Source organism: Lepus europaeus, chromosome 11, assembly GCF_033115175.1.
Source record: "Lepus europaeus isolate LE1 chromosome 11, mLepTim1.pri, whole genome shotgun sequence".
Taxonomy (NCBI): domain Eukaryota; kingdom Metazoa; phylum Chordata; class Mammalia; order Lagomorpha; family Leporidae; genus Lepus; species Lepus europaeus.
In genome coordinates, this window is record NC_084837.1 from 73,372,592 (window position 1) to 74,526,024 (window position 1,153,433).

The 1,153,433-nt window shown below is 44.7% G+C and overlaps 11 protein-coding genes, 3 long non-coding RNA genes and 3 pseudogenes across 33 annotated transcripts in view; 5 read left to right on the plus strand and 12 right to left on the minus strand.

Moving 5' to 3' along the window:
* TMOD2 (tropomodulin 2) overlaps window positions 1-16,209 on the plus strand; it is a 59,147-nt gene extending 42,938 nt beyond the window's left edge. The window contains exons 8-10 of one of the 3 annotated variants that reach the window (XM_062205922.1): window positions 1,244-1,387; window positions 4,781-4,958; window positions 8,492-8,614. In XM_062205922.1, the coding sequence (XP_062061906.1) occupies window positions 1,244-1,387; window positions 4,781-4,958; window positions 8,492-8,526 (357 nt within the window). In that variant the 3' untranslated portion in view covers window positions 8,527-8,614. Of the gene's footprint in view, window positions 1-1,243; window positions 1,388-4,780; window positions 4,959-8,491 lie in introns of all 3 variants that reach the window. The other 2 variants (XM_062205923.1, XM_062205924.1) reach the window with 2 other exon arrangements.
* A 7,110-nt stretch (window positions 16,210-23,319) lies between these two features.
* TMOD3 (tropomodulin 3) lies at window positions 23,320-95,918 on the plus strand. The gene is made up of 10 exons (XM_062205925.1): window positions 23,320-23,438; window positions 49,939-50,138; window positions 57,077-57,233; window positions 71,182-71,304; window positions 72,299-72,388; window positions 75,083-75,213; window positions 76,858-76,965; window positions 81,413-81,556; window positions 82,241-82,385; window positions 90,618-95,918. Exons 2-10 carry the CDS (start codon window positions 50,013-50,015, stop codon window positions 90,650-90,652), a joined length of 1,059 nt encoding a protein of 352 aa, XP_062061909.1. The 5' UTR covers window positions 23,320-23,438; window positions 49,939-50,012; the 3' UTR covers window positions 90,653-95,918.
* Window positions 95,919-102,274: 6,356 nt separating this feature from the next.
* LOC133770577 (RNA polymerase-associated protein LEO1-like) lies at window positions 102,275-110,353 on the minus strand. Its single transcript, XM_062206646.1, has 9 exons — window positions 110,273-110,353; window positions 109,359-109,504; window positions 108,271-108,355; window positions 107,091-107,185; window positions 106,386-106,520; window positions 104,820-104,955; window positions 103,569-103,756; window positions 103,287-103,473; window positions 102,275-102,322 (listed from the first exon to the last, which is right to left on the minus strand). Exons 1-9 carry the CDS (start codon window positions 110,351-110,353, stop codon window positions 102,275-102,277), a joined length of 1,101 nt encoding a protein of 366 aa, XP_062062630.1.
* A 19,917-nt stretch (window positions 110,354-130,270) lies between these two features.
* LEO1 (LEO1 homolog, Paf1/RNA polymerase II complex component) lies at window positions 130,271-164,038 on the minus strand. 2 transcript variants are annotated; one of them, XM_062205930.1, is made up of 12 exons: window positions 163,919-164,037; window positions 157,742-158,500; window positions 154,938-155,042; window positions 152,070-152,164; window positions 151,148-151,293; window positions 150,322-150,406; window positions 146,147-146,241; window positions 145,649-145,783; window positions 144,453-144,588; window positions 140,768-140,954; window positions 137,187-137,284; window positions 130,271-130,514 (listed from the first exon to the last, which is right to left on the minus strand). In XM_062205930.1, exons 1-12 carry the CDS (start codon window positions 163,974-163,976, stop codon window positions 130,410-130,412), a joined length of 2,004 nt encoding a protein of 667 aa, XP_062061914.1. In that variant the 5' UTR covers window positions 163,977-164,037; the 3' UTR covers window positions 130,271-130,409. The 2 variants fall into 2 exon arrangements, with proteins under 2 accessions (XP_062061914.1, XP_062061916.1); XM_062205932.1 differs by having other exon boundaries at window positions 130,442-130,510; window positions 163,919-164,038.
* Window positions 164,039-164,935: 897 nt separating this feature from the next.
* Window positions 164,936-251,269, plus strand: MAPK6 (mitogen-activated protein kinase 6). Of its 4 annotated transcripts, none has more exons than XM_062205928.1 (6): window positions 164,936-165,035; window positions 233,324-234,510; window positions 236,185-236,329; window positions 244,098-244,262; window positions 247,512-247,713; window positions 248,921-251,269. In XM_062205928.1, the coding sequence occupies exons 2-6, from the start codon at window positions 233,956-233,958 to the stop codon at window positions 250,020-250,022; spliced, it is 2,169 nt and encodes a 722-aa protein (XP_062061912.1). In that variant the 5' UTR covers window positions 164,936-165,035; window positions 233,324-233,955; the 3' UTR covers window positions 250,023-251,269. The 4 variants fall into 4 exon arrangements, with proteins under 4 accessions (XP_062061912.1, XP_062061913.1, XP_062061910.1 ...); XM_062205926.1 differs by lacking the exon at window positions 164,936-165,035 and adding an exon at window positions 212,002-212,144; XM_062205927.1 differs by lacking the exon at window positions 164,936-165,035 and adding an exon at window positions 212,737-212,934.
* Window positions 180,641-198,676, minus strand: LOC133770578 (ornithine decarboxylase-like; annotated as a pseudogene).
* A 52,529-nt stretch (window positions 251,270-303,798) lies between the features above and the next one.
* BCL2L10 (BCL2 like 10) lies at window positions 303,799-306,520 on the minus strand. Its single transcript, XM_062204776.1, has 2 exons — window positions 306,092-306,520; window positions 303,799-304,390 (listed from the first exon to the last, which is right to left on the minus strand). Exons 1-2 carry the CDS (start codon window positions 306,518-306,520, stop codon window positions 304,256-304,258), a joined length of 564 nt encoding a protein of 187 aa, XP_062060760.1. The 3' UTR covers window positions 303,799-304,255.
* A 6,322-nt stretch (window positions 306,521-312,842) lies between these two features.
* On the minus strand, window positions 312,843-350,648 carry GNB5 (G protein subunit beta 5). Of its 2 annotated transcripts, XM_062205934.1 has the most exons (12): window positions 350,459-350,541; window positions 349,929-350,038; window positions 337,216-337,352; window positions 333,868-333,909; window positions 331,885-331,961; window positions 326,767-326,899; window positions 323,721-323,864; window positions 321,621-321,712; window positions 318,689-318,737; window positions 316,092-316,188; window positions 315,282-315,448; window positions 312,844-313,734 (listed from the first exon to the last, which is right to left on the minus strand). In XM_062205934.1, the coding sequence occupies exons 2-12, from the start codon at window positions 350,023-350,025 to the stop codon at window positions 313,723-313,725; spliced, it is 1,047 nt and encodes a 348-aa protein (XP_062061918.1). In that variant the 5' UTR covers window positions 350,026-350,038; window positions 350,459-350,541; the 3' UTR covers window positions 312,844-313,722. The 2 variants fall into 2 exon arrangements, with proteins under 2 accessions (XP_062061917.1, XP_062061918.1); XM_062205933.1 differs by lacking the exon at window positions 349,929-350,038 and having other exon boundaries at window positions 312,843-313,734; window positions 350,459-350,648.
* Window positions 350,649-360,872: 10,224 nt separating this feature from the next.
* Window positions 360,873-456,946, minus strand: MYO5C (myosin VC). The gene is made up of 41 exons (XM_062204777.1): window positions 456,898-456,946; window positions 445,133-445,243; window positions 440,788-440,953; window positions 440,219-440,363; window positions 436,618-436,774; window positions 434,808-434,951; window positions 433,615-433,696; window positions 431,736-431,843; window positions 427,613-427,719; window positions 424,325-424,590; window positions 420,896-420,977; window positions 418,090-418,230; window positions 415,746-415,871; window positions 413,590-413,673; window positions 410,836-410,970; window positions 410,331-410,428; window positions 408,628-408,714; window positions 408,019-408,130; window positions 407,063-407,274; window positions 401,840-402,005; window positions 401,394-401,540; window positions 400,405-400,569; window positions 399,119-399,212; window positions 395,891-395,954; window positions 395,064-395,244; window positions 389,180-389,273; window positions 388,828-388,891; window positions 388,666-388,746; window positions 387,787-387,967; window positions 385,706-385,799; window positions 384,504-384,567; window positions 382,899-383,067; window positions 377,353-377,440; window positions 375,052-375,150; window positions 373,392-373,546; window positions 370,951-371,040; window positions 368,601-368,751; window positions 367,610-367,892; window positions 364,838-365,012; window positions 364,260-364,340; window positions 360,873-361,025 (listed from the first exon to the last, which is right to left on the minus strand). Exons 1-41 carry the CDS (start codon window positions 456,922-456,924, stop codon window positions 360,873-360,875), a joined length of 5,229 nt encoding a protein of 1,742 aa, XP_062060761.1. The 5' UTR covers window positions 456,925-456,946.
* Window positions 456,947-468,872: 11,926 nt separating this feature from the next.
* Window positions 468,873-709,857, minus strand: MYO5A (myosin VA). Of its 11 annotated transcripts, none has more exons than XM_062205939.1 (43): window positions 709,760-709,857; window positions 709,376-709,430; window positions 698,678-698,800; window positions 619,071-619,181; window positions 609,832-610,003; window positions 608,200-608,344; window positions 595,358-595,514; window positions 589,333-589,476; window positions 586,677-586,758; window positions 585,948-586,055; window positions 583,485-583,591; window positions 577,139-577,404; window positions 576,304-576,385; window positions 572,734-572,874; window positions 569,184-569,309; window positions 564,552-564,635; window positions 556,535-556,696; window positions 555,134-555,231; window positions 553,166-553,252; window positions 552,968-553,076; window positions 549,072-549,283; window positions 548,027-548,183; window positions 540,730-540,969; window positions 538,703-538,951; window positions 531,246-531,339; window positions 527,220-527,368; window positions 522,230-522,343; window positions 515,050-515,193; window positions 514,764-514,817; window positions 513,388-513,615; window positions 507,600-507,700; window positions 504,298-504,378; window positions 502,185-502,383; window positions 499,965-500,039; window positions 498,091-498,184; window positions 491,089-491,235; window positions 489,131-489,285; window positions 484,069-484,158; window positions 482,319-482,469; window positions 479,415-479,697; window positions 477,760-477,934; window positions 475,718-475,798; window positions 468,873-475,450 (listed from the first exon to the last, which is right to left on the minus strand). In XM_062205939.1, exons 2-43 carry the CDS (start codon window positions 709,418-709,420, stop codon window positions 475,298-475,300), a joined length of 5,775 nt encoding a protein of 1,924 aa, XP_062061923.1. In that variant the 5' UTR covers window positions 709,421-709,430; window positions 709,760-709,857; the 3' UTR covers window positions 468,873-475,297. The 11 variants fall into 11 exon arrangements, with proteins under 11 accessions (XP_062061923.1, XP_062061922.1, XP_062061928.1 ...); XM_062205938.1 differs by lacking the exon at window positions 709,760-709,857 and adding an exon at window positions 709,681-709,753; XM_062205944.1 differs by lacking the exons at window positions 709,376-709,430; window positions 709,760-709,857 and adding an exon at window positions 709,681-709,726.
* On the plus strand, window positions 683,852-696,573 carry LOC133770176 (uncharacterized). The gene is made up of 3 exons (XR_009867316.1): window positions 683,852-684,007; window positions 684,930-685,005; window positions 696,398-696,573. It is a non-coding gene; the product is annotated as an uncharacterized LOC133770176 (long non-coding RNA).
* Window positions 709,858-715,977: 6,120 nt separating the features above from the next.
* On the minus strand, window positions 715,978-846,757 carry ATOSA (atos homolog A). Of its 3 annotated transcripts, none has more exons than XM_062205949.1 (13): window positions 846,577-846,757; window positions 845,508-845,627; window positions 755,850-756,034; window positions 754,705-754,907; window positions 754,296-754,421; window positions 751,024-752,863; window positions 745,459-745,572; window positions 740,556-740,635; window positions 739,372-739,480; window positions 730,440-730,598; window positions 722,497-722,565; window positions 719,809-720,008; window positions 715,978-716,557 (listed from the first exon to the last, which is right to left on the minus strand). In XM_062205949.1, exons 2-13 carry the CDS (start codon window positions 845,521-845,523, stop codon window positions 716,404-716,406), a joined length of 3,255 nt encoding a protein of 1,084 aa, XP_062061933.1. In that variant the 5' UTR covers window positions 845,524-845,627; window positions 846,577-846,757; the 3' UTR covers window positions 715,978-716,403. The 3 variants fall into 3 exon arrangements, with proteins under 3 accessions (XP_062061933.1, XP_062061932.1, XP_062061931.1); XM_062205948.1 differs by lacking the exon at window positions 846,577-846,757 and adding an exon at window positions 846,118-846,570; XM_062205947.1 differs by lacking the exon at window positions 846,577-846,757 and adding an exon at window positions 845,966-846,058.
* A 65,779-nt stretch (window positions 846,758-912,536) lies between these two features.
* ONECUT1 (one cut homeobox 1) lies at window positions 912,537-956,719 on the minus strand. The gene is made up of 2 exons (XM_062205950.1): window positions 955,399-956,719; window positions 912,537-919,395 (listed from the first exon to the last, which is right to left on the minus strand). Exons 1-2 carry the CDS (start codon window positions 956,501-956,503, stop codon window positions 919,103-919,105), a joined length of 1,398 nt encoding a protein of 465 aa, XP_062061934.1. The 5' UTR covers window positions 956,504-956,719; the 3' UTR covers window positions 912,537-919,102.
* An 8,260-nt stretch (window positions 956,720-964,979) lies between these two features.
* LOC133770180 (uncharacterized) lies at window positions 964,980-966,139 on the plus strand. Its single transcript, XR_009867317.1, has 3 exons — window positions 964,980-965,114; window positions 965,203-965,530; window positions 965,756-966,139. It is a non-coding gene; the product is annotated as an uncharacterized LOC133770180 (long non-coding RNA).
* LOC133770181 (uncharacterized) lies at window positions 965,987-969,960 on the minus strand. Its single transcript, XR_009867318.1, has 2 exons — window positions 969,888-969,960; window positions 965,987-968,044 (listed from the first exon to the last, which is right to left on the minus strand). It is a non-coding gene; the product is annotated as an uncharacterized LOC133770181 (long non-coding RNA).
* A 16,410-nt stretch (window positions 969,961-986,370) lies between these two features.
* LOC133770658 (U6 spliceosomal RNA) lies at window positions 986,371-986,467 on the minus strand (annotated as a pseudogene).
* A 110,471-nt stretch (window positions 986,468-1,096,938) lies between these two features.
* On the minus strand, window positions 1,096,939-1,097,526 carry LOC133770579 (small ribosomal subunit protein uS5-like; annotated as a pseudogene).
* Between the last annotated feature and the right edge of the window lie 55,907 nt (window positions 1,097,527-1,153,433).

Sequence of the window (1,153,433 nt, forward strand, 5' to 3'; positions counted from 1 at the left end):
GGAAAACAGCACAGAGGCTGCTCAGAAGCTAAAAAGGAGAGTGAGAGAAATAATGGTTTTTTGTTCTCCTTTATATATTTGAAAAGCAGAGTGATAGAGAAGGAGGGAGGGAGGAAAGAGAGAGAGATCTTACATCTGCTAGTTCACTCCCCAAATGGCTGCAACAGCCAGAGCTGGGCCAGTCTAAAACCAGCAGCCAGAATCTCCCTCCAGATCTGCCACATGGGTGCCAGGAGCCCAGGTACTTGAGCCATCAGCCATTCCCTTCTCAAGTGCATTGGCCAGGAGCTGGCTTGGAAGCGCGGCAGCTAGGACTCCCACCAGCACTCTGATATGGGATACTGGCATCATAAGTGGTGGCTTAGCCCACGGCACCACAATACCAGCTCTTTGTTCTCTTTTCTTACCCTGGGACAGTTCTACTCTCTTAAAGATGGCGTCTTTTCTTAGTGGTGGTTAAGACACTCGAAAGTCCAAGGGAGCAGGCAGGTGTCTGTGTGCAGTCTGCCATCTCAAGCTGGAACTGTCCAATGGGTTGGCCATTCTGCCTGGTGATTTTGTCCCAAAAGTTACCTTTAAGGAAGTTCAGTTTATAGATGATTTGAAATAATATAAATAAATCAGTAGTACACAAAGGCTAGTCAATGATAAATTTTTTATCCATGCACAGTAAAAGTAAAAAAAAAATATTCTGAGCTGATGTCCTCTCTACTTTTTTCTCAATGTTAAAATGCTTTCCTCAAAAAACGACAAAGTTAAATGAAACTGGCAGTGATAACAGGTGGTAGTAGTGGGTTTTTAAAACATGTCTTCACTTTTAAAAATGCTGTAATCCAGGGCAGGCATTGGGGGCAGAGGTTAGGATACTGCTTGGGATGCTTGTATCCCTTACCAGAGTGTCTGGTTCAGATCCCAACTGCATTTCTGATTCCAGCTTCCTGCAATGCACACCCTGGGAGGCAGCAGTGATGGCTCAAATACTTGGGTCCCTGCCACTTATGTAAGAGACTGGAATTGAATTCTGGGATCCTGGCTTCAGCCTGGCCCAGACCTCTCTGTTACAGACATTTGGGGAGAGAACCTACAAATGCAAGATCTTTCTCTCTCTCTCTCTGTCTCTCTGCCTTTCAAATAAAATAAAAATAAATTTAATCCTATGTCAGTATGTCTTTTAAATTAATGTTGCAGATACGTGAAGTTTCTAAGTCCAGACTGCCAGAATTACTTCTTTTTGCTTACTAAGGCGTTTGCAGATATGCTGAAAGTAAACAAGACCTTGAAAAGTCTGAACATAGAGTCTAATTTTATCACTGGAGCTGGAATCCTGGCCCTGGTGGAGGCACTGAGGGAAAACGACACTTTGACAGAGATCAAGATCGACAACCAGGTAAGGAAGGGTGCGCCAAGCTCACTCACAGGCTCCTTAGAGAGAGGGCCAGAGGCCGCAGGGCGGCAGTTCCAGTAGCTTCCGGCCTGTGGAGTGGGAGCGGGAGTGGGAGTGGGAGAGGGGCAGCTGAGACATGACAAGCCAGCTGGCCCCCAGCCCCGGGCACAGCAGGTAGCAGGGGTGAGGGGAGGAGGTGGCGGAGGGGACGTTGACAAGCTTGGCTCTGCCACCACTCTCCTTGCCTTTTCGTTTGTCTGCCCAGTGCTGTCCCAGCCTTGCTTTGGCCTCTCGCTGGGACTAGGACTGGAAGGAGGAAGCTGGGTGGCCCTGCCCGGAGGCTTCAGCTCCTTGTCCTTGGTTGGAGGCTGCCACAGCCAAAGGAGCAGACGTAGGCTCCTGCAGTCTGGTGCTGGCCACCGAGACAGAGTTCCAGGAGGTAGTGTGACTTAGAGTAGCGAGCCACACCCGCAGTGTGCCCTCTCAGCTCTTCTCAGCGCTTCTCAGGTCCTCACAGCAGCCAGTGCGAGCCGCCAGGTCTGGTGCCTCGGAACCTTCTTTTTCCCAGCATTGGCCTTCCCTGTCTTCAGAGTACAGCAGCTCTGAGCCGTCAGCCACGATGCTGGAATCTGAGGGGTCTAGACATGGAATGAGGAGAGAGCAAGCCAGCTGGTAGTGTGGGCATTCCCACGTGGGGTGGTAGGGAGGACGGCGGGCAGAGTGACTGTTCAGAGCACGCCCTGCAAGTCTGTGGACTGAGCAATTCGCTGCTCCAGACCCTCCAGATCTGATGAGGCCCCAGAGTCCCCGCCAGCACTGCTGCCCAAGCCTGGAAGCCCTCGGTAGTTCCCATGGAAGTCTACCCCTGTCTTGGCTTTTTCTATACCACATCACATGAATGGATTATACACTGAGCCTTACAAAAGGGAAGGTTTTATCATGCTGCCAAAATGTCACCCACAATTCACTACAACATGGAGGAAACCCCTAAAGAAATTACAGTTAACATCTATGTAAACAGAACACCCAAATCAAGGAGGAACACGTCTGGGTTTACCTTTTATTGAAGACAAAGCATCAGAAATGGTGCTGAGCAAAATTTAGGCTCCTGAGGAAATAAACAGCCACTACTTGGAGAAGGACTCAGATACTGGGGAATGGAAGTGTGGAGCTAACTTTGGATCATTGCATTAACACTGCAGGTTGCCCCAGCCCAGGACTCAGTGCATCGCTTTGGGCCACTTCAGGGACACAAGCCATAGCTGAGGCAGCCCCAGCTTCAGCTTAGGTGCCCACCTTTGATACAGTCCCTCTGTGTCACGAACTGAAGTTGCTCATGAAACTTTGAGGACAGGATCTCCTCTCTCTCTCTCTCTCTCTTTTTTTTTTTTTTTTTTTTTTTGCCTCTCCCACCCATGGATTCACATGGTTTAGCATGCTAATCTGTACACTGTGGAGCCCACAAATTGTTATTGTCTTACTGGAAATACCACATTGTGTTAATTTCTTGTTAAGAGACTTGTTGGATAAGTTTCTAGGTGACAAGAAAAAGAGCAAAGAGTGAAGCTTTCAGACTTGCCTGGCATGCAAAGTTCCTCCATAAACTCTTCTTTATCTACTCCATACTCACACTTTCCCCATTTAAATTGCATAGGACTAGCCAAAAATAAACAGGCAGAGCAGTAGGAGAGCCCCCCAAACAAACCTGGATATACCTGAGAATTTTGCTGAAATAGTATTTCAAATTAGAGAAGAATGAAGCAAAAGTAGGGCAGTTTGCTAGCATTTTAGCACAAAATAGTTAGGTGTGTGTCCTTATTCTTAGACAAAAATCCATTCCAGCTGAAATGCAGATGTTAGTATTAAAATCATGAAACAGATCAAAGAAATAAGGAGGAATGGAGAGAGGCTTCCTAAGTGTGGCATGCAATTAAGGAGAACAACTAATTTTATTATATGAAAAATCTAAAAGTCTCTATAATAATCAGAAAGAAAGTTAAAAAGCAGACTGAGCAAAGTATTTTCAGCACATTTGACCAAGGGCTAATTTTCTGATATATAAGAAACTTACTGATAAGCAAAAAAAAAAAAATTTAATTGTTCTCATTTATAATTTGATATATGCAAATAAATGCAAATGAGATATCGACTTTCACCAAATAGGTTGACAAAGATGAACAAAAACTGGTAACATCTCATTTGGCTAGGTAAGGAAAACTGTTAACATTCACATGGCTGGAGTGAAAATTATCATAATCTTTGTGGGTAAATCAGTAATTATCAAAGTCTGCACTGTGCCTGCCTTGGAGCCTGCTACCATTTGCCCTGCAGGCCCACCTGCGAAACGCCCCCGGGATGCAGCCTGTGAGTGCCGGCAGGGCCTGGCTAGATAAATGCCCACCATCATTGCAGTGCTGGGCAGCTCTTTATCAGAATGAGGTAAATATGTATTTGCCAGGTATTTGAACGGATACCTGTGATATTAAATCAGAGTGTTTCAGAACAGTGTACTGGTATAATCCACTTATGTGGTAAAGTATGGATTTGTATATGAATGCATAGAAAATGTTTAGAAGCCCACACACCACATACCAATCTGACTTTGTCTATGGGGATTGAGAGTATTGTGGGGAAGGGGCTTTTATATTTCACATCCTTTTTTGTTTGCTTTTTTCCTAAATACTCCTGTGCTTTTTATTGAAAAAGTTCATTGACTATATTATGAAAATATATATTATGTTCCTTTAATCTTAAATTGTTATATTTATAAGCTCTGATTAATTTTTTTAAAAAAGTTCTGCTCTTTATTTTCTCACTATTCTGTGCCTCAAACAAAATTCCACTCACTTGAACAACTTGGGGTTTTTCTGCATCCCAGTGCCCCCCTTCAGTGTTTGCCAACTCATCTGACCATGTGTGTGGTTCAGACCACAAGAAAGGCCATTCAGGACCACCTAGGGAGACTCTGATGCAGGACAATACCTCAGTGGTTGGTGATCTTCAGATATAGTTGTGGATCCCAGAACAGAAAATTCAGTCATGGAGTTGATTGCCGTAAGCAGCTTCACCCTTTGTTGACACCATGGATGCTCAGATGAATTAGAAACACCGAGTGGTAGTCCTGCTTTCGTTTCTCTTCTGGAGTCTCCCTGTGCTTCATAAACGACGTAGTGCATTTTTTCAGTGTAGGATGCCAGTAGGTTGGATTTTGTTTCTAGATACAGAAGAGAACTCAAATGACAGTATAGAAGAAAATTCTTGAATGATGCAGCCTGTCTCTGAGACAGTGGCCTCTTGGCCCTTTTGTCCAACGCGTAGCCATGTCACTTTCCTGTGCGAGTAACTGTTGTTTCTTCCCCCTTGGCCGTCCTGTTGTGTGTGTGCACCTGCGAGCAGAGGCAGCAGCTGGGAACGGCTGTAGAGATGGAGATTGCCCAGATGCTGGAGGAGAATTCCAGGATCCTCAAGTTTGGATACCAGTTTACCAAGCAAGGGCCACGGACAAGGGTGGCAGCTGCCATCACCAAGAATAACGACTTGGGTAATGCAGCCATGACGTGTGCTGGGAGCCATTGTAAGAGCATGCTGTGTGTTCATTTCTCCTCTGTAGATACAGCGTGTCACAGACACCAGTCGTGGCCGAGTGGTGTTACTTAGCTCTTCATCAAAGGCACCTTCTTACCAAGTCCTGTGAGCCCTTCCTTGTGTCCTCACAGTGTTTGAAGTGTTATCATAGCATTCTGTCAGAAATGTCCAGCCAGCCTTTGGTTTTCGCTTGCCTTTTATGGTATGGTTGCTTCTCCTTGACTTACTCCTCACATGTAGATTGTCCTCTGTCGTCCACACCAGAAGATAGACACAGGGACATTGAAATTCTCACTTTACTTATGTTTGACTTCTCACTGTGCTTTGGTGCTTAGGTTTATTTGTTTATTTATTTATTTTAGAGATTTATTTATTACTTGAAAGAGTTACACACAGAGAGATGGAGAGACAGAGAGAGAGAGTGAGAGAAAGAGAGAGGTCTTCCATCCGCTCACTCCCCAGTTGGCCGCAACGGCCGGAACTGCACCAGTCCAAAGCCAGGAGCCAGGAGCTTCTTCTGGGTCTCCCATGTGGGTGCAGGGGCCCAAGGACTTGGGCCATCTTCTACTGCTTTTTCAAGCCATAGCAGAGAGCTGGATTGGAAGAGGAGCAGCTGGGACTCGAACAGGTGCTCATATGGAATGCTAGCACTGTGGGTGGCTGCTTTACCCGCTATGCCACAGCGCTGGCCCCAGTGCTTGGGTTTAAATACAGGCCTCCTGTCTGATATTTTGGTACTTTACATGTGAAATAAACTGATGGAACTATGTTGTACACTCTGGAGTAATTGATTCAATTAGATGTATTTCATTTTCTTATTTTCACTTTTTGCTGAGGATCTGTGCCACCTCTTGTGTTGTGATGAGGAGAACAGAACAGCTGGGGAATCTTGGTTTGGGACAGTCCATCCCCTGGAGCACACAGTCCATTTGGTGAGCTGTCACTTAGCCAATGGCACCTTACAGTCTCCAGTTTGAGTGTCAAACCTTAGAGGAACTGAGCAAGGTGTTCCTGGCAAAGAGTTGCAAGACAGTGCTGGCCTCAGTGAGGATTCAGATAATGGACAGGATAGATGCTAAAGTACGAACAGAGAGCAGGGAGGAGCAAATCAAAGTTAATGTCTACTTCCTGCCAGACACACTTAGCCAGAACCCTTGAAGCCCAGCCAAGGTGCCGTGTGTGGCATCAAGAGGGTGGCTGAGGAATGGACATTTGGCCTAGCAGTTAAGATGCTAGTGTCCCACATCAGAGTACCTGGCTTTGATCCCTGGTCCTGGCTCCCAACTCCAGCTTCCTGTTAATGCAGACCCTGGGAGGCAGTGGTGATGGCTCAAATTACGGGACTGCTGCCATAATGTGTGAGAGACTTGGGCTGAGTCCCCAGCTCCCAGCTTCAGGCTCACTGCGGGGCTATTGTGGCCGTTCAGGGATATGGATCAACAAATGGAACCTGTCCCGTTCTCTCTCTCTGTTTCTCTCCATCTCTCTTGCTCACTCTCTTGATGTCACCCTGTCTTGCTCTTTCTTATCTCTGTGCTTCTCAAATTTAAAAAAAAAAGAGGCTCGCCAAGCATAGAACAGTGCTTACCCGTGGGATATACAGGATGAGGCCGAGGGGCAGCCCAGCAAAGAGGGATTTGGGGTAGGGGGAGGCAGCGGTCAGAAGGCAATTAGGGAAAGCACACGAAGTCTACGCTGAACAACTGAGAGACCAAAGAAAAACATGCAAGGCAAGAGGTTTGAAGGAAATGGAGAGGCAGTTCTGAGCCCCACAGCAGCAACTCTGGGCACCAGCTGTTGTCTTAATTTCCTAGAGCCTAGGCAGCAGCAGGCTGGGGCACTGAAAGTGGAGAGTGGGGTAGGTGTTTGGCACAGCTGGAGCACCCCAGACCTATCCGAGTGCATGGCTTCAGATCCCAGCTCTGCTTCCAATTCCAGCTTCCTGCTAACGTGCACGCCGGGAAGCAGCAAATGACGACCAAGCACTTGGGTCCTTGCCACCCACAAGGGAGACCCAGATTGAGGTTTGGGCTCCCAGCTTTGGCTTTGCCCAGACCTAGCTGGAGAGTGAACCAGTGGATGAAAGGTCTCACTGTATCTCTGTCTTTTTGCATTTCAAATAAGAAATACATAAATGTTTTTTGTTTATTTTTATTTTAGATTATTTATTTATTTATTTGACAAGTAGAGTTACAAACAGTGAGAGGCAGAGACAGAGAGAAAGGTCTTCCTTCCGTTGGCTCACCCCCCAAATGGCCGCAGTGGCTGGAGCTGCACTGATCTGAAGCCAGGAGCCAGGTGCTTCCTCCTGGTCTCCCATGTGGGTGCAGGGCCCCAAGCACTTGGCCCATCCTCCACTGCCCTCCCAGGCCATAGCAGAGAGCTAGATCAGAAGAGGAGCAGCCGGGACTAGTACCCATGTGGGATGCTGGCACCACAGGTGGAGGATTAATCTACTGAGCCACAGTGCTGGCCCCTATTTGTTTGTTTTTAAATAGCAAAGTAGAGAGTTGGGGCAAGACCACAGCCAGGGCACCTTTTTGCCAAACCCAGGAAAGTTCGAGAGGCCTCATCCTAGGCACCAGAAGCACTTTCAGGTGGGGAATGGGGAGAAGAGGGTTGCAGAAACCAGGAGAGGCCATCTGAGCGACTTGCTTGATCCTAGGAATCAGTGTAAGGGAACCCTGTGAATCACAGCTTCCTTGCAAGTCAGTATCCTGGAGGCTTTATTGAGAAGAGGTTTGGAAACTTTGAACTTGTGTTTATAGCTCCTTCTGGTTTTCAAGCCATAATCAGAATTAGGAGGTTGTGGCCGGCGCCATGGCTTAACAGGCTAATCCTCTACCTTGCGGCGCCGGCACACCGGGTTCTAGTCCCAGTTGGGGCGCTGGATTCTATCCCGGTTGCCCCTCTTCCAGGCCAGCTCTCTGCTATGGCCCGGGAAGGCAGTGGAGGATGGCCCAAGCGCTTGGGCCCTGCACCCGCATGGGAGACCAGGAGAAGCACCTGGCTCCTGGCTTCGGATCAGCGAGATGCGCCGGCCGCAGCGGCCATTGGAGGGTGAACCAACAGCAAAAAGGAAGACCTTTCTCTCTGTCTCTCTCTCTCTCACTATCCACTCTGCCTGTCAAAAAAAAAAAAAAAAAAAGAATTAGGAGGTTGTGATTGTGTTAACCTGAGACATTGGTTAAAAACAGTAATGACTGAGATACAGAGAGCTTAGAGGACGTGCTGTGGACAGTTGGAAGGTCACGGTTTCATGGTCTGTCTGAACCATCTACTACATAGAAAGAGAACGTCCTAACAAGCTCCCAGCTGTCACATACACCTTGCTGTCTGTAAATTCCAGCAACCACTGGACTGTTTTATCGTTTCCATGCCTTGCCTTGTTGGGTATTGAAATTTAATATAAATGTGTCTTCATGTATGTGGGATTACTATTTTGTGTGATTAAGGTTGCTTGTCTTTCCCAATGTCTTTTCAGCCTTTCTTTCTTTCTTTCTTTCTTTCTTTCTTACTTAGTTCGTAAGAAGAGAGTTGAAGGAGAGCGAAGATAAACTTCTGCAAGAAGAGGTGTGGTTTCACCACGGCAGCCATTTTAAAACAAACAAAAGCCGTCTCCACGCCCACCGGGACCTTGCTATCACAGGTCATTTGTTTCCGCTACCACACAACTAACCATTTAATTATTATTCTTTTTTAGCATTACTTATTTATCTTGGTTTTTTTTTTTAATATATACAGTTGTTTTGTTTGCTTGTGGGCACCTCTGGCAACTCGTACTTGTGGACTGATCGAGATCTGAGAGGGTGACAATGATGGAAAATGATTTTAACCACTTTCGTTGAAAAGGTTTCCTGGTTTCTTACATGAACTTTTTTTACAATCACTGAAAGGAATTTCGTGTATAATATGTGTTTGTAGCTGTGATTGCGATAGAGGCCTATCTCTGTTTACATGCACACCTTAGAGTTAGGCTGAAAACATCAGAAGTGTTCTGCTGACCACATGAGAAGTTAGTATTGCCAATTTTTGGGTGAGAAAAATGTGACGAGTTGAGCACAAATTTTCCTTCAGTTCCAGAAAAATCACCAAATGTACACGCCCCACTGATTGATCAGTGGCATGACAGTGTTCTGACACTTTACAAATACGTGTCAAATATTTGTCACCACACAAGTACAGCTTCAAGCCAGACTCACCCATAGCAGAATGAATGAGCACACCTGTGTTTACTGGCTGTTCAGCATAAATTGGATCTTCTGGATATGATAGGAAATTTTTAAATTTTAGTAAGAGGGAAGATTTTAAAGTAGTACATTCCTAAACAGTAATAATCGCACCTTTATCAAGGTTGTTTGATACACCTAATTGCATTAACTTGGCAAACTTTAGAAGTGTTTATTACCTTGTAGTGTCACAAGGTCACAGGATGAAATGTGAACATTCAGGTTAATTGAGGTTTCTGTCCACCTGGCATGATCCATCCAGACATTTGCAAATGTCTGGGGAAAAGTGTGGATTATCACTTACCCAGATGTTTGTCATCTCAAGGACAAAGCCTGGGAAAGTACAACTGAGATGATTAGATTATGTGCAAGCCTTAAAAATGTTTTTTTAAGAGGCTGAGACTAGAGTTCCCATCCACTGGTTCACTCCCCAGATACTTGCAGCAGTTGTGGCTGGGCTGGGGTTGGAGCCTGGATGCAGGAACACAATCTGGGTCTCCCACATGAGTTACAGGAACCCAGATACTTGAGCTCTCACTGCTGCCTCCTAGGATCTGCGCGGACAGGAAGTTGGAGTCAGCATCTGAGGCTGAGAATCAAACACAGGTGTTCTGATGTGGGACATGGGTATCTTAACTATTAGGCTAAATATATTTGTATCCACTCCCCCATGAGTCCTTTAATGTAGTGGTGCAACAGTGCAATGGTAAATTAAGAACATGGGTGATTGCAGCCTTTGGCTGAAGCTCATCTGTCTTTGATAACTCAGTGCTGAGTATGTCTTTGATGTCACTCTGACACTACCTGTGTCATCCTTTCCTTCCTACCTCCCTTCTCCCCTTGCTTCCTCCCAACTCATTCCCTCTTCTCTTTGTTTCTGTAATTTTGAGCCTTGTAAAGGTGGTATTTTTTGTGTTGGTGACATTTGGAACTAAAGAGTTTGCTGGCCCAGAGTAGGGAGGACCAATGCAGAACTGGTTTAGTAACTGAGTGTTCCTGATTGATTGGTAACAGTAAAATAAGCTAATGGGAAAATCATTGTTATATTATTCTTTTTAGCTTATAAAGCACCTGGAGTATATTTAGGATAGCCCTTATAAAACTGGACATTTACCTTTAGTATAAGTACCCACATCTCTCTCTGAAGTTCTTTGACACATTTTATTTTCTTGAAAATTTTTGTTTTCATTTTTGAGAGCATGGTAAGCAGAACTTTCTGACACTTTTGGAACCTTAAAAACATCTTATACTCAGTTTGCCACTACATCGTCCTATCCATCTAAAGGGCATGGTAAATACAGTTTTCAGCCTGTTTCCTTCCCTCACCCATTTAGGTGTGGTGCGTTATTGCTGACTCATACAGGTTTTGCCAGTTGTTACATTTTCAAGAATTTTGCAAACTGGTTGTGCAACACAGCCTAAAAATTAAATGATATGCACTTACAATTAAATAATTAAGGGCACAAGTAATAAATACTCAAAAATACTACATAGTGCTATTTTCGGTACTCTAGATTATTTACAGCTGTTGTGGCTGGGCGGTGGAAATGCTTCCCATGGGCTGCCGCTGTGCATCACCTCCAGCTCCATGTTCACCAGCTTCTTGTCTGTAGCTTGAAATTGACCGTGGTGGGAGTACTGACACCAGAGGTTAGCAGTCTAAATCTATGAAACCTTACAAATTGGGGCTTTTCTTTCCCTCCAGATTGCTGCTTGATAAGCAATAATGAGCACACCACCAGGTGAAATGTGTACTCTTCCTTCGTTTTGTATACATGCATGTTGGTGACCACTGCCAAAGGGAAAACCATTTCTCTCAGGTGTCTGCTCTGTCTTTTGGGACTTGTTACAGATCTATTTAAGTGTTGAGTCTGTACCATGCCTCTCTCAGCCCTTTTCCTTTTCTTTCTACTCGCTGTCTTTCTTGCCGTCACCCCTAAGGAACCCTGAACTCTACAGAGTATTCCCTGCAGCCCACCGTGCGGTGGGTCAGGGGCTAGAGCTGTGGTTGACAACCCCTGGCAGAAAGCAAGGGAAAAAAACAAAATTCAGTCCTGGCTATTTCTTCTGTACATGTGGTTGTTGAGAGTATTAAAGCAAGATTATGGGACACTATTAAAAACATAGCACTTTTTTTTTTAAACTGTAAAATAATTGGGACACATATAAGAGTCTATGAAATCAAATATTTATTACTGAGGGGATTATCTTATTATGTCTGTGTTTTTAAAGTAGCTTGAGTGGTAACATTTCCATGAGTGTTCACATATTGAAGGTAACTTATGAGACAACTGTGGATCTGGGAGGAGCCTACCTGTCCTTCAACTGGGTGAGGCGTTCAGCTCCACATTGGCCCAATGTGTATTAGGGGAAACTTTCCTGACTGTGGGTTAGTCCGTTAGTCCCTTACTGCCCATCATATTATATGTACATGTTTTGCCAGATACTATGTCAAAGTATTTGGCTTTGTGCAGCCAAGATATTGAAGGGAGATCATCTCACCCAAGGCCCACTTCTCTTCCCCTTTCAGAGTTGTGCAGGTCCACTTGGAGTGTACAATCACTCACATGGACTTGTGAGCACATAGCAGCTGGCTTTTAGGAGTTAAATTTTAGATGTCTAGAAATCATGATTAGGCCAGCACCACATCTCCCCATCTGCTTAAAGTGTGCAGAAGAAGCTCTTTCATCCTTAGCACAATTAAGTCCCTACCTTCCGACTTTGGAGGGCATGATGTAAATACATGTGTGTGGTCGTGTGTGTGTGTGTGTGTGTGTGTGTGGTCAGATATCCACGCAGGTATTTGGCTGCATCTGGACAACTGAATGAAGGGAGATGTGCTCTCCCACCCCCGCTCCCCTTGCCCTTTGTAGAGTTGCTGCAGGCCCAGGCAGTCTGAGATTACTTCCTGGAGTTTGCAGTGTATGTCACCAACCATCACATGTCACCATTGTGTGGAGGATGACTCTAAGGACATAAATATTAGAAGTCTAGAAATCATTCCATTGTTCCAGCACTTAAGTCTTCGCATCTACCTAAGTATGTAACTCTACATACTAAGTATGTAACATTCCATCCTCATCAACATGACTTAGCCCTTCCCTTCCATCCCTGTAGGGTGCATCACATGTAAATACGTTGTACATAAAAGTCACCAAATACTGGCATGCCGTATTTGGCTACATCCGCACCACTGATTGAAGGGAGACACTCTCTCCCAGGCCCACTTCCTTTGCCATTCTCAGAGCTGCTGCGGGCCCCAGCTAGAATCAAGACCCCGAGGGGCATATGTCACTCACCCATCTTAGAGCACACCATCCATTTTATAATACCATATAAAAGCTCAGAAATCATCCCACTGCCTGTGCTTCCCTAAGGGAAGACTGGCCCACCAGCCCGCCAGAACAGCTGCTTCTCTTCCCGCAGATACGTGGCCCTTGCAGGGCCCAGCATAGGGAAACCAGTGTCTTCTGAATAACTGCCATGAGAGTGTTTCTGGCGCTCTGACTTAAACCCGGTGTTACACCTTGGCACAGTTTCAGTTTGAGACAGCCCTTGGGGACAGACAAAAGTCTTTGCAGCTCTTTCCTTTGTCATGTGTGTGGCATACTCAGCCCTCTCTTAAGTAGGCACTGTGAGGGAGCTAGTAGAACATAAGAATTCTGGATGGATCTGATTTTCCACGTGCTTTAGGGTCTTGGTGGGTAGGCTGAACGCTCATTTGCAAAGTAGATACCATCTTGGGCTCAAGGCTTTAGAGCATCAGCAACACTGGGTGAGGGCCAGGAAGGTGTGAACGCTGGATTCTGAGGTCTTCTGCACTCAGTAGATCTGTTTCTGGAGTCAGATTTTAAGTCTTGATCCTGAAGTTTCTTTCCCCTCTTCCAGCTATAACAGCTGTTTTTATTCTAATGAGCAGAGAACTAAGGAAATATCCCCACTCAGAGTTGCACTAGTAATTCCACTTTCACCTCCTCCTCAAACATCCCCACTACTCACCCCATCCTCAAAGCCCAAGGATAGAGAGACACACAAGGAAAGGTGTGGGAGCATCTGGAAGCATCAGGCTGAGCCTACTGGGAGGAAATCACATGATCAGTCCTCCTGGAATAAACTGGCCAGAGAAAAGCACCCAGAACCTCAAAGATATATCCATTGTCTTCATTCCCCAACTCTAGATCAGAATGGGTTTTACTTTGTGATTCAGTGGTAAAGTGGAGGGGCTGAATGAGTGAGGAAGGAGGATGGGAATTAAATGTTTAAATTCACTTAATGTCAGATCCAGCTCTGCTCAACTTATCAACTTCCCATTTGCCTATAACAGCAATGATTGAATAATCAGTGGGTAGGTGGAGGGGGAAGTGCAAGTTTTAAATTCATAACCTGATCCTGGGTACCGTCTAGAAATAAGAATGTACTGAAAGTTAGGATGCCAGTTTGGGGTACATTAGTGATATGAAGAAGAGGGCTGAATACATAGAGAAAAGGAGAATCAAATAACAAGACTTTTCTCAAATCCCTTCCATGGTGGTCATTCGGAGCACACTGGCTTAGCTAGTTGGTATGGTGAACGGGCACCATACTAACAGATTTGGAGACTGAATCCTAATCCCATCACCAACACTTAGCAGGTATATGATCATGGGCAATTCATTCAATTGCCTGCCAATTATAGACTATCTAGGGGAAAGAGCACTGGAGCTGGAGTCGAGAATCTGGACACTTGGCTCCACGCTTGCTTAGCTGGCTGACTTTGGGCAAGCCACTTGGTCTCTTCAGCTCAAGGTTCCTCAGCTATAAAATGGGAATAATATCTTCACTAACTACCTCACAGAGTTGTGATGAGAACATACTCAAGATAACTGGTTGAAAACACAGTATAAACTGGAAAGTGCTATACAAAAATGGGAGATCATTTTTTTATTGTCGGCTCACTCATGTTTTCCATGGCCTCCTGAACCTGTGTTATTCTGATCGACACTGACACCTTCCACGTCTTGTGCAGTATGGGAAATAAGCATGGTAGGACGCAGAGGACTGGAACCCTTTCACTCTTGGCACAGAGGAAGCAGAGGTGGTTGATGGGGGCAGTGGCCATTATGAACCAGTGATGGATATGGCAGGGTATTTTCCTGGGTCACTTGGATAGTAGCTTTGGAAACGGTGAGAATCCTTGCAGAGGGGAAAGCTAACAATGACTAAGAATTGAGTGGAGGGTTTGAGGCACTATTGCCCTTCTGACCCGGCTGGGGAGCAGAAGGCTTGACTGCAGGCCTTGGAGCAAAGACTGTCCTTGGAGTTCAGAGAATTTTCATAGGTAGCAGCTGCGTAACAAGCACTAATGCTGACCGTGAAGAGGACGGTGTGCCCCTGTTGCAAGTTGAGCTCTCTGCAGGTGGCAGTTGCCTTGTTATCACCAGCAACCATAGCCCTGGTCGGTATTATTTCTGCTCAGAAAGGTATGGGGCACGGCTTCCCAGGACCTTGATAAGCACTCAGAGGCCGGGACGATGTCTCATCAATCTGTATCTTCAATACCATCTAGTAAGGTGCCTTACACACACAACAGGGTGCTTAATAAATGTTGCTTGAATTTAGTCGTCCTCCAGTCTCACAGGGGTTGTGCTCCATGTACCACCGTGTGATATTTTTGGAAAACAATTCTGATTTGGATGCCAGCGGTATGTGACTTGGGACAAGACTCTCCAGTGATCTTGTCTTCATTTCATCTGTTAAGTGAAGGGGAGTGGGTCAGTCGCCCTCTGAGGTCCCTGCCAGCTTGAGAATTGACCACCCTGTGATTCTCAGTTGTTTCCAAGGCCATGGCCACGGGTGAGGAGTGCCTCCACCGCAGCTCCGTTTCTCTCCAGGAGGCTTTGTTCAGGGGGAGGAGACCAATGTGCATTAAGCCGTTGCTGTCTTCAGAATAGCTCTGTGTGAGCAGCCTTTTCAGAAAAGATATTTTAGAATGCATCTTTCTCCTCACAGTCAGTGGGGAAGGAAAGGAAAACATGCAGAAAAAGCAAACATCCCTGAAAGCAGCACGATTTTGTAGGCTTCTATTTAACGTGTGTGTGTGTCTGTTCCTGAATTCATATTGTCTGCATAATGGAAGCCAGTCAGAAGTGCACTGTGCAACTGACAGAGGTTGGCCCAGAGCCAAAGCTTCTGATGGCTAACCTAACTGTGGATAAGTAGGAACTGGCCAGAAGGAGAAATGAGAGGGCTAGGAAACCTGCTTTTGGAGGAAATTTTATTTTAGCACCAAATGTTGCCAGTGACAATCTTTAGTTGGAAGAAATTGTTCTGAGCTAACATTCTTATCTCTGCCACTGTTTTTTTTAAAGACCTATATACATGGAATAATATTCATATTTTAATTTAACCTTTATCTTAATTCTGTTCCATTTATTCAAAGAAAATAAATAAGCGGCATTTTTCATTGTATTTAAAATTGTAAAATAACTTGCATGCCAGCAATCTGTAATATCTTACCAGTTCAGATGCCTGTAATGTGTGACTTAATGTGTATCTGTATTGTTTTGAAGAGAACAAAGGAAATAATGCTTTTGTAAACTATTTAAATTTAAATTGGCAACATTTATTTGGCTAAGCAGTTATTGAAATGTCCACATGGTTTGCTTTTTCATTTGAAACTTTTTGATCAAAGCTAGACAATGTATTGGGTTCATTAGGGAATTAAAGACTAATTTGCCTTTTAAATGTGAAGTTGAACATTGTGTGCAAAGTAAATGTGTGATAAAGCAAAATGTATGAAGTATGAAATATTTCACCCTGATTATTAATAAGGACCCCAACTGCCCCAAATACATGCAATTTTTGAAACTTTGGAATTATCTGCCTGACCTAATGCTAAGGTAAAATGTAAACGGTTTTAATTAATCAGGGTCTTTCTGCTTTCAAAGTTAAAATGTATTCATTTATATCTGGAATGATGCTTCCAAATGAAAATGTAGAAAGCACTGGGAATGAATAAACTTTCCTTTCAAAGTGAGGATAAATACTGGTTTTATCTGGCTGATTTTTAGACAGTGTCTCTTCAGAATACATGTGTCGTATCATGGTGTCGTTCTAGATGAGCATTTCTTACAGAAAGAGCTATGAAGTGCTTTGTGATGAAGAAGTAGACAACCACAAGTAGCCAGAAGGAGAAATGAAAACCTGTTATCAAAATAAAAGTGCACACGTTTGAAAAAGCAGTTAACATTTGTTAGAATAAAGGGGAATAGGAACACATAACCCAAGTGGGTTAACTATTTTACCTTGTGGATTAACTATTTTACCTTGAATTTTTTTACACCAACTTTGGATTCACATTCTTACTGTTTTTTAGCTATTCTGGGAATTTGTAACACTGAATACTAAAAATAATAAAGCTACATTGTAAGGGTTTGACCCCAGAAAAACAGGAAAAACTAAATTTCCTGCCCTCCTGCTGAACTTTGATCCAACTTTCTGACGCCTGGATTTCATCACTTAGGCTGATGGTAAAGTCTGAGAGGCGCAGAGGGCCTAGGCCTGATTTCTGTGTTTGCTGACTCACACCTTCCCTTGGATTATTTTGTTTACAGGCTTCGTCCTTTCAGTCTATGGGGTTGCTGTGAATAGGGGTTACAAGGATGCACTCTGAGGTCACACTGGCTGGTTCAAATTCCATCTCTATTAGTTGTTTGGAATTTATGCAAATTGCCTAGCCTCAGTTTCTTCATTTGTAAAATAGGGACAATGACAATAATACTTCACAGTAGTACCATTCCAGGGAATCATGTGTAAGACACATAGAGCAGTGCCTGACATGTAGAAGGTTATTTTGATCTAAATAAATATCCATGGATGATAATGCCAACAACGTTCTCTATTTTCTGTTGACAGCGTCAATAATTTAAACAGGTCCGAATGAATCTTGCCCATCTTTGAATTTCTGCTGTGCATTCCCTTGGGGCAGACAGGCCTCCCCACCTCTCCCCTAACTCCTAGAATTGATTACAAGCAAGATAGAGCTGACTCAGGGCTCACTCCTTACCTGCCCTCTCATTTAGCTCAGCTCCTCCCACTTCCCCAGTCTCTGCTGGTTTGTGCTTGCTCTGCTGTCTGGGCACCATGCCTTGGCCTTGGCAGTCTGGCTTCTGGAGCGACTCCTTGACTTTCAGCTCTAGTGTGTCAGATTTGACTCCAGCATGGACTACCTTGCTCTCTTTCCGTTGGATACTTCAGCCTTTCTCTGTGGTTACAAGAAGTGATGCCCATTCCCCATCTGCCCCGGCTACCAACCCACTGCCCGTCCCCTAGTTGGGGAAATGAACAGATGCTCACAGCCTTTAGCCCAACTATCCCAAGACATCAGGAGGAACAATACAGGTCTGTGTGGTTGAGTGAGGTTGCGCTATGCTTTGCACCCAGCCCACCTAAGAAGGGAGGTAATGAAGGAAAATCAGGCAGGTGCAGGACTCAAAAGGGTGATGGTGGCAAGGAAGGGGATTCTACAGACTGTAGAGTACTGGACTTAGCAGTCCTGAGCAAAATCTTTGAAGAGTATATTACCCACTGGAGAGGTTCGTAAGCACGTGGACATGAACAAGTGGTCTCTCAGAGCCAGTGCAGAATCACTTGGAGGAAATGATAGGAAATTTCAAGAGTAAGGACAAAATAACTAGAAAAAAAAAAAAAAGGGAATGACGGAATAAAATAAAAATTGTTATCTGCGTAGATGAGGCCTTTGGAGTTTTCATTGACTAAAGTCTTAGGTGAATGAGAAGTGGAAAGTGCCTGCCTAAAACTAACTCTTTTTTTTTTTTTTTTTTTTTACTTAACTCTCTTATAAGATGTTAGAGAGTCTTGTTATTTAGCCAGAAATCTACTTGGCCTTGACTTTGGGCCCTAGCTTTTGGAATATCTAATATTACTTCTACCATCTTTGAAGTTTGTCTTAGTTGCTGATGTGTTCATAAAAGTTATTCTTATGTGGTGCCAATCAACAGTGTCACAGATACAAAGTATATCATTTAAATTTTTTATTATACAATGTTAGGGTACAGCAGGACTCATCTCCCCAAAATTCATGCAGATGTTTAAATTCTGATATCTTAATGTGAATGGTTGATGGATTAATTGTGGCGACTAGGAGGTGGGGCTACTCGTCATTGGCCCTCAGAGGGTGGTTCTCAGGAGAGGTTGATTGTTTTGAGTTCCAGTTTTGTCTAGGCCCTGTCTCCCTGCTTCTGGGGATCACCATGTGATGGTGCCTGTGCGCCTGCCATGACCAGTCTCCTCAGGCACTGAACTATGGAGTCAGCCACTCCTGCACCGTAATCTCCAAACTGTAAATTGAATGAAGCCTTTTCTTTCCCAAAGAAGCTCCTGACAGCTGTTTTAGTTAAAATAATGATTAATACAATTACTTTTCAGATGCAAACAGTATTATTGATGAAACTTGAGTGAAGACTGTCTAATTTGTTGACATTCCATCAAAGTATAAGTGTATATTAATTGTTGGATGAGTGAAATGCTTTAATGATTGCTGTGTATAGTTTTATGTTTAAAATCAATGATAAACAATTATTAAGAACTTTCAAGTAAATCAGTAGGGACATGGGTTGACAACTACTACAAATATAACAAGGGAGTATTAGCTAGATAGCTTAGGAAGAACAGTATATTGTTTTTAAGCCAAGAAATGTTTATGAAAATTTAAATACATCAAGGCAGGAAAAGTGGTAGTTATATCACAGTATAGCTCTGTCGGGTCTATTTGATGTATCTAGTATTTAGCATATAAAAATCTGAGTTTCAGGCCGGCGCCGTGGCTTAACAGGCTAATCCTCCACCTTGCGGCGCCAGCACACTGGGTTCTAGTCCCAGTTGGGGCACCGGATTCTATCCCGGTTGCCCCTCTTCCAGGCCAGCTCTCTGCTATGGCCCGGGAAGGCAGTGGAGGATGGCCCAAGTGTTTGGGCCCTGCACCCGCATGGGAGACCAGGAAAAGCACCTGGCTCCTGGCTTCGGATCAGCGTGATGCGCCGGCCGCAGCGGCCATTGGAGGGTGAACCAGCGGCAAAAAGGAAGACCTTTCTCTCTGTCTCTCTCTCTCTCACTATCCACTCTGCCTGTCCAAAAAAAAAAAATCTGAGTTTCATTCTTAGTTAACTCTATTTAGGACAGGGTTGTGTTCATCCACTCACCTGAGCTGAAGTTTAGACTGAGAGAATCTAACAACTGATAGCACTGGGAAATTATTGTTCCAGTATTAAACATCATAATTTTAGAGCTAACACTTTAAACAACAATGTTAACCTTATAATTAAAATCTGGAGGTACAATTTTAGGTATGTGTATTCCAGAAGGTCATTTTTTGATAGTGGTGATTATCATCAGCCTTGACTTCAGATGAAGAGTGATTTCAATTCTTCACCTTTGGTATTCAACTGAAATGTGCAGTAAGTGAACCTCTGATGCAGGCATAATGCCGTATGAAAAATATGAGAAAGGCAGTATTAATTCCAGCTGATGGCGTTAGGGAAGTTTAAGTGAGGAATGGGTATTTGAAATGGTAGTGAAATAGGAGGAGGCTTCTACCAGGCAGAGGTGGGATGACAGAGAAGGACATTGCAGGCTGAAGAATTTGCTTGAATCCTTTCTCTAAAGCTGTGTGCACCCAGCCCTGGCTTTTGTCTTCTCTGGTTCCTACCTTCTGCTACTTTAACCAGCTCCAAGCTCCCAGAATGAAATCCCTACCTTTCAGTTTCAAGTTTGCATGTTTAGCTTACATTTTCTGAACTGTCCTTTAGGATATACATTTTTTAAAATGCTTATGTATACCAAGGAAACTATTTCCTAAAGGGACATTTTGATAACAAGAACATTGCCACTGGTATTAATTTGCGTATGATGATTCATTGTGACACGTGCTTTATGAGTTACTCTGGCTGGAAATGCAAAGATAACACTAATCAGGCTTGTCATACATTGTTGAGTTGGAGTATGTTTTATCAATCACTTTCACTCTAGGCAAGCCCTGAAAACTAACAAGAACCACACTCTGTCCTTTATTCAGGTGTTTTACGTAAAAGTCTCAGATTTGTTCCCTTTAGCATATTGAGCTGCAACTGTTTGCCATTACTTGATGTGGGATTAAAGTGGAAGATGGCAGAGGTACCAGGGCACCTGCATTTTGGAGCATTCCATAGCAGTCAGCCTTTACTAGGTAAGCCTTTGACAAAACAAACCTCAGTGTTCACTTTGTGCCTACATTGCATTATGTCATCATGTCAGCTCCTGTGTTTGGCTGCCGCTCTGACCATGTGACTTCTCCCAGCACCCAGGCAGAAGGACCAGCTTCTGTTTGGAACACACTTTTTCTCTTGGTGGGAGGAAGAGCACGTGGTGACTTTTTTTTTCTTTTAAAGATTTATTTATTTGAAAGGCGGAGTTACAGAGAGATAGAGACAGAGAGAGAGGTCTTCCATCCGCTGGTTCACTCCCTAGATGGCCAGAACAGCCAGAGCTGAGCCGATCTGAAGCCAGGAGCCAAGAGCTTCTTCCGGATGTCCCACATGGGTGTAGGGGCCCAAGCACTTGGGCCATCCTCTGCTGCTTTCCTAGGTACATTAGCAGGGAGTTGGATTGGAAGTGGAGCAGCCGGGACTCGAACCAGTGTCCCTATGTGATACCAGTGCTGCAGGCTGGGGCTTTAACCTGTTGCAGCACAGTACTGGCTCCTTTTTCTTTCTTTCTTTTTTTTTTTTTTAACAGACAAGACTAGGATGATATTCTGAATGCCTCTCACCCCTTACGTGGAATTTAATGTACACTGTTTTAGGAGATCATGTTTGAAAACATCATTACTCCAATAGGATGACATTTGTCTAAAGAAAGGTAGAAAATCCATCATCAAATTGCTTTATTTTAGAAAAAAGGAACTAAAATAAGATGCATACACTTGTTAAAAATTAATAGCTAAAGGGCTGGTGCCACGGCTCTCTAGGCTAATCCTCCGCCTGCGGTGCCGGCACACCAGGTTCTAGTCCTGGTCGGGGCGCCGGATTCTGTCCCGGTTGCTCCTCTTCCTGTCCAGCTCTCTGCTGTGGCCCGGGAGTGCAGTGGAGGATGGCCCAAGTGCTTGGGCCCTGCACCCAATGTGCTGGCCGCAGCAGCCATTGGAGGGTGAACCAACGGAAAAGGAAGACCCTTCTCTCTGTCTCTCTCAGTGTCCACTCTGCCTGTCAAAAATAAAATTTAATAGCTAAAATAGATGCCTACCATTGGGTATTGGAAGATCTGGGTGGGGGGTGTCATAGATTAATATCAGTCAGACACTGACTTAAAAGCAAAGTAAAAGAAGCCATGTCACAAAGGAACATCCTCGCAATAAACTGCACCAGGATGGCCATGGTCCTTTGCCCGACTTAAGGGGACCCACTTTGTCAGTGTCCCCAGGAGTGATGTCCTAGAGGTACAGCACGGATTTGCAAGAAACTTGCTGGTAAAGCAGAATAAGTTAGATACAAACTTACAGTAAAATACGGACCTGTCAACTCACCCATTCAGAGTATCCTCTCTGCCAGGTGTGTTAGGTTTTTTCGTGTTGCTGGGACATGTCACAGATGGTCTTACTTTAAATAATTTGATAGGATTTAGGAGACACATTCGTCTCATCAGGAATAGAAAATGCTGGAATTCAAGTCAAGATGCCTGGCCTTCATTTCTGAATTTCCATTTACAAGCTGTAGGGTTTTGTGCCAATTACTCAAGTTTTCCAAGTCTTAGTTTCTTCAGACACCCATTTATTCTTTTTAAGGTTGGTTTGAGGATTGGATGAGATAGCAAATGAAGTGCTGGCACCGTGCTTGGTATGTATGAAGTATTCAATAAATAGTCACCGAACATCAGTTCTGTAGAAAATGGCTCTCAGAAAGCTATTATCTCCAGGAATATTTGAGACATTGATTCACTCTAAGACACTATAGAAAACAAAATGCAATGGTCATAGAATTAACATTGTCTTCAAAGAGCACACAAGTATTTGTATTTTTAAAAGGATTTTTTTCCTTAAAAACCCAAATCACCAATGATCTTCATTGCTGGAATTAGTGGGTAAAAATTGCGTGAAATTCCAGGGTGTTTATCAAGGGTGCTCCCTGCTGGGAGGGGAAGAGGTACATGCCAGGAGAGGTTTAACTACTGGGCGGCTCCCTTGCTGGGTGTAGCTGGAATGTACCTCAGGCAGGCACTGCCTTCTGCTTGCTTGCTGCATTTTTGGAAGGTGCGTCAAAGCTGAGCATTCCTGCTGGGGATGGTCTACTCCTGACCAGGAAGATTCCCAGCGAGGAATTAAGATGAAGGAATGGAAGGACGGCGCTGTTCCCTCCCAGAGCCTGCACAAAGGAAGCCATTGCGTGGGCTACCGGGCAGGTGTCCCTGAGGGGTTCCCATTCCTCTTGTCTCTCTCCACCCCGTCCCGCCACGCCCCCACCCCAAGACCAGCCGGTCCCCCTGAACAAGCACTTCCATTTTTTCCTTTCCACCCACATCAGACCAGTTCCACTGTAGGTGCTGAGCTGGAAGCTGGGATGGGAGGGTGGCACGGGCCAGAAACAGGCAGAGAAGACAGGGACATCATCATCCCTTAAGTTATGACCCTCTTGGATCTTGGGCCTTAGATGTTTATGTGTTTGCCTTTCTCTGTCTTTCGTGGCAAGTTTAAAGGGCTGATGTCATATCCTCGTATTAGTAAGCAAGGGGCCAATACAAACCCTGCCCTGCGTGCCTCTTTACAAAAGGTCAAAGTTCTATACCAAGGAGCTTCTGGATGCCGTTTCTTGCTTCCAGAGCGTCGAGGGTAGGTATTTCCACCAGCGGAGAGCCGTGGTCTCAGGCAGAGCAGAGGCTAGCCAACTGCAGCCCCTTCCGACGTCCTGCCATTGTCAAAGAGCCGGGTTGGCGGGCCGCCGCGCCTGCCTCTCTCGAACTACAATTCCCAGGCTGCCGCGCGCATGGTCGCACGCATGCGCGGCGCGGCGGCGGAGGGGGAGCCAGCCGCACCGACAGTGCGGTCGTAGTGGGGGAGCCGCTGGCGGCTGGATCCGGCAACTCCCTGGGCGGCGGACGCAGGCGGACCCAGGCGGACCCAGGCGGATCGGCGGGTGTTGGGCACCGAGCGGCGGCTGGCTGCCGCAGTTCCCGCGGGTCCGTGAAGGAGGTCGGTGGCCGCAGCGGCGCGTCAGGTAAGCTCAGCACCGTGCTCTCCAGGAAGTCCGTCTGAAGGCGCGGCCAGGGAGTCACACCGGCCATGGTGGCTGAAGACCGAGAGGGTGCAGCCTCCCAGCCGCCCGGCTGCGGTCAGCTTTCCTACTGGCCCCTCTCCCGGAGCAGGGGGCCGCCTCGGGCGAGCCAGCCCGGGTTGGGGCCGAGGGGGCGCGCCGGGCGTTGCCTGCAGATCGAGGCGCGCGAACCCAGACGAGGGTGAATCACTCGGGGCCCGGCCTCCCCGGGTTCGGGACCGGCCCTGCCCTGCCCTGCGCTGGCCGGGAAGCTCCTCGCGCCCTACCGTGCCCCCACTCGCCCCTTCCCGCCGGCCCAGGCGTTTCTCGAGGGACAATCGTCTTAAAAGGGTTTTCTCCCCAAGACTCCTTCAGAGGCTGCGGTTGGTTGAAAGTTGGAAGGAGGGAGAAAGCAAAAAGCGTGGGGCACACCCTTTTTGTGATTGAAATCTGGCTCGTCTTGCGTTCTCGGTTTTGAGCTCTGTCCTCTGTCTTAGAATAAATTCCTGGCTCCCTTGCAGCACAGCTGGATCCGGCTGCGAAGTTTGTGTGTGGATCTGTTTTGAGGACGTGACTGGGTTGTTACATTTTTTTGCTTACAGAGGTTGCTGTATTTGCTCCGCAAGCCAGCATTCTGATTACAAACAGAAATGGGAAACAGCCGCAAGTTCTTTGCTAAGTTCTTCTTCTTTTTTTTTTAATGTTTAGTTAAGAATCGCATTTCCAACTTGCCCTTGGCTTCTCTTAAAACCAAAAGTCATCTGGTAATGAATACTGCAGTAAAACTTACCCCAGGAGGTCATACTTCAACAGGAAATAAGCCCGTGGAGATTTGGGTTAGTTCTGTGCCGGCTCCCTCGGTTTGTAACATTGTCGTGCAGCTCGTGTTTCTTTTTGCTGAGAACCATTCAGATTAATTTTTCGGCAGATTAAATTGATGAATTAATTGGCCTTTCAAACATGTAGTAGACTTACGAAAACAGTTTAGCCCAGGCTCATTGACTCTTGCACGTTTCTCCTGGTCCCAAGTACTTTTTCTCCCTAGCACTTCTTTGAAACCTCGAATCTCCTTTAACACATTCTCCTTTAACATGCCAAAGGGACAAAAAGGGAAGCTGTGAGCTCCAGGGGACTGTAGCTCTTTAAGCCTTGTCGCTGCTGCACCTCTCAGTATTTCTAGTTTGTTCATCTTTAAAATGAGGTAGTTGGGCCAGATAACCCCAAGATTGATTACAGTCCATAGTATCTTTGATTTTTAAAAATGTATTCATTTGATTCATTCAGGAAATATTGGCCACCTAGGTCATTCCAAGCCTGTTCTAGGCAAGAAGGAACAAATATGAATTCTCGAGGCTCTTGCTGACATCCTGCTCAATTGTCTCTAATCACATTTTTATGACTAATTTCTGTGTTCTGTGGTTAGCCCAGCAGGCCAAATTACTCTAATTAATAATTTCACCTGAAGTTAAAAACATGCAGGTCAAATCCCATGACAATTACAGGTAATGGCTTCACTCTAATCAAAGGTTTTTCCAGCCTCGACTACTGACCCCTTCAAATAAAACGCAGCTCATCCTGCAGAAAGGACGCGACTGTTGCTGTGACGCCTTTTGAACTGAGCGTGTGTAAATCACCCAGGGTCTTGTAGTGTTGAAGTGGGACCCTAAAGCTGATCCCTGGGAGGTGCTGCTGCCAGGGAGCACACTTCGAAGAGTGGGGAGATAATTCTGAAGATATTTTAGGTACAAGCGTGTGGTGCAGCGGGCTTAGCTGCTTCCTGGGCCGCCCACATTCCGTGTTGAAGTCCGGATTAGAGAGTCCCGGCTACTCTGCACTTGCGATCCATCTTCCTGCTCACGCGCCTGGGAGGCAGCAGATGATGGCGCAGGTACTTGGGTTCTTGCCACACCTGTGGGGGACTGGGATGGAGTTTCTGGCTTTGACACAGCCTTACCCAGATGTTGTGGGCATTTGGGGAGAGTGAACCGTGGATGGAAGATCTCTCCTTCCCTGTGTCTGTCGCTCTGCCTTTCAAATAAATAAATTTTTTTTCCCAAGACATCTTAAGGTGTTTATAAGAATTATTTAAAGGCCAGTGCTGATAACTGTCTTACTCAACTTTTGAAAATGATCCTAGGCTGGCGCCGTAGCTCACTAGGCTAATCCTCCGCCTGCGGGGCCAGCACCCCGAGTTCTAGTCCCGGTCGGGGCGCCGGATTCAGTCCTGGTTGCTCCTCTTCCAGTCCAGCTCTCTGCTGTGGCCCGGCAAGGCAGTGGAGAATGGCCCAGGTGCTTGGGCCCTGCACCCGCATGGGACACTGGGAGGAAGCACCTGGCTCCTGGCTTCCGGATCGGCACAGCGCCATTTGGGGGGTGAACCAACAGAAAAGGAAGACCTTTCTCTTTGTCTCTCTAACTCTGCCTGTCAAAAAAAAAAAGAAAAGAAAAGAAAAAAAAATGATCCTATTTACTTTAACAAAGACAGTTGCCTTCACATGTTTTTTTCTCCTTTGTTTCTCATTGTTGTATCCTCTCAGCTGTTTTCCCCTATCCTCTTCTGTCTCAGTTGTTTGCAGTCGGAGTGATTCAAGTATATATTTTACCCTGTCTATTACAAGGCACTGTCTTATGTCTTAGGTGCTCCTGTCTAGGAGCTTACTCTGAGATTAGGCATATGTATTTGCTTCTCATTCAGAGCACTTGGAGGAGCCATTTGTAGGGAATAAGAACATGTGGTAGATGTTTAGAAGGAGAGATCCTTCTCAGTTGTAGGGGTGGGAAACAAATGAAGTCAGTCTATTTTCCATTCAGTGTTCTCTGGGGTTGACCTCTATGCTGCTGGAGTGCGTGTGACACATTTACATAGTGTACAGTAAATTTTGTAAACTTACTCTGGAACCTGAGAAGAGCTGGGTACATGAAAATCAGTTAGATCTGGACAATATCATAGGGAGGACAGGAGGCAGCGGCAATGAGAATATACCTGGCTAGAGACCAGCGTAGGGAGGGTGAGAGAAGACAGGAGGGAAAAATAGGTTTAGTAGGTTTTCCATGTCAGTCTTAGGAACACTGCTACTGCTGTTGAGGCTGTGTTACCATTATCTTTTGCAAATCAAATGAAACGGCAAGCTACTCTTAGGCTTTTTAACTGCTGTTAAATTTTAAACATGCTTGGGCTCTCTTGATTAGGATAGGTGGGGAGGGCATTGTTCTCTTGGCTGTAATAATAGTCACAGCACTGTCATCCTCCCGCCATCCTCCTTCCTTGCTGATGCTTGACCTAGGTGCTTTCTCAATTCTGTCAGATTCTTTATCATCGCAACTATAAAATCATACTGAGAGGGACATACAGGAAACAGTTGGGGCCGGTGTTGTTGTACAGTGCGTTAAGCCACTGCTTGCGACACCTCAAGTTCTGAGTCCCAGCTCCAGTTCTTTTTTTTTCCTCCAGAGTATTAATGTTTTATTGGGGATAGGGCATCCATCAGAACGGTAGGGGCAGAGAGTGCCCAGTCACTCGGACCGGGGGAAAGCAAGGGTACAGGGTTGTATGGAGAGAATGCACCTGGGCAGGCCAGGTGGGCGGCTCAGCAGGGAGCAGAAAGCTGATCAAGTGTCTATAAAGGAAAAGGGGTCTAGGTTTTTCCTTCCCCTCCTCCTCCTGTAGGACCAAAGGGTCTGTAGAGAGTAAATTAGCAAATTCCTTCCCAGGTTTGGAGATCCCAGGTGCTGGGCAAAGGACCAGCTCCAGTTTTGATCCAGCTCCCTGCTGATGTGCCTGGGAAAACAGAAGATGGCCAGAGTACTTGGGCCCCTGCAGATGAGGTTGGAGTTCCAGGCTTCTGACTTTGGCCACTCTGCCTTTCCAATAAATAAAATCTTCAAAGAAAAAAGAAAATTCAACTAGACCTATAACAGGGCGGTCATTGGAGGGTGAACCAACGGCAAAAGGAAGACCTTTCTCTCTGTCTCTCTCTCTCTCACTGTCCACTCTGCCTGTCAAAAAATTAAAAAAAAAAAAAATACAATAAACCAACTCTTTAAAAAAAAAAAAAAAAAAGAATAGAGGCCTGAATAACCTGAAGAGATAAATAATTAAAAATGCATGTGTGGTATTCTAGAATTATATTTGAAATGATCATTAACCTGCATCTTGAAGCAGGTTAATTTTTGTTTTTTGTTGAGATGTGATTAGCCTTGAATAAAATGCACATATCTTCAGTGACCAGATAAAGGAATTCTGACAGCGTTATGCACTGTAACTTCTACTGAAACAAGACAGAAAACTCTTTGACTACCGCCCTTTGAAAGGTCGCTTTCCAGCCATTGCCCTCGTCGTCTTCTCCAAAGGCAACTACTTTCTGACTATAGATTTCTGACACCATGGATTTGTTTTGCCTAGCCTCAGACTTAACACAAATGGAAATGTAGAATATACATTTTGTAACTGGCTTTTTCATGTGGCAGTTTTTGTGTTTTTTTTTTTTTAATGAGATTCAGCATCTTTTGTTGCATATATCAGTGGTTTGTCCTTTTTAATTGCTGAGTAGTGTTCTATTCATCTGTTTTCTGCTTGATAGATATTTAAGTTATGTCCAGGTTTGGGCTACTGTGAATGAGGTTGTTACAAACATTGTACAAGTCTCTTGTGAATATGCGTCCATTTCTCTCGGTAAATAACAAGGAGTGCAATGATTAAGGCGTTGGGTACATATACACTTTATTAAAAAACTACCAAATAGTTCTCCAAAAGCATTCATTTATGCATGTGAGTTCCAGTTGCTCCTTATTTTCAGCGTTGACAGTTTTTAGCATTGTCAGCTTTTTTTATTTTACACACACTGCAAGATGTACAGTGGTGCCTTGTTATGGTTTTAATTTGTATTTTATTGATGATTAAGGATGTGGAGTACTTTATCATGTGCAAATTGGCTATATGAAGTCTTCTGTGAAGGTTTTATTCAAGTCTTGGCTGTTTTTATTGGGTCATTCATCTTTTTATTGTTGAGTTCTTTATATATTTTGGGTACAAGTCTTTTTTTCTGATACGTGTTGACAGTGTTTTTTTCTACCCCATTTGTTGCTTGTCTACTTTCTTAGTGGTGTGATAAGCAGAAACTTAATTTTTATGATTACATTAAGCAATTTTTAGATTCACAATAAGTGTTCCTTTTAAACATTTTAGTTATTTTATTATTTTATTTGAAAGGCAGAGAGTGTGAAAGATGGAGAAAGATATCTACTGGTTCACTCTCCAGATACCTGCAGTATCCAGGACGGGGCCAGGCTGACACCAGGAGCCTAGAACGCAGTCCAATCTCCCATGTGGCAGGGACCCAAGTACTTGAGCCATCATCGTCTGCTGCCTCCCAGGCTGTGCATTAGCAGGAATCTGGATTGGAAGCAGAGTAGCTGGGACTCAAACCAGGCGCTCCAATAAGGGATGTGGGTTTCCCAAGCGGCTACTTAATTGTTATCCCAACTCTCACATCTGGTTAATGTTCCTTGTGCCTTGGCAAGAAATTTTTACCAATCCAGGGTTGTAAAGATACTGTTTTCTTTTAGAAGCACTGTTCTAGGTTTTTATTTGAGCCTATGAACCATCTTAAGTTAATATTTGTGTTACAGTGTAAGGTTGGAGTTTACATTTCTTCCTTGCTCCTACCCCACTGAGGTATCTATGTGGTTGTTCAGTAACATAAATTAACAGGAACTTTCCTCATTAGATTGGCTTGACCTCCTGGTTGAAATACAAGGAGCTCAGATGATTTTCAGTTGTTCTTATATTGTCACTTTTGTAAGAACAGGCTGTGAATCTTAAATTTTTATATTCCTCTTCCAGTTTGTGACTAGACTAAGTGTGATCTGGGGCTGGTTACCTATTTCTTGGTGAAAGAAAGCTAATTATGAATTTGAGCTTTAATGTGGTTCTGTGGCTTTACGGAGGGAACCTTAGCAGCAACTGCACCTGGTCTATAAGCCAGGCAGATTTTGGGGAGAGAAGAGGAGATTGATGTTGCCCAGAGAGAACACCTAGCACTGTTCAAGAGCAAACCACAGGGAATTCAACGTTCTCTTATTTTTTGGCTTGGTCAAAATAGATGTAAATATGTATAACCTGTCTGTTTTAGTTTCCATTGTCTGTTCCAATCCTTTGTGACACGTGGTTCCTAAATTTGCTTTGGAACCATTTCTAAGAAGACAGTCTTACTACTTTTTCTCCTAGGTTTTGTTTACTGATAACACAATAAAATGGTAACCTTACTTTTTTAGAAGAATGTAACCCCAGCCTTGTTACTCTAATTTCATTTTCCTTGTTTCCTTATCAACTTTATGAATCTATAAAATTTTTATGATTGTAATGCTAGTATATATGCTGTATTTTGTTTAGAGATTGACCATGAAGTAGTGAATGCTGTCTCCCATGTGTTGATCAACCTATTATAAAGACAAGACTGGAGATGGAAAAAAAAAAAAGAAAAAAAAGATAACTAGGGAATTTGCTGATGGAGAATCTTGAATCCCAAAGCTTTTCCGGCAGAAAACTCCGATTTTCAAAGGCAGCGTAACTCTTCCATGGAACAGAGGACTGCTTTGCTTCCCTCGTTTATTACCCCCCGCCTTTCTCATACGGAACAGCTGTGCTGAAATACCATGCATGTACCATACAGTTCTCCACTTGAAGTGTATGACTCAGTGGATTTTGGTGTATTCACAGAGTTGTGCAACCATCTGCACAATCCATTTTAGAACATTTCATTGTACTAGAAAGATACCCCTACCCATTGGCAGTCACAACTGAGTCTCTCCCAGCCTGAGGCAAGCACTAATCCATTGTCTATGCTTCTACCTATTCTGGACGTTTTGTATAAATGGAATCATATAATTAATATGTGATCTTTTGTGCTGGTCTTCTTTCGCCCTTGAATTTAACAGATCATTCTGAGAATTATTGAAATACAGTGAAGGTTCCTGCAGAGGAAACCTGACCTGTAAGATCTACTCCCTCGGGTATACCAAATACTCACACATCTCCACCCACTCACTGAGGCAGGATCACAAGCACCAAGACAAACTTACAGTCTACAGTAACTGATACATAGTGATAACCCTTTACAAATAAACAACTTCATGGGGCTTATCTAAGTACTAGCATCACTGTCAGTACATGCAAGTAAACACAATTCCTGAAGTGTGTGTGAGAAAATGGATGAAAATGTAGTAAGCTAGGAGAAAATGAAGGTGAGTAGACAAGAGTGAACGGAAGTATAATGGCAAGTTAAATTTAAAGTATACTCTCCTGAGGTTCAGAAATACTTCACAGAGCGTTCTACTTTTTTTTTTAACCAGAAGCAATTGTCTGATATGTATATATCATTTGATATGTATAAGTATATAGACCTGTAGGTAAGGTTGTTGTAGTTCCTTAGCCTATTGACCAGCAGTTCCTTTGAACAGAATATTACTAATAATAATTACACAGTAGGGGATTTCCACATGGAAAATTATAGCCAACAAGATATTTTGGCTCCCTGAGTGTAACATGATCTTAATGAGACATTGTTAAAGAATATTCCTTTGATACACATACCAGTGAAGGGAGAGGAGGCCCCAGGAATACATAGCTATATATATAAGGCTGGCTTACAGTCACACAACCCTTACCTTGGGACAAGCGTTGCAAGATTTGATACAAACTCTAGGATCTATTTATTTTCATTCTTGGTGGACTATTATTAACCAAAGTTAATATTCCGAAAGAACTCTGTTTCTTTCTTTAATGTTCCCACTGGGGTTCTAGACATGTTGAAGGGAGTGGGAAGAGGCCCAATTTGATTGGAATCAATATGTATGTGATTACTTCAAAGTCAGGTTCCTCCCCTCTGTATATTTGCTGTTGTTCCTGAAATCTACAAAATCTCTTGGGGAAAATCACAAAAATGAACTACTGCAAACCTTCCTGGCTTAACCGCTGGAAGACTTTCTGCGGCTCCTTGTCAAACTAAATTCACTTCCTCTTCTCCCGGGACCTCAGCTGACATCCCAGGGGAGCTGGGTACAATTGCTGTCCTCCATAAAATAGCCCTTGCCACTGTGTTCAGCTCCTGCGCCTGCCCTCCTGCCTCAGAGGACACTATATCCTCTTTTTTCCTTTCTTTTCCTGCTGCCAAACCTTAATTCTTTCCTGTAACTCCTTGGAAAAGGACACCAGGGAAGCTCCCTCCAGTATTTGAACTGGTCCCTGAAAGGTGTGAAAGGATTTGAACCAGTGTGATGAACAGTGGGATCCAGGGGCTGGAGGTAGGAAAGTGTGGAGATGTCCCTCTGTGGCTGTGATAGAGGATGTGTGAGGATCACTGCTTTCCTTCTCCTTTCTCTGGCTCCCCACCTGACTCTCCCCCTTTTTAGTGTGTGCTCTGCTCTCTTTGCAACCTCCGTACTTCTCTCCCCTCCATCTGGTTATTTCTGCCTTTCTCTGACCACCTGCAGTGATCTCTGATAATAGCATTGCCATTCTTGTGGCAGTTAATTGTATATATTGTCTTAATTTTAAAAATAGCTTTGTGTGCTTGTTTCTTTTTCCCAACTAGAATGTATTAGTCAAAATTCTTAGTTCTCAGGGAACACAAACTCATTTAGGCCAGCTTATTATGGTGACAAGCTGGGAGTTACATTGGGTTATTGTTGTAAGACCACTGAGCTTCTGAAATGAACTACAGCTGGAACCCAGAGCAAGCACTTGGAAAGCCCCTGCCCTTCTTGCTCTGGCTTGCATAGATTCTTTGTAGCTTCTTTCTGTGCCTCTATTCCATTTCAGAATATTAATTTTTTTTCCAAATTTTTTATTTGGCTGGCTCAGAGAAATCTTCCATCTGCTAGTTGCTTCCCCAAATGCCCACAGTGGTCTGGGCTGGCCCAAGCTGAAGCCAGGAGCTGGGATCTCCATCCAGGTCTCCCACATGGGTGGCAGGGAACCAGCTCTTTGAACTGTCACCTGCCGCCCTCCAGGGTGTGTGCATTAACAGGAAGCTGGAATCAGATGCTGAGCCAGGGCTCAAACCCAGGTACTCCTTTAAGTTAAATTGCTGGGGCAAATGTTGTGGTACAACAGGTTGGACTGCCTGTCATGCCAACATCCAATGCAAGCACCAATTTGAGTCCTTATTGCTCCACTTCCAATTCAACTCCTTGCTAATGTGCCTGGGAAAACAGTAGAAGATGGCTCAAGTGCTTGGGCTGTTGCCATCCACTTGGGAGACCTGGATGAAGCTTCACTGTGTCATAGCAGGTTAAACTGCTACAGCATCCAATATGGGTGCCCATTCCAAGTCTCTGCTGCTCCACTTCCTGTCGACTCTGTGTCAGTGTGCCTGGGAAAGCAGCAGAGGATGACCCCAAGTCCTTGAGCCCCTGCACTCACGTGGGAGACCCAAATGAAGCTCCCGGCTTCAGCCTGGCCCAGCTCCAGCCATTGCGGCCACTTGGGGAGTGAACCGGCAGATGGAGGATCTCTCTGACTCTGTCCCCCCACCGCCGTGATTCTGACTTTGAAATAAGTAAATCTCTTTAATTGCTTTTACTTCTGCAAGGTGCTTTTGATTTCCCTCATTTGCCATTAGAGGAGACGTGTCCTTTAGCTCCCTTTTAAAGAACTTGTGCCAGAACAGACCTTATGCCCTGCAGACAGTGAACCAAGCATCTTGGCCAATAGCAATGGTTTCTAACACTTCCCTTCTTTCATCAGTTCCACTTCCTTCAGCTATCACCAGTCTTAAATATTAATTTGTTTTTCTTTCCACCTCCACCCCCACCTACCTCTTTCCCAGAAATGATTCCACACACTAGCTGTTTGGTTCTCATTAGTTCAGTAGTTTTCTATCACTTGTATTTATTTTTTTCCAAAGGTGATCTATAATGATGTTTTAATATCATGACAAATTTCCACTTTTGAGTCAGAGGTTTTGTCTTCTGTCTTGAAAACCATGATAAAAAAAAAAAAAAAAAAAAAAAGCTTTGTGTCCACCTCCCTGGACTGCTGACATGAAAAATATTCCAAGTCAAGTCACTGAGTTGCTTTTTTTTTTTTTAACAGTTTTGAAAACTCCATTTTACCTAAACAGTTGTATGATATGCATATCAAATTACTTTTCCTAGCAAAAACTCTTGAGTGCAGTCTTGGGTCTGTAGGAGGAGAGTCATTGCCTCACCCTTTGCCCTGTCTGTTCCCAAGGTCAGCTGTGAGTTTTATGGATGTTGCTTCTGGCTACCTTGTGGTTACTTCCACCTGCCCTGTGTGGTGGTCATTGTTTCAGCTGTTCACTCTGACTGTCATGATGTCTCATTCAGCAGACTCACCACGTTTGGGACCCAGGGTGCAGGTGATGATGAAGCAGTGCCAATTTCTTGAAGAACTGGTTCTCTTTTGCCCTACACTTGATTGAGAGGAGCTCAGTTTATTCTCTCTTGGGTATTCAGTGCATTTTTTTTTTAACCCACCTGCAGTGAATTATACTATAACCCCAGGGATTACCAAATCTCTTTGATTGGTATTATATTCCCCACCACCCCCATGAGCATCAACTGTAAACTGTAGGCTTGTGCCTCCTTAAGTATTATAACCACATTTCCCTGCTAATCTGAAAATTAATTTAATTGTGATAACAAATTAATAGGTCTCCAGGACCCTGAAATTAATTTGAGTAATATCAGTGCTGTCCCTGAAAATCACAGGTGTCCTGTGTCTTAAGACGTATAGGAGTGTAGGCCTTGTCCACTGAGGAGCATGCCTGCACATCAGCGGGGCACCAGGCACGTGAGTCAGTGGCACCTCGTGGGGCTGAGTGGTGTGGCACACCCTGAGCATTGTTCACCCTTAGAGGAGAGCAGGACCACAAAGGGGTAAGAGGAGCAAGGAGAGGCTCTGGAGGTGATGGACTTGAGCCAGTCTTCAGATTGTACGGAGTTTGGCTAGAATAGAAAAGTGCAAATTAGGGATGGAGTTAGAATTGTAGGAAACAGGTGAGGTAGCCAGATAAAGTTGAAGCCCCGAAGAAGCCAGCCTCATTCTTCCAGCAAGTAGGAAAGAGTAGTTTTATCCGAAACTCAAGAAACCTAACAAATTCTTAAGGCGTGATATATTAAAGCCCTGCTTCAGGTCTCCATGGACAAGATGTATTACATCAGGAAGACTGGAGCTTAGGGTCAAACAGGCAAGGAGTTTGGAGCCTGGGAAAGAGGACTTGGTAAAGCAGTGTTTTTTACTTCCTCTCTCTGTGAGGTTCCAGAAATTTCTCTAGGTCCTGGAACCTTTCGTGGGAAGGGGCAGGTCCAGCGATATAGGGCTTTGAAGGCCTGTTGTTTCTCCTGATGTTTCCTTAGGGAAAAGGTCTTGAGGAAGAAAACACCCAAAATCTGGCTTCAATCCCAGTTTCAGAGTTTCAATTAAATAGGGCCATTGGTCCCAAGCTGTGGAATTTTGGAGAATATATAATTATATACCTCTTTAAGTGATTTCTGCTATTGTTTTCATAGATTGTTAGTTTTCTAAAGAATTGGTGTTCTGAAAGTTTCTTAATAGGACTGTTAGAATAGTTAATGGGTCTTATTTATATTTTTTCTACCAAAGCAGTGTTTGCTATTACCTGGGTGTGGTACTTTTGTTTTTTTCATACATCACATCAAAAGGCATGTATGTACAAGATTTAATTGACATCTAAATTAAAAACTTGCCAGTGCACATGACACAGCTCTAAAGGTCCCACTGAGTATGTGGTGAGCACTGGGTGAATACTCTCCTTGTAATCCCAGCTGTCCAGTTTGTCTCTGGTTCTTGTAGAGCCTTTCAGAGTTATTCTCAAGGCATTTATTTTTAAAAGCTGAGTGTTTAGGTTTGGAAGGAACTTAGGGGTCTTTTGTTAACAGAGTTTCTTGCTGTAATACAGAAAAGAGGGCCAAATGTGAGGAATGGATGTGAATGAATAATTCTGAAATTCCTTAGGCTATCACCTGAAATTTAAGCCCTTATAAAACATGTTTCCCAGAGGCTTCTTTGTGAAGTTCCAAATCCGTTTTCCCAGCCTATCTTCCTTATTCTAAAATCTTTTTTCTAGTATATTCAAATACTGCCCTCCTCTGAGAGTGATTATAAAATTTAACTAAAATTAAAAAGCTGTAGTTATATGCTTTTAAGTTTATTTTAATAAGAGAAATAAAGATCAAGGTAGAAATGAATGTACTTTAATATTTTAACTGTATTCATAAAATATTTTATGATTAAAACTTTTTTGCATTCATTCCTGTGATTTATATGTATTGAGAATTCATGTTTGCATAGAAACATTTCTAATTCTGAGTATCAGTGATAAAATAGGAAATGAGCTATGAGGGAATTTGCTTTATGTGGTGCGTTTCCAGGAAAACATTTATTAATACAGTCATACCATTTTAACTTTGTTTTTTCGAGTACTGAAAAAATTGGCTCAAGGTTCACTTCATTACTTTTCTCAGTTTTTAAAACGTCTATCTGGTTCTGGTTTTTCAAGTCACTTCCTGAAATAATTTATTTTTTCGTGTGTGTGCTTATCCAGCATGATTCAGCTCTCCTATTTTTCCTTTCTACTTAATATATTGTTCATCTTGGCAGTGATGAAGAGAAGTAAGTATTTTTTCCAAGATGAAATGAGTTAAATGATGATTGCTCAGCATCATAGACTGTTGTGAGGGCTGGAAGAGGCCTGAGTCCGTAAGGGCCGGGGATAAACAGCTTCCATATGTTCGCCCATTTTCGTCTACTGGTAGTGGCTGCGCAACACTGAGGCAGAATCTGTGCCCAGTGGGGAAAGTCTGTTTTGCTGTCCATGTGCTGTGTGTGGAGGAGTGGCATTCAGAACCACTACTATGTTTTGGCTGGTCGTCTTCTAGCCCAGGAAGCTGAGAAGTGGACTGACTTGATCAAGGTCACTGAGCCCTTAGATCCACAGGTCTGCTGGCTTCCCGTTCCATGCTTTGATTCAATTCTTTTCCGAAAATTCTAGTTTCCTTGGAGTTTTTTTCTCCTCTGGTGGTAGCTGAATGATCATTAATCTAACAAAATCTAACAAAAAAATTATTTGTAAGACTGAAGGTTTTTCCTTTTAACTTAAAAAGGATACTACTGTCTTATCCCTATTATGATCCAGCCAGACCCTCCTTCCCAAATGAAAAGGCAAAAAATAAAATTTTATTACAAAGGATGGATTTTGTTAGAAGAATTTTGGGGTCAAAACCAAAATCTGGTCTTTAAAACACTAGTAGAATGAGACAAGGCAGTGGTATACTTAAAGAACTTCTGACTTTAGGCTTTTGTCTGCTGTACTGCTTGGCATTTCGGACAAGATAATGTGTTATTTTGCAGAAAATCAACACAAGCAACAAAAGTAGCTATATACTGTGAGTTATCTTGCCATCACTGATTTAGCATCTTCACATTTAAAACAAATATCTTCTCTGCCATGTTCCACAGCTCTGTGCTTACTTTGGTGTTTTTAATGAATTCTTCCCTCATTAAATCTCTGGAACACTTAAACCGTTTTCATTCAAAGTGTTTTGATGCCTTAATAACTGTTCATCAGCAAATCTACCAGTATTACTAACCATAATTGTGTACATTTTCATTCAGGCACATTTTCTTGAGAACAGTTTTCTGTCAGGACAGTTTTTTTTTTTTTTTTTTTTTTTTGACAGGCAGAGTGGACAGTGAGAGAAACAGAGAGAAAGGTCTTCCTTTTTGCCATTGGTTCACCCTCCAATGGCCACCGCGGCCGGCACACTGCGCTGATCCGAAGGCAGGAGCCAGGTGCTTCTCCTGGTCTCCCATGTGGGTGCAGGGCCCAAGCACTTGGGCCATCCTCCACTGCCTTCCCGGGCCATAGCAGAGAGCTGGCCTGGAAGAGGGGCAACCGGGACAGAATCCGGTGCCCCGACCGGGACTAGAACCCGGTGTGCCGGCACTGCAGGCGGAGGATTAGCCTAGTGAGCCGCGGCGCTGGCATGTGAGAATGTTTTTAATGTACACATTTTCAGTTGAACAGTGGTAAATTTGCTAGTCTTTATTGTCACAATTATTGATAGAAAGTATTGCTAGAGGATATGTTCTGTAAAACCATGGGTATGAAAAAAGTAGAGACAGATATCCAGGAATGGCTTCTCTTCAGTGCACCCTTTGGGCTGTACTCTTGTGGAAGTGGCAGGATTTACTTTTGCTGTATGCCCAACTTTATTGGGTATCACTTTTTAAAAAAAAAAAATTTTGGCCGGCGCCGCGGCTCACTAGGCTAATCCTCTGCCTTGCGGCGCCGGCACACCGGGTTCTAGTCCCGGTCGGGGCACCGATCCTGTCCCGGTTGCCTCTCTTCCAGGCCAGCTCTCTGCTGTGGCCAGGGAGTGCAGTGGAGGATGGCCCAAGTGCTTGGGCCCTGCACCCCATGGGAGACCAGGAGAAGCACCTGGCTCCTGCCATCGGATCAGCGCGGCGCGCCGGCCGCGGCGCGCCTACCGCGGCAGCCATTGGAGGGTGAACCAACGGCAAAGGAAGACCTTTCTCTGTGTCTCTCTCTACTGTCCACTCTGCCTGTCAAAAAATTAAAAAAAAATAAAATAAAAAAAAAATTTTTTTTTGACAGGCAGAGTGGACAGTGAGAGAGAGAGACAGAGAGAAATGTCTTCCTTACCGCAGGCAGAGGATTAGAGTATTGAGCCACGGCACCGGCTCACTTTTGTAAATTCAGGACACCAAAGTATATCAAAAGAAAATGGAAAAGTATTAAGTGTGTACCTAAGTTTAATATACAATTGTATGTTTATTCCATTTGTGTTACATCTTTGTAAGCTCTTCAATTCTACTTTGAGAAACATTTATAAAGAGAAGAGAGAACAAGAATCTCTTACGTAGTTTTCTCAAAATTTTTTTCCTCTCATCCTCATGATCCTTTTCCCTCCCCTACTTCATGCCCCTCTTGTGATAGGAACTTAGTATATACAAAGATATATTAATTTGAAGGTAGGAAGACTGGTAAAGTTTAAAAAGGAGAGCATTTTAGAACTTAGAGGTCCTATTTGAATATAAAAACCTGGGTTGAAGTCTAGGACTTTAAAGAGGGATGAAGCCGAGAAGATATTACCTTTTGTTTATTGTTTAAAATGCAGCTTGCTCTTTGGCATGATTTCTTTTAGGCCTAGCCTAGTTTGTTTTAGTATTTTGTATATAACTTAGTGCTTAATAATTTCATGGATTAAGAAAGTTCTTGTAAGAGGAAGAATGAGTCATAGCAGTACCTCCCTTTGTGGGGAGGCAGAGGGGAGAGAAAACCCTCAGATTAATCTCTCCATTATACACTTGGAATGGATTCAGCATTTTGATTGATGGCTGAGCACTGATAAGCCTTTCCTGAAAGCCATCTCATAGCATATTTGGTTTTATCCCCAGTAGAAGGCTCTTTCAGGTTTACCAGCAGAGATAGAGAGCTTTGTAACCTTACTACCCTGAGAGACTTGTTCACATGATGTCATTTCTTTTTTAAGATTTTCTGGGTTTGCAGCATCTTTTAGAAAAGTTTCAACATTTCCCTGGTCTGTTCAATCTATTAAACAAACAAACAAAAAAGCAAAAGCTAAAGACTGAGAACATTTGGTACTGAGAAACTGGGTATGCAAAGGGTGTGACTATGGTATTCGTCTTTGGTACGCGGGGCTCCTCTCTGACCTCGCTTTGTATCTGATGCTGCAACTCCACCAAGAAGTAAAAGAGAAGGTGGCCTAGGAGTAGGAGCTGGTTTGCTGCTTAGAGGCAGAAAAGGAAGCGAGGTACTCACGTGGGAGCCATACAGTCTTTCAGCAGGGTCTTTCTGAAAGATTGTTTTTGAAGTAGTATGAGTAATCTGCTAAGTATTTTCTTGTAATAGTTGCAGAAATTATCTGGCTGCTTTCTACTTTTAAGGTTTCTCTCAATACCCTGCTTTCAAGTAAATCTCATCTCTGTTCTGGCTCTAATGAGTTTTTCTGAGCTGCCTTCAGACCTCAGACTATTTTCTTTCCTTATGCTTTTGGGATCTATAGATTACATTTTTAAAAATTGAAAATGGGGGCTGGCACTATGGTATAGCAGGTGAAGATGCCGCCTGCAGTGCTAGCATCCCATATGGGTGCCAGTTAAGAGTCCCAGCTGCTCCACTTCTGATCCAGCTCTCTGCTATGGCCTGGGAAAGCAGTAGAAGATGGCCCAAGTCCTTGGGCCCCTGCACCCACATGGGAGACCCAGAAGAGGCTGCTGGCTCCTGGCTTTGGATCGGCGCAGCTCCACTTGTTGCAGCCATTCTGGGGAGTGAACCAGTGGACAGAAGACCTCCCCCCCTCCCTCTGTAACTCTGCCTTTTGAATAAATAAATAAATCTTTTTTTAAAAAATTCAAAATGGCATCAGTAGTAGTGGCAAGGACAGGATTGCTTAGCTGATCTCATACTTTGGTGGCTTAGTTTCTATTGAATTTTTACAGAAAATAATCAGCACCATTTTCTCAAACTTCTATGGGCAAAGCAGCTCTCTCACCCAGAGGTGCCCATATTTAGGTCAGCCATAGCATTGCAAAAACACCCCAGAAAACATTATTTAAGGTACTGTGAAGCTTTGCTGTGTCCTGTGAACCAAAGAGAAAAGTTAGCATCCAATGTGTTTGTTTATGCGCTTAAGTAAAAAAATCATGTTTACCATAAAAATAATATGCACTGTATACAACTAAAATAAAACGAGTTTCATATTTCAGAAGGTCAGTACCATGTGCACAGGGTTTCAGACATGGTAAACATTACTATGGTCTGAATGTGGATACCTGGCAAAACTTGCAGATTGAAACCAAATCATCAACATGATAGTATTCAGAGGCGGGGCCTTGGTATGTGATTAGGTCATGGGGCAGAGCTCTGATGGATGGGATTAGTGCCCATACAGATGTGGTATTAGAGAGCTGCCTCACCTCTTCCACCATGCAAGGAGCAGCTAGAAGCAGCACTGCGGAAGAACCAGAGAGTAGGTCCTCACCGTACTCCAGGCTGCTGGTTTCTTGACCTTGGACTTCTCAGCTTCCAGAGCTGTAAGAAATAAATTTTTGCTTTTTATAAACTACCAGCTTAATACGTTTTGTCATAGCAGTCCTCATGGGCAAAGATGGATACCGAGTACATTTTTTAATTTCGGTTGGTGTTACTCAGAGACATAAACTTATAAAAAGGAAATGACTTTTAGAGATGCTAAAAACTCCCTTGCAGTTGAGGGATCTGCCACCTGTTGTCCCTGGTAAATTCACACTCAGCCATGCTTTATGATCCTCAGGAATCAGTAGATTTTTTTCTTTACCTCAACCTTCTCCATGAATGTGAATGTTCCACAGACCTGCAGAGATGAAACTCAAGCCTCAAATAAGAGAGCATTTAAATGCCTTAAATGTTAAAATCTCCAGGCAGAGATAATTTATTTAACACTGTTTCCAGATTAATTCTGAAGCTAGATCCAAACAAAAAAGAAAATGTTGATTTACATTTTTTTAACCAAAATAAATTAAAGCAGACTCTTAGGAAATTACTGGATCATGAACCATATCCAGTTCAAAAGGTTACTTGGATATTTATCCTAGAGGGAACATTTGATCCTAACTACCAGTATATAGTATGTATCAACATTGAAATGCTTTTATTTAAAAATAAGCATGTGTAATTGCCAGAAATTTCCTTCAGTGTGAAAAGATGATGATAATACCAATTAATTTTTTTTAAAGATGTATTTATATACTAGAGAGGCAGAGTTACAGATAGAAGGAGAGACAGAGAGAGGTCTTCCATCCGCTGATTCACTCTCCAAATGGCTGCAAAGGCCAGAGCTGGGCTGATCCAAAACCAGGAGTTTCTTCTGGGTCTCCCACATGGGTGCAGGGGCCCAAGCATGTGGGCCATCGTCCACTGCTTTCCCAGGCCATCTGCAGGGAGCTAGAATGGAAGTGGAGCAGCCAGGACTCAAGCTGGCACCCACATGGGATGCCGGCACCTCATACAGAGGCTTAACCTACTGTGCCACAGTGCTGACCCCACCAGTTAATATTTGAAACAAAAAAGCAGAGCTGAATTTAATGCTCTCTCTAATAAGGAAGAGCTGTGCTTGCCTGGCAGTTTTTCCGAGCAGAGGAGGCCAATTTTGTATATAGGATTTTGTGGAACTTGGAGATTGACAGACTTTCAGAGGCCATAGTAGGTTGACATCATCTGAAAAAGCATGATGAAGATTGCTGGACTGGCATTCGGAGGAATCTTTTTTTTTTTTTTTTTTGACTGGCAGAGTTAGAGACAGAAAGGTCTTCCTTTTTCCGTTGGTTCACCCCCCAAGTGGCTGCTACAGCCGGTGCGCTGCGCCAATCCAAAGCCAGGAACCAGGTGCTTCCTCCTGGTCTCCCATGCAGATGCAGGGCCCACACACTTGGGCCATCCTCCACTGCTTTCCCGGGCCATAGCAGAGAGCTGGCCTGGAAGAGGAGCAACCGGGACAGAATCCGGCGCCCCAACCGGGACTAGAACCCGGTGTGCCAGTGCCACGGGCGGAGGATTCACCTAGTGAGCCATGGAGCTGGCCCAGAGGAATCTTTACTACAGTTGATCTGTTCCTGTTACTACCAGTTGGCTGATCTTCGGTAGTGAGTGGCTGACAATGATTGATAGATGTGCAAAGGCAAATTATTGGTCACCTTTTGATGACTGCATGTTACCAAAGCTATAGAAAAACTTTTTCTAAGTTTGTATAATTTGTGTAATTTTTAGCACAAAATACATGTAATTATTTGTGTAAAGCAAGTATATATTTAAGCATTTTTGAGATATAACTTAAAGGAAATCTTAAATATTTGTACAATAAATCCTTGTGTGACAGCCATCCAGCAATACAGCACATTTCTGTCACCCTGGAATGTTCCCTGTGTAATTATCCCTTCCCCAGCAGGTATTCTGATACCCATTCCCATGGATTAGTTTTTGCCTGTTCTTGAACTGTATATAAGTGAAAATCTGTGATATTTCTATTCCTCTCAGTGCCTGAGATTTGCTCATGTTTTTGTATGTATTAGTAGTTGTTTTTTTATCACTATGTACTATTTCCTTATGGCTGCATCACGATTCGTTTGTGTAAACTTCTGTTGATAAGACGTTTGGGTCATTTGGGGATATTATGAATAAAGCTCCTATAAAGATTTGTGTACTTTTTTTAAAAAAACACTAATTTCTCCTGGACATACAGCTAGGAATAAAATAGGCAGTGTCATTATGGTACATTTTGTTCTTATAGATGCTGCCACATTATTTTCTAACGTTGCATCAGTTTGCACTTCAACAATTTGAGAGTTCTAGTTTCTCCGTACACTTGAGAATACTTGGAATTGTCATTCTTTTTAATGTCAATGCATGGGTATATTTTTTAAAGTTTGATATTTATTTGAAAGGGAGAGGACAGCTGTTCCATCCACTGGTTCTCTCCCTAAATGCCCTCGATAGCCAGGTCTGGGCCAAGCCAAAGCCATAAGTCAGTAAATCCACCTGGGACTCCCACATGGGTGTCAGGAACCCAAGTACTTGAGCCATCATCTGCCACCCAGGATGCACATTAGCAGGAAGCTGGAGTTAGAAGCAGAGCCAAAATTTGGACCAGGCACTCCCTGTGGAAGGCACGTGTCTGTCTGGAGCAGCCTCTTAACCACTGTGTCAGACTGCTGCTTGTAAGTTTGATTTGCAGAAGGAAGTCCAGGTTAGAGATGAGAATTGTCACATGAAATCAGTCAGGAAGAGAATCTGTCCAAGGGCTTAAGTCCTGGGGTCACTCCAGCACATAAAGACGAGGAGAAACTAGCAGAGAAGAATGAGATAGGGCAGTCAGAGATGAGGACAGAACAAGAAAAACAAACAAACCAAAAAACCCGATGTCCCCAAAGTGAAGAAAGTGTTTTATTTGCAGATGCTGCTTTTGTTAGATCTTGTAAGATGATGATTGAGCATTGACAGTTGGACTTGGCACTTCACGGGACATAGCTGGCAAGATCAGTTTCAGTGGAGTGAATGGTGGAGGTAAAAGCCAAATTGTAGAAGATTTGAGAAATTAAGAGAGTGAGTATTTAGGGCTACCAAATATAGACGATTCTTTCAAGGAGTTTTGCTCTGGAGAGGAATGTGAAATAAAAACAAGGTTTGTTTTTAATTTGTAAGTATATTTCTGTCTTTGCTGATGGGCACAGTCCAGTAAAGACTTTGTATAAGTGAGCAGGGCTGGGATTTGGTCACAAGAGGCAGGATTGGCCTTAAATGAGAGCCTGGACAGTTTAATCCATAAAAGCGAAAGGGAAGGTAGAGCGTATGGGTACATGTGTGGGTGGTTTGGTAGATACGTTAGGAGCTTAGATGTCTTTTTTATGATTGCATCTCTGTTCTCAGTAAATACAAAGGTCAGTTCGTTAATCAGAGAGTGAGAAATGGACTGTATTAAAGGGTTGAGGTGGGAAAAAAATAAGTAAAAATGTCATTTAAGAGTGTGGAAGAGGCCGGCGCCGTGGCTCAACAGGCTAATCCTCCGCCTTGCGGCGCCGGCACACCAGGTTCTAGTCCTGGTCGGGGCACTGATTCTGTCCCGGTTGCCCCTCTTCCAGGCCAGCTCTCTGCTGTGGCCAGGGAGTGCAGTGGAGGATTGCCCAAGTGCTTGGGCCCTGCACCCCATGGGAGACCAGGAGAAGCACCTGGCTCCTGCCATCGGATCAGCGCGGTGCGCCAGCCGCAGCGCACCAGCCGTGGCAGCCATTGGAGGGTGAACCAACGGCAAAAAGGAAGACCTTTCTCTCTGTCTCTCTCTCTCTCACTGTCCACCCTGCCTGTCAAAAAAAAAAAAAAAAAAAAAAAGAGTGTGGAAGAGGGACTGGTCTAGAATTGGAAATGTAGTAGAATTGCCAAGCAGCATTTCTTGACATTGGTGATAATAAATTCTAAATATGGTTGGATGGTTTTCTGTAGTTTAATCTACCACTCTGGTCCTGGTTAGGAATAGGAAGAGTTAGTTTTAAGCAGAGTTGGGGTTTTGCCAGAGGACTTGCAGACAGAGAGAGTCAGGGATGTTGAGTTATGGCAGGATATGCTTATTGGTGAGAATAAGAACAAGGACCATCAGAAGAGCAAAGGGCAAGGAACTCATAACCAGATGTTAGAATCAGCTGCATATGTGATTAAATTTGTGACCATCTCTTCTAAAAGTTTGACCAGTAAACATTGAAAAATACTGGGAAGAAAATAAGTTAGAACAGTTGTGTGATTTTTCTTAAACAATGTCAAATTATTTGCTTATTTCACTTTTTAGATTCAACCCTTTAAAAGATGATACCAGACATGGTATTAACAAAGACATATGCTTTGAGTTAGCCTCCTTATTTCTTTATGGAAAAAAAAATGGAATTTCATCAGAACTTATATTTAACTTCAGAGATTTGATGACTGGTGATCACATATTTTGTTTCCTCTTTAAGTGAGGAATATTAGACAGTAGAGAACGCTGCAAACCAAGCTGAAATGGGTGGACACTGAGGGAAAAAAAGGAATAGTATAGAGGCTGGAATGTATTAGTAGAAGTATCAAAGGCTGATCATCAGTCCCCATTTATTATAAAAAGAGGAATAGAGTTAGGGAGCAAGATGGTACTAGGTACCTGGGGGAACTAGCAAGGAGGAACTACCAAAAAGAGGAGAATGGAGACTGATACTTGATTTGGTTAGTTCCAATTAGGCCTAACTTTGAGCCACTGGTGCTGTACCTGGTGATGGCAAGTCAGTGAGGAGTAAGATACTGGAGAAAAGCTCTGTCCTGGTGAATGGCTAACTCTAATACAGTGTAACCGTTGGTTTGAGTGAGACTGAGGGGAGCTTTGAAGGGGTAGCTGGGATAGGATTTCACATCATGGTCAGGCAACATGTCTTAGCAGAGATCCAATTCCAGACTACCAATGGACATATAGTCTCCTAAAAACTTCTAACTTTAGTCATAAAAGCCTGGTACATATGCCAAAATGTCAACTTACTAGTTTACAGTGAGGAAAACTACATGGATAGCCAAGTTTTAAAGAGAACATGACTTAGTGGGCCGGCGCCGTGGCTTAACAGGCTAATCCTCCACCTAGCAGAGCTGGCACACCGGGTTCTAGTCCCAGTTAGGGCGCTGGATTCTATCCCAGTTGCCCCTTCTCCAGGCCAGCTTTCTGCTATGGCCCGGGAAGGCAGTGGAGGATGGCCCAAGTGCTTGGGCCCTGCACCCGCATGGGAAACCAGAAGAAGCACCTGGCTCCTGGCTTCGGATCAGCGCAATGCGCCGTCCGCAGTGGCCATTGGAGGGTGAACCAACGGCAAAAAGGAAGACCTTTCTCTCTGTCTCTCTCTCTCTCTCACTATCCACTCTGCCTGTCAAAAAAAAAAAAAAAAAAAAAAAGACATAGTGAGGATAGAGAAGAAAAAAGAGAAATATTTCAGAGAAGATAGGTTATTTCAGTAGGGGCCTTGAAGAGTGTGTAAGGGTTTGGTTAAGGACAGAGGTATGTGGGCAAGAATATATATATATTTTTTTTTTTCCAGAGAGGGAGCATAGTAAGCAAAGGCATAGAGACCTGAAGTTTGTGGCCTGTTAGAGTATCGGCCATACTGGGGGGGGGGGGGGGGCAGCTGGAGAGAAAATACCGGAAGACTAACTACAACAGATTGTGAACTGTGTATCTCATACTGAGGAATTTGGACTTTCTCTTAAAGGTCAGGGGTTGGCAAACTTTCCCTATAAAGAGCTGATAGTAAATATTTTAGGTTTTGTGGGCCATCTGGTCTCTGTTGGAGTTTTTAAACTCTGCCATTATAGCGCAAAACCAGCCATAGACAACACAAAGGAATGAATACGACTTTTCCAATAAAACATTCACAAAGACAGGCAGCAGGCCAGATTTGGCCCACTGGCCATATCGCCTAATCTTGTGTAATATAAATCTATTTAAGGTTTTGAACTAAGCAATGTGATCAGTTGTGCGCATTAAAAAACAAACAAACAGGTAAGAGTTTGAAAACCCCTAGCCCACCCTGTAGAAATGGTGATGAGATTGGAATTGGTAACTCAGACATAGACTATATCTCGGATTCATGTAATGCCTCTTTTTTTTTTTTTTTTTAAACATATGTCAAGGCCTTATTCTCTAAAAATGTGAAACTGGAAAGTAAGTAGAATTTTGTTAGTGTTTCTCAAAGCCATGTAATTCATAACCCCTTTTAAATGAAAAAGATTGTGCCTCCTAGTGTTAACTGATGGGTTTTGCAGAAGCTAAATTACTATTGGATGGGAGTGAAGCACCGATTTGCTTCTGCAAGTTCTCTTTGAGCCCATTATGCCCCTCCTACCATCTGCCTTGTCCATATTTCCATTTGATTCTCAGGAACACCTTTGGTTGAATACTGCACTGAGACCTTCATTTTGGGCATGTTGTAGGTAATTAGGCTACCTTTGTAATAGTGTGGAAAAATTAAAGCCGTTCTGCCTGGTTCTGGTACAGTGATCAATGTAAACATGGCAACTGAAATTCCATAACATTGCTTCATTTGAAGTGATCCAAAAGGTCTAGAATATGATTATTTAATTTTTAGAAAGTATTGCTATAGAAAGCCAATATTTAAAACTTATCAGAAATGAAATTGATGAGAATCCATCAAAAGATTAGCATGCTCCTGAAAGCCTAATGTGAAAAATAAGGATTCTAGATATAAATGAAAAAGGAATTGGTTAATAGAATGGAGATATTTGTTCCAGAATGTTCTAGGAATTTCCTGGTGTATAGCCTCCACTAGCTAATGTGCAAGAAAGCGGTGGCAGGGTGGAAGGGAAAGCACATCAGGGCAACGCTGCCCATAGATGGCAGGGAATGTTTGAACAGTTCTTCAGCCTGTGGCTGGGACAGAATAGACTGTCACAGAGCATGAGCCCTAGTGATCAGAACCACTGAACCGAGCTGCTCTAAAGTAAAGTTCAAAGGATAAACACCACCTGTGAGTTGCTTAGAAATGAAAAATTATCCGAGTGGGCATTTGACCTGGTGATTAAGATGCTGGATGAGGGGGCCGGCGCCGTGGCTCACTTGGTTAATCCTCCACCTTGCGGCGCCAGCATCCCATATGGGTGCCAGTTCTAGTCCCGGTTGCTCCTCTTCCAGTCCAGCTCTTTGCTGTGGCCCAGGAGTGCAGTGGAGGATGGCCAAGTGCTTGGGCACCTGCACCCGCATGGGAGACCAGGAGGAAGCACCTGGCTCCTGGCTTTGGATCAGCACAGCACTGGCCGTAACAGCCATTTGGGGGGTGAACCAACGGAAGGAAAACCTTTCTGTCTCTCTCTCTGTCTATAACTACCTATCAAAAAAAAAAAAAAAAAAAGATGCTGGACGGGACACTCACATCCCATATGAAAATGCCTGCATTTGAGTCCCAGTTCTGTTCCCAAATCTAGCTTCCTGCTAATGTGCACTCTGGTAGGCAGCAGGTGATGGCTCAAGTGGTTGGGTCCCTGCCACCCACTTGGGAGACCTGGATTGAGATCCCAGCTCCCGATTTTCTTGCAGGCATTTGGAGATGACCCAGAAGATGAGAACGCTCTATGTGTTCGTATGTGTATGCATATGCACCTCTGTCTGACATACCAAAGCTACCTTTTAAAGAATAAAAAGAACTGCAAATTATCAGCTCTCCCCTGACATGCAGTCAGGAAACTGGAGTTGGGGTCTGGGTATCTGGGTCTCGACAAGCTCCATGGGAGATTCTGATATACTCTAAAGCTGGGGAAACACTGCTTTAAAAAGTGACTCAAGAATGAAGAATTGGGGCCAGTGCTGTGACTTAGCAGGTGCCAGCATCCCACTTGGCCTGAAAATTATGCTTTAAAAGGGAGAAAATTTCTGGGAAACTTTGGTATATTATGACAGTTCTTGCCTCTTTTTTTAGACAGGCAGAGTGGACAGTGAGAGAGAGAAAGGTCTTCCTTTGCCGTTGGTTCACCCTCCAATGGCCACCATGGCCGGCGCGCTGCAGCTGGCGCACCGCGCTGATCCGAAGGCAGGAGCCACGTGCTTCTCCTGGTCTCCCATGGGGTGCAGGGCCCAAGCACTTGGGCCATCCTCCACTGCACTCCCGGGCCATAGCAGAGAGCTGGCCTGGAAGAGGGGCAACCAGGACAGAATCCAGCGCCCCGACCGGGACTAGAACCTGGTGTGCTGGTGCTGCAGGCGGAGGATTAGCCTATTGAGCCAAAGCGCCGGCCAAGTTCTTGCCTCTTGACAAAATTCCACAATCTGAATCTGAAGGAAATATCTTCCCCATTGCTTTGAAAAGAAAAAAACAAACTAAAGTGAATTCCTTAAAAAACTAAATGAAATCAGAAACATTCTCCCTCAGGCAGTACATAATGAAATAGTAAGAGCTGAAAGAAAAGGGATTTGTTACACATAACTGAAAAAGATTAATATCCAGACTATATTAAAGGAATTTTTTTAAGTGGGAAACAGGCTGGCACTGTGGTGTAGTGGGGAAAGCCGCTGCCTGCAGTGCTGGCATCCCAATAGGTGCTGGTTTGAGTCTCAGCTGCTCCACTTCTGATCCAGCTCTCTGCTATGGCCTAGGAAAGCAGTGGAAGATGGCCCAAGTCCTTTGGCCCCTGCACCTGTGTGGGAGACCCAAAAGAAGCTCCTGGCTCCCGGCTTTAGATGGGCACAGCTCTGGCCGCTGTGACCAGTTGGGGAGTGAACCAGCAGATGGAAGACCTCTTTCTCTGCCTCTCCTTCTCTCTCTGTGTAACTCTGACTTTCAAATAAATAAATACATCTTTTAAAAAAAATGCATATAATTGGTAGAGAGACAGAGCTCCCATCTGCTGGTTCATTCTACAAATGCCTACAGCAGCTGGGGCTGGGCCGGGCTGGAGCAGGGAGCCAGAAATCCAGTCCAGGTCTTCCTTGTGGGTAGCAGGCACCCAACTACTTGAGCTATCACCTGCTGCCTCCCAGACTGCACATTTCCAGGAAGCTAGAATTGGGAGTAGAGCCAGGACTTGAACTCTGCACTCTGATATGGAATGTGGGCATCCCAACTACCAGCTTAACTACTAGGCCAAATACCTGCCCTAAGTAGCTATTCTAATGGATTTGAATTTTCTTCTCTCATTTTTTGTTCTCCAATTGATTTGTTATCAATAAATGGCCAATTGCAAAGGCACCAAATGAACCATAGACAAGGGTGATATGTGATAGATATTCAAAGAATATATGGCACATGTAAATTACACTTCATTTAACCTATTAGTAGTTCAAAGTAGTTGGAGGTGACATAATAATTAAAATGTTTTGTTTCTTCTCTCCACAGCTTTAAGAAAAGTAGAAATCACTTCTGACTCTACCGAATAGCAAGCATTAAGCGATTGCCTACACTGCCAAATCATGGCATTACCGTTCCGGAAGGACTTGGAGAAGTACAAGGACCTTGATGAAGATGAGCTCCTTGGGAATCTGTCCGAAGTGGAATTGAAACAACTGGAAACTGTTCTGGATGATCTTGATCCTGAGGTAGGTACTGACTGGTAAAGACAAATGAAATAACTGTTCAGATTGTTTGACACTAGGTAGCTGCCTTAAACAGCTTTTTTGTGACACTTCCTAGGTACCTTCCCACCACTTCCTCCTTTTCATCCAAGTGAACTTCAGTTTTGCTTCCTCTATGGTTCTCCTATTTCTGCCTCCATATATTTATGAGGTGACTATTCCAAACTACCTTCTGTAACAGCCTTATTTTCAAACATCTCCTGGGATTTTTTTTTCTCTTAGAAAACTTTTTCTCTGCAGAGGGAGCAATGTTTTTAGTGAAATGGCAGCAGATCATTCGCTCTTCGATACATACCAACCTCTGTGTCTGTTGAGAGCTTCCACACCAGCATATATTACCTTCAGAAGGTTCTTTGTGACCTTAACCCTGACTGTTGCCTTTCTAAAAGAGGCTGATCAAATTGAGTAAGAATCTAGTCATTGATAGGATAGATTTAAGTAATCTAAGCCATACTACCATTGACTGTGGAGCAGACCTAAATACAGATGTTCCTCCTTCACTTAGAATTTAAGCTTAGATAGACCCATCATAAGTTAAAAAAATTGTAAAATCAAAAATGTGTTGGATACACCTACCATACTGAATTTTGTAGTTTAAAATAATTGTTAAATCAAAAATGTGTTGAATACACCTACATTAAAAATGCTCAGAACTCTTACACTGGCCTATATTGGGCAAAATCATCTAACACAAAGCATGTTTTATAATAAAGTGTTGACTACTTCATGTAATTTGTTGAATAATGTGCTGAAAGTGAAAAACAGAGATGGTTGTGTGGGTGCACTTTCGCACCATCTTAAAGTTGAGAAATCTTAAGCCAGACCATCATGAATTGGTTATCATCTGCATACATATGTATATGTTATAATCTGAAAAGGATTAAGAATCTCTGTTTTAGTTCATTGTAATGTTGTTTGTTTTATAAATTACAAAGAACCCTTGAATGCGTTCTGTGATCTGTGGGAGGGAGGTAGTGAGGAAACAGCTTGAAGGTAATGATTATTTGTTAGACTTTGCTTTACCACATGTTTTTTATGCTGAGATACTGACTTTAAGTGTTATTTAAGAATGGAGTTGAATTTATACTTCTTGTTACTAGATGATGTATCTGTACCATAGATCAAATCCCTTGATAATTATGTAATTACTTTTATAAGGAAAAGCTCCTAGTATGTCTGAGTTTGGGGGAATTAGGATATACAGTGCTGTTTTTCATGTTTTTTTGTTTTTTTTAAAGATTTTTTAATTTATTTGAAAGGCAGAGGGAGAGGGAGAGAGACAGAGATCTTCCATCTGCTGGTTCACTCCCCAAATGGCCCCAACAGCTGGGGCTGAGCCAGGCAGAAGCCAGGAGCCAGGAGCTTCCTCCCGGTCTCCCACAGTGCCGGGACCTAAGAACTTGGTCCATCTTCCACTGCATTCCCAAGTGCATCAGCAGAGAGCTGGATTGGAAGTAGAGCAGCTGAGACAAGAACTGACACCCATATGGGATGCCAGCACTGCAGATGGTGACTTAATCTGCTGTGCCACAGCATCGGCACCACAGTGCTGGTTTTGACATGGCATGGCAATGTATTCCACAGGCATTCAGTCTACTAGACTTAATTAAATGATTTTAGAACTGGAAAGAACATGATAGTTCATCTAGTCCAGAGTTTCTCAACCTTGGCACTACTTGGGGCTCTATAATTTGTTATTGTGGGGGCTATCATGTGCATTGAAGGATGTTGCTCAGTATCCCTGGCCTCTGTTCACTGACAGGACAGTGTCATTCCTCTCTCTTTTAAACATTGTTTGGGATGTGTTTTAATCCAGCTTAGTAAAATGACAGAGACAGCTTCCTTGATGAAGAGTTTACTACTTACAGCTCCCAAGAACAGAAGACACATGGGCTCGAGGATCAGAGGCTTATGGGCCGATACCCTGGTCTGTTAGGAGGCCGAAGAACAAGGAGCAAGCATGGCCCAGAGCCTTTAGTGTGGTTTATTTATTTTTTTTGACAGGCAGAGTTAGAAAGGTCTTCCTTTGCCGTTGGTTCACCCCCCAGTGGCCGCTGCGGCCAGCGCACCATGCTGATCCGAAGCCAGGAGCCAGGTGCTTCTCCTGGTCTCCCATGCGTGTGCAGGACCCAAGGACTTGGGCCATCCTCCACTGCCCTCCTGGGCCACAGCAGAGAGCTGTTCCTCGGACCGGAAGAGGAACAACCGGGACAGAATCTGGCTCCCCTACCGGGACTAGAATCTGGGGTACTGGCGCCGCAGGCGGAGGATTAGCCTAGTGAGCTACGGCACCGGCCTCTTTAGTGTGGTTTCTGCAAGGAATGGATGGATGAGGCAAGTTTAGGATTGGGGAATTTGAATAATTTTAGAAGGCCTCGGGGGCTTTTTAATTGGTCCCTAATTGCCTCCTTTCTGGCCCTGTGGTGATTTAGGGCAGAGGAAATACTGCTTTAGTATGTGAGACATAGCTAAAGGGAATAATTGGGGTTTTGAACCTTGGATTGGTTGGTTTGTATATGAAGGGTGTGCTCAAGGGAGAGAGGACTGGAGGAGTTGGAGATAATGTGGTCTCTAGGAATTAGCCAGTTCTGGGAGGAGTAGTCTCTCCAGGATTAGTAAGGCCTCCAAGATGTCAAAGTATCATAAAATACAGAGAATAAAAAACATGATTAATAGTCCCACCCTGCAGTTAGGACAACCAAAAATGTCTTCAGACATATCCAGATGTCCACCAGGAGATCAAAATGCACCTGGTTGAGAAACCGTAATTTATCTTTTATTTAAAACAAAAGATAGATTACAGGCCTCAGTTATTATGACTATGGAAAGAACTAAGACTAAATCTCTCACTACCTACTTGATAGCTGGCAGTGTCTGGTTTTGTTAAACTATAGTGACTCCCTTTTTAATTCATGCACTGTGGTATCAGTGTGTAATCTGATGACTTACATTTTCCTATTTGTGAATCCATGGCTGGCTGGCTTCTCATAAGAAAAACTTTGAGTTCTAACCCCTGAGTGTATTTTGCAAATTCTCCAACCCTGGTTCCAACTCCACCAAGCTCAGACATCATTAATTGAGACTAGGAAAACAGTGATCTTTATTGACAGCCTTAAACTTGACTTGACAGCATGACAACATTTTTTTTTCACCAGTGCATGGAACTTTATTTTTTTCTTTTCTTTTTTTTAACTTTTATTTAATAAATATAAATTTCCAAAGTACAGTTTATGGATTACAATGGCTCTCCCCCCACCCCATAACTTCCTTCCCACCCACAGCCCTCCCATCTCCCGCTCCCTCTCCCATTCCATTCACATCAAGATTCATTTTCATCTTTTTTTTTAAAAGATTTATTTATTTGGAAGTAAGAGTTACACAGAGGAGAGGCAGAGAGAGAGAGAGAGAGAGGTCTTCCATCTGCTGGTCCACTCCTCAGTTGGCCACAATGGCTGGAGCTGCGCCAGTCTGAAGCCAGGAGCTTCTTCCGGGTCTCCCACATGGGTGCAGGGGCCCAAGGACTTGGGCCATCTTCTGCTGCTTTCCTGGCCATAACAGGGAGCTGGATCAGAAGTGGAGCAGTCATGACTCGAACTGGTGTCCATATGGGATGCTGGCACCACAGGCAGTGGCTTTACCTGCTACGCCACAGCACCAGCCCTGACAGCATGTTTTTGAAGAGCTCCAGTAAAGCAAAGGTAAGAAAAGAGGGCCAGAGATTTAGAAGCTGCTTCGTCCAGAGAAACACCACTGTAACGTATAAAGGCTTAGAAGGTAGTGTCAGAGAAGGTGAAAGTGTGTGTGCGGTGCCGTATTATATTGGAGGGTGATTTTATTGTCTTTATGCTGCGTTCAGTGCATGTTTCCTAACTTACTGCATTTTCATAAAACAGATTCACATGACAGGCAGCCTAGGCAGTTAACTTTTTTTTTTCCTATTTCCAAGACTAAAAATATATAATTACAACAAAATTTCACTGCAAGGAGAAGTGTGTCATTTTTAATGGCAATCATATTAATGAGATTTTTATCTGTTAAATATGATCTGTTAGCTTTCACTTCATTAGAATATACTTCCTAATGAAGCTTGGTTCAAAGTCCCTAAAACTGTTATGTCTTTTGTGGTCATACACTGTATTTAAGGAGCCAGAATTGAACTAACATTTTAAAACTGCAGGGAGGTGGGAATAACACAATTCTATCACCCTGGTGATATGTATGTGTAACACAATACATACATGCATGCCTTGTTGATGAAGAAAACTAACTTTACTATTGACCATTTTTTCTTCAAAAGTAGTCTGGAATCTTTTTATTTCATCTATATTTTGGGGGAAATCCACACATCTCAGGTCCTGTGCTAGGTTTAATGATACAAAAGGGAGGAATACAAGTGTGGTAGGTTAAGCCTCTGCCTGCAGCATTGGCATTTCATATGGGCACCGGTTCAGGTCCCAGCTGCTGCACTTCCAGTCCAGTTCCCTGTGCCCAGGAAAGCAGCAGAAGATGGTTCATACCCTGGGCTCCAGCCACCCATGTGGCAGACCCAGATGAAGTTCCTGGCTCCTGGCTTCAGCCTGGCCCAGCCTCAGCCATTGTGGCCATTTGGGGAGTGAACCAGTGAACGGAAGATCTGTCTCTTTCTGTACCTCTGCCTTTGAAATACATAATTTTTAAAAAATGATACAGGTAGGTAGGAATTGAAGGAATTAGAGTTTAGGCAAGTAACCATACCATATTAAAATAATTGTGAGCACTGTAAGTTGGAAGATTATGATAAAGGTTCAGGGAAAGCTTCCCTCAGAGGGATGGAGCTGCCGTTTGAAAAATGAGAAGCAAAAAGGGATGAACAGCGTTCCAGAGAAGGGGGGGGGGACCACATACATAAAGGCCTGTGGTGGAAGGAAGTGTGCGGTGTCTTCTCAAAGTTCGTGGAAATGCTTATGAAAACAGTGTAGATTTCAAAAAGCTTTACACCAGAATAAGACCTTGTAATTCTATTTTTCTATGAAACTTATGAAGTACCTGTGAGTGTAGCAAGAAGGGGAAAAGATAAAGTGTGAATAGAATGGGGGAGGAAGTGTATGAGATGAGGCGAGGTAACAGATTGAGCTGGTGGGAGTGAGGGATGAACAATATCAGGCAACTGACTGATCCAGAGAGGGCAGCTGGGAGGCTCATGTAACATTCCAGCCAAGCTGGAGACATAGCTTGCACAAAGGTACCAAAGTAATGCTGTTGGAGATAGGGAAAAGATAACTGGAGTTCTTTGTAAAGTAAGAATCAGTGGAACCTGCAGGTTGATTGAGCATGGATTCTTCCTGTTTAGTTCTTGTTTGGAGAAGTCTGAAGGTGGAAACTTTGTGTTTCTTTTTTACAATGCCATAGACTACTGTATTATAAAACATATGCAGTATGTATAAAGTTAGGAAGAGACCTCTTTTATGTTTCTTCTTTATAGGTCAGCTCTCTATGTGACAAATATATGTAAATGGGAATGCAAAGGTGAATTTTAACAAAAATGGTTATGGGTCTCAGCAATTGTCTGAAATTTAAGTGCCATATTTTCTAGTTATGAAATGTAAATTTCCTGTTATAATTAGCTATATAAAATCACCCTTTATAATGAAAAATTATCTTATACCACCCATGAGATTAACCATCACTGCCAATATTGTAAGATGTAAAACAGGGTTGGCCCTTTTGTACTCTCTGGCTGCCTCCCATTTTCTAAGCTAAGGAATACCCAGAAATATGAGAAAAGGCAGTACTGCCTCTTTGGCTTTTGACAAAAATATGGTGCTCACTTTGTCTAGCTATCTCTTATTATTCCTGGTTTAATGAGAATTCAAAGTAGGGACTCCAGGAGACAACTTTAATCAATTGCCATGTACCCTACCCTCCACTCCTAGTCTCTGTGCCCTCCAAAAGGCTACACACACATGGAAACCCAGGGACATTAGCTTTGGCTCCGAATATCTTAGGGATGTCTTGGCAATGGCAGCAATTGCTGCAAATACATCCTGGTGCTTGTGTATATGCACATACATGCACACAGAAGTAAAAACATTCACATTAAATTTAAACACAGGTAAATATTAACTTCCTGATATACTGCATGGTAAACATGAGAAAGTCATTATGAAATGCAAGTCATTGGGGCCAGTGCTGTGGTGCAGTGGGTTAATGCCCTGGCCTGAAGCACCAGCATCCCATATGGGTGCTGGTTTGAGACCCGGCTGTTCCACTTCCGATCCAGCTCTCTGCCATGGCTTGGGAAAGCAGTAAAAGATGGCCCAGGTCCTTGGGCTCCTGCACCCATGTGGGAAACTCAGAAGAAGCTCCTGGCTCCTGGCTTTGGATCAGTGCAGCTCCGGCCATTGCGGCCAATTGGGGAGTGAATCATTGGATGGAAGACCTCCCTCCCTCCCTCCCTCCCCCTCCCTCCCTCCCTCCCTCCCTCCCTCTCCTTCTCTCTCTCTGCCTCTCCTCTGTGTAACTCTTACTTTCAAATAAATAAATTAGTCTTAAAAAAAAAAGGAAATCCAAGTCGATATGAAGAAATATCATGCATGTAGTCATTTATTAGATTTATTCTCAGTACATTCATGTATACTTAGTAGTTATTAAGCATTAAAAAAATTATATTTTATTACCTTCCTAAAGAGTGTTTCCTGCTAGTAGAATACTTTATGGGGGGAAAAAGTGTTTTTGCTTATTTTAGTAATAAATGAATTTTACCTGATAAAAATCTTTGTTTTTGCTTCCCTAAAATCCTGCAATTAAGTGTCAATGCCTGTATCACATCTAGTGTGTAATTCTCTCTGATATGGGTAATCTGTTGAAGCATAGAGTGTTGGCGTTCTTGGCAGTCACAATGGCTGATTCATTCTCTCTGGCAGAATGCCCTTCTGCCTGCAGGGTTTCGGCAGAAGAACCAGACGTCAAAGTCTGCCACGGGGCCGTTTGATAGAGAACACCTCCTGTCATATCTAGAGAAGGAAGCACTGGAGCATAAGGACAGGGAAGACTATGTCCCCTACACTGGAGAAAAGAAAGGTAAGCCCTGCCTTGGGAGATCATTTAGCTGCTAGCACTTGATTTTTCTTTCTGTAGGAGGATTTCAAGAGAATAATATTTTTAGAGGCACATCATTGGTAGCCTTAAAGAAATGGTACTGTTGACTTGAAAACATGTTAGTTGACTTACATTTTTCATCAACTTGGCCAGTAAGTTTCTTTTAAAGTATTCATTAGTGAGATTTTTATTGTGATTTTGTATAACCCTCCTTAGTTCTGTAGTGCCACAAATCTGGCTACTGCAACACAGTGCTTGTCAAATTACACTGAATTACAGTGTTCTAGGCAGGAAAAGTGGATTGGAGTGCAGTATCTTCATTCTCCTTTTGAGACTTGGGCCTTTTATTTGGGAAGGAAGTTCTTCTCAAGAATTTGACCAGCACTGTGTTGCAGTAGCCACTCTTTAGCTGCAAGGGAAGCTGGAAAATTCTCATTTCATTCTGGAGCCATGCCAAGGCTGTTTGTTGGTCAGTAATGCACAGGTCTGCATCAGGCTTTTTCAGAAGTGTCTATCACTGCAGCTCCTGTGCTCCTTGCTTAGATTCTACCTCCCCTTCATGTGTGGTTGAGGATCACTGCCTCTGCTACTTGTCATTAGGTTTCTCCAGAGGAACAGAACTAGCAGGATGTGAAGAGAGAGAGATTAAGTTAAAGAATTGACTCTCAGAGCCATGAAGGCTCTAGATAAAAATATAAAGTCCAGCAGGCTGGAAGCCCAGTGGAGAGCTACAGTTTATGTCTAAAGGCAGTCAGCTGACAGAATTTTTTTCTTACATGGTGGGTAAGATCAGACTATTCTATCCAGAATTGTATCTCGTTGAATGAGGCCCACCTGTGTTTTGGAAGATAATCTGCTTTACTCAGGGTCCTTGGATTTATTATTATATTTAAATAATTTATTTTCTCTTTACTTGAAAGGCAAGGAGACAGAGACAGCTTCCATCTGCTGGTTCACTCCCCAAATGCCTGTAACACCTGGGGATGGGCCAGGCCAAAGCCAGGAGCCCAGAAGTCCAGTTCTCCCACATGGGTAGTAGGAACCCAAGTATTTGAGCTATCATTTGGTCTCCCTGGGTATGAATTATCAGAAAGCTGGATTGGAAGTGGAATAGATGGAAATTAAACCCAGGTCCTGCAGTAGAGGATATGAGTGTCTTATTTAAGTTTTAGGTGGATAAGAAATAAATGGAGTGGTTATAAAAGAAATAATTTTTCATTCATGGTCAGTAGTTTTTCATTTTATAATACATTCAGTATTTTTACCACATGCATTTTAGCTACATTTATCTGCTAAGTACTGTTTCTGAGTAGTATGATGTTTAAGACCATGCCATGGGGCACATGCTGTGGCATAGCGGGTAAAGCTGCTGCTTGCAGTGCTAGCATCCCATATGGGCACTGGTTTGAGTCCTGGCTGCTCCACTTCCAATCCAGCTCTCTGCTATGACCTGGGAAAGTAGTAGAGGATAGCCCAAGTCCTTGGGCCGGTGCACCCGCGTGGGAGACCTGGAAGAAGCTCCTGGCTCCTAGATTCGGATCAGCGAAGCTCCAGCCATTTCAACCATTGGAGAGTGATGGAAGATCTCTCTCTCTCTCTCTCTCTGCCTCTCTGTAACTCTACCTTTGAAATAAATAAATAAATATTTTTTAAAAAGACCATGCCATTTTTATTTCCTATAGAAAATGCACAAGTGGTAAGTACATGACAAACTATGAAGTGAACATAATTTTGTAATCAGCTCTCCAGTCAAAACATTATCTGCATCTCTAGAACACCCCGATTCACGCCAATTCCTTTTTCCTTTCCTTTTTCAAAGATAACCACCAACATAGTTTCTAATATAGTAGATGAATTATGCCTGCCTTGAACGTTATATAATAATGAAATCATATGGTTTGGGCATTTGCTTTGCTGTCATGTGAAGACCAGACTTGTTAATAGGTACAATGAAATCACTGTGAAGGGTCAGATGAGTGATTATTACCGAACAAGAGGTGGCCATTCTGGCATGGAGGACCAGCCCAGAACCACAGACATGAGTTTCAGCAATCCATCTGATGAAAGCAAATGCTACCAAGCTGGACAGAGTCAACTTTCTAAGCCATATCTCAATGCCATAGACCTGAAGAGGAACAAATTCCTCTTGAGAAATTGAGGAACTTGGCTATAGAGAGCTCTGCTTTGAAATAAAGTAAAAAAGCAGCTGCAGTATTCTCAAATCCACCCTAGGCTCTCGTCCTTAAATCAGTTTTGTTATCCTTGGTCTCTAACATGCATTGCTTTCTTACATCTTATCTCCAGTATCCTGATCACGTAGGAGATCCGTGGAATAATCCAGCTACATCTTATTGGCATTCTTCCCACTCATGATAAATGTGAAACCTTTCCTTTACTTCAAAAATATGAAAGCTTATTTTCATAAGATGCCTTGCCCATGACTCTTTGTCCTGATCACCTGGATTGCATCCCACGTTTTTACTTAATAGCTTATTTTGGAGAAAACAGACTTTCAGATTGAGAATATTTGTCCATACAGTAGAGGTCCTCCTAGTTCTTCATAAAACAGTTTGCAAATCTACCTTGGTAGACAAACAGAAACATTTAACTTTTTTGATGTATTGGGCAATTTAGAATTAATGATATGTGTATTGATCTCTAAACTAAATGATTTTCATGCAAGATTACTGGCCCTAGAATTCGGTACTTGATGGCAGTTTGAGTTTTTTGAACCAGAAAATGTTACAGTAATATCACCAAGTTCCTTGAACTCCTTCTAGATTATATGCCAAAATCACATTGTAATTTTTTTAAAATTTTATTTAAAAATTATTTTATTTTATTTGAAAGGCAGAGTTAGAGATCTTCCACCCAGGAGTCCAGAACTCCATCTCCCATAAAACTGAAAATTGGACATTTTGGGATATTTTTCTTTTGGGCAAAAACAAAAGCAATATATTCATGTCAGTTTTTCTTTAGATTGTCTTAAAAATGATTTTAAAAAACTGATAGGCCAAGGACACTTAGAAGTTATTATGTATAAGATCTTGCAATAGGCAAGGCTGGGCCAGGCCAAAGCCAGGAACCTGGAATTCAACCCAGGTCTTCCAGTTGGGTAGCAGGATCCAAAGTACTTGAGCTGTCAGCTGTCTGCTGCCTCCTAGGGTACATTTGCAGGAAACTGGATTGGAAGCAAAGCATCTGGGACTTGAACCTGCACTCCAACAAGGGATGTAGGCATTGCAAATGGTGTCTTTACTACAAAAATGTTAAATTCATCTTAATTACATAAGCTCATGGTAGGAGTGGCATCATACTATCAAGTGATCTTAGTATAGATTAATGGAAATGTCTTATGAGTCTACTGTTTTTAAAATTTGAGAAACTAATAAAAATAAAACAATACAATTTCAATATATAGTATGATCCTCTTACTTGAAGATATAATGTTAGTGTTAGAAAAGTGCAGCTTTTTACCTGTTTCTCTTCGAAACTTTGCGAAATGTATGACTGAGACATAGACTAGACAAGGGTGAAGGACAATATTCATCAGATCTTTCTTGGTCCTGAGAGCAGTAAAAATGCGCATGGTGTTGACTGTGTAGCTGATTATAATCCTGTTTTTACATGTCATGAACATTCTGTATCAGAGATAAGGCGTCATTTGCCATGAGTTTGTCACTGGGACAAATGTTTGCCCAGCCTTTAATATTTCTTAGTACTTCTTGATTTGTTTTGCTTCACTTTGCTTATCTGGAACTCCTCCACACTGTTCCTCCCCATCATACTTCATCTTCACCTAGACTAAGATTTTTTTTTTCCAGTGCCTCTTATTTCACAGATAGACCAGGCATGGCTGCATTTTAGGCAGTGTGTATGCATACGTGTGCCATCTAACCCATTTGAACTACTGACTCACCCAGGCTGGGCCCCTCCCTTCCTCACAGAACACTGTTCTCCTTGGATCTTGGAGTAGAGCCATCTAAACTTCTAGACTTTTCTTTGTGCTGTTTTTCCCTTCCCCACCCTGAAAATGGAATGCCCCTGGATTCATTGCCAAGAATCCTGCATGCCCTACCCTTTTCTAAAGGTGAGTTTAACCAGATTGCCTTTAACTGAGAACTTCTCATAGGCTTTCCAATTTATTTTTTTACAGTTACCTTCACATTCCAGAAATCTTCTGGTAGTCACTCTTGTTCTAAAAGAGTCTCCCTCACCTTACGTATGAATGCATGATTTCTTCAGTGATGCTTTATTAAGCCAGAAAGATCATGATTAGAAACTGCCTAAATCAGTATTGCCTAACTGCCAGTAAGCATTTGGTTTCCACTAAATTCTAAATAAAAATTGGCTCTTATATTTGTGGTTATATTTATGAGTCCTGAATATTCCTTGTATACCTCTGAAAAATGGTTTCCCCAAGCACTGAAGCAGATAATTGAAATGGACTGCTTAAATTAGCCATGCAGATGTTAGCATCTCCTTTTTAAATAGTACGCTGTGGCTTTTGAATAATTCACTTTTTAAAAATAAATTTAAAAGATTTATTTATTTATTTGAAAGAGTTGCAGAGAGAGAGGGACAGAGTTCCGGGTTCATTCCCAGATGGCTACAGTAGCCAGGGCTGGGCCAGGCTGAAACCAGAAGCTTCATCCAGGTCTCCCAGATGAGTGGCAGGGGTCCAAGCACATGGACTGTCTTCCACTGCTTTTCTTAGGCTGTTAGCAGGGAGTGGGATTGGAAGTGGAACAGCCAGGACACAAAGCAGCATCCATGTGGGATGCCGACATTGCAGGCAGCAGCTTTACCTGCTATGCCACACAGAGGCCCCAGGTAATTCACTCTTTACCCCTTTGGGGTGAGGAGTTATCCAGATGAATACTCTGTCACTTTTGTTAAGACCCTGTTTTATGGGAAACTCCCTGGTTAGCCATACTCACTTTGAATAGTCCTTTCCCTCCAGCATTTCTGTATATGATTTACATACCATAGAATCCTGCTTTGAATTGTTTCAGAATTGTATGCTGTGAGGCTCTCTTATTAGCGTTTTAAAGGATTATTGTGTCCTCTTGATGAATTATCTTTATTTTTATGAAATGACCTTCTTTATCCCTGGTAATATTCATTGGTCTAAGATCTACTTTGATATTAAAGCCAATCTTGCTTTCTTTTGATAAATGTTAACATGGTATATCTTTCCTATTTGTCTCATGTTCTTTGTTCCTTTTTTTCCTCTTTTAAAAAAAATCTTTGAGGGCAGTGATTTAGGCTGCTGTTTACAATGCCTGGATTCCATATCAGAGTGCTGGTTCAACTTCTGGCTGCTCCATTTCTGATCCAACTCCCTGCTGGAGAAGGCAGCAAATGGTGGTCCAAGTGCTTGGGCCCCTGCTGCCTATTCACATGAGAGACCTGGATGTATTTTCTGTCTGTAGCCTGGCCCAGACCTTATTTTTGGGCATTTGGGAAATGTACCAGCAGATGGAAGATATTTCTCTCTTTCTCTTTCTCTGTATCACTCTGCCTTTCAAATAGACGAAAATAAACATTAAAAAAAAATAGTCTATTTAAATGTTTGAACATACAACAATTGTTTTAATGTCCTTGCCTGCTGGTTTATCATCTGTGTTTGGAGTCAGGTAATTTTTTATTAGGTAGCACACATTTTGACTTTTGGGTGATGGATATATTGGTATTCCCATAAATATTCCTGAGTTTCATTCTGGGACACCAGTACAGTTCCTTGGAAACAGTTTCTTTCTTTCTTTTTTTGAGATTTATATATTTGAAAGGCATAGTGAGAGAGAGCAAGTCAGCCAGCCAGCCATCTTCTGCCTGCTAGTTCACTCTAAATGGCTACAATGACCAAGGCTGGGACAGGCCCAGGCCAAGAACCAGGTACTCATCCAGGTCTGCCATGTGAGTCCTACGGCCCAAATACTTGGGCCATCTTCCACTGCTTTCCCAGATGCATTAGCAGAGAACTAGATCAGAATTAGAGCAGCTGGGACTTGAACTGGCACCCGTATGAGATGCTGACATTGCAGGCATCAGCCTAACTTGCTGTGCCACATTTGTCCCACCCTGGGAACAGTTTGATCCTTTTAAGATTTGTTAGGTGGGTTTGGAGCAGTGTTCAGCTGATGGTTGATTATTTCCCCACTTCTAAGGCAAGATCCTTCTGAATTCCCTACCCTAGTAGGAGCCCTGTGAATTCTGAGATTTTCCGTATTGGCTGGTGGAACAGTTCTGTTCCCAGCCCTGCATGAACATGGGTGCTGCTACCTCTAATCTTCTGGAATCAGGATAGGAAACCTTTTTTTTCTGCCAAAGGCCATTTAGATTTTTATAGCTTCATTTGCATACCATACAAAATTATCATCTTAAAAAATAGCCTGCTATAAATTTATTGAATGTTGAGTCCCACCTGTAGACTCCTCAGAAGGGCCAGACTAAATCATTTCTCCAACCTTAACAGCCCATGGGTCAGATGTTCCTGTTTCGCGGCTCAAAGTAGTTTGCTTGTCTTCATGTATGGATGAGTGCCTTGGTGAATATACAGGTCAACCCTTTGCACATCTCCTGGGTTCCTTCCCTCTCTTGTCCTCTGTCCTACAAACATTCCTATTGCCTTGGTCTTTCTGGACCTCGCTCTATCTCCTCAGCTCAGCGAGTTCACCAGGCTTTGCCTGAGATCTTTCTCCTTACTATGTTGCCAAGTTACTGTAGGAAGTAAGCTGGACAATTTGGGACTCACTACTTATTCCCCAACCCCACCTCCACCTCCTAGGATTGCTAACCCTAGTATCCTGATGCTCAATGTATTGAAACTTTGACTTTACATATTTTATCCGTTAGGGACTTGTGTCAGGCATATGCCTAAATCTTTTCCCCAGTTACTCCATCTTGGTTAGAGGTAGAATTCTCCAGATTGTGATACTATAGGTACCCAGTTTCTTCTTTGAGAGTGTTAGCTCTCCAAAGTAAAGGATCTCTTATTTTGCTTTCCTTATGGTGTCTTTCTAGCTCATTTTCTGCTCAGGCTCACTAAACTAAATGTTTGTTGAGTGGAAGTTTATTGGTGACTATATTGCAGTATTGATCAGGTATCATTTGTGTCATTGTTTCAAAGCAGAAATGTCTTTTCCAGGATCTTCCCCCTCATCGTTCAGTTTGGTTGGTGTAAGGTTTGTGTGTTTCCTGTAAAAAGGTAAATTCCAAAGGCACTTAGAGATTATAGTGGTGTAGTTGCCTTAAATCTTTTCTGGAAAAAGACAGCTTATAAATAAATAGTAAAATTAGCTAGGGCCCTTCAATTCTGTAGGAATGAAATAACTAAGAGCCATCTGTTTCTTTTTCTTTTTTTTTTTTTTTTTCTTTTTTTTAACATAGTAAGGATAGGAGCTCTGACTTAGATAACTCCTGACATCTGTTGTAGGTATGACTTGGTTCAGAGCAAAAGAGTTGAGGACTAGTAAAGAAACATCCTAGCAATAAAGTGGTGAATGTTGTTGAGCATATTTCTTACTGACTGTATGGCAACAACAAGGATCTCGGCAGGATATTCTCCCCACCCCTTTGGCAAAAGCATGGTTTTGGCTCAGCGCCGTACACTTAAATTACTATTATATAAAGTCTTATCTCGGTTTCTTGTATTTTCTTAGTTGCCATTTTGTATTTGCAGAAGGGCAGCTGAGAGTTGTGGCCCTGTTTTTATTTGTTTTGATTCATTTGAGGGGGCTGTCATTTCATACTTTCTTGACTAAGATTTTTTGTGACATGGTCCTTGGTTATTTTTGTATTTTGCTATAATAGAAAGGATTATAATTTCAACCTAAGCTTTCAGTTTTGGACTTTGCTGTGTGAAGTAAGTTAAAGTGATTTTAGATAGAATGTTGTCTGTTGAAGGATAAAAATGAGTTGCTGCTTTCTCAAATGTTGCTTCAGAAATACAAGTTTTTAGAGTTACAAATCATTGCTTTTTGACCATATTTCAAGGAGAGAGAAAAATTAGATCAGCCAAGGATACCTCATCTTCATCTTTTCAGGATGGTAATTACACAGATTGTGGTTATTGACCTGAGCAAGAAACAGTCACCTCTGGAGGTTTCTCAAAAATATCCATGGCAAGCCAGTGCTCATTCCCTGAACTTTAGAACCACTAATACAGGTGGATACATGGCACTATCTTATGTTTAATCCTCCTGGGTTGCTAGTTTGTTTTTGAAAAACTGTGTGTGTGTGTGAGAGAGAGAGAGGGAGTGTGTGTGTGTGTGTGTGTGCGCGCGTGCGCGCCTGCTTGCCTACCTGCCAGCCTTCCCCTCTCTCTCTCTCCCTCTCCCTACCTCTCTCAGTCTTGTTTGGAAATGAGAGTCCTCCAACTTTGTACTTCTTTTTCAAGATGGACTATTCTGGGGTCCTGGAGTTTCCAGATTTATTTATTTTATGATTGGTTTGTCACTTTCTGCAACATAGCCAACAGGGATTTTGAAACAGATTTTTTTTTTAAATCTATAAAATGAGTTTGGAGAGAACTCCTTAGATTTTGTATTCACACACTGATCTTAGGTCTTGGCTAGTTTATCCTTTCTTCCAAAATTAATTTCTCTACTTTTAGCTTGCTTTCTTTCTTTCTTTTTTTTTTTAATTAAAAAAAATTTTTTTTTGACAGGCAGAGTGGACAGAGAGAGAGAGAGAGAGAAAGGTCTTCCTTTTTGCCGTTGGTTCACCCTCCAATGGCCGCTGCCGCCAGCGCACCGCGCTGATCTGAAGCCAGGAGCCAGGTGCTTCTCCTGGTCTCCCATGGGGTACAGGGCCCAAGCACTTGGGCCATCCTCCACTGCACTCCTGGGCCATAGCAGGGAGCTGGAATGGAAGAGGAGTGACTGGGACAGAATCTGGCGCCCCGACTGGGACTAGAACCCAGGGTGCCAGCACCGCAGGCGGAGGATCAGCCTATTGAGCTGCAGTGCTGGCCATACTTTTAGCTTTCTCCACCTAGATCTTGTATACATGTACACATTAAAAGATAATTTCTTGGGGTAGATGTTTGGCCTAGCAGTTAGGATGCCCATGTCCTGTATCAGAGTACCTGGGTTCAAGTCCAAGCTCCTGTTCCCTATTCTAGTTTCCGGCACCTGCACACACCAGGACGCTGAGGTGAAAGCTTAAGTAGTTGAGTTCCTCCTACTCATGTAGGAGATCTGGATTGAGTTCCAGGCTCTAACCTTTTGCCTGATCTGGCTGCCTGGCCATTGCAGACATTTGGGGAATGAGCCAGCAGAGAGTAGCTTGCTTTTTCTGTCTCTCTCTACCTCTTAATGATAATTTTTAAAAGATAATTTCTTATAGCTTATTAATGTTAAAATAACCATGACAAAAATATGAATAGATTACTTTTGTTGTTAAAAATACAACACAGTGTTGTATACAGCAAAAATCTGTACATAGAGAAACTACCAGAAAGAGGAGAGCCAGGAGAAGTCCCAAATAATATCACACTTTGTAAAACAACAAAATTCTGTATCAAAGAATTTCCAATTCCTTGGGAATTTTGATTTTTTTCTTGCCTTGTTTTTTCTGATAAGATTATTTTCTATTTGTGAGCATTAGCAAAAATTTATTTATAGGAGAAAATTAGATATGAATAATGCCTCATAAGGAATGTGAATGAGGATTACAAAAATAAACATCTTAGATTTTTATAATGCTTTAGATTCCATTGGTCCCTTGAATGAGACATGGATAGCTAGTTGATAGCTTGTGTAGTTTTTTCTTTTTTTAAAAAAAAAATTATTTGTGAGGTAAAGCTACAGACAGAGAGGGAGAGACAGAGAGAAAGGTCTTCCATCTGCTAGTTCACTCCCCAAATGGCTGCAATGGCTGGAGCTGGGCCAATTGGAAGCCAGGAGCCAGGAGCTTCTTCTGGGTCTCCCACATGGGTGCAAGGGGCCAAGCAGTTGGGCCATCCTCTACTGCTTTCCCAGGCTACTAGCAGGGGCTGGATCGGAAGTAGAGCAGCTAGGACATGAACCGGCTCGTCATGGAATGCTGATGCTGCAGGCAGAAGCTTAACCCAGTATGCCACAGTGCCAGCCCCTGTAGTTTTTTCTTAATTGACAAGTAAAAATTACCTATATTTGTGGCATACAGCATTGTTTGATATTTGAACCATTGTGGAGTAGCTAAATCAAGCTATTTAACATGTGTATTACCTCACATACTTATTTTGTTTTAAATAGCGTTTGTAGTTTAGTCAGTGAATACCATAATCTGTTGGTTCTTAACCTTTGCTACTATGACTTAGAATTCCTAGAGAGCTTTTAAAATTTTGGATGCAGGTCTGGCATTGTGGCGTAGTGGGTAAAACTGCCTGTTGCAGTGCCAGCATCCCATATAGGTGCCAGTTTGAGTCCCAGCTGCTCCACTTGCAATCCAGCTGCTTACCAACGTACCTGGGAAAGAGGCAGTGGGTGGCCCAAGTCCTTGGGCCCCTGCACCCACATGGGAGACCTGAAAGAAGCCTCCTGGCTTTGAACCATCTCAGCTCTGCATTGAAGGCATTTAGGGAGTGAACTAGCAGATGGAAGATCTCAGTCTCTCCCTCTCTAGCTCTGCCTTTCAAATAAATAAATCTCTTTTAAAAAGAAACTCAGGTACCTTGTGTGGCATAGCAGACCAATTAAACCAGAACTTCTTGTGTGGTACTCAGACACCAGAATTTTTTTAAAGAAAGCTTTATCTATCTATTTGAAAGGCAGAGTGACAGAGTGGCACATCTTCCATCCACTTGATCACTTACCAAATGCCTACAGTAACTAGAACTAAGCCACGCCAAAACCAGGAGCTTAGACTCTACATGCTGCCTCCCAGGCACATTAGAGATCTCCCCAGTTACCCAGAAAACTGGCAACCAAGGCTATATATCAGGAAGAAATTGCTCACAGTTCACAGTTCAGAAAAAGCAGGCAGCTCAGCAGCTCTCCACAGTCCCGACAAGGGAAACTGAACAATCTTGTCCTCAAAAGTTTAAAACCGGACCTGGCGTCATTAAGCTACCACCTGCAATGCCAGCATCTTATGTAAGTGCTGATTCCAGTCCTGGCTGCTTCACTTCCAATCCAGTTCATTGCTAATGAGCCTGGGTAAGAGCTTGGGCCCCTGCCACCCACGTGGGAGACCAGGATGAAGCTGGCTCCTGGCTTTGACCTTGCCTAGCCCCAGCCATTGTGTCCATTTTGGGAGGGAACCAGCAGATGGAAGATCTCTTTCCCTCTCCATTTAACTCTGCTTTTCAAATAAATAAATTAATTTTAAAAATTGTTTAAAATCAGTGAAGATTTCAAACTTAAGTGGCAGTAAGACCTAGCAGAACCGTTGAACACACAAGAATACTTCTAAAAGTCCATGGAAAAATTGAATTAAGGCTGTTTATTTGGGTATAAACAATTGTGAAATCCATGCATAGTGTTTCTGTAATACACATTTTCAGTGGACTTTTTGAATATACTTGTTAGTTCAATTCTCACCGAAGGAGCCTGCTCCTTTCTGTGAATGAGTATCACTTCTTTGGTCTCTGCTACACTGTTATGCAAGGTGCTCATCACTTAGTCAAAGATCTTAAGACCTGCACAAAAGCAAGAGTATGTGGCTCATAGTGAAGAACATAAACAGTCAGGGGAAGTCATAGAGGTGACCCAGACATTGGTGTTACCAGTTAGGGACTTGGTGATAAAAATGTCAAAGAATCTAGTAGAAAAAGGTGCACAGCATGTGTGAAGAGATGAAGAATTTCATCAGAGAAATGGAAACTTTTTTTTTTTTTTTTAAAGAACCAAATAAATGGCTGGCGCCATGGCTTAACAGGCTAATCCTCCACCTTGCGGCGCCGGCACACCGGGTTCTAGTCCTGGTTGCCCCTCTTCCAGGCCAGCTCTCTGCTATGGCCCGGGAAGGCAGTGGAGGATGGCCTAAGTCCTTGGGCCCTGCACCCGCATGGGAGACCAGGAGAAGCTCCTGGCTTCGGATCAGCGAAATGCGCCGACCGCAGCGGCCATTGGAGGGTGAACCAACAGCAAAAACGAAGACCTTTCTCTCTCTCTCTCTCTCTCTCTCTCTGTCCACTCTGCCTGTCAAAAAATAAAAATTAAATAAAAATTAAAATTAAAAAAAAAAAGAACCAAATAGAACTGTTAAAAACAAAAAAAAAATGATATCAGAAATTACGATCTTTTAGGGGTGGCATTTGGCCCAGCATTTTTAAGATACTGCTTGGGGTACACACAGCTGGTTTTAGAGTACTTGCTTTGGGTCCTGGTTCCACCCCCAATTCTAGCTTCCTGCTGATGCACACCCTGGGAGGCAGCAGGAATGACTCAAGTGCTCTGTTCCTGCCAAACATGTGGGAGACCCAGACACTGGGTTCCAGACGCCTAGCTTTGGGCTTGTCCAGCCCGGCTGTTGTGGGCATCTGGGAAGGAAACCAGCAGTTGGGACGTTGCCCTCTGTCACTCTCTCACTGTCTCTCTACCTTTCAAGTAAATTAAAGTAAGATCTTTTAGATGAGTTTTGCAAAAAATACCTAATCAGCCTTGGTCAAGCTTGGGAGAGCATTATGTGTTATGGAAGGGTTCCTATGGTTACACTGATACTCACCTTGAACGAGAAGTACAGAACACTGCCTGTCCTAATTATAAGCCTATAAACATTTCCTTTGTTAGAGCACCTCAGATTCATAAGGCCATTTGTTTTCACATATTTTCCAGGTAGTTTCTTGATAGAAGATAATTTGTAGTTTAAAAATTCATGCATAGGCCTTCCCAGATAATTTGAATTAGAATTTTCAATTGCCTTGGGAGAGAAACTAGACAACCCTGGTAGTCTAGTTCCCACATTGCCTGAGTGTCTTGTTTGATTACCTAGTGCTATCGCTTCTCGGCCTTTTGGCTAAGATCAAGTGTTGATTACCTAGTGCTGCAATTATGTCACCATTTTCCATTGCCTTTCTATATTCAATCTTACATAATATATAATAAATATATTTGTATTCATCTAATAAAGACTTTTAGTTTCTAGATTAACTACGTTTTTAAAGATTTATTTATTTATTTATTTGAAAGTCAGAGTTATTTGGTGGAGAGAGAGAGAAAGGAATCTTTCATCCCTTGGTTCACTCCCCAAATGGCTATAGTGGCCAGAGCTGGGCCATGCTGAAACCAGCAGCTTCATCCAGGTCTCCCACGTGGTGCAGGGGCCCAGACACTTAGGCCATCCTCTGCTGCTTTCTAAGGAACATTAACAGGGAGCTGGATTGGAAGCGGAGCACTGGGACTCATATGGAATGCTGACGCCGCAGGCAGTGGCTTAACCAGTTGAGTCACAGCACAGGCCCTGAGTAACTACATTTTTTTTACAGGTAACTTTGTTAGTGTCCATTCGAGGTATGGGGAACAATGGTGAATCTCTGACAGCGCCACTCGAGATACACGGAAGTTTCTTTGCAATTAAAACTCGAGTTTCTGGGCTCATAACTACCTCTGCCATCTGTAAAGTAACTGTAATAGTTTGTCGCTGAAGAATAAGACTGGGATTCTCTTGCATTTTTAAAAAATCTCCTTCAAGTTTTGTAGGATTTCTGTTGATTCCTTCCTTTATTTTTTATTGAGTCAATATTTGTAAAGTAACTCATAATTACTCCAAAAACCATCTATTTTTATTTCCACAGATGGGAAATTTTCTCTGGTGTCTTTTCTTTTCAGTTTGTACAGCCAAAACATTGCCCTGGAAAACCTATAAATCTGTATCAAAGATGAAGCACAATTACTCAGCTTCAGCTTCAGTTCGTCATGCTTTAATAATGTTTTTTAAAGGGTAAAATGGTAAGGAGTTAACAGAAGCAGTAGTGGAGTTAACAGGTTGCTTTATTTTACAGGGAAAATATTTATCCCCAAGCAGAAACCTGTACAGACTTTTGCAGAAGAAAACATTTCTCTTGATCCAGAACTAGAAGAAGCTTTGACAAGTGCTACTGATACAGAATTGTGTGACCTCGCAGGTATCTCCTCTGCCATGGATTGTGACTGAGTGTGGGGTAGGCAGGGCAGTACCAGCATGTATCTACAGGAGGTGCCTGCTTTGCCTGGCAAAGTGCCGTTGAATCAGTGACCACATATTTGGCTTTATATTTTTACATGTAAAATCTGACTTGCAGGATTTCATTTCCTTAAATATCTTCAGTGGTGACATTTTTATATTAATAGACTCTGTCGTATTGTTTGACATGTTTTCCCATGTTACCAAATTGGAGAGTTTAAAAAATCTTTTCACCCCCTGGTGCTCCATTAAACACTGTCCTGTCAGAGACAGGGAATCTTTAGAGGCAGGTGCTGCTCTGTTTTGTCAGAAGGCCCGGGGGTGAGTAACCAAGAAGTAGCTGCAACAGTACGGCCTGAGCTGACTGAGCTGTGTCCTCACCACTTTCCCAACTTTTCTGAAGTCTGTGTGCAGCACTGCAAACCTCCTTGTTGGTTTCATCATTGCTGATTTCTCTTAGCCCTACAGGTATCTCCCCCTACCTAACCACACACATTTATTTTCCTAGACAGAAAAATGTGGTGCATGGGGAGATAACCCCAAGAAGTCATGTGTTTGAAGGTAGCAGTGATAGTTCTTTGCAAAGGAGCTTAAAGATCCAAGGTGTGGTGCCACAGCCTGAGCAGGTGGGCCGATGAACAGCAAAAATACTTGTAGGTTTCAGATTTTTTTTCTTAGCCACTAGAGGGAGCAAAACATTGATTCACTTTTAGAGAGGCTGTCTCCAGCTATGTGTCTGATGAATTCAATCAGAATGTGGGGGGAAATAACAAGAGGATCGATAAGAATGAAATTGTAGATGATACTTAATCTCCCTCTCTAGCTACAAAATCTCACTTAATTTAACAGGGAAATGTCCAGAGAATGTTAAAATTTATAAGAAAAATTTGGTTGTAAAATTAGTTTTCTATGTTTAAAGCAGATGAAAATAAAAATTTCCTTTTTCTGTATTGTAGCTATTCTTGGGATGCACAATTTGATAACAAATGCACAGTTCTGTAATGTCGTAGGAAGTAGTAATGGTGTCGACCAAGAACATTTTTCAAGTGAGTACTGAAATGTTTTGTGAATTCCAACCCTTTATTTAAATATGTTTTGTTTTCTCCATGTATCAGCTTCAGCATTGACATAACAAATGTTAAATGTATGTACTTGAAACCTGAGATTGCAATCTGGGTTAGCCATTAAAAATTGAACGTTAAATATTTGGTGCTTATTGTGTCAGCACGTGTAATAGGAACCTCATTGAATAATATGAATGATAAACAGTATAAAAGCTTGTCAAACTTTAATTTTGTTGACATTTTGTCATCAGTATTGCTGATTTTCAAGAAATTCACTTCTCTAACAAAGAAACTATATCATAAAATCAAATTCAGGAGAAACCACAAAACTATTCAGCCTCAGCTTTTTAAAAAGTACATTTTTAGGATTTTTTAAAATTAGTGTAGTAATTTTTTTAAATTAGTGTAGTAATTAGTGTAGTGTAGACTCTCTGTTCATAGCCATCATGCCTTGGGCTCTCCTGACTACTACCTAACTGTTAACAATTGGGTATAGAGCCTTCTAGACTTTGTACTATTTTTTTTTTAATTTATCTTTTATTTTATTTGAAAGTGTCAGAGAGAGGTAGAGACAGAGAGAGAGAGGTTTTCCATCCATTAGTTCACTCCCCAAATGGCTGCAACGGCCAGAGCTGAGCCAATCCAGAGCCAGGAGCTTCTTCCAGGTCTCCTACATGGATTGACTTGGGCCATCTTCTGCTTTCCCAGGCCATACCAGGGAGCTGGATCGAAAATGGAGCAGCCAGGACTTGAACCAGTGCCTATATGGGATGCTGGCACTGCAGGCTGGGACTTCAACCTGCTGTGCCACAGCACTGGCCCCTAGACGTTGTACTGTGGTTATACAAAGTATTCAGCTATATAAGTTTTTACAAGAATGGAATCATACTATAAATAATTTTTGCAGCTTAATTTTCCAATACTAATTAGCAACTTTTTTTTTTTTTAGGATTTATTTATTTGAAAGTAAGAGCCACAGAGAAGACTTCCATGCGCTAGTTCACTCCCCAGATGGCTACAGTGGCCTGGCCTAGGGTTAAGCCAGGAGCTTCCTCCAGGTCTCCCACATGGGTGAAGGGGCCCAAGCACTTAGGCCATCTCCCACTGCCTTTCTCAGGCTGGCATCACAGGCAGAGGCTTTACCTGCTACTCCACAACACCCACACCAATTAGCAACTTTTTTTCAGTGCTTACTTACTGTGGGCCATGTTTTTTGTGCACAACTCTTTTTTTTTTTTTTTTTTTTAAGATTTATTTATTTATTTCAAAAAGAGAGGGAGACAGAAAGAGATATCTTCCATCAGCTGGGACACAAACCAGCACCCATAAGGGGTGCCGGCATCACAGGTGGCAGCTTTACCCTCTGTGCCACCACACCAGCCCCTGTGCACAGCTTTTGAATGTGGATGATTCTTATTAATCTTCACAGCATTTCTTTGAAATTGGTATTATTGTCTTTAATTTGCATGTGAAGGAGTTGGGATTTTAGGATATTAAGTAACCAGCCTCAATGTCACACAAAGTCAGTCGTAAGGACTTAACCATTGCTCTGTACTGTGTTACTTAGCAATGTAACATGATTGTGTCCTTCTTAGTACATGTAGATCTACCTCACTCAGCTACCTCACATTCCATTTTATGGTGTCCAGTAATTTGGCCATTGTCCCTGGTTTTTATCTTTTCATTACAGAAATGCTCAGGGGTGCATAAATGAAGAGAAAATAGCCTATCTATAACCCATCTTCAGCTGTTATTAACATTTGGCTGGCCTTGTTTTATTCTTTTTCATTTTTTTTTTTTTTAAGATTTTATTTATTTGGGAGACAGAGTTACAGAGAGAGGGAGAGACAGAAAGAAAGGTCTTCCATCCTCTGGTTCACTCCCCAGTGAACAGTGCAGGAGCTCCCTCTGGGTCTCCCACATGGGTACAAGGGCCCAAGCACTTGGGCCATCTTCTACTGCTTTCCTAGACCTTTTGCCGGGAGCTGGATTGGAAGTGGAACAGCCAGGACTTGAACTAGCGTCTGTATGGGATGCAGAAACCATAGGCAGAGGCTTAGTCTACTACACCACAGCCGCTGGCCCCTGTCCATCTTCTGCCTTCTTCCTACCCTCTCCACTTTTCTTTTTCTGGTATATTTTGAAGTAAATACTGTTCATTTGCCTTACTTCACCCATAAAGATTTCCATATACATCTCTTGTAAATAAAGGCTTTTACTATAACCACAATGCTATTATCAAACATAAAAATAAATAGTAACTCATCTTACCATGTAATACCCAGTCCTTGTCCAGATCACCTCTTTTTCTCAAAAAGATCTTTTCACGTTTGATTCAATTCAGGATCCAAATAAAAGTTACATACTGCATTTGATTTGCTTGCCTTTCTAGTCTCTCTTCATTCACACTTCTCTGCAATCTCTTTCCCTCTTTTTTCATGCATTTATTTCTTACAGAAGCCGGATTATTTGTCAGGAAGAATTTTCCACATTCTACATTTGGCTCATTGCAACTTCGTGTCATTTTATGTTTTTCTGTCCCCCTGTGTTACTGTAAACTTAGTTCTAATGACTTGGTCAGATTGAGGTGCAGAATTTTTGTTTTGGCAGGAAAGCTTTATAGATTGTGATTGAATCACATTAGGAAATTTATCAAGTTTTTGTTTGTCACTGTAGATGTGGTAAAAGGTGAAAAGATTCTTCCAGTATTTGATGAGCCACCAAATCCAACCAATGTTGAAGAAAGTTTAAGGAGAATTAAAGAAAATGATGCTCGTCTTATTGAAGTTAATTTGAATAATATAAAGGTAGGTGTACTAAGCAAACACAGATGGTTCATGTTGCTTAGAGTGACTTGAGCCTAGGCTGAGACCTGGGCAATTTTCACAGAGTGGTCTAATTCCTTCTACCTTAAGGTAGACTTTCTGTTCCTCAACAGTAAGCTAACATAGGCTCCTTCGTATTTTAGAAATTAAAATATTATAGTAAAGGTTTTTCTGACTTGACTTTTTGAGAGTTTACCATATAAAAATATAAACCCTATAGAACTATCTGACTATCCAGTGGTTCCTCTGACTTCCAAAGAACATTTAGCCTTTTGTGTTTTGTTTTTTTTAATCAGGTTTCTCAAGGTATATAGTAAAAATTATTTGCTTTAATGCACAGTTCTCTGAGCTTTGACAGTTGCCTACAGATGTCCAGCTACCATGGCAGTCAAGATGTGGAGCATGTCTGTCACCCCACAAGTCCTCTCACACACCAGTGTAGTCATTTGCTGCCCCCGGGCTCTGGTGCCTGACAACTGCTGATGTGTTTTCTTTCCCCGGCAGTTTGCCTTCTCCAGAACATCATATAAATGGCATCATATTTCTAACCTTTTGAGTGTGCCCATGCATAATGCATTTGAGAGTCATCCATGTTGTTGGATATACTGTGGCTCATTCCTTTTTGTTGCTCACTAGTACTCCAGTGAATGGATATGCTGCCCTGTGTTTGCCCATCTGTTGTAGGGAGGGATTCCTTCCAGTTTGGGTTGATAATGTGTAGTCACTATATGCATTCACTAACAGGTTATTATTGTATCTGCACGCGTTTTCATTTCTCTTTATTAAACTAAATGGGCTAAAAATGGGCTTTCTGATATCTACTGAGTTTTAAACAGTGCATAACTTCCTTGGAGTTAGGGCATAGGAGTAATTAATTATCAAAGAGTGAACTCAGTACCTCTTGAGTATTAGCCATTCCTCATTTTAAATCTTGACCTATCTGAATTGGGGTTGGAAGATTCTGAACCTAGGAGAGACAACCTCTGTGCTCCTTCATGTGAGTGGAGGGAAGAGTGTTGATATGCTGATGTCCTTAGCTGATAACTAATATTTTTTGTTTTAGTTCAGTTCCTGTTTATCATTGTGAATAAACAGTAGTGATCTAAAAATAACCAGGCTATTGGGAAATGAAGTCTTAGGTATTAAAGGAAGAGATCAGTGCCTCCTATAACTATTTTTCCTCTTTCAAGTACTTCAGAGTTACTCTCTTAATACGTTGTAGTTTATTAAGCAACTGAGAACACTATGTCACCTTCCAGAATCATGCTCATTAAAGGGTAGACTCCTGCATCTCCCTCTTTGCAGGAAAGTGAACTCACTTGGAATAAACAGTTCCTTCATGTAATAAGGATAATTTAAAGTAGAATACGGAGAGTTTCTTTAACCAAACTGCTAGAGAAATGGTGATATGTGCTGTGCTCTGAGTCAATCATTTGTGCAAATGTGCCATAACAGAGAACTCGGGTAGATACTGAGGCAGCTATGGGTTTGTCTGTCTTTTTTCATTTGTATACTTAAGTAGTTCTGTGTACATTTGAAAACAAGTAAGAACAAATATATTTAAATGATGGGCTGAATTTCCTGAAAACTAAAATGTAATGATGTTTTATATTATTGTCTTTCAAGAATATCCCAATTCCAACCCTAAAAGATTTTGCAAAGGCTTTGGAAACCAACACACATGTGCAGTGTTTCAGTCTTGCAGCCACACGGAGCAACGACCCCGTTGCTGTTGTAAGTAAGCTGCTGATGATAATATTGAAATTGTGCCTCCGTACCAGGTGTGTTAGCATGGTAGTTAAACTGTGGGGTTTTTTAATTTTGTTTTTAAATATCTGTTTTATTTATTTGAAAGGCAGAGTGACAGAGAAGGAGAGACAAAAATAGATTTCCATCCACTGATTCACTCCCAAAATGGCTCCAATGTGCTGAGGCTGGTCCAGGCTGAACAAAGCTAAGAGCCTGGAACTCCATCCTGATTTCCCATTTGGGTGGTGGGGCTCCGAGAACTTGGGCCATCTTTAGTTGCCTTCCTGGCACACTAGCAGGAAGCTGGATCAGTAGCAGAGCAGCTAGCACTGGAACTGGCACTCTGTTTGGGATTCAGTATCACAGGCAGTGGCTTAACTTACTGGGCCACAATGCCACCCCCTCTAAGTTGTGATTTTATGAACAATATTCACTCCCCTTTTTGGTTGGTGTTTTAGTTCAATATTAGACACTATCATTTACTGCCCTTTTATGTTTATTTTTCCCTGTATTTCCTTCTTGTGAATTTTTAAAATTGGTATAACTGAGTTTTCAAAAAAAAAAATCAATGTAATTATGCACTATTTACTGTTCTGCAACTTGATTTTTTCTTAATGGTGTATCTTAGAGATCTTTCATGTCAGCACATGGAGATCTACATTCTTTTAGCATCTGCAGAGGATTAATCCTGTTTATGAATCTGTAGTGTTAGATTTTTGTCAAATGCTTTTCAACATCTTTTGAAATGGTCATGTATTGGGCCGGCGCCGTGGCTCACTTGGCTAATCCTCCGCCTGTGGCGCCGGCATCCCATATAGGCGCCGGGTTCTAGTCCCGGTTGTTCCTCTTCCAGTCCAGCTCTCTGCTGTGGCCCAGGAGGGCAGTGGAGGATGGCCCAAGTGCTTGGGCCCCTGCACCTGCATGGGAGACCAGGAGGAAGCACCTGGCTCCTGGCTTCAGATCTGCCCAGTGCTGGCCGTAGCGGCCATTTGGGGGGTGAACCAACGGAAGGAAGACCTTTCTCTCTGTCTCTCTCTCATTGTCTAATCTACCTGTCAAAAAAAAGAAAAGAAAAGGTCATGTGTTTTTCCCCCCTTCATTCTATTAATATGATCTCTGTATATTAAAGCATCCTTACATTCTTAGACTAAATCCACTTGATCATTGTATGAATATTTTTCCTTCACTTGGCTATGAGTTTCCTTAGGTTTTCCTCCTACCTCATTGGACCGCTTTTCTCAGGCCCCTATGATCTTTCCTCCTCATCTCTACAATTTCCTCACACTAGAATGGCCTAGGGGGGCTGCTGCTGTGGCATAGTGGCACAGCTCCAGCCGTTGCAGCCATCTGAGGAGTGAATCAGCGGGTGGAAGATCTCTCTGTCTCTCTCTCTCTCTCTGTCTCTCTCTCTCTGCCTCTCCTCTTCCTCTCTCTATGTAACTCTGACTTTCAAGTAAATACACAAGTCTTTAAAAAAAAAAAAAAATAGAATGGCCTGGCCTTTTCTCTGTGTACACTTACTTCCTGGGTGACCTCATTCTGTTCCATTACTGTATTCTTATATTATCTACAAATACTGATGACTGGTGTTATTATCTCCAGTCTGTACCTCTCTTCGGAACTCCGTAGTCATGTCCAGCTCTCGATAGCTTTATTTGGGTACCTGATAGACCTCTCACATCAAGTTCCTGACTTCAGTCCTAGTCCCGCTTCTCTCATATTCTTTTCTAGCTCACTAAATGGCAAAGCCTGTCTTACTGCTCACGCAGAAAAAGGCTGGGGCTGGGTTGCGGAGGATGTCAGTGAAATGTTTAACCTCGCAGTTAAGGTTCCTACAACCCATATCAGAGTACTTGGATTTGCTATTTAGCTCTGGCTCCTGGTTTCAACTTCATGCTGAAGCACATCTTGGGAGGCAGTGGTGATGTCTCAGCTGACTGAGTTATTGCCATCCACGTGGGAGACCTGGACTGAGTTCCTGGCTTCTGCCCGGCCCAGCTTGGTCATTGGGGTTATTTAGGGAATGAACCAGCGGGTAGGAGCTGTCACCCTCCCTCTGTCTCTAACTAAAGTTAAATATATATTTTTAGAGGACCCACCCTTGACTTTCCTTTCTCAGAAGCTCAAACATATATTAGCTCAGTCTCTAAAATATTCCTAGAATCCAACCACTGTCCACCATTTTCACAATACCCAGTGGACCTGCACCACCGTCTTCTCTGGCATTACCACCGTACCACAAGAGCCTCCTAATCAGCTGTCCTCTTCTGTTACACGCACTGTGAAGCAGATTCTGCACACAGCATCAGCAGTAATTATTTTGAAATTTAGACTAATAAATCGCATCATCCTGAGAATCCTCTAGCAGCTTCCTATCTCGCTAAGAGTAAAAAAGATCTTTGAATGACCTTAGAAGGCCTTATGTGAGCGAAAGTCACCTCCTTTACTTGGCCTTTCATTGTACTCCAGCCACACTGCTCTCTTGGTCTTCCTCAAATGGCCTTGCAACATTACATTTTGCTTGCTTGTTTGTTGCTTGTGTCCTCTCTCAGAATAGAAGTTTCATCAGGTAAGGATCTGTCTATTTTATTTCTGAGTCTCCAGAATAGTCCTTATTGAATCATTAGTAATATTTAATCAATGTATGTGCAGATGGATAAGGGATTTGTTCCAGGCCACATGGCTAGTTGGTCACCAGTTGAAACTACAGGTGATTAGGGGTGGGTGTTGTGACACAATGGGTTAAGCTGCTGTTTGACATACTCATCTTCTGTATCAGAGTGCCTGGGATAGAGTTCTGCTTCTGCTTCCCAATACAGCTTCCTGATAATGCACACCCTGGGAGGAAGCAATGATGACCCATATACTTGGGTTCCAGTCACTCACACAGGAGACCCAGATGGAGTTTCTGACTCCTAGCTTCAGCCTAGCTTAGCTCTGACTATTGCAGCCATTTGTGGATTGAACCAAAGGATGGAAGATTCTCTGTCTCTGTCTCTCCCTCTCACACTGCCTATCAAACAAATAAATAAAGAACAGAATTTTATTTTCAAGTACTCTTGTGTACATACCTGTGTTCCTCCTACTCCCATCTTTAACTTGACTTTAGGCTTGATCTTACCCATATTTTCTGGAGTTTAATACCTTGCTTCTGATCCCTCAAAAGGTCTGTTTTATATAAACTCAAACTCAGTCTTCCCTTCTTTCTCTCCCTCCCCCTCTCTTTGCCTCTCTGTTTTTCCTACTCTCCCCTCCCTTTCCCTCTTCTCTCTTGGTGGTGTCTGTTAATTAATTAATTAATATAGTGTTCATTAATTACTGATTCAAATGCCTAGCACTGTACCATATCTGGAGGAAACATACTGGAAGCAGACTGAAGTCATGCCATCCCTTGGTTTATTTCCTATTTAGTTAGTTGCCTCTTCTCCATAGTCCTTCTATTCCAGTTCTGGTTATCTGTGGCCTTTTCTGACTTTCAGGCTTGGGCATTCCTTTTGGTCCCTGCTCTGGAAATCAGTCCGTAAGTTACACTCATTTTGACTTCACAGAAACCCAGTTGCAGCAGAACTCAAATAAGAAAAAATGTTCCAGAGACATTGATGAAGTTAGTCCTGCTAACTGAAAGTGAGAGCTTTAGGAGAAAGAGGCATAAAGTAGGGTATGAATGAACGTATGTGAATAGGGGTGGCTGTTACAGTGCAGTGGGTTAAGTCGTCCTTGTGATGCTGGCTGGCATCCCATATCGGAATGCTGGTTTGAGTCCCAGCTCCTCCACTTCTGATCCAGCTCCCTGCTAATGCATCTGGGAAGCACCAGATGAGGGTTCAAGTGCTTTAGTCCCTGCCACTCACAAGGGAGACCTGGATGGAGCTCCAGGCTTCAACCTGGACCAGCCTTTTGGCCATTTGGAGAGTGAACCAGTAAATAGAAAGTGCGCGCTCTCTCTCTTTCTCCCTCTCTCCCTCTCTCAGTGTGTGGGTGTCACCCTCACCCTACCTTTCAAATAGTTAATAATTTTTGGAGACCAGCTAATCCTCCACCTGCGGCACCGGCACCCCGGGTTCTAGTCCCGGTCGGGGCCCCTCTTCCAGTCCAGCTCTGTGCTGTGGCCCAGGAGTGCAGTGGAGGATGGCCCAAGTCCTTGGGCTCACTGTCCACTCTGCCTGTCAAAAAAAATAATAATTATTTTTGGAAAAAAACCCAGCATGAGTGGGAGTAGAAAACATCACCAGCAGAGCATCACACCTCTGAGGACTGGGACAGGGTACACAGGAAGAGTAGACCTGTGAAACCAAGGTTGTGGTGTGTGATGCTGTAACAGACTCATGAGAAACTTCTGGTAATTACTCTTTTTGTTTATGATATGATTTTGTTTACAAGTTGATAAGCACTACCAAAATTTTAATCTAGAAATATTTCCTTCAATTTCTAGGCTTTTGCAGAAATGCTGACGGTGAACAAAACTTTGAAGAGCTTAAATATGGAGTCCAACTTTATTACAGGAACTGGCATTCTGGCACTGATTGATGCTTTAAAAGATAATGAAACCCTGTCAGAGCTCAAGATTGACAATCAGGTCAGTGCTCTGCAGTAGTCGATGTGTGAGACCACTGTGTAGGGCGTGGAGGAAAGCTGTCATGGAGCCCTTTGGGAAGGTAGGGGCTGAAAGAGGACATTTGGCGTATGTAGAATATTAATGAGTTGAGATCACATGATGTGTGGTCCTTGGTATCTGGCTTCTTTCCCCAGAATAATGCTCTGGAGGCTTATTGATGCTGTGGCATGTATCAGGCCTTTGTTGCTTTCTGTGGCTGCATAATACTCCATTACATTTGGGGTATTTCTGCTTTTTGACTGTCAGGAATAATGAAGCTGTGGACATTTCATGTACATCTATTTCCAATTCTTAGCATTTATGTAGGAATGGAACTACAGTGCATGGTAACTCTGTTTAACTTTTTGAACTGTCACCAAATGATTTTTTATAACCAATGCACCATTTTACATTCCTACCAGCAGTTTATCAGTCCTGATTTTCCATGTTCTTGCCAACACTTAATATTGTCCAACTTTTTGATTGTATTCACCTGGTGTGAAATGAGACACTTTTTTGGTGTCTATATGATACTATACTGAAACAAAATTTTGTTTCTTACATATTTTGTAGAAATTGGGAAAATTCTAAAGAGACCATCAGCATGTGCCTGAAAATATGTTTATCTATTTCATTAATATTATTTTTTATTTCTAATTATTTCAGAGGCAGCAGTTGGGGACAGCTGTAGAATTGGAAATGGCCAAGATGCTAGAGGAAAATACAAATATTCTTAAGTTTGGCTATCAGTTTACACAGCAGGGACCCCGAACCAGGGCGGCTAATGCTATTACAAAAAACAATGACTTAGGTAAGCGATACACAGTGTCAAATTGGGTGTCTGGGTTATGTTGTTATGCTAATATAGTGGGGAACTTTTTTTACTTTTCAAAGTAAATTTTAACAGAAATTGGCCCTTATTTTTAAAACTTGCACTGCTCTTTTTATGCTGATTTATATTTAAGGTTGATTGTGGATGTGGTTGTCATCATAATAAAACGAGCTTCCTGTAACAGACATTACACAGCTTTCAGTGAAGTTTTCTACAAGCAAACACTTTGTGCTCAGTTAAAATCAAGGCTTGGGGCCGGCACTGTGGCATAGAAGGTTAAACCTCTGCTTCTGGTGCCAGCATCCCACATGAGCTCCTGTTCAAGTCCCAGCTGCTCCACTTCCAATCTAGCTTCCTGTTAATGTGCCTGGGAATGCAGTGGAAGATAGCCCAAGTCCTTGGGCCCCTGAATCCATATGGGAGATCCAGAAGAAGCTCCTGGCTCCTGGGTTGGGCCTGGCCCAGCCCTGGCTGTTGCAGCCATTTGGGGAGTAAACTAGCAGATGGAAGATATCTCTCTCTCTCTCTATCTCTGCATTTCAAATAAATAAATAAATCATTTTTTAAAAAATCAGATCTTGTAGCTATTAAAACAAAAATTTCAACATAAAGCTTTTTGCCCTTTTCATCAAAAAGGGCAAATTTCTATCACCCAGATAAAAATTCAGTATTATATGATGCAGTATAAAATAATTATAATTTGGGGGCCAGCGCTGTGGCGCAGCGGGTTAATGGCCTGGCCTGAAGTGCTGGCATCCCATATGCAGTCCCAGCTGCTCCTCTTCCAATGACTATGACCTGGGAAAGCAGTAGAGGATGGCCCAAGTGTTTGGGCCCCTGCACCCACGTGGGAGACCCCGAGGAAGCTCCTGGCTTTGGATTGGCATAGCTCTGGCCATTGTGGCCATCTGCGGAGTGAGCCAGCAGATGGAAGACACCCCTCCCTCCCTCCCTCTCTCTCTCTCTCTCTCTTCTCCTCTCTCTCTCTCTTCTCCTCTCTCTCTCTGCCTCTGCTTTCTCTGTGTAACTCTAACTTTCAAATAAATAAATAAATCTTTAAAAAAAATTATAAAAGATTCATTTACTTGAGAGGTAGAATTACAGACAGAGGGAGAGACAGAAAGAAAGTTCTTTTTTTTTTTTTTTTTTTAAGATTTATTTTATTTATTTGAAAGGCAGAGTTACAGAGAGAGGTGGAGGCAAAGAGGGATGTCTTCCATCCAATGGTTCACTCCCCAGGTGGCCACAATGATCGCAGCTATGCTGATCTGAGGCTAAGAGCCAGGAACTTGTAGGGGCCCAAGGACTTGGGCTGTCCTCCACTGCTTTCCCAGGCCATAGCAGAGAGCTGGATTGGAAGAGGATCAGCCAGGACTAGAACCGGCACCCATATGGGATGCTGGCACTTCAGGCCAGGCTTTAACCTGCTGTGCCACAGTGCTGGCCCCAAGAAAGGTCTTCTATTTGCTGATTGACTCTCTAAATGGCCCCAAGAGATATAGCTAGGCTGATCCAAAATAGTCAGGAGTTCTTGGAAGACCTTTTTCTCTGTCTTTCTCTCTCACTATCTATCTCTATCTGTCAAAAAAAAAACAAAAAAAAAAAAACCAAGGAGTCCTTTCTGTGTCTCCCATGTGGGCGCAGGGACCCAAGCACTTGGGCCATCTTCTGCTTTCCCAGGCCATGACAGAGAGCTGGATGGGAAGAGGAGCAGCCGGGACTCGAACCAGCACCCATACGGGATGCTGGCACCATAGGCAGAGGCTTAGCCATTATGCCACAGCGCCAGCCCCAATGATTATACTTCTATATTTCTAAATAAGTTATATATAATTTGTCATTTTAATCGAGTTTATGGTCCCTGACACACAAGTGTTTGCTTACTTTACTAGTTTCCCTCACACATATGGTAGGGGCCTTCCTGCACACATCTAGGGCAGGCAGTTCCCATTCTATTCCTGTTGAATTCCTCAGCTTGTGACTTCAGACAGAAGTAAACATTCCAGCAAAGACTGAATTAAAGAATATGCTGCTTACAGTTTTTTCCCACGTTTCCAAGAAGTGATTCTCCTTTTAAGTTAAGGTGTTTTCCATTGAAATGTTTTTTTAAAAAAAATTTTTTTTCTTTATTTGGAAGGCAGAGAGAGAGTTGGAAAGACATTTTAGAAAAAGAGAGATCTTCATCTGGTTCATTGCCTAGATAGCTGCATCAGCCAAGGCTGGACTAGGCTGAAGCCAGGAGCTTGGAACTCCATCTGGTCTCCCACATGGGTGGCAGGCCTTCAAGTACTTGAGCCATCGTCTACTGCTTCCCAAGCACATTGGCAGGGAGCTGGATCAGAAGCAGAGTATCCAGGACTCAGACCAGCTCTCTGATGTGGGATGTGGGATCCCAGGCAGTGGCTTCACCCACTATACCACCATGCTGGCCCCCATTGAAGTATTTTAAAAGCTGCACTCTAGACAAAAATAAAAAGACTTCTCACATGGAATAGCATTTCAAAATGATGCATTACTTCTAAGCCTCAGCCATATTTGAGTTTGCGTTCTTTTTCTTTTTTTTTTTTTTTTTCTAAAAAACTTTATTTGAAAGGCAGAGTTACAGAGAGGGAGAGAGATTCCATCTATTGGTTCAGTCCCCAAATGGCCACAACAGTTAAGACTGGGCCAGGCTGAAGTCAAGAGCTTTATCCAGGTCTCCCATGTAGGTGACAGGGCCCCAAGCACGTGGGCCATGTTCTGCTGCTTTCCCAAGTGCATTAGCAGGAAACTGAATCGGAAATGGAGCTGACAGCTTAACCCACTGCACCACAATGCTAGCCCTGAGTTTGCTTTCTTTTTGAAGTTCTAGAGTAGAAAAAAATACAGCATCATTCACTCTATCTAGATCACTGTCTAAAGTATTACTTCATATCCTTTCTGTCTTTTCTATGACTGCAGTTTCCTCTAGAAAATTCTAGCTGCTTATTTTTAACAGAAAATTGGTGTATTTTGGTGATTGTTGATACTAGATGTGCTTTGCAAATCATGCTAATTATTTTTATATGAGTTCACTCATTAGCTTCTATATTTTTTCCTCCAAGTATTAAATCAGTTTATTTAGAGTATGACTGAACTTCATAAACAATTAGAGAGTCAAAAACATGTATAGTACTGTTAGCTTTTCTTCTCTCTGAGATTCTGATTTAGTATTTATTTAAGAAACAGAGTTTCCATCTGCTGATTCACTCCCCAAATGCCCATAACGGCCAGAACTGGCCTGGGACTGAAGCCAAGGACCAGGAATACAGTCCAGGTCTCCCACGTGAGTGGCAGGAACCCAGTTACTTGAGCTATCACCATTGTCTCCCGGGATTTGTGTTGGTGGAAAGCTAGAGTCGAGAGCCAGAGCTGGGAATTGAAGCACACATTCCAGTACGCAATCTGGGTATTCCAGTCACTAGGCTAAACATCCAATCCGACATTTGCACTTTTTTTTTTTTTTAAAGATTTGTTTATTTGTCTGGCACCGCAGCTCACTTGGCTAATCCTCTGCCTGCAGCGCATGTAGTCCCGGTTGGGGCACCGGTTCTGTCCCAGTTGCTCCTCTTCCAGTCCAGCTCTCTGCTGTGGCCTGGGAAGGCAGTGAAGGATGGTCCAAGTGCTTGGGCCCTGCACCCGCATGGGAGACCAGGAGGAAGCTCCTGGCTTCGGATTGGCGCAGTGCGCCGGCTGCAGCGCACCAGCCATAGCAGCCATTTGGTGGGTGAACCAACAGAAGGAAGACCTTTCTCTCCATCTCTCTCTCTCTCTCACTGTCTAACTCTGCCTTTCAAAAAAAAAAAAAAAGATTTGTTTATTTATTTGAGTTACGCAGAGAGAGGTCTTCCATCCACTAGTTCACTCCCCAGTTGGCCACAACGGCCAGAGCTGTGCCAATCCAAAGTCAGGAGCCAGGAGCTTCTGGGTCTCCTGTGCGGGTGCAGGGGTCCAAGGACTTGGGCCATCTTTCAGTGCTTTCACAGGCCACGACAGAGAGCTGGATCAGAAGTGGAGCAGCCGGGACTCGTACTGGTGCCCATATGGGATACTAGTACTGCAGGCAGTGGCTTTACCCACTATGCCACAGTGCCGGCCCTGAATCTGCAGCTCTTTTAAACCATGCCTGAAACATAGTGGCCACTTAATAAAAGTGTGCTAAGTGGATAAATAAGGTGATGGAATTTGAACCCTGTTCAAAGTTACTATTTCTCTTCTCTGAAACTACTTTAACAAAATCTGAGAATGCTGCTAACAAACTTGCCACCTGAATCCTTCCCAGCAGGCAGATATCCCAGCAGCTGTCCCTGTAGGAACTGCACAGAGCCGCTGAGTGTCACGGCTGGCGTGCCAACCCTTGCAAGGCCCCTCTTGTGCCAAGCCTAGTGTGGTAGGCGCTTTGGCCAGTTTTCTGTAAGGAAACAAATGTCGAGTGTTGAGAGTTGGGGAGATTTGGGCTGATGGACAAAGGAGGAAACAGATGAAAACCATTTCCTAGGCTGCTTTGTGCTGGTGTGGAGCAGGTGAGTAGCTGTCCAGAGCAGAGGGTTTTAAAGCATGAGGAGGCCCTGTTAAAGAAGGTGTGAAGGAAACACACAGCCTGTGCTGGGGCCTCTCTAGATTCCCACTCAGGCTGTTGCTTTCTGCTCCAAACTAAATTTTCAGACCTGGGTCTCTGGCATGAAATGACAATAAGGACATTCCAAGGGTAGGGGATTTCGTGGATAAAGCTCAGATATGAGGTTAAACACGTTATGTATCTGCTGAGAACAGCCTGTATATTTTGAGAACTGACTCTCAGCATGGTGCTAGCTCCCAGAAGTGCTTGTTTGAAGCTAAGCTGAGAAGAAAGGTCATGTCCACAGATTAGGAAGAAGAGCTAATAGAAGACGCTATAATGACAAGACAGAAAACTAAGGTTTCTCTGAGTTTTATGCTAGAGGTATTTGAGAGCTGTTGAAGGCCATTGAATGCGTGATTTAAGATGTTAACTTAAAGTATGTTGATTACTCTTTTTTTTTTTTTTTTTTTGGAAGAATTACACAGAGAGGAGAGGCATAGAGAGGTCTTCTATTGATGGTTCACCCCCGAATTGGCCGCAACGGCCGGAGCTGCGCCTATCCAAAGCCAGAAGCCAGGCGCTTCCTCTGGGTCTCCCACGTGGGTGCAGGGACCCAAGGACTTGGGCCATCTTCTATTGCTTTCCCAGGCCATAGCAGAGAGCTGGATGGGAAGTGGAGCAGCCAGGACTAGAACTGCGCACATATGGGATACCGGCGCTTCAGGCCAGGGTGTTTACGTGCTACGCCACAGCGCTGGCCCCTATTACTCTTTTTTTTTTTTTTTTTTTTTTTTTTGACAGGCAGAGTTAGAGACAGAGAAAGGTCTTCCTTCCATTGGTTCACCCCCAAAATGGCCGTCACGGCCGGCGCTGCGCCGATCCGAAGCCAGGTGCTTCCTCCTGGTCTCCCATGCGGGTGCAGGGCCCAAGCACTTGGGCCATCCTCCACTGCCCTCCCGGGCCACAGCAGAGAGCTGGACTGGAAGAGGAGCAACCAGGACAGAATCCAGCACCCCAACCAGGACTAGAACCCGGGGTACTGGTGCCGCAGGCGGAGGATTAGCTAAGTGAGCCGTGGCGCTGGCCGCCCCTATTACTCTTAATAATATAAAATGAAGTTAGGATTTATTGGCAATTGATGATGAGGTTTTGAGGATTTATAACGGTAGAATGGAGTTTTGAAAAAAATTTGACCAGACCCAGAGATTGTTAATAAGGCAAAATTTACAAGCCTGTCATGTAGAGGATGGCCTGAAATGAGGAAGGTGAAGTGTGGATACAAGTGAGAAGTAGGAGCCGTTGCCCTCTGCTGCTCTGTGTGTGTGGCAGTGCCGATGGCAGCCTCCCATCCATCCAGTCTCAGCTTGGTTCTGTTTTCCGCCACACACTGACCTCTGCCTGTAGATCAAGGTGGAAAGCCCGAGGACCGTGTCTCCTGACGTGCAGGATTCTGCAGCCTGAAATGTAGTAACTCGAAAGATATCAAAGAGTAAGACTTGAAACTTTTACAGAATCTTAGGCATATAATTTTTCTTCAGCTTGCAAATGGGACTGTATCTCATCTTTGGTATACTTATATTGGTATCGTTCCCTCTCTCTCCTTGTTTTCCTAGTCTCAGCTGTTCGTTGAAATAATTCTGCCTACTCTCTCAAGAAGTGTCAGCTGTAACAGCAGAGATTCTGTGGTATACAAGTAATATTCAGTCGAACTTTGAGACTCATGTGAATCTCTACACCAGCTAACTACATGATCGATTTTCTACACCTTTTTTTGCTTGCTACACTCTCCTATAGATCTTGTTTCTAACATGCATTTTTCATAGCATGCATTTTAACATCTGAATTGGCCTGCCAATAACATTTACAACCTGCTGCAATTCAAGACTTTCTTTGAAATATTCTGCCTTAGAAGATTACTTGATATTTGCCTTTCAGATATTTCTCAGCTCAATATATGAGTTAAGTTTGTACTTAAGAACTCAAGTGTCCATTTGATTTTTCACTCCTTGTTATTTCAGTAAACATAAAATTTGTCCTTAGCATGGATTTAAATCAAAGTTAAGGGTGAAAAATGTTCCTGCAAACCAGTGGCTGGAATACACTGCTCCAGTGTCTGGTCTCATCAGTTAAAGGCCTCCAGACAAGCCTGTGGGCATGCCCGCTGGCTTCTAGATCCTCTGTCAGACTGCCAGTGTTGGCTGAATAAAGATGCAGTTGCTTTCCCACTTGAATCTATAGACAAAAGAAAGTAGGACATTAATAGACCAGTAGCCTGACTTCAAGGAATTTACTGGGGGAAATAGCAAAACCAGTAGCACAGAAGTACAAATCCTCTGCAATAGCAAATGGCTTTCCTTGTCTTGAAAAGGCCTCTGAGCAGGGCCGTCTGGAATCCCCAGCCTGGGGAAGGTGACGTTGAACACTGTTGAGGAAAGCTTTCCTGTGTCCTTAGAACTACACGGGGCAGCGTATTGCGCCTTGCAAATCACAGCCATCAGCTACAAGTGTGATCCTTCTGTTACCAAGGATGAGTTGAGACACAGGTTAAGTCAGCCAAGTATGGACTACAGAAGACTGAGAGAACCATCGTTCATCCAGCTTTGTCACTGACCCTGGCACTTGTGCTGTTTGTCCTTGCTGAGTGGGAATTGGCCACAACACTGATGAGCCCTGTGGTGGCTGTCAGCAGCTGCTCTCTGGGGGCTGACAGGTGAGAGCTCAGGTAGCAAGGCACTGAAGGTGAAGGCCTTCCCCTGCCTCCAGCGAGCACAGCTGAGGGTTTGGCCTCCGAGTCTGTAAAAAGACCAGGAGTCCTTGGACACGCACCTTTCTTTATACTCCATCGATTCAGTTAGTTGGCTGGCTACTTGGGCAGCCAAAGCTTGTGATAGCCAGAAGTGACCCTGCCACATTACAAGGGTCTGAGATTTTCATTACACTGCATTTATTGTTTTGTAGGAGACAAGAGAAAGAAAACTTGGAAAGCAGTGGCAAGTCACTTACCTTTAAGATGACAGAAGTGTTTGTGGTCTGTTCTTTAACAGATGAAGGAAGTGGGCCGTTGTAGTTGTCTGATCAGGAGAGCTTGCAGGTCCAGGTGGGACCACAAGTGTTTCAGATTTCGAAGTTTTCGTATTTTGCAGTAATTACTATGGGCTTTACTCAAAATCTGAAACTTTGAGCACCAGTAGTGCTCATTTAAGATTGTCAATTTTCAGATGTGGGATGCTCAGCCTGTAGTTATTTTTCATACTCTAACAAACACCAGTCACCTGAGCATCATTTCAGAACTTAGCACAGTAATTTATTGATCATTTGTTCAAGCCTTGGTAAACATTCTGTCAATAAACATGACTGGAAGATGACTGCTGAGCTTAGACTTCTGGTGCAGCTGCCGTGTGAGCAGGGAGCTTAGGTAAGTAGTTCTTGGCTGCGAAGCCCCACAGTTCTCAGTAGGTAAATGACAGTGGTGAGTGACAGGAAATTGGTTTTCTTTACTAATGGTCATGTGAACTGGAAATGAGCATTTTACTTTTGTAAGACTAACGAGTATACCGAAACTGGTTACCAGCAGGTTAACATTATAAAAACTGATAGCAATTTCTGACATTTTCCCATTATCTTTCTCATAGTGCGCAAGAGACGAGTTGAAGGAGACCATCAGTGAGTCCACCAGGGTGTGGTCCTGGAAGACTTCAGAAGATCACCGGGGCTCACGTTGGTGACAGCTGGAGTAACATTTTCCTGGGTAGAAGGGAAAAGACTGGAAATACTTATTTTTAATTGCATCTTTTTTTCCTAGTTTAAGTCGTTTTCAGTTTCAGATTGTAAAATCAGCAGTAGGTGGTATTTTATATCTTGAAACATTTCTACTTTCTATTAAAATAATTAGCCTTAATGATTTATAATGAGTCTTAGGCAAAAAATACTTGTACAGATGTTTCAGAAACCATTAATGTACAATAACGTTTTGAGGACCAATCTTTTTTAAATCAAAAAGGGACTTTGCCAATGTCAAAATTGCTTTTGCTCCCTTTGGGCATAAAGCTTTCTTTATTCCATGGCCTGGAGACTTTTTTTTTTTTTTTTTTTTTTTTTTTTTTTTTTTTGACTACGTGATCTTGGCAATGGTGTGTTTTTTCCTTATCATGAAAAAAACACACCAGAATTTTTAAAGACTGGTGACTCAATCTGGTCGTCTGTGGAGGAGCCGAATCAGATCTCCAGGGAGAAAGCCGGGCCCTCTGTGCGCTCCAGGGAACTGCACTTGTCGCTGTGGCTTAGCACCCAGGTCTGCCTGAACGCCGTCAGCCTGTCCAGGTCATGTACCTCGCTTAAAAGGATAGCTGTGTCTAAGTTCATCACAGGTTTTCATTTTAATAATGTGGGCATTATTAAATTTTTGTGGAAGCTAACAGTAAAAAAGCATCTGTATGAAAAAGCTGTTTTTCTTTTCCATAAAAGGGCATATGACCAACTCTTAGTTTTTTAGGATAAAAGGAAAAAAAAGCTGCTGTTAAACACATGAAGTCAAAGGTAACAAGTATGATGAAGTTTAAATCTGAGGAGCTTGCAAAAGCGTCATTGGAACTGCTGGTCACTAAATAGTGACGGGCATGTATATAAATTACTTGATGTTACATAGTATAAACAAAAGGTCCTAGATGCAGTCCAAAGTTACATGAACAATGTTTAATCTCCACTACAAATTTTCTAACAAATAAAGAAAATTGATGTTCTCCATAATCTGACTTTTGATACACATTTCCTTTTATATTTGTCCAGATCGTGTGTGTAAAAGTCATTTCTATAAGAAGAGTGCTCCAAGTATTAAAGTGAACAATGGAACAGTGTGCCACTGTGGGCTAGCCCCGAGTGAGACAGGGCCCTGTAGTCATGCCCTAGGGCCAGCCCATGGAGCAGAGCTGGCAGAGGCATTCATAGCTACCAAAAGAGGGAGGGAAGGAATCCGGTAACGCTTGCCTCGAAATTAAGAAGAATTTACAGGGAGGTTTAAGTCTTAAGAAATTAAATTGCAAAGTGTCTGCTGCTTCAGCTTGGGTCAGATAGTGTATATAATGAAATGGGCAGCTGCTTGCATGCTATGGTAATAAGCCTTCTTAACAGGGTAACGCTTCCCTTATAAGCCTTCCCTAAGTAAGGCTTCCAGAAAGAATTGGTCGCTTTTACTTTCAACCAGGCCTTCTTATTTGAATATCCTGTAAGTCAGGAAATTGATAAATGGGGCCCCCTTCCTCCCATAATTTTTAAAGTAGTAGTAGTAGTTTAAGTAAGAGGGGCCCTACCTAGAATTTTGCATCATACTTATAGGCAGTATCTTTTTCACTTATTATTTATCAAAGTATGAAGAAGTTGCATATTTTGCTTGTACCATTCCAGTTCTGTGCTAGAATATAGTTTGCTGTATAATTGAAAATATTTCTTCATAAGTAACTTTAAATATGGACATTGGTTTAATTGAATATAGAAAATCAAGGATTGTAACAGAAAAGTGGTGTTTACTTTGTTCTTTAAAAATGTGGCACCTCGGGGCCAGGGATGAGGCATAGTGTTTTAAGCCTCCGCCTGCGGTGCTGGCATCCCATACGGGCGCTGGTTCGTATCCTGGCTGCTCCTCTTCCAATCCAGCTCTCTGTTTATGGCCTTGTGAAGCAGTAGAAGATGCCTCAAGTGCTTGGAACCCTGCACCCATATGGGAGACCCAGAAGAAGCTCCTGGCTTTGGATCAGCCCACTCCAGCTGTTGAGGCCATCTGGGGAGTGAATCAGCGGATGGAAGACTTTTCTCTCTGTCTCTCACTCTCCCTGTCTGTAACTCTACCTCTCAAATAAATGAATAAATCTTAAAAAAAAAAAGAAAGAAAAATCTGTCACCACTTAGCTTTTTAGTAAAAACTTCAGTATTTCTTAATTGCTCTAAGATTTTATAATGCAATAAGTTTTTTATGATTTTGAAATAATCTGGATTTTTAAGTCAAAGATTTAATGAGATTTAAGTTTTATAATCTAACCCATTTAAACTTACCTGGTTATCTAAAAATTCTTTGCATTTTTAAATTGCTATTTTTAAAAAGGTTTTAATTACCCATTTCATAAAATTTTGTATTTGGAGTTCTAATTTTTTCCAGCATGTGTACATGAAATTTTATGTTATAATTACATTATTAGTGGCTAATACAATAATACCAAATGCAATTTGGTGCTATATCCTTGCAGCTAATGCCTCATGGACACCTAAAAGAACAGGTGAAAAGAATTTTCTAAGAGTGCCTGTCGTTAAAAAGACCAAGTAAACATTTTGTATTAAGTAAATTAGCAGATAATAAGAAATTTCAGAAAGAATTATCTTAGTCATTAGATTATAAATTCTTGTTATCTAAATGAAATCGTCTGCATGATTATTTTGTACAAGAGGCACACTCTGGAAAGAGGTTGTATGTAAATAGAACTTTGTAAATTGTTTTCCACTTGACCAATTATCTGATCTGTTTTCATTTAAAAGGGGAATTCATGATATAATAAAGATTATAAAAAAGTTTTGATAAAATATTATTTGTATTCTAATGTATGCTATATTTAACCATTGCCACCATTAAAATAAAATGAAGGAGTTAATGGAATTTCTTAAAATCTTACGTTTTCAGCTCTGTGCTCCCAGGGCTGTCTGACTTTTTGCCTATAAAATCAGGAACTCTTGTTACTTCCCAGCAGGTCTGAGGATCATGCTTTCTCTGCCGTCCTCTGCAGGATCAGTACTGTCCAGCTTTGCCCCTTCATTACAGCGCTACTCAGTTTTTGAATAGTGTTGACTGGAGACAGGGTACCCAAGAGAAGGGAACACACAGTGTATGAGAGAACTCTCCTGCTGCTGTCAGATGAGGTGTGTGAGTTCTTCTCCATCAGTTCTCATTGATCATTAATGTTTCTAGATATTTCTCACCCTAAGACTTGCTTACCAAACTAATCAAAGAAAATCTGTGCTAATTATTTTTAAATTGAAGAAAATAGTATTGATAGGCATGTTTTAGTTTGTTCGTTCTGATCCCATATTGATTATCCTCTCATAATTCTGTTCCATAAATTGTTTCCTATAAAAAATTAGACAAATTGAAAATTTATATAATAAAACACAGTGTTTTGTTAATTTTAAACTCCATCTTGCTATCTGATTATTCAAAGTGTTCTGGGGATTACCTTGGAAAAAAGCCATTACTTAATAAACGATTACAACCCTTTTCCAAGTATTTTGGAAAACTCATTTAATGTGTAAAGAATTTGACTTGGGACACTTGCTGTAGAGGCTAGGTAAGGATAGGTTGTGGCAGGCAGGCCGTTGGCCTACTGGTGAAGATGCCCCTTTGGACACCCATATCCCATGTTGCAGTGCATAGATTTGAATCCTGGCTGCACTCCCAGGTCCAACTTTCTGCTCACGCTCACCCTGGCAGACAACAGGTGGTGAGTTCACGTGATTGGGTCCTCACCACCCACATGGGAGACCTCGGTTGTGTTCCTTGGCTCTTGGCTTTGACCTGGTCCAGCCCTGGACATTGTAGACATCTGGGGAGTGAACAAGCAGAAGGGAGCTCTTTCTGTCTCCCTCTCAAATAAAACAAATTTTAAAAATCTTTAATAAATTGTACCACTAAGAAACACCACTAGCCATGTTTTGTTAACTGTTGTAACTTCATATTTGATAATCAGACATCCTTAGAGTCTGCATAAATGGTTTTACTGTTTTTAATCATTGAGTTTTAATTGATGAAAAGCAGTTACTACTAGTTTAAACTTCCACCTCCACTCAAGTTTTTCTTTTCTTTTCTTTTTTTTTTTTCTTTTTTTTTTTGACAGGCAGAGTGGATAGTGAGAGAGAGACAGAGAGAAAGGTCTTCCTTTTTGCTGTTGGTTCACCCTCCAATGACCACCGCGGCCGGCACATCGCGCTGATCCGAAGCCAGGAGCCAGATGCTTTTCCTGGTCTCCCATGCGGGTGCAGGGCCCAAGCACTTGGGCCATCCTCCACTGCCTTCCTGGGCCATAGCAGAGAGCTGGCCTGGAAGAGGGGCAATCGGGACAGAATCCGGTGCCCCGACTGGGACTAGAACCCGGTGTGCCGGCGCCACAAGGCGGAGGATTAGCCTGTTGAGCCACGGTGCCGGCCCCACTCAAGTTTTTCATTCAGTTTCAAATATTTAGATTTCTGTTTAAGAATTGTTTTTTAAAATATACATAGCATAAAAATCTTCATAATTTTATATTTTAAAAAAGATTTATTTGAAAGGCAGAGTTACAGAAAGAGAGGAAGAGACAGAGAAAGAAATCTTCAATCCCCTGTTTCACTTCCCAGTGGCCACAATGGCTAGGGGTGGGCCAGGCCAAAGAACTCCCATTTGAGTCTCCCATGTGGTGGCAGGGGTCCAAGCACTTGGGCTATCCGTTGTTTTCCCAGACACATTAGCAGGGAGCTGGAACAGAAGTGGAGCAGCCGGGATGCCAGCATCACAGCCAGTGACTTAACCCACTATGCCACAGTGATGTCAGCTTCTTTGTAGCTTTAAGTAAACACCTACTTTTTTTTTCTTTTCCAGTCTTTGGGTGAATTACATTTAGTTTTGGTTATGTTTAAAAGGCTGAACATTGCCTGTATAACCACGCATTAGTCTTTGTCATGTGAAGTTAGATATTTAAATACTTTTTTCTAATGCTAAAATACTATAAATGAGTTATTTTTCCAATTTTTGAGTATGAAACCAGTGAATTTTATAATATTGATATTTAAGTAGTACTAAAAACATTGTCCACCCAGTTTATAACCGCATTGAAGTTTCTTTTGAAGATCATATTCTATGGGCATGTAAAACTGAACCACCATATAATGCAATAATTTCAATAAAGTCAGTCACATATCCTGTAGACTTGAGTACTTTTTGAAAAAGCGCACAGTCCCTTTAGTTCCTGTGTTCTAAAGGTCATTGCTTACATCCCTCTTGAAGAAGAAGCTTGTTAATTTCTCAAGGTTATTCTGTCTTGTGTGTTACCAACTAAATGTATCCCTCCAAAAACTCATGTGTTGAAGCCCTAACCCACCAAAATGATGGTTTTGGGAGAAAGGGCCTCTGGGAAGTGTGAAAGTGTGATTAAGGTTAGGTGGGGTGGGCTTCCTGATGGGATGTGAGGACACAGTGAGAGGGCGGCAGTCTGCAGGCCTGGAAGGAAGCCCTCCTCAAGAACCAACCCTGGATGGTGGACTTTGCAACCTCCAGGAATATTCAAGAAGCAAATTTCGGTTATTCAGGCCACTCAGTCTTTTTTCCCTCCTGAGAACAGTTCATGCTGATACACCACCCTGTGAGGCTGAGCCTTGTAAAATTGTCAGTAGTTGACACTTTTACCCATAAAATTAGTATTCTGTGTGATTTCTTCTAACACCGGCACTCAGTGTTGTCCATAAAATTGAATTGAGTGTGCAGATACGCAGCAGCAGGGTTCTGTGATGCAGGCCCCTATGGATCTGATGGGAGCCAGTCCTGCTAATAGACAGGAGGTGCTATTTATAGTAAAGCAGAAACCTCTCCTAGCAATCACTAATACCCACCAACCAGAAGAAAAAGTTGGCTTGGGGAAACTTTGAGGGATAAATGTCAGATTTAATGAAGATTTTTCAGCATTTTCTTACCTTAGAGAAATAATGATTTCCCTGGATCTTTAGTGTTGCTTGCCCTTCCGAGGATGTGTGGTGACTTCACAGGAACACACAGGAAGCCTTCTTGCCTGTGCCCATGGCCCAGTCGGGAGACTTCCCCTGGCCCCAGAGGACTTGAGGGCCAGGAGCTGTGGCTGTGGGGAGACTGGGCCCTCACTGAGTCCTCCGAAGTGGTCCAGTTAAAAATGCTCCGCCTGGGGGCACCCTGGTCTTCTAGGCACCGAACTGTAGGGTTAGCTGATCACATGGGGATCCAAAATCACCAAACATTGTTTTCCTTCAAGTGTTAGACTTTCCAGAATGGTCTGCCAGAACTGAGGACACAGCATCACAAATATGCAAGGACCTCAAGACCAGCCCCATAAAAGGAGTCTCTGAGCTTACAGTTCAATGGCCACTCCCTCTTAGTGTTCCCAGTGAGTCTAAACTCCCTTCTTTATGCTTGATCTTAGCCAAAAGGCTGAGAAGCAATTAAATTCCCTTTAAAGGAGCTGATGCTGACAGTGAAGTGTTTGAAGCATGGACTTAATGCTGTGAAATTGGGGTCGGTGCTGTGGCGCAACAGGTTAACGCCCTGGCCTGAAGCACCACCATCCCATATGGGCGCCGGTTCAAGACCCAGCTGCTCCACTTGCAGCTCTTGGCTATGGCCTGGGAAAGCAGTGGAAGATGGCCCAAGTGCTTGGGCTCCTGCACCTGTGTGGGAGACCCGGAAGAAGCTCCTGGCTCCTGTCTTCGGGTTGGCGCAGCTCTGGCCTTTGCAGCCATCTGGAGAGTGAACCATCGGATGGAAGACCTCTCTCTCTCTCTGCCTCTCCTCTCTCTGTGTAACTCTGACTTGCAAATAAACAAATAAATAAATCTTTTTTTTAAAATGCTGTGAAATTATAAAAGGGAAGGAAACCGTGTAAATTGGAGTTTTCTGTAAGGTGAGAAAACGTGCTTTTTTTGTCTTTGATCATTTCTATTTAACCACAAAACATGTAGAAGATTACTTAGTCTTCAACTCTTCGAGGTTGGGAAATGAAAACCTCAGCTCGTGAAGGATTTACGCGGTGAAGTCTGAGCTCCCCTGCTTGAGGGAGGTTACATGACTTGGCGTGGTGCTACCACTGGTTTGTTCCTTCAGTGTGTACCCACTGGGTGCCCGTTAGGTTCCAACTACTGTGGCAGTCCAGAGCTACAGAGAAATCTCATACAGTAGTCTGCCAGCAGGAGGGGAGTGGGGCAGGGCAACCAGAATGCACCAAAACCTCAGACCCACCCTGAATAAACACTTAGCAAAATAATGTCATTGGAGGAAAATGGATTTTCTCAAGCCGCAGACGAGCTTTTGAGCATTTTTTTTTTTTAAGATTGTATTTATTTGACAGGTAGAGTTACAGAGAGAGACAAAGAGGTTTTCTTTCCGTTGGTTCACCCCCCAAATGGCTGCTGCAGCTGGAACTGTGCCGATCTGAAGTCAGGAGCCAGGTGCCGCCTCCTGGTCTCCCATGCGGGTGCAGGGCTCAAGCACTTAGGCCATCCTCCACTGCACTCCCAGGCCACAGCAGAGAGCTGGACTGGGAGAGGGCAACCGGGACTAGAACCAGCGGACATATGGGATGTGGGCACTACAGGCGGAGGATTAACCAAGTGAGCCACAGCAAAGCCCCTGAACATTTTTTTTTACTCACAGGATGTTGCAAAAGCAAATTGGTTTACTTCAATCAATTTTGAAAGTCTTTAATTGGCCTTAAGCTGTGTTTGTCGAGGTTGGCCTGGCAGTGAACGTCGAGTGTCAGTGGTGCCCAGACGTGTCTGTATCCACCTTCCTGGCAGTGCAGGCCCTGGGAGACCGCAGATGATGGCTCAAGTAGTTGTGTCCCTTCCACACACGGGAGACCTGTACTGAGGTCCTGGCTCCCAGCTTCAACCTGGGCCATCCCTGACTTGTAGGCATTTGGAGAGTGAACCAGCAGATGATTGGAGCTCTGTCTCTGCCTCTCAAAAAAAAAAAAAAAATTGTAAAAACCATGGATTCACAGGCTTCCATGTGATGTTTCAGTGCCTGTACACTTCAGTGAGATCAACTCTTACTAGATTGCACATGTGAGTGAGATCCTGCAGCACTTGTCTTCCTGTGCCTAGCTTATTTTATGTAGCATAATGACCTCCAGGTCTATTCATGTTGCTGCAAATGACAAAAGTTCATCCTTTAAAAAAAATTATTTGAAAGGCAGAGTTACAGAGAGGAAGAGACAGAGATCTTCCATCTGCTGATTGACTCCCCAAATGGCCACAACAGTCAGGACTGGCCAGGCCAAAGCCAGGAGCCTGGAACTCCATCCAGGTCTCCCAAGTGGGTGGCAGGGCCCTGAGTACTTAGGCCATCCTCCACTGCTTTCCCAGGCACATTAGCAGGGAGCTGGATCAGAAGTGGAGCAATAGGAACTGGAACTGGCAGTGAACATGGGATGCCAACGTGGCAAGCCATGGCTTAACCCACTGCACCACAATGCCTGCCCCAGATTTTATCGGTTTTGGTTGAATAGTATTCCACTGTGTGCGTGTACCACATCTTCCTTCTTTAGTCATCATTGGATGGGCACTTTGGTTGCTTGCATTTCTTGGCCATTGTGAATAGTGTTGGCAGTAATCATGAGGCTGCAGGTGTAACTGAGTGATTTCATTTCCCTTGGATATATACCCAACAGTGGGGATCATACAGTAGTTCTAATTCGAGATTTTGGAGGAAACTTCTTGGGTTCTCCGTAGTGACTGCACCAGCTTTCATTCCCGCCAGCAGTGTCTAAGAGACCCGTTCTCCATATCCCCACCAGCACCTGGTATCAGTTGTCTTTTCGGTAACAATCTAAGGAGAGCGAGGTGATTGCTCATTGTGGTTTTGACTTACAGTTCTCTGATCATTAATGTCCATACTACCCAAAGCAATTCACAGACTCAATGCAATCTCTGTCAAATACCAATGACATTTTCTAACTAGAAGAAAACATGACTAAAATCCTTGTGGAACCACAATGGACCACAAATAGCCGGAGCAATCTTGAGTAAAAAAAATCAAAGGAAACATTACATGACCTGCCTTTAAAATATACTTAAAAGCTACAGTAATTAGAACAGCATGGTATTGGCATAAATACAGATAAGTGGAACAAAACAGAATCTTAGAGGTAAATTAATGCATCTCCAGCCAATTGATTGATCTTTAACAAAAGTGCTAATAACACACATTGGACAGAGGATCATCTTCACAATAAATGGTACTGGGGAAACTGGGTATCCACATGCACAGGAATGAAACCAGACCTCTCCCCCACCAAGTACGACAGTCAGTGAAAAATGGACTGAAGACCTATTAGACCCAAAACCTTGAAACGACTAGAAGATAATATAGGGGGAAAGCCTCAGGGGACTGAAGGAGTAAGGATTTTCGGATCAGATCCCAAAAGCACCAAAAACAAGCAAAAATAGGCAAATGAGATTTCATCAACCTGAAGAGCTTCTATACAGCAGAAGACAAAAGAGTGAAGAGATAACCTACAGAATGGAAGAAAATATTTACAAATAACTATGCCTCAGACAAGAGGTTCATAACCAGAATATAGAAAGGACTCAGCTGAATAGCAAAAAAATATTATGAATGGGCAGTAGATCTAAACAGGTAGCTCTCACAGGAGGATATACACACGGCCAACAGGTACATGAAAAAGTCCTCGTTTTTAAAGGAACTGTTGAGTACTACATGATGAACACGTATGTTATGCTTCAGTCATCTTCCTCTTCACTCCCTGTGGGCCTCTTTCTGGGACGTCCTCCTGAGCAGATAGGAGAGAAGATACACAGTTCAACACCAGTCCTCTCTGGACGTTTACTATAGCTCTGAGCTATGGTGAGGATGCGCGCTCTTCTCACTGGGATTCGGGCCCGCAGTGGCGGGCCTGCGTCCACACACTCGCTAGGGGATCAGGCTCCTGCAGCATGGGTTTCCTGGGCCAGTGGCCAGCGCTGGGGACACTTTTCCTTCTACACTGACATTCCTACAGTACTACTTGATAACATGAGGGGGCTTCATGGGAAATGGAGTTTCTGGAAAATGAGATGAAGACATTTATTTTGGTGCAAAAATTCTGAAATTCATGCATTTTTTTCATAACACATTTTCCGTGAAAAGTTTTTCAGTTTCTTAAAAAGTTTACTTGAGGGCCGGCGTTGTGGCGCAGTGTGTTAAAGCCACCGCCTGTCATGCCAGATCCCATATGAATACAGGTTCAAGTCTCGGCTACTCTGCTTCTAAACCAGCTCCCTGCTGATATGCCTGGGAAGGCAGCAGAAGATACCCAAGTGCTTGGACCCCTGCACCTACGTGGGAGACCCAGATGGAGTTCCTAGCCCATAGCTTTGGCCTGGCTCAGCCCTGACCACTGTGGCCAGTTGGGAAGTAAACCAATGGAAGAGCTTTCTGTGTGTGTGTGTGTGTGTGTTCCTCTCTGTGTCACTCTGCCTTTCAAGTAAATAAATTTTTTAAAAAATGTATTTGAGAGACAGAGGCAGCTCCCATCTACTGGTTCACTCCCCAAATACCCACGATGGCTGGGGCTGGGTCCCTGGTATGAGTGACAGGAGCACGGTTACTTAAGCCATCAGCTCTGCCTCCCAGGGCCTGTGTTGGCAGGACGCTGGAGTCCGGAGCAGAGCGGGGAATCAAACCTCCAGGGACTGCTGTGTGGTGCGAGAGTCTTCATCGCAGGCTAAACATTCACTCCCATTCAAGACCCCTCATACGTTCCTTGGCTTCTTCACTGTATGTAACATTCAGTATTTTATCTTTTTTTTTTTAATTTTTTGACAGGCAGAGTGGACAGTGAGAGAGAGAGACAGAGAGAAAGATCTTCCTTTGCCGTTGGTTCACCCTCCAATGGCCGCCGTGGCCAGCGCACTGCGGCCAGCGCACCACGCTGATCCGATGGCAGGAGCCAGGTGCTTATCCTGGTCTCCCATGGGGTGCAGGACCCAAGCACTTGGGCCATCCTCCACTGCACTCCCTGGCCACAGCAGAGAGCTGGCCTGGAAGAGGGGCAACTGGGATAGGATCGGTGCCCTGACCGGGACTAGAACCCGGTGTGCCGGCGCCGCAAGGCGGAGGATTAGCCTAGTGAGCCACGGCGCCGGCCCAACATTCAGTATTTTAAACTCTGTTACTTCCTTTATTTTGAAAGAGCTTATATCCACTGATTCGTTCCTCAAGTGCCCACACAACCAGGGCGGACCCAGGCAAAAGGTGGGAACCAGGAACTCCATTCAGATCTCTGCAGAGCCATCATCACTGCCTCCCAGGGTCTGCGTGACGGGAAGCTGGAGCCAGGAGCCAAAGCTGGGCCTGGAACCCAGGTACTCCCATGTGGGAGGCTGGCTTCTTAACTGCTAGGCCAAATGCTGCCCCCGAAAGCCTGTGATGTAATCAAGGGTTGCTTGTGTCATGTGTTTCTCAGTGTGCTTATAACATTGTAAATTGTGTGTGTATGTGTGTGCATAGAAAGAAAAAGCACACCTGGCCAATGTTGAACTAAACACGTATGTGACTGGCGTTTATTCCTATGTCTGTCTCCAGAACCTAGAGTGCAGCATTCAACGTTCAGAAGACATTAAATGAGGGGCAGCTGTTTGGTGGAGGGGTTAAGACACGGCTTGGGCACTCGTGTCCCAGGTCAGAGAGCCTGGCTCAAGTCCCGCCAGCTCTGCTTCCAATCCCACTTCCTGCCAATGCGCATCCGGGGAGGCAGATAATGGTGGTCCAGATACTTGGGTTCCTGCCACGCACACGGGAGACCCAGGTTGAGTTACGGGCTTCCGGCTTAGGCCTGGTCCAGCCCTGGCTGTGCAGGCATTTGGGGGTAAATTGGCAGGAGTCTCTCCATCTCTCTCTCTCTCTCTCTCTCTCTCTCTCTTTCTTGCTCTGCCTTTCAGGTAAAGTGAAAAGAAAAAAACAATGAATATGTCATTTGAGCAATAACAGTGATTCTCCTCTATAATTAAGACTTAAAACTTCTTTGCCTCTGTGATCTTCCAGGGGAAAAGGAAACAAGCTAGAGTGGAAATATTTTGCTATCACAGAAATTAACTAATCTTCAGCTACTCTTCCAGCCAAAGACATCCAGTGTCCCACAGTGAGCATGATCGCCCTACCCGTGGGGAAGGGTCTGTCATTCTGTAGGACAGGCCTGGGTGTCGGGCCCCGCGCCTTTCCCTGTAGCCCCTTCCATCCACCCAGACACACATGCACATGCACACACACACACGCTTGGCTGTGAGGCTACGGAGCTTCTGCTCGTTCTTCAACACCCAGTGAGAGGTCTCCTCCTCCATGCAGCCTGCCGAGACCCACCTGAGCACAGGAATCACACCTCTGTGTGATTCCTCTGGGCCACTCCTACTTCCTTTACTGCATCTCTCTGAATTTCACTCATCTGTGTGGACAGCTAATGTGTGCCTCCCTGGGCTGTGGGCTCCGCTCCCCCCCCCAGCAGCTGGCCCCTGGGTACAAGGTGCTCCCCGGAAGTGCATCCGTGCGGTCTCACCTCATCGCTGCTGAGCTGCTTGGCTCTGCGTGACCTCTGAGCCGTATCCTCTTCGGATCCCTCGTCACTGTCTGAGGAGATGAATCGGGCTCGTTTCTCTGAAAGCAAAGGAGCTGCAGCTGTGGGACAGACCCTCCACGACCAGGGCGCAGCTACTCCTGGATTCTCCTCGGGCCGAATATTGGGACTGCCTCCCGGGCACTGCTCATGTAAGGCAAGTGCCCAGAGGACTTGGCCTTGAGGGGTTCGTTCTCAGAGAGTTCGCTGCCCGCTTTTCAGTACCCCAGAAGCACCGTGCACGTCCCACAGTTAAGACTGCCGAGTGCGAGCAGCGAGTGAATTTGCCCCGTGGGGAGCTGCGGGCCGCACACCCCCTTGGCAGGTGCACCAGTTAGTGCCGCCATCCGCCCGCCATGACGTGCTGTCTGCAACACTGCTCCCGACAAAACAACGAGTGGCCTTCGCGCCATCTCCGGAGTCACAGGAAGACAGGGAGAAAGTGCTCACGGGAGCCAGAGCAGGCTCTGCCGCCCCGGGGGCTAAGGTAGCCACTTCTACACCTGACTCACCGTGGGCCGCCCCTGGGCGAGGGCTGTTCAGGGCAGCCAGGCTGGCTGCCTCCTGCTCCTCCTGTTCCTCCTCCCCTTCCCCCTCCTCCTCCTCCTCCTCGTCACTGTCGGGATCCTGGTGGGGGGTGCTGGGCCCCCGCTGGCGCTGCCTCCCCCGCAGACGGATGCTCTGAGACCCGCGCTGAGTAGAAGCCTGTAGCCGTCCTTCGTCCTTCTGTGGGGACGCAAGTACGCGATTCAACTTCAAACCTGTCTGTGCGTGCCCACCCGAGCCACCCGCGCCCTACAGCACACGCAGTGCCTAGAGCAGCTGTGTCCACGTGCAGCTGAGTTACCATACACAGTGGATTGAAGGGATGCAGGCAACAGAGGGGAGAAGAGCAGGGGTTTCTTCCCCCACGCAGTGGAAGGGATGCGCTGTCCCCTGTGCTGCCACTCACAGCCCAGAGACACTGTCTCTGTTCATCTGCACCAAACTCCCCCGGATCCCAGAGTCCTGCCCCAGCCCCTGACCCCAGAGAGCCCCCCACAGCTCCTGACAGCAGGAAGGGGTGGCCTGCTGGGGGCAGGGGGTGAGGCTGGGGGGCGGATGCCAGCCACAGGGTAGCCCGCATTGCTGTGCCTCTGCCTGTCCTTCTACAGCGAGGTACACACGGCTGCACCCGTGTCAGGAAGAGTCAGGAATGCCCTTGGCCTCCAGTGTTAGAGTATCTGCTAACAGCTGCGAGTCTGAGAGCACCCACTGTTCTCCAAAACCTCAGAGAATCCAGGAGAGCACCTGAGTCCGCCATTCGCTTTCAGTCTCACCGCAGCCATTGGCATTTCTCTGTGTAGCTACACCCAAAAACTATGAGAAATCAGACAGCGGTAGGAATAACAAACGGTGCATGAATATTCTGGGGGAAAAAAACGGCTCTTGGTATCCAGAAGCCTCAGGATAAAGCATAGCCAACGTACAACATACCTTCATCACGTCTGTGCGCGGGCCCTCAGGATCGCAAGTGGCCATTGGCAGGATCCTAATCTTCTGTGCCTTTGAAATTCTACTAGCCAGTGGCACGGTCATCTTTCTATGGGTGGCACTGTCTATAGAATGAGGCCTGCCAGGGAAGGGACAGCAACGCCTTACTATTCACGGAGAACCTTGGGAGGGGATCAGACGGGCTGCAGCGACCCCCGCGGGCAGTGAGGCGGCAGGACCACGGCTCCCTAGGGAGCCCCTCCCTCTGCCCCTCATCCCAGGGCAAGCTGCCAGGGGCGAAGAGGGAGCGCAGGGAGGAAAGGCAGATGGCAAGGTCAAGGGCTGTTACCAAAAATACCCCCAACCACAATCACGGAGAGAAGCACTATGAAGTCTCAGGTCTGAAAGGGTGAGGCACCTGCCAGGAGGCGTAATTTGGGGATTAAAGATGAGTGCCTCCATCTGGGCAGAACCGGAAGAGAGGTCAAAGCAATGGGGCCTCGTCGCTGCCCGGGGTCGGCACAGCCGGAACAGGAGTCCTGGTCAGAAAGGCCGCCCCCCTGACGCCAGCGGGTCCACCGGGACAAAGGGCAGGAGCCTGGGAGAGCGCCTGTGGTCAGAGAGCTGGGACGCAGCGGGAGAAGGTGTGCATTGCCGCCAGATGTGAGCCCAGGTGGGCCGTGGGGCACGGGGAAACAGGCCCAAGCCAAGGACCCCGCGGCTCGCGTGGGGCCGTTCAGGAAGAGGACACGGAGAGGCGGGACTGGAGCCAGGTCTCGGCGCGCTCTGTGTGCGGCACGACTTAACACACAGCCCGCGAGGCAGACATTATCGCCACGCTCTGGGCAAGGAAACCGGAAGTTAGTGAGATGGAGCCCTCCCCCCAGCATTGCCCAGGCCGAGAGCGGGCCCTCCCCGGCTCAGGAAGACGGACAGGACTTAGTACACCTGGCCTCCGCTCCGTCTAAGCAGGCGATTAAATGGTTGTGGTATCACAAAGTTGTGCAGCCTTGGCCTCGGGTCTGATGGCAGGAGACTTCGACAGCCCGGGAAAAAACCTCGCATTCTCGTCTTGTAGGTGACTCCTAACCAGCCGCACCGTGCCCTTCGGAGGGGAGGGTCCCAGAGGGACCCCCGCACGACGCCCCGCACCGGGCACTGGGGCACAGCCTGCAGCGGCCTCGGGTAAGGGGAGCAGCCCGCCACGCCTCTTGCATGCCCACCCTCACACCGTTCTGAGGTCACATGGCTCCCCAGGTCAATTTCACTGAAGGGGCTGGGCAGGTCCACTAGGCCTCTCGCCAAGTGCACGGACCAGGGGGAATTAACAGTGCCCAGCCTTTTGGGCGCTGGGTCAGCCTCGTGTGAGCTTTGATAGCAAGCACTGGCTCGCTGCGTAATGGCAGCTGAGAGTGGACTTGAAAAACAACTATCAGAACCAGACCGTGGTTCTCGCTGAGCGGCACCGGGAGGCTGTCAGTCAAACGCGCTGGGCCTCTTGGGGTCACACAGCGTCTCTCTTGGGGCGCTTTCTAATGGCAGTGGGTGCCACGCCGCTGGGCTAGTTACCGGAAGGTGAGCTTGGATTTGAAGACGGCTTTTCCCAGTAGGCCGGTGTCGCCCCTTACGAACAGGTGGTTGTGATTGTCCTGCAGGAGTTCCTTGTGGATCTCAAACACCTCGTTCCCCAGATGCAGGGACATGCTGGAAACCAGAGAGGAGGGTTCAGGGATTAGGCTGGGTATTTACTGAATGATTCCGACAGCGCCACTTAAAACAGCGTAGGACGGCGGCGTCCCGGCTTCATACTCAACCTACCGGAAGGCTGCATTGGGAAGAGAAACAGAAAAGATCATTATAAAACAACTGATCTCTTTTCCAAGGAAGAAGTAGTAACGTCCATCCTCTTTCCAGCTTCAAACGTGAGGCTGAGGGACCCGTGCGTGCCCAGAGACCGCGGGACTAGCAGCACAGAAAGCAACTTCTCCAAACTCGGGCTGTAGGACAGCCGCTGTGTCAGGTAGCCAGCCTCAGCATTCCACAGCAGGCAGGTGGACAGCGTGGGGTCTGGGGGCCATGGCCCACGTCTCCACCAGCGCAGCTGTGTGACCTCAACCTTCTTTATTTCTCTCGGATTTCCTGGGTAATGCCGGGTGGCCTCCATTCTGTCAATTCTTCCACAAAATATCCCAACACAAGGTCGTACCCGGAAGCTGTCCTGGACCGCAAGTCCCCCGAGGGGGGTCTGGGGCCTCTGGGGTGGTCTGGGCTCACCTTCCGTCTGACCACTTGACGATGCGAGCGTTGCTCTCTCTGATCTCATTTCCTTCTTCATCCCGGCGGATCCTCCATCGAATGGTATTTTCCACCTGATTTGGGACACGTAGGCATTAGGGACCGATTGACCTCACCACTCGTTCTTTTGCACTCCAGTGATGTTAGTCCCATGCCCGGAATTGACAGGGAACTGTAGAATAAGCTTACCGAAAAATAGCCGGTTTGGCAACACTGACACCCACCTGCTATATACACCTGGAGAAGCTGGTTAAGCCAACCAGGCATTTTGCTTAAATCTTTCCTGAGCTCCAGTTCAGGGCAGCAGGGCAGCAGGGGCAGAAACCAACCATGATGCAGATCCACTAAGGGCTCGGAAGGAGGGAGGACAGACTGGGGTCCACAGGAGACAGACAAAGGTTGAGACCTTGATCTAACGCAGGATCCTTGGAGCACAGTGAACCCAGAGAAAGGGAGGCCTAGTGAGACGGGCAGTAGATTTTTTTTTTTAATGTTAAAGAATAAACAAATAACAAATAACAAGCTAAAATCCAAGCCCTATGTTTTTCCCTGTTTTCAAACCCAAATCCATCTACCCGCTTGGAAGGGAACTCCAAGTGATAAAATAGCGTACCAGTTGACCCTGCCCAGTGCTAGCAGTGGGGCCCCTGTTAAGGAAGACAGCACCCCTGCACCGCAGCGGTGGTGCTTTGCCACCAGGGGCCTTCTGGGGAGGAGCCAGCCAATGACAAGGTCTCCTTCTGCACCTCAGGGCAATGGGCACAGAGAGCCCAGGACATTTCGATTGTGGGACGTTGCGAGGATCTAAAATGTGAAAGCAGTCCCACACACTGTATTTTGTTATCATTAATCCTGGAGGAAGTGGTTAAGAGTTTTTAAGAATGTTTATCTTTATGTTGAAATGTGATAACAACAACAAAAAAAGTGGAGAAAGAGAGAAATGACAGTTCCACAGGCAGGGACGAACAAGCATGTGGCTCTTTTCCCTACAGATATTCTGGAAGGACGTTTCATTCCTAGTGCCAAAGAGCTGTGTGTTCATTGAACAGGAAACACGAAAGATGGTTTTCATAAGCTCAGGTTTCAAGTTGTCATATGTGTGTTTCACTTTACAGAAGGAAAATCTTCAGCGAAAAGGGACGAGCTCATGGGGTGGTACCTTTAATTTCAGCCTGATTCTGTCTTCATCGTAAAGCATTTTCTTATCTTCACATTCATCTTCATAAAACTGAGGGTCGAAAGGTCTGCGAATTGTTTTTGTAATGTCACGTTAGCTACATTGAGTCATGAATGCGATGACCAGTGTACGTTAGCATCTCTACAGTATGCATCAATATGTTTCTGAACCATCATACAAGAAACCAACATCGTGTGAACCTTATTTAAATGAGGATGCAAATGACAGCGCTCTCTTGAAGTTTGTTTTTACAGCGTGCTGCCTGAAATAAAACCCAAAGGGGACTAATAATTCCACGTCTTATTTGAAGAAATGCCCTCTAAAGTGAGGCAACACACGGCCTGCCTTTCCCTATTTTTTAAGGAAAATGGGTCACATTGAACTGCACGAGAGTTTGCAGGCATGCCCCGGAGTGAATAAGACACATGGACACGCCTGTGCTGTCCAAAAGCATCGTCTTCCCAAACTCACAGGGGCTTCTGCAAAGAGCATGTATGGTTTCTCTAATCGGTTTTTCTCACTGTCATTTGCCAATTTTGCAGCTGTGTACCAGTGAAAAATAACTTCACCAGTTGGGATGTCTGTTTGTTTATAGGCACGTGCCAAAATGCTGGGTAAATTATTAGCATGAAAAGCCTCTCGCTGAGGCAGACATCCGGAGCAGCGGTTAAGCTGCAGGTCAGGAGTGCCTGGGTTGGATTTCTGGCTCTGGCACCTGGTTCCAGCTTCCTGCTGGGAGACAGCAGTGACGGCTCAAGGGATTGAGTCCTTGACATCCACTTGGGAGACCTGGATTGTGTCCCTGCCTCCTGGCATGGCAGCCATTTGGGGAATGAACCAGCAGATAAGACCTCTCTGGTTTATATATCTTTCTCTCTCCCTCTTTCTCTGTCTCTCAAAAAAACTCTATCAACTCATCATTTTTCTACTGCAGCAATCCTAAATTTATTATTTATTACATGAGAAATCTCCCATCTTCATGATTCGTTAACTCATCAAAAATAAGAAACGGTGTTCACATCCTACATAGTTTTATTCGACATCTTGGAAAAATCAATCAGTCCTCTTACTTGGGGTCTATGCTGAGAAACTTGGGTAGTTTCACAAAATGGAGTTCGTTTCCTAAGTCAGAGTTGATATTGGGAATCTCCACTTCTATTCTGGTTTCAGAAGCAGGCTCCTTCCCATGCTGGTCCAGGGCTGCTTGGGGTTCATCCTACGAGAAGAGCAGGAGGTGAGAGTTTGCAGGCGTGTTGGGCATGTTCTAGCTTTACTCCCACCTCTGGCAGGTGCAGCTTTGAGAGGAAGTAAAGTTAGACAAGCACATTTATGGATAAATCTTCTCTCTAAAACCTCACCCCCACTCACAGCAAGACAAAACCCACCATGGGAAACAAGATCTTTTAGCCTGTCCTCCTAGAAAAACTATTTCATTGACATATCTACTTTGCCTAAGATACTCTGTGATCTCATTCTGAGAAGTTCTTTCTGTGTCATCTCATATCCAGAAATTCTCAAAACAGTAGGGTGGGTGTGTTTGGCACAGAGGCTAAGACATGGCCTGGGATGTTTTCATCCCATATCACAGGGCCTGTGTTTGAGTCCTGGCTCTGCTTTCCATGCCAGCTTCCTGCTGGTACGCATCCTAGGAGGTAGCAGGTGACGGCTCAAGTCCTTAGGTTTCTGCTACCCACATGGGGGACCCGGATGGAGTTCCAGACTCCTGCCTTTGGCCTGGTCTGCCTTGGCCACTGTAAGCATTTGGAGAGTGAATGGAAGACCTCTGTCTTCTTTTCAAATAAAATGAAATTAAATTAATTAGAACTGGGAAAAAATGTCAGCATACGTAGGAAAACACCCGCTCATCAGATTTTCAATTATCCATGTCCTGTCTCAACACGCGTGAGACAGACCTGTCAGCTTCTGCATTTTCTTTCTCAGCCTTGAATAATGGGACTCACTTGCAACCAGCAAGTGTACTCACAACATGTTGTCCTGGCACAGGGACCTGGCTGTCCTCATCACTCGATGAAGAAATGTCATTTATGTCTCCAAAAAGATCCATGGTCCCACTGTAATCTTCAGTGTTGGCAGGGAAAGAGGGGGTGAAGAATTCACAGTATTAATTTCTGTAACTCAAGTTCTTTACACAGTTCTTTAACATACTCCCAAGATTCACAAACCAAACCTCCATCAAACCGACCTCAAGCTAGCTCCTTGAGCCCAGCCACCAGGGGCTTGGCCAGAGTGTCTTGGGAGCAGTTGGCTGGTGCAAGGCAGAGTTGCTGGGAGAGCTGGCATCCATGATGGTTTCCAGCAACCCCTGCCACTGGTTCTCATGCCTTTGGGCAGTCTCCTCTAACACAGCTTCACAGTTGGTCCATGTGAGCAGAGGAGTGCAACCTCACTTCCAAGGTGAGGCCAAGAAAGATGCTGGCCTTTCTGCCTTGCCCTTCCTCTCGTGGGTCACTCGCTCTGGGGGAGCCACCTGCTGTGATGTGAGGATGCTCAAATGGCCTCTGGGGAGATCCACTTGGTGAGAAACTGAGGTCTTTTCCAACAGCCGTATGAACCATATTGGAAAGTGATCCTTGGGCCCGAGACAAGCCTTAGGTTGCGTAGTGTTAGCCAACACTTGGTAGCCTTGTGAGAGGCCCTGAGCCAGAACCGCCCCACTAAACCATTCCTGAATTCCTGACCTTCAGAATCTGCATTATACATTAAATGTCTGCTGCTTTAAGCTTCTGATCTGGGTGTAACTTGTTACTCAGCAATAGATAACTAACACAGCGACCCAGGAGGCCATCTCTCCCTTCTGTCTCGGCATCTCTGTTCTCCCACATCTCTCTTTCCCCTGGGATCCTGAATGGCCTGCTATGGTCTCTGGATACTCCAATGTACAGATCCACGTTGGCCTACACACCCATTCTCCAGACTAGAATGTCAGCTAGCTGTGGGCAAAATCAATCTGTACAAACCAGAGTACCCTAAGGGCTTTGGTTATAGCAGGCAGAAAGGGAGCTAAACCTCTAGCAGACATTAAAGACCAGAGACACTCATTAGTCATTCAACCCAGAATAAACAACCAGCACCAGTAACAAGAAAAGTTCAAGGAACTCAACTTACCGTTTTGAATGATGAACTTCTTCAGACTTGCCATTACTAGATACTTATTTTAACTTGAATTTTTTTTAAAGATGAAGAGTGTTCCAGATCCTCTTTTATTAAAATTATGTTTTTATTTAAAAGGCAGAGTAAGACAGAGAGGGAGAGAGACAGAGTGATCTTCCCTCCACTGGTTCTCTCCCTTGAAGCCTGGAACGCTATCCAGGTCTCCCATGGGATGGCAGAGACCCAAGAACTTAGGCCGTCATCTGCTACTTCCCAGGCACATTAGCAGAAAGCTGGATGGGATGAGGAGGTGGGAGTTGATCCCAGGTATTCTCATACAGGATGTGGGTGTCCCAAACAGCGTCTTAACCCACGGCACCATAACACCTACCCCTGATTTGTTTCTGTTCGTGAATACTTGTGTGGCCCAGGTGCTTCAACTTTCCTAGAGCCATGATCAACCTTCTGCCTCCATATTCATCTTCATAAAGGTGTGTGTTTAAATGTGGATGCAATAAAGAGTTTACAGAATTTCCCTTAAATCTTGCTGCTGGGGCCAGAGTTATGATGCAGTATGTTAAACCACTGATGGCAACACTGGCTTCCTATGTTAGAATACAGGCTTGAGTCCTGCCTGCTCCAACTTTCAATCCAGCTCTCTGCTAGTTTGCCTGGGAAGGCAGCAGATGACAGCCCAAGTGCTTGGGCCTCGGCCACCCAAGGAGGAGATCCAGATGGCGTTCCTGGCTCCTGGCTTCCACCTGGCCCAGCCTCTGCTGTTGTGGCCATTTGGGGAGTGAGCTAGCAGATGGAAGATTCTCTTTCTTTGTCTCTTTCTCTCCCCATCACTCTGCCTTTCAAACAAATATATTTATTTTTTAATCTTATTGCAGATTTTTCTCAGCCTACATGAAATAGTCCTGTGAAGCAATCTATTCATTTGACAAACTAAAAATTAAAGGTTGAAGTGATTATTAACATCCCAAGTCACACGGGAAGGGAAGGGGCAAAGAGATTACCAAGCGTCTACACATCATCACAGCCACATGTGGGGGGCTCTCTGAGCTCTCTTTCCTCTCCAGCAGTCCCTCTAAATGACCACTTCAACTATGTAAAATTAATGCCACTTGTGTTTTATGTAAGCTGCTTAATATTTATGCCTAAATATGCATGTATACTAATGCCAGCATCCACGAAATAGTAACAGGTGACTTGACAGCTTGCATTACAGGGTAAAATAAAAACCCAAATCTGGTGCAGCATGTAGGTCACAAAACAATGCTTCAAAAACTTTTAATAATTAAAATCATAAAAAAGTTTCCTGATCATAATGCAATTAATCTAGAAACAATATCAGGAAGGTAACTGGAAAACCTCCAAATATACAGGACCTCCATAAAAAATGAAATTAAAAGATGCTATCTGTTTGTAAAAAATGATTTGTATATTTGAAAGGTAGAGTTACAGAAAGAGGAAGAGAGAGAGAGAAAGAGAGAGAGAGAGAGAGAGAGAGAGAGATCTTCCATTCACTGGAAGATTTTGGCTGGAGCTGGAGCTGGACAGGCCAAAGCCAGGAGCCAGAAATTCCATCTGGGCCTCCCATCTGGGTAGGTGGCAGTGGCCTAAGCACTTGGACCACCTTCTGCTGCTTTCCCAGGTGCATTAACAGGGAGCTGGATGGCAAGCAGAGCAGTCAGGACTTGAATCAGTGCTCTGATGTGGGATGCTGTTGTCACAGAAGGCAGCTTAACCCACTGCACCACAACGCTAGTCCCAGACAAGTTATTCTAATAAAAGAAATTTGGAATTTCATTTGTTCATTGATTTGAGAAGATGAGAGAGACAAAGAGAGTTTCCATCCACTGGCTGAGTCCCTAAATGCCCACAATAGCCAGGGCTAGCTAGGCTGACCCAGGGAGCAGGGACACAGCCACTTGAGCCATCTTCTTCTGCCTCCCAGGGTGTGCATTAGCAGGAAGGTGAAATTATAAGAGGAGCTGGGACTCAAACCCAGGCACACTGATGTGGGCATCTTACTACTGTGCCCAAATGCCTCCACCCCTGCCCAATTTTAAAATTCATGCATAGTTTTTTCATTATACGTGTATTTTCCATGAATGTTTTGAAGTCTCCTCTTATGCACAGATTTCAAAAATTTATGCACTGAAATAAACTCATCTTTTAATACCGTTTTCCATGAACATTTTAAAATATCCTTGTTCTTAGAAATTAAACAAAATACTTGTAAATAATCCACAGCTCAAAGAGGAATTTCCAAGGACAATTAGAAAATGTGTTTTTAATGGATAACAAAGTATAGGGGTGGGTGTTTGGCCTAGCAGTTGCGATGCCTGTGTCCCATATTGAAGTCAATCCTGGGCTTGGGTTCCTGGCTCCAGCTAACTGCGAGTGCAGACCTTGGAGGCAGTAGTGATGGCTCAAGTCACTGGGTTCCTGCCACCCATGAGGGAAACCTGGATTGAGTTTCTAACTTCCAGCTTCAGTCCAGCCCAGTCCAATTGAAGTCAGCAGCTGGGGAATTAACCAGTATTTCTCTCTCTCTCTCTCTCTCTCTCTCTCTCTCTCTCTCTCTCCGTGTGTATGTGTCTTTCAAATAATTAAAAATTAAAAATAAATATATGTATATATAACCTATCAAAATTTGTAGACTTCTAAAGAAATTTATAGACAGCTAGAGAAGTCCCTAGAGGGAAACTAACAGCATTAAATATTTATTTTGGAAAAAGAGAAACATCTCAGGGCCGGCGCCGTGGCTTAACAGGCTAATCCTCCGCCTTGTGGCACCGGCACACCAGGTTCTAGTCCCAGCTGGGGCGCCGGATTCTGTCCCGGTTGCCCCTCTTCCAGGCCAGCTCTCTGCGATGGCCTGGGAAGGCAGTGGAGGATGGCCCAAGTGCTTGGGCCCTGCACCCGCATGGGAGACCAGGAGAAGCACCTGGCTCCTGGCTTCGGATCGGCACAATGTGCTGGCCGTAGTGGCCATTGGAGGGTGAACCAATGGCAAAAAGGAAGACCTTTCTCTCTGTCTCTCTCTCTCACTATCCACTCTGCCTGTCAAAAAAAAAAAAAAAAAAAAGAGAGAGAAATATCTCAGGTCAATAATTGAAGTTTCTACCTTTCTACCTTAAGAAAACAGAAAAAATTGGGGCAAAGGAAACTCACATCTAAAAAGAAGGAAATTATAAAGGGCAAAAAAATTGATGAGCTCCTGGGGCCAGCATTGTGGTACCGTGTGTTAAGTTGCTGCTTGCAGCACCAGCATCCTATATCAGAGTGCTGGGTGAGAAGCAAACATTTGGTTAGTTTTCAAAGTAAGACTGCTAGGTTTTATGCACCTGAAAGTTCTTAGGCAAACAGGGTGTTAGTGGCCAAAAACAGCTGAAGCAAATGCCAGGAAGACTGTAACCCTGTAGTTGCTCAGCCAGTGAGGGGTTGGGAGAGCCCTGTGTGCTATGAAGTAAGCAGCTGGCTGTGAAGGCACCTGGGCGTGCTGGCCCGCCAGGCCCAGGTCTTGCGAGATCATTAACCAAGTCTTGCTTTCGCCGTACTTCCTGAAGCTGAGTCCACTTCGAGTGGACGGGTGAGGCTGTCTCATGACCGAGGGCTCATCCGGGATCTCTGAGAGTCTGGCAGGGGCCAGAGATGAGCCCCCCCGCCAGCTTCACGTGGCCCACTCTGTCCTGGTGCCCGTCTCACCGTGGAAGCCACAGAAAAGCCCGAGACTGTTATTTGGGTGGCAGTGGAGGCGACACAGCAAGCGGTGCGTGAGCCAAGGTAGGAAACACTGGACTCCAAGCACTGCCTTGGTGGGTGGATACCCTCGGAGGTTGGGGGTGTCTGGCAGACATATCCTAGATACAAAGCCAGTGTGGGGTCCCAGTCTGTGGTTTCGCTCTCCCGCACGGTTAAATGGACAAAGTGGGTCCCGAGGTATGCAAGAAACCTCCACTATGGGAGATTGAGCACCCAGGGACACCAATACAGAGACCGTGGAAAATGGGAAATAAGAATGCTAGGCCTAGGGAAGAGAGGCCAAAGAGGCTCCCTCTGCCGTTTCCCCAGACACTCCTTGGCGGAGAATGTTGGGGTCCTGGGGGGTATGCTCCTCGGGCCAGGAATTAAGAAAAGAAAAGAAAGGGGGGTGAATTAAGTATTGCTCTTTTATTTGGCTTAAAGACCCAATTTGTGAACCCTCGGTCTTTTGGCCCAAGTTTGGCTCAGATGAAGAATGGATGTGCCAGGGGTAGTTTTTATATGCACCTGAGGTAGGAATGAATCTCTCAGGCCAAGATCTGATGATGAGATTAGGTTCAGGATTAGGAGCAGACAAGGGGCAATTAAAAGTAAGCAAAAAAGAGTACAACCAGTAATAGAGGTAATAAATCACTTGGGAAAAAAAACTTGGACACAGAGGTGCCTTATGGACAGTGGGGGAAGGTAACTAAAGCCCCAGGTTACTAAAGAGGATACTTATATGTTTGTCTTCTAGGCTTAAAGGTTGTTTCTGAGATTTCTAGAGTTTGCATGAGAATGCTTTCTTAGTGAAAAAGGTTAAGATACACAGAGAAACTGAAGGCATGTTAGAGGCTTGTGGAAGTTAAAAGCTGTGTGAAGTCGGGTTGCCTCTTAGAAGTCCGAATAGCAGGATTACCTGTTTGTCTGCCTCTTGGTTTCGTGATATTGATATCAGCTAATGCAGCTTTTTTGTTGCTGTAGCTGACCTACGTAAAGGTTCCATGTGTTTTTCTGTCGCCAGTATTGAGCCTGGCCTGGGAAAACTGCGTCTTAAATGGATTGTTGTGGCCAAAGGGTTTGACCCTCTAACAATGCGTTGTCTAGATTTGTGTTGTGCTTACAGCGGTGTGTGGAGGTCATGTAACATGTCAGAGGGAAAATAAAGGGATTAGAAAACAAGTGGCAGAGGGAAGACCGCCTGGGTCCAGGCCATAAACTCTACAGGTAGACTTGATGGAGATGCTTAAGTCGGAAAGACTCATATTAGAACAAATTGTACCGAGATTTGGCCTTGCAGGGATTGTTGATTCACACAACGGGAGTTGTTTTACACCAACGATGCTGAATGGGGTATGGAAAGCTTGGATACTGGGTGGGACCACCACACACCCTGGCATCCTCCCTCTTCAGCAAAGGTACAAAGGATGAATCAAACCCGTAACCAATCTTGGAAACTAAACTACCTTGGACCACCTGCCTCCCCATAGCACTCCTTGGGACTAGGATGGCTCTGAGAAGGGAGATGGAATTGTCCCCCTGTGAACTGCTGTGAGGGGTCCCTTACTTAGGTAGGATCACAGACCTCCTTGCCATGGAAACCAAAGATCAGTTGCTGAGGAAAGTCTAAGTTGGGGTTGGCTAGGTTAGGTAAAGAACTGTGGAAGGGGCTGGCGCTGCAGCTCACTAGGCTAATCCTCTGCCTTGCGGCGCCGGCACACCGGGTTCTAGTCCCGGTCAGGGCACCGGATTCTGTCCCGGTTGCCCCTCTTCCAGGCCAGCTCTCTGCTGTGGCCAGGGAGTACAGTGGAGGATGGCCCAAGTGCTTGGGCCCTGCACCCCATGGGAGACCAGGAGAAGCACCTGGCTCCTGCCTTCGGATCAGCGCGGTGCAACGGCCGCAGCGCACCAGCCGCGGTGGCCATTGGAGAGTGAACCAACGGCAAAAGGAAGACCTTTCTCTCTGTCTCTCTCTCTCTCACTGTCCACTCTGCCTGTCAAAAAAAAAAAAAAAAAAAAAAAGAACTGTGGAAGGTAAATGATCAGCTGGGATCTCTTACTACAGGGTACAGAGGTAGGAATGCCTGGATAGAATGGCCCAAATCTGGGGCTGGCGCCATGGCACAGTAGGTTGGTTAATCCTCCACCTGAAGCGCCAGCATCCCATATGGGCGCCGGGTTCTAGTCCCGGCTGCTCCTCTTCCAAACCAGCTCTCTGCTATGGCCTGGGAATGCAGTGGAGGACGGCCCAAGTCCTTGGGCCCCTGCACCTACTTGGGAGACCGGGAGGAGGCTCCTGGCTCCTGGCTTCGGATCAATGCAGCTCCAGCCATTGCAGCCATTTGGGGAGTGAACCAGCGGATGGAAGACCTTTCTTTATCTCTCCCCCCTCACTGTCTGTAACTCTACCTCTCAAATAAATAAATAAATAAATCTTGAAAAAAAAAAAAAAAGAGGGGCTGGCACTGTGGCTCACTTGGTTGATCCTCCCCACCTGCAGTGCCGACATCCCAAATGGGCACTGGGTTCTAGTCCTGGTTGCTCCTCTTCCAGTGCAGCTCTCTGCTGTGGCCCGGGAAGGCAATGGAGGATGGCCCAAGTGCTTGGGTCCCTGCACCCGCATGAAAGACTGGGAGGAAGCTCCTGGCTCCTGCCTTCAGATCAGCATAGCGCCAGCTGTGGCAGCCATTTAGGGGAGTGAACCAACAGAAGGAAGACCTCTCTCTGTCTCTCTCTCTCTCTCTCAATCTAAAATTTAAAAAAGAAAAAGAAAAAGAATGGGTCGAATCTTCAGTACAAGCTGTAGCTCAGGCACAGGGGTCCCATTTCCCCTAGGGTGGAATACTGATCCTGATTCATGTCCGCTCTATCCCGGGACAAGGAGATGTGGGCAAACAAGACTTGGAAAAAACTGTCGTTGCTTCTCCCCACACTGCCAAGGTCAGACTTAAGAGCAATGCCTTCTTTCTCTATAGTGAACATGAACATGAACAGGAGACAGAGTAAAATAAACCCGTGGGAGAACTGTCGGCTGCACATACATCTCAGATGTGACTGGTGAGCCTGCCGGGGGTGGTGCCTCAGCCCTCCTTGTACTCGGGGCTGATGTCTGATGGTCTTGTGGAAAGAGGGATCTCCATGTCCTGTTACCGGGATTTGTGCTTTAGTTCAATTGGCCATTGCCTTCACTCTGGCATTCCACAAACTATCCAAAGGTAGAGAGAGGGTCGCCAAAGGAAAATGAAAATGGGACCAAATTTGTAAAAGCAAAAAGAGAAAGGTTTGAGAGAAGTAAACATTAGGTTCATTTTCAAAGACTGCTAGGTTACATGCACCTGAAAGTTCTTAGGCAAACAGGGTGTTAGTGGCCAAAAACAGCGAAGCAAATGCTAGCGAGATTGTAACCCTGAAGTTACTCAGCCAGTGAGGAACGAGGGAAGGGACTGTGTGCTAGGAAATAAAATAACTTGCTGTAAACTGGCCCGGGTGTGCTGGCCCACCCGCCAGGTGCCCGGTCTTGCAAGATTGTTTTTGCTGCAATTTCTAAGTCCATCCTTTGAGTGGACAGGTGAGGCTGTTTCTCACACCAGTACCGGTCCTGGCTACTCTGCTTCCAATCCGGGTTCCTGCTAATGCACCCGGGAAAGCAGTGGAGGATGGCCCAAGTGCTTAGGCTCCTGCCAGCTATGGGGGAGACTCAGATGCAGTTCCAGACTCCTGGCTTTGGCTTAGTGTAGCCCTGACTGTTGGGGCCATTTGGGGAGTGAACCAGTGAATGAAAGATCTCCGTCTCTAACTCTACCTTTCAAATCTCTTTTTAAAAATTGATGAAATAGAGAAAATCAGTGAAACCAGAAGTCGGTACTTTGAGAAGATCTTTATGTTATTATTGATAAACCTGTGGCCATACTGAAAAAAATGAGAAAACACAAATATCAAATATCAGGAAGAAAACAGGGAATTAGCAGTGCAGAATCCACAAATATTAAAGGAATAATAAGGATATAATACAAATGACTCAAATCAGATAAATTCAACAGATTAGGGGCTGGCACTATGGTGCAGTGGATTAACACCCTGGCCTGAAGTGCCAGCATCCTATGAGGGCGACAGTTCAAGACCCGGCTGCTCCACTTCCGATCCAGCTCTCTGCTATGGCCTGGGAAAGCAGTAGACGATAGCCCAAGTCCTTGGGCCTCTGCACCCCTGTGGGAGACCCGGAAGAAGCTCCTGGCTCCTGGCTTCGGATCAGCGCAGCTCCGGCCATTGCAGCCAACTGGGGAGTGAACCATTGGATGGAAAACCTCTCTCTCTCTGTCTGCCTCTCCTCTCTCTGTGTAACTCTGACTTCCAAATAAATAAATCTTTTTTAAAAAAATTCAACAGATTAAATGGCTCTACTCTTTTGGTCACAAACTACCAAAATCCACTGAAGAAGAAATAGATAACCTATCTAACCTATTCTTACAGAGAAGCTGGAGGTATCATTTAAAACCTGCCCAAATTGGCCGGCGCCGCGGCTCACTAGGCTAATCCTCCGCCTTGCGGCGCCGGCACACCAGGTTCTAGTCCTGGTCGGGGCACCGATCCTGTCCCGGTTGCCCCTCTTCCAGGCCAGCTCTCTGCTGTGGCCAGGGAGTGCAGTGGAGGATGGCCCAAGGGCTTGGGCCCTGCACCCCATGGGAGACCAGGAGAAGCACCTGGCTCCTGCCATCGGATCAGCGCAGTGCGCTGGCCGCAGCGTGCCTACCGCGGCGGCCATTGGAGGGTGAACCAACGGCAAAAGGAAGACCTTTCTCTCTGTCTCTCTCTCTCACTGTCCACTCTGCCTGTCAAAAATTAAAAAAAAAAAAAAAACCTGCCCAAAGAGAAAAGTCCAGGTCCAGATGGACTCACTGGGCTTTGGTAGCTGGGCGGACGTCATAGGCATGTGGTGCTGCCTTTCCTACAACAAATCCATCAGCCCACAGCCGACTGGTGATGTATTCTGTACAGAACTGCACTGCTCTTTTACCCTTCAGGAAACCTAAAAATTTTGGGGAAAATGACCTAAATTGGTGGCTTAAAAAAAAAAATTATGTTGGGGCCAGCACTATGGTACAGTGGGTTAATGCCCTGGCCTAAAGTGCCAGCATCCCATATAGGCACTGGTTCAAGTCCCGGCTGCTCCACTTTCCATCCAACTCTCTGCTATGGCCTGGGAAAGCAGTAGAGGATGGTCCAAGTCCTGGGGCCCCTGCACCCGCACGGGAGACCCAGAAGAAGCTCCTGGCTCCTGGCTTCAGATCGGTGCAGCTCTGGCAGTTGTGGCCAATTGGGGAGTGAACCATCGGATGGAAGACCTCTCTCTCCTCTCTGTGTAACTCTTTCAAATAAATAAATAAATCTTTTAAAAAATGATGCATCCCTAAGTAAGCGTTAAGTATCGAAAAGATACTTGTCCTATGGAATCAGGAGCTGGGGCCAAAATAATTGAGTCACTAGAACATGGTAGGCCACAATGGCTGGGGGCTAGTCTCCAGATCACTGTGTGGGAGTCAATAAGGTTCGTATGGCAGTAGAGAGGGATGGCCAGAGGCATCAGTTGTTCCGTTCTATAAAGCTCACAGAGGCCGCTGCACTGGGATTATGCTTGTCTCCCCTTTTTTTATCTACCAGGTAGTCACAAAGTCAGACGGGTGGTAGCTTTGATTATCCAGGAGGCTCCCTAACGTACATCTGTTCGGCAGCAGCTGCCAGGGCTGCCTGCTGAAATACACAACGTCGCAGGTGCACAACCTGGAACCAAAATGGAAGGAGTGCTTTACAGCATCTGACGACAGCTGCGCAGGTCCACCAAATGCGCCGAGAGGAGCGTGCCCACAGACGCCTGTTGCGGGTCACTCATCCAGTTTTTGTGTTGGCACCTTCCACCCGAATGCTTAGTATGTCATTGCATCCCATTTGAATTGACATTTTTTTTTAGCTGTCTGCAGAGTTGCAGCTCCTTTTTTGAGCTGTGAGTACTGTAGTCTGCTACAGTAAAACTTTTTTAAAATTAATTTATTTATTTGAAAGCCAGCGTTACAGAGAGGGGGAGAGACAGAGATGGAGATCTTCTGTCTGCTGATTCACTCCATAAGTGGCCACAATGGCTGGGGCTGGGCCAGGCTGAAGCCAGGAGCCTGGAACTGCATCTGGGTCTCCTACACAAATGGCAGGGGTCCACGCACCTGGGCCATCTTCCCCTGTTTTCCCAGGCATATTAGCAGGAAGCCGGATTGGGAGTGGAGCAGCCAGGACTCGAGAACCAGCACTCAAATGGGATGTTGGCATTATAGGTGGCAGCAACTTAACTCACTGGGCCACAATGCCAGCCTCTACAGCAGAGCCATTTGAGCTGCACATATTTAATGTGTGAAGAGGCCCAGAGCTGGGTAGACATTCAGTCATCTTATCGTTTACATATAGGGAGGCTGAACAAATGAGCAAATATACTGAGGATAACTGGCCTTTTGAAGAAGAGGCAGTTCTGCAGGAATTTTTTTTTTTTTAATATTTATTTGAAAGGCAGAGTTACAGAGTGGCAGAGGCAGAGAGAGAGGTCTTCCATTCGCTGACTCACTCCCCAGATGACTGAAATGGCTGGAGCTGGGCCAATCCAAAGCCTGGGGAGGAACTGGAAGAGCTCCCTGGCTGCTGCCCAGGGCTGCATTGGGGAGGCCCCTGGGGTGGGAGCCAGGGCCCAGAGCTTGAAAGCAGGTTCTGTGTAGAGCCAGATGGGTGGTCCAATTTGGATCTGGGAGAGCAGGGGTACCATAGGTTCCAGGTGGCCGCTCCCTATAGCTTCTCCAGGGAAACCCAGCATTTGTGTAAAGACATGTGAAGCTAGGCCACTGGGAGTTCCCACCGGGACCATGATGACCTGTGCCACCCCTACTCCACAGCCTGGGTGACCTGAGGCCCCGCCTTCACACAGGCATACCCTGGCCTGCTTGGTCCTCTTTGATCTCAGGCAGGTTTGGCCAATCTGAAGCTAGAGCTTCTCCCAGATCTCTTATGCAGGTGCAAGGACCAGAGCACATGGGCCATCTTCTGCTGCTTTCCCAGGCCATAGTAGAGAGCTGGATCTGAAGTGGAACAGCTGGGTCTCCATCCAATGCCCATATGAGATGCTGGCATTGCAGGTGGCAGCTTTACCCACTAGGCCACAGTGCCAGCCCCGAGAGAGAGAGACAGAGAGAGAGAGATATTGCATCCACTGATTCACTCCCTAAATCACTACAACTGGGCATGGGCCAGGCAGAAGCTAGGAGCCAGGAGCTTCTTGTGGGTCTCCCATGTTGGTGCAGGGGCCCAAGCACTTGGGCCATCCTCTGATGCTTTCCCAGGCTCTTTGGCAGGGAGCTGGATCAGAAGTAGAGCAGCTAGGACTCAAACTGGCACCTATATAGGATGCCAGGGCTGCAGCCAACCCTCTATGCCACAATGCTGGCTCTTGGCAGGATCTTACTGAGAACCTGAGCCACTGCCACAAGACACTTTGTCAGGCTTTCTGGGCCTCACCGGGCCCAAATTGATGATAGATTGCCATTATATGGGCCCAACCTTATGATTTGAGGGCACAGAAAACACCCAGTTCATGATGAGAAGTTTAGCTTGTGTGGTTACTTGATATCCCATGATGAAGTGTTCCAACACAAACTAGCGATTGTTTCTCTAAAGGGCTTCTAGGAAAGAGAGCGTGAATATGCCCCCAAAGCCCCAGAGGCTGGCGTCCATTTCCCTTACTGATACGGGCCAGAGGGCTCCTCTGGCAGTGGTATGTCAGCATCATTGGATCTGCTGGGTTAGACACAGGTGGAAGAGCTGCCAGCTCTACAGCTTGTACTGACTACAGAGCAGTTTCTTACTCTGATCCTCATTCAAGCCAGGTAGCATCTACAGCTTACTCAAGACCAAAGCCACAGACTGAAAGGTACATTCGTTGTCTCCTAAATCCAAAAAGTTTGGCCATACATTCTTCTTGGTAGGTGGCTCAAGGTGCAGCACGTTTTGGAGGTCATACCAGGCATGCTTCAGGCAACTGGTCCTCTGGAAACTCCACGGAGTGGTAAGCCCCTGAATTTTTATAATTTTTTTTCGAGATTTACTTATTTGAAAGTCAGAGACTGAGGGAGAGACAGAGAGAGAAATCTTCCATCTGCTGGTTCACTCTCCAGATGGCCACAGGGCTGAAGGCAGGAGCTTCATCCAGGTCTCCCACATGGGTGGTAGGGGTTCAAACACTTGGGCCATCTTCTGCTTTCTCAAGCACATTAGCAGGGAGCTGGATCGGAAGTGGAGCCTGAACTTGAACTGGGACTTGAACCAATGCCTACATAGGATGCTGGTGTTGGAGGCAGAGGCTTAACCTGCCACACCACAATACTGGACCCTTATTTCAAGTCTTTTTGTTGTTGTTGTTGTTGTTAAAGATTTATTTTATTTACTTGAAAGGCAGAGTTACAGAGAGAGAAATTTCCCATCTGCTGGTTCACTCCCCAAATGGCTACAGTGGCCAGAGCTGAGCCAGGCTAAAGCCAGGGACCCAGACCTTCCTCCAGGTCTCCTGCATGGGAGCAGGGGTCCAAGGACTTGGGTCATCTTCTGCTGATTTCCTAGGCATATTAACAGGCAGCTGGATCAGAAGTGATGCAGCTGGGACCTGAACCAGTGCTCATATAGGATGCTGGCATTGCAGGCGGCAGCTTAACCTGCTGTGCCACAATGCCGGCCCTCTCAGTAGCAATTTAGGGTCTAGAAATGTGCATCAACTAAGCCAGCATTGAGGAATCCCCCAAATTCTAGGTATTTCCTTGCCCCAGTGCATACTCTGGCAAATGGCTGTAGTTCTCTTAGGGGAAGGCCTGCTGGATGATAAATCCTACACATCTGTGGCCATGCTTTGGGATGCTTCAGCAAGGGGACCTGGCCTTCCCTTTAACAAGGGACTCAGAGTCTGGGGACATATTTGTATCTAAAAACTGATGGAGAGAAAGTGATTCTCTACTGTGGTGACTCCAGCCAGGGTCTTGGTCATCAGATTTGCTTTTCCCGTTGTATACATCAAGCAGCACTTGGGTAGCCTGCCCATCTGTTTCCATCCGAGGGACCCTAAGATCAAGTAGCTTCCACCAAAATCTCAGCAAATTGAAACATTCTGAACACTGCTACCTCCCTGCTGCTCATCTCAGAAAGGTGTTCTGACATTGCAGCTCTGCCGCTCGGCCTCTCTCCTGGGGTTACAGCAAGCCCATGTCAGTGGCGCACCTCCCATCATCATACCTGTCTGTGGCTTCTGAAGAACACGTTCTCCCCCTGCTAATGCGCCTCTCAATGTGCTGGTGAAGCGAGCGTCTTCTAGGTCCTCTCACGGATGAAGCTGTGCAGGAGCAGGGTGGTGTGCTGCTGCCCCAGCCTCCCGGTCTCCCTCGGCCCTCAGATTCCCTCCTCCACACAGTCGGGAAGCCTTGGCATCTCAGCCTCCTTAAATGTTGGTGACTCCTGAGTCTAAGTGTCGGTGAAGTACACAAGGACACAGCCAGGTTTTTTGCCTTTGTTTTTATTTATTTATTTGAAAGTCAGAGTTAAAGAGACAAGAGATACAGAGACTGAAATCTTCCATCTGCTGGTTCACTCCCCAAATGGGCGCAATAGCTGGGGCTTGGCCAGGCTGAAGCCAGGAGCCAGGAGCTGCTTCCGGGTCTCTCACATGGGTGCAGGGGCCCAAGCACTTGAACCATCTTCTGATACTTTTCCAGGCCATAGCAGAGAGCTGGATCGGAAGTGGAGAAGCTGGGACTCGAACCGGTGCCCATATGGGATGCCAGCACTGCAGACAGCAGCTTAATCCACAGTGCCACAGTACCAGCCTCAAGTTATCTTTAGTTATATGCTCTCACACATTCATCCACAATATATGTGAAACCATATCCATAAACTTGATTTTTTTTTAATCTTTATTGATTTATTTACATTTGTTTTGAAAGGCAGAGACAGAAACAGATCTTCTACCTGTTGGTTCACTCCCAATCGCCTGCAATACCCAGAGTGGGCCAAGCTCAAGTTAGAAGCCAGGAGCTCTACGTGGGAAGCAAGGACACAAATACTCGAGCTATCATCCACTGCCTCCCAGGGTGCACACTAGCAGGAAACTGGAATTGGAAGTGGAGCCGGAGCTTGAACCCACACGCTCTGAGATGGGATGCAGTCCCAAGCAGTGTCTTCACTGCCGTGCAAACGCCCACCCCATGTCAGTAAATTAGGTCTGAGCTAGTGTTAAATCCTGTTCTTAGGCCGGCGCCACGGCTCACTAGGCTAATCCTCCACCTTGCGGCGCCGGCACACCGGGTCCTAGTCCCGGTTGGGGCACCGGATTCTATCCCGGTTGCCCCTCTTCCAGGCCAGCTCTCTGCTATGGCCCAGGAAGGCAGTGGAGGATGGCCCAAGTGCTTGGGCCCTGCACCCGCATGGGAGACCAGGAGAAGCACCTGGCTCCTGCCTTCGAATCAGCGCGGTGCGCTGGCCGCAGCAGCCACTGGAGGGTGAACCAGAGGCAAAAAGGAAGACCTTTCTCTCTGTCTCTCTCTCTCTCTCACTGTCCACTCTGCCTGTAAAAAAAAAAAAAAAAAAAAAAATCCCGTTCTTTAATTCATATTCTCGGAGCCCACTCCCACGCATAACCTCCCTGGCTTTGGCTGGTATTAGCCAAATTTCACAATTCTTTGAGTGTGTGAGCTGGCTCTTCTTCAGACGTTGGCTGGTATTGCCAGAGCAGGCTGAGATCCTAGTAAAAAGGCAGGCCAGACAGCACCCGGCTGGCCGCGCCTTGTGAAGAGAACCTGCCTCAGGTGGTTATTTCAGTGTTTTCAAGCAAGACCAGACCAGTTTCCTCGGGCCTGGGGAGGCCAGCTGCTGCCCACAGCTCAGGGAGGCTCTGCATGATGGGCAAATTGAGTTTCTTGGCTCATCTGGGGCCAGGTGTTGCTGCTTTAACAAAATGCCACAGACTGTGGTTTAAACTGGAGAATCTTCTTTCTCACAGCTCTGGGGTCTGGGAAGTTCAAGATCAAGGTGCTGGCACGGTGTCTCATTCTGAGGCTTCCTTTCTTGGCTTGCAGGCTGCTGATTTCCTGCCATGTGTACCCATGGCCTCTTAGTGAGTTGAGAGGGAGAACACGAGCAAGCACAGGTGAACTCAGTTCTCTATTTATTTTAGATTCATTTGAAGGCAGAGTTACAGAGAGGGAGGGGAATAGGGGAGGGAGAGAGAGAGAGAGAGAGAGAGAGAGAGAGAGAGAGAGAGAGAGAGAGAATCTTCCATCTGCTGGTTCACTCCCCAAATAGCAGCAGTGGCTAGGGCTGGGCCAGGCCAAAGCCAGGAGCTATTTCCAGGTCTCCCACGTGGGTGTAGGGTCCCAAGCACCTGGATCATCATCCATGTCCCTCCCAGGCATGTCAGCAGGGAGCTGGATCAGAAGTGGGGCAGCTGGGACAAGAACCAGAGCCCATATGGGGGACCAGCATCACAAGGGAGAGTATAACCTACTGTGCCACAATGCTGGCCCCTGTCTTTTAAAATAACTTACTTATTTTTATTTATTTGAGAGAAAGCAGGAGTGCTCACATCCATTGGTTTATTTCCTAAATATCTGCAATGGCTGGGGCTGGGCCAGGCTGAAACTGGATGCCCGGAAGTCAGTCCAGGTCTGCCTTGTGAGTGGCGTGAACCCACAGCCATCATCTGCTGTATGCAAAAACAGGAAGCTGGAGTTGGGGCCAGAGCTGGGTACGAACCCAGGTACCCCAGTGTGGGGCGTGGGCACTTGGCATCTTAATGACCAGGCTAAATACCTGCCCCTTTATCTCTTTAGAAGGGCATTAGTGCTATCACAGCCCCTGCCCTCACATCTACAAACAAAAAACCTGGCCAAGGCTGCGCCTCTAACTGCCATCACACAGCGGGCTGGGGGACACATTCCGTCTATAACATCTGCCTCCTAGTTCCCTTCCCAGTCAGTGCCTTAACTTCCCCACCAGGGCCCCAGTGAGGCTGTGAAGTCCAGGGTTGCTGTCATTCTGCAGCCACACGAAAGTAAACATTGTTTTCAATGTTGGTTCCTCAGCCCTCGGCTACAGGATGGAGAGCCCCTCCGGGCTGAGAAGAGAGCTCACTGGCTCCGCGACTCGGGCTGAACGTTTAAGGCTCTAAGTTTGTAATTTTCTTTCTATACGTGCTGCTGAGAGCCCCCGAACTGTGCATCAGCGGCTACCTCAGCCAGCAAGCGGATCCGGCACGATTCGGAACCACATTCCAGGGAGAACCAGCTCTGGGGGGTGAGGGGGGTGGGTGGGGGTGGGCTGAGATCTTCATTCAAACCCAAACCACCCTCTCTGAGAGTATGAGGTACTTCAGAAAATTGTTGAATGACTAAATAAAAGTTTATTTTGCTGCTAAGGGGAAAAAAAACCCCTTTAGACTATATCTATTTGATCTCTGAGGAATTGTTTTCTGGGCTACCTAGCTAGGTTCCAGTCAGGAAAGAGCAAAGACACCAGTTGTCTGTGCAGAGCATTCAATGTATTACAAACTAGTGGAGCGCAAGCCCCTCTTCCCCCAGCCCCCACCCCGGCCCGAGAGGTCACAAAGGAGCAGCATTAGTATAACTGAGAAGCCCACCAGCCAGGAGGACCCCTTGGGGCTGGAATTCATACCTGAGGAGGAGCCGCTGTCCATCTGGTACTGAGGGCTGCGGGCCAGCGCGCAGCCCGGTCACCAAGGGCTGGGGACACAGCAAGCCGCACTGGGCTGTCTGGAGAGAGCTGCCTCTCCTGTGGCCCCTTCTCTACCTGTGGGTCACCAGGAAGCCCCCTGGGAAGGTGAGACAGGAAGGAGCAGCCCTTTCTGTGCTATCCAGGCTCCCTGTCTTTCTTTAGCGCCCCCTAACAGGGCAGCTGGGGAAGCCAAGTTTGTGGAGTCTTGGCCCCACCATCACAAAGCCAGGCATAGAGGGGTGGTCTCAGGTGGGCAGACGTTTAGCCTAGCGCTTCAGAAGCCTGCACTGCCTATCAGAGGGCCTGGGTTGGAGTCCTGGCTCGGCTCCCAGTTCCAGCTTCCTGCTGGGAGGACAGCAGTGATGTCTCTAGTACTTGGGTCCCCGACATCCACCTGAGAGACCTGGCCTGGCCCAGTCCTGCTTGTTGTGGCCATGTGGGGATTGAAGCAGCAGACAGAAGTGCTTCTTTTAAGTTAAAATAAGTAAATAATAAAGTACCTGCATCTCCTTCTAGCTTTCACAGTGCTTAAAGTTCCTTACTGCTTTGTGTCGCGGCTGCTCCCTTTCTGATCTAGCTCTCTGCTAATGGCCCGGGAAAGTGGTTGAGTCCCTGCCACCCACGTGGGAGACCCAGATGAAGCTCCTGGCTTCGGCCTGGCCCCGCCCTGGCCACTGCAGCCATCTGTGGAGTGAACCAGCAGATGGAAGCTCTCTCTTTCTCTGTGTAACTCTTTCAAATAAGTAATTGTCTTTTTAAAAAATCCAGAAATATAACACACACAAAAATTAAAAAAAAAAAAATCACAAGAATTCTATGCCATTCCTTCTCATCAAGAGGAATCAAAATCACGTCCCGAATATGGGTTTGTGTTAATGACCCACTTCTTCTTTTTTTTTTTTTTTATTTATTTTTTTGACAGGCAGAGTGGACAGTGAGAGAGAGACAGAGAGAAAGGTCTTCCTTTTTTGCCGTTGGTTCACCCTCCAATGGCCGCCGCGGTTGGCGCGCTGCGGCCGGCACACTGCGCTGATCCGATGGCAGGAGCCAGGTGCTTCTCCTGGTCTCCCATGGGGTGCAGGGCCCAAGCACTTGGGCCATCCTCCACTGCACTCCCTGGCCACAGCAGAGAGCTGGCCTGGAAGAGGGGCAACCGGGACAGGATCGGTGCCCCGACCGGGACTAGAACCCGGTGTGCCGGCGCCGCAAGGCGGAGGATTAGCCTAGTGAGCCGCGGCGCTGGCCAATGACCCACTTCTAATAACCAGAGTGTGGTGGAAGTGATGCTGTGTGCTTTCCACGTCAGCTCACAGAGGCGGATTCAGAACCAAGGCCATACAGCTTATACCCTGCGCTGTCTGCTCACCTGAGGAACCCAGTCCCCACGCTGTGAGAAAGCAGGCCCAGCAATCAATCGAATGCGGTGACAACGGGATACTCACCTTGCTTGTAAATAAAAGGGGTGTCAAAATCTTGGTAATCAATACAAACACTGTAACGTAAAATCATGTAAAAGTCAAAATTAGTTCCAAAAAGGCCAATACAAACAAAATGTTAAAGACAGAATCCAATCCTGCCCTTGTCCGACTCTGCTCACTGGCCGCGACCTGATACTAGCCCAGGTAGATCCCACCTTTCCTTAGGATTTTGACATTTTGCTCATTTTGCATTCATTTTGATCATCTGAAACACGGCATTATGAAATCCTTCATCACGATTATTAGAGTGGGTTGAATTTAGTAACCCAACCAAGTTCATGTCTCCCAGGACTTTGGAATGTGACTATATTTAGAAATAGGGTTTTTGCAGATGTAATTAGACAAGACAGGGTCACACTGGATTCGGCCAATACCTGGTGTTCTCATCACCACAGGGAGGTCTAGAGACACAGAAACCCAGAAAGGCCCTGTGAGTGCCACTGCCACTCACAGGGACTGCTGGGAGCCAACTGGAAGGCGCGAGCCAGGGTCCTTGGGTGGGAGTGCGGCTCTGCAGTCCACTTGTCCTGAACCTCCAGTCCTAGAACGGCCGAAGGATGCAACGCTGCTGCTGGAAGCCGCGTTCATGGTACTTTCCAGGGCAGCCACAGGAACCTCACACAATGCCTGTTATTTCTGCCCCTACCCCTTTAAATGCTGCACCTGACAAGGCCTCACTCTGCCTCAGCCTAGTCCCAGCCTGGGCCAGGGGTTCCTCTGTGGGGGACAGGAGGCAAGGGTAGGGTGTGTGCAGAGCCACTTTTAAAACCCAAGACTTTGTGTAAAGTGTTAATGAAATCAACTGCTCTGGGAAAAGTAGCTTTCTTGAGCACAGGCTTGTCTTTAAATGATATATTTTTTATTACAATTAGAAATTACACAAAGGCAAATCAATTCATTTGGATCAAAATAACTCATGTTTACATCATATTTATAAAACAAGCTGTACAATACAATATATAAAATGCCTTCACATTTTGTACTTCAGTCGTCGTCCTCTTCCTCCTCGTCACTGATCACATACTTCTTATGCTTTTTATTTGCTTTATCGTCATCTTCTGCTTTTCTCTTCCCAGAAGGTTCACCTTCCTAAGCAGAAAAAATTTTTATAAATTTAAAAATCAATAAAGGACAAACTTTTTTTTTTTTAAGGTTATTCATTTGAAAGGTAGAGAGACAGAGACACAGATATCTTCCACTGCTGGGTCCAGCTACAGCCAGGGGCCTGGTACTCATCCAGGTCTCCCACATGGGTAGCAGAAACCAAGCAGGTGGCTCCTCACCTGCTGCCCCCCAGGATGCACACTGGGCAGGAAGCGAGGGTCAGCAGTAAACCCAGGCACTCCAATATGGGATGGGGTGTTCCAAGTGGCACCTTAACTGCTGTGCCAAACGCCTGGCCCTGGAGAACGTATTTCTAGTTCTGGTATCAAAAGTAGCTCACACCTGAATGACCCTCTGAAACTCAAAAAAGGAAACCTTCAGTAAGACCACTGAATAGATGAGTAGGCGTTGAGGCCGATACTAGCAGTCAAGATTATAGCAGTCAAGTTTTCAAGGCTATACATGCAGTATAAAATGACAAGTGTGGCAGACGTCATTACAAACTAACCGCAAAGCCCAACTTCCAGCCCCAATGGACCAGGAGGAAGAGCCATGCAGCCACGAGCCCCTCTCATCTGGGAGAAGGCTGTGTGGGGAGGGGCAGGGTCTCCCAAGGAAGCTGTGTGTACAACCCCGGTGCTGAATTTGCACCATCAGCTAACCACTCTCTGCCTCCTCAGCAGCTCACTTCTCATTGTGTAAAATTCAGTATTTTAAAGACTGTCAATTTTTTAATAACAATTTTTGGTTTTCTTTTTTTTTTTTTTTTTTGACAGGCAGAGTGGACAGTGAGAGAAAGAGAGACAGAGAGAAAGGTCTTCCTTTGCCGTTGGTTCACCCTCCAATGGCTGCCGCGGCCGGCGTGCTGCGGCTGGTGCACCGCGCTGATCCGAAGGCAGGAGCCAGGTGCTGCTCCTGGTCTCCCATGGGGTGCAGGGCCCAAGGACTTGGGCCATCCTCCACTGCACTCCCGGGCCATAGCAGAGAGCTGGCCTGGAAAAGGGGCAACCGGGACAGAATCTGGTGCCCCGACCGGGACTAGAACCCCGTGTGCTGGCGCCGCAAGGTGGAGGATTAGCCTGTTGAGCCACGGCGCCGGTTGGTTTTCAATATACTAAAAATTCACATCATGAAGGCTTTTAAGAAAGTATTTGAAAAAATTTGATGCTTTCTATATGCAAGTTTTCTGTTATGATCATTCTTTACAGTGTTCTCACAGAAAAAAGCAATTCAGGAAGTTATCTAAAAATCTTTGTAAGTAGCTTTTGAACATATCAACATCCAAAGAATGTCAAATTTGGATTAAGATGACAGACACTGAATGCAAACTGGCATGCAACAACAAGTGACTAAAATATTCTTATTAAGGGGCCGGCACTGTGGTACAGTGGGTAAAGCTGCTGCCTGCTGTGCCCACATCAAGACCCGGCTCAAACTGGTGCCCATATGGCACCAGTTCAACACCCCGCTGCTCCACTTCTGATACAGCTATACCTGCTAATGTGCCTGGGGAAGCAGTAGAAGATGGCCCAAGTCTTTGGGCCCTGCACCCATGTGGGAGACCTGGAGGAAGCTCCTGGCTCCTGGCTTCAAATTGGCTCAGTTCTGGCCATTACGGCCATCTGGGGAGTGAACCAGTAGATGGAAGACCTCTCTCTTTCTCCCTCTTTATAACTGTGCCTTCAAATAAATAAATAAATCTTTAAAAAAATATATTCTTACTAAGACTAAAGCTTGCTGATACTGTCAGGAATGTGTAGGTCCACAGGTTATGAAGAGACAGCGAGGCTGCCAAGGGGGCAATGGAGCTTGCAAGAGGGAGAGTGGGAGGAGGAAGGAGGGCAGCAAGTGCGTGGCGGCTCCTGGGCAGCCGGCGTCTTTTGCCTCGCATAGCCCAAGACTGGCCTGCACACCCTGCCTTTCTACTGGCCCCGCCTGCGTCTTCAGCTTGAGCCTGCGGGAGAACAGACCACCACACACAGTTTCTCCCTCTCCCATTTTCCCATCTTTGAAGTACTTGAGGTTTTCTGGAGTTTTTACTGCTTGCAAAAACGCGGGAGCAGAGAAAGCTCTCCTTTACATTTTCCCCTTTTCCGTAGCGTAGACCTTGTTGGAGAAGGACAAGGTCTGTTCAGCTGCCACATGACCCTGTGTTATCCACTTTCCCACCTGCTGCTTGCTGTAACACAACAACTTCACCAGGCGGCAACATAAACCCAAGCGATCAGAAAAGGGCACACATTCAGGAACGTGAGATGACCTGCCCACAGCCATTCACACGGGAAAGGATTGCACCGAGATCCAGCAACCCAGCCTCGTCTGCTGTAGCCTGGCCCTTGGCCACGTCAGGGCAGGCCGAGGTGATAATGGCGGTTTTCTGAAGTGAGAATGTGGGGTCTGAAGACCCTCCCGCATCTCAGAGGCACATCAGGCTCCTGGCATCTGGGTGCGATTTAGTGTATGACAGAGGCCTAGAGCAGGTGCTCCTTTGTCTCTTCCACTGTCCTCCACAGCCAGGGACTCAAACTGGGCCATATGAGGAGGTAGTGGCAGGGGCTGGGAGGACCGGGTAGAAGCAAAAACTCTGCTGTCTGGGGGCTGGCACTGTGCTGTGGTAGGTTAAGCTTCTACCTGTGATGCCGGCATCCCATAAGGGTGCTGGTTCGAGTTCTGGCTCCTCTACTTCCAATCCAGCTCCCTGCTAATGCGCCTGGGAAAGCAGTGGAAGATGGCCCAAGTGCTTGGGCCCCTGCACCCACGTGGGAGACCCGGAAGAAGCTGCTGGTTCCTGGTTTCAGGTCAGCCCAGCTCCAGTTGATGCGGCCATTTGGGGAGTGAACCAGTGGACAGAAAACCTCCCGCCTCTCCCTCTCTCTGTAAGTCTGCCTCCCAAATAAATAAATAAATCTTTTTTTTTTTTAAAGATTTATTTATTTATTCGAAAGTCAGAGTTACACAGAGAGAGGAGAGGCAGAGTGAGAGAGAGGTCTTCCATCTGATGGTTCACTCCCTAGATGGCCGCAATGGCTGGAACTGCGCTTATATGAAGCCAGGAGCCAGAAACTTCTTCCGGGTCTCCCACGTGGGTGCAGGGGCCCAAGGACTTGGGCCATCTTCTACTGCTTTCCCAGGCCATAGCAGAGAGCTGGATCAGAAGAGGAGCAGCTGGGACTTGAACTGGCGCCCATATGGGATTCCGGTGCTTTAGGCCAAGCTGTTAACCTGCTGTGCCACAGCACCGGCCCCAATAAGTAAATCTTTAAAAAACAAAACAAAGTAACACTGTGTTTTCAGGGAAGAAAAGGAAAGAAAATAAAGTGGGAAGACCTAAGAAAGAGTGTCTGGGTAAGGAGGGGAGAGCAGCTCCTGGAACACACAGCTAGGAGGCCATTTGCAAGAAGCATTTTAAGTCGGGCAGCTACAGGTTTACAACTGCCCAGCCAGAAGGCTCCCATTGAAGAATCTCACTTCTGAGAACACTAGCAATAAACAGAAGTCCCAAAGCACTTCTCAATTTTCATTCACAGTTCTTGCGTGCCAAGAAATAAACAGCAGCTGCTCACATGAGGATTCCCATTTGCCAACAGTTCAACACTAAACACATCATCAGCATGTCACCTCCTCTGATTTAAAACGCGTATGCTGCAGGGGAATCTAACAATTTCCCTCTGGTTGTCTTCTGTAGCACGCCACTTCCCAGCATCATTGGGAAATACGGAATGCTGTGATGAACAGTGTCCCAACAACAGGAGCTGGCGTTGCGGCACAGCAGGTAAAGGCACTGGTTCATGTCCTGGCAGCTCCACTTATTTTTTTCTCAAAAGATTTATTTATTTATTTGAAAGTCAGAGTTATGCAGAGAGAGAAGGAGAGGAAGAGAGAGGGAGAGAAGTCTTTCATCCTTTGGTTCACTACCCAAATGGCTGCAACAGCCAGAACTGAACCAATCTAGAGCCAGGAGCCAGGAGCTGTTTCTGGGTCTCCCATGCAAGTGCAGGGGCCCAAGGACTTGGGCCATCTTCTACTGCTTTCCCAGGCCATAGCAGAGAGCTGGATCAGAAGTGGAGCAGCTGGGTCTTGAACTGGTGCCTATATGGATGCCAGCACTGCAGGCAGCAAGTTTACCTACTACACCACAGTGCTGGCACCCTGCTCCACTTCTGATCCAGCTCCCTGTTAATGGCCTGGGAAAAGCACCGGAAGGTGGCCCAAGTGCTTGGGTCCCTGCTACCCTCATGAAAGCCCCAGAAGAGGTTCCCAGATCTTGGCTTAGGCCTAGTCTAGCCCTGGCTGTTACAGCCATCTGGGGAGTGAACCAGTGGATGGAAGGTCTTTGTTTTTCCATCTCTCCTTCTGTTTCTGTAACTCTTACTTTCAAATAATAAATAAATCTTTAAAAAACAAACAAAAAAAATACCAAGAACAACATTCTGTGTCCCACAAGAAAAGACCTGATGGCAACTTAAACCAATCAAAATACTTTCTCAGCGTGGATAACAGGAACAGAACATTCGTCTCCAACAACATGGCCAGAGGAGACTCTGAAAAGGCTTCCCACTGAAAATAACTATGAGGATGGCTCCAATACTGTTTCAACGTGAAATATAGTGTAATCCAAGGCCAAGAACCCCGTCAGCAGAGCACTGGAGTGGCCTTTCTCCTTAAAGACATTCACTCAGCTACGTGAACATGACCTTGGTTTTCACGTCTGGTGGGGTGCAGAGGACAGGAGGCAAAGGCCACACTGAGTAGATTCTGTAGCAGATTCTGAAGGACCACAGTTGTAGTGAACCAGGGCTAAGCCCAGTCCCGCTTCTCTGAGGCCAGATTCAGCAGTAAAGCGCCAGATAACAAATGTCTTAAGATTTTGGGAGCCATGCAATTTTTATTGCAATTGCTCAACTCTGCCACTAAAACAGAAAAATAACCAGAAACAATACATAAATGAGTAAGTGTGGTAGGCTCTGATAAAACTTTTTTTTTTTTTTTTTTTAAATAAACAGGCATAGGAGCAGGCATTTGGCCTAGCAATTTAGATGCTGGTTACGACGGCTGCATCCCATGTCCGAGGACTACCACAGGCTCCTGACTACAGCTTCCTGCTAATGTAGACTTGGGATGCAGCTGTGATGGCTCACATAACTGTCACCCACTTAGGGGATCTGGATAGGCCTCTGCTGTAAATGACTATGAGGATAATTTCCCATCTCAAATGCTAGAAATAAATGGCAGAGGAATAAAATACAAATTTGAGATAGACACCGTGATGAAGCGGGTTACGTCACTGCTCAGTTCCAAGTGCTAGTGCCACTTCCAACTCCAGCTTCCTGCTACTGCGGAGCCCGGGAGGCCGCAGTGACAGCTCAGGTAAGAGGGTTCCTGCCATCCACGTGGGAGACCTGGTGCGCTTGGCCTAGTCCTGGTCATTGCGAGCAGGTGGGGAGTGAACAGCAGATGGGAGCTCTCTCTGCCGTCTCTCTGCCTCTCAACTAAGTAAATAAACAAACTTTTTAAAAGACCAGCTTGAAAAAATAAATGAACGTCTAGAGAATGCCAGATAAAATGATTAAAGAGAAACCTTAGTTGGGATGCTGGTGGCCCACATCATAGTGGCGAGGTTCAACACCCAACTCCTGACTCCTGTTCCCTGCTGATGCAGATCCTGGGAGGCGGCAGTGATGGCTCAAGTGACCCCTCCTGCCACTCTTGAGGGGGACCTGGATTGGGCTTCCTGGGCCCTGGCTTCAGGCTTAGCCCAGTCCAGACTACTGCAGGCACTTTGGGGAGATCAATGGTGGTAACGTAATGAAAGACATGAGGAAGAAGCAGTGAGCTAGAAAGATCTGAACAAATATCCCAGAATGTAGAGACAGAGAAACTAAGAACGTTTAGGAGTCGCTGGGAATGGAGTGAGAGGAATATTATACATTCTCCAGGCACAGGCTCCCTGCTGGGCGAGCTACGTAATACACGACCTTTCATACCGTCTAGCAAGCCTCATGAGGGCAGGGACTTCCCACCGCTGTGCTTGCGTCGCTGCCCTACAGAGTGGAATGCTGTTTGGCACAGAGAAAACACTCAATGACTGTCAAGGGCCAGTCTACATGGATTCACTAATACATGGTGTGTCATGTGTATAATTAAGAATTAAAACTTTCTCTTAGCATTTGAAAAAGACACCGCTAAATATACAAGTCGAAAATTCTTAAAATTTTGCCACATAAGAATGAATCATTTCAATAACTAAATACTACAAATTTAAAGAAGGAAAAAGGAAATACATCCTCAGCCCTACCCACGTGAAGGATCTGTCATTTGCAGGGCGAGCCTTGGTGTCCGGTGCGCTGTGCCTTTCCCATCTACCTAGAAACCCACCCTACGCCCCACCCCAGTTGTGAGGCTGTGGAGCTTCTGCTCGTTCTTCTACACCCAGTGAGAGGTCTCCTCCTCCGTGCAGCCTGCCGAGACCCACCTGAACACAGGAATCACACCCTCCTCTGGGCCACTCCTAGTTCCTTTACTGCATCTCTCTGAATTTCACTCATTTGTGTAGACAGCTAATGTGTGCCTGCCTGGGCCATGGGCTCTGCATCCCCCCCACCAGCAGCTGGCCCCTGGTACAAGGTGCTCCCCGGAAGTGCATCCGTGCGGTCTCACCTCATCGCTGTTGAGCTTCTTTGCTTTGAGTAACCTCTGAGCCTTATCCTCTTCGGATCCCTCGTCACTGTCTGAGGAGTAGATTCTGGCTCGCTCCTCTGAAAGCAAAGGCATGGGACTGTGAATGCCTTTCAGGGCAGTATCTATTCATTCTGGGATTTTGCTTCTGATAAATCTGCACATTGTCTCCAGAGGGACCACATAATGTAAAAAAAAATTTTATTTAAACAGAAATGTTTTACATATGCTAAAATGATGCAAAATTATCTGCTACAAATATAAACATGTGACCACTTTTCAGTATCAAAAAGGCTGTTTGCAAAGTGACTTAGGACACAGCCACCCTGCTCTTCTAGAGGACACCATTAAAGCCCGGGTCATTGGCTACCTGGGACTGTAAATTCCAGAGTCAACTCTGCACACAAAGCCTGGAGTGGTTCCTGGTCCTGTGAGGTGCACCTGCCACCAGGTGGACCTTGCACAAGGGCGAGACCTAAGAAGGACCCATGAGTTCTGCAGCCCTAGCCCAGGTGAACCTCAGGTGGAACGAGAGCACCTGACTTAAAATCAACCTCTCCTCCGACCCCAAAGGCCTCCCCTTATCCCGACTCTTGGCCTATCTGACTACTACAGAGAACGAGGTACTACTGAACTTGCCTATTGGCTTTTACTCTCCAGTAAACCGAATGTTAAATACCTCTCCTTAAAAGCAGCCTTAGTTTTTTTGTTGTTTTCATTCTACTTTTCTATGGCTTATGGCTTTTTTTTCCCTTAAAGAAAAAAAAAAAATGCCGGCGCCGTGGCTTAACAGGCTAATCCTCCGCCTTGTGGTGCCGGCACACTGGGTTCTAGTCCCGGTTGGGGCGCCGGATTCCATCCCGGTTGCCCCTCTTCCAGGCCAGCTCTCTGCTATGGCCCGGGAAGGCAGTGGAGGATGGCCCAAGTCCTTGGGCTCTGCACCCGCATGGGAAACCATGAGAAGCACCTGGCTCCTAGCTTTGGATCAGCGCGATGCACTGGCCGCAGTGGCCATTGGAGGGTGAACCAACGGCAAAAAGGAAGACCTTTCTCTCTGTCTCTCTCTCACTATCCACTCTGCCTGTCAAAAAAAAAAAAAAAAAAAAAAAAAAAAAAAGCCCTGAAAGAAAGGGACAGACAAAAAAAAAAAGGGAGAGACAGAACCTGCTGGTTCACCCCTCAAATGGCCTCAATGGCCAGCTTCTGGGTCTCCCAAGTGGGTGCAGAGGCCCAAACATTTGGACCACCTTCAGCTGCTTTCCCAAGCACATTAGCAGGGAGCTGGTTGGGAAGTAGAGTAGCCACAACTCAAACAGATGCCATACAGGATGCCAGCACTCTACATGGTATCTTAACCCACTGTACCACAACACCGGCCCCAACTCACTTTTACAATTAATCTTTTTTGGGGAAAATTAGCACTGCCAAAAAAGGAAAATTCTCTCCATACTAGAGCCCCCAAATAAATAACAGGTAAGTAAGTTGTAATAGGTCACTAAACCTAACTGATTTCTATTTTTTTTTTTTTTTTTGACAGGCAGAGTGGATAGTGAGAGAGAGAGACAGAGAGAAAGGTCTTCCTTTTTGCTGTTGGTTCACCCTCCAATGGCCGCTGCGGCCAGCGCATCGCGCTGATCCGAAGCCAGGAGCCAGGTGCTTCTCATGGTCTCCCATGCAGGTGCAGGGCCCAAGGATTTGGGCCATCCTCCACTGCCTTCCCGGGCCATAGCAGAGAGCTGGCCTGGAAGAGGGGCAACCGGGATGGAATCCGGTGCCCCAACCGGGACTAGAACCCGGTGTGCCGGCGCTGCAAGGCGGAGGATTAGCCTGTTAAGCCACGGCGCCGGCCTCTGATTTCTATTAAGAAGAGAAGTTTTGTAGGATGGTCAGAAATGGAAATGTTGATGTTTTTAAAATTTATCACTCAGGGGCCAGTGCTGTGGCTCAGTGGGTTAAAGCCCCAACCCGCAGTGCCAGCATCCATAAGATTGCCAGTTTGAATCCTGGCTGCTCCACTTCCCATCCAGCTCCCTGCTAATGCACCTAAGAAAACAGTGGAAGGTGGCTCAAGTCCTTGGGCACCCATGTGGGAGACCCTGCTGAAGCTCCTGGCTTCTGTCCGGCCCAGCCCGACTGTTGTGGCCGTTTGAATCAGCAAATAGAAGATCTCTCTTTGTAACTCTTTCAAATAAATCTTAAAAAAAAAAAAAAAAAGAGCAGCAGGTACAGCTGTGGAGAAAACTCAGGGTAAAATCTGCGAGGATGCCGGGCCCAGAAATGAGATGACTTTAGTTCAAGAAAGAAGACATTAGCATTCTCTGAATAATTAACTGATTTCCATTTAATAATATAAAAAAAGATGAGAAAAGCTCTAATATAACTTTCAAATCAGAAAGCAGAAGCTCAGGAGATAAAACTGATGGGGGGCCGGCGCCGTGGCTCAACAGGCTAATCCTCCGCCTTGCGGCGCCAGCACACCAGGTTCTAGTCCCGGTCGGGGCACCGGATTCTGTCCCGGTTGCCCCTCTTCCAGGCCAGCTCTCTGCTGTGGCCAGGGAGTGCAGTGGAGGATGGCCCAAGTGCTTGGGCCCTGCACCCCATGGGAGACCAGGAGAAATATCTGGCTCCTGCCTTTGGATCAGCGCGGTGCGCCGGCCACGGCGGCCATTGGGGGGTGAACCAACAACAAAAGAAAGACCTTTCTCTATGTCTCTCTGTCTCACTGTCCACTCTGCCTGTCAAAAAAAACCCAACCAAACAAACAAAAAAAACCAAAAAACTGAGGGGGAATAAGAGCAGTGTCTACTTTTCGGGCTCTACTGAAAGAACTCTGCAATGACTAGTCCATCAGGCCACAAAATGAATGGGCCACACTGTTGCTTTACAGATAAAGTGCCCACTTTTGATCCAATTCCCTGCTAATGGCCTGGGAAAGGCGGCAGGACATGGCCCAAGTGTTTGGGCCACTTCCACCCACATGGGAGAACTGGATGAAGCTCCTGGCTTTAGCCTGGCCCACTGCAGGCATCTGAGGAGTGAACCAGCTCTGTCTCTGTCTCCCCTCTTCTCTGTAACTCTTTCAAAGCAAAGAAATTGTTTAAAAAAAAAAAAAAAGTGTCCACTGACTTCAGTGCTGAGATTACATAAAATGTAAAGATAAAGTCTAGAACTGGGCCGGTGCTGTGGCTCACTTGGTTAATCCTCTGCCTGTGGCACTGGCACCCCGGGTTCTGGTCCCGGTTGGGGCGCTGGTTCTAGTCCCAGTTGCTCCTCTTCCAGGCCAGCTCTCTGCTGTGGCCCGGGAGTGCAGTGGAGGATGGCCCAAGTGCTTGGGCCCTGCACCCCATGGGAGATCAGGAGAAGCACCTGGCTCCTGGCTTTGGATTGGCACAGCACTGGCCGTGACGGCCATTTGGGGGGTGAAGCAACGGAAGGAAGACCTTTCTGTCCGCCTCTCTCTCTCTCTCACTGTCTGTAATTCTACCTGTCAAAAAAAAAAAAAAAAAAAAAAAAAAAAGATAAAGTCCAGAACTTGAAAGGAGGACATTCTGCAGCAGACTCACCTCGAATGCCCCCTTTGTATCTGTTTTTAATGGCAGCCAGGCTGATGGACTCCTCGCCTTCCTCCTCCTCATCATAGCGGTCAGGTTCCAGGTAACTAGCACTCAGGCCCCGCTGGTGCTGTTTCTCTCTCATTCGCCGCTGCTGAGACTCCCGCCGGATGGAAGCCCTCAAGCGTTCTTCTTCTTTCTGTAAAGAAGCAAACACCCTTATCTACCACGGCTGGAATGTGTCCTCCAGCTCTCATGTGTTGCAAACTTAACCCTCATGCCAGTTTGAGAGGTGACCTTTGGGAGGTGACTGGGTCAGCACCGACGGATCACCAGGGCTGGCCTTGTAAGAAGGCGAGTGCGTGCTCTCTCTCGCCCTCTCACGTGCTCTGCCTCATCACGTGACATGGCCCACGACGCCAGGCTACAGCAAGAAGCGCACCACCAGACGTGCTGCCTTGCTCACAGACTTCCCAGCTGCCAGAACTGTGAGCTAAGAAAACCTCTATTCTTTACAAACTGCCCAGTCAGGGGCATTCAGTTATGGCAACAGGTAACAGACTGAGCCACGATTCAACTTCAAAATAAACTACTGGCCCATCTGATCCCACCTTTACCATAAAGTTCAGGCAAAGAGCAGGCTTCTCCACTTACACCTGGGTTACCACACACAGTGGCTCTGATGGTTTGAAAGGATGAAGGTGGGGCGGGCATTTTGCCTGCAGCGCCAGCATCCCAGTTTGCATCCCAACTGCTCTACTTCCAATCTAGTTCATTGCTATGGCCTGGGAAAGCAGTGGAAGATGGCCCAAGTGCTTGGGCCCCTGCACCTGCGTGGGAGACCCAGAAGAAGCTCCTATCTTCTAGATTCAGATTGGACCAGCTCCAGCCAGAGTGGCCATTTGAGGAGTGAACCAGTAGATGGAAGACTTCTCTCTCTGTAACTCTACCTTTCAAATAAATAAATAAAATCTTTAAAAACAAATAAAGAAGAAAGGAAGGAAGAAGGATGGATGGATGAAGGCAACAGACAGGTGAAGAGGCAGGCAGATCCCTCACACTAAGTAGCCTGATCATACTTGGCACAAGTGTGACCCTGGGAGCTGTGCTGGCCCCTGTGCTGCCGGTCACAGCCCAGAGAGAACCTCGCCCGTGGCCGCTGCATTACGGATCCCTGGGCAGTGGAGGCTACCTCTGTTCACCCCTGAGCAGCACACACCGGACCTGCCCAGGCTCCACCACAGCCCCTAATCCCAGAGAACTCCCACCAGCTCCTGACAGCAGGAAGGGGAGGGCCTGCTGGAGGTAGTGGGATGAGGAATATTCTGGCATTTCTCTGAAGGTCTTCATTCAACTGCTCTGTAACATCATATGCAATTCCAATTCTGTAGCTAGAAACTCTATGGAGCAGACTGTTTCATGAAGCAGTATCTGGCTATTCTGAGGTTAAAGTAAAATTCTTTGTTGGTAATACAGGGACCAAGGACAAACTAGTCGACTCCTTTACGTTCCCATGGAAGCTGGGGGTTTAGAGGAGGGTTTGGGCTCTTGAAGTGGTTCAGAGAGCTCTTTGGAGAATGCTGGGACTGGAGCCTGCAGCTTCCTCCAGCACCGTTAGCTTGAATAGAAAAGGTGGGAAACAGAGCATGAAGCCAGGCACCAAAGCCAATCCCCCATATACCTCTGGATTAGGCACTGCTACCGGATCTGGTTTAATCAACCCATCTCCATGAACAAAACAGAGGATGGAGGAAAAACCAGGAGCTCTGGGGCCGGTGTTGTAGCATAGCAAGTTAGGCCACATCCTGCAATGCTGGTGCCAGTTCAAGTCCTGGCTGCTGCATTTTCGATCCAGCTCTCTGCCAATGTGCCTGGGGAAGCAGCAGAAGATGGCCCAAGTGCTTGGGCCCCTGCACCCACATGAGAGACCCAGAAGAAACTGCTGGCTTCAGGCTGGCCCAGTCCTGACTGTTGTGGCCATTTGAGGAATGAACCAGTGATGCAAGATCAATCTCTTTCTCTCTCCTCCTGCCCTCCCTCTCCCTCTCTCGAATTCTGCCTTTCAAATAAATCAAAAAGAAAATTAAAAAAAGAAAAGAAAACAGGAGCTTAGGGCCAAACCCTCTGCAAAGCCTGACGATGAGACTGGTAGGGAAGGTCCTGAGGCACTGGGCCATCTCGGCCTCCGTGTCCTGCTGCAGTAGAGGGAATCCGTGAGGCAGGCAGGCAGGCAGGCAGGCAGGCAAGGGCGAAGAGCTGGCGTGGGTTAGAGCAGATGTGGAGCAGAGACAATGAGGCTGTACCACTGCCTTTGGCTTTTCAAAACAAGCACTGCACCAGCACCAACAGTGGCAGTATGAGCCTAGACTCCAACACGTAGGTCAACGCCCTAGAATTGAATTTGTGCCTAAATCTGAAAATCTACTGAAGTAGAATGTTACAAGCCGACCTTAAGAAAATTTCCACCTAAGCTTACTCTTCACCAGAATCTACTGGCAGCACTCTCCCAAACTCCTAGTACTTTCTCTAGACCAAATCTCTAGCATTTCCAGTGAGTTTTGATATAGAAGAGTTTCATGATCTCTGAAATGATATAAGAATGTTCTTAGGCTAATCCTCCGCCTTGCGGCGCCGGCACACAGGGTTCTAGTCCCGGTCGGGGCACCGATCCTGTCCCGGTTGCCCCTCTTCCAGGCCAGCTCTCTGCTGTGGCCCGGGAGTGCAGTGGAGGATGGCCCAAGTGCTTGGGCCCTGCACCCCATGGGAGACCAGGAGAAGCACCTGGCTCCTGCCTTTGGATCAGCGCGGTGCGCCGGCCGCAGCGTGCCTACTGTGGTGGCCATTGGAGGGTGAACCAACGGCAAAAGGAAGACCTTTCTCTCTATCTCTCTCTTTCACTGTCCACTCTGCCTGTCAAAAAAAAAAAAAAAGAATGTTCTGGTACTTCAGTCACCAGGCTGAACTCTCAGGACTGGAGGCGGAGAACCCAGCTCCTGCATCTGTTTTATCACCATCACATCACCTGCCACATGGTTCAGCAGATGCTTAGGAATGGAATCTAGCTCTGTAGTCTTAGCAGGCAGGAGGAACAAAGGTGGGCCAGTTATCAAAGGATGTACTTTTCTCTAAAGCAAGAGGAGAGAACTTCCACTTTGCTTATGGCCTTGTCTACATTCTGACAGAGTTTGTGGATTCAAAAGGCTTCCATAGCCTAGGCAGTGCATGTCAAGAGCCTTGGGTTGTCATTGACATCATATATAAGAGTGTTAATTGTTAAATTAACAACAGAAGTCACTGTGCACTAGCTCCCCATACAGGACCTCTGTCCTCAATGAGTTGTATTATGAGTTAACTGTAACACTTGTTCTCAGTGTGTGTGTGTGTGTGTGCAAATTGTTGAAATCTTTATCTAGTATAGAGTTGGTCTTCTGTGTACAAAGTTAATTGAAAATGAATCTTAATGGAGAATGGGACTGGCAAGGGGAGAGGGAGAAGGAGAAGGGGTGGGAGTGTGGGTGGGAGGGTGGATATGGTGGGAAGAATAACTATATTCCTAAAGTTGTACTTATGAAATTTGTATTCCTTAAAAAAAAAAAAAAAAAGCTGGGCCAGTAATAGAAGATGATGAACAGACATTTTGGGAAATGTTGTTCTTAATAATACCAGAAAACCCCAGGATAAAGCTTAGCAAACATACCTTAATCATTTCTGTGCGCTGGCATTCAGGATCACGGCCAGCCATTGGTAGGATTCTAATCTTCTGTGTCTTGGAACACCTATCTGCGAGTGACAGCGTCATCTTTCTATGTGTGGCACTGTCTGTAGAGTGAGGTCTGCCAGGAAAGGAAAAAGAGTGTTTCAACTATTCATCAAGTACACTCTCGAGCCAGTCATAGCCACACCCCCAAAACAAGAGAAAACAACGAGCGAGGACACACAGCTGAATCCACTGGTGGGGAACTGAGAATGTTCTTTAGTCTGTGCTCACTGAGGCAGTCCTCGTCTCGTCTCAGTGGACACGAGAAACAACACTGCTGTGGAAAGGGCTCGACACAGAACCATCACCTTCTAGAAGCAGTAAACAGACAGGTTCAAGCAGCCTCAGTGGGATGCTGTGTGCCAGGCACTGAAACTGCACTTTCTGCCTTACATGCTATTTAACTGTCCTAACTTCATTTTCACATTTTTTAGACGAGGAAACAGAGGTGAAGAGAGGGGGAGAAAGTTGCACAGGTCACATAAGTGGGAATGGGATTCAAATGCAAGCCCACCTGATTCCAAAGTCAACCATTTGATCATTACAGTTCTTAGAAAGAAAATCATAAGCAGTATTACTGTGCCCCCTCTAAGGATAAGTCCTACCCAAGGAGGACGGTCTCCAGAGAATGAAGAAAAGCATGAACACCTCAGGGTAGGCCTACGTGGTCTAGAGAAGGCAAATGCCTTTGCCGGCTGCCTGTGTGCTCCGGCCTTCCTGGGGGACACATGCCTGCCGTGGTGCTGCATGCGACAGCCTACGGTAGCGGGATGACCCCCAGTCCCGCTCCATCATCTCACAGCCCTTCTCCTGACTGCAAGCACACCTTCAACCTCTAGCTACCAATCCGTCTTTCTCAGATGAATTTTATTAAAAAGAAAGGACACAGTGTGAGCAGCAGAGACAAGTATTCGCTGCCTTGTGGCAGGGTAACCGTCACTGGAATTAATAAACCACCACTCCGGATTAACAGTCCCTTCTACATCTGGTCAGCAGGACCTGGTTCTCTGAGAAATGGCAACTTTCAGTGTACTTTTATACTGTGGAGATACATCAATCAGGCATCAGGCATTATGGAAATATCTCTATCTTGCTGCTTTCACCATAAAAATTGTTTGCTCGATAAGAATAGTTACCTGAACGTGAGTTTCGTTTTAAAGACGGCTTGTCCCTGGAGACCGGTACCTTGTCTTATAAAAAGATGATTGTGGTCCCCTTGCAGTGGAGCTTTGTACACGTCAAACACTTCGTTGCCCAAATGCAGGGACATGCTGAAAACAAGGAGCACTTCACACAGTAAACCCAAGGAGCTTTCACCCTCCCATCTCACTTCGCTAAAACTGTGTCTCAACTGCTCTTTGTGTACAAAGAATTCAGATGGACAGAAAACAAAAAAGTCATGGTAAGCAGGATACAATGGTGGGTGGGGGGAAGTTTAATTTTTCCAAATTAATAGCTGTATCCAACCAAAGAGGATGACTAAATTTCTGGCTTCCCTTTTAATTTCTCCCACCAGCCTACGACTTCCAAGTATTTATTCTAGTCAGGCATTCTATAGGGCCCTGTGCCGTAACTTGGTCCCCCCTAGCAGCTAATGCTGGGTATCTGGGGCCTCTCGGGCAGTCTGTGCTCACCTTCCGTCTGACCACTTAACGATCCGAGCGTTGCTCTCTTTGATCTCATTTCCTTCTTCATCCCGGCGGATCCTCCATCGTATGGTATTTTCCACCTATTTGAAAACACACAGACTTAGGAAATTGTGGTTTAACTGACTCTGTGCTTCTTTCCTCCCCAAGGGACACATAATCATAGAGTAAGTCTATGGAGACAGTAGCAGAAAAACAGACAACACTGAAATCTCTTGTTGGATACATTAAAAACAGGAAAAAATTTGCTTAAGAGGACTTCTGAGTTCCTGGTATCAGAATCACAGAAGCAGCTTACAGGCAAATTCTGAATCTGCAGTAGCCTTGGATGCTCTAAGACACAGTAAAAACTATGAGGGACAGCAGTAAAGCTTGAGTCCATATGAGCAATTCAGAAATAAGATCCCTATATAAACGGGGTTCTCTCAAACACCACAGAAGACAGAAGTGGGACCAAAAATCTCTGCCTACTGACCCAGGAGGCAGGGATGCTCACCACATCTGGGGAAGTCCTATTATGAAAACTAAAGTCAGTGGGATTTCCAAGAAAATATGGCACACTAAATACATGCAATTTATCACTATTGCCTCCTGGGAACCTGCTAGAATAACAGTCAGGAATTAAAAAAGGGATATACACACAAGGGAAAAAGGAATGAAAATGAAATTGGCAATAGTTAAAAGAGATGTCAACATTCCGCAAACTGGTAATTTCAAAACCATGCTTTGGGCCAGTGTTATGGTACAGTGGGCTAAGCTGCTGTTTATGATGCCAGCAACCCATGTCTGAGTGCTGGCTCAAGTCCTGACTGCTCCCCTTCCAATCCAGCTTTTACCAATGTACCTGGGAAGGCAAGAGAACATGGTCCAAGTACTAGGATCCCTGCCACCGAGTAAGAGACCCAGTGGGAGTTCTTGGCCCCTGGCTGTAGCCTAGCCAAGACCTGGCTGTTGGGGACATTTGAGGAGTAAACCAACAGGTAGAAGAGATTTCCCTCTCTCTCTCTTGCCTTTCAAAAAAGTAAACAAATATTAAAAAGAAAAAACCCTAAAACCATGCTTCCTTATAGCTGTTCCCCCATTCTTAATCTCCAAAACACCTGCTTCTACCCCCACTTAGATTTTTTGGATCTCCACTCTGTTGCTGGGTCCTAATAGTTCCCTTGTACCATTTCCCCTTCCTCGTTGATTCCTCACTAAATAAGCAGTTATAAAGTCAGCTGATCAAAAAACTTAGCAATATTCACGAATGAAAAATATCACGGCTGAGATTTGCTTCAAAATAGTCTGGGGAAGGTGGGGGCACGGGAATGCAAGTGAAGCAAGACTGAGTACTGCCGAAGTGGGTGATGGGCACCTGACAGCTCACTCTCCTGTTCTATGTTTGACATTTTCCTCAATAAGAAACTAAAATCTGTCACCATTTCTATTTTCCCTGTCCGACTAAACATGTTAGCCACAAAGAAATATGCAAACATATACAGGTCATTATTAAATAAAAAGCACCATTTTGAAAAAATGCTTTTGATTATATAAAGTGATTCAAATAATAATGACACAAGTATAGTGCACACTTCGAGGTCACACCCAACTGGAATAAAGGACATGCGAAAGTACTTCTAAAGCCAGAAGACCTCATAGAGGTACATCAACTTGTACCTGGTTCCTTCTTCATTACAGAATCAGCTATGCCATTAGCCACCCTTTAAGACAGGTCAGCCTAGTATTAAATATCACTCAAGCGACAAGGGATGCATGGTTATTTCCCATCACACACTGAGGCTGTAAAAGACAGCCGTCTAAAGACACTTTGAACTGTGAAGGGCTGAGGGTTTAGCACAGAATACTGATTACTAAACTCTGACGCCCATCTAGTATCTATGTATCTAGAATTTAGTATCACGTGGTCTGAAAGTATGATGGACATACTGCTATCTATTGATGCACCATGACAGTAGGGAGGAAAAAAAGGAAACAAAAAGATAAATGAGTTGATAAAAAAAACAACTACTGGGGGCTGGCGCTGTGGTGTAGTGGGCTAAGCCATGGCTGCAGCACTGGCATCCTGTATGGGCGCCAGTTTGCATCCTGGCTGCTCCTCTTCCGATCCAGCTCTCTGCTGTGGCCTGGGAAAGCAGTAGAAGATGGCCCAAGTGCTTAGGCCCCTGCACCCATAGTGGGATACACAGAAGAAGCTCCAGGCTTCTGGCTTCAGATCGGCTCAGCTCTGGCCGTTGCAGCCATTTGGGGAGTGAACCAGCAGATGGAAGACCTTCCTCTCTGTCTGTAACTCTACCTCTCAAGTAAAACAAAACAAAACAAAACAAAACAAAACAAAACAAAACACAAGCAACTACCACATTAATCTGCATAAACAACAGGAATCAAAGAAAGGCAGAACAAGGCCAGAGGCACTTAAGGCACTTAACAGCCATGAGGCATTCATATTGCTAAGCCTGTCAATAAATACATATTTTCCATGGAGATATTAGCACTTGGGCTAATGGTGGAGGGGTGGTAGAAGGAAGACAGTGAAAAAACAAAAATAGTCTAATCACTGTACCTATTTTATGACCTTGAACCAATTACTGGCATCTGTTTATTACCATTTACTGATTTGATTTCCTTTGCCTTTCTTTTTTTTTTAAGCTTTATTTTATTTCTTTGAAGAGGAGAGTTAGAGAGAGATGGAAAGAAAGAGATCTTCCATCCATGGGTCATTCCCCAAATGGCTGCAATGGCAGGGCTGGGCCAGGCCAAAGCCAGCAGCCAGAAGCTTCATCTGGGTCTCTCACATGGGTATTTATGTATTTAAAATGTATAGCTCAGTTTCATTATCACAAGTTCAACTGTCTTTTGTTCCTGTGTAGAACTCAACTCTAAAACATCTACTTACTTAAACAATTAATGAACCCCACTTTGACAAAACACTAGTAAAAAGGGAGAGAGAAGCATTAATGGGAATTTCTATCACATGACTCTCTCCTAAAAGTCAACAAGAACAAGCAGAAGAACACAATGAGCCATAAGGTGAAGTGCTAGGTACCAGGGATAAATTTTTCTTTTATATATATATATTTTTTTTTTACAGGCAGAGTGGACAGAGAGAGACAGAGAGAAAGGTCTTCCTTTTTGCCGTTGGTTCACCCTCCAATGGCCGCCGTGGCCGGCGCACAACGCTGATCCGATGGCAGGAGCCAGGCGCTTATCCTGGTCTCCCATGGGGTGCAGGGCCCAAGCACTTGGGCCATCCTCCACTGCACTCCCTGGCCATAGCAGAGAGCTGGCCTGGAAGAGGGGCAACCAGGACAGAATCCGGCACCCCGACCGGGACTAGAACCTGGTGTGCCGGCACTGCTAGGCAGAGGATTAGCCTGTTGAGCCACGGCACTGGCTCTTTTGTATATAATTTTTTTAATATATAAAGAACTTGAGGAATTTCCTCTTTAGGAGGTTGTTAAAATTTACCCACAGTACACATGAAGGGAGTTCTAAATACCGTACCACAATATTACTGATTCTGAAGAAAGTAGCTATCAATTTTTTAAAAACATCAAAAAAAGAAAAAATAGTATAGCCGCAAGGAAAGTAGCAGCTTTATGGAGAAAAAGTGGTAGATTTCTTTCCTCAAAAATATTCTGGATCCTAGGTTTCAGCACCCACAAATTCTGAAGAGGTAGTTAATTTATTTGCTGACTGAGAGGAAACATAAACAGTCATTTCAAAAGCTCAAATCTCAGGCCGGTGCCACGGCTCACTAGGCTAATCCTCTGCCTTGTGGCGCCGGCACACCGGGTTCTAGTCCCGGTCAGGGCACCGATCCTGTCCCGGTTGCCCCTCTTCCAGGCCAGCTCTCTGCTGTGGCCAGGGAGTGCAGTGGAGGATGGCCCAAGTCCTTGGGCCCTGCACCCCATGGGAGACCAGGAGAAGCACCTGGCTCCTGCCATCGGATCAGCGCGGTGCGCCGGCCGCAGCGCGCCAACCGCGGCGGCCATTGGAGGGTGAACCAATGGCAAAAGGAAGACCTTTCTCTCTGTCTCTCTCTCTCTCACTGTCCACTCTGCCTGTCAAAAAAAAAAAAAAAAAAGCTCAAATCTCAAGTTAGCACCCCTAGGTTTTACTTCAAAAAAGAAGGAAGGAAGAGATAAAAGGCGGAATGATACCTTCAATTTTAACCTCGTTCTACCTTCTTCATCCAGCATTTCCTCATCTTCAAATTCATCTTCATAATATTGGGGATCAAAAGGTCTACAAATAGTTTTAAAAATAAAATGTTAACCATATATCATATAGAATACTACTGCTTTGTAATACTATTTCTATTAATAGAGAACAACATATTAAAAACCTATAATGTAAGATTAAAATCATAATGGCCAAATATCTTTATACTCAACTTCAAGGAAGTATTCAAATAACCATTATTTTATGAAATCTGGTCTAACACATACTGCTTGACTAAATAGTCAAAATACTATTTATTCTTATGTAAGTCTTAAAAAGAATAGGCCACTTACGCTTTGCTTTCCATATCATTTTCCTTGAGGCAAAAACAGTTCTAATTACAAAGGAGCTCAAATGTTAACTCAGTAAATAATACCTACCAACACCAGTTAAGTGCCCCAAACCATGAGCTTTTCTGGATCTACAATGGCTGCTATCACAGACCTTTGCAGCATCTCTAGCAAATTTTAGCACTCTCGATTTCAGCTTTTTCATGACTCTATTAGTTAAAAAAATATCTTGAACACTTATGATGACTACTAAATTCACAAGAAAGTCTCAAACTACCAAAAACAATCACAAGCATGAAAGTCCCCCTTACCAGCAGCCTGACTTGTTCTATCTCAGAATACCCTTGATTTGACCAATGATACATGACCAATTTTCCATTTTTTGTCATTAGTCAACTCAATGTAAGTAAGAAAGATACCAACATTCCATATATTTCTATTCAGCATCCACAAACGTTTTAATTGATTCCCATACCTGGGCTCTACACTGAGAAAGTTGGGCAGTTTAACAAAATATAAGTCGTTTCCTAAATCTGTATTTACTTTGGGTATTTCTACTTCTATTCTGGTCTCGGGAATTGGCTCCTCCTCCTGTTGATCCTGAGGCAATCCATTTTCATCCTAGTAAGACAACCACAGAATGTTAGAGCTTGGTGGGACTTTAGAAATGGCCTAGTTCAAGTTTCACACTTAAATTACACACGTGAGTAGGAAGCATATTTCAACATCATTTGAAGACTAATACAGCCCACAGTCCCTGCTCCTACCCTCCAAACACCTCTAAAAACTTCATAGGAAATAAGATCAGTTTGGATGCGGCAGTACAAAAAAAAAAGTCATCCACGATAAATCTATCCTCCAAGTATCCATCAAATAGAAGAGTGGAATTCACCAACACTTCTAATACAAAGTCACTATGACAATTAAAGTCAGACAGAAAAATAAACAAAATCAAGAAATCAATGAAAATTATCAACACAGTATACACTTCTTAGCATGGGCAAGAAAAACAAAGTCAATGGTTCACCCCTAAGACATGGCACTGACTTCATCTTAGGCAATTATTTCTACTTTCCCTTATAAGATAGAGACCTAGTTGGAGTTCTGGGTGCCAGGCCTCAACCTACCCCAACCCTGACTGCTAGGGAATGAACCAGTGGACACAAGATCTCTGTTTCTCTCCATCTCTCTGCCTTTCAAATAAAATGAAAATAAATTTTAAAGAATAAATTAAAAAAAAAGAATTCTCTATATAACTAACAAGTCATCTATCATTGTATTTTCACAATATCATTTAGTTAATCAACTTCTTCTTGAAATAAGAGAAACCTTTGCCTCTGAAACTTTTTATTTAGCCTTGCATAAGGGGACAGGTTCTTACTAGTAATTTTCCTTACAATAGGTTGTCCTGGAGTAGGTGGCTTATCTTCTCCATCACTCCCTGAAGATATATCATCTGCACCTCCAAATAGATCCATGGTTCCACTATTATCTACAAAGCAAGAAGAAAAATGCTCAGCATTAGTATCTGAAACACTTCCAAGCTCATCACTTCAACATATTCTCAAGGTTTCTGCATCAGGAAACCACCCCAAACACAACTCTGAGCCTATCTCTCAAAGACCTGACTATTCTTTGTGGAGAGGATAGGCAAATGGGCTGAAAGGCAAAGCTGCACAAGAAGCACTTTCTTCACACTCTCAACTCTTGCCTGTCCACTTTCCTTTATGCCCCAGGAGCCTAGGTGTTACCTCGGTTTAGGTACTCAAAGTTGGGACTCAATACAGACCCAATCGCTGTATAAGTCTCTCAGGTTTCAGAATTAGAGATCCATATCTGCACAGGCCCTATCCTCACAAGAAGATACCACCAAAGAACAGGCAAAAAGCAACAATCCACATAACCAATACACCAAGGTGGGGCCCTGGAATAGGCAAACAAACACAAGAGTGGTTGAAAAGTGACAGCTCTAGGGTGATAAAAACAGCATTTTTTTTTTATTATTTGACAAATAGAATTATAGACAGGGAGACGGAGAGAAAGGTCTTCCTTCCGTTGGTTCACTCCCCAAATGGCTGCCATGGCTGGTGCTGCACAGATCTGAAGCCAGGAGCCAGGTGCTTCTTCTTGGTCTCCCATGCAGGTGCAGGGGCCCAAACACCTAGGCCATCCTCCATTGCCCTCCCGGGCCACAGCAGAGAGCTAGACTGGAAGAGGAGCACCCAGGACTAGAAACCAGTGCCCGTATGGGATGCCAGCGCTGCAGGCAGAGGATTAACCAAGTGAGCCACAGCGCGGCCCAAAAACAGCATTTTAAGTGTTAAAGTGGTCATATGGATAGGATTAAGTGTTTGGTAATAATTATAGATAGAATTAAATAGGAATGAATGCTCCAACATAGGAAGCAGTCCATACAAAAGACTCATTGAATGACAATCACTTTAAGTTGCACTCTGACCTCAGAATCAGCCCTTAAGGCATTCTGGTCTGGCTGAAAAGCCAATGGGACTATTTCAGGCATGGAAAGCCAAGATACTGTGGCAAAAAGTGTCTTATATGAAGGACCTCTGTGGGTGAGATCCCAATGGAAAGAAGCGGTCATCAAAGAAGGATGTACTTTTCTCTGAAGGGAGGAAAGAGCTTCCACTTTGCTTATGGCCATGTCTAAATACTGAAGGAGTTTGTAGATTCAAAAGGCTTCCATAACCTAGGTAGCTCATGTCAAGAGCCTTGGCTGATTACTTATGTCATACATAAGAGTGTTAATTGTAAATTAACAACAGGAGTCACTGTGCACTTACTTCCCATGCAGAACCTCTGTCCTCAGAGTTAAAGTAAAACTTGTTCTCAAAGATTTATTTCGTTTTAGTGTATTAAGTGGAAGATATTCTTATGTCTCATAAGTTATAGTTATGTCTAAGTGCTTGCAAAAAATATATCATTCTTGGGTTCTTCTTTAAAGCTAATTAAGTTTCTCAAAAAAATGCTTTAAAAAAAAAGAAGTGAAATCAACTTTGAGATGCAATGACTTTGAACAACCCTTGTCTTGAATGTTTCGGAACAGTTTTTTTTTCCCCATAAAATTTGTTGAACTCTACTTACTAGAGTTAATCTTCTGCATATAAAGTTAACTGAAGATAGATCTTAGTAAAAAATAAGACTGGGAATAGGAGAGGGAGGAGGAAGAGGGGTGGGAGGGTGAGTATGGTGGGAAGAATCACTATGTTCCTAAAGTTGTATTTATGAGATGCATAAAGTTTATATTCCTTAAATAAAAAGTGACAGCTTGAAATGAAGATTATGGAAGTTATAATTAATGGTGATGACAGGTTTAGAATAAAACGATGAGGCAGTGACTAAGATAGGTTGGAGGATCAGATCGCTGAAACAGAAATGGCCTTTAAAGCTGGGTATTGAAAGTTCATCTGTGTGATAAAATCACCAAACTATATTTGGCCCGGCCCAGCCCTGGACATTGTGGCCATTTGGGGAGTGAACCAGTGATGGAAGATCTCTGTCTCTCCTCTCTCTCTCTCTAACTCTGACTTTCAAATAAATAAATAAATCTTTTTTTTTTTTTTAAAGATATATGGATTCTAACTTGGATCACGCAATCCCAAAGTCTATGCATGTAACTGCGAGTTACAGATCTTTAAGTAACCCCAGAGCTTGCTGTTCTGTCCAGTTCTCTCCTTTTCTCTAGCTGAGCTTCTAAATGTTTGCTCTAGTTGTATGACTTACAACAGTTTATATAAGCTACTTACCATTAGCACCTGGTTACCATTCAGCACAATAATGCCCATATGTAATCAAACCTATTTTTACTGTGATTTTTATACTAACATCTCCATTACACAGTGATTTGTCATTTGCAAACATCATCAGACACAGAGAAGAATATGTAACTCTCCTTCTATCCTTACAACAAATAAACTTAACACTGGGTTTTTATGAACTCTTTATGTAACCCTTGGCTTGGATAAAAAACTGTCGAGTCCCAGGTGCCCCGGGACATTCATTATTCAAACTGAAGAATGGACACTGTCATCCCCATACCAATCAGGGACTCAGACCTCTATCAGTGGATTCACTCCAACTGTAAGCACAGAGACAGGTTCTTCTTCATGATTAAGCATGAGCAGCTTCTCATACCTGTACCACTCCTCTGGGTAGCCTGAGCATACCCACACCTCTCTGTAGGTCTTGCAGGCTGAGGTAAACACACTATAGTTTGCCATACAGACATATGGAGATAATGGGGATACCTTTCGGCACCTCAGCGTCACTATCCGCTTCTGAATCAGATGCAATTGCGTTCTTGCGCTTCATTCGTAAAACTTCATCTTCACTATCACTGCCTCTTGCAGATTCTGTAGAAGTAGAATTGAAGTTCTGCATAATCACAGCTACAACATAACCATGAAGTTAACATTTCAAAAACAATGGGGAACAAACTATGGTACACCCATACAATGAAATACTACTCAGCAATAATCAGGTGTGAACCACTGATCCACACAATAATTTGCATGAATCTAAAATGCATTATGTTAACTGAAAGAAGCCAATATGAAAAGGGGACATACTTACTGTATGATGCCATTTATATGACATTCTCGAAAGGACAAAAGGTACGGCAGGTGCCAGCAGCGGGGGGTGGGGTGGGTGAAGGGCATGAAACTTTGTGACACAATTTAAGACTCATTATAGAAAGAAACAAAGGTAAAAATATGAGAGAGAAATGAATCATTACTTCTGGATGGTGTGATTGTTCACCTGAAAACTTCATGACCATCAAACCGAGTACTGCAAAACTCACAGAAGTTAAGTAGGATGACCAGCTACAAGGTTCCCTTTAATGATCCTAATCTCGAGCTAGTCTGCTAGTATCTCAGAGGTAAATGCTCAGACATTAAAGATTCTGCTAAAACTACGAACACCCCTACTCTGAACTAGTCACCAAATACTTACTGAAGTCTCAGTCTATACAGACCTAGGTGCATTTTTGGAAATATTCTGCCCTGCTCTCTCAGTATGTCTAAATGTGGTTTTGAATACTATCCTGTGAGGTGTGTGCTACAGGGGGAAAGGTCCCCCCATATTAAAGCTAAGAAGATATGGGGCAGGCATTGTGGTGCAGCAGGTTAAGCCAATGCTTGAGACACCACGTCCCATATCAGAGTGCCAGCTCGAGTGCTAGGAATTCTGCTTCCAATCCAGCTCCTGATAATGTACCCGGAAAGCAGCACAACATGGCCCAGGTACTTGAGTTCCTGCCACCCATATGCGAGGCCTGGATGGAGTTCCTGGCTGTTAGCTTTGGCCTGGTCCAGCCACAGCCTTGTGGCCATCTGGGAGTGAATCTGCAGACAAGATCTCTGTCTCTCTCTATCTCTGTCTCTCTGCCTTTCAAATCAAAAACAAAACAAACAAACAAACAAAACAAACAAACGAACAAACCCCAGGATCAACTGTTTTAATATAATCAGCCACTCAGGGAAATCATGCAATCCATATGTTACTTGAGGAAGGCTTCAATCTAATTAGTGTGATGTTTATAAAACACAAAAAAACCATAATCTCTCATTTTTTTAATATTCTACGTGAAGAATGTGTTAACTTGAGCGATTATAAAAAGAAAATGCAGAAGTCAAAGTCTAGCTGCACGTTTTCTGCCATCTTTAGGGAACATGCTCTACCCCCACTTGTTCCTGTGGGGCAGGGACACACATGGTGGGCCGTGGGAGTCTAACAACACCATCCCCTGAGACCAGTCAGGTCTGTGTGTTCTAGATGTCACGTTCTCCAGGCAATCACCTGCTTAGTATAACTAGGCAGCCACTGTAGATTTGCCCCCAGGGAAAGAATTCATTAAGGGAGAAATAACTGACTTTTTTTTTTTTTTTTAAGATTTATTTATTTATTAGAAAGAGTTACAGAGAGGCAGAGAGAGAAAGAGGTCTTCCATCCACTGGTTCACTCTCCAGTTGGCCACAACAGCCGCAACTGCACTGATCCAAAGCCAGGAGCCAGGAGCTTTCTCCAGGACTCTCAGGACTTGGGCCATCTTCTACTGCTTTCCCAGGCCATAGCAGAGAGCTGGATCAGAAGTGGAGCAGCTGGGACTTGAACTGGCACCCATATGGGATGCCGGCACTGCACTGGTGGCTCTACCCACTATGCCACAGCACTGGCCCCAAAATAACTGACTTTCTTGAAACAATTTTACAATTCAATTTTTATGTATTGATGCATTATGACTGCGATTTCTTTGAGTAAACTCCTTAAAGCCTGATCACCTCAGGATGAATGAATTTTGGATCTCAAAAAGTTGAGCTAGAACATGGTGCCCACAATTCACAGCAGTTACCCAACAAGGACAATTCAATGGCATTTCCCCCCCACATACCAGAAACAGAACTAATTCAGTATCTAGCTCCTTCAGCGCCATACATCTCTATCTCTAAGACTGTCTTACTTTGATCTTATCATCAATTAATGAATGGGAAGGGAGACAACAGAAAAAAATAAATGGATCACAAAGATTTAAAAGAAGCAAAATGTAGAATTTGAACAGGCTGATCTAGGGGGAAAGTAGAGAAAAAAACCAAGGTAATAAACACAGGAACAGGGGCCAGTGCTGTGTCAGACTAGGGTAAACCTCTGCCAGAGGTGCCAGCATCCCATATGGGCGCCAGTTCGAGACCCAGCTGCTCCAATTCCGATCCAGCTCTCTGCTGTAGCCTGGGAAAGCAGCAGGAGATGGCCCAAGTCCTTGGACTCCTGCATCCGTGTGGGAGACCCAGAAGAAGCTCCTGGCTCCTGGCTTCGGATCAGCCCAGCTCTGGCCGTTGTGGCACTTTGGGAGTGAATGAGTGGATGGAAGACTTTCTCTCTGTCTCTCCCTCTCTCTGTCTGCAACTCCACCTCTCAAATAAAGAAATAAAATCTTGAAAACCAAAACCAACCAACCAACCAAACAAGCCACACAGGAATGCAGAAAGCACTCGCAGACTGCTCACGTCTCCACACGTTTCCACTGCACCGCTGGGTTCTTGGGATGTATTACCTGACTTACGGTCCTGCTCCTCCTCCTCCTCGTCCGAATGTCTGTGTTCTTCATCTGAGGCCTGCGGCCGCTCCTCATCAGAGTTTTGCATTTTCTCCTCATCAGACATCGGCGGCCGTTCCTCGTCGTCCGAATTCTGCTTCTCGTCTTCATTATCGGAGGCTGCTGGCCGCTCGTCATCAGAGTTAGCCTTTTCCTCCTCAGACAGCTGCTGCCTCTCCTCCTCAGACAGCTGGGGCCTCTCCTCGTCATCTGTGTTCGGCATTTTCTCCTCGTCGTCGGAATTCTGCAGCTTATCGTCATCAGACCCTTGGGCCCGCTCCTCGTCGTCGGAATTGTGGGTCTTCTCGTCGTCTGACTGGTCACTTTTATCTTCCCTGTCCCATTTTTCGTCATCCGAATGTGCTTTTTCAGAACCTTCCGCTTCGGAGTGATGGCTCCCTCCATCCGATCTGTGGCCCTCATCTTCATCATCGTTGGGGGCTTCCGACCCACTGTGCTGATCTACATCGGAGGGTTCGTTGTCTTCGTGGTCAGAACGCTCCGAGGCCTCTGACCTGTTGTCCGACCTTTCCGAGTGGTTATCGCTGCCGCTGTGATGAGAGGCGCCCTCATCCTCACTGTCATCGCCAAACAATTCCTTATTACTTGGTTGTCCCGAGTCGCCCCTTTCATCTTGATCGCTTTCACTCCCAGAGGCGTTGCTGCCAGAAGCAGCGTTCTCTTGATCGGAGTCTGAGTCAGATCCAGAATCAGAATCTACGGGATCAAAGAAATACAGGATAACATCAGTAAGAGAACAAACAGGCAGAGGAGGGGACTCCCACAGCCAATCCGAATATAAAAACAACAAAGAAACCGCCAAAGGCTGATAGAATCAACTTTCTCAGGACTTTAGAGACTAACCACAAGTCACAGCAAACAAGGGAAGACTTAGGACAAACTAGGGGAATCGCAGTAAGACAGAACTCTGGTGTTTTATCTTACCCGGTCCCATGCTCCCTACTCCCCAGCTCGAGGGTGCCTTAAAGAGAACATCCCACAGTTCTGGTACACTCAGCAACGTAGCACCACTGCAGGGCACAGAAGTGACTTCACCCACAGAGCTGTGGCTGCTGCTTCTGACCCACCTGGCGGCTTCCTGGAGGACTGGCTCGTGGGGCTTGCCCTGAGCTCACCTAAGGTGGGACTCTGCCGGTGCTGAGGCAGCGGCTTGCGGGAGGCTCGTCAGAAACTTGAACAGCTGCCTCCGCCGGGGCGCTCTGGTTAGTTCACAGCAAGGGTGAGCCACAGACTAACCCGAAAATTTGGGAGGAAAGACTGCGAAGTGTGACTACAGAACACGTGGAGAATCTGAAAAAGCTCTCACATATTCCTGGAGACAGAAGGGTCACACACAGGCTATGTGCAGGCTCAGAAAAGAACTGAGAAGTCCTAAGCTCTCACCGTGTGCTAACCTCGAGACTGCAAGCAGGAAATGGATGGAAAGGCAATGCTGTCAATTGCATGACTGAGTGACGAAAGCATGCTCTCACACACACACACGCACATGCACACAGATCTGAGGCTTCTAGGCACTTAAGGAGATACCTGTCCAATCACTTAGTTGACCACTAAGGCGGCGAAACAGAAACTTTAAGATTAACGGCTTTACAAAACTAAAACTAGCTCAAGAGAGTCACAAAGGGGCTGGCGTTGTGAAACAGTGGTTTAAGCTGCTACTTGTGATGCCAGCATTCCATATCAGAGGCCAGTTATAAAGTCCCAACTCTTCTGCTCCCAATCCATCTCCCTGCTGGCACATCTGGGAAGGCAGTGGAGAAGGGCCCAAGTGCTTAGGACCCTGCCACCCATGTGGGAGATCAGGATGAGTTCCTGGCTCCTGGCTTCAGCCCGACCCAGACCTGGCTGTTGTTGACATTTGAGGGGTAAACTGTTGAATGGAAGTTCTCTCAATCTCCCTCTCCCTGTCACTCTATTTTCTAAGATTTATTTATCTATTTGAGAGTTAAAGAGAGAGGAGACAGGGAGAGATCTTCCATCTACTGATTCACTACCCAGATGGCTGCAATGGCCAGGGATGGGCCAGGCTGAAGTCAGGAGCTCCATCAGAGTCTCCCACGTAGTAGGCAGGGGCTCAAACATTTGAGCCACCTTCTGCGGCTTTTCCCAGGCCATTATCAGGTTGCTGGATTGGAAGTAGAACAGCCAGGACACAAATTGATGCCCACATGGAATGCCAGTGTCACAGGAGGCAGCATAACCTGCTATGCCACAATGCCAGCCCCTCACTCTGCATTTCAAAGAAATAAGTAAACCTTTTTTTTTTTTTTTTTAAGTCATTAAAGAATTACTGCTACAACAAACCACAACAACAGATCTTAGGGAGGAGAAACAATGTGACTTCCTGAGGTAGCATATAATATATAAAATACCTAGTTATCACTGAAAAATTATAAAGCATGTTAAAAAAAAAAAAAAACAAGGAAGTTCATAATAAGGCTAGAAACTGTCCCTGAAGAAGGCCAGACAAAAAAAGATGTACTAAGGGCCTGTGCTGTGGCTTAGTAAGTTAAGTTTCTGCCTGTAGCACCAGCATCCTATAGGGACGCTGGTTTGTGTCCTGGCTTCTCTTCTGATCCAGCTCCCTGCTGATGGCCTGGGAAAGCAGTGGAGGATGACCCATGTGCTTGGGCTCTTGCACCCATGTGGGAGACCTGGAAGAAACTCCTGGCTCCTGACTTCGGATCTGCCCAGCTCTGGCTGTTGCAGCCATTTGGGGGGTGAACCAGCGGATGGAAGACCTCTCTGTCTCTGCCTCTCCTTCTTTTTCTGAAACTCTACCTTTCAAATACAATGAATAAATCTTTAAATATCTATCTATACATAGATATATTACCAAATAGAAAATATCACTACAGATAGATATAAAATTGAAAAGAAAATATAGAATACCAAGTAGAGTGACTGTAAAGAGATTCAAACCTAAACACATCATTATCAAACTGTCAGACAAAGAAAGGACCCCAAAAGCAGCAAAAGAGAAGCAACTTGTCCAATATAAGCAGTTCCCACGGACGACAGCTGATTTCTCACCAGAAATCATGGCAGCCAGAAGGTAGCCATGGTGTGACGTGCTGAGAATGCTGAAAGTCTGTCAACTAACAGTCTGACACCCACATACTATACTTCAAATAACCAAGGATATTTGAGAAACAAAAAAATACGCAAGTGGACTTCTTCAAAACAAGTTTTGTTTTTTTAAGATGTATTTATTTATTTAAAAGTCAGAGTTACACAGAGAAGGAAGGAGAGGCAGAGAGAGAGAGAGAGAGAGAGAGAGGTCTTCCACGCACTGTTTCACTCCCCATTTGGCTGCAACAGCCAGAGAGGTGCTGATTTGAAGCAAGGAGCTTCTTCCGGGTCTCCCAGGTGGGTGCAGGGTCCCAAGGACTTGAGCCATCTTCTACTGCTATCCCAGGCCACAGCAGAGAGCTGGATTGGAAGTGGAGCAACCAGGACTTGAACCGGCAGCCCCGAAACAAGGTTTTTACACAATAAATGTCATTAAAAAGCAATGGTGCCGCCTGGGAGACCAGGAGAAGCACCTGGCTCCTGGCTTCGGATCAGCGCAGTGCGCCGGCCGCAGTGGCCATTGGAGGGTGAACCAACGGCAAAGGAAGACCTTTCTCTCTGTCTCTCTCTGTCCACTCTGCCTGTCAAAAAAAAAAAAAAAAAAAAGCAATGGTGCTTGAGTCTCAGCTGCTCCACTTCCAATCCACCTCCCTGCTAATGTGTCTTGGCAAAGCAATGGAAAATGGCCCAGATAACACAGTTCCCTCTGGCCAATGTAGGAAACCCAAATGGAGTTCCAAGCTCCTAGCTTTGGCCTGGACCAGCCCTGGCCACTGTGGCTATTAGGGGAGTGAACCAGCAGATGAAAGATTCTCTCCTCTCACTCTGCCTTTCAAATAAATAAATAAATAAATAAATCTTTTAAAAAGAAAGTGAAAAAACAACCCAAATGATGGAAAATAATATTTGCAAACCATATAGGAGACAGAGGAGAACAGAGGGAGAACCACTTGCTGGTTCCTCTCCAAATATACCCAACAGCCCAGGGAGAGGAGGGGAGGGGTACAGGAGCTGGAAGCAAGGAACTCAATCCAGGTTACCGACATGGGTGGCAGGAACCCAATTACTTGAGCCGTCCTCACTGCCGCCTCACAGGATCTGCACTAGCAATAAGCCAGAGTCAGGACTGGAGTCAGGAATCAAACCCAGATCCTCTGATGTGGGATGTTCGTGTCTTAACTGCTCGGCTAGATGCCTGCTCCCGTGGCCTTTCTCAAGACCTAGTGTATTTAAGATACACAATTTTTTTGTGCTGTAGGGTTAAACCTTACTAAAATATTGCTGTATCCATCAAATATGCATTAAGCTCATAAATTAGCTGGTGAGGAAGGGAAGACTACTTTTTCATCATATTCCCAACAGCTAGCAAGGTAGCTGGAATGTATCAGGGGATCAATAAATACTTACTGAATGAAGGAACAACTTCATGAAAGGGAGTCAGGGCAGGGTTCAGACAGAACTGTGCTTTGAAAGGTTAAAGGGACGCAGACAAGGAAAAACGCCAGGGAAACAACAACGAAGGTAGTGGAAGAGGAGTGAGCATACAGTGCTCTCTCCTTCCAGATGCACACCGACGGGAACCTCCTGGATGCTCACCCAGCCACAGCCTTCACACTACAATGTAGTTCCAGGCCTCCACCCAATGCTCCCTTCACTACAAACTATGAAAATACTGAAACCAAACCTCTATCCAGTCAGCGCCTTGGGTACAGACGCTAGATCCTGTCAGCTCCTGGTCTCCCACTGTCTCTCAGCTTGCCCTGCTGAGCAACCAACCTCCTACCAAAATTTAGCTCACTGCATTGAGGGAGGGGTGCAGCCAGCCCCCACAAAGGTCCTTGATCACAGGACCCTGAGATCATGTATCAACCCTACAGATAACATCTGGAAGATGGGTCTTGAAGGTTTTGCCAGGAACCCCAGGCCCAGAGCAAGAAGTTTACACCCCCTGACTGACTGAGGCTCACAGAGCACGGGATCACTGATCAACGCCAGGCCACCAGCACTGCAGACCAACCAGGGACCTGCACCCAAGCTTTCCCTCACCTCTCAACTCCAGCTTCAATCTGTATGACCTTTACCCCCACCCTTCAAGGAGGCCCAGCTCCTTGCTCTGTGCTTTGCAAGTGAATACCTACTTTCTTCCACCACTCCACGCAGACCCAGGTTTTGGAAGGTTCTACAGCAAAACAGTAGTTGGACAAAATGGAGGAGAAAATTTGGTAAAGGAAAAACCACAACAATGCCCTTTGTTAAAGAATACAACTTTGAGCCTGTAGGGCTGCAAAAATTTGGTTTTGCGGGTGTTTTTCAACTTCAAATAACTCCTATTCATATTTCAAACTCAAACATCCACAGTCTCTGTGCCAGAAACCCTTCCACGCACCATAAACACACATCCATGCATTCATGTCATCAACACATCCCGCACCACTCCTCCTCCCACACGGGCCCCATAAGCTCTCCAACCTAATACCGCAGACTCCAGAGCCCTGGAGTGTCTGCACTGGCGCTCACGGGACACAATGTCTCCAGTGCAAAGCGCTGGTGAGTAGCTCCATCCCCGGATGCTGCTCAGACTCCGCATCCAGACATCCCGAGCTGCCTGCCACGCCAGGCTCCGGCGTCGTTAACAGAGCACTCCGAGCCCCTCTGTAAATCACCCACCCGGTCCCCACGGTCCTGAACTCCTCACCGCCATTCATTCACAAACAGCCCTTGTTCTGCACCGCAGCACAGCAGGACCCCAAGGTTCCGGGCTGCGCAGGCTGGCCCGCGCCCCCACCTTGCCCCGCGCCCTTTGGCTCTTCGTGCTCCCAGGCAGGCACCGCATGCTCCACGGTCACCCAGAACCGCAAGGCGCAGACTCTGGCGTGTGTCTGCCTAGACCAGCCCGCCCGCCGGGGGAGGGTGGCACCTCCGGGAGTGCAGGGGGCGCTGGGGCAGGAGCAGAGGAAGCACCACCTCTCGCCCGCGGACCGGAACCGGACGCCAGGCCGGGCCCCGCCGCGCACCCCTCCTGCCGATCGTGGCGCACCCCACCTTTACGCTCCGCATCGCTGTCGGCGTCACTCCCGAACAGATCCTCCATATCCGCCATTGCCGCTCACGTCCGCTGCAGCCTCGGCTGGGGGCGGCTCCACGCCGGTCTTTACGGCACGGAACCAACGAAACGCGACAGTGTCGCAAAGATATGCTTAAAAGACTCCTTTCCCTCTATGACCTAGTTTCCGCGTCCGCACGGTTGGGTGGCACGGTCCTTCCGTCGGGGTCTGTTCTCACGGGGTGGGCGTGCCCGCGGGGCGGGCGGTGCTTTGGGCCGCTCGAGGGGAAAGACCCCCGGGCCAGCCGGAGTCAGGCCTGAAGTCCTTTGTTTCCCAGACCTCTCCTCACCCTCTTAAATATTGTGGAGAATTCCAAAGAACTTTTGTTTTAGGCGGTTTATACCCATGGCTACTGACCGTATTAGTATGTAAAGCAAACATTTTAAAAGTGCTAAACTCGTCTCAAGATAATAAACGTTAAATAGTGGGTTTGGGGTAAGTTTTGAATGACTTTTTTTTCTAAAGTTTTAGACGATTGGAATGGTTTTAAAGTTCTGAAGAAATCTTTACTATCCAGCATAAAATAAACAGCTGAATTATTTCCGCTTCTACGTCAGTTGCTGAGAAATGTTTCGGTGGTAGCAGATGAAGAAAATCCGACCTTAGCTAGAGAAGTAGAAATTGGCAAGGGGCGGCTTTCTGAGATCCCTCGAAACCAGCTGCGTGGGACCACACTTGATGACTGCAGCTTTAGAAGAGCTTCGTGAGAGCCATAGCTTGTTCCTTTGCAGCTCAGAGTTTATGTATAACGCTATGGTTTGAACTCACACAGGATTGGAAACCTCATGTCCTAGGAGAACGGTACTAAAAGGGTGGAAACAAAGCAGTTACAGCTTTCAGAAGCGGGACCTTAGAGGTAGTTGGATTGGACTGGACATGAAGGTGAAGCCCCGGCGAGTAAGTCCTGGTGGCTGTGTTAGACGCCGGTGCACGGAGTCACGCGCGCCTTCTTGCCGGTGAAGCTCTGCGCTGCTCGGTCAGTGCCCAGAAGAGCACCAGCACTGGAGTGCGAACCAGTGGGGCCTGCCAGATGCTGGATTTGAACCTGCGGAACTGTGAGCATTTTATTACACCTGTACTTTTTTGTGAAATTCGTTTTCTTTTTCTTTTCTTCTTCTTTTTTTTTTTTTTTTTTTTTTTTGGACAGGCAGAGTGGACAGTAGAGGGAGACAGAGAGAAGGGTCTTCCTTTTCCATTGGTTCACCCTCTAATGGCCGCCGCTGTAGGCGCGCTGCGGCCGGCGCACCGTGCTGTTCCGATGGCAGGAGCCAGGTGCTTCTCCTGGTCTCCCATGGGGTGCAGGGCCCAAGCACTTGGGCCATCCTCCACTGCACTCCCTGGCCACAGCAGAGAGCTGGCCTGGAAGAGGGGCAACCGGGACAGAATCCGGCGCCCCGACCGGGACTAGAACCCGGTGTGCCAGTGCCACAAGGCGGAGAATTAGCCTAGTGAGCTGCGGCGCCGGCCATGAAATTCGTTTTCTTGGGTATTTTGTCAGTGATGGAAAGCACACCAAAACACATGATATTGAAACAAATATTTCACAAAACACTATTTTCTCTTCCTACTGAGTTTTCCTATTGAGGTGTCCAGCGCGTAACAGATCTTCCCAGGCAGACGAATTGGTTAATTCACAGGCTTTCTTTGGGGTTCTGCTCCGGGGCGGGTTCCCCGGTCCCAACAGAGCAGGGGCCGGGGAAGTCGCACGTCAGAGATTGGGAGAGCTCCTTTTATAGATTCAGGGCATGGGAGTTAAAGGTTGAGACGGGTCTGATCCTCATTGGTTGACCTTTAGGCACCCGCAGGGACCTTGACAAGGACTTTCTTCCCCGGAAGTAGGCCTCTCCATTCCTGGAAGTGTAGGCCTTCCCTCCTTGCGGATCCCAAAGCTACCACCTATTACCCTATTTCAGTTTTGGTTTCTTTTTTTTTTTTTCTTTTTTTTTTTTTTTTAAGATTTTATTTATTTATTTGAGAGGTAGAGTTACAGAGAGTGAGAGGAAGAGACAGAGAGAGAGGTCTTCCTTCCATTGGTTCATTCTCCATGGCCACAACTGCCAGAGCTGTGCCGATCTGAAGCCAGGAGCCAGGTGCTTCTTCCTGGTCTCCCATGTGGATGCAGGGGCCCAAGCACTTGGGCCATCCTCCACTGCTTTTCCAGGCCATAGCAGGGAGCTGGATTGGAAGAGGAGCACCCGGGACTAGAACTGGCATCCATATAGGATGCCAGCGCCACAGGCAGGATTAACCTACTGCCCCACGGTGCTGGCCCTTCAGCTTTGGTTTCTTAAAAATGTTGGCAGGCAGTATAACCCGGTATGTTGCTTTCATGATTTTCTAACAGATTGTAACCTGCAAGTAGAAAAATGTTTTTCAGAGGATTCCACTGGCTTTTTGCTTTGCAAAGAAAATTTTGATGTTGCTACAGTAAGACATTATAAAGTCAGACCGTCAAAGACTTCTCATGCTCAGTGCTACACAAACCCCCTTACTTTGCAAAGGCTCCAAGAAATGAAGTGGTTTGCACAGATTAAAAAACCAGGTCTCTAGGAAAACCTCATTCAATTTTAGTCTTTAAAATGTATCCCTTGTGTTAAGTTACTGCCTGATTAGGCTACTATGTAGGTTTTGGTCTTGGGCAAGCAACAATGAATTTTTAATTTGGGGATTATGAGATATATTTTTGCTGCAAATAGGAGTGCCTGACAGGGTTCAAATGGGTAAGTATTAAGGTGTGGAACAGGTTATATTATCATTAATCCTAAAATTGCTGTGTAAAAAGTGATGATGTAAGAGAAGGATACATACAGATCACCTTAAAACTAACTGGAATACTGGAAAAGCAATTTGTTAGTGATTCAGTTTTTGTTGATTTGTTTAAAGTACTCTCCTTGAAAAGTGTGTTGATTAAATTGTGATAAATTGGATTACAACAAAGTCTGCTGAATAATCATGCCCATATCCTTGACTAGCAGCATCAATGTGTTTTTTTCCCATCGGAATAGTGCAAAACAAATAACTTCTGACTGCTTGATAGATTGATTGGTTTTGTTTTTGCTAGACTTTATGTTGATCATTGCTCTTCTCCTGGCTGTCTTTGTTCACACAGAATAGAATACATGAGATGGGATTACAGCTAAGTCCATCACATTCATTCTCCAGTAGTTCTTGCCTGAAACATAGCTTGAGTAACACCCAAATCAATATAATTGAAGTTCAGAGTACTAAAACAATCACATTTACTCCCAGGGACAGAGTTTCATCCTGTTTGGGTTGTTTGATTCAATTTTGAATGATAAAATAAACCCTCCATTTGTTCCAGGAATGGAGAGGTTCATCTGTTTGGTATATAAATAACTAAAACAACCCTAGAGTAACTTTACTTTGTTTCCCTATTTTTGAAAAGTTGTCCCTTTTGTCTCATGTTGTAATTCATGAGGTGAAGATAGAGCCTCAGAGTACCACGATGACCCCAATAAAAGAACAAAGATTGGTTACATAATACAGTCAGTATATCATTACAAATATTTTTACAAGGTAATAGAAGCCTTTTGGAATTTATAAAAGATAAGCTTACATCAAGTCACAAAACAGGAATATGTGTTTAGATTTGTATAGCATCTTAAAGACTTAGAGAAAAAACAACAGTTTGATTAAACAAAATGTATTAACTGAAAATTCATTCCATTTATGGTAAACTGCCACTCCACAGAAGGATCGTGTGGCTTTTCTGAAAGTACTTTGTGGAAAGAGTGGCTTTTGGGAGGGAACAGGTTGAGCTAAACTGAAGAGAGGAAGAGAGGAACCCTGTAGTTTCTGTCTAGAGCAGGAAGAAAACACTGGGGCAGCTCATTTCTTGGAAAACACAGGACATTCACTCAGTCTGTCTTTATTAGATTTCTTGGTGAATTGGGTCCTTGCAATGGCTGATGAAGGGATATGAAATGGTGGCAAACATAGTTTTTCATATGGAAGATTTGGGGAGAAATGAGATTCTAAAACATCTGAAGAATTTTTCAGTTTTAGAAGGAAATTATAATCTATGTATAGGTGCTGAAGAATTGTAAGTGGGATAATGATGATCATTATGGATGAGGTGAGGAACCTCTCCTTTTTTCTTTTTCTTTTTTAAATTGTGATAGTATACCATTCTTTATTTTTTTAAGATTCTTTTATTTATTTGAAATCAGAGTTACACAGGGAGAAGGAAAGGCAGAGAGAGAGAGAAAGAGAGAGAGAGAGAGAGAGAGGTCTTCCATCTGCTGGTTCACTCCCCAGTTGGCCACAACAGCCGGAGCTGTGCCAATCCAAAGCTAGGAGCCAGGTGCTTCTTTCAGGTCTCCCACGTGGGTGCAGGGGCCCAACGACTTGGGCCATCTTCTACTGTTTTCCCAGGCCGTAGCAGAGAGCGGGATCGGAACTGGAGCAGCTGGGTCTCGAACCAGTGACCGTATGGGATGCCGGCACTGCAGGAAGCAGCTTACCTGTTACGCCGCAGTGCCAGCCCCAAGAGAACTTTTCTTGAGATGATTCAAGGTAGGTTGATGAAGTAATGGGAGAAAACTCAGTAATTGAGAAGTAAAATTGAGTAGAACCCAAAATTCAACCAGGCTTATTAGAGCAATTCCCTAATTCACATGAAACTTGAGGATAAAAAGAATATGCTAAAGGATTCTAGAGAGAAAACTCAGCTGACGTAAGAAAGATCTAGAATTACAATCACATTAGATTTCTCAACAGTTTTTCTGGAAACTAGAAAACTATGGGTAATTACTTTCAAAATTTCGAAGGGAAAGGATCCATCCTAGATTTCTTTGGACACCAGCTGTGGACCTGCAGTTTCAGCTTTCGCCTTGTTTTGAAAGCAACCTCAATGAGAGACTCCTAGCCACAGTAGCCAGCTAACCCTTTCCTCAATTTTGTTTCCCAGAACCCAGGAAATAATAAATGTTGTAGCATAATACCCTTGTGTTTGGAGACACTTTGTTACATAGCAGTAGCAACCGAAATAGTTAGTTGCTCAAAAATTGTACAGTCTATGTATTGTGGTTTCACCAAAATGGAAGACTAAACCAAGAAAGAGAACACCTATTGAGGCAGGAAACCCATCAGTGGAAAGAGGCAAAAGGAATTCCTAGGGTGTGTGAACCTGCAGGCCTGAAAGGCTGCTGGTCCAGGTGGAACAAGAGTACAGAAGTTTCCAAGAGAGAACAGACTGGGAAGGAAACCAAGCTGATGGAATACCTGCCACATTCAGCCATCCTATAAAGATTTGAAAGTCTTCCTGATCCCAGAAGTATTTTAGGGACTAAAGATACAATGGAGCGCAAAATACACTGAATGTGAGTGTCTGTTCTTAGAAGCTTGCATTTTGATGGAGATGAAATACAGGAACTAATTTATAAATATATATACTTTCGGGGCCGCTGCTGTGGCACAGTGGGTTGAAGCCCTCGCCTGAAGCACCGGAATCCCATATGGGCATCGGTTCTAGTCCCGGCTTCTTTTTCTTCTGATCCAGCTCTCTGCTGTGGCCTGGAAAAGCAGTGGAAGGTGGCTTAAGTGCTTGAGCCCCTGCGCCCACGTGAGAGACCTGAAATAAGCTCCTGGCTCCTGGCTTCTGATCAGCATAGTGCTGGCCTTGGCAGCCATTTGAGGAGTGAACCAGCGGGTGGAAGACCTCTATCTATGCCTTTACCTCTCTCTGTTACTCTTTCAAATAAATAAAAATAAAATCTTTAAAAAATAAATATATACTCAGTTGTATAAATTTATATCTAATGTATTTGAATATTTAAAATAATTTTTTCAGTTATTGGTAAGTAAAAAAAATTGTAACTGACACATTAAAACTAAACCAACAGAAAACCAAGATAATTATTAACTTTAAGAAAAACATTATGAATAAAAGTGGTACATTATGTGGTTTAGCTGGTGATAACAACAGATAACACAGATGATAATACATTGTGCCAGGCACTGTTTTAAGTGCATTTTCTATAGAAGCCCATAGCTCTTTTCCCAAAACCTCAGAGCCATATGTATTCCAAACTTCACATTCCCTACCCCTCCAGATTTGGAAAGATAATAAATACATTGCCTAAACTATTATTTACTCCATCCAGTGAAGTCTGAGTAGCATCCTATAATCAAAATAAAATTGCTATGCTAAAGGGTATGCAAATTCAAACTAAAACAAAACTTTAAAAAGCTTAAGTCAGTTAGGTTCCTTCTCTGACATTCAAAGAATGAATGAAAAGAACTTTCCATTTCAGAGCTTCTTGGGTTTCAGAATTGTGGATAAGGGATTGCAGACCAGAATTAATTTGTTCAATTTTTACAACAACCCTATAAGATAAATTGTGCTATCCTATTTTTTTTATTTTTTGACAGGCAGAGTTAGAGAGAGAGAGAGAAACAGAGAGAAAGGTCTTCCTTTTTCCGTTGGTTCACCCCCCCAAGTGGCCGCTATGGCTGGCGCGCTGCGTGGATCTGAAGCCAGGAGCCAGGTGCTTCCTCCTGGTCTCCTGTGCGGGTGCAGGGCCCAAGGACCTGGGCCATCCTCCACTGCCTTCCCGGGCCACAGCAGAGAGCTGGACTGGAAGAGGAGCAACCGGGACAGAATCCGGCGCCCCAACCGGGACTAGAACCCCGGGGTGCCGGCGCCTCAGGCAGAGGATTAGCCTAGTGAGCTGCGGCTCCGGCCTGAAATTTGTGTTCTTTAAAAAATAAATTTAAGGCCGGCGCCCTGGCTCACTAGGCTAATCCTCCGCCTTGCGGCGCCGGCACACCGGGTTCTAGTCCCAGTCGGGGCGCCGATCCTGTCCTGGTTGCCCCTCTTCCGGGCCAGCTCTCTGCTGTGGCCCGGGAGTGCAGTGGAGGATGGCCCAGGTCCTTGGGCCCTGCACCCGCACAGGAGACCAGGAGAGGCACCTGGCTCCTGCCATCAGATCAGCGCGGTGCGCCGGTCGCAGCGTGCTACCGCGGCGGCCATTGGAGGGAGAACCAACGGCAGAGGGAAGACCTTTCTCTCTGTCTCTCTCTCACTGTCCACTCTGCCTGTCAAAAAAAAAAAAAAATTTAAAAAAGATTTTGTGTCTAAAATATAAAATATTCTTATGTGGGTACAGATGGAAAATTGTGAATAGTATGTATAAAGCTATCATTAAAATGTAAATACCCAAGGAGAGCAGGTAATGGAGAGTCTTGTTATCCTTCATTCAACTCTTCCTACTCCTTTGATATCTAGGACTTTATAGAAGTTTTCAAAGTCTGAAAAAAGTAAATCTGGGGTGATTAGGCTGATAAATGAAAGTGCTTTTTATTTCTGTAGTCCACAGTAAGAAATGCATAATGCACCATAAACTGGGGATCATATCACTTGCCTCAAATACTGTTTTTGTATATAGGAGCTCTGTTTACCCTGTTGGAATGATAAAGCTATTCGAATGTAAAGCTGATTACCCCATGCAACAGTTTTTAGTGTATCCAGAAAAAAGATAATTATATTTAAGCTATTTTCCAAAATGATAGCAAACCTTTTCCAAAACATCTTTCTTCTCGCCACTACTAATCTCACTCACTTTTTGTTTTTAAGATTTATTTATTTATTTGAAAGGCAGAGTTACAGAGAGGCACAAAGGAGACAGAGAGAGAGAGAGAGAGAGAGGTCTTCATCCGCTAGTTCACTCCCCAAATATCACAATGGTTAGAGCTGGGCCAATCTGAAGTTAGGAGCCAGGAGCTTTTTCTGCGCTGGGGCCCATGGACTTGGGCCATCCGCTGCCTTCCCAGGCCATAGCAGAGAGGTGGATTGGAAATGGAGCAGCTGGGACTTGAGCCAGCACCCATCTGGTATGCCAGTGCTGCACCACAGCGCCGGCCCCTCTATCTTTTATAAGAATCAAAGCATCAGTGCCAAAGCTCTAGTGCATAATTGTCTCTTCCTTATGCAAAATGAGAGTTTGGTCAAATATGGAGCTTGAAAAGCTTCCAGTATGCTTGCCAGGAACATTAGTATTTATGTAGAGAAAAAAGAAAAGAAAAAACGTAATGAGTTTATTATTTTATTTCTCAGGGTGGAAGCAGAGTTTATATTTTTGAAACCTTTCCTCTTGAATGTGGGGTTGGGCTCAAGGACCGGCTTCCTTGAATAGGTAGTGTTTAGTTTCCTTCCTGAAACTTAAGGGTTACCAGGGAGCTTTGTCCTTAAAAGACCCAGGCAGCAGGCAGGCTGAGGTCAGCGCACTCACTGTGGAAGAGCAGGAACCATAACCACTAGGGGAAGGACTCAGAAGCAACAAAGAAGGGGGTGGGGCTCTAAGCCTGGTGGCAGTGGAATAAATAAAGTAATATTCAGCTAGGATTCCGAGAAACTGAAAATGAGAAGCATAAGGGAGGAGAGAAAAGAAGGAAAAAAGGAGACGAAAGGAAGAAACATCCACAAGAGAAGAGGAAGGAAGAAAACAATGTTAAGCACATTATAAAATGATACCGGGGTGGGGGGGATTGAAACAAAGATGGGAAAACACCCCAGCAGCATTGCCAAAGAGACAGAGAAAGAAGACTGCCCTGCCAACCGATATTTTTACAAATAAAAAGGAACCACTAAAAGCGAGGCAGTTTAAACAGAAAACACAGCTGGCAATTTCACTTCACAGTAAAAAAGACTCTGATTAAATCCTCACTGGATTTCCTTATTCAGCTGGCTGTTGTCTCCAGTCGAATCGTGTGAGAACACAGCATAAATGCAGATACCATCTCACCACAGGGTGGGAACCCCTGGCGTACAGGCTGTATTTGGCCCTTGGCACGCTTTATCTCACCCTGGGAGGGATTACCAAAAGGAGTGACTGCTGAATTTCCTGCTTGCTATTGCAAAAACCATTCCAGTATTCAAATCTGTAACAGTAATATGGCAGCAGACCACAAGATGGTGATGGTATGCTCTGATGAGACCTCGATCTGCAAAATGAGGTAAAATGCACCCACAGACACCTCTTCCAATTTCTCATCAGCAAGAAACTGCGATGTGTGTGGGGAGGAAGGGAAGTGGGAAGGAGAGGAGATGTGAGGAACATTGTGTGTGCAGCAATCAAAACACTTTAGGTAACAAAATGTAGCAGTGTTCATCCATTTGGTTTCTCTTTTTCCCCCAATTAAAAAGAACAAAGCAGCACTTTTAGGAGTAAATATTTATCAGCTATAAGCACTCAACTGATACTTTTAAATAAAATGTTAATGTTTGAGGAAAATATTTTTCTTAGGCTTTGCAAAATGGGAAATTTCCCGGCAGAGTCTGGTGAAGGTCTTGTTTCGCTGACTGCTGTTGATTTCCTGTCATTAAGGAAATGCCAGGGTTAATTCCTTGCCTTACATGGGTGTGACATTTCAGGTTAATAATGACTCATATGGTGAGTTTAACTTCCAAATGTGCAGATATTGATGTACACATTTTTTAAACTGCTACTTAGCACAAAAGCAAAATTTGGTTGGAGAGAGAGGGTAGAATCCTGAGCCCAAAATACCAACAAAGAGTAACTGTAGGGAAAACAGCCTAAAGAGGATTCTTGCCCCACAAGTCTTTATTTGTAAAAACTATTAAATACCATTAAAAGTATGTGGGGTTTTTTTGTTAGCATCAAGTAAATTATTAAAAACAACCATATGCTGTAAATATTGACCTGAAGTTGATAATGTATATCAAAATGTCATAAAAATATCCTTACCTTGAACTCTGTAAATGCATATCAAAGGATTTATCTTCAGAGTGTACATTGATTCTAGTGGGTTTAGCCTATGTCCCACATTGGAGTGCTGGGTTTGATTCCTGAGAGCTTCCTGACTCTAGCTTCCTGCTAATACATTTCTCCCTGGGCAGTGGTGAAGGCTCAAGTAATTTTGTGCCACTCACATGGGAAACCTGGAATTTAGTTCCCAGCTCCTGGTTTCAGCCTGGCTGGGTCCCTGGCCTTGCAGGCCTTTGGGGAATGAACCAGCAGATGGGAGTGCTTGTTCTCTCTCTCTCTCTTTCTCTATTAAAAAAAATATATTTTTAAAAGAGTATCTTAGGAAAATAAGAGATCCACATGAAGATACACAAAAGTGTTTATTACAATACTATTAAAGTGATGAAAATATTGGGGGCATCATGGTAAGGAATTAACCAAATGATAAGACATCCATAAACTGAAAGAGTAAGCAATCATTTAAATTATGTTTTGCAGGACATTTTCATGTACTTGAGATGGGAGTATAAACTTTTCAAAGGACAATTTGGTATTGTCTGTCTAAACTGTAAATGGCTAAAGATTTCTTTTAAATTTGAATTTGAAACAGGTCTCCCATTCACTGATCTACTCCCCAAAGGCCCCAGCTGTCATGGCTGGTCAGGCACTGGGAACTCAGTCCAGGTCTCCCAGGTGGGTGTCAGAGACCTAAGTATTTGAGCCATCACCTGCTACCTCCCATGGTGCATGTGAGCAGGAAGCTGGAATCAGGAGCCGAGATTGGACTCGAACCCATGTGTTCCAATATGAGATGTGACCTCTTTTTTTAAATATTTATTTATTTATTTGAAATTCATAGTTACACAGAGAGAGGAGAGGGAGAGAGAGAGAGAGAGAGAGAGAGAGAGGGAGAGAGAGGTCTTCCATCTGATGGTTCACTCCCCAGTTGGCTGCAACGTCTGGAACTGCGCTGATCTGAAGCCAGGAGCTTCTTCAGGGTCTCCCGTGCGGGTGCAGGGTCCCAAGCACTTGGGCCATCTTCTATTGTTTTCCCAGTCCATAGAAGAGAGCTGGATTGGAAGTGGAGCAGCTGGGTCTTGAACCAGCGCCTATATATGATGCCGGTGCTTCAGGCCAGGGCTTTAACCCACTGCGCTACAGCACCGGCCCTGAGATGTGAACCTCTTAAAACCAGCATCTTAACTGGTAGGCCAGATGCCCACCCCTATTTCTTTCTTTTTTTTTTTATTTCTTTTTTTTTTTTGACAGGCAGAGTGGATAGTGAGAGAGACAGAGAGAAAGGTCTTCCTTTTTGCCATTGGTTCACCCTCCAATGGCTGCTGCGGCCTGCTCATTGCGCTGATTTGAATCCAGGAGCCAGGTGCTTCTCCTGGTCTCCCACGCGCCACCCCTATTTCTACATGGAGAAATTTATCCTGAGAAAATATGTGACAAATATACAAAATGTTCACTGAAACTTTATTTTAAAATAACCATAAATTAGAAGCAAAATACCCATCAATGGAGAGTGGCTCAAATAAATTATAGTGGAGTCAGGGGAATACTAAGTAGCAATTAAAAAGTCTCAGATAGATGAATATGTATTGAAGAGAAGAGCATTTCACATTGTTGAGTCACCAAAGCCGGTTAGAAAATGGTATCTTTTTGGTGTTTTTGTAAACAAAATAAATATGCAGAAAATGTCTAGAAAGTTGTGTGCAGTGATGTGCTAATGTTTAACTGTCAGCTCTCCAGGGGGAAAAAGCTCTTATATGTGGTGTTTGCCAATTTTGTGATGTAAATATTCCTGCAGTGGCCAGTTTCAGGCTGTTGATGTATAGCTATTGAACATAGGCATGGGAAGAAATGCGCAGTCAGATTGAATGAGCCCATGCGAGTGGGCTCCTACACACTCCTGTCTCTGGGAAGTCAGATGATGGAAAGACTTTCATATTTCACCTTATATATTTCTGGAGCTCTTTTTTTGTAATGAAGTTGTATCACTGTTAAAGTCAATACAAAGAATAAAACACAAAATGAGACTTTGAAAAAAAAAACTTTAAAAACAATATTTAAAGACATGGTAAGATGCTTACACATCACATTGTCAAGTGAAACTGTATGTCACAAAGCAGTACCTTATATTACCCCAATTTCATTTTGAAAAACGTATACACACACACACACACACATATGGATATATATGGATATTTGCTGCATCAGGAAAATATCCAAAAGGAGTTAAGCCAAAATGCACATGGTGGTTACAGCTGAGTCATGGAATTCTGTGTGATTTTGGTTTCTGTTTTGCTTTTCAATATCTGGCATGTTTTCTGCAAATGTCTTTTAATTATGTAATGCTTTCATAATCAGAAAAGACATCCTTATATGTGAAATATTGTCTTAGCCATGTTGTCACTGCTTAGAAAGTGATTTCTTCCCTTTTGGACTACAATTATTACAGTCAGAGTATGTGAACACCTTAAATGTAGAGGAGTGGAATCTTTTATTTCTTCATAGTAAAAGGAGAAATTAATGTTTATTTGGTGTAAGATCTTAAAATAATAATAAAAATGAATGTCCTAGTTCCTGATGCACTACTATTGCCATACTCCCTCCTTTAATTTTTGCCCATGTTATTGCAAGAGCCTTTTTTTCACTGTTTCCATTTCTCTCCTTGCAGCAGTCCATAATGTAATTGGAAAGGATTAGGAAGATTACATGCATGTTCAGAAAAATTAATTTCTGTAAAATATAGCTTCCCTTTTCATTTTGCTGAAAAGTTTTTAATGGGAGATTGCAAAAGGAATTTACAACATGACCCCACTTACATAATAATTATATAAACATTATTTTATATATATAGAATAAAATTTTGGATGATTATATTCCAAATTGTTAGCAAAGCTTTTCTCTGGAAGTTGTGGGATTATATGGGGATTTCATGTCCAAATTTTTATGTTTCTAAATGTTTTAAGAAAAGCATAAATTACTTTAATAATACAAAATGAAATTGAGTAGGGATTCTTCACCAAATTCTCATTGTCCAGAGAATGAAATTTAAACTTCTCTTTTTTTATCCAAATATATACCTTTAAATCCTACCAAAATCAATCAAACCCACTTAGTCTACTGCAGCTCCCCCATAGAGATCCCCATAGAGAAACAAGAAGAAAATGAAGGGTAGAATAGTATAGAGATAGACACATGTGGGAAAGAAGGGAAGCAGTAAAATGAAAGCACAGAAGCGTTTGAGAACTAAGATGCTGTATTAGTTTCTGGTGGCAGCTGTAGCAAATCTGCACCAATTTGTTGGCCTAAAAACAACAGGAATTTGCTCTTTCACAGTCCTAGAGGCCAGAAGTTTATCAGCTTCAGCTTCACTGAAGTAAAGGTGTCAGCAGGGCTAGGATCCTTCTCGAGACTCTAGACACATTCCATTCCTTGTCTCTCAACTTTAGATAGCTGCCAGCACACCTTGGCTTGTGGCCACATCACTCAAGCCTCTATGTCTGCGGTCACATTGCTTTGTCCTCTCTGTGTATCACACCTCTCTTGCCTCCCTTTTCTAATAATATATGGCATTGCTTTGGGGCTCATCAGATAACCCAAGATGATCAATTCATCTCAATCCTTAATTTAATTTATCCTTTCTGGCCAAATAACATTCACTGATTCCAGGGATTAGGACATAGTCATTTTATTTTACTCCTATGAGTAGGAGTTTCTGTTAGTACACAGGAAACATCTTCACGGTTCCCAGCCCTCCTTTCTCTGCTAAGTTCTTCCTACTTCAAGGCATGAGATATAAAGAGGAACTTAAAATTCTTTTAATTGCTAACTCCAATACTGTGGTTGGAAATGTCAATCAGGCCACTAGGGACAAACAGAACTCTAAAAGCAGTAGGATCAAGCATAATACCATAAGCTCATGTTTTTGGCTACTGAACACAGCAAGATTAATAGGGAGTGACAGTAGGAAGTGAAGCACTCTAAGACTACTGTGTTGAAATCGTTGACTGTGCATCTATAGCATCTACAGTGTGCTTTTAGTCCAAGAACAGTGAAAAGGATACAAATGAGAAGACACTTCCCAGTCAGAGTTTACAATCTAGATTGCTCTGGCACTGAAGAGTTAAGTGGAAGGAAAACATACAACAGAGTAGCCTAGATTTTAAGTAATGCCCTACTTTTCAACAGATTATATGAATCCAGGCTAAGATGGACACAAAAGAAGCAGATCAGTCTCCTATTGTCCTTATGTAATTCCTGCAGGGAGTGAGGAATTGGGGCTGTCTCTCCACAGGTGAAAATACAATTTTATTCAATATTCAAAATAATGCATGTATACTAGGGAAAATGAAAACTGGCAATATTTCATAACTCTCAAAGTTAGAATGGTTCCCATTTGGGAAGGATAAAAATGTAGGCTTACATAGACAAATATGTATGTGCCTTGAGAATAGGTTTTAGCCCTTGGTGTACTAATATAACCCACTGCATGGTGTTGGAGAAGTGGCAAGCATGTTTTCCTGTCCTTTAGATGAGAAAAGTAAGTATCTTTTGTCTTCTGTGAGGTAGAAAATGCAGGTCTCAGGTCAGATAGGACTACTAAGAAGCTGAATTGTTTTGAAGAGTATACCACATAAAGAAAAATTAGGGGTCAGTGTTTGGCCTTGCAGCTCCTGCTGATGCAGACCATGGGAGGCAGCAGTAATGGGAGTGAACCGATGGATGGAATCTCTGTCTCTCTCTTTCTGCCTTTCAAATAAATACATACACCTTTTAAAATTAATGTAAAATATATACAAACCTTTATGTTTCAATTCAAACATTTGTGGAGCCTATGTGCAAGACCTTGAGGGAGTGAAGAAATGAAAAAAAGTGGCACCTGTCTCCAGAGGACTAGGTTTCAGTTTCCTAGGAATGGTAATTAGAGTAGGCCAGAAAAAGATACATGTCTTAGATGCATAGATTCTGTTGGAGGTCCAGAGCTGGGGGAGTTGGCAAAGATTTGAGATGGGAGATAGCGTGTGAAGTGTACCTAGAAAGGTATTTAGAGCTTTGACCTTGGACGTGCAGTTGGAGGTTGGACAAGGTAGAAGAATCAGCATAAATTAAGGTACAGAGATAGAATAGCAGTGGCACATTTGAGGAAAAGTGAATAATTCATTCTTTCTGAGATCTGTGCAGCTTTAGGACATTTGAAGTGTCTTCCTATGGGGAGAGGAGACACTGAGGTTCCATTTAAAGGAACGCAGAAAGATAAACGTTCTGACTAGAAGAGGGAAAAGATGTTGGAAGTGGCTGAGCAAGATGCCCTTTCCCCAAATATGCGTGCCCATAGCTATGCACATCCTGAAAGCTGCGCTGAGAAGTGGTGAGAGGGGGCAGTTTTCAGTTAAGCAGATTGTTAGGTATTGGCCTTTGTGAGCTCTGATGGTTCTAGTGGAAGGGATGGTGGCCATTACAAGGAATAGGCCACTTGGGACACCTACATTCCATTTCAGAATACCTGAGTTCGAGTCCCGGTTCTGCTCTGATTCTAGCTTCCTGCTGATGTGCACCCTGGGAGGTAACAGGTAATGGCTCAAGTAGTGGGGGCTCTGGATTGAGTTCTCAGCTCCCAGCTTTGGCCTGGCCCAGCCCTGGCTGTTGCAAACATTTAAGGGTTGAACCAATCAGCAGGTGTGGAATATCTGTCTCTTCCTCACTCTTTCTCAAATAAATAAATTTTTTTTTTAAAAAAGTAAGTGATGGGGGGCCGGCTCCGTGGCGATGTAGGTTAATCCTCCGCCTGCAGCACTGGCATCCCCTATGGGCACTTGTTCTAGTCCCTGTTGCCCCTCTTTCAATCCAGCTCTCTGCGATGGCCTGGAAAAACATTGCAGCCACATGGGAGACCAGGAAGAAGCACCTGGCTCCTGGCTTCGGATCGGCGCAGCTCTAGCCGTTGCAGCCGTCTGGGGAGTGATCCAGCAGAGGGAAGACCTTTCTCTCTGTCTCTCTCTTTCACTGTCTGTAACTCTACCTCTCAAATAAGTAAATAACATCTTAAAAAAAAAAAGTACGTGATGGGCTGAGTGGGCATCTTTGGCTCACCTGGCAAATATAAATTTAACAGGTGTGATGACAGAAATAGAGCTAGCTAAAAACCAAAATAGGAGCATGTCTCAGAAAATTATATCAGGCGCGCGCCGCGGCTCAATAGGCTAATCCTCCACCTGTGGCGCCGGCACCCCAGGTTCTAGTCCCGGTCGGGGCGCCGGATTCTGTCCCGGTTGCCCCTCTTCCAGGCCAGCTCTCTGCTGTGGCCAGGGAGTGCAGTGGAGGATGGCCCAAGTGCTTGGGCCCTGCACCCCATGGGAAACCAGGAGAAGCACCTGGCTCCTGCCTTCGGATCAGCGCGGTGTGCCGGTTGCAGTGTGCCGGCCGTGCCGGCCATTGGAGGGTGAACCAACGGTAAAGGAAGACCTTTCTCTCTGTCTATCTCACTGTCCACTCTGCCTGTCAAAAAAAAAAAAAAAAAAAAAAAAAGAAAGAAAGAAGAAAGAAAATTATATCAAACATGAACTAAAAATTAATCAGTGGATTTTTTTTTTAAATTTCAAGATACTTTATTTTCAAAACAGGTCACACCACTAAGCTTCTGGCCCATCCTGCCATTGTACAAGCTACAAATGCTTGCTCAGCAGCTGAGGGGCTGAGGGACACTCATCAGTAGCATGTTTGAAAAGTGAATAGAAACCCATATAAAACAAATATTCAGTTTCCATAGGAACACAGATAAGTGTGACCCCATCTCCTATCTTCCATGTTGCTGTGCCAGCCCTACTCTTAGACTTTTCAAAACTAGCAGTAATTAAATTAAGTGGTCCCCCCCAATTCCTTAATTCAAGCTACGCTCGCAATTAACAGCTACAGAATGGTATCTACACGTTAATACTAGCTGAAGCTCAAGTCACTGGGTGCCATTTCATTCCACTTCCCTGAGCACAGGATGCAGGCAGGGTGCTGATGTCCTGCTCACCACCTCGGGCGGGAAGTTGTGCTTCTGGCTTTGCTGCGTGAGTTGCCACATTGGTCCTGACATCACGTAGTAGACACTGGGCCTCTGGAATCCACTGAAAGTAGAAGCAGCAGCAACGGTGTAGGCACCCATGTTTTCAAAGAGCATCCATCACCCATGTGCATTCCAGGCAGGTCAGGGCACAAATCCGATGAAGGCCATCACATGAGGGACGCCACATGCCAGTTGAGTAGTATTTCCCATCTGGTTTGGGTCTCTTCTGCAAAAAAGGGCTTCACACATGTGCATGGTCACAGAGGATGCCGTTGAAGGAGCTATAGATGCCGTCGTTCACATAGTACATAAATGTCTGCTCGCTCGCCTTGTCTTCATCATCCGAGCTGTCTGTTCCTTTAAGTTTTTTTTGACAGTGATATTAACAGCAAGAGTGAAGGCTGAGGCAACATAGTATCTGCCCGGCTCAGCTATGATTCTCACCCCAGAGTCTGAGGGAAAATACTTGTCCAATGCTGGGTTGATCACGTTGGTGATCTATCAGTGAGATAGATAAAAGAATGGCCATTATGTGGAATTCACAAGTGGATCTTTTTTCACCTTTCTGTTGTCTTCCTTGCCCTTCTTGAATAAATCAGTGTAACAACATTATGTGGGGGCCGGCGCCGCGGCTCACTTGACTAGTCCCCCGCCTGCAGCACCGGCACCCCAGGTTCTAATCCCGGTCGGGGTGCCAATTCTGTCCCGGTTGCTCCTCTTCCAGGCCAGCTCTCTGCTGTGGCCTGGGAAGGCAGTGGAGGATGGCCCAAGTGCTTGGGCCCTGCACCCACATAGGAGACTAGGAGGAAGCACCTGGCTCCTGGCTTCAGATCTGCGCAGTGCCCACTGTAGCGGCCATTTGGGGGGTGAACCAACGGAAGGGAGACCCTTCTCTCTCTCTCTCTCTCGCTCTCGCTCTCTCTCTCTCACTGTCTAACTCTGCCTGTCAAAAAAGAAATTATGTGGGCCAAGCAAGGTGGATGTAAGTGGCAAAGGGGGTCTGGGGAGGTGTGAGGAGGGAATCTGGGAAGGTCAGCCTAGTGCAGGAAGCAGAGTTCCTGAGGGGTGAGAAGGACTTGTACAAGGAGGGGGCCCCAGTATGGTATTCTGAGCAGAGAGTGTGGAGTCACTGCAGAGATGCAGCCTGTCCCAAGTGTTGGGACCCAAGGTAGGGCAGGGGTTGGGGAGAAGGTAGGGAACCTAGCATAGGTGTATAGATCAAGTAGGGTAAGGAGAGTGACCCTGCAGTGGATAGTTCAGCTCAGGGTATCAGAGGCCAGGCAAGATGAGGAAGGTAGTAGGCAGAGCAGGTGAGGATGGTGTCCGTACTGGGGAGAAGCCCAAGTGTTTTTCCTACTCTACTCTCAACATGCATTTGACACCTGATTCCCCAGCAAGCAGTGGCTGAGAGTCCTATAATTCAGTTCTGACATTGTCTACCTAGATATTATGTCAGATCCCACAGGTTGACAGCTTAATCTCACAAGAATGCCCCTCACTTCAGATGCCAAACACAAGTCCCAGAGTGTGACCTGTACCACTGGCTAAAAAAATGAGGTCCTCATGATTGCCTCAGGATCAATTTTCTAAGCAGCTCACAGACTTTGGGAAACACTTGTTTACCCATTTACTACCAAGGGTATTACAAAGGATACAGGTGAACCGCCAGATGGGAGATGCAGGGGGTGGATGTGGAAAGAGAGGTACAAGGCTTCCTTGCCCTCCCTGGGGGCACAACCCCTTAGGCACCTCCACATGTTCAGCTATCAAAATCCTACAAACCTTGTTCTCTTAGGTTTTTATGGAGGCTTCATTATGTAGGCAGACTATCCACCTTTGATGATGGACTCAACCTTCAGCTCTTTTTTTTCCTTCCCAGAGGTCAGGGAATAAATGGGACTGAAAATTCCAACCCTGCAGTCACATGATTGGTTCCCCTGGCAACCAGCCCACATCCTGTGGCTACCCAGGAACACACCAGAAGTTACCTCATTAGAGCAAAAGGTGCTCCTATCACAGGAAATTCCAAGCGATTTAGGAGCTCTATGTCGGATGCTCCCATCACTCAGAAAATTACAGTAGCTTCAGGAGTTCTCAGGAACCAGGGTCAAAGAGCACATATGAGAACAAAAGCTCCTCCTAGATCCCCTGTTGCTCAGGAAATTACAAGGGTTTCAGGAACCCTCTGTCAGGAATTGTGGACAAAGGCCAAATATATATTTTACAATATCCCAGGCAGCCACAAGAAATTGTTTACATACAGAGAGCTTTGATTAAATAAGAGTCAGGTGTCTCATTGGTAGAGCTGGTGGTTACATAAATAGAGGATGAAAAAACTGGAAGAACTAGTTGGTGTTGGAGTGGAATGGGAGGCATCAGTATGAACTCATGATTTTGAGTATGTATGTATATATATATATACACGCATATAGAGAAATATAGAATAAATGTATATGTAAACATATGAATTTGTACAAATAAAGGTACATACTTAACATATGTTTCCATCGAAATGTCCTTATAATAGTCACAGCTCAATAGCAGTGAGCACAAATAATGTCCAGATCTTGGTTTCTAAATACCATTCTCCACTGAAAGGAACCAGAACTACTCGGAGAAAGACTGATTCCAGTGTTGGGGCGGGGAAACACAAAATGACTTTGGAATCTCTTGTGCAGTGATCAAGGAAATGTAAAAAGGATAAAGATATGTCAAAAGGAGAAATAAGCCTACTGGAAGGGGCTCCCACTGGGCAAATGTGGAACAATTTGAGCAACTAAAGAATGTTAATAATAAATTACAGCCCACTAGATAAAACAGGAATTCCTTATTCAGCACAGATATAAAGAAATAAAAGAATGGAAGCATGATGAGGAATGGGACATGGTCTTTGGTATGCACAGAGGATTGGTTACAGGGCCCCTCAACTACAAAGGGCGTAGTATTTGTATATAAGCTGCACATTTTCTCCTGTATACTCTATATCATCTCTGGATTATTTACAATACTCAATACTATATAAATGCAGTATGAGTACTTGTTACACTGTATTGTTTAGGGAATAATGGCAGGACAAAAATTCTGTATTCAGTACAATTGCATTTTTAAAAAATATATGTTTGATCCACAGTTGGTTGACTTCTTGGATGCAGAACTCATAGGTGTTGGAAGGTCAGTTGTAGCTCTGTAGCCTGAAAGTTTCTCTCCACAGAATAATTATAAAAAGAATAACTTTACAATGGAAAGCCAGGCCAACTCCACCTTAATCGAGTGATCTTGGTTAATAGCACCAGTGAGGGGCTAACTGGCATCCTCCGCCATGAGATAGGCTGCAGCGAGCACACAGCACTGCTTCACTGCTGACACTTGACCTGAATCTGGTCATGATACAACACTGGACAACCCCAATCTGAAGGATATTACATGTTTTTTATTCTATAAAAATAAGTGGCTTGTGATATGGAAAAGTGTCTGGTTCCGTGAAGGTAAAGGACAGGCTAAGGAATGATTCAATGCTGGTGAAAATGGAAGAACTATGACAACTAAATACAAACATGAATTCTGGACAGGATCTTTTTACTGGAGAAAGAACTTTATTGGGACCACTGAGAAAATTTGCATGAGTAACATCAATGTTAAATTCCTCACTCTGATGGTTGTACTGGGGTCATCCATATGAACGCTCTCATTAGTAAGAAATACACACTGAAGTGCTTGGGTGTGACCGGGCATAGTCACAGCTCGGACTCTGCAGGGAGAAGCCTCAGAGTGAGTCAGAGTTTAGTGTCCGGGAGGTTTAATAGGCAGTGCCCTTGGGATCGGCACCTATGAAAGGCGAGAAACGGAAACAGGCTTCCTGTAAGGAGGCCCAACAACCTCAACTGACCCCATGATGAGCTCTGGAGCCGTGAGCATCACAAAACAGGCTGCCAGAGTGGGGCATTCGAGCTGTACCCTGATCAGAAATTGAATGTGAACTGTCCCCAGTGTGGCATGAGCCTGGGTGAGGCAGCTCTGTGCAGCTGTAGGAGCTGATAACAGAAGCCTGTTTGCTGACAGTACTCCAAGCAGCTGGCCCAAGAGGTATTTCCATTAAGGGAAACTCAGTGGCTGCATCTCCATGTTTGTTCCTGTGCAGCTTTTAGAACTACGTCTACTCGTGTATGTTTGAGGAGTGGCTTCTCCAGGTTTTTGGTGGGCCTCTCCTCCTAGGCACAGTTTGTAGGACAAACTATAGCTCCCTTTGCTACAGCTGGTTCTGGGACTGTAGTAGAAATGTACAGCTTTTTAAAATCTCTCTCAGGCCAGTGCCAAGGCTCCCTTGGTTAATCCTCTGTCTGTGGCGCCGGCATCCTATATGGGCGCTGGGTTCTAGTCCTGGCTTCTCCTCTTCCAGTCCAGCTCTCTGCTGTGGCCCAGGAAGGCAGTGGAGGATGGCCCAAGTGCTTGGGCCCTGCACCCTCATGGGAGACCAGGAGAAAGTACCTGTCTCCTGGACACAGTTCCGGCCGTAGCAGCCATTTGGGGAGTGAACAACGGAAGGAAGACCAACAGGCAGAGTGGACAGTGAGAGAGAGAGACAGAGAGAAAGGTCTTCCTTTGCCATTGGTTCACCCTCCAATGGCCGGCATGGCTGGCACGCTGTGGCCGGCGCACCGTGGTGATCCGAAGGCAGGAGCCAGGTGCTTCTCCTGGTCTTCCATGCGGGTGCAGGGCCCAAGCACTTGGGCCATCCTCCACTGCACTCCCTGGCCACAGCAGAGAGCTGGCCTGGAAGAGGGGCAACCAGGACAGAATCCGGCGCCCCGACCGGGACTAGAACCCGGTGTGCCGGCGCCGCAGGCGGAGAATTAGCCTGTTGAGCCACGGCGCTGGCTGAAGACCTTTCTCTTTCTCTCTCTCTCTCTCTCTCTCATTATCTATAACTCTACCTGTCAAATAAAAAAAAATCCCTCACTCTCAGCTACCACCTCTCAGTCTGTGACTTACCTGGGGATATGATCTCTTAAAGATGCCTGAGTTACCCATTTATCAATGTAGAGCTCCTGCAGTATCCATTTATCTTTGCAACTGAGCAAGGTAATAATAAGAGGCATCCAAGTAGGTCATCTGGCTACCAGAACGTTCTTCCCTACTTCTCTTGTATGAGGGTACTTCAAAAAGTTCATTAGAAAAAATGGAATTAAAAGTTTATTTGGGCTGGCGCTGTGGCTTAACAGGCTAATCCTCTGCCTTGCAGCGCCGGCACACCGGGTTCTAGTCCCGGTTGGGGCGCTGGATTCTGTCCCGGTTGCCCCTCTTCCAGGCCAGCTCTCTGCTGTGGCCCGGGAAGGCAGCGGAGGATGGCCCAAGTGCTTGGGCCCTGCACCCGCCTGGGAGACCAGGATAAGCACCTGGCTCCTGGCTTCGGATCAGTGCAGTGCGCCGGCCGCAGCGGCCATTGGAGGGTGAACCAACGGAAAAAAGGAAGATTTTTCTCTCTGTCTCTGTCTCTCTCTCACTATCCACTCTGCCTGTCAAAAAAAAAAAAGTTTATTTGGGTGCAAAAATTTTTTTCAAATCATATAGGTGGATATAGTAGTAGACCTAACTCTTTCCAATGATCAGAGTCAATGTCCCCTGCCAAGATTGTTCTTCTACTTCTTCTTCTTTTTTTTTTTTAAGATTTTTATTTATTTGAGAAGTAGAGTTACAGACAGAGAGATGGAGAAAAAGAGAGAAAGGTCTTCCATATGCTGGTTCACTCCCCAAATGGCTGAAACAGCCAGAGCTAGGGCCAGGCTGAAGCCAGGAGCCAGGAGCTTTTTCCAGGTCTCCCACACAGGTGCAGGGGCCCAAGGACTTGGGCCATCTTCTACTGCTTTCCCAGGCCATAGAAGAGAGCTGGATTGGAAGGACAGTAGCTGGGATGCAAACTGGTGCCCATTATAGGATGGCGGCGCCACAGGCAGAAGCTCAGCATAGTATACCACAGTGTGGGCCCCTGTTCTTCTATTCAAACCTGCTTGTCTGAGGACACTAGTAGATCAAGGTGCCCAGGCAGCAACTTTTAGTAGTAATCCAAAGAGACTTTTACTGTATTCCCTGGTGGACACATTCCTGTTCTGGGAACCGGGTCCCTAACCCTGCAGAGTCCAATATAGCAAGAGCAGGAAGCAAAAATTTCCTATGAGTCATTGGAGGTGATGATAAGCCTGCTTTGCTTCGGTATTTTGCTTCCCAGATCCATGTAGTCTTCCTGCTGGGAACACAACACCACATGCAAATCTTTGATTCAGTGTGTTTAATGTATCCCAAAGGATGGCTGTCCATCCTCACAGAGCACTGCATCTAAGCACACACTTGAGCTGTCTCTTTTTACAAGGAATTCCTTTGACAGTGCCCAGTCAGAGCAGCAACTCTGGGGGGTATAATCTGAAACTGACATAGCCAGTATATACCATGGATTCACTCTCATACCTTCTTTGCTGTAAATTGGGTCCCTGGGTCTGATGTAACATTATATTAAGTACCCTGCTGGTGTATCAAACATTCTGTAAGCCCAGGGTGAACCCTGATGGGAAGACACTCCACAGAACATGTGTCCCTTTCTGTCAGAGGACTCGCTCAACCTTTCAGAGTAGAGGGACCCCCAAGTAGTCAACTTATTACCAACTGTTTGGTTTCCTGGAGGGATGGTGCCATATCAGGAGGTCAGCATGGCCTCTGGCTGTCAAGTTGGGCACTTGGCCGTGGCAATAACCAGACAAGCACTGATAAATGGGAGCCCATGCTGTTGTGTTCAGAACAGCCTCAATCCCTGCCCCACCATGGCCACTTCATTTATTGTCCATTCTGATGTCAATGTTCTGGTTAGTGACAGTGGCTAAGTCAGCTAAGTCATTTTGTATATGGAGGATTTATATCTTTTTTTCTTTTCTCTGTGTCATGTTTGTTTTTGTTTCTCTGTTCCTTCATTCCTACCTTCTTTATGTTAAAGAGATATCTTCCATGGGGCCGGCAGTGTGGTGCAGTGGGTTAATTCCCTGGCCTGAAGCACCGGCATCCTGTATGGGCACCAGTTCTAGTCCCGGCTGCTCCTCTTCCGATCCAGCTCTCTGCTATGGCCTGGGAAAGCAGTAGACGATAGCCCAAGTCCTTGGGCCCCTGCACCCACGTGGGAGACCTGGAAGAAGCTCCTGGCTCCTGGCTTCGGATCAGCGCAGCTCCGGCCGTTGCGGCCATCTGGGGAGTGAACTATTGGATGAAAGACCTCTCTCTGTCCCTCTGCCTCTCCTCTTTCTGTGTAACTCTGACTTTCAAATAAATAAATAAATCTCTCAAAAAAAAAACAGAGATCTTCTTAGTACCACTGTAATTCTCTTGTCATTTCTTTTACAATATATATTTTTGAGTAATTTTATTTATGGTTGTCTTCAGCATTACAATTAATTAACACCCTAAATTATAGCAATCTAGTTCAGATTGATAACAAACCTAGTCTGAATAGTATACAGAAACTTTACTCATGAATAGTTCTGTTCCTTTGGCTCTTCTTGTCTTCTTTTGTTTGTGCAGACTGAGTGGGACCTATGTTGGCTGCCATCTGTTTTTTAGCAAGGGATACATGTTTTATTAACCAGCTCCATAGTTCTCTGCAGGTCAGGTGCCCTAGGTGCCACTGTGACTTTGCTGCCCATTATGATAATCGCATCCACGTGGTTTCTGACAGTTGCGGGATGCTACATTCAATTCAATTTTCTCCGGGCCCAACTGTATCCATTGCTAATAGGCAGCTCAGTTTTATAACATCTCCTGCCATCACTCTGGCCCACAAGAGTCTCCACTGAACTTATCAGTGATTCTGGTGCCCTTTCAACAGTATGTTCTGTATTGCTATGTTAGTAAGAGTGTGTCCTCTAGTGGGTTTTCTGGCCTTACTTTGTAAGTCCATGTCAGCATGTCCACTTTCCTGAGTTCTTTTTAAAATATTGAGAAAACACGCATGTACATAAAAGTAACTATTTTCAAATGTACAGTTTGGTGGTGTTTAGTATATTCACAGGGTTGTTCAACCATCACCACAATCAAATTTAAGATATTTTTATCATCCCTAAAATGTATCCTTGTACTCATTAGCAGTTACTTGTCATCTCCATTTCCACTAGTGCTGGCAAACACTAATTTATTATATCTCTTTGGATCTGTCTGTCCTAGACATGTTATATTATTGGAATAATATAATTTTTAGCCTTCTATATATGCCTTTTTTAAAGATTTCGTTACTTATTTGAAAGGCAGAGTTACAGAGAGAGAGAGAGAGGGACAGACAAAGAGATATATCTTCCATCTGCTGGTTCACTCCTCAAATGGCAGCAACAGACAGGGCTGGGCCAGGTCAGGCTGAAGCCAGGAGCCAGGAACTTTATCTGGGACCCCTACATGGGTGCAGGGGCCCAAATACTTGGGCCATTTTTCACTGCTTTCCCAGGCTTGTTATCAGGGAGCTGGATCAGAAGTGGAGCAGCGGATTCGTCCATATGGGATGCCAGTGTCACAGCATGGAGGGCTTAATCCTCCGTACCACAACACAAGCTCCTGTGTATGCCTTCTTTCACTTAAAATAATGTTTCTATGTCTATCCATGTGTAGCACATATCAGAATCCTATTCCTTTTTGCAGCTGAGAAATACTCCATTACATTGATATTTATATTTTGTTTATTCACTCAGCTGATGGAGGCTTGGATTGTTTCCACTTTTTAGCTAATATGAATAATCCTACTATAAATCGTTGTGTGCAGCTTTCTGTGTAGACATGTTTTCTCTTGTGTATATACCCAGGAATGCAGTTGTTGCAACAAACAGTAACTTTAGGCCGGCGCTGCGGCTCAATAGGCTAATCTTCCGCCTGCGGCGCTGGCACACCGGGTTCTAGTCCCGGTTGGGGCGCTGGATTCTGTCTCGGTTGCCCCTCTTCCAGGCCAGCTCTCTGCTATGGCCCGGGAGTGCAGTGGAGGATGGCCCAAGTGCTTGGGCCCTGCACCCCATGGGAGACCAGGAGAAGCACCTGGCTCCTGCCTTCGGATCAGCGTGGTGCACCGGCAGCGGCGGCCATTGGAGGGTGAACCAATGGCAAAGGAAGACCTTTCTCTCTGTCTCTCTCTGTCTCACTGTCCACTCTGCCTGTCCAAAAAAAAAAAAAAAATAGTAACTTCATGTTTAGCATTTTCAGCAATGGCCACATTATTTTCCAAAGTGGCTGCCTCCTTTTACATTCCTGCCAGCAGTGTATGATGGTTCCAATTTCTCCACATTCTCACCAGTGCTTGTTATTTTCCTGTTTTTTTTTTTTTATTTTTTTTTTATTGTAGTTACTCAAGTGGGCAGGAAGTGGTATCTCATTGTGGTTTTTATTTGCATTTCCTTAATGACCAATGGTATTGAACATATATTGTCACGTGCTTTTGTCCACTTATATATACTCTTTGGGGAAATGTCTACTAAAATCCTTTACTTAACTTTAAAATTAAAGTATTTATATTATTATTATTAAATAAAGAATTCTTTATATATTCTGCATATTGGGTTCTTGTCAGAGATGTGATTTACAAATACTTTCTCCCATTCTGTGAGTGTCTTCATTTTTTTAAAAGACATATTTATTTATTTGAAAGTCAGAGTTACACAGAGAGATTGAGAGAGAGAGAGAGAGAGGTCTTTCATCCACTGGTTCACTCCCCAATTGGCCACAATGGCTGGAGCTGTGCCTCTGAAGCCAGGAGCCTGGAGCTTCTTCCAGGTCTCCCAAATGGGTGCAGGGGCCCAAGGACTTGGGCCATCTTCTACTGCTTTCCTAGGTAGGCCATGTCAGAAAGCTGGATCAGAAGTGGAGCAGCCGGGACTTGAACCGGCACCCGTATGGGATGCCAGTGCTGCAGGCGAAGGCTTAGCCCACTGCACCACTGCACTGGTTTCTCATTTTTTTAAAAAGATTTATTTATTTATTTGAAAATCAGAGTTACAGAGAGAGACAGAGATAGATCTTCTATCCCCTGGTCCATTCCCCAGATGGCCACAATGGCCAGGACTTGGCCATCATGAAACCAGGAGCCAGGATCTTCATCTGGGTTTCCCTCATCAGTGTCAGGGGCCCAAACTCTTGGACCATCTTATGCTGCTTTTCCAAGGTCATTATCAGGGATCTGGTTTGGAAGTGGAGCAGCCAGCACACAAACCATTGCCCATTTGGGATGCCAGTGTTGCAGGTGGCAGCTTTAGCCACTATGCTACAAACACCAATCCCAGTCCTCATTTTCTTGATGATGTCCTTTGAAGCACAAAAGTTTTTCATTTTGAAGAAGTCCAAGTTGCCTATTTTTCATTGGTTATGTGTTCTTTTCTCTTTTAATTTTAATTTTTTCAGAAAGAGAGACAGAGGGAGAGAGTAGACTCCTCCATCTGCTAGTTCGCAACCCAATGCCTGCAACAGTCAGGGCTGGGTAGGGCTGAAGCTAGGAGCTAAGAATGTGATCCAGGCCTTCCACATGGGTGGAGAACCCAGTTCTTTGACACATCACTGCTACCTCCCAGGATCTGCACCAGCAGGAAGCTGGAGTCAGGAGCCAGAGCCAGGAATCAAATTATAGTACTCCAGAATGGAACCTACCCATTTTTTTTTTTTTTTTGACAGGCAGAGTGGACAGTGAGAGAGAGAGACAGAGAGAAAGGTCTTCCTTTTTGCCGTTGGTTCACCCTCCAATGGCCGCCGCAGTAGGCGTGCTGCAGCCGGTGCACTGTGCTGATCCGATGGCAGGAGCCAGGTGCTTCTCCTGGTCTCCCATGGGGTGCAGGGCCCAAGGACTTGGGCCATCCTCCACTGCACTCCCTGGCCACAGCAGAGAGCTGGCCTGGAAAAGGGGCAACCGGGACAGGATTGGTGCCCCGACCGGGACTAGAACCCAGTGTGCCGGCGCCGCAAGGCGGATGATTAGCCTAGTGAGCCGCGGCGCCAGCCTAGAACCTACCCATTTAAACTGCAGTCTGCTCCCAGGTAGCCCTTTCTTTTGGTGTCATATATAAGATCCCAGTGTCTGAAGTTTTCTTCCAAGAGTTTTATAGTGCCTAGTTTTGTAATCCATTTTGTGTTAATTTTTGTGTATCGTGTGAGACAGATGTCCAATTTCACTCTTTTTCTGTGGCTACCCAGTTGTCCAAGCACCATGTGTTGAGAAACTATTTTTTCATCACATAGTTGTTTTGGTACTCTTGTTGTAAACCCACTGCCTATTGCTTTGGTTTGAATGTGTCACCTCCAAAATTCAGATGTATTAAGAAGTGGAGTATTTAAGAGGTGATTAGGCCATGAGGGCTCCTCCCTTGTGAATGGGATTGAGGCCCCTAGGGGTTTCACATGGTGTTTGGCTCTCTTGCCCTTCCACCTTGTGCTGTAAGGACCCAGCCTGCTTCCCTCTGGACGATATGGCAGTAAAATGCCATCTTGGAAGCAAGAACAGGCCTTGGCGACCATCAAACCCGCCAGTGTCTTGACCTTGGACTTCCCAGCCTCCGGAACCGTGAGAAAGTTTCTATTCTTTATAAATTACCTAGTCTCAGGGTATTTCAGTACAAATAGATTTAAGACACAAATGAATGGGTAGATCTATTCATTTCTGGACTTTCAGTTCTATGTCTATCCTCATCAGAATCACATTGGTTTTATTCCTGTAGCTTTGTTGTAAGTTTTGCAACTGGCGATTGAGTGTTCTACCTCTGTTCTTTTTCAAGATTGCTTTGGTTATTCAGGGTCCCTTGGATTTCCATACACATTTTAAAATCATCTTGCTAATATCTTCGATAAAGAGGATTTTTTTTAAATTTATATGACAGATAGAGTTAGACAGTGAGAGAGAGAGAGAGACAGAGAGAAAGGTCTTCCTTCCGTTGGTTCACCCCAAAATGGCCACTACGGCTGGAACTGTGCTGATCCGAAGCCAGGAGCCAGATGCTTCCTCCTGGTCTCCCATGCGGGTGCAGGGGCCCAAGCACTTGGGCCATCCTCCACTGCCTTCCCGGGCCACAGCAGAGAGCTGGACTGGAAGAGGAGCAACCTGCACTAGAACCTGGTGCCCACATGGGATGATGGCGCTGCAGGCAGAGGATTAACCAAGTGAGCCATGGCACCAGCCCCTAAGAGGATGTTTTAACAGGATCTAATCTGTGGATCAGTTTGGAGGTGATTGTTATTGTTATTCTAGTTTTTCAATTCATGAACACAGTATCTTTTTATTAATATCAGTCTTCCTTTTGTTTACTTTTATTTGTTTTACTTATTTGAGAGGCAGAAAGAGACTCAGAGAAAAACAGGGGCTAGCATTGTGGAAGAGTAGGGTAAGCCACCACCTATAATGCTGGCATCCCACATGAGCACTGGTTCAAGTCCCATCTGTTCCACTTCCAATCCAGCTCCCTGCTAATATGCATGACAAGGCAGCAGAAGATAGTCTAATTACTTGGGCCCTCGCCACCCTCATGGGAGACCCAAATGGAATCCCTGGCTTCTGGCTTTGCCTGGACATTTTAGCTTTGGAGACATTTGGAGAGCAAAATAGTGAATAGGAGATCTCTCTCTAACTATCTTTAAGGTAAATAAATCTTGTTGTTTTTTTTTTTTTAAAGATTTATTTGAAAGTCAAAAGTACATAAAGAGAGAGAATCTTGTGTCTACTTTCATAATGGCTGCAATGGTTGGAGCTGGTCCAGGCTGAAGGCAGGTGCCTGGAATTCCATTAGGGTCTCCTACGTGGGTGCAGTGGCCCAAGTACTTGGGCCATCTTCTGCTGTTTTCCCAGGCACATTAGCAGGGAGCTGTATCAGAAGTGGACTTCAACCCTCATGTATATGGGATGCTGGTGTTGCAGGCAGTGACTTAACCAGCTATGTCACAATGCCGCTTCCCCTAGGAGTCATCTTATAGGCAAGTTTGCACCAACTCTGGGGCCCATGTCAAAGTGTCAATCTTATATTTGGGTTGAGTACTCCCAGCTTTGCTCTAATCTTAGGTTCTATCCTCCATGATCAAGCATCCTTAGAGTCTTGTCCCAAGCCTACTCCTGTAGTCCATGTGAACTAGATATTTTTATCCCTTTGGGGTGTGGTTTCTATCCCTCCAATCAGGCCTAGCATGCCTTACCTTCATTAGGCTGTACCTGAAACCCTAGTTGTAGGTTTATTGTGGTAGACATGTAGGAAGGTGGGGGCTGATCCTTAGGGGTCACCTGCTGTTCTGTAGGAGAGAGGCCTTTGCTTATCCTCAGGTACGATAAGCTATGAGTAGGAAAGAATGGCTCACTTCTGCAGGCAAAGAGGGTCAAGAGGAGTCTGGAAATAAAAGATTTTGGCAGGCATTAACCAGATGTCTCTATCCCACGTGTTAGGGTCTCATTCTTCCCCAACCAGGGCTCTGTGTTTGGCATAGGGAATCTAATTTGATTGGTAGCTTCACTTTCTTTGAAGCATAGCTACACCGATGATCTGGCCTGGGTCTCTGTCCTCAACTTTCTTGGCCTTCCACCACAGGCTCTGAAAGCCTCCTTACATGCTACTAGAGACTCTCTGGTCTTTGGTTTTCATCCTAGACTCTTAGTTGCCTGCAAAGCACTCTGTCAATGTTTTGGTTTCATTTCCTAGAGCTTTAGTAAAACCAACCAATAAACATCCAATCCCACTGTCTTTATAGTTCCTGCTTCTGATTATATATTGCACCAGCTAATACATTCTCTTCTACTGGTACACCATCCCAGTTCACCACAGATGGAAGTCTTAATAGCCCATGCCAAAGGCTGTCTGTGCTCCACCAGTAGCATGGTCCTTCCTACCAGCTGACTGGAGAGCAGTCCAGCTCCCAAGCCCCGTCTTATCTCAGCTTTCTCAGACCTCTCTCCAACTGTTTGGCTTTTCCAGGAGGCAAAGCCTGAGACAGATTTCAGTGTTCAGGATATTTGTTAGGGAGAGCTCTTGGGATCAACATCTGTGGATGAGAAAGGAAGGAAATAGGATTGGCCAAGGGAGAAACTGACCTGAGATGCAGGCTGATAACCTCAGCTAACCCCATGCAGGAAGTTCTTGAGCAGAAATGGTTCATCATGGTTGTCCCACACAGGGCCAAAAGAGCCAGTGCCTTTCTGTCCTTGCCTCCATTGTCCACTGGATTTGGACCACCCAGGGCAGGTGCATCTGCAGATGAGGAAGTCTTGCAGGAAATGGTAACTGACGGGTTGTACAGCTGGACAACAGGTCCTGCCTTGAAGGGGGATCAGGACAGTGCAGTTGCACGTCCACTACGGAGATCATGCCAGCAAATCACTCTCAATTTGTTCAGGTAAAAACACATTATCCTCTGTGTGCAATTTTTCTGTAAGCTGAAAGTACTTTCAGAATACAAAGCTTTAAAAAAAAAAATGAGCAGGAGTTTGGCATTGTGGCACAGCAGGTTGGGCCACCACTTGTGACACCAGGATCCCATAGCTGAGTGCTGGTTCCCATCCTGGCTGCTCTGCTTCCCATCCAGCTTCCTTCTAATGGGCCTAGGAAAGCCGCAGAGGATGGCCCAAGCCCTTGGGCCCCTGTCATCCATGTGGGCAACTCTGATGGAGCTTTTGGTTCCTGGCTTCAGCCCCAGACCTGGCTTTTGGGCCCATTTGGGGAGTGAACCAGGAGATGAGAGATATTCCTTTTTCCCCTCTTTTTCTGCCTCCCTGCACCCCCAAATAAATAAATCTTTAAAAAATTTAAAAACTAACATGAGTTTAAAAAAAAAAAGGAAGAAAAGAACAGAATTACGTAAGTTTTGATTGAAGAAACATCTGAAAAAGAGCTTCCTGCTGTTCATACAAAGACGCAAGCCTGGTGTTGAAAAGATGAAAATTCATGTGAGTGAGTAAAAATATGATCACCAGAAGAGGTGTGGTGGGAGATAAGCCTGAGAAGGCAGGTGGGAGCTTCCTCCCTGCTGAGCAGTCTCACGTGTGAGCCTTTGGAGCCAGGCTACAATGGAAAATGCCCGTTTCATCCCAGCTGGACTGGCTTTGGGCAGGTGGAGTCTCTTTCGGATTACCTTTCAGAGTCGCTGTTTCCCATTCCCTCTTGCTTTCATTCCTTTCCTCTCCAAGGCCATCCTGAAAGTTGGAACATGGAGGTGTGAGTCTTTCCTCAGCTTCCCCATACTGGGATGAAGATTATTTTTAGGACTCATCGCTGAGTCACAGAGGGAGGAGGAGGAAAACAGCCCTTGTCATCTCTTCCCTTTCGTTCCTTCATAACCTGCCGTACAGCTGAATCCTCTTCCAGACTTCGCCTTTCCCCCAAGAATGCTTTGTCTTTTCTTTCTCTTTTGGAAACAGTAAAGCTTCACCAGAGGCTTCTCAAAGGGGAAGCACATTTTTTTCTTTGCTGGAATGGACCACAGGCTAAATTAAATGAGAGTGCCGTGAGCTGCTTTTATGGAAGTAAATCTATTTATTGTTATACTGGTTTTTGGGATCGGAGAGGTTATATATAGTTGCTCCGGATCCGCTTCTCCCTTCCCCTCAGCTGTACCTCCCTCTGGGCTTTCCCTCTGTTTCTCCTGCTTTCTGCAGAGAGATGCAGATGGAGACTGTTGCTGGATTGGCCTTCATTCTCTGCAGCAGCGTGTTTGAGCATGTCTCATGTTTCACTGTTTGATCATATCCTTTGAGAAATAAACAAGCCTGGAAACAGTGAACTCAATACTGTTAAAAAAGATTTCTGCCAATCTACACATTAGACATTAAAAATAACAACAACAACAAAAAAGCACAGCTTCCCAACTAAGTTGCCAAGAAAGAGAAGGGGAAGTTCTGTCTTTGATAAAGTAGATACTCAAAGAACAACTGTTGAATTGAGTGAATGAAAAGAGATTTGGCTTAGCTTCAGGAAACCATGGTTTAAATAGGCAAGCTTCTGGAGGGCCCTTATTTATGCATTGGTTGATGTGTTCAGACTGCTTTCACTCACATTATTATTTCATGCACTCCTTGGACCATCCCTGTGAGGGAGATGAGGCAGGTGTTATTTATACCATTTGAAAGTTGAGATTGAATGACTTCCCTGGAGTCAAACAATTAGTAAGTGGCAAAAAGAGTCATTTTCCAGGTCTGCTGACTACTGTTGATGCCAAGACGCCAGATGGATATTTTTGAGAGATTTTATTTGAAAGGCAGAGCTGCAGAGAGAGAGGTGGTGGGAGGTGGTGAGTGGGGGGGGGGCACTCTATCCCTACTTTCCCACTTCTGCTGCTTTTTTAGGTGAAGTAGCAGGGATACTGGATTGGAAGTGGAGCAGCTAGACCTTGCATCGGCACTCACTTGGGATTCTGGCATTGCAAGTGACTTACCTCTGTGCCATAATGCCAGTCCCCAGATGGATTCTTCTTATTTCAGAGTGACGCTCTCAGGATCACTGCCGGGGGACTTGTCTTATAAATAACGGCCTGTGAGGCTGCACTGTGGCATAGCAGACAAAGCCGCCACCTGCAGTGCTGGCATCTCATGGGTGCTGGTTAGATTCCCACTGCTCTACTTCCCTTTCTGTAACTCTGCCTTTCAAACAAATAAATAAATCTTAAAAAAAAAAACAAAAAACCGGACTGTATGAAAATGAACTCATGCAGTCACTGAGCTGAGACACCCTTAGGCTGTCTAGGGTGGTAAACACCAAACAGATGGATCTAAACTGAAGAAAAGATTCATTGCACAAAGCAGTGTGAGTGGAGGGCTGGCACTGTGGCGTAGTAGGCTAAGCCTCTGCCTGTGGCACCAGCATTCCATATGGGTGCCGGCTCATGTCCCGGCTGCTTCTCTTCCAGTCCAGCTCTCTGCTTATAGCCTGGGAAAGCAGTGGAAGATGGCCCAAATACTTGGGCCCCTGCACCTGCGTGGGAGACCCAGATGAAGCTTCTGGATCCTGGCTCCTGGCTCCTGGTTTCTGTTTGGCCCAGCTCTGGCTGTTGTGGCATTTGGGGAGTAAAACCAGCGGACAGAAGACCTTCCTTTCTCTCTGTCTCTCCCTCTCTCTGTCTGCAACTCTGCCACTCAAATAAATAAATAAAATATTTTTTTTTAAAAAGCAGTATGAGTGGATAGAACTATAGCAAATTAGCTTCATTCTGTGCTGATTTGGGATAATGCATTTAACATTGTAAGGGTGAAGTTCCTTTAAAAGAACAGGGACTCAGAGTGATGTTTTTATTCTAAAAAAACAACCACGTGTTATTGTTGACTCTTTTCTAAAGTCACGTGACAATAAAATGCTAGGCCTCTTTGCTAAGAAAATGAAAAACAGAATTGAAAGCATTATTGTGTCCTACATCTGACAAAACAATAATGAAGCTATACCTGGAATTGTACCTTTAATTCTGCCCAGAAAAATCTTATGAAAAAGGTTCTAGCAGGTAATCCAGGTCATAGAAAGGGCCAACTAAAATAACCAAAAAAATTCCCTAGGAGGAAGTTGCTTTAAAAACAAAATTAAGGGGCTGGTATTGTTGCACAGTGGGTTAAGCCACCACTTGCAATGTTGGCATTCCATATCGGAACACCAGGTCAGGTCCTGTTCTGCTCTGCTTCTGATCTGTCTCCCTGATATTGTGCCTGGGAAGGCAGCAGAAGATGGCTCAAGTACTTGGATCCCTGCCATCCATATGAGAGACCAAGATGGAGTTCCAGGTTTGGCTTGGCTTAGCCCTGGCCATTGTGGCCATTTGTGGAGTTAACCAGCACATGGGAGATAGTGCTCCTGCTCATTCTCCCTCTCTCTCTCACTCTGTCTGTCTGTCAAATAAGTAAAATAAATCTTAAAAATTAAGTGGAAATTTGGAGGAAATCTCTGCTCACCTTTGTGAAATTCATGGCATCGTGGACAGTGAGAATATCCTTGAAAACTTCATTTTCAACAAACATTTATTGAGAAGCCACCACATTCAGGCACTGTGCTTGACACTAGCGTTTACAACGAAGAAAACACAGACGATCACAGCCATTGTCAGAGAATGCCAGCCTAGGGGAATGATTTGTCCACGCAGCACAGCTGTCCTTGGGCACCTGGTTTGCTGTGCATCATCTCTTGGCCTTGGTTGGTAGGTTGCCAGGAACCAGTCAACTTGCAGGCAAGTTCTTCAAGCTGCAAACCTGAAGGACTGGGCTCTTCCTCCTGCCCAGGGGACAAAGCAGAGTCAAGACTCTTAATAACCTTTCCATGGACATGCAGTTGTTTACTTGGGTCCTGCAGACGCCATCCTTCACCCCCATCTCAGCATTTCTGAGCTGGGTGCTGCTTAAGGCCGAGGTATGTTCCCAAAAGTTGATTTCTCACTTGGTTGTTTGCAACTGAAAATGCATTTTCCTCTGTGAAATGAGGTTAGAAACACTGGCTGGGCAGCACACGTTTATCCTAGTGGGGTTAAGATACCTGCATCCCACATTGCAATAGCTGGGTTTGATTCCTAACTCTGTTTCCTAACTTTCGCTTCCTTGCTAATGAGACCCTGAGAGTCCCTGGTGATCCCGGCTCAAGTAATTGCCACCAATGTGAGAGCCCTGGATTGCATTCCTGACAACTTGGGCCCTGACCCAACCCTTGCTGTTGCAGGGTTTTGGGGGAGTGAACCAGTGGATGGGGACTCTCTCCCTGTCTCTCTTTATCTACTTCTCAAATTTAAAAGAAAAAAAAAAAAAGTACTGCTTAGGTTCTCAGGGCTCCTCTTAGAAGCGCATGTAGCCCATATGCAGCTCCACAATGAGACTACAGAGCTGGACCTACAACAATATTTCTGCTGGAAAATGTGCCCCCGCAGCGGAACAAGGTCTTCCTCCTCCCCCACTTCCTGCTTCCATGAGTAATGAAGCCTGTGTTTACTACAGGAAGTGGCGGCTCCTGAGTGTGGGCGCGGGGTCTGGAGGCAGCCTTGGATGCCTGTGCACACGGGGCCAGAGCTATTTTCCTTTCTCCCTGCTCTGTTGCTCTGCGATGGGGGCAGCTGGAGAGTCTTTCCCTGACCCTCCTCCTACAGAGCTACTGAAACTCCTCCGGTAGGGCAGGAGCCTAACAAGAGTGACTACATAATTCCTGCAGTTTTTGGTTAGAACACCAGGGGAAAAAAATGCTGCTAAAGGTAGTCAAATATAAAGCTTTCTTCCTTTCTCCTGCAATCCTTCTCTCATGACTTGTCATGGTGCTTTAAATTGGCTATTTAATGTTACCCTACATAAGGAGAAATTGCATTATTAGCATGAATTTTATAATTGATTTTTGTATTGTGCAAAGCCAGTTTGTTTGTTTTTAAATATTTATTTATTTATTTGAAAGGCAGAGTTACAGAAAGGCAGAGGCAGAGAGAGGGAGGTCTTCCATCCACTGGTTTACTCCCCAAATGCCTGCAACTACTAGAACTGGGCCGATCTGAAGCTAGGAGCCTGGAGCTTCTTCCGGGTCTCTCAAGTGGGTGCAGGAGCCCAAGGACTTGGGCCATCTTCCACTTCTTTCCCAGGCCATAGCAGAGAGCTGGATCAGAAGAGGAACAGCTGGGACCCAAATCAGTGCATATATGGGATGCCGGCACTGCAGGCAGTGGCTTCACCTGCTATGCCACAGCACCAGCCCCCAAAGCCAGTTTTAAATACAAATATAAGAGCATTTAATTACTATGTGGGGGTTAGCGTTGTGCTGCAGCAGATTAAACCAATGCTTTCGACCCCTACATCCCACACTGGAGTGGTGGTTTAAGTCCTGGTTGCTCCACTTCCAAACCAGATCCCTGCTAATGCACCTGGGAAAGCAGTAATAATGGCCCAAGTATTTGGGCTCCTGCCACTCAAATGGGAGGTCCACATAGGGTTCCAGGATCCTGGCTTTGGCCTGACCCAGCCCCAGCCATTGCAACCATTTGGTGAATGAGCCAATGGATGGAAGATCCTCCCCACCCCTGCCACTTCACTCTTTCAAATAAATTAATTAATTAATCATTAAAAAATTTGTGTAATGTGTGAGCACTGTGCACAGTGGGTTGAGCCAACACTTGGGATGCCCACCTCCCATATTGGAATACCTGGTTCAGGTCCTGGGTACTCCATGATTCTTTCTTTTCTTTTCTTTTTCTTTTTTTAATATTTATTTGAAAGGCAGAGTTACAGAGAGGCGGGGTGGGGGGGGGGAGAAAGAGAGAGAGAGAGAGAGGTTGGTCTTCCATCTGCTGGCTCATTCCCCAATTGGCTGCAACGGCCGGAGCTGCACCCATCAAAAGGCAGGAGCTAGGAGCTTCCTCCAGGTCTCCCATGCAGGTGCAGAGGCCCAAGGACTTGGGTCATCCTCTACTACTTTCCCAGGCCATAGCAGAGAGCTGGATCAGAAGTAGAGCAGCCTGGACTTGAACCAGTGCCCACACAGGATGCTAGCACTGCAAGTAGCGGCTTTACCCTCTATGCCACAGCGCTGGCGAATACTATATGATTCTGATCAAGCTTTCTGCTAATGTGCCTGAGAGGCAACAGATGATGGCTTGAGTACTTGGGTTCCTGCCACACATGTGGGAAGCCCACGTGAAGCTCCTGATTCCTGGCGTTGGCCCTGCCCTCTTTCAGGCATTTGTGGAGTGAACCAGCAGATGATAGATCTCTGTCTCTCCTTCTTTCTCTGTCATTTTTTCAAGTAAACAAATAAATCTTTAAAGAAAAATTCTACGTGGACTCATAATTTCTTTTTTTTTAAAGCTTTGTTTTATTATTTATTTATTTATTTTTGACAGGCAGAGTGGATAGTGAGAGAGAGAGACAGAGAGAAAGGTCTTCCTTTGCCATTGGTTCACCCTCCAATGGCTGCTGCGGCCGGCACATCACGCTGATCCGAAGCCAGGAGCCAGGTGCTTTTCCTGGTCTCCCATGTGGGTGCAGGGCCCAAGGACTTGGGCCATCCTCCACTGCACTCCCGGGCCACAGCAGAGAGCTGGCCTGGAAGAGGGGCAACCGGGACAGAATCCGGCGCCCCAACCGGGACTAGAACCCGGTGTGCCAGCGCCGCAAGGCGGAGGATTAGCCTGTTAAGCCCCGGCGCCGGCCGTGGACTCATAATTTCTATCTCGTAGTTCCTCCATCAATGTGTACTTTGTTATTACCACAGCAGTAGAAACACCCACTGTACAAGCCCCTCCATTATTATTTCACTTCTTGTTGCACACACATTTTACCAGTGCTCTACCTTCAGCTTACTGGAAAGTGAGAAAGGACTGGAAGGAAAAGGAAGTATCATCAGCGTAGGCAGTTGGCTAACACAGGGAAGTTACCCAAGTAAGGACGGATCTGATAAATGGGACCCTTTGGGCTTTTGTGTCTTAGAATGCTGTGGCTTTCTGTGTTGCTGGCTTTCTTTAAAAGTTTTTATTTATTTTGACTTTGTTCAGAAGGCAGAAACACAGAAATAATCTACCCCTGGGTTCACTTCTCAACTGCCCACAACTGCCAGGACTTGGCCAGGACAAAGCAGAGGCTAGAATTCATTGTGGGTTTCCCACACGGGTGACAGCAATTCAAGTATTTGGGCCTTCATCAGGTGCTGCCTCCCAGGATACCTTTTGTAAGAAGCTGGAATTGGGAGCAGAGCTGGGATTCAAGCCCAGGCACTCCAGTGTGGCATGTGGGCCTGCTAAGCAGCATTTTAACCTCTATGGCAAATGCTCATCTGCCTGCCTGCCTGCCTGCCTGCCTTTTTTCTCTTTCTTGTCTTCCTTCCTCCCCTTCTTTCTTTAGCTTTCTCTGTCTCTCTCTGTCTCTTTCTCTCTCTCTAAGGCCAAGTGACAGGGAGGGATGGAGAAAGAGAGGGAAGTGAAGAGAGAGGGGGATCTCCCGTCCACTGGTTCACCCCACAAGTGGCCATCCCTTGTCTTCCCAGGGACATTAGCAGGATTTTTGGATCAGAAGGTGAGCAGCCAGGACTCTGTTTCCCAAGTGATGGCTTAACCCACTGTGCCACAACGCTGCCCCTACCCACCCCTGTATGTTTGAGGTAAGTTCTGGCTCCAGTAGAACATGCAGCTTCTCAGAGCTGCCAGCACCCTACTTACCCAGCTGTAGACATAATACACTTACCTTGTACTTTCTTTGTCTCGCTGAACCCCAATGCATGAATTCTGTGCTCACAGGGCAGTTAAAATGAATGGCTTGGCGAGGAACAGAGACCACATGTATTGCATCTGTCTCCTCTGCCCCCATGTGTGCTCCATTGTCCCACCTGACTTCAGAATACAAAGATAAAAGTAGGAGGAATCTCAACATGACAATAGCAGAGCATTAAGCATGAAGTTTTTCTGCCTGTGAGCTCTTGTGTAATGCCCTGGGTAAGGAGAGGAAGGGAGAAGCCTATGGCTATAGTCGTTGACAGGGCTCAAGCTATCACCAAGATGGGGAGATGGATCTTGGGCCTCCTGAGCCCCTAGTCCTTCTGCTCTCAGAACACCACACCTAGGGGCTCGCCAGAGGCAGTGATGGTCATGGTCAAGACTCAAGTTGGGTACCAACCTTGGGGTGATATCTTCAGGGAGTGATGGTCTAGTGATGAAAACCACCAGGTGGCAAAATATTTGTGTCAAACAGAAGGTAAGGAACAGGATTGTGGAAAGTAGACCTACTAAACCTACCATATTGCAGACCAGTTACTAGTTAGAGCACTCAGGATGGCAGTGTAAACAAGTCTTCAGCACAAGTTTGGAGTTAGATAGTGATTATCTTCTTCCCCAAATGACAGATGGCCTCATTACTGGAGTGCAAAGTGGGGGGCATGCATGCATTGTGGCACAGCAGTTAAGCCTCTTCTTGGGACACCCATGTCCCATATCAGGGTTGAGTCCTGGATGTGTTTCTGATTCCAGCTTCCTACTAATGTGTACCTGGGAGACAGCAGAGGCATGACTCAAGCACTTGGGTCCCTGACACCCGTGCAGGACACCCAGATTGTAATACTGGGTTCCTGGCTTTGAGCTAGTCCAGCCCTGACTGTTGGGATTTGGAGAGTGAATCAAGAAGTCAGTGATACTTTTTTCCTCTCTCTTTCTGTCCTGCTCTGCCTTTAAAATAATAAATTAAACTTAAAAAAATGAACTTCAGTGAGAGCTTTATTCAACAGTTCAAGATGTTTATCACTCCCTGTGTGTGGGCTGAAGGATGTCACTTCTGTGTTTTGCATTTACATTGGCCATGTGAGAGAGGCCTAGGTTGTTCTCAAAAACAGGATAGTTAGAGAAGACTTCGTGGCCTCAAGAGGTTTAAGTTTCAGAAATGTCCGTCTCTGGAAATCAGGAGCATCTGTTCTCCTCAGGCTATCAGGGTCATTATGATAGGACACAGGACAGAGGCTGGTGTTGTGGCATAGTGGGTTAAATCACCACCTGTCACAACAGTATCCCATATGGGTGCCTGTTCTATTCCCGGCTGCTCCACTTCTGATCCAGCTCCCTGCTAATGTGCCTGGGAAAGCAGCAGAATATAGCTGAAGTCCTTGGGCCACTGCACCCACGTGGAAGACCCAGGTGAAGCTCCTGGCTCCTGCCTGGTCTGCCCTGGCTGTTGTGACCATTTGGTGAATGAACTAGTAGAGAGAAGACTCCCTCTCCCTCTGTCTCTTCCTTTCTCTCTCTAATTCTGCCTTTCACAAATTAATTAATTGAAAAAAAGAAAAGAGTCCAAATACGAAATTCTGTGCAGGAATTCAGATGCTACTTGGGACATTCATATTCCGTGTCAGTGTGCCTGGTTAAAGTCATGGTGCGGGTTCTGATTCCAGCTTCCTGCTAATGTGTTCCTTGGGAGGTAGCAGGTGATGGCTCAAGTACTCAGGCCCCTGTCTTCCATGTGGGAGACCATGCCCCCAAACTGTGCTGGCATTTTTAGAGTAGCTCTGTGTCTGCCTTTCAAATAAAAAAAAATAAAGAAGGAAAGAAAAAGAAAACCTTTGGACTGAATTTTCCTAAAGCCAGAAAGTGTCACTATCTCTGTACTCATCTGAAAAAAATGTGTGTTTGTGGGGGGCGGGTTGGGAGTAGGGGAACCATAGCTTCTGTATAACTAGTTTAATCACAGCATTTCTTTTTTCATATCTATTTATTTAATTTAAATATTTATATATTTGTTTGAAAGTGTTAGGGAGAGACAGAGATCTTCTATCTGCTGGTTCACTTCCCAAGAGGCTGTAACATCCAGGGCTGAGCCAGGCCAAAGCCAGGATCCAGGAGCTTTTCCCAGATCCACTATGTGCATGGCAGGGGTCCAAGCACTTAGGTCATCTTCTGCTGCCTTCCCTCCATACATTAGCAGAGAGCTGGAATGGAAGTGAAGCAGCCAGGACTCGCATCGGTGCCCACATGGGAACTGGCATCACAGGTAGCAGCTTTACACACTACACCATAGCACTGGCCCCTAATCCCAGCATTTCTACAAAACTGTCCCATTTCCAAAAAGCAGTGACTTCCAAGGCAGCATGAGAAGGAATTCTTTTGTTATGTATTGGCTTTATAAATTATCTCAATAAGTAGTTCCCAGTGCATTTAAGTGTTTAGTTATATAATCATTATTCAAAAAGTAAATATATGGGCTTTCGTTTCAGAAATTGATTTTATTACAAGGAAGGCCAAGTTTTATCTAAAACAATTGGGTAATTTATTACAGCTTTTCAATGAACCCTCATTTGTTATATCCTGGGAAAACAGTATAAGGTATTTGCTTGAAACAGGCCAGTATGTAGGAACTTGATAAATGACAGCAATAAATGCTTTCTGGAGGGAGCAGCTCTGGTGACCCCTCTAGTGATGTGTGGGACCTTGGTTTTCACCTGCAAGCTGCCTCCCATTTCCAAGAGCATCCAAGCGGTCTGTTTCTCATCAAACTTCATGTGCAGGTGGGATGGATTTTGATTGGAAGCATTCTCTTCATACTCTAACCATGGTCCTCATTATCTGAGAGTCTATGTTTGTGAATTTGCCTTTTGCAAAAATGTATTTGTAATCCTAAAATCAATACTCCTAGCACTTTTGCAGTCAGACATGTATAGAACAGCAAAGTGTTTGAGTCACCCTACATGAACGTTCCCTGATAGGCTTCAACAAGGTGGCACTGCTTTTTTTTTTTTTTTTCTAAATATTTATTTTGTTTGCTTGAAAAGAAGAATGACAAAGACAGAGGGAGAGTTGGAAAATGATCTTCTGTCCACTGCTTCACTCCTCAAATGGCAGCAATGGCCTGAGGTAGACCAGGTCAAAGCCAAGAACCAGGAATTCCATCTGGGTCTCCCATGTGGCTTCAGGGGAGCAAGTACTTGGACCATCTTCTGATGCTTTCCTAGGTGCATTTACAGGGAGTTGGATTGGAAGTGGAACAGCTAGGACTTGGGATGTCAGCATCACAGGTAGAGAACCTGCTGTACCACAATACCAGCTCAATTTTTTTTTTTCGTTTTAGATTGTATTGATTTATTTGGAAGGGAGAGAGAGAGAGAAAGAGAGAATGTGAGTGAGGGCTGCATCTTCCATCTGCCGGTTCACTCCCCAAATGGCCACAACAGCCAGGTATGGACCAGGACAAAGCTAGGAGCCTGGAATTCCATCCTAGTCTCCCACGTAGGTGGCAGGGGCTCAAGCAGTTGGGCCATCACCTGCTGTCTCCCTAGGCACATTAGCAGGAAGCTGGATCATAAGTAGAGTAGCCAGGACTTGAATTGACACTCTGATATGCGATGTGGCCATCCCAAGCAGAGGCTGAACCCACTAATCCACAATCTTAGCCCCACGAGGCATCTCATTTCAATTCTCATATTGTACATGAGTGTCCTTTCCATACTAGTGCCCCATTTTTCACATATTGCCTTTCATTGGTGATTTTTGATGTTTACAGTAGCCCCCAAGTATAATATTGTATAGTATTCCCACACGCCAGAAGACTGTGATGTGTCTTATGGAGAAAATATGTGTTACCTAAGCTTTGTTCAAGCATGAGTTACAGGGCTTAGTTCAGTGTCACAGAATCAATAAATATTAAATAAACTGTCTTTAAACAGCTTACATACATAAAATAAGGTTCATAATAACTGGTTGGCCACAAAGTGGGCAGAGGTTTGCAGGAAGCTAACACTATTTCTTCTAGGAGCAATGGTTCAGCCTTCACTATTTCTGTGTTCACACAATATAGAACATCGCTACAGAGGAAAATGAGAATGCACTGTGAGAATCAACTGTACTTGCTAATGCATTTCTGTAGTGGAAAGCTAAAGCAAATTACAGTATGTAATTCTAGAAACCATGTCTAGGAGAGTAGTCATTTTGTAATTTGTACTTATTTTCATTTTATTTGAAAGGCAAAGAGGCAGAGGAGAACACTCATTTTAAATTCAGGGTATAACAGACACAGAAGCCTCAGGTTGGTGACCTTGTATATTATCACCTCCCCGCCAGCCCCCCCAATTCCTTTAATAGCATCCTTGACAGGTGGTCATTGTTTTCTGATTGAACGCTTCCAGTGATGCAGAGCTCACTTCAGCAGGAAGTCCTGTCCACCATGGCTCAGTTCCAATGTCCAAAACAGTTCTCTCCTATGCTGAGCCCAAATCTTCCTCCTGATGGTCTTAGAGCTGAACTCTGGAGGGACCTGTAGTAAACCAGCTCTTGCACAACAGCCCTTTAGCAAATCTTGCTCCTGCAGGTTAAGCAGACCCAATTCCCACATCTTTTTCTTCTGAGAGGTTGGTTTCTGCACCCATCCTGGAGGCTGCTCCTTAAGAACTCAAGTTTGTTGTCTGTGGCAGCTCTTTTTATGTGCAATCTATATAGTTTTTAAAAGATTTATTTATTTATTTGAAAGTCAGAGTTACACAGAGAGAGGAGAGGCAGAGAAAGAGAGAGAGAGAGGTCTTCCATCCGATGGTTCACTCCCCAGATGGCCACAACGGCCGGAGCTGCGCCGATCCAAAGCCAGGAGCCAGGAGCTCCTTCAGTGTCTCCCACGAGGATGCAGGGGCCCAAGGACTTGGGCCATCTTCTACTGCTTTCCCAGGCCACAGCAGAGAGCTGGATCGGAAGAGGAGCAGCCGGGACTTGAACTGGTGCCCCTATGGGATGCTGGCACTGCAAGTGGCAGCTTTACCCACTACACCACAGTGCCGGCCCCACCAATACCATTTTAAACATTTATTTGTATTTATTTGAAAGGCAGACCATCACAGAGGGAGAAACAGAGACAGATCTTGCATCTGCTGGATCATTTCTCAAAAGCCCAGATCATCCCAGGCCAGGCCAGGCTGAATCCAGGAGTTGGAAATTCAATCCAGGTCTCCCACCTAAGGGGCAGAGACCAAGTACTTGAGCCATCACCTGCTCATTTGCAGGATGTAGAGTCAGAAGAACTGGGACTTGAACCCAGCCACTTTGATATGGGATTCAGGCATCCCAAGTGGCATCTTACTCATTGTGCCAAATTCCTGTCCCCATATTTTGATAGGGTTTCACTTTCTTAATAGTTCATAAAATAATGGCATGTCTCATAATTGATGACGTTTTCTGAAATGTGGTACATAGCCAAAACAGAAGTTTCACAAAACAATGTTTACCCTTTATTATGAGAAATGCTGTTTTATTCAATTTTTTGCTCTGCTTCATTAAGAAAAAATGCAGATGATAATCCACTAAAATGATTTCATCACTCATACTCACTAATGGGTCGTAACTTGCAGTTTGAAAAACTACTGAGAACTGCAACTATTTACAGCCACACAATAGGATTAAGAACTGACTGCAGTAACATGATTTTACAGTTCAATTGTGTGTATGAACATGCCTTCAATTCTAAGAAATTCGTGCCCAAGAAGATGAAGTTGCAAATTACTGCAGTTTCAAGAACTTCTACAAAATCCATTTATCAGGGTAGTACTTCCAGACTTAAACTCAACTTTATCAGGGCCAACAGCCCCCCCCTCCTTAGATTATTTGGCTTAACTGAGTTTACTCTTTTTTTTAAAGATTTATTTATTTGAAAAGCAAAGTTAGAGGCAGAGGCAGAGAGAGAGAGAGACTTTCCATCTGCTGGTTCACTCCCCAAATGGCTGCAACAGCTGGAGCTGGGCTGAAACCAGGTTCTCCCACTCTCCGGAGCTTCTTCCAGGTCTCCCCATAAGTACAGGGGCCCAAGGACCCAGGCCATCCTCGCTGCTTTCCCAAGCACATTAGAAGAGAGCTGGATTGGAAGTGGAGCAGCTGGGACTCAAACCAGCGCCCATATGGAATGCTGGCACTGCAGGAGATGGTTTTACTCACTGTACCACAGCTCTAGCCCCTGAGTTCACTGTTGTAGGCTTGCTTTAAAATTCTCCCTCCTCGAGAGAATGATCCTGCGGGGGAAGCAGGACACACAGCAGACTCAGAATGGCAAATGCCCAAAACAGCACTCCTGCCTCAGAATCAACCCTTGGGACATTCGGATCTGGCTAAAAGGCCCATGAGAGTCTCACAGGCATGGAAAGCCATGACACAGTGGCAAAAAACAATCTAAATGAAAGATCCTGGTGAACAAGACCCCAGCAGAAGGAACAGGCCATCAAGGAGAGAGGCGCCTTTCTCAGAGGGAGGAAGGAACCTCCACTGTGATACGGCCTTGACTAAACAAGTTCAGAGTTGGTGAACTCAAGGGACTTCCATAGCCTAGCCAGCTCATAGCAAGAGTCTCGGGTGATTGCTGACGTCATAAATAAGAGTGCCAATTGTTAAATCAACAACGGGAGTCACTGGGTACATGCTCCCCACTTAGGATCTCTGTCCTTAATGTGTTTTACTATGAAACTTAAAAACACTACTAGTCGAACAATACCCTATACCTTGTGCGGTTGTATGAATACAGCCTGTTGAAATCCTTGCTTAGTATATACTAAGTTGATCTTCAGTATATGTAATTAAAAATGAAACTCGATAAAGGGCAGAATGGGAGAGGGGAGGGCCATGGGAGGGAGGGAGGTTGGGGGGGAAACCACAACAATACAAAAGTTGCACTTTGTAAATTCACATTTATGAAATAAAAAATTAAAAAAATTTCTCCCTCCTCTTCCTCTGTCCACCTATCCTAAATTATTGATTATATCACATACGTAGCTCTATCGCAATAGTGGCCCCTCACTAAAAGACTTGTCTTAAATCTGATCCCCCAGATCTTAGGCTGATCCCATCCCGACCTCCCTCTTTTGAGGTTTTTTTTTTAATTTATTTGAAAGGTAGAGTTACAGAAAGAGAGAGGCAGAGGCACAAGGGAGAATAATCTTCCATCTGCTGGTTCTCTCCCCAAATGGTGGTCTGAAGCCAGGAGCTTTTTTTTGGGTCTCTCACGTGGGTGTGGGGGCCAAAGCACTTGGGCCATCCTCTGCTGCTTTCCCAGGTGCATCAGCAGGAATGCTGGATTGGAAGTGGAGCAGCCAGGACTCAAACAGGAGCCCATATGGGATGCTGGTGTTGCAGAGACAGCAGCTCACCTCACTATCGGCAGTGTAGGCTCCTTGAGATGCTTTTACAACGGTCAACTTAATCTTCCTTCATTGCTGTACCATAAGCTCGGCTTTGCATGATCAACACGATGGTCTTTACATAAAAGTGCAGTTACCCTTTCATTGTTAAGTGTCTTGAAGGAAGGCACAGAACTTACTCACTCTGCTGCTCCAGGAGATCCAACATTGATGGGAGGGACAGGAGAGATGTCCCAGGAGTGGGAGGGGAGCTCAGAGCAGGGGCTGCAAGGAGCTCTTGTGGCAGGCAGACTGCACCCACAAGCTGGAAACCTTGCAGGTGAAACAAGCCTCCTCTCCCGCTCTTCTCACCTGGTAATCAGGGCTCAGTGTTTTTTTTTTTTTTTTTTTTTAATTTGAAAGAGTTACACAGAGAGAGGAGAGGCAGAGAGAGAGAGAGAGGGAGAGAAAGGTCTTCCATCTGATGGTTCAATCCCCAGATGGCTGCAACGGCTTGCAGCTGTGCCCATCCGAAGCCAGGAGCCAGGAGCTTCTTCCGGGTCTCTTACGCGGGTGCAGGGGCCCAAGGACTTGGGACATCTTCCACTGCTTTTCCAGACCACAGCAGAGAGCTGGGTTGGAAGAGGAGCAGCTGGGACTAGAACCGGCGCCCATATAGGATGCCAGCACTTCAGGCTAGGGCATTAACCCGCTCGCCACAGCGCTGGCCCCATGGCCTCAGTGTTTTAAATAGAAAAATAGGACATTCAAGCTCACCCCAAGCACTTAATTTCAAGTCACCATGCAATCTTTGTAGGGGTTTTGGCCTCACTCTTGAAGATGTGTCTCACGGCTAAGGGGCTGTTGTGGGTCTGGTTTTCTCTGGGGTGGTGATTAAGTCACTGAAAAAAGCGGCTGGCCTGCGTCTCCAGTTTCATAAAATACCACTTCGATTTCACACAAGCACTGGAAAGGTGCCTTGGACTCCATAAGCCATGACGAGCAAAATAAGCTCGCTTTGAGTCACGCGCTGGGCCCAACAAAGCACCAGTCTCCCCTTTCCTCTACATCCCTGCGGCCACCCCCTTCCCAAACTGAGCGGCACTGGCCTCGTCCCAGCCCCTCGACCAGCCAGGGCCTCTGCAGCCTCCGTCCCGGCCCACACGGTGGACCACCCGCCCCCTCCACCCCTCCCCTGTCTGTCTCAGCACCTCCTGGACCCAGCAGAGGCCACCCACGGCGACCTCCCAGAGATGCCTTCCTCTGTGCCCGCAGGCAGACTGACGACCTCCTTCCCACTCGGCGTTTGCCCTCAGCCGGTCCATCTGGATCTGCAGTCTTCCCGCTCCCGGCCCATTCAGGGAGCAGGGACGGAGGCCTATTTCTCTCGCATTGCCCTGGGCCTTGCACGTAGTAGGTGCTCAGTAAACACCCTCTCACAGAGTTCGAGCACTCGCTGCCGGGGTGCGGGGACAGGTGGTGGAGCAGCCAGGGCCCCACCATCCTCCCCGCCGGCCCACAAGCGCAGCCCGCGAAGCGGCTGACGAGCCCGCGTGCCTCTCCCGCCGCCCCCGCGGCGCGCGGAACCCAGTCACGGGCGTTGGAAATTCCGGCGCGTGCGAGCGCCGGGGGCCGAGCGGGGGCGGGGGAACCCGTGGAGTGAGCCTGTGACGTGGCGGGGGCGTGGCCCCGCGAGGCTCCGCCCCCGCTCCCTCGCCCTCTCTCGCGGGTCGGGGTTACATGGCGGCGACTGCGGCAAAGCGAGAGCCTCCGAGACGCCGCTGCCGCCAGCACAGCCGGAGACCTGAGCCGACCCTGGGGGCTGTCCGCGAGCCCCGCACTCCCTCGATGAGTCGGAGAAGTCCCGTGAGTGTGTGTGTGTGCGCGTGTACGTGTGCGGGGCGCGTCGGCGGGGCGACTCGGGAGGGCGCTGCGGCGGGCCCGGCGGCGGCGGCGGCGGAGCCGGCTCCCTCCTCCATTGTGCGTGACCCTCCGGCGGCCGCAGTTCAACAAAGGCGCTTTTGTTCCGTCTGCCGCCCGCCCCCTGCCCACCCGCTCGGGCCTGGCCGGCGCGTCCCCGCGTGGGCCGGCGGCCGGCGGGCCGGGGTCTCCCCGCGTGGGGCCGGCGGCGCGGCCGGCGCGCCCCTCCCACCCGGCACGCCCCTCGCCGGGCGCCCCGGCCGCGCCGCGCCGGGCCCGGCTCCCGCTGAGCGGCCGCGGCCCCGCCGCCTGCGCCCGGCTCGGCGGGTTCGAAGCCCGGCAGGGCCGGCGGGCGCGGGGCGGCGGCCGGGCGGGGCGGCCCGGGCGGCGCGCGCGGTGGCGCGGAGTCTCGCCTTCCTGGCACGCCGCCTTTCGGAGCGCTCCGCGTCTCCTCCCCCTTCCCACCCCGGTGACTCGGCCTCAGCTGACTCCGGCCGGCCGGGCAAAGTCTCCTGTGGACTCGGCCGAGTGCGCAGCGCGCGCGCCGCTCTCCGGGCTCGTCCCGGAGCCCCGAAGTCCGCCCAAGTTCGGAGTGCCGGGACCCGGCGCCCCCGCAGCGCCGGCTGTTCCCGGGACCTGCCGCGGTGGTCTGCGGAAGTCCCCCCGACGGCAGCCTGGCAGCCCCCGCTTGGCCGTGCATTTCAGTCTGACGTGTGAGCTGGGTTGAAAAGTGCAGGTGCGTTGGCCACCTTTTGTCCTCGGCTAGCGTGGGACTCCCCGCCGGTTCAGGTGTCAGGGGCCAGCTTTTTGGTTCCTTCCCTCTTTTATTTTCCTTTTGCGTAGCGCTTGTAGGGAAAAAAGGCCAGTGAAGGCACTGGTGAGGTGGAATTAGAAGCCTGCTGGGTTAAGCAGCAAAATTCACGTTCGGTGCTGCAAGCGCCTCTAAGTCAGTCTCAGTATTCTTCTTCTTCTTTTTTTTTTAAACAGTTACAGTTGATTTGTCGGGGCGTGGGGGGCAGCAGGAGGAGGCCGTACGTGAAGAGCAAACAGGTTGGGCCTTCCAGCTTGTTTTATTTTTTGTTAAAGTTTTGGTTGGCTATAGGCTCTTTCTAACGTTGGGACTCTGGGATGGAAAGAGTGAGGTGAGTGGTGGAATGCGAGGCTGCGAATAGAGCCTGGTCTTCAAGGCTTTCTTTTTTAGAGCGGTCAGATTTTAATGTTTGAAAAAATAATTTTGAATTGGGTGGAAGAAACGTTGGATGTTTTTGGCTAGTAGTTGTTCAGACTTGTTTATGAAGTGCTGAGGAGTGTAAAGTCCTTTCACGTGTACGTTACATCATTTAAAAATAATTGCCTTATGAAACTTGTGAAGTTGCTCGTTGGTGTCCTAAGTGCACTTGTTCTAATTGAAGTCGTCTAGGAATTATGCCAGATTTGAGCAGGACGTATTTTATCACCGAGGTGTTACTGGTGAGGGGGAAAAACAGCAACAGTAACTTTGGAAAATGGAGAATTGTTTTAAACTTAATGGGTCTGTTTTGGAGTGCACTTATTTGCACAAGAGGATAAAAAGTAGTCTTTGGCTACTTTCTGTTGTTAAAAAACAATTTGGAGGAGATCGCTTTGTAGATCATTCAGTTTTGCAGTAGAGAAAGCACATGTCTAAAGACAAGCGTTTGCACTAAAAGTGTTGTGGGGTTTCACCTAAGCTCACTAGCGTCCGGAAAATTCAAAACTGACAAAGTAGTAAGGTTTGCTGACTCAGGGTGCGTTGTTGAAGGGGATGGGGTCGGGTAGGAGGAAGCTTAAAGTGCTGCGAGTTTTGAGTTGGATGGTGACTCATTCTGCCCACGACTGCTACGTGGCTCTTTTTTTTTTCATAGTTTTTTTTTTTAATGATAGGCCAAAATGTTTTTGTCTGAATTATAATTCTCCTTTCTTCCTTGATGAGGAACAGCAGTCTCTCTGAAAAAGTAATTGCTACTTAAATTGCTTTTAAAAAGGGTATCTTAACCTACAGGTCGAATTGTGTAACATTTGTTGACAGGCAAGGTAAAAATCAATTGCTGATTAGCTGATGAAATTAAATGTCTGATACTGGCAGTTCTTTGGCTACTATGGAGAGAGATTTGTTACAGGTTATTTATAAAGGACTGATAGTACTTTATGGTGTGGGTAGAGGTTGACCTTATGTTTTAACTAGTTATGTAAAAGCTATGTTTATAATATCTAGAAATTATTGGTTTAAATAAGTGTTGTAAATATGCTAACAGTTTTCATATTCAATCAGATATATTTCCCTGTCATGGAATTGCAAAAACATCATTCATTCATGGTGCTTTTTTGTGATCTCTGTGAATTTTCTGTTTTAATAAAGACAACTTCAAATAGGCATTGTTGCATTATTTTTCATAAGGTTTTTTTTAGATAAGCTGAATGTACAGTTCTAACTTTAGGGCTTAATTGAAACTTGATAAAATATTTTGACTAATTCTAAAACAGCTAGTGTTTAGCTGGTTGTCTTAAGATTGAAGAGAAAAAAGGGATTGAGAATGGCAGAGTGTTTTTTAAAAATATTTTTAAAAAATTTATATTATTTGAAAGAGTTACAGAGAGACAGAGAGAGAGGGAGAGAGAGAGAGAGAGAGATTTTCCATTCACTGGTTCACTCCCCAGTGGCTGGAGCTGTGCCAGTCTGAAGCCAAGAGCCAGGAGATTTTTCCAGGTCTCCCATGCGTGTGCAGGGGCCCAAGGACTTGGGCCATCTTCCACTGCTTTCCCAGGCCACAGCAGAGAGCTGGATCGGAAGTGGAGCATCAGGGGCTCAAACTGGTGCCCTGTGGGATGCTGGCACTGCAGGCAGCGGCTTTACCCACTATGCCACAGTGCCCACTCCTTTTTTAAAATATTTATTGGGGCTGGTGCTGTGGCATAGGAGGGTAAGCCTCTGCCTGCGGCATCATTATCCCATATGGGCACTGGTTCGTGTCCTGGCTGTTCCTCTTCCCATCCAGCTCTCTGCTATTGCCTGGGAAAGCAGTAGAAGATAGCCCATCTGCTTGGTGCCCTGCACCCACATGGGAGATCTGGAAGAAGCTCGTGGCTCCTGGCTTCGGATTGGCCCTGCTCCGGCTGTTGCGGCCATCTGGGAAGTGAACCAGCGGATGGAAGACCTCTCTGTAACTTTGCCTCTCAAATAAATAGATAAGTCTTTAAAAAAAAAAAAAAAGCAGAAAAAGGTATTCTAATCCACTGTTTGAGAGGCAGAGAGCAGAGCAGAGAGATTTTTCCACCCACTGGTTCATTTCCCAAATGGCTGCAACAGCCAGAGCTAGGCTGGTCCAAAGCCAGGAGCTTCTTCCAGGTCTCCCATGTGGGTGCAAGGGCTCAAATATTTGGCCAGCCTTTGATGCTTTTCCAGGCACATTAGCAGGGAGCTGGATTGGAAGTGGAGCATCTGGGACCTGACCTGTTGCCCGTATGGGATGCTGGCATTTCAGGCGGCAGCTTTACCCACTCTGCCACAATGCTGGCCTCGAGAATGGCAGGTTTTTTTTAAAAAATTGGCTTAAAAATGTTTGTTTACTTGAAAGGCAGAGAGAGAGGTTGAGTTCCATCTGCTGGTTCACTCCCATTTATCCCCAGTAGCCAAAGCCAGGAGCGAGGCACTCTTTCCTGGTCTGCCAGATGAATGTCAGGGACACAAGTACTTGAGTCAACATCTGCTGGCTCCCAGCGTTCATTAGCAGGAAGCTGGATGGGAAGTAGAGGTGGGACTGGGTCTCAGGCACTTCAATATGGGATGTGGGCTTCCCAACCTTTGGCTTAACCCACTGTGCCACAGCGCGTATCCTGTAATTTGTTTTAGAAGTGAGAAGGAAAGAAAATCTATCCAACCCATCCCCCTCTAGTCTTTCTATATTTACTATTTATTTTCTCAGAGTAATCTATTTGAGTTTTGTGGGCAGTAAAGTGTGTAAATGTGAATTAAATCTTTGGAGATATTTTGGAAAAGCATTGTGATTTTTACAGAAGGATTTTAATAAGATTCTAAAAGAGTTAAAAATGGAAGTATGGGGCAGCTGAGATGCCTGTTGGGATGTCTGTGTCCTGTATCAGGTTTAGTTCTCGCCTCCAGCTCTGGTTTCCAGCTTTCTGCCAGTGCAGTCCCTGGGGGCAGCAGGTCCTGGCTCGGGTGATTGGGTCTCTGCCACTTGTGTGGGTGACCTGGATTGAGTTCCAGGCTCCCAGTTTCAGCCCATTCCTGGTCATTAAGGGCATTTGGGGAGTGAACCAGCAGGTGGGGAATCTGTCTCTCCACTTGTGAGGGGATGGGAATATGTGTATTGAAGATTTTCAGAGCATCATACTCTTAGAGGTTGACTGTAATCCCAGTGGTGTTTTATATTCTTTTAGTATGTAGGTAATCAGCTGTCATGCATAATCCATAATGTAAGAACAGACTGGTATCTTAGCCTTTCGCTTTTCTTCAGTGGTATTATGGTGCGCCTTCTCCCCATGGCTGTGCAGTTCCTTGTTTGGCTTCCTTGAACCTTGAGTTATTCTAGGGTCCCTGTTAAATGGAACGAAGGTGCCTTGGAAAGAAATTCCCCGTGATGTTGTTGGCTGTCCTCTGTGAGCTCCTTCAGTTTGTTGGGTGGGCTGTTGTGTGACACTCCAGCCTGGCCGTGGCGTGGGGATTTTGGTCCGTTTTATTGCTCGGAGCTCTGAGGCTTCACAAAAACAGCCACAACAATGTTACTGTAAATGGCTTTTTCCAAGGAGTTGCTTTCATGTGGAGCTGATGCTTTCACGGTAACAGTGGTGTGGGCTGAGTCCAGCATTGGTTTTTTTTCCCCCTCTATGAACTGCATACTTAGAAAAGATAATTTGCTTCTCTGATAAAATTGTTTTTTAAAAATTTTTAAAAAAAGATTTATTTGAAAGGCAGAATTACAGAGTGGTAGAGACAGAGAGCTCTTCCATCCGCTGGTTCACTTCCCAAATACCTGAAACAACCCAGGTTGTGCCAGGCCAAAGCCAGGAGCTTCCTCCAGGTCTCCATAGGTTGGACACAAGTATTTGAACCATTTTCTGTTGCTTTCCCAGGTGCATTAGCAGAGAACTGGATCAGAAATGGAGCAGCTGGGATTCCAACTGACACCTGTATGGGATGCCAGCACTGCAGACAGTGGTTTAACCTGTTGCTCCATACTGCTGGCCCCTTTAATTTTTTTTGAAAGATTTATTTATTTGAAAGAGAGAGGGAGAGAGAAATCTTCCATCTGCTGGTTCGTTATTCAGATGCACGCAGCAACCAGTGGTGGGCCAGGCCAAAGCCAGGAGCTTCATCCCAGTTTCCCAGACACTTGGGCCATCTTCCACTGCTTTCCCAGGCCATTAGCAGGGAGCTGGGTGGGAAGTGGAGCAGCTGGGACTCAAGTCGGTGCCCATGTTGGATGCCTGTGTCACAGGCGGTGGTTCTACCCAATATGCCACAGTGGCGATCTGATTGCTTTTTGCAACGTTTGTCTTCCATATGGAGTGCTTAATAATCAGGTTCTAAAACGTTGCACAGAGCTTAATTTTTATATAGTAAATCACATTTTTTTTCATTTGGATTTAATATCTTTTTTTGTTTCCACAAAAAATTGCCTGTTAGAATCCTAGCATTTACTTCGGGAAAATTTGCCTCTGCAGAGAGTGGAAACCTATATAGCTGTGGGACCATAAAATGTTAGCGTTCGAAAGGATTATGGACATTAGGTTGCCCCAGGTACATCATTTGACAGCCAAGAAAGTGAGGCCTGCAGAGATCTAAGACCTTGGTACTGAGTGTGATTCCTGGGTCGGCTGTGCTGGCAGCACTTTGGAACTTGTTAGAAAAACAGAATCGTAAACTTCTCTCAGGCTGACTGCATTAGGTTCTCCATTTAATGAGTTTCCAGTGATTAAAATGCAGTTTAAGTCAGCAGGTGCTTCTGAACAGGGCATGCATGGTTGCTGAGCTGGTTAGTGACCCACTGGAAGAACCCAGGTCTTCTGATTGGCTCTTTGCACTAGCCCTCCTGAAACAAGTCAAGTGGATGTTAGGATTTAGTCAGTGTCCCCTAGAACTTTCTATGATGATAGAAATGTCCTATACTGTCTTGTCCAGCTAGGTAGCCACTAGCCATGTGTGCCTCGAGAACTTGACAGATGACTAGTGCACCTGGGGAATTGACTTTTTAATTGGATCTATATTTAAATAGCTGTAGGTAGTTTGTGGCTGCCATGTTGATCACAGATCTAGATGATTTTTGCCTGCAGTTAATGTAAAATATTCTGAACTGCAGTATAATACCTGGTTAGACTCAGTTTAATAATTTTCCCTCTCTTCATGGACAAATGGAGAGGTGATAGATTTTTTTTTTTTTGCTTTTTTCCAGTATGCCCAGATAATATTTTAATATTATGAAGTAGGACTGATTGTTCTCATTGATACTCCTGTGGTCAATAAAACACCTAAGCTGAGTTGTAAGAATGCACATTTCCTCCTGTTTTTCTCCATAAAGGTATTTTCACTTTTATTTAAAAAAAAAATACAAAAAATGGGTGTTGGAGTGGGTGTTTAGCCAAGTGATTAATATTCTGATTAAGATACTAATGCCCCACATTGGAATGCTTGAACTTTGTTTTTTTTTTAAAGATTTATTTATTTATTTATTTGAGAGGTAAAGTTATAAATAGAAAGAGACAGAGAGAGAGGTCTTCATCCACTGGTTCATTCCCTAGATGGCTGCAGTGGCTGGAGCTGGGCCGCTCTGAAATCAGAAGCCAGGAGCTTCTTCTGGGTCTCCCACGTGGTTGCAGGGGCCCAAGGACTCGGGCCATCTTCCACTGATTTCCCAGACCATAGCAGAGAGCTGGATCGAAAGTGGATCTGCTGGGACTTTGAACCGGTGTCCATATGGGTAGCTGGCACTGCAGACGGCAGCTTTACTCCCTATGCCACAGCGCCGGCCCCAAGAATGCCTGAGTTTTGTCCCTTGCTCCAGCTGCTGACTCAAGCTTTGTGCTAATGCAGACCACAGGAAGGAGGTAGCAGGTGCAGCTCAAGTCATTGGGTCCCATTATGTGGAAGATTGTATTGAGTTCCTGGCCCATCCTGGCTGTTGTGGGCATTAAGAAGTAAACTAGTAGATGTCTCTCTGCCTCTCAAATAAATAAATATTTTTAAAGTGGCCATTGTGGGTAGTATTGAGAGAATAGTTTTGTGTTTGTCCTAGTACCTCCAGGTTTGTGGGTACTTGTTGATAGCTGCCAGATTGATCTACTATTTCTTATTTCCAGGTACAGAAGCTGCAGTGGTTCTTAACCTTCCACCTTACTACAGTGGGAAGATTCTAATTTAGAGTCAGACTGACCTGTATCTAAATTCTGGCATTTACTATATGTGTAATTTTATCAAGTTACTTTACTTCTTGGCACATAAGTGCTCTTCTTTGGAAAATGAGACTTACAAGATTGTGGTTAGGAGTAACCGAAGTAATTTGTCACTTAAAATATGCCTGACACATAGTAGGTATCAGTAAATATGTGAGCATCATTCCCACCCTCCCTGCTTTTTTTTTTTTTTAACCACATTGTGCTCCAAAGGAACAAAAGAAATGACTGTCTCTTATTTATTTATTTGAAGTTTTTTACGTATTTATTAGAGAAGAAGAGAGTGTTCCCATCTGCTGGTTCACCCCTCAAATGCCCACAATGTCCAGGTCTGGAACAAGGAGCCAGGAAAGCAATCCAAGTCTTCCATGTGAATGGTGGGAATACCCATTTGATTTATCACCATTGCCTCCCTGAGTCTGCATTAGCAGGAAGCTGGAACTGGAATCAGGAATCAAACCCAGGTGTTCTCACATAGGATGCTAGTCTCTGGACTAAGCCTAAGTGTCTGCTTCTCTGCTTCGTTGTTTTTTTTTTTTTTTTTTTTTTTTTTTTGACAGGCAGAGTGGATAGTGAGAGAGAGAGAGAGAAAGGTCTTCCTTTTTGCCGTTGGTTCAGCCTTCAATGGCCTCTGTGGCCGGCTCATCGCGCTGATCCAAAGCCAGGAGCCAGGTGCTTCTCCTGGTCTCCCATGCGGGTGCAGGGCCCAAGCACTTGGGTCATCCTCCACTGCCTTCCCGGGCCATAGCAGAGAGCTGGCCTGGAAGAGGGGCAACCGGGATAGAATCCGGTGCCCCAACCGGGACTAGAACCCGGTGTGCCGGCGCCGCAAGGCGGAGGATTAGCCTGTTAAGCCACGGCGCCGGCCTCTCTTCTTGGTTTTTATAACTTCTGAAAATTAGTCTTTTGCTGAGATTCCAACCACAGTCACTACATATTCTCATTTTAAGTGTTGGTTTCTACCAGCTGTTCATTTCGTGCCTTACTTCATTCATGTTGTAGCCCCTGTAGATTCTTCCATTTGTGCTCTGGATTCCTTCTCCTCTTAAGGATCCTTTTCTTGCTTGCATTATGAATTTTTACTTTTCTTTGGGGTCACATTAGTATCTGATGTGCTCTAGTGCTGTACTGTCCAGTGTAGTAGCCATTAGCTACATATGAATTTAAATAAAAATTAGGGGTGGGTGTTGACGTAGTAGGTTAAGCTAGATACCAGCATCCGATGGTGGAATTCTTGGGATCCAGGCTCTCCTCTGCTTCCATTCTGGTTTCCTGTTAGTACATACCCAGGGAGGCAGCAGATGTGAACTTAATTCACTGCCACCTATGTGGGAGACCTGGGATGGAATTCCGGATCCTGGCTTCGGCCTGACTCAGCTGTGGCTTGCAGGCATTTGGGGAATGAACCAGAGGGTAGAAGACATCTTTTTCTCTTTCTGTAGCCCTGCCTTTCAAATAAATAAAAATTAACTTAAAAATTCAGCACTGTATTTCAGTTCAGTAGCCAAATGTGGCTAATAGCTTCCATATTGGGCAGTGCAGATAGATATAAAACATCTGTGTCATCACAGAAAGTAGGCTTGGACAGCACCTCTCTAGTGAGGCTTTCTTCCTTAGGGGTAGGCCTCCCCTGTTTCACATTCTCCCCCCGTTTCTCTCTCTACTTCCTTTTGCTCTTAAACATGCTCCAGACTGGCTTTCTTCAGCATCTCCTCTCTCAAACTCTTGTTCAGTTGCTGGTTGCTTCCATTTACCAAATCCTTCTAACAGGATCTCAGAGCTACCTTGAATGTGGTTGATCACTGTATTCTGCCTGTGCACCTGCTTCCCTCTGCTGATAGGCACATATTCTTGTTTTTCTCTTCCTTTTGTGTTTACCATGCTTTTTCAGCCGCCTTCTTTGTAAGCAGGAGCACATCCCGGCGTTTAGTCTTGGGCTCCTCTGCCCTGCCTCTTTGTTTTTCTAAATTATTTTCCTAGTGGTCTCACTCTTCATTGTTTTAAATATCATCTATTTATGGATGATTTCCAAATTTATATTTCTGGTTTAGGCTTCTCACATGAATTGCAGACATAATATCCAACCTGACTGACAATTTCTGACCTCTTGTTATCTAAGTAGACCTAACATGTACAAAATAGAAATCTTTCTTGGATATTTTTCTTCTCTAAGCCTTCCCTGACTCAGTTAAATGACATCTACAACTTTCCTTTGAATCCTGTCTTTTTCCTTATTCTCAGAAGGTTTTTTTGGTCTCCAAAGTGTTATTGAATATTTTTAATATGCGTTTTTAATGATCTGTTCAATGATTTATGTTCCACCTTCATTTCTGTCACCCTAGACTCAGTCACCATCATGTCATCTGGCTTACTGAAATAGCCTTTATTTATTTATTTTTAAGAAAACTAGATTGATTTATTTGAAAGGCAGAGCGGAAGAGAGATCTTCCATCTGTTTATTGGTTCACTCCCCAAGTGGCCACAGTAGCCAGGGCTGAGCCAGGCCAAATCGAGGAGCCAAGAACTCCATCCGATCTCCCACATGTCTGGCAAGGACCCAAATACTTGGTTCATTTTCAGCTGCCTTCTCAGGTGCATTGGCAGGACACTGGATCAGAAGCAGAAACTTAAACCAGCACTTTGATACAGGATGCTGGTGGCACAAGTGGCAGTATAACCTGCTATGCCAAAATGCCAGCACTTAAAATAATTTTTTTTTAAATATTTTATTTATTTGAAAGATAGAGAGGGAGAGACAGAGAGAAAGGCCTTCCATCCACTGATTCACTCCCCTAATGGCCACAACGGCTGGAGCTGGGCTGGTCTGAAGCCAGGAGCTAGAAGCTTCTTCCGGGTCTCCCACGAGGGTGCAGGAACCCAAGCACTTGGACCATATTCACTGCTTTCACAGACCATAAGCAGAGAGCTGGATTGGAAGAGAATCAGCCTGGACACAAACTGGCACCCACATAAGATGCTGGCGCCACAGGCAGAGGCTTAGCCTACTGAACCACAGCACCAGCCCCCACTTGAAATAATTTTTAACCTAATAGGTCTTTGCTTTAGCTCAGCTACCTTCCTTGGTCCATTCTGCTCCCAGTAACCAGAATCCTCATTTTAAAATGGAAATGAGATCATGTCAATTGCCTGCTTAAAACTGTTAGTAATTTTCTTCTGCTCTTAGTTACAAAATCCAGAATCTTGCCTTATGCAGCCCTATCTGCCTATCCAATCTCATGTCCTCCTCAGTTCCTACTCCCTTTGCTCTTCATCTTGACGCTGTATTGACATCTTTCCCTCCAAAACGCGAAGTTTTATGCTGCCTTAGGTTTTGTAGGATATTATGAAAAAGCCTCATGGATTTCAAAATTTCTTTGCTGCAAAATAGACCTCTTGTAATCTCATTTTTGCACATCTTTTTTTGAAGTACTCTCTTATTTGCTGTTTGCTTTGTTTGGGTTGTTCTTCTCACATCTCTTAGCAGTGCTAGTACTGTCTTGGCATTGGGTTTGAACAACTCAGAAGGCCATTTCTAGGTGCCCAAATCACAGCATTTGGTCAAGTTTGAAGTTGGATGTGGTTTACTTTTATGTTGGTCTTTCCTCACTAGAATGCGAGCTCTTTGGAAGCAGAAGAATCTTGACTGTCTTTTTCTTCCTGTAACATCAAACAGTACATGGCACATGCTTAAGTGCTCAGGAAATTTTGCACATTCTATAAAATCTTTGATTTTTTGAAAATTCTAAAGGGAAAAACTATGTTTAAAAATTGCATTGTAGGGCAAGGGGATTAGCCTAGTGGTTAAGATTCTAGTTGGGATTCCCACAACACTGGCCCTGTCTAACAATATTATATAAGCCAGTTCACAAATAATGTAGACCTTGACATTTCCTGATTGTTTACTTCATTGTAGCACTTTGTGCTCTTCTATATTACTTCTACATGCAATATATATATATACACCCCACAATATATTATTTTTGCTTTACAATTGGTAAATTACAGTCATTGAAAGATATTTAAACAAATGAGTAGATTATTTTAAAGGCTTTTTATATTTTTTTAAGTTATTACACTTTCTGGACTTGTACCTTTCTGTAGATCTGAGGTTACATTTGGTGTCATTTTGGTTCAATTTAAACTTCTTTTCACATTTTTTGTAGTGAAACTTTGGTGGAGATTTTTTTTCTCTTTTATCTGTTTGAAAATATCTATTTCATCTTCATTTTTTTTTTTTTTTTTTTGACAGGCAGAGTGGACAGTGAGAGAGAGACAGAGAGAAAGGTCTTCCTTTTGCCGTTGGTTCACCCTCCAATGGCCGCCGCGGTAGGCGCATTGCGGCCGGCGCACCGCGCTGTTCCGATGGCAGGAGCCAGGTGCTTCTCCTGGTCTCCCATGGGGTGCAGAGCCCAAACACTTGGGCCATCCTCCACTGCACTCCCTGGCCACAGCAGAGAGCTGGCCTGGAAGAGGGGCAACCGGGACAGGATCGGTGCCCCGACCGGGACTAGAACCCGTTGTGCCGGCGCCGCAAGGCGGAGGATTAGCCTGTTGAGCCATGGCGCTGGCCCTTCATCTTCATTTTTGAAGGGTATTACCCTGATAACTTTTTTCATTTGACATCTGAAAAATACTTTATTGTTTTCTGGTTTCCATTGTTTCTTGTGATAAATCAGCCATCATTCTGACTATTCTTCCTCAGTTCTTTGTCTCTTTTCCCTGGTTGCTTTAAGAGTTGTTCCTTATTTTTAACAGTTTGGCTATGGGTTATGGATGTGCCTAAGTATGGGTTTGTTTGTATTTATCTTGCTTGGGGTTTATTGAACTTGTGCTTCTGTCAGTTGTTGTCTCTTATCAGGTTTAGAAAGTTCTTGTCTAGTGTTCAGGTTTAGAAAGTTCTTGTCTAGTGTCTCTTCTTGGACTTCTGCCCCATCAGTTTCTGAAGCTTGGAGCTCTCTCAGCTTAGCTGCCTACTATTTGGACTACTGGGAATTTTTGCATTCTGCTCCCACCCCAAGTTTCCCTTGTCTGTGTTTTTGCCTTATTTCTTGAAGGTAGAGTTAAACAAAAAGGGAGAGAGGGAGAGAGAAAGGGAGAGAGAAAGGGAGAGAGAGATTCCTAAGGCTTAGCCTTAGGAGGAATATCTGCCTTAAAAATCTCTGAAGATTAGAAATGCTCCCTCAAATCCCCTTTGGCTGTTGTGAACTCTTAAGGAGCAAACCAGCAGTTAGGACCTTCCTGTCTCAAATAAATAAAATAAAATAAATACACATAAGTAAATAAATGAGTTTTTAAAATCCCAGCCGCAGTTGCATTTGAACTATAGTCTGGAAAGCTGTGCTAGATCCCATAGACACTGCCAGGCTGGACTGATTAATATTAAAATCAGACTGGTGTCAAGGTTTAGGATCTTCGTGATACCTGCTTTGGTTTCGGTATTACATGGGCTGGTAGGACTTCTGTTTTTTTAAACTGAATTTATTATATAGGACTCTCTTTCAGTGGCACAGTCCTTCCCCACTACCACAATAAATAAAACAGGAGCTATAACAAAGCTGGAGTGTTTTTGTTTCTTTAGTCTGAGTGGGTGGAAACCAACTGTGCTTCTTCATGTTGTTGGCAGACCTATGTGTTTTTCATGGGGTGAGACTCCTGGTGGAGTGCCTGGAAAGGAAAGTACCATGTCTAGGAATCTGCACTGATGTCCCCCAGTGGGAGGTCAGATTCTGAGAAACCTGACGATGGGGCTTATCTTCTAGAACTTCCTGCCATCAAGTAGAACATGCTATTTACATTAATTCATTCCGTACAGGTGTTTTTTGTTTTTTGTTTTTTGATGTCTACTAATTACCAGGCATTGCTTGGAAATATCAGTAAAACTTAGTCCTAAACCTGTTTTATAACAGCTACTAAAAACTAGACAGTGTTGCCCTGGAACATGCAAGAGTAGGGGCTCTGCAGGATTAGATTAGATTGAGGAAGGATGGCAAAAGACGAGGGAAGGGAGGAGGAAGGGGAAATGTTAGTGGACAAGGAGGCCCTCCTAGTGCACTCCCTGCACCAGCAGTGCGCTTTCCTCTGAGATCAGGTTGTTTATTTTTAATTTATTTGACAGGTAGAGTTATAGACAGTGAGAGAGACAGAGAGAAAGGTCTTCCTTTAGTTGGCTCACTCCCCAAATGGCCGCCATGGCCGGTGCTGCGCCGATCCGAAGCCAGGAGCCAGGTGCCTCCTGCTAGTTTCCCATGTGGGTGCAGGGGCCCAAGCACTTGGGCCATCCTCCACTGCCTTCCTGGGCCACAGCAGAAAGCTGGACTGGAAGAGGAGCAACCGGGACTAGAACCCGGTGCCTATATGGGATGCCGGCGGCGCAGGAGGAGGAGTAACCAAGTGAGCCACATCACCAGCCCCTGAGATCAGGTTTTATTATTTCAAAATTTAATTTATTTGAAAGGGAGAGAGATCGACCAATCTTTCAGCTGCTGGTTCACTCCCCAAATGCCTACAACAGTTGGGGATTGGACTAGACCAAAGCCAGGAGCCAGGAACTCCATCCAGGTCTCCCATGTGGGTAGCAGGGACCCAACTACTTGAGCCATCTGCCTTCCAGGAAGTATGTTAGGGAGTTGGAATTGGGAGCAAAGCTGGGCTTGAACTCAGACACTCTGTTAGGGAATGTAGACATACCAAGTAGTGGCTTCATCACTGAATGCCTGCCCTAGGATTTTTACCCCTACTGTTTTGACCTCTGCTTTTCCTTAATACCTAAAACAACGCCTGGCATGTGGTAAAATTTCAATAAAATTTTGTTGAGTGAAAATATAGTGGATTGATGGAAGAGCTGAATCTTTTTTTTTTTTAATTTTTTGACAGAGAGAGAGAAAGGTCTTCCTTCTGTTGGTTCACTCTCCAAATGGCCGCTACGGCCGGTGCTGCACCAATCTGAAGCCAGGAGCCAGGTGCTTTTTCCTGGTCTCCCATGCGAGTGCAGGGCCCAAGCACTTGGGCCATCCTCCACTACCTTCCTGGGCCACAGCAGAGAGCTGGACTGGAAGAGGAGCAACTGGGACTAGAACCCAGCACCCATATGGGATGTCGGCGCCGCAAGGCGGGGAGGATTAACTAAGTGAGCCACAGTACTGGCCCCCGTGCTGAATCTGTTTCTGTAAGCTGTTGAAAACCTCTTGGTTCTTCTGCTTCTGGGTCCATGTTGGGATTGCATCTACCCACGCCCTTGGGTAGAGCTGTGATCATGTCACCTGCTTTCACCAATAAAATGTTCATAGAAGTAAACTCCTGCTCCTGTGTTTGCTCCAGTGTTTCCTTATCGTTAGGTACGCAGTCTCAGTATGAAGGTTTGGGCAGTAGAAAGATAGGAAAGAAGATGAAGGGCTATTATACTGATAATTATTCTTATAATTATACATTTGTCAAAGGAATTGTATTTGATGTTTAATATACTGCAGTTTCAGTTGTGTCTCTCCCAATCTGGATACCACCCACCTTAAGTGCTTGGGAACAAAACCAGTGGAATGAAAGATGTATTCTCTGCTTTTATAGATCATAAACTGTTAGGATTACATGGATCTCTTCAGATTCGTTGACTAGTTTATGTGGTCTGTGAAGTTTTAATGTTCTCATGTGGATATCTTAGAGTAAATAGCAACAACAGATGTGGTGAGCAGCACAAAATGCTGCTTTGAAAGTTTTTCTTAGTTACTGATACTGTGTTAGGGCTTGATATTTTAATTTTAAGGTCCCTCTTTGTCCATAGGTTCCTAAGATTATTGACTGATGCTAGTTTACACTGCTGGCATCTGTGAGGTCCTAATCTTGAAAGGGCTCTTGGCTGGCGCCGCCGTGGCTTAACAGGCTAATCCTCCGCCTTGCGGCACCGGCACACCAGGTTCTAGTCCCGGTTTGGGGCGCCAGATTCTATCCCGGTTGCCCCTCTTCCAGGCCAGCTCTCTGCTATGGCCCGGGAAGGCAGTGGAGGATGACCCAAGTGCTTGGGCCCTGCACCCGCAAGGGAGACCAGGAGAAGCACCTGGCTCCTGGCTTTGGATCAGTGAGATGCGCCGGCCGCAGCGGCCATTGGAGGGTGAACCAACGGCAAAAAGGAAGACCTTTCTCTCTGTCTCTCTCTCTCTCACTATCCACTCTGCCTGTCCAAAAAAAAAAAAAAAAAAAAAAGGCTCCTAGGGTCATCCAGCATTAGGATACTCAAGGACTTTGCCAAGAATGCATATGAGGAAGCAGCTAAGATGTAACCCTTGGCCTTCTCTGACCTAGAAACTTAGTAGCCTAGATGAGAGCCTGAGACATGATCTTAGGGAAAACGAATTTGCTGTAACAACCCGTCTCTGTGCCAGGGTTAGAAGATAGGTACATGTAAGTAGAGCTCAACCTTTCCCTTTGGCTTAGGAGACGTGAGGCTAGCTGGATTCTAGTTAACTCAGATTACTCACTTGACTCTGGAGAAGAGCAACATGGGCAAAAGCCTTCCACGAGGGAGGAGGGCTGGTGCTGTCTGTGAGTATGGAGCAGCAAAATGGAAGGTGGAAGAGAAAACCAGAAAAGTAAGCTTTGTGTGCTGGGTCCTCACCTCAAAATTACTTTGCACATCCAGACTTCCTTTTTGTTTTTTAATTTTTATTTATTTTTTTGACAGGCAGAGTTAGAGAAAGAGAAAGGTCTTCCTTTTTCCGTTGGTTCACCCCCCAAGTGGCCGCTATGGCCGCCGCGCTGCGCTGATCCGAAGCCAGGAGCCAGGTGCCTCCCCCAGGTCTCCCATGGGGTGCAGGGCCCAAGGACCCGGGCCATCCACCACTGCACTCCCGGGCCATAGAGAGCTGGACTGGAAGAGGAGCAACTGGGGCAGAATCCAGTGCGCCGACCGGGACTAGAACCCGGTGTGCCGGCGCCGCAGGTGGAGGGATTAGCCTAGTGAGCTGCGGCGCTGGCCCAGACTTCCTTTTTGACAGAGGCCAAGTTGTTCCTGGAAAAGCAGAGATAGGAAATCCAGTTTCTGTAGGGATGGGGAGATAGGATACAGGGAAGTTACTCTGTCTTTTCTGTTCTGTAGCTTTATACATTTAGGCGTGACCTCAGCACTACCTGTGTTTATCTTGGCATGTGGGTAGACCAGGTGACGGCAAGCAGAAGGCAACATTGCTCATCAGTTTCAGGAAATTGCCTTCTGCATTCAGCCAGGTGGTACCCAGCCTGACCTGTATAAAAAGCGTTTACTTCCATGCTAAGGTGGGTCACTGAAAGAAGTCTGAAAGTATAGCCAAAAGCCAGCTTTGTTCTTATAAACAGCCTCTGTGCCTTGTCTTGTTGACTAAATTGTTAAAAACCAGAACAGAGTTGAAATAGCTAATTCAGACTTTGTGGTCTCCTTCCACACAACAGAGTCAGCAGTCTGGTAGGTTGGGATGGATAGTGTTTATTTGGAGTATGTGGATATGTATTTGAAGTATGTGGAATGTGCAGAAAGAAACCTTGAACTTAGCTTTTATGAAAGCATGTGCGAAAGCTGGTGGAAAAAATCATAACAAGATGTTTCAACAGGTCACTGATGTGGATCGAGGCTACTCTGACTAGTAGTTTGCTGGTCCACTTGAGCTGTACCTGTACACCTTCATCAGGTACATTTGATAGATAGGGAGTTCATGACTGATGTGAAAGATGGGAGGTGGTTAGGGACACCAGAATCTGGGATATAGGTGTAATAAAGATCAAGGTGCTAAGGAGGAACTGTTTTTGCTCTAGATGCTCAATGCTCAGAGTGACCACAGGAGTCCTCTGACGTTCTTAAGGCTGGCTGCCAGAGACTCACATTCTGACTGCCCCAATTTGGTCAAATCCCCCCGTGTATGGGCTCTTATAATGTCCTGTACTATTCCTTGGTACCAGTTGTCCCCTTGGCACTCCCCACCTTCCTTTTTTTTTTTTTCTTCTGTTTGTCTTTAGTCACACGTAAACTCCATGAGAGCAGAGCCTAAGTCTATTTTTACTCACCGTTTTATCCCCCATGCCTTGTATATTTGACTGTCACAGAACAGATACTTTACAAATAGTTGCTAAATATTAAATAAATATATTAAATATAAATAAATAAATAGAGCACGATTGACTTGGCAATACCAGATGCAGCGTGTGATGCAGAGGTTTAGAATACCCACAATGGACTGGTTAAGGTGGACTGACTTTCCAAGCTCCTGGCTGAAAAAGTACTCTGGCAGTCTTTGGTCTAATGGATACTGAAGGAATCTGAAGAATACAGCTCATAGGCAGTCACCAAGCAAGCAGTGCTGTTGTTAATTGTGTGTGTGTGTGTTTTTAAAGATTTATTTATTTGAGGCAGAGCTACAGAAAGGCAGAAGTGGGCGGGGGGGGGCGGTCCTCCATCCACTGGTTCACTCCCCAATTGGCCACAATGGCCAGAGCTGTGCCAATTCGAAGCCTGGAGGCAGGAGCCTCCTCCGGATCTCCCACATGGGTACGGGGGCCAAAGCACTTGGGCCATCTTCTGCTTTCCCAGGCCGTAGCAGAGAGCTGGATTGGAAGTGGAGCAACCGAGACTCGAACCTGTGCCCATATGGGATGCCGGAACGGCAGGTGCCGGCTTTACCCACCACACTACAGAGCTGGCCCCTAGTATTCTGTTGTTTATTCCCTCCCTGTATGATTTTTGTTGGTACAGTTTTAACCATCTGATGAAATTACAGTTTTATTGATAATTATACCCCCTTCTTCAGAATGGGATGACTGACTATGCAAGACTGGCCTTTTGCATAGTCTTCGTCTTGAGTACATAATGACGACTCTGCAGTTCTTAACCTAGGCACAAGCCTCTGCCTTCCTAATATATTTTTTCCACAGTCTACTGATCAGCCTTTGAGATGTCTGAAAAGGGTGTCTTGTCTTTGTAGTTATTTCTGGATTGCGATGCTTCTTGGTCTTAGTGTTTAAAGGGCACAGATACAGATGGAGGTCTTGAGCGAGGACCTCCGATTTTCACAGCTTTCTCTAATCCGATTGCCATTCCTGCTGTAGTGCTGGTCTGTCTGATAATAGTGGTGTCAGTTTTGACGGAGCATTGTTTGTACTTGACCAGATTGCTCTATTAATGAACCAGAAGCTTAAAAGAGAAATTAGAGATTTAACTATTCTTATTTAAGTGTGTAGAAATGACTTCAAATGTTCATATATCAGCACTTTAAAGCTTGATGAGCTTTAAGCAGTTGTCTATATTAAGGCAAAAAGGTGGGCGAGAACAAACATTTTATTTCAGGTGGAGACTAGAAATGTAAATTTCAGAAAGAGTAGAGCTTTTGAATAGCACTGATTCTCCTAGGGTATATGTTAAGAATCAAGATGTGCACAAATACAAGAATATTTGGAGGGGAGAAAGATATATATTAAAACCCCTTAAAATCATATTTTTAAAAAATATTCACTTATTTGTAAGGCAGACTTAGAGAGAGATTCCATCCACTGGTCCACCCCTCAAATGGCTATAAGGGCTGGAGCTGGACCAGTCCAAAGCTAGAAGCCAGGAGTTTCCTTTGGGTCTTCCATGTGGGTGTCAGAGCCCAAGCACTTGAGCTATCTTCTGCTGCCCTTCCATGAACACCTGCAGGATCGGAAGTGGAGCAGCTGGGACAGGAACTGGTACCCACATGGGATGCTGGTATCACAGGTGGTGGCTCCACCTACTACTCCACAATGCCAGCCCCAAAAATCGTAAATATTTTTTAATTCAGAAGTTTATTTACAGACATTAACTCTTAAATGCTTTGCTACAAATATACTGGTAAATGACAGTATTTTTATGAGGTATTTTATTTGGGGCTCATTTTGAGAAGTAGACAAAACCTTGCAAACAGAAGACACTATTTCTATTACAGTAAAACAAGGCAGTTCTGCTATTAATGACCTTCATAATTGCAGGTGTTTCTTATACTTTTGCTATGTATGTATGCAGCCATAAAATAGCATTATTTACATGTTTTTGGGTCTGATGTAACTGGTTTTTATATGCAGTTTGATTTTAATTTGTTTTTGGAAATTTCAACCATCTACTCATTTTTACTATTATATAGCATTCCCCTGTATGAATGTAAAACTCTTAACTCACTTATTCTCTATTTTTTTTGAAGTTTAGGTTGTTTGTAATTTTTTGCTAGTAACTAAAACCCCAAGCATTTGTATGTTTTCAAGCATTTCTCTAGGAATTTACCTTCAAGAAAAGTGGCCAGGTCATAGGGCATGGTATTTATTTATCCATTTATCTATTTATGCTAGATAGTGCTGAAGTTATTTTACTAATTTAAAATCCCACCAGTATTGTATGAGAGTTCTAGTTTTTCCACTATCTTCCTCAGACATAATGTTCACATATTCTAGAAATGTTTTTCTAAACCATGTTATCTCAAGTTAATTTGATTTTTTAAAAAGATTTATTTTATTTATTTGAAAGATGGTTATAGAGAGGCGGGGGGGGGGGGGTCTTCCATCCGCTGGCTCGCTCCCCAAATGGCCGCAATGGCCAGAGCTGGCTGATCTGAATAGGAGTCAGGAGATTTTCCAGGTCTCCCACAAGGGTGCAGGGGTCAAAGCACTTGGGCCATCTTCTGCTGCTTTCCCAGGTCATAGCAGAGAGCTGGATCAGAAGTGGAGCATCAGGAATTCAAATCGGCACCCATGTGGGATGCCGGCGCTGCAGGCTGAGGCTTTACCCGATACATCACTGTGCCTGCCCCTAATTTGATTTTTCTATCAGTGACATTACACACTTCTTGTGAGTGTGTGTTTGTTGTTCCAGTTGATGTTTTCATGAATTGAGGAGCATGGTCTGTGAATTCATCTTACTTGTGTGGCTAAATTTTTATTCATTGGATACTGATAGTCATAGTAAATAAAAATGTTCTATAATGAACAAAGATATTGCAGGCTTGTATGTTCCTTTAGAAAAATGTTGCTAACATTTTAGCCTAAAAAAAGTCTAAAGAAGTCTATACACATTATGAACATTTCCATTATTATTGGCATTAAATAAATGGCGTAACTTAGTCTAAGTGGTTTTTTTTTTTTAAGATTTGTTTACTTATTTAGAAAGGGAGAATTACACAGAAAGAGGGAGAAACAGAGGTGGAGGTTGGGAGGTGAGGATCATCCCTCCATTGGTTCACTCCCCAAATGGCCCCAACAGCCAGGGCTGGGCCAGGCCGAAGCCAGGAGCTTCATTCAGGTCTCCCATGTGGGTGTAGTGCCCAAGCACTCGGACCATCATTCCAGGCTTTCCTAGGCCATTAGCAGGCAACTGAATGAGAATTGGAGCAGGCGGGATGTGAACCGTTGCCCACATGGGATGCCAGTGTCTCAGGAGGCAGCTTAATCCACTATGCCACAGTGCTAGCCCCAAGTCTTAAGTGATACAATGAATCAAGTGTGGTGAGATTTGGAACCCTGGCCAACACATGTGAATATCTGAGATTTGGAACCCTGGCCAACATGTGTGAATAGCTGACAACATTTTTGTAGGCTATTTAAAGGTGATTTATCACTTGTCTATGATTAGGTTTCATGGACCATGGGTAGTGTGTAGCCAAATGCCAGTTGTGTCACTTCACACATTTAAGAAAAGAATATTGCCTGCAGTGGTGACTCTTCCTTCTTTTTCTCATCCCCAGGTTGTATCGGAGTAAGATGGACGGTAGCTTTGATTGTGATTGTGGTGAGCTGGAGCCACCTGATCACTAACAAAAGACATCTGTTAACCAACAGCCACCAGGGCTTCCTGTTGAAATATATAGCAACAAAGGAAGAAAAGAAGCAAAACGGAAATAGTGCTTACCAGCACCTTAGAATGATGCTGCTCAGGACCAGTCCAACACTGAATGTATCTGCACTGTGAGGAGAATGTTCATAGAAGCCTGTTGTGTGCATATTTATTCACATTTTTGTTAAATGTTAAATCGTTTAGCACAGTAAATCTGAGTGCATAGTATGTCATTTCATTCCGTTTGAGTTTCTTGAGTGTTTTCTTTAGATGTCTGCAGATTTGCTGCCCCTTTCTTGAACTATGAGTACTGCAATCTTTTTAATTCTCAGTATGAGTAGAGCTTTTTGAGCTTTAAATCTAAGGGGAACTCAACAGGCCCGGTTGCCATATGCAATGAACATCAAGAAACCATCTTGCTATGGAAGCATAATTATTTTTCTTCTCCCTTTTTGAAAGATCTTTCCTTTTGATGCCAGTTTTCTTCCTTGTTTACACAAGTTCAACAATTTGAAAGGAAAAGGCAATAGTAAGGGTTTCAAAATGGCAGAGAAATTTGAAAGTCTCATGAACATTCATGGTTTTGATCTGGGCTCTAGGTATATGGACTTAAAACCATTGGGTTGTGGAGGCAACGGCTTGGTTTTTTCTGCTGTAGACAATGACTGTGACAAGAGAGTAGCCATCAAGAAAATTGTCCTTACTGATCCCCAGAGTGTTAAACATGCTCTACGTGAAATCAAAATTATTAGAAGACTTGACCATGATAACATTGTGAAAGTGTTTGAAATTCTTGGTCCCAGTGGAAGCCAGTTAACAGACGATGTGGGCTCTCTTACGGAACTGAACAGTGTTTACATTGTTCAGGAGTACATGGAGACAGACTTGGCCAACGTGCTGGAGCAGGGCCCTTTACTGGAAGAGCATGCCAGGCTTTTCATGTATCAGCTGCTACGTGGGCTCAAGTATATTCATTCTGCAAACGTACTGCACAGAGATCTCAAACCAGCTAATCTTTTCATTAATACTGAAGACTTGGTGCTGAAGATAGGTGACTTTGGTCTTGCACGGATCATGGATCCTCATTATTCCCATAAGGTATGTGGAAAGGTAGTTGAGCTGGAATTTTAAGCTAATTCACATCTTCAGGAACAGCTCCTTGTGTTTCATTTATGTGCTATTTATAGTTAATTCTATTCAACTTTATATAGTACCTTTTTCCTGATACAGATCTACTTTCATTCACAGTCTCTATGTGTTTGAAGTAGAATGGGATCCTAATTAAATACTAATTCCTGAAAGTATATGGCTAGTTTGTTTTTATATCTGACTTTCCTCTAGTTATATGTAAGTGAAATACAGTCAGCCTTCTGTATCCATGGCTTCCCTAACTAACTGGGTAGCATTCACATGTCTTAGGTGCTGTAAATAATCTAGATATACTTTAAAGTACATAGGGCGATGTGCACTGGTTGTATGCAGACACCACACCATTTTACTCAACGGATTTGAGTGTCTGAGGATTTTTGTTTTGGGGAGTGAGGGGAGATGGTGTTCCTGAAGTAATTTCCCATGGATACCAAGAGACAACTGTATGTTCTTAGCTGTTTGGGACAGAAGTGTGATCCTTCCTGAAGGTAAGATGATAAGCTGTTTAAATTTTTAGGTCTTTGTTGGCCCTTTGAGTCCATACTATTCAGTTATGCCTAGTTTAAGAAAACCTAATTTAGTTTGAAATACAAATATGCATAAACAATTGGCAGTAAGTATAACTAAAAGGAATCATAGCAACTTTCCCTTAGATAGTGGCTGCTTCTTGCACAAGAATTTAGTATTTTTCAAGATTTAGGTGCAATCTTAAGTGGGAATCTGATGTTTAAAATACATAAGTGGAGCTGTTTAGTTGTAAAGAATTCCTGGGAGCTCTGCTTGCTGAGCTTCCCATAGCACCTGTCTAAAATAAGCAAATCTTAGATGTACATATATACACACGTACCGGCCCATCTTAAAGATATTTTTATTTAATTTTAAAAAACCACTAACAGGGAAATTGAGTAGTGAGATGAAATGAGTGGCCATATCCTTTCTAAGGGTTACAATCAGAGACCGTAGATAGAACACTGAATTCAAGCTACACTGTCTTGGACTCCCATTTCTACCTCTAGCTATATGACTGTAAGCTGATCCCTTCATCTCAGTGTTATCTTACCCATAAAGGAGAGTTAACATTTACCATCAGAATTTTTGGGGGTTGAGTATGAAATAAGGCAATATATGTATTTTTGTCATGTTTTCAGTGTAGATTGATTACAAATGGGATATATATGTAATAGAGCCAGGTTCCATCAGCTGCCGGTAAGGGGGTAGGCTTTGGTTTATACGTAGCACCTCTGGTGTGGTCTCCTTGCTCAAAGCAAGGAGCAAGCGTCTGTGCACCTTAATTATATTAAGACTTGAAGTTAAAAATGGCTCCTCTTCTGAAACATGTTTTTTTGTGGCTGAGAGTTTAGCCTTGACTACTTAGAGTATGTTTTGGTCAACACAATTCCTGCCAACATCTTATAGGTCGTATACCCCAGGGAAATTGAACTTCATTAGCTTCCCAAATGGCAAGAACCTTGAAAATAAGCTTAGAAATCAATATGTTGTTTTATGATTTCACATTTACTGTTTTGGTTTTATTATTAGGTCAGGGGTTCTTGAATGAATAAAGTTGTATGTACTGCCCTTTAGTGAAATAAAGTTGAAGTATGTTTTTTGTTTCTTTTTTAGGGTCATCTTTCTGAAGGATTGGTTACTAAATGGTACAGATCTCCACGTCTTTTACTTTCTCCTAATAATTATACTAAAGCCATTGACATGTGGGCTGCAGGCTGCATCTTTGCTGAAATGCTGACTGGGAAAACCCTCTTTGCAGGTTAGTATTTAGAAAAAAAAATCTGAAAGAAAAATATTTTTCATTTATCTATGGACGAAGATCTGTAAAAGTTTTTTTTAAAGATTTATTTATATATTTGAAAGGCAAACTTAGAGATCTTCTTTATGCTGGTTCACTCCCAAAAAGGCTGCAATGGCCAGGGCTTGGCCAGGCCCAAGCCAGGAATCTGGAACTCTAGCAGGGTTGCCTGTGGGTGGCAGGGACCCAGGCGCTTGGGCCATCTTTTACTGCTTTCCCAGGTGCATTAGCAGGGATCTGGATTGGAAGTAGAGTAGCTAGGACTTCAACCAGCTCTCACACGGGATGTGGATGTTTCAGGCTGAGCTTAACCTACCACACCATGATGCCAGCTCCTAGATCTATATAGACTTAAAAACATTGTAGTCCAGAATATTAAAATGAAAAGATAAAATGGTGTTTTTATTATTTAAAACTGAGAAAATTAGGCCGGCGCCGCGGCTCACTAGGCTAATCCTCCGCCTTGCTGCACCGGCACACCAGGTTCTAGTCCCAGTCGGGGCACCGATCCTGTCCCGGTTGCCCCTCTTCCAGGCCAGCTCTCTGCTATGGCTAGGGAGTGCAGTGGAGGATGGCCCAAGTCCTTGGGCCCTGCACCCCATGGGAGACCAGGAGAAGCACCTGGCTCCTGCCATCGGATCAGCGCGGTGCGCCTGCCGCAATGCGCCTACCGCGGCGGCCATTGGAGGGTGAACCAACGGCAAAAGGAAGACCTTTCTCTCTGTCTCTGTCTCTCACTGTCCACTCTGCCTGTCAAAAAAAAAAAAACCAAAAAAACAACTGAGAAAATTATTCACATATTCAATAAATGGGTCACTTTATAAATGTAGTCAAAATGATTTGTGGATCCACAAAATGATACCTGAGTTATATTGTTGTCAGTATTTGTCACTTCTGGTAGGATTTTTAAACTGTTGAAAATTCAAATTTTTATACTGCCTCTCTCCTTCACATGCCAATCCTCCCTATTGCTTGAACTGCCACATCTTGTTGCCTGACTGCTATGACCTTTCAGAAAAATCAGACAAGGAATTTTTTGTTAAGTTTGGTGCTGTGAAAGGGTCTGCAGGAAGTATGTGAAAGAGGCAGGGTGAATACTCCATGGAAAACATTAGGTATCAGAAAGCACAGTATGAGTTTGTAAAGACTAAGTAATTTTTTTTTTTTTTTTTTTGACAGGCAGAGTGGACAGTGAGAGAGAGAGAGACAGAGAGAAAGGTCTTCCTTTTTGCCGTTGGTTCACCCTCCAATGGCCGCTGCGGCCGGCGCACCACACTGATCCGATGGCAGGAGCCAGGTGCTTCTCCTGGTCTCCCATGGGGTGCAGGGCCCAAGCACTTGGGCCATCCTCCACTGCCTTCCCGGGCCATAGCAGAGAGCTGGCCTGGAAGAGGGGCAACCGGGACAGAATCCGGCGCCCCGACCGGGACTAGAACCCTGTGTGCCGGCGCCGCAGGCGGAAGATTAGCCTAGTGAGCCGCGGCGCAGGCCCAACACAGGAATTTGGGAGTGGCATAGCTGGGCATTTCTAGCTCAGGTTGTCTCAGTCAAGGTAAAGGTCAGGGCTACAGACTAAAGTCTCAATCAGGGCCAGAGGACCTACTTTTCGATAGTTTATTCACATGACGGTCACCAAGAGGCCTCAGTGTCTGACCATGGGGGCTTTTCCATAGGACTGCTTGAGCATATTCACAATATGGTAACTTGCTTCCCCAGAATTAATGATACAGAAGAGAATATGGAGAAAAGCAACATTTATTTTTTTATATTCTCACCAGCGGTGTTTTGGAGGATTCAGTTTCTCCACATTTCCACCAACATTTAAGATGGTGTGTGGCTCTTTGATTATAGCTGTCCTAGTAGGTATGACGTATAGGTTGTGATTTTGATTTGCATTTCCTCATTTGATTTGCATTAGTGATTAACGATGTCAAATATCTTCTCATGTAGTTCTTGACCATCTGTGTACCTTCCTTGGAGAATATCTAGATCCTTTTCTGTTTTAAAAATTTAAAATTGGATTACCTGTTTTTTTCTTCAAAGCGTCCTAATTTTCTGCTAAGCATGCAATCTTAGATCTTCCATTTGCTGATTCACTTCCCAAATGGTAGCAATGGCTAGGCCTGGGCCAGGCAGAAGCTAAGAGCTTCACCTGGATCTTTCATGTGGGTGGCAGGGACCCAAGCATTTGGGCCATCTTCTGCTGCTTTTCCCAGGCCATTAGCAAGGAGCTGAATGGAAAGTGGATCAGCTGGGACATGAACCAGTACCCATATGGGATGCTGGCATTGCAGGCTGTGGCTTTACCTGCTATGCCACAACCCTGGCCTCCAGGGTTGTCTTTTAATTAATTAATTTATTTATTTATTTTTTGACAGGCAGAGTGGACAGTGAGAGAGAGACAGAGAGAAAGGTCTTCCTTTTGCCGTTGGTTCATCCTCCAATGGCTGCCGCGGTTGGCGCGCTGCGGCCGGCGCACCACGCTGATCCGGTGGCAGGAGCCAGGTGCTTCTCCTGGTCTCCCATGGGGTGCAGGGCCCAAGCACTTGGGCCATCCTCCACTGCCTTCCCGGGCCATAGCAGAGAGCTGGCCTGGAAGAGTGGCAACCGGGACAGAATCTGGTGCCCCGACCGGGTCTAGAACCCGGTGTGCCGGCGCCGCAAGGCGGAGGATTAGCCTAGTGAGCCACGGCGCCGGCTCAGGGTTGTCTTTTTACTATTGAGTTGTAAGAGTTCTTTTTAGCATCTATGTCTAGATTTATATTTTGAGTTAATTTTTGTGTATGATGTAAGGGGCCAAGCCGCTTTCTTTGGCATGGGGGTAGCCAATTGAGCACCATTGGTTGAGAACACATTCTCTTCCCATTGAATTACCTTGGCATGTTTGTCAGAAATCTCATAAGTGTAAATGCAAAATGTTTTTGTGAGGCCTAGTCTCAGAATGTACACACTGTCACCTCAGATTTGTTGTATATGTTAAAAGTGAGTTACTAAGTATACCTCATGTTCACGGAGAAGGGAGTTGAGTCTACCTTTTGAAGGGAATAGTATCAAAGAATTTGTGGACATATTTTAAAGCCATCACAATAATGAGTCAGAAAATGAAAACAAATTTAAATCTATATAATTTTTTATTTTTTATTTTTTATTTATTTTTGACAGGCAGAGTGGACAGTGAGAGACAGAGACAGAGAGAAAGGTCTTCCTTTTGCCGTTGGTTCACCCTCCAATGGCCGCCGCGGTAGCGCGCTGCGGCCAGCGCACCGCACTGATCCGATGGCAGGAGCCAGGTGTTTATCCTGGTCTCCCATGGGGTGCAGGGCCCAAGCACTTGGGCCATCCTCCACTGCACTCCCTGGCCACAGCAGAGAGCTGGCCTGGAAGAGGGGCAACCGGGACAGGATCGGTGCCCCGACCGGGACTAGAACCCGGTGTGCCGGCGCCGGCCTAAATCTATATAATTTAAAATCATTACATTGTGATTCAAGTCGAAGAAACCGGTTTAGTTTTACTGCTATGGGATTATACAAAGATACTTAATGTTAAGATAGTAATTTGGCAGTTCAGATATTGTTCCAATATAGCAATAGGAAGAACTGGATTAAAAAAAAAACTCTTAAGAAGCTTAATTTTATTTATTTATTTATTTTATTTGACAGAGTTAGACAGTGAGAGAGACAGACAGAGAGAAAAGTCTTCCTTCCATTGGTTCACTCCCCAAGTGGCCGCCACTGCTGGAGCTATGCTGATCTGAAGCCAGGAGCCAGGTACTTCTCCTGGTCTTCCATGCGGGTTCAGAGCTTAAGCGCTTGGGCCATCCTCCACTGCCTTCCTGGGCCACAGCAGAGAGCTGAACTGGAAGAGGAGCAGCTGGGACTAGAACCCGGTACCCATATGGGATGCCAGTGCCGCAGATGGAGGATTAACCAAGTGAGCCAGGGCCCACTTAATTTTGATCTTAAATCAATGTAAATTGTAAACACTAGGAACTATTTGTGAAATTGTTTGAGAGTTCTAGATTGTTGTTTCCTTCCCCTTATTTTTTTCTTTATTTGAAAGCCAGAGAGAGAGAGGTCTCATCCGCTGGTTCATTCCCAAATGGCCACAGTCAGAGCCAGGAACTCCCTCTGAGTCTCCCACAAGGGTGGCAGGTACTTCAGCTGCTTTTCCAGGTGCATCATTAGGAAGCTGGACCAGAAATGGAATAGCTGGGACTCGAACTATTGTCCCAGTATGGGATGCTGGCATTGCAGGTGGAGGCTTAACTCACTGTGCCACAATGCTGGCTCCCTGTAGTTCCTTTTTTCTAACTAGATGCTTTACTGGTATGTTGGTTATTAAGTATATGCTAGGAAAAAAGGGCATCTGAGGGCATGGACTGACTAGGTGTTACTGAGGTTGATGTCTTTTTAATCCATAGAAAGTATCCTAGTCTTGTTTTTCAAAAGTGCATTTCTGTTGTGTTTCCAGATTGTTACTTTGTTGGTGCTCCTATCCAAGGTCAGTTCTTCTGTGCTGTGTTCTTACCCAGGCCTTCACTCCAACATGTTTTTCTTTTGCATCTTCATTTTACTTCTTATCGAATCATTTTTTAATCAGTATTCAAATATTGATAGTGTTCCCAGTCTTAGAACATAAAATCCTTCTCTTCGGACCACACATCCCTCTCAACTACTGTTGTGTTTTCCTACTTAAAAGATGTGTGCATTGTTGCCACCTTTAATTTCTCTTCTTCCATCCTCTGTTGAATATTCTCCCATAAGGCTTTGACCTCCACCAAAACTGTTCTCATAAAGTCACCAGTGACCTTCAGAATGCTGAATTTCTCATCGATTTCCATCCTCATGTTGAGCCATCTCCAGCATGGGTCAGAACTTGTCTTTCCTGGGGCTAGTGTTGTGTTACACATGCTGCTTGTGGAATGTTGATTTGAGTCCCAGCTGTTCCCCTTCTGATCCAGCTTTCTTGCTAATGCACCTGGCCCAGCCCTGGCCATTGTGGACGTTCAGGATGTGAACCAGAAGATGGAATATCTGTGTTACCCCGTTTTTTGTATAACTTTTTTTTAATAATTTGAGGGACATCAGTGCTCAGGTGTAAAACGCTGCCTTTAAAAAAATGTATTTATTTGAAAGGCAGAGTTACAGAGAGGCAAAGGCAGAGAGAGAAAGATCCTCTATCTGCCAGTCCACTCCTCAAATGGCCACAACGGGCAGAATTGGGCTGACCCGGAGCCAGGAGCTTCCTCTGGGTCTCCTGCGTGGGTGCAGGGGCCCAAGCACCTGGGCCATCCTCACTGCTTTCCCAGGCCACAGCAGAGAGCTGGATTGGAAATGGAGCATCCAGGTCACAAACCGGTGCCCATATGGGATGCCAGCACATAGAAGGCAACTTTACCCACTATGCCACAGCTCGAGCCCCATGAATAAATCTTTTTTTTTTTTTTTTTAAGATTTTATTTATTTATTTGAGAGGTAGAGTTACAGACAATGAGAGGGAGAGAAAGTTCTTCCCATCTGCTGGTTCACTCCCCAGATGGCCACAACAGCTGGAGCTGGGCTGATCCAAAAGCAGGAGCTTCTTCTGGGTCTCCCATGCGGGTGCAGGGGCCCAAGTGCCTGGAGCATCTTTCACTGCTTTCCCAGGCCATAGCAGAGAGCTGGATTGGAAGAGGAGCAGCCAGGACTAGAACCGGTGCTCATATGGGATGCCGGTGCCACAGGCGGAGGATTAACTCAACTGTGCCACAGCACTGGCCCCAGCCCATGAATAAATCTTTAAAACAAAACGCCCTGGTATTTCCTTCTCTTTTGTAGTACTTTTCTCCTTGTTTTTCAGCATAACACTCTCTTGATTCTTTCAGTTGTCATTGGTTCATTCCTTGGAGTTACTCAGTGGGAGATTTCACTCTTTTTCATTCCTTTAAGTACCATCCAAATCTGATGACTCCCAAATTTTTATCTTCAGGCCTTGTTGCAGTTGATTTCTCAACAATGTTGTGGTGGATTCGTTTCTGAGAGGAGGAGTGTGGTGGGGGCAAGAGGCGTGGAGTCACCACACAGACTCCCGGAGTTGGGTGAAAGCGGGCTTTGAGGCAAGCAGCCCACAGACTCTTTTATTTCAGTTAGTAGAACAGCTTATATAGCCAAGACCAGCCAGTCCAGTCAAGGGGCGGTCTGTGCCCCAACCAATCACAGCCTGTTGCCAGGCAGGCTCCGTTTGCCATGTGGGTTTCAAAGCCATCCAATCACAGCCAGTTGCCAGGCAGGCTCCGTTGCCAGGTGGGTTTCAAAGCCATTCCTGAGTAACTGACGCTTGCTTGCCAGCGGCCATCTTGGCATGACCTTCTCATTCCACCACAAAGCCTGACACCTCTTCTGAATTCTAGATCATTATCTTATCTTGTGCTTAATGTCTATTCGGATGTCTAGTAACATCTCAAATTTAACCTATCCAAAACTGAGCCTCTGATATTTCTCCCTCATGTTTTGTTGTCTTCCTCATTTCAGTAAACTAGCAGTTCGTTTAGTTGCTCAGGCAAAAATCTTATCATCTTCACTTCTGTTATGAGATCCTGTGGGCTCTTCCTTAAAAAATACATCTGGATTCTAAGTGCTTGTTAGTGCCTTTGTTATGGTTTCCTTCTCCTAGTCCATTCTGCCATTAGGTGTGTCGTGGTCTAACATGGGCCCTCTGGCTTTTCTGCTTCATTATTTGCTGTCTGTAGGCTCATTACCACTTAGCAGCAGATGTGGTCCTAATACATCATGTCATCTCTCTGCTCAAACTGTGTAATGGCTTCCCATCAGACTCCTCAGGCAAACCCTTTATGTTCTGGTACCACTGTGACCTCAACTCCTGCTGCTCACTCCAGCTTCTCCACTTCAGTTGGACTTGTTTCTTGGACACACCGTGTTGCTTCTCTCCTCTGTCCTTTTCCTATCTTCTAGAATTTCTTTTCTCCATGTAAAAGTATTGTGTCTTCCTTAATTTTGAGCTTTTGGTGAGGCCTTCCTTGATCATCCTTTATAAGTTAATGTCCATACTCCCCAGAGTGCTGTCTGTCCCTTCTAGCTTGTTCCACTTTTCTCCACACATTGGGTTTGTCACCATTTGACACACTCTGAATATGCTTAGGAAGTCAGGTTTGACTGCTAGGTTGCCAGCTGCACAAAGACGGGGACCTGCTCTGTTTGGTTCACAGCTGTTTGCCCGAGTGCCCTAATATAAGATCTAACACAAACAACAAAACCTGTTGAGATAATTCGTACAAATTAGTGGGAAGGCAGATACAATCTTTTTTAAAGACACCTATTTGGGTTAAGGTTTCTCCTTTTAATTCTTAAATGGTAATCGTGAATTAGAAATGCTGAGTCTAACACATTACTACACAACTAGTTGTTTCACAAACTAGTCCAGCCTTTTATTTCACTGAAGAAATCAAGTACAGCTAACGCCAGAATTCACATCTCATTGCTTTGTTCGCTACTCAGAGAAAATTCTTAGGATGAGGCCAAATTTCAAGAGTCTGTCCCCTTGGAATTAAACTACATCAGTGAGTAGAAATTGATATAGATGTGCTTTTGAAGTAGGTTGGTGAGATTCAAAGCAGTGGAAGTAACTGATTAATGATTCATTTAAAACTGTCCTACTCCTGGACATAGTATTTATAGTCTGATAAGTAAACATCTATGTTTTATTTGTTGTATTTGTTTTTTTTTCCCCTCAGGTGCACATGAACTTGAACAGATGCAACTGATTTTGGAGTCCATTCCTGTTGTACATGAGGAAGATCGTCAGGAGCTTCTCAGCGTAATTCCAGTTTACATTAGAAATGACATGACTGAGCCACACAAACCTTTAACTCAGCTGCTTCCGGGAATTAGTCGAGAAGGTATTGTGATGCAGGTGTACTGTCAGTGTATGTAAGCAGCCATCTGTGTAGAGATGCTTTAGATTCTTACTCTTAGATAAGACTTTTATTCTAGATAGTCTTCAGACATTCTGAGTTATTGCCTAAAACATCAACTCTGATGTCCCCTTTTTTGACTGAATGCTTAGACTTAGATCTGTTACTTTGTTCCTGTGACTAATTCTAGATTCCAGAAAGTATAGTATACCTCTCTCTCCTGGTTCTAACCTCAAGTACTCTTCCAGCTTGTATTTCTGATTACCTGCCATACTTACATTTGAATGTTGAATCACTGGCTCTTGCCAAGCTGGAGTTGTATGAGGAATACATGGATATGAATATGAATGTGATTTAGATGTGAAAGAATTGAGTCAGAGGGGCTAGCGTTTTGGCTTGGTGGTTAAAGTCTGCCTGCAGTGTTGGCATCTCATATGGGTACTGGTTCAAGACCCAGTTGCTACGGCCTGGGAAAGCAGTAGAAGATGGCCTAGGTCCTTGGGCCCCTACACTAGCCTGGGAGACCCAGAAGAAGCTCCTGGCTTTGGATCAGCCCAGCTCCAGCTGTTGTAGCCATTTAGGGAGTGAACCAATGGATAGAAGACCTTTCTTTACCTCTGCCTCTCAAATAAGATAAATCTTTTAAAAAAACTGAGTCAGAGGAAAGCAAAGATCTTCAGGACAAGGAAGAGATGGAAGAATGAATGAAACTTAAGAGGTTGTGGGTTGGTGTTAGGAGAACTAAGTGGTAAATGTGAAGAGTTTGTGTAAGCTTAAAGGTAGTACAAAGTTAGAATTAAAACATCATTGACCATGACAGGAATTAGTACCCTGTAGGTGAGACAGCCCCTGGTCAGCCAGGTTGACTGCTTGCTCAAGGAATACCTGGATCTGTTTCAGAGTCATTGTCACTACTGCTTTGTCTTACTAAGAGATTGAAGAACATGTAAATAATGCTATTTAATCTGTTTCTTCTGACTTAATTAGGGCAGAAGCTTTGAGTCAGGCTTTCTCATATGTACTTATTGTCAGATTAAGCTAACCATTTAGCAGAGATCTTTGGTGTTCATATAGAAGTGTGATGCACAGTGGGTAAAGTGCCTGAAAGTGATGATTTATTACACAGAGAGGCTGTGTTTCAATTTTTAAAAATTTATTTTTACTCATTTGAAAGGCAGAGGTCTCCCACATGAGGGGCAGGGAGCCAACTACTTGAACCATTGCCTGCTGCCTCCCTGGGTATGCGTTAGTAGGAAGCAGAGTCTGCATTCAATATGGGATGCAAGCAGCCCAAGTGGTGGCTTAACTTCTGTGTCAAACACTTGCCCTTGGGCTGATATTGAGTAACACTGTAGTTTTCTTTCTGGGCAGAGCCCAGTCTGAGGCAGTGGGCATGTGGTAAAAATAATATTCTCCTGTACACTCTGCTTATGATCTTGAGAGGAGAAAAGCAAACAGGATTAATTAAGTACATATGAAGAACTCATAAAACTACAAGGAACTGAGTTCTTTATTTAAAAGACAGAGCCAGAGAGAAATCTTCATCCTGTGGTTCACTCTTCAGATGGCTGCAACGGCCAAGCCTAAGCCTGGAACTCCATCCTGGTTGCTGGCATCACAAGTGGCAGCCTAACCAGCTGTGCCATAACACTGGCCCCTTGTTTTGAAACTCAGATCTTCCATTAGGTGGTTCACTGCCTTACAAATGCCAGGCTCCACCAGGCTTAAGCCTGGAACTTGATTTTAGTCCACGGTGTATAAAATTGGCTGGATTAGGAGTTGGGACTCAAACCTGGCACCCTGATAGGGGATGCATGCAGCCCCAAGTGGCCACTTAACTGCTACATCAGACACCTGCTTAATGTTTTTAAATGAAGATCTTCTTTATCATTTCCCTCTGTACTTTCCATTCATCCTTTCTCTATAGTTTACCATGGGCTCAGCACCATTTAGCATTATTATAGCAGAGAGAGAGAGAAGTACTGTCCAATAATACTTTCTTTTAAGCTTTATTTTCTTGAAAGAGTTAGGGGAGAGACAGAGATTGATCTTCCATCTGTTGGTTCGCTCCACAGATGGATGAAGCTCCTGGCTTTGTGGCCAAGTCTCCCATGTGGGTGGCAGAAGCCCAAACACTTGTACTTTCTTCTGCTGGGGGACAGCTGGGACTTACATAGTGATGGAAACAGTCTATATATACATACAGTTGGTAGCCCCACCGGGCTCGTTTGTTTCTTGTCTCTTCTTTCTGCCTGCTGGTCAGTTTAAGGTATTTTATAGCTTAGAGACCATAACTCTTCAAGTTTCTATTGCCTTGAGACACTGGCCTCTGGGCTAATTGAACAGTTCTCTGGCAGAAGAACCAGGAACCATTTGAAAAGACTTCCTAGATGAGGGTAATACAAGGAAGAACCAACCTGAGTCAGTTAAGAAGAGGATCCTTTCTGGAGTATTGGTTAGTTCCAGAAGGGTAGGATAAGAGGTTGAGGGAGAGACCATAGTGAGGTGGTAGGGATTGAGATTAATGAAGTTTGTCATTCTCAGCCTATTAAGATTGAGGGTATAGAGAGGGGAACCAGGTGTGATACTGCATCTACTTTCCATCAGTGCTCTATGACTAGGGAACAGAGAAGGAAGATGGTGGAGGTGATCCAGGGTTGAATGAAGAATGGTATTAGTGCTAAGCCATCAACGTATATGTGGGTGGTGTAAGGATAGCCTTCCAGTGGGGTGGAGAGCTTAGGAAGGCCCAACAGAATGAGGAAAATGGGGGGTGTGGTTAGATCTGGTGCTCAAGTGCCGCTGGAGTTAAGTACCTCTAGACCGTATGCTTTACTTTATATATCCATTTTATACATGAAGGAACTGAAGTTCAAGTTCAGCCTGACCTACCCACACAGCTAGTAATTCTGATGTGCCAGGATTAGTGTCAGGTTGAGCCAGGTGAACATGCTGTTTGACCAAAACAGTTTGCTGCGATTTAACTTAAGTGGCTGTAATGAGATTGGATTGTATTTCAAATGCCATATTGAAGAAATATCTTTTTCATCTATAAATCAGGTAAGTTATTGCTGACATGACTTACCTTTGGTTGTGTGGTCCTTTTTTCTCCCCTTTGAGTTGGTGGACCTCTTAGTATAATTCAGATGCTCTATTCCTGTTGGGAAGAGGTAAAGTAAACATCCAGCTGGTCATTAAATAATTTTCCCCTCAAAACTCTCCCTCCTTTTGTAGCACTGGATTTCCTGGAACAAATTCTGACGTTTAGCCCCATGGACCGGCTGACTGCAGAAGAAGCGCTCTCCCATCCTTACATGAGCATCTATTCGTTTCCAATGGATGAGCCAATTTCAAGTCATCCTTTCCATATTGAAGACGAAGTTGATGACATTTTGCTTATGGATGAGACTCATAGTCACATTTATAACTGGGAAAGGTAAGTTGACTCTACATTAGAACATCTTTTATGGACCCATAATGCAATGAGTTGTTCTAAAATTATATATGAGTTTCTCATAAGCTGAGTATCTTTAAATAGGCTCCATGTGGTCTAAGTATTTAATCACATAGTTACTGGTTTGGAGGTAAAGTGAGTATTTAAAGGTTAGAAATCTGAACCATTTTAGACTTTTGATTTATAGATGACAACATTGTCTTACCCAGAGTAACTGCTTTTTACATTATCAGAGTAGTATTAGGAGACATTTTTATGACGCAGGGCATATAATTTCCTAATGGCAAAATTAATTTTTAAATGCTTAGAAAAGTCCCCTTTTACTTCATTTTAGAGTTTCTAAATGTCTTGAGAAGCTTTAATATAATTCTGCAGTGAAGTAGGGTGGTAGCATATAATAAGTCAATATTATTTATTGATTTTGTTGTGCAGTCTAATGACAGACTTTAAGATTTCATGTAATTCATTTTTTCCACCTCCTAAAACTGTTGAGGTATTTGTGGCATGTTTATATACATCTGTTTCCAGTTTTTCTCCACATGTCCATTTCTAGCCCATAAGTATTTCCTTTTCACACATTCCCAGACATCTCACAACCTCTAGATTGTCTAGTGAGTTTAAGTCCTCTAAGGTCCTTTCTCTACCACCCTCTTGAACTGTCAGCTGATTTTATATGTGTCTCCATCTGCCTCTGCGTGGTGTGGTGTGGTCACTTTGCCTTGAGAAACCATAAAGAGGATACTGCATTTGGTAGTGCCGCCACAGAGAGAGATTTTTGTATTCATCATGGTGATGTGCAAACCTTCCTTTCTCTTCAGTCTGCCTTAGTAGTTTCTTCAGCTATCTGTGTTTCAAAGTTTTCTTGTTTATGTGAAATGATGATGGAGTTGAACTACAGCCTTACCTTACACCAGTCTTCTTATCCAGCCACTTCGGTTCATCTGTAGTTGTGTTTGTGGTAGATGATAAGTAGTCATAAGAGTGGAAGACTAGCAGTTCTTCATGTGGTTATGTACTTCACTGGCCAGTTCTAGGTATCTTGCCGCCTCATGCCCTGTGTAGCAACACGTCTTCCCTTAGGGCATGGCTTACTCCTTTCAGAGACCTAACACAGAAAAGTAAGCCTCAGTCAATTTGAAAATGAAATCATACACATGGAGTAGTAGTGTGATGTATTAAATTTTTTCAGGTACCATGATTGTCAGTTTTCGGAGCATGATTGGCCTATACATAACAACTTTGATATTGATGAAGTTCAGCTTGACCCGAGAGCTCTGTCTGATGTCACGGACGAAGAAGAAGTACAAGTTGACCCGCGAAAATATTTGGATGGAGATCGGGAAAAGTATCTGGAGGATCCAGCTTTCGATACCAATTACTCTACTGAGCCTTGTTGGCAGTACCCAGATCATCATGAAAACAAATATTGTGACCTGGAGTGTAGCCATACTTGTAACTACAAAACGAGGTCATCATCATATTTAGATAACTTAGTTTGGAGGGAGAGTGAAGTTAATCATTACTATGAACCCAAACTTATTATAGATCTTTCCAATTGGAAAGAGCAGAGCAAAGAAAAATCTGACAAGAAAGGCAAGTCAAAATGTGAAAGGAATGGATTAGTGAAGGCCCAGATAGCTCTAGAGGAAGCGTCACAGCAACTGGCTGAAAAGGAAAGGGAAAAGAATCAGGGGTTTGATTTTGACTCCTTCATTGCAGGAACTATTCAGCTTAGTTCACAACACGAGCCTACTGCTGTTGTTGATAAATTAAACGACTTGAATAGCTCAGTGTCCCAACTAGAATTGAAAAGTTTGATCTCAAAGTCGGTAAGCCGAGAAAAACAGGAAAAGGGAATGGCAAATTTGGCTCAGCTCGAAGCCTTGTACCAGTCTTCGTGGGACAGCCAGTTTGTGAGTGGCGGGGAGGACTGTTTTCTCATCAATCAGTTTTGTTGTGAGGTGAGGAAGGATGAACAAGTTGAGAAGGAGAACACTTACACCAGTTACTTGGATAAGTTCTTTAGCAGGAAGGAAGATACTGAAATGCTAGAAACTGAGCCAGCAGACGAGGGGAAGCTTGGGGAGAGAGCAAGTGAGGAAGGATTTCTGAGCAACAGTGGTGAGCTCCTGTTTAACAAACAGCTTGAATCCATAGGCATCCCACAGTTCCACAGCCCGGTTGGGTCACCACTAAAGTCCATACAGGCCACATTGACCCCTTCTGCCATGAAATCTTCCCCTCAGATTCCTCATAAAACCTACAGCAGCATTCTGAAACATCTCAACTAAAACACTCAGCAGACATATCTCTGTATTCTTCATGAAATGTGTTTTGTTTTTTTTTATTACTAGTGTTTAAGTCATTTTTTTACTTGAATCAGATGGTGTCATTTAGTAAGGATTTTTATTAGTTCTTGGTTTTTAAAATCCAGACTTTTTTTCTACATGTGAGATAGCTTTCATTTTAACTGGCATGTCGTTTGCACACAAAATAAAGAATAGAGCAAAATAATGCAATGCAGGAGGAGACAAAAGAAATGCACTAAGACAAGTAAAAAACATTCTCATAGAACAATGATCTGTTTTACAGGAAACAAATCTTGCCTTGAAATTTACACAGTGAGACTGTACATAATTGCATGAAAATATCTATTTTTTTCCTAAAACATTTTTCATTCATGAGTATTTTCAAGTTTTTCATACTGTACACATTTCTTAAACACATGATACCAGCAGCAACTGAAAATGAATGCCGAATTTGGTACACATGTGTTATCTACCTCAAGGTAACAAGAGTATGTGGCAAAGCATACACCCCTCCCCCTAGTGCTTCACAGTCTGCACTTCTGTTTAGCCAGCGTTAGTGTAGTCAGCTCTTCCTAGTGAGACTCATTCACCGTTCCGTAACGTTCTGGGATTCATTCAAGTGTTAATACATCACATCTTATTTATTTTAGCAAATCATATTTCTGTATTTAATTATAAAAGTTAACTTAGTTTTAAAAAATTTATTTGCAAATCCACTTTTTCCATTTGGCACTATGGTTTGTTGCCTACCTAGGTGAATACATGTCAGCTTGGCCTAAGGCTGTCCACGTACTTAATTTACTTAACTGTTCATTTTAATTAAAGTGCTCACTGTGTATAGGAATTTGTATTTTGGAGGTGCTTGATCTATCTACAAAGAAAAATTAGGAATTACTTTATTATAAAATGCTCCTAGAAGTCTTAATTGTGTTTATTTTTAAAAAAGAAACTGTAATGTTAGACTTGTGTGCATGGAAGTAATTAAGGTACATCATTATTGTAGTTTAAAAGTTGTACATGGTAAGACATTTTGTTTTTACTGTATGTTTTTACTGAATGATCTATTCCCCATCCAAGGCAAGCATGAATAAAATTAGGTTAAATGTAGCATGTGGCATCGCAGTCTCTTAGAATTTGTTTCATCTATTTTATTTTATTGAATACTGTCTGTATCTTTGGTTTTCCTGTTTGAAGAAAAAGGACAAATAAAACATGGCCAGCAAAAATTTTTCTCCCGTTTCACTTTGTAGGTAATGAAGGTTCTTTGTCTCCACACACAGTCTCTGGTGACTTCTCACATTAAAGGGGTGTAAGGCTTTATGTATTTCAAAACTGTCACAAAAATATGTGTAGAAACTTTGTGGAAAGAAATCTTTAGGGGCCGGCGCTGTGGCTCACTTGGTTAATCCTCCACCTGCGGTGCCAGCATCGCATATGGGCGCCAGGTTCTAGTCCCGGTTGCTTCTCTTCCAGTCCAGCTCTCTGCTGTGGCCCAGGAGGGCAGTGGAGGATGGCCCAAGTGCTTGGGCCCCTGTGCCCACGTGGGAGACCGGGAGGAGGCTCCTGGCTTTGGATCGGCGCAGCGCTGGCCGTGGCAGCCATTTGGGGAGTGAACCAACAAAGAGAAGACCTTTCTCTGTCTCTCTCACTGTCTATCACTCTACCTCTCAAAAAAAAAAAAAAAAAAAAAAAACACCTTTAAATCTGCTCTACATCTTCCTTACTTTCACCTTGCTGTTTGCCTTCTGTCCTTGTGTACCACACCAACTCTATTGAGGTCTCGAATTCCACCTTCCCAGTGAGCTGCTCACTGCTTTCAATGGGACTCAGAAGGCCGTTAAAAAGTCTCGATGTTTTCCAGATGGAAACCATCACATGTTGTCTATCTGTCCACTTAAAAAGCAAGCTCTGAAGCCGAGGAGTTGCAGAAAGGAAACGAGGGAGCAATTACTTGGGAAAAAGATGGGACTCTGGGGGTTGGAGCTGGGCACAGAGGCTTGGAACCTCAGGAGGGTGGCACGCACAGGAGGCAAAGCAGTGTGCAGCAGCCATTGGTCTGCTCCATTATGACCATTTTTGTTCTTCTGACAAGCAGCATTAGCTTTCAGTCTAAAATGCTGTCCCACCTGAGGGAGGGAGGCCTGGAAGTTTCTTTGCTGAGAATCTAGCTCCTGGACTTCATCCCATGCAGTACCCCCTCTGCCAGTGGCGCAGCTGTATGTGTTACAGTCTGACTGGTAACTGTGTTTTGACTTCTTCAGGCTGTTGAAGAAGGAAGCTAGAAGGTAAGTACGTTGAAGTCCTTTTTATCCAGTATACCTGCTTTAGGGGTTACTCAGGCTGATATTCACTTGTAAAGTCAGTTTCCACTAAGAACTATACAAGTAAATGGCACTTCTTTTCCCTCTTGCCGTCTTCATGTCTGTGTTAATGAAAACAATACTTTTAAATGCTAGTATTTAAGATTCGGAAACAATTAGCTGATATTAGAATTTAAGGCCAGCATTTCTGGTGTAGCATGTAAAGCTACCACCTGCAACTCTGGCATTCTATATGGGGATTTCTGATCCAGCTCTGTGCTAATGTGCCTGGGGAAGCAGCAGAAGATAGCCCAAGTGCTTGGGCTTCTGCTACCCATGTGGGTGACCTGCAAGAAGCTCCTTATGTCCCCAGCCTTTGGCAGAAGGCTTTTAAGAATTGGGATTGTTTCAGATACTTCATATAGGAATCATGGCATTTGTCTTTTGGTGACTGACTTCACTTAGCCAGGTTCATCTGTGTCTACTGTGTGGCAGACTTGAAGGCTCAGTGCTTTGCTATTATGGGTCTATACCTCAGTTTCTTTGTGCATCTGTTGGACATTTGGCCTGCTTCTACCTCTTGGGCTACTGCGGATGATGGTACAGTGAACACAGGTATGGGAATCTCTCCTCAGTGCCTTGTTTTCAATTCTTTGGATTTAAAACCCAGGATAGGGGTGGCTGGCAGCGGGGGGGGGGGGGGGGGAGTCATAGTTCTATTTTTAGTTTTTTGAGGAACTGCCATTTTCCATTAACGGCTGTACCATTGTATGTTCTCCCCGACAGTGCAGTAGAGTTTATGTTTCTCCACACCCTTACCAACACTTCTTTTCCATTTTTCACACAGTGGCTGACCTAAAGGGCAGGATGATTTCACCGTGGTTTTCATAAACGTTCCCCTAGTGATTAGTGATACTGAGCATCTCCTTATATAGTTAGAGGCCATTTGTGTATCTTCAGGTTCTTGGCTCATTAAAAATATTTTTTTTCATTTTATTCAAAATAGCTTAGACAGCTTTTCCATCACTGGTTCACTTCCCAGTTGCCTGAAATATCTGGGGTTAGGCCAGGCCAACACCAAGAACTTAGAACTCAATCCAGGTGTCCCATGTGGGTGGCAGGACTAGTGGTTTGAGCCATCACTACTGTCTCCTGGTGTGCTCATCAGCAGGATGCTGGGTCAGAAGTGGAGGGCTCTGGACTCCATGTGGGATACAGGTCTGTCGAGCAGCATCTTAACCCCTGTGCCTGCAGCACTGGTTCAAGTCCTGGCTGCCCCACTTCCACTCCAGCTCCCTGCAAATGCACCTGAGAAAGCAGTAGAGGACGGCTCAAGTGCTTGGACCCCTGCCCCCAGGTAGAGAACTGGATGAAGCTCCTGGCTTTGGCCTGGACCAGCCATTGCAGCCATTTTGGGAGTGAAAGAGCAGATGGAAGATGTGTGTGCCTGTCTACTGTCTGCCTTTCAAATTAAGTAAAATCTTAAAAATTCATTCAGCTACTTTGTGTCTTGGGAATTTAAAGTAATTCTAACAGGCTATGACTTACTGCCATTTTGGTCATTGTTTTATGTGTCTTACAGTTATTTCATCCCGCTTTGTATTTCATTTGTTTTTATTTATGTATTTTTAATGAAATGCATTGATTCCTTTCTCATTTGCCTTTGGGTATCTTCTAAGGTGTTTTCTTTGTGGTTGCCATGGGGATTACATAAAATACAGACTTATTTTAAACTGATAGCTTAAACTGCTTCCAAGAACTCTGTGTCTCCTGCTTATGTTGTGTCATAAATTAGATTTTAATGTTTTGTAACCATTACATTTTATGGTTCTTTTTAATAATTTTTGAAATTCTATACTTGAAGTGATTACACACAATTATAGAATTCTGTATTTGTATATTTGCTTTTCCCAGAGAGCTTCGTAGTTTTGTAAGCCTTTTAACTTGAAGGTTTCCTTTTAAAAATGCTTCTAATATATAGAATTTTGTAAACATAGTGTGTTTTAAAATCTCATGATATTGTTATTTGTTTATAACCTCCTTTTTTTTTTGACAGGCAGAGTGGACAATGAGAGAGACAGAGAAAAAGGTCTTCCTTTTTGCCGTTAGTTCACCCTCCAATGGCTGCCGCGGCTGGTGCACGGCGGTCAGCGCACCGCACTGATCCGATGGCAGGAGCCAGGTGCTTCTCCTGGTCTCCCATGGGGTGCAGGGCCCAAGGACTTGGGCCATCCTCCACTGCACTCCCTGGCCACAGCAGAGAGCTGGCCTGGAAGAGGGGCAACCGGGACAGAATCCGGCACCCCAACCGGGACTAGAACCCGGTGTGCCAGCGCCGCAAGGCGGAGGATTAGCCTATTGAGCCGCAGCACAGGCCTAACCTCCATTTTTTTTATTCAACATGTCTATGAATTAAATTTAAATTTAATTGCATTACATTTAATTTTAATCACTGCATTGCAATGTATTCATTATATGACATTTTCCAAATTTTAGCTTCTACAAATGTCTTTGCAGTGAGAATTCTTGTGAACGCATGTAAGCATGTCTCCATGGTATATGTCTTCCCAGAATTGCTGGGTCACAGAGAATCTGTGTTTTCAAGCCTGTGAGATGTCATGTTTCTTTCCAAAGTGACTGTTATTCATGGTCCTGCCAGCAGCTGTGGAAGACAATATGGCTTGAAAATAGCGTTAAAAATAGAATTTTATGGCCCGGCAGTCCCAATTGTGGGTATACAGGTGTGAGAGTTGCTATTCATTCACATCCTCCCAAACAAGGAACAAGTCCTTTCCATTCAGCTCATTCTACCACCCTGGCTCCGCTGGGATTCAGAATTTTTAATTCCAAGCAAGTACATGACAGAAAGTCGTGACTACAGTGTTGGAATCCTTCCATCGCCACTTCAGTGATGGGAATGTTGTGTTTCACATTTGCCATTGCTCCAGTCACTGCACCTTGGCAACAGGAGGTTTAAATCTTAAAGGCTGAGCCAATTACATAGTTTAAAACCCCAAGTCCCATAGCGTAACTAAAAGGAATAAAACTGGAGCATGAATCCAGTAGTGTTTTTTAAATTTATTTGACAGAGTTATAGACAGACAGAGAGAGAAGGGTCTTCGGAATTCCATTAGTTCACCCCCCAAATGGCCGCTACGGCCGGCGCTGTGCCAATCCGAAGCCAGGAGCCAGGTGCTTCTCCCTGGTCTCCCATGCGGGTGCAGGGGCCCAAGCACCTGGGCCATCCTCCACTGCCTTCCCGGGCCACAGCAGAGAGCTGGACTGGAAGAGGAGCAGCCGGGAGTAGAACCTGGCACCCATATGGGATGCTGGCGCCACAGGTGGAGGATTAACCAAGTGAGCCACGGCGCCGGCCCCCAGTTGTGTTCTTAAGATATAACATAGACCTTTGCTTCTAGGTTAAAGGCTACTGCATACTATTGACTCTTTACAAGTTTGTTTCATTTCTAAGTACAGTTTTCCATCAGATGCTGTGCTGGCTATCCTACAGAGCCATTAGTGGGCTGAAGCAGTCACTCCCAATCTAAGCTTTTTGCATTTCTCTTATTTATTTGACAGAGTTAGAGAGAGAGAGAGAAAGGTCTTCCTTTTCCATTGGTTCACCCCCTCCCCCCCCAATGGCTGCTGAGCCGGCACGCTGTGCCAATCCGAAGCCAGGAGCCAGGTGCTTCCTCCTGGTCTCCCATGCGGGTGCAGGGACCCAAGCACCTGGGCCATCCTCCATTGCCTTCCCGGGCCACAGCAGAGAGCTGGCCTGGAAGAGGAGCAACCGGGACAGAGTCCGGCGCCCCAACCGGGACTAGAACCCGGAGTGCCAGCGCCACAGGCAGAGGATTAGCCAAGTGAGATGCAGTACTGGCCTCCATTTCTCTTTACAGTTGAATTCAAAACCAGTGCAGCCTCTACTCTAAATAGGTCTGTCACATATACAGAGTTAGTCGATTTTAGTTACACCCTGGTAGACCTGTTCATGTTAGGATTGCTTTTCATTCAAGTCCAACATTTTCTGAGACTTTGGCCTGACAATACAGCCTACTGGAACACCTTCTGCAGAGGCCTGTGTCTTGCTGCATTTTAACCTGTTCTAGTTGCACAGTGACCAGCTTTGCCATGATGCAGCGCTTTGGAAGATCTGTGTCGACACTGGACTGGGTGCATGAAGCTGCCTCTGAGGCAGTCTGAAAACGAAGCTGTGCGTTCAGCATACCCGGACCAGTTGAAAAGGCAAGAAACACTGGAACCCCACAGTTTACGTTTCGAAGAGACGGCACATTCACCAAGCTCTTTCATCACTGAGCCTCGCCAGGCCCCTTAACTAAGCTAGGTGAAGATGATGAGCTCTTCCTGCGCCTGGTCTGTAACAAGTATCTTAGCGAAGGGAGCGTGTAAGACCATGCTCTAAGACAGATGATCAAGTTACAACTCAGATCTAACAATGAAATTTCACGGGCTGTTCGTATCTGCAGTACTTTGCTAAAATGCGGTGGTGGTGTCACTCAGCAGACTGCTACATTCCACTACAGTTGTCAGCCTGACACTTGGCTTTGGTGTGGATGGTGGTGGCAGATCTGAGGTGCTACGCCCGATCTCCTGGTTCAACCTCCAGTCCAAGCCTGTTTCTTCATGCCCAACACAAACCACACATTTGGATTCCTGTCTGCATGCTTAGACTGCCCTCACCTGCCCTGAGCTGCTGAGGTGACTCAGCCGCCAGCAAAGACACTGAACCTTACAGCATCGTAGAGCTCTTAAGCATACTGCTGCAGTCAGAGCCCATCTAGGCGTAGCACTGCGTCCCCTGGCTCAGCGTCCTGTGTAGGTTATTCAGGTTCTTGATTTTCCTCATTGGTAAGACAGAGCTAATGACCCCTAATTCAGGGTCATTGTCAGGATTAGATGAGAAACTTTACACAAAGCCTTGTAGCTTGACCTATGGTACCTGCTAAGTTATCAGTGTCCTTGTTCTGTTTGATTTACTGCCTGTGCCTCCCAAATTGGACTCCAGCACTGAACCCAGGCCTTGACATACACCCATCAGCCCTACCACCTGCTGACTCCAGTTTTCGTCCTTTCTCCCCAACACAGACCCGTCCCTGAACTAATGCAGTGTAGGCAGGTCTCAGACCCCTGAACACCAGCTTGAGTTCATGTCTGCTTTGAGTAGCCTGCACCCTTTCTTCTCGTCTGAAACTAGGCATCTTCATTTGGAAGCCAAAACCAATGGGGTCACTATACACTCTGGAACACGTCCAGTCCATGCCCGTATGGTGTGGCCATTCCTGGAATCTGATCACTTCTCACCATCTCCTCGGCTACTCAGTGATCCAGTCTTCGTTCCATGGCTCTGCATTATGGCAGTAGCTTCTTGGCTGGCTGCCTTGCTGCACCCCTCCAATAGCAGCCAGTACTTCTAGTCACACCATGCCGTTCCTCCGGTTACACAACTCCCCTCTTCACAGTAACCACCAACGTCTTCACCGAGGCATGCGAGGCGCCTCTCCACTCACTCTTCTCCAGCCTACCGACCTCACGTGCTCCCAGCCACACGGGCCCACACCCGCTCCCATCTCAGGGGTTCTGTGGGCTCTTCCCGCTCTCTGGGAAGCTGCTGGCTCAGGGAGCTGCATCTGTGAAATAGCACACAGCCGCCTCTGACAGGTCATCCTCTCGTTTGTCTCTGCCTCCACTTGGGAATGCGCTCCCTCAGGCAGGGGCTTGTCAGTTCACTGCCCTCCCACAGTGCTTGGCACATAGGAAGAAGGCAGCATCGGCGGGAAGGCAAACCAACAGTGACTGCTGCCTTCTGGCTTCTTTCTAGACTGATGGTGCTTTGGAGCAGGGAGTGTCTCTGCAGGATTTATAGTTCTCTCAACTTCCCATAATCGCAAGGCGAAGTCTATCCTTAGATGTGACTGCGCAAAACCACCCGGCTCTCAGTTGCAGTCCCCAGTTAGAAATTCTCAGAACAAGGCCAGTCTGGCCCAGCTGGTGTATTATCCTTAATCACATTGTCAAGACTGGGTGCAGCTGTGGCTACCCATTGTGCCGCTCCCGAGTCAGCTGTTTGACTGTACCTGGTAGGATTGCACAATATGTTCCTGACCCAGTTAGGCAGCGTAGTGGTTTGCTTTTGTCCCTGTTCAGCACAGCCCTGCCCAAAGAGCCAGGCCTAGCTCCTAGTTAGAGATTCTGGGCAACAGATGCCAACTTAAGCTAGCCTTTGCAAAGAGGTGGAGCCCAAGAACTGGGGCTTAGGAGTAATCGGCACCCAGTTGAGGAGGAGGCCGGCACGGCAGCCCGGTGAGGACTCTGCTTCACTGTTTCTCTGCAGAGTGGGCGTCCTGATCCCAACAGCCGGCACAAGAGCTCCAACTGCAGATGGGACATCCCCGCAAGGCCGAGCTCTGCCCGTTCCCCGATTTCTCTCCGAGTGCGGTGTTTCTAGGAAAGGGAGTCCTATGGCCACCCCCAGTCAGTTCGCTATGGTGGGTGGTGGTTAGGTTGAGGACACACTGCTGCCAGGAGTCAGCCCTTGTTGATGGGGAGGAGGCAGGCGGGAAGGTCACTTTTAGCTGGCTATCCCCAAGTGTGCCTACAACAACCTAGGGATAGCTTCATCAATTACAGCCCCTTGACTTGTCTATAGTATTGGATGATTTCTTAGGGCTTTTTTTTTTTTTTTTTTTTTTTGAAAGGCAGAGACACACATCCTCCATCTGCTGGTCCCACTCCCCAAATGCCTGCAACAGCCAGGACCGGCCTTGGCTGAAGACAAGAGCCTAGAACTCAATCCAGGTCTCAGAAGGGTAGCAAAGACCCACGTTCTTGAACCATCTGCTGCCTCCCCGAGTGTGCATTAACATGAAACTGGAATCGGATGCAGAGTAGGGTTGTGGGTGTCTCCAGTGACTTCCTCACTACTATACCGGACATCAGTTTATGGTCTATTCCTTTACTCCACAGGAGTTTCACAGTGATACTGTGAAGTCAGTAGGTAATTATCATCCCCACCTGAGTTAAGGATACAGCCATTAGGTAACTTGCCCAAGCTCAGGTAGTGGTGGGATCAGGACTAGGAACTGGGCTACTGAAATCTTAGTTTTTTGCTTTTTAATTCTTGTTCCAGTTTTCTTAAATTGGTAAAATGAACTGTTAGCAGCAAAATATGTAGACTGGTGCAACACCTAACTTTTAAACTACTGATTTAGCAATTTTCAACTAGAAATAAGGATTCAGCTTTGAACATTAGTCGATTATGTTTCAAATTGTACACTTAATGTTTGTATTTGTTTATACATCATCACAGTTGAGCAATTCATGATTGACCAACTATCAGTTGACCAACTGCCTGCAGTTCATCATCGTGCAGAATATCTGCCCCATGAGAGCAGAGATCTTATTCACTGATGGGCCTCAGGCCAAGGACAGGGTATACAGAGCATCAGCCCTCAAATAGGTGAGAATTTTTGATTCAACAGAAATGCACAGATGTGATTGAACACATTTTTTTGGTGCATTTTATTTTCTGTGCTTGGCTCTCTCCACTGTCTACTTCCTACACCACCCATGCCAGGTAATCTTACATATCCTTATGCAGTGTTCCTGTTTTGCAAACATACATTGATGTGTGTGTGTATATACATGTACACAGTGGCGGGTCACTTAATGACAGTAAACCATGTTAGAGAAACCTGTTAGGTGATTTTGTTGTGTGATCATGTGGTGTTTTGACAGATGATCTAACCTTAGGGTTTGTTTTTGCAAAAGTGGAGATGCTACTGAAGTTTTTATATGTATTAATTTTGTCATTGATTTGGCTACTTTGCTGCACAACAGGAGAACGGAAAGGAGTCCTGAGACTTCTAACAAACTAGAATTAACTTACATATCATCTGGATTCATTTATGTCCTTTGAGTTGTCGTGTTCATCATGACCATTTAGCGTGAAATAACACCAGAGGTTCTAAGTCACATTTCATATGATAGACATCACTAATGTCAAGTTTTCAGGTTGGGCATTAGGCCCAGTGGTTACGACTCCTATACCTGTGTCAGAATGCCTGTGTTACAGTCACTGATCTACTCCTGGTTCCACTTCCCTGCTAATGCAGGCCCCTGGGAGGCAGCAGGTGATGGCTCAAGTAGCTGCATCCCTGCCACCCACCACGGAGACCCACACCGAGCTCCAGGTCCCCAATTTTGGCCTGGCCTAGCCAGATGTTGCAGGTAACTGGGGAGTGAACCAGCAGATGGAAAAGCTGTCTCAAATAAAACTTACAATAAACTTCATCAGCTTTATTTTGTGTGTGATACATAATGCCGCACTAACCAACTTCGACCATTTTGCGTCTTGACTGTAACCTTATTCCTTACGAGGCACAAAATGCTTTGCTGCAGCCGGGACTGTGTTTTCGGAGTCCCGGGAAGTCCTCTTTGCTGCTGAGATGGAAGTTGGAAAACAAGGGGCAAGGACACGAGCGTCACTGCCCTGCCACTGCAGTCGGTGTGCCCGTGTGGTCTGGTCTACACACAGCACCCACCACCACTCTCCCCCACTCCGCCTCAAGGCCTTGCTCCCTAGGCTGGGAGCACAGCCGTTGGACACCACCTGCCCACACTGCTCAGAGATGCAAGCCAGACCAGAGGTCACTGCCCAGTCTGCTGGCCTAGATTCCTGCCCTGGAAACTCTCCGGACTTTGGAGTCCATTGGCCCCACGGGGCCTGCCCATCTTTCCTGTGCCTCCCTGCATCTGTGGTGTTGCCACTGGACTCGGTCTACCACAGCACAGTGTTCCTGCCTCGCTCCGCTCTTGGGAACGCTGCGTCCTGGACGCTTGCTTGCTTTCAGACCCAAGGTACTCATTACACCGATCAGCATGTGACGCAAGCTGACACATGCCTCTGCTTATCCCAGAGGGATGGGCCCTACCCACCCCGACTCCTCCCACAACTTCCCCCACCCTGCAGATGTGAGCTGCTCAATCCCAGACCCCCTCCTTTGCCCAGCACGACCACACATAAAGGGTGCCCATGAAGACATGGCAGTAAGCGAAGTGGCTGAGACCACGACGGATTAGTGAAACGGAACCAGGCCTGAGCTCTGTAGGACTCCAATATTCAGAGCCCATAGAGGGGAGAAGCAGCTAGCAATGGAAGCTGGGAGGAAGTGATGATAGTGGTAGACAGGCAAATCAGGCAGGGCAACTTGGGAGTCAAAGATAAGGACGCTTCAGCATAGAAGGAGAGAGGTTGTGGAGGGCCCAGTGCCACTGAACAGTCACCCAAGATGCAAATGCACAAGTACCCAGTAGATGTGGCAACACAGAATTGTGTGGACTGACACAGCTCTCCCCTATAAACCTACTCCTAGGTCAATGGTCTCCTTGCTTGAATACGAGGCGCCCCCTGGTGGAAGAGCACTCTCAGGAAGGTCAAGTACACTATGACCAAGAATCCTTGAGATTACAGGATGATTCATTTCTTCTGCTTTTTAAAATGTGGGTGTTGGCTTATTCCTGATAAATCTGGGCCTATTCAAGTTATAGAGTTTATCAAATTATAAAAACGATCCAATAAAATCAACACAATCCCACTTTCCACACAGCCATAGTTGTTTCAGTGTATTTTCTAGTCTTTCTATGAAAATAGGTAAACAATCAGGGCCGGTGCTGTGGTGTAGCAGGGAAAGCCACCGCCTGTAGGGCCGGCATCCCATGTGGGAACCGGTTCAAGTCCTGGCTGCTCCACTTCCGATCCAGCTCTCTGCTATGGCCTGGGAAAGCAGAAGATGGCCCAAGTCCTTGGGTCCCTGCGCCTGTGTGGGAGACCCAGAGGAAGCTCCTGGATCGGCACAGCTCCAGCCATTGTGGCCAATTGGGGAGTATACCAGCAGATGGAAGGTCTCTCTCTCTCTCTCTCTCTCTCTCTCTCTCTCCTTAACTCTTTCAAATAAATTTTTTTATTAAGAAAATAGGTAAGGGGCCGGCGCTGTGGCACAGCAGGTTAACGCCCTGGCCTGAAGCGCCAGCATCCCATATGGGCACTGGTTCGAGACACGGCTTGCTCTAATTCCGATCCAGCTCTCTGCTGTGGCCTGGGAAAGCAGTGGAACATGGCTCAAGTCCTTGGGACTCTGCACCCATGTGGGAACCTGGAAGAAGCTCCTGGCTCCTGGCTCTGGATCGGTGCAGCTCCGGCCGTTGTGGCCAACTGGGGAGTGAACCAGTGGATGGAAGACCTCTCTCTCTCTGCCTCTCCTTTCTTTGTGTAACTCTTGACTTTCAAATTAATAAACAAATCTTTAAAGAAAATAGGTAAACAATCTACAGAGGATATATATGTGATGTAGAAGCTAAAATATGAGTTTAATGGTTGAGGACACTCCTACAGGTGGTGACAGTCCTATGGCCTTAAAGCGAGCCCGCCCAGCCCACAACCTGCCACCCCACCCCTTCCGGATTACCAACCTGTCTTTAAAAATCCAGAGTATCTAGCCACATTGGGCATTCCTACTTGGCAAAAACCAGTGGGGAACTCCCCTGTAGACAGGTCCCCTGGCCCACTTTACTTTTTATTATTTTTAAACACTTTTTATTTGAGATGCAAGGAGACAGAACTCACTGCCTTAACGCCCACCACAGCAGGAGATGAGCCTGACTGGAGGCGGGGATCTGGAAACTGCATCCGGGTCTCCCCCGTGGGTGGCAGGAACTCACTTCCTGGAGTCCTCCTCACTGCCTCCCAGGGTCTGCATTAGCAGGAAGCTGGAGTCAGGCGGTCCAAGTGGTTATCAAACCCAGACACTCTGATGGGGGTTCAGATGTTTTAACTGCAGGCTGCATACCTGCCCCCATGTCACTTATTTTCTTGCCTGCTCCTGTAGGTGACTTAGGGGGACAGTCCCAATAGTTAAGGAACAGAAACTGAGCTGTACAGTTGAGTTTCCTCTTCATTGATTCCATCAATATGAACCAGCGACCCCACATTTCACCGTGAGGACCTTGTGAGGTGTCCTCATGTCCTGCCCCTGTTTCCCTGGGTGATGCCTCTTGCCACCTGCAGCATCCCACTCACGGCTTATGCCAGCAAACAGCAGCATTGCCTTGCCCGGGCTTAGTGGGCTGGGTCCCAGGAAACACCCACTTTTTAAACTGAGGACAAAGCAGAAGGGATTTCCACCAGCCCTTGGATGTTCCCACAATGGCAAGAATGAGGGGAAGGGGTTCAGGCCCAAAAACCATTCTTTACCTTCATCTCATGGGATTCCCCATGCAGAAGTGTCTTTGAGAAAAGACCATCCAAATGAGAACAAGCAAAAGTGACCTATTCACAGTGTGTTAGCCAGGGAGTCTAACTCCACAGCCCCAGAACCCCAAGGGTGTGCACGCCTCTATGGGGATTCATCTGAGACCTTCGGAAAGCTAAAGGCCCCTTGGCAGCTACGAGACCCAATGCATCCATCACACAGGTAAGGAAGCTGGAGGACAGGAAGCCACAAGTCACCTGCCCATTGCCTCAACAGCATGGATGCACAGCTTTTTCTTAACACTACTATTGAAAAAAATTGGAAATAACTCAAATATCCATCAATAGAGGGCAAGTTGTATCCATCACTGAAAAGGGAGAGAGAGAGAAATACCATCCGATCTCAGAAGCAGAATCTCAAACATTGGAATTCCTCAAAGGACAGAGTACAATGGGAGTTTCCTATAGGCTGGGGCTAGAGGGTGAATGAAAGGAGGAGAGGTCTTGGTCTGCGGTACCAAGTTTCAGAGAGGAGAGCTAAGTGCTTATGCTCTGTTGCACAGCACGGTGACTGTAGCTGGTGTCTTGCAAACTTCAACATGGCTAGAAGGATCTGAAGTGTTCTCACTGCAGACACGGAGCCTGTGCAAGGCGACGGATGTGCCAATTATCCTCATCTGATCATTCCACCAGGTACACAAGGACTGAAGTACCACCTTGTGCCCCATAAATATACCAATAGTTCCTGTCACTTAAAAGTAAGACATTTAAAACTGCGGCAAAGCTACACTAAGGAGTACTAGTAATGAACAATACTAACAATGTAATACCATGAAGTGATTTACAAAGGAAGCAGGGAAAGGTAGGATGCGGTGTGTGCACACGGCGGAGCATCATCGGGCAGTGAACAGAAATGAAGTGCTGGCACATGCCACGCTACAGACGAGCCTGGGAAATGTGCCGAGTCAAAAGCAATGGCCAGCTCTCGGCTGTGGCCCGGGAGTGCAGTGGAGGATGGCCCAAGTGCTTGGGCCCTGCACCCCATGGGAGACCAGGAGAAGCACCTGGCTCCTGGCTTCGGATCAGCGCAGTGCGCCGGCCACAGCGGCTATTGGGGGGGTGAACCAACACAAAAGGAAGACCTTTCTCTCTGTCCCTCTCTCTCTCACTGTCCACTCTGCCTGTCAAAAAAAAAAAAAAAAAAAAAAAAAAGCAATGGCCAAAGGGCCACGTGTGCTATGAGTCCCTGTCTATGCTGGCGACACCATAGCAAGAGACAGCAGGGTAGTTGTTACTCAGGGTTGGGGAGTGGGGAGAAAGGGGATGACCACTTACAGGCATGGGGAACCTTTCTTCCACCAAGGGCTGTTTGGAGATTTATAACATCACTTGTGGGCCATACAAAATTACCAACTTAAAAATGAGCCTGCTGTAGATGTGTTGAATTCCAAGACCCACCTGGGTTGCCATGGTAGGGCCAGACCTGATGATTTCCTGGGCCTCACAGGGCCCGTGGGCTGACACTCACCACTCCTGACTTAATGGCCTCAGTTGCTTTTTGAGGTTAAAAAAATAGTTCTAAGACTGATTGTGGTGATGGTTGCACAATCAACACTAAAAGTCATTAAGTTGTATATTTTAAATGTGTGAATTATATCTCAATAAAGCTATTACAAATTGAATCTGGGAAAAAAAAAAGGTAGCAAAGTATATAGTATGCCACTGGTTTCCTAACAGTGGGGGATAAAACTATAGTACAAAATCGTAATAGAAAGATCAACTCAAATACATTGCATTTTTTTTTTTTGACAGGCAGAGTGGATAGTGAGAGAGAGAGACAGAGAGAAAGGTCTTCCTTTGCCGTTGGTTCACCCTCCAATGGCCGCTGCGGCCAGCGCATCTCGCTGATCCGAAGCCAGGAGCCAGGTGCTTCTCCTGGTCTCCCATGCAGGTGCAGGGCCCAAGCACTTGGGCCATCCTCCACTGCCTTCCCGGGCCATAGCAGAGAGCTGGCCTGGAAGAGGGGCAACCGGGATAGAATCCAGCGCCCCAACCGGGACTAGAACCCGGTGTGCCGGCGCCGCAAGGCGAAGCATTAGCCTGTTAAGCCACGGCGCCGGCCAAATACAATGCATTTTTACACATGGGAAGCTAGAAGGGATAGAGCTGAAGAGGGATGGAAGCTAGAACCCTCCAAATAGACTTCCTAGATTTGTCTTTGTGACTATGAAGATGTGTGCACAATTTTTAAAAACTCAAGAAAATGAATCCCTGAGCAATTAAAAGCAAAATGAAAATGCATATCAAGTTGGAGGCATAACCACGTGCAGAAGAACTCTTTCTAGCAATTGTAAACCAGAGTTAGCTGGGAGCCAGTGTTGTGGTACGGTGGTTCAGCCACCACTTGCTACTCCAGCGTCCCATATCAGAGCGCTGGTTCAAGTCCCAGGTCCTCAGCTTCCGATCCAGCTCCCTGCCCATGTGCCTGGGAAGGCAGAAGTACTTGGGTCCCTAACACCCGTGTGGGAGATTAGGATTGAGTTCCTGGCTTCCGCCTGGCTCAGCCCTGACTGTTGCAGCTCTTTGGGGAAACAAGTAGCAAATAGAAGATCTGTTTCTCCCCCTCTCTGTTGTTCCTTCAACTAAATATATCTAGAAACGCAAACAATACAGTTACATGACTATATGAGGGGTCTTCAAAAAATTCAGGATGGATCCAGGCTGTGGCCTAGTAGCGTAAGCCTCTACCTGCAGTACTGGCATCCCAGGTAGGCGCCGGTTGAAGTTCCAGCTGTTCCACTTTCAATCCAGCTCCCTGCTAATGACCTGGGAAAGCAGAGGAAGATGGCCCAGTGTTTGGCCCCCTGTACCCACATGGGAGATACAGAAGAAGCTCCTGGCTTCAGATTGGCCTAGCTCTGGCCATTGCAGCCAACTGGGGAGTGAACCAGCAGATAAAGGCCTCTCTGTCTCTTTGTAACTCTACCTCTCAAATAAATACATAAATCTTTAAAAATAAACAAGTCTGTTGCTTTACAAACTTTTTGAAGACCCCCTATATGTTCCTAGTGGAATTTACCCTAAAGATAAAGAGAACTGTAAAAACATCCTAAGTTGTTTTCAGTAATCATACCATAAGCAGTGGCAATAATATTCTTAAGACTGCTGCACACACATGATGCAAAACAAAAACAAAAAGCAAATGAGCATTTGTGTGTTGCGAAGTGGCAGTTCTGGAATGGAGGAAGCATGACCACATCCTGTTTTCTGTATGAATGTCTGCGTGTCGCATCTCTCCGTCTGTATTTCCCCAGCTCTGACCAGTGGGAAGGCCTCGATGGGCTAAGCAAGAGCCCATTTCTCGCTCTCGCGCACATTTACCGTCTTTCTCTTTCTCCCGGAAGCCTGCCAGGCATGGGCTGCCACCCGTGTTACTAGGCAGCAGGTGGCAAGGATGACCCGCTGCTTCTGGGCAGTGGGGCCAGTGAATGACTGAGCAAGCCCTGGCGGGACGCTGCGGCTGCAGAGTTCTCACCGTTCAGACTCCTGGAGCTGAGCTGGGCCCTTGAGGAGACTTGGACGCCATTGCCAGGAGACCTTACCAGAGTCATCAGTCCCTAACTGTGCACTGAGGCTCGAGCTGGTGGAGTCCCTACAGTTCTGGTGTTGCTGGGTACCTTGTGTGTTACCTGGCAACCCCACAGCAAACACCTGCTACTACCTCCTGCTGACCTGCTGTTTCCTGTCCCCGCAGCCTTCCTCCAGGAGGGGCCAGTGCCACTGCGGCCCAGTGCAGCCATGTGAGTTACAAGTCGGGTAGAGCCCATGACCAACCCCACATGGGTACTGTTGCCTGGACACAGGGACCAGCCCAGGAATGGTAACACATCAGACACCAAGACTGGTCAACACCACCTCCCAGGTAGGGAGCTGCGGGAGCCTGGACCATCTGTCAGAGTGGCAAGCGAGGAAGAGGGTGAAGGCCACTGTGTCCACAGAGTTCAGCAGCTTGCACAGAGGGCCTGGCCTATGCTGCTGAGATGGGGAGGGAGCGAGCACAAGGATGAAGCCTAGCATTGGTCCTTAAGCAAGGAGATGGGTGTGAGGATTCATTGTAATGTTCTCTATATTTGTACTCTTGGGGCTGGCGCTGTGGTGTAGCCAGTAAAACCGCTGCCTGCAGTGCCAGCATCCCATATGGGTACTGGTTTGTGTCCCTGCTGCTCCACCTCCGATCCAGCTCTCTGCTATGGCCTCTCTCTCTCACTCTCTCTATAAAACTTTCAAGTAAAACAAAATCTTTAAAAAAAAATTTTGTACTTACAATTGCCTATAGCAAAGAAAATCTAAAAATAAGTGGCTGTATCAATTTCCATTCCCTCCAGGCAGAGTGTAAAATCAACCTAACTTTTTTTTTCTTATTTTTTTACTCAACCTAACTCATAAATGCTCACATGGACTTGACGTGTCCAAGTCAATTCTTTAGGTATCTATTCTTTTAAATATACGAGCTGAGAGTTTGCAGTTTGAGTATCAAGACCGAGTCACGCAAAGCTACAGGGACCACATGATGCATGAATGTGAGTGAGTAAGGGGCTGAAGGCTCTAGTTCACCAAAGAGCCGAGAGAGGATTAAAGTGTGCACGGCAGAAGCCCGGCCACCCCATGGCCGAGGGTGGGCTGCTCACACCTCCAAGACGGAGGGAGACAAACCTGGGTCCCCAGACACCAGCTGCTGTGAGACCAGCGCCAGAGGCAGCCTTCCCAGGTGGGCGGGCGCTGCACATGCAAGGCTCCTGGGGGCTTCCCGGGATCCCCCTGAAGCTACGCTCACGGCCAGCAGAAGCAGGGCTCCTGAGGATTCCTCTGGGCAGCTTGGCCCTAGGTCTGCCTCTCCCCCCAAGCAGGCTGCGCTGGGAGAGCCGGGCTCTATCAGAGGGTCCTGCCAGCCCGCCCTGAAGGCTGCAGGCGGGGGTCTGGGCTGCACCCAGCCGGTGGGGCGCCCTCTTCCTCGGTCCCTACAGCGCCACCCAGCCAGCGCCTACCTCTCACCTGCTCTGGGGGGCGGGCCCTCGCTGTCATCGCCAGCCTCCAGGCCTGCTCGCAGTTACTGGAAAGCGGCCTCAGAGAACCAGAATAGCTGCGGTGAGGACTGCGGTTGCAGCCACCGCCCCACTGCACGCCCAACTTCTCTTTCCCAGGGCCCTCCCCATGAAGAGCCGCCTCCGCCCCTGGCCCCGGCCGCAGGACACCAGGGCTGGGTCAAGGCCGTTCCTGCTCGCTTAAACCTGCCTCTGTCTTTCAGCAGGAAACCAGCTCCTTAGCCAGACTGGGCGTTTTCTGGCCCTACAATCAGTGCTGAATACACAGCTTTTAAATTAAATTTACTCTTGCTTTAGCCGCTTGATTTTTTGGGCGATGGAAACATACAATTACAATCACGCTGCAATGCATTTGTTTCCAGAATGCTTCAGCATCTGGTTTTGGAAATGAAATGAGTTTTTTTTTTTTTTTTAATGCATTCTTTTGCTCCCTGTTAAAACATCCACTCCAGGCTGGTATACTCAAGGGACACAACTACAGGCTGATATTATTTTGGCTCCACCAACGTAAGAAAGAGGAAGTACAGATGAATATGACATTCTAGATAAAACCAGGTGTGCCTCTGCCAGGCTTCTTAGTTCCTCTACTGCTGTTTTTTTTTTTTTGTTGTTGTTGTTGTTGTTGTTTTTTAAAATGCCACCCCATGGGGGCAGGCGTGGAGCTGCTGCTTGGGATGCATGCCCTGTTCAAGTTCTGGCTTCGCTTCCAGTCCGGCATTGTTGCCAATACACATCCTGGGAGGCCTGAGCAGTCGATGGTGGCTAAGTGCTTAGGTCCCTGCCAGCCACACTCTGGGCCCCTGACTTCAGCCTAGCCCAACCCCAATGCTGCAGGTAGGGAGTGAACCAGTAGAAGGGACAATCTGTCTCTCTCTCTGCCTTTCAAATAAAAATGTTGAAAAAGTGCCATCTCTCGTTGTGCAAACAGCATGACGCCCCAGGGGCGTGAAGGGAAGAGGTGGCTTTGGGTGTGGTAACGTCCTGCGTTCTTGTTCACCGCCATCACACTGGGGTCTTGTTCTCCCCAGGTTCTCCTGGCACCTTTCTCTGTCCGTTTCTAACAGTTCCTCTTTCTTCTCCTAACCCTTTTGTGGATATCCTGAGGACACTAAAGGAATTTGTGTGCCTTTTTAAAAAAATGTTTAAATCCCCCCCATAGAAACCTTTTATTTAAGAATACAGACTTCATGCATTCCCTAAGTACAACTTTAGGAATAGAGTGATTCTATCCACCATTCTGCCTTTCAAATAAGTAAATAACGTCTTTAAAAAAAACCTCAGCCGTCCAATGTACAGTAAGGAGAGGAGAATGAAATTGGGAATGGGCGTGGATCAGCCGAAGTGCTGGGTCGGTGATGAGAGTTTGGAGTTCAACCTGTCTAAAGTCAGCATCAGCATTCGCTACCCTCCGACTCCTCACCTCTTTCCCGCTTCCCTCTTCACTCAGCTCCTTTCCTTGCCTCCGTTAGGAGTTCACACCTGCAGACTCATCCCAGCGAACAGAGTGGAGTGGGCAGCACCTCGTCCTCCAGTCAGCAAACAAGTCACTGAGGTCCAAACTCCACAGACGGCTCAGCTTTACCACCTGGGGGTGGATTACCTGCACTTTCTGATTTTCACCAGTAATGGAGTTCGGATTGTTTCTTACGGAGCAGCGTGGTTAAAATAATTAGCGGAAGTAATCATACATCAAAGTTTCTGGTACAGCATCTCGCCCTGTCAGATTTCCATTGACTTCTGTTGCACAAATACATCAGACTCCACTGGCTTTGAATGCCAGAATTCCTTAGCTACTTCTCCTGGTGTCACTGCTTCCTGGGAAGGAATCCCGTGACAGCACCTTGTGGTCCTGAAGGGCCTGCCAATCAAAATAGGAATCACCACTCTGATCAAAGGGTGGGCATATAATCCTGTCTCGACTCAACATATTATCCTTTGGCCACAGTGATTGACATATGACAAGAAAGGTCCATCAGATCTTTCCTAAAAATCTTAGGTATGCTGAAAAATGTTTCCTGTGGCCTTTATATTTCTGGAATGATTTTATACATCTCAGCCTGTTTCTAGCCATGACCTTCCCTTTGTCAGTTACACTGTCACCAAATTCTTAAAAACTGTTTTATTTGAGAGTCAGAAATAGAAAGATGGGGGGAGGGGAAGAGAGAAAGAATGCACGAGAATGTGCAATCTCATTTGCTGGTTCACTCCCCAAACATGTGCCAGGGCTGGGCCAGGCTAAAGTCAGGACACAGGAACTCGCTCCAAGTCTCCAACGTGTGTGGCAGGGACCCAAGTATTTCTTTTTTTTTTTTTTTTTAATTTTTTAATTTTTTTATTTTTGACAGGCAGAGTGGACAGTGAGAGAGAGAGACAGAGAGAAAGGTCTTCCTTTTTGCCGTTGGTTCACCCTCCAATGGCCGCCGCGGTAGCGCGCTGCGGCCGGCACACCGCACTGTTCCGATGGCAGGAGCCAGGTGCTTCTCCTGGTCTCCCATGGGGTGCAGAGCCCAAACACTTGGGCCATCCTCCACTGCACTCCCTGGCCACAGCAGAGAGCTGGCCTGGAAGAGGGGCAACCGGGACAGGATCGGTGCCCCGACCGGGACTAGAACCCGGTGTGCCGGCGCCGCAAGGCGGAGGATTAGCCTGTTGAGCCACGGCGCCGGCCGGGACCCAAGTATTTCAACCACCACCTGCTGCCTCCTGTGGTATGCATTAGCAGGAACCTAGATTCAAAGTAGAGACAGGACTTATTTCCAGGCATTCCAGCATGGGATGCAGATGTCCAAAGCAGCCTTTTAACCGCTGCACCAAAATGTCTACACCCTAATTTTTCAAAAAAATTTTTAATCGAATTTTATCTTTTCAAAGTCTTTAAAATTATGCCAGTAAGGCTGTATTAAAATTGAAATGGAATGCATTCCCAGAAAATTTCCCGTCAAATGCCAGGCCAATAAGTTACAATTCTTACATACTGAAGAATTTCTGACAGGCTCTTCAGAGGTAGAAATGGACATGAAATCTATTTATAATAAATAAGTATCATAAACGTGTCTAATACTACTTCTCTGTAAAAATGTCAAGTGCCTCTTAATCTGGTGGTGTATTATTTCCAGACATTAAGAAGAAATAAACAAGAGCAACAACAAAATTTGTTAAGCTTTTCATCACAGGGCATTTGTAAGTGACACTCTAATAGTTTGTAACACAGTGGGCTGTGCCTATCTGTGGTTCCCCAACCGTGGATCCAACTAACTACAGATCGAAAATACTCTCAAAAAATTGCCTCTGTTGAACATGAGCAAACATTTCTTCCTGTCATTTCCTAAGCAATACAGTCGAACAACTACTTACATAGCATTTTCGTTGAATTAGTTATTATGAGTAATCTCAGATGACTCAAATTATGCAAGTGGATTTTTGTAAGCTAAATGCAAATCCTAGACTTTTATATAAGGGACTTGAGTATCCAAGGATTTTGGTATCCCTGGGAGACCTGGAACCAATCCCCTGTGAATTCCAAAAGTAACTGTTACATTAATTTTTAAAAGAGGCACATGAGTCAAGAGTGGATTTCATAGATACAATTTTAAGAGTATAATTATACTTCCCTCTTTCCCTCCCTCCGTTTCTTCCTTTTTTCCCCTTTTATTTTTGCAGCGACATACTTTGAATTTCTAATCACAAGCTTGATGCTCCCACCCGGTAAATTCTTAATATGTGTTTTGTATTACATGGGGGCATGGAGTTGAGTTAATTGGTGGCAAATATCTAAACAGGGAAAGGACAAGGGCTTATGGAAAATTTGTTTAAGACAACAGGGCTGAGTTGATTTAATTAAATTAGGAAAATAATGTGTGATACGAATGAGAGATTCAGTAAAGGGAATAGAGATCTTTAAAGAGAACTAAACAGAAATTTCAGAAATGAAGAGCTCACTAAGTCAAAAACTACAATTCCAAGTTTCAACAGACTAGATCAAGCGGAAGAATGAGTAGCTGAACTTGAAGACACGTGTTTTGAAATATCCCTAGAAACTCTCCCATTATCCCCCCCACCCAAAGTGAGAAAAAGATAATGGAGGAAGTCTGAGACTTTTATACTATGAAATCAACAACTATTTGAATTTCAGGGATCTTTAAAGGGGAAGAGAAGAGTAAAGGCATAGAAAGTGTAGTCAAAGAAATAACCGAACACTTCCCCAATCTTAAATATGGACCTCTGTTGCGACTGCTAAAACCTGCAAAAGCTGAATGCTGGGTCACTTCCGAAGGAGCCTCCACTAGACTTATAAATTCTAACATAAATCTTACAGAAATGAAATTACACGTCTCAAGTTTTGAAAAAAAAAAAACTGCCAACAAAGAATGTCAAACCCATGAAAGCCATTTTGCATAAATTAAAGAGAAACAAAGACTTCTCGAGATAAGCAAAAACTGAGGGGGAGTGTATCACCCAACAGCCTTACAAAAGATGCTTAAGAGCCCTACATGTAGGAGCAAAAGAAAGGTAACAACCATAATGAAAACTGTCAAACACTAGACAAAAGAACAAAAGGTATTCGAAGTAAACAGACAAAAAACGTTAAAAAAATATTTATTTACTTGAAAGGCAGAGAGAGCGAGCGAGAGAGAGAGAGCTTCCACCCACTGGACTATTCCCTAAATGGTCGCAATAGCTGGACCTGGGCCATGCCAAAACCAGAAGCTTCATTTCAGTCTCCCACATAGGTGCAGGAACCCAAGCTCTTGGGTGATTGCTTCTCCAGGCACATTAGCAGGGCCTTAGATCTGAAATGGAGCAGCCGAGACTAGAATAAGCACCTACATGGGATGCCAGCATTACAGGTGGTGACTTAATTGCTATGCTGCAGTGCTGGCCCTGAAAATCTTTTTCAAATGATAGAACTTAGTCATTAATTCTTTTTCTTAAACTATTTATTTACTTTAAAGACAGAGTTACAGAGAGAGGTAGAGACAGAGAGAGAGGTCTTTCATCCACTGGTTCACTCCCCAGTTGGCTGCAATGGCCGGAGCTGCGCTGATCCAAAGCCAGGAGCCAGGAGCTTCTTCCTGGTCTCCCACATGGGTACAGGGGCCCAAGCACTTGGGCCATCTTTTACTGTTTTCCCAGGCCATAACAGAGAGCTGGATTGGAAGAAGAGCAGCTGGGACTAGAACCGGTGCCCATATGGGATGCCGGCACTTCAGGCTAGGGCTTTGACCCACTGTGCCACAGTGCCAGCCCTTAGTCATTACTTTTTTTTTTTTTTTGACAGGCAGAGTTAGACAGTGAGAGAGACAAAGTTCTTCCTTCCATTGGTTCACCCCCTAAATGGCTGCTACAGCCAGCGCGCTGCGCTGATCCAAAGCCAGGAACCAGGTTCTTCCTCCTGGTCTCCCATGCGGGTGTAGGGCCCAAGCACTTGGGCCATCCTTCACTGCCTTCCCGGGCCACAGCAGAGAGCTGGATTGGAAGAGGAGCAACCAGAACAGAATCCAGTGCCCCAACCGGGACTAGAACCTGGGGTGCTGGCGCCACAGGTGGAGGATTAGCCAAGTGAGCAGTGGCGCTGGCCAACTTTTTAATAACCTTACATGTAGATGGACTAAACTTCTAAATTAAGATACAGACTGGCTGAATGGATTAAAAAGATAAAAAAGCAAGACCCAGTGATGAGCTACCTATTCGAAATGTACTTCACCTGTTATGACACACACACACTGACAGTGAAAGGATGGAAAAAGATATTCCATGAAAATGGTCCACTCTGCCTGTCAAAAAAAAAAAAAAAAGAAAAAAAAAGAAAATGGAAACCAGAAGCAAGCAAGATTAGGTATATTTCTAAATGACAAAATAGACTAAGGCAAAAACTGAAAAGAGGCAAAGAAAATTATTATATACAATGATCAAGGGATCAGTTCACTAAGAAGTTATAGTGATTATAAATGTATAGACATCCCATTTTATAAAACAAACATTAGATCTAAAGGGAGAGATAAGCTCCAATACATTAATAGTGGGGGTGGTGGTCAAGATGCTGGTTAAGATGCCTTGAATGCCTGGGTTCAATAACTAGCCTCAGACTCCTGATTCCAGTTTCCTGCTAATGCAGACCTGGGAGGCAATGGTGATAATTCAAGTAATTGATTTCCAAGCACCCACAATGGAGACCTGGGTTGAGTTCTAGCTCTCAGCTTTAATCCCCGGAATAGCCTGTGGACATGGCATGCATTTGGCTAATGAACCAGTGGATGGCATATTTTCTCTCACCTCCCAAATCAATTAATAAAAAATAGTGCGGTACTTCAATACCCCACATTTATCAAAAGAGATTTCATCCACACCATCAAGAAAAACAAAAGCAAAGCAGAGAGTTAAACTGTACTATAGACCAAGTAGATGTAATGGCCATTTACCACCCAGCAGCTGCAGGAAACACATTCTTTTCATCAGCACAGGATATTCTCGAGCACAGAGCATATATTAGACCACAGAACATGTCTCAACCAATTAAAAATCAACATCATTTATCTTTTCTGACTACAATGGAATAAAACTAAAAGTCAACAACAAAGGAAATTTTAGAAATCCTACAAATACATGGAGATTGGGAGATCCAAGATGGCAGAATAGGAAGGGAGCTTACTGCTCTAGTTTAGGGGAAGACAGTTCAAAAAAAAAGTGGAGAGAGTGTGGGCTCAGGGAAGAGTTAAGGAGAAAACAGAAGCAGCTCCACACTGGGGACCTAAAAGACTTTAAAATGCGCAGAGGAGAAATTCCAGATTACTTTCAGAGGATATCCAATTAGACTCACAGCTGATGTGTCATCATAAATCCTACAGGCTAGCAGAGAAAGATGATATTTATTCCAAGTCTTAAGAGAAAAAAATTGTCAACCTAGAATATTGTACCCTGCAAAACTCTCATTTGTGACTAAAGGTGAAATGAAGACCTTCCATGACAAACAGAAAATGAAAGAATTTGTCACTATCCATCCAGCCTTGCAAAAGATGCTTAATGAGCTACACACAGAAGCTCAAACATGGTCATCACTACAAAAGAACGTGAAGGCAGAAAATCTCTCAGTAAAAGTACAAAAGAAATCCAAAGTAAACAATAGAAAAATTTATGGAAAAATGACAGTGCAAAGGCACTACTTATCAATAGTCACCTTGAATGTAAATAGCCTCAACTCTCCAGTTAAAAGACACAGACTGGATAAATGGATTAAAAAACAAAACCCATCTATTTGCTGCCTACAAGAAACACATCTCACCAACAAAGGTACACACAAACTGTAAGCAAAAGCATCAAAAAGGATATTCCATGCTAACAGAAACCAAAAAAAGAGCTGGTATAGCCATCCTAATATCAGACAAATAGACTTTAATACAAAAACTGTCAAAAGACACGAAGAAGCACACTATGTAATGATTAAGGGACTAATTCAACAAGAAGATGTAACTATTATAAATGTATATGCACCTAATTACAGGGCACCTGGCTATTTAAAAAAAATGTTGGGATTGGTGCTATGGCATAGTGGCTAAAGCTGCCACCCGCAGTGCTAGTATCCCATATGGGCACCAGTTCGATTCTGGCTGCTCCACTTCCAGTTCAGCTCTCTGCTATGGCCTAGGGAAGCAGTAGAAGATGGCCCAAATCCTGCACCTATGTGCAAAGACCTGGAGGAAGCTCCTGGCTCCTGGCTTCAGATCGGTACAGCTCTGACCATTATGGCTAATTGGAGAGTGAACCAGTGGATGGAAGACACCTCCCTTCCTCCATCCCTCTCTGTAACTGCCTTTCAAATAAATAAATCTTTTAAAAAATGTTAATGGATCTAAAGGGAGACACAGACTCCAATACAATATTAATGGGGAATTCAGTACCTCACTTTCAGCAATGGACAAATCCACAAGACAGAAAATCAGCAAGGAAACAGAGTTAATTGACACTATAGATAAAATGGACCTAACATATCTACAGAACTTTTCATACTACAGTTGCAGAATACACATTCTTCCCACCAGTGCATGGAACTTTCTCTATGGTAGACCACATGCTAGGCCATAAAGCAAGTCTCAGCAAATTAAAAAAATTGTAGTCATACCATGCATGATCCCTGACCACAATGGAATGAAAGTTGAAATCAACAACTCAGGAATCTCTAGAACATATGTAAACACATGGAGACTGAACAACACGATCCTGAATGAACAGTGGGCCATAGAAGAAATCAAAAGAGAAATCAAAAACTTTCTGGAAACAAATGAAGATGACAATACAACTTATGGGATACAGCAAAAGCAGTGTTAAGAGGAAAGTTAATAGCAATTGGTGCCTACATCAAGATATTGAAATTTATATTCATTAAATAAAAGTTAAAAAATTAAAAAAAAAAGATATTGGAAAGTCACCAAATAAATAAGCTATCAATGAATCTCAAGGATCTAGAAAAACAGCAAACCAAACCCAAAACTAGGAGAAAATAATTAAAACTAGAGAATAAACAAAATTGAAACAAAAAAAGCAATACAAAAGATCAGTAAAATGAAGAGCTTGTTTTTTGGAAAAAAAATTGACACAATTTGCTCAACTAACCAAAAAAGGAGAGATTAGACCCAAATTAATAAAATTAGAGGTGAAAAAGAAAACATAAAAACAGACACCACAGAAACAAAAAGAATCATCAGAAATTAATACAAAGAGCTATATGCCAACAAACCAGGAAACCTAGAAGAAATGGATAGATTCCTGGACACATACAATCTGCCTAAATTGAGCCAAGAAGACACAGAAAACCTAAACGGACCCATTAAAGACAAAAATTGAATCAGTACTGAAGACCCTCCCAAAAACAACAACAAAAAAGTCCAGGACTGGAAGGCTTCACAGCTGAATTTTACCATTCATTTATTTTTCAAAGAGAATCAATTTTAAAAAAATATTTATTTGGAAGTCAGAGTTACACAGAGAGAGGAGAGGCAGAGAGGTCTTCCATCTTCTGGTTTGCTCCCCAATTGGCTGCACACAGCACCAGGCCATCTACCATTTAAAGAACTAACTCCAATTCTTCAAGTTACTCAAAACAATTGAAAGAGAGGGAATCATCCCAACTCCTTCTATGAAGCCAGCATTACCTTAGTTCCTAAACCTGAGAAAGATACAACAGAGAAAGAACTATAGACCAATTTCCCTGATGAACATAGATAAAAAAAACCCTCAACAAAATATTAACTAATTGAATCCAACAACACATCAGAAAGATCATTCAGCTGGACTAAGTGGGATTTCTCTCTGGTATGCATGGATGGTTCAGCATTTGCAAATCAATCAATGTGATACATCACATTAACAAATTGAAAGACAAAAACCATATGATTCTCTCAATAGGTGCAGAGAAAGCATTAGATAAAATGCAACACCCTTTCATGATGAAAACTCTAAGAAAATTGGGTATAGAAGGAACATTTCTCAACATAATCAAGTCAATTTATGACAAACTCATGGCAAGCAACCTATTGAATGGGGAAAAGCGGAAAGCATCCCCACTGAGATTCGGAACCAGACAAGGATGCCCACTTTCCCCACTGCTATTTGGTATAGTCCTGGAGATTTTAGCCAGAACCACTAGGCAAGAAAAAGAAATAAAAGGGATACAAATTGGGAAGGAGGAAGTCAAACTATCCCTATTTGCAGACATGATTCCATATAAAAGGGATCCAAAAGAAGCCACTAAGCGAATATTGGAATTCATAGAAGAGTTCGATAAAGTGGCAGTATATAAAAATCAACACACAAAAATCAACAGCCTTTGTATGCACAGACAATGCCATGGCCAAAAAGGAACTTCTAAGATCAATCCCACTTAGAATAGCTACCAAAAAAAATCAAATACCTTGGAATAAATGTAACCAAGGATGTCAAAGATCTCTATGATCAGAATTACAAAACATTAAAGAAATAGAAGAAAAAAAGGAAAAATCTTCCATGTTCATGGATTAGAAGACTCAATGTCATCAAATCTCTATACTACCAAAAGCCATTTGTAGATTTAATGCAATACCAATTTAAATACCAAAGACATTCTTCTCAGACACAGAAAAAATGCTGAAATTCATATGGAAACACAGGAGACCCTGAATAACCAAAGCAATCTTATACAACAAAAATAAAACTAGAGGCATCATAATATGACATTTCAAGACATACTACAGGGCAGTTATACCAGTTCCTGTACTGGTACAGAAACAGATGATAGACAAATGGAACAGAATAGAAACACCAGCAATCAATCCAAGCATCTCAACCAACTTTTCTTTGACAAACGAGCTAAAACCAATCCCTGGAGTAAGGACAGTCTCTTCAACAAATAGTGCTTGGAAAATTGGATCACCACATGCAGAAGGAAGAAACAAGACCCCTACCTTACACCTTACACAAAAATCTGCTCAAAATGGATTAAAGACCTAAATCTATGACCTGATGCCATCACATTATTAGAGAACACTGGGGAAACCCTGCAAGATATTGGCACAGGCAAAGAATTCTTTGAAAAGACCCCAGAGGCACAGGGAGTCAAATCCAAAATTGACAAATGAGATTACATCAAATTGAGAAGCTTCTGTATTGTAAAAGAAACACTCAGTAAAGTGAAGAAGCAACCAACAGAATGGGAGAAATTATTGCAAACTATGCAATTGATAAAAGATTAACAAGAATAAATAAAGTGATCAAGAAACTCCACAACAAAACAAACAACCCAGTCAAGAAGTGGGACAAGGGCTTAAACAGGCGTTTTTCAAAAGAGGAAATCCAAATGGCCAACAAACACATGAAAAAATGCTCAAAATCACTAGCTGTCAGGGAAATGCAAACCAAAATCCCAATGAGGTTTCACTTTACCCGTTAAATGGCTTTCACACAGAAATCAACAAACAACAAATGCTGGCGAGGATGTGGGGAAAAAGGTACCCTTATCCACTGTTGGGAGGAATGTAAACTGGTAAAGCCACTATGGAAGACAGTATGCAGATACCTCCGAAATCTGAATATAGACCTACCATATGATCCAGCCATCCCACTCCTGGGAGTTTACCCAAAGGAAATGAAATCAGTAAATAAAAGAGTGATCTGTATCCCCATGTTTATTGCAGCTCATTTCACAATAGCTAAGATATGGTATCAACACAAATGCCCATCAACTGAAGACTGACTAAAGAAATTATGGGATATGCACACCCTGGAACACTACACAGCGGTCAAAACAAAGAAAACCCCTGAAACTCGGTCACTTGCAACAAAATGGATGAAACTAGGAAACATCATACTCAGTGAAATAAGACAGTCCTAAAAGGACAAATATCATACATTCTCCCTGACCTGTGATAATGCATACACATAAAAGGCAACCTATAGAAGTAAAATTGACATTTTGAGAAGGAATGTCTTTGAACAGCCCATGTCTTGACTGTTGAAAACAGTTTTGTTGAACTCTTCACTTAACATAGTTAATCATATGTATATAAAGTTAATTGAAAATAGATCTTAGTAAAAAATAAGAGTGTGAATACAGAAGGGAGGAGGAAGAGGGGTGGGAGGGTGTGTATGGTGGGGAGAGTTACCATGTTCCTAAAGTTGCAATTATGAAATGTATGAAGTTTGTATCCCTTAAACAAACGTTTTCTGGTGGAGAAAAAAAATACATGGAGATTGAACAACATAGTTCTGAACAAACAGTAGACACTGAAGAAATCAAAAGGGAAATATAAAAAATTTCTTCAACAGAAGCGAACAAAACATACCAAAGCTTATGAGACACAGAAAAATGAATAGTGAAGTTTATACCAATAAACACCTACATCAAAAAACAAAGCTATTAAACAATCTAAGTTTCAAAGCCCTAGAGAATAAAAAATCAAAATTATAGAACAAAAGAAACAAAGATCAAAGCAGAAATCAAATCAAGACTAAAAAAATACATAAAGTGAAATTAAGTTGATTTTCCAAAGATAAACAAAATTGAGGAACCAAGAAAAAATAGCCAATGGGAAAAAAAATTCAGAAGGTTCCAGATCAGAGGTGAACGAAGAGCTATTACGACTGATACCACAGGACATTAGGTAGTATTATGAGGAGATGCACACCCGAAAATTTAGAAGGAAGGGGTAGGTTTGTCTGAATATAACTCACCAAAATTGACCTCTGATGACAGAGAATCTGAAATGATCAATAATGAGTGAAGAGAGGAAATCAATAATAAGAAGTCTCCCCCCTAAAAAATTAAATAAATAAAAGACTGAGACTAGGTGGCTTCATTGCCGAATTCTACCAAACTTCTAACAAAGGACTAATACAAATTCTTCTCGAAGTATTCCATGAGATGACAGGGAGGGAACCATTCCAAACCTACTCCCCAAGGGCAGTGTAGTGTTACCTGGATTCTAAGACCAGTTAAGGGCAGAATGACAGCAGCAACAACAAGGAAAACTATAGACCAGTCTCCTCGTTGAATATAGAGACAAATATTCTCAACAAAATCTGAGCAAATAAAACCAACTACTCATCAAAATATCATTCACCAAGATCAAGTGGGATTTATTCCAGAGAGCAGAAATGCTTCAACCTATGTAAACAGATAAGAGTATCACATACAGAGAATGAAGGGGAAAAAATCATGATGATCTCAATAGATGCAGAAAAACCATTTGATAAAATTCAACATCAATTTATAATAAAAATCCTGAGCAAATTGGGTACACAAGGAAAACACCTCAACATAATAAAGGTTACATGTGGCAAACCCACAGCCAATATTATACTGAAGCCGAAGGCATTTCCTCTAACGTCTGGAATCAAAGATGTCCAGCCTCACTCTTACTCAAAAATCAGAAATCAGGCAAGGCAAAGAAAAGGCAAACAAGTAGGGTAGGATGAAGTCACATGATCCCCTGTTTGCAGGCAACCTGATTCTACATATAGAAAAATCTAAAGACACACCCAAAAATTATTAGCGCTGACAAACGAGTTCAGTAAAGTTGCAAGATACAAACATCAACAGGTAAAAATCAGTGTTTTTACATGCCAGTAACAAACTTGCTGAGAAAACAACTACAAGAGCAACCCCTTTCCCAATAGCTATACAACAACAACAACATATCATAGGGTAGGAAACATCTCCACAATGAAATGCAGAGTGACAAAGATACAGAAAGAGAGGCAGAGACCTCCCATTTGTTGGCTTGCTCCACAGAATGCTTGCAATAGCTCTCGTCCAAGTCCAGAGCCAAGAATTCAATCCAAGTGTCTCACGTAGGTGACCTGCACCTGCTACTTGGGCATCACTTGCTGTCTCCCAGGGTACGTATCAGCAGGACATAGAATCAGGAGCAGAGTCCAGACTGGAACCCAGGCTCTCCAATGGGCATCTCATGCCATGTCTTAACCGCTGAGCAGAATGCCCACCCTTCTTGGTCATCATTGCTGGACCTTCCTCCTCTATTAACATTGCACATCTTCCCAGCCAGTCTCTCGGTTACTACCTTTCTCTCAGTTTGTCACCCGAGCTTGAAATGATCCCTTACATTTTGTCTTTTAAGCTATTCTAAAACTGAACTTCTGATAACCCCTTCCCATCCCAAATCATCTCTTCCTGGTGTTTTCCATCTCATAGTGAATGACAGCTGCATTCCTCTAGCTGAGCTGACCAAATCCCTTATTGTCATTTTGACTCTTGTCTCTTATTCACTTCCAACCTCAAAGTACACCTAGAACCATTTGACACTGGTGTGATCAAATCTCATTTATGATGTTTATGATGTGTCTATCATAACAGCTTCCTCCTTACTAGACGTTTTGTGTCAGCAAAGTGCAATACAGTTAAATCAAGTTAGGGGCCGGTGCTGTGGTGCAGCGGACTAAAGCCCTGGCCTGAAGCACAGGCATTCCACATGGGCACCAGTTCTAGTCCCGGCTGTTCCTCTTCTGATCCAGCTCTCTGCTATGGCCTGAGAAAGCAGTAGAAGATGGCCCAAGTCCTTGGACCCCTGCACCCATGTGGGAGACCCAGAAGAAGCTCCTGGCTCCTGGCTTTGGATTGGCACAGCTCTGGCTATTGCGGCCAATTGGGGAGTGAACCAGCAGATGGAAGACCTCTCTCTCTGTCTCTACCTCTCTGTAACTCTTTAAAATAAAATAAATCTTAAAAAAATAAACATGTGTGTTGGTGAGCGGGAGTTGAGAAAGTCAATTCTAAATCATAGTACAAGGGACAAAAACTGTAGGGAAAAACCCAGAAACAGTAATCCAACCACTATTTAAACACAGAGAAGCAAATACTCAATCAGATGAGTTGAAAAAAGTTTTCTCTGGGGCTGGGAAATGGAGGGAGGCTAGGAACCACTGTTTTTCCTAACAATCCTCATTGAATTGTTTGACTCTTAAACATATGACCACAGCAGTCCCACCTTGTCTAGGGAGAACACATCCCAAGACTCCCAGTGGACACCTTGCAACCATGGATAGTACAGAACCTTATTTATATACTATGATTTTTCCTATGCAGACATAACTCTGATAAAGGTTAATTTATAAATTATGCACAGTAAGAGACTGACAAAAGTAACTAATAAAATAGAACAGTTCTAACGCTATGCAGTAATGGAAGTTATACGAATGTGTTCTCTCACTTAAAGAAGTGCTATATGTTTCTTCTTTAGCTTGTCCAAATTGCCCACATCACCACTCTTTCGCTTTGGGGCCGTTATTATGTATAAGAAGGGCTATTTGAACACAATCACCATAGTTCTGAAACTGAAACTAGATAAACACCAACTACTATTCGTATACTTTAGAAAAATGACCAAAGTGAACACTCATCTAATTTAAAATTTAATTGAAACCTTTACTGTGTCAATTGACCTGATGGAGCACAAATGGTGTGGCAATTCCATGAAGTGTTAGCTATTAGATACTCATTTGATGATATGGTTCATAGCCCTGGTTGCACATTAGCACCACCTGCAGAACTTTTAAAACCTCCTCATGCCATGTTTCACCTAAGCCAAAGTCAGGCTGATGAGGTGTGAACGGGCAGGAAGCTAGTTTAGACTAAGGGAGCTGGAATCCTTGCAGCCTTGCATTTTCTGTCCTTACCAGTCAATCAAAATGCCCGCCTTCCAAAGATCCCCCTGTATCTCATCTGGATATTAAGCTCCACAATTTTTGGAGGTGCTGTCAATTTCCCAGATGGCTTCACACACACACAGACACCATGCCTACCTCATAAGAGACTAAGTGTAGGAGAGCCCTCTTTTTACCATAGACCACAGCTCAGGGTGCAACTCAGATTCTCCTCTTTCATGGTCATCCCTCTGTCCCATGCACGATGGGTACTTTTCTATTTGGGGCAGCCAACACTCATGCGTGAGTGAATGTTCACTTTCTCATCTTTTAAATAAATTTTGTTCTTGCTTTGTGTACCTTTATATATGTCTCCACCTGGAATTCTTATCTCTGTGTGCAACAAGAACATGGAAGAGAGACTAGACTACCTAAGTCCACAACAAAAAAATTTTTAATAAATTTTTAAAAATTTATTTGACAGGTAGAGTTAGTGAGAGAGACAGAGAGAAAGGTCTTCCTTCCATTGGTTCACCCCCCAAATGGCCGCCACGGCTGGAACTTCGCTGATCTGAAGCCAGGAGCTTCCTCCTGGTCTCCCATGTGGGTGCAGGGGCCCAAGCACTTGGGCTATCCTTCACTGCCTTCCCAGGCCACAGCAGAGAGCTGGACTGGAAGAGGAGCAACCAGGACTAGAACTGGTGCCCATATATATGGGATGCCGATGCCGCAGGTGGAGGATTAACCAAGTGGAGCCACGGTGCTGGTCTCAATGCAACAAAATGTCTAAGGCTTGCAGAACTATCCTTAGTTTTTTTTTTTTTTTTGCTTTAATATATTTTTAAAATTTATTAAAGAGTTACAGAAAGAGAGAGAGATCTATCCACTGGTTCACTCCCCAGATGGCTGCAATGGCCAGTACTGGGCCAGGCCAGAGCCAGGAGCTTCTTCCAGGTGTCCCACGTGGGTGGCAGGGGCCCAAGCTTTTCCCAGGCCATTAGCAGGGAGCTGCATCAGAAGTAGAACAGCCGGGACACAAACTGGTGCCTGTAAGGGATGCTGGTGTTGCGGGCAGTGGCTTCACCCTCTATGCCACAACACCAGCCCAAGGTATCCTTAATTTTAAAAGTACAGGAGTACTTCAAAATGTTCATAAGAAAATGGAATTAGGGGCTGGTGTTGTGGCCTGGTGGTAAAGCTGCCACCTGCAACATCCCAGCATCCCACATAGGCGCTGATTAGATTCCCGGCTGCTCTACTTCTGATCTAGCTCTCTGCTAGTGCACCTGGGAAAGCGGCAGAAAATGGCCCAAGTACTTGGGCCCCTGCACCCACATGGGAGACCTGGAAGAAAACTCCTGCTCCAGGCTTCAGCCTGGCCCAGCCCCAGCCTTTGCAGCTATTTGTGGAGCGAACCAGCAGATGGAAGAACTGTCTACATAATTCTGCCTTTCAAATACATGCATCTTTAAAAAGAAAAAAAGAAAATGGAATAAAAGTTTATTTGGGAGCCAAAAAAAAGTGAAATCCACGCAGTTTTTTCATGATGCACATTTCCCATAACCTTTCTCAAGATCCCTTTTAATTCAGTTTTCCATGAACTTTTTGAATTCCTGTCATACTTCAGATGATTCTAATGCATATCAAAATGAAGAACTTCTGGCTTAATGAGACCTGAGGAGTTATTTTGAAATTTACCCCTGGATTACTCCAAAAGCAAATTGTAGGACAGTCTATTAGGGGCATGGGATCTAATGAAGAGTTGGGGCCTCATGGTGAGGAGTGGGAGGCGATAGGGAAGATGCACTTTGGAGGTAGGACCAGACAGAGCGCCAGACTGGACGGGCAAGTCCAGGCCACTGTTGCCACAATCCTAACGTCCCAAGAGCCGTGGCCTCAGCCCAGGCTGAAGGGTGAGGGGTGACGGGTAAGGGTGAGGGCACCGGTCGATTCACTTTGTTCTTTGTCCATTTTGAACTTTTCCTGAAGATGGCCAAATGTTCCTTCCTCATCAGATGATCAGAGAACAAGTTAATCTGTGACTTTTAGGAACACAAGTGTATAAAACCCAACCTTCCAAACAATTATTTTTAGCCTATGACCAATGCAAACCCATGCCCTCTTTTCAACCCTGTACCTCTCTTGGGGCTGCTGTATGACTACTTTTTATTAGTCTTGGAGGCAGATGACTTCATGATTCATCAGGCCTGCTTATTTTTAAAGATGTGCTTTACAGGAAAGCATTAGGTCAGCAGCAACTTCCTCCTCACTTGGTGTTTTTCACAAATTAAATGCAGAAAATACTTGGAGGCAAGCTTGTGCTGGGATACTCAGGGCTGTGTCAGGCAGTCAAGGTCACTACCGTTACAACCCAAGTCACAAAGCAACGGCCTCCACGGATCGCAGCTCTCAAGAGTTGAGAGGTTCCCTGATCTAAGGCGCAGGATGGAAACGGACTTGTGAGCAAAATAAAGACCCCACTTCCCAGAACAGGCACCCCATCCCTCCCCCCATGCATTAGAGACCTGCCTGGGGCAGGCCCTGGGGCCCGGGATGGGGACATGGGAGCAGCTGCGCACACTCTAGAGGCTCTCCCTGTGGGTCATGATCAAAGAGCTCTGAGCAGGTTATCAGCCCCAGGTATTTAGGTAGGTCATGTTAGGTCACTTGCCAAAGGCCAACAATGATTAAGAGCAAAATTTGTGGTAGAAGCCTCTCGCTTGGACAGCACAAAAGTTAAATATTCACAGAAGCAAAGTTAATCCAAGAAGCAGGCCAGGAGGGCAGCCAGGAGGTGGAGGACAAGGTGGTGCCAGGTAGCCCCTTTCCACGCTTCTTTCCTCCCTCTCTCAACCCTCCCATCCTCTCCTTGCAAACACAAGGGGCCCAGAGTGCTCAAGCACTCAGCACACACCTCTCGCCATGTGAATGAATGGCTGTCTCCACGTGCAGTGGGAGACAGACAGCTTCCCGCCCTGCTGCAAGGTGCGTAGGGCCAGCAGACGGGGGAGTGGGGAGACTGCTGCAGGGAGGTGGCTGCTTTGCAGCTGGAAGCACCCGGGAGGCTCCCGACGCCATGGGGCTGCTTGGCCAAACCCTGGGCCTCAGCTGAGCTGCAGATGCGGTTCTGTGAGGTCACTAGCTCCAAGCATGGCCCTGTCTGGACCTGCGTGTTGGGATCCTGACACTGTCCTCAGGTAGCCACCAGTCTTTGAGAGTCGGCGCCCGCAAGTCTACATGTACTCTTTGAAGAGCCACACTCAGAGGGTGGATGGCCTTGACCCTGCCTCCAAAGAATGCCTAACCCCATGGGGACAGGAACGCCTCTCCGCAGGGTTTTTAATCAACGGCAGTCACCCACAGTCTCAATTCCTGTGAGTTTCAAATATGTAAAAAGTCATGGCTAAGTCAACTCACAGCTGCTGAGCTGCTAGAGTGGAACTTGGGACACAGCTGAAGGGCAGACAGCACAGGCTGGAGGCCTCGGGCAGGCGAGCAGCAGCTAATTGTGGCGGCTCCACCTGCTGCGCCACCTTGTCTGCCCCAATCTTAAGCGCCCGGAGAGCCTTCCAATCCTCAGATGTCCGCATTTCCTTGGAAGGCTTCATCTAGTTGCTCCTTCAGGCAAGTTCTTTCTGTTGAGTTTGTTACTTCTGTTTAGTTAGAATTTTGTGGCTGTATTTAGTGACTCTTGGGGTAGGTTCACAGTTATTGATGAGGTTCTGATTCAGTAGTTCTTCATCCCGGCTGTCTATGAGCATCACCTGGCCAAGCTGCAGGTGGTGCATAGATCAACCTCATGGGAATTTCAGGGGAGCTGGGGGAGGCCTGGACGTGGGGCCTGAGCTACCGGAGTGGTTCTACTGCAGTTGGAGTCGAGAGCTACACAAGTAGAGAGCTGACCGTGCCTCCTCTGGCCAAGTGTGAACCTGTTTCCTGGCACAAACTCCATAGAAGAAAAAAATCAATCAGGTCTGTAACCTGGAAGGCCACGCCTTCACCACGCCCTCTGTGTGACCTCATTCCCCCTACTGACCACACCTGTGCACCCACCTGCCAATCACTCTTTAGTCACTCCCCTTTGGAAGTGGATTAAAGGCCTGAGGCATGGTGAGCCCGGCCCTTTCTGCCCCTTTGCCCTTGTCCCTCCCTGCTCTGAATCCCCTTGCTGCCCCGCGCCTTTGGGGCATGTGGCCTTCAGGCCACCCACACCGCTTCCTGGCCTGCCTGCTCCTCCAGGTGGCTGGCCCTGGTGCTCGATATGAATCCAGATTTCCCTCTCTTTTAGATGGGGCCCTCACTCTCCTATGCATTTTCCCCACTGAATAAAAAGCTTAAAAACTTATGCTGCCTGGTAATTTGTGCTAGTATTCAGAATTCTCTGAACATGAGACAAGAAACCACAGGCTTATTAATATTGTGAATTATTAATAAGCAAATCGGTAACACTTAGAGGGCTGGGAACAGAGCTACCAGGGAGGGGTCAGGTCGCTTGCCTGGGGCTTCCTGGCCATCTTTGGGCTGTGGCTACTTTCAGCCCCACCCAGCTTCACAGTTCCCTCTGGGAGACTTTTGTCAGACACGTCCCTTTAAGAAGTGTTGTTTTAATTTTGTTTTGTTCTCTCTCTGCCTTTCAAATAAATAAAAATTCTTTTTTTTAAATTTTTTTTTTTTTTTGACAGGCAGAGTGGACAGTAAGAGAGAGAGAGAGACAGAGAGAAAGGTCTTCCTTTTTTGCCGTTGGTTCACCCTCCAATGGCCGCCGCGGTAGGCGCGCTGCGGCCGGCGCACCGCGCTGTTCCGATGGCAGGAGCCAGGTGCTTCTCCTGGTCTCCCATGGGGTGCAGGGCCCAAGCACTTGGGCCATCCTCCACTGCACTCCCTGGCCACAGCAGAGAGCTGGCCTGGAAGAGGGGCAACCGGGATAGGATCGGTGCCCCGACCGGGACTAGAACCCGGTGTGCCGGCACCGCAAGGTGGAGGATTAGCCTAGTGAGCCGCGGCGCTGGCCAAATAAATAAAAATTCTAAAAGAGGGGCTAGCACTGTGGCATAGTAGGTAAAGCTTCTGCCTGCAGTGCCAGCATCCCATATGGGCACTGGTTTGAGTCCTGGCTGTTCCACTTTGGATCCAGCTCCCTGCTAATGTGCCTGGGAAGGCAGTGGAGGACAGGCCAGGTGCTTTGGCCCCTGTACCCACACGGGAGACCTGGAAGAAGCTCCTGGCTTTGGATCGGCCCAACTCTGGCTGTTGTGGCCATTTGGAGAGTTAACCAGTGAAGGGAAGACCTATCCCACTCACTGCCTCTCTGTAAATCTGCATCTCAAATAAATAAAAACCTTAAAATTTGTTTTGTTTTATTTGAAAGGCAGAGACAGATGCCTCATTTGTTGATTCACTCCTTAAATGGCCATAAGAGCCGGGGCTGGGCCAGGCTGAAACCAGGAGCCAAAAACTCCATCAAGTTCTCCTACATGAGTGGCAGGAGCCCAAGTACTTGGACCGCCATCTGCTACTTTCGCAGGCACATTAGCAGGGGGTGGGTTGGAAGCAGAGCAGCGGGGATTTGAACCAGATACTCTAGAATGGGATTCTGAATGGGATGCCGGAGTCACAAGCTGCAGGTTAACCCTCCACACCACAGCACCACCCCCAGGTGCTGCCATCATGCCTTCCTCTACTGGGACCCCAGCCAGAGCCAGAGGCTTGGGGGCGGGAAGCCAGCCCAGCTGCTTCAACTCTAGTTCATGTCCAGCCAGCTCCCAAGGACTCTTCCTTCCTCTGCTCCCAGGCTGGGCATTATTCCATAGCTTTGTGGGAGAAACGCCTACGCCCCTGGATTTGCTTTTCATTCCGTGAAGTGGGCTAGAGAGTCCCTCGGCTCTGCTGCTTCCGGCGACTTCTTCCCATTGACCCAACATCTAGAAATTCCACACCGCTGGTGGCACGGCTCCCAGCTTCCTAACACTGCTACTGTTTACTCAACTATACTCTGCCCTTCCTGGGGCAGGAAGGAGGAGGTTAAGATACTCGCTATTTATGCTTTAATGCTTAAAAATGCATGTGCCATCATTTGCCCATAAAGTTTAAGAACTTTGCACAGTTGATCTCCTATTAAAACTCACACTTTCAAGTAACTTGAGATGATAGAACACAAGAAGTCCCCCCGCTCTCATTAAGCCTTGTGTTTATAACAAAACAAAAACCCTCAAGTGATCACAGGTGTAAGACCGAAATACAACGCAGGTGAGACGTGAATCCCCTGCACTCACAGGGCTGCCCGAGGGAACAGCGCTCCCCTCTTCATAGCAATGGGGGCTCATGTTTCCTCACGTCATGAACAGGTTCTCATCTCTGACAATCGATACACATGTGATGCTCGAACTGTCCCTCTTCTAGCGGAGTGAGCAGAGAAGGTTGAAGGGAACACACCAGGCAACTGGGATTCAGCCAAGTAGCTGGACAACGGTACCGGCTAGAACAATATCTATCAACATTTCCTCCTCAGAACTTACAAACAGCAATGAAATATCCACAAAGTGCATAAATACAGGGAGAATTCATTTTGCTAATGACCACTGACCATGCGTAGTCCACTAATGGCACTCGAGGAAGAACTGCTAGGGTGTTTGGGTTTGCTACCACAACCATGTAGATCTAATCAGTACTTACCTTCCCAATGTCTACAATTCTACTTTATCCCATTTCAAAATAGTAAAGGCAGCTACTGACTTCCACACACGAGCCCATCAAGCTGCCTGTCAGGAAACCGGCCTACAGAATTCAGACATTCAAACATCAAAGTCCCGAGAAAACTAATGAACGCCATTAACTCTCTCCATACATCTGTGGCAGAGGAATTTAGACCCAAAGCATCAATGATTCAACAGAAATATAAGAACGCTCAATTAGAAATGTAGACTTACCTCTCCAAGTGAAAAAAAGGAAAACAAAAACAAAAATAAACAACAAAACCTGAGCATTTTCAGTATCACAAAGACCAGGAGCAAGGTGGCTAAGGAGAAAGGCACCCGCCCGTTCCCAAGTTCTCCACTGAAACACAGAGCCATGCTTCCATCTGGCTGACCGCTCACTCCAAAGCCACTGCTCAAGATAAAGTGGGGTGTGGTTCCCCGATCCCGCGAAGCACCCCTGCCCCAGGTAGCCCTTCCACAAGGAGACGCACGATGGACCCACGGGCACTGCCGCCCAAGCCCAGGCAGACTGCGGGAGGAACAAGAGCAGCTGACGTGAAACCTGGCCCCTACACCCCATTCCTTGCCTACCTGACTATGATAGAGGTGGGCACCACCGAACTCCTGTAGGAGTGACCGCGGCCGGCGAAGAACCTGCACACAGCGGGGAGCGGGGCCTGCCTCTGTTAAGGTCAGGATCGTTCTCCCTGAGGCTTCCAGAGAGGAAGGTGGGGCGTGGTTGGCTTAAAGAAAGCACGTGTGTGGCCGGCGCCGTGGCTCACTAGGCTAATCCTCCACCTGCGGCACCGGCACACCAGGTTCTAGTCCTAGTCAGGGCGCCGGATTCTGTCCCGGTTGCCCCTCTTCCAGGCCAGCTCTCTGCTATGGCCCGGGAGTGCAGTGGAGGATGGCCCAAGTGCTTGGGCCCTGCACCCGCGTGGGAGACCAGAAACACCTGGCTCCTGCCTTCGGATCAGCGCGGTGCACCGGTCGCAGCGTGCCAGCAGCGGCGGCTATTGGAGGGTGAACCAACGGTAAAGGAAGACCTTTCTGTCTCTCTCACTGTCCACTCTGCCTGTCAAAAAAGGTGGGGCCTGCCCCTCTGACCCCGGTGTTGGCCATTTTCGTTCCTTGTGGTCAGCAGCTGCGGGCTGGGCTGGGCCAAATTGCAACCACGTGAAGGGGTGCCTGGTGGTGATGGGGCCGGGCTGGGTTTCCAACAACTTAGGTGAGGCCTGAAGATGGATGCTGTGCCAACGACTGCACTGAGCAAACTTCTGACACGTGGCCAGTGCCATTCAACTCAGAAGTGCAAGAGCTGACAGTGCAGCAGGTGGCATGGGGTCCAGCTCATCTTTTTCTTTTTTTTTCTGAAAATTTATGTCTTTATTTGAAAGGCAGAGTTACAGAGTGGCAGAGGCAGAGAGAGAGAGAGGTCTTCCATCCACTGGTTCACTCCCCAGTCGGTCGCAACAGGCAGAGCTGTGCTGATCCGAAGCCAGGAGTTTCTTCTTGGTCTCCCATGTGGGTGCAAGGGCCAAAGGACTTGGGCCATCTTCTGCTACTTTCCCAGGCCATAGCAGAAAGCTGGATAGGAAGAGGAGCTGCTGGAACTCAAACCGGTGCCCATATGGGATGCTGGCATGGCAGGTGGCGGCTTTACCTGCTATACCACAGGGCTGGCCCCCATCTTCTTCTTCTTTTTTATTTGACAGGTAGAGATATAGACAGTGAGAGAGAGAGAGACAGAGAGAAAGGTCTCCCTTCCGTTGGTTCGCCCCCCAAATGGCCGCTAAGCCAGAATTGCACCGATCTAAAGCCAGGAGCCAGGTGCTTCCTCCTGGTCTCCGGTTCAGGTGCAGGGGCCCAGGCACTTGGGCCATCCTCCACTGCCTTCCTGGGCCACAGCAGAGAGCTGGATTGGAAGAGGAGCAACCAGGACTAGAACCCGGTGTCCATATGGGATGCTGGAGCCGCAGGCAGAGGATTAACCAAGTGAGCCACGGCGCCGGTCCCCTTCTTTTTCTTCTTAAAAAAAATTATTGCTTTTTCCTTCCAGGAAGGTTTAATGCATTTCTGATTAACATGTAATAGTTGTACATATTTATGGGGTACAGAGTTATATTTCAAGACTTTTATGCAGCATGTACTGATGAAATCTGGGTAACTAGCATTTCCATCTCCTTGTCGTTTCTCAGTGTATGGAACCTTCAAACTCCTCTCCTCTGGTTCACGTAAACCATGTCCTGGGTGATGTGAGGTCTCGTCAAACCGCTGTGCTGCAGAGCTGACCCTGGCTCCTTCCCTCTGGCTCTGCCGGCATCCACTCTCCCCTCCCCAGGCCTTCCCAGCCTCTAGGAACCACTCTTCTCCTCCACTCAGCTCTGCGTTTTCAGCTTCCACGTAGGAGAGAGAATGTGCAGTGCCTGCCGGCCTGTCTTCTCAGTTGGACATCTGGCTGCCAGCTGTGAGGAAGCCTTGGGATGAGACCCGGGGTGGGGGGATGAGGGGTGATGGCAGAGACTGAAGCTTTGGAAGTCAGGTGACCTTGGTTCCAAATGTGGCCACTAAGCAACTGCCTCTCTTTGGGCCAGGCACTGGATCTGCCAAACCCTCAGTTTCCTCAAAAGAGCAAGACTCAGCAGAGAGTCAAGGCTTAACAAATGATGATTAACCATTAGAACTTATTCAATTAAAATATTCTATTTGCTCATTTTTATTTATTTGAAAGGAAGAGAGGCTGAGATAGTTAGGGAGAGCGAATGATCTTCCATCCTCTGGTTTGCTCCCTAAATGCCCCCAATAGCAAGCATGCCTAGAATCCATTGGGGTCTCCCGAAAGGGTGGCAGGGACCCAAGCACTTGAGCCATTGCCTCTGTCTCCCAGGGTGCAGATCGGCAGGAAAGTGGATTGGAAGTGGAGGAGCCAGGACTTGAACAGACACTCTGATATGGGATATGCATTTCCCAAGCAGTGGCTTACCCACTTGAGCAAACCCTCACCCCTATAAGTTGTTATTGATACTTGTGGGTCTAGGCAGGAGTGACCACATGGAGGACAGTTTAGATGAAGGTAAAGGAGGAAAAAGAAAAAGATATGTAGGAGCATTTAAATGTTAAATCCCCAATTACCCATGAAAAACTTGGGGAAAATTCCAAGTTGATTTTATAAATTTTCAAGTCAGAAAGCAGACGCTCAATGGGCCGGCGCCGTGGCTCACTAGGCTAATCCTCCGCCTTGCGGCGCCGGCACACAGGGTTCTAGTCCCGGTCGGGGCACCGATCCTGTCCTGGTTGCCCCTCTTCCAGGCCAGCTCTCTGCTGTGGCTAGGGAGTGCAGTGGAGGATGGCCCAAGTGCGTGGGCCCTGCACCCTATGGGAGACCAGGAGAAGCACCTGGCCCCTGCCATCGGATCAGCGCGGTGCGCCAGCCGCAGCGCGCCTACCGCGGCGGCCATTGGAGGGTGAACCAACAGCAAAAAGGAAGACCTTTCTCTCTGTCTCTCTCTCACTGTCCATTCTGCCTGTCAAAAATTAAAAAAAAAAAAAAAAAAAAAAAAAAAGAAAGCAGATGCTCAGGGGATTAAACTGAGTCAGGCCAAGAGCAGTTATTGGCCCTTCAAGCCCACCAGAAGGAACTCTGCCATGACTAGCACGTGAGGCATTGAGACGGATCACTCATTAACATGGACTCTTTAAAAATAAAATGTCTAGGGACTTGGCCATCGGACCAGGTCCCAAGCTGAGATGCATTCCTGAACCCTGGGGTGAGCAGGGGTTACTGTGGCACATCGTGCCCCCAGTGCCCCCTTGGCGTTGTTCTGTGATGATGGCCAAGCTGGTGGACTTGCCTCTTCCTCCTCCTCCTCAGCTTGAGGAGAGCGTGGCCGGGAACTGGCACACAGCCCCTGCTGCTGCGTACCTCCTCCTTCCTCGCCAGCCCTCTAACTCCTCTCCCATCCTGGCTCTCAGATGAGGCCCTGGCTTTGTGGTTCATGGGGGAAAGGACAGAAATTCTCCGCCTTGCGGCGCCGGCACACCAGGTTCTAGTCCCGGTCGGGGCACCGATCCTGTCCCGGTTGCCCCTCTTCCAGGCCAGCTCTCTGCTGTGGCTAGGGAGTGCAGTGGAGGATGGCCCAAGTGCTTGGGCCCTGCACCCCATGGGAGACCAGGAGAAGCACCTGGCTCCTGCCATCGGAACAGCGCGGTGCGCCGGCCGGAGCGCACTACCGTGGCGGCCATTGGAGGGTGAACCAACGGCAAAAGGAAGACCTTTCTCTCTGTCTCTCTCTCTCACTGTCCACTCTGCCTGTAAAAAAAAAAAAAAAAAAAAAAAAAAGGACAGAAATTGGTACTGAGCACGCATGCACAGGCTCTCTCCACTCTATCATCCCAACCCTGTGCATCAGGGAGCTCCTGCCAAGGGGCTTCCAAACGCTCGTCGGAGAAGGGAATGCAGAGATAAGCGTGTTTTGGTGCAAACAGTTTTGAAATGTATGCATGGTGTTTTCATCAGCTGCATTTTCTATGAGCTTCGTGAAGACCCCTCGTCCTTGACCTCTGGAGCCCATCTCTTACCTTTCCCACACCAGCACGTGCTCCATCTCGGGCACCAGCCCCATCAGCGATTGAGCATGCTGCCATTTCTCTCTTTAGGTAAAAACAAGCCCTCCCTCCAACCGGAAAAAGTTGAGTAGGGATGAATTATTAAATCATACTAAGGTGCTACAGTTAATGCTGCTACTTTGATCATGATATTGTAATTATGGCTTTTAAGCTTTCCTCTTTGAACAATATATGGAAGCTGCCAGTGGTAAAATAATTTGTAAAATACTCCAATCAAAACAGGAATGTGGGGCCGATGCTGTGGTATAGCGGGTTAAAATCCTGGCCTGAAGCGCCAGCATCCCATATGGGTGCTGGTTCTAGTCCTGGCAGCTCCACTTCTGATCCAGCTCTCTGCTATGGCCTGGGAAAGCAGTGGAAGATGGCCCAAGTCCTTGGGCCCCTGCACCCACGTGGGAGACCTGGAGGAAGCTCTTGGCTCCTGGCTTTGGATTGGCGCAGCTCTGCCCGTTTGTGGCCATCTGGGGAGTGAACCAGCGGATACCTCTCTCTCTGTTTCTACCTCTATAACTCTCTTTCAAATAAATAAAAAAATAAATAAAAAATAATTAAAAAAAAAAACCAGGAAAGTGGTTGTAGACCAAAGAAGATTGTGAGATATCAGTAGCTGGGGCCGGTGCTATGGCCTGGTGGGTTAAACTGCCACCTGTGATGGCAGCATCCCAGATGAGTGCTGGTTCAAGTCCTGGCTGCTCTGCATCTGATCCAGCTCCCTGCTAATGCACCTGGGAAAGCAGCGGAGGATGGCCCAAGTGCTTGGGCCCTGCTATCCACATGGGGGACCCAGATAGAATTCTAGGCTCCTGGCTGTGGCCTGGTCCAGCCCTGGCCATTGCAGCCATTTGTGGAGTGAACTAGTGGTTGGAAAATCTCTTTCTCTTCCACTCTCTTTTGAATAAATTTTAAAAATTTAAATATTAATAGCTGTTGAATCTGCATTAATGAATACATGTGGGTTCACTTTACTCCTCTGTGTTCTTATACGCACTTGACATTGTACATGAAAAGGGGAAGATAATCGTCCCAATTCCACTGCTTCTCCACTACTGCATGTTCTTTCCCTTCACAGCGAGATTCCTTCAAGTAGTTTCTACTCATGCTGACTGCTTTTTCTCCTCCCATTTCCTCTTGAACTCCATTCATTCAGGCTCCCCCGAACCATCCCACCCAAACTGCCTCTCTTAACATCACTGATGACCTCCACATCATGAAATCCAATGGTTGTTTCCAAGACCTCACCCCGCGTGACCCATCAGCAAGATTTAGCCGTTGGTCACTCTTCCTACCGTGCAAGCTTTTTTCACTTACCATCCAGGACAACAGCCTGGTAAATACTGGTGACGTGATTCTCACCTCCCTAACTGTCACATTAATATTACTTCTGAAACCCAGACCACGTGTTGGATTCCCATCCTGGAATTGGGTTTGTTTGGAGAACAGGGTATGTCTGAGGCAGAAGCAAGTCCTGGCAGTGGGTCACAGAGGCAGCATCGTGACCATTAACCAAGGCAGCTTACAAGTCAAGGCTGCCTAATGGTGGGTCTACATAACTGGTAACAAAAGATGCCCCCGGGACATCTGAACGGGGGTCCACAGCAGCCCCAGAGTTCCTTGGACTGGGAGTGCCTCATTCATTTCGCTGTTCAGATGGGTTCCATAGGCTCCCTGCTCCCTCCTACGTGGACGCTGTGATGAGCACAGGGTGTACACATGCAATGCGCAGGTCAGAGTCCCTGCCCTCAAGGAAGGTATGGTTCAGTTGTGTGACCCAAGTCAGCAGCCACAGCCTCAACCATGAGCATGCACATAGGATAGGATGTGGGGCAGGAGAAGGTCCTTCCAAGGGGCTTCTAGAAGAGAACACTCTTGGGTGAGTCTGGAATAGCCAGCAGGATTTGGCCGCATAAAGAATTCCAGGGGTGCGTGTTTTGTTTAGCTGTTAAGACTCCTATTGGAACAACTGGGTTTGAATCCTGTATCTGGCTCCTGACTCCGGATTCCTGCAGATGAACACTCTGCCAGGAAGTGGGTGATGGATGGCGTGAGTAGCTGGATCTCTCTCATGCTTGTGGGAGACCTGGATTGAGTTCCTGAGCTCTAGATCAGCCTGCCTGGCCCCAGCCATGTGGGCATTTGCGGAGTAAGTCAGAGGGTGGGATTCTTCCTCTGCCACTCAAATTAAAAAAAAAATTCTATAGTGAGAGGGCAGATGGAAAGATGGGAGCACACAGAACAACCCTCCAGTTGGGGAAGTTATCATCTTTCCCACAGTAGGGAAGGGGCAGGAGAAGGGGGAGCATGGGGTAGGGAGATCTGTGCACAGCATGACAGATGGCCAGGAGTTGGATAAGATGCTGACCACACAGGGCCTTGAGGCTGAATTTAAACCACTTAAACTCTAACAAAGCCAGAGGGGTTTGGTGGTTTTTTTTTTTTTTTTTTAAAGGGCGTATTTCATTCATTTTTTGAAGATTTATTTATTTGAAAGTCAGAGTTACATAGAGAGAGGAGGAGAGGAGAGAGAGACAGGTGTCTTCTTTCTGCTGGTTACTCCCTAGATGGCCGCAACGGCCAGAGCTGCACTGATCCAAAGCCAGGAATCTGGAGCTTCCTCTGGGTCTTCCATGTGGGTGCAGGGGCCCAAGGACTTGGGCCATCTTCTACTGCTTTCCCAGGCCACAGCAGAGAGCTGGATTGGAAGTGGAGTAGCTGGGACTCAAATTTGCACCCATATAGGATGCTGGCACTGCAGGTGGCAGCTTTACCCACTACACCACAGCTCTGGGCCCATTATTCATTTTTTAAAAAAATATTTATCCATCCATTTGAAAGGCGAGATCCTCTGCCCTATCCATACACATTATCACGGTACCCCCTGCCAACACATGGCGACTGGGTACACAGTGGACCCCTGCCACCCGTGTGTCATGGCATTGCCAGTGTGAGGATGAGAATGTTGGGGAAAAAGAGGGGTTTGCACTCCAGGCAGAAGACATAGGTGTCAATCAGAAAGCAGTGTGACCCCGTGACCTTCATGGCTTCCGGTTTGGGCCGTGAAGGTGTTCTGACTTGGCAAGTACCGCCTCCTGCTCCTTTCCATCAGCCTCTTGCTTCTGCTCTCCCTCCGCTCCTCAGTGCTCTCCACTCCTCTTGGGGCTCAAGCATCACTTCCACAGGGAGGCGGCCTGGAATCTTCCATTTAGCTCCTGACTGGCTCGCGCTCATAGTGTGGATTCCATTTTCTAGTTTTCAGTGTTTGCAGAGGGAAGGGTTTGGCCAAGATCACAGAACTGAATATGTTTTGGTCAAGGCAGGAATTCCCGCTAGGTAGGAAACAGGGATCACTACCATTCACGAGCTTACACAATTCATCAAGGAGAAGAGAGGTGTAAGAGTTAAAACGCAACATGAGTTAAAACGAACGAGAGTTCAGGGTAGCCAGATTTAGAATCTACACTCTGTCTCTTGTTATGGCAGCCATCCCAAATAATAAAGGTGAGTGGCGGGTTCATGATTATGTTCTTAAAAATAAAGATGGCCGTGCACGCAGACAGCAATGGTGAGAATGTCGTGAACTAATGGACTAATGGGATTCTCTAGGCAGAGAGCCAGTGACAAGAAAACAAAGGCCTTCAGGTGTTTGATCCCATGCATGCTTGGCTTTGTGTTGGTAATGAGCTGTGGCAGAAGACAAGGATTTGTGCTGCTGTCAATAATTTGTAGTTCATGTGAGGGAGATGAGAGAATGGAAGAGGGACAGTTAGGTAAGGAAAAACTAAAATACAAGGCAGCAATTGAAACTGATAGGCTGGCAGCTAGATAGGTCTGAGTGAGCTGGCATCCTCACAGTCAGGCAGGTTAACTTTGTCAATCAAAGATGTCCACCTTCCCCAGATGTCCCTGTGTCTTATCCGGGACCAAGAACGGGAGCTATATATCACAGGATATATGGAGATTAAAACTCTGTGTGAAGTTTATGGAGATGTCCAATGGGGAGAGTGCTGACCACGGTTGGGGGTGCTACTCAGGTTTCTTTTCTCTCCCCCAGCCTTGTGCATTCCTCTGGCACAAGCAGGACAGGTGTTTCTCTGTGTGGGGTGGCCCACAGCAGGCGTAACTATGCTCTCTATTAAATAAATCTGGTATTACTTGAGACCCTATCGGTCTCCACTTAGAATTTTTCTGTGAGACAAGAACCTGGATTGGAAATGAATACAATATCCTCACGCTCACATCAAAACCCAACTATGGTGCTCGATGCTTAGCACCAAGGACATACACTCTTGAAATCCCACTTAATGCAAGCATTGGAGGATTTCAACAAGTGTAGACGGGTGGGTAGAGATGGACAACGTGTGAACAAACAAAAGGTTCAAAGGCTGAATCCCAGGGCAGCAGGTAGATCGGCAGGAGGAGGGGGAGTAAGGCAGGAAAGCCAGCTCAGGGGGCTTGGACCATTCCCAGTGGAGATGATGAGGCACCCACACCGACCTGAACAAGAAGCTGCCCCTGAGTGTTTGGCTAGCACACTCTCGGGAGCAGAACTGCAGACAGATTGGGGGCACGCAAAAATGAAGCCCGGTCGGCGAGCTGGGAGGAGTTGCTAAGCCCAAAGAACAGGAGGCAGGAAAGGCAGCTTTGAGGGAGCGGAGGACGTTTCATGACAGGAGAGGAAATACATCCTGGGAGTGGCAGTGGTGCGGGCCAGGAAAAGCAGCTGGGAAAGAGGGGATGGGCTCCCAAGGGGTTACAAGAGAATAGGAAAAATGGAGGCTGAAGATGCAGGAGGAACTTAAGATAAACGCACGGTCCTTCAAAGCAGGCAGGGGTAGGGCATTGGGCCAAAAGTTCTTGCTCTCCAAGACTTCAGGGCTCTTACCCCATGAGAATGATTATTGGAGAGGCTGATGATATGACGTCACTCTGAACTTGCATCTGGGTGACTGGACCATCATGGCAGCCAGTGCTCCATGGTGCTAACCATTCTTCCCCTCAAGAGCCCAGAAACCTTGGTTTGTGGAATAAACATCCACATGATAGAACAAAATGAAGTGACTACCATATGGGAAAAAATAGTTTCCTTGCAGCTAGACATCCTAGTCAAAAGCACGTCTGTAACTGGAAGTCCTCACTGCTCCACCTTTTCTCTTTTGCTCACTTTCACTCTTAGGAGATGGTCTCTTACCTCAGAGGACGCACACAGGTGTCCCTAAACCTCAGCTGACTCCAAGAACCTGAGCGAGGCCAGGTTATAGGGTGGTCTGAGCAATGCCACTGCGGCTCTGTCCTCCCAAACTGTCAGAGTGAAGGGAAGTTCCAGAAGACAACCATCAACAGACCAGAAATCAAGGGAATTCCTCCTAGTTAGAAAGCAGCTGTCACCACCATCCATGAACTTATGCAATTAATCAAGGAAGCAACAATTAAGCATAATTGTTGAAAGAGACACATTAATTGGAGCTAATGAGAGTTCAAGATAGCCAGGTTTAGAATCTATATTAAAATTTTTTATGGCAGCCATAACCAAATTATAAATGTAATAGGGAAAATTAATTCTGGGACTCAGGACTGAATTGATTTTCACTTACAATAAAAATTTGTTGAGCAGAAAAGGAAACTTGAATTCCAAGTAGCTTTGGGTACAACCAAATTGTGAGATTTAGGCAATGGCACTCAAACTCCACACTCTACACTCCATTCTGCCTGTGAATCTCTGTGCTCTGCCCTGCTGTGCGCACCTGTCTTCCAGTCAAGCTCTGTCCATGCAGAGGAGACTCCAGCCAAGAGGGTCTCATCCAAGAGTGTCCACAGAAGCCCTGGCATTGAGTCCTGGTAGCTCTGCTTAGCAATGGGCTCTATTAGGCCTAGTTTGAGTCATGTGCCCCCTCTTGGGGTAAAGTGGAGTTGACCCTACCAGAGTCATGGGGTCTAAGAACAGAGGAGGAATGAACTCCATGAGAAACCCAAGGGGTCACCACAAGAAGGAATGGCTTCTGGGAAGGCCCATAACATCCTGTATATATTCTATGCCCTATAGCCACAGAAGCTGAAGCTGGAACACATCAGGCAAGAACATGGAACCTACAGGAAGAAAGCTGTCAGAGACCTGAATAAATGGATAAGTCCGTGTTCTTTTTTATAAAATATGTATTTTTTTAAAAAAAATTTTATTTATCCAAAAAGCAGAGTTACAGAGAGAGCAAGAGCGAGAGAGCAAGAGCGCGCTTCCATCTTCTGGTTCACTCCCCAAATGGCTAACAGCCAGGGCTGGGCCAGGCCAAAGCTAGGAGCCAGGAGCTTCATCTAGGTTTCCCATGTAGGTGCAGGGGTTTAAGGATTTGGGCCTCCTGTGCTGCTTTCCCAGACGAATTAGCAGGGAGCTGGCCTGGAAGTGGAGCAGCCAGGACTCAAACTGGTGCCCACACAGGATGCTAGCATTGCAGTTCATGTTACGCCACAACGATGGCCCCAGTCCGTGTTCTTTGAAGACATAATATTGTAAAGCTACTGTGTATGTTTAGGTTGATCCAATCCCATTCTGATCAAAATCCAAAAATCAATGTCTAAATGCATTCTTCTTTAGGCTCATTTTTAAGGTTCACCTGAACAACTTGTAAAAATAGCCAAATTATTTATTTATTTGAAAGAGAATTAGAGAGGTCTTCCATCTGGTGGTTAAGTCCCTAAATGGCCACAATAGCTGGAGCTGAACCAATCCGGAGCTGGGACCTTCTTCCAGGTCTCCTACACGGGTGCAGGGATGCAAGGACTTCGGCCATCCTCTGCTGCTTTCCCAGGCATGTTAGTAGGGAGCTGCATCAGAAGAGGAGCTGCCAGGACTGGAACCGGCCCCCCATGGGATGCTGGTGCTATAGATGGTGGCTTTACCACTACACCACAGTGCTAGCCCCCCAAGTATTTTTTTTTTTTGAAAGAGAACAATGGCAGGGGTTAGGTTTATTCCATCAGAGATTTCAACATACTGTGAACACAGTCATTGAGATACTCAGTACAGTCAATAGAATAAAGTACAGGGTATGTTCTAATCAGTAGGAGGAGAAAGGACAAGGCTGTAATGTCTGCTCCAGCTCCTAGAAAGGGTGAGTCCATTTCATACTACACTAAAAACATAGCATGTTACAATCTTGGGACAAAGACGATCTTCCTAACATGGCCCAAATCCATAAAGGCAAGCGTTCAGGAAGACTGCACATTAGCAAGAGGGTGAAGACTAAACACTCGCACCCTCTGGTCCTGGTCTAAATGTCAACTGGTGGACTCTGTTTGGCATGTAATTTGGTAGTAGCCCAGCTTTATCTATAAACTGTGACTCAGTTTCTCGTTCTAGAGCTCTCCTGACAGCTTAATCACGCATGCGTGCCAGAGGAGGCACAGAAAATTTCCATGCAATGTTGTTTCTATTAGCCTGAAAAAAGGGAAAACACCCTAAAATGCAGAGTGCTGGAGCATATCCTACTACAGAGGACGCACTGGCAAACACCAGCAGAGTGAGGCAGAGCTTCACGTTCCGAAGACAACTCACTCAGACGGCAAGAGCCCAGCACTGGTTCAGTTCTGTAAAATCCAGGTGCAGTCATGGCCACGAAGCCCTGGAGGGCACCGCGCTGTTCACCTTGTAGGTGAAGGGCTGACTGCGGAATGGAAGGAAGAAGACAAGAAGGAACTCTAAACACCATCAGAAAAAGGGGTGCGGAACAGAGACAGGAGAGGACTTGCAACCAAAACGAATTTATCCAAGCAAAAATAAATTCGCAGAGGTGGCCAACTGCAGGCGTGCACACAAACCAGAAACCAGAAACGTGGCACAGGGCCCAGTCCTCCAGTGGGCTGGGCTTTATAGATCTTTGGATGGGCTAAGGGTCTGGAGGTGGGAGACAGTAGTTGCGGGAGAGTTTCTCTGTACAGGTTTTTGCAGGCTTACAAACCTGGAAAGAATTCAGAAGGTGGTGGTGGTGGGGGGTACAGTGTGGGACTGACCCGGCCTCTCGACAGAATGCAAGGGTAAAAGGGTCCGTCAGGGAATTTGATTTCCCTTCCAGGCAAGGAACTAAGGTGGCTGAGGCTTACATCCTGTTTCAAACACACCTCAGCAATGTTTAAAATAAATCATGATTCTTTATTTAATGATACAATAAAAAGGGGCTGGTGCTGTGGCGTTGTGGGTAAAGCTGCTGCCTGTGGCACTGGCATCCCATATGGGCGCCTGTTCAAGTCCCGGCTGCTCCACTTCTGATCCAGCTCCCTGCTAATGCACCCAGGAAAGCAGGAGAAGATGGCTCAAGTGCCCTGCACCCATGTGGGAGACCTGGAAGAGACTCCTGGCTTTGGCTTTGGACTGGCCCAGGTCTGGCTGTTGAAGCCATTTGAAGAGGGAACCAGCAGATGGGAAATCTCTCTGTATCTCTCCCTCTCTTTGTAACTCTGCTTTCCAAAAAATAAAAAAATCTTTTTAAAAAAGAGATACAATAAAAAGGAAACTGTCATCAATTTGCTATTCTTTAGAATAAAGGCATATTGAATCAGAGGAAAACCATTTTTAAAAAAGATAAATTTATTAAAAATTTATTAGGGTCATAAAAATTAATATATTAATTATATAAAATATATTTCAAGTCCCAGGAATTCGATTTCAAAGAATTCCTTATAAAAGGTTTTACGTTATAGTCTTTGTTAATTGGGACCCAGACTGCCTTGGGAGATCATCTTGACCCTGAACCATGGCCCTGCAAAATCAGTCAGCAGCAGCACATAAAATCAGAGAAATGCCACAGGCTTGAGCTCCCTCTTATCCAACCAACACACCGCAATAGCACCCTCTTTTCTACTGGATGGAATGCAGTCTGTTCTGAAATTCTCTGGAGCAGTGAGCCTCTGGAATCCCCATTTCCTTCACTCTAAGAACTATTTGTGTCCTTGTCCTAAGACCTCCAAGTTCTTGCCATGGGTTAAACCACAGGCTACACCACGGCCCCAGGGCTCCTTGTATTCGTGGAATCCACCATGTCTCAGGAAGGTGCTCGCCTCGTTCTCACATCTTCAGCCATCACTCCACTGGCCACAGTTGGGCAAGTAGAAAAGTTTACAACTCACGATACACGCGCGTCCAGGCGAAGAGTAAGGCTGTAGCTACAAAGCAGGACAGAAAAGTGCGGGCCAGCAGTCTTCTCCAGAAGGTCAGCGGTAAGGGAGTCCGGTAGAAGACACAAAAGCCATCCTACGAGGGGTGGGGGAGACGAGAATTAGATGGCTCCCAGGCAGGAGAGTCCAGGTTGAACAACAAAAGAGCTCTTGGGTTTAGAAAGTAAAGAAGGGGCAGGCATTCGGCACAACGTAAGGGGCCACTTGTGCTGCCTGCACCCCGTGTCAGGTTGGAGTGCCAGCTCCTTGGCTTCCGATTCCAGCTTCCTGCTAACGCACACCTTGGCAGACAGCAGGTGACGGCTCAAGGGCTTGGGTCCCCACCACTCCCGTGGGAGACCCCCATTGAAGTCTGCGTTTCCTGGCTTAGGTCTGGCCAAACCCTGGCTGTCGCAGAGACTTGGGGCGTGAACCCACAGAAGAACTGTCTTTCAAATAATATGAAAGTTAAAAAATTTAAAACATAAAAAGATTCTGACCAACAAGCAACCTGTAATTAAGAACCTTTGGTGGATTAGGAGTTTTACGCAGTAGTCCAACGTCATGGATAGACGCCACCGTTTAACCGTGTCACTTAGAGTGGGAACATTCATGTGGACTCCCAACCAAGAGGGACACTGTGTTCTGAGCAAAGGACAGATGCGCTTTGGGAAGCTAACAGATCACTGGATTAAGTTATCACTTGAGGCAATGAAGCCGGCTATTCTATTTAGGAAGGGACTTGAACTCCATGATGGCAGCGAGAGGCTAGGGAGAACTGTTTCCCCAATTTGAGCATTCCTGCTTCTTGATTGGAGAGATTATTCCTGAGACAATGTTGATTATCCTCCCCAAATGAAACCGAACCATGTCCACCTCCCAGAGCGCCCTTTAGGTGGAGAGAGCTGTGGTGGGGGTGTTGGAGATGCCTTGTTAAGACCAGAGGCTCGGGGGGCTTCTTAGAAACTCAGCTGAAGGGAGTTCACAGCCCCAGATGGCTGTGGACCAGCCCAGACATCACGAACTGGCTGACACTTTATATTGCCCTGCCCTCCTCCAGTGGTCCCCAGCTCAGCACCTAAAGGAGGCCCGAGTTACATTTTGGATGGTTTTTGAAGCCAATGCTTTTAACAGTGTGGCTTACGTCTACCCTGTAACTCAGGTCACTTCAGCCATGCAACATGGAAGAAACAGGTGTTCTAGCTCGGAATCCAGCAGGTCTGGTGTGGATCAGAGGCGTGACTTTCCTCAGTCATTATCCCCCAAAGGACCTGCCCTTCTAGCTCAGCCCTCAGACGAAGGACTTCAGCTGAAAGTAGTAGCTGGGAACCATCCCCCAACCCGGGGCAGCCGGTGGCCGGGCTGTTAGTAGTTAAGGCAGCCCCGGTCAGCGCCCCCTCTTGGTGACCGCGGGCACTTCCTAATCCCTTGGCCTTCCTCTCTGGGTGCTGTGGGGCTGGCCAAGGGGCTGCTTTCCTATGTCCAAAGCTTTCGGTCATCCGCAGCTCTGTGATCAATCGGTCCGCGCGCGGCTGGTCCTGATGGGGGTGCCTGAGAGCGCCAGCCAGCAAGGCTGACGGCTGCCTGGCTGGCTGCCTGGCTGGCTGCCCAGAGAGGAGGCACCTTGGCCTCCACACCGAACGTTCCAGCCCCCCTGAAACCAGCCTTTCTGCTTTCAAGAGATCCTGTTCGGGGGCTGGAGAGACTGGCCCCGCCGGGTTCCACCCAGTGCTGGCCTCGCGGGTGCACCCCCGACTGCCCCACACCCCGTGTCCCCGCGCGCGCGTGTCGTGCTTACCCAGCCGCCTTGAGCCTGCAGCCAGGCGCGGTGCTGCCCAGTGAGGCGAGCGCACAGCAAGGCCACCAAGCGCTGGCAGTCCCGGGCGATTTCATTCCTCCTTATCGGCTGGGTGGTCGCCGGCGGCCCTCTGTCCAGAAGTGTCCCGGCGAAGGTCACGAGCGTCACCACGCGGCCCCAGCTGAGGTCGTGGCCGTCGGAGAGCACGGCCTCCGCCACGCGCGCCGCCAGCTCGATGCGGTTGCCGGGGTAGCCGCGGTAGACGGAGAAGAAGGGCCAGTGGACCCGCTGAAGCTGCGTGGCCGCACAGCGCAGCACAGCCGCCTCGGGCGTGGACGGCTGCGGCTCAGGGGTGCCGGGCTCGCGGGCGCAGCACTCCAGGTAGTCGGTGAGCAGGCGCGCAGTGCGCTCCTCCAAAGCGTCTGCCATGGCCAGCCTCCGCTGGGGCCTCCACTTCCCGCCCAGCCCTTGTTTTTCAAGGTCGGGAGAGGAGGCTTTGATGGGACTCCCAGCTGCACCTGTTATAGTCCGGAGGGTGAGGCCCAGCCTTGCGCGTGTTCACCTGTGTCGTGTAGCAATCAGGCGCAGTGTGAGACTTGGGCTTATTATTCAGCTCTGGGCCTGGGGCCTTAGAATCTGAGGGAGAATCAAGTTGAGCCCGGCTTTAGACTGCTTTTGTAAAATAATTTTTAAAAATTTTATTTAAAAGGCAGAGAGACCTTGCACCTGCTGGTTCACTTCCCAGTTGCCCACAATACAGGCAGAAGTCAGCAGCCAGGAACTTAATCCGTGTCTCCCACATGCATGGCAGGGACCAAAATACATAAGCCATCACCTGTTACCTCTCAGGGCACGAATCAGCAGGAAGCTGGAAGCGGAAGTGGAGCTGGAACTGGAACCCAGGCACTCCAGTACCAGCGTGGGTGTCCCAAGCTGCATCTTTTATTTTTTATTTTTTTAAAGATTTATTTATTTATTTGCAAGTCAGAGTTACACAAAGAGAAGGAGAAGCAGAAAGGGGGGGGGGGGAGATCTTCCATCCGATGGTTCACTCCTAATTGGCCGCAACGGCCGGAGCTGAGCCATTCCGAAGCCAGGAGCCAGGAGCTTCTTCCAGGTCTCTCATGTGGGTGCAGGGGCCCAAGGACTTGGGCCATCTTCTACTGCTATCCCAGGCCACAGCAGAGAGCTGGATTGGAAGTGGAGCAGCCAGGACTCGAACCGGTGCGTATCCGGGATGCCGGTGCTTCAGGCCAGGGTGTTAACCCGCTGTGCCACAGCACCAGTCCCAATCCAAAGCTGCATCTTAACCCCTGAACCAAATACCTTCCCTCCCCCACTGCTCCTCTTAAGGAGAACTTGACAAGGGCCCCCACAGCCCTGCCCTGAGGCCCTGGCCACAGTTATTCGTCGTCTGTGGATGTTGTCCCAACAGAAGCATCCAGGTGTGTGGGAGATGCTTTGATCTGGATGTGGTACAAGTGGCAGCAGACAGGGGAGTTCTCCTGGGGGCTGCGTTCCTTCATTCACTCACATTTAGAGTCTTTGGGGTGCTAGGCCTCCCTTGTTAGCACTGGAGACAGAAGGGAGAGCAGGCTGTGTTCTCAAGGGCCTTACAGTCAAGTGATGGGTGGAGACAAAGGGATGTGCCATCACAGTGGAGTCTCATTCTCACCGTAATAGAAGAGGAAGGGCAATTCAGTTCTAGGGCAGTGGCTCCTCCTTACTCTACCGTTCCTGCATATCTTAGAGTTCTCTTCACACTTGGCTGATCAGCCCCTCATTACAATCCCCTGCTATAGTAAATACTTTTTTTAAAGAAAAAAAAATATTTATTTAAATAAAGAGAGAGAGAGACATATCTTCCATCAGCTGGTTCTCCCCTCAGATGGCTGTAATGGCCAGGGCTGGGCTAGGGCAAAGCCAGGAGCTTCATCTGGGCCTCCCATGTGGGTGCAGGGGCCCAAGGACTTGGGTCATCTTCCACCACTTTCCCAAGGCTATTAGCAGGGAGCTGGATTGGAAGTGGAGCAGCCAGGACTTGAACTGGAGCCTATAGGGGATGCCGGTATCACAGATGGTGTCTTTACCTGCTATGCCACAGTGCCAGCCCTATAAATACTTCTTATGTTAAACTTCCTCTGTTCATATGACTCCATGGCTTCTTTCTCGTGCGTGGACCCAGACTGATACAGAATTGGTACTGTGACATTGCTTGGTGTTCTGGGGCCTGGAGTACGTTGAGATATCCCCTTTAGCCTGAGCAACTACACAAAGGGAGGCTCAGCACTTGGAAGGTGTTTCAGTTTGCTCTGCCTGCAGCAGCTGATGCCGGAAAGCTGCTCTACCCTTGGGTCATGGGATCCCATGGCTCCAATGGCACATGAAGTGTGTTACTGCTGCGGGAAGGAGGAAGGCTGGCAAGCACTCACAGGAGGACACGATGTCGCATTCTGAAGCTAGTCAAAGCCTGCTCTGAACATAACCGTTCTCTGAGAGGCAGGCTCTGGCTTGCTCCTGGGTCATGGTGGGAGCTGATGGCCTGACCACGGGCTATCAGGCGACCACACAGCTTGAGTGTTTGCCACGAACTAGAGGCTGTCTGAGCCACCTTGCCATAGAGTTGGGATGTGCACAGCACCAATCCTTCATCAAATGGGAATGGTGTATTAGAGCTGGAACGCAGGAAGCCCAGGAGGTGCAAGCGAATCATACAAGCAGGAGTCGCAGGCCCTTCAACACCATCTCTGTGGCTTTGCCCGCCATGCTCATGCCCATGGTCTCGGGATGTTGCCGAGACAGAAAAACTCAAGCCTGCGTTACAAATGGGTCTGTATGATGTGGGCATCCACACTCACTCACCGCTCCTCCTGGTGGGCAGAAAGTCAAGCCGTATTTTCACTTGTCCACCATGCATGGAGTGAGAGAGGGCGAGAGTACAGCTCTACATGGATCCATGGGCAGCTGTTGAAGGTCAGGGCCTTGAACAGAACAGGTTTGAAAGCTTGGGGACCAGAAAATCTTGTATGTGGCTGGGCCCCTCTCATGGGCATAAACCGTGAAGATATTCATGTTGCATGGGATTCCCACCAAAGGGGGCATTCTCCACTGCAGAGGAAACAGTCCGGTGGACAGAACTGTGTGCCGCGTGGGTGTCGGGCAGGCTCTCTACCCAGTGGTGCAACGCTTGCTCAACAGCCCTGAACAGAGAGATCACAACAGCAGGAATGCAGCGGGTATAAGGGCTCATCAGCATAGAACTCTCCCCTGGAAGGCTTAGCCAGCTGCTACAGCTGTGTGCCCAACCCACTAATGAAAATGCTTCCTGATAGAATCAGACACATTTTGTTTCAAGAGAATAAAACCTCCCATTTGAACTGGTTTGAACATCTTATTTGTTCCAATCTGAATTCGGGAGTTAAATAAACGTTTGGATGTAGGTTCACATCTTATTTGCAAGAGGACCATGAGTTTGCCTTTGGAATGTACTCGAGCAGCAAGCTCTCGCTTTTTTCTTAGATGTGCTGTTGGTTGTGGGTGAGTGGTAAGTAAATTCTCTGGCCTTGCCATCATTAACTCTCAATGAAATTAGTAGAACTAAGTAACAAGTGAATAATTAACGTTTATACAGAATTTACTATCCACACAATGTAAGGAGGTGGCTTGTAATCAGACTTGGTTAAAATCCTGGCTCTCTGGGTTATGGTGCAGTGGTTTAAGTAGCTGCCTGTGACATCAGCATCCTGTATGAGTGCCAGTTCGAGTCCTGGCTGCTTGGCTCCCGATCCAGCTCCCTGCTAATGCGCCCGGGAAAGCATCAGAAGATGGCCCAAGTGCTTGGGCCCCTGCACCCACATGGGAGACCCAGAAGAAGCTCCTGGCTCTTGGCTTCAGCCTGGCCCAGCCCTAGTTTGGGGAGTGAACCAACAGATAGAAGATCTGTTTTTCCCTCTCTCTGTAACTCTGCCTTTCAAATAAATAAGTAGATCTTTAAAAAAACAATCCGGTACCTTCACTTTTGAAGTTATGAAACCATAGGTCAGTTCCCGCACCTAAAAAGTGGAGTCAGTGTCTGTGTCACAGGGCTGTGACAAGAGTTATGTGACAAGGACATATGCAAAGGGAGGAGTCTGAAAAGTGGCCCAGCGATGGATGAGGTGGGCGGCTTAGCATCATCCCCACAAAGGAAGCCCTGGCCCACTTCCGTCCCACTCAGTCCAGCTCCCCAGGGGAGGGGCTGGAAGGAGCTGTGTTGAACCTGCCATTGACCTGGATGATTTTTCCTGGCAGGTTAGTTTGGAATATGAGGATCTACCCATCCCTACTGAGTGAGCGCCCCCAGGTTGGGAGAAGCAATGCAGGCCCCTTCCCCCTTCACCTTCTATCCCATCAGCCGTGCCTGCAGGCTTTCTTTGAAAGGATGTTGGGTTGGAGTTGGACTCCAGCCCTTCCAAACGCTGGTGCCCAAAGCCTCCTGGGGGTGCCTTGCCTGGGGGCCAGTTCTGAATTGTCCCGGTCTCCCCTCCCCCTCTTCCTTCTTTCCTGAGCTCTGTAATGGCCTCAGGGAGGTCTCACTCAGAGGTGCTTCAAAGGGGCTGACCTCTCACCCCAGCTGTCCTCACACTATGACTGGTGCGCAGCCCTGGGGGTCCGGGATGCCCTGTCATAACTGACCGGGACAGACTGTCACTCTGCGGGCTTCTGCAGTCCTGCCCTTTATGGTGTTTCTCCTCTATAATTTCTCATACGATGCACACGGATAATCCCCACTAAGAAAAGCTACTTGGGGGTCCTCAGTTTTTAAGAGTGCAGAGGGATTCCAAGGCCAAAAAGCTTGGGAATCACTGACCCAGATAAATTGATGATTACTAATTTGATGCACAAGTGGGGAGTGGGGGGGAGGATTAGGGGGAAGAGAGAGAGATGATGGGGGAAGAATAGGAAGGAGGAATGGGAGGAGAGGGCAGGAAGGGGGAGGAGAAAGGAGACAGGGAGAGATGTAAAGAGAGGAGGAAGAGGAGCAGGCTCAGAAGGGGGCTAGGAAAGAGGAGGAGAAAAGAGGGGAGAGAGATACAAGGGGCAGGAGTGAGAAGGGACAGGGAACAGCAAAGGGACTGGGAAACATTGGAGGGGGAATCAGGGAACTGACCCTTGTTCAAGAGGTATTTGAACATACTTGAATGCTGTCCCATTTCATAGATGGGAAACTGAGGCTGGGAGAACTTACATGTGACCGAGTATGCCGTAGAGGTGCTGCAGTATACAGATGGGTCCCCGTGCCAGTGGGGCCACCTGCTAGCCAGGGACATGGAGGCCTCCACAGCCCTGTGTTCCATTAGAGCCCGATAACCTCGGAGAGCGTAAGGGGCAGGAAATGGGGAGTGATGTACAGAGCCTACTCTCAGCTCGTTCTGGAACAGGTGCCGCGGCTGTGGCCCCCACTTCAGAGAAGTGCTTGGCTTCTGTTTCACAATCTTGTTCCCACGCACTGCCTTCCCCCTTCTGCCTAAACCTTCACTTTTCGGGCTGGGGAGGGCCCCTGGCACTCACGCTTTTAGCCTCTTCACCACTATTGGTTCGCTAGGTCTGCCCCAAGCCTTCTAATAAAGAATGAAAAACAGATGGAAAAGCTACAGTCAGCATCATTTGCAACATGCAAAATACAAGTGACGGCGGCGTGTTTCCCCTGAGACTCCCCATGCATAGGTCAACCCAAATCCAGGCTTCCACCTGTGGGTACTGAACGCCTCACACTGCAAGAGGACGCATCTGGGGGGGTGCCCTGTGCGTCACTCGTGGGCTGGACATTCACGGGCGGTCCAGCATGAGCATTGCAGATGCTCTGTGTCTGAGGCAGGCGGCCTCGCCTTCAGGAAGCCAGGGCCCAGGGTGGAGTGCAGAGACAGAAAGGGGGCTGTGGGAGAGAGGGGAGGCCCGCGTGCTGAGGAGGCCATCCCCAAGCAGACGGGACTTGTGCTGGGGCCCGAGCTGGCGGCAGCTGCAGGAGCGGGCAGACACAGTGCCCAGATGGAATCCCCAGGGGTGGGGTGGGGCAGATGAAGGGTTGCTCCAGACCATGCTCCTGCCCTGACTCCTGGGAGGCAGGCAGGGGCCTTTGCCCCAGGTCCTGGCATGTAGCAAAACCCTCAGGACATGTCTGTCTGGCAAATGACTGAAAAGAATTCCCACGGCTGTTTAAAGTAAGTAGATGGCATCGCTGGCCTGCCCCTTAGAGTCCTGGAGCAAGCGGGCTGGAGGGTGGCCAGGCCCAGCCCGCGACGCTCACAGGAGCGGCAGGTCCAGGCCTGTCTGAGGCTGTGCCGGGTCTGATCCTGGAGGGGCTGCTGAGGACCAGGGCCTGGGGCTGGGCCTGCAAAGCCACAACTGCTACAAGGACTCTGGCAGGACTAGAGCGGAGCCGAGAGAGACCAGACCATTCGCAGGACACACACACACACACAGCCCATGGCAAGGGCCCGGCCGCCCTGGGCAAGCTTCAGCTGGGAATGAGGTCTGCTGTTCGAGGTGACTTTTTAGACCCCTAAGGAATGCATGCCATCTTTTTGAATGAGGAGTCTTCTAAAAATAAGAAGGAAGCCAGTAACAAGAAGCACTTGGTCTCTTCCAGAAAAACTTGCTCGATTTAAAATAGAGACAAGAGATAGTCTTCTATTATCTTTGTCTCAATAACAGGAGCAACAAGGATTATTGTTATTATTCCAGACCTACCCATCAATCTGTGTATGCAATGACAATGACAGTGCCACACGTATGAATACAATTTATATGGATCAGATGCACTTGAACCCGCGTGTTTCCATTCCACCGACTCAGAGATTTGTAAATGCATTTGCATTTCGTGTTCCCACACAGGAGGGAGCTGCTCGCTCGCAGAAGCGCCTGTGTCACAAACATGCCCTCAAATGAAGTGCATGCCACGTCCCAGGGACACAGGGACAGGGCACACTGGCACACGTTTCATGGACCAAACACCTGTACCCATTTTTTTTTTTTTCGCATATCTCTGCTGCATTTATAAATTCATGGGGCCAAAGATGTTCTATCTGAAAAAAAGACGACAGGAGGCCGAAAAAGATATTTCACGACAAAAACACATTTTTTAAAAAGCGACTTCTGTCTAAATACATTCGGATGGAAATTTTTCTTCTATCGCAGACAAGTTAACACAGCCCGGCTTACACAGTTCGTAAAATCAGCACTTCCAGAGGAAGGGGCCAAACATCATGGCGCTCGCTGAGAACCAGCAGCTTCTAAAGTGCTCTGTGGAGGAATCTGATTGAAGGAAACACTGCAGACTATCCTAACTCCTGGATCCTACTGGCAAGCTCACAAGTGGGCGCAGGATAATTCGGAATAGCCGTGAAAACAGACAAACGTCCCAAGGTGTTCGAACGTGAGAAATACCGTGCTGTCTGGGCTCGCATGGCCATGTTCCGGGGCGCGAGTTGGCAGAATAACGTTGGGGATGCCAAGGGATCTCTGAGCCTGGGAGCTGCTCCCGTAAGCGAAATCGCAGCAGGCCCTCAGCTCCGCGGGCAGTGACGCGGACTGGCGAGGGAAGCGCTCACGTTCTGTCCTCAGGTGCACATGTGCGCGTTGAGGGAGGATGATTAAGCCCAGACCTGTGAAGACACACACACACACACACACACCTCATTTTTAGTCCCTTGGGACTTAGCAGCTCATAAAACCTGAGTTTAAAGAGATTAAATGGGTCTGCTCATATACACACGTGTGCACACACACATATACACACTCCATTCAAAGGGCACTCACATGCCTTACAAGGAAATGCTTTGGCCCTGGCACCTCCAAGGTGCTGCTGGGGGCCTGACTCCCCCGCCTCCTTGGTTGCTGGTCTGGAGGCCGTCTGTGGCCTCCTTCCCAGGCAAGTCTCAGACTGAGGAGTGGAAGCATCCGAACGCAAAGAGTTTGCCGTGCTCACGGAGCTAATTTAGGCCTCTCTTGCCCAGGGCAGGTGAACTCGCAGGCAACTTTTGTGTTATTTTCAGGAACTTTGCAAAAATTCTTTTTTCTCTTTGCCCTAATACTAGGCCACTCAACTCATCCCCTTGAGAAAAGACTCCCATGTCTCAGGACAACCTAGAGAGCACGCAGCCACAGCTGGCGATGCCCCTCTCCTCCTACTGTGTCCAGCAGCCTTAAAACTGTCCTGTGACAAACGCGTGCAACCCTAAGTCCCTCCGGCACAAGACGTGCCCTCAGCCAGGCCCCTGGGCTCACACACACTTTGCTCTCCTCGTCTGAGACACTATGGAGCTTCCGCCAAGTTTCGGGTCTTCCGCACAGAGGGAAGCATTCAACAGGACACTTGGTGCTATTTTGGGGGGTGGGAGCCAACATGAGACAGTTCATGGAGCTGTGTTTGAGAATCTGATGGGAGCCAGAGGGTACTTTTCCTAGAAACACACACACATGCAAACACACACATTGGCATATCACAAACACACACATCAGCATATCACACATACACACATTGACATAGCATCACACACACAAGGGCATTGGCATATCACGCACACATGTTAGCATATCATCACACACATCCACACACAACTGCCGTATCATCACATACACACACACAATTGGTGCATCATCACACATACACATCAGCATATCACACACACACATCAGCATCATCATCACACATACACATGTTGGTGTATCATCACACGTCAGCATATTACACACACGAGATCAGTGTATCACATACATACACATGGCATACCACACATACACACATCGGCGTATCATTGCACACACACTGACAGCATCACACACAGGTGTTGGCATATCATCACACACACACCAGCATGGCATCTCAGGGGCTCAGGAGTCGTGACACGACCCTTACAACACAGACAGGAGAGATGTGTAGCCTTGGTTTGCCAAAGGCTTGAATCTCAAGGCTCAGACTTTCAGGGTCAAGGGGCCCCTCCTGGACCACTGGGTCGCACAGCGCCCTCCCAGCTGTCTCCTGGGGGCCCGCTGCCGGCTCTGACGCGGCACTCACAGCCTCCCCAGGCAGCCCACTCTGGCGGCGAGCTCAGGGCCGGACCGACATCTCTGCGTGGCTCGCCAGCCCATCCTGGCTTCCTCTGAGCCCTCCCTCTCCTCACACAAAGTAGAACAGAAACACGGCTCTTACTCTCAGGGTGTGATCCCAGGATCCTGAGCAGAAGGCAGTGCCGTCCGGGGAAACCCGCAGAGTGCTGACGCGATTCTCATGGCCAAAGAGGATGGAGACCCGGGCCCCCTTGAGGACATCCCAGACGTTGATGGTGTAGTCATTGTAGCCGGCAAACAGCAGGCGACCTTGCAAGGGATGGGAGGAGGGTTATGAAACCCCTTCCTTCTTTCCTCTTGTTCCTTTCATGATTCTCACCCACCCACTCACTCACTGCAGCCATGGGGGTCCACCAGGCACAGTGTCGGCCCTGGGCATTCAAAGGGAGAAGGCCGCCTGAGGAAGATGAGGGGCAGATCACTGTGGCACCACGTGGGAAGAGCGCCACGGAAGTGCCGTGTGTGTGTGCATGCGTGCCCAGTGTGAGGGGGCCGTGGAGGAAGGCACTGCCGGCACAGACCCATCGCTGTCAGGCCTGCTGTAGTTGACGCCTTGTCCAACTATAGTTGAAAGGTAGAAAATCAAGCTCCAGCAGGCAGGAGCAGCATCCCGGTGGGGGCGTGTCCAGGACGGGTCCAATGAGTGCCTGGCAGCTCTGCCCCGGCTCCACCCACTGTCGGCCCTGCTCTGCAGGGGGTGGGGCGAGGAGCTCTGAGAAAGGGACCCACACACTTCACCTCTGGGTTGTGAGTATGGAGAGGGGGTAGGGCTGATGCGAGGTGCTGACATCACGGACAGCATGAGGGGATGGGGCGAGTTGCTGAGAGTGGGTGGGGTCCCTCTCAGGGCCTGGCTCCTGTTCCCTGGCAAGTTTCTGAAAGAAAACCTTACCACTGAGGGAGAAGTCCACGCTGGAGGCGCCGAATATGATGCTCTCCTTGGAGTAGATGGCCACCTCCCTGTCCGCGCGGAGGTCATAGAGCCGACACTGGGTGCAAACAGACACAGGAAGGTGGCCCTTAGTCCCAGCTCGCTGTGCCACGGGCAGTGCCAGGAGCTAGAGGGGAAATAGCTTCCTCTCCCATTTCACCCCTCAGTTCCTGTTCATCTCCACAGATCAGCACAGCATTAAAGCCAAGAATGAAACCCCACTTTTTTCCTTTTCCAATAAAGGACATATGTTCATTGTAGAAAACCGAGCAGTACCCAGAAACGCATAAAGAAACGAGTCACTTTCCATCCCACAGGCACTTACTAATGTCTGGGCTGTTTCCTTCCATCGTACTACTGTTTGTCTATTTAAATGGAATGGGCAGAGGCTGGCCCTGTGGCGTAGCGGGTAAAGCTTCCGCCTGCAGTGCCGGCATTCCATGTGGGCGCCAGTTCTAGTCCCGGCTGCTCCACTTCTGACCCAGCTCTCTGCTATGGCCTGGGAAAGCAGTAGAAGATGGCCCAAGTCCTTGGGCCCCTGCACCCACATGGGAGACCCAGAAGAAGCTCCTGGCTCCTGGCTTCAGATCGGCCCAGCTCTGGCTGTTGTGGTCATTTGGGGAGTGAACCAATGGATGGAAGACCTTTCTCCCTCTCTCTCTGCCTCTCAAAACAATAAATAAATCTTTAAAAAAAATGTTCACATTGCGTTATGAGTGTTTTCCCACATCATTAACCCTCAAAAGAGGTGATTTTTATGGTTGTTGAATATTCCTTTTGTGGCTATATCAAGATCTGTTTAGCTATATCCTGTTAACTGTTTTGATTGTTTCTAATTTTTCTTTTAGAAATAATACTATGATGACTATTCATCATATTCAAATATGTACACACATGTCTATTTTTCCTTAGAGTAGCTAGAGTAGAATCCTTCAAATAGTTTCTAAGAAATAGCATGCGCAGATACAAGGGCGGGGATGCTGGCAAATCTGACTCCAGGTCCACGGTGAGGACCCTCACCGTCTCCACCCTGGGATGGAGACAAGACACAAAAGGGGCACGTGATTACTTACAGCTACATGTCTTTGATCATAGATGACTTTGAAAACATTTCCAGGTATTCATTCATAATTCTGAATTTGCTGCTTTGTAAACAATCTGCATGTTATCTTCCTAAAAACTGGCATATTCAGGGCTGGCACTGTAGCTCAGTGGGTTAAAACCATGGCCTGCAGAACCAGCATCCCATGTGGGCACTGGTTTGAGTCCCAGTTGCTCCACTTCCAATCCAGCTCACTGCTAATGTGCCTGGGAAAGCAGTGGAAGATGGCCCAAGTCCTTGGACCCCTGCATCCATGTGGGAGACCTGGAAGAAACTCTTGGTTCATGGTATTAGCCTGGCATAGCCCTGGCTGTTGCAGCCATTTGGGGAGTGAACCAGTGGATGGAAGATCTCTCTCTTTCTCCCCCTTTCTCTAACTCTTTCAAATAAAATAAACAAATCTTTAAAAAAAAAAAAAACTGGCACATTCATCTTATTGACTATGCAGCCCTACTAATATCTAAAGGATTTCTAGCTGGTCTAATATATACATGGCAAGAATTATTTCAAAATGTATGCCGTTTTGTTAAACGCTTTTTTGACATACAAAAGTTCAAAGCTTTCATTATTATCGAAGCTCTCAATCTACTACTTTGTAGTATCTTCCATTGCAGCAAATCACATTAAAACTCATTACTAATAAGATATGTGATACTTTTCTCTTGAAAAATCAGCATAACTTGGCAATTAGTATCAAAAGCCTTAAAACTGGGTCTATCTTCGGCTCAGCAAGTTGCCTGAGAATTCTAAGGAAGTAATAAGAGAGGTGCAAAATCTTTACCTATAACAATGTTTTCAAGAGGAAGGGAAAAAATTCTTGAGCAAAGCTAAATGTCCCCACACTGAAGTTAAACAAGGATGGCATGTCCACACATGGAATTCTATTCAATCATTAAGCAAATACAATGAAGATGAGTGTTTAACAGCATGAGAAAATGTTCACAATCTCTGTTTTTAAGGGGAAAAGGCAAATTATAAAGCTAACTGTTTAAAACAAAAAGGACAGGGATTAATCCAACTGTGAGGTGTCTCCGGTAGAGAGATTCAAGTAAACGTTTCCCCAAAATTTCTTCATTTAATATACATTACTTCTGTAACCAGAAAATAGATATTTTTCAACAACAATATTAACAAAGCTGTCTTTCAAATAAAAGCTCTCAATAATTTCAAACCTTACCATAGTGGTGGGTGTTTGGCCTAGCAGTAAAGGCGCCTGCATTCCACATTGAACCTGGGCACCTGGAGTGCCTGGGTTTGAGTCCCAGCTCCACTTCCAATTCCAGCTTCCTGCTAATGAACTCCCTAGGGGGCAGCAGGTGATGCTCAAGTGCTTGGGTCCCTACCAACGCCCCAGCTATTGTGGGCACTGGGGGAGTAAACCAGCAGATGGGAGCTCTGTTTCCTTCTTTCTACCTTCCAAATAAATAGATAAAAATAATTTTAAAAAGCGACTTACCGTAGCATCATCTGACCCTGAAGCAAAGGCGTCTCCACTTGGGTAGTACCTGCAGACACAAAGTACGGGCAGAAAATACTTTATCTGGAGTGGTCGTTCTCAAGCCTGGACACTCATCAAGAACATCTAGGAAGACTGTCCCACGCTGGGCCCTCGAAACCAGAATCTCCACTTCTACAGACACAAGGGGCAGGTGCTACAGAGGACAGAGGGGCGGCTCACAAGGCAGGCCCGCTGGTCTCAGTTTTTCCCCTGTACAAAGGGGACGGTGACACTAGCCTCATGGAGCGTTAGTGAGAAGTAAATGGGGTGTTATGTGTTTAAAGGTTCTTTAAAAAGCTCACGGAAAGAGGTAAGTTTAGTTTGGGGCAAAAAATGTCGAAGTCCATGCTTTTTCATAATATACATTTTTCATGAATTTTTTGAAGACCCCCTCATATGCATGGATTTCAATAATTTTTTGAAGCAAAACAAGCTTAGTTTCATTTTCCATGAACTTTCTGAAGTACTCTTTTATTTGCCTGAGGCACTACACAGAGCAGACGCCTGTACATGTAGCTTCCCTTGATCCAATACCCAATTCCCAAGACGTGGCTGTGAGCTCGGGGATAAGAAGATGGGTACAGCAGCAGACCCTGCGGGAGCAGCCGTGCAGAGCCACATCCAGATGTCTGCACTGTCCACTGACGACAGGTGACACTTTTGGCAAGTGACTTCGTCTAGCCCAGCCTCCAGTTTCCCCTTCTGAAAAGTGAGGACACTAAAGCTTATGCCCGTCTCAAAGACTAAGCCAGGACATGCAAAGGAGGAGGCATGGTGCATTTAGCAAGCGGTGGTCACTAGCGCTCTGGTCAGGCCCTGGCCGGGCTCTGGCCGGGCTCTGGCCGACAACAAGTAGGAAATACAGGTGCGAGACGGTAAGCCAGGGGCAGGGTTATAACACAGGTCTGCACAGCCTTCATTCTGCCATGCCCACTTGTGTCCCCTCCCTTCCCACTGCTTCAAATGACCTACAGGTTCAGCTCCACAAAACCGAGAGGCGGAGGCCTTCTCTCCTACCTGGGGGAGGGAACGGAATGTTCGGCCAGGGAGGGGGCGGCTTGCTTTTGTGCGGTTAACTTAGACTGGTCTAAAAGAAGGGGGTGGGAACAGAAAGGCTGGGTGAAGAATGCTAAAAACAGTTCAGGTCTTCCTCGTCAGTCCTTCACGGTGTGGGCACGCTATGTCTTCAGAAGCATTATGAATTCACGGATCATCAGACACAGTCATGTTCCAATGTCAAATGAAAATGATTTCTACATTGTACTCCATTTGGGACCACAGAGGCTACAACTTCCTGCTGCTGGGAGGAAATTCAGGGACGCAGCGTGGGCTCCGTGGTTTACCTGGAGGAGACTTTTGGTGACTCTAGCATCCACTCCCCTCTCTCTTAACGCTGTGGTTACATACAAGCAGGAAGCTTTTGGTTGTTACCAAGCCCAGGGGATGCTGTTGCAATTCAGTGGCTGTGGCAGCTAGAATGTATGACATGGACCAATCCCTTACATTGAAGAAATGTGCCGTCCAAAATACCCATGGGGTGCCCCACTGAGAAAGTGGGGAATAAGAATTTTCTTCCTGGTTCACGGCAGACTGAAACCTGCAGTTCTGACCTCCCTGCAGCCAGGTGTGTCCCTGTGACCAAGTTCCCGGTGGCCAGGAAGCTGACAGCATCATCCTAGGCACAGAGCCGCGAGAGACAGAACGAGCCTTCACGGCAGCTCACGCCTCCGTGTGAGGAGGAATTTGACCTCGTGTAAGTCCCTGTCTGGAGGGCCTGTCTCACCTGAGCCCGTGTGCCACTAATTCAGTACAGGAGCCAATATATCCCCCATCCTGCACCTTGCTAACTGAACTGGTGATCTGCGGTAGTTTCTAGATTTGTTCCATTTCATCTTTCCAGGCTAGCATTTTCTGGAACGGGGCAGCAGCTGCCCCAGTTTGTCACTCTGTGGGATTGGGCCTCCAGGAACCAGCACCAGCATGAAACTCTGGCTCTTGCCATTGTCGCAAGGGCTACACTGCGCTTCATCTCTGACCTGGGAGTCTCCTGTCCTCTACCGGCATCCGTGAGCCATGGCAGCCTGTGACGTGTTAACTTGCAGGTGGGTAAGATTTCAAGACCTTCTTAATTCCTGCCATTTCTCTGTCTCGGCCACGTCTTCCTTAGTTCCGGCCCCAGCATTTCTCTCTTGAACTCACACAACCACCCTCTAACTGGCCATCGTACTTCCGTTCTTGCATCTCTGACATCTAGCCACCAAACAGCCCAAATAATCGTTAAACAACAAATCATGATCAAGTTGGCTGTGTACCTCCCTTCAACTCAAAACCTTCCGAGGGCATCTGGCCTTTTGTAGCCCCTTAACACCTCGCCTTTGTGCTCTGCCCCCAACTCTGCAAGCCTGGCTCTTTTATCATCCTGGCCCCCACTGGAGAGCTACCTTCTCAGAAAGGGATTCCTTGACCTCCCTCTAAGAAATATCCCTGCTTTATTATTTCATAGCACTTATGAGTCTGTTAAAGTCTACATTTGTTTATCTTATGTGGGCTTTGTCTACTTGGGTCCTCTAGGGGTACAGAGACCTTATCTATCTTGTTCATTGCTGTATTCCCAAATACAAATACAAATATTTGTCTAACAAATGCTAAATGGATGAGAAATACTGATTTAAGGAGATGTCAGCTGATCCTCACGCAGTTTAGTCAAAATTCTTCATGAGATCTGGAGCCCTGTTCAGTTCCACCACGATGACCCGTGGTGCCTTTCTTCCCGGGCAGGCCTTTCTCAGTCCAGGAATCGGAGCCTGGAGGTGGTCCCTGGGCTAAGGATTTCCCAAGGCCAGGCGACACTGCAGGACAGAGGGGAAACGGGAGCATCGTACTCACTGACCGGACACTGTTGATGTCAGACTCATGTGTTTCGAAGGCCTGCACGCACTGGCCAGAGCGCATGTCCCACACCATGGCTTTCTTGTCACATCCCTACGAATGCAAAGGTACCCAGAGTTACGGCCACTGCAGGGACTGTCCAGGGAGGTGGAACGAGTCCCCGGCATGCAACAGAGACCATGTTCTGAGACCTAAGGCCCCTCTCCTCAAGCACTGAACCCTTGGGAAGCCAGAATTAGGCCACAGAGTGGGAGGGAGCAGGGCAGGCTGCTGCCCGCTTCAGTGTTCTTTCTTCAGATGCACTTCTGAGCGGAGGCCACCCCGCCCCATCCAGCCCCAAGTCTGCCTTCTGCCTTCCTCCTGGGAATTCCCTCTCCTTTTTCCCTTCCTTCTCTCCTCTTCCATCTGCTTCCTTAAGGTCAGGCAGGTGGATGGTGGTACGTGGGTGGGACCTTGCTGGCTGTGACACTCATGAGTGGGTTGCCAGTGCCAAAACTGAGCAGCCCTGAGCAAAGGTGCACAGCCACGTGCCTCGGGCCACCTGCACCCTCAGTACCATGGCCCTCGCCACAGCCCCGCCATCCATCAGCTGGGCAGTTCAGGCAGGTCACCTCCCTGGGCCTCCACCTTGACACCTGTGAAATAAACGCTGTCCCTGGGTTGCTAACATGACCCAGAGAATCCCAAACATGAGGTTTTCCACCATCAGAGTTCCAGAGTGTTTCTGATAGATTCTGGCAAAGCATTCCTGTTATTAAGCTTATGCAGAAAACTGTAGGCTCTCAATAGTCACATAGAAGAAATAAGGGCTTGAAATGAGTGTTCAAGTTGTCAGTTCAACTCCGAGCCAAAGGTGGAAGGAAGGACCGTGGCTGACAGCACAGGAAGCCTCAACACCCTGGGGCCTGGGCTCTCTGAACGTCTTCACTGAGATGTGGTCAGAGAAATCAGGACGGTCCTCAAATCTGCAGACACTAACCAGCATGGCGTTTAGCGCTCTGCAAGAGACAATGCACTCCACAGTGATGTTGCTAAGTCAAACAGCTAGTGTGGCCGAGGAGAAACACAGCTGCACAAAGGTACAGGGAGGACACACAGACGGACAAGAAAGCCGAGGCCACATAGCCCTGGCCTGATTCCAGGACCGGGGCCCGGGCAGCCTAGCACAAAGCACCTGTGTCTCCCAGCTGCAGGAGTTCCTCCAGTGTGTGGGTCACCGTCCTGCCTCACCACTGTCTCCTGACTGGGGTGCCCCAGGACTGGGGGCCAGGTCAGCCCACTTGCTCCCTGCGTGGAGATGTTCAGCTCCCTGTTCTAGCTCCCGGGCCATCCACAGAGATTTTTATGCCTCCCATCTAGTGACAACAGAAACTCCCGCATTCACTGCTCACCATCCCCTGGTGAGAGCGAGGGCAGGTACCGTCGGCCTTGGCCATCGTACCCAAGTGGTGGATGACAGCAGAGCCGGGCCCAGGGGCTTCAGGGCCTGGGCTAGGCTCCCCTGCCTCTCCGTGGCCACACTGGCTGACTTAGCCTTCAGGTAAGATGGGGCTTTACAGAGCGCGTGGGATATGCGTGTTATTACAAAACTACGGCTGGGTTTAAAAACACTTTGAAGCTTATCATTCAATTCCATATTTCCACAAACTTTCTGAGGTGGCCTCATACTCTGTTCCCTGCTCCCTGGGGTGGCGGGGAGGGGATGAGTGGGGGAGTGTTCCGTAAGCTGCAAAGCTGGATGGCTTCGTGCCATCGTCTCATCAGTGGCCCCGGGACCTGCTCGGTGCCCTGGGATCTGCAGTGCTCTCAGAGGCTAAGTCGCTGCTATTTACTTGCAAGGCGACACCTTGCAAAGTGGCAGATGTGCACCCTGCATGGCATCACTCACATGGGAGAACATTCCAGAACCTCGGTGGACTGTTGAGTGACAGCGGCAGAACAGAGGCGGCCCCTGTCAGGGCCTGGAGCCAGCGCCACCACGGCTGCAGGTACTGGGGGTGCCGTGGAGAGCCGAGGACAATTCCTGCAGCCCGGATAGCAGCCGCCACCATAAGCCTCCAGAGTGGACAGAGACCCCCGCGGGGAGCCCGTGGGTCTTTACCCCAGACACGAAGGTGTTGCCGGTCTCCGAGGGGGCCAGGTCCAAGCACAGGACGTCGGCTCCGTGGCCGTGGAAACTCTGTAGCAGCTGCCCGCTCTCCACGTCCCACAGGGCGCACGTCCCGTCGCCGCTCGCCGTCAGAATCTGCAGCAAGGGTCGGGGGAGCCTTAGTGTGCCACATGGAAAAACAGGCGTGCACACACACACATACACATATACACACGAGCACACACCCTACCCTTGCTTGATCTGGTTCAAACACAACTCTCTCCCACACGAACATACCCTCTCTGTCTCTAGGTCATGTGTTCGGTATCAGTCCCCCTGGGGAGCTGGAACCCCCGTGTCCTCATGGTGGTACCTACGGGGCCCTACACCTGCCTGGCGTGTAGGAGGACAGAACCTCTCACCGTTACCCAAGCCAGACACTCCGAGGTTCTTGGACACCACGTACACAGAATCACTGGGCTGCCTGCCAACAGGAAGGGGCTGGGGCAGGGCCCACAAGCCCCTGGTGACAGGATGGCACTGGACCTCACTTGGGACAGAGGTGGCCAAGAGGCCTCTTGTTAGACATGCCCTCCTCCTGCTGCCTCTCCCAGAGCCTCCGAGGCTCCTCAGGGCCACTGGCTCCCACACGCATGGCACAGCCTCGACAGCCACTTGCTGCGTGCTGACCACATCTGGGCACTTGGCTAAGGCCTGGGGGCTTGCAGCAAGATGGCGTCTTGTTCTCTGTTCTCCTGAAACTTGGGTGAATAGGACTGGCAGTCATACGGAGACCCATCTAATTCCCTGTTCCTTTGTTCACACAATCCTAGGGCCAGGCATGCCCTCCTTGGTACCATGTTCAACAAGACTGAGGCCAAGCCAAAACGACACAGCTGCTTGCTTTAGGAAGTATCTGCTCCTGGAGGAAAAGACCGTGAGCGAATCCGACAGCTGACTCACCAAGACCAGCAGCTTGCTCACTGCAAAACACTGCAGGCTCACTACTGTGTCCTAAACCAGTCTCCTACCTGCCCTGAAGTCCCACCCCACACCACCTGGCCTGGCCTCTGAAGCCCTGCATGCTCACCCTTCCCTGATGTCTCCACTGTGAGGCACTACACAGATTCTGTGGCGTTCAGGATCTCCCTTACTGCAGGAGATTCAATGGACTAAGCTTTGCTTGACGGCAACTTTTTCTGATGATTGCTTGGGGACTGCACCTCAATTAGCAGGCAAGACCATGATGAATTATCCTGCTGTGAGAAGTGCTACGCTCCAGGGTCCCAAACCCAGCAGGGCAACATCTGGGCTGATCTTAAAGGATGAGTGAGAGCTGGCCATGCGGAGGGAAGGGGAGAGAAGGGTCCTGGAGGAGAAGGCTGGGTCCGCACAGAGTGACAGGTGAGCCTGGAGGCGAGAGGGGGCTACGGGAGGGCAGGTGTTTGTCATAGTTAAGATGCGGCTTTGGACGCCCACATTCCATATCAGAATGCCTGGGTTTTAGCCCCAGCTCTGCTCCTAATTCCAGATGCTTCATAAAGACACCCTGGGAGGCAGCAGGTAATGGCTCAAGTACTTGAGTTCCTGCTGCTCACATGTGAGATGTGGGCTGAGTTCCTGGCTGCTGGTTTCCTCTGGCTGTTGTGGGCATTTGGAGAGGGAACCAGCTAAAGAGAGAGATGTGTCTGCCCAAGGACATCTGGGCGTGGTCACTGCAAGGCTCCTGGGTGGGCTGAAATGGCAGGTGCACACATGGCCCACTGGAGACCCTCCAACTCTGAGCAAGCCTCTGGCCAGCAACTGAACAACAACCTGTCACCTGGACTCCCTGCAAGCCACGGAACTGGCTTTAACCCAACTCTTTTTTTTTTTTTTTTTTTTTTTGACAGGCAGAGTTAGAGAGACAGAGAGAAAGGTTTTCCTTCCGTTGGTTCACCCCCCAATTGGCCGCTACGGCTGGCGTGCTGTGCCGATCCGAAGCCAGGAGCCAGGTGCTTCCTCCTGGTCTCCCATGAGGATGCAGGGCCCAAGCACTTGGGCCATCCTCCACTGCACTCCCGGGCCACAGCAGAGAGCTGGCCTGGAAGAGGAGCAACCGGGACAGAATCCAGCACCCCAATCGGGACTAGAACCCGGGGTGCCGGCGCCACAGGCAGAGGATTAGCCTAGTGAGCTGCAGCACTGGTCAACCCAACTCCTTTAAACAAACTCAATTCCGCCTGACCTCTACAGAGGCTCCAGATGCCTATGGAGCCCAGCCCAGGCATTTAGGGTGTTCTAGAATCTGGCTCTACCCACTCCCTTCCCCCTGCTGTGCTCCCTGCTACACTGGCCACCACTTCACTGGTAGCAGCAACACTGGGACTGCCATCCTGCCTCGAGCTCCCAGCTCCCCCCACAGTCCAATCGTGACTGGCGTTTGTCTCTGGGGTCTCTGAGGGCCACATCTGAGTTTTCAGTGCCAGGGTCACATGGTGTCTGGCAATGTGGGTAGCAGGTGCCCGTGAAGTTTTGCTGATTAAATGAATGATGGATGCCTTTACAACTTGCTAAAAAGTAAAAAAGCTTAGTGAACGTGTTGAGGTTGTGTTGTTTTCACTGTGGCTCATTTGAAGCAGGGCACTGATGTAACAACAGAAATTGTTTTCTTTTTTGCATTTGTTAAAACTGAGTGTCAGGTGGGCACAGAGAGGCGGGTGGATGGCAGCTCAGGGAAGTCTCAGGCACTCACGCATGCACAGGCACTCATCACGCCACCGCCACTCCGCCCAGGAGACCGTGCCTGCCACGATCTTAGGATTCCCTCTCTTCCCATCCCCAGCCAAGTAAGCCAGAGGAGGATTTTCAGTCTGGTAGGAAGGTTATCTCAGCTCTACCAGCAATCACCAGCCCTGGCTTCTCATTTCTGATTTCACTAAAAGCCATCATTGAAGCCAGAGAGAAGCAACAGGTGCCTCCTCTCAGAGCAACCTGCTGGGGTGCAGCTGTCCTAATCAAGACCCGGGAGAAGCCTCCTCTCCTGGCTCGTTAGTGCTTGGGCCACGCGGCTCCTTACCTGCATGTCGGAGTTGGTGAAGCTGCAGGCCGACAGGTAGTTGGTGTGCATAGCCACAGACTTCTTCTTGGCGGCCATGTTTTCATTTTTGTCGAACGTCAGTGGATACACAGAGCACTTATTATCCAAACCCCTGGCACAGGAAGACAGAAGTCTCGGGGTTAGGCATACAGAGTGGCAGGGGTGACAGACACGTGCGCACGTGCTCATTCACGCCGACGTCTCGACGTTCGTTCTCTTCCGCAGCACCCTCTACGGTAGCCCTTCCCCCAACTTTCACCGTGAAGATTTTCAAAACTGCAGTAAAACTGAAAGAACAGCAGCACAACAAACACTCAAATCCTTTCACCTGGACTCACAAACCTGACGTTTTGTCTTACTGGTGGGAGCAATTCTGAAGCATTTGAGAGCAAACAGACATGGAATTTCACTTATAAAGACGTCAATGTTCACGTTTACATCTGCTAAAGTAAGAACTCTCTCCTGCATCCCTAAGACATCACTACCACAGCTGGGGAAAGTAACGACCCCATAGCGCCACCCACGGTCCCCGGGGACCGGGCCCGGTCATTCTGTTGCTGCATCTTTTTAAGACTTTCGCCGTGGCACAGGCCCTGCCTGCAGTTTGTTCTCACGACAGGAGGTCTCAGGTCCATTTATTTAGTTGTTTATTTGAGGGTGGGGAGAGAACACTTTCTCCCCCCCCCCCCCAAAGAACCCTTTTATTTAAGGAATACAAAGTTCATGCATTTCATATATACAACTTTAGGAATACAGCGATTCTTCCCACCATACCTGCCCTCCTACTCTTCCTCCTCCTTGCTCTCCCATCCCCATTCCCATTCTCCACTAAGACCTATGATCAAGTTTAATTCATAAATGAGCTACACTAAGAGATTAGCAATAACTATCAATGAAAAAGAGCAATTATAGAAACATAGTGTAACAAACTTATGTGATTGTGATCTCTCTTTTTATTTAATAAATATATACAGTACTGTTTGACTAGTAGTTTTACCGTTAATTCTCATAGTACAACACATTAAGGACGGAGATCCTACATGGGGAGCAGGTGCACAGTGACTCCCGTTGTTAACAATTGACACTCTTATTTATGACGTCATAATCACCCGACGCTCTTACCATGAGCAGTCAAGGCTATGGAAGCCTCCTAAGTTCACCAACTCTGATCTTATTTAGTCAAGGCCGTATCACAATGGAGGTTCCTTCCTCCCTTCAGAGAAGGGTGCCTCCTTCTTTGATGGCCCGTTCTTTCTGCTGGGATCTCATTCACCGAGATCTTTCATTCATGTCATTTTTGCCACAGTGTCTTGGCTTTCCATGCCTGCGAGACTCTCTTGGGCCTTTTAGCAGATCCGAATGCCCCAAGGGTTGATTCTGAGGCCGGAGTGCTGTTTAGGGCATTTGCCATTCTGTGAGTCTGTTGTATATCCTGCTTTCCCCGCAGGCTCATGAGAGAACACTTTCAACCGCTGAGTCACTTCCTGTAAGCCTGCAATGGTTGGGGAGCCCACGCTGGGAGTTGGGAGCTCAGTCCAGGTCTCCCGCATGAGTGGCAGGAACCCAGTTATTTGAAGTGTACCTGCTTCCCAGAGTCTGCGCTAGCAGGAAGCTGGAGTCAGGGGCAGAGCCAAGTACTGAACCCACGTACTTTGATACTGGACACAGGCGCTTCAGCTGCTAGGCTGGACACCCATCCCAGCTTCAGAATGTCACACACTCTGGGTTTGAGTATCCCTCATCCAAGGTGCCTCCAAGGAGCTTGGGACCACAAGTGTTACAGGTTTTGGATGTGGCTGGATTTTGGAATATCTAAATATAGACAATGAGGTACCCTGTGGATGAGACTCAAATCTAAACACAAAACTCATTTGTTTCTATTTACCTTACAGGAGTACAGGTAGCAGGAAGGTAATGTGATACAAAAATATATGAAGAATTTTTAAAAAATGCATTTGAAGACAGAGTGAAACAGATGGACACATGCTAACATGGAGTGAGAAAGAGAAACAGATCTCACATGCTAGCTCACTCCTCAAACACCCACAGTGGCTAAAAGGGCAGAAGCCAGGAGCCAGGAACTCAATCCCAGTGTCCCACATGGGTGGCAGGAACCCAACCACTTGAGCCATCACCTGCTGCCTTCTAGGATCCACATTACCAGGAAGCTGGAATCAGGAGCCAGAGCCGGGTATGGTATCCAGGTACGCGGATGTGGGACCCAGGGCTCTAACTGGCAGCTTAACTGCTATGCCAAACACCTCTCCCTATATAATGTTGCCAATGTGCCTGAATCTCCATGGTGACCCATCACATGAGGTTGCGTGTGGAATGGTCCACTTGGGGCGTCATGCTGACACTCCAAGACTTAGATTTTGAATTCCCAGATTAGAAATGTATAACACGTGTAACACTTTTGGCAGTAACAGTGCCAGGGCATTATTGCTTTAATTCAGGGGGCTCGTAATGCCTGTTGTTCCAAGACTGGAGATGCATGGACCACCAGATCTTCCCAAGGCAAAGGTCATCTGTTTGTAATTAGTAATAATCTGTGGCGGGATATTTTGAGACCATGAAAATGGGGGGTGTTGTGGTGCAGCAGGTTAAGGTGCCACTTGAGTGCTGGCATCCCATATTGGAGTGCCAGCTCAGGTCCCAGCTGCTCTGCTTCTGATCCAGCTCCCTACTAATGCACCTGAGAAGCAGCAGAAGACGGTCCAAGTGTTTGGGCCCCTGCTACCAATGGGGGAGACCTGGCTGGAATGCTGGGCTCCTCCTGCCCCTGCCCTGGCTGTTGCAGCCATTTGGTGAGTGAACCAGTGGATGAAAGATCTCTCTCTCTCTCGGTCTCTCCCTCCCTTTGTGACTTTCTCAAACAAATAAAAAAGTTAAAAAATTATTTTTTCCACCCTCCTTTCATACCTGCTTACCTTTGTGTGAATCAAATTCTACTTTTGGTGATGCAAAACAGGGCCCTCTCATCTGATAACGCCCTCTGCACCTGCCGGCTGGTGTTTTCTGAGAAGAATCACCCTCCCCCAGGGTCACTGTACACCCACGGATTCTTTGTTCTTTAATGATTTCATCTGATGCTCAAACTATCCCAAATGTGGACATGGGGACCCCTGTGAGCCAGCTCCTGTTCATTCTCCTGTGACCCTATTGGTCCCTAAACATTCCCTACCTTCCAGAACAAGACAACGTCCCAGGCTCACTTACTCTCTTCCTGCCCCAGACCTAAGATCAGCCTTAGTCCGGAGAGCCCTGCGTCCTTCTAGTGGGGATATTCCGGATGGGTCGCTCTCTCCCGCAGCCCTGGGGAAGCCGGGGGACCCTTTGGCCTTTCCACCTGTTTGGAGTTGCCAGTGTGCAACTGAGAGCGCTTGTTACCAGTAATTAGTCTTGGCAGGCTCATTTATAGATGGCGTGGGAGAGAAGGATTCGCACTTGGGCAACCGCTTTCTTCTGCCAGGGGCCATGTGGAAATCTGGAACGTCATTCATGGGCCATCCAAGATTATCAACTTAAAACTGAGCCTGCTACAGGTCTATTGAATTTTGAGTCTCACCTGCGGTTGCCATGGCAGGGCTAGACCAGATGATTCTGTGGGCCTTACACAGCCCATGGGCTGGACGCTCCCCACCCCTGGGCCATGATAACGAAGAAGCACAGTGGGGCCTACGCCTCCCCTGGCCCTTGAGGTAGGATGTGTCTCCCCCTCCCCACCACACTGCACTTTCAGACGCATTTCTCTGCAGCCCTACTGGCATACTTATCACTCAGGGTTACGTGTGTTGCTATGAGACGTTTTGCATTGGCTGTTGACTCTCTGCTGTAGGACCTAATTTTATGATCTTGGTTGTTTTATAGGTTCCCCAGGCCTCAGTTTCCCCAGCAATAAAATGGAGCAAATTCTATCCATGGGTCCCAAGGGGCTGCTGTGGCGATTATAGGAGGTCAGAGGGACTCTTGGCACGTGATGGGTGCGCAGGTCGTGGTCATTCTCCATTTTTTAATGTCAATCCTTGCTTGCAGGAAGAAATTTTATTCATTAGTTCCACTGACACCTGAGCCCCTGCCTTGCCCCCAGGTGCATTCAGGAAGTGTATGACAAATGAGAAATACTTATGATCACAGTCAACTGACACATTTTTGGTGGGGGGAGGGACTATGCTAATACTATGGGGGCGGGGTTAGCTTTCAAGTCTGGACCCAAATGAGAGATGGACTCAGTAGCCAGGCAGATGGAGATGAAAAATAGCCTGTTACCCTACAAAGACATTTAGAGAACGTGGCACAGGTGTGGTGCGATACTGGCACGGCAGGATGCCACAGAGCCAAGGCTGGGAAGTGTTGTGCCGGAGTTACCAGTGGGAACTCGGATTCAGGGCAGGTGCTCGGGGCAGCGGTAACGCTGCTGTTCGTCATGACTGCATCTCACACGGCAGTGCCTGGATCCAGTCCTGGCTCCGTGCCTGATTCCAGCTTCCAGTTAACGTGCCTCAGGGGACAGCAGAGCACTTGGGCCCCTTCCACCCAAGTGGTGCACCCAGACTGAGTTCCTGGCTCCTGGCTTTGGCATGGCCCAACCCTGGCTGTTTCATGCATCAAGAGAGGTGAACCAGTGGAAGGAAGATCGCGCTCTCGCCTCCCCCCCCCTTTTAAATAAAATGAAAATAAATAAATCAAAAATATAAAAATGCTGCAATCAATGTCGTTCGTATGCATTTTCTCTATTTTGGGTCATTCATTTCAAACAAGTTCCTAGATGCGTCACTAGATCAAAGCTGACACATTTCTGGCCACATTACCAACCTGCCTTCGGAAATGTCTACAGCAATGTACAGTCCCACCAACGGCATCGGGGAAAGAAAGCCAGGGGACAGGCCTGGAATTTACGCTCCTGTCACTCTGTCATGAAAACACCCATGAGAGGGCCTTGGGGTTTCTTCTTTTTGGAAGCTCAAGGAGAAACCTAACACGTTGCTTCGTGAGCAACTGGATTGTAAGCCCTGGCCTGTTTGCTTGCTTTTGCCAAGAGAATGGTGTTTTGTGGCTATCAGGAGGCCTTTCAAGCCGCTGCAGCCCCCAACTTACCCACAAGCAATGGCACATCCGGACGGGGCGTAAGCACAGGCCATCACCCACGTGCAGGGCATCGTGACCGCGTGCTCCTGAAACACAGCAGGCAGGGGTGAGCGCGAGAGCGACACGGGCCGCCACACTCCACGCTTCACGTGTAAGTTTCACAAACCGAAATCATCGGAGTTCCTGCCTGCAGGATGCACTCGGGCTCTGGTCTGAGAGGGAAGTGTGTGGTGCAGAGAGGGGCTGGAGGGTGACAAGGAGGCCCAGCCTCCCCATCCTCAACCACGGAGTATGTCACGGACGTACAGGCTGCGCGGCAAACCTCTCAGCCCAGCCACACCACCTGTCCCTAACACACAAGCACCAGCGCTCCTGTCTCTAAAAGCCAGCTCCTGGTCCCCTTGCAGACGGACTTGACCTAATGTACTTGGAGTCCTATTTCCCAAATAGGTTCTTGGGTGCCTTTTTCTATGGATACTGTTTGTTCACGTGTGTGTACACCAAGGCCTTTGCTAGCTGTGGCATCATTCCTGGGCAGGTCTGAAGAGGAGGGGCGGGAAGGGGAGGGTGGCCTTGGGCTGTGCTCCTGCATGAAAGAGACCCAGCTGAATGGGAGCACTCAGGATTAGGCGCACCAGCCCCTGGCTTGCGGCTGAGGCACCCACATCCCCCTGCGTGAAGATAAGCAAGGGATGCAAACCACGTTTCAAACACACCTGTGGTCTTATTTCCATGGGGGTGTGGCCCGTGCTCCTGGTTCTAACACTAACGGGATGGGACCCCATACAGGCTGGCCTCTTGTCCTGCCTGGCCCTCGCGCTGCCTCTGCGGCGTGGCCGGCATTGATTCACAAGCCACGTTCAAGGGCAGGGCTTCTTCTCTGGTAGGAGTCTCTGTACTTTTCTGGGATTTTGTGTTTTGCTACGATTCTGTCATCATCCACACTCAGAAGCCTTTCAGGACGTCAAGACGCTGCCACCGCTGCCCTCTATGTGTGTGCGTGTTTGTGTGTGTGTGTGTGTGTGTGTGTGTGGAGGTGGCTGCTCCCTCCCAGGACACTCCAGCCCCTTTCCCTACAGGTAATGGCCACCTTCCCTGCCAGCGGCCATGGGGCACTCCTGCAGTGCTTCAGCAGTGTGTGCTCTCTGCCACGCCCACATGTACACAGAAACAACGAAACAGCACACAGTCCAGCCTGCCAAGGGGCACGGGGAGGGGCAGACACTAGCATGGGCTTCCCCGCGGCTGCAGGCACCTGTGAGACAGCAAGTGGTATTTTTATCATTTCCCAAGCACCTGCTGTTAGGGACCCTGCTCTGCAAAGCAGTTCTGGAGCCCCACTTGACTGGGTCTCGGAACAGCGGCTGGGCTGGTGGCGATACCACCTGACCAGTCAGGGCAAGGGAGAGCTGGGACAGATACGGCCTCTTTGTTTTTTAAATGCAGAGTGAGAAGGAAGAGCTGCTTTCTGAGTAAACACTGGGATCGTATTGAATATGCAACACTCCGGACTGTGAATGCCCAGAGGCGCACACAGCTTTGCAGGTGAACCCAAGCGTAGACCGAAGCCTTGATCCTAAGAGTCTAAACTTAGATCTAATCTGAGCTGTGCAGGCCCGGGCCTTACGAGGGGCTTGGGATGATTCGGCCTCTCCCTGCCCTGCTACCAAACGCTCACTTCCACGGTGCCACACAGCCTGGTCAAAGCCAGAGTGCGGAGACACAACCAAGGGTCTTGGGACTGTTGTCTCCATTCAGAAGGAAAATACACGATGCAGTTGCACGTCTGCAGGTGACAAGTTTTCCACGGCACGCTTGCGGCCAGTTTCCTATCCACACCCTCCAGGGTGTCCCTGCAGGCTCACGGGGTAGGGGGATCTCTCCGGGTGGGAGGTGGCATATGGAGAAGGAACCCAGGCTGCACAGGGCTGGCGGGGCTGCAAGGTGACCACCGCAGGGCACCTGTCAGCCCAGCTGGGGACAAGGCCTCACCTTGTTGGTGGTGAAGGAATCCCACACGATCACCTTCCCATCCTGGAGGGAGAAGAGAAAAGAGGTCAGGAATTGTGCACAGGGTCTTACCGAGAACTGCCCAGAATTCGTCATGAACACCAGCGGGGAGTGCAAGGCCAGAGTAAGTTTCTGTGAATCCAGACCCTTCAGCCTGCTCTCAAAAAGGGCAGGGAGGGAGGTGGCACTGGGCTCTGCAGCCGGGCGTTTCTTACAGAGCTACACATACAGACAGCAGGGCCCAGGCCCTCAGTTAATACCATTCATCAGCCAAGCACAGACCGCTGGTTCACCACTGTTATCCTCCACCCCTTAAATGCCAAACACAGGGCGAAAAAAAACCGAGATCACCTGTGGGCACTGGACAGGAAGTGATAAGCCTCTCTCCCACGCCATCCCCACTATGCTGTCTTCTTGTGCGGTCCAGGTTCCCTGCAGCTGTGCACCCTAACAGCCCCCATTCTCTGTCCACTCTTCATGGACAGCTCTGGTGAGGGCTGAGCGGGTCCAGGGTCAGCTCCCCGCCTGCTGGTGCTTGGAGACATCGAAGCTCCCACTCACATGGGGGACGAGGTGTGCCGTGCACCTGTGATGGTGGGGAGCCCTGTGGGCAGCTGTTCAGTAAATAAATAGTGCTCCCTGCTGGGTGAGCGCCAGGCTGGTGACACACAGACAGCAGTGTCATCTGCTTGTAGCACGAACCCACCAGAGGGGAGCCCACAGAAGCCCTGACCCCTACAGAGCAGGGACCTGTCCAGAACATGACGCAGGGGATCTCCGGGCAGACAGAGGGTCTCCGGGCAGCTGGGTTGTGTCTGTGCGTGAATCCCTGTGCACCCTCAGTGAAGGTCAACCTGCAGCTTCTACAGCAGGCTTGGTTTTTGAGTCAAATCTGGTGACTAAGCAGAGAAGGTGAGGCTGGAGAAAACCCTTCTGGGGCAGATGCCAGGCCCGACTGTCAAGTGACACGGCTGCTTGCTCTGCACGATGTGATGTGAGAGTTCTGTATTAATGCTGTATGTGGCAGAGGGGCCGCGGAGCAAGTCAAAGCTGGTCTGGGAGCTTTCCTAAGCACACTGGTTCTTCTCATCGATGTCTCTGACTCGGCGGCCACACACGATGTGTGGGGCAGACCAGGTAAGGCTGTCGTGCAGAGAACAGGGCAGGCGCTCAGCACCTGTACCCCAGGGTGCTCCTGCCTACAGCCCCGGCTCCCTGAGCAAAGGGAATCGACTCAGCACACTGCCCATGTCGGTGGCTTCCTTCACCTCACTGCCTGTCCACCCACCACGTGCCCTCCGGGAGCCCGGATCTACGTGCCGGGAGAGAACGGGCCTCAGCCCACCTGGATAGGGTGACTCACCTCCTGCCTTGTATGGGAGAAGGTGCTGATGAGGCAAGTCTGTTCCAGAGCCTTCCTGCGCTCTCCCACCTCTCCCTGCGCTCACCCACGTCCCAGCTCTCTGGAGCAGAGGTGGGTGGATGGGGCATACCAGGGCGCCGAGGGCACCCTCCTTACAACCTCCCTGCCCCCCTCAAGTAAGTGTGCTGTGTGAGCCACAGAAAACCCAGCATGTAGCATACTTGCAAGGATTTAAAAAGTCAGAAAAGCTAGGGAGCAACAAGAACATCTTGGTAGCCACTCTGTAAAAACAAGCATTTGGAAAAAAATACAGGAGCTAGAAAGAAATGCTCTAAAATGGTAATGACTGTGATAGGGCGGTGGGGAAAAATGGTGACATACATAATTGTAAGTGGATCATGGGTGCAAGATAAAAGGCAAACGCAGTGTGGTATTTGGGATCTGCAGGTAATGCAGGAAATCAGTGACCTCCATCTTACTCAACACAAAACTGACAGGGATGCCAGAGCCTGTGGGTTATCTGGAATGTGGACAGTTTAGTGCTCAGAGGGTTATTTTAAAAAACAAATCCTCTTTCGAAAAAGCTGGGCAGAAGGCAGGGTGGGAGGAAACCCACACTGCCTGTGATTTATAGACTGCCTCATGGACTTCTGTTTATGGCTTTATGTCTTCTACACGTACCCGAAAACAGACATAAAAAGCACCAAGCCGTGGGAGCCAGCCTCCAAGAGTCCCTGGTCATTCCAGCTCCCTGGGCTGCTCATATGCTGCAGAACCTCCTGCTGCTTTATACAGGGTTGCTCGATGGGACCAGCAGAAGACAGAGTGATGGCTTGTCACTGCCAAGGCCAGCTCATCAGGGGACAGCGCTGTGGTGTAGTGGGTAAAGCCTGCAGCACCAGCAGCCCATATGGGTGCTGGTCCCGATCCCGGCTGCTCCACTTCCGATCCAGCTCACCGCTAACATGCCTAGGAAAGCAGCACAGGATGGCCTAAGTGCTTGGACCCCGTCACCCATGTGGGAGACCTGGAGGAGGCTCCTCGCTTTGGCCCAACTCCAGCCGTTGCGGCCATTTGGGGAGTGAACCAGTGGACAGAAGGCCTCTCTCTGTCTCTTCCTGCCTCTCTTTCTGTAACTCTGCCTTTAAAATAAATAAAATAAATGCTTTAAAAAAGGTTTCACTCACAAATGAGACCTTGAAATGTGCTCATAAAGAAATTCACTTTGCAGCTGGTGTGTGGTACAGGGGGTTAAGCTGCGGCCTGTCATGCTGGCATCTTATCTCAGTACAGGCTTGAACCCTGGCTGCTCCACGTCCAATCCAGCTCCCTGCTAACGTGCCTGGGAGACTTGGATGGAGTTCTAGGCTCCTGGCTTCAGTGTGGCTCAGCCCTGGCCATTGCAGCCATTTGGGGAGCCATTTGGGGATGTTAATTCTTTTTTTAAAAAAAATTTTAAGGTTTATTTATTTAATTGAATGTCAGAGTTAGAGAGAGAGAGGGAGATAAAGAGACAGATTTTTCATCTGTTGGTTCACTCCTCAAATGGCCACAACAGCAGGATTGGGCCAGGCCAAAGCCAGGAGCTTTATCTGGGTCTCTAACATGGGTGGCAGGGGCCCAAGCACTTAGGCCATCTTCTGCTGCTTTCCCCAGGCCATTAACAGGGATCTGGATCAGAAGTGGAGTAGCTGGGACTCGAATACATAAAATGAATCTTTAAAAAAATCTTTAAAAAAAGTAATTTTGAGTGGCTCATTAAGAAGTCAAATGCAGCCTAGAGCATTTCAACTATGCTAATTGCAAACCCACCTGCCTGGGTGAGGTCGACAGTATGCAAGAGAACTCTTTAGTCAAATCGGGTCGTTCAGACAAGAACCCAAGCCACAAGGCTCAGCCGAGGGCCAGCGCTCTGCGTCTCGGCTGTAGTGTGTGGAGCCTGCGCACCTGCTCCACGGTGGCCATACCTGGGATGAGCTCACGATCCTCCGCTTGTCCTTGCACCAGTCCATGCACAGGACCTTGTTTCCATGGCCCTTGAGGGTCCGCCTCGTCTTCATGACGAACTGGCCCAAGGCCTCCACCCGCTCGGCTACCTGGTGCACTGAAAGCATAAGGCTGCTGTCAATCACGTCAGTCACGTTGTCAGGGGCCAGGCTCCACAGAATGAGGCGGCCCCCTGAGCGACCTCAGTGTCACAATTCGGTTCGTGATCCCCCTATTTAACAACACACCGCCGTAGAGGGCAGAGAGAACACAGCTGTTTTACCCTTTTGTTTAAGACTCTATGTTTTCCAAACCCTTCCCCGTATGTATAGTGAGGATTGAGCAGCCTCATGCTGGTAAAGCGCTGTACTCAATTCTCCAGTTTAAGGGGCATAGCTCTGAGAGGTAGGCAGGGCAGGCGGCAGAGGGAGGTGCTGGTCTCCACTGGACAGGTGGGAAGTCAGACGTCACTGGCTAATACAGGTTCATGCAACCAGCTGGGAGCCAGGCTGAGACTTCTGGCTCTTCTACCTCGTGCTCAGTCACAGGGAAGCTGGACTGGACAAAAGCGTGTGTTTGGGCTGCAACGTGCTGCTCAATAGCAGGCCCTGTGTCTAAGGGACCTCCGTGCTCGGCACAGACCCGCAACAGGTGCTGCACACGCCTGCTCTGGGAGAGAATGAGTGAGCAAAAACAGCGAGTGAGCTGTCAGCAAATGGTGAATTTATTAAAAAACTTAGGAGCCACAGTGATCAATGCAATATCCTAAAAGCTCCTCCTGGGTGGGGGGAGAACCCTACAGGACACTGCCGGTACCATTTGCAACTTGGGGATCAACCTCCCAGCTCCCGTCCTGAGGCCAGGGAGGGCTTTGCGGGGGCTCATGGGGAGGTGTGCCTGACGAGCGTAAAAACGACAAGTTCACAGGCCGCGGCTGGGAGGGTCTGCTGTGTGCGGGTGCTGGTGGGCCCTGGCCCTGCACAGAGCCAGTGGGGGAACCGCGGTTCCCGGGGACCAGGTCCGCGGCCGTGGCAGGTGGAGAAGCCAAGGCTCCCAACTCCCTCTCCCTCTTCTCCCTTCTGAAACCTCTGGGCTGGGCCTTGCTCCAGGCAGGTGGGGAGGAGGGCCGAGGGCACTCTACCAGGGTCAGCCCAGGAAAGCACTGTGGAGCTCTAGGGGCAGCGGTCCTCCTCCCTGCAGCGGGTGGACAGGGCCGAGGGGGCTCCCCTGGCGGTTTATCTTACTTCTCCTTTGTTTGTTTGTTTCACGTCATGATCTAAGCCCTCTCGCTTCCCCTTACTCCCTGTCCCTCCTTCTCCCCTGCTGCCTTCCTCTGCCCTTCTCTCCCCTTAAATGCTCCGGTGTGACTTCTGAAAAACAAAGAACTCTCTTGTAGAACCACAGTGCAATGACTGCAACCAGAAAATCCACGCTGGAACCACACCGTCCACGCTACGGCCGTCACCGAGATGCCCCGGTCCACAGCACTTGCCCTTCCTAGCGCCACATGTCTCATTTCAGCTGCCCCGCGTCTTTAAGGCCCAGTCACTCTGTGTCCTGGGTTGGTTTTATCTGACGCTTTCTCACGGGGAGGTTTGGGCACTGCATCGTTGCCGGAACACGGCAGACTTGATGCCGAGTTCTTGCTCTGCAGCCACTGCTGGCTGGCAGCCCACTGCCGGGGAGGCGACTCTGGTCGCTGGGTTCAGGCGGCACCTGCCAGGTTTCTCCATCACAGAGCTACCCATCTACCGTTTATTATGAACAAGCATCTTGTGGGGATGAGCTCTGAGAATATATGCATAGCGTGTTGGTCTTCACACCTGAATACCCTTATTTCAACATCCATTAATGATTTTTGCTTGAACCAGTTATTGTGACGGTGACTGGCAAGTGGTGATTTTGTGAAGTCCATCATTCCTTCTGCCTCTATTAGTTGGCTTCAACATAACGGGGAGTATCTCTTACTTACTTATTTAATTATGTTGGCCTGAACTCACGAATTCCTACTTTATCCAACAGACTGTAATCCCTTACATGCTTGGGACCAGAATCATTTCAGATTTTTAGATTCTTTTGAATTTTTAGAATATTTACGTATATATAAATATAATCAGATATCTTGGGGTGGGATGACCCAGGGCTAAGCAAGAAATCCCTCGTGCTTGCATGCATCACCCTAAGATAACATTAGACACTATTTTTACTGCATTTTGAACGTGACCTGCCACATGAGGTCAGCTGTGGAATTTTCCACCTCTGACGTCATGCTGGAGCTCACAACGTTCTGGGTTTTGGAGCACTCTGGACTTTGGATTTTCAGAGTAGGGACACTCAACCTGCATTCCCACTGCATCCAGCGGAGGGCCAGGTGTCCCGGTGGGCTAGCAGGAGCGACTCTCCCTGGGCACCGCCCCGCCACACGCCTGCTCGTCCGCTGGCTTGGTTCCCTTTAGTGGCCCCATTTTTAAGATGAAAGCACACAGGTTTGCAAAACAGTCTCTGTGAAAACACAAACTGTAGCAATCCTTGATAAACTCAGAAGTGCTTTGAGAATGTTCAATTATTATGCCGCTGCTTTTGCTAAAACATTGCATTATTTATTGCCACCAATAGTGCGTTAGCCTTTTATAACACTCTCTTCATAAAAAAACACTGATTGAAGCTTAAAAACAGACTGAATTCTTTGAACTCTTACAGGCCTCTTACACAGCCCGGCTCAGCTCAGAGTTGTGAATTCATTCTGTTTGGCAGCTTACTTTGGAACTTCAGATGATCTTACTGCTGCTTCCTCCAATTTAGCATTAAGATAACCATAGCTTTTTAATGTCCATCTTAAAAAAACAAGAGATGATTCATTCCAACTAAAATAGGGCTCCCGTTACATAACATGAATCTGAACACATCCCAACTATTAATTATTTTTTCTCACCACACTCTCCCTTCCCACATAGAGATTCACTTCCAACCCACTCCATCCTGCTTCTATCTGCCAAAACTTATATATCTTGAATTAAAAAAAAAATTCAGGGGCTGACACTGTGGTACAGTGGGTTAAAGCTGTCACCTGGGATGCCAGCATCCCACATCCGAGGGCCAGCCTGAGTTGCCACTGCTCTGTCTATCATCCAGCTCCCTGCTAAGGCACCTGGGAAAGCAGTGGATGAGGACCCAAGTGCTTGGGCCCCTGTACCCACCTGCCTTGAGCAAGGTACCTGGATGGTGTGTGGGCTCCTGGCTTTGGCCTGGACCAGCCTAGGGTCACTGCAGCCATTTGGGGAGTGAATCGGTGGATGGAAAATCTCTCTTGTTCAGATAAACAACTAAACAAATCCTCTAAAAAAGGAATTCACCCATCAGGCAGAACAAGTCTGGAGGTGAGCTGACGACGCCCGTGTGCTGTCTGTGGGAGCACAGCTCAGGGCAGACGTGGCTTCTTCTCCTTGGCCTTGCGGATAGGCCATCCCTCCAGGACGTACATGTTTGGCAGCAATGCTGAATGCCGTCGGTGGGTTTCTATAAGACTCTGCCAGAACATAATGGTAACTGGTAAGACACTCCACCACGTGGTGAACTGAGGAGAGACAGGGATGCTGTTTTGCACTGCTTTTCCAGGAGGCGTAACTGGAGCAGAGCAGCTAAGAATCCAGGTTCTGGACTGGGGCTGCCCGGCTGGGCCACACAGCAGCCACACGACCTCGCACGCCTCCTCCACCGTCCGGCTGCCTGGCTCCCCTGGTGGGGCTGCCGGGACGGCTGTGCCAGCCTGGCCCCAAGGGTACACTTCCTGAGTGTCAGCTGTGGTCTTCGCCAGTGTGCATGGAGAGGGGACCCAGTCATCTTTATTGGAAGAATAAACGAGAAATGCTTAGTACAAGGGGTCTTCACAAAAAATGTGTGCTATGAAAAAATGATGCATGGATTTCAAAAAATATTGCACTAATACAAGCCTATCTCTTGATTCCAATGTTGCCTGAACTTTTTGAAGTCCCTGGTATTTACTAAATTTCAATCAGCAGCAGCAGTCGCAGGCAGCAGTTCTAGGTGAGCCAACAGAGCTTTCAGGCCCCTTTCTCTGCTTTTTCTGTACCTCTCCCTTCCCTACCCCCAACCCACCATCCCAGCTGCAGGTGCCAAGCTACTCATCAGTTTATCAGGGTGAACTCACTAGCACTGGGGGAGATACAGCGGTGGCTGACATGTTTCCTGATCCAAGGAGCCCAGCTTTCAGTCTTTGTCTTCCTTTTTGGCCCTGAATAACCAGAGTTTTCCTTACTACACACAATCTTAACACCATGCGAAGACAGCTTGAGCTCCCAGTTCAGTGTGAGGAGGCTCGGGGGCCACGTGTGAGTCTCTCCCGGCTCCCCCTGGAGTTGAGGATCAACAGCAGGAGATGGAGCTACAAAGATGATTTCAATACAACATGTGCCTTGCTGAGCTGGGAGTGTGGGCACAGGGAGCACTGCACGGGGCTTTTTGGGGTGATTTGGAGCTCAGCCTAAAGGATGCGTCAGACCAGCAGGCTAGGAAGTGGGCTGTCTACACTGAGGACGTGGAAAGCGCAAAGGCCCAAAGGTATGAAATCAACGTTGGCATCAGAACAGACTGTGCCGGCTGAGTCACGGTGCCGCACACCCTAACGGAGCTCACGCATGCCTGGGTGACGGCAGCCTGCTCGCACACGGTCCCCACTGACAGTCGATTGGCCTTCCCACGGACGTGGAAGGCAGCGATGACGCAGCCAGCACTCTAGAACCTAGTAGGAGACTCTCCAGCAAACAGCCATCGGCTGCATCACACTTGGCCGTGGTCCCTCCAAGATGTGCCTGGAACAGCCTGGAAGCTACTCCAGCAGGGCCTGCTCCCTGGCCCCCGGATGCTCTCCTTCCCGTGTCTGGGAGCTGGGAGTCCAGCCGCCTCCTTGGCCGGAGCCCAGGAAGCTTGAGCCACTCAGTATTCTGGGATCAGAAGCTGAAAGCTGGCTGGAACCCACGAGGAGCACTGAGAGGAAGAGTGGACGCTGGAATGGGGTCTCCAGGGCCCCCAGCACATGCCAAGAATCCCCTGCTCTCACTGAGCTCGCAGTATGGAGAGGGCAGACAGGCCAGCGGCACCCAGGAACAAGCCCAGCGCAGCCTGGAGGTAGCTATCAGGGGCTGCCACCCATGTCAGGGAGCCGGAGGGCAATGCAGCCATCAGAGGCCATGGCACCAGAGCCTGGTTTTGAAGGATGTGTAGGAGTTGGGGTAGGGAATGTGCAGGTGGGAAGTTAGGCTCTTAGTGTCCATTTTTGTGTGTTGGTATAACGGACTACAAATGACCCAATCCCTGCGGTAGTTCTGAGGTTTTTTTATTTTTTTAATTTATTTGACAGGTAGAGTTATAGACAGTGAGAGAAACAGAGAGAAAGGTCTTCCTTCCATTGGTTCACTCCTCAAATGGCCGCTCCAGCTGGCGCCGCGCTGATCAGAAGCCAGAAGCTTCCTCCTGGTCTCCCATGCAGGTGCAGGGACCCAAGCACCTGGGCCATCCTCCACTGCCCTCCCAGGCCACAGCAGAGAGCTGGACCAGAAGAGAAGCAACCAGGACTAGAACCCGGCGCTCATATGGGATACCGGCACTGCAGGGGGAGGATTAGCCAAGTGAGCCATAGCGCTGGCCCCCGTACTTCTGAGGTTTAATTGGGAAGGCAAATTGAAGCACCTGACAGGTGCCTGGCAGCTAGGAATCAAACTGTAGAGGTGGGGAGCCGGGGGCTGGGGACTGATGAACACAACCTGGGGGCAAAGAGGGCTTTTGGAAGGGAAGAGCCAAGGAAACGAACCATGTTTAGGACAGGAGAGAATGGAGAGTTTTTTTTTTTTTTTTAAATGCTTTTTATATTGCTATAGAGGTAAATGCACTGAAAATAGTAAGAAAGGGGCCGGTGCTGTGGTGCAACAGGTTAAGGTGCCAGCATCCCATTTGGGCACCGGTTCAAGTCCTGGCTGCTCCTCTTCCAATCCAGCTCTCTGCTACGGCCTGGGATAGCAGTAGAAGATGGCCTAAGTGCTTGGGCCCCTGCACCCATGTGGGAGACCCAGAAGAAGCTCCTGGCTCCTGGCTTTGGATCAGCAAAACTCCAGCCATTGAGGTCACTTGGGGAGTGAACCAGAGGTTGGAAGACCTCTTTCTCTCTGCCTCTCTGTAGCTCTGCCTTTCAAATAAATAAATAAATTTTTTTTAAAAAAAGAGAAATGTAAATTGCATAGGAAGCTATTCAACCTACTGTCTTGAATGTAAAACTATGCTCAAAGTACAATCTTAAGACCTAGTATTATCTTAAGTATGCTTATAAATTATATATATATATATATAAACATAAAAACATGAGGTGCGGAATACATCAAAACACTAAAAGTAGCTAGCTCTCCGCGGAAGGATTAAAAGTGACTTGTCTTCTACATTTCTCAGGTTCCCACAGTGAGCACCAGCTTATTCCGAAGGTCTAGCCAGCTTGGGTGTGACTGCAGAGCCAAAGAAAGGGGAGAGGAAATGGAAGGCAGCCTGGCTCTCTGCCTCCCCCTGCAGGCTGCATGTGGCAGAGCAGCAGGGAAGAGGACACCTGGGAAACACTTTCCACAGGCCTCATTCCTTAGAACATGGAAAAAGGAAATGAACACACGAGGTGCTTCAGGCTAATCCAGAAGCTCGGTTCTCCTAGATTTTCCACTAAACCATACAATTAAAATAGTCCAAAGCCCAGCCATAAGGCATTCAAGAATAAAACCTTCCATAAAATCACATTTTTAGAAAAAACTCAATAGCTTCTGATGATTAATCCTACACTTTATCCAGATTTAGTGTGGCTTTGCACTCTGAGAAATTACGAGAATTTGCCTGGGGTTGCCTTGTTCCTTAACAATATTAGAACCTGTCTCAAAGGAGCTGGGCGTCTGCAGGAAGTTCCCAGTCAGCCCTGGGGAAGCTGCAACTCACGTGAGCGCCAATGAACAGGGCACCCTGCCTGCCTGCCCCGGCTGCTTCTAGTCTGGCTTCCAGATCGTTCCTTGGTTCATTTCAAATCTAAGACTCCTCAGAATCGAACTGTCCCCGCCTCCTTTGCCTCTTGATCACGACTCCATTCTAATACTTTTTTTTTTTTTTTTTACTATAAAGGCATAAAATGACAAGTCCCCTCCTCCAGCCTTTCTGGGTAACACGTTTCTCTGGGCATGCTTCCAGATATTTACTGCGTGTACAGGATTCTACGGTGCTACACAATCACGCAAGGGAGCCCTCACCATGGTAGAAGATGAGCAGAAAATGACAGAAACACTTAGGGAAATGCAGCAAGCTCTGGAGGTTTAGGGGGAAAGGAGGGCCCCTCGCAGAAAGAGCTTGATGGAGGCTGGTTTTTCACCAGGTGTGGCTCCCATCAAATGGTCCATATAAGCTACCTCTTGTAGCTGGTGTGGGTCAAGGGTCTGACCTGGGGATGAGGGCCTTTATCAGTAAGCTTTTTGTTACTATACTGAAATGCCTGAGGCAGGCTAACCTGTTAAAGAAAAGACGTTCCATTTTGGCTCATGGTACTAGAGGTGCAAGGTCCCGGGACCTAATCTGGTGACAGTGTCTTGGCAGAGTGTCGCATGGCAAGGGACACAGGGTGCACAGTGTCTATCTGTCTCTCCCCCTCCTTATAAAGCCACTGGAATTTATCACAGGAGGCCCACACCAGTGTCTGATCTAATCACTTTCCAGGGGCTGCTCTTCTAAACACCACAATTGGATTAAGTGTTCAGCTTCTTTTTTTGTTTTTAGATTTATTTATTTTATCTGAAAGAGTTAGAGAGACAGACAGAAATCTTGCATCTGTTGGTTCACTCTCCAGATGGCCACAATGCCCAGGGCTGAGCCAGGCTGCAGCCAGGTGCCAGGAGTTTCTTCCAGGTCTCCATTGTGCGTGGCAGGGGCACAGCACTTGGGCCACTTTCTGCAGGGAGCTGGATCAGAAGTGGAGCAAGGCCGGCGCCGCGGCTCAATAGGCTAATCCTCCGCCTTGCGGCGCCAGCACACCGGGTTCTAGTCCCGGTCGGGGCACTGATCCTGTCCCGGTTGCCCCTCTTCCAGGCCAGCTCTCTGCTGTGGCCAGGGAGTGCAGTGGAGGATGGCCCAAGTGCTTGGGCCCTGCACCCCATGGGAGACCAGGATAAGTACCTGGCTCCTGCCATCGGATCAGCGCGGTGCGCCGGCCGCAGCGCGCTACTGCGGCGGCCATTGGAGGGTGAACCAACGGCAAAAGGAAGACCTTTCTCTCTGTCTCTCTCTCACTGTCCACTCTGCCTATCAAAAAATAAATAAAAATTAAAAAAAAAAAGAAGTGGAGCAGCCAGGACTCAAAGTGGTGCCCATATGAGATGCCAGTGCTGCAGGTGGCGGCTTTACCCACTATGCCATAGCACCGGCCCCTTCGTCCTCCTAATACCTTTCACATAAGATTTTGGGGTTTAAAGTCCTGCATGAGTTTGGGATGAAAACTCATGCTTAAGCCATAGCAGAGCATAACAAAATGGACACAGGTCTGACAGCGGGAGGGATGGAGTTGAACTCAGGGGTTTGGAGCCAGGAACAGTTCATTTCCCCCTAAATGTTAATGTTCTACAATTTTGTTGTGTTGAATTTTTAAAAAAAGGTTTATTTATTTGAAAGTCAGAGTGACAGAGGGAGAAGGAGAAACAGAAAGAAAAAGATCTTTCATCTGCTGGTTCACTCTCCAAAGGGCTGCAATTGTAGGAGATACATCAATCCAAAGCCAGGAGCCAGGAATCCCACCCTGGTTGCCCACATGGGTGGCAGGGACCCAAGTACTTGAGCCATTTCCCACTGCCTTCCTGGGCACCTTTGTAGGAAGCTGGATCAGAAGCAGAGCAGCTGGGACCTGCACTAGCGCTCTGATACGCGAGGCTGGCATCACGAGAGCTGTGGTTACTCCACGGAGCTTCAGCACTGCCCTGTGAATCCGGGCAAGTGCGAGCTAGCAGGAGGCTGACCAACTGTGCCGGTGTGCCCAGGACTAAAGGGCACCCCAGGCTGCAGGAACTCCCACGCCAAATCCCAGCATCCTATGCCAATCTGGATGTGTCAGTCACCTTAGCTATGGCTCCAAAGAGGTCTTATGGCATAGGGTAGGGCCTCCAGGGTCATCCTCAGATGCCCCGTATCCACTCCCCTTGCTGGGCTCTGCATTGCTGTTCCCTCTGCCTGAAGCGCTTTTCCTGTGACCATCACAGGCTCCTCCCTCCCTTCAGGTCTGAATTCAAAAGCCCCTCGCTGGGCCACCTTCTGTGGACACTTCCCTCTGCTCCCCCTCGCTCGCTTCCCACTGGCTGCCTGACTTCCTTGCTCTGTGGCTCGCATGGCAGGTTGCTGGGATCCCGGGCCTGGCGTGGGAGGGAACTGACCACACCGGGCAGGGGACAGGTGTCAGGGTCGGCGCACAAGACAGTGGCTTGGAAAGTGTGCAGCTGAAAAGTGAGCGTCCAGCTTCCGTTTTCTGTGGAGGGGGAGCAAGGGCGCAGTGGGGATGGTAGTGGGGGTGGGGGGTGGTCGGGGACCTGTGCAGAAGGGAAGAGTCTGAAATCGCCACCAGGAAGAAGTGGCCACAGGGACCACTGGGCAGCCATGAGGGCCCCAGCGGTTGAGTGACTGCAGGGTAAATAACGGCATCGTGACCTCCGCCGGGCGCCACTTCAGCAGCGGCAGCTGGGGTTCAGGGGCAGCCAAGAGAGTGAGGACAGCAGGTGCACTAGGGCCAAGGTTCTGCCAGCCAGTGCTGAAGAAGAGATGGACGGCAAAGGAGCGAGGGCCAGCTGGCAAGATACCCGACGTCTCAGCGCCGGACTCAGGGAAGAGAAGGAAGGGAGGGGCCTTAGCTCCTTACAGCAAGCATGGAGAGACTGTGGTCAGTGCAGGACACAGCGATGAGAGGTCTGGGAGGAGGAGCGCTTCTGAGTGCTGACGAGGCCCGGGGTGTGTGTGGAGTAGGCTGCTGGGATGGAGTGAGGGGCCACGCGTCCTCAGGGTCACTCTCGTGGACCCAGAAGACATCCAGGGTGAGGCAGGGCTTAGGGTCACAAAGAGGACCCAAGCCACAGTGCTAGGAAAGACTGCCTGGGAGGTCAGGAGACTACATGGGTCGGACAGGAGGAGTCAGCTGAGTGACAGGAGCCTTAAAGGAACAAGGGTGGCCCTCTGCCTCCCACGTGGGAGACCCAGGTGCAGTTCCAGGCTTCTGGCCTCGGTCTGGCCCAGCCCCAGCCATCTGGGAAATGAACCAGTGGATGAAAGATGTCTCTCTCTGCCTTACAAATCAATAAAAAATAAAAACTGGAGAAAAAGAGAAAAGCAATGGTCTGGAAGCTGCAGGGAAACAGAAGGGAGCAGTCACCTGGCTGCCAGAATTTTCAACTCAAAAATTCTGACCCCTGCAGGTGAGGACGGACCCTTCTCTGGGGGCGCCAATCAGGCTCTGCAGGGGTGGCCCAGAGCCACGCCCCCACCACCTCTATGCTGTAAGCAACTTACAAAGTCCCAGGGAAGGCTGGAACTATCCCAGGGAGGGGCTTTGTCGTTAAAAGGGAGAATAAAGTAGCTTTTTTTTTTTTTTTTTTTTTTGACAGGCAGAGTGGACAGTGAGAGAGAGAGACAGAGAGAAAGGTCTTCCTTTTGCCGTTGGTTCACCCTCCAATGGCCGCCGCGGTAGGCGCACTGCGGCCGGCGCACCGCGCTGATCCGATGGCAGGAGCCAGGTGCTTCTCCTGGTCTCCCATGGGGTGCAGGGCCCAAGCACTTGGGCCATCCTCCACTGCACTCCTTGGCCACAGCAGAGAGCTGGCCTGGAAGAGGGGCAACTGGGACAGGATCGGTGCCCTGACTGGGACTAGAACCCGGTGTGCTGGTGCCACAAGGCGGAGGATTAGCCTAGTGAGCTGCGGCGCGGGCCTAAAGTAGCTTTTATTTATTTTTTAATTGACAGAATTACAAATTGCATTAGTCAGTGTTTTGTTACTTTAACAGAAACACTGGAGACATGTGGGGAGCTACTCAGGAAGGAAGGAAGTTTTATTCCAGTTGACAGTTTTGGAGAGTCACAGTCTAAGATCTGTGGCCCTAGTGATTTGGGCATCTGGTGAGGCTATGACTTTTTTTAAAAAAATTAATTAATTATTGATTTGAAAAATGGAATTAGAGAGAGAGAGAAAGAGAGACAGAGTACTTCCATCTGCTGATTCACTCCCCAACTGGTCATAACAGCTGAGGATGGGGCGGGCCAAAGCCAGGAGGCTGGAACTCCATCCTGGTCTCCTAACCACCTAGGCCACCTTCCTCTGCCTTCCCAGGTGCATGAGCAGGGAGCTGGATTGGAGGTGGAGCAGCTGGGACCCAAACCAGTGCCCACCCGGGATCCAGCTGCACCACATCAGCCCTGAGACCACTGCCCTTCGAAGAACTTTCTCTGCATCCAGCTAAAGCAGTTTGGCAAAAACAAAACAAAACAAATGACAAGGAAAGCAGACGTGGTGCCGGGGCGGGGGTCCTGGTCCCTGGGTTTCTCAGCATGGCCAGCACTGAGATCATTACCTGCACAGTGCAGAAACCTGCACGGGGAGACGGGGCAGCCCCGGCTCACGCTTCTCAACACCCACTCCCCACTCCTCTGGTAACAGAGACCCAGCTTTGGCCCAGCCCAGTTCTCCCTTTCCTAGCCTCCCTTGCAGCAGCCATGTGGCCTTGGTCTTGCCTGCAAAGCGCCCACAGAAATCTTGGGAGGAGACAGGAGAGTTTCTGGGCAAAGTGTTGCTGTCCTGAAAAGAAGGAGCAAACAGTCACACCTGCTTCTTCCTGCCTGGGATTTAGAAGAGATGTCTGGAGCTGTGGCAAGCATATCTTAACTATGTGGCAAATGCCAGTACTCCCAGGTATGCAGAGGCAGAAGGAGCCAGGGTCCCTGGTGGTGCACTGGGCAGCTGAACCAAAGCTGTCAATTAAGAAAACTAACTCCTGTGATGGGCAATGTGCCACTGGCACCCCACATGGACGCTGGCTGAAATCGAGGCTGCTCCGCCTCCCACCCAGCTTCCTGCTCACACAGCATGAGAAAGCAGCAGAAGACGGTCCAAGTGCTCGGGCCCCTGCCATCCACGGAGGAGACCAGATGAAGCCCCTGGCTCCTGGCTTCAGGCTGGCCAGAGTGGACCAGCAGATCTCTCTGTCTCTCCTTCTCTCTCTGGAATTCTGCCTTTTGAATAAATAGATCTTAAAAAGGAAGAAAACGAACTTGCAATTTGCCTACCTATTTGGGGTTTATGGTTAATTCACCATACAGGAGCTTAGAGCGCCCACCAGGAAAACATAGCACGCGTTAGATTCAGGTCATCTGTTTCCACCAAGTGATTTTCCAAAAACAGAATGGAACGCTAAAGGCCCTGGGGGGAGCCCAGACACAAGGTGCGGGAGCACACGGGCACTTCGTGGAGGCCTTGCTCAGCGAGTCACCCCTGGGGCTGCAGAGCGAGGAGGTAGGGCGAGGTAGGACGACCTCCCCAAGCCTGGCCCTGGGCTGCACCTCGGCTGGGACGAGCCAGCTGCCACTCCAGGACACCCGACGGGGCCGAGGCCACTGAAGCTGGCTGCTGTCGCGCGCACTCACCCACCAGCCCAGAGCCGGTTCTCGACCCCGAGCTCCTGGTTAGTAACACACGTTCAAACAGGGCTGCCACTGCCCGCCTGGGCCGACCACGCCGCATCCATCCAAAAGCTCTGGAAGTGGCCAGAAACACAGGAAATGGTTGGGTCCGCTGAGCTCCTCGGCTTCCCCTCCCCCATCCGCCTCCCGCCCCCTAAGGAGAGTGGGTTGAGATTGGCGAAAAACAGCTTCGGGATCGGCCTGGGTCCTCGGCAAGGGACGCCACAGCGCTGCAGAAAGCCGACGATGCAAACAAAACCGGAGCTCAGCCTAGGCCGCGCGGTCACCTCGGACGCCGCGCCCGGCGCCCGGCGGCGGCCACCCGGCCCGCGGATCCCGAGCCTCCCAGGCGGGCCCCGGCCCCGGCGCCGCTCCCCGCGCCTCGCCTCGCCCGCGCGCCGGGCCCGGGGCCTCCCTCCCGGCGCCGGCGCGCGCCCGCAGCCTGCCCCGTGCACCCGGCGCGCCGCCCCCGGCCCGGCCCGGCCCTCACTCACGCTCCACGTCGTGCAGCTTGGCCCGCTCCTCCTCCAGTTTGCCCTTGAGGCTCTCGGCCTCGATCTTGAGCGACGCCAGCGTCTCGTTCTCGTGCAGCCCGTCGGTTGCCATCTTCGGCGCGGAGGGAAGCGAGAGCGGGGATGCGGTGAGCGGGCGCCGAGCCGCGGCGGGCGCAGCCCCAGCCCCGGTCCCGCGGCCCCGAGCGCCGCCCCGCCGCTCCGCCCTCCGGCCGTGACGCGCGCCGCTGCGGCTGGGCTGCGGCGGCGACCCCCGCGCGAGCTCGCGCGTCCCGCCGCGCCCCCTGCACCTGCGGGCGCGCCCTGGCGCACCGCCCGGCGCCCAGGCCGCGCTGCGGCGGCTGCGCGCGTCCCCGCGGGGGAGGGCGTGTCATGCCCATATCACCGGTGGGAACACTGAGGCTCGCAGGTGCTAGGTGACATGCCAGCGGATGCGCACGTGGTGTGTGACCGGACAGCAACACAGCCCTTCCTCTCCCCACTCCCCGCCCCTTCCCCCAATCAGGAGCTTGATGGACTGCAGCTGGCTCCAGACGAAGACGGGAGGCAAGGCTCACTAAGCACTCAGGGGTCACACTCCTAGAAAGAAGGCACGGCGGGATGTGGCCCCAGGCAGTCTGGCTCCAGCAGGCCTGTGGACTTGGCCTGGGTGACCCAGCTTCTGCCTTCTCCTGGGGCCCTCCTCTGTGACCGTGCATGGGTTGCGCAGAAATGGGAAGGCAGCGCATTCTGGAGTGAACCCCGACAAGCAGACTCCTGGGTGCTGCCCCCACTCTCTCCGTGCTCCTGCCCCGCTGAGAACCCAGATTCTCCTTGCTTGTCCCAGGACAGCTGGAAATCATCTACCTCGATCTAGCCACAGTTGTGGTGCTGGGTCCAGTCTGGGATCTTCCGTTTCCTTCTCTGGGAACCCTGCGCCCCACGGTTGCCGTGGGAAGGAAAACCTTCCGCAGACTTCTGCGAACGCAGCAGATGTCTGTTAGCTGCCACTTGCCTGCTCCCTTGCATGGGTGCAGGTTGATCTGTGATTTCCCGCAGCGTTGAGCATAATGCTGGTATACAGCAGGTGCTCAGTTAATGCTAAATGGATGTGCAAAACAGAATTGATAAAAGATCACTATATAAACTATGTCGTTTCAACTCAAACTAATACATGTGTTTTATATATGATGACTGTTCATGTCAGTATACAAGTAAAAAAGAAAATGAAAAATGTGTGTCTCTGAGTTCGAGGTGCTAAAGGTCGAGAGCATGGGCTCTGCGTGAGTCAGCCTGCCAGTGGGGGCGGGGAGGGGGACAAATCCTGGCTGTGCTGTTGGCCTGGGACCGTCCCCCACTGAGTCTGGGGCTCCTGGTCTGCAGGGAGCAGGCAGGACCTTCTCTGCAGAGCCGTGTGTGGCACACAGCAGGTGCTTCTTGTTATGTTATGGCTGAGGCTGCCCTTACACTGGAGCAGAGCGGGAGTGAGAAGTGGGTCGTGGCAGACACCCACCCAGGGGCCATCTTGACATGGCAGCAGTGTCTCTGTGCCCTCAGGCTGCACCTGTCAGACCTCCACGAGATGCAGTAGGTGGCTGGGGGTCTGTGTGTCTGTGATGACGAAGGCTGGGCAGCCTGCTTCATGCGGGGGCACACACTCCCTGGCCATCCTCTGCCTAAGACAGAGCCCGAGCATCCGCCCGCCTTGTGGGGTGTGTGTGTGTGTGTGTGTGCCATGTGGAGATGAGGAGATGAGGCCATGTGGCCTTCGGTGGCCAGGCTGGGTTTGCAGGACGCCTTCTTGCACTTGGGAGCTAACTCCTTTTTAGAAGTGGAGGGAAGGCCGTGGCCCACCATCTATCTGCAGGGTACAGGGCGGTACAGGGCCACCCCTCCCCCCAGGGGGCTTGACGCCTATGTGAACAGTCAGCTGTCCCTGGCTGTCTCCTATCTTGTCTTGTCGCCCCTGATGGTCACCATCTCCTGGAAGAGGATCTGCAGGCAGGGCCTCCGAGCTGGGGAGAAACCACAGTGTCTCAGCGGACCCAAACTCTGGGGTGCTGGGTTCCTTCAGCTCCCGGAGGACGCTGTTATTAGCAAATAGCGGGCAAGGGGAGCCCTCCCCGGATGTCCTCGGCTTTGTGGTTTGCAGAACCAAAGGCAGAACAAGAGCCCTGCAAGCAGAGCCTGACAAGACCTCAGGGTTACTGTGCCGTCCCCAAGCCTTTGGACGCCACCCTGCACTTTGCTTTGCTTTGTTTTATAGGATTCATTTAAAAATGTAATCACACTGGCACCAAAGGATAAAAAAAATGTCTTTTCCTTTTCAGCTGGATGAAATGGGAACACCATCTCTCCTGTGTTTGTTATGTGGTGGTGGTGGTGATGTGTGGTTTTGCAATTTGTCTCAGATTCAGGGCTTTCCTCGGGGTTTTTTGGGAAGAGTGCTTTACCGCTTCTCACCAGGTGGGGGCTCTGCCGAGCTGCTCGATGGAAACCTTGCTTTGCCGATCAGATTCCTAAGGCTCCAGCCATGCTGTGTGTTATTTTTTGCTGCAAGATCTGGAGCCTGTGCATTGCCACCTCTAAAGAGGGCTGGATTTTGTGTACTTTGAAAAGCACCAGCATTTGTCTTCACTTCCTCGATCTCCCTGAAGGCTTAGAAAGCACTCTTTGAGCGTTGTACTCCCTACCCAGTCCCTGTATAATTCATCCTGCGAGTCTCTGTCTAAATTCAATTTTCCATCGAGCTGTACCTACACGCAGGTGGGACAGGGACCCTGAAAAGTGTCCTCAAGATTTGTCTTCCGGCCTCTTAGCTTGGTCACCTGCCAAGCAGAAGCCCACAGAGGAAAAAGAATTAGCCCTAGGAAATAATGATCGTGCAAGCATTCCGTGAGCACTTCCTAGCAGGCTTCTGCTTGGAACTCCTAAGCAAATGGGCTGACCCTCACACGACCAGTGACCACTGTTATTCAACAGATGGAAAAACAGGGCTGGAGACAGGCACGAACTGTGGACCCCGGGGGCTACTGCCTGGGCCTCTGTACTGTACCGTGCCTCCGAGCTCTGGCGCATGGGAAATGTGTGTGCCCTGTAAGCTCTTGGGCAGCTCATCAGTTAGCAGCACTCTCAGGCAACATCAGTTTAAGACAAGTCACCCTCAAAGCTTTAAGAAGTGGCACTTGGGGGGCCGGCACTGTGGTGTAGTGGGTAAAGCTGCTGCCTGCAGTGCCAGCATCCCATATGGACGCCGGTACTAGTCCCAGCTGCTCCTCTTCTGATCCAGCTCTCTGCTATGACCTGGGAAATCAGTGGACGATGACCCAAGTCCTTGGGCCCCTGCACCTGCGTGGGTGGCCCAGAGGAAGCTCCTGACTCCTGGCTTCAGATTGGCGCAGCTCTGGCTGTTGCGGCCAATTAGGGAGTGAACCAGCAGATGGAAGACTTCTTTTTCTCTGCCTCTCCTTTCTCTGTGTAACTCTGACTTTCAAGTAAAATAAATAAATCTTTAAAAAAAAAAAAGAAGTGGCACTTGGGACCAGTGCTGTGGTGTAGTGGGTAAAGCCGCTGCCTGAAGTGCTGGCATCCCATATGGACACCAGTTCGAGTCCCTGTTGCTCCACTTCAATTCCAGCTCTCTGCTATGGCCTGGGAAAGCAGTAGAAGATGGCCCAAGTGTTTGGACTCCTGCACCCATATGGGAAACTCATTAAGAAGCTCCTAGCTTTGGATCAGCTTAACTCTGGCCATTGCTGCCATTTGGGGAGTGAACCAGCAGATGGAAGACCTGTCTCTCCCTTTCTCTGTCTGTCACTCTGCCACTCAAATAAATAAAAATTTAAAAACCACCTACTGCCATACTTGTAAAAAAAAGTTGCACTTACGATTTCTGCACATGTTGAACAGTAGCTGAGTTGTTGAGATTTCTTGAAAACGGGCCTCAGAGCCCTTTGTTTGAAACATTTATCACAGGAGCCAAACACGTTAACTAGGAAGGTCTGATCGCACATCTTCACCCACGAGGAGGCTGCAACACAGTAACAGGCAGAGATGGGAGCGGGGTGGGTGGGGAGAACAGCCAGTGGCTTCAGTTTTCCGCAACCTCTCCCTTTTCTCGTGGGGGCTGCCGGGGTCCCTGCTGGCGGGGTCAGGTAGACGGGGTTCGTGTCCAACCTTCAGCTTAGCAACAGGCTGGGGCAGCTCAGCCCACCCACTGCTCAGGGAGAAAGCTCAGACACCAGGTTTGCTGAACTTGACCTGGCCCAGGCTGTTTCGGCAGGTTGGCAGGCACCCCGTTGAGCTCTGTAGCTTGGTGTCCATTCTGTGCGGGTTTCACATGGAACCCATTGTTGTCATGGAGACTTGAACTTAACACTTTTCAAAACGTGCCTTCCCTCGGGGTGAACTTTGAAAGACAGACCTCAGTGAGTGGCAGAGCCTGAGCCCAGCCAAGCCATGAGGCTGAATCCGTGCCACGCAGCATCCGACTGGTGGAACAGCCAAGAAGCAGAGTCCTCACCTATTCTCACAGAAGGCCACGGACTGACCGGGCCAGGCCCTGCAGGGAGGGCGGCCAGCCCAGGCAGACCAAACCTCCCGGGGCCTGCAGCTGCAGCTCTGGCTGCCTTCGTCCTGGCCCCATTACTTGACTTCTTGGAAGATCCGTTTCATATGTCAAACAGAGACCTCGAAGTTGTCCCTCACAGGGTTGTCAGGAGACTTACAAGAAACTGTGCCGAGAGCTCAAGACTGGAAATATGAGCACACCATGGAGGTCATGCTGCCAGGTGAGTGGCTGCAACAGCAGGAGCAGCAGCAGCCTTAGGAAGGAGATGTGGAGAAAAAAGCAAGGGTAGCTAATGCAACAGTTCAGGGGAGACACCATGACGGCCTGGCCAGCAGGACTGGGAGCATGCTTGGGAAGGAGGAGGAGAAGCTGGAGTTGGCACCAGGGGAAGAGAGGGCAATGGCCACCATTTGGCCTAGGTTTCTGTTTGGGAGACTGAGGGGTGTGTTGATGAAGAGGGAGGTCAAGGAGGTTAACGGGGCAGGGAGTGGCCTGTTTGCCTTTTCAATTTAACAATCGCTATTCCCATGTGAAGATTTGATGAGGGGCCAGCGCTGCGGTATAGCAGGCTTAGCTTCTGCCTGCGGTGCCGGCATCCCATATGGGCGCTGGCTTGTGTCCCGGCTGCTCCTCTTCTGATCCAGCTCCCTGCTATGGCCTAGGAAAGCAGAAGATGACTCAAGTGATTGGGCCCCTACACCTGCATGGGAGACCTGGAAAAAGCTCCTGGCTCCAGGCTTCAGATGGGTCCAGCTCTAACCATTGTGGCCATTTGGGGAGTGAATCAGTGGATGGAAGACCTGTCTCTCCCTCTCTCTATCTATAACGCTACCTCTCAAAAAATAAAATATTTTTTTAAAAAAAGATTCAATGAATGGAGAGCTTGTTGGGCACTGGTTGGAACATTCCAACAGAGCCGAACTGGCGAGGGGTGTTTTTGGAGGGTAGGAATGCCTGCCATGCAGAAGTCACTGCTGGGTTGGAGAGAGAACAGGAGCCTAGGAGCTGAGCTGAACTCTCACCACAAAAGGGCGGCCGCTGGCACAGTTACTGAAGCTCCAGGTCTCAAAGGAAGACAGGGACCCACTGTACTCCCCTGGGGACCAGGCACTGACTGCCGCGGAGTGCTCAGCCCTGGCCTCTCAGAACCACCCCAGGAGGGAGGCAGGGCAGCTATACCACAGCTCAGAAATGGAGGGGAATCCACCGAGGAGTTCAAGGTCAATGGGGGGGGCCCAAGTCTGTATATGGGGGGGCCGCACAGCCTTTATGCAGAGCGAGCATTTGAAGGGGCACGGTCAAGGTCGTCCGCACTCTCTAACCCCGCAGAGATGGCCAGCAGCAAGGTGACGCTGAGGACTCCAAGCATTAGCATTAGGACGGTGGCAGGGGTTTTAAGCGAGGGAGCCGTGTCATTCAGGGGGATTATTCTGGCATCTGCGCTTCCAGAAGTGGGTCAGAGAGAGGGGACAGCAGGCAGATCCCGGCGCTCAGAGATGGTGACGGTGCTCTGCAGCATAGGAAGCGAGCTGGGAAGACAGCAGCAGCCGCGGGCACAGAGGCAGGAGGCACCGGGGCCGCGAGTGCAGAAGCGTAAGGGAGGCAGGAGGCTTGTGAATGTCCCAGATCTGGGCACGAGTGCTCATAAAGGCTGAACTGCACCGTTTTCTCAAATTATAAAAGTTGCATGTTATGTTCTTATATGTTAATATTCTCGGAAAATACACTTTTAAATGAGACCATGATTCTTAAGTCTTATCAACCCTAGTATTATTAGACCTGGTTGGTTAAACATGGGCAAGCCACACACTAAATTTAAGGTATTTAAAACCTAGAAATGTCAGATACATTCAGGGCGGAGAGTTCGGAAACATCAATGAGGTGTGAGAAGAGAATGATCTCTTACAGTCCCGCCACCCAGGACACCCTTTCACGTTCTGTGTGCAGGAGCACTGGGTCGCACTGGGGTCACACTGGGGCCACACTGTGACTGTATTTCTGGATCCTATGGTTTTTCATTGAGCATTTACATCATGAGCTAAATTCAATGCAGTGCATTCTCGTGTACTTCTCATCAAGAATCCTTTTTGTTGAGGAGGGGGTTTTTCACCGAGCAGACACTTCTCTGAGCATGTGGGCAAGAAACACACACAAGAGCCTGCATTTTACACAAGTTTTGACAGGAAGCTGCTCTGTAGCAGGAGTTCACAGGACTTCTCAAACCTTCCCCTACTGACCTAGGCCAAGCGCATTTCTTTGCCATCTGTTTTGCCCGGGTATTAGGCTTAAAAATGACTAACGAGAAACATGTGTATTTTTAAAAGGACCAGTACCGCAGTCAGAGAGTCAAATGTTGAGTCCTTGGCAAGTGCCCTGCTTTCCCACTCTGTGTGTAGTTCTGGTGTGTTGTATTCTGGACTTTTCTGGCACAAACACATAGATACGATGTTACTGATTATGCAAACGGGGCTGTTGAGCTACTTTTTCCCCACCTAGCTTATACTGTTTCTACTTGTAGATCCACTGCCTATTTTGCTAATTGCTTCAGTATTATTCCATAGTAGGGGCATCAGAATTAATTAAAGCAAGCTCTTGTTGTTGGTTAGATAGGGTATATCCAGTTTTTACTTTTTAAAGTGGTGCTTCAGTAACTCAAAAATGGGCACATGAACCCTGTACATTGCAGGAGGGTGTAAATCGGGGTTGCCTTGCTTAGTCATGGACAACACTTGCAGCAGGTACTCAGAATGCTAGCATACGCCCCAGCAAGTCTGCTTCTAGGACTATGCCTGGGATAATTAAGAATTCATGGTCATGTGAAAACTTGCACACCAATGTTTGTAGCAGCATTAATGTTAGCCAAAACATAGAAATAGCTCAAGTGGCCTCCAATTCATCAATAAATACACAAAATGTCCTATAGCTATACAGTAGACCGATGTAAACAGATATTTGGCAATAAAGAATGAGGCCCTAATACACATTCCAACAGGGATGAAAATTTAAAAAAAACCACCATACCAGATGTGAAAGGAGTGAGGCACAAAAGGACACATATTATGTGACTTCATCTCCGTGAAATGTCCAGGCCAGGCAAATCCAAATGGACAGAAAGCCGATTAGTGCTACTGGGGGAAGGGGAGGGGGCGGGAGTGACTGTGTAATGGGTATGGGATCACTTTCTGGAGCCATGCAGTTGCTCTGGAATTAGAGTGGTGATGGTTGCACATCCTTGTTAATAGAGGGCAGTGAAATGCCCATTGTAAAGTGGTTTTATGTTGTGTGCATTGTACCTCAATAAAAGCTATTTTTAAAATGGGGAAAAGACATAACAGGCATGTTGCACATGGGGACATTCATATGGAAGAGACATGTGAACATGCACTCAATCTCGTTAGTTATCAGACATGCAAGTTAAAACCCCAGTGTGCGATCACTGCTTCCCCACCAGATGCCTGAAACAGGACTGCCTTCCCAGCTGGTGGGAGGCTAACTTGGTACAACCACTGTGGAAGACTGATCCACAGGGCCTAGAAAGGCTAAACACACATTCTATGACCCAGCAATTCTACTCCTGGGTATACATTCAACCGATATGAGTGCCTATTTTCTCAAAAGCAAACAAATTTATAATACACCAAAGCTCGGGGAAAAAATACCCAAACATTCACTCATAGCAGACGAGATAAGTAGGTTGTGATGTTCACACAAGAAAAAGTAAAGAGCGGAGACATGGAACCAAGCAGGTGCATCCCACAGGGCTGCTACAGAACCCTCTGCAACAAAACCCCCGCTTTCGTCCTCATGGAAGGTATCCTCTGGATCCATTTTTCAAAACCGATGAAATAATTTCAAAGGTGCTTCATTTTTTCCCTGATACCAGTACTATTTTAAAAACAAAACTTTTAACGATTTCAAAATAAATTCCTATGAGCTGTAGAAAAGCTGGAATATACAGATTGATGGAAAACTCCCATCACCATCACCACCAGCACCGGCCCCTGCCCCGCAGAGGGAGCCCCAAGAACACCTGGGGATGCACGCACCTGGACTCCTGAGCGCTGAGGAAGGTCGAGTGGCTGAGGCAGGCTCCACACACACCGTCCACAGCCCACACTTGGACGGAGGAGCAGGGCGAAGGTGTGAGTCCTCTGCCCTCTAATCTCCTTATCCCCTGAGCCTCACGGCTCAGCTGCCTGTCTTCCCCACCTGCGGGCTCTGCTCACCTGGGGGCCCTCCCTCACCCCTCCATCTTCTGCCCATCCCCACGGCTGGTTCCACTCAGAGCCCTGGGGCCCACCCCTCGGGCCCGGTTCTCTACCAGCTGCAGGAGGCCGAGTGGGGCAGGTTTGGCCGCTGTGAATCCGCGCCCACCACAAGGAGCCACCCGACATTCACCTGTGGCTCTCTGGCTGCTGCCGCGCTGCCCACCGCCCACTGTGTAGAACGACCTAGACTATGGGGCGAGTGCCTCCCTCCCCTCTCCCTCCCTGCTGCCCCTCACAACAACTCCTCTGCCTCCTCAGGTCTCAGGCTGGGAGCTCCCTGGAGACACAGCCTGCGCCAGCAGTGGGGTTGCATTTGCTCTCTCTCCAAACACGTCTGTCTTTAACCAGGTGAAACAAATCTATAATTTGACCCTTCAAGACAAGCATAACACTGTGCACCTGAGAGGTGTGTCATCTCTGGGCAACGCAGACTCTGACCCAAATGATTTGCAATTCATTTTATTGATTAAAATGTTAGAAAGTCCTGCGTTTCATTGTTTCAGATACAATGTATCAAAATGAACTAGAGGGAGCAGTTTATAAGGTGAAAGGCAGGATTGCACAACCGGGAGGGACGCCGGCTCCTGAGCTGAGCCTGTAGGATTGGGGCTGCTGCCCGTGGAGACGGCGGAGGGACAGGAAAGCAGCGTGTCCCGGAGCACGGGATGGGCATGCTCAGCTTCTTGATGCCTTGAGAAAGGACGAGAAGGCTGGGGAGCCCAGGAATACCCGATTCCCATAAAACTGGGGAAACACACATTCTTCTATTCCTTTTGTGAGAACATTTAAAAAAATAAATAGATTAGATCGGGACAATCACTAAAACTTAGTTTTTAACAAAGGGATTGCGTGAAATATGCTACAAAATGAGAAGTCACATGATGAGAAAATGTAAAGAAATGATCTCTCAGAGAAGGCGGTGGACGGCATGTCAATTCAGTTCTGATGTGCTCACTTTAAATACAAGTATGCATAAAATACTTCATACGACCCATCGCAGATGGACTATTCTCTTAGAAACCAGAGAGGTCTGAAATAGGGGATATTTTTTATGCAGGGCTGTTTTCAGGCAGTGACTCAGCAAACTCTCCACACCCCCTGTCCCCTCTGCAGTCACGGGGTTTGAGGACTTCCGGGGGCCCTGGTGGTCAAACGGGATTACTTCCTAGAAAACTCAGCCCTGGACCCATTCCTGGCTTCCTAATGCATCTGGACTTCACATGATTCTCCCAAAGCCACTGTGGCCCAGGCCTGCCTCCCAGTGGCCAAATCACAAGACAGGACAGACAAGGAGGCGGCTGGAAGCAAACAGGAGCCCTGCAGGAGCTCCATCCAAGCCGGCTGTGGCTCCGGAGCAAGGCAGGGTGAGGCAGGGTGAGGCAGGGCTTCTCCCACTGCAGCTGCTGCGTGTTCATTGTTCCAACATCCCAGCACCCTGCGGCACCACTGCCTGAGAGAAGATGGGGCTCATGTCCTTCCTCAATCACATTCCAAAGCAGTGAACAGACCCATCCCTCGTACTGGACCTTCATTCAGGTTTGGAGAGCAAAGGGCGCTTTTTTTTTTTTTCTTCTCCCGTCTATAATCTATTGAGAAAGCCCAGCTTGAAACTGCTGGGGATCTCGATCATTTCCAGAGCGTGTGGAGATGGGGCAAAAGGAAAGGTGACTTGGAAGAGGTATTTGGTATCCAACATCAGCTGTGAGGAATCCTCCCGGCTACTTAGGAGAGCCTGAAACGAGAACCAGAGGAGGGGTGAATAACGGAACCCGGGCAGTGCTTTGCTGCCGCCCAGCAGTCAAGAGCAGGGTGGGTACAGCAGCACTGCCTCCCGTGAAGAACATCTTTCACAATCACGGACGAGCCCGGCGTCGTGGTGCAGTGGGTTAAGTAGCTGCCTGCATTGCCAGCATCCCACACAAGTGCCAGGGGTGAATCCTGGCTGCTCTACTTTGGATCCAGCTCCCTGCTAATGCACCTGGGAAACAGCAGAGAACGCCCAGGTGCTTGGGCTTTGTCACCCACAGAAGAGACGTGGGTGGAGCTCCTGGCTTTGGCCTGGTTCAGGCTTGGCCATTGCAGCCATTTGGGGAGTGAACCAGCAGGTGGAAGATTGATCTGTCTGTCTCTCCTTTTCTCTCTGCTTTTCAAACAAATACATATTAAGGGAAAAAATATCCCGTGAGATGACACACAGCACAGGTCTAAGGTGAAATGGCCTATCCGGGCTTCTGGGTAAGCTTTCATGAACACTGTCTTGCTCTGTTTCACTTCAGAAATTAATTTTTCCCCAGCATAGATGGACTCCAAATCTGTGTTCTATTTTTAGCTATTCTCATGCATAATTCTAAGCCTAAACGCAAGTAGAGCTCAAGTATTACATTTTTAATGAACTCATCTTTTTATTTTTAGATTTATCTATTTGAAAGGCAGCACTAGAGAGATAGAGAGAGGAAGAAAGATCTTCCAATCCAAACCAGTGATTCACTAACCCAAATGGATGCAACGGCAGGGCTGGGCCAGGCCAGAATCAGGAGCTTCATCTGGGTCTCCCACATGGATGCAGGAGCCCAAAGACTTGGGCCATCTTCTGCTGCTTTCCCAGGTGCATTAGCAGAGAGCTGGATTGGAAGTGGAGCAGCCAGAACTCCAACCAGCACCCATATGGGACACGGGCATTGCAGGCAGCAGCTTAAACCATCATGCCACAATGCCAGCCCCATAAACTCATTCTTCTCCATTCAGTGGTTCAGAACCTTTTTGGTTTTAGGACTTTTTAATTTATATATATATAGTATTTTGTATACAACATTTATATTATATATTATATATAAATATAATATTTATAAATATTTAAGATTTATTTATTTGAAAAGCAGAGCTCAGAGAGGGAGAGAGAGAGATTGATTCCACCTGCTGGTTCACTCCTCCAATAACCATAACAGCTAGGTCCAGACCAGGTCAAAGCCAAGAGCCAGGAGCTCCATCCGGGACTCTCTCTCTCTCTCTCTCTTTTTTTTTTTTTTTTTTAACTTTTGACAGGCAGAGTGGACAGTGAGAGAGAGAGACAGAGAGAAAGGTCTTCCTTTACCGTTGGTTCACCCTCCAATGGCCGCTGCGGCCGGCGCACCTCGCTGATCCGAAGGCAGGAGCCAGGTGCTTCTCCTGGTCTCCCATGGGGTGCAGGGCCCAAGCACTTGGGCCATCCTCCACTGCACTCCCGGGTCATAGCAGAGAGCTGGCCTGGAAGGGGGGCAACCGGGACAGAATCCGGTGCCCCGACCAGGACTAGAACCTGGTGTGCCGGCTCCGCTAGGCGGAGGATTAGCCTGTTGAGCCACGGCACCGGCCCTGGGACTCTCAAATAGGGTGCTGGGCATGGGCCATCACCTGCTGCCTTCCTAGGCACATTAGCAGGAAGCTGGATCAGGACAAACACTCCAATGTGGGATGCCAACACTGCAAGTGGCAGCTCAACCTACTCTACCACAAGGCCAGCCCCCTCTTTATATTCATAAAAACTACAAAGGATCCCAAGGAGCTTTGGTGTTTTTTTGGTTATGATGATTGATATTTACAAGATTTTAATTAAAATAAATTATTCATTAATTAAAAGAAACTAATACATGCTAAATATAACATTTTAATTGAAAAATAACTATTTTCCAAAACAAATTTAATGAGAGGTAGTATTTTTTATATTTTTAGGAATCTCTTTAATGTCTGATGTAATATAAGATCTATTAGCTATCATATCTCTTCTGCATTTTAATGTTGGGATACACTATTTTGGTTGGAGTACATGAAAAAAAGTTTAAGGGAAAAGGGAATTAACAAATTTTGAAATGCATATATATAAGGGGTGTTGAAAAAACTCATGAAAAGTGGTTATTATTACAAAACTATGCATGGAGTTCTAAATTTCATCAAAATAAATTTTTTAAGAAAGGGTTTATTTATTTATTTGAAATGCAGACTTATGGGGTAGGGGAGGGATCTTTCATCTTGTTTTACTCTCAAAATGACTACAATATTTGTAGCTGGGTGGCTGAAGCCAGAAGCCTGGAACTCCATCCTGGTCTCCCACATGCATGGCAAGGGACACAGCACTTGGGCCATCATCCTCTGCTTTCCCAGGTGGATTGGAAGTAGAGCAGCCAGGACTCAAACTGGCACTCACATGAGATACCAGCATTGCAGAGAATGGTGTAATCCACTGTGCCACAACACCAACCCCTTAACTTTTAATTTCACTCACCATGAATGCTTTGAAGTACGCTTGTATAAGAAAAATAGACCCTCAAGTCCCTCTATTTCCATCTGCATAGTATCCCAAGCTCACTAAGAAACAAGATCTTTAGGCCTGTGCTATGGCGTAGCAGGTAAAGCCACCGCCTGCAGTACTGGCATCCCACATGGGTGCCAGTTCGAGTCTTGGCTGCTCTGCTTCGCATCCAGCTCCCTGCTAGTGCACCTGGGAAAGCAGTGGAAGATGGCCCAAGTCCCTGGGCCTCTGTACTCACATGGGAGACCTGGTGGAGGCTCCTGGCTCCTGGCTTCTGATCAGCACTGCTCTGGCTGTTGTGGCCAATTGCAGAGTGAACAAGCAGATGGAAAACCTCTCTCTCTCTCTCTCTCTCTCTCTCTCTCTCTCTGCCTCTCCTTCTCTGTCTAACTCTGACTTTCAAATAAATAATCTTTTTTAAAAAAGAAACAAAATCCGCTGAAGGAAGACAGCATGCGAGTCATGGTCTGGGTGTTGTCATTCTCTTCCCACCAGGACTAAGAGAGATTCTGACAAGCGGGGCGTCTGGCAGGGAAGACCTGCTGCCTCAGCTGAGTGCCTGCTATCTGCAGCAGCGGCAGAGGCACTGCGCTCCCGGATCTCCATCACGTTCACTCAGCACGGAAGTCCTGCACAGCCCGTGGCAGGTTAAATGAAGAGCCATATCCTCAAGGATCTCACCTGCACTTTGCGAACAAAAGACGGGGTCACTCTTTTCTCAAAGTCGTCTATGGGTGTGTACGAATTCAGGATCTTGATGATCTGCAAACGTCATATAACATGGTGTCAGCCCGTGAGAAAGCACAACTCTGTCGGAAGCAATGGTTCTAGCGATTGAGGACGCCTGGGAAACCCGGTGGTTCTCTTCTACTGTAATCTGCTCAGGCGCCGTGTGTTAGCCATTTCCAAGAAAAGAGGAAACAAGGGAAGAAGGGTCTAGGAGGCAGCGGAGAGAAATCACATAGAGCACTCTCCTTGCAGCCTCAGCCTCTTCCTCCCCTTTGCCAAGTGCACGCACGCACACACACACACACATCTGTGAGCTTAGGACAGGGCATGTGTCAGAGACATTAGGCCACAGTTATTCTTCAATAAGTACTCCTGAGATAAAAGGGTGGGCCGTGGAAGAGGGGCGCACTCCCCTGAGAACACACAGAGTCAGGTGCAGCCCCTTGCTTGCTCAGCTGGGAAAGGCAATGCCTGTTACAGGGCTCCGCCCACAGTGAAGGGCCAGGGGCTCGCACAGCAAGGCTGATCACCTGCACAGCTGACAGCGAGGTGCAGCGTTCGTAGATCTCCTGGGCGTCGCTGTCCGTGGTCTTCTTGACCTGGAGCAACCAGGCTGCCTGGGACAGGGGCTCCAACGTTTCCTTGGCTAAGCTGTTCTGCAAATTCTTATCTTTGAGCCACTCTTCTAGGTAGCTGATGTTGCACCTGCAATGAGAGCCAGAGGAGCAAACACCTTACAGAAGGTTCCCTGAATCCCCCAGCGTGCCTCGGGGGCGTCCCAGAATTCACTGAGAGCCGCAGGGGCACAGCCTGGCTCTAACAGGAGGAAGTGGCCATAAGACCAGTCCTCAAGATCCGGGCTTCTAAGCATCACGGTGGCCTGGAGTGAGGGGCCGTAAACAGAACTGTACTTGGAAGTCTGAACACACAATAGTGATTGGGATAAGTTTTTGAGTTCTGAAAACTTATTAAGGGGAAAAATAGCTGAAGAGAAGTCTCGCACAGATATAAAAAGCTGATTTGCTTTCCCTGAATGGGCAGGAATTTTCCATGGCAGGAGGCGTTCCTCCAGTTGGCTGAGGTTTTTATTCCTGTTTCTGTCATAGTTACCACAGGTTTGGAAATTCTGAGACAGGCTGCACTGTGTGACCTTGGGCAGTTAGGCCCCCGGATGCACTGGGAGTCTGAGGACCCCCCCCCCCCCCCCTTACATTGCCGGTGGGAATGTAAAATGGTAAGTTACTGTGGAAAACAATTTCTCAAGATTACACACAGAATTACTCTATGACCTTGCATTTCCGCCCCTAGAAAGAGACTCAAGAGAACGGCAAGCACATCCACACAAAAACCTATACACAACAGTTCACAGCAGCATTACCCGCCCCCCACCAAATGACACAACCCAATGTTCACCAACCGATGCATGGGAAATCGGGTTGTGGTGGACCCATACTATGAGATAGCATTTAGCAATAAAAGGAATTAAATTCTGACATCTGTTACATGGATAAGCCTCCAAGGAGTTAGGGTCAATGGAAGAAATCACTCACAAAAGATAACATAGTTCATGACTCCATTTCTTTAAAAATAAGTCCCAAATGGGCAAATCTATAGAGAAAGAAATCAGGTCAGGGGATGCCTGGCCTGGAGGGCAGGGAGTTAGGGATTGTGTGGAGGTGAGTGGGGAATGAGGATAGCGACTGGGCCTGTGGTTCTTTTTTGGAGTGATGGAAATGTGCTAAAATTGCATTATGGCGATGGACATACAACACTGTAATATGCCAAGGCTGTGAAATTGTATACTTTAAATAGGTGAGCACTGTGATATGGAAGTTATGCATCAACAAGGCTGCTAACAAAATCGAATGTTGAATTCACTGATCTCTAAGGTCAGGCCCATCTCTGCCCTTCCAGATGAACAACTGCTCATGTGTTTGTCTTTTATTTTGCCGATTGTGGCTTCATTATAAAGCTACCTCCAATGTTCTGCAGGTCTTGCTCTCAGCAGGCATGTAGTATTTATCTGAATGAATGAATGAATGAATGCCTCTAAAATGTATGTGCTACTTACACAGCACTGCAAAGGCACTGCTTCCCTAGTGACTATGTTCAGTTGATAAAAGGAAAAAGTACTCGCCCTGATGGGGGCAGATGTTGGTCCTCAGAGTTGTTCTAGGTCTAGAGCCCCGTGTCTCGCTCACGTCCCTTTTTCACGTATGTCCCTACTCATTCTTGGGGGACCCGCGGATAGACTGACAGTGGAGTTTATGGCTTTACTTTACATAGGCTGACGCTACCTTGAAGCGTGATGGGGCCCCTGCTCAGGGCCTGTGACACAAATGCAACACTTTCCTCTCTCAGTGAACAGAAACCGATCTGCCAAGGCCAGTCCTGAATATGCCTTCCAGCGTGGTGTGTGGGGCTGAGCAACCGGAAGTTTCTTGGCTTGCTACACCTTCTCTGCCACCGTTCCATGCATCGTTACCATCATCGGCACCCCGGGTTCTCTGGTCACCTACAGGTACCAGACTCCTACATACACTGTAAAACCCTCAAATACCTGCCCTATATCACGTGCTTCCTAATCGCTTGATGAATAAGTCAGTGACAGCTCAGGGTCCGCGTTTCCTCAACATGGACCTACAGGGCTGACACATCTCAGGACTGGATTAGCGTGGCTTCCGGACAAACTCCAAATGCCTGGGGTTCTGAACCCTCACAGGCTCCCTCTTGACCTTGGTCCTGCAGCTCCCAACACAGACCTCCCGGCGCCATCCAGGAGAAGCCCAGAGCAGGGGCCCCCCCTCAGCTCTACCACTCAGCGATTGCCCACTGCCCCTGCCTGGAACGTTCTTCTGCAGCTCTATCACCCAATGCACACCTTTCTGGCTCCCCACACTTCCCCATCCAGGTCAGTCTCTTCTCTGCAGCATTTCCCGAAATACTTGTTTGTGACTTAATTGTAGCTTGCTTGGAATTGCTATTGAGCTATTCTGAGTGTCTTAGGGGCGGGAGTCACATAGACTTGCCCTCTGTTTCCTGTGCCCTCCACCTGTCAGCGACACTCGCAAAGGACATGGTGAGTGCTGGCTGAGAACAGGAGACCCACAGAGAGCCAGAGGTTAAAGTGCCTGATGATCTGTCCTCAGGTGAGGCCACGCGGCCACAGTGCTGTGGCACATCAGCCGGCCAACACCTCTTGAACGCACCTGCAGGGGTCCGCCCCATAGGGGGCTGGACCTAGAAGCAGGGCCGGCCGGCTCTGCCCTGCATCCCGGCGCAGGGGCGGTTCAGGGCGGTACCTTATCTGCATCCCTTTCCGGCAGGAGCACATGTCTTTGCGCAGGAGGAGGCTGTTGAGGGTGACGGCCCCGATCAGGAAGAAGAGCTGCTTCACGGCCTGCCGCACGAGCTCGGGGTCCAGGCCGTTCTGGCACATGGCGCTGTAGAAGTAGCTCAGCTGCTGCAGCACGGAGGTCATGGTGTAGGCGTCCATGTCGTCGATGCTGGACGACCGCTTCCGGAAGCCGGTGGGCTTGAGGCCGGAAATGCCCTGCAGACTCTCGTACTCCAGCATGCCGGGCACTGCGGGGGAGGGGGGACACGGAGGAGCTGGGGTCACCCCGAGTACAATCCCCGCTGCTCGGGCCTCTGCTTCAGGATACGGGACATTGTCTGTGTGTCAGTGGATGGAGCTGCGACGGGGGAAACAGGAACCAAGGATCGGAGAGCTCTGAGGAGGGTGAGAGGGAGGGTGTGTGTGTGTGTGTGTGTGTGAGAGAGAGAGAGAGAGAGAGAGACAGACAGACAGACAGACAGACTGAGGGGGTAGCAGGGAGCAGCTGTTCATAACAGGACAGTAGCAACTCTTCTAGGCTTGACTTCACAGGAAAGACAGCTGGTTAGCGTAACTTGTGGCCTTTAAGTCTAAGGTGTTTCTCAATTTCAGGAGGCTGAGGAAAGTATACAAAAATTTGAATGGCGTTTTGAGATGGAAAAACAGTTAGCTGAGCCCCAGGAGTAGCCACATCCTTAGGAGCAGCCACATACACGGTAACAGCAGAGGTGCTCCCAAGTGGTTTCCATTCAGGAAGTCATTCCCTATGGAGAGAAAACTATCGGCAGTGCACTGTAATTTATGTTCTCATTCTAAGCCAGCAGAGAATTAAAAGGTGGACATTTATGTAAGTATGTTTTCGTGCCTTTTTAAACGATGTTACTATGTTCCTCATAATTATACACCCAACACTCCATGTGACTATAAATACTATTGGTCGTCAGTTCTCTCCTTACCTATTATCGGCTGTATATTGTTTTCCATGACAATAATGAACTGATGATATATGCGGATAGCCACATCGCTGAGAATCTGTCTGTATTCAGAGAGGTCAAAATTGTTCAAGCAGTTCTTGTTCTGATGTGGACTGTTATGCTTCATGAATTCCTGAAAGTAATTTTAAACATATGAGAACACTACAGACATGGAATACCACCCATACTAACCATACACTAATCAGCTTCTACAGTAAGTAATTCCTGCAGCTTACAGCTGAATGTTCAATTTGTATCAAATGAGTTCTTGATGTTTGGGATAGCATTTTCCTTCCTTCCTTCCTCCCTCCCTTTCTTTCTTAGATTCATGTGTTTATTTGAACAGCAAAGTGACAGTGAGAGAGGGAGAGACAGAGAGAGATCTTTCATCTGCTGGTTCACTCCCCAAATGGCCACAACTGCCAGGTCGGGCTCAGGCTGAAACCAGGAGCCGGGAACTCCATTCTGGCCTCCCGTGTTGGTGGCAGGAGCCACCACTTGGGCCAACATCTGCTTCCTTCCCGTGCACATTAGCAGGAAGCTGAGCTGGAAGCAGAGCAGCTGGGACTCAGACCAGGCTCCCGTATGGGATGTCAGTGCTGCAAGCAGCAGCTTAACCTGCTGTGCCTCCACGTGCGCCCCACCATCTACTTTCTCTAAGAAGAAATAGCACTGATTTCCTCCACCATCTCAGTCCGTCACACTGTTACTTGCACCTAATATGAACTTCCAGAGTCTATGGACTAAGTGAGACACAACTGCCATGGAAGCTTCTAGAAAAAGAGGTGGGGAGCCAAAGAAACAGGCTGCTCTAAGAGGTTTAGTAGATGCAGTCATTGAGATTCACATCCTTACAGTTCCAGGGCATAGACCAGTTGAATTTAAAATGTGTGCTATGGACTGAATATTGGTGGCCCTGCCACTCTCGTTTGTATGTTGAAGCTTGAAACCCCTAGGGTGGCTGTACTTGGAGATGGGACCTCTAAGGACATAATTAAGGTTAAATGGGGTCATGGCCTAATCCCACAGCCTTAGTGTCCTTGTAAGAAGAGACACTAGATCATGCCCTCCTTTCCCTTCTCCCCACTCCTTCTCTCCCTCCCTAGGACATTCAGGAAAGCTCACGTGAGGATACAGGGAGAAGGGCGCCCTCTGCAAGCCAGGAGGACCCTGGCCAGGAACCAACCGTGCTGTCACTCAGTCTCCGACTTACAGCCTCCAGCACTGTCAGAAAATAAATCTGTCTTGTTTAAGCCACCCCGTGTGCAATATTTTATTGTAGTAGCTTCTGCAAACTGATACAGCATGATCAAAGAGATAAAAGCGAAAGTGAACATTAAGAATAGGACATTGTGATACGAAGCACAGGTGGAAAAGCACCATAGACATTTGAGAATTAAAAACATAGTAACTAACAAAACACCCAGAGAAAGGAACATTCTCTCGTGACCGAAGGGGACAAAGAAGGGACCACCAGATAAATGGTGTTGGATGATAACAACAGTCTATTCCCTGGCATCTTACAGATCCTCTTAGAGGAACCGGTCTGCGCCCCCTCCCACTTGGGTACTTCAGTCAGAGGCTGGATTTCCTGTACTCATCTCTTCCTCGGTTCTAAAGCCCTAGTCAGATTGCTTTTACATTTCACTTTACTTTCCATTAGGACAACCGGCTACCCACGTGGAAGAAGATACAAGGCCATTACTTCCCACATCAATTTGGGATACGTGAGTAATATAATACTGGGGGTGGCCACTTAGCCTAGCCTAGCAGTAAGATGCTGGTTATGATGCCCATGTCCCATACAGAAAGGAGTACGTACACTTGACACCCAGCTCTGGTTCTTGACCCCAGTTTCCTGCTAACACAGACTCTGGGAGGTGGTGGTGATGGCTCGAGTAGTTGGGTCTCGCCATCCATGGGAGAGACTTAGACTGTGCTTCTGATTCCTGGTTTTAGCCCCTGCCCAGCCCTAGCTGTTGCAGGCATTTGGGGAATAAACCAGCAAATGGGAGTTCTCTATCTGTCTCTCTCCCTCTCCCTCTCCCCTCCTCCCCCGATGCTCAAATAAATGCAGTTGAAGAAGCCGAAGCCTGGTATCCTGCCCCAGGTCTAAGCTCTCCCAGGGGTCTCCTGCCCATGGTGGACACCCAGGAGCCCAGCAGGCAGTGTGCAATGGCCTCCTGGGTGAAGAGGAGGCCAGAAAGCCAGGCGGCACTGAGGCTGTGCCCGGGCTGGGAGCCCCAATTCCGAACCCCCTGTTGAGGTCTGGCTCAGGGGGAGGTCACAGATGGACACTCAGCACAAACACAGAGCAGGCCCGCATCCCTACCTCCTCTCCACTGTACTGCTTCAGGCAGTTGAGGAAATGGCAAGTGTTGGAGAGCCAAAAGGACAGCATCTCAAAGTCTTCTAGATGTTCCTTTAAAAAGGTAAGGAAAGACAAAATCAGGCTTGATGATTACCCGTGCCTCTGGACCATGAACAGACTTTTCTTACCTGCCTAGCTACTTGGTGGCTTTTGAACAAAATTAATTTCTTTTACCCTGGAAAGCCCTAATCTAATTAGATTATAATGATAAGAGCTTATATGTGTATAGTGAGGTACAACTTGCAACATATTTCAAAGATCCCAATATCAATATTGCTTATCTTCTGCAGGAGCCTGAAAGATAATGGCTCTGTATTTTATCACTCCCTTCCCATGTGGGCCAGAAGCTATAAACCTGGTGGTCATTTCCTAAGGAGAGAGAAAGCAGGTTTAGTCTAACTTCATGTACTGTGGCTAACAGAATTTCCACACCCAGACCAGCACAGAGTCCAGCTTTGTGCTGAACCAGCCTCCCCACCCACGCTGGTGTCTGCCTATTCCCAGCTGCCTGCGGAGCCGAGCATCACGGGAGACCCCTTTATACAGAGCAGCCGCCCCTACAAACGAGGATCTGGGTCTGTGGAGGAGACTCTGATGCTTAGTGACAGCTGTGGACTCACTCACCACCTACTGGGTTACTAGGGGAATAAATCAATACATGAAGAATGATCTCGGGGTTATGGTATAGCTGGAAAGGAAATTAGCAATGAGCTTTATCTTACTGTTGGATTAGCCTTCAGGCAGCCCCATTCTCTGTCATTGTCATTTTTGATCACTGCCTCCATGGCACACCATGAAGAGACAGACTGCTCATAAAGACTTCAGTTGGTGATTTCTGATAGATATTTCTAATATATAATTCAATGGTTGCTTGCCCAGTCATTCCAATGAAGACAATGTCTTATGGGACAGCAAATTGGGAGGAACCGGGGTTCCTGCATGAACCTGAGGAGCACAAGCACCTTCCAGCCTCATTGTGGAAGTGCTGTGAGCAAAGGAAAACCCTCCACCTTCTGGAAGGAGGCTGTGTATCCTGGGCGGACAGAGGCTGGTGTCTCAGCTGTAAGAGCTTAGCCTTACTAAGTAACTACCCTCACTAACACACAGCTCGTCTTCACTTACGAACTGGAAATAGAAAGTCCACAATGTGGTTTTTGGAGGGAGAATTGCACAACTTCCAAAGGAAGAGATGAGCACTTGTTCACTTCCTCCCACTGCTCATCATTCATATTTGTTACACTGAAAGGACACATGAGAGGACTTCAAAAGCATTCATGGAAAAATGGAATTAAAAGATAAATTTGGGGGCTGGTGCTGTGGTGCAGCAGGCTAAGCCACTGCCTGCAGTGTTGGCATCCCATATGCGTGCTGGTTTGTGTCCCAGCTGCTCCACTTCCAATCCAGCTCTCTGCTAATGTGCCTGGGAAGGCAGCAGACAGAGGATGGCCCAAGTGCTTGGGCCCCTGCACCCACAATGGGAGACCCAGAAGAAGCTCCTGGCTCCTGGCTTTGGCTTGGCTCAGCTCTGGCTGTTGCAGCCATCTGAGGAGTGAACCAGCAAATAGAGGATCTCTCTTTGTCTCTCCTTCTCTGCAGCTCTGACTTGCAAATAAATAAATAAATCTTAAAAAATTTATTTTGAAACAAAAATCTTTTGAAATCTATGTATGTGATGGGTCTTCCAAAAGTTCATGGAAAAATGTGTACTATAAAAAAACTGCATATAGATTTCAAAATGTTTTTGCACCAAAATAAAACTTTTTTCTATTTTAAATTTATTTTTATGGGTTTCAAAGGCAGAGAGATGGGGAGGGGAAGAGAGGGAGAGAAAGAGTTGTTCTATCCACTCCCCAGTATCCACAACAGCTGGGGCTGGGCCAAGACAAAGCCAGGAGCCAGGAATTCCTCTGGGGTTCCCATGTGGGTGGCAGGGACTCAAGGACCTGAGCCACCACCTGGTGCCTCCCAGGGCGCACATTAGCAGGAAGCTGGAATTGGGAGCAGCGCTGGGACTTCCCCAGGCACTCCAACATGGGATGCAGGCATCCCAAGCACTGGCTTCCCTGCTGTGCCACAAGCCCACCTTTGCACTTCTGGAAGTTTCTGCATTTATCTTTCACAGCTGTTACTCTCGGACCTTAAGGGGATGGAGGTGGTGGAGGTAGTGACTGACTACGGGATGCAGTCTCGCTAGCAAGGCTCTGAGGTCTACTGGCAGATCGTGGTCCACCCGTCTTCCCCTGGCTGCTTTACCTCTTGCAGCAAGTGGGCTTCAAACTGTATTGAATGATCAAGAGGCTCCCCGAGGACTGAGGCAAAAGATGGATTAGAAAAAGGTGTTCCCCAAGGTGTTCCCAAAGTAGAGCTGATACCAAGGGCCAGGGTCAAGGGCAGCTCCCTACCTTAACCACCTGCTTGATGCCATTGATGGTGCTGTTCATGAGCGACTTCAGCATGCTGGCGTCGTTTCGAGAGTCTGCGTAGCGCACGCACATGAACAGGATGTGAGCCGGCAGCCCGGGGATCATGTTCACCACCACACCGCGGGGCTTCAAGTCTGGAGAAGAAAGCGCCAAAGAGGGTTACAGCTGCTGAACAGCTCAGCTCTTCTCCTAAGGAACCTCTGGCCAGGGTGCACGAGAGGTCTTTTCACTTTTCTGTTCTGGACCCAGTGCCTGAATGCAGGGAGATCTCGCTCCCCTTTGAGGAATTCACTGTGGCTCCTTCCTTGGCAAAAACCCACAGGTGCCACCTGCTCCTCTGACTTCTCTTTTTGAAAAGGCTGCATGGAGCCGGCGCCATGGTGCAGTAGCTTAATCCTCTGCCTGTGGCGCCAGCATCCCATGTGGGCACTGGTTCTAGCCCCGACTGCCCCTCTTCCCATCCAGCTCTCTGTGGCCTGGGAAGGCAGTGGAAGATGGCCCAAGTCCTTGGGCCCCTGCATCCGCATGGGAGACTGGGAAGAAGCACCTGGCTCCTGGCTTCAGATCGGCGCAGCTCCATCTATTGCAGTCTATACCTCTCAAATAAATAAATAAATAAAATCTTTTTTAAAAAAAAGGCTGCATAAGTGACAGAGGGATTGTACTCTTCCCTTATGCAATCCTGGATTCCAGATCCCCAGTGAAAGAAAGGAAGCCCCAGTTCCATGGACCCCTACCCCAGCCTCTTGGTGAGGATAGACTGGGATCTCAACAGTCCTAGGAAACCACCCTGAGTGGGGAAGCCTAGGTGGCCTTGGGTAGAAGAGAACGGCAGGGAGACTGGGTGGGGATGAGGGGAGAGAGAAACTTTATAAGACAAGATAGGCAGCTAAGGAGTTCTCCATGGCTGCATTAAGGAGGGGGAACAGTGTGTCCCAGAGAAGGTGGGAAAAGCAAAACTGGGGTGCTCATGTGCTCTGAGGGGTCATTTGGAAGAAGAAGAAATAGGTTACACATCAGCTTTCTCTTGGAGAGGTTGGGACCAGGCAGCTTTCCTCTCTCCTGCTACACGACCATGTGAAGGTGAAGACAAGGTAATAACATTAGTTTTAAGACCACAGCCCTTGGGCACAGCTGGGGCCTTCCTATAACTGAGGTGTGGCTGGAAAGGCTCCATAACACTGCCTACAAATGAACTTCTCAGCGGACATCAAATGGAGCACACAGCCACCATGACTTCCACAATGGCTCCTGTGCTGTGACACAAAGAGGAGAAGAGGTGTCTCTACCTTGACCTTGACCCTACAATTAGACTTGGCAAAAGGTTAGGGCAGTGGTTCTCCACTGAGAACCATTTTGGGGTACTTGGCAACATCTGGAGACATTTTTTTTATTGTCATGAGCAGTGAGTGTTATTGGTTTCTAGCAGGCAGAAGTCAAGGGGTGTGTTCACTATCCTACAGTCCCTACCTGCCACCCCTCACTTTATGATCAGTAGTGCCGGGGCTGACAAACTCTGGGCTGGGGAAAGAAGCAATAGAGGAAGAGAGGGGACTGCCCCCTCCCAGGACTTCGGCATCGAACCAACGTTCAAGTTCTCAAAGACAAAACAAACATCCAGAGCTCCAGGTGTTACTACCAAGAATGAGGTTCTGAATGAGTTTGGCCTCATCTTCTCTCTTGTATTCCAGCATTCCAAGGTACTCCTTGGGTCCTGAGGACAAGCTCACATCGTTGGCTGTGGACAGACACAAACAATCAGCTACATACACAAAAACAGTGTTCAGAGGTTTCATAATGAGCCGACCTGTCTCCTTCTACCCCGTTCTGGCCAGTTTGCACGTGACCTTCTGTGACTTTCAGATACATGAAAACCTGATTGGACCCTGAAGACTTTGTCCTAGCAGTGACTCCTATCTGTGAGCATATCTGTGAGTGCAGCTGCCTGACACCCTGCAAGGAGTCCCGGTGAGTGCCCGATACGGATGCCCACAGTGGAGGATGCTGTCCAGTCTTCAAGATGCAGATGCTCCAGTGAAGGAAGAAGACCCACAGAACATGTGGTGTGCGAAGTACCAAACTGCATGGATCCTGTTAGCTATTGCTTCCCAGGATTGCTGTCACAGGTACCTGCAGACTTAGTGGCTTCAAACCACACAGTTGCACAGTTCTGGAGGTCAGAAGTCTGTAAGCTGAGGCGCAGTCTCTCAGCTAGGCCACTGCTGGGTTTCTGAGGCAGAAGCTGTATGTTGTTAAAATGTTTGCTGTTTTAAGTTGCGATGTTTGGAGGTAATTTGTTGGCAACAGATATCAGATACAGGAAGAGAAGTGATGAGCTCTAATTTAGACATGCTGAGTTGGGATAATCACAGAAAGCAAAGGAATTAATCTTAGAGTAAAAAAAGGACCTGAGACTTGGGAAGAGAAGTGAGAACAGGATGTGGATGTTGGTGGCCCTCATGCAGAGGTGGCAGCCTGTCCACTCACCCCCACAATGGCCGTGACACTGGGGTGGGAAGGGCAGAACAGGTCCTGCCATCTGGGGGCAGACTGACATTAACCATTCAAGGGGAAGGAGCCAGACTTTGGTTTTGGACATTTCAACTTTGAGACGAGAGTTGATAAGGGAGAATACAGAAGGTGTTTACTGAACTGAATACAGAAAGTTGAAGACAGAGCCTGAGCCATAAAGGCTGGGAGGAAGAGGACAAAGCAGTCAAGAGAGAGGAATGCAGGTGGATTGCAGTGGACAGGGCACCTTCAGTGACTTGAAGCAGGAGAACAAGAAGCCAGCGTTGTGCTGGGGTGGGGGGGATTAAGATGCCAGCATCCCGGGCTGGCGCCGCGGCTCACTAGGCTAATCCTCTGCCTTGCGGCGCCGGCACACCGGGTTCTAGTCCCTGTCAGGGCACCGATCCTGTCCCGGTTGCCCCTCTTCCAGGCCAGCTCTCTGCTGTGGCCAGGGAGTGCAGTGGAGGATGGCCCAAGTGCTTGGGCCCTGCACCCCATGGGAGACCAGGAGAAGCACCTGGCTCCTGCCATCGGATCAGCGCGGTGTGCCGGCCGCAGCGCGCCTACCGCGGCAGCCATTGGAGGGTGAACCAACGGCAAAAGGAAGACCTTTCTCTCTGTCTCTCTCTCACTGTCCACTCTGCCTGTCAAAAATTAAAAAAAACAAAACAAAAAAAGATGCCAGCATCCCGCGTCACAGCACCAGTTTGATCAGCAGAGCTCCCTGCTAATGCTCCTGGGAAACCTGCAGAAGATGGCCCAAGTACATGGGCCATGCCACAATGTGAGAGACCCAGGTAGAGTTTCAGGCTCCTGGCTTCAGTCTGGCTCAGCCCTGGCTGTTGTGGGTATCTGGGGAGTGAATCGGTAGATAGGAGACCAACCTCTTGCTCCCTGTCACTCTGCCTTTCAGATAGATAGAGGATGGATGGATAGACAGACAGACAGACAGACGGCTAGATAAATCTTTTCTTTTTTTAAGACAGAGGAAAAAGGCTGAGGGCATTTTCTCAGGACATCTGAACTGTCCTGTTCAGCCCATGTTCAGGGTGTCTGGCTTCTTAGTTCTCTGTTTGTTATTGGGGTCCTATGGATTCCATGTATGTGACAAGGAGAGAAGGCAAATTTAAAAGCAGTGAATTTTGAAACTCCATGGTTTCATTTTCTTAAAAGGAGGAGCTGGGAGAGGAAGAAGTCAAAAGTACTTGCTACAGGATGTCCCCTGCAGTGACATGAGCTTGTCTGTTGTGATCTAAGGGGGGGGGGGGGTGAGCTGTCCTGCCTCAGAGGATCTTCTTATCCGCTCGTCACTAGGTCCCAGCCCTGACCAGCTGGGAATCATTCCTTTGGGGATCAGAAACAAACACAGCAGCACACGCTGACCTTGGCTGAAGGCTGAAAGTAAGAAGGTGAGCACTGTTCTTCCTACCCTTTTCCATGGTCTTGGTGAGAGTCTTGATCTGATCTTGTAGCTTTTTAATCACTCTGTCTTTCATGTATAACTCTTCTTCCAGATCCTACAGAAATCAGAACAAGGGCATTAGCTTAGAAGCATTTCAATCTATTTTTTTATAACAGCTTTATTGATTCATTCACATACCACGCAATGCACCCGATTAAAGTGTACAACTCAGTGGCTTTTAGTGTCATCAGAATTGTGCTACCATCACGCTGGTCTAACCCCAGAACAACTCCGTTAACCCAAGAAGAAAACTGGAATCTATCTGTCACTCTCTGGTCCCCCTGTTCCCGTCCAGCCCCTGGCGAGCACGAATCCTCTTTCTGTATCAACAGAGTTGCCTATTATGGACACTTCCTACAAATACATGGTCTTGTGCATCCAGCTCTTTCCATGTAGCATAAAGTATTCAGGGTTTTTCCGTACCATTCTATGGATCAGTTTCTCTTACCTTTTTACGACGGAATAATATCCTAGTGCATGGATGGCTGCATTTCTCTTGATCTAGTTCTCCCTTACTCTAAAGAATTCAAAAGTATGAGTGTGGGCAGGTGGACTCCCTGGATGTCGGAAGCTGGATCCAGAGAAACTACTCAGGTTTCTAGGCCCTGTTTTGCCTTTTCTTTCTGATAAGGAGGATGCCTTGCCCACGCCAGATTTGGCTCAAGAACCTGGAGCATTCTGAATACCTAGAAGTGCGCCCTGTAAAGGACACAGAGTATCTGCCTCTCCCTGAATCCTGAGGGTTTGCTTCTCCCATCTGGCAGGACTCAGCAGGCACTCACTGCTGGCTGCCCTTGGGGACTCCCAGAGTGGAGAGGACACTGCTGACCCTATTGCATGGCCGCCTCTCCCTGCTGCTATCCTATGTCTCTGCCTAGGCATTCGATGGGCCTACGAGTGGGGTCGTGGGGACAGCTTCTTCCCTCCAGTGAGCCCATGTCATAATACACATAATAAAAAATCACCCATCAGTCCATACCCTGGGAGAAACCACTGTTTACCTTCTGATTTCATTCCTGCTTTTTTTCCTAATTGCACATGTACATTCTAAAAAACTGGTATTGTACTACATTTAGTGTTTTAAATCATATATTTCCCCTAATTATTTTGCAGAATTTTCCTATAGTATTTTTTAAAGTTTTATTTATTTATTTGAAAGGTAAAATGACAGAGGGGGACAAAGACAGACTGACCAACAGACATACAGAGAGATCTTCCATCTGCTGGTTCAATTCCCAAATGCCCGCAACAGTTGGAGTTGAGCCAAGCAAAAGCCAGGAACTGCATCCAGACCTCTCATGAGGCTGGCAGAGATCCATGTACTTGGATCATCATCCGCTGCCTCCCAGGTGCCTTAGTAGGAAGCTGAACTGGAAGCAGAGGCAGGACTCATTCTTAGGCACTCTTGACGTGGGATGTAGGCATCCCGAGCAGTGGCTTAACTCACCATGCTGCAACACCCACACCAGTGCCATTGATGATTCATCCAGACCATCACTTTAATAGCTAAGTCATATATTAAACAAGAATTTAACCTACATCCTACAGCGAGACATCCACTTGTTCTGCTCTTTTGGCATCATGAGCAATCAGAACATGAGTATTCTGAACAAGAATCGGCTTAGAATAGAATCTTTTTAAATTTTTATTATTTATTTATTTATTTATTTTTGGACAGACAGAGTGGACAGTGAGAGAGAGAGAGACAGAAAGAAAGGTCTTCCTTTACCGTTGGTTCACCCTCCAATGGCCGCTGCGGCTGGTGCACCGCGTTGATCCAAAGGCAGGAGCCAGGTGCTTCTCCAGGTCTCCAATGGGGTGTAGGGCCCAAGCACCTGGGCCATCCTCCACTGCACTCCGGGGCCACAGCAGAGAGCTGGCCTGGAATAGGGGCAACCGGGACAGAATCTGGTGCCCCGACCGGGACTAGAACCTGGGGTGCCGGCACTGCAAGGTGGAGGATTAGCCTATTGAGCTGCGGTGCCGGCCAGGATAGAATCTTACAAGTTGCATGACTGAATCAAAGGAAGCATACTTTCCAGAAGTTCATGACACATGACTTTAAGTCACCCCTCAAACAGTGTGTGCCAATTGACAACCCCAATAACTGCATAGGATGGTGTCCATTTCGAGAAGATCTCACCAGCACCATAAGATCTATATGGGGGCCAGCACTGTGGTGTAGCAGGTAAAGCTGCTGCCTGCAGTGCCGGCATCCTATGTGGGTGCTGGTTCGAGTCCCGGCTACTCTACTTCTGATCCAGCTCTCTGCTATGGCCTGGGAAAGCAGAAGATGACCAAGTCCTTGGGCCCCTGCACATGCATGGGAGACCTGGAAGAAACTACTAGCTCCTGGCTTCGGATCGGCACAGCTCTGGCCATTGCGGACATCTGGGGGAGTGAACCAGGGGATGGAAGACCTCTCTCTGCCTCTCCTTCTCTCTCTGTAACTCTTTCAAATAAATAAATAAATCTTAAAAAAAATCTATATGGACTGGACAGACAAAAATAACATCTAGCTTTAGTTCTGAACTTATTTGACAAGTGATGAGATAACTAAGCTTTTTTTCTCCATTTCTTTTTTAAATAAGGATTTTCTGTGACTCAAAGGACCACAGAGGGGCTTAAACAGTGTGCCCTGAAAATTCACATCCACATAGAACCCTAGGACATGGCTTATTTGGAAATAGGTCTTTGCAGGTGTAACTAAGAACTGCTATGAGATCACAGTGGATTAGGGTAGATCCCAAGTCCCATGAGAGCATCCTTAAGAGCACACAGTGAGGGTGGGCATTTGTATAGTGGTTATGACACTGCTTGGGGCGCCCACCTCCCACGTTACAGAGCCTGGTTTAAGTCCTGGATCCTCTATTTCAGGTCAAGTTTCCCAAAAATGAGGACCCTGGGAGGCAGAAGATGATGGCTCAAGTACTTGGGTCCCTGACATCCACGTGGGAGACCTGAATTGAGTTGCCTGGATCCTGTGTTGGCCTAGCCCAGCCCTGGTCAGTGCAGGCAGTGAGCCAGCGGATCTCTCTGTGTCTCTGTCCCTGTCTCTCTCTGCCTTTCACATAAAATGAGAAACAAATAAGTTAAAGGAATATACATAGAGAAGGCCATATGCAGAGAGGCAGAAGTTGGAGTAGAGCTGCCACAAACCAAAGGATGCCGGGAGACACTCTGGAAGCTGCAAGAGGCAAACAGGACTGGTCACCTTGCAGGGAGTGTGCCCTGCTGACACCTGCATTTCAGACAGCTGTGAGGAAGCAAGTGGCTGTTGTTCTAACGCACCTGGCCAGAGCACCCGGTCAGGGCAGTCCGGGGCCACTAATGCCGGTCAAGTCTCACTTGTGGAAACAATTTGCTCCCTGATCTACAAAAACTGTATTTAGGTGTTCATCTGGAACACGGAGGCTTCTCATTGGTGCAGAGAGTTTGCTGAAATGAACACGCAAGTGTGCTGCCTCCCCTGTGCACTGTGGGACAGATGGCGTCCTTGTTCCTGCCTGGGAGCTGAGCCAGAGGCACAGAGGAACTCAGGGAGGGCTCTGAGCAGGACCCCACTGTGCTCCAGGGCGTCAGCGGCACTCACCCAATCCCACACAGCTCAAGGGCTGGCCCTGCTCACAGCTGGAGATGGAAGGACCACACTGGAAAACCCATGCAACATGGAGTTCCCAGGAAAACAGTTAAAAGAGAAGTTTCTTTTGGTGTAAAATAACTTGAAACTCATGAATTTTTTTATAATATGCATCTTCTATGATCTTTCCGGAACCCCCTTTGGTGTATAGATTTCAAAAAATTTCAGACCAAAAGAAATTTCTCTATTAACTCCATTGTTCATGAACTTTTTGAAGTACCCTCGCACTCCCCACCCACGGAACAGCCTCTCCCTCACCGCTGGCTCTACCCAGTGGCCAGGCTGCGTGCAGGTGCAGAAGGCAAGCAGTGCTTATTGGCATGATCTGAGGACTCCAGCTTTTGAGAGAGTTGCACCTGTCTCAAAAAGGTGTTATCACTGATGGGAATGTGTCACCTCCTAGTAAACATTAAACTCCCAGATTCCTTGTGAGATGACAGTAACTTCATCTACTCTTCAGGGTTAAATCTTCACACTGCCCACTCTGATGTCACCCTTCGCTGGACTGCCTGTGAGGCGACCCCAAAGGGCCTGGGAGCACGTCCTGGCTGACCATGGCCTTGGACCCTGCCTGCCCCCTCCCTGTTATTTCAGGGTTCTCAGTCTTGTGGGTTGCACACGCCAATGCAATCCCAAAATAATTGCTGGGAATTGACAGAGGGTCACCACATTTTGTTCTGGTAAGGCCATTAGAAGTTTGGAGAAGACTTTAAAAAGTTTTAAAAATTTTCCACCTACTATCGGCCGGCGCCGTGGCTTAACAGGCTAATCCTCCGCCTTGTGGCGCCGGCACACTGGGTTCTAGTCCCGGTTAGGGCGCCGGATTCTATCCCGGTTGCCCCTCTTCCAGGCCAGCTCTCTGCTATGGCCCGGGAGTGCAGTGGAGGATGGCCCAAGTGCTTGGGCCCTGCACCTGCATGGGAGACCAGGAGAAGCGCCTGGCTCCTGGCTTCGGATCAGCAAGATGCGCCGGCCACAGCGGCCATTGGAGGGTGAACCAATGGCAAAGGAAGACCTTTCTCTCTGTCTCTCACTATCCACTCTGCCTGTCAAATAAAAAAAAAATAAATAAAAAATAAATAAAAATTTTCCACCTACTATCAAGATCATGTCCTAGAAGAGTACTTTGACTCGGAAAAGTTCAGGAAAGCCACACCCTAGACAAAGCTTGGGGCTCTACAGGGGGTAAGTTTGCTCAGCACAGCACTCGTCCACTCACCCAGCGGCCTTCTTAGCCTCCATGCGCCCTAAGCCGTGCATCTTCATTTCAGACTCAAGGGCTCTGTACTGTGCCACCTGTCCTCTGACCCTCCCTGGGGTGGCTGGTAAGTCCCGAGGCCCCCTGCAGAAGCCCCCTCAGAGACCTCCTGTCTTTTGAGATTGTCTGATGTCAATCTGACTGATGGAACAAGTTTGCATTGACAACTGTCAATCATATGCTATGGGCTACTCAGCCCTGCCTTGAGCAGCATCTGTGCCCAGATAGCCATCCACCCACAAGTTAGAAATGCACCCTGTGGGGCCGGTGCTGTGGTGTAGGGGGTAAAGCCACTGCCTGCAGTGCCAACATCCATATGAGTGCCGGTTCAAGTCCCGGCTGCTCCACTTCAGATCCAGCTCTCTGCTACGGCCTGGGAAAGCAGTGGAAGATGGCCCAAGTCCCTGGGCCCCTGCACCAAGGTGGAAGACCTGGAAGAAGCTCCTGGCTTCAGTCTGGCCTAGTCCTGGCCATTGTGGCCATCTGGTGAGTGAAACAGCAGATAGAAAATCTCTCTCTCTGCCTCTGCTTCTCTGTAACTCTCTGCTTCTCTGTAACCCTGCCTTTCAAATAAATAAGTACATCTTTAAAAAAAGAAAAGGAAAGAAAACGCACCCTGTTTTCCAAAGTGAGACGAGCTGCTTCCTGCTGGCTCTGACGGGCAGCTTCACGCTCATCTTCAAGGCCTTCCTTCAAGGGCTCCCCAGCCTCCTGAGTGTCTGGGATGCTACCCAGCAGCTTCTCTTTCTCTCTGGTGTGCACTTCACCTGGGGCTTCTACGGCCCTGAGAGAGGCATGGAGGGACTTTCAGCATCAGCACGACCACGTGGAGAAGTCAGTCATTATCATAGCAAGGACCGATATTTCCAAGTTGGGAAAATACCCTGGTCAAGTTCTGCAGAAAGCAGGCAGTACCCAAACAGAGAGTCCTTGATGGGGGCTGAAGAGAGACCAGGGCTGCTGAGGACATAAAAATGCCACGGCCTGCTCCAGCCTCCATGACCGATAAGCGACTGCAGCCCCATGGGGCACCCACAGAAACTCACACCCTGGGACCCACAGCCCAGCCACCAGCTCCTGTGTAAGCAGCCTGGGGCCCGGATGCTCAGGGATGGGGAAGAGGAAAAGAGGGCGCATCTCCAGAGAGTTCCAGGATGCAGCTCCCCTCCCTCCTTTCTGTGACCCTAGGTCCGCCTACTGACAGTCACGTGACTAACGGTGCTTGTAGGACTGCGTAGTGTCCGTTCATGCTTCTGGAAAACCCAGCGGCTCAGCACGTTGCCAGGAAAGCCGAGTATTTTCCCCACAGGGCTGCACCAGGGCACTGGGGCCTTGAGGGGCTCAGCAATGAAGATCTTCTACCAACGTGAGCTTCAACTCTTACCCAAGTAGTCTGCTAACCAAAGCTCCGTTCTCTCCACACAATCTACTTTTGACCCCTTTATGAACAGACGATTCATGCATGGGGTATAACGTTCCATGAGTACAAAAACATGCACAAGGGGACTTCAACAAGTTCACAGAGAAGTGGGATTCAAGGATGTGTTTGTTTCAGTGCAAACATTTTTGCCGTCCACACAGTTTTTTCATAATACACCTTTCCCACGGACTTTCTTAAGTCCCCTCATACCATGGCAAGTAAGTCTCTTTCTCTCCTTTGCGTGTCTACCCTCCCTGGAGGAAACCAATGTTTCACTCCTCTCAGTCTCCTCCCAACATGCATGTGTGTACACAGGTACAGTGGTCCCCTTGATCTCCAAAGAATATGTTCGTAGGTCCCCAGTGCACACCTGAACCTGCAGGTAGTGCCGAATCCTATTTATACTATGCTTTTTCCTACACATACAAACCTTAAAGCTGAATTTTAAAACTAGGCACAGTAAGAGATTAATAAAGCATAACAAAGAACAATCACAACAATGTATCATAAAATAGTTATGAAAGCTATTGAAGATGTATGAGCTGTTAATTCCTGAATTTTCCATTTAATAGTTTCAGGCTGTGTTTGACCACAGATAATTGAAACTGCAGAAAGCAAAACCACAGATAAGTGGGGACCTACCGTGCCTCTTTTCTTCCCAATTGCACAGTAATAAATAAATAACTCACATGAATTAACATCTGGCTTTTTTAGCTTAATAACACATTTTGGTATATTGTACAATCTCAACAAAAGCATTATGTGGCATGAACTTGAGGTGCATACCCAGTAACACTTACTTTCTGTGTGCCCCTTCCTCCTCTCGAGTGCGAGTTAACTGATTGGACAGCTCTTCCAGTTTTCCTATGACAAGAGTAATTGTCAGTACTGCAGGGGCCCCCTTCACTGCATCTTGGTTTGGGTTTGGGGTTATTTTCAGTAATCAAAGGTTCTGTAAACTATATTACATCTGAGGTTAGGCTTTGTTTGGTCTGAACACTGTTTAAAAATTTCTTATACCCTGGTTCTATTTAATTAATTAATTTTTTAAAGTTAGAATATTATTAAAACTTACTTATTGAAGGAAAGAAAAAACAAAAGACAGATAAATAGATAGAGATCTTCCATGTGCTGGTTCACGTCCCAGATTTCTAAGACAGCTATGGCTTGACTAAAGCCAGGAGCCCAGAACTCAATCTGGGTTTTCCACGTGGGTGGCAGGGGGCCAAGTACTTGAACGATCCCCTGCTCTCTCCCAGGGTGCACACTAGCAGGGAGCTGGAACTGGAATTGGAGCCAGCACCCTAACCCAGGCACTACAACATGGGATGCCGGCATCCCAAGTGATGTCTTAGCCACTAGGCCAAGTGTCCACCCGAGTATACTGTTGTTCTAAAAGTGTGATTTTTCACATGAAAATATGGGCTTCTGGCTTTTCTTTTTAAATTTTTTAAAGTTTATTTATTTGACAGATAGTTAGACAGTGAGAGAGAGAGAGACAGAGAGAAAGGTCTTCCTTCCATTGGTTCACCCCCCAAATGGCTGCTACGGCCGACACTGTGCTGATCCGAAGCCAGGAGCCAGGTGCTTCCTCCTGGTCTCCCATGCGGGCTCCCGGGCCACAGCAGAGAGCTGGACTGGAGGAGGAGCAACTGGGACTAGAACCCCGTGCCCATATGGGATGCCAGCACCGCAGGCAGAGGATTAACCAAGTGAGCCATGGTGCCGGCCCCATGGCTTTCTTTAAAAATAGGAAAATCCAGCAACACTGGTGCCTGCATTTCGACTTGGCAGCACTCAATGGCTCTTGGAGGCAGCTGCCCCCTTGAAATGACTCATGGCTCTTTGGAGCCTCCACCCAGCCCACCTCTCACATTTAGGTGAGCTGTCTGCCTTTGGGGACAGTCAGAGCTGAAAATCCCAGACTGCGATGACTTTTCTACATCACTTCCTGGATGCAGGGAACTCTTCCTTAAAGCCGGCGCAGGAGAGATTCACTTACCTTTCATTTTCTCAGTTTGCTCACTCAGGCGGATTTCAAGATCTTGCTTCTGTTTCTCTAGTTCTGAAATTTGCTGTTTAAAGTCTGGGATCATCTTTAGAGAAGAATGATAAATATCAGAATATAAAGTACTTTACCATCAACTTTACAGTCTCAGACACAAGTGATGGGTCTAGCCTGTGGAACAGGCTGAGTAACAGGACCCAAGGTGCAGGGCTGGACCGCCACTCTGATTTTCAACTCCAGAATCAAGGAATCAGAGGGACCGGTTCTCTCCTGGCTACAACTCTGGCAGAAGGATGCACACCGCGGGAACGGAACCCTGTGCTGGGCTGAGGGAGGGGTTGTGTGAAGAGACGTGGGTGGCCTCTGTGGGTCGGGCTCAGAGATGTTGCCTCCACCTCTAGGGACAGGAGAGGCCACCTCAAAGGGACTTCTGAACTCCAAGTCATGCCCTGCTCTGTGATTAGAGGTCTAGAGTCACCCAGTACAAAGATATTTCAAACAGTGCATGGGCAAATGGAATTAAAAGTTTATTTTGATGCGAAGACATTTTTAAAAACATGTATAGGTTTTTTTTATAACATTTATTTGCCAGGTGTTATGAAAAGTATTTTAATATGTTTTGTATGTTCTGCATTCCTATATGCTTGTCTATCTGTATTATTTTTTTAAATTTGAGAGACAGAGAAACAAACAGAGATGCAGATAATAGAGGGAGAGAGCACCCATCTCCTGATTCATTCCCTAATGAGTGCAATGGCCAGGACTGGGCTGGGATAATGCCAGGAGCCAGGAAGTCAATTCACATCTCCCATGTGGGTAGCAGGAACTGAGCCATCACTCTGCTTCCCAGGCTTTGCATTAGCAGAAAGCTGGAATTCAGAGCTGGATCCAGGCTTAAAATCCAGGCAATCCAACGTGGGATGTGAGCATCTTAACTGGCACCTTAACCAGCATCTTAACTATTAAGCCAGCTGTTTGCACAATCTGCATATTTCTTTCAATGTCCATCACCTCCACTCCCAGTGAGGTGGAAACACTTTCTCTACTGGCCAAGTTGATAAGTGCAACCATGCCTCAGAAGTCCCCAAGAAGAACCCTGGTCTGATGGTGCAGTTGTATGTCTCTGCAAATCCCTTGTTAGTTTCACCCAAGGAATACACCCAGCTAGGAAAGTCCTTGGCAACTGTTCTACATGTCCACCTCCTGACTCCTCACCTGGTGACACAGCCCCAAGATTGCTCAGGTTAGGCAGAGGAGGAGACAGAGAAGAAGCCGAGAAGGGTCAGCCAGTGAGGTGAGCTGAGAGAGAGAGAGAGAGAGAGAGAGAGAGAGAGGAGCATTACATCATGGAAGCCAAGAACCCAACAAGGAAGGGGCGGGAGCGGTTCCTGTCACAGGAGACACTGAGCAAGGTGCAGGTGCTCAGCTTGTGCAGGTGGACTGTGCTGGTGGCAGGGGTCTGGCAGAGGGGGGTGATTGCTGAGTCAGTGGGATGGGGGTGGAGGAAGTACAGGCAGGTGACCTGGGAGAAGTCTGACTGGCTCCCGGGAGCAATGGCCGCCGTAGGGCAGGGTGAAGACAGAGACTGGAAATTCCTTTAGCGCTTCTCTATGCCAGCAGGCATGAGTCGGAAAAAAAAGATAAGCAGGAAGGAACGGGCATCACGGAGGAGGAAATTCTGGGAACAGGTGCCATCTGGCGCATGCGTAGGACTGACATTCTGAACAAGCTGCCCTCTCAAGAGCTCCACTTTGCCTTAGCTTTTTGCCCACATCTCAGCGGGGTAGGGCTAGATTTAAATATGTAGACTGATAAACATTCTCTCTCCTTGCCCTGCCCCCTGCTCCACCAAGAACTTGGACCCACCATGCTGGAGTAAGCCAACACACCGTCACATCAAGGTGCTCCCCAGCCCAGGGCATTTGATAGCTTTATCTTCTAAGCCAATTATTTCACTCCTGGAAAAAATAACTTCTCTCCATTGTTTGACTGCCAAGAAACTGAATTTTCCTCCACTGTTGAATAATGTCTTTGGCATAATAGCCATGCCTGGGACCCTGGCTGAGGCCATATACCATGTTTTCTGACGTCAGCCTGGTCACTTCATGACGGATGCTTTCGTTGATGTCGTTCTCTTCTCTAAATAATTTCTGCAGGTGGTTGATTTCTTGACTGAGATGCACCACTTTGAAGTTCAAAGCTTCTATCTCCTTTTCATAGCAATCCTTCTGGGACTGGAAATGGCTCTCCAGAACACTGGTCAAGAGAGTGAAAAAGGCCATTTCATTAACTTCTTAAATAAAATCTCTTTGCCATTTGCTTTAAAAAGTGTTGAAATTGCCCTTTTCTTCCCTTAAGGGTTTTGAAGAATAATATTCTCTCTGATACTACACCTGTGGATCCATGTCATCATACATTTGTCAAAACCCACAGAATGTACAACATTAATGGAGCTCACGGGCTCTGGGTGATGGTGATGAGTCAGTGCAGGTTCACATATAAGTTGTGCCACTTTGTTGGGGGGCCTCAATGGGGGGCAACTGTGTATGGGGGTGGAGGGTAGCGGTGATGGGCTGAGAATTTTCTGTATTTTCCACCCAATACAGCCTTGAGTCTAAAACTGATAAAAAAGTATATTACTTTAAATAAATGCAACAGGTTCCTTAACTATAAATGTAAACATATTCATATATCCACAGTAATGCTGGCCGACTTAGATGGTACAATCAGTTTTCACCATGCAGGCTAGGGTTTTACTATGGTTTTAGCCCATAAAGAGATCACTCTTCATCATGAAAATGCATTACTTAATTCTCAGAGAAGTGTTTCCAATGTTTATTAGATAATCCTACTGAGTTTGCTTTGTGTGTCAAATCTCTAAGATTAACTTTTGACTTTCCAATCGTCTATTTAACTCTGAAAAATCCAAGAGAGAGTCGAGGCTTCTTTCTAACCGTGTTGCTTTCTTTAGGCCTTCGTAAGCAAACCAAAGTTCTCCGTCCTCGTTCAAATGCTCCAAGTCTTCCACGGAGAGCCTGCAAAGCAACGAGAGGAAGTCCATCAGCCCTCTCGCGGTCTCTGTGTTCTTAAATGTTTGCCAATGCCAAAGTGGTCACCTGCTTCTCACGTCTTCAATATCGTAGCTTTCAAGAAGTTGTCTGGTGATGTCTGACATCTTTTCTGGAAGAAGGAGAAGCTCTGCTTAGACCACATTTGCATGTGGTTTTCTCCTTCCACTGCCTTGCTAGGGCCACACACTGTCTCCAGGGAAATCACTAACCAGTTACCCAACCAACCAACCTTCTGCTATCTAACTAACCAGCTATCCCACCCACTCACTAACCAAGTCTAGCACATATCCAGCCGGGTGGCTAACCTGCCGCACCCACAGGAATCAAGGGACACACGTGACGCATCCATGACACATGCAGTCCGCACCTCATGAACCGAGGAGCCCGCACTCGTTACCTCGCATTTCCCGTTTCTGTGACTGCACGTGTTTTTCCACGTCTATCTTCTGGCTCTGAAGTAGTTCTATCTCCTTTTCGAACTCAGAGATTGTCTGAATCACACCAGTGGCAGAACCAGGAGGAAAACAAAACAGTGATTATGCTTACCAAGGAGGGGCTGTCACAGGACGTATGTCAATGCAAGGTGTCCTCATTGCCTTTCTTCATTAACAATCTTACTAGACTAGACCATCACTGCCCATACAGCTTGGCCTTGAAACATGGCTTTAGAATTTTTTTTGACAGGCAGAGAAACAGAAGACAAAGATAGATCAGACAGACAGGCAGGGAGGCAGGCAGGCAGACAGGGAGGCAGGCAGAGCTCCCACCTGCTGGCCCATTCCTCAAATGCCCTCAGTGACCAAAGGGCCAAGACCAGGAGCTGCAAACTCAACCTTTGTCTCTCAAGTGGGTGGTAGGTACCCAATTCCTTGAGCCATCACCACTGCCTCTCAGACTGCATCGGCGGGAAGCTGAAGCCAGGAACCAGAGCCAGGAATTGAACCCAGGGACTCCAAAGTGGGACGGGGGTGTTCTAATGGCGACTTAACCAGTAGGCCACACTCTGGCCCTTGGAGCATTTCTAACTGCTCAAAATGCTGTGACCTGGAGCCAGCACTGTGGCATAGCAGATAAAGCTTCCACCTTTAGTGCCGGCATCCCATATCGGTGCTGGTTCAAGTCCCAGCTGCTCCACTTCTGATCCAGCTCTCTGCTGTGGCCCGGGAAAGCAGTAGAAGATGGCCCAAGTCCTTGGGCCCCTGCACCACATGGGAGACTGAGAGGAAGCTCCTGGCTCCTGACTTTGGATGGGCGCAGCTCCGGCCGTTGTGGCCAACTGGGGAGTGAACCAGCGGGTCAAAGAACACTCTCTCTCTCTCTCTCTCTCTCCCTCCCTCCCTCCCTCCCTCCCTTTATCTGTGCCTCTCCTTCTCTCTGTGTAACTCTGACTTTCAAATAAATAAATAAATAAATCTTTTTTTTTTTTCCTTTTTTGACAGGCAGAGTGGATAGTGAGAGAGAGACAGAGAGAAAGGTCTTCCTTTTTGCTGTTGGTTCACCCCCAATGGCCGCTGCGGCCGGCGCATTGTGCTGATCCGAAGCCAGGAGCCAGGTGCTTCTCCTGGTCTCCCATGCGGGTGCAGGGCCCAAGCACTTGGGCCATCCTCCACTGTCTTCCTGGGCCATAGCAGAGAGCTGGCCTGGAAGAGGGGCAACCAGGATAGAATCCGGTGCCCCAACCAGGACTATAACCCGGTGTGCCAGCGCCGCAAGGCGGAGGATTAGCCTGTTAAGCCACGGCCCCAGCCAATAAATAAATCTTTTTTAAAAAAATGCTATGACTTATTTCTGGATCTGCTTGATTGTATCAACAGTTGGCTGCTCTATTAAGCCAGAGGTCTTTGGAAAGTTCATGGGAAAAGTGCATTATGAAAAAATGATGCATAGATTTCAGGTATTCTTCTATCACAGTTAACTTACCTTTTCATTGCATTTTCCAGGAGCTTTTTGAAGTGTGCTTGTGTAAGGGAACAGCTACAGTTCTGGGGTGGAGCGGAACAGAGGGAAAGCCCAGAGAAGTCAAAGCACAAGGGCTAAAATCCTCTTCGGCAAATAATGAAGTCCTGAATTCAAGGATGCGGGACCAGTCGCCCACCTTCATACTTGTGGGTCTGGCTTCAGCCAAGGCAGAGACAGGGTGAGTGTGGCCTGGGAAGTGGGGTGCTCTGGGGGGCAGCTCTGGGTGCGAGGGAAGAGGCTCAGCCTGGGAAAGGCCGCAGGTCTGTGCTTGTGTCCCTGGGGGGGATACAAAGGCGAATCTCTCCTCCTGGACATTTGCTCAGTCACAAAGTGTTTAAGGGCCTCGGCTTCTGGCTCCGCAGGGGCAGGAAAGAGCATCGCCCTGACATAGACTGAGCACTTCACAAAGGTGACCCAATCCTCTTACCAGGCCTCTAGGGGAGTGGAATGGTCTTTCAGAGATCAGAAAATTGAAAGGAAGAGAGAGAGAGAAAAGAAAGAAAGAGAATTGATCGGTCTCCCATCCATTGGTTTACTTCTCAAATGTCTACCAAGTGGTCAGGGGCAGGCCAAGCTAAAGTCAGAGCCGGGGATTCAACACAGGTCTCTCTCTCTCTCTCTCTCTCTTTTTTTTTTTTTTTTTTTTTGACAGGCAGAGTGAGAGAGAGAGACAGAGAGAAAGGTCTTCCTTTGCCGTTGGTTCACCCTCCAATGGCCGCCACAGCCTGCGCGCTGCGGCCGGCACACCGCGCTGATCCGAAGGCAGGAGCCAGGTGCTTCTCCTGGTCTCCCATGGGGTGCAGGGCCCAAGCACTTGGGCCATCCTCCACTGCACTCCCGGGCCATAGCAGAGAGCTGGCCTGGAAGAGGGGCAGCCGGGACAGAATCCGGTGCCCCGACCGGGACTAGAACCCGGTGTGCTGGCGCCGCAAGGCAGAGGATTAGCCTGTTGAGCCACGGTGCCAGCCTCAACACAGGTCTCTTATGTGAGTGGCAGGGATCCAACTACTTGAGCCATCACCTGCTTTCTCCCAGGGTGCCCATCAGGAGGAAGCTGGAGTGGAGAGCAGAAGCGGGACTCAAACCCAGGCCCTCTGCTACGGGATGCAGGCATTTCAAGTGGCAGCTTGATTCAATGCACCAGGCACAGTCCCCGAAACTAAAGTTAACTGAAGGGCAAATGGCATACTCAGGGTCACATGTCAAGGTACAGGGTTTATCCAAACTAAAGCCCTGTTCTTCTCTAATGTTTCGGATGATGTTCCAACTCATACTTACTTACTTATGCCTTTCCATTTAAAAAATATTTTTAGAAATATTTATTTGAAAAGCAGTTAGAGAGAGAGAGAGAGAAGAATGAGAGAATGAGAATGCCTGTATCTTCGATCCACTGGTTCACTTCCCAATTGGACACAACAGCCAGGGTTGGGCCAAGGTAAAGCTAGGAGCCAGGGCTCCATTTGAGTCCCCCACATTGGTGGCAGGGGCCCAAATACTTGGGTCATCTTCTACTGCCTTCCCAGGCATGTTAGCGGGACACTGGGTTGGAAGTGCAGCAGCCAGGACTCAAAAACCAGCGCTCATATGGGATGCTGGCATGGCAGGCAGTGGCTTAACCTGTTGAATCAGGTACCAATGCCTACTCACGCCTTTTTAAAAACTTATACTTTTGAGGCTGATTATAACATATAAAACTTGATAACAATGGGTTCTTTTCTTCAAAAACAAGATTAACCTTAATATATCACCTGGGGGAGTTTAACCCAGTTTTACCTACTTAGGAGGGTGTGAGTGCCATCTACTGGTGCCCAGCTCCAAGTGCAGCTCACAATTTCCCCAATTTCAGGCACAGTCTCTGGGCAGATGGTGTGAGTCTCACAGAGGGACTGCAGTCCTGTACATAACACACGTAGAATACCTGGCTAGAAGCGACCCTCCCCAATCTCCTGGTTGGATCTCCTACTTTTAAACAAGAGACTTGGGGGTGAGTGTTTTGGCACAGTGGGTTAAACCGTTGTGCGGGACACCCACATCCCATACTGCAGTGCCTATGACGGACACTCATCTCTGCTTCCTATCCAGCTTCCTGCTAATGCGCACCCAGTTGGAGGCAGCAGGCTCAAGTACGTGGACCTCGGCCACCCATGTGGGAGATGTGGATGGAATCCCCTGCTCCTGGCTTCGGACTGGCCCAGCCCTGGCTGTGGCATTTGCTGAGTAAGCCAGTGGATGGAAGATGTCTCTGTCTGTGACATTTGCCTTTCAAATAAAGAAAAATAAGTTAGCGCTACTCTCTCTCTCTCTCTCTCTCTCTCTAGGGCAGAGAATTCAGTGGTCCCTGGGAAGTTCAGAGCTGCCCAGATGTGGTTCCAAAGGCCCTTCAGCATCATGCCTGGCTGTCCACGACCACTACAGAGAACATTTGCGTCCTCTTACACATAGTCCACTAACATGTGTTTCTCATACGTAGTGGAAGCATAAAACCTTTCTAACTTTACAGTGAAAAGCTTTTTATTAAAGAACCTAGGGACACACAGGTTTAAGTTTCTGGGCGGGAAAAACAATTCAGCCAAGCCTTGATTATCCAACCATGGATCCTTGCATTTTTTTATTTTAATTTTTGTCAAAAGCTTCTGATTAGATTTGCCAGAAATTTTTATATATATTTTATTATAAATACAGGTAGCCACTAGTATTCTATGTCTGATTAAGCAATTTTAAAAATTCTTCTGTGTGACTTTGCCTAAATTTTAATAATTTATTTTTATTGTAAATTGGCAGATTATAGTTATATATACCCATGGTGCACAAAGCGATTTATGATTTATGAATATAATGTATGATATTAAATCAAGCTAACATCTGTCACCTCAAATCATTTTTGTAGTGAAAACATATGAAACTTACTCTTAATGATTTTGAGATGCACGACCTACTATTATTCACCATACTATGCCAATAGGTCATTGTTCCAAGGGATTTTCTTTTTTCTTTTTAAATTTTTTTTACAGGTAGAGTTAGACAGAGAGAGAGAGAGAGAGGTCTTCCTTCTGTTGGTTCACCCCCCAGTTGGCCATAGAATCCGAAGCTAGGAGCCAGGTACTTCCTCCTGGTCTCCCTTGCGAGTGCAGGAGTGGGCCATCCTCCACTGCCTTCCTGGGCCACAGCAGAGAGCTGGACTGGAAGAGGAGCAACCAGGACTAGAACCCGGCGCCCATATGGGATGCCGGCGCCGCAGGCGGAGGATTAACCAAGTGAGCCATGGTGCCGGCCCCCCAGGGGATTTTCTGATAGCAGTTTAAGTGGAAGAGTCAGACAATTAGGTAATTTAATTCTAATATAGGTATTTATAGACTTATAACATGATGGGTTACATAATAAAGGCTCACCTCAGTTCATAATTTCATTTAGAAGTATTCCCTAAGCCAATATATTTAAATAACTTGATACAAATGTAATTTCAAAAAAGTTAGAGAGCTGGCTTTTGGGGCTGGCGCTGTGGCACGTAGGGCTAAGCGGCCACCTGTAGCACCGGCATCCTATTTGGACACCAGCTCAAGTCCCAGATGCTCCACTTGCGATCCAGCTCCCTGCTATCGCATCTGGGAAAGCAACAGAGGATGATCCAAGTGCTTGGGTCCCTGCACCCATGGGGAGACCCGGATGAAGATCCTGGCTCCTGGCTTCTGGCTTTGGCCTGGCCCAGTCCTGGCTGTTGCAGCCATTTGGGGAGTGAAGCAGCAGATAGAATCAATCTCTCTCTCTAACTCTGTCTTTCAAATATATAAATTAATTTTTTAAAGAAAAAAAGGAAGTGGAATTTAAATTATGAAATATGATCGTTGCTGAATCAGAGGCAGCGTGGGGGTTCATCCTGGGGAGAACTGGAGCAACCAGGCTCCTTTCACCTTTGGACTTGGCACAGATGCTTTTAACTGTCTGACCCCATGGGAACCGGGAGCTACTGTCTCTGGCAAAGGTCAAATGACTCAACCAGGGGTGGGCCTAAAAGTGACGGGTGTAAAGCACCACTTGGGATGCCCACATCCCATATGGGCACCGGTTCCAGTCCCAGCTGTTCTGCTTCGGATCCAGCTTCCTGCTACTGTGCCTGGGAAGGCAGAAGGTGATAGCCCAAGTACTTGGACCCCTGCCACCCACGTGGGAGACCAGGATGGAGTTCCAGACTCCTGGCTTTGGTGTGGCTCAGATCTGGCTGTTGTGGCCATCTGGAGAACAAACCAGAGATCTCTCTGTCACTCTGCTTTTTACATAAATAAATAAGTAAATAATTCATTTTAAAAAGAGGTGGGCAGTCCTACCTTGGCCTGCTTGCTCAGCCGGGCCACCTCCCCCTTCAAGCCATCGCTGGTGATGCGCCCCTCCTCCACCTGCTGCTGGAGTTGCATTTTCTCGTCCTTGAGTGCTTTAATTTCTTCTTTCAAAGACTGGATCTGCTTTTCATAGCCTTGTGTTTTCAGCTCAAAACTCTTTTCAAGAAGCCTAGACAGCAAGAGCAGAGGAGAGTTTCGAATCATCTCTACAGCCTGGACACATTATTCCGAAAAGAGGAGACAGGGGAGGGCGGACTCAGGTGAAGCAGGAGCTGCTCTGGCTGTCCTGGGGGACACTGGTCTCATTTTTAGCAAGCCATTCCCTAGTCCCCTGAGGTAAAAGGCAACTTCTTACACCTCTGACCCCAGAAGTGTGGCTGCACAACGATCCCACACGGGGAGCGCGGGATGGGGAGGCCGAACTTAAGACACCCTCTCGCTGGGGGCACTGGATTCTAGACGCTGCCCCTGGGACCCCGCAGTGCCCTGAAGGGACGGACCACTGTCCCCAGCAAGGACTTTGGCAAGTTCTGTCAAGTCCCGGCCCCTCCTCAGTTCCAATGACCCTGCAATTTGGGGGCGGGGGGGGGCACAGTGTCCATGCAGCCAGCGACAGACGGACAGCTCCAGAGCCTCGCATCGTCTGGGAGCGTGCACTGGGGGACTGAGCTGTCATGCCAGTCTCTCTCTCTTCCTAAAAACACTCGGAGCCCGCTGTGCTGTCTGTGCGACCTGCTGCCTGCAAGCTGAGAAGCAAGACCTAAGCCAGCCGAGGGAAGGAGGCGGCGCCTTTAAGGGCGGGGAGGTTTCCGTACACTCTCTGGCGTTCCTCTTTCTGCACATCTTCAAAGAGCTGCTTGGTGAGGCCGTCCATCTTTTCTGTGAAGAGAGGAAAACGCCCCTTGAAGCTTCTCCGCCAAACAAAAGCCTTCATTGTCTCCGAGGAGTTCACGAGGGGAAATGTTAGGAATAATCAGGTGCTACTTACGCCTAATGGCACTGCAGATGAGAGCGTTGTTTTTTTTTTTTTTAAGAGACTAGAAATATAGACAAGGGGATTTCAAAAGAATAATTCTCACAAGTTTTCCATGTTCAAATCTATGAATAAATAGCTTCATGTATAGTACTTTAATGCTACTGAATGTCATTTGTTTTATTGAAGTAGATAAGTTGGCTCAGAGAGCAACTAGTATTAAAAATAAACAGCTATTCTTTGATAAGAAAATGAGCAAACTATGCAATTCTCAATTGCAGCACTATTACACTTTGGGCTGGATAAATCCTACAGTGGACAGGACAGGGGAGCTGTCTTGTGTGTAGGATTTGGAACAGCATCCCTGGCTCCCACCCTCTGGAGACAGGGCGCCTCTGCTGCAGTTCTGACAGCCAAGATGCTTCCAGACATATGAGCTGTCCCTCAAGGAACTCTGCTTGAGAACCACTCACCTATGATAACCAAGAAAATAATACAGTTTCTGGGCCAGCACCGTGGTGCAAGCCGCTGCTTGCAGTGCCAGCATCCCATAAAGGCACTGGTTTGAATCCTGGCTGCTCCACTTCCCATCCGGCTCCCTGCTAATGCACTTGGGAGAAGCAGCTCCCTTGGGCCCCTGCATCCACGTGGCAGACCAGGAGGAAGCTCCTGTCTCCTGGCTTTGGACTGGCCCAGCTCTGGCCCAGCTCTGGCTGTTGCAGCCATTTGGGGAGTAAACCAGTGGATGGATGATCTCCCTGTCTCTGGCTCTCTCTCTCTTTTTTTTTTTTTTTTTTTTTTTTTTGATAGGCAGAGTGGATAGTGAGAAAGAGAGACAGAGAGAAAGGTCTTCCTTTTGCCGTTGGTTCACCCTCCAATGGCCGCCACGGCCGGCGCACCGCGCTGATCCGAAGGCAGGAGCCAGGTGCTTATCCTAGTCTCCCATGGGTGCAGGGCCCAAGCACTTGGGCCATCCTCCACTGCACTCCCAGGCCATAGCAGAGAGCTGGCCTGGAAGAGGGGCAACCGGGACAGAATCCGGTGCCCTGACAGGGACTAGAACCCGGGGTGCCGGCGCCGCTAGGTGGAGGATTAGCCTATTGAGCCGTGGCGCCGGCCTGTCTTTGGCTCTCTGTAATGCTTTTAAATAAATAAGTAAATCTTAAATAATAATAATGATAATAATAATAATAAAGTTTCTGTCTTCACCTGGAGAACAGGAAGTAACAACAACAAAAGCAGCTGTGACAGAGAAACAGGAGTGTCTGTCACCAAGTCGGTAGGTCAAGGGCCAGTGGACAACCAGGAAACAGTCACTAGTGTTCAGAGCACCCCACGGCTGCACCACAGGGTATCTGGGACAATGGCGGACGCAGCCCATCAAAGCGTGACATTCCTATCTGCACTCAGCTGACAACTCATCCTGAGCTCTGTCTCACCTCTGAGCCCCAGCCCGGAGGGGACGGGCAAGTGGCGCCAGTGATTCCCCAAATGACTTGGTTTAAAAAAGAGCCAACAGTTTAACAGTTTGTCTAATGCAGCGTCAGACTCGGCTGAATCAAAATGGACTGCATCAGAATGTGGCAAGTAAACCAGAAAACCCCGGGAAAACGCGTAAACCTTAAACCCCAGAAGCCAGCATTTCACACAACTTCAGGGGTGAATGCCCCACAGCATTGCTGCAATTCTGGCTCTTGTCATCGCGGGCCATTTACAGAAGGGCTAAAGAAGCTGCTCAGTAGTGACTTTCTTCCCAGGGGCAGGGGCCTCAGGTTAAAGTGAAGTCGAGGAAAACAGGCAGCACCAACTGATAACATTGCAGGGTCACAGGTCCCGAGGGCAGGTCGAGGCTGGGGCTGTTCACAGCAGAGGGTTTGCCACGGGTAGGGAGACCCCCACAAGAAGCAGCTTCATCCACACTGGGTTTAAAGTTGTCAGAGGATATACCATTATCCACCTAAACACGCCAGTGGTATCAAGTATATATTTTCAGGTTACACTGCTGAGAATTTAATGTCCTTGTGAGAAATTCTACTTGAAGAAATTAAGAGGGAAAAAAAAAACCAAAAACCACCACCCAAGAGGAGTGTATTCTAATGAAGAGGGTGGAGGATGGGCAAGCCCTTCCCTCCCTCAGGTTCAAGGTTTACTCTCGGATCTCCGGTCGTCACCGACACTTTCCTGGTCTCATCCTGGAGAGGCGGGGAGGGCACGCAGGCCCACAGGAGGGCATCTCGATGGCTTCTCCCGCTCTGTGGAGCTGGGCTCGGGGTGCTTAGTCCCTCCTAACACATGCTCCTTCCAGGCCCTGTGCAGCCCTGGGTCCTACAGCATCCACCACTTGCTGGACCTGAGCCGCAGGGGCGGTCCCCAGGCCTGGCCCTCAGGTCCCTGCTGCCCCCATGATGGAGCTCAGGGAAAGAACCCTGGATAAGAGGACCCAGGACCGCGGGTTACGCTATCCCACCAAGAACCACCGTCTGTCCCCTTTTCCGGCAGTTTGCAAGTGTTCTTACTTTGAGCTGGAAAGCTACAGTCCGACAGAGCGAGGCTAAGGGGAGCTTCCCCACACCCCCAAAAGAAAGGGATCCCCACTGGTTTCAAGGTTGGCCCTTCCTGCAGCGCCAGGACTACCACTTAGTTCTGCAAGTCCACAAACACCACTATAGCATTGTGCTGCCTGTGCGCCGTCCCAGCGCCGCTCAGGGCCTCTGCCCGTCTTGGCACAGGAGTTTAAGAACATACAGATGTCAGAACCACCCCGCCATCCCCACGCCTCCCTCTCACCCGTGCACACGTAGACACACTGACGTTTCCTGATGCGAAAGCTCTGGGCTTACGGCCTGACCGTCCATGTTTTGTAAAGGGGCCGGAAGCCTCGGGGGCACAGGCAGGGATTCCCGTGCTAGCCAACAAAAGCTGGAGTCGGCAGGGCGTCATTTCAACAAGTTCAATTCAGCTATTTTTGCTGCTTGCACGAATGAGTGTGCACTGGACACCCTGATTCTCACACGGGGCCCCACCCCACTCTGAACTGAATGCCAGGCTTATTGGCCATGGGGGGCTTTACCCTTCAACTCTTCAGTCTTCTCCTGAAGCTTCAACTGTAGCTGCTCTTTCTGTACCTCCAGCTCTGAGTTACGCTTCTGAAGCTTGGCCAGTTTCTAGCAAAGAGAAGGCAAAAAAAAAAAAAAAAAAGTTTGAAAACCCTGCTTTGAGTTTCATCACCATCGCCGTTGTCGGCGAGAGTTGTATATTCTTAAATTCGTATTTGTTTCCCAGCCCCGTCCACAGGTCACAGCAGGCTCCAGCCCACTGCAAGACTCCAGCCCACTGCAAGACACTTGGTTGCATGTGTGAGGGCTCCCAATGGCTTCAGAGCAGGTGCTGTTCCCAACCTGGCCGTGCCATGGCTGAGACCAAGAGAAACAACTAAATCCAAGGGCTTCCCAGCATCAAGGAAACACCAGTCCCTCGCCTGAGCGTCTCAACAGCCAGGAGGATTGACATACCTAAAACGCACAATTACTTGCTTTATGATACAACGTGGAGTCACACTCTGAGATTACTATGGCTCAGGACTGATATGTGTTCTTAGCAGTATTTCTATTAATTCATCTTTTCTAAGTAAAGTGTCTACTGGGCTGGCAGTAGGGGCCCCATGGGGCTCACTGTTGATACCAACCAGTGCTGGCAACGCTAGCAACAGCAGAGCCGGTGCACCCAAGCCCCAGGTCCCAGGGAGGGTGGAGGGATGCCCTCTGGGGCTCCAGGCTACCGACCCTGAGTGCTGCAGGACTTTGCAAAGTGAGGACTAAGAGATCATGGTTTCATCTGACAGTTTTAGCTTCACAACAGCTCTGCCAGTCCCTTTTTGTCATTCCCAGTTATGTTTGAGGAGACTAAGGCTCAGAGAGGGTGAGAGAGTGGACTCAAGCTGTTCAGCCAGACAGCAGCAATGGCAAGATTTGAATCCAGGACAACTGATTTGATGTCTACTGCTCTTTCCGCTACACCCCCAAGGTTTGCACTGCTGTTGGAGGAGGGTGCTCCCAGGGCACAGACCCAATGGGCAAGTGACAGGGGACCGAAGTCATCCTGGAAGAGAGGGAAGCCATCAGCCAGGGCTCCTCGGGTCTTCCAGCATCTGCAAATCTTGAAGGGAAGAGAACACCTGCGCTGTACCTCTCCTCTTCCCCTGGGCCCTAGCCCTCTGCTCTCCCTCCCCCACAGGGCAGGCTCCCTTCCTAATATAGTCGGCGGCCGGCTGCTCTGATTGGCTCTGCAGAATTCCACTTGCCACGCCCGCCTCACCCAGGGTCCCGCGCATTTCCTCGTTCACAAACCAGCGCTGACCTCTTCCACAGCGTCCTTGTATCTCTTCCCCTTCTCCTCGTAATTCCTCCTGTGGGCGGCCGCTCTTTCCAGGTCTGCTTCCAGCTTCTGAACCTTTTCGGCGTCTGTGGCCCGGAGAGCGGCCAGGCTGGTCAGCTTCTCCGCCAGCCCGTGGTTCTCTTTGTTCTAGAGCAAAGGAACCTCAGACAGTTAGAGGTCGACCCAAAACCAAGAAGCTGCTCCGTGCGCTGCGCCCAGACTCGGACCTGGCACCTGGCAGAGGGTAGCTCACGCCCACCAGGTTTCCCACGGTACTGGCATAGCCTGCTCACCGCAGTGAAGCCAGGGAGGCAGCCCTGGGTAGGCCACTGTCCTGCTGAGCTGTGGCTCTTTTGGCCTGGGACCCGTCTAATACTGGGGTTCCGGGACAACCCGAGTATTCCGGGCTGAGTCGTGTCCCTCCCAAAGTTTCTACGTTGAAGTCGTAACCCTGGAACCTCAGGATAAGCCCTTGGGGTAGCGCCCCCTGTTGGGGGACTGTCCTCTGAACAGCCGATGGCTTGGAGAACACAGACGGGAGATCACAAACAGACACAGGGAGAAGACGGTGTGCACCAGCCTAGCGGGCGGCCTTGGGAAGAAACCAACCCTGCCTACATCTTGATCCTGGACGTCTCACCTCCAGGACGCTGAGATGATCGATTTCTACTGCCGAAGTCGCCCAGCAGGCGAAGACCTAAAGCAGAGCTTGGGCAGCATCCGGACTCGCAGCAGGCCCTGCTCGCTGCCATGGTGCGCGTGTCCCCTCTGATACTCCATTCCATTGCCACTGTGATGGTCCTGGACCCTGCACGGTGTGGCTCTGCTTTCTGGCTTGGGTGGTCCTTCCAAACTGTTTGAACCTCTTACCACAGGCCTAAGTCTTCACAGCATAGCTAAAGAACTTGTCCAGAACAAAATCAACCTATACTAGGGAAAGCAGAAATGACAGATGCGCGATGAACCCCTACCTGATCTTCCAGCTTTTTCTGCAAACGCTGGACCCTGTAGGTGAGCTGAATGTTGAGCACAAATCGGCGGATGTTCTGGAACCTGCGTCTGGCGAGCCACGCCCGTGCATACTTCTGCAGGATCACGGCCTTGTGTTCCTCCAGCATCTTCAGAACAAGATTTTGAGAAACATAAATTGCCTCTCCACTGTGGTTTGCACCAACCCCGCCCATGTTGGAAGATGCAATGACCAGAGGAGTCCCCAGTGTAACATAGGCACCTGTGGCATCCACCCTCGGAGTCCCCTGGCCCCAGGCTAAGAGACATCTGAACAGACCCTCTCCTGCCAGAACTCCCTGCTCCTCGGCCAGGTCTGCACCCAGAAAAGCGATCGCACCACTGGTGACGGCAACTAGCAAGCATCCTGGAAAACCTGTCTGGAGGAAGCACGCGGTCCCTGCGGTACCTGGCGATACCTCCTCCTCGCCAGGAATCCGCGCGTGTAGGCCTGGATGGTGATGGCGGCCACGCGGATCAGCTGGTACAGGTTGCGAACCAGGTACCCTCGGCAGTGCTTCTGAATGATGATGGCTGCCCACGCTTCTTTCAAGGCCGCGGCAGTGATCGCTTTCCTTGGTTTAAAAAGAAAAAAAGAATGTAGAGGGACTGGAAGTTCGCAGAGCAGCGACTTCCCGTTTTGGTAAGCGATGCTCCCGTGTCCTGCTCCGCCACACATGAAGCAGTTGACCTAATGCCTAGCCCAGGCCTGTCCCTGGTGGCCTCTCCCCTCTGCCCAGATCTGAACGTGGATCCATCTGGAGCACCGAGGGACCACCTGGGAACTTTCACAGGCTTCCTATGTAGGTGGATCCACCCCCTTCCTTCATGCGCCCTCAGTGAGTGTGACAAAAGACACCGTGCACTGGCACTGCACTTGCTCATTCATTCATTCATTCATTCAAGAAATCATGCTGGTTGGAGCACGTAAGCCATGCCTGATGGCCAAATCCAATGTCCCCTGTCATTGTCGGGTTTGATCACAACACAGCAATACATGTTATTTACATATTTCTCCAGGGCTGCTTTCATGGGGGGAAGCAATGACAAATCTGAATATTTGCAACAGAACTGGAAGCCCCAAAGCCTCAAGAAGTTATTATCCATTCAGCCCCAGAAAAAGCTTGTGGATCCTTGTCTAAAGAACTGGTGGGGGGCCAGTGCTGTGGCGCAGTAGGTTAATCCTCTGCCTGTGGTGCCAGCAACCCATATGGGCACCGGTTCTAGCCCCGGCTGCTCCTCTTCCAATCCAGCTCTCTGCTGTGGCCTGGGAAGGCAGTAGAAGATGGTCCAAGCGCTTGGGTCCCTGCACCCGTGTGGGAGACCCGGAAGAAGCTCCTGGCTCCTGGCTTCAGATCAGTGCAGCTCCGGCCATTGCAGCCATTTGGGAAGTGAACCAGAGGATGGAAGACCTCTCTCTCTGTATCTCCCTCTCACTGTCTGTAACTCTACTTCTCAAATAAATAAATAAAATCTTAAAAAAAAAAACTGGTGGAAAATATGAAGTTCCTGCCAAGCGAAGTTTACGGTGTCACGGAGCAGACAGGTTCACAAATGGCTAAGAAAGAGGAAAAACAAAATAGCTGCTAGCTAGATCTGTAGCGGGAACACAGGACAAGCACAGCCGTTCTGCTTGGGAAGAGCTGACGTGTGAGCCGGCCCTGATGGAAAGCAGCATTTCTGTAGACAGCGAAAGCACCAGCATGGGACACGGCACGGGGACCCAGCAGTGCCGATTTTCAGATGACGGGAATTTGGTAGTGGCTGTCTGGCACAGTGGTCGTGACCTTGCTTGGACACCCATCTCCCATAGCGGAGTGCCTGGGTCTGAGTCCCTGCTCCACTTCACATCCAGCTTCCTCCTAACGCATACCCTGCAAAGCAGCAAGTGTTTGCTCAAGTACTTGCTTCCCTGCTGTGCATGTGGGAGACCTGGATACAGCTCTAGGCTCCTGGCTTCAGCCTGGACCAACAGCTGTTGTGGATACTTGGGGAGTGACCCAGCAGATGGAAGATATCTCTTCCTCTCTGGCTCTGTCTCTTTCTGTATTGCTCTGCCTTTCAAATAAATAATAAAGAAATAAATAATAAAGAAATAAATTTTTTTTAAAATTTTTGACAGGCAGAGTGGACAGTGAAAGAGAGATAGAGAGAAAGGTCTTCCTTTTGCCGTTGGTTCACCCTCCAATGGCCGCCGTGGTAGGCGCGCTGCGGCCGGCGCACCACGCTGTTCCGACGGCAGGAGCCAGGTGCTTCTCCTGGTCTCCCATGGGGTGCAGGGCCCAAGCACTTGGGCCATCCTCCACTGCACTCCCTGGCCACAGCAGAGAGCTGGCCTGGAAGAGGGGCAACCGGGACAGGATCGGTGCCCCGACCGGGACTAGAACCCGGTGTGCTGGCGCCGCAAGGCGGAGGATTAGCCTACTGAGCCGCGGCGCTGGCCAGAAATAAAAATTTTTAAAAATGAAAAAAGGGGATTTGGAATTGCTAGAATATAGGATACCTGGAGGTAATTAAGTCAATGCAGGTAGAAAAACAGTGGGGACTCTCCTATTTTAGAAGCATAGGAACTGGGGCGGGCATCAGCCATTGGTTACGGTGCCTGCATTCCATGTCAGAGCAGCTGAGTGTGATGCCTGGCTGTGGCTCCTGACTGCAGCTTCCCAGCAATGCAGACCCTCAGGGAGCAGGCAGAGGCTCTGCCACCCATGTAAGGGACTGAGATTGTGTTTTGGCTCCTTCCTTCGGCCTGGCCCAGTTCCAGCCACTGTGGGCATCTGGGAAGTAAACCAGCAGAAGGGGTATCACTCTGTTGTCTGTCTGTCTCCCCACCCCTCCTTGCTCTGTTTCTCTGCCTCTCGAGTAAGTTTTCATTTATTTATTGAACACCTACTCTGTGGTGGCCACTGTGCTAGGTCCTGGGGGAGGCCGACAACTATGGTCCCGCCCTCGTGGAGCTCCCACCCTTATGAACACACTGATGCCTGTGGATGCAGGCGAAGGCCTGGAGGACCGCTCTTCTATAGGAAACAGGGGCCACTGGAGCACCAAAGGCAGGAGCAGAGTGGTAGCTCCACCAGGCCCTGCTTCTGGAAGACTGGAGAGAAAGGCGGAAGTGGAGGACCACGCTGGTGAGAGTCAGGCAGACAGTGGCGGAGGCCTAGGCCAGGGTAAAGGCGCCGATGGAATGAGCAGAGCACTCGCAAGAGGCAAGCAGGGGTAGAATGATGAGATCTGGCTGATTCCGAATGGAAAGCAGTGTGGGACTGGTGTAGAAGACAGCTGCAGCTTCCTGCCCTGGAGACTGCTGTTATCCACCGAACCCGGCACATGGCGCAGGCAACAAGCCTGACCGTGTGAGGTGCCCAGCCCAGGTGTCGCTGGAAGGCGGCCCCACACTGCAGAAGACCAGGCTCAGAGCTGCAGGCTGACCTGTCAACACCTGCCTTCTCATCTGCCCCGTGTACCCAAGGCAGGGCTGGGGCAGCCGTTCAGAAACATGCAGCGTAGGTGGGAAGGTTGCCTGCCTTGTGGGCCCGTGCAGCGCGGCCTCTGGGAACGCACCGTGCCAGGCCCTCCAGGGGGGCCAAAGCCACAGAAAGTCACAGGATGACCACAGGCCTGCAGTGGGCCTCTCAGGATCCCCAAGGACGGCAAGGTCAGGGTGGCATTTTCAGGCATTTTCAGCTCTCGGGGAAGGGTCCCTCGCCCTGGTCTCGCTGGGAACGCTGACTCTGTAGCACCACCCTGACCTGGGCTTCGTCCTCTCAGGGTCCTATGCAACAGCTCTGCCCCACGGGGACCCCAGGCAGAGTCAGCATCTCCTTCCCAAGGGCCGCACCCTCCTCGCCTCAAGAGGCTCCTGATCCCCAGAGGGGCTGCTCCTCCCACACCTGTGCTCCAGAAGTGATATCAAGGTCCCTTGTCTTGGTTTGAAAGATCCAAGAAAGATCCAACAGGCCGGTGCTGTTGACTAACCACATGCACAAAGCACATCGTTAATCCACGATGATCAAGTTGGGGGGATTCGGTGAAGGGTTTTGAGTATCTCCTTCTTCATCCCTCCCCAAATCTGGAATACTTATTCTATTGAGCTATTATACCAGTTATGTTTTAAAAAATAAATAAATTTAAGAAAACTATTTTAAAATTATGCACAGTTGCAGCCTGGAAAACTTGGTGGTGCCTTATAGTATCAATTTTAGGAGTTTTATTTGGTGTATTTAACACAACTGGTAATTGCAAAATCCACTTCGCCTGTGTAAGTGAAAAATAGACTGTTATCTTGTTGGCCCTATGAAATTCTGCACTTGATATTTAGTGTATACCTTCTTTATTTATTTATTTATTTATTTATTTATTTATTTTTTTGACAGGCAGAGTTAGACAGTGAGAAAGTGAGAGAGAGAGAGAGAGAGAGAGAGAGAGAGAGAGAGAGAGAGGTTTTCCTTCCATTGGTTCACCCCCGAAATGGCCACTACAGCCAGTGTGCTGCGCCAATCCGAAGCCAGGAGCCAGGTGCTTATCCTAGTCTCCCATGCGGGTGCAGGGCCCAAGGACTTGGGCCATCCTCCACTGCCTTCCTGGGCCATAGCAGAGAGCTGGACTGGAAGAGGAGCAACAGGGACAGAATCTGGCGCCCCGACTGGGACTAGAACCCGGGGTGCCGGCGCCGCAGGCGGAGGATTAGCCTAGTGAGCCGCAGCGCCAGCCTACCCTCATTACTTCTGGCAAGATATTCTGCCTTAGCACTCAGTTGTATTCTTTTCCTTTCCTTCCTCTTCATCACGCTTTAATTCTGAGGACCATATGAAAGTAGATTATATCACCTTTTTAAAAAGTACAAAAATTTGTATAGGCAAACTATTTTCTTAAGTTGATGGCCAAATATTTTTTTTTTTTTCAGGGGCCCGTGGCGCTGTGGAGCAGCAAGTTAAAGCCCTAGCCTGAAGCATCAGCATCCCATATGGGCGCTGGTTCAAGTTCCGGCTGCTCCACTTCTCATCCAGCTCTCTGCTGTGGCCTGCGAAAGCAGTAGAAGATGGCCCAAGTCCTTGGGTCCCTGCACCCACGTGGGAGACCCGGAAGAAGCTCCTGGCTCCTGGCTTTGGATCAGTGCAGCTCCAGCCACTGTGGCCAGTTGGGGAATGAACAGCAGATAGAAGACCTTTCTCTCTGTCTCTACCTTTCTCTGTAATTCTTTCAAATAAATAAAAATAAATCTTTAAAAAATGTTATTTTTCATATCATTTATAATCTTGTCACAATCCACTTAACGAAGTTTGGTTAGATTCCAATGAAAATTATCTTCCAGAGCAATTCCCCCCACCCCGGATGGTGGGTAAATAACTTTACTACAATTAGTATGTATGGTGCAGAATTTCATGCAAATGAGGTCTGCCAGCAGTGTGATCATTTAAACATATTTAAACTAACAAAAGAAGCATGCACAAACTTGCTGCTCCTTAGACCACGGCAGCTTCTAGCACCCAGTTTCTTTTACTGACTTAAAAACAAAAAAACAGAAAAAAAATTAAAAAGTTGTGCCTGGGGAAAAGAAAAGGTCCCTCGTCCTTACCAGCACCCTCGCCCTGGCGCTGTGCAGTAAGCCCAGCCCTCCCGCCCCACACACCTCACGGTCTGCTGACCCCGGAAGTACTGCTGGATCGTCAGGGCAGCCCGGCGCTCTCGCAGGAACTTCTTCCTCTGGAGCCAGCCTCGCATGTGCTTTTGGATCACCACACAGCTCTGCCTCAGTTTATCCAGCCGGAGCTTCTCTAAATACGCCACCTGTCCTGCTCTGAAGAAAATCTTGGTCTTCCCAAACTGGTACTGATTGGAATCCTACAGGAGAAAGATGAAATCATCAGAAATAGAGCTTTTCTGATTTTCCATAATATTTGCAAAAGACACTGACAGAGCCAAAGGCTTCAGAAACTTTTGACATGAAGCAGGAAATTCTAATTATGGTCTAGAAATTTATTCTCAGAGTTATCTGAAGCATTTTGGAGGAGGAACTGGAACGTAGGGTGAGGAACCGGCTGTAAAAGGGATGTTTATGTTCTCAGTGGCTCTCAGCTGGAGAACTTGGGCCTCTCCCGTGCTTTGATTTGAGAGTAGAATCTGGAAAAAGTCTGTCTTCGTCTTGGGTTCCATTCACTGTCCTTCTGACTGGCCGTCATACCTTCCCTACCATGACTCGTCACTTTTGTTGGCCATTGTAACTTCTTCACCATGACTCATCACTTTGGCGATAATCTACATCCTCACTGGGTTCACATCTGGAACTCACTTGGCTTACATCCTATAAACCAGGTCCACAGAAGACTGGATTAGACTGTGGGAGAAGGACAGGGACAGGAGAACCCTGGGGGACACTGGGGTTCACATGTGGGTGGCTACAGGAGACTCCTGCTGTCGGGAGCTCACACTCCGGAGAGCTTGGCTGCTACCCTCACCTTCGCATATGCACGCCTGGAGCGCACTCTCTTCTTAGGCACTCAGGACTGGGAGGGGAAGATGAACACACACACTGGGGGCTGTGCTTGTTGGGGAGAGCCTGTGATGCCAGCAGCGAGGGGGACTGACCTGGATGAGCCTGTGCAGAACCACCTTGCACACCTCCTTCTTGTCACTGAAGCAGAGCTCCCGCTTGGTCATGAGAACACCATAGCGGCTGTAGAACTCGATGTACGTCCACCTGGAAAACCGAAGCGGGGTCTAAGCCAGCTGCGCTAGCCAGGAAGCTCCCTGTATCTGTGGACATAGCAGCTGCTGCTGCTGTTGCTGTGGGGGGAGGGATGGGGTCTGTTCTGGTGATGATGGCATTGACCTTTAAGACTCCCACACCCTGGACACCACCAAGGCCACCCTCACCACCTACCTGCTCCTGGACTGCTTTTATCATACCCTAGCCCAACAATCAGCCTCTTCCTTACCCTCAGCTCCCTTTCCCAGCACACCGGGGACCATAATGTGCAGCTGAGATAGAGTGATGGGGTGATGATGGCCCCTGTCCCCCACACAGCCCATATCTCCCCCTCTCTGGTCTTCCCACAGGACCATCAGAGTGAAGCTTGGGAACACCTCATGGAAACCAGAAATGTGTAACCAAAAACATGGCGGGCACACCCTCAGTTCTCAGCACAGACTAAAGCCAGGCCTTTTTGCTCCAAAAAGCAAGGACCAACAACATACCTGGAAGGGTAGCTCTGCGCACTGATGCGAATTGTTTCCAGAACGCCGCAGGCTCGCAGCTGCTGCACAATTCGTTTGGAGTCAAACCTTAAAGGAGATGGTTTCGTGATGTGCTAAGACATCGTAATTGACAAATATGCCCAGAAGCAGGTGGAGTGCACCTGCCCGGGCTGTGAGCTGCCATGTATGGCAGGAGCCCATCCTGTGCTCCCTATGCCAAGCACTCAGCAGGTGCATCAACAGCTGGTGAGCGTCCAGGGAAGGCAGTGCCTCTGGAGTAGGGATATGCGGAAAGTGACAGGGAGAGGGCCTGGTGGTGGAGATGGCCTTGGGGGGGGCCTTCTGACGACAGTCAATGGAAAGAAATGTGAAGCTCGTCGGCCCAAGGGAAACAGCCCCAGTGCCAAGGCCTTTGATGTAGACTTCCTCAGGCCCCCTCTTTCTCTCTTAGCTTACAGTTTCTCTATCTTCACTTTGATGATTCAAGTCAACTCCTTACAAAATAAAGTCAGGCTCACTAAGTTATAGGAGGTGCAAGGATCAGCCAACTCCACAAGACCCCAGGTCACTCGATTAACTCAGAATTCAGTGATCCCCTCTAGAGTTAACACCTACATCTAGACTCTCTTTTGAGAAACTTCCCTGGAACCCCAGACCCTGATCACACAAAATAATAACCAATCTACCCAGAGACCCCAGACAGAGCAGTGCCTACTGTATCATCACAGCCTCTTCAGAAGAACCTGCTGGCCTCCTATCACTGACCAAAGAGGAGCCATGAATGCTGTGGACAGAGCAGAGACCTGAACACAAATTAATCATGCACTGCTCCACCCTGTTTGTGAGGTTCACCACCTCTAACCCGAGTCTGCGAACTGAGCGATGGCTGCCCAACTCCTTGCCTGCGTGCAGCAATTCAACACCTACTTTCTCCCCTGGCTGGGGCGTCAGTGGTTGGCCTGCTGCATATGGCGTGAGAGGACCTGGGCTTTGGGGTTCTTTGACACAAGAGCCCACTTGGTGCTTTAATTTCCTTTACAAAACACCCACGAGGTGGCTCTCCAGCTTAGGTCTGACCCTGCTGGGGACTCTCAGACATAGTCATCACAGTGTATCCCCCCACGGGCACCAATGTTCAGTCCAGAGTCTCACGCCACCACGCGTGGGGACAAATCTCTAACCCTCTCCAGCCTTTCTTCTACAAACTCACACAAGCTCCTATATTCAAGCAAATGGTCTGGCTTCATCAGCTGAGTGATTTTTAGTTGTAGACTCTTCTTTCTAGGCTTACCCTGCAGATGAGGTGGCTTGGCCAGAGGGGTTGTGCTAACGCTTTACTTAAAGGACAGCATTCTTTTGAATTGTTGAAATTTTCCAGGTGGCTTCATACCATTGATTCCTAACTCAATTTGTTGTGGTCAGAGAACATAAGTTTTAATGAGTTTGGTACTTATAAACCTATTGAGAATTCTTTTCTGGCCTGGCATATGGTCTACATTGGTCCATGTTCTATGTGTACTTGCAAAGTATACTCTGTTTTTGTTTGGGAGAGTGTTGAATAAGTTCCAATTAAGAGCCAAAAATAAAGAAAGAAGAAACCCAGTAACCCAAGAGACTTCAAGACAACTCTCAGCGAATTCTCCAGCGCCACACAGAGATTGCTGCCACAGCGTTCTCGCTCTATGCTGTGCAAGGACACTCACTCAAACGGCAACTTCTCGTCATTCGGCTTGATGCAGCGGACATAGTGAGGGGTCGTGGCGTTGAGGGTCTCCATCAGCAAGTACAGAGAGCTGCGGAACTGGGAAACAGGGCCAGAGATCAGCATCGCTCGGAGATGACTCAATGCTGAGGCCAAGGCAAAGGGAGCCCAGCACAGCAAGAAGAAAGGTTGACTTCCCCACAAACACCCACTAGGAAAAGCTTCAGCCCATGACGGTGCTCATTAGCACATCCTATTGCTCTGGACAGAACACTGCTCTGTCCAACCCTCCCAGAGCTCGGAACGTGGTAAATCGCGGTGCTGGGCAGGGGGCAGTGTGCTCAGTGTGTGCTGCCTTAAGGCTGAGGGAGACGACCAGGAGCTGCCCTCATCTGTGCGTCTGTTGGGTTGGAAGCGGCTCAGTGTCCACACCCAGGCCTGGCATGTGAGTCCTTGGGGCCTGGCCTGGCCCCCGGCACCCTCGCCCTTGGACACCTTGGCTGTACCTTGCTCCCGACTGTGGTCCGGAAATGCTTGCTGTTGGCCTTGATGACTTGCTTTGCGGATTTAACTGTGATCATTGCACCAAACGGGGAAGGAGGAACCGGATCTTCTTGGAAAAAGTTGGCACAGAGATGAAACTGGAGGGGACGGAGAAGACTTCAGTGTCCACAATCATCGGCCCACAGCCCTCAGCTGGTATGAACCAGACAAATGCTCACAACAGCCCATCCAAGCCAAGAGTGGCTAAAGCGACTGCCCCAGCCACTCTCTCCCGCCAACTCTCACACAGGAAGGTCATCTTTTCTAGGGATGAGCCACGGCGTCTTTCCCAGGAGTGGGAACAGAGAAGACCCTCCGGGGACACCTGTCTGTGGAGAGCAGAAACGCTACAACTCCCACGGGGAGTCTGGGCTCCCACTCTGTCTCTCCGCCTTCCCACCCACATTCCTGTCCCTGCAGACCCACCCCCTACTTGTCAATCAGGGTTCTGTTCAGAGTTTCCAGTCCCACCCCCTTCACTGTACCTTCCCTGGTGACCCTACACAAGCGAAGCCCAGCTTTGCTGGATTCTCTTCGCCTTTGATGTGTACCTCTTTGAGGTACCTTATGTTTTTTGCCTTGCCCCATTTATTTTTTGAAATCTCTTCTCTCAGAGTGAATCTCATATTCTGTTCTTTTAAAGCAGACATTGGTAGTGTCCTTCCTGGCAGAACCCTGCCTAATACACCCTGCATGGCCCTGGGGAATGAATGAATCTGAAATTCCCATCTCCATTGGCAGGTGCACTTGGAGACCATCTGAGCTTTGACAGGTTCTGCCTTCATTTTCCACAGTGGATGCCAGGGTAAGCATGGGGCTGAGTGAATAATGAACGAATCAAGTCAGCCACTTATGTAGACAAGAGGCAGGCCACACTGAGGGCGAACGCCCTATTATGAGTCGGATTTAATAACTGCAGTGGTCATGGCCTGGGCTTTATTTGTGATCATTAGTGCCAAGTGCCCAGGCTCATCTGGGAAACTGTCAAAAAGTCTGCACATCAGCAAAGGACTGGGATCTCTTAAAAGAGGAGAAACAAATGTAGTAACAAAATCATCGCAAAAACGAAGGTTATGTATGAACATGTCTAATCTTTTTATTTATTTATTTATTTTTGACAGGCAGAATTAGAGAGAGAGAGAGAGAGACAGAGAGAGACAGAGAGAGTCATAGACAGTGAGAGAGAGACAGAGAGAAAGGTCTTCCTTCTGTTGGTTCACTCCCCTAATGGCCACCATGGCCGGCACTGCGCCGATCCAAAGCCAGGAGCCGGGTCCGGTTTCCCATTTGGGTGCAGGGATCCAAGCACCTGGGCCATCCTCCACTGCCCTCCCAGCCACAGCAGAGAGCTGAACTGGAAGAGGAGCAACTGGGACTAGAACCCGGGATGCCGGTGCCACAGGCAGAAGATTAGCCAAGTGAGCCACGGCACCAGCCAAAATGTTTAATCTTTTAATAGTGAAATGCTTGAGGTGGCAAAGAGAAAGCCTTAGTGAGTCTTTTGGTGACACCATCCATCATACAGGGCCGAGTGCTCCAGAACCTTACATAGCTACAGCAGCAGCCCCACTCCTACACCCCTCACTCCCTGTTTTTTTTTGTTGTTGTTGTTGAGGGGTGGGATTCCTCATACTTCTCTCACTCTAGAATGTGAGCTCTATGAGGCCAGGAACCAGAACCAGCCTGGTTCACTGCTATATCCCCAGAATTTAGGTCAATACCTGGCACAGGTAGCTGGTATATAAATATGTGGTAATGAATGAACAAAACATGAATTATGATTTCCACCCACCCCATTGATTATGTTATCTGGCCCTTCCCTCTGTCATTTGCATATTTGATCTCTGGTTTTGTATAAAGTGATTTACAAGGTTTCCAGATGCTGGAAACATATTGCCGGGGCTGGCACTGTGGTGTATTGGGTAAAGCAGCGCCGGCATCCCATATGGGTGCTGGTTCAAGACTTAGCTGCTCCACTTCCGATCCAGCTCTCTGATGTGGCCTTGGAAAGCAGTGGAAGATGGCCCAAGTCCTTGGAGCTCTGCAACCACATGGGAGGCCCAGAAGAAGCTTCTGGGTCCTGGCTTTGGGTCAGCGCAGCTCTGGCCATTACAGCCAGTTGGGTAGTGAACCAGCGGATGGAAGACTGACCTCTCTCTCTCTCTTTGACTCTGATTTTCAAATAAATAAATTTAAAAAAAAAAGAGAGAAAGAAATCTATTGTCATCTCAATTCTAAAATGCTTTTTTAAGACCAATTTATTTATTTATATGAAAGTTAGAATTACAGAGAGAGAGGTCTTCCATACACTGGTTCACTCTCCAAATGGCTGCAATGGCCAGGGCTGGGCCAGGCTGAAGCCAGGAGCCAGGAGCTGTTTCTACATCTCCCATGTGCGTGCAGAGGCCCAAGCACTTGGACCATCCCTCGCTGCTTTTCCCAGGCCATTTGCAGGGAGCTTGATTGGAAGTGGAGAAGCAGGGACTCAAACTGGCACCCATATGGGATGTTGGCAGCAGCTTTACCCACTATGCCCCAGCGCCAGCCCCCAAATGCTTACTTTTTGGACTCTGAGCTGCAACCTGTCAGTGCCCAGACCATTTGCCACACTCTGGTGTGCACACGCATGCCTGTTACTCTTCTCTGCGACACATGCCAATCCACGTCACTGTCAGTGACGTCGTGAGTAACAGCAGTCACCCCCAGGCCTCACCAACCTTGCTGGCCCTCAGGACTTCAACGAGCATGTCGTAGACGGTGTCTCTGTTCTTCTCCAGGAAACCTTCACATTTATACTCCACCTGGGCAGAGAGAGAGGCCACAGCAGACAGCGTCTACATTTAGCTGCTTGGAAAGAAAGGGGAATAAAGAGGCTATGAAGGCAATCTCGCCCCAAAAGATTCCCTTGTGTTTTCCACAGTAGGCTCACAGTATGTGAGCTCAGAAAGCTGGGGACGGCTCTGCCGACGCACAGCCAGGCCCTCCCCTGCCTGGAGTCTCGCTAGCCACGGGCCACCTTGCCTTGGCCTGTGGGTTCCCTCTGGCCCCAGGTGACCCGTTGTGCCTTGCAGCATGTGCGGTGACAACAAAGAGCTGGCTCACGGCACCCAATTTGCCTTGGAAGCCACCAGAAGAGAGAAATTGTGCTCCTAGGCCAGCACTAACATGGTAGAAAGGAAAGACGAACTGGCCAGCTGGCCGCCGGGCTTTCAAGGGCCACTGAGCCCTCCGAGTTGGGGTCGGGGCAGGTGCTCGTCCTGCCCGAGTCTCATTTAGAACTTGGAGAGTTGCAAGCCTCTCTGATCAGTGAGGCTCCCAGAGTCCCTCCAGGGTGGATGCTCACGTCCAGATCCCCACAGGGCATGTTTTGGGGTTGTGGGCTTTAATTCGTGATGGGTGTTTTTCACAAGTTAAAAACAAAAACTTGTGAGAAAGTTCATTTTAAAAAAACTGGCTATGAGCAAACAGGCTTTTGTGGGTGCTGGCATCTGGGCTCACTTTGCTCCCCACAATGGGTAGGGTGTCCTTGCTGGTGGGTAAGAACTGGGAGCCCCGGCTGTGTGTAGGCACTCCCGGTGGAGGGAGTGTGTGGACACTGGTACATCTTCTAGAATGGTGGTGAGAGCCAGCAGCGTTGACAGGGAAGGTGCGCCGGGGGAGGGGGGGGGAGCCCTGGCACAGGGATGCAGCTGGGGACTCTGGGAGGGAGGGGCAGTGGGTGGGGTCGCCACCCTCAAGCACGGCTGCCTTGTCCTCAAGATGACTCCGTTCCTGGGGCCAACTTTGTGGAGAAGCTCCTGCAAGCTACAGTACGCAGTGTACTCCCGCCCACCCATTGTCCATCCACAACGCTGCTTGTTCTTTTAAGGGAGGGGCTTCTTGGAAGTAGCAGGTGGGAGAATTCAACATACAGACCCTGGAACTAGACAGACCTCCACGTGTTTACTGGTGGAATCTGGTCTTTTCTTCCTTCTCCCTATGAGACCAGAACCCTGACATTCTAAAAGACAACCACTGGTGCGTGTACTTTGACAGCACCAGTCATTCCATGGGCACCTTTTCTATAGCCCATCTGGGAAGCCCTAAGTACTCAGTTCTATCTCATTTAATAGTATGCCTCGAGCCTACAGGGGGATCACAGCTCTCTAGGCCGCTGCCACCACCTGGGGCAGGAGCAGCAGATCTGACAAGGGTACTCATATCTGCATTGGTTGAGTGACAGCTCTTCCTGGTCCCTAGGCCCTGGGCAGGCCACGAGAGCCACACTCAGCTGGGAGTGGACAGAGGGGAGGAGGCGAAGAAGATGATGAGCCGGTGCCTTCACAGCAGGCAGTCATGGCGATTTTTCTTTGTTTCTTCTATAATGTGATTTTTAAAACAATTTCTTTTAATAAAAGCTGTGTTTGTTTAGTAAACACATAGGACACATATAAAAGAAAAGAAGTATTTCCTAGAAAACCCATCCTCTTAACTGATGCTGTTATTACAATAAATACATCCCTGTTCTAAAACATACAGAAAGTTCCGGGAGAGACACAGCGTTCATCGCGGGAACAGTCACGCTGCCTCGATGAGCCCAGTAGCATCGCAAACACTAACTGCTAAGAGGTTTACGACTTCACAGGAAACAACAAGTCGGGAAGGAGACCCACGGCCAAACACTCACCTTTAGCGCAGCACAACTGGAACTCCAGTATTTTGTCATTAAAACAAGAGAATCCTCACACACCCAGAGACAGCCACACGCATGCTCCTGCCTCCAACCTGCAGGCTAAGCCCGAGCTGTCTGACGGTGCAGCTCCCCGGCCTGCCTGCCCCTCTGGAGGCGCATCCAGCTCCGGGCAGACGGCGTGGCTCGGCGCGCTCACCGTACCTTATCAGCGAAGTGCTGGATGATGAAGGATGTGCTCGACATTCTAGGCTTTTCGAACAGAGCGTTCTTGTTGACAAAATTGTTATACAGCTTTTGAAGCCAGTTTTCGTCAGTTCCGTGTGGTAACTGGGAAAGAAAACACACCAAATAGCAAGTAAGAAAACTAGAACTAAAAAATAGAAAAGCAAGAATTCCTTAAATGTATTTGTAGGAGGCAGAGAGAGAGAGAGAGCGCGCGCTCTCCATTCCATTGGTTCGCTCTCCAAATGCCTGCAACATCCGGGGTTGCGCGGGGGCCGAAGCCCAATCCAGGAAGTCAGTCCTAGTCTCGGCCATGGGTGGCAGAGACCCTGTGGGTCTGGTCAGGAGTCAGAGGCAGCTACCAAACCCAGGTGCTCCATTATGGGATGTGGGTGTCTTACCCGCTAAGCCAAACGCCATCCACCAAAAGCACTAATTCCAAAAACGCAGGTGACCTGGCACCTCGGAGGGAACTGCTCTAGACCGGAGGCCTCCTCTAAGCACATCTGTCCCTTATCCTACCAATCCTTAGAGTAATTTTAAAATAATCAACAAATTAAAATTGTATATAATAAGTGATCTTTACGCAGGCCTATCAATGTCCTTTAGGAACAATAAAACATTCTAGATACATGGAGATGTCCATACAATCACTGAAGAATTTGGGGCCGGTGCTGAGGCATAGCGGGTAAAGCTGCAGCCTGCAGTGCTGGTATCCATACGAGTCCCTGGTGCTCCACTTCTAATCCAGCTTCCTGCTATTGTGCCTGGGAAAGCAGTGGAAGATGGCAAGTGCTTAGGCCCCTGCACCGACAGGGGAGACCTCGAAGAAGCTGCAGGATCCTGGCTTCAGATCGCCCAGCTCCAGCCATTGAGGCCATTTGGGGAGTGAACTAGTGGATGAAAGATCTCTCTCTCTGCTTCTGCCTCTCTGTCACTCCGCCTTTCAAGTAAATAAATCTTTTTTAAAAATGAAGAATTTTACTTCTGTAAGATAGGCAGCACTTTATGTCAGGAAGACACAGCACGCATTCCATTCCGTGAACATAGCTCTTCCTTGCACTGGAACGTAGCCCTCCAACCCCATCCCTTCAGGAGAACCATTTTCGTTGGTTTACCTGCCTAACCGCCTCCTGCCTTACTTCTGCAACTAAGTTAGTGCAAAACTTGCCCCTGAACTCTGGTGAATGTGAAACCATTAACTACACTCATCCCCGACCCTGCGACTGACAGCACCCAGGGTGTCTCAGTGACCCCCGCACTGCCTCACTGTGACAGTGGTCACCTGTGGGGGAAGTGGACACAAGCACTTCCTAGGGGCTCCTTTGGCCTCTGCACCCCTACCCCCATAGAACATTCCAGAATGCTGGGCCTGGACACCTGTCCTTTGGACAAACACAGGTGGCCCCAGAGAGGCGAATCTGTGAGTACAGCCACGGAATGGAGAATTCTAGGGAGAAATCACCCACGAGCTTTCAACATGACGATGATTTTTATACAAATAAGTCTTGGGAAATGGGAGAAATTCCACGACTGAGCATCAAATGACACACCTTGAACCTTCCTGGGCTGTTTGTTCTTGCGGCCACAGCCCGGCTGCCCTGAGACAATGTTACCCCTCCCAGAGGGAAATGATGCAGAGAAAGTCCCCGGGGACATCTCTCCAGGCACAGGCTGCTGGCTTTGCAGCCGCACCGCCTGGGTGACTCACAAGAACAGGAAGTAAAGGAAATCAATCCTCATGACTCAGTAACAGCTGGAGCGGAGTCACTTGCTGTTTTCATGGTCCCCTACACTCACCTGGCGACAGCCTCAAGGGCCATCTCCTGGCTGGGTCTTACCTAAGAGGTGGTGTGCGCTGCCCAGGGGCAGTGCTCCGGGCGGGAGGGTCCGCAGCCCTCTGAGGCTCCTGCCGACCAAGTGGGCAACGCTGCAAGACTTCGTAAGGAGGCTTCCAAACATAAAGTCACTTGACAAAACGCTCACCTGTTAATACTCAGAAGCTTATAAAAGTGGGGCAGGCGCTGTAGCACAGCAGGTTAAGCTGCAGCCCACATCAGGGTGCCTAGTTCGAGGCTGACCTCCGCTCCTGATCCAGCGCTCTGCTAATGTATCTGGGAGGCACCTGCCACCCATGTGGGAGACCCAGCCAAAGTTCTAGTTTCCCGGATTCGGCCTGGCCCAGCCCTGGCTGTTGTGAGCATTTGAAGAGTGAAACAGGGTGGAAGATCTCTCCCTGTGTGTCTCCTCTTCTCTCACTCTGCCTTTCCAATAAACAAGGCTCTAGAAGTTGAAAGAGAACCCAAATATTTGAAAAAGTTACCAAGCATTCTTCATCCAGCAGCTCCAAAATGCCCATTTTTGCTTCAATCAGGTCAATAACTGGCTGATTGTCATAAAAATCTATCAGAGTCCAAGGGATATCTTCCTTCATATACTCTTCTTGTTCAAGCTTAAAGACATGCTGCGAAGCCAGAGTCAAGACAGAAAGAAGAGCCAGAATTACCAAGGGCTTCGGAACAGCAGGACACAAGTGTCTGGAAAAACCTGCAGCAATGGTGGCCGTGAAGTGTGCAGGCTGAGACAGGGGGACCCCGGAGCACAGGCCACCCCCTCCCCGGTCTGAGTGGGTCCCCACCTCCTAGCACACCCAGCGTGGTCCCGGAGCCCTGCCTTGCTCCCCACTCTCTGCCCCAGTGCTGCTTGGGGACACGCCCAGACTCCAGCTGGAGCAGCCTGGCTGGCTGCAGGCCAGGATGAGAACCCAACTTGGAGGCCTTTGCTACTTGCTGGGCTGTGAGGGTAGCAGGGAGGCTTCTTGGAAGACGTGGCACAGGCTCCCTCTGGAGGAGGAGGAGAGTTTGGCAGGCGGGTGGCCAGGCAGGGGAGAGGCAAGAACAGCCTCCTGCAGAAGAACCCCAGCGGGAACAGCTCAGAAGCTCAACAGGTGGCTGAACAACACACCCTGGGACAGGAGGAGACGAGGCCACAGCCGACAACAGAGGGGAGATCATGTGGGAGCCTCGTGCCCCCTCCGGGGACATCAGGTCCTGTGGTCTTTTCCTAGGGGCAGTGAGGACCCTCCGAGGGTGAGACTGGGGGCGGGGTGCCATTGAAGAGGGCAAGGCTGGAGGCCTGGAGAACAGGCAGGCTCAGCACGGCGCTCTTTGTGGTCAGCAGCCTGCAGGAGGCAAGCGAGAGGACCTGGGAGGAGGAGGAGGAGGAGGAGGAGGAGGAGGAGGAGGAGGAGGAGGAAGAGGATGGGATGTGTGTCACACTCCAGACACAGGCTCAAGCATGGTGGCTGACCCATGAGGAGCACCGAGGGTGAGCAGGCTGAGAGGGGCACGGGTGAGTCTGGTTCTCAGCCTGTTCCTGCTGAGCCCCTGACACCCAGGGCAGGGCTGGCAGCAGCCAGGGGTGCAGGCCTGGAGGGTGGGGAGTGCCCCTGAGGCTGTATGCGCAGGTGTTTGATGGCCCCAGGGGTGTGCACTTCGACAGGTGACCTGAACAGGAGAAGAGGAAAAAGAAAGGGGGGGCAGGGAAGAAGAGGAAGGGCAGGGCAGGAAAAAGAACAGAATTACAGCCCCTGCTGCACACCCTCAGCCCAGAGTCTCCCACGCGTTCCTTGGAACTGGAGCTGGCCGAGTGCCTTGGGGAAGAACAGGGCCTGGAGTGCAGGGGGCGGGCAGTGCCGGCAGGTGCAGTGCGACCTCGCGTGAGTCATGCTGATTCCGTGCTGGGAGAACCCTCAGCTGCAGTTAGCAAAGGCTAAACTTCCAGGAAACCCTTGTGAATGCTGAAGGAACAGAAATGAGCAATGGGAGAAATTCTCCTCCCCATACCTGGATTAATTCCAAGGCATGGAAAAGGAAAGAGATTTACTGGGTGGACCTGGTGTTTGGTCGCCTCTTCTCAACAGTATTTGCCAGATTCTAGTGACTCATTTTTAAAATGGGGAGACTGAGCCTCCCAGAGCCCGAGGTGTCCCTGGAGAAGGAGGTGAGGTGGAGATCCAAACCCACTTCCGTGAGAGCAGAGGCCCAGGCTCTCGCCCACGGCAGCTGTGTTCTCACAGGGGCTGTCAGGGAGAACAAGTTTCGATGCTGGACCTCAGCCAGGGGGTAGCCATTCCTTGGAGGGACTCTTAGGTCGTCAAAGTGTAACTTCGCTTGTGGACTGGCAGCAGAGGGGAGGAACACCTGAGTTCGTAGAGCATCTTAGCGCTCTGCGTGGCTTTGCAGAGGTGCAGCCAAAGGAAGGAAGGAAGCTGTCATGACCGCTCTGAGGCTGCTTTCCCGGCAGAGCCGCTACAGGACGATATCCAGCTCACATCTAATCTCGCCCATCTCGGGTTAGGAACAAGGCACTTGCACTGTCAGAGGTCCAATAAAGTTGCTGCATTGGGGAATTTATCTGAGAAGTGAAAGTTGTGTTTAATACGCAGCAACATTTTCAAATAAACGTATCTTCCCACTGGGGAGAAACTGGAATCCAGCTCTTGTGTGTTCCCAGGAAAGGGCATATCTGGTCCAAATCAGGAAGGCGCCAGGTTCTAAGTTAACACTGGAGAGACCGATTCCTGGATCCCACAAGGTACGCACTGTTCAGTGTCGCACATGTCGCAGTAGGCACTGGGCAGAGTGCACCAAAAGCGGCGAGGCTGGGCTTTCCCGGCGACCAGGTCTGTTTGGAGAACCCCGTGCAAACAGTGATAATTCCACGTTATCACAGGTCTGTGATACAGGCGAGCACCCGGGAAGGCTTCCTAACCAGGAAGGGACAGGGAGGCACCGGGAAGGTGCTCAGGGAAGCTGAATCTCAAAAGACAAGCAGGACTCCGCCAGGGTCAAAGCCGAGAGCACAGCAAGGGCACAGATACAGAGGCTCCCAAGAAAGCAGAGCCTTCGGGAAACTGCATGCAAGGGTGGCGCGTGATCAACTCAAGCCCCAAGCGACGAACGGGGAGCTGGGAGGGTGCGGTTCCACAGTAGAACCACAAGATGGCGCCATGCTCGGCCTGCCGCTCCTTTAATAATCAGGAAATCGGAAGTGGGAGGAGTGTTTTTGCACGTTCACGCACGCACAGGGACGAGGGCCAGTGCCGAGAAGGCAGAAGAGTCACCTACCAGGTTGAATTGCTGTTGCAGCTTTTCATTAGCATAATTGATGCAAAACTGTTCAAAGCTGTTGACGTCGAAGGTTTCAAAACTGAAATGCAGTTTTAGCAAATTAAAATGTAACTGGAAGTAGGGTATATGCATTCATTTATGGGTGTGCAGTTTTTTGATCAACTTCATAGCTTAAAAGTCTGCTGCTTTCTGCAAGTTGTGAATGTATGCCCTGAGCTTCTGGCTTTATTATCTGGGCAGTGAGTTTCTACGTGGCATTGTTCCTTATCCGGTTATGTGTAAAACACCTACCCCAAGCCAGGCATTGAAATGAGCACATCACAAGGTGGCAAATCACTTAATGCTCACAGCAACACTGGCATCGCTGTTTTTATCCTCGCTTTAGAGCACTGAGAGGTTAAGGACCTCGCCTAACTAAGGCCACTCAGCTTGTGGCAGAACACAGGTGTGAGCTTGTCTGATGCTTGTGTGTACAGTGAGGGAGAACAGGGCAAGGTCATCCAGCCCCCCCAGCCCGGCTGACCCCACAGGTGCAGGACAGACACGGCCCCACCCCTACCTTCAGTCTCTCCTTCCCTCCCTCTCTCTCTCTAACTCTGGAACTACAAACAAACTCAAGAGGCAGGGAAGCCAGGCAGGTGATGGAATGGGAAGCAGCAGGGTGGCGAAGGGGGTGCAGTCCATGGCAAACGGGGGCATCCTCAGGGGCAGCTGCCATGGTGGCCATGGAGGAACAGAGGCCGGGACATCAGATGAGATTCGCCAGAGAAGCCAGATGCTCTGGCCTCTTGGAAGAATGACGACACCCTGTGAGCACAGGCTCCTAACAAGGCACTGGCCAGGGGAGTGCACCTGCTGGGAGGAAGCTGCCAAGCACTGGGAGGTCTCAGCATGTGCACACGCTCCCCTCCCCCCACCCTGTGGGGTGGCCCTGCATCACAGCGGGGGGCAGAGGACAAGGTGCCGCAGCAGGTGGTGCCGACACCCAACTGGACCCCAGCTCCAGGCACCTTGATCCTCAGTGCCCTGATTCTAAGAGGTGACCGCCAGCACCAGCCCTGGTCCCCTGGGAGGACGCGGTCTCACTTGGCTGAGCCATTACCTGTAGTGGACAGGTGAAGGGCCCGTTCTGTCCTCTAGACAGCTCCAGTGACTCAGGGAGCGAGAGCAGGACCTTCACAGCCCCGCAGTCGGGGCATCCCAGCTGTCCCCTCAGGGGGTCGGCCAGTGTGGATCTGGGGGAGGGGCACCCACAGGGCCTCGCTGTCCTGGGAAGCCCACCACTGGGGCAGAGCACAGGGCCTTCCAGACCAGGGCAGACTGGCAAACACCGGTGCACTCGGCACTGCAGTTCAAAACCACCGGAGAGGCCTGCATCGGCGGCCTCGAGCACCAGAGGCCACGTCCACTGCAACAGCCCACAGGAGACCCAGGGCTGTCCAATGCCTTCAGGGCTCCTTCCTCTGCATCGTCACCCGCCCACGTGCGGGGCCTTGGTCAGGGTCTCCCCACCGGTGCACTGAGGAGCTCACCCCCAGGGTTCTGAGCCCCAGCCTCCACGGCAACCGGGGACTCACAGCCTGCGTGGGCTCGGTGGGCAGAGCTTTCCTCGCTTTCAGGGATGCTGCCAGGTCTCAGGCCCACGGTGCTCAGCCTCTGCTCTCCCAACCCTCCCCCCCCCCCCGAGCTGCAGAAGTGCCTGGGCTGGGGCCAACCTGGAAGGGAGCCGCTGGCACAAGCAGGGGAGGACGGGTCACCAGCCATGGCTCCGCTCCTTGGAGGGGAGCTTAGCGTTTTGTGGAGTGGACACTGAGCCGTGAGAGGTAGCAAGCATGCTACTGCTAGATGTCGGGAGGGGGACTTTCATTTTTAAATTAACATTTTAAATATATTTCAGCAGTGGAGCAGGTGTTACAGGGCAGCAGGTTAAGCTACCACTTGTGATACCCACATCCCACACTGGGGTGCCCAGGTCAAGTTCCTGGCTACTCTCTACTTCTTAATCCGCTTCTGCTGGTGCACCTGGGAGAAAGCAGAGGCTGGCTCAGGTACTTAGGCCCCTGCCACTCACTCGGGAGACCCAGATGGACTCTTGCAGTTGGCCTGGCCCAGCCCTGCCTACCTGTTGCCGGCATTTGGGGGACCATTGGATGGAAGACCTCTCTCTCTCTCTCTTTCTCATTATTCTGCCTTTCAAATAAATTAATTATTTTTTTAAAAAGTTGGCAATTCCCTGTGGATTTATAAATACTCTTAGCTCATGTTTGTCCACTAAGCCAGTGAATTCAAACTCCTAATTCTAGTGGTGCCAGCTCCTCACCTGCTGCTCCCTGCACCTGCTGTCTCCATCCAGCTCACCTCCAGCACATGCCCCTCCCATTCCCTTCACAGGAATCATCCCACCTCTACTTACCTGCCCCCCACCTCTCCCCAATACACCTAAAATTAAAGTCTAGAGGCCAGGGACCAAGTGTGTATTCTATTCACCCATCACCCTCAACACAGAGCCTGGCACAGAAATACTTGCTGGATAAAAATATGAAATGACATAGCCTCAAAGGGCGGTTATGTATAGAGGCCTTTTTCAAAACCTAGAAAAGAACATTTCCACCACACTCAAAGAGACGGTTTTTGAAGCAGACTATTAATATTTGCAGTTTACTTAAACTTGCACTAGTCACTCCCATCTTGCCTTGGAATGAGACAAGGTAAATAACTCGCCCAGCAATGCCTGAGCCTTTTACAACTGTTGACAGACACTGGCAGCTCTGAGCTATATGAACTCAGAATCTAGATTAAACAAAGTAACTCCCTCATGCCATTGTCTCATCTGCCACAGCCACGGGAGGAACAGACTCTCTCCACCTGGCTGAAAGACCAGCAGCCTGGCTGTCACTCTCTTCCCATCGCCTCCCCTGCGGGCAGCCACAGCGGGTTCAGACTCTCCAGTGCAGGCCGAAGGCCCTGTGATGCCTTCCTGGGGCCAGTCTTCCCCTATCCCCATGGAGAAAGCAGGGCTGGCCCTGGGAGAGCAAGCAAGGGCTGGGCCATGGAGGCCAGGGGCCACTGTGACTGTCACATCCCCCATAAAGCGGGAAGGGTATGTGACAGCTCCACGCATCAGCGGGCCTTTGGGGAGAGAGAGGTGGGTGAGAACCTCACGCTGTGCTGGGTTCTCCATCAAGTTACTGAATCTTTCTAAGCCTTAGTCGTTCCATCTCCAAAATGGGTATAATTATAGAGCTGTTTCAGGACTGAGCGAGAAGTAATGGAAACCCATGGGCACGGGATCCGGCCTAGGAGGCGCTCTCGCTGCTGGCCATTATCAATGCGTGAGAGGCACCCGAGAAGGATCAGCAATGACGCCATCTAAAGATACCCCAACATCGACATGAGGAAAGACGGGCTCACCGAGGAGAATCTTACCCATAAATGTCCAAAACACCAATAAAAGTGTGCTGCTTGCCTGAGAACTGCAACGCTTGGTTAATTCTCTCCACAATGAAGTCGAACAGGTGCGCATAGATCTTTTTGGCCAGGGCGTCCCTGGCGTTGACAGCCTGGGGCCTGGTCATGGGTTTCACCACCGTCTCAGAGCTTGTGACGATTTTGCGATTACACAGCCACTGAGCCACTTGGCTGCTGTCCAGGCCCAAGAGCTCACAGAACACCTGCAGGTGAGTATCTTCCTCCTTCAAAAAGAAGCACAAGCCACATTGGGCCGCCCGGCCACCAGCCACATCCTCCCCCAACCCCACCTGACCAGGGCACCTGGGGCCCACGCTCAGGCCCGTGTAAGAGAAGAGGCAGAGCTGGTCTGAGGATGACCGGGCCTCAGGAGACAGAGTTGGTCCTGGGAGTAAACACACAGCACGCACCCTGCCCCTGAGCCTGGACAGCCAGTGCTGCACTAACTCCCAGCAGTCCTGGGTTGGGTCCTACGGAAGTTGTCCTTCTGGCCAACAACGGTCAAGTGATAAAGGCCATGGATGCCGTCGCCCCCCACCTCCCCCCGCACGCCCTCTCTACACCCCCTGCTGAATCACCCCAAGCTCAGGGGTGCACTCGTCCCACCCTTCCTCCCATGGTGGCCTGGTCTGGAGGTGCCAGGAGTCACTGCCGGGCAGAACCTGTGGGGCTCCCTTGCCTGGGTCAGCTTCTCAGCTGTCACAGGGCTGTGCTGGGGACTTTCCTGAATGCACAGGAGCAGGAAGAGCTGCTCCAGTTTTGCATCAGCCAGTGTGGACGAGCTTGCCACTTGGCAAGGAGCTGTGACGCCCCATGTGACTGAGCAGGGGAACTTCCAGGGCGGGCTTACCCCCAGGGCCCCCCGACAGCCAACCGGGAAGCCAGGGGGTCACATTTAAAAGCAGGCAGGAACCTAAGAGGTCGCTGCCTCCTCGCTCCCCTCCCGCACCCCTCCTGCCCACATTGCGATCGCAGGGGCTCGTTTCTGATGTGCCTGCCCTCCTCACTGGGGTGCGGATCTGCAGGGGATTCACATCTTCTGGGTCAGAAACACAGGTGCTGCAGAGGGGCACCAGTGAGCTTGCTTATGTAAGATGATGGCGTCATTCAAGTTCACTTGTCCAACAGTTCAAGCTCCTGACACAAATGGTTGGCGTGTGTATGACAGGGCTAAGAGCAGCAAGCAGAAGACTGGTAACGCCCCACCAAGCTGCTTAGGATGCTTTCCATAGGGTCTTTGATCTATCAGTTTTAGTTCGTCCTCCAAAACGCTGCCTTCAGACAAACTTCCGGTGACAGCGCTCAGCGAGATGGTGTGTGTTGGGTAGAAATCACATTTTAGTCTACGGGAGTTTGAGAAGAAAAAGCAAGTGCTGAGGCAAATGAGCAAGGAAACAGAAGGGGAGGTGCCCCTTCAAGCACATGGCCTGCTCACCCCAGGCCTACCGCCACCCTCCAACTGCCCAGTCGCTCAGGAGTCGATTGGCTCTGCCTGGACATGGGGTGGACAGAATGTGAGCGCTGAAGGAGAATCAATTCCTGGTCAGAGGGCAACAGGACTGAACCACTGAGCCAAGTGGTAGCCGCCCATTCTGTTTGGCTCTCTCCCCCTAAGCCACAGGCAGCAGGGATCCGGGCATCACCGGCTACACAGAATGCCCAGCTGTTCCTATCAGTTACTTGGGGTACACGAAAAGAGACAGCGTGGCACGGGGAGCGCTCGTGTCCTCCCCAGAGTCACCCGCAGAAGCCCTAAGCCCAGTGGGATGGCGTTTGGAGATGTGGCCATCAGGTGTGGTTAAGGGCTAGACACGGTCCACAGGGGGCAGCCTCCAGGCTGGGATTAGTACTCTTCTAAGAAGAGGCATCAGAGAGCTTGCTCTGTCCCCACTGGGAGGGTCACAGTGACAAACAGGCCATCTAGAAGCCCTGCCCCAAACCCCACCACGCCGGCCCCGTGGCCTCAAACCTCCAGCCTAGGGAACTTGAGTAGACACGCTCCTGGCACTCTTGACGGCAGCCGGGGCTGATGGAGACAGCCACGTTAACCCTGAGCTCCCACTGCACAGAGTGCGAGCTCTTCTTTACGGAATGGCTTTCTTCCTGACATGGACATCACTGACACTAACCAAACACACTCCTCCCACCGAGACCCATTCCTCATACCACTTGTTGCAGGAGACACCCTCACGCCCTCAGTGTGCATTAACAGAAAAATCTGTCACACTACTTCCATGGGCATCCACGCCCAGAGAGGAAGCAGGCAGCATTCACGGAGGGGTGGGGGGTGTTGGTGAATGGGGAGGGGTACTTCTGCTTCAGACTGCCCATGGTCTTAGGGTCCTCCACGGTCTGCAACATCCCCACCCTCTCCTTTCACTCTGCAGACCCTGGCTTCCCGGCTATTTCTCAAAGACCACCGCCCGCCTGGGTCTTTCCACTTGCTGCTCCCTCTGCGCATGCTCCCCCGCCTACAGGCACGGTCAGTGCTATTCCCCTGGATCCGTAGCAGACACCCCATACCTTCTGCTGAATTAAAGAAAAATCCACTGGGAATGCACCGCCCACTCCTCTCTACTATTTTTTTTGAGATGGTCACTCTCTGTGTATATCTGTTTGGCTTATATATGTTTGTGTCTTATTCTTAACGACTACCTGGTTTCCGAGAGGAAAACCAAATTTATGATCATTTGCTCACCTTGCTTCAGGACAACTCTTCACTTACTGTACTGCAGCTCTACCCATGCAAAAGCAGGTTCGACGTCACCCTCAGAGAGAAAAGCTACTGGACACAGGTTCGGTGAAGCTGAACCCTTCATAAGCCCAAGGAGCTTTGTTCTTTGCAGGTGACCCAGGGAAACCCTTGCTTCCTCCTTCCTGTTAAACCAGTCTGCCCAGTGTGCCCACCTGTGCCTGGCGCAAAATGCAAAGGCAGCTCAGCCAGGAGCCCGTGCTGCCCTGACCCCGAGGCCCAGGCAGTGACCCCCAGGGCCAGGCAGTGACCCCTGGGCCCAGGCAGTGACCCCGAGGCCCAGGCAGTGACCCCAGGGCCCAGGCAATGACCCCCCAGGTCCAGGCACTGACCCCCAGGCCCAGGCAGTGACCCCAGGGCCCAGGCAGTGACCCCCAGGGCCAGGCAGTGACCCCCAGGGCCAGGCAGTGACCCCTGGGCCCAGGCAGTGACCCCCAGGCCCAGCAGTGACCCCCAACCAGGCCCAGGAAGGGCAAAATCCGCGTGCATCTTACGCTGACTGAGGACCTCTCGTTGCCCGCTGTGGCGATCTGCACGTTGCCCAGGTGTAGGATGGCTGCCAGGATCTTAAAAACGTCCATCTGGAAATCCTCCTTGAAACCTGGGAACACATTCCCCCGATCAGGAGCACTGCGTCTCCGCTCTCCGCAGTGAGTGAGCACCGGGTTCTTCCCAGGCACCTTCGTCGCCATCAGGGCCGCCGCTCCGGGCCCGGTACTGGCCTCACCCTGCTCTCCTCTGGGGCTCCAGGAGCAGCCCTGTGCATGGACAGCCCCGGGGGCCCACTGTCTTAGCAGCTGGTCCTTTCAGAAATAAACCCTCCCTTCTGCGGTCCTTCTGTGAGCTTGCCCTGTGCTTCCCGCTGGGACCTTGGCTGACGCAGGTGGAATATAAGCTATGCACACGGGACACGCTGAGCACATCTCCAGGAACTGAAAACCAAAGAAACCTGCAGCTCAGGAGGGCTTTGTGTGGGATCCCTGCAAGTTGTAGTGGGGGGGCTCCCACTGGGAGCTCAGCTTCACGTGGGCCGGGTCCCATCACTGCGCCATAGTGACACGGCATGAGGCTAGCGCTTGGACACAGGCATGGCATGCGTCCAGCCTCCAGCCAGGTGAGGCCCATGAAATCATCAGGTCTGGCCCTGTCAAGGCAACCGTAGGCGGGACACAAATCTCAATAGATCTATATTGTGTGGCCGGCAAACGATGTGATAAATATCCAAGTGGCCCTTGGCAGAAAAAAATGTTCCCCACCCCATGGAGACACCCTGGCAGGTGGGGTGGGCACATTCCCACCCGCATCTGGCTTTCCTGTCCACACTGGAATGGAAACTAGAAATGAGGCCAGTGCCAGGGCTGGCGCAGCAGGTCAAGTGGCAGCCTGCAATGCCAGCACCCTGTATGAGCTCTGGGTTCGAGTCCCAGCTGTTCTACTTCCAATACCACTCTCTGCTGATGTGCCAGGAAAGGCAGCAGAAGATGGCCCAAGTGCTTGGGAGAGCCAGATGGAGTTCTGGGCTCCTGGCTTTGGCCCGGCCTAGCCCAGGCTGCTGCATCCATTGGAGGAGTGAACCAGAGGATGGAAGATTTCTCTTTCTCTAACTCTTTCAAATAAAGAAAGAAATAAATCTTAAAAGGAAAAAAAATGATAGTGCAGTGCCTCCCACCACATCCTCCAAGCAAAATGTAGCAGGTCCTGAAGAGCTGCTGCCGCCACCACACTTCTCAATGAGACCTGGAAGACGCTATTAGCAGGCAGGTCACGTGCTTCGACAGTTCCAGAACCCACCCTGTCCTCTCTACCGCAAAGATGGAATAAAACCCAAATCCCAAAAGGTTTGAAGGAGCGAGCAGGCCTTTAGCCTAGTGGTGAAGATACCCACGTCCCATACTGGAGTGCCTGGGTCTCACTCCCACCTGTGGCTCCTATCTCCAGCTTCCTGTGAATGCAAGCCCCCAGGACGCAGTGGTGTTGGCTCAAGTGACTGGGTCCCTGTCACCCATGTGGGAGGCCTGGGTTGAGTCCCTGTTGACCAGCTCCTGGCTTTGGCCCCCAGCCCAGCCCTGGCCATTGCAGGCATACGGGAAGTAAACCAGTGACTAGCAGCTCGATCACTCTCTCTCTCTCTCTCTCACTTTTACACACACACACACACACACTCACACACACACAATGAATAAAAATTAAAATCTAAAACACTTCAAAACTATACAGAGAACTTCAACTCAATGAGAATCCATGTACTTGCTGCCTTTTCAAGTCCATCTGGAGAGAGGGGGCAGCAGTGGTTCTGGCCAGCCCAGCCTGGGGAAAGGAGCAGCCATCAGAGGACCCAGTCCCTGCCCTGCCCCCACCCCATGAGAGCTCCCAAGTGTGACCCACTCTGCTGAGCCTGTTCAACCAGGAATCAGGAGACTTCATATGAAATGTCATTTGAAGCCACTAAAGTGTGGGGGACAGCACTAGTTCATCGGAATAACTCTGTTTTCATTATCACGGACACAGGCTGGTGTCTTGACACATGAAAAAAAGGAGAAGAGAATATATGACAACTGATAATTAAGTGCTAAGTTTGAGGCATAACTGCCAATGCACAGGCCATCAGCTGAGAGGTCCAGGGGCCACATCTTGACATGGTACTCTTGTTGGGAAGAGGATGGGGACAGAGTCCGTTGGAATCCAGGAATCCTGGGGTTCTGTCTGGCAGGAGGGAGGTGTGGCTGCCCCAGTCTCTTTCCCCGGCCCAGCTGTGGGAAGCACTGGTCTGTTCTCTGGGGAGCTCTGTCTGCAGGACCAGGCCTGGAGTGGGACCAGGGCTAGAGCCAGGCCTCACCCCGCTCTGCTGTCTGGAACCTTGTGACAGTGATGTAATTTGTGTGAGGCCATGGCAAAGACTCCTGCAACTTGGTGGTTTTTAGAATCAGGGAGGGTTTCATGGAAGAGGAGATTATTTTACTCACTGGGTGGTTCAGCTTGGGCAACAGGGAACACAGGAAGTGAGAGAGAAAGGCAGGGGGTGATGTTGACCTAGCACCTGCTGTGTGGCCAGCCAGGTGGCAGGAGCTCGTTTAAACACAGCTCCCTTCCAGTTAGGGGTCATGAAAGGAAGGTGGATGGCCATTCTATAGGTGAGAAAACTGAGTCTCAGAGATGGTACCTCCTAGCATCATGCCCATTAGGACTTGGATTCGTGTTGATTTGTCCCCAAAGCTTCCTTTCTCCCCCACGTCACCTTATAGACAGGGGAGGGGCACTCAGAGGATGTGGGTCAAGGTTCCCTCGGAGCCCGGCCAGAGTGAGGCTCCCTGTCCTCTCCCTGTGCTCCCCTCAACGGAGTGTGTTACACGAAGACTGAAGTGGCTGTGACCCTTTCAAGACAGCGTTACCCAGTAGTGAATGTGTGCATCTTACTGTGACGAAATCCGTAAACTGCCCTCCTCCTGGGAGCGGTTTGAGGAAGCAGAATCTGGTGGCAATTTTGCTTAAGAAACCACACTGGGGGCCACCGCCTACAGTGCCGGCATCCCATATGGGCGCCGGTTCAAGTCCTGCCTGATCCACTTCTGATCCATCTCTCTGCTGTGGCCTGGGAAAGCAGTAGAAGATGGTCCAAGTCCTTGGGCCCCAGAAGAAGCTCCTGGCTCCTGGCTTCAGATCAGTGCAGCTCCAGCCATTGCAGCAAATTGGGGAGTGAACCAGTAGATGGAATACCTCTCTCTCTTTCTCTCTCTGCTTCTCCTTCTCTCTCTGTGCAACTCCAATATTCAAATAAATAAATAAATCTTTAAAAAAATTAAAAATAAACCACCGTGGTTTTAGTCTCTCAAATTCTATTTCTTTATTTGGGAGGTAGAGAGATGGACAGAGAGAGGTTCCCTCTGCTGATTCAGTCAAATGCCTCCAACAGTGAGGGGCCCAGAAGTGCCAAAGCCAGAAGCCAGGACCTCAACCTGTGGCCTCCCAGGGTGTGCAGCAACAGGAAGCTGGATCAGATGTGGAGACGGGGCTGGATCCTAGGTGCCCCAATATGGGAGGTGGGTGCCTTCCTCAGCATCTAACCCGGTAGGCCAAACACCTCCCCTACCCCACACTGCCCAGTTTCATTCCTAAATATCCAGCTGTGCTCCTCTTGCCCATTACTTTGATATATTTAACCTCAGTTTCTTTGCATTTACATTCAAATATAGCTAACCAGGCCACAGCAGCAAAAAACAATAACATCTGAGATTTTCTTGGGATGTGAAAATGGCCTGTGGTCTGACACTGATCAGAAGGTATGACTGACAGTGACCTCTAGAGGTCCAGATCTGGTGGCAGGGACTGGACCACCTGAGCCATCACCTGCTGCCTCCCAAGGTGCACATTAGCAGGAAGCTGGAGCTGGAAGTGGAGCTGGGATTCAAATCAACTCGCTCTGCTAGAGATGCAGGTGTCCCAAGCAGTATTCTAACTGCTGGGTCAAAGGGTGACCCCTTCCATGAATTTTCTGAATGCCGCCGCATGTTCTGACTGGCTCACCCCAAAGATATCAGGAGTCCTCAGAACCCGTGCAAGCTTGCTTTCTTTGTCTTACAGAGAAAGGGGCCGCATCCCTGGGGGCGCCTCTTCACTCACCCAGCAGCGAGAAGGTCCTCTGTGTCTCCAGCATGTCGGCTCTGTCATTCACACCCTCAATGACAGTGCTGCCTCCCATTCTCGTGTAGTGAAATTCCTCTGCACTCCCTGGAACAAAAAAGATTCATCACACCCACGACACAGCAAAGCGAGCACACGCGGCTATCAGGAGCCAGGAGGGGCGCTCACACGGAGGGACCCATGGCCCGTACTCGACACGTTACTCCATTTATTCCTTACAACTCCATGTTGCAGAGGCAGAAGCTGGGGCTCCAAAGAGTGGGTGGCCTGCTCATGGCCCCACAGCTCTCAGCAGGGCATGGATGTAAATACAGGCTTAACTCCAGGGCATGTGGCTTCTGTTTTTACACCTTACTTTTTTTCTTAAAGATTTATTTATTTGAAAGGCAGAGTTAGAGAAAGAGAAAGAGAGAGATCTTTCCATCTGCTGGTTCGTTCCCTGAATGGCTGCAACAGCCTAGGCTGGGCCAGGCCAAAACCAAGAGCCTGGAACTCCACCCAGGTCTCCCACACGGGTGCAGGGGGCCAAGCACTGGGGCCATTTTCCAAATTCTTTCCAGGCATATTAGCAGGGAGCTGGCTCAGAAGAGGAGCAGCTGGGACTCCAACCAGGGCTCACACGGGATGCCGACGTTGCAGGCGGCGTTATCCCACTGTGCTGCAATGCTGGTCCCACGCACCTAACACTTTCATGCAGCTTTACTGGGATTTACCGACTGTACAAGCCCGATGGGCTTTAACATACCTGCACCCTTATAAAGCCAGCACCACAATCAAGATAACAGGCTTATGTACATCCAAGATTTAAACAGTACAAGACCTTCAGAAAACTCAACACATTTGCTATTCGTATCCTGTGTGGCAACGCCTCCAGAACTAAACAGGGTAAGCTCAACACCCACACACCAAGAGTGACGGCTGATGGCTGTGGTCTGCCACCACAGCACACACGGCCAGGACAGCAAGCCATGGGCGCCCAAGGACACAGCTGGCTCTACGTCCTCTAGAATTTGTTATGATGACAGCTAACGAATGAGCCTGAGTCATTATGCAAGTTTCATTATGATAGAGATGGGGCCAGCGCTGTGGCGCAGCAGGTTAGAGCCCTGGCCTGAAGCGCCGGCACCCCATGTGGGCGCCAGTTCTAGTCCCGGCTGCTCCTCTTCCGATCCAGCTCTCTGCTATGGCCTGGGAAAGCAGTAGAAGATGGCCCAAGTGCTTGGGCCCCTGCACCCACATGGGAGACCCAGAGGAGGCTCCTGGCTCCTGGCTTCGGATCGGCCCAGCTCTGGCCATTACAGCCATCTGGGGAGTGAACCAGCGGATGGAAGACCTCTCCCTCTCTGCCTCTCTCTGTAACTTTGTCTTTCAAATAAATAAAATAAATATTTTTAGAAAAAAAAAACCTTATTACAAATCATAAAAGCCAAACATCATATTTTCAAAATTATGATAGAGATGCTTTGTTTCAGAAGATAGGAAAATCTGTCTCATATCCTGGAAACGGTCTCTGGATGTCCAAGTAAAAAGGTAAGTTTGGGGCTTCCGGCGGGAAGCGCCAGCTGCTGTGAGGCCTTCTGTAGGCGGTTCTGCCTGGAACCCCTCCATCATCCAGCGAGCCTTGGAAAGAGTCCTATGGCTGAAGCATCCCCTCTCCCTGCACTCACCCCGACCCCTCAGGTCTTATCCAGCTGTTTTGTTACCTGCACTGACTCCATCCCTGCCTGAAACCCAAGGATCTTACTCCTATGGGCAAGACTCTTTCTCAGAGAGCTGCGTTACTACGGCAAGACGAAACCCAGGCAGGGTGTGAGCCGCCACGGAAGAGAGATCCTCCCAAACTTCACCCATCGCGTACCCAGTCTGAGATGCTTGAATTCCGACTGCTGTGCGGATGCACAAAGCTGATAGAAAATGTGGTAATTACGCTCATTTTCTGCCTGGAAGACAAAGAAAAGGCCTCAACAGTCACACAAACGCTTCACAGGTGAAACCGCCAGGGTTAAAACTCGGGGTCCTAGATGGCTAACCAGGCAGGGCGACTCTGCCGTCACGGGAACCGGGATCCCCAGCCAGTTCACAAGTGGGCCCTTCCTCTCTACTGGGTGGGAACTGGGTGGCCCGAAGTCATCTTGTAAGCATCGACCCAGAGGAAAGGTCATTCTACCCAAACAGTCCGTGGGATGGGAATGATGGGATTCTAACCATGGTCAAGAAACCTTCTGCAGCACTTACGGCTACCCTCCTGTTGGGCCCAGTCTCTGACAATTCGCTCCATTTTCCTTGACTGAAAAAAGGCCTTTCCCTTAAAACCTCCCTCCTTAGCGCTAATCCTATTCCCTCCCTGAGAGGAACGCCAGAGTGACAGCTTTGTTTCAAACAGTTCTTGGAAGATAAACTTGATTTTCAAAGTGGAAAGATTTTTTTATGAGCCCCAAGTTGAAAAGTCGTAATCTTTTCCCTCAGTCATATAATACCACTGATATTGGACCTGTCATCATATTTTTGCTTTTAATAAAGATTTTATTTATTTGAAAGGCTGAGTGATGGGGTGGGGGGAAGAGAGGGAGAGGGGTAGTGAGGGAGGGGGAGAGGGGGAAGGAGAGAAGGGGAGAGGGGGAGAGGGAGAGAATGAATTGATCTCTCATCTTCTGGTTAACTGAGCACAACAGCTGGGATTGGGCCAGGCCAATCCCATTCAGGTCTCCTACATGGGTGGCAAGGGCCCAACAACTTGGCCATCATCCACTGATTTCCCAGGGGCATTAGTGGGGAGCTGGATTGGCAGCTGAACAGCCAGCCAGGACTGGAAACAACACTCCAATACAGGAAGCCGGCGTTGCTGGCGGCAGCTTAACCTGTGCCACGACAGCAGCCCCCGATTTTTATTTTTAATAAATGGGGAAAAAAGTATCCAAACTGCAAATGAAACAAACAAAACTCTGTTCTTCAAGTCACGAAACCACGCACATTGTCTAATGAGACTACAAAGGTAAGCAATACTTAACAAGCTGGGGGAAAGGAAATGTAGCTAATGCTGTTCTTTCTTACTTGGAAGACAACTCTGGATTTCTCCAGGAGGTACGTCCTCATGTTGGCGCCTATAATTTGATTCCTCTCATCGAAACTGATTTCCGTGTATTTCCCAAACCGACTGCTGTTGTCGTTGCGGGTGGTCTTGGCATTCCCGACAGCCTGCGAAACAGTGGAAGCCCTTGAAATGGCGACAAAGATCTTTGCAGCAAAACGACCCCAACAGCTTTGAGCGAAATCCAATCCCAGACGCTGGGGAAGGTCTGACTGGCAGGGGAGGCCTGGGACTGGGGAGGAGGAAGATAGAGTGAAACTCCGGGGAGCACCACAAGTCCCAGCCTTCCTCAGCCCCACGGGGAGACACTGGAGAGGATCCTGAGAGAACGGGCTCTGGTGTTGCCTGGCCCCGGTGCCACGTTGGCTGTGTGTGAGATGCCGGAAAGGCAGCTCCTGGTCCAAGTCTCAGCTTCTCTGTCTGTGGCAGGGAAATCATACACATCTCTGATTGGACGCTAATGTGCCCCCCTCACTCCCACTCCAGATCCATGAGCCTATGAACTGGTGTTAGGGGGTAGTGCCTTTGGCAGGTCATTTCATCCCAAGCCCTCGTGAATGGGATTTTCGTGCTCTCCCACAAGGGCCCAGAGAGAGAGCGTGCTTGTTCTTTCTGCATTTGAGGCTACCCTAAGAAGCCATCAGTCTGTGGCCCGGAAGACATCCCCGGCCAGAACCCAGCCCCCTGGCCCCCTGGCCCTGGGCTTCCTGGCTCCAGACCTGTGAGTGCACCTTTTTGGTGCTGCCGAGCCACCCCGGCTACAGCTCTGTCGCAGAAACCTAAATGGCCCAAAACACTGGCAGAGGTGGAGGAGTCAGTGAGATCCTATCAAGTGCCTCCACCCATCCATGCCCCACATACTACAGGCCCTCCAGCAGAACCTGACATCCTGCTCCCAGCCCTTACCGCCAACCCCACTCCTTGTCATTTCCCTATGCAATCTTCCCATTCAACCCAAACACTGCCTCCCCCTTCCCTCCGACTCCTGCTCAGGAATGGCTCCCCGGCCCCCTTCCTGAGGACACTCCTCCCGGAAGGACCCCTCCTGCGCACACCTGCTGCACTTCCTGCCCAGCTCCTCAAGCTTCCTGCCAGCGTGTATTTACCGAGCACCTACTGTGTACGGGAGGGCTCAGTAAGCAAGGAGACGCGAGGAGAGAGAAGCCACAAAATGACCCACGGGGCCACTTAACGTGGCACTGCCTCTGGACGATTGCCCACCATATCCGGGAGTGTAACCCAGGTTTCTGCCTGGTGGGCCCAGTTCTGGACTGTGAACTTCAAGTTCATTCTCTGCTGGCGAAGAGTCCTTGAGGATTTTCTTTTGCAGAAAGAGAGAGAACCAGGAGTCCAACATTCCTAGTGATCAGCTACGTATTCAAATAAATGCAAATCAGTCCCGCTGATCTGGGCATGTCCGGCCTGCCAGGTGGAGTACTCCTTCCGGCCGGGGGCTGATCTGCAACCACCAGGGCTCGCTCTCCAGCCAGCTCAGGAGAGCACCAGCGAGCTCAGGGTGCCGGCTCTGCCTGTGCGTGAGGACACTCCCCCCAGGGACACGAACGTCCACTGGGGCCTTTGAGCTCCACAAGGGAGCCAAGGAGGAGCGTGGGGGATGCAGTGTGCTCCGCCCCAGCCTCCTCCAACACCCACCGCAGAACAGGTGCCCTGGCTCTGTGCCGCCTCCGCCTCTGTGCTCTCGGGGGAGTGAGAGCTGGTGGCGGCAAGAACGGCATATTTACAAGCCTACCCGCGGCTGCACGGCGGACGCACCTCCGTGATGGGATTGGACGCCAGCACCTTGTCCTCCACGTGCGCATTGCTGCCCGACTTGCTCACGGTGGCAAAGTAGCGCATGGCGTAGCGAGCAGACACCGTCTTCCCGGCGCCCGACTCCCCGCTCACGATGATCGACTGATTGCGGTTGTTTCTTGAGCAAACACACGAGAGGGGTCTGAACGTTAACTTCTTCCCCAGAAAAAAGCCATACAATATGCTCATCAGAAAACCTCGAACTACAGGAAGGGAACACTGGTTTCATGGCTCTAGGGATGGGGAACATCCGGCCCACAGGCTGTACAAGGCCTATGAGGCCATCTGGCCTGGCCCTGCCAAGGCACCTACAGGTGGGACTTGAAATCCAGTAGATCTATGGCAGGCTCATTTTCTTTTTTTAGATTTATCAATTTATTTGAGAGGCATTGTTACAGACAGAGAGAGGGAGAGAAGGAGAGAGGAAGAGAGGGAGGAAGGGAGTGAGGGAGGTAGAGAGAGAAAGGAAGAGAGGGAGAGGGAGAAGAAGAGGGAGGGAGGAAGGGAGAGAAGAGAGAGGGGGAGGGAGAGAGAGAGAGAGAGAGAGAGAGAGTCTTCCTTCTGCTGGTTTACTCTCCAAATGGCTGCAATGGCTGGAACTGGGCAGATCCAAAGCCAGGAGCCAGGACTTGGGCCATCTTCTGCTGCTTTCCCATGCCATAGCAGAGAGCTGGATCAGAAGTGGAGCAGCTGGGACTTGAACTGGCACCCATATGGGATGCTGGCACTGTAGGCAGCATCCTTACCATTACCCCATAGCACCTGCCCCAGGCTAATTTTCAATAGATAATTATATATGCCCCATAAAAGATGTGATAAATATCCAAATGGTCCTTGGTAGAAAGAAGATTCCCCACCCCTGACTAATCACTTCGGTGAATTTCCTTCTCCTCTTTTCTGCCTAGGTGATCATGTAGAACACACAGGTCTGTTTCCTGCTGTATCCTTTGTGCTGAGAGTCCCCTGGCTCAAGCCCAGGTTCCATGGCCTACTAGAAGGAGTCGGCCAGGAGTTGCACTCCTGTATCACAGTATCAGAAGGAAACAAGAGTGGAGTGGAGGAACAGGTGTCCATGCCCACAGGTCCTGTCCCAGTGCAGTCCCATGGGCCACACCTGATGGCCCCGGGAAACGCTGTGTGCCAGGCAGACTCACTAGGGACTTGGTGGCCCCGTCTGCCTGGCACAAACCAACATCACAGACTCCCAGAAGGCAGGCACGCAGCACAGAGGCGTTGTTACGCAGATTAGGTTTAGACGTGACAAGCCCCGTCATCAGTCAGCAAGTGATGGGGAGGCTGCTGGAGGCAGAGGCAGCCGTGGGCCAGCCTCACACGTGGGCCCCAGGCACAGCAGGCCCTGTGTCAGCTCCTTCCCGCACATCTCACTTCCAGCAAAGCGTTTTCAAGACACTATTCTGAGAGCAATTATCCAAACTGTGCTTGAGAACATATGCACTCTGCAAGCCAACACGCTCCTGTTACATAATCCAGGCGTTTAAAATAAGGCATGAAACTTCTCATAAGAGCATGAAAGTGGAGCCTTATGATTGCAGTTCTACAAATCTAGCACAGCTTACGTACCAGGCGCTAGGTGAACACACAAGTTCATAGTTAAGTTTCACAAAAATTCCATGACGTACACAAGGGGTACTTCAAAATGTTCATGGAAATAGAATTAAAAGATGTGTTTATTTTCATGCAAAAATTGAAATCTATGCAGGGTTTTTTTATATATTCTTTTTTTCCATGAAGGTTTTAAAGAGCCCTGGAAGATCTGTTTGACAGATGAATAAAACAGTGACTCAGAAAGGGAAAGGCTGCGTGGTTGCGCCAGGGCACAGAGCGCACAGCTGTCCACGTGAATGCTGGGGGGAACCTGAGAGACCGAGTTCTTGGTGCAGTCCTTTCATTTCACAAAGAGGAAATGTGCAGGTGCACAACGTGCCCAGTGTGGTGGAACAAGTGGGTAGCACAGGACTGCAGTTACTAACGCCAGCGTGTTCTGACTCCAAGTTTAGCCTCAAGCAAGTCCAACATGAACCTGGTACACAGCATAAACCACACTGTTCAGTTACATCCAGCTCCATTGTTGCGGTCACACCAAGAGCTCCAAGGGAAATACTGTCTCTTCTAGCTTGAACTTGGCACCACCTTCCAGGACCAACAAGTAGTAGATATCCTATCTAATCACAGAAGTTCTTGGGAAACCTGCAGGAGCCAGGGGAAAATCCTAGAGGTTTGGGTCACATAGGGTGAGAAGAAATGTGGTGCAGCAGAAACCGCTAATTGTCCACCCAACATCTACTCTCTCCTTCCTTCCCAGAGACCGTGCCCCAGTTGTTAGTTGATGCTAACAATATGCCGGACAGAAGACTACATATCCCAGCCTCCTTTGTGGCCAGGTGTGGTCATGTGAGTAGGTCCTGGCCAATGAGTTGCAAGCAGAAGCACTTTGTGGGGCTTCTGGGAAGTCTCCCTAACTTGGATGGGTGCATCCTTCCCTAGGTCACCCTGTCACTCGGCATGTGGAGGAGGTAGCCCAGCACGCACTAGGCCCTGAGGGTGAAGGTCCCACCCCAGGGAACAGGGGAGCTGCATGACTCTGGATCTCTGATGACTGGGAAGAGGTCCAGGGCAGCTGGAGACTGCCCATCAGACCCCTCTACAGCACAGAACCACACACCTGCTCCCTACTCAAGCCACCCTGAGGTCCCCAGATCATAAGCAGCAGAAGCAGGAATGAGCACTGAGTGTCCAGCTCACGGACCCTGCAGAGCTGGGGGAGACCAGGGCTGTGGTCTGCGTCCTGGGCCTCGGCTTCGCATCTGTGAAATGAGGGCAATGTTGGCTCGGCTGACGTCACAGGAGTGGTGCAAGACTCATAGGAGACCGTAGCCAGAAAAGTCCTCCCACAAACTATCTACGGATATGAGACGGTGTTTCTAGTCTCCTCACCTCACCGATAAGGACATCCAAAGGGGATGCTTGCAGGGACAATAAATTGTACTTGCAGTCAACAAATCTGACCACAAATTACGGCTCTGCCTTCTTGTTGCATGGCAACAGGCAGCTTCACCTGGGAGCTCAGTGGCCTGCCCAGGCCTCCGCATCCCAGGCTATTCTGAACAGACCTGAGGTGACATACAGGGACATGGCTACCATGCCTGGCTCCTGGAAGGCTTCTCATAAATTTTCCCTAGCAAAACAAGAACCCTTAGCAGCAGCCAAAACCCAAGTGGCGAAACAAGGATCAAACTCCCTGTCTCTTGCAGCCAAAACATGTTCGTCATTAGATTCACTTTCTTTGAAAAAACAAGACACTTAAACATCTCACAGTGGTGAATACACCAATCCTCCTCCAACCAACCACACAGCACAAGAAACGTCGGGAAGGAGCAAACCCCAGGAAACTCGGTCTCGGCAGGTCAGTCACAGGTGCAGTCAGTCTACTCAACAAGGCTCCCCCTCTTCTACGGAGCCCAGCCTCGGTCACCTCCCCTTCATGGCAGGAGTCCAGCAGGTGCACAGCACACTGGAAAACCCAGAAGCAGCAGGAAGCTACCTGGCCATCTGCTTGTACGCCTCTTCCGCCACAGCAAATATGTGTGGGTCCATGTCGCCCATGTTCTGCCCGCTGTAGGCGTGGATGATGGCGTCTCCATAGATGGGCAGCTGCTTGTAGGGGTTCATGGCCACCAAGATGATCCCTGGGCAGAGACAGCAGATGCAACTACTGGAGCCTCATGGTGCCCCACCTCTCCAGGTTCTGATGAAAAAAAATCACAGCTCTGCCACTTCCCAAACTTTCAGTGTGGCTCTGGTCAGATCACCTGCGGATCATCTACATCTCCAGGTTGCTCTGGTGGTGGGATGAGGGGACAAGTGGGAACACCCCCAAACCAAGAGGCCCTTTCTTGCCATTCATGGTCTAATTCATCTTAAAACCAATACCCCAAATCAGCAATACATGTATCAAACCCATGGAGAAACCCAAACGGGTGCTTCCTCCCATCTCCCTGACTCAGCAGGGCGATCACAGCTCTAATCCTAGCCTCTCCCCATCTGATGCTCCCTTGTAGAACGCAGAACCCGGCCCAGAGCGGCACCGGGGTGCCTGCGAGCCCTCCTCACCACTGTAGGTGTAAATGAGTTTGGACTCGGCAAAGCGGATCCTGAGGTTGTGGAGCACGGCGGGCTCGTGCAGATAGCTGAGGGCCGTGAGGTCGTTCTCGCCCACCAGGATGTCGGGATTGCGCAGCGGAGGCAGTGCTCCGGGATCGATGGGCTGATCCAGCTCCTGCGGACAGAGAGGAAATCAATGTTCCGGAAGTAAAAGGTTCTTGGTGCTGCTGCTGAACCGCTGTCCTTGTCCTACCCACCCTGCAGTGAGGTCACCGCAGACACTGAACAACAACTCATGTAAAGCAACAAGAAATCACTTTAGAAAAAATTCATTTGAAAGGCAGAGAGGGACAGCTATCGCCCATCCTCTGGCTCACTCCACAAACACCTGCAACAGCCGAGGCTAAGGCAGAGCCAGGCTGAAGTCAGGAGCCAGCAACTCAATCTGAGTCTCCCACATGGGTGGTAGGGACCCAACGGCTTGAGCCATCACCTGCTGCCTCCCAGGGTGTGCATTAGGAGGAAGCTGGAATCAGGTGCAGAGCAGGACCTCAAACCCAGGTGCTCTGAGATGGGATGCAAGCACCCCAAGTAGGCTTTACTGCTGCTCCAACAGCTGCTCTGAGAAAACTCTTCGAAGCTGACTCCTAAAGCAACAGAGGGTGGAAGCAAGGGAACCAGGGCGCTGGTGTGTGCCCCGAGGCGAGTCACCTTTCCTGAGCTTTACTTCTCAGCTGAAAAGGGACCCAGCCAGCTGCGGGGCCCTCAGAGCTCCCGCGGCCTCGATGAAGGGAACCATGTGGTAGGGATCTAAGCAGCGCACTCCCAGTCCTACCACACGGCTCTGCGTGCTTGTGGTTCGTGGGCATTGTGGCAGTGGGTTAGGCTGCCCCCTGGCGTGCCCATATGCCACACTGGAGTGCCAGTTTGGGTCCGGCTACTGCTCTTCTGATCCAGCTCCCTGAAAAAGGCATCCCAGGAGGCAGAGGAAGATGGCTTGGGTGCTTGGGTTCCTGCCACCCAAGTTGGAGAACCAGATGGAGAACCAGACTCCTGGCTTCAGCCTGGCCCAGCTGTAGGCATTTGGGGAGCGAGCCAGCAGATGGAAGATTGATCAATTGATCTACCTACCTACCTACCTTTCAAATAGGTAAAAATAAACACACAAACATTAGAAAATATAGATACTTGGGCCTTGGGCGTTTTCATTTCCCAACAGCACGCTGCTGCTGAAAGGACATGATGATCTCATGTCCCTTATAGCTTTAAGGTTGCCAAATCGCTGCTCCAAGTTGGCATGCTTGGTGACGAGAAGTACGTGCAGAAGCCCGTGGGAGGTGGCGTCCCTGTGAAAGGGCAGGTTGCCCTGGTCTACAGCTACCCACGCACGCAAGGGCTCGTGGCTCCCTGGGCTCGGCTGTCTGTTCCTATCCCTCTCAGCCTGGTGCAGGGTAAGTTTCCCAGGCTGACCCCTCTGTGCCACACGGAGCTGAGTGTCTTTGCCCATTTTCTATTGCTAACGACACAATTTCCAGGCTGGTAAAACTACAGAGAAAAGAGGTTTGGGGAGGCAGGGAGCCTAGGAGCTAAGATGCTGCATAGGATCCCCGTATCCCACAACAGAGTATCTGGTTCACTCCCAGTTCCAGTTTCCTGCCAGTGTGCTCCCTGCAAGGCAGCGGTGATGGCTCAAGTAATTGGTTTCCTGCTACCCATGTGGGAGACCCAGGTTGGGTCCCTGACTCCCAGCTTTGGCCTGGCCCAGCCCTGGCTATGGTGGGCATTTAGGGAGTGCACTAGCAGATGAGAGCACTGTCTTTCTGTTTACCACTCAAATAAAAAAAAAATTTTTAAAGAGATTTATCTGGGGTCACGACTGTGGTCCAAGCTGGAGGGGCTGCTTGTGGTGAAGGCCTTTTTGCTGGCAGATCCCAAGGTAGAGCCAAGCATCACGTGGTGAGTCTCATTAATCCACTCAGCACAGGGGATGGGCCAGCCCACGCCCGGGAGCAGGGCCCTGAGTCCCCGTGACAGGCTCCACCTGCTCCCTCCTCTTCCTGTCCTGGTATTTAGTCAGCACCTCGGCCTTCATTTGGATCCTGGTCCTGGACAGCACCCCAAGGTGAACCATCTGCTCCATCCAGGGCCACTGTGCAGAGCACGGCCCAGAGCTCACCACTGATGGTTTCATTCAGTTCTCCAAGCCACCCTCCACGGAGGACAGGACAATAGCAGTTAATGAGACAGGCGCAGAAAGATGGAGTTTTCTGTCCAGGATCACACAGGCCCCAGGGCCTCGCTCAGAAGCCTGAGCTCCTTCTCTTTGGTAATGCCTCTCTCAGTGTAGACGGGGCATTCATCTGTTGCTGGCTAGAGGCTGGTGCTGTGGCATAGCAGGTAAAGCTGCCGCCTGCAGTGCTGGCATCTCATATGGGTGCCGGTTCAAGTCCCGGCTGCTCCTCTTCCAATCCAGCTCTCTGCTATGGCCTGGGAAAGCAGTAAAAGACAGCCCAAGTCCTTGTGCCCCTGCACCCATGCGGGAGACCTGGAAGAAGCTCCTGGCTCCTGGCTTTGGATCTGCCCAGCTCTGGCCACTGCAGCCATTTCAGGAGTGAACCAGCAGAAGGAAGACCTCCCTCTCTCCCTGCATTTCAAATAAATTCTTTTAAAAAAATTAAAAAATGAAACATCTGTCACTGGCTGTCCTGCTCTGCTTAAGGGGAGCAGCAGGGCCACCCAGATGATGGGACACAGGTGCTCAGAGCAGCTCCTTCCCTGCTGTTACCTATGCCATTATACTGGGAGCGTGTCCCCAACCAGAACACTGTCAACTTGTACACTTTTATTTTGAGGATAAAGTCAAGCAAATGCTTCTCATACACAATTTTTCATTTTCTCGCAGTTTTTCTGTTTTAAATCGACTACCCCTCTTTCTGGTCCAGGCACTGGGTGTTAAGTTATGTGGGCGAGACACAGGGAGGGGGAGGGGCACGCAGTCTTTAGGGAAGGGGGAGAAAATGTGAAGAAGGCCAGATTGACAGGTGGAGGCAGAGGAGACACAGTGCAGGCTTTGTCCTTCGTGGTGGAAGCCGAGAGTTAAGCCACAGAGCGGTCTGGCTGCCTGCCACCTTACCTGCCTCTCCCCCCACACCCGGCAGGCTCAAGGCCAGGAACGCAGCCACCTGAAACCCTGCTGCTATCACTGACCACAAACCTCGGGGGCAGCTGCCGCCTTGAGCTCTTTTTCCCCAGAGGAAGCCACCTGATCCCTAATCAGAACCTTGACTGTGCTCAAACCGAGCAGCAAGGCCCCACTGCTGGCAAAGGGAAGCCCGAATGGCCACGGGAGCCTCCTCCTGCCTTCACACGTGCACCTGCCGCATCCTGCCTGGCCCGTAGCAACCCCATGTTGGCATGCTGTTATTTGATCCCTTCTGCATGCCAGGACTCGGGGGGCCTGTCACGGATGTAGCAGGTGGTGTGCCAGGATTTCAATCCTGACAGCCTGAGTCCAGCGGGCGTGCCCTAAGTCTGTCTCCCCACCCAGGATCTCATGACGTGTTTCCCAAATCCAGGCGGTCTGAAGAGAAATGCTGCGTCCGTTCTCTACAGAGACTGCCTGCCCTTCATGGTCCTCTGCTGTTCCCAGACCGTCTCTGGCATCCAGGGGGTGCCCAGATCCTCTGTCCGGTTCTGTGTCCCCTACCCGGTGCCAACAGGATGTCTCTGCAGCGGTGGCAGGAGATGCAAAGCCTTCCAAAGCTGCAGAGTGAGGGGTCTGGACACAGCCCCCATAGGCACAGGGGAAGCCCGGCACTGGCCTGGCCTGGCCCCACCAGCACTGCCAGGCTCCTCCTAAGGCCACACACAGCTGGGCCCTCCTGGAGGTTCCAGCCAACAAGTCTTCCCACATCACTGATTCCGTTCTCGGCTCCCAGTCCTTCCCTCACCCACCTGTCCCTTCCAATTTTCTGTCTCCCTCTTCTTGACACTTTTTCTCCTAGAAGCTTACACCTGGGGCTCAGACTGCTTCTCTGCAACGTTCTTATCTTTGCCCAGTCTCTTTGAGACCCACGAAGCCAAATCGACTCATTGCTTTGCAGCTTTCGCCAAACAATTCTGCAAGTGCAGCACACCCCCGGCTACTGCAGCTGGGCCCTCATTACCCAGAGAAGCCTGGCTGGGGCGGGCTGGGGGTGGGGGAATGGCACAAGTGCATCGGCGGGACCCCCCCCCCCCCAAGCCAGCCATCTGGAGGATGATGCTGGTGTCCCCTTGTGTGCATCTCCCCCAACACACACACCCCAGCTGCTGCTTCTACAAGGCTGCCACCACGGAGAGCGAGGACCCTCACCGTTCCATCCTCCAGCAGGAGGTGCAGGACTTTGTCACCAGCTCTGTAGTCCTTCGCAATCTCCGCGGACTTCCAAACTTCGTCAGGATCAGGAATCCAAACCCTGTTGTACTGACCGACAGGATAAGACACGCTTAATTTCTCAACAAGCTCAAGAGGGAACCACTGATCTTTAGATGGTTAAACATAGGAAGGCTTCTTTCCGTTCACTAGGTCAGTTCTTGTATAGGAATCCTTTCACCCATTGTTTGCAGACAATGGAGTCTTTAGTGCACCTGCAAGGTACCGGGTGAAGCTGCTTCATTTTGTAGGCAATGGAATCCCCAAAGTCCCCCAGATACGGTCGGAGCTGCACTGATCTAAAGCCAGGAGCCAGGAGATTCCTCTGGGTCTTCTGTGCGGGTGCAGAGGCCCAAGGACTTGGGCCATCCTCCACCGTTTTCCCAGCCCATAGCAGAGAGCTGAATCAGAAGTGGAGCAGCAGGGACTCAAACTGGCACCCCTATGGAATGCTGGCACTGCAGACCGGAGCTTTAACCTGCTGTGCCACAGCACCGGCCCCATATATTTTCTACAATTTTTTTTTTAAGATTTTATTTATTTATTTGAAAGTCAGAGAGTTACAGAGAAGAGAGACAGAGAGAGAGAGGTCTACAATTTATATATATTACTTTTATCATCAGAATAAATAGTACCCCTTAAAGGCAAATATTAAAATATATGTCTACAAAAATGCTTGTACATGAATATTCATAGTAACTTCATTCATAATGGTCCAAAATTAGAAACAGATTAGATATTCACTAATACAAGGATGAATTAAAAAAATAAATGAGGGGTGGGTGTTTGCCTCTGCTCTGTCTCTCTGTAACTCTGCATTTCAAATAAATAAAGAAATCTTTAAAAGGGGGGGGGGGTGGCGCCATGGCTTAGCTGGTAAAGCCGCCACCTGCAGTGCTGGCATCCCATATAGATGCTGGTTCAAGACCTGGCTGCTCCACTTCCAATCCAGCTCTTTGCTATGGCCTGGGAAAGCAGTGGAAGATGGCCCAAGTCCTTGAGACCCTTCATCCACGTGGGAGACGGGAAGAAGCTCCTGGCTCCTGGATTCGGATCAGCGCAGCTCCAGCCATTGCAGACAACTGGGGAGTGAACCAGTGGATGGAAGACCTCCCCCTCCAACCCCCCACCCCCACCTCTCTGTAACTTTGCATCTCAAATAAATAAATAAATCTTTTAAAAAAATAAAACACTTGCATCTCAAACTGGAGCTCCTGGGTTCAAGTTCCTGCTCTGCTTCTGACCCAGCTTCCTACTTAAATGGACCATGGGAGGGAGCAAATGATGGCTCAAGTGCTTGGGTCTGTGCTACCTATCTGGGAGACCTAGATGGAGTTTTGGGCTCCCAGCTTTGTCCTGGCCCAGTCCTGGCTGTTGCAGGCATTTGGAGAAACAACAGATGGGGAAGATCTCTCTCGATCTCTCTTCCCTCCCCGCCTTTCAAATAAATAAATGTTAATAAATTTCACAAATAAAACTGTGGTGTGCCCAAACAATGGAATGCCACTAGCCAACATAAAGGAGTGGACTGCTGATACAGCAGGAACATGGCTGAAGCTGCAAAGAAAGCGTTCTGAGCCGAAGAAGCCTCACCCAAGGGAGCACATACTGCCTGGGTCACTCTGCACCGAGTGCTGGGACAGGTGAAACCAACGTAAGGTCAGAGAAAATTCAGAACAGTGCTTGCCTCTTGGGGCAGGTGGGGCCCCAGGAAAGCCTCGGAGGTATGTTCCAGGGGTGATGGTCACATTCTCTATCTTGATAGGATTCAGGTTGCACTGTGCTAAACACTTTTCAAATCTCAGACAATGTAGACTTGAGACTCGTGCATTTCATTGTCTATAAACTTTACATCAAGAGCTAAACAAATACGGAAGTTTAGTGAAAAACATATACTGAAATATCTGGGAGGTGTCCTGATGACTACAATTTAAAAATATAAGATGGATTGAAAGCTGGAAAGAATACAGTGATGAACAAACAGGTGACACCACAAATGCGGTGAATGGCCGTGCTAGAGTCGAGGTGCAGGACAACGCTCACTGTCCAGCTTGAAAGGTGCTTCAAGTTTTCATATGAAGTTGTTGGAGGAAATAAAGAACGAGAATAAAACAAAGTTGAAGACACTGGCACGCAACTAGGACAACGTTGGAGCAGGGATATGTCTATTAATGAACACAAATTGCCTTGACTAACCAGGAAATAAAGGCCGTTGGGTGGACACCAGTCATGACCAGCACAACTTATTCATTTTCATCCTCAGTGGCAAGGAAAGAGAAGGAGCTTGCTGAACTGTGATACAGGATGGGTAACTTAGAGAGGGGAGAGGGGAGAGGGAGAGGGAGAGGGAGAGGGAGAGGGAGAGGGAGAGGGAGAGGGAGAGGGAGGGGGAGAGGGAGAGGGAGAGGGAGAGGGAGAGGGAGAGGGAGAGGGAGAGGGAGAGGGAGAGGGAGAGGGATATGACCTGGCAGGTGTTGACAAATCCTCCCATGCAGATAGGTGGACAAAGTCACACAAACACACAGACACACCTCTCAGACACACCCACGCCCACACACCCACACACATCCTTGTTGCCCAGGGCTACACATTTCCTACCCTGAGTCTGCCATGGAAAATGCACAGCTCAGATTGTGACGAAATGGAGTGGCCCAAATTACCAAGAACTGCCCACTGTAGACTCTCAGAGCTAAGCAGGTCCTCGGAGATGACCTACTCCGGATTGCTGGCCGACCCTCTGCAAAGCTGCAGAAAGCTTATTTCAAATGCAACGGGGGTGGCCCGCTGGGTGAAGCAGGCCTGAGATGTTCTGCTGGGGACTGGAGTGGAACTGCCTGAGGTCCCCCTACAGAAGCCTGGGGCTCTGAGATTTGGGCTGGCCGTATGGCGTAGCGGGTAAAGCCTTCGCCTGTGATGCTGGCATCCCATATGGGTGCTGGTTCATGTCCCAGCTGCTCCTCTTCCAATCCAGTTCCCCGCTGATGCCCTGTGAAAAGCATCGGAAGATGGCCCAGGTGCTTGGGCCTCTGCCACCCACATGGGAGATCCAGAAGAAGCTCCTGGCTCCTGCCTGGCCCAGTGCTGACCATTGTGGCCATCTGGGGAGTGAACCAGCAGATGGAAGATCTCTCTCTGTAACCCTTTCAAAATAAATAAATAAGTCTTTAAAAAAAAAAAAAAGTAAAAAGAGTACCAAACCAACAAATCCATTTGTTTCACTGGTACCCAATGTAAGCCCAGGGAGGGCAATTACTGGGCAAACCCCACACAGAGAGGTTCTCAAAGGCCCAGCCCGCAGCAGAGCCAGGGCCTAGCTTGACCTTGTCAGCCAGACCAAGTCTGGCCCTGAATGCAATCCTGAACTTGAAACTGACAGTCGCCATGCTATCCCTTCCACTGCTCTACCTTCGGTGCAGCTCAAACCAAACGCACTAAACGGCAGGTAGTGTCGGTGCACGGGGCTGCCCTGCCATTGGCCAATCTGCCAGGGTGAGGGTGAGTACCGCCCCTGGGCTCCGGGCAGCCCCCACCCCGCAGGTGGAGCCCTGCTGCTGAGGCCCAGCCTGCTGGGTAAACAGCACCAAGGTTTGCTCAGCTCCGCGAAGCTCCGCCCAGGCGGTGCCCGCCCCTCGCTCACATTCCTCTACCCACAAGGCAGCACTTGGCAGCCAGAGAAGGAAGGGCTGACCTGGTGGCCTGTAGACGGCTGACACCGTGCCCAGCGCTCTCCTGTGACCGCCCTGCGTGTGTGTGCACGCCTGTCCTCCCCGGGAGGCCTGGCCTGGGCTGCCACAGCGCTGAAGGAGCAGACAGGGCCACCTCCCAGGCCTTTTCCTGGGAGCCTGAGGCCAAGGCCAGAACCGCGGAGCCCCATCTCCCCCGACGTGCTCAGCAGGGAGAACAACGCCCTCTCACGTTGCCTGCCACGGAGATGGCCTGAGGACTTGTGTGGCATATAGCACAGTAGGCGGTGCCTTCCTAGAGCCTGGGGTGCCCACGCTTGAGGTCACATCACTCTTCCTCCTCCTCCACTCTGCTTGCAGACCCCTTCCCTGGCCTCCCTACCCCTCTCCCCTCCCAGAGGTCCCTTGCCGGCCTCTTCTCCGACCAGGCTATTTCTGGAGAGTTCCATCTTCTCCCACAGCTAACACAACGGCGCTGGCATCTGTACCCCTTTGGGATATGGATCCCAGATCTCAATACTGAACTCTAGACCACGCCTCCCATTGCCTCCCAGGTATCAGCCCCTCAATGGCCTGGGGTCCTCACAAATGCCAACGCCAAGTGATGATGACGTCTTCCCCTGGCCTTAGCCCTCTGCCCCTCATTTTAGAAAGTTGGGACAATGTTAGGCACCCTGACCACTTCCCCACACAACCGTGTAGTGCTCCCCTGGGGCTGGGGAGCTTACTTCCTAAACAGCTCTCCCCTGCCATGGCCCCAGCCAGCCTTGCGCCTCACCCACCAGCCTGAGCAATAGGTTTCCTGGAACTACCTCATCACACCTGATCGGAATCCCCATGGGGGGAGGAACTGGCAAGAAGCAAGCCTGGGAAGTCACCCCCAGAGATTCGCGTGAGCAGCCAGTCCTGGGGAGCCACCCTGGCAGCACTCTTCCTCCATAGGACTCACCTTCTTTCCTGCCCACTCTTGTGCCTGTGGTCTCCCCTAACTACTACCAGTTTCCAGAACCTGCCAAGCTTTTCCTTGGCTCTCTGCCAAGGAACTTCTGTTCCTTTTACCCCCGCCCCCGCCCATCGCCTCCGCAAACAGCTCTGAGCAGTCCAGAGTCAGTGCCACTCTGAGCTGCGACTCTGACATGCTGCCCTGCAGCCCAGGTGGCACTGGAGGCCCCCTCTTTACAGGTCTCAGAGCCCCTGCCACAGGTGTCCAGGTCACCTCCCCCTCACCCCCACACTTGAGCTTCCAGAGATGCACCTTTGTGGCCTGGAACCCAACATAATGACTTCCCATGGCTGGCGCTCCATAAACTTTGGTGAACAAAAATTCAAAGTCCCAGGTGTTCAGTTGAACTTGGTAATGGCTAAACTTGGTATTTTGTCTTTTTGTACTGTTTTACTCTTCTGAGCTATTTATACATGATACACTGGACAAATCTCATTTCCCAGAGTTGTTAATGATATACAGAGTCTAGGGGCCAGCACTGTGGTGCAGCAGGTAAAGCTGCCGCCTGCAGTGCCGGCATCCCATATGGGTGCTGGTTCAAGTCCTGGCTGTTCCACTTCCCATCCAGCTCCCTGCAACAGCCTGGGAAAGCAGTGGAAGATAGCCCAAGTCCTTGGGTCCCTGCACCCACGTGGGAGATCTGGAAGAAGCTCCTGGCTCCTGGATTCAGATCTGTTCAGCTCCAGCTGTTGCGGCCATTCAGGGAGCACACCAGTGGGTGGAAGACTTCTCCCTCTCTGCCTCTGCCTCTCTGTAACTCTGCCTTTCAAATAAAATAAATAGATCTTAAAAAAAAAGTCTAAGGCTGTACAGAATAGCCAAATGGGGGCCAGTGCTGCGGCCCAGTGGGTTGAGCCGCCGCATCTTGGCTGCTCCACTACTGATCCAGCTTCCTGCTAATGCTCCTGGGAAAGCATCCCGGGATGTTCCAAGTGCTTGGGCCCCTGCATCCATGTGGAAGACCCAGATGATGCTCTGGCTCCTGGCTGTTGAGGCTACCCGGGGGTGAACCAGCAGATGGAAGCTCGCTAGCTCGCTCTCGCGAGCGGTGTCTCTCTCTCTCTCTGTCGCTCCCTCTCTATAACTCTGCCTTTCAAATAAATAAATCTTAACAAAACAAAGAAACAGAAAAAGGATAGCCAAATGGAAAAAAAATCAGTCCACTGAACCTTGACCTTATTTTAGATAGGGACCCTGGGCTGCAGTCAAGACACTTCTCACCTCGCAGGTCTGAGCTTCTGCAGAACTTCTCTAAGGGCATTAGTGAGTTCCTCATACAAAGCCAGAGCATCGGACAGCTGAATGATATAATTAGCAATCAGTGGCTAACAGTTATAATCTGAGTCTTTGAGTAATGCACAAGGTCTCTAGGAGCCAGAGTTCGATTCTGCACCACCCCGATTCTTGGCTTTCACCTCTATCTTAGATGAAAAGCAGAACAGAACACATGTCTATAAAGTAAGTAGAGGAAAGAATTAATGAGCAGAAGATGGCCAAGATGGAAAGCTGCAGAAACCATGGGCACTGAATGATAAGATGGGGAACTTCATAGAGATAAATGTAGTCCAGTGTTTAGGAACCAAAAATCAACGACATTGTAACAGCATCACTATAAAAAAACAACTAACTGCATTAAGCACTGTGAGGTACCATGCTAAGGATCTTCTTTTTTTTTTTTTTTTTTTTTTTTAAATTTATTTGACAGGTAGAGTTGTAGAAAGAGAGACAGAGAGAAAGGTCTTCCTTCCATTGGTTAACTCCCCAAATGGCTGCTACGGCCGGCGTGCTGCGCCGATCCGAAGCCAGGAGCCAGGCGCTTCTCCTGGTCTCCCATGCGGGTGCAGGGCCCAAGCACCTGGGCCATCCTCCACTGCCCCCCCGGGCCACAGCAGAGAGCTGGACTGGAAGAGGAGCAACTGGGATTAGAACCCAGCGCCCATATGGGATGCTGGCGCCGCAGGCGGAGGGTTAACCAAGTGAGCCATGGCGCCGGCCCCATGCTAAGGGTCTTCTACAGATTGTTCAGTCCTCACAGTGGCCTTCCGTACTGGTAAATGCACTTTACAGGTGTGGAACCTCAGAGAGCCTACAGGACTCGGTCCGTGTTACCCAGTTAGTAAGTGGCAGAACCACAACTTAACCTGAGCCACCACACATAGTAGCTTCCAGGGCCAGAGCAGGTACCAGCACTGCTCAAAACACACCAAACACTAACCCAGTGCTGGGGGGCAGTGAGGGACATGCAGGTCCACAGGTCTATGGCTGGGCAGACCAGATCTAGAAGACAGTGCCACTAAGATAGACATCAGGATATAGCACTCCATCCAAAAAGACCCAGGGCTGGAAGGATGCTGTCGGAGACAGAGTTGTTGCAGCCCAACCTGCCCCTCATTCTCAGCAGGTCCAGCCCTCCTGGCTTCCTTCCTCCTAAATATCTCCACACCTCCTAGCCCTGCCTCCATAGCCTCAGTCCCCCACTCCACTGAGGTTAACCCACGCCAGGTGCTTTTCTGACATGCTGGTTCATTCCCATCGGCCCTTTAGCTCATGACAATGTCTGGTCTCCCCTCTCCCCTCACGTTCCACTGAGGCGCGAAGGGCCTCTGAGCAGCTCAATCCAGTGTCCCTTCCTCTGCCTTCACTCCCTGGCCTCTCTCAGCCGGCAGCACAGCTGGGTGTGCAGTCTTTACTGATGCATGCAGTCTTTCCCCCTTTGCATGCACACTGTCCCAGGCTTGTGATCACACAGCACATGCAACTCCTGTGCCCCCATTGTCCAACCTAACAGAAGCTTTTCTCCATGTTGTCATCAACTCTTCAAAAACACCACGTTTAATAGCTTCGTGCTATTCATTCATGTGGGTCTTCTATAATTTACTTTGCTCTACCACTCTTGTTGCTGGTTCCATTTACTATAGAGAACAGTGGGATACATCAGCAGGTGTCAGGGGAGGTAGCTAGGCAGTGGAAGGACACCCCAGGAGTCTGTGTGAGGGGTCAAGGTCAGACCCCTGAAGAGGAGGAAGATGATCAAGGCGGTGAAACCAAGTTGGTGGTAGTGGGAGGTTATTAACAACACAGTCCTGGAGCCAACACTTCTAGGTGACCTTAGGTAATGTACTAGACCTGTGCGGTAACAGCATCTCCCACGGAGCCCTGTATCTGGATTAAAGGAGAGAAGGCAAAGTTCTGAGGCTGGCATCTGGTAGTTCAGTGTTACCCAGAGACTACAAGATAAAAATCATCACCAGGACACTCCTTTTCTACTGCACTCATACTCGCATCAGTCCCGGCTGGTATGGAGCCCACAGTGGTCTCTGTTCTCTGCAAGGTCTCGGTCAGTGGGGAGCACAGGGAGTTAATGAGCCACTGCAGACAGAAGAAATGCCGTATGCCAGGGCGCGGCGTACATACTGGTGGTGGTGGGGGGAGGTACTACACTGGCCTGGGCCGAGCAGTGAGTGACAGGGCCAGAGCTGCTGAGGAGGGAAACAGAACGGCCAGGCCGGTTTTGCTCGGAGAGCTTTCTCCTGGTAGAAGTGCTGCTCTGGCCGGCGCCGTGGCTCAATAGGCTAATCCTCCACCTGCGGCGCCGGCACACCGGGTTCTAGTCCCAGTCGGGGTGCCAGAGTCTGTCCTGGTTGCCCCCCTTCCAGGCCAGCTCTCTGCTGTGGCCAGGGAGTGCAGTGGAGGATAACCCAAGTCCTTGGGCCCTGTACCCCATGGGAGACCAGGATAAGCACCTGGCTCCTGCCTTTGGTTCAGTGCGGTGCACCGGCCGCAGCGTGCCAACCGCGGCAGCCATTGGAGGGTAAACCAACGGCAAAGGAAGACCTTTCTCTCACTCTCTCTCACTGTCCACTCTGCCTGTCAAAGAAAAAAAAAAAGAAGAAGTGCTGCTCTGGACACTTGTAAGCCATGTTGCTAGGTAACTGGGGCAACAGCTACTGCCACTGTTGGTGAGCCTGCCCCCTGCAGCCCCACTCCCCTTGGGTGGCTGGCTCTCCTCTCTCTCTCCCTTCCCCGGCCCCCTGCCTCCTCTCATTCCCTGATCACACAGGTCTCCCCCACCCCATGTCCTGTCCTTGGCCTTGCCATCTCCTCTCGTCCTTGGCGACGCTCTCAGTGCCTTGGCTTCAATGGCCACTGCTGGCCCAAGACTCCTATCCCTGACCCCGCCCATCCTCTAAAGCACCCACCATCTGCCACCTCTTCCCCCTCCCAGGGCACCTCACCGGGGAGCCCCCTCTCCACTTCAACAACCCTGCAGGCACAAAACTTGCTTCCTGACTTCCTAAGAAAGATTCCTCTTCTGAGTCTCCCCCCTTGGCCACCAATCAGACCTAACCTGCACGTCACCCCCGGCCGGTCCTCTCTTGCACCTCGCCCCTGAGTCCAGCTGCCCATTCTTCCCTGCCCCCACCCTCACGTCCAGCAGTGCAGCTCCAGCTGTCTCCCAGACACTTGGGAGGACCGAGAAGGCAGGTGCCTGGCCCCAGCCTCTGTTCCCCGCGGTCCTGAGGGCACCGCTGGCCTCCTCCACTTCCCCAGTGCTGAGCCAGCTCCTGCTGCCCCGCTCCACTCTGGCTGCTCAGCTCCACCACCTGCCAGGTGCCCCCGACCCTCTTGGCCTCAGCAGATGGAAGTTCCGGACACTTCTCACTCATCAGACACCTCAAGAGGCAAGACTGTCACTTCAAGAACCCTGGGGCGGGTATTGTAGCTTGGCAGTTAGAAAGCCACATCTCTTACTGGAGTGGCTGGTTCGAGTCCACTTCTGATGCAGCCTTCTGCTACTGTGCACCCCAGGAGGCAGCAGATGCTGGGTCAATGACCTGAGGCCCTGCCACCCCAAGCGGGAGACCCAGATTGTACCTGACTCAGCCCAGGCTGCTGGCAGGCACTTGGGAAGTGAACTAGTGGATAGACGATCTCTCTCTCTCTCTCTCTCTCTCTCTCTTTCTCTCTTTCTCTCTTTCTCTCCCTTTCAAATAAAGGCAAACAAATTCATTAAATTTTTAAAATCAGAATTTCTAACCTCCCCCAGAGCTTCCCCTTTCAGTAAGTGCTACACGTTTTATGGAGGGTAACATGCCTGTCTTCAAAGGCTGCTGCGGGAACAGAGCGTAGGCAGGGGCCAGGCAGGTAACAGCCATGTGGAGGGGGTGGGTACAGCTGGCACGCAGGAGCGGACTCCCGTGTGGGGATCCCAGAATGCACGCGCCCCCTCTGCCACTGCCTCACTCCCATGCTGCAGGGTCAGTGTTTGCCTCTGGGTGAGAAATGGGCTTCAGGTTGTTCTAAAACATCCTGTGACTATGAGCACCCCAGGGTGTTAAACATCCCCAAGGGTCCCCATTCACAAACTCTGACCCAGGCAATCAGCTAGACTGGGAGCTGGGGGGGGGGGGTGGTATCAGGGGAGCAAAGGAGTGGGTTTGGACCTTGCATGAGTAACAGAATTAAAGAGCAAGAGCTCTTTAATAAACAGGCAGGCAGCTTCACAGGTTATTCCCACCTCTGTGACCCACAAATGGGGGAAGTGGTAGCCTAGGGACACGAGTGTCCCCTGGAGCCAAGACTGGTAGAGACAGCCACCAAGTCTCCGGTCTCTGGGAGTCTCTGTCCACCCAAGTCGGCCTCTGGAAAACTCCTCCGTATTAGTGTTTCTACACTGTGCCTCATACCTGCTGGGCATCCATCAGTACTAGAGGTTTGAGGCACTTGATGACAGGGATGCTCACACCTTTGTATTTTGGCCTCAGAAAAAACCTTTTACATAAAATAGGTTAGTCATCAATTTTCTCTGTCTTCCCAAGTTTCTGCAGAGTGGTTTTACTCAAGAAGTTTCTCAACCTCTAGTAGACAGAAGACTTCAAAAAAGCACTGTTGGCGAGTTGATGGGGATATCAGATACCACACTGTCACTGGTAAAGATTTTCTAGAACAGGACTGGGGTAACCCAAACACTGCCCACTCCGAACCTGAGTTGATGGCGAGGCCTGGAGAGGAAAGTGCTGTTGCCAGGTAAGCAGAGTAGAGGAGGAAAGTTTGTTTAAACCACTGAAACCTAATCCCCTACAGCCATCTTGTCCACCTGCAGCGAAGGTGCCTTGTGGAGTTGGAAGCCCGGGCAGGTGGAGGGAAAGGGCTGATTTCTCTTCTCCACGACCTGAGTGCCAGGAAGGCTACATTCTCCAGCTGGGGCGGAGGGGGTGCTTCATGGCTGTCGGAATGAATTTTTTTTTCCCGCGAACACACTGACGCCTTCACCCTAGCTGCTCACAAAATCCCCCAAGCCCACCGCTGGGGTTTCTGGGCGCAGTGTGGACACGCTGCCCTTCCCAGGTAAGGGAAGATGACGTTTCTGAGGGCTTCTCGGAGCCAGGGTGTGTGGAAGGTGCTTAATAAACTGTTAAACACCATGGACACGTCAAGTGAGGAGCCAGGGGGAGGTGGCTGACGTCAGGACCCCCGGGCCGCTCCCCTCCGTGAGCGTGCGGCCCTGGCAGCGACAGCGACCACCATCAGGACCAGAGGGGTGCACCTGCAGGCGCTGCGAAGCCCCAGCTCTCCACACCGCGCCCTGACTATGCGGCCACAGCTGTTCAAGCGGCTCCCAGCATATCAGAACGATCACAGATGCTGGTGTTCGCCCGCGGCTGGGCGGTCCACGTCCGCGTGGGCAGCTCTGATTGGTGGTGGGGGAGGAAAGGGTCGAGGTGCCGCGGTCGCAGGAGGTGCGGAGGCAGGCGCGACCCCCCGGTGCCCAGAGGCTTCCCTGGGGCTTCGCTGCTCCGAGGGGCGCCTTCCACACGGGCAGAGGCCGGATCACGCCTCAGTCTTCAGAGGGCGATGATGGCCCGTGCCCCCCGAGACCCCACGGCCCCTCCGCGCCCCGCTGTGCGCGCCCGGCCGCCCTTCCCACGCCAGGTGTACAGGTGTGGCCCGGGCGCCAGGGACAGTCAGCGTCAGCGCCGGGCCAGCGTCCAGCCCGCGTGCCCTCCCGACCCTCCTACCTGCGTGTACAGCTCGGCCACCGCCATGGGCCCGGGACGCGGCGGAGCCCCACGGCCGCGAGGGGGCGAGGCTCGGGGGCTGCGCCTGCGGCTCTGCAGGACGCGGTTGGCTCGGGCCCCGCAATCAGCGCCAGGCCTTCTTGCCCAGGAGTTTGCGGCGTCCCAGGGCTCCCTGGCCCGAGGGCTGGCGGCGAGGGGAGGGGACAAGCCGCGGGATTGGTCCTGCCCAGCCTTGCGCGGCCACTCCGCGCTGCCGTTGGCCGGGGCGGGGGCTGCGGCGCGCAAAGCGGGTCCACCTGGCGGGGCAAGGCTGGCGCCCTCGGGACGCTGCCTCCCCGGCAGGTAACAGGTGTGTATCCGGAGGCGTTCCCGGCCAGAGCGGAGTGGGGGTTGAGCTGTCTTGGGTCGCAGCCTGCTTCCTGCCGGGAGCGGAGGGAACCGACTACTATTAGAACTTTTATGAGTTCTGCAAGGTGGCTGTTTTCAAAATCAAATCGAAAAATGAGCAATGGTTCTTTTATGTCAGTGTTTTCTAGGCCAAAAATAGGAGAAAAAGTTACAATATCAATGAAAATATTAAAGGTCGAGAGATACCAACCAAACACAGTTGCCTTCTGTGGGGACAATGTTTACATTTCTGTTGCAGGACTTAAAAGAGGGCTGAACAAATGGCGAGATGTGTCATTTTTATGGCTGGGGATAGTCAATATTGTAAAGGTGCCAGTTTTACCCAAATTAATACAGAAGCCTAACACACGGGACTTGTGGGTAATAATTTTATATGTTACATGGATTTGAAGTTTGGGTATTAGCAAGCCATTCTCAAAGAAGAGAGATTTGCTCTAGCTAGACTAAGGGCTATGCTAAAGCTGCAGTCATTCAAACAGTCTGATAAGCACATGAGATCCGACAAAGGAATATTGGGGCCATCGCCGTGGTGTAGCAGAAATAAAAATGCAAAAAGAATAACCCACCCCGGTGGAATCCACAGGGCCCTACCTCCTAAGGTAGCCCTGCTCACTCGACTCGGAAAGAAAAGATTGCTTCACAGTTGAGCTCATTATATGAAAATAAATAAATAAAAGCATTGCATGGCAAACATTACATCCGGGGGAAAAAATAAAAACAAAAACAAAACACCAGATGGGCCCATGAGGAAAACTTAAAGTAAAACCAGGAACATATTAGGAAAAAAATGAGGGAAGCTATTCTTTAACAGGTTGAATGATAGTGATTCCTATGTTTTAAAAACTAGGGTAAATCAGTTAAAGAAAAGGTAAAAAGTCCAGCTGTAAAACTGAGAACAGAAATCCTGGTTCTTCCCCCACGGGGAATCTCGGGACAGGTTAGCCTCCAGAGAGATTTCCACTTAGGAGCAAGAAGAGAATTATACATGGAAACACAACGAGGCAGGACGTCATACTCATCGGGTTGGCAAAATTATTGAGATTGTGTGGTATCCAATGCTGCCTAGGATGTGAGTAAAGCGAACCATTTTTGCTCACACAGCTGGTGGGAATTATAGGATATTGTCATTGGAGAGAGTGATTTGGGAATATTTAGTGAAAAGGGACAGAAAACTTCTCATAGAGTCACTCAAAGACACAGCTAAGCCAGTGTTTCCACAACATGATTACACACCAAGGAGACAGAAACACTTACATATCCGTGATCAGGGGAACAACTGCATAAACCAGCAGGTACATACAGTGTGAAACTCCACCGCTGCTTGTAGGCACGGTCTGCTTCTTCAACTAACAGACGTAAAAAGCAGTGTTGAATAAATGTCTAGCAGGAGTGTTTATATGTATTTAAAAACTCACACAACTGCAGTAGGAGATACTGTTCATGGATACAGGTGCATATAAATAAAGCTGTGAGTGATCACAAAGTCATTCATGAAATATGTAGGAGTAGTTATCTATGGGGTGGAGGGAAATGGAATTGGAGATAAAAAAATAAAAATGTACATAACAGTGTTGCACGAATCAAATAGCGACGGGTACCCCAGATGTAGAGGCTGATCTGACGTGGTACACCAGTTATCCAAATAGTTGCATAAAGAAAAAGAAAAAGCCATAGGTGGATGGCACTGTTGTTTGGATGCTCAGTGTTAAGAAGGAATCTCTGCTGTGTAAAAATTCATTTTGAGGGAGAGAGAGAGAGAGAGAGAGAGATTGATTTCATCTGGTGATGAAATATTATTCCCCAAATACTGGCTAAGCCCGGCCAAAGGCAGTAATCAGAAATTCAATCCAGGTCTCCTCCATGGAGACTCAAGTATTGGACCTTTACCTGGTGCCTCCTAAAGTGCGCATTTTGGGAGCGGAGCCAGCATGCAAACCCAGGCACTCCAACATGAGATGTAGGGATCCCAACTGGCAGTTTAACCTGCAGGCCAGTGCCCACTCCTAGCTGAATTTTATTTTTACCTTGCATAAAGTTTTTTAATCAAAGAACAACTTTAGATATAGAAAAGCATAGAAATAATAAGTGTACAGGTCAATGTATTCTCATTCATAAAACATGTCAGCATATCCCAGTAAAACAACAGATCCCAACATAGAAGATTACCAACATCCCCAAATTTGCCTATCTCTTCAAGTCACTGCCCCTCAGAGATAACCCTGTTTTGACTTCTTTCACCACAGATTAATGTTACCTGCTCTGGATGCTTTAAATAAATGAATTCACGTGTGTAACCCCATCACATTTGACTTTTAATTATTTTTATTTGTAAGGCAGAAAGAGGGAGAGGAGGAGCTAGAGAGAGAAGGTGAGGGAGAGGAAGACACAGAGAGGGGGAGGAAAAAGTGCTCTTGTCTGCTAGTTCACTCCCTAAATGATCACAACAGCCAGGTCTGGGCTGGGGCGGAATCCAGGAGCCAGGAATGCAATCCACATCTCCCATGTGGGGGTCCCGAACTCAGCCCCTGAGCCGTCATTTGCTGCCTATGAGGGTCTGCATTGGCAAGGAGCTGGAGTCAAGAGCCAGAGCCAGGAACCGAACCCAGATACTCTGACTTGCGATGTAGACAACCCAACTGCTAGGCTAAATGCCTGCCTGTGCACTTGATTCTTTTAACACTCTGTTCTTTTGTTGCATGCAGCTGTAGTTTGACATCTTTGTATAGTATTCCATGTTCTTCAGTTAACTCATTCTCCTATTTCTTTCTTTCTTTCTTTCTTTTTTTTCTTTTTTTTTTTTTTTTTTTGGACAGGCAGAGTGGATAGTGAGAGAGAGAGACAGAGAGAAAGGTCTTCCTTTTTGCCGCTGGTTCACCCTCCAATGGCCGATGCGGCTGGCGCATCACGCTGATCTGAAGCCAGGAGCCAGGTGCTTCTCCTGGTCTCCCATACGGGTGCAGGGCCCAAGGACTTGGGCCATCCTCCACTGCCTTCCCGGGCCATCGCAGAGAGCTGGCCTGGAAGAGGGGCAACCAGGATAGAATCCGGTGCCCTGACTGGGACTAGAACCCCGTGTGCCGGCGCCACAAGGCGGAGGATTAGCCTGTTAAGCCACGGCGCCGGCCTCATTCTCCTATTAACATATACTTGCTTAGTTTCAGTTTGAAGAATGCTGCTCAGAACATTTTTATCTGAGTCTTCCCATGCAAAACTACAATTGTGCTCTGGATCCATGGGTTCCACAGCCACAGAATTAATCACAGATGGAAAAAAAGTTTTAAAAAAGTTGTGTGTGTATTGAACGAGTACAGACCTTTCTTGTCATTATTCCTTAAACAATGCAGTGTAACAACTATGTACATCATATTGGGCGTTATACATAACTCAGGGATGATTCAAAGTACACAAGAGATTGTGTGTAGGTTCTATGCAAACACGTCATTTCATATGCAGGACCTGAGCATGCATGGATTTTGTATGGGCAGTGGTCCTGGATCCAATCCCTTGCAGACACCAAGGACTAACTCTATGTGTATTTCTGTTGGTTACTCACCAGGAGCAGAATTGCAGGCTCATTTGCATACAAAGCCCAGCTTCAGTAGATATTGCCAAAGCATTTTGTAAAATCAATGCCCGCATGTGTACAACATGGGAGTTCCTGTGGCTTAATATCCCAACCACCACTTGATAGTGGCAGCCGAAAAAATTGTAGCCTTTTTGAGAGTGTTGTGGTATCTCACTTTTGTTCCAATTCGCATTTCCAGGATGCCTGTGTATTGGCCACTTTGGTGTTCTCTTTTGTGAAATGTCCACTGGAACTGCCATTGAAGCAGATTTCCCATCAGCTGCTGCTGGCTGCCTCTGAATCCAACTCCCGAGCTTAGCAGGGTCCCCCTCCCTTGGCTTTTCCGCCTCATGAAAATAAACAACACTCATCTGTTCTTCACTTCCAAAGTGTGGCTGTCACTCCTCTGCTCTTTCGTTTTTTCCTTGTGAGTTTATTATAATCTTCTGGAGTTCCAGGAGGAAGAGCAGGTAAATACATATACCATCTTTTAAAAAAATATATTGTATAGCTTGGTCACAAATTCCTTGCAAGCATTTCCCTCCAGTGTGTGGGTAGCCCTTTTGTTCTCTTCATAATGTATTTTACAGTGCAAAAGTTTAAATTTTGATGAAGTTCAGTTTATCAGTATTTTTTCTTGTGTGACTCATGCTTTTGGTGTTGTACTTAAGAAATTTTTGCCTAGCTTAAGATCAGCAAGAGTCTCTTCTAGAAGTTTTATAGTTTTGGCTCTTACGTTTAGGACTGTCATCCATTTTTGCATGTGCTATTAAGGTAATAATCTTTATTAAACTTTTTTTCCTTTTGACTATTTTATTTATTTGAAAGGCAGAATAACAGAGAGAGAAAGAGAGAAGTTTTATATCTGCTGGTTCACTCCCCAAATGGCAGCAATGGCCAGGGCTGAGATAAGCTGAAGCCAGGAGCCAGGAGCCAGGAATTCCATCCTGGTTTCCTACATGGGTGCAAGGCTCCAAGTACTGGGCCATCTTCCACGGCTTTCCCATGCATATTAGCAGGGAGCTGGATCAGAAGTGAAGCAGCCAGGACTTGAACCAGTGCTCCAATGTGGGATATGGGCATCAGAAGCGGAAGCTTAACCCACTGTGCCACAATGCTGGCCCAATTAAACTTTTTCTACATAGGGATATTGAATTATCCCAGCATCATTTATGGAAAAGACTCTTTTTCTCCATTGAGTTGTCTTGGCAATCTGGTCAAAACTCAACTGGCCATAATCTCTGGATATCCTATTCTTTTCCACTTATTTATATGCCAATCTCAGTATTAATTCTTGCTTTATAACCGTAGCTTCATAGTAAGTTTTGAAATTAAAAACTGTAATTCTTTCTTTTCCTTTCTCTAAAACCTTTTGGCTATTCTGGGTCCTCTGCATTGTCATATGGTTTCAGCTCATTCATGTCAACCACAGATCCCGCTGGGGTTCTGATAGGGACCGTGTTGAATCTGTGCATCACTTTGAGGTGAAATCTCATTTTAACAGTATCAAATTCTTCTAATTCCTGTATGCTTCTCTGTTTAGATCCTTAATTTCTCTCAGAAATGGTTTGTAATTTCCAATGTTCAAGTCTTACTATTTTTAAATTTTTTCCTAGATATGTTATTCTTTTTAAGAATTTTCAAAAAAGATTCATTTATTTATTTCCAAAGTAGAGGTAGAGGGAGAAAGAGAATCTTCCACCTGTTGGTTCACTCCCTAAACGGCCACAACAGCCAGAGCTGGGCCAGTCTGAAGCCAGGAGCTAGGAGTGTTCTGCTTTTGTTTTTCTTCTGTTCAAAATATTTCCCAATTTCCTGTTTGTTGCTTTATGACCCCAAAGCTTGTTCAGAAGTGATTTAACTATTCTCAAATATTTGGAGGTTAAAAAATTTCCCTCAGCTTTTTATTTCTAATTTAAATCCCTTCTTCATTGTGGACAGTGAACACACTTTGTCTGATTTTGATGCTTTTAAATGTACTGAGACTTGTCTTATTGTCTTGCATGTAATTTATCCTGGAGAATGATTCATGCATGCTTGAAAAAATATGTATTCTGCTGTTGTTCAAAACAGCGTTGCATAAATGTCAGATCAAGTTGTTGCCAGTAGTTTCAAATCTGTTGTGTGTGATATTGTAACCATTCTACCAGCCTTTTTATGGTTACTGATTTTTAGTTTCCTCTCCTTTCAACCTATAGGTATATTTGAGTCAAAAATGTGTCCTTGTGAATTGTATATATTAGGTCTTATTTTTTTTAAATCCAGTTTGACAATTTCTCTTCTGATTGGAATGTTTAACCCATTCACATTGAATGCAATCACTGATATGGTTCAATTTATGTCTGTTTTGTTGGATTTTTATATAGCAGATGTATTTCGTGTTCCTCTATTTTTCCTCTAATTTTTTTTTTTTTTGGTAAGTTTGTTTCATTTTGTTAATGCATCATTGGCTCCCCACTCCCCAGGAAAAAAAATTTTTTTTTTTTTAGTGTTTCCTCTCAGCATTAAAATGTGCATCTTAACTTATCAAAGATATTTGATATTAATTTTTATTACTTTCCTGAGGCTGCTTTAACAAAAGATCACAAACTGGATGTCTTAAAACAACAGTTATTCTCCCAGTTCTGAGACTGCTACTATGATTACTGAATGCCAGGTTTTACTGCATCTCTCCCCAAATCACACAAGCCCCCTTAAGCAGAAAAGATATTGTTTTTCATAGCTTGAGCTACTCTGGCAATGCTATCTGAGCTGGAAAAGTGGAAGATACAGGGGCAGCCTTATGTAAGAATGCTATACTTTGACTAATCTTATCCAGAGTCCAATGGTTTTAAATAAATAACAAACCAATTTCCTGTATGCTGTTGGTCAATTTGCAGAATCCTAAAATTGTCTTGACAACTTTGTGCTGTGTTGCCCTTGCTTTTTTAAAAAACATTAATTTGAAAGAGAGACAGACAGACACACAGAATTCCCATCTTCTGGTCCACTCCCAGGTGCCTGCAATGGCCAGGACTGGGCACAGGGCCAAAGCCAGCAACCATGAACACAATCCAGGTTTCCCACAGGGGTACCAGGAACTCAATATTTGAGCCATCACTGCTGACTCCCAAGGTTTGCATTAGCAGGAAGCTGGAGCCAGGAGCTGAAGTCAGGCATAGAACCCAGGTATGCCAGTATGGTATCCAGGCTTCTTAAACACTAGGCAAACCACCCACACATACTTGCTTTTTTAAAAAGAGAATTTCTCGAAATCCTCAGTCTGCCATTCTGGATGCGAAAATCTACTTAAAAATGTTTATTGAGTTACAATTCTCATGCTGTTTACATACCACCCATGTAAAATACCCAGTTGGAATCATAAAACAGGGGGTCTGGGGTGGGCATTTGGTGCGGATTAAGTAACCACTGGGATGCTCACTTGCCTTATCTGTGCCTGGTTCATGTTCAGGCTACTCTGCTTATGATCCAGCTTCCTGCTCCTGCAAGTTTGGAGGAAGCATATGATGGCTCAACTGCTTGGGCCTCTGCCACCCAGAGCAGAATGAATAGGTTTCAGGCTCCTGGCTTTGGCCTGGCCCAGCTTCAGGCTGTTGCAGGTATTTGAGAAGAGAATGAGTGAATGAAGATTGATCTCTCTCTGCCTTTCAAGCAGATGAAAATCAAATTTTTAAAAGCCCACCTGGGAAACTGTATTAAGATGGCAGAATAGGGAGGGGGTTTGCTTCTATAGTCTAGAAGGTAGTTTAAAAAAAGTGAAAAGAGTGCAGTCTCAGGGAAGAGTTAGGGAAAAATCAGCAGAGGAAACTGCAAATTGGAGGGATACAGTGGACCTATGTGGAGGTTAAAGACATGCACAACTCAGGACCCCAGCAGCCAAGAGACTGTGTACCATTGTTGGAGAGTGAGGTGAGACCAGACTGCAGCAGCCCAAACCACTGGTGAAAAAGCTGCGGGAAGAGCCTAGAGGGAATCTGGCTTGGAGCCCCATGGGGGATAGTGTACCTGCCAACCTAGAGGAGAAAAAACAAAGGGGGAGGTGCACGTTTCTCTCTCCCTATCACCCTGTAGATGAGTCCCATAACTAGCTGATAGAGATCATGCACCATTTTAGACATACATAACAGCTGCAACAGCCCATGTCTGCACCCAGCAACCAGTCAAGTGGAGACTCCTGAATCTGGTGGGGAGAACAGATGGGGGGTGGGTGCTCATGGCTATGGGAGGCTTATGTGCTGGGACTGTGAAAACACTGAGGCTGTGTGGGAGGGCGCAGGGTGTGGCCAGAACTTTTGGTAGTCACTGTGGGAGGCTCCATATACTCAAGGCTCCCTGGTTACCTGGTGAGGGACATTGCTGGGGAATCTGAGTTTATGCTGAGGAATGCACAGATTCTTTGTGTGGTCCTTATGGCAGAGTGGATGAATAATATAGTGCCCAGGCACTGGTTTCTTTTGAGGAAAGGAGCTCAGCTGAGTCTACACCAATAAACAAGAACAAATGTCCCCTCTAATAAAAAAAGAGAGATTTACCACTCCACAGACACACGTCACCTCAGACACATCCTTCACCCTGGAGAACTGAACAGAGCTCCCTGGTCACACTGACCACATGTCTCTAGGTATTCACTGAAAGCAGGTACTCCACTAATCTACATAGGAATAGTACAAAGATATAAGCCACCACAGCAAAAACCCAAAGAAACCAACTAGTATTTCCACAAATGCCAAATAACAAATGAACCAAGAAACAAGAATAAAGAAGATAACATGACACCCTCAAAAGAACATAACACTTAAATACTAGATTGTGAAGATGATGAGATTGAAGAAATACCAGAAATGGAATTTTAAAAAATTGATCATAGGATTACTGAGAAGTAATCAAAAGCCATTGCATGAAACTAATGAAATCCGTACATGACATGAAAGAAAATTTCTCCCATGAAATTGAGATCTTAAAGAGAAATCAAAATGAAATCTTGGCAGGTGCTGTGGCTCACTAGGCTAATCCTCTGCCTGTGGCACCAGCACCCCAGGTTCTAGTCCCCGTCAGGGCGCTGGATTCTGTCCTGGTTGCTCCTCTTCCAGTCCAGCTCTCTGCTGTGGCCTGGGAAGGCAGTGGAGGATTGCCCAAGTGCTTGGGCCCTGCACCCACATGGGAGATTGGGAGGAAGCACCTGGCTCCTGGCTTCGGATCGGCACAGCGTGCTGCCTGTAGTGGACATTTGGGGGGGTGAACTAATGGAAAAGGAAGACCTTTCTCTCTGTTTCTCTCTAACTCTACCTGTCAAAAAAATAAATAAAAAAATTTAAAAAATGAAATTTTGGAAATAAAGAATTCAATAGAACAAATAAAAAATAGGGTGGAAAGCCTTAACAACAGAATAGGTAAAGCAGAAGAAAGAATACCGACTTAGAAGACAAAGCACGGGGAATTATACAGTCAGACCAAACACAAGAAGAGGAAATTGGAAAACTAAGAAACACTATTGGGAATCTATAGGATACTATCAAGTGACCCAACATACGGGTTCTAGAGTTCCTGAAGGCGTGGAAAGAGAGACAGGATTAGAAGGCCTTTTTAGTGAAATAATAACAGAAAATTTCCCCAATTCAGAGAAAGAAAGGGACATCCAAGTACAGGAAGCACATATAACTCCTAATAGACTTGACCAGAAAAGATCTTCACCATGACACAATGTAGTCAAACTCTCCACAGTAAAACATACAGAAAAGATTCTAAAATGTGCACTAGAGAAATGCCAGATTACGTTCAGATGATCTCCCATTAGACTCATAGCAGACTTCTCATCAGAAACTCTACAGGCTAGGAGAGAATGGCGAGATATATTCTAAGTCTTAAGAGAAAAGAACTATCAACCCTGAATACTATACCCTGAAAAGCTCTCATTTATGAATGAAGGTGAAATAAAGACCTTTCATGACAAACAGAAATTAAGAGAATTGGTCACAACCCATCCAGCTCTGCAGAAGACGCTTAAGAATGTGCTGCACACAGCAGCACAGAAACATGTTCATAACTACAAAAGAAGGTAAAGGAAGAAAATCTCCCAGTGAAAGTAAAAAGGAAATCCAAAGCAAAAAATAGGAATATTTATGGAAAGTGGCAGTTACTTATCAATAGTCACTTTGAATGTAAATGGCCTCAAGTCTCCAGTTAAAAGAGACTAGCTGAACACATTAAAAAATAAAACTCATCTATTTGCTGCCTACAAGAAACACATCTCATCAACAAAGACGCACGCAAACTGAAAGAGAAAGGATAGAAAAATATATTCCATGCCAGAAGAAACCAAAAAAGAGCTGGTGTAGCCATCTTAATATCAGACAAGATAGACTTTAACATAAAAACTGTTAAAAGAGACAAAGAAGGGCACTATGTAATGATTAAGGAATCAATTTAACAGGAATATGTCACTATTATGAACATATATGCATCTAATTACAGGGCACCTGGCTATGTAAAAGAAATGTTAAGGGACTTAAAGGGAGACACAGACTCAAATACAATCGTAATGAGGGATTTTAATACCCCACTTTCAGCAATGGACAGATCAACCAGACAGAAAATAATTCAGCAATGGACAGATCAACCAGACAGAAAATAATTCAGCAATGGACAGATCAACCAGACAGAAAATACACAAGGAAACAGCAGAGTTAATTCACAATATAGACCAAATGGAACTAACAGATATCTACAGAACTTTTCATCCTACAGTTGCAGAATACACATTCTTCTCACCAGTACATGGAACTTTCTCTAGGATTCACCACATGTTAGGCCATAAAGCAAGTCTCAGAAAATTCAAAAAATACAAATCATACCATGCATCTTCTCAGACCACAAAGTAATGAAGCTGAAAATCGACAACTCAGGAACCTCTAGAACATATGCAAACACATGAAGAATGAACAACATGCTCCTGAATGAACAGTGGGTCGTAGAAGAAATCAAAAGAGAAATAAAAAAATTTCTGGAAACAAATCAAGACACAATACAACATATCAAAACTTATAGGATACAGCCAAAGCAGTGTTAAGAGGAAAGTTTATAGCAATAGACACCTACATCAAGAAACTGGAAAGGCACCAAATAAATGAGCTATCAATGCATCTAAAGGATCTAGAAAAACAACAGCAAACCAAACTCAAAACTAGTAGGAGAAAAGAAATAATTAAAATTAGAGAAGAAATCAACAAAAATTGAAACAAAAAATACAAAAGATCAGCAAAACTAAGAGCTGGTTTTTTTAAAAAAAATAAACAAAATTGATACACCATTGGCCCAACTAACCAAAAAAATGGAGAGAAAAGATCCAAATCAATAAAATTAGAGATGAAAAAGGAAATGTAATAACAGATACCACAGAAAGAAAAAGAATCATCAGAAATTATTACAAAGAGCTGTATGCCAACAAACTGGGATAACTAGAGGAAACAGATAGATTCCTGGACACATACAACGTACACAGAAAACCTAAACAGGCCCATTTAAAAGATGGAAATTGAATCAATAATAAAGACCCTCCCATCAAAGAAAAGCCCAGGACTGGATGACTTCACTGCTGAATTCTACTTGACATTTAAAGAAGAACCAACTCCAATTCTTCTCAAGTTATAAAACAACTGAAAGTGAGGGAATCCTCCGAATTCTTTCTACGAAACCAGCATCACCTTAATTCCTAAACCTGAAAAAGAAGCAACATTGAAAAAGAACTACAGATGAATTTTCCTGGTGAACATAGATGCAAAAATCCTCAATAAAATTCTAGGCAATTGAATCCAACAACACATGAGAAAGATCATTCACCCAGACCAAGTGGGATTTATTCCTGGCAGGCAGGGATGGTTCAACATTTGCAAATCAGTCAATCTGATACATCACATTAACAAACTGCTGGACAAACCACATAGGTTCCCAGGTCCACTTCCAGGGTGTTAAGTGTTATTTCAGAATTCTTCTCACTTCTCTGTGTACTCATGCTGATGGATGAAGTCCTCCTGGAACCCAGCAGCCTCACCCTGCCAAGTATAGTGCATAATCCCAGGGCCACACACAGTTCCTGTCCCCCTCTCTCCCCACCAGGAGAAGGCATTAAGGTGTGTGTGGGGTGTGTGTGTCTATTTGTCAGTTCTCATCTGTATCATATACGTCACTATGTTTTGCAGTATAGAAGGCATTTGCCAACTTTCAAATTTCCAAGATTCTTTAGAATACTCTCATGAGGAAGTTACATTTACTTTTACCAGTCTTCAGAAAAACAACTTGTGTTGTTGTAAAATGTGTAGTGAATTTATTTATAAGACAATGACAAAACCCCTTTACATCCATATCTTTATTTGAACAATTTTCTATGATAGCTAGGAGAATACAGCATTAATGACACACACCTACTAAGCACAACATCAGACAACTACAAATTTAGAGCACAAATGTCATTCTGATATTATTTTGGCTTTCATATTAGCACTAGATGATATCCAGTGAAAACCCAGGTTTCAGGTTTTTGTTGATATGAGGTGAATTATTTTTTTCAGATTTCCTGTGAGATATGCTGGAATGGGCTAAGTTAAAACTAGAGTTGACAATGCCTTTCACTTCTCAGTACCTCTGCTTCCTTTTAATGGATGAGTATTTCACCTAAAAACATTTCAAAGGTTAACTCTATCACTATTTTCTATGCATATCAAAGAATTCTTTCTCCAGATTAATGAGGAAAATATTTGAAAAACTGCAACATTCAATTTCATTATAGACAAAAGCCATGTTCATTTCATAAATTAATAAATAAGGTTAATAATTAGACTATGTTAAATGTTATGAGCTCATTTTCTGTGTAACACTGTTAGAGCAGTTTAAATTTCCCAAGAACATAACAGAGTCAATGTTACTCCAGGATCCCACAAAAATACATAACTAGGAATCATAAATTACAACATACATATCCACATTTAAAGGAAAAATTCACCATTTGTTGGAAAAAAATAATGGCTCAAGTGATTTAGAGAGCCTGAAATGTAGGCTAAAATGTTATACCACATGATAATAATAAGATATTTGAAACTACTGACTCTGAGAAATGCATGAAAATGTACTGACTGCCAACCACTGAATTGTATATACCAACCTCAACTTAGGAAAACCCAAACAGTTTCTTCCAAGTGTTTCAAGCAATCTTACAGTACTAAGGAGATGCTAGCCATTTTCAGAATTTAATAATGTCCATTAAACCAATAAAAATTTTTTAAGACAAAATTATAAAATAAAAAATGTATAAAAATGCATTTTGAAAGATATTTTACATAGTACACTTCAGTTCCTGATCTATTAAGAAATCTACTGTAATTCCAGGTTGAATTGTTTAATTTAGGATAATAAATTGGGTTAGAATTACAGCACTCATTTCTGTTTTCACTCAATCTTTTATAGTACAGGGCTCTTAAAATTTATTTTTTATGGAATGTCCAAGAAGTTTTAGCGTTGTCTCCTTTACCTGTATTAAGAAAGGGTTAGTGGGAAACAAGATATTCAAGTATTCCCAAGAATTTAGCTGATCTCTGTATTCTGCCGTGTATTCTACTCATCACTTACTTATGACAGTCTCAATTACTCAGGAACATTCTTGAAACTGACTTTTTCTTGGTTCTGAGATTGCTGTTGCCCCTAGTTCTAAGCCCTGTTTGGAAACACCAGAAAGGCAAGGACGGAGAAAGTAACAGTAGGGGAAGGGCATGCAGGAAGGGCAGAAGGGAATTAGGGGTTGGAGGCCACACCCAACCCAAACCCTCACAGAACCTTAGAAAACTGGCATGATATCCTCTCCAGGCAAGATATCCCTCACAGAGGAGACGTTCTGGAGAACTTAAGGCAGCTCTAGAAGGGAAGGGAGCGAGGGTTAAGGCGGCCCTCACAGCACAGCCTGAGAACACATTACAATGCACTTATCCATGAACAGAGGCCATGGCAACACACAGAGCCTCTAATACGCATGCAAACAGCATACCTCCTAGCTCCAAAGTGGACACCTGTAGCATGCACACACTGTAGTGTCCAAAAACACATGAGTTTGTACCTGGCCTGCCCAGGTGGACAGCCCTCTGAAGTGCCCCAAGGGCCTGGGCTCCTCTGTGCTGAGGACCTAAACTAGGTTGGGCAGCCTGCACCCGTAGGGTCTCTGCAGGCCCCCCGCGGCTTACCTCTGGCTCCAGCAGAGCCGCTGAGTGCCGGGGGAGGGGGTGGAGGGCGTGTGACCTTCCTCTTCACTGGGAGCAGATTTCACTGCTTCCTGTCTCTTTGGCCCAGGCAGCCTGCTACTAATGAATCCTTAAATGCAGACTGCTGCCACTCCTGTGGGAGCACTGATTCATGACAAAGCCAAGTCTAGTTATGGCGGGGAATTAGGACAAACAGGCAAATCAGCTGGCACTGGGCATTTGGTCTTGTTGGGATGACAAACACCCTCATACTCAGCACTTGCTCCAATGCCAGCTGCCAACTCTGACTAGGGAAAAGGCTCCCTTGCAGGCCTGGGGCACCCCTGGGTAGCAGGACGGGAAGGATGTAACCTCATGACTTTTTAGTAGTCCTTCCTGGTGTCTGCCCACGCTGCCACTGCCATACTTGGGACAGCAGGTTTGCCAGAGGGCCAAGGACTGTGGAACCTCAGGCAGGTCCATCTTAAGTTCCCATCAGCTAATGAGCAGAGGGGCACACTGCCTACTGCCCCTGCTGCTGGGAGGAGGACGTGAGGTCCACAGAGGAAGAGCTGGAGAAGAGATGGGTGAGCCGCACACACTAGCCTATTTCCTGCCAAGCAGTCAACACTGCCCGGAGGCTTCATGATTATGTGGCTTGACTAACTCTGCGAACTGGTGGCTTTGGGGAGAGATGGAGAGAGTGAGCAGAGAGAGAAGAGAACAGGTGTGAGGACTTTTCAGGACAGTGGCAGGTGCCCGTGTTCTTGGGGTTATCAGGAAAGTAATTTCTCCTCCACAATCACTGCATTAAATTCTAATAACATACTTTTGCAGCCTGCTCCACTGTGTTAGCAACAGATTCCATCTATGTTACACATGTTACTTACCCAGAAAGAGCCAACTCTCTACTGAATGAAAGAACTGAAGGGAAAAAAATTACAAGACAAACCACCAAAAGTAACACAGATTTCTAAATTTCCTATCAGTTGCCTTTGGAAAATATTTTGATGAAAAAAGTGTCAGGTATGTGGGGAATTTTCAAAACTCCAGAGGAATCAGGAAACTGCCTTTTGGATTTTGTGCCATGTTCATCTTCTCCACTCTTAGAGCGACTCTCAGGCAGAGCAAAGCCTCAACCTGTGAAAAGCTGGAGAAAGTGACACTGCCACTAAGGTTTCAGCTCTGCACCCCAAGGGTGAGACAGTCCGAGCTTATGGTGGGGGAGGGCGCTGGGAAGGGGCTAGTGAGACCCAGAACCACACTGTGGCTCCCAGTATCTCTTCCTCTGAATTCCTGTTGTGTGTCACAGAGCAACTAAGAAAAAGCCAATTCATGATAGCACTACAGAACTGCTGCAGAGAAGGGGGAGCAACAAGAACTTGTGCAAAAACTGGCCACTAGGAAGGCCAATAGGGTCAACTAAGGACTGACTCTGTCTGCCAGCCTTCAACACACAGCAGCAGGAGAGTCAGCAGGGGATGGGACAGACAGGAGGAGGGTAAGGGGAGAGGAAAGGGAGAATCAGGCCAAGGAGAGGCTGCTGGAGGGGCATGTGAAGCTGGGTGAGAAAGTGTGGTTGACAGGAGAGTGTGCAATTCCCTGACTGGCCAAAGGATAGCTATGGTCAACAGAATCTTGTTGCATCCTCAAGAAAGTAGTACACAGGGTCATTTTTCGGGTCTGGGGGGTTGGGGGAGGCCGGGAAACCCTGGTTGTAAGGTATTGATTATCATAATGACTCAAAATCCTCAGGTCACCAGGAGAAGTTAATTCAGGTCCCCATCTGGGGCTTGCAGGAAGGTGGGGCCTGCAGTAGCAGAAACTCTGCGCTACCATCACCGGAGCAGGAGAAATCCCACAGTGGCCACGGGGCGTACACCCAGGCGTGCGAGAGCAGCTCCAGCACCGCACAGCAGAAAGAAAGCAGACAGGACAGCGAGCAAGGCTCAGAACAGACACACTTCAGGACAGGAGCTGGGATGGCAGTGGGAGCTTCCACATGATCTCGAATACCTGACGAGGTGCTGAAGCATGGGGGTCTTTCCACAGGGGACTAAGCCGGGCAGAGGGCCCAAGTGCACTGCCTACACCAGGACTGTCTATTCTTAGCACTTGCCCCACCCATGTCCCACCTATGCCGGTAGACTGGGACACACTTGGTACCAGCCAAATGGAGGTAAGAGTTAAGTGTTCACTAAAAACCACCTTGACAACCAGGAAAAACTGAGAATCTGATTGACTTAGTGTTTTTGGTTGATGTCGCAAACAAATAAATGTATTCAAATGGAATAAAGCAGTACATAATAAAAATTATTTAAATGAATTCACTTTCAAGTAACACATACAGAATAGGGCTTTCTAGAAACATGTTCATAAATGATGTACATTTAAGAACTTGTGATTTATGCTTTGTTAAATGAATTACAGGCACTATACACATATCCTCCCCCCAGAGGAAGGACTTACTGAGCAACCACAGCTCCTTTCTCTATGAGCCAAGCACTCAGAGAGAATTCTGGAGCTGGAATGGACCTTAAGAATCAGTTGTCCAACCCTTTTATTTTATAAACAAGGAAACTGAGGTCCAAATAAGTTTGTAGACAGTATTCATCATTTAATAACAACCTCTGCCACTGATGGGAAACTGTTTGACTTCCATAAATAATATTGCACATATTTTAATAAGATATGTCATTTTTATAGACCATGTAGCAGTTAAATTATATAAATCTATGCTTGTATTTGGGAACCAGAGTTTCTAATGAATGCTATGAATTTGTTTTTGTACAACGTGAAGGATTTACTGTATAAGACTTCTAGAAAAAATGGAGAATAGGTTTATTTAGAATTTCAAATGAAAACTTATGGAATCTGGGTCTTATTGAACCAAATCCTCTATAAAATTCAACAATTTTCTTATACTTATGTCTTCTTAAAGTATTTCTAATATGATGCTCTTTAAAGTATCTATTGGTAATTGAGGACATTTATAGAAGTTGCAAAGCCTAAAAAAACCTGAATCATAACTAAATACCTATTATATACCTTCTTTTGCATAATTCATAAGATAATCAAAGTTTTAAGACCTGAATAATGAATATTCTGACAATTCTTTCTTGACAGTGACTGAGATCAATTCTTAATAAATTAAGAAAGAAAACCTGTCCAGACTGAAAGCATACAGGGCAGGAATCAGATCTGGTAACTAAAGTCACTTCACAAACACTGCAGCCTGATGCAATATCCAGCCAGGGAAAACAAGTGAGCACATCAAGGTAATGCATCCAGGATCAGTACCAACGTCAACAATCGCCACCCTGCCCGATCCTACTCCTAAGTGTCAAGCATTTTGTCATATTAATAAATGACATCCAGTGCCTGTTACTTATGCAGATGAATCTGCAGACCATTTGCATATAATCCAGTTAAAACTGTTATCTGATGGAATTGTAAACAGTTGGTAAAAGAGAAGCTTATTGTTACAGCATCTAATAAGAATATCGCTTACATTCTAAGAAGACAGCATGTAGCAGCAATTTGAAATGCTCAGTAAACTACAGTACCAATGGACATCTATGCTCTATAGCAAACCAACACTCTTTTAATATCTCTATATCATAGTGACACAAATAAGGAAGCTATTTGACCAATTACTTTTCATACTGCCAGTTTATTTCTTTCATCCAGTCTGGTGGTATCCACACAGCTGATGGCTAACCTGGTGAGATATGTGTTCAATGGCAAGTTTTCTTTCAAGTCTTCTGTTCAGTGCAGAGGAGGTTCTTCGCTGATGTTTTCTGACCAACAGCTCATATATGGAATTTATGCTTTTTATACCATGTGAGTGCAGTACTGAGGATTTGAAATAAATGCTGGCAGCTAAAGACATTTTTTTCTGCCTTCTTTCCTTTCCTTCCTTCTTTCTCTCCTTTCCTTCTTCACTCACTCACCTGTATGTAAACTCAGGATACCTAGCTGATCAAGGATGGGTGTTGCTATAAAGGTAGCATAGCACACAGGAGCCTATCTTTCTTTCCAGGTGATGATGGAAGTATTCCAGGGGGGTTTCCAGTTAACAGCCTCTTGTTTGAGAGAGAAATCAGTACTTCCTCTTCAAACCTGTTACTTTCAGTAGCTCACTGGAAATAATGGGTTCTTACTCCAGGCAAGAGATGCACTGTCCACATTTGCCTGGATATCACTTTCAGACCCGTGCAATGAATCCCAGGCCCAGGCTGGCTGGGATCTGGATTGTTTCTAGCGCGAGGGAGGATGGGTTAAAGGGAAAGGTGACAGGAAAGATGTGTTTAGCATCCATGAGCAGCTGAGGAGAGTCTTTCCTATCCCGTAAACGCATCTGAGAAGATAAAAAGAAGACCAACAGCACGTTAGTTCTTTGCATCTTAAAAGGTCTAACCAAACATATTCAGTGAACACAGAATGTTTGTTATTTCTTTTAAAATCACATTTCTCAATTAACTGTTATCAAAAAAGCTGATGCACTATTAAATAGGATTAAATAATATAAGATAAACACACACTATCTTTCAATAAATTGTGAAATTTCCATTCAAAGAATGCTGGTGAATCAAAGGAAAGGAAAGCCAAGGAGTGGAGTGCTTACCTGTATGGTACGAATAAACGACACAGAGACTCTTTCTTCAAACTCGTTAACTGGGGTATACAAGTTCAACACTTTGACGATCTGTGAGGAAAGAAAGGATCAAAGTTTTTGGCATCTTATCAAATGCACACTGAAATATATGATCTGGAAAATTAAAAGGATCCATGTGTTCTGTTTTCAATTCTTTTTGGGTTGGGTGGGGACAAGAGGAAGCAGAAGCACAGCTACCTTTGCTGTTTGAATTTTCATAGCAAGAATGTGCTGGTATACAGTTGTATGATGTTTAGGAAGCAATATGCACTTAGAGAAACATTCAGAGAACCAAGACCATGAAAAACAAAAGCACCCTCACTCCCATCCTTCCAGTCTCCCAAAGCAACAGCTGTCCTGAGTGGCCATCTAGTTACTTCCTACACATTTTCTGGTGTAAGCTGCTTTTATATAAGTGGGGGTCATTCTATTAATATTATTCTACAATATATACTTGCATCATATAAAATATATCTGGCCATATTAAAAATAATAGAATTAAATATTGTTTCTTTTGATCTCTTACAAATCATATTTTGACAAAAGATGTTATTATAAATGAACAAAAACACAGGCTTCTAAAGAAATGAACCAATTAAAGGGTATGAAGGTCTTTAAAAATTCAAATTAGTTTCTTTTGTAAAATGTAAAATTTTTTCTAATAAAAATGAATCGTTGCTTATATAAGACAGAAGTATGAGATGGTGGGCTTGTTTATCAGATCTCTGGGTGACAAACTGAGTCAGGGGCAAATACTAGAACTTTCTAAGGTATGATATTTTGATAAATAAAATTTGCTACATAAATTGCAGATCTATCTCACACTCTGAAATATAGGCTTAAAGTAAAATATATTAAAGTATATTCTTTAAAAGTTTGGTAACAGCAAGCTTCTATACAGTCAGGTTTTCCCCAACACAGTCTTACTTTCTACTTGGCAGAAACAGGGGGAAAAAAATCTCAGTCCATTACTCAGTAGTGTGGTTTTGCTTTATTCTTAGCAAGAATTCATGTAAATATGAATTTGGTATTAAGAAGCAGCAAATATTGACTCCAACTAACAACTGACTGAGTTTAGTTGTACTGGGCACAACTGAAGATTTCTATACTCTGAGATATGTGATGAACTTATTAAGAAAGTCCAAGTGTCAGCAAAAGAAAATGAAAATAATCGAGAAAAGGCTAAATGGACAGGCTCAAGTCAATGGCTTACCTCATGCTGTTGCTGTTGTCTTCCAAGGCCCTCCTCATCCTCTTACTTCCTTAAATTCAATGCCCAGCTACAGGGCACCTGCCCTGAACACAGTTATCACCCCCTCAACACTTCCTTCAGGCCTCTTACCATAGAATTTTCTAGAAATTCTGTGGTAGATTCAGCCAGATATACCTCTGTCTTCTCTACTAAACCATAAGCTCCTTGAAGGCAGCAATTTTTTCTTTTCTTATTTATTGAACTCACTCTCCCAGGAATAAGTATGGTACCTTGAGATGGGAGCTCAATTAGTCATTTGATGAACTGAAGGAATAAGAATTATCTGTCTTTAAAAAAGAAGTCTAAAAAAAATCACTCAATTCCATGAGAGCAGGGGCTTTGTTTTGCTCACGGCTGTATCTTAGTTCCTGGGATATTGTAACAAACACTTGAGCACTCAATAAATACTTGCTGCATATTGAAGACAGATGGCTATGGCCAGCACTGAAATGTATTAATTCCTGGTAAAATCTCCTTCCCTCAATATTTGTATACACGTACGAGAGGTCTTTAAAAAGTCCATGGAAAATGCATATGATGAAAAATCTGTGCATGGGTTTCAAAATTCTTTTGTACCAACATAAAAGCATCCTTAAATTCCATTTTCCACATACATTTTTTTTTTTTATGTCATACACTCCTCTCTGACATAAAGGAAGTCAGGTCAGAGACAACAGAAAGAACCAGAAGACTTCTCCATTTCCCTAGAGATCACCTTTAGCAATGTTCAGTTATCTCCTAATAGGAAAAGCTGCTTCACCTGGGCAGTAGTCAGAGCATTGCACATGGAGCAAATGGCTTCTGCATCATCATCTGTTTTCTTTTTCACTTGCAAAAGCTGAGCAGCCTGAATGAGAGGTTCCAAAGTTTCTTTGGCCCCGCTGTTCATCAGATTCTTGTCACGCAGCCATTCTTCCAGTTGACTGACATTGTACCTATGCAGAGAGACAGAGTGAGAGCGAGAGTGAGAGAGATGAAAAAGAGAATGCAATTTGCTGGATATCATCATAAATGTCTTAATTCTGTGCATGCTGCCTTGTCAGGATTTTCAATCAAAATGACAGGTAGTATTTTAAAAAAATTTTTAAAATCTCAGCAGCTGTGCTTAAAAAGCATTATTATAAATAGTCATGAGGTTTAAAAATCATAATTATATAAGATTAAGTGACATGAGAATGTAATTCCCGTTACTGGAAAATGAAAATGAAGACATTACGGCAAAAGTTACAGGACTTGGTAATAAACAGCATGCATGATGCAGCTCTGTTCTTACAGGAAAGCTGACCAGAAAACTCACTTCTCTTACACTTTCAGAGATGGGTTCCCTTGGCTGTGTGGACTTGGATAATCCTTGAAGCATTCTCTCTTCTGGCAGCAAATTCAAAAGTGGGTACTTGAATAAACAGACTCTGCCTCCCACCCCATACACCTGTGCTCAGGCCTCTTTATAAAGGGAAGCACATGGGCAATGGAGAGAATGCGAGCTCAAGCACAGAAGGAGAAAAGGACTCCAGACAGAGACAGACTGAGAAGCCACACAGACCCTGAGCATTCAAGAGATGGCCAACCTAGTGACAGTGGTTCTCAAACTAAGACTGACGCAATGGACACACAATGAGAACTCAGTAATCAGGGCAGGAGGAGCCAGGAAGATATTGTGACTCTCACTTCCTGTTTATAAGCAAAGCTTACAGAGAAAGAAGTTCTGCAACCTGAATGGAGGGCATTATCTCCAACTTCAAGTTTACTACTTATAATTACATGTGGCTTGGAATGGAAAAATCTGAAAAGAACACTAAGGTTTCCTGAGATTGAGTAACTAAAGACTTCTGTAGGAGAACACCTTCCTGTGGCAAATATGCTAGCTATTTAAAAATAAATATTTGCTCCCCGAAAAATGAATTCTCTCACAATAATGACATAGTGCTGAACAGTAGCTGAGCATAAAATAGAGTGCAGCTTTTCTTAAAATATAGAGGAGACACATTTCAAATGTTAGTAAAAGATCTATTGGATCTTTTCTTTTGCCAGAGGTACAAAAAGCTTCTCTTGCTAAAATATATTTCTAAGATTAATTAAACACAGTATTTAATACTTTCTTCTTGTATTATTAATACACACACACACAAAAGGACAGGAAGTCATTAGCTTTTCTTTGTGTATTTTTGTATCATCTCTCCCCTCCTTCAAACAAGTCAGCCTCACAGTGGAGCAGTTTCCCTATCAAGTAAGAGAAGACCCTGTTGGCCGGGCACAGACAAGGAGCAGTAATGGGGATCTGCAGAAATCTGGCCAGGTAAGAGAAGGTGGCTCCATGCCAGTCCCTTCCCTGCTGCTTGGCCAGGCGCACTGACTTGCTCTCCACAATGCTGGCAGGCCTCGGACAGCAGCTGTCCCGGGGCTGGCATCACTCACCTGATCTGCATGCCTTTACTCCAGGAGCACATGTCCTTCCGCAGCAGGAGGTTGTTCAGGGTGATGGCCCCCACGATGTAGAACATCTGCTTGACCACCTGCTTGATCAGTTCTGGGTCCATGCCATGCTGACACATGACCGAGTGGAAGGAGTTGAGCTGCCTGAGGATGGAGTCCAGTGTGTAGGTGCCCTCATCGGCGATACTGGAGGTTCGCTTTCTTAGCCCCGTGGGCTTTACCCCAGACACTCCCTGAATGGTTTCATGCTCCAGCATACCTGAGACTGCAGGAGCATTTCAACTGTTAGAAGTCAAGATCTGGAAAGGAACTTGTTTCCTGTGCACAATCATGCGGGTGGGTATGAGCCTGCATGCACACACACACATTCAATTTAGAAAACAATCTGAGTATCAAACTAGAGGGAAAAGGAATTTCACCCAAAAAAGGCCTTCTGGGTTTTAAACATAATGGAGGAATATTTTTAATTGCAAAAATTTCCCATGAAATTAAGTAGTCTTAAAAATGTATTTTTAAACATGAGAAGCCACAGCCTGGCGATAGCACAAGAGTAGTTTTTTAGAGAGGTAGGTGGCAGTTAGGGGTAAGATAAGCAATCTCTAAGATACTTGAGCCCTGGAGGTAAACAAACAGTGAGAAAGGCAGGAGACTGGGAGAGGGTCAAGGGAAAGACTAGGGGGAGGGCAGAAGGATGGGGCTGGAGAGCTGGGCCCTTCCTTGTCCTGGGCTTCCCACAACAGCAATGAGACCTTGGGCTAGCCTCCGCCTCCCTCCACTTAGTCTTTTCACAAGTGGCACTGCTGCTCCTTGTCTTGCACTCTCATAGTATTTGGTTTATGCCTTCTCTAGAATATTTTTGAGAAGTTTGCTCCTTGGCTATGAGTGCCTTCCGAGCAAAGAACACAACCAGGTCATTTTTACATCTCTTTGTGCTAATAACAGCTTCCCTAAGATCCTCATAGTGACTGAAAAGTTTCTGTTACCATACATGACTAGGAGTTGGGTGGGACATAATTTAGAGTGGGACATCTTGGTAGCACACTTCTGGTGTAGTGAATGAAAACAGGCAAAAGCAGAGGGAAGACTCACTGAAGCTGACTACCTTCGCATCTGTTACCACCTAAATTTTAGTTGACCTAGGTTGTTTTTTATTTATTTATTTATTTATTTATTTATTTATTTAGACAGGCAGAATTAGACAGTGAGAGACAGAAAGGTCTTCCTTCCATTGGTTCACTCCCCAAATGGTCACTACAGCTGATGCACTGCACCGATCCGAAGCCAGGAGCCAGGTGCTTCCTCCTGGTCTCGCATGCGGGTGCAGGGCCCAAGCACTTGGGCCATCCTCCACTGCCTTCCCGGGCCACAGCAGAGAGCTGGACTGGAAGAGGAACAACCAGGACAGAACCGGTGCCCTGACCAGGACTAGAACCCGGGGTGCCGGCGCCACAGGCGGAAGATTAGCCTAGTGAGCCGCGGTGCCAGCCAGGTTGCTTTATTTTTTAAAAAAATATTTATTTATTTGAAAGGGTGACAGACTGGGGGCAGTGAGGGAGAAGGGGGGGACAGAGGGAGGAGAGAGGGGTGGAGAGAGAGAGAGATAAAGAGAGAGAGAGAGAGATCTTCCATCTACTGGTTCACTCCACAAATGGCCACAAAAGCCAAGGCTGCACCTGGCCAAAGCCCAGAGTCCAAAACTCCACCTGGGTCTCCCATGGGGGTGGCAGGGGCCCAAGAACTTGCACCATCTTCTGCTGCCTTCCCAGGTGCATTAGCAGGGAGTTGGATCATAAGTGGAGCAAATGAGACTTGAATTAGGCACTCTGATATGGGATGCTGGCATTGCAAATGGCCACTTTACCTGCTGAGCCACAGTGCCAGCCCCAACTTAGTTTGTTTCAAATTCATGATCTTTTAGGGACAATTGAATAATTGTTGCTATCTCCTATGGTTTTCTCAGCCTCTCATATCTGATTAACTGTGGTCCGTGAAGGAAAATGGAATACAATGAGTCCACAGAAGTAGAATGAAGTGATGGAAATGTGGATGATGCAATGGGCAGAAGAGACAGGCAGCTGGGAATATACTTAAGAGCCTGCTGATAATTTACCTGAAATAACAATGTTAAGTAACTTAAAAAACATTAAAAAAAATTCTCATGCATTCAAAATTAGCAGTCTACAATTTATATCTGCCTTCTACTTCCTATTCACACATGTCACACAATCTAAAGGAACCTAGGTAGTATGATATACATGATAAACAGAGGTAAATGGAATCACACATTTAGCTGAACATTCATAAATAGAAACACACATACACACACACACACACACACAGCTTTGCCACTCAGCCAACAGCTAACCACTACTTTAAACCAAATTGCCTTTAACAATTTCCCAGGGACCACAGGATGCACATAACTCAGCATGGCAATGTCTGAGACAGATCTGTGCTTGTTGCCACAGTACTTTCCCAGTCATTCACTGTGGCCTCTTAGACTAAGTACAAACCTTCCCCAGGCTCCTTGGTTTCAGACGGGCTCCTAGAAAGCACTCTGTTGTAGTGCCCTAGTCCAGAGTTTAAAGTGTTTCTGAAAACTGGCCAAGGATGAGGGCTATTGCTGAGTCTAAGACATAATCCAACCACAGGGAGATGCATTACAAGTACTGGGAAGGAAACCAGATGCTGCTGTTCTGATCATGAGCAAGCAATGATGTGAAGTGTCCCAGTTAGCCAGGGCTGGGTTTCTGGGAACCCTCTGCAACTTTCAGGCTGTATTTACTACTTTCTGTTCTCCATGAGTAAGTGCCCTGAAACATGTGCCCTTGTTGGTCTTTGGTGATAGGCACACAGAGGAGACAGATGGTGATGCTCTGGCCTTACCAATCATTGGCTGGAGGATGTTCTCTAACACCCGCACCAGCTGCTGGTAGATCTGAATGGCCAAGTCACTCAGCACCTGCCGATACTCAGCCAGGTCAAAGTTGGTGAGGCAGTGTTCATTTTGGCGGGATGTGTTGTGCTTCATAAAGCCCTAGAATTAGAATGCAAAGGAAGTAATACACAAGAAGTGAGATGTCTCTTGGTCTGATCAGCTCTCTCCAGGTTGGCCAGCATATTCATGCTTTTTTTTTTCCCTCCACTCCAAGGAGTTTCCATCCATCCTACCACTACCAGAGTAATCATTTTCAAATGCTGGTGTGTGTTTGTTTGCTTTTATCTTCTTCTATGTCTGCCTAGCTTTTGAATGATAGCTAACCATGGCAGCCTCGTATTTAAGCTTTTCCAATAGCAACATCAGTGAAACAAGTTGGGGAATCTAACAAAAAATGTTGAGTGTTTCTCTTATACAACAGCAGATTTATTGTCAAACACTAAATAATCCAAAGTACTAATCTCCGAATTTCTATCCGTTAAGTATAGTCCTATTCATAAATATTATGCCCAAAGGGCACGTATGATCTTCTTGAAATAGACCAATTTCTACAGACTGGTAAACAAACAAAACAAAAAGTCCTTTCCTTATATATTTGATGGCATCCACATCATGAGTTTCGGTCAGAACTTAGACTCTTCGAGCGTTTTTTGTTAACATGGAAAGCTAACTGCAAAGGCAGGTGCTTTTGCAGTTGCTGGCATTAAACATGCTGCTCACTTGACAGTGCTTAATAAAGTCAACTGCTTACTTGATGGATTCTGCCCACAGTGGAACATCTGCCTCCCTACAACCCACTTAGTTTCACAGTCTCAAAGTGGGGACTGACAGGATACAATTAAATTTCCTTCTAGAGGATTCTGGGCTCCCAGTTGCAGCTTCTCAAGGACCATGTCTTGCTTGCTTTTGGAGTTTCCATCACTCGCCAGGACAGTGTTTGCCTCTGGGTGCTTGGAAAGTAGTACCAATTAGCTTCACTGCCTGCCTTCCTGGCAAAGGATGAAGAGACGTGTAGGGAAGAGGCTGAGGTCAGCAGCTCATCATCCCAGCTTTGTTCTTACGGCCAAGAGGATTGGGCAAACTGAGCTTCCGGTTCCTCATCTGTAAGATTGAGTTATAATCCCTACTGCACAGAGATGTTGTAAAAATTAATAATATAATGTGCAGAAAGTGCTGTATGAAGCATACTAAGCAGCCTCAATAAACAGTAATTCATATTTTACACAGTTTTGAAATACATTGAAGTCTATCAAACACCTAATGAACATATCACTAGAAACAAAAGCAATGCATATGTTTAGACAAATCAGAAGAGAAATGATCTGTAATCGTGTCCTACCTTGTACTAGGTCTAATGTGGTAAGCCAACATTGATGAATTTCTTTAACTATTCAACATTCTGATATTAGTTCTTGAACAAGCCATTTCAACACACTGACAAAAAGTTTGATTTCTAGTAACTTTTCCTTGGCTGCTGCTCATTTTACTTGTGTTGTACTTTCTTATAACATGAACTCTCCGAGGGAAGAAACTGTCACTCTTCTGTGTGCTGTTCCACACAAAGTGGTGAACTTCCAAGCTACCTCTGAATTTGGGTTTCTAAATTAACACATTGTGAAGTATTTTGTGCTTTAAAAATTCTCCTTAAAAAGGCCAGCGAAAGTAGAGCATGCTGGTTTTATAACCAAGTTTTCTCACCTCTTCTCCACTGTACTGCTTCAAACAGTGCAGAAATCGGCATGTGTTGGAGAGCCAGAAGGAGACGGTTTCAAAATCATCACCTCTTTTCTGAAAGAGAGGGGAAGTCTCAGTTTGCCTTTTTCTTAGGAAACAACAACTTAAGAACTGAACAAATACCAGGAGGCCCATTTCTTTCTGTGACCACTGTGAATGACTTCAGAAACAAATCAGAGGGCGGTCTCCCATCATTGCCAGCAGAGTTTCAACTGCTGGCCTCACGGGGTGTGGGTTGTTTTGTTTGGCATCAATCGTCATGCCATTAGGAAAGTATTCCCATTCAGCTGATGTTAATGTAGCCGTCCCTTTAAGCAGAAAAACCTCACCAAGACTCAGCTGGCACAAACTCACTCCTCAGGGGTTAATGAAGGGAATCAGAAAGAACTTAAAGTACAGAAGGGAATAACCAACACTGTAATAAAGACTATGAGGAAGGATTAGGCACTCACACTCATATTAGGTTACAAATCTTGTCAATGCATAGAATTTCTGGGCAGTGAGCAGAGATGAGAGCGAGTCTATGCCGAGCAGCAGCACAGCCTGAGGAAGCCAGCTGCCTCTTGCAGGATGGGGCCACGGTGGCAGGGAGGGCTGCCTCACTGCGCTTGAAACAAGCACTGGGGCAGGACATGTTTCCCAGGGGCAAATGGCAGGCAAACTCGGGGGACTACGCACCTGTGAACTAGGCCACTGGCTAGGCTGGGCATGGGAAGTCTCAGAACTATCAGTGTTTGCCTATATCTTTCCCACAAAACTTGGCACACGAAAACCCAGTGCTAGGATGTGTGCCTAGCACTAAACAGCTATGTTTTGATCATATATCCTAACAACTCTACTGCTATATCACAACAAAGCCTGGGTTTTCAGAAGTCTGGTTCCTTGGTAGTGGGTTTTTTTTTTAAAGATTTATTTATTATTTGAAAGGCAGAGTTACAGAGAGGCAGAGAGTGAGCGAGAGAGCGAGGTCTTCCATCCGCTGGTTCTCTCCCCAAATGGCTGTAATGGCCAGAGCTGGGCCGATCCAAAGCCAGGAACCAGGAGCTAGGGCTTCTTCTGGGTCTCCCACAAGGGTGCAGGGGCCTAAGGACTTGGGCCATCTTCCACTGCTTTCCCAGCCCATAGCAGAGAGCTGGATTGGAAGTGGAGCAGCCAGGACTCCAACTGGCCGCCCATATGGGATGCTGGCATTGCAGGTGGTGGCTTTACTCACTACCCCAACTGTGCTGGCCCCCCTTGGTAGTGGTTTTATGCAGTAAAAGTGTACCATGGGCCCGGCATTGTGGCGTAGTGGGTAAAGCCACTGCCTGCAGTGCCAGCATCCCTTATGGGTGCCAGTTTGTGTCCCAGCTACTCTACTTTCGATCCAGCTCTCTGCTATGGCCTGGGAGAGCAGTGCAATGGCCCGAGTCCTTGGGCCCCTGCAACCCACGTGGGAGACCCAGAAGAAGCTCCTGGCTCCTGGCTTCAGATCGGCACAACTCCGGCCATTGTGGTCAACTGGGGAGTGTATCAGCAGTTGGAAGAACTCTCTCTCTCTCTCTCTCTCTCTCTCTCTCTCTCTCTCTCTCTCTGCCTCTCCCCTCTCTGTGTAACTCTGCCTTTCAAATAAATAAATAAATAAGTAAATATTTTTTTAAAAAAGTATACCAATTTTTTTGCATAAATAAAATTTACTACCTTAAGCAAGTACAAAACAAACTAAAGCCCTTAAATTTTGGAGAATATTTTCCTAAAGAAACTTCAAGAAAACATTCCAGAAGATATTAAACCTAAGTCTTTTCAGGTGAGACAGAACAACTGCGTTCAAGTCTGACTTTAGCACTAGGTAAACATCTGAGAAACCTGGTTATCATCTTCCAGGTTTAGGAAGAGTGAAGAAAGTAAATACAACTTTAGGACACTTCTAAATGGCAACCATCCTACGGCTTCAGTAAAATAGCTGTACTCCTTCCAACAACTGTTCCTAGTGGAGTCTCTGGCTGCGCTGACAAAGACAACCAGATTGTGAGGCTGTGGGGGCCTCAGGCCTCCTGGGGAGAGGGTCCCCGAAGCACTGTGTGGACTGCCTTCACCCATGTCTAGACAAGTCAGTCGCACAGATCCTCAGAACAGCCTCAGTCCAAAGCTTGTAATTGCACCTGCACTAAAGCATTACCAGATAAAGTTGATTAAAACCTCAGGAAAAGACCTCACTCCAGAAATAATTCAGCATCTGTTCTCAGTAGGAGGTTTCAGCCTTCGCTAAGTTGTTTTTAAAACAAATTCATTCTACAAACACAATTTCTTCCAGCATGAACACTAGGGGTGCCCTCTGTCTTCATTAAAATGAGAAACTCTATATGACTTCAAAACAAGAGTATTTACTTTGAAAATTCTAAAAGATTAAAACTGTCACCTTGGCACTTAAGTTGTTTCCAGATGGAATTTGTCAAAAGAATATTTTTACTATGAACAAACTATATTTGGCTAAAATTAAACAATAATTCAGTGTTAGTTCTGATTCAATTTCATAAAAAAAACTTAATATGAACTCAAAGCTATTTTGCTTGCTTTTTGCCTTGGTAGTTGCAGTTTAAGTGCAATAAGCTTCAGTACACTAAAAAGGACCTGAGTTACATTCAGAAGACACGGATCACGTTTTACACATAAGATCTTCAGAAACTGCACGCTTCGGTAACCACTGTAGAATGTGACTGCATAGAACACTTGCACAATCTGGAGGGTCTGACAACCAGCATTTGTCAGAGGTTCCCCTCTAGGGGCTGGGGGAGGGGTGGGGTGTGGGACTTCGCAGGTGCAGTGTTTCAGCTGGGGAAGATGAAACGATTCTGGAGATGATGGCTGTACAGTAGGGTGAATGTATTTAGTGGCATACAACTGGACACTGAAAAATGGCTAAAATGGTAAATTTTCTATTATGTATGAGGAGGGCTCTTCAAAAAGTTCATGGAAAATGCATATTATGAAAAAACTATGTATCGATTTATTTTTTTCAACAAAATAAACTTACCTTTGTATTCCATTTTCCATGAACTTTTTGAAGTACCGTATTATATAATAATGTTTAAAATATTCATAAAATACACCTTAGACTTTTTTTTAAAGATTATTTTGGGGGCTGTCACTGTAGCACAGCAGGTTAAATTGTCGCCTGCAATGCTGGAATACCACATGGGTGCCAGTTTGAGTCTCAGATGTTCCCTGCTGGTGGCCTGGGAAGGCAGTGGATGATGGCCCAAGTGCTTGGGCCACTATATCCATATGGAAGACTCAGAAGAATCTCCTGGCTCCTGATCACCCCAGTTCCAGCTGTTGTAGCCATTTGGAGAGTGAACCAGTGGATGGAAGACCTCTTTCTGACTCTTTCCCTCTTTGTGTCTCTGCCTTTCAAATAAATAAAATAAATCTTAAAAAAAATTATTTTAGGGGCCAGTGCTATGGTATAGTAGGTTAAGCAGCCACCTGTAACACTGGCATCCCATATGGGCACTGGTTCAAGTCCCGGCTGCTCCACTTCCTGCTAATGTGCCTGAGAAAAGTGGTATAGGATGGCCCAAGTGTTTGGGCCCCTGCACTCACATGGGAGGCACAGAAGAAGCTCCTGGCTCCTGGCTTTGGCCTGGCCCAGCCCTGGCCATTGCAGCCATTTGGGGAGTGAACAAGATTTCTCTGTTTCTCCTTCTCTATAACTCTGCCTTTCAAATAAATAAATCTTTTTTTTTGAAAGGCAGAGCAACAGAGAGAGTTATCTTCCAACCACTGGTTCACTCCCTAAATGGCTACAACAGTCAGGTCTGTGCCAGGCCAAAGCCAGGAGCTAGGAACTCCCTCCTGGTCTCCCATATGGGTGGCAGAGGCCCAAGCACTTGGGCCATCTTTTACTACCTCCCCAGGCTCATTACCAGGAAGCTAGATTAGAAGTGGAACAGCCAGGACTCAAATCAGCTCTCCAATATGGGATGCCAGTGTCCACAAGCAGTGGTTTAAGCCCTGTACCACAATGCTGGACCCAGACATTTTACATTTGACAATGTCCATTTATCTTCATCCTGAAAGTTAATCAGAGGCAGAGCAGCTGGAGTACTTTATCTTAGTTCGTCAAAGAAACACTCAGGTTAAACTAAGTGTGACGTTCCCTGTTTGTGGGGAGGAGGAGGAGGATTATGCAAGGTGACTCATGATTGCTGAGTTATGCAGTGCTTTCTGCTCGGTTATATAACGTGGCTGCCCTTTCCAAGCCTTTCCTCTCTGACTCGCATCTGCTTGGTGCTTTCACGTGGAGTCAAGCATTTTATGTAGAGGCAAAAATCATGGAATGAGTTGGAGAATAAAAGTTGAAGAAAAATTTAATGTTTTAGCAATCATTTTATATGATGAACTAACTTATTCATCATCTATTTTAATTTCAGCAGCATATTTTCTGTATATATGGACTTCATAAAATATTTTAAATTTAGCTGTAAAACCTAAAAGCAAATATGAAGAAATTAAATTTACTTCATAATTAAATGTAATTATATAAAAGTAATTTTGACCATTGTCCAATTTGAAAGAAGGCATAAAAACATGTTGCAAAGAATGTTTCCTTCAAAGAAAGCTTTCAGTTAAGACTGGATAATAAGGATGGGTATTGGGCACAGTAGTTAAGATGCGGTGCGGTATGCCTGCCTCCCATATCAGAGTGCCCAGGTCCAAGTCTCGGCTCTGCTTCTGATTCTGGCTGCCTGCTAATGCACTGCGATATCAGGCGATGGCTCAAGTACTTGGGTCACTGACACTGATATTGAAAACCAGGATTGCATTCAGGCTCCTTGCTTTGGCCTGGCCCAGCCCCAGGCATATAGGAAGTGAATCAGCAGATGGAAGGTCTCTGTGTCTATTTTTCTGCTTTTCAAGGAAAAAAAAAAAAAAGACTGGACAGTGTTTAGAACTAGCAACATCAGCACAGTTCAAGTGTAAGCCCCTCTGTGCAGGTGTTGTCATTAATATTCATCATGAGAATTTTTGTTGAATATGAACTGACCTTGAGCACTTTCTTGATGCTGTTAATTGTTGACGTTAGCAAAGACCTTACTTTCTGATCATCATTTAAGTAGTCAGCATGTCGGACACACATAAACAGGATATACGCTGGCAACCCTGGAATCAAATTAACTGCTACACCACGGGGCTTCAGTTCTGGAGAGAAAAAAAAAAAAAGAAAAATGATATTATATAACATTGAAAGTCTTTGTGAGCTATAAAAGCACAATTGTCATGCAACAGTTCAATAATTCAGGGTAAGATATTTTAATAGCTCATTAAGTGGAGAAATTTTGGGACATGTTTAAACAATGAGAACTCCCAAATTTCTAGTTCCTGCCCTGATATCTTTGAACTCTAGTCTCATGTTTCATGTACCTTCCTGAAATCTCTGTTTAGAAACATCAAACTGAGCCTCTCCCAAACCAAACTCTTGATTTCCTAAGGAACTTGCTTTTCTGAGAGCTTTTCCCATCTCAGTAAATGGCAGCTCCAGTCTTGCAGTTTCTAGGTTATATAGCTTATCATCATCTTTGGCTCCTTATCTCATAGCTCATTTTGAATCCAGCAATGGATTCTGGTGACTCCATCTACAAAATTAACCCAGAATCCAAGTACTCACCACCTGGCTTAGCCAGGATCCTAACTGAGGCCAGCATCGTCTTCTGTATTGCCACAACAGCTTCCTAACTGGGCTCCTTATTAACCTCTTGCTCCTGGTAGTACATTTTCCACACAATAACCAGAGGGAAATCTTTCGGAAACATAGGTGAGATAATGTCATTTGGGTTCAGTGAGTCCCTCCAAGAGGCTTTTCATCTCTCTTATTTATAACACCAATATCCTTACCCCAGTCTACATGATCTATCTCATTCCCTTCCCCAGTCCCAGCTCACTCCACTCTGGTCAAATGGTTCTCCTTGCTGTTGGCTGGACACACTAGGCATGCTTCTAACTCCATGACCTATAAGCTTACTACTTTTCTGTTTCAAATGTTCTTTCTCAGATATCAGCATGACTTGTTCCCTTCCTTGCTCTGGTCTCTGTCCACAGATCAACTTATCAAACAGACTTTCCTGACAATTTTATATAAGCCAATGCACCTGCATTCACTCTATTGCTTTACCTCCACAACCACTGGCTCCTTAACATTTTTGCTAAATGAAGACCTTGTTGACATATAAGCATTTCTGTACACAGTACTAAGTTTAATGGTGTGAACCCTAAAAATGTCAACCAGGTGTAACTGCCAATCACATTGCTGTCAGCCTGGCACCTGGGGAGAGGCATGCCATGCAGAGGTTGAAAGGTGAACTGTTTAGTCTTTCAGTTCATAATTTCCAGGTGTGTGCTTTCTCTCAGCATTTAGCACCACCCCTCGATGAAGCTCCTTGCAAACTCAGTGGGCTTACATGCAACGTAACAGGCCTCAGGCTGCCCTGAACTGCTGCTTCTACTCCCTCTTTCCAATCCTTTCCTTCCTTTGCTGGAATCTTTTTCTTAATAGATGTTTTGAACTGACATTTGCAATTTATTTAGTAAACCTTTTTAGGAATATAAGGAAAAATAGAAATCCCGGAGGCCAAATGGCCTAGAACAGGGGTGTGTGAAGAATCCGTTGAGAAGGTTTCAGAAAGGTGCTGGTCCTAGTACCTGCTCTTCTCCCCCTAGAGACTGTGATTTAATCGGGCTGGAAAGGTAGGAGGGGCACACAACAGTACTTCTCGAAGACTCATGGGAGACTCTAACATGCAGCAGGACTGAGGAGACCTGGCCTCAGATATCCTTCCAGGTGAGTCCCTGCAGTTTGGCTAATAAGGCACAGTGTGACAAGGATGCTGCTGGAGCACTGTGGTGGCAGCGCATACTGGAGATTAAAGATCCTGAGTGCTGACTAGTGTTTCCCATCACTGACATATGCACAATAAAGACCTCTTATCCCATGCAGAAAATACTTGCCCAGAATCAGATTCTTAACAAGTTTTTGCTCATCCTCCTTCTTGTATTCCAGCATTCCTTGGAAGTCCTTTTCTTTCCTGGGAATGTTGACTGGACGGATGGGTTCATCAATGATCTGTCCTGGAGATATGTTCTCCATCTGGCCCACTTCAAGAGAAACCAAAAAGGAGAAGATTATGTTTTCCAGATGGAAAAAATGAGAGGGCGGCATGTTCCTATAATTTAAAATGACCTCTATGACAGGACAAACTTGCTGTCTTTGCCATGTAATTGTCTCCTCTTAAAATATTTTATTCTGCTAAAAATGGGTGTATAGATGGCAAAATTATATGGTGTTACCCTAACAACCACTGGTGCTGACTACTATTAACATGAAATAAACTTAGGTGATTCAAAATTTTAAAGTTTTCACTTGTAATAAGGTTTATTTTGAAATATGATTAAATGCCTCAAAAGCATGCAGTTTAATGTATTTATTGACCTATACCAATTAGAAATAAATATATTTAGACTTGATCTCTATGAATCTCATCATAAAAGCAAAGCTTTTATTTTAAGTATATCATTACACTCAGTGGAAATTACACCAAGATGGCTGGAATAACAGTGTTTCTTCACACCAATTGATGTGAAAATGTATTGTTTTTCACACAGGTCTCCTAAGGCACTCATTCTTCAACCCACTGAATTCGTGAGCAGATTAAACAATTGTATTTTAATGTGACTTCTTAAATATTTGTATTTTTTTATGGAATGATAAAAGTCTGACCATGAATTTCTAACTACTGAAGAACAACCACTGGGTAACAACCCTACCAGTTGTTAAAAATTGCCAGAGACAGCAGCCAGAGAAGAGTGGAGCTAAGGGTAAAAAAAAAAAAGTATCCACTTTCATCTCAAAATTAAGAACTGCATGGGAAGTGCAGGGGAAAAAGCTGGGGATCTTGAGTTGTCACTGCAACTGTGGAGGTAAGTGCTAGGAGGCAGGACTGTTATCCTATTTACAGGAAGGGGGCGCAGTTAAGAAATCCATTTAAGAGCGGATTAAGTTTGAGTTCTGAGACTGTTGTCAAACAAAATGCAGGTCAGATACAAACACATTAGAAAATTTAATGTCACTGATTCCATGAGGCATCAGTAGTGCTTCCTGTTGTCGCTCTGGACAATTTCCTGTGTTAGTTCTGAGAAGCCAGTTTCACAGGAAGTGGTTATCACAGAGAATACCAATACCTGCCAGTACTGCTGCTTACGTGGCATGGAGCCTGTGACACACTGTCCACCTCGTGTTGCAGCCTCACACACTGGGATTGTGAGCGCTGAAAACCTGGTTTAGGTAAAGTCACCACCATCCATCCACACTACCATATCTAAAGAGTGATCAGATTGTGATTGGACACATCAGCTACAGCCAGCTCCCACAGTCTAGTGGTCCCTATGCCTGCTGCAGCCTGAAAGCATGGGACTAACGTGCAGTGGATTCCTTGTCGCAGGAGAGGGGGAGACTCAAATGGTTTCACATGAATTACTGCTGGAGTCAATTTAAATAGAACACCACAGGGCTGTTGGGGCAGCAGACACTGCCACAGAGCACAGGGACCTGCAGCTGTGGGAAAAACAATAAAATCCCTGCCACTTTAAGTCACAGAGACAATCTGAAGAGGAGAAACTAGGAGAAAACACACCCAACATATTAGGCTTATCAATAAATTCACATATTTGGACTCCTGTAACCCAAAGAGATTAAAGAAAAAAAATTTTTTTTTTTTTTTAAGATTAACTTTGAAAGGCAGAAACAGAGTGAGAGACAGAGCAAGCAAGCAAGAGCACTTTGATTTGCTGGTTCACTCTCTGAATGACTGCAACAGCCAGTCTGGGCCAGGCTGAAGCCAGGAGCCAGGAACTCCAACTTGATCTCCTATATGGGTAGCGGAGCCCAAGTACTTGGACCATCTTCCATTACCTTCCCAGGCACATCAACAGGAGGCTGGATGGGCAGTGGAACAGTCAGTACTTGAACTTGAACTGGCATTCATAAAGGACACCAGCATCAATGGTGGCAGCTTATCTTGTACCACAATGCTGACCCCTCCAAAGAGGATATTTCAAATCTACTGATTTTATCAAATCTAGGATGTTATTGCTTTAAAGTACATCTTTTTTATATAACACTAACAGAAGGAAAACATTACCAATTAAACTGTGAGACACATCCCAATTTCAGATGTTAAAAGTGTGAAACATTGTGCACCTCAGAATTTATGAAATATGGTGAATATTTTTGCAAAGAGAGCTCATGTTTTTTTTTTTTAAAAAAAAGCCTCATTTCCCTTTTGAAAAATCACTAACCAGCCTATTTTTTGTTCTATACAAAACTGAGAGACAAAATTTACCATTCCGTCACTGAAAATTTTCTCTCTGCCTCTGCATTCTCCCTAGAGACTTAAACCTTTCACAAAACTGAGAGGAAATACAGATGTCAGCTCAATATAACCTTATTTACCAAGATTATCCACTAATGAAAGTGCTGACTGTCATGGAGCATCAAGAAAACACAAAGCCCCAAAGAGATGAGGAGGACAGCGCCCGGCTGTCAACACGCAGGAGACTGCAGCACAGCAGGATGAAGAGGCGGGGCTTTAGGAGCTGAGAGGCCATTGGGCTCTGGCCTACGATGGGACTAGTGCGGGAGGAAACAGCTGAGGGAACTTGCTCAGCCTTTTGGCCTCGGTGTGATTTATGTGACATGAGCACTTGCTGAGGGCAGTGTCTCTCTTCTCTTTCTTTTCAGGGACTAAAGATGCTAATGTTCTAGCACTTCTTTTTGTCCTGTCGTCTGTTATACAGAAAATACAGGCAACTTTGTACAACAAAGTGCACGGTATCCCTCCTCTCTGGAGGATGCAGCAACAAGGTGCCCAACAAGGCACCGTAGCAGAGACAGGGCTCCCATCAGACACTGACCCTAGCAGGGCCTTGGTGTTGAGTGTCTGCTTCCAGAACAGGGAGAGAGAAACTTCTGTTCTTTATGCATTTCCCACTTTCAGGCATTTGGTTACAGCAGCACATATGGGCTGAGTCTGTGGTCACTTAGTCAGGTGCTCCATCTTAAGGACGCCCCTCCAGGAAGACCTGAAGCATTCTCTACTTCTATATTCTAGGTTCCTACTAACCTTAAAGGAATTCTATACCTGAACCTTTCTGTCCTGGAAAAGGAAAAGATACTGGAAAGATGTCTTTTCAAAATTTACTTTACCTCACTTACTTGCCTCACCAGGAAGATGTTGATCTTAGTTTACCTGGACAGATAAATTCTTTTTTTTTTTTTTTTTTTGACAGGAAGAGTGGACAGTGAGAGAGAGAGAAACAGAGAGAAAGGTCTTCCTTTTCCGTTGGTTCACCTCCCAATGGCCGCTGTGGCTGGCGCCCTGCGGCTGGCGCACCGTGCTGATTTGAAGCCAGGAGCCAGGTATTTCTCCTGGTCTCCCATGGGGTGCAGGGCCCAAGGACTTGGGCCATCCTCCACTGCACTCCTGGGCCACAGCAGAGAGCTGGACTGGAAGAGGAGCAACCGGGACAGAATCCGGCGCCCTGACCGGGACTGGAGCCCAGGGTGCTGGCGCCGCAGGCAGAGGATTAGCCTATTGAGCCGCAGCGCTGGCCCCAGATAAATTCTGATCATTAGAAAAGGCCTACTGGAAAAACAGGACACAAAGGAGACAGACTGATGGGCCTCAGAAGGCCAATGGGTTCTGGTCCTGCCTTCAACATACTAAGACTTTGGGTAGGTCACAGAAGGCTTCTGAACCTTAATTTTTTGCTCTTATGAAATACTCATAATTAACTGATTTCTAGAGTGCTTTCCTGCCTAAAAGTCTTGACTATGCAAATTCTCGGAGACTACCCACTCCTGAGTTAAAATATAGCACACAACATATCAAATTTTCAAACACTCTCCTTTTAGCTATATAATTTCTGCTAAAAATTAAACATGTTGGAATTTTTTTAAGAAGTTTTTGTTGGCTTCTAAAAAATCTTCCTAATTAAATGTAGTCCACAGGAGCCAAGAGTCATGTTATTTCAAGGCAAAGGATTTTAAGTGTGTTGCAATATACTTCAACAATATAAGAAAACTTCTAGTTATTAGAGGATGCTGTTTTAAACAAAGTTGCCAGTATTTTCTGTAAAACCTAAATACAGCAGGACAAAGAGATGTGTTAGAACAGATTGGCATGTTTATTCCCTGAAAATAAAGGCAAGAGCAGAGAGACTGCCCTCAGCAAGTGTCCACATCACATAAGTCAGTATCACTGTACCATTGAGACATGTATGACTTAACCTAAAATAGAACTTTTAAAAAAAGAATTATGTCTTTTTTTTTGTTTGTTTGATCTATGAATTGCTTTCTCAAATGCCACTTTATAGCTTTCAAGCTGTCAGGATAATTTAATGAAATAAGTTGATTTATGATTGACAGTAGCTTAAAATTAGTAACATATTGAAATATTCTAACCCATCTCTTCAATTAAAAAGTATATATCTGAGGAAAGCTGATGAAAAACTTGGAACAACAAATGGCCTTTCCATTAATCAAAATGTACTAAAAGTGTGGAAAGAAACTGTTAGGAATTTAACAAATAAATAATCTCACAAGCCACTACCCTTAAAATCAGCTTCTTGCAAGGGCAAATATTCTGCCATCGGATATATATTATATTATTATATTCCATGATATAATTAGTGCAAAGTGCAGAGAGTTCTCTGAATAAAGCCTGAGTGCCTGGAAGTTCAGAGGTTTTAATGTAGTTTATGGATCATAGAATACTAAATGACTACAAAGTCATCATCCTGACCTCTAAGTAAGTATTTCAGTGTTTGCATATCCAAGGGAGTAATATCCTTTTCCAAGTAAATATCCATGTTGACATGTTTTAAGGATTTCTGGGGCTGGGCATTTGGCATAGTGGTTAAGATGTCACTTGGGGGGCTGATGCCGTGGCTCACTTGGTTAATCCTCCAACTGCAGCGCAGGCATCCCATATGAGCGCCGGGTTCTAGTCCCGGTTGCCCCTCTTCCATTCCAGCTCTCTGCTGTGCCCGGGAAGGCAGTGGAGGATGGCCCAAGTGCTTGGGCACCTGCACCTGCATGGGAGACTGGGAGGAAGCACCTGGCTCCTGGCTTCAGATCGGCGCAGTGCCGGCTGTAGCGGCCATTTGGGTGGTGAACCAATGGAAAGAAGACTTTTCTTTGTCTCTCTCTCTCTCATTGTCTAACTCTATCTGTCAAAAAATTAAAAAACAACAACAACAACAACAAAAAAAACAATGTCACTTAGGACACCTGTATCCCATATCAGGAGTGGGTGGGTTCAAGTCCTGGCTCTGCTCTGGATTCCTGCTTCCTATCACTGCACACCCTGGGAGGCAGCAGGTAGTCTCTATACTCAGGTGGGAAGCCTAGATTGGATTCCCATTTCCTGGTTTTGGTCTGACTCAGCCCAAGCAGCATGTTGTAGGCATCTGGGGAGTGAACCAGCAGATGAGAGATCTTTGTCTCTCTCAGTCTCTCTGCCTTTCAATTAGATAAAATAAAAATATTTTAAGAATTTGTGAAATTTATTTGTGAAACTCATAAACATTTATGGAATCATTATCATAGGTGACACACTGTACTAGGTGCTGTGAAAATAAGGGGAAATAAGAGGTGGTTTCTATGGTCAGGAAGCTCATAATCTAATTCATAGTAAGTCAAACAAAAATATTACTAAAAATATGACATGGTGAAAACCACAAAAGGTGTGAGCCAGACTGGTGTGCAGAAGGCAGAACTGCAAGATCTGTCTGGGCGATCAGGAAAGTTTGCTCTTGAGGATGTGACATGTGACTCTGGTCTCCAAAGATGTGTAAGTCTTGACCAGGAGAAGCAGGGAGACCAAAGAGAAAGGAGTCTGGAGAGGGCCTCGAGAGTTAATCATGGCCTATTCTCCTCTTCAAGCCAAGGAGGAATTACACAGAGTAACGGAGAATAAGACAGGCAGTTGGGCTTTACAGGATCTGCTCTGGCCAAGATGGTAACAGTTCATGTGGGATTGAAGGCAGTTTCAAAGAGCTTCTCTAGAATCTCATGATCAGCAGGGAAGACAGCATTAGAAGGAACTTAGCGTCTGGCTTTAGTCCTGTTCATGGCTGGATTCCTGACACTCATATCCATGGCCTGCAAACAGCAGGAACTCAACAAATACTGAATGAGTGAACACTAACTCCCAAGACAAGACTCAGCTCTATATAATAATAATTAATATTTGATGATTTCTCAAGAAGTTTTCTTATCAATGTATATAAATCATAAGATGTTTAAAATATGTTATTGCTTTATAATCATAATTCATGCTTTTCTTCTCTTTCTAGGTTGGACTGTGAATTCTTTGAGAACACAAACTCTGTGTTATTCATTTTACCACCCCTAATGCTACCAGTAATATTAGTAACTAAGGATGAACTATTCTAAATGCATTAAACATATCATTGTGATCAATCCTCATATGCCATGTCAGATAGATACCTCTATCATTCCCATTTAACAGGTGGGGAAACTGAGGAATAGAGCAGTTCAGTAACTTGTCCAACATCATCAGATTAATTAGAAGAGGCAGGATTTGAATCTAAGTTTAGTTCCAGAATCCATACAATTACACTCTATATGTTAGGACAGTGTCCGGCATATAATATCTAATACTATACATATGCTATATATATATATCTAATATATATATATATAATACTCATTAGATGTTTGATGAATGAATTCTCTCCCTTTGTAAATTACCATTATCATGAAAAGAATATTTTACCTCTTCTACAAGTAGAAATTTCTACACCACACCGGTCAGGTTTGTTGAAAGCTATTTTTATCACATCTAATATTTGTGTGCAAACTCCTGTTAGGTTGCTAGCAAGTAACACAAAATCAAGATTCAGCAACTGTCATAAAAAATGTTTAAATACCTTCTAGTTCACCAATTTTTTTGGCAAATACTTTCAGTTGTTTTTTCAGTTTCCGAACAGTCTTATCCTGTTTTTCAAGTTGTTCCATCAAGTCCTAGAAATCAAAATGAGATATGTAACAGAAAGATCAAAATAGGCTTTCTAAAATGCACCAAAGGAAAGCAGACATAACATCACAGAAATAATGTTGTTAGTTTTACATAAAAGCTCCAGAAAAGCTTGTTGGTGGAGCTACCACCTGGATAAAATTGGCAGGCGTGGGAAAAGCAGCTACAATAAAAGCCAAATGTTAAAATACACCACGTGGTAAAATCCTTTACAGGATGATGGACAGCAGGCTCTCTGCGGAGTCTTTTCCAGGAGACTCCAGGTGAGGAAAACAACAGGAAGCTTGTCAAATGTACTGGTTTTCCCCAGTGGGATGTTTTTTGTTTCCTTAAGATTTTATTTTTCAAAAGGCAGAGTTAGAGAGAGAGGGAGAGAGGGAGGGAAAGAGAGAGGGAGAGACTTGTCCATCTATTGGGCCACTCCCCAAATGGCTGTAATGGATGGCACTGGGCCAGGCAGAAGCCAGGGGTCTGGAGCTCCATCCAGGTCTCCCACACGAGTGGCAGGGCCCCAAACACTTGGGTTACCTTCTGTTGCTTTCCCAGGTGCATCAGCAGGGAGCTGGATCAGAAGTGGAGCAGCTGGGACTTGAACCAGTGCTTTATGGGATGCTGGTGTCCCAGGTAGTGGTTTAACTTATGGTGCTACAATGCTGGACCAGGAATGTCCTCCCTCCCTTCCTCCTTCCCTCCCTCCCTCCTTCCTTCCTTTCTTTTCTCTCTCCCCCCCCTCTCCCTTTCTTGCTCCTTCTCTCTCTCTTCTTCTCTCTCTCTCTGCCTCTCTCCTTTTCCCCCTCTCCCCCTTCCTCTCCCTTCCTCCCTCCCTCTCCCTCTCCATCTCCCTCTCCTCCTCCCTCCTTCCCTCCCTCCCTCCTTTCCTCCCTTCCTCCCTTCTTTCCTTCCTTCCTGAGGCAAAACCAAATTTTGAAGAAGGCACAAGGTGGGATTATTTACGGGACATTGACCTTAGGTGCACATTGACATTCCACGTGTGATGCACTGTCTCTATGAGACCTAGCCTTGGGAGGCTCTAAAATCCTGAAATTTCAGAAAAGTTAAGAGGTTTGAGATGTTAAGAAGTTGAAAAAATAGTCACAAAGAACAGCAGTCTGCTGTCTTAGCAGGTGGAATAAAATACCCATGAAATTTTACAGGTGATAAAACATTGCTTACGTAGAACAAAGAGAGTAATTAGGAATGCCTATACAAAAGAGAAAAAAAGCAGTATATGTAGCGGGGTAAATAAAGAAAACACCTCTTGTGATTATTGGTGCTCTGTTAATAAACTGTTCTCTCAAATGTTTAAAACTCAATAATTAAGATGAAGGAGGACAAAAACAGACTGAGCAAGACCTTAGAAGGGAAGTGAGTCAGTGATATCTGTGGTGGTTATTCAGGCTGTGGAAAAGCAAAGTATTTGCAAATATAAATATTCACTCTCCAGTTTAGACTGGAATGGACTCAGATACCGGATAACATCGCAATGTGGTAAGCTGTGCAGCCTGGATTCTATTCATCCTACAAATCCCATTCTGCTTCCATCACACTGTAAGTCTAGTGTTAATAACAAACCAAACGTGGACAGTGGACGTGGGACACTGATAGAGGTGACACCACTGGCTAGAAGACTGCTGTAGGGAGAAGCAGGCTTCGTGAAAGTTCTTGAAGAGATTTCCTGGGGAGGGGCAGGCAGCAGTGGGCTCTCAGTTACAGAGGGCTGGAAAGAGCAAGCCAGACAACAACGAAAAGCTCTGTGGTTTTACATACAATCATCCGTTTGTAAAGTGAAATCCGATATGACTGATACTTCTTAGGGTCATCTGCATATAATTCCTCAAAATACTGAAAAAACAGGCACAATGCATATTTGTTTTTCTCTTGTATTTGAGGAGAATGCTACCTCTCAATAAAATCAGTCTTAAAATATTTCAAAACACAATGATGAAACTGCATACATTCAAAAGGCTCTGGTTTGTCACCTACCATAACTCTTCTCTGTCTAGTAGAGATGATTCTAATTATATACAGACATTCTTTGCATGATCAAAGGAAACAGGCAGTGGCCAGGAGGCCATCACTCAGCAGGTAAATGAGAGGCTGTCCACACTGCCCACAGAAGGCTGACTTTTCGCTCCTCAGATGCCTGTCTGCCTTTTTCTTCCTAATCTCTCGCATGTATGACATTCACAAGGCCAGCAGCAGTGGCAAGAGTAGGGAAGGCAAACAAAATGATGCAAAAGAAGCCTGGTGAGAAGCCCTGTGCCTTCTTTCCCTGAAAGGCAGTGTGGGGGCAGCCTGCAAAGCCTGTTCACCAGAGGAGGAGAAGAGGCACTTTTATGTTTGTGCTGGTAGGTAGGAGGGCTGTGTTTCCAAGAACACGGAGCCCAAGTCCACTGCTGCTTTACTATTCTGCTCAAGTCTTGCCTAAAGAAGTGCACAAGACTGAACAACCATAATGATTTTGAAAATGTGCAGCATTTTATACACTTACGTTTGAATCCATTCTTTTGAATTAGGAGTCAGTGTAATGGCAGAGGCAGCTGAATTACAAATTCAAACTCACTAATAGATTCTACAGCTTACTACGTGGGAGCTCGGTTTATTTTTGTATTAGCTACAAGAATTGCCAACCCAAGTAACACTGCAAGCAAGATTGCAAAGGCAATGCTTCACGAACTTAGTGAAAACTGGGAACCTACCACCCAGAAGCATCTTTCACGGTCTCACATTGTATTTTAAGATAATCATTCATTAATAAAGAATTTGTACACTGATAAATCATTATTATATTATTCAGTATCTTGATTAATTCTTAGTCATCAAAGCATTGTTAGTTTAATTAAGTTGAGAGTAATTAATGATATTTCAAAAACATTTTATGATTCAGAAGATTTCCTCCCAAATTAGTGAGATTTCAGTCTGGAAAGAGTCCAAATACTGCCCTTGCCTCCTCCCACATGCCCACCAGGAATCCTCCAGAAGATCAGGAAAAAAACAGCTGGGGCTCTGTTCCCAATTCATTTAAAGATGGCTACATAAATAACACTGGAGATGACTTATAAACCATCTTAAGGCAGTAATGGAGGAATGATACACACTGTCCAATCTTCACAGAAAACCCAATCTTACTACAGGTCATTAAAAAAAATCTTAATAAAAAAGACAAATCAACACCAATTCCAGAAAACTTTTCTGAAAATCCAACAGTACAATACAGGTTTTTGTTTAGAAATGTGAATAATTTTTCAATGATTTTTAATACATTTGTCAAACTGCAAATCTTCACTCAAATTTATTATATGACTGAGAAAGAAGTGTTTTAGAAACTGTTTTTGGTTAAAAAAAAAAAAAGGAAAAAGGAAAAATCTTGGGCTCTATGACAATATAAAAATCTGGCAAGGGAAAAAAAAATAAATAAAACCGCCTCATTTAGTGCACAAGTTCTGTTGTGTAAACATGACCTTGATGCCTCTCCTCTCTGACCCAGGAGCTCTACCCTAAGTCAACCAATAGCCCCTGCGTGGCTTTGCCAATTGCTTTTCCTAATCTCAACTCCAGTCCCCTTTGTCTACTGGAGATGGAGGCTGGAGTAGCCTTGGTGACCGCCTGGGGACCGATGGTAAACGAATCTTATCCTCAATCTGTAGTGACAATCGCCTCTTGCCGACAAAACTCTTGGTTGGGCAGAGAACCTGGAGCTGAAGTGGAGGGAGCCTAGAAACTATGAACAGCCCAGCACGCAGGGGCCAACCTTCCAGACTCCCAAGGTAGAACCGAGAAGCTCAGCTACTCAAGAGCCTTCTGTGAGAAACACAACCTGTGCACATGCCCTTTTCATTTCTATCAGCGTTGTCTTATTTTCCTTACTCTGTGTCTGCTAGAAGAAGGGGGTGGTGAGCATGGACTGTGTTGTCAAAAGGAAAGCAGAAGTCCTGCAGGGCAGGGGCTACCTGCTGAGGAGTGCGGGGACCTGGCAGCCCTCCTTACCAAGTTCTCGTTTGTCAGCCGGGTAATCTCGTGCTGCAGGCTGGCCTCGATGCGTGCCTCTGGGGGCAGCTGCAGGTTCTGGGCCAGCAGCTGCTGCTGCCGGTTGTTCTCCTCCTTTAGGCTCTGAATCTCCCCGCGGAGGGCCTCGGCCTCGTTCTCATGGCTCCTCTTCTGTGACTGGAGCTGTGATTCTAGGAGTCTGTAGAGAAGCCACACAGGTTGGAAGTGGGGATGACACCCCAAGCCCCCGCCTAATACTGGCAACACCTCGTTTTTGCAAGCGGATTCTTTTTCGTATCTGTGTATCTTCTGATTTGATCAGATAACCTCAAACAAGGGCCAGCAGTGGGAACAGATGCTTTCACATATGTGTCTTTCTGAACTGTATAAAGTTCCCAGGGGCTCTGAGAAGAGGAAAGTTTTAGCTCTTTTGAAAGGCTCACAGGAAGTTATTTTACAAAATCAGTTAAGAGACACAACTGTAATCTGGCATTCTACATTTGCATGCTAGCATCTGAACTGGCAAAGACAGGTACCTTTGCCACAAAACAACTCTGCAATATGAAGGGGCAAGATAACCAACTCCCAATCTAATTAACCATGCCTTTAAGTTTTACTAAATGACTAATTCCAGGCAGAGGGCGGGACCATTGTCCCCTTTTTATATTCTACTCTTATTTCAGAATAACGCAAAGGCTAGAGTGCTGCTATGAAATACATTTACCTAAATCCAGAAGTTTTAAATTTCATATATATATATATATATATATATATATATATATATATATATATATATTTTAGATTTGTCTTCTTCTCTCCCCAACAGCTTACATAGCAGTAACATAATCCCAACAAGATGTGGCTTTAGAACATAAATATTAAAAAGACCAACAAAGTGGTTACTGCTTCTCTGAGCAAACATTCAGCCAGCTGTGCCCACAGAGCAGACCAGGGTACAGGCAGTGAGGACCCCACAGAGTACAGTACCCTTCCTTCACCATGCACTCCTGCTTCTACATACACTCCTCTTCCAAAGCAGAGTTATGGTTAAAAAGTAACTAACATGAAGAAAGATGACTTTTGAATTCATTTGGTTGCCAACTGCTGGGTAAAACCTACTGAAGCCATTGCAAGTAGATTGTTAACAGCAGACTAAAAATATTTCAGTGATCACAAAATTTCAAAAGGATTTGAACAAATAACACCCCAAAGTTAATGACAGTGGTTTATGGTTAGAACAAACAAAGCAAAATAAGCAGAAGCTCCTTGAATAGTATATTAAATATTAATAAAAGTTAATCATGAAAATGGAATTTTTATGATTTTTTAAGACACGAATATCACTACACCAAATGAGTATCTGTGTTATAAAGTGTGGCTGTTTCAGTCTTATTTTCTTCTCCCTAAACATATTTAATATTCTGAACTATACTCATGCATGAAGCCTTTCTGATTTGCTGCTTCACAAACATGGATTTCACAAAAACCACAGAGAATGCCAAATTATGCATTTAATATTACTTTTAGGCAGTATTACTACATAAGAACGTAGCCATATTGCCATAGGCATCTATATCCTGTAGATTGACCTAAGTGGCTAAGTAGTAAATATAACTCCCCACCACCACCACCGATTTGTGCTCTTATTCAAAGACTGTTTTTCAACTCCTAAAAGGAGTGCCAGATAGCATCATTCACTTTGCAAGGGTGGGGAACATTTTTTCTGCCAAGGGCCATTGGATATTTATAACATCATCTGCAGGCCATTCAAAATTAACTTAAAAATTAGCCTGCTACAGATTTATTGAATTTCTAGTCTTGCCTACAGTTGCCTTGGCAGAGCCACACCAAAAGATTTCCTGGGCCTTTATGGCCTGCAGGTCCGACGTTGCCCACCCCTGACTTAAGAAGGACAACTCTTGCACCATCAAACAATTTCTCTGTTCAGTGCGGAAGGTTTTAAAGGCACTTGGCTCAAGTGCCTGGATTACTGCACCTAATTTACCCGGGAAGACAATTAATGAACAAAAATGCAGGAGTTAAAGTCAAGAAGCCACTGTTAGTAAGAAAAACCACAAATTAACAACATTCCATTTGAGGAGACAAATATAACCTGTTGGCTTGTTTTAACCCTTCATAAACCAGCCACAGCTCTCCATCCTCATTCAACTCATGGAAATCCATAGCAGACGATCTTCCATGCAAAAGGAACAACAATGCAAAACACAAAGGGATACAGGATGGTGATGAGATGGTGACAGTCAGGCAGCACATGGTATTTTAATATCTTATTCAATGAGTAAGATTGTTTTTATTAATTACAGATGACTTTAAGACTTTACCATAAAAATGATTTCTGTAATATTACAAGTAAATGGGTAGAAATAAAAAAAAAAAAAAACAAAACAAAAAACCAACCCCCCCCCCCCAATACACCATATCTACTTTTCCTACAAAAATAAGAAAGGACTGGAGAGGTTTTTTATTGATTTATTCAGCTAGCAGAGTGATCTTACATATCAGGAATTAGATTAGTGGCTATCCATGATACATACACAATGATTACTTCAGCTATTGTCTTCTTATGACAACCTTTACAACATATATTAATTATGCTTTAAGTCTTCTGGGTAGGAACTTTTTTTAGCTTAATAAAATCTGATATCCCCTTTAAAAGCTTGTGTCTCAAATCCTTATGCAAGTAACACATGGGGCCGGTGCTGTGCCTATAGTAGGCTAAGCTTTTCCCTGTGGCACCAACATTCAATGTGGGCGCCGGTTCTAGCCCTGGCTGCTCCTCTTCTGATCCAACTCTCTGCAATGGCCTGGGAAAGCAGCAGAAGATGGCCAAAATGCTTCGGCCCCTCACCTGTGTGAGAGACCCAGGAGAAGCTCCTGGTATCAGATCGGCTCAGCTCTGGCCATTGCAGCCATTTGGGGCATGAACCAGCAGATGGAAGATCCTTCTCTCTGTTTCTCCCTCTCTCTGTCTGTAACTCTACCTCTCAAATAAATAAATAAAATCTTAAAAACAAGAAATAACATAAATAAAAATATGCCCAAAGCTCTCAGCTTTTATGACATTATTTTAAAAATTTTCCTGTGTCAAAAATTAACTTAAAGGGGCAAGTGTTCACCTTAGTGGTTAAGACACCAGTTAAGACTGCCAAGTTCCAGACCAGAGTATCTGGATTCGATACCCAGCTCTAGCTTCTAACTCCAACTCCCTGCTAAAGCAAACCCTTAGGGAGGCAGTGGTAATGACTCAAGTAAGTGGGTTCCTACCACCCATGTGGGAGTCATGGATTGAATTCTTGGCTTCAATAAGACCTGGTTCTGGGTATTGCTGGTATTGGGTGAGTGAACCAATAGATGGGAACTCTGTCACTTTCTCTCTTTGTTTCTTAAATAAATAAAAATAATTAATTTTAAGACCTGGATAAATGGCTTTATGTTATTTTTATATTAAAATATGTTAACTAATAAACTGATGACAAAGTTGGTAATAGGTTTTTTTTTTTCCACCAAAGGTATAAAAATAATACTTTTTGGAGCATCTGGTAAATGTCAGGACTTGTTCTACAGCTTTTCACTGTGCTGTTTCATTTCATCCTCCCAGTAACCCAATTTCTATCCTGTGCCCCATTGCAGAGGAAGATGCAGAGGTTTAGAAGTAAGATGCCTGCAGAGGTTGTGCAGCTGGTAAGTAGTACGGCCCAGTGCTGTCTGATTCCAGAGTCCAGTTCTTACGCCGGCTCTCTTTTTTTTTTTTTTTTTGCTATATTTACATAGCACATTAAAGGGATTTCCATTCTATTTTTCTATCTACCATCTCTCCCTTAGAAGCTCACCTATTTGTGTGGCTTCAATCATATTATCATACTCTGATTACTTTAAAATGCATCTCACAGCCCACACATCTCTCTTGACTTCAGACCAATATACAGAACTGCCTAAGAGGTTTCGCTCCTTGGATGCCCTACTGCTCCTTAAACTCATTCTGTGTAAATCTACTCATCATCCCCAACTAGCACTGTTCCACACCACAGTCCCTCAATTGTAAAATGGCCTTGCCACATCCAGTCAAATATCCATAGCAGGAAGCTTCCTTATCCTTCCCCACATATTCAACTCACCACCAGGCTTCCTAACCTCATCTTCTAACATCTTCCAAATTATCCTATTTCTCTCAATCCCAACAGCCACCAAATAGGCCCGAGTTTCCATACTCAGTCACTGGATTGTGGTAATCACCTCTTAACTGGTAAATAAGCTTTCAATAATTGTTCCACTGCAACCTCTTCTCTAATACAGCAGGCAGACCAGCTTCCTAAACATCAACCCTGATCACCTCACTTTACTTAAAACCTTTCAACAGTTTCCACTGTTCTTGGAATTGAGTTTAAATCCTCTTAGCTGTCTCTCCAGCAGCCGATAGCCTCTGACAGAGTGGGGACTGCCAATTTTTCCAATATGTGGTACACGGTCTGGCATGCAGTGGGCAGGCATGCAAAACAGCTGGCTATTGAAAAGCTGAGTGGATGAAGAGACAGTGTGACACTCATATAACTCTTTCTACACTCACATTTTCTTAGATGTAAATGTATATTTATAACTTGTATTCATAAATTAAAATTTAAGTTTAATCAAATTATTTTAAAAACATTTCTCTACCCTTATCCATAAAGGAAGGTAGGAAATACCTTACTTTCTGCATAGTACTGTTGTTTAGTCTGTGAAGTATTTATGGACACCAATACTGGTAGGATGCACTGATAAGACAAGTCTCTAGAACGTTTTTCCTCTATGATCATCACTGGCCATGTTTTCTCAGAATGGTCTGGTATGCCATATTTTAAGCTGAGAGTGCACTAGCACTAAGGCTCTGTTGGGAAGGGAGGTGGTCACAGAGCTGAGGGGAATTCCAAATACAAGCCCTCATGCTTCCATCCTAAAAGCACTGGAACCACTTTAGAGTTACAGGGCCAACGGTGAAGTGATCCCAGATACCTCACTTCTCTTCACACTAAGTTTCAATGAATGAAAGCTACAGTTGCCCCTACAAACCTTCACAAATAACCAGGATGAGAAACAAATAAAAGTGACCATGAGGACAGTCTAAACTGGGTTGATGGTTTTCTTCTCAAGGCAGCTCACCTCAAAGACAAGACACTAAATATATAAAACATTTTCCCTTGATGAAAAGAACATTCTCCCTGATAGCATTCATCAATAACACTGCCTTCTAAATGAGATTTTACCTGAGAATACATTAGAAACCTGGGACTTTCTTCAGCAGTCAGCTGATGACTAATAAAGCATGCATAAACACTTCGGCTTGCTGCACAAAAGGATGGCTGGAAGACTGAAAATCAACACAACTGAACCAAATGCATAAAGGAAGTGTCAACTTACCTGTTTGTTTCCTTCAAGCCAATGTAGGCTTGGGCTATTTCACCTTTATCTTTCATTTTTTGTACATCTTCCAAAAGTATTGTGGAATCTGTCATTGTATTCTGAAGGGGAAATGATACATTTCCATATTAAGATTCAATTCAAATGCTTTGAACTATACACAACTTATTTCTTTCCTCCAGTGAGGGGGGTTTATGTGCTCCAGGGCATCACCCTAGTCCTGTGTTAATTGTAGAGGTTAAGACAATGAGGCACTTTTGCTCGTCTCCTGAGAACCCATTACAAAGGTGATGAGATTCCAGAGTACCACTGTCCTGTAAAGGAAATCACTGATGGGCTACACGTGTTTTACAGTATGTGAAAAAAATTTATTTATACACATATGCATGAGTATACGAGGGTACTTCAGCAAGTTCATTGGAAAATAGAACTAAAAGATAATTATTGGTGCATAGTTATTTTTCACAGCACACCTTCCATGAGCTTTTTTTTTTTTTTTTTTTTTTTTTGACAGGCAGAGTGGACAGTGAGAGAGAGACAGAGAGAAAGGTCTTCCTTTTTGCCTTGGTTCACCCTCCAATGGCCGCCGCGGTAGCGCGCTGCGGCCGGCGCACCGCGCTGTTCCGATGGCAGGAGCCAGGTGCTTCTCCTGGTCTCCCATGGGGTGCAGGACCCAAGCACTTGGGCCATCCTCCACTGCACTCCCTAGCCACAGCAGAGAGCTGGCCTGGAAGAGGGGCAACCGGGACAGGATCGGTGCCCCGACCGGGACTAGAACCCGGTGTGCCGGCGCCGCAAGGCGGAGGATTAGCCTGTTGAGCCACGGCGCCGGCCTTCCATGAGCTTTTTGAGACCCTTTGTATGTCTATAAATGTCTTATATGCATAGATATGTGTAAATATATATATATAGACTCCATTTATATAGTATATAATGTAGTACTTATAACATTAGAAAGATAACAAGGCAACAATTTAACAGAATACATAAAGCTGTTCTTTTTACTACATTCTGATCAGTTAGAATGGAACAAACACCCTTAATAAAACACTAAAAATATGACACACAGCTCATTTTTTAAAATTAAATGCTCAATGCAAAGAAGGTGGTGTTCAGATGATATGCTTCAACAAAATTAAATTTTGTTCTCACATCTTCAGATATATATAAATGGTAAGAGCCTAGCTTCTTTTAAGTATCTACCATCTGCTGTTATTCAGTGGCTTTTTTCTCCGGTACAGTATAGCAGGGAACATAAGCTTCAGAAATAATCTGACAGGTCAGGATTACTAGTGATTTTATATAATACAGCCTTTTACACCAACATTCTTACTTTAAGTTTTTCTTTTTGTCTGATCTAATAACCACTGTAATTCAGAATCTTGCTGCTACTAGATACTCTGCACCTTTCTAGACCAGTCACTAAGAATTAATGCTCTACAGCCTTGAAAGAATAATACGCTTTAGAATCCCATGGCACTTCACTTGTCTGAATTGTATATGTCTGAGGCTCTAACATCTACTCTAGACTCAGGTCTCCTAGTGCAGCGGACTTAAGAGAATACACTTCAAATATCATGATCTTAGAGACGAGTTCCAGGATAACTGTTATTCCAACTATAGGCTTACCAATGTTTGCTCAGATTTCAGTGTGTGTAAGAAATATTCTTTAAAAAAAAAAAAAAACACTTTTCTCCTACTGTCATCCTTTTGTGAGTTTAGAAATGCATTATTCAATAAGATTAAATATAATCTGATAAGCACTATTAATAAAGATTAGGATTAATTACATTTTAAAGATCTTTTCCATAAATACCACATACTCATATAACATTTCTTCAGCTATGATTTCTAACTATTTAAGATAGATTACAAAGAATTCCTTTTATTTCTCTCAAAGGAAACAAAAAGCATTTTCTATTCCATAAAGAATCACACTCAGATTTTTTAAGACCTTTAAGTAGTAACTTTCAAAGACTCAAGTCAATAATCCTCGATGTGTGCCCTGATATCTGAGATCTATTTGGTGTGGCTTTGAACTTCTAGAAAACTGAGTAACTTGATTTAATTCTCTGACCCACTGGGAAGCAAGGCATCCTTAAATGCTGTTGTCCTGGGGAGTATGTGGCAGTTCTTCCCCTATCCTGGCTCCTCAGGCTAGGAAGTGGCAGCCAGGGGATGAGACTGGACTCAGACCAGCGGCATTAGAAGTCCCTCATTCACTCCTCAGTTTTTCTCCCCCAAGTCAGTGACCAGAAGTTCTGAAAGGGTTGTACCATGCAGGAAAATCCCAGCACTACCTGTCAGGCAGCAGGGGGGTCAGAGCCAGTACAGGCGGATGTGCTGTGCTCCTCAGGCCCCGCCTCACGCATGATGAGCCAATAAAGCCACAGCTCAGCAGCCTCTGCTTTTGCATATACTCCAAGTTAAGAGATCCCGCCAACTCCCTGCTTGTGCGTGACTGGCCATAACTATAAAGGGAGTCACAGAACTGATCCAGGATGGAATCTATGACAACCACTGTTTTCCACTGATTTCCAAAACAGGAAGGAATCAAACAAGAAATTAATCTGTAAATGTCAAAACAGACTTGATAGTTGGAAAGCAGCAACTGTGTATAGTAGAGGATAGCGGTATACTAAAGTTAGGAATAAATAGAAGTATTTACTAAAAATTGGAAGAAATCTTATAATTACCTTGTCATCCTGAAAATCAGAGGCCAGCAAGCACAAAAAATAAATAAATAAATAAATAAATCTTTAGATCGACAAGTAAATTCTCTCAATGAGTCCCCGTTATAACAGGTAACAGTACATTTAAAAATCAGCCACAAACTGTTTCCCCTAAAACTAACTCTATAAATCAATATTCATGGAACTGGCATAAAATGGAGACTAGCATTTATTTGTGTCATAATAACTCTTATTTCTTAGAAGAAAAAAAAATGTTTGAAATTCTCTTTTAGTTGTTTTGGTTTCTCTGGTTGTGAAATATTTTTGTGTTGTGAGAGAATGACCCTCTTGTTAATGCACATGGGTGAGGTCTTTGTCCCAGGTCTGTGAGAGTTACAGCACTGCCCACTAACAGTTCCAGAACACTCTGAGGAAGCAGATAAATGAGACTCGGCTGGGCTGGACCGTCCCTAACTTACCACTGCCCTGCAAAGGAGTCATGAGGCCAGTATCTGACTAGAAACAGCCCCAGGGTGTTGGGAAGGTCTCAGTCAGTGTCACGGGCATTTTTCCTGGGAGAGGACTGGACTGCATGTGCAGGCTGTGAGCTGGGTGAGCAGAGACCTTTGTTAGACAGGGCCAGCCTGTTGTGGGCAGGTGAGCAGCTGTCCCAAGGGGCATATAGGCTAGGTAAAGCTTTTAATGCCAGTGGCTTCATTTTTCTTCTCCTTTCTTTTCTTTGGTTCTAAAGCTTATTGTGAGACTACATTATGTCACAAATATATACAATGATCTGTAAATAAATTTTAAAAGGAATATCAATTTGTCCCAAGGGAATCAGAGAGACAAATCTCATTTTGGACTCTATGGATGAGCACACAGAGCCTTGTGTCTCTGGGTTCAGCCATGGTAGCAGCCATGGGAATCAACTGGGGACAGTGAGGCCTCATGGCTAAACCACAGGAGAGAGTCCTTTTCTAGAACTTTGTCACCTCAGACTCAGTCAATGATTTGTTTTAAAACTACGAAGCCCATGTCTTTACATAACCCTGCCTATTTCAGGACTTTCTGTTCCCCCAAAATGATTGAGTGGGATATCTTGTTTTTGGATTTACTATTTTTCTTCTCATTTCAAGATTTACTTTTTGAAGGGCAGAGTAAAAGAGAGAGAGAGAGAGAGAGAGAGAGAGAGAGAGAGAGAGAGAAAGAAACAGATCTTCCATCTACTGGTTCACTCCTCAAATGACCACAACAGCCAGGGCTGAGCCAGGCCAAAGTTAGGAGCCAGGAACTCCATGTGGGTCTCCCATATGGGTGGCAGGAACTCAAGTACTTAAGCCATCATCTTTTGCCTTCCAGGATGTATTGGAAGGGAGCTGGATCAGAAGCAGAATAACTGGGATTCAAATTGGCACTTTGATATGGGATACAAGCATCCCAAGCAGCAGCTAATCCAGCTGTACTACAAAGCCTACCCTATTTTTCTGATCATTGTGGATCCCAGGTGTGAGCTGCCTTGACCAAATCCAGTTGTACATGCCAGACACAGAATCGAAACCACATACAGAAATATCATTTCTGGAAGAAGCATACTCAGATTTTCCCAGCATCTAGCTCGTGCTATGTCATGGACATTTTACATGGCATGTGACACAGCTGGGATACTTGATGGCTACAATTTCTAGTAACTTGGCTGCACACACAGGTCAGGCTTTCAAGATGATTATTCAGAATCCCCTTGATGGCAAATGACAAAGAGGCCTATTCTCATTAGCACATGGTACCACTGGGTCTCAAAGTAGCCGAGTGCAGGGAAGAACTTCAAGGGGCCATCCTCAGTGTGGAACCCTTTCCCTGGAATCCCCTAACATAGTCACTCTCAATGGGCACAACTCTCCCTATTAAACAGAACTCCCTAAGGTGAGCAGAGATCATCTCCATGTAACTTCCATTCACTAACCTCATTACTGGCCTTTTCATATGTTACCTTCCCAATTAAACAGGCTGTTTTCAAGAAATCACTTTTTTTTTTTTTTTTGACAGGCAGTGTGGACAGTGAGAGAGAGAGACAGAGAGAAAGGTCTTCCTTTGCCGTTGGTTCACCCTCCATGGCCACTGCGGCTGGCGCGCTGAGACCGGCGCACTGCGCTGATCCAAAGGCAGGAGCCAGGTGCTTCTCCTGGTCTCCCCATGGGGTGCAGGGCCCAAGCACTTGGGCCATCCTCCACTGCACTCCCGGGCCACAGCAGAGAGCTGGACTGGAAGAGGGGCAACCAGAACAGAATTGGTGCCCCGACCGGGACTAGAATCCGGTGTGGCAGCGCCGCTAGGCAGAGGATTAGCCTGTTGAGCCACGGCGCCGGCCTAAGAAATCACTTTCAAGTTGCATTTAATGTCTCCCAAGCAAGAAACCTTATGGATTTGTATATTTAACAGAATTTTATTTCAGATCATAATTTACTGTGGCTAGATTGCTGCAAAAATATTAATTTTAAAAGTCCCTTGCTCATGAGTGAGAGGTGAAATTTTGAAGGTCATTTAGGATTTCATTGCTTTTTACAATTGGAGTTTACTATTTTTTCAAACTTCGATGAGTACTTGGAACAATGTTAAAAAAAAAAAAAAAAAAAAACAGTGGGATTTAAAAGAAAAGTATGGGGGCCAGCACTGTGGCTCAGCGGGTTAACGCCCTGACCTGAAGTGCCAGCATCCCATATGGGTGCCAGTTCTAGCCCTGGCTGCTCCTCTTCTGATCCAGCCCTCTCCTGTAGCCTGGGAAAGCATTAGAATATGGCCCAAGTCCTTGGGCCCCTGCACCCACATGCCAGACCTGGAAGAAGTTCCTGGCTCCTGGCTTCGGATCGGCGCAACTCCGGCCGTTGTGGCCAATTGGGGAGTGAACCAGCGGATGGAAGACCTCTCTCTCTGCCTCTCTTCTCTGTGTAACTCTGACTTTCAAAGAAAGAAATAAATAAATATTTAAAAAAAAAAAAAAGAAAGAAAAAGATGAATCTTCAAACAGAGCAAAAATGCTTGTATGTGTTTGCTTCCTTACAAAGGATAAGAAATGGAGGCCAGTCCCCAGATACCCATTTCAGCCCTGTGTGTGTGCTTACCTTGGGTTGGATGGCTTCCTTCTGGCTCACCAGCTGAGACCTCAAGATGAGGACTTCCTCCTTTCGGACATCAAGCTCCTCACTCACAGAGGCCAGCTGCTCCATGAGGACACGGTAGGCAGGTGCACCAGGAGCAGTCACCTCTGGGGCGCTTTTCTCACTAAGGGCCTTGCGCAACTCATTTAGCTCATTTTTCAGTTTTTTGTTTTCTGATTCTAGTTCTTGACGCTGTGTGAAGAGATAAAGCAAAGCTCATTGGTGTCATCCTCAGCTTTACATTGGAATGCTAAACTTCCCCCAAGATGGTAGAATTCCATGTGTCTATTTCTGAGTGTGACAGGAGAGGATCCAGAGAGTATCCTGGATCCTGGTGTATTCCTATGTCCGTGCCCTTGGTTTATCTCCTCACATTCAATCAGATTTTTTTTAAAAAAAAAAAAGCTGGGAAAGAGAGGGGTCCACACTATGGCACAGTAGATTGAAGCCCCAGCCTGCAACACCAGCATCCCATGTAGGCACAGATTCAAGTTCCAGTTGCTCTACTTCTGATCCAGCTCTCTGCTAACAGGCCTGGGAAAGCAGCACAGGATGGCACAAGTGCTTGGGCCCTGCATCCACGTGGGAGACCTGGAAGAAGCTACTGGCTCCTGGCTTCAGATCAGCTCAGCTCAGGCTGTTGCAGCCATTTGGGGAGTGAATCAAAGGATGGAAGCTCGCTCTCTCTCTATCTCTCTCTTTCTCCCTCTGTGTGTGTGTGTGTGTGTGTCTATCTGTCTCTATAACTCTTTCAAATAAATTTTTAAAAAATATTAAAAAAAAAAACATTCTGGCAAAGAAAGTGTGTGTGTGTGCTTCTATCTGCTGGTTCACTCCCCAGATGCCTGCAAACAGCCAATGCCAAGCCAGGCAGAAGCTGGGAGCTAGGTACACAATCCAGGTCTGCCGTGTGGTTGTCAGGGTGTACAGTGGTGGGACGTTGGTGTCAGCAGCCACAGTGGGACCTGAGCCCAGGCACTCGGATCTGGGATGTGGTATTTTAACTGCTAGGCTACCTGCCTGCTTCCCTGACCCCATTTTCCAGGTGACAGATGTAGTATTCGGACCTCGGCAGGCCAGAGCTCGTGCCTTTACTACTGCAGCCTCAAATGGCAGCTACTTCTCTTGTTCTTGTTTGGACTGAAGTGTAGCTTATGTGAAAAACAATTTATAGAAGAAAACAGCACAAGTCAAGAAGTGATGCCTGAAGAAGGTTTAACTAGGGACCTCTGATCAAACCTTTAGACCATAAGGACGTTCTCTGAGAAAAAGAAGAGATTTGGGGTAGGTCTCTTGCCAAAACGAAACAGTTAAAGTCCTGGGCATAAATTTCCCCTTACCTTGAGTGACTCATATTCCAGTTCTGCACCTCTAACTTGTGGTCTTTCTTCTTCCTGGGGAAAATACAAAGTAAGAATTTTGTATTTTAATTGTCACATTTTTACTTTTAGAATATGTACCTCTTCTACAGGAGGAGAGTTTAGCTCTCACTACTCTAACCAAATGTGGCTTGGCTAAGGTACCTCTGGGCTAAGTTCTTACTAAAGAAGAGGGTTCAGGGAGGGAGCTCCAGCTCCAGCCCTCCGCCCTCGGGTGGGACAGCACCATGCCTCACGCACCACGCACCTTTGCCTTGCTGCGCAGCATCTGCTCCTCCTTGCGGTCCAGCTCATCCTGCATCACCTGCTTCTCCTGCTCCAGCTCTGTGACTCGCTTCTGGAGCTTGAGAAACAGTGACATGTCCAGAGGCACCTTCTTCTCACTTGGCTCCTAAACCCCAGGAATCACAATGTGGTCAAGACAAGCCAGGACATGTACAAGATAATGAAAAGATAATGAATAGTTCCATAGGAAAACTTACTGAGGAAGAAATATAAACATCCAAAGAATATACAAAACAAATGGTCATTTAGCTAACAATTAGAGAAATGCAAATTAAACAGTGAGGCACTACTTCTCCCTCTTCAGACTGGCAAAGACTGAAAGATGCATAAAGCCCTGTTAGCAACATGTTAGCAACAGGATATTGGTAGAAATATAAAAAGGCTTTTTGAAAGACCGATTTATCTGTATTTTTAAAAATTTAAGTGTGTATACTCTCTAATCCAACAAACCTAAATTTAGGAATTAATTCTATAAAAGCACTCATGTAAACATTCAAAAATATGTGGAAAAAAAGATGTGCACCACTGTATTTTTGTAATTGCAAAAATTCGGCAAGAACTTCAATGTTAGGAAATAAGAAAATTGCTTAAATAAATTATAGTATAGACAATCTGTGAAATATAACTGTTAAAAAACGTAAGCAAATCTACACAAGTAGATAAATATGTCCCAGATAAAGTACAAAGTGAATGTTACAATCTGTAGGACAGAATATATATTAGGTTCTAATTTTTCTTTTAAAAAAGCCACACAAAGATATGTGGCTTTTAAATTCAAGCCTAGCATATGCAGACAACAATGTGAAGTCCATCAATGATTGCCTAGGCGGATGTAAGGTTCTATGGGAAAGTTTCATCTTTTCCTTTGCACATTTCTTTCCCTTAATTGTTTACAATAAGCCTGCACTAGACAGTAATCGTGAAAAATGATTTTGGAAAAGGTGAAGAAGTACCAGCTGACATACACTGACATCAGACAGAGAAAATCGAAAACCCAAACTAGACAGCCCTTGAACTGAAGGCTAGCCTAGAGGCATGTGAAGTTTTTCTATTGGTTCCAAAACAGAAGAACTGCTAAGGATAAGTAAAGGCATACTGACTGAAACTAATATATGGAAAGAATTAGCCATCATCATGGTAGTTCACAGAGTGTCTTAACTGTTTTACCCTGTTTACATGAGGTTTTAATTTTTAATGATGTAAGAATAAAAATAAGTGCATCATTAAATTTAATATAAGGAGTATGTGTTGGTGGAGGAGAGGGAGGGAAAGGTAACAATAACACTTAGCTAAATGGTCAAAAAATAATTCTTAAATGATTAAGAATTCTCATTTTTCCAATTATTCATAAAATAATGTTTAGTTTTGTTTTATTGATATAAAAGCAAGACAAGCTTTTATAGAAGAATGTAGGAAATAAGGACCAAAAAAGTCATAGAACCTCATATCCAGAGAAAAACACCAATTTTTACCCAGCATTTTTCTATGAATCTATAGATTTAAAGAACTGGGAGAATATTTCATTATAATTTTGTATTGTCTTATACACTTAGTGCTGCATTACAGTTGTAACTGTATAGTACTATATCATCATTTAGTTAGCTACTACCTTACTGATGGACATTGAGAATGTTTCTCAATTTTGCTACTGAAATATTACTATAGTAAAAACCTTACTACATAAATATCTAAACATTAACAATTTTAAGTCTGTTACATTTAGGCAAAATGCGTATTTCTAAATTGAATCCATTTACATTTCTATCAGCTACTACCACCTTGCCTGGAACAGCAGACTGTTACAATTTAAAAAAAATTAGCTCAGCTTTTGAACCAACAGTGGCATTTTACTATTATTTTAATTTATATTTCTATGACTTCTCAGAGGATAGAATGATTTTTCATTTTCAGGAATTTTATATTCATTAGCCACTTTTGGTCTTTTTTGCATTCTGAGTAGTGCCAAGCTCAGTGTTATTCCAAATCTTAAACAAACAAAACAAAACAAAACAAAACAAAACAAAACAAAAAATTAAGACAAATCAACTATACTAGTAAGTGGGCATTTATAGGCCATCAAGGTTATTTGCCCACAAACTAACTATACCTGGAGTTTTCTTACCGCTGCTTTGTATGGCTCAACAGCAGGAAAAAGGTAAGTATATCACCTTTACCATAAAGTCTATCCTGACCTAGCAGAATACAGATAATATCTTGCCTCAACATGAAAATACTACATAATTTCATTTACATAAAAATCATTTCTCTGTCCCACAAATATTTACATTTTAGCTTACTTATAATTTATACATTCTACCTTACATATTTTTAATATTTGTTCATTTATTAATGATGTATATGGTCCTGAAATGTTAACTATTTAGTCTTTTTTTTATATAATAGAAACCTTCATCCAACAAATGAACATATATTTCACTCACAGTACCTAAAAGTTGTCAATTAGAAATCATTCCTATGAGCTTTGAATGGCATCTTAAAAGAAATTCTTTATTTATTTATTTATTTATTTGACAGATAGAGTTAGACAGTGAGAGAGACAGAGAGAAAGGTCTTCCTTCCCTTGGTTCACCCCTCAAATGGCTGCCACGGCCGGAGCTACGCTGATCTGAAGCCAGGAGCCAGGTGCTTCTTCCTGGTCTCCCACGAAGGTACAGGAGCCCAAGCAATTGCGCCATCCTCCACTGCCCTCCTGGGCCACAGCAGAGAGCTGTACTGGAAGAGGAGCAGCTGGGAGTAGAACCCGGCGCCCATATGGGATGCTGGCGCCGCAGGCGGAGGATTAACCAAGTGAGCCATGGCACTGGCCCTAGAAATTCTCTTATTAAAATGGAGTGGGATAACTTGTTAGAGATCAGATAATGCTCCACACAGAATTACTTGATTGTTAGATAAGAATGAAATTCTATAGGTAGGAATATTAAAATAGAAGCAGGAAGAATATAAAATATGACATTGACAAATGCAAAATGACCTGAAGGATAAAGACTGACCATCATTTAAGAGTGCTCTTGATAGAGACCATTCTTGTCCCTAATGACACATTTAATTAAAGACCATTTGTCCTCTCTATACCATGAGTGGGAAGGACGATTGCGCCATGTGGCTCAGGGGTGTTTCTGGGGTTTGATTTTGCTTTCCTTCCTTAGTAAGGACGTGGTCAGCTAGGGCTTTTCTCACAGTGAAGCTTTGAGCTGACCTAAAAAAATAATACCAGTATCTCACCTGAGAAATTCCAGAATTTATTCACAAAATTCCCACTGCAGGCCTGGCAGCCATTCTGGAATATTCTCAACAACAGCTGAGAAAGGTATAAGACAGGTATGAGGAAGCTCGAGAACAAAAGCTGACCTGGGGTAATTAGTCAAAGGCTGTCAGGAAAGGGGCATGACTAAGCAGGGAGAACCAACCCAGGAAAGATGCTGCATGTGTCGGAGGGCTGCCCCGCCAGGCGAGCTGGCAGGTGAGCTCTGAATCAGAACTGGCAAAAGAGGCACCACCATGACTCAAGAACGATAAATCACAGCCTTGGCAAAGCTAGGGAAACACTGATTCCTTTGTAAAAATCATGGTTTACTGATTTATTTGAGAGGTGATGGGGAGGGGAGCTTGAGGGAGGGAGGAAGAGGGGAAGGGAGACAGAGAAAGAGAGAAATCCCCCACCTACTGGTTCACTCCTGCTGGGCCAGGCCGAAGCCAGGATCCCAGAACCCAGTCCAGGTCTCCCACATAAGTGAGAGACCCAAGTACTTGAGCCATCACTTGCTGTCTCACAGAGCATGCATTAGCTGGAAACTGGAATCAGGAATACAGCCAAGACTTGAAGTCAGGCCTTCAAACATGGGATGTGGAAGCCCCAAGCAATGCCTTCACCACTATGCCAAATGCCTACCCCTAATTCCTTTTCTTTTTTTTTTTTTTTTTTTTTTGACAGGCAGAGTGGATAGTGAGAGAGAGAGACAGAGAGAAAGGTCTTCTTTTTGCCGTTGGTTCACCCTCCAATGGCCGCCGCAGTAGTGCGCTGCGGCCAGCACACCGCGCTGATCCGATGGCAGGAGCCAGGTGCTTCTCCTGGTCTCCCATGGGGTGCAGGGCCCAAGCACTTGGGCCATCCTCCACTGCACTCCCTGGCCACAGCAGAGAGCTGGCCTGGAAGAGGGGCAACCGGGACAGAATCCGGCGCCCCGACCGGGACTAGAACCTGGTGTGCCAGCACCGCAAGGCGGAGGACTAATTCCTTTTCTATACCAAATTTTGCTGTTACTACATGATTAAGCTAGGAATTCTGTTCCAAAAATATCTGAAACAGTCATACCTATTTTAACAACAAAAAAATCTTACACAAGAAAGTCTATTATTTTCCTGGAAACAAGTTTTTAAAGAGTTATTTGGGAATATTAAATTTTAGAAGTTGAAAATTTTCTCCACGTTTTTGAGGGGTAATTTGTAAACCAGGCCATTATAGAGGTAGCTGCAGGAAGCAATCTAACCCTGGAAGTCCTAAGTAATAGAAGTAGAGATTCATAGCCATTCAGTTTTTGCCTGGCACCTCTTTCCTGCCCAACTTCCCTCTGATAATCCATCTCTCTTTTCCTATTATGACTCACTCAGATTTATACCTTCTGATCCTAAACACATCCAGTCAGAATTGAAGAGTGATCCATAGAAAGCTATTTATTACAGCAACAAAATTTATGTATAGAACACTTACTACATGCATAATAGACACTGCTCCACATATTTTCTAGGAAATAACTCATTTAATCCTGAAAATATTGCTGCAACGTAAGGCAGCAGCAGCATCTCTACTTCCTAGTTGAAGAAACTGAGGCACAGAAAGATTGAGGCTAAGGTAATGGACTCTTCTTCTTCGGGAAGAGTTACTATAGTCTGTCCCATGATAAAGACAGCACTGGTAACTAAATGCAGCCACATTTCAGATGAATGGAGTGAGTCATAAGGGACTGTTCACAGGTATGATTTGATTTGGGTGCATGACCTACTGCTGCTATGTCCATGCCCTTGAAGGACAATATACAATATGTCAAGATCTAACATGTGGGGCACAATCCATACTCCATTATCCAAAGAGGAGAGAAATGCTACTACTCAATGGGCAGGCAGTTGGTATGCTGGTTGAGACTTTACTTGTGATATCTGCCGCCCATATGAGTGTCTGGATTTAAGTCCTGGGTCCTTTCTTGATTCCTGCTTCCTGGCCATCCTGGGAAACAGCAGGTGATGGCTTGATTAGTTGAGTTCATGTAACACACAAGGGAGGCCTGGATTTGAGTTCCTGGCTCAATGCTTCAATCTGACCTAGACCTCATTATTATGGGCACTTGGGGAGTAAAGTAGAAGATAGGAGATATCTGTGTCTTTCTCCTTGTCTCTCTCAAATAAATAAAATTAATTTAAAAATATCCCACTTTGGAGGCTGGCACCATGGCACACTAGGTTAATCCTTTGCTTGCGGCACTGGCATCCCATATGGGTGCCGGTTCTGGTCCCAGTTGCTCCTCTTCCAGTCTGGCTCTTTGCTGTGGCCTGGGAAAGCAGTAGGGGATGGCCAAAGTGCTTGGGCGCCTGCATCCGCATGGGAGACCAGGAAGAAGCACCTGGCTCTTGGCTCCTGATCAGTTCAGATCTGGCCATTGTGGCCATTTGGGTTGGAAGGAAGACCTTTCTCTCTGCCTCTCTCTCACTGTCTGTAATTCTGTCAAATAAATAAATAAAATCTTTAAAAAAAAAAAATCCCACTCTGTTAACTTGAGATAATTTCAGTAGAAAACAGATGAGAATTAGAAACAAAAAGATTATTCTCCAAGTCTGTAAGAATCTGGAGAAAACTTGACAGAGATGTTCACAAATGTCATTACTAATAAAAATTAGGTAAAGTCATAAGATTATTTTTTTAGTTTAAAGATGTGATGACCTCAGTCAAAACTATAAATGAGAGATTTATTTGCTCTGTGTTTATTACAGAATAATTCTTAGTTTGTATCTCTTTTTTGTACAGTTTGTAAATGTACATCCCTCCAGTTACTGGAAACTACTTCACAAAGACCAACAGGATGCAATCCTAAGGCTTTCATATCGAAGTCCTAATTTGAAATAGACAATGTCTAACTTTGTAGTAATCTCCAAAGCTGACCACCAATGATTCCTCCCAATATACATGCCTTTCCTCACATCTATTCTCCTTCCTTGAATCTGGCTGGCACTGTCACTTGCTTTGACCATAAAGTGGCAGAACTGACAGCCAGTTCTTGGCCTAGCTCTAAGAGGCCTGGCATCATTTACACTCCCAGACACACTCACCTGCTGCTGAGAAGTCTTGTATACATGATTGTAACTATACAACATTTCTACCATAAGACAATTTTCCTCAAAATTAATAGACTGAGTAGGCAGAAACTTCTCTTAAGTAAAACTAAGACAAGAAATATAAGAATCACTCAGTTTTCTTCATCTGTTCTGCCAGAAGCAGTCTATTTCTAATGTGGCCATTTTCAAAAAATAGAATATAAAAATGGAACAGCCTGTGTCTGAATTACCTATCACTAAAACTAATATCATTTTTTTTTTGTACTTTAAGAGTTACAGTAATATCTAATTTTGGTCTCATGCCATATAACATAAAATGTTAAAGCAGATTTCTGAACTATTTTCCATGTATTTTTATAGAAAAAAATTACATTGGTAAAAACTGACATCAAACTGAGACAGCAGCTCTGCTAAACTCTTAGGCACCAAGTATTTATAATATTCAAGGACAAAGGACTTAACTTTTTAAATGATTTGCCTCAGTCTGAAATAAATTCCTGATAGACTATATTTTCAATACACTGAGTATGTTAAGGCATAGAAAGAAAACTACAAGAGGAAAATCTCATAATCAAATTTACATTAAAATACAATTAAAATGTATATTGATAAAATATATGCAATAATTATGTATATGCACAGCTCATTAGACAGCCATAAGTCACTCAGAAGAACAAAGAAACACAACAAACAAATGTTGTGTTTATGGGAAATTAGACTACTCTGCAATGGAAATGTACCCTTTTAGCAACAGCAGAGTTATACCCTACTTGTAGTGATATATGTCTAACATGTACCTCTGTCCGCAATGGGATGTCTTCGGTTTCTGCAATTTCAGAGCTAAAGGTATATTCAGACTCATTGCTGCTGTGGGTAGAGTCTGTTCTCTTGTGTCCAGGCTTAGGCACATTCTGCAAGGCAAATAACCCAGGTAGAGTTAATACAACATAATCAAACTAGGTACAGCTAAGGCAGTGCCCATCTTGACTTGGTTGTAATCCCCACCCTGAAACCTACTGTACTGATGCCCAAATGATCTGCTCCATGTTGTCTTGACCAAATTGCCACAAAAGGGCCACCTCCTCAATGCAAGAGCAATATAAGGGCCGGCGCCGTGGCTCAACAGGCTAATCCTCCGCCTAGCGGCGCTGGCACACTGGATTCTAGTCCCGGTTGGGGCGCCGGATTCTGTCCTGGTTGCCCTCTTCCAGGCCAGCTTTCTGCTATGGCCCGGGAGTGCAGTGGAGGATGGCCCAAGTGCTTGGGCCCTGCACCCCATGGGAGACCAGGAGAAGCACCTGGCTCCTGCCTTCGGATCAGTGCGGTGCGCTGGCTGTAGCAGCCATTTGGGAGGTGAACCAATGGAAGGAAGACCTTTCTCTCTGTCTCTCTCTCTCACTATCCACTCTGCCTGTCAAAAAAAAAAAAAAAAAGAGCAATATGCACCTAGCATGGGATAGCAGGGACAGCTGAAAAGTCAAATGCCCAAATGAAAAATCACCTGGCATTTTCAGCAGAGTCCCCTTTAGCTTTTTAGTTCTGAGGAGTAAAGTATTATGTCTCAGCACCCAAGCAGTGGCTTTAATGTTGCTATCAAATAAAACTTACATGGCCGGCGCCGTGGCTTAACAGGCTAATCCTCCGCCTTGCGGCGCCGGCACACCGGGTTCTAGTCCCGGTTGGGGCGCCGGATGCTATCCCGGTTGCCCCTCTTCCAGACCAGCTCTCTGCTATGGCCAGGGAGTGCAGTGGAGGATGGCCCAAGTGCTTGGGCCCTGCACCCGCATGGGAGACCAGGAGAAGCACCTGGCTCCTGGCTTCGGATCAGCAGCAGCCATTGGAGGGTGAACCAACGGCAAAAAAGGAAGACCTTTCTCTCTGTCTCTCTCTCTCCCTATCCACTCTGCCTGTCAAAAAAAATAAAAAATAAAAAATAAAACTTACCTGTGTGAACCCTCGTCCTCTGCCCTATTTTAAAAACCATTTGTGCCCAATCATTATGTAGTGAAATTACGATGCATGTCATTCAATGTATTTTATGAACTTTTGGGTAACTATAATTTCTGTAGCTTTTATGCATGAACTAAATCTATGGAGTGAACAGTGTGGAAGGACAGGTAGTAAAGAGGAGTTAAGAAAGCTGTCTAAGAATCCTATGAAGACCCCTGGGTTATTAATTCAGGGCATTCATGAAATCAGTGTTCAGAAAGTTCATGGGGAATAGGTAAGGTAGGCAATTACAGCCCCTTTTGTTCTGTAGCTGAAAGGTCAAAAAATAATTTGAAGGAAGAAGGAAGAGAAAGGCTGGGTTTATGTCCCTCACTCCTAGGGTGCCCCTAGGAGAAGAGGTGCCTCATGATCCTGTCAGGGCATCTCACAAGGTTCCGGAGCCTGAGCGTGTCAGAAAGGCCTCATTCCCATCTGTCAGCTTCCTTTACCTCTTCCCTAGCTGCTGGAAAAGACCTGGAAGCCACAAAGAGCTTCTTTGCCTGTTTCTTTGCTACATTCAGGTTTACAGAGTGAAGACTCACTCAGGGTCAGCTAAAAATCTCTCAGTTCAGTTCAACCTGTACTCCAATATCTAGGGATTCCTCCTGGCCCCAAATCCCAAAACTTCTGAAACTATCCAGAAGCAGGGTTGTACACTAAAGGGAGAAATCACCACATGAAAAGTCAAAGATACCCACCCAGATTTCCTCCACAGGCTTTCGTATTAAAGTTCTCACCACGTCTACAGTTGTATTGGGATGGAGTTTATTTAATACACCAGATACTTCATTAGAAACAGGTCCACATAAACACTAGCTCAAAGATTTTTAATATGCTTATTAAAGATGAGATTCCTATTTTTCCATGTGCATTTATTATGAAACAATGACTACCACGAGGTATGAATTGAAGCAAAACTGCTATTTACTACTTAATGTAACTTTTGGATATAGGGTGGTGCTTAAGGTCTGAACCGGTAGGCATCTCAGCTCTGCCACTCGTCCTTACCCAGCTCCTGACCTCAGTTTCACTAATGGCAAGAAAGGTATAAAATACGCAACTTCTCAAATTTATGTGAGGATTAAAGAAGAGTGTGCAAGTAAAGTTTAGTATAGTATATGGAATATAACAAGCACTCATTTAGTGTCAAATGCTGCTGCTGTAACTCTTAGGACCCTGGAATAACTCAATCACTTCCTTCTTGATAATCTTCCAGTTTTCCAGAATTTTAGGATTCTGCTTCCCTGCTCATGTTATTCAATTTCAAGAATAGTTACTTGACTCAATCACCATGTTCTCCCTCAAGATCGGCATTTCACTCCTTGTCTGTATTCTGCTCCTTTTCTGTATTTCTCCCATGATTCCTTATTTTCTAGACTGTTTTATCTTCTTGTGAAGACTAATGGCCCCACTGTTGACATGCTGAATTCTTCCCTCACTCTGGAATTAATTTGTCTTTAAATACTTCACAAGTCTGGATTTCCTTGCCTCATTATCCTTTCAAGGTTGGCTTGAAGCATCTTAACTCCTGATCAGTCTCTTCCTCATAGCCTCTGCCCCTCTCCATACTCCCTGTACAGCTGTATGCTTTGGAGAAAAAATCTGCAACACCTCTTATACTATGATCAATATCTCCAGATCCTGCTACTTGGTGACAGTATTAAATCACCAGTGGTCTTTGTTCCATTCATGGTCATATAGATTCCCTTAGATTATGGGAAGCCCCTGTTGCAGTCTATCAATTTCTCTCCCTAAAGTCTCCTCCATTCGTTTGAAGAGTCTCCTACAAAATGCCTTATTAACTCTGGTCTTCAACAGACACAGTTCCAAATGCAGAACAGGGTTAATGAAATATTGGCCAAATACCTGTTAGCTGTAAAGTTCTATTAAATATTAAAATAATATATTGCTGTTAATATTTTAAAGTTATCCTAAATTAAAAATATTAAAAATTAAAAACATTTAAGCTTAAATTAAAAATATTTAAGAATATTTTTAGTTGTCCCAAATTGTAAAATCAAACATTTTATTTTCAGTAAATACTCTCAGCAAAGAGTATGATCTGATTGCATCTGGAGTTTCCTCATTGGGAAATGAGACCTATTGAAGGGCTGAGTAGGAAGCAAGCCATCTCTGATCTTCCTTCCCCTATTATTTTCCCTTTTTCCTTCCTCTGAGCAATTTGTGACCCAAGAGGAATGACAGTGAGTCACAGGCACACAATGGAGAACATGAAGGGTTGAGAAATAAAAAATCAAGCAGCTAATTGATCCCCAGAGCATTGCTGGGAACCGAGTGGACAGCAGGCAAGACGCTGTTTAGCAGGAAGGAGCAGTCGGTTCTGGCTGTCGGAGGAGGGCCATCACCACAAGGTCTTTTCTAGACAGATGGCCACCTTGTAACTTCACAGATGTCTCTGGCATATGCTCCCAAAGTGACATAAACACCTCATAGGCTTATCTCATCTTATTTTCTGAGATTCACAAGGCACACGCTCTTTAAGAATTCAAGACATTCTGCAGAAAAAACTGTTTCTGCTTAACTTGGTAAATTACCACATTTATTAGACCTCAAAATCATTTATTTTTCAATTTTACTAATTAACATCCCAAGTGACTAGTTGTCTAAGAAACTTTCAGTGGGATAAAAGCCTAGTTCTTAGCATAACTGAAACAGGTAAACTGTAACTGTTGGCCTGGTTATCTAGTAAATACAGTGAGTAAAAACACAGTGCAGAATGGACCTCTGGGTAAGGAATGTTGAAGGAGAGGAAAATGACTCTAGAGCTAGCTGAGAAGGACAGAATGTGAGAGAGGAAAGGTTTCACGGGGGGCCACATGGAACCTGGAGAGCAAGGAAGACAAGGCTCGACAGGATCCTTCAGATTGGTTACTTATGGGTATACTGGCGACCTGCTCCTATTCTGGATTCTTCTTTGTCACAAATAAATCAAAGTAGAGCAATGAGATTTGAAATAATGGCCCAATGTGGGATTTTTATTAGCTTTTTAACCTCTTTGAACTAGATTTTCTTATCTGCAAGGTGATGGGAACATTTCTTTTTGTGTTACATAATCTCTTTTGACTTTTTAAGCATCACATTCTAAAGAATTTCGTCAGCAGATCTAGAGAAAAGCAAAATTCGAAGCAAATACTGTCCCCACAGATATGATATTATCTTGCTTTTTATAAGAGAGATTTCAGAACATTTCTGGCCATTTGTAGCATCCGGTACTTTTAAGGCTGATAGCTGTAGGGAACCAGAGAGCTAGGGATCTTTGTTTCCTGAGAGCAGGACAAGTAGATCAGGGAGAGGGTGCAGAACTATTTCAAGTACAAAAAGAGACATTGGCAAATGCAGAACAGTTCTTGAAATAGATAAGATCATTTGTTACAGAGGCTGGATTTTATTTTTCCAGGAATATATCTTTGAAAATATAATAAAACCCAGTGGAGAAAATATTCAATTATATAAATATTTGCTTTATATGCAAATTTTACAGAAGCCATTCAGCACATAAAATCCTGCTGTATTGACATTATTCTATTTTGTAGTCCAGTCATCAGTGTTTTACTTCACTGAGGTACTTATGAATAAAGTTATATGATTTCTGAGATTTACTTTACGATAATCCTATCCACTGGACGGGGTGGATGAGGAGCAGGAATGGGAGGGGCAGCCATGTTAACCATTTTGGAAATGGGTAATGGGTACATGGAGTATGTGAAAGTTCATTTGACTATTATTTTCATTTTTGTATATGCTTAAAATTTTTCATTTATTTAAAGCGATCCTCACCACCATCAGGGTCATCTCCTCCTTCAGGTCATCATATCTTTCTTCCAGGCGACTGAATTCATTCAGAAGGTTCTGATATCTCAACCTTTCATCATTAAGATCAAGTTCCAGTTGTTTTGTTTCTTCTACTAACTTTTTCTCCATAGTTTCTGAAAGAAAAAAATAGGAATATGCATACAAAGATGGTTCCATAGAATTTAAGAGTGTAAATAGTTACACTGACAGTGTCTATGAGATTTTACTTTTAGCACCACTCTGGTCTATGCAGTCTTTTAATGAATGCAGGCAATGATAAAATATGACCAGAGTCAAGTGTTTAGCCTAGCAGTTCAGACTCTTGCTAAGATGCTCATATTCCATACTAGAGTGCCTGGGTTTGATACTTAGATCCTGTGCCTGATTCCAGCTTCCTGATAATGCAGACTGTGGGAAGCAGGAGTGATGACTCAAGTTATTGGGTTTCTACCACTCACATGGGAGACCTAGCTTAAGTTCCTGGTTCCTGGGGCCATTTGGGGCATTAAGGGAATGAACTGGTGGATGGGAGCCCCTCCTGTCTCTCTGCTTCTTAAATAAAATAAAAAAAAATTTTTTTAATGACCAAAAATGAAATAATTTATGATTAATAACAATAATCATCTACTGAGTTCTTCCATGTATTACAGCTTTAATCCCACTAGTTTATACACTGGTACAGCACATCCTCGGTAAACTTGCACTAGTTACCATCTCGTAACTAAACTCTAATGTTTTTGACTCTAATGGTAGTGTATTTTAGACTATTCACCAAATTCTTTTGCCCAAATCAGTGTACTCACTCAAAAAGTCATAACTATTTCTCAAAGCTATAGTGACTTCAGAGGACTCAGCTGTCCTGCTTTACACAGTCTCTCTCTGCTCCTCTCATAAGTTCCATGGTTCTGTCTTTTAATTTTCCAGCACTGCAAACTCTCCCAAACTTAACCTGATAAAACCTTCAGGCCTAGTCATCTGTGTGTTGGCTTCTTCTAGGTCATCTTCCTATATGCTACTGGAGGAACCTGACTTTGCATTGATCCACCTCATTCTGCCCTTCCTGTTACCAGTAGCTTGTACTTGCCTAGCCCATGGTCTGCATACTGGAGATTAGCACCTGACAGCGCATTTTAAAAATCATGTCTCATTTTAACTCAGTGAGCCAACCAGTCACATTTATAATATTAAGCTTTCTACCACCATTTTAACCCTGACATTTTGAGGCTAAATTTTAATCTGTCCCACTTGCTTCTACTGCAGCTCCCTTTCTTTGTTGGTCAGCTGTATGAGGCCAGGGCTGCAAACTGGCAGAACTCCCCTCTAGTGGCCACCACAGTGCTTCTCTAGAGTAGGGCTTCATAATACATAAATAAATGAATAACAGAATTCCTTCTCTCTAAACCATTCTATATATTGCCTTTAATTCTCACCAGTTTGCACGAGCTGCTCTAACGCTACCAATACATCTCCCCTTGGCAAATGCATTGTTATTTCTTTGTTGTTAGAGGTCAACTTCAAGTAATATTAAAATTTTCCCAAAAGTAGTCTTGTCATTCTGGATCCTTCCATTGCACTTTATATACCTACAGCCTTCTTTCCTTATCTCTAGTGATCCTGTTTTCTCCTCTCTCTTTTAATTTCCATTGCTGGCTTCTTTCTGTCATCTTATTCCTTAGTCATTAAGGAAAGGGGCAGTGTAGGGAAAAGCACAGAGCATTCTGCTCCCAGTCCTAATGAGCACCTGTAGGCTCATTTCTTATTTTCTAATTGTTGGTCTGGATCTGCTTTCAGAACACCTGCATCTTGAGATCTTGACACCCAACACAACACTTGAGATGGTTAACTTCACGTGTTGATTTGGACTGGATTCAGGGATACCTACATAGCTGGTTAAAGCATCATTGGGTGTGTCTGCAAGGGTGTTTCTGAAGGAGAATGGCATTGAGTTTAAGGACTGAGAAGGGAAGATCTACCCACAACATAGGTGGGCACCATCCAGTTGGTTGGGGTCTTGCTGGTACAAAAAGCTGGAGGAATCGTGCATTCTTGTTCCCTGTGGAGTAGGAATACCCTTTTGACCTGGGAACATCAGAACTCCAGTCTCTGGTTTTTGGAATCTGGAACTCCCACCTGTGGCTCGCCTGGGCTCTCAGACCTTTGGCCTCACTCTTTTATTATTTTTTTAAGATTTATTTATTTCTTTGAAAGTCAGAGTTACACAGAGAGAGGAGAGGCAGAGAGAGAGAGAGAGAGAGACTTCCATCCAATGGTTCACTCCCCAATTGGCCACAACAGCTGGAGCTGTGCTGATCTGAAGCCAGGAGTCAGCAGCTACCTCCAGGTTTCCCAAGGGGGTGCAAGGGCCCAAGGACTTGGGCCACCTTCCACTGCTTTCTCAGGCCATAGCAGAGAGCTAGATTGGAAGAGGAGCAGCTGGGACTAGAACTGGTGTCCATATGGGATGGCAGCACTTCAGATCAGGGTGTTAACCTGCTGAGCCACAGTGCCGGCCCCCTGGCCTCACATTTAAGCTACAAGCTTCCCTAGTTTTGAGGCCTTCTGACTTGGATTGAATCATGTCGCTGCCTTTCCTTGTCTTCAACCTTGCCCACGGCCTATTGTGGGGTTTCTCAGCTTCCATAATCACACAAGCCAATCCCTTAGTAATGCCCCTCTCATAAATCTGAATCTAGATACCTTATTGGTTCTGTTTCTTTGAAGAACCCTAATACTCTATCAATTAATATCATTAATTTGCCTCAGAAACAGTTATCTTTTTCTCTCAAGTTGCTCATTATTTGTATTCTTTTCATTTTTAAAGAGATTTTATTTATCTGAAGGACAGAGTTACAGAGAAAGGTAGAGACAGAGAGAGGTCTCCCATCCACTGGTTCACTCCCCAAATGGCTGCAATGGCCAGAGCTGAGCAGATCCGAATCCAGGAGCCAGGAACTTCTTCCAGGTCTCCCACACAGGTGCAAGGGCCCAAGGACTTGCCCATCTTCTACTGCTTTCCCAGGTCATAGCAGGGAATTGGATTGGAAGTGGAGCAGCTGGGACTCGAATCAGCAACCATATGGGATGCTGGCACTGTGGGACAGGGGCTTTAACCTGCTGCGCCACAGCACCGGCCCTGAGTTCCTCATTATTCCTAACACACCTTCATTATTCTGATGCCACATCTTAAAACTTTAGAATATTTTCGGCTTTTTATTTTGAATACCACAACAAAAATGACATTCTGATGATTATTTCCTTATACATCCTCATTCATATCCCTCTCTTTTATTTCTACCACTAATTACTGTTTTTTAGATCTGTCTTCTTATGCTATGTTTAAATATATGAGGATAATTCACAAAATTCAGGAAAGATGGAATTAAAAGATAAGTTTATTTTGTGCAAAAATTTTTGGAATTCATGGTTAGTTTTTTATAGTACTCATTCTCACAAACTTTTTGAAGATCCTTTGTACATGTGAATTCTTTATAAATTATTACCATTCAAATCAACTTTACAGATAGCAAAATAAATGTCTACATCTAGTTTGTTCTTTTTTCAAAAAAATTGAGTTAGTTTTTCAGTTTGATGAAAAAGAATGATTAACCTTAGAATAAACCCACTGATTCAATAAAATCAACCAATCAATCCACACAGATGAACACATCTATATCCATATTAGTTCAATAACTCTTACCAAATCAATGGGAATCCTATAAACCACAACTGATATATCACACATGCAGAACAAATTAATTTTTAAAAAATTACTCTGTGTTGACTGAATATTAATTCACATTTACACATAAAGAAACCAAGTTTACAAGTATACCAACTAAACATCTGGAAGTCTGGCCTCTTGGAACTTTGTAAATGTACTGATGACAGCCTCAGCATTTCAAAACATTTGAGCTCTGAGCAATGCTGGCACTGATAAACAATGTTGTAACTTATAAAACATTGATGTGTGGTTAACTGGGGTGTAGTAACTTGGGTCCCCAAGGGCCTTACCTGTCATCTCCTTAGCCTGCTCCACAATAAGGTGATTAAGGGTCTCTTTTTCCTGCTTCAGCAAAGTATTTTCTTCCTTCAGACTTGATACCAGCTACAAAATAAAATAGAGGAAGCCACACTAAGTGTGTGAAGGCCATACAGCAATCACTCCTTGCTCCTGTTTTTTTCTGAGCCTCATGCCTTTGCCTCGTTGTATCTAGTCATCTTCCAAAGCTGGCCCAAGTGTCACCCCCTCCAGAGAGCTTTCCGGGAAACTCCTTCCAATTAGATGTCTTTTCAGTGGGCTACTGTAAGATCCTAAAATGCCAGTTTATAGTACCTGTATGTAAATGATTTACCTTTTTGTCTTCCCAAATAGATTAAAAATTTCCAGAGGACAAGAATGGTGGTGGGTTTTATTTTGCTTTGTACGCTGAACATTTAACAATTGCCTAGCACCTTGTAAGCACTCATTTTTGAAGCAATAACTTCTTACCTTAACACCTAGCACAAAGCTTATGTTTATCTGTTATTCAAGTGAAAAGATGAAGGAGGTTAAGAAGGGCATGAGTGCTTTATCATTTTTGAAATTTACTAAAGATCTTCCATGAGACTTCCTTCTACTTGTCTTGAGAAAGAGAATTTCCTTTTCATCTCCTTTTAAGGGTTTTGCAACATGGAAAACAAGTCTACCCTTTAAATAAGCAGTGACTTTACAATAATGCCAATATACTTAATGCCACAGAACTGCACATTTTAAATAGGAAAAAAATGGTAAACTTTATGCTATGTATATATATTTTATCACTTTTTTTTTTTTTACAGTAATGACTCTTCACATTTTATTTCCTGGTTGGATCAGTACTCCTAGGAAACAAATGTCAAAACCAAAGTTAACTTTGCACAGAACATAATTTACTCAGATTATCTTTGGAATAAAATGTGTGCTTCTGATGAGTGAGATAGGATCTCCTTTTCCAGAGCATAATTTCAAGGAACACACAAAGCAAGAGCTTTAACAATAGGGGAAAGGTGGTAGGGAAACTTATTGTGTTGGGGTTCAGAGACAGGGAAAGAGGGCTCTGAGATGAGGGATCCCCTGGGACCAGGAAAGCAGATACAACTTTGTGCCATAGCAACAGTCAGATCCGAAAGGGACCCTTTGGCTGGTCCAGTCTCCTCATCCACACTCAGTGGACAGGCCCAGTTCTCTTCAGGCTGTGAGGGAAACTGCTCTATGTCAGGGTGTGCTGCATACACACAACCAACTGAGGTTTTTTTTTTTTTTAAATTAATTTATTTGACAGGTAGAGTTATAGACAGTGAGAGAGAGACAGAAAGAAAGGTCTTCCTTCCATTGGTTCACTCCCCAAATGACCACCACGGCTGACGCTGCACTGATCCAAAGCCAGGAGCCAGGTGCTTCTTCCTGGTCTCCTATGTGGGTACAGGGGCCCAAGCACTTGGCCTATCCTTCACTGCCCTCCCGGGCCACAGCAGAGAGCTGGACTGGAAGAAGAGCAACCGGGACTAGAACCCGGCACCCTTATGGGTTGCTGGCGCTGCAGGCAGAGGATTAACCAAGTGAGCCATGGCACCGGCCCCAACCGAGTTTTGACAAAGTGCTCAGACCAGACCGTGGACTAAGGATTATCTTGTCAACAAATGGTGCTGGCAAAACCGGATGTAGAGTGAAATTAGATCCATACCTCTCATCTTATACAAAAATCAACTCAAGAAGGGTCAAAGCTATAAATTTAAGACCTGAGATTATGAAGTTGCTGGAAGAAAACACAGGGAAATACTCCAAGACATTGGTGTGGGGGATGACTTCTTAGACAAAACTCCCAAAGCACAGGCAACAAAAGCAAAACTAAACAAATGGGACTATATCAAACTCAGAAGCTTTTGCACAGCAAAGGAAACGATCAACAGAGTGAAGAGACATCCAACAGAATGGGAAAAATATTTACAAACCACCTATCTGACAAAGGATTAATATCCCAAATATTAAGCAATTTTAAAAACTCAGCAACCAAAAAGCAACCAATCCAGCTGAGAAATACACAAAGGACTTCAATAGACAATTCTCAAACTCTGTAATTAATACACAATTATACTTAAGTGTTGAAATTTAACTGAAAAGTGATCCCTGTTAAATATAACAGTGGGAATAAGAGAGGGAGGAGATGTACAATTTGGGACATGCTCAATCGGACTGCCCCAAATGTTAGAGTTAGAAACATGCCAGGGGATTCCAATTCAATCCCATCAAGGTGGCAGGAACCAATGCCATCTCACTAGTCCAAGTGATCAATTTCAGGTCATAATAGACCATAATGATAGGACTAAGAGTCAAAGGGATCACATAAATAAGACTAGTGTCTGCAAATACTAACTGATAGAATAAAAAAGGGAGAGAATGATCCAACATGGGAAGCAGGATACACAGCAGACTCATAGAATGGCAGTTGTCCTAAACAGCACTCTGGCCTCAGAATCAGCCCTTAAAGCACTCGGATCTGGCTGAAAGAGCCCATGAGAGTATTTTAGGCATGGAAAGCCAAGACACTCTGGCAAAAACAAAACAAAACAAAACAAAAACAAAAAACAAACAAACAAAAAAAACACCTAAATGAAAGATCTCTGTGAGTGAGATCCCAGTGGAAAGAACAGGTCATCAAAGAAGGAGGTACCTTTCTCTGAAGGGAGGAGAGAACTTCCACTTTGACTATGACCTTGTCTAAATAAGATCAGAGTCGGTGAACTCAAAAGGCCTCCAGAGCCTTGGCAACTCATGACAAGAGCCTAGGGTGATTACTGATGCCATAAACAAGAGTGTTAATTTGTTAAGTCAACAATAGGAGTCACTATGCACTTACTCCTCATGTAGGATCTCTGTCCTTAATGTGTAGTTCAATGTGAATTAATGCTATAACTAGTACTCAAACAGTATTTTACACTTTGTGTTTCTGTGTGGGTGCAAACTGTTGAAATCTTTACTAAATATATACTAAATTGATCTTCTGTATGTAAAGAGAATTGAAAATGAATCTTTACGTGAATGGAAGGGGAGAGGGAGTGGAAGAGGGGAGAGTTGTGGGTGGGAGGGAAGTTATGGGGGGGAAAAAGCCATTGTAATCCATAAGCTGTACTTTGGAAATTTATATTCATTAAATAAAAGTTTAAAAAAAAGAAATATAAATGGTCAAAAATACATGAAAAAATGCTCAACATTTACTAGCCATCAGGGAAATGCAAATCAAAACCAATATGATATCACATCACCCCTGTTAGAATGGCTACAATCCAAAACACAGAGAGTAAGAAATGCCAGTGAGGATGTGGAAAAAGGGGAACTCTTACAGACTGTTGGTGGGTATGGTGATTTCTTAAAAAACTAGAAATGGATTTGCCATATGATCCAGCAATCCCACTACTGGATATATACCAAAAGACTCTAACACAATGTATCAAAGAGATAACTACATCATGATGTTTATAGCAGTACTGTTCACAATAACTAAAATTTGGAATGTACCCAGGTGTCCATCATCAGATGAATGGATAAAGAAAATGTGGTGGGAACAGCACTGTGGAGCAGTTGGCTAAGCCTCTGCCTGCAGCACAAACATCCCATATGGGCACTGGTTTGTGTACAGGCTGTTCCTCTTCTGATCCAGCTCTTGGGCCCTTGAACCCAAGAGACTCAGAAGAAGCTCCTGGATTCAGATAGGCCCAGTTCCAGCTGTTGTGGCCATTTGGGGAGTGAACCAGTGGTGAAAGACCTTTCTCTCTGTCTCTCCCTCTGTCTGTAATTCTACCTTTCAAATAATTAAAATCTCACATACACACAAAAAAAAGTGGTATACATACACAATAGAATATTATTTATCTACAAAAAAATGAAATTCTACCATGTGCAGCAAAATTGATATGACTTTGCATATCATGCTGAGCGAAATAAGCTGAACCCAGAAAGACAAATACCACATGTTCTGCCTTATAACTGGGAGCTAAAATTTAAAAAACAAACAAAAAAGAAAGAAATGTCTATGTGCTTTAGTATTGTTGCAAATATAATTTTTTAAAATTTTGTTTTATAATTTTGTCAATCCAGTGGTTAAGATCATTATACTACTATAGCTTTAATGATCTTTGATTTCTTTAAGATTTACTGTATATGGGTAAAATGGTTGTTTTTCCATTCATTTATTATTTATATATGTCCATATTCTCACTAAACTAGTGTCGTTTTGCTTTTTACTTGTTAAACTTATTCAGTGAAGCAGTACAGTAAGCCTCCTTCTTTTTTTTTTTTTTTTTTTTTTTGACAGGCAGAGTTAGACAGTGAGAGAGAGAGAGAGACAGAGAGAAAGGTCTTCCTTTTCTGTTGGTTCACCCCCCAAGTGGCCGCCACGGCCGGCGTGTTGCACCGATCCAAAGCCAGGAGCCAGGTGCTTCCTCCTGGTCTCCCACGCAGGTGCAGGGCCCAAGCACTTGGGCCATCCTCCACTGCCTTCCCGGGCCACAGCAGAGAGCTGGACTGGAAGAGGGGCAACCGGGACAGAAGCCGGTGCCCCGGCCGTGACTGGAACTCGGGGTGCTGGTGCCGCAGGCAGAGGATTAGCCAAGTGAGCCGTGGGGCTGGCCACAGTAAGCCTTTTTACTTTAATATAATTTAAAAATATGCTATGAAAAAAAGGAGAAAGAAGGTGATGGGGCTGCCACTGTTGTGCAGCAGGTTAAAGCTCCGGCCTGTGGCACTGTAATCCCATATTGGTGGTTCGAGTCCTGGTTGCTCCACTTCCAATCCAGCTTCCTGCTAATGTGCCTGGGAAAGCAGCAGAGGATGTCCAAGTAATTGGGCCCCTGCACCCAAGTGGGAGAATGGGAAGAAGCTCCTGGTTCCTACCTTTGGATTGGCTTAGCTCTGGCCATTGCAGCATTTGAGGAATGAACCAGTGGATGGAAGACCTCTCTCCATCTCTACTCCTAACTCTTTCAAAATAAATAAATAAATAAACAAATAAATAAATAGAAAAAGGGCGGGAGGGAGAGAGGGATAAGGAGGGAAAAAGGGATAAGGAGGGAGGGAGGAAGGAAATATCACGTTCTTGGAATTGTATCTACAAGTCACACTGAATCTGTTTAAAAATTAATTAAAGTTAAAATCTAAAAATTATATAGAATTTTAAAAAAGAAAATTACTCAAAATATCACCTGTGGTACATTTTCAAAATACACCTGTGTGGTCCATATTCCCAGAGCTTGGGTAGGTAGCTTTTTAAAATCCCTCCAGCATGTTCTGACATACACTCTTGGCTAAGAACCACAGCCCTTATGTCACTTCTGGGCTCCTTGACCAGAATGATAGCGAACATCACTGTCCAGACCATGAAGCTGGACATACAGTGGAATATTTTCGTTTGTCCCTTATTACTATACTTCATCCAAAGAGTTAATGACAGTTCCTACAGCTATCCCTGTGAATTACAGAAAATAATGAAATGAAAGGAAAAAAGATATCTGAATCTGCTCACTAGCCTATCAGACTACAAAATCAAGGGCTTGGCTTTGAAGAAGAAAGGGGAATGTTCCCACCAGGGTTAAAAGCTACTGATTCAAAGGAAATGGAGGGGGCCGGCCACGGGGCACAGCAGGTTAATCCTCTGCCTGTGGCGCTGGCATCCCATATGGGTGCAGGTTCTAGTCCTGGCTGCTCCTCTTCCAATCCAGCTCTCTGCTATGGCCTGGGAAAGCAGTGGGAGACCAGCAGGAAGCTCCTGGGTCCTTGCTTCAGATCAGTGTAGCTCCGGCCATTGTGGCCATTTGGTGAGTAAACCAACAGAAGGAAGGCCTTTCTGTCTCTCCCTCTCACTGTCTGTAACTCTACCTCTCAAATAAATAAAATCTTAAAAAAAAAAAAAAAAAGGAATTGGAAAGTTTTCATGGCCAAGAAGATTTAAAGGAGAGGAGAATCTTAAACACTCAAGAGCATCCTTTTGGATTTATGTTTGTATTTTGACAGGACAAGCTTGCTATGTCAGGACAATACTACATGGTGGCACTGCTGTTTCTATACACAGAGTCCAGATCTCCTGGAGATACATGAGGAATTGTTTTATACAGACCCTGATTTGCAATTTTGCTAGCTACACTATGCTCTCTGTTGTAACCATAAGCTCCGGCTGAGGTCCTTACTGTATACGTCACCACGAATATTCAGCAGCTGGTATAGAAAGGCACATAAGATTCCTCCCAGCAGTTACAGCTGACACAGTCAGCTCTGCTTTCGCTTAAAGATCATAATCCCAGTGGAATCTCTAAAAATTGATTCCTTTTTCTGGTAAGCCTTAAACAGATGTACTTTTAGAAATATTTAAACAATACACATCCATCATAGCTTGAGAACTTAGCTTTATCTGTACCTAATGAGGTTCTTATATAGGTTAATTCATGTTTGCAGCACTCATGGGACTCTGGATTTTTTGCCAGAGGAGGGAGGTGGTTCTGTCTGCATAGTAGCTCTTGGGTGTGACTGCTGTGCAGACATTTGGATTGGTCCTTCTTGGCCTAGTTAACACAGCCTTAATTCAGATTTCTGTAAGGATCTATACAATCAGGTATTGACAATTCATTGTTTCATTTACTTCTTTATGTTAAGGAAAAGGAGCCTACATATCACCTGGATTTTCTTTAAAGAAAAAGACTGTATAGTCAGTGTTATGGTTAGAATGCATATCCCAAAATCCATGTGTTGGAAATTTAGTCCCCAAGTTCCTACATTAATGGCATTTGGAGGTGGGACCTTTGGGAGGCAGTTGGGTCATGAGGGCACTACCCTCACATGCATGGATTAATAGATCACTTTGCTGTAAATGTGTGCTCTCTCTGGTAATCCTGTTTTGTCTCAGAGGCCCTCACCAGAGGATGGTGCAACTGCTCTTATTTCTCAGCCTTTAGAACAGAGGTGGGAAATACTGGGCCCATCGGCCATATAAGGCAGCAAAATCATTTGGTCTGGCCCTGCCAAGGTAACCACAGGTGTGGGACTCGAAATTCAATACACCTGTAGCAGGCTAATTTTTAAGTTAATAATTTGGTATGCCCACGAATGCTGTTATAAATATGCAAATGGCCCTTGGCAGAAAAAAAGGTTCCTCATCCTTGCTCTAGAACCATGAGATAAATAAACATCAGAATAAGTTGGTAGGTATTTGGCTATAAATTCTATTCTTAAAATACTACTCTGACTCTGTTCTTACTAGAGTCAAAAGCTTCTACTGATAGTCTTGCGGTTTCCTTGTTTATCAAGTGGGAGAAATGCTTGGAAAGCACAAGTAAAGAACACTGAGTCAAGTAAAATCCATGTTATTCCCTCAAAACAAACACTAAACCTCATGGGCCAAGTCAACATGATAGCAACTTTCCTCTGCGGAAGACACAGATGGCAGTCAGACTTTAGTTCCTACCTGTTCAGTTTCTTGTTTGTATTTATCTGCACGTTCCTCAATGGACTTTTTCTCTGACTGAGTCTGTTCCAGGTCTTTCCGGAGCTTGGCAATTTCTTCCTGCAGACTAAGAACACGTCCAGTGGCAACCTTGGCTTCCTCCTCACTTAGCTGAAGACGCTCTAAATCACTTCGTAGTTTCTCAGTCTCAGAGTTGTATATTCCTTCCAGATTGGTCAGTTTCTCCATGAGACATTTGTAGTCTTTGTTCTTCAAACAGACATAAGTAATAGTAAGTAAATATGCACATATTCCAACGTATTCAGTGAAAAAAACCATGCCTTATCGTCATATTCATGCTATATCACCATACCAATGACAAGAGTGTCCAGCCAAATTTGTTATGCTGAAACATTCACAATATATTTTGTATGAAAACTAACACTGAGCTGCAGGACAAGGTCCAGATGACAGCACATTTCCTCTGTGTAAGGAGTAGATGCGGGCGGGTGCCGTGGCTCAACAGGCTAATCCTCCACCTAGCAGCGCCGGCACACTGGGTTCTAGTCCCGGTCGGGGTGCTGGATTCTGTCCCGGTTGCCCCTCTTCCAGTCCAGCTCTCTGCTGTGGCCAGGGAGTGCAGTGGAGGATGGCCCAAGTGCTTGGGCCCTGCACCCCATGGGAAACCAGGAGAAGCACCTGGCTCCTGCCATCGGATCAGCGCGGTGCGCCAGCTGCAGCGCACCAGCCGCGCTGGCCATTGGAGGGTGAACCAACGGCAAAAGGAAGACCTTTCTCTCTGTCTCTCTCTCTCACTATCCACTCTGCCTGTCAAAAAAAAAAAAAAAAAAAAAAAAGGAGTAGATGGAGACGAGGACATTAGTTCTCAGCTGCATTCACAGTACCAATACCAATGCCTTCTCAATAACACCAACAGAAGAAAGAATAGTGCAGTCAATGTTTTAATTTATACGATGAGGCCGGCGCCGCGGCTCAATAGGCTAATCCTCCGCCTTGCGGCGCCGGCACACCGGGTTCTAGTCCCGGTCGGGGCACCGATCCTGTCCCGGTTGCCCCTCTTCCAGGCCAGCTCTCTGCTGTGGCCAGGGAGTGCAGTGGAGGATGGCCCAAGTCCTTGGGCCCTGCACCCCATGGGAGACCAGGAGAAGCACCTGGCTCCTGCCATCGGACCGGCGCGGTGCGCCGGCCGCAGCGCGCCTACCGCGGCGGCCATTGGAGGGTGAACCAATGGCAAAAGGAAGACCTTTCTCTCTGTCTCTCTCTCTCACTGTCCACTCTGCCTGTCAAAAAAAAAAAAAAAAAATTTATACGATGAGCAACATAAATGTGATTTTCTCATAATCACAAAATGAGTTCCATAATAAATCCTGAATTTCCTGATTCTTAATCCATAAAGAGGGGAATGTGTATTTGCTTTTGAAAATAGACCATGTGCTAGCTAAATGAGGCATGAAAATGATAAAAATGGTGTAAAGTGTCACCAGTTTCTTACAAATCTACAAGTTTGTAAATTTACCACCTCAAAATGCCTCCTATCTCATTCAAAAAATTTTCCTGACAAATGCCATTTCATTCTAATCCGTATTTTTCTATGATCTCCTTAGCATTTATATATTCTTACTTACCTTTATATCATTTGCATATGCTAAAATATTGCTTGGAAACCACATCTAAGCAATGAAATTCTAATTTTCTGCAAATAGACTGCAAGTTCCTGACATACATGGACATTTTCCAGCTTGTTTGGCCATTTCAATACTGAATAACTAATCTGTAAAATGAACATTTTACCATATGCAAATAAAGATAATGGTCAAAGAGTTCTATAAAGTACAATATGACTGTCAATCAAAAATGTTTGGAGCATTAGTAAGCTTGTCTGTGTTCTCAAAAATAACTTATGCCTTAGTCATTACAATTTTCTTCTAACATATAAGCTCATCATTATTTGGATGTTCATTACTGTCATTATTTTATGTTTCACTAAGACTAATGAGTAGAATCAAGTGCTCCTTTATAAAACATACCTGCTCATCCACTTTGCGCTGCAGCTGCATGATCTTGTTCTCCATGCCAATGTGCAGCTTCTTATAGCGCTCCACGGAGCGAGCCTCGATTTTGAGCTTCTTCAGCTCACGTTTGGCCATCATCCTCCGGAAGCAGCACTGAAGGTAGATAATGGCATGCATGCTCCTCTTGTAGCGTGTGCGAGCCAGCCAGCCCCGGACCCACTTCTGAATGATGACTGCTTTGTGCTCACGGAGTATCTGCAGACAGGGTAATGGAAAATAATGTCAGACCCTGGACTAGTCTCGAAGTTCAACCCCATCAACCTCTCAGACAGAATCCATATATCACCTAAAGGGAAAGACACAAAAGTCGTGTCAACAATCACAGAAATATGGAGGTGTACATTATTTTATTTTATTTTTTAGATATTCTTTCTCTTTTACCCTTATTTTGAGGTTAAGGTTTAACTAGTGCTTTCTGCTCATTTACATTAAAGTAATTTTTTTTTAAAGATTTACTTATTTATTTGAAAGGAAGAGTTACAAAGGTAGAGAGAGAGAGAGAGAGAGAGAGAGAGAGAGGTCTTCCATCTGTTGGTTTACTCCCCAGATGGCCATAATGGCCAGAGCTGCACTGATCTGAAGCCAGGAGCTTCCTCGAGGTCTCCCATGTGGGTGCAGGGGCACAAGGACCTGGGCCATCTTCCAGTGCTTTCCCAGGCTAAAGCAGAGAGCTATATCAGAAGAGGAGCAGCTGGGATTTGAACTGGCACCCATATGGGATGCCAGCATTGCAGGCAGCGGCTTTACCCACCATGCCACAGCACCAGCTCCATGTACAGATTTTTAAAACATTATTTAGAAAGGACAATTTAGGGTCCAGCCTTGTGGCACAGCAGGTTAAATCACCAACTATGATGCCAGTATCCTAATAAATGGGCCAGTTGAGGTCTCTGTTGTTCTACCACTTCAGATCTGGCTCCCTGTTAATGTGCCTGAGAGGGTAGTAGAAGGTGGTCCAAGTACCTGGATCTCTGTCACCCATGTGGTAGACCCAGATAGAGTTCCTGGCTCCTGGCTTTGGCCCAGCCCGGCCAGTGCAGCCATCTGGGGAGTGAACCAGCAGATGGAAGGTCTCACTTTCTCTCTGTGTCTCTCTCTATATATATAACTCTGCCTTTCAAATAAATAAATAAATATTTTCAAAAAGTAAAATTTAGAAGCATATAAAACTGGTTTACAGTCACATGTTATATGTATGATTACAGGCACAGCTTACATGTGGAAAATAAAAGGCATCAGATTATCACTAGCTCTAAAATGAAAGAAATACATCTTACTGATGACTAATAAATTATTTGTCATCAACTATAAACATAAAATTAGCAGAAGTAGGTACCCCATGAATTATGTACTTTTAAAGTAACAGATTTCCCCATTACCTTCACTGTTGATAAAACCTCACTGTGTGTAAGGCCTGTGCATGAGGACAGAGTGAGAGCAGTAAGCTGCCTGTAAAAAACTTATTACTGGGGCTGGAGCGGTGGTGCAGTAGGTTAATCCTCCGCCTGCAGCGCTGACATCCCATATGGACGCCGGTTCTAGTCCTGGCTGCTCCTCTTCCAATCCAGCTCTCTGCTATGGTCTGAGAAAGCAGTAGAGGATGGCCCAAGTCCTTGGGCCTCTGCACCCGTGTGGGAGAGCAGAAGCTCCTGGCTCCTGATCGGTGCAGTTGTGGCCATTTGTGGAGTGAACCAATGGACAGAAGACCTTTGTCTCTGTCTCTCCCTCTGTCTGTAACTCTACCTCTCAAATAAACAAATAAAATCTTAAAAAAAACTTACTACTGATTCATTAGTTTTTCCTCCAGAAACAAAAAATGATATCCTTATTTGCCATATTTGAAGAATCCCTTTCTAGTATGATTTCCCATTACTGTTGCAAATGCAGCAGGAATCTGCTAATTCGAGTCGTGGGCAGGGGCTTTAAATGGAAAGCTATCAGTAAGATCATGTGAAATAAATGAATCTTACTTTTGATAAAATAATGTTGAACCTCAGTATTTCTAAAATATTTTGGGGGGGAGGGCCGGTCTTGTGGTGTGATGGGTAAAGCACCTGCCTGCAGTGCCAGCATCCTATCTGAACTCGTGCGGAACATCACAATCCTGAGTGAGCGCCTCGTCTTAAGACAAGGATCACTACAGAACAACTGGATAAGACTCAGGGGTGGCAAGCTGAAGGCTTTCAGACTTTAAAGTCAAGTAGCCACAGTGGCAAAGCTATCATGTTAACTTTTCTGTTCCACTTACTTCTCTTTGGTAACTACTGACATTGGCCCATTTCTCTAATTTCAGCCAAATGGAAATACCTTGTAATCAGAGCTTCCATTTTTAATCTCATTTCCATCAGTGAGTCAGAGAAATTAAAGAATACTAGTACTTCCATTTAAGATCTTCAAATCCCATGAAAAGGAGCCTTGGACTTGAACCACAGTGAGAAAGAGCACTGATGGGGTGGCTATTGGCCTATAGATGAGCAAGCCACTAATCTGCCACTCTTGCTGTCTAGTCACAGTTAGAGTCTGAGTTGGGCAGATTCCTACTGCTAAGCCAATGGCCTGGAGCCCCAGCTCAGATTTTCCTGAGGGGAGTACTGATGAACACTGGAAGGTAACAATTCAGTGTATCTGAAAAGTCAAGTTTGAAGCTTTTCCTTCTGTTGAAACCTTATGCTTACATAGAAAGAGAACAAGAATATACAAGAGGCACGAGCACAGACTTTTCTTCAAAACACAGAGAAGATCTTAGAGTAACTTCTTCAAATTTCCTTTAAAACACAGCTATTCAACCCTCACCAGTTTTGCAAAAGTTTTTTGGAATAAAATCACTCCAAAGTAAAATGTCCAATTAATTAATTCAGTTCATTATCCACATACTACCCATGACTAAGACTCGCCCCTCACCCCAAGTCTCCCTATTAATGTTCCTCTACAGTGTCACCACAGAGCTCTAACGTGCAGACTCTACTCCTGACTTACCAGGAACACATCCTAAAGAAGATCCAAGAGGTGAAATCCTTTCATCAATTGTCCCAGAGGACGATTAAGATGAATCTGCTGATGTACCATCTAGAAGGTCATGTTTATTACTATTAAACATACAAGTTATTTGACAGAAACTTCTGGAGCATTATGCTCTAATCAATACAATGAGAACCACATTCACATTCTAATTTATTTCCTCCTCTTCATAGTAAGTTCTTCTAGGATTGTCTCCTTCTTGGAATAATCATCTACCCATTTGCCATGTAACTTACTTAGAAAAGGGTCTCTGCAGACAGGGTCAGGTACAAGACCTTGAGATGGGGAAATCAAACTGGAGTACACATGTGGGACCTGAATGCCACTGTAACTGCTCTTATAAGAGACAGACAGGAAAAGAGCAGTGAGACACACAGAAGGGAGGGTGATGTCAAGGCAGAGGCAGAGACTGGAGTGATGTACAAGTAACAAGGAAATGCTGGCAGCCATTAGAAATTGGAAGAGGCACATTCTCCTCTAGAGGCCTCACAGGGAGTACAGCTCTGAAGACACTTTGACTTTGGCCCAGTGATGCTTTTGGACTTTTGGCCTCCAGAACTGGGAGAGAATAAGCACCTGTTAAGTCACCAAGTTTGTGGTAATTTATTACAGAAGTCATAGGAAACTAACACATATATTTTTTCTTTTTTTTTTCCAGATTCCTAGCCAGAGGGGAAAATGTGGTGAATCTTCTTTTCCATTCTCTTGTTAATAAATAAATGGAATTATTGACTGGGCTTCCAAGATGGAGGAATAGGGAGGACGCTTACTGCTCTAGTCTAGGAGAAGATAGTTTAAAAAAAATGGACAGGGTGCAGTCTTGGGTAAGAGAGAAAAAACAACAGAGGAAATTCTATGCAAATTAGAGGGACACAGTGGACCTATGTGTAGGGCATGGACATCCACAACTCAGGACCCCAGCAGCTGAGAGCACACCCATCAGCGCTGGAGAATGAGGTGAGAGCAGACTGCAGCATCCAAAGCAATTGGCAGTAAAGCCGCAGGGAGAGCCTAAAGGGAACCCAGGTTGGAGCCCAGTGGGGGATAGTGTCCCTGCCAAACTAGAGGAAAAAAAAAAAAAAAAAAAGGAGGGACACATTTCTTTCTCCCAGATCACCTTACAACAGCATCCTGTAAAATGCTGATAGAGCAGGGGCCATTTTGGCTATATATAACAGCTGCACCAGCTGGTGTCAGAGCCCAGCAACCATTCAAGTGAGGAATCCTGACTGTTGGGGAGAACAAACTGGGGGTTAGGTGTTTGTGGCTGTGGGAGGCTTGTATGCCGGAACTGTTAAAAAAAGTTTTAACAGTTTGGTAAAGTAGCAGGATATAAAATCAATACATAAAAATCAACAGCCTTTGTATTCACAGACAATGCCAAGGCTGAGATTGAGCTTCTAAGATTAATCTCATTCACAATAGCTACAAAAACAATGAAATACCTTGGAATAAATTTAACCAAGGTTGTCAAAGATCTCTATGATGAGAATTACAGAATATTAAAGAAAGAAATAGAAGATATAAAAAATGGAAAAAACTGGGATGTTCATGGATTAGAAGAATCAATATCATCAAAATGTCCATTCTGCCAAAAGCAATTTACAGATTCAATGTGAAAATAATCAAAATATCAAATACATTCTTCTCAGATCTAGAAAAAATGATGCTGAAATTCAAATGGAAACACAGGGGACCTAGAATAGCTAAAGCAATCTTGTACAACAAAAACAAAGCCAGAGGCATCATAATATCAGATTTCAGGACATACAAGGCAGTTACAATCAAAACAGCCTGGTACTGCTACAAAAACAAATGGATAGACCAACGGAACAGAACAGAAACGCCAGAAATCAATCCATGCATCTACAACCAATTTATATTTGACAAAGGAGCTAAAACCAATCCCTAGAGCAAGGACAGTCTCTTTAACAAATTGTGCTGGGAAAACTGGATTTCCACATGCAGAAGAATGAAGCAGGACCCCTACCATACACCTTACACAAAAATCCACTCAACATGGATTAAAGATCTAAGTCTACAACCCAACACCATCAAATTATTAGAGAACTGCATGATATTTGCACAAAGAGTTCTTGGAAAAGACCCCAGTCAAAGCCAAAATTAACAAATGGGAATACATCAAATTGAGAAGTTTCTGTACTGCAAAAGAAACAGTCAGGAAAATGAAGAGACAACCGACAGAATGGGAGAAATTATTTGAAAACTATGCAACTGATAAAGGATTAATAACCAGAATATATAAGAGATCAAGAAAATCCACAACAACAAAACAGCCCATTTAAGAGATAAGCAAAGGACTTAAACAGACATTTTTCAAAAGAGGAAATCCAAACGACCAACAAACACATGAAAAAGTGTTCAGGATCATTAACCGTCAGGGAAATGCAAATCAAAACCACAATGAAGTTTCACCTCACCCGGTTAGAATGGCTTTCATACAGAAATCAACAAACAACAAATGGTGGCAAGGATGTCCCACTGTTGGTGGGACTGTAAACTGGTAAAGCCACTATGGAAGACAGTATGGAGATATCTCGGAAATCTGAATATAGACCTATCATATGACCCAGCCATCCCACTCCTGGGAATTTACCCAAGGGAAATGAAATCAGTAAATAAAAGAGTTATCTGCACCTCCATGTTTATTGCAGCTCAATTCACAATAGCTAATACATGGAATCAACCTAAATGCCCATCAACCAAAGACTGGATAAAGAAATTATAGGATATATACTATATGGAATACTACACAGTGGTAAAAAAAAAAAAATGAAAACTGGTCATTTGCAACAAACTGGATGAATCTGGAAAACATCATACTTAGTGAAATAAATCAGTCCCAAAGGGCTAAATACCATATGTTTTCCCTGATCTATGAGAACTAATAGAGCACCTATAACAAAATCTGTAGAAGTGAAATTGACACTTCCAGAAGGGATGACTTGTGCTGCCCTTGTCTTGACTGTCGAGGGACAGTTTTATTTTCTTGTTGTTGATGTTGTTTTTTCATTTTCTTCTTCATACTATTTGTTGAGCTCTCTACTAACATAGTTAATGATATATGTATAAAGTCAATTGAGGATCTCAGTAAAAAATGAGTGGGAATAAGAGAGGGAGGAGGAAATTTGTAACTATAAAGCTGTATAGTTCTGCATAGATTTCTACTCACTCACTTACTAGGGTAAAAACTTGTCATAGGACCCCAAATCCCATTAAGCTGGGTGGTAAAAATGCCACCTTAATTGTTAAAGTGATCATATTAAGTGTTAAAGTAAACATATATACAGGATTAAGTGTTAAAGTGATCATATAAATCAGATCAAGTGTCTGGTAATAATAACAGATAGAATTAAAAAGGAGAGAATGTTCCAACATGGGAAGCAGTCCATACAGCAGACTCATAGAATGACAATTGCTTTAAGTAACACTCTGACCTCAGAATCAGCCCTTAAGGCTTCCTGGTCTGGCTGCAAAGCCCATGAGAGCATTTCAAGTATGGAAAGCCAAGACACTGTGGCAAAAAATGTTCTACATGAAGATCTCTATGAATAAGAATCCAGCAGAAAGAAGTGGCTATCAAAGAAGGATGTACTTTTCTGTAAAGGGAGGAGAGATCTTATAGTTCGCTTATGGCCTTGTCTAAATACTAATGGAGTTTGTGGATTCAAAGGCTTCCATAGCTTAGGCAGCTCATGTTAAGAGCCTTGGGTGGTCACTGTCGTCATATTAAGAGTGTTAATAGTTAAATTAACAACAGGCGTCACTGTGCACTAACTCCCCATGCAGGACCTCAGTCCTCAATGAGTTAACTCATAATAGAGATAACTGTAAAACTAGTTCTCAGTTTTGATTATGTGCAAACTGTTGAAATCTTGGTCTTCTGCATACAAAGTTAATTGAAAATGAATCCTAATAGAGAATGGGAATGGGAAGAGGAAAGGAAGGAGAATGGGAGTGTGGGTGGAAGGGTGGGTATTGTGGGAAGAATCACTATATTCCTAAAGTTGTACTTATGAAATTTGTATTCCTTAAAAAATTAATTAAAAAACAAATATATGGAATTATTTAGTATCTTAAAAACATATTTTAGTTGTTGTTTGTTTCCATACAGCTCCTATATTCATAGTAGCCCCTATGTTACTTTGTTCAGCTGTAGAATTTGATTAATACTAATGGAATGACAAAGCATAGTTGAAAACGAATGTCTCACCTTGTGATACCTATTTCTAGCCAAGTAGCCTCGCAAATAAGACTGTAGAACGATAGTGGCAGCTCGTGTAATCTTGTACCTCCTGCGAACCACATACATGCGCCAGTACTTCTGAACGATGGTTGCTGCTCTGGTTCTGCGCAGAAACTTAGCATAGCTGGCCAGAGAGAACAGTGGCATGTTGTCAGTCATCAGGAAAAGGAAATAACACATTTTATAGGAACTCAAGAGTGTTACTATCTTAAGAATAATGAGTAGTACTCCCACTGTTATTCTAAGAATGTACCATTTATTAAATCAACCTTGATATTTTTATACCAGTTTATAGTTTCTCCAAATGGTTCTGGATGAATTTCCTCATTTGAGCCTTCCCTAACTGTGAGTTGTGGGATGTCCCACACTGCCAGATTGTACACTAGGAAAGTGAAGCTCATAAAGGTTCATTCTCTCTAGGACAGGCTCATTACTCAGGCTATGTCCCTTTTATAGAGCAGACAGGATTTACATATACAGAAATCCCCCACTTTTTCATCACCAGCTTTCTTAGATATACTCATGACTAGTGCACCACATTTTCCCTGAATCTGTTTAAATTCTTCCTTAATTCATTTCTACTTACATATCTAAATTAAAATTATCCTAGTATATAATCATACTGAAGTATAATTCTCTTCCAGACCATCCCAGTTAACTGTGCCCCAAAAGTCCTCACAGTCATTATTAACTAGCTCATATCCAGGGTCATTTTAATTTATAGACAATTTTGTCAAATACCACATACAAGTATAAACAATTCTGAGGACCTAAGTCAGCAGCAATTTATAATTTTTTTGAGGGTGAATCTGCACCTTTCATTAGGCAAAGTGAAATTTTATTCTATTTAAATGTCTTATGAGTTAATTCAGTATCTCTTGAAATAAGAAGGGAGGACATACTGCCTCTTGAGGTACAGTGGCCATACACCACGGTCTTAGGTTGGACAGAGTCAGATGGTACCCTACTCTTAGAGGCCGGGAGCTGGAGTGGAGGTCCCCAGGAAACCTACCATCGAGCCTGGTAGCCCCGCACATATCTCTGCACAGTGATAGCTGCCCTCCGCATGCGCAGGTACTTCTTCCTCAGCAGCCATCCCCGGATGGTCTTCTGGATCCGGATGCAGGCAGCCCTCAGTTTGTCTGCCCGCAGTTTTTCTAGATAGGCCACTTGACCGGCACGGAAAAAGATCTTTGTCTTACCAAACTGGTATTTGTCCTTGTCCTATTTTTGGAAGAAATTGTATAGTCAGAAATAATGACCATATAAGTGAACTAAAGAAGAGAAAAAATATGTCTAGAAGCAGAATCAGTAAAGGGATGAATCTATTAGCTAAAATTTGGGCTATGTCACAATTAACTAATGGAGGCAGATTTTTGATCCTATGCAAGTTGAGCAAATAGAAGGGATTTTAAGAAAAACTGCAGTTTAAGAGTTATTTTCCAGAATAATTCTACCTGGAATTATTATCTGAGGCCCAAAACTTGGTTGTGGGTTATAGGCAGCTATTATTTGCTTGTTTGTATTTTAAACATCTCAAGGAAATGGAGATGCTGACACTCCCTCTGACTGCCCAGGCTGTAAGGGTTACATCAGGCTGTATGATCCATGAGAAAGCTGAAGGGACAAAAATACCAGGATGAAGAGTAAGGCAGGAAGAAGCACACCAGAAATAAAAGTTAAAAAAAAAAACCAAAAAGTCCTTGGGTATTCATCTTAAGAATTAAGTTTCTAAACAGTTGTGTCTTGGCTTTATTAACAGTATATGCAAATAAACAAATAAAAATTGTATAAGTATGTATAAAACCCTATAAATTTCAAGCTCTTTGCACAAAAAATTCATTTATATTGGTCAGTGACTTCTGATCATAAGCAAGGCTGAGCAGAAAACATAGACATACATATTTCTGATGCGTTATGTTACGATTCACCTTATAGCATGTAAGATACAACTACTCTTGTATCAAAGGAAGAGTGGAATTCATGTGTGAAACTCACTACTACACTCTGAAATTCTAAACACAAGGAAAGAAAAGCACTTTTCACTGTAAGCGGTCTCTCCTATCTTGTGTATGAAACCAGGAAATCAGAAACCTCCACATACATCTAAAATAATTTTAATTTAAATCAATAAGGTTTACATAGAAACCCTGGCTAGAAAGCAGCTATCCCTTCATCACCCAGCTCTCCCCAAAGCACCTCATATTAATCCTGCCTCCATTTCGTAATCCTCCCTGCCTAAACTCCCTGCAAAGCCCTGATCCAGGCCTCGGGTGCTCTGGCAAGGAAGCCAGCTGTCTCTACTTTCCGCTCTATCTCCACATTCCCATCTGAACCCCGGTTAGGAAAGGGTTCAGCTAAACTCAGCCCCAGATTTTTTAACATGACTAAGACAGTGACCTTAGCTCTTTCAAAGAAAAAACACATTATCGAAGAAGACATATCATATTTAATTAATAGTCAGTAATTAAGCAACTCGATGGTATCTAAGACTATAAATGCCAACCTACATTTCCTAATCGTTTCTCTATTTTCCCATACAAATATAACACTGCAAAAAACACTGAGGTAATCCAGACTAATGTCAAACAAACAAAAATTACTTTTTAAAAAAATCTTTCTGGGCCGGCGCCGCGGCTCACTAGGCTAATCCTCCGCCTTGTGGCGCCGGCACACCGGGTTCTAGTCCCGGTCGGGGCACCGATCCTGTCCCGGTTGCCCCTCTTCCAGGCCAGCTCTCTGCTGTGGCCCGGGAGTGCAGTGGAGGATGGCCCAAGTGCTTGGGCCCTGCACCCCATGGGAGACCAGGAGAAGCACCTGGCTCCTGCCATCGGATCAGCGCGGTGCACAGGCCGCAGCGCGCCTACCGCGGCAGCCATTGGAAGGTGAACCAACGGCAAAAGGAAGACCTTTCTCCCTGTCTCTCTCTCACTGTCCACTCTGCCTGTCAAAAATAAAAATCTTTCTTGAACTTTAAATTCTCTAAGACCCAGAGCAGTGGCTCTCAAACTGCAGTCCTTAGATAGCACCATCTTTGCCTGTGAACTTGTTAGAAATGCAAATCATCAGGGCTCACTTAGTGGTGCAGCAGCTTAAGCTGCTGTCTGTGATGTCAGCATCTCATATGGGTTTCCTAGTTTGAGTCCCTGCTGCTCTGCTTCAGATCCAGCTCCCTGCTTTTATGCCCAAGAAAGCAGCGGAAGATGGCCCTGGTACTTGGGTGCCTGCCACCACATGGGAAACCTGGATGGAGTTCTAGATGCCCATCTTTGGCCTGGCCCAGCCCTAGCCATTGTGGCCATCTGCATAGTAAACCAGCAGATGGATGATTGGAAGATCTCCGCGCCCGCCCCCCCCCCATAACACTGCCTTTCAAATAAATAAAATAATCCTTAAAAAATGCAAATTAGGCCCACTTCAAACAAACTCAATCAGAAATTCAGAGGCATAGGGCAGTAGCCCTGCAGGTAATTTTCATAAAGAACCCCTCAACCTGGAATGCAAGACTCTGTTAATACCAATCCACATTTCATAACCAGTTCTCTTCCTTCCCAAACACAAATGTTCCTTGGAAAAAACTACTTTACTACATTAAAAATAAATCCTGGGGCTGGCACTGTGGCTCACTTGGCTAATCCTCCGCCTGCGGCGCTGGCATCCCATATGGGTGCTGGGTTCTAGTCCCAGTTGCTCCTCTTCCAGTCCAGCTCTCTGCTGTGGCCCGGGAGGGCAGTGGAGGATGGCCCAAATGCTTGGGCCCCTGCACCTACATGGGAGACCAGGAAGAAGCACCTGGCTCCTGGCTTCAGATTGGCGCAGCGCCGGCTGTGGCAGCCATTTGGGGAGTGAACCAACTGAAGGAAGACCTTTCTGTCTCTCTCTGTCTCTCTCTCTCTCTCACTGTCTATAATTCTACCTGTCAAATAAAAAAAAAAAAGAAATATTCAAAAAATAAACAAATAAATTCTGTTTTCCTACTTATTCATACCTGGTTGCCTCCTAGATTATTTTCCTTCCATTTTTTGTTGTTGTTGTTGTTTTTTGAGGAGATTTTATTTATTTATTTGAAAGGCAGAGTTACAGAGAGGCAGAAGCAGAGAGAGCGGTCTTCCATCCAATGGTCCACTCCCCAGATGGCCGTAACGGCTGGAGCTAAGCCGATCTGAAGCCAGGAATCAGGAGCTTCTTCCAGGTCTCCCACACAGATGCAGGGGCCCAAGGACTTGGGCCATCTTCTACTGCTTTCCCAAGCCATAGCAGAGAGCTGGATTGGAAGTGGAGCACAGGGTCTTGTATCCACGTCCATGTGGGATGCTGGCACCACAGGCAGTGGTTTTACCCACTAAACCACAGTGCCAGCCTCTCTTTCCATTATTTTAATGTAATCTAGGCCATCATTCAAGGCCTGACTCTAAACAAACCTCTTTCATGAAATTGTTTTCCCTTTCCATAGCTGGCAGTGGCTTTCCCTTCTTCTGATTTCTTGTCCCACTCACTCAGCATTTGATATGGACACTGAGGTATATTACATTTATCTTTGACATGAGTTCCTTGCCAAGGCAGACTGTGTTACCTGAGAACAACACTTATTTTTTTCTTCATCATAGAGCATCTGGCCGGGTGTCTTCCCTAAGCAAGCCCTAGGTAAATTTTCACTGCCAATGATCACACCCTACAAGAAGGTCCAGCTCTGTGGTCTGGGCCCAGGCCTCTCAGTCCTGTTTCCCTCTCTTCACTGATTCCAGCATCCTGACCACAGTGAGCCTGACCTCCCAACAGTGGGTCCCCACTCCCTCATAATGTGGATTTGTGATATTTCTCATGGAGGTTCCTGGGCTTTCAGAGGTCAGAACCACAGGGTTACTGCCAATATCCATACAGATAGAGGTAAGCGGAAATCTTTCTCACCAGTATCAGTTTCTCTAATACATTCTTGCATGTTTGTTTTCTATCACTCAGTACATCCTTTTGCTTCATTAGGACACGGTAGCGGCTGAAAAATTCTTGGTAAGTCCAACTATAAAAAGAAATAACTTATCAGATTATTTGAAGAACCGTGAACTTTTCCCATCAGGATCCCTTGTGTTTGAACACTATCAGGCTCACCGGGAGGGGAAGCCTGCCGCGCTGATTCGGATGGTCTCCAGGACCCCACATGCTCTCAGTTGCTGCACAGCTCTTTTCTCATCGAATCTACACATAAAAACCAAAGTCAATAATCCATAAAGAACCTGCTGTAGCCACAAATTGCTCTAGTCCATCAAAATTTGAGTTCCTACATAGCCAAAGAGACAAATCAGGAAGGAAAGCATTCAAAACTTGTAGCAGTGATCAGAGTAGAAAACTCCACAATAGAGTTGAGAGAAGACAATTAGTGACAAAAATACAGAGCTGTAACGATCCCTACAGTACCACAAACTCATGAGAGCATCCACTGAGCCCATTACAAAAGCAAAAGAAAATGCCCTTGCACTTTGCCCAGGCTCTTTACATTGCTTTTTCTGACTTTAGGTGCTTAGAATTCCTGAGGCCACCATACACAGCTCCCTTGGAACACGGAGTGGCTGTCCTGGAGACTTCTCTAACAGGAAGGACAAATTAGATATGCTCTATTCAGTTATTTTTTTAAAAATTGTTGTACTAGGCACTTACAGCATCTACATCAATGAAAACTATTATTATTTTGTGTTACATTAAATTAAATATTTATTTCATTTCAGGGCAGAGGGTAGAGAACCTTTTTTTTTGCCAAGGGCAATTTGGATATTCATAACATAGCTCATGGGCCATACAAAATTACAACTTAAAAATTAGACTGCTATGGATTTACTGAATTTCAAGTCCCATCATGATTGCCTTGGCAGAGCCAGATCAAATGATTTTGCCAGGGACTGGACATTCCCCACCCCTGCTGGACAACAGCAGCTAAAATTAAAGTTTTTGGAAAAATATGTTTATGGGGTTGGCGCCGTGGCTTACTTGGTTAATCCTCCACCTGCGGCGCCAGTATCCCATATAAGTGCCTGGTTCTAGTCCTGGTTGCTCCTCTTCCAATCCAGCTTTCTGTGGCCCAGGAGGGCAGTGGAGGATGGCCCAAGTCCTTGGGACCCTGCACCCGCATAGGAGACCAGGAGGAAGCACCTGGCTCCTGGCTTTGGATTGGTGCAGTGCGCTGGCCATGGCGGCCATTTGGGGGGTGAACCAAAGGAAAGAAGACCTTTCTCTCTGTCTCTCTCTCTCTCACTGTCTATAACTCAAACAAATTAAAAAAAGAAAAATATGTTTATAATTTCTATAAATGCTGATAGAACATCTATACCAGGAGATACTCTGTAGCCATTAAAAGGAGGATGTGTATTTTTATGTGCCAATATGGAAAGTGTTCACAGTCTGTCAAGTTGACAGAAAGACAAAACAGCAATGAGAGCAGGAGCCCCTCCCCTTGTCAGGTTTTCTTGTCCCCAGCTGTGTCCAAGTAGACCAGGGAAAGAAGGATGTTGGTGAAGAAGGACCTGTGTCAGTAATCGCTCTGGGTATGATGAATGCTTTCTCATGTATTTTTATGCTATTGTATATTTCTTGAAACTGTTTTCACAGTGTACATGCACTTTTATTACTTTTAAAATTAAACAGATACTCCATTTTAGAAAAAAATCTTCCAGAAATATTTATTCTCCCCTCATACATGGTAACTACAGCAGCAGAGGTCGGTAAAAGCCTAAGTACGTAGATGGTTTCAATAGCTGAAAAGTATCAGGTAAGCCTTTGTCAAAGCAGCATTCTCCAACTGACTCTGGTTTTAACTAATGTCCATATGATCAAAATGCCAAGAAAGTCCTTGAACAGAGGTGAATTTAAAATAAAAGAGAACTAGAAATGCTAAGCTGACTTCAACTTTTCAAATCCTTGGACGGCTACCTGTTAATTTGTTCACATATTCTATATTCTCAAATGGGAAGAGAAACTGGAAAAAAATCTATTAACTAGTAGTTTCTTTGCTCCCCCTTCCTTCATGTTAGTTTGGCACTCTTTATGACATACGGAGACTTTTGTGTTTAGTAGTTAGATACTTACGTGAATGGGAACTTGAAGTCATTAGGCTTAATACAGCGCACATAGTGAGGGGTAGTGGCATTGAGGGTCTCCATAAGCAGGTGAAGGGAGTTTCGGAACTGCATGAAAAAGAGCAGGAAGGGGCATCAAGGTTTTGTCAATCGCCATAAATTATACAAAACAATTTAAAATTCTCTTCCTATAAAACTAATGGAGATGACTTTGCCACCTCTGAACTTGACCCATCTTCAGAAGAGAAGCTGATATTAAATGAGAATGGTAGGATTTTGGGTTAAAATTTGACTAAACCATTTAAATGTTTATTCTGCTAAATATACATTTGCTGTAATCCCACTCTTCCCCCTACTCCTCTTTTATAAAAGGTTTCTGTATGTGACAATATAACCTCATTAAAAGTTTTTTTTTTTTTTTTTTTGAAAGAGCAACAGAGGGAGACAGAGAGGGGCAGGAAGAAGGAGAGTGAATGAGGGAGGAGGAATGGAGAGAGAGGGAGAAAGAAAGATCATTCATCCACTCATTCATTCTCCAAATGGGCCAGGCTGAAGTCTGGAGCTAGGAACTCCATCCGGGTCTCCCATGTGGGTGGGAGGGTCCCAAGTACTTGGGTTATTTTCTGCTGCCTTCTTAGGTCCATTATCAGGAAGCTAGATTTGGAAGTGGAACAGCCAGGACTCAAACCAGCACTCCAATATAGGAAGCAGGCATCACAAGTGGTGCCTTAACCCACTGCACCACAATGCCAGGCCCCATAACCTTAGTTCAACAATATTAAGGCCATATCACATAAGGCAGGAATTTTGCCCAGGATACTACTTTTAAGCAGACAATGTAAAAGAGTATGGGAAATAAGTGGGAAGAGGGAAGACAGGCAGAGAGGGATTACTATTAGGAACATAGGACCAGACCTGGAGGCTGACCAGCCGTGTCAGGCTCTGCTCCTGTCTGCAGTGGGCACAGGGTCCCAAACACAGGAAAACAAGCCGACTGATGCTGAGCCTCCCGTCCAAAGCCCCCACCCCTTGTTCAGGTGGTAAGCGTGTGGGTAATGTTCCCCAGTCCCCATAGAGCACAAGACATCCAAGAAGAGAGAGGGCGCTGCTCCTGCACAGACCAAGCTAACGGATGCTCTGGACAAATGCTCAGAGAACAAAACAAAGATGGCAGTGGATGAGAAAGAAGATGTGCACTAGAAGAATTAAGATGTGGGAAAAATCCTTTTGGGAAAGGCCTAAGCATTCACAGGTCTAAAGAATTACGTGTGGCCAGTGTTTCATGCTCCCACAGCGAAAGCTCTAACCTCTCATCGCCTGAGGATCCCAGCTGGCAGGCTTAGGGAGGAAAACCTGAGGCTTCAGGAGAAGCAGAGGGAAGGAATCAAGCAACAGAGGGTTCTGAACTCACCTGGTGCCCCACTGTTTTCTTGTGCTCCTTGGCCATCTGGCCAGGTCTACCTTTGGTGGGCTTGGCAGGTGTGCGGGTGAGGGGTATGCGTCCTGAAGAGGTGGCTGAGGTTGGACTGATGGCCTTCTCATCATCTTGAAATAGTTCTGGAAGCATCTTAAACTGAGCCAAAAACAGTTAAAAAATTACACTCTAAACCCAAATTTAAAAGTAAGCCTTCACAGTAGAAATGTTACAAAGCTTTTTCAATCAACAAAGACTCTTTTCCTAAAGCAATCTGTCACAGTTACAATACAGAAATCACTATGTTTAAAAGTCAAAAAATATGAGCGAAAAGTGAGATAATTGCTAGAAAAATGGAGGTGGGAAAATGCAATAATTTGATACCTATGTTTAAGGGAAACAAGAGGAAAACTATTAGACTCACTGGGAAACCTAAATCTCCAGGACACATCCACTCTAAACACATTACTGATTTAGAACAGAATTATTTTACTAGCAAGATACTAACTGAAAGTCCTATCTTATTACCTCAGTTCCATAAAATGTTTTATCATCAGGTAGAGAAAAACACTGGTCCAAACTTGTAAGTCATTTGCCAAACGTCCACTCACCTGCTTCGTTTGTCTACCCACTCATGCAAATGCTGTGCACCAACTTGGAAGTAGCACTGACACATCAGGCACAGAAAGACAAAGACCATGTGCAATGTTTATTCTGCAATGTTTATTCTCACCCACACGTGCAAGTTAAACAGCTGACACACAGAAGCGGAGCACAGTGGTCACCACAGGCTGGCAGGATGGTTGGGGCTGAAGGCTGGAGACAGGACAGGCACAGGGTGGAATAACTCCTAATGTTGTACAGCACTGTGGGATCACTACAGTGGGCAGGTAATAAAATGTCTGAAAACCACTAATAGAGAGAATACAAATGTTCCCAATATAAAGAAGGGATAAAGCCTGATGCCAATTAGCCTGATCTGATCATTATGAACTACACACATGAAATTAAACATCACATTATACCCCATAAAGATTTATAAATTACTACATGCCAATTTAAAAATAAAAAACACTGGAAATCTCCACAGGGTGTCATAAATAATTTTTCAGTATTATAAGATTTTAAATAATTGTGAACCAATAATTTTATGAAAATATTTTGGACTGTAGAAAAACATGTAAAAAAAAACCTCCGCCCTTATCCTGTAAGTTTTTATATTTGTTTTCAAGTGATTTGTAATTTGCATAAATCCTATAATCAAGTTGACATTCTACCAGGCTATGAATGAATATTAAACAAGGATGGCCCTAGTCAATATGGTTAGGAGACTTCAAACTAATCCCCAGGAACATCTTGACATACGCACGTGTCTTTACAACAGTGCCCATCTCATATAAATGAAGTTGATCCTTCTTATAAGTCACCTTATATTTACAACTACCAATTAGTTAACTGAAAATGACAAAGTATCTCAAAAAAACAAACAAACAAACAAACAATTTTCTTATGAGAGTTCATTCACTGAGAAACAAAACCATACTATTTCATTTGTTACGTAAGTACATATTAACCCTAAGGGTAATTTAGGAAATGATTCATGGCATATATACATACTAACAATGGTTGCTTGCTACACATATATTCCTGGCTTCACAGAATAAAGAATATATTCTAGCATTGCTTATTATAAAGTATAAAATAAATGTTTCAAAATTATATTGTATGATATTAAAGCTGTATTAAAAAGAAGAAAAATAAGAGTTCCCAACAGATCTGAAAACTTAGCATGCAGTAAAGATGCTAGGATATTCAGTAATAGGCAATGTACTCCATAATCTTATCTGTGATATCATTCTCACATAAATTGCTGGCTCTAAACTGGCAATAGCCTAATTTTTGTTTTTCTCTCTTCTGTGTGAAATGGTTAAGAGAGCTGGGCTGCAATATCACATTCAACAGTTAAGTGACACAATTTACTGAGTATTCTACAGTATCTACCAGAAAATGGATTAGTTTCTGGAGTTTGGAATAAACAAGATAAGCACATGTGTCTTCTTCTCCATAGAGATTATAAATTTAAAATTCTGTACATCGATTTTTTTTCTTAAAAATTAACATTTCCATTTTATGTGAAAGAGAGACAGAGAAGAGCCAGACCAAGGGCCAGAATGAGAGCGACAGCGAGAGATCTTCCAACAGTCAAGGCTGGATCAGGTTGAAGCCAGGAGCCTAGAACTCAATTTGGGTCTGGATCTTCCATATGGGTGGCAAGGACCCAAGTACTTCAGTTATCACCTGTTGCCTCCCCAGAAGGTGAATAAGAAGCAGAACACCCTGAACTTCAACCAGACACTCTGATTTGGGAAGAGCATGTCCGAAGCAGTGGCTTAACGATTGCATCAAATACCTGTCGCCACTCCCCACTCCCACCCCTCCCAAAAAACAAGTATATTTTAAATTGTATCAGAAATTGCTTTAAAATATCTTCTTTAAGCAGTGTCCCTGCTTCCTCGCGGGCCACTTTTCTCAGACTTCTTCCCTGGTCCCTCCTCTAGCCAGTCTCTAAAACACGGAATGCCAACAGACTGGCTTAGCTCTACTATTTGTTTTAATCTACATGTTCTCTCCAGGCAATCTTATTAGTCTTGTTGCTCCAAACACCCTCTAATTGTCAAGACCACCAAACATCCACCACTGCTCTGGCTCTCCCCTGATAGGCTGACTTGCATTTCTAACTTTCTATATAACATGCCCACTTATTTTTGCCATCTCAAGCAAAATGTCTGTAACTGACCTTGTGAATCTTTCCCCCAGCACCTGGTCTTTTACCTGTCTTCACCCAGTAAACGGCACTGCCAGCCATCCAGTGCCCGAGGCAAATACGCAGCAGTCATCCTCAGTTTCTGCCTTTCTTTCATGCTCCGCACCCAATCTAACAACAAGACCGCTGACCCTATCCACAAACTACGTGCCATCCCCACTGCTGCAACCTCAGCATCTCAGTCCACCATCTTTCCTTGAGATCACTAATGCTCGCCTCCACTCACGACAAGTCCAGCTCCTCTCAGCAGCGATCATTCCTCACCTGAAAACCTTCTAGACTCTCCACTGCACGGGAACAAAATCCACACTCTGTGAAGTCTGCAAGGCACTCCCTCCAGGAGGTGGCCCCCCTGTCCTACACACCCTGTTCACCTACTAGGCTCACGTTGGCCTTCTTTTGCAGCTCAAGCACAAACCATTTATTAAGTCTCAGTTCCCCCAACCTGCACTTCCCTTGGGATTGGTGTTTCCCATTACTCAGGTTTCAGACCAAATGTCACTTTCTCAGGGAAGCCTTCCCTGATTTACCCTAATGCTGCAACTCACCTCTGCTCAAGTTTAATCACTCTAGCTTGGGACCCTTTTTCATTCATTTTTTAAAAGATTTATTTCTTTACTAGAAAGGCAGAGTTACACTGAGAGAGAATCACACACACACAGAGAGAGAGAGAGAGAGACAGAGAGAGAAAGAGAGAGAGAGAGAGACAGACAGAGATCTTTGATTTGCTGGTTTACTCTCCAAACAGCTGCAGTGGGTGGGACTGGACCAGGCTGAAGCAGGAGTTAAGAACTCCATCTGTGTCTCCCATGTGGGTTTCCCGCATGGGTGTAGGGTCTCAAACACTTGGGCCATCTTCTGCTGCCTTCCTAGGCACATTAGCAGGGAGCTGCACAGGAAGTAGAGCAGGCAGGACTCAAACCAGCACTCATATGGGATGTCACTGTCCCAGGTGGTGGCACTACCTCCTGTGCCACAATGCTGACCCATTTTACTTTCTTTTTATTAAGCTTTTTTTTCCTTAAAGATATTTTATTTATTTATTTGAAGGCAGAGCCACAGAGAGGCAGAGGCAGAAAGAGAGAGAGAGAGGTCTTCCATTCACTGATTCACTCTCCGAATAGCTGCAATGGCCAGAGCTGTGCTGATCTGAAGCCAGGAGCCAGGAGCCTCTTCTGGGTTTTCCACGCGGGTGCAGGGGCCCAAGGACTTGGGCCATCTTCCACTGCTTTCCCAGGCCATAGCAGAGAGCTGGATCAGAAGTGGAGCAGCTGGGACTCAAATCGGCACCCATATGGGATGCTGGCACTGCAGGCAGTGGCTTTATCTGCTCCACCACAGCACTGGCCCCTCCATTTGACTTTGTTGATAGCACTTACTACTGTATGATATGACATCTAAGTATGTGATTAAGTGGTTATTGCTCAACTCCCCGCAAGCACAGGGACCTCTGTCTATTTCATTTGCTTTGTTCACCTTACTAAATCTCTAGTTTTCTTAAATCATTTTCTGAAAAATATATCCATTTCCCTGCTGACTTAGAGGGCAATCTTATTTAAAGATAGATAAACAAAAAAGATTAGTAAACAGATATCTCTGGACATCCATCTTGTTTTTTGATTGGTCTCTCTAAAGATAAGGCTGTGAACTGCTTAAGACTGAGCTTCTATATGTAGTAAATAGTGGTTTTTGTTTTTGTTTTTTTAAATCTGATGGGATCGGTTTTGTGGTATTGCAGGTAAAGTCACCAATTGAGACACCAGAATCCCATATGGATGCTAGTTTAAGTCCTGGATGCTCCACTTCTGACCCAGCTCCCTACGAGTGCCTCCTGGGAGAGCAGCAGAGGATGGCCCAAGTGCTTGGGCTCCTGCCACCCATGTGGGAGACCCTGAAGAAGATCTGGGTTCCTGGCTTTGTCCTGGAAAACCCCTAGCGATTGAGGCCATTTGGGGAATGAACCAGCAGATGGAAGATCTCTCTCTCTCTCTCTCTCTTTCTCTCTCTCTGGCTCCTTCTCTCTCTGTAACTCTGCCTTTCAAATTAAAAAAAAAAAAAAAAAAAAAAAAAAAACCTTAAAAAAATTTATTAGAAACCAAGAACAGTTTCATGAGGACAAGAAATAATCTCAGTAACAATAACAACATTATTCCCTAAGAGGTTTTTATTCATGAGTATGTTTGAAGGTTTAGCAGAACCTATTTAATTCTCACAAAACTCCCACAGAGTAGATACTCTCATGATTCTATTTTATAGACGAGAGATCTGAGACATAAAGACATAAATTCAATAGCTAAACTGTGCTTCCCCTCAGCAATCAGCAATTCAGACAGTAAGGGTTGAAAGTCATTTTAATAGTATTTGGTAGAACTAGTATTTACTAGTCTGGCGCCGCAGCTCAATAGGCTAATCCTCCACCTAGCGGCGCCGGCAAACCGGGTTCTAGTCCCTGTCGGGGCACCGGATTCTGTCCCGGTTGCCCCTCTTCCAGACCAGCTCTCTGCTATGGCCCGGGAGTGCAGTGGAGGATGGCCCAAGTACTTGGGCCCTGCACCCCATGAGAGACCAGGAGAAGCACCTGGCTCCTGGCTTCGGATCAGCGCGGTGCGCCGTCCGCAGCGGCCATTGGAGGGTGAACTAACGGCAAAAGGAAGACCTTTCTCTCTTTCTCTCTGTCTCTCTCTCTCTCACTGTTCACTCTGCCTGTAAAAAAAAAAAAAAAAAAAAAAAGAGAGAGAGAGAGAGAGAGAGAACTGGTATTTATTAGTATTAAGTGGAATTACAATTCATGTATGTACTTCTTGATGGCAACAATAGATTTTTTTATGGTGAAAAATATCAACTAAGATACTTTCTAATGAGTTTATAATGCCTTTTCAAGTTGTAAGTTTGGGTAGGGTTACAAATTAAAAAAAAAAAAAGTCATAGAACAGACCCTACATTGTATTACCACAAAAAGTCAATTTTAAACATGTAAATATTAACCTTCTAAAATTAGTACTTCTAAGATAACCAATTACTGCTATATTATAGTTGCTATCAGATTCCCTGGGTTGGATTTCTGCAATGGCTGGTGACAAGAGAGGCCTGCAAGCTTTAATAGGTAAATAATACACACTTTCCACTCTGGCTCAACAATGGACACAGACTGTTGCAGGATTCCTGAGAACACAAAGCTGCCTTCTGATGATCAAGGGCCCAGTAGCCAGTCAGGTCAGAATAAAGACACAACTGATGATGGATGCCTGGAGAAGGAGAGCTTGCTAATGTTCTCTTTAAATTAGTGGGCAAAGGAGTAATATACACCAGTTTTTCATGGTTTCTATCACTATCTGCAAGTCAAAATGATAGAGAACTTCAACTGAGTAATACTTAGAGACCAGCACTATGAGAGTTTTCTTTTACACCTCAATCCTATAAGCCATAAAATGTTAATACCCAGCACCTGACAGGTGAAGGGAAAAAACTGACTTTTTCTATAGACATCTGGACTCATTTTCTGAGAGCTGAAACTTGGATTCAGTCTTTATGCAATCTTCACACTATCAAAATAATTGAAAATAAAAATTTTTATTCTAAAAACAAGAGTCATATATGAAAATGTCATATAGAAGTATTCTTTCACAATAAGCCAGAAAAACAAAGAGAATTAGTCAGGAATCAAGAAGAATTCATAAGCAAACATTTACTTAAAAAAAAAAAAAGATTTATTTATTTGGGGCTAGCGCTGTGGTGCAGCAGGTTAAAGTCCCAGCCTGCAGTGCCGGCATCCCATATGGGTGCCAGTTCAAGTCCTGGCTGCTCCACTTCCGATCCAGCTCTCTGCTATGGCCTGGGAAAGCAGAAGATAGCCCAAGTCCTTGGGCCCCTGCACCCACGTGCCAAACCTGGAAGAAGCTCCTGGCTCCTGGCTTTGGATTGGTGCAGCTCTGGCTGTTGCGGTCATTTGGAGAGTGAACCAGTGGAATGGAAGACCTCTCTTTCTTTCTCTCTCTGGCTCTACATCTCTCTGTAACACTGTCTTTCAAATAAATAAAATAAATCTTCAAAATAAATAAATTAAAAATGATTTATTTATTTGAAAGGCAGAGTGAGAGAAAGAGAGAGACAGACAGTGAGTACACATGCTAATCTCCCATCCTCTGGTTCACTCCTCAAATGGCCTCAATAGCTGGGGGTAAGCCAGGCCGAAGTCAGGAGCCAAGAACTCCATCGGAGTATAGCATATGGATGGCAGCAACTCAAGTACTTGAGCCATCACCTGCTGTTTTCCAGGCACATTAACCAAGAGTTTGATTGGAAGTAGAGTAGCCAGGACTTGAACCAGCACTCCAATATGGGAAGTGGGCATCCTAAGTGGCAGCTTAACCTGCTGTGCCTTGATATTAGCCCCTGATTTTTACTTTTCTACTGGATATTTGAACTTTCATTTTGCCGAATCAAGTAGCTGGCTCCCTGGCTTGCTCCCTGCAGAATGAACATAAGTTGTACACCCCTCCCCATCCTTTCTGGTTGAAGGTCAAAGGGTCAAGGTGGGATGCACTTAATAATCAACAGAGTACAGTCATCACAGTTCTTTGCCATCTGGAATAGTCTTTTTGCACTAGGAAGCAGTGTTATAATATAGACACCTAAGAAAAACAATTCCCAAGTGATCTGGGCCACACCTGGAACTGCACTCGGAGACAACCTAGAACCGAATCCCTGCCTGGATGCAATGCAGAAGTCCCTGATTCTAGCATAGCCCTTGAACGTGACACAGCAGATAGACTATTTTCTCTCACAGTCTCTCCAAAGGCTCAAGAATCTAGAACCACCGCAGGGGCAACACTTTCACGCAAGACTGAAAGATAACACTGCTGAGTGGTAAACGACATAGACAATGAGCAAGACAGCCTAGGTTTTCATTTGATTTGAAACTCATGAGGCATGAGGTAGCAGTGCCTCAGGTGCCTCCTGCACACCCCGAGAGAAATGGTAATACCTTCTTATAAGAAGTAAATGAGTTACCACTTGTAAGTCATTTAGAACAGGACCTGACATACAGTACGTGTAATATATTTGATAATTTTTTTAAAAAGTAAAATATGTTTTTGTTAGACAAGACATTATTATTGTTAAAACGCTAATGCTTAGGTAACTGACATTTTATTAAATATATTCCAATTAAAGTAGTTCATCCATGGTTACCTTGCTTGATTTAAGAACTTTAATTTGTTCTTCAAAAACAGTGTCTTTGTTCTTCTCGAGAAAGCCTTCACACTGGTATTCCACCTGAAAACACAAGAGAACTCTCCTTAACAAATAAAATTTTTCAACAGATTCTATCACTGTCAACAACAAAAATACTCACTGGGCTCAGGCTCCATGACCATCTCTCAGCAAAGTGGTATGTTCAGTCTTTTCAGAGAAACTGGATAAGCATGTTAACACTAAAGGATGATACCCCCAGTACTGTTTCCCTTGGAAACAATGGTGGTGCTGATTGAGTGTGGACTAAAAGATCCTCCCAATTCATGGGTAAGCAGAGTCAGAAGACACTAACCCTATTCTCCCGCGGTGGCCAGAGAGAGCTCCTCCAATGCTGACCCAATGCACTGTATCTCTAAACCAATTCACTTTCCAAAAGGAGTGTTCCCTCTTAAGAGTGAAGGGATTAATTAAAGAGTTCAGCCAATAGTATTAAGTAGAACAAAAAAATACTAAAAAGAATAAAGTAGTAAACTGTTCCTTGACAGTCAGGACAAGGGCTGATCAAGTCACTGTTTCTCATAGTGTCCATTTCACTTTGACAGGTTTCCTTTTAGATGTTTTGTTACTTTTCACCAAACAGGGAGAACATATGATATTTGTCACTTTGGGACTGGCTTAATTCACTCAGCATGATGTTTTCCAGATTCCTCCATTTTGTTGCAAATGACCAGATTTCATTTTTTTTTTTACTGCTGTATAGTATTCTATAGAGTACATATCCCATAATGTCTTTATCCAGTCTACTTTTTAAAATTTATTTTATTATTTTATTTTTTTGACAGGCAGAGTGGACAGTGAGAGAGAGAGACAGAGAGAAAGGTCTTCCTTTGCCATTGGTTCACCCTCCAATGGCTGCTGCGGCCGGCGCGCTGCGGCCGGCGCACTGTGCTGATCCGAAGGCAGGAGCCAGGTGCTTCTCCTGGTCTCCCATGGGGTGCAGGGCCCAAGCACTTGGGCCATCCTCCACTGCACTCCCGGGCCACAGCAGAGAGCTGGTCTGGAAGAGGGGCAACTGGGACAGAATCTAGTACCCCGACCAGGACTAGAACCGGTGTGCCAGCGCTACAAGGCGGAGGATTGGCCTATTGAGCCAGGGTGCCGGCCTATCCAGTCTACTGTTGATGGGCATTTAGGTTGATTCCATGTCTTAGCTATTGTGAATTGAGCTGCAATAAACACTGAAGTGCAGACAGCTCTTTTATTTGCCAATTTAATTTCCTTTGGGTAAATTCCAAGGAGTAGGATGGGTTGTATGGTAGGGTTATATTCAGGTTTCTGAGGAATCTCCAAACTGACCTCCATAGTGACTCTACCAGTTTGCATTCCCACCAACAGTGGATTAATGTCCCTTTATCCCCACATCCTCACCAGCATCTGTTGTTGGTAGATTTCTGTATGTGAGCTATTCTAGCCAGGGTGATATGAAACCTCATTGTGGTTTTGATTTGCATTTCCCTGATTGCTAGTATTCTTAGGTGTTTAAATTTAACTGAAAAGCGATCTCTGTTAAATATAAGAGTGGCAATAAGAGAGGGAAGAGATGTAAATTCGGCACATGCTCAGTTGGACTTGCCCCTAACGGTAGAGTTAGAAACATGCCAGGGGATTCCAATTCAATCCCATCAAGATGGCATGTACCAATGCCATCTCACTAGTCCAAGTGATCAGTTTCAGTTCATAATTGGTCATAATGATAGGATTAAGAGTCAAAGGGATCACATAAACAAGACTAGTGTCTGCTAATACTAACTGATAGAATTAAAAGGAGAGAATGATCCAACATGGGAAGTAGGATACACAGCAGACTCATAGAATGGCAGATGTCCTAAACGGCACTCTGGCCTTAGAATCAGCCCTCAAGGCATTCAGATCTCATGGGCTAAAAAGCCCATGAGAGTATTTCAGGCATGGAAAGCCAAGACATTCTGCCAAAAACAAACAAAACAAAACAAAACAAAGCCTAAATGAAAGATCTCTATGAGTGAGATCCCAGTGGAAAGAATGGGTCATCAAAGAAGGAGGTACCTTTCTCTGAAGGGAGGAGAGAACTTCCACTTTGACTATGACCTTGTCTAAATAAGATCGAAGTTGGTGAACTCAAGAGGCTTCCATAGCCTTGGCAACTCATGACAAGAGCCTCGGGTGATTACTGATGCCATAAATAAGAGTGTCAATTGTTAAATCAACAGGAGTCACTATGCACTTACTCCCCATTAGGATCTCTGTCCTTAATGTGTTGTACTATGTGAATTAACAGTATAACTAGTACTCAAACAGTACTTTATACTTTGTGTTTCTGTGTGGGTGCAAACTGTTGAAATCTTTACTTAGTATATACTAAATTGATCTTCTGTATATAAAGATAGTTGAAAATGAATCTTGATGTGAATGGGATGGGAGAGTGAGCGGGAGATGGGTTGGTTGTGGGTGGGAGGGAGGTTATGGGGGAAAAAGCTGCTATAATCCAAAAGTTGTACTTTGGAAATTTATATTTATGAAATAAAAGTTAAAAAAATTTTCAAAAAAAAAAGAGTGAAGGGATTAAAGTAGAAAATATCACAAACAGCAAATGGCTGTCTGAAACAAACAGAGGTAGAAGGTACGGAAATTTCGCAGGATTTGGTGAAACCATACTATGTGAAAATGGACTGTTCCTCTTCCCAAACCACAGCACCAGCAGTTAGCTGCTACTCAGGGAGCTCCACAGCCTGCAGCACAAAATACTTGGGCAGTCCTGCAGTTATTCTGAAGTTTCTGGTAATGATGAAGGTAGACTCAGAAAGTCCTCAATCCCCAAAGTTAACCCTGGGAAGCTTATTCCAAAACCTATCCCACAACCTGCTCGCAAGATAAATTCATTTCATGGCTCTGATTTTCTGAGTAGAATACAGAATTTGTGAATCACCAAGTCAGCACGCCTTGTGGGAGGGACCCAGAGAATCAACCCAAGGATGACACAAGTCCACATCTATTCTGAATCTCTTGATTCAGAATATGCTGTGCATTAGAACTTAGAATTTTTAGGTGTTTAGAGTTGCAGTATGCTCACACACCATTCTTTAATACCTCCAGCAGAGTTTAAGGCAGTCACGTGTAGCTAACACATTAATATTTCTAGACTGAAATAAGTAAATAACCAACCTAACTCGTATAAATAAAGATTATATATAGCACCATAGTTAGCTGAGATCAAAGATCAGGTTTAGCCACTCAATTGATCACACTGATAGGTCTAAGAGTCAAAGGGATCACATAAACAAGACTGGTGTCTGCTAATACTGACTGATAGAATCAAAAAGGGAGAGAACGATCCAACATGGGAAGTGGGAGACACAGCAGACTCATAGAATGGCAGATGTCCTAAATAGCACTCTGGCCTCAGAATCAACCCTTAAGGCATTCGGATCTGGCTGAAGAGCCCATGAGAGTATTGTAGGCATGGAAAGCCAAGACACTCTGTCAAGAAAAAAAAAAAAAAAAAAGACCTAAATGAAAGATCTCTGCGAGTGAGATCCCAGTGGAAAGAACAGGGCCATCAAAGAAGGAGGTACCTTTCTCTGAAGGGAGGAGAGAACTTCCACTTTGACTATGACCTTGTGGGAGTAAGATCAAAGTCAGCGAACCCTAAAGGCTTCCATAGCCTTGGCAACTCATGACTAGAGCTTAGGGAGATTACTGATGCCATAAACAAGAGTGTCAAATTGTTAAATCAACACAGGAGTCACTGTGTACTTTCATCTCATGTGGGATCTGTCCTTAATGTGTTGTCTAATGTGAAGTAATGCTATAACTAGTACTGAAACAGTATTTTTACACTTTGTGTTTCTATGTGGGTGCAAACTGATGAAATCCTTACTTAGTATATACTGAATCGATCTTCCGTATATAAAGATAATTGAAAATGAAAAGAAAAAAAAACAACTTGGTTTTAAATTGGAAATTTCATAGAAAATTAATCAATTTTTAAAAAATATTATGTAGGATCTCTGTCCTTAATGTGCTGTACATTGTGATTTAATGCTATAACTAGTACTTCAACAGTATTTTTCACTTTGTGTTACTATGTGGGGGCAAACAGTTGAAATCTTTACTTAATATATACTAAACTGATCTTCTGCATATAAAGAGAATTGAAAATGAATCTTGATGTGAATGGAAGGGGAGAGGGAGCGGGAAAGGGGAGGGTTGCAGGTGGGAGGGAAGTTTGGGGGGGTGGGGAAGCCATTGTAATCCATAAGCTAGCTGTACTTTGGAAATTTATATTCATTAAATAAAAGTTAAAAAAAAAAGATCAGGTTTAGCCACTAAATAACTTATAAAAAGACTTTGGGTTTTTAATGTCCTAGATTTCAAGTTTATAGACAGAAGATCATAAACCCATATTTAATTCATATATAATTCAAATTATGTTAAAGGAAGAGAAAACCAACAAGCCGACACTGAAGACTGCTTTCCTTATAGGGTTGACAGAATGTAGGCATCAGCAAAGGATAAAATAATACCTCTTGATTACTGATTTTCCTCCTCAGTAACTTAAGTATTCAAAAAGAAAAGATAAAGCTTCCTTACTTTGTCAGCAAAATGCTGGATGATGAAAGCTTTATTGGATAGACGAGGTTTTTCAAAGAGTGCACATTTGCTCAAATGTGTGTTGTACAATTTCTGGGCCCAAGTGTCATCTGAACCTTTAGGCATCTACATTCAGGAAACAAGGAAAGAAAACAAGATGAATACTGAGAAACTTCTCAAGTGTCAGCTGCCAACAGATTAATTTTTAGCTTTACTTAACGACTTCTATATTTAGTTTAGAAATTTATTCCTCCCACATTTCTCTCGTAGAGGTCTAAAACCAATTACTAATGAAGACCACAACTAAGACTTTCCCAATGGGCAACTCAGGCCAATCTCTGCGCAACTCAATCTAACTATACCAGAAACCATCAAAGAAATATTTGATCTTCTTTTAAAATAACAGAAGCGCACAAATTAAAAATGAAATATTACAACTGTCATGTACATTTTTAATATTTTTAATATTTTGTTCAGTGATTCACATTGTGAAATATTTCTGTAATTCAGAAAGGTATAAAATGGAGAGTAGTCTCCTCTCACCATTTCCTCCACTTCATTATCTCCTATTATCTTTTAAGGTTTGTACAAGAAGGGGACCATTCTATATACTCTGTGTATTTCCTCCTCCTCCTCCTTCTTAATAATAATAATAGCACTTTCGTATTATGGCTGCTAAGTTCCTGTTTTTTGTTATTATGATAGCTGCCAAATTTTTCTTCTTATTCGTGTATATCTTGGATGTTCTTAGAAATCTATTCATAGGTTAAAATCCTAGCAGTTCCATTCCTGTGTATATATTCACAATTCTGCAAATTCCTCTAAAATATGTTGTACAAAATCATGGCTTTCATCAAGAATATATGTACAACATTAATTTAGTATGGTTTGAGTATCCTAAGATGAAAATCTGAAATGTTTTGAAATCTGAAGCACTTCTAGCCCCAAGCATTTTAAATAAGGAATACTTGACCTGGGCTATCAAATGAAAGGATGCAAGTTAAAGCTTACATATTTGATAGGTAATAAGTGGTAGACAATTTTTGTTTTGTTTTACTTTCAATTGAACCTGTTCAGTATAGGTTCTTATTTTTTTATTTTTTTAAAGATTTTATTTATTTATTTGAGAGACAGAGTTATAAACAGTGAGAGGGAGAGACAGAGATAAAGGTCTTTTGTCCACTGGTTTACTCCCCAGGTGGCTGCAATTGCCAGAGCTGTGCTGATCAGGAGCCAGGAGCCAGGAGCCAGGAGCTTCCCCGGGATCTCCCACGTGGGTGCAGGGGCCCAAGGACTTGGGCCTTCTTCTACTTCTTTCCCAGGCCACAGCAGAGAGCTGGATTGGAAGAGGAACAGCTGGGACTAGAAGTGGTACCCATATGGGATGCCGGCACCACAGGCAGAGGATTAACCTATTGCACCATGGCGCTGGTCCCCCTTCCCCCTTTATTTTTAAGATTTATTTATTTATTTAGAAAGAGACAGACAGACAAAGAGAGATCTTCTATCTTCTGATTCACTCTACAAGTAGGCTGGGGTTGGGCCAGGCCGAAGTCCCAAGCCAGGAGCTTCTTCTAGGTCTCCCACATGGGCACAGGTACCCAAACACCTGGGCAATCTTATGTTGTTTCCCAAGCACATTAGCAGGGAGCTGGATAGGAAGTGGGGCAGCCAGGTCTCAAACCAGTGCCCATATGGAATGCTGGGTCTCAAGCAGGTGCCCATATGGGATGTTAGCATCACAGGTAGAGGCTTTACCAATTAAAACACAGCGCCAGCTCCCATCAGCTCAGGTTCTTGATGCTGTAAGAAGTCTGGATGCTTAGGAGTATCAACCTGTGGCAACTGGAACTCACTGCATAGAAGGGCAATGAAATTATATGGTCTGGCCCTGCCAAGGCAACAGCAGGTGGGACTTGAAATTCAACAAATCTATAGCAGGCTGATTAAAAAAAAAATTTATTTGACAGATGGAATTACAGACAGTGAGAGAGAGAGAGACAGAGAGAAAGGTCTTCCTTCCGTTGGTTTACCCCCCAAATGGCCGCCATGGCTGGCGCTGTGCTGATCAGAAGCCAGGAGCCAGGTGCTTCCTCCTTGTCTCCCACGTGAGTGCAGGGGCCCAAGGACTTGGGCCATCCTCCATTGCCCTCGCGGGCCACAGCAGAGAGCTGGACTAGAAGAGGAACAACCTGGACTAGAACCCGGCACCCATATGGGATGCTGGCACCACAGGCAGAGGATTAACCTGGTGAACCACGGTGCCGGCCCAGCAGGCTGATTTTTAATTGGATAATTTTGTATGGCCTGTGAATGATGTTATGAATATTCAAACGGCTCTTGGCAGAAAAAAATTTCCTATGCGCTGCACCTTCAAATATTAAAGCTAAAATTCCATCTCTATCATTTAGGTCAGCAATAAAGAACAATTAGTCAATTTTTCAATTATGTCTATTTGGAACTATTACTCAAAATATTTTCTGCACAGTTTCCTACATTTAAAAAATTTATTTGGCCGGCGCCGCGGCTCAATAGGCTAATCCTCCGCCTAGCAGCGCCGGCACACTGGGTTCTAGTCCTGGTCGGGGCACCGGATTCTGTCCTGGTTGCCCCTCTTCCAGGCCAGCTCTCTGCTGTGGCCAGGGAGTGCAGTGGAGGATGGCCCAAGTGCTTGGGCCCTGCACCCCATGGGAAACCAGGATAAGCACCTGGCTCCTGCCATTGGATCAGCACGGTGCGCTGGCCGCAGTGCGCAAGCCGCGGCAGCCATTGGAGGGTGAACCAACGGCAAAAGGAAGACCTTTCTCTCTGTTTCTCTCTCTCACTGTCCACTCTGCCTGTCAAAAAAAAAAAAATTATTTAATTATTTGAGAGGTAGAGTTACAGAGAGAGAGAGACAGAGAGAGAAAGAGAGAGAGAGAGAGAGAGAGAGAATCTTCTACCAACTGCTTCTTCTACCCACTGGTTCACTCTCCAGATGGATGCAATTGCCAGCACTGGGTCAGGCCAAAGCCAGGAGTCAGGTGTTTCTTCCAGCTCTTCCACAAGGGTTCAGGGGCCCAAGCACTTGGGCTTCTAGCTTCCACTGCTTTTCCCAAGCCATCAGCAGGGAGCTGGATTGGAAGTGGAGCAGCAGGGACTACAAATTGGTGCCTATATGGGATGCCAGGATTGCAAGCAGCAGCTATACCTGCTATGCCACAACACTGGCCCCCTATTTCCTGCATTTCTTTAAAAACATTCTATTATTGAACAAAAAGTACTAAATATAAGCAAGTTGATAACAAACGTGGGGATAGTAATTCTATCTAATATCATTTTTTCATGTAAGTTAGAATCAGCCAAGAAGGGATATTTTTCTAGGCTCACTAGTAATTAGAACACTTGGGACTTGGCAAACTTTCAGAATGAAGGTTAGAGTGACCACCTACTTATTATTACCACAATGGCATCTCATGGCATACAAATAAATCTTTGCCTGAACCCATTTATCTTTTGACCTTGATACATCTATTTTGATAGAGTAAGTACTGTAGAAAATTATACTTACCTTACATTCCTCATCCAGCAAATCTAGAATGCCCAGTTTAGATTCTATAAGATTAATACAGGGTTGATTATCATAAAAATCAATGAGCGTCCATGGAATTTGTTCCTTCATATATTCTTCTTGTTCCAATTTGAAGACATGCTGAAATGAAAAAGAAAAAAGCAACCATTACTAGACTACTTTCATAAAGAATGTAGTCAGGAAACAGCATTTATGTAAAATACTAAGAGGATTCAACATAATTTTAGACAGTCCATGGCTTCCAGCAACAACAACCTCAGAGGCGATGGATGATTTACACACAGAGAACGTAAATACAAACCACACAGAGCGAAATCTCAGCTGCACAAGGTTCCTGGTGAACAAGTAAATCGGGATATGTAAATGGTTTCAATAGATGATAAATGTAACATTTTGTGATCCCTTGATTATGTATATTTCCAATACTTCACTATGTACTTTGGCTTCTTAACTTTGCACAGGCTGCTAACACAGGGACAGGAAAGCCCTACTAAGGTAGCACTGAAAAACTAGGCAGAGTGGATGCCCTCTAGTCCACTGAACTGTGCAGGACAATGCTTCAGTAGGACAACATACTTCTAACAGACTGTGGTGCAGAAGTTCACCAGCCCCTGATAATGCTTGGCCTTTTGTGTCTGTCTTGATTCTTCTCCACAGTCAGAATCTGTGGCTCACTTTTCCGCATTCTACTTTCAATTCTGCAAGCAGCTGCAACCACTGCCAACCGTTGCTAGTTACGCTAAAGGCTTCAGCCACTGTCCCTGCTGTTTCTCATCTCCATCCACTCTTCTAAGCAAAAATATATGCTGGCTATCTGCTACGTACACAAGGTCCATAGCTGACTCCACTGCCCTCAGAGGGTCTGGAGACTAGTGAGAGCATCAGACAGAGATCAGATAACCACAAGGAATATAATTACAAGCTGTAACAAAATTTTGAAGGAAAATAACAGGAGCTATGAGTCCTCATCTAGTTTGGATACAGGTGGTCAGGGTAGGTTTTCCTGAGCAAGGGCTGTGTGATCTGAGCTATGAAGATGAATAAGGAGCTAAGCTGATAAGATGGGAGGGGCAATCAACCATGGCCCCTGATTCAGGCTGCAGTCCCAACCCACAGAGCTGGCAGCACAACTTCTAGTCCTTGTGGATGTTAACAGCCACAGCTCATGCTTAGGGGTTTCTACCTTGTTAGTAAAATGGCGCAGTCTATGTGGTACCATGCATGCCTCACTCGCCATCTTAGGCCCTGGCCCCCATCTCCGGTTCTAGGCCCCATGGCCGAACCACCAGTGTCAGCTCCACCCATCCTAATGGGATTCGATATGCCCCTTTCTCTGCCAGTCTCCACCCGCCCCGCACTCCCCGCTACACAAAGTTTTAACAGAACCTGTTCCTGAACACATGCTCTCTCGTGATCTCTCTCCATTATGCCCTCCTCCTCTCTCTCACCTTCCCACCCTCTCCCCCTGGCCCATAAAGCTTCCCACACTCTACAATAAACTTTTCCTCTAACTCCAGTGTTTGGTGTGTTTTGGATGGCCTCACATACCTTTCTTCACTTGTCTCTTCTGGTTTTCTAACACAGCTTTCTATTTTGGGGGGGAAGACTGGTCTTTTGTGCTATGACAGAAAACACGTATATTCTAGAATCCCTAGCTCCATGAAACGGAGGTACCAAAGAGATTCTGATACATACTCTCTTAATGCACCTGGGACACCCCCACTTGATTCTGTACTTTCTATCATGCCATCCTTGCTCATCTGCAGTACTTACAGTCTCACCAGCTGTAATAAACTTCAGTCAAAAAATGGTCATTTGTATGAATGTTTATGTCATGCTGATTAAGAAGCAAATTTCTTCTGTTCTTTTAATTAGAAGGCAAATAGACTATGGAAGACAGTTTGGAGAGTCCTCAGAAACCTGAATATATCCCTACCACACAACTCAGCCATCCTACTCCTTGGAATTTACCCAAGGGAAATTAAATTGGCAAATAAAAGAGCTATCTACACCTCAATGTTTACTGCAGCTCAATTCACAATAGCTAAGACATGGAATCAACCTAAATGCCCATCAACAGAAGACTGGATAAAGAAATTATGGGATATATTTATCAGTTTATTTCTGATTTATCAATTTGAAACATTATCTAATGATTTCATGATAAGGTAGATGAGGCTAAATTCATATGCACTGCCTCTCCTCTGCTCTTTTGCTAACCTTCCAATATTTCTACTTTCAGATCCTCTCTTGATTTTTACTAATTTTAAAACAATACACTAGCTTTAAACCTCCTTTTTTGCTTGTCCACTAATGACATACTTTTTTACCCTTCTTGCTATAAGATGAGGACATTAAGGAGGTCTTTGCTGCCCTCCAGTTCCCTTCTCTTTGATCTTCGAATGCCCATGGTGACTTCTTTTTACTATTCTTTCTTTGATACTAATAACCACCCCTAATCTTACATCTGAAACCGTGCCTGGCAAGTGAGCACTTTACAGGCCTCAACTCACTTAATCCATAAAACCATGGACATCAGGTGTTCTCTCCTTTTTACAGACGAAGCAAAGCCCACAGAGAGCAACTGATATGCCCCAGGTCTAATAATCTACACAGTGGGATTCCAACCCAGGCAATTCATCTCTGGGGTCTGTGCCTACCATCATTACAAACTGTTGTTGCCCTGCCCTGTATTATTTTTTCCTAATTTTTATTTATTAGAAGGAGAGAGAGAGAGAGAGAGAGAGAGAGAGATATCCCACCAGCTAGTTCACTTCCCAAATATACACAATAGCCAGGGACTAAAGCTGGAACCAAAACTCAGTCCAGGTATCCTGTGTGGGGAGTAGAAACCCAATTACCTAAGCCTCCGGAGTCTGCATTAGCAGGAAGTGGAGAAGGGCATGGAACCCAGGTACTCAGACAGGGGTTGCAGGTATTTTAACCAGTGTCTTAACTGCTAAGTCAATGGCTGCCCCTGTTGTCCTTTATTTTAAGCACCTCCAAATCTTTCAATGCTATGGTAATTTTCTAGAGATGCTGATGTTATTGGTTCACAAGAGCCACTCTCAAAATATTCCCATTTCCATAGTCTCAGTAAATGGTTCAGACTATTGAAAAGAAAGTACATAAAGTTCAGATTTTGAGGTATTATTTTACAAATACAGCAAGTAAGAGTTAAAATAGTCATAACTCCGCATACAGTGAACTTCAGGATAACAAGCTAAAGGATATTCCTGGGCTCAAACCTTCATATTCCCTTAGCTATTACCTAACACACTTCCTGCTTTGCTCACACAACTTATCAGCCCCAAATTATTATTCTTGGACAGCAATCCAGGATTGATCTTGAATTCTGCCTAGATAATAAAATATTTTTCTAATGTTGCATTATTTACTAATCAACAGTTTTTAAGCATTTTAGTTCTTTTAAATGCTACATAATAACTATAATCAGGACTTCATTTCAGGAACCAGGATTTAAAAAAGGACTAAGAATTAAAGAAAATAATTTACAGCAGCATATTATTCAAGGAAGAAAATTCTTACCATATTGAATTGTTGTTGTAGCTTTTCATTTGCATAATTTATGCAAAACTGTTCAAAACTATTTATCTCAAATGTTTCAAATCTGTAATACCAAAAATAAGGGAAGAAAATGAAGAGATTTTTTTCAAATATCCAAAATGTTCATGTTAGGAAGAAACAAATGGGAAATTTACCAAAGATGAGATTTTTTTTCCACATCAGTGAACACAGAGGTCTATAAGTGAGTAACATGGAATATGCACCCAGCAGCTGAGCACCAGCCAAGGGGAAGAGAGATTCTTTTAAAGGTCTCGGCATGTAGGGATGTTCAACACTAGGATTTTTTGAGAGCTAGTTCATCTCTAAGTGGCGAACAACAAATTATGATGAAGTCATTGCTCTTGGCAATTTGTGCACAGGCTGTGTTACACACATAAAAGGAAGTAAGAATAGATATTTCACAGGTTCTTTTGAAAAAGAAGCAGACAATGAAAAATTAGGTTTCAGAGAAGCACGGTGTACAGGAAGGGTTTTAGAGAAAGGGACTTAGAAAAGGCAAACTAGCAAATGGAAACAGATTTTTACAAATTCAGTGATAATTTACTACATGAGTCAAAAAAATCAATTAACTCCACCCACTAGCTTAGTAAATTAGCTCAGGATTTGAGCTATTGTTGTTGCTAAGTTTCAAGTAATATATAATTATATCACCATCATCAATGTACTCTTTAATTGCCACAGTCAGGGTTTTCCTTCTTATTACCAGTAGGAGAAAAAAACCAAAAGCCCACTGAGTTAACAGATAATCTGTAGGAAGAAATGCACTCTGGCATAACAGTAAGCCAAATACACTTACCCATAAATGTCTAGCACGCCAATAAAAGAGTGCTGTTTGACAGCAGAATGGAGAGCCTGATTGACATGATCCACGATCCAGTTAAAGAGCTTGGCATAGATGTGCTTGGCCAGAGCATCACGGGCATTTGTGGCCTGAAGCTTGGAGATGGGCTTGATGTATGTCTCTGTGGCAGTGGCCAGCTTCCGATGGCAGAGCCAGTGACACATCTCTTCATAGTCAACACCCATGAGGTCACAGAAGATGCTGAGAGGTTCGTGCTTGGGCTGCCAAAACAGAATGGTTTATTTCCTATGATAAGATCAAATCAATAAGAATTTCCTGAAAAATATTATCGAAGAAGTTACAAATAGGAGCTGGTGTGGTGACACAGTGGGTTAAACAGTTACCTGCAATGCTGACATCCCATATGAGTGCCAGTTCAAGATTCATCTGCTCCACTTTCTCTTTTTTTTAAAGGGTCACAATTTTTTGTATCTTTAAAGACTTATTTATTTATTTATTTGAAAGTCAGAGTTACACACAGAGAGAAGAGGCAGGAAGGGAGGGAGGGAGGGGGGGGGAGGGAGGGAGGGAGGGAGAGAGAGAGAGAGAGAGGGAGGGAGGGAGGGAGGGAGGGAGGGAAAGGGAGAGAGAGAGAGAGGTCTTCCATTTGCTGGTTTACTCCCCAGCTGGCTACAATGGCTGGAGCTGTGCCAATCTGAAGCCAGGAGTCAGGAACTTCCTCCGGGTCTTTCAATAGAGGTGCAGGGGCCCAAGGCCCAGAGAGCTGGCTCGGAAGTAGAGCAGCCAGGACCTGAACCAGCACCCATAAGGGATGCTGGCACTGCAGGTGGTGGCTTTACCTGCTATGCCACAGTGCCAGTACCTCTCCACTTTCAATCCAACTCCCTGCTAATACAATGGGGAGATCAGCTGAAGATGGCCAAAATACTTTGGCCTCTATCACCCATGTGAGAGAACTGGAAGAAGCTCTGGGTTCCTGGCTTGGGCCTGGCACAGTCCCAGTGTTGTGGCCACGTTGGGGAGTGACCAGTGGATGTGTGTCTCTCCTTCTCTGTAAACTTGTCTTTCAAATAAATACATACTGAAAAATAAGACAGGCTACAAATAAAAGTTAGAAATTTCTTTGTTGTAACAAACAGGAAGATCATCCAGAGCTGATCAATAATAATCATCAAAATTATCCATCAAACCAGCATCCAGATGGCATTTTGCAATGTATTCTGTAGCGCATTTAAAAAAATACCTGTTTCCTTTGATTCTTCATAGAGGAATTTACCTCTCTCTTAGGACACACTCATTCTATCAGAAAATCAGTCAGCTAGTTACAAATATTCACTGAGTGCCTATTTTGTGCCAGGAAACAACACATATGGTTGCTGCCCTCCCAGAGTTTATAATCACCAGGGGAGGTGAATACTAACCAAATGATTGCTCCCCAAAAAGTAAAATACTACAAAGAAGGATACTCTGTTAAGTTCATGTGAAAGGAATATGCTTTATCCAGGGAGGTAGAAGACAGCTGCCTTAAGAAATGGAATTGAGATCTGAAGGAATGGAAGGTGTTAACTGCGTAAAAAAGAGAAGAAAGGGTTTTCCAGATCATGGCAAGTGAACAACCTTCTGTGGTGAGAAGGAAACCATCAACAGGAGGAAGTGAGGCTGAGCGAGGAAGAAATGTGTCAGATGAAGGCCTTGACACAGACAGAGGCTACACCACCACTGGTCTTTCTCCAGCGCCATGCCACAAGAGGCCACTGAAGGGTTTGAAACAAATAACATCTGAGTGAAATAAGCCAGTCCCAGAGGGACAAATATCATATGTTCTCCTTGATAGGTGACAACTAACTGAGCATCAAAAAGGAAACCTGATGAAGTGAAATGGACACTATGAGAAACAATGACCTGATCAGCCCTTATCATCACTGTTGATGTACAATTTAATACTATATCCCTTGTAGTATTTTTGTTTGTTCTACTTAATACCATTGGTTGAGCTATGTAATTAACACACAATTATTCTTAGGTGTTTAAAGTTAACTGAAAAGTGATCCCTGTTAAATATAAGAGTGGGAATAAGAGAGGGAGGGGATGTACAATTTGGGACATGCTCAAGCTGACTTGCCCCAAGTGGTAGAGTTAGAAATGTGCCAGGGATTCCAATACAATCTCATCAAGGTTGCATGTACCAATGCCACCTCACTAGTCCAAGTGATCAATTTCAGGTCACAATAGACCATAATGATAGGTCTAAGAGTCAAAGGGATCACATAAACAAGACTAGTGTCTGCTAATACTAACTGATAGAATAAAAAAGGGAGAGAGTGATCCAACATGGGAAGCGGGATACACAGCAGACTCATAGAATGGCAGTTGTCCTAAACAGCACTCTGGCCTCGGAATCAGCCCTTAAGGCATTCGGATCTGACTGAAGAGCCCATGAGAGTATTTTAGGCATGGAAAGCCAAGACATTCTGCCAAAAACAAACAAACAAACAAAACAAAACAAAACAAAGCCTAAATGAAAGATCTCTGCAAGTGAGATCCCAGTGGAAAGAACGGGCCATCAAAGAAGTAGGTACCTTTCTCTGAAGGGAGGAGAGAACTTCCACTTTGACTATGGCCTTGTCGAAATAAGATCAAAGTTGGCAAGCTCAGGGGGCTTCCATGGCCTTGGCAACTCATGACTAGAGCCTAGGGAGATTGCTGATGCCTTAAATAAGAGTGTCAATTTGTTAAGTCAACAACAGGAGTCACTGTGCACTTACTACCCATGTAGGATCTCTGTCCTTAATGTGTAGTTCAATGTGAATTAATGATATGACTAGTGCTCAAACAGTATTTGGCACTTTGTGTTCTGTGTGGGGACAAACTGATGAAATCTTTACTTAATATATACTAAATTGATCTTCTGTATATAAAGATAATCGAAAATGAATCTTGATGTGAATGGAATGGGAGAGGGAGCGGGAGATGGGAGGGTTGTGGGTGGGAGGGAAGTTATGGGGGGTAAAGCCATTGTAATCCATAAACTGTACTTTGGAAATTTATATCTACTAAATAAAAGTTTTAAAAAAACCACAAATAATATGTTACTTCTTTGTGTCACTTCTTGGACCTGAATCTCTTGAATGACTTACATATCTCTGCATGCCCTAAGATACCTTCTGTGGGCCTTGCCTGAGTATGTGTTCAACATTAATTTGTTTAATTTAGTCTATGTTAACCTTTGCTGTTTTTCAACATCTCCATTTCTCAAGTGTAGCAACTGAACCTGATAGTATTTCAGGGGACTAGGCAAGGTGAACACGGTTGTGTCTAGTTGACAAATGGAGAAATAAGAGCCAAGAGAACAAAAAGCACACAAAAAAGCACACTGCCAATCTAAGTCTGAGCTGACATTAGACCTTGGGTCTCCCAACACCCTCCTACCTGGGTCCTTCTCCCTCAAGTAGACCTCTCTTCTTTCATGCTCTTTCCCTCTAAATAATCACTTTACATACAAATCAGCACTGTCACTAACAGCGTGGATCAACTCCCTTAAATCAGCAGCTTTCAAAAATATATATATATAATATATACAAAGAGCCTTTAAATAGTTCATGGAAAAATGCCTGTTTTGAATAAAAAAAAAAAACTATGCATGGATTTAAAAAATTTTTACATCAGGGGCCGGCACTGTGGCGCAGCGGGTTAATGTCTTGGCCTGAAGCACCTGCATCCCATATGGACGCCGGTTTGAGACCTGGCTGCTCCACTTCTAATCCAGCTCTCTGCTATGGCCTGGGAAAGCAGTAGAAGATGGCCCACGTGCTTGGGTCCTGGCACCCGCGAGGGAGACCCGGAAGAAGCTTCTGGCTCCTGGCTTTGGATCGGCGCAGCTCTGGCCATTGCGGCCAATTGGGGAGTGAACCATCAGATGGAAGACCTCTCTCTCTCTCTCTCTCTGTAACTCTGACTTTCAAATAAATAAATAAATCTTTAAAATAAATTTTTACATCAAAGTAAATTAATCTTTTAATTCCTTCTACCTCTGAACTTTTTGAAGTACCCTTGTATATGTACACATGCGTACACACACACTAGTCTATTAGTATTTAGCCATAAAAAGAATGAAGTACTTATTTATGCTATACCATCGATGGATTTTGAAAGGAGCCAGTCACAAAAGACCACATAATATTTGACTGAATTTGTATGGCATGTCTAGAACAGGTGAATGTATGGAGACAGGAAACAGAATCATTTTTGGTTAGGGCTGGGGCATAGAGAATCAATAGGTGAGGGTGCAGGATTTCTTTATGAAGTAATGAAAACATTTTAAGTTGAACTATGGATATGCTTACATATGTGAATATATTAAAACATTTAATTATATACTGAAAACAATTGAAATCTAAATTTCAACAAAGCTGTTGAAAAGAAAATGCTAATAATATTCCACACAAGAATTCAGGGCTGGGGCAGACATTTGGCACAGTTGTGAAGTCACCACTGTGTCTCACACTGGTGTGCCTGGCAGGACTCCCAGGTCTGCTTTCAATGCACACCCTGGGAAGCAGCAGTAAAGGCTCAAGTACTGGGGTCCCTGTTATCCACGTGGGAGACCTGAACAGAGTTCTGGGCCCCTGGCTTCGACCTGGATCAGCCCTGTCTGCTGCATGCACTTTGGGAGTGAACCAGTAGATGGGAGAGCTCTCTAGGTGTCTGTCTCTGTCTTTCCCATAAAATGAAAATAAATAAACCAAAGATGTTTTTACAAAAGAATTCAGGTTTAAACCAGAATCATCATTCTACCTTTTAAAAGAGTGCCACAAGGAAAACAGGCTAGGGTAGGAATGGGGGAATCATGAATCTAAAATGAAGATCTATGTCTCAGGAAGGTGACGAATGATCAAGACGCTCAAGGTTTCTGCGAAGCAAACTCCCGACTCACCTAGTGCTTGGGCCTTTGACTGATAAGTCACTTATGGCATAGCTTCTCCTCAAATCATAAAGTCATTTTTATTATAAATGATATTACATTAGATTTCACACATGTAAGGTAGTAAAAAACTACAATATCCAGAAAGGTAGGGAATATATAGATCTTTTTCTTGTAAAGAATAAGGAATCTGTTTTTGTACGAGGAGTTATAGAGCCAGATGATAAAAAGAAAAGTAAGAGTAAGCTGAATAAAAATCATCTAAATTACGTCTTTTTAATAACACTAACATAGGAGTGGGCATTGGCCTAGCAGTTAAGATGTGGCTTGGGATGCCTGTATCCCATATTAGCATTCCTGAACGAATAATACCAAATGAATAGTATAGCTCCATTTATACAGATCTCAAAATTCTAGGGAATAAAGACAAGAAAGGAAAATGGGATTGGAACTACCATATTGGAAAGTAGAAGGAGAGGAAGGGGTATCTAAGAAGAGATGTTACCAGATGTGTGTGGCAGAAGTGAATATGAGCTAGCCAGAAAAAAAGCAGTCTATCCTAGCAGAATCTACACAAAAGCAGGAGGAGAGGTAGCTTGGCATGTCAATGACTTGAGTGTGAAAAATAGGAATCAGAGACCTTTCCATGTGAGGACAAGTACAGGAAGGTGTTTGGTTGATTGCTGATGACAGAAGGGAGTCCCAAAGGATTTAAGCAGGGGTACCACCCCTTACAGCTCTAACTTCCACGAGTCTGATCTTGTGGGGCTATTTATGTTGTAACTACTAATTTTGTCTATGTGTGTGTAGGTGTGGGTGCCTTTCTTGATGCTAACACATTAGGCAGTTTAGTACCATGGGTTATAGAGCGTGACAGACCTGGACTTAAGGCCTGGCTCTGCTATGCACCTGCCATCTCATATGGGAAATCAATCAACCAATCTATCTATCTATCTATCTATCTATCATTTGTCTTATAAGTCTCATAACACAAATTCATAATTTTAATAGATGACAAATACATCTACCACACTAAGTCAGTTTCTTAGTCCTCCCAACCATCTAGTTTCTCTTTCCAAGAGTCCCCTGTTAAGTTTTATCAATAACTTTTAAAGCATAATTCATTTTCTTAGCTGAAGACACAAAGTTATCAATTCTTAGCACCTGTACCATGGGCCAATGAGCCTTTCTTTCTAAACTCAATGACCTAATTTTTATATAGATAATTTCCCAGCTCCCACAGCCCCAACATACACAATCACTGTGCACCAGATGTTAGAATCCATTTTCTTTATTGTCAGTTTAAGATCTTACTTTGAAAAATATCTCTTTGGTAATTATCTCTCTGATAATATTAATAATGTTAAAATTTATTGCTTCTATAAAAATTTGAAAAAAGCAAGCTTTTTCTAAACGTACAGGTATTGTGCAGCTGTCTGAATCTCGAGAGGCAAATCCAACATTGCCTAAGTGAAGGATACCAGCAAGTATTCGGAAAATTCCCATTTGATAAGACTCACTAATGCCTGTAACAACAGAGTAAATGAACAGGTGATTAATTTCAGAATATCAACTAAACAATTATAGCAGACAATTTTAAGTCTATTGTCAAATCTTGAATTATTGCAAGATGTTGGACATGTTTTAATGTGCCTTGGCTAAAAACATTTTCATCTTTGTTGACAATAACACATTAAGAACTTTAGCACCATGGACAGACCTGGGCTTGAGGCCTGCTGTGCTACCTACCAGCCATCTCACCTGGACAAGTAACTTCACCCTTCTACGCTTTTACTTCCTCATTTGAGGAATACCAGTGACCACTCTAAATGGTGATTGTGAAAATTACATGAGGTAATGCACATGCCACACTTAACACAGTATGTGACACATGGTGAGTGCTAGAGATCTGGTCATCATCATTGCCAAACACTGAGTTTCAGTATTTATAACACTATCAGATCTCTATTTATCTCTACTCAATTGCAAATTGTAGACCAATAAGGCTATTTGAAGTCAGATTATTTAATTACTTTTTCTAACAACAGACCAAGTGTTAAGTCAAAGAGATGCTAAGATTAGAAGTGTTCAGGCTGGTGTTGGACTCCAGGCATCCACACAGAGCCTTACAGCAGCACCTGAAGAATAAGGTGAGATAAGAAAGCTGGAGAGTTTGGCATTCATTCAGTTTGGCTTCATTTTTCAATAATATTCCAGAATAGCAGAAAAATTATTTCCAATTATAATACACAGGGTAATTAGGAGTTGACCTTATAATGAATTTTTTTAAAAAATGAATGTTTTCCTAATCTCTGATAATATGGTTTTTGCAAATTCTTAATTAATCTGTTTACAAAGAGACTTAGGCCTAGAAGGAGTGTTTTTCAAACTTTAAAGTGCATAGAAATCACCAGTAGATCTTGTTAAAATGCAGATTCTGATTCCATAGGGCTGAAATTCTGCATTTCCAATAAGTGGCACAGTACTTGTGGACCACAATGGTGGTTACCAATGCTTTCAAATTAAATTAACTCATCTGAGAGTACTGCTCAAATACAATGTATGAATTTAGACTTATTTATGGTCTGAGATTGTTTTTTTTTTTTTAAATAATAATTAACCACTCTCTAGAAGTTGTAAAGAGTTCCAAAGATTAATATATTCACATGTAGACCCAACATTTTTTAAATCCCAGAAACAGGACAGTGACTTCTGAGCTGTTTCAAAAATGCTGGCCTAGGGGCCGGCGCTGTGGTAATGGGCTAAACCTCCGCCTGCAGCACCAGCATCCTATATGGGTGCCAGTTCTAGTCCCGGCTACTTCTCTTCCAATCCAGCTCTCTGCTGTGGCCTGGAAAAGTAGTGGAAGACGGTGCCTGGGCCCCTATACCTGCATGGGAGACCCAGAAGAAGCTCTTGGCTTCAGATCAGTTCAGTTCTGGCTTTTGCAGCCATTCTCTGAGACCTTTCTCTATGTCCCTCCCTCAGTCTCTAACTCTATCTCTCAAATAAATAAATAAAAATTAAAAAAAAAAAAAAGTTGGCCTAGAGGCTGGGGCTGTGGCATAGCGGATAAAGCTGCCATCTGCAGATGCCGGTTTGAGACCTGGCTACTCCACTTTTGATCCAGCTCTCTGCCATGGCCTGGGAAAGCAGCAGAAGATGGATGGCAAAGTCCCTTGGGCCCCTGCACCCACGTGGGAGACCCGGAAAAAGCTCCTGGCTTCAGATCAGCACAGCTCTGTCCATTGCAGCCATCTGCGGAGTGAACCAGTGGATGGAAGACCCCTCTCTGTCTCTACCTCTCTCTGGAACTCTGTCTTTCAAATAAATAAAATAAATAAATAAATAAAACTTTAAAAACAAAAGTACATAAAATAGAATATTTGGCCACCATGTCATCTTAGCCACATTTCCTAGCCACAAAAGATCCCAAAACTAAGAACAACAAACTTACTCCTGCCATTTATGAGCCTGTACAAGAACACATTTCATTTAGCTTTAGATTCCAGATTTCTGTAAACATTTAAGGAAAGAATTACAGCTAACTCTACCTCTTCAGATGCCTATAATTTGTTTTTAAAACAGCTTTATTCAGGGGTAATTGGGTACAATAAAATTAACCCATTTTAAGTATGTGATTCAATAATTTTTAGTAAATTTGCCAAGTTATGCAACCATCACTGTGATCTAATTTTAGAACAATTCAATGGCCCTGAAAAGAATTGCTATGCCTATTTACTATCTAAACATGTTGTATAAGAAAGGTTAAATCCCCCGGCAATACCCCACATTTAACACAAACCAACTAGCATTCCAAAGAAAGAGTGCCTGAGTCAAAAAAGCACTGCTTGTAAGAGCTGAAGAGTAACATTTCATTACCCAGCAACGTGCAGGCCTGCCTTGTGTGTGCCATCTCCTTTGCATCATCCACTCCTTCTATCACAGGGCTGCCTCCTTGATTGGTATAATGAAAGTTATTTGCATTTCCTACAATAAAGGAAAATAAAAGTTTTACAGCCTATGAAAAACCACTGACTTCTATCATGTCCACTCTTAGAACCAGTAATAGCGCAGGTAAATGTACAGGGTCTACAGTTTGGCTGTCTATGCTTTCAATTATATTTTACTATAAAATGCAAACTTAAATAATGAAGTGAAATGCTTACAGTTTACTTATCTTAACTGTTGCAATGAATAGGTCCTTTCTAAAGGTTCAATTCTAATCTACATGTGAGGACAATTTCCTCAGACATTTTACTCCCTCATCAGAAACCCTATTGGCCTCTATGAAATAAACTCCATTACGATTATTTTTTTCTTTTAATCAAGGCAAAGTTCAGTACACACGAGAGTAGAGACTAGTATAATGCAACTCTATGTACCACCACGCATCCTTGAGTATCACCTCAAGGCCAAATCTGTTCCATTTATACAGTCATTCACTCCTTCCCTGCCTCATGGCTATTTTGTAGCCAGCTGCGGGATTTGTATCATTTCATCCAAAAGTGTTTCAGTATGAGATAAACTTCTTTTGCACAAGTACATTTAGGAACTCAGAAATTAAAAGAAAACAACACCAGCACAATAAATCTAACCCCAAATTCATACCTAATCGCAACATTTTAAATTCAGGTATATTTGCTGAGGCACAAAGTTGATAGAAGATATGATAGTTTCTCTCCTCTTCTGCCTTTGAAATAAGAAGAGTTTTCAATTATAGCATTTTAATTTAAAACTCAGAAAATTCTATCCTAAAATAAAATTTTAATATTTAAGTATCTAACTTGGTGAAATAAATTGTCCTTTCCCAAAGTTCTTAATGATTATTTATGATAATTAAACTTCATGATTGTAGTCTGTGTGCATATGTGTAAATATGTATGTATTGGTTACATTCATTGAAAAATATTAGTAATATTTTTTATAAAATTATTTATTTGCAATACAGAGTTACAGAGAGAGGCAGAAAACAGAGAGAGAGAACTCTTCCACCCACTGGTTCACTCCCCAAATAGCCACAAATATGAGAGCTGGGCCAATCTGAAGCCAGAAGCTAGGAGCTTCTTCTGGGTCTCCCACAAAGGTGCAGGGTCCCAAGGACTTTGGCCATCTTCCACTGCCCTCCCAGGACATTAGCAGGAAGCTGGATTGGAAGAGGAGCAGCTGGGACACTAACTGATGCCTATATGGGATGCCAGCACAGCAGGCGGAGGCTTAGCCTATTATGCCTCAGCACAGGTCCTGGGGTCATTCTTACACATGAAGGACAACATCAAGTTTGTTTTTGCTGACTGGGTGATTCATTTTGACATACCAAATGTCAATAATATTCTATAGCCCTGGGGACTAAGGAACAGCTAGAATTGCTTCAGTATCTATGGACAAGACAATAAAGATTAGGTTTTACCATATTGTATTAAGCATTAACAGCCTTTGGCCAACAAACTAAGGACAGTTTTTCCTATCTACTTCATTCATTCATTCATTCATTTAATTGAAACTCAAGAGTTACAGAGAGAGAGAGAGAGAAAAAAATCTTCCATTTGCTGCTTTACAACCCAGATGGCTTCAATGGCCAAAGCTGGATTAAGCCAAATGCAGGAGCCAGGAGCTTCTTCCTGGTCTTGCACGTGGGTGCAGGGGCCCAAATACTTGGACCATCTTCTGCTGCTTTTCCAGGTACATAAGCAGGAAGCTGGAGCAGAAGTGGAGCAGCTGAGACTCATGTGGGATGCTGGCATCACAGGTATCAGTTTTACCCACTACACAATGCCAACCCCTCTACTTCGTCTTTACTCTAAGCAATCAAATCTCTACTATTCGGTTTCAATCTTCTCTTAGATCTAACCACATCTCACTCATTCTTTTTTCTGGCTACCAAGCTATATACTTTAGAGAAAAACCTATAGAAGTGTAACACTGCTCTATGTGTACCTAGGATACTAAAACAAGGGTGGAAGTGACTATTGCCTCATTATATAAATCCAGTATTATATTTGAGGTGGAGAAAACAACATCCAAGTTAATGCCAAGGTAGTGGCAGTCTGTACAAACCCAAAACACTTAGTATGTTCAAGACACTTTCAAAACCATAAACAAAGACTTGGGCAACGGATATTGTGAACCCCACTTACTGGCACTGCTAGGGGTATTTGAACCACAGTGCAGTGGGCATCTGGTTAAGAAGCTCCTGAAACCAAAGATCTTACAGCATGAGGCATGCTGTGTGTCACCAGGAGCCCCACACTGGGAGTTTACCAATGATAAATAATAAATCCCGCCGCGGCTCAATAGGCTAATCCTCCACCTTGTGGCGCCGGCACACCGGGTTCTAGTCCCAGTTGGGGTGCCGGATTCTGTCCTGGTTGCCCCTCTTCCAGGCCAGCTCTCTGCTGTGGCCAGGGAGTGCAGTGGAGGATGGCCCAAGTGCTTGGGCCCTGCACCCCATGGGAGACCAGGAGAAGCACCTGGCTCCTGCCATCGGATCAGCGCAGTGCGCCGGCAGCAGCATGCCTACCGTGGCGGCCATTGGAGGGTGAACCAACGGCAAAAAGGAAGACCTTTCTCCCTGTCTCTCTCTCACTGTCCACTCTGCCTGTCAAAAAAAAAAAAAAATCCCTTTGTATACTTGTTAATGTGTAAATATATCCCAGTTAGTGCAATAAGCGTATGGTATTTTTATGAAAAAGAACTAAGAGTATTTGTAAGACCATGGCTGCACAGATGCATCAGCTGAGTGTAGTTTTTGATAGTAATTTGCGACCAGATTGTGAAGACTTTTTTAACCCTCACTACTTCACCTAAACAATACCATATTCTAAGCGAAGAGAAAGAAGAAGAAAAGAAAACAAGGATGATTATTTTTTCTTGAACTGAGCTCAAACCATAATTCACTGAAAGCATAGATGAATGCCTTTTCTATCACTTGGAAAACATGAGAGACAAGACTACACTAATAATATCTCTTCTTAACTAATTGTTTCAATAAGCATCTGTAGGAAAATGTCAAAATTATTCAATTAAATCATCTGTAGGCAAATGTTAAAATTATTCAATTAAATCAGTGTCTAGTCCCAAAAACTGTTAGTGTAAGAGGCAGTCCTGTGCTTCTGAATGGTACTATTTTACATGCTCAGTCCAAGTGTTGTTAGTAGTAACATTGTGCTAATATACTCAACAGTAAATGGAAACAAAATGCAAATCAGCAACTCTGCAATTTTATGGCAAGCTACCGCAAGTATACATGTGTACCTGCCCGGCTTACCTGGAATACCACTCTGGACTTCTCTAGAAGGTAAGTTCTCATATTGGCACCAATAATTCGATACCTCTTGTCAAAGCCAATCTCAATATACTTCCCAAAACGGCTGCTATTATCATTCCTGGTTGTTTTAGCATTTCCAATTGACTAAAAAGCAAGGGAGAAAACAAGCTTTTAGAAGCGCATTTCACAACATGGTGTTTATAAAGTTTGTTCAGAAAGAGAGAGGACAAAGCAGAACACAACTCCTCAGAACAGATTCTTTTAAGAACAGAACCAGTTTAGCCCCTACAGGCACAAGTGTTTGCTTTGCCCACTATACTACTATGCAGATATATTCCCATAGTTCTTATTTGTCTTGTTTGAGTCCTAAAAATGATTTTCAGCAACAGCAAACCTGAGTCCAGCAGACAGGAGATTTTCATACACCATTTGGGGTACCTGAATGTACTCATTTATGTCAGCAAAGAGAATGGATGGACACCAGACTTGTTAGGTTAACATCAAAGGTTTGATTTCTTGAAAAATTTAGTGCTTTATGTAAGTAAGATGGTTAACATATATTAATATTTTCCTGAAATGTCGCTCTAGCATTTAGGATCTCTTGATCCAGATGATTGTATCAGCTGACCTTGTGGCAACAAGTATCTAGTGGAATTGCTTATTAACACACTATTAGTACTACCCACTCAATTTAAATGCCATTTTCTGAAACCAGAGGAAGTAAAATTTGGCTTTGAATTTTGATAGTCATATCCACCTTGCAAAACATCTGCTGCAGGATTCAGAGAATATAACTTTCTGCTGAGGTTTTTATATAACCTTAAAAATTAAAGTGGCATATGTCTTCCTTATGATTCAGGTAACATACTTCTATAAATTTTTCTTTTAAGGAAAAGCAAAAACAAAGGGTAGTTAATAGAGCACACAACACATGTATTAAAGATTAATAAAGTAATTTCATGTAAGATAAGAATCTTTCACTAGAGCAAGGCCCGTGTTGGAGTTAGTGCATAGAAACCGCAGCAGAGAGAAAGATGTGAAAATTGTCTAGAGTGGTAAAGAGCAACACAAATCTAAGTAATAAAAGCAGTAGTAATGCAAAAGTCAATATGCTAGATTCTGTGATTAATCAAAGACAATGTCTTATTCGTGTTATAAAATAGATGGCAGATATCATCTTACTTTGTTTTGGCAATGAACACATTGCTATATTTTAGATTAAGATTTTTAAATTATTTTCAAGAAAAATAAGAATTATTGGAAGCTATCTTCCCAGCAAAATTATAGAGATCTAACATAGCCTGAAATGATTTCACTATGCAGACGGTGGTTCGGGTATTATCCTTCTTGATATTACAAAAAGCATAACAAAAAGTCTCCATACATTCCCACTATTTTTATGACTTTTAGAAAAGACTAGTTATAAATGTGGAATTATCTCCCAATACAATATAGTCTGTCCAAGAGCAAAAGAATATGTAGTAGAAGTAGCAGCGACAGGAATATTCACTGCATGCTAGCCGCTGTTCTAAGCACTTTCCTGCCAGTAACCAAGCGAGCTGAGGAAGGGATGATCCACAGCTCTTTCTCCTTCCCACTCATCCCACCTTCCAGATGTCATCTCTCCCTCAGCTACTCAAACTGGAAATCAGAGTGGCCAACTTGCCAAACAACACTAAACCTGTAAGAAAAGGCAGTGAGCAGGCTAGGGTTAAAGTAGATCTTTCCATCATTGGGTAAAATGTATTCAAACACAGAACAAATAAAACAGAAACAAATGAAACAGAAGTCTATAGACCTGGGCATCAGAAGAGGCCTTACTAGCAACTTGCCATCATTTATGTCTCTGAGAAGCATTAGTGATGTGACCCCATTCACAAATTGACTAGGATGGCTGAGCTCTAGGGTCCGTTAGAAGAAAAAAAAAAAATCAGGGGCAGGCATTTGTCCCAGCTGTTAAATCACCCGCATCCCACAAAAGCAAGTGCCTGGGTTCAATCCTCAGCTTCCGCTCCTGACTCCAGTGTCCTGCTAATGAAGACCCTGGGGGGCAGCAGGAATGTCTCAAGGAATTGGATTCCTGACATCCACATTAGAGAGCCAGATGGATTTATTTTTTTATTTTTTTATTTTTATTTTTATTTTTTTGACAGGCAGAGTGGACAGTGAGAGAGAGAGACAGAGAGAAAGGTCTTCCTTTTGCCATTGGTTGACCCTCCAATGGCCGCCACGCCTGGCGCGCTGCGGCCGGTGCACCGCGCTGATCCGAAGCCAGGAGCCAGGTGCCTATCCTGGTCTCCCATGGGGTGCAGGGCCCAAGCACTTGGGCCATCCTCCACTGCACTCCTGGGCCACAGCAGAGAGCTGGCCTGGAAGAGGGGCAACCGGGACAGAATCCGGTGCCCAGACTGGGACTAGAACCCGGTGTGCCGGCACCGCAAGGTGGAGGATTAGCCTAGTGAGCCGCGGTGCCGGCCCAGATGGATTTCTAGTTCCCATCTTTGCCCCCATGAGGGCCATGGTGGGCATTTGGGGAGTGAACCAGCACATGCAAGCTAGTTTGTGTTTTCTCTCTCTTGGTCTCAAATACATAATGCATTTAAAAAATTTATTTATTTTCATTTTATTTAAAATACAGAAAGTTAGAGACAGAAAGTGACCTTCCATGAGCTGCTTCGTTCCCCAAATGCCCACAACAGCCAGAGCTGGATCAGGCTGAAGCAGGATCCCAGAAGTCCACCCAGGTCTTCTATGTGGATAGCTAGGACCCAAGTACTTGAGCCATCATTTGCTGCTTCCCAGAGTGTGCATTAGCTGGAAACTGGATCAGAAGCAGAGTAGCTGGAACTCAAACCTGGCACTCCAATATGGGATGCAGGTAAACCAAGTGATTGTTTAAATGCTGCATTACAACATGCAGGTCATAATTAATACATTTAAACAAATCACATTATTCTGGGGCCGGCATTGTGGTGCATCAGGTTAAAAACTGCTTGTGACACTGTCTTCCCATGTGAGTGCCAGTTCAAGTACTGACTGCTGGATTCCCATCCACCTCCCTGATAATATGCCTGGGAAAGCAGAGGAAAATGGCCCTAGTACATAGGCTCCTATTACGTGAGAGACCTGGATGAAGCTCCTGGCTCCTGGCTTCAGCCTGGCCCAACCCTGGCTGTTGTGGCCATTTGAGGAGTGAACCAGTGGATGGTAGACCTCTCTCTTTCTCTTTCTCATTCTCTTTTTCTTTCTCTCTCTCCCTCCCTCCCTCCCTCTCTCCCTCCCTCCCTCCTTCCCTCCCCTTTCTCTGTAACTCTGCCTTTCAAATAAATAAATAAATAAATCTTAGTAAAAAATCATTATTCTAAACCATGAAAATGATATAGAAAGAAAGTTCACTCTTTTGACTCTTCTCCCTAATTGTCACTTCTGCTTTACAAGTGCTAAATTCACAACAGACTTCCAAATGCTATTTTTCATCAAACAGTAAGAAACTGTAAAGGAAGGAAGTTTTGTGATCTTGATCTTACTACTGATTTCAATGAAATGCTGCATGGGTTACTCTTCTTTACTAAATAGGGTTGAAAATCTTCAACTGTGGTTATTGAAGATAAAAAGAAAATAGTACAATCCACTATGCCCTAAGAACCTTCTCTGTCCCCATCTCATGACGAAAATTTCCAGGAGAAAAAGAAAATTTGATGAAAATAGAGTGAAAATAATAACTTTTCATACATCATTCATATTTTGCAAGAGGAGCCTATGTTGAGGGGGAGAAGCTCCCTCTCTAAAAGATAATATGCAAATTCCCCTAATGGCCAGATTCTCTCATTAACTGGGTTGGATGCTCATCACCCAGTAAGAGTTTCAGCAGATTGCTGGAGACTCGGACGCTCCAGCAAAAAGCTCTCATATGCAGATGCTCTTGAGGGAGGTTTAAAGCTACCAGTTTTCTAAGCTACATACTCAATATTCTACCTCTCTTTTCTTCTAGGAACTATATTTCTTGTCATCCTTGTTTGGCCCATATTCTACTTTGGTCTTTCAAATTGAGATGTCCTCTTTTATAGTTGTTGAAAATCAGTTTTCAAACTCTTCAGCAAATTTTTCTTAATTCAAATTCCTATATGTGGATTATATGATAATACGAAAAGAAGAACCTAGGCATAATTGCTCCCTTTATCTTTTTCTGTTTATCCTAGCAAGTAGAGTAAATTCCTCATAACTGCACAATAAAAAGTAGTAAAGAATTATCTGTGGCCATTCCGAATTTTTAATATCAGTCCTACTAACACAGTTCAAATCTGCATTTGGCATAGTGATTAAGATGCTACTTAGGATCTTTCTGTGTTTGAACAAATTAAATAAATAACAATTTTAAAAAGAAAAAAAAACAATGAAGCTGTTTTTTCAGAGGTCATAAAGCAGTTCACTTGACTTTTGACATATTCTAGAAGATTCATTCCTGACCTGTTATCCTCAAAACAACTTCAAATCCTTTATATGGTCCAGACCAGGATGAGATGAGATTCCCTAATGCCACTGTAACTAGGCCTTTGGGATATTCTAATATTAGGGAGTAGAATGGCCTGAACTGCTGCTAAATATCAAGAAAATAATGTTATAACCAAAACAGTACAAACAATTGTAGGAGACAAAGTCCTGTTCTTTTCTGACCCCAAACCAAAAATTGCTTCAATAATTAACAACAGGGATATGCACTACTATATCTGTAATTTAAGTTCTTTTAAAATCTTAATAATTTGCTTAAAGATCTTCACTACTGTCTTTCACCACAACCATCTGTTCCTTCCTATCCATGCCATTTCAGGAAATGTTTCTAGTTTTCTTTCTATAGCATGCTCAACCCAGAAAGTCTCTCAAGTTCCCCCATCTATCTTGTCTTTTTATCCCAAGAATCGCTGTCCTGCTGTTAAGGGCAGCCCTGTAGACAAAGGGTCACAGCACTCTGTTTTGAAGTGTCACACACAGCACTGCAAAGCAGGCACAATTACCTCCGGATAGATTATTGCAAAAACCACTTGTATCACAGGTGCACCAGGCCAGTTTTAACTCCATCTGTGTTTTGGGTGACAAATAAGACTTGACAAGGGAAAAAAAGACAGGAATAAAAAATACTCATCTGCATTTTTAATAAAAATTTGTTTTTTCATGCCCAAACTGATTTCTCGACATCTAATTAAACATACTTTCTCTATTTAATGGGATTTCCTATAAAACTATCACATTTGTAAAGTCATATTATTAGACAAATAGTCCTTTAGTTACAAATCTTCCCATCTTCAGATTTTTACATAACTGCTTCCATTTTTTTTGGCATAGGCATTTCTACTTTGTATATGTATTCAACTTTTGAAAGTATACCAGTGAAGTTCTTTCCCTCTCAGGAACTTAAAAAGTTCTTGAATTTTTTCTGTTAACCTACAGTTGTGTGATGTGCTTGGCAGAAACAGAAGTAAAAATGTTTCTAAAGACCATAGGTTCAGTTTATAGTTCACATCTAGAGAAATCTTAAATTTACAATAAACGAGTTGGTCTAAGCACAGAAAATGAAATGTGGGCAAAGGAATATGAAGCTTGTTCATGCTTGGGCACAGTGAATCTATGTCTTGGAAGGAGCATAAATATTAGCTCAGGACTGATGGGAAATAAGCAACAAGCACTCACGATACCAGGAACAATGGATATAAGGCTACTAACTAGGAGACAGAAACTCCAGAAAATGAAGTACTGCTGCCTGCAACAATTCAGTTGGTAGGTGAAGAATGCAGAGTTATGGACTAACTGATTCTCCTCTGGTAGGGCTTTACTCAAAATATCTATTTTACTGAATTTTCATTTTTCCTAACACATAAAAAAGCATTTCCCCAATCTTAGTGCCTGAGAGACTGCAGACTTTCTGACATGTGCTGCATCATCCAGTTTTTTTGTTTGTTTGTTTTTGTTTTTAAACTATGTTTGTTAACAAGAGAATGCAGTAAGAAGGCTGGGCATGCTGCTTCCTTACCTCCATGATGGGGTTGGAGGCAAGGACCTTTTCTTCAACATTGGCCTCACTGGCAGAGCCACTCACAGTTGCAAAGTATCGCATGGCATACTTAGCTGAGACTGTTTTTCCTGCCCCAGACTCTCCACTTACGATGATGGACTGATTTCGCTCATCTCTGTAAAACAAAGAAGAGTAACTGCCAGCGTTGCACACTCTGCAATGTGATTAACACTATTTCCTTCCGTTCTCATCAGTGAGGCACAGTGAGTTCTGCTGGTACAAAGATGCAACAATGTGAAAGGAACAAAAGAATGATTTTTCTCAATAAGAATAACTACTTAGAAACTAAAAATGAACAGGGAGGGAAAAGACAATACCAAACATTAAATCAAAAGCACCACATCTAAGGATGAATCTACAATACAGTGAAGTTTTATGCAAGTCTGTAACTCAGGCATATTCTTTTATTTCTAAAGAATTACTCTGGTATCTTACAGTACATTGTCAACCATCTCAGAAAAGAAAGGAATATTCTTTGGGCTTAACATGACAAAATCACATGAAGTGTTTCAAACTGCATACTGGCAAACAATCTGTAAAGTAGTGTCTTCCACAAATTCTAGCTCCTACTAAATGTCTTCATTGCTAGAGAAGAAACAGTCCATTTGTGACTGGTTTCATTCAGAAATCAAGCCACAATTCATGTTAGCACAGGGCCCACTGAGTATGCACCCATGCACTAATCTTCTCAGGCCTCCAAACTGACTAATATTACATCTTTAATACATTCACACAATGACTCTGTCATTTACTAGTTTCAGGGCTTTGGACAATTACATAACCACTCTAGATCAGAGCTTTCTCATCTTTAATATTAAATGCCATGGGTTTTGCGCTGTGGTGCAGCAGGTAAACCTGCTGTCTATGACTCTGGCATCCCATACAGGTGCCAGTTCAAGTCCTGGCTGCTCTACTTCAGATCTAGCCCCCTGCTAATGCCTCTGGGAAAGCAGAAGATGGCCCAAGTCCTTGGGCCCCTGTACCCACATGAGGGACCCAGAAGAAAGTTCTGACTCTTGGCTTTAGCCTGGCCCACTGCTCACCCCTATGGCCATTTGGGGAGTGAACCAGTGGATGGAAGATTTCTGTCTCTCTCTTCCTCTCTGTGCAACTCTGACTTCCAAATAAATAAAGAAATCTTATAAATAAATATAAAATAGCATCTAAGTTCCCCTCAAATTCCTAAGCACTGTGAAAGACAAAGTAACTTGATTTTTTTCAGATGTTGGGTTGGCCACAGCCAATGCTTCAAGTCAGAATGAATTCCTGAGGTCAAGGATAACTGGAATAGGCCAGATCTAAAGATACTCAAATGGTCTTGAATGGCTCTAATTGAGAAAGGCAACATTGAGAAAGGCTGCTGAATCAGAGGTGACCAAAAGCAATAGAGGGCTACAAAGACAAAAATATAAAACAATCCACAACCTGTTTTTAACTTAAGAACAGGAAATAGAAACTTTATAAGTTCGACAAAATCTTTAACATATATTTAAATTCTATGTGGTCACAGAAAGAAACAAAAAAAGAAACGACAAAAGCAGAAGACAGATGGAAGTGGGGAACCCAAGAAGACAAACAGAAGGGAGAAGGGGAATGCATAAGAAAAGATAAAGACTCACACATGGGGAAAAACAAGAGAGAGCCAAGTCCGCTCTCAGTCCATCCTATCTGCTGTGCCACTTGCCTGTGTCAGTCACCAGTGTGGGAGTGCAGGAGACCTACCTGCCTTCCCAAAGCATGGCCGACCTGTGTGGTATACTACACTGGGATGCTTGAACATGCAAAGACTTATTCCTCCTATGACAGAAACAAGCCCTTTATATTTAGCCTGGGAATGCAGGCAGTGATTCAAGGCTGGAAAGAAGGGGTTACCCAAGTGAGTGTGGGTCACAGCCAATCTGACCCCCTCCAAAGACTATGACCCCTAGTGTCACTGTGCACCCAGGCATCATGGCACCACATGCAACTCTTGTCCTTGTCCTAGATGGAATGATACAAATGGTTACCTTCCTTAGCTGCCTGTTCACAGATCTGCCCTGGGGGTGGGGGATGGAAGTTCAGGGCCTCAGGACATGTGAATAAGAGTCCACATTGAGCTTTTCTTGCTGTTCCACTATACTTTTTCCACAAACATCTACTTTAACTGAATGTGTTCGGTCACTCAGCTTTGCTTCTGACACCTCCATTTCTTCTTCCCTTCCTCCGTATAAGTGTGTGGCTACCTCAACAATATGCCAAAAGCCTCGTCATTCAGTTGATTTTGTTTTCATTTGGAGGTGAAGATTCAGTTTCAGGCTTTTGGGATCTAGCTTTCCAAGGGAGTACACAGTTAACTATCAACAGCATGTGATAGATGGACTTTAGAACAGGAACTGGTGAGGGTGGGGCGGGGCTTGCAGGAATCTTTATCTGGATGAAAAATTTACCTGTTATACATTAAACATTCGTGCTGCTGCACTGCAAAGCCACAGCAAACTTCAGAGATGTTCCTAAATTAAATTAAAAGCCATACCCCAAAACTCAAGTTGGGAGAGCAGTGCTTCTGCCTCCACCAGCCGCATCCTAGCATCTCCTTAAACTCTAGGCTACTTCATTGTAACGGTGGACACTAGCAGACATCACTGAAACCTTCTGGTGACTTAGTTTGTTTGTTTATTTTTTTCTTTCATTCTGTGGTTTTTCCTAAGGATAGTCAGGACTTAAGTAATATCATAATTATCCAAAGTCCAACACTTCCTAAATTTTTAGAACTTTAATCAACAGTTTAAAATCAAAGGCGCTGTTTGTAGACTTCACATGCAACAAAGGCCCAGCAATCATGACAAATCCAAGAGTACCCTCTTAAGAAAACGATGCTGGCCACTATAGCTTCAGTGTCTCCTCTTCTTTGATGCTTGGCTGTCTCTGTTGATCTCAAATTTTCCTGGCTATTCCTCCCTGAGCCCCTTCTCACTCTTTTGTCATCTTATACAGTGATTTGGTGAGAGAAATTGTTCCTTCCCCTTGGTACCAAATATGAGTTTCAAGTTTTATTATTGTAATAAAAGCCCTTTATGTTGGCTTTTCTCAAAAAACAAGAATATGATAGAGATAGGAAGAAAGCAGGCAAAAAATACCACATATAAATATTTTATGGTGTCAGGTGAACACCACAGTTCACTTCCTTCTATTTATGTGAAGGGCAGGCTTCAGAATGTTACTTATATATAAATAATAAGTTATTAATCCTTGAAATTTTGATGAATGAATACATCACGAATATATCACAGGTCCTTTGGGTGCTCCTGTGCTTCTTTTCTACTTTTGGGACATAGATAGCACCTCAAGGGGCTTAAGACCAAGCTAAGGGGCAGGGATTCTCCATCTCTCACCAAGGACAGGTTAAACTGAAGCAATCTGTGGACACATGACCCAAGACTTCATCATTTCTAGATTGGTGAGTCCCTCAAAGGGCAATGCAGTGTTCCTAAACTGAGCACTGTGTGACATGGAGTAGAGATGAGCTCTGAGCGGATTCAGTCAATGGCTGTCCCAGAGCCTCTAATGTGAACTCAAAGTCCTGCTGAAAATACTCCTTCCTTTTTTCCCTTTCTCCCTTCCTGAGTCCCTCCCTCCCTCCCTCCCTCCTTTTATCCAACAACCGTAATAAGGAACAACACACTGACTACTTCATGGAGACAAAAGACTCTAGGGTCAAAGCCTATTGAAGGGGACTAGAATGTACAAAGTTAAAATACAGGTACAGCGGTTCAAATGCTGCTTACGACACCTGCATCCCGTATCAGAATGCCTGGTTCCAGTCCCAGCTACTCTGCTTCTGGTTCCAGCTTCCTGCTAATGCACATCCTGAGAGGCAGCAAGAGCAGGCTCAAGGACTTAGGTCCCTGTCACCTGTGTGGGAGACCAGGATCGAGTTCATGACTCCTGATTTGAATCAGTCCAGCCCCAACAGTTTTGGGCATTTGGGGAGTGAACTAGTGGATGGAATATCTTTGCCAGTTGGGCTGTATCTGTTTTTTTTTCTCTCTGCTTTTCAAATAATAAATAAATAAATAATTTCAAAAATACACTGTGGAGCAACTGCTATAAAGGAGATCTACCCAGGATACCATGAAAGCACTGAAGCGCAAGGACCCAGAAGTTGCTGTGAGGGGGAGATATTAGGAAAGGCTTTCTAGAGAAGCTGACACATGATTTAACAAATTTATGATAATCTGGAAAAGTTAGGCTATGTGGGAAGAAGGCAATGGGAATTAAAGCATGTAGAGAACCTAAAACTCCAAGAACAAATCACTGAAGAACAGAATACTCACTCTGAGTTGACGAAGAGAGAGAGGTGCTTCACTTTAATCTATCTTCCTGTTACAGTTATTAGTATCCCCATTATGTATTTGGTCTATCCAGTCCTTCCTTTTACGAGCTCTATCAAGTTTTAATTTTTTATTGTCTTATTATATGCATTTCCCTTCTGAATTTTACCCTTTTAAAAATGTAATCTCTCCAGTTTATCATGGTCATACAAATACTACTCACATCTTAGTAACGTAATAGGCATACTTTCAATTCATATCCAGGTTATTACCAAGGAAACTAGGTAATGCTTACCTCAGACCTGACTAATACAGGACATACTTTAATATTTCCATCCACATTGATGTTAACTCATTGATAACCACCCACTTTGATAAAGTGTATAAGCACCTAGCTCTAAATTTTTAGCTTACAAGCAAACATACTCACATGAAACAAAATCTAGACTTTTTTTTTTTTTTTTGGTAAGCAATCAATTTAATTGTTTATCCTTTTATTTGATCCCATATTGAAAAAGAGAATACTGAGTTAATATAGTAAAATGCTTTCTTCTAAAGCTGAGTTTTTACTGTGTGGATTCACTGAGATTATAATACCTCTCTCTCTTATTAGAGAGATGCTAAGGTTTTCAACAGTGTTACCACTCATCAAAATCCAGCTGCTCTGCTCTGATTTCTGCTTCCAAGAACAGAAAACTTAAAACTCTAAAGTTGATACCAGACAATGAATTCACAATTACAATACACAGTTTTATTTGTGAAGTGTAAATACTTATGATCAAAGAAGGTGGAAACTTATGCTTTAGAAAGCCAGAGAAACTATTAAAGAAATGAAAACAAGTGACCTCTGGAAACATTTGCTGACGCCACCCCGTTCCTGGTAAGAAGCCTGTCATGTCAACCTGAGTTTTCTGTTCTACCAGTACTAAGCACATACAATACAGAGTGATGCCAAACAGAAATCATACTTTGCACATTAGAGTTCTTTAATATGCACTATATGTCATTCCTATTGCAACCTCACGGAGTGGATAGAACTCAGTAAGTCCCAAATGAGTAGCTCATATAATAAAGAATTCTGAAGAGGAATCCTTTATTGTCAGCTGGGTGCTCTGAAAGTAAATACTGAGTGGGATCATGAAGCATGCATTTAAATGAGGTAGATAAAGAAGCATGGAGAATGATATCCTATGCTGAATAAAAAATAAAGAAATAGAGGGCCGAATGGTAAAGATGTAGGTTGGAATGACTGCATCCCATGACAGAGTGTGTTGTCAGAGTTCTGCCTCTGGCTCCCGAGGCTCTAGCTTCCTAAGAGTGCAGATCTTGGAGGATGGCAGTGATGGCTCGAGTTAAGAGGGTCCCTGCTACCCACATGGGACATTGGTATTATTTTCTGGCCCCTGGTTTCTGGCCCCAGTCACTGCAAGCATTTGGGGGAGTAAACCAGTGGATGGAAACTCTTTGACTATGTCTCTCCCTCTGCCTCATAGATATATAGACAGACAGATAAATTTTTAGGTGCAGAAATAAAACTAGACAATATTAATTAAGGGAACAGGCCTGTCAGACTAGGGCCAAACAACTAAAGGTTTAAAAAAAAAAACACAAAACACAAAACAAACAAAAAAACAAAATGACAGGAAAAAAGGGCTTAGAGTCTCAGAACTGATTTCAAATTTCAGCTCCTACATGCCTTTTATTGGCATCATGGCTTGAACATGTCACTCTCTGCAGTTTTCCCTTCTGTAAAGCAGAAGTGATACTGTCTGCTCCCAGGAATACAATGAGGATCAGAGGTAACAAGCCTGACATCATGTTGATACACAGCATCTAAACATGGCAGTAATTAAATATGTTAATTCATCTTTATATATCATCTATAAAATTCTTATTAAATAGAATTGCATTGATTCAAGTCTATTTGTGCAAAGAGGATACCTGGCATCACATAGCAGCTGAGTCACAACTGGTAACAGGAGAGATGTTAATTTATAATGGCCAGCTTCTACTTGGCTAAGGAATCTCAAGAGAATGGAACAGTCAGAGACACGTAACCAAATGAAACAGGGAGTACTCCAAGGTAAAGGCTAACAATAAATGAAGTCAGGAATGATAAAACAGGATAAGAAGAAAATGCAAACATGCAATTCCATATGATGATGACTATGACAGGAAAAGTTTGTATTTAAATACTGTTCTGTATTTTCAGGGCCTGTGTGTTTGCCACCTGATATAATTTTCACTCCTGATGTAGCAGGACAGATATTTTCTTTTCCTCTTTGTGAGACACAATACAGAGAGGTTAGACAGTTTGTCCAAGGTTAATGACTAGGGTAGCAAAGAGAAGTTGGCTTGTTACACCCCACATCTGATTCCAGGGAAAGTCTACACTCTGCTCCTTATCTTTGCTTAAACAGCTTTGAATCTAATGCTGACACATTAGTCTTCGTTAAACAGAAAGATAACAAATGCATACCATGGGCCTTGTTGCCCCGTGCCTTTGGGTGTGCAGCCTTTTGGCCTCCACTCTGCCTTTGCTTTCCTGTCCATTCTAGGCTACCTGTGGTTGCTCATAATCATATACCTTGCTCCACGTGGTTCCTGGCCTGGTCTCTTCCTGGTATGGACCTAACTTAGTTTGTAGACTTCTTTCTCCCCTAAATAAACCCCTCACTTTCCTGTGCATTTATCTCACTGAATTAAACGTTTTTTTTTAAAAAGAAATGTTACTAGTACTATACCAAGATTGACTATATAAAAAAGATCTTCAAAAAGTATGTGGAAAACACCTATTACAAAAAATACATGGATATCAAACTTTTGTATCAAAATGAACTTATCTTTGGGGCTGATTTTGTGGCATGGCAGGTAAAGCCACTGCTTGTGACGCCAGCATCCCATATGGGTACCAGTTCATGTCCCAGCTCCTCCACTTTGGTCCAGCTCCCTTGCCAGTAGCCTGGGAAAAACAGCGGTGTTTGGCTTAAGTACTTGGGCCCCTCCACCCACATGGGAGACCCAGATGAAGCTCCTGGCTCCTGGTTTTAGCCTCCCCATTATAGCTGTTTGGAGAGGGAACCAGCGATCAAAGAGCTCGCTCGCACGCGCTCTCTCTCTCTCTGTAACTCTTTCAAATAAATAAATAAATCTTTTAAATAAACAAAATAAACATATTTTATTTTCCATGGGCTTTTTGGAGGCCCCTCATGTAACTAACTTATTTCAATAACCCATGAGCAAACTTAAGTCAGTAAAATTGATTTAACATACCATTCACAATGGAGAGACAAATGCAGCAAATTAAAGTTACCTGTACTACCTAATTTTAAGAAAACAAAAATTTAAAAACTGACATTTTAAGGAAAAGAATATTATGACTTCCCTTTGAGAGAATCATCAGTCCCAGCATTGAAAATGACTGACAAGAAAGTGAAACAAGACTATGAGTAGAAAAACAGACAAGGCAGTCTAATGAGCTTTTCTTCCTGGTAGGTCAAAAGGATTATTAAAATTAAGAGTCTATTCTGTGAAAGTACTATGAGGGCATTGTTCTCTAAGGAGCATGTTTAGAAAGCAGCCATGACTTAAGGATCCTGGTTACTGCAGCTGTCACAGAACATGTATCTGTTTTGGAAGAGTCCCTAGTATCAGCTCTGCCCTGAGGACATATGTCTAAAATGTAATTCCAATCTTAAAAATTGAGAGTGGGATCTCCAGCCCCTTCCCATCTCCACACCATACACATACAGACATATAACCTGCTTTTGCTACAATATTCTCTAGTTCAGTAAATGGCAACTCCAACCCACTAGGTATTTAGACCAAATTCCTGGTGTCATCGTTAACCATCCTTCATTTCTCATACCCCATGTAAGCAAGACTTCACCAATTCTTTTCTCTTTTTAATTTTTTATTTGTCTGAAAGGCAGAGAGAGAGGGGGAGAAAGCAAATGAGCTCACATCCACTGTCTCAGTCCCCAAATGCCCACAAGAGTTAGGACGGGGCCAGGTCAAAGCAAGCAGCCCAGAATTCAATCCATTCTCCCACATGGGAGGCAGCAACCCAAGCACTTGAGCCATCACCTGCTGCCTCCCAAGGTGTGCATTAGCAAGCAGGTGATGAAGGATGAGGGTGACTCAAGTAGAGTCTTAACCACCGCACCAAACTTCCACTCCAAATTTCATCAATTCTATCTTAAAAATATATCTAGAACGCATCCACCTCTTTCCATCTTCACTAATATCCCCTACAACTAAATTATCATTTCTTGCTTGGATGAACGCAAAAGCCTCCTAACTAACCTCTTGACTTCCACACTTTTCCCATATACTCTACTATTTTTAGTTGTTTGTAAGCTACTTTTGACATGATTTAAAACTTACAGGAAATTATAAAAATAATAAAAATGGATTCCTATATATGCTTTATTCAGGCTTATCAATTGCGTATTTGTTTTATGAATATGTTTCTCTTAAATTAATATTTGTGAAACACTTGAGCAGGGGCTGAAAATAGGATGACCATGACTCCTACATCTTTTAGAGAAGATCTACTAACAGCTGGGCCTTACAACTCTTATATATCTACCATGATCAAAATCAAGAAAAGTAACATTGATATAACACCACTACCAAAACACAGCTTGTATTCCAATTTTATTAACAATTAAGCAATGTCCCCTCTACAGCACTGACATGTGACAGACTGTATTTCACTTATTTTTATTTATTTATTTAAGATTTATTTTATTTATTTGAAAGGCTGAGTGAAAGAGAGAGAGGTAGAGACAGAAACAGAGATCTTTCATCTGCTGGTTCACTCCCCGAAAGGGCTGGGGCTAGGCCAAAGCCAGCAGCCAGGAACTCCATCCTGGTCTACCACTTGAGTAGCAGGGACCCAAGTGCTTGGGCCATCTTCCTCTGCTTTCCCAGACCATTAGTAAGGAGCTGGATTGGAAGCAGAATAGCCTGGACCCAAATTGGCACTCTGATATGGCATCTGATATAGCAGGTGATGGCTTAACCTACTATGCCACAACATCAGCCCAAGTCTTACTTATTTTTATTGTTCATCGTGTGTCATGTAAGGGGGAAGGATTTTTGTCTTAATTTGATCGCTGCTAATGCCTATGTTCAAAACAGTGCCAGGCATTTGGATGTGCTCTACAGATCTCTATTGGCCTAATGATGAAGTGTACCTTCCCTGAATATAAGAAGAGGCCTTAGGAACAGTGGTAACGTCAAACACCAGAATTCACGTCTGGGAAGATGTTATCTTTAACTGGCAATTGAAATAAGGCAAAAAATGATTCTGCAGCCGTGATTTCCACCTACTAGAGTAAGTAGACTTGGTCTACTTAGCTGCTGTGGTAAGTTTTATGGGCATAGATTTATTCATAAATGGTAAATAAAACAGCATAAGTTGTTGAAGCATATTTTAAAACTGCCTTAAAAAGGCTGGCGCCATGGCTTAACAGGCTAATCCTCCGCCTTGCGGCGCCAGCACACCGGGTTCTAGTCCCGGTTGGGGCGCCGGATTCTATCCCGGTTGCCCCTCTTCCAGGCCAGCTCTCTCTATGGCCCGGGAAGGCAGTGGAGGATGGCCCAAGTCCTTGGTCCCTGCACCCGCATGGGAGACCAGGAGAAGCATCTGGCTCCTGGCTTCGGATCAGCACGATGAGCCGGCCACAGCGGCCATTGGAGGGTGAACCAACGGCAAAAAGGAAGACCTTTCTCTCTGTCTCTCTCTCTCACTATCCACTCTACCTGTCAAAAAAAAAAAAAAAAAAAAAAAAAAACTGCCTTAAAAAAACAAAGCGAAGTTAAAAAGACAAACAAGTTTTCAGTTAAGAAATTACACTGAATGACCAAGTCACAGGGCATAAAGGCAACAGGGAGAGGAATGACAGGAAACCAAACTAAATCTTGACAGTAAAATGCCAGAAATATTCAAATAAATCTAATACCAATCAAAGATACCAGAAACAAAGATTGTAAGAGCCAAGCTTTAATACTTGAGAATAGTATTTTCAAAGTAATGCAAATTTTTTCAGAGATGATTTTTAGTATTCAGAAGCCTGTGATTCTCTCTCTGCCCAGTGGTTCTCAAGTTATGCTGAGTGATGGCCAAGTTATAGTGCAGTGTTCCAGTACAAATCAAATACTGGTAGACTTTTCCAACTTAGGGGAAAAATTATACTGATGCAATTTTCTTAATATAAGCTAAAAAGTAACTTTTCTTAAACTCTGGATACTGAGTACTATTATATAGCAGAATTTGGTATAATACTACGGTATATTACATAAGGCTAAACTATGTTTAGTCATTTTATATTTGATATCATTCGTTTATAGTATCAGATTAACTGAATATGAAGACTAACCTTCCTACTTATGTGTTCTTGGAAAGTTACATACCTTGTCTGTGCCTCTGTTTTCTCATCCATAAAATGAAGATTTATAATAATGCCAAACTACAGGTTGCTTTGAAGATAAAAATAGTTAATAAATGAAAAGCCATTAAACAATGCCTTGCATTGAGCACACATAATAACTGTTAGCTGCTACTAAAAGGATTAGTATTATACAATTTTATTATAAAAAGGGCACAAAGACTTCTATGGGCTCTGTCATTGAAATAATTCTAAAATTCTGCCTATGCTTATACAAATATATATATATATATATATATATATATATATATATATACACACATTCACACACACACACACACACACACACCCTTCTTAGTTGAAGAGGAAAAAAACTAAAACCTCTGCATTATTAGTTTTCTCTTTATAAATTGCCTGAAGGTTTCCTATATCATATTTATAATAGGCCAAGTTCCATTTTGTAAGCTGGAGAAATATTTAAATATATACTATTCTTCTATACATTCAAAATTTTACACTGTATTTATATTATACCATATTTTATACTAAGAATATAAACTAGAGCTAGACATTTAAGCAGTGATGAATGCTTATTGGGACATGGGCATTTCACATCAGAACACCTGGGTTGGAGTCCTAGCTCCTCTCTCTATTCTAGCTTCCTATTAATGAGAGGCAGCAGATAATGGGTGAAGCACATGGGTTCCTACCATCCATGAGGGAGGACTGGATGGAGTTCTAGGCTTCTGGCTTGGGCATGGCATAGTTCTGTTGTAGAAATTTAGGGAGTGAGGGGCCGGCGCTGTGGTGCAGTGGGTTAAAGCCCAGGCCTGAGGCACCGGCATCCCATATGGGTGCCGGTTCTAGTCCCAGCTGCTCCTCTTCTGATCCAGCTCTCTGCTGTGGCCTGGGAAAGCAGTAGAAGATGGCCCAAGTCCTTGGACCTCTGCACCCACATGGGAAGACCTGGAAGAATCTCCTGGCTCCTGACTTCAGATCAACTTAGCTCCTGCCGTTGTGGCCATCTAGGGAGTGAACCAGCAGATGGAAGACCTCTCTCTGTTTCTGCCTCTCTCTGTAGTTCTGTCTTTCAAATAAATAAAATTAATTTTAAAAAAAGAAGAAGAAAAAGAAATTTGGGGAGTGACCCAACAGTCAATGAGAGTTCTCTTGTCTGAGCTCTGCCTTTCAAATGAATAAAATGGGTATAATCTAGTTTTGAAAGCACTTTTCTCTCCCATTCTCTACCATCACAACACAAGGGTCTGTGGCTAATCTCGGACACATTTTGTAGGTGCTGCTCATAATCACGAATGCTCTTTGAAATAACACTAATATTACAACACACACTTTGCTTTAGTGCTTACTGTCTAGGATGCAAATAGGTTTTCGTCCAGCTTATTGGCCTTTAGTTCTGGTCTGTACCTCACTAGCTAACTGAGACTTACCACTAAACCCAGCCCCTCTCATCTGTAAAACACAACATTTGTCCTTGCCTTGTCACAGGATCATGAAGAGATTCCAAAGGCAGTTTGTTAAAAACTATATGTTCATTAATAAATGTGAGATTATTTTAATTTTTTTTTTTAATTTTTGACAGGCAGAGTGGACAGTAGAGGGAGACAGAGAGAAAGGTCTTCCTTTTTGCCGTTGGTTCACCCTCCAATGGCCGCCTCGGTAGGCGCGCTGCGGCCGGCGCACTGCGCTGTTCCGATGGCAGGAGCCAGGTGCTTCTCCTGGTCTCCCATGGGGTGCAGGGCCCAAGCACTTGGGCCATCCTCCACTGCACTCCCTGGCCACAGCAGAGAGCTGGCCTGGAAGAGGGGCAAGCGGGACAGGATCGGTGCCCCGACCGGGACTAGAACCCGGTGTGCCGGTGCCGCAAGGTGGAGGATTAGCCTGTTAAGCCACAGCGCCAGCCCAAGATTATTTTAATATTTAACAGTAATTTAGGCTATCTGAAACAAGTTGTTCAAGACTGCTTATTCAGCACTGATTCACATGGCTACTCACTTTAAAATATCTGTGACTTAGTAAAGAAGGAATAATCACATCTCATAAGAGCCACAAAACAACAACGACAGCTTCCACTAACCTGGCCATTTGCTTGTAAGCTTCTTCAGCTACTGCAAAGATATGTGGGTCCATATCACCCATATTCTGACCACTGTATGCATTAATAATATCTTCTCCATAAATGGGCAGCTGCTCATAGGGATTTATAGCTACTAAGACGATACCTGGAAGAGGGACCCAAGAAAGAAAAAAAAAAGCAGATGAGATTCTAATGGGCATTCAAACCTGGTAAAGTGAGCCAGTTAACATAAAACTTCATTTCAATTTAATAAATAATAAACTAGTAAGTTATTCAAGGATCAAAATATACCACAGCCTTTACTACTGAACCTGTTAAACACCATTTAAAACGAGACCAGAGGGTGGGTTGGCCTATTGGTTAAGACACTTGGGTCCCAAAATAAAGGGTTTGGATTTGATATCTATATATTTGATATCTATATTTGATATTCAGCTCCTGACTGCAGCTTCCTGCTTGTGCAAGTCAAAATAATACCAGTAATTTTTCAGAGGTTAATTACAAGTCATTGTTTTTCCATTTTTATACTTTCTATATTTTCTAAAAATTTTAAAGTAGGTATATAATAATTTAATGAAGTTCTAGTGGAAAATTCAAACAATTAACAGGACAAATAAGGAAATACATATATCAATTATATATATAATATTAATTGTATATACACATGCATATATATATATATATCATAAGTTAGATAACAGTAAGAAAAAAGCAAAAAAAAAAAAATAAAGCAGGCAAGGAAGACAGATAATAAGGAGGAGGAGGAGGAATTTATAATTTATATAATGCAGCCAGAGAAAGCGTCACTGTGAAAGCAACATGTGCAAGAAAAAAATAAACTGAAAAAGATGAAAATTGAGAAAAAAAATGAGGAAGAAGACAACACAATATCAAGAACATAAAGGATATAAGTTCTTTTCAGAAAACAAAGTGGCTACTCCTGTCTAAACAGAAGAGTAATGAATAAACAATAAGCACCGAGTTGGATACACCAAGCAATTGTACTTATATGGAAATGAATGGAAATCCACATCTGAGCTTTAGAGGAGACAGTGATTAGTGAAGGAAGACAAGAGGTCAGGGAAGAAAATAAAGAACAAGACTAAAACAGAGAAAGAGAGAAAAAAGAAAGAAAGGGGAACAGAACACACACATACACAGAGGGCTTATGCTTTGTTTGTCAGTGGAATAGAGGCATCCCAGGCTGAGTGGCTGGCAGCGAACACTGCAACAAGCAGGACTATAGGCCAGCAGGAGAAAGCAAGAGAGTCCCCAAAAGTGAAGTCAGTCCTGCTGGTCTATGCATGTGAGAAAAAGACAACACTAGACTTCTTATACCTGCCCCACAGATAAGTCCTTGGAGATTGACTGGGTAGTAGATATTTTAAGAGATGCAAATAACTGGTGAATCTGACACTGGGTCTGATGTACAACTTCCATGGAGGGGGAGGGAATCTATAAGACAGGTCCAGTTCTTCTTATTTTGAGTAAAATTATGTAAGTTCCAACCTTTTCTCAGCTTAAACTGCAACTTGGCCTATCTTTTAAATTACTCTGGAGGACCTGCTTGCCCCGTGTACCACATTCCCATGGCTGAGCTTAAAGTGCACTCAGACAGCAAGGCATACTTACCACAGTATGTATAAATAAGCTTAGAATCAATAAAGCGGACTCGGAGATTGTGGAGCACAGCAGGCTCATGAAGATAGCTGAGAGCCGTGAGGTCATTTTCACCCACAAGTATGTCAGGGTTTCGTAAGTGAGGCAGCTCCTTGGTCTTTGGATCTAGGTGATATTCCAAATCCTGGAAATGCACAAGATGTAATTCTAGATAAATCATGACAGTGAATGTGAAATAGGTCCATTCAGTAGGCTGATTTCCTGTTCCTGATTAAATACATTCTTTTCCTGGCATCTTCTACTATTACAGAAACTAAAGGAAATGGCAAACATTAAAGAGAGTTTTCCATGAGACACATCAACTTGTATTAACAATGCTTGCTAATAGAGTTTGAGAAGTCATAGACTAGGTCTTTTCTACGTACTAACTGGACTAAAAGTTTTCAATCTTTTTTTTTTTTTTTTGACAGGCAGAGTGGACAGTGAGACAGAGAGACAGAGAGAAAGGTCTTCCTTTGCCGTTGGTTCACCCTCCAATGGCCGCCGCGGCCAGCACGCTGCAGCCGGCGCACCACGCTGATCCGATGGCAGGAGCCAGGTGCTTATCCTGGTCTCCCACGGGGTTCAGGGCCCAAGGACTTGGGCCATCCTCCACTGCACTCCCTGGCCACAGCAGAGAGCTGGCCTGGAAGAAGGGCACCCGGGATAGAATCCGGCGCCCCAACCGGGACTAGAACCCGGTGTGCCGGTGCTGCAAGGCGGAGGATTAGCCTGTTGAGCCACGGCGCCGGCCCTAAAAGTTTTCAATCTTTAAATGAGCTTTCCTTTCTTTTTTTACCTAAGATAAGTGAAAAGCAATATAAAAGAGTGGTTAAGAGCTTGGTTCTGGGGTTGGCACTGTGGTGTAGCAGATAAAGCCAGCACCTGTGACACTGGCATCCCATATGGGCCTTGGTTTGAGTCCCAGCTGTTTCACTTCTGATCCACCTCTCTGTTAATGCACCTGGAAAAGCAGCAGAGGATGGCTCAAATGCTTGGGCCCCTGCACCCATGAGGGAGACACAGATGAAGTTCTGGGCTCCTGGTTTTGGCCTGGCCCAGCCCTTGTCATTGCTGCCATTTGGAGAGTGAACCAGTGGATGAAAGATATCAATCTCTTGATCTCTCAATCTGTCCCCCAACCCTGTCTCTCCTTCTATCTGTAACTCTTTCAAATAAAAAAAAAAAAAAAAAAAAAAAAAAGCTTGGTTTTATAGTCAAATTGACTTGGGTACAATTGTTGACACTGGTACCTACTTTATGGGGCTTTGGGTGTGATATTAAACCTAAATCCCTCATGTGTAAAAATAAGTATAGGGGCTGACACTGTGCCGTAGCAGGCTAAACCTCTGCCTGCAGTGCCAGCGTTCCATATGGGCACTGGTTCATATCCCAGCTGCCCCTCTTCTGATCCAGCTCTCTTCTAATGGCCTGGGAAAGCAGTAAAAGATGCCCCCCAAGTGCATGGGTCCCTGCACCTGCATGGGAGACACAGAAGAAGCTCCTGGATCCTGGCTTTGGATTGGCCCAGCTCAGGCAGTTGTGGCCATTTGAGGAGTGAACTAGCATAAGGAAAAACCTTTCTCTCTATCTGTCCCTGTCTCTATCTGTAACTCTGTCTCTCAAATAAATGAAATCTTTAAATAAATAAATATATATATCTATATATATATGTATGTATGTATATATATATATATATATATTAACCTCTGCAGATCTTCAATATAAACAAACTGGCTTTAAAAAAAAAAAAAAACTTGCCCCTCCTTACAATTAAATAGCATTATTTTTCCTTTTCATTGGTTCTGTATGGAAAAATAAACCAATTTTTCCTCTTCTGCTCCCATACTACAGTCCGTATAGATGACTTATATATGTTATATACATATATATGTCATATATGTTATATACATATATATGTTATATATGTTACACACACACACACACATATATAACAGAAATAGCTCAAAAAGCTGTGGTAAAAATTCAATGAGACAATGTGTTAAGTACCTGGGATCTCCTGAACCCTGACAGACTGAAGACAGACTGAAATTATGTACAATACCATGTGTGTTCAATGTGCATGGATGTGTACTTTTTGGGAAAGACAGTGCATAGTTTTCATTAAAGTTTAATGAGGTGCTTAGCCTTTTGAGGCTTCACTTTAGTTAATAAGTCCAATGCACTTTCAAGTCCTGGGCATACTGCTTAAAACAGAGCCAACCATGGAAACAGTCAGTTAGCTATGTATTAAGGACAAATATGATGTTATGAGAGTAGTTTTTATTTTCATCCCCAGTTCCTGGCTCATAACTCACTCCCCAAGCCAGGTCACACAAACTAGAATTTCTTCCCCAAGGCAAGTCAAGACACTCTCCGTATTCCAGAGGGGTCCCAGTACCCCATACCTAAAGGGAGGAATGCTGCACAGAGACACTAAGACAAATGCTGAGTCCAAGAGACCTTGCTGTGTTTCTCCATCCAGTCTATTAACAATTACACCTATGAAGTGACGTCTCCATAAAAAACCAAAAAGATAGGGTTTGGGGAGCTTCCAGATAGCTGAACAAGTAGAGGTTCCTAGAGGGTGGTGTGCCTAGAAAGGACATGGAAGATCTGAGCTCCTTCTGTGTCTTGCCCAATGCATTTCTTCATCTGTATACTTTGTAATAGACTCTATAATAAAGCAGTACATCTCGGGCCGGGTGCTATGGCATAATAGGCTAAGCCTCTGCCTGCAGAGCCAGCATCCCATATGGGTGTTGGTTCAATTCTTGGCTGCTCCTCTTCCAATCCAGGCTCTCTGCTATGGCCTGGGAAAGCAAAAGATGGCCCAATTGCTTGGGCCCCTTCACCTATGTGGAGACTTGGAATAAGCTCTGGGCTCCTGGCTCCGAATCAGCTCAGCTCTGGCTGTTGAGGAGTGAACCAGCAGATGGAAGACATTTCTTTCTGTCTCTCCCTCTCTGTGTCTGTAACTGTGCCTCTCAAATAAATAAAATCTAAAAAAAAAAAAAAAAAAAAGCAGTAAGTGTCAAATGTTTCCCTGAGTTCTATGAGTCGCTCAGCAAATAAAATGAATCCCCATTTAGAGCTGGTCAGTCAGAATCACAGGTAAAACTACCTGGGACTTGCGATGGGCACTAAAGTGGGAGTAGGGGCCAGCCTCATGGACTGAGTGTGCGAGCTGGGAGACGTGAAGCCATCTCCAGATAGACAGTGTCAGAACTGAATAGAAGTAGAGGACGCCCACTGGGGCTTGCTGCAGAACTAACTGGCTGCTTGCTGCTGGGGAGAAATCCTCATATTTTCTGAGGTCACAGAAGTCATCTGTACGGACTGTAGATTGGGAGCAGAAGAGGAAAAACTGGTTTATTTTTCCATACAGAACCAATGAAAAGGAAAAATAATGCTATTTAATTGTAAGGAGGGACAAGTTTTTTGTTTTGTTTTTTGTTTTTTAAAGCCAGTTTGCTTATATTGAAGATCTGCAGAGGTTAATTATGTATTGCAATCAGGTAGTGCAGAACAAATTACTCTGAAGGAGAGAGAGACTGATGATGTGCGGCTCAGTGTGTCCCTCTGCCTGTGCATCAGAGTGTAACAACCATTCCCAGAGCGGACTGCTCCTTGTGCTGGCCCCATCAGCACACAGTTGTCTGTTCCCTTGCCATCCCCCCGCTGAGTGCTTTTGTATTTTTTTGTTTGTTTTTATATTCCTCAGTATATTCTCCTTTTTTGCTCATCTCTAATGCTTATCATCTGTAATGTTCATATAGCATTAGACATGAAAGACGATGAGCCTGAGGGAATGTGGAATCTTTAGAAATGTCCAGAACCTTCATGGGTTAATTGGTAATGTACTTCATCATGGGGTGTTAGCAGGATCACTCCAGAATAGCAGAATAGCAACCTATACTTCTCTGTTTGGTCCTCATTAGAGTAGGGGGTTCTTCTGTAGCAGGTGAGGGAAGAAGTTGGAGTTCAGATAGTAGAGACACTAATATGGGGGGGAGGGTGTCATCTACACCCTCCATAAGAAAATTTCCTTCTTGGAATTAGGCAGGGAATGGGGATAGCACACTAAATCACAGCACATTAAATAAATGCACTCTTCTAACACAAAGCGATATATCTCTATTTAATCTAGGACTCTGAGAGAATTAAGTTCCTAAAAGGGAAGAATCCTTTTAGGATTGATAGATTTTATTATGTCTATCCTTCTTACTTGCTTCCTGTTCCTAGATTTGTTTTTATTAAATGCACATAATATATTTCTGGATTTTTCCAAAAAAAGATGAATACAATTAAACATAGACACCGAGACTCTGGTTCGTAAATCTATTTTTATAGGAGTACGATTAGTAATTCTGAAATAATTTCTCAAGTGTAACAAATAAGTAAGTAGACTGTAGATAACAAAAGCCAAAGAGTGAAGTTACAATTAAGAAAGGGATAATAGTAGAATGAACCATGTGCTGTTGGTGTGGAGAAAAAAGAGTCATGATGAACTAGTAGTTAAAATACACACACACACACAATTACATATGCATTCATATTAGCATCTGTATACTCATGTGTATGTGTATTTCATAGCTCTGTAGGCTGAGAGAGCCTATAGGCAATGCCAACCCAATAGTAAGAACAATAGCAATGAGCATATCTAGTACCCAAATCTTGGTTGCTAAACAGTACCTTCCTATAAGATGGCAGGGTTAGGGAAGGAAAAATATAAGATAAGCCTAAAGTGTCATATGATAACTGAAAGTAAGGAAGTGCTTAAAAAAAAAAAAAAAAGATAAAAGTATGTCAAAAAGGCAAAGGAGGCTGGCACCGTGGCTTAACAGGCTAATCCTCTGCTTTGCGGCACCAGCACACCGGGTTCTAGTCCCGGTTGGGGCGCCGGATTCTATCCCGGTTGCCCCTCTTCCAGGCCAGCTCTCTGCTATTGCCCGGGAAGGCAGTGGAGGATGGCCCAAGTCCCTGGGCTCTGCACCCGCGTGGGAGACCAGGAGAAGCACCTGGCTCCTGGCTTCGGATCAGCGCAATGCGTCGGCCGCAGCAGCCATTGGAGGGTGAACCAACGGCAAAATGGAAGACCTTTCTCTCTGTCCCCCTCTCTCTCACTATGCACTCTGTCAAAAAAAAAAAAAAAAAAAAAAAAAAGGCAAAGGAACCAATCTAAGAGGGCTCTCAATGGCCAAGGCTGGAACAATCTGAGTGATAAAATGAGTTATTAAGAATAAAATAAATGCCTGTGACCCCATAATGACATACTAACTGAATCCAATGGGGAGGGGGAGAAAGACATAGAGATAAATTCCAATTAATAAATGGAGAAGGAAGAAGGAATTAGAGATTCACCCTTTGAACATCATAGTGCTACCTACTGGAGGCAAGACCTAGTAATGAACACTTAGTGGGCAAAGCTCAAGGCAAAATAAGATATATCATTTGGCTTCAAGGCATCTCCCTAAAACAGGGATATTCATTCATTACAAAGGAAAAAATAGTAACCTTACAGTAGATGGCATGGCATACAGTAACAAGACATACTGATATCAAAGATTCTTTGATGTGACACATTGAGAGGGTCATATCATCTAGGGAGCTCTCTCCTAAAGTGCAGTATCTTTAATTATGAGAAAACATCAAGAAGAGAAATTCTCCAAAACATCTCTTCAAAAGAGACAAGGTTATAAAAGACAAAGACTGAGGACTATCACAAATTGGAGGACATTAAACAGACACTACAATTAAACTGCAATGACCTGGGATGGAAACAAAACAGGGCAGTAGAAAAACAAATGAAATACAAATAAAGTCTACAGTTCAGTAATATTCTTACACCAATATTAATGACCTAATTTTGATTATTTTATACTGTTAAATAAGGCACTAGAATTAGGGGAAGCACAGAGATGGGAATATTATTACCTTCACAACTCTACAGTAAACCAAAAACAATCTTAAAATAAAGTGCTCTGGGCTGGCACTGTGGCACAGCAGGTAAAGCCACTGCCTGCAGCATCAGCATCCCAGTTCAAGTTCAAGTCCCGGCTGTTCCACTTCTGATCCAGCTCCCTGCTAACGTGCCTGGGAAAGCAGTAGAAGACGGCCCAAGTCCTTGGGCCTCTACACCCATATGGGAGACCTGGAAGAAGCTCCTGGCCCCTGGTTTAAGATCAGTCCAGCTCCGGCCGTTGTGGCCTTTTAGGGAGTGAATCAGCAAATAGAAGATTTCTCTCTCTCTCTCTCTCTCTCTTCCTCCCTCCCTCCCTCCCTCCCTCTCTCACTTGCTCTCTCTCTTTCAAATAAATAAATAAATCTCTTTTTAAAAAAAAGAGCTAAAAAGTAAGCGTAGCTGTCATATGTATATCCACTCACTTTTTAAACTATCCAGAAAAATCTGTGGTCAGACAGAGTAAGCACTTGCTTTAGGGTCAAAAATTCTATGTTCAGGGTGTGGGCATTTAATCTAGTGGTTAAGATGCCCATAGCCAATACTGGGGTACCTGGGTTCACTATCTGGCACCCATTCCTGACTCCAGCCTCTTGCCAATGCACACCCTGGGAGGAAGTGGTAATGCCTCAAGTAACTGGGTTTCTGCCACCCACAAGGAAAACCCCAAGTGAGCTCCTGGCTCCCAGCTTCATCTCCAACCACTGGAGCATGTTAGGAGTATACTAGCAGATGGGAGTTCTGTCTCTCAAATAAAATAAAATAAATAACACAAAATTGCTTTAAAAAATCTTACATTCAAATCCTACTTTGAACTCTAAAAACTACTTTCTGTTTGGGTGATCTCAGGCAAAATGACTCAGTGTCTCTGAGCCCTGGCTTCCATACTGGAAAATAGTGATAATTATCCCCTACTAACACATAAGGTTGCTGAGAAAATTAGTACAGAGTTAATCATATGTGTAAAAGGTAATTGAAACAGATTTTAGTAAAAAATAAGAATGGGAATAGGAGAGAGAGGAGGAAGAGGGGTAGGTGTGTGGGTGGGAAGAATTACTATATTCCTAAAACTGTAATTATGAAATGCATGAAGTTTGTATTCTTTAAATAAAAGGTTTCTGGGGAAAAAATTCAAAAAAAAGAAAGAAAATTAACATGAGAAAATACAGCCCACAGGGCCTAACACTGTATATAAACACAGGAGATGACAACAAATGCGAGTAAATTAATTTCTGAGTTTGGCATCCAAGGCCCTCCTGATCTGGCCCAATTCTTCCCTGCCTTATTTCTAATTGTCTCCTCTCAGCTTTGCTCTCCAGGTTATCACCAAGGAGTCCTCTCTAAAGCACAAACATGACAACATTCCGCTTTTTAAAACCACCATAGTCACTCCCCAGAGTGCTGGGCAACAGCACAGTGAACATGTGTAGTTACCCAAGCACACAGGACTGTGCACTCCTGGCCTTGGAATGTGCTTTTCTAGGTCTGAATTGCACCACCCGTGTCTGCTCATTGTTCAGACAGTACCTCCTGGACTTCTCACCTTCACCAGCCCCTGACAACTCATTCCTCTGCTCCACCTTTATTTCTAATTTACATTTTTATTACATTCTGTACCATCTATATGTCTTACCTGACATCGATGTCAAAGATCATAAGATCATATCTTTTGCCATCGTTTAGCCTGGTACAGTGCAAGTACCTTTAAGTGTATCTGTTGAATTGGAACAAACGTCTTTCTATATCTCTAATCCAGTCATCTTGTTATATATTCACTATCTCCATGACATATCCCAATCCTTGCAGGGTCTACCCCTTTGTCTTTGTCAGTCCAAATTTCTTCTTGATTTTAAGATCCAACCAAAAGCCACCCTCCTCCTTGAAGCCTTCCCTGACAGAGCAAGTAGTCCATAGTATTTTCCCCAGCTGGGATCCTAAAGAGCTTATCATTACTGTAGTATAGTGGAGTGGTTATGAGTACAGACCATAAAGACAAATTTCTGGCTTCAAATAATAGCTTCAGTCTTTAATACCTGTATAACTCTGAGTAAGTCACTTAAACTCATTGAGCCTCACTTTCCTCATCTGTAAAATGGGAACAACATCCCCACCTGAAAGTGTTGCTGTGAGGATTAAATGAGTTGTAACATATAAATCACTTAGAACTTTGCCTGGTATGTTGCACTCAACATATGTTAACAGTTAAAACAGTGTTATTTATGGGACTGGCACTGTGGTATACTGGGTAAAGCCGCTGCCTGAAGAGCCAGCATCCCATTTTGGGCGCTGGTTTGAGTTCCAGCTGCTCCACTTCTGATCCAACTTTCTGCTATAGCCTGGGAAAGCAGGGAAAGACCGCCCAAGTCCTAAGGTCCCTGCACCCACTTGGGAGACCGGGAAGAAGCTCCTGGCTCCTGACTTTGGATCAGCCCAGCTCCAGCTATCACGGCCACTTGAGAAGTGAACTAGCGGGTGGAAGACCTCTTTCCCTCTGTCACTGCCTCTGTAACTCTGCTTTTCAAATAAATAAATAAATCTTAAAAAAAAAAAAATAAAGATAGTGTTACTCATTTGGAAGCTAATCACTTGACAAATTCAGAATCATGGTGTTGAACTCTTCTTTATTTCTTAGCTTTTCATGTATTTATATCTAGTTTTCCGGGATACACTGTATGTTCTTTAAAGGAAATCACTGTCACAAAGGTTTCAGTGGAAAGAGTGTGACATGCCCTGACACAGGCAGTGCAGACACTGAAACGAGAAGAACCCAGAAAGACCCACTTATACAGTGAGTGAAGACAAAGTGTTGGGACAGGGACACAGTTAGGGTCAAGCTTTTCTGGTCACTAGCACAGTGTTTCCTACCCATAGCCACAAAGATCTGATCCTGACTAGACCAGCACCTTACATCATGTCTTCTTGGCTAATCCAAAATGATTTTACAGCTAGTCCAAACAAAATACAATTAAACAGGCACATCTTTTTAGAAGGATTAGAAGTGTATCTATGTCTGATAATCATAGGAAATTCATAGGCCAACTAATAGATTTTTAGAGTACTGCTATTCTCATTAATATGTGTCACTGATAACTCTATTAGGACAAAATTTTAAGCTTGCTGTTTTTATAAATAAAAATATTAGATGAGTTCAAAATTTACCTTCCAGTTGGGGGAAGTCAGCCCAGTAACTTACACTTTTGAATTATTTTTATTTTCAGCAAATGACAGCAAATCAAGGTGGAATTTTTACCTTTCCTTCCTCGAGGTGAAGCAGGAGGGCTTTGTCTCCTGGTTTGTAATCTTTCAGCAGCTCTGCTGACTTCCAAACTTCCTCTGGATCAGGGATCCAAACCCTGGCAAACTAGAAGACAAAAAAATATATATATGTCAACTACTTTGCAAAGATATATATCATGACTTTAATTTACAAAAAAAAAAAAAAAGAAATACTGGACAACATGAAAGCTACTTTTTAAATTAGCAGGAAAAAAGTACTCTAAGCCCCAGGAACACCATCATCCCAAATTATATAAAACCCGAGTTATGAAAAAATAGCTACAGTTAAAACGTGAGTATGCTTTAAATAGCAAATGCCACTAAAAGCATACTTTTAGGTTAAAATATATATATGAAATCTATGTTTGAAGCTATTCTTTGATGGCTCTGCTAGTTTCTGCAGCACAGCCATCTTTTATGGCAGGGTTCACAATTTGAATTTTTTTATTGTGGTTTTTACCCGATGCCCTGAAAACCTTGGTGATATCTCAGATATCCCTCAGCAGCCACTATGGTAGAGAGAAGAGTTGACTTGTGGCTTAGACCCACAGCTATGTTATATACTGGGTATCTGGAATTTTCTTTGAAGAAAGTTCTGTTGCTAATAAAAAAAAAAATTTGAAAAATATTGTTTAGCATTTTATCTTATTTTTAAAATTCACAATACAGTTAATCCTTTTTCAAGATTTATTTACTTATCTGAAAGTCAGAATTAGAGAGAAGGAGGCACACACACAGACACAGAGAGAGAGAGAGAGAACAAGATCGAGAGAGATATCTTCCATCCACTGGTTCACTCCCCATATGGCCGCAATGGCAGGGGCTGGGCCAGAGGAAGCCAGGAGCTAGGAGCTTTATTCAGGTCTCCCACCTGGGTGGCAGAGGCCCATGTACCTGGGCCATCCTCCTCTGCTTTACCCAGGCCATTAGCAGAGAGCTGGCTCAAAAGTGGAGCAGCCAGGACTTGAACTGGTGCCCATATGGGATGCCGGTATTGCAGGTAGCAGCCTAACCCACTATGCTACAATGCTGGCACCTATAATTAATTCTTTAAAAAAAAAAAAAAACCTTAAACTTATTTATTTTCACCATATTTGAAAGAGAGAGAGAGAGAGAGAGAGAGAGAGAGAGAGAGAGAGAGACGTCTTTCATCTGCTGATTCACTCTCCCAAATGACTGCAACAGCCAGGGCTTGGCCAGGCCAAAGTTAGGATCCTGTGGAACTAATCCCAGGTGGCTGGCAGGGATTCAACAATTTACCATTACTGCTGTGACCAAGGTTGAGTATTAGCTGGAAGCTGGATTGGAAGTAGAGCCAGGACTCAAACCAGGCATTCCAACACGGGACACAGGTACTGCAAACAGCATCTTGACTGCTGAGCCAAAGGTTTGCCTCTACCTCATCATTTTATAAAGATGAGTAGCAAATGGTAAAGTTGGCATGTTTGCTCAGCAATATGCTTGGATTTCATAGTCTCAAGACTATGGTAGGGGCCTGGTAAGTATCAGAGATTCCTAAGTGGCAAACCTTTAGCCTCAACCAGATACTCTCTGGACTTAAACCAGATGACTGCATGGTCATGCTAGAATCTTTTGCCAAATGGAAGTCTTAAGCACAGCTGACACGGGCCATAGTGAGCCTAGTCTCTGGACCCTACTTGCATCTTCATTTCAAATAAATTCCCCCGCTAGATGTCACTTTCAGTAATGACCAGGTTGCTAATGTACTTGGAGCTTTGAGCATAAGGAATGTTTAAATTTAAGTATATTACACAGGAGGCTACTTCCTAACAAACTGTGATATGACAGATATTGTAAATACTGGGCACAAAGAAATTCGGGGAGCTTGTAAAGCAAGTAAAAGAGAAATTTAAGGGGCCAGTGTTGTGGTATAGTGGGTAAAGCTGCTACCTACAATGCATCCTGTAGTGGGATCAGTTTGTGTTCTGGCTGTTCTTTTTTTTTTTTTTTTTTTGACAGGCAGAGTTAGACAGTGAGAGAGAGAGAAACAGAGAGAAAGGTCTTCCTTTCGTCATTGGTTCACCCCCCAAAATGGCCGCCATGGCCGGAGCTACACCAATCCGAAGCCAGGAGCCAGGTGCTTCCTCCTGATCTCCCACGCAGGTGCAGGCACCCATGCACTTGGGCCATCCTCCACTGCCCTCTCGGGCCACAGCAGAGAGCTGGACTGGAAGAGGAGCAGCCAGGAGCAGAACCCAGCACCCATATGGAATGCCAGCGCCGCAGGTGTAGGATTAGCCAAGTGAGCCACAGCACTGGCCCCTGGCTGTTCTACTTTCAATCCAGCTCCCTGCTAATGGCCTGGAAACAGCAGCAGAAGGTGGCCCAAGCACTTGGAACCTGCTATCTACATGGGGAGACCTGGAGGAAGTTTTTGGTTCCTGGCTTCAGTTTGGTTCAGCTGTGGCCATTGCAGCCATCTGGGGAGTGAACCAGAGGATGGAATATCTGTTTCTCCCTCTCTCTCCTGTAACTCTGACTTTCAAATAAATAAATCTTTAAAAAGAGAAATGTATATGATCTAATAACTGACAAAGATGGGAGGAAGAGAGCAAAAAGACAGCAGATGAAGGAAGGTAGAGGAAGGTCTGAGATTCAACAGAATTCTAAATGTCTCCTATAAGAAAAACATTTCAGCATGTTGCTGTTCTGGATGTTAACGTCTTCACTCACAAAGATTTGAAAATTGTACTGTTAGGAGGCTGCTGTGATATACAGTGCAGTGGTTTCCAAACTACCACATGTCACAGCTGACAGAATTAAACAAAAAATGTTCAGGGACTGCCATTGGGTTATCAACTTTTAGTTTTGCAAAGTAATTGTTAACAGAACTATCAGATAAGTTGAGGGAGGTTAAAGGCCTCGTACTCCCCAGAGGCAAGATATTTAAAAAGCAATCTATAATCTTATATCACCATCGTTGTATAGAATAAAGGATACTTTATCACTGGAGTGATGCCCAAATCCCTTCCCAGAGTCTACAAGGACCTTCAGAATCTGTCCTTTCCTCCCCTTCCTATCTCGAAGCTGGAGTCACATTCCCTGAGGCCTCGTTTCAGTTCTCTAGGAACACAGGCTCCTTCCTATCTCCAGAGCTTTGCCCGTGCTTTCCCCTTTGCCTGCAGTGTACTTCTCCCAGGTCTCCCGATGCCTGCCTCTTTGACAATATTTAGATTTTAGCTCAAATATAGATCTCTTCAGACAAGCCTTTCTTTTCTAGCCACAGTCACCCTCAGCTACCACCACTGTTTTCTATTTTATTTTCTTCACAGCTCTTACTGCTTCTGAAGGTACTTATTGTTCTGTTGTTATTTACTTATTTATTATCTCTCTTTCATCACTAGAACATAAACCCCATGCCTGTGTTGTTCAGCCCTGTACAATCCCTGATACACAGCTGGCACTTGGTAAGTATTTGTTGAAAGAAGTTCAGAATAAAAGTCAGCTCCTTAAATTGAGCATCAGTAGTATGGCAGAAAACTCACTCAACTCTCATTTTTCTCCGTCATCTGAACAGTCAGCAGCCGAGAGTACTGAACTAGACTGAGGATCTGAACCTGAGGCTTCTAATCTGGTCTTAGTCTTGATTCCAGACAACTGTAAAATTGGGATGACAATAATTGTCATCTAGTCTATTTCAAGTTATAGAAACTTTGTGAAAAGCATAAACTAATATATATCAGTACAAAGTGAGATTACTACTGAGTGTTGTTTTCTCTAAGAAATTATTTCTAATGTCACACCTCAAATATGTTATGGAAACTTGTTTTATGCCTCCCCCCCCAAGGAACACAGTCGATAAACTGAGAAATATCTGTAGACATTATTAAAATATTACTCATTCAATACACATTTCTATGTACCAACTGCTCCTACTCTGAAGCTCACTTTACAAAATCAATATTTTTGTAAGTTTCTCTGGAAGTATTCACTGCTTCCAGGAAAAATAGATAATTGCAAATATTCAGAGCTATGAAATGACCTACTACCTTGACTGATGAAAATTCAAAAAAGCAAAATGTGTCCAAGTGAGTCTGTAGAAGTATCACCAACCTGTGCCTAAACATAGGACTTTAAATACAACAAGAAGTGCTTTTGTGATCATAGCAAGTGCCAGCTCAGACTTCCACAAGTATTTTACAATGAGCAGGTACTTAGCCAAAGGCCAAATTTCAAGAAAGGAAGGTGTTAGCCACACTTAACTGGTAAGCAGAGAGAGGCTGAGGCTAAGGCCCTCAGAGTTTCTGAGGCATGCTATTTAAACACCATAAACCACCCTGATAACCAACTTCCCCTTTTCTTAGCTCTATCTCTTGGGAAAGCAACTAAGGAGAAACAGGCCAGGAACCAGCCTATTATTACCATTGCCTTTGTGTAGTTCTTTTCCACCTTAACAAATGGGATCTGTGACTCTGCAGAAACAACTCTCCCAGAATTGGGTCAACCTCAGAGTATATACCTTGGCTGCTCTAACACGGAATTCTCAGCCCCATATGCCCCTTCTTCCGAAGACAAGGCCCATTGACCACATGGGACACTACAATGAGGATCAGGTAGAAACCAGAAAGAGGAGTAGACACTTGCCCCTCCATTTGCTGTAAGCCTTCAACAACAGAGCGGTTAGGAAAAGATAAACATGGCCTAAGCGAGTAAGACTAGATAGCCTCAGAAGGCAACAGAAGGAGCCCCATCCCATCCCGCACCTCAGCTCTGTCACAACCACTGCTAAAGAATCAGACTTTCTTGTAAGGTTCCCCATTCCTTCTTAAAAAAAAAAAAAAAGTTTATTTATTTGAAAGGTAGAATTAGAAAGATAGACAGAGAGAGAGGGAGAGACAAAGAGGGAGATCTTCTACCTGGTGGTTCACTCCTCATATGGCTGCAAGAGTGAGGAGTGGGCCAGGCAGATGCCAGGAGCCAAGAACTCCATCTGGGTCTCCCTCATGGGTACAGAGGCCCAAATACTTAGCCATCCTCAGCTTCTTTCCTAGGCACATTAGTAGTTAGCTAGATTGGAAGTAGAGCAGCCAGAACTCAAACGGGTGCCCATTATGGGTTGCTGGGTCATAGGCAGTGGCTTAATCCCTGCACCACAACACCTCACCCTTAATTCCTTCTTTTTCACTCACAATATTCTATCTGGTGAAAGTTCTCAAACATATCATTTAAGAAATTTCAGATCTTATTTTAGTTATTTATAGATTTATCTACCTCACATTAGACTCTTTGAAAGCAATCTCTTAATCCTTCTAAGATTAGCCAAGTTCCTTGCCCATATTTGGTGTGTCGCACATGTTGATTTTGTTTAAGTCTGAGGGAAGGGAAGGAAAGGGAGGGGAGGGGAGGGAAAGAGATAAGAAAACTGGGATAAAAGGTAGCAAAGCAAATTCCACAGGCTGAGCTCAGGAGTTTCCCTGGAGCCATACCGCAGTTTAGGGCTACAAAGCGTGGTTGACATGGGACATGAGTCAGAGACGTGGAGAAGAAAGATTCCTGAGGTAATAAGCAAAGAGTAAAAAATGATGTAGGAACTGGTAAGAGAAGGAAACACAAGGGTTTGGGATTTGAGGTTGTGTGATTAAAGGCAACACATACACACACACACCACAAAAGGAAGAAGTGAGAAAAAAGCTTAAAATAGATGAAGTGAAAATCCATACCAAAGATCTGTGACAACTGAAATTAACTATTTGATTTGAAATGAAAGTAAGGACAAAATGGAGCTGAGTTATATTTTATAATAGTTTCAATCTGAGAAAATAATGCTAGTACAAATTTAAGTTGCATAATAGTTTGCAAGGAAAATAAAAGCCATCTGTCCTTCCACAAAACACGTCACTGAGGCCCGCCTGGCAGAGATGAGGTAATTCTGACAGTCAAGGGAGGGCACTGGAAAGGCAGGTTCAGGGGACCAGCTTGCACTGGTACACAGCATAACAGGGCACCAAACAGAACTGGGCAGCCCAGCACAGCCCTCCACCTTCTCAGGGGTTACACCCATGCTGCATGCACATGGAGGGATTCGAAGTCTCTTTCTGTCCCACTGCGATGACAACCCTGAAGACGTTCGTTCTTGATGAATGCAGATGACTCACTGTAAGTTTTGCTAACTTGCATTTTACCAGTCAAGGAACGCTGAGGCGTGGACACCTAAAGCAGCTGTTTGTGTTGCCTCAGACATTTCAGGAACAAGACTGACCTCACCTCACTGACAGAGGAAACCGACCAGTCTCGAAACTTAAAGAATCCCATGCACAAAACTCTCTTCTCCCCCAAATTTCCACATACGAGCACATTATTCCCTTTTCATACAGCACAAGTATACAGCTTTCTTAGCAATCCTTTTAGAACCACAAGCAGCCTGGTGATTTGGAATCTGCCTTGGTTCATTTTTGATATCCTATTGTGAATGCTTGCAAAAAATGAATGCTTCATGTGATAATTTAAACAAACACCTTACAAAAACTAGGTGTTCCTCTGATATAAACTAAAATGAGAAATCCTGAATGATCATCATCCCCTCCTCTGAAACCTGACTATAATATCTATAATCCATGTGGCTATTAAGCAATTCACATAATTCTTACGGCATAATTTTAGTTGTAAAAAATTCAGAAACTTCTACTCTGAAGATACATAATGGGCTTTTTAAAAATTTATTTAAAAGGCAGAGCTAGAGAGAGAGAGAGAGGGAGCATAGGTGAGCAAGCCAGGATGGCACTGTGGCGTAGTAGGTTAAGCCTTTGCATACATCACAGCCACCCATTTGGGCACCAGTTTGAGTCCTGAATGTTCCACTTTCAATCCAGCTCCCTACTCATGGCCTGGGAAAGCAGTAGAAAATGGCCCAAGTGCTTGGGCCTCTGCACCCACGTGGGAGACCTAGAAGAAGCTCCTGGCACCTGGCTTCGATCTGGCTTAGCCCTGGCTTTGATGGCCATCCAGGGGAGTGAAGCAGCAGATGGAAGATCTCTGTCTCTATCTCTCCATCTCTCTATCTGTAACTCTGCCTATCAAATAAATAATCTTCTTCTTTTTTTTTTTTTTTTTAAAAAAAAAAAAGGAAAGTAGGAAAGAAAATAAAGTGAAGCAGCCGCGATTTGAACTGGTACCCATATGGGATGCCAGTGCTACAGGCAGTGGCTTAACCTGCCACACTACAATGCCAACCCCTATAATGGCTTCTCAGATCAAGGAAACAAAAGTTATTAAAGAAACTTGGAAATCTAGAAAATTATCACTTCTAGTAATTGAGTATTTCATTTATTAAAATTTGCTATGAAATATGACATACACAGAAGTATAAGCAAATACAGAAGTATACATGTATACATAACAAATATTTGTTAAATGAAAGAATGATACAATGAACTCCCAAGCACCCACTACTTAGGTTCAGAAATAGAACAATTTCTTTTTTTTAAATTTATTTTTAATTTTTTTTATCTTTTATTTAATGAATATAAATTTCCAAAGTACAGCTTATGGATTGCAATGGCTTCCCCCACTCCCCCCCCTAACTTCCCTCCCACCCGCAACCCTCCCCTTTCCTACTCGCTCTCTCCTTCCATTCACATCAAGATTCATTTTCAATTCTCTTTATATACAGAAAATCAGTTTAGTATATATAAAGATTTCAACATTTTGCCCTCACATAGCAACACAAAGTGAAAAAATACTGTTGGAGTACTAGTTATAGCATTAAATAACAGTGTATAGCACATTAAGGACAGAGATCCTACATGATATTTTTTTAAAAAAATTGATTAATTTTCTATGCAATTTCCAATTTAACACCAAGTTTTTTTTTTTCATTTTCAATTATCTTTATATACAGAAGATCAATTCAGTATATACTAAGTAAAGATTTCATCAGTTTGCACCCACACATAAACACAAAGTGTAAAAATACTGTTTCAGTACTAGCTATATCATTACTTCACATTGGACAACCCATTAAGGACAGATCCCACATGGGACATAAGTACACAGTGACTCTTGATGTTGATTTAACAATTTAACACTCTTGTTTATGGCGTCAGTAACCTCCCTAGGCTCAAGTCATGAGTTGCGGAGGCTATGGAAGCCTTTAAGGTTCACCGACTTCGATCTCATTCCGACAGGGTCATAGTCAAAGTGGAAGTTCTCTCCTCCCTTCAGAGAAAGGTACCTCCTACCTTGATGGCCCCGAGAAACAGAACAATTTCAACACTTGAATTTTTCAACCTCCTCCCCATTTTTGCTTACCAGTGATGTCTCCAGTCATGTCAAACTATGGATCTGCTATTCCCTACACAAACTATTTTATGACGCTTTTCACTTTCATGTCTTTGCTTTAGCTATGGCCTTCCTCTAGAACACAATCACTTTCCTCTTCAGCTAGCAGAATCCTATTTGTATGTTTGTGTAAATGCCACCTCCTCTAAAAAGCCTTTCCTGACTTCAACTAAACATATGAACTCCATTCTCAATATTTCCACTGTCTCATACAATCTCCTGCTAGTCTTCAACTCTCTAAGCCAGGGGCAGGGAATGTGCAGCCCACCGATCATGTAGGGCCCACAAAATCATTTGGTCTGGCTCTGCCAAGGCAACCACAGGTGGGGACTCAAATTTCAATAAATAGCAGTAGTAGCAGGCTAACTTTTAAGTTGATAATTGTGTATGGCTCACAAATGATATTTTAAATATCCAAATAGCCCTTGGCAGAAAACAGGTTCCCCACCCCTGCTAAATGAGGTCTTTGGGTGCCCATATCCAGAGACTATGAGGTTCCTCGGTGGAGGGCTCTATCTTTTTCATCTTTGTTTCTTCAGCACTTAACACAGGGTGTGCCCTAATCATTTCTCAACAAACTTTGTTTGAATGTTCTTGACCTCAGATATGCTCCAAGAGGGTAGACTAAAGAATTACTGGTTTTGTCAAACCCAAGATCTCTTGAAAGTGTCTGTAATTTCCAGAAATAGAGAAAGATGCAGAAAGCATTTGACAGTTGAGTTGGGTGGGACGTGTTGGTGTGACAGAACAGGCAAACAGGGAGCAGAGATGGATAAAACAGCCTTTTCTCTCCTCCATACACAACCCCTCATCTCCATCCCTTCATAATCCATGTGTTTAGAGTGGAAACTACCCAAAGATTCAGTCCCCACCACCAACCCTACCACAAATTCCTTGCTCAGAAGCAAAGAAATGTTTCTGCCTCCCTTCCACCAGCTGTCTCCTCTTGGGGTCATAATGGAAGCAGCTATTAAACTGGCCTATGTCACTAGGTCAAATTTACAAATGTCTCATCTAAGACAATGTATCAAAGCTACCCCAACCAGTCTGGCATCCACCCTACCGCATTCCAACTGACTTTGACCGCAGAATGTGGATCTGTCAAACGTGAGGTGAGAGGGTAACAGCAAGAATCAGCCTGTTAATTTTATTCAAGTTATAAGTTTCATGTATTTCATATATACAGATTCTACCGTTCCTCCCGCCCACACTCCAATCCATCTTCCTACTCCCTCTCCCATTCCCACTCTTAATTTTTACAAAGATCTATTTTCAGTTCACTTAATGATCATCAAGTTAACCCTACACTAAGCAGAAGTGTTTAAGAAATAGTATGAAGAAAAAAAAAAAAAAAAAACACTGTTCCTCAAAGGAAGAGACAAGGGCTGTAAACAAGCATTGCTGATTCCAGTTTATTTCATAAGCTTCCCTAAATGAACAAAACATGGTTGACTTAGATTTTTAATTTTTTAATAACTCTTCAAGTTAATATGAACAGTCCGTAATATGAAATTTGTGTGGCTTCAAAGTAAATCAAGTTTAAGTCAGTTTTCAGCAGGCCTTGAAATTATTCTAAATTTATGAAGAAAACAAGAACTTACAAATTAATGGATAAATTTATCACCATAAGAAGTAAAACTTGAATAATTTCATTTCTCTACAAGTCTATGTGAGATGGCAGAAGTTTGGAGTGAATATTTTTAGACACTGTAGGTCTTCAATATTCCTGTGAAGACTATTTTTGGAACTAGGTCTCATTTTAAAAGAACAGCGTTAACATGCACATTAAGAAAACTCACTATTTCCATCTACAATTAGCTGGTGGCATTGGAGGACAAATTACAAAATTCTGCATAAATAAAATAATCAAGAGGCAAACATAATCACCAAAAAGAAAGGAAACATTGACTATCTTCATCAAAAGACTTTGATTTGAATGCAGTCCTTTCTACAGAAGTCTTAAAACTTGTATGTTATAATTGTAAAATTACTAAAGAAGTCCCTCATTCAATAAAAAGTCTGAAAGAGGTTAAACAACTTGCCCAAGGCTCCTCAGCTAACAAATTACAGAAGCAGGATTCAAACCCAGGATTCAAACTGTGGCTTCAAAATGCTTAGGATATATAAAGAAGAATAAGGCAAATATAACCCCAATGAATCACTTTCTCTTGATTGTGACCAAAGTGGCTCAATTATGTAAAATAACTCACACTTTCCTAGCACTTTCAATACTTGCTCCCAGTTTAGAAAAAAAGTATAAAACGGAGTGCTATTAAATATGTACAGATCTAAGTATATAGATGTCTTCCTCACACATAGACTATCTATCACCCTGATAAACAATTTAGTGATGAGTGGCCAGCGCCGCGGCTCACTTGGCTAATCCTCCACCTGCGGTGCTGGCACCCTGGGTTCTGGTCCCGGTTGGGGCACCTGGTTGCTCCTCTTCCAGTCCAGCTCTCTGCTGTGGCCTGGGAAGGCAGTGGAGGATGGCCCAAGTGCTTGGTCCCTGCACCTGCATGGGAAACCAGGAGGAAGCGCATGGCTCTTGGCTTCGGATCAGCGCAGCGGCCATTGAGGGGTGAACCAACGGAAGGAAGACCTTTCTGTCTCTTTCTCACTGTCTAACTCTGCCTATCAAAAAATAAAAAAATAAAATAAAATAAAAACAATTTAGTGATGAAAGGAATCATGGATAAATTAAAAAAATTTTTTTTATTTCAAATAAAATGTCTCAACAGGGTAAGTTGAAGGAACCATGGAACTGAACAGCAAACAACACATACATTATATGAGACAACATAGATAAAGTGCTCAAAACAGTGCCTGGCAAACAATGGGCAGGCACTGTTAGGCAGCTCCCTCTGGTTGCTCCCCAACTTTGATAACAGACAATTCTAGGCCTGGATCACTACCTCTTACTAACGTGAGGCACATTACAGGCTTCATGATCTGGCCCTGGCAACTTCTCTAGTCTTCTCTTTCACCTCTCCTGGTCTTACACTCAGTCCTCTAACAACAGCAAACAGCAGCTGGTTCTTCTACACCTATCTCTGATTCATTTTGTTCTCACGCCTTTCTCTATGCTCATTACCCATATCATGCCTATATGTCTCCTCAGGGCTGTTTGGCAGCATTTAATCACAGACCTTGGCAACCTACCTAGAACATCCTTCACCAGGCTTCTGAGACACCCCATCCTCATGGGTCCTCCAACCTCTCAAAACACTTTATTCCACTTCCTATACAAGGTCTATCTCCTCTATCCAACTATATTGGAACTGTCCAGACCTCTAAGTTCAATCTCTTCTCTCTTCTAATGAGAGCCTAAGTTAAGAATTTAGGCTTGGCCGGCGCCACGGCTCACTTGGCTAATCCTCCACCTGCGATGCCGGCATCCCGGGTTCTAGTCCCGGTTGGGGCACCAGATTCTGTCCCGGTTACTATTCTTCCAGTCCAGCTCTCTGCTGTGGTCCAGGAGTGCAGTGGAGGATGGCCCAAGTCCTTGGGCCTTGCACCTGCATGGGAGACCAGGAGGAAGCTCCTGGCTCCTGACTTCAGATCGGCACAGTGCGCTAGCCGTAGCAGCCATTTGGAGGGTGAACAAATGGAAGGAAGACCTTTCTCTCTGTCTCTCTCTCTCTCACTGTCTGACTCTGCCTGTCAAATAATAATAAGAAGAAGAATAATAAGAAGAATTTAGGCTTTAGGGCTGGCACTGTGGCTCAGCAGATTAAGCTGCTGCCTGCAGTGCCAGCATCCCATATGGACAGTAGTTCAAGTCTCAGCTGCTCCACTTCTGATCCAGCTCCCTGCTTATGTGCCTGGGAAAGCAGCAGAAGGTGGTGCAAGTGCTTGCCACCCACATGGGAGACGAGATGAAGCTCCAGGCATGGGCCTGGGCCAGCCCCAGCCATTGTGACTATTTGGGGAGTGAACCAGTGAATGGGAGATCTTTCTCTCTCTTTCTCAACTCTGCCTTTCAAATAAATCTTAAAAAAACAAACAAACAAACAAACAAAAAAAAAACAAAACAAAACCTTGGGCTTTAGGTCCAGAGTCCCCAGGTTTTGCTTCTTTCTAGCTCTGTAGCTCCTCTGCTTCCTCATCTACAATGCAGGTAACAATAGTATCTACCACACAGAGTCATCAAGATCAAATCAACTAATACATGTAAAATGCTCAGAGCAGTGCTTAGCACACAGAAGGAAGTTCAGAGTCACTGGCTATTCTCATTAATATGATGATAGGAAGCACTATTGGGGCAGGCATCTGGCCTAGTAGTTAAGATAACCATATTCCATATTGGAGTGCCTGGGTTTGAGTCATGGCTCTACTACCAATTTTAGCCTCCTGCAAATGTGCACCCTGGGAGGCAGCATGTAATGACTCAAATAATTGGGTCCCTGCCTCTCATATGGGACACCTATATTGAATCCTGGCTCCTGGCTTCAGCCTGGCTCAGTCCTTGCCACTGCATGCATTTGGGGAGGGAACCAGTAGATGTGAGATCTCTGTTTTTTTTCTCTCTCTCTTTCTCTACTCCTCAAATAAAAACAAATGAATAGGGGCCAGCACTGTAGCATAAGTGGGTAAAGCCTCCACCTGCAGTGCCAGCATCTCATATGGGCGCCAGTTCAAGTCCTGGTTGTTCCATTTCTGATCCAGCTCTCTGCTATGGCCTGGGAAAGCAGTAGAAGCTGTCCCAAGTCCTTGGGCCTCTGCACATACCTACAAGGGAGATCTGGAAGAAGCTTCTAGCTCCTGGCTTCAGATCAGCACAGATCCAGATGTTGAGGCCAATTGGGGAGTGAACCAGCGGATGGAAGACCTCCCTCTCTCTCTTTCTCTCTCTCCCTCCCTCCCTCTCTGTAACTCTGCCTTTCAAACAAATAAATCTTTTAAAAAAGAATGAAGTTTTAACAAAGAAAGTGCTTTTGCTATTTTTGTTTTTATAATATATCCCGCCTACTCTCATGACTTTAAATATCAGTGTTTTCCAAATTTCTATCAGTAGCCCACTCTACCACATCCAGAACCCCAGATTCACATTAAATGCCTAAGATTGTTAATCAGATACCTCAGATGGCATTTTCAATTTCACAAGTCTAAATCAGAACTCTTGTCCCATCTCCTTGTAAATGTGAGTTTTGTCCTTCCTGTAGCACTCCAATCGCAGTACTAGACAAGGAGCTCTACCCAGCTAGTTAGTTGCTCCAACTGAATACTCATCTTTAGTATCACCCTCTCCTTCACCCCCATACCAAGCCCATCACTAGGTCCAACCTGAAATAAATAGTCACATTTGGTGCTCCTTTCTCCATATCCACAGCCACCACCTGGCTGTCAATCACTGTGATGCTGAGAATAGCTCTTCATGGACCTTTCCTTCCCCTATTCTCAGATCAGCAGTCAGTAAAGTGATCTTTTTGAAATGAAAAAATCCTATAATGTCTCACCCTGGCTTAAAATCCCTTAATAATTTGAGATGAAGCATTCATATATGTCCCTAGAGTCCTGCATTATTTGACACGTGTTTTCAGAAGCTATTGGAAAATCATACTTATCTCACAGCATTCCTTGCTCTCCACCCCACCAAGGGCCATCTGCTGGAGTTTTCCCTTAGCTGCTTAAACAATCCACACTACCTTGGGTCTCAAGACTTTTTCTTGGCTTGAAACCCCTAGCTCACTAGTTTTCTCACTGACTCCTGCTTACCCTTACCTCTCAAGCTTGAATATCTGTTCCTTAGAAAAACCTTCCCTGACCTCTCCAGCTAAATTAAGGCCCCCTGTTATATTTTCTTACATAACTCTATACTTTTGCTTCATTAGAAAAACCATGATGGCAGGGGCTATGTCTGTTCTGTTCAGAATAGATGCTCAAGGCTCAACAAAGTGGTCTATAACAGATGCTAAATAATTACCCATTACATAAGTGAGTGTCCTATTTCATCAAGTCTAAAGCACCATCAAGGGTAAGATGTATTCTTGGGGCTGGCATTGTGACACAATGGGTAAAGCCTCCACCTGCAATGCTGGCATCCCATATGAGCACCAGTTTAGTCCTAGCTGCTCCACTTCCAACCCAGCTCCCTGCTAATGTACCTGGGAAAGCAGTGGAAGATGGACCAAGTGCTTGGGTCCCCACATTCACATGGGAGACCCAGATGGGGCTTCAGGCTCCTGGCTTCAGCCTGGCCAATCCCTGGTTGTTGCAGCCATCTGAGGAGTGAACCAGTAGATGGAAGATCCTTCTTTCTCTCTTTCAAATAAATAAATAAATCTTTAAAGAAAAATGATGCATTCCTAAAGTGAAAAAAAAATAATGTACATGGGAGAGTTGAGTAAATAAAGCAGATCACTATGGTACATATTGTTAGCTGCATCCTGACTAGTTAATTTGAGATTTTCCTTTCTTCTCTTTTTTTTCTACTCTTTAAATTTCGTTTAAAAGTAACTGATAGTTTTCTAAAGCAAGGCAGAATTTTAAAAATAAAAAATCTAATTTTTAAAACTCAGTTTAAATTTTGTGAGCTCTAAAAAGGCTTTTTGGCCATCAAGTTAGGGTAGGGTGTCCTGCTTAGAGCTTTCAAAACATTTGGTTTTTATCTCTATGCACACTTGCATTCTATTATTGTAATCCCCTCACAGATCTGTCTCTCCAACTATACTGGGACCCCCCTGAGGATATGATTTGATGTTTATACACTGGCATCACCCCCAAACTAGGCCCAGTGCTTAGCAGAGTTAGATGCTCATGAGATGTCTGTTTTGTGAATGAGTATATGAATCTATAAGTCTTTAGGAACCAAAAATTTGAAATGTGAAGGAATGCTATGGTAAATAGAATGCTATACAACAGAATTAAGAATAATTTAAGGGCCAGCACTGTGGCATAGCTGGTAAAGCTGCCACCTGCATTGCAGGCATCCCATATGGGCGCTAGTTCATGTCCCAGCTGTTCCACTTCTGACCCAGATCTCAGCTATGCCTGGGAAAGCAGTAGAAGATGGCCCAAGTCCTTGGGCCTCTGCACCTTCGAATCAGCCATCTGAGGAATGAACCAGCGGATGGAAAACCTCCTCTCCCTCTCTGTCTCCTTCTCCCTCCCCTTCCCTTCCCCTCCCCCTCTCCCTCTCTGTAATTCTGGTGAAAAACAGCAAGAGGGTCATGTGATTACAGACTCAAAACTAGTGACAAAATTCTCATTGTAAAATGGTTAGATAATAAATATGTCGTTATTGGAATAAACTATGATACAGGAGAACTACTTGGCAAAGTTCAACAATGGAAAAACAAAGAATGGAGCCAGTGTGCCTCAACCAAAAATATTGGGTACCTATAACAGTTTCAGTGTGGTGTTGATAAGCATGTTTGGTTGGTTTCCTAATATTCCACTTCCATTAGAGATCAAAAATGGTATTGGCTTTTGCTCACTTAAATAATTGATATATATATATCAGAAATGCATAAATTATTCACAGATTTGTGAACAAAGACAGGAACGATCTCATACATTTGTTGGTTTTCAAAAGACACATCTGCTTAGCATATTTAAAATTATGTGATAGAAAACCACCAGAAGGAAGAAAGCATGAATACCCCTGGATGTTACTACTGTCCAAGATGATATCAGATTTGACATGAGAAGCCATGATATTATTCTCAAACAGCAAGAACAATGACGATGTCAAAATAAGCCATGTCATACAAAACTGACAACATATCATTAAAAATGTAATGTAACCCTTTGTTTGAAGTGTTTTGCTCCTTTCTTTTTTTAAAATTTTATTTAAGGTATACAAATTTCATGTATTTCATATATACAGATTTAGGAACAGTGATACATTCCACACTACCCTCCCTTCCTTGCTCCTTTCCACCAAAAATAATTGTTGAACAGATCTTGAAATTCATTTATTTGTATACTGTGTGTAATATGTGAAAAGGTATCATATTTGCCCAATGTCCTATTTATAGGATAGTTTATATACATGTAAACAATCTGTTTGATATTGTATTGGGGCCAATGTTGTGGCACAGTGGAGGACAGTTTCAGAGGACACTTATTTACTCTATTTCCCCTCAAGGTGCATGTGGCCTGGAATACATTAGGTAGAAGGTGCACCAACAAGTCATAACTTAACCAATGAGCCGACCATCAAAAACCACAATAGTGTGACTGTGGATTCTCTAGCACTTCAAGAATTTGTAGAACTACCTTGCTCCCAAGTCACAACTTGTCAACAAATAACCCAAGTAGCAACGTGTTAACAGTCTGTAAGGTAGCAGGGCAGTCCTTGTTTTACTATGCACAATACATTGTCCCAGCGTCCTATTTACAGGACAGCTATTTAAGAACACTGGTCATTTGAACTAGTGCATTACTCAAAACAAAATGACAATCTAGTTTTAGGAAATACTTTCATGAATACATTTCTTGTATTACATATCAGTTACAAATATGATCTTTTGAGTAGCTGAACATTTAGTAAAATTAACTTCTACAGTATAGTTATGCCATTTTCACAATGAATTTAAAAATATTTTTGAATGCGCTAATCATTCACCAGCACTTTTCTCAAAAGAATAGAAATCTAAAAGCATAACACTGATTTCAAAGTTACTATATATGAGGTATATTTATTGCACAACTTAGGTTTTTATAAATGTCCTATATATAGGATGATGGGACATAATGGGTTTAATTAGCTATCACCTATAAGCATAAGTGAAAAACAGCAGCCCAGTCACACAAGCTTAAAATTCATGGCTGGCTTGCCCAAATGAAACAGCATTTCACAACAGGGGATTGCTTTGAAGATGATGAACAGAACATGCATAGACATGAAAGGCCTCAAGGTTAGTAAAACATCCATATTTACATTTCATATGCTACCTATCCCTCTGCCTATACCTAGACTTTTGATCAACAGAAACCCCATAAAACTTGTTTGAACAAAATCTACAATTCCTACTTTGTAGTACTAATATATTAAAATGTATATACAACAGATTAGGATGCCAATATAAGAATTCAGTGCTTTTTGTTATATTGAAAGCACAACTAGGGGCTGGTGCTGTGGCGCAGTGGATTAAAGCCCAGGCCTGCAGTGCCGGCATCCCATACGGGCACCGGTTCAAGTACCAGCTGCTCCACTTCTGATCCAGCTCCCTGTTACTGCACCTGGGAAAGCAGTGGAGAACGGCCCAAGTGCTTGGGCACCTGCATCTACATGGGAGACCCAGAAGAAGCTCCTGGCTCCTAGCTTTGGCCTGGCCCAGTTCTCTTTGTTGTGGCCATTTGGGGAGTGAACCAGCCGATGAAAGACCGCTCTCTCTCTGTCTTTCCCTCTCTGTAATTTTGCCTTTTGAATAAATAAAATAAATTTTTAAAAAACAAAAAAGGACAATAGCAAGGAAGAAAATGCCCCCAAAGTTACCCTAAAGGAAGACAACCACAGAAGAATGGTGTTTGGGGCCAGCACTGTGGTGTAGTGGGTAAAGCCGCCATCTGCAATGCCAGCATCCCATATAGGCATCAGTTCTAGTCCTGGCTGCTCATCTTCCAATCCAGCTCCCTGCTAATGTGCCTGGGAAAGCAGTGGAAGATGGCCCAAGTCCTTGGGCCACTGGACCTTCTTGGGAGACCCAGAAGAAGCTTCTGGCTTCTGGCTTCGGATTAGCACAGATCTAGCCATTGCAGCCAACTGGGAAGTGAACCAGTGATGGAAGACCTCTCTCTCTCTCTCTCTCTGCCTCTCCTTCTCTCTCTGTGTAACTCTAACTTTCAAGCAAATAAATAAATCTTTTTTTAAAAAAATGGTGTTTGACTCAAGCCATGGGCTAGCCATGTTGGCACCATAGTCATGGTGAGATAATTACTAGAAAACCTTGTGACGCAGCAATTCCCAATCCCCTAGAGAAATCAAGCCTCCCCTCTGCTTCCCTCAACTGCAACAGCCACCAGGAGGCAAATGGTATGACTGAATCAACAGAGTTTACCCCAGCTGAGGGTCCCGAGTTCTCAGTAGGATTGAGAGGAACTGACAGGACAGAGGGTCCTAGCAGGAAGACAACAAGTGACCGTCAGTGTGTTTTACGTTGCAAAAAATATCACAACTTACAAACTAAATACAGGACATCTGTTGTTGAGCAAGAGTTGCTTCAGCTGTGAATGCTGAGAGTGAATTTTGAAAGATAAATGCAGCACAAGCAAGCAGAGGTCCTAAAAAATCGTGTGCCTCTCAGCCTTTTCCCCTCCATTCTAGCAATTACCTGACCATATCCTTCCAGCAGCTCAAAATGGATTTCTCAAATAATTTCATTCTATCTTGTAGTGATGGAGGAAGGGTATAATTTTATTATGAGAGCTTGTTTTATTAAGAAAAAGGTATTCTTGGGTTTATGTATACATTTTTAATGCATATAAAACTAAAATTTTTAATATAGTTAACACACCTAAAACTGCTTTCATTTTTTATTATAAAATGTCAAAGAATTAGTTTCCCCACACTTGTTTTTCCTTAATTTTCTTAAATACTTACTTAAGCTCATACTACAAATTTCTCAACTTATTTTCTTTTCAGTCTGTGTCTAGGATAATTGGCTACCCACTGTGTAAAGAGTACTTCCTTGTACTTGACTTGTAATTACTTCTTTGAAGCCTAAAAGGATGTTCCTGAGTTTTTTTATACAGTGAGTAGGTCCACGTTGTCCTCTTCAGGTGCATCCTAACTTTCCAAACTACCACTAGATAACAAGTTCATTCTTTATCTTTGCAGATTGAAGAGTCTAAATTTTGTGAACAGTGCCTCACATTGTGTTACTCACTGAAGGTTATTTTTAAAAATATTTTCTTTTTAAAAAATTTATTTATTCATTTGAAAGGCAGAGTTACAGAGAGGCAAAAGCATTTCTCTAAACTTCAATTTTCTTACTTATAAGTAAACCAATTAGTGCAGAATATGCAGTCAAGATTAAGACACGAACTTTGATGGCAGACACATCCAGTGACTCCAATATTTCCCAATTATGTAACCCTAAACAAATCACCCAACTTCCTTCCTCAGGGTCCTCACCGATAAAGCTAGTTGTTTATAATACCTACCTCAGAGAGTCTCTGTGTGGAACATGAGATAAAGCTTAAAGACTACTCACATTGTCACCACCCCTACCACATGCCAACCTCACACTGAAGCATCTCATTGTGCTTAATCTGAGTTTCTTTATGGTGCAATGTACCATGTACCATGTGATTTTGCCCCTGGCCCTGGGTTTAAAACCATCGGGGAGCTGTCTCCTTTCCCTGAGCTCTGGCTGTGCCAGTCTTCTATGTTCCTGGGATACGCCAAACTCTGTGATTGCAAGGCCACCTTCTGCCTAACAACATCCTCCCCTCCCTGCCTCACTCGTCTTATGGTAAGTTCCCGCTCAGTTTTCAGGTCTCAGCTTAGATCTCTCTGCAGAAAAGTTCTCCCTGACCACACTATGGAATGCTTTGTTTATTTGGGATTACCTGTCTTCCCAAATAGTCCAAAGGCCTGTAAGGGCAGGGACCACCACTAACAATATCTAGAGTAGTACGTACACAACAATTACATATGGAGTGGAAGTGCTTACCTTAGCATTTATTTGGAAAAAAAAAAAAAAAGTTATCAGCAGATTGTGAAGGACCTCATCTACGGGAGGCAGTTTGGCCTTTACATTACAGAAGGCAGAGAGTAAGGGTTTTTAAGTAGGGCAATGAATGACCAGATGTTTCCAATGCCCTAGTTCTAAGGGCAGTCTTTTAATCATCATCAAAAGCACATCTCGTACAAATCTTCCTTGTGATTAGTTGTTCTCCCTCTAGTGATGTGCACAATTCTGTCATTTCCATTTTATCTGGAGACAGGAGTTATCTGTTATACACATAATGCTTTCATTCATATTAAACAATAGAGGATAGCATTGGAGTGCAGAGTCCAGGAGGGATGCTTAAGTGGGGTTGCCTCATTTATGATGGGAGCAAGAAGGGAGATTCCTGTCCTGGAAACAAGAGCCTTGGGAGGAAGGTGATTGAGAAGCTCCTAAGCAAAAAAACCCTGTTGGCTTGCTTCTGAATGGAAGCAGCAAACTGTGGACTTCTTGCTGTTTTCTGATCAGCCCCTCCACCCACTCCTTATTTACAGTATTTTTTTAGGCGAATTTCAGCTGGGACAAGCAGCTATAAAAATTGATATAGGCCTTATTTTTGGAAGAAAGGCTAGCCTCAAAGATTTTAAGCAAATTTAAAACTTCTGTGTGGCAAAACAAAGACAAAATACAAATTGACCAAAAATATATTTGTAAAAAATGAATCCCCTTAGTGTTTAAAGCGTTCTTACGGCCGGCGCCGTGGCTTAACAGGCTAATCCTCCGCCTTGCGGCGCCAGCACACCGGGTTCTAGTCCCGGTTGGGGCGCCGGATTCTATCCCGGTTGCCCCTCTTCCAGGCCAGCTCTCTGCTATGGCCAGGGAGTGCAGAGGAGGATGGCCCAAGTCCTTGGGCCCTGCACCCGTGTGGGAGACCAGGAGAAGCACCTGGATCCTGGCTTCGGATCAGTGCGATGAGCCGGCCGCAACGGCCATTGGAGGGTGAACCAGAGGCAAAAAGGAAGACCTTTCTCTCTGTCTTTCTCTCTCACTAACCACTCTGCCTGTCAAAAAAACAAAAACAAAACAAGAGTTCTTACAAGTTTTAAGAAAAAAAAATAACTCAACAGCAAATAGGCAAAGGAAAAAAATCAGGCAACTAGCGCATTACTAAAAAATTAGAAAAGATATCCAATCTCACTAATAATTAAATGCAAATTTAAAATACAGCACTAAAATTTTATATATTAGATTTGAAAAAATTTAAAGGACTGAAAATAACTTGTGTTGTAAAGAAAGTGGATAATTGGGCATTTTCATATGTTGGGGACAGGATACAGAGGAATAACTTTTTTAGGAGGCAATTTGATAATTTTGTCTACAACATAAAAATGTATTACTTCAGTGAAGAATATCAAGCTATGGGAGGTGACTTTCAGTTTTTTCCTTTATGTACTTCCATATCTTACATTGCTTGATGAGTATTATTTTATAATTAAACAAAAAGTTTTAAAATAGTTACCTACTTGACTCAGAAATTCCATATCTTGGGGCCAGCGCTGTGGTGCAGCGGGTTAACGCCCTGGCCAGAAGCGCCAGCATCCCATATGGGCACTGGTTCAAGTCCCAGCTGCTCCTCTTCCTATCCCGCTCTCTGCTATGTCCTGGGAAAGCAGTAGAAGATGGCCCAAGTCCTTGGGCCCCTGCACCCACGTGGGAGACCCAGAGGAAGCTCCTGGCTCCTGGCTTTGGATGGACGCAGCTCTGGCCGTTGCGGCCAATTGGGGAGTGAACCATCAGATGGAAGACACCTCTCTCTCTCTCTCTCTGCCTCTCCTCTCTTTGTGTAACTCTGACTTGCAAATAAATAAATAAATCTTTAAAAAAAAAAAGAAGTTCCATATCTAGCAATTTTTCCCATGAGTTACTCAAAAATAAATATTACTCCAAAAGATGTTTGTAAAAGAATTGTTTTACAATTCTACAGAATTATTTGTAAAAGAATCCAACTGAACACAGAGGTTAATTAGTATACCTACATTAATATGTTAATACATAGTTCTATGTGATTTATCTACAAAGGAATATTAACAGTTAGATCTACATGTACTATATGGAAAGATACTACTAATTATAAACCATGATGCAAAAATAGCAAAACATCATCATTATATGATCCTGTTACTATTTAATATAGATAGTATGTATTTATGTATCCATACAATACAGTGGTTTAGAATTCCCATTATCATTTGCAGTTTCCATTCTTTGTGAACAATGTTAAGTCCATGACATGTGATCATTTCTCTCAGGCATGAATGAATCATACCTATAAAACCTCTCTGGGAAAGCAAGAGTAGAGCTAGAGAATGAGGACTGGCCCTGGACTTCTATCTCAGCGCAGCTTCATTCTTCTCTCCTAGTTTGTGTGTGCACTCCTGAAGAGTAAGAATTGTTTCACTGTAGGAGAGAGCTGGAAAGTAAGCCAGCTATTTGTACCTGTGATAAAAGTAAGATTATGTAAAGAGGTCTCTGAAAGTGACTGTTCTAACCAATACCATTCCCTTTCTCCCAAGCCCCACATCTCCTCCCAGGATCATGTTGCATACCTTGTTATTTGTCAATTATACATTAATAAAATTCAAAAGAAATTGGTTCCTTTAATTTTGTACAGCATGTCTATTTACTTATTCACATGTGAAGGAAGATATCAAAACCAAATACTAAACACCAAGGAAACCTGATTGTCAAATAACTACAAAGTCTCTAACTAAAACACGAAGAACCTCACTGTCATCTACAATTTGATCTATTTATATTCAGCTTTTAACACACCCAGGAAACATCTGCAGAACTTAGGAAAACCCCTACTTCAAACCTCACAGTGTTTAGAAAGTATGAATCTCAGAATCAGAAGAGAACTTACAGACCTGTTTTTAGAAACCTCATTCACAAGGACACTAAAGCTCCAAGAGCAAAACTGCCTCAGACCAGACCACGCACCAAAACCAGGATGCCCTGAGTCTTGAGGCCTTCTCTTGCTCCCTTCACCCCCCAGAATCAAGCCTATTTGTACAGCTGAATACACAGCAAGAGGAAAGCAAAATCAGTACAGATTTTGAGTACAAACAACTAAAAATCTGGTTCATTATTGAACAACTTGGTTTCCCACTCTCTTTTCCTAGACAGAATTAGCTGGTGGTACAAGAGCAGGCCCACAAGAAAACTCCTTGGCAAGATCGCCTAGCTTCAGCCCTCTGTTGTGCCTACAGCATGATCAAAATCTACAGAGCTAAAAAGTGCCGAACCATAGCTTCATTTACTGACAGCTAAATCCATTTATCCAAGGATATTCATTCTCTTAAACAAAGATTTACAGAGTACCAACTCTGCCAGGTACAGGTCTAATTCCTGGACTTTAGCATATGCATGGCAGTTGGGGTAAGAGTGGGTGGGTTCCCTTATGTTCATCCACTTAGAGTACTGACAGCTCTGCTGGACCCATGGTATTTGGTCATGCATCGGACCACACTGCATATATTCATCATATTGAGTCTTCATAATAATGTCTACTAACTGGTTTTGGGGGTTAGGACTAGCATTATGTTCAAGCACATTTATCCACATTACCAAAATCCCAGCCAGCCCTGGTACACTGAAAACCAAGTGGTGGGGCTGTAACTCTGACATACTGCAGTATGATGCTAGAGCTGTCCTTGTTGGCAGTCTGAGTAAATGGTCTCTAAGAATAAAAAAGTGTTTAATTCAGTCACAGATTGCCTAAGAGATTCTATAAGACTGTACTTAACTTTATATCCTCACTGATTCTGTTGGATTCACAAGCAATTTTTGTCTGTGCAGTCTATTCTATACACTAAGAACTACATAAACAAAACAGTTTAAGATGTTGTCCTTCCCTCCAAAGACCTGCTGATGAGATGGACACAAGCACCATCAACATGATACAGTAAGTGTCATGAATGAGGCAGGCACAGGTGCTGTCAGAGCCCAGTGGAGATAATCCTCACCCAGCCTGGGCAAAGAAATAAGTGCACATAGTGGCTTCCTGAAGGAGAGGGTACCAGGACTGGAGACAGAAGGATGAATAGGAGTTAGCCAGGCAATGGAGTATGCATGTTCCAACGAGTAAAGCCATAGAGACATAAAACAGGATAAAATATATGTGAAAAGTAACAATTAGTTTAGAATCACTAGTTAGAAATGAGAAGAAGCCAGAGAGATTCTAAAAGTTCATATCATGAAAGGCCTGGCACATAACAGATACTAAATAAATACTTAACTGGTGAAAGAACTGGCTAGAGCTTCCATTAAGTAAAAATTATAACCAAATGGTGTTGGGCGTATTTTCTGTAGATTTTATTAGTAGAAACAGAATATAGTGAATCAGTAGTTACAAGAACATGACCCAGTCAGCAAGAACATAGCTCACTCAGCATGATACTTGGGCACTCAGGCATAATAAAGAGGAAGGAGCTGCAGAGTTCTGATATTCTTGTGACCACAAGAAAGAGAGGAGTTGGAGTGATTTCTGCACAGAAGACACAGACTGAGATCACACAGAGGAAGACTGACACAGGAGAATCAGGCTCTGGGACCTTGGGAACTTCCTGGACATTGCAATCATCTCTTTCTCCCAATGGCCTAGACATGACCAGCATAGATAAACCAAGTATCTGTGTGACTCCACCTGTCCTTTCTCATGGCATCATGTGGAAGAAACCCTGAACTGGGGTGGAGTAGAACTCATATTCCTGGTGATTGCTTTGTGGTGGGTATGGGCTTTTTGCTGCTCCTGAAAAAGGAAGCAGACACCCAGAGGTGGGAAAAATAGGAGTCAGCACAACCTATACCCTACAACTCTATGTTGAATACATTGAAACACAGGAATTTTGGGTCAGTGTAGTTTTTCCCCATGTATAAGAAAACAGAAGCGGCCAGTGCCATGGCTCACTTGGTTAATCCTCCACCTGCGGCACGGGCATCCTATGGGTGCTGGTTCTAGTCCCGGCTGCTCCTCTTCCGATCCAGCTCTCTGGTATGGCCTGGGAAAGCAGTAGAGGATGGCCAAGTGCTTGGGCCCCTGCACCAGCATGGGAGACAAGGAGGAAGCACCTGGCTCCTGGCTTCGGATCAGCATAGCTCCGGCCATAGAGGCCATTTGGGGGGTGAACCAGCAGAAGGAAGACCTTTCTCTCTGTCTCTCCCTCTCACTAACTCTGTTAAATTTAAAAAAAAAAAAAAAAAAAGACTACAGGGTAGACAAAAAGATAAGCAACTGAGAAGACCAATCTCACAGAGGCGAAAAACAAAGCAAACTATTGATTCTAAGGTAGGCCCAGGCAGCACAGCAGTAGCAATCCGTGGCCTTTCTGATGTTCCACCGCTAAACAGGTCATTACCTGCCATGTGTCCATACCACTGTTCGCTGGTTTATCTGTTCTATACTCCTCAGCTTCAATTCCAAACAGAACATCTGAATGTCTAGATAAATACAGCCTCTATGCACTAATGAGATGAGGCCACATCATAGGGCCCTTAGCTAGCATGTGAGCGAGCTGTCCAGTGGTCCGGGCCTCCCCTGATCCAGTCAGCATGGCTTTAATCCAGTCAGAGTGGCTGGTTAATTTGGTTTCTCAGCAAGGGGCCTAGGTGAGGGCAGTATAGTTATATAGCTACCTTTAGAAGAAACCAGCAGTATGGCAGGCACTAGGGATTTGTTTATGACACACTGAAGGTGGCAATGCCTTAGAGGTTTGGGGAACAGGGAATGGAAAAAGTGACATCTGCACAGTACTGGAGACTTAATAACATAACACTATGGATATAAGGCCTTTAGCAACCAGGACAGACCTAGACATTCCTGAAAACCTCATTTTCCGCAGTGAATATTCTATCCCCGTCCACTCTAATCCCATAATGTAGAAAAGCATGTGTCCCACTCTCTAAGATTTTAGGGACAGAGCAAATGAGATTTTACAAAGACAGCTTGGCAAGGATTTGAAGGTTCATCTCCACACTAGACAAACTTTTCCTTAGCTTATGGGCTGTGTAGACATCCTTATCATAGCCCTTATTATGGTTTTTGAACTTCTATTATTCTAACACAGTGATTTGGAAAAACAGATTTATATAGTCTACATTACACTACAGAAATGAATAATTATGACCAAAATCCTTGCTTCTGGCAGGGTTAATCCCTTCTCAAAGCAACTGCAAGCAGCTCCCCTCCCAATCAGGAAGCCTTCCAGGGAGGAGGTCTGACACCAAGGAGACCACTTGCTCTCATTTCAACCACCTTTGAAAAGACAAGCAAGCCAGGAAAAAGGTAACTATGCAGCCTTGTTTAGGAGAAATTACAGGGATTAAATTCATTCACTAAATGACTACACAAACAACATTCTATGGCCATTGTAGCAAGATGAACATTATACAAGGGTGCCTTGCTTCCATATTACCTTTTCCTAAAAAGCATGCTCAGATTAGAATGCAAGGAAGTAGAACACAAGAGGCTCTGACTAGCTGGTAGCTATGGTAGAAAACAAATACACATCCCTTTCTCTTTTTTTAGAAAGAGTGTGAATCTGTTCCAGTAGCTAAGGAGGGCGGAGTAGATATTCAGCGGGAAAACATTTTGCTCTCATACTTCTTTTTATTACCAGAAAAACACAGGGCAAAAGACTAACTTGACCTCTGTTTCAATCTTTAAAAGATTTTTATAAACCTAAATATTCCAAAGTGAAAATTATTTGAAATCCCAAGGAATACAGAGTATACTTTATGTTCTTAAATTAACAAAACAATTTTGTAGACAGAATCAGAACACGCAGGAATGTATTTATTTGCTTCAAACACTTTGAGGTCCATATTGTCTTTTTTAATTGAATAAATTGTCTGCTTTTTGAATCATAAAAAAGCAGAGAGGCAGAATTGAATAATTACAGAACTTTTCATAGTTAGGAAATACCTAAGTCACTGTAAATGAGTTTCATTTCCAGTCAATCTTCAACTGAAGTTTCTACCATTTTAAATTACCCCTTCACTACTAATGATCTTTAAACAATGGAACACTCAGCTTTAAAAAGGAATAAAGAGTTCACCATGTGAAAAAAGATGTCAGGTGATGAATTATTTCTGATGTCAAAAAATGTTTTAGGATATGGAACGACCTAGAACATATTCAGAAACACTGTTGGAATTAAGAGAACAATTAGACTACTGGAGAGTTCAAATCTTCTGTCACATGAGTTAAGTAGCCTGGTTAAAAGAAGTCAGTTGATCTTTCCATGAGACCTTTGATTAGATCATGAGATACTGAATTCTAGAATAACAAAGTCTCTTTTTAGAAAATCTTACTTTTACCCTAGTAGGACTGACTAATGTTATTGAAGTTGAATAAAAGTACAAATCAGAAAAATCTTTTAATTATTTTGGATTTGTTAAGGAACTTCTCATGGATACTCATCTGGATACTAACCATATCTGTCTCTTCTATGCTAATGTGATGTTACACATCACAGCAAGGAAGAAGAATGAGATTTAGGTGGACGGTTTAACATAAAAAAGCAAACTTTTTTAGGAAAAAGCCCTAATAGTTTAATAGAAAAAGCAAGAAAAAAAATAAAGGACAATTGCCTAATTTTTAGCACTGTGGTAATTCCAAATAATTAAATTTCTTAATTTTTCCTTTAAGAGCAAACAAATCTACATGTCAGTTCAGAATGTTGTTCCTTTGAAAATACTATATAAATTCTTTTTAAAAATTCTTTATTTTACTTGAAAGGTAGACACAGAGAGAGAGATACAGACAGACAGACATGGAGATCTTCCATCTATGGTTCATTCCCCAAATGCCTGCAACACGCAGGGCTGGACCAGGCAGAAGCCAGGAACCAAGTCTCCCATGTGGGTGGCAGGGACCCAAGAGCTTGAGTCATCATCTGTTGCCTCCCATTATGCTCACTGGCAGGAAATTGGAAACACAGTGAAGCAAGGAATTAAACCCAGGCACTCAGATATGGGATGCAGGGATCTCAAGTGGCGTCTTAAGCTCGATACCAAACACCCACCTCACTATGGTAAGTTCTTTAGGCTGAACCTTAGAAATGATTTGAAGAGCCTTACATTAGCAACTATATAAAATTATTTTTAAGTTGTTAATTATTACCATATACAATTAGGAAGACAAAATTCAATCACCTTTCCACGGCAAATTGTTTTTCATTTTCTTGAACTTGCTTAAATCATATTCCTCTTCAATATTTTTCCTGATTTCAAGTCAAGTTCTAATTCAATATGTAGTTACTGAGTCCTTTTTATGAGCAAGGCTCTGTGTTAAACTGGGATCCACATGGAACAAGGAGGGTGCTGGCATGATCTACTCTCTGCCTGCCAGCTCCAGGCCTCTCTTCCTGATCAGTGTCAGTGAGGCTAATGAGCCATGTGCATTTCAGTCCTGACAACACTATCACTAAGCATTATTATCTTTTTTTTTTTTTTTCAGATGAGAAACTGAAGTTGGGTGTGTCAAAGTCATCTGGCAAGGGCCGGTGCTGTGGTGTAGTGGGTAAAGCTGCCGCCTGTAGTGCTGGCATCCCATATGGGCGCCAGTTTGAGACCCAGCTGCTCCACTCCCAATCCAGCTCTCTGCTATGGCCTGGGAAAGCAGTGGAGGATGGCCCAAGCCTTTGGACTCCTGCACCCGTGTGGGAGACCCAGAAGAAACTCCTGGCTCCTGGCTTTGGATTGGCACAGCTACAGCCGTTGCAATCATCTGGGGAGTGCTCTAGCGGATGGAAGACCTTTCTCTCTCTCTGCCTCTCTTTCTCTTTCTGTGTAACACTGACTTTCAAGTAAATAAATAAATATTAAAAAAAAAAAAAAAAGATAGTCTTACTTCCTACTTAAAAAAAGTCATTTGGCCAAGATGGCATAGCCAGAGACAGAGTAGAACCAGGATTTTACCTAGGAATGCCTGGCCCCAGTTTTCACTCTCTCCATTACACACTCCATCCTTCTTATTCAAACCTCCTCATTCTCAAATGTTACCTTCTAGGAGAAGCCATGTTTTTAAGTCAGTAGGTTTATTTTTTTTCACATTTTGAGGGAAAATGGATCCACTGCTAAATACTGAAAATCAGTCTTTTCCAGTTGAAAACAAACAAAAGCTTTTCATACTTTTTTTTTTTTCAAATAGTCACTTAGGTAACATTCTTCCAGAGAGGAGAAAATAAAAGGAAAGGAAATGACACACAGACAGAGGAAAAATAAGGATGATGCTACCAAGAAGAATGGCATTACACTTTCCTTTGTTCTACTGAAAAGCTAAGAGGAATGGGTATTCCAAAGGCCACACCTAAACACTTTACCACTGTCAAACCCACTAGATTTGTCTGTACTTCTAAGCCAGGAAGAAGACCTCAACAAAGACACTCGTAGCCCTTGGGCACATAGGTGAAATACACACTCAGTTTGGAATGTCAGCACTGGGATGTGGGCTTCTTAAGAAAGTAAAGAATCAGTACTTATTTGTTATGTAAGAATGCTTCTTAAATATATTTTCAGAAGATTCTCTGATGTGCATTTTTTTAAAGATTTTTTTTATTTATCTGAAAGACAGAGTTACAGAGAGAGGTAAAGAGAGAGAGAGATCTTCCATCTGCTGGTTCACTCCCCAGATGGCCGCAACAGCTGGAGCTGCACCAATCCAAAGCCAGGAGCCAGGAGCTTCTTCCGGGTCTCCCACGTGGGTGCAGGGGCCCAAGGACTTGGGCCATCTTCTACTGTTTTCCCAGGCCACAGTAGAGAGCTGGATCAGAAGAGGAAAAGTCAGGACTAGAAACGGTGCCCATATGGGATGCTGGCACTGCAGGCCAGGGCTTTAACTTGCTGTACCACAGTGCCGGCCCCCATCTGAAGTGCATTTTTACCTAAGTAAAAACTCAGCTGTCAGAGGAGAAATAGGTCATGTAACCCAGAACTATTTACCTAATGAACATATGGACCAGTGTTCCAGAGTGGGTTTTACCCTTTGATTCTTTTCTGGTTTTGGTTTTGCACTATCTTTGACCCTCATCCCAGGCACTGGTGAAGATGCAGTCTGAACCTATAGCAAGAGTTCCTAGCATCCCTCCCTTCCTCCTCTCTTCTCATTACCATACTGCTCTGCTTCCAATAGCCTGTTGAGATGACTTACCCACCTGCCATCCACCCTGTAGCAGTACCAGATTATTAGGGAACACAAATGCTTGAAGAAAACATTTTAATCTTGAATGAGGCCTCTGGTTATCTCTCATTTCAAGTTCAAGTATTGAGCACTTCTCAGAAAAGACATCCTCCACTTTAATGAGCTCTATTAAATTCTCTAGGGAAAAAAATTGAAAAGACTATGAATTTGGTGATGCTCCTGTTTAGACAGTATCTACTAGGATTCAAAAAGCATGGGCCAGGGCCAGTGCTATGGTACAGTGAGTAAAACTGCCACCTGCAATGCCGGCATCCCATATGGGGACCGGTTCAAGTCCTGGCTGCTCCACTTCTGATCCAGCTCTCTGCTATGGCCTGGGAAAGCAGTAGAAGATGGCCCAAGTTCTTGGACCTCTGCACCCACATGGGAGACCTGGAAGAAGCTCCTGTCCCCAGATCAATGCAGCTCCAGCTGCTGCAGCCATCTGGGGAATAAACCAGCAGATGGAAGACCTCTCTCTGTCTCTTTCTCTCTCTTTCTCCACCCACGCCCCACCTCTATGTAACTCTGCCTTTCATATAAATAAATAAACCTTAAAAAAAAAAAAATGGCATGGGCCAGTGCTGTAGAGTAGCGAGTAAAGCTGCTGCCTGTAGTGCCGGCATTCCATATGGGCGCTGGTTCATGTCCCGGCTGCTCCACTTCTGATCCAGCTCTCTGCTATGGCCTGGGAAAGCAGTGGAAGATGGTCCAATTCCTCGGGCCCCTGAACCTGCAGGGGAGATCCAGAAGAAGCTCCTAGCTCCTGCCCCTGGCTTCAGATCAGCCCAACTCTGGCCATTGTGGCCATTTGGAGAGTACACCAGTGGATAGAAGACCTTTCTCTCTGTCTCTCCCTCTCTCTGTCTGTAACTCTCTCTCTCAAATAAATAAAATCTTTTTAAAAACATAGAAAGAAAAAAGCTGGGAGAAGGACGAGATGAAGCAAGATATGCAGAGGGCTGCTGTTTGTTGAAGCTACATGCTTGACTATTTTACCATTTTATTTACTTTATGTATATTGAAAACTCATAAGTTTTCAAATATAAGTTCTCAAGTTTCGTAATAAAATTTAAAGTAAAAAGTATAAATAATATGTGGTAATAAATATTTAACAATTTACCTTACTTTTTTAAAAGATTTATTTATTTATTTGAAAAGCAGAGTTACAGAGAGGCAGAGGCAGAGAGAGAAAGAGATCTTCCATCTACTGGCTCACTCTCCAAATGGCTGCAACGGCCAGAGCTGAGCTGATTCGAAGCATTTCCCTTATTTTAACACTTAGAAAGATTCTTCTGGGAGGGATGAACTAGATCAAAACAACTGCCCACAGCTGGAAATATTAAGGAGAGATTTCCACAGCAAGTAGTTGTCAACAGTGTAACTGACTTCAGAGCCCTCCCTCACCTTCTAGATTGTATGCTCAGGTATTATTAAACCAAAGAGTAAAAGTGTAATTGCATGGCATAAAAATAGACTCCTACCTAACACCACACATCAAAATTAATTAAAAATATAACAGAGACCTACATGTAAGGTCCAAAACAGTAAGACACTTAGCAGAAAAGCTTCATGACATTTCCTGGATATGACACCAAAAGCATAGGCAACAGAAGAAAAAAAAATAGATAAACTGGACTGCATGAAAATTTAAAACTTCTGTGCATCAAAGAACACAATCAACAGAGTGAAAAGGCAACTTACAGAATAGGAGGAAATAATCTGACTTTAAAATTGTCAAAGAATTTGCACAGACATTTCCACAAAGATGTCTTAAAATGACCAATAAGCGCATGAAAAGATGCTCAACTCCAATAATCATTAGGGGAGGGCAAATCAAAACCACAATGAGATAACATTTGCTACCCATTAGAATACTTGACATCAAAAAAACCAGAAAATAATAGTTTCTCGGAAAATGACACTGTAGGGCAACAGGTAAAGCCACCGCTTGCATCTCATATTGGAGTGCCAGTCCAGGTCCAGGCTACTCTGATACTTAGGTGGGCCCCTGCCACTTATTTGGGAGACCAGGATGGAGTTCCTGGCTTCTGACTTTGGCCTTGCGCAGAACTAGCTATTGGAGACATTTGGCAAGTGAACCAGTAGACTGAAGATTTCTCTTTCTCTCTCTCTCTTCCTGTTGCTCTGCCTTTCAAATAAATAAATAAATCTTAAAGAGAGAGAGACAGAGAGAATTATGATACGACCTAGCAATCCCCTTTCTGGATGAAACTATCCTACAAAGTTAAGAAACAAAGAATTAGGCTGGCGCTGTGGCTCACTTGGCTAATCCTCTGCCTGTGGCGCTGGCACCCCAGGTTCTAGTCCCGGTTGGGGTGCCGGATACTAGTCCTGGTTGCTCCAGTCCAGCTCTCTGCTGTGACCTGGGAAGGCAGAGGAGGATGGCCCAAGTGCTTGGGTCCCTGCACCCGCACGGGAGACTGGGAGGAAGTACCCGGCTCCTGGCTTCGGATTAGCGTAGTGCCAGCCGTAGCAGCCATTAGGAGAGTGAACCAACAGAAGGAAGACCTTTCTCTCTCTGTCTCTCACTGTCTAACTCTGCCTGGCAAAAAAAAAAAGAAAGAAAGAAAGAAAAGAAAAATCCAGACCTGGGGCTGCTCCTGGGGTTGGGGACCCCCTCCAAAAAAAATAAGAATTAACAAAACTTTTTAATTTTTTGTTTTGAAATTTTGTTGAAATCTTCCAAGCTGGCTAACACTCATCAGAATCAATGGACAACACATAATAATGTTGTGCTGTTGACTGCTGGGTAAACCTATGTTTTGAGCCAAAAACCTCCATCCATTGAATCTTCTAAGATTGCCAGTTTTCATGAACATATGAAGAGACCAAGAACTCCCCTTTTTGGTCAATCATTCAACTGCTATGTCTGATGCCTATTCTATACCCCCTTTTTCCTTCCTAATAAGTATCTGTTGCAAAAGCTGTTCAAGGAGTCCAATTTAAGCATTGATCCTGGCTCCTTACCTAGCTGCCTTGTAATAAACTTTAACCCTACAACAGACTATGGCTTTCATTTTGTATGTGCAAACTCAAAATGGCTCAATAACATGAGTACAGAACCAAAAGAATTTAAGACAGGGTCTCAAAAAGACCCTTGTACTTGTACCTGCATTAACAAAAGCATTACTTCTCAGTAGGCAGAGTGAAAGCAACCCACATGTCAGCAGATGGATTAATGAATAAATAAAACGTGGCATACCCTCACAGAGGAGTATCATTTAGTCTCACAAAGGAAAGAAATTCTGATACAGGCTACAACAGAATGAACTTTGACGATATTACACTAAGCTGGATCAGCCAGTCATAGAGAGGCAAATCCTATATGATTCCATTTATATGAGGTATCTATAGTAGTCAAATTTATAGAGACATAAAGTAAAAATAAAAACTGTTGCCAGGGACTGTGAGGACAGAAGGGTAGGGTATTGAGAGTTGGATATAAAGTTTCAGTTTTAGAAGATGAGAAAGTTCTGTAGGTGGACAACTGTGATAGTTACAAAATAGTGTGAATGTGCCTAACTGTACACTTAACTTCATAAACATGTTACGAGTATTTTTCCAAATGTTTATTAAATGCCAAATCACCCAGCCATTTCAAAAGGGCACACCTCCAAAGATGACCTGTGATAACCATATTGGACATTTGTTATTTGATTATATGTATAAAGTTGAATTAAGAGGAACTTAGTAACTTATTAATTAGAATTAGCTCTTGAGGTACTGAAAGACTTTACTGTGTAGCAAATTAATGCATGTCAGGGCCTAGAGTTTTCATTGGAGTTCTGACATTTTCTATGTTTAAGCTTTTAGAGTCTTACAAAATTAATCAGACAGACCGAACAAAACAACACCCTACCCTTGCACCTATATCACCATATGTATCTGATCACCATGGTACTGTTCCAACCCTAGGTAATTAAAGTCAGGTTTTGCTCAGGGAACTGCCAGGGCTAGTACCTGAAAAGCAGGTAGTGAACACTAACACTTTTGATTGGATTCTCTCAGGAACTATGAGTCAGCCTCCAAGTGTCAGAAGATCTAGTCTCAGACTAATAAGAACAAAGATATTTACTATTAAAGCCCCTTTCATCCAAACATATCAAATACTTGGCAAACATTAATGAAATGGAAAGTAAGGCATATCCTCAGGACACATGAAAGTACTGAGCTTTCAAAATCTCACACAAGAAGCCTCCAGGCCCAACCGCCAATTTATAGAGCAACACATTAAACTATAACATGGCAAAATGAAAAGAAAAAACAAAACAACAACAAAAAAAAACACTACATCATGGCAACTTTTTCACAATTAACATAAAATATTCTTTTTTTAGGAAGCTTTTATTTAATAAATATAAATTTCATAGATACAGCTTTTGGATTATAGCGGTTCTTCCCCCCACCACTCGCCCTCCCACTCCCAAACCGTCCCACTTCCTACTTGCTCTCCAAACCCATCATGGCAATTTAAACAGCAAAATCAGACTGCAGGAAACTCTACAAGAAAAATTACCTGGTTTCTTTAGTAAAATAAATTTCAAGGAAAAAAGAAAAGGAAAAGAACAAATCTATAGAAAAAGACAAAAGAAGTATTAACCAGTTACAATATCTGAACCTTGATTCAAACTATAAAAGATTACATTTATGATAAAACTTATAGTGCAAAACTAATTTGATATTAAGAAATTATGAACATTTCTTGGCATGATAATTTTATCTGTTTTTTAAGTACCTGTTAGAAATACTGTACTAGGGGGTCCCAAGGCCACTCCTACGTTTGATGTTTTGGTAGGAGGGCTCACAGGACTCAGCATTCAACTGTATTCAGGGCCAAGAACTGTTACTACACAAGGACTCAGCAAAACCAGCAAAGGGAAAAGGATCATGAGGCAAAGTCTAGCCAAAACAATGTACAAGCTTCCAAGCATCCACTCCCAATGAAGTCACATAGCTGTGGGCTTAACTTTGCCAGTAATAAGTTTTAGCAATGCTGTCTATCTGAGAATTCAGTAGAAATCTGGTGTCTAAAGTTTTCACTGGGAGCTGGTAACACAGGCACACGCTGGTATGGACTAGCACTGTGGCGTAGCAGGTTACGCCACTACGCATGGCACCAGCATCCCATATGGGCACCAGTTTTTGTCCTGGCTGCTCCACTTCCCATCCAGCTTCCTTCTAATGGCTTGGGAAAAGCAGCAGAAGATGGCCCAAGTGTTTGGGCCCCTGACACCCAGGTGGGAGAACTGGAAGAAGTTCCTGGCTCCTGACTTTGGCCTGGCCCAGTGCTGGCCATTTTGCTCATCTGGGAAGTAAACCAGTGAAACCAATGGATGGAAGATCTCTCGCTCTCTGTCTCTCCCTTCTCTCTCTCTGTAACTCTAACTTTCAAATAAATAAATAAATCATTTTTAAAGTCTTTTTTAAAAGCTGGTGATGAGCATAAACCATAAGGTTTATACACAAAACTTAGGCACAGAGAGCTACTACCAATCAGTGTGGTGAGAACCCTCCCCAAATCCAAGTGCCCAGATACCACCCAAGGAACAGGCCTTTCAAAGGACAGCAGTCAGGCCTGCTATGTAACTCTATTTTGCACAGATATACACTAAAATATTTGCGACAAAATGTCAGTCTGGATTTGTTCCAAAACAATATGACAGGACAGACTCTAGATATAGAATGTAATACTTTATCCTTATACTTTGCGTTTCTGTGTGGGCACAAACTGATGAGCTCTATACTAATGATATACTGAAGTGATCTTCTGTATATAAAGAGAATTGGAAATGAAAAAAAAAAATAACAACCTGGTATTGAAGGGGAAATGGCATAGAAAGTTAATTAATTTGAAAAAAAAATCATGTGGGTTCTCTGTCTTTAATGTGCTGTACATTGTTATTTAATGCTATAATTAGTAATCCAATGGTAGTTTTTTTTCACTTTGTATTGCTATATGGGCAAAATGTTGAAAACTTTACCCAATATATACTAAGCTGATCTTCTGTGTACAAAGAGAATTGAAAATGAATCCTTACATGAATGGAAGGGGAGAGGGAGCGGGAGAGTGGAGGGTTGCGGGCGGGAGGGAAGTTACGGGAGGGGGGAAGCCATCGTAACCCATAAGCTGTACTTTGGAAATTTATATTCATTAAATAAAAGTTAAAAAAAAAAAAACAATATGACAGGACAAAAGAAGGTAAGTACAGATGACATAAGACTGGCAACAAGTTGATAATTGCTAAAATTAGGGTGGGGGTACACGGGATCCCACCATAGTTCTTTCTACTTAGTATATGCTTTAGATTTTTTCATAATAAAGAATTCTGTTTGTCTTCAATCATCAAAGAAAAATCAGAACTAGTGTTTAGACTGTGACTCAACAGGGACTATAAGCTGATGGGGATGAGCATTAGAGTTTACAGAATCCCTGAGTTGATACCAAGGTATGAGGGAAGAAATATTGTTCCAGGCTGTTGTAAATAAGGCTTTGAGCCTTGACACTCCAATCAGTTAACATGTTCTGGGAAGCAGAGAGAGAAAAGGTGGTCCAAGGTAAATTATATCTCAGAGCCAGAAGTTGAAAGTAATTTAATTAGAGTCACAGATTAACTGACTGGAAAATGATCTTTAAAAATCTATAAAGCATTGCAAATCAGACTTATTATACTTTGAATCATTAATTGCTGAGTTATAAAATAGTTAGGTAGCCACTCTTTCCCTTAGCACATTAACAAAGAAAGGAGAATATTTCTTCCATTTCAAAATGTGTTCTTCAGCACTAGTATATGCTCACACAACATTAGCCTTAGTATGAGCAAACTCCTAACAAGTTCCAAACACTAGAGATACTGAGCATTCTAGTCACTGCTAGTCTCCAAAGACAGCATTAAATGCTGATTTACTTATGTGGAATATACAGGAGAACTGAAGTCCATGGGAGAAATACAGGCAAAAGTATATCCTTTCCTCTAAAACTACAATCTATATTTAATAATAATTATTTCAGATACAAATATAATGAAACTGTTCTAGCTTGTACCAGAGAAGGGTAGAAAAAACAACTAAAAACCCATAGGTGAACTATTAGCAAAATCTTCACTACCTGGCCCCTCATTCTAACATCCCTCAATAAAACAGTTCAACCTACAAGAGAAAAGAATGAGGTAGGGAGGACCAGACCAAATTAGCAGCACAGACTCACACATCTTCCCTTAGGTATGTAAAGAAAACACATATTTATCACTGCATGGTGCCATCCTTAGTCTCCAAACAAAGCATTAATAACTTATCATCAATAAAACATGCCCTATAAGTGGAAATAGCTTTTCACACTTTCTTATCCAATGTGACCAAAAGCACAAGATGGTATTTCACATGCTGGGGGTCAGGCAAGACTGGAAGCAGGGCCCAGAAAGCTAGTCTCTCTCAGTTTCTCATCTGTTGTTTTGTGCATATCTGTGTCTTCTGCTCTCAGGGTCACATGGCTGGACAAGATGTGCACAGCTCCTGGGCTTCAAATTTACAGGGCCTAACCACAGGAAGTGAGCTTCCTCCTCTGACAAAGTCTCACGAATTGGACACAGAATGGCCAGGTTGCCACACCTGGTCTAGACTTGCAGCTAACATGAGAAAGGATGCCAAGTTATACAAAATGGCTAGGGATTAAAGAAGTTTCATTATCATCTATGGAGACCCTCCCTCCAAAAAGTATCCATTGCAGAAGAAACTATGAAAACATAGGAAAAGAATGAGAGTTTATTTTGTAATCATGAAGGCTGCAGATCATCCAAAAATTTTGACTGCAATTTTGTACATGGGCAAACATCACATAACAACGACTCAGTAGACTACAGGGCTTAACTACTGATTGCAGTACTGAGGACTACAAGGACTTGTATGCCAGCAAACAGGGAAATCTATCAGAAATGGACAGATTCTTGGACACATACAACCTACCTAAATTGAGCCAGGAAGACATAGAAAACCTAAACAGACCAATAACTGACACAGAAATTGAAACAGTAATAAAGGCCCTCCCAACAAAGAAAAGCCCAGGGTCAGATGGATTCACTGCTGAGTTCTACCAGACATTTAGAGAAGAACTAACTCCAATTCTTCTCAAACTATTCAAAACAATCGAAAAAGAGGGAATCCTCCCAAATTCTTTCTATGAAGCCACCATCACTTTAATTCCTAAGCCAGAAAAAGATGCAACATTGAAAGAGAATTACAGACCAATATCCCTGATGAACATAGATGCAAAAATACTCAATAAAATTCTGGCCAATAGAATGCAACAACACATCAGAAAGATCATCCACCGAGACCAAGTGGGATTTATCCCTGGTTTGCAGGGATGGTTCAACATTTGCAAAACAATCAACATAATACACTACATTAACAGACTGCAGAAGAAAAACCATATGATTCTCTCAATAGATGCAGAGAAAGCATTTGATAAAATACAACACCCTTTCATGATGAAAACTCTAAGCAAATTGGGTATGGAAGGAACATTCCTCAATACAATCAAAGCAATATATGAAAAACCCACGGCCAACATCCTATTAAATGGGGAAAAGTTGGAAGCATTTCTGCTGAGATCTGGTACCAGACAGGGATGCCCACTCTCACCACTGCTATTCAATATAGTTCTGGAAGTTTTGGCCAGAGCTATTAGGCAAGAAAAAGAAATTAAAGGGATACAAATCGGGAAGGAAGAACTCAAACTATCCCTCTTTGCAGATGATATGATTCTTTATTTAGGGGACCCAAAGAACTCTACTAAGAGACTGCTGGAACTCATCGAAGAGTTTGGCAAAGTAGCAGGATATAAAATCAATGCACGAAAAGTTTAAATAATATTAATACATAGTTGGAAGAGAACAAAACTCTGCCCTCAGCCAACAACCCCACAAGGATCTGTGAAACTGGAAGATTCCTCAGAGTTGTCCTGAGTTGGCACAAGGGGGCTGGGTCTTTACATCCATGTATCAATCACTCATTTGACAAGGGAATTACCTTGAGTAAAACAGCTTTTTTAAACTGACAAAATTCTGAGTAACCTTGAAGCAGTCAGGAAGAGGGAGCTGACAAGTCCTGATAAATGCAGCATAATACCTACAGCAGAATCCAAAAATATATCCAAAATTATTATATATATATCCAAAAACACATCCATAAATTAGTAGTGGTTATCTTTGGAAGATATTTTTATTTGATTTCTTTTCTCCACTAGAGCTTCTGTATTTTCCAAATAAAAATAAAGTATACCCTATATTATATATTTTAGAAAAATGTATACACAATACATTTATAATGGAAAATTAAATTTGTCTGAAAGGAGTAACTACTAATACATAGAAAATTTAGTTGTAGAAAATTATGTATAGCTAAGGTTTGGTTATTTAAAATTTTAAACAAATTAAAATTTATCCCTAAGAAATGTTATTATAAAAAATAACTTCTTTATAAAGAGGTCATAAAAAGAATTCAAGTGAAAATTAATTTTTACTTTGTATAACAGATATGCACAAAAGAGCAGAGATATGAAACTGAGGGAGTGATTAGGTTTCTAAGCTAACAAAGGAGTATAGAAAGTAACAAAAACGTTAAGTATAGAGGGTAATGCATATATTGAAGTAGCTAACATCCAACAAAAATATGAAATTTCAAAAATATTAGGACAAATTAGTCCATCTTAAAAATAGAAAGCCACAGCCGGCACCGCAGCTCACTAGGCTATTCCTCCGCCTGCGGGGCCGGTACCCCAGGTTCTAGTCCCGGTCGGGGCGCCGGATTCTGTCCTGGTTGCTCCTCTTCCAGTCCAGCTCTCTGCTGTGGTCCGGGAGTGCAGTGGAGTATGGCCCAGGGCCTTGGGCCCTGCACCTGCATGGGAGACCAGGAGGAAGCACCTGCCTCCTGGCTTCGGATTGGTGCAGCACACCAGCCGTAGCGGCCATTTGGGGAGTGAACCAATGGAAAGAAGACCTTTCTCTCTGTCTCTCTCTCACTGTCTAACTCTGCCTGTCAAAAAAAAAAAAAAAAAAAAAATAGAAAGCCACGTAGGAGTTTACCTATAGACATGCACACACACAAGGTTACACATTTTCACAATGATTGGCAGCATACCTAAAGTAAATTTTTTTTTTTGATAGGCAGAGTTAGACAGTGAGAGAGAGAGAGAGACAGAGAGAAAGGTCTTCTTTCCATTGGTTCACTCCCCAAATGGCCGCTACGGCTGGTGTGCTGCACCAATCCGAAGCCAGGAGGCAGGTGCTTCCTCCTGGTTTCCCATGCAGGTGCAGGGCCCAAGGCCCTGGGCCATACTCCACTGCACTCCCAGACCACAGCAGAGAGCTGGACTGGAAGAGGAGCAACCAGGACAGAATCCGGCGCCCTGACCGGGACTTAGAACCCAGTGTGCCAGCGCCGCAGGTGGAGAATTAGCCTATTGAGCTGCGGCGCTGGCGCCAGCACAATTTATTGAAAAGACTATCCTTTCTCCAATGTCTAATCTTGGTACCTTTGTCATAAACCAGTTGGCTATATATTTGAGGATTAATTTCTGGGCTCTTTATTCTGTTCCATATGAGATACTAATAATAGGGGAAGCTGTATGTGGCTTATTGATTGTGATAAATATTTATTACTAATATAAAATATTAATAATAGGGAAGCTGGATGTGGGGTATAGGTATATGAGAATTCTTTGTTGTACTTCACAATTTATTTTATAAATTTAAAGCTATTTTGAAATAAAAGGTTTACTTCAAAAAAAGACCCAAGCGAATAAACAGACAACAGATAAAGATCCACAGGTGACCCAGATACTGGAAAGATCAAATACAGAATTCTAAATAACTATGATTAATATATTTGAAAATATGCAACTATTTCAATAATCTTGTCAGATAATTTGAATATTTTTTTAAAGCAAGGAGAGGGACGGGAGCACAGTGGTTAGGTCATTAGTTAGGAAGCCTGAAACACTGGCATCCCATCAGAGTGCCGATTCGAGTCCTGGAGGTTCCACTTCTAATCTAGCTCCCTATTAGTGTGCTTGGGAAAACAGCAGAAGATGGCCCAATCACTTAGGCCCCTGCCACTCACTTGAGAGACCCAGATGGAGTTACAAGCTCTTGGCTCTGGCCTAGTCCAGCCCCAGCTGTTGCAGACATTTGGGGATTGAACCAGCAGATGGAAGATCATTCTCTGTGTCTTCTTCTCTGTCACTCTCCCTTTCAAATAAATAAATCATTTTTTAAAAAGAAAGATATAAAAGAGATAGTGCCTTCTAAGTCTCAGCAAATAATAAAATTTGTGGAAAATGTCATGATGTTCATCTACTGATATGGTCAAATTTTCTTAATTTTCTAACTACTTTTTTGTAAAAATTCCCTCTGTAAGTTTTCAACTGTGTTTCCTGCCTTATCTAACTGTAGTTTAAAATTTCTCACCAAATGCAAAAATGTAACAACATCTTAATATCATTATACAATCTAAAAGGCAAGAGGACTGGAATAAGCAGTCAGTGTGGCTTAACCACAAACTTCACATCAGGGTTAGGAGACGAAGGGAAAGTGAACCCTCAAGTTTCTTCAATGAATTTTTCTAGGTCTTTAAAGGTTACTACTGGTGCTTTTTCTCCCTTGTCTATTTAATATCATATTTTCTTCTCCCCTCACTGAGATTCAAGCACATGTAGCTACAATAAACTCAGGATATCCTAGGAACAATCCTGGCAGGAAGACTGGCATGGTCTCTAAACACTCATCCTGTAATTGAAGTCTTCCACCCACTCACTCTTACTCATACCCAGCGTTTCCCATATTATTGAACCTTTAGTCTTTGCCTGACATGTTCAAGTTTCTAAGCCTGAGGAAAGCAGGCCTTTAAAAAGCCCTAAGTACAGGACTCAGGAAGTAGGCAGAGAACCCAGAAATTATGACTAGGACTGGGCTATTAGATGTTAGTACTTAAGTTTTGCAAGGTCCAAAGAATAATTAGAATTAATCTTTCACCTTCCACATTATATGATATTGCTGTGTTATCTATACTTGGTATATGCACACATAACAATGTATGAACTGAACAAATCCTATTTTATACTTTATTCACATTAAAGCTGAATGCTTTCAACTACAAGAAAAGTCTGACTTCAAAGACTAAACTATTAAGTATTTAATTGTGTACTTAAGAAGTCCAGAGAAGGTTATCTCAGGGTCACTAATGTCATTAAGAACCCAGATTCTTTCTGCTCTACCACCTTAGCTTAAAAACCTTTCTAGCTTTTCATACTCAGGCCTGTTGCTTAATGATGGCAAATCAGCTGCTACAACTCCATGCATCATCTACCACATTTAGGGTTGGAAGAAAAGAGGGAGCATGCATTCAAACTGTTCCCATCTTTCTGTTGCTTTTATCAGAGAAAAAAACTTTTTTTTCCTGGTAAAGGCCCTCCAGAGGATTTCCAGTTACATCCTATTGGCCAGAACTGAATCATCCACCTATGCTTCGCTACAAGTGAAGTTAGAAAAATGCATTTTTTGGCTTTCAAATCTTCATAGTGGCCAGGTAAAAGGCTATAGGACTGGCTTTGGGAATTCCACCAACATAATATGACACATCTATATTATGTACAAAATGTTAGTAGTGATGCTACTTAATTATAAGTAGGTAAAAAAGCTTTAACAATCCTGAGTTAGTACAGCTTCCCTTTCAAGGCAAAAATTTTTTAAAAAGGTTGAAAATGCTGATGATGGGATTAGAATGAAAAATACAGCCATGTCAGATGGTGCTGAGATGCTGAGCTGCAGATAGATGATAACTGACAGAGTATCTCCATTCAAATCCTGGCTAGAATGAAGGGAAAACTATTAATGTACAGAACTGATACCCTGAAATCTTCCAAAAGCTTTAAGGATGTGATAAGTGGAGGGTTAGGTCTACAGTTTTTTAAAAATAAACCAATTTTTAAAAATAATTTAAAATAGACAAGCCAATCCTAAATGTTAATATGAATGGACTCCATGATGTTGGACCAAGTATTGGGCTTTATAAACATACACACACGTATACATTTCCCCACCTCAGCTTTCCTGTCAGGTAGGTACATTCACTAATTTGCCTATGGTTACACAGGGAAAAGCTCAATCTTAATTATAGAAAACATGCTTTTAATCCTGTTCATTACTTTTTATTATTTCAATAATTCTTGGTATTTACTATTCATTTCATATATTTATAATTTAGGCATTCAGATGCAGAAACCTTTTTTATAAACTGAAAATACTCTGGGTGGGCATTTGGCCTAGTGGTTAAGATGCCTGCATCCCACCATGCAGTGCCTGGGTTCAATTCCTGGTTCCAGCTTCTGATTTTAGCATCCTACCAATACAGACCTTGGGAGACAGCAGCTGATGGCTCAAGTAGTTGGATTCCTGCCACCCGTATGAGAGATCTGGCTTCAGGTCTCTGTTTCTGACTTTGGCCTGGCTTAGCCCTAACCATATGGGCATTCAGGGAATGAATCAGTGGATGAGAGTGCTCACTTTCATTCTCTCTCTCTTTCTCTTTCTCTCTCTCTCTCTCAAACACACACTGAAAATAGCCTTCCTCTACTCTTTTTTCAGAGTACATCTGATTCACACAAATCCCAAAGTGGCAAAGCTATTGCAAGCACATCTGTCAAAAACCTAGAGTAAAAAAATCCAGATAGATATTTTTGGTAAGCTTTAGAAAAAGAGGGGCCAGCGTTGTGGCTTAGCAGGTAAAGTCACCGTCTGCAGTGCTGGCATCCCCTATGGGGGCTGGTTTGAGTCCAGGCTGCTCCTTTTCCAATCTAGCTCTCTGCTATGGCCTGGGAAAGCCGTAGAAGATGGCCCAAGTCCTTTGGCCCCTGCCCCCATGTGGGAGACCTGGAAGAAGTTCCGGCTCCTGGCTTTGGATTGGTGCAGCTCCTGCCGATGCAGCCAATTGAGGAGTGAACCAGTGGATGGAAGACTTCCCTCTCTCTCTCTCTGACTCTCCTTCTCTCTCTGTGTAACTCCAATTTTCATATAAATAAATAAATCTTTAAAAAATTAAGAAAAAAATTACAACCAATCTAGCAAAAGTAAACTATAAAAAAAAAAAGACACCACAACATGAAGATAATGTATAAACAATAAAAATAGAAATGTAGTGATATAGCTGTATAAGTACTATGTGTTCCAATTCTTCCTGTTTTCCTGTTCCATCTATTTTTAGTTTGCTACCTGTATAGCACACTGGCTACACTTGTAGATGAGCCATCAGTTCTCTGAGTTATTGTGCATGTTCTCTCCCCGCTTCTCACCTAGGGGATATTAATGCTGTTCCCACACATAGTTGGTAACACAGATTTGGGTAATTGTTCCCAAGACCCCAATCTCAAATTCCTCAACTTTTTATTTTTTGTTTCTTTTTAAACTTTCATTTTCTTTACATCGTTATTATTATGCTCTCAGAAAACTTAGCTCCTGAGCATACATAATAACCTGAGCATATTTTCAATGAGTCACACCTTTTTAAAAAATTATTTATTTATTTGAAAGTCAGAGTTACACAGAGAGAAGACACACATACACACACACACACACAGAGAGAGAGAGAGAGAGAGAGAGAATCTTGCTTCTGCTGGTTTACTTCCTAGATGGCTGTAATAGCTGGGCCTGGACCAGACTGAAGCCAGGAGCCAGGAGCTTCTTCCAGGTCTTCCACCTGGGTGGCAGGGGCCCAAACACTTGGGCGATCTTCTGCTGCTTTCTCAGGCCATAAGCAGGGAGCTGGATGAGAAGCAGAGAAGCCAGGACACAAACCAGTACCCTTATGAAATGCTGACATCATAGACAATAGCTTAATCTGCTACGCCGCAACATTGGTCCTGATTTATACCTTTTTATCTGCCAAAAATCTGCAAACTATATGTTTTAGATAAACTTGTCCCTAGTCTCTTTTCATCTATCTTTAAAATTAGCTGTGAATTAAACTCCTTTCCAGTTTTCTCAATGGCAGGGTCCTCACGTTGAGCTGGAAAACCAAGATGATCACATACAGGAAAAGGCTCTTGTTACTTATGTCTCTACCTTGCATTCCCTAACTCTCAATATCTGTCTCCAACAATGCATCTTTCTTTAACTATTTGGAAGAAAAAAACAAATGAACTGCATGACAGCAAGGTCAGCTGACAGGCAGCGTGATTAACCGAGGAAAACAGTGCTGGAAACACAGCCAGCCTCCTCCTCCCTTCAATAGTCCATCAGACAACCCCAGATGGTATTTGCCACCCTATTTGTATACACAAACGTTTGCTTGCTAGGTCAACGACATGCAAACCAAAATATGACAGCTGTAAATAAAACAACAAAACTGAGGCCATTTTTAGATTTTGACAAGCCAAAGTTCATGCTCTTCTCTTTTGAAAACCGTCACCAAAGGCAAAGAGTGAGCAGCCTCAATAGGAAATAAGAGAAAGTCACTACCTGACCTGAATGATTCATGTTGAAATCAGAACCATCTAGGACAGTAAGGCAGATCAATAGCTTAAAACGGTCTCTCGTGAACAATCTGTGCCATTCTTCTCTAGCTTCTTGGAAAAAAGCGGGGGGAGCTCTAAGGTCTTTTAATAAGACTGCTATTCCATTAATTATTTGAAGCAGTGTTTGTTTTGCTGGAATTAATTAACATGAGCCTTCTGCCTTAAGCTCCAGCTGCATCTGATGGCACTGCTCAGGCAGTGAAGAATGAAAACCAAAGGACAACTGTCCATTGAAGGAGTTAAGCTGCCTATCGTGAAAAGCAGCCACAGCGGCAGTCCTAGGGCTCAGGCTGAGACTTCATTTGTCTACTTACAGACCCACCTTCTCAGCAAACTCAGTCTATCCAGTTTCATTATAAAACCTTAAATGCTGCCAAGCTGAAGCCATTTTCTTTCTTTTAATTTTTTTTAAGGATTTATTTATTTATTTGAAAGTCAAAGTTACACAGAGAGGAAGAGACACATAGAGAGAGATCTTGCATCTGCTGGTTCGTTCCCCAAATGGCCACAGTGGCTTGGACTGGGTCAAAGCCAGGAGCTTCTTCCAGATCCTCCATGTGCCTTCTTCTTGATCTCTCCAAGTGCTTGGGCCATCTTCTGCTGCTTTCCCAGGTGTTATTAGCAGGGAGCTGGAATGGAAATGGAGTAGCCAGGTCTCGAACCAGCACCCATATGGGATGCCTTCTTTGCAGGCGGCGGCTTTACCTGCTACAGCACAATGATGGCTCCAGCTGAAGCCATTGTCAAGCTGGATTCATGTATAATGAACTACTTATCCAGCTTTTTCATCCAAAGATAGATATATAGATAGACAGATAATTTATCTGAAACGTATAGTTACATAGAGAGAGAGACAGAGACAGAGATCTTCCATCCCTGGTTCACTCCCCAAATGGCCAAAGGGCCAGGGCTGGGCTGATCTAAAGCCAGGAGCCAGGAGCTTCTTCCAGGTCTCCCACATGGGTGCAGGGGCCCAAGGACTTAAGCCATCTTCCACTGCTCTCCCAGGTACATCAGCAGGGAGCTGGATCAGAAGAGGAGCAGCTGGGAGTCAAATCAGCACCCACATGGGATGCTGGTGCTATGGGCGGTACCTTTTCTGATATGACAAAGTGCTGGCCCCCCATTTGTATATATTTTCAAATAATTAATTTGGCCTCAATTGAGGCAATTCAGAATTATTAAATTTCTCATTAGTCTATGATGGTTACCATAGAAAACCCTTAAAAATAACCAAAGATAAGCAACTCAAATCAAAATATAGGCTACATTCTTAACTGTAAAATAATTTTGTTCTTAAGCTTAAACAATTATGTTAAGGATCTAATTCTAATGTTCAGGATGACACAAATAACAACTGAGTCTTACAGATTTGTTAAAAAGGTACTGTCTTTCTGTTTAATGTGCCCATTACTCAGATTTTCCTGAACTCAGATGAAGGAAGCTGCACTCCACACATTTTGTCCAGATTCTTCTTCAATATATTCTAGGGGCAGCCCCAGCTCCAAAAGACAAACTGGACAGGCAGCAACTTGCACCTGTCCCAAACATCCTATTTCAATTTTCCAGAGGCTAAGGCACTGCTCTCCACACAGACGCAGAAAACTCTTGAGCTCCATGAGATGCCAACTCTGTCCCAAGAGAAGTGGACATCTCATGAAGAACCAGGTCCTGAAAACCCCTGGCAGTTTCCCAGACACATCTCAGTTGTAAACTCATTACAAGAAACATTTAATTATGGGCTCTGCAAACCAAGGAAGCTGATCTGACATGCATTAACAAGACTCCTCTTCAGAGCTCTCAAGATCTGTCTTGTGTCTCAGAGACTGTCTCTCACATTTCTTCTCTTAAATGTGATTCTCTTCAATCTCCTACATTATTTCTCCTCCTTTTAGCCTAAGTCAATCTTTCCATTTCTAAAGCCAACAGCTTCTCAACAACCAGGCTTTTCTGCCGTTACATATGGATGCAGAAATTTGATGAATCCAGAATGGCTTAAAAAAAAAAAGAAGAAGAAGAAGAAGAAGAAGAAGAAGAAGAAGAATATGGGGCTGACACAGTGGCATAGCAAATAAAGCTGCTACATGCAGTGCTGGCAATCCATATGGGTGCCGGTTCAAGTCCTGGCTGCTCTATTTCTGATCCAGCTCCCTGCTAATGTGCCTGGGAAAGCAGTGGAAGATGGGCCAAATCTTTGGGCCCCTGCCTGGAAGAAGCTCCTGGCTTCTGGCTTCAGCTTTGGCAGTTGAGGCCTTCTGGGGAGTCAACCAGAGGATGAAAGACCTCTCTCTCTGCCTCTGCCTCTCTTTAACTCTGCCTTTCAAATAAATAAATAAATCTTTTTTGTTAATTATTTCATTTATTTATGTACTTGAAAGGCAGAGTTAGAAAAGAGATCTTGCGGCCGGTGCCGTGGCTCAATAGGCTAATCCTCTGCATATGGCGCCGGCACCCTGGGTTCTAGTCCTGGTCGGGGCACCGGATTCTGTCCCCGTTGCCCCTCTTCCAGTCCAGCTCTTTGCTGTGGCCCAGGAGTGCAGTGGAGGATGGTCCAAGTCCTTGGGCCCTGCACTTGCATGGGAGACCAGGAGAAGCACCTGGTTCCTGGCTTCGGTTCAGTGCGGTGCGCCGGCTGCAGCGGCCATTGAGGAGTGAACCAATAGTAAAGGAAGACCTTTGTCTCTGTCTCTCTCTCTCTCCCACTGTCCACTCTGCCTGTTGTCCACTCTGCCTGTGAAAGAAAGGAAAGAAAGGAAAGGAAGAAAGAAAGAAAGAAAGAAAGAAAGAGATCTTGCATCCACTGGTTGACTCCCCAAATAGCCACAACATTCAGGGGCTGGGCCAGGCCAAAGCCAGGAGCTTGGAATTCCATCCAGGTCTCCCCACACTGCACACGCCCAAACACTTGGGGCATATTTAGCTGCTTTTCCCACACCATTAGTAGGGAGCTGGATAGGAAGTAAAGCAGCAAGGACATGAACCAATGCCCATATGGAACGCTGCCTTTGCAGGCAATGGTTTAACCCTCTCGGACACAACAATGGCCCCCTGAGTGGTTTTTACTAGTCAAGAATAGCCTCTCATGAGTGGGCAGATATAGTAATGTGGATATTTATAGTACAATTCATCCTGCCACATGGATTCCAAAATATTGGAAGAAGTGATCCTTTATTCTCTCCAATTAAAGCCAATCAACAGCTTGATTTGCCTGTTTCATCAATTAATAATCTTGATTGACCTATCTCTGTAGTCTAAAGAATTCCCTTCTAGTAAGCTGCTGTGGCAGACACACCTTGATATCCCAAATATACAGTTATATTTAAGGATTTATTGCTGAGTACTTTGAAATTTCTATGTGGTTATTTTCTTGGTTTTTTTATTTTTATTTTTAGTGTTGTAAGCTTTTTTAAAAGATTTTTTTACTTATTTGAAAGGCAGAGTTAGAGAGAGAGGAGGAGAGGGAGAGAAAGGAAAAGAGAAGAAGGGGGGAGGGGGGAGGGAGAGAGGAGGAGAGAGGAAGAGAGAGAGAGGGAGGGAGGGAGGAGGGAAGGAGGGAAGGAGGGAGGGAGGGAGGGACGGAAGGAAACAGAGCAAACAAACTATCTTCCATCCACTGGTTCACTCCCCAAATGGCCACAATGGCCAAGGCTGGGACAGGCATAAGCCAGAAGCCTGGAGCTTCTTCCAGGGGCCTAAGCATTTGAGTCATCTTCTGACCCTTATAAGACCCATTAGCAGGGAGCTGGATGGGAAGTGCAGCAGCTAGACCTTGAACTGGCACCCACATGGGATGCTGGCATCACAGGATTAACCTGCTACACCACCATGTCAGATCTAATGCTCTAAGCTTTAACTAGATTAATCTTCTTAACATCATTATCACAATCACCAAGATTTTGTGACAATATTGTTACTACAGAAAAATGGGATGTTTTACAACTACAAATTCATTAACAACTACAACTAATTCCCTCTTAAAGGAATACAAAAAAGCTTTCAGTTCTCTTTACTTTCAATATAAACTGTTAAGAAATTAAAAGTACTGGTCGTCCAGCTCTCTGATATGGCCCGGGAGTGCAGTGGAGGATGGCCCAGGTCCTTGGGCCCTGCACCCGCATGGGAGACCAGGAGAAGCACTTGGCTCCTGGCTTCGGATCAGCACAGTGCGCCGGCGGTAGCGCGCCACAGCAGCCATTGGAGGGTGAACCAACAGAAAAGGAAGACCTTTCTCTCTCTCTCTCTCTCTCTCTCTCTCTCTCTCTCTCACTGTCCACTCTGCCTGTTTAAAAAAAAAAAAGTACTGGTCATAAAAGAATGGCAGAGTAACATGACAAATCCATGGAATATAATAGTTTGAAGCCATTAAAAACATACTGTAGGGGCCAGCGCCGTGGCTCACTTGGTTAATCTTCTACCTGTGGCACCGGCATCCATACGGGCACCAGGTTCTAGTCCCGGTTGCTCCTCTTAGAGTCCAGCTCTCTGTTGTGGCCTGGGAAAGCAGTGGAAGATGGTCTAAGTGCTTGGGACCCTGTACCAGCGTGGGAGAACCAGAGGAAGCTCCAGGCTCCTGGCTTTGGATCAGCTCAGCTCTGGCTGTTGCGGCCATTTGGGGAGTGAACCAGCAGATGGAAGAACTTTCTCTCAGTGTCTCTCCCTCTCTCTGTCTGTAACTCTACCACTCGAATAAAAAAAATTTAAATAACAATAAAAAGTTAAGATTTTCTGCAAACAGTAAGAGTACACACAATTTTTTTGTATTTCTAAACTTTCTGAGAAGCTGAACTGGACTCTTACTATTTTCATAGCATATTTAAAGGAAAATAGCTCCCCAAGTAATTTTGCAAGTCATTTCCTATACTATTTCACATCTATTATTAGTAAAGGCAGTGGAACATTTTTGCCATAGCAGACTCTCAATTACATATTCCTAAGAGAGACAGTTTTTCCAGTTGTCTTTAACAATACAAAAGGATTGAGTGGGTCACTCCCAAGCACCAGGTTTTTCACATTTTCTGTTAAAAGTGAGACTTTAAGTCTATCTGGTCAGGGGCTGGGATGGGGCAGGGGAAGCATGCCAGGGGAACAACCAAAAATGTGGCTGACAATATGTCTGTGGTAATATGATCTCACAATCCTAAAAAGGCTCACTATCACCACTAAATAGACAGCACAGTTCAACTAACTTTTACTGAATACTTCCTAGGGAAGGGATCTTGGTCAAGAGGGAAGTGTGGTAAACACAGTAAGAAAACTGGAACATGGCCTCCAGACAAAGGCCTGTGCAGTGTCTTAGAGTGGGAGTCCACAGACATTAGATCCTTCATGAAACTGGTTAAAAATGTAGATTCTGGGGGTAGGCTTTTGGCATAGATATTAAGGTTCTACTAGGGATGCTAAAATCCAATATCAGAGTGTCTGGGTTCTACTCCCATCTCTGATCCTGATTTTAGCTACCTTCTAATGCACACTGGGAGGTGATGAGTCTGGGCCCTATCACCTGTGTGGGAGACCTAGACTGAGTTTCCAGCCCACGGTTTGGTCTAACCCAGACCTGGGTGTTGCAAGTATTTGGGGAGTGAACCAGGGAATGAGAGATCTCTTCCAATCTGTCTCTCTGCCTCCTTTAAAAAAAAAAGAAAGAAAGAAAAAAGAAACATTTTATGTAAGATTTCTGCCTTTTAAACAAATGAAAGATACAGATTCTGTAGGCAAGATGCAGAAATTTACATTTTCAAAGCCTTGTAGGGAGGCCAACAGTATCCCATAGCAAGTGAAGCCACCTCCTGCAACGCCAGCATTCCATACGGGTGCCAGTTTGATTCCTGGCTGCCCTACTTCTGATCCAGCTTCCTCCTAATGTGCCTGGGAAAGCGGTAGAATATGGCTTAAGTCCTTGGGGCCCTCATTGTGGGAAACCAGGAAGAAGCTCCTGGCTTTTGACTTTTGCTACAGCCATTTGGAGAGCAAACCAGCAGATACAAGATTTCTCTTCATATCCTGGCTGCTTCACTTCTGATCCATCTCTCTGCTATGGCCTGGAAAAGCAGTGGAAGATGGCCCAAGTCCTTGGGCCCCTGCACCTGCGTGGGAGACCCAGATGTTCCTGGCTCCTGGTTTTGGATCGGACCGGCTCCGGCTGTTGCGGCCATCTAGAGAGTAATCTAGCAGATGGAAGACTCACTCTCTCTCTCTCTCTCTTTCTGCCTCTGCCTCTAACTCTGCCTTTCAAATAAAATAAATTTTAAAATAAAAAGATTTCTCTCTGTATCTCTCTAACTCTGCTTTTCAAATTGAATTTTTTTTTTTTTTTTTAAAAAGCATGCTAGGGGTCGGCGCCACGGCTCAATAGGCTAATTCTCCACCTTGCGGCGCCGGCACAGCGGGTTCTAGTCCCGGTCGGGGCACCAGATTCTGTCCCGGTTGCTCCTCTTCCAGTCCAGCTCTCTGCTGTGGCCCGGGAGTGCAGTGGAGGATAGCCCAAGTGCTTGGGCCCTGCACCTGCATGGGAGACCAGGAGAAGCACCTGGCTCCTGGCTTCAGATCGGTGCGGTGTGCCGGCCTCAGAATGCCAGCCGAAGCGGCCATTGGGGGTGAACCAACGGAAAAGGAAGACCTTTCTCTCTCTCTCTCTCTCTCAAAAATAAAAATTAAAAAATAATAAAAAGCATGCAAGGTTATTTTTTCATACAGTAAAATTTGAGAAATTCAAGTGTTATGAAAGATCAAGACAAGAAAGTAGGTTGCAAAAAGATAATCAGTACTGATCACCAGGCTATGAAGTGAGCTAATTCTATAGATTATTAGGGTGAAAGAGGAAGGGATTGGGCATCACACAGGTGTTGTAAGTTAGAGAGGCCAGCATGTGGAGCGCTGGACACTGGGTCAGCACAGCTCATCACAGCACAGGCTGAAAAACAGAACAACTGGAAGCACTGGAAAATTAAGGAGCATGGTATACAATGATGCCTGAAAACTGATCAGGAGGGGCCGGCGCTGTGGCGCAGAGGGTTAAAGCCCTGGCCCGAGGTGCCGGCTTCCCATATGGGCACCAGTTCTAGTCCCGGTTGCTCCTCTTCCAGTCCAACTCTCTGCTGTGGCCCAGGAGGGCAGTGGAGGATGGCCCAAGTCCTTGGGCCCCTGCACCCACGTGGAAGACCTGGAAGAAGCTCCTGGCTTCAGATCGGTGCAGCTCCGGCCGTGGCAGCCATTTGGGGAGTGAACCAGCGGATAGAAGACCTCTCTCTGTCTCTACCTCTCTGTAACTCTTTCAAATAAATAAAAATAAATCTTTATAAAAAAAGAAAAACAACTGACCAGGAGAATCAAGGATTCTCTTCCCTGGGACTGCTCTGCTTGCAGGATAGGAAGGTCATGAAGTTACTCATGAATAAATATCATTATTTTAGTGCTGAAGTATTAAAAATAAGAAAGATGGAGAAAAATTTCCAATGATACTTTAATGCCATTTCATCCATTCATTCATTTCATCTTTGACTTGGTACTGATCAGATACCTAATACTGGCCTAAATGGTGAGTCTAAAAAAAAAAAAAAAACCACTGAATTCTATACTTTTTATTAATGAACTGTATGCTTTGTGAATTATACCTCAATAAAAATATTAAAACAAAACAAACATCTTCACTTGTCCTTAAGGGACTCAGAGAAGTACTGGGAAAACAAACAACTGCAATGTAGCATCTGAGTGTTAGGACAGAGGTTAACAGGGAACATAAGGTTTTAAGCATTTCCTATGCTGTCAGCATCTAAGGCTGCACACAGCCCTCACCCAGGCTGTGGCTGCCACTGTGATCCAAGTCCATAGGAAAGACAGCACACAGCACACAGCAATGACCTGAAGGCGTCACACACCCCAACATACTTTCTGAGCACTACAAAGATTTCATTCTAGAGTGCTGCCTTCAGCACTGGGTGTATTTCACTCCGTTCTAATTGTTTTAAAGCAGGTAGTGAAGGACTCCGGGGTTTTCAGCTTTCCCTTGAGAGCAAATGTATCCCTAGGCTACTCTGGACAATTTTTAGTTTGTTCTGATCAGGACGATATGTTGCCCACAATAAAATGATGAATTGTAAGGTAATTTTCATTTATATTTTTTAAGATGTATTTATTTATTTATTTATTTGAAAAGCAGAGTGACAGCAAGGAAGAGAGAGAGAGAGAGAGAGAGAGAATGAATTAATATATTTTCCATCAACTGGCTCACTCTCTAGATAGCCACAATAGCCAGGGCTAAGCCAGGAGCCTGGATCTCTATCCAGGTCTCCCTTATGGGCGGCAGAGGCCCAGCTTCTTGGGCCATCCTCCACTGTCTTCCCAGTGCATCAGCAGGAAGCTGGACTGGAAGTGGAACAGCTGAGACTTGAACTGGAGTTCCAACGTGGGATGCCAGTGTTGCAACACCAGCCCATGTCGGGTAATTTTTAAGTTAAAATTCGATCATCTGTACTATAAGGCAAGAATTGCATAGTTTTTTCTCTTTTAAATATTCTTTCCAACTGAATCATTCTCTCTGGCCTAGTTTCTTTCAAGATCAAGGAGAAACACTGAACAAGATCAATAACAATGTTCTATCAAAAAAGGAAGGAAGGAAGGAAGGGAGGGAGGGAGGGAGGAAGGATGGAAGGAAGGGGAAAAACAAAGAAGAGCAACAGTAATGAAAATGGCAAGAAAAAGAAAACAGTTTGGACTTCCAAAAGGTTAAACTTGACTGTAAGAGGATTTCTCAAAACAGAATAAAGACACTGAATGGCAGAAAGTAGCTCCCAAAAGTAGGACATCCGGTCACCCTGGTCCTGAGGCAATGTACATAAAAAGTGCTATTTTTAAAATGAAATGAATATGAATGCCCCACACTGCATAAACAAATATGCCAATTCTTGCCAGGGAAAGGTATATTTTAAAATTGACTAAAATGGACCAATACAAGCAAAGTTTTATGTACAAAGGAAGCTCACTTCTAGCAGTGAAAAATGCTGAACAGCACAACTGGGTGAAGGAATATTATGCAGCCATTAAAAATATTTTCAATGAATATTGTAATGATTTAAAAATCCTCACAATTTGATCATTATACATTTCATTATTATTACAATATGCCCTATAAATTTATAAATTATATATCAATTAGAAATGTTTTTAAGATTACCTAAAAGCATACAAATTTTTTAAAATTTCAAAACACATGAAGTTTTTAAGTATTATTGAAAATAATTTAAAAGATCACTATTATTATAAATAATAGATAAAAGACTTAAAGAAATCAATAGTAGACTAATTCCATTGTGTGTGATGTGTGTGTGTGTGTGCGCGCATGTTGGGCTTATAACAAAGAACAATAAGGGGCCGGCACTCTGGTGTCGCAGGTAAAGCCACCACCTGCAGTGCTGGCATCCCATATGGGCTCCAGTTTGATTCCCGGATGCTCCACTTCTGATCCAGCTCTCTGCTATGGCCTGGGAAAGCAGTGGAAGATGGCCCAAGTCCTTGGGCCCCTGTACCCATGTGAGAGACCTGGAGGAGGCTCCTGGCTTTGGAGGTGCAGTAATGAACAAGGGATGACTCAGACAGTCAGAAAGAGAGAGTCAGAAATTGTATATCATAGGAAGAAGAGAATAAAGTATGGAAGTGAGAATCTGAAGAAAATACTTGGAAACAGAATGGTGAAGAAATATGGCAGAAAGATCAGCAGCAAAGGTGACATAGGAGTCATGACCCCCTAATTAATTAAGATTGAATAAAAGGGACTCTTCAAATCTTCTATTTCTGATGTGCTACTCATACAATATTTGCCTGTATTTTTCTTCATGACTTTTTTTTTTTTTTTTTTAATTCACAATGACTCTCTGGGAGAAAGATAAATAACATCCTTGTGGCCATGCAAAATTCTCCCATCTGCACCAAGGTCATAGGAGGAGGAGTCAAACAGCATCACTGTCATTTCTGTGACAGTGGGCATCATCAACTGTAGGTAGCTGTTCCACTGCATGACTCCTTCTGATGGGAACCGCTCTGAGCCATCTTACAAGTCAGTCTTGACTGCTCATAGTGTCCTTCCCCCTCTGCCTATAGGGCACACAGAAAGGAGAGGGCACATGACTCCTAAGAAGGGCAACCAGAATCCCCTGTCAGCCTCTCTTCTTCCAGGCCCAGAGCTGTAAGAAAAGATCATGTGGTCTGTGATATTGACTACCTTTTCACCCCAAAAAGGGCAGTCCTAAGGAGGAAACTAATGTCAGACAGCACAGGAGAGTCAGTGACAGAGCACCTCCAAAACACCACATCTGAGCCTTGAATCCAGCCACGCCCAGCCTTTGGGGTCTTAGAAACAAAGAAAACCCTTTCTGACTTTGAGTTCAGTTTCTGCTACTTCCAATTAAAACTTCCTTGGCTGGTAAACTGGTTGGTTGGTTGGCTGGTTTTTTTGTTTTGCTTTGTTTTGTTTTTGGTAAACTGTTTAACACTGTCAAAGAGAGCTGAAGTTGGTGTGTCAGAACTATCATGCATGGCTAACCAGGACCTCTCTATTTGCATACCACATCTCAGTTGATACAGTAACTTGAAGTAATGTTTCAAATATATAAAACTTAATGTTTAATGTAGAAATTAATTTTAAATGGCATACATTTATTTAAGATCTAACAAGGAGGGGCTGCCACTGTGGCAAAGAAGGTTAAGCTTCTGCCTAGAGTGCCAGCATCGTGTATGGGGCACTGGTTCAAGTCCCGGCTGCTCCAATTCCCATCCAGTTCCCTGCTAATGTGCCTGGGAAAAACAGCAAAAGATGGCCCAAGTGCTTGGAGCCCTGCACCGACGTGGGAGACCCTGGTTCCTGGCTTTGGCCTGGCCCAGCCTCAGCTGTTGGGGCCATTTGGGAATGAACCAGTGGACAGAAGATATCTCTCCCTTCCCCACCAACCCTCACCTTCTCTCTCGATATGTCTGTCTTTCAAATAAATAAATCTTTAAATTTAAAAAAACTAACAAGGATCCTATGCTATAAACTTCTATTATTCTGATGTCAACTACTTCACCATTTTTTTAGCTTACTTTCATCTTTATGAACTGAAGTGTTCTATCCTTTTAATCCTTCAATAGTCTCTTCACTGCTTTCATAATCCTACTTCTTATATTCTGGAATTTCTCTAGTTTGTGTGTATGCCCCTACACATAGGATTCCTACATAGACAATGTAGGGTTTTTTTTTTTTAAGGGATGGAGGACCCACAAACTTGTCTTCTGTGTATCCAATCTCCCTCTAGTCTTGCATTTTGCTTACATTTTTGGTCAGAGGAGCACACCAGGCCAAAGGAGGTAGACAGAAGGTCCTCATAAACATTTAGGGATATATAATGCACTTCTCCCTTGATGTCAATCAAGTCTGCAGCCATTATTTTGAAATTAAAACATAATTACAGGGGCTGGTGCTGTGGCACAGTGGGTTAAAGCCCCAGCCTACAGTGTCGGCATCCCATATGGGCACCAGTTCCAGTCCCGGCAGCTCCACTTCTGATCCAGCTCTCTACTAGGGCCTGGAAAAGTAGTAGAAGATGGCCCAAGTGCTTGGGCCCCTGCACCCTTGTGGGAGACCTGGAAGAAGCTCCTGACCGCAGATTGGCTCAGCTCTGGCCATTGTGGTCATCTGGGGAGTGAACCAACAGATGGAAACCCCTCCCCCTCTGGATCTACTTCTCTCTGTAATTCTGTCTTTCAAATAAATAAAAATCAATCTTTTTAAAAAAAACAAAAGGGCTGGCACCATGGCTCATTTGGTTAATCTTCCACCTGTGGTGCCAGTATCCCATATGGGCACCAGTTCTAGTCCCAGTTGCTCCTCTTCCAGTCCAGCTCTCTGCTGTGGCCCAGGAGGGCAGTGGAGGATGGCCCAAGTGCTTGGGTCCTGCACTCGCATGGGAGACCAGGAAGAAGCACCTGGCTCCTGGCTTCAGATCGGCACAGCACTGGCTGTAGCAGCCATTTGGTGAGTGAACCAATGGAAGGAAGACCTTTCTCTCTGTCTATAACTCTACCTGTCAAATAAAAAAAATAAAACCTTAATTATGGGACCAAAACTGTGACATAGTGGGCTAAGCCTCTGCCTGCAGTGCTGGAATCTCATATGGGCACCAGTTCATGTCCTGGCTCCTTCTGATCCAGCTCTCTACTATGGCCTAGGAAAGCAGTAGAAGCTGGCCCCTGATTTCAGCCTGGCCCAGCCCTCCTGCCCTGGCTGTTGCAAGCATTTGGGAAGTGAACTAGCAGATGGATCTCTCTCTCTCTCTCTCTCTGCCTTTCAAATAAATAAATAAATCCCACTATTAAAAAAGAAGTAAGGGAGAGGACCTCTTTCCACTCACACTCGCCCTCCACTCGCACTCAGCCCCTCCTCTGAGACTGTGGTTCTATCCCGAGACCCCAATCACAGACCTTTCCGCAGGTTTCTCTTACTCTACAAAGCTGAAAACACCAGGAAGATTTAAACTATTTATCTGGAAGTTGCAAATCTGATTAGAACTAGAACTTCTTTGCAATCTTTTAAGCACCAGGCAATACATGAAACTTTCAAACTTCAAGAGCAAGTACACACGTCCAGGGGAAATCCTGGGCATTATGCATCACTCAAGCAGCTTAAGTATTTCTGAGCAAGGTTTCAAGTTCCAGAGTCAGTAAAACATCATTATGAAATAGGAATTAACTTCCAGTTTCCAACTAGAGAAGCCAGCATTATTTTATCCTATTCCCTCTCTTCCCCAATCTGTATGAACCCATCTAGGCGATGTGTCTCTCAGATTTGTCCCCCTTTCCCACATTTTCTGCCCATGCCTCAGTCTACAGACCCCATGGCTTCACATGTCTACTCAGTCTCCCTGGCTCCCAGCTCTCCTCTCTATTACTCATCCTGTTCAACATGCCTGAAAATGTGTTTACTTGTTTAACCACTTCTTACTCAGATTTGTTTCTACAAGTGGACTAATCATCCCAAACCATTATTTTTAATCTGCGCCTCTCCTGTTTCAGTGTTAATTCAGTCAACAAATATTCATTCTGTTTAAGACACTGTGTTAGGCTCTAGAGCAAATGAACAAAGTATTCCCTCAGGGGGCTTACAGCGTTGTGAAAACAGTCAACGCATATAAAACAACTATCGTAAGACAGAACAAAATGCAGGTGGTGGTTCAGAATCTGAACTGTCAATTGGATATTAAGTGAATTAGAACTGGCATGGAAAGGTAGAATGTGACAGACAAAGGAAAGGATACTGCAGTTTCCCATCTGAGGGGCGAGGAGGGTAGCAGTGCCATTCACAGGCCCCAGGACATCAGGGGGAAACACAAATGAAAGAGGCATGCCAGGAGACCTGTGCTTGCCAAATCCAAATCAAGGCACATGATCAGACATGAGATTTCTGTTCTGCTTTAAGATGTTGAAAACAGCCTGAGATACAAGAAAATATTAGAATTGCCAAAACTGACAGCTGAAGGGACAATGACACAGAATACAAAACTAACAGTATTATGGAAAAAAACCTAGGCCAAGTGGCTTCAGTGGGTATAGAAAATACGGTGCAAAAAGAAGATTCTAAATATACAATCCACTGGCCTGACAGCTCTGTTTCATTTAGGAAAGTTTGGAGGGCTCTGCAAACAACTGTTTTTGCAATGTTACAATACTCAGCATCTTAGCACCCACAGGGACTCATAATTAAACACCATCAGGTCATCCAGTTGCTACCCATGATGTCGGGAACTTCATGTGAGGAGGACTAGCATGTTGCTTATTGTGTCAGTGCTGGGGATCCTTTCCCAAGCTAATTGATGAACCATGCACCACAAATGCAGCATCATCTGCAGTTGCTGAAAAGAGCCTACGGGTGATGTTATCATCCACCAGCAAGTCAAGACAAGCAAGCATTTCCCAAATCAGAAGCAATGGGATATCACAGCTGCTTTCAATTATTTGGGGAGCAAGGCAAGTGGACCCAAGACCAAATCAATACACAACTCTGGGACTATACTAAAAACCACTGAATCAGACACTCCTTTGTTTTTAATCATACATTTTGAGTTGGTGAATTGTGCAATATGCGAATTGTGTCTCAATAAAGCTGCTAGTTTTATAAAAATCAACAAACATATTTTAACCAAAATGTTAATTTCCAGAAATGTTATATTCCAGGAATCCAACTACTGCCCTTTAAATGTTTATACTGCTGGAAAATTTTATAAAATGGAAGCCCTGCCAAACTGCTATGACAAAACCATTACCACTTTAGCAAAAAGATAGAGAGAAAGAGAATTGAACAGTGTCTTGCCCCTCATCCCTTCTAACAGGAGCTGATCTGTATCACACATCGAAATCCGCCTGCAAGCACTGAATGGCATTTTTTAAAGGGCACTTTTTTTTCAGACTTAACCACAACGTTGAATACTGTAATTATGGCATGTCACCAATACATCTTTCCTTGTAATTTACCCCAGAACTTCCTTGTCTATTATCTTCTGCAGAAGAAAGATCCTTGTGTTTATCCACTGATACTACTTCTAATCATTTCACTCTTCCCCTAATAATTACTACACCAGTTTTCATCTCTAGAGTCAGTCTAACATTCCCCACATCCCAACCTGTTCTCTATCTACTAACAAATACACCAGCTGTCTATCTGTTGTTATGGTAACAGCGGGTTATTTATGCTCTTGGAAACTCAAAATGAGGAAGGATATAACAAGCACACTGTATTAGGACTGGTGTTGTGGCACAGCAGGTTAAGCCACCATCTGTGATGCTGGCATCCCAAATGAGCACTGATTCCAGTCCCAGTTGCTCCACTTCCAATCCAGCTCCCTGCTAACACATCCGAGAAAGCAGTGAAGACAGCCCAAGTCCTTGGGCCCCTTGCCACCCACACAGGAGACCCATATGGGGTTCCTGGCTCCCAGCTTCAGCCTGCCCAGTCCACTGCAGTCATCTGGGGAGTGAACCAGCTGATGGAAAATTTCTCTCTCATATCTCTATCTCTCTGTAACTCTGCCTTTCAAATAAGTAAATAAATGAAGGAGAAAGAAAAGAAGAAGAAAAGGTACATTTGTACCCCTTGAGGGAAAAAACTAAGTCTTATTCATTGTTGGAACCTCCCAACAGTAAGCACCATAAATCTCTCTGCCTGTCACTAATCTAAGGCCCATTCACAAAAACAAGTAGCCAAGAAAAAACCAAATGATCAGAATACTATTGGGCATATGTGTAGAAGGCAGTTTTAGCCCCAACTTCAAATCTAATGTCTATGCTAGCCTGTCTTAATGACAAAAAGTGAATTTTATTTTTTAAAAGATTATTTACTTGAAAGTAAGAGTTAGACAGAGGTCTCCCATCTACTGGTTCATAGGACTGAGCCAAGCTGAAGCCAGAGCAAGGAACTTTATCTGGGTCTCCCATGTTCATGGTCCAAGCACCTGGACCATTTTCCATTACTTTTCCCAGGCCATTAGCAGGGAGCTGGATCGGAAGTAAAGCAGCCAGGACACAAACCTGTACCCATATGGGATGCTGGCGATGCAGGAGGCAGCTTTACCCACTATGCCACACACTGGCTAATAAAAGGTGAATTTTAAAACAGATGTAATAAGGGCTGGCACCGTGGCATAGTGGGTAAAGCAGCCACCTGCAGTGCTGGCATCCCATATGGGGGCTGGCTTGTGTCCCAGCTGCTCCACTTCCAACCCAGCTCTCTGCTATGGCCTGGGAAAGCAGTGGAAGATGGCCCAGGTCCTTGGGCCCCTGCACCTGTGTGAGAGACCCGAAGAAGGCTCCTGGCTTCTGGCTTAGGATTGGCGCAGCTCCGGCCATTGTGGCCAATTGGGGAGTGAACCAGTGGATGGAAGACTTCTCTCTCTGCCTCTCCTTCTCTGTGTGACTCTGACCTTCAAGTAAATAAATAAACCTTTTAAAAAATTAATAAAAAATAAAACAAATGTAACAAAGGTATGATTGAACAAAACCTTACAATTAAAAAAAATCACAATATTTTTAAAAAATCAGATCTAAACCCCAACAAAAATTCATCATCCAACCAGTTTCTAGTTAAGCAGCTCATTGTTAGATAGTTCGAAGATGGCCTGTTTGCGGTGGGCATTTGGTCTAGTGGTTAAGACACCAGTATCCATGTTGGAATGCCTGGGTTCAATTTTTTTTTAAAAGATTTATTTATTTATTTATTTGATAGGCTGAGTTGCAGACAGAGAGAGGGAGAGACACAGAGACAAGTCTTCTATCCACTGGTTCAATCCCCAGATGGCCACAATGGCTGGAGCGGCGCAGATCCAAAGCCAGGAGCCAGGAGCTTCCTCTGGGTCTCTCACGTGGGTACAGAGGCCCAAACATTTGGGCCATCTTCCACTGCTTTCCCAGGTGCATTAGCAGAGACCTGGATGAGAAGAGGAGCAGCCAGGACACAAACCGGCACCCACATTGGATGTGGACAACACAGGCAGAAGCTTAACCTGCAACACCACAGCACCAGCTCCCTAGGTCAATTTTTAAGTCCAGTTCCTGATTTTACCTTCTTGCCAATGTAGTCCCTCGGAGGCAGTAGTTCAAGTAGTTGGTCCCTGCCACCCATGGGGAAGACCTGGACTGATTTCTTATCTCTTACCTCTCAAATGAGTGCCAGTTCAAGTTCTGGCTGCCCCACTTCCAGCTCCCTGCTAATGCGACTGAGAAAGCAGCAGAAGATGGCCCTAGGACTTGGACCCCTGTTATCCACGTGGGAGACCTGTTTAGAGTTTCAGGCTCCTGGCTTTGGCCTGGGCGGGCCCTGAACCTTGTAGCCATGTGGGGAGTGTATCAGTGGATGGAAGCTCGCTCGCTCTCTCTCTCTCTCTCCCTCCCCCCCGTGACTCTGCCTTTCAAATATATAAATAAATCTTAAAAAAGAAAGTCCCAGAGAATAGCAGCTCATAGCAGCTCCTCATTTCAGTTGAAGAAATCAATCCTATACTTCATATCTGCAGAGAAATTCTTAAGTTACAAAGAAGCTTTCACAACTACTAAGTCTGATCCCCACAAACTCATGGAAGGGTTGCAGAGCAGATACAATGAACTCCTTTCCCAGATGAGGAACAGAACCAGAGGGTCAAGCGACTTGCCAAGAGTCACACTGTAAGCGAAAAGATCTGGACCAGAATCCAGGTGTCTTGATGTCCAGACCTCTTCCCTTTATAAAGCGTTAGAACTTGTAGCCCCTGGGCCTGGCACCATGGCGCAGTGGGTTAATCCTCCGTCTGCAGTGCAGGTATCTCATATGGTCGCGGTCGCCGGTTCTAGTCCCAGCTGCTTCACTTCCATTCTGGCTCTCTGCTATGGCCTGGGAAAAGCAGTGGAGAATGGCCAATTCCTTGGGGCCCTGTGCCCATGTGGGAGACCAGGATGAAGAGCATGGATCCTGGTTTCAAATGAGTGCAGCACCGGCCATTGCGGCCATTTGGGGAGTGAACCAACAAGAGGAAGACCTCTCTCTCTCTCTCCCTCTCACTGTCTGTAACTCTGCCTTTCAAATAAATAAATTTAATTTAAAAAATCCAGGCTTCCCTGAGTCACAACTGAAGCAATGATTCCTAGATCCTTGCATCGCATTTGGAAGCAATAATCCCTAGATCCTAATGGAGACTCTGTTGCAAATACAAACTCAAAAAGTTGGGGCAATTCTGTTAACTCGAATTAGGTAATCAATCGCTGTCAAAACACCTACTTACACATGAGTTACAGCATAAAATGCCAGAATTACAAACATCCACCAAGGGCACTACAACATTGCCCAAAACAAATTTTCAGGACAGTTCTCCGAAAGATGCCATTTCGAAATGATCAGACTCAGAGAACAGTGCTGTCAGTGTTAAGAAAGAAAAGGCTGCCACTTCCCTTAATCAAAACCCAGAAGGAAAAAGCTGGCCCCACAGGAGGTGAAGACATGGAGCCTAACGAGGCTCTAGGGATTCCAAGCAAGCTGCAAACTCGACAATGACCGTGGACCAAGGCAGCTCTCGCATCAGCTCCCACTTAGCCGGCAGCATCCTCCCCAAGGGCTCATCGCACCAGGGCAGCCATCTGAAACCGGGCCGCTAAAGGTGAAACCCGACGAGCCGCCCAACGCGGGGCTGCAAAGCACCTCAGCAGGCCCACACAGAGACGTTCTTTTAAGCTAGCGTCCCCAGGAGGGGGACCATCGCATCAACCCCAGCAACCATCTTCCGCAAGCCGAGCGGGGAGGGAGAGGCAACCCGGGCCTCGGCCCGCCCTGCGAAACCCACCTGGGCCCCGTTTCCACTCAGAAACCCGCGCTCCCCAGCCCGAGCAGCCTGGCAGGGGGCCAGGCGACCCCCGCCACAGGCCTCCCTCACGCCAACGCCGGGCAGAGCAAGGTGCCGCTGCGGCCCACGGGCGGGCAGCGCCAGGGGTTTGGAAACGCTGGCCAGCGGGCGATGCTGGCCGGGCCCTGGCGCCCCCGCCCCCGCCCCGCCTGCCAGCCCGAGGCCCGGGCCTGGAGGCCCCTCCCCGGGGCGCGGACCCGCGGGGCGCGTTACCTTTGTGTAGAGCTCGGACGCGGCCATGGCGGGGCCCTGCGCGCCGACGTCCCCCGCCTGTGCCGAGGCCGCACCTCGCCTGGGCTGCCGGCCGCGCCGATTAGGAAGCGCCGGGGCAGCGGCCGGCAGGGAGCGGAGCGGGGCAGGGCCGGGCGGGGCGGGCCACGCCGAGCGGGGCGGGGCGGGGCGCGGCGCCTCAGGCCCTGGCGGCCCGCGGGGGCCTCGCCATCACTCCCGGGCTCGCCGCGAGCTGCTGCGAGCGCCCCGCGTGCCCGGGGTCCTCGGGGTCGCCGCCGCCGCAGCCACCTCGGCGGCCCGCGATGCTGCCGCCGCCGCCGCCGCCCTGTGCATTGTGGGAGCGGGAGGAGGCTGCGCTCGAGCGCTGCCACCGCGGCTGCTCCGGGCTCTCTCGGGCTCACGCTGCCTCCCATCGGTTGCGGGCACCCAGCATCCTCAGCCTGCCAGCCGGCACCAGTGACACCCCAGACCTTCCCCGGGACCCCGGTACATCCCCAGCGAACCCTGAACGATGCAGAAGAGCCCAGCCCCGCAGGTTGCCGCTGTGTCCAGGTAAATGGCCGGCAGCCTCCAGGCCGCTTCTCCAGTGCCTGCTGGCATTCAGGGAAAGTCTTCTCGAAAGGTTAGAATAGCCTAGAACTCCAGAAGAGCCTTGGTAACCGCAGTAACCCGGGAATTTGAGATGAAGGATCTGCAAGGTCACTCGGAACACCTGGTGTCCACAGCAAGGAGCCAGAGGGAGCGGCCGTTCTGACCTCCAGAAAATGAAGGGACCCTTATAAAGGGGGCGCCCCATGGGACCGCCCGGGCGCCTCTTACCTAGCCCTGTGCATTTGCCCCTCAACCCCCAGCCCCATCTCCTGTCCTTGCGAATTTGGGGATTGTCGGTTTCATGGCACCCCTTGAAGCTGATCGGGATGCCACTTGCAAAGGGCAGCGGACTTCGTGAAAAGTGTCTCTGCAGTTTAACTCTGTATGAAAAGGTCATAGCCTTCAGCCTAACGGTTGTCCTGGCACATGAAGCACAGGCATGTGATCCTTCCAACCCCCTCTCCATGCTGTCTTCACCCCTACTCCCTTGCTCCTCATTAAATAATCTTCCGTGTTCAGTCCAGCCTGAGTCTGCTCATCTCTCCTGTCTCTGAGCTGTTAAGTGGTGCCCAGTGCCCGTTGTGTGAATTCGGTGCCACTTCGATCATGACCAGCTCCCAGGACAGGGGCTGTGTGTTTAAAGGAAAACCATTCCCTGAAGGTGACGGGGGCCAGTGCTCATTCCCTGCAACTCCTGCCTCCTGCTCACTGCAGACAAGCCGGAGGGAATGGCTACAGAGTCCAAAGTCCCACCGAGTTGTCTCTGATCCTTCCAGCTCTAAAACCCATGCAGATAGAGAGAAAACATGCAGTTAAGACCAGCAGAACAGAAAGAAGCACTGTGTTATGTGGCCACTACCCTGCCTCATTTCTCACCCTTCAGATAACGCCTCCCTCTGGACTGCTGAAAAATGCTGAAGATGCTGAGGAAAGAAAGCTTGAAAAACTGAACCTCGTGGGTATGAATGTTTCTTACTGCTGGAACTTTTTTATCACTAAGAGAGAAAGTAGTTATTCCCTTATAATTGCTGAATATGAGCATTTCATCACTCAACTGTTTGGGACAATAGTAAGAGGGACACAGTGGTTATGAGAAGGGTTTTCTATCCTTGACCTTACCTTAGTTCATTCACGAAGGGACTCAAAGAAGTGAGAAGCTCAGATGCTCCACCATGCACACAGCTACTCAGCTCAAGCACTTGTCATTAGGTACAGAAACCAAGGGTCTGGGATCCCCATCTCGAACAGTAGCCAGGGGACATCATAAATTTTATTTGAAATTGATAAAGCTCTCAATTATTGCTTAATAATTGGAGATATCTCATGCAGGTCTTTTTTTTTTTTTTAAAGATGCATTTATTTATTTGAAAGGCGGAGTTACAGAGAGAGAGGGCCTCCATCCACTTGTTCACTTCCAAAATGGCTGCAATGGCCAGAGCTGAGCCAATCCGAAGCCAGGACCCAGGAGCTTCTTCCAGGTCTCCCATGTGGGTGCAGGAGCAAAAGCACTTAGGCCATCTTCTACCACTTTCCCAGGCCATAAACAGAGCACTGGATAGGAAGAGGAGCAGCTGGGTCTCAAACAAGTACCCAAATGGGATGCTGGTGCCAAGGCAGACACTTAACCTACTACACCACAGTGTCAGCCCTACGGGTTTTTCTTTCCTAAAATTTGTATTTATTTGAGAGCACCCATCTAGTAATTCACACCCCAAATGCCTGAAACAGGGCTGGGGGCTGAATCTGAAAACCCAGACACAACCCAGGCCTCCCAAATGAGTGGCAGAGAGCCAACTACTTGAGGTATCACTGTCCACCTCCCAGAGTGCACATTGGCAGGAAGCTGCTGCAATCAGGATGTGAATGAACTCAGGCACTTCAACATGGGATGTGGCCATCAACTGGCATTTTTTTTATATTTTTGTTTTGGTTTATTTTAGGGGTCACCGTTGTCACACAGTGAGTTATCATGGCCTGCAAAGCTGACATCCCCTATGAGTGCTGATTTATCCCAGCTCTTCCACTTCCAATTGAGCTCCCCACTAATGTGCCTGGGAAAGCAGCAGATAGCTCAAGTGCTTGGGCCTCTGCCACCCAGATGAAGCTCCTGGCTTCCACCTCATACAGCCCTAGCCATTGCAGCCATCTGGGGAGTGAGTCAGTGGATGGAAGATCTCTGTCTCTCCCTCTAACTCTGGCTTTCAAATAAATAAATCTTTTTAGACAAACCTGCTGCACTACAACGCCAGCCCCTCAACTGGAATCTTTAACCACTGCACCCAATGTCCACTCCTAGGTTGTTTTCAAATGAAAACAGTGTCCAAATTTACATGAGAAATCCCTTTCCTCCAAAGTACCATATTCATGGATATTATTTTTCAACTAATATTGAGAGCTATCATGTGTCACATACTGTTGTTTGATGCTGAATATTCACAAATAAACCAGATAAAACTCCCTGCCCTCACGGTGCTTACATTCTCATCAGGGAGACTAACAATTATAAAGTCAGAGGGGAGGGTGGTTAAGTGTAGCCTAGCCATTAGCTCACTAGGGTTGCCACAGCAAAGTACTGTCCCATGCTTCTAGAGCCTAAAAATTGCAGAGCAAAGTGCCAGCTGGTTCTTCTTAGGGCTGTCAGAGAATCCATTTCATGCCTTCCTTCCTGTCCCTCCTGGCTTCTAGCGATTTCTTGGCTATCTCACACATCTGGCATTCTTTGGCTTCTGCTGTGTCACCCCCGCTGTCTGCCTCCATCTTCCCATGGCATTCACCATGTGTGTGCAAGTCTCTGCTTGCAAATTTCTCCTTGTTTATAAGGGCACAGTCATATTGGAACAGGGCTCACCCTAATGACTTCATCTTAACTTGGTCATCTGCAAGGATGGTATTTCCAAATAAAGTCAGATTCACAATTGCTAGGTGTAGGATTTCAACACTTTTGGAAGGGAACAAAATTCAACATGATAGTATGTGAATAAAAATTAAACAGAGAAGATGGGGCAGGTATTTGGCACAGCAGTTTAGAAGCCTCTTGGGATGCCTCGCATATCAGAATCCTTGGGTTCTCATGAGCTCTGCTTCCAACCCCCCTTCCTGCTAATGTGCACGCTGTGAGGCAGCAGGTGATGGCTCAAGTAAATTCCTTATACTGGTTCACTCCCCACATGCCCGCAACAAACATGGCTAAATCAGGCTGAAGCCAAGAGCCTGGAACTCAATTTGGGTCTCCCACGATGGGGAGACAGGAATTTTAGGACTTGAACCATCTTCTGCTGACTTCCAGGGTGTGCATCAGCAGGAAACTGGATCAGAAATGGAGGAGCTGGGACTAGAACCGTGCACTCCAGTATTGGATATGGGGTTCCCAAGTGGTGACTTAACTACTGCAACAAACACCCATCCACTATGAACTTTTGACTCAGCATATTTAATTCAGGAGAGCAGCCAAGTCCCAAGATGACAGCTATGCATTAGATAAGGCAACAAGCTCAGATTGAAGCACAGAAGTGGCCCCTAGAGGAGAGTTTCCTACAACAAAAGACTCTATAGCTAATGGATATGATATTAGATATAACAGAAGTCAAAAGTATAAAGGGGAAAAATGAGAAATGCCAGGAGAAACTAAAAGTTATGAAATGTAATTGTGATATAAGCTGTGTTCTGCAGTGAACTACATCAACCCATGGAATGCAAATAGCATGAACCTTGAAAATGTAATTATAGTCACAGGTGACAAAAACTGAGGGTGGGAGGACACAGGGGAGGGAACAGGTATTACTATTGGTATCACACCAGTATGAAAACCAAGAAATACTGTCCACAGCTAATGGAATAATAAAAGTAAGTTATTAAACATGGTACAGGAAGCCTGTAAAGGGATCAAAAGTGGTGACAGGATAGAATGGGAAAGAGGTAGGAAGTGCTACGAGCTAAAATCTTAGTTATCAGTCTGAAAAGCCATTAACTTAGGTCAAAAATTAAGAAATCAAGAAGCAGTGGTATAAAATACTGTTGAGAGCTATGGAGGTGAGTACTAGAAAAACACAAAATAGCTCTAGTTGTTCTCTCACTAGGGAGCTAAACTTGGTGTCAGAGGTGTTATTTTGTGATTTTTGGCTTTTCATTGTCTTTATATTACTAAATCAAACACACAATGGAAGGAGCAAGAAAAGAAAAAAGGAATTTAGAATTTGTTTTCAGTTCTCCCATTCTTTTCCGTATTTCTTACCCTATGGTTCAGCTCCCTGGTTATGGCATTTGCTCCATTAGTTTTCTAGAAAATATGGGACAGCCATTTAGCCTGGTGGTTAAAACACAGCTTAAGGCACCCACATCCCAGATTAGGGTGCTTGGATTCCAGTCCCAGCTCTACTTCCAATTCTAGCTTCCTGCTAATGTGTAGCCTGGAAGGCAGCAGGTGATGGCTTAAGTTGTTAGGTCCCTGGCAAGCATGTGGAAGACCCAGAGACTGAGTTCCTGGCTACTAATTTTGGCTTGGCCCAGTCCTGGCTGTTGCAGGCATTTGGGGAGTGAACCAGCAGATGGACACTCTGCCTGCTTCTCAAATCAAGTAAATTTAAAAAATAACACTTTTTAAAGATTTGTATTTACTTGACAGGCAGAGTAAGAGAGAGAGAGAAAACGAGTATCTTCCATCCACTGGTTCACTCCCCAAATGCTTGCAATAGCTGGGGCTGGGCCAGCCTTAAGGCAGGAGCAGAAATTCCCTTAGAGTCTCCCACACAATGGCAGGAACCCAAGAACTTCGACCAGTATCTGCTGCCTCTCATGTGCATTAGCAGAAGGCTAGACTGGAAGTGGGGGTGCTGGGACTGGAACCCTGCACTCCAATACGGCTTAACCTGCTGTGCCACCATGATCTTGGTTAATGTACAGACATGCTTTTACAAAAGTACAGAAATGGAAAAATTTTTTTAAATAAAAAAAAATACAAATAAAAAATTGCACATTTCTCAACCCTGTTTTTTCCCCTTCACATTCTCCTGGAAAATAACTGCCACCACTCCCACGCCCCCGCCCCTACTATGGATAGGAGTAGTCATTTGGCGAGCAGTCTCCTCCAGTGTCCCTTCTTGCCTGAGCGCTTGTCACTCACCAGCTCACTCTGAAAGACATGCCAAGGCTGAGGTCCATCCCAGCTCTTGCCTTCCCTGCATCTTTCATTTTTGTTTTGCCATATTTTAAATTTTTCCTAATTTAAAAGCAAAACAAAGAACTTCCTACCAAAATTTCTCAGGCATCTGAGAATCTCTCCAAGTGTCCTCACCACTCATTATCTTGATATGCTTGTTGTTGATTTTCCTCTGCCCCGTGCTCAAACTCACCTCTAGTAAAGTCACACTGTCCAAATGATCAGGTATACAATCTTCCAAACTCATGAGCCTCTCTGCACACCCTGCTACCCTCCACACTGAGATCATCTTGAAACTTTTTCCTCCCTTTGCTTCTTACACTTGTAGAACAGATCTCTCGTGAAAAAGTAAATACCGGCCGGCGCCGTGGCTTAACAGGCTAATCCTCCACCTTGCGGCGCTGGCACACCGGGTTCTAGTCCCGGCTGGGGCGCTGGATTCTATCCCGGTTACCCCTCTTCCAGGCCAGCTCTCTGCTATGGCCCGGGAAGGCAGTGGAGGATGGCCCAAGTCCTTGGGCCCTGCACCCGCAAGGGAGACCAGAAGCACCTGGCTCCTGGCTTCAGATCAGCGAGATGCGCCGGCCGCAGCGGCCATTGGAGGGTGAACCAACGGCAAAAAGGAAGACCTTTCTCTCTGTCTCTCTCACTATCCACTCTGCCTGTCAAAAAAAAAAAAAAAAGTAAATACCAGTATATTACAATCAGCTGGCAATATTAGGATAGGCTACACCCAGAAGTTATAAACTTGTGAAACTTCAAAAAGCTCATGGAAAATGGAATTCAAGGATATAGGAATTGTCCATGAACTTTCTGATGTCCCCTCGTGACTATTTTTCAAATTACCAGGACTAGCAGCTACACTTGAGCCATAAACTTAATGTTCCCTGCAAGCAGGGAAGCATCCAAGTCCTGGGAGACAGTAATGACCACTCAATTACCTGGGTCCCTGCCCCCTAAGTTGTACATGCAGATTGAGTTCCAGGCTCTTGGCTTTGTTGTGACCCAGCTGGAGTTGTAGTGAGTGAACCAGCAGATAAAATCTCTGCCTCTCAATTAAAAAAAAAAGATTAAAAAAAATTTTTTAAGAGGCTTACTGGAGAAAAACAGAAAAATCAAGAGTACCTTCATATGCCATGTTCTCCAACTAAACTTCCATATATAGGTATTTCCCCCAAATCTTTGCCTTTTTTGAGTTATCATTCTCCGTACCTAGAATGCTTTCTTCCTCCCTTTCCCCATACCCCCACCTCTGAAGTTCTTACCAGATCTACCATTCATTTATTCCACACACTGACTCATTCCTCTACACTTCTGAACTTTATTTCTACCTCTTTTAAGGAATGTAGTATTTCTACCTTGCATTAAGCTATATACACATTTAACTTCTCAAAATGCAAGACATTTGTCTCTCATTTTTCTACACCCAACAATACTTGTACCAGTGTTTTATATGGGATGGAGAAGACCCGGTCTACATTCAATTTTACCGTAATTATAAAGCCTTTAATAATAAAAAAAGACTTTGAGACTTCATTAACACATTTAAATTAAAACAGAATCTAAGACTCTAAGAGTCAATTTCTGCATATAATAGCTGAAATCTAAAGGGATCAACTTCCAACACAAACTGAAAATAACACTAACATTTAAATAAGACAAAATTGCAAACTAAATCAATAAACATTAGATAGGTCAATTTATTTTCTTATCTCACAAGTATAATTTTGGAAGGGCTATTTGAAAAATTTCAGTATTAACTGCCAACTCTATAGACATGTGCAAACAAAATCAGCATTCACTTTTTGCCCTTTAATACAGGTGAAGAATACTATTGCATCACAAATGCTGGAGATGTAGTAATAGATGTAAGACCATAATATTAAAGGAATATGTTTCCTTCCAACTGCTATTTTGTTGATAAATGACGTACACATTATTGGCTATCATGACCACTGGTTGAAACTAAAACATTACTCAAACCAGTGGCTTTATATTCTTAGACTAACAGCCAGAGATTTGACCCCAGTACTACAAGGTATGGTGGGGAATCAGGGAAGAGATTCAGGGGAAGATTGGCAGTGCATGCTGAATTAGAGTCGGGACAGTGACTCCTATTAGCTGTTACCCAGAACTGAATGGTGGTTTAGATTATGTCCTCAATTGTGGCATATGGGAAAGGGTATTAAGGACTGATAATTTACCAGCCCTAAACACCATTTAATGAAAGTCAACAATAGGCTTCAGGAACACAAAGGGAGTGAATGTGTGGAAGGGGGAGTGAAACAAAATGAGGTAAAAGGAGGAAAATCAAAGTGGAAGTTTTAGATGTTGGAAAAATAAGAAAAGGCCACCAGAAAAATATATGTTGGTTATCATCACAAGTGCTCTTCCCATAAATGCTCCCTGCTTCTGCCCACCACACACTGACTTCAGAACCCAACTTGAGTAAATATCACATCTCAGTGTTCATAAAACATCACTGATTTGGACTGAGCAAGAATGCATCCGCTTTTGTGGAAAGCATCAATAAACATTCAGAGGTACAGTTTTGTTGTATCAAGAAAAGGAACTAATTTCAACTGTTGAATAGCAAGTAGAGACGATACCAGGCCTTCTTTGATAAAGTTAAGAAATATTTTTAGGTTGGCAGCAAAAGGTCCTTGAGCAGTTTGTCAACTGCAAACACGCTACTTCCAAGTCATGAAGACCCACCAATCCTTAACCAATCCAGTTCAACTTCAAGAAAGAAATGTTTCTCAAAACTATACTAAAAAAAAAGTACTTTATGAAATAATTTGACTTTAGCCAGTTTTCACGAAGTATTTGTCTCCAACTTCAGTGCACTTCAACATTAACTTATGATCAATAGGACAATGATTAAATTAGCCACTTTTTCAAGCTCCGGTTTTGAAATCGTAGAAATGGGCAATTAAACTCATCTAGTCAGAATCTTCACTCAAGTTTTGATCAAACAGCTTATAAAAATGTCTAAAAGAAACTGACTTTTGAGGCAACACACACACAAAAAAAATTAGAAAATGTAAAACCTATCTATCCCAAGCACCAGTGGAGGCTCAGCAATTAGATACAAATCTAATACATACAAATCCTTAATGACAGGTCTTTCCCACTGGAAAATCCTGAGTTTGTAAGCACTGTGACTTTACAAAAGGCAGGTTGGTTTGTAATGAGGAAATTTATGTTTAATAAAAAGACAATCAACAATATTTTTATTTTGGGCACTTAGCATTTCACAGAGCCTCATCAAGTTCTGAGGTAGGTTAAATATTAGCATTGCATTTTACAAAGTAAAAGCCAGGCAGATGTCATGTCACTTGTTGCAAACGTCAGGAGTCCTATCATGGCCCGTAATAACATGGACTCATCTTGTCTCGTGTGTGAATTTAATGGTAACTTGTAACTACTCATGACAAAATAAAAACATTGATATATAATAGGAATTCTAGTCTGGAATATTTTAGAATTCTTGAGTTGATCCTAGAAATACATATATTGAAGGATAACCTACTTGTTGTCATTACAAACATATTTATACAGAACTGATCTTTAAAATTACAATGAACACAGTATTGATTTTGCCGCTTTCTGCCTTTTGGCATGGGTCAAGCAGGAAGGTCATCAGCCTTTAGGAGCTGTGTTCAAGGCACCATCTACTGTAATTTGGGATTACAGAAAAGCAAGTATGCATTTGGAGCCAAGATCCAGAAAAGATGCCTGAATCCAAGTCAAAGATAAAGAGAAAACCAGTATAAAGCTCATGCTACCAATTCTCATTATCATTCTACAGTATTATAACAATTCCTGGGAAGAGCTAAGAGTGGCAAATGCTGTTCCAATAGTCTACTGAAGTTCTAAATACATAAGCTGTATGTAAAACTGACATCTTACTAAAGTGACATGGACAGAATATCTATGTATTTTTAATATGAATAAATTTGTCATGTAAAATATTCTAATTGTCAGTAAGATTTTCCTCTTAATTGACCATAATTACTTAAGTTATTTACCAGAATTCAGCTCTTCTTGACATATGTTCCTGGGCCAATGTTTTCAACTATTTGTTTCATTATATTTAAACAATTATCAGTTATTAGTAACAATACAGGATATATCCTAAGAGTGATTAATTAGCAACTGAGAAAAGAGACAGCAAGTCATTGAGTTATAAAATACAGCATTCAGCACAGCAAATTTCTCAGAGTAAGGATACAGCCACCTATGCTTCCATACAGATTGAACAGCCCTATACCATTTGAATCAAAGAAGCAAAAAAACAAAAACAAAAACACCCAGACAATAGGGGTGGACAGGAGGCCAAGTATGAAAGCCTTTTATTCTAGCATACCCAAAGTGAATTGTGGAAGTAAAAAGTATCTACATTTAAAAAGTTCATAAATTATGTGAACTGTTATTTTCAGAAAAGTCAAAATGAAATGTTCTGCATAGGACCAAAGATATGCCTAAGCAACATACCGTATTTGCACAAGGCCACTGAATGTGGATATTAGAAACAAACAAAAAAAGTTTAAGTCTATGGCAGATTAAGCAGACTTCAATTTGGTATTCTGTAAGCCCAAGATTATAAACTCTTATCATACAAAAGCTGTAATGACAGGATTTGTGTAGTAACTTTTGTGCTTCTGGTTGGCACACTGACTACTTTTTAATATGTGAAATTAATACAGACATTTGTGAAAGGTTGTGCAAAACTATTGTATTTACAAAAATGGCACAAAAGTGAATTCAACAGTCAATGCACATGCATACGTCATTCACATCTTCAACAACAAAAGGTATTCTACCATTATAGAACTGAGTAAGAATAGTAGCTTCAACGGCAGCTGTTAAGCACTAGAGTCACATAAGTTACACCAGAATGGGCAAATATTGCCCAAGTAAAATTCTACTGTTAAAGCTGAAACAGGTTTAAGGCCATTCAAGTTCAACCACAGAAATACAAATCTTTCGGAGTCCCATCTAGTTGTGTTTGAATTATGTAACTTTTCTTACAACTTGTGGTCTTAAACTTCTGTTTTACAAAATCCAAAAGGAAAATACAGAAAAAACTCAATACAAGAGGTTATGTTAAATAAGAGTAACATACAATGCTATAATTAAGATGAAGTAAGTAAAGCCAAACCATTAAAATTGTAAAACTTGTTACTTGTTGGAACCTACACTAGGAATTAGGTAATATATACAATTATTTTCAAGTAGATTATGTTGCTCTATCATGTCTTTATCAGTGCACTGTTTAACTAATCAAAAACTCTACACATGTATATTCCCTTACAATAGCAGCACACACTACCGCTACCTGCAAAGCTGTCAGTTTCAAATGACTCAGAGAATGAAAGGAAGTAAGAAGTGAATAGGTAACATAGTAAGAGAAATAATGGGAATTAGAAGATTCATGCAGTTCAGCTCTTTTAATCAGCCAGCCAGCTTGCTAGCAACAAGGGATGGCTTCCGTTGAGGAAGGTCCTGTGGAGTGGGAATGTGGTCACCAGTGACCTCCGTTTTATCCGGGGCTGCAGTAGGAAGTTGCTTGTTTTTCATTTTTGCTTTTGCCATGTTGTAATCCCCAGAATCAAAGTATTTTTGCTGTAAATTAAAAAAAAAAAACTGATTAGAGTTTAAAAGCTTTCATATGCAATTATGCTGATTTCTAGTTGCAGATGTGACTCCACACTGCCAGAAAAAATTAAGCTAGTCTAAATCAAATTAAACAGGAATATTAATTGATGAAACATCTGTATCTTTGTATCAAGTTCTATCATCTCAACAACTGGGAAATCAGGCAAGATTCTTGTCTTAAAGCTTGCTTGAACTATTCTAGCACTAACAGAACCCTCAAGATTGACAACAAGCTGTCTGGGAATAAAAAGTCCTGGATTCAGATTAAAATATAAACTTTTCATTTAGTAAATCAAACAGCCACATTGAAATTCTTGCTCCACTGATTTTGAAAATAAAACCACTTAATTCACCAACTTGCATTTATTTAGGATGTGCCATGTACCACAAACAACTATTATTTTTAGTTGTTAGTACTGTCAACTAGGATTAACATTTTCCCAAGAATTTAAAACATATTTGTTTGAACATGAGCAATGGGTAAGAATAAAGATAGCAATCTAAGTGCTTTTAAGAAATAAACTCCAGGGCCGGCGCCGTGGCTTAACAGGCTAATCCTCCGCCTTGCGGTGCCGGCACACTGGGTTCTAGCCCCGGTCGGGGCACCGATCCTATCCCAGTTGCCCCTCTTCCAGGCCAGCTCTCTGCTGTGGCCAGGGAGTGCAGTGGAGGATGGCCCAAGTTCTTGGGCCCTGCACCCCATGGGAGACCAGGAGAAGCACCTGGCTCCTGCCATTGGAACGGCGCGGTGTGCCGGCCGCAGCGCGCCTACCGCGGCGGCCATTGGAGGGTGAACCAATGGCAAAAGGAAGACCTTTCTCTCTGTCTCCCTCTACTGTCCACTCTGCCTGTCCAAAAAAAAAATAAATAAACTCTATAGAAATTATCATTTAAAATGATGCCCTATACCTCCTTTATATTTCATACAAAGACACCAAATAAGTAAAATTGTTCTTTTTATATGGAAGGATAAGGTTAACATAACCTTTGTCAATGAAACATAAACTGATGAGACCTAAAGATTAACCTATTAATCTACTTGTGTTCCAGAGTAAAAATGGGTAAATCTGCCCAGGTTCTGACTTATACCAACTACATTAGCCAACCCACATTTACTGACTTCTATACATAAGGCACTGGTGTTTCAGAGCTGGGAAAGACACAATCAACAGTTAAGTAAATCAACTGCTGTAACTTCGTCCGAAGTCTGTCAGATGCTATGTATGCTCAAAGGAGGGCAAACTACCCTCAGTCTGGGTTGGCAAAAGTGAATGAAACACGTATGAGATGAGGGTCCAGGTGAAAGGTGGAAGGGTTCACATCTTCAGAGGTACCTCATGTGGCTACATGGAGCAGCTGGGAACTCACAGGTCAGTATAAGATCAAGTGGCCTGGGGAAAACATCTCATTGGCTGCTTCCTTTGGGACTATTTTTGATAAACTAAAGGTCCTAAAGATAGATTTCAGGCTGGCATTGTGGCCGACATCTCACAAGGGCACCAGTTCAATTCCTAACTGCTCGACTTCCAATCCAGCACCATGCTGATGCACCTCGGAAAGCAACAGAAGATGGCTCAAGTGCTTGGGCCTCTGCCACCTATGTGGAAGACCACGATGAAGCTCCTGGCACCTGACTTCTGGCTTCAGCCTGGCGCAGCCCCAGCCATTGCAGCCATATGGGGAATGAGCAAGCAGATGGAAGATCTTTCTCTTTCTGGAACTCTTTCATATAAATAAATAAATCTTTTAAAAAAATAATTTTATTATGTCTCTGTATGTGTGCCATACAAAGCAGTAGCAAAGAAACCTGGATCTGGTTCTTTTTAGGCTTGTTGCAGCTTCATTTCTGCATTTTAAAATGGGTAGAGGAAAAAAAAAAATCTAAGAACTTTTGATGCACTGTATTATATTAAGGAGCTGCTTCTGAGTTCAGCAGCCTCTGGAGAGCGAAGCAATCTGACAAAAGCACAAAATGAGCAAGTTAACACAGTACAAATTTTAGGCAGATTCCCCGGTGTGATATATTCAAGTTTCTAATGACAAGTAAGCAAAAGTTCATGAAAAGGGGATCTCATTTAACTGCAGATTAGACTACTCTGCTTAGGCAAAAGGAATTAAATCCACTTAGTGTGGCCTGAGAAAAAACTAAAACTAATGTTTGACAATTACAATTTCCCTAAAAAGAAACAAATCACTGCAAAAGGCAGGGAATCTGCACAGAGAGATGAATAAAGACAATATGACAAAGATGTCAGAGAGGGAACTCAACGCTTTTAGGTAGAGGACTGAACTAATGTTTCGCATATTGATATTCACAGACTACAATTGTCAATTTCTAAATTTTGTTCAATTTCTTAGTGAAGATATTTAAAAATTAACAACACATTTTCTAGATCATCTAGATGGTGATTTTATAAAAGTCTTCTTCCCTCAAAATTTAGAGGTTACACTTACTAATGGTATTTACAGCTGCCTTGATAGCAGCTGCCCTGGGACTTCACCAATTCCACAAATACAATACTATATATAATCCAACCCTCTCAGATGACAACAAAACTAAAGATTCTGAGGTAATTTGTCAAGCTTGCTAACTATTCTGATAAAGGAAAACATAAACATAGGACCCTATAGTTCATATTTTTAAAAAACTCAAAATTTTATTTCAATTCTATAAAAGGATTTACTGACATTCTGGTACAATACAAATAGCAAAGATAAATAGTTTTGTAAACACTAATAATCAAATCAGAAACCCAGTAATTTAATAAAGGTTATATAATTTATTTCATAACTGGTACATTTATATTTGCATAGCTAGACCTAAAATTAAATTTTCATTCTGCTTTTTCTACTTATCCCTTATGACCTTTCTAACTCCAAAAATATTTAAAACTACCAAATACTTACAATTAATTTAACCATTTCTTTGCTGTTGATTAGTGTTACTGCTATTAATTATACTTAAAGCTACAAAAAAATCTCCAAACTTAAAGATGTTTCTTCATATTGACTTATTTCCTTAGATATTTCATAAAAGATTACTCAGAGGAAGTGAACCTTTTTATAAATCCTGTTCCATACCCCTTCTGAAAGTAGAAGTAGTAATTTTAAATGTTTAAACACAACAAAGAACGTATCAGTGTCACTCAATTTCAACCTCAACAGGTATTTTTAATATAAAATCCTGCATCCAAGGGCACTGTGTTCTTGTATATTTTGAAGTTCTCTTTTATGCATTATAAATTTTAACTTTCATTTTTGTAATATTTTCCCTCTGCATTACATGTCACAACAGCACATAGGCTTTACATTTTATTTTTGGTATCATTTCTCCCTGTCATCTCATGATTTCAAAACTGTGAATGTCATTCTTTCATATAAGAGAAAAACACTACCCATTCTTTTTTTTTCTTTTTTTGCCACTTTAAAAATAATTAGTTCTTTTTGGATTTGATTTGGGAAAATAATTCATATGTGATTACAGCTAGCACATTCACATTCTTGAAAGCAGCAAATACTAGTATTTCTAAGGCATTCAACTTAAGGATAAGTATGACTTGGGATCTCAGTCAATAAATAATTCTCTTCCACAAGCAACATTTCATCCTACCTACATGCTTAAAAGTTTTTAATTAACTGTTAAAGAATTACAGATTCCTACAGACATTTATGAAATGAACAGTGTAAAGCACTGAAAAAAAATTATACGCATACACACAAAGGGACAGATCTATACAGCCACACTTGTTTTACAATCCCTGATGGTAACCAAGTTCACAGGGCTTAAGTACTTGAGATTACATGTGACAACTTACCCCTTTCTGCAATCGTTTCCTTAAGAAATCTGAACCTCCGGGCTTTTGTCCCAGATGAGGATATCTTGCTTTTAATTTTGCTTCTTCAGCTTTCTCTGGACTAGTCACTTTATCTTCCATTTCCTGAAATAATTTTAAATAAATTACTTCTCCGTTACAATCAGCTATTTAAAATAATTCACCTTTTACTATCTGGATGCTGATTCTACTGGTCAAGCACCAAGAAACACAGCATCTGACTGAGAAACCCAGCACAGAAGCCTTTAAGTCATCTCTGTCTTGTTTCAAATGATCCATGTGATAGCTCTATTATAGCTGTGATGCATGTGTAACACCCCACACACTGGATAAAAATATCAAGATAGCTCAGCTCTGAAGTCTTGCTTGCCATTACTTTCCAGTCATGTATGACATATTTATAGTTAGTCACCTTCTATGGAACTCTTCAGCTCTTTGCCTATATTTAGATAATTATCCTAGCACTGTTAAAATCTGAAAGATATGATTACCTGTTTATTCGAAGTTACACATGATTTGAAGCTCCTTAAGTCCTCATATATGAGTATTTTATTGCCTAATCTTCTGTTTAGAATGACAAATTCTGTTCATGTCAAAGATCCCATTCTTTAATACAGCAAAAGTCTATTTTCTGACAAGAATGTAAATATCTTGAGCTTATTCACTTTTAACACCAATCTTGATTTAGTCTAGTTTCTGTCAAAGGGTCATATTGTACAGGGAAGCAGTATTATTACTTTATGTTTTGTTTTGTTTTTGACAAGCAGAGTGGACGGTGAGAGAGAGACAGAGAGAAAGGTCTTCCTTTGCCGTTGGTTCACCCTCCAATGGCCGCTGCAGCTGGCACACCGCGCTGATCCGAAGCCAGGAGCCAGGTGCTTATCCTGGTCTCCCATGGGGTGCAGGGCCCAAGCACTTGGGCCATCCTCCACTGCCTTCCCGGGCCACAGCAGACAGCTGGCCTGGAAGAGGGGCAACCGGGACAGAATCCGGCACCCCGACTGGGACTAGAACCCGGTGTGCTGGCGCCGCAAGGCGGAGGATTAGCCTGTTGAGCCACAGCGCCGGCAAACTTTATGTTAAGTACTGCAAAACAAAGAATAAATCAAGAAAGACAAAGCTTTCCTGTGAGGACTAGGCTGGGCAGCTGGTAAGGCACACTTTGTAGCTAATGGGCCTATTTTCTGCTTATGAGATCTGTAAAATTATACTTCTCTGCATATCTTCATTTTTCCATGTTATTTATGAATAGTCAAAAAACAGGATTGCTAAATCTACAAATGTCAAACCAACTGTTTCATGCAGCATATTATCTAGGAATTGAAAAAATTTTGTACAATTTTTTACAGATGTTTCTCAAAATTATATTCATACATTTACTGTCAATACTTTATTCATCTTAAGCTTTCCCCATCTGTTGCAACAGCTCATTTTAAAAATATTTATGCTGTGCTCGCTTCAGCAGCACATATACTAAAATTAAAATATTTATGTATTTATTTGAGAAGCAGAAAGAGGCAGACTCTGGTCTACTCCCCCAGATGCCAGCAAAGGCCAGGGCTTGGCTGGGCAGGAATGGAATCAGAAGCTGGAACTCAATCCAGGTCTTTCATGAGGGTGGTTTGGACCCAACTATTTAAGCCACCACTGGTGGCCTCCCATGGTCTGGAGGTAAAAAGCAGGAATCAAGAGTTGAAGCCAGAAATCCGACATGGGACAGAGGCAGACCAAACACCTGCACCATGTATCTCATTTTCAGTTTTAGAGGATTTGGGGACCAGGAGCTATGGCTGATCTCTTTTTATGTGTAAGTTCTTTTCTGCTTCAAGTATTCTTTCCACATTTATGTTGCGGTTTCATATATCTGTCTCTTTACATACATTGATAGTATCATTCACTCACTTGACATACACAAAAATTCAACTATGTGTGTTGAGTCAAGAGTTAAGAGACATGATTCTGCCAGTAATTGCTTTCAAGAAGAGCCCATCCCAGAGACAAGTGAAGTGTGAGGTTATGTACGACAAATTGGTGAGACCATGTTGGTCTCAATCCCTGATGTATTTAGGAGTGTAAGCAGAGCAAATACTATCTATTACTATGGTGTTTATTCTTTAACTCAGTTTTTTTTTTTTTTTCCAAAAGATTAATTTCTCTTATTCGAAAGGCAGTTAAAAAGACAGATAGAGACAGAGGGAGGGAGGGAGAGAGAGGTCTTCCACTGGCTGGTTCACTTCCTAAATGGCCACAACGGCCAGAGCTAGGCCTATCTGAAGCCAGGGGCTTCCTCTAGGTCTCCCTTGTGGGTGCAGGGGCCCAAGGCTTGCGCCATCCTATGCTAGAATGCTGGTGCCACAGGCTGGGGCTTTAATCTGCTGTGCCACAGCACCAGCATGTTTTAGGACCTTCTCGATAAGTACATTCAAATACCTGGATATTAACTAACATCTTGATATACCTACAGATCTGCCTATGCAGTGAGGTATAAATAACACATCCAGGTTGGGTGGTAGTCTGTGTCTGCTGGCATTCAGCCCACACTCAACCTTTGCTAAATGCTTTCCTAAATCACAACAGCTAGAGGCTGAAACTACATTTCCCACACTGAGTTCCTGCTAGGTTCTGCCAATGACAGCACCACTAAATTAAAAAAACTGAATGGTGCTGTGGCGTAGCAGGCTTCCAGTGCCAGCATCCCATATGGGAGCTGGTTCAAGTCCCGGTTGCTCCAGCTCCCTGATAATGTGCCTGAGAAAGCAGTGGAAGATGGCCCAAGTCCTTGGGCCCCTGCACCCACGTGCGAGACCCAGAAGAAGTTCCAGGCTCCTGGCTTTAGATCAGTTCAGTTCTGGCCTTTGCAGCCACTTGGGCAGTGAACCAGCAGATGGAATACCTCTCTCTCTGTAACTCTACCTTTCTAAATAAATAAATAAAAGATCTTTAAAAACAAACCAAAAAAAGAACTGAGTAGAGTCATTTGGCACAGTGATTATGACACTGTGCTAAGACCACATCCATATGGAGACTTATGAGCTCAAGTCCAGGCTCCACTTTCTATTCAGCTGCCTATTAATGTGCTCCCTGGAAGGCAGCAGGTGATGGCTCCAGTACGTGAGTTCTTACCAGGATACCCAGATTGAGTTCCCAGCTCTGATTTCAGTTTTGCCCTGGGTATTGTAGCCATCTGGAGAATGAACCAACAGATGGAAAAATCTATCTCTGTGTCTCTCAAATAACATTTTTAAAAAAACAAATGACAAGAAAACATTGAGGCCGGCGCCGTGGCTCAACAGGCTAATCCTCCGCCTTGCAGCGCCGGCACACCAGGTTCTAGTCCTGGTCAGGGTGCCGGATTCTATCCCGGTTGCTCCTCTTCCAGGCCAGCTCTCTGCTATGGCCCGGGAAGGCAGTGGAGGATGGCCCAAGTCCTTGGGCCCTGCACCCCATGGGAGACCAGGAGAAGCACCTGGCTTCTGGCTTCAGATCAGCACAATGAGCCGGCCGCAGCAGCCATTGGAGGGTGAACCAACGGCAAAAAGGAAGACCTTTCTCTCTCTTTCACTATCCACTCTGCCTGTCAAAAAAAAAAAAAAAGAAAGAAAGAAAACATTGCCTACCTGCAGAATCAAAGGCGTTCTACAATCATTCACCTTTGGAAACATCACCTTCTCCTCTCTTGTTCCTCTATCCTTCTAATAATTTGTTACCTAATTTCCTAAATCACATTTCTTTCTGCTTGAAATATACAAAATAGTTTCTGTTCCCATTTCCCAAAAGAACACGGAAAAACCAAGTAAAATAAGCAATTTATCCACATAGTCATGTATAAAAATGCAAAATAGGAACCAGAATTTGGTGTGATTCCTTGCTTTTGGACAAAGAAAGTCTTAAATATTTACTTCAGCTAGAATGAAAATAAATCAGGAAAAATGTTTCAGATACAGAAGGAAATAGTAAACAAAGAAACTGGTATATGTGCATGTATTTATTTGAAAGGCAGAGACACAGAGAGAGAAGGAGAAAGAGGTCTTCCACCCGTTGGTTCACTCCCCAAATGGCCGTAACAGCTGTGCTGCGCTGATCTGAAGCCAGGAGCCTGGAGCTTCTTCTAGGTCTCCAACAAGCATGCATGGGCCCAGGCATTTGCGCCATCTTCCACTGCTTTCCCAGGCGCATTAGCAGGGAACAGGACTCCAACTGGTGCTCACATGGGATACCTGCATCTTAGGTGGCAGCTTAACCTGCTGTGTTACAATGCCAGTTCCTATACTGCTTTCATGTCACTTAAATTTCCAGTTTTCAAAACAAACACTTTGTTTCTCTTGTGGGATGCTGTGTAGTGTGCTTGTTCCCCTTTAGTGTTCTCAGTGTTTTCTCATTATACCTTGCTTTGTGCTTACTGGACTGCAGAAATTTCATCGACACTGAATTCTTTTCCTTGTTTCATTTTTAAAGAGTTTATCTCATTTATTTGAAAGGCAAAGTTAGAGACAGAGATCTTCCATCCACTGGTTCACTCCCCAAGTGGCTACAGTACCGGCCCCTCATAGGCCAGTGCTGTGATACAGCAGGTAAAGCCACCACCTGTGATGCTGTCATCCCATATGGGCACCAGTTCGTGTCCTAGCTGCTCCACTTCTGTTCCAGGTCTCTGCTAATGGCCTGAGACAAGCAGCAGAAGATGGCCCAAAGTGCTTTGGCCCCTGCCACCCACGTGGGAGACACGGAGGAAGCTCCTATCTCCTGGCTTCAGCCTGGCCCAGAGCTGGCACCTGCGACCATCTGGGGAGTGAACCAGTGGATCAAAGATCTCTCTCTACAACTCTTTCAAATAAATAAACCTTATAAAAAATTTAAAAGTAAAAACCAAGAAACAAAAAACCCAAAAGAACAGTATTTTTATTCTCTTAAGTGCATACAACCAAAAAGGTTCTTCTTTGTATATTCTATTATCCAGCACATGGTTTAACACTAATCAGTGATAAGCATGTGCATTTTTGTGAATTATACAAAGGGATTTTAAAGCTTTGTGGAAAAATTCAATTAACAGATTTTAAAAAATGAATTTCATTACTTTTCTGAAGCCCAGGTCTGTTGTAAATATACACATATTCAAATAATTAAGGATTACTCCGTAGTCCACTATAGATTGCTGTTATTTATATCTGAATGACAGATACCATTCTTCAGCCTCCAGCAAAAGTTATACAACATCAGCAATAAAAACCTAACCACTGTAAGCAAATTCTCCTCTCTGTTCAGCAGTATGTTCACTGATGAGTAAGTTGAAAGGATTAATGAAAGCCAACAAATCTTTTCGGGGGTATTGCCAGGAAGGTAACAATATTGTATTAACCTCTCTGGAAAATCATTGTTGTCTTATTAAGTCCTTGCTGCCTGCCCAGTACCTGGCAACTAATCACTGGACAAATAAATACAATGTACTTCATTTATTTCCCTAAAGTTAAAAAAGTTTAGGGGCCGGTGCTGTGGCATAATGGGTAAAGCCACCACCTTCAGTGCCAGCATCCCATAGGGGCACCAGTTTGAGTCCCGGCTGCTCCACTTCCAATCCAGCTCTCTGCTATGGCCTGCGAAAGCACTGAAAGATGGCCCAAGTCCTTGGGCCTCTGTAACCACGTGGAAAACCCAGAAGCAGCTCTGGGCTCCTGGCTTCAGATTGGCACAGCTCTGGCCAGCCAATTGGGGAGTGAACCAGTGAATGGAAGACCCCCCCCCCCAAAATAAATAAATAAATCTTAAAAAAAAAAAAAAAAAACAAGCTTATACAAGAATAGGTCATCATCAGATCTCTGGTACATTTGATATTATAATACACAAAGGCTCAGGAATGCTTCTGCTGTACAACAAAATTCTAAGAGCCAACAAACATTTTAGAACTTCTCTGAGGTTTATTTCTAACTTGATTATTAAGAAGCAAAGGTTGTACCAGACCAAACTACATTTCCTGCTCACTCCAACCAGAAATAGAAAACACTGGGCAGGTGTTTGGCACAGCAGTTAAGACACCATTTAGTACACCCATATCTCATATCGGAGTGCTTGGGTTTGAGTGCCAGCTTAGCTCTGAATTCCCAGCTTCCTGCTAATGCACACCCAGAGAGGCAACTTGGGCCCCTCCCTACCACCCAGACAGGAGACCTGGATTAAATTCTAAACTCCTGGAAGCAGCCTAGTCCAGCTCCAACATCACAGACACTTGGGGACTAAACCAGCAGATGGCATTATGCCTGTCTGTCCATTCCTCTGTCTTCCAAAATAAGTATTTTTCAAACCTTGACATTAAAAAATAGTAAGAGAAAACACTGAGTCTTTTAGCAACCAAAGGTAGTTTCAAAACAGCTCCAGAAAAAAAAAATCAACAGTAATCACAATTTTTAATATATTGGATACATAGGAAACAACTTATAGCCATACTGATATGTGGAAGGATAGTTATGTATTGCTTAATGATGGGATACATCATTAAGTCTGAGAAATGGACTTTAAGGTGATTTCTTCATCGTATTAGTATCCCAAGTGTTCTGACACAATCTAAGATGGTGAGGATGTCACTAGAAGATGTAATCATATATGCAGGCAGTCATTAACTAAAGCATCTTTATACAGTGCATGCCTGTAAAATTTTTTTTGAGAAACAGAGGCAAAGACAGATGAAGATTTTTCATCTGTTTCATTCCCCAAATGCTCACAAACAGCTAAGGTTGGGCCAAAGCAAAGTCAGGAATCCATCACTAAATCCAGGTCTGCCAAGTTTTGGTCTATCACCTGCTGCCCCTCAGGGTATGTACCAGCAGGAAGCTGGAACCAGAAGCAGAGCTGAAATCCAAACTGAGACACTCTGATATGAGATGTAGGTACTCCAAATGGCAATTCAACCACTGTACCAAATGCCTGCTCTGTAACTTAACAGTTCTGAGGTAGATATCTGACCTAGCAGTTAAGATGCCTGCATCCAATTTTGCAGTACCTGGGTTCAATCCCCACCTCTATCTCCTGACTCCATCTTCCTTGCATGCATTGCCCAGGAGGCAGCGGTAGTGGCTCCAGTGATTCCTGACACTGACATGGGGCATTTGGATTGCTTTGACAGCTCCCAGCTTCAGACCTGGTCCAGACAAGACTGCTACAGACATTTGGGACGTGAACAATCATTGGGAGCATGCACACATGCTCTTTCTCTCTTTCTGCTTCTAAAAATTAAAAAGGACTAAGATTTAAATAAAAGTTTTATTCTTCTTCTACCACTCACAAAGTCACCAAGTGTATGTTTTAACAGAAATATCTACTCCACCCTTTCCAAAATATCTTGGCTTGATTAACCTTATAACCTCTTTAAAATCTGCTACTGAGATCTTTTTTTTTGACAGGCAGAGTGGATAGAGAGAGAGAGACAGAGAGAAAGGTCTTCCTTTTTGCCGTTGGTTCACCCTCCAATGGCCGCTGCGGCCGGCTCATCTTGCTGATCTGAAGCCAGGAGCCAGGTGCTTCTCCTGGTCTCCCATGCGGGTGCAGGGCCCAAGCACTTGGGCCATCCTCCACTGCCTTCCTGGGCCATAGCAGAGAGCTGGCCTGGAAGAGGGGTAACCGGGATAGAATCTGGCGCCCTGACCGGGACTAGAACCCGGTGTGCGGCACCGCAAGGCGGAGGATTAGCCTGTTAAGCCACGGCGCCGGCCTGCTACTGAGATCTTTAAAAAAATAAAGTCAGGGCCGGTGCTGTGGCTCACTTGGATAATCCTCTGCCTGCGGCGCCAGCATCCCATATGGGCGCCGGGTTCTAGTCCTGGTTGCTCCTCTTCCAGTCAAGCTCTCTGCTGTGGCCCGGGAGTGCAGTGGAGGATGGTCCAAGTGTTTGGGCCCTGCACCCACATGGGAGACCAGGAGGAAGCACCTGGCTCCTGGTTTCGGATCAGCGTAGCTCTGGCCATAGTGGCCATTTAGAGGGTGAACCAAAGGAAGGACGACCTTTCTGTCAAATTAAAAAAAAAATTTTTTTTTAATAAATAAATAAAGTCACAACAGACATGATTATAGACACAACTCCTCCACTTTTGTTAAGTCTTGAGTGGGTTTAAGTTAAGGTTTTGATACTGTATTTCCACTGTCTAATCTTCTTTTATTACCAACATTGGCACTTATATTGGAGTATTTCTTCGACAATGGTTTCAGTGGAAAAGTTCTGAGGAAAATGAATTCAACTAACAATTTATGAACAGTGTCAACCACTGTACCAGGTGTAGGGGGAAAAAAAAAGATACACATAACTCAGGGGCTGTGGGCTCAAACTGCCAGGAGTGAAATTAGAATGATCTTTTTAAGTTCCCATGGGCTTCTGCTCACCCACAGCAGAGTGCATATGCCTCTCTTTACTAGTGTTATTAAAAATTGGGGTGGGGTGGGGTGTGGCCAGCTGCATTGTGGCACAGCAGGTATGGCATCCTATATGGGTGGCGGTTCCTATCCCAGCTGCTCCACTTCTAATCCAGTTCTCCACTAATGGCCTGGGAAAGCAGTAGAGGATGGCCCAAATGCTTGGGCCCCTGCACCCATGTAGGGGACCGAATGAAGCTCCTGACTTCGGCCTGACTCAGCCCGGATCGCTGAGGCCATCTACTGAGTGAACCAGTGAATGGAAGATCAATCTCTCTCTTTGTCTCTCCCTCTTCTTCTGTAACTCTTTCAAATAAATTCTTAAAAAATTTTGTAAAAAGAAATGAAGGGCGTTAATTTACCATACTCAAAAAGCCCCTGCAGCTTAACAACTGCTACAACATATTTTGGAAATCTGGTTTCAGCAAAATACATTGCAATAAAAATTTAAACTGGCTTTGTATTTATTATTAGTTTTAGCAGAATTCAAATGTCAAGATAGTTTATACTTGTATTTTTGTTTGTATATCTAACTAATATCCCAATAAAAGTAGTATTCACATCTTTTAACAGATGCATACAATGCACAAGACAGAGAAATGTCTCCGTTGTTACTCCATGCAGAGCCCAGTTATTTACCTTAATATTTCAGAGGCAGTAAGTGAAACCTACCATAAAACTATACAAGTATTTTTAGTTCAATTTTCTGGCTTTAATTGAAAGGTCAATTGGGATAACCCAATTTTTTTAGGTCATCTAAACTGTTCTTCCAAACAGAAGAAACAGGTGATTTGGCTCATAGGAAGAGAGAAGTGACTCTGCACATTTTCCTCACGTTCAGGAACAGTATCCATGCTACAGGCACTTAACATCTCCAGCCAATCCTGAATTTAAGAAGGGACATTATATTCCTAACACATTTTGGTTAGGTATTAATGACAGCAGCTGAAGCCAGAAGATCTGAAATAAATTTTTAATATAGACACTCATTAAAAGGAAATCACTCAGGATATCCTCAATTAGGCTGTTCTAGTAAAAGCATTTACACTCTAGAAATCAACACTTCACATTTTGGCAACATACTAACAAATCTTACAAAGATTATAAAGCATGCTACTGTGCACCAGGTGTTCACGCTGAGTGTGATTCCAATTTGTAAGACACTACAGTCAAGGCTTTCATTATTTCATTAAGAAATAAGGAACACTAAAACAAGCATTTTTACAATAAAATGTGATTTAACATTAGTTAAGATTGTTACCTTAGACCAGACTTTTTTTGTGTGTAAAATGAGAAAAGCATTCAATAATCTTCCCTGTAAAATGCCCCAACTAACGTAGTTCTTGGTCTACTATTTATATTACTGTTTCCTTTTCTTCAGCAGTTTTACACCATCCGACTTGGGCAAAGTTAGTATGGTTAACACCATATGCAATGGAACAGACACCCAATTTCCAATCTGACTGGGAACGTGGTTCCAACATTGGGCAGAAACCTTTTCAAATCCGCTTTATGGTAAGGCGGGGCCATTTTTAAGAAAAACTGTTGCTAACTCTCCATAAACGATTTAGGGAACAAAATCAGGGACCTCCCTCGATTCCCCACCAGCCGTAAGTCCAGGACAGCAGCAAAAATAATCATGGTGCAAGGGGCAAGCACGAGCCTCCCCAGATACAAGGGAGTTGTGTTCCTAATTTGAACCATATTGATCTTTTCCGGCATACACCCCACCCCTACATCAGAAATTGAGTTCACAAAACACGCCTAGGTTTCCGAAAAAAAGCCGACCCACGAAGGCAGTACTCGTTTGGAAATTCCTACTTCTCGACTTTTCGTCGTCAATCAGCCCTGCGAATCCCGCCGCTCAGAGTCTCGAGCCAACTCCCTCGCCCCGGGTAGGCCTCACAACCAGGGTAGGAAGTACGGACGGCTGCTCTGGAAGCAATTCCAAACCAGGTCTCCACCACGGCCCCCCAAGCGAGGCAGCCTTTAGGGTTACCCGCGCGCTTCACCAGAAGCGGGGAGCGCTCGTGGGGGGATGCGGGGGTGGGGATAAAACTTGCCAGGGAAACGGAAGCTCGCAGAACTTGGGCTCCGGGACACACGCGACGCACCCAGCCCTTCGGGGAGAAGGGGAGCGCGTGTGAAGCGAGCACGCTCCGGCGCCTTCCCAGCGACTGCGGAAGGCCGACTCCCGGGGAGCCCCACCCTCCGGCCCCGGCTCCCGGCGCCGCGGGACCGCACGCCGCCCGCCAGGCCCGGCCCGCTCCCCGCGCGCGCACTCACCTTCTGCTCCTCCGCGGAGGCTGTCTCGGGGACTTCCGCGGACATGCTGCTCTCTCTGCAGACGAGACGCCGGGAAAAGACGCGATGACCGGGTGGCCGAGGCCGCCCGGCCGCCGCCTTAGGCCCGCCCGACGCCCGCCCCCGCTCTCCCGGCGCCCGCCGGGGCCGCCTCCGCCCGCGAAAATGGCCGCCGCCTTATGACGACACCGAGCCTCGCGGCGCCCGGCCGGCGGCGGCTGCGGCCCACCGATGCCCGCCCGCCCGCCCGCCCGTCGCTCGCGCGCCGCGCCGCGCCGCGCCCCTACCTGCCTAACCCCGCTGGTCCGGCTTTCAGACGCCTGAGCACTTCCTTTTTCCCTTCAAAGGTCGCGGCTCGCGCCTTACCTCACATCCGTCCCGCGGTGCCGAGTGCTCCCTGGGAATGGTAGTTTCCAAGTGGCGCCGCCTCTCCTCGCGCTCTTCCGGGACCTGTTCTAGTTCCACTTCCTCAGGCTCGCTTCGTCCTCTTCGCCTGCTCGCCCCCGCGCCCGGCAGCCACGCAGGGTTCTCGGGCTGCCTCCCTCCACAAATCTCGCCCAGTTCTCCTTTGCGTAGTTAACCTCGTGCATCCTGCACATGCCCAACCCTAGGACACTGCCTCCGGACAAACTGCTTTCCAAGCCTCAGCTCTTGAAGGCTGTTGCATCTCGGGTTCTTCCACAACGTGACAATAACTGTGACTACGTTAAATGTCACCTTTCCAGCTCAGATAAACCCTACCCAGGCAGGGAGCTCCTCTCTTTACTTAAATTACACTGTGAGGCCTCGGCATTTCCTATATTCAATAAATACCTCACAAAGGAATTCAACTTCCATTCTTTTGTCTGCCCCTCCCATAACCTTTTTTTTTTTTTTTTTTTTTACAAATAGAGTTAGTGAGAGACAGAGAGAAAGGTCTTCCTTCCGTTGGTTCACCCCCCCAAATGGCCACCACGGCCGGAGCTACGCCGATCCCAAGCCAGGAGCCAGATGCTTCTCCTGGTCTCCCATGCGAGTGCAGGGCCCAAGCACTTGGAACCATCCTCCACTGTCTTCCCGGGCCACAGCAGAGAGCTGGACTGGAAGAGGAGTAGCCGGGACTAGAACCGGACGCCCAAATGGGATGCGGGCGCTGCAGGCTTAACCAAGTGAGCCTCGGCGCCAGCCATGCCCCTCCCATAACTTTACTGAAACTGCTAGCATCCAGTTTCTCCAATGATTTTAAATTGCCAAATCCTATGACTTTTGTTCTTAAATTTATTTAAGATGAACAAATTTCATGTATATCACACATACAGATTTAAAAGGATAATATGCGGCTCACTAGGCTACTAATAAATTGGCATTCAGGTGCATATACTATATTTGTGAACTTGGATAAAGAAAAATTTGCTCCTGCTGGTGTTGTATCATAATGGGTTAAGCCGTGCTTGCTGTTGGCATCTCAGAGTGGTGGTTTAAGTCCTGGCTTCCAAAACAGCTTCCTGCTAGTGCATCTGAGAAGATGGATGGCCCAAGTACTTGAGCCCTTGCCACCCATATGGGAGTTCTGGCTTCTGGCTTCAGCCTGGCCCAGCCCTGGCTGTTGCTGCCATTTGGGAAGTGAAGATCTCTTTCTCTTTCTCTGTGTGTCTGTCTCTGTGCCTTTCAAATACATAAAAATCAATTTAAGGAAAAAAGGAAAAACTTGCTTCTGAAAAAGTGACATTCACATGAGGACAAGTTTGAATTTCTGGGAGACAGAGTTTGGTCAAATAGAGAATTTACCCATGGCAATGCCCAATTGTGGAGATCTGTCTAGGAAGCCATCCCCCCTTTAGCAATACCATCTGCATCATCATAAATAATGCACCTTAATAGTTTTTTTTTTTTTAAAGATTTACTTATTTATTTGAAAGTCAGAGTTACCCAGAGAGAGAAAGAGAGAAAGAGAGGCAGAGAGTAAGAGAGAGAGAGGTCTTCCATCCACTGGTTCACTCCCCAGTTAGCTGCAATGGCCAGAGATGTGCTCCTGGAGCCAGGAGCTTCTTCTGGGTCTCCCATGTGGGTGCAGGGGCCCAAGGACTTGGGCCATCTTCTACTGCTTTCCCAGGCCATAGCAGAGAGCAGGATCGGAAGTGGAGCAGCCGGGACTTGAACCTCTATGGGAAGTCAGCACTGCAGGTGGCAGCTTTACCCGCTATGTGACAGCGCCAGTCCCAGCATTCCTCTTGACAGTATACTAACTTGAGTAGCCTCTGAGTTGTTTTAGGACAGGGATGAAGAATTTTTTTCTGCAAAAGGCCATTTGGATACTTATAATATCATTTGTGGGCCATTCAAAATTATAGACTTCATTTTACTTCAAGTCCTGCCTGCGGGACCATGGCCAGACCAAATGATTTCCTGGGTCTTATATTGGCCACAGGTCTGATGTTCCCCACCCCTCATTTAGGACATTCCTTCCTAAAGTTTGTTTCTTTCTTTTTTTTTTTTTTTTTTTTTTACAGGCAGAGTGGACAGTGAGAGAGAGAGAGAGAGAGAAAGGTCTTCCTTTGCCGTTGGTTCACCCTCCAATGGCTGCTGCGGCCGGCGCACCGCGCTGATCTGAAGCCAGGAGCCAGGTGCTTCTCCTGGTCTCCCATGCGAGTGCAGGGCCCAAGCACTTGGGCCATCCTCCACTGCACTCCCCGGCCACAGCAGAGAGCTGGCCTGGAAGAGGGGCAACCGGGACAGATTCCGGTGCCCCGACCTGGACTAGAACCGGTGTGCTGGCACCGCAAGGTGGAGGATTAGCCTATTGAGCCATGGCGCCGGCTGAAAGTTTGTTTCATTTCTTTCTGAAATTCTAAGTCATTCCTCCCTCCCCCTACAATACTTCCAATGATCAACAGGCATTGCGTTATTGTATTTCCCACTTATCATACAACAAATTATTAACTTTGTTTCTAAGAGTATTGATGAATTTTTTTTTTTTTAATTTTTGACAGGCAGAGTGGACAGTGAGAGAGAGACAGAGAGAAAGGTCTTCCTTTTGCCGTTAGTTCACCCTCCAATGGCCGCCGCACCGCGCTGATCCAATGGCAGGAGCCAGGTACTTATCCTGGTCTCCCATGGGGTGCAGGGCCCAAGGACTTGGGCATTCCTCCACTGCACTCCCTGGCCACAGCAGAGAGCTGGCCTGGAAGAGGGGCAACTGGGACAGGATCGGTGCCCCAACCGGGACTAGAACCCGGTGTGCCGGCGCCGCAAGGCGGAGGATTAGCCTAGTGAGCCGCGGCGCCGGCCTAGAGTATTGATGAAAAGTATATTTCTGGTGGAAAAAATGGGGAAAAAAGGAGGCAAAATGTCAGTAGAATAAAAAAATGTAAGCTTTAAACTAATTTGAATCTTAGCTCTTCTACTGTCAGTGTGACCTTGGCCAAGGTTCAAGTCTTGGTTAACTGCAGTATATTCATACGCTTTCTGAAGGATGGATTAAAAAACAAGCTGCCTACAATGCCTTGTACACAGCAGGTGTTTGTATTGTCTCTTCTTCCCCAAAGAGTCCACAGTTTAGCCACATTTCTCACAGATAATCTGTGATGGAGTGGAAAGGGCTGACTCCATTGGCACATAGGGGGTCTTACTTCCATCTTGACTGTTTCTGTGCTCCCAGGTCTAGACCACACTGTGTCATATACCGATTTTTAGGGGACAACCCCTGTAAAGTGGGAGCTGGAATGGCAGACTTGAGGAGGGGTCTTTCACATTTACTGTTAAATATTTATGTAACAGCAATATTATATACTTTTTAAAAATTAGCACTTTCTTCACAAAATTAGGGAAGAATGGTGACCCCAAAGATGAAGTCTTTGAAGGAGAAATATGCCCCTTCTTTTATCCTCATTTCTGGTGGGTGAAAAATGGCAGGAGAGGGGAGTACCCTGCTGAGTACCTTCCAGCTAGTTCTCATTTACTATGTTAATATTTTCTTCATTCTCCTAAAAAATGTTAGCATTAACTTCTGATAAGAAAATCTCCACAGGCTTTCTGTAGACTACCTGTGACAGTTCCTTTTTAAAGGGAGTTATTAGCTATGACTCAATTTGCACATCTGTGAAACTGCCAAGTGGGTCTGCTTGCAGTGAGATCTCTCCTATCTGCCTCCCAAAGGCAGAAATGTTGGTTTTCCGCTAGTATCTTTTTAACAGATTTATTTGAAAGCCAGAGCAACAGAGGAGAAACAGACATCTTCTGTCCGCTGGTTTACTCCCCAACTAGTCACAACAGCCAGGTCTGGACCTGGTCAAAGCTGGGAGCCACAAACACTATCCTGGTCTTCTACATGGGTGGCAGGGGCCCAAAGACTTGGGGCAGCTTCTCCTGCCTTCCCAGGTGCATTATGTTTGCCAGTATCTGAATGTCAACACTTAACTGTGATTATAATATAGTGACAAAGTCCTTATAGTGTCATCTAGGGACAAACATAGAAGATATGTGTGATAAGAGCAGAAAGGCACAGGGTGACTATACCTACATGGGAAAAACAGAGGCCAAAAAAGGTCCTACAAACTTGAAAGACCATCAGCATGCTTCCACTGAGCACACTTGCCAGGAAAAGCACAAAGATGCACCAGGTGCTTCAATCAAATTCTTCAAAAAAAAATTTTTTTAATGCTCAGAAAGGTTAGGAGACCACGTACTAGAATGAATTCTGGAACGAATGCAGTGTGGTATAAATGCAAAAAATCACCTGCACAAATTACACTACCACTATTTTAGTTTTGTAGACTTTACCATAGAAGTCAAGGAATCAATAGCAGTTTTGAAATTTAAAAACACTTTTGATGTTTTAACTATGCTATGGTTTGAAAAGGATTTGGCTCCTCAATGTTATGCTATATTTACACTCCAAACTCTTACATTAACAGTGAATGGATTATTGATAACAGCTGATGAATTAAGGGTGGAGATTTGATTTATTTATGACCTCTAGGAGGCAGGCCTAGTGGGATCTATCTATGGCCTCCAGGAGGTAGGCTTAGGAGATCCAGTAGTCTATTAGTTAGAGCTAGTGGAAGGCCTTGGCAGTAGAGCATACCCTCAGAAGATAATTCTCACAAAAGTGTTGGTTATATAAGCTGAACATGCTTCCTCTCTCCCCCTCTCTGCTTCCTGGCTTGCGATATGATCTTCTCTCTGAACACATTCTACCATTAACCACTCTCATCAGATACAAGAATAATGGGGCTACCAGACCTTGGACTGTGACCCTCTGAAATTGTAGGCTGAATTAACCTTTTTCTTTTCTAACTACTCTTCTCAGTATTTAAGGTAAAGTAACAAGAAGCTGACATAAAACACTAGTTGGTGTATTCCACTTTAAAATGATCAATTTAAAATGATCAAATTTTTAAGAAATGATGTACTGAAATAACAGTTAGATTACAGAATTTAAGATGAGTAGGCATACTAGAGACGCTCACTCCATTTTCTCAATCAGTAGTGCTAGAAAGGTTAGAGGATCCCTGGCACTTTCATTGGATACCAATAGAGCTAAGTCTATATATAATCCAAGCCTCTGAGTCCTCTTAGGTTTGTCCCATGAAGGCTTAAGATTAACAGTAAATCTTTATAAATTTACACCACAGAAAACAATTCCTTCTTAGGAATACAAATAACCTTTTCACTGGGGTTTTTTAAATAGAGGCTTCTGTTTGCCACTTCACAGCCTGCAGCCACACAATCGCCTAACTAGATGTAGTCTATCCATTAGTTGGATCCTAAAGTAAAGATCTTCCCCTACCCCAATTCTGGCTGCTTACCTGGTTCTAGACACTCAGGTCTGCTGGGTTTGGCCTAGTTGTGTGGTATGCATTTTATAACTTATAGTCATAGATTTCTACCAGCATTCTCAATATTTTTGCCTTGTTATCTTATGTGCTATTGTTCTTTGTCCTGGTGCGAAGATATAAAACTAAAACCACTCTGTTTTAATGATGCTGGAAGGAAGACTTTGATGTACCCAGGCTAGTGCCTCTGCTTGGTGGTGTTCCAAGTTGGCAAATGATCTTTAACAAGGAAGTGATAACTAGGACAAGACCCAAGACATCTTATCTTCCCTCTCATCTTGGCAGCTTTAGAGCTGTAATGGAAAACTTCCTGGTGGCTAATTCACCCAATATACATGACTCATCTGAAAATAAAAGTCAGATACACATTTCTCAGGTTTTTGCATATATTTACAATATAAATACTAATTTGTTTTCAAAGTACATATTCTTTTAACAATTTGAGAAAATTATCTAGCAAGGGACAGCAGTTAAATGTAAAGCCTCTATAAGAGTGACTGAGGAAAAATAGAACTGCTTTGGGGATGAGGAATCCTTGAGGCATATGAGTGGGCATGAGGATCTGACTTACAAGAGGAATGTGAAGCAGCTTAATCCACACTTCACTGCCAATTCAGCACGTGAGATAGCAACCTGTATGGTGTTATAAAAACTAAACTTGAGAGATATAAAAAGTACACATGCTTGCATAGTGCATTAATCTTAAAGAAGCTCAACATTTCATTCTCATTTTCAATAACTTAAAATGAATAGCACTTAAAACACATCACACAAAATTAAAGACTTGTGCATATATTTCATATTTCAACATTAATGTCAAAAATACATAGTATGATTTTACATAGAATTTGTGCTACATTAGAACACTAGAGACAAACATCACTTGAGTATTAAGGAAAACATTAAATATTAAATAACTGAGAAAGAAAATGTGTAAACACTAATCTAACAGGGGGGTTTGCTATCGCAACATGTCCAATGAAGTGGTTTCAACAGTACAAAAAGGATTAGGACATGAGTGTTTCCAGTCTACTTGGAATATGTAGATCTCATTTCAGGAATCTTCTGCTAAAAACTGGTCCAGGAAAACAGGAGAGGATCCACTCTCCTGACTGTTAATTTGGTACACTCCATTCTATGCTAATTTTTACTTTCAAACTTAGGTACTGAGCCAACACTTTGAACCATCACTCCTTATCAACATCTTGGTGAAAACTGAGGGTTTGTTGGTGATTCAGTGTAAGATTTGAGTTCATACGCAGCACCGCTATCAACCTCCATTGACTTTCTAGAGAACAGGAGCCGTACATCTCTGTGGAGGTAGATCTTTCCAGATTTAGAACTCTGGAACCTAAACAAAAAGAAGAATCATTTGGGGAAATTAGTCCTTAAAATAAACAAATCTAAGTAATTCAAAATTTGAAAACAGGAAGAATTAATCTTACATAGTATTAGGTGAACACTAACTTCTAACTCAGTTGACTCTCCCTGGCAACTTGCTAAATACTTCATATTCTCTTACACTGCCTGAAATGCACCTTCCAGTAAGCCTGGGTCTCAGGTACAATCTTCCTTCTAATGCCTGACTTCATAGCACATGAATCTTTCCTTATCTGCAGTTCCATGAGCCAATCACACTACGTTTGGGCTCTGCAATTCCAACAGGGACTGACCCATTTTGCACAGTTTAGCCCCTGATCATCTGGAGTAGTTAAAATGGATTCCACACGTTAAAAAAAAAATTCATCATACAACATAATCAAGTCTTGATTATAACAGGATGAGAAAGAATCACTATCAGTAGTAGCAGCAGCTATCAAAATAAAACCAAACCATTATCCAAAGTCAAGAGAAAAGTCAGCAATGAAATGAAAATGGCTACCACAACTGTACATGAAACTCTTTTTATCCCCTGCCACTATCTGCAGGATGGAGTCTTTTTTTTTTTTTTTACTTTTTTTTTTTTTTTTTTTTGACAGGCAGAGTGGACAGTGAGAGAGAGAGAGACAGAGAGAAAGGTCTTCCTTTTGCCGTTGGTTCACCCTCCAATGGCCGCCGCGGTAGCGCGCTGCGGCCGGCGCACTGCGCTGATCCGATGGCAGGAGCCAGGTGTTTATCCTGGTCTCCCTTGGGGTGCAGGGCCCAAGCACTTGGGCCATCCTCCACTGCACTCCCTGGCCACAGCAGAGAGCTGGCCTGGAAGAGGGGCAACCGGGATAGGATCGGTGCCCCGACCGGGACTAGAACCCGGTGTGCCGGCGCCGCTAGGCGGAGGATTAGCCTATTGAGCCGCGGCGCCGGCAGGATGGAGTCTTTACTTGCACACATTTATCTGCAGATAAACCAGTTTACCTTGTAACATTAATTTCTCTTGTTTTTCCCTCAACGTAGAAGAAAAAACTCCAAGTTTGTAGATTTTATTCCTAAACCAACTGAAAGATCTGGTGGCCAATTGTGTATATACATGTATTTTTATTTTATTTTATTTATTTATTTATTTTGACAGGCAGAGTGGATAGTGAGGGAGAGACAGAGAGAAAGGTCTTCCTTTTTGCCGTTGGTTCACCCTCCAATGGCCGCTGCGGCCGGTGCATCGCGCTGATCCGAAGCCAGGAGCCAGGCACTTCTCCCGGTCTCCCATGCGGGTGCAGGGCCCAAGGACTTGGGCCATCCTCCACTGCCTTCCTGGGCCATAGCAGAGAGCTGGCCTGGAAGAGGGGCAACCGGGATAGAATCCGGCGCCCCAACCGGGACTAGAACCCGGTGTGCTGGCGCCGCAAGGCGGAGGATTAGCCTGTTAAGCCACGGCGTCGGCCATTTATTTTATTTTTTTATTTGACAGAGTTAGACAGTGAGAGAGAGAGACAGAGAGAAAGGTCTTCCTTCCGTTGGTTCACCCCCCAAATGGCTGCTACGGCTGGAGCTATGCCGATCTGAAGCCAGGAGCCAGCTGCTTCTTTCTGGTCTCCCATGCAGGTGCAGGGGCCCAAGCACTTGGGCCATCATCCACTGCCTTCCCAGGCCACAGCAGAGAGCTGGAATGGAAGAGGAGCAACTGGGACTAGAACCCGGTGCCCATATGGGATGCCAGTGCTGCAGGCGGAGGATTAACCAAGTGAGCCACGGCACCGGCCCTATATGTATATTTTTAAAGATTTATTTATTTATTTGAAAGGCAGAGTTACAGAGAGGCAGAGGTGGTAGGTGGGGGGAAGGGGGGAAAAGAGAAAGGAGTCTTTCATCTGCTGGTTCACTCCCCAGATGACCCCAACAGTCTGAAGCCAGGAGCTAGTAGCTTCTTCCAGGTCTTCCACACAGGTGCAGGGGCCCAAGGACTGTGCCCATCTTCCACTGCTTTTCTGGGCCACAGCAGAGAGCTGGGTCAGAAGCAGAGCAGCCAGGACTTGAACCAGCGCCTGGGCTCTCTCTTAAACAATCAATTGGCTCACTGATCCTGAGAGTTATACATTAGGATTTCAGGGCTGAAAACCTTACCTGAGGAAGCTAGCAACTTGGACTTCAAGGGCAAACAAATGCCTTCTCATAACCTAGAGCTATGAGCTGGGTAGTAAAAGAAGAAAAGATATTTCTGAAGGAACCACTAGAATGTAAGATCTATGACAAAGGAGATTTTGTTATTACTGCTTCCCTAGTGTTTGGAAGCATTTCTAGCATATAAGTATTTGTTGAATAAGTGAACTCATCGGGGCCGGCGCTATAGTGTAGCAGGTTAACACCTTGGCCTGAAGCACCAGCATCCCATATGGGCACCGATTCAAGACCTGGCTGCTCCATTTCCCATCCAGCTCTCTGCTATGGCCTTGGAAAGCAGTGGGAGATGGCCCAAATCCTTGGGCCCCTGCACCCACATGGGAGACCGGAAGAAGCGCCTGGCTCCTGGCTTCGGATCAGCTCAGCTCCAGCCATTGCGGCCAATTGAATAGTGAACCATCAGATGGAAGACACTCTCTCTGCCTCTCCTCTCTCTGTGTAACTCTGACTTTCAAAAAAAGAACTTTTCTATCCAGTACAGCAGCCATTAGCCGCATGTGGCTACTGAGTTCTTGAAATGTGGTCACAGCAAATTGAATTGTGATTTAAACAACTTAAAATACATAATAGATTTAAAAGATTTAGCAAAACAAAAGAATGAAACCACCTCACTAATAATTTTTATGTTTTTTATATATTCAACTGATAATATTTGGGTATATTGAGCTATATTATATATATTAATCATGCCTATTTCTTACTGCATTTTCAATGTGGCTATTAGAAAATAAAGAACTAAATATGTGGCTCATATTACATTTCCACTTGATATCATGGGTTTAGAAAATGTGACTGCCCTAAATATATTAACATTTGTTTTAACAAAACATCTTAAATACTTATAACTGAAAACTCCCCTAACTCAAGAAGTTATAATGAGTACAAGAAAGAATGCCATGTGCTTTCTACATTCTGGCCATCATCCGGAGCATCTAGGCTTGGCAAAGCCCAACAGGCACTCGTTAAGTGAGAGTCACATTTCTTTTTTTAAACAAATTTATATAGAGTTGTCCTAAAATAACATATTTTCATATCTATTTGAAATATTACCTCAGATGTATGAGGTAGCGTAATAACCGTTCTTCGGTATGTCGGATGTTCTCTTTATTAATATTTCTCTTCATTTCTTGTTTAACAGGAACAGAAAAAGTTCTTTGTCTTAGGAATGTCTGATGATTGGCTGGCATATCTCTCAAGTCATATATCACAACAAACATCTTCACCACAGTCTTATTAGGATTAAATAAGGTCTGAAGAAACAATAGAGAATTATACTTTAAAAACAGTGATTTGTTGGCATGAATGAGAATTTACTATACCAATAATTAAGTAGGCTTTTTAATAACAAGGGAATCTCACTGTATATAATTTAGTATCATAGATAAGCAAAACTTCAAAATTTTGAAAAATATTATTTTTAAAAACATTCAATATAAGTTTTTATATCACAATAAAAAATCCTGTAACAAATCAAAATTTTTGGTCAGCAATTTCATATTAAAAACAACATGTAACTTTTATTCCTTATTCAGATTTTGAAGAAATAATTCTGCAAGCTTAAGCAAAATACACCTTTCCTGAGTTAAGCTATTTCAGTTCAATTATTTGAGATTGTTATTGTATCAGCTTTGCTAAAGAGTATCAGCTGCAAAATTCTCAAGATAGAGTTTTCATTTTCCCTCACATTTTAATTGTGAGTAACCAGAACTTTCTAAATAAAAAATAAGTTCAATAAACCAGAATTCTTGGTGCTTTAGGTACATATGTTTATTGTAAAATTAAAAGTAGGTGTTCAAAGAAGAGATTTTTTTCATATTTGGAAATTTTTCCAAGTTTAGAAAATTAAGCTCACTGTTATTAGAGCCAAAGTACTCATGTCCTCACACTTGATAATCATTTCAAAATCTGCAGTAATATGAGGATTTCATTTTTAAACATATCATCATAGAGCAAAGTATGTATCCTTAATGAACACTGAATTGAATTCAAATAAAACTTGGCTATGACTAAATGAAGGAACATTATTTTAAAAAGCACTAATTTTTAAATAAAACCCCAAGCTGCTGATCTAACTTTAACCAAATTACCAACACATCAATAGGTAACTTGGTGCCCATGCTTTCAGAAGCTCATCCGTGGCACTGGACATCACTCACTGAATCGAAATAAGAAATATATCAATATTATGATCCAATTTTTGCAATCTAGTGAGTCTTAAGATTAAGGCTAATACATTCAAAAACCACAACAACAAGCATGCCAGGAGTTCAAACCATGTTCATAAATTATTAAACTATATAAAGAATGAAAGACATACTTAAATTAACTTTTAACATTGCAGTCTCCAAACAAAAGCTCAATGTGCTACCTCTGGGTTTATGTCTCATTATGATGACAACTGACAGTTAGCTTTCCAATGACCTATGCTTTCTCATGAGCCAGACAGCCAGAGGCAAGTGAACAGAAGATTATTATTTTAGTTCAAGCAAACCATTCAACATAAAACTAATACATTAATGTGCAGTGACTCTTTCTTATTAAATATATATATATATTACAATATATACATATGTATACTGATTGTACACTATCATGTTTCAGTCTGGTAAAATATGAAATAAACAAATGTACAGATTATTTGTAGTATTAGAACAATGGTGACACACACTGAGGCTAAAGTTCATAAAAAGACGTGTTGGGTGTCTGATATTTGGTGTGCTAGCTGGGACACCAGTTGCAGTACTCATGTCTCATATCAGAGTAGTTGGGTTTGATGCCTGTCTCTGGATCTTGACTCCAACTTCCTGCTGGTGCAGACCCTGAATGGTGTGGTGACGGCTCAAATGATTGGGTTGCTGGTACCCATGGGAGACCTAGATTGAGTAACCAGTTCCTGGCTTTGGCCTGACTCAGGCGTGAGTTGTTGTGGTCTTTTGGGGAGTGCGCAGGCTGCCTCTCTTTCCTTTGCTTTCCAATAAATTAATAACAATTACAATTACAATAAAAAAAAGGCTTGTTGAACTAGAAATTATACTAAATGCAAAGAATAAGCCTCAGCTATGATCCTTTCCACTTTGCAAGATTCCTTTTCAGTCTGCAAACTTCGATATACTTGTGGGCTTGCAGGATTATACTGGGTCAAACTTGGATATGAATTCAACTGAAAACTAGCCTTGATATCAAGTTACAAGAATAACTGCTATGGGCTAGAAGAATTCTCCTGAGCCAAAATGAGATTAATGCCTAGATCAAAAGGAATGATGCCTTCTCTGCCCTGACATCTGTCAGATTACATTTGTGTTTTATATGATCATCTCATCAGATCACATTTAGGAAATATTGTACAATGGATAATATTTTTTTCTAGTATTCCTGCCAAAGCAATAAAATATTCAGGGTTTCCTTTTAAATATATCAATCTCAATCTGCCTTAATTTATTAAATAGAAGGAAACAGTAATGTTAGGCTCTAATTAAACTGGAAAGAGCTCATTTAAGTTATGCAAATAGTAATATATAATTTTTCTATAACATTCACCTTGATCAGCTTATTAATGCTTTCCTTTTATGGAGGTCCCCAAATGGTCATTCCTGGGGCAGAGTAGGGAAACTCCAAACCAAGCTGCAGCCCCACTGTTACTTACCAAAGTTGGTGCAGCAGCAGTAGCAGGAGAAAGGGCTAAGTTCTATATGTATGTGAGAGAATGATTATTGCAATTGTAGACTATAAAACACATACCACTTGTATTGTTCCTGAAGGAGGTACTCGATAACCCCTTTTACCAAGGGACTCTAGAGTAATCACACCCTTGAAATAAAAGAAGAGAAATTGAGTACAAACTGATGCATAATGTATATAAAGACTAAAATAAGGATAAATCATACATTTATTAAAATTTCATAATTCTATCTCTATGGCTAAAAAGTTGAAGTTAACAAAGATACCTTCTATGAGTATGAAATAGTATGGGTTTTGCCTCTAAGAAAACAATTCACTGTTCGTCCCAGAGAAGTTGCAATAAACAATACATAATATCAATGGCCACACTGCTTAAAATTTCTAGTAAGGTATAAGAAGTTCCCTAGTTAAAAGAAAAATAAAGGACATTATAGGATTATTCCCACGTCGCTTGGAAGAAAGGGAGAATGAATAAGCCAAACAATTCATTGCTCTTTGGATATAGAAAAAGTCACAAGTGTGGAAGGATTTAAGTTGTGGCCAAAAACAGTTAGTTCTTCAGTCAGGGAGCTGAATTAAATTATATATCTGAATTTCTGACTAGAGACAGGAAACAAAGCAGAAAGGAAATTTGAGAATTTAGGATCCCTACCTGGCAATTACTTTATAGAACAGACATTTAAGACGACACAGAAAATGAAGATTCAATCAGAAACTTTTAAGACTGGTTTGCTCTATACAAAGGCTACAAAATCCAAATTTCTTTCTTTTTCTTTTCTTTTTTTTTTTCTTTTTTTGAGAGAGAGACAGAGAAAAAGGTCTTCCTTACATTGGTTCACCCCCCAAACAGCCACTAAGCGCTGTGCCGATCCAAAGCCAAGAGCCAGGTGCTTCCTCCCAGTCTCCCATGCGGGTGCAGGGCCCAAGCACTTGGACCATCCTCCACTGCCTTCCTGGGCCACAGCAGAGAGCTGGACTGGCAGAGGAGCAGCCGGGACAGAACTGGCGCCCCAACCGGGACTAGAACCCGGGGTACTGGCGCCACAGGCGGAGGATTAGCCCAGTGAGCCGCAGCGCCGGCCACAAAATCCAACTTTCTAAGAATTAGTATTTCTTCATAAATAATCACATATCAGGTTGTACCTTAATCACAATCTTATTAAGTTATTGCTTTTTTGGGCCACTTACCTGTAAGTTAAGGAATCTAAGAATCCAAACTGATTTTAAATCAGAACACAATAGATTCGAGGGCTAAGGTTTGAGTTAATGTTAAAGCTAAATTAGGGTCACGGCAACAGAGTTGTCTAAAGGGTACTGGCATCCTCAAGTTAGTCTAAGACTAAAAAAATGGTGCTCAGACCAGCAGCACTTGTGAACTGATTAGAAATGCAGAAAGTCTTGTCTCTCCCTAGATCGACCAAGTCAAATCTATATTTTAACAAGGTTCCTCAGATGATATATGCACATCAGAGTTTGAAAGAGACTGCTCTAGTATATGAAGTGGTTTTTTTTTTTTTTTTGAGGCAGATGCTCTAAATACTGCAGAAGTCCAAATAATATAAATTAAGTATAAATTAATACCAGATAAGTTCAAACTGAATGTGTGAAAGCATCTTAATAATCCAGATGACCATATGACTACAGCTAGTAATTTCAAATAGCTTTAAAAAACAGTGATTCGTGGGGCTGGCACTGTGGGCAGCAGGTTGGCACCCTGCCCTGGGGTGCCAGCATCCCATATCGGCACCGGTTCAAGTTCGGGCTGCTCCACTTCCGATCCAGCTCTCTGCTGTGGCCTGGGAAAGCAGTGGAGGATGGCCACTTGGGATCCTGCACCTGCGCGGGAGACCTGGAAGAAGCTCCTGGCTCCAGGCTTCAGATCAGTGCAGCTCCGGCCGTTGCAGCCATCTGGGGAGTGAACCAGTAGATGGAGGACCTCTCTCTCTCTTTCTCTCTCTGCCTCTCCTCTCTCTGTGTAACTCTGACTTTCAAATAAATAAGTCTTAAAAAAAAAAAGTGATTTGTTTGCTTTAACTAGACTTTTTTTCCTAAACAGTTAAGTAGAACAACTGCATGCTCTACATGACATGATGCCATCATTACACATTTACATGCCAATTTTATATAAAAGTAAATAGAAAACAGGACTGTCCCATCAGGTGACATTTCTCTTGAGTTTCAAAGTCAGACCAGGGTTAACAGATAAAAAGGAGGGCTCAACTCTTGACATATGGATACCTCAATTCCCAGTGAAAAACACTTGGCATCAGGCTACTAAGTTAACACACTAATTATGCAAAATGTTTATGGAAATGGACACTGAAAAGGCATACATGGTCTTGACAAATCTGATTTATCACATGGTCATTTAAGCACGACAAGAGCACACTTTTAATAAAGTGCATCCCTGACCAAAGTAGCAATGAAGCTTCAACAATTTCTCTCTTACAGCCTGTTCTACATGTCTAATGAGGTAACGTTTACCATTTTTCTTATATCAAGAGTGTGGACATTTATTCCAGGAGAAAAAGTGGTCTGACTGATGTATAATAGCTCACTTCTTTCATGTTCCCAGAATGAAAGAAAAAAGTAAAATTTACCTAAATAACAGCTATTTTTATAATCACATCCCTATAGGCAACATAGTACTGTTCACCCACCACAATCCATAAACATAAAACTATTACTAACACCATACTTTTTTTTTTAGACAGGCAGAGTTAGACAGGTAAAGAGAGAGAGACAGAGAGAAAGGTTTTCCTTTTCTGTTGGTTCACCCCCCAAATGGCTGCTATGGCTGGTGTGTTGCAGCCAGTGCGTTGCGCCAATCCAAAGCCAGGAGCCAGGTGCCTCCTCCTGGTCTCCCATGCGGGTGCAGGGCCCAAGCACTTGGGCCATCCTCCACTGCCTTCCCGGGCCACAGCAGAGAGTTGGACTGGAAGAGGATCAACCGGGACAGAACTGGCGCCCCAAATGGGACTAGAACCCGGGGTACCGGCGCCACAGCTAGAGGATTAGCCAAGAGAGCCATGGCACCGGTCACTTATTTCCTTTAATACATAAAATTTTCTGACTGATTTCAGAACACAATAGTAGTAACTAAAACAACTTATAAAGAATAAATGTGCATTTCTGGAAAACTTTTAAGTCAGCACTTTAAAACAATTTCTAAACAAGGTAATAGCATTTGAAAGAAATTTTAGAAAAGGATTAAGAAATTTTTAGAATTTATTAATATTGCATTTGATATTTCTTATTTTCATAATTTCACTATTTTAATTGATCAGCATATTAAAAATTATAGCTACAAATAGCTGCAGTGTTTAACACAAAAAGTAGCAATGTATTTTCTTCTTGCATTTTAGGATAGAAGAGTAAGGATAAGATAAACTAATTTTACTCACATTTTTATATTAAAACTCCTCAAATTATGAATACAGAATATGCAAAAAATAAATAGAAACCTGAAAGAAGTTTATCTTTTTTTTTTTAATTTTTTTTTTTTATTTTTTATTTTTTGACAGGCAGAGTGGATAGTGAGAGAGAGAGATAGAGAGAAAGGTCTTCCTTTTTGCCGTTGGTTCACCCTCCAATGGCCGCCGCAGTAGGCGCGCTGCGGCCAGCACACCGCGCCGATCCGATGGCAGGAGCCAGGTGCTTCTCCTGGTCTCCCATGGGGTGCAGGGCCCAAGCACCCGGGCCATCCTCCACTGCACTCCCTGGCCACAGCAGAGAGCTGGCCTGGAAGAGGGGCAACCGGGACAGGATTGGTGCCCTGACCAGGACTAGAACCCGGTGTGCCGGCGCCGCAAGGTGGAGGATTAGCCTATTGAGCCGCGGTGCCGGCCAGAAGTCTATCTTGATTTGGTTCATTAGAAATGGAAATCATACATGGCCCTGATAATATGAAAAACTGCATGTCACAGCCTAGATTTGCTATTGACACATCTGCTTTAGCTATTTTGCCTGGTTTCACCATATAATAGCTTCTAAACAGCTAAATCTTGTCATAAAACAACTGCAAAACATTTTTACTACTCATTCTGAATTGAGAAATTACATGGCTCTGGGTCAGTCTTGAAGGAATTACTTGATGTAAAGTTCTACACCACCTTTACACCACAAGATAGAATTTTTTGTGCTAGAACTTTACCTTTGTTAGTCATTTGTGTAATTTGTGATGCAAATTCTCAAAGTTACCAGTAGAGTAATAGGTTACTATTAGAGTAATAAAAAGAAGTTTTGTGTCTCAGTTCTGCTGATCCATGCTATATATTATCTTATAAAACATAGTAAGTCCTTTGAAAACAGACTAACCTACCCAAAGATAAAAAATATTTCCTAAAGAACAAAAGTAATTATATTAACTTACAGGAGAAAAGATTTGTGGTCTAAGATCTAGACTGCAGAGTTGGCACTGTGGCTCATTGCTTGCAATGCCCTCCATCTCACATCTGGGCGTGGTTTGAGTCCTGGTTGCTCTACTTCCAATCCAGCCCCCACTTCTCATTTAGGAAAGCAGCAGAAGATGGCTCAAATACTTAGGCCCCTGCCATGCAAGTGGGAACCTCTCTCTCCCTTACCCTCTCTCCCTCTCTCCTCTCCTTCTCCCCCACCCCCAAAGAGATTTGAACAAGGCCATTCACAAAGGGAACTTATTTCTAATAAGTAAAGCGACTTAGACAAAAAAAAATAGGGATAGAGATAGTTGATTAAAGAATATCAGAGAAAAGGAAGTCAGAGATTCTTAAAAGGATAAATGAACTCAAAACACTAACCTCATTTATATCCTTTCCAATACTTATTCAAATTTGGTGATCATATGTATATATCCATATACTTTATAAATACAGTGACAACATATTTTATATCCCTAATACTTTATTTTTTAAAAATATCGATCAAAGTCAAAGATTAATGTGCTGCTTTTTCATACACAGTTCAAATTACCTCTTGCTTATGAATTTCTCTCAAAGATAATTACTTAGGCTGACTTTAAGCCAAATCACTTTTTTATCCTATTTCTAAATCACCCTAATGGTCACCAGGGATTCTGTTGAGAAATGACAGAACAGGGCCAGCGCTCTGGTGTAGTCGGCCTCTGCCTGTGGTGCCAGCATACCATGTAAGTGCTTGTTCTTGTCCTGGCTGCTCCTCTTCCAATCCAGCTCTCTGCTTATAGCCTTGGAAAGCAGTAGAAGATGGCCCAAGTGCTTGGGCCCTTGCACCCACATGGGAGACCTGGAAGAAGCTCTTGGTTTCTGGCTTCGGATAGGCCAAGCTCTGGGCATTGTGGCCATTTGGGGAGTAAACCAGTGGATGGAAGACCTCTCTCTCTCTGCTTCTTCCTCTCTCTGTAACTCTACCTCTCAAATAAATAGATGAAATCTTAAAAAAAAAAAAAAAAGGGATTATAGTGTTTAAGATTTTAACTTTCTATCCCATTTTACTATGTGCCAACAGAAAATGTGAAACTGATGAGACTTCAAGGTATCCTAGTAAAGAAATATTGGTGTCTTTATAGCTGACTTCTAGTATTATAAGTATCCCAGTATGATAGGCATTTATTCTAGTACTTAACTTATGTTAATAGCAATTTCTACTTTATTAACTGTCAAAAATTAGCAGTAATTTTTCCAAAAGCATACTGGAAAAGTAGGGCCATCTTTCTACAACATATAAATAACAGCTGGTAAATGAGATACTTAGGTAAGTTTCGGGGGGAGGGGAGGTTCTGTTATTATTTGATAATAACCAATGTTGTGTATTTTCAGGATTATCCTCTATACATATAAATATTTTTGAGAAAACTTTGAAAAAAATGAGTAGACATCAATTTTCTTTTCCTATCAAACTGAAACTGACAAAGTTCTTGACTCAAAGTTTCACCTTTAAACTGGAGAAAATTTAAATAATCTTACTTGAGAAAATTGGGCCAATAACAAGGAGGCCATATTTAAGTCCCTAAAAAGTAGTTTCTCTTCCTCTCTGTTGTCCCTCCCCTCATTATGCACAAGTCTCTGTTCTCAGTTTTTACTAATTACAAAAGATACTGTTGCTAAAACCTAGAAGGCATGGCAGTGGAACCAGTTGGACCAGGTTACAAGTTAGAAAACCATGTCTATAGTGATTTGTATTTCCCGGTGTAAGGCCTAACATAAAAACTCACTTTTGATTTCAAATATGATACTACCACTGTAAACTTTTTATAGACTTCCATTGCTAGTCACTTATTCTTCTTTGCTTTTTGGAAGTTTTGTGATACTAATCATACACCAGAATTCTATATCATTTTTCCATTTGAAGGCTTATTTTACCTATAATACATTGGAATAAAACACTGGAAAAGTGAAATCATAGGACTGATCTTAATGTTCAAGGCTGTGCTCTAATTCTCCTTAGCTCTTTAACTTTCCACTAAGACATTGGCTTGAGTCAGAAAGAGTTAGTATTCATTTATTCTGTTTTAAGATTTATTTATTTATTTGAAAGAGTTACAGAGACAGGCTGGTGCTGTGGTGCAGCGGGTTAAAGCCTTGGACTGAAGCGCCGACATCCCATATGGGCAATGGACACCAGTTCGAGTCCTGGCTGCTCCTCTTCTGATCCAACTCTCTGCTTTGGCCTAGGAAAGCAGTAGGAGATGGCCCAAGTCCTTGGGCCCCTGAACCTATGTGGGAGACCTGGAAGAAGCTCCTGGCTCCTGGCTTCAGATTGGTGCAGCTCCAGCCGTTGTGGCCATCTGGGGAGTGAACCAGTGGATGGAAGCCCTTTCTCTCTGTCTCTACCTCTCTCTGTAACTCTTTCAAATAAATAAAATCTTTAAAAAAAAAAAAGTTCTTATTAAAAAAAAAGAGTAACAGAGAAAGGGAGATCTTCCATTGCTGGTTCTCTCCCTAGGAGGCAGCAATGGCCAGTGCTGGGCCAGGCTAATACCAGAAGCTTTATCCAAGTCTCCCACGTAAGTGGTAGGGGTTCAAGTACTTGGGCCATCTTCAGCTGCTTTTTCCAGGCCAGTAACTGGAAGCTGGATTGGAAGTGGAGCAGCCAGGACATGAACCTGTACCCAAATGGGATGCCTGCATTGCAGGCAGAAGCTTTACCCACTACACCACAACAATAGCCCCAGAAACAGCGGTATTCTAAAAGAACTTTAGGATCAGAAAGTAAAGATCTGAAAACCACACAGGAAAAAGGGGAGCAGAAAGGCCTTATATGAGCCTTAGGCCAACAAACTCTTACCTAAACTCCACTGGGATAAGGATCACATTGGGAAGCAACCCTTGTATGATGAGAGTGCACAGAAAGCACACAAGAATTTGTATGAAACCAGTAAAATGAAATTATGGTGTCAATAATCAATTTTCTAAGACTTATTTATTTACTTATTTGAAAGTCAGAGTTACAGAAGGGAGAAAGAGAGAGAGAGAGGGGGAGAGAGGGATGAAGGGAGGGAGGAAGAGAATTGTCTTCTATCTGCTGGTTCACTTCCCAAATGGCCGCAACGGCCATGGCTGGGCCAGGCCAAAGCCAGTAGTCAAGAACTTCATCTGGGTCTCCCTTGTGAGTCTAGGGGCCCAAATTACTTGGGCCATCTTCCACTGCTTTCCCAGGTACATCCTCAGGGAGCTGGTTCAGAAGTAGAGAAGCTGGGACTTGAATTGGTGCCCATATGTGATGCTGGTGCTGTAGATGGCAGCTTAACCCACTGTGCCACAAGACTGAAACTCACTAATCAATTTTTATCTTTTTTTTTTTTCTGAATCACATAGAAACAAGTAAATTTTCAGCACCATTCTCAAATGCAAAAGGGGTAATCTGATATTTAAGCTACTTTAGAAAGAAGTTGTGAGGTGTTATTTTGGTATATTACTCTGTATTCAGCTTACAATTTTCCCTCAGGGAATACTTTATACTTTTAGGCATTGCACAAAAACACTTAAAGACATTTGTCATTAAGTAGGTTCATTTTGGCAGAAAAAGACAATTTTAAAAATACTTGCCATATAAGGAGAGGGAGCATTATCATCCGAAACACTGTAGAATGACACTTCAACTGGAAGAGTCAAATGTGTGGGGCAGAAAACACCACTTGCCCCAACCTCAGCAGTAAAACCATCAACAATGCCGAGAGGATCTAAACGATAGTTCAAGACAGATTCCTAGAAGAAAAAAATGTTAAAAAAAAGCAATTAGAAAAATTAATATATTTGTTCATCTATTTTGAGAGCTTGTTTGGAGGTTCTAGCAAGGGAGCGCAGCTACTCGTACACCCTTGACGGAAGACCGGTCCTCCTCTAGTGGGCAAGATCGTCCTCTTCGAACAAGTGCACAGCTTTCAGGAGGGACGCATAAGGAGCGGTGGAGTAGGAAGGGGACACCCGCCTAGCCAGCCAGATCAGCCAAATCCACCCGGTGATCAATGGGGTGACAGATGTCGCAGCCAGATCGCCCTCACATCCTGTTCATCTATCTTGACATCAAATCCCATCTCCTACCAATCTTCAACCACACTATTCCAAGTGAAATTCCAATTTCTCTCTTAGAACTGCACCACTGGTTAGACCTAACTGTTTAATATGTTATTTTTATATCTGTATGTAAATTAAAAATATGTCCTACGAGAGCTGCTGTTTCTTTCTCACAGTGCCTATTCATGATGCTAGGCATAGAAAAACCCTTGGAATTTAACAGGTAACATGCCAAAGTTCCATAAAAAGAGGAAGCCAAGCACTTAGAACCTTAGCTGAAAAATAATTGCTTCTTTTAAAAATGTAGTTGCAGGTGACCTGTGTTGTACTGCTTAATTTTAAAAAGGATAAATGTGCACTAGAAAAACCTTAAGAGTACAGAAATACAAACAATAGAGAAGTTCCTAATCCATCCTTCAGAAACCCAGTCACATTTCAATACTTAAGACTTTTCAGATATGAGAAACACTTGAAACCCTCAGAAGCTTTCAACACATACCTGTATATATTATGAAATGTGAGTAGCATTCCTCTAGTAATTATTTGAATAGAAACACTACAAACTCTCATGATTCCAATGGTCTGTACAATCTAAATTGGAAACAGTGATGCATCAGCTGTACTAAAATCTGGTCAAAAAGATAAGACCAACGACCTGTATTACAACCAGCCCTCTATTATTTCCTTCCTGCACTACAACCAATCCAATCTATACCCTTCTGATTTTACCCTCCGTCTCAAGGAGTCTTCTTTATCCCTACCACCACTAACCAAGGTCAGATCCTCACGATTTCTCATACAAACAAATGCAAAATCTAATTATAGTCTGTCACTCCCTAGTGAATTCTTTGTACTACTATCACAGTCTTTTATTTAAAAAAAAAAAAAAGTCTTATATCATTCACCAGCTTAAAAACATTGTTTTCCTGTTTTCTGTAGAATAAAGTCAAAGCTCCACAGCATGGCATCTAAGTGCTACTCTACTCCACCTTACCTCCTCATCACCCCCATCACCCCCTTAATGCACAGAGCCCCATGATCCAGTTCCAGGTCATGCATTTCAACTCCACCCGATCTTTTTACTTGCTATTTCCCATGTCACGTATAATTTCACTTGGCAAATTCCTGCATATCTTTTCTTACCAAGTTCAAGTGACCATTTCTCAGTAAAGCTTTCCCCAATTCCTTTAGCAAAAAACAGTAGATGTGTAAGTACTGAGGACCTGGGTTTATGAATTATTTCTATTTCCTTCTTCTCCAATAGACTATAAATCTCTCTAAGGCAGGAACTTCATCATTTAGCATTATATTCCAAGCATACAGCACAACACATAGTAGGGTGATCTCAAAATGTTTCTTAAATAAGAAACCTATTCCAAATACAGACAAAATTTTCCTAGGAAAAGCAAATAGAGAAATGCTTGTGGATAAAATGAACAATCAATAATTGTTGCTAACTTTATCTAAGATAATTTAAAGCTTTTTGAATTTAATACATTAGCACAGAGTACACAGGCAGAATAACAAATAAAACTGTCCTTATTTGTAAATGATATGATTGTCCACATTAAAAAAAAAACCTGCACAGAATCTTTAACAAGATCAAGTGAACTAATAAGCAAGATCACAGATGTCACACATGCATACAACTCATATTTGATTATACTAGCAATGAACAGGGAATTAATTTATATGTATGATTTATAATAACATCAGAAAACATGAAATACTCATGTATAACTTTATGAAAGTATGCCAAAATTCTGTATCCTGAAAACTATAAAAAAACTGATGAAAGGTGCCAGCGTTGTGACATAGCAGGTAATGCCACAGCCTGCAATCCCAGCATCTCATATGGGTGCCAGTTCGAGTCCTGGCTGCTCCAGTCGTAATCCATCTCCCAGCTAACACGCCTTCGAAGAGCAGAAGATGGCCCAAGGTGGGCCTCTGCACTCATGTGGGAGACCCGAAAGAAGCTCAAGGCTCCCAGCGTTGGCCATTGCAGCCATTTGGGGAGTGAACCAGCAAATGGAAGATCTTTCTCTCTCTCTCTCTAACTCTGCCTTTCAAACAAATAAAAATAAATCTTTAAAAAACTTATGAAATAAAAGAATATGTAAATGAATAAACTTGATGGATTGGTAGGTTTAACATCTTCAAATATCAATTTCCCACAAATTGGTCTCCACAAATGCAACCCACATAAAATCTCACCAGCCTATTTTATAGAAACAGACAAGCTGATTTATACCAAAAGACAAAGGAACTAAACGAGTTGAAGTAATTTTGGGAAAGAACAACAAAGTTAGCATTCATACTCTCTGATTTCAAGACTAGAAAATTAGACATCTATATGCATAAAAATGAACCTTGACCACACATCTCAGATCATATACAAAAATTAAAATAGATCACATATCTAAATGTGAAAAAAACTTCTAGGGGCCAGTGCTGTAGCGTAATGGGCTAAACCTATGGCACCAGCTTCCTCTATGGGCACTAGTTCACATTTCAGCTGCTCCTCTTCTCATCCAGCTCTCTGCTATGACCTGGAAAAGCAGTAGAAGTTGCCCTATGTGCTTGAGCCACTGCATTCACATGGGAGACCAGGAAGAAGCTCCTGGGCCGCTGGCTTTGGGTCAGCTCAGCTCTGGCTGTTGCAGCTATTTGGGGAGTGAACTGGCAAATGGAGGATCTTTCTCTCTGCCTCTCCCTCTCTCTGTAACTCCATCTCTCAAATAATAAAACCTTTAAAAAATTAAAATAAAAATACAAACTTTTAAAAGAAAATCTTTGTGACCTTGGGTTAGGTTCTCAACTAGGGGACACAGGGCAATGTTTGGAAACATTCTTTGCTTGCTCATCAAGAGTATACTACTGTTGGGATCAAGTAAGTTAAGGTCTACGATTCTGCTCAACATTCTGGAATGCAGACAGCCCCCTTGTAATAAATAATTATCTAGCTAAAATATCAACAGTGCCAAAGTAAAAAAGACTAGGCCTAGGCAAGGACTTTTCAAAACACAACATCAAAAGCAAGATATATGAAAGAAAATAATAAATTAGGCCTCAGAAAAGTTAAAATCTTTTGTTCTTCCAAACACAGTGCTCCAAAAACATAAAGCCAAACTTCAGTCTTGAAGAAAATAGTTGGAAAATATATGTGCCTATATGGCAAGAAGCACTGAAAAAGAGGTTCAATGTGATTATTCATTAGGCAAATACAAATTAAAACCATAATAATTAAAATGAAAATGACTGCCTATTACAAACAGTGGCCAGGATGTAGAGGAGCTTGAACTCTCACAAAATACTGGTAACAATTAAAATATGGCACAGCCACTTTGGAAAATAGTTTGGTAGTTTCTTTTTTTTTTTGACAGGCAGAGTGGACACAGAGAGAGAGAGAGAGACAGAGAGAAAGGTCTTCCTTTTTGCCGTTGGTTCACCCTCCAATGGCCGCCGCGGTAGGCGCGCTGCGGCCGGCGCACCGCGTTGATCCGATGGCAGGAGCCAGGTGCCTATCCTGGTCTCCCATGGGGTGCAGGGCCCAAGGACTTGGGCCATCCTCCACTGCACTCCCCGGCCACAGCAGAGAGCTGGCCTGGAAGAGGGGCAACCAGGACAGGATCGGTGCCCCGACCGGGACTAGAACCCGGTGTGCTGGCGCCGCAAGGTGGAGGATTAGCCTAGTGAGCCGCGGCGCCGGCCTTTTTTTTTTTTTTTAAGATTTATTTATTTGAAAGTCAGAGTTACACAGAGAAAGAAGGGGAAGGGGAAGGGGAAGGGGAAGGGGAAGGGGAAGAGGAAGGGGAAGGGGAAGGAGAGAGAGAGAGAGAGAGAGAGAGAGAGAGAGAGAGAGAGAGATATCTTCCATTCACTGGTTCACTCCCCAACTGGCCACAACAGCCAATCCGAAGCCAGGATCCCGGAGTTTCTTCCAAGTCTCCCACACAGGTGTAGGGGCCCAAGGTCTTGGAATGTCTTCAACTGCTTTACCAGACTATAGCAGAGAGCTGGATGGGAAGAGGAGCAGCTGGAACCCAAACCAGTGCCTATATGGGATGCCTGCACTGGAGGCTGCAGCTTTACCTGCTATGCCACAGTGCCTCCCCCTGGGTAGTTTCTTGAAGAGTTATACATACAACTACCCTACTACTCAGATTTTTTTAAGAGTTATTTATTTATTTGAAAGAGAAAGAAGGAGAAGCAGAGGCAGAGAGATACACAGAGATCTCCCATCCACTGATTCACTCCCCAGATCACAGCGATGGCTAGGGCTGGGCCAGGCTTAAGTCAGGAGCCAGGAGCTTCTTCTGGGTCTCCAATATGGGTGCAGGGGCCCAAGGACTTGGGCCCTGGGCCATTCTCTGCTGCTTTCTCAGGCACACGAGTGGGAGCTGCATCATAAGTGGAGCAGCTGTGATTCAACTGGAGTCCATATGGGATACAGGCACTGCAGGTGGTGGCTTTACCTACTATGCCACAGCACTGGCCCCTACACAGACTTTCTATTCTTTTCAAAATGAAAATTTATGTCCACACAAAAATTAATACATGAATTTAGCTGTAGTTTATTTTTGCTAGCCAAGAACGAGAGACAGTCTAAATTTCTAGAATCAGGTAAATGAACAGATTGTGGCATATCTGCACAACAATAATAAAAAGGAATATTTTGTAGAATCTAATACACAGGACAACATGGATAATCTCAAAATAATGATGGTGAGTGAAAGAAGTCACCAAACCAGTGTTCCAAGAGAAAATATAAGCCCATTTATATAAAATTATAGCAAAAACAAGATATTTTATAGTGACAGTGCAATTCCTTCATATGGGAAAAATAACTCATTTCTGATTATTGATAATATTATACTGGACTGAACTGACAGAAGAAGGGAATCACAGGAATAGATACGACAGGTTTTATAGTAGAAAACTCTAAATGGTGGCAATAAAAGATGACTAATTAGCCACAGAAATCAGATGGACAGCCTTTTATTTGGCTACTATTCTTGGTCATGTTATTTATAGAAATTATCTAAGGCTGCACAAATAATACCAAAATATCAAGATTATCCTTAACAACATTATAGGACTAAGACTTTTCCCTGTTTCATGAAACAAGACCAATATGCCAAGTTAATAATTAAAGTCTATCCTCCACCTCCTTGCTTTTGTTTCTTTTTTTGTTTTTTCTTTTTTGACAGGCAGAGTGGACAGTGAGAGAGAGAGACAGAGAGAAAGGTCTTCCTTTGCCGTTGGTTCACCCTCTAATGACCACCGCGGCCAACGCGCTGCAGCCGACACACCGTGCTGATCCAAAGGCAGGAGCCAGGTGCTTCTCCTGGTCTCCCATGCTGGTGCAGGGCCCAAGGACTTGGGCCATCCTCCACTGCACTCCCGGGCCACAGCAGAGAGTTGGCCTGGAAGAGGGGCAACCGGGACAGAATCCGGCGCCCCAACCGGGACTAGAACCTGGTGTGCCGGCGCCGCAAGGCGGAGGATTAGCCTATTGAGCCACGGCACCGACCTGTTTGTTTAAGATCTATTTACTTATTTGAAAATCAAAGTTACAGGTAGATGGGGAGAACCAGAGAGAGATCTTCTGTCCGCTGGTTCATTCCCCAGTTGGCCACAGCAGCCAGAACTGGGCCAGGCTGAAGCCAGGAGCCAGGAGCCAGGAGCTTTTTCCAGGTCTTCTGGGTGGCAAGGGCTCAAATACTTGGGCTATGTTCCATTGCTTTTCTCAGGACATTAGCAGGGAGCTGGATAGGAAGTGGAACAGCTGAGACATGAGCTGACACCCATATGGGATACTGGCATTGCAGGCAGTGACTTTACTGGCTACACCACAACACTGGCCTCTCTTTATCATTATTATTATTATTATTATTTTAAAGATTTATTTTTATTTATTTGAAAAAGAGTTACAGAGAGAGGTAGAGACAAAGAGAGAAAGGTCTTTCATCCACTGGTTCACTCCCCAAATGGCTCCAACAGCTGGAGCTGAGCTGATCCAAAGCCAAGAGCCAGGAACTTCTTCTAGGTCTCCTACATGGGTGCAGGGGCCCAAGGACTTGAGCCATCCTTTGCTCCTTTCCCAGGTGCATTAGCAGGGAGCTGGATTGGAAGTTGAGCAGCTGGCCCTATATGGGATTGCCGGCACTGCAGGCTGGTGCTTTAACCCGCTATGCCACAGTGCCAGCCCCTCTTTCATTATTTTGTAAAGACTTTTTATTTATTTGAATGTCAGAGTTACAGAGGGAGAAAGGGGGGAGCGAGAATACCATCCCCCCTTTTAAATGGCCAGAGTGTCAAATTCACTAAGCAAAGCAGATATCAATGGTAATTATTGCAGAGTATCAACTTCATGAAAAGATGGATGTTTGGGGTGGGTGCTGTGGCACAGCAGGTTAAGCTGCTGACTGGGATGCCTACATCCCATATTAAGAGAGCCAGTTTGACTTTATTCCTGATCAAGATTCCTGCTAATGCACCTGGGAAGACAGTGGGTGATGGTAAATGTACTTGGGTTCCTGCCATCCATGTGGGAATCTTGATGGAGTTCTTGACTTCTGGCTTTGGCCTGAACCAGCCCCAGCCACTGGGGGAACCAATAGGTAGAAGATGTCTTTCTGCCTGTCAAAAAAAAAAAAAAAAAAAAAAGTCTTCTGAGTCTCTCCTCTGTCATGCTGTTTTTTAAATAAATAAATCTTTACAAATAAGTGGATGTATGAAATGGATAGTCTCAGAATTCTGAATTTCTTAAGTCACTTGAAAAATGTATGCATACCTGCATAAACAGAATCCTCTGAAAACAATGTACCAATCATTTAACCATCTTCCCTTTTTATAGGGTTTTCACACATAGACTACTCTTTTTCCCTCTCAAATTTCTTGTAGTAGAAAGGTTGCTTAGCACCTGGCCCTTATAATGGCCTATGCAATTTTAATTCTATGATAGTTTAAAACATCTGACTTGATACCTAGAAAGTGACATGAAAGAGGGATAAATTTATCATAAAATACCTTTTTATTTCTATTAAAACTTTGAAAGATACCCTCAAAATTAAAATAGCTATAAACATACTATTAATATATTAAAATACAACTTTTTATTATTTATTTTGATGTCTAAATATTTATTTATTTGAAAGGCAGAGTGACAGCAAGGAAGGCAGAGAGAGAGAGGTATCTTCCATCTGCTGATTCACTACCCAAATGGCTACAACAACTAGGGCTGGGCTAGTCCGAAGTCAGAAATTTGTATGGGACTCCGATGTGGGTAGCAGGGACCCAAGTATTTGGGCCATCATGTACTGCTTTTCAGAAGCATTAGTAGGAAGTAAGATTGGAAGCCAAGTAGTTAGGACTTAATTCTAGGTATTTCAATATGAGATACAAATGTCCTAAGCAGCAGCTTAATCCACTGTGCTACAATACTCCTTTTTATTATTAATAAAAATTCAAAATTTCAATTATTTTCTCCTAAGAACTTCACCAATTAAAATCAATTTTAAAATATTATTTACAGATTCATGTTTAAAGTTAACCTGATTCTTAACTAAAGACAACTGAATTAATGACACAACTGATCCTAATAGAAATACTCATTAAATAAGGAGTACATGTATCTAAGATCTTTATCAGTTGATTTTTTAAAAATGTTTTTGACAGGCAGAGTGGACAATGAGAGAGAGAGAGACAGAGAGAGACAGGTCTTCCTTTGCCATTGGTTTACCCTCCAATGGCTGTTGCAGCCGGCGCACCGCGCTGATCCGAAGCCAGGAGTCAGGTGCTTCTCCTGGTCTCCCATACGGGTGCAGGGTCCAAGGACTTGGGCCATCCTCCACTGCCTTCCCGGGCCACAGCAGAGAGCTGGACTGGCAGAGGCGCAACCGGGACAGAATCCGGCACCCTGACCAGGACTAGAACCTGGTGTGCCGGTGCTGCAGGCGGAGGATTAGCCTATTGAGCCGTGGTGCTGGCCAATCAGCTGATTTTTAGAAGTAAGATTATAGAACAGATTTTAGCTTTATGGAAAAGTTACAAACAGAACACACAGAATAATTCAATTTTGCATATCAACCTCCTTTGTCATGAAGGAACTACTACTATTAGTCCACCATAAGTTTTCATGGAGTCCTAGAGACAATTTTACCATAGAAAAAGATATGGTCAATTCTAACTTCCTGGCTATGGAGTCAGATAACTTCATCCCACGTGATTTCACCCAAGCACTCTATCTCTTTTACTAGATAATCCAATTCTAAGATATCACTATCAACTATTGCTCCAACTTCCCTTCTCACAAAAATAAAAAATAAAAAAGAGAATTTCAAGGTTTTGGAAAAAGACAATATATTTATTCCATTTTACAAAGTTAAAGACATAAATGACACCCTAGACACAGGTGAAATTAAGAAATTTCAAATCATAAAATAGTATCAAAACATATTACCTCAAAATTTCCAAGAAGACTAAGACTTGTTATAGGTGGGGCACTAGAACTCAAAAACGGCTTTTCATGAATATCTGGATCATCTTCAATGTTTAAACATGGTTGAGGACTATTAAAAAACAAATCAGCAAAACAACACATTAACCATAATACTTTCTCACTCACTTTTGTTTGTTGTTCTTATTTTTTGAGAGACAGAGAGAAATCTCTCATCTACCAATTCACTACCCAAAAGCCTGCATAGTGGAGTCTGGGAACTCAAAACTGGTTTCAAATGTGGATGGCAGAACCCTAGCTATCTGAGCCATTCCCTGATGCCTCTCAGGGTCTACATTAGTAGGAAGCTAGAATCAGGAGTGCCTCTGAGATTTTAACCCAGGCACTCTCACATGGGATGCAGGTGTCCCAACCATCAGGCCAAGTGTCTGTTACCTAATTTACTTTTGCACAAAATTAAATTAGGAAAATCCAAACAATGTCACCCGACATAACCATAATAAAATTAATGTCATCAAATTTTAAAATAAAAATTTTCAAGTTTAAAATTATTTATTATATTTTATAATCTGTAATGTTATTTGATAAAGCACACATATTGTGTATACATAAAAATCATTCTAAAAGGTTACAAGGTGAAATTTATAATATGCTCATAGTTACTAGAAACATTTGCATAATAATGCAGACTTCTATATCAATCCCCACTTTCAGTTAAAAATGAGATTAGAAAGGAAGATTATATAACAGTCTACAGTCCAACCACCCTGAACACACCTGATCTCAGAAGATATGTAACTGAAAAATACAATCAGGGTACTATTTTCCAATGTGCAAGAAACTGTCAAGGCTTGTTTTTGTTTGTTTGTTTGGGTTGTTTTTTTTTTTTGTTTTTGCAAAGGAATAAGAAGTAGAGTTTAATGATCAGAAACAGAAAATTCACTTAAATATTAAATACTAAAATCAATCCATTTGTATATCATGATAACCAATGCATAGTTGCTACTCACGGTCTTAATTTCTTCCTTTCTCATCTTGAATAACTATATGTATATAATATCATACAGAAAATCAAGAGTCATACTACACTACAATTTTGAATGTTAGAGTGACAATTATTTATTGTGAAACACCAGCATTTTTGGAAATTCCATTTTATATACAAAAAAGAATTTAAAGCTAAATACCTTCTAGATGATAAGCTTTTCAGATGTGGTAATGAAGAATCCAGATCAAAGTAACCTGACTGTGTTTTCCTTTGAGGAACCTAAGGACAAAATAATCATTTGTAGCATTAAAGATTGCAATTTTTACTTGAATTGCTGAAACATGTTCCAAATGAAAGTTGAGTATATGTTATTCCCCTCCAAACAACTTACCTAAAATAATAATTATTACACATTTCTCTTTATGTTCTCATTTTATTAACTAGTAGAAATATATATAATAACTAGTAGAAATATAAAAGCATTTTTACTAGGTTTCAACATTTTGGAAGCAGAACCACTTTTTCCCAAAATAAAATATTATATGGACTCTTTCTAAATAAGCAAGTAATTTTTTAAGCTTTATGTACTTCTTTATTTTGAGGGGAAAAAGAGCACAATTCATATCTTTAAAGTAAAAAGGGAAAAAAGGAATTAAACAGAGATAGGAACCTGGGGTCCTGCCAGAACTGTCCCATCCCAACCACTGCAACATTTCCAAGAATGCTAAGGCTCTCACAATTGTATATAAAATTGCATTTAAAACAAACTACCCCACCTGTACACTCACCTGCCAATCAGACTATGTAACCACTCCCGCTTTGGGAGTAAATAAAAGGCCTGGAATCCGGTGGGTCCTTCCCTTGTTGCCCGGCTGGGCTGCCCACTCTGTTTTCCTGCCTGGATGCTTGCTTCATTCACGTGGCTCAGGGCCTGCTCTCTGCCTTTGCATTGCTGCTGTGCTCAGTCACTTCCTGTCCTGCTCTGCCTGGTATGGACTCAACTTAGCTTCTAGACTTCTCCCTCTTCCCTAATTAAAGCCCTCACTTTCCTGTGCATTCCTCTCACTGAAAAACTTAAAAAAAATAATAAAACTACCACTTAACTCAAAACATCCTGAAAATGACTCAAATGTGAATTAAAGGTAAAATGATATACAACATGTAAGTAAACTTTGTTTCTAGAATCAATATTAAATGTGAAGGTACTTCAAAAAGTTTATGGGGAAAATGTAATTAAAAGGTAGATTTACGGGTCAGCACTATGGTGCAGCAGGTTAAAGCCCTGGCCTGAAGCGCTGGCATCCCATATGGGTGCAGGTTAGAGTCCTGGCTGCTCCTCTTCCGATCCAGCTTTCTGCTATGGCCTGGGATAGCAGTAGAAGATGGCCCAAGTCCTTGGGCCCCTGCACCCACATGGGAGACCCGGAGGAAGCTCCTGGCTTCAGATTGGCGCAGCTCCAGCAGTTGCGTCCAATTGGGGAGTGAACCATCAGATGGAAGACTTTCTCTCTGCCTCTCCTCTCTCTGTAATTCTGACTTTCAAATAAATAAATAAATCTTTAAAAAAAAAGTAGATTTATTTTTGTGCAAAAATGCTAAAATTCATGAATAAATGGAGCTCTTATAAAGTTCATGGAAAATAGTTCATAAAAAATGCATGTTTTTGGAACTAAGGAACTAGATGTATTAAAAATATTTTGTCCTCCATAGCTCTTTCAAATCTTACCATCTTTATTTCTCTCTATGAAATACTTCAAATGCTTTCTTAAAAATTCTCTACCCATTCACTAAATCTCTACTTGACTGATTCTAGTCCACTATATAACCCACCTGTATGTATATGTATGTATGTGTATATATATGTGTATGTATGTGTACTTCAAATAAGTCTTCATATCTAGAATTTCTATTTAATCCTTTTCTGAAATAAATGTTTCTTCATCTAAGTCCCCATTTTTGACTCTATGTATTTTTCAGGACATTTTAAACAAAATTATTATTTTTAAAAATTAATTAATTAGGACGGCGCTGCGGCTCAATAAGCTAATCCTCCACCTGTGGCGCCGGCACATCGGGTTCTAGTCCCGGTCAGGGCGCCAGATTCTATCCCGGTTGCTCCTCTTCCAGGCCAGCTCTCTGCTGTGACCCAGGAGTGCAGTGGAGGATGGCCCAAGTCCTTGGACCCTGCACCCACATGGGAGACCAGGAGAAGCACCTGGCTCCTGGCTTCAGATCAGCGCAGTGCACCAGCCACAGCGGCCATTGGAGGGTGAACCAATGGAAAAAGGAAGACCTTTCTCTCTGTCTCTCTCGCTCTCTCTCACTGTCCACTCTGCCTGTCCAAAAAAAAAAATAATAATAATTAATTAGAGAGGCAGAGTTACAGAGAGAGGGAGAGATGGATAGAGAGGTCTTCCATACACTGGTTCACTCCTCAAATCGTCAAAATGGCTGGAACTGGGCCGATCCAAAGCCAGGAGTCAGGAGCTTCTTCCAGGCCTCCTACATGGGTGCAGGGGCCCAAGGACTTGAGCCATCCTCTGCTATTTTCCCAGGTGCATTAGCAGGGAGCTGGATCAGAAGTAGAGCAGCCGGGACTTAAACTGGTGCCCCCAATACGGGATGCCAGCTCTGTAGGCCGGGACTTTAACCTGCTGCACCACAGCACCAGCTCCTATTATTATTATTCTTTACAGATTTATTTATTTATTTGAAAGGCAGAATTACAGAAAGGCAGAGGCAGAGAGAGAGAGAGAGTTTTTCTACTGGTTCACTCCCCAAATGGCCTCAATGGCGAGGGCTGAGCCAGGACAAAGCCAAGAGCCAGGAGCTTCTTTCAGTTCTTCCATGTGGGTGCAGGGGCCCAATGAAATGGGCCATCTTCCACTGTTTTCCCAGGCACATTAGCAGGGAGCTGGATCAGAAGCGAAGCAGCTAGTACTTGAACAGGTGCCCATATGGGACGTCAGTGCTGTTGTCAGCAGTTTAATCTGCTGTACCATAGTGCAAGCCTCCCTCTGATATTATCTTTAGAAAGAGGTATTTTCTATGAAAATATGCCCTTGGTGTCCTGGATTACAGATGTGGGATAGTTTCATATTTTTTCTGCTGGTACTGAATTTATTTCATGGGTTCCAATTTAGTTTTTATGCCATTTATTAGCTAGATGTCTCTAAACATAGAGGTAGCATAAATTGAAAACCCCTACCAGGGTGTCTTGGGTTTAAGTCCAATTCTTTGGGGAGGGCTTCTCCTCCCTACCCCTCCCATACCTCACTGATGCATGCTTGTGTTAACAGGGGGGATCTTTTTCTCTTCTTCAATTTATGGAAGGCCAGTCCTCCCCATTTCTGGCTTCTCAAGGAGTCCACTTTCAAATTTCAAGACTTGCATCCTTGTCTCTTATGCCAACAGAGGCATTCAACCCTAGTACTGCACTGGATTCAGATAGTCTAGCAGGGGCAGTGAATCTTTGTTCTGCCAATGGACATTTGGATATTTACAACATCATATGTTGGCCAAACAAAATTATCAGCTTAAAAACCAGCCTGCTATTGATTTATTGAATTTCAAGTCCTTCCTGCAATTGCCTTGGCAGGACCAAACCACATGACTTCATTGGCCTTATATAACTCATGGGCCAGACATTTCCCACCCCTGGCCTAAAGGAACATAATTTTCCCCCAAATTCATACTCCAGGATTTATGTTTCTTGTTATTATGCTATTCTTATGTATTAGAAGTTGTTATATTTCATTTAGAATTTCTAAGTTTGGGAAGAAAGATGGGTCTTCCTGTATCAATTCAGTCGAGAAATATCAATAATTTATCAATAATGACTAGAAGTCTATAGTGGTTTTTATGCCAGCTCAATGCTGATAAATTTTCTCCTGATTAAAGATCTCATAGGTAAAACAAACATTTGGAGTTGTTTTAAATTGTTTAGAATTTAACTTCTCTAAGATAAACAGCCATGGTCCAAGTTTTAAGTTCCAGATCTCTTATGTTTTTCAAAGATTTATTTATTTATTTATTTGAAAGTCAGAATTACAGAGAGAGAGAGGGAGAGACAAAGATCTTTCATTTACTGGTTCACTCCTCAAATGGCTGCAATGGTCAGGGCTGGGCCAGATGGAGGCCAGGAGTCTGGAGCCTCTTCTGGGTCTCCCTTGAGCCATACTCTGCTGCTCTCCGAGGTGCATTAGCGGGGGACTGGATCAGAAGCAGAGTAGCTAGGAGTCAAACTAGGGCCCATATGGGATGCTGGGGCCATAACCCACTGTGCCACAGCACCGGCCCCAGTAACTGTTTTTGGAACACATTCCAGGCATTATGCTTTTTGAATATACTAAAACACTCATCAACAAACTACCTTATGTTAGTAACAAAATATCAGGTTTCTAGTTCTGCAGTGATACTGACTGCTTACGTCATGTTTAACTGAAAAGGCAGTCATTCCAATTATTCAGTGAGTGCTCTCTGTGTGCCAGGAATAACACTTATCACTGGCTGAACACTAAGGTAGATATTAACATCCTTACTTACAGACAAGGAAACCAAGGCTACAAAGAGATTACATTACCTATCTAATGTCACAAGCTAGAGTGAAGTCAGTGTGACTCCAAAGTGATGCTTTTAATCACTGCGCTCAGATCTATAAATCTATTTGCAAACATGGAGTAGGGATATTCATATGTATAGAAATAAGATGATTACGTAGATGAGTTCCAAGTAAAAAAGTCATGAATTATTTTTCCCAAGTGATCCACTTGGTGGTGTCAGTACTTACTAAGATAACAATCTATTTATATATAACCTACCTGAAACCAGGTACTTCTTTTTTCTTTTTAGGTTTTATAACAACTAAAAGAACTGGCTAAAGAATTTGAGAAATTTTATATCCCTAATAGAACAAACTTCATTTTTATTCAATTTTTAGTTATCTTCCATATTACCACCTAGCCATTAAATATGCTATATTTTTCAACTGGAAATTTATTTTAAAGATACTTAGGTATTTTCAACTAAAATTTGAATAAAATTATCTGTACATATTTCAGAGGCTTGCAAGTTCTAAGCATGAGATAGAAGAAAATGCTTACAGGACTTGAAAGGAGAGGCAATCCAGTTCGAGGATGAAAGGCTCTGGTTGAAGTTCCATCCAATGAATGAAAATTGTGTTTTTGCCAGACACTTGAATGTTTCACTGTAGTCCTCTGTTAGGAAAGGAATTCTATTTTAATGGTAATACTCAAATACCATTAAAGGATTTGTGCAGTTTTTTACATTATTTATTCCTAATGTTTAATACATTCTGGGGTAATGCATCCCTGGTGATGAAGCTAAAGATACATACCTGTATCTGACATCTATATCCACACACATAAATAATTCTAAGTAGAAAACAATGTCTAAGTTTTTCTGAAGCATTTAATAAGCTAATATTTTACTTTAATTTGTATAAAAACCACTCACAGATAGAAAAATTACTATAATATTCTAAAATACAAAGCTATGTTAAAATCATAAACGATTTCCAGAGCATACGACTTGATAGGGCCTGATAAAGAAATATAATACTGCAAATCAAATTTATATAAAATCCAATCACAGCATTATGTATTTGGGGGGGGGTCATGATATAGGAAATAAACTAAGTCTTTTTTAACAGTATTTTTGGGCCAGACCAAAGTCAGGAGCCTGGAATTCACCCACATCTACACGTGGGTGGCAGAAACCAAATTACTTGAGCTGTCATCTGCTACCTCCCGGAGTGAACATTAGAAGAATCCTGTGTTGGAAGTAGAGGAGCCTGACTTGAACACAGGCACTCTGACAGGGGTTGTGAGTGCCTGCCCTAGGCAGTTTTAACCACTGAACTAAATGCCCATCCCCCATGTTTCCAGTTTTTATCTACCCATCTGGCTCTAAGATAAGCAGTTTAATCAAATGATAGTTACTAATTTCTTAAAATTATAATTGTCCCAAAAATCTACCATGATCTTAAGATTATATTAACTCTTGGGATGGGTGTTGTAGCATAGTGGATTAAGCTGCTGCCAGGACAGATACATCTCACATTGGAGTGTCAGTTTAAATCCCAGCTAATCCAGTTCCAATCCAGTTCCCTGCTAATATACCTGAGAAGCAGCAGGTGATGGTTCGTTTGTTTGAGTTCCTGCCATGTATGTGCAAGACCCCCATGAAGTTCCGGGCTCCTGGCTATAGTTTGGCTCAGCCCACACTGATGACAGACATTTGGAAAGTAAACCAGCAGATGGAAATTGTCTCTCTCTCTCTCTCTGTCTCTGTCTCTTTGTCTCTGACACTCTGCCTTTGAAAAAATAGATATGTAGATAATAGGTAGATAAATAGATTATTATCTATCTTTTTAAAAAAGAATATATTAGCTTTTCATGATCCATTCTGATGTTAATAGGGATCTGGCCATGTTATTTTTTTTCTCCCCCCCACCCAGAAACCTTTTATTTAGGGTATACAAACCTCATGCATTTCATAAACACAAATTTAGGAACATAGTGATTCTTTCCACCCTACCTGCCCTCCCACCCTTCTTCCTCTTCCTCCCTCTCCTATTCCAATTCTTATGGCCATGTTATTTTTCAAGCCATTAAGATTCTTTTTTGTATACATGCTTATTTAAAGTATTATCATATACCATTTTTACTGTATGCCTCTATTTACACATGTTGGCTTACTTAATCATCTCATGGTTCTATCAAGTTACTTCAACTAATGTCAATTTACAAATGAGAACTTAGGCTAGAGAGGTTATATAAATTGCACAAGGTCTCACAGCTAGTCAGTGAAGCCGGGATTCAAATTATTGCTTTCCAATTTTTACTCATGTGTTTTGTTTGAATTTCTGATGTTAGGATATTAAAGGACATATTTGTTTTTGGGGCTAGCACTGTGCTGTAGTAGGTTAAGCCTCCACTTGTGGATCCAGCATCCCACTGGGCTCTGGTTCATGTCCTGGCTGCTCTTCTTCCTATCCAGCTGTCTGCTAATGGCCTAGGAAAGCAGCAGAAGATGACTCAAGTGCTTGGGTCCCTGCACCCATACAGGAGATCCAGAAGAAGCTCCAGGCTCCTGGCTTCATATCCTCCCAGCTGCAGCTGTTGTGGCCACGTGGGGATTGAACCAGTGGATGGAAGACCATTCACTCTCTGTCTGTAACTCTGTCTCTCAAATAAATAAATAAATAAATATATTTTTTAAAAATTTTATTTATTTGGGAATCAGAGTTACAGAGAGGGAGTTAGAAGTCAGAGTTAGAGAGAGAGAGAAGGAGATACAAAGAGAGAGATCTTCAATCCGCTGGTTTACTCCCCAACACAAATGGCTGCAACAACCTGGGGCTGGGTCCATTCAAAGCTAGGAGCCAGGAGCTTCTTCTGGGTCTCCCGTATGGGTCCAGGGGCCCAAGCATTTAAGCCATCCTGTGCTGCTTTCCCAGGTGCACTAGCAGGGAGCTAATTCAGAAGTGGAGCAGCTGGGACTGGAACTGGTACCCATGTGGATGCCAGTGCAGCTTTACTTACTATGCTACAGTGCTGGCCCTTAATTTGCTCAATTCTTAAGACTTAGTTTATGGCCAGCGCCGTGGCTTAACAGGCTAATCCTCCGCCTTGTGGCGGTAAGCCTGGGCTTCAGCAGAAGTCAACTTGTGAAGAGCCCTGGCAGCTCTGCCAAGAGTTGGATCACTGGAAATGGACCTGCCCTGGAGTCGAAGGATGCCCAGGTCAGAGCCACAGATCTTATTGGCTCCAAGCTGAAAAGCCCTTCACTCAGCCCAACTTCCAAAGTGACCACTGCAGCTGAGGGGACGGCCAAGTAGGGTCAGCAACATTGCAGGCAGAACTGTAAATTTCTTGTTAGAGATGCCACCTGCCTTTACCTGGCCAGCTCTCCTTCCAGGCCAGCTAAGTAATGAAAGTCAACAGAGTGCATTCCCCTAGGAGGTTCACACCTCCCTTAGGATATACCCCATGTGAAAAGATAGATAGGTCTGGGCCTCTTAACTTACAAGGCCTAAAGCCCAACAGATTATTATCAAGCCCCTTCTGTCAGGTTCTATTTGCCTCTCAATCAGAAAACTTAATTGTAGTTTAGACAGCACCTTTCTTAGCTCCTCTAATAATGACTCTGTCCTTTGTTCTAGACCCTGTCTAGCACACTTGGGCCTCATTCCTTTGTAATCATAACCTCTACTCTACCTCCAATGGCTCTACTCCCAACCTGTGTGTACTGATGGTCCTCTTCCCCACTTAATGCTGTATAATTGTTCAGACCTGGTTAATGCCACTCTTAGGATCATTGGTTACTATCCTCACCCTGTCTTTTATGACCTTTTTCTAAATATGAACAGAGTCAGCAAACTTGGAAGGCTTCCATAGCCTTGGCAACTCATGACGACAGCCTAGGGTGGTTACTGGAGCAATAAACTAGAGTGTCAATTTGTTGGGTCAACAACAGGAGTCACTGTGCACTTGCTCCTCATGTGGGATCTCTGTCCTTAATGTGCTGTACATTGTGATTTAATGCTATAACTAGTACTCAAACAGTATGTTTCATTTTGTGTTTCTATGTGGGTGCAAACTGTTGAAATCTTTACTTAATATATACTAAATTGATCTTCTGAATATAAAGAGAGTTGAAAATGAATCTTGATGTGAATGGAAGGGGAGAGGGAGCAGGAGAGGGAAGGGTTGCAGGTGGGAGGGAAGTTGTGGGAGGGGGAAGCCATTGTAATCCATAAGCTGTACTTTGGAAATTTATATTCATTAAATAAAAGTTAAAAAAAAAAGAACTGGAAATATATATATATATATAAATATATATAAAAATTAATCAGAGGGAGTAAAGATGATCAATCAAGGTCATTCAGATTTGGATTCAAGGCAGTTAAAAACTAGTTAGCTGGGGCTGGGGCTGGGACTGTGGCGTAGTAGGTTAATCCTCTGCTTGTGGTGCCAGCATTTCATATGGGCGCCGGTTCTAGTCTCAGCTGCTCCTCTTCCGATCCAGCTCTCTGCTTTAGCCTGGGAAGGCACTGGAAGATGGCCCAGGTCTTTGGGCTCCTGCACCCGAGCGGGAGACCTGGAAGCAGCTCCTGGCTCCTGGCTCTGGATTATTATTATTATTATTTTTTTTTTTTTTTGACAGGCAGAGTGGACAGTGAGAGAGAGACAGAGAGAAAGGTCTTCCTTTTGCCGTTGGTTCACCCTCCAATGGCCGCCGCGGTAGCGCGCTGTGGCCGGCGCACCGCGCTGTTCCGATGGCAGGAGCCAGGTGCTTCTCCTGGTCTCCCATGGGGTGCAGGGCCCAAGGACCTGGGCCATCCTCCACTGCACTCCCTGACCACAGCAGAGAGCTGGACTGGAAGAGAAGCAACCGGGACAGGATCGGTGCCCCAACCGGGACTAGAACCCGGTGTGCCGGCGCCGCAAGGCGGAGGATTAGCCCGTTGAGCCATGGCGCCGGCCTGGCTCTGGATTAGCACAGCTCCAGCCATTGTGGCCATTTGGGGAGTGAACCAGTGGACGGAAGACCTTTCTCTTTGTCTCTCCCTCTGTCTATAACTCTACCTCTCAAAAAAAAAAAATAAAATCTTTAAAAAAAAAATTAACTTCCATAAAATTGAAATGTATACTTGTTTATAGAGAAATAAAGGAAATCTGATCCTAATAAGTCCTAGAAGTTAGAAGTCAGTTGATTAAAATGAAAATTATTATCTTTTCTTTATATAGTACATTGAAGGTCTATGAAATCATTAACTGACCCAAAGCTTAACACTATGGGCACTCTACTTGTACTAGGCCAGAGCTGCTAACAAACAGTACATTAAGTTAACAAAAGTTTAATTTCTGATTCCTACTTACTTCAGAGCAATTATTCATAAGTACTTACATAAACAAAGGACAACAGGAAGAACTCAAATGAAACAAGGACTTGTATGATCTACAAATTTGTCTTTGATTATTATGAGGCAGAAGAAACCTAGGACTGCAAATCAAATGAAGGGCCTGGGGGCCAGTTAAGCCACTAAGGACTTGCAAATCTGCTAGTATTTCAGCTATTCTCTGAGTCCTAGTTTCCTTATAACTGTCATACATGTCCCATGGTGAAATCAGAATTAAGTGTTCTATAATCATGTGATATTAAAGAAAGCAATATACAAAGAACATAAAAAATCAACATATTGTTTATGCATATTAGACAGCAGTCATTCTCCTGAATCCAAAGACTAAATATTAAGAACCTGGGTGCTTCTGAGAAGAAAGAATAATAGACCTTTAGATAGGAAGGGGAAGGAGGAAACTAGACTTCAAAGATCTAAATGACAGACCTAACAGATGATGAAAAAATTACTAACGTTTAGCAATTAAGAAGAAAAAAGATAACACTATTTTTTAAAATCACATCATCTTATTCGTTCTAATAACAAGATTTGCTCTTATGAGAGTGGAATATTTGCAAGGATGTTTATAGTTCTGTAGATCTATTGTATCAGACTGTGTTCTATACATAATGGGCACTTTGGGCTTTTCTAATTACATCTCCTGTGAACAAAATTCAAACCATAATGAACACTTGAGAATTATATTTGAAATATCAAATACTGTTTGACAGTTGTTACTTACCAACACCTCCGTATTTTTCAGTTGTTCACATGTAGAGACAGAGTCCTTTATACTTTTTCTCTGAGAAGAGGTCTGAGATTTTTCATCAGTTGGATCTTCTTTTTTACCCTGTTCATCTTTCAGTTGATCTAGTTTTTTACATTTAAAACCTTCATTATCATTGTTGAGATAATTTTCGATGCTATTAAGTTGAGTATTTTGTTCACATGTTTTAGGCCTTTTTGAATCTTTATTTGAGCACTTATTTTCATAGTTGTTCAAATATTCTGACGTTTCCAACATAGTAACTTTAACTTTTGAGTCAGTTTTTTTTGAATTATCAGGTTGGAGATTGTCAAAAGCTTCTGGATTATAATTCTCACTTTTTATTAGTTTTTCCTTGTATTTATTTGTGCAGATCTGTTTGTCAATACTGTTGCAATTTGAATACTGTTTACCAATTCTATCGCCAATTTCTTGTTCCTTATACTGAGACTTAGAAAGTTTGTTTTCCAATCCGCTTATCAAATCTATGTTATTTTCTTTGCAAGTAGATATATTTGAGAAAGTCAATAAACTATCATCTTTGTTCTGTGTCTCTTCATATGTACTTTGGATGAATTCGCTAGGATTGTTCTGACACTGATTTCTTATTTGAGGTTTCAAAGAAAACTTTTCTTTACTATTGCATTTAAAAGAACTAAAAGATTTATCAGGAACTGAACTTTTTCCATCACTGCTATCTCCTGACAAGGAAAATTTTGTATGAGAAATGGAAACAGAGGCCTCACCTTTAATTTTCCTCAACAAGTTTTTGTCTTCATATGAACTCCTAAACACTTTAGGTCTCAAATTGGAATTGTGTATGTTGAAGGACTGCCGGGGGATATGTGATGTTGGATCAATATGTTCCAAATGATGAGCAATTCTTGCAATCACATCTTGCCGTTCCTGCAGTAAACAGCCTATCAAAGGATTAGTCTCTCCAACAGACTGACGAGAATAAATTCTATTAGAAATATAAGTTTCACTTGGAGGAATTTCCGGTTTTCCATGAATTTTCCTCTCCTTGTTGTCTTCTGAGGAGGTAAACTCTGGACTACCAAAAGAAATGGAGAAAGCTTCTTTACATTTTCTCACATTTTCATTTTCTTGTGAAGCCAGAAAAAGTTTTGAATTAAGTGAACTAGATTCTTGAGTAGTAAATGGATGTCCAGAACCGTGTGAAGTGCTTGGATCACAATGAATCAAATGCTGAGCAATTCTTGCAATAACTTCTTGCCGATCTTGAATTAAAGAACCTATTAAAGGGTTAGTTTCACCAACTGAATTCCAGGAACTCTGCCTGCTAGAGATGCTGGAATCAATCATTGAAAATGATTTTAAAGTTCTCCCTGATGTTTCATGTGACTTTATATCTCCTAAACCGCTAAAGCCCAGAATATTGGCCTGCGATGTCCCATAGTCCGATTTATTGCCAGTGCCTGGACACAGTTTGACATTTTTGATAGCTGAAGTATATTCTGGAGTTGTGCCATTTTTAACATGTAATACACTTTCAGGTGCCATGGTCCAAGTTTGTTTGCTACACGGATGCTGTGAACTGCTTGTACTACATTGTTCTCCTTCATTAGAACCGTGGTGCTGATGGGTTTTAAGTTCAAGTTCTTGAATTCTTTTCTCATAAAGGCCAATATTAGTGTGAATACTACAGCTCAAAACTGGGTAATTAGATTGTCTGGGCAGGGACTGAACACTGACTTTCAAGGCCACATTATGGGAAACATTGGGAACAGGAAACACATGTTCAATTGGAGTCTGTGAAAAATTCCACTGTAGGTCTACATCAGCAGCACTGATTCTAGAGTCACACAGAAAATATTGAAATCAATAGATTATAAAAATTATATCTTTATAAGTGTGTATTATTTTAAAAATGTAAAAGAATAATTGCCAGTTTTGTTTATGTTAATTACTACTAAGGATTACTTTCAGCTACTTTACCATGAATAGCACTCTAATAAAACCAATGTAAACGGTCCAATAGGGTACTTGGACAAGATGACCTTTTTAAGCACAGAAGACCACTTAAGCAGTATCAAGAATATGAACATTTGGGCCGGCGCTGAGGCACAGCAGGTTAATGCCCTGGCTTGAAGCGCCGGCATCCCATATGAGTGCCAGTTCGAGACCTGGCTGCTCCACTTTTTTTTTTTTTTTTTTTTTTTGACAGGCAGAGTGGACAGTGAGAGAGAGAGACAGAGAGAAAGGTCTTCCTTTTTGTCGTTGGCTCACCCTCCAATGGCTTCTGCGGCTGGCGCATCGTGCTGATCCGAAGCCAGGAGCCAGGTGCTTCTCCTGGTCTCCCATGTGGGTGCAGGGCCCAAGGACTTGGACCATCCTCCACTGCTTTCCTGGGCCATAGCAGAGAGCTGGCCTGGAAAGAGGGCAACCGGATAGAATCCGGCGCCCCGACCGGGACTAGAACCCGGTGTGCCAGCGCCGCAAGGCGGAGGATTAGCCTGTTGAGCCACGCGGCTGCTCCACTTCTGATCCAGCTTTCTGCTATGGCCTGGGATTGCAGTAGAAGATGGCCCAAGTGCTTGGGCCCCTGCACTCACATGGGAGACCTGGAAGAAGCTCCTGGCTTCAGACTGGCACAGCTCCGGCCATTGCGGCCAATTGGGGAGTGAACCACTGGATGGAAGACCTCTCTTTCGCTCTCTCGCTCTCGGCCTTTCCTCTCTCTGTGTAACTCTGACTTTCGTATAAATAAAGAAATCTTTTAAAAAAATATATGAACCTTCAAGAATGTTATAATTAAAAATATTTATCAACAAAAAGGACTTCATATTTACTAGTAAGCACACAAATTCAGCTAATTCTAAGAGACACAATCCCACTGCCACCTGCCTGAAGAGACAGCTAGTTGTTAATCATCATGTATGTTTTTATGTATTTCAAGATGTTGAAAGTTAAGACTAGCATTATAGAAATTTGGCATTCCAGAAAACATTTCCACTTTATGATATGGCAGCATCAAGTTCATTCTGGGTTCTCTACAGGAAGATTAAGTTTCCTGAACACTATTCCTGACCAAATTTAACCTAACAAGCAAAATTTATATTGTACCAATCTAAATCTCTCAATCTTGTTTTACAAAAATATCTCAGTAAATTTTATCCAATTATATTTAGACATGAAGAAAATAAACCATTTAGAAGGTATGTTATCATTCAATAACTAACCAATATGCTTGAAAATACACTGTGCTTTTCTTGCCCTGGACATACCTGTAGAGAATGTTTCGTGGAATAGCACCATGAGAAACACTAAGCCAAGCACTTAACTGAGAAAAAAACACAAATGAGCGGACAGCCAACAGGAGAGTCTTCTCTTCAATAAATCGATCACCACTCCTAAGAAAAGTAACAAAGCATAATTCAATGTCAGCAAATACAAAATGGCTGAATTCTATAAAGGCAGAAGCTGAAACAAACACATCACTCAGAATGAGTGCTTTCAAAAACATAGAAATGCACTTACCAATGTCACTTAAAGTCACAATTACTAAACAATATCTCAATTTTACTATATAAACAGGGGAACTCAAAGAGATGATATATTATTAAAATAATTCATAGGAAGTAATAGAAAACTTGATTTACCAGGAACAACTTCAAACTAAGGTCAACAACTTACTGCCGAGGAACTGGTTCCAAGACCCATCTTTCTAACAGTAATGCATCTTGTTTAATTGCAGGATCATTTAGGTCGATTCCTTCTGTGCTGGGACCATCATCACTGTAGCAGCAGTCTGGCAGTAACATCACTTCCACCATAATTGGAAGGTTGTTCTTCCACAACAATGTGACTTCAGACCTGGTTCGTCTAGCTTGGCGACACTGGAGAAAATGAATATAAGCAAAATGTCTCATTAACTCCCTAATTTTGTATTTAAATTTGAAAATCATAATTGTAAAGCTGACACCTACATGAGAAATGAGTCATCTATCACAGAACTTTGCTTAGCTTTGGCTCTTTGGGTTTCTTCATTAAATAATGTAGTGATGTGAGTGAGCTCTAGAGTACAGGGCTTAGTATTGAACATTTATGATTCAGTTTGCTAGGGGAGGACACCTTTGCACTGTCTAGTAGATGAAGAACTGTCATATATAATGTCTGATACGCTCTGAGTTGGCCCAGCCTTACCCAGTCTGCAAATTTCATAGAGATGATTAATTCTTAAATCTGAAAATTAAACTGAACTAACTATCATTAAACGTTCAAACTAGACAAGAATTTTAAAAGTTAACATTTTGGACTACATTCGAGAAACTAATAACTAGAAGAAAAAATCTTAAAGCAAATAATATGCTATCTACCAAAATATTTTTGACAGGATCATACAAAAACATGACAGTAAAAAGTTATCTTCCCATTTAAAAAAAAAAAAGAGTAATGAATACAAGAGGGAAATTGGTCACCATGGGAAATATAATCATATTATCTATTTACTAAGTGAACAAGGACACACAGTGGATAAGCCAGGGCTCAGATTCTAAAAGTGAAGAATACTAAGTCACAGCAGCAAAGAAAGTAAAAGATAGGGTATGAAATTCGCTGCCCCTCTCAGATGATCAACAAAGCTACTTGGCTTTGCCTTCAAGAGCTTTGATTAAAACCCAGTGTTATGTTTATGGTCTGGGATTAGGACTGTTTTTCTGTATAGTTACAATGGATTTTATATTTAAATGTGAAAATTATGATATAATGAAAGTGATGACAGAATTTAAACTAGTTTATATAAAAGATTAAGAAAAAGCATGCAACACAACAATGCTCACCTGGGCCAGCTTGTCACTACATTCATGTTTCGTAGTTACTAGGTAACAAGACTGTGCTGGAGGGCAATGGAAACTTTCCGTTCGACCTTTTACAGAACATTCAGGTGTTCGTCCTTCTGTTATTAGCAAGGCCAAAGAGACCAAGAACTCCTCTGCATCGTATTCAAAATATTCATCTAGAGTATCTGGTATTAAAAAAAAAAAAAGCAAAGAAGGGTCCCACTTTAATGTACTCTTAAAATAGCTACCGTATTCCATAGTTATATGTTCACTAAAGAGAGAATAAAAATGAAATAATACAAAGAGCAGAGCCTTGATTCACAAAGTATTGAGAAGTGAAATGGTGAATAATTCCAGTTAAACAGAACTGTTTAAATTGGGGTATAAAACTATCTTTATGTAAATTTTAGGTAAAATACTAACTATTTAGAAATCTGTCATCCTATAATTTTATTTCTGGATGTCAGGAACAGTGTTTTTTTGTGCAAAAATTATTAACAGTCAAACGGTTAAAATGTCTTATGTTGTATTTTTAGCTAAAATGCTTTATTGCTGTTACATATTGGGAAAAAGATGCAGATCCAACTGCATGTTTCTCCCTATTTCTCCTCTCAGCCTTCTTCAACCAGTTCTTTGTTCTTGAAGAACTAATTTTGTGATGTGGACCTTTACAGCCACAGGGTCCTTTCAAGCCTTTGCTCTGTGACAGTAATAGTGTCAGAGGGAGAAATGCTCCAATTATCCAGCCAGAGACTTGTTTTGCAATCATGGAGCAAGATATTCTGGTTATTACATGGTTCGAAACAATCTAACCTGTGGATATTTTCACTTAGTTGTGATAATTTCAAAATTTCTCACAAGCGGCCTCATTTTTAACTTAATTTTTAAAAATTTTAACCTGCTATATAAGTTGAATATTTGCACACAAATGTGCACACAAAATTCAATTTGTGATGCAATCTTGAAAAAGTTGTTATCTCCAACAATTAAGCAACAAATATCTCAAATGTTTGCTACATTGTATTAGGGAATAAAGGAACAGAGTTGGAACACATATAGTTGCTAATATCAAAGTCTAAGAATCAGAGATGATTTTCCAAACAAAAAGAACAGTGAATCATGGAATGAGTGGAGAAAAAGCAAAAACTGAGCAGAGAATTTGTGTGGCTAAAGCTTGCAAAAGAAGAGACTGGAGCCAGATTATCAACATCCTTGAAGGACATGACGAATACCTATTTCTAGCCTCAGGAAGGCTTATCAGGAAAAGGGAGAAAACTTTACTGAACTGTTATTGTAAGACAATTTATAAAAGTTTATCTAAAACGACAACCAACATTTACATAGTAACTTATCATTGTCAAGCAATACCAGCTCCAAGTACTTTCTATACATCAACTCATTTAATCCTCAGAGCAGCTCTACAACAAGGAGAGGACTACCACTTCTGCTTTGTAGATAACTGATTCATATAGAGGTTAAGTAACCTTTCCAAGATCATCCAGCTAAGTAGCAAAGCTGAGATTTGACTCAAGACAGATTGACTCCCAAATCTGCACTATTAAATACCATTCATTCTATCTTTCATTAGGGCTATACAATACATTTTTATACATTTTATGTTTGGAAAACTATAAATGAAAATAATATATATTTGACACACAACATGTGAGCTTCAAAAACTATGTGAAAATGGAATGCGGGGCCGGTGCTGTGGCGTAGTGGGTAAAGCTGCCATTTGCAGTGCTGGCATCCCATATGGGTGCTGGTTTGAGTCCCGGTTGCTCCACTTCTGATCCAGCTCTCTGCTACAGCCTGAGAAAGCAGTAGAAGATGGTCCAGGTCCTTGGGCCCCTGCACCTGCGTGGGCGACCTGGCAGAAGCTCCTGGCTTCAGATCGGCGTAGCTCTGGCCGTTGCGGCCAACTGGGGAATGAACCAGCAGATGAAGCACGTCTCTCTCTCTCTCTGCCTCTCCTTCTCTGTGTAACTCAGACTTTCAAACAAATAAATAATCTTTTAAAAAATGGAATGAAAAAAACAGTGTGTATTTTTAAACTTCTGAAACCCCCTTATATTTTAACAACACATTTTAGTTATTCTTAGGACACAGAATTCATTTCCAGGAACAGAATCCTAATTTATAATAATGTTCCAATTGGAAAAAAGAGAAAGGAGGGTCTCCACTCTTCTCCAGCAACAAAATTAAGTCATAAATCAAGGGTTTCCTGGCTTCACTGAGTTAAATCATAGCATCCTTCATAAAGAGGCAGGCAAAAGGTATAAGAAAATAACTGACTTAATTCTTTTTCACAGTAGGTTTTCAAGGGTAGTTCAGGCTTGTCATAGGCTATACAGCATGATTTCAGCTCCTAAGAGATTTTCTGGGCTCGCCTTGTTCTCTCTACCAGCACAGAAGTGGAGCAGTAATCCCAGAGAGCTAAGAATTATAGCAGAGCAGTGGCTTCTAAACTGCAGAATGCCAAGATGTCATCTAGTCCAGGTGTGTACCAATGATGACCTGTGGTCTAAGTAATGTCTCATATATAGGTGATACTAATTTTTTTATCTATAGATATTACTGAATTACTAAAATATAGATTCATATAAAACATCATTGAATCAGTAGTATGTTTACATTGTTATGATCTTCTTTTCTGAATTCTAAAAGTAAAAATCCTATAGTGGGGGTTTGTTAAGTTTTTAGCTCAACTAGGGGTCCTGATACAAGACAAATTTAGGGATCTATCAGTTTGGTTATGGCTGCTGAGCACCAAGAAAATTCATAATGACCTTAGCATCATTCAAGCTTATGTAAATAAAGGTTCTCAACTTTTCTTAGGAAGTGCTAGGGAAGAACACATTTTTTTTTAATTAAACTTTTATTTAATGAATATAAATTTCCAAAGTACAGCTTATGGGTTACAATGGCTTCCCCCTCCCAAAACTTCCCTCCCACCCACAACCCTCCCCTTTCCCGCTCCCTCTCCCCTTCCAACCACATCATGATTCATTTTCAATTCTCTTTATACACAGAAGATCAGTTTAGTATATATTAGGTAATGATTTCAATAGTTTGCCCCCATATAGCAACACAAAGTGAAAAAAAATACTGTTGGAGTACTAGTTATAGCATTAAATGAGAGTGTACAGCACATTAAAGACAGAGATCCTACATAATATTTTTTTTTAAAATTAATTAATTTTCTATGCCATTTCCAATTTAACACCAGGGTTTTTTTTTTTTTTCATTTCCAATTATCTTTATATACAGAAGATCGATTCAGTATATAATTAGTAAAGATCTCATCAGTTTGTACCCACGCAGAAACACAAAGTGTAAAAATACTGTTTCAGTACTAGTTATAGCATCACTGCACATTAGACAACACATTAAGGACAGATCCCACATGGGATGTAAGTACACAGTGACTTCTGTTGCTGACTTAACAATTTGACACTCCTGTTCATGGTGTCAGTAATCTCCCTAGGCTCTAGTCATGGGTTGCCAGGGCTATGGAAGTCTTTAGAGTTCGCTGACTTTGATCTTATTCTGATGGGGTCATAGTCAAAGTGGAAGTTCTCTCCTCCCTTCAGAGAAAGGTACCTCCTTCTTTGATGGCCCCGTTGGGAAGAACACATTAAATCACTGCATAGGACTCAATGTATGATCAGCAAATTGGCTAAGATGTAATTTAATTATTCTTGGGTCCCAAAAGTTACGGTATCAATGTAATACATGGGGAAATTTCTGAACTTAAAATCATGGGTAGGAATATGTGGTGGAGGATGGTGGTAAGGAAGGTTTCTATAGTAGTGAACTGTTTCTAAAGCAAAATCACTTAATGTTTTCCTCTGTAAAATGAAAACATCTATCTGCTACTTGAAAGAGTTTTAGGAAGATCACACAGTTATACTGTCCCCAATGCCAACAGTGAATACTGACTACTTTCTTTAAACGGTATGGCCATCTTTCTCAACCCACCAGAGCCAACTGATTCAAGTGGGCACCTGACCCAAGATGAGTCAAAGGTTCTTTCCCAGTACACTGAATTAGGATACAGGGATTGTCAGCTACCTGCTATGACTTGACCTGAGGCAATGTATACTCAGAAGCTATGCAACGCCCATAGGATGCAAAGAACAGAATGAAACAAGCTAGAGGTTGAATAGAAACTAGAGAACCTATGGCCACAGACAGCCAGAAAAAATAGTTGCCTGATTCCTGACAATGTTTCAGTCCTTCAGGAGGTCTACTGGACGAGAACTCTGTATTCCTATTAATCAATTCCCTTAAGCTTTTCAAATGTAATTTGTGAATTTGTAATCAAAAGCACCTTGATTAATAATTAAATTATTTTTATGAGCATACAGAAGGCATCTGTCAAAAACAAAAAGCATTCACTAGTTTAAGAGTAAGAATTATTGGCCAGCGCCGTGGCTCAATAGGCTAACCCTCTGCCTATGGCGCCGGCACACCAGGTTCTAGTCCCAGTCGGGGCACCAGGTTCTGTCCTGGTTGCCCCTCTTCCAGGCCAGCTTTCTGCTGTGGCCTGGGAAGACAGTGGAGGATGGCCCAAGTCCTTGGGCCCTGCACCCACATGGGAGACCAGGAGGAAGCACCTGGCTCCTGGCTTTGGATCAGTGCAGCGCGCAGGCCGTAGCAGCCATCTGGGGGGTGAACCAATGGAAGGAAGACCTTTCTCTCTGTCTCTCTCTCTGTCCACTCTGCCTGTCAAAAAAATTAAAAAACAAAAAAAGAGTAAAAATTATTGAGTGCTACGGCCTGAATTGCATTTCCCTAAAATTCCTATATTGCTACCATAATGCCCTAATCTGACTATATTTGGGGATAGGGCTTTCAGAAGGTAATTAAAAAAAAAGATAAATACGGTCATAATAGTGACCATAGCCAATAATAAAGTCAGTTTTAAAAGATGAAAAAGAGATCTCTATCTCATTCTCTCTTTCTAGGTAGATGAGGAGCAGCCATGTGAGTACACAACAAAGTGGCCATTTGCCTGCAAGCCAGAAAGAAAGTCTTTATCAGGACCTGACCATGCTGGCACCTGGATCTTGAAATTCCAGCCTTCAGAACTGTGAGAAATACATTTCAGTCCTTTAAAACACTCAAGTCTATAGTATTTTATGTCAGTCTAAACAGACTATTGCAGAGAGAAAATAAAACTTCAAAAATATGATTACAAAAATTTGAATTTCTTTTCTAATTAAACATAATACATTTACTGATAAATGTATAAAATTCAGACTACAAACAAAAAATAAAAATAACTCAATTTCTATTCAGAGATACTTACCATCAACCTTGCAGCGTTATCTTAAGAAAATATACTCACACCAAACAAACCTAGGTTCATACTATTTGGTTGTTAAAATATATGTAAATATATATTTTGTACATCTAATTGACACATAATTGTACATACTTATGGAGTACACTATGATTTTTTTTAAAGAAATCACTCAGATTTAAGCTTATCATCCTTTTCTTTTTTAAAAAGATTTATTTACTTGAAAGGTAGAGTTACAGAGAGGCAGAGGCAAAGGCAGAGAGAGAAGGTTTTCCATCCAGTGGCTCGACCCCTAATGGCCATAATGACCGGAGCTAGGCCATTCTGAAGTCAGGAACCAGGAGCTTCCTCCATGTCTCCTATGTGGGTGCATAGGCCCAAGCACTGGGCCATCTTCCACTGCTTTCCTAGGCCATAGCAGAGAGTCAGATCAGAAGTGGAGCAGCCGGGTTTTGAACCAGTGCCCATATGGAATGCTGGCATTGCAGGCAGTGGCTTTACCCGCTATGCCACAGCACTGATCCCATGATGTTTCAATACATGTGCACAATGTCTAAAGATCAGATCCATGTAACTGGCATATCCATCATCTCAAATATTTATTTCTTTGTACACATAATATAGCTTTTACTCTCTTTTCAAATATCATCCAAATTTTTCATTATTATTAAACAGTCTTAAAAACTGTGAAATTTACTTTGTAACAGTCTGTAATTCTTTTAGATCCAAATCCAGAACCTTCTACCACCATACTCAGTTGGCTGACCACATCTGCATGCTCACCTTGGTCCAACTGCAGGCCTCTAACCATACCATTATTAATATATATGATTTCTCTAAACATTGTTTACCAAAGCCTAGCTAGGAGAGACAGAGGATGGAGCAGAGAGTGATACTGATTCCTGAAGCCTTGAAAGGTCATAGAAAGAGTCCGGGCCTCTTACATCATGTAATAAAATGAAAAAAAAAAAGAAGCCTGGGAACAATCTGAGGGACTGCTAATAAAGTTCCGATAGGGGTTGGCACTGTTGCATAGTGGATAAAGCCCCACTTTGCAATGCCAGCATCCCAGACAGGAACTGGTTTGATTCCTGGCTGCTACACTTCCAATCCAGCTCCCTGCTAATGGCCTAGGAAAAACAGCAGAAGATGGCCCCTGCTACCCATGTGGGAGACCTGGAAGAAGCTGCTAGCTCCTGGCTTCAGCCCTGGCCGTTGCAGCCATCTAGGTAGTAAATCATCAGAAGATCTGTCTCTCTCTCTCTCTAATTTTGATTCTCAAGTAAGTAAATAAATATTTCAAAAAAAAACCAAGGAAGTTCCTCTAAACATGTCATTTTTGGGAGTGGTACAGCACGTTAAGCTGGCATCCCACACTGGAATGCAGGTTTGAGGTCTGGCTGCTCCACTTCCAATCTAGCACCCTGCTATTGCAGCTGGGCAAGCAGAAGAAAAATGGTCCAAGTATTTGGACCCCTGTCACTCATGTAGAAGACCTGTAAAAAAATTATAATCAATCTAAATGTCCAGCAATATGGGTCTAATCAAATATACTGTGATACAGTTATGTCTAACTCATGATTAGATCTTTTTATCACAAAGAGAGATGTCTAAAATGTAAGTGAAAACACAACGTTTAAAAAAGTATATGAACATGTGTCTGGGATCACATGTACATACATATGCAGAGACACAAAATAAATTATCAGTCCTGTAAAGCAAACACACACACACACACACACAAAATTATAAATATTCTTTGATTTTAGATTAACAACAGCAACTAACCCAAAAAATGTTTGAATAAAAGCATTGCCCTGTTCTGTATTTTAAATAATTATTACTTCTTATAACCACTACTATTTCTTTTAAAGTAGGTCACATTTTGTTTACTTAATGTAGGCATTTATTAAGACACACACAGCTAACAGTATACTGGTTCTCGTGCTCAGAAATTGGAACTTATCAGTTTGAAACCTTTATTTTCTATTTTTGTTTTAAAAAATACACTTCAAAAGTTAGGTAAGAATTAGAATACAGTCATACTGACAATATGTGAAATAAATATATTAATATGAATCAAAGCCATTGAGAATAGATATTAACAATCAATGAATGAGATGATGCTCAAAGAATTAGGCTCTCAGTTAAGACAACCAGCATGTAGGTACTAGTATTTCATTCATTCAGCAAATATTGTAAAACTAGCATGTGGTAGGCACTTTTCCTAGGTATTTAGACTTACAGTAAATATTCTAGTGTTGCCAGAAAAAAACCAAAACCTGATTAATAAGGAAAACAAGAGTGTTAAGTATTGTGCCTATATTGGAAAAAAAAAAAGGGTGAAAAAAAAAAAAAAAGGCTGACATGAAAGTGATATGTTTAGATTTTATCCTGACTGCAAAGGGAAAATATTGCAAGATCTTACAGAAATGATATAATTTTCTTTAGATTGTAAGATGATCAGCATGGGTACTATGTCAACAAAAACGGGGAAAAGAATCATAGTAGCTTACTAGTTAGGTTACTGTAGTTGTTCATGGTTGAGGGTATAGTTTTGTAGACCAATGGCATTTTTTTAAGATTTATTTTATTTATTTGAAAGAGAGAGAAATAGAGAAATCTTCCTTCATTGGCTCACTCCCCAAATGGCCACAACGGCCAGGACCGGGCCAGAAAGAAACCAGAAGTCTCTTCCTGGTCTTCCATGTGGGCGCAGGGGCCCAATGACTTGGGTCATCCTCTGTTTGCTTTCCCAGGCACATCAGCAGGGAGCTGGATCAGAAATGGAGCAGCCAGGACTTGAACCAGTGTGCCCATATAGGATGCTGGCATTGCAGGCAGAGGCTTTACTTGCTGTGCTACAATGCTGGCCCAATAAACTGGCATTTGTACAGTGTTGTGTGAAGGAATATATAGCTAAATGAAGATTGAAGAATTCATGGCAGAGCACTGGGACCCTCCAAAAAGTAGGATCTGGTAGAATAAGATTAGCCAGCAAAAGTAGCTGTCAAGTATGATACAGTGGAAGCCACAAGAAAAAAAAAAAAGTTTTAGGAAGTAGGGCATGTGTTGGGGCCGGCTCTGTGGCGCAACTGGTTAAAGCCCTGGCCTGAAGCACTGGCATCCCACATGGGCGCCAGTTGTAGTCCCAGCTGCTCCTCTTCCGATACAGCTCTCTGCATGGCCTGGGAAAGCAGTAGAAGGTGGCCCAAGTCCTTGGGACCCTGCACCCACGTGGGAGACACAAAAGAAGCTCCTGGCTCCTGGCTTCGGATTGGTGCAGCTCCGCCCATTGCAGCCATCTGGGGAGTAAACCAGCAGATGGAAGACCTCTCTCTCTGTCTCTACCTCTCTCTGTAACTCTTTCAAATAAATAAAATAAATCTTAAAAAAAAAAAAAAGAAGAAGAAGAAGAAGTAGGGCATGTGGGGGCCAGCGTGGTCATGTAGAAGGCTAAGCCTCTGCCTGCAGTGCCAGCATCCCATATGGGCACCAGTCCATGTCTTGGCTGCTCCTCTTCTGATCCAGCTCTAAGCTAGCGCACCTGGGAAAGCAGTGGAGGATGGCCCAATTGCTTGGGTCCCCCGCACGTCTGTGGGAGATGTGGAGGAAGCTCCCGGCTCCTGCCTTCAAATCAGTTCAGCTCTGGCCAATGCAGCCATTTGGGGAGTGAACCAGCAGTTGGAAGATCTTTCTTTCTATCTCTCCTTCTCTGTCTATAACTCTGCCTCTCAAATAAATAAAATCTTAAAAAAAAAAAAAAGTAGGGCATGGTCCATGGTCTCAAACACTGGTGAAGGTTAATAAAATATAAACAAAGAAGTGGTCACTGGATTTAACAATAAGAAAATCATTGGTAATCTTGACAACAGTGAGCTCAGTACATGGTGATGATGGAAGACTAGACAGATGTGACATACATTGTCACTTATTCTGAAGATTATAAATGGGTAAGTACAAAGGCCTACTCTCAGTCCTCTCAGCACAATAGCCATTCATGTATCACAATGGCCCTTTCTAGAAAAACAAGTATTAAATAAGTGAGATCATCACTCATATAGAATTATTCTTGAATTCCAAAACTAGAAGAAAAGAAGTTCAAAATGCTTCCTCTTCTAAGTCTATTGGATGGAGGCAGGGGATTCTCTTTAAGATCCTAAAAGTCACTAAAATCCTATTCATTTGTTCTTTTACATTTTCTTGTAATAAACCTCTCTATTTCATCTTCAAAACAGTAAAGTTAGTTAGATTCTTATTATTTTATTCCTGATTTACTACAGCAGTTTCCTAGCCATTGTCTAGGACTCCAGGCTCCTTTGTTTCTATCTTGTACTCTAATGTTGATTAATCTTTCTGAAAAGCCAGTCTATCAAAATTTTCTCAGCTTAAAGTTGTTTTGTTGTTTGCTTATTTACTTGCACTCTAGCTGCCTACTGAAACCAGGGTTAAGCTCTTAAGCCTAACATTAGGGCCAGGGCCAATAGATAAAGCAAGCTACACTCACTGTACATTTCAGACTTCGATATGAATGCTGTTTTCTGGAGTTAAATAGAACTGAATGAGTTCAAGACTCTTAACTAAATGACTTTGCCTTTGCTTCTTGAACTCATCTTTTACTGATCCCTACACAGTTCTTCAGTTCCAGCCACACTGGTGTCTATTGGTGCTCTATTCATTTCCCGCCTTGTGCTGTGGCTCACCATGCTTTCCACTTCTCCCTTCCACCAAATCCAGAGCTCTCTGCAGAGATTTCCTGACTATCTTTTACACAAAAGAGGCTTTTCCAATCCCCTTCCACCATGATCTTTCACTTGCTTTGTACTCTTCTGCAGAACTTATGTAAGCCACCTAGGCTATGAATGGTTACTGCTGGCAGACAATTTTAAGGTTATTAGAATTTCACCTCTGCTTGGGTGAGTTTCACTCTGGTCTATGGACAGACTGTACTGATTACTTCAGCCAACATTCTCCAAAACATTGGACAATGACCACAAAAGTGACCATGGAAAAGGAAAGGACAAATCAATGCAAGTCAGGTAAAATTTAGTAGTAGGTGAATAGCTCTATAGTTACACCAATCCATCCATTCTTTATTAATAATATTAAAATTTTGTGGATTTGTAAGTATATCTACTCGTAGATTAAATTTCACAATAATGGAAATATTTTTGGTTTGTCATTTATAAGTTCTAACCTAAAGTACATGTATTATGTATTTCTGCTTTGAGAATTATAAAGGATGTTAGAAAACATCTAGTCTAATCTACCTTACTTCCAGATGAGAAAAGTAGCTCCAAAGACATCAATTTTCAAGCTCAGGGACAGGTGTTTAGTCTATTGGTTAAGATGCCCATGTGTCCCAATATCAAAGTACCTGAGCTTCATTCCAGCCTCTGGCTCCTGATGCTAGCCTCCTGCTAAGGCAGACCCTGGGAAGTAGTTGTGATGTTTCACCCATGTGAGAGACCTTCCTGGCTTCCAGCTTTGGCCTACCCCAGCCTTAGCTATTGCTGCCATCTGGGGCATGATTCAGCAGGTATGAGCTCTCTCTCCATCTGTATCTCTCTCTTTCAAATAAATAAAAATAAAACAAGCAAACAAAAAAGCTTTCCTGCTCAAAGTTGTATATTGCAAACCAGAATCTAAGTTTCTTAATTTCTACTACAACTTATTTAATATATCATGAGATGCTTTTATTTTTTAAAGATCCATTTATTTATTTTGAAAGAGATACAGAGAGAGATTATCCATCTGCTGGCTCAATCCCCACATGGCTGCAATGGCCAGCGCTGGGCCAGGTTGAAGCCACGAGCTTCATCCGGGTCTCCCACATGGGTGGCAGAGGCCCAAACACTTGGGCCATCTTCCACTGCTTTCCAGGCCATTTATGAGGGAGCTGGATAGGAAGTGGAGCATACATGACATGAACAGGCACCCATATGGGATGTCAGCTTTACCTGCTACGGCACACCAGCCCCACCATGAAATGTCATTAAGTAGAGGGAAAGAGGGAAAGTTGACTTCAGTGATAAATGTAAAAAGAAGTGGCTAGATACAGCAATTTTACGTGCTCTTTTTAAAATAGTAGTTATAAATAGTCCCACAGAACAGTGTCTTCAAATACAATAATAATATTTCTTATTTTGTTGTTAACAAAACTTAATTTTTAAAACTTAAACTAATTTTTCTCATACTCTTGAGAAATGTAAGTAACCTGTAAGCAAACTTATCATGAACTGACTTTTTAAAAAAGCTACTTATTAGACTGGAGTGTGGCTTATTTAAATTTCACAAAATATATTCATGCACATCTACCTTATATAATAACTGCCAAAGTTCAAATTCATGATTAAAGCATTGCAGTATTATGAGGCATTACCCTGAAAAACTAAGTTGTATGTTTTTATAATAATTTGCTGCTTTGTTTTGAGAAGAGGCTATAAATTTTCATTTCACATAACCCAAACATTCAATTAAACAAAGGCAAACTCCATCAACTTAGTTTGTGAAGTATTTTATCAATTATTAATTCTCATGATGTATCAGAGAGTAGAGGTTAGAAGCTGAACTCTGGGGTTAAACAATCAGCTCTGCTACATGCTAGTTGTCTGGCCTTGTATAATTTATACAACCTCTCCTTTTTTTTTTTTTTTCTTTCACCTAAATAGATGGGTATGACAATAAAATCAGATTTCAGAGGGTGGTTACAAAGGTTTGACTTATTTGTAAAATTTTCAGAATACTGCCTAGCATACAGTGAGTACCACATATGTGTTTGCAATATTTAAAATACAAAGATCTGTCCCCACTTTACAGATGAGAAAATAAAATCTGTAAAATTATCAGCCCAAGTTTACACACATTATCAGTAACTGGAGAACCACCTTGATGCCTCCTTTGGAATTCCAGTATTCATAACAATTCTCAATTACAGAAGTTCATATTCATATTTATTTCAGGAAAAAAAACCTCAAGGCTACTCTACCCTCCCAATTTACAGCATAGATTCTAGAAAATTTTACAGAAAGATATTTTCAAGGATTCTTGATATTGAAAAAGTTCTGGCTGGCGCTGTGGCTCAATAGGCTAATCCTCCGCCTTGCGGCACCGGCACACCGGGTTCTAGTCCCGGTCGGGGCACTGGATTCTGTCCCGGTTGCCCCTCTTCTAGGCCAGCTCTCTGCTGTGGCCAGGGAGTGCAGTGGAGGATGGCCCAAGTGCTTGGGTCCTGCACCCCATGGGAGACCAGGAGAAGCACCTGGCTCCTGGCTTCGGATCAGCGTGGTGCGCCGGCCGCAGTGTGCCAACCGCGGCGGCCATTGGAGGGTGAACCAACGGCAAAAGGAAGACCTTTCTCTCTGTTTCTCTCTCTCACTGTCCACTCTGTCAAAAAAAAGAAAAAGAAAAAGAAAAAGTTCTAGTATCTACTTCTTTTCTCCCCTATTTCCTCCCTTTTTTAAAGCTGTCTCAGTTTAGGTATTATGAAAAAAAGTCTAGATCATGTGATTCCAGTTAGAAACACTATCCACCCTTATAATGCCTGGCAAAACTATACAATTATATCTGCTTATAAATAAAGTATTTCAGTTAATTAAAATGAAGTTTGGTATCTTTGTTGTCAAAGAAAAACAACCAACTTTTAATTAGCAAAAAGACAAGGAAAAGTTTGGGGCCCGTGTTGTGGTGTAGTAGGTTCAATTGCCACTTGCAGCTCACAGCATCCCATACCAGGGTGTTGGTTCATGTCTCAGATACTCAGTTTCTGATCCAGCTTCCCGCTAATGTGCCTTGGAAGGCAGTGGATGATGGTTGAAGTACTTGGGTCCCCATCACCCATGTGGGAGACCCAGACAGATGGAGTTCCTGTTCCTGGCTGTGGCCTATCCCAGACCTGGCTACTGCGACCATTTAGGGAATGAACCAGCAGTTGGAAGATATCCACCTCTTCCCTCTCTGTGTTGCTCTGCCTTTCAAGTAAATAAATAAATCTTAAAAATAAGAAAAAAGTACAAGGAAAAGTTAAAAAACATAATTTAGAGAGATGCAAGTGCTGGCCTTTGTGTAGAATTTAGGAAATAAAGAGTACAAAGAAAGCATTGGACTTCTGAAAGGTAATTTGACTTGCTCAAACAGCAACATGACAGTAAAGGGAGGTCTTAAACCCTAGGTCTCCAGTGTATGTAAAATGTTAGATCAACCAGTGTGCCTACCTAAACTCTAACCCCTCTAGTAGCTCAATTATGATTCAAACTCAAAGAAGAATCAAAGACATAGATCACGGAGAAAAGTATTTGTTGGCTTTCTCACAAGGTTGACTCTGTATCAGTTACCCAGTTTCTGAGCTTGGATTCCTCTCCTTATAGTAAAATATGCTGATGTCTAATCTCCAATTCTAGTTCTCCTAAGAATTTGAATGTAACTTTCCAGTTTACTACTCTGCTTTCCTGCCAGAACACAGTTTCTCTGCCCATGCAACAAACCCTCTGAACCCTATTTTTTCACTGAGACACAGGGTATTTACCTGCCTTACTTTAAATCTTGGTTTTGTTTCCTTAACATCTTTGTATTAATGTAGACTCTTGTCTGCCATGGCCATCCAAATTCTAAACTTGCATAAAGTTGGAAAAGAAGAGTTGTGATGAGATGGAAAACACACGAAAGGAAAGGCAATGGAGATAGATGGCTTAAGGGATGAGTATACTGTTAGAAACTTCGTATGTTTCAATAGAGAAATTGAAAATCTGCCAACTTAGATTCTCTGATTTCAGGTAAACTTCAAGCCAAATGGGAAGCAGATACAGAAAAAATATCCTCTCATAAGATTTACACCTGCCCACTGTAATTATTAAACTATTATAATACCCTATTTGTCCCTACCTCCACTAGGAAGTCGATGTGTGTATAGGCCAGGTCTGACATATTTAGTATTCTAATATCCATGCTTAGAACAGCCTCTGGCACAGAAGCCAAAAAAATAAATAAATAAATAAACAAAATGAAAGCAGGTATGAGTGTAGCAATTCAGCTTACTGAAAGGCTTTAGCATTTGTAGATCAATGCTAAATAAAATATGACCAACTCTGAAGAATTCAATTAGAGAACAGGCAAGCTCAGATTTTAGCCCTACACTAAGCAAGAAAAAAAAAAAAACAGTAAGTTGGAGATCTTTACAACAACAGGCAATGTGCAGAGCACACACACACACACATACACTTCCCAAGGAGACAATATTCATGTATGTTCCTGGTCCTCAGGCATTAGTATCTCAAGAGAAATACTTCCTTAAATAATGCCATGTAATAGCAAATTCTACCATATAACAGTGTCTTCTCCAAAATGCTCAAAAGTCTCTTTCAACTGATAGGAACTTAGGAGAGGCTTCACATATTCATTACACTCAATCTCCCAGAAGCCAAAAGAAAAGCTTTACCTAATTTCTTATCATTAATTCTCTTATTGCTGATGATTTGGACAACCAGTTACCTCTCAGCAATGGAAATGAAAGAAAGGCAGGTTGAGTGAACTTACACGACATAAGAGAACTAGGAATTTCAGTTATTTTCACTGTTCTAAAGTGTTTTCCAACTTATTCCAATGCTATTGCTGAAGCTTGTAAGAAAGCTGACAATTAAACTCAGACCTAGTAGTTTATAAATTTTATACACATATACATACATGTACATAACCATACACACACACACACACAGGTGACTGAACAAAATCTATGTGAAATATTACCTCAATAATTTTGGACACTTTAAAATTAACAGTACAGGTTAAGTATCCCTTATTTGAAATGCCAGGATCATTAAAGGCTTCCATTTTCAGAGTTTTGGATTTTGAAATATTTGAAGAGTTTACTAGTTTAATATTCCTAATTTGAAAATCCAAAATCAAAAATGATCTTACCAAATGTATTATTTCTAAAGTGAATTTTACTCTTTTTCTATGAAAGAATCAAGTTTGCAAGCAGGAATCTCATATTAAACTAAACGCCAAAACTGAAAACTATCATTAATGAAAAGTTAAAAGATACTTATTGGTTGGAAAAGGAAATAAAATGTTCTAACACACAATGCTGACCCAAGAAATTAATCTGACTCAAAATGCTTCCTTTGGAATTGACCAGAAAGTCCTTCGACTTCACATTAACACAGTATTTGCTTTATGGGTAAGTAAGGTCACTAACTTGCAATAAACAGAGTTGAAAACAAAGTGGTACAACTATTTCTTGCTTCCCAAGGATATAGTTTGCATTGCGAAATATAGTTCTTTAGATGTTGTGAATTCTTTTCTGTTGGCAGCAGAGCTTAAATTAAGTCTACTAGCAAGTTAATCCTTCCTACACACTGTATGATTTAGTTAGTTAATATGATAATTACCTCTCTGCCCCCTGTAAATTCCACAAGGTAGGGATTTTTATCAGGCTGTTGGTTGACATATCTTTAATATCCAATAATAATGACTGGCATATAATGAGCACTCAAATATATTTGTGGGATTTTATAATTTATGCAGTTATACAATTCATTATTACACCCAGCCAAGAACTATGACAGTATTTCTTAAATAACTTTCCCTCCATCATAGGCAATTAGCTGTACATCCATTAATTAAAAACATTTCCAAGTAAAAAGAGCTCATTCCATTTAAATTTTAGTTCATGATAATATTCAAAGGTCACAGCATTATGATGCGGACATTTGGCCTTGTGGTTAAAGAACTGCTTGGGACATCCACATCCCATACTGGAGTGCCTCAGTTATAGTTCTGGCTCTGCTTACAATTCCAGCTTACTGATAATACATACTCTGGGAGACAGCAGTGATGGTTCAAGTAGTTGGGCAATGCCATGCACCTAGGAGACCTAAATTTAGTTCCTGACTCCTGGCTTCCACCTTGCTCAGTTCTGGCATTTGGGAAGTAAACCAGTGGTTGGCAGCTCTATATGTCACTGGGTGTCTTTTGAAGAAATAACTTTTGTACAGTTATAGCTTCTCAATTTGTGAGTATAAAATACTGATAATAACTTAGCAAATAGTTCTCTTAAGTCTTATTCTCATTTTTTTCAATTATTCAAATTTTTATTTTTTATAGAAAGCTTTTATTTAATAAATATAAATTTCAAAAGTACAACTTTTGGATTATAGTGGTTCTTTCCCCCACACCTGCCCTCCCACCCCAAACCATCCCACCTCCGACTCCCTTTCCTATCCCATTCTTAAGATTCATTTTTAATTATCTTTATATACAGAAGATCAACTCTATACTAACTAAAGATTTCAACAGTTTGCACCCACAGAGACACACAAAGTATAAAGTTCTGTTTGAAGACTAGTTTTACTGTTAATTTGCATAGTACAATGCATTAAGGATAGAGGTCCTACATGGGGAACAAGTGCACAGTGACTCCTGTTGTTGATTTAACAATTGACATTCTTATTTATGATGTCAGTGATCACCCAAGGCTCTTGCCATGAGCTTGCAAGGATATGGAAACCTCTTGAGTCCACAAACTCCAATATTATTTAGACAAGGCCATAATCAAGTGGAGGTTCTTTCCTCCCTTCAGAGAAAGGTACCTCCTTCTTTGATGGCCCCTTCTTTCCAATGGATCTCACTCACAGAGATCTTCATTTTAGGTCATTTTTTACGCAGTGTCTTGGCTTTCCATGCCCGAAATGCTCTCATGGGCTTTTTAGCCAGATCTGAATGCCTTAAGGGCTGATTCTGAGGCCAGAGTCCTGTTTAGGGCATTTGTCACTCTATGAGTCTGCTGTGTGGCTTGCTTTCCATGTTGGATCATTCTCTCCTTTTCAATTCTATCTATTATTATTAGCAGACACTTGGTCTTATTTATGTGATCCTTTTTTTTTTTCATTTTCAATTATCTTTATATACAGAAGATCGATTTAGTATATATTAAGTAAAGATTTCATCAGTTTGCCCCCACACAGAACACAAAGTGTAAAATACTGTTTGAGTACTAGTTATAGCATTAATTCACATTGGACAACGCATCAAGGACAGAGATTCCATGTGAGGAGTAAGTACACAGTGACTCCTGTTGTTGACCTAACAATTTGACACTCTTGTTTATGGCATCAGTAATCTCCCTAGGCTCTAGTCATGAGTTTCCAAGGCTATGGAAGCCTCTTGAGTTCGCTGTTTCGATCTTATTTAGACAAGGCCATGATCAAAGTGGAAGTTCTCTCCTCCCTTCAGAGAAAGGCACCTCCTCCTTTGATGGCCCGTTCTTTCCACCGGGATCTCACTCGCAGAGATCCCTCATTTAGGTCCTTTTTTTTTTTTTGCCAGAGTGTCTTAGCTTTCCATGCCTAAAATACTCTCACGAGCTCATTTTTTTTTAAAAGATTTATTTATTTTTTACTTGAGAGTCAGAGTTACACAGAGAGAGAGGAGAGGCAGAGAGAGAGAGAGGGGTCTTCCATCCGATGGTTCACTTCCCAATTGGCCGCAACAGCCAGAACTGCGCCAATCTGAAGCCAGGAGCCAGGAGCTTCTTCTGGGTCTCCCATGTAGGTGCAGGGGCCCAAGGACTTGGGCCGTCTTCTACTGCTATCCCAGGCCACGGCAGAGAGCTGGATTGGAAGAGGAGCAGCCAGGACTAGAACCAGTGCCCATATGGGATGCCAGCACTTCAGGCCAGGGTGTTAACCTGCTGCGCCACAGCGCCGGCCCCAACTCTTATTCTCTATGGGTTAATTAAGATGTCCAAACTCTAATTTTAAACATGAAGTATTGAAATATGATACTTTTCTAGAAAACTGTGATGGTGAAACACTGTGGCTTAACTGGGGGGAAACAGGCTGTATAACCAAATAGATGTAAATTCAAATACTGAGGGACTCTAGACAAGCTGATTCTCATCTTCTAGAAGTTTCATAGAAACTTCTACGAAAAATATGACTCTGGGGCCAGTGCTGTGGTGTAGTGGGTAAGGCTACCACCTCCAGTGCTGGCATCGCACATGGGCACTGGTTTGAGTCCTGGATGCTCCACTTCTGACCTGGCTCTCTGCTGTTGCCTGAGAAAGCAGTGGAGAATAGTCCAGGCACTTGGGCCCCTGCACCCACGTGGGAGACCTGGGGGAGACTTCTGGCTCCTGGCTTCAGATTGGTGCAACTGTTGCGGTCAATTGGGGAGTGAACAAGTGGATGGAGGACCTCTCTCTCTTTCTCTGCCTTTCCTCTCCTGTGTAACTGTTTCAAATAAATAAATCTTTAAAAAAAAATGACTCTGTCCTTTGACTTCTGAAATACCTTGCTATGGTAAGATTTATCAGGTTAGTTTTTTAGTTAATATATAATCTGTAAATAGCATACCCAATATACTTAAAAGTATTTATTTAATAGCCCACTATAAATGTACTCATCTATATAGTAGGAAGACATTCTTAGTGAAGTTTTTATATAAAAGAGCCAGAATATGAGTTTTAAAATATTCACTTCATGGGGCATTTCTTTCATAAAGTACTTGATTCAAGGAATGCAATAAAGCATAAAATCTTCCCATCTTAAGAAATGTAGTATGACTATACACAACATAACTCATGGCCAAAGAAAAGTAAAAACTAACATTTATATAAAGACTTGAAAACAAGATTGACCTTTTTTAACTACTCTGTAAAGTAAAACATTCACTGTAAAATTTTAGTTTTACAACTCCCCAAGTGCCCACAAGCATTGAGGAGGGTAGACGTCAAGAGCCAGAAATTCTGGGTGACAGGAACCTAACTATTTCTTAAGCTACCACTGGTGCCTCTAAGGTGCACATTAACAGTTACCTGCAATTAGGAACTAAAGGGCAGGAGTTAAACTCAGGTCCTCTGAAGTGTCTTCACGACTAGGCTAAATGTCTGCCCTCACATCCACCACTCTACCAACTTTTGCACAAGGCAGGTGGGATAGCTAACATGACTGGCTTGACATTGGTAGTCACTAGGCTGTTTCTGGTTGAGATGGAATAACAGTAATCTGATTGACTCTCACATCTGAAACTACACAAAACATACCTAGTTTTCTTTTTTCTTTTCTTTTTCTTTTTTTTTTTTTTTTTTTTTTTTTTTTTTTTTGACAGGCAGAGTGGACAGTGAGAGAGAGAGACAGAGAGAAAGGTCTTCCTTTGCCGTTGGTTCAACCCCCAGCCACAGCAGAGAGCTGGACTGGAAGAGGAGCAACTGGGATAGAATCTGGCGCCCCGACCGGGACTAGAACCCGGGGTGCCGGCGCTGCAGGCAGAGGATTAGCCTATTGAGCCCGGCACCGGCCAACATACCTAGTTTTCTGTAAGCAGATGATGGACAATAGTCAATGTACGACAGTGATTCCACGAGAGGGGAATAAGCAGGTGGGCTATAAAAGTACCCCAAATTACTTCCTGTAGCAAATTAAAAACTATATGCTTTAAAAACTAAAGCTAAAGCATAGGGAAGAAGCCAGAACCCAGCACTCTCCTTTATTCAAAAAATGTAAATTAGAAGGAGAGGTCAAGGTGGTGAAAATATCAGAAAGATACTTCCCTTAGCATAAAGAAAGACAACTTTGGAGGAATGCTTAAGTAATGATAAAAGAAGAAAAAAAAACTCTGAACCCAGAATTCTTTTAAAACCAAAGTACAATACTTTTTTAAAAGTAGGCCGGCACCGCGGCTCACTAGGCTAATCCTCCGCCTTGTGGCGCCGGCACACCGGGTTCTAGTCCCGGTAAGGGCACCGATCCTGTCCCGGTTGCCCCTCTTCCAGGCCACTCTCTGCTGTGGCCAGGGAGTGCAGTGGAGGATGGCCCAGGTCCTTGGGCCCTGCACCCCATGGGAGACCAGGAGAAGCACCTGGCTCCTGCCATTGGATCAGCGCGGTGCGCCGGCCTCAGCGCGGTGCGCCGGCCGCAGCGCGCCAGCCACGGCGGCCATTGGAGGGTGAACCAACGGCAAAGGAAGACCTTTCTCTCTGTCTCTCTCTCTCTCTCACTGTCCACTCTGCTTGTCAAAAATAAATAAATAAATAAATAAAAAATACTTTAAAAGTAGAAAAGTTGGGGCCAACAGTGTGGCATAATGAGTAAAGCAGCCACGGGTATCCCATATAGGAGCTGGTGCATGTCCAAGCTGGTCCACTTCTGATCCAGCTCTCTGCTAATGAGCCTGGGAAAGCAGAGGAAGATGGACCAGCTTGGACATGCACCAGCTCCTATATGGGATACCCATGGCTGCTTTACTCATTATGCCACACTGTTGGCCCCAACTTTTCTACTTTTAAAAAAGTATTGTACTTTGGTTTTTAAAAGAATTCTGGGTTCAGAGTTTTTTTTTTTCTTCTTTTATCATTACTTAAAATACATACATATATATATATATACACGTATATATATAAAATACATGAAATATTTATTCTCAAACATTAAATCACTCCTAAAAATAATTGCTTATTCAACGGAAAGATAATTACAGTGTATAGATTTTCTAGCAATGTAGATATAAAATGTGTAACAATAGCATAAGGGCCAGCATTGTAGCACAGCAGGTTAAGCCATTGCTTCGGACACTAGGACACTGGCATCTCATATTGTAGTGCCAGTTCAAGTCCCAGCTACTCTGCTTCTGATCTAGTTTCCTGATAATGTGCCTAGGAAGGCAATGGAAGTACTTGAGATCCTGCCACTCAAGGATGGATTTTTTTGGCTCCTGGCTTTGGCCTGGCCCAGACCTGTCTATTGCAGACATTTAAGGAGTGAACCAGAGGAAGACCTCTCTGTTACTCTGTCTTTCAAATAAATAAATAGATTTTTTTAAAAATTACAATAGCATAAAGGCCAGGAGAGGTTGAACAGGAAGATTATTATACCCAAAGTTGTATAGTCACTTGATAATAGATTATGACAAGTTAAAGATGAGTAACATACATCTTAAAATAATTGGTAGTGAAAACCTAAGAAGTATAACTAATCAGTACACAATGGTGATGAAACAAATTAATTTAAAAAAAAATCTCAATCCAAGAAGACAGAATAAGAGTGAAAAATGAACAATGGACAGAAGAGACTAAGGCAGTATATTTATGCTCACCATATCAACAATTACCTTAAATGTGAATGGTCTAAGCATGTCAATAAGAAAGTAGAGATTATCAAATTGGATAAAAAAAGATACAAGTATATACCACATATAAGAAATTAATTTTAGGGCCGGCGCCGTGGCTCAACAGGCTAATCCTCCGCCTTGCGGCGCCGGCACACCGGGTTCTAGTCCCGGTTGGGGCACCGGATCCTGTCCCGGTTGCCCCTCTTCCAGGCCAGCTCTCTGCTGTGGCCAGGGAGTGCAGTGGAGGATGGCCCAAGTGCTTGGGCTCTGCACCCCATGGGAGACCAGGATAAGCACCTGGCTCCTGCCATCGGAACAGCGCGGTGCGCCGGCCGCAGCGCGCTACCGTGGCGGCCATTGGAGGGTGAACCAACGGCAAAAGGAAGACCTTTCTCTCTGTCTCTCTCTCACTGTCCACTCTGCCTGTCAAAAAAAAAAAAAAAAAGAAATTAATTTTAGGGGCCAGCGCTGTAGCGTAGCGGGTAAAGCCGCTGCCTCCAGTGAGGCATTCCACATGGGTGCCAGTTCATGTCCCGCTGCTCTGCTTCCAATCCAGCTGGGAAAGCAGTGGAGGATGGCCGAAGTCCTTGGGCTCCTGTACCCATGTAGGAGACCTGGAGGAAGCTCCTGGTTCCTGGCTTGGGATGGGTGCAGCTCCAGCCATTGCGGCCAACTGGGGAGTAAACCAGCAGATGGAAGACCTCTCTCTCTCTGCCTCTCCTTCTCTTTCTATGTAAATCTGACTTTCAAATAAATAAGTAAATCTTTAAATAAAAGAAATTAATTATAAATTTAAAAACACAAATAGGCTATGAGTCAAAAGTTGGAGAAAGACACACCATGCTCACACAATTCAAAGGCTGGAGTAGCTATATTAATATCATATAAAACAGATTTCAAGTCAAATAATATTGCTGGTGATAATGAGGGCCACAGCATAATGACAAAGAATCAATTCATCAAAAAATATAACAGCTCTATGGGGCTGGCGCTGTGGTGCAGTAGGTAAAGCCGCCATCTGCAGTGCTGGCATCCCATGTGGGTGCCAGTTTGAGTCTCAGCTACTCCACTCGCAATTCAGCTCTCTGCTATGGCCTGGGAAGGCAATGGAAGATGGCCCAAGTCCTTGGACCCCTGCACCCGTGTGGGAGATCTGGAGGAAACTCCTTGCTCATGGCTTCAGATTGGCACAACTCTGCTATTGTGGCCAATTGGGGAGTAAACCAGCAAATGGAAGACCTCTCTCTCTCTCTCTCTCTCTCTGCCCCTCCTTCTCTCTCTGTATAACTCTTTCACATAAATCTTTAAAAAATTATATATAACACCTCTAAATATTTTTTAGATTCAAAACATCACTTCGAACTACATGAAACAAAAAACAATAGAACTGTGAGAATAAAGAAACATATCCATAATTATATTTGAAGGTTTCAAAACCATCTGTTTCAAGAATTCAACAAATAGCAAATATGAATTAAATAACAGAATATCAGTAAGAATAGAAAACTTGAATACAACTTGTCCAAAAAGTTACAGTACACTCTACGCATCAAAAGCAGAGCACACAAATGCACCCAAAATAGTTACTCACCAGAGCAGATCATATTCTGGATCATAAAACAAGTTTCAATAAATTTCAAAGAATTTAAATCAACAAAGTATTCTCCAACCACAATGGATTTAACTTAATAATAACAACAGAATAACAGAAAGACATTTGGAGAAAGCTCTAAAAATTTAGAAACTAAATCACTAGTGTGATTTTAACAGTGGGCCATCCCTTTACACTGAAGTGAGACTACCAAGAACTATGCACTGAATTGAAACTCCTCCAAAATTTGTATGTTGAATCCCTAATCCCCAGTGTGATGGTATTCTGGGACAAGTCTTCTAGGATGTTACTAAGGTAAGGTCATATGGGTAGGGTCCTAAAAAAGAAGAGAATGATTTTTGTTTCTCTCCTGAGGCTCAAAAGGAGGCCATATGAGCAAGTCAGAGTGTCTACACCAGAAATGAAACTGGTTATCAGCTTGATCATGACTTCTGAGCTTCCAGACTATGAGGGGAAAAAATTTTTTTTTCTGTTTGAGCCATACAGTCTATAGTTATTTTGTTATGGAAGCCCAAGCTGACTATAAGGCTAAAAGCCATGAATTTTGGATCCACATTTCCTGTCCCTCCTTGAAATGCAGAGGAGATAGTGTGATTATCCTGCACTTTAGCTCCAGATTCATAGATAAATCACAATGTCTGCATTTAAAGTTAGGCATTTTTGGTTAATAGAAGAGGGAGGGAAAGTATCAGACAAAAACTATGATTATCAAAAGACTTATTTGAGGAGTATGGGGTACATGATCAGATTAACACAGCATTATATTATTTTTTATCCATTGTGTATACATACTTAAGGTTGGCACTTGTTTAGTCCCTTGAAGCTTCACCATACTAAAAAACTGAGCTAATATCTATCTCATAGTATTGTTGTTGATTACATAAGGTAGATTATGTTGTGTTGAACGCAGGATCTGCTATACAGTAAATACTATAATTCTACTATCCTTAATTTTAGTGGACATTTTCAACAGTTCCAGAATCTTATAATAGCTTTGAATTCTCGTTGCATATTGAACTGGAGAACTCTGAGCAAACAAAACTAGGGCCCCAACAAAGGCCAGGCATTACATATTTTTAAAAGCCCCTTTGGGGCCAGTGCTGCGGCTCAATAGGCTAATCCTCCGCCTTGCGGCGCCGGCACACCGGGTTCTAGCCCCGGTCGGGGCGCCGGATTCTGTCCCGGTTGCCCCTCTTCCAGGCCAGCTCTCTGCTGTGGCCCGGGAGTGCAGTGGAGGATGGCCCAGGTTCTTGGGCCCTGCACCCGCAGGGGAGACCAGGAGAAGCACCTGGCTCCTGGCTTCGGATCAGCGCAGTGCGCCGGCTGCAGCGGCCATTGGAGGGTGAACCAACGGCAAAGGAAGACTTTTCTCTCTATCTCTCTCTCACTGTCCGCTCTGCCTGTTAAAAAAAAAAAAAAAAAAAAAAAAAAAAAAAAAAAAAAAAAAAAAGCCCCTTTGGGGCTAGTGAAGTGGCAGAGCAGGTGAAGTCACCACCTGTGATGCTGGCACCCTGTGTGGGCACCAGTTCATATCCCAGATGCTCCACTTCCAATCTAGCTCACTGCTAATTACCTGGGGAAAGCAGCAGGAGATGGTCCAAGTGTTTGGGTCCCTGCACCCATGTAGGAGACCCAGATGAAGTTCCTGGCTTTGGCCTGTCTCAGTGCTGACCATTGCACCCATCTGAGGAGTGAACTGGCAGATGGAAGATATCTTCCTCTCTCTTTCAAAATAAACAAATCTTTAAAAAAAAATTAAGACATACCCTAGGTAATTCTAGTGCATTCAGGATTGAGAACCATTGTTCTAGCTGGAAGCTTTAAGACCCAAGCAAGGGGAAGATTAGAATATCACATAAGGGGTGCTATACACATATAGTAAAAGATAATGTTAAAATAATAGACCCATGTTAATATATATATACTGGAGTTGTGCTTTTGTTTGTAGTCATGAATTTGCATAGATCCATTCATAATATATAATACAGGTAAAACCACTTCTCAAACTGGATTCTGTATATATCCTGAGGATCTTACAGCTCTCCTCAAATTTACTGCATGAATTATTTTCAAAGAAAATCTCAACAAATAAGCATAAAGGCATAAACCTAATCTGGATCATGTAGCTAGCCACTCACAACCAATGATGGCCTTATAATTTCAATGCCATATTCATATTTACAATGATTCACACATGTAGAATTAGTATTTAAATACCATGACTGGTGGCAAGTCTTAAAACACACATGATGCTTTGTTGTGTACAAAATGTCACTATAAACTGGGATGCCAAGAAAAGCTGACAGGGGTTTAAACAAATACCCAGCTGCACAGTATCATAAGCAGGCCCAACTCTAAAGTTCACATCCATAATACTATATTTACTTTTTAAAATGTATATTTACTTTTTCATAAGAACCTTTTCATTTTAACCCATGATAATATACTTAAGGTTTTACTAGTACTACAGTTTTAATTGTATTCAAATTTTAAAACCAATTTAGGTTCATGGCAGGCACAGTATAGCAGGTTAAGCTGCCACTTGCAATGCTGGCATCCTATATCAGAGTGCTAGTTGGAGTCCCAACTGCTTTGACTCTGATCCAGCTCCCTGCAACTGTGCCTTGGAGGTAGCAGATGATGGCCCAAGTACATGGATCCCTGCCACTTGTATGGGAGACCTGGGTGGAGTTCCAGGCTCCAGGCTTCTGACTGCCCTGCCCAGACACGGTACTGAAGCCATTTGGAGAGTGAACCAGCAGATAGAAGATGTTTCTCTCTTTCTCCCTGTCATTTTGCCTTTCAAATAAAAAAATAAATAAGGAGCTTAAATGTCAGTATTATTTAAGCCACTCAAGGCTAAACAAACAAACTCATAAGTTGAAACCTAATCGCTAATGTAATGGTATTAAGAAGTGAGGCCTTTGGGAGGTGATTAATGCCCTTATAAAAGAAGGCTTAGGGAACTTGTTCATCTTTCTCCTCATCTGAGAATGCAGCATCAGGAAGCTGTCATCTATAAAGCAGAAGGTGAGGCAGGTACGGCGCAGGAGGCTACTCTGCAGTGTGGGATGCTCACATACCATATCAGAGTGCCTCGTTCAAATCTGGCTACTTCACACTTCTGATTCAGCTTTCTGCTCATGTACCTAGGAGGCAGGGGATAACAGTCCAAATACTTGGGTTCCTGTCACTCATATAGGAGAATCAAATGGAATTCCTGGCACCTGGCTGCAGCCTGGTTAGCCCCAGCTGTTTTGGGCATTTAGGGAGTGAACCAGCAGATGAAGCTCTATCTCCCTGTTTCCCTCTTGCTCTGTGTCACTCTGCCTTTCAAATAAACAAACACATTTTTTAAAAAATGAGCTATAAAGCAGAGGGTGAGCCTCCAACAGAGAGTGAATCTGCTGGTGCCTCAATTCTGAACTGCCCAGTTTCCAGAACTGTGAGCAATTACTTTTTGTTCTTTATAAACTACCTAATTAAGGTTCTTTATAATAGCAGTCCAAAGGACTAAGTTCCTAAAACCAAGAGAAATTCCATTATTAAGGTGATTTTTCTTCCCTTGAGCCTTAAAGTCCATCCTGATGTCAAATTCATACAGATTTTTAGGTTTAGTGTTTTCAGAATCAATCACTTAAAATGTTTTAAAGTCATTACAGCACTAGACTTAAAGCTATAATTCTTAAGAGCAAAGAATTATTTCAACTCAATTGTTTTCACTAATTCTCTCTGGTCAGATTTCACAACTATCAAATAAAGTCTAAAAGGGTTATGGAATTTTCCCAAAAATAAACAGAAAATGTTCACAGTATCTTAGTCCTGTTCCAGTATTTAGTTCCCTATTCAACCATGCCTCTTCTGCCAAATCAAACACAGATCTCACTATCGGTTTTTTGTCTTTAACAAATTAAACAAACAAGGCCCAGATAGTCTCTATGATGTCTTAAGGATCTAGGAATGGGTTATTATTAAATTTTATTATAATTTGAAACCACTAAAAATATTTCACTCACCATTTATAAATAAGGAAACATCAGGGGCTGGCACCGTGGCTCACTTGGTTAATCCTCTGCCTGTGGCACAGGCATTCCATATGGGCACCCGGTTCTAGTCCCGGTTGCTCCTCTTCCAGTCCAGCTCTCTGCTGTGGCCTGGAAAGGTGGTGGAGGATGGCCCAAGTGCTTGGGCCCTGCACCCACATGGGAGACCAGGAAGAAGCACCTGGCTCCTGGCTTCAGATTGGTGCAGCAATATTTTGACAAAAATTTCTAATTGACTATACTGTATACTGTCAACTGTGGTACTTGGCTGATATAAGTTAGCATGAAAAAACTGCTAAAATATATAGCTAAGTTTAAAAAAGTTGTATTATAGTATATGATTAGTATTATTCTAAAAAATGCACATAAAACTTGTATAGTTACATAACTATATTATTTCAAGCAGGAAAAAAGGTACACACCACAGTGCTTGTTATAATTAACTTGGGACTATGACAGAGGATTATGAGGAGTCACTTACTTTTTTTTAAAGATTTATTTATTTATTTGAAAAGCAGAACTAGAGAGAGAGAATATGAATCTTCCAAGCACTAGTGCATCCTTAAATGGCTGCAAATGGACAGAGCTGTGACAATCTGAAGCCAGTAACCAGGAGCCTCCTCCAGGTCTCCTATGAGGGTGCAGGGGCCCCAACACTTGGACCATTCTCTGCTGCTTTCCCAAGCACATTAGCAGAGAGTTGGATGAGAAGTGGAGCAGCCGAGACTCAAATTAGTTCCCATATGGAATGCCAGCATCGAAGACGGAGGCTTATTAACCTACTCCACCATAGCTCCAGTCCCGTCACTTACTTTCTATACTTAGGTTTGCCCAACTTAGCCAATAAAAATAAAGTTCATTTAAATGTGAATTTCAATATAGGACAAACTTACACTAAAAAGCTATTAATGTCTTTATTATTCCAATTTAACTGTGGATATTTTATAGAGAAAACTGGCTATACTACACATGAGTATGTCTAATACCTGAATTTAGACATTTATGTTACATATTACATGATTGCTATATTATACTTTTAAATAGCAAATTCCAAAATACCATAACATAAATATCCAAGTATTATCTACTTCATGTGATTACCAAGTGAATGACAAGACTTAAAGTCAAACATTTTATTTCTACTATAGAAAGCTATTCTGGGGACTGGTGTTGTGGCATAGCAGGTAAAGCTGCTACCTGTGATGCCATCATCCCATATGGGCACCAGTAGGTGTCACAGCTGCACTATTTCCAATCCAGCTCCCTGCTAATGGCCTAGGAAAAGCAGTAGAGGATGACTCAGGTGTTTGGGCCTCTACCACCCACGTGGTAGAGCTGGATGAGGCTCCTGGGTTGGGTTTGGTCCAGCACTTGCAGTTGCAGTTATCTGGGGAGTTAACCAGCAAATGGATGATCCATCTCTTTCTTCCTGCCCTACACCCCAATTCTGACTTTCAAAAATAAACAAATAAATCTTTAAAAAAAGAAAAGAAAGCTAGCTGAAGTGAAGAATGAAGCAGATTTCTCTATGTCTCTACAGAAGATACCAAGAGTACTGTTGTGGGGCTGGCATTATGGTGCAGGGAGCTAAGCTGTTGCCTGTAATGCCAGCATCCTATACTGGAGCACCAGTTGGGAGTCTCAGCTACTCCACTTCTTTTTTTTTTTTTTTTGACAGGCAGAGTGGACAGTGAGAGAGAGACAGAGAGAAAGGTCTTCCTTTTGCCGTTGGTTCACCCTCCAATGGCCGCCGCGGTAGCGCGCTGCGGCCGGCGCACCGCGCTGTTCCGTTGGCAGGAGCCAGGTGCTTATCCTGGTCTCCCATAGGGTGCAGAGCCCAAACACTTGGGCCATCCTCCACTGCACTCCCTGGCCACAGCAGAGAGCTGGCCTGGAAGAGGGGCAACCAGGACAGGATTGGTGCCCCGACCGGGACTAGAACCCGGTGTGCCGGCGCCGCAAGGCGGAGGATTAGCCTGTTGAGCCACGGCGCCGGCCAGCTACTCCACTTCTAATCCAGCTCCCTGCTAATATGTCTGGGAAGGCAGCAGAGAAAGGCCCAACTACTTGGGCCCCTGACACCCGCATGGAGGACCTGGATGGAGCTTCAAGGCTCCTGGCTTCAGCCTAGACTAGGCCCAGCTATTTTGGCCATTTGAGGAATGAATCAGCAGATGGAAGGTGTCTCTCTCTCTCTCTCTCTCCTTCTATCACTCTGCCTTTTGAAAAATAAATCTTATAAAAAAATCATTGCATGAAAAGATAAAGTTATGGTCTGGCGCCGTGGCTCACTTGGTTAATCCTCTGCCTGTGGCACCGGCATCCCACATGGGCGCAGGGTTCTAGTCCCGCTGCTCCTCTTCCAGGCCAGCTCTCTGCTGTGGCCAGGGAGGGCAGTGGAGGATGGCCCAAGTGTTTGGGCCCCTGCACCTGCATGGGAGACCAGGAAGTAGCACCTTGCTCCTGCCTTCAGATCGGTGCAGTGTTGGCTGTAGTGGCCATTTGGGGAGTGAACCAATGGAAGGAAGACCTTTCTCTCTGTCTCTCTCTATATAACTCTGTCAAATAAAATAATAAAAAAAGAAAAGATAAAATTATGAACAGTATTTGATTTTATTTTTGTTTTAATAAGTTTTAAGAACAGGGTAGGAATTTGGTGTAGTGGTTAAGACCCTGTTTAGGGCACCTCCATATATATCAGATTGCCTAGGTTGGAGTCCTGCCTCCACTCCTGATTCCAGCTTCCTGCTAGCGTACACCCTGGGAGGTAGTATATGATGGTTCAATATTTGCGTCCCTGTCACCATGTAGAAACAGAATTAAATTCTGGGCTCCCTAGCCTGGCCCAGCTTCTGTTGTCTGAGGAGTATAGCAGTGAATGGGATATCGTTTGCTCTCTCACTCTCTGTAATTTTCTCTATCGCTCTACTTTTCAAGTACTTTTTTTAAAGTTTAAAGAGATATAACATTATGTATACTTCTATGTGGACAGGACAAAGACTGGAGTTACATGTACAGTGCTCTAGACATTGTTTAGCCCTGGGAAATAAAGGATAAGGTTTAGAAGAACCAGTACCTCTTACTATTTGTTTATATACTTTGTTTCAAATAGTTTGTATTACTTTTCCAATTCTTTTTTTTTAAAGATTTATTTATTTATTTATTTGAAAGTCAGAGTTATAGAGAGAGAGGAGATGGAGAGAGAGAGAGAGAGAGAGAGAGAGAAAGAGAGAGTGACTGACTTCCATCCACTGGTTCACTCCCCAGATGGCCTCAATGGCCAGAACTGCGTCAATCCAAAGCCAGGAGCCAGGAACTTCTTCCGGGTCTCCCATGCGGGTGCAGAGGCCCAAGGACTCGGGCCATCTTGTACTACTTTCCCAGGCCATAGCAGAGAACTGGATTGGAAGTGGAAAAGCCGGGTCTCGAACCTGCGCCCATATGGGATGCCGGTGCTTCAGGCCAGGGCATTAATCCGCTGCACCACAGTGTCGGCCTCTCTAATTCTTTAAATCATTTTTTTTTTTTTCATTTTCCCCCCAGAAACCTTTTATTTAAGGTATACAAACTTCATGCATTACATAAATACTAATTTAGGTACATGGTTATTCTTCTCACCCTTCTCTCCCTCCCACCTGCACTCCTACCCTTCTTCCTGGGTAGTGGTATAAATCAAAGACACATATAAATTATATATTTTATTCTAAGGCTTTTAAAATCACAAATAAGCAATACTTAACAAAAATTAAAAGCATTATCAACTTTTTATTTGACTAAAGATATTTTTTCAGGGCTTGGACAGCAGGTTAAGCCACTGCCTGCATCTCCTATGAGCACCAGTTTGAGTCCTGGCTGCTCCACTTCCAATCCAGCTCCCTGATAATGTACCTGGGAAAGCAGCAGATGACCCAAATGCTTGAGTCCCTGCCACCCATGTGGGAGATCCTGATGGAGTTCCTGGCTCCTGGCTTCGGCCTGGCTTCACCCCAGCTGTTGGCGGCCATTTGGTGAGTAAACCTGTGGACAGAAGATCTCTCTGTGCCTCCCTCTGCCTTTCAAATAAATTAATCTTTACCAAAAAAAGGTATTTTCATAAAGATACTAGAGAATTCCACAAAAGACTAATTTGATTAAAAAAACAACTTTAAGGCAAAAGCTTTTTTTTTTTTTAAATATTTATTGTATTTATTTGAAAGACAGAGTTACAGAGAGAGGTAGTGACACAGAGAGAGGTCTTCCATCCACTGGTTCACTCCCCAGATGGCCACAATGGCCGGAACTGTGCTGATCCGAAGCCAGGAGCCAGGAGCCAGGAGCTTCCTCCGGGTCTCCCATGTGGGTGCAGGGGCCCAAGGACTTGAGTCATCTTCCACTGCTATCCCAGGCCATAGCAGAGAGCTGGATCGGAAGAGGAGCAGCCGGGACTAGAACCGGCACCCATATGGGATGCCAGCGCTTCAGGCCAGGGCTTTAACTCACTGTACCACAGCACCAGGCCCAGGCAAAAGCTTTTTTAAACAGAAATTTTTTACTAACAGTTTAAGCATGTCTGCATATAGTGATTTAGGGAGAAATATTCAGTATCTGATACACATCAATGGCTCTCAAATTATAATGTGTTGTAAGTATTGCAGTAGACAGAACAATGTCCTTCCCCTCAACCCCTGGAATGTATAAATAAATAACTTCACTTTTTTTTTTTTTTGACAGGCAGAGTGGATAGTGAGAGAGAGAGAGAGACAGAGAGAAAGGTCTTCCTTTTTGCCGCTGGTTCACCCTCCAATGGCTGCTGCGGCCGGCGCATCTCACTGATCCGAAGCCAGAGCCAGGTGCTTCTCCTGGTCTCCCATGTGGGTGCAGGGCCCAAGCACTTGGGCTATCCTCCACTGCCTTCCCGGGCCATAGCAGAGAGCTGGCCTGGAAGAGGGGCAACTGGGATAGAATCCGGCGCCCCGACTGGGACTAGAACCTGGTGTGCCGGCGCAGCAAGGCGGAGGATTAGCCTGTTAAGCCACGGCGCCGGCCTAACTTCACATTAATATGGAATATTCCTGGATTATCCAGGTGGGCCCAAGAAAATCACAAGGGTTCTTTAAAAAGAGAGATAGAAGTACAGAGAGGAGGCCGGCGCCGTGACTTAACAGGCTAATCCTCCGCCTTGCGGCACCGGCACATTGGGTTCTCGTCCCGGTCGGGGTGCCGGATTCTATCCCGGTTGCCCCTCTTCCAGGCCAGCTCTCTGCTATGGCCTGGGAAGGCAGTGTAGGATGGCCCAAGTGCTTGGGCCCTGCACCCCATGGGAGACCAGGAGAAGCACCTGGCTCCTGGCTTTGGATCAGCACGATGCGCCGGCTGCGGCGGCCATTGGAGGGTGAACCAACAGCAAAAAGGAAGACCTTTCTCTCTGTCTCTCTCTCACTATCCACTCTACCTGTCAAAAAAAAAAAAAAAAAAAAAAAAAGAAGTACAGAGAGGAGGGATGATGCCACATTGTTGTCTCTCAAGATGGAAAGAGGAGCCATGATCCAAAGAATGTAGAAGACACCAAAAGCTGGACAAGTCAAGGAAACAGATTTTCCTCCGGCACCTCCATGATCAGCCCAAGAGCAGCTTGGGTCCATTTTAGACTTTCAACCTCCAGAACTGTGTATTAGAAAACAGATGTGTACTGTTCTAAAAAATAATTTTATTTTAGAGACACACAGAGAAATAGAAAGACAGATAGAGCTCCCACTAGCTGATTCACTCCCTAAATGACCGCAACAACTAGGACCCAAAAGAATCTTATTTATCATCTTCAAGAATAATGATGGGAAGAGAGTAGAAACCAAGTTCCACAAAAACAGAAAGCTGGGAAAGGCATTGTGGCTCAGTGGGTTAAGCAGCTAGCATCCCATAAGAATGCCTGGAACTGAGTCTTTCCTCTGCCTCCAGTCAAATTTCTTCCTAATCTCCTAGCAAATGATGCTGCTTGGGTTCCTGCCACACACGTGGGAGACTCCAATGGAGTTCTGGGCTCCTGCTTTTGGCCTGGCCCAGCCCTAGCTATTTTGGATGTAAGATCTCTCATCACTCTGCCTTTCAAATAAACTAAAAGTGAGACAAAACAAAAAGGCACAAAAAACAAATAATTGCCAATTCTAAACAAGAGGGCAAGGTCTAGAAGTTTCTGAGAAGGAGAATTTGCCAAAAGAAAATGAGATGATGTAATAGCACCAAAAAAGAATACCTAATGATCAGTTCAATGATTCAACTTGTTGAAACAGGCAGACAACGCCACCCTTATAACCGTTTGTTCAAGTGGATTCATTTATTATTCTCTAGGCAAACATGGAGAAATGAATTACTTAGGATGGAAAATTATAGCTTAATTGTAAATGGCTGTTGTAAAGATATCACCTTGCTGTAAGGTAGGTAAGAACAGAAGCAATACTTTTCCTAATCTTTCCCCTCACCAAGGCAGTTTCATACTGCTCTATTTTTCCTTTAAAACAGTGGGCCAGGGTGGACATTTTGCTAAGTGGTTAGAATGCTGGTTGGGATGCCCGCAATCAGAGTACCTATGTTCAATATCTGGGTCTGGCTCCCAACTCCAGTTTCATGCAAATATGGACCCAGGCGGTGGTAATGGCTCAAGCAGATGGTATTTAATGCTAAGTAATACTTCCAATTAATGTTTTATTGGATGATTCTGTGATCATTATCATTAGCTTCAGGCAGTCAAGTATAGAATATTTCCTATAGCCAGACTACATGGGTTTCAGTTCAGCCAATTCATACACAATTAGAATTATAGTCAACTGAATGTAGTATAATGATCAAACAATTATTTATTGTTATTATTCTAAGTTCACCTGCTTAGAAGATAAATTTGCCAATCTCATTAAATTCACTGCTTAAATTAGATTTTTCCACTAAATTCCAATGGCAAATTAATATGGTCTTTATGTCATTATTTATCGTTGTAACAGATCTTAATATTCCAAGTTTTTCAATAAAACAAAAATCAAGTGAAAACAATGTTAAACACCTACAAATGTATAAAAAATGCTAAAAGATCTGGATTCTAATTTTAGCTTTATAATAAACTAGCCCTGAGACCTGAGGAAAGTTCAATTAAACTGTGTGACCCTCATCAAACTCACTTGTCAAATGAAGTTGTATAAAAACAGATGGCTCCTTCCAATTCCAATAATCTGACTCTATTTAAGCCAATTTTTCGAGTAACAAAACACCACCATCCCATTTGTTATTTGTACCCTTCGACCAGGAGCATAGGCTGACTTTGTTACATTTAGCCTACCACAAACTAAAAATAATCATGGGGGTGTTGATCAGAGTGCAAAACTTGCCCCAACCACAGCTGTTTTGCTTTTTATGACTTGCAACCTTATGCCTTCTTCCCTCCTCTTGTCTCCAAAAGCCATAAGTGTTAAAATCTGACTGCTTCTATATCCCATCACTTCCCCTTTATGCTCCAAAGCTGTAGCCAAACTCACATTTCCCCAGGATAACCTCAAAATGCTCCACCCTCTGTATTCCACTGAATCACCAGAATTCTTCCTGTTTCCAGTACTCCCCTCCTGGCAGGCTTCATCATGAAGCTGGAAAAACTTTGTGGTTAGAAAGTGATTCATCCTTTTGTGCAAGAAGAGATCAACTTCAACTCTCTTAACACTCTCACTGCATTTCCAATCTTTGGATATCTCACAAATACATCAGTGGTTCCCAAAAATTATAGCTAGTGACTCAAAAAACCACTTCAACCACCTTTTAAAAAAGTTTCTTTAAGTTTATATCTCACCATTTATGAAAGCCTTTACAATTATGTTATTCAGAATTACATGTATATTTGTTGCTCTTGGGAGAGAATTTCTCCATTACATTTTTTTGAAGTATTTTATTTATTTGAAAGATGGAGTTATAGAAAGAAGTAGAGACAGAGAGAGAGGGGTCTTCCATCTGCTGGTTCACTCCCCAGATGGCAACAAGATGGACGCAAAAGGAAACCATTATACTTAGATGGCATATGCTTTCCATGATCTAAGATAATTAATAGAGTACCTGAAATGTAATATATTGGAGTAAAACAGACATTTTGAGATTCAATGATTGTTTGTATCCCTTGTCTCTTCCGTTGAGGAACAGTGATTTTTTTTTTTTCCTTCATACTATTTGTTGAACTCTTTTACTTACTGTAGGGCTAACAATACGATCATTAAGTACACTGAAAATAGACCTTTGGAATGTGAGAGGGAATGTGAGAGTGGGAATGTGAGAGGAAGGAAGAAGAAGATCTGGAGTACGGGTGGGAGGGAGAGAGGGATTGAAGTGTCACTATGTTCCTAAATCTGTATAAATGAAATACATGAAACTTGTATAACTTAAATACAATTTTAAAAAGAAACAATCAGAGGATCTCTATCTCAGCTTCTATACATAATTCTTTAAAGCTTCACTCATCTTCTCTGATCTCATTACCTTCTTCCATAGTTTTTTTCCCCCCCAAAGAAGCCTTTTATTTAAAGAATACAAACTTCATGCATTTCAAAAGTGCAACTAGGAATACAGGGATTCTTCCTACCATACCTGCCCTCCTACCTACTCTCCCACCCCTCTTTTTCCTCCCTCTCCCATTCCTAGTCCCATTCTCCACTAAGATCCATTTTTTATTAACTTTATACACAGAGGACCAACTCTATACTAAGTAAAGAGTTCAACAATTTGCACCCAAAAAAAACTGTTCAACAGTTGAGAAAAGCACTGTTGAGTCAGTGCATCTTGAAGTTAATTTTACTTTTTTTTTTTTGAAAGTTAATTAACTTTAAAGAAGCACCCAAGAATGATACATCTTTGGCGAGCACTCAGACGTAATCATAATACAACTCTTTAAGGACAGAGGTCCATTTTGCACAGTGACTCCTGTTGTTAATTTAACAATTAACACTCTTATGTATGAAGTCAGTGATCACCCAAGGCTCTTGACATGAGCTGCCTAGGCTATGGAAGCCTTTTGAATCTACTAACTCTGTCAGTATATAGACAAGGCCGTAAGCAAAGAGAAAATTCTCTCCTCCCTTCAGAGAACAGTATCTCCTTTGATGACCACTTCATTCCACTGGTGTCTCACGCACTGAGGTACTTCATGTAGGTCATTTTTGCCACAGTGTCTTGGCTTTCCATGCCTGAAATGCTTTCATGGGCTTTTCAGCCAGACCAGAATGCCTTTAGGGCTGAATCTGAGGTCAGAGTGCTACTTAAAGTGATTATCATTCTATGAGTCTGCTGTGTGGACTGCTTCCCATGTTGGAGCATTCACTCCTTTTTAATTCTATTATTATTACCCAACACTTAAACCTACCCATAAGATCATATGATCACTTTAACACTTAAAATGGTATTTTTACCACCCAATTCCACAGTTTTTTCAGAATAGCTCAATTACCTTATACTTGTCCTTACTAAAATTTATCACAAAAATTAAGTCATTATTTGCAGTTCCATGAAAACAAAACCAATTCTCTCGCTATCACCCAGCATAGTGCTTAGCATGAACAGATGCTCAAGTCAACATTCAACGTTTCATATTTTTTCTCTTTATTTTCAACTTTTTTCTGGTTAAAGTGATAAAATCCAGCTCTTAACTTTTCCAGATAATTACTGCTTTATTATTTTCTTGAATGTCATATTTTAATTACCAACTGATTTCTATCTTATCAATAGAATTCTCTTAGGGACAAGGAAACATTTGTTTTAAAAGAATGAAATAGCATTAGGCAATAACTCATGACATCTGTAGCCCAAGGGCAAAAATATTTAAATTGTCAAAAATAAAAAAAAGGAGAGATAAATTTCTCAGTTCTAATTTCCATACTGATCATTAGAATTTCCAGGCCTCAATAGGTTTGTGGGGGATGACAGATCAAATTCACCATAGTAGGAGCTGGTGTTGTGGCTTACCAGGTGCCTTTGATGCTGGCATCCCATATAAGCATAGCTTTGAGTCCTGGCTGCTCCACTACTTTTTTTTTTTTTTTTAAGATTTATTTATTTATTTGAAAGTCAGAGTTACACAGAGAGAGGAGAGGCAGAGAAAGAAAAGTCTTCCATCTGATGGTTCACTCCCCAGATGGCCACAACAGCCAAAGCTGCGCCGATCTGAAGCCAGGAGCTTCTTCCGGGTCACCCACACGGGTGCAGGGGCCCAAGGACTTGGGCCATCTTTCACTGCTATCCCAGGCCATAGCAGAGAGCTGGATTGGAAGAGGAGCAGCCGGGACTAGAACTGGCACCCATATGGGATGCCAGCACTTCAGGCCAGGGTGTTAACCCACTGCACCACAGTGCCGGCCCCATGGCTGCTCCACTTCTGATCCAGATCCCTGCCAATGTGCCTGGGATGGCAGAACATGATGGTTCAAATGCTTGGACCCCTGCCAAATGCGAGACAGGGATGGAGTTTCAGGCTCCTGACTTTGGCCTGGCCCAGCCCTGGACATTGTGACCATTTGAGGACTGAACCAGTGAATGGTAGATCTCCCTCTTTTTGTCTCTCCCTCTAATTCTGTCTTATAAATAAATAAATAAATCTTTAAAAAAAAATGATCATAGCAACCAAGAGAATGCTTCTATGAGGAGCTGGGGATAATTCTTAAAAAGGAAACTAATTTCTGAGTAATGTGAAAAACCTGTAAAAGTGTGGGAAAACAGGAAGTATTTTATATTTGTTCAAAATCTGTCAGGGAAATGCAAATCTCCACAAGGCAATGGAGAACAAGCTTTTTTTTTTTTTTTTTTTTGACAGGCAGAGTGGATAGTGAGAGAGAGACAGAGAGAAAGGTCTTCCTTTGCCGTTGGTTTACCCTCCAATGGCCGCCGCGGTAGGCGCACTGCGGCCAGCGCAGCGCGCCGATCCGATGGCAGGAGCCAGGTGCTTATCCTGGTCTCCCATGGGGTGCAGGGCCCAAGCACATGGGCCATCCTCCACTGCACTCCCTGGCCACAGCAGAGAGCTGGCCTGGAAGAGGGGCAACCGGGACAGGATCGGTGCCCTGACCGGGACTAGAACCCGGTGTGCCGGTGCCGCAAGGCGGAGGATTAGCCCAGTGAGCCGCGGCACCGGCCTGAACAAGCTACTTTTATTACCTTCAAGTAGATAGTTTAATGAAGAAGATACACATAAAGCTACTTTATGGTGATGTCATAAATGAAATAGGGAGACATCAAGGTGCCCTGGGAACTGAATCTTGGACAACAGAGAAAGTTCCTAGAGGACATGATATTTAAGATCTAAGAATTAGAACTAGTCAGTGTTACCAAGGAAATTTACTGGCATCCTTTTATTTTGGCAACTTAAAAGTTCAGGCTGCCAGAATTATGCTTTTAGTCACACATTACAAATGAATGGGCACAAACATACCACTACAGATTTTATTAATTTCTTTCTTATTTGCACTAACCCAACTTCATTCCATTCCTCTGTGCTTGGTGTAAAACATCAGACATAAGTCATCACCGTTTCAGGATGATGAAAAATCTTCAAATAGAAAGTATTATCAGGGATGGCACTGTGGTACAGCAGGTTAAAGCCTGGTCTGCAGTGCCAGCATCCCAGATGGGTGCTGGTTTGAGTCCCGGCTGCTCCACTTCCAATCCAGCTCTCTGCTACGGCCTGGGAAAGCAGTGGAAGATGGCCCAAGAGCTTGGACGCCTGTATCCATGTGGTAGACATGGAAGAAGCTCCTGGTTCCTGGCTTCAGATCGGCCTAGCTCCGGCCGTTGCGGTCATTTGGGGAGTGAACCAGCAGATGGAAGACCTTTCTCTCTCTCTCTCTGCCTCTCTGTAACTCTGCCTTTAAAATAAATACACCTTTAAAAAAATATTATCTTTCTGTTTCCTGTAGGAATATTCCTGATCATACAGGGTTATCACTCCATATCCTACGCAGAAAGAACTTTGGGACAAAGAGCTGAGAAAACAGTGGCACAGAAGTACACACAGTCCTGCTTCTCAAAAAGACAAGTACTAGGTTTAGCCATACAGTCAAAAGAATACTCTGTGCTAAAAAAGGCAAACATCCTCTATTCTAGTGCTGTTTCATTTTTTTCAGCCTTGTTAATCTCAAATAACTGGCACAACTTTCCAAAATTATCCTTAAAGTTAACCTAATTCAGTTGTCTCATGGGAATATGGTTACAACATATGCTGGTCCGAAAAAAAATACAATTCATCCTTTCTACCTTCTTCCCTCTACCACATAACATGACTCCTACTTGAAAGTACTCTCCATATTCATATTTTCCACTGAGTGTGTGTTTGTATGTGTAAAACCTAAAACTCTCAGAGAAATAAAACATGGATGGAAGACAGGGTTGTTTTTAATTAAGAGTTGAGAAACTTGAGCATACTCAGTAATATCAGTTCTGCTTGGCTCCCTTAAACAAAAGTAGAGGGGCTGGTGCTGTGGCACAGCAGGTTAAGATGCCGCCTGCAGTAACAGCATCCCATTGGGGCGCTGGTTTGAGTCCTGGCTGCTCCACTTGTAATCCCGCTCCCTGCTAATGTACCTGGGAACACAGAAGAGGATAGACCAAGTGTTTGGGCTCCTGATACCATGTGGGAGACCCCAAAGAAGCGCCTGGCTCTTGGCTTCAGAGTAGCTGAGCCCCAGTCATTGAGGCCATTTGGGGAGTGAACTAGCAGATGAAGACGTCTCTGTCTTTCTTCTCTCTGTGTAACTCTACCTTTTAAACAAACAAGATAAATGTTTTAAAAAAAAATGAACCAAAAAAGATTGAACTAAGTGACCTTCCCAGGAATGGATGTGCCATTTCTGGTGCACAACGATTGCTGGAAGAGATGCCAAGTGGCAGCTCAAGGTCAAAGATGATTTCTTCAGGTCTCTCTAATCTCAGTCTGCAACCCAGAGACTGTAGGTGCGTTTTGAGAATCTAAGCACTGCATTCCAGGCCGTTCCTCTTGTACTAAGCACTCTGTAAGAAGCCCATTCAGAACATAAGAATACAAGAATACTGGATACTCATCCAGGGCAAATCCATTTGCAAGACTACTATGTATGGAGTGCATACTGGAACAATACTAAGTCCTTTAATGCTAAAAAACAGGACTCCATACTCACAATGTAACACTTTGCTGCATACACATGTTGAAATCGTTATCTAGTCTTTTTTTTTTTTTAAGATTTATTTATTTATTTGAGATCAGAGCTACACACAGAGAGAAGGAGAGACGGAGAGAAAGGTCTTCCATCCGCTGGTTCACTCCCCAGATGGCCGCACTGTCAGGAGCCAGGAGTTTCTTTCTTTTCTTTTTTTTTTTTTTTTGACAGGCAGAATGGACAGTGAGAGAGAGACAGAGAGAAAGGTCTTCCTTTGCCGTTGGTTCACCCTCCAATGGCCGCCGCAGTAGGCGTGCTGCGGCCGGCGCACCGCGCTGATCCGATGGCAGGAGCCAGGTGCTTCTCCTGGTCTCCCATGCGGGTGCAGGGCCCAAGGACTTGGGCCATCCTCCACTGCACTCCCTGGCCACAGCAGAGAGCTGGCCTGGAAGAGGGGCAACCAGGACAGGATTGGTGCCCCGACTGGGACTAGAACCCGGTGTGCCGGCGCCGCAAGGTGGAGGATTAGCCTAGTGAGCCGCAGCGCCGGCAGGAGTTTCTTTCAGGTCCTCCACGTGGTTGCAGGGGCCCAGGCACTTGGGCCATATTCCACTGCTTTCCCAAGCCATTAAGAGGGAGCTGTATCAGAAGTTTAGCAGCCGGGACTCGAACTTGCACCCATATGGATGCTAGCTTTGCAGGCAGAGGCTTAAACTACTACACCACAACACCGACCCCTATCTAGTCTGTTTTAAGCCACATTTTTTAAAATAAGGCTTTTATGTTTTAACTGTAACAGAATTATGTTTAACAAAATTTATTAACTTGGGGTCAATGTTGTAGTGCAGTGTCTTTACCCATCACCAACTGTAATGCCAGCATCCCATATGGGCACTGGTTTGTGTACTGGATGCTCCACTTCCAATCCAGTTCCCTGCTAATGGCCTGGGAAAAGCAAAGAAGGATGGTACCCTGCCACCCATGTGGGAGACCTAGATGAAACTCCAGGCTTCAGTCTGGCCCAGCCCTAGCTGTTGTGGCCATCTGAGAAGTGAACCAGTAGATGGAAGATCTCTCTCTGTCTCTGTAACTCTTTCAAATAAATAAATAAATCATTTAAAAAATTTTATTAGCCTAAGAGAATTTATGAACTTCTGGTTATTTTTCATAAAAATATGTGTGCTTATACACAGATGCATTCCCCTCCCAGCAAGGGAAATGACAGCTTTCAGTCAATTCTCAAAAGGGTCAGAATGAGATGCTAACATAAGAGTGATCATTCTTTCCCTGTGTGGATATTTTTGAGAAGTGATTTAAGGCAAGTATGCACTGCCAAATACAAATATATCAATACAACAAGTGAAGTTAGGATATTTATTTTTTCTTAAGATTTATTTATTTATTTGAAAGAGTTATAAAGAGAGAGAGAGAGATCTTCCAACTGCTGGTTCACTCCCAAGATGGCCACAATAGCTGGGGCGGAGCCAGGAGCTTCATCCACATCTCCTACGTGGGTAAGAGGACCAAGTACTGGGCCATTCTTCTTGGCTTTTCCCAGGCCATTAGCAGGGAGCTGGATTGGAAATTGAACGGTCAGGTCTTGAACCAGCACCTATATGGGATGCCAGTGTCACAGGCAGTGGCTTTACCTGCTATACCACGACACCAGTCCCAAGATACTTTTAAAAGAATTCTTCTCCCTTTCATCAGCAGCAGAGTAGTGTCTGGCCTAATGCAGAAGTCACTTAGGCAGTATTACAGGATTACTGGATTCCCTGACAGTAACCAAATGGAGTATATTGAGAGAAGGTTTTTCTTTTTTCTCTTCTTAAATTTGTTTATTCTCTGATTCTGAGTAACCTAGGGCTGTTATAAACAAGTTCATGTAGAAATCACAAAATCTTAGCACTTGATAAAAAAATGAAAACCAGGGCCAGCGCTGTGGCGTAGTAGTAAAGCCATGGCCTGCAGTGCCAGCATCCCATATGGGTGCCAGTTGGAGAACCAAGTGCTCCACTTCCAATCCAGCTCTCTGCTATGGCCTGGGAAAGCAGCAGAAGATGGCCCAAGTCCTCAGGCTCCTGTATCCTCGAGGGAGACCTAGAAGAAACTCCTGGATCCCGGCTTCAGATCAGTGCAGGTCTGGCCATTGTGGCCATTTGGGGAGTAAACCAGTGGATGAAAGACCTCTCTTTCACTCTCTCTGCCTCTGCCCCTCTGTAACTCTTCCTTTTAAAGAAATAATTTTTTTTAAAAAAATACAAAAATCAGTGGCTACTATTGCGGCACAGTGGGTTAAAATGCTGCTGCCAAAGCCTGTCCCAGGTGCTCCACTTCTGACCCTGCTCCCTGCTAATGGGTTTGAGAAGGGAGGGAAGATGGCCCAAGTATTTGGGCTCCTGCTACCCAGATAGAGTTCTAGCCTCCTGGCTTTGGCCTGGCCCAGCCTGGGCTGTTGCAGCCATCTGAGGAGTCAATCAGTAGATGGAGTATCTCTTTCTTTCTTCTCCCTGCCCCCACAACTCTAGTAAATCCTTCAAATAAATTAAAAAAAAAAAAGGAAGAAAACATGAAAACCAGGATAGAAGCAAAATTAAGCCCTTCCTCAAAATATAAAAATGACAGCTCAAGGCAATGAAAACACTGTGTTAAGAAGGATCCTGAAGTGTTACATACTTACAAAAATGACAAAGGAGTGTTTTCTGAGTCTTTTAGCTTTGAAGCATTAATTTTCTCCCCCCACCAAGGTTAGCCCCATATCACTAGATTTTTATTCTTGAAGTTTTTTTTTTTTTTTTTCAAAAGACTTATTTATTTGAAAGACAGAGTTACACAGAGAGGTAGAGACAGAGAGAGAGGTCTTCCATCCACTGGTTCACTCCCCAGATGGCTGCAAAGGCTGGAGCTGCACCGATCCAAAACAAGGAGCCCCTTCTGGGTCTCCCATGCGGGTGCAGGGGCCCAAGGACTTGGGCCATCTTGTACTGCTATCCCAGGCCACAGCAGAGAGCTGGATCGGAAGAGAAGCAGCCAGGACTAGAACTGGCACCCATATGGGATGATGGCACTTCAGGCCAGGGCGTTAACCTGCTGCGCCATAGTGCCAGCCCCTATTCTTGAAGTTTTTATATTCTAAGATACTTTTATTCATCATTTCTCTGATGATATTTAATTTTTGGCTCCTAGGCAGCTGACCTGTCCCCTTGCCATTAAAATGAGTGGTGGGGCCATGTGGGAGACACAGAAGAATCTCCTGGCTCCTGGCTCCGGATTGGCACTGCTCCAGTCATTGCGGCCATTTGGGGAGTGAACCAGTGGACAGAAGACCTTTCTGTCTCTCCCTCTCACTACCTGTAACTCTACTTCTCAAATAAATAAATAAAAATCTTTAAAGCGAGTGGTAATTACAAGGTCACCCTTAGCTCAATCCTGGTGGAGAAATTCAAAGGAAATGTCAGAAACAAGTTACTTTGCAGTAAACAAATAACCAGGAGATGTAATAATTGATTAGCCAATCAGCTTGGCATGGGGTTGGGGAAAGAAGGTAGCACTAGGGGAGTGCACATACCAAAAATAATACTATACCAGACAACAAATCTTTGTCTTCTCTATTTCTCTTCCAATTTTCTCATTTTTTATTTCCTCATCATTGACTATTATGTTTCTTTAGATATTTAGTCATTTACTTGTCCATGAACCCTACCTTCTCTTTTTCCGCCTCAATTTCACATCTTTCCAGATCATGAAGTATCTCAGAAAATGAATAATCTAGAAATGTCTGTAAATGTGAAGCTCAGCAAGATAGTCTAAAAATTACACTTTAAATTCCCAAAATACCAAGAAAAGTTAACTTATTTATTTTTACATAGAATGATTCTAAAGGGGAAAACCTCACATTTTATTGAACACTGTTAATGACTTAACTGATCACTTATCTGTGTAAACTTGTATATCCCCATTTAAACTCTACAATTACCTCTAAAATTTCTTTATACTAATGGGGAAACTAAGGCTCAGAGAGGTAAAACCACATACAATAACTCAAAGCCAAAAAAATAAGTCGTAAGGACAAGCCACCCAAAACCTGAAGCTTAAAAATCACTCTAAAAATATTAAGACAATAAAGTTCAAGTTAGATTTTAGTGCCACACATTTAGCTTACAGAGCTAAAGAGCAGGGATACATATAATTAATTGGCAGAGTTTTCTGTTCATATCCTAAATGAAAGGAAGCCAATAGCAGAACTTTAGGTCCAGCTTTGTATGAGCCTTAGGGCTTGGTTATTTATAATACCCCATCTTAACTCCTTTCTAATATTTATAATGGTATTATCCCTATGCTTATCAAAACCTCCTCATTCAAGTCCTTGTATGTTCAGAAGTCTCTGAAAGAATAAAACTGAGGAGACCAACAAAGAAAAAATAAGATAATTCCAGGTTTGCAATTAATAGTCCTCATTTTGCTACTTTTATAACTGGGCCTCATCACAATGATTATATAATCAGATTGAAGGAAGACTGTAAACAACCATATTTTTAAAACTCAAGTCTCAGGGTCGGTGCTGTGGTGCAGTGGGTTAATGCCCTGACCGGCAGTGCCGGCATCCCATGTGGGCGCTGGTTTGAGACCTGGCTCCTCCACTTCCAATCCAGCTCTCTGATATGGCCTAGGAAAGCAGTAGAAGATGGCCCAAGCCCTCGGGCCCCTGCACCTGCATAGGAGGCCCAGAGGAAGCTCCTGGCTCCTGGCTTCGGATCAGTGCAGCTCCGGTCGTCACCGCCAGCTGGGGAGTGAACCAGTGGATGGAAGACCTCTCTCTCTCTGCCTCTCCTTCTCTCTCTGTATATTTCTGACTTTCAAATAAATCAATAAATCTTAAAAAAAAAAGAACTCAGGTCTCCATCTTTAAATATCATGATATCTGAAAATTTTAAGAATATAAGAATGATTACATCTTTGCCAAAGCAATACAGTTTATACAATAACACCACTGATAAGTGAAAAAGCCTGACAAAATGTTTTCAAGACCAAACTACCAGACCAGCCTTGTGGTACAGAGGGTTAAGTGGTGGCTTCTGACACCAGTATCCCATATCAGAATCCTGGATATAGTCCCAGCTGCTCCTCTTCTGATCCAGCATCCTACTAATGTACCTGGGACACCATCTACTTGAAAGACCCAGATGGAGTTCTAAGCTCCTTGGCTTCATTGTGGCAGCCATTTGGGAACTGAACCAACAGATGGAAAAATCGATCTCTCCCTCTCCCTCGCTCTCTCTCTGCCTTTCAAATAAATAAATCTATAAAAAAATTCAAAGTTTCCTGCCCAGTTGACTTTGAAATGCAAATCTGAAAGGCAGAGTGACAGAGGGTGAGATCATCCATCAGCTCGTTCACTCCCCAAATGTCCAAAATAGCCAGTTCTGAGCTAGGGTATAGACACAAGTCAGGAACTCCAACCTGGTATCCCACATGAGTGGCAAGGACCCAAATACTTGGGCCATCTTCTGCTGCCTTCCTAGACACATTAGTAGAAAGCTGGGTCAGAAGCCGAGCAGCCAGGACTCTATTCACCTCTAATAAGCAGCAGCTAAATCCACTGTGCTACAAGGCCTTTCCCAAAGCAGAATCTTCTAGGATTCAGACTAAGCAAGAAATGAAATTTCTGGAAGGAAGAGTCAAAGAAACATTGTATCACATCACACTGTGAGGCACACATACAGGAATCAAACATTTGTGATAATATCTGAAGTAGAAACAGTTAGAGAAAGAGTGCAGAGGCAGGTATCAGGCCCAGTGGTTAAGACATCCTCATGCCACACTGGGGTGCCTGGATTTGATACCCAGCTCCAGCTCCTAACTCCAATCTCATACAAATGTATACCACAGAAGGCAGTGATAATGGCTCAAGTAACTGGTTTCTTGCTACCCAGTTTGGGAGATCTAGATTAGTCCTGGCTCCCATTACGGATTTGAGGGAATGAACCAGCAATGGGAGCACTCTGCTTTTCTCTCTCTCAAATTAAAATAAAGATTTCAGAGAAGACCTAGAATAAAAGAAAACTTCACATTGTTACTCCTTCCCATTCTGAGGTCTTAAATTTCAGATAAAAAAAATCCTGAGATAGTATTTACATATTATTTCCAAATGATTTCAAAACAAACAACATATTTTATTTAAAAACAGTTAAAGCAATCAGTGCACCTGATAAATATTAGCATTTCTATTTCCTGGTTTTTAGTCAAGCAATCAAGACAAAAATGAAATCACTGTTTTTGAGAACTGAAGTATTTTTCCACAAGTGCAATAAAGAACAGACAATTCACAGATCTGACATGGAAAAAGATAATAAAAATTCTACTGTCAAATAATAAATAGATTCAAAGAGTTGAAATATGCTAACAATGATACTATAATTGACCAGATTATAAACTCAATAACCTTTAAGTTTTGACACTGCACAGGACTTTCAGATGTTCCAATATACAAAACAGAACCTAAAGAGGTTCTGAGCCCAGGATAAAATCTGGGATTCTGCCAAGAATATTCCTACTGAACGAAATGGTGAAACCTTTGTGAGACATAGCAGTACACACAATTTTCTTTTTTTAAGATTTATTTTACATATTTGAAAGGCTTAGTTATAGAGAGAGATGGAGGAGAGAGAGAGAGAGAGGAGAGAGAGAAGAAAGAAAGAGAGAGAGAGAGAGAGAGAGAGAGAGAGAGAGAGAGAGAGGGAGAATCATCTGCTGGTTAACGCCCTAAATGGCTGCAACAGCTGGGGCTACTTGGGTCATCTTCTGAGTCTTTGCCAGTTACAATTGCAGGGGGCTGAATCAGAAGTGGATCAGCTGGGACTCAAGCCGGCATCCATATGAGATGCCAGCATCAGGTGGAGGCTTAACCCACTGAGCCAGAATGCTGTCTCTGCACACAATTTTCTTACCAATTTCACGTTTCTTCATCTTTTGAAGGATTTGAATGAAAACAGCCCACTCTTGAAAATTCTATTAATTCTTTAGAGATAAGCCAAGGGTATGGGCATTTGGCCTAGTGGATAAGACACTGTGTTGGGGTCCCGGTATCACAAATTGGAATGCCTGGGTTCTAGTCCTAGATCTGTTCCTGATTCCAGCTTCCTGCTAATAATGTATAGCCCACAGGAGATAGAAAGTGATGCTTCAAGTACTTTGGATCCCTGTCACCCAGTGGGAGACCTGGATTGAGTTGCTAGCTCCTAGTTTCAGAGTGGCCCAGCCTGGGATGTTGGCAGGAACTGGGGGATTGAACCAGAGGATGGGAAATCTTTGTCTCGCTGCCTTTGAAATAAATTTTTAAGTAAATAAAGAATAACCCAGGAGGGGAAAGGGTAGCAAACAAATTTAGCAATTTTTTGTGTGATTCTGCAATTAGAAAATAAAACTAATAACTGATGAGAACAATAGTTCATAAAATGGCTAAACTGACCTTCATGTGGTTAGGCCTGCACTTAATGAACATGGGTTCCTTTTGCAACCCTTGCCTCCCACTCCTACCTTCCACTCAGGCTCTTGCCCCTGACACACAAAGCCTCTTCTAGATATGAGTCCTTTAAACCATAGAGACCACTAAATCCAGACTATAACTTTATTTTGCTGTAAAAATTTTAAATTGGAAAACTAAGAAATACCAGAGCCTTTTATAGTTTAGCAGCATGTAGGTCTATATGAAACACTTCTTTTACCCTTTAGGACCAATCTCATTTGTAAATTTGCACCTTTTGAAGTCTTTTTATCTTGATAGAAATACTATGTGTGTCTTGTTAAATAAAAAATCAGCAGGGGCCAGCACAGTGGGCAAAGCTGCCACCTGCAGTGCCAGCATCCCATATGGGCACCAGTTCGAGACCCAGCTGCTCCACTTCCTACCCAGCTCTCTGTTATAGCCTGGGAAAGCAGTAGAAGATGGCCCAAGAGCTTGGGCCCCTGCATCCGGGTGGGAGACTCAGAAGAGGCGCTTGGCTTTGGATCGGTGCAGCTCTAGCCATTGTGGCTATCTGGGAGTGAACTGGTGAATGGAAGACTGTCTGTCTGTCTGTCTCTGTAACTCTGCCTTTCAAATAAATAAATAAATCTTTAAAAAAAAAAGTACAGATTTGACAAAATGTGAAAAACAGAATACAAGTATCTAGACAGAATTTAAAAGTCAGTTCTTACAACTCTCTTCTAGTCTGTTTAATCTACTTACTTTATGAAAAAAAAAATCAAAGAGCAAAAAAGCATAGATTTTTTTTGAGCTGGTTTCAAGGAAAAGAAGCGTGTCTTCTTGCTTACCAAAAATGTTAACATTGATTGCTAAGACTTTCCAATGACAGCTACTTTTTGAAAACAAAACCAATCCTATTCCAAAATACCATTTTTAGAGATAAAAAATAAAGCCTTAATATTAACTTTCAACCTATTTTAACTTTACTCATCAGATATAATGAATACTGTGTAACATTAGTGAATCCATAATAGTGAATTTAAAAGGAACCACTTAGATAGCCATGTGAAACTGAATAAGTCAACAAAAAACTGTTATTAGCTCAATTTCAATTGTTCATAAAATGGGCACTATGCTAACTAGTCTGCTCTGCCTCATTAGCTCAACTAACTATGTAAACTCTAGTTTCATAGTATACGAGAAAACGCAAAAAAAAAAAAAACGCAAACCTTTTGTTTCTCTGAAATACTTTTGAACTTTCATATAATCCATTGGATAAACCAGTTTTTCCAGATCCCATATAAACAAACTGCAACCTATATTCTGCCCAGTTACTAACAAATATTGAATTAGTGATTTAATTAAGATTTTTACTGTATTTGCAGTATTAATAAAGCCAGATGTGGAATTAATACATTTCAGAGGCCTACTTTAATTTTAAAATACTAATTTAACCATTTGTGGGATGTTGTCTTCAAAATTTTTTATTCACTTTTCTATACAGACATTTACTTAAAAGGACACTACACGGAATTAGCTGTTGGATTATATTACTATCCTTCATCCAAACTGCGCAGAACTAGTCAATGGTTCAAATAATTAAGAGAATGCATAATTTGAGGTACATCTTCAGAGATGCTTTACAAAAAACAAATCAATCCTTAACCACATTAAAAAAAACTCACTAAGCTAAATTGACATCTTTATCAAATTCAGAAGCAATGAGATCAATTAAAAATGTGTAACTTCTTTCAAATACATTCTCAACAGCTTTTACTTAAAAAACATCTCCTGCCCCCACACACAGTTAATGCTTGTGGCTAATTTACATTCCCTTCCCAGTATTCTCATTTCTATCACATTTTCCCCCCATTAAAGTGAACACATTGTATTTGGTTTCTTTTCTTCCTACTCATTGTTCAGATCAGCATTTTAATAATCTTTTATGCAATGCTGCTTAAATTAAACATAGTCTAGGAAGCAAAAGAAAATTCCTAAGTACGATGTTTTTCTAAGCAAGATCATTTTCTTAGTCTTATTTACTAAAGATTCATGTAAAGCAAGCACCACAACTGGTAAACAGCTACAGAAAATTGGAAGCTTAAAAATAAAGCCGTTAAAAACACTTCATTACACACCTTCTCTGGGAAGTCCTTTGTTTCCACTGAAAACCATACTGGAATCCTTGTATAAAAGAAGTTGCCTTCTGGCTGTCAATAGCTCTACTGTCAGTAACTGAAGGATCCAGATGTCTGCAGCGGTTAAAACAAATGTTCAGCGTTGGGTGCTGATTCGGCTTCCCTCCGTGTAAGGTTTTTTCACAAAGGCAGCAGAGTAAGAGCGCACATAGCAACAGCACTCACAGCTGATTGGATAGAGGGTGTGCTCAACCTCCCCTGCTCACTAGGTCCACTACGGCTTCCTGTCTACTTGGCAGCACTGTCATGTTTTCTTTGCTCCTCTTAGGAACTCAGCTGTGTTTAGGCAACTTGAAAGCAAAGAAGAGTAGACCAGTAATGACAAAGTATTCTGTCATGAGCTACTAAAACGTGGGTATCTAGTTGCCTTTAGAAGAGAAATTCGTAAGACAAAAATTTATTTCAGTTAGTGCTTCATGTAAAACTTAGGACAAAGGGTAGCGGAGGGGACCAATTTATTGCTTCACTTTTCAAGTAAATCAGGTTTTACCAAATGAAACGAGCAGAAAACATGGAGATAAAAGTGTACAACAGTTAGAACAAAGCATCAGTCTTCATCTATCTGGAACTATGAATTACTTTACAATAAGCTTTACAAATTGCTAAAAAAGCACAACCAATTAAATATTTAAAATGGGATAGGGCTTCAGACAGTCTTTCTTCAAAGATATGCAATGGCTTTTAAGAGAGCAAGAAAAATGGGCTAACAGATTATGACGAGAAAAATTCAAAAAAGGAAAATAATCAGTTATGTAGCAAACTCCAAAAACAATACAAAATCTAAGTTTTTAAAGTAAACCTGTCTTTTTAAATAAAATAATCACATTTAACCTAAGTCTATTTTCCATTATGATACAATTACCTGGAGATATGAAGGCATGAATTTTTCCCCCAGGATTCAAGTACTGGACTTCAATGTATAAGCCTAGGCTGTTTCCACAAATTTTAACAATAAAAAGCCTTCCCCAATTCATAGTTATCTGAGAGAATCAATGCAGATAACAGGAAATGAACGTGACACAGAAGATCAGAAAAATTCCTCATTTCTGAAATATTTAACCTGACCATCACATCAACAGATTTCAAAATTTCAAAGCAACCCTTTTTATTTGCATTCTTCTATTTAAAAAAAAGATTATCAGTGATACACTAGGATTTCTGTAAGAGATTCGTGGGAGTAGGCTGAAGGTGCAGCAGAACCATGCTGTTTATCACCCAGATCTCTGTTTATCTGGAATGTCTTGGGGGGGGGGGGCTGATGGAAATGTTGGCACTACGAAAGCACCCCATGAATACCATGTGGCTATTTTTAACCAAGAGATCACAAACAACACTGCAGTTTTATATCAGCCCCAGAATCTACAAGATTCCTACATCTGAAGCAGCTTCTAGGATTGCTGGGATTGTATGGTGTACAAGTAATACAATCTGGAAGGGTTAAATTTCAATTATTACTCTAAAGGATCTGATCACTGGCTCCAGAACTATCCAGAGAAAGATCGTAAGCCCCCTAAGAAATAACAAGAGGGACGATATATTTGGGAACACAATAAGCCTGTGATGTAGATGACTCAAACAAAGAATGGCATCATGGACACAGTAAGGATTTTTGGAGTCAGGCCATTATGGGCTCAAAACATGAAATCTGCCAATTACTAACAGTGAGGCCACATATAAAATAATTAAGCCACTATGAGTTTCAGTTTCCTCATTTGTAAAGCTTTCCATGATCTAACGCTAGTCTCAGGCTCCCTGTACTTTTTCCTTACTACTTAGCTCATAGAATGCCAAATAATTATTTACAAAGTGACTGGTTTCATGAGTCTCCTCCATCACACTGCAAGTGCTTGAAAAAGAGGCACCATATCTGTACATTTCATTGCCTACCTAGCACCACTGATTTATATTCTGTACTTTTCTTTTTAAGAGATTATTTATTTATTTGAAAGTCAGAGTTACAGAAAGAGAGGAGAGGCAGAGAGAGAGAGAGAGAGAGAGAGAGGTCTTCCATCCAATGGTTCACTCCCCAGATGGCCGTGAGCTGCGCCGATCCAAAGCCAGGAGCCAGGAGCTTCTTCCGAGCTCCCATGTGGGTGCAGGAACCCAAGGACTTGGGCCATCTTCTATTGCTATCCTAGGCCACAGCAGAGAGCTGATTGGAAGAGGAGCAGCCGGGTCTCGAACTGGCGCCCATATAGGATGCCGGCGCTTCAGGCCAGGGTGTTAACCCGCTGCGCCACAGTGCCGGCCCCAATATATTCTATACTTTTTAAATTTGATTTCACAACCATGGGAAGTAGATAGAACAAATCTCATTATCTTCACTGTTCAAATAATAAAATCAGCTCTAAGCATTTATTTACTAAAGATATCACTAAAAGTCAGAGGAAACTAAATTTTTAAATTTTGGATTAAAGAATTTATACTACAAAATCAACCTATTCCCATATTTTTCCAAAAATATACAGTCACTATGTAGTTTTAGAATATTTAATTATAATCCTTAAGTTTTTTCTTTTAAAGATTTATTTTACTTGAAAGGTAGAGTTATAGAGAGGGAGAGGCAGAGGCAGAGACAGAGAGCAAGAGATAGTCTATCTGCTGGTTCACTCCCCAAATGGACATGATGGCTGGAGCTGGGCCAGTCTAAAGCCAGGAGCTTCTTTCAGGTCTCCCACGTGGGTGCAGGGGCCCAAAGACTTGGGCCATCTTCCACTGCTTTCCCAGGCACATCAGCAGGGAGCTGGATCAGCAATGGAACAGCCAGGACTCGGACCGAAGCCCATATGAGATGTTGGCGCTGCAGGCGGCAGCTTAATATGCTATACCACAGCACCGGCCCCAGTTTTTTTATTTTTAATTAAAGGCTAATGTATCATATAGGTATATCTATAATATAAAACTAATGATTGACATCACACAGAAAGAGAACTTAAAGAAAAACAAATTTATTTAGTCAGAGTATGTAATTACAAGCAGATAAAATGTACCCAAGAAATGCACCACCTTTGGAACAGGTTGGCCTAGTGGTTTAGTCATTGGTTAGAAAGTCCAAGTTCCACATGGGCGTCCTGGGTTGGATATTCAGCTCTGTCTCCAGATTCCACCTCTCTGCTAATGCAAACCACAGAAGGCAGCTGTGATGGCTCAAATAGTTGAGTTCCTGCCACCCAACTGGAGACCTGAATTAAGCTTCTGGTTCCCAGCACACCCCAACCCCAGCCATTGTAGGCATTTGAGGAGTAAACCAGTAGATGGGATATTTTCTCTCTCTCTCTCTCTCTCTCTCTCTCTCTAAATTAAATTTAAAAGGAAATATGCCACCTTAAAAATAAAATTCCACTGACAAAAAGTTTTATTTAGTGAAATGCTTCCTCTGTGCTGCTTGTTTTCCATTAAATTTAAGAATGGCATTTTATGTATTCCTTTTTTTAAAAAAAATTTTTTTGACAGGCAGAGTTAGACAGTGAGAGAGAGACAGAGAGAAAGGTCTTCCTTTTTCCATTGGTTCACCTCCCAAATGGCCGCTATGGTCTTGGCGCGCTGCGGCCAGCGCGCTGGACCGATCTGAAGCCAGGAGCCAGGTGCTTCCTCCTGGTCTCCCATGCAGGTGCAGGGCCCAAGCACTTGGGCCATCCTCCACTGCACTCCCCAGCCACAGCACAGAGCTAGACTGGAAGAGGAGCAACCAGGACAGAATCCGGCACCCCGACCAGGACTAGAACCCAGTGTGCCGGCGTCGCAGGTGGAGGATTAGCCTAGTGAGCCGCGGCGCCGGCCTTATGTATTTCTCAAGACTTGCTTTTCTGTGATTTGTTCCTAATGGTAAACAAAGCTATAATAGGTTTTTTTTTTTTTAAAAAAATGGCATATTATCTACTGGGGAAATCTCAAAAGTCTACAAGCTGCAAATCTGCAAAAATAAAATTCTACCCAAGTACTAGTCTCATGTTCTCAATTCTCAACCTCCAAACACAATAAACTCCTCCCTAGATCCCAGGTGGTATGCTCATAAGTATGCTCTCCAAATGGACTCATTCAAGAAACATAAATTACTTATACTACTCTAAGGTAATGAAATAAATTGGAAAGTAGATCTTTCATATGTTTTTTTGTTTTTTTAAAGACTTACTCATTTGAAAGGCAGAGTTACAGAGAGAAAGGTCTTCCATCCAGCGGTTCACTCCCCAGATGGCCACAATGGCCAGAGCTATGCCAATCTGAAGCCAGGAGCCAGGAGCTTCTTCTGAGTCCCCCATGACTGTGCAGGGGCCCAAGGACTTGGGCCATCTTCTACTGTTTCCCCAGTCCATAACAGAGAGCTAGATCACAAGTGGAGCAGCTGGGACACGAACCAGTGCCCATATCAGATGCCAGCACTGCAGGTAGCGGCTTTACCTGGTCCTCCCCATAAGTTTTTTTTTTTGACAGACTTATAGATAGTGAGAGAGTAAGACAGAGAAAAAGGTCCTCCTTCCGTTGGTTCACTCCCCAAATGGCCTCTATGGCCAGCATTGCGCCGATCCGAAGCCAGGAGCCAGGTGCTTCTTCCTGGTCTCCCATGTGGGTGCAGGGGCCCCAGCACTTGGGCCATCCTCCACTACCCTCCCAGGCCACAGCAGAGAGCTGGAGTGGAAAAGGAGCAGCTGGGACTAGAACTGGCACCCATATGGGATGCCAGCGCCGCAGGCGGAGGATTAATCAAGTGAGTCACGGCACCAGTCCCCTGATAAGTGTTTTTTAAACTACATATTCCAAGTATAAAATTGGAAATTTTAAAAAATAATGTTTCAGGGGCCAGCGCTGTGGTACAGCGGGTTAATGCCCTGGCCTGAGGTGCTGACATCCCACATGGGCACTGGTTCAAGACCCGGGTGCTCCACTTCCCATCCAGCTCTCTGCTATGGCTTGGGATAGCAGTGGAGGATGGCCCAAGTCCTTGGGCCCCTGCACCCGCATGGGAGACCTGGAGGAGGCTCCTGCTCCTGGCTTCAGATTGGTTCTGGCCATTGAGGCCTATTGGGAAGTGAACCATCAGATGGAAGACCCCCACCCTCACCCCCGCCTCTCCTCTCTCTGTGTAACTCTGACTTTCAAGTGAAAATAAATAAATCTTTAAAAAAATAATGTTTTGGGGCAGGTTTGTGGCATACTGGGTAAATCTACCACCTGCTACCCCAGCATCTCATATGGGCACTGGGTTCAAGCCCCAGCTGCTCCACTTCCAATCCAGCCTTCTGCTAATGCACCTGGGAAAGCAGCAGAAGATGGCCCAAGCACTTGGGTTCTGCCATCCATGTGGGAGATCTGGATGAAGCACCTAGCTATGGCCTGGTGCAGCCCTGGACATTTCAGCCATTTGAGGAGTGAACCAGTGGATGGAAGTTTGCATTCTGTCTCTCCCTCTATAATTCTGCCCTTCAAATAAATAAATAAATCTAAAAAAAATCATCTGTTTCAGGACATCTATTCTCTTTGTTACCAAAAACAGCCAAAATCTGATACTAAGATAGTTTAGAGATAACCAGGCTAACTTTGACACTTCCTAAACCAAAAGAAATATTGTTGGTAGAAAAAAAGAATCTTTAAAAGTAATGACTGTTATCATATATATTAAATGGCTGCTACACACAAGGGCACTTCAAAAGGTTCATGGAAAGGCAGGTGCTGTGGTGCAGTGGGGTAAGCCATCTCCTGCTTGCCAGCATCCCATATGGGCACTAGTTCAAGATCCAGCTGCTCTATTTCCAATCCATCTCCCTGCTAATGGGCCTGGGAAAGCAGAATATGGCCCAAATGCTTAGGCCCCTTCCACTGGTTCGGGAGACCCGGACGGAGTTCCTGGCCTCAGCCTGGCCTAGCTGTGGCTGTTATAGCCATTTGGGGAGTGAACCAGTGGGTGGAAGATCTCTCTGTCTTTCCCTCACTCTGTAACTCTTTCAAATAAATAAATCCTTAAAAAAAAAAAAAAAGGTCCATAGAAAAGGGCATTAAAAGATAAGTTTAGGGGAAGATGTTCAGCCTGGCAATTAAGACACTTACATCTCACATTGAAGTGCCTGAGTTCAACTCCTGGCTCTAGCTCCTGATTCTTGCTTCCTGCTAATGCAAAGCCTAAGAGGAAGCAATGATAATCCAAGTAGTTGAGTCCTTGTCACCTACATGGAAGACCTCAATCAAGTTCTCTGCTCTTGACCTCAGCCTTCTAGCCATTTGGGTAGTGAACTAGCAGATGGGAGTGTTCTCTTTTTTCTCAAAAAAACAAAATGAAACAAAAGTTTATGTAGTGCAAAAACTTTTTTAAATCCTTGCATAGAGAGATCTTCTAAAGGTTCACGGACAATGTACATTATGGAAAACTATGCATGGACTTCAAAAAAGTCTTGGACTAAAATAAACATCTTTTAATCCCAGTTTTCCACAAATTTTTTGAAGTTCCATCATATATACGTACATTGACTAGTTACAACGCATACATATATATTAAATAGTCACTGAATACTGGCCTGTGGACCAGGCATGATGCTAATCCCTTTACGGATCCATATCCTCTAACTTGGGTATTTGCTATCCCCACAGATTAGAAAACTGGCTTGTTACTTGCCCAAGTAACTAGATTTAAGTGACCAACGCTGGGGCCAATGTTGCAATGCAGTGAGTTAAACCACCTGCCTGCGATGCTGGCATCTGTATGAGCTCTGATTAGAGTCCCAGCTGCTCCACTTCTGATCCAGCTCCCTGCTACTGTTTCTGGGAAAGCAGCAGCAGATGACCCAAGTGTTTGGGCCTCTGCCACCCACAGAAGAGACAAGGATGGAGAAAAAACAGAGAAAGCTAGAATTCAATTGGGTCTTCCAGAGCCATTTAACTCATCCTTATTTGTACCTTTAATTTGTCCTTTTAACTACTACTAAGTGGGCCAGCACTATGGTACAGCAGGTTAAAGAACTGGCCTGAAGCACCAGCATCCCATATGGGGGCTGGTTCTAGTCCCAGCTGCACCTCTTCCAATCCAGCTCTCTGCTATGGCCTGGGATAGCAGTACAAGATGGCCCAAGTCCTTAGGCCCCTGCACCCATGTGGGAGAACCGGAAGAAGCTCCTGACTCCTGGCTTCAGATCGATGCTTCTTTTTAAAAATTATTTTCGGCCGGCACTGCAGCTCATTAGGCTAATCCTCTGCCTGTGGCGCCGGCATTCCGAGTTCTAGTCCCAGTTGGGGTGCCAGTTCTGTCCCGGTTGCTCCTCTCCCAGTCCAGCTCTCTGCTGTGGCCCAGGAAGGCTGTGGAGGATGGCCCAAGTGTTTGGGCCCTGCACCCGCATGGGAGACCAGGAGGAAAGACCTGGCTCCTGGCTTCGGATCGGCGAGGCGCGCCGGCCGTGGCAGCCATTTGGGGGGTGAACCAACGGAAGGAAGACCTTTCTCTGTCTCACTGTCTAACTCTGCCTGTCAAAAAAATTACTTTTTATTTTTTTATTTGAAAGACAGATATCTTCCATCTGCTGGTTTATTTCCCAAATGCCTGCAGCAGTTCAGGCTAGGCCAAGCTGCAGTCAGGAACCCAGAACTCGATTTGGGTCTCCAATGCGGGTGGCAAAGACCCAACTCCTCCAGCTGTCTGTCACTGCTGCGTCTCAGGATGTGCATTAGCAGAAAGGCAGAAGCAGAAGCAGAGCCCGACTTGAAGCCAGGCCCTCCAATATGGGATGTGCGAGTCCCAAGGAAGGTCTTAACCACTGTGCCCAATGCCTGCACCCTTCTCTTAACAATCCTTTTCTTATATACATTTCTATAAGACAAGGATAACCCCACAAAATAAAGTTTAAATAGCTAAATCTCATGTTAACATGTCAAAACTGTCATTACTTCTTAAAACACATGTAAACTGGATTTGACTGTGAAACAGGAAGTCTGACTAGTTGTGATTATGAGAACAACAAAAGGTTTAATTTATAAAACTATACTTCTGGGGGCCAGCATTGTGGTGCAACAGGTTAAGCTGCTGTCAGCAATGCTGGCATCCCATATGAGTGCTGGTTCATGTTCCAGCTGCTATACTTCTGATCCAGCACCCTGCTAAAGCACCTGGAAGAGCAGTGGAAGATGTCCTGAGTGCTTGGGCCCCTGCAGCCATGTGGGAGAACTGGATGGAGTTCTAGGCTACTGGCTTCAGCCTGGCCTAGCCATGGCCCTGCTCAGTTGTTGCTTAAAGCAGCAGATGAAAGCTCTCTCTCCCCTTCCTCCTTCTGTAACTCTGCCTTTCTAATAAATAGGTAAGTCTTTAAAAAACCAAAAGAAACAAAAACAACTTCACTTCTTCATTACTACTCACATACCTAATCCTGAGAAAATGGAAGGACACAGGAATCACAGACCTGGGTTCTGGTCCAACCACTGCTTCAACCAGTTTTGTGATATTAAACACTTCTTTATAATTCCTCTTTTTTTTTTTTTTTTTGCCTGCAATGCTGATACATTCTAAAGGATCAAATAAGGCAAAATAAAATTATCTAGAAATCCACAACATGCTATACAAACAAGAAACTGCCATCCAAGATGGTGTTTTGGGCATGTGGGGTATCCAGAAGTGGCAGTACAAACTTGCTTGAACAAAACCCAATCCGATTACTGGAAAAGTCCCTTAAAACACATAACAGAGGACAGACAGTCTGGAGGTTCCAGTTCTTTTTATTTACAAACTATATTATTAAATTTTTTAGCCTACCTGATCCTATATCCTCACCTATAAAGTAGAAATAAATTCTCTAAGTGTTATAATTCACTCAGCCTAATATTTGGCTCACAAATCATCTAAGTTTTCTTTTTTCCTTTGCAGATATCAGGTCTACACAATGTTAATAAAGGGGTGAAATGTGTGCTGTACACACAGAGAGAGACAAAACAGGCAATATGAGGAATCTTCAGAAAGTTGTGAAAAATGCACATTACATTTTTTCCATTTTTCCATGAATCTCTTTGACATCCTCATACATTAATAGCAACCCATCTTGATAACAACAGACATGAAACTTAAATCTTGCTACCAAAGATTTCTATGACATCAAAATTTTCTAACTCCAACAACAGCTAAAATTCAACATTGTCAACAGCTGTGAAAAAAAAGGAGAATTTGTGACTTCACTAAACTCAAGAGTTCTTACTGAAATAAAAATGTTTAGAGGGGCTGGTGTTGCAATGTAGTGGGTAAAGCCGCTGCCTGCAGTGCCAGCATCCCACGTGGGTGCTGATTCAAGTCCCGGCTGTTCTACTTCCAATCCAGCTCTCTGCTATGGCCTGGGAAAGTAGTAGAAGATGGCCCAAGTCCTTGGGCCCCTGCACCTGCATGGGAGATCCAGAAGAAGCTCCTGGCTCCTGACTTCTGCCTCATTCAGCCAAAGCCATTGTGGTCATATGTGGAATGAACCAGCAGATGGAAGATTTCTCTTTCAAATAAATAAGTAAATCTTTTTTAAAAACACAAAAAACCAAAATGTTTAGCTGTTAGGTTAGTACAGGGATAAATTAAATAGGGATAAATAAGTAACATTAATTTCCATGGAATATTAATTTCCAGTTAATTTCTCACACAGGGAGATTCACAGCAATCACATTTGCAAAAATGACTGCCCAGCAAGAAGTAGCTCTAAAGACAGATCATTGTCTCTTTACCCCTCCTGGACTTTTGGGGCTAATGTAATCCCATACAACTCTTGCTTTGTAAAAAACAAAAGGGGGGAATGTTAGTAAAATGGCGCAGTCTTATCTGTGGCACAATCTACACCCCTGACACCATCCTAGGCTCTAGGCCCCCAGCCACTGCTGGAAGCCAGGGGACCCCATGGCCCAACCACCACTGTTAGCTCCACCCCTGTCTTAATGGGATTCACTGCTCCTGCTTCCTTGCCCACACTCCCAAACCCCCAACCTCCTGGCAAAGTTTTAAGAGGACCTGTTCCTGAACACGTGGCGCTCTCTTCGATCTCTCTCTCCCTGTCTCTTGATCTCTCTTTCGCTCTCACTTGATCTTAGCCAAAAGGCCGAGAAGTTCTCTTTCGCTCTCCTTCTCCCTCTTTTCCCTTCTTCACCCTTTCCCTCCGGTCTGTCGGGTTTCCCCACCAATAAACCCTTTCCCTCCGGTCTGTCGGGTTTCCCCACCAATAAACCCTTTCCCTTGGAGAAAAAAAAAAAAAAAAGATTACCTGGGGGTTTGTTTCCATTATGACAATGTACAGATAAGCCAAATGGCCAAGCAGAAATCCAAAATACTGGCGCTTTAAGAGATATAACACATCCTTAAAATTAAAGTATTAAAAAGTATCTAAGACACTTCCCTCAGAAGATTTTGGGTTATGATGACCTAAATTAGTTCCAGGAGCAGTGCCTTCAAAGTCTTGTTTACAAAATCAAAGATCTTGCAGAGAAGAAAATGTTCTAGCCTGTTTTTTGGCACCATTCATACTACATTGTTTAAAATGAGCTAGAACAGGAGTTATTTATAATCTAAGCTACTGGACACTTTGTCTAATAATATCTTGTACACATACTAGTCAGATTTTAATAAGTATCTATAACAGGTAAAATAATTCATCTTTAATATTCCACAACACTTTGTCTTTATAAATTAATGTCACCATGATTACATAAAACTGCCAAAATGCACACAGATTCTTCTTTACCTATGCTGCTTCATCTAAAATTTCTTTTAAATTTTATTTTAAAGGCAAAGAGAGAAATCTGTCTAATGAGTCACTCCCTGAATCCTAGAGCCACAGGTCTCTCACGTGGCTGGCAGGAACCCAACTGCATGAGCCATTGCCTATTGGCCCCCAGTGTGTCCAATCAGAAGGAAGTTGGAACCAAGAGCAGAGCCAGGACTCAAACCCAGGCACTCTAATATAGGATATTGACATTCCAAGTAGTGTCTCAAATTCTTTAACATTTATCATAATTGTATCTACAAACCATATTGAATCTGTTAAAAACTAAATAAAAATTAAAATAATTTTAAATTAAAAGTAAATTTTTAATAAAGGCAGAGTGACAGATTTATTTTATGTATTTGAAAGGCAGAATGACGGAGAGATAGAGAAATAGATAGATATCTTTCATCCACTGGTTCACAACAGCCAGGGCTGGGCTATGTTGAAACCAGAAAGTCCAGGACTCAATTCAGATCCCTCCATTGGTGGCAGGTACCAAATACTTGAATCATCAAATGCTGCTTTCCAGGGTGCACAGTAGCAAGAAGCTATTATCAGAAGAGGAGCCAGGACTTAACAGCTACACCAAATACCTACCCCACTCATAGTTTTAAAGCATGTTCTGCCATGTTGCTAATCTCTTGCTATTATATTAAAAAGAATGTTATTTTTAATTTAATATTTAAAAGCTATAACCAGCCAGCGCCGCGGCTCAATAGACTAATCCTCTGCCTGCGGCGCCAGCACCCCTGGTTCTAGTCCCGGTTGGGGCGCCGGATTCTGTCCCGGTTGCTCCTCTTCCAATCCAGCTCTCTGCTGTGGCCCGGGAGTGCAGTGGAGGATGGCCCAAGTGCTTGGGCCCTGCACCCGCATGGGAGACCAGGAGAAGCACCTGGCTCCTGGCTTCGGATCAGCGCGGTGTGCCAGCCGCAGCGCGCCAGCCACAGTGGCCATTGGGGGTTGAACCAACGGCAAAGGAAGACCTTTCTCTCTGTCTCTCTCTCTCACTGTCCACTCTGCCTGTCAAAAAAAAAAAAAAAAAAAAAAGCTATAACCAATCATGAATGTCTTATTCTGAAACATATTTTACTAAAAGCTTTTCCATGGTTTTCAGGGACTACAGTGCAAAGGAAAATCTCAGCAGAAATCACTGGATCTCAAGGAATCTTCAAATCCTCCCACTGCAGCAATAAGAATGCTTTGAAAGGGGTCGGCGCTGTGGCATATGTCCCATATGGACACCCATTTAAGTCCAGGCTGCTCCAATTCCAATCCAGGTTCCTGCTAATGGCCTGGAAAAGCAGAAGATAGCCCAAATACTTGGGTCCCTGCAAACACGTAGGAGACCTGGAAGAAGCTCTTAGTTCCTGGCTTCAGATCTGCCCAGCTCCAGCCATTTTAGCTATTTGGGGAGTGAACTAGCAGATCTAATACCTTTCTCCCTCTCTGTCTCTTCCTCCCTCTTTCCATAATTTTGCCTTTCAAATAAATAAATCTTTAAAAAAAATGTTTTGACTACCTCCACCTCCGCAAAAAAGACAAAGTAAAACCAGCTTTCCCAAGGAGATAGTGGATCCTATATTTACTTGTCCCTGTGACAATCACATTGTTGTGAAACAGTATTTTGTAGATGAATAAATCAAACTATAGAAATTAAGGTAACTGGTGGGTTAGACTCATCTACCACGAGTTTAACTCCATGTTCTATGTTTTGTTTTGTTTTGTTTTTTTACACATTCACCTATCACTGATACATACTGCAACCTCTATCAATAGTGTCAAACAGTCACACAAATGAAAGATTCTACATTTTAAATTTTGGAAGATGTTCACAGAAATCTGATAGAGTGAAGAGTTGTACAGATTTAGTCAAACTAGTATAGATTTAAGAAGAACTCCATCTTTATCTCCTCTAATACTTTTTACTATTAATACTTTTTACTATTTAATACTATTCACTGGCAATTTTAAAACCTGTTATTCCGAGGTTATTTTACATAGGCTTGTTTCCAGATGACATGACTAGATACTTCTAGCAACCTTTAACACCTCAAATTGTAATATGTCTAAACCTAAATTACTTTTCCTCTGAATCAGACTCATCATTATCAACAGTGGAATCCTCCCAATTTTCCACATTAACAAACTTTGGAGAGAATCAAAATAGGCACTGATTGGCCTTGTGTTTCGTAACTACCTGGCTCAACTACTTTACTCAGGTTATGTCATTTTAAAAAGCTGTAAAAAAGAATACATTATCCCAATTTTAGAAAGCTCAGAGAAGTCACTGAAGCTTACACTGAACATGTGACAATAATCAAAACTTGAACCCAGCTATTTCTAGTTCCAAGTGCTAAAACAATCCATAAGATTGACTGCAGTGAAATTAAAGGGGTTGGGGCTATTTTATTTTTAAACTGGAAAAATAAAAAGATCAGCCACCAATGAGAAAAGCAAGATTGATAAGTGACTTCTATGTTTTTAGGGGGAAGCAGGAGTGTTGTAATAGAACAGCAATGTTAAATACCTTCTAATTGTGGACTGCAGTCAAAAAAGATTTTGAAGTCACCACTCCATGTGATACTGTCTCCCAACTACCACCCTCCTCTACACTGTTCTGAAATAGGTTTGGTTTTGCCCTAATACATTCAACCAACACGGACTTTGGAGGTGCATATAAAAGGCTGATATTCAGTTTTATTTTACTAAATAGAGTTTGAGCAAAAAGTGCTACAGATTTGTCACCCAAATTTAGACAGCTCACAGGTTGCCACAATTCAGTTCTACATATTCTTCTTTATTAGAGGTGATACTACCTTTCAGAAATACAGGTGTTTAGAAGGCCTCAGAGAGACAGAGCATACAAATTTGGTAACTATTGAGGCCAGCATTACAGCATAGCGGGTAAAGCTATTGCCTGCAATGCTCACATCCCTAATGGGTGCCAGTTTGTATTCTGACTGTTCCACTTCTGATCCCACTACATGCTAAAGGCTGGAAAAAGCTGAAGATGGCCCAAGTGCTTGGGCTCCTGCCACATACATGGGACATCTGGATGAAACTCTTGGCTCCTGGTTTCTGCCAGGCTCAGCCCTGGCTGATGTGGCCACCTGGTGAATGAACTAGTGAATGGAAGACTTTACTCTGTCTCTCCTCCTCTCTAACTCTTTCAAATTAATAAAGCTTTAAAAAATAATTTTAACTACTGAATATAATTTGCTGAGTAGAGACATACAAGAGTTTTATATTTCCTTACACAAATGCTAGAACCAACCTTTCTATCAAAGCTCCCCACTGGCCAGCACCGCGGCTCACTAGGCTAATCCTCCACCTGCGGCGCCGGCACACTGGGTTCTAGTCCTGGCCAGGGCGCCGGATTCTGTCCCGGTTGTTCCTCTTCCAGTCCAGCTCTCTGCTGTGGCCGGGGAGTGTGGCCGGGGAGTGCAGTGGAGGATGGCCCAAGTGCTTGGGCCCTGCACCTGCATGGGAGACCAGGAGGAAGCACCTGGCTCCTGGCTTCAGATCGGTCCAGCGCGCTGACCACAGCACGCCAAGACCATAGCGGCCATTTGGGAGGTGAACCAACGGAAAAAGTAAGACCTTTCTCTCTAACTCTGCCTGTTAAAAAAAAAAAAAAAAAAAAAAAAAAAAAAGCTCCCCACTTCAGACTGGCCCAGTTCTAGCTGTTGTGACCATTTAGGGGTGAACCAGCAGATGGACGCTCTCTCTCTGCCTCTCGGTAACTCTGCCTTTTAAATAACTAAATAAAGCAGGCCGTCTCTGTGGCACAGCATGTTAACGCCCTGGCCTGAAGTGCCAGCATCCCATATGGGTACCGGTTCGAGACCCAGCACTCCACTTTCGATCCAGCTCTCTGCTATGGCCTGGGAAAGCAGTACAAGATGGCCCAAGTCCTTGGGCCCGTGCACCCACGTGGGAGACCTGGAAGAAGCTCCTGGCTCCTGGATTAGGATCGGCGTAGCTCCAGCCGTTGCGGCCAATTGGGGAGTGAACCAGCAGATGGAAGACCTCTCTCTCTCTCTGCCTCTCCTCTCTCTGTGTAACTCTTTAAAATAAATAAATAAATCTTGGGAAAAAAAAAAAAAAAAGCTCCCCACTGGGGCCAGTGTTGTGGCTTGGCGGGTAAAGCTGCCACCTGCAGTGTCAGCATCCCATATGGGCCCCTGCCTCCTTGGAAGACCAGGAAGAAGCTCATGGTTTGGGATCTGCCCAGCTCTGTCCGTTGCAGCTATTTGGGGAGAGAACCAATGGATGGACGACCTCTCTTTCTCTCTGCCTCTGGTTCTCTGGCTCTCTGTAATGCTGCCTTTCAAATAAATAAATCTTTAAAAAAAAAAAAAGCTCTCCACTTTATTAGGTAGCTTCGGTTTATAAAATATTCACCATTTGAATACCTCAGTAGTTTCTAACATTGTAGAGAAGGAAGGTTTTGGCTGCATCAACTAATATGGAAAATCTGTATGAGCACATAAACTGAACACCCTGATTGAGTAAGAGTGAATTTACATTTCACATTCTCAAAAACAAAAAGTCACACACACACACACACACAATTTCAAGGTAACAATATTTAAGGCCACCACAAATAGAAGGGGGTATTATGGTATGGGAATTCTTTGAGTATGTACAAGCCATCCATAAGTAGTATTCTTCTTGATCAGTTCTCCTAGCCCCAACTTCCATCTCCTCCAAAACACAGTACAGAGGTAACAATCTCAGCTCCTGATTTGTCTGTTGACTCAGGAAACCTGTCAGTATCTCTTCCTCTTTTTTTAAGCTACAAGTTCCCGAGGACAGAGGCCATGGTAGCTCTTGCTCATCACTGTACTTCTACCACGTATCTGCCAGGCACATGGGAGGCGCTCAAGAAGTATTTGTTTCAGAGAAAAGCACAGGATCCAAATATCTTAAGTTCTACCAGATGTGACAGTAAATTCTAAAAATGTTGCCAATATAATTATATATCACTGTTTGTTGCAAAAGAAACTGTTCATAATAAGAACGGGACCATCAAGAAGGAGGTACCTTTCTCTGAAGGGAGGAGAGAACTTCCACTTTGACTATGACCCTATCGGAATAAGATCAAAGTCGGCGAACCCTAAAGGCTTCCAGAGCCTTGGCAACTCATGACTAGAGCCTAGGGAGATTACTGACGCCATATACAAGAGTGTCAAATTGTTAAGTCAACAACAGGAGTCACTGTGTACTTACGTCTCATGTGGGATCTGTCCTTAATGTGTAGTCTAATGTGAAGTGATGCTATAACTAGTACTAAAACAGTATTTTTACACTTTGTCTTTCTGTGTGGGTGCAAACTGATGAAATCTTTACTTAGTATATACTGAATTGATCTTCTGTATATAAAGATAATTGAAAATGAAAAAAAAAACCTGGTGTTAAATTGGAAATTGCATAGAAAATTAATTTTTTAAAAATATCATGTAGGATCTCTGTCATTAATGTGCTGTACACTGTTATTTAATGCTATAACTAGTACTCCAACAGTATTTTTCACTTTGTGTTGCTATGTGGGGGCAAACTGTTGAAATCTTTGCTTAATATATACTGAACTGATCTGCATATAAAGAGAATTGAAAATGAATCTTGATGTGAATGGAAGGGGAGAAGGAGCGGGAAAGGGGAGGGTTGCGGGTGGGAGGGAAGTTTGGTGGGGGAGAAGCCATTGTAATCCATAAGCTCTACTTTGGAAATTTATATTCATTAAATAAAAGTTAAAAAAAAAAAGAAACTGTTCATATAATTCAGATCATTTTGGTAAGAGCATTTTGTTTATTGAAATATCACACTGCACCCCATAAATACATATAATTATTAAAAGTTAATTACATTTTTAATGTTTAAGGAGATGTAACTAATCTGATTTGATAATCACACTGAATTCATGCATGGAATATCATATTTTATCTCATAAATAAGTAAAATAAAACTAAGAAAAATTCAGATCACTTTGAAAATGATTTCCCCAAAATATTTGTATTATGGTAGAAACATTTTAGAAACAACATTTCTGAAACAAAATATAAGTGGTTTGTACCAAATCCAAAACAAGCATGCCATGTTGTCAATCACTTGACTTCATACAAGGGTCCATGTAAATTATAAAATATTAGATGCAATACCCTACACAACAAAGCTGGGTCAATTATCTATCTCAATCTATATTTAAGCTATGTAAGTACAAAATGAAATATCAGTTAAGTAAGAAAAGATTTGAGTATCTGAGCAGGGCAGCAAAACTGCTAGTAATTAAGCTAATCATAAAATTCTCTGTCAAACAGTGAAACATTTAGAGTGAAAGAAGACAATTTGGAACCAGGATTGGACACAGGTAAAACAGGCATAAACCAGGTCCATCCTAGGTAGCATTTAATGCACCTCACCCCAACCCCCAAGAAAGTTTGACCCTATCAAGCTAAATACTTTTTAAAAATTTGAATGTTTTATTCTGTGAGACTTACTGTTACGAGTCAAAATACAACTTAGAATATACATACACACACACACACACACACCAACATGGTGTAGTGGGATGCCTGCAGTGCTGGCATCCCATATGGGCACTGGTTCAAGTCCCAGATACTCCACTTTTGATCCAGCTCTCTGCTATGGCCTGGGAAAGCAGAAGATGGCCCAAGTCCTTGGGGCCCTGCACCTGCATGGGAGACCCTGGCTTCAGATCGGCATAGGTCCAGTCGTTGCGGCCATTTGGGGAATGAGTCAGCGGATGAAAACCTCTCTCTCTCTCTCTCTCTCTCTGCCTCTCCTTCTCTGTGTTTAACTCCAACTTCAAATAAATAAATCTTATTTATATATATATATATATATAAAATGTGAAAGACTTTATAAATGTACATAAATTTTTTCAATTGTCTTTTAAATAAATTTAAAAATTACCATGTGCAATTCACTACTTCCTGCAATGCTCTTTTGAAGGGAAGGGAAACAAAGAAAATCCTCATCCACAAGGCACTGGCACTTATTGAGCAACAGGCATCTCAGGGTTGTTGTCCCCCCCCCCCCCCAAACATCCAATAAATGTCAGTTCTATGCCAAGCAAGTAACAGATGTGAAGGATATAGCAGGGACAAATCAGACGCAGTCTTTGCCTATAGAGAACAAATCCTCCAGAGAAGAAGATGGTCTAAAAGGAGGAAATGACAGGAAGGAAGTACAAACTGTGGCCCAGTGCCGATCTTTCAGTTCTGAAGACACACCAGAGTGTTTCTTAATTCAGGACCTTTGTACTTATTACTGCCTGCCTGGAATGTTGTTTTGCTCCTTACACAGCTGGCTCCTTTTTGTGCTCTCCTCAATTTCTGAGAGTTCTTACCTAACCATCTCAACCAAAGAAGGCTTTTCCTTGTCCTCATTCAACCTCTTAAGCTTTGTGTTTTCCCTTCAAAGCATTTAGGAAATGTGCTCATTTTACTTATGGCAGAAATGCTAATATATCAGCAGTAACAACAGCCAACACTTAATATATTTATGCTAATCAAGCATTATTCTAAGCACTTTATAGGTATCACCCAATTTAATCAGTACAACAGCCCTTGAAGTAAGTACTATCACTAGCCTTATTATTCACAGAATAAAACCAGACAGAAGTATTTTCCTCTGCATTTCTGAACAACAAATTACACTATTTCTTGATTTTTAAAATGTTAGACACTGGGGCTGCTGTTGTGGCTTTGCAGGTAAAGCTTCTACCTGCAACATTAGTGTCTCTTATGGGTGCTGATTTGAGTTCCAGCTGCTCCACTTCTGATCCAGCTCTCTGTTAACATGCCTGTGAAAAGCAGCAGGTGCCCCGTGCCTTCGGGCCACCCGCTCCATGCTTTCTGGCCTACATGCTCTTCCACATGGCTGGCTCCTGATATTCGGTATGAATCCAGATTTATCTCTCTCTTAGATAAGGACTCACTCTGCAATGCATTTCTCTCACTGAATAAAAAGCTTAAAAACTTAAAAAAAAAAAAAAAGGCAGCAGAAGATGGCCCAGGTTCTTGGACCCCTGCCATCCATGTGGGAGACCCGGAAGTATCTCCTTGCTACTGGCTTTGGTATGGCCCATTCCTGGCTGTTGTGGTCATGTGGAGATTGAACCAGTAGATGGAAGATCTGTCTCTCCCTCTCTCCCTGTAACTGACTTCCAAATAATTAAATAAATCTTTAAAAGAATAAAACTTTAAGACATCATCTCTAATTTCCTTATATTCAACTTTCCTAGCATCTTACCTTTTTTTTTTTTGAAAAAAAGATTTATTTATTTGAAAGGCAGAGTTACAGAGAGGCAGAGTGATAGAGAGACAGGTCTACCAACCGCTGGTTCACTCCCCAGAAGGCTGCAACAGCCAGAGCTGAGCCAGACCAAGGTCAGGAGCCAGGAGCTTCTTCTGGGTCTACCACGCGGGTGCAGAGGCCCAAGCACTTGGGCCATCTTCTACTGCTTTCCCAGGCCACAGCAGAGAGCTGGATAGGAGTGGAGCAGCCAAGACTCCAACCACCACCCATCTGGGATACCCGTACTCCAAGTGGCGGCTTTACCCACTAAGTTGCAGCACCGGTCCCCTAGCATCCTACTTTTAAAAATGAAATACCTCTCTCTTGGGGCAGGCGCTGTGGCAAAGGTTAAACCTCCACCTGCGGCACCGGCATCCACATGTGTGCCAGTTCTAGTCCCAGCTGCTCCTCTTCCAACCCAGCTCTCTGCTATGACCTGAGAAAGCAGATGATGGCTCAGGTACTTGGGCCCCTGCACCCACATGGCAGACTGGGAAGATGCACCTGGCTCCTGGCTTCGGATCGGCGCAGCTCCAGCCGTTGCGGCCATTTGGGGAGTGAAGCAACAGAAGGAAGATCTTTCTCTGTCTCTCCCTCTGTCTGTAACTCTGCCTCTCAAATAAATAAATAAAATCTTAAAAAAATAGTAATACATTTATCATTTTGAGTCCACTTATTACTGTTTACTCCTAAAAGTATGTATTACTCTGAAAACACTGTCAAAATATAGTCATTTAGCCTTTGTTTCTTTTGAGTTCCCTGAGAAAATCCAGATGATCATTATTTCATTTCTGGTGCCAGAATCTTGAAGCAATTATGCTATTACTAGAGGCCAGAGGAAATACAGTGTTGAAAATATTCAACTAGCAGGAAATCTGAGTTTTACTTCTGTAGTTGGGCAGATTCTTTTTCTCTGGACCTTGTTTTCTCAGTTGCAAAAATGAAAGATCACTGGGACCAGCACTGTGGCTTAGTAGGTTAAGCCTCTGCCTGCAGTGCTGGCATCTCATATGGGCTCCAGTTTGTGTCCCTGCTGCTCCTCTTCCTATCCAGCTCTCTGCTATAGCCTGGAAAAGCAGAAGAAGATGGCCCAAGTGCCTGGGCCCCTGTATCCAGGTGGGAGACCAGAAGAAGTTCCTGGCTCCTGGCTTCAGACTGGCTTAGCTCCAGCCATGTGGCCATCCGGGGACTGAACCGGCAGATGAAGACCTTTTTCTCTGTCTCTCCCTCTCTAACTCTACCTCTCAAATAAATAAATAGAAAAGAAAGAAGGAGGCTGGCACCATGGCTCAATAGGCTAATCCTCCGCCTGCAGTACCGGCACCCCAGGTTCTAGTCCCGGTTGGGGCGCCGGATTCTGTCCCAGTTGCTCCTCTTCCTGTCCGGCTCTCTGCTGTGGCCCAGGAGTACAGTGGAGGATGGCCGAAATGCTTGGGCCCTGCGCCTGCATGGGAGACAAGGGGGAGGCACCTGGCTCCTGGCTTCGGATCAGTGCGGTGCGCCAGCTGCAGCGACCATTGGGAGGTGAACCAACGGAAAAGGAAGCCTTTCTCTCTGTCTCTCTCTCTCTCACTGTCCACTCTGTAAAAAAAAAAAAAAAAAAAAAAAAAAAAAAGGAGGGAAGGAGGAAAGAAAGAAGGAAAAAGACTCACACTGACCAAGACCTTTCCAATTCTGACTTCTAGCAATAGAATTATTTTTAAGAGTAACTTCAGTAGCCAGCGCTGTGGTATAGTGGGTTAAGCCTCTGCCTGTGGTGCTGGCAACCCATAGGGTGCCAGTTCAAGCCCTGGCTGTTCATTTCTGATCTAGCTCTCTGCTGATGGCCTGGGAAAGCAGTAGAAGATGGCCCAAATGCTTGGGCCCCTAAACCCACGTAGGAGATCCAGAAGAAGCTCCTGGCTCCTAGTCTTGGCCTGGCCATGCTCCAGCATTTACAGCCATCTGGGGAGTGAACCAGCGGACAGAAGACCTCTCTCTCTGTCTCTCCCTCTTTCTGTCTCTAACTCTGCTTCTCAAATAAATACATAAATCTTAAAAAAGAAAAAAAGAATTTCAGAACAACAGCATTTTCATGTTCTGAGCCCTTCATAATGGAACATACCCTGTACAACATATAACTTGAGGATTTTTGTTTGTTAACTGTTCTGAGTACCTGACCCATGTAGATACCTGAACTCTTCAACATAAACCACAAAGAGGGGCACAGGCCAGAGTTAGACCACAACCTTCAGGACTATGGAAGTATGCCTCCAGGATCAGCATTCAATCAACACAATAATTGCTAAAGTGTGAATATAATTCCTCAAAGACATAGGTATGTTCCTTACGCCAACTTCTGAATAGCTAATATACCAACTTAAGGATTCACCAGCCTAGATAAACAATATTCAAGAAGGGAGTTATGAATAATAAATTCCATACCTAGAAGGGACCTCTCAGATCACTGAATTGAATCTACTATTAGATAAAGCAAATGATGGTCAAAAAGGCTGATTACTCCCACATATAGTGGTAGAACTAAGTCTGGGAATCTGAAGTTTCCTGCTTAGTTTTCCTTCTACCATAATATACTAAACAAATCCCACCTACAGCCAAATTATTTTTCCTGTTTAAGTGTTTATTTGGTTGAGGAGGGATGTGAACAAATGTCCACTTTCTCCTTAACACAGTTAGGAGAGCTTGTCAGTATTCTCGGGAGGGACCTCTTTCATTCTCTAAGCTCACATGAAGGAGGTACAAGAGTCTCTAATCCCACAGAATTTAAGTTTCTGCCTGCAAGGAGAAGAGTCTCCCAAAATCACCCTAGGTTTTTCTACATTATGTCAGTTATAATACACAGTTAATTTAAAATAATGCACTTTACTGAAAAAGGGCATCAGAAAACAATAGACATGATATGGCTGGTATTGTGTGCCATGTTCACATTCCCAAGAGGTTTCATATAAGATAACAGTATTCCTTTATATATGATAGGCAGACAAAGATGGTAAAGAAGAAAGAAGAAATAGCCAACATCAGAAATGAGTGTTAGGAAATTTTTATAATAGTAGGTCACAGTGTAACTTGAGAGCTAAAAAACTGATTGAGACTGACAGATAATCAATATCTCCATGTTGGTTTCAATAAAATAATAAAAATAAGGTGCCATTTATTCTTCCAAAAAGTGCTCTTTAAACATACCAAAATGCTTACTAGTGCCCCAATACCAGTTAAAGGAAACTTATATAACAGAGGTCCTACCATGGGATAGTTTATCAATAAATACTATTGAGCAAAAAGAAAAAAACTTAGCCCAATGATCATGTACACAAAACTACTTGCACATTTTTTAAAATGACATATTTCATGCAAGATACACGAAAAGTAGGAGTGGTATGTAATGTTAAAATCACACATAACAAGAGTGTCAAATTGTTAAATCAACAGGAGTCACTGTGTACTTTCGTCTCATGTGGGATCTGTCCTTAATGTGTTGTCCAATGTGAAGTGATGCTACAACTAGTACTAAAACAGTATTTTTACACTTTGTCTTTCTGTGTGGGTGCAAACTGATGAAATCCTACTTAGTATATACTGAATCGATCTTCTGTATATAAAGATAATTGAAAATGAAAAAAAAAACTTGGTTTTAAATTGGAAATTGCATAGAAAATTAATTTTTTAAAAATATCATGTAGGATCTCTGTCATTAATGTGCTGTACACTGTGATTCAATGTATAACTAGTACTCCAACAGTATTTTTCACTTTGTGTTGCTATGTGGGGGCAAACTGTTGAAATCTTTACTTAATATATACTAAATTGATCTTCTGCATATAAAGAGAATTGAAAATGAATCTTGATGTGAATGGAAGGGGAGAGGGAGTGGGAAAGGGAAGGGTTGCGGGTGGGAGGGAAGTTTAGTGGGGGAGAAGCCATTGTAATCCATAAGCTGTACTTTGGAAATTTATATTCATTAAATAAAAGTTTTTAAAAAATCAAGGCCGGCGCCGTGGCTCATTAGGCTAATCCTCCGCCTTGCGGCACCGGCACACGGGGTTCTAGTCCTGGTCGGGGCGCCGGTTCTGTCCCAGCTGCCCCTCTTCCAGTCCAGCTCTCTGCTGTGGCCAGGGAGTGCAGTGGAGGATGGCCCAAGTGCTTGGGCTCTGCACCCCATGGGAGACCAGGAGAAGCACCTGGCTCCTGCCATCGGATCAGCGCGGTGCGCCAGCCGCAGCGCACCAGCCGCGGCGGCCATTGGAGGGTGAACCAACGGCAAAGGAAGACCTTTCTCTCTGTCTCTCTCTCTCACTGTCCACTCTGCCTGTCAAAAATTTAAAAAAAATAAAAGTTTTTAAAAAATCACACATAATATATAACTATTTAATCATAACTTTTCTTAGTGTGATCTTAAAAAAACTGGGGAGATGTCTATTCACTGTTATAAATGAAGATTTATGTGTATATACACATAGATACATAAATCCAAACTCATCACACAGCAAATTCGAACTATACCCAACCAGGGAGGGCATAGGGTCTCTTTCTTAACCTAAATTTTGGTAAGCTAATATACTATTCAATCAACAAAGGAGATCACGGCCAGAGTTCACTTTCACAGAAGGCTCAGTCCTTGCTAGAGCAGAAAGTCAAAGGACTGACAGAATCCTGCAGTTGAGTACAACACTCATGAAAGCAAACTCTCATAAAATGATGGTAGAAGCACTGAAGACTTTGGAAATTATCCCCAACAGAATAAATTGATTCCAGACATAAATATGGCTGTTAGTAAACTTTATTATAGACTTCTAAAAATCCTAGTTGGAAAAAGTAGGTTTAGGAGATGCCAGCCCTGCACAATTTTTGTTTTCATAGAAAACTCAGGCAGTGAGCCAGCTGCTAATATGCACTATTTTCTTCAACCATCACAGCCAACATTTAAGAACTGTTACTCCCATTGTTACAGATTTTAGGGCAATAAGACCTAGAGAGTTTAATTTTCATAAATCCACCCAGCCTGTAAGTAATAGCGGCAAAATCTGAATTATGAATTGTCCACTCATGTTCCTTTCATTGTTCCAGCTGTCACACCTCCACTCCAGGAAGCTGACTCAAGAACACCACTTAGAAAATGACTAAAAGAGGGGCCAGTGTTGTGGCATAGTGGGTGAGGTTGGTATCCCATACAGGCAATGGTTCATGTCCCGGCTGCTCCACTTCCAGTCCAGCTCCCTGCAGATGTGCCTGAGAAAAGCAGCAGAAGATGGCCCAAGTGCTTGGGCCCCTGCTACCCATATGGGATACCTGGAAGAAGCTATTGGTTCCTGACTTTGGCCTGGTCCAGTTCCAGCAATTGCGGCCACTTGGGAAGCAAACCAGCAGTTGGAAGATCTCTCTCTCTCTCTGTTTCTATCTAACTCTTTCAAATAAATAATTCAATCTTTAAAAAAAAAGAAAATGAACAAAAGAAATCTCAGAATCTAGTGTTCTAAGACAAGGGAAATAAACTATTACTCTAATATACTGTTTGTGGGACTATAAATTTGTAAAAACATTATTAAAAGTGATTTTTTCAATATTCAAAAGTTAATTCTGCAAACACTTTTATCAATTAATTCCTCTTTTATTTGGAAAAAATACATATTCCCAGATTAAGTGACAGAAAAGTTCTTTACAGTGCTACTTATAATAAAAAAACACACACAACTTAAATATAAAGATTGTACACTTAAAAATGGCTAAGATAACAGATATATGTATTTTACAATTAAAAATTTTAAAAATAAAGTACAAATTGGCTAAATAATACAAGTATACCAAAATTCACATAACTATTAGATACTATAAAATATTTGATGACATGAAAATACATTGAATATATTAAATAAAAAACTGCCTTGCATTAAGTTTAATTTTAAACTGTCATGTTTACATATACATAGACCAGAAAGATTTATATCAAATTATGAAATGTCCAATTACATTGTGATTATTTCTCTCCCTTTCTTTTGACTTATCTGAACTTTGTACTTCTTTGACAGATTCATATTACTGGTGTAATTTTTTAAGAGAACAGGATAAAGATTCCCTACCACAGGAATTCGAGGGATATTAATGTTTTTGTTTAAAGTATCAAAGTATATCCTAGGCCATGAGTTCCCAACCCACAAGCACTACACCAAAAACAACAACAGACATTTCCAGAGAAGTCAAGACGTATCATTGAAAACTAAACTGGTTTACCAGAGTAGGCATTTAACCTAGTGGTTAAGCCTCTGGCTAAGATGCTTGAATCCTGGGTCTGGTGTTGTGGCACAGCAAATTGAGCTGCCATTTGCAATGCCAGCATCCCATACTGGAGTGCCAGCTCCTGTGAGTGCACCTGAGAAGGCTCTGGATGGTGGCCAAAGTGCTTGCACCTCTGCCATCCACATAGGAGATCAGGATGGTATTCCTGGCTCCTAGCTCTTGGCTCCAGGCTCTGCCTTGGCCCAGCTGTTGCAGCCATTTGGAGAGTGAACCAGCAGATAGGAAGTGTCTGTCTTTCAAATTAATAAATCTTAACATGCCCACATCTCACATCAGAGCATGTGGATTTGGATTCAATACTTGGTTCCAGTTTCCTACTAATGCAAACTCTGGGAGGCAGAAGTGATGGCCTCATTCCTGACCCTGGCTTCAGCCCTGCCCAGCCCCAGTTGTTTAAGAGTACTTGGTGAAGTAACAGATGGAGTTCTGTTTCAAATAAATTTTTTTAATTAATTCATTTACTTGGAAATCAGAGAGAGAGGGAGAGACAGAGAAATCTTCCATCTGTTGGATTCACTCCCAAAATGGCTGCAATGGTTGGAGCTGGGACAGTCTGACACCAGGAGCCAGTAGTTTCCCCTAGGTCTCCTTCGTGGGTGCAGGGGCCCAAGGACTTGGGCCATCTTCTGCAGCGTTCCCAAGTGCATTAGTAGGGAGCTGCATCAGAAGTGAAGCATCCAGGATTCAAACCAGCACCCATATGGGATGCTGGACCACAGGCAGCAGCTTTGCCCATTACACCACAGCACTAGCCTCCCAAAATAAAATTTGAAGTTCGAGAAAATAAAATAGAACTGAATTTACGTATCACAGTTCAAGAGAATTTTCCCCAAGAATTTCAAACCGTTGGATACTCTCTTGCTTGTGCTTCCTCCACACTCTGGTTATAAATTATGTCACAGACTGCATGATATTTACCTGTTTATTGGTCTGTTATCTCTGCTAGACTCATAGTACCTTAACTTACCCCTCTGTATGTTTCTGCAACCTAGTGCTATAGCTGATATGTAGTTAAAAATGTTTTAAAAAGTTAACAGCTACTTATATTCTCTCCTTTATATACAATGTTCACAAAGATCATCTCATTTGATTCCACAATAACTTTGGAATAGGCATATATACCTACATTTAGAAGCAAAAAATAGATAAAAAAGTTAGATCTTAGGGTTACAAAGCTAACAAATCATAGGGAAAAATGCATAAAAATTTCCATTGATACTAGGTTTTAATGCTGTACATAAAGATACTACAATGCATGAAAGCACTGATTCCACACCAAATATATAAGAAGCAGTCACTAAACATCAGGGACCAGGGGTGAACAAACATGACCAAATCCCTGCCCTCATGAAGCTTATATTCTTGTTGAGGATAAAAACAAAAAAAGCACATCAGGTTAAGCAGTGATAAGAACTATGAAGAAAACTGTAGTATGGTAACAAAGAGGAGACACAGCCTAGAAGAGCTAAACTCTTTGTGAAAAGATGGCCAGGAAAGGATTCTTTGAGGAGGTGACAATTGAGTAGAAAGCCAAATAAAGTAAAGAGCCATGAGATCTGCATTTCAGGAGGAGACATCAGATGTAAAGGTCTTTAAGTGTCAAAAGTGTTTTTAGTGACTAACAGCAAGCCATATGCGGCTCGAGGGCAGAACTTGGAGACAACTAGGAAATGAGGTCAAACAGGAAGCATGAGATCTTGGGTTTAAAAATATAATTCTTGAGGCCAGCGCAATGGCATAGCAGGTGTAGCTGCTGCCTACAGTGCTGGCATCCCATATGGGCGCCGGTTCAAGTCCCAGCTGCTCCTCTTCCGATCTGGCTCTCTGCTATGGCCTGGGAAAGTAGTGGAGGATGGTCCGAGTCTTTGGACCCCTACTTGCACATGGGAGACTCAGAAGAAGCTGCTGGCTCTTGGCTTTGGATGGCACAGCTCTGGCAGTTGTGGTTATCTGGGGAATGAGCCAGTGTATGTATGACCTCTCTCTCTCTTTCTGCAACTCTCCCTTTAAAATAAATCTTAAAATACGTGTGTGCGTGCGTGTGTGTGTGTGGGTGTGGGTGTGGGTGTAGGTATGTATAAATATATATAAAATTCTTGGCACCAGAACTGTGGCATAGAGGGTAAAGCTGTCACGCAGTACTGGCATCCCAAATGGGCAAAGTCCCAGCTGCTCCACTTCAGATCCAGCTCCCTCCTAATGCGCCTGGGAAAACAGTGGAAGGTGGCCCAAGTGCTTGGGCCCTGCACCTACATGCAGGAGACCTGGATGAAGCTCCTGGTTCCTGGCTTCAGCCTGGACCATCCCTGACCATTGCAGCTATTTGGGGAGTGAACCAGCAGAGAAAAGCCTCTTTTTCTCTCTCTGCCTCTGCCTCTCCCTCTCTGTTAACTCTTTCAAATAAATAAATCTTTTAAATACACACACACACACCATATACTTCTTGGGCAGCACAGCAGATTAAGCTACTGCTTGCATCCCATATTGGAGTGCTGGTTTGAGTCCTAGATACCCTACTTCCAATCCAGCTTCCTGGGAACATAGTGAAAGATGGCTCAAGCAGAACATGGTCCCTACCACCCACATGGGAGACCAGGATGGAACTCTCCCTCGGCTCCTGGCTTGAGCCTGGCTCAGACTTGGCCCAGAACCAGTCATTTGAGAAGTGAACCAATGAATGACCAAGCTCTCTGTGTGTCTCTCCCTCTCAAATAAATAATCTTTTTTTAAAAAAAGTTTATGCTAAAATATATATACATTTGTATATACATTTCTTTCCCATGTGTTTCTGTCAACTAAACAACACTTGGGATTTTATATACTTTTGTCTTAAATTCGTTTTGTTCAAGTAATGGGTTTTCAAAAAGCTAAATTACCAAAAATCTACAGAAATATTAACTCTCCTATCTAAACAATCTATAGTCTCTTTGTTATCACATTCTATGGTATACTCTAAAACCTTTCTAAATGTTGTCAAATAGCAGAGTCTAAATCCCTTCTGGAACAGAAAGCAACTTACTGCTTTAAAAGACACTGGAGAAAGAGGGGGAGTGGCGGCATTGTGGCATTCTGACATAATGGGTTAAGCCGCTATGTCCCATTTGGTTTGAGTCCAGGCTGCTCAACTTTTGATCCAGCTCCCTGCTAATGCAACTGGGAAAGCAGTGGAAGATGGCTCTAGTGACTGGGCACCTGCACCCAAGGGAGACCCCAGAGAAGCTCCTGGCTTCAGCCTGGCCTATACCTGGCCGCTGTGGCCATCTGGGGAGTGAATCTAATGGAAGATCTCTTTCTCTATCTCTCCCTCTCTCTCTAACTCTGCCTTTCAAATAAATAAATTTTAAAAATATGACTAATGATGTTATGGGGACAACTAGGGAATATGAATATCAAGCATATATTAGTTATCAGTATTATGTGAGGCATTTCTTCAGTGTAATAATGGTACTGGGGTACAGAAATAAGTATTTTTATGTTTTGAAGATATATGTTGTAGTGTGATGGTAAATATTTAAAAAGTGGCTACTGGAGGGGGCAGGAAAAAAAATACCCTGGCTTACAGCATTGCCAATAACCAGGGAGTAAATACTGCCACCATGGCTGTTGTTAAACAAGCAACTAGATGCAAAGTTTGAAAGAAAGGTATATAGCTGGTATACCTGGTATACATTTGTATATACATTTCTTTCCCATGTGTTTCTGTCAACTAACACTTGGAATTTCATATACTTTTGTCTTAAATCCATTTTGTTCAAGTAATGGTTTTTCAAAAAGCTAAATTACCAAAACTCTGTAAAAATATTAACTCTCCTATCTGGTATCAGCCAGTTCCCCCTACACCCCCCCCACAAACTCTATTGTCTATTTGTCTTTCCTATTTGTCCCTCTTTCCACTCTATCCTATGTATACAAAGATAAAGCAAAAATGGTAAAATGTTTATAATTATCAAAGTGCACATGGATTTTAATTATATTTATTTATTTAATTTTTGACAAGCAGAGTGGACAGAGAGAGAGAGAGAGAGAGAGAGAGAAAGAAAGGTCTTCCTTTGCCGTTGGTTCACCCTCCAATGGCCACCGCGGCCAGTGCATCGTGCTGATCCGAAGGCAAGAGCCAGGTGCTTTTCCTGGTCTCCCATGGGGCGCAGGGCCCAAGCACTTGGGCCATCCTCATCTGCACTCCCGGGCCATAGCAGAGAGCTGGCCTGGAAGAGGGGCAACCGGGTAAGAATCCGGTACCCCGACCGGGACTAGAATGGATTTTAATTATATTATTCCAAATTTTCTATGGGTTTGGAATTTTTAAAAACTAGATGTAAATTAAATTATAGAACAAGCACAGTAAGATGTTTAAAGAAATATTATGGCAAATTTTCTTTAAAATGAATAGATAATTTTTTGTACATCACTATCTGTTTGTCAGGCATACAAAACACAAAAAGGACCAAAGGCCTTTAGCTTAAACTTATTTTAAGATCAAAACCTTAAGGCCGGCGCCGCAGCTCAATAGGCTAATCCTCCGCCTATGGCGCCGGCACACTGGGTTCTAGTCCCGGTCGGGGCGCTGGATTCTGTCCCGGTTGCTCCTCTTCCAGTCCAGCTCTCTGCTATGGCCCAGGAGTGCAGTGGAGGATGGCCCAAGTGCTTGGGCCCTGCACCCACATGGGAGACCAGGAGAAGCACCTGGCTCCTGGCTTCGGATCAGCGCAGTGCACCGGCTGCAGCGCGCCAGCCACAGTGGCCATTGGGGGGTGAACCAACAGAAAAGGAAGACCTTTCTCTCTGTCTCTCTCTCTCACTGTCCACTCTGCCTGTCAAAAAAAAAAAAAAAATCAAAACCTTAAAAAAAAAAAAAGGAATGGAGCTGGAGTTGCAGTACAGGTTAAGCTGCTGCCTGCAACATCAGCATTTCATATGGGTGTGCCATTTCAAGTCCCAGATGCTCCACTTCCAATCCATCTCCTGCTATTGCACCCAGGAAAGCAGTGGAAGACTTGGGCCATTGCCACCTACATAGGAGACCCAGAGGAATTTCTGGCTCCTGGTTTCAGCCTGGCCCAGCCCTGTTCATTGCAGCCATTTGAGGAGTGAACCAGATGAAGATCTCTTTCTTCTCTGTCACTTTGCCTTTCAAATAAAGAAATCATTTGTTCTTTAAAGAAAAAAAGAATTTTGCCAATATTAAGGATTAAAATTTCATACTGTTATAAATTTAAGTAGAAATGACTCAGTAAATGTGACAAGTCATGATCTCTCTTCACAGAAAAAACTGCTTATTTGATAAAAAAAAAAAAAGGATTTTCTAATGTTAGAATAAACTGATTTATTGTGAATATTTTGCCACTTTTGTTTTATCTTGATATAGACAGATGGGATAGAAGGGATGGATTAAAAAAAAACTAATTCTATCCAAGAACATGCATTTAGTAGATGAGGAAATAAAATACAGAAGCTTCATACTAATTTTAAATGTTAATCCTCAAATACAAAGTGCTTGGGCTCCCAAAAGTGATATGTTTTTAATTACATATAATGGTTGGAATAAATATTATTTATACATTACATGAAGTATGACTAGATTCCCAGGGTGGTCTACCTTTAAAAAAGGTTTTAAAATCCATAATGGCCTTTACTTGCAGCATGATAGAGCAAATCTAAATTCTGGGTCATAGGAGCAGAAGCACCACGCTCCAAATACTGGATCAATCTTGGGTAAACTTCTGAAATAAAGAAAAATGTAATTTTGGGCAACACCTTACCACTCTACATATTCCATCAATATCCTTTTAGTGTCTACCCCTGCCTCAATCTCTTTGCCCTAAAGCTGCTCTAAACTGCTCCTTACTGGGTATCAGCATCTAGAAATAGTTGGCCATGATCCAAACTGCCTACTTTCCCTCTGCCACTGCATTCACATTAAAAGTTCTGTAGTTCAAGGCTGATTTTGATTTTTTTCTTCTTGCATGTTGTAAAAGACTAGGCTGACAGTGATATAATAAGGGTCTGTTGATCCCTTATACCTGTTACAACTTGTTTTTAGAACAGAGTACTGAAACATTCATTTCCTCAGTGCAGCCATTCCACGTTGTGTATCCTTGGAAATTAAGGAAAATATTTACCAAGCCAAACCTGTGCTAGGCATATGCTAGGTGCCAAGCCATCTGTTCTCAGTTTACCTTTCCCACAAGGCTTAGTGTTAATAAGGTTAGAGCAAAAAGAACTACCATTCAGAGAAATTATGTATTTTTCTCAAGGTCATTTGACCAGTAAATGCCAAACCTAGAATTTCAATCTCAGTTTGATCCACAGCCTTAGGGTCTTAACTCTTCTTCCATTATAGCACACTGCTCAAGAGTAGCATCTGAACTAACCAAAATATGGCCATCATTTCAGTACTTTTTGAAAAATGTATGATTAAATATCAACTTATCAATCTAAATGACTTCTGGTTGGTTGAAGTTCAGTTAGGAAACAAGGATGAATTTTTAAAATGCTAAAATTCTCAAGTGTGTGAATGACTATTTTTAGAGTACTCCAACTAAGACTCAGTTGGCTGTACTTGGAAACACCTGGCCCTTTATTCATCTGCACAAATGATCCCACCTATAAGATATCTCTGTCAATATTTGTATAGCATGCAGAGTCTACAAAGTTCTTTGACTTTCACCTGAAGCTCAGAAGCATCACTGGACTGGGTATAGTTTATAGGTAAGAAAACAGATTTGGGGTTGATTCAAGTCACAAAACTGGTGTCAGAGCAGGTCCCCTCTCTAAACTCTAAATCCTTCTACTCTTTTTCCTTTTATCTATCCTACTCCTACTTTCTTGTACTCATAAACCTGGGATCTGCCAATTTACAAACAAATATACACTCAGAGAAAAAGCAATAGGAACAAACTCTGCATAGTGAATGGAGGTCAGAGAGCTTCTAGCAAAAGTTTGTGCACAGATCATCTGTTAATCAAATGTTTATAAACCAGAATCACCAATATCAAAGAGGTTTTGGCTCTTTAATTATGTTACAGAATTTTAGTTCTATTAAGTGAACTAAATGATCAATGAAAAAACAATCTTTAAATTGTAAGCAAATATTTTTAGAAGTATTTAAGAAAGAATTAGGTAGAGTTGGGTTACTAGCCTAAGTCAGAACCATTATTTCAAACAAATCCTTAAATTACAAACTTTCAGTAAAATCATCAGTGACTGCTAACTATCTGTTTCTATGCTATTTGCTCCACAAACATGGACAAACACTTGTTCTTAATTTATTCAACAAATCCATAATGAGCATCTCCTGTGCACCTATAATGCAACCCTCATGTGCAAGACCGTCTGCTGGGTAATGGGAACACAGCTGTGAGCAAGAGCCAATGCTCCTGGCCTCACGGAATTTGAAAGCTGGTTGTACAGACAGGTGACAGGCAAGGAAAAAAATTATTACAAAACCTATAAATGCTATGAAGGAAATATAGGTGGCTGGAACAGAGAATAAAGTAGGACATCTAATTAAATAATATTAACAATAGCGGTTCACATTAATTAAGCAATTTACATAGGAATGTCAAAGAAAACATCTCTCAAAAAAATAAGTAACATTTAAACATAGAACAGAAGAATGACAAGGAGTCACATGAGAAGAAAGGATTTTAGGCAGAAAAAATTGTGTGTACAAGTCTCTGAGTGCTAATCAGACACCTAAAAGGAAGTCAATGGGAATGGGTATGGTGAACAAAGATGCTAAAGGCCTCATCAGAATTTTACTGTATGAGTATCTCTTATGTACCAAGGAAAATGTGAGAAAGTTCAACTCAGATTACTATTGGGAGTTTTGGTATTAGATATGGACTTTCAGTCTAACATTCTGATTGACGACTGGCATTTGTATCCAGTCAATCCTACTTCAATTTAGTAAGAAATTCCAACGTAATTAAGGAACTATTCTGATTTTTCAGTCATTTGAGCAAACAGAAAACTACTTACTGATTGACTTTATTCTATCCACTACAAAAGGACTGTTTCTAGGTACAAGAACTGCACCTTAGCCGGCGCAGCGGCTCAAAAGGCTAATCCTCTGCCTACGGCGCCGGCACACGGGGTTCTAGTCCCGGTCGGGGCGCCGGATTCTGTCACTGTTGCCCCTCTTCCAGGCCAGCTCTCTGCTATGGCCCGGGGAAGGCAGTGGAGGATGGCCCAAGTGCTTGGGCCCTGCACCCGCATGGGAGACCAGGAGAAGCACCTGGCTCCTGGCTTCGGATCAGCACAGAGCGCTGGCCGCAGCAGCCATTGGAGGGTGAACCAACGGTAAAGGAAGACCTTTCTCTCTGTCCACTCTGCCTGTCAAAAAAAAAAAAAAAAACCAAAAAACAAAAAACAAAAGAACTGCACCTTTTCATTAACAAAGTCAGCAGTAAATTATTCAAAGTTTAAAATTCCTAGCATAGAAATCTTCACCCTCAGAAGGAGGGAAAACACTATCATAACTATAAACAAAGTTGACAAGAGCAAAATGAATAAATATAAATGTTCTTTTACAACTACATTTTTTTCTGTGTTTATTCATAATGTGGAGGGTTCAGACACCATGGGTTTCTTCACTGGGACAGTCTGACACCAGGAGACAGGAGTTCTTTCAGGTCTCCCATATGGGTACAGAGGCCCAAGGAGTTGGGCCATCTTCCACTGCTTTCCCAGGCACATTAGCAGGGAGCTGGATCGGAAGTGGAGCAGCCAGGACTCCAACTGGCGCCCAAATGGGATGTTGGTGTTGCAGGCAGAGGCTTAACCTTCTACACCACAGCACCGGACCCAGGTTTCTTCACTTTCTGAAGTCACTCTTCTTATATACACATTAGCCTTTCAATTAACTCTAACTTCCAATTATCTTTTTTCTGATCATTCAAAAAAATGACAGTAGGCAATCCACCAAATTATTTTCTTCTTAGTTGATGATAGCAAAAACATAAATAGGGTACTATTATGTTAATCCCTTTAGCATATGAATCTCAGAAGTTGCACTAAGCTAGCAATTACTTGAGTTACTGATGTGTCCAGACTCATCAACATTAATGGATGATATAAGCCAACAGTGGCCAGCCTTTAACTTGAGATCACAGGGCATACAGCTACAAAACGTGTAGCTGAACTAGCCTCTTCAATTGAGCTTTGACAAATTAAGTGGCATCTTCTTTACAAAATGTCTAAAAGTAACAAACAGTTCACATATGACTATCGCCAACCACTTTTTGAAGTATGCTATGTACATAATTTATAGAATCTTCAAAATAACCAAAGCCCAAGAAACTATTACTCCCACCATTGTAAAGATGAAGAAGCTGGGGCTGACGCTGTGGTGTAGCAGGTTAGAACCCTGGCCTGCAGCGCTGGCATCCCATATTGGTGCTGGTTCAATCCTGGCTGCCCCACTTCCAATCCAGCTCCCTGCTGATCTGCCTGGGAAAGCAGCAGAGGATGGTCCAAGTCCCTGGAGACCCAGAAGAAGTTCCTGGGTTCAGACTGGCTCAGCTCCAGCCATTGTGGCCATTTAGGAAGTGAACTAGTAGATGGAAGACCTCTCTTTATCTCTTTCAAATAAATAAATCTTAAAAAAAAAAAAAAAAAAAAAGCTGAGGCAAAAAAACCAATATACCGCAGTGCTCACCAAGTACCTGTTTTTTCTCAAGCATATCTTTAAAATATCTTCATGATAGTATCTTACCATACTTGAACATAACTTACTACTACCAGTCAGGAGGTTAATAGCATATACTTTAGCTCATTTCAGATTTGGCCTTGCCTCTACATTAGCCATGAAACCTTGGATAAGTTACCACAATTCTGTGACCTAGTTTTACTTATCTATAAAATAGAGATGATGACAGCATATAATTTCAATCATTTTGATTACCTAACATAAAGTACTTGGAACATGGTTTGATGCACAGCGTGCACTAGAGTTAGCTGTTGCTATTAACACTATCACTACCACCTCCACCTGAGAGTTTAGCACAAGACTGTTCTATTTAATCTGGTCAACATTTCATTTCCTTTGCCCCAACATCTGTCATTTCTATTGTCTGGTTTACTCTGGCTGACAATGAACTATTCTTAGCAAGTAAGGAATGCACCTGATTCTCTTGCTACTTTTTTCTAGTCCTTATCAATTCTTTTGTCCTATTTAAGCTACCCAGGGAAGAACTGTTCAACGTTAACCAATAGCAGAATAAAATCCTGCTAAGTTTTTAAGTCACTACAATACTAAGGCTAAGGCCAAAATTTGTAACATAATCAAAGGTTGGGGAGGGGAGGTCCTAAGATGACAACCCTCAATTTTAACCTCAAATAAAATTGTTTGCTATTTTGTTTGTGAAGCAGGTTTTGCAATTTCGACTTAATAATCACAAATGGTCTACAATATGCTTAAATGTGAATTGAAACACCATGTATTAAGTCTTAATCTTTCATAAAATTTTGATAAATTCAGGTACCATTTAAAAATAAACAAAATTAGTAATACATTTTTAACACAATGTAAAATGTTTTAATTATATCCACACAAAAACCATACTTTAGGTTTCTCTTGAAACATATAGATGTAGATATGACATATTATATACAGGACTAGGTCCAAACTTGTACATCCTTCAGTCCAAGATGGAATAACATCGTTTAACCTCTTCGGTGGCCCCGCCCTCCCAAGTAGTGGTATTACCTACTTTATATACCAAGAATGTAAAAATCTATTCCCAGTAAACTTCATCCACCCACATCATCCCCCACATAAATTAAACTTTAATTGCAATAGCAAATGACAGTATAAAGAAATAGATTATACATAGGTATCAAGTATCCTTTTGCAGCTTTTTATTTTCTCAGATAACTATATATTAAAAGCCTATTAAATCTGCTTGAGCCTTGGCAGGTTGAACACTACAAATACAAAACAGAACAAAACAGTGTTAGATTAGCATATGATGATTATTTCCTTACCTCTGCGCAGTATATTTTGCAACTGTCCAACGAATAAACATCTGTAATATTTTATTTAACAAGAGTTATTTAATACCCACTAGGTGCCACTGTCATTATTTCTAACAACTATGACAAGTGGAAATTTCCCCCATTTTACAGATAAGTAAACTGAGACTCTTAGAGATTAAATAATGTGAAAAAAAGATTACATAGCAAGTAAGTAAAGAAACATGTATACACAGATAGGTCTGATTTCAAAGCCTGTGCTGATGACAACATCAAAGACTCATCTTTGGCAACAACACAGGTAATGTTACATAACTAATTAAACTTTTTACAAAATTCTTTATCTGAAAATATGCTATAATGCTGTTGAATATTGTTAAAATACAGCCACTGTGCTATATAATAACAATTATCTCAAAGTAAAATAGAAACTCTCCTAAATGACCTTCACCACATTAGCTAGCAGGACTGACCAGTGCATACCCTCCAAAAAAAACCAAAATGACAGATACTGCTGATACTGAACATCAGTGACTAATAGGGTGTTTTCTATGAACTATAGTGCAAAAAAATTATCTCTGTGGAAACGAATATTTTGGAAAAAATATTCTTATAATTTTCACAAACATACATTGTCTCTTTCTTCAAAAGAAATTCCTACCGGATTATGCACACTTAGACAACTATAAAATTGTGTGGAAAGTCAAAAAACCAATTTTTAAATCATTAAAAATGTAGGATTCCACCCTCAGATTACTCTGAAGTCATACTTGAAAGAAATCAAAACTAGCAATCTTAAGTGTGCATCAATGCTATGGTTTACATAAGCTAGATCACATCCAACTCTAAAAACACAGACTCCACCTCACCCACAGAAAAGGCTTTGACTCTGTTTCAAAAGATAGGTAAAAAATTTAAAATTTTTTAATGCCCCACTTGAACTTCTTCTATTAGCCAATCAACTACCATACCCAATCATGTAGAATAAAAGGCCCCAAGAGCTTATCTAGAAACTTTAAAATTCTGAAATAAAACTGAATTCCACTAATGAAACACTTAGTCTCCATATGAAAATCCACACTTTACTCAGATTCTGAATATCTGAGAGGTTCTCTTACTGACTCTCACTTTATAAAAAAACCTCAGCATTATCTTGTTCTCTAAGGAAGAGACTAAAAGCAAGAAAATTAAATGGAGGCAAGAATAAGCATATTAAAGACTGCTGACAGCAAGGGAACAGCAACAACAAAAAAATCAGACACATTAAAAAAAAGTAGCCTAGAGTGATTTAAGCTAGAGACAAACAAACAAAAAACCCTCATGAACTTAAATATATCTTTAGGGTATTTCTAGATTATGACAGAGTACAAAACTGAAACCCATAAAATGTCCCTTTATCATGAACTAAATGTTAAATTATATTGTCTCTGTACATTCTCTTTTTTTCTTTCTTTTATATATATATATATATAGAGAGAGAGAGAGAGAGAGAGAGACAGAGAGACAGAGAGAAAGGTCTTCCTTCTGTTGGTTCACCCCTCAAATGGCTGCTTCAGCGGTGCGCTGCGCGATCCGAAGCCAGGAGCTAGGTGCTTCCTCCTGGTCTCCCATGCGGGTGCAGGGCCCAAGCACTTGGGCCACCTTCCACTGCACTCCCAGGCCACAGCAGAGAGCTGGACTGGAAGAGGAGCAACCGGGACAGAATCCGGCGCCCCAACCGGGACTAGAACCCGGGGTGCCAGCGCCACAGGTGGAGGATTAGTCTATTGAGCCACGGTGCCAGCCTCTGTACATTCTCTTTTTTAAACAAGAGGGGGAGGAGGGGAAGCATTAATATTTTTGAAAAATCTCCATATATCAGGCTTACAATTAAAAACATTCTTGGTATGTAAAGTCATACATATATATATACTGCACATAATAAGTGTACTTGCAAAAAGCTCGTTTCAGTATTTCTGCACTAGTTTGCTAAGTAAAAGATATTACTTTGGGTACATGAGCATACTGGCTCATGTTATTATGGAATATGATCACAATACTAAACTTGGCGATCCCATGATTTTTACTCAAGAATGCTAAACAAAATTATAATTTTAAAAGCAAAAAAAAAAAAAACTCACTTCTTTGGAAATCTTGATAAGTGTTTTTATTTTCCTTGGTAATCTGTATTAGTATATAACTAAACATTTTATTGTGTTTTGACTAAAAGACATAGTGTGTAAACAGTATTTTTAAAATTGCTTGTGACTTTAAAGCAACATTTAACAACAATCCAAAACAAATAGTGACTTTGATTTTATTTGCTTGTTTATTTTGAGATGCAATTACTGACCTTGGTGCTATTTTTCCAAAGTCACTGATGTAATCTAAAAATCTAAACTTAGCATTGTGCACAGCAACCTGCTCAATAGCAATACACTTGTTAATACCTCATACATACATAGCTGTTGCCTGATTTTAGGTAACAGCCAAACACTTAAAATACTTCGTATAGCTTTCTCCAACTTCTCTCTTTTGTATTTTAATATATATTATAACCAAAGACATGTTTGTACTAGAAAATTTGTTATTTCTAATCATTTTCAGAAAAGATGATAGAACAACTAGTTTAATACATATCTTTTTTAAAAAACAAGCCTCTGATTCATGGGAAAAATTATTATTTCCAATTTTACCATCTCAGATTTAGAATGGACTCAGTCATCTAGTCTAGCTACCCACCAAATACAATAATCCCCTCTTCACAATGTACCCATATCTGGCTTGAAAAGCCCTCAGCACTAACCCATACTAAATGAAGATCTTCTAAAACTGATCCTTGCCATAATTGAGAAGACTGACAAACAAGTCCTTTGAAGTCCTTGAAAAGCACAGTGTATAGGTTATTCTCGTAAATGCTGCGAACACAGGTTTCGAAAGGTAAGCCACATGTACTTACCATTGGCAGTTTCAGTACCCCTTCCTGTCCACACACTTGCAGTGATATATGGGAAGCTGGAGTAGTTTGCAAACTATTGCAGTTTGCTTACAGCACAAAAGTCAGCTAAAGAAAGCAGTTATGTAATACAATAGTTGTCCACCCGATCTTAAGTTTTCTCTTCAATTTATCATCTTCAGACTCTCAAATTTAAAAAACTAGTCTCCTTCTTCAAAGCTGAACCTACAATGACCTTAGCTAAAAAAACGACTTAGTGTAAACCTGAAATGATACCAAGTATTGTGGCAACAGATACACACACTGCTCTTGACAATTTCGTTTTTAAATACACCAGATTCTCTTGAAACTACTGTTTTATAAGCATTTTTGAAGAATGTGTCCCCTCCTCCAAACTTTAACCCTCTCTTCCATATGCCCTTTTCTACCTCACCAGCTGGAATCTGTCACAGAAAACAGATGATCCCATATGACACAAAAATAGTTGATCCTGCGGCAGAATTGGTTTAACACTTCTAAAATGAGGCACAGAGGGGGCAAAAGAAAAGAGAAACAAAAGAAAGAAAAACTCGATTTAAATAAATCATTTACCTCGGTCTGGCTTCATTTTCACATCCAGTTTCCACGCAGAGAGGTGTGAAATACACGTGTGGGTTCTTTCAACAGGCTCGCCGCTGCTGACTCAACGGCTTCTGCTTCGTTTTCAAAATGCTGAAAGAAATGGAAATATAATTAATCTGGTCCTGCTCGAACACCAGGGCCTTGCAAAAACAAAACAAAGACAAAACCAACTCCTGGTGTGTTAGGCCTCTTCCTGGCACTAACTGCGGTGACAGCACCAGCGCAGGTCTGAAAAAAGCCAAACTCCCTCGGCACCGCCTCCCCCATCTCCTCCCGGCCCCGAGCACCCCTTTTCCCCGCCCCAGTGCTCTCCTGGCCAATGTGTCCTTCTCTGACACAGCGTCTCTGAACCCAAGCAGGATCTATTTATAACCTGGAGGTACAGGCAAGAAGAAGAAGAAAGATTCGAGCAACACAAGCTAACTAACCACTCGGTAGCAAACGCTTGTGGGAACAGTGGCACCTCCGCAATGGCTGGCAGGGAAATTCTTCCACCTGGTGCCTGCTCGCAGGAAACTCTTCCAGCCCCCGCCCGCCCGCCCCTCCGCCGAGCTCCGCCCGCCCGGCCTCGGGGCCTCACCTGTGTAATTACCCCCTGGCTAGCCTTCCTGCGGCAGCCGCGGCCAAGTTTACACAACGAGAGGGGCAGGAAGAAACCCGAGTCATCTCCTCACGCCCGGCCCCCAGCCCCAAGCCCAGTCGGCCGGGCTGTCCTGGGTCGCCGCCTCCCACCGCCCAGCGCTCCGCAGCCTGCCCAGAGCTCGGCGTTCCCCGGCGGAGCGCTCGGCCCCGGCTCCGCGCAGCCGGCCCGCCGCGGCCCCCGGATTTCCTTCAGCCGCGCACGACCGAGCGCTGCGCCTGCCCCTCTCCCCGCCACAGAGTTGTTTTCATGGCGCTCCCTCTCGGGCTGGCCCACTCCTCCTCGGCTCGCTCCGTCGACCTCTGCTGACTAACTCGCACTCCTCGCGCGCGTCCCAGTCCCTCCTCCTCTTGGCACTGCCCTCCACCGCTCGCCCAGCGGCTCACATCACACTCCCACCTCAGACTCGCGGCTCCGGCAGGCGCAGGGCTGGCGAGGGCTGAGGGCGGCGCGCGGCGGGCCCCGGGGCCGCGCTAGGGGACCATGGGGGCGCACGACGACGACCAGCCCGACGCGGCTCCCCGGCGCCCCTGAGGCCATGCACCCCCCGCCTCCGCCGCTCCCTGCGCTCAGCCCCTCGCCCTGCTCGACTCGCACCCGAGCCCCGTGGCCCCCCGGGCTTCGCCCGCCCGCCCCGCGACTCTGCCAGCTCCTCGCCCGCCCGCTGTCGCTAGCTCTGGCGCCCCGGCTGCCGGTCCCTCTCGCTCGCCCAGTTCTTTCTCTGCTGTTTGCCCTGTCAAAACACTGCCCGGGTCACGTGTCCCAACAACAGCCAACCCACCGCTCGTCACTTCCTCTCCGGCGGCCTCCTCGGCGCTGGCGCCCAGTTGTTATGGCAACGCCGCCGTGCGCGCCGCGGGTCGCTACTTAGTCTGTCGGGGGCCGGGGTGCTCCACGCAGCTTCCCCGACGTGCGGGAAGGCGCAGGAGAGGCGGCTGGGAGCGCGGCCGGCCGAGCCCTCGAGGCCCGGCAGGCGGTGAACGCCTCGTGGGCGCTCGCCTCCTATAGTCCCGGAACCCGAGCTGCAGGATTAGAGCGCGGGGTAGCTGGGGAGATGTGGTCCGAGGGCCTGCCCCAGACGTGGAGGATAATTATAGATAGTCTCCTCCTCCTGCACCCTGGATGCTGGCACGGAGCTGGGAGCCAGCCCCCAGGGGATGGCAGCGCAGGATGGGACCGGGGTATCCTGTGGCCCACCGCGGGAGGGGGCCAGTTTAAGAACAGCAAGCGCCCCTCACCCCCCAGAGGGTCCCAAATCACTAGGGATTTTAGTAGCCTTAGGAAGCCACGCTTCCGCGGCACTGGCTGCGCTAAAAATAACTTTTACAACTTCTAAAACCCTGACTCATGGGCAAGAGGACACTTTTGACACCGTGTTATTGTTAGGGAGCTGTAATTGTGTTGTTGTGCTCTAACAATGTGACATGATGACATGTCGTGTTGTGATGTTGTGTCATCAGTGCAACACAAACACATGGCAGGAATCTGCTGTAGTTAAAAAAAGCAATCCTAACAGGGCTGCAGCCACTAACCGCTCGGTGTATAGACAAAGTACGCACACGGGGCTCTGAGCCCAAACGGAGCCAAGAAGTACGAAATCTGCATGGCTCTATGTTTTCATTAGAAAAAAAAGTTTGTTTTTTTTAAGAAATGATTTTGCACACAAGAATCTCAACAGGGAAGTACTAGGTCTAAAAGTGATTTTTCTTTATTCTTTGAACTGTTGTTCTACAGTTTTATAGTGACTGTGTATTACTCTACATCAAAAAAGTTTTTGTAAGGTCCAAGATTGGCAATTGAATTTTTTTTTTTTGCTTCAGATCAAAAACATGAAATTTCTATCAGGAAAAAAGTATTTCATATATATATATACATATATATGCACACACAGTAACAATAACTGCAGTTGTGCAAGTTATAACTCTTAGAACAGGTCAGAACATTCAGGAGGGTAGTATTTCATTTCACAAAAATGTTCTAGCATCTTGAAAATTCTGACAAATGGCAACAGTCCTTTAATCTTTGGACCATAAAGGTTAGTTCCCAATGGATATGGCTTTGCTATGATTGAACACTGTATTATGTACTTTTTAAAAAAAATGAACAGAAGTTGTACTTATTCTACAGTCTCTTCTCAATTAACCTTGGTACTTGGAGGCAAGAAAGAACAGCTACAGAGCATCTAAAATCCTAAATTTAGCATAAGAGCGGCAGCCAGATAACAGCTATTGTAAAAGTCTCAATGCCTGAACAGAGAGCAAGATCTGTGAGTTAGCTCCTCTCCCTCTAATTTGCCAGAGATATGAAGGTTAGAAAAATGTTGAGGACAGAAGTCAAGAACATGGCATAATCTGGAGCACAAACTATTCTCTTTTAAATAATTAAGCTTAACAGTACAGAGATTAATGATGATGTCTGAACATTTGTTAGACTACAGATTTTTATCAGCTATCTTAAATCTTCCAAATTTTGTATTCATAGAGAATTAAGAAGTACATTTCTGACTCATTCATTATTCAAATTATTGTTTCACTCATATGACACACATTTAATAACCACTCACTCTGCTAGGCACACGTGTGGGGAGCAGAGGTTAAGATGCTCACAAATCATATGGAAGTACCTGAGTTTGATGCCCACCTCCAGCTCCTGGCTCTAGCTTCCTACCATTGTAGACTCTGGAAGGTAGAGCTGATGGCTCAAGTAATCGGATTCCTGTCACCCTTGTGGGAGATTTCGATTCTGTTCCAGCCCTTTTAGGCATTTGGGGAATGAACCATTGGATGGAAGTATTCTTTCCATCTCTGTCTCCCCCTGCCCCTTCTCACTCACTCACTCTGTCTACTACTCAAAAAGTTTGTATAAAATGGAATTAAAAGTTTATTTGGCATATGAGCAGTCTTCAAAACATTTGTGGAGATGTAAATTATGGGAAAAACGCATGGACTTCAAATTTTTGCACCACAATAAACATCTCTTAATTCCACTTTCCAAACATTTTAAAGTACCAGTACCCTCCCAATAGTCTCTGAATACACAAAGGTCACTGAAACCAGAGAAGGTCACTACACTCATGGATCTTACACTTGGATCGCAGCAGTCAAGTGATGTTCTATAACCTTAGTTTCTCTTACAAAAAAATGAGATGTTTACACTTTGACAGTAAATAATCTTTCCTTTCTACTTTGAGTTTTCACTTTTTCTTTTGTTGCTGTTTTCTTTCTATTCCTAAAACAATCCTAAAATATAAAACATGTCCAGAGTAGCTGGAAATAAGGCTCTGAAATGGCAACTGACTCTTTGTGCTGGGGATAAATATTCATACCTTGGGGAACCCAAGCAGAGCAAATACCTCTGGTTTGTACTTGGTGAGGGGTAAGGTGAGTGAAGCAAGGAAGTCAGGACAGCTGTTCTGAAATCATGAATAATTAACTTCAAAAAGCTAATCTTCTAGAGTCATCCCCTCAAATTTTGCAAATCTTTTGTGAAATGAGCAGTATAATACAAAAAACTGTATATAATGGAGGTTGTCTCCGTATATATGTATATATATGTATGTGTGTATATATATATGTACGTAACATTGAGAGGATAACTGGTTTGCTAACTTTATCAATTCAAGGCTGTTACTATGACCAAGGGAATGAAACCACCCCAGCCTACAGAATGAGCTCCATGAGAGCAGGGACTGGTACCTTTTTCTTCTTGCTCCCTAGCACCTAGCAAAGGCCATGATGTGGGAGCCCAACAAATGTTAGCCTTTGTGTTAATAAACTTGTCTTGTACATGCCTACTGACTATTTCCATTACTGGCTAGCATTTTCTTCCTAGTGAGAAGAAGCTAGGGAGTTGGGAAACTGGTGGGTTGCAGAAACTTCATTTGAGAAAGATACATTTTTATTATACTTTAGCTATTATGTCATAATAGCAGGAACCTGTTGAAGGTTGAATTGTGCTGCCCACAAAAGCTATGTGACATCCTCGTTTGACCTTATTTGTAAATAGGATCTTTGCTGATGTCATCAGGTTAAGATGAGGTCATGCTGGATTAGTGTGGACCTCAAATCCAAAAAAGAACATCCCTATAGAGAAGGATAGATTTCAAGACGTAGGAGAGTCAGAAAAGTTGGCCTTTAGATGAAAAAGAGATTGGAGTTCTTGTGGCCACTAAAAACATGGAGGCCTTTAATCCTATAAAAGTTACAGTACTCACTTGAAAGTGTTAAGAAAATCTCTCAAATGACACAGAATCATAACTATGACCCAAGCTTAAGAATGATCATGAATAAGTGGTTGAGAGTCATCAAATGAAAATCAGTGTTTTAAGGGCAGGCATTGCGGCTGAGTAGGTGAAGCCACAGCTTGGTACACCTGCATGCCACATCAGAGTGCCAATTTGAGGCCCAGCTTCTCTGCTTTGGATTCAGCTCCCTACCAATGCACCTAGGATGCAGCAGATGTTGGCCTGAATACTTGGGTTCCTGCAACCCATATGGGAGTCCCAGATGGAGTTCCTGGCCTTTGGCTTCAGCTTGGCACAGCTCTGGCTATTAACAGCATTTGGGAAATAAATCAGTGGGTGAAAGATTCTCTCTCTTACTCTCTCTCTCTCTCTCTCTCTCTCTCTGACTTTCAAATAAATAAATGAATCATTAAAAAAGAAAATGTAAACTATGCCAATCAGTAAATCTTTTCCATCATAAAGTATTGTAGAAATAAAGAAATATATATAACTAATTAAAATATATAGATAAATCTACTGACATAGTAAGTTAAAAAAATCAGACTGTACTTAAAATTATAATTTTTATTTATTTAAAGGTAGAGCAAGGGGCCAGCGTTGTGGTGCAGCAGGTTAAGCTGCTGCCACTGCCTGCTTTTCATATAAGCACCTGTTCAAGTCCCAGTTGCTCCACTTCCAATTCAGCTCCCTGCTAATGCACCTGGGAAAGTAGCTGGAGATGGCTCAAGTACTTAGGCCCCTGCACCCACATGGGAGAACAGGATGGAATTCCAGGCTCCTGGCTTTGGCCTGGCTCAGCCCAGGCCATTTGGGGAGTGAACCAGTGGGTGGAAGACCTCTGTTTTTCCCTGTATCTTCCCCTGCCCCATAATTCTGCCTTTCAAATAAATAAATAAATAAATCCTAAAAAAAAAAAAAAAGGAAGAAGAAAGAGAAAGGCAGAGAGAGAAAGAATGAGTCAAAGACATCTCTCTCATCTGCTGCTTCACTCCCCAAATGACTGCAACAGCAAGAGCTGGGCCAGATTGAAGCCAGAAGTAGGAACGCCATCTGGGTCTCCTTCGTGGATGGCAGGTACCCAAATACTTAATCCATCACCTGCTGCCTCCCACGTGCATTGGCAGGATACTGCATCTGAAACACAGTAGGCAGGCTCTGAATGAGGCACTCTAATATAGGATGCAGGCATTCCAAGTGGCAGTTTAACCTCTTGGACCACACTGAGACCAGACTATGTACTTACAGTTCTTGTCAAAACAACATGACATGTAAACCATCTTTAAAAAAATATTTGTTTGAAATACACACACACACCGAAAGGTGGAGGGGGGAGAGATGTCTTCCACCTGCTAGTTCACTGCACAAATGGCTGCAACAGCTGGGGCTGGGCCAGGCCAAAGCCAAAAGCCTGGAACTCCATCCTGGAGAGGGTAACAGGGCCATCTTCTGCTGCTTTCCTAGGCACATTAGCAGGGAGCTAGATTGTAAAGTGGAGCAGCTGGGACTAAAACCAGCCCTTATATGGTATGCCAGTGTCGCAGGTGGCAGCTTAACCTGCTGTATATTGATGCTGGGCCCATAAACCATCTTTCCCCTATATAATTTTTCTCTATTTACTTATATTCACTGCAGATCATTTCTAAGAAAGGAAGCTCATGGAGTCATTCCTAACCTATTGGCTTCTCTAAACAGCCTTTGAAGTTCCCCAAAATTGGTTAGCTTCTTTGGCCTTTTGTGAGGCTCCTATGTGTCTAACCTTTACAACCACAGGTGCAAGGAATTGAAAAATGATTCTTTCTGGTTCCTGCCTGCAGAAGTAACTGTAGAACTAACAAACACAAATGTCTCTAAACTTCAAGCCACAGGAATCTTTAATTAATTTGAAGGCTTGCTGAGCTTCTGGAGGTGTCTGAGCCAAGACATAAGGTCTTTCTTGAAAAAAAAAATGATTGATCCAGAAATAGGAGAGAGAGAGAAGAGAAAGAGAGAATGAGAATATGAATCTTCTATCTGCTGCTTCACTTCCTAAATGTCCACTTCCTATCTAGCTCTCTACTATGGCCTGGGAAAGCAGTGGAAGAAGGCCCATGTGCTGGGGTCCCTGCACTCACATGAGACACCCAGAAGAACTCCTGGCCCCTGGCTTTGGATTGGCCCAGGTCTGGCCATTGCTGTCATTTGGGGAGTGAACCAGTAGATGGAATACCTCTCTCTGTCTTTCCTTCTCTCCGTCTCTAACTCTGCCTCTCAAATAAATAAATAAATCTTTTTTTAAAAAAAACCTTTAAAATATTGACTACATATTTAAGTGATAAAATTTAAGATATATCAGGCTTATTTTTAAATTTTTTAGTGTGGCTACTAGAAAATTTAAAGTTACATATGCAACTCAAAGTATTTCTACTAGTTGATATTGCTAAATAAGTTAGTGGCTTCACCCAACATCACAAAAGGCATTTGAAAATCAGCCATTTCTTAGCCAAGAGATGCTGTTTTGCAGTGCAGATTTTGAACTAAGGAAACTTGCTGCTGCCTTAATCCTATCCAGGGTTCAATGCATCCTTAATGAGACTTGAATGCACTACAAAGTGCTGAGGGCACATCCTATAGTAGGTGAACTGCCCTTCTAGAAACACCAGCTCAATTCAGCAGGCTTTTCATAGGAGTTATTTTTCTCTTCATGCCTGTTAGAGGACCACAGAACCTTAACCCAGTGTGGGCTGTGTTCAGGAACAGCCATAGGGAGTCTTCACTAAACAGCAAGACTCTCCATGAGCACATAGGATATCAAGTCTATTAAAATCAAGTTACTGATCCCTTAAATATTATCATCAAAATATATCAGTTCATTGCATCTAATGAGGATCCTACAGTAGTAGTTCTCATGGTAAACAAAAGAAGGAAGGAAGGAAGAGAAGAAGGAACAAAAGAAGGGAGGAAGGATTTCTGACCATTTGACTTGAAAAGCAGATATAAACAATAGTTAATCTGCTGGTCTCAGAAGGATGAGAGACACGTGGAGTGAAGCAGAGCTGACTCACAGAGCAATCTAATTTGGAATAGCAGAACCACCACAGTTGACCCAAAGATCCATTAGAATTGTTGTAAGGCACTAAGTTTTGGAATGGCTTGTTATGAAGTATTATTACAGCACTAGCCAATGAATACATCTATAGTAGTGACTTTGGATTTTATCTTATAAATAACCAAAAACTTTAATATTTTAATAGATTCTTGGCCGGCGCCGCGGCTCACTAGGCTAATCCTCTGCCTGCGGCGCCGGCATACCAGGTTCTAGTCCCGGTCGGGGCGCCGGATTCTGTCCCGGTTGCTCCTCTTCCAGTCCAGCTCTCTGCTGTGGCCCGGGAGGGCAGTGGAAGATGGCCCAAGTCTTTGGGCCCTGCACCCACATGGGAGACCAGGAGGAAGCACCTGGCTCCTGGCTTCGAATCGGCGCAGTGCACCTACCGCAACACACCAGCCGTAGCGGCCACTTAGGGGGTGAACCAACGGAAAAGTAAGACCTTTCTCTCTGTCTCTCTCTCACTGTCTAACTCTGCCTGTCAAAAAAAAAAAAAAGATTTTAATAGATTCTTAGATTGTTTTAGAAAGATGGCTTCAACATCAGAGCAAAAGATAGAGACAGGAAGAGGATGGTAGAGAAGGTGGAAGCAAAGTAGCTTTTCCAGTGGTGCTGCCCTATCATTATGTGTTGCTGTGGATTCGTTCTGAGAGGAGGAGCGCGGTGGAGGCAAGAGGCTCAAAGTCACCACACAGACCCTGGGAGTTGGGTGAAAGCAGCCCACAGACTCGTTTATTTCAGTTGGTACAGCAGCTTAAATAGCCAAGACAGCCAATCCGGTCAAGGGGCAGTCTATGCCCTAACCAATCACAGCCTGTTGCCAGGCAGTATCTGAAGCCATCCAATCACAGCCTGTTGCCAGGCAGGCTCCATTGCCATGTGGTTTCCAAAGCCAACCAATCACAGCCTGTTGCCAGGCAGGCTCCATTGCCAGGTGGGTTTTGAAGCCATTCCTGAGTAACTGAAGCTTGCTTACCAGTGGCCATCTTGGCATGGCCTTCTCATTCCACCACAATTATGCAAATCTGCAATAAAACAATGCTAGTAGGATGGAATAGAAAACACAGACTTAGAGATTAAGTAGGTGGAACTGAGTAAACTCGCATGGTGATGACAAAAATAGAGGGCAACGTCCTATTCTCAACCCCACCACCACCACCTTTCAGAATAATATTTTCTACATAAAAGTACAGAGCAAAATCAGATTGGCCACTAAGGGATGGGCATAGATGTGAAAACAGTAGTGTTAAGTATTTAGTTTTAGACATACTGTGTTTGAAAAACCTGTTAGCACCTAATCAGATATTCTGAAGGTAAAAAAGATTTTGCTCTAGAGTTTGTGGATAAAATCTGGTCTATATACGTATTCCTCAGAAACTACCTGCAGAGTTAGTAGCAGCTGGGGCAGACACAGAGGCCTTGCTAGTTAGTGGTGGGCAACAGAGAAAGGAGTAAGCATTCTGAAAGAATGGGAAGTGCTCTTAAGCGATGCAGTTAGGTTGCTAGAGGGGCTGCCAGTCCCAAATGATGGACATGGTGATCCATTTTTTTCTGTAAACTTTGTACAACTGTTGGAATTTTTTTGTGTTTAAGGCTCTCTCAGTCTTTTCAAGAAACAGCTACATCTTGAGACTTGAAACTATCTAAAAATTTTATATTACTTTCAGATCATAAATGAAAAATTTAAATACAATATTAATTAATTCATTGCATGTAAACTATTTGATCAACCTGCGCACTGACTACCTACTGGGTGCCAGACATGTACTAGCATTAGAAATTTCATAGCGCATAAGAATGACCTGAATCTTGCCTGGATGGTGCTATGGAACACTAAAACTTCTTGGGTCTTAATGTCCATCAAGTTCTGTCTTTCAGAAGCTGTGAGTTATATTTGCTGACCTTTGTTTTAAATATACATAGTTTTCCAAATATATTGGTAAGGAAGCATTAAAACTCATATATTGGAGCAGGCATTTGGCTTTGTAGTTAACACACTGATTAAGATTCCTACATCTCATATCAGAGTGCCTGGCTTTGATGCCCACCTCTGACTCTTGCCTTCAGTTTCCTGCTACTACAAACATTGGGAAGCAATGGATATTGATCAAGTGGTTGGATTCGTGCCACTCACATGAGAGACCTGGATTGAGTTTCCAGCGCCCAGCTTCAGCCCAGCCAAGTTCTGGGTGATTGTGATTATTAGGTGAAATGAATCTGTCTTTCCTTCTCTGTGTCTCAAATAAATAAATAAATAAATGTAAAAACCTCCTTGTTAACATAAGACCGCTCTCCTTAGATTAATATATGAGAATAAAGCTTAGTTCAGAGATTTAACCCATTTGAAACAAAGCAAAGAACTGAAAGCAGAGTTAACAAAACTGTAAGCCATTAACTAGATGCTGGCCCCTACAGAGAGTCAGAAATACAGGAACAGGATGAGACTTGCAGAAATCCAAAAGAAGAAGATAATAAAATGATGACATTTATGTGCTAGCCTTTTGCAACGATGGTAACATGCCACCTATAAATGAAAGTGAGTTCTACAAGTAAAAAGGGTGAACATTTTTCCTCATCCTAAGTAAAAGATAAACTGAAAATTAATGGCTCGGATTGCCCAAGATTACAGGCTGAAAATAAAGAGATAGGTGATTCATTAAACTAGATTGAAGAAAAATGGAGAAGATGGAATCTGATGCTTGATGAAATTGAAATGTCAAGGAATTGACATTGATGTATTCTGTAGTAATCCTGCTGGCAACTCAATATTCAAGCAAAAAATTTTAATGCTGTATTTCTGAGACCACTAAAATTAAGAGTGAATGTCATTCCCAGTGGAGATCAGATAGTTTAGGGGAGTACATAGTTGAGGGTACCCTGTTATACTCTTCAGAGTTTCATATACTTGGAGCACCAAGGGGACTGAAAATGCTCTTAATTATATATCCTCAAGATAGCTAAATCCCTGAATACCTAACTTTCTAATTGCTGTACAAGAAGGTCTGGTTGCTATAGTACTGCTGCGAAAATTTTCCCTTGTCTTTGGTTAAATAGGCTGTAGTTTACACATCTGGCATTCTCTAAGAAGAGAACACAAACAATATTAGAAGGTAGAGAGCTGCTCTAACAGCAGTGCTGTGGTTTGAAAATTCAGTGCCTCCAAAGCCCATGTGTTAAAGGCTTGGTCCCCAGCAGAGTGGTATTTGGAGGTGGGGTCTGGTGAGAGGGCTTCAGGACATTGTGGGTGTGCCCTCAGAAGTTAGTTCTCACCAGATAGTGGATACAAAAGCCTGGCATAGGGTCTAACCACTTTCTCTGCTTCCAGGGTTAGCATGGGATCTTTCCTCTGTGTGCACATTCCACAACTGCCATCTGCCACCTTCCCAAGAGGCCCAGCCAATGGAGGTGCCCACTCTTGGACATGAACTTCCCAATGGTGACATACCTAAACCATTTCTCCATAGAAAGTTGGTTACTTAAAGAATTACATGTTAATAATGAAAAGCTAATGTAGTACCTACAGCTAAAAAAAAGACTGTTTTAATTATCACAGATTTTTATTTGTAATTTATACCAATAATTTTGAAAACTAAACTGAATGGATAGAGGCAGGTTTTTGGCTCAGCAATTAAGCTGCCTCTTGGGATAACTGTTTCCCCTATCAGAAGGCCCAGTTCACGTGCTGGCTATTCTACTTCCAATGTAGCTTCCTGTTAATACATATCCTGGAAGGCAGCAGGTGATGGCTCAAGTATTCGGGTTCTGCCATGCACATGGGAGACCTAGACTGAGTTCCTGGCTACTGGATTTCTCCTGGCCCAGCCCTCATTTGGGGAGTGAACCAGTAGGTTGTACATTCATTCTCTCTCTCTCTCTCCCCTTCTCTCCCTCTCTTTCCCTCTTCCTCTCTGCCTTTCAACTTAAAAATTAAAAAATAAAATAAGGGGCCAGTGTTGTGGCATAGTGGGTTAAGCTGCTGCCTGCAATGTCAATATCCCATATGAACGCTAGTTCAAGTCTCAGCTACTCCACTTCTAATCTAGCTCCCTGCTATTATGCTTGGGAAAACAGCAGAGATGATCCAAGAACTTGGTTCCCTGCATCCATATGGGAGATCCAAATGGAGTTCCAGGCTCCTGGCTACAGCTTGACCCAGCCCAGGCTGTTGTGGCCATTTGGGGAGTGAACCAGTAGACAGAAGATCTTTCTTTCTCTCTGCTTATCTCTTGCTGTAATTCTAACTTTCAAATAAATAAAACAAATCTTGGAAAAATAAAGTAAAATAAATGGATAATCTTAAGGAAACTTTAAGTCATAAAACGGAATTAAAAGTATAGGAGGGCTGGCCTTATGGTGCAGTAAGTTAAGTTGCCACCTGTGAAGCCAGCATCCTGTATTAGGGTGCCAGTCAAGTCCCAGCTGCTCTACTTCTGATCCAGAGAATAAGTAGAAAACCTGAATAGACAAATCATTATCTAAGAAATCAAAAAGTTAAAGACCTAGGTCAACTATAAAAAGATACTACTATCAGAAAAGATTATGAGAAGGTCCCAGTAAACCATCAGAGTACTGCTAATCCCTTTGTTACATAAACTGTCCCATAGTAAAGAAAAAGGGTGCTTTGCTTCCTATTTCACTTCTATTTCCATCCAAAATGGAAAACACTATTTTATTTTCAGAAAAACAAATCTCACTGATGAACACAGAAGTAAAAATATCAAATACAGTTTTAGCATAGAACCTATCCATGTATTAAGAGCATATAATATCATAACCAAGAGTTCACCACATAAACATAAGACTGCTTTAACATTATGAACTCTAGCAATACACATCATCACACTATCTGATCGAAGGAAACAGACACCAAATGATCACCTTATCCTTTCCTCTGACTTTCAGGCCTCCCCACTTCTGCATTCACCAAGTGACCCACAGTTCCTTCCAATTCAGTGTATTAAATAAACAACATTCCTTTTGTTGCTCAAGAGCTTCTACTCCTCTTCTGCATTTCCTTTGAGATTCACTACCATCCTCTCTATTCATTCTTACGTTATGTACTGAGCACCTGCACTATACCCTAGTCTCTGTTGATATTTAGAACATCAGTGAACAAGACAATTCTGTCTGTCTTTATGGAGCTTATAAGTGGATGGAAATAGGTAATAAATGATATAGAAGGTAGGAACGAATAGATAAGAATAAGTGGGATTTTGCAGAGGCTTTTAAAACAGAATTGTTAGAGTAAGGCTCATTGGGATGGCTTGAAGGAGTTAAAGAACTAGCATGTGGCTCTCCAGAGGAAGACTGTTGCAGGCTGAGGGAACAGTCAGTGCAAAGATTCATGGGAGAGGCTGATATTTGGCCTAGCAGTTAAAAATGCCTATTGGGATGTCCATATCCCATATCAGAGTGCCTTGGTTTGAGCTCTGGCTGTGCTCCCAATTTCAGGTTCCTGCTAATGCATACCAAGAGAGGTAGCAAGTGATGGCTCAAGAAGTTGGGTGCCTGTCACCCATGGCAGGGGAGAGAGGAACTGAGTTCCCAGCTCCTGACTTTGGACTGGTCTAGCCCAGCCATTGTGTACATTTGGAGAAATAAATCAGTGCACGGGAGCTCTCTCTGTCTCTGTGTTTCTTAAATAAAATTATTATTAAAAACCTGTGAATTAAAAAAATATTCAAGGAAGGAACATTCCCTTATTTGCCTGAGAAGAGCAAATGTGGCTAGAACTTGTGAATGTGGGTGGGAGTTCAGGAGACAGAAGGAAATGTGGACTGGAGAAGGGATGAGACCCAGATCACATGAGGCCTTGAGGACTATTTTAAGGACTTGGACTATTGCAGGACTGAGCAGGGACATTATGTGATCTTCCTTACATTTTAAGAGTCCACTCTGACTGCTCTGTTGAAACTGGACCCTAGTGAGACAAGGCCAGACACAAGGAGACCAGTTATTTGGCTGTTATTTCAATCCAGGTAGGGGACAGTGTGGCTTGGTCTGGCATCCTGCTCCTAACCAAGTGAGGAACCCAACAAACTCCCCTAGTCATTCTTTTTTTTTTTGACAGGCAGAGTGGATAGTGAAAGAGAGAGAGACAGAGAGAGAGACAGAGAGAAAGGTCTTCCTTTGCTGTTGGTTCACCCTCCAATGGCCGCTGCGGCCGGCGCGCTGCAGCCGGCGCACTGCGCTGATCCGATGGCATGAGCCAGGTGCTTCTCCTGGTATCCAATGGGGTGCAGGGCCCAAGCACTTGGGCCATCTTCCACTGCCTTCCCGGGGCATAGCAGAGAGCTGGCCTGGAAGAGGAGCAACTGGGACAGAATCCGGCACCCTGACCTGGACTAGAACCCCATGTGCCGGCGCCACAAGGCGGAGGATTAGCCTAGCGAGCCGCGGCGCCGGCCCCCTAGTCATTCTTCTTTCCCACTTCTCCAACCATTCCTTACTCACATCCAATGAACACTCCTGATCTCATTTCTAAACCCAATGGGGCCAGTGCCGTGGCGCACTAGGTTAATCCTCCGCCTGCGGTGCCAGCATCCCATATGGGCACCAGGTTCTAGTCCCAGTTGCTCCTCTTCCAATCCAGCTCTCTGCTGTGTCCCAGGAAGGCAGTGGAGGATGGCCCAGGATCTTGGGCCCCTGCACCCGCATGGGAGACCAGGAAGAGGCATCTGGCTCCTGGCTTCGGATCGGCATAGCTCCAGCTGTTGTGGCCATTTAGGGGGTGAACCAACGGAAGGAAGACTTTTCTCTGTCTCTCTCTCACTGTCTGTAACTCTACCTGTCAAATAAATAAATAATCTTTAAAAAAATAAAAATAAACACCAGCCCAAGCCTCCAGGCCACTACCACACTTCCAATCTGACTTCTCTGGACCAAGGAGATGTTCTCCTAACTGGCCTCTTAGCCTCCAACTTACCACTTCTCCCATTCTATTGGCAGGGTAACCTCCCAAATACAGGGGATCTAGACCTACTCTTTCAATACTGCCTCCTCTCTTACCGTATAAGTTTTTCTTCACCCTCACCCTTGCAGCATCTTCTACATGACTTTTCACATGCCCAGGAGTCTTGCTGGACTTACTTGCCTTTCTTGCTCAACAGTAATACCTCGTGGGGAGAAATTATCTTACAAATCTTGGAATCCATAGAAGATGTTATCAGGTGCTTTAATGATTAGTTGAAGTCAATAATTATGTTTAAAATTTTATGGGAGAGGGAGAGGGAGAAAGAGAGGGAGAGGGAGTATTTCCATCCACTGCTTCACTACCAAATGCCCATAATAGCTGTTGTTAAGTTGAGCTGAAGCAGGCAGCCTGGAACTCAATCCAGGCCTCCTGCAAAAGAGGCAGAGAAGCAATTACTCAAGACTTCATTCTGCCTCTCAAAGGCTGCACTGGCAGGAAGCTGGAGTCAGGAGCTGGAGACTGGTGTCAAACTTGGGTACCCCAATACAGGATGCAGGCATCTTAACCACTAGGCCCCCAAGTTCTTTTTTTTTTAAAGATTTATTTATTTGAAAGAGTTACACAGAGAGAGGAGAGGCAGAAAGAGAGAGAAAGAGAGAGAGAGAGAGAGAGAGGGGTCTTCCATCCACTGGTTCACTCCCCAGATGGCCATAACGGCAGGAGTTATGCCGAAGCTAGGAGCCACGAGCTTCCTCTGGGTCTCTCACGTGGGTGCAGGGGCCCAAGGGCTTGGGCCATCTTCTACTGCTTTAACAGGCAACAGCAGAGAGCTGGATCACAAATGGAACGGACAGGTCTTGAACCAGCACCCATATGGGTTGCCGGCGCTTCAGACTACGGCATTAACCCACTATGACACAGCGCTGCCCCCCCCCCCCAAATTTGTACAATTTAAGATAAATTATCTGGGAATATAACTCTCTTCTTTAATTCATAAAAATATGATGAATTCCTTTAAATTACCTTCATTCTTCTTATAACCTTTAGCTTAAGAATATGAAATACTGGTCGGCGCCATGGCTTAACAGGCTAATCCTCCGCCTTGCGGCGCCGGCACACCGGGTTCTAGTCCCGGTTGGGGTGCCGGATTCTATCCTGGTTGCCTATCCTGGTTGGCTATCCTGGCCAGCTCTCTGCTGTGGCCCAGGAAGGCAGTGGAGGATGGCCCAAGTCCTTGGGCCCTGCACCTGCATGGGAGACCAGGAAAAGCACCTGGCTCCTGGCTTCGGATCAGCGAGATGCGCCGGCTGCAGTGGCCATTGGAGGGTGAACCAACGGCAAAAAAGGAAGACCTTTCTCTTTGTCTCTCTCTCACTATCTACTCTGCCTGTCAAAAAAAAAAAAAAAAGAATATGAAATATCATTTGTTAATAAATAAGCTTTTTTGCAAACCACAGACTAGAAGATATTTGCAATACATATATCTGACAAATGATTCAGAGCCAGCATTTTTTTAAAAAGGCTCCCATAGATCATTATAAAAAAAAAAAAGACAATCAATGCAAAAAAGGGAGGGGTGGCAAAAGAATAGAATAAAAACTTGGAAAAAGACAATATCCAAATGGTAAAAGATAATGAAATAGGGGCCGGCGCTGTGGCATAGCAGGTAAAGCCACCACCTGCAGTGCCAGCATCCCATATGGGCACTGGTTCGAGTCCCAGCTGCTCCACTTCTGATCCAGCTCTCTGCTGTGGCCTGGGAAAACAGTAGAAGATAGCCCAAGTCTTGGGCCCCTGCACCCACATGGGAGACCCAGAAGCTGCTCCTGGCTCCTGGCTTCGGATCCATGCAGTTCTGGCCATTGCGGCCAACTGGGGAATGAACCAGCAGTGGAAGACCCCTCTCTCTCTGCCTTTCCTTTCTCTGTGTAACTCTGTCTTTCAAATAAATAAATAAATCTTAAAAAAAAAAAAAAACACTACTCATATCCCAGCAAAATTAAAATTTAAAAGACTGACAATATCAAGTGTTTTCAAGGAAGTAGAACTTTTTTTCCTAAAAGTTTCATTTATTTACAGAATCACAGGGAGAGAGGGAGAGAGATATCTTCCATCTGCTGATTCACTCCCCAAATTCCCACAACATCTGAGGCTAGACCAGGCCAAAGCCAGGTGCCAACAACTCCACCTAGTCCTCCTATAGCAGTGGCAATAACCCAAGCACCTGGACCATCATCTGCTGCCTCCTAGGTATTTTAGTAGGACGCTGGATCAGAAACATGGAGTAGCCAGGACTCAAGTACTCTAACATGGGCGTCACAAAAGGTGGCTTAATCTACTGTGCCACCAATGCCTTCCCCAAAGACATAGAACTCTTTCTTTTTAAAGATTTTAAAGGTAGAGTTACAGGTAGAGTTACAGACAGTGAGAGGGAGAGACAGAGAAATATCTTCCTTCTGCTGGTTCACTCCCCAAATGGCCACGATGGCTGGAGCTGCGCTGATCTGAAGCCAGGAGCCAGGAGCTACCTCCAGGTCTCCCACGCATGTGCACAGGCCCGAACACTTGAGCCAGCCTCCACTGCTTTGCCAGGCCACAGCAGAGAGCTGAATTTGAAGAGGAGCAGCTGGGACTAGAATCAGGTGCTCATATAGGATGCTGGCGGAGAATTAACCCACTATGCTACAGCCTTGGCTCCCGACATAGAACTCTCGTACATTGCTGGTGGGGCATGAAAAATACTGTGATCTGTTTGGAAAACCATTTTTCAGTTTTTATTAGAGTTAAACTTGCATCTACCTTATGATCCATCAACATTGTTTATACCCAAGAGAAATGAGTGCATGTTTCCTGATGTGTGCAGAATTATGGTCACAGAAACTTTTTTCAAACTATCTACAAGATGAAACAACCCAAATGCTTACCGACAGGAAAATAGAAAAATCAATTGTGATATATCTGTGTAATGGGATAGTACGCATCAATTAAAAAAATCATCAGCTCTAGCAACAAGATGGAGAAACCTCAGAGAGTATGTTGTGTGAAAAAAGCCAAAAACACGTGAGTTCTAGCATATGATTCTATTTCTATAAAGCTTAGCAACAAGCAAAACAAAAAATGTTTATGGAAGTCAGAATAGTGACTAATCATTCAGGAAATAGACTGAAAAGTGCACAAGAGAATCTCATGGGATACCAGAAATGTTCAATAGCTTCGTCTGGATGGTAGTTATCCAAATGCACACATATGTAAAAATTCAAACTATAGACTTAGGTTTGGTGCACTTTATGGTTTGTACAGTCTAATCCACTAATCAATAAAGTAAATAAACTTGATCAAGTGTGTAGAAGTGGTAGTGATTCTGGAAACTCAAGCCATGACAAAACTTTGGAATAGGGTTTTTATACAGTCCAAAACAAACTGCCATTTGACCCAGTGGAAAGAATGTTATTCTTGGATAAGAATAAAGGAGAATTAAAATAGAAATATTTTGAAAGCAAAAGCACTCCATAAATGCAGTGTTGACATTAGTCTGCCCCAGCCTTGGCCCAATAAGAACCTGGACTAAACCACCAATGAACTGGATATCGTCAAGCACCGTGACCTCCATGCTGGCACCTCCTATCCGTCAGTATGTGCTGTTTTGTTGGCAGCCTACTTTCTTCTTCCTCTCCTCTTTCTTGTCTGTGCCTTCCCACTGGTAGTACCTGGGACTAAAGAACACTTTATTCCTTCTGCAGTCAGACAGAGCTAGAAAAATGTCTTGGAGGGAACTCATCCAACACTCCCACACCCTTGTTCAGAGTATCAGCCATCCTTGATGGATCTTCCTCCTACTCCAAATCCCTTCAGTCCCATCTTGTGACTGCCACTGCTTTTAGAGGCATTCATTGCTGCTCGATTACAGCCTCCCGAGCAGTCTTTTTGCCTCAGAAGGCCTTTCTATCCTCCAGTTTGAGTCTCAACAGCCAGAATCATCTATCTATAAAAACAGATCTGATCATACCATTCCCTTTGAGTGGTTCTCTTCACCTCCAAAGAAGAGCTAAATTCTATGGTGGTAAGCAAGTCCCTTCCTGATGGGATCCTCTCTATCATCATCTAACCAGCAGACATCCCATGTAAGTCCTTAAATGTGTTATCAAGTGGGGGTGTGCCCAGGTTCAGATGCACAGGATCACTATTCCCCTGGAATTCAAGCGGTTTCTTCTGTTGCTCCTTACTGTAGCATTTGGATTTAGCATTTGTGAGGATCTGAAAGATACGAGTGGTGTCAGGAGCAACTGGATCTTTTGCCTTTGTCTCTGAGATTTGTCAGCTCTGGAGTGATTTTTCCAAACAGGATAATTAAACTCTAGCAATGAGGCCTGTCTTATTTTTTCTTAATGCTGAGAATTTTTTCTTAATGTTCAGAATGTGTAGGCTGTGGCATCAAGCACTTTATTCTCAATGTATAAATCCTCTAGAATCTGGGGTGGGCATCTGGCAGTTAAAGACACCAGTTGGGATGCTTGCCTCCCACATTGGACTGGCTGGGTTAGAGTCCCAGCTCCAATCCCAAGCCCAACATCTTGCTAATGCCCAGCAGGTGTTGGCTCAAGTAGTTGGGTCCCTGCTGCCCTCAGAGACTTGGAATGAGTTTTAATTTCCTTGCTTCAGCTCAATCCAGCCCTGGCTACTACAGGCATTTTGGGAGTGAACCACAGGATGGGAACTTTTCATCTGTCTCTCAAATAAATCAAACCATAAAAATTTTAGGGGTTGGTGTTGTGTTGTAATGGGTTAAGCTGCTGCCTGCAATGCTGTCATACCATATGGGAGCTGGTTCGAGTCCTGGCTGCTCCATTTCCAATCCAGTTTCCTGCTAATCCACCTGGGAAAGCAGTGGAGGATGAGCCAAGTCTTTGGACCCCTGTACCCACCTGGGAGACACAGATGAAGTTCCTGCCCCCTGGGTTCTGCCTGGCCCAGCCCTGGCTGTTCTGGCCATTGCGGCTATTTGGGGAGTGAACCAGCAGATGGAAGCTCTCTGTATCTCTCTGCCCCTGTCCTCTCTAACTCTGCCTTTCAAATAAATAAATCTTTTAAAAAATTTTTAAGGAGAAAATTAATTCTTTTTTTTTTTTTTTTTTTTTTTGGACAGGCAGAGTGGACAGTGAGAGAGAGAGACAGAGAGAAAGGTCTTCCTTTGCCGTTGGTTCACCCTCCAATGGCTGCCGTGGCAGGTGCGCTGCGGCCGGCGCGCTGCGCTGATCCAAAGGCAGGAGCCAGGTGCTTCTTCCTAGTCTCTGGCGCAGGTGCAGGGCCCAAGCACTTGGGCCATCCTCCACTGCACTCCCTGGCCACAGCAGAGAGCTGGCCTGGAAGAGGGGCAACCGGGACAGAATTGGTGCCCCAACCAGGACTAGAACCCAGTGTGCCAGCACCGCAAGGTGGAGGATTAGCCTATTGAGCCGCAGCACCGGCCGAGAAAATTAATTCTTTTTTAAAAATAATCCTTTATAATCTGAAGTTTAGATTCTTAACGTGGAATTAATGGAAGAGACTGATAATCAGTGGAACAATGTAGTTGATATTCTTCTCCTTGGTGGGATTCGCTGGCAAAGTTAAAATTTGTTTAGATCCAAATTATCTCAGAAATAATATGACAGCATGAGTAGTGTGTATTACTGCCAATGTATAAAGTACTGAAACTCAGATATTGTCTATGGGCTTACAAGATGATAGTACATACCCCATAGGGTATGAGTTCAAAACTAGGATCTCTGCCTTCCCGGGCCATAGCAGAGAGCTGGCCTGGAAGAGGGGCAACAGTGACAGAATCCGGCGCCCCAACCGGGACTAGAACCCAGTGTGCCGGCCCCACAAGGCAGAGGATTAGCCTGTTAAGCCACGGCGCCGGCCGACTAGGCTTATTATTTACACCCAGCAACAACTACTTCATATTTATGTATAACATAACATACTCAAGAAAGCAGTGTTGGCACACTCGAACACTACAGATCAAGGTATTCCTGAATACAGTTAAAGATAATTACGCTATATATTATTGTTTTCAAATTGCCGATTTTCTATATTGGGAAGAAACCAAGACAGACTTGGAGCTACACAGGTTGATACTAAAGTTCATAAGCACATATGAATAGCTAAAAAACTTGAAAAGGAAGATCAATAGGGAGGAACAAGGAAAAGAACTATTCCTACCACATAATTAAAACATTCAACAAAGCCTCCAACCTTAAAACAAGGTGGTATTGGCACCTGAACTAAACCAACCATGGAATTATATGAAAAATACATATAGAAATATGTGATAAAGGTGATCTCTCCTAGGATGCAGAAAAATAAAAAATGAACTCTTGAGATCTGAATACAATTGAATAGCCACTTAGGAAAAGTTAAATTAGTTAATTTCTTCATACTCCACACAATAACATTTAAGTGGCTCAGAACTCTAAGAGTAAATGTAAAAACTGGAACTGTGGGCCAGCGCCATGGTGCAGTAGGTTAATCCTCCACAGGAATCCCACATGGGCACCGGTTCTAGTCCCGGCTGCTCCTCTTCCAATCCAGCTCTCTGCTGTGACCTGGGAAAGCAGTAGAAGATGGCCCAAGTGCTTGGGCCCCTGCACCCACATGGAAGACCAGGAAGAAGCACCTAGCACCTGGCTTTGGAACAGCGCAGCTCGGGCCGTTGCGGCCATTTGAGGAGTGAACCAACGGAAAGAAGATCTTTCTCTCTTTCTCTCCCTTTCACTGTCTGTAACTCTGCCTCTCAAATAAATATATAAAATCTTAAAAAAAAAAACAAAAACAAAAAACTGGAACTGTATTAGTAGAAGAAAGTGTGAGTGAATTTCTCTCTGTGTATAGGAAAAAGATTTCTAACCGTGATGCAAAACTCCAGATGCAATGAAGAAAAGAGCAATACAGGGCCTGCACCGTGGCACAGCAGGTAAAGCTACCACCTGCAGTGCCGGCATCCCATATGGGCGCCAGTTCAAGACCTGGCTGCTCTACTTCCTTTTTTTTTTTTTTTAAAGATTTATTTATTTGAAAGTCAGAGTTATACAGAGAGAGAGAGACGCGGGGGGGGGGGGTTTCCTTCTGCTGGTTCACTCCCCAGTTTTCTGCATTGGCTGATCCGAAGCCAGGAGCCAAGAGCTTCTTCCGGGTCTCCCGCATGGGTACAGGGGCCCAAGGACTTGGGCCATCTCTTACTCCTTTCTCAGGCCATAGCAGAGAGCTGGAATGGAAGTGGAGCAGCCAAACTCAAACTGAGACCCAAATGGGATACCGGCACTGCAGGCTGGGGCTTTAACCCCCTGTGTCACAGCTCCACTACCTGGGAAAGCAGTGAAGATGGCCCAAGTGCTTGGGTTCTTGTAGCCATGTGGGAGATCCAGAGGAAGCTCCTGGCTCTGGATCTTCCCAGCCCTGGCTGTTTTGGCTATTTGGGGAGTGAACCAGTGGATGAAAGACCTCTCTCTCTGCCTCTGCCTCTCAAATAAATAAATAAATCTTAAAAGAAAAAAAAGTAAAAGACCAATACATTTGAGCAGCACATTAAAATTTAGATTGTATGTAAAATACCTTAACTAAAATTAACATACCAATGACAAACTGGGAGAGGATATTTGTCACATATTTAGATCAAGGTCTAATATTCCTAATAGATGAAGAAAGCTAAAAAAATATTCTACAAAAAATGGACAAAAGATATGAATGACAATCACAAAAGAAAGAACATGGCATTTAAGAGCTATTCAATTTATGGGACAGATGTTGTGGTGCAGTGGGTTAAACAGCTGCTTGGGATGCCTGTATCTCACATGGAAGTGCCAGGAATCAAGTTCCGCCTCTACTTCTGATCCAGCTTCCTGCTAAAGCACCTGGGGGTGGGGGGTGGGGGCAGGAAACGATGGCTCGAGTACTTAGAGTTCCTACCTCCTACTCAGGAGTTCTAGGGTCCTGCCTTTGGCCAGGCCCAGCTCTGGCTATTGCTGGCATTTGGTAAATGAGCAGAGCAACTGAGTGGAAGATCTCTCTCTCTCTCTCTCCTTCCTTCCGTTCCTTCCCTCCCTCCCTGTCACTCTGCCTTGCAAACAGATAGAGATGCAAAGAAAGGAGAGAAGGAGATACAGAAAGGAGGGAGAGAGATAGGGGGAAGAATGAGAGAAACAAAGAAACTCAGTTCACTTATAATAAGCCATTCTTCTTTCAAGTATTTACTCAAGGGAACCAAAAACTTAGGAATGTCCACAAAAAGATTACACACAATTTTCCCTAGTAACTTTAATTGTAGTAGTTACAAATTAGAAATAGCATAAATGTCCTTGATCAAATGTGGCATATCCTCAAATGGAATCCTACTCAGCAGTAGAAGGAATGCCTACTGGCAAATGTAAGAAGCCAAACAAAAACAGCACACCTTCTATGATTTTAATTATGGACAAGTCCAGAAAAGGCAAACCAATCAATGAATGACAAACATATCCATGATTGCCCAAGTGTAAGGGTAGAGGGAGAGACTGATTAAAAAACAACAAATAAATAAGATAAAATAAAACAAAAAGGGAGGGGGCCACAAGGAAACTTTCAGGGTATTGGACTATTTTATACTAATTATAATTTTTTGTGTACTGATTAAATTTTATACATTTTTAAATAATTTTTAAAAATTTATTTATTTTAAAAGCAGAGGTTTAGAAAAAGAAGGAAGGAATACACTCACTGGTTCAGTCCCCAAATGGCTACAATGGCCAAGGCTGGGCTGATCCAAAGCCAGGAGCCAGGAGCTTCCTCTGGATCTCCCGTGTGGGTGCAGGGGCCTAAGCACTTGTGCCATCCTCTGCTGCTTCCCAGGTACATTAGCAAGGGGGAGCAGGATCCAAAGTGAAGCTGCTGGGACTCGAACCAGCATCCATATGAGATGCTGGCACTGCAGGCAGAGGCTTAACCTTCTACACCACAGCACTGGCCCCTCAAATTTTATACTTTAAGAACATGCAGTTTGTAGGATTTCACTGGAGAAAGGAGACACAAATAGAAATTAGAGAAGCAAAACAGAATGCTGTGGGTTTAGGCTAGAAAGAAGTTACTAGTGGGAGCTGGTGATTTCTGGAATGTCAGAATAGCACTGAGACAACAGTAACAAGGAACAGGTCTTGGTTTCTTTAATGCTGTTCCCACACTGAAGACAACCAGGGTTCCATGAAACAGCTTATTCTAAATCAAGATTCAGGAAGGTACAAAAGAGATTGGAAGAAAATGCTCAAAAAACTTATAACATGTCCAAAGGGAACAGAACTCAGGGGCAGCATTGTGGCACAGAGGGTTAAGCTGCAGTCTGCAATGCCAGCATCTCATATCAGAGCACCGTATCATGCACTACTCCACTTCTGATCCAGCTCCCTGTTAATGTGCCTGGGAAAGCAGAAAGCAGCAGCAGATGTCCCAGGTACTCAAGTCTCTGCTACCCAATGGCCCAGCCCCCGCTGGCTGTTGCAGCCATTTTGGGAGTGAATCGGCAGATGGAAGATCTCTTTCTGTCTCACCTTCTCGCTAACTCTGCCTTTCAAATAAATCTTTGGAGAAAAAAAAAAAAAAAAAAAAGGAAACAGAATCCAGCTTGAAAGGGCTGCATCTGGGAAAGCTGAACATCAAAATACACAAGGACAATACTGATTGTAATCCACTGAATAAAAATAGGAATTCCTCAGTCCATATGAATAAGTCATCAACACACAACACAGATGATACATACCACAACACAGATGAACCCTGAAAACATTACACCAGGTAAAAGCAGTCAGTTACTAAAGAACACATATTTTATGGTTCCAGTGATATACAATATCCAGAAAGGTAGAATCTATACAGATGCAAAGTAGATTAGTGATTCCCTCTGTCTGGAGGGATATAGAAATGACTGACAAAGATATGGATTTCTCTTTGGGCTGATGCAATGTTCTAAAATTGATTGTGGTGCTGGCTGTACAACTTTGTGATGATACCAAAAACTGAGTTGTATACTTTGAAAGATTGAATTGTATGGTATGTGAATCGTATCAGCAAAGCTTCGAGGAAGTCGTAAACAAAGATTCTTCCTTACAATGGAATGTTATTTGATAAATGTAGAGACCATTGTGGTAAAATCAGAAAGCTACCATTTTACAACTCTATGGTAAAGACTGGTTTGAGTTAGAATGGATGCCCTAGGGAAATATATGCAAAGGAGACAGACATTTGCATGTCTCCCTGTCTGCCACGGATTCTTCACTGATTGCAAGGGAACATGTAGCAAATACACAGGAAAAAAAACAGACAGTGACTGGATGATTAAAATTAACATCACCCACAGGGACAGACAGATATCATGCACCCCCGGAAAGGATATTCTGACAAGGGCACAAAATCACCTACGCAATAATCCAGCCAGGGGTGCATAATCTGAATCTAATTATGAGGAATCACTAGATAAACCAACTCAAGAACATATAAAATAATTGGCTTACATTCTTCAAAAATGTCGAGTCATGAAAGACAAAAGACTAAGGATTTTAGGAGACAGAAGAAACAGGATTTAAGTCTATTTTGCTGGGAGAAAAACTGTTATATTTGAAAAACTGACAAAATTGGAATATAGACTATAAAACTGACAAAACAATGACTCAATACTAAATTTATGAAGTATGTTAATTATACCATGGTGTGTAAAACAATGTCTGTATTCTCAGGAAATCTACACTGAAGGAACATGGGATTACCTACCTATTTTCCAATGGTTCAGAAAGAAAAACAAGAGTGGGAGTCAATGAATGGGAGAGTAAGACAGAATGTTAAGCAAATATGGAACAACAGAGTATACAGAAATTCTATGAACTATTCTTAGAGTGTTTTGGTAAATAAATGTTTCATTAAAGGTATGTTTGTGAGAATGAGAAACACTCATTAAAAACACAAAATGGCATTACTGAATTCATTTGCCTTTCCTATGAGGGTATTCAAAAAAGGTTGTGGAAAGATGGAATTAAAAGATGAGTTTCTGGTGGAAAAAGTTTGAAATCCATGCATAGCTTCTCATAAAATGCCTTTTCCATGAGCCTTTTGAAGACCCCTCATACACGAGCCCCTGAATTCTTGCTTTGGATATCCAGGAAAATCCTGTCCCCAAACCCAGATTGTGTGTCCCAGAAACCTCGCTATAAGAGGTTGAAACCACAGGAGCACTGGGAATGTTTTCTGGGACTTCAGGAAAGGAGAGTGGAGTTACTCTGAAAACTCACAGTGCAGATTCCATGAGCGCAACAGTAAATAGAGCAAAATGAGAAACAAACAACACGGAGGATGCCGAGTGGGGCTCATCTCTACTTTCAACAAACACAAGAAACATTTCCTGTGAACCTCTCAGCCACTAGTGACCACTCTACCACATTAAAGCCAATGATTTTGCCAGGAGAGGTGACCAGCAGGAGCCACACAGGCTAATAAATACTGGCAAAAGGCTCCAGGACAGTTTCCATGGCAAATGTGAAACTTCAAAATAATCACAGAACTTAGGAGCCTTGAAGGGCATTTACACACCTTGTAAAACAGAAGGCGCAAACCTGACCCACTTGCCCGGATGTGTTTCATTCGGCCTGCACAGGGTTCACCTTGTTTCTTCTTAATTTTAAGACACTGGGGAAGCCACGTGATGTCCTGGTACATGGATACATTATGTAATGATCAACCCGTGTGAGTAGGTTATCCATCATCTCAATCATTGATCATTTCTTTGCGATGAGAACATTCAAGCACCTCTCTTCTAGCTACTTGGATTCATACCCACCCCCCCCCCCAACCTTGTTAATCATACTCCCTTCACTTGGCTTCTTCCACCTCCCCCTCCCCCACATCCTCCCATGCATCCCTTCCCAATTTTTTTTTTTTGTCTCCTTACCCCCCTTTCTTCAGACACATACCTACTAGGTCGTGTCCACCCCAGCCGGGAGCTTTCTCCGCCATAGAAGAGACAGATGAGGGCCTGAGAGTCTACAGATGACAGCGGCAACACCAGCAAACGACACCGACCAGGTCAGCTGCTTCCACGGTAAATAGAGCAAGACAGAGGGCGGGGTCTTGTGCGGGGGAGGAGTCCGGAGGGAAGTTAATTAGAGAAACTTGCCCATCAGGGAGCCCTGGCATGTTGAAGGAGAGGGCCCTTGGACTGTCTCGGATTGGCTGACCCAGAATAGTTTTTGCTGTTAAGCTCTGGTTTCCAGTACTGCAGCCCGATTCCTCTTGGGATTTGTTTTTGTTTTTCAGTGTGATGATGATGATGATGTTGAACCTAGTACCCTGATATTTTTGTTAATGAATTGGTATCTGCCCCCCAGGACCACAGAACTACCCATGTCAAGAGCTAGTGAGATGCTGACCAGACCCTGCTGGGCTATATTGCTGGCAGCTGATCCCAGAGCAAGGCAGGATTAAGGTCAGGTGTCCCAAGTTCAGAGGCCCAATGGGTACATGTGAGAGTTAGCACCTGGAAGATTGCAGCCGTCACTAGTCAAGTTTCTGTTCCTGTTGTATGTGTTTTACATGTTATTTTAGGTCCATGTAGGACGGGCCTAGGTCTGCCAGCTCCTGTGACACTTGTTACAGTCTGTTTCTCTGCACTCCCTGGAATCCAATCTCTCTAAAGGGCTTTCCCTGCTATACCTCTGCCAGCTCTTCCTCAGTTTTACTCCAAATTTTCAAATCTAAGAAATCTAAGATTCTAAGATTACCTCAAATCTTAAAGATTCATAAAATAAAATTGGACACATTCTTCTGAACTTCTTCAGTAGGAGCAAATTTTATCCTTTGGTGGTGTGAAGTTCCTAGTGCCATCAAACCCCTCCCAAACTTAGGGGCGTAAAATGATCATTTTATTGTGTTCACAGATTCCATAAGGTTGGGAAAGCTGCCGAGCAGAAAGGGGAGAGCTTGTCTCTGTTTTGTAAAGTCTGGGTCCTCAGCTGGGAAGGAGGCTGGTGCTTCAAGGAGTGAAGCTTAGAACTGGAGGGAGACATCTTCGGGCATGTGTTTGGTAGCTCCTGTAGACCATTGGCCAGGACACTCAGTGCAGCCTCTCTGCACAGAAGAGTTTGGACTTAGCTCACAGTGTGGCAGCTGCCTTCCAAGAATGAGTTTCCCAAGAAAGCAAGGGAGAAAAACGTAACATTTTTATGATCTGTCTCAAGGTCTTATGTTAAGAAGAGAATGTGAGATGAGATTATTGCATCCCATATGGGTGCTGATTTGTGTCCTGGTTGCTCCATTTCCAATCTGGCTCCTGTTAATGGCCTGGGAAAAACAGCCAAAGATGGCCCAAGTACTTGGGCCCCTGACACCGAGAGAAACTTTAATGATGCTCCTGGCTCATGGCTTTGGCCTGGCCCAGTGCTGGGCGTTGTGACCATTTCAGGAGTAAACCAGTGGATGGAAGATATTTTCTCTCTGTCTCTCTCTCTCTAACTCTGACCGTCAAATAAATAAATAAATCTTTAAGAAATATATAAAATCTGCCATGTAGATTTCACTGCCAAAAATAGCTAAAAGTAAGGGTGATTGTTTGGTCTAGCTGTTAAGATACACACTTCCCATATTGGACTGCCTGGGTTCGAATTCAGGTTCTGCTCCTAACCCTAGCTTTTCACTAATGTGCACCTTGAAAGCAGTGATGGCTCGTGGAGTTAGGTCTCGGCCACACATGTGAGACATTCCTGGCTCCTGCTCTCAGCCTAGCACATCCCCAGTCACTGCAGGCATTTGAAAGGTGAACCAGCAGATGGGAGCTCTCTTTCTAGGTCTGTCTTTCAAATAAATACATAAATAAATGTTTCAAAATAGCTAACAGACATTGGGAGTTAAGCTTGATGAAAAATGTAGATGAGTCCAACTGGATTAAAAAATTAAAATTGTAAAATTTAAAAATTAAATCATAAGAGTATTTCCTTCCATGGATCATGTTCTGTCCAGAATGCAATTTTAGAAGACTATTTCTAGAAGTTTTCAACTAGTCCTCATTATTCTACCAGTTTGCATGGTTAATTTGATTGGGCACTGAAGTAAATATTGACTTTTCTAGGGAAGTGTTTGAAAAATAACTGCCACAGAGATGGGTATTTTCTTGCATTTTGATTAAAAATAAACAGATCACATCATCAGCTTATATCACGTTTAGTAAATACAGCCATCATCAAATGCTCATTTGCTTTGGGAATAGATTCCTAGTGTTGTCAACATTCAGTGGATCCCAAATGATTTCCAGTGGTGTTCGCCAAAACTATGCTCTGAGAAGGACTAGCTCCTGGGGATGGGAAATCCTCCTCAGACAGTTTAGTAATTAAGAATCCATATGAGTAGTATAGAATCACTATTTGACATTGCTTAACCTAGTGCCCCAAAATTTCCTTTTCAAGGAGAGCCTATTAATATCTCTTGGAACTGGAGTACTGTGGAAAGTACTGCCCTGTGTTCTTGTCCTTAAAAAGTGTTTGGAAATAGCAACCAAAAAACACAGTTGGTTTGCCATCTCATCCTTAGTGTTCTTTTTTAACTTGTGATTAAACTGGGGCCGGTTGATCTGATGAGCTTGAGGGGATGAAGGACACTGGGGCCATGTGACAACGGCACATGAATGTAACACAAGTGCGTTCATGGGTTTCAAGGCTGCTTTCATGAATGTGAAAAGCAATCTGGGGTATAGACTATAAAAGAACTACAGAGCTGGGAGAAGCCTTAGATATTAACTACTTTAACTCCTTTATCTTACAGATGTAAACTCTGTTGGACAATTTCTCCCAGAAACACTTGTTAATGCTAAACCAGACGGGGAACCAAATGAACTTTCATAAGGTAGCTTTTCCAAATACAAAAAGTACATCAGTGCACCTTAGGATCAGTCTGGTTCCCATACTCCTTAGAAGTAAGAATTTGGACTCAGACCTTGGGAGATGCTGCCATTTATTAGCTGTATGTTTCTAGGCCACTTTCTTTTCCCAAGCCTCTGCTTTCTCATCTGTAAAATGGGAATGATATTGTACCCTAGCTTCCTAGTGGAGTAGTTATGAGGAACAAATGAGGTCATGCTGTTGGAAGCATTTTGAATGAACTTTGGATAGGATATAATGCAAATATAGATGATTTATTGGTTTGGTTGCTTTCAGCTGATATGTAGCTCTCTTAGTTCATAGAAATGTGACTGTGAGCTCCTTATTAATATGAGTGATTTGAGAAGCTGATGGACTTAGCAATGCAATTACAGTCATCGTTCAAAAGAGCTGCTCTGTATGTTACCTCTTTGTAAATGATACACAATGAATAATTCCGGGGAAATCCTCAGAGCAGTGAGGCAGGTCTGCTGCTAAAATTAGCAGGACACAGGGCAAGAACACAAAGGCTCGTACACTATATGTCTAAGTTCTCATATTTAAAATCTGTAAATGGGCATACATTTAGACTAGCAGTTAAGCCACCTGCATCCTACACTGGAGTGTCTGATTTACTGCTTGGCTCCAGCTCTTGACTCCAGCTTCCTGCTAATGCAGATCCTGGAAGGAAGTTGTAGTTGGGTTCCTGCCACTCACATGGGAGACCTGGATTGGTTGCTGGTTTCTGGCTTCCACCTGGCCCAACTCTGACTATTGCAGGCATCTGGGGGATGAACACCAGATGGGAAATTTCTCTCTCTCTGCTTCTCAGATAAATAAATATTTTTAATTTTCAAATAAAAATGTTAAAGATGTAAATAAAGCTTACCAAGTATTTTCATATATATATATATATATATATATATATATATATATATTCTACGTCGCCAAATATATCTTCATAACATCAGGGAATGACTTTTAACTGCATATAGACTGTAAATGGTCTGAGTATAAAATTCTCAGAAATGCAGAAATGTGTTGGATAAACACAGTGGAATAAAAATAAAATACTCAGACTCTCACATAAAATGTGGCATCACAGAGAGAGTTGAATCTGGTTCCCAGTCCCTGCACCTATCGATGCCACATAGTCCACCCTTTCTTTTCCCCAGATACTATCTAGCACTAAGAAGGCCTCTCCTACATGTAGGTAGACACTATCTCCCACATCCAATCTGCATTTCTATCCCCCTTCAAATAGAGACCCATTGCACATACAGTTTGCTACATTCGCCCCTGGGAGGCCAGACCCCAGGAAGAGGCCTACACAGGCTCTGAAAGGAACTCAAGCCTGCTTAGACACAGTTCCAGGCTGCAGTGGTGTTGCACGGTGATCTAGAAGTGGGGCCTTGGATGCCGAGTGGCTTGTCCCTCATCTCTGCACTATCCTTGTTTTGCCAGAGAAGCACAGCCAAAAAAGGACCAGGGCAAAGGCCTGGGTCTAAGAATGGGACTGTAGTTAGAAGTCTCTTGCAAAAGTCCCAGCGAAGAGTGACAAAGCCTACGGACAAAGAAGCATAAAGGAGACAGAAATTTGGAACGTCACACGGTGAAGATTTCGTGGTTCTTAGGAACTTCCAAGATGTAAGAGAACAATAAAGTAAGGAACCAGTAGAAGATGCCAAATTTCCAGGCCTGGGTTATTGGCTGGGTCAGGGGGAATCTTCTAAGGTTTCTCTTAGCACGTGCTATTTTTTTTTTTTTTTTTTTTTTGTGACTGAGCAACCCAAATAATTTCAAACAGAATTGTTACTATTCATATAGGTTCACAGTAATGCAGATAATAAAGCATTTGCTCCATGCTTTAACACTTTCGTAGTGAAACATGTGTCAACAGCAATATCTTATAACGATACACTTTAGGAAAATCTGTGATTTCTATTTAAATATTATATCACCTCAAGTCATGCACGTGAACTTGCATCCTATAGATTTCATGGCTAAGAATTTGATGAACTGCACAAAATAGGGCTGTTGAAAATGCTTTCTTACTAATTTTAAAGTCTACTTCTAGAGTGGAAGGGAGTAACATTTTACTAAGCCCAAGTCCTCAAAAGTCTGAGACATGACAGTTGGAAATCTGTGGATGGATTACAATTTTTCTGATTGCAATGTGGCCGTGCCAACCAGCCATCCAACCATCCATTGGTCATTTTTTCATTTCATTGCTTTTTATGAGACTTTGCAGTAATGATTTGTGCCAAATAACTCTGAAAATATAATTGCGTAATATGAGAAACAAAAATGGATCTTTCTTTAAAAGTAATCTAAGGGTGGGCATTTGACCTAGTGGTTGGGAAATCTGTATCCCACATTGCAGAACCTGGGTTCAATGCCAGGCTTTGGCTCCTGACTCCAATTTCCTGCTAATGAAGATACTAGGAGGCAGCCATGATGGTCCACAAGTTGGGTCCCTGCCACTCACACGGGAGACTTGAATTGAGTTCTTGGTTCCTGGCTTCAGCCTCTAGTGGGGGCTCTTGCAGGCATTTGGGTAATGAATCAACAGATGAGAGCAAGTTTCTGTCTCCGATTTTCATAAATAAAAGTTAAAAATTTTTTATAATAAAAATAGTTAATTAAATGTTTTCCTTAGGGGTCAGCATTGTGGCACAGAGTGTTAAGCTGTCACCTGTGACTCCAGCATCCTGTATCTAAGTGCCTATTGGAGTCCTGGCTGCTCTGCTTCCAATCCAGCTTCCTGCTAAATGTCTGGAAAGGCAGAAGATGATGGCCCAAGTCCTCGGACCCCTGCCACCCATGTGGAAGACCCAGATGGAGTTACTGGCCCCTGGCTTTGGCCTGGCCCAGCTCTGGCTGTTGCAGCCATTTGAGGAGTGAATCAGTGGATGGAAGATCTATTTCTCTCTCTGTCTCTCCCTTTTTGTTTTCAAATAAATAAAAATAAAAAGATTTGCCTGAGATATAAAAATATTTAGTCTTAAGAAAGCTTCCATTAATAAAAAAGTTTTTCCCAAGATGGTTTCTCCCAAAGAACAGTAAGGATTTAAAAGATGTTCCACTCTTTCTGTTAACATTGATAACTGTATAGGGTAAACCACACAGACTTAATTATATATTGAGTTGGAAGCCTGAGAGCATCCCAAAGATCCTTGTTATCCACAGTGTACTCCAAACCAGAGCTGGGTTGGCACTGAAAGGGACCAGAACCAGACATACCCAAGGGAGACCAGGTCCTCTTCTCCAATTTTACATGCTGTAGCTCCCAGGATGGATTTTTTTTAAAAGATTTAAAAAAAATTTTAATGTCTTTGAAATGCAGAGTGATAGAGGGAGAAACAGAGAAATCTTCATCTGCTGGTTCTCTCCCCAGATGGCAGCAACAAGCAGGGCTGGCAGGAGCCAGGAACTCCATCCTGGTCTTCCACATGAATGGCAGGGGCCCAAGTACTTCAGCCATTATCCACTGCCTGCCAAGTGCACCGGCGGGAAGCTGGACTGGAAGCAGGACAGCCGAACTTGAACCACACTTCCGATATGGGATGCCACCATGGCAAGTGGTGGCTTAACCAGCTGTGCCACAATGATGGCCTTTCCCAGGATGCATTGACAAACCCAGGTCTGAAGTGGCTGTGAGAGGGTGAAAACTAGAGGTGGGGTGGAGGTGACGTGGCTTGGGAAAGGTGCTTCAGAGGACGCAGAGCGATTGTGAAGCCATTTCCCCCCGGTCATTAGTGACATCTCTGGGTACCAGTCAGGCACACACTTCTCATGTGGTTCTGAGGCTGCTGAGAAACAGGCACACAGGTGTACCAGAAATCAAAGCACATCTTGAGTAATGGTAAAGCCGACCCAGAGAACACAACCAGCATGCGTGACACATGACAAGGCCTTCTACCACCCAGAGGTCTGTCTTTCCCATCTGCCTGTGTGTAGGGAGAGTTGCTCTTCAAAGTTCCTCTTTCCTGCTTCTGCCATGAGTGTCTCCATCCTCACTACCTGTGAGACAGGGAGGCCACCCGGGGCACACAGGCCTCCCAGATGCCTGGGAACCCAGTCAGAGAGGGAAAAATGCAGGCAGGGCTCAGCCAGAGAATGACCCTGACCCCATCTGCTCCATCCTACCAGTCACTCCTCCTCACGGGCACAGCTCAGAGGTGTTTTCTCAGTTCCCTGAGAGGACAAAGTGTGGGCAGAAGTTATCATTTTATGGACAATGAAGGAATGTGGGAAAAAAAGGAGAGACGTGTTCCCTCAGCTGTCATATGCTTTAGTGTTATCTGTTCCAAAGAACATTCCAGAACAGGTGGATCCTGGAAGTTCTATTTCTACGTAGGCTCCAGTTTTGATCTGGCTAGCATCCACTCCCTGCTGCTCATGAGGGGAGGAGTCGGGGGAGACAAACGTAGCTTGCAGTTCAGGCCTTTGCAATCGAAACTGGGATCAATCCAGGGAAGCATCTGCGGATTCCCTCCTGAACCTCACAGGCCTTGTTTTTTGGAAAGCAGAAAGTAATTTTTATTTATTTGTGTTTGAAACTGCCCTGAGCAATCAAAGGTGTCTCTCTTCTGAGGGAGAGAAGCTGGGGAAGAGGCTAAGGTGGGGTCCCTAGATCAGTGTTCAAGGGCAAGGTTGAGGTTTGCAAGAAGGCTGCGACATTAGGTTCATCTTTGGTATTCTCATTCTGCTCCTCCTTCAACCAAAAACCTCCCGGGTGAGTCCCCTGTCTTCCTGATGACCTTTTCCTTCCTTCTAAACTCATCAAAACAGGCCTTCCTTCATTCCTTCTAGTGCAACTCATAGATCAACTGCAGGATAAAAATAAAACAATTAAAATAATTAGCAATGAAGTGTCAGTCCTCTGTCTCATTAGCCACCTCTGAGGAGATGCGAGATTGTCTTGTAAAAGAACAGAGTGTTTACAGGAATAGATATCTCACGGGCTTAAATTTCAGGCAGAATTCTGAAATTGTTTGCCTGGGAATTAGAGATAGGATTGTTCCCAGCACTGTGTAGACAATACAGCCTTCTGTGAAACACAGAATGAGTAAGGACCAGGCACAGAATCAACGCAAGGCAAGAAGGAGAAAGACAGAGAAATGACCATTGATTGGTATAGGATGAGGTCATCAGTAACTCACAGGACTGGGGGAGTAGTAGGATGGTGGAAGACAACGCAGGTCAGGTAGACTCAACTCAACCAGTAGTCAGGGGTTGCTTATTTTCTAAGTCCCGGAGCAGATATAATCAAGGAGGAAAAGAATGCACTCACTTGGAAGAATGAAACAGTGCTTGGGAGAGGGAATAAAATGAAATATTTTAAAGCTCTCGACATTTGAGCTGATGAGTAGGCACTCAATCTTCTGTACCCACGGTTTGCATGTAATGGGTTCAGATCAAAACTATTTTTCAAAATTGCATTTGTACTGAACATGACTCTTTTGTTATCATTACTTCCTAAAGAAAATATTTTAACAACTATTGCCACAGCATTTATTCTGTATTAGGTATTCTAATCCAGAGATGATTTAAAGTCTATGGCAGGATACATGTAAGTTATGTGAAAATACTACACTGTTTTATGTAATGGACTGGAGCATCTACAGATTTGGTATCCACAGGACATCCTGGAACCAAACTCCTGTGATACCATGGGATACTGCACTGCCTTTTTTTTTTTTTTTTTAAAGGAAATCCATGGCCTTGAACAAAAGAAATATCAACTTTTCTCTTTCTTGCTGCAGAACTCACACACACGCACCATCTTGATGCTGAGGTTTGTCTTGGACAGTCTTCTTATCCATGCAAATATTCTGCTAGTCTCCTAGGCAGTCCCTCTGCTTGGTGTCCTGTTGATGCCTAACACCCTCACATGTCTTTCTTGGTCTCTGCTCTCACGATTCTCCCCTCATCCATAGTCCCCCGGTTCCCAAGCCTCCTCTGAATCCTGCACATGCTTTGACGGTGGCTCAGGTACACAGGTACCTCCTTCTCGGAGCAGATTCCCTCCCCTCTCTGAACTACAGTATTATATAAACAATCATAGCAGAGATGATCATACCACATATAGGAACAATGCCTTACATTTGAATAGTACCAAGAATTTTTCAAAATGCTGCCATATCCTTTATTACATTTGTGTATTACAAGATTCTTCTAAAGATAGTAAGAGGTTAATATCATGCCTGCCTGCAAAGAAAAGAATCAACAAAGAAACTGAATTCCAGAAAGAACAAATGCTTTTCCTGAGGCCATATACTCCACAATGAGTTCTATCTGCTATTTTGGTCTCTCTGATTTAAGGTACAATTTCTGATTAAATGTTATCTTGAGCTATTTGCAAATTATGCCATGTTGCTAGTCTTGATTATCTAATTATATTTTTCTTCAGGCCAGGAAAAAAATCCCTTGTGTTTTCTTAATATTTTCTTGGCACCCACATTTATACGCACAATTTGAGCTAAGAAAATACTATGATTATAATGTGAAGGGCCACAAGTTTATGTCCCTGCACACTGTTTAAGTGGGGAGATGAGAGTCTTCTGGGACACACCAAAGGCCTGTGTGTTCAGATATCAGAGATCATGGGAGTGTCTGGAGACCAAGGGGCACAGATAGACTGGGGAGTAGCTCTCTGGGATGCTGGCTACCATTACCAGTTCACAAGGACCGCAATGTTGGTGTAAAGGTGACAAGGACTGAAACATCTTGGTTTACTGTGAAACCTCCTTAGCTCCTACAATATTAAGTTAAGCTTGGTATATACACCCTGACCCTTTGCAATAGTCAGATTTTGGTTACTACAGTGAAACACCTAAGACAAGCTACTCATGAGGGAGGGAAATTTGATTTGGTTCATGGTTTTGGAAATTCATAGTCTAAGATTGTCTCAGCAGTCTGGTGGGGACAGAGAATGGAATGGTGGAGTGTGTGCGGAAGGGCAGTAAGGTAGAAACCCAGGAAGCAGAGAGAAACCCAGGGAGCAACAGCTTTTAAAGCAGCCCTCTTGCAAAAACTGCCTTCCAATGGCAAAAACTGCCTTCCAACAACCTGGGGACCTCCTACTAGGCCTGCCTCCTAAACTCAGCCCAGGGTTAAGTCTTTGCTCTCTTAGTACTGTCAATTTATGACTTGGGGCTTAACAGTCTGCTTGAACTTGGGAGCCATATCCTATTTAAACCATAGAACTGTTTGATGTGAAATTCCATGCCTCCCTCACACCCATCCACGATGGCATTTTGACCTGTTCCTGGTTCGGTGGGGAAGAGGAGAAAGCACCTGATTCTGTGATTGGCACCACGATAATGTTGCTGATGAGAATTTGCTGGGAAGGTTGCCCATTGTGCCGGTAGCTTTGGCCACCTAAGAGGGACTCTGGGGAGGCACAAGACTGCCTCTTCTCTCGGAGCACTGGGGAGGAAGCATAGTTACTGGTCACGGCTGTGGCTCTGTGATGGATTCCTGAAGGAGAGCAAGGAGCAGAGATGTGCGCGTGTCCCAGACTAGACTGCTTGATGGCGAAGCTGCTGCAGACAACTGTGGTGAGTGATAGGGTGAGGGCAACAGGGTTCAGTTCAGGGGTGGGCTGAGCAGTGTCCCAGAAATGATGGATTCAGGGGTTGAAGTATCTACTGCCTTGTTTGGTGTGCAGTCTTGAAATATGTGATCATCATGAAGACTTGTTTAAATTTGCATCTGTAGACATGATAGGACATTATTATTTCAATACTTGGAGTAAATCCTACCAACTATTGATCACTGTGTAAAAGATTCATTTGAGCCAGTATTCAAATACAAGTATGAAAGCCTAGCAACAAAATTGCTGAGGCAAAAAAAAAATCAACGTTTGCTTCTTGGTTTCTGTATCACTCTTGAGGGTCACTTTTAATACACATAACACCTACTTCATTTCTACATACATTAAGTGACATCAAAGGTTCCAGAGAACTTAAATTTCTCAAGAAGGAAATCAATCAAACTATGACAACATAACAAACATCCTGAAACAAATATAATATAAAGGGAAATAAAAAGATTTATTCTGGCAAGTATTATTTCCCTTTCCAGAATTTTTATCCTTGAATTTATCAGACTAAGAAGCTCTAGAATTAGTTGTGAAATGAAAAGGAAGTAGTTTGACAATTCTGAGTATGAAAATATTTTTCATTTTATAAATATTTTCAAGTATAAAATCACGTTGGAGAATCAAGATTGACAACAGGAAATAATTAAAAACAGTGTAAAGTGGCCAGTGCTGTGGCATGGCAGGTTAAAGCCCTGGCCTGAAGTGCTGGCATCCCATATGGGCACCGGTTCAAGACCCAGCTGTTCCTCTTCCAGTCCAGCTCTCTGTTATGGCCTGGGAAAGCAGTAGAAGATGGCACAAGTCCTTGGGCCCCTGAACCCATATGGGAGACCCGGAAGAAGCTCCTGGCTCCTGGCTTCAGATCGGCTCAGCTCCAGCTGTTGCGGCCAATTGGGGAGTGAACCATCGGATGGAAGACTTCTCTCTCTCTCTTTCTCTCTCTCTGCCTCTCCTTCTCTCTCTGTGTAACTGACTTTCAAATAAATAAATAAATAAATAAACCTCTAAAACAACAACAACAATGTAAGATAGCATCTAATAGAGATTGTATCTTAAATCAGAGAGACCAGCAAGGCAGATATAACATACGGGGACTGGTCTCAACTGGAGTTAACTCATGATTAAAAGCAAGAGGGCAGGGGCCGGCACTGTGGTGTAATGGGTAAACTGCACAGGACAGTTTCCTAGGTGCTAGGTAAAGGTGTTAAGGCATGGTGCACCATGTGAGGACAGTCATAAAAGATGTATGAAAGCACTAAATAAGGGGCTGGCACTGTGGTATAATGGGTGAAGCCACCGCCTGCAGTGCCAGCATCCCCGATGGGCGCCGGTTCAAGTCCTGGCTGCCCTTCTTCCGATCCAGCTCTCTGCTATGGCCTGGGAAACAGTAGAAGATGGCCCAGTCCTTGGGTCCTTGCAGCTGCATGGGAGACCCAGAAGAAGCTCCTGGCTTCAGATCAGCTCAGTCTGGCTATTGTGGCCACTTTGGGAGTGAACCAGTGGATGGAAGACCTCTCTCTCTCTGCTCTGCCTCTCTGTAACTCTGCCTTTCAAATAAATAAATGAATCCTTAAAAAAAAAAAAAAGAGCAAATGCGCATGTAATGTAACTGTTCTAAGTGATCCAAATGTATTAATTGGTTTAGTTCTCATGGAAACCTGATGAGATAGATCTCATGAGCCTGATTCTACAGATGAAGAAAGTATGGCTTGACTTAACTATCAATTAAGTAATTTACCCAAGGTCACAGGGCCAGTGATAATGCCAGGCAGTCTAGGTACAAAGTCTGTGATCTTAACCATGTAGCATCTCATACTTGTTTTACTACTAGTAGCAATAACTTTTGTGTGATTTCCTATTTTAACACCTGAAATAAGGCTTCAGATAGTAAATGACATCTATGTGTATTTGTCACTGACAAACTGTATTCAGAATATTCTCTCTGTCCAATCACTGTCAATCACTGTCCAGGCAGCAAGAACCTTCTCCAAGGCACTCATGCTCGTCTCAAACTGTTTGCAGGTCCACAGCCCATCCTGAGGCATTCCCTGTGCACAGAATTTGTGCCTGCGGACATGAGACACCCCTCCAGGCATGAACACCTGCCCCAATGCAGCCACTTAGAGAATGGCCAGTGACCTGTGGACAGGCGTCCCTGGAGCACTTTGGCCATCACTGTGGTGACAGGATGAGTCAGACTATCTTCCTTGATGACTTAATGGGAGGTAGAGAGAGGATGCTGAATGAGTGGGTTGGCATTGACTTACAGAGAAACCCAGAGAAGGCAGAAAAAGAGAAGCCCGGAGCTGGCAGAAAACATGAGTAGGCAGGAGCCTGGAGGTAGGCAGGGAAAGGAGGGACATCATCCACTTCGGGTAGGAGGGAGAAAACAGGCAAAGAACAGGCTTTAAGGACCTGAGTCAATACCTGGCCGGTGATAAACAGTGCAGGTGAAGGGGCCGGTGCTATAGCGTAGTAGGTTAAACCTCTGCCTGTGGTGCCCGCATCCCATATGGGTGCTGCTTCATGTCCTGGCTGCTCCTCCTCCGATCCAGCTCCCTGCTATGGCCTGGGAAGGCAGTGGAAGATGGCCCAAGTGCTTGGGTCCCTGCACCCGCATGGGGGACCTGATAGAAGCTCCTGGCTCCTGGCTTCGGAGAGGCCAGCTCTGACTGTTGTGGCCATCTGGGGAGTGAACCAGCAGATGTAAGAACTCTCTCTGTCTCTCCCTCTCTCTGTAACTCTGCCTCTCAAATAAATAAATAAATAAATATGTAAAATACACAAAGATTGCAGGTGAGACTGGGGTTCATACAGGATTGCCAAAGCTGCATGGCACCTGGAAACAGGATGAGTGACATTTTCCTTGCAGTCCACAATGTGGTTATGGAGAGAGTTTCTTGTGCTCTTGAGGTGCCCTTGTATTCTTGGAATCAACTTCCGTTCCTTGATGGATTTTCAATATTTTTGTGTGCCTTGTAGCCTTATATATATATATATATATATATATATATATATATATATATATATAAAACCCAGGGACTTAGAAATGACTTTATTTATTTGAGAGAGAGAGATAGAGATCTCCCATCTTCTGGTTCATTCTCCAAATGACTATGGCAGCAGGGGCTGGGCCAGGCCATAGCCAGGAGCCTGGAACTCAGTTCAGGTCACCATGTGTGGCAGGGAACCAAGTACTTGAGCCATCACTGGCTGCCTCCTGGGTCAGGAGTAGAGCTGGGATTCGAACCCAGGCACTCTGATATGGGATGTGAGCGTCCCCATCAGTACCTTAACCGCTGTGCCAAACGCCCACTCCTAACTCAGAGACTTAGGATCCTTTTCTTTGTTCCCTCTCCCGTCAAATGCCAAATGTGTCCTCAGACCCCTCCCTTCTACACCTATATCCTGGTTACAGGTCCCTAACCTGTAACCTAACCCAAATGAGTGCAGGACCCTGCAAGACTCAGAGACAAATTTTCTAATTTGTTTAAAAATCATTCTGATGAAGAATTTCCATGAGTTTTGGACTCATTTGTTAAAACTCTAAATCAGCTCCTTCAGATTAACATGCTACCACTGCTGGCTGAAATCAGAGAATACGGAAATTTCCTTGTGGAATTTCAACAAAGGTGCTTGCATAATGGGTGTATGAGATTGGAAATCAGCTATCATGACTTCCATGCACGTTTCTGTTCTAACTTTGGTGAGGTACCTTTTATCATTCATGACATCCACGGAAACTCTATGTCAGAATAAACCAACCATCTATAAACCTCAAGATTTTCAAAGTAATGAATCACAGTGCCTCTTATTGCTCACATCCAAACTATTAATATCGTGTTTAGGAAGAGAAACATTTAAAATTATTTTGAAATGCTTATATTATCTAATATGTTTCATTTGAACATTTTTTAAGGGGATGATTTACAATGTACCTACTAAAATAGTACAAATATTATATATAAGAGGAGTCTTCAAAAATTTCTTAGAAAATGCATATTATTAAAAAACTGTGCATGGATTTCAAGGTGTTTTACACCGAAATAAGTTTATCTTTAGAAACTTTTAAAAATTATTTGAGAGAGAGAGAGAGAGAGGACTCTGATCTGCAGCTCACTCCCCAGTTGCCCACAATGGCTCAGGCTGGGCCTGGCCGAAGCTGGGAGCGGCGAACCTAACCCAATTACTTGGGCCATCACTGCTGCCTACCAAAGTCTACAAGCTTGAACGCAGGCACTCGGATACAGGCTGGGAGTGTCCAACTTGCGTCTTAACCGCTGGGTCAATCACCCACCTGCTTCATCCTTTTCCATTGTCTCTTCTTTCAAATTTTGTGATTCTAACTTTATTTTTCTAGACAGTTCATAGATTATCATTTTATATTCTTCATCTGATAAGTCTAGAATTTAAAGTTTGGGGGTCCCTAACTATAGTTTTTGCTGATAACCACTCAGATGCCCTATTCCTCTACTGATCTTTCTTAATGCCTATTAGTCTGTCTTAATCTGTAGGAACCCTCAGAACCCTAAACCAAGATTGCTTACTTTCAGAGGAAATTTTTAATTTTTTTTTTTTTTGGACAGGCAGAGTGGATAGTGAGAGAGAGAGAGAGAGAGAGAGAGAAAGGTCTTCCTTTTTGCCGTTGGTTCACCCTCCAATGGCCACTGCAGCCGGTGCATCTCGCTGATCCAAAGCCAGGAGCCAGGTGCTTCTCCTGGTCTCCCACGCGGGTGCGGGCTCAAGCACTTGGGCCATCCTCCACTGCCTTCCCGGGCCATAGCAGAGAGCTGGCCTGGAAGAGGAGCAACTGGGATAGAATCCGGCACCCCAACCAGTGCTAGAACCCGTGTGCTGGCGCCGCAAGGCAGAGGATTAGCCTGTTAAGCCACGGCGCCAGCCTTCAGAGGAAATTTTCATTTGCAACTGCACACGGCAGCTGTTACCAGACTGACACCATTTTGCCCCTTGCAGGGTCCTTGGCTTAATTTAGTCTAAGGTTTAACACCATCCACTGACCCTCACCTCATGCTATGTGAATTGTATTTCCCCAAAATTCATAGAGGTTGAAGTCCCAGCCTCTGGTGTCTCAGAAATGTGACCAACCATATCAGAAGATAAGGACTTTAAAGAAGAGATGAACTGGAAGCAAATCCCCTCAAGCAGGACCCTAATCCTACAGGACTGGCCTCTCTGTAAGTGGAGGGGACGCCAGGGAGGCATGCACGGGGAAGACCCTGGGAAGAGGCAGCAGGACTGCAGGATCTGCAGGCTCAGAGGCCTCCAAAGAACTCAGCCTTGCTGGCCCCTAGGTCGTGATTTCCAGCCTGCCGAGCTGAGAGAAGATAGATGCCTGTTACTTCCGCCACGCCCTCGGGTGGTATTTTGCAATGGCAGCCCAGGGAGGCTGATGCAGGCTCTACAGGGGGTAAAGGGAAATTTCCCATGCACTTTGGCTCACCATTTGGATTCAGCTCACATTTCTCTCTCTCCACCTTGGAAATTTCCCTTCTTTCCTACAAGGTCACTGACGCAAGGAAAAGTACCTCTCGCTACCGCTCCAGTCATTTTGTTGAGGTATTTATTCTGGTCTACTGTATTCCTAGAAACGCCTCGGTTTCTGTTGCTTTCTAGCGTGCCGCTTTCACTTTTTCTTTTTTTATCATTTCTTCTGAGTAATTTTTCTCCCATAGGAATTCTTCCCTCCTTAAACTCTTCCCACTTGTACATGCATTAAGTATTTCCATTTAGGCTTCCTTAGAAGCAGTCAGCAACTATTTCCTGGAAAACAGATGTCCAATCTTACACACAGCTCAGAGGTAGATTCTAGACACAGCGTGCACTGATTTCACCTCCCAGGAATGAGGGGCTATAAAATGAAAAACAAAAGACCAGAAATCTGTGCATGAAGCATGGATTGGATTGTAGTTACTAAGTGGTCCAAACAGGTTTTAATGACAAAAAAAGATCACATCTCAGGCCTGATTCTCAGAAAGCTTTTGAGGAGTTCATGCAGACCTTTCACAACGGGTCAGAAATACTTCTGAAGGAAATGAAAATTAAAGTGGATCAGACCAGTAATCCTAATTTATTTAAAAAGTGCTGATCTCCCTGAGAAACCACACAAATAATAGACACTAAATTTATCTTGCATGGCCTGACATTGCAAAGGAGAATGCAGTCACCTGCTGTGACTCATGAGGTCCACTTGGCGCGGGTTTCCAGATCCGCCTCCCGACTCAGAAGGGGGGTGTAAGAACCAGCTTTGCTTAGTGCAGTCTCTGCGGCAACAGGCCAAAGGGCACGGCTGCATGCAGTCACTTATAGTATGGGGACTTAGTGTGTAAGCCAATTCTGATCTTCAAAATTCCCGAGGTCGCCAGGTATTGCAGCAAATCGTGCCAACTCACCTTGCTGGAGAAATACAAAGGAATGAAGGGGTGGGCATTTGGTGTGGTGGCTGACATCACTTGGGATGCCCACATCCGCTATCAAAGTGCTGGGTTTGAGTTCTGGCTCCATTTCCAAGTCCAGCTTCCTGCTAGTAGCACCCTGGGAGGCAGCAGGTGATGGCCCAAGTACGTGGGTTCCTGCCACACTCATTGGTGACCCATACTGAGCTTCAGGCTCCTGGCTTTGGCCTGGCCCAGTCCTGGCTATCGTGGGCATCTGGGGAGTGATCCAGTGGATGGACGACTATCTCTCTTTGCCTTTCAAATAAACAAAAATTAAGAAGAGAAAACAAAGGAATGAAGTAAAAAACAAAGATTTAATGATCATAATAATTTTATTATTTTAGGGTTTTATTTTTAAAAATCTAACAGGGGCCAGTGTCATGGTAGCTGGTAAAGCTGCTGCCTACAACACCTATATCCAGGCATGGGTTCGAGTCCTGGCTGCTCCACTTCTGATCCAGCTCCCTGCTAATGGCCAAGGAAAAAATAAAGGAAGATGGCCCAAATTCTTGGGCCCCTGCCACCCACATGGGAGACCTGGATGAAGCTCCAGGCTTTGGAGCTAATGTGGTTATCTGGGGAGTGAAGCAGTGGATGGACGATCTCTCTGTCTGTCTCTCCTGCTCTCACTGTAACTCTGACTTTCAAATAAAATAAATAATTATTTCTAAAAATTAAAATAAAAATTTAACGGATAAGACCTGATTGAGAAGAGGGCTGAGAGGTCAGGAAGCCTAAACCTGGACAGATAGGAATTGAGCTGGGAATCAGCCACCTGGGAGCAGCCCTTCCGCCTTCCTGCCCCAAGGGGCTTCTACGTATTTTTAAAAATTCTTTATTTATTCTTCATTTTAACTGAAAGGCAGACACACACACACACACACAGATCTTCATTTAGTGGTTCATGGCCCCAAATGCCTGCATAAGTAAGGGTTGGGCCACGCTGAAGCCAGGAGCCTAGAATTCCATCCACATCTCCCACATGAGCGACAGGAGCCCAAGTGCTTCAGCCATGATCTGCTGCCTCCGAAGCAGATTAGCAGGAAATTGAATTGTAAGCAGAGATGGAACATAAAACCAGTATGAGATACAGGCATCCCAAGTGGCTACTAAACCACTGCACCAAATAATACCTGCCTCACCCCTGCAGGGCTCCTTACAGGGGTCTAAGAGGCACTCAGAATCTGGAAGAACACAGCTATAAGCCACGTGAGGGTTTTTTTTAAAAAAAATTAATAGAAAAATGCACAATATGATAAAAAACATGATTGGGTTTCAAAAAACTTTTTGCCACAAAACCAACATCTTTTTATTCTCCTCCCCACAAACTGAAGCACCCTCTACCCACTGTCCGTGTCTCACAGCTGGGAGCCCTCTGTGCCCACAACACCACAGAAGCCAATTGTCAGCTCTTCATGATCTGAGAGACTGCTAGGAGGTCAAGCTTGTCCTTTGGCCATATAGACCTGCAAAACCTAGATCAAATTTGATGTAGATTCTTGAATGGGCTCCATTTTCTGAAAGGTCATAGAACAAAAGGCTTGAATAGTCTTGCCATCAGTAATTTGGTAGTACCTGCTCAAGGTTAGCCTTCCTTCCTCGGAAAGGAAGGAACAGTTACCCCAAAAAGGGTCCAAACCCAAATGAATTTTCAGCCCAGCACCTGCCCCTGATAACCAACCACTGGAAATTCTATCAGCGCCTTTAGCCCAGATATGTATTTCATATATCTGCTCCCTCTTTTGTTAACAAGTCTGTAAATCAGTATCCCTCCATTCTCTATTTTGGTGGAAAAAAAATCCACCCTCTCAGTTTCCCAAGACTCCTTCTGTGTAGCCACACAGTCCAACTGAAGTCCTCACACACTATGTGATCAATTTCCTGTTGACTCGTGACATGCTCGTGCCATTCGATCTTATGACTAATGCACGCCACCTTCTGAAGAGGACCTAAATAGCCTACCTGTAATTCTAGTTCTTTTGAAATAGACCCACATCTGGTTTCTCTTCCTGTCTGGTTAAGCAGGTGATAGGGAGGTAATTTTTCTACCCTCTTCCCTATGGGGGTGGGGATGCGGTTTGCTATCCACTCCTGCACTGCACTTCAGTGTCAGAAACAAAAGGAAGACAATATCCAAAGGATTTCTGGGAAAGCGTAATAAAAAGTTTTCACTTTTTACAGCTTTTGCAGTCCAGTTCTCCAAGGTGCATAAAACCAGAACATTGAGGTAGTGCAAATGAGTCTAAGTGTTGTATCTCAACTTTCTTGTCTCATAGTACACTCCAGAGAATACCTGAAACCCGTGTAAATCAACACCGAGGTTAAAAGACCTGTCTCTCTCCTCTGCTTGGGAGAGTGCGTGGTTTCACCTCACCTACCTGTCCAGGACATGCTGTTGCAGGAGAAGCGCCCCCGCCCCCTCTCCCAGCACGTGGGCATAGTGTGGAGCTGTCATGTGACTTCAGAGGGATTGGGAAAGGTGTTCTCTCCTTCCCTCCCCTGATAACCAGCCACAGGAAATTCTATCAGTGCCTTTAGCCAAAGTGACCTGACGTTAAAATGCAAATCCCCCCTGGGGAGTAGTGACATTGATGGGTTAAAAAAACAAATAAAAAAACAACTGGTGGTTATTGAAAAAGTCGTATGTACACGTGGTAAAAAAAATCAAATAATACAAAATATGTGTTAAAATTAGTTTTCCTCGGGCAGGTGTTTGGTGCATGGTTAAGACACCACTTGGGACACCTGCATCCCACATCAGAGAGCCTGGGTTCCAGTTCCATTCCAGCTTCCTGGAAGGCGGCAGTGATGGCTCAAGTGGTTGGGCCCCTGCCACCCTCATGGGAGACCTGGATTGAGTTTCTAGCTCCTGGTTTCTGCTTGGCCCAGGCCCAGCTGTTGTGGGTGTTTGGGGAATTTGAATCAGTGGCTAGGAGATCTTTCTCTCTCTCTTTCTCTCTCTCTCTCTCTCTCTCTCTGTTTCTGTGGCTCTGCCTTTCAAATAATTTTTTTTAAAAAAATCAAATAAATAAAAAAAATTAGTCTTCCTGTCCCACCAAACCCTCAGTCCCCCAGTGGCTCCGTTGCCCCTCACCCACTGGCATCAGAATCTGATACTGCCTTCCAGACGTATCTACACAGTTTCAGGTGTCTGTGCTAGAGGTCCCTGTGTGGCCTCCTTGAACACACTGAAGTGTGAGCACATGCTCCGGTCTCCTCGCATCCTCTCTCGTTTTTTTTTTTTTTAAGATTTATTTATTTTTATTTATTTGAAAGAGTTACAGAGAGAGGTAGAGATAGATAGAAAGGTCTCCCATCCACTGGTTCACTCCCCAGATGGCCACAATGGACAGAGCTGTGCTGATCCAAAGCCAACCAGGAGCTTCTTCCAGGTCTCCTACGTGGGTGCAGGGGCCCAAGGACTTGGACCATCTTCCACTGCTTTGCCAGGCCATAGCAGAGAGCTGGATTGGAAGAGGAGCAGCCGGGACTCCAACCGGCGCCCACATGGGATGCTGCCGCTTCAGGCCAGGGCTTTAACCCTCTACACCACAGTGCTGGCCCCCCTCCTCCATTTTTATTGCCCCCCCCACTTCTTCACAGACTGATTTGCACTGAGGATAACCCAGCACTTGGAGACAGTTCTCCCAGCAGCTGCCTGGTGGCTCCTGACCAAGCAGCAGAGGGCAGGAGCTGACCTGACTCAAGGATGAGTAAAAGGCTCAACATTTCCTTCAGCAGAAGTGGCCAAGGGCGTTTTCAGTAAGACACGAGCCCACAGAACAAATCATTCATTCCACCAGACTTGGTAAAATGGTTAGAATTTGGGAGAAATGCAGTTTTGAAATTAGAAAGTCTTGCAATTTTGAGAATAAAGTAGAACCTCACATGTCCAACCTTCGTCTACGTGGACCTACGGCTCCTCCTGACTTGTCATTTGCATGTTGGGGGCTGAGACCAGGTAGAGCAGGTATGAAGTGCGGGGTTGGACCTCGTGTGACTGAGCCAACGATGTCACAGCAGGGCTGTGAGTGGAAAACTCAAAACAGGGCCAGCTATTCGGCACCACAGTTAAATTCCACTTGGGATGCCTATACCCTGTGTTTGGGAGCCTGGGTTCTATTTCTGACTTTGCTCCTGACTCCAGTTTCCTGATAATGCACATGTTGGGGGGCAGCAGGTAGGCTCAAGTAGGGGGGTCCCTGCCACTCACATCAGAGATCTGGACTGAGTTTGCATGTTGTGGCTTCAGTTTAGCTCAGCCCCATCAGTTGTGGGCATGTGGGGAGAAAACCAGTGGATGCAAATCTCCCTGTCTGTTTCTCTCTCTCTCTCTCTCTCTCTCTCTCTCTCTCTCTCTCTCTCTCTCCTCTCTCGGTCTTTCAAATAAAATGAAAATAAATACATTAATAAAATGTTAAAGTAGAAGTAGACAAATCTAATTCCAAGAGAAAACAAGGGGATTTCTTGTAGGAGGATTAAATGCTGATTCTTTTTATGTAGATTTCCTCCAAGTCACATCGATTACCTGTTTGTGTCCTATTGGGTTCTGAAGGGAGGCTTCTACGTCCATTCCCACCCATATCATGAATAAGTAAGCAGGTCTTGTGTTTCCTGAGATTAAGATAAATGTGGTAAATTGAGCAGTACCAGTCTGACACATGGCTGCTACTCTGCTTACTTTATGTCATTGCTATTAAAGTCATTCAGCTTTCCAGCCGGACACTCTTTCTATTTACAAGAGAAATTTGAATTCTGGTCCTTCAGGAACATGTCACCGGAATCTCCCACTTGTAGAGTTAATTTCTGGGATCTAGGGAAGTCAGGGACTTAAACGAGCTTAGCAGCGTCCCACAGAAGCCACGAGACACCCCCAGGAGGCCGGGCAGGAGGTGCAGGTCCATGGGTCCGTGGGTCCAGGCATGACAAAAAGAGACCATGGAAGATTAGGAGCCTACAGGGATGTGAAACACCCATGGAATGCGTGAGGCTACACTTGGTCATAGTTTAGACAAGTCACCTGTAAGGAAGCTTTTTAAGAACAATTTGAGAACTTCCCATTTTAATTGGGAATTATATTTTAAGGAATATACCATCAATATGGTTAAATGTGAGAAATATTTTGATGCTAGAAAAATGTGACTATTTTTTAAAGACGTGCATTGAAGTTTTAAAAACTGTGTGCTGCTGGGGCTGGTGCCGTGGTGCCGTGAGTGGGTTAAGCTGCCACTCGGGACACCAGATCTTACATGGGAGTGCCGGTTCGAGTCCTGGCTTTTCCATTTCCAACCCAGCTCCCTGATAATGCACATGGGAAAGCAGCAGAGGGTGGCCCGAGTAGATGGGCTCCTGCCTTCCTTGGGGGAGACCAAGATGGAGTTCCAGGCTCCTGATTTCTGCCTGGCATAGCCCCAGCCACTGCAGTCATCTGGGGAGTGAACCAGGGGATGGAAGATCTTTCTCTCTCTCTCTCTCTGCCTTTCAATCGATTGATCTTTAAAAATAGCAGAAAGAGGATAAATACAAGCAGAAATTAATGACATAAAACAGTGACAGGAAATCAACAGAACCAAAAGTCTAAACAAATGAAATGAGAGACTGTGTGCCAACCTCTACCTCCACGCCATGCACACGCCCTTAGCTGGAACTCAGGGTTCTTAGAATGAAGGTCACCAGGTCAGGGTAAACATGGCTGCGCCGCGTTTCCACCTCTATTCTGGTTGCTTAAAAAGCAAGTCATTACTGACAAGGAGGGAAGGAGCGCGTGGAAAGGAAATAACAGCAAATCCAGATGTTTGCAGCCACGAATGGCTCTTGCTCTTGAGTTGCTGCTATGGATCAGGAGAGGTAGAAAGGATGGAATTCTTGGAGTAAGCTTTGCATTGTCAGCAGGGCAGGGCACAGGTTACGAAAAGGCAGGATTCTTGCGTCACAGAGTCCAAGCCCTCTTACCCACATCCTACCCCATTCAGCTGACGACGGGGCAAGCAGCTCCAGGGCAACCAGAGGCCTGCCTCGGGCCCGGAGCCAGCACCCAGGGTCGGAGTCCACTGTGGAAGTCATAGGGACCCAGAAGGGCTCCTGGTTGGGTGGGAGGCTCCTAACAGTCACTCGGGGAGTTAGGGTCTCTAGGCACGCAGACCCGGGACTCTGTCTGTGTCTACACTGCAAGCAATCCCCCCTCGGCAGGAATGGATGGGATGAACCACCTCTGAGCTGTGTCCTCTAACTTCCTGGCCTAGACCTGGGGATTCTCGCTGAGTCAGCTGCCCCTTGCCCAGGGGGTGGGGTGGGAGTGGGGGTGCCCAATCTGGGCCTGAACCAGAAACTCAGGAAGGAGCTCCTATTGGAAATGAATGCTCAGTTTCATCCCTGTCTATCCTGACAGCACCCCACACTCTGACCTTGCAAGGTCAGACTCGAGCTGACACTGAGGCCACTCCTTCCACATTTGCTTCCCTCTGCGGGGCGGGCTGGGGGCAGCTTCAGGGTGGAGGGCAGTGCGGGTCAGGGAGCTCTCCCAGCAGACACCACTGAGCCCATCTGTCCATTAGCAGCAGGCTATGGATTAGGAGAGGTAGAAAGGATATCTTTAAATAGATCTCTTTTTTGTTTGTTTGGTTTGAGGCCTAGTGATGGAGGTCACTCTGGGAGAAGTTGCAGAAGGAGCAGGAAGCTCTGGCCACTGGCTCTGGGTTTTAAGTTTCATAGCCATTATCCTCCGCTTCGCTGGGTGGGGTAGGAAAAGAACACGAGTTCTCGGTCTAGGGAAATTGGAGCGTGAAGCATGGTTAAAATGCACATCTCGCTTGTCTTAACCACTGCTGGGAGGGTTCGGGTAGTTGGTGTGGCTCAACTTCAGGGGGGAGTCCTTGGTGCCCACTGGAGAGCAACCCAGGTTCCCCAATTAAGGCATGGGCTTAAAAGGGGCCCTGCCCTGTGGAAGGAGCGGCAGACTGATCCAGAGCCTTGCCTTGCAGTCCTAGCTCTGGCACTGACACTTGCAAACTACAGGCTTGGGGCTCAGCCGCTGCAGGCAGCTGTGCCAACTGAGGTCAGGTGCAGACGTGGGCAACTGCACATCCCTGTGAGAACAGCTGGGGCAGCAAGAGAACACAGAACAGGGCGCTGGCATTGTGGAGCAGCAGCATGGGAGGCTGGCATCCCCTATCAGAGCACAGGTTCCCCACCCAGCTCCCTGCCGATGTGCCTAGGAAAGCAGTGGAAGATGGCTTAAGTACTTGGGCTCCTGCCACCCATGTGGGAGACCTGGATGGAGCTCTTGGTTCCTGGTGTTAGCCTGGCCCAGCCCTGGCAGTTGCCCAGAGAATGGAAGATCTCTCTCTCTCTCTCTCTCTCTCTCTCTCTCCCTCCCTCTCTCTCTCTCTCCCTCCCTCTCTCTCTGGTGGTGGCAGAGACTCAAGCACTTGGGCCATGATGCGCTGCCTTCCAGGACGGGCTTTAGCAGAACGCTGGACCCGAGGCGGAGGAGCAGGACTCGGGCAGGCGTTCTGAGACAGGACGTGGATGTTCCAAGAGGCGACTTAACATTGAACCAGAGCTGGTGAATGGTGCAGCATGTAAAGCTGCCACCTGCAGTGCCAGAATCCCATATGGCTCTCAGTTTGCCTCCTGGTTGCTTCGTTTCCAGTCCTGCTCCCTGCTAAATGGCCTAGGAAAGCAGCAGAAGATGGCTCAAGTCCTTGGGCCCCTGCACCCGTGTGGGAGACCCCAAAGAAGCTCCTAGCTCCTGGCTTTGGCCTGGCCCAGCCTCCATTGTAGCCATCTGAAGAGTGAACCAGCAGATGAAAGGTAGCTTTCTCTTTGTGTCTCTCCTCTCTGTGTAACTCTTTCAGATAAATAAATAAATATTTTTTAAAAATTATCATAAATACCAAAATGTAGTAAGTTGTTTTTATAAAAAACAATTGCACCAAATGCCAGCCCCAGGATCACAATTCTAAAGAAACATGAATAGCAATTAAAAAAAAACTCATACTTTTGATTATAGTTATATTTTAAAATCATTTAAAAATGATGAAATTTTTTGTACTGCCCTATGATTTGTAATTTCTTTGTAATTTGTTCTTTAAAAAAGTCTTCAAAGTTCTTTAAAAGTCTTTCAACAGAGTGGCGTGGAGTGCCCAGGAGGCCGGGCTGGGGAAGGGTGGGGATGGGGTGGGGTGGATAATTTTGCCTCCAAGCCTTACATCACTGTTTACAAGTTCATTCTACACTGCCTCACCACTTAAGTGCCCATAAAAACGGCATTTCCCTTTAGTGACTGAACATTCAATAATGACGTTGTCACCTTCCACTTCTGTGTTCCGGGTACTATGTTATTTTGGGTCCCTCTCTAACCACTTCTCCCTTCCACGGGTTTGCCGATGGGGAAACTGATCACGTGCTGCCACCTACTGGCCAAAGTGTATACAACGCGGGGACTGTGATCTGGAAAAGGTTAAGGCTCAAGGTGCGGTGAGAATTGCTTTGCAAGTAGATACAAGCAAAGTTCTGAGATGCTCTAAATGTAATTACAAGTGTTGCACAGTGGCGGGGAGGAGAACTGGGGGAAGTTAGTTAGTTAGCTAGTTACGGTCCAAGAACAAAAGAGCTTTCACATTCTTGGATGGATGTTAACTCAAATCCCATCACGTCTCCCTTGGCACCCCCAAAGCCTACTGCCAGCCCCAGCCAATCCAGAAGCTACAGTTTTTCTCCTTATAGACTTCCTACCACAAAGCTCTCCCCACTTTAACCCCACCCCTCTATATATAGCCAATGTAGATCCAATGTAAACATACTATGTGTATCTTCCCCAATTTCTGTTATTAAATAACGATGGCTTTCAAAAAAAGCCATCTGGGACCCAGTGTTGTGGCATAGAGGGTCAAGCCTCTGCCTGCAGCACTGGCATCCCATATGAGTACCGGTTCTAGTCCCATCTGCTCTGCTTCTGATCCAGCTCTCTGCTAATGGCCTGGGAAAGCAGCAGCAGATGGCCTGGGTGTTTGGGCCCCCGACATCCATGTGGGAGACCCGGAAGAAGCTGCAGGCTCCTGGCTCCTGCCTGGCCCAGCCCTGGTCATTGCAGCCAGCTGGGGAGTAAATCAGCATATGGAAGACCCCTCTCTCTCCCTGTAACTCTTCCAAATAAATAAATCTTTAAAAAAAAAAAAAGTTGCGTAAACAAAACTTCATCTTTCAATTCCTTTGATAGACTTAAACTTTTATTTTTTTTTTATTTTATGAGCGAGAGAGATGTTCCCATCCTCTGGTTTACTCCCCAAATGCCTGCAAGGTTTGGATCTAGACCAAGGCCAAAGCTGGGAGCTGGAAATGCACTCCAGGCCTCCCAAGTGGAGGCAGGAACCCAAGTACTTAAGGCAGTCCCACTATTTCCCAGGGTCTGCGTCGGCAGGAAGCTGGAGTCCAGGACTGGAGCCAGGGACCAGAGCCAGGAACCAAGCCAAGGCACTCCCATGTGCAACACAATGTCTTGACCGCTAGGCAGGTGCCCGCTGCCTTGCGTGAGGTTGTTGAAGTCCCTGTGCACTCCAGTGTTCCTAAGACGTCTATCAGGGGGTACACGACCTCCAGAAGTCTTCCTTATTAATAGTAATGCTAGCGTTGATCTCTTGATTAAGCTGTGTTTGTCAGATTTATCCACTGTGAGGCTACTATTTTTCCCTTAGTTATTAATGAGTAATAGAATTAGGGGAAGATACTTTAACATTATCCAAATATCAGGTTACTGCAAAAAAGAGGAAAATGGAATGAAAACAAGTTTATTTTGGTGCAAAACAATTTTTTAAATAATACATATTTTTTCATGTTACCCATTTTCTATTAACTTGAGGAGATTTCCTGATATACAGAAATATCACTTTTTTGCAACAGAATATATTTGTATTCCATTTTCATGAATTCTCTTATCTTATTTCCCCTCCTATTTTCACCTGTTGACTTCAGCATTCGGAGATGTTTCTTGACTGCAGTTCATTAGGACTGTGGTGTTTGCCTGTGGTGACTATTTCCAGCTCTTTTCTACATGTCTAAATTGGAATTCTAGCTGGCACTGTGGTGTAGTGAATAAAGCCACTACCTGCAGTGCCAGCATCTCATGTGGGCATCAGTTCAAGTCCCAGCTGCTCCTCTTCCCATCCTGCTCTTTGCTGTGGCCTGAGAAGACAGTGGAAGATAGCCCAAGTCCTTGGGCCCTTGCACCCATGTGGGAGACCTGGAAGAAGCTCCTGGCTCTTGGCTTCGGATCAGCCCAGCTCTGACCGTTGTGGCCATTTGAGGAGTGAAACAGCAAATAGAAGATCTCTCTCTCTCTCTCTCTCTCTCTCTCTCTCTCTCTCTCTCTCTCCCTTTACCTCTCTGTAACTCTTCCTTTCAAATAAATAAAAATCTTAAAAAAAAAAAATGTTTCCCAACGGCGCCGCTGCTCACTTGGCTAATCCTCCACCTTCGGCACCAGCACCCTGGGTTCTAGTCCGAATTGGGGCACCGGATCTGTCCCAGTTGCTCCTCTTCCAGTCCAGCTCTCTGCTGTGGCCCAGGAGGGCAGTGGAGGATGGCCCAAGTGCTTGGGCCCTGCACCTACCTGCATAGGAGACCCAGAAGAAGCTCCTGGCTTCTGGATCCTGGTTTTGGATCGGCACAGCTCCGGCCATTGCGGCCATCTAGGGAGTGGATCATCGGGTGGAAGACCTCTCTCTAACTCTACCTCTCTCAGTAACTCTGTCTTTCAAATCAATAAATCTTTTTTAAAAAAAAAAAACTGCTCATATCTACAGAATCACTTGATCAAGCTAATTAACATATCATGTTTAGAACAGCTTTGTTGAGATATAATTTACATGCCACAAAATTCATCCTTTAAAAGTACACAATTTGGAGCTGGTGCTGTGGTGTAACAGGTAAAGCCGACACCTGCAGTGCCAGCATCCCATGTGGGCACCGGTTCGAGTCTTGGCTCCTGGCTTTGGACCAGCCCAGCTCCGGCCATTGTGGACAATTGGGGAGTGAACCAGCTGATGGAAGACCTCTCTCTCTCTCTCTGCCTCTCTCTCTCTGTAACTCTGCCTTTCAAATAAATAAATACTTTAAAAAATAAAAGTACACAATTCAGGGATTTTCAGTATATTCACAAAGTTGTGCATCCATCACCATTATCTAATTCTCCACCACGTTCGTCACCCCACATAGAAACTCCATGCCCATTAGCAGTTCCTCGTCATGTCTCCTTTTCTTGGAAGTCTCAGCTCTACCTTCTTTCTCTATGCACTTGCCAGTTCTGCACAGCTCACATCAAAGGAATTCCACAATGGGCAGCCTTTGGCGGGGGGCTCCTCCCACGTGGCTTCGTGGCTTCGTGCTTTTGAGATGCAGCCATGTGGCAGCATGAAGCAGTGCCGTAGTCCTCTTCCGAGCTGAGTAACGGTCTATGACACGGATATATGATATTTGGTTTATTTCCACTTTGGGGCTATTCTGGCTAATGCTGCCATGAACACGGGTGTACGTGTTTTTGTGTGAACACGTGTTTTCTGTTCTGTTAGTTACACGCCCAGGAGTTCGCCTGCTGCATCAAGCGACAACTCTGACTAAGGTTTTGAGGAACCGCCAAGTTGTTCTGCACAGCAGCTGCACCTCTCTGCGTTGTCACCAGCCATGGACAAGGACTCTAATTTCTTTGCCTTCACTCCGGCCCTTGGTGGATCTGCCTTTACTGCAGCCAGCTGAGGGACTGGGAAGTCACACTTCATGGTGGTTTTGATTTGCATTTCCCTAATGGCTGAGTGACGCGAAGCACACGTCCACGCGCTTCCTGGACATTTCTACATCTGACTTAGAGTGTCACTGCTCGAATTCTTGGTCCACTTTCAAAACTGGGGTCTCTCTTTTAATTTTGTTTTTGGCTGAGTTGTAAGAGTTCTTTACATGTTCTTTATACAAGCCCCTTATCAAACACATGATCTGAAAATATTCTCTCCTATTCTATAGATTGTCTTTGATTTTTTTTTCAATGGTGCTCTTTCAAGCACCAAGACTTTAGACTTTGGATTTTAGATTTTATTGAAGTTGGATATAGCTACCTTTTTCTTTTGCTGTTGTGCTAGAGCTAAGAAATTATGACCTAATCCAGTGTCACGAAGATGTGCTCCTTTTTTTTTTTCTAACAGGTTTGTAATTTTAACTCTTACACTTAGGTTGATGACCAATGTTGAGTAATTTTTTTATATATGGTGTGAGTTAAAGGAACAATTTTTTTTTTGGTATGTAGATATCCTGGTTCTTTAGCACCTCTCTCTTTTTAAAAAAAAATTGGTTGTTTCTTGAAAGGCAGAGTGACAGAGAGAGTGGAAGAGGCAGAGAGAGACATACCTCCCTGCACTGGTTCACTCCCCAGGGCTGCAATGGCCAGCACTATGCCAGGCCAAAGCCAGGAACCAGGAACTTCATCTGGATCTCCCACATGGGTGGCAGGAGCCCAACTATTTGAGCCATTGTCTACTATTTTCCCAATGAATTAGCAGAGAGCTTGATCAGAAGTGGAGCATCTGGGACTCAAACCGGCGCCCATATGGGATGCTGGTATTGCAGGCGGTGATATGCTGTGCTACAACACCAGCCTCAGGAGGAAAGAATTTTTGAGATCTCTCGCACCATGTGGTGATTATAGAGAATAATACTGCAACACTGAATATTTTGAAATGGTCAAACATAGGTTTAAATGTTTATCTCACACACAAATATAAGCATGGATGTGTTAGCTGGCTGGATTTAATCATTCCATGCTGTATAGCTCTATCACATTGTCTCCCAGAGATATATGTGACGATTTGTCTATTAAAAAGCTTACAAACTCTAATTAAACTCTAATTAATGCCTTGGCCTAGGTGAGGTTTTTTTTTTTTTTTTTTTTTTTTTTTTTTTTTTTTTTTTTTTAATAAAAACGCTTTCCTAGCCACTCCTTCAGTGAGTGCCATTGGATGCGGCAGCTGGGTGGACTTCGGAAGTGAGGACTGAAGAGCCGATGCTGGATTCGGGCGTGGGCAAAGGAAATTACCACGTTTCTGTGTAGGAGGTTCCTGGGGGCTCACGTGGCACCACAAGGAAGGACAAAGCAGACGCCCTGCCTGTAACTGGGTGGCACCCAGGTTGCTCTGTGGTCTCCCCGGAGGGTTGTGATGTCCAGGTGGCTGAGTGCTTGGGTGCCTGAATGTTCTGGGCATGTGGCAGGAGATACTCTGCACCTGCTGACCGATTGGACTTGGAGCTGAGGTACTTTTCCACTAAGGCAGGCCATGCACATATTTAAGTCATGAGCCCTTGACGTAAGAGAAAATGATGGAAAGACTACAGGACTTGGTCTATTAGGAAGCATCAAAGAGGTGGTTATGGGAAAGACAGAGAGACGGTTGGAATTCCTGCTGGATTTGAATGACGCATGGGGGGGGGGGTTTGGTGGGGGGGGGGCTGGAGAGGCATGCATGGCAATCTTTGCAGTGCTTACTGCCTCGGAGTGTGCAGCCCTGACTCTGGGTTCATCTGCATGTGCGCTCCTGAGAGGGCCTGCGAACTGGGCCCTCTGCTTTTACCAAAGAGGCAGCTGAGGTCTAGAGGAGACCTTGCTGTCCATAGTGTGCTCTGGGGGTCAGCGCACCGCACAGCCTTGTTGTAAGTGCTGAATATCACACCTACCCTAGGCTCATTGAATCAGAATTTGCCTTTTACCAAGATCCCCTGGGATTTGTGTGTGCATCAAAGCCTCTGAGCATTGTGTTGAGAAACTTGTTGAGGATCATAGCGACAGCAAAGCCAAAACTGGAACCTGTATCTCCTGACTGCTACCTATGGTGTGTGTGCATGTGCATATGTGTAGTATCGCGGATTTAATTAAAGCCCACAAGAGTGTACTGAAGGCCAGTCTTGTGCGAGTCAGTGTGCCGGAGCTGATGAAAATGACCCAGGACACTCCCAGGCTTATGGGAAAGACCAATGTTTTGACAAAAAATTAAAATACAATATCATTAGTGCAATAAGGAAGGAAATACCATCATGTGACATACATGTGCACCCATGTAGAGCTACTGAGGTGCACACATATTAGGTAGAAGATTTTTTTATTTATTGAAAGAGCAAAGAGAGAGAGAGAGAGAAAGAGAAAAAGAGAGAGAGATCTTTCATCTGCTGGTTCACTCCCCAGATGGCCACAGTGGCGGGGACTGGCCCAGGCCAAAGCCAGGAGCCAGGAGCTTCTTCCAGGTCTCCCACATGTGTAGCAGGGGCCCAAGCACTTGAGCCATTGAACACTGCTCTCCCAGGCACATTAGTGGAGCTGGATCAGAAGTGGAGCAGCAGGGTTTCAAACCAGCATAGAGGCCATGGCTTTACCTGCTATGCCACAACACCATTCCCCAGAGATTTTAAGTGTGTAGTTTCTTTCTTTCTTTCTTTCTTTCTTTCTTTCTTTCTTTCTTTCTTTCTTTCTTTCTTTCTTTCTTTCTTTCTTTCTTTCTTTCTTTCTTTTTTTGACAGGCAGAGTGGATAGTGAGAGAGAGAGACAGAGAGAAAGGTCTTCCTTTTTGCCGTTGGTTCACCCTCCAACGCCGCTGCTGCCGGCGCATCTCGCTGATCCGAAGGCAGGAGCTAGGTGCTTCTCCTGGTCTCCCATGTGGGTGCAGGGCCCAAGGACTTGGGCCATCCTCCATGGCCTTCCCGGGCCGTAGCAGAGAGCTGGCCTGGAAGAGGGGCAACCGGGATAGAGTCCGGCGCCCCAACTGGTGCTAGAACCCGGTGTGCCGGTGCCGCAAGGCAGAGGATTAGCCTGTTAAGCCATGGCGCTGGCCAAGTGTGTAGTTTCAAAACATGTCTACACTCATGGAACTCACATCCCTATCAAGACACTGGACATTTTTTTAAAGATTTATTTATTTATTCGAAAGTCAGAGTCACACAGAGAGAGGAGAGGCAGAGAGAGAGAGAGGTCTTCCATCTGATGGTCCACTCCCCAACTGGCTGCAATGGCTGGAACTGGGCCAATCCGAAGCCAGGAGCAGAAGCTTCTTCCAGATCTCCCACAGAGGTGCAGGGGCCCAAGGACTTGGGCCATCTTCTACTGCTTTCCCAGGCCTTAGTAGAGGGCTGGATAGGAAGTAGAGCAGCCAGGACTAGAACCGGTGCCCATATGGGATGCCGGTGCTTCAGGCCAGGGCACTAACCTGCTGTGCCACAGCGCCCGCCCCTGACACTGGACATTTCTATCACTCCAGAAAGTTCTCTTGTGCTGCTTCCTGACTCAAGATCCCCAGGAGCAACCACTGATATTATTTCTATCAACAAAGCCTGATTTTGCCCATTTTAAAACATCACATAGATGGAGTCATGCAGTCTAGGTTTTTTTGTTTGTTTGTTTTTGAGAGAGAGAGAGAGGAGGATGGACGCTCCATCTGCTGATTCCCAAAGGCCAGCAACAGGGCTGGACCAGACTGAAGCTGGGACCTGGGAGCTCAGTCCAGATCTCCATCATGGGCAGCAGGGAGCCAATTCCTTGAGCCATCACCACAGCCTCCCAGGGCCTGCAGGAAGTTGGAATCAGAAGCCAGAGCTGGGACTCGAACCCAGGTTCTCTGATACGGGCTGCTTAGCTGTGAGACTGACACCTGGCCCACAGTCCGTTGTTTTTCAGGTGTGTGGCTGCTTTCAGTGAGCAAATGCTGTTGTGAGTGTCTGGGGTTTTGGCACTGAGTGGTTCTCATGGGGAGAGAGGTATTGTACTTTGCTGGCCGTTCCCCCGTTAATGGATATCTGGACTATTTCTAATAAAGGTGATATGAATGGTATTATGCAAAAGTTTTGTGGATAGTTTTTTTTTTTTGCAAAGTTCCAAACTTGTCAATGTTTCACATTTTGTCATATTAACTTTATTATTCTCTCTGTATGTATTTATTTTATTACTAGTCTTCTCTGAACATTTGAAGAATAGTTAGCATACATCAAGCCCATTTCTCTCTTCATTTTTCTGTCAAAGGACAAACTTTTTTTTTTTAAGATTTATTTATTTATTTATTTGAAAGACAGAGTTGCATAGAGAAAGAGAGAGATCATCAATCTGCTGGTTCACTCCCCAAATGGCCACAATGGCCAGGGCTGGGCTGATCTGAAGCCAGAAACCAGGAGCTTTATCTGGGTCTCCAGTGTGGCTTTAGAGGCTCAAGCCCTTGAGCCGTCTTCCACTGCTTTCCTGGGTGCATTAGCAGGGAGCTGGATTTTTAATGCAGTGGGTTTTGATTCTGGAAACAGACAATGCTTCATTCTCTGATAGAGAATAAGTGTTCCAATGAGCAGAGCAGTGGAGTTTAGATTTATAGACAGAAAAGGACTGAATAAAGCAGAAAGAAATAAAACAAGGGCTGGTGTCGTGGTGCAGCAGGTTAAACTGTCACAACACCAGTGTCCCGTAGCTGAGCTCAAGTCCCTGCTGCTCTACTTCCAACCCAAACACTTGAGCTTCAAGCCTGGTCTGAAGGGATCTAGCACAGGAGCTTGGTCCAAAACAATTGCCTCCTGAAATTTTCGTTAAACGCTTTCCTATCTGTAGTCGTGAGTAGGCTTTGGGACCTCCTAGTGAGATGGTGGGAGGTACGCCAAACTCTGCTCAAGAAATGAGTAACACCAACTTGATTTCAACAGTATATAAATACTTCCTTCCTATATACCTCTTCTCTCTCCTGGGATGGTCAGTTTTATGTGTCAACTTGGCTAGCCTCTGATCCCCAGCTATTCAGACACGAATCTAACTGTTACTGGGAAGGGATTTTGTAAATATCATTATTGTTCACAATTAACTGCCTCCAAATACAGGAGATTATGCTACGTGGGTGTGCATGGCTGTCTGGATTCCCAGGATCACAGTGCAACTTTTCAAAGCCCTCCCTGGATATCTCCAGCTTTTCCTGTCAAGTTTTTTGGTTCAATTCTCCTTTGCCCTGAGGGCTGGGGCTGCTTCAGGCAGCTTCAATATGAAGCACTCCTCCCTGATTGTTTATGACGAATGCCCTAGGGACAAAGGTTGCTGTCTGAGTCAGGTCAAAAAAAAAGGAAAAAGTTCCTTGTGATCTGAGAATGGTGCTTTGAGAGTGCTTCAAGCACCATGTGCACCCTGTTAGCATTTTCGCTCTGAGTGCAGCGTTGTGGGTTTTCAAGGCTATTGCAGAACTGGGAGTGGCAGATGGGAGTGACACACATTACCATGTCCCAAAGCTGGTTGTATGTATTGAGACCTGGCTGTTTGTTTTTTTAATTTTCAAATTTTTTAATAGATTGATTTATTTGAAGGTCAGAGTTACACAGACAGAGGAGAGGCAGAGAGAGAGAGGTCGAGAGAGAGGCCTTCCATCCGATGGTTCACTCCCCAATTGGCTGCAATGGCTGGGGCTGTGCTGATCCGAAGCCAGGAGCCAGGAGCTTCTTCTGGGTCTCCCAAGTGGGTTCAGGGGCCCAAGCACTTGGGTCATCCTCTACTGCTTTCCCAGGCCACAGCAGAGAGCTGGATCAGAAGTGGAGCAGCTGGGACTCGACCTGGCACCCATATGGGATGCTGGCGCTTCAGACCAGGGCTTTAACCCGCTACCCCACAGTGCTGGCCCCGAGACCTGGCTATTTTACTTAAATAATTGACCCATTAGATAGCTGCAAGACTTGGGTTAATTTTCAGAGTTCAGAAAAAGCTGATTTTGACCATTTCTGTCAGTGTCCTCGTTGACTTTCAAATAAATAAATAAATCTTAAAAAAAAAAAAGCTTTTTAAAAAAAATTAAAAAAGCAGGGAGAGATGCTTTTCGGAGATCCTTACCTGCCATTCCCCTCACCCTAAGGGAGAATGTACAGTGCTGTGTCCAGGTGCCCTCTCAGGGTCGCCAGTGACCTCAGGGCAGAGGTCACTCTCGGCAGTGACTGTTTCTCACATCTGTTTCTCCCCAGGATGTCAGGCAAAGGTCCCCAGGCCTTGATTTGGTACTTGCGGTAACTGGGTAATAACTGGGTGATTGTGCTCAGGGAAAAGGACTTCGCACCCCCTTCCTTTTCTGAGTTCACACCCAGAGTCTGCTCTGTGAGGTTACTGAGAAAGCTGAAAACATTTCAGTTATCACCAGGGCAGTGCATTGCGGATGGAGCTTAAGGGCAAATGCAAAGTAGATCAACAGGAAAGCTGGATTGTGGTGGGTGATTTCCTGAAGAGTGATCTCACTGGGTTTGCAAGTGAGAAAGACAGAGGGAGGGGTCCGGTGCTGTGGTGTATTGGGTAAAGCTGCTAAGATGGCCTAAGTCCTTGGGCCCCTGCACCTGCTATGGGCAACCTGGAAGAAGCTCCTGGCTCCTGGCTCCGGATCGGCATAGCTCTAGCCGTTGGAGCCATCTGGGGAGTGAACCAGCAAATGGAAGACTCTCTTTCTGCCTCTCCTCTCTCCGTGTAACTCTGACTTTCAAATAAATAAATAAATAAATAAATAAAGAGGGTGTGCCCACTTGCAGGGAGTGAGTGTGAGAGTATGTGTTCATGTGCACGCGTGCATGTATATGTGTGTGTGTTGGAAGAGGGTACAGACAAAAGCAGGAAGCACAGTGGAGGTGGGGGCAGGACACTGCGGAGAATCACAGGCAGCCCTACTGCAGACGGCCCAGCAGCAGGAGATAAACGCTTAAGAAGAGACTTAGCAGGGGATGCGCCAGGCTGTGCAGATGACCCGGCAGTTTTTCAGAGTGAAGGGAGGGCCAGAGCCGCAGGCAGAAGGGATGGCCTTCGAAGTCTGGGGCAGGCTGGGGCCCAGAGAGCAAACCTGGGAAGCAGGCCACGAGCTGGAGGGGCCGGTAAGGGGATGGCCCACACAGCGCCTTCCGTGAGCGCATTTCTTGGTCCACTGCTTGGTGGTGCAGAGGGGAAATTTGAGTCACCCTGCTTGTCAGCCACAGTAAGCGACCTGAATGTCAAGAATATGGGTTTTACACTAAGTTCCAGGGAGGGCTGTGGGCCTTGGGGCAGGGCAAGACCTTGACTGGGAAGGCTGACGACGCTGTAAAGTGAGGGAAGGCGAAACCGGACCGGATTTCACACCGACTGTTCCCCCCTGTCCCCCCAGCTCCTGGAACTAGCCTCCCTCCTGGATCTCGAATGCTGGCCGTCAGAATCACAGGATGCAGATCCACAGTCACCGTTCCAGACTGGCTCACTCAGGACCTGCAGCTGCTTCTGACGCAGCGAGCCTATGGGGGCACCTGGCATTCAGGCACATTTCCAGGTCACCTTTCTGATGGCACTGGCTTGGGCTTGCAGGAATTGACCTTGCGTGAGTTCCCTGAGCATCTTGTTAAAGTGCAGATTCTGGATCAGGGGAGCTGGGCTGGGGCCCGATATTCTGCATCTCGAATATTCTGCACTGCTGATGATGCTCTTCACGGCATTACACGTTGAGTAGCAATATAGGAAAGTGACTCACAGGACTAAATTTGCTTTGGTACTCCATGCCTATGCATCAATCAATCAGTCATAACAGCTATTTGTTATGTGCTGATTCTCTGCAAAGCACCACATACTATATATCACAGCTATTTTGTGAAACAAAAACATGTATTATGTCCTTTAAAATCTTCACTTGTTTATATTAAGTTTACTTGAGAGACAGATAGACCAAGAGACAAACAGAGATCTTCCATCCACTGGTTCACTCCTCAGATTCCCACAACAGCCAGGGCTGGGCCAGGAACCTTGAACTTCACTCAGACTTCCAGGTGACAGAGACCCAAGTACTTGAACCATCAAGTCTCCCACGAAGTGCATTAGCCAGGGGTTGGATCCGAAGCAGAGAAGCCGACACTCAAACCAGGCGCTCCAGTTTGGGATGTTGGTGTCCCAAGTGGTGATTTACCAGTGAGCCAAATGCTGTGTTACAGAGGAGGAAACTCAGCCGAGCCAGATGAAGGGATTTGCTCAAGGTCACAAGCCAGGGCCCTTCACCACCAGGCTCACCCACCTGCCCCAAGAATCTACTGGCTCGGTCCAGAGCCTCCTGCGTAACCACCATCGCACGCGGTAGGAATTCAGGCTCCTCTTGTCTCCCTGAGTCATCTGTCTGGAGAGAAAGACCTCAGCGGAATTCAGAGGAGGCTGTCTGTCCTCGTCCACCACCAAATGCGGGCGCGAGAACAACTGCAAGCCAGGCGGGAGCAGGCAAGGTTTGCTGATGGAGACACGGGAGGCGGAGATTCTGCCCCTGGCTGTTTCCCGCCGCCTATTGCCAGGTGTGAGTTCAGCCGTTTGCTCAGACTGCTGGTTGAGAAAACTTGCACATCCTACGTTGGAAATGCCTTCTGTTCTGGAATGATGGCTTTCAAGACCTCACATTCCCCACCCCCCAGAAAAACCCCCAAAATCCTTAGAAATGAAGCCAAAAGCAAAACCAACAAGGAACTGGCGCTTAAACGCTGCGCGGTCCTGACCCCAGCAGGCTGCTGGAAGCTCAAGAGGAGGCAGGTGGGTGGCCTGGCCATGGGCCCCTCCTGTGACACCACGGAACGGCTGGAGACGGGTGTGAAGCTTTAAACGAGACCAAAGAGAACAAGTGAATCTCTGGTCACCTTCACACCCACCGGCACAGGGACCAAGCGCAGCAAGTTCTTCGCATGTAAACCCTGGAAGTTTCTAAGTGTGAACCCATCCAGATCCAAGAAGCGGGAAAACCTGCTTTGAAAGGAATCGAAGCTGATTCAGTGCTGCTGATAGTGGCTTGCTAACAGCTGAAGCCTTCAGTCCAGGGCTCTCTTCTTCCTTTGTAAGGTTCAGAGTCAATTCACCCTGCAAAGCCTTCCTCCACACAGACTGGCTTCTCCTTTCTGGCACTGGTCAGCCCACTGGGGACCTGCTCAGGGCCGGCAGCCCCTCTCCGCACCGCCCCCCCCCCCCCCCAAGAGGGAGAGCCTGCTCCTGTTTGCTCCTCTCTCTGCTTTCCTCCTGCTACGGGGTGAGGGGGTGGGGAGTGAGGGTGGGGAGTGGGGGGGTGCTTATAATGCAATCACTCTTCTACTTCAACAGTGAAAGACCCGACTTACAAATGAGGATTTTGTTTTTTAATTGAAAAAAAAAAAAAAACAATCAGCATTTTAAGATACTTAAGATAAAAACACCTAAGATTATCCAAGCAATCCTGGCTATGCCAGACACTGTGCTAAACTTCACCTATGTCTAGTGTCCAATCTTCACAACGACCCTGTAACATGGGTGACTGAGAGTTGGGGAAAGGAAGTAATTTGCCCAGGGTCACACAACTAGTGGTCAGTGCATCGAGACATCCAAACCCACTGTCTCCTTTCCCTAGGCCAGGCCTCCTGGTCCTTTGCTGCATCCTGCTCAGTAGGAGACCACATGCATCCCAGCCCAGCTCCAGCCCCTGACAAACGTACACGTGTGCTCACACACCTGTGCACACCATGCAAATGGTTTCACTGGAGGGGACTTTTAAGAGCCATCCTCTCATATGCTTTTCTCTGAAGGGAGGAGAGAACTTCCACTTTGCATATGGCCCTGTCTAAATACTGACGGAGTCTGTGGACTCAAGAGGCTTCCATAGCCTTGGCAGCTCATGACAAGAGCCTTGGGTGATCACTGACATCAAAAACAAGAGGGTCAGTTGTTAAACCAACAAGAGGAGTCAGTGTGCGTTTGCTCCCCATGCTGGACCTCTGTCCTTAATGAGTTGTACCATGAGAATTAACAGTAAAATTAGTTTTCAAACCATACTTTATACTTTGTATCTGTGAGGGTGCAAACTGTTGAAATCTTTACTAAGTATAGAGTTGATCTTCTGTATATAGAGATAATTAAAAATGAATCTTAATGAAGAATAGGATGGGAGATGGAGTAGGAGATGGGACGGTTTGGGGTTGGGAGGGTGGGTATGGGAGAAGAACTGCTGTATTCCAAAAGTTGTACCTATGAAATTTATATTTATTAAATAAAAGCTTTCTACTATTAAAAAAAAAAAAGAAAAAAAGAGCAACCCTCTCTAGAAATTTTGGTTTCTTCTGACAGTTGATCAGGTTAGTATAGCCGGCCAAGCTCTAGAACCGCATTGCCCCACTTCCACGTGAAGACATTCTAGCTCTCCTCCAGCAGACACCTCCTCCCTGCTGTCGTGAGTTAGTCTTTACTTCAGCAGGGCACTGGCTTTCACTCTCCACTTCACCTCCATCCCATGGAAATCTACAGGCCACTAGCTTAGCAGTTCAGGTAGAATAAAAACAAAAGAAGGCAAGAATTGTCTAAATGTAAAGTGCTGGAAAATCCAACATTTTATTTACTACATTTTGGTGACTACATAAATGCTGAAACATTTTAACACTGAAAAGCATGATGGCATCATCACTTGCTTTTTTTTCTTTTTTTCTTTTTTGCTTAGCAAACACAGCAGATGATATTGCACGGCATAAAGTGAGAACAGTAGCGAAGCTTAAAAGAAATGAAGGAAACCTTAATGCAGTACAGGAGATACTCATAAACAAACCCGAATAATGCCTAATGCATTACACTATTTGTTGCTACACACAAAAATACAGAAGAAGCATTGGACAGAGAGAAAGAGAGAGACAAAATATTAGCAAACAACCTTAACTGGGTACAATAATCATTTAGTCAGAAATGTGGATGCAACATAGAAACTACCACTGTTTTCTAATTGGCAAAAAAAATGACAGCAACATTTGTCTTTTATCAAAAATCTAAGCCCCTCATGGTTAGGTTTTAAATGAATTATTTCATTATTTATTTACCTTTTGTTTGTTTTTCATTGTTAAGGAAGAACTCCCTCTGCTCTTGGAAGATTTTCTACTCTACTGGTCTTTTTTTAATTTTTTTTTTTTTTTTTTTTTTTTTTTACCTGATGATTGTCTTAGGCACCCTCCTTACATAATAAACCATCAAGCTAACTTGAACAGGGAAGCCGAGTCACACTCGCACAACAGCTAAGACCCAAAGTTATACTGAAAACAAAAAAAGGGCGAAGAGACAGGTCTAAGTGAATGACAGACGGGCTGATTCAGACAGGACCATAAACACAGGGAGATATGAAGACAACTACGGAAGCAAGTGAAAGATAATGTTTTAAAGTTTATTTTTTTTAAAAAAGACTGAGCATTTGGTCAAGACAGCAGATCTAAAATGAGCCTACAATGATCATGTAATAATGCAGAACATACCACAAAAAATCAACAGAAACAGAAAAGGTGACCTTGTGAATGCAACTCTGCTGATGGTGAAAGCACCCCTCCTTAACGATTTTCCTGGGTTTTCTGTAATTCACTGCCCAGCATTTGCATGAAAAAAAGTCATCAATGCCTACCAACAGAGCACTGAAGAATCCTGCAGCTCAGAGCATGTTTATCGCCCTACTGAAGTACATAATGAGTATAAAAATGTTCCTAAGAAAATGTAACATTTGACCCAAAATCTAAGCCCCTCTAATGCTTCCCCACCCCACACACCCCTGCAAAAGGAAAACCAGGTAAAATTCTTGTATTGAGAGGGAAAATATTTACATTGATGAATTTCTGACATGTAGTTGAAACAATTCATTTCAGCAAAAGAAATCAAAATAGTGGCCCTGGCTCGTGTGAGGATGCCACAGTCTATAGAGTTTCGAGTGTGTGCTAACCATCTGCAGTGGAGCTAAGTGCCTGTACAGCCTCAAGCAGGGGGCCTGGGCAGGGGCATCTCTAGTGTGGGAAACAAAAGATGAGGAGAGGGATGGGACCCAGAGATAGGTCTGGGGTACATTCATGCTGGAGACCCTCACACTTGAGGGTAATTCTTCCCCTTCTGGTGGGGGTGTGTCAGGAGGGGAAGGGAACTGTCAACTGTGGGTACCAGATTCTAATAAATAGATGGGAGGAGAATACATGACTTTGGAACAGTTTTCCTTATATTTGATTGATAACTGAACCCAAGCAATCGAGTTTTGCTTCTTCTGTGGGCTGGCCAGGTGAGCAGGCGTCGAGTCCACGGCCCGGCCACCCTTGACTTTCTCTTAAGCACAGAAAGCCATTGCACCAGCTTTGCCTAATTGTTTGTCTTCAGGCCCTGCCCCCCACTTTGAAGCAATTGAGAAACTTGGGAAGAGGATTTCCAAATTCAAGTTAGCTTGTCTTTTTCAGTTTCTACTGCTCTTGACTTCTCATACCCGTGTGAATGGTAAAAAACAAAAAACAAACAAAAAGCAAAGTATCTCACCAATGCCGGTGCTTTGAACCATTAAAAAGGTCTTATTAAATTCTTTGGAATATCAGGTCTTACCTGCAAAGTAATCTTTTCTTAAAAAATTAATAAATTAAAGGAAGAACATGAATAATGCCTGCCTGCCTTCTTTCTAAAAGACAAAAAGGACTACCTTGAAACACTCATTTTGGCATGTACAAGCTCTGAGGGGGACCTGGCAGTGTTCACAGCACACATTGAAGTGCCGGCTAAGAAAAAGCTAAGGATATACACCCTGCGGTTAAGAGAACTCTTGCCTTCAGCTTATCTTAGCATCAAGAACCAAAAGATTGTAACATAAAGCTTTGACCATTTCAATTCTACTATATACACTTTAAAAACTACACGGTCATAAATTAAAACAGTGATTAAATAAGCTCATATAAAATGCAATTAAATTAAAAATCACAGCACATTATAGAGAAAAATAGGAACCAGTTTCACAAAAAAGAGATTATATATATATATATATATTTTTTTTTTTTACCCTGTGGAAACAAATTTTTCTACGAAACACAAAAACTTCATAAGTAATCGTTAAAATGAAAATCATTTCTTATTCCATTCTTGCATTTTTTTTTTACAACAACCCTTAACCCATCTGGGGAACATTTCCAGAAATTAAGTCTTCCTTGAGCAACAGAGCAGTTCCGCCAAGAAAATAAACCCCAAACCAAGGAGGGAAGGGAGTGGGGACCATCCCAGACATACAAACTACAAAATAAATAAGAATTATAAAGTTTTTTTTTAAAAGTAACCTTAACAATTATCAAACTAGTAAGTTCTGCCTTATCACATAGACTCTCTATACAACATAACCCTAAAACTTTATTACTATGAGGTATTTGGAGGAATTGGTAAAAGGTGCACGGCTTGCCTGGCCAAGGGACCCAGTGAAGGGGTGGGAGGGACTCGAGAGGGAACAAGGAGGAGGAGCTTTGGTTTATCAGCAAGAAATTGGGGGAAAAAAGTCATCCTTTGGTATCAAAGAAAGTTTCATTGCATGGTTGCACGGGAAAAGCACCACGGTGAATAATTATTCCTTTTTTTTTTTTTTTTTCATTAGTGGCCTTTCTAAGAGGCTGAGGTATTCAAAGAGTATAAGGTGAGAGAGGTTAACAGCGGTTTAACACTTTGGTTCAAGCAAGGCACTCGTCCTAGGAGTTTACGAAGTTCGCAACATGTTCGCCTAGAGATTCACAAGAAGAACTAGCAGTAGTCAGAGTAGTATTTCCTAAGGATGTTGTTATCATTATCGTATCGTTATTAAGAATGAAGACAAGTTTACACACTGAGTGAAGAGTGAGGAGGGGAGAGGAGGTGGGGGCAAGGAAGGGGCGGGGTTCCCTCTGCAGACCGTGGCCGTGCACGAAAATGTCTTTGGTATTCTTTGGTATCATCAATGTGATTAAAATCACCAATGGAAATCGAGTGAGGTAGCGTCTTTGGTTCACACTATAAATAGTAGATCTTTACACTTCTTTTTTTTTTTTTTCTTTTTTTCTTTTTTTTTTTACACGTGGAAGTAGCTATTTCTTACCTTCTGCTTCTTTGTCCTTACTATTTCAGAAATAGTTTCCAAATGTACTGGAAAGCTAACCACACCACAGTAATCACCCAGAAGGCAAACACATCTCAAAACAGCCTCTGGGGTTTGAATGCACCCTAAACAGCTAGATAGAAAAGGGAGAAGTGCTTTCTCTTTGTTTGCTAAATGCATAGTTTTCATCCTTTCTGTACAAAGAAGGGAGGCCCTTTCTTAGGGAAAATGCCTTTGTATAGCTCATGTGACAATGTCCGGAGGACTCTTTGGTATAGCAAAGTTTGCATTTAACCTGCCAAGACGGGTCTTTTTCCTGTGGGAGAGATGGGAGTGGAATGCGTCCAAAAGTAGCATAGTGCTTTCATATTTGCCTGGAAAATTATGCTTTGTTTTGGAGGGAGGGGAAGGGAGAGCATGATGAGTGACAAGTTCAGTTAGAACTTCCGGATTTCCCCCCACATTTTCTTTGGTTTTGGGGACCTCTTGCAACTGCATCCAGGGACTGGGATGGATGCTCAGTCCCTGACAGCCAAAGCTTGTGAACGCTGCCTAGAGGCTGGGCTCTGCGGCTGTGCAAGCTCCACAACAGTTCTGAGCCCTCTGGTGGCAAAGCTGACAACCCTGAGCGGGCTTGAATGGTTCATGGCCCCAAACAGACAAGCTTGTGTGTGAGTGTGTGTGTGTGTTATTTGAAGCGCAGTTTGGGAATAAACAGAACATACCAATAAAAGAGTGAGATGGCTTTTTTAGGGGAATTTTGCCGGAGGATTGAGAAATGGAAGGTGAATCGGTGGCCTGAGGTCTGCTCTGTGTGGTAGGTTCAGGAACAGGAGCCACTGATCCACGCAGCGTTAGGAGGAGTGGAAGTGCATTTTCCTACGTGCCATCTCTGAAGTCAGGGAGAGTGTGTTGTACCTGGTGTGACAGGTGTATTGCTTGTGAGAAGCGGCGTTTATCTATTATGAGTTCCAAAAAGCAAAGGTTGTGAGTATGCTTAAAGAGTCAAGTTAAAAAAATTGCTTTTCAGGCTCTGCTTTGTGCATCTGTTTATGAGAAAATATATCTCTAGGCCCTGAAATTGCATAATGGGTGCAAATTCAATGCTGGTATGAAAATCATCTTTGGTGTTAGCAAATAGGATAACTGGTTCTTTTTTGATAAAATCAGTCAGATGGGATATCAGAAATGTAGCAGTATTTTTTGAGACCGTGCCCACACAGTATCAAACTAGATTGAAAATGTAAAATGTAGTTGGAATAATTTGGGGGGTAGTATAATAAAAACAAAGCAAAAAATATGATTGTTTGAATTCAACTTTTGTTTTTCTGGAGTACTGAATTTGTTAAGATTGTGTGTAGATACAGCTTGAATTCCCTGCATTTTAAATTCTCACATTTTAAATACCTAAGGCTTTCCTCCCTCCTAAATTATAAATTCATTATATAGCTGTACCCCCAATTCCCTCCATTTCTGGAGAGAAAAAAAATTAATGAGTCTTTTTCCTTTTTATTTATGTTATTGACAAGATTTTTAGCAAATCTCATGAAGCGTGGTCAGTTAAATGGTCTCTTTTAAGAGTTGAACTATACTTGTGCCATACTTAGAAGGGAAACTTGTAAGCTGGAATTTTTGGTGGAGTAAAAACATACTAAGACAAAATATGTCGAGGCAAATGTAGTATTTCATCAGTGGAGAATTCAGTGTTGGCTTCCTTTCCTCACAGACCTGAAGGAGACACAGACATGGCTTGCTGGTTTAGCTTCATCTCTTTAGGCTCTTACCTATTTCAGACCTGACAAGATGGTGAGATTAGATCTTAAGGAGCTACATCTTGTATTAAGATGATTTAATTTTTTCCTTTGGCATTTTAATGAATCTCAATAACCAACTTATTGCTAGGATAATATTTGACTTCCTGTTTCTAGTTAGGTACGGCAATTAACAGAGTATCCAATGCATTAACAAAAAGTACAACAGGTATCCACATGTAAGTCATAATCCAGTTGAAATCATAGAGAACGTTTTGGGGAATCAAGAGATTCCTTGGGGTACCATTAGTACAATTTTGTTATCTTTTTGGATTTTTTTGCCTTGATTTCTACAGTCCCGCTTAAGTGATTAGGAAAAATAGAAATTCAAAATTTTGTATTTGCAAGCTCAGGTCTAGTTTTTATTTGTCCCTGTTAGAGAGAGGAATCTATGTTATAAAATTTCCAGCTTTATGTGTTAGCAAGAAAGAATGTAGTATGCTTTGGAGGTTATGCTTGGTGAAATAAACAGCTTCACACTTGCAGAACCAAAAGTCTTGTCTTCTACTAGAACTCTGGCTTTTTCTATGCAGTTCCATCAATGCCACCATGGCTCAGGTGCACCTACTCTTTCGTTGATGTCCAAGTCATAAAATGTCTAGGATTGGCAGTATAATCAGTCTGATTACTTTTTAGGGTGGTTACAAATACTGAATCATTCATTTTCATAATAATGGTCTATTCACCTTATTTGTGTATGTAAAACATTTTTTTATGAAGGCATTTGGTACTAAATGCACAAAGCAAATTTAAGTCAAATTAACCCAGGTATAGACTTCTTTCTTTGATAGTGTTTAAATACAAAGCATTACTTTGCACAAATTTTCTCATTTAGTTACTTGCTGTATTTGAAACTTAATTTTCTGTGGCATGGATGAGCTCCTACCTTAGAAGGATCTGCAGATTTGCTTAGCTGTATGAACAGACTGTGGGATCCTGGCTCTCTCTCTGCTTAAGTGACATTTATGGGTCCTGGAAAGGAATGTGCCATCTGGATGCACATAGTCACTACACCAACCTCTTTGCCATGATATTAATTGCTTCCCTGAAGCTACATTCTTTCTTGCCAGTTCTGAAAACTCATATTTCAAATGCTTCAAGAGTCATAAATAATAGTCATGATTCTATGTGGCATGTGTATTACAGCTAGATCAGTTCATATGTATAGTATAACTTTACATAGCATCTTGTGTAAAAATAGCTTTGGTTATTAAAATCATTGCAATAAAATACCTGCACTATAATATTAAGTGTGTTCTTTGGTACCTAGGTGATTTATTTATTTATTTTTTTTAATGGATGGACTCTTGCTTCATCTCTTAAAAAATATCTGAACATTCCTTAACAAACAAAGAGAATGCACTGGTTTAGGTGTCATTCAAATTTGCTTTGCTGGGTTTGAATCTGCATTTAGGTTGTGGCCCGGCAGGTTCAAACATTTGCTAGGCTAGACAGGCGAAATCACACTCTTAATCCAATGAACTCTTCACACCATGCTAGTTGCACTTCTGAGCACAACCCTTCCTGAAGACCAGCCCTGCCTAAGTCCCTAACCACTGGTGGTGGTGGTGGTGGTGGTGGTGGTGGTGGTGGTGTGTGTGTGCGTGTGTACGTGCGTGTACTCACGCACAGTATTGAGACACCATACACCTTCCCGGTGCAGTGGGACAGATGAGAAAAGTCAGATCTTAGAAGATGTCCACTCAATGGCTCAAGATCACTATGCTGCTAACCACGCAACAGCCAAGCACTGCGAGAACGTTCGCGGACGGAAGGTGTGAGACGCAGGGTTTTCCCGCTCGGAATTCCTGTTGCCAACTTGTCGCCCCGCCGAAGTGTGTGTCTCCGAACAGAGTCAGAATGCAGGTGAGCTAAGTCTTTGGTTTCTTTGGACTATAAATAACACTTTTTTTCTTCTTCTTCAAATATTTCTAAGTATAAACCTGCTATCTTGAGGTCCGGGTTTGTTGTTTGTTGTTTGTTGTTTTTTTTTTTTTTTTTTAAATTTCTTTTTGTATTTAAAGCTTTTCCACCGAGGTTTTAGTTTGTGGTTCTTCCTTCATGCTTTGGTACAAGTGCTTGATGAAGAAGATGAGTTGCCTGAATTGGAGCTGCCCTCGTCCTGCCACTTGTCCAGACTCCTCCTCCTTGCGTTCATGAAGAAGTTGCTGACAGTGCTCAGCTCCAACCCCAGCTGCTGGGAAATGGTGATTTGCAATTCTTTGGATGGACGCTTATTTTCCTTGAATATTGCATGGAGAGTTCGACGCTGGACATCTGTGAAGACCAACCTGGGCTTTTTGGGTGTGTTGCCTCTATCTTTCCCATGTTCTTGCTCTTTCCTTTTGCAGGCTGCAAAGAGACACGGGAGATGTTAGAACAAATAGCCCGCGAGAAGCCAGAGCAGAAAGGCAGAGTGGGTAACACACGTGGGCTGTAGCTGGTGGCCCGCCTGCTTCTGCCGGCTGACCTCTGACTGAGCACCGTGGGGGTTTGGAAGGGAAGCGTAAAGAGGGGTGGAGGACCGGGGTGCGGGAGCAGTTCTCTAGGTGTCGGTTTCTGCTTGGTTTTGGTTGTTGTGGTTCTAGACAAGGCTGTCAACTCCAGTGGGGCCCAAGGTTCCTCAGCTCTAGGATGTGAAGTTTCAGCTAAGTGAACCTATCACTTTGAACGTTTACTTCTCCACCTTCAAAATGGTAGAGAACAGCACGCTCATCCTAGAAGGCTGTGGTATGCAATAGCACATGTGTAGGCTAACTGAAGTGTTCCACAGACACAAGGCATCGACAGCAGCAAGAAAGATTTACAGTTTCCTCATGGTGGGACATTAAGAGCCTAATTGAGGGCATAAAAACACAACACAAAGGAACTGCATTTGTTTTCCAGGGAATTCTGTATAGAGGAAAGCTCTGTATGCAGCATCCTGCATACCCCTGGCACATACAGTCTGGCACTGATTCTTCAGTAGGACCAGGAATTGTGCAGGTGTGAACCCTCCTTCCTCAGCATCACAGCTGGACCAGTTAAGCTAGCCAGGTCCCCCTGGGGGGGGGGGTCTTTGTGCCTCCTCTTCTGCTGTCTTTGCAAGTTCTGCTTTTGGAATCCCTCTGTCCCCTCACCTGGTCTCCCAGAGAGAGGCCCATTTCCCAACCCTGTGTCCCAGCAGCCCTCAGGCACCCAGGTCTGGCACTCAATCAGGGTCTCTCATCCTAGATCCTGGGCTCCTCTTCCCAGCCTAAGGCAGCTCAGCAACCAAAGGGCACTGAGGGCTGCATCACTAACAGGGCCCTCCTGTTCCCTCATCTCAGCCATCCCCAAGTAACCACACAACCCAAGGAGAAAGCGCATGCTGGTTCCGCTGCCCCCCCCCCCCCCCAGGCTCTGGCCTGTGGGGGTGTTTGCTGGGCGAGGCAAGAACTTCTCCTCCTTCATGCCTTAGACCTGCGGTTGGCCACCTTGTCTGGGGCTGCCTCCCGCTTCCGCTAGTGCCTCTGTGTAGTCTGGCTCCTCAGCTCCTCCCCGGATGGGGCCCCAGCTCTGATTAGGGCTGTGCTCTCCTCTGCCTGCCTCCCAACTGCTCCAGATCCTGGTGTTCAGAGTTCCCCTAAAAACTTGGGTGTCCATTGGGACAAATAAGGTCAAAAATGGTCCAGGCAAAGAGCTCACTGGTAAAAACCTAAAGACATTTCTAATCTTTGGAGTCCAATCTCAGAGTCTCCAAATTCATTAAAACTGATTTTTCATTAGTTTTTAGCAGATTCAATGTGATTTGTAGATACAATTCTAAGAACATAACGATACTCCCTCTCCCCTTTCTTCCTCCCTCCTCCCTCCCTCCTTCCTTCTCCCCACCTTTTAGTTTCTGAGATAACAGATTTTAAATTCACATTACAGTAAAAAGGCTTAATACTTCACCGAATAAGAAATTTTACAAGTGAAAAGCAAAAGGGGCCAACCTTTTTTTGAACAATGTAATACTCAGTGAAACAATGTTTTGTGTGCAGTCCCTTATTTATGAGTGACAGGCACAGACTGCTTTATTATGCACATTATAAAGCAAGCACAAAAGATAGGAATTGTGAAAGGAGACATGGAAATTCCCTTCTACAGGTGTTTCAGCTTGCCCCAGCCCGGGTCCAACCACTAGGAAATGTAAGAGGGCAACTCAGTCCTCCAGAGAGATTTGCAGACAAGTCAAACCTTAGTTGCCTTTTGTAACTTAGGCTTAGTTCACCAGCAATGCCCCTTGCCCACCACAAGGGGCAGCATCAACATAACAGGAAGCATGTTATTAATTGTCCAGTTTCCTCTGAGCACTGAGCTAGCTATATGTCCCAGGTGATAAAGTTCTTCTCTCCCCAGGCTGACCGCCCTCACTGGGCAACTCAATGAAGTTCCTGAAAAACACTGGCCAGGCTGAAATCAACTCCACGGAGTTTGAGTAGGCCCGTGGGCAATACTGATAGATGTCACTGACTGATTCATACATTCACATTAAAAAATGAGTGTAATGTGGGCTTTGCTTCTTAAGGAAGACAGTTTGTGGACACACAAGCAAACAGCTGCAGGAGTATACAAGGAACACACAGGACACACCCTCCACTTGAGGATGTTAAGGAAGGGATCACTAGGAGCCTGAAAGGACAAGTGCAGGTTTGCTGGTGAGGGCGCTGAGCATCGCTCCCTGCCGACGGAGCAGCACTGGGGAAGGACTGATGAGTCCTGGCAGAGTGTACAGGTGGCCAAGCAAGCTGTGGGCGATGAGCTGTTACGGCAGACACATCAGATCCGAGTTATCCATAGGGAAGGAGGGGTTTCTGAGTGCTGCCCTGGTGGTGGTGGTGGGGAAGGTGGGGAGGCTGCCCACATGCAGGGGAAGGTGAGAGAGGAGGGAGGGGAGAGGATGGAGGGTCATGAGAGAGGGAATGTGTTGGTTTAAGTGCTCCCCTCCGCCCACCCCCATTGACTTGGGACAAGTCTGAAGGGCCATGGAGTTCCAGAACACCCTGTAAGACTGGATGAGGCTACTCCTGCACCAACGTGGCACTTCAGCTTAATTCCCCATCCCCCACAGGAGTTACTCGCTCTAGCAGTCTCCAATAACTTCCCTGCAGGCAAATCTCACCACATCAGGGTCTGCATCCCAGAAAACCTGACCTCAGAAGTCAGCTAGAAAACCTCTCTATTGAGGATGCAAAATTAGACCAAGGCAGCTGGGGATGGAGAAGAACTTCTCAGTAGGTAGAATCAAGAGGAATTATTGACAACTTGACGGGGAGGGTGGAGGTGGAAACAGCTCCCAGTTTTTGATTGGATGGTAGCACTAGGGCCATCAGGGGATGCAGATGGAGCAATGGGCTTGATGAAGGCTGTAATCACTTCCACATGGGACAAAATGCACTGGGAGTGCCTGCTGGACATTCTGCTAAAGATCTCCAATAGGTGATTGTCCAGAAGACAGCGGAATGTATGGAGTGTGAAGCTCAAGGGAGAGATCTGGGCTAGAAATATAGACTCGAAAGTCATTAGAGCTCTAGATGATAAATTGCACAGAACATATACCTATGGAAAAGTAAATAACTTGAATGTTGGATGAATCCTCAACTTATTTATCATTGAAAAGGCAGAGCTAAGGGAAATTACGAAGAGATATCCGTCTTCTACCTAACCAGGGTGTGTATCTAATGACTTTCAATCTGGTCCTTGGCATGGGCAGGACTGACTGGGCTGAAGCTACCCCTGAGCCAGCATTTCCCGAACGATATCAGAGGAATGACACTGTCTTAAACCGGGTTCTTCAAAAAGATGATTTGCAGGTCAACAGCATTTAGAGAAGCCTAAAATTAATAACATGTGTTAGTACGTGCAATTCTTTTTCCTGAATTTATTTAATCCCACAACACCTTTTGGTGGAGACTCTCTATTAGTGTCTCAAATAATATTGTTTAAAGGTTGCAAATGTTTTATTTTTTATTTAGAAAACTTTTATTTAATAAATATAAATTTCAAAAGTACAACTTGGGATTATAGCAGTTTTTTCCCCCATAACTCCCTCCCACCCGCTAACCATCCCATTTCCTACTCCCCTCCCATCCCATTCTTCATTAAGATTCATTTTTAGTTATCTTTATGTACAGAAGATCAACGCAGTATATACTAAGTAAAGATTTCAACAGATTGCACCCACACAGACACATGAAGTATTAAGTACTGTTTCAATACTAGTTTTACTGTTAATTCGCATAGTACAACACATTAAGGACAGAGATCCTACATGTGAAGCAAGTGCACAGTGACTCCTGTTGTTGATTTAACAATTGACACTCTTACTTATGACGTCAGTAATCACCTGAGGTTCTTGTCATGAGCTGCCAAGGCTATGGAAGCCTCTTGAGTTCACAAACTTCAACCTTATTTAGGCAAGACCATAATCAAAATGGGAGTTCTCTCCTCCCTTTAGAGAAAGGTACCTCCTTCTTTGATGGCCCCTTCTTTCCACCAGGATCTCACTCACAGAGATCTTTCATTTAGGTCATTTTTTGCCATAGTATCTTGGCTATCCATGCCTGAGAAACTCTCACTGGCTTTTTAGCCATATCTGAATGCCTTAAGGGCTGATTCTGAGGCTGTGTCTCATATAATATTAACATTTGGAGAAATGCAGATTGGAAGTTCCTGCCCCAAGCTCTCTGACATTGTACTATCTCAAGCATCACAGATAGTACAATGTCAGAAGCCTAGAACTGAGATTGCTTCAGGGCAGGGGTCCCAGCTGGCCCGTCTGTATCTGCAGGGCACTTGGTACACACCTCAGGCTGCAAGGGGAGCTTGGGATCAGGGGGTGATGTCTGTGAATACATGGATGAGGTTATATATCTGGAGAGAACTCTGGATGGACTTCTGTAGTTGGAGTTGCTGAGATATCAGTAGGAGGGAAAACAGACTACAAAGCTTATTGAGGGTTCCTGGGCAGCCAGAGGAGGCCAGGAGGGGTAATCCACAGCAGTAAGATCCTACGTCTAGAAGCTTTCACAGGGCTAGAGCTGTTAGAGTCGTTTTGAGAGTAGGAATGAGAGTAACGCTTTGGAATTTCCATATATTTACTTCAGGGTGCAGACTGCCCATCACGAAGCAGGAAGCCACCGACTGGACGTCACGAGCTTTCACACACACACGCGAGGTAGAGAGGGTCAGGGAGTGGAGTTACTGCTTAGAGAAGAGCAATGTGTGGCAGTGTAGTTTCCATTAAAGATAGCGATGATTTATCAGAGCTCAGGATTAACAGGAAAGAGACTCCTATTGTTTGTGAAAGGCAGCCCTGAAGCTGGATCCCTGAAGATCTGTCAGCAGTCACCTCCACATAGTCGGCAGGCAGATACGCGTGCAGGACCCAGTGGGGGCTGTCTCAGACAGATCGCTGACCTTGGTCTCTGTCGGTGAGAACAACGCAGGAAGCAGAAGCATGGACAGTGGGCAAAGTCAGACCAGGTGCACTTTAGGAATCAGAGACGTAAAGGAAACAACAAAACACGGGGCGTGAGGACTTGGGCAAAGGACAGAGGCTGCTATTTCAGGCAACCCGGGCCGTGCTTTGCCTACAGCTGGCAAGGCACAACCAAGAAATACGAATCTGTAGGGATACTGAAAGGCACTTTATGAGCAAGTCAGTTTGGGAAGTGATGAACTAATTAATGACTCAACAAACTTCTTCAATTCAGGAATTCTCAGAGCCTTTAATATATTCATGTGCACCAATGCTTTCTAGTTTATGGGGTCTTACAAATGTATCTGATTGAGGAATTCTTTATTCAGGAAATTTCTCTCCAGAATGGCATTACTTAGAACAGCGTTCCCTTGGACCCATGCCTGCCAGACGTGTGCTGGGCTGTGTCCAGCCCTGAAAATCTGCCATCTGAAACTTGAGTCTTAGCAGTTAGAAAGGTTTATGGTATTTTGGCACTGCTACAACATTAAAGTGTGTGATTACTTTTCTAGTAATGTATTTTTCATTGTATTATCAGAACTATTGGTCTGGGACAGATGGAAATTAGAATTAAACCATTAAAAAGCTGCTCTTTGATTACCTGAAACTTAAGAAGCTCTGCCTTGGAATGCACATGATAAAACATAGTATTATATTAAAATTCTTGGGGCTGGCGCCGAGGCTCACTAGGCTAATCCTCCGCCTGCGGCACCGGCACCCCTGGTTCTAGTCCTGGTCGGAGCGCCGGATTCTGTCCCGGTTGCTCCTCTTCCAGTCCAGCTCTCTGCTGTGGCCCGGGAAGGCAGTGGAGGATGGCCCAGGTCCTTGGGCCCTGCACCTGCATGGGAGACCAGGAGGAAGCACCTGGCTCCTAGCTTTGGATCGGCACAGCACGCTGGCCGTGGCAGCCATTTGGGGGGTGAACCAGTGGAAGGAAGACCTTTCTCTCTGTCTCTCTCTCTCACTGTCTAACTCTGCTTGTCAAAAAAAAAAATTCTTGGAACAGCTGTCAGTCAAGCTGACTTCATGACACAGAGGACTTTACACAGTAACTATTTCTGAGAATATACAGACACAGACATACTGGTCTATGAGACACTTATTAAACCAAATGGATTTATAATACAGCCTCTTAGATGGAGTTGGACTCTGAAAACCCAAACCCAAGCCCAGCTGTGTGGCTGCTGATAGATGGGCAGGTAAAATTGAGGACATCCTTGCCTTTCCTGAGCTTAGTGCCCCTAGTTGCAGAATGGAAGACAATGGCTTTCTTATCTCACTCACATCCTGTGTAATGAACATTATTAAATAAGATGTTCAAGTGATTAAACTACTGATCTTTAAGGAATATGCTAGATGTTTGCAAATTAACTTACTGATCCTTTCTTTTTCAGTCAAGACACAAGCATAGCAGCTGGCTCTGTAGTGTAACAGGTTAAGCTCCAACCTGCAGTGCTGGCATCCCATATGGCCATATGGGTCCTGGCTGCTCCACTTAGCATCCAGCTCCCTGCTAATGCACCTGGGAAATCAGTGGAAGGTGATCCAAGTGCTTGGGTCCCTGCAACCAAATGGGAGGCCCAGAAGATGATCTTGGCTCCTGGCTTCGGCTTGGCTCAGCCCTGGCTGTTGCAGCCATTAGAAGAATGAAACAGCGGATGGAAGATATTTCAAGATATTTCTCTCTCCCTCTCTCTATTTCTCCCTCTCTCCTTGTAACTCTACCTTTCAAAAAGAAAAGATGCAAGTATAAACCTTGAATTTACCAGCATAAGCACTGCATTTACATCAGGCTTATATGTTACTCCACTTATAACCTGTGGTGTGAACTTGAACACATCACTTGCTCTCTCTCTCCCTGTAGTTCTCTTTAATAGGAAGACTGTATTCTAGCATCCCTGTGGATTTGGAGGCCCTCCAAGTCAATGAATTCATAGCTGGTCTCCAAAGTCTACCATTATCTCAGTTAGAAAAATCCCAGTGTGGGATGGGCTTTTAGTCTGGTGGTTAAGATGTGTGCATCCCAACTCAGAGTGCTTGGGGTGCTTGATTCCCAGCTCTGGCTCCTGACTCCAGCTTTCCGCCAATGCAGACCCTGGGAGGCAGCAGACCTGGCTCATAGTGTTAGGTTTCTGTCACACACGTTGGAGCTCTGAATTGAGTTCCTGGCTCCCAGCTTCAGTCCCCTTGCCATTGCAACCAGTGGATGGAAACTCTCTCTGCCTCTGAAATAAAGAATTTTTAAAAAAATGTCCAAGATAACCTTTCTCTCTCCCTTGGAACACATAGCTACTAGGTTGGCTTTTCCGTGGAATCATCTCCATCCTTTACGACTTCTCAGAAGGAGCAAGCAGCGGCGCCGCAAGCCCATCAGCCAGTCCTGCTCCACACTCATCCAAACCAAAGTATTACAACACAGGGTGGGCCTGTGGTGTGGAGACAAGCTGCTGCCTGGGACATTGGTGTCCCATGTCAGAGTGCCTGGTTCAAGGCCACATCCAGCCCAGCTTCCTGTTAATGTGCAGTAGATGAGCCTAAGTGCTTGGATTCCTGTCACTCTCGTGGGAGACCTGGATGGAGTTCATGGCTCCTGGCTTTGTCCTGGCCCAGTCATGGCTACTGTGGTCCTTGGGAGAATGAGCCAGCAGATGGAAGAGATTCTCTCTCCCCCCCCCCCCCACCTCTCCTCTTCCCTCTCCTCCTCCCTTCTCTCTTTCTCTTTCTCTCCTCTCTCTCTCTCTTCCTCTGTTCTCTCTCTCTCTCTCCTCTCTCTTCTCTCCTCTCTCTGTCACTCTGCCTTTCAAACAAACAAAAATAAATCTTAAAAACATAAACATCTTCATTACGGTTGCTTTGACCTTATGAACTTAAAAGATGAAATTAATACCACCCACCACAGACTTCACAGTTGAGCTTCTGTTCTTTGGGACTGGGGCCACTAGTCAATAGATATTTTATGCATTTTACTGAACTTCTACTTGCAAGTATAGGAGCATTAAGTAGTTTAACAAGTTTCCTGACGGCCCTGGTATACCTGTCCCACTGCTGGCTGCTTCCCCCAGGGTGGAATGGTGGGTTAAAAATAGGCCCTTTATTGGCAGGAGGCAGGGCTGGCCACATTTCAGGGTGTTCTCTGCCTTTCCAGTCTATAAGGGAGGTGATATGACACAAAAGGTAGCAGAGGATTTGGGCTCAGGTTTTGGCTGTTATTAATTGAGAGAGTGGGTTAAATCCCTTCACCAAGCTGGGAAGTGGTTCCTTCATTGCAAAAAGGAGAAGCTGGGCTGAGTAACTGCCAATCCTTGGAGGCACAGCTCTGTGACTTGATGTGTATTAACAGCCCCTTCCACTTCAGCCCTGGGGGAGGCGGCAGGCACTGCAGACAGAGTCTAGGACTATTGGCTTCTCAGTAATGAATGGGCCCCTGGAGCAGAGTGAGAGTTGAACTGCTCACTCTAGAGATGGCTGGGCGGCCCCCACGGAGCACACTTGCTCTTGTGTCAGCCTGTCCGTGTACCATGCTCAATCTCACTCCTGGCACACAGATACGGTGTGGGCTGTGGAGGGGAGGCCCTGGGGGCAGAGCACCTTCTGAGGAGGTGGGAAAGGGAACGGAGTCTCTGTGCTTAGTGAACATGGCACCAGGTCTTGTAAGTCTAGGAAATCAGCTTTTAAAGACTAGGTTTCTCTTATACATAATTTGTAAAATTCCTTTTAAAGCTTCCAGTTTATCTTAGTTACACTCAGGAGAAATATGGAAAAGTGTGTGTGTGTTTGGGGGAAAGTGTGGATATGTACACAGGCACGTGACAAACTGGGGACTGTCCTACTTCTAGGGAGCCGGGGTATCTGATAGAGTAAGAAGGGGATGGGGTGAGGGAATGGTAAAGTGACTACATTTCTGTCACTTTAAAGACATTATTTAAATTTATTAAGTTATTCATTCAAAAAGCAGAGAGAGAGAACATAAAGATCCATATTGCTAACAACATTTGCAAAGAAATCCCAGTGTCTCTCACACAAAAGACTCTTCCAATTTTCAGTCTCTCCTATCCCCTTGAATTTTGTCACTCTGCTCTAACCCACTGTAGCTCGCAGCTAGCCTGGAATCTGATCCTGGCTTTCAACAGCTCTTCTTCAAAAATCTTTTTTTTTTCTTTTGGGGAGAACCTGGGACCCTCCAAATCCCAGCCTCCTATCCCTTGGGGCCATTTTAGGACCCTGAGTTTGCCTTAAACTCATCCTCTCCAGGATGTCATGGGAGTGGCAGGGACCCAACCACTTGAGCTGTCACCTGCTGTTTCCCAAGGTACGCATTTGCAGGAAGCTGGATCCCCAGCAAAGCCAGGACACCCACTCAGTGTGGGATGCAAGTGTTCCAAGTAGCATCTTTTTTTTTTTTTAAAGATGTATTTATTTACCTGAAAGGCAAAGTTAAAGCGAGAGGGAGAGACAGAGCTAGAGAGAGAGAGAGAGAGAGAGTGTCTTCCATTTGCTGGGTCACACCCCAGGTGGCTGCAATGGCTGGGGCTGGGCCAGGCCAAAGCCAAGAGTCTGTAGCTTCTGCTAAGTCTCCCACATAGATAGCAGGGAACAAACACTTGGGCCACGTTCTGCTGATTTACCAGGCCATTAGCAGGGAGCTGGACTGGAAATGGGGCCCATATGGGATGCCGGCACTGGAGGTGGCGGCTTTACCCACTATGCCACAATGCCAGTGCCTCCAAACAGCTGCCCTATCAATCACCTACCCCTGAAGACGTTACTTAATTCAGACAACAGCTCTGAGAGGTATCGCATTCAATAGGATGGAGGAAATTTTGGAACTGAACCCAAGGAGAGGACAGCTGCAGCTTCAAAGTCTTCATAGAGAACCTGGAAGGTAGGGCAACAGCAACGAGGGGGTGGCATTGTGGCACAGGGGGTGCAGCTGCAGCTTGCAATGCTGGCATCACAAACGGGCACCAGTTCCTGTCCTGGCTGCTTCACTTGCAATCTGGCTCCCTGCCACTAATGCGCCTGGGCAAGCAGCAGAAGATGGCCCAAGTGTTTGGGCCCCTGTACCCACGTGAGAGATCTGGAGAGAGTGCTGGGCTCTTGGCTTCAGCCTGGCTTAACCCTGGTTGTTGTGACCAATGGGAGAGTGACTCAGTGGATTCTCTCTCTCTCTATCTCTTTCTCTGACTTTTAAATAAAAAATAAGTAAATAAATAAATCTTTTAAAAAAGCATCCGCTGGGCTTGCACACGGGCCTGGGCAGGGAAGTGGGGATAGGGCTTAGCTCTCACCACCGACTGCTACCAAGACAGAACCACTTCTGGGATGCACCAAGGAGACGAGGAGGCCTCAGCTCTTCCTGCCCCTGAGCGCTCCAGACTCTCGCGGCAGCTGAAGCTGCTTTTCAGCATTAACTCCGTGAGACAAGGCATGTGGACAAGAGCGGAACAGAGTTCAGTAAAACGAGACAGAGTAGGAAGAGACACTTGAAGCAGGAACTGTGGAGGCAAGCAGGGGGGGGTCTGTCCCTGAGCCCAGTTTCTGGGCCAGTCCCTGCCCACACTGTGGAGCCTCAAACGCCAGTGGACAGGGCATTGCGGCTCCAAGACTGCAGCTCAGACTCCAGGAGTCATGGGACAGAGCCTTATTTGCCTTGCCTTGGGTTATTTTGCTGTGCTGTGCTTATTTTTGTAAGCTGGGCCTCCCATTGTTTTTGCAATGAGGTAAATTCAGAGGGCGCAGCACAACAGGCAGTTTGAAAAGCAACACCAGTGAACTCTAACTGACAAGACCAAGGGCAGACTCTACAGGCAGCGAATCCTTGCGCAGGTGGTCTGGAAACTGTGACGGCCAGCTGGGGGAGGTGGAGGCTGGACTCCAGCTCTCTCTGCTGTGTGTCTGTGAACGTGGGGGTGCTGGAAACCCTCCTGGGTGTGCACACGAAAAGCCTAATGAAAGATCCAAAGAGCCGACATTCCTGCAGAGGAGCTGTGACTGCTCACGGCTTACTCCCACTTCACAGCACTGAAGACACCCAAAGGTCTTCCCGTGTGACCCCTGCTGAACTCAGATGAGATGGAAGAGGAAGATTCTTCCGTTTTCGCACAAGAAGTGCTGGCAGAGAGGTTGGGGAACTCGCCTACGGGCACACAGCTGGTGGGGAGGCCTCCAACTCTGTGCCCTGAATGCACATCATGAAAACTGCCCAGGAAGGGGAAGCAGCGGCAGGAGCTGCAGCAGAGCGTGGATGGAGCCCTGGAAGCCTGCAGCCAAGGTGAGCGGAGCAGCAGCGGCAGCTGAGAAGTGGGAGGAACCAGCTAATCCAGTGGAAAGAAAGGATGAGGAGCAGAGGGCTTGGGTTAAAGCCAGGACAGGGCGACTCCATCACACGCAGGTGGGAAAAGTCACCCAGACCTCTCCTGCCCTGCCCCTGTTGGCTTCCATAACAAAACTGTCTGGGACAGACACCTGCCCGCCCACGCATTGTTACCTGGGACCCTTCCAGAATGAGTGTGTGGAACACCTCCATCAGCCTCTCCTCTCTAGGTAAAGCTCCAAGGCTGTAGTGCAGGAAGGTGGGGCCTCTGCACTTTGTGGTGAAAGGAGGCCAGGCTGCTTGGTCCTGTGGCAGCTCCACATCCTCACAGCTACCCCAGGGAGGCACTATTGTTATCTGTTATTGTCTCTAGTTGAAAAATGAGAGGCCATGGCTGGCGCCGCGGCTCACTTGGCTAATCCTCTGCCTGCAGCGCCAGCACCCCGGGTTCTAGTGCTGGTCGGGGCGCCGGATTCTGTCACGGCTGCTCCTCTTCCAGTCCAGCTCTCTGCTGTGGCCTGGGAAGGCAGTGGAGGATGGCCCAAGTGCTTGGTCCCTGCACCCACATGGGAGACCAGGAGGAAGCACCTGGCTCCTGGCTTCAGATCAGCACAGCGTGCCGGCTGTAGCAGCCATTTGGGGGGTGAACCACTGTCTCTCACTGTCTAACTCTGCCTGTCAAAAAAAAAAAAAGAAAGAAAAAAGAAAAATGAGAGTTCTTAGGCTCTGCGAGGCTAAGGGACCAGCCCAAGGTCACCCTGACTATAAATGGAGAAGCTTGGATTTGAGCCAGTGGTAGGCACAGGGATAGTATTGTGAGGACCAGAGGTGTGGTCCCAGAGAACCACAACACATAACTCTGATGCGCGCACGCGCACACACACACACACATACACACTTTGTCTTCCCTCATTTGTTTGGTGTTCCAGTAGGCACAGGCTGAACCGGAGCCAGAAAGCTGAACTGGGCATTCCCACTGAATGAATGCATTTCTTACTCCATGTTATGCTGTTGCTGGCCATGCTCACTCAGTCAGGCACACACACCTGGGGCACAGCCATGAGCTTTTCTACACCTGCAGGAAGAGATACCCACCAACCTGAGCCTTTCCTCCAGGAAGTGCTCCCCTGTGATGCAGACTCTGACAAGGAGAGAACCAGCTGCTTTGCACCTGCTTGTTTGATTGGTTGCAAAGGATAACGTGGCTTGTTTTTCAAAGGAAGCTACAAGAATTCTGATTGCTAAATTCTTAAACTTGTGTTAATGCCTGGTCTCCTGGAATTTTATTGCATCATTATCTTTCATGTTAAAAAGGCCCTCATAAGTTTGAACTCCAGTAATTGTAAATACATGATATGGATGCCCCATTGCCAATGTTTATCCTACAAAACAGTCAAAGCAGATGGCATACTGATGAATTACATGCTTGCTATGCATTTTTAGCTCATATAGGCCCACAGTGAATTGTAAAGTTTATTGATCACATTTCTGTAATTAATAGCTATGAATATTACTTTATAATATTCACAGCAATTGAAAATTACAAAATAGAATTCCTTTAAAAATAATCTACAATTTTGACTTTTCACTGAGTCATCAGACATTTTCTATAATTAATCTCAAGTTGGTGAAGTTTTCCTTGCTTGCATTTCTGGAAAGCGATCTGTAGGATCAAACTGTAAATGGCGTTCCTCTGATAATATGTGTTCTCCAATTAGCTTCACAGGAGCGAAGCACAGGAAGAAGTCTTCGAGCGGCTGCCCTACACAACATTCAAGGACCTTGACACTCCGACTTCAGCCACTTCTCCCACCACAGCCACACTGTGCAGAACTCCTCAAGACACCATGAACTTTCCCATCGCTATCCTTTGTTCCTCCACTCAGAATGTCCTTCCTGTCTTTTTTCTATGCAAAAAAGTTCCCCATGTGAGCAAGTCCAAGTATCTCATTTTTCTGCTAAGCCTTCTCCATTCTGTTTCCCATTCTGGGAGAATATAATTACTTATTTACCTACTCACTGCTCTTACACAGTCGGTAAGTCCTGACCATGGATTACTTCTTGGCATATCTAACTTCACAGTTGGAGAAATAAGTTGGCTCTGGCTCCATAGAAAACTGAGACAACCAGAGCGAGCATTTGGTCTGGTAGTTAAGATGATCAGAGGCTCTGAGTGCCAGTCCTGGCTCTGCTCCAATTTCTGGCTTCTAGATAATGTGTATCCTGGGAGGCAGCAGATGGTAGCTCAAGTCGTTGGGTCCCTGCCACCCATGTGAGAGACCTGGATTGGATTCCCAGCTCATGGCTTCAGCCAGGCCCAGCTCTGGCTATTGTGGGCATTTGAGGGGAATAATCAGTTTTCTCTCTCAAATAAATTAAATAGAAAATATTTTTTTTAAAAAAGAAGAAAAATACAGACATCTGAGATGAAACTCTTTAACTTCTGAAGTGTGTATACGGAATGAAGTTCCATGACACATCCTTAATCCCTTAATGGATGGTTGATGCTGAAGCAGCTTAATGGTGCTGTGGGGATACTTATATCACTGGAGGCCGAGGAAGGATGGCTGAGCCCTTGGTGAGGGACGCTCTACTGCTGCCAGTCCTGTGACTGAGCCAGAGTGTAGTTCAGGCCCAGGGAGGGAGCAGGCTGGAGGAAGTACTGGAGGAGCAGAAGGAAATTAACTTAGGGTGGGACATTACAAAGAGTGAGTAGGGTAAATAGCCCCTTCTCTAGGGGGTGTCCAGTCACTGTCTGTGTGCTAAGCCCATATAGGGCTTAGTTAAATATAGAGGAGATAAGGATCAGACTTATGGATAAAGTCAGCAAATATCCAGAGTTTGTCTGGTGGAGACCATAACAAGAGAAGGCTCCTTAGGAGTAGTCTTGGAGAAATTCAAATTCAAGAGATAAAGGACCCCCACGAAGGCGAAATAAAACACCATTGTGTTTCTTTTGCTCTGGCAACTGCCAAGTCGTGTACTTCTTGTGTAGGGCCTCTTGCCTGGTGCCCTGGGTCCATGGTCAAGGTGTAATTACTGGGGCCTGCGCCGTGGCATAGTGGGTAAAGTTGCCGCCTGCAGTGCCAGCATCCCATATGGGTGCCAGCTTGAGTCCCAGCTGCTCCACTTCCAATCCAGCTCTCTGATATGGCCTGAGAAAACAGTAGAAGATGGCCCAAATCCTTGACCTGGGAGACCTGGAAGAAGCTCCTGGCTCTGGATTAGCGCAGCTCCGGCCATTGCGGCCAATTGGGGAGTGAACCAGCAGATGGAAAACCTTTCTCCCTCTCTCTCTCTGCCTCTCCTCTCTCTGTGTAACTCTGACTTTCAAAGAAATAAATCTTAAAAAAAAAAAAAAAAAAAGGTGTCATTACTTTCTCCCAGGCTTCCAGATCGGCTTGGATTTACAGAGGGCCTAAGCCTGAGGCCTAAGCCTGGGATGTGTGAAAGCTCCCAGGTGACTTTGACCCATGGCCATGCCTGGGAACCACTACACTAAATCAGTGCTTCTCAATCCCGAATTGCTCGGACACCTTGTTAAGGTGAATATGCTGATGTGTCAGGCGAGGGTGGGGCCTGAGAGCCTGAACATCTAACAAGTTCCCAGGTGATGCCTGTCCAGGACCAAACTCAGTAATGAGGGCCCTGACACTGGAGCATGAGCTCTAATTAAGGTGTGGGCCAAATGCATCGACGCCAGCCGGGCGCATCAAAGGGCAGCTTGTTCAGAAGGCACTTTTGGAACCCCATCCTATACCTACTCCGAGAGCAGGTCCTCAGACAGACATGTCAAGGATGCTTCCTGGGTGATTTAGATGCTCAATAAAGTCGGAGAGCCACTTGCTCCTCGTCAGTGTGTTAAAAGTTTCCAAGATTAGCCGGCGCCGCGGCTCACTAGGCTAATCCTCCGCCTTGCGGTGCCGTCACACTGGGTTCTAGTCCTGGTCGGGGCACCGATCCTGTCCCAGTTGCCCCTCTTCCAGGCCAGCTCTCTGCTGAGGCCAGAGAGTGCAGTGGAGGATGGCCCAAGTCCTTGGGCCCTGCACCCCATGGGAGACCAGGAGAAGCACCTGGCTCCTGCCATCGGATCAGCGCGGTGCGCCGGCCGCAGCGCGCCTACCGCGGCGGCCATTGGAGGGTGAACCAACGGCAAAAGGAAGACCTTTCTCTCTGTCTCTCTCTCTCACTGTCCACTCTGCCTGTAAAAAATTAAAAAAAAAAAAAAGTTTCCAAGATCAAAAGAATCAGCCTGTCAAAAACACAGTGACCACACCAGAATTTTAGGGTAGGGACCTGGGAATCTGTTCTTTACAAAGGACACAGGGGGCTGACATTGTGACACAGTGGGTTAAGCCACCTCTTGCATCACCAGCATCTTGCTTGAGTCCTGGCTGCTCTGCTTCTGATCCAGCTCCCTGTTAATGTGCCTGGGAAGGCAGGAGAAGATGGCCGAAGTGCATGGGCCCCTGCCATCTACATGGGAGACACGGATGGAGTGCTGGACTCCTGGCATGGGCCTGGACCAGCCCATGCTATTGAGGCCATTTGGGGCATGAACCAGTGTATGGAAGGTATTGCCCCCCGCCATCTCTGCTTTTCAAATAAACACAGCTTAGAAAAGGAACACAGGTGATTCCTATTATTACAGGTCTAGGAAAGCCTGCTTTGAGGCCTATGTGGGGGCTGGCTTAGGGAAGGTCCAGGTAACCCTCCTCCCTCTCCCCAGATGAAATTGGTCCTCTAAAATCCAGTGACATGGGCTGTCAGAGTCTGGCAGAAGACAAGCAGCCGATGTGTGGGGTTGGGCGAGTGCAGAGGCAGATGTGCCCATGGTGTCCCCGGCTGCAGGTGGAGGCGTTTGCTCTGTGACCCCAGTGCAGAGGGAGCTGCATGGGAACAGGGCAAGGATTTGATTCATTACCAGCTGTGAGCCTTTAAGCACTAGATGGCAGGACTGTCTCCATCTTCACATCTGGGTTTGGTGCCAAGGCCTGAGGTGGGGGGCAGGCAGCTGTGGGGCTGGGAGACTCTTCTGGGGGGGGGGGGTCAGGGGGCTGGAAGGTCTATTTCACAGCCAGAGAGAGGAAAAGCAGGGGTACTGTGCCCACCCCTAACTACCCACCTTGCTGAACCAAGAAACTGCAGGTTGATGTTCTTTTATATCTACACCTCCATACCCATGCTGGTACAGAGGACCGTAACCTGCACTGGGCCGGGCTAATGGCTATTACATATGGAGTGTGTTTAAAGTGTTCCTGTAGATGATGTCTCCTACATACACATGTAATGACCCATACTGCATAGTCTGGGCTGTGCTGCCCACATATTAGCATGAGCTAGAATTACTCTGAGGGGCTGGTGCTATGGCGCAGTGGGTTAAAGCCCTGGCCTGAGGCACCGGCATTCCACATGGGCGCCGGTTCTAGTCCTGGCTGCTCCTCTTCCGATCCAGCTCTCTGCTATGGCCTGGGAAAGCAGTAGAAGATGGCCCAAGTCCTTGGGCCCCTGCACCCACGTGGGAGACCTGGAAGAGGCTCCTGGCTCCTGGTTTCAGATCAATGCAGCTCCAGCTGTTGTGGCCAATTGGGGAGTGAACCAGCAGATAGAAGACCTCGCTCTCTGTCTCTACCTCTCTGTAACTCTGTCTTTCAAATAAATAAAATAAAACTGTCTTTCAAAAAAAAAAAAATCACTTGAAGGTTTGTTAACAAACAGACTACTCAGCTCTACCCCGGAGTTTGTTTCTGTAGGGTTTCAAACAAGGTCCCCAGCGATGCTGGAGTGTATGGAATTGAGTATGAAGGGGTTTGAAAATGAACCCTACCTAAATTTTGTTTTGAGCAGGCTTATTTTATACATATAGGCAAAGCAATTTTGGAACTATTTTAGATTCATTATGTATTAAGGATTGAGCAAATGAATAAATGTGTGTTTGTCTGAAAGAGAGCGAGCAAGAAGCAGGTTTTGGGTGCCAGGGTTCTCACTGTGGATGAAAGGAAGGGAATAAGAGAAAGCAAGAAAAACTCTTGGGGCTGACAGTGTGGTGCAGCAGGTTAAGCAGTGGTTTGCCACACTGGCACACTGTATCAGAGTGCCAGTTGGAGTTATGGCCGCTCTGCTTCCAATCCAGCTCCCTGCTAATGTGCCTGGGAAAACAGTGCAAGATGGCCCAAGTACTTGGTTCCCCACCACCCACATGGAAGGCTTGGATGGAGTTCCTGGCTCCCGGCTTCAACCTGGCCGAGTCTCGGCTGTTGTAGCCATTTGGGGAGTGAACCAGAAGATGCAAGATCTTCTCTCTCTCCCTCTCTCTTTGCCACTCTGCTTTCCAAATAAATAAATAAATCTTAAAAAAAAAAAAAGAAAAAAGAAAGAGAGAGAAAAGGAGCCATAGCTGTGGCATAGCGGGTAAAGCTGCTGCCTATAGTGCCAGCATCCCAGCTGGGTGACAGTTCCAGATCTGGCTGCTCCACTTCCAATCCGGCTCTCTGCTATGGCCTAGGAAAGCAGTAGAAGATGGCCCAAGTCCTTGGGCCCCTGCACCCATGTGTGAGACCCAGAAGAAGCTCCTGGCCCCGGCTTCAGATAGGCCCAGCTCTGGCCATTGCGGCTACTTGGGGAGTGAACCGGCAGATGGAAGACCTCTCTCTCTGTCTTTCCCTCTCTCTGTCTGTAACAGACATTCATTAAATAAATGAATCTTTAAAATAGTGAATGCATGTTTAAGTGCTAAGATTTAAGATATATCAACTTATTTTTAAATAAGGGACCCAAAGACTTGGGCCATCTTTTGCTTTCCCAGGGGTATTAGCAGGGAACTGGATTGGAAGCAGAGTGCCTGGGACTCCAGAGTGTCCTCTGATATGGGATGTCATCCTTGCAAATGGCAGCTTGGTCTCTATTTGTATACGTGTGTACACAAAAAGTGCATATATTTCCTGGTTTTGTCTGAAACAATAACAAAGTCATCCTAAAAGCCATGGGCACTACAAGTGTCAAAGTCATCTTAGTCTTCATCACCATGTCCTACCAAAATAACCCTGGGCTCATTAAAGAAGGGACCCAAGGAAGGAAAAGGGCATATGTCACAAGGACACAGGAACCAGACTGAAGGGCATTCCATCAGTCAGAACTAGGACAACGTGGGCACCAGAATAGTTAAGCATAATAAGTGAATTATAAGCCACTGGGAAAGGAGTGCAGAAGTCCATGCCAGTAATAAATGGGAGAGAAGGGAGGGCTCTTGCACACTTCAGAGAGCTCAAAGCAGAATGTTAAACATGGCAGGCATGCCGGAGATGGAAATCATTTTAAATCTATTGTGATAAAGATTAGATCAGGCAAGGATCAATGGATGTTACATCTATGGGGAATTTTGATGAGGAGTAGGATATTTGCACGGTCTTAAACTGTCTCCCCTCTGATTGCTTATTATTTGTGTGGGAGAAAAAATCCAGTGATTATACAGTGGAGAAGCCAAATAGTATCTTGGTTGAGTGATCAAAATGAAAACTCACAATTAAGTGAGAGACAGACAGACATTGTGGGCATCCACATGTGATCCCCAAGGAAGATCCCCAAGGATACCCTCTCCTCTTGCATCTTTCTTGGGAAGAAATCATAAAATTAAACCTAATCACAAGGGAAACACCAAATAAACACAAAGGAAGGATGCTCTAGTTCAAAAAGAGGGAACACTTTAAACATTTCAAAGTGGCAAAAGACAAAGAAACATTGTGGAAATGTTTCATAAGAAAGGTATGCTAGAGGAGAAGGCTGCCAGAAAGAACATCACTGGATCAAGAATTTAGGAGTAAGGGGCCATGATGTAGGTAACTTACAGGCAAACAGTTCAGGAAAAAATTCCAATGCATGAAAAATTCCAATGCATGAAAAAAATTCCAATGCAGTGAAACAAATGGGGTAAAATGTCAACAACTGGGCAACTGGCCAACGGAAAGGATATTTTTTGCACTATCTGATTTTTTGCAACATTTAATAAATTTTTTGCACTATCTGATTTTTGCACTATCTGATTTTTGCAACATTTAATAAATTTGAAATAATTGTAGAATAAAAAATTTTAAATCATGCTTTAAATCATGTTTAATGATATTAAGATATGTTCAATCATAAATCCTCCATGAACTAAAGTCATGAAAAATAAAGATTTAAAATGAATTTTATATAAGTAATTTCAGAGATAATTATGAAGAACCATCAGATAAACACAAAAGAGAAGCTCTTTTGCGAGGGAACTGGGGGTTGGTGTCATGCTGCAGAGAGCTAAGCTGCCACCTGAATGCTGACATCCCATATTAGAGCCCTGGTTTGAGTTCCAGCAGTTCTGCTTCCAATGTAGCTCCCTGCTGATGCACCTGGGAAAGCAGTGGAAGATGTGCTTGAATCCCTGCCACCCATCTGGGAGACCTGGCTGGAGCTCTGGGCTCCTGGCTTCAGCCTGGACCATACCAGCCATTGTAGCCACTTGGGGAGTGAATCAGTGGATGGAAGATCTCTCTCTCTGTCTCTTTGTCTCTCCTTCTTTGTCACTCTGCCTTATAAATAAATAAATAAATCTTAAAAAAGAGAGGGAATTGCATTCTTCAAACATGTCAGTAGATAAGTCAGTATTATCTCTAGATATGGTATTAATGGCGATTTTACTCTTCGATTGTTTATAACGTTCCATGGTTTCTGAAGTTTCTACATTTTATATGTATTGCCTTAATTCTTAGAGAAAAATTATTTGTGGAGGAAGAAAACAAATATTCAGTAAACCTTCAGGTATAGTGTTCTTGATTGCTGTGTCATTCATTAATAATAGCATAAATAGAACAGAGTTTGAAATGTTCAATGAATGGATATGAGTGTTCCAACTGAAATGTTCAATGATAGGAGAGCTTGTTTGGAAATATTATATAAATTATACTTCTAAAATATTAGAAAATCATAAAAATTTGTCCTATCCCACCAATTTGTGACAAGTCTAAGTGTCTAAGACAGGTGAACTGGCTAAATTATAGCATAAAACAGAATTCTGTAAAACAGGAGAGCTGTAGAATGTTTTCTGAGGGGCTGGCACTGTGGTGTAGTGGATAAAGCCACTGCCCACAGTACTGGCATCCCATATGGGCGCTGGTTCAAGTCCGGGCTGCTCCACTTCCTATCCAGCTCTCTGCTATGGCCTGCGAAAGCAGTAGAAGATGGCCTGAGTCCTTGGGCCCCTGTACCTATGTGGGAGACTCGGAAGAAGCTCTGGGATCCTGGCTTCGGATTGGCTGTTGTGGCCATCTGGGGAGTGAACTGGCGGATGGAAGACCTCTCTCTCTCTCTCTCTGCCTCTCCTCTCTCTGTATAACTCTGATTTTCAAGTAAAATAAATAAATCTTTTTTTTTTTTAAAAAAAGAATGTTTTCTGAAAGATAGTACTCCTGGAGCAGAGGAAAAGCGTTAGCGCAGAAGATGTGATTATCAGGAATTCTTTTAAATTTTTCAAATACTCCAGCATAAATTTAATTGTTATTATTTGAGAAACAAAGAGAGAAAGAGAAACCAGGAGGAAGGGAGGCAGAGCAAGAGCAACTGAGAAAGAGAGAAAGAGTGAGCACACTCCTACCCAGCTGGTTCATTCCTCAAATGCCTGGGCTGGTCAGGCTGAAGCCTGAGCCAGGAATTCAAACCAGGTCTCCCATGTGGGAGGCAGGGACACAATCACTTGTGCCATCAGGGTATGCCTTAGCGGGAAGCTGGAGGTAGAAATTGAGTACAGGTACTGAGACAGAGAACACAGGCATTTCAACCAGTATCTTACCTTGCCAGGCCAAATGCCTTCCCCTAATATGGAATTTTTAAATAAAAAAATGACAAGGGGCCAGCACTGTGGTGCAGTAGGTTAATCCTCTGCCTGCGGCGCCGGCATCCCATATGGGCACTGGTTCTAGTCCTGGCTGCTCCTCTTCCAGTCCAGTTCTCTGCTGTGGCCTGGGAAAGCAGCAGAAGATGGCCCAGGACCTTGGGGCCCTGCACCCACATGGGAGACTAGGAAGAAGTGCCTGGCTCCTGGCTTTGGATCGGCGTAGCTCCATCTGTAGCAGCCATTTGGGGAGTGAACCAATGGAAGGAAGACCTTTCTCTCTGCCTCTCCTTCTCACTGTCTGTAACTCTAATTCTCAAATAAAATGAATAAAATATTTAAAAAAATTAAAAATGACAAGACAACACATACATATCATCCCATTGAAAAAAGATTAGAAAGATGCTTATACATAAATGATGTGGGCATGTTTTGGGTAATTCTAGTACTTCATTAATATATAGTATTGGGACTGGTGCTGCAGTGTACTGGGTAAAGCTGTCGTCTGCAGTGCCAGCATCCCATATGGGTGCCGGTTTGAGTCCTGGCTGCTCCACTTCTGATCCAGTTCTCTGCTATGGCCAGGGAAAGCTGAAGATGGCCCAAGTCCTTGGACTCCTGCACCCCCATGGGAGACCAAGAAGAAGTTCCTGGCTTTGGATCAGCTCAGCTTCAGCCGTTGCGGCCATCTGGGGAGTGAACCAGTGGATGGAAGACCGTTCTCTCTCTCTCTCTCCCTCTGCTTCTCTGTAACTCTGCCTTTCAAATAAATCTTTTAAAAATATACATTTAGTACTTATATAATAAGAAGCTAGTACTTATATATAAGTACTATACATATAAGCTAGCACTTATATATAAGAAGCTATTTTTAAAAGGGCACTGTAATTTTAAAACTTATAAGATACAAGGTGCTTGAATATAGTAATTATGCAACAAATAGTAAAAAATATTATAAGTCATGTCATGACAAAAGAAGGATGGAGGGACCCGTGTATGGCATAATGGGTTGGGGCACCAACTGAAACTCTGGCATCTCATATGGGCACTGGTTTGTGAGTTGGCTATTCTACCTCCTAGCCAGCTCCCTGCTAATGCTCCTGGGAAGCAGCAGGAGATGGCCCAAGTCTTTGGGTCCCTGTACCGCATGGGAGAGCCGAAGTTAGTTCCTGGCTTCTGGCTTCAGCCTGGCCCAGCTCTGGCTGTTGTGGGCATTTGGGGAGTGAATCAGCAGAAGGAAGATTGATTTCTCTCTTTCTCTCTCTAACTCTGCCTTTCAAATAAATCTTTTGTTTTTTTAAAAAGAATAATTGAAAATTAAACATATATAGTAGAACAGTTGTTGGGGAAAAACCTCTACCCTTGTGTTAAAAGCAGTGTTGTAAAATGATATTGTGATTATGTCTTTGTGAGAAATAAAGGAATAAACAGACACATAGACAGAGATCTTCATCTGGGGTTCAGTTCCCAGATACCTGCAACAGCTGGGGCTGGGCCAGGTCGAAGCCAGGAGCAGGGATCCAGCCAGGAACTTTTGGGAATAATTTGGGTCTCCCACATGGGTGGCAGGGACTCAGCCACTTGAGCCAGCACCTGCTGCCTCCCAGGGTGTACACGAGTAGGAAGCTGGAGTTGATTGTGAGACCATGACTCAGAACCCAGGTACTCTGACATGGGATGTGGGAGTCCCAGGAGGCATCTTGACTGCTACGCCAAACCACTGCCCCGAACAAGTTCTATACATTGGGTTGTCTTTTATGAAAGAGATGGAATAAGGGGACCACAGTTGGAGCACCTGGGGTTATTCTTTCAATCTACCAAGAAGGGTGTTCACTTGTGCTATTTCTCTTTCATTTCATTTCTCAAATCACTGCACGGGGCAGCCCTGGCTGAGCATGTAAATGTATTTCTAGGGAGGCAACTGTCAACCAAAACAATTAAAGGAAGTAAGAGTCATTTGCTATTTTCCCTTGAAAGTGATTCTTTGTAAGATGGAAGAAGCCCTTAGTTATTTTAAAGACACACACACACACACACTTGCCCTCACACCCCTGAAAAGCCGTGGACTATCTCTGAAGAGTACAGGGGAAACTGGTACAGGGGTTTCCTCTAAGGGGGAGGGACCAGGTAATGTGGAAATGTGTTGGAAGGAAAACTTGGTGTTCCTTGGGTCCCTGCTAAGGTCAACTTTAAAAAAAATGATATGTCAGTAATATATATTCAAAATAAACATCAGTGGAAAACAGTTATTTTTAAAAACTCAGTGCTCAGGGGCCGGCACAATGGTGTAGCAGGTAAAGCTGCCACCTGCAGGGCTGGCATCCCATATGGGCACCAGTTCGAGTACCGGCTGCTCCACTTATGATTCCCACTCCATGCTGTGGCCTGGGAAAGTAGTACAAGATGGTCCAGGTCCTTGGGCCCCTGCACCTGCATGGGAGACCCAGAGGAAGCTCCTGGCTCCTGGCTTCAGATAAGCACAGCTCTGGCTGTTGCAGCCAACTGGGGAGTGAACCAGTGGATGGGAGACCTCTCTCTCTCTCTCTCTGCCTCTCCTTCTCTCTCTGTGTAACTCTGACTTTCAAGTAAATAAATGTCTTTAAAAAAATAACTTGGAGCTCATGGCAAAAACAACTAGATGAGAGAAATGCAAATTTTGCTTTCTTATAAAAATGCACCTGCCTTTACAATGCTTAGTTCCCATCACAGACTAATCTGTGACTCAAACCAAGACTAGTCAACCCTGGTCCTGCCAACAGGGCTGTTTCTGTCTCCTTTCCACTGCCTTCACTCATAGACAAAAGCTTCTGACCTGCCATCGCTGAGGGTTGCTTCTGTTCTCCAACAGGCGGGATGAACTTGGGTTAACCTTTTACCTGGTTCTTCAAGGGTGCCTGCTCACTAGCAACAGGTTGGCTGGCTGCAGCGTGACCACCACTGCCGGGAAATGACAACTGAGCCACAGAGACAACCTCACCAGCATCACGCCCACAGCACTCCTTGCCCAGGAAGTAGCATTTTGGGATGAGTTTGAGAGAATCTTCTTCATTTGATACCTCAAAGCTGTGCAGAGGCCCAGGAGCTCAGGCCTGCTAGGAAAGGGTTTTGAGAGGGTGGGCTAGTCTGAAACTTTTCATGTGTCTATGTACCTCCACATGGCCACTCTGGTTGAAGGTGTACATATACATGTGTCTCTACACAGCCAGCTCCCCAGCCAGAGCCACAGGGTCAGGTCCTGGATCATCTCCATTTCCTACCATGTCTGCTCCGTTTTATTTTATAAACAGCTCTTGGATTTTGCCCATTTCCTCCACCCTTGCTGACAATGATATTTGGTTAGACCCTTATAATCCATCATTACCCCAACACACACACACACACACACCTCAGCTACCAGCTAGTCCTCTGCTAGTCTCCCATCCCCTCCCACCCTAGCATGCTTCCAAACACAAATCTGAGCCTTCTGGCCCACAGCAGGTCGCACCTCCCTCTAGTTCCTGCTGTTGTGGGCCCAGAGGCCTTGGCAGGCACAGACACACAAGGTCCTTTGTCATCTCTCTGCCATCTCTTCCTGGTTTCCTGTCTTACTCTCACAGAACTGTATTCCCACCAGGATCACAGCACTTGTCCAAGACTTCGTGCTCCTGGGGGCTCTGCCAGGATGCCACTCATCATCACTTTGCTTTCTTTCCTGCCCTGGCACTCAGCCCCGGTCTGGCACACAGGATGCACTGCACCCATGTCCAGTGACTGAAGGAATGGGAGTTTTGCATGATATAATGGGGCCCCCAGCGGTGTTTCTCAGACTTTAATGTACATAGGACTTTCCTGGGGTCTTGTTAGAAAGCAGATTCAGATTCCTTAAGTCTGGGCTGGAACCTGAAGGTCTGCAGTTCTTACAAGTTCCCAGGTGAGGCTGATGTTGCTAGTCAAGAGCTGCACTTTGAGTGGTAAGGACCTACACAACACTCGTGACTTCTAGATGCAGAAGTATGTGGAGTCAGTTATTCCTACAGGGATTCTGAATTTTTGAGTGATCTTTAGATTTCAAAAAGATCAAAAGAAGTAAAAGATATGATGCAAATACACACACACACATACACATACTCACAACAGTAAGTGATGGAGCTATAGGTTATTCCAGCAATAATTGTAAAACAAGTAAACAAGAGGATTAAAAATAAAGTCATTTATTCTTAAATTCTCAATAGCAATATTCTAGTTGTCAACCTGGATTTATATTAGAATCACCTGGGAAGCTTTTCCCAAATAACATGTTCTCCTCTCTCTTCTTTCCCGCCAATATGGTTTGCTCTGCAAGAGGAATATGAAATCCTCTGTCCACCACCCCTCACCACTGAAAACCACCACTTGTTGGGGAAGAACAGGCTTCCAGTTTCATTGTAAAGCAGATCCAAGAAATCTGCAAAGGGATGTTAACTGTTGCACCCTCTGCCTGGAAACCTCTTCTTCCAGTTCCAACCCTAGTCCTCCTCCTCCTCCTGACCTTCACAATTATCCCTTCATCCTACTCCAAGCTTCACTTTCCCAGAACACACACACACACACATGCACATGCATACACACCCCATCTCAAAACTCATGTGAACAACTCTATGGCGGCTCTCTACCTCACTAGCCTGGGAGTCCCAAAGGACAAATGTGTTGAACCCTCCATCCCCAGTCCTGAGCACAGAGTCTGCTGTAGCAGGTGCTCAAATGAATGAAGAATTTAACCCCTCTTTCCACATCAATGCAATTTCCTCTTTCACTTCCCACACCCTCTCAACAGTTGCTGACATTTTGTTACTGGGTGAGGACTTGCCTAAATGGCAATGCAAAATGTTCTGGGTTGGTTTGTTCCAAATTGAGTTGAAGAATGAGACAAAACCAATCTCTTCCTCTGCAAAATTAAAAGTTAAAAAACTAGCTGCTGCTTACAAAACCATATGTAGTGTATGTAACATCGGAAGCACAGTAACAAAAAGTACCTATGAGGCTGCTGCCCAAGAAAAGAACTAGAAAGTTCGCTGTCTTGTGATGCTACACCTGGTTCTCACCACTGATCTCCGACCTTTCCCTTCCAAAGGTAACTGCTCTCCTGAATTTGTATTATTCTGGTTTTTAAAAAGTAAGTTTTGCACATATCTATGCATCTAAAACAATGAGCTGTTCAGTGCTGCTTGCTTTTGAGCTTCGTAAAAATGGCTTTGCTCTGATGTGGTTTTCTACAGTTTTAACTGAAAAAAAAAAAAGTTCAATATTCTTCCCAAGACTTAGCTATGTCGTGTATAGCTGTGGCTCAATCTTTCCCTCACAGTACACTATTGCACTACATGACTACATCAAGATCTATGTATGCATTCCTTATTAGTGGACATTTAGGCTGTTTCCAGGTGTGTTCTTCTCTAGGAATAATGCTTCTATTTTTAGTCTTTTCACATCTCTAGGAGCACTTGTGAGTTTATCTAAAATACAAGTAGGTACCAGTGAGTAGAACTGATAGATATGTGGAGGTCCAGGGTTATAAGATGAAGCCAACTCAGTTTCTTAAATCAAGTTTGCCAATTTACAAGCCTGGCAGCAGTATGTAAGAGCTCCTAATGGGAGCTCCTAATGGTCCCTATCTTTGCCAACAACTGTGTTACAGGGACACAGGTGCTTCTGTGCCAGAAGGCAGCACGTCTGACTGCACCACCTATGTCCACTTGACCTCCTGAGAGTAGAGCCTGGCCCGCTGAGTCCTGATGTTGGGGACAAAGCTGTAAACTGAGATAAGACACCAGGGCTACATCTGGGCTTCATGAGGATGCGCGGACATCACCGAGGGCCACCACTCACAGAAGGTGTGGCCTGGAAGGGAGCCTCGGGCCAAACCCTTCATTTTCCATTGAAGGAGGCTGGCCCAGAAAGGCTGAATTCCCCGACAAGATCTGAGAGCTAATTACTGCAAGAACCTTCCTCCAGGGCACGGGAATCTTAATCCAGAGGCTTTATTTTCTTAGTAATTTAAGACTGCAATGAGTCAGTAAGTATTCAAACCGACCAACTTATTTTTAGAAGGTGGTTGTTTTACTTAAGTGACTGATGAATTTGCTAACCTTAGCTCCTTTGTTGAGGAAGTAAGTGATCAGGGATAGTATTATTCAAGGGGATAAACAGAGGGAAGATATCACCTCCACAATCATGGTTTCAACTCGCCAATTTAACTGTACTAAAAAGATGCGAGTCTCCCAGGAAACATAATCCCCAATTATCACAAGGGTCACTCTTGTCCTTGGATCATTCTACTGACTTCCTCTGGTCCCTCCCAGGCAAACACTAGGCACCTCCTTTCAAAGTCATTTGTGTGAGGAAGGCAAAAATTCTCCAAGTTTAAATGCATCTGTATGTGGAGACTGGCAGAATAGCCTCAGTGCTCTGGAAGTTTAGAACCGAAGCTGGTTTTTACAACACTGACAAGAGACCGGTTGGTAGCAGAGGTGCCAGGCAGGTGTCAGAGTGTGCATAACAATCGAATGTGGCACAGTCCTGTGCAGGCAGTCTGTCCCGGTCCATCCGGAGCAGTGAGATAGTAACTGGGAGCAGGAGGGCGTTCCTGGGACACAAGGTGGCCTCTGAAACCTGCAGGGGAAATGCTCATTCTGGGGCAGCTCCCTGTAGGAACTCTCTTCCTCCCACACCTGCCCACCTGCCTCCATGCCTTCCATCCCAGAACCCCTTCATCATGAAAACAAACAAACCCTTTTGGTTTAACAGCCTCTGCAGGCTGATCCTGTGAGGCATGCCTCTCTTTAGTGTCAGGCTAAAACTCAGGGGCTGTCAATCTCTGGGGGTTGGGGGTCTCCACCGGGAAAGAACTCTGAGTAATTTTGCCTAGAAATGCTGACCAAATGGTTCTGAAACACTTCAAGTTTTCCTCCTAGCAGTCATTTTAATCAGTACTTCCCCTATTTAATGAGCTTGTAGCACCATTACATAATCACCCAGCTCACTGGATTAATGATGAAAAGAGGAACTGATTTTTCCAGTTGCATCATTTGAAGTAAATGTTAACTTTCTTTCTGAGTCCTTAGTTAACCGCATTAGTGTGACAAATATGTCTTTGTCTAGCATAAGTAATTAGAATTTAATCACTTTAACTGCATCTTAATTACCCCAAATGAATTGAAAGGACATTTAATAGCAAAGATTAAATTGCCTTAATGAACGATTTTTGTGACTCCATCAATACTTGAATCGCCTTAGCCACTCCTCACACGCACTCCAGTCGCGGGACCTGCAGTGCGCACGGAGGTCACTAGGTGGCGTGCTTCCTTCGTTTGTTTATTTAATTCTCCCCATTGATCTGTTTTAGAAGACGACAGGAAAGAAAGCGAAAAGCACACAGTTTATTGTGTTCCTCCGATAACCTCTCTTTGGGACTATGAGATCATCACCAGATGTGAAAACGAAAGTAGTGATTTCAGAAACTGAAGCTGATCCTGGCTACTCTTTAGCATATGCAAAGGAAGATGAGAAACGCGTGGGTGACTGGAAATTCGCAGGGTTTGAGGAAATTGTAAGTTGCCCTCTGGACAACTGCCTCTCTCTGTCTGTCAGTCTCTCTCTCTCTCTCTCTCAACACACACACACACACACACACAGAGTTTTATTCAATTTATTTTTTGTGTGGAGTCCTAAAACATGAGTAATGGGCAAGCTTTGGAATGGTGAGGCAGGCCCTGATGTAGAGCCAAGAAATGTAAGTGCTACCCAAGCCCTGATCAGAACACCAATGCCGGAAAGTCTGGGAGGATCTGGGCTCTTGGGCCCTCCTCCAGGCATGGGTCCCAATGGACCAGCCCTACCCACATCTAATGAGATGTGTCTTGCCCATCAATAATTGTTTAAGTGAACAAATGGAAAGGGAGACTTGGGTTGCACGTCTAGCTCTGTTACATTCCCTCTGGCTGCTTCTTCAAAGGAGAGCAATAAAATAGCTCTCTCATAAGTCTTGAGTAAAAAAGAAATAAGTTTCCATAAGTAACTCCATTTGAGAGCCCCAGAGGCAAGATACACACACATACTCTCTCTCTAATTTCAAGAACTTCATTATGCAGAGATTTTATAAATTTGGTGTTTATCAGACATTTCCACATTTTGGTGCCACTGACCTGGTGGACCCATACTGGTAATAGAAGCCTGGGTTGGAGGGTAAGAAGGTTCCAGGCTTTGAACTGGGAAAGCTGAGCTCAAGGAACCAGTGTTGTCCAGCCGTGTTGCCCAGGCAAACTATTAAACTTCACTGAGGAGAGCGCCAAGGAAAGGAAATGGTAACTTCCATGTAGTCTAGGGGTGCCCCAAACTTTGCTGCACATAAAAATCCCCTTGGAGTTCTTAAAAATCCCCATGCCCAAGACATCGTTTTTTCTTTTTGTCTTCAATGTCTCGAAGACAAGTGATTCCAATGTGTAGGACTTGAGAGCCACTAGTATAGCTGGTGAGTAATTAAATGAGACTATTGATGTTCCTACCACAACATTCAACAGATAAAACATGCACAACAAACTTTTAGCTCCTTCCTAATCGATGGCTGTGACAAATCTGATGAGCTGTACTTTAGGGTCTGGTTCTACTCAGAAGCTACTTCATTACCACATCAAAAGGAGAAGAAAATTTCTAGATTTTGATCCAATTTTATAATAATGTGTTGTTTATTGGGAGGGACATATATAAGCCATTTATATATTGTCATCAAAATCCTCAGGTTGTTCTGTGATTGGTCTAGTCACCTAGCCCAGTCCTATAATCTCAGGGGAAACTAAGTTTTATTAGTATTAGTATTAGCATGCTGTTAGTATTAGCATTTATTAGTACTAGCATGCAGTTATTGCAATAAAAAGCCATAAAATCTTATTGATAAAAGATAAGGTGGCTTTTTCCTCCCAAAGGGGCTTATTCGTCTTATTTAAATAGAGACGTAATGAAAACAACATCAAATGAATATTTGTTGAATATTTTGCTGCAGCCTTAAGAGGGGTGTATCCACTGGCAACAGGACTCCAACAAGATTCTCTTTCTGTTGGTTCCCGAGGTAGGGGGCCGTTCAATTTTGTCAAGAGTGAGGAATCCTTCTGCTGTCGTGAGGACTGAAATGAAACTAGTCATTTCTCATTCCATCCATCAAGGCTCTTTGGTTGAGTTAAAATATCAACTTTAAATATTCCCATATAGACAGTCCACAGAGTACTCAGCTCTGTGGCCTCTAACCATGGAAGCCGAGAGCCTCCTCTTTAATTACTCACCTTTCTTAGACTTGAGGATTTTCTTTCTTAAAAGAAAATCAGGAATACATTTTACCAATATGCCCTGTAAGAACGATTTCCTCTGAGAACTTTGGGTAGCAGTCTCTGTTTGATTAGCTGAATTTGCCAGGAATGTGGAAATGATGACATCAAAACAACCCGAGTAACAACCTCCTTAAAGACCTCGTAGATTAGAGATGACTATAGATTTTCCCCAGCACGGATCAAAGGGACTGAATTGAACGTTTTAGCTTAATGATCCAACCCCTGTCACACCCACAGGGACACCAATTCTGATGCCAGAAGCAGGTGTGCACGTGTACCCGGACGCACACACAAAGCTGCAGTGAAGGGACCGAAAGATCACTCATCTGATCGACGCGGTTTGATATTTTCTCATTTGTCTGATGAGCTTGTGAATATCACACATAAGTTTCTGAATATCTGCGGTGAATTTTCGTCTTCTCACTGCAGCTTAGCCAGAGTATCCTAGCCGCCAGGAACTGGGCTGGGCGACTCCGCTGCGGCGCCCTGTCCAGGGTCCTGACGCCCAGCCTGGAGCCCCAGGCTCGGCCGCCTCCCCTTGCTTTCTCACCCACCGCACCCGGAAGGAAACAAAGGCTTCCAAGCTCAAGGCCTCGGGGCTGCCTCCCGACTCCTGTCAGTTAGCTGGAAGGGGAAACCACGAAACAAAGGAGCCACTAATCCTTCAGCCCCAACCTCTGACTTCACACTGCCAGGGTCACCTTCTCTACACTGACCCTGCTTTTCTCTAACAACAAGAAGCCAGCAAAAGTACAATTCGGACAGACAATCCAAAAGCACGTCTCGTTTGCGGAGGTTAGAGTTGGGGTGTACTTTGTGGGGACGGAAATGTTACCTCCATCAGTAGAAGTAACATCCAGGCATCAGTAGGGACCTCAACAGTGCCTCTGGATCTCCTCTTCCTTCCCCAGACCCTGTTGCTATCAAAACGGTCGTCGTCTTGAAAATCACTGGGACTGCCGGGTTCTAAAAACAAAGACGCAGTCGGATTCCTCTCTTGCAGCGGGCTAAACAGGCACTCGCTTGGCGCCGGGCCTCGCGGCCTGCAGGGGGCGCAAGCGGCTTCCACCGCGCATCCAGTTCGCTTGCCCAGAGCAGGTGAACTCAAAGAGAGGGAATCGGGGCGCACGAATCCAGCTCCCTTTGGCGCACAGAGGGATCAAGACCTGAAGAGAAAGACAGACGCTCTCTGGGCTTTAGAGAGCAAGAAAGACGCGCCCATGAGTCGCTTTGCTGCTACAACACAGCTGTGCTATTGTCATCACCGTCCGACCCAAGCGTCGGTGGCAGCCGGGGATAGCTGAGCTGGGTTTCCAGTGAACGCCGTGCCCTGGGCTGGAGGGGTGGCTCGGGCTCCTGGCATCGCTCTCCAAAGCACTCAGGGCTACACCTGCTGGTGGGACAGCCAGATACCTCCTCAACAGGCCATGGAGTTTATTGTCTCTGGCGTTGTCCTAGCTGTGCCAACACCAAGGTCAACAAACAAAAGCCATCGGGCCTCCTTGGGGGGGGGGTGTCAACAGGGGACCCCTCTACACACACACACACACACACATACATGCACACCAGCCCCACAAGCAGGTTTCCCCCATCCAGTCTTCACCCCATGCCACCACCTTCCCGGCCTCGGTGGGTTTGTGCTCCTTAGTGGGCACTGCACAGAAAGTATTGTCCCACACCCTCAAAGGGGAAGACACGGACTGTGAGAAAGATGCTTGGCTTTCTGGAGACTGTCCCCAAGAGCCATACCTTTTGGTTTTGAAAAGGGCTGGTGTGTGTGTGTGTGTGTGACCCTGTGGACTACCCCAGTGCACTGCCACCATTCGGCCCAGCAGGCTCTTGGATTGCTCGGTCTCTTCCCGACCAACACTGGGAGGAGACCATCCCAGGCTTTCGAAAGAGGCGCACCCCTAAGGCAGCCCCCTTGGCCCCCGGGCTTGGAGGCCGACACGGTCGGGCGCACCCCACCGGCCCTTTGTTTACGAGGACGGCGGCGGTGAGCAGCTGCGCGACTCCGAATATGTGGCGCCTGGACGCCAAGCGCGGGGACAGCAGAGCGCCTGGCGCCCTCTCCTCCCACTCTTTGGGCCCCCGCAGTCCTGCTGGCTCCCGCGTCCCATACGCCCAGTGCTGGCTTCTCTCCCCACCCAGGAGTCTTCGCAGAGTGAGGAAGTACTGTTCTATGGCCCAGCATGGCACTCCTGCAGGGGACAGCTGAAATGTCACCCGCTGGGATAAACATTAACAAAAAGCAAATGGACTTGCTCGGGGCCAGTTATCAATCAGCGAGGCCGCAAGGCCACTCAAGGCAAACATGGCCCAGGTTGGGTCGGGCAGGACTTTCTCAGGACTGCCTCCCCTCTCTCCCAAGCCCAGGGTCTGCTGCAGGTCGTGCTGGAGGCAAACACCAGACGGGTAGGGGGTGTAGGCCCCAGCGCTGGAGGCCCAGCTGGGCACCCCTCACCCCTACGCAGTTTGGAGGTGTCCTGTTCTCCAAGTTGGGCAAAATCAGAGTGGCCCAGCACCCACCCCCCGCCTGAACCTCCAGCCTGCGCGCTGCTGCCTTGGGAATCTGCCGTGGTGGGTGGGTGAGCGTCGCAGCCTCTTCTGCGCTGGCAGTTACCGCAGAAGCCTTCTGGAATCTTTAATTGGAAACTAATCTCTTGATAGGCGCCCACGTCAGAGGCGGGGCACCTACCCGCACAGCCCAGCTCAGTCCCCCACCCTACCTGGGACCAGGAGCAGTTCGCTCTGTAAATGGGGTGATGGGGGCAGCAGCAAGGATTACATGGAGGGAACATATTGATTTTTTTTTTTAAAAAAAGGTAGTTAATTGGATGAGTTTCCTCCTCTCGCCCATCTTCCATCAGCCTGTAATTTCGGGAGGGGAAGGCGTCTCCCCAAACACTCTGTGGCACGGGGACACAGACAGGGACCTGGAGAAGCCATGCTCCCACCTCTGTGAGCACTGACCCCTACGGACGTGCACATGGACATTTGCCCCAGCAAAGTTGCAAGGGGCACCTTGACAAGTGGGAGCTGGGGGCAGGGGTGGGTGGGTGGGTGGAGCAGGCACTAAGGTGCTGCAGCCAAGGCCAAGGTGTCCTGCAACAACTCAGGGACTGCACTGATCATTTGGAGGGCTCAGAAAAACGACTTCACTTTTTTTTTTTTTTTTTAAGACAATGTTAAGGAGAAACTTAGAAGGAAATGGTGGTTTTTGTAGCTGCGGGATTGCTCCAGGTTCCTTGCATGAGGCCCTGATGGACACAGGGCATGCTCGTCCCAGCCCTCTGCGCTGAAAATCAAAGAAACACAACTGAAAAGAGACGACGTCCCAGCCAGGTCTCAGAGTTCCCGCTTTTTCGAGGAAAAGACCACGTGCCTGGGCCGAGGGCAGCACGGCTGGCCATCAGGCGCCGCTGGGGGCTGTGGAAGTGGCCCCTCTCGCGACCTCTTGGGTCCCCAGAGCAGTTACCCAACACCCAGCTCTTAGGCAGACTTTGGGCAGCTCCCCTCCAGCGGGGTCCCTGAAGCTCGGGTCTCCAAGCTTGGAGGTCAGAGGGTGCCAGGCAGGGTTTCCAAGGCTTGAGGGCAGTGTCTGAACAGAACCCGGTAGTCTGTAGACAGCAGAAGGCAGTGGGGCAAGGAGGCTCCCTGAAGTTGGGATCAAGTGGCTCCATGGGGTGCAGGCTACCCGTCACCAGGTCAACCTCCTTGCCACATTTCTCGGGGATTGCTTGGGTAAAAAAGAAGTCGGAGGAGAAGCAGCTTCTATGCCTGAGCCTCTCCCGAACCTCGGCGGCCTGGGGTATCTCGGTCAGCGCCTACCCCCATGCCTCTGCAGCCCGGGCGCCGGCAGCATTAGGACTTTTCTCGCGGCAATAGAGTTCGGAGCTGGGCTGGAAGCCCTGGCAAGACACAGGCCCCAGGCCCCAAGGAGCGCTTCGGGTCGCACCGGGCTCTAAGCGCCGGTTCCCGGGCACCGGCCTCCCGCCTGGCTTCTCATTGGCAGGCACGGAGTGGGGGAGGGGGCTCCGGCCTCGCGCTTTGATTTTAGACTGTGAAACGGCTCAGTGCCCCCGGCTCAGGGCGGATTGACTGCCTCTCGTTCTCCAGGGACGAATTAATGGAGAACGATCAGTTAATTAACAAACCCTCATTCCGGCTTTTGCCTTTCTCTTCGCTGAGGCTCAGGCATGGGCGCCCAGTTGAGATGAGGATGGGGTCGGGGGGAGCAGACCCCCGGAGTCACTCAACTTGGCAAGCTCCGCACGGGTCCCAGGAAACCCAGTCCGCCCTCCGCTGCACTCGGCTCTATCTCCCGTTAGGTCCTCCACCCTCAGTGGGTCACGGAATCCGCCTGAAATCCCCGGCGCTGCTCAGGCTGGCCTCAGCCCTCCCACGGGCCCGTAGGCCGTCTGGGGAGCCCGGCGCAGTGTCTGCACAGCGCCGTGGGTGCCTTCCCGCGGCAGGCTCAGGGTTTGGGCGCGAGCCCTCGGCTTGGCTTTCAGACTTGGAGGTCATTTACACACCCCCACCTTCCTGCTCCGGGATCCAGATGGGGGAAGAAAAAAATCACAAAGAGGAATAAAACGAAATGCACAGTCCTAAGCGAGTGGGCAGCGAAGGCGGTCCCTGCGTTGGCTGGCAGCTCTCTTATCGCTCTGCCGCCTGCGCCGGACTTCGGCACTGCCTGCCTGGTCCCTTCTCCGCACAACCCGTTCCACTCGCGGAGTGCATGGTAACAGGCAGCGTCCGTGACACCTCCCCCCTCCCCTGCTGCCCCCGCGGCTTCGGAACGTTTGCCCAAACTTTGAGAGTGTGGCTCCCCGGAGCATGCCAGCGCCCATGAAAAGAGCTCAGGAGGTGGTCAACGCAGCGAGTTCAGCCAAACCCAGACGGGTAGTCCCGGCACACTGCTGCCCAGGGCCGGACGTGTGCCAGGGAGCAGAGGCCCGGTAGCAGCCGTACGCAGTTCCACGCACGCGTCGCTTCCCTCTTCCCGAACCCCGAGCGCTCAACCGAGAAGCGGCGCACAGACAGCGCTTGTCGCCGGGTGCGCGGACTTCTCTGAGCCCCCGGCTGTGCGCCCTGCCGGGCACAAATGCGTTCCTGCAGTCACCGAGGCCGCGCCGCTGGGCTCCCAGAGCCTTCCAAAGCCCAAGGCGCAGAGAACTGGAGGAGGCAGGCGGTCTGCTCCCGCAGCCGCACGCGGGCCCCTTCGAGCCCGTGAACCTCCAACTGGAGGAAAGGGGGAGGCAAGATGAAATGCGCCTGGCCCTCTCTCCTTCCCTCCCTCCCTTGGTCCCTTGGGCTGCCTGGTCCCCGGCATCCCCGCGTGCGCCCAGCTTCAGGGCTGGCTCACCTGCTAAGCGGAGCGCGGACATGCGCTGGAACTCCGGCTCCTGCAGCCACTTCCACATCCTCCGGAAGGTCTCCCGACCGGACTTGAGTTTGCTCCAGGGTTTGGGGTTGCGCAGCAAGTCCGAGAGGGTCCCCTGGGAGCGGCAGAGCACCCTCTGCGCGAAGATGGCCTGCGGGATGCTGTAGCGCTTGAGCTCGGTGGTGATGCGCTGCGCCACCTCTTTGGTATTGATCTCTTCCATCTGCCCTGAATTACTTCCATTGCTGACCTGCGCGCCGGTCACCGAAGGGTTGGGCTCCCGGGCCGTGCCCAGGAGCTGTCCGTGGCCCTGGGCGTTCAGGTGGGCGTGGGGGTGGTGCGGAGGAAGGCCGTTGATGGGCACCATGCCGGCCGAGGTGGGCGTGAGGTGCTGCTCCCCGTGGCGGCCAAGCATGGCCGGGTGGTGGGCTTCAAAACCGTTGGGGGTGAGCATCTTGTCGGCGGGCATGGCGGCGCCAGGGTGGGCGTAGTGGGGGAGCCCTTGCTGGGAGTTGTGGATGCCGCCCAGACCGGAGCCGGAGAGGGGCGAGAGGCTCTGGCCCATGCTGGCCACGTCCTTGTGGTAGGGGGTATAGAGATTATTCATGGAGGCCAGCCCGCGCTCGTCCCGCATGAGCGTGAAGCTACCGCTCACGTTGCCCGCCAGGCGCTGGTGGTGGTGCGGGTGGTGGTGGTGGTGGTGGTGGTGGTGATGGTGGGGGAACTTGTCCGAGACGGTGGAGATGGGCGGCAGCGGCTGCAGAGGGGTTAAGGTGGTGTAGGTGGTGGGCATGCTCATACCTGGGGGAGTCTCGCAGGCCATGGTCATGGTGGGGTGCAGGGGGCCGGCCAGGCTGTGCTCGGGGGCCCGGTGGTGGTGGTGATAGTCGCCGCCGCCGCCGCCGCCGTCCAGCAGGGACGCCATGCCCATGGAGCGCGGGTGCGCGGGGGGCAGGTGGCTGCCGCGGTGTGCCACGGAGCTGCGCGCGTGGGGGCTGCCGCCCAGCAGGTCGGCCGGGGCGGGCACCGGCTCATGGCTCACCGCGTGCAGCTCGCCGATCGCCTCCATGGTCAGCTGCGCGTTCATCGTGATCCGGGCGAACGGGCGGCGGACACCACATCGATGTGGTCGGGCAGAGGCGGCGAGGGGCGCACGGAGTCCGGTCTTCACATCGGCTGCCGGCGAATGTTGCTTCCTGCCTTCCTCTCGTTGTGGGCTCTGTGTCTCTGTGCGTGTGTGCGTGCGTGTGTGTGTGTGTCTCGCCTTCCTTCTTGCCCCCACCTTCCCCTCTGCGTCCTCAGCTTTTTTTTTTTTTTTAATATTAATTTCCAAAAAAACGATCCGCGCGGTTGGGAGAGCGCGGTGCCCCCTAGCCCTCCCGCCCTCAGCCCCCTCTCGCCCCTCTCAGAATTGTGAGGCCCCTGGCTCCCCTGACGCGGCCCGCGCGCCCGCCGCGGCTGCTGCCTGCCCTCGCCGCTCGCCAGCTCGAGCCATGGCTCGGTTACTGCTGCAGACTCTCTCTGGCCGCGGTTCGCTCGCTGCCCGCCGCCGCCGCCGCCGCCGCTGCCGCCGCCGTGGCCGCCGCCGCCGCCGCCACCGCGGCCCGCCCTCACGCCCGCCGGGCGCAGGGCGCATGCGCGCGGCTCGGCCCCGCCCCCTCGGTCCCCGCGCGCCCGGGCCCGTGACGTCCCCGTGCAAATGAAGGAGGGGGCCGTGCGCCTCCCCGGCGGCACCGGATGGCCTGGGAGCTGCGGGCACGTGCAAAAGACAGCGCGGAGGCGACCTGGTGCTGCCGCCACAGTCTCGGGAGACTCGTGGCCCGCTCGTCCCCCTTGGCGCGCGGGTGGGCTGGCGCCGGTGCCCGGTTCCCACCGCGGTGGGCGCGCCCTGCCTGGAAAGCCGTCGCCCCCTCTCTCTCCTCGGTGCAGGTGACCCGCAGACCGGGGGACTGCGTCCTCACCCCATCTGCCTGGCCAGTGAGGCTTCGTTTCCCGGCGCGCTGCCGAGGGTCCGCACTCCCCCCACCCTTAAATGGTCCAGCTATCTTAAAGGCCCCGAGGCAGCTTGGTGGCCGCTGACCTGGCACCCTCCGTCCTCCTGGCCACCCTTCCTCATCCGCGCCCTAGGCAGAGGATCGCTCAGAGCCGAGGTCCCGATCTGGGCCATACCTCGCTGTCCCCGGCCGCCTGGGTCCGTCTCCCGCTCAGCTTCTAATTAAGGCTGTGCGCCCGCTTCGCCGATGACTCGGCGCGTGGCGGGTGTGGGGAGGGGAGCGAGCGCCCCGGTGGGTTTCCACGTTAACTTCCGGGTGCCCACGGCCCTCCTGGAGCAGTATCCAGAGACCGCTGCCCGGCCAGTCCTGCGGCAGGCAGGGTGGACGCAGGCATGCGGGTCTCCGTTCTGCCCACGAGGGAACCTTCTTCCCGGCGTCCCCGAGAGAAGCCTCCAGCTTTGAAAAATCAATTCAGCTTTGAGCGTAATTGCGCCCTTCCCATAGTCACGTTCCAGTCCGGGATCGAACCTGGCTGGTCTTGGGCCTGGTGGGGACGCGTGGGGAGGCCCCGGGAGTGGCACTTACACCCGGCCGCCACATGCCGCGCGGCTTCCTTTCATTGACGAAAGAAAGGGGAAAAAATCCGTAACAAAAGGCAGAGCCGTGTCTGCTTAGGTGCTTTCATCCGTCAGAGAAAGGACAGATGTGCCCATTGTCCAGCCCTTGGCAGTTACAGCCGGGTCAGTGCTGAGCCTCAGCCCCCCGGGCGACCAGTGGTCACAATGGGGACAGCCTCTCAGAGTCTGGGTATCCTGGACCCAGAGGTGGAACAGGAAGTGTGTGGCCTGTATTGGGCCCATCACAGACTGTTGATTTGTTTGTTGAGGCACTGAGCTGGAGCCCACCTGCCGTGTCTCTACTGCAAATGCTCCCAGCACCCCCAGCAGAGGCCAGGTCTGGCATAGCTGGTTGTGGTGGCCCTTGGGTCCTCAGGACAAAGGCTTGAGCTCAACAACCCCTGGGGGCAGGTCCCCATCAGCTAAGGCAGGAGCAATGTCATGAGCCAGGGAGGTCAAGGTGAGTGGGTATTGTCACGAGGACATCCTTGAAAGTGGCTGTGGCCCAGGAACTGGCTACTACAGCTAGTTTCAGCCCCAGAGGCACTCCTCCCCAACCCCAATGTGTGTGGAGGCCCTGCAAAGGGGAGTCTCAATGGGCTTCATATTTACTTGCACAATGAAGGGTTAAGAATTTAGGACCCCTGGAGAGGAAAAGGCTTTTGGGAAAATGAAACTAGCATAAAGGAACTCAGAAAACAAAGTTACTCTGTTTAAACTCCTATCTGTATACAAAAGCATAAAACAGATTATCCTTGTTTCTTTATTGTTTTTGTCCTCTTCTACAAGGTATGCCATTTGCCTGGGCTCTCCTTTGAGACCCAATGGTGAGTTCAGTAGCAGCAGCCTTTGAGCTCGGCTCTGTGTCCCTGTGCATACCCCCGCCCCCATATTTTTAATCCTGCTGAAATGATTGATTTGCCCTTATGACAACTGTCTTCCCAAAAGGCAGTTTGTTAAAAGAAAGCAAGAAGTAAATACCACCAAGTGCACAAATTGTTCATGGTTTTCTCTTCGTATCACTAATTAGGGACTTGATCTGGCAGCTTCCAGCTGAACCTCTGGAAGACACCTGAAGGGGGCTGGGATCAGGTGAGCTCAACTCCCCCCACCCCACAGGGATTTTAAGAAAGTGGGGGGCAAGGGAAAGATTTGCACAAGTTTAGTAAGGGCTAGGCTGGTTCAGTTTAATGTTTCATTTGACTTTTTTTTTTTCCTAAAACATTTTTTAAAATGCAAGTGCAGGATTATTTTGGTTTGCAAATCTCCCTCATCTTTATTGGCTATGCATATCTTTTATTTAATCTTTGTTTTCCCGTAGTTAACTGAGTTGCAGTGATTTCTCAATCAGAAACGGCATATTCTTGACCTCTCAGCCAATTTCCCTCTTCTCAGGATGTGGGATGTGTAGGAAGGACACTCTTCTCAGGCCTAGTTCAGATGAGTGTGCACTGGTTAGGAAAGGGCTGGGATCATCCCCTCACCCCCACCCCGCTGTTGCTCTGGGAGGAGAGGGAATGGTCTGGGAAGGGGTGGTGGGTGGGATTACTTTTTGTCCCTTTCCTTTTCCCAGTCCTGTGCCCAGCACAATGCCTCAGCACCCAGGTGATTCACTCTGGGTGAATGAAAGAATGAAAGTGCAAGGGACGATTGCTTGAAATTTGGTAGGTCAAGGTGTATTATTACTTATTAGCTGCTTAGATTTGGAGTAGCTGCACAGTGTTTAAAGAAAAAAATAATATATCAATCAACAATTACATACAAATATATATATATATATATATATATATATATATATATATACTTAAGTGGAAGGTAAGACTATCAACTGGATGCTCATTGCTGGCAGTATTTTCAGGAAAGGAAGATATCAATGTTTATTTTGTAAATAACAGGAAAGAGCCTTAGGGGGTGGGGAGGACAGGTGCAATCCTTTTGCTGGGTAGGCTGGAGCTTGCCGTGCAACCACACCAGGCTCGGAAAAGAAAAAATGATGACTAAGACCGTTCCTCCCAGTGCTGGCCACAGAAGGTTCTGGAGAGCCTTCCATCAGTCTCACAGTCAGAGACATATGGCCCAGTCTCAGTTTTCAGGACCATTCCGAAGAAATGTTTCTAGCCTCTCTGAGCCATCAAATGTTCCCCTCTCATTTCTTGGCTTCACAAACAGCAATCCCGGGTCCCAGGGTACATTCGCTCACCTAAGGCACCAGGGAGAGGCTGACCCCTTCACAGCCTGCCAGCATTTCTCATGCCTGGTAGCCAGGCAAGACTTACACTCAGGGTGAGGAACTATTTCTTAGGATCTGGCCACAGTGGAGCACTCGGTAATTAGTGGTCCTGGGTGCCTCCTGCCAAGCTCTCCTGTCTCCTTGTGCAGTCTCCCACCACAGGAGAAATTTGATTGAGAATATTGTTGTTGACTTAGAAGAGAACCTCAGGAAATCTAGAAGAAGGTGGCCTGGTGTTTCACTATTGAAAACCATTTTTAAAATTAGTCAAAGATTTATTCTTGAAAGTGATAACCAATTATTCCAGCCCCCCTGTTCAGTCTTTAACCTCTATGTAGTGTGTAATTTTTCTTCATCTGTTAACTTTTTTTCCTTCTTAAATCCTGTTTCTTGGCTCATGAAAAATATATTTTTCTAACTCAGCATTTTTGCACTTCCTTTTTTTCCCACTTCTCAAAGAGGACTTGCGGGAGAGCTGGCGGCCTCGGAGCCGTCGGAGGACGTCCGGCCACTCTGCGCGCGCCTCTGGTTACCATCCTGGGCATAGCTAGCTGTCCTGCACCCTCGCTCGAATTAGGAGGGCTTGTTCCGGGGTCGGACCCGTTCTGGCGGGAGTTCGCTTGGCGGAGGGCCTTTGGACGGTTCAAGCCAAGAGCACTGGGGGGAGAAGGCCGCTGTGGCGCTGAGGCAGGGGTTCGAGGTTCCCAAGTGACTCTCTGGCCACCGACTGCCCACCTCTGGGGGAGCTGGCCATCATTCGCCATCCTTTCAGTAGCTTTCCTCTTTTTTTGGGCCCGACTTTATATCGTTGAAGTGTGCAACTAAGGAGATTGGCTCAGACCGCCTAGAGCGAGGAATTTTCCAGATTTGGAGCGGCTCATCTTCGGGCGCCTGACCATCTGCGGGTCTGCCCTGGACGAGCGGCGCGCGATAGGAGAGAATGACAAGGCTGAAGCTGGAGGGACAGCAGGGCGGGAATAGGAGGGGGCCTGGTTCAACGCGACCCAAGGGAGGGCCGGACGAGGGGCGAGACAGTCTCCAGGTGCACGACGGCCCTCTGCTGCGCGCCCGCCCTGGAGGGACGAGGAAGGGCGCAAGTCGCGGCTCGCTGGTCCCTGCGCAGCCGGGAGCCCCGGGCGTGAACCTGCCACAGCACCCTCCGCCCACTTGGAGGTGTCCTCCAGACCGCGCCAGGAACGCCGGGTCCAGCCCGAGAGCAGCAGCGACACTTGGGGAGGAAAACTCTTTAAACAAATCATTTTGGTGGCTAATCAATTAGTGTTTGCGCAGTCAAGTACCATAGATTTAACAGAATAATCGTTACCGCCCTTGTCTTTATTTGACCCGCAGACACCTAGAAGATTTAAAAATAAAACGCCCGGGTGCTGCGCTCCCCACCCCTCGCCCGCGCCTCGCTACCCGGCCTGCTCAGCCAGCATCAGGCCTTTTCTTTCTACAGGGCAAGCCTCCTCGTGGTCCCTCCACCCACCGCGCACTTGGCACGCGCTGTCGCCTTCTCCTGCCCTTCTGGCCCTGTCGTGTCCTTCCAGGTCTTGACCTCCCCACCTCCCCTCACCCCTATCCTTAGCTGGCACGAGAACCAGCCTGCGGGATCCGGACCCTGGGGACTCCGGGCCAGCGCGCCTGCCTTTTGGCCCTACCGCCATCCAGGCGTAGGATTATGGAGTCGCCAAGCGCCCAGTGGCCTTTTTCTTGAACTCTCACCCCGTCGCCCCTTCCTGAACCCAATCAAAACCTAAGCGCCTGCCCTTTCGTTTCTGTGGAGCCCAGCAAAGACCTTCATCTTTTCGGCGGGTTCTGCTGCGGGCGTCTCGGGGTCCAGAAATGGGGTGACCGGATCGGGAAAGAGGGGGTAAAGAGGAAAAGCCAAGAGACTGGCTTTGGTTCCTAGCCCCAGGTGGTCAGGCAGGGCAGCAGGGCTTGCCGGCTAGGGGGAAGGTAACAGGGAACGTTCTGGCAGACTGCTGTGGTGGGAGGGGACTTCAGCCTCCCACTCTCCGGGGAGCAGCTCCCAGGGTTCCAGGCTTGAAGAGGAGTGGGGGCAGGGGGTATCCAGATGCTCCTTAACAGCTGCTCTAGTCTTCCTCCCCTTCCTGTGTCCTTTTCTGGACAAACAGGTGTGTGTCCATGTGTGTGTCTTTGTATGGGTGAGGGTAGGCAGGGAGTTGTATGCCACCCCCGGCCCTCCGCCTCGAGGAGCCTCCAACCCAAATCTGAGATCCCAGAAGGTTGGAAGGGTGGTCACCAGGGGCTAGAGACCTGGAGGCAGGGCTGATGGGCAGGTTGGGTGGGGAGCCTTGGGGACTCCAGAGGTCGAGAACACCTCCATCCCCTTGGTTCTTCTAATTGGTTGGCTCCTCAGGCAGGCAGGTGCTGGGCAGGTGCTAAACCTAGGTACTGAGCTGGTTAAAAATGAGGTGATAATTGCAAAAAGGGGAGAGCCAGAGTGAGCTGGAGGCAAAGCCTTTTCCTTCTCCCCACACTGCCCGGACCCCAGCCTACAAGGCGGGGAGCCCTGGGGAACTACCTCCAAGTCCCAGGTCTCCGTCACCCATCTAAGAAACTTTGCTCTCAACGATAGATGATTATAATGTATTTGACTAATGCTTGCATTTTCCTGTTTAACATACATTAATCCAAGTAACAAAAAAAAATCAATATCGCTAACAACATTGCAAACAAATCCTAGTGTCTCTCACACAAAAACCTCCTCCGATTTTCAGTCACTCCTATCTCCTTGAATGTTATTCTCCTCTAGCCCACTATAATCCTAGCTAGTCAGGAATCTGATCTTGGCTTTAAATAGCCCTTCTCCAAAAATCCCTAATTTTTTTTAAGCCATGGGGAGAACCCAGAACCCTCCAAATCCTAGATCCCTGTCTCCTGGGGCTATTTATGGACCCCGAATAACCTTAAATGCATCCTTGCAGCACCAGTGGATGCCCCAAGTCACTGGCCAATGACTATAGTTTTTGGTGTTTTCTGTCTCTAACAAAACCTCAATCAAGGCAGCTGCCAGCAGCTCTCTAGGGCTGGGGACCTACGGGGACCCCCACACTTGCTCTCCCACCATCTTGCCCCCTACTCAAGCCATCAGAAACAAAACTCAGCTGGCGGTTCATGTCAAAAGTTGATGATTCTTATTATGATTAGTTTTTTTTTAAAAATGGTATTTTCCACCTGGAAGGAATAAACCAGAGGGGCTGGCTAATGAAGGAACTTAGGTTTGCAAAACACTGTAAATAATTTAGTATTGTATTTCAAGGAAAAAAAATAGCTTTCTTAAATCATCCCCGCAATATAAATTGCAGACTTACAGTATGGTCCTGGTAAGTCTAAATTTTTAAAGGAGCAATATTCAAAGAGACATAGATGTCTGTATTAATTATTTATTCGCCGGTGCCTTCCTTCGTTTCTAACTTATTATTAATTAGGCGCCTCTAGTCTTTCGCAGAGCATTCCACTGAGCCGGTTGCAGCTTTAAATATGAATTAAAAGCAAATCCAAGCTACTGTAATGCGAAAATTATTCCGTGTCTTGCATGGCAGAGATGAATAGCTGCGTGGATCAATACCGTGAAACTCGGCTCCCAACGACAGGGTTATTGATAGCTTATATTAATGATGTTAATGATGGAAAAAGGAAAACAACGGCCCACCGACTTAGAAACTTTTTAGCCACTGAAACCCCGCAATAAAAACGGGAAGGGGGCAGGAATTGGACTTAAGTGTAATAAGAAAATTATTTATGAAACCGGATAAATGACTTCAGAGCCTTGATGCATTTGAACCCAACGCTCTCGGCTCCTGGCGGCCCCGGCTCCAGCTGGGGAGACCGCGAAAACCCCAAGCCTCAGAGAGCTGGGGGACTGGGGGCGCTCCACCCGCCGCAGCCGCCTCCGGTTTGCCGCCCCCTCTCTCCCAGTCCCCGGCGGGGGAGCCCTCTGGGACGCCGGTCAGAGAAGCTTTTGGACTTGGGTGGAATGGAGCAGGCTTGGGGTTGGTCCTTGCTGTCCTAGCGGGGACCGGGAGTCAGGTCAGTGGGGCCCAGCGGTCTGGGACTTTGCCCGATTTCATCACTGGTTCCTTTTGGCACCCGCAGGTGGACGGAAGTCAAAAGCTTTGGCTCTCTGCGGGGCGCAGGTGCGGCTCTGTACTGTTGCCTGCCGCACATGGATCCCCGAAATGCACCTTGTTGGCTGGTGCCTGAGCAAGAGAGGGGACGTTTTACTGGAAGCGAGGGTGTTCTAAACAGGGCCGGGAAACCTTGGAGGCGCGTTCTCTCCTCCCCCGCGCCTCCCCAAATCCAATGCTCGGCCAGGCGGTTTAACAGGGCCCAGGCAGCGCGGGATCCTCTGGGCTCAGAGTTCTGGAGCGTGGGGTCTGGGCCGCGCCGCCTGCCCTATCAGCCGCAAATATCCACCCTTTCTCCTTAGCCGAGGGCCACCGAGAGCCGGGAGGGCGCAGAGCGGGGAAGGGAAAGGTTAAAGCCTGACCCTGGCGGACAGCAGGAAAGGTCAGAGCCTCAGGGTCAATAGCAAGCCCAGGTCCCATCCCCCGCTCTGCTGGGCGCAGAGCCACCGGGCCCCTTCCCCCAGCCAAGGTCTACGGCGCCAGGAGGCGGAGGCCCTGGCAGCCGGGGGTGGGGGCAGTGCCGCGGATGCTAGGGAGGTGCGTGGCGGTTCCCGCCTGGCAGCACGCCCCGGGTTTAGGTTTTTGGAGCTGTGGAGGAAGCCGGGGGCATTTATTCTGCGCGTGGAGGGAGGAGAGAAGGTGGGCAGCGGCAGAAGAAGGCGGGTGGTGCACAAGGGCAACCAGTTTCCCTCGGAGGGACCGGGTAATTTTGTGTATTTTCCTTATTAAGTCTGTTAAAAATCTGCTCTCCCGCCATCATCCTTCTCACCATTTTCTTTCTTCCATTTCAGCCCCTTCATTTCCAAGCCCCTTCCCTCCCCTCCTTCTCTTTCTCCGTGTCCCTTCCTCCCTCCCTCCTTTTCCCCATTCATTTTCTCCTCCTCTTATTTTTTTCCTGCTTTTTTCCTTCCTTCCCCCCTCTTCCCTAAATGGAGGCCGGGCGGAGGTCTGTGAACCTGCAGCTTTTTATAGGAAAGACGCCGAGTGTATCTGGCGCCGACAGAAACGAGCCCTGTTTCTGAAACAGCGGAGGGTCAGGTGGGCGGCAGAATGCAGAGGGAACACTTGCGCTTGGGAGAGGCCTTGGCGCTGTAACTGGCCATAACTGACGCCTCCCAGGTGGGTCTCATCTACCATTCCCTTCCTGGTCCGCGCAGGCCCCGAGTCTGGAGCTTAGTGTTTGTGGTGGGCCCCGTTCCCCTTGCTAACGCCCCCAGCGCCATCCGGGCCCCTGGCATCAGCACATTTTTTGATTCGTTTTGATTTGATTTGATTTTGCTAAATAAATAAATTTCTAAGGCCGTAATCCCTAAAAGCACCAGCAAAACCTTTCATCTTTCCTAGAACACCAAGGGTGGCCCAGTGGAGACCATTATCAAGATAATTAGACAAAACCCGAACTTCCTGCCACCCAGGAAGAATCCCTTCTCTGCTGTCAGACTTCAAAGTCCACCATCAACTGCCTGTTCCAGATAAGCCCTGGCTCGCGGAGACCCAGCCTCATCGCCAGGCAATCTGCCCTGCCTCGGAAACACAACAGACACTGCAGAAAATCACTTGATTCTGGAACAAAAATCAATATAAGAATTAGATTTATTGTCTGCTTATGTGATTAAAAATGACAAAGTGTTGGCTTTTATTTTCATAAAAAAGACAGAAGGCTGAACAAAATAATTTACGATCTCGATCTCGAATCCTGCTCCTTTCATTTGCCTGGAAACACCCGGAGGAAGCGCCGAGAGGGTGGCTGGGAAGTGCGATGGCAGAGCCAGGTGCCCCCTATACGGAGGTGAGCTCGCCGTCGGACATGAGCGCTGCTGTGTACGCGAGAAGAAGACATTTCCGCGTCTCTTTCGGCGACAGCGCCGGGCCAGTAGAAGGCTGGGTGCCCTGTGCCGTGCCTCTAACCTTTCAGGTTCCAGCCTCGTTCCCCCAAATAACTTTTAGAACGTCGCTGCCTTATTGGTTGCTGGACTGGAGCAGTTCCAGAGACTTGGTTCGCTCCGCCACAGCCTCGAAGATTCGCATACGGCCTTGGATACTAGTAACGCCGGGTCCCTGGGCGGGCGCGTGTGTGCGCGCGCGCTTGCGTCGGACTGCCTGCTTGGCCAGGGCCGGCCACTCTCCCCCACACCCGGAGGATCGCGGGGTTTCAGAGTCCGGTTGAAACCAGGAAAACCGGGTTTCCGAAACCTCCGTGGGCTGGATTCTCCAAGCTTGGCGGGCGGTGTGCACATTTCCAGCCTTGGGCGCGCGCCGGTTACCCCGACGCCCGACGCCGGGGGCTAGTTATCTACGTTAAAAAACAAAAAGGCAAAACCAGAAAAATCCACAGTGTGCATCTCATCTTACACATCCCCCTCCCCACGCCGAGTCAGAATCCACCCGCGTCTCCACGCTGCTGCTCGTGGGTGACTCCCGCGTGAGCTGCGCGTGAGCCCACCAGTTCACTGCCTTATTCTGGGGCAAAGTGGCTCCCGGCTGCGCAAGGGGTCGGGGATCGTGGACTCCCGGAGTGCAAATAGCTTCACGCACACGTAATAGCAGCATTAGAAAAATAACTTCCAAGCCAGGTCCCTTAGAGTCCCCAAATGCGCCTTCAGATTTGGAGCTGGCGCTGTTTGGCCCGCCGCGAGGTCCGGGGGGGGCTCGTTGGTCAAGTCCTTCATTGGTTCTCCTTTTGTTCTGGAACCTAACCGATAGGGCTTAGCTCTTGGTTGGTGTAGAAATGAAACCCAACCAAGCCATCCGCTCCACGGAGTCCCCAGGGACCTGGTTCCTCCACGGTGGCCCGGTTCTCTTGAAGCGGAGAGTGTGAGGAGCTGGAAGTGGATCCCTCGTTGCAGGGAAATCTGACAGGCCCTGGAGGCCCACTAGCTCAGCCGCCGCCGGCCGTCGGGCCGTTTCTCCCTCTTGCTCCTATCTTGCGAGGCCGACGCAGCCTCCAGGTGGGGAGCCCTTCCGAGGGACGTCAGGATGCAGGTGGCTAGAGACCCGCTGGAGTCTGGAGACTGCCGCCCTGGGGAGGAGGAAGGCCTCGGGTGGCCCCGGCTTCAGGGCAGCAGCGGCTGCGTTCAGGTGAAGGCAGATTGTGCCACCAGCAATCCCAGCCTCTCCCATTGTCCCCTTGGGTCCTCATCTCTAGCCTCTTCTCCCAGCTGGCCTCCCTCTCCAGCCTCTAGAGCCCCGGAGCTGCAGGTCCAAGTGTCAAAGGTCAGGCCTTCTCCAGGCCCGGGTTGCTTCTCCACCCCTCTGCCCAGGGACACGCTGGATTCAGGCTGGATGCCCACTCCAACCGACCAGAGGAAACAGATGATGTCCGAGCTCCCTGTGCCCCAACTCAGCCCCTCCAGGGTGACTTGGGGTCCAGAAAGGGGTGGGGTATGGGTGGTGCAGTTTAATTTAGGAAATGACATCCGGACCAGAGAGCTTTCATCTGGGCATTTTAGGAAGGTGGTTTTGTTTGTTTGTGGAGGGGACGTTTTCATAATTTCTTTAACAGTCCAAATTGGGGTGGCTTTGACCACAGAATGAGGAACAATCTTCCCTTGCATCATTTAATTGCCCCAAACTGGCCAGAGCTGGAAATAGGTTGCCAGGAGGGATCCAGGAGAGGCAAACGAATGCCCAGTCCTGCAAGAAGGCAGTTATGTTCCAAAGGGGCCGACCTTTCGCCTGAATGGGGGCAAGGCCAGCAGAGTAAAAAGCAGATTTCTATGCACGTCCACGTGGCCCCATGTAATGAACACATCTCCATCAATTCCTGGAGGCAGAGGGCTCAATTTACTGGGGTTTTAGCTTTGCCACGTCCCCAGCCTCAGCTCTGACGGCAGAGCAGCCGAGTAGTTAGAATTCTCTCTCCAACGAAAGCCATGGTCAATAGAATTCTCAGTATCAAATGAGCAATAATTTGCTGTGGCTACATGCTGGATAATGAAAGATGTTAGCGGGATCAATAAAAAATGAAAACACTTTTACTTACATCTTGAGTTACTGTTTTAAGAGCACAGAGATGCAGGAAAACCAAAGCTAGGTTCAGAGCCCCCTAACTCCCCCTTCAGAACCTGAGGCACAGGGCTTTGTCACTGCCTGACTTGTCCTTTCTCCCTGCCAGGCCTGTACCTTCTCCCTGTGCTGACAGGAGAACAGATTATTTACATCAAATTAACCCCGCAGAAACCAGTGAATAATTTAAGTGTCAGAGTTTAAATTCTCCCCACCCCCAAACCAGAAATACATTTAAAATGGTTTTCCACTAGGACTAAAGGTTATCTAATTGGGGTAGTTTACAAAAAAACTATGCAAGTGTCCCACAGCTGAATTGTCCTTTGAACTGTATCAAAATGTGCCATTGGCTGAGATGGCCAGGAAGGCCTGTTGTTTTTCAGTTTGTACATGCAAGGGCAAAGGAAATCTTTTAGATTTGGTTTTGTGTCATCATCAAATCTGGACAGTTCAGGTCCTAAGCTCACCCCCCCCCCCAAAGTCAATTCCCTCATCTTCTTTCGTAAGCATTTCATTTGTTCAATTTGTTTTCCATTTGTATGGGGTTTATTTGTCCAACCCAGCCTGCTGTAACCGCCATTCAGTGCTCAAGGCTCTTACGTATCTGGTCCTTAAGGAACCAGCTGTGAAATGATTGGAGACACGGTCTACATTTTTAAAAGAAAGATGCCAAGGCTTTAAAAATGGGGAAAACATCCGTGTATGCCCTGCATAAAACAGGCCGCAGCAAAAAAAGCTCACTGCCAGCTTCCGGCGTTGGAACCAATGGAGTGAGCAGAGGACATCTCAAAACGTGCGCTTGGCTGTTCCTGCGGGTTTAAGGAGACTACATTTTCCACCAAAACTTCAGAACAAAACATGAATTTAGCCACCTTAATGCCCTCTGGCTACCGGAGCTGCTTTGGCTCTGGAAGTTCCCTGGCCTGGGATCCTTAGCGGGTTTGGGTAGGACTTGGAGAGAGCAAAGCCACCGGGAGATTTAGCAACCGTGAACCAGCCCGAGGAAGCGTAGATAAACTCCAAGTTGGGGATTACCCCCGGGTGAGTGAATCGCCCAGCTCCGTTTCCACAAGGCACACAAATGTAGGTGAGGTGTGGTCGCCGCAGGCTGCCCAGGGGAAGAACCGCGCACGAACCGCAGACGCGCGCCCGCACAGCGGCCCCCGGCGCGGGGCATGCCCGCGTTATTTACACCGTGCCGGGGGGCCCCCTCTCCTCTCTCATTTGCTACTTCAAACTCGCGGGGAGGACCTGTCAGCGGCTGTGGCCGGGCAGGCGGGCTAGGAGGGGGGCGCCCCCGCTCTGCTCCTCGAGCGTGACGCGGCCGCTGCCCTCCGCCCCCAGCGCCTAGCCGGCTCGCGTGAGCGCGGGCTCAGCGGCGGGCCCGCGTGGCCAGGCGCCCGGAGCCCCTGACCCAGCCTCCGCCCCAGTCTGCCCCCTCCTCCCGCACACGCCCGCGAGCCCCGCTTACCCCGGTGGGCGAGTCGCGGCGCATTAGCAGATTTCACGGCAAGTTGCTTCTGTGACATGCGATCGGGTTCATGCACGAGGACTAGCCTCCTAGGAGGAAGGGAAACGAGAGGCCATTTGCATAATTTCAAGTGAGAAACAGGGAAACGGGGTGGGGGACGAAGGTCAAGCCCCCCCCCCCAATTTCTCCTCCCCTCCCCGACCCATAAATCAACCCCACGTCCCGCACTTCCAGCGCCCAATGCACAGCACGAAAAAGTAATCAGCACACGTCGCAGGTGATACCTTTTATTGCGCTCGTTTTAAACACAGGGGTAGGATGGGCCCCCAGCGCGAAGACTTTTCTCGGCAGCGCAACCGCGGGGCAGGTGGACCATCCGGACAGCTCCTGGGCCCACGGATTCCTGCGTGGTCGCGGGCGGAGGCACGCAGGGCTCGGCGCCCAGGGTCGGAGCCCGGCGCGCAAACCCAAATTCCCTCCAGCTTCTTCGGCTCCATCTTTAAGTCCAGGCAAAAGATCAATCCCGCCCCTGCCCCCCCCCCCCTCTCGCTCTCTCCTTCTCTCTCACGCACACATTTGCAGCCATAAATAAACAGCTCCCAGTTAGACCAGGAAGCAGAGGAGCAAAAGGGAGAGGAAAGGAGAAAAGAGAGGGACGAGACCCGGAGCGCGAGCCTCGCCTCTCTCGGGCGCCGAGTGGCTCTTTTTGGTCAGGCCAGCCTCGCGTTTGGGGATGCAACTTGCATTTGAATAGCTGCCTGGGCTCGTTATGGACTCGGGAAAGCTCTGAAAGGGAATCACTATGCAAATTGTCCCAGTTACAATCGAAAGGTTCGATCTCTCCGAGCTGCCTGACGGAAGTTGATGTCAGCTATGTGTGCATTAGGGCTGCATTACCGCCTTCCTCGGCCTCCGCGCTACTCCCGCTCGCGCCTGCCGGGGAGGCTTTTTTTTTTTTTTTTTTTGCTTATGTGTATATTCTCCCTCCGTAATTAAATAATAAATAAATAAATAAATAAGGCTGAAGGTGGTGGCGTGGCTGGCTCTGGCCCGGGAGGCCCATGGGCGGAGAGGGGGAGAGGTGGGACCGCCTGGCGCGGTGGGGGTGGGCTGGGGTGGGGTGTCATTCTTTTGCAGCAGGTGTTGATGGTACTTCTGAAATCAAACATTTAGATTTTTTTTTTTTTTTAGCGCTTTGCGGGACGAGACGGAGGCTGGGGGTGGGGGTGGGGATGAGGGTGGGGTGGGGGAGGGGGAGGGGGAGGCGGCGATGTCAGCCTTCGCTCGCCCGCTTGATCCTACAATGCCGGCTGCAGATCAATACCCGCTCACTGTAATCCCAGTAATTGTAGGGCTCGCAGCTTTTATTTTAAAGAAATAGGACACTAGGGCGCGGGCAGGCGGCTGAGGCCGTGTGCTTGGGCCGCGGCGCCTCCGGGGGTCTTTTGGGGCGTCTGTCTCTCACCAATGAATCCAGAAAGCATCCCCCCCTCAAATCCCTCAGGTTGCGGGATTGAGCGCCTGGCGTTAGCCAAGGCCCACCTAGGGGGTCTGGCTGACTCGCGGGACTCGTGTGGCTTCCAGCCGGGGATGACGCCCACCAGCATGGACTCAGGGCGGCGGCCCAGACCTGGGGCTGAGGTATTGAGCGTGGGCGCTGACCCTGGACACAGAGGTCCCAGACCTCTACCTGGGGCCGGAAGGTGCAGAAGCCCGGGGCCTTAAGGCCTAGGAAGGGAGCGGCTTTGTCCTCTTTTCGCAGCCTTCCAGGCTCGCGGCTGGCCTAGCTTGGCCTCGCCTGCGTGCGGCCTTGGGCCTGCAGGAAAGGCTGGAACGTTAGGACCCGGAGATCTTTGGCCAGCGCGGCCCGCTGGACCTGGGTTGCCTCCTGGGCCACCGCGCAGCGCGCGCGTTTGACCGACGCCCACCGACCTCGCCGCGCCCGCGGGCCAGGCGGGCCCCGCAAGCCGCCTGCCGCCTCGGACATCGGCCACCTCTCTGGTGGGGCCCGGGACCGCAGCCCCTGCGTCGCTGGCCGCCCGCAGCTTCTGGCGCCCCCGAAGATGACCATCTGTCATTCAATTAAGGTTTCAGGGCAGCTGATGGGGGAGCCAGGGTCAGCGACCCCAGGACAAAACGGCCTGCTGCCTCGGATAGGAGAAGTTCAAATGTTAAATGCACAACATTGTGCCAGCTCCCAGTCTCGGCCCCCACCCGATCACAGGTCCGGCCGGTGGACAGCAGCGGGGTGAAGGGCAGCGGTCATTAGCACTTAGATTTCAGCTCTGGGCCGGGCTCCTTCTGTTGGGCTATTTTGACCAAGGAACCTTTAACCCCTTTCGCGCCAGCTTCCCTCTGGGGAAGGCCAGATTGTCCGAAAGAGGGGGGAGAAAGAGAGGGAGAGGGAGAGAGGGAGAGAGGGAAAGAGAGAGAGAGAGAGAGAGAGAGATCAGATGCACCCCGTATGAAGAGGGTTCAAACTATATTTCTGGCCATTTCTCCATAGGAAAAGCAAATGGTATACCTACAAGATTTAAAAAGTTTGTTATAACCAAAACAAAACAAAAGGTTGTCATAAAGTTTTATGTTTTAATTTTTAGTTTTGGGAAAAGAAGTTCATTTGCTGTGACCATGGGATACCTGGGCCAGTGTGGGGAAGAGTGAATCGGGAAGACTCCCAGAACTTTCTCTCTGTCCTCCACTCCCCAAAAGTGTTGACCCCAGTGTGTGTGTGTGTGTGTGTGTGTGGATGGCGATGACCTTCAGCTCCCTACAGAAAACTCCATCAAAGTCTGCTGTGGCCAGGCTCTTCCACTGTTGAAAGTAGGTTGGACAGTTGCCCTTTCCCTTCTGAGACTTTCCTATAATAAAAAGAGGTAAAACATTGTAACTAATGGAATTCATAAAGTACATTCATTAAGTATCCACAGGCTTGTGGGCGTGTAGGTATTAATAGGCTCGGCTTCTCCACCCTGCTGAGGGTAGGGCAGCCACAGTCTTAGCAGTTGTCGATGGAAGACTCAACTCTCAATTACTAACCATGAGTCCTGAAAACAGCTCTGTCAGGAAGATTGTCATCTCAAGGCTCTGAAGTCTAGGTTCTTCAACAGGCATTCTGGCTTCCAGCTCCTGGTTCTCAACATTAAACCTAGTCCCCCCTTTTTGGAAGTAACTATCAAGCAATCAATTAATCAATCCGGCATTCAGCATTGAAGCATCTTAGCAAAAATTTCCTTGGATAACAATGAATAATGCATGGCCCTCCAGTATATTGACTGTGGCAAATGGTCTTTAAGGTAAGGTGCAGCAACAAGTACCTTTAAATAAAATCAAAATAAAAAGTTTACCACAATCATAATAAATTGTTCAGTCATCTTCCTATTGACCCACACAGCATCTTTCTTCGGGGGCATTTGGAGTTATTTTTTCCCCCATACAAACAGGCCAGAACAAATTGATGAATTGAGCTTTCACTATGCTAATTTAGACATTATAAATATTTAATTAACATCCCTAATAGCCAGTCATAGAGGACCCCCGCTCTACTTTACACTCTTCTTAATCTAAAGTAAATGCTCTTCCCATTAATAGCCTGATGCCATTTTAGCAGCTTCCTCCATAAAAGGGCCTCATCTAGTCCAAAAGGAGGAGGCCGCTGGGCAGTCTGCATTAGTCAGGCATTATTCCATTTGCTAAGGACCCTGGGAACAGTGTTAAGTCTCTGCAAATTCCACCTTTTCTAGTCCTTCAAGAATAGGGGAGGTTTCTCAATTCCACTTTTTGAGGCAAACTAGTTTTTTGAGGTTGTACTAAAGTAGAAAATGTGTACATTTTATTGTTTAAAATATTTTATTTATATTTATTTGTATTTATATTTATTTGAATGAGAGAGAGAGAGAGAGAGAGAGAGATCTTCCATTTGCTGGTGCATTGCCCAAATGCCCTTAACTGCAAGGCTAGGACAGACAGAAGCCAGGAGCCAGGAATTCCATCTGGATCTCCCATGTGAGTGGCAGGGGTCTATGTACTTGAGCCATCACCTGCTCCCTCCCAGGGTATGGTTAGCAGGAAGCTGAAATCCAAAGCAGAGCTGGGACTTGAAACCAAGCACTTTGATATGGGATGCAGGGTGTCCCAAGTTGCATCTTAACTACTGCATCAAATGCCTGTCCCGAATTGTATTTTGGTAGGTTTATGCTAAATATTGGATCTTGGATAAGGAATGGGAATGTTTAACCGTGGAGTGTATTAGTTTTTCCAACACAGTGTAAGGTTGTGGAAGGAATTCTGAACGGAGAGTTTCAAATCCCACGGCCCTCACTGGCAGCAGGACTTTCAGGCCAGTGGCTCATTTCCTTGGAGCATCAGTGTCCCCTCTGAAAGTAGGATGTCTTTGCTATAGTTAAAGACTGAACGGGAGAATAAATTGCTTGACATGCAGTAGGTACTCAATAAATACTTGGTTAACTTCTAATTTTCTGCCAAAAATTCATTAGGCTTCTCTCTGCTTATATGTATTCCTGTTGTCTCTACAACACCCTGTCATCATACTCTAACGTTGCAAAAGCACTTGATGTTTGCCAGAGTCATTTGTCTCATCAATTCTTTGATCTGGTTTTCCTAACTGGAAGCTAGGAGTCCTACATTCTGACCAAGAGGTGCTGTAAGAACAGACACTAGAACTCAGATTTGCAGAAATTCCGAGTCATAAACTCTGATCACTGAAATGTCCTTACACAATAGTCCTTGTGTGGTTTAGAAAGATTCCAGGAGCAGCATTATATTTCCCTCGGGGCAGGAATCAGGTCAGAACTGAGAGCTCAAGAAATTAGAAACTCTGTGGGCTGAGCTCACTTGGCACTGGAATCTGCAGATGCTGAACATGAAATAGCTGAAGATAGGGAACGAAGCATCAGACAATTGAAGTGTCAATTGTTAAAAAGATAAGCCATCTTATTTTAAGAATATTTCTCAAAGGATCTGAGAAAAGAACAGGATTGATTTGTTGGACATTGCTGGTTATAGACAATAGAAATCTTGAATTCTTTTTGTTGGCTAGCACAAAATGAATACTACTTAACACAACACATGCTTTAACACTAACAAGATAGACATTTGTCTAGATAGAGTAAATATCCTAGTCAGATCACAGAATTTTAATTTTTGGTGCAGATTGAATTTTCCTTTTCATGTTTGGTAGGTAGTGGATGTGCCCAGATATAAAGACCAGTGAGAAAGGGGAAAAGGATTGGTCAGGACCATTTCCTAATAAGTAACAGGGTATAAAATGAGGTGTGAATTAACAGACAATAGTCTGGCTTAACACAGCTCGCACTCTCTCTCTCTCTCTCTTTCTCTCTCTCTCTCTGCCCTTCTACTTTTTTGTTCTTACTCTCTCCTTTCTCTTTCAACTCTGTAATGATCCAGTATACAGAAGGGAAAACAGGGGCCGGTGCTGTGGCACAGCGGGTTAACACCCTGGCCAGTAGCAGCAGCATCTCATATGGGTGCCGGTTCTAGTCCTGGCTGCTCCTCTTCCTATCCAGCTCTCTGCTATGGCCTGGGAAAGCAGTAGAAGATGGTTCAAGTCCTTGGGCCCCTACACCCATGTGGGAGACCCAAAATAAGCTCCTGGCTCCTGGCTTCAGATCGGCACAGCTCTGGCTGTTGTGGCAAATTCGGGAGTAAACCAGCAGATGGAAGATCTCTCTCTGTCTCCACCTCTCTCTGTAACTCTGTCTTTCAAATAAATAAAATAAATCTTAAAAAAAGGAAGGGAAAACATTGTTGCAGTCCTTCACGTTTTGTTTTGTGATACCCATGGGAAAGGTTTTTCCTTTAATTTTAAAAATTGACACATAAAAACTGTACAAGTTTTTGGGGTACCATGTGATTCAAAAATCATTTATTTTTATTTTTATAAAAGATTTATTTATTTATTTGAAAGAGTTACAAAGAGAGAGGAGAGGCAGAGAGAGAGAGAGAGAGAGAGGTCTTCCATTAGCTGGTTCCTCAACTTCCCCAACTGGCTGCAATGGCTGGAGCTGCACCGATCTGAAGCCAGGAGCCAGGAGCCTCCTCCGGGTCTCCTACATGGATGCAGGAGCCCAAACACTTGGGCCACCCTCCACTGCTTTCCCAGACCACAGCAGAGAGCTGGATCAGAAGTGGAGCAGCTGGGTCTCGAACTGGCACATATGGGATGCTGGTGCTTCAGGTCAGGGTGTTAACCTGCTGTGCCACAGCGCCAGCCCCCAAAGTCATTTATTTATTTGAGACAGAAAAGGAAAGAGAGAGAGAGAGAGAGAGAGAGAGAGAGAGATCATCATCTGTTGGTTCACTTTGCAATTCCTGACTTGGGGGCAGGTACAGGAGAAGAGGCAAGCCTAAGCCAAGGATGAGAGCCAAGAACTCAATCCAAGTCTTCTTCGTGAGTGGCAGAGACCCAATTACTTGAGTCATCACTGCTGACTCAAGGATCTGCATCAGCAGGAAGCTGGAGTTAGGCGCTGGAGCTGGGAATCAAACCTAGGTACACAGATGTGGGACATGCGTGTCTTAACCACTAGACCAAACCGCCAATCCTAGCATATGATGGCTTTTTTTAAAAAAAGATTTATTTATTTATTTGAAAGTCAGAGTTATGGAGAGACAGAGGCGCGCACACACACACATACACACACACACAGAGAGAGAGAGAGAGAGAGAGAGAGAAAGAGAGAGAGAGAGAGGTCTTCTATCCGTTAGTTCACACTCCAGATGGCCACAACGGCCGGAGCTGTGCCCATCTGAAGCCAGGAACCAAGAGCTTCTTTCGGGTCTCCCACGTGGGTGCAGGGGCCCAAGGACTTGGGCCATCTTCTACTGCTTTCCCAGGCCATGCAGCAAGCTGGATCGGAAGTGGAGCAGCCGGGACTCGAATTGGCACCCATATGGGATGCTGGCACAGCAGGCGGTGGCTTTACCTGCTACACCATAGCGCCAGCCTCAACGTATGATGTTTTGACACATGAAAACATTGTGTGATGTTCAAACAAGGAGAAGTGTATCCATTTATTCAAGCAGTTATTATTTATGGTAAAACATTTAGAATCCTTTCTTTTAGCTTTTGGAAATATACAGTACATTATCATTATCTGTGGTCACTCTACTGTGCAATGGAGCACCTGCACTTATTTCTGCCACCTAACTGTAAGTTAGTGCCCATTGGCCAACCTTTCCCTCTCCTGTTCCCTACTCTCCTCAACTTCTGATAATTCTTATTCTACTCTCAACTTTTCTGAGACCAACTGTTTTAGATTCCATATATGAGTGCAATCATGCAGGATTTGTACTTCTGTGCCTGACTTACTTCATTTAGCATGGTGACCTCCAGTTTCATGCTGTCACAAATAAAAGGATTTCACCCTTTCCAGTGACTGATTATTATACCATTGTGTATATGTACCACATTTTCTTTATTCATTAGCCGAAGGACACTAAGGTTTGGTTTCATTTCTTGGCTGTTGTGAACACACAGCAATAAACATTGGAGTGCAGATGTCTCTTTGACATAAAGATTTTTATTTCCATGGACTACAGGAAGATACTTCAAAAAGTTCAGGGAAATACAAACATCTTTTAATTGCACTTTACCATGAACTCTTGAAAGTATCCTCTTATACCAAGTAGTAGGAATGCTAGATAATATGGAAGTTCTATTTTTAATTTTCTTAAATTTATTTTTGAAAAATATATTCATTTGAAAGGGGGGAGGAGAGAGAGAGAGATAGAGAGAGAGAGAAAGAGAGAAAGAAACACAGAGATTTCTTCCATCTGCTGGGATGCTGGGACCAAGTACTTGAACTGTTACCACTGCTTGTGGTGTGTGTCAACAGGAAGCTGGACTCAAAAGTGGAGCCCAGTCTGAAACCCAGGGGCTGCAATATGGAAAGCAGGCATCCTGAGCGTTGTGCCAAATACCTGCCCCAATTTTTATTTACTATTTATTCACGAGGCAGAGATAGAGATGGAGATGGAGATAGATAGAGATAGACAGAGGGAGGCCTCCCATCTGCTGGTTCACTCTCTAAATGCCTACAGTGTGGTGGGATGGGCCAGACTGAAGCCAGGAACTCAGTCTGGGTCTCTCATGTTGGTGGTATGAACTCAACTACTTGAGTCATCACCTGCTGCCTCCTTGGGTTTGCATTAGCAGGAAGATGGAATTGGGAGTCAGAGCTGAGTATTGAACCCAAGCACTCTTGCTAAGGGGTGCAAGCATCCTAACTGCGATGCCAGATGCCTGCTCTGGGGAGGTTTTTGACAAGTAGCTCCTGGGGGTGTGTGCAAGAAAGTGGCTTCTGCAGGACAGCCCCCTGTTCTGTATTGGTATTGGTTAGCAAACTCTCGTTTTCTACTTCTTGGGTCTCCTGTGTGAGGGCAAAGGGTCTTTTGGAGTTAGGCTTGGGAAATTGCCCTGAAGCTCTTAGACACAAGGTAGAGAGTGATTTGCAGCATGAAAAACTTCATGTTTTCCTAGGCAGCTACTGCCTACTGCATGTCAGGCACCTTCTTAGCACAGGGGTTCAAAGAATATAAACGGCCCCTGTTCCAATCTGAGGGAAGTGACTGATGTTTGGATGCTGTGATGAGATCTGAATAAAGCTTTGAGTAGAAAGCATGGTAGCTAGGGACAGGAAGTATCTCCCTGAGGGCCTTTCCCAGGAGGCAACATCTCAAATCTGGGAGGGTGAGATGGAGCTGGGCCAGTGAGCATGTGGCCCAGGGAAAGGACATGGAGGAACAGAGAATGAACAACACGCAAAGGACTCATAGCCGGAGTGTTCAGCCTTAGCTGTGAGAGGGTAGAGTCGAGAAGATAGTCGGGGAAACTGAGAAGGGCCCTGAGGCCAGGTTGGGTTTGGATCTCTAATTTATTCAGCAGGGAACCAATTGAAAATGTTAAGCAGGTGAGATGGTCACCTTGTTTACTCTGGAAAATCACTGGTGGCAGCATAAAGAGACAGGGGACAGGAAGATGAATATAAAAGTGACATTAGTAGGGATAGGCATTTGATGCAGCTGTTAAGCTGCTGCTTGGAATACCTGCATCCCATATCAGAGTGCCTGGGTTCCAGGCCTGGCTCTGCTTTGGATTCCAGCTTCCCATTTATCTCCAACCCTGGGAGGTAGCAAACAATGACTCAACTACTTGGGTCCCTGGCATTCACACGGAGACCCAGATTGAGTTCTGGGCTCCTGGCTTCAGCCAGGTCCGGTTCTGCTGTTGCAGGTATTGAGGGGAGTGAACCAGTGGATGGAGGATCTCCATTTCCACCTTTCTCTTTGCCTTTCAAATGAAATGAAAATAAATCAATGCAACTTTTAAAATAACAGTAGTAAATGAAAACAAAATGAGTTGGTATACATTATTGGTATATAAAACTCCAACAAACAATTTTCTTTTTTAAAAATTATTATTTATTTGAAAGATTTAGATAGAGAGAAAAGGAGAGGCAGAGAGAGAGAGGCAGAGAGAGAGAGAGAGAGAGAGAGAGAGAGAGAGGTCTTCCATCCGCTGCTTCACTTCCCAATTGGCTGCAATGGCCAGAGTTGCACCCATCCAAAGTCAGGAGCCAGGAGCTTCTTCCAGGTCTCCCACGTGGGTGCAGGGGCCTAAGGACCTGGGCCATCTTCTACTGCTGTCTCAGGCCATAGCAGAGAGCTGGATCAGAAGTGGAGTAGCTGGGACGCGAACCGGCACCCATATGGGATGCTGGCACTGCAGACGGTGGCTTTACCAGCTATGCCATAGCACCGGCTCCAACAAATGATTTTCCAAATTCCATTTTTTTCAGAAGAATCACAGATAAATCAAACTATAAATTAATGTGAGAATAATTGTGATGCCTTTCTATTTATTATTCTTCTTGGTTAATTTTCCTTTCCATTACCATAAGTTCCCTACAGGTTTGCCTTTGACTTTTTTTGCTGTTATTCTCTGAGTTGCTGTCCTGGGCGAACAATGACTGTCCTGGAACCAAAGCCCTGCCTCAGTGAGAAACCTGTCCTTACTGGTAGGTAGTGTGTGCCGACCATATTGGAATAAAACACAAAGCAACTCAAAAAGCTTCGAAGAAAAATGGAAATCTTCACTGTTTGTCTTTCCAAGAGTGTCTTAAAACCTGCACTGCCCTTTCTTGTGTAGCACTCCACACCATAAGCTTCCCAAAGTTCATCTTTAAATCTCCGTTCTTATCCCATGTTTCTCCCCATTGCTGAAATAGTCTCTCTGCAGGGTTCCTGCGGTCGCAGCCTGCTCTTTGCCCTGGCGCTCACTTTCCACCACTTCCTCCTTCTCCGGCTCCTTTTTCTCTGGAGGAGCATCCCTGATGGAGTTTTGGAGGAAACGCTCCTTTCTTCCATTGGGTGACATAATACGCCTTGGAAACATCAAATAGTGGATTGCTGACTTGTCTGGTAGACGGCTCAGTGAAAATTCAGAAAAGAGAAAGGTCAGCTGGACCAGAGTAACACGAAAAGGCTTCGGGGAAGAGGTGAGACTCCAGCTTGGACGTGGAAGGGAGACCACAGGGTGCTCTGGGTGTGAGGACCCACTCATGTAACGAGCCAAGGTGTAGGGCTGGGAGCCAGAGATTTTCTCTGTGCTTTCCAGTGTAACAGGAAATACCAAGTCCTCCAGGACCAGAGAGTATCACATTGGGAGATCCTCAGGAGATCATCTGGTCTACCTGTCCTATAATGGGGTGCTCATGTAGGCATTGATTGGTCAGTATTTCCAGTACTGGGGATAGTTTAGTTCTCAGCTCCTTAGGGTACTCTGTGGTTTGTAAACAATGAGGAAATCCACTGACCCTCCAATTTCTACTCTGCTTTTCTTCCATAGTAACAAAACTCCCATATTGTTAAATATGTGTCTCCTGGTTTCTCTTACCAAAAGAAGTGGTCCATGGGAGGTAAACATGTACCTTGTGATAAGATTTCCAGAAAAGCACTTTAGAAGGCTTTGAATCAGCTGGGATGTGTGACCTGTAGTCCTTATACATTTCTTTTTCCTGATGACTGGATCATGACATGATGGTTGGAGTTGCGACAATCATCTTGAAAGTATGAGATGATTTTGGGGATAAAAGCTATGTGCTGGGGCTGGTGCTGTGGTGTAGCAGGTAAAGCCACAGCCTACAGGGCCAGCATCCCATATGGGTGCTGGTTCGAGTCTGGCTGCTCCACTTCCAGTTCAGCTTTCTGCTATGGCCTGGGAAAGCTGTAGAAGATGGCCCAAGCCCTTGGGCCCCTGTACCAGTGTGGGAAACCTGGAAGAAGCTCTCGGCTCCTGGCTTCAGATCAGCGCAACTTTGGCTGTTGCGTTCAATTGAGGAGTGAACCAGTGGATGGAAGACCTCTCTCTCTCTCTCTCTCTTTCCTTCTCTCTCTGTGTAACTCTGACTTTCAAATAAATAAACAAATCTTTATTAAAAAAGCTATGTGTTGAAGATGGTGCAGCAGCGATGACCATGGAAGCATCATTCCAGCCCTTGGTGTGAAGCTCTGGATTGTGGGAGAGACATGGCCTCTGTTATAGGTAAGTTAAGGTTATTTTAGGTGTGTTAATAGCAGTCAACATCTCCCTAAGTCAGGGGTGGGGAACGTCCAGTCCACAGGCCACACAGAGCCCACAGAATCATTTGGTCTGGCTTTGTCAATGTATATGCAGGGGAGGACTCAAAATTTAGTAAATGTATAGCCAGCTAATTTTTAAGTAAATCATTTTGTATGGCCCATGAATGACATTATAAATATCACAGGGCCCTTGGCAGAAGAAATGTCCCCCACCGCTGTAGAAGTGATACAACACCTGCAGACTTTGAAAGTAGATTCTAGGGGCCAGTGTTGTGGTGTAGTGATGCCAGCCTCCCATATTGGCACTGGTTTGAATGGCTGCTCCAATTCTGATCCAGCTCCCAGCTGATGGCCTGGGAAAGCACTGGAGGATGGCCCACGTGTTCAACAGGGAATGGCCCAAGTATTTGGGCCCCTGTCATCCACATGGGAGTCCTGGGTGAAACTCCTGGCTTTGGTCTGGCCAAGCCCTGGCCATTGTGGCTTTTTGGGGAGTGAACTAGCAGACAGAAGATCCCTGTTTCTGTCCCTCCCTCTAGCTCTGTAATACTGACTTTCAAAATAAATAAATAAATAAATAAGCCTTAAAAAATAAATTCAAACCTCATGATAGTCACTGTCATTGCAGTGTATGGAAACAAAATAAAAGCTCAGAGAACCATAAAAGAAGATGGAGTGTGATGGGCAATATGAAATAGGAATAGAAGTAGAGCTAATACATTAGGTCAAAACCAAAATAAAACATATAATGCTTCTTAAACTTGTGCTTTAAAGTCCACTATTTAATTTTTTTTTTTTTTTACAGATAGAGTTAGTGAGAGAGAGAGACAGAGAGAAAGGTCTTCCTTCTGTTGGTTCACCCCCCAAATGGCTGCTACGGCCGGCGAGCTATGCTGATCCGAAGCCAGGAGCCAGGTGTTTCCTCCTGGTCTCACACACGGGTGTAGGTGCCCAAGCACTTGGGTCATCCTCTACTACCTTTCTGGGCCATAGCAGAGAGCTGGACTGGAAGAAGAGCAGCCGGGACTAGAACCCGGCGCCCATATGGGATGCCAGTGCTGCAGGCAGAGGATTAACCAAGTGAGCCACTATTTTCTTTTTTTTTTAACTTTTATTTAATGAATATAAATTTCCAAAGTACAGCTTATGGATTACAATGGCCTTCCCCCCCCCAATAACTTCCCTCCCACCTGCAACCCTCCCCTTTCCCGCTCCCTCTCCCCTTCCATTCACATCAAGATTCATTTTCAATTCTCTTTATATACAGAAGATCAGTTTAGTATATATTAAGTAAAGATTTCAACAGTTTGCCCCCACATAGCAACACAAAGTGAAAAAATAATGTTGGAGTACTAGTTATAGCATTAAATAACAGTGTACAGCACATTAAAGACAGAGATCCTACATGATATTTTTTAAAAATTGATTAATTTTGTATGCAATTTCCAATTTAACACCAGGTTTTTTTTTTCATTTTCAATTATCTTTATATACAGAAGATCGATTCTGTATATACTTAGTAAAGATTTCATCAGTTTGCACCCACACAGAAACACAAAGTGTAAAATACTGTTTTAGTACTAGTTATAGCATCACTTCGCATTGGACAACATATTAAGGACAGATCCCACATGAGACATAAGTACACAGTGACTCCTGTTGTTGATTTAACAATTTGACACTCTTGTATATGGCGTCAGTAATCTCCCTAGGCTCTAGTCATGAGTTGCCAAGGCTATGGAAGACTTTTGAGCTCGCCAACTTCGATCTTATTCTGACAGGGTCATAGTCAAAGTGGAAGTTCTCTCCTCCCTTCAGAGAAAAGTACCTCCTTCTTTGATGGCCCCATTCTTTCCACTGGGATCTCACATGCAGAGATCTTTCATTTAGGTCTTCTTTTTTATTTATTTATTTTTTTTCCAGAGTGTCTTGGCTTTCCATGCCTAAAATACTCTCATGGGCTCTTCAGCCAGATCTGAATGCCTTAAGGGCTGATTCTGAGGCCAGAGTGTGAGCCACTATTTTCAAGGTTGGTGTTGTGGTAAAGCAGATTAAGCAACTACCTACAACACTGGTATCCCATAAGAGTGCTAGTTTGAGTCCATGCTGCTCCACTTCAGATCCAGCTCCCTGATAATGTGCCTTGGAACACAGTGGAGGATGGCCTAAGTGCTTGAACCCCTACACCCATGTGGGAGACCTGGATGGAAGTTCTGGGGTCCTGGCTTCAGTCTGGCCCAGTCCCAGACATTGCAGTCATTTGGGGAGTGATACAGTAGATGGAAGATCTTCTCTGTCTCTGTCTCTCCCTCTCTCTGTGATGCTGGCCTTCAAATAGTATTTTTTTTAAACATTGTATTTTCAATGAGACCAAAAGTAAAATTCCAGCAACTCCTATGGATTATAAAATGTGGATCTCATAAACCTTAGGTTCTTAGGAAAACTGTGGAGAGGGAGGTTCAGCAAGGGAGCACTGTATTTCAACTCCCATTCAGATTGATTTCATTTTAGAAAATATTCGCAGTGGGTTAAAGCCCTGGCCTGCAGCATTGGCATCACATACGGATGCTGGTTCAAGTCCTGGCTGCTCCATTTCTGATCCAGTTCCCTGCTATTGTGCCTGGGAAAGCAGTGGAGGATGGCCCAAGTCCTTGGCACCCTGTACTCTTGTGGGAGACCAAGAAGAAGCTCCTGGCTCCTGGCTTTGGATCAGCTCAGCTCTGGCCGTTGCGGCCATTTGGGGAGTGAACCAGCAGATGGAAGACCTCTTTCTCTGCCTCTACCTCTCTCTGTAACTCTGTCTTTCAAACAAAATTAATAATAAAAGAAAAAAATTTTGGTTTGAATTCGTGTGTATGAATTTTTTTTTTTGTCAAAAGTAATAGGAAATCAGTACTTAGTACCATATTCTTTCTGTTGAACTCAGGTGGACATAAGTAATCGATATTTTCTTCACCTTTAGGTAATTTAGTTCTCCCCATTCTTAGGAAAATCTGTGCTTACTAACAAGTGAGCAAATAAAATGAAAAATTCTCTTTCACAAATTAATCATATAATTGAAACAAAAGTAATTCTTAAACACTGGTAAACATATTCTGCTTATTTTTCTGAGCTTTTTGTTTTGTTTTACAATGCCTCAGATTCCTAAGCTGATGTTTGACATTAGGAATTAATGATGTTGTCTGATTGAGATGGGTGGTTTATGTATTTTAAGACCTTCTTTGCCATAATGATGATGCTAATACAAATTTTCTATGTAGAGATAATTCTGAGTTGGAACAATACCACAGTTTTCAGAGATACTAGATATATTTCACAGATGTTTAAAACATGGTTTTTAAAAAAAATGAATGTAAGAGAAGTAACATTCTAGTTCTTAAAACATTTTGCAAAAGAGCATATATTTGATGCTGACTTAATATTTCTCTGTAGGTTGAATTGTGACCTGAAATTCCATTAGTGTTTAATTTACATCTAACTTAAAGTAGGAATGGCCATTTCATGCATTATGACCTTTCTGGGTGTTTGAATTTTCCAATTGTTGAAGAAGACAATGGTACCTGCCGATTTATTTCAGATTTTATCTATGAGGCACAAATAAGGAATTAAATGATAGATTTAAGTTAAATAACAGGATAATTTCTTTTGTTATTGACGTAGGCAATATGCTACCTTCCTGCTGCTGACTCCAACAAATTTGGAATATATTTGCTCAAAATCAATAAATCTGTCTGTTGAGATGAACCTATTTGATAGTTAAAGCATGGGAGTTGAGGGTTAGAGTGGCACAACACAGGATTGGAGACACAGGTAGGGACTGGATCACATAGGGTCCTGGTAGAGACATCTGTATTTTATTCCAAGCGCCGTGAAAAGCCATGGATGAGCTTCTAACAGAGGGACGTGATACAACTTGTGTTTTTTAAAAAAATTTAATTTATTTTTCTGAAAGTTTGAGTTAGAGAGAGAGAGAGAGAGAGAGAGACTTTCCATCCATTGGATTACTCCCCAGATGGCTGCAACAGCCAAGACTGCGCCAGGCTGAAGCTAGGAGCCAAGAGCTTCATCTGGGTCTCCCACAGGGGTGGCAGGAGCCCAAATCCTTGGGCCCTCTACCATTGCTTTTCCCAGAGTAATATTAGCAGGGAGCTGGACAGGAAGTGGAGTAGCTGGGACATGATCCGGCGCTGGTAATGGGATGCTGGCGTTATAGGCAGCAGCTTTACCTGCTAAGCCACAATGTCAGTCCCTATGCCCCCATGATTGAGTTTTATTTCTTACTCTTATATCCTGTGACCATGCTGTACTTGTTTTTAAATTTTAGGGTGTATTTTTCTTTTTCCTTTTTTGGGTATATTCCCTAGGATTTCTACCTGGACAATCATGTCATATACAAATAGGGACAGATTTATTCTCCCTTTCTAATCTGTATGTTTTCTATTTCTTTTTCTTTTTTTTTCTTTCACTGCCAGTGCTATGTTTAATAGTGGTGAGAGGAAACATTTTTACCTGTTTCCTATCTTAGAGAGAAAGCAGTCAGGTGTTTCATCTTTAAGTATGTTACTTGTGGGTTTATTGTAGATGCTCTGCATCAAATTATAAGTTAAATTGAGTTTCTTTGAGTTAGATGTTGTAGACATTTGCGATATTGTCATCTTTGACTGAAAAGAAGTCACTCCCATTCACATTCAACTAACAATCTCTGAGAATTCTCCCCAACATTCTATTTCTTTAACTCCAATGGTCTTTAATAGTCATTGATGTGAAAAAGTGTCTGGTTATTAGTTCTTTTGCATTTTTAAATAAGAAAAGTCATCCATTATTTTCTTTATGGTGTTTGAAATTTGCATTTCTTTTTTTTTAAAATATGGAACGCTTCACAAATTTGATTAGCAGGGGCCATGCTAATTTTCTCTGTATCATTCCAGTTTTAGTATATGTGCTGCCAAAGCGAGCACAGAATTTTGTATTATTTCAAAAAGGCATCCCCTATTCCAACTTTGTAATTTTCTTACATGCTATCTGATTCTCTTAAGATTTAATTTCTATTTAGACCTCTGTCAATGCTTCATTGATTGGTCTGCCATCCAGACACAGAACATCTGTTAAAAGACATGTCCCTTTCATATGTTTTTATCTTTATCTGTAAGCCACAAACAAAGAATCAAAACTGTCTCTCCTCCTAGATGGCCATCTGTTTTAATGTCCATTATGAAGAAATTACTTATAATAAAATCTTCTATGGCGAGTGTAGGTAATACTTCAGAAAATATACTGCAAGTGCTGTGAGAAATGTGGCACATGGATTGAGACATAGACTACAGGTGAGACAGTGATTGAGTACAGGCAAGATGCGGATTCTGAGTTGGTAGACTTGGATTCAAGTACTGTGCACACCCCTGGAGCTATGTGCTTCTAGTAAAGTTGTTTAATTCTCTTGGATCTCAATTTCTCCTTTGTAAAATAAGGGAGTTATGTCAAATAATCTCTAAGTTTCCTTTTTATTCTGCACATCTTTGAATCTATGCAGATGTGCATGGTTGAATCCTTAGGCTTGGAAATATAAATGATGTAGCAAATTTGAACATACCTGCTGTTCTCCAGCACAGAATTTAATTTGCTGATGTGAAAAACTGTTGTAGACAAGCTTTTTCATTGCTGCACATGTTTTTCTGGTCTAAACACATGATGCTGCTTATGTTTTTGTTGTCTATTGTTCTTGTAGAATTTGATAATTCAATACAAAATCAGTAAAGTGAATAGCTTACGTTTTAACCAAGCCAACTCCTCTTATTTTTATTCTATTCATTCCATGAACCTGAGTGAAAATCTTCTGAATTGCCTATATGCTTATGGCTGGTACTTAGATTGCTGAGCTAAAACCCTAACACTCACCTACTCACTGCGGTGTGAAGAATATTTGGGTTTCAATTACCTTGCAGGAAATCTTTCCTGTGAACTTGAAATAAAATACAAACAAGTGATGGTTGTTTTCTTTGATCATACGTTTACATGTTTACAACACAGAAATAATCTGGCAGAGGGTATTATGGACCAGATGGAGGTGGTGAGCTTAAGTGGGCTCCAGGGCACCAGGTGGGGGGATTTCCACCTTTGGGAAAAACTTGGCTTACTCTTCAGTGCATGACTTCCCCTGAGACTCACGTGGTACTTGCTTCTGATGTAACCTGTGTAGAGCAAGCACCCACACAGCTCATTCTTGGGTTATGGCAGATAACCACAGTCAAGTAATCACCACTTGAGAAGAGTGTAAAATCCTTGGTGTCCCTCTATAGTGCTGTTCAAAAACTGTAGGAAGGATTCATATATATAGTCCACCAAAACCCTTCTTAAAATCCCGCTTCCTTTCCTACCCACTTGTCTCATCATTCTCAGGGTGAAAATTAGGGAATTTTGCCCCCTCCTTCATCTAAAACCTCCTCCTAAGTCCAGCTTGATGTTGCTCTTCCCTTCCACCTCACTGTTCAAACTGTAGTGTACAGACCAATCTTCCCTCTTTGGAATAGGCAGGAGGTGAAATTGGATGGAAAATTACAGTAGTGTCTTTGGCCATATTATATTAATAATACAGCACAAATTAGCTGCTCTGTGAATATCTATTAACTAAGAGAGCAAACTGAGAATTCTTGCATTTCAGAAATTGCCCTACTTAGTTAAAAAGAAAACCTAAAAATACTATGAAGTACTGTCAAGTTGTATAGAAATAGATCTTGCATGGACTCAACTGTAATCATTTTGATGGGCAAGAGAGAATTATTTTCTTCTGTGCACAAACTTTGCAGTTTTGCTATATCTTCCATATTGCTTGAAGGGAAGGAATTTGGAGGCAGACTAATGATTGAATTCATTTATGTTGTTTTAATTGAAAATAATAGGGGACTTGGGGGGCGGAGCCAAGATAGCGGAATAGTGAGGGTGCGCACTGATAGCCCGGGAAAAGATAGTTTAATAAAAGTGGAGTTACTGTAGTCTCAGGAAAAGGCTCAGGAAAAAATTGCAGAGGAAACTCTTCCAGATCTAGTGGATGTGACACGGAGGACCTATGGGGAGAGCAAGTTCGCCCACCATGTGGAAGCCCAGCTGCAGAGTCTGCATGCCAGTGCTGGAAGGGGAGGTGAGACAAAAACCTTGGTAACCCGAGACATTGGCAGGGAAAGGCAGAAAGAGCCTAGAGGGAATGAGGCTTGAAGCCCCGCTGGGGAAAGTTCACCAGGCTGACTAGAGGAGAGAAAAAAACAAATAAATAAGGGGAACTGGCATGGACACTAGCCTCTCTCTCCACTCGCCTTACAAAGCCAAGCAAGACAAAGAGCAGGTGCCATTTTGGACATATGTAAAGCGGCGCCTGCCATCAGCCAAGCAGAAAAATCGGACTCTAGTGGGGAGAAATAATAGGAGGTTAGGACCTAGTGAAAGTGTGGATGGAGCTAACGAACTGAGACTGTGAAAATCTGAGGGGGAGGGCGAGAGAACTCACGAAGTACACAAACTCGGTAACCTTGGCAACCCGGTGAGAGACTGTGGAGAAATTTGAGACCACACTGAGGGCTGCATAAACCCTTTGTGTGGGCCCAGGGGTAGAGCAGACGAATACCCACAGGGGCCAGATTTCATACATCAACTACCCTCAATTCCACTCAGCTATGTGGAATTACTTCCCAAATGAGTTAAAAAACAAAAAAAAAAAAAAAAAAGAGAGAGAGAGAGCGAGAGAACAATCTGGGTGAGTCACCTTTGGCACACCCTTAACCCTGAAGAACCAAACAGAGCTCTCTGGCCACACCCATCACAGCCTCTAAGGATCCATCAAAAGCAGACAGTCCACTTAATCTAGAGTCATAGTATAATGAGAAAAAGCACCACAGCGAAGGAACCAAAGAATATCTCCACAATGCCAAACAACAAACACCAAAACCGAGGTAACAAGAACAAGGAAGACACTATGATGCCCCCAAATGAAAAAGACACCCCAATTCAAGATTATGAAGATGATGAGATCGAAGAAATGCAAGAAGCTGATCTCAAAAAATTGATAAGAACATTAAGAAGTTCTCAAAAACAAATTCTTGAACTACAGAAATCCTTAATGGACAGGATAGAAAATCTCTCTCGTGAAAATGAAATATTAAGGAGGAATCAAAATGAAATGAAACAACTAGCAGAACATGAAACTGTGATAGTGATGAGAAATCATAATGAAATGAAGAATTCAATAGGTCAAATGACAAACACATTAGAGAGCCTTAAAAACAGAGTCAGTGAAGCAGAAGAGAGAATATCGGACTTAGAAGACAGAGAACAGGAAAGTATACAGTCATACCAAAGAAAAGAAGGCAAAATTATTAGCAATCTAAAAAATATTGTCGGGAATCTACAGGATACTATTAAAAAACCCAACATTCGGGTTCTAGGAGTTCCTGAAGGCATGGAGAGGGAGAAAGGATTAGAAGGCATTTTCAGTGAGATACTAGCAGAAAATTTCCCAGGTTTGGAGAAGGACAGAGACATCCTAGTACAGGAAGCTCATAGAACCCCTAATAAACATGACCAAAAGAGATCCATTGTAATTAAACTCACCACAGTGAAACATAAAGAAAAGATCCTAAAATGTGCAAGAGAGAAATGTCAGATTACTCTCAGAGGATCTCCAATTAGACGCACAGCTGACTTCTCATCAGAAACCCTACAAGCGATGAGGGAATAGTGAGATATAGCCCACGTACTAAGAGAGAAAAGCTGCCAGACCAGAATATTATATCCTGCAAAACTCGCATTTGTGAATGAAGGTGAAATAAACACTTTTCATAGCAAACAGAAATTGAAAGAATTTGTTGCCACTCGTTCAGCCCTGCAAAAAATGCTTAAAGATGTGTTACACACAGAAACACAGAAACACAGCCATCAATATGGACGAAGGTAAAGGAAGAAAACCTACCAATAGAAGATCATAGGAAGCTCAAAGCATATACTAGAAAATATCTTTGGGAAAATGGCAGGGCAAAGTCACTCATTATCAATAGTCACATTGAATGTTAATGGACTTAACTCTACAGTTAAAAGGCACAGACTGGCTGAATGGATTAAGGATTACAAGAAATACTTCTTTCCAACAAAGATTCATGCAGACTGAAAGTGAAAGGTTAGAAAAAGATATTCCATGCCAACAGAAATGAAAAAAAAGCAGGTGTAGCCATATTAATATTAGACAAAATAAACTTTAACACAAAAACTGTTAAGAGAGACAAAGAGGGGCACTATATAATGATTAACGGTTCAATTCAACAGGAAGATGTAGCTATTATAAATGTATATGCATCTAATTACAGGGCACCATTTTATTTAAAAGGTATGTTAAGGGACTTAAAGGAAGACTTAGATTCCAATACAATAGTACTGGGGGACTTCAATACTCCACTCTCAGAAATAGACAGATCAACTGGACAGAAGATCAACAAGGAAATAGCATATTTAATCAACACTATTGCCCAAATGGATCTAACAGATATCTACAGAACTTTCAATCCTACATTTAAAGATTTTACATTCTTCTCAGCAGTGCATGGAACCTTCTCTAGGATTGACCACATACTAGGCCATAAAGCAAGTCTCAGCAAATTCAAAAGAATTAGAATCATACCATGCAGCTTCTCAGACCACAAAGGAATGAAATTGGAAATTAGCAACTCGGGAATCCCTAGAGCATATGCAAACACATGGAGATTGAACAACATGCTCCTGAATGAACAATGGGTCATAGAAGAAATTAAAAGAGAAATCAAAAATTTTCTGGAAGTAAATGAGGATAACAGCACAACATACCGAAACCTATGGGATACAGCAAAAGCAGTGTTAAGAGGAAAGTTTATATCAATAGGTGCCTACATCAAGAATTTGGAAAGGCACCGAATAGATGAGCTTTCAATGCATCTCAAGGATCTAGAAAATCTGCAGCAAACCAAACCCAAATCTAGTAGAAGAGAAATAATTAAAATCAGAGAAGAAATCAACAGGATTGAATAAAAAAATATTACAAAAAATCAGCCAAGCAAAGAGCTTGTTTTTTGAAAAAATAAACAAAATTGACACCCCATTGGCCCAACTAACTAAAAAAAGAAAAGACCCAAATCAATAAAATCAGAGATGAAAAAGGAAACGTAACAACAGACACCACAGAAATAAAAAGAATCATCAGAAATTACTACAAGGACTTGTATGCCAGCAAACAGGGAAATCTATCAGAAATGGACAGATTCCTAGACACATACAACCTACCTAAATTGAGCCAGGAAGACATAGAAAACCTAAACAGACCCATAACTGAGACAGAAATTGAAACAGTAATAAAGGCCCTCCCAACAACGAAAAGCCCAGGACCAGATGGATTCACCACTGAATTCTACCAGACATTTAAAGAAGAACTAACTCCAATTCTTCTCAAACTATTCAGAACAATCGAAAAAGATGGAATCCTCCCAAATTCTTTCTATGAAGCCAGCATAACCTTAATTCCTAAACCGGAAAAAGATGCAGCATTGAAAGAAAATTACAGACCAATATCCCTGATGAACATAGACGCAAAAATCCTCAATAAAATTCTCGCCAATAGAATACAACAACAGATCAGAAAAATCATCCACCGAGACCAAGTGGGATTTATCCCTGGTATGCAGGGATGGTTCAATGTTCGCAAATCAATCAATGTGATACACCACATTAACAAACTGCATAAGAAAAACCATATGATTCTCTCAATAGATGCAGAGAAAGCATTTGATAAAATTCAATACCCTTTCATGATGAAAACTCTAAGCAAACTGGGTATAGAATGAACATTCCTCAATATAATGAAAGCAATTTATGAAAAACCCATGGACAGCATCGTATGGAATGGGGGAAAGTTGGAAGCATTTCCACTGAGATCTGGTACCAGACAGGGATGCCCACTCTCACCACTGCTATTCAACATAGTTCTGGAAGTTTTAGCCAGAGCCATCAGGCAAGAAAAAGAAATTAAAGGGATACAAATTGGGAAGGAAGAAGTCAAACTATCCCTCTTTGCAGATGATATGATTCTTTATTTAGGGAATCCAAAGAACCCTAGTAAGAGATTATCGGAACTCATAGAAGAGTTTGGCAAAGTAGCAGGATATAAAATCAATGCACAAAAATCAACAGCCTTTGTATGCACAGGCATTGCCACGGCTGAGAAAGAACTTCTAAGATCAATCCCATTCACAATTGCTAAAAAACAATCAAATACCTTGGAATAAACTTAACCAAGGACATTAAAGATCTCTACGATGAGAATTACAAAATCTTAAAGAAAAAAATAGAAGAGGATACTAAAAAATGGAAAAATCTTCCATGTTCATGGATTGGAAGAATCAACATCATCAAAATGTCCATTCTCCCAAAAGCAATTTACAGATTCAGTGCGATACCAATCAAGACACCAAAGACATTCTTCTCAGATCTAGAAAAAATGATGCTGAAATTCATATGGAGGCACAGGAGACCTCGAATAGCTAAAGCAATCTTGTACAACAGAAACAAAGCTGGAAGCATCACAATACCAGATTTCAGGACATACTACAGGGCAGTTGTAATCAAAACAGCATGGTACTGGTACAGAAACAGATGGATAGACCAATGGAACAGAATAGAAACTCCAGAAATCAATCCAAACATCTACAGCCAACTTATATTTGATCAAGGATCTAAAACCAATTCCTGGAGCAAGGATAGTCTATTCAATAAATGGTGCTGGGAAAACTGGATTTCCACGTGCAGAAGCATGAAGCAAGACCCCTACCTTTCACCTTACACAAAAATCCACTCAACATGGATTAAAGACCTAAGTCTATGACCCGACACCATCAAATTATTAGAGAACATTGGAGAAACCCTGCAAGATATTGGCACTGGCAAAGACTTCTTGGAAAAGACACTGGAAGCACAGGCAGTCAAAGCCAAAATTAACTATTGGTATTGCATCAAATTGAGGAGTTTCTGTACTGCAAAAGAAACAGTCAGGAGAGTGAAGAGGTAACTGACAGAATGGGAAAAAATATTTGCAAACTATGCTATAGATAAAGGATTAATAACCAGAATCTACAAAGAGATCAAGAAACTCTGCAACAACAAAACAAACAACCCACTTAAGAGATGGGGCCAAGGACCTCAATAGACATTTTTCAAAAGAGGAAATCCAAACGGGCAACAGGCACATGAAACAATGTTCAAGATCACTAGCCATCAGAGAAATGCAAATCAAAACCACAATGAGGTTCCACCTCACCCCGGTCAGAATGGCTTACATTCAGAAATCTACCAACATCAGATGCTGGCGAGGATGTGGGGAAAAAGGGACACTAACCCACTGTTGGTGGGAATGCAAACTGGTAAAGCCACTATGTAAGACAGTCTGGAGATTCCTCAGAAACCTGCATATAACCCTACCATTCAAGCCAGCCATCCCACTCCTTGGAATTTACCCAAAGGAAATTAAATCGGGAAACAAAAAAACTGCCTACACCTTAATATTTATTGCAGCTCAATTCACAATAGCTAAGACCTGGAATCAACCTAAATGCCCATCAACAGTAGACTGGATAAAGAAATTATGGGACATGTACTCTATAGGATACTATACAGCAGTAAAAAACAATGAAATCCGGTCATTTGCAAAAAATGGAGGAATCTGGAAAACATTATGCTGAGTGAAATAAGCCAGTCCCAAAGGGACAAATATCATATGTTCTCCCTGATCAGTGACAACTAACCGAGCACCAAAAAGGAGACCTATTAAAATGAAATGAACACTATGAGAAATGGTGACTTGATCAGCCCTTGCCCTGACTGTTTATGAACAACTTAATACGTTATCCCTCTTAGTAATTTTTTTGGTTGTTCTACTTAATACTATTGGTTGAATTCTGTAATTAATACACAGTTATTCTTAAGTGTTGAAACTTAACTGAAAAGTTATCCTTGTTAAATATAAGAGTGGGAATAAGAGAGTGAAGAGATGTACAATTTGGGACATGCTTAAGCTGACTTGCCCCAAATGGTAGAGTTAGAAACATACCAGGGGATTCCCATTCAATCCCATCAAGGTGGCATGTACCAATGCCATCTCACTAGTCTAAGTGATCAATTTCTGTTCACAGTTGATCATAATGATAGGACTAAGAGTCAAAGGGATCACATAAACAAGACTGGTGTCTGCAAATACTAACCGATAGAATAAAAAAGGGAGAGAATGATCCAACATGGGAAGCGAGATACACAGCAGACTCATAGAATGGTGGATGTCCTAAACAGCACTCTGGCCTCAGAATCAGCCCTTAAGGCCTTCGGATCTGGCTGAAAAGCCCATGAGAGTATTTCAGGCATGGAAAGCCAAGACATTCTGTAAAAAAAAAAAAAAAAGACCTAAATGAAAGATCTCTGAGAGTGAGATCCCAGTGGAAAGAACAGGTCATCAAAGAAGGAGGTACTTTTCTCTGAAGGGAGGAGAGAACTTCCACTTTGACTACAATCTTGTCTAAATATGATCAGAGTCAGTGAACTCAAAAGGATTCCATAGCCTTGGCAACTCATGACAAGAGTCTAAGGTGATTACTGATGCCATAAACAAGAGTGTCAATTTGTTAAGTCAACAACAGGAGTCACTGTGCACTTACTCCTCATGTAGGATCTCTGTCCTTAATGTGTTGTGCATTGTGATTTAATGCTATAACTAGTACTCAAACAGTATTTTACACTTTGTGTTTCTATGTGGGTACAAACTGTTGAAATATTTACTTAATATATGCTAAACTGATCTTCTATATATAAAGAGAATTGAAAATGAATCTTGATGTGAATGGAATGGGAGAGGGAGCAGGAAAGGGGAGGGTTGCGGGTGGGAGGGAAGTTTTGGGAAGGGGAAGCCATTGTAATTCATAAGCCGTACTTTGGAAATTTATATTCATTAAATAAAAGTTAAAAAAGTAAAAAAATAATAGGAGCCACAGTAACAATTTATTTATAGTGCTCCACAACATGTTTCAGAAACCTATTTCTAAGACTCTATCTATCTATCTATCGATCTATCTATCTATCCTCTCTTGGTTTGCCTGGGGTGGTCCTAGTGTTAGCCCTGAAAATCTAGCCTATCAAGAATGCCCTCGGTCCCAGGTAAATAGGGTGAATTGATGACCCTACTTTTTGTATCAAAGTATAGGAGTCCTATACTAAGAGGTCTTCAGAAATAAAGCACACAGCATCCGTTTTTGCCTATTTTTAACTGAGATTGCTTTTACTGATCTACACAGAGTATAGATTTATATTCTTATGATGTTTAGCAGATAATTTTGCCTCACATTTTTCAGTATCTTATACCATCAAATAATTGTTATTCTTTTAAAGACCCTGGGAAATCTCCTGGAGTTTCTTCCAGCCTTGTGAGTCCACCTTTCCAAATCTAGTCTATTCAAACGCTGTCATATCTTAATGACTTTTCTGTCAAATTTCAGTTACAGAGAAATACCCCTTCCTTTGTAATCACATTTACTGCCCACAAATCTCCTCTACACTGAAATGCTTTCTTGTCTTACTTAGTTTTTTTCTTTTTAATTTTTCACCTCCTGTGAACGCCTTTCCACATGGACATCATTTGTAGTTCTGAATACTCATAACTTCAAGAACCCTTCATAATAATAGATACTTTGTGAAATCACAGACAAAGCATGCTAAGGTGAGATTAATTTGAAGGAGTTATTTAAAATTTGTGATAGTTGGATTCAGCTTTATATTATCCACTAAAAAAATTTTGCCATTCTAATTAAGGCAGAGTGTTATGGAGGTGAAAGAAAAGGAATATAAAGAATGTTTCAGGGTCCGGAGCTGTGGCATAACAGGCTAAGCCTCTGCCATATGGGCACCAGTTCATGTCCCGGCTGCTCCTCTTCCCGTCAGGCTCTCTGCTGTGGCCTGGGAAAGCAGTGGAAGATGGCCCAAATCCCTGGGCCCCTGATCCTGCATAGGAGAGCTGGAAGGCGCTCCTGGCTCTTGGCTCTGGGCCTGCTTAGCTCTGGCCATTATGGCTATTTGGGAAGTGAACCAGCAGATGAAAGATCTTTTTCTTTGTCTCTCCCTCTCTCTGTAACTCTACCTCTCAAAGGAATAAATAAAATCTTAAAAAAAAAAAAAAGAAGAATGTTTAAGAGGGTTTGGTGTTGTGGCATAGTGAGTAAAGCCTCTGCTTGTGATGTCAGCATCCTACAGGGGTGCCAGTTCATATCCTGGCTGCTCTGATTCCGATTCAGCTCCCTGCTAATTGCCTGGGAAACAGTGGAAGATGGCCCAACTATCTGGTCCCCTGACACCCTCATGGGAGACCTTGATAAAGCTCAGACTCCTGGTTTTGGCTTGGCCTTACCCTGGCTATTGTGGCCATCTGGAAAGTGAAGCAGTAGACAGAAAATTCTCTGTAACTCTGATTACCAAAGTAAATGGGTAACTCTTAAAAAAAAAGTGTTTAAGATAGCCGGCGCCGTGGCTCACTAGGCTAATCCTCTGCCTTGCGGCGCCGGCACACCAGGTTCTAGTCCCGGGCGGGGCACCGATCCTGTCCCGGTTGCCCCTCTTCCAGGCCAGCTCTCTGCTGTGGCCAGGGAGTGCAGTGGAGGATGGCCCAAGTCCTTGGGCCCTGCACCCCATGGGAGACCAGGAGAAGCACCTGGCTCCTGGCTTCGGATCAGCATGAAGCGCCGGCCGTAGCAGCCATTGGAGGGTGAACCAACGGCAAAGGAAGACCTTTCTCTCTGTCTCTCTCTCTCTTCTCTCTCTCACTGTCCACTCTGCCTGTCCAAAAAAAAAAAAAAAAAAAAAAAAAGAAAGGAAATAGAAGTGTGGGGCTGGCGCCGTGATGCAGTAGGTTAATCCTCCGCCTGCGGTGCTGGCATCCCATACAGGTGCTGGTTCTAGTCCCGGCTGCTCTTCTTCCAATTCAGCTCTCTGCTATGGTCTGGGAAAGCACTAGAAGATGGACCAAGTCCTTGGGCCCCTGCTCCCAAGTGGGAGACCAGGAAAAATCACCTGGCTCTTGGCTTCAGATTGGCGCAGCTCTGGCCGTTGCGGCCATTTGGAGAGTGAACCAACGGAAGGAAGACCTCTCTCTGTCTCTCCCTCTCACTGTCTGTAACTCTACCTCTCAAATAAATAAATAAAAATCTTAAAAAAAAAATCTGAAATAGAATTAGGGCCGGCACTGTGACACAGCCGGTTAACGCCCTGGCCTGAAGAACCAGCATCCCATATGGGCGCTGGTTCGAGTCTGGCTGCTCCACTTCTGATCCAGCTCTCTGCTATGGCCTGTGTAAGCTATAGAAGTTGGTCCAAGTCCTTGGGCCCCTACACCCGTGTGGGAGACCTGGGGGAAGCTCCTGGCTTCCGGCTTCAATTCAGTGCAGCTCCGGCCATTGCGGCCAATTGGGAAGTGAACCATTGGATAGAAGACCTCTCTCTCTCTGCCTCTTCTCTCTCTGTGTAACTCTGACTCTCAAATAAATAAATAAATCTTAAAAAATAAATAGAATTATATATTCATGATTTTAAAGTTAGTGTTATTTATTTTAAAAATTTATTTATTTTATTTGAAAGGTAGAGTTAGCTATCATGAAAAACTGCGGTTTTTTTTTTTTAACAATACTGGTAAAAAGTGCAAAGACAAGTATCTTGCTCTTATTTTGACTTTCAGTCTTAAAAACTTTCTTTGTAGGCTGGTGCCGCGGCTCAATAGGCTAATCCTCCGCCCGCGGCGCCAGCACCCGGGTTCTAGTCCCGGTGGGGGCGCCAGATTCTGTCCAGGTTGCTCCTCTTCCAGTCCAGCTCTCTGCTGTGGCCCGGGAGGGCAGTGGAGGATGGTCCAGGTCCTTGGGCCCTGCACCCACATGGGAGACCAGGAGAAGCACCTGGCTCCTGGCTTTGGATCAGCGCGGTGCGCTGGCTGCAGTGGCCATTGGGGGGTGAACTAAAGGAAAAGGAAGACCTTTCTCTCTGTCTCTCTCTCTCACTGTCCACTCTGCCTGTCAAAAACAAACAAACAAACAAACAAACAAAAAAACAAAAAAAAGAAACTTTCTTTGTTAGGCCTTTGTAGGTCCCAGCAAGAGTCATTTCTTCCTCCGGAACTGGCTGGAGATTCCTGAACTGAGGACTTGTTTCCTTGCTCAAACCCTCCCACTCCCCAGAATAAACCCCTTGAATATATGATGGTGACTGGTGGGCTGTGCCCTGGGAGGGTGAGTTGAGATCAGGGGTTCATGATCTTTCATTAGCCCACAGGGAGTAGAGATGGCTCACGTGATTGAGTTCAGTCTGGAAAAGTCTCAGACTGTAGAAGCAATGAGTCCCCAGTAAAATGGGGTATGGAGACTTATTTTGCCTGGCCATTGACAGAATGTGGTTTATATTCCTGCTCCCTACCAGCTCCTTCACATGGGATAGCAGCTCAGCATCGCGGTGAGGATGTGGGTTCTCAGGCTTGGCTGTGTGGGTGGATCTGACTGGTGGTTCCTCCACCCGGTAGCTGTGTGATCTTGTGCTTCACTTTCTTCATCTACAAATGAAATACTAATCATGCCTACTTCAGAGGGTTAGTATGAGGGCTGAACGTGTTAATATCTATAAAGCACTAACTTCTGGACTTGGCCATGGTAAGCATGTTGGCTAAGTGAATGAGCTGGTCAGTAGATTTTTCTCTTCAAGCTAGTTTGGAAGCACATAGCTTTTATTTTTCCCTCCTGTTCTCCAAAGTCCTTCCAGCTATTTTTGGAATGTTCTTTCTCTAAGCTCATAAAACTGATGAAGTCTAAATGTGGATAGCACCAGAGGCTAGCAGTGGGTGCTTCGGTTTTATATTTCGTTTGTGAAGGGGATCTGCGTACTGTGATAGGACATGGAACTACCTGTATATCTTTCCTTTATTTTACAATACTTTCTTTATTTTCATTTTATTCAAAAGACAGAGAGGTGTGTGTGTGGGGAGAGAGAGAGAGAGAGAGAGAGAGAGGCCATCCATCTACTGGTTCACACCTCAAATACTCACAACAGCTAGGGCTGGGCCAGTCTGAAGCCAGGAGTCAGGAACTCTATCCAGGTCTTGAGCCATCGCCTGCTGCCTTCCCTGGGTGCACATTAGCAGGAAGCTGGGTTGGAAGTGGACCTGGGACTCAAATCAGGCACTTCCATATGGGATTCAGGCATCCCAAGAAACGTTTTAACCCCTGCACCAATTACCCACCCACCTTGTGCACCTTTATGTAGGAGTAATGGCTGCAGGTCAGCTCTGGTTGCATTACACTGCTAGGCAGAACCAGGCATATTTTGGTCGCCAGATCCTGCCTCGGGACAGGGCCAGACTGGTTAGTTTGGAAGGAACTGAGAACTGATTAGTAGGAACCAGATGTGGGCCTTTAGTTTGGAGGGCTCTGGCAAGGCTTCTCTACTGAGGCAGGTCCGTTGGCAGCCTTCTTCATGTGTCTGGCTAACTGAGTTGCGCTCCCGGGAGCTGCAGACAATTTTGTGGTGTTTTCAGCCCGGTTTGAGCTGAATGGAAAGAGAGGGAAGGCACTCATCAGCTGGCAGTAAGAAAGGCTGCCCTTCCATCTTCACTTGGAACACACTGCTCCATACGTCCAGCAGCTCTGTGCATCCAAGCACTCACCGATGATTCCTGATTTGTGAATCACATTGTGTGTTTCAGGTTATGCTTGCTTAGCATATGGAGGAAAGTGGGCCGAGGAAGATTCTTACCTCCATTCTCATCCCCAAGAGGTAGTCATTGGGGACAGCATTGTGGCACAGGGTGGGTAAGCCATCACTTACGATGCCAGCATCCCATGTCAGAGTGCTGCTCTGAGTTCCAGCTGCTCTGCCTCCAATCCAGCTTCCTGCTAATGCATTGGGGAAGACAGCAGAAGAAGACTCAAGTCCTTGGGCCACTGCCACCCATGTTCCTGGAGTGGAGTATCTTAGTTTCAGTGTGGCCCAGCCCTGGCAGTTATAGGAATGAACTAGCAGATGGAAGATCTCTCTCTCCCTCTCTCTGTAACTTTGTCTTTCAAATCAATCTTGAAAAAATAAGAGGTAATCACTATTTGTTGGATGTAGTTAATTCCCACCCCTTTTGTGTCATGTGTTTACTAAGTAAATAAATAGAGACAAAATATTTAAAATATACCAAAAAATACAAGGAATAATACAACTAATATCCAGGTAGCCACTGCTGCTTAAGAAATAAAACAGTCACTTTACTACTGAAATTTCCCATGTGCCCTTTTCCTGTCAAGTCTCTTTACCTCTGTGTAAGATAAACATTATTCTACATTTCCTTATATTCTTTTTTGTACATGTGAAGTATTGCTTTATAGGACTAATGTCTCTGTAGTTTACTTTGGTGCTGAAAGCTATGTTTGTGAGATTGAGCCATGTTGATATAGCTCTAGTTCCTTCTTTTTCATTGCCATATAGTATTCCTTTGTATGACTTGATTACCTTTTGGACATCTATTCTCTTATTAATATAAATGAATAATTAAGTTGTTTTCAAAGTAAGTTTTTTTTTTTAAGATTTTTAAAATTTATTTATTTGACAGGTAGAGTTACAGGCAGTGAGAGAGACAGAAAGATCTTCCTTCCGTTGGTTCACTCCCCAAATGGTCGCCATGGCCGGCACTGCCTTGATCTGAAGCCAGGAGCCAGGTGCTTCTTCCTGGTCTCCCATGCGGGTGCAGGGCCCAAGCACTTGGGCCATCCTCCACCGCCCTCCCTGGCCACAGCAGAGAGCTGGACTGGAAGAGGAGCAGCCGGGACTAGAACCCGGCACCCATATGGGATGCCGGCGCCTCAGGCGGAGGATTAACCAAGGGAGCCATGGCGCCGGCCCCTTATAGGGAGTTATTCATGTACAAGGTTTGTCTTGGGTATATGTCGAGAAGAAATTCTTCAGTTTTACTAGAAATTATCCAATTTTAGTGCCAGTTCTCATTATTCCACAGCTTCACTAACACTTGGCATATCCCACTGCAAATTCTGCTGCTCTGATGCTGTGAGATAATCTTCTTTCCTAATATTTAGTTGCCTCTTTCCTACTGAAATTGAATCTTTTATTTTTATGCATGTATTTTTATATCATTAAGATTATTCTGTATACCCATACCTTTGTATATTTCCACTTATAAATACAACATAGGCATTCACCCTTGTTGCTCTTCACAAGTACTTTTTAATGACTGTGTAATGTTCTAACATGAGACTGGAATAAACCATTCTGCTATTATTAGAAATTTAGGTCACATCCAGGTTCCCACGATTAGAGCTGCAGCTTTGACTAGAAAGCCTTTAATGTATTTTGGATGATTTCCTCAGGTTGGCTTTAAGGAGGTGAATCCTTGGGCCAAAGAGCGCGCGTGCTAAGGATATTGCCAAATTGCTCTTCAAAAGGCTTGTACCAGTATTCTTGCCAAGCATCAGTGTACAATGGGAACCTGGAATTTGAAGGGCATTGCTAATGTCTCTTCCCGATTCTGGGGGGGACTGGTTCCAAACACTTCCTATCAGCCATGCAGGGCATATCCTGCACTGGAGGGCACGAAGAGGGGGAGGCACCCCCGAGAAGTGCCAGAGGCCAAAATGCGGCAAGGCATCTCGTCCAGGGGAGAGGGCTTCTCGCGCCCCTGAGCGAAGGCGCCATGAGGCAGCTTAGGACTACCGCGGGTCTGGCTGCTCAGGGGCCCCCGTCTTCCCCTCAGTTTCTTTCCCAGGATGTAGCTCATCTCTGACTTCCTTTCTGTCTCCTTTCTTTTTGGTTTTTTAAGAAAATGATGATTTCTGCAGATAGAAACTTGGGAGTCAGAATTCACTTTTAAACACATTGAATCAATTTCATTTATCCCCTAGATATAAGAGGGTATATTACCAATAATCTATAAATCCAGCAAATAATAGGCACCTGCCATATTCTAGTGATACAATGGTGAACAAAATATAATAGTTCATGAGTATTAGCATGTAGGTACTCTAGTAGTAAATTTAGTTTATACTCACTGATAACCATACAGGTGATAGAATAACAGGGGCTGGGGCTTTGGTGTAGGAGGTTAAGCCTCTGCCTGTGGTGCATCCCATATGGGCACTGGTTCACATCCAGGCTGCTCCTCTTTCAATCCAGCTCTCTGCTAATGACCTGGGAAGACAGTAGAGGATGGCCTAAGGGCTTGGGCCCCTGCACCCGTGTGGGAGACCCAGATTAAGTACCTGGCTCTTGGCTTCAGACTGCCATTGAAGCCATTTGGAGAGTGAACCAGCAGATGGAAGATTTCTCCCTCTCTGTCTCTCCCTCTGTCTGTAACTCTGCCTCTCAAATAAATAACTTTTAAAAAAAGAAAGTAATAACACTCATGTATATTGTTAACCATAACAGTTAAGATTACTATCATAATTAATAGTGCTGAGAATTTATTGTTATGAAAAAGTGTTTTTCCAGGCACTGTTGGAAGTGAAGTATTACGGTACTGGCTAGTATTTTTTTTTTTCTCCTCTGAATTTCCAGATCTTTCATAGTGGGGCTGGCATGCCAGATTGGTGGCTTATTAAAATTGGCACGGTTCCTTGCAGGGCTAATGTGCTAATAATAAGTAGTGTTTCTCCCGGGCGCTGGCCCTGCCCCTCATTAGCGTCCCCCAGGATCTGCTGCTGCTGCTGCTGGGCTCTCCCTTCTGCCCCCGTTGCTCTGCTGAGAGCCTCCAGGAGTGGGCTGCGGAGCTGCTCATACATCACAGACGACTCTTTAAAAAGAGATCGGGGACACGGCAGGATAATTTAACTGCCACGTGTAACATTTGCAGCTCCAGAGGCTAAGACAATGATGAAAGTAATGACATCCTGGGGTCCAGAGCAGGGGCTTTTCACCCGACGGGGTGGCGAAGGCACCTGGCTGTCCCTGCGTGTGTGGAGAGGGCTCTTTTCTTCGCTCCTGCTTTGAATGCTCCTGCAGGTGCTACCAGGTTATGAGAGAAGGATATAGGCGTAGATAGAAGGGGCAACTGTGATCTCTCAGATTGGTAGGCAGAGTGTGTTCTTTGCATGGGGGAAACTAGAAAAGCAGTAATTTTGTCCCCAGGCCTGGGCAAACCGGGCCTCACTGCCCAGTCAGGAGGCCTCTTAGCTACAAACACCATGCTCCAGACCTTCCTGGAGAGGGGTTTCTCAATCTGTGTCATGCCTTGAACACTAAGGACACTTTTTGTTCCCTCTATGCACACAATTCCAGCAAGGATTCACCTCTATCATTTATAAGACTTGTAGGATTTAATGCTAAATGAGGGTACTTCAAAAAGTTCATGGAAAGATGGATCTAGAATATAAACTTATGGGGCATCTGCTTGGGCTGGCAGTTAAGACGCTGCTTAGGCTGTCTTCCTCTGCATCGGAGTGCCTGTGTTTGAGTTCTGGCTTGGCTCCCAATCCCAGCTTCCTGCTAATGTCATTGTTGGAGGCAGCAGGTGATGGCTTAAGTAGTTGAGTCCCTGTTACCCATATGGGAGACTTGGAGTGAGTTCCGGGCTCCTGGTTTCAGCCTGGCCCAGCATTAGATGTTGGGAGGTTTTGGATAGTGAACTAGTGGATGGGAGATCTCTGTCTGTCTGGATCTCTGTCTGTCTGTCTCTCTGCCTTTCAAATAAATAAAAATAAATAAAAAATTTAAAGATAAATTTGTTTTGGTGGAAACATTTTGAAATCCAACAGTACCAGAGTGTATTATGAAAAAGATTTGCTTGGATTTCAAAAATTTTTGCATCAAAATAAGCTTATCTTTTAATTCATTTTCTGTCAAGTATTGCAATTTTAAAATTTTGTTCTTTGACAACACTTTCCAATAATAATACGGGGTAAAAAAATATGACCTCTGAGAATTCACATTGTTAGTGAACTGATTTTGTCAGCTGATAGAATTTGAATGCTCTAGGATAAAATTTCTCAACATGAAAAAATTGTGTCTGATTTATTAATTTTATAAGCACATTCATTGTTATTACCATTATTAAAACTAATGAATTCCACTTGGCATTGGATTGCTATATAATTGGAGAAATAAAATTCTCTTACTGAATGCTGAACTCATTGGCAATGGGTAATTTGACTACTCTGGCCAGTTCCATTATTAATTTCAGGGTTGTTCAGTTCAGCTTCAATTAAAATCAAACATTTATTTTATTACTTTCACTTGAATTGAATTGAATTGTGAGTTTTGAATAGGTAATGCGGGCAACATATGCAATGATAATAAAATTTCAGCAGTGTAGAATGGTACACAGAGAACAGAAGGCTCTGTCCTACTACTGACCCTGAGTGTTCTCCCTTTCCTCGTTGGCAACTACTATGGCCAGAGTTTTTGTGTACCTTTGAGAGATGTACCAGAGATTTGTCTACTTCTTTATATTTCGGCATACTTCTATCCATATCTAATTTTATTTTACGTAAGCGAAAGCATAGTATAAATATATAGCCTTTGCTGGCCGGCGCCGTGGCTCACTAGGCTAATCCCAGCGCCGCAGGCACACTGGGTTCTAGTCCCGGCTGGGGTGCCGGATTCTGTCCTGGTTGCCCCTCTTCCAGTCCAGCTCTCTGCTATGGCCTGGGAAGGCAGTGGAGGATGGCCCAAGTGCTTGGGCCCTGCACCCGCATGGGAGACCCAGAGGAAGCACCTGGCTCCTGGCTTCGGATTGGCGGCCGTAGCAGCCATTTGGGGGGTGAACCAAAGGAAGGAAGACCTTTCTCTCTGTCTCTCTCTCTCACTGTCTTACTCTGCCTGTCCAAAAAAAAAAAAAAAAATAGCCTTTGCTATATATTTAATGTTGTACATCCTCCAAAGTGTAGCTTTTTGCTGTAATCCCAAAATGTAGGATGAACTACAGTGTACTGTGTGCTGCCTGGGAAGTGAAGATGAATAAGACAGGCCTCTGTCTCCTTGGGTCCTATATTCTGATAGATAAGGTGTGTGCTTGGGTAATTATAATAAAAGAATATGTTATAAGGGAGTTGTAAGCAGAGTTCAGAAAATGCCCTGGGAAGAAGAGATTAATTCTACTTGGAAGAAATGAGAAGTCCTCCTGCAAGTGGAGGATTTGAACAAGGTACTGAGAAATGGGTAGAAATCTATCAGGTACTGGTATGAGCTGAGGACCTTCAGGCAGGGAAGGGTGGAATGGGCTGCATACTAAAGGTGTTCAGGGCGTGGGAACTGTGGGACATCGAGTAGGTGGTGGTAGTGGGGTGTTGGTGGGTGGATGGGAGCTGGAGAAAGCTGGGAAGATGTTTTGAAACTTTGCATGCCATAGTGAGTGTGTGTGTAAGGTGCATGGAAGCTGGGGAAGTGGTGGAGATGGAGGAGGGAGGCTCCTGTGCAGACCAGATATGGGGAGGGCCTGATTCAGAGCACATGTTACGGGAGGGGAGAGGAAGGAACAAATTCCTGAGACATCACAGAGATAATTTTTCTTAGGAATGAGGGTTGGCAGCTTTGTAACATCATTAGCCATTCTCAATCTATTCCCTGATGAACTTGGAGTTTTGAATTCCAATTGAGGACAATCTGACTGACAACCCATTTAGGATAATACACCTTAATAGAAAAGTCAAACACACTTATTTCAACAGAGACACACAACACCATTAATTTGCAGAAGAAAAATAATGGTGGGGGCACCCCTTTGCCATGTAGCTTTCATGGATACAGCTGATTGGAAAAGCCACTGAGTAACTGGGTGTGTGGGATTCTGAATTGCAGCAGAGAGTTCATGTCTATGTTCAATTGTGCCACTCCTTGAAAAGGTGATTTTTGCAAGAAAAAGTGCTAAGAAACTTTCAGAAGGGAATAAATGAAGGAAAATAAAATGCTCCAGAAAACCTTAAGAGCAAAGTATGATATTTTGCAAGCCAACTTCATTAACCTGCCTCCAGCAGAAGCACTTAGTGACAAATGGACATCACTTGTTTTCCCTCATTATTTTGGGCTCTCTCATAATTCCAAATGGCTTGGGGGGAATTAAACAATTAGCCTCTGAATTGACTTGTCAAATCCAAATTGACAATGCTCTTTCAAAAACAATTAAAAAGTAATTTATTTTTGTTTATTTAAAAAGTAAATTGACAAGCAGAGAGAGAGAGAGAGAGAGAGAGAGAGAGGAAAGAAAGAGAGAGGGAGAGAGGTAGACGGACAGACGTCTATCCACTAGTTCACTCCCCAAATGCCCACAACAGCTGGGGCTGGGCCAGGAGACTGGAACTCCATCTGATTCTCCTACACATGTGGCAGAGACTCAACTACTTGAGCCAGTATCTGCTGCCTTTGAGGGTGTGCATTTTCAGGAAGCTGGAACTGGAAGCCAAACCAGGACATGCACCCAGGAACTCTGATAGGGGATTGGACATCCCAAGTAGTATCTTCACTGCAGGGCCAAATCCTCATACAAACTGTCTACATTATTATTTTTTTAAAAAGATTTTATTTATTTATTTGGGAGGTAGAGTTACAGACAGTGAGAGAGAGAGACAGAGAGAAAGGTCTTCTTTCCATTGGTTCTCTTCCCAAATGGCTGCAATGGCCAGAGCTGCGCCAATCTGAAGCCAGGAGCCAGGAACTTCTTCCTGGTCTCCCATGCGGGTGCAGGGGCCCAAGCACTTGAGCCATCTTCTACTGCTTTCCCAGGCCACAGCAGAGAGCTGGACTGGAAGAGGAGCAGCTGGGACTAGAACCAGCGCCCATATGGGATGCTGGCCGCAGGCTGGCCGCAGGCTGAGGATTAACCTACTGCACCGTGGAACCAGCCCCACCTCTTTGAACTTTGAACTTGTGCCAAAGGAAGGTGGTGGATCACTCCCCTTTAGCCGACAATTTGAAATATTTGACAGGGCCTTGCAAATAGCCACTTGCTCAGGGCAAGAAACTATATTAGGGGCACATAGAAAAGGATATTAATTTCACTTACTGTGCTACATGTATTTCTTGCACATACATGGCCCTGGGGGGAAAGAAGGGGCCCCAGGGATGGGCCTGTGGCTCTTCAGGCACTCTCCCCGTGTTGGCAGTGGTTTGGCCTCTGCACGAAGCTGGTGCTGTCCACACCTGTTCTTACTATGCCTCTAAAATATGAGAGCTCTTTGCCACTTTTGACTTGCTCAGCGACATGCTAGGCGGCACCATTGATCTAGTGCCGGGCTTTGATTTTTTGGAACGTTTTAAAGCCCAGAGATTAGCGACTGGGCTTCTTCATGTCACGGAAGGGATGCAGGGAGATTTGAAGGAAGAAGCGCCTGGCTGCTTCTCTCCTGGGACTCAGACCATGGGACCCGGGTAGGTAGCTGGTTTGCTCGCGTTTGCACCAAGGAAACCCAGAAAGTAGACTTCCCAGCTGGCTAAGTGGAGTGAGACTTGGCAGACAGGCTGAGGTCCTATTTCCAACTAAAATGGAGTCGCCTGTCACATTTCAACGCCCCCTGATCTTGCATTCTCGCGGCAGCACCCGCTCAGATACGCTCAACACATCCACTTAAGTAACTCGATTACTCTCTCGCAGGCGCCTTTACATAACGCACCTCCGTCAGGTGGGGCGCTCAATCATTCAGCACAGGACCGGTCGTCTCTCCTCTAATACCACTTTACACACAGCTAATGAACACAGGTTCCCAACAAGCCACTGCGGCAACTCAATAAAGGCGGCGCAAGCCTACCTGCCCGCGCCAGTGGCCGCTGGAGCCAATTAGCCCGCTCCTCCAGGGCGCTGCGGGAACACATTTCCCAGAGGGGTTCTCTGCTCGCCCCCTGGGCTCACTCTCTCCTCCTCCTCCTCCTCCACAGAGAGCATGGAAAACACAGGAGATTGTGGTGGTTGTACTGGTGGGTTAGACGGGTTAGTGCGGGCTGCTGAGCGCGTGATTTGAATTTATTATCCGACTGCAGTGTCTCGTCCCAGCAAAGGGGTGCAGGGTGACTCGGGGTGAGGAGAGATGCCCTGAAATGTGGTGCAGTTGCACAGAGAACAGGCTGCTCTGTGTGGCAGCATGTTTTCTTCCAGTCTCATGGGTTTTAACTGTTACCTCACCGGTGTGGACCCAGGAAGAAATGAAAATGCAGAAGTGGCCCTTCTGCCCTTGTCCTTTCTCTTGCCTACTCCACCTGGAACATCCCCCTTGGCCAGAGGAGCGGTGGCTAGCTTGGGTGTCAGGATTCACTGGCAGCCTCAGCTTAGGTGACTTTGGGCAGGAAAACTCACCAAGACTTTAGTTTGCTGACCATGGGATTTCTGTGCTACTTCTCTTACTGGGAAGGTCAAATGATAAAGTGCTCTTGAACACACTTTGTGAGAGCAGACCTCTGCACAGAGACAGGTGTTGAGGGATAAAGCTGGGAAGTGGAACAGCAGAGTCTGCAGGGCAGTGATTTAGAAGTCGGAATTATTTCTGCTCAGCTCTGCCACTACTTCTCCTGGTCTCCCATGGGGTGCAGGGCCCAAGCACTTGGGCCATCCTCCACTGCACTCCCGGGCCACAGCACAGAGCTGGCCTGGAAGAGGGGCAACTGGGACAGAATCCGGCGCCCCGACTGGGACTACAACCCGGTGTGCCGGTGCCGCAAGGCGGAGGATTAGCCTATTGAGCTGCAGCGCCGGCCGATGATATAGTCTTTCCTTGATGTCCTTCTTCTTCTATTTAATGAGTGAGTCTGACTACCTAAGCCAACCGTGGAATCAGTTACTCATCATGAGCTCTCTCTCCCCAGTGAGGTAGGAAAGGCCTCAATGATGGGGTCTTGTTATCACTAATGGAATGAGACTAGAAGTCTCTCTTGAGTAAGTTATAATCTCTATTTCAGTGCAATACAATATATTTTTAAAAAGGTTTTTATTTAATGGATACAAATTTCATATATACAGCTTTTAGGAATATAGTGTTTCTCCCCCCCCCCCATTCCCGCCCTCCCACCCTCACTCCCCTCTCACCTCCTATTCCCTCCCCCATTCCATTTTTCATCAAGATTTTTAAAATTCACTTATAAACAGAAGACAAACTCTATACTAAGTAGAGATTTCCACTGTTTGCACCCACACAGACACACAAAGTATAAAGAACTGTTTGAAGACAGATTTTATCATTAATTGTCATAGTACACCTCATGAAGGACAGAGATCCAACATGGGGAGTAAGTGCACAATGACTCCTGTTGTTGATTTTTTTTTTGTTATTTTATTTTTTGACAGGCAGAGTGGACAGTGAGAGAGAGAAACAGAAAGGTCTTCCTTTTGCTGTTGGTTCACCCTCCAATGGCTGCTGCGGCTGGCGCACTGCAGCTGGCACACCGTGCTGATCCGATGGCAGGAGCCAGGTGTTTATCCTGGTCTCTCATGGGGTGCAGGGCCCAAGGACTTGGGCCATCCTCCACTGCACTCCCTGGCCACAGCAGAGAGCTGGCCTGGAAGAGGGGCAACCGGGACAGAATCTGGTGCCCTGACCAGGACTAGAACCCGGTGTGCTGGTGCCGCAAGGCGGAGGATTAGCCTATTGAGCCACAGTGCCGACCCTCTTGTTGTTGATTTAACAATTAACACTCTTATTTTTGACGTCAGTGACCACACAAGGCTCTTTTTTAAAATTTAAAAAATTTTTTGACAAGCAGTTAGACAGTGAGAAAGAGACAGAGAGAAAGGTCTTCCTTTTCCATTGGTTCATTCCCCAAATGGCCGCCACAGCTGGTGCGCTATGGCTGGTGCACTGCACCAATCTGAAGCCAGGAGCCAGGTGCTTCCTCCTGGTCTCCCATGTGGGTGCAGGGCCCAAGTACTTGGGCCATCCTCCACTGCCTTCCCAGGCCACAGCAGAGAGCTGGACTGGAAGAGGAGCAACCGGGACAGAATCTGGCGCCCCAACCGGGACTAAAACCCAGGGTGCCAGTGCCGCAGGCAGAGGATTAGCCAAGTGAGCCGTGGCGCTGGCCATACCCAAGGCTCTTGACATGACTGCCAAGGCTATGGAAGCCTCTTGAGTTCACAAACTCCAACCTTACTTAGGCAAGGCCATAATCAAAGTGGAAGTTCTTTCCTCCCTTCAGAGAAAAGTACATCCTTCTTTGATAGCTCCTTCTTTCCACTGGGGTCTCACTCACAGAGATCTTTCCTGTAGGTTATTTTTTGCCACAGTGTCTTGGATTTCCATGCCTGAAATGCTCTCCTGGGCTTTTCAGCCAGATCCGAAAATCTTAAGGGCTGATTCTGAGGTCAGAGTGCTATTTAGGGCATTTGCTATTCTATCAGTCTGCTGTGTGGCCTGCTTCCCATGTTGGATCATTCTCTCTTTTTAAATTCTATCTATTGTTATTATCAGACACTTGGTCTTATTTATGTGATCCCTTTGACACTTAATCCTATCTATATGATCAGTTACACACTTAATATGATCATTTTAACATTTAAGATGGCATTAGTACCTGCCAACTTAATGGAATTTGGAGTACTATGGCAAATTTTCAGCTTTACCCTTAGGTGTAAGTCCGTGGGAATGCAGTATAATACAATATCTTAAACTGAAAGGTGCAGTAGGATTAAGCTATTTCTATTTCTCCAGATTAGAAACATCAACACTTTGAAACTTTAAGGCTACAAATCCATTGCCTTTATGTATAGGTTCGAGCAGGGTGAATTTCCACTGGGACTAGCAATGGTGAGTCTTGCAGTTTTGTTCTTGGTGCAAGATTGCTAACAACACTCTGATCCAATCCATTAATTGCTTATTGAGTTCTTATGAGGTATAGGACATTGTGCTGAGATTTTTGGGAGACACGAGTAACTGAGAGAGATGTCTCTGCATTCATATTAATGCCTATGTACAGATAGTCTGCATTATAGGGAAGTAGGGAGAGTAGTTACGGTTATTCTATGGCTTGAATATGATTTTCTCCTCAAACACATGCAGGAATTGAATCCCCAAAGTTTTATGTTAATAATATTGAGAGTGGAACTTAGCCCAACTATAATGTTTATAGGTGGGACTTTTGGGAGTGATTAGGATTAAATAATAAAGTCATTAGGGTGGGGGACTTTATGATTGAATCCTGGTGGTTTTACAAGAAGAGGGGAGCGATCACAGAGACACAGGACAGACACACATGCTCCTTGTCTCTTACCATGCCTTGGTACTGCACTGCCTTCACTCTCTGCCAGCAAGAAGGTCACCAAATAAGGCTCCCAGACCTTGCATTTCCAGAACTGTGAGCTAACTAAACCTCTTTTCTTTATAAAGTTAGAGTGCCTTGGGTATTTTGTTATAGTAATGAAAAGATGACTAATACAAGGTATGTTCCTTTGCAAATACTAATGAATTTTTTAGTAGTTTGAGGCCTAGAATCAAACCTCATGACTTTACACCTCCATGCATTATTTCCCAGAATCCAAACCTTAGTACAGAGTCTTGCCTCTCATTTCCTCCACAATAATGTTGGCTATGATGGTACTTGGTAAGTTTATGATTTGCCACAATGATGTCTATAAGAGCGGAGAGCATCATTGATATTAAAAAAAACTGTGCACTATGGAGTTGATAGCAGTAAAACAAGGCAGCAATATTTAGGACCAGGAAGGGAGCAAATGTGGTAGGATCAAGGTAAATTATTTTGAGTTGAAAGTTATTTATTCAGTCTTGGTCATTTTTGTAATAACCTAAAGTTTCTGTTGTTTTTTTTTTCCTTGCACCCTTCCCCATTTCTAATTCATAATGTCATGGGGCGGAGGGCTGTGAATGCCCTTGGGTTCACTATTATAAGCTGTTAGATCAACATTTCAGTGGTATATGAATTCAACTCCTAAGTTATTTCAAATGTTCCCACAAAGACACAACTTCTTTAATTATGAAAGCTAAACTTACTCAAGCCCCATGAGAGGATTAAATGGAGAAGAAGCATATTCTGAAGCCAAACCACACTCTGAATCCATATTACAGGCAAGTTTCCACTTGGATGCAGGAGTAGGTCCTCTTTGTGATTAATATGCACAGTTGACAGTTAATGTGTGTGTGTGAGCGCACCTGTGTAGAGGAAAGCACAATGCAAAAGGAGGGCAGAATTGGTGATACGAGTATAATGCTCATGAGCCCTCATGCTGTGTCTAATTTAGCCAGGTGCTTTTTGGGTATTGTGCATGAGATGAATGCAAAGTTATTTTAATAGAGAATTAGGGTCTGGAAAACACAGCCCAAGAGCATTTCCCTGAAAAGATTCTAATTTGCTGTTAGCAGAAAGAAGACAAAATAACATATGGGTAAATATGAATAAAACACAGTGTGATTTCTTGCTCTGCCCTCAATCTGACATATTCAGGGAGGAGAAGATTGGAGGTGAGTGAAGGACTCAGAGGAGCATTGGTGGACCAGTCCCATGCTGCTCCTCCCCATTCCCTCCCAGGAGAATTCAGCCAGAGACAAGGAACAGGTTGTGCTTTTAACTTGCTCAGCCTTAAATCTGGATTAGTATTTTTTTTTTCTTCTAAAAATCTTTTAATTAACATTACCAACTATGCAAAATGGTAGGGAGGGTAGCTTAATGAGCCATCATGTACTCATTATTCGGCTTCAACAATGACTAACTTTCGCCAACTTTATTTCATCCATTACCACTTCCCTCAATTTTTCTGGACTGAATGTATCAGTTAGTTTTTCATTACTTTGACCAAACATCTGAGAAGAGTAACTCAGGAAGATTAAGGCTTATTTTGGCTCACATTTTGCTGACTCACAGCCCAAGACTAGGCGGTTCTATTGGTCTGGCATCTTGTGAGGATAGATGTCAGAATGTGTTGCAGAAGAAGTATCACATGGAGAGTTAGGAAGCAGAGACATAACATACTTGGTTTATAAAACCAACCTAGTATGAGAATTACCTTCTGAGGGCAAGTCCCCAATAACCCAAAGACCTTTCCCTGGGCCCACCACCTAAATGCTGTAATTAAATGGAATCTCTGCCCTAATCTATTAAACATTAACATTAGTCCACTAGCATAAGACTTTGGGAACCAAGTTCCCAAATGCATGGGCCTTTTAAAGCTACCCAAACTATTTCCCAATCCATAACAGTATTTTAAACAAATCTAAGATACCGTGTTTTGTCACTTGTCAATACCCCAAAATACATTCTGATAAGAACTTAAATGTTACATATACTAGATGCCATTATCACATTTAATAAATGCCAACAAATAATATATAATACCCAATTCATATTCAGTTTTGCTAGTTGTCTCAAGAATGTCTTTTCTTCAGTGTTTTTTAAAAACCTTTATTAATATATTTGCTTCCCTTGCCACTGATTTGTTGGAGAAGCTGGTATTTGTATCCCCAGTGGATAAAATGGCCTTTCACAGATACAAGACCACTGCATTGGGAATCAGGAGAACCATGGTCATGGCCCACCCTTGCTAATATTTATCAACGTGATGTTAGGATATGCAACTGACCTTTCTGAATGTCAGTTGCCTTATGTCAGTTGAAATATGAAAGGGTTTTGACTATATAACCTTTGAGATCCATTTCTTTTTTTATTAGAAAAAAATTTTAAAGAGTATTTATTTGAAAGAGCTGTAGAGAGAGAAAGAGAGAGAGTTGGAGAGTGAGAGGGAACTTCCACTCATTGGTTTACTCCCCAAATGACTGCAATGATCAGGGCTGAGCCAGGCCAAAACCAGGAGTCAGGTGCTTCTTCTGGGTCTCCCATGTGGGTTCAGGGGCCTAACTTCTTGGGCCATTTCCACTGCTTCCCAGGCACATTAACAGGGAGCCAGATTGGAAGTGGAGCAGCCTGGACTCAAGCTGGCACCCATATGGGACACTGATGTTGCAGGTGATTTTATCCACTATGCCACAAAGCCGGCCCTGGAATCAGTCAAATTTAATCAGATTTAGAAGAAAGTGGAGCTTCTTCTGACTTGAAGCCTCCAGGAAAGAAAAGGGAGAAAACATGGAGAGGCCCACTGAATGATTTCCCTTATCTCACATTTTCTTCCCTTGTTGGCCACAGCCATTAGTGCCTCACCTGTTGATAGGACATGCAATTTCTGAAGTTTACTCATTATTCTATAATTCATCAAGGTCTACATGGAGAAGGTCCCAGGACCATGGGGCGTTGGGGTGGAAAGGAACCTCAGCAGAACTTTATTCCGGCCTCTTATATGATGAACAAATTCTTTCTTTAACATTCTCCAAAGCACTTTTTTTTTGTTGATTTAACAATTTTTTTAAAACTTTTATTTAATGAATATAAATTTCCAAAGTACAGCTTATGGATTACAATGGCTTCCCCCCTCCCATAGCTTCCCTCCCACCCGCAACCCTCCCCTTTCCCGCTCCCTCTCCCCTTCCATTCACATCAAGATTCATTTTCAATTCTCTTTATATACAGAAGATCAGTTTAGTATATATTAAGTAAAGACTTCAACAGTTTGCCCCCACATAGCAACACAAAGTGAAAAAATACTGTTGGAGTACTAGTTATAGCATTAAATAACAGTGTACAGCACATTAAGGACAGAGATCCTACATGATATTTTTTAAAAATTGATTAATTTTCTATGCCATTTCCAATTTAACACCAGTTTTTTTTTTTCATTTCCAATTATCTTTATATACAGAAGATCGATTCTGTATATACTTAGTAAAGATTTCATCAGTTTGCACCCACACAGAAACACAAAGTGTAAAATACTGTTTCAGTACTGGTTATAGCATCACTGCACATTAGACAACACATTAAGGACAGATCCCACATGAGATGTAAGTACACAGTGACTCCTGTTGCTGACTTAACAATTTGACACTCTTGTTTATGGTGTCAGTAATCTCCCTAGGCTCTAGTCATGAGTTGCCAAGGATATGGAAGCCTTTAGGGTTCGCCGACTTTGATCTTATTCTGATAGGGTCATAGTCAAAGTGGAAGTTCTCTCCTCCCTTCGGAGAAAGGTACCTCCATCCCAAAGCACTTTTTGACAATTGGCTCAGACTCCCCATGGACACAACCCATTGTTGGGTCTTAGTCCACCCGTACAAGGATGGACTGGGTCCGAGGAAAGGTAAGCGTGCCGCTCGCCCGTTCCCCAGCCTCCTGGTCCCGGAGACAATCAGACGCAGCGGGGAGCCAAGTCTAGCAAGGACTCAGTCACCTTTTGCATAATAGTACCTTTTATAACACAAAACTGCAGAGTCATTGGGGCAGGGCTAAGGGCCAACCAATCACTTAAAAAATCACCTTATGGGGGGATTTCTATAGGACTAGCCCTATGTCTATACACTTGTTACTAGTTTTGTTACCTCCCCTGATGTTGCGCAGCCAGTTAGTTTTAGTGGTAAACAACTTTGGATTCCGCCCATCTTACTTCCTCTGGGCGCCATCTTACTTGGCTCCGCGTGGCTTCGTTCCGCACAGCTCGGGCGGGGGCACCCTGGAGCAGCTGCGCATGCGGAGCCCCCGGGCCTGGCCTGGCCTGGCCTGGCTGCGCTCATGCCCCACAGATTCCCCCTTTTTGTTTTAGCACGCGATCCCTGTCTTAGGTTGCCCCCAGCCGTCCTTGCCCTTACCCGTCATTGGTAACCCAGGCAGCTTGGCCATGAGCCCTGTCTTAGGTTGGTGCAGGACGCTGGGTGCTTTACCCGTCTTGGGGTGTCGCGTGACTTGTAATTATGGGGGCGTGGTGAGCTTTCTCCACCGCCTGTCTTAGGTTGTTCTGGTCCATCCGGAATCTTGCCCGTCATTGGCAATGTGGAGAGCACCGGGGGCGCTTTCCCAGTTCAGGGGATCGTAGCCCTCTGTGGCTAGCAGCCTCTGGTAATGAACCTCAACCTGTCTTACCCTTGTTGCCTCTATGCGCTGTTGTATAAACTGTATAAGCCTATTCATTATGCATGGGCCAATAGCAAGGATTAAAAGCAGGGCAAGAAGCAGTCCAAGAAGAGAGAAGAGGTAGGGAAAGAGTCCATTAAGGCTCATCCAAAAGAGGCTTTCTTGGAGTTCTCTTCGTCTTTTTCAGGTCCTCCTGAAGTGTTTTGATGATCTGGTTTGGGTCATCGAATCCCCCGTCACTGGGCCAGGCACTTCAGGATCACAGCGAAGAGTAGTGTCCACATCATCGCCTGCCTTTCGATTTCGATCTCCATCCATTTCTGGAAGAGGAAAGACAAGGGGATCTCCCTCAGGGGCAAACTGCTCCCTGGGTGGGTTGTTACTTGCATCAGGCATAGGCCTGATATTTCTGGCTGGTATTCAAATTGGAGTCAACTCCCCTATGGGGAACACACAGCCAAATCCTCTTCCCAACTGAATCAGCGGGTCAGGCCCTCTCCAGAGTCGGGTGAGAGGGTCTCTCCATCTCTGAGGTTTAGGGGTTAAATGTCCCCAATGTTTTTGGAACCTTGACTCCCTTGACCCTTTCAAAAAATTTAAAATATTGATGGTGAACAAGGCCTTATGTAACTGTAGATGGGGGGTAGCCACTCCCCCTTTTTGTTTTAATAACTGTTTTTTGAGGCATTGATGGTTTTTTTCCACCATAGCCTGTTCCTGTGGGTTGTGAGGAATTTTAGTAGAGTGTTGAATCATTTTACATCTTGGCAGCACTTTTAAACATCCCAATTGGTTATTATCTCTGTAAGATGAGAGATATATCTTTTGATATCTCCAGGGGCCCTTTTGAAGATACCAAAAGTTTAGAGAATTTAGAACTTTGATTTTTAGAAAGTTTGTTAAAGGTGCCAAGAGAACTTAAGAGTATCTGGTTAGAATAGAATTTTTTAACATCCTGAAATGATAACCCTTCATTAGACAGGGTGATCTTAACACTTTTAGAGCAGATCTAATTATAACGATATTTAACAATGTTTTTTATTAATCTGAACTTAACAGAGACAGTAGAGTATACACTAGATTACCTTGGAAACCAGAAATAAACACCTTGAACATAAGAGTTAGCACACAAAATCCGCACATAACTCAGAACTATTTAACAGAGCTAAAAAGGACCTAACTTTAGAAATGGCAGAGTAACCCATTAAGCAGACACTGTTAAAATAGACGTTACAGTTTTTGCAAAAACAGATTCCAAGATTTACGACTTAGACCATTTTCAGATATTTACTAACATTAGTGCACATTTTTTACTTCAACTTTAGGTCAATGTAATTTTGGCATTAGCACATAACTTAAAGAAAACTCTGTAAACAATTTTAAAGTTGTAAACCTTTTAAAACCTTTCATGACTTGCTCACACCTTCTGAAACTTTATACCTGTAGTTACTTTTACATAGTCTTGAATTGTCATGTATGGACAATCTATGAGAATACATGCTAACTCTCTTATCGAATTTAAGATGTGAAAAGTACACAATACATAAGACACTGAGTTATTAATGAATACCACACCATTAACTCATGGACACTAGTACATGTTTACAACTTTGAAAAGATCTTCATCGTTAAGAGAAACAAATTTAAAGCATAAAACCGAGCAAGTGAGCTACCAAGCAAACCGAAGGGCTTTGGCATTAACTTAATTCTCTGAACCAATCTGTATTGGCTTACTTTAGTTAACAATATAAGGGCTTGTATACACAGAATTTACTCTCACTTTTATAAGACCACTCTAGCTGGAAAGCAAAAACATGAATACAGCACAGGTCTGACATTATTCACAACATGTTAATATACTTTGCATAATTTGAATTGACTCAAACAGTTGTTACTTTAACAAATTTAGAGCCCCATCCTTTGAGAGTTCCAGGGATCCTACTGGAAGTCCCAAAGTTGTTAGACTCCATTTGAGAATTTAAACTGTTAGAGAGTCAAACCACTCAGCCAAAAACTAGCACGTATAACCTGAGTATTTTAATCAAAGCTGTGGGGTAGATCTGATCAGAGTTAGGTAATCACTCAAACATTAAAGACAGACAAATCCAATAAAACACGAAACCTTTAAGACACGTGCAAACTCTCAGATAAGTTAACTACAGCAGTACAGAAAAGAGCTGGTCATCAGCATGGGAGCCCATTGCTTAGGACAGGGAAACACATCTGAAACAAAGCGGCAGGGAATGAGAGACTTCCGTAGTGCTGGAGAAAAAGTTTTATTAACTGCAAATAAAGACTCATTAGGTTGGAAAGGGTTAATGGATGAAGGTTTTTGTTCCTTTAGGTAAGGCCAGTGGTAGCCAAAGGCATTTTTTCTTCCCCCTCCTAGTGAGGACAGCATTGAATTGTAAATAGAGAGGAAAAAAGCAGCCCAAGGACTAGTCTCCCTAGAGTATCTGGCTGTGGCCTGCAAGGGTGCAACAGGCTACACTGACTGGAAGAGAGTGCAGAGAAAGGCCGTGGTCCCCCATTTACAGGGAAGACTGTGCACGTCGGGGCCTAGCAGGACTGGCTGTGGGGTTGGGTAGGCACACTGTTTACAAGATGGCGGCGGGCGATTCAAGGGAGGGGAATAACCATAAAGGGGTGGCCACATGGGCGGAATTGGAGGCGCAGTGCCTTGAGGCAGTGTTGGGCTTTTAGGGGTTGCCGCCACACCAGAAAGTCCCACCTTAGTTTTAACTGCCTCTGGGGATTTATGAGCCTCCCTCCGGCCAGCGCAGGCCTTCAGATGATTAGCATTCATTCCTTCCCAAACAAGCATTTTAACAAACTGATCCCGAAGGTCCCCAGCCAGCAACTTCCGATGGAGACTGTGTTCGACCCTAGCTACAAAATCTGGCTCTCCGGGCTTTTGTCGCACCCCCGCGATGGGAGATTCGATGGGCCCCTCATCAAGCTTGTACCAAGCATTAAGTCCTGCCTGCCTCACTTGTTCACGGTACGGAGCAGGTAGCACAGCTTGCTGGATCCCCGTAGAGAACCCTTCCCCCGTCCCAGCCAGCATAGCATATGTAATAGGGATAGCTGGCTGGGCTGTTTCGTTAGCTTCAGCTCTCACCCGGCACTCCTCCTTAAAGAAGGCGCACCACTTTATGAACTGTGAACTTGTGAGGACTGCCTTGGCCACGTCCAACCAGTCCTTGGGGACGCATGGGTGATAGGCTAAGTCCTTCGCTTCCCAGAGATACCACTCCAGAGCTCTGTTGCCGCCTGGAGCTAAATTAACAGGGTAGGCCTGAGGCAGCAGGTTCCCTGGCCCAGAGTTCACTTCCCTATGCTGCTTTATGTCCACCGGATAAGCTTCCGCAAAGGTTGCCTCATTTCTCCTCTCCCCTCCTGGGCAATCATAAGTGCCCAGATCACAAAGCTCCCTCCCTGGCTCTACATAGGGGGAGGCCACTTCTGCCCCGGGGAGGTATGGGGGTGGTCCCGGCCCTTCTAGGGTGGATGGGCTAGGTGGGACGATTTTTACTTTCATTTTTACCTCAACAGTTCGTGCCTCCACAGGCTCTCTGCATTCCTGATCAAACTTAGCCCATTTTCTCTCCCCGCCATCTTCCTCTGAGGCTTTAGGCTCTCCCAAGTCTTGCACTTCCTCTTTCTCCCTCTCGCCCTCCGAAGCTAGGGTTATAGCGTCTGGGTGGAAGGATGCTTTAAGGGCAGTATCAAAGTGTCTCTCCCTCTTAAGGGTGAGTTTTTCCACCCATAACCAAGTGTTCCAAGAAAAGAGATTGGCCGTCTGAATCCAAAGGGCCAAGGTTATGACAGCTACCCAGACACTTTTTAACATATAGCGTAAGGCCTTTAAGGCCAGGTCCTTTTGGGACGAAACTGCATAAACCATACTAAGGTTTTCACTTACCCTGAGAGACCGCTTAGCCTCGGCCAAAAAGTAACTGTTCATGCCGCACATTGGGCGCCAGATGTTGGGTCTTAGTCCACCCGTACAAGGATGGACTGGGTCCGAGGAAAGGTAAGCGTGCCGCTCGCCCGTTCCCCAGCCTCCTGGTCCCGGAGACAATCAGACGCAGCGGGGAGCCAAGTCTAGCAAGGACTCAGTCACCTTTTGCATAATAGTACCTTTTATAACACAAAACTGCAGAGTCATTGGGGCAGGGCTAAGGGCCAACCAATCACTTAAAAAATCACCTTATGGGGGGATTTCTATAGGACTAGCCCTATGTCTATACACTTGTTACTAGTTTTGTTACCTCCCCTGATGTTGCGCAGCCAGTTAGTTTTAGTGGTAAACAACTTTGGATTCCGCCCATCTTACTTCCTCTGGGCGCCATCTTACTTGGCTCCGCGTGGCTTCGTTCCGCACAGCTCGGGCGGGGGCACCCTGGAGCAGCTGCGCATGCGGAGCCCCCGGGCCTGGCCTGGCCTGGCCTGGCTGCGCTCATGCCCCACAACCCATGGCTTCTTGAGGCAGCCCATTGCACTTCAGGTTCCCACAAGAGAGTTCTTCCTTCATAAACGCTCACTCTTTGGGTCTTGCTACATTCTCCATAAACATCTTTATGTGATGACTCTTCAAGTATTTCAAGATTTGGACTGGACTTGTTCTTGTGGTCTCTGGCCAAGGACCTTTTCCTATGTGCTGTGATGTGGTTGACTCCTCGCTGCCCCAGCTGCTGTTCTGTGATTCCATCCACCTGTCAATTCCCCTTATAAAGTGCAGTTCCCAGAACTGAGCACAACACTCCATATGGGTGACCAGCAAGGAGCTGGAACTATCCCTAACTTTGTTCTGTGCATGATATCCAGGCATATATAGCCTTATATCCCTTGGAGAATCTAAAACTTTTCTAAAGATGTTTGTGGAAGGAAGATGGTTTCTGAAAGTATAAGCCAGGGATATAGGATCTCTAGAGTGTTGGTAGCAGGATCTTTCAACTGGAGAAAATTTCATGGGTAACAAACCCCATTAGAGTGCTGTAATTCTGAATTTGGTTTCCCAAAGATTTTAGGGTGAAGAATCATCCTGAAGATGTTCCTTAAACAGGCTTAGTGACCCCACATCTTCCTTGTCTATATAGATTGGCTTGGACTGCCCTACATATTTCTGTCTTGGAAATTTTCTCCACCCTTTCATCCCAGAAAATCTGGATCATGCTATGTGTTGATTTTAGACGGGTTGACTCCATGACTTGGATGAAATCAGCCTGGAATATGTAACTTTTTTCTATAACGGATGAGAATGTGACTGTCAGTTGAAGAACCAGAGGAACTTAAAACTGGAAGGTGGGCTCTGGGCATGCTTTCAATAACTCATGCAATGAATGAGGCCCCAATGAGATATGAATGCAAATGCCACAATCTTTAGAAATACAAGTAGCATAGTCTTGTGAGCAGGCACTTGCTCAGTGTGGTAGGGCAGGAGCTAAGAAGCACTGAAACCTGCTCTCATTCTTATAACATAGAGCTCCTTCAGGATGTTCTCTTTGCCCTGTTCTAATCCCAATTGGTAACTTGGACAAATTGCCTAAATATTGAGCCATGTTATTCTCATTGCTATAGAGATTACTTCACTACTACTAAGATTCTTTTTCCTCTGTTTCTTCCTACCCTTCCCCTACTCTTTCATTAGCTCTGAAAGGTATATTTTAGGAGTGGTAATCTTTATTATCATCTTCCTGTGGTCTCCATGTGTGGGCCAGGGCACATTTCTAGGGGAATGTTGTCCTGGAGAGTGAGGGTGGAGCTGTGTATTATTAGTCTTTGATCTGATCAATGGCAGGTCAATGTAAGTTGAGTCAGTGTCAGTCTTCCCTTAGGTAGCAAGGAGCTGCTGGATACCTCCTTGTCTGAACCCCATGGCTTCTCATTCTGTCAGCAGTGGTATGGGGTGGGAATGGGATGCAGAGTAAGGGCACCTCAAGGAAGGTTGAAATTTCTTGGGTGCACTGCCAAAGTCTACCTCTCTTTCAAGTGTGGGGGCCAGGAGAAGGGAATGGAACTCATTGGGTGATATACAGAGGTCAGAGCAAACAGAAGTCTCTTTTGGAGTGAATTTGGTGGTTTCAACAGGATTTGTGTAGGGAGAGTACTCCTGTGATGCCAGTGCACCCAGAAGCTTCTAACTCAGCTAAGCCAAACCTGCAGCACAAATCATCCTTGCCCCACATATTTTTCACCCAACAGATTTTCTGATTCTTACATGAAATAATGCATAATGCAAGGAAAGTTTTAGAGGAGCCCTGTGGATTGAGTTCTTTTTTTCCCCTATTCACTCCCCATGCCCCTTTGTTCAGCAAGGGGTTACTATAAAAACCAGGCAACCTCTCTTTCACTCAACAAAGAAATTTAGCAATCTCTGAGTCTGTGTCACCTTGCCAGCAGAAACACTGAATGGCAATAGCGCTGAGAGTCAACACTAATAGCCGACACCAAATTAAACTGCCAGACTCAGTGTGATGTAGTTCTGTCACCTCTTGACACCTCTGATGTGAGTACCAGGGCTTCTGTAGGAAATTCATCAGCTGTAGTTCATGACGCATCATCTTTACGTATCTGTCCATCTACATTTGTCAGCGACAGGCAAGCCTCAAATGACTTCAGTGATTGGTATACAGATTGCACCACCTCCAGACATAGTAAACAGGCTGTTAACTCTTGGGGCTCCTTCAGCGCTGCCTTCCTTGCTGACAAGGCATGGTTACCATTCTCCTCATGCTCCCAGTAGTGATTGACAAAGGCTGATTAAGAAGGTCTCCTTCCTTTTCCCTACTAACCAGTAACTCAAATGTTTCCCTTCTTCCCAAGTTAGCTATTCTGTAGATGTACAATCTCTTGGATGTGTATTTCTTAGAATGTCATCTGTAAATGTGTATTTGCTCATTAAGAGCCAGATTTACCATTGCTCTGATGGAGAAAATTAGAAGATTAGTACCAGCTCATCTTCTTAATCAAACTTGTTTGCTTCCCAGTGGAGAATGTCTTTGATTTTCCGTTGCTTTGAAAGTAAATCATTTTAGTGTATTTATAGCTGTTGATGTGCCAAGATCAGGGGCTTGCTGATTTTAATAATATTTTTTAGATTCTAAAAAATTCTCACTGGTCATTATCACCTTAGATATTTATTTGTACATTTGTTATTAGCCTTAAGCTAATAGGTATAAAGTAAATAGCTTTCTAGGGAATACAAATATGTTTTTTCATTGGATGCTTTCCTGATGTGATTATAGAAAGAATAGTTACAAATAGAGGCTGGTGTTGTGGTGTAATGGATTAAACTGCTGTCTGCAGTGCTGGCATCCCATATGGGCACTGGTTCGAGTCCTGCCTGCTCCACTTTAGATCTAGCTCCCTGCTAAAATGCTTAGGAAAGGAGCAGAAGATGACCCAAGTGCTTGGGCCCCTGCCATCCACATGGGAGACCCAGATAAAGATTCTGGCTCCTGGCTCTGGTATGGTCCAGCCCTGGGCACTGCAGCCATTTGGGGAGTGAACCAGTGGATAGAAGATCTCTCTCTCTCTCTCTCTCACCCCCACCCTGTAGTCCTGCCTTCCAATGAATAAAATAAATCTTAAAAAAGAGAATAGTTACAAACACATAAATAGTTGTAGAGGACACGGGAGTCTCTAGTTCTCAATTCTGTATTATAAGCTCTATTTTGATTTTGTGGGAGGGTTTCATTGCAAAGATATCACATTCCATATGCATTTATAGAATGAAGGCCATACTTGTTTACAAACTACGCATATGTTTATTTTATCTAAAATTAGAACAACTCAAAAATGTTATTTGAGAGGCTAAGAGAAAGAAAGAGAGAGAGAATGTGTGTGTGTGTGTGTGAGAGAGAGAGAGAGAGAGAGAGAGAAAGAGAGAGAGAGAGAATTGATCTTATCTGCTGATTCACTCTCTAAATGCTCACAACAGCCAGGGCTGGGCTAGGCCAAAACCAGGAGTCTGGAACTCCATCAAGGTCTACCATTTGGTGGCAGAGACCCAATTACTTCAGTCATCACTACTGCCTCCCAGGGTGTGCATCGGCAGGAAGCTGGACTCAGGAGTGGAGCCAGGATTTGAACTGAGGACTCTGATGCAGGAGGCAGGTGCCCTAAGCAACGGCCTGTACCAAATGCCTGCCCCTATATTATTGTTTTTGTTTGTAAGGACATTGAATTTTTCCACTTTTCTTATTTCCAGGGTTTTGATACTAGAGCACTTGATGTTCTTGCTTTAGTGATTGGGAAATGCTGCTATTTGCATACCACAGGCTGTGAGTAGAGCTGTCCCTCAAGGTGTGAGAGTCAACTGGCATCATCCAATAAGTACTTTTATTTTTAAAAAAAGATTTATTTATTTATCTAAAATGCAAAGAGAGAGAGAGAGAGAGAGAGAGAGAGAGAGAGAGAGAGGAAGAGATGTGCTGTTTCACTCCACAATGTCATAGCCAGGAGACTGGATCTCTGTTTGGGTCTCCCACATGGGTGGCAGGGACCAATGCATTCAGGCCATCTTCTGCTGCTTTTGCAGATACATTAGCAGGGAGCTGGATCAGAAGCAGAGCAGCTGGGACTTGAACCTCAGCTCATAGGAGTCCTGGGACCCCTTAACCCACTGCACCACAGCACCAGCCCCAATAACTTTTACTTGGGGCACCTGGTCGCTACTTCACATTCTGGACACCTGACTGGATTCAAAGTGTGTTTGAAGACAACGTGAGAGGCGTTTTCAGGAGGCAGCAGTTACAAATCCTTCATGAGGGTGGTAGGGATTGAGACTACTACAGGGGAAGGGCCCAGTGCCCTAACTGGAGACATCAGTCCAATGTAGAATAGACTGTCTAAGGCACAATGATAGCCTGCTTTAAGTCTTGCAGTTGTCTGAATTTAATTGTGAGATAGTCGGGGGGTGGGTAGAAGTAGTCGTAGTGGAGTTTTTGATTCATAGTGTTTGAGTTGGAGTGATGGATACATTGGGGTTCATCAAATTATTCTCCCTGCATTTGTATAGGTTTGAACTTTTTCCTTATAAGAAGCTAAAAATAATCTTAAAATTCTTGAACTGTTGATTTATACCTCTGTGAATTGAGATGACTGGATTCAGTGGTTGTTACTGGTTGTACATTGTATGACAAATTCACATTAAACATCTTTAATGTGAATTTTACACAGGCTTTTCTCTTTTCACAAAGTCACTGGTTTTGGTGTCAGACTTAAGCTGGTGTCAGCTCCACACTGCCTAAGGGAAGCCTGAGACACTTGCTACACTCACCTATAGTAGTGTCTGGTGCTTCGAGAAAATCAGTCCATCTCAAGCCCTCCCTCTTTCACCCTGGAATTCTCCTGACAGTTGCAGCCATGGAGAAAAGGGCTGTGACAAAGGGAGGCAGTGTCAGAGGACTGTAACTACATGGGTCACATTTTTACACATTTGTCATCCTGCTTGAGCTTTATCATTGTTCTTTGAAATGCTCTCCCTATTCAGAATGCAAGACACCCCTGCCTTTTAATAAGGCTCTTCTACGCATGAAACAAATGATGGCACGCAAAGGTTTATGACATAACAGGAAGATTAAGTATCTAACACAGCTCAAATTTCAACAGGGTTTTATGAATTAACAGTTATTGAGGAGAGCACACTTGGGATGAGTTCACTGAGCATGATCTTTTTCCTTTTTCTTTCTTTTTCTTTTTTTTTTTTAAGATTTCTTTATTTGAAAGGCACAGTTACAGAGGGAGAGAGAGGGAGAGGAAGATGGAGAGGCAGAGAGATCTTTCATCCTCTGCTTCACTCCTCAAATAGCCACAGGAACCAGGGTTGGACCAAGCTGAAGCCAGGAGCTTGGAATTTCATCGGGGTCTCCCATGTGGGTGGCAGGGACCCAAACACTTGGGCCATCTTCAGCTGCTTTTGTGGGTGCATTAGCAGGGAGCCGAATAGGAAGCAGAGCAGCCAGGACTTAAACCAGAGCTCCTATGAGATGCCGGGTGTAGTAGGTGGCAGCATTCTAGAGTGATAACACAGTCACCTGCTGTGCCATGACACTGGCCCCAGGCTGAGCATAATCTTTAACTGATTCACAAGCACGACTGTAATCCAAGATGTCAAAAAGCGTGAACAAATTCCTGCTTACTCAGAGCCACTCTGGTGAGGTCAAGACCCAGATACCGAATCAGCAGGAGAGAAAACAGCAAAGCAAGGGCTGGAAGAAAGGACTCCGAGTCCAACTTACAACCCCTGCCTTAGAGACCTTCGGGAAGGGAGCACTTAGGGAGAACGGTTTTGCAGAATGATAAACATCTCAGCTAGGGGAATCCCCTTGAATAGGCGATGGCTCTGCTTCAATATGCATTTGAGAGGCACAGGATCGGTGGAGGTGGCTGGAATCCATAATAAGGTAAGAACAACTCGGGACTGGCCACTCAAGGCTGGCGCAGGGGCTGTGACTTGGAGTGGCTGAGATAAACGCTTAGCTCACTCAGCTGGGGATTATAATGGGAGTGCTGACAACCCTCCCTAATTAGGACGCTCTCAGACAGCGCTGTAATAGCTTCGGGGAGCTGCTGTCAGTAAACAGTGTTTTATTCGGAGGGTCATCGCATTGGGCGTCTCTCTGCACCACAGAGACTGTGCCTGCCTTGCTCCTAGCTGTCATCTTCTTCCAGCTCTTCCTCCAACACCCCAAGGATTTCAGTGCCCTTCTCCAAGAGACACAAAGGATTCTGAGCTTAGCCGCAGTCTCCTCCGCGGGCAGAGGGTGAAAGATGACACCTGCAAGCGCACAAACTAATTATAACCCTGTTTAGTTCCTGTGGGCAAATCTCTCCGTCCATCCCCTTTGCCCTTTCCCACATTTAATTCCTATTTGGTGAGGAGGAAAGGATTATTTCTGGAAACCAGCCTTTCCCCTCCAGCTCCCTCCAGCCGCCAAGCCCAGACGAGTCATTGTGCGGTAATTAACAATCTCATCTTCGGGAGTACGTTTTATGGTCCTCTTGGTCAGGTAAATTCTAAATTAGCTCAGTTAAAATGGGTCAGTGCGGCCGTCCCTGTTAGCTCTTGGACCTCCGCCAATGCCCCGCACTGTTTCGGGAGCTGGGCTTCTAGCAGAAGGGATTCTGTGCAGGAGAAGCTGTGTGGAGAAAAGGCATAGATGGTGGCCTCGCCTCCTCTGGCTTCTCTCTCAAGTTCGACAGTGATAAACGAAGGCCTGCAAAGGACTGACTGTGGGAGGGGAGAAGTTGGGGGACCTTGAAGTCACCCTCTCTGCTGTCACTCAGGAATGCTGGAGGAAGATCTGCCACCAGCTTTCCCCTGGGGCTTCCCAATGGCCCTGAAGAGGTTGGGAAGTCTTTCCCAACACCCTCAGGGTGGTCTGACCACCTCAGACCATGCACTTGGGGTGCGATTGAATAGGAAGAGGCTGGGGACTCCGGGCTCTTTTGGAAGGAAACTTCTGGATGCCCTTGGGACAGTCCTCTCCCCTTCTCTTGCCCTCTTTCCTCATCTGTGGACTGAAAGGATCGGGCGACCTGACCCCCCATGTCTTTTTCATCTTGAACATCTTATGATTCCACCTGTGGAATTTTCTGCAAAGGAGTGGATGCCTGCCTGACTTTCTGGAGATAGCTGCAGACTCTGCTGAAGGCATGGTCGCTTCTGGTTCTGAGAATACGTCTTCCTGCGATTTTCTATTGGCTACTCTTGGTGTTCTGAGCGTTGCACAGTGTCACCTTCCAGTCTCAGGTGCTCAATTGCTCAGGGCTATTTCTTGTACCTCTCAATTATACTACCTGAGCCTTGTCTTGGGTTTGCCTCCGGGGGACCCTGCTTTGCCCTAGGTGCCCTCACATTTATTATGAGTTAATTCTGTGAGCACCATCATGAGATAGGGTTTAATGAGGAAAGCAGGCTCGCTCCCCGGACATGGCTTACACAGGAGGCTTCTCTCCTTCTCACTGTGGTGTCTGCCCAGAGTGGGCTGCTCAGGGGCAGGCCATGCCCGCAGGTCTTCAGGCTCAGCTGCAAAGGCCCTCACATCTACCCTTTGCTGCCCCCCGAGGACATTTCAGCTTAGAGAAAATCACTCTGAGGACTCTGCTGCTGCACAAATTGCTGCTAAAATACTTTAAAAGGTTCAGCTCACTTCTCTCCGAGCTCTGAGCTCTTCTCTGTTCTTTTGGAGGTGGCAGAAGACGAGCGACAGAGGGAAGCAGACCGTTTGCAAGTCCTTGTCATGCCAAAGAACCGAGGCTCTCTGCCTCCAAGATTCCCTCCCCACTGAGGGAAATCATTTCCATTTTGCTCTACAAGAAATAAAATGATCACCGTTCTGTCAGTTTCCCAGTGTAGAGTTTGTTCCGGTGATTTTTATATCCAGCCGTGGTGCCGTTGACTGTTGACTGGGACTTAGCAGGGCTGAGCTCCCTGCAAGCCCGTGCAAAACACCTCCCCAGGAGCACTGGCAAGAGCTCTTTTCTGAAGCGGGCTATAGACGCCGTCAAGATTGTTCCATAAGTGTGCTCTTCTAAGGGACTTGCTGCATGGAGGAAGACCTTCTCCTCCCGACAGGCCTTGCCCTGGGCTGGCGCCAGCTGCTCACTGGCCCTCCAGCCTCCCCATGTGTATATGAGCTGCCTACCCTCCTGCCCCTTTGCTTCATCCAGATAAAAAGTCAAACACTTCTACTGCAGTACCTGCTCTCTGAGAACACGTGAATGTTCCACAAACACGCTGTTTCCCCTGTGAAAGCTTTGTCTTAAAATTTGTTTTTATTCATTTGAGAGTCAGAAAGAGAGAGAGAGGAGGGAGAGAGGTTTACTATCCAAATACCCACAATGGCTGGGGCTGAGCTTGGACCAAAGCTGGAAGTCAGACACTCAATCTAAACCCAATCACTTGAGTCATCACCACTGCCCCCCAGGATTTGCATTAGCAGGAAACTAGAGCCGGGAGCTGGAGCTCGATATAGAACCCACATACTCTGATGTGGAACTTGGGCATTTTATTTTTTAATTTAAATTTTTAAAATTTATTTGTATGTGTCTCATAAATACAACATTAGGAACACAGTAATTCTTCCCACCCTCCCTGTCCTCCCACCCACTTCCCCCGCTTCTTCCCCCCTCTCCTGTTTGGTCTGAGAAAGAAAAGGAAACAGAAAGGAAAAAAAGAAAAAAAAGGAAAGAAAGAATGGAGTAAAAGCACTAAGAGAACTGCTCCTCGTCAGTCTCAACAAGGGCTGTTCTTTTTTACCGCTTCTCGAAGGTGTTTTCACTCTTGCCCCTTCTTCTTTTCCCTTCCTTCCTTCCTCTTCTTTCCTTTTTTGAAACTTGTCTTTAAAGGAGACCCCAAGGATGTTATATCTTTTGTGAGCTCTTAGACATGACTGTAACTTATGAGACTTAATAATATCCTCCTTTTAATACACTAAAAGGAAGTGATTCTTGAGAACAAGTTTTACTATTAAGTCTTCCAATACAACTCTTTGGAGACAGAGGTCCTGCACGGGAAGTTAGTGCACAGTGACTTTGTTGTTTGTTTAACAAATAACACTCTTATATATGACATCAGTGCTCGCCCAAGGCTCTGACATGAGCTGACGAGCATTTTTTTTAAGAGGTGTATTCTTTCTTTAAATCTCTCTAGGTTTTCTCCCTCCCTCCCTCCTCTCCCTTCCTTGCTTTTCTTCTTCCTTCTCTTTCTTTCTTTCTTTCAAAAAAAAAAAATTTAGTTGGGCTGATCCAAAGCCAGAAGCCTGGAACTTCTTCTGGGTCTCCCATGTGGGTGCAGGGGCCCAAGGATTTGAGCCATCTTTCACTGCTTTCCCAGGCCCATTAGGAGGGGGCTGGATCAGAATGGAGCCGCCAGAACTCGAACCGGTGCTCACATGGGATGCCAGTACTGCAGGCAGTTTCTTTATCTGCTACAACCTGTGCCGGTCCCAAGAACATGGGCATTTTAACTGCTAGGCTAAATGCTCATCCTCTGACTTTTCTTTAAATGCTGAATTCTCAGTGCCTAGTTAAATACTGAATAAACGAATAACTAACTGAAAGACTATATGATATTAGGCCGGCGCCATGGCTCATTGGCTAATCCTTTGCCTGTGGCGCCGGCATCCCATATGGGCGCCGGTTTCTAGTCCCGGCTGCTCCTCTTCCAGTCCAGCTCTCTGCTGTGGCCTGGGAGGGCAGTGGAGGATGGCCCAGGTGTTTGGGCCCATGCACCAGCATGGGAGACCAGGAGAAAGCATCTGGCTCCTGGCTTCGGATTGGCGCAGCGTCGGCCATGGCGGCCATTTGGGGGGTGAACCAATGGAAGGAAGACCTTTCTCTCTGTTTCTCTCTCTCTCACTAACTCTACTTGTCAAATAATAAAAAAAAAGACTATATGATATCAACTGGGCACTGGTTGTATACTGGACATAGTTTCTGTTACTCCTCTGTATGTATCACACAACTTCTTTTGCTTATGTTGTTCCATGCATAATATAGCTTGACTAGGTCCCACTTTGGTGCAAACAGATTACAGCTGTCATTTGAGGGTTTAAATCAACGAAAAGAAAACTGAACTCTATTTGCTTTGGAGATCTCTACATTGCTGCCGTGTGGTCTTCCTTTAATCTTTGGTTGAGCCTTTCCCTGGGCTGCTCTGCTTCCTTCTCTCTCTTCTAAGGGTACAAAGAAAATGTGCATGATCTTTGTTTTCTGTCTTCCATTTGCAGGTCCTTCTTTTTTTCTTTGTCCCATAGAATAGGGATTCCTTTAATATAACATTTGGGGATTTCCTGTCAGTTTGGATACCGAGGTCAAGGCAATTGCACAGTGATCAAGACTGAAGCTCTAGGCTGACCACTCCCCCATCCAGGAAACTCTGGATTGCTAAATTGTGTTTTCAACCCAAAGGAGTATTTCTTTCACAGTGTCTCAGACATCTGGCCTGAGTCCCCTGACTTCTTTTATTACAAAATTTCTTTTGATTTCTATGTTGAACTGTACTAGTCTGGAGCACTCAGCTGAAAGCTAAGACCTTAGCCACAAATAACACACTCAAAATGAGCAGCTGATTCTCCCCCTCTCCTGAATTGCGGGCCAGGCGGCTGTGTTTCTTCGCGAAGGTCGCACGTGGTACGGTGCCCACTTCATTCAATGCTCCCTTTCCTCTGCTCCCGCACTCGCTTCAGCCTTCTTCCAGCCCTTGCTGCTGGCAGCTCTTCCCATCTAGCCTGGACTTTTGACCTTGGCCTTCCCGATGTGTCCACTGTGAGTGATCACATGGCCTCTCCCTTGTCTTCTGCTTTCCTGGCATTGTTTTGTCACCTTTGAGGCTCTCTGAGGTGTTCCACGTTGATACTTCCATCTTCCAAAGGACACCTTCATGTGCGTCAGCATTAATCTTGGTGACAATTCCCGTGCTCGTGAAGAATTTCATTCACCCCCTGGGCCAGGCCAGATTCTAATTCTGTGGCCTCCTTTTTCATCTCTGTTTGAAAGCTTTCTTCCCGAAAAGCCCATCCTCTTGAACTCTTTCATTTCTCCTCTAGTATGAGCTACACTTGTTTGGCGTCTCCCATGCAATGTTTTCCTTTGGTACTCACAGGAGCAGCACTGCAGGTGAGCTGATTTGCTCTTTGCACACAGACACCACTTCTTTCCCGATTTAGCTCCTGGAAGACGTGTCTCTCGCATGAAGTGAAACCCTCCGTGCTGTCTCGCATGAAGTGAAACCCTCCGTGCTGTCTCGCATGTCTTTGGTTTTTAATATGATTTTCCAAAGGAATAGTAAGCCTCTATAACTTTGTCAGGCTAGGGTGGCTAGAGGAGAGGGTGGACAGACGCAACTCATTGGATTTTAGATCATTGCCATTCTCTGTAGTTTCTGAGAAATAATGTCTTTGGGATTGAATTACCTTCACAGTAAAGACAGGGTAGCTCTGGGGGTCTAAGCTAATGTGCCATCAGAGTGGGCTGTTTGCTAAATGAAGATTCTTTCCTTTTAATTTGACTGTTACTAGGGTCTTCCTTAGAGTTTATTTAAAAAATTTTATTGGAGTAATGCTTTCTAAAAAAATTATCATAAAATGGTACATGAACCTTGCAAAAAATTTAGGACATGCAGAAACATATAAAGAAACAGAGATAGTAATAATAATAATAATAATAATAGTAATGACAAATAGCAACTCCACCTATATTTTTTTTAAAAATATTTATTTATTTACTTGAAAGAGTTACACAGAAAGAGAAGGAGAGACAGAGAGCGAGGTCTTCCATCCACTGGTTTACTCCCCAACTGGCCACAATGGCCTGAGTTGTGCTTAATCGAAGCCAGGAGCCAGGAGCTTCCTCTGAGTCCCCCACGCGGGTGCAGGGGCCCAAGGACCTGGGCCATCTTCTACTGCTTTCCCAGGCTGCAGCAGGGAGCTGGATCAGAAGTGAAGCAGCCAGGACTTGAACTGGCGCCCATATGGGATGCCGGTGCTGCAAACAGCAGCTTTACCAGCTATGCCACCGCACCGGCCCCTCCACCTATAATTTCACCACAAAAAGGTAAGGCAGTTTTATCAGCTGGTGTTTTTTCTGTTCTGATAACAGGATTCAGGGCAACCATTGATGTCAAAAGTTGGCCATCCTCAGAGTGATGTAGGACTGTAGAAAAAACCTCGAGAAACTTGCCATTGCTTATTACTTTAAATACATTTTATTTATATTTTTAATATTTTCAGAATTAATTTATTTTAATGAGTTCAATTTAACCATCTGTGAGAGATAAAAGCCCTTTATGCCTCACTGCATCCTAAGCAGAAAGTTAAGCACACGTTCTAATTCAAATCACTTCCCAGACTTATAGACTGCGTGGATATCAGCACTGGGAGAGGTCTTGTTCACTTCCACTCTGACTACACCTAACTGATGCATCAATCTCCCACAGTCTTCCAAGAAACGGCTATCAAGGGTCTGTTTGCTGGGCTCTGCCCTTTGCTCCCATGGTTTTTTTCACCTGAATCATGTCTCCCCCCATCCCCTTGCCCACTGCAGGTTTAAATGATCCCTTCTTGCAAGTTTTTTAGACCAAAGCCTGGCTTGATGCTCTCACGTGGAGATTTTTGGTTGTCTCTCTCATCCCTTTCCTTTTTTTTCATTAGAGTAGTATAATACTGAGTCTAGAGTGCAATAGTTCTGAAATCTTAATGGTCAGTGGAATTTTTTTCTTTCAAAGATAATAGCAATTTGTTTTGCAGAGGCAGAGAGTGCATATTGAGGGGGCTGGAACATCATCTTTTTCCCCCTCTTTTTCTTTCAAAGTGGGAGACTTGGACATTTCAATGTGTCTTTGGTTATGTGAAGGTCAAGTGCAGATGCTCTGGAAGGCACAGTCTGAGACCATAAGGAAGGAGCCAACTCAAAAATGATGTACGGTGTTGCTGTCTTTCACTGAGAAAGTTGCCTTGCTGCAGAGAGTGTTTTGAAACTGCCTGGGAGTTAAAGGAGTGAGTTCCTCTAGCTGGCGAGGAGGGAGTCAGGTGTTGGTGTCTGGGTGGAGAACTTCTGTCCATGGAAGTAGTAAGCTGGCTTTGGAACATGGTGGCATGTGTGTCAAGGACTGAGAGAGATGCCGTCAGAGGCAGAACTCCCTGGGTTCTAGGGGCAGTGATCTCTCATCCCTGCCTTCTTTGTGTGGATTCTTGTGTTGTAGCTCCCCTCCAGGATCCCCCAGTCTTCAGTAAAGATTGACAACTTCGGTCTGCCTGAGGCTGTGTGTTGGGAAGACAGGAAAAGTCAGTGTTCTCACCAGGGGGGAACTGGTACTGATGCTAAGGTTGTGAGTTGCAAATTCGGTTGTAAAAAAGCTGAGGAGGGGCTGGTGCTGTGGCGCAGCAGGTTAAGCCACAGCCTGCAGTGCTGGCATCCCATAGGGGCACTGGTTCGAGTCTTGGCTGCTCTACACCTGATCAAGTTCCCTGCTAATACACCTGGGAAAGCAGTAGAAGATGGCCTAAGTTCTTGTGTCCCTGCACCTGCATGAGACACTCAGAAGCTCCTGGTTTCTTGCTTTGGATTGGCCCAACTCTGGCTGTTGTGGGCAATTTGGGGAGTGAACCAGTGGATGGAAGACCTCTCTCTCTGTCTCTTCCCCTCTCTGTATGTAATCAAATAAATACATAAAATCTTAAAAAACTGGGGAATTGAGTTGTAAATATCAATGAGTGCTCACTGTAGCTTCTAGACCCAATTTCCCATCAGGTATCATTGATAAAAAAGTTAATAGATTGAAAATGGCAATTTTTGTCCTTGAAATTGTGATTTAGAAGTTTGTTGAAGTGTTGAATGAGCAACACCAGTAGATTCTGGTTTCCTCTTTCTGCTTCCAGCTTGAGCTTCCAGCCATGGGTCTTCCCAGTCCTCTCTCCTCTGGGGTGGTTCTGCAGGGTATTAAAAGGAGTATGTAGATATCTCATGGGCCCTCTCTTCCCAAGCATTTCTGGGTGGATCTGAGACAGAGAGGAGGGAACATCAACAGATCTTTCATGAAGGTGAGGCAGTACTTTCATCCACACAACCCTAGATGCCTCACGCTCGGGGATCACAATAACGGAGAAATTTCTTTTACTTTGAGCTTTGAGGTCACTAATCTGATGGATTGCCAGTGGACTTTGGGCACCACAGGCTATCACTAGATAAATCAAATGGGTGCAAAACAAAAATATTAGGGCCTCTAATTTTTAACTTGCTGAGTCCAGCAGCATTGTGACACAGTGGGTTAAGCCACCTCCTGCAGTGATGGCAACCCATATTGGAGGGCTAGTTTGAGTCCTGGTTGCTCTGCTTCTGATCTAGCTCCCTGCTAATTCACCTGGGAAAGCAGCAGAGGATGGCCCAAGTTTTGGGCCTCTGCCATCCACGTGGGAAAAACCCTGATGGAGTTCCTGGCTCCTAGCTTCCTTGGGAGCCATTTTGGGAGTGAACCAGTGGATGAAAGATCTCTTTCTTTCTCAGTCTCTTCCTCTCTTTCTCTTCACTCTGCCTTTCAAATAAATGAAATAAATCTTAAAAAACTAAAAAAAAAAATTAATGTGCCAAGTAAATATGGACATTTAGGAAGGGAGAATCTCTCAGAATACCACATGCTTTGGGTAAGGAATGTTGCAAGTTGACTCAAAACCCTTACATTCTTTTCTTTTTTTTAATTTTATTTTTAATTTTATTTTATTTGACAGGCAGAGTGGATAGTGAGAGAAAGAGACAGAGAGAAAGGTCTTCCTTTTTGCCGTTGGTTCACCCTCCGCATGGGAGACATTCTTTTCTTAATGTGCCAGACTTCCCCTACAAACTGCCCAGCTGAGGAGTGCTGGTGCCTGAGGGCTAATCAGTAACAAGTGCTCCTGGATGATGGGGAAGCCAAGCTCTGGGCATATTCAGTGTTACCTGGCTCCACCTTGGGCAGCCGACAGATGGGGATTTATTCCATGAACTATTGACATGTTCTGATGCAGTACGCTGTTATGAAGACGTTTTGGCAGATTGAGTATCTACATTTCTGTGTAGCAGAAGCATTTTTTCACTGACATGCTTAAGTCATGCCACTTGATTGTGCAAAAGTGTCATTTTTTTGCAGCTTTATTGAGGTATAATTTACATATAATGAAATGTGGTAGTTCTTTTAAAATTTATTTAAGAAGGAGAGAGGGAGGGATGGAGTTATGGAAGGAGAGAGAGAGGGGGGAGAGAGAGAGAGAGAGGGAGAGAGAACGAGAGAGAGAGAGAGATAGAGAGAGAGATCCACTGGTTTACTCCCCAAATGGCTGCAAGTAGCCAGATCTGGGTCAGCCTGAAGCCGGGTCTTCCATGTGGGTACAGGAGTCCAAGGACTTGGGCCATTAGAAGGGATCTGGATTGGAAGTGGAGTAGCTGGGACTCAAACTGGAGCCCATATGGGATGCCAGTGCTATAGGCAGGGGCTTTAACCTGCAGCACCACAGCACTGACCCCAGTGAACCTCTCACATCAGGAGTCAGAAAAGGTTCATTATTCTAAAGGTCTCCCCTGCCTCTTTTGGGCCAGTCCCCTCCCCCAGTCCTCATCCCAGGGTGACCTGTGATCTGCTTCCTGTCACTATTGTTTTGCCTTTTCTAGAATTCAGAAATGACAAATAAAAAGGGACACATTATCCTTTGTTAAGTTAGGAAGAATATTAATATGATTAATCTATGACAGCCTGAAGATGGATAGGATTTTACATGCTTATATGCATTGTATCTTCTAGAAAGCAAGCACAGAGAGAATGGTTCATTCAACAGGCCACGGCCTTTGGTCAGCTCTTCCTGCGCCCCTGAAGTCAGGTAGACAGTTCAGGTTGTTTTCAGGATAATTCAGGTCAAATGCATCTAGATTCTAGATTGCGTGAGTTTCAGGTTTTTTTTTGACAGGCAGAGTGGACAGTGAGAGAGAGAGAGACAGACAGAAAGGTCTTCCTTTTTCTGTTGGTTCACCCCCTAGTGGCTGCTGCTGCCGGTGCTCTTCGGCCTGCGCACTGCGCTGATCCGAAGCCAGGAGCCAGGTGCTTCTCCTGGTCTCCCACGCAGGGCCCAAGGACTTGGGCCATCCTCCATTGCCTTCCCAGGCCACAGCAGAGAGCTGGACTGGAAGAGGAGTGACCGGGACAGAATCCGGCACCCCAACCGGGACTAGAACCCAGGGTTTCCGCGCCGCAGGCGGAGGATTAGCCTATTGAGCCGCGGTGCTGGCCAGTTTTTTTTTTTTTTTCTCGTGGATCTGAAGTTTCTGGAGGATTAGACTTCTTTACTCAATGGAATTTGGTGTAATAACTTGTCTTCTGTGGTCTTGGAGCCTAGAGAAGGTGATAATTAGACAAACACACAAGCTGGAGATGGAAACACAGACTGTCCCAGCTTACGTTTGGAGAGTGGGAATGTGTCTTAGAAACCATTTACTAAGTTGAATGGTGTGGGGGGGTCTCAGGACTGTCTTCCTCCTTCCTTCACCTGCCTCCCGTTCCCATCCTTTTGTGAGTCTCCTGTCATCCAGTGCAGAGTGTGGTGTAGAGGGGAGAAGGCACAGGGAGAGGACCAGCTCCCTTTCTACCCTCCCACCCTTGAGGCAGCTCCAGGCTGAATGTTTCCTGGGTTTTCATCCTTTCTCCTCCAAGGTCATTCTTTTTTTTTTTTTTTTCCAAGGCTCCACCTCTGCCCCAGGCTGAGGTCTTGGGATGAAATACTCAGGGTATTTTAAATCTTGGCAATGTCTTCACCCTTTCAGAACACAGAGACTGCCTCGGCCTAAAGTGTGCCTGGACCAGTTGAAGAAAATAGTGTGTTTGTGTGGATGCTGAAGGAGGCTGGTAGGGAGCAGAAGGAATGGATTTATCACAGCCTGGTTTTGAGCTAAGCCTTGGGCTTCGTGCTTGAAATAAGTCTCTAAGCAAAACAGAAATTCCGATTTGCACCACGAGGGTGAGAGATGGCAGCTAATATTTACTGAGCCCCAAGCCTTGTGGTGGGCTTCGGTGCCTTTCTTACAGGTGGAAACATGGAGGATCAGAAAGGCTAAGTGACTTTGCTGAGGTCACATCCCTAAGTACTGTCTGTCCTTGGTCTCTTTCTCTGTGGACCTGTTAGGGCAGAGACCTTGTTTGGAAACTACAGGTGACAGCAGTACAAACAGCTACTCCTTGGAGTCTGGAGAATTACAGAGAGTGAGTAGGGTGCTTGCCCAGAATTTGTGAGAGTACCTGCAGTAGCCACAGTATCTGCTGTACCCTTGGCCCATAGTATTCCTGTTTTGGACCTTCCATTCCTCTCAGCCTTATCCCAAGAACCATTACTTTGGAGCTGGGGAGGTGGATCCCCAATCCCATGACTTGGCAGGAGGAGGGAGGAACTCAATCTCACTGTGTTACTTGGGTTCCTGGGAACCCCGACTCCAGTTTTGCAGGGCATCACTGAAAGACTCAGTCATTACTAGGCTCTGTAGATTTCAGTATGCAACTTATGCCCAGTGGCTCACACCATCTGAAGTCTTTAGAGCCTGTGTGGATGTTTATTTGTACCCCTTTGATTCTATTTGCATATGTGCAGTTTGGATCATTGCAACCCTGAAACATTTCTTCACTTCTGTTCCCTACAATGAGGAGATAGGGCAACACAGTCTACATGGGAGTGGTGTAGAAAGCGTTCCCATCTAACTTGGACCCATGTCTGATCATTTCCTGAGTTCATGAACTGCAATACTGCAATTCTAACCTATGGTTTTCTGTTGCAATTAGGCTGGGATTTCTAACAGAATAGGGTTGAAGTTGGGCATGCTGCAAAGTCCTTTGCCACACCCTCACTCCCTCCTCTAAGGTACCTTGGTGCTCAGAGCTGGGGTGGAGGTAAGGTCAGCTCTGCTGCCATCCTTTCTTCCTCTACTTCTCGCCTGTGGCACAGACATTGGGGCAATGGAAGGGTGGGAAGCTGAGGAGAGGGGTGACTATCATGCTTTCCAAATGATGGCGTTGTCTGGCCCTTGTGCATTTCCATATATGAGTTTCTCTTGCCTTGTAGTTTAGGAAACATGTATCACTGGAAGCATAGAGGCTTATCTGACATTCTTCAGGGGCAGCTGCCCTCTTGCAAGAGAGCCCTATCCTCTCCCATGGCAGGTGCCAGTGCGCTACTAGGAAATCCAAGACCTAGTTTAGAGTGAGACAAGTAAAATGCCAAGGGTGTGACAAATTTTTAAAAAAGTATTTGAGTGATAGAGAGATATAGAGATAAGATGGAGGGACAGATAGATGGAAACAGGCAGCTCTTATGCACTGGTTTTCTCCTCAAATTCTCAGAATGGCCAGGACTGGATTGGGCTGAAGCCAGGAACTAGGAACTCAAATGCAGAGCTTCCATGTGGGTGGCAGGAAAGCGATCCATCACTTTAGCAGATCTATCACTTGTCTCCCAGGAGAGAGAGCTGGGGATCAAATCCACATTCTGTGATATGGGACATGGTCATCTTAACTGCTGGGCTAAACACCTGCCCCATGAGTGCAAAATTTAAGGATTTAAGGAAGCACCCACTGTCAGGGACGTGCGAGTATGGAGTTGGCAACTGTGTGATGCAGAGAATGAATTCTTTCTTCAATTTTGTATTCTAGATCCATTACTTGCCTCTCACTAGTCTCCTTCTTGCTAGAAATTTATAAATGTTAGAAATGACTTACTGAAGACACACACATTTCATTAAGAAAGGGAGAGAGTCCAAAGCTGGTCTGCTTCTGTTGTCACTGGTATGGAAAGTAAACCGTAATCATCTGTCTCGGGTCCAATTTGAACATATTAGTTTTCCTGGGGGACATGTCAGCAGGTACAACCCGCATGCCAGGGACTGGGGAGAGAGCAGAAATGAAGCTAATTTGAAAATACTTCTGTGGCACTTAGCAGGGTGTGATTCTAATTCATTTTTTGTCCCTTGATAATCATAAAGTGCTTTCAGGCTGTGAACATCCATTTTTGACCAGCATGCTCATACTTCATCTGGGGACCACACTTAATGGCCATGGTGATGATGGGGTTCACAGGGGAATTGTGTAAGGTACAGATATTTGCTTTGTGGAGAGCAATGCCACTGATACTAATTCACGTGGCTATTCTTCACTAGGAATTGTAGATCTGAGCACTTGCTTGTGTGTGAGTGTGGTTTGTACATGCTTGTGCCCACGTAGAGCTAATATGTGCATAGCACTTTGGATTTATTCAAGGTGTTACTAACACTGCTCCATTTAATTCTTGAAATAATCCCATGAAACACACTGAAGCTACTTAGTGTCATGAAAACAGCAACCACAGCCAGCTTGTTGAATTCTGTCATTGTTGCCTCACAGCTGTGCTGGCTTTTGGCCTCAGCTGCTCCAACCATCAAGTGAGGATAATCATGCCCAACATCTAGATGTGTTGGGAGGGTGAAATATCATTGTGTTTCCAGGGCCTGGCACAGAACATCATATGTACTGGGAACTCCATAGTTCTTGGTAATTTCTTCCCCTGTCCAAAACTGGACCTAGCTCTCTCTCCCTCTCAAAGGTTTATTTATTTATATGAAAGCCAGAGAGATGGAGAGATAGAGAGATCTTCTATCTGCTTGTTCACTTCCCAGATGGCCACAATGGCTGGGCTAGGCCAGGCTGAAGTTAGGAGCCAGGAGCTTCAGCCAGGTCTCCTACGTACGTGGCAGGGGCCCAAACACTTGGACCATCTTCTGCTGCTTTTCTCAGGCCATTAACAAGGAGCTAGATGGGAAGTGAGGCAGCCGGGACTCGAACTGGCATCCGTATGGGATGCCAGTGTCTCAGGCCATGGCTTCACCTGCTGCAGCGCCTGGAGCCAGTGCTCTTTCTATGGCAGTCTGGTGTCCCTCTCTTGATAGCACTGCAGACCCACCAGCTTTGTGCCAGTGCTGGTGGACTGAGCCAAAGAGGGAGCGAACTGTTCATCGTCTGAGTCCTGGGGAGCTGATTGCACAAATCACTCTTCTGCAAGCCCTGGCACAGCAGCCTGACCCCTCTCAGCTTGAAATCTGCTGGTTTTGCAAACTCAGAGGAAAGGGTATTGTTGGAGATTTTTAGATTACAGTCCAGAAGCCTTGGGAGGGGAAAGTTGGTCAGAGTAACACCCCCTCTCCCCATCCCCATGCAGTCTTCGTCCTTCGGTCCAGTTTGGGCCTGTATGAGGCTCACTTAGAGGAGGGCAAAGTTGGGACTGTGTTGCCTCCTGCAGCCCCTCACAATCAGGAGGCTCTCTCTCGGAGCAGATAGTGTCTGTGTCTTTGCTCCCCCGCCCCCTCATCTTTGCCTTCACCTTCTTGCTCTGTTCCTGGTATCGGGAGCTTTCCACACTTCCTGAGAGTTCTACTGCTGTGTGCTCACGGTCCTCCACCTGCCAGGGCACGGGGGCACAGGTGCTAGCGCCATACGCCTTAGGGCTAGGGGACAGCTGTCTAATTTGCCACCTGTGTCCAGAGAAGGCACTGGGCAGTCCAGTCTACAACACAAAGGGGTATCAAACAGTGGGAATCCTTAAGCACCATCTTGGGTCCATTATGGATTTATTGTTTAGACTGGAAGAACATTCTTTACTGCTTAAGCAGACCCATTCTGACCCCGGGACAATTGGACTTGGGGTCAGGGGATCAGTGTGTCTTGGCTCTGCCACTCACTCTCTTGGAGCAGCCACCTATTCTGTCTGAGACTTGGCTTTATTCATGTGTGAAATGGGAAGGATGATAACAAGGGGACAGGATTTTTATTCTATCTAGATAAAGAAAGCAGGCATATGAAAAGGCTTTAGCTGGGTAGAAATAGAAGACATTGGGGTGGTTTTGTGGAACTGTGCATTAAGCCCACGATGCCTACTTCCCCTGTGATCCCCGGTTTGACTCCTGGCTGCTCCACTTCCCATCCCTGCTAATGTGCCTGGAAAAGCAGTGGAAGATGGCCCAAGTGCTTGGGCCACTGCCACCCATGTGGGAGATTGGGATGGAGTTCCAGAATACAGTCCCAGCCATTGAGATCATTTGGGGAGTGAACCAGTGGATGGAAGACTTCTCTCCCTCTGCCTCTGCCTCTACTTCTCTGTAACTATGCCTTTCAAATAAGTGTTTTTAAAAAATTATGAAAAGAAATAGAATATATCATTATTATGGCCTCTGCAACTCTTTCCATTGTCCTCATGCTCAGAGGGTGGATTTCAGGGAGACCCTTCTGGGCCACGCTGCCTTGGATGCCCAAATTGGAATTTGGAGGGGATTGTAGTCTGGTCCTTTGTATACCATGAGAATGAGAAAATCTGGCCAGGGACACATATATGCTCTTTACCTCTGCTGGCTGCTCCCTGAGCTGAGGCCCATGCCTGGGAGCCAGTCACAGAGGCCTAACCTGGCAACAGGCACATAGCTTCCTCTCAGACTTGAAGGGTCTCTGTTTGCAGAGTAAGTTCACAGAGATATCCCTGCAAGTCCGAAGTTGGTCTTTCCCCTTTGAGAATCCCTCAAGCTGTCACTGGGAAGCTCCCCGGCAAAAGCTCTGAAAGATTAAAAAAAACATTTATTTTATTTATTTATTTTATTTGAAAGGCAGAGTTACAGAGAGGCAGAGGCACAGAGAGAGAGAGAGAGAGAGAGAGAGAGAGAGAGAGATCTTCCATCCACTAGTTCACTCCCCAGATGGCCGCAATGGCTGGAGCTGTGCCAATCCAAAGCCAGGAGCCAGGAGCCAGGAGCCAGGAGCCAGGAGCTTCTTCTGGGTCTCCCACATGGGTACAGGGGCCCAAGGACTTGAGCCATCCTCTACTGCTTTCCCAGGCCACAGCAGAGAGCTGGATCGGAAGTGGAGCAGCCAGGACTCGAACTGGTGCCCATATGGGATGCCAGCATTGCAGGCAGCGGCTTTACCTGCTACATCACAGAGCCGGCCCCAAAAGGTTTTTAATAGTGAATCTGGGCTGGCGCCGCGGCTCATTTGGCTAATCCTCCTCCTGCGGCGCTGACACCCCAGGTTCTAGTCCCGGTCGGGGCACCAGGTTCTGTACCGGTTGCTCCTCTTCCAATCCAGCTCTCTGCTGTGGCCCGGGAAGGCAGTGGAGAATAGCTCAAGCACTTGGGCCCTGTAACCACATGGGAGACCAGGAGGAAGCATCTGGCTCCTGGCTTCGGATCGGTGCAGCACGCCAGCCGTAGCGGCCATTTGGGGGGCGAACCAACAGAAGGAAGACCTTTCTCTCTGTCTCTCTCTCTCACTGTCTAACTCTGCCTGTCAAAAAAAAAAAAATAAAATAAAAATAGTGAATCTGCCCAGTGACTGAAGAACTGCAGGTCTCCATCCAAGGCATACTGTTTGAAGCGAGGGACAGGCCAGCTGTGATGAGCAGAGGGACCAGCAGGCCCGCTTCTCCCCTCCATGACATCATCTCACACTTTCCTTCCCAGCCTCTGCATTCACGCCAGCTTCCTCCCAACTCCCTGCTCACTAATGATCTCAGCTGCTCCTGACTCCTTGGGGGAGAACACAGGAAGTGGCCTCCCCTGATGCCGAATCCAGCCTCTGGGTCATTTATTACTTCAGAAAGGCACCTTCCTATTAAAGCCCGAGGCTCGTGTTTTCTCTTCTCCTTAAAACAAATTCTATCATAGTCAAGGCCACACAACTAAGTGTACAGGAGCAGAGCAAACAGCCGGTAAGACGGACCTTCATTTAGCGGGAACGGTGACGAATGCCCGCGATTGCTCCTGGAAGCAGCAGCCAGGGCAGTGGTCAGCCTGGTGTTCTTCCTGCCCTCCCTCACACCCCCTTCTCTACCCCCTCCCCGCTTCCCTCCTTCCCCTTCTCCTCTTTTCCTCCCTCCTTTGCTTTCTCCCTCTCTTCCTGCTAGCAGACATTTCTCCTAAGCATTGGAGACAGAACATTTTTGGAAATGCATAAATGCAGAGCAAGAGGGGATATATCCTTTTTGCCTCTGTAAGTGTGAGCTGATTTAAATAAAGGTCCATTCTAAAGATGGCCTGATGAAAAAAAAATGCAAGGCCATTCATTAGATTAGATTTTAGGCCATGCTCCATTAAAACTGCTAGAATGTTTGGAAGCAGTCAGACTTTCCTTTCGTAGTATTAAGTATTAAAATAGAGCAGTGCTTAATCAGATTTTCCCCCCACTGTTTCCTTGAGAGTGTTGCAGAGCTTTCTGGTGTGGTCGCGGCAGCAAGGCCATGGCTGGCTGTGTCTCCCAGGGGGCTGTTTCCAGACCCCCACCTTGACCTCTGAGAGATTTCCACGGCTGCTCTGAGCCCTTAATGACTGGTCATCCCCAAATGGGTCAATCAGGTCTCACGCTGTTGCGGGGGTAAAAGGACAAGCTGGGAAGTCATTTGTATCATTTTACAGAGAAAAGGGTTAAAGATGGCAAAGTAGGAGGGCTTTTTAAAGACAGCTCCGGGGGACATTAGGGCCCAGAAGTATTTGGCCTGGCCAATGACTGGAAACCTCGCCAGATATTGTCTCTCCACTCATGTCTGCTAAACATGCCTTTAAAAAGAATTATCTCGGGACTTGTATTTTTCATGCCCCCTTGCTCTCTGTGTCACCCTATTCCTGCATGGATGTAGCTCCTGACCTCCACTTAACTTTCTTCCGCATTTCTAGGACTGGTGGATGGATGTGACGTCCCTGGCTTGGAGCTTTGATTGTTCCAGGAGCGGACTTGTCCTTGCGGTCTGTCTCCTGTTGGTGGTTCTGATCATGAGTGGGCTCAAGACTTTCTTAGCCTCAGTCTGGCCCTTCCCTGGTCTACCCAACAGGGGAGTGCTGTGAGTGGGAACCTGGTCTACTCACAGGGGAGTGCTGTGAGTGGGAACCATCTCATGCTTGTGTGTTGACCTGAGGCCTGCTCTATGCACAAGTCCATAAGCATTGCCACAGTGAGCAACTTGAACTGGGTGGCTGCTCTTGTATCTTCCAGCTTGCCTTCACCTTGTGTTGAGTTGAAGTCACATAGGTCCATGCAGTCTAGAGCTATGTAATTTCTAGTTCTTCCAGTCCTGGTCTGACTGGCACTAACCACGAAGCGAGACCTAATGACTGAGTCATCCAACTGGGCCCAAATCCTCATCTCCTTGGACTTCCAGCACTCCTTCTACCATGTTCTGCCAGAGGCTCTTGATTAATAAGTGGAGTGTTGGTAAAAATGAGTCCCCACGTTGCCGACATGACACACCATCATTTGTGACAACGGAGCTACCTTTCTCTGGCTGCCTCAGCCTGAGCGAAGGGGCTCTGTTGTGATTAATTGCCTTGCTGCGAAACCTTTGATAAGTGGCCACCAAATGGCTCCTCATTACTCAAAATTCTTCCAATTCCTTAAAGTCCTCCCCAAACCTTACACCTGTCACTTGTGTTCTCAGGGAAATGAATCAGGGAGCTTCTTGCTAAACTATTTTGGCATAAAAAAAATCATAAACGAGAAAGGAGAAAATCTTGTTTGCTAAAGGGCTGCTGGGTGAACTGCCTCTTGGCCTTTTGATAGCATCTTTGAAATGGAAATGGCCAGCTGCTTGACCTTCTGTTCAGTGACCCTTTTTGTACAAAGTCAAATTGCAGCCGCCTCCCAGCAGCAATTCACCTATGGACACAAACAGGATTTCCATTTTTTTTCCCAACCTTTTTTTTTTTTTTCCTGGTGCATTTGTTACCGTGAATATTTTTTTACTATGCACATAAAAGACATCATCTGTAAGAAAAGAAACCCTTTGCATCAGAAGAATTGTAACTCATAATGATTTCAACATACTGGAGAATTCTTTAATACTGCTTTCTATCGGAGTCTTCAAGTACATAGCAATGTGAAAAGGCCTGACAAAAGACTGTATTTTTGAACAGAGTTTGGAGTTGTTAATGTTGCTATTCTCTTTTTTTCAGTTGAAGGGGACAACAAGTCTTAATCATATGAAAAAGGGGCAAGGATGTTATCCCCACCTTACTGGGAATAAAAGGAGAAAGAGAAAGGGATGTTCAGATTATACGATTACTGTGACTCTAAGAAAATAAACACCTTTATGTGCTTTCTGTGGAGCTACTCTGAATCAGAATCAGGATGTATTTTATTTATCTGAAAGGCACAGAGACACACACAGAGAGGGAGAGAAGTGCGAGAGAGAGGGAGCTCCCATCTGCTAGTTCACGCCCCAGGTCTGGTACAGTCTGAAATCAGGAACCTAGAACGCCACCTGGGTCTCCCACATGGGTGGCAGAGACCCAAGCACTTGGGCCATCATCCGCTGCTTTCCCGGGCACATTAGCAGGGAGCTGGATTGGAAGAGGAGCAGCTGAGACTTGAACCAGTGCTCCCATATTGGGTGCCAGCATCACAAGCAGCAGTTTAATCTGCTGTATTACAATGCTGGCCCCAGGAGGCTGCTTTAAAAAGGAACCAGAATGTGGTTTGCCCTGCTCCTTCGGACTGTGTGGAGCCTGTGGCTGGAGAGGCTGCCTTGCAGAGAAAGAGCATCCTCTTCCCCTCATGCCCTCGCTGTTCCCGCCTCCATCTACTCCTGCTTTAACCAGTTGTGCAAAACGTTTTACTTAAGGCCGAGTATCAACACTCTGTCTCAGAACTTGTGCCCAAGGGAAACAGCTGTGTGTGCAGGAGCACATCTCCCTCTGTTGCTGCTACTTTGCTGGGGCTGCAGGGCCAGGGTGGAGAGAGCCTGCCTCCTGCTCACAGCCCACACAGGGTTGCCTCCCCTTCGTGGGTTGGACAGGGTGGAGCCTCCCTTTGTAGCAAAGGCGAAAACACTCTTTGCTAGGCTGGTCAAAGAGGCTGAGGAATCTAGATACGGGGCCCATTGGCGCTTTATTATTATTATTATTATTTTATTTTTTGACAGGCAGAGTGGACAGTAAGAGAGATGGAGAGAAAGGTCTTCCTTTGCAGTTTGTTCACCCTCCAATGGCCGCTGCGGCCGGCGCACCGCGCTGATCTGATGGCAGGAGCCAGGTGCTTCTCCTGGTCTCCCATGGGGTGCAGGGCCCAAGGACTTGGGCCATCCTCCACTGCACTCCCTGGCCACAGCAGAGAGCTGGCCTGGAAGAGGGGCAACCGGGACAGAATCCGGCGCCCCAACTGGGACTAGAACCTGGTGTGCCGGGGCCGCAAGGCGGAGGATTAGCCTAGTGAGCCGCGGCGCCAGCTCCCATTGGCTTTTGTGGCTAATAGATATTGAAGTTCTGGTTCAAAACAAAAATATTTGCAAGCCCCCATGCGTGCCTGACCCATCGGTTATTCAGTCCTAAAATAATCCTGTGAGGCTCTGCAGAGAGTAAAAGGAGAGGCTCTGGGGCTGGACAACCCTCAGTATGAGTCGCGGCTGGCCGTTGACTAGCCAGCTGTGGGACTGCAGACACATTAGCTGCTGTCTTGAAGGCTCATGGGCTGATGTGAAGATGAGACAAAATGATGTGTGGAAAATTACTAAGCACATGGTAAGCACTCAGCAAACGCTCTGTCCTTCGTCTTCCTCCTAACAGGCAAGGAAAGGCAGGAAATCAGATCAGGACTGGATTCAGGTTTTTCCTTTTCATACTCCAAGTCCGTGGCTCCACAGATTTTCCCTTATGCATGGGGACCCCATGAAATTTTTGTCAAGCCTTGAGTTTCAAATATGTGTCTTCGTTTTTGTTACGGCAATTGGACACATGAATACAACAGAAGGAAAAAGAGAGAGCATTCCATCCTGTCACCTGCTTCTTGTGGGGACTGTTGGTCTACCATAGTGGTGTCACACCCCATCAAAAAACAATGGGAAAAACCCCTGAAAACAAATAATCTTAAAGAACACTGACAGAACATTTCTTCCCCCCTACTTATCCATAGTCTTTTTACTTTAATACAATACTTTATCGCTGAATATAGTAGATATGAACGCTGTATATATACATCTAACCATATTGAAGGGGAACTTGTTTTCACTAGTCCCAATCAAAGCATGTATGACCATTTCTTTATCAGTAATAGGTGGTATTCTTTTTTCACATTGCTGTCTAGGCCTCTTAATTTTAATCTTTCACAACCGCAAAATGTTGAATTCCTTTTGTATTCTCCAATTCACCTATTCCAGTTCCCAATTTGTGTGAGCAATCCATGCTTAAGGAGAAGGTTGGCAACACTTGAGCAATGCCACTACTCCAATTGCTGTGAGTCATAACGGAAATGATGGTACTTAAGCAACCCAGTGTCCTGTGCAGAGGAGGCGCGAGACAGGCTGAAGTTTGTGCAAAACTCAAAGTTGAATGGTAAGTTGAAGGTTTGAAAAGTTCCAGTTAATCTTTTCCTTTGCTCTTCCCTTTCATTCAGCTGTTTTTTTTTTTTTTTTCTGACTCCAGGCAGAACAGCAATAAAGACTCCTTGCCTACTGTGGTTCATCAGCAGTCTCCAGTGCCAGAAGCCCTGTTTTCATCCTGATAACCACATATCAAAGGAGCTCAAATACGTTGGGCTGTTCCTGATAGAGATCTGAACTTTAGAGGCCTCTCTGAACTGAATCTGTGACCCTGGTGAGATGGGACCATTGTTACTGGAGGAACACAATCTTTCTGATCCCACGTGAGGAAGCATGTCCCCTGCAGAAAGCAGGCAGAAGTCAAACCTTTTGTGTGCTGTTGCCCTCTGTTAAAATCAAATCCCTATGGCTACTTGAGCTTCTATACCTCTGACTTCATGGCGACAACCATTTGATGAAAACAAATTCTTACGTGGATCTTTGGAAACTGCTTTTAGAAAGCTAGGAATATTTTTGGATGTCTATAAATGGAATTGAACTTTCAAAAATTTGTATTTCATCTAGAGAGTCAAGTACTGTGCTCAGTCCTTGGGTTAACTAAGCTCTGAGTTTATACCAACACTTCCTTTGGGCTTAGGTTTGACACTCACTAGGTACTCAGTGTGCATTTGTTGAATGAATGAATGAGACCAAAAGTCTGACCAGAGGTTAAACAAATGGATATGATAATAACTCATTCATTTATTCATTATTAGTAATTAGAGATTTAAGAAGTTTTGGAAGCTGGAAATGCTGAAGTTTGGGAGTATGTAGATGGAGGTCTCTGCCCTGCAGCTAATTCCCTTTGGATAAGTCATTTTACTTCGAAGGGAGTTAGTTTCATATTTGTAAAGTGAGGCCCACAAGCTGCTGGTGGACAGGGTAATTATCCCGTCATCTTTCTCTGAGGCCAGCATTCTGCAGCTGGCTTGCTATATCCCAATACTTCTCTACAAGGTTATGCAGTGGCATTCTTCTAGACTGAACCTTCTGTGATGCCTGGACTGTGGTGATCGCGAATGTGTGCTTGCCTCCAAACTCACCCAGCTGTACACGTTAAAGGTGAATAGCTTTTTATATGTCAACCACATCTGAATAAAGTAGCTTAAAATAAATTAATACAATTATGCCACTCCTGTATGTGGGATTCTTTAAATGGCTTTTCTGTCACACCTAGAGTGAAATCTAATCTATAGTACTTACAAGACCCTAAAAATATGGCCTTGTTCTACTTCTTTAAACTCTCTTACCCCTCATTCACCATGTTCTGATGCTACCAGTCTTCTCTCAGTCCCATAAGCCCACTAAGTACACTCTTGCCTCAGGACTATTGCACCTGCTACCCCCTCTGCTTGACATTTAAAGTAGCATGCTGAGGATCGGAACCCAGATGGCTGAATATGAGGCTCTGATAACCCCCTCCCCACAGAGACATCAATGTGAATGGCTATCCATGCATGAATTCGGCCTTCATAAGAGCTACAGAAGTCAGGCAGGAGACCACAGCATCTCATCTTGTTATAAGAAAAGTTGCACTGAAGAAAGCAAGAAGGAAAGAGTTGCCCACATCACCCCTCCATCAGTTCCAAGGAGTGCAGCGCTCACATGGAAGAAAGAACAAACTGAATCCCAGTGCTGGACCCTCTGCAAAAAATTCAGTCTGAGTCCCCCTGCCCTGGCCCCCAGGGCCATAGCTATGGAGGAATTATTTGGAGCTTCCACTAACAGGCAATCTCTGCCACCCTCTCACAACTGCCAGCAGAAGCAAACTCTAGCTTCATGGAGAAGTCGGGAGAGAAAGTTTAGGATCACGACTCAGAACTTAGACCTGACATTTGGTAAGACCCAAAGGCCTATTTTTTTTAAGATTTAGTTTTATTTATTTTAAAGGTAGAGAACATAGAGAAGTACAGAGAGAGAGAGGGAGAGAGAAAGGTCTTCCATTTTCTGGCTTACTCCCCAAATGGCTGCAATGACTGGAGATGGACCAGGATGAGCCAGGAGCTTCTTCCAGGTCTCCCACAAGGGTGGAGGGGCCCAAGCACTTGGGACATCCTATATGCTTTCCCAGGCCATCATCATAGAGCTGGCTTGGAAGTTGAGCAGCTGGGACTCGATCCGGTACCCATATGGGATGCCAGCTCTGCAGGCCGGTGCTTTAACCCACTGCACCACAGTGCTGGCCCCAAGCCCAAAGGCCTTTAGCCAAAGACTGGAACTGACAGACTGAGTCTTTAGACTTGTCTGGCATCAGGCAGAGACATATGCTCCAACTGGTCGGACTCTTTGGTGCGTGTCACTGCTGGCCAATAGTAGGCTTGGTGGACATCCCTCCCAAGCTTTGTAGGGACTTGTGACAATAGTACCCATGTGCCACCACTATGAAGCCAGTCTGGGTGGCCTGAGGACTGCATTTATCACTCTCCTCATACCTTGGGCAGACAGCAAGGGTCCATGGGACTATTTCTATTAACTCAGAGTTGTGTTAGTAAAGCTCGGTGCTGGGAAGATCCTAATGGTTGCCTTCCTGAGACAAATGCCTACAAATGGAGTCTCTGGACTTGCCCCAGAGTAGCAGGCAGAGACCTGTGCCCTTGTGAGACATATTTGTTCTAGCATGTATCACTACCAGCCTCTTGCTGGCCTGGTATGCACTCCCAAGAATGAACAAGGTTTGGTGATGAAGACACAGATGTGACCCACAGAGGTCCTGACTGAGTAAGTGAGGGGTTACTCAAGGAGGCACAGGGCAGTTTGAGGACTCAGTCTAAGCTGATAAACCCCGAATTTGAGCAGATCTTAACTGATCCTGTCCCTAGGATAATGCCTGCTTCAGTGCCCAGTGGGAAATTCCGTGGTCCTGGATGAGCAGTCTTATGCCCCAGCCAACACCACCAGTGGCTGATAGGTGTAGCACTGGGCAGTAAGCCCATTTCAGCAGCAGCAGACAGGACCAGAGCAGGGTGAGCTTTGGTGCTACTCTCAGGCTGTTCTGGTCCCCCATGGGCTGAGAGGTCCAGCTGTGATCTAACATCATGGCATCCATGGATACAGGACAAGGAGTCTGAGCCTACCACAGGCCAGGGAGAGGCTCATAGGAATGGAACACCCCTTTCTAGGCACTTCCTCATTGCATATTGAACAATACATAAACTGCAAGTTTAGGACAAATTTGAATTTGGGGAGTATTACAAGAATGAGTCAGTAAAAGCATATTAATAGTAGATGTGGGTCAAAATGTGACTTACGGTGTTGTCTAGTGTTGAAATAGCAGAAGTATCCATAGGCTCAGAGTAAACAGAGTGCTTAGAATTTCTAGGACAACCACAAATGAAGCCAGAGTAATATAACTAATCCTTCAATGTGCAGATAGTATTGAATATCCAGAAGCATCAAGAACTTCCAGGGAACCATGACCTTACCTAAAGAGCAAAATTAGGTGACATAAACCAGCCATGTAGGAACTGAAGGTTTCAAATGCTCAGATGAACATTTCAAAATAGCTGTTTCAAGTAAATTTAATGAAATTCAAGGGAGCACAGAGAAACAATTCAATTTTCTAACAGAGATTTAATAGAGATGGAAGTACTTAAAATCAAGCAGAAACACTTCAACTGAAAAGTATACTAAGTGAAACTAAAAACGTGATAGAAGACATCAATAGCAGAATCAATCAAACAGAAGTAAGAATCATTGAGCTCAAAGATGGGCTATTTGAAAATATACAGATAGAGCAGAAAAGAGAAAGAAGAGGCAAGAGAAATGAAAAATGATTGCAGGAAATATGGTATAGCATGAAAAGAGCAAATATTCAAATTATTAGGATTCAAGAGGGACTTGATAGTACCAAAATGGTAGAAAGAATATTCAGACAAATGCCCTAACTAGCACTCTAGCCTCAGAATCAGCCCTTAAGGCATTCAAATCTGGCTGAAAAGCCCATGAAAGTTTCTCAGACATGGAAAGCCAAGAGACTGTGGCAAAAAATGACCTAAATGAAAGATCTTTGTGAGTGAGATCCTAGTGGAAAGAACAGGCCATCAAAGAAGGAGGTACCTTTCTTTGAAGGGAGGAGAGAACTTCTACTTTGATTATGGCCTTGTCTATATAAGGTCTGAGTTTGTGAACTCAAGAGGTTTCCATAGCCTTGGCAGCTCATGACAAGAGCCTCGGATGATTACCGATGTCATAAATAAGAGTGTCAATTGTTAAATCAACAACAGGAGTCACTGTGCACTTGCTCCCCATGTAGGACCTCTGTCCTTAATGTGTAATACTTTGGGAATTAACAGTAAAACTAATCTTCAAACAGTACTTTATACTTTGTGTGTCTGTGTGGGTGCAAACTGTTGAAATCTTTACTCAGTATAGAGTTGATCTTCTGTATATAAAGATAATTAAAAATGAATCTTAATGAAGAATGGATTAGGAGAGGGAGTAGGAGATGGGATGGTTTGCGGGTGGGGTGGGAGGGTGGTTATGGGGGGAAAAGCTGCTATAATCCAAAAGTTTTTCTTTTGAAATTTGTATTTATTAAATAAAAACTTTCTATTAAAAAAGAAAGCATATTCAAAGAGATAAGGATAGACAATTTGCCAAACCTAGAAAAAGATACAACTACCTAGGTTTGAGAAGGTCAAGTCACCAGTCAGATTCAAGCCAACCATGTCTTCCTCACATTATATTCAAGTTCTCCAAGGTTAAAAAGCAAGAGAGGATTCTCAAAGGAGCAAGAAAAAAGAAGCAAATAACACATAAAAGGGCCCCAATTTGCCTGACTGTAACCAGCAGAAACCTTACAGGCCAGGAGGGAGTGGCATGAGACTTTTACAGAATTGAAGGGAAAAAATTGCTAGCTAAGAATTTACTGTATCCAGCCAATCTCATATCCTTCAGATATGAGGTAGTTTGGCTAATCAAGAATTCAAATACATAAAATCGCAGATGATAATGAAGAAATTATGGTTAATATCACAAAGAAATTCAGAATGCTCTAATATTGTAAACATGGTGTATAAACCATTTATATCTTTACTATGAAGGCTAAAGACTTATAATTGCTACATTAAAATATTAAGAGGTAGATATTATTGAAGGAGGAAAAATATAACATTAACAATTCAAAATGTGAGAAGTAATAGAGCACAAATATAGAGGTTTTTTTAAAATTGAAATTTCTTGTCTGTTTTTTGTTTGTTTCCCTATCTTTATAATAAACCTTGTGTTATCATTTCAACATACTTTGTTATGGTAAAAGAAGTTTTTTTTGGGTAAGTCTCATGGTAACCATAATGCAAGAACCTGTGACAGGCTTATCAAAAATGATAAGCATGTGTCAAAGTATTCCACTAGGGAAAATCACTCAACCACAAGTGAAGATTCTAAGAGATGGAGAAGGAAGGGAGCTACAATAAAAATATACAGTAAGTATCAAAATAGCAGTAGTAATACTTTATCTATCAACAATTACCTTCAAGGTCAGTGGACTAGATTCTCCAATTAAAAGGCATACAGTGACTGAATGGATTAAAGAACAGGAGCCAAGTATATGTTCCTTAGAACAAAACTCACATGTAATTGAAAGTAAAAGAATAGAACAAGATATTTCATGCAAAGGGAACCCTAAAGAAAGCAGGACTAGCTATACTGCTATAACATAGATTTTAAAATAAAAGCAGTAAAAAGAGACCAGGAAGGTCATTACATAATGATAAAGAGCTCAAACAGCAAGAGGAAAAAATACTTATAAATATATATGTACCCAATAATGGGGTGCTCTAATACCTAAAGCAAATCTTAATAGACCTAAGCCGAGAGATAGACTCCAATACAACAATGGTAGGGGGCTTTGACACTCCTATGGACAGATCATCTAGACAGAAAATCAACAAAGAAATAGCAGAGTTAAATTGTACCCTTGATCAGTTGGACTTAATAGAAATCTACAGAACTTTCCATCCCATAGCTTCAGAATACACTCTCTTTTCTACAACACATAGAACATTTTCCAGGATAAATCTTATGGTGGGTCACAAAATGAATCAAACAAATTTAAAAGAATAGAAATCCTTTAGAGTATCTTTTCTGATGATAATAAAGTATAACTAGGAATCTATAACAAGAACAATTTTGGAAAGAACACAAGTACATGAAAATTAACCAAATTCCATTGATAGTCAATGGATCAAAAAAGTAATCAAGGAGGAAATTAAAAAAATTTCTTGAAACAAATGAAAATGGAAACACAGCATACCAAAACCTGTGGGTTACAGCAAACTCAGCTCTAAGGGAAGTATTATAGTAATCAATGCCTGCATCAAGGAATTAGAAAAACAAGGACAAGTCAAAGCCAAAATTAGTATAAGGAAAGAAATAATAAAACTCAGAGCACAAATAAATGATAGAGACCAAAAAAATATAAAAAAAAGTACATGAACCAAAGCTGGTTCTTTGAAAAGGCAAATAAACCAATAAACCCTTAGTTTGGCTAATCGAGGATTCAAATACATAAAATCACAGATGATAATAGAGAAATTACGATTAACATCACAGAAATACAAATCATTATTAGGGTTACTATCAACAATTATGTGAAAGCAAATTTGATTACCTACAAGAAAAGAACTCATTATTGGACATATGTACCTTGTGAATACTGACTCATGAGGAAATAGAATACCTGAACAGACCAGTAATGAGTAGTGAGATTGGATCAGTAATTAAAAAAAAACCCCTCATATCAAAGGAAAGCCCAGGACCAGATGGCCGCACTACTGAATTCTAACAAACTTTGAGAAGAATTAACACCAGTTCTTCTTATTTCAAAAAATAGAAGAGGAGGCAATTGTTACAAATTCATTCTATGAGTCCAGCATTGTCTTGACACCAAAACCAGACAAGGACACAAAGGAAAGCTATAAGCCAATATTCTTGACAAACACATATGCAAAAATCCTCAATAAAATACTAGCAAATCAAGAGGCCAGTGTTGTGGCGTAGTGGGTTAAGTGACCACCTGGGACACCAGCATCCTATATGAGTACCAATTCCTGTCCTGGGTGTTCCACTTCCCATCCAGCTCCTTGTTAATGGCCTGGGAAAAGCAGCAAAAGATGGCTCAAGTGCTTGGGCACCTGCTACCCACGTGGGAGGGCCAGAAGATTCTGGCTCCAGGCTTGAGCTTGGCCCAGCCCTGGTCATTGTGACCATTTGGGGAGTGAAGCAGTAGATGGAATAGCTCTCTCAGTCTCTCATTCTCTCTGTAACTCTGCCTTTCAAATAAAGAAATGTCTTAAAAATACTAGCAAATAGAATCCAACAGCACATTAGAAAGATCATTCACTATGATCAAGTGGGATTCATTCATCATTGCAACATATACAATATTCCCAACATAGACAAATCAGTAAATGTAATACACTGCATCATTGGAATGAAGGATAAAAATCTTATAATAATCTCATTTGGTGCAGAAAGGGCATTTGACAAAATCCAACATCCCTCAATGGTAAAAACTCTGACCAAATTAAGTACAGAAGAAACATACCTCAACATAAGCCAACAATATATTGAATGGGAAAAAGCTGAAGGATTTCTCTTTAAGATCTTGAAAAGGCAGGGATGCCATGTTCACCCCTGATTTTAAAATCATAGTACTTGAAGATCTAACTAGAGCAATAAGGTAAGAGAAAGAAAGAAAGGGCTCTCAAATTGGAAGGAAGGAAGTCAAATTATCACTGTTTGTGGATGACATGATCTTACACATAGCAAACCCCAAAGATTCCACCAAGAAGCTATTAGAACTAATAAATTCAACAAAGTTGCGGGATACAAAGTCAATGTACAAGAATCAATAGTACTATTAAGCACCAATAGTAAATAATCTGAAAAAGAAATCAAGAAAGCAATACCATTTCCAATAGCTGCAAAAAAGTACCTGGGAATAAATTTAACCAAGGAGGTAAAAGATCTCTCCCATTACAACTATCAATCATTGAAGAAAGAGATTGAAGAGAACAAAAAGAAATAGAAATTACATGTAGATGAATTGGAAGAATCAAAATGTTCATATTACCCAAGGTGATTTATAAATCCAATGCAATCCTTATCAAAATGGGATGATATTTTTCACAGAACTAGAAAAATTACTAAAATTTGTGTGAAATCACAAAAGACACTGAATAGCCAAAGGATCTTGAGCAAAAAGAACCAGGGAGGAGGCACCTTACTACCTTACTTTAAAATATATTACAAAGTGGTAGTAATTAAAGCACCATGGTAGTCTTTTCAAAGAATGGTACTGGGAGAACTGGATATCCACATGCAGAAGAATGTGCAAAAGTCAACTCAGAATGGATTAAAGACCTAAGTGTGAGGCCTGACACTTTGAAACTATTAGAAAAAAGCATAGCAAAACATGTGAATTGGGATTAGTCTGGAAAATCTTACAAAGGAGGTAGGCCATGCTTTGGGCCTTGAAAGTAGGGTAGGTTTTACATTTGATCTGAGAATAGGCAGGCAGCCTTTAATGTTTCTGAAAAAGGGAGTGGCGTGTCAAACATTCATGCCTGGAAAATTATCTGTATACTCCCTACAAGAATTGAGATCTCCTACCAGATTTTGCATTACTTAGGGTGAAGAAACATGCTTTTCCTACTCTGTATGGAAGCAGAACTTCTGGCAAATACTAGGGCTAGAAAATTATTCATTGGATGAAAATGGGTGGAAAGTCGGCCTGGAAGAGTTAAGATGTGGAAGCCCAGTAAGGATTGACTGTCGCCCTGACTTCCACACATTGCCATGGCCATGGACGACTCCAGTATCCTCACTGGCTGGAGAGGAAACTGAAGGTGAAGTGGGTTCACATTTCATATCCCATGTTTGATCTCAGGCTAGAATCCAGAGTGTCTTGTAACCCATGGAGACTTGATGTGATGAAACCTGACCTTGCAGCCAACACATACATTCAGCACCCAGACATACTTTTATGCCAGTACCCTTCTCCAGCTCATAATTACAACATAATTCAATCTGGAGTTTTCTCCCACAAGGAATTAGTATTCTATTTGGTAGCTGCCCAGATTCTAAACAGTGAAAGCTCACCATCAAGAGCTTGATTGAATGACCCACCTGGAATTGTTTATACTTCATTAACGCTTTTCATAAATCATGAGTTTGACAGGTTACTGGCATGGACTTCCCAAATCTCATAATTGTGTTTTGTTTTCCCCTTGCTTCATCAGTTTCCTTTCACAGGCTGACAGCTTAGCAAATATTACTAGAACTACCAGCTACCGCACTGACCACTTCCAGTGTGAGCGCCTATTGTACACTCAGAACAGCTGTGGCATCTCAACACTTAGACTGCACGTGCTTGCTGTGCCATGATTTAGTTGGGTGACATCAGCAGCCATCAAATACATAAGAAGGAAGATAATACAGATGGCACTAGCTATTTTTTTTTTTTTTTTTTGGACAGGCAGAGTGGATAGTGAGAGAGAGAGACAGAGAGAAAGGTCTTCCTTTTTGCCGTTGGTTCACCCTCCAGTGGCCACTGCGGCCGGCGCATCTCGCTGATTCGAAGCCAGGAGCCAGGTGCTTCTCCTGGTCTCCCATGCAGGTGCAGGGCCCAAGGACTTGGGCCATCCTCCACTGCCTTCCTGGGCCATAGCAGAGAGCTGGCCTGGAAGAGGGGCCACCGGGATAGAATCTGGCGCCCCAACCGGGACTAGAACCCGGTGTGCTGGCGCCGCAAGGCGGAGGATTAGCCTGTTAAGCCATGGCGCCAGCCGGCACTAGCTATTTTGTAACCTTGTTGTGAGGATGATATGAGATAATATAAGTAGGAAATGTGGTACAGAATGTGGCACACAATAAATGCAGAAAAAATGCTAGTAGTTATATTTTCTTTATTAGTAAGCCTTAAGAAGACTTGACCAGATAGACACTGGGTCTCAAATGACCAGCCGCTAAGTTATAGGGGACAGCTCTCTCCTTTATGTCTATCTATAATAGGTGAATTGGAAGGAAGAAAAGGAACCTGAATTCATATAGGTTATTATTTGAATGTTTAAAACTGTCACTTGATTAAGATGCCATCCTAAGCTTAGGGGGCCTAACAAGGTGTACAGAAGATTGGTATTCCGCACTGCTAGATTATAACTCTGTTGACGGGATGAATAAACAGAGAAGAAGCAAAACAGAAGATACTTCCAATGTGTAGGTTATAGTTTAACATATATATAAATATATACTTTACTAAATGTATTTATCTATATATTTATCTATGAAGGTAATTCAGAAATTTTGTGGAAAAATGGAAGTAAAAGTTTACTTTGCTGTGAAAATTTTTTGAAATTCATGTCTAATTTTTTCCTAATATATATTTTCATGAACTTTTTAAAGAAAGATATATTTTATTTATTTGAAAGGTAGAGTGACAGAGAGAGAGGGTGAGACAGAGATCTTCTATTTACTGGATCACACCCCAAATGGCCTCACGGCTAAGGCTGGGCCAGGCCAAAGCCAGGAGCCCAGAACACCATCTGGATTTGGGCCATCTTCTGCTGCTTTCCCAGAGGCATCAGCAGGGAGGTGAGCAGCCAGGACTTGAACAGGTGTTCTGATATGGGATGCAGGCCTTTTAAGCTCTCGCTTAACCCACTATGCCACAATGCTGGCCCCTTCATGAACTTTTTGGAGATTTCATATGCATGGATTTTAAACATTATTTTAACCAAAACAAACTTATCTTTTAATTCATTTTGCATATACTTTAAAAAAAAGATTTATTTATTTATTTGAAAGGCAGAGTTACAGAGAGGCAGAGAGCGAGCGAGCGAGCGAGCGAGCGAGAGATCCTCTATCCGCTGGTCCACTCCTCAGATGACCACAATGGCCAGAGCTGAGCCAATCTGAAACCAGAAGTCACAAGCCAGGAGCTTCTGCTGGGTCTCCCAAAGTGTGTACAGGGGCCCAAGGACTCAGGCAGTCCTCCACTGCTTTTCCAGGCCATAGCAGAGAGCTGGATTGGAACCGGAGCAGCAGGGACTCAAACAGCGCCCCTATGGGATGCCAGCACTGAAGGTGGCAGCCCTATCTGCTATGCCACAGTGCTGGCTCCAGCATATACTTTTTTGAAGTATCTTCCTATGTATATTGTAAATAACATATCTTCCTTGCAAAAAATGAATGCCAAAATATATAAAGACACAGTTGTCTCCCAAATTCCACCCCAAGAGGTAACTGTGGTTAAAAATTTGGTAATGGCTTTCTCTGATTCAAAAAATACATATTTTTTTGCAAATTTTTTGATTTTACACAAATGGGCTAACACTACAAATCAATTCTATAATTAATTTTTAAATTTAGCTACATCTTAAGAGCAGTTTTCTGATTCAGTTCACATAGATCTACAATTCTTTTGAGGGTTGCATAATTTGTATCACATGATTTCATCATGAATTATTTACCCACTCTCCTCTAGGTTGGTTATGTTTTTTTAAAACTATATTCATACAGTATTTCAAGAAACATTCATATACATATCTTTGCCTTCTTGGGAAAGGTGTACTATAGGAGAAAACTCTCATAGTGGAATTGCTAGATAAAGCACATTTAAAATTTTGATGTTATGCCATACTTTTTAATGTTATGCCAAACTTCCTTTGAGTTTGGAAACATGGTCTGTAGCAGCCCTGCAGTGCCTCTACCCAGAATTCTAGACAGGATGAACTACTTAGCCTAGTGCTCTTCCATTTAAACAAGAAAAAAAAAGGGTGCTGAAGGTGGGCTAATGGAATGCCTATGCCTTGCAACTGAACAGCATTCTTTCACCTGGGCAGCTCATGCTCTCAGATCAAATAGGCAGCTTTGTGGGGTGAATACTTACAAATGTGTGAGGAAGGAAGGAGACATGAACTCAGGCACCACATGGATAGATGATGAACCAAAGACCAAATTTTTCCATCAGGAAGGTTAACTGACAGATTTCCATAAAGTGTCAATATCAGGGTCGAGGAATGGAAAAAGTATCTTCTATTTGCGGGGCAAAGTAGTTATGAGCTGAGCCACACCCCCTTAGTATTCTTGCCCCGTCCACCTGTGATCCTCCACCCCTCTCCCCCCCAGTCCCGGACTGTAAAGTTTTATGTCTGGATGGGTAAACACTTCTGCAAAATCATGAAAAACAGAACAAGGGAGATTTCCTTTCTGCAGTCAAGGCGGAGGGGGAGAAGAGGAGCTGGAGTGGGGATGGCTTTGTGGTGCTGGCAGGGATTTTCAGGCTGATTGAGTGTGGATTGATTTGCAGTTTATTCTGCAGCCATTGTTTGTAATGTGCTTTGCCAACTCATGTACCCTGAACCTTAATTGTTCTAAATGAAACAATAGGGACCAGAAACCATACATCTCAATCAGAAAGACAAAATGTTGCACCAAATCTCACAGGAATGTATCAATCCCTGCTAGGATGGGCTTGCACTCAAGAGAAGAGGGAGGAGTGCCCAGGAGGGCATGATTCAAATTGGATAGGTTCTGTTTTATTTATGTAGAAAGTGAAACTCAAGTGTGCCACCTCAACTTGTATGTATGTATATTTGAGAAAAGACTCACTACTGTAGCTGGCAACATAGTGTTTCTCTCCCTATCAAAGAAATGTAAGCTTGAACGGAATTTCTTTGTGTTTTGTACATTCGTGTTGATTTTAAGAAATGAATCGAATTGTTAGAGAGTGTTCTAATCAGCCTGGAAAAGTTGCAAGGAGTTCTCAGGATTTATTCAGATATATAGAAGCTCATTTTCTTCCAGCAAGAGGCTCATTTTTCTCTTAATATTATTTTTCAGGATGTGCTATTTAAAAATTATTAAAAATTCATTGACCAACATGTGATATTTGAATTCCTTTATTTGGCACAGTTCAAATCAAACCATCAGTGTCACTATTTTCCCACCCTTCCTTCATGTTTGGAGCCTGCCAGCCCTTCTCCTCCAAATATTTTATTTATTTATTTATTTAATTTATTGAGAGAGAAGGAGAGAATGAGTGAGCAAATGAGAGGGAGGGTTCTAGTCTGCTGGTTCAGTCCCCAAATGAATGTCCACAATGACCAGGGTTGCTTCAGGTTGAAGCTAGAATCTGGGAACTCAAATTGAGTCTCACATGTGAGAGACCCGACTGGCAGGGGTCTAACCCAGAGCTGAGCATCAAATGCAGGCATTCCTGTGTGGACGTGGGTGTCCTGATTCATCTCCTAACTGCTAAGGTAAATGCCTGTCCCCATCTTCTTTTTTCTTGGTAGAAATAGACCCTACCACGACAGCCCTGCATAAGCTTGCACTATAGGAAATGGTTATCTCTCTATCCTTCCTCCTTACCTCTTCTCAGTCTGGCAACTTCTGTCTTCTTTGCACATTCTTTGGGCTCAGAGGTCTCATTTCAGAGGGGTCTTCAGTTGTCTCTGATCTTCACAATCACAGATCTTATATTCTGTGCCTCTGATTCACCTTTTCCCTCTTTTTTGGCAAAACTTGCAGAATTGCCCTTCACTTCTTGTCACCCTTTGCTCCTGCAGCTCTTTCTCCAGAGCTCTGTCTCTATCAGTTCTCTCTGTTCTGAAGCCTGATCTCCCTGCTCCTGACCCTTGCCCTTTATTATCTGTCAATCACACTCTTGTGAAGTTCGTTCCTCTGGCACCATCCTCTGGTCCCCATCCCAAAATTATAAGCATTTTCTCATTTTATTTTAAAAAATAAAAGTTTTTAAAAAATAAATCTATTTATTTAAAAGACAGAGTAAAGGAGAGATAAGGAAAGAGAGAGGGAGGGAGAGGGAGAAAGGATCTTCCATCTACTGGTTCACTCCCCCAAATGCCCTCCTAAAGCCAGGAGCCAAGAACTCCATCCAGGTGACAGACACTGAAATACTTGGGCCATTATTTGCTGCCTCCCTGGTACACTAGCTGGAAGCTGGACTGGAAGCACAGAATACCTGGATTTGAACCCTGCACTTTGATATGGAATGTGGGCATCCCAAGTGGCAGCTTAACCCACTGTGCCAAAGTGCCCATCTGATAAAATTTCTTTTAAAACAAATTTGTTTATCCTTCTTCCCTTGATCCCTTATTTCATTCCCTCTCTCAGCAAATGTGCTGCCTCCTTTATCTAATACCCAATAATCCAGTCCATTAAACAGGCCAGTTCTTCTTCATCTTTAAAACATTTTTTGCAATAACATATTTTAATTTACATTATAGTCAAAGGCTTAATGGCTCCACTAAATAAGAAATTCAACAAATAAAAAGTAAAAAAGCCATAGTCCAGCAGAAAAATAGTCAAGGGCTATAAGCAGTAGTCAAATGAAGAGGTGTTCAACAAGAGATGTTCACACTCTTGCATGGACTGAGGCTTCTGTATCTACGGAGGCTGCTGCACTATATTCCAATATTGCTCACATCATACAGAAGATCCTGGGGCTGGCACTGTGGTGCAGTGGGTTAAAGCCCTGGCCCGAAGCGCCGGCATCCCATACGGGCGCTGGTTCTAGTCCAAGCTGCTCCTCTTCCGATCCAGCTCTCTGCTATGGCCTGGGAAAGCAGTAGAAGATGGCCCAAGTCCTTGGGCCCCTGCACCCGCATGGGAGACCCAGAGGAAGCACCTGTTTCCTGGCTTTGATCGGTGCCACTCTGGCCGTTGCGGCCATTTGGGGAGTGAACCAGCGGATGGAAGACATCTCTCTCTGTCTCTATGTCTCTCTGTAACTCTGTCTTTCAAATAAATAAAATAAATCTTAAAAAAAAAACAAGATCCTGAATTAGCAATTTAATTAAACTATAATTTGCAGTTGGCCATTGTACCATTGTGTGCTGTTTGTTCACGCAAATGCAGTCTATTGAAATCGTAATCTCTTTAGTGTAGGAAGAATGGCAGACATATTTCACAGTGCTATTTGTGAGACCCTTATAAATAATCCCAAATCATGAAAATAGGGCTTGAGTGTGAAATTTGCAGACCAGCGAAGTTTTACTGCTCTCCATGAATCATGAGAAGCAGCAGACTCTAGAAGATATTTCTTTATAGTAGAAATTACTTTTTCATTTCTTACACATTACATACAAATTTATTTAAAGTGTAACACAGAAGAGTTAAAAGAAGACTCCCCCCAAACCAGGGAAAACCATTTTTGTGACCAGTCATGCAGAAAAATGGGTGGTAATGGTAATAAACTGGGGGAACTTAGCAAAACCTCTTTGATCTGAATCTTCTCTGTGTCCTTGTGTGACATCTCTCTGATCCAAATATAGGGGAGACACCCCAGGGGTGACTTCATGACCTGTTTTAGAGGACAGGCAGGGAATTTTGTTATGGCCTGCTTAAAACAGAAGGGCTAAGGGAAGATGAGAAGGACTTTCCTGCTTCTGATAGGTAAGGTAGACGTTAGCTTGTGTGTGGAAAGGCCTAAGGAAAACAGGGATTTTTGTGCAGTTAAATGAGGAAGACACATAGAAGCAAGCCTTGGAAGCTGACCAACACTTGCACATAGAAGATGTCCCATTACTATGACAAAAGCCCTGTGGCTGGGTACCTTATGCAGAACAGAGGTTTACTTGTCCCACAGTTTTAGAGGCTAAAGGTCCAAACAGCATGGCGCTGACTCTTGTAAGGATTCTCCTGGTTGCTTTACCTCATGGTGGTGGGAATGGGTGCAACAGGGAGAGATCACATCACCAGACAGGAAGCCAGAGCATGCCTGGGGTGTCAGGAGAAGAAACCGGCATCTTTCTCAGGGCACTCCTCAATCACCTCACAGTCTCTCTCCAGGCCCCACCCTTTATCAATTCCACCACCTCTTAACATTGCCACACTGAAGATCAAACTTTTGACACATGAATCTCTGGGGGGGTTAATCATCTTCAAACCATAGCACAAGACTTCCATTGTTCTTGCTTTTTTTCCAAAATTATCTTGTCAACTGTACTTCCTTTTTCTTTCTGTCTAAATTTTAGAACTAGCTTGTCAATTTTTGCAATATATCCTGCTAGGATGCTTGTTAGACTTGTGTTGAATCTATAGATAAGTTTGAGGAGAATTAACATTTTAATAATATTGAGACTTTCCAGTCATCAACCTGGTATATTTATTCATTTACTTAAATACCTTTTGATTTCTTCATCAGTAGGCAGTAGTTTTCAGTGTACAGATCTTGCCCAGATTTTGTCAGATTTGTACTTAACTATTTCATGTTTTTCGGTGCTATTATAAATGATACTATATTTAAATGTTGATTTATGGCTCATAGTTATTATTATACACAACTGTTATTTTTGTGTATCAGTATAAACTTACTCACTACTTTCAGTAGCTTCATTTTCAAAGTAAAATAATTCACAGACTATTTTTTTAGGGAGTTGTTTTGGATTTGTAGCAAAACTTAGTGAAAAGTACAGGGATTTCCTATGTATGCCTGGTGCCATGTATGTGGTCTCCATATCAGCATCCTCCACAGATGGTACATTTGTTACAGTCATGAGCCTACACTGACACAGCACAGTCACCCAAAGTCCATAGTTTACATTAGCAATAACTCTTGATGTTGTACATTCTGTGGGTTTAGACATGTATAATAACATGTAATCACCATTATAGTATTATCCAGAATATTTCCACTCCCCTAAAATTCCTCAGCACTCTGCTTATTTTTTCCCCTCCTCTCTTGTCCCAACCCATGGAAATGACTGATATTTTTAATGTCTGCATCATTTTGCCTTTTCCAGAATGTCCTATAGATGGGATCATATAGTATATACCCTTTTCAGATTGTCTTCTTTCACTTGGAAATATATGCATTTAAGTTTCCTCCCTATATGTAAGACTGGTTCAACATTCAACAAAATCACTTAACAGGAGTGGGCATTTAGCCTAGCAGTTAAGGTGCTCATGTCCTGGGTTTGATTCCTGGTTCTAGCTTGTGACTCCAGTTTCCTGCAAATACAGAGAGGGAGGCAGCAGTGATGCCTCAAGTAATTGGGTTCATGCCTCCCACATGGGAGACCTGACCTTGGGCTTGTCCTTGTCCTAAACATTGTGGGTTTGGGGAGTGAACTAGTGGTTGGAAGTTCTCTCTTCCCCTGTCTTACAAATAAATAATTAAAAAATGAATAATAAATTAATGTAATCCATCATATCAACAGGTCAAAAAAGAAAAATCACAGGATCATATAAATACAGAAACATTTGACAAAATCCATAAGCCATTCATGATTAAGAGAAAAAAAAAAAACCAGTGAGAAGCTAGAATCTTTCCTACAAGGGTCAGTAGCAAGGTAAGGTTTTCAAACTCTGTAGGAGGTTCTAGTTAATGCAACAAGGTAAGAGAAGGAAATGCTGGAAAAAGAAAACTCTTTATTTGCTGATAGCATGTCTATGTGGAAAATATGAAAGAATCAACAACAAAATCTTCTTGGAACTAAAATTATAGTAAGGTTTCAGAACAAAAGTTTGCACAATAACATTCAATAGTCACTTGCATTCCTATACACCATCAATGAACGAGTGGGATTTGAGTTTAAAAGCACAATACAACTTACACTAGCATCCCTTAAAATGAAATGCTTGGTATAAATCTTCAAAAATATCTAAGTTCTATATGAAGAAAATTATATAACTCTGTTGAAAAAATTTAAAGAACTACATAAAGAACTATTCCATGTTCATAGATAAGAAGACTCAGTATTGTCAAGGTATTAGTTTATCCCAACTTGACTCAATACAGTTCCAATCAAAATCCTACCATGCTACCTTGTGGATATTGATGAATTGAGTTTGAAGTTTTTATAGAGGGGGCAGAAGATCCAAAATAAGCAACATAATAATGAAGGGGAAGAACAAAGTTGGAGAACTGACATCACCAAATTCAAGATTATTACGAAGCTACAGTAATGAATATAGTGTGTTATTGATAAAAGAAAAGACAAAATAGATCGATGTAACAGAATAGAGAACCCAGAAATAGACCTTCATAAATAGAGCCAATTGATGACAAAGGAGTAAAAGCAACACATGGAGAAAAGACAGTCTTTCCAACAAATAGTACAAGGACAATTGGATATCTCCATAAAAGAACATGAATATAGACACAGACCTACCCTTCACAAAAATTAAATTAAAATGGATCATAAACTTGAAAGTAAAAACACAAAACCATAAAAATCCTAAATTATTAGAGAAAAATCTATATGACCTTAGGCATGGTGATGACTTTTTTGATATAATACCAAGGGTATGAGCCATGAAACTAATGATTGATAAACTGGACTTCACTGAAATGAAAAACTTCTGCTCTGTGAAGGACACTATCAAAAGACTAAGAAAACAAGCCACAGACATGGAGACGATATTTGCAAAAAGGTATAGCTAATAAAGAACTGTTACCCCACATGTGCAAATAACCCTTAAAATTCAGCAATAAGAAAATAAACAAAAGGGGGCCAAAGATTTGAACAATTAATTCACCAAAAAATGTACAGAGATGGAAAATAAGCATATGAAGAGATGCGCCCTATCTATGCCATCAGGGAATTGCAAATGTAAATGAGATAGCACTACACCCCCATTAAAATGCCTCAAAACACCGGTTGCCCCTCTTCCAGGCCAGCTCTCTGCTGTGGCCAGGGAGTGCAGTGGAGGATGGCCCAAGTCCTTGGGCCCTGCACCCCATGGGAGACCAGGAGAAGCACCTGGCTCCTGCCATCGGATCGGCGCGGTGCGCCGGCCGCAGCGCGCCTACCGCGGCGGCCATTGGAGGGTGAACCAACGGCAAAAAGGAAGACCTTTCTCTCTGTCTCTCTCTCACTGTCCACTCTGCCTGTCAAAAAAAAAAAAAAAAAGAAAAAAAGAAAAAAAAAAAAGATGAAAAATGCCTCAAAACAAGCACACTGACAGTACCAAATGCTGACAAGGATGTGGAGCAACCAGAACTCTCATTCATTCTTGGGGGAAATGTGAAATAGTGCAAACACTTTAAGATAAATTTTAGTGGCATTTTATAAACCTAAATATACTCCTACCATATGATCCAGAAATTATACTCCTTGCTGTTTGCCCAAAGAAACTGAACATTTATGTACACACAAAAACCTGCATATAGATGTTTATAGCGGCTTTATTAGTAATTGCCAAGACTCAGCAGCAAGCAAGACATTGAGGAGTTTTGAGGAAGAATCTTTAGGATTTTTCTATAGGTGATAATAATATCATCTGGGAAGAGTGAATTTCATCTTTATTGGAATATGCATATTTCTATTTCTCTTTATTGCTTTGCTGCACTGGCTAGAAACTTCAGGGTGATGTTGAATGTCAATGGTGAGAGTTGACAACCTTGCTTTGTTTTTCAATCTTACAGGAAAACTATCTGGTCACTTGTTAAGTATTACGTCAGCTTTAGAGTTTTTGTCCATGTCCTGCAGTCTGAGCTTTGAATTGCCATGCTATTCGAATTCAAGCTGTCCCTTTCCCAGAAGTACCGAAGCAAGGATAATCTAACCTGGGCTTAATGTAATGCAGGGGTTATGTACAAGTTCTAGATCTTCTTTTTTTCATCTACGAAACAGGAGTAATCAGAGTGCCTGTCTCATAATCACTGTGAGGAATAAATTAGATAACATATGGAACACTTATCCCAGTGCCTGGCATATAGTAAGTCCTACAAAAATGTTAACCATAGCAATAATAATCATTATTGCTATCACAAAGCTAGTGAATGGGTAGAGTCGGACACAAATTTGGTTTTCTCCAACTGCAAAGTCTAAATTGGAGAATTATTAAAGGAAAAAAAATTTTCAAAAATGTAATTGTTTAGAAGTGAGTTTCTTAATTAAAGGCAACTGTCTATTACATAGATCATTCAATACATCAAAATAATTTTGTGTTTTTACTTTTTAAGATACTAAATTATATTCCTGATGGCTTCATAGGTTTCTAGCTTGTAGTGCAGGTAGAAAGATTGTCTGCCCTTTAAGAATTTGAGAAAGGGATGATAATGACTCCATAAGTCTGGGCTAAATTTAAAACTACCATCGGAGGCTTATGGTCTGAACATTATGTGAGTTTGGTCCTGGGCCAAAGAATCATTAAGCCATAGAGCTTAACCAAGGAACAGCCAGAGGTCACACAAGCTGTGCCTCTGTACCCAGAACAGAAGCCCACTTTACTTCGCTTAGCAACTTGACATCTATAGGAATAAAAAGCATGGCACTGCAACTCTGCAGCTGAATGTCTTCTTCAGCACATGTGCAAAAGACAAATAGAAATTATGCTCCTTAAGAAACTAATTGCCATATGGAAATTAAGCTTTTTCAACTTTAATTCTTGTATTTCAATGTAATTCTCATATTTTTCTAGTCATTGGTTTTCCGAATTCCTAGAGTGATGAAACTTGTTAGAGGTTTACTACATTATCAATCCAGTGAGAAACCTAAGAATGCCTAGCAGAGTATTTGGCACCTAGCACATGGCCACTGAATAAGTAATGAAGTCCGTAACACCTGACAGCCCGTTCAGTCAGCCTTTGAAGTTCATTTCCGGTCCTTCCCATCTGAATTCATAAAGAGCACCACATCATGCTGATAATGAGTCCTTGAAACTACATGGCAATTAAGATCTTATCAGCAGCTATCATGATCTGAACTTTGTTTGATGGTTCTATTTAGCACCTCATCCCTAGGAAGCTTGTCCTCTCAGAATTCTCATTGCTGAGCCACTCTGCTGCCTAATTCCCAGGAAACCTTCATCATCATGGTTTGTGCACTCGGTCTATAGGGTTGTGCAACCATCTTGGTGATCAACCTACAACCTGCATGGCTGTACACAAAATCTCTGACCTTCGAGTCAAGACAATATTTTAGCAAGAGATCAGTCATTTTGTGGTAAGGGCCCTGTTGCATTTCTATCAACCACTTTGGCGGAAAGAAGGAAAGAAGTTAGTTCCTAACAGACAAAGACAAATGAAAGGTAAGTCTTGCTTCCTGTAGGGAATCTCAAAGCAAGTGAGGTTGTAGAAGTTGTGAGTTCAGAGCTCCACTAGCTTCAGTATTAAAATCTACACCTGGTTCTAACATTCTAGCCGAGGAGCCTTTTCACGGGACAGCGGTGCTTCTCATGCTGAAAAACACAAAATGATGCTTCTTCAAAGCCCAAAGAGCATAACTTCTTGTTCAAAAGCCCTCCAAGCAAACAGGTGCTACTTCTGTTTAGCTAAGCTACTTTCCTTTAGCTTCACCCTATCATGCAGCTACTTGCAAATTTTATTTGTTTCTACCATCAACACTGATGAACTTATCAGAGTTGCAGTTTTCAAGTTCATTAGTTTCATTATGTAATTGGAAGTGTCTTAAACCTGCAATACTTTTGGTAAACTATATTCTGTCTAGAGCATAATTTTTCCATTTGTACTAGGTGTTGCCATGTACTAAGCAGAAAATTAGGCCAACAAGGAGGTTTGGATTTTTAGATTTCATATTTGAATATATATGATGAGCATTTGTTAGGAAGGTGGGACTTGTTTTTTTTTTTACATATTTACTTATTTGAAAGGCAGAGTTACAGAGAAGCAGAGGCAGAGAGAGAGAGAGAGAGAGAGACAGAGAGAATCCTTCTATCGCTGATTCACTCCCCGAAGGGCCGCAACAGCTCCAGCTGGGCTGATCCAAAGCCAGGAGCCAGGAGTTACTTCCAGGTTTCCCACACAGGTGTAGGGACCCCAGTACTTGTGTCATGTTCCACTGCTTTCCCAGACCATATGCAGGATGCTGGATCAGAAGTGGAGCAGCCAGGACTTGAACTGGTGTCCATATGGGATGCTGGCACTGCAGGCAGTGGCCCTACCCACTATGCCACAGTGCTGGCCCCAGGACTTACTCTTAAAAGTCATTTTATACCCAAATTTGTCACCCAACTTCTCAAGTATATTAGAATCACTAACTATGAAATTTAAACATCCCTGAGTTTATTTAGCAATAACCATCTCAGGCAAGCAAATATCCTAAGTAGATGAGATCTACTTCTTGGATTTTTCATTTAAAATGAGAGGACTTGGCTGGCACTGTGGCACAGCAGGTTATAGCCCTGGCCTGCAGGGCCGGCATCCCATATGGACGCCCGTTCGAGTCCCAGCTGCTCCACTTCTGATCCAGCTCTTTGCTATGGCCTGAGAAAGCAGTAGAAGATGGCCCAAGTCCTTGGGCCCCTGAATCCGTGTGGGAGACCCAGAAGAAGCTCCTAACTGCTGGCTTCAGATCAGCTCAGCTCTGGCCATTGTAGTCACTTGCGGGAGTAAATTATCGGATGGAACACCTTTCTTTCTGTCTCTGGCTCCATCTCTCTCTCTGTAACTCTGTCTTTCAAATAAATTAAAAAAGAGAGAGGACTTTGAGAGTAGGAGACTCCTCCCAGGAATCTGACTACAAAGGGGTCAAGGACAAGTAACATTTGAGGACCGGTATCTGAATTGCATTTGGTGTGGTAGAAGTGGTGGTAAGATATGGGTGGACTAAACAGCACTCTGACCTCAGCATCAGCCCCTAATACCTAACTGAAAACACCATGAGAGCATTTCAGGCATGGAAAGCCACGACATAGCAGCAAAAACGGTTCTGCATCAAGGATCTCTTTGAGTGAGACCCCAGTGGAAAGAAGGGGCCATCAAAGAAGGAGGTACTTTTCTCTGAAGGGAGGAGAGAACTTCCACTTTGCATATGGCCCTGTTTAAAAACTGATGGATTTTGTGAACTCAAAAGGCTTCCATAGCCTTGGCAGCTCATGTCAAGAGCCTCAGGTGATCACTGATGTCATAAATAAGAGTGTCAGTTGTTATATCTGCAACAGGAGTCACTGTGCACTTGCTCCCCATGCTGGACCTCTGTCCTTAATGAGTTGAGAATTAACGGTAAATTACTTAGAATTAACTATGAGAATTAACAGTAAAACTTATCTTCAAACTGTACTTTATATTTTGTGTGTCTATGTGGGTGCAAATAGTTGAAATCTCTCTTTAGTAAAAAGTTGGTCTTCTGTATATAAAGTCAATTAAAAATGAATCTTAATGGAAAATGGAACGGGAGAGGGAGTGGGAGGTGGGGTGGGAGGTGGGATGGGAGTGGGGGTGGGACGGTGGGAACTGGGGGAAGAAACACTATATCCCTAAAAGCTGTACATATGAAAATTTGTATTCATTAAATAAAAATCTTTAAAAAAGATACAGGTGGAGATGGAAGGTAAATTAAAAACTTTATTTGGGGCAAGTGTGGAGTTCAAAATTTGGACAATCGATTTTGTCTTGGGTCTGCAAACTGGGGAATATGTGGCCATATTTTTCTAAGGTTAGAGCTCCAAAAAACAGGGCTTGAAAAGGAGCCAGGCAAAGTAAAGGTGCAAGAAGCTCTTGGATGGTTTTGGTAAATAGAGACAAAGGCCCAAAGTGACTTCTTGCTGGGTGCTGCCCTCTGGCTTGTGTGTGTGATGGTCTAGAGGTTGAGAGATGGTCTAGGCAGACAGGAATAGGAACAGGAGCTGGAGGGAATTTTCTGCCCCTTTTATTTTAAAAGATCGATCTATCTATCTATCTAAAGGGAGAGAGAGAGAGAAACAGATATCTTCCATTTACTGGTTCAATCCCCAAATGGCTGCAACAGCCAGGGCTAGACCAGGCCAAAGCCAGGAGCCAAGAACTCCATTCTGGCTTCCCACATGGGTGGTAGGGACACAAGTACTTGAACCATCTTCTGCTGCCTTCCCAGGTACTTTATCAGGAAGCTGGATTGGAAGTGGAATAGCCAGGACTTGAACCGGCATTCTGATATGGGATACCAGCATTGCCAGGAGTGGTTTAACCTGCTTTACCACAATGCTGGAGGAAATTTTCTACCATTACTTTTTGATGGCAATACTTAGGGATGAGACACATTATATTCATTCATTCAAATAGTCATTCAATAAACACCTGGTGTACTGGTATCTGCAACACAGAGCCAGGAACTATGGAGGGTACAAAGAAAGAAAACATAGACCCAGCAGCTGCAAGGCTAGTAGAGGGTGTGGCACGCAACCCAAATCATGACCACAGGAAGCAGGAAGTGCTGGGAGCATCTGCAGTGGGGAGGAGAGATGGAGTGACACATGTGCTGCTGCATGGAAGTGACTCACAGTAGAATTGGCAATTATTTAAAATAATTATTGCCCACAAAGAGCCCAGAAAGATGGACAGCGGGTGGCGGTAGCTAGGTGAAAACCACTGGAGCTCAGATTTAGTCCTTGTTTCATTCCTCAAAATAAATGGAAGTTCATGGCTCATGAACTTGATTGCTCGTGGGTTCTTGTTGTTGGTTGTGGCCCTCCTGAAAGAGTTGGCCTGCAGTATTTATTGGTGGCTTGCTGCACTTCTTCCTCAAAGGATATTTTCTCCTAGTGGATGAGTTTTTACCATGGCATCCCATTCCGGGAAGCCCCTAACAGGCAGAGCCTGTGGACAGGCAGGGGCTTTTGCACTGAGACCGACCTGGAGGTATGTGAGGATGCCACCGTTGTCTACTCCAGTGACATATGCTTGCCACACCAACTGCCGAAGAATCGAATTAAACCCTTTCTCTTGGCCCTCATTTTTAATAGCATTTGTCTAGACTTCTCTTGCAACCTCCTCACAAAATAACAAAAATATTGACAAAAATAATGGAAAAGATGGCAGTTACTCTGCCTCTAACCCCTCCCTGCCTTAGGTTGTCACCGCAAGCAGATAAAACCCATTTTATGGGAGACCAACCTGCTGTGACAATTCCTAAAGTTTATTTGCACAAAACAATAAAGCCAACTTTTTATTTGTCACCATGCAGTGAAGAAATATGACTCCTGTTCTCTCACTTCCTATGAGCCTTTTCCCAGTACGTTTTCATCCCGCGGTGTCTGATCATTTTCCACAAAGGAGGATTTTCCCATTTGACCTTCCTTCTTGCTCTGGGAACCTTCCTGCTTTCCGGTGCTCAGTCTCCATTTGCTGTTGTTTTGGTGGGGGTGGGAAACGGTGTGCAGCATAAGCCCGCAAGGCCCTGGCCCCCACTTTGTGAAAGCTTGCTGGGTAGCTGGTTCCCCCTGTGCTCGGGCTCCCTGGGAAAGCTATTCTTTCATGCAGCAGCAGCGCCAGCATTGATCAGTGGGAAAGTTCAAGGCGGCAACTCATCAAGCCCGGCTTCAATACCAGATTCCAGACAAGGTCTGCAATAAATAAGAGCAGTAACAAAGAATCATATTTCCTTCTTGCTCGGAAAATCAGCCATGACACAGTTCTACATTTCAGGGTTCGGGCCTGATGTCTTCTCCCTGGACTGCAAGTTTCAGAGCTTGACAGCTGCTCTTCACTCCGAGAAGTCACATCACCGTGCGTTTTAGCTGGCCTTTGCTTAGAAACAGAATCAAAATTTAATTTGAATGTGCAGGTTGAATGGGGGATTTTTGCAGCTAGTGCACTGATTATCGTATGGATTGTCCAGATAGGACAGCTGTTATTAAAAACACACGTTTAGAACATATTTCCACATACATGCTTTAATTGAGTCCTAGTCCCTTACCTTCTAGCCTCTCTCCCCAGTCATAATATTGAGATTTCCATGTGAACATCCAAAAAAGAATGATCTTTGTCTTTAAGAAGATAGGAGATTTTTTTTTCTTCAAATGGCAGCATGATAAAAAAATATACACCCTATGAGTCCCTCATGGATTATTGCTATTGATTTCTTTCCTTGAAACGTGGAAATGTTACCAGATGGGGTGTTAGGAATAGGTGTGTGGGTGCAAATGAAGTTTATTGCTTGTTGACTAAAAATCAGTGACAACCTTCACCATTTGTGCGCTTCTGCTGCATGGAAAGATGAATTCCAATCCCAAACCAGCCCTTCTACAAAGCTTTGTGCTATGCGATAAGGGACATTTCTAGGGTAAACTTAGATTTGAGGGCAAGAAGCTTTATGACAGACCCGAAACACAAACATTTCAAGCATTTATTCTCTCTGGCTTACTAAAGTACCATTTTAAGTTAACGCGATCAAATTTGCTCATCACAAGGAGATTTCTATTGTTTGCTTGCATGCACACACACTATCCGCAGGCTGCTCCTTCGCGCTTCCTCTGGTTTCCTTCCTTGGGAAGTAGCAATCAAATCGCTGCAGGTTTTCGGAAGCCAGGTGCCTGTGCAGCAAGCAGCCAGCGGGCCCGACCCCTCAGGGACACACCCATTAGGAAAAAAAAGGCTGACCTTCTGTCACTTTCTTTCTCCTCCCTTTTAATGATTCCTCCTCTATCCTTTTGAGAAGATCTCGCCAGCCCTTTGACCCCTGTTAGAAGAGGAAGGCTTAAACAGCTAAAAGTACCCTCAATATCGCAGCTTGCCAAGCAAAGCTCCAGAGGCCGTTTAGGAAATGCCAAAAGACAGCGGCTCTGCTCTCAGAGCATTTAGAAAGCAGATCCCAACCCCGCACCATTTCCCTCTGCATTCATTTTGCAGAAGTCACCAGTTTGTGCAGGGGTGGCCCCCCCATCCACACCCTGCTCCTGCTGTCGCTCGTCAGCACCCCTAGAATCGACGTGTTTCAAGAGAGGCTGGCTTTTAATGACAGTACTTGCACAGTGTGTGACAGCTATTGTGCTCTTTGAAAAACAGCAAAGGAAGTGGGTGTGTGTGTATGTGCACGCGCATGTGCGCGCATGCGTGTGTGTTGTGGGTCCATGAGTTTCCGCTTTCTAGGCTCCAGACCTGGCTATAATGTTCATACAGGAACAGTCATGCCTGGGTAGATGACTGACCCAGCTTAAAAGGTGACAGCCTGAGTGCAGGAATTGTGTGCAAGGGCCCTTGTGAGCCAACATAGCCTGCTGGTGCTCCATGTGATCTGGAACAAAACAGCTTACACGTGATCATGTCTCCAGGTGGGAACCTCTGGTCTACTAATACGACATGATAAGAGGCAATATGTGCATTCAGTAGGTTAATTTACAGGGCGAAGAGACATGCCATTTTGCAATGATAAGAAACTTTGTTTTAGAAGCTCAGCCATGCCACTTAGGAGTTCTCTGGCTTGAGCGAGTTACTCAATTACCATGAACCTACATGTTTGCATCTGTAAAATGAGAATTGCTAATTATGCCCTGCAGGTTTACCATGAGAATTAAATGGGATACTGTAGGCTCGGGACCAAGGCTCTGCACCTCTTCCCACTCTCTCATCTCAACTTGACTGTTTTCCAGGTAAGCCTATTTGGGAGATACTGATGGGGAATGGCGAGAACAGGCTGAATTTTGTGAGTGAAAAAGGGGTGTTCCACTTCCAGGAGAAGCTAATCTTTTGATCCATGTTACAGAACAGAACTGAAGACCCGTTCCATCAGTCAATTACAGTTGAATTGGGAGTGGTTAAAAGGATTAGGAATTTGACTTCATGTTAGAAGGTATTTGTTGTCATCTCTATGGTAGGAAAAGGAAGAATAAAAGCAGGGTTTAAAGGTTCATGTTCTCTCTCAGACTTACCAAGTAGCTCTTTCTGTTCTCCTGATTTTGTCCTCACTATGCACATACGTGCCCGAGTGTCTGTGTTTGCACACAGGATGCACTCACATGTTTTCTACAGTTGTGCCAGGCTTAGGAGAAATAGTTTGAGAGGTTTTCAAAAAGTTCATGGAAATACATATTATTAAAAAGCTACACATGGATTTTAAAATTTCTTGAGCTTATTTTTTAATTCCATTTTTATGAGCTTACAATTTTTAAAAAAACAACTATTTGAAAGGGAGACAGAGAGCGAGCGCGGGTGAGCAAGCATGAGTGAGCACTCCCATACACGAGTTTACTCTCCAACTGCCCACAATGGCAGGGTTGGATCAGGGCCTGAGCCAGGAGCTGGAATACAGTTTGGGTCTCTCACAAGGGAAGCAGCAACTCAACTAGTTGAGCCATCACTGATTTCTCTCAGGGTCTTCATTGGCAGGAAGCTGGAATCAGAAGCTGGATGTGGGAAACTGAATCCAGGAATCCAGTGTGAGATGTGGGTGTCCCAAGCATGAGGCCAAACACCTGCTCCTCCACGAACTTTTTGAAGTTATGCTCATGTCAAAAAAACTTAAGAATATTTTTCCCGACCATGAAAGTGATGCCTGTGTATAGAGGTAATAATATATTCTGAGCATTTATTTTTAACATTAACATACTTGATTAGTTACATGTTTTTTTAAACAGTGAGAGACAGAGAGAAAGGACTTCCTTCCGTTGGTTCACTCCCCTAATGGCTGCCACAGCCGTCGCTGCGCCGATCTGAAGTCAGGAGCCGGGTACTTCCTCTCGGTCTCCCATGCGGGTGCAGGGACCCAAACACTTGGGCCATCCTCCGCTGCCCTTCCGGCCACAGCAGAGAGCTGGACTGGAAGAGGAACAGCCGGTACTAGTACCTGGCACCCCAACCGGGACTAGAACCTGGGATGCCAGCGCCGCAGGCGGAGGATTAGCCAAGTGAGCCGGGCGCTGGCAGATTAATTACATGTTGATGGCTAACAAGAAGACTCCAAATCTAATGGCATAAAAACAACAGGATCATTCTATTGTTATTATCTTTCAGGGTTCTGTAGTTAAGTAGGGTCAGCTAAGGAGTTCTTGCTCAGGAACCTTTCATGCAGTTGCAGGCAGGTTGTGGTTTGGACGAATTATCGGAGATTACTCATGCACCTGCTGCTTGGACTGGTTGACTCCAATAGCTGGAGGCTGTAATGGCTCAGTTTGTGGATATTTCTATGTCTATTGTGGTCTCTTCCATATGGTGGTTTCAAGATTGCCTTGTTCCTTACATGGCAGCTCAGGGCTCCACAAGAGCATGCCTAGAGAGAAAGGCCAGGTGATCTAATCTTTTCGGGCACATAGCATTTCTTTATCACATGCTGTTCTCCAAGGCAGCTTCAAACGCCCACCCAGGGGCAGATCCACGTCTCTATTTGAGACATAGACCTCCTGAGTGATATGTTAGTTTGTGATTACTGATTTGTCAAATTACCAGAAATTTACAACAAAAGGCATCTTATCGTTTTGGAAGTCAGAAGTCTGAAATGGGTTTTATTGAGTCAAAAGCAAGGTGTTAGCAGGGCTCTAGTGTGGAACTTGTTTCCTGGCTACTCCAGCTTCTAGAAGCTGCCTGCAGTCTGTGACCTGTGGGCCCCCTTTTCTCTCTTTAAGGCCAGCAGCCTTGCATCTTCAAATCTTTCTGTGACTGTCACTGTTGGTTCCACTGTCAGACCTCCTGACACTCCCGCCTCCTCCTGTGGTTATATCGGGCTCATCTGTGTATAGAAGGTCACATCCTAATCTCAGAACCCTTGGCTCAATCACATCGGCAAATTTCTTTTCCTTATGTCAAGTAATGTATTCACAAAGTCCTGGGATTAGTCAGCAGACATCTTTAGGGCAGTGTTATCCAGCCTGCTACAAATGAGAAGTGGCAAGGCTTTGGAAGAGCACATGGGACCAGAAATACTGCTGCAGCCATTTTTGGGAAATATAAATCTGCTATAATTAAACACAGTAAGATGGTTGCACATTACTTTTTCATATGAATGTCTTAATTTAGTTACTTTTATTTATTAATTAAAAATTTTTTCTTATTGTTAATGTTTATTGTTACTGTGTCATTTTTTAAAAAAAATCTATTTATTTATTTGAAAAGCAGAGTTATATATATAGAGAGAAAGACACTGAGATGGAGAGATTTTCCATCTGCTGGTTCACTTCCCAAATGGCTACAATGGCTAGGGCTGGAACATGCTGAAGCCAGGAGCTTGGAACTCCATCTGAGTCTCCCACAAGGGTAGCAGGGGCCTAAATACTTGGGTTATCTTCTGGGCTTTCCCACACACATTAGCAGGGAGCTGGATTTAAGTGGAGCACCCAGGATTCAAACCTGTGTTCCTACTGGATGCCAGTGTTGTATGTGAGGCTTAACCTGCCATGCCACAATACTGGGCCCTGATTACTTTCTTAGGACAAATTAATAAAGATTAAGTTATTATATATATAAAATAATACATATTAATTTCCAAGTCTCCTTATATATGGTGCCACTTTTCTAGTAATATAATATAAAAGTGCTTATTTTGCTGTATCTTCATCAAAATTGAGTACAATAATTAAAAAATTTTGAAAATTTAATAAGCAAAAGCACAATCATGTTTTTTTAGCTTTGTTTATAGTTTATAAACAAAGCATGACACATATTTCAGGTAGACAGTTTATTGTGTTTGAACTATGTATGCCCTGGGTTAGCATTTTTTTTTTACAAAAAAAGTAAAAAACACATCTCTTATCTCCAAAGCTTCCTCATGTCCCATGGCGGTTTTTTTTTTTTTTTTTGTGTGTGTGTGTGTGTGTGTGTTAAGAGCTCTTAACATGAGATTTACCCTCTTAACAACATTTTTAAGGGCACAACACTATATTGTTAACTATGCATTATGTTCTATGGCAGATATCTAGAACTTATTTATCTTGTGTAACTTTATATGCATTGAATAACAGCTTCTCATTTCCCTCTCATATGGCAACCACCATTCTATTTTCATCTTCTCTAAGTACTACTATTTTAGATAATGCTTGCCCTTCTGTGACAGAGTAATCACAATAATTTTCAAGTCTATGAGTAGAATATCCTCTGTAAAGGCTGAGTAATATTCCATCATATGTATATACCATCTTTTTCATTTGTCTATTAATGAACAGTGGGTTGTTTCTGTGTCTCTGCTATTGTGACTAATGCTGCAATGATTATGAGTGCAGATATCTCTTTGAAATTCTGATTTCCATTCTATATATGTCTAGTAGTAGAATTGCTGGATCACATAATGCTTCTATTTTTAACATTTTAAGGAACTTCCATATTGTTTTCCATAGTGGTTGCATCACCTTAAAGTCGTACCAACAGTGTTGGGGTGCCAATTTCTACACATCCTTGCCAAAAATTTTCAATCTTTTGTCTTTTTACTATCACTGTCCTAAGACATGTGAGGTGATATCTCACTGTACTTTTGATTTCATTTTCCTGATGATTAGTGGTGTTGACATCTTTCCATCTACATGTTGCTAATTTGTAGGTAGGTATTCTTTAGAGAAATGTCTATTCAGATTCTTTGCTTACATTTCAATCTGGTAATTAATTAATTAGCTATAGAATTGTGGTAGTTACTTATGTATTTTGGGAATTAACTCCTTATCAGACACTAGCTTGCAAATATTTTCTCCCACTCTTTGGATTGTCTTTTCACTCTGATGATTTTTCCTTTGCTATAGCAGAAGATTTTTTTCTTTGATGTAGCCCCATTTGTCTATGTTTGTTTTTGTTGCCTGTGCTTTTGCTATCAATTTCAAGAAATCATTAGCAAAACCAGTGTCATGAAGTTCTCTGATATATTTTCTCTTGAGAATTTTATGGTTTTAGTCTATATTTAAGTAGTCCATTTTGAGTTTATTTTTGTGTATGGTGTAAGATGGGGGTCCAATTTCATCCTTTTGCAGGTAGATACACAGTTTATCGACATTTGTTCAAGACGCTGTGCTTTCCTCAATTGTATATTATGTGTTGAAGATAAGTTTACAATATACTTATAGGTTTATTTCAGGACTATTCTGTTCTGTTGATCTACATAACTATCCCTATGCTAATTTTATCCTGTTTTAATTACTGCAACTTTGCAATATATTTTGAAATTGGGAAGTATGATTTGTCTTATCTCAAGATTGCTTTGGTTATTCCAAATCTATTGTTCTTCCATAAAAATTTCAGAATTGTTTTTTCCATCTATAAGAAATGCCATTGAGATTTTTAAGGAATGAACATTGAATTTTTTTTTAATTTTTACCTTTTTTAAAAATTTATTTGACAGAGTTAAATAGTGAGAGAGAGAGAGACAGAGAGAAAGGTCTTCCTTCCATTGATTCACCCCCTAAATGGCCGCGCTGACGCTGCGCCTATCTGAAGCCAGGAACCGGGTGCTTCCTTCTGGTCTTCCATGCGGGTGCAGGGGGCCAAATACTTGGGCCATCCTCCACTGCCTTTCTGGGCCACAGCAGAGAGTTGGACTGGAAGGGGAGCAGCCGGGAATAGAATCCGGTGCCCATATGGGATGCCGGCGCTGAAAGGTGGAGGATTAACCAAATGAGCCATGGCGCTAGCTCGGGCATTGAATTTTTAGCTTGCTTTGGGAAGTATAGACAATATTAGCTCTTCCAACTCAGGAACACAAGATACATTTTCAATTATTTTTGTGCCTTTTAAAATTTCTTTCATCAACATATTGCAGCTTTCACTGTACAAGCCTTTCACTTTGTTGATTAAATTTATTTTAAGTATTTTATTCTTTTTGATGTTATTGTAAATGAGGTTGTTTTCTTAATTTCCATTCCAGATAGTTAACAAATAGAGACATATTTGATTGTTTTAGTGGACTTTCTATGTTGTGAATTTACTAAATTCATCTGCTAGCTCTCAAAGTTTTTTTTTTTTTTTTAATTTTATGTGTGGTATGTTTAGGGCTTGCTACACATAGAATCTTGTCCTTTTCAAACATGGTTTTCCTTCTTTTCTGATTTGGATGGTTTTTATTTCTTTTTCTCGCCTGGACTTTCAGTCTGGTGTTGAATAGGACCGGTAAGAGGAAGCATTCTTGTCATGTTCTTTAGAAGAAGCGCTTTCAGGTTTTCACCGTTAGGTACGGCATGAGTTATGAACTTGTCATAGATGGCATGTATTATGTGAGGCACATTTCTTCCCTACCTAGTTTGTTGAGTGTTTTTGTCACAAAATGATGTTGAATTTTGCTTTTTCTTCATTTATTGAAATGATCATGAGGTTTTTATCATAATTTTTTATGAATGTGGCATAGACATTGACTGGTTTGCATGTGTCACATCATCCTTGCATCCCAGAGATAAATCCCAGCTGACCATGGAATATGATCATTTTAATGTGCTGCTGAATTTAGGTTTGCTACTATTTTGTTGAGAATTCACCTTCTTTTACCTGCCTTCCTTGGCTACTGGTGAGGTTAGACATTTATTTTCATATAGTCATTCATGATTTTGTTTTTTTGCTCATTGATTATTTACTTTTTTCCCCTTATAGGGTACTCATATATTTCTTATTGACTTGCAAGGACTCTTCATGTATAATATGTTAAAGTTCCTTCATTATTTGGTACAAAGAAGTTTTACATTTTATAAAAGAAAGTCTTTTTTTTGTTGCTTCTTTTTATGATTAAATCTATCTCCCATTACCTAGATCAGGTAAGTATTTACCTATATTTTCTTCTTGGTTCTTCATGATTTGATTTTATACTTTAGGGTAAGTGATAAAAATATATATTTAGTCCAAAGACTTCATGCAAAGTGTATAGTATCTTTCAATTTCATTTGCCATGACCTTTCTGAAATATATACCTATATGTATTTATTATACATACACACATACATATGTATTTGATTTTCCTTAATAGTATAAAAGAATGGATGAAGAAAGAGGAATAAAAACAGTTGATTGGATTTTAGTAGAAATAAATTGCCAGCTTATTCTCTGTCCATCTGATTTAGTCAATTCTCAACTAGTGGTATACAGGAGCTAGGAAGGACAAGGAATGAAATATACATCACCTGATAATCTCCCAATTATATTACAGGACCTATCTGTGCTCAGAAACATTCCAGTGGCATTATGTTTTAAGGGCAGAACACAATAGGTGTCTCCCCATGGTCACATCACAGAGATCAGTGATCTCACTGTCTATTTGGTCGGCCTTGTTTCCATGACAGAAAAAACCTCATATGTCATGCAAATGAGCTGCTTTACTTTAGAGGAACTATAACTGATGTATATCTTGCTTGGAGGCCACGATTCCTAAGCATTGGAGTTTTATTCCTATGAGCAAATTCTTGTCTTTATAAGTTGTTTTAGAACAACCGTAGGCAACATTGCACTGCATTTTGGAGGATCACTGGAACTGAAGACTTAATGTATTAAAAGTGAACAAGTGGATTCACTCTGCCTGAGAGGATGAGAAGAACATACTCAGCTCACTGGAGAGCATGTAGAGGAATAGAGAAATACAAAGCGATTGTAAGGAGGCTCAGAGAGGTGGGTGAGTAGGTTCCTGAATAGGTAGGAGGACCTTGGGTCAGACTCAGGACATGTTGCTTCAATTCACTGTTGCGTATTGCAACCAGAACAATATTTTATGGAAGATATCACACAGAGTGAAAACAATATGATCTTTAGAGAAATATAGGCTTGGGCTCAAATCCTAGCTCTGCAGTTGGGGTAAATGACCTCAGTTTTATTATATGTGAAATATATATGTTATTATAACATGCCTGTGTAATTATCAGATTACAATGTATTAACCAGATTATAACTCAGCAAGCATTCACTGTTTGCCTCACCTTCTCCCATGACAGGAGTATACTTTCGTCTTCCAGTGATTTTGGGTTTTGCCATGTAACTTGTTTGGCCTGATGGCTGCGTGTACTTTCCTGCGGTGGGATTTTGGGCCTCATTATGTGATCTGCTTAGGCCAAAAGGTTCGATGTGTCCTTCTGGAATTGTGCTTGCCCTCTTGTGGTTCTGGTTTTTACTGTTAGGAGAGACAGGTGGAACAGACTTGAACCCAACCTGCATTTGAGTCCAGACTAAATCAAGCAAACCACAGGCTAACCCACTGGTCCTTGAGTGAGAAACAATGCTTATTTCTACAATTCACTGAATTTTAGGGCGAGTTGTTACATAGAATTATTGGATATAACTGGAGGATACAATATTCTTTTTCTTCAGGGCAGTCAGTACCAGAAATCCTGCAATTTGGCTACTTAAAATTAAATAAAACATACTGTCTGCATCCAAGTTTACCTAAGGAAAGACTCTAATTTCCTTTCTGAAAGTGCAGATCTACTTGGAAGGTCTGCATCTTTTCCCTTTAAAGCTTCTACAGCTAAGGAAGGGAAAATAGAGAGATCTGAATACATCTATAGGTCCACTAAGGATGTAAAATTCCATGAGATTTGGCTGACTGAATCCTAAAAGCTTTATCAAAATTTTTACTTGTCTTTAAATCTTTGCCCACCCCATCCAATTTAATCCTTTATTCGCAGACAATGATTTTGCGATCTTTGTCCTGAGGCAAAGAATTTTCTCCTAGTTACAAGGTGGTTGCTAACTCTTCCTGAAGCAAACTATATTTATGTAGTCACATTGGGGATTAGGGCCTCAACACATTAAGTTTGAAGGGACACAATTTGGCCCATACAGTCTGTCTGGGGATTCCAATTCAATCCCATCAAGGTGGCATGTACCAATGCCATCTCAACTAGTCCAAGTGATCAATTTCAGTTCACAATTGATCATAATGATAGGTCTAAGAGTCAAAGGGATCACATAAACAAGACTAGTGTCTGCTAATACTAACTGATAGAATTAAAAAGGGAGAGAATGATCCAACATGGGAAGTGGGATACATAGCAGACTCACAGAATGGCAGATGTCCTAAATAGCACTCTGGCCTCAGAATCAGCCCTTAAGGCATTTGAATCTGGCTGAAGAGCCCATGAGAGTATTTTAGGCATGGAAAGCCAAGACACTCTGGCAAAAAAAAAAAAAAATGACCTAAATGAAAGATCTCTGAGAGTGAGATCCCAGTGGAAAGAATGGGCCATCAAAGGAGGTACCTTTCTCTGAAGGGAGGAGAGAACTTCCACTTTGACTATGACCTTGTCTAAATAAGATTGGAGTTGGCAAACTCAAAAGGCTTCCATAGCCTTGGCAACTCGTGACTAGAGCCTAGGGAGATTACTGATGCCATAAACAAGAGTGTCAATTTGTTAAGTCAACAACAGGAGTCACTGTGCACTTACTCCTTATGTAGGATCTCTGTCCTTAATGTGTTGTACATTGTGAATTAATGCTATTACTAGTACTCAGTGTTTTACACTTTATGTTCTGTGTGGGTGCAAACTGTTGAAATCTTTACTTAATATATACTAAATTGATCTCCTGTATATAAAGAGAATTGAAAATGAATCTTGATGTGAATGGAATGGGAGAGGGAGCAGGAAAGGGGAGGGTTGCGGGTGGGAGGGAAGTTATGGGGGGGAAAAGCCATTGTAATCCATAAGCTGTACTTTGGAAATTTATATTTATTTATTTTTAAACCACAAAGAAAGAACAATTCTCTATTTATGAATTTCATAAAGGACTGAATGTGCAATTGACATGTAAGAGATCATTAAAGGCAAAGCCTATTATGACGCTGTACACACACAAAAATGGTCACTGCAGGCCATACTACCAATGAAATGGTAGGTAAACAAATCTTTTCTGGTCAAGAGAAAAAAAAAAAAGAAATAGCACTCGGCATGCTTCACGCTACAAGATGAATTTCCCTGGAAAGAATCCAATGAAAATGGCTGCAATTACAACAAGTGAAGGGAGAGGACTGGTGACGTTATCACTGAAGGATGCAGTTGAGGTGGAGCCAGGTTTATCCGAATGTGCTACCTTTCTGAGCTTTAATCTTTCATCTCTCAGGTGTCGATTTTCTTCTGAAAGCTTCATCATTTCTCCCTGAAGTCTTTTCCACTCTTCCATGTGTGGAAATTTATATTTATTAAAAAAAAGTGAAAAAAAAAGAAAAAAAGATAAATAGTAAAAACAAAAGGGAGGACATACAAGAAGAGGAGTGTGGAGTCTTGTGAGGGTTGGAGTACAGAGGGATGGGTCTGGCTCAGGGTGAGGAGTTGTAAAAACAGACAAAGAGAATGGGTGGTCAGTTCAGTAACTGCCAGGCTAGCTATGATTTGAAGTCTGACTTGTGAGAAAACCAGCAGGCATGTTAGTCAGGCTGTCTCCGACTTGTCAAAGTTACACATTTAGAGCTTTCCAAAGGGGACATTAGTTGGACCAGGTGAATGATGACGTACAGGGCAAGAAGCAACCATTACAGGAGCCATCTGCTTCCTTGGCCATGGCATTTGTCTAATGAAGTGAGAGAAACCAGGTGTGGAGGAGCCTTGAAGATGGAGGAAAGAATGGAACATCCTCTTGGTTCTTTACTGCATGATTCTTACTTATTCTTGCCTCACCTCTCAGTTTACATGTCTCATCCTCAGAGAGGTCTTCCTTTCTTCTTTGAGATTATAAAATCATCCCATATCCCTCCATCCTCACAGCTAGGCTCCATTTATAGGCATAGTGGGGAGATGATTGCTCATGACATTAGTTGTTTAATATGCATCTCATCTACATGGGTGTCAGCTCCATAAGGCAGGTGCATATACATCTCATTCCCTGCTATACCCCTGGTGTTTGCATAGTATTGACCTAGAGGAGGTCCTCAGTGATCAGTGTTTGGTGAATGAACAAAAGAATGAATGAAATGCAAACCTTCAGGATCTATTGAACAAATGAAGAGGAAAGGATGTTTTCTTTTTCCAACATGTACTTATGATTTATTGACTAGAATAGATTGTTAGACCTCACTCTCTGATAGTCCTTGCTCTACACACTCCCATATCAGCATTGCATTTACAGAAGCTTTCAATTATTATGAGGTCCGGATATTTGCCTGGTCTGCATCTCAGAGGGAGGACTGATTTTCCCTGAGTACTGGTGCTTTGCCTTTGGGAACCAGTTGTCCTAAATGCACTGAGAGCCTTGTTGGAGAGGAAAGAGCATGGACAATTGGGCCAGAAGACCTCTGTTTCAGTCTTATTTTTTGCCCCTTGGTCTCTATACAAATATGAACAAGGCAAGATATGTTTCCTTTCTTGAATATGGGTTGCTGTAAGGACAAATGTGAGAGCATAATGGACGGTGTTTTGCGAACAGCAGAACCTTTGTAGAAATGTGCATTATTTTAAGGGTAAGTGGTAATAAGTGCCTCCTCTGATTGACTAGAGCAGGCTAGGGAAGCTCTCACACCAACACCATTATATACTCTTTTACATGGTTTTATTGTGTCAGCTAAAGAGTTGCTGATCCACAAATCTGATGAAACTACCTAATTTTGCCGAGTTTTCAATGACAATAGTGAAATCTACTGAGTAATGTAGAAGGGACATCAATGAGGAATCACACAGATGCACTGAAGCCATTAACTCAATTAAGACTGTGGCTGCTCTGAGACTGTGGTACCAATAGCAGCCTAAATGGATGTATTAATGGTAAGATCAAGAGTTTCTGCATCTGAAATATGTTCACATCTGTCGTTTCCTGAACATATGATTGTATTTAGGGCTTTCTGGAAGATTCGGATTCTTCCTTCTGTCATAGTGGAATGCCTAATTTGTAGTTCTGTGTAATGGAAGGGGCATGGGCTTTGGAGTCAGAACTGATGTCTGGGCACTGGTTTTGTGACTCCTTAGTTGCATAATCCTCCTGAGCCTCAGTTCCCTCATCCTTTAAAATCAGAGAATGATGCTCAAGTTTTGGGGTTGTTGTGAGGATTCAGTGAGATGATCCACGTAAGCAAACCCAATATGGAGCTCAATAAATGGTCATTCCCTACCCACCCCTCTTTATTTCTTTATGAAGTACTAAATGAGTTGTAAAATGTTTCTTGTTATCTCCCCAATTTTAAGTTTTGCCCATTTAGGACTGGAATGAGAATTTATTCTAGCTCCATTCTATTTGTTGCTCTCTATTGTGGATGCACACAAAAATTTCTATCCGAAGAATGCTTGTTTGAGTTCTGGGCTCAGACAATGAAATGTTTCTATTTTCTTAGTGAGGAGGGGGTAAGGAGACTAATAGATGGCAATAATGTGAATAATGTGAATGATGTGTATCATTGAGACCAATTAGTGTTCTATGATTACCATGAACCTGGTAGAATTTAGCAGTCAAAAATCACTAGCCAGATTAGAAAAGCACAGGTATAACCAGGACAGAAAGGGGTTAGAGAGAGTTCAGGAATGAATAACAAGTAGATGTATTGAAGGCATTTGCATGCCATGATTCAGCAGTACAAATACTTCTACAAAAAAATCCACTTTCTAAGAGTGAACTATTTAGTCAATGGAGCGAAAATGGTCCTTGTACCTTTCAAGAGCTTTGATTCATGCAGATTTAGCCTTGAGAGCCAAAGAAATAGACATTTGAAGTTGTTGTTGAGTTCTATCTGATCAGAGATGAATTAGAATTCTGAAAGAGCCAATGAAAATTACATGCAAACATTATGGTCATTTGTTATCATTATAAAATGTGATAATGCCATTGCTGACTTACAAAGATGATGACCTGAAAGGCCGTGACATTATGACATTACATTTTATCAATAATGAAAAATTGCTGCCTCTGCAGGGCGGTTGGAGAGCACAGGCGACCACAGAAGGGGGTTGCAAGTCTTTTTGTTTATGCCAGATTGAGGAAACGAATCAGCAGTTGCAGATTCATTAGGTAGCCAAAGGTGGGGGGGGGGAACAGTATCTTTTCTTATGCTGTCTGCCAGGGCAACAGAGGACCCGACTGGCCCACCAGGTTTAATATTTATCAGTGAGAGGCTTGCTTACAGGCCACTCAAATGGTGCTGAAGGCTGTCTCAATCACAGATCTTAAGGCTTGAGGGAAAATGTGTTACCCAAAGAAGCTGTGGCATGTTAGCAGAGAGTGTGCCTTTTGGGGAAGGGATGCTGGCATCTAGCAGATGGGCTGTCACTCCAGGAGGAGGGCGCAGCTGACGTCCAGACACCAATTAGCTTATTAGCTTGTTGGTCCTAGATGGGAATGAGGAAATGAGGTTCATGGCTGCTGAAACTGGTCAGGAAGTGCTCTTGGAGGCTGAGATGGCAGAACAGGAGTAAGAGAGTGATCCAGAATCATTCACGACTTCACATAACACAGTCAGGGGTGACGAACCTACAAATGAGCAAAGGACAACTTGAGCCCATAGGCTGAGGCTGAAAGGCCTGCAAAAACCATAGCTTCTGACACCTGCCTACTCAGTCATGTGGAGTTGGAGGCTTCTATGAGTCTGGAAAAGATAATTTTCACAAAATATGAGGAAGCGGCAACATGGCGTCTTGTCTGCCCTGATTTTTCTCCTTGCATTGACTATCCGAGAGCTATAAAGAGTGGGCTACACATATAAAATGCCAAGTCTGCACCCTAATATAAAAACTTGAAAGGAATGTAAAATCTTTAGACTTGAGGTATAAAATAGATTTTCTTCTCTCTTCTCTTTTATGCAGGTGTTTCATGGCTGACACATAAAATACCTATTTATTTGTAACATTCCCCCACCCTATTCATTCTATCCTTCTGTTTAGATTGGGGGAGTTCATATCAATATCACTTTCTTTGGAAGGAAATAAACTTGCCATCCTGGGTCTGGGCTCAGTCAGTGGGAACATTTTTTCCTATCTCCTCTGTTTAGCGTAGTTTCTTCTTTTAAAATATGTTCACTCCCCCAAATGGCCAGGGTTGTGCCAGGATGAACCCAGGAACCAGGAACTCTATCCAGACCTCCCACGGTGGGTGGGGATGGGCCCAAGCACTCGCATCACCATCTACTGCTTCCCCAGGGGCGTTAGAGGGAGCTGGATTGGAAGTGGAGCAGCTGAGACTAAACATCAGACTAGCCTGCTTTGCTTCAACATCAGCTCCTGTTTTGTGCAGTTTCTGTTGGGTGTGTGTACCCCTGCCTTGTACACTGGCCCCTCTGCCCAGCTTGGAGTGCTGTTTTGGAGACTTTCTTTCTTTCTTTCAAAGATTTGTTTATTTATTTGTTTGAAAGTCAGAGCTACAGAGAGGGAGATACAGAGAGATCTTCCAGGTCTCCCACATAGGTAGCAGGGGACCAAAGAGTTGGGTCATCTTCTGCTGCTTTCCCAGGCCATAGAAGAGAGCTGGATTGGAAGTGAAGCAGCCAGAGTTGAACCAGAGCCCATATAGAATGCCGTCGCTGCCTTTACCTGACATGCCACAGACCCAGCATTCTGTTTAAACAGCCCCTCAAGGACATTTTGATGCAGGCTCAAGTTTGAGGGCCAATGAACGAAGGGAATGTTTGAAGCTTTTTGTTGTCAGCATGGGCAACTGTTAAGTAAAATCCATGCATTAAAATACATGGGAGTCATTTCCTGCTTGCTCAGTTGTAGGTTTTATATCCTTTCCTGAAGAAAAATAGGGAAGCAGGGTAAGATAACATTGAGTCTAGTCTGCTGCTTTTGTCTTACTTCAACCAATAAGGTCTTGTACACAGGTAGAGAAATGGTTACTTGGTTTAGCTTAACTTGAAGGGGTGCACAAATCTCTCCCTCCCCTCCACTCCCTTTTCCTTCCCTCCCCTTCCCCTTCCCTCCATTCCCCTCCCCAGGAAGGTGCTACCTGATATTCAGTCTTAATCATTAGTAGTTCAGACTGCTAATCCTCTGATTTAAGATAGTATTGGATGACAAATACTTCTGAGAGGCTAACATAGTAACTTGTCAGTGAAGTAGACTTTCTTAAGAATAGGTTTGTGGCGGCCGGAGCTGTGGAGTAGCAGGTAAAGTTGCCGCCTGCAGTGCCGACATCCCAGATGGGCACTGGTTGACACCTACTTCGATCCAGCTCTCTGCTATGTCCTGGGAAAAGCATAGAAGGGCCTTGCACCCGCATGGGAGACCCGAAAGAAGCTCCTGGCTCCTGGTTTCCAATCGGCACAGCTCTAGCCTTTGCAGTCATCTGGGGAGTGAACCAGTGGATGGAAGACCTCTCTCTCTTTCTGCCTCTCTGTAGCTCTTTCAAATAAATAAATAAATAAATAAATAAATCTTAAAAAAAAGAATGGGTTTGTGGTATACCCCTATATTCCAGGACTAGTTATTCTAAACTTCAGGGATTTGCAAATAGTCTTGAAGATTCATGACTTTTAGTGAGAGTACATTTTGCCCTGGCGGTCAGTCCTATCTCTGGTGGGTGAACCCAGAAGGCTACCCAGAATTGTTACTTAAGTAGCTCTTTCTTTTTAAAGAAACTTTGTTGTTAAAAATGTAGAGACAGAATCAAATGTCACAGGACTAATAGGGTTATGACACTAAATGAGTTACTATATGTGGTTCAACAAGAAGCAGCTCTGAAACTTAAGGTAGGTCGTGGTATGTGTGAGACATTCCTATGACAGCTACCTCCTTGCTCCTTACATCTTAGCTCTTACTGTAGTTTACCATTGCTTCATTTGACACAATAGAGTCTGCAAATTCCCAATTACATTTGTATAGTTTAAGGTCCAGGGGCTCTGTGGTAGACCCAAATCTTTTCAAGATCAATACTTTGGTTTCTGATCAGTGCAGGTCTGAAGGGGCACAGGGGATGATGGGGCAGTCTAGGTAACTCTGGGTACCTCAGGGTGTGCAGTTTGGGGGTGGGATTATCTGAGGGACAGTTAACACTGAAGTGGGCATGGAAATGGAAGGGAGCATTTGTGATGCAAATAAATTTTGCCCAAGTGAAGTAGAAGCCCATATTTTCAGGAAAAACTCAACCATTTTCCATGTTACCAGAAAAAATATTTTTAAGTGTCAGATGGAGGATATGGGTACAGTCAAGAACAAAGTTCAGGATTATAGGCTGACATTTCTAGAGTGCAGGCCCAAACAATTGCTTTTTCTTCAAAATATAGTTAAACATCAAGGTTGCGTGGCTGTCCTTCAGTACCCACAGAATTCTTTTAGTGACGCTTAGGATGGCTTGCTTCCTGGGGGGAGTAAAATCCCAGGATGTCTGCCAAGATGTATTACTTAATGTTCTCTGTTTCTCAAAGGTTCACTAAGCAAAAGGGGTTATTGTGAGCAAGCTGCTGGGACGATGACAGGAACAAACACCTCAATGTATAAATTTGAGACCTTTCACCTCTCAGCTGTGAAATTTCAATATTTCTGGTCACAATGTTAAATGCACTTGTGTATCCATTTCAGAGAGCTCGCATGGAAAAATCAAAGTTTGCTTTCATATTTACACACTGTTAGTAAGTTGTTAAAAGAATAAAGCAAGGTGACGGCTAGTCATATTTTGTATTCGTGACTGTATGGCTTCAGCATAATAAACCAGAAGCTCTGTTTTCCCTGTCACTTACAATGCATGCTCTAAATGACTTCATGTTACTGCCAGCTCAACACCCCCTACATTTTAAGAATGATACACACACACGTCTCTCTCTCTCTCACTGTCTACTCTGCCTGTCAAAAAAAAAAAAAAAAAAAAAAGAATGATACACACAGCATGTTGACTGTAAATTCAAAATCAGGACTGCGAAGGGAGTTGGGAAATAGATGCTACAACGTGACGTTTTCATTTAAAACCAAATGTGTGACTGTGCATGAAGCATGCAGTGGATGTCTGTACAGTTTCTCTCTCATTCTGTCTTACTGTGAAAGGCATACTACTGGGATGGAGAACAGAGACTTCACATCGTGCTAGGTGCATGCTCTATTGCATTCCGGTTGTAGTGCTGTGTTTTGTTTCGTCCTGTGCAATTCTGTAGACACATCTTCCATCATAATGACCTTTTTGACAGCAGATGGGTGGGGGAAAAATGGCTCGAGAAAACCATTTTCCTTTCATGCAGTAAGTAATAATTACTTGAAGTGTGTGACAACGATAGAGTGGGCAGACTTACTCAAGGACCCATACTGAAAACTTCCTTTGATTCCAGTTCTCATTTTATTCTTTGTCAATACACTCGTGCTGAATAGAATGTTTACATTTTGTGTTTTCAGGAGTCTGTGAAGCTGCAGAACTGTTCGATTCCACAGATGTCTAAAGGTGTCTTTCTGGGATTCTCTAAGCTGGATCGACCTGAGCACAGACAGGTTCCATGTCTATCCATTTTACATGTCTGTCTGCCCTGTGGGCAGTGCAGCATAACACCATGGGAAGGGCAACCATGGGCCACTGCAGAGAGAGTGGACAGTGACAAAGGAAGCTGTGCTTCCTGTCAGGACACGCATCACAGGATCCGAGGAAGATGAGCAATGACCTTGTGCCTCTTGGGCCCAGAGAACTGAGCATTCTCCATCCACACACAATGGGACACTTGCCTTTTGACACGGGAAAGCTCAGTTTCTTTATGCAAGTCCATTTCAAATATCGGCAAACTAAACTTTTAGAGCAAAAATCAATGTGGAAAATATTTCCACATCTGTGAGAGTGGAAATTATCCATGCACATCACACTTCTTGTAGAGAGGTGAACAGGGTTGGGGACAGTGTCTGAGGAATTACTCTGCACTCTCACTGCTCCTAGAAATGTAAGCAGTGGTTGCTAGTAAGGACAACATGAGCTCAAAGCACATCCTCTGTGTTCTAACCTATTGTCTTAATCTATTTTGTGTTCCTATAATAGAAACTCAAGACTAGATGATTTGTTAAGAACAGAAATTAATTGGCTTATACATGCAAAGGTTGGGAAATCTGCGATCAAAGTGCTGGTGTGTTTGGTGCCTGGGGAGACCGTTCTCTTCTACTAAGATGGCACCATGAATGCTGAATCCTCCAGCAGAGAGAAAGGCTGAGTCCTCACATGGGAGAATGCAGAATGGCCAAGAAAGAGAAGGCAGCAGGATTTGTCCTTTCATAATATGACATTAATTTTGTCTAAGGCCCTTGTGGTCTAACTACCTCTCAAAGGTCTCAACTGTTACCTTGACAACTGAATTCCAGCATGAGTATGTGTGGAACAAACATACATACCATACTGCTTATTAAATATTGCTGTCTGCTTCATGTATATCTTCCAGCACACAAATCACTTGTGTTACTTGTACAATATATCTTCTCCTATGTTACTATTTCATGTGGACATACACTATGTCCTCAATAAAATGCAAGCTTATTGGTGGCCCAGTATTTTTATGGTGTCTTGAATTGTGCTTCATGCACCTATGCCTACCTCGAGGGACTCTGTCACCTCTTGCTTCAAATTCCTGCCTCTGGCTTGACTCTGTTCTTATTCAGTGTTTTCCACCCCAAGGCTTCTATCAATCCCACACTGCTCTAAACAGGGACTACAAGTACTGGTGTCCCAAATGCTGTCAACAAAAAGTCCTGAAAGTCATAGACTTTGACTAAAGGTTCTGGGGAATCTGAGAAGCATGGTGCCTCACTGCACAGAAGTAAATGCATTAAAAACATGTGGCCAGGATAACTGACTGGGGAGTTCTCCAGTCTTCTCTGTCACTGGCTGTCTGTCCTCTCAGTGTCTGTTTCCAGATAACCTTCCACTCCAGGCTGCTGCTTTCTTCCCTTTTTTTCCCAGGTCCAGGGCCCTCAATCCCCTTCTATCTTGAGGTAAGAAAGGAAAGGGAAGCCTTGTTACTTTATCACACAGAGAAAAGTAGCCCTCTCTTTATTGTACAATGAGCCTCAGTCAATAACTATGGGCAAATGATCTCAATGCTTGTGGAGGTGAGATTTAGAGCCTGGAGAGCAGGGACTCCATCCCCCAGAGCTGACAGCTGGCCCTGCTCCTGCTCCTCCAGTGTGTAAGCTATTCCCATTGCATTTCTCACTTTACTATTTAGTAGCCAAGGATTTAGGAGTTGCAACAAAGAGACAAGGAACTATGCTACATTTTCTCCTCTGTATGCTTAAAGTTAGCTAAGAAGGAAGCAAGAAGATATTCTTGAGTTCAAGGAATTAGGGTGGACCATTCCAATAGAGACTGTTTTGACTTCTAATATATGCACTCAAAACAATACAGAAGCTGTCTCACTCAACCTTCATTTAACCTACTTCTCCATTCCCTTGGCAAAGTGCACTAAGTGAGTGCAAGATGTGGTGAACAACTGCAGCCAGTAGTCTCTCCAGCACTCAGGATGTTGGAACAAGTGAATTGATGCTTAGTCAGCAGTCACTTGTGTTTGTCCCAAACTTGTTTATATCAGTTGTACTTATCATTGCAATTATACCATTTGCTTAAATATTACATAAGTTGGTGAGGTGTGATTAAAAAATGAGAGAGAATTATTTCTACTAAAACTAATTTGAATGCCTTGAAAGGGCTTGACCAAAGCAAGCCTGTAAGATTTTTGCTATATATATGATATAGATGAGTTGCCTACAACTAATCTGTATAAATGATAAAAAAGTACAATTCAGTTGATTTGTGCATTTAGGTTATCATTCTACTTTACAGAAATGGAAGCTAGAAGTTGTCAATATGGGTTTAGTGTAGATAAGCAAGACTTGAGAATCTCAACTGCACAACCTCACACTCAGGCCTTGGCCCCACTTCAAAAGATTGAGTGAACATATCCATATGTTTTAAGATTAAATGCCGGTGCCGCAGCTGGATAGGCTAATTCTCTGCCTTGTGGTGCTGGCACACCGGGTTCTAGTCCCAGTTGGGGTGCCAGATTCTGTCCCGGTTGCCCCTCTTCCAGGCCAGCTCTCTGCTATGGCCTGGGAGTGAATATTTGGTTGAATGGAGGAAACAGTCCAGGTATCAAAATACAAGTCAAATGATGCCACAAAACCTGCAATGCACAAAACTTTGCAGTGGTTTCCTTGGAATATAAGTGAGGGGCTGACAGTGATCCACCAGGCCTTACCTGTTCCAGAGGCAGGCTTCTGTCACATCTTGCTACTCTACCACTGCCTCTTGCTTGCTGTGTTTTCACACAATGACCCTATTGCTATTTGTTATCTACCCAAGCACATCCCTACTGCTTTTGCACTTAAACTGTCCTTTTGGGTGTCCTGTTACCCCAGACATCTGCATAGCTTACTCCCTTACTTTCTTTAGGGCACTGCTCAAATATTCCCTATCAAGGCTGACACTGTGGCATAGCCAGTGAGGCTGCCACTGTGGTGTAGTGGGTGAGGCCACCACCTGCAGTACCAGCATCCCATATAGGTGGCAATTCAATTCCTGGCTGCTCTACTTCTGACCCAGCTCTCTGCTATGGCTTGGGAGGACAATTGAGGATGGCCTGAGTCCTTGGGCCCCTGGGCCCATGTGGGAGACCTGAGGGAGGCTCCTGGCTCCTGGCTTCAGATTGGCACAGCTCCAGTTGTTGCAATCATCTGGGGAGTAGGCCAGTGGATGGAGGGCACCCCTCCTCTCCGCCTCTCTGTAGCTCTGCCTTTCAAATGAATGAATAAATCTTTAAAAAAAAAAAAGACATCTTTTAAAAAAATACTCCCTATGAAAAACTTCCTGGATCACTGTATTTTTAAAATAGCAGCTGTTCACTCCCCTTACCCTGTCACTGTCTATCTTACTTTATTTTTCTTCATTATATGCATGACCTGATCTGTCTGTCTGTCCATCCATCAATCATGTAGCTTCCCATTACAGTAAAGTTTTATAAGAACCAGAGTTTTGTCCCTCTTGTGAACTACCATTTCCATAGCACCTAGAATGGCAGTAATTATTGAGTATTTGTTGAATTGATTTAGCGATTTTGACTGTGTAGGTTCAGGGAATGGAAAATAATTTAAGAAAGCCTGAAGTTTAACAACAGTATAAGGGTAGATCTGTTGCAGAGTTCAGCATTAGTAAGCTTGAGTTCCAGTGATGTTGGCATGCACTCAGCCAAGCTCTTGGCCTAGGCTCCCCCCCTTGAATATGAGTGAGTGGGCATTTAGCAGGCTGTTGCAAAATTATTGTTGGTTTAAGGCTTCTGTGTAGTTAACTTTATGGGTGGAGGTGACTGAAAGCAAAGTTGAATGTCAGACTAGTTTTACTCTTCATAGACCAGGAGTGTCTACAGAAGATGGATGATTTACCTCCTTTTTTATTGTAAATGTTTTTTATATTTTTAAAAATCAGTCTGGTAGAAAATGTCAAGTAGCAAATACCACTCCTGACAATTTTCTTTATGCACTGCACACCAAGCTGGGTGGTTGATGGAGAGGAATTGAAACCCTGGGGATAACTTGAAGGAAATGGAAACAAATAAAAGCTGGATGGGAGCAGGTTTGTAGAGAGAAAGTTACTTCATCTGTCTGCCATTTATATCTGACAGAGCTGCAGATGGGAAGGAATAGCCCAAATTCTGTCCTCCTGTCTCATTCTCTGCCTGGTTCCAGTAGACAGTCACTCAGTTCTTAGCTAGGGGACTCCACGGTTGTGAGGCTACATGGCCAATCAAGAGGCTTCGAGAGGGGCCAGCATTGTGGTGTAGTGGGTGAAGTTGCTGCTTCCATGCCAGCATCCCATATCAGAGCACTGGTTGGAGCCCTGGCTGCTCTGCTTCTGATACAGCTCCCTGTTAATGTACTTGGGAAAGCATCAGAGTATGGTCCAAGTGCTTGGACCTCTGCCACCCATGTGGGAGAAGTGGATGATGTTTTAGGTTTCTTGATTTGCCCTGGCCCAGTCCCTTCCATTGCAATCATTTGAGGAGTGAACTGGCAGATGGAAGATCTTTCTCTCCCTCTTTGTCTCTCATCTTTTTTTAAAAAATAAAATTAGTTAAAAAAAGAGGCCTTAAGAGCCACTGAGGAAGCATTGGAAAGGGTGATGAGAAGACCCTGGCAGCTGCCACGTGGCTAGATCTGATTCATGCACCAGACAGAGGCTCAGACAGGGTCTGGTGTCATCACACAGGCATTAATAGGGAGTAGGCACAGGCACTCTTTGTTGCTGTTGCTTTAACAGGCTTAATTAACTCTATTTTTCTTGTGTAGAAACCGTATGTTGTAGCTTCCCCTGGATCCTGGGTCGTCTGCACAGACACTCTGAGGTGAGTATTTGTAAGATGGTCTGTGGATAGGGAGACTTCGAAAACACGGTGTCCTTCCAGAGGCTGGAGGTCTGATAGCTGTATGTCTTGGGGATGGCTTCCAAGGTGGCATTGGCAGTTGCCCAGGGTGGCAGTGCAGCACCTGGCTGAGGTGTAGTAGCCATCAATGCCAGTCCTCTTCAGCAGCTTCTTGGGAACAGGGGCTGAGAGGGTGTCAGTGCCTCTGGGAGTAGGAATGAGGCACACCAGCACAGAGCCATAGCATCTTGTCACCTTGCAAATTACCATGTGAGGTTTGCCAATGCTCGAAAGCTTGGCTAGAACAATGGCCCCTCAGGTGGTGGTGGCTGCCTCCTTTGAGTACATCACACCCAGGTGAACATGGCCACGTTAGTCCTGGATGGTGATAAATGCCTTGAATCTGGTCCGCTGACCCGTGCACATCTGCTTTTTTTTTTTTTTTTTTGACAGGCAGAGTGGACAGTGAGAGAGAGAGACAGAGAGAAAGGTCTTCCTTTGCTGTTGGTTCACCCTCCAATGGCCGCCACAGCCGACGTGCTGCGACCGGCGCACCACACTGATCCGAAGGCAGGAGCCAGGTACTTATCCTGGTCTCCCATGGGGTGCAGGGCCCAAGCACTTGGGCCATCCTCCACTGTACTCCCGGGCCACAGCAGAGAGCTGGCCTGGAAGAGGGGCAACCGGGACAGAATCCAGCGCCCCAACTGGGACTAGAACCCGGTGTGCCGGCGCCGCAGGTGAAGGATTAGCCTATTGAGCTTCAGCGCCGGCCACACATCTGCTTTTATAAGGGCATAGTCTTCAAGCCTCAACCTTGTGGGCACCCACAGGAAAAAACACCAATGATCTCAGACTGCTTGATGGACGAGGAGAAGAGCGATTGCCTCCAGGGACATGATTTTCATGTCCCTGACCAGATGGCCCAGCTTGCTGACAGGGAGCTGCACCTTGTCCTTGACCTTGCCTCTGTGAGCTCTGCAGCTCTCACACTGGCATCTACAGTGGCCCCGTATGTCCCTGCCAAAGTCTCCTCAGAAGCCACTTGAGCCTCCCATTCCAGGCCTCCTGCTGCACCAGCATCATCAGTCATTTTTTTTGGTGTTTTTTGGGAGAAGAATTGGTGTATGCATTCTTATTCTGCTTTCCCCCATCCCTGAGTCCTATATCTAACACTCTGTGGCTTGTTATGCTGTCCTTCATTAGTTAAATTTGGTCCTCATATGAAAACAAAGGGCTATGATTTCAAGGATAGTTTAATCAATATCTTTACACTATGTATGTAAGTAGTCAGAAGTCCAATCATCACAATTTATTTTAGCAAGCCACAGGTCTTGGGTATTTTATGAGCTCAGCATTGGGATGCTATATCTCAATTGCCTAGATAATTGAATTAATCCATGAGTTTTGATTTACCTATTATATGTGTCTAATGCTGTGATAGGAACCTTAATATCTGTAAATATTCATGCTTGGCAAGGGGCTATGAAGCCTCTTGAGACTTGCTGTATCCATCTCTGTAATTCCCTACTGGCCTAAGGTTAGCCTATGACTCTTTGTCTACCGGATATAATACATTCACCCACCTTGGTGCCTTTGTTCTTACCATTTCTTTGTGCCTGAGATGCCCTTTTGCTCTTCTTTCCTCTGACATCCAGCAGAGACATAAACACGGTCATTAAATTTGTATTTATTTTTTTCAAGAGCTGGCTCAAAAGCCACCTCCTCTGGGAAGCTTTTTCCAGTCTTTCAAGTTGGTGACCTGACTGGAGATGCCGGGATCATCCGCCCCTCCTGCTTCAAGAGCTGCAGGCAATTTGACAATATGACCAGGATGCCCAGTTAGTTATTGAAGTAGCACTTTGTATCCCATAAATATATATAATTGTTATTTTTCAATTTAAAATACCCCCTACATTTCTTTTGTGTGATGATCAAGGAAGGTGTAACTTGCTATGGTAGTACAAGGTCAAGCTTGGATCCATAGGTCAAGTCAATAGGGTTCAAGGTAGGTAGGCTAAGGGGCTGGCTATCAAGAGTTTCAGGCCAGTGAGAACACAGCCTCTTTGTGGTACTTCCCAATATTTCTACACAAGACCACAATATTGCATTTTGTGCTTCAATCATAAAATGTTCCAGTTTCAATCTTTCCCCCAGAGGACCCTGACGCCCTTGAGACAGGGGACAGCTTTGTAATACTCCTTTAGTGTATTTTATACACAGAGGACACTCCATGTGTGTCAGGATGAATGTAAATAAAGGTGTTCATCTTCCCAGGGTGTGCTGAGGTCCTTTAGTGCCCTGTTGGATCTCTTCAAGACATCTCTGGCTGTTAACAAGCTCTGGAAATCCCATAGCTGTTGTGGGATTGGTTCTGGGTATAGGAGTGAGGCAGGCTTTATAAGGGATGGTACAGCCTTCATTTTTTAGAGACTGAGCTTTTGAGGTTATATCTTTGAGTCTGAGACTGTGTTCTGAACAGGAACTGAGACTCTGTCAAGAGAGATCAAAGGTAATGATCTACTCGAGCCTTCGAACACTCAGGACCACGAAACTCAGACAACTGGTTCCAAATGAAACCTCCAGGCACTTTTAATGAGGTCATTGCAGTTTCTTGGACAGACTTAAAGATGACTGCTATAATCTCTAGAAAATGATGGCCCATTTCTTTGATGACCCTGGAGCCAAGTCACTGCCGTTTGGGTCCTCTGTGGCCCTTGCTGTTCTTGTTAGGTAAGCCACTTCCTCCTCTGCTCTTTCTTACCACTTTGTAGCTCTGTTACAGACCTGCTGCTGACTCTCTGTGCCCTTTCTTCCATATCAGCATGCCCTTAGCTCTCCTATGATTGTCCTTATAGCAAGGCCTGGAAGAGAGACTCCAGTCCAGTTTATTGATTTTATGAGAAGACATGATTTGGCCAAGGTCAGGAACCATCAGTGACCAGAAATCATGTGTCTTCAATTCTGGTCTCATTTCCTTTCTTTTTTAAATATGGATTTTTTTTCACAAGGCACTGTGTAGCAAAATTGACACAGTCTGGCATTGTATTTATTTGAGAGGTAGAGTTACAGAGAGAAAGGTCTTCCACCTGCTTATTCACTCCCCAGAAGGCCACAATGGCTGGAGCAGGGCCTGATGTGAAGCCAGGAGCTTCTTCTGGATCTCTCATGTGCATGCAGGGGCCTAAACATTTGGGCCATCTTCCAGTGCTTTCCCAGGCCATAGCAGAGAGCTGGATTGGAAGAAGAGCAGCCAGGACTAGAACCGGCACCCATAAATGATGCCAGTGCAGGTGGAGGCTTAGCTCACTACACCACAGCACTGGCCCCTATTTCAAGTTTTTAAAGAAATCTCTGTACTGTTTTTTCAGAGTGGCTGCACTTATTTACATTTCCACCAACAGTGTGTAACAGTTTCCTTTCTTCACATTCTTGCCAACATTTGTTGTTCTCAGCCTTTTGGAGAATAGAGGTGAGGTGATATCTCATTGCTGGTTTGATTTGCATTTCCCTGATGTCCAGTGATATCGAACATTTTTTCATATATTTGTTGGGCATTTGTAGATATGTATGTTTTTGATGGTCTCATTGACTTAAAGGTCAAAGTGTTTGAAGTCTGCCTATGTATAGTAAGTGACTTATGGCTCTGAATAAACTTCTGGGGCAATGCATTGAGAGAGGAGAGGCAGAAGAGGAATACCACCTCTTTCCTGACAATGGCAAATGCCCAAAGAATAGAGGTAAATGACTGAGAAATCAAAATTTCACTTTCTAGACTTCTTCTTTATTTAACTGAAAGTCAGCTACTGAAAACTTTACAGGTAAAAATTCACTTCATTAAAGGAACTTGCTGATTTTTCAATGCAATGACAGTGCTGAAGTATTACCTTTGTTATTTTTATTTGTATTTGGAATAAAATATTTCTTCCTGCTTAAATAGGCCAGCTTTTCTGAAAAGGACTGTATTTTGCTTGTGGGCTTTGCCATGAAGATGGACGTCTTATGCCAAGTCTTTAGCTTAAGAGCAAAAGGTTTATATTTGTTTTTGAAGATAACCCTGGGACAGGATTGCTTCCTGAGCATATGCATTTAGCTGAAAAGATAAATGTGTGGTCAGAAGCCCTTGCCCACCTCTGGTTAAGAGTTTTTGTTAATGGTGTTCCAGGTAAGGGTCTTGTCTGTCTTGATAGCTCTTATCATTACTTAAAAAAGGAATGGTTGTTGGGTATTATCCATAAGGAAAAAGCAAGCTTTTTGTGATGAATATGTTTGGGACCAAGATTCATCTTTATCACCCTCTTTCTTTCCCCTTCCTCCTTTAATGGTTCACTGAGGTATATTAGGCCAGCTCTTCAAGACCACCAATAAAGTTATTCTGGAACTGTCTCCCACAGTGGGCTCCTTCGAACATTTATGTGCTTTTCTGTGGGCTCCTATAATTGGATCAGACATATTGCTGAGACCTCTTGCCTTTTTTTTCTAAAATGCAAAGTACCTAACACTCAGACACATACCTGTGTGGATTGATTAAGCAGAAAACTGGGAGTACAACTGACAAGTCACAGGGAATAAAGCTTGTTCCAACTCCCATTTCACATCCACCAGGTCTGAGCACCCCAGGTGGAATATGTGGGATTTTGAATGTTCTAAATGATCAGAATGTCTTCTCCTTCCCCACTCTTTTCACAGGTGAAATTATACTCAGAAATAAGAATATTATAGGAAAGTCTTTGGAGAAGGGTTCTTGAAACAGTAATTCAGAAGATGAAACTATAAGTAGTTTTTAATTCTAATTACCATGATAGTAAAACATTTGTAAGTACTTACTTGCTCATGTCAATGTGATAAATGTTGTATGTCTTCTAGGAACACTGACCTGGTCCTTGAAATTCCAAACCCAACATCTTCCTGGAAACTTTAAGCCCATTATCATCCTTTCCCTTACAGAGAATATATTTTCTCCTCATCAATATGAAGTTGAAATACCATTTTCATTTAGTTTCATGGCTCTTGAAACTCTTCTTTTGAGGCTTGTTTAAGTGCTGTGTGTATCTTGGATAGCTGTCTGAAATGGATTATAAATTTCTTCTTAGTACATTTCCTCTGGGACCTCAACTCTTTGTTGTAGTTTGGGGGTAGATTTAGTTTCCTTGGGCTGATGTTTTCTGGTGTAGGGCATGTGCAGATTTGATGGCAGGTGACAGGGCCATCAGAAAACAAGGTTCTTTGGATCCATGTATCGTTACATCTTTACCTTGATATTTGTTCTAATTCTCTGTATACATATTGAATTGGAGGCTTGTATTTAACAGCATGTTACAGAGTCTAATGAATTGTTAAGTGTCATAACTGAAAGCAGAAGTTAGTTATACACTCATCTGTATGAATGAGGCCTTAGGAGCAAGCCTCTATCTTCCCAGATGTTGCATAGTAATAATTATGATAAAAAAATAAAAATACAACATGCTATTTACTAAACATTGTGAATCAAGCATTGTGCTTTCTTTTAGAAATTGTTTATTTTTATTTTATTTGAAAAAGAGAGAGAGAGAGAGGTCAACTTATCATCCACTGGTTCACTCCCCCCACAAATGCCTATAATAGCTGAGGCTGGGGCCAGGCTGAAGCCAGGAACCTGGAACTCAGTTCAGGTCTCGCACATGGGCTGCAGAGACCAAAGTGCTTGAGTCACCACCTGCTGCCTGCCAGGAAGCTGGAACTGGAAGTGAAGCTGGTACTTAAACCTAGGCACTCTTATCTGGGATGCAAACGCCCCAAGCAGGGTCTTGACTGCTGTGCCAAACACCCACCCCTCTGCTGTGTTCTTTCAGTCTGCTAATATCATTACTCCTCCCCACAACTCTATGGCCTAGATACTATTATTAGTCTCCTTCAGGGGTAAATAAATTGAGATTGATGAAGGTCAATGCCTTGTCCAAAGTCACCCAGGCTGTGTGTGATAGAGCTGGGATTGGAAACCTGACTGTCTGGCTTCAGAGCTCTTGCTCTTAGCTATTAGTCAACATTACTCTATTTTTGCTAGTGGCATTGAAATTATATTACCAGTTTTACAGAAATCAATCCATGCATGGCTGCTGGAAAGTTCTAGTTTGGAAAGTATGACTTGATGTTTTAAGAGCTGGGGCTATGGGGTCAGACCACATTTGAATGTAGTTCTGCCTCGTAGGGTCTGGATGACCTTGTTTAGATTATGTAAACTCTGAGCATTCATTTGGAGAATAATTGTGCCTTCATCACAGAGTGGTGCTGAGGATTTGATTGGTGAATACACACAAATCATCTAGCACAGTCCTGGCACAAAGTTAGTGCTCACTAGATAGTAATCCCTACTATTATTAAGGTAGTCCTTAGATCTGACAAGTGAGGCTTTAGTATCTAGACATAAGATTCAGCTCCTGTGTGGCTTAAGTGGTAGGAAAGGGGAATTTGGTCCCTCTACTCCTAGGGAAATCAGGGCATTTTCAGCAAAAGTTGGAGGCTTACCCTAAGGGGGATTTTACAGCTATGATTCTCAGTGCTGGATCCATATTAGAACCGGTTAGGGGCTTTTAAAAACTGCTGATGCCTGGCTGCATCCCAATGATCAAATCAGCATCTCAAGATGTGAGACCATGACATCAATGTGTGTTACAGTTCTCCAGGTGAATTCAAGGTGCAAAGCAAAGAGCTACTTCCCACAATTGGAAGATGATCCCAAATGCTGTGTTTTAGAAACAACGTGAGTGACAAATGCCAGCAGTTTTCAGACTAGAGAAGGCCAAAGAAGGCTTAAAGCACAGACATTACCCCTGTTTCTAGGACTCCAAATGTGACCTCAAGGCACTGTTAGCGAAACAGTTCACATCTCTTGGACAGATTTTGTAGCTGCGGCACCACTTGTTAAAGCCATGTTCTGCATGGAGAATTTGCATAAAAGTACATAGATTTCAATTTAGTTCTACATTTCTTTCTTTTTAAAAAAGATTTACTTATTTATTTGGAAGTCAGAGTTAGAGAGAGAGAGAGAGACAGAGAGAGAGAGAGAGAAAGAGAGAGAGAGAGAGAAAGAGAGAGAGAGATCTTCTGTCCGCTGGTTCAATCCTCAGATGGCTGCAACGGCCAGTGCTGGGCCCAGGTCAAAGTAAGGAGCCAGGAGCTTCCTCTAGGTCTCCCGTGTTGGTGGCAGGGGCAAGTACTTAGGCCATCTTCTGCTGCTTTTTTTAGGCACATTAACAAGGAGCTGGATTGGAAATGGAGCAACCAATACACCAATTGGTGCCCACATGGGATGCCAGTGTCACAGGTGATGGCTTTACGCACTATGCCATAATGTTGGTATAGTTCTACATAATCCAAGTTTGAACATAATACATGATATCATTTTTTCCAGTCTGATGAGAATAATAATGGCTGGGCTGCCTAAATAAACATCAGTCTGGTTTCTGAAGTACCTTTCGTTGAAGAGAGAATTCTTTCACTCTCTTAGTCTCCACTTCCTAGATCTGCTCCAGGGATAAGGAGCTAGTAAAATGATTGGTCAGAGCCTGGGGTTTTCACTGGGCCATGTTTGCTGCAGAGCAAGGGATTATGTACTACAGGAGAAGCCTGGCCCTCACCTGTTGTTTACCATTTCCTGCAGGAAGCACTTAGCTATAGGCTCCCTCTGTGGGTCTCTTTCTAGTCCTGACATCCTCAGTAGATAGGTGGTAATATAAGCTGCAGGTCCCCAACACAGTTTACCCCAATTTGGAGTACAGTACTTTGTCTTAAATTTAGCTACTGTTCTTCGTGGTATAGCTTTTCCATGGGGGCACTCTCAGAGTGGAGGAGTTAATGACAGAACTGTCCTATCTTGAACCTATGGTAGCACCGAACTGGGAGGTGCTGTGTGTGTATGTTGGGGGGTCAGGATGATATAAAATAAATCGAGAACTTAACTTGAGAGAGAGAGTGTCCAGGGTATAAAAATATGCAGAGCTAAAGGTACGAAGTCATGACAAGAGCAGGGGTATTTAGAGATTCCAGTTTCTAAATCTTCTACAGTCATCTGAGGCAGGGAGTAGCTTGTCATCACAGCTGTCCCTGAAGTGTCCAGTTTTCTCTGTTCTGGAGGAGCTCACGGTTAGTGCAGCTGGAGTCTCTGTGGAAAGCAGGTTATAGGGGAAGGTGGCCTGTGTGTCGAAGTATTGCAATGGAGAGCCAAGAGACTTAAGATACTCAGACTGAAAATGTCTACAGAGGACAAACAAGTGATGCATGGATGAAGTGAGCTAGGAGGGGCTGTGGTGTGCTGGAGTGTGTGTGGCCTCTGAATGGGCAACCACTCTGTGGTTGTACAAGAATGCTGAGACCAGGATAGTCAGATTGTCTACTTTTTCAGGAAAAGCCACATTTCTTTATTTCATTTTTTAAAAAAACTTGGTTTCTTTAGAAAGATAAAGAGAAAGGGAGGGAGGGCTGGAGGGAAGAAGGAGAAAGAGAGTGAGTGAGCAAGCAAGAGAGCATGACCATGCATTGGGTCACCTCCCAAATGCCTGCAGTATCTAGGTTGTGACTGGCTAAAGCCAGGAGTTGGGAACTCTGTCCACGTTTCCCATGTGGGTGGCAGGGACCCAAGTACTTGAATTATCACCTGCTGCCTTCCAGAGTGCATATTAGTAGAAATCTAGAGTCAAGGACAGAACTAGGACTTGAACCCAGGCATTCCAAAATGAGATATGGGCATCCCTATTGGCTACTTAACTGCTAGGCCAAATGCCATCTGACTCAGGATTTCTGTATTTTTCTGTGATAGTTTTAAGTTTTAAATGTTCCCATTAATTTCAATTTTAAATACAGACTTATGTAAAAACTGCTCAGTGAAAGACTGTTCCCCCTTATGGCTTTTGAAAAGCTATGCCATCTTCTGGCCTTTCTTTGGTGTGTATATTGTGGCCTTTTCACTTGTATAGATACAACATACAGGCATTGTAAGAAATGGTGTTTTTACACCATGGTTTTGAGCAAAAATACCCCTAGCAATGTATTCAATGCGGTAGTTTTTAGAGAGGCTCCTATGCAGGAAGTTTGAATTGCACACCATATTTGGATGAACCCCGATATTTTGCTTTGTGTATGAATGAATGCCAGGTGCCAGGGAGGATGAGGCACCTGGCATTCATTCCGTATGTCCGTCCAGCAGCTGTGTGTGTGTACTATTTCCACCTTGAACTACTCCCTTATTTAGCCCTGATGGTATTTTTCTGTTATAACTATTTTCAAGTTGCAGGATAAAGGCAACATAGTCACCAGCTGACAAAAGCTTGAAAAATTGGTGAAGAAAATGATGCAGAAAGAATAAAATGGGTACAGTAAACCTCCATCACATTATTTTTTTTATGGAGAATCTGTATTTTTTTTTGTTTTTAGTTCCAAATTGTTGTTTCTTCCCTATACAGTTTGCCTTGTTTACCTAGTCTATCTTTTTAAAAAAATGATGGACTACATCATTTTTCCCATTCAAATGAGTGGAAATATTTCTTCATTTGAAGGATTTTTATTGGTAGGTGGTTTTCAGGATGAAGGAAATTTCTTAATGAGGGATCAGTGTATCAATCTGTGGGCATACACAAAGGAGATCTGTGGACTGGGTTTGGCCTGCAGGATTCTAGTTTGTGACATTCAATGAAGGAATGACTGCAAAAGTAATATGAAAATGTTAATGTGCTGAAAAAGCACCAGGAGTTATTGTCCTAGACTGTTGGGGGCTCAGGATAGGGAGTGGTACTCATATTTCTCAGGGATAAACTGCTTTTCATTCTTATCCCCTTTCCCCCAAATTCTTCTAGCTTTCCTCTGTATGATCCCCAGTGACCACAATTGGACTTTCTTCCCATTTCCTTCTGAGACCTTCAGGTTTATGGGCTTCTTGATCCTGGAGCCTAGACATGGACTCATTAATTGCCTGGGTGGTAGTGGAAAGGGCAGTGACTTGGGAGTCAGGAGGTCCAGAGTGGGCTTTGGCTTTGCTGAAGACTCACTGAGTGATTTGAAGGAAGTCACTTAACTTGGCAGTACTCAATGAATGTCTTTTACTATTGCTATCATCCTTATGAGCATTTTCAGGGCCATAGTCTAATGAGAAGATCTCTAAATTCCAGCTCAATTTCCTAATTCTAACTTTCTGTAGTCCCAGAAATATTCCTCAAAACATGTTCAATTCCTTTCACGGAATCAGTACCCTCCAAAGGCAGGCATGGTGTCCTGACCCACTAACATTTGCTCATTCTGCCACTCATTCATTCATTCAACATATTTATGAAATGCCTACAGAGTGCCAGCTGTTGTTCCAGACTCTGTGGTTAGAAAACCAGAGAAAATCCTTGCTTTCACTGAGCTTACATTCTTGAGGTTCCATCAGAGGTGATCTTTCCTCTTGGTTTAATATTTTTTTGCCACCTGTATAAATAAACTATGGCATTTCACAGGGAGCTACAGAAGCATTAGGGAAGAAAAGCATGCCCAAGGGCATAAAAGTTTGAAAAGGAAATATTTTGAAAGTTCAGCATGAATTTGTTAGGACTTGTGAATGAGGTCTGATACCAGTGTCTTGAGTTGGGCTGCCCTCTGATGGTGGGCATTCACACATGGACCACTAGCATCAGGCCTGGGCAGTGTTTTTACCTTTATCCATGTGGTAACAGACAGATGAGTCAGGTTGAGAATAAAATTGTCATGTGGGTAACCACACTTGTAAGCAGAAAAAGCTCAAATTACGGAGAAAGCAGTAGTGTTTCATTTATGGCTGAGTCTATCTACAGGATGTTTCAGAGAACCTTGGCAAAACATCTTCCGTTGCAGAAAATAGGCCTTCCTTCCTCTTGCTTTAATGGTAACCTGATTTTCCTTGTTTTTTTTTTTTTTTTTTTTTTGCCTTTGAAATACCTTGGAAACTTTTATCTTCCAATCCTTCTAGTCTGTCTTCTTCTGTTACTTCTTCTTTTACCTCATATTTCCCCTCCTATTTCTTCTCCCTTCTCCTTACTCTTTCCTGCCTCTTCACCCCCTCTTCCTCTGCCAGTTAAACAAAAAGTGACTACAAGAATAATTTAGTATCTCCATTGGTCATTTAAAAGATAACTCTTCTAAAGACAAACAAGAAAAAAAGCTAAAGGCAGCTTTGACATAAAGAGCACTGCATCCATCAACTGTACTAAAAGCAACCCCTCTCACATCAAACAAACGAATAAATGGTGTCATGTTGCATTAAACATAACCAATTCCTACATAAAGCTTGGAAGGGTAAATGCCCGTCAGTCCCTGACATGGACTAATTATGAAAGCAAAACAGAGCATAGCAATTGGGACTGTGCTCCTAGCCCATGGTCAAAAGGTTAGAAAGAAACAATAATAAAATCATTCAGATTAATTGTCATGAATTTGGCCAGTAGTTGTAATCAAGAAATGGCAATAATTAGTTAAGACCTCTGAGGGGAAATACAATTAGACTGTATCTTCTCCTTCATGAGGAATGACTGCCTTGGCAAAGTTTGTGTTTGTGTGTAGTATTTATTTCATTGAGGTCCTCCTCCAGATATACTGATTCAAGTTATTTCTGTATTTATGGTAAGGATCCTGCTAAGATGTTGTGATTACCTCTCAATGCCTCCTACATGAAATTTCATGTGAAACTTTTTTTCCTTGCTATGTCTATTTTTCTTCTTTTAAAAAATTATTTTTAGATATTTTATGATTTCAGCCTATTTGAATGATAAGACCCCTGTTGATATTTTCTGTTTGGCTTCCAGGATGTTCAGAGCAAATTTTGAGAATTCATTGTAACAATTATTATAGATCTTTATGGTTCACATACGGGCTTTCCTTTCCCATCCTTGGTCTTGCCTTCTACTCTAACTTGTGTTTTATTTCCGGTCCAGATTTTCCAAAAAATCTTTTCTACCCTGTAACATGTTGCTAACCTTTCCTAAGGGACCGTTTCAAAGATTTTGTGAAATTCCTGTTTTCTATCCAAATTAGCACAATCTGAGCTCAGGTCCTCATTTCTCTCATACTGGTTTCTGCCGCAGCCTCCTATTTGAGCTCCCAGCCACCTGCCTTGATTTTCCTCCATCCATTCTGCTAGAATGCCCTACTTAAAGCTCAGACCTAAGCAAGATGCTCCCCACTTAAAACTCTATTGGGGGCTGGCGCCGTGGCTCAATAGGCTAATCCTCCGCCTGCGGCGCTGGCACACCAGATTCTGGTCCCGGTCAGGGTGCCGGATTCTGTCCTGGTTGCTCCTCTTCCAGGCAGGCTCTCTGCTGTGGCCTGGGAGTGCAGTGGAGGATGGCCCAAGTCCTTGGGCCCTGCACCCGCATGGGAGACCAGGAGGAGCACCTGGCTACTGGTTTCAGATCAGCGCGATGCTGATCTGGAGGGTGAACCAACGGCAAAGGAAGACCTTTCTCTCTCTCTTTGTCTCTCTCTCTCACTGTCCACTCTGCCTGCAAAACAAAAACAAACAAACAAAAAAAACCTCTATTGGGACCTCCTCTCTTGATAGCAGACCAAGCCATCTGTGATGTGCCCTTACTTAGACTCTATTTTTAGTCATTATAATTTTTTTTATCATAGTGATAATTTTTATGCACAGTAGCATGGGAATTCAGAAAAGTTTCTTTATCAAAAATAGTAATTAAATGAGTAGCTTGTCTATCTACCAGAGGCAAAGAGAAGAAGGAACTGAAGAATAGTAAGATTATCAATATACTTATTTTAATTAACACAGAAAATTGTACATATGTGATGTTTCAGCACATGTATACATTGTGTAATGTTCAAATCAGGGTGTCTATCTCTTCAAACATTTCTTTGTAGTGAAAATATTCAATATGCTTTTTTGAAATATACAGTCTATTTTGACTATCCATAGTCACTGATCTGTGCGATACAACACCTAAGCTTCTTGCTCTGTGACATAGTACCCATTGATCAGCCTCTCCTCATGCCCACCTCCCCTCTACTCTCCCCAGGCTCTGGCAACCGCTATTCTACTCTCAACTTCTATGAGATCAATATTTTTAGATTCCACATGTGTAAGGTCATGTGGCATTTGCCTTCCTATGACTGTCTTATTTTAATTAACAGAGTATTTTCCACTCCATACAACTATTGGAGATATACCCCAAAGGAAATGAAATTGGCATGTTGAAGAGACACTTGAATTCCCATGTTTGTTGCAGGATTATTCACCATAGCCAAGATATCAACTCAAGGTAACTGTCAATCAACTGAGAAGTAGGTAAAGAAAATGTTGAGATAAATGTATGTGATACACACACACACACACAATGGAATACTATTCAAACATAAAAAATGAAGAAATGCTGTCATTTGTGACATCATGGAAGCCTGTCAATGTTTTGAGGCTTAATGGTACCAATTTGGCAATGAAGTCATGTCCAGAGCTAATTTCCTGCACTTCCAGATTTGCCATCCTACTATTCTCTAGGCTTTCACCTCAAACTGTTTCTCTTTTAAAACAGGTACAAACTGGGAACACAAATAGCTCAGTAACAATCTTATTTCTTGATTCCAACTTCCTCCTTAAACGTCTCTGTCATTTTTTTTTGGGTAGTAACAAGATAGATTTTACATACTATAGTTTGAATGGAGCCAAATTTTGTCATCCCTTAATGAAATATGACCGAGTGATGATAAAGAGGTAAATGGAAAATGTTGTGTGCCATATGAATCCAGTAAGTATAGACTTTGTAGACTTTGAGGGAGAAGGGTTCTGGCCTTGACATGGATTAGCCGTGTGATTCTGAGATATCTGGAATCTTCTCTTTTAAAAAAGATTTGAAAGAATGAAGAGTTGAGAGAGAGGGAGAGAGAAAGAGGGAGAGAAAGAGAGAGAATTTTTCCATCCACTGTTTCAATCTCTAAATGCTCGCAACAGCCAAGGTCAGACAAGTCTGAAGCTAGGAGCCAGGGATGCCACCTAGATTTCCCAAGTGGATTGCAGGAACCCAGGTACCTGGGCCATCATCTGTAAACCCACAGATAAAATGAAAATGGTAGATTGAATTGACTCAACACATCCTTTGAGTTCTCTGATTCTAAATAGAATGTTCTTAAAAAGAGGGAGTGAAGATGCTGGATCTCCTCATTCATTAGCAAAATATTTACTGGGTATCTATTGAATGACAAATATTGTGCAGTCAATGGGATACAAGCAAGACACAGAGTTCAAGAAACAATTATTTTGTTATCATAGCTTGCAGTTTAATTATAGAGTTACCCGGATACCTACAGCAAGAGCTAGAAATAGATGAATGCCATCAGAGATACAGAGATCACAGAGATGTGGTAACCTCAGCTCTAAACTAGCCTCTGCTTCTCAAAGGGAGTCCATGAGGCCACACTTTGTAAAATCTCGATTCCTACTGAATCAGAATCTACACTTGAACAAGAGCCCCTGGTGATTCAATCCCCATTAAACCTTGAGAAGCACAGATCTGATCCAAACACAACCTTTTATAGATGAAGACCCAGGCTGTGAAAGATGAAATAATGGCCGGCGCCGCGGCTCACTAGACTAATCCTTTGCCTGCGGTGCCGGCACCCAGGGTTCTAGTCCTGGTTGGGGTGCTGGTTCTGTCCTGGTTGTTCCTCTTCCAGTCCAGATCTCTGCTGTGGCCCAGGAAGGCAGTGAAGGATGGCCCAAGTGCTTGGGCCCTGCACTCGCATGGGAGACCAGGAGGAAGCACCTGTCTCCTGGTTTCAGATTGGCACAGCACGCTGGCTGTAGCAGCCATTTGGAGGGTGAACCAATGGAAGGAAGACCTTTCTCTCTCTCTCTCTCACTGTCTAACTCTGCCTGACCAAAAAAAAAAAAAAAGATGAAATAACTTGAATAGTAAAAAGGAGAGTCAGGATTTGAACCCAGCATTCCTGACTTTGGGCGGGGTGTGTCTACGCTTTGTCACTCTTTATTGTGAGAGTCAGTGGGATTTCAGAGAAAATCAAATATTAAAAATTATACACAGTCTACCTAGAATATGTATGAGTGAACTTAAACTTTCCAACTCAAGCTAGATTGTGGGATTCATTCAGCCTGTTGTACATTCCATGGTTTTTATTATTTTGACTAATGTTTCTCACTAATAAATCAATAATGTGTCTCATCCTTACACACTCTTTGAAATACAGAAATGTTGGTGATCTCCAAAGAGGATAGGAAACATCCAGCCCCTACAAAAGAATTCCCAGGCTAAGCTTAACGCTTCCTCATCAAATGTATCCCCACGATGGGGGCAAAACCCAAAGACCTCCAAGCATGCACCCTACTGAGAGAGGGCCATAGGAATCATCTTCCAGCATGTAAAGCCTGTGCAAAAGATTCCCTAAAATGGGCCCTGGAGGCCAAATGGAAACCATGAAAGTGAAATGAGATTCCAGTTTCTCAATGAACCTTTCTATGTTCGAACGGGTAGAAATAATCTTACCCAGCTTTGGTAGAGAATTCACAGGGTTAATGACTAAAGAATGGAGTTCTTGTAATCAATATAGTCCTCTGGCTTTATTGATTAGAATCACCTGCTTATTTTGCAGCTAAGATTTTTTTTTTATCCCATTCAAAACAAAGACACCCTAGGGGACCATTAAGTAAATAGGCATTTAAGACTTTTTTCATTGCTAAGAAAGCAGTTAATTATTATTAGTGCCTAAAAGTCTCAATTTAGACAGGACACCTGAGTGAACACACTACCGAAATGGTAGTGACATGCCTTCTATGAGTGGATGCCAATTTTGCAGCTTGGGGAAAAAACGCTGCTTCTTCCTTTGGATTGATGGGGAGGAGTGTGACTCCACATTCAACTTCTGAAAACAAAAAGAGGTTTGGTAGAGCTTTTCTTCAAAAAAGCTGAAGGGGAGTAGCCTTCCCAAATATTGTACATCCCTGGTGGCCAACATTGTTTTATGCCCAAGCTGCTTACTCTGGAGCTTGTCTAAAGAAATAGATTGCCAGTATGGAAACCCTTGAAAGACACCAAGTCAATTTTATTTTATTTCAAGAATACAGTCATAGTTCTGCTTCAGGAAAACCAATCAAATGCAGACTTATGGTATTCATTGAATAACTTGCTTCTGCTAGTTTAGGACAATATTCAGGATTTAATACCAATTAATGTTCTGTTTCTTTTTCTCTTTGATAAAATCAGCATTCATATCTTTATTGAGTGCCTACTATGTGTAAAATGCTTTGCTTAGTGCTCTGAGGAATAACACCTATAGCTTATTAGTGATTTAGCAATTACAAATAACTTTTTATATTTGATCCACACAATATACTCCTGGGGCTTGCAGGGCAGGGGACTACTCACCACATGTTACAGATGAATAACAAAATTTCAGCAATCCCACTTCTAGTATATACCCAAGATAATTGAAAACACATGTTTACACACAAAGTAGTATGCGGAAGCTCATAGCATTCTTAGTAATGGCCTCAAAGTGGAAATAACCCAAATGATCAACAATGTATGTGGTATAACCATGCAGTGGGATGATACTTAATAATAGAAAGGAGTGAAGTAATCATACATGCTTCAACATAGACAAAATTTGAAAATATTATTCTAAGTAAAAAAAAAGCTGGACACAAGAGGCCACACATTGTATGATTATACTTATGTGAAATGTTCACAGTAGGCAAGCCGACAAGTCATCATATTGCACATTTCAATATATTGTATGGTATAGGAATGATGTCTCAACAAAAAAATAAAGATTTTGCCAGTGACTTATCTAGTGGCAGAAATGGGGCAAGCATCCTTTTTTTTTTTGAATGTCAGACCAATTTTCAGGTTTTGTGTTCATGTTCAAAGTTCAACATCAGATTCAGGTTCCACGGTGTATAGTTAATAAACATTTCCTAGATTAAAACAAAGTTATAGGGGCTGACATTGTGGTATAATGGATAAAGCTGAAGCCTGTGACACTGGCATCCTATATGGGTGCCAGTTCATGTCCTGGCTGTTCCACTTCTGATGGCGCTCCCTGCTAATGGCCTGGGGAAAGCAGCAGAAGATGACCCAAGTGTTTGGGCCCCTGCTACCCATGTGGGAGATCCAGATGAATCTCCTGGCTTTTGCCTAGCCCAGTGTTGCCCACTGTGGTCATTTGGAGAATGAACCAGCATATGAAGATGTCTCTCTCTGTCTCTCTCCCTCTTCCTCTCTGTAAATCTGACTTTTAAAATAAAAACATCAATGTTTTTTAAAATGAAAGTATAGTCCTTATCCTAAGGGACATTGCATATGAATATGAAGAGATACAGTACTGGGCAATACAAATAGGTTAGGCTGAGTGGGCTGCATGAAGAGTCCTCCAAAACTAACTTTCTGGGTGAGATTTTTTTGAGACTTACTCTCAGAGGTTTGGATTCTGTGAGTCTGTGATATACTCCCAGGATTCCCTCTCTCTTTTTTAAAAATTGTATTTATATAAAACTCCAGGACAGGCAAGTCTGTGGGGGACAGAAACTACAGTAGGGGTTGTCTAGGGTTAGGGTGGGGAGAAAAATTAGGGGATGAGGCCATTATGGGAGTGATTGCTAACTGAATTTCTTTTTATTTAAAAACTTTTCATATTTATTTGAAAGGCAGTGTTACAGAGAGGGTGAGGCAGAGAGAGAGAGAGAGAGAGAGAGAGAGAAGAGTGAGAGATCCTCCATGCACCAGCCTATCCCCCAAATGGCCCTAACAGCCAGAGCTGGGCACAGCCAAAATTAGAAGCCTAAAACTCCATCCAGGTCTCTCATGTGGGTGCAGGGGCTGAAACACTTCGGCCATCCTCCACTGCCTTCCCAGGTGCATTAGCAGAGAGCTGGATCAGAAGTGGGACATGACCAGTGCCCACATGGGATGCTGGTGCCATAGGTGGCAGCTTAACTCGCTATGCCACAATGGCATCCCTGACACCGGACACTTTAAATGGGGGACTCAGTTTTTAAAAATGTCTTTAGGTGTGAAGGAGATTCATCCATATACTGTTGTTCTACTACTTTTCACCACTTGAGAACATTCACTCCTCAATCTCCTTCCAGTTGGGTGCACCATGTGACTAGTCCTGGCTAGAGGGTCAAGAGTGGAAGTCACATGTATCAATTCTGGATTGAAGCAATGAATTCCCATTGTCAGACACTCTGTCATTTTCTCCTATCACAGTGCCAATAAGGGAGGTCACATGTTTTAGACAGTTCAGGTACAGGTTGGTGGAATTATCCTGGGTCTCTAAGTCACTGTATGGAGCAAAATGGAACTGGAAATTTGCCCAAACCTGCAGTTGACTTTGCTTCAGTAACATATAAACTTTGGCTATGTTAAAACATTGGAATATTAGGGTGTTTGATGGAATAGTGTAATCTAGCTTGTTTTAACCAGGGTATTTTGGTGATGGTGGAGATTTGAGAACCAGTGGTGGAAATACTAAATTCTAAGGAATTGAGGGTTCTCTCCAATTTCCTGCTTCCAGATGCTATTCATACCTCCCCTACACAACAGTGTTATTGTCATCTGCCATGAGATTCTCACCAAATCAAAGCCAATACCAGCACCTTACCCTTGAATATCAAGAACTACAACACAGAGGGGTGACCTGGAGATGACCTGCAGCTAGCTACATGACTCAAAAACATGCACACCCATCTCCTTGGATGTTTTCTGTAGCCATCAAGGGCAGAGAGCTGGAACACACCACCATAGTGCTTCTATGTGGGAGACAGCAAGTTGGACTTTTATTGCTTGATTAAAAGCCTCCTAAATGACCACAGGACTTCATTCCTGATCCTTTAAGAGAACATGAGGGCTCAGAGCTCCAAGATGGTGGAATAGGGAAGGAGCACACTGATAGTCTGGGAAAAGTGGAGATACTGCAGGTTCAGGGAAGAGTTAGGGAAAAAACAGCAGAGGAAACTCTTCCAGAACTGGTGGGACACGGTGGACCTATGTGGAAGGCATGGGTGTCCACAACTCAGGACCCCAGCTGCCGAATGTATGCACCAGTGCTGGAAAGGGAAGTGAGGCAAAACGTCAGTAGCCCGAGACACTGGTGGGAAAGTGGAAGGAAGAGCCTAGAGGGAATGAGGCTTGAAGCCCTGTGGGGGAAAGCTCACCAGGCTAACTAGAGGAGAGAAAAAAAAATAAAATAAAAAAAATAAAAGGGACCAGTATGGACACGATTCTCTCTCTCCACTCACCTTACAAAAGTGAGCAAGACAAAGAGCAAGCGCCATTTTGGACATATGTAAAATCTGCACCTGCCATCAGCCAAGCAGAAAAACCTGACTCTGGTGGGGAGAAATAACAGGAGGTTAGGACCTAGTGAATGTGTGGAGCTAATGAACTGGAGACTGTGAAAAAAGAAGGACTGAGGGTGTGTGAGAGGACTCATGGAGTAACTGAGATGTGAGTGCTCTTGGGAAATGCTACAAACTCAGTAACCTTGGCAACCCGGGGGGAGACATTGCAGGGGAATTTGAGCTTACACTGAGGACTGCATAGATTATTTGTGTGGTCCTTGGGACAGAGCAGATGAATATTATACCCACAGGTGCCAGAACTCAGACACTGATAACCTTCAATTCCTCTCAGTTGTGTGGAATTACTTCCCTTCTGAATAAAAAAGAGAGAGAGAGAGAGAGAGAGAGAGAGAGAGAGAGAGAGAGAAGATTTACCATGCCTAACCTGGGTGTGTCACCTTTGGCACACCCTTAACCTTGAAGAACTGAACAGAGCTCGCTGGCCACACCCACCACAAGCCTCTTAGGATCCATCAAAACCAGACAGTCAAAAAAAAAAAAAAACAACCAGACAGTCCACTTAATATAGAGTCATAGTATAATGAGAACAACCACCACAGTGAGGGAAAAAAAATAAAAAGAAGAAGAAACCAAAGAATAGCTCCACAATGCCAAGCAACAAACGCAGAAACTGAGGAAACGAGAACAAGGAAGACATTATGACGCCCCTAAATGAACAAGACATCCCAATTCAAGATTATGAAGTGATGAGATAGAAGAAATGCAACAAGCAGATCTCAAAAAAATTATGATAAGAACATTTAGAAGTTCTCAAAAACAAATTCTTGAACTACAGAAATCCTTACTGGGCAGGATAGAAAATATCTCTAATGAAAATGAAATCTTAAGGAGGAATCAAAATGAAATGAAGAAACTAGTAGAACATGAAATTGTGATAGTAAAGAGAAATCAAAGTGAATTGAAAAATTCAATGGATCAAATGACAAATGCATTAGAGAGCCTTAAAAACAGAATCAGTGAAGCAGAAGAGAGAATATTGGACTTAGAAGACAGCACAAGAAAGTATACAGTCAAACCAAAGAAAAGAAGAGGAAATTAGAAATCTAAAAAATATTGTTGGGAATCTACAAGATACTATTAAAAAACCCAACACTTGGGTTCTAGGAGTTCCTAAAGGCATGGAGAGAGAGAAAGGAACAAAAGGCCTTTTTAGTGAGATACTAGCAGAAAACTTCCCGGGTTTGGAGAAGGACAGAGACATCCTAGTACAGGAAGCTCATAGAACCCCTAATAAACATGACCAAAAGAGATCCTCACCATGACACATTGTAATCAAATTCACCACAGTGAAACATAAAGAAAAGATTCTAAAATGCCAAAAAATTCTAAAAATTCTAAAATGCAAGTGAGAAACTTCAGATTACTCTCAGAGGATCTCCAATTAGACTCACAGAAGACTTCTCATCAGCAACTCTATAGGCTAGGAGGGAATGGCGAGACATAGCCCAAGTACTAAGAGAGAAAAACTGCCAGCTCAGAATATTATATCCTGCAAAGCTCTCATTTGTGAATGAAGGTGAAATAAAGACCTTTCATAGCAAACAGAAATTGAAAGAATTTGTTGCCACTTGTCCAGCCCTGCAAAAGATGCTCAAAGATGTGTTACACACAGAAACACAGAAACATGGCCATCAATATGAAAGAAGGCAAAGGAAGAAAACCTTACAGTAAAAGATCACAGGAAGTTCAAAGCATATATTAAAAATATCTTTGGGAAAATGGCAAGGCAAAGTTAGTACTTATTAATAGTTACATTGAACATTAATGGCCTCAACTCTCCAGTTAAAAGACACAGATGTCTGAATGGATTAAGGAACAAAACCCATCTATTTGCTGCTTACAAGAAACACATTTTTCCAACAAAGATGCATGCAGACTGAAAGTGAAAGATTGGAAAAAGATATTCCATGCCAACAGAAACCCCCCCAAAAAAGGTGGCATAGCATTGTAATATCAGACAAAATAAACTTTAACACAAAAACTGTTAAGAGAGACAAAGAGGGGCACTATATAATGATTAAGGGATCAATTCAATAGGAAGATGTAACTATTATAAACGTATATGCACCTAGTCACAGGGCACCAGTTTATTTAAAAGATATGTTAAGGGACTTAAAGGGAGACTTAGATTCCAATACAATAGTACTGGGGGACTTCAATACTCCACTTTCAGAAATAGATCAACCATACAGAAGATCAACAAGGAAATAGCAGATTTAATTGACACTATAGCCCAAATGGATCTAACAGATATCTACGGAACTTTCAATCCTACATTTAAAGAATTTAGATTCTTCTCAGAAGTGCATGGAACCTTCTCTAGGATTGACCACATACTAGGCCATAAAGCAAGTCTCAGCAAATTCAAAAGAATTAGAATTATACCATGCGGCTTCTCAGACCACAGTGGAATAAAGTTGGAAATTAGCAACTCAGGAATCCCTAGAGCTATGCAAAACATGGAGACTGAACAAAATGTTCTTGAATGAACACTGGGTCATAGAATAAATCAAAAGAGAAATCAAAAACCTTCTGGAAGTAAATGAGCATAACAACACAACATATCAAAACTTATGGGATACGGCAAAAGCAGTGTTAAGAGGAACGTTTATAGCAATAGGTGCCTACATCAAGAAATTGGAAAGGCACCAAATAAATGAGTTTTCAATGCATTTCAAGGATCTAGAAAAACTCAGCAAATCAGACCCAAATCTATTAGGAGAAGAGAAATAATTAAAATCAGAGAAGAAATCAACAGGATTGAATCCAAAAAAACATTACAAAAGATCAGCCACACGAAGAGTGGATTTTTGAAAAAATAAACAAAATTGACACACCATTGGCCCAACTAACTAAAAAAAGAAGAGAAAAGACCAAAATAAAAAACAAGAGATGAAAAAGGAAACATAACAACAGACACCACAGAAATAAAAAGTATTATCAGAAATTACTACAAGGACTTGTATGCCAGCAAACAGGGAAATCTACAAAAATGTATAGATTCCTGGACACATACAACCTACCTAAATTGAACCATGAAGACACAGAAAACCTAAATAGACCCATAACTGAGACAGAAATTGAAACAGTAATAAAGGCCCTCCCAACAAAGAAAAGCCCAGGTCCAGATGGATTCACTGCTGAATTCTACAAGATATTTAAAGAAGAACTAACTCCAATTCTTCTCAAACTATTCAGAACAATCAAAAAAGAGGGAATCCTCCCAAATTCTTTCTATGAATCCAGCATCACCTTAATCCCTAAGCCAGAAAAAGATGCAGCATTGAAAAAAAATTACAGACCAATATCCCTGATGAACATAGACGCAAAAATCCTCAGTAAAATTCTGGCCAATAGAATGCAACAACACATCAGAAAGGTCATCCACCCAGACCAAGTGGAATTTATCCCTGGTATGCAGGGATGGTTCGATGTTCGCAAAACAATCAATGTGATACACCACATTAACAAACTGCTGAAGAAAAACCATATGATTATTTCAATAGACGCAGAGAAAGCATTTGATAAAATACAGCACTCTTTCATGATGAAAACTCTGAGCAAATTGGGTATAAAAGGACATTCCTCAATACAATCAAAGCAATTTATGAAAAACCAACGGCCAGCATCCTATTGAATGGGGAAAAGTTGGAAGCGTTTCCACTGAGATCTGGTACCAGACAGGGATGCCCACTCTCACCACTGCTATTCAACATAGTTCTGGAAGTTTTAGCCAGAGCCATCAGGCAAGAAAAAGAAATTAAAGGGATACAAATTGGGAAGGAAGAAGTCAAACTATTCCTCTTTGTAGATGATATGATTCGTTATTTAGGGGACCCAAAGAACTCTACTAAGAGACTATTGGAACTCATCGAAGAGTTTGGCAAAGTAGCAGGATATAAAATCAATGCACAAAAATAAACAGCCTTTGTATACACAGGCAATGCCACGGCTGAGAAAGAACTGCTAAGATCAATCCCATTCACAATAGCTACAAAAACAATCAAATACCTTGGAATAAACTTAACCAAGGGGCCGGCGCCGTGGCTCAATAGGCTAATCCTCCGCCTTGCGGTGCCTGCACACCAGGTTCTAGTCCCAGTCAGGGCGCCAGTTCTGTTCTGGTTGCCCCTCTTCCAGGCCAGCTCTCTGCTGTGGCCCGGGAGTGTAGTGGAGGATGGCCCAAGTGCTTGGGCCCTGCACCCCATGGGAGACCCGGAGAAGCACCTGGCTCCTGGCTTCGGATTAGTGCGTTGCGTCGGCCTCAGCATGCCAGCCAAGGCGGCCATTGGAGGGTGAACCAACGGCAAAAGGAAAACCTTTCTCTCTGTCTCTCTCACTGTCCACTCTGCCTGTCAAAAAAAAAAAAAACTTAACCAAGGACATTAAAGATCATCTATGATGAGAATTACAAAATCTTAAAGAAAGAAATAGAAGAGGATACTAAAAAATGGAAAAATCTTCCATGTTCATGGATTGGAAGAATCAACATCATCAAAATGTCCATTCTCCCAAAAGCAATTTATAGATTCAATGCAATACCAATCAAAATACCAAAGACATTCTTCTCAGATCTGGAAAAAATGATGCTGAAATTCATATGGAGGCACAGGAGACCTCAAATAGCTAAAGCAATCTTGTACAAAAGAAACAAAGACGGAGGCATCACAATACCAGATTTCAGGACATACTACGGGGCAGTTGTAATCAAAACAGCATGGTACTTCTACAGAAACAGATGGATAGACCAATGCAGAAACACCAGAAATCAATCCAAACATCTACAGCCAGCTTATATTTGATCAAGGATCTAAAACCAATTCCTGGAGTAAGGACAGTCTATTCAATAAATGGTGCTGGGAAAACTGGATTTCCACGTGCAGAAGCATGAAGCAAGACCCCTACGTTACACCTTACAAAAAAATCCACTCAACATGGATTAAAGACCTAAATCTACGACCTGACACCATCAAATTATTACAGACATTGGAGAAACCCTGCAAGATATTGACACCAGCAAAGACTTCTTGGAAAAGACACTGGAAGCACAGGCAGTCAAAGCCAAAATTAACATTTGGGATTGCATCAAATTGAGAAGTTTCTGTACTTCAAAAGAAACAGTCAGGAAAGTGAAGAGGCAACTGACAGAATGGGAAAAAATATTTGCAAACTATGCAACAGATAAAGAGTTAATAACCAGAATCTACAAAGAGATCAAGAAACTCCACAACAACAAAACAAGCAACGCACTTAAGAGATGGGGCCAAGGACCTCAATAGACATTTTTCAAAAAAGGAAATTCAAATGGGCAACAGACACATTAAAAAATGTTCAGGATCACTAGCAATCAGGGAAATGCAAATCAAAACCACAATGAGGTTTCACCTCACCCCGGTGAGAATGGCTCACATACAGAAATCTACCAACAACAGATGCTGGCGAGGATGTGGGGAAAAAGGGACACTAACCCACTGTTGGTGGGAATGCAAACTGGTAAGCCACTATGGAAATCAGTCTGGAGATTCCTCAGAAACCTGAATATAACCCTACCATACAACCCAGCCATCCCACTCCTTGGAATTTACCCAAAGGAATTTAAATTGGCAAATAAAAGTGCTGTCTGCACCTTAATGTTTATTGCAGCTCAATTCACAATAGCTAAGACCTGGAATCAACCTAAATGCCCATCAACAGTTGACTGTATAAAGAAATTATGGGACATGTACTCTATAGAATACTATACAGCAGTCAAAAACAATGAAATCCGGTCATTTGCAAAAAATGGAGGAATCTGGAAAACATCATGCTGAGTGAAGTAAGCCAGTCCCAAAGGGACAAATATCATATGTTCTCCCTGATTGTTGACAACTAACAGAGCACCAAAAAGGGAACCTGTTGAAGGGAAATGGACACTATGAGAAATAGTGACTTGATCAGCCCTTGTCCAAACTGTTGATGAACAACTTAATACTTTATCCCTTTTAGTATTTTTTTTGTTCTAGTTAATACTATTGGTTGAACTCTGTAATTAACACACAATTATTATTAAGTGTTTAAATTTAACTGAAAAGTGATCTCTGTTAAATATAAGAGGGAGAATAAGAGAGGGAGGAGATGTACAATTTGGGACATGCTCAATAGGACTTGTCCCAAATGGTAGAGTTAGAAACATGCCACGGGATTCCAATTCAATCCCATCAAGGTGGCAATGCCATCTCACTAGGCCAAGTGATCAATTTCAGTTCACAATTGACCATAATGATAGGTCTAAGAGCGAAAGGGATCACATAAACAAGACTAGTGTCTGCTAATACAAGCTGATGGAATTAAAAAGGGAGAGAACGATCCAACATGGGAAGTGGGATACATAGCAGTCTCATAGAATGGTGGATGTCCTAAACAGCACTCTGGCCTCAGAATCAGCTCTTAAGGCATTCAGATCTGGCTGAAGAGCCCATGAGAGTATCGTAGGCATAGAAAGCCAAAACACTCTGGCAAAAAAAAAAAAAAAAAAAAAAAAAAAAAAAAAAAAAAAACCAAAAACCAAAACCAAAACAAAACAAAACAAAAAAACCTAAATGAACGATCTCTGAGTGTGAGATCCCAGTGGAAAGAATGGGCCATCAAAGAAGGAGTTATCTTTCTCTGAAGGGAGGAGAGAACTTCCGCTTTGACTATGACCTTGTCTAAAAAAGGTAAGAGTCTGTGAACTCAAAAGGCTTCCATAACCTTGGCAACTCATGACAAGAGCCTAGGGAGATTACTGACACCATAAACAAGAGTGTCAATTTGTTAAGTCAAGAACAGGAGTCACTGTGCACTTACTCCTCATGTAGGATCTCTGTCCTTAATGTGTTGTACAATGTGAATTAATGCTACTATAACTAGTACTCAAACAGTATTTTACACTTTGTGTTTCTGTGTGGGTGCAAACTGTTGAAATCTTTACTTAGTATATACTAAATTGATCTTCTGTATATAAAGAGTATTGAAAATGAATCTTGATGTGAATGGAATGGGAGAGGGTGGGGGAGATGGGAGGGTTGCGGGTGGGAGGGAGGTTATGAGGGGGGAAGACATTGTAATCCAAAAGCTGTACTTTGGAAATTTATATTTATTAAATAAAAGTTTAAGAAAAAAGAGAACATGAAATAGTCCAACTGCTCTGGAAATGTTTGGTACTTTCTTATAAAGTTAAGTATCTACCTGCCACATGACAGGGCAATCACAGTCCTGAATATTTACCTAAGAATAATAAAGACCTGTATACACACACACAATCAAGGAACAGAAAGATTATCAATGCTGACAGTCATCAGAAAGGACTTAAAAGGAGAATTCGAACTGGGCTTCGAAAGATGGAAAAGACTGGGATGGGGATGAGTCAACAGAACATGATGGATGAGAGACACCTCATGCGTGATTCTAAGGAAGCACACTAAAATAATACATCATCTGATTTTCTCAAAAATGAACTAAGGTTTTTCTAATGTGTTGAGATACTAGGTGCTTCAACTCTCTGTTTTCTGGTTGGACAAACTAGAAAAGCAATCCCTGGGCAGTGTCATTAAATGACTCTTTCAACAAATGGTGCGTTGTTTCAGTACTAATTTGTTCTGATGGACGGCTGTCCTGGCTTCTCTTTGCAGAGGGAAGGTACTGGGTTTGGGAAGATTTGCTGATAGCAGACTTGAATGCCAGGCTGCGGTGACCATCCACCCCCATACTGAGAAAAGCCTCCCGCTACTCCCCATGCTTTCCTTGGATATTCAGGCGATGTACGATAGTTTTCCTTCTTAAAACAGCAACCTCTGGTGCCAGCAAGCACTCACTCCTCAGTTCCGTCCCACTCTCCATGTTCCTTTTCAGGTTGTTCTTGTGAGGCTTCCTGCCTCCCATCCTCCAGCGTTTCAGGATGAGATCTGTGAGGTGGAGAGGAAAGGCGCTGGCATTTGCCACGGGCTTTGTGAGTTCCACATGTGTGATTATTATGTATTTTCTCATTTAGTCCCCCAAAGGTGCTGATTTCCCTGTGTTTTGTTGATGAGAATGTAGAGGCTTGCAATTAAGATTTCCTAGAAGTACACAGGCAGGTGGTGTAGCCAGGACTCCTACTGAAGGCTCCTTGATGGGCATGTCCATTATAGGCTACCATGCTGCCTTCTGTGAGCTGGAAGTACTGCAGTTTATTTATCTGTCTTCTTCTCAACCAGCTTTCACAAATTCCTTATTGGAAAGAAACGGTTACAGGTGTAAACTTCTCCATCTCTCACACTGTAATCTTGCTTAAAACAGTCTTATGGAGCAAGACATTGCTAAAGGAAGGGGGAGTACCAGTAAAGTTTGATTCTTTTAAAACCTACAATCACTTTTTTTTAAAAAAAGATTTATTTATTTATTTATTTGAAAGGCAGAGTTACAGAAAGGCAGAGGCCGAGGTAGAAGCAGAGGCAGGGCTGGCGCCGCGGCTCAATAGGCTAATCCTCCGCCTTGTGGCGCCGGCACACCGGGTTCTAGTCCCGGTCGGGGTGCCGGATTCTGTCCCGGTTGCCCCTCTTCCAGGCCAGCTCTCTGCTGTGGCCCGGGAGTGTAGTGGAGGATGGCCTAAGTGCTTGGGCCCTGCACTCCATGGGAGACCAGGAGAAGCACCTGGCTCCTGCCTTCGGATCAGTGCGGTGTGCTGGCTGCAGCACACCGGCCGTGGCAGCCATTGGAGGGTGAACCAACGGCAAAGGAAGATCTTTCTCTCTGTCTCTCTCACTGTCCACTCTGCCTGTCCAAAAAAAAAAAAAAGGCAGAGAGAAAGAGAGAGAGAGACAGAGAGATCTTCCATCTGCTGGTTCACTCCCCAAATGGCCGCAACAGCCTGAGTTGGGCCCATCCAAAGCCAGGAGCTTCTTCCGGGTCTCCTACGCAGGTGCAGGGGCCCAAGGACTTGGGCCATCTTCTACTGCTTTCCCAGGCCATAGCAGAGAGCTGGATCAGAAGTGGAGTAGCTGGGTCTAAATCAGTGCCCATATGGGAGGCTAGTACTGCTGGCGGTGGCTTTACCTGCTATGCCACAGTGCCAACCCCCCACTTTTTCTTTTTTAAAATGATTTGTTGATTTGAAAAGCAGTTACAAAGGTGGGGGGAGAGAGTGAGAGATCTTCCATCCACATTCACTCCCAAGGTTGCATCAATAGCTGTGGCTGGGCAAGGCTGAAACTAGGAGCCAGGAGCTTACTTGGGGTCTCCCATGGGGGTGCAGGGGCCTAAGGACTTGGGCTCTCTTTTGCTGCTTTCCCAGGCACACCAGCAGGGCGCTGGATCAGAAGAGGAGGAGCCAGGACACGAACCAGTACCATATTGGATGCCAGCTTCACAGGCGATGGCTTTATCCACTGTGCCACAACAGCAGTCCTGATCACTTTTTCATTCAGAATGAATAAATGGATTCAAACATTAACAAATTCAATTAACAATTCAAACATTAACAAAAATACTAATTCTCTATTTCAGCTCTTGAAGAATTCTGAGGAATTACAGTGTTGTTGTAAGCATGAAGGATCCTCAAAAAGTTCAAGGGAAATTTGTTTTAAAACTATGCATGCATAGATTTCAAACTTTTTTGCACCAAAAATGAAATTATCTTTTAATTTGATTTTGCCATGAATTGTTTGATGTCCCCTTTTATATGGAGCGTGATTTAGGTAGATCATAAGTACTTTACAGGCTGGTGCTGCTCACTAGGCTAATCCTCCGCCTGTGGCGCCGGCACACCGGGTTCTAGTCCCGGTCGGGGCGCCGGATTCTGCCCAGTTGCCACTCTTCCAGTCCAGTTCTCTGCTGTGGCCTGGGAGTGCAGTGGAGGATGGCCCAAGTGCTTGGGCCCTGCACCCCATGGGATACCAGGAGAAGCACCTGGCTCCTGGCTTCTGATCAGCGCAGCGTGCCAGCCATAGCGGCCATTGGGGGGTGAGCCAACAGAAAAGGAAGACCTTTCGCTCTGTTTCTCTCTTTCACTGTCCACTCTGCCTGTCAAAAAAAAAAAAAAAAGTACTTTACAGCAAGTTGAAAACTTGATGTGTGAAAATACCAACACAAACAACCTGTTGTTTTCACAGGAGGTCATTCATTCATTCCATAAATATTTGCTAAGTGCCTGACATGCAGCCAGCAGTGTGCCAGGTGCCATAGATACAGTAAATGGCCAAGGAAACAAAGTCTTTGCTTTGTGAGAGTCAGACAATAAACAGACAAACAAAAGTATTGTCATATTTCATAGACAGAATAATGCCCACAAAGACATACACATCCTTATTCCCAGAGCTTGGGCATATTTTAGTTTGGCAAAAGAGTTTTTGTAAGTGCAAACAAAGTTGAGGGCTTTGCAATGGGGAGAGTATCTTGGATTATCTGGGTAGATTCAGTTCCACCACAAAGGCCTTTCAAAACAAGAATGTTTTTCGCCCATGGTTGAAAGGAGGGATCACAACAGAAGGGTGGTCAGAGAAAGGACCTGTTGTTGGCTTCACAGCTGAAGACTGCAGGTAGGAGGTTCTAGAATGTAGAAAGGGATGAAACAGATTCTTTCCGAGGGTCCCCAGAAAGGAACACAGTCCTGCAGACTCCATAATTTTAACGCAGTGAGACCTGTGTTGGACTTCAACCACAAAACTATAAGGTAGTACATTTGTGTTGGTTTAAATCACTAAGATTGTGGCAATTGTTATAGCAGTTATAGAAAACGAATGCATCATACTAAAGTACTTTATGAGGGTAATAACCACTCTAAAGAAGATAATGCTGGAGGACATAGCTGGCAACTACTGGAAGGGCAGCTTCCTCTCTCCACCCCCGCCCCCCGCCACCAACGACTGTGGTCAGGGAGGGTCACTGTGAGGAGGTGGTAACTGCCAGAAATCTGAATGATGGGGAACCAGCCAGGTAGCAATGTGGAAAAGCGAATGTTCTAGGGAGAGCAAACACCACGCTGGTCTGGGAGGGAACTGTCTAATGTGATACACAGGTGATGTAATAGCCAAAGTGCTTGCTACATATGATCAAAAACAAGGCATTTGTTCATTCATTCATTCCCTAGTATATTCATCACTTATTATACTACAGGTATTCACTGAGTATTCTGATATGCCGGACACTGTTCCAAGTGCTGGGTAGACAGCAATGAAGAAATCATTTCTACACTGGTCTGTTTCTTAAGGCTTGGTGCAACTGGTGTGTGGAATTCTTGATTCCAGAGGAAGGGTGGTCTTTTTGTAAATATCCCTCTTCGTTCCTAAGGAGATTTGTATGAAATCAACCTGATGCTGGATGTGTGTGCCCTTCAAGATACTGGATAGCATCTGGCCAATTCTGACCTCTGAGTTTCTTTTTTTAAAAATATTTATTTGAAATGTAGAGTAATAGAGATAGACACAGATTGATAGATAGAGACAGAGATATCTTCCTGCTGTTAGTTCACTCCCCAAGTGCCCAGCAGGCCAAACTTAAGAACCAGGAACTCCATCCAGGTCTTCCAAATGGGTGACAGAGACCCAAGCACTTGGGTCACCATCTGCTGCCTCCCAGGCATGTTAGCAGGAAGAATGGGAAGTGAAGTGGGACTCGATTAGAGGCACTCACATGGGATGGGGGTGTCCTAAACAGTCTTACCTTGCTATACCACAATGTCTACTCTGCCAGCCAACTTTCTGAAAGGAACCAGTACAGGCATAATACTGGATGAATATAATTAAGAATTTTAAATCCATCTTGTTCCAAAACACTTAAGTTGTAGTAATAATATTAATAATTAAGTTGTAGTGTTGATATTAATAATCTATCATGCATGTTTAATGTATTCCATTGGTTTTTGGCACCTAATGTGTCTGGCATGATTCATACTTTAAATGATTTGAAAGTTCCTGTGAAGTCAGAACATCCTTTGACTCTGTGGACACACACACACACACACACACTCTGAACATTTCTGTCACCCTTTTTGATCCAAATGATTCCACCCAAACATTTTTTCCTTGCCAAATCTCTGAAGTTCTTTCATTTTTTTTTTGTTAAGTTTACTAATTTAGCCAGTGAGAAAGATAAGCAAGAATGTATTGGCGAAGTCACCTATCTCTTCAAACAGCTGATGTTCCCGCAAATCAGAATTGATTTGAATTAAGGTGAATGATAAACGTGTACTGTCAGACTGCCTCCTGGGAGTTGACCCAGTGAGTTTTCAGGGTGAATTCTCTTTGTCCTCCTGGCTTCAGGCTAAGTCTAGCTCTGCCTTTCTCTCCTTACTAAAGCTGACTTTATCTCTCTATGACATTCCTACCTCTAGCCACCAAGGTGGAGAGGTTGAACCCTGCTGTGCCAACCTTTAGTCTAGTTCACCCTGAGCAGTTACAGCTGGGCCTGATCCTCCCGGATACCCCATTAGGCTATGTCAAAATTCCAACGGCCTGCTGAGTGAGGTTGGGTGTGGGAAAAACATTTAGAGTTTGGGGACCCTGAGGTTCTGACCTGAGGATGAGTGGCTCCTTGTGTAGGGGCATTGGAAGGAACACACAGAGCTTCCTGCTGTGTTGATTTGGGGAGAAATTATACCATTCTGTGTGGCCTTTTCTCTTTTTCTCTCAACATTCCTCCTTTCCCCAAGTCTCAAATTTTATTTCCCTTCCCGGCACTGTAGTGTTTTTGGATGTTGCTTTTACTGGCTCAGAGACAATCTAAGGAGAGAATGTAAGAGAAATGTAAGAGAAAGGACCTCTTGAAATTAAGGAATAAATGTTTGTGATCCTTCTAGACATATTCCTCATCGGCCTATGTGGCTTCCTTAGTTTCAACTTTCTTTACCTTTTGGTCCTATGCTGCCTTCAAACAACTCAGCTCAGAAATGCCTGGGGGGCCAGTGCTGTGGTGTAGTGGGTTAAAGCCCTGGCCTGCAGTGCCAGCATCCCATATGGGTGCTGCTTTGAGTCCCGGCTGCTCCACTTCTGATCCAGCTGTCTGCTATGACCAGGGAAGGCAGTGGAAGATGGCCCAAGTCCTTGGGCCCCTGCACCCCTGTGGGAAATCTGGAAGAAGCTCTTGACTCCTAGCTTTGGATTGGGTCAGATCTGGCCATTGTGGCCATTTGGGGGCGTAGGCCAGCAGATGGAAGACAACCCCCCCAGCTCTACCTCTCCCTGTAGCTCTTTCAAATAGATTATTTATATAAATATATATTATTATATATATATAGTTTTATACATTGTATATATTTATATATAATGTATAAGTGCTTATACATTATATATATATTTATATATAATGCATAAATGCATGGGAAGCATATTCTGGCCTGTGTCTCACTCCAGGTGCAAATCATCCACCATCCACCAACCCTGGACCTGCACATGCCTGGGTGTATCCTCTGTCCTGGCCCCAGTGGGCTGAATCTTGAACTTTTGCCTGCATTTGTTTCCCCAGGGATCTCCAGGAAGGCAGAAACCCAGACCTCAGCATATTGCATATGCTTACAAAATGATTATTGAATGTACAGTCTTCAGGCCCAAGGTGGAACTGAGCAGTTTATTCCCTGGTACAAATGATTATGATACCTACTTTACATAAATTACCCAAGAATAGTAGTCTGGGACTAAGGACCATGCCAAATTGACGTATGTGCCTTGTGTAAGTCATGGATTTTACAAATCTACTAGATTCCTTTCTGAAAAATGAGGAGAGAGATGGCGCTGCGGTTCACTTGGCCAGTCCTCTGCCTCCTGCACCGGCACCCGGGGTTCTAGTCCCGGTTGGGGTGCCGGATTCTGCCCAGTTGCCACTCTTCCAGTCTAGCTCTCTGCTATGGCCCGGGAAGGCAGTGGAGGATGGCCCAGGTCCTTGGGCCCTGCACCCGCATGGGAGACCAGGAGAAGCACCTGTCTCCTGGCTTCGGATCGGCGCAACTCGCTGGCCGTAGCGGCCATTGAGGGGTGAACCAATGGAAGGAAGACCTTTCTCTCTCTCTCTCTCTCTCTCTCACTGTCTAACTCTGCCTGTCAAAAAAAATGACAGGAGAGAATCTTATATATTTTAGCATTTGTAAGTATTACTATTTATGCTTACAATTCTGGCTCAGTCGCTGGAATAATGTCATATGTAAAGTCAGCAGATGTTCTAAAAGATAACTTATTACCACCCAAATGCAGAAAAATGGAAAGGGCTGCTCAAAACCAAATGTCAGTGAACATCAAAAGAAACAGTCTTCTGAGATTTAAAACAGAAACAAGCCAAATAGAGAGGCCCTTCTTCCTAGAGGACAGTTTGAAACAGAGACTCAGTCAGAAGCAAAAACGGAAAACCTTGCTTCCTCTTCCATTCCCACTTGATGCAGGGAGAAGATGCCAGGCGTGTCTGACTTAGGGCGTTTCTCCTCTCCCGTGGGTTCCTGCATTCATGTTTTATAAAGCTCAGGGGACTGCAGAGATTTTACCTGGTTTCAGGTCAGGCCTTTGAATTTCAAATTACAGATACCCCTGAGCACTGTAACCCGAAATGTGTCATGACTAGCTAGCTTCTAGCTGTGGTCATTCACAAAGGAAAACTGATCACCTTGCAGTTTGCTTATGGAAGGACCTGAAACAGCCTGGTTACCTGACTGATGGGGGTACTTGATTAGTTGACCAACATTCATTAAGCACCTATTACACACTAGGCACATAGAATGAAAGAAAAATAGGAGATGGCTTCTCCTGCCCAGAACTTAAATATCACAGGAAGGTGCTTAGTGTTGCCGAACTCCAGAAATCAGGGATGTCCTTGCACTACTTGGTGTCTCCACAGTTCTTTATTAAGTCAAATTTATTGGCTGCACTTGTAATATTTTTAGATTTTGAGGACCTGGATTTGATGTGTCAGAGGAAGAACAATGAGGATTATTTTTCGTGCCTTCTGAAGGAATTCATTTTGCACTTAAAATGATATACTATTTCAGGGTGTTTTTTGGAATTAAGCAGAAGGGAAAACAGACACTTGAGTTTTGAAGGGGATAGAAACTTGGACATAGGAAGCGAGCCATTTTGATAGACCTGCTTAAGTGCAAATCCTTTGTACATATTAATTATATATACATTCCTATAACCATGCAAACACACACACATAAAGGGCTTGATACTGGAAAGGGCCTATATTTATGCAGCTCAACTATTTCTAAAATAGGCTCCTATAACTAATGATACTAATCATAATACAGCAGCGATTTGGAGCACTTGCTATGTGCATGGTAACCACCAGACTGTAGTCTCCCCAAAGCCAAGAACAGTTCTGTATACAGTGATGTATGTCTGATGTATGTCTTGGTACCTACTCATAGGCAGCATTCAGGCACCCATGGTAAACAAGCGGGCAACATTTGTCAGGCTCCATACCTAACACTCCACGTACATTACTCCACTGAACCATCAAAACCACCCATGGTCAAGATTGTCAGCTCCACTTTACAGAAGAGGAAACAAAGACAACAGAGGTGAACTAATCTGTTCAAGCTAACAGTTTCTTGTTAACGGAAAAACCAGGACGAAAATCCAGGCCTCTGACTTCCACCCAGGAATCTTTTGACTGACGACCCTACCATCTCTATGAACATGTCCTCCTGTGTGCACTAAAGATCAAACTTGGATTAATGTCAATAAACAAGGTATGAATATCACCAAATTAATTAGTGAAGGTCATATTTACACTTCACTCACTGTCAACTTATTTGTCGACTGAAGTTTTCTTTCGCTTACTGCAGTCAGTCATTGCTGCTCCAGAGTCTGCATTGCACAGCGCTGTGTGACTGCTGTCTTGATTTTCTTAGCAAAGCCTTGGGCCTCAGTCAAGATTTTTCCAGTGGGAAGACTCTGGTGCTATTTGCACTAAGAAATGACCATCTTCCAAAACAGAAATGCAAGCAGTGGCCTAATGAATGAAGGTGGTGTCGGCTACTCTTTTGTTTACAATGTCCCCACTGCCCAAGTTTGGTCACTGGCTGAACTGTCTATGTCCTCAGTGATTTACGGGAAAGTGGAGAAAACATAAAATTTATTTTTCCACAATTTGAGGCATGAGCTTCCCTAGCATTTCAGAGCCTTACATTTCTGTGATGGGCTTTGATTCAATCCAGCCTGAATGAAAGACATTTCATCACCCCAGAATGCATTTCTTTATTTGCCTTGGATCTATGATTCTGTCAGTATTGAGAGAAAAGAAAAATCAATGCTGCACTATAAACCTCGGGCCGCCTCTGGCCAACGTGGTCAGCATGGTGTGAGCAAAGGAAATGGCAGGGGAAAAAATTGACCGCTCAGCAAGAGTGTGGCCAGTAACGGACACAGCTCAGGGCTAATAACAGCTTGCAATTACACATGGAAAGCCAAAGCGTGTAGGGCATTCAGTGCGAGGGGGATGTAATACAATTTATTGAACCACCGGTTAGAGTTCTGCAGCTTCTCAATAAAAAAGAGAGTGTTGGGCCTGTACTCCTTAAAACACAGACTTACATGGTACTGGCAGGTAAAGGAGAGTTGGGAACCCGGAAGGCCTTTCCTTAGCTGGAGGGCAATGAGAAGACTGTGGCCTATTTGCCTTCACAATTAGGCATCTATATTTTTATCAATCCAATTTGGTGCACACCTAGGGTTTTGGTGTCTTTTATGTTTATCTGTCTGTCTCCATCAAAGTCCAGTTTAGGGATCTGACTCTAACCACATCTAAAACCAAGTTAATTCTCATGTGCTTAGCAAATACACAGATCCTGAGTGTATGCATGTTGTGGTCAAATGTGCAGGGGACTCTCTCTGCTGAATTCCTGACTAGCAGCACTGCTAATGTGTCCTGCCTTTGTCATCCATTTTCTTAACTCTCCAGTCAAGGGCCCTTTCCTTCTGGCCTTTTTGAAATCGCTATTCAGAACTAAGAGTGATCAGCATGTTGTGACTAGCTCAGAGGGCCCTCTGAGGGAGAAAGAAGGCTATGCTTTGAGCACTGAGGCTGCCGAATCCTACCTTATAGCTCAGAGAGGTCGCGTCTTCACTGGCTGCTGAGCTCTGCTGGAGCAGAGGGCCCTCCCTGGATGTGTAAAGATTTCCAGGGCTGCTTGCTTCTCACTAGCTTCCCTATCTTTGCTGTTGTGCAGAGGCCGCTGAGCTAAAGTCCCCAGGAACCTCAGAGCTTGTCTTTCTGGGGCCAATGCAGCAGCTCTGAGTTTTCCCAGAGCTCCTGTGCAGCTGCTGGGCACAGGGTTCTCCTGGCTCCCAGTTTCTCACCATTTTTTTCTGCAGGTAGAAATTGTTGTGAACCAGGTACAGTACAGAACCGCTGGCCCTTGTCTGTAGTCCTGAGGAACAGTGGTTTTCCACTCATTACTTGTTGAATTCCTTATTAAGTGTAGGGTTAAGCTTGTGATTAAAAAGAGAGCTTAAAGTATGTCATTGTAAAAATTAAAATAAGAAAGCAAAGAGGAGGGAGGTTGAGAGTGATTGAGAGGGTAGGATGGGAAGTATCACTATGCTCTTGAAACTGTATATATGAAATACATAAAATTCATACCCTTTATATAAATAAAAAATTAAAAAGAAATTTTTATGTCAATGATTTTTGTGCTCTCATCCTGTCAGGAGAGATTTTAGGCAAAATCTGAGCAGCTCTCAGGCCTTCTGTTGAAAAGCTGTGTATATGGCACAAATGACAGGAGGAACTTGCAGCCATGTGGCAGTGTTTACTTGGTAATGCAGAGAGTGCCCTGTAAACATTCTTGCTCTGGAGATGTAGAATTTAAATTGATGCCAAGTCCAGGAGGGCTAGGCTGCAGCTCCAATAATTACAGGGGAGAGGTTGGGTCCTTTAGGCTAGGTGAGTGTATTACTTAGTTTGACACATTTAAGAAAGGCCCAATATTGGCTTGGGCATGCAGCAGAGAGTCAGCGCTGTATGGAGGAGGGTGGGCACCAGTGAGTTGGCAGGGAGCCATCTTTGAAATCCACATTTGCTGTGGGTGATTCAAGGCTGTATGGAATTAATGGAACCAAACTAGGTGACCTGTGAGCTCTCTGTCTTCCTCCCAGCAAAGTCAAATGAAGTGGGAAAAGGGTGACGGGAGGGAAATGACACTCTCAGCCCCATTTCCTGCACGTGGACGAGCCAGACTCCTATTGTCCATTGACATACACACAGCCCCTTCCCACCCTCCCTGAAGGGAGCCGATCCTTCCTTTCCATGAGTCTGTCCAGCATAGTCAGCATCACCCAGACACACGCACTCTTCTCTTGTAATTTCTCTCTTCTCTGAGGCACAAACCTCGTGGGGGTGTGCACACACACACACGTGCACACACCCTCACACACAGCTGCTGACCTGGAGGTGTTAGCCACTCTACAGCTGCTGTTCTTCTCACATTAATCTATAGGAATCAATGGACATTTCATTAGAGTAATCAAGTGCGGATGCATCCTGCATTTATATTCTGTCCCCCACCCTGCTGCTTTCACAGACTAATTGGTCCTACAGCCAAGAGTACATGGATATTTTTCCCTATAGATGAATGTCAAGAACGGTTTTTTACTGCTGGTTGAAATACCTATCAATACAGTGTCTGTATAAAAGCCTTGGCCCATCAAAGCCACAGAGCTGTTGATAATACATTATGCACTCTTGGTTCTAATGCATCTCACTTCCTTTTTTACACCTTATTGCACATCCACGCACCATTTATGTTTGTCTCATTTGAAGAATTAACCAGCCTGGGCTGCCTTTGTTTTACTGTTTAGCCTTAGAAATAATGTTTTCCCCTTTGTGTGTGTTGTCAACCGTTACAAGGCAGCTTGTAGCCAAGAGTCAGAGAGGGTAGGCGCTTGGTGCTGGTTTGGAGGCTACATCTTCCTCATGCTTTTTCCTGTCTCCCCATTAAACACACTTTTTCTTGCCAGGGCCATGCACCAGGTGAAGGGTCCAGAGAATATCTTTGTTCTGAGCAGAGTTTTTGTGACTGTGGTTTGATAAAGCAAACAGACAAAAGAGGTTCCCGTTTCCCTCTGTGAACGTGTGGCGAGGCATGGTAATAATCGGGGGCTGATGGGAAAAGAAAGGTCAGAACAGATGAAAGAGCCTCGGTTTAAAATATGAGCACGACTAAAGGTGGAGACCGAGCTGTACAGCATGGACTGGAATGACAATCACAGGCCCTGCTCCTCCCCGACCTCCTCGTCCCCAACCACCCCTGCCTGTGACATGGCCAGAAAAACACTGCACAAAGTAGAGATGGGCATGTGCTCTTGGATGTATTTTGGCAGGCTCTGCTGACTTTGGAAAGCATGGAGGTGCTTGATTATCAAATGGCTCCTTTTCTGATGCTTTAGCTTGCTGGGACGACGAAGCAAGGGATGTGGGCCTCAACGATCTCGTCCGTCCCTGGGAGCAAACAGGAGGCAGTGAGGCTCTGCCAACGTCAGTCGTCTTTAGCTCTGTGCAGGGAATCAGAGCAGAGAACAAAAGTCAGAGGGCCAGGTTCTCACAGATGCCCTTGTTCCACTCTGTCCTGGTTCTCACTGAAGTCCACTTTCTCTGCGAGGCAAATTTGTGGAATGTGGGAGGGCAGTGACTTCCCACCCTATCCCAGAGGGCACAGTTGCTGAATTGTTACGGTGGTAAGCTAAGGCGGCTTCTGCCACAGAATGGAGTCCGAAGTTCCTGGACTGAAGGCCTCCTTCTACCACTTTCTCCATGTATGACCTTGTGCAAGTCACTGAATCTTCTGCTGCCTCAGCAGCAAAATGGAAATAACATTCAAACCCACCTTAAAACTGTTGCAAGGCTCAAAGTTGAGGTATGTGCAACTGTTTTATGAAAGAACAAAAGCTGAACAAATAAAAAGTATCTTGGTTATGATTATAACATGAAGTTTTCCTTTGGCAATGAAACTATGTTTTGAACAAACAGGAATTTGCTGCATAATGAGTGCCATAAGCTATGTGAGACAATTTCCAATCTACTTCTCTTTTCATCCTCATCGCAACCTTGTGGGCGAGGTGTTTGTCATTACCTACATTTTGTATATGAGAGCTGAAGTGACCCAGTTCACATACCACTTGTCCCCCAATTCAGAACTCTTCTGTGGCTCTCAGGTCCTTCAACCACATGCTGGATGTGGTTACTCCCAGTCCCTCAGCTCTGCTTTGCCTGTGATGTCTAGAGTCTGCTGGCAGAGGAGGTGCTGCCGATGGATCGTCGGGTGAGCCTTCAGTGCAGGGTGGCATCTCCTTACAATGCTATCCTATGGCGTTCCTTGCCACAGTGCCCAAGTCCTATTACCCTTTCCTCCAGGCTACCCCTTGCAAACCTGCCCTCGCATTTGCTCTTCGAATCTCAGCTCTGGAGGAGGGGGTCTGTGGAAGGTGTTGCGCTCACCATCTCCAAGGTAGTTTGAAACTTATTTTGCTACCGAGGAGGTTGGGGGTCATACATGATGGGTCATAGTGGCTTTCACAGTCTGCTGTGATAATCTTTAGCCAAGTTCAAGCCACTTTTGGAGACTTTTTGGAATCCAGCAAGGCTGTCACTTTGGGTCTTCATGTGCTTTCAATTATACACCAGAGAATGGTCTGAATGATGTGGGCTGTGGATTAGCAATGACCATGGTGGTTGAGGTCAAGAAGCTAGTAAGGATCCAGAAAGCTTTGCTCTTGAATTTGTGACCCAGCAATGGTCTTTTGTTTAATTTTAACAGTTTTTTTTCTATGCTGCTAAGCTATGGCATTTGTAGATTCTACTGATTAGAGTTGGGGCTTTACAAAAGTCAACACAAAACAGCTTTAGCCATCTGTCCCTCAAATGAGCAAATGTGCACATCTCTCCCGAGTTGGATGTGTATCTTGGGCCTTCTCTTATGCCTTCTGCTGCTGCTCTCATTTCCCAGTCCCTGCAGGCTTGGACCCAGATCGACAGCTAGGCACAGAGCTGCTCTTGATTCTGCAGACTTCCCCCTACCTCCAGCAGGAGATCACAGTTTTCAGGAGTGGAGAAAAATATTTTCTCTCACTGATTATTGGCCTTAGTGAGATTGTGAAGGTGACAGTGAAGACCAGAATGGATTCTCTGGGGTATATAATCTCAAACCTTGTATATTCATTGGTGCCAGAGCTGTAGATTAAGAAAGAGATGAGGTCTTTGAAGATACAGGCTACAAGTTCTTTGAGGTTGACAACTTTGTAGGGAACCATCTTGTCTCTTTACTTCCTAATTTTGGTGGCACTATATAAGGATGACTCCTGGGAGGACACAGGGCTGCACCTATGACAGTGTGATGCACTAGAAGCAGACCAACTTAGAGAGCCAGACAGGGTGTGTAGCTTCCAGATCTGGTGGTCCAAGTGAGCTGCGTAATTTAGGGCATATTATAGAACACTTCAAAACCTCAGTTTAATTACAAGCGAAGTGAGAATAACAAATAACGTGAGGATAGGTGAACTTATCATGTAGAGTGTTTTGGGGATTGAGCAAGATATGGTACTAACATTGTTAGCATCACAAGTGCCTCAAAATATATTGCCACTTACTATTCATAAAGTTTTATTGGGATTAAATGAGCTAATAAGTAAAGCATCTAGAATAGCTCTTTGTACACTATAGTCACTTCTCAACCATTAGGCACCACCGCGATAGAAAATATAATGTAGAAGAATTCTTAAATCATTTCTTTTGCCTGCAAAATCCTTATGGTTTGCCCAGGAGGGAAGCAGAAGACCAGTCCTCATTTCCACTGACATCTTCCGAGACAGATTTGCCTCCTTGCACCTTATGTTAATGTCGATGCGACTGTGCACTTAGCAATCTTGCTGCACTGTGTACATTACTGAGATAGTTTCTTTGAGGGAAATTGGAGCCAGGGGAAGATCCTGGGAATTGCACAGTGCTTGGGCACGAGAATTCTAAAGGGCTTTTTCTCTAGTTTTACCAGCAAACATCATTGGAACTTGGCTGATTCCTGGGGCTGTGGGGTTTGTCTAATTTTCTTCAGGAATTGGACTGAAAGTTGCTATAAAATTCTCAGTTCAGTGTCTCGCCTGTTCTCCTATGTGCACTGCTAGCAGCTTGATTTAGTAATATGGTGATTCATTTATTCACTAAATCTCCTGAGCAGCTATTGTCTGCTGTTATTCAGAAGCAAATTCCAATTTATTACCATGGATGTTGGGGAGGAGATGGAAATAAAGGAAGATATTTGGAGGATGGGACACGAGGGAGAAACTCCAGGTCTGGGGGCTCAGAGAGTGAGACAATAACATGGTGGGAGCTGGCAGGGGGCTCGAATGAGAGCATGAAGGGGCTTTTGCAGGAAGAAATTCTGCAGAGGGGTCATTATGGGGGAGGCAGCGGAGCAGAGAGGCAGAGAGGTGGGAGGGGTGGAACACAGGGAATTGTGGGCTTTGGATGAGAAGCAAGATGAATAGACAATGCTGAGAGCCAGAAAGAGAGAGAGAGAGAGAGAGAGAGAGCTTGATTTTCTGTACTTGTCCCTGAACATATAGCAATTGCTTCCCAAGTTGTGTTCCATCTTTGTTATTTAAAATTTTCTAAATATTAGATATATTCCTTTAACAATTTTTATTTGTTTGAGAATAAGGAAGAGAGAGAGAGAGATTGAGAGATCTTATCATCTGCTAGGTCATTCCCCAAATTTCACAACAGTTGTGGTTGGATTGGGAGCTTGGTACTTAATGTGGTTTTCCTATATGAGTGGCAGGAAGAACAGAATCACCTGGGCCAGCCCCTACTGCTTCCCAGAGTCGTCTTTGGCAGCAAACTGGAATCAGGAAGCAGAGGCAAGTGTTGAACCCAAACATTCCAATGAGGGGTTCTCTTTCTTGATTGCGGTGCCTTAAACACTGATCCAGGTGGTTGGATATATTTGTAACTAGATCACAAACCCGCACAGCAGAAGTCACTGGTCCCACACTCCCAATTTCCAGAAAGGCTGATGGCTTCCTATTGCAAACAGCTCTGTCTGAAGCTGTCTATGCCTTCAGGACTGTGCTTGACTGCCACACAGGCAGCATGCTGGGGAGTTAACACCCTGCTCATGTAGCCCTCAGCCAATGATGGATGGGGACTGGTGGACAGACATCCCAGCTTCCTCCCTCAGGAGGGTGTTTTTGCCCCTTCTCCTAGCAGTTACCAGTGGGTTTCAGCTCCAGCTGTTTCCAGCATTAGCCTGCTGAACACAACCCCATGCTGTTTTATCCCTTCCCTCTTTCACCGCCTGTTCCTCTACCGTTTGCTCCCTAGTATAATTTATCAAATCAACAATGTGCACTCCTGTCCTTGTTTTAGGGGCTTCCTTGCAAAACCTAACAGAAAATGACCCGTATCTGCATGCAATCTTTTACCTGTTCATTCATTTCAGTTCATTGACGTCTCAACATGCCAGGCTCGTGCTAGATGCTGAATTTGGAGAGTCTCCTGCTCTTCTTCTTGTACCCGCTGCTCACATTCAGGAGCATCCCTACCGCCCCACTGAACCCACCAGAGGGCCTGGCTACAGGAAGTGCTCAGTAAACACTTGCAAATTGAGAGGAAATGAAACACTCATGAAACAGCACAGCTGAATAGGTCTGGGGACTTCAGGTTTCGTCTTAATTGGGTTCTCTCACTGTGTGACCTTGAACAAGGCACTTTGCCTATGTGGATGACCATTTTCATATAAAACAAGGGCGGAAGGTTTATACTGTATGATCTCTGAAGTTGCATTCAGGTATGAGTATGTACAGTCATGGAGTCTAGATGGCCGCATGTGTAATTGTCCTTGTGAATAGAAATTCCTGTTTTGTTCCTGTGGCTCTGGCTGAATCCAGATCATTTATTCTGCAGCAGGATCTAGTGCAGCAAAACAAGTAGAAAAATAATCCAATAATATTTGGTTTACAAACTGAATATTCATGTGCCTTTGCTTTGGTGCTACAGATTCCTGTTTTTTTTTTTTTTTTTTTTTCCTTACCAGAAGTTCATATAAGCTGAATTCATCCCAGGGAACCTCTTCGGTCAGGAAAAATGGAAACAAATCCTGGCTAAAGCCCTAGCCATGTATTTTATTCTCTTTCCCTTACAGAGGTGATTGTGGAACAACGAGATGGATTGATGTTCTGGAAAGTGACGAGGGAGATTGGGGCCTGGCTTCACACATCGCAGCCGGTGCCCTCCACTCTGACCTGGAGGCACCACCTCGCAGGCAGGCGGGGTCCAGGCTCCACATCCATTAACTCCTTGGCTTCTCGTTTGAAACTGACAACGTGGTGACATGGGCAACTGTCCACGTGGAACAGGACAGGGACCATCAACTCATTCCATACAGGCCACCGGACGGCACCTAGAGGTAATAGTGTTCTGTCAATAGTGACCGGGGTTGGATTCAAATCAGTGATTTAGGGGTGAAAGGCGCTGGATTCTATTATGAAGTGCCCTTAGCTATCTACAGGATGAAAAACCATCCCTTTACCACAGTTAATGATAGAATCTAAAAAGTCGGTCTTGTTCTTTTCTTTTAAAACAATTGAATATAACTTTGGACCGAGCTAGGAACGGATCTGCCAGTAGATGGTGGTGGAGGAGATTGGTTAATACGCTTCAACTGAGTACATTAAGTATTGACACATACAACTCAATGCTCTTCCTCCTTCCCTCCCCTCTACTCTCCCTTCCTTCCTTTGTGTTATGCTTTCTGAGCTGAGTATAAGCATGATTTGTTATTTGAGTCATTTTTTTTCCTTCAAGGCCAAATTCAGACTCTCCAAAGAGACAAACCTGTTTTCAGGGGTCTGTAATGGATTCACCAAGAATAGGGCATACCACACAGGCAGGGACGCAGATGGATAGTACTTCCCACACAGCGTCTCAAAGGTGTTCATCCCAGGCCAGGTGGAAGAGTCGGACAAACCCTTAACCTTGAGATCCTGAGGGGGTAGGTAGTGAAGAGACCATTCCCCACATCTATTTGTTCTCACCATTTGCTGGAATGAAACGCGTGCTTTGCAAACGAAATGCTTACGAAAGGTCAAGGGGTCCATTTTTCTTACTACCTGCTGGCATTTTTTTCCCTTCTTCTCTCTTGCCCATTTGAATCTTAACCTTGTAACTGATGACATGATCTTGGACATAAATGAACAGTTCAGCTAGCACTGCTTGCAAATTAAGAGAAAAATAACAGGTAAAGCTGTGGTTCTGTCTTGAAAGACCATACACTAGGACAGCAATAATGTATTAAACTGTGCGTTAGAACTTTACATTCCATGGCCGGTGCCATGGCTCAACAGGCTAATCCTCCGCCTGTGGCGCCGGCACACCGGGTTCTAGTCCCAGTTGGGGCGCCGGATTCTGTCCTGGTTGCCCCTCTTCCAGGCCAGCTTTTTGCTGTGGCCCGGGAGTGCAGTGGAGGATGGCCCAAGTGCTTGGGCCCTGCACCCCATGGGAGACCAGGAGAGGCACCTGGCTCCTGCCTTCGGATCAGCATGGTGCACCGGCTGCAGCGCGCCGGACGCGGCGGCCATTGGAGGGTGAACCAACGGCAAAGGAAGACCTTTCTCTCTGTCTCCCTCTCTCTCTGTCTACTCTGCCAGTCAAAAAATAAAAATAAAAAAACTTTACATTCCTGTGTTCTTAAACTCTACAATCCCTTCAATCTGAGGATTTTGAAGCCTGTCAAGTTGGCTTCCACCATCTTCTGCAAGGTGCTGTGTGGTAAACAGCATTTATGAACACTCTCATGTTTCAGAAGCATTTGGTGGACCTGGGGGTGAAGATTGGCCCTGCAACTCAGCTCTTCTGTTGTCTCTTGTTCTTCAGGTCCATGGTTTCACAGGGCCCCTGAATCACGATAGTTTCTAAGCCAGTCTCTGCATGGCTGGGCAGAAAAATCTTTCGCCATGAGAGGATGATTTGGGGAGCACAGCACAGATCAGAGAAGGTGTTGACCTCCAACAGGGCAGGGTATTTAGATATGTCAGAAAGGCTCCCCTGACACACTGTCTTTCCAGGAGAAAGGCCTGAAATCCCACAACGTTTCATCTCTTTAACGTAGATCCTTATCAAACTATAACTGGACCCAAGAAAATGGTCATGTATCTGAATGTAAACGAATGGTCTAAGGAGATAAAACTGGGAGAGGGAGGTTAATGGGGATGAAGGAATTCAGCTGGATATCAGCTGAGAGGAAAGACACAGGGTAAAAACTCTAAAAGTCTCCTTGGCCAAAGAGAAACATTGGCTTCTGCCCAAACAGACTTGTCCTTTGGCCCTGCCTCTAGGGTCTGGCACACTGGGGCTATAATGTTCAAGCTGCTGCATAGGTATTCCTAGAACATTCCATTGTGCTTCTCTGTCCATTATTCTAATCCCTGGTTAACAACGCAGCACAAATGTGAAATGCCCAGCTCGAACTCAGTTCTCTGTCTGCAAAAAGCCGAGAAAGACGGAACAGCACACTCAGACAGAGGCCCCTGAATGACAGAGAATGACTGTTATTCTGGCAGGAGTTAGAGAAAAGGCATTTGTGGTTGGAAGCTATTTGTAGATGGGGGTTCGCTGAGGCCATTTGTGTAAGACAATCCTACCATGGGGTGCATAGGCTCACTCTTTCTTCTCATCCTTCTCTCAATGTTCTTTCTCCTCGTTGATACAGTGTAAACAATTTACAAAGCACACACATTCATCCTCTTAGTCTAGCTACTTAGCTTCCCTATACAAATGTGGAGAGATTAAGCAAATAAATATAAATACCCATTTTCCTTCTTGCTTTGTTCCCCCCACAAAGAGACCTGCTCTATCTGTTCAGAGCCAAATGGATGTAATTAGGTGAAGAATCGCTTTCTCTCTGTATCTGAGCAAATATGTTTTGCAGTGCACCAATTTCTCAAGGGCAGTGGGCTGGGACGGCCAGTGACTGCTGGAGGATGGCTGCTGACCTTCAGGCCAGGCCGACTTTAATTTGCAGAACACTGCCGGTCCCACGAGGCTCTTCAGGGCAGGCCACACAATCAACCCGAGCTAGAAGCCTGCTGCCGCCCAGCTGCACCCACCACCTTGCAGGACACGAAGACATAGCTAACTAGACATCGCTGCTGCACAGACGCTGGGATTATGAATTGGGAAATTGAGCACCGTAAGAATTCAGTCTTTATGCAGGAGCCAGGAGGCCTTGTTGTCTCAGTGGTGTCTCTTTCCAACTGCATTATTTAACAGCAGAGTGTAGATACAGCATCTACACTCCAAGTTTTGATTGCACATCCTGTGTGCTCATTGCAAAAAGTGATGCATTAAGGGAACTTGATAATCAGATCCAAATTATGTGAGCAGTCTGAAAAAGGATGACAGCTCAAAACAATAAAGTTTAACTGGGGTTGCAATTTTTTTTTTTTTTTTTTGTCACGCAGGCTCTTGCCATCTCTCTATGGTAAAGGAACTAGAATTTCTCTCAGCTGTGATCTGATTATCACAGCTGTCTTAATGATCAGGTTGGGTTTCCAGATGATAAGGCCAGCTGATTGCTGCACAATCAATTGAAATGAGGATAAAAAAAATCGGCAGACTGACTGGCAGGGGTGAATTCAGTTATGATACCCAGTTACCTCCTTTGTATGCAGGCTTTGTTTGCATGTGAAAGAGTACACATATTCTGGTACTGAAGTTTATTTTCCACTCAGGAAAATTCCAGACAGACAATAATTGGAGACAGTTATAGCTTTGGGTCATTTTTGACCATTTTCAAAATTTGAAATGCATGCATATAAAGCAGTCTTCAAAATTCATGGAAAATGCATATTATGGAAAAACTATGAATGGATTTTCATTTTTTTGCACCAAAATAAATTTATCTTTAAAAAAATACTTGAGAGAGACAGGGAGCAAGTGAGTGAGCACACTCCCATCTATTAGTTCATTCCCTAAAGCCAATAAGTGGAGGGCCACAGTTGGGAGCTGGGAGCACAACTCAACTCTCCTACGTATGTGGTAGGAACCCAGTGGCTTTTTTAAAGAAGAATTTTATTTATTTATTTGAAAGTAAGAGTAAGACACACACACACAGAGCGAGAGAGAGAGAAAGAAAGAGAGAGCGAGAGCGAGAGCGAGAGAGAGAGAGAGAGAGAGCTATCTTCCATCTGCGGGTTCACTCCCCAGATGGCCTGAACAGCTAGTACTGGGCCAGGCTGAATCCAGGAGCCAGGAGCTTCATCCAGGTCTCTCACATGGGTGGCAGGGACCCAAACACTGGGGCCATTAGCTGCTGTTTTTTCCAGGCCATTAGCAGGGCGCTGGGTCAGAAGTGGAGCAGCTGGGACATAATCTAAGCAGCCCAACTGCTTAGTCCATCTCTATTACTTCCCAGGGTCTGCACTGATAGGGAACTAGAATCAGGAGCCGAAGCTGAGAATTGAACCCGGGTACTCCAGTGTGGAACTCTGACATGTTAACCTCTAAGCTAAACACCTTTCTCTAAACTTCTCTTTTATTTCCTTTTCCCGTGAACTTTTGGAAGCTCCCTAGTGAAATGCCAGTTTGTGAGTTTTGGATTAGCCATGTATCACACACAGTAAATGACAACATCCTTTGCACCCTTGGCAGTTTGTGCTAGATTTTGTGTAGTACTTGCCACACTAAATAAAACAAACAAAAACAACCAGCTCACCAAACAAACAGATCAGAACTAACTTCCCCACTCCACTGCCATAACTGTGCATGTCGATCTTCCTCCTAGACACTGAGATTCTTTGGGTTAGGAACTGTCCTTTTTGTTCTTAATGATGATAATAATAATGGCTAACAGAATACCTGCTCGGGCCCTCTTCTGCAGATACTAACTCACTTAACTCTCACAACAACCCTATGAAATAGGTGCTTTTAGTAAACCCATTACACAGATGAGGCAAATGAAGGGCAGAGAAATAGAATAACTTGCTCAAGATCTCAGAGCTTGTTAGTGGTGGATCCAGAAGGGAGACTCAGGAAGTCTGGCTCCAGAGTCTCCATTCTGAAACCTTGTCTCCTCGCTCTCTGACAGATCTGCACTCCAAGAAATATGTGCTGAGTCAACATTGCTCAAAGAAGATGACTGCCAGTCGAGCCCAGCTTACTGCTTTGCAACTAAAAACAGCATTAAGTCTAGGAAGAGTTACAGAGTGCGATGTTCACTTTCAGCACGCTCTTGCTTTCAGGGTAACGTGGACAGGCTGTGGGCCATCAGAATGACAATTGTTGTGTAGTTTTAAGCTTCTAACACTTGCTTTTATATTAAACTTCTTTCATAAATATCGGTTAATCTTTCCTTTCTTACCTTTCCTAGATGCCCAAATGGCCACAATGGCTGGAGCTGCGCCCATCGAAGTAAGGAGCTTCTTCCAGGTCTCCCACGTGGGAGCAGGGGCCCAAAGGCTTGGGCCATCTTCTACTGCTTTCCCAGGCCATAGCAGAGATCTGGATCAGAAGTGGAACGGCCAGGACTCGAACCGGCGCCCATATGGGATATCAGCACTGCAGGCTGCGCTTTACCCGCCACAGCGCCGGCCCCGCCTTTCCTGCTCTTAACTTTGCTTTCCAGTGACTTGATATGACCTGTAAAACTTCATACAGGGCACTTCTGGGACGGCGAGCAACCTGGGCGGTGTCGCCTGCGGGAGGCCAGTCCCCGGGCAGCGCAGGGCGTGCTGGTCCAGTCGCCCACGGACTGCTTCCCGGTCAGCTCCCCAGGGTCCCTGCCCACACCTCGCATCCCTGGCCCCCGCGAGCGGTAGCCCTGAGTCGGCGCCAGGACTTCGTAACCCACGGAGCGGAGTGCAGCACTTGTGTCCTCTCAGCCTTGCTCCAGAGGCTGTTCCCTGCCGCTGGTCTGCAAGGTGGAGCCAGGCCTGGCATCCCTGATGGAGGCCCCCACAGGCCAATGGCGGAATAAGGACTTGCCCAGAATCTGTCTCTCTGCCCTTGAGGCTGGGACCCCCAGCTGACTGGACTCCTTCAGTGTGACCACGTGTGGCAGGCAGCAGGGAGGCAGGCCGAGTCACAGGCACGTGCTGCACCCTGACTCTGCTGCTATGGCTCCGTGCTCATCACAGAGGCCAACCCCCATGTTCCCCTCACTGAACCTGGGATCGGATCGTAGCATTTCCTCCTGCCTGACTCTGTCTGCGTGGGACGTTTTTTCCAGCACAGGCACCACGTGGCAGCCAGGCCATTCAGCAGGCAGCTCAGAGCACAGAGCTGAGCCCAAGCTGCTGGCTAGCCATGTAGAAAGAATCACTGCTTCCACTGCCCCTCACCCCACCCCCCCCACTTGATTATGACCCACAGAGCCAGCTGTTCTGCCCAGATCCTCATCCTAGGAACTGCTATGTGGCTTCTCCTGGCCTCTGCTTCTAAACTCACCACATTTGCTGGAGACCTGGCATATAGAGTGAGCGCGTGTGTGTGTGTGTGCACGTGCACGCCTTTCTCTCTGCCTTTCATTTTTAGAAATGGCTTCCCCCTTGGCTTCTTTGGCTCATTTCTAGGAACCTACCTTCTTGGTTCCTCAGTTTCATCGCTGCCCTTGTCCCTTGTACCTGCTTGAATTCCATTTCTCCTTTTTGTGGAAGATGGCTGAGCCTGGAAGGCAATACTTACATGGGTCTCTGTACATTGTTTCAGGCACTAAATCAGAGTATTTCACTTTCATAAGTGTGTGTAGGGGGGCAGAGTGACATATCCTTGTACCTCTGCCTCACAAATGCTTGCAAAATTGGTTTGCATTGTGAAAAACTGGCTTATGTTCTCATGGGAGCATAGATAGCCAGAGAAGGCCCTAAAAGGTTTGTTCTGTAATTTTCTACTTGCTCTTCCAGATCAGCTCCTCATTTTTCTTTACCCTGGACTTCACTCCAAAGGCTGACCTCCAGGTATTGCATCCATGTGGATCTCTTGCTTGGTGGCATCTGGTGGGATTTGATCAATGAAGAAAATTAGCAGGATATGAGTGGATGGTGAAGAAAGAGCAAAGGGGGGATGCTATCACTTCAGCTCTTTTTTGTTGCGTTGACAGTCCTTGGTTTTGTTTGTTGAAGCTCATCACTCTTATCATGAGGGCGTTCTAAAGCTATAGCTACAGCTCTCATTCTGGGAATGCTGGCCTCTCCTTCCTCCTTCAGGCCTGGGGATGTTAGTGATGCTTTATCAGTGCCTTGATGCTTTCCCTTAAGTTGCCCATGCCTTTTTGAAGAGTTCCTTCACTAAACTTCTACATTACTCTGCTTTGATTGATTAAAAAATGGTGACTTTCAGCAAGATCAGAGCACTCAGGTACTCCAGACACAGAGCAGAAGGGACTTCTGGATATTACAGGAAGTAAAAGAATGCAGCATTGATGGAAGGCATGCATCGTATCAGCTGAACCTGGATAGGCACAGTTTGGATGTGAATTCAGTGTGAGTCAATTGAAGCCTAGATTCTCCTAAATTAAAACAAAACCTTTCTTTGGTGGCAGGCACCGCTTCGAACAGGTTTTGAGATCTAGTGATAGCTCTTGTTTGATTGTCCAGCTGTTCAGTCTTAACTCTAGCTAAAGGGAACAGGCCAAAGTCAATGGTGTTTAGTCTGTCTTTAGATACAGTTTAGTAAAGTCTCCCCAGTGATTGAACTTAGCAAATGACAGTTCATAGTGGTTGGGAGAGAGAGTGGATTCTCTTTCAGTAGCAGGTGCATGTTTTAAGGAAAGGAATTGTAAAATAAGATCCCTATTTTTTCTTTTCTGGTATTAGGATCTTTTAAAAAATCCACAAACTATAAAGAGATCTTAAGAGGTTGAGAGTCAAAATTTCTAGTAGAAGTCTAGATTTGGCTCTCCAAGACTATCCAAACAGATCAACTTTAAACAATAATAAACAGCACATCATTGATACATCTCAAGTCTGTTTCAAAGGAATGTGTACAACTGAAGCCATTATTTGGGTGATTTACATAAACCATGATTTTAAGGAATTATTAAGGAAGGAATTATCCAGGAAATTTGGTTAATATATATATATATATTAAAAAATATTTATTTATTGAAAAGCAGAATTATAGAGAGACAGAGAGAGAGTGGGATCTTCCACTCGCTGGTTCACTCCCCAAATGGCTGTAATGGCCAATGCTGGGCCAATCCAAAACCAGGAGCCACGAGTTTCTTCTGGGTCTTCCATGTGGGTACAGGGACCCAAATACTTGGGCCATTTTCTGCTCCTTTCCCAGAAGCACCAGTAGGGAGCTGGACTGAAAGTGGAGCAACTGGGGCTCGAACTGGTGCCCATTTAGGATGCCAGCACTGCAGGATGTGGCTTTACCTGCTATGCCACAGTGATGGCCCTGGTTAGAATAGTTTAAAAATATTTATCTAAAAATATATATTAGTATACTAGAAAAGCACACACACACACACACACACAGAGAGAGAGAGAGAGAGAGAGAGAGAGAGAGAAATACAAATATCAGTTTTTCATCTGATGGCTCACTTCCCAAATGTCTGTAACTGTAACAGCCTGGGCCAGGCTGAAGCCAGGAGCCAGGAACTCCATCCAAGTTTCCCATGTGGGTAGCAGCCCCAAGCACTTAAGCCATCATTTGATGCCTCCTAGGATGCATTAACAGGAAGCCGGGGTTGGAAGCAGAGTAGCCTGGGTTAGCACCAGCACTCTCATATGGGATGTGAATGTCCCAATTGGTGCCTTAACCTGCTGTTCCTAAATGCCCAAACCTAAAATAATATTTTTAATTTGAGGTAAAAGGACATGAAGATGACTCCTGTACTGAAGTATAATATGTAGAACATTAGTTATTATGGATGTGAAGAATTCATCTTTTAGAAATAGTGTTAAACTTTTCACGTGTACTAGCTTAATCCCAACAATATGGTGAAGTTGTTGTAAAGAAAAAGAAACCAGAACTTAAGTGATAAGTAACTTGACAAAGGCCTCACTGTTTAAAGGACAGCTGGGATTGAGCCCAATACGCCAAACTCAGGGTTTGTGTTCAGCCACTGAGCAACACTTTTTGTCTGAAGAGGATAAAAACCAACAGTCAAATCCCTTACAGAGAATATTATGGTTCTCATGAAGATGTTTTCCATGAAGAATTTTCTAATTCATAGAGTATATATTTCAATTAGGGTGACTGGACGCATAGTTAAGGCCAGGATTCCCATCCTTATGTTTAATGTATTTTTAATCGTTATTCTAAAAATGAAAAAAGGCCTTTGAAAGAAAGAAGGGGAAACCCAGGGAAATTAAATACGCCTTACGTATTTTGCCATCAGATACCACAGCTGACGGAAAAAAATTGCATTCTGATGGGTGATGCCAATTCAGTCATATTCATGGCCTACGGAGGATCTGATAGGAAATCTGTACCTCTTTGTCCACATCATGTTTGTCTTATAGGGTGGGCTACATAACATTTTGAGCTTTCAAAGTGTGGGATACAGTCGATGCATTTTTGCCCTGCCTCAGATCAACGATGTTCAGGGCCACAGCTAGGTGCCACAAACCTGACTGTCATGGAAAACAGTAGTTGTTTCTCCAAAGGGTTCCAGGTCAACACAAAGTTTCAGTCAAAGCATGCACAGTTCTGCAGGCAGGGACATGATCACAAACCCCTGGCTTCTCTCTCTGCCCCTCAAAATAAGAGTAGCAAGTTGTTGTCCTGTTCATAACTTTCAGTGGAAAGAAAGAAAGAGGCCCGGAAACTCATACTAATGGGAAACAGGCACAGGGAACAGATGGCATCCAACTAAAGCCAGGCTTGTCCCTGGCAGATAAAAACAGTTTGAAGGAAAGATTCTAGAAGGAGCAGTGGAAAGGGCAGACATTATTCTTTTCCCATTTTATAGACCCATTTTTGCCTTCAAAAAGGTATTTGTGAATGGAAAAGATGAACATATTTGTAACCTGGGATCCTCTAAGAGGCTCTTCAGAGGCCTGGTTAGGAGCAAATGGATCTGGTCCCTTTCATCTCCTTTGACTTCTCTTGTTCTGCTGTGAGTGTGAGGGGTTGTGAATGTACTAATAGCAAGAGGGCATGGTTCTCGGAGATGCAAGAAATAAGCTGCATCTTAATGCAAATACACTTAGGGCTGGAGCAACATTTAAAAGCTATCCTGGATAATGAAAACCTTTCATAGGAGGTTTCTAGGGAAAACACACAATAGATGAAGGAACATATTACTTGTTTTCTTTTAAAAATCCTCTTAAGAATCTATGATCAACGTCCATTTGTGTTCTGAAGTGGTCAGAGCCTCATGAAAGCAGAGAGGGATGAGCAGTTAGTCTCCCAACTCCAGCCCGGTTTTGCCACCATTTCCCTGTGACTGGACAAGTGCACAGAATTCTGCACTGGAAGGAGGGCCAGGACTCAGTTTACAGGCTTGGGGGTGCTGGGCAGTCTCTTTTCTTAAAAAAACAAACAAAAAACCCAAGGGTCTCAAGTAGCTTATTTAAAATGGACATAGCAATATACATATTAGGTAACTGAGGGCCTCTTTCTAATCAATGTTGAGAATATGATAGATAAGTTCTTAAAAAATCTTCATGGCTGAAGAGAAGGGTCCCTTTTCTCCCCACTTTCATGTTCCCATTATCATGTGAATGGTAAGAAGTTGGGAGGAATGTGTTGGGCAGTTGACTCAGTAAAGGAGGCAGCAATATGACCCTGTGGGTTTACTAGTGTTTTAACACATCCTCAAATTTGTCCTTTCTTCTCCATCTCCACTGTCTTTGTGCTGCCATCATCTTGCTTGAACTGTAGCAATTATATCTTAACTCATCTCTGTTTCCATCCTATATCCCTCCAAAGAATTCTCTTTATTGCAGCCAAAGCAACTAAATTTAAACTCATAAACACATCTTTACCTGGCCTTCTGGGCTTTGCACTACTTACATCTCAGCCCCAACTCTGATGACTTCCTCCTTGCTCTTGGACCTTTGGTCATTAAGGATTTCTCATGATTTTTCAAACAGGCCGTGCTCTCTTAAATCACAGGATTCTAATACATGCCACCCCTCTGTCTGGTCCTAATTTAGTCAACCCTCCTTTCTGGCCCCAGTTTAGTTAGTCAATTTCTCATCTTTTTAGGTTTAGTTAAATGATTAGTCCTTAAGGACAACCCTCAAGGCTAGGCTGGAACTGGCTCAGTGTATACGGCACTTCTGTCTTCCAGGCAGCCTCTACAACAGCCAAAGTGACTAGTATAAGGTCCATCTTTCCTAGTGGACTGAAAGCCCCTGAGGACAGGTACTGTGTCCATATTAGTCTCTGTTCCTGGCACATCAGCTCAACAATATTTGCAGACTCTATGACTGGCTGATGCTGACCTGTGAACCAGCCACCAGGTTGGTCTTCCTCCTCTTTAATCCTTCCCTTAGTATATGTGTACCTTGATTTGAAGGTTTACTTGGGGGGCACAATTACATCTATGGCAAAATTAATTTGATGAACCATCCATACATGACTTCCCTTATACCATTTTGCATTTTGGATTTCTCTGGCACCACAAAAGCTACCTAAAAAGCCAAAAACACAGGTAAACCTGCTATTTGGCATACTGTAGGAAAAAATACACCCCATTTAATTTACTGAATTTGTTCCTTTAAAAAAAAATCCCTGAATTCAGGCAATCCAGTTTGTGTAGACTCAGTGAGACAGGGATCAATATCTGGTTTCTGAGATATGAGACTGTACATACTGCAGATTCCAAACTAAAAATCCATACAGTCAGCTACAATTCAAGACAGCCACTGCAGGGCTGTAGGTCACAAAAGGAAAAAAAAAATTCTACCTGCACCACCGTACTGATTCTTTGTTGGAATGAAAAATGGAAGAGAAGGTGGTGTGCTTCATATTCTCTAGTAACTGAGAAATTGAAGAAAAGGGAGGTTGCCCACGAAACAGGCTTTATTAACCCCAACCTGAACATGCTCATTTTAGGCAAGTTGGAAAGTAAAGTATAAAAGAACAGGAAAAAAAATTGTTATTCATAAAGCCTTACCTAGAAGCCATTCCTGTTAAAATGCAAACATTCATTCTTCTACTCTCTTGGACAGTGTTTTACACAGTTGAATTTATACTACTTTGCATCACTGTTTTCTTTAATAGTATAAACTATGCATATCACTCTTGATTTAGTGTACCTGAGGTTTTAAAAAACATGTATTATTATTTTTTCTTATTTGAGAAGCGGGGTGGGGGGAGAGAAAGACTGAGAGACCGAGAGTTCCCGCTCCTATTTGCTGGTTTACTTCCCAAATGCCTGCAATGATCTGGGCTGAGCAGGGCCAAAGCCAGGATCGAGCAATGCAATCTCATTTTCCCACATAAGTAGCCAGAACACAATTACTTGCGCCATCACTGCTGCCTCCCAGAGTCAGCATTTGCAGGAAGCTGGAGTTAGAAGCTAGAGCTGGGTATCAAACCCAGGTACTTGGATATGAGATGTGGGTGTCTTAAACACTCATTTGTTCCCCTGAGTTTTAATAACTGTAAAATATTTTAAAAATGTGTAATTCAAAATTGAGATTGGCAGGAGATTGGCAGACACACACACAGACACACACACATACAGAGATTTTTCAGATCTTTTATCTGTTGTTTCACTCTTCAGGTGGCCACAATAGCCAGTACTTGGTTAGATGGAAACCAGAAGCCAAGAGCTTCATCCAGGTCTTCCATAAAGGTGGCAGGAGTCCACACACTTGGCTCACTCTCTGCTGCTTTTCTCAGGCCACTAGCAAGGAGCTGGATCAGAAGTGGAGCAGCCAGGACACGAATTGAGGCCCATATTGGATGTTGGCACTGCAAGAGGCAGTTTTACCTGCCATGTCACAATGCTGGCCCCACAATGTAAACATTTTATTGTTTACATGTACCATAAATTTTCTTAATCATTCATCTTTTATTGGCACTTTCGGATGTGTTTAGTTTTTTT

Coding starts and splice junctions, on each gene's coding strand:
- TMOD3 (XM_062205925.1), top strand. CDS start 50,013: ATGGCATTACCGTTCCGGAAGGACTTGGAGAAGTACAAGGACCTTGAT. Junction 71,305..72,298: donor AGAATTGTGTGACCTCGCAG/GTATCTCCTCTG, acceptor TCTGTATTGTAG/CTATTCTTGGGATGCACAAT. Junction 72,389..75,082: donor CGACCAAGAACATTTTTCAA/GTGAGTACTGAA, acceptor TTGTCACTGTAG/ATGTGGTAAAAGGTGAAAAG.
- LOC133770577 (XM_062206646.1), bottom strand. CDS start 110,353: ATGGATCTTTTTGGAGACATAAATGACATTTCTTCATCGAGTGATGAG. Junction 104,956..106,385: donor AAATCCAAGCTCACCTTCCG/GTAACTAGCCCA, acceptor CTTCCCTGGCAG/GCCTCATTCTATAGACAGTG. Junction 103,757..104,819: donor CGCGCACAGACGTGATGAAG/GTATGTTGTACG, acceptor GTGACTCCGGAG/ATGGCGCGAAGGCCACTCGT.
- LEO1 (XM_062205930.1), bottom strand. CDS start 163,976: ATGGCGGATATGGAGGATCTGTTCGGGAGTGACGCCGACAGCGATGCG. Junction 144,589..145,648: donor AAAACGAAACTCACGTTCAG/GTAACTATTCTT, acceptor CTTTCCTGGCAG/ACCTCACTCTACAGACAGTG. Junction 137,285..140,767: donor ATACAAAGGGGGCATTCGAG/GTGAGTCTGCTG, acceptor CTTTGCTTTCAG/AGGAGCGAGCCAGAATCTAC.
- MAPK6 (XM_062205928.1), top strand. CDS start 233,956: ATGGCAGAGAAATTTGAAAGTCTCATGAACATTCATGGTTTTGATCTG. Junction 236,330..244,097: donor TGGGAAAACCCTCTTTGCAG/GTTAGTATTTAG, acceptor TTTTCCCCTCAG/GTGCACATGAACTTGAACAG. Junction 244,263..247,511: donor TCCGGGAATTAGTCGAGAAG/GTATTGTGATGC, acceptor CTCCTTTTGTAG/CACTGGATTTCCTGGAACAA.
- BCL2L10 (XM_062204776.1), bottom strand. CDS start 306,520: ATGGCAGACGCTTTGGAGGAGCGCACTGCGCGCCTGCTCACCGACTAC. Junction 304,391..306,091: donor TGCAGGCTCAAGGCGGCTGG/GTAAGCACGACA, acceptor CACCCCTCGTAG/GATGGCTTTTGTGTCTTCTA.
- GNB5 (XM_062205933.1), bottom strand. CDS start 350,570: ATGGCAACCGACGGGCTGCACGAGAACGAGACGCTGGCGTCGCTCAAG. Junction 333,910..337,215: donor GGATCGTGAGCTCATCCCAG/GTATGGCCACCG, acceptor TTCTCCCTCCAG/GATGGGAAGGTGATCGTGTG. Junction 315,449..316,091: donor CGTGGACTTCTCCCTCAGTG/GTAAGGTTTTCT, acceptor ATCCCTTGCAAG/GTCGCCTGCTGTTTGCCGGC.
- MYO5C (XM_062204777.1), bottom strand. CDS start 456,924: ATGGCGGTGGCCGAGCTGTACACGCAG. Junction 389,274..395,063: donor GGCTGAGCAAGCAGGCCAAG/GTAGGACTGCCC, acceptor GGTGTGATTCAG/ACAATCTCTGAGTTCGAAAA. Junction 365,013..367,609: donor CGGAAAGGGATGCAGATAAG/GTACCGCCCTGA, acceptor CTCTCATTGCAG/GTGCAACATCAGCTACCTAG.
- MYO5A (XM_062205935.1), bottom strand. CDS start 705,880: ATGCTCCCAATGATTGTTCACGTCCCAAATGTCTGTAGCAGTCTTGTC. Junction 548,184..549,071: donor CGGGGCTACCAGGCTCGATG/GTAGGTTTCCTG, acceptor CTCTCTGGCCAG/CTATGCTAAGTTTCTGCGCA. Junction 531,340..538,702: donor ACAAACAAGAAACTGAACAG/GTAGGAACTAAA, acceptor TTTATTTTGTAG/CTGGTATCAAGTCTGAAGGA.
- ATOSA (XM_062205949.1), bottom strand. Junction 754,908..755,849: donor GTAGTGACAAGCTGGCCCAG/GTGAGCATTGTT, acceptor CATTTTCTCCAG/TGTCGCCAAGCTAGACGAAC. Junction 716,558..719,808: donor CGCTACCTCATACATCTGAG/GTAATATTTCAA, acceptor CTTTTTGTTTAG/GTTCCAGAGTTCTAAATCTG.
- ONECUT1 (XM_062205950.1), bottom strand. CDS start 956,503: ATGAACGCGCAGCTGACCATGGAGGCGATCGGCGAGCTGCACGCGGTG. Junction 919,396..955,398: donor GTCCGCGCTCCGCTTAGCAG/GTGAGCCAGCCC, acceptor GTCTCTTTGCAG/CCTGCAAAAGGAAAGAGCAA.